The 1,121,226-nt window shown below is 38.1% G+C and overlaps 6 protein-coding genes and 2 non-coding genes across 15 annotated transcripts; 4 read left to right on the top strand and 4 right to left on the bottom strand.

Moving 5' to 3' along the window:
- The first annotated feature begins 23,374 nt into the window (after nucleotides 1-23,374).
- Nucleotides 23,375-142,098, top strand: STAG2 (STAG2 cohesin complex component). 5 transcript variants are annotated; one of them, XM_057717925.1, is made up of 35 exons: nucleotides 24,108-24,251; nucleotides 24,544-24,674; nucleotides 68,012-68,155; nucleotides 71,417-71,495; nucleotides 74,889-75,053; nucleotides 81,460-81,556; nucleotides 86,313-86,389; nucleotides 88,313-88,517; nucleotides 90,478-90,629; nucleotides 92,892-92,965; nucleotides 94,092-94,215; nucleotides 95,045-95,143; nucleotides 95,241-95,320; nucleotides 99,200-99,307; nucleotides 100,257-100,368; nucleotides 103,954-104,071; nucleotides 104,494-104,597; nucleotides 106,047-106,139; nucleotides 106,279-106,368; nucleotides 106,954-107,157; nucleotides 108,885-108,955; nucleotides 109,286-109,373; nucleotides 109,466-109,546; nucleotides 111,348-111,440; nucleotides 113,709-113,883; nucleotides 118,229-118,368; nucleotides 119,820-119,921; nucleotides 121,931-122,079; nucleotides 123,617-123,745; nucleotides 127,703-127,926; nucleotides 130,391-130,580; nucleotides 130,671-130,781; nucleotides 134,165-134,291; nucleotides 135,657-135,734; nucleotides 140,150-142,098. In XM_057717925.1, exons 3-35 carry the CDS (start codon nucleotides 68,112-68,114, stop codon nucleotides 140,171-140,173), a joined length of 3,807 nt encoding a protein of 1,268 aa, XP_057573908.1. In that variant the 5' UTR covers nucleotides 24,108-24,251; nucleotides 24,544-24,674; nucleotides 68,012-68,111; the 3' UTR covers nucleotides 140,174-142,098. The 5 variants fall into 5 exon arrangements, with proteins under 5 accessions (XP_057573907.1, XP_057573910.1, XP_057573908.1 ...); XM_057717924.1 differs by lacking the exons at nucleotides 24,108-24,251; nucleotides 24,544-24,674 and adding an exon at nucleotides 23,375-23,684; XM_057717928.1 differs by lacking the exon at nucleotides 106,954-107,157.
- LOC130841689 (ORM1-like protein 3) lies at nucleotides 65,134-65,610 on the bottom strand. The gene has a single exon (XM_057717929.1). The coding sequence runs from the start codon at nucleotides 65,599-65,601 to the stop codon at nucleotides 65,140-65,142; it is 462 nt and encodes a 153-aa protein (XP_057573912.1). The 5' UTR covers nucleotides 65,602-65,610; the 3' UTR covers nucleotides 65,134-65,139.
- A 91,972-nt stretch (nucleotides 142,099-234,070) lies between the features above and the next one.
- LOC130841885 (60S ribosomal protein L21-like) lies at nucleotides 234,071-234,641 on the top strand. Its single transcript, XM_057718494.1, has one exon. It carries the CDS (start codon nucleotides 234,238-234,240, stop codon nucleotides 234,586-234,588), a length of 351 nt encoding a protein of 116 aa, XP_057574477.1. The 5' UTR covers nucleotides 234,071-234,237; the 3' UTR covers nucleotides 234,589-234,641.
- Nucleotides 234,642-325,722: 91,081 nt separating this feature from the next.
- Nucleotides 325,723-328,836, top strand: LOC130841393 (testis-expressed protein 13D-like). The gene has a single exon (XM_057717574.1). It carries the CDS (start codon nucleotides 325,723-325,725, stop codon nucleotides 328,834-328,836), a length of 3,114 nt encoding a protein of 1,037 aa, XP_057573557.1.
- Nucleotides 328,837-341,939: 13,103 nt separating this feature from the next.
- SH2D1A (SH2 domain containing 1A) lies at nucleotides 341,940-359,770 on the top strand. Its single transcript, XM_057719034.1, has 4 exons — nucleotides 341,940-342,120; nucleotides 353,802-353,865; nucleotides 358,491-358,635; nucleotides 359,646-359,770. Exons 1-4 carry the CDS (start codon nucleotides 341,984-341,986, stop codon nucleotides 359,684-359,686), a joined length of 387 nt encoding a protein of 128 aa, XP_057575017.1. The 5' UTR covers nucleotides 341,940-341,983; the 3' UTR covers nucleotides 359,687-359,770.
- Nucleotides 359,771-367,923: 8,153 nt separating this feature from the next.
- Nucleotides 367,924-906,027, bottom strand: TENM1 (teneurin transmembrane protein 1). 4 transcript variants are annotated; one of them, XM_057718000.1, is made up of 32 exons: nucleotides 905,811-906,027; nucleotides 842,167-842,427; nucleotides 840,471-840,527; nucleotides 698,584-698,824; nucleotides 674,030-674,268; nucleotides 642,129-642,281; nucleotides 621,141-621,340; nucleotides 619,776-619,986; nucleotides 615,132-615,233; nucleotides 613,537-613,731; nucleotides 609,638-609,838; nucleotides 541,814-541,999; nucleotides 540,209-540,232; nucleotides 538,188-538,334; nucleotides 526,139-526,355; nucleotides 507,490-507,609; nucleotides 500,755-501,016; nucleotides 498,209-498,476; nucleotides 484,091-484,234; nucleotides 476,960-477,209; nucleotides 468,982-469,002; nucleotides 463,566-463,798; nucleotides 435,720-435,874; nucleotides 407,223-407,589; nucleotides 405,291-405,801; nucleotides 393,674-393,846; nucleotides 392,285-392,520; nucleotides 380,568-380,864; nucleotides 374,530-374,917; nucleotides 372,425-373,645; nucleotides 371,697-371,839; nucleotides 367,924-369,614 (listed from the first exon to the last, which is right to left on the bottom strand). In XM_057718000.1, the coding sequence occupies exons 1-32, from the start codon at nucleotides 906,025-906,027 to the stop codon at nucleotides 368,856-368,858; spliced, it is 8,199 nt and encodes a 2,732-aa protein (XP_057573983.1). In that variant the 3' UTR covers nucleotides 367,924-368,855. The 4 variants fall into 4 exon arrangements, with proteins under 4 accessions (XP_057573983.1, XP_057573984.1, XP_057573985.1 ...); XM_057718001.1 differs by having other exon boundaries at nucleotides 642,129-642,278; XM_057718002.1 differs by lacking the exon at nucleotides 468,982-469,002.
- Nucleotides 779,995-780,101, bottom strand: LOC130842837 (U6 spliceosomal RNA). Its single transcript, XR_009050609.1, has one exon. It is a non-coding gene; the product is annotated as a U6 spliceosomal RNA (small nuclear RNA).
- A 98,920-nt stretch (nucleotides 906,028-1,004,947) lies between the features above and the next one.
- On the bottom strand, nucleotides 1,004,948-1,005,019 carry TRNAD-GUC (transfer RNA aspartic acid (anticodon GUC)). The gene has a single exon. It is a non-coding gene; the product is annotated as a tRNA-Asp (tRNA).
- Between the last annotated feature and the right edge of the window lie 116,207 nt (nucleotides 1,005,020-1,121,226).

Here is a 1,121,226-nt window from a genome sequence, read left to right as displayed (position 1 = left end):
AAAGCCAATTGAGAACACATGAGAAAACAAGCATTGACCCCTAATCTGGGCCGCCTTCCCACAAACTCCTTTTGCCATTTTGCCATTTGAGAGAAGCAAGAGAATGTGGTATTGCTCCCCATCACAGGAAAAACAACGTCAAGCTTATATTTCGTAATGACCTTGGATTCACAGTGAAATCTTTATGTTCAAAGGAAAGCACACTTCTTCTGAATGTTTGGTTCTAAGATGGAATATGAAATGGAATATGAGACTCTGAGTCTAAATCAAACTTTTTTCTCAAGCTCCTTTTGAATTCTGTCATTGATCAATATGTGTGACAATTTCAACATATGGGTCTCAGGCAAAATCTCTCTTTAAGTTCCGTGTGCACTACCTGGGGGTGGGGGGGGGGCAGAGTTTCCTTTAATAGAAACCGCTACTTGAAGCAGTGCCCATGCTGAAGGGCTTCAGCTACCATCTCTAAATTAGAACTTTACCAGAGTAAAACATCCAGAGAGTGAGTCAATTTTACTCTTTTACTTTGCTGGTAGGAAATATTTTCCTTCAAATAGAGTAAAAAACACAAAGAGGGCTTTTACCGTTCTTGAAATACTGTAGCACTGCATATGTTTCTCACTCTAAGTGCAGAAAACTTTTGAAAAGTATCTATTTATATAACATTTTGGAAATGACAAAATGTAAGAAATAGAGGACAGATTAGTGGTTGCCCCTAATCTGACCGCCTAGCCAGTGCTTTTCCAGAAAAGGGACGTGTAAGAAACAAGATGTAAAGGTCACTGAACTAAAAATTAAAAGAAATAGATTTTATTAGCAGTCCTGACATTGTACGTTTTGAAAAGATACTAAACACAGACATTTTTTATCGAATGAGGAGGGGAGATCAGAGGAAGGTAGATGTGGTTATAAAAGGGCAACTTGAGGAATCCTTGTGGTGTTGAACTGTTCTGTATCTTAACTGTGGTGGTAGATACATGAATCTACATGGGTGATAAAATTGTATATAAATTAATACAAACACATGCATGCATACACACACAAACATACATACACAAATTAGTACAATTAAAACTGGGGAAATCAGAATAAGACCAGTGGATTGTATCAATGTCAATATTCTGGTTGTGATACAATACTACAGTTTTACAAGATGTTACCATTGGGGGTACATGGGCATAGTGTACAAGGGAACCCTCTGTATTATTTCTTACAAATGTAGGCAAGTCTACAATTATCTCAATAACGTTTTCAATTTTAAAATAGTTAACCAGGACTTTTCTAGGTCCTACTCAAATAGCATAGGCAAAGAGACAAACTACTCATGGCTGAGACAAAGAGAAGAAAGCTGGACCCTGAAGATTGAGTGACCCAGAACCAGAGTTTGATAAATCAGAAAAGAAGAGAAATAGGTTTTTGGTTACAACCTAACATTCCATGTAAAGGATTTAGTTTACAAATTAGTAAAAAAGATGCTGAATTGTACAATATTTATTTCTTTTTAAAGTTGGTCTAAGACATGAACTTTAAAAAACAAATAACTGTAGACAAGGACCTACTGTATAGCACAGGGAACTATATTCAATATCTTGTAATAACCTATAATGGAAAAGAATCTGAAAAAGAATATATTTCTTTATATATATGTATATATATGTATAAAATATGTATGTATAACTGAATCACTTTGCTGTACACCTGAAACATTGTAAATCAACTATACTTCAATTTTAAAAAAACAACTGTACTTCCTAATGCCTATTTAATTATTTTATTATAGAATTATATCTTTATGAATAAGGGTGAGGAAATCATGCTGATGCTTAGGCAGAAATTTGTCTTAACCCAAGTGCCATCACTATGAAATGACTGCTTCAGATTTGTTCGGAGAAATGAATAAATCTTTGAAAGTTTAAATCTTCACACTAAGACTATCAAGTGTCAGCAAATATAGATACAGATTTTTTTTTGAAATGAAGAAAAATATTAAGTCTAGGTTTTGAATATATATTTGAACCAAAAAGGCAGCAGTAGATAAGACCAAAGTGAGATGAAAAGGACTCTAGTTGTAGCCATTGATACTCTCAATTAGATAATTATTATCCTGAGGGAATAAAAGAGGAAAAACCGGCTTAGCCCATCTGTTTAAGTATTAAAGGCCTCTCCAATTAAATTATCCTGTGTGAGTCAATAATGAGGTAATTCAGATAGAATCAAACTAATAAACACCTTGATATAGAACTGAAAAGAATTCCGGGTCAAAGTCAAATCTCTGCCTAGTATCCTATTGGTATAATATGCAAGACTAGGTGTGGCTGAACAATAATGAATAATGCACATGCTGGAAGTCCAACTACTGTACAGATATTCCTGGCAAATAACAGCATTCTTTCGAACAACATCCTGAAGGCTCAACAGGATGATATTTTCCATCCCCACAAAGACTTGAAGGATATCATCCAAGCAAAAAGGAAAATAATTTCCTGGAGGCTGAGTTAGGGATCTCAGCGCCAGCGTGGAATAAGGAGAGAGCTCATAACTTAGCAGACACAAGATCAAGATTACCACATTGGGGAAAATATGGGAGAAAGGGAAGGGCTGCTCTCCTAGAGGTTTGCAAAGACACATGGGCAAAACAGAACTGTCAGGTAGGTACACTATAAAAGAATTAAAGGGCTATACAGTGATTTCTAATGAGCCAGAAGAAAAACTGTGTGGAGGGAATTGAAAAAAAGTATTCTTTTTTTTTTAATAAGTTTATTTATTTATTTGGCTGTTTTGCATCTTCGTTGCCGCACATGGGCTTTCTCTAGTTGCGGCTGGGGGGGCTACTCTTCGTTGTGATTCGTAGGCTTCTCATTGCGGTGGCCCTTCTTGTTGCAGAGCATGGGCTCTAGGCGTGTGGGCTTCAGTAGTTGTGGCACATGGGCTCAATAGTTGTGGCGCACAGGCTTACTTGCTCCGCGGCATGTGGTATCTTCCTGGGGCAGGGCTCGAACCCGTGTCCCCTGCATTGGCAGGTGGATTCTAACCCACTGCGCCACCTAGGAAGAAGAGTATTCTTGAAAGCAAAAAGGGGAAAAGAAGGGACTTCCCTGGTGGTCCAGTGGTTAAGACTCCATGCTTCCAATGCAGGGGGGCCAGGTTCCATCCCTGGTCAGGGAACTAGATCCCACATGCATGCCACAACTAAGAGTTCACATGCCACAACTAAGGAGCCAGTGAGCTGCAACTAAGGAGTCTGCCTGCCACAACTAAGACCCTGTGCAACCAAATAAATAAAATAAAATAAATTTTAAAAGTTTTTTTTAACAAGGGCGGGGGATGGGGGGCTTCCCTGGTGGCGCAGTGGTTAAGAATCCGCCTGCCAATGCAGGGGACACGGGTTTGAGCGCTGGTCCAGGAAGATCTCACATGCTGCAGAGCAACTAAGCGCCACAACTACTGAGCCCACGAGCTGCAACTACTGAAGTTCGCGTGCCTAGAGCCCATGCTCTGCAACAAGAGAAGCCACTGCAATAAGAAGCCTGTGCACTGCAATGACGAGTAGCCCCCACTCTCCGCAGCTGCAGAAAGCCCGCACGCAGCAACAAAGACCCAATGCAGCCAATAAATAAGTAAATAAATAAATAATTTTTTTTAAAAAGGGAGGGGTTGGGGGAGAAGCAATGAAGAGCTCCAGATCCAAGGCTGCAAATGTTAGCACAGAACTGATTCCAAGACTTCCAAATGGCTGAGAAATTATACATGAATGAACCAGTCCTAGGCTGTAAGAAGAAAGTGAAAGAAAAATAATAAGAACTTAAAAAATGAGGATTTCAAAAAAGTATTACACAGTAACTGAAAAGGGAGTCTGGCCATATGTAATTTGGCTTTTTGGAGCAAAGTTTACTTTGACATTCAAGTATTCCAGGTGGTGTCTTACCAAATCTGGTGGCATTAAGCCAATCACAGTTTCATGGTCACTTAAAAACCTACAGTCTATTATTTCAGAAACAAATAAAGGATCTTGATGGCAATTCCTTCTATAAATACAGTATGGTCTTAGATAATAATAATTATACCAAAACCTCTCCTTTTGTGGGGCTAAGCATGTTGCATTGTAATTTCCCACTCCCTGTCAATTTCACCCAAACAGACTAAAGACTTCAAGAAGATAAGAACTGTGGCTTACTTTTTCTGAATCCCAGGTGCCTAGCATATCCTAGGAATTCAATAAATGTTTGCTTCTTTAATAAATGAACAGCAAAGCAAATTTAGCAAAAATGAAGGCAATGTTAACCTACTGGGCAGGCAGCTAAATTCTGAAAGTGCTGCTTAGTAATCTCTACATGATGACACTGAAGAAACTAGATAACGACCTAACAATTTCTTTGAGGAGGTTTGGGAGAAAACAGTTCACAAAGGAAAGGAACAATACAAGGGAAGCACAATTCCTGCGCGATGTTCTAAGGTACGATAACATTAAACTGCAACTGGTAACAAGACTTTTCCCTTCCAGACTTACATCCAACTTCCCCTTTCATCAGCTACTCCCTGCCGTGCACCTCCTGTTTTCCTTTAATCACACAATACCACTTGCCCTTCCCGCGATAGGCTGTGCACTTTGACTCCTCTGTGCCTTTGCTCATTTTTCTCTACGCCTGGAAAGCTCTTGCCTCCATTATCTTCCTGGAAGATTCCTTATTCACCTTTCCATTGCCAGTTTATCTCACTTACCTACTGCTGTATGACAAACCCCCCCTAAACTGAGTGGCTTAAAACAACCTGATTTTTTATTTCCCAAGATTCTTTGGGTTGGCTGGGCAGTTCTGTTGGTCCCTCTCGGGGTCACTCATGTGGCTGTAATCAGCTGGTGGGTCATCTCGGGGCTTGGCTCAGCTGGGACACTCTCACACTTGGTGTCCTCTCTCTCCATGTGGTCTCTCATCCCCCACAGCCTCTCTCTCCACATAGCCTCTTTCCAGCAGAGTAGCCTGGGCTTTTTTCCATGGCAACTGGGTTCCAAGAGCAAAAGCAGAAACTGTTAGTTCTCTTAATGCCTGCCTAGGCTCAGAAATCCCAGAATGTCACTTCTTGCTGCATTTTACTGGATAAAGCAAGTTACACAGTCAGCCCAGAGGTCAGCCTAGATTCAAAGGGTAGAGGAAATAGATTTCACCTCTTGACAGGAGGAGTCGTGGCATCATGTTGCGAAGGGACATGCGCACAGGGAGCTATAATTCATTGGAAGCCATTTTTAACAATCATATAGCTGAAATGTCATCTCTTTATTCATCATTTCTGATATATATATATTTATGTATGTGTGTGTATATGTGTGTGTGTATATATATATATATATAAAGAGAGAGAGAGAGAGGGAAATCACATTATCTCATTGACATTATCTCATTACCTGTGTCTTTGTCTGTTTGAAGGAGGCAGGGGGTTAGGAAAACATCCTGAAAGGACCACTTTCGTAATCTGACTGGGGAAAGCTATACTCATGAGATACAGTTGAAAATATAATTTGGGGCAAGATCATGGGGGACCTTGAATGCCATAGTAAGGAATTTAGATTTTATTTTGCGAGCACTCAGAACTGAAGTCAAGAAAATCTCTCCCCAAACTGCTTCTGCTATACTTCCTATTTGGGTGAATGGTAGAAGTAAGGATTCACATCTTCTACCTACTTTATCCAAATGGCCTATAAGTGCTGCTACTTCTTACATTTCCTAAATATCTTTTGACTCTGTCCCATGCTCCCATCTACACTGCCACAGCTTTAGTCCAGGGCCTCCCTCATCGTTTCTCCTTTGACCTAGTTTCCCTGATACTAGTCTTGCCCCCTTGTCCATCCTCCATGGTTCCACCAAAATCATCTGCTAATGTTAGCCCCCTCATCATAAGCCCTCATGGATTTCTATCACTCTCAAGATAAAGTTCAAAGTCTTTGACACCGATTGCAAGTCCCTGTTTAATCGCACTCTACTGCCCCCCTGCCCTTGCCCTTTATATTTCAGCAATACCAAACTTCTTGTTGTTCTACGACTCAGGCCGTGTCCCCTAATGTTTTGGTGTCTTTGCCCATGCTAGACTCTGTGTCAAAAACCATTGTCCCCTTCTCTGCTTGGGTAACTCCCAGTTTTCTTTTCTTTCTTTTTTTTTTCATATATTTATTTGTTTATTTATTGGCTGTGTTGGGTCTTCGTTGCTGCACACGGGCTTTCTCTATTTGCAGAGAGCAGGGGCTACTCTTCGTTGTGGTGCACAGGTTCCTCATTGTGGTGGCTTCTCTTGTTGTGGAGCACGGGCTCTAGGTGCGTGGGTTTCAGTAGTTGTGGCACATGGGCTCAATAGTTGTGGCTCACAGGCTTAGTTGCTCCCCAGCATGTGGGATCTTCCTGGAGCAGGGATCGAACCCATGTCCCCTGCATTGGCAGGCAGATTCTTAACCACTGCGCCACCTAGGAATTCCCCCAGTTTACTTTCAAGACTCAGTCTCTAGGACTACTGCCCAAACACCCCTCTCAATCTGGGTTAGCTGCCCCTTTTCTGTGTTGCAATATCACCTAGTGCTTACGGCTATCAGAGTAATACTATTTATTGACCACTCACGTGAACAACTCAATTCTCATACCAGCTGCATGAAGTAGATTCTTATAGTGACAGCTAGTAAATGACAGAGCCAGGATATGAACCCAGGTGGCCCAAGGACCCACTGTTAAGAGCACTATACTACTTTCTTGCTCAGGCACAGCACTCATCACTCTGTACGGTAACTGTCAATTTACGTGTAAGTCTCCCCCACAGATTGTGAGTTTCTTGAGAACAGAAATCATGTCACATTTATCTTTTTACCCTCAGAAACTGACATAGTGCCTGCCACATAATAGGCACTCTGAAAATATGAGTGGAATGGATGGATGGACAAATAAACAAATGAATGACTCCTGAAATTTATGAGTGATTCCTCTTGCTCTGCTGTTTTAGCCATTTTTTTAAAGGTAAAAAAATGCTTATAGAACTAGAAACATACTTCGATAAAGACCCAAATTATATTAAGGAAAAGAACAGAGAACTACTCACAGGTGATAAATTTTCTGTTTACTGATGTTCTGTCAGCAGTTTAAAAAATGCAAGCAGAATCATTTTATTAAGAGAAAATATACAACAGTCGAGTAAAGAAGGCACTAGGTAACAGTAAGAGTTTAATTCTTCCTTCAACTCCTCCCCATTAAGGTAAGACATGAAATGAAACCTACTATTAAGAGAAACTAGACAGGGACACAAAGGCTGCCTAAGAAAGATATAAGCTTGACCAGAATGAAGATATTAATAATACATAGAAATATAATACAATAATATACTGAAAGGTCTTGGCTGTAGTGGAAAGTACATACATTTTGCATCCTAATAGATATGAGTTTGAATCCTTCCCTGGCACTCCCTGTGAAATTCAGTTAAACTTTCTGAACCTCAGTTTTCTCATCTGTAATATGGAGATGATAATACCTACCTTACAGGGATGTTATGAGGTTTTACAGATAAGGTACCATGCCTAGCCCAGTGTTTCACATAGAATGGGTGGTCAATAAACGGCAGTTTTACTTATTATTTACTTGGCCCTTTATATGCCTCTGATACATACATACACATCATTGCAAAGTGAGTTAGGGATAGAGAAAAAATGTCATGAAAGTCTGAAGTATACTGTGGAAAAAGCACGGGACTTGAAGTCAACCTGACCTGGGGCTGAATCCTGGCTCGACCATTTCAGAGCTTTGTGACCTGGGGCAAATTCCCTTAACCTCTCTGAGTCTCAGTTTCCATATCTGTAAAAAGGGGATAATAGTACCTACTTATAGAATGAGGGATTTTGTTCACTTATACCCAGGCCTAAAAACCAAGTAAAAATTAGTATTTCAGCTCTGAGAAAACAAAGCTCATACATATGAATGACAACTCAATTTAGGAGTCACAGGCATCAAACAGCTCCGATAATCTGGTGTGATCCCAAAGACTTTGAGAAGAAATTTTTGTAAAAAGAATATGAAGTACTCTGGAAAATGTAAAATAAGAAGAATCTACCTACTTATACCTGAGGTGGCTTCAACAGTACTTGGATACTGGAAACACAGTATCTCAGTGGGTTCACGGAAAAAATTAGGTCCTGGATATACAGAAGTGAGTTCTGGATTCTGAATTAAGTTGATTCTCTCTATAGTACAGCCACTCTGAAAAGCTCTGTTTGGGTAGAGAGCTGGCCTCTTGCCATACCATCTCTATCTCAAGAATCTTTATCAAAAAGCAACAATTCTTAACATACACACAAACCAAAAAGACTAGCTTAAAAATTTATAATCAGTTTTCGTTAGTTTAGTTCTCTCCCATCAAAAGAATTACATACATTGCACCTCTAGGCAGAGAAATACACCCACATGTGCACAAAGATGTTTACTATAAAACTTGTTAATAGTGACAAATAAGGAACAACCTCAATGTCCATCAATAGAATGACTAAATGAAATGTAGCTTATTCATTCAATGGAACAGTATCCAGTGGTTAAAATCATGAACTAGTGCATGTATCAACAGGCATAAATCTCAAAAACATATGTGAATGAAAACCACAAGCCACAAAAGGATATGTATGATCTGATACCATTTATGTCAAATACCACAATACAATACTTTGTATTTTTCTCTACCTATTTAGGTAAAAGTATTTAAGAGAGCTGTCTGGAAGGGACTTCCCTGGTGGTCCAGTGATAGAGAATCTGCTTTCCAATGCAGGGGATGTGGGTTTGATCCCCGGTCAGGGAACTACATCCTTCATGCTGCAGGGCAACTAAACCCACACGGCACAACTGCTAAGCCCACGCGCCTCAACTACAGAGCCTGTGTGCCGCAAACTACAGAGCCCACGTGCTCTGGAGCCTGCGCGCCACAACTAGAGAACAGAAAAACATGCACGCAACACCTAGAGAGAAGCCCGCGTGCCACAATGAAAGATCCCATCTGCTGCGACTAAGACACAATGCAGCCAAAAATAAAAATAAACAAATAAAATCAATTTAAAAGACAAATGATATTATAACTTTAAAAAAAGATTTATCTGGAAGAATGAGCATCAAACTCAGAAATGGTTATCTATGGGAAGAAGGGAGGGGAGCAAGTTGGGGAGGTGGCCACGGGGACTGTGATAATCAATTTTATGTGTCAACTTGACTAGGCCATGGGGTTCCCAGTTATTTGGTCTAAGATTATTCTGGATGTGTCTGTGAGGATGCTTTGGGGTGAGATTGACACTTGAGTCAGTAGACTGAATCAAGCAGATTGCCCTCTCTAACGTGGGTGGTCCTCATCAAATCAGTTGAAGGTCTGAATAGAATAAAAAGGCTGACCCTTCCTCCTGCCTGATTGTTTGAGCTGCTCAAACTGAAACATCAGCTCTTCTTGGATCCCCAAGCCTATTCGCTCTCGAATTGGAACTAGACTGTTGGCTCTCCTGAGTCTCCAGCTTTCCAACAGCAGATCTTGGGATTTCTCAGCCTCCATAACTGTGTTGAGCCAATTCCTTATAATCAATCGCTCTCTCTCTCCACACACACAAATACATATAGATATAGATACAGATGTGGATCCTGCAGGTTCTGTTTCTCGGGAGAACATTGACTAATACAAGGATTTTACCTTTATCTTTTTAACGTTCTGCTTTTTAAAAGGAGAATAGATTCATGTGTTATATTTTTATTAACCTTATCTTCAAAGAACCAAAGTATGCCAAGCATGTATTTTTTTAATTTAATTTTATTATTATTTTTTTTTATTTTTGGCTGTTTTGAGGCTTTGCTGCTGCGCACGGGTTTTCTCTAGCTGTGGAGAGAGGGGGATACTCTTCTTTGCAGTGCGTGGGCTTCTCAGTGTCGTGACTTCTCTTGTTGCAGAGCACGGGCTCTAGGCACGTGGGCTTCAGTAGTTGTGGCACACAGGCTCAGTAATTGTGGCTCCTGGGCTCTAGAGCGCAGGCTTACTAGCTGTGGCACATGGGCTTAGTTGCTCCATAGCATGTGGAATCTTCCCAGACCAGGGATCGAACCCATGTCCCCTGCATTGGCAGGCAGATTCTTAACCACCGCGCCACCTGGGAAGTCCCATGTGCGTACTATTATTCCCAGTTAACAGATAATGAAACTGAAAGTTTAAATGATGGGCTCAGTCCTTCCCCTTAGCTCCACCCCTCCCCCCCAGCAGTTCGCACTTGCAAAGACAGATGCAACATTATAAAATAACAGTATTTGGAGCTCCTTGTTAGAAATTAAAGGTATCATCATTTCTTGATTTTGCCTTCTCACCTTCTTTTCTCAGATCTTCCACACCAAAGGGGTGAACTCACACATATAGAGGAAGAGAGAGGAGGCAACAAATGTCTCATAAACATGGTAATTAACCCCATGTTACTTTCAAGTTTTGAGAATGTGCCAAAAGTTGTCTGACCCCCAGAATGTAGAGTAGAGTGAATACTGCTTTGGAAATCATCGACAATTGATGCTTCAGAAACATAATTCATGGGCACAGTAGCTAGACAGCAACATTTGCAGTGGAAAATTCCTCTTACTCCCAGGTTAAAGGATGGGGATAATTCTTCTGGACAGGAAAAATGTGCTTTGAAATATGTAAGTAAGAGGAAGGCAGAAAAAAATTAAAAGGAGGAAAAAGTACACAAATATTTATAAAATATCTGCTCTCTTGACTTTCTTGTCTGTGTTTCTAGGGGAAGATACATTGACATGAAATCTGTGGGATTTTCTGTTTTACTAAAAAGGAGAAAATAGGAATAAAGGTGTTTCTTTCTGATGTCAACAAAAACAGAAACCCCCTTCCACCAAATTAAGAAAAAGTTACCTCATCTTAGATCTTAGGAGGTCTCGTGTAACTACTTGAATGTCTATAAACAGGGAGATAGAACAGTCTCTCTTCTGCCTCGCTCCAAATCAATGAGTTGACCTTTAAATTAAAATGTGGGATTAGTTTTCACGCAAATAAAATGTCCTATTATTCAAAATAGAGTTTTGCATCTTTTCAAACCTGATCTTTTATCAGGATACTTCTGAAAGCTGTTTTCAGAATGCTTCCTTTTCCTTGATTAAGTACAACTTTCTTTAAACAATGTAATTTAAATGTATAAACAACAGTATTATATTCCAAAATGGGTATGTGCACTTCTGGTTTGAATTTGGACATGGTCTCTCAAGAGACTGTATATATTGTGCTTACATGAATGTATGCTAATAATATTTTATTGTGAAGTTTTCATTACTTATATCAGTAGAAATTAAATTTTTTAGATTGTATCACTGAGCTTTTATTAAATATCCAAGTGCCTTTCAACTGAAATGAAAATGGGTTTCTGAATTTCACAGAATCTTTATTTTCCATTATTTGTATAAATATTTAAAATTACAATCAGAATTGTTTATTACATTGGAAATCCAAGGCATACTCCAGTTTTATAATATACCTTTTCATTTCTTCTTTTTTAATTAATTACCTAATTAGCTGCATTGGGTTTTCGTTGCTGCACACGGGCTTTTCTCTAGTTGTGGCAGGTGGGGGCTACTCTTTGTTGCAGTGTGTGGGCTCCTCATTGCGGTGGCTTCTCTTGTTGCAGAGCACAGGCTCTAGGCATGTGGGCTTCAGTAGCTGCGGCATGAGGGCTCAGTAGTTGTGGCTCATGGGCTCTAGAGTGCAGGCTCAGTAGTTGCGGTGCATGGGCTTAGTTGCTCCATGGCATATGGGATCTTCCTGGACCAGGGCTCAAACCCATGTCCCCTGGCAGGTAGATTCTTAACCACTGCACCACCAGGGAAGTCCCTCATTTCTTCTTTTTAAAACTGTTGTTGTAAAAATTATGAAATGTTTTACAAATAAAGATATATATAAAGAAAATAATATAATAAGCTTCATAGAGAATAATATAAGCTTCATTGTACTCACTACCTAGCATTGTGAAATCTTAAATGTTTCCCTATTAACTGAAGATTTTTTTTAAAGAAAGAAGACTTTATGGGGACTTCCCTGGTGGTCCAGTGGTGAAGAATCCATCCAGCAATGCAGGCGACTCCGGTTCGATCCCTGGTTGGGGAACTAAATCCTACATGCCGAGGGGCAACTAAGCCTGCACGCCGCAACTACTCAAGCCTGAGCGTCTAGAGCCCGTGCTCCGCAACAAGAGAAGCCACCACACTGAGAAGCCCACGCACCACAACAAAAAGTAGCCCCCACTTGCTGCAACTAGAGAAAGCCTGTGAGCAGCAATGAAGACCCAACGCAGCCCAAAATAAAATAAATAAATAAAATATTTAAACGTTTGCAGCTATTCTCTTGAGCATCAAAATCACAATTTGGTTGAAATAATGAGGTCACAACAGCAAATACTGGTCTCATTAATTAATTTTTGATTGCCTTTTATTTTTAACATACTGCTATCTGCAAATTGAAGGATAGAAACTGACTTCAAATCAAACAGCACACCATTTTTCTACTATGTGTAAGAAATCTGATCACTATACTTCAAAGGTTTTGAGGTCTATGTCACAACACTTGTAACTAACAAATGTCTTTTCAAACTCTGTTTTGCTATTTCTTCTTGGGAAAGGACTGAATTGGTCAAGTGGGTGTTTTATTGGTCTCAACTTACTGAATGGTAGGCTATAAACCTTAAGAATGTTTCAACAACTCATAAAGGAATAAATACCCTAGTTAAAAGTCTCTGATGATTGGGATCTTAGACTACTAACCTCATTAAGTTTTATCTGGTAGTCCTTTTGAAAATGTATTCAAATTTTATCATTTTCTCTCTCTGAAGATTGTAAGCAAGTGTTATTTTTTTTAAATAGGGACAAACAACTTCTGATAGCCATTAGTTTTTGCATTTTCTTGTGCTACTAATTAATATACTTCTCCTTTAAGAATATCTAAATGGCTGTAATGTTTTGCCCTGTGAAGTGACTTTAAATTGATTCTCAAAGTGTTCTATAAGCCATAGTTAAATCTGGAAGAATAAAACCTCAGTAGACTCCAAGGCTGATCTCATTTTATAATTTGGCACCTAGACATTTGGATGTCCCACCCTCTGGGAAACAAGTCATCTACTTTCATTGTTGGTAGCCAGCTCTTCGTTTACAGCTCTAAGAAAATACATGTCAGGTTTTATAGCTTCGTAAATAAATCAAAAGGCATCTTTGAAAAAAAAAAGAGTATGTGAAAGGCATTCCAAACTAATGGATATATCGAGTGCTTATTGAGTACCAAATTTTATTTATTGAGTATCTACTGTGCTAGGTAGATGTTCCTACTCTCGGAAAGCGTAAGCATACTAAATTTGGCCAGGAAGCAGGAGACTATGATCTACTATTTAAGGCTGGTCTGGCAAGTGTGTGTTCTAGTGGTGTAGAGAAATAGCTGCAGGTTTGGGGATGAGATGAGGAGGGCGCTGCTCCTTACTCTGTCACTGGACATTGTGTTATACTGGGGACGTTAGTCTCTTGGTCTTCAGTTTCTCCTCTGAAAAATGAGGGGTTAGTCTGGATGCTCTTCTATGTATCTTCCACACAGTTCTATGACCTGTGAGGAAGGAACCAATGTGGAATGTGGTATTCAAGAGAGACCTTATGGAGAATATGAGGCTTCACAAAATCCCAGGAAGAATTCAGATGCTTGGGAGGCAAGCAGTGTTTGGGCATAACTAAACTGATTCCTACTGCTAGATATGTGATTGCTTCTAGTTTACAGTGTACAATAAATAACTACAAAACTAAGATAATGTATATATTTGATACTTTTTTTTGGAAGATAAGTTTGAAAGATATTTTCAGGTGATTAGAGGATGACATTCAAAATATTATTATTATTATTATTACTTGGCAGCACTAGATCTTCTTGAATGTATCAACTCAAGTTAAAAGCAAAATAGGATAACCCATCAATTATAATAACAGAGGGACTCCCCTGGTGGCACAGTGGTTAAGACTTCAAGTTCCCAATTCAGGGGGCCTGGGTTCGATCCTGGTCAGGGAACTAGATCCCACATGCATGCCACAACTAAGATTGTGCATGCCACAACTAAGGAGCCCGCCTGCCACAGCTTAGACCTGGTGCAACCAAATAAATAAAATAAATATTTAAAAAAATTATAACAGAAAAATTTCATGAATCTAGACATTATCTTTGATTTTGATCCGTGGTAAGTATGTTTTAACAACTGGCTCTCTAGGGAGAAAAATAGCCCTAATCTATAGTATTTGCTGATTTTTATGGTGTTAATGCTCTCACCATGGCTCATTTCAAGTCCTCAATGTGAGGTCACTAACTGGAGTTGGGAAGACGTATATAATCAGCTCTTGTGAGCTGGTGCTGGCAGGTTCTAGCACACTACCAGAACATATAACGTGTATATAAAGAATATATTTACCTTTTTTTCTGAACCATTTGAGTAAAAGTTGTGGATGTAATGCCCCTTTTACGCTTAAATACTCCAGTATGTATGTATCTCTTAAGAATAAAGACATCCACTTAAGTAACTACAATTATCAAAATTAGGAAATTAACACTGATACACAATTATTATATACTCTACTAGACTGTATTCAAATGTGGCCAATTGTCCTAATAATGCCCTTTATAGCTTTAAAAAGAAAAAAAAAAGGTTTGGTCCAGAATCTAATCCAGTATTGTCTATATTTTGGGGATAAAATGTATTTTCTCTGAAGTTTCTATCTCTAGCCCTCTTCCACTTTGCAAATCTCCCTTCATCCTTTCTTCACACCTCTTAATCTTTCCACAAGCAGTGCTAGCATTAATTTCTAGAGTCTAACATTAGAAGTGCTACCGGCATATAACAGTAAACTTGCTACCAATGATAGACATCAAATGTTGACAGTGGTTCTAGAGTTTGAATTTTACTTAATATTGGTAGTTACTAGTAAGAAATACTGCACTTAAATTCAAGGAGTCGTCTTTGTTGTTATTAATGTTAATGTCCCTGTTATCAATATGACCTTGGCTTTATAAATTTGCATGCATGCCAATAAAAGAGAGTCTTATTGGAGGTTCTGGGCAATGCTAAATTTATTCATTTATTTATTTATTTTAAATATTTATTTATTTGGCTGTGCCGGGTCTTAGTTGCGGCACGCGGGATCTTCATTGTGGTGTGTGGGATCTAGTTCTCTGAACAGGGATTGCACCCGGGCCCCCTGCATTGTGAGTGCAGTCTTAGCCACTGGACCACCAGGAAGTCCCTGGGCAATGCTAAATTTAACCAAATCACCTTCAGCAATATAGGGAAATAGCTAAAAATGTTTATTTGGGGTGTGTATGTGTGTGTGTGTTGTTCTGCTAACAACAATGCTTCTGCTTCCAAAAACTATTGCTATTTCTATAAAAGCAAATACCCAGCAACAGTTTCACAACAGCAACAAACAAAATGAAGAATAATGTAACCATTAAATGTGTGTGGATTTGAAATGATAAATGTCTCCTGAACATATTGGGAAATCCTGCATCACAATAGGACCTTTAAAGTAATCCATAACTTTGAGTTGATAGGTCTGCATATGCCATGTTGTCTTTTTTGTTGTTGTTTATTAAATGTTGGCACTCAAAAAATAAGGCAAATGTCATCTGTCTATGTAAACAAATCCTATGACATGTTTAACTGCTTAATACAAATAACTAGGATCAGTGCCAGCATTAAGTGATGAAAGAATTAGCTGTTGATAGGAATGAGTTGTTTTGGCTACTATTTCTCAAACAATTTAAGCAGAAGGTAGTTTTTTCCTTGAAATTTCCAGATAGTCATACCAAGTTTCGATTTTGCTTCCATGGAGATCTGGCCAATCAGTGAAGGCTGTGTCTCTGTACACAAAAAAGAAAAAGGAAAGAAAAGAAAAAGAAAAAAGAAAAGAAAAGAAAAGAGGAAAATAGGATGGATTATTGAATAAAGACAAAACAAAGATGTTCACTGTAATTGTCTTATTTCAAGCCAAAAAGTACATATACTCTATCTAAACCCTGACTACGTTTTTACTGCCACTGCTTAGTCCAAGCCCCATCACCTCTCAGACTGTCTAACCCTTTCCAATCCGACTTCCAGAGACATCTTTCTAAAATGTCAAAATGAGCAAGTGGCTTCCATGGCTTCCCATTGCCTGTGGGATACCAGGCTTCTTCCTTAGCAAGGCATTCCAAGGACCCTCTGCGATAGAGCTCCCGTCTATGACTCTAGCATAAACTTCTCCAGCTCTCCTTTTAATAGAGCTCTCTGTCTTCCAATTCCTAGGTGTAAGTCAAAGGACCTGTAGTTCCAGGAGGAGAGGGTCTCTCTGCTTTGACTTCCATGCCTCTGTTCACCCTCTTCCTTGGGCAAAGCTCTTTATCTTTTGTTTGCCTAATGAATACTAATCTTACCTTGCTTAAAACCCTCTTCTGACTCCTGCCCAGATTCACCTTTGTGCACACATTCTACTCTGTCAATCTTCTATAATAGCAACTATAACACTTGATTGGATTTATTTGATCCTACCTTTTCTTAATAGGTTGCAAGCTCTTTGAGGTCAAAGACCATGAATTATTCATGTTTGTATCATCGGCTCCTAGCCTATTTTGTGTCTGGTACAGGAGGCACTCAGTAAACACTGTAGAATGAAGAACAATTGTAACTAGAATTATCTAGATAGCTATGGTCCAGTACGTAGTCAACAGCCACATGTGGTCATTTACATTTACATTTTGATAAATTAAAATAAAAAATTCAGTTCCTCAGTTGTACTAGCCACATTTCATGTGCTTAGTAGCTACTCGTGGCTACCATACTGGACTGCACAGATTATGAAATTGCCATCATTGCAAAAAGTTCTAATCCATAGCATTCATCTAGATAATTCTTTATTCTCCCATTTCAGTTTAATATAAACACTGATTTTCTACTATATGCTAACATTTGTGCTAGGCATGGTGGTTACAGCAAATGTGAACAAAGCATGAACACTATCGTTCTTATTTGCAAGTCATTCAAAGGCTGGTAGGGAGGAGGCTTGCAAAATGAGAGAGATCATTTCTGTACTGGGACATCAGGGAAGGCTTTATGGAGATTTTCTCATTTAAACTGCACATTTAAAGATGAAGAGAATTTGGGAATTTCCTGGTTGTCCAGTGGTTAGGATTCCATGCTTTCACTGCCATGGACCCGGGTTCAGTCCCTGGTTGGGGAAATAAGATTCCACAAGTTGTGAGGTGCGGCCAAAAAAACCAAAACCAAAAACAAACAAAAAAGGATGAAGAGATTTTGAATGAGGCAAGTCTTGGTAAAGGAGAGAGTAGTGTGAGAAAAGGTATACTGGGAAAGTACTAGGAAAATGGGAAGTAATTTAGTTTGCTTAGAATGTATGGTATTGAGCAGGGAATTGTTTATTCATTCTTTCCTTCAATCATCCAACAAATGTTTTCTGAGCACCTATTTTATTTCAGGCTCAATACTAAGCGCTGGGGATACAACACTGACCTATATAGATACTACCCCAGCAAAGTTCACAGTTATGAGATTTGGATAAGACTGTGGAAGGCACTAAAAACTACCCTAAAGAGTTTGTACTTTGTTCCTGAGGCCCTCACACTCAAAGTGTGGACTTTAGACCAGCAGCGTGGGCTGGGCACAACTGGCAGTTTGTCAGAAATGCAGAATCTGAGGTACCGCCCTAGCCTCAGGCTCACTGAATCAGAATTTTCATTTGAGCAAGATTCCCAGGTTATTCTTAAACACATTAGTATTTGAGGAGCATTGCTATAGGCCAGCTGAGCCAATTAGAGTACTGTATGCAAGTGAATGAGTTAGAGTAAGTAAGGGAATAAGAAAAGAGCAACTAAGTAAGCATAAAAGTAAGGAAGTAAGGTAGTATTCTAATCATGATTGGGTTGGATGCAAAGAAACTGGACACAGGACTATTACTACAGCTCAGACGAGAAGTAGGAGGGGTTGGATGTGGGAGATTGAATCTTCTGTATATAGATATAGCTTCAGTTCCATTAACTGATACTGAAAATATTGTATGTTATTCAAAGTAAGGAAAAATCAGCAAATTTCAGTAATATAATACTTGAGATGTCTCAGTAGGTTCCAGCTGTTCATTTTAGATAAGGCTTATTGGTATGTCTAGCTCCTGTTGACACTGCAGTCCATGGTCTTCTCCCAAGTATCAAAGTACCAAGCCCTTAATCATATAACTTCATAGAATATTGATAAGGGTTTCAGAAATTAAGTCATTATACCCCAGTTCACAAAAAGTTGATTTGTAAATGAGAAATTCAATCTATTAATTTATAATGGAGTAATTACCTTTCTACTAACCAGAAATTTTTTCTTTTATTAACAGCATTAAATTTTTTATTACAACATTTATTTTGAAATAGTTTAGAACTTACACGAAGTTGCAAAAATAATACAGAGAATTCCATGTACCCTTCACACAGCTTTTCCCAATGATAATAGCTTACATAACCATAGTACTGAAGTCAAACCCTGGAAATTGACATCGATACAATACTATTAACTCAAGTACAGACATTATTCAGATTTCACCAGTTCTTCCATGCAGTTTTGTGCGCGCGCGCGTGTGTGTGTGTGTGTGTGTGTGTGTTGTTCTATAAAATTATTACTATTATTTTTGGGGCCGTGCTGCACATCATGTGGGATCTTAGTTCCCCGACCAGGGATCAAACACACACCCCCTGCATTGGAAGTGAGGAGTCTTAACCACTGGACCATCAGGGAAACTCCAAGTTCTATAAAATTTTATCACATGTGTAGATTTAAGTTAACATCACCACAATCAGGATACACAACTGTTCCGTCACTACAAAGAAACTCTCTCCCATTACTCCTTAATAGTTACACCCTTTCCCCAACACTAACCCTTGGAAACCACTAATCTGTTCTCCATCACTATAATTTTATTATTCTGAGAATTTATATAGTGGAATCATAGTGTGTGAGTCTTTGAGACTGGCTTTTTCCACTAAGCATAATGCCAGTGAGATCCATCCAAGTTGTTGCATGTTTCCATAGCTCCTTTTCATTGCTGAGTAGTATTTCACAGTATAAATGTATCATAGTTTGTTTAACCATTTACACCAGTTTATGGACATTTGGGTTATTTCCTGGTTTTGGCTATTAAAAGTAAATTTGCCATGAGCATTTATGTATAGGTTTTTGTGTTAACATCAGTTTTCATTTCTCTGGGACAAACGGTTAGGAGTAAGATCGCTGGCCATAGGGTAAGTGTATGTTTAACTTTATAAGAAAGTGCCAAACTGTTTTTTTGAGTAATCAGTATAAGATCTTAAAAATTACCTAAGTAATATATGTTCACTGTAAAAAAAAATTAACATAAGATAACAATGTATAAAGCGACAAGTTAAATTACAAGCCCTGGAACCCTGTACCACCTATTTCTTGAGTGGTATTGGTAACTGTTGTGAGGTTTCTTGTATGTTCTTCAAGAATGTTTTATGCCTATACAAGCACGTATATGTGTTTGTAAATACACATATTCACAAATGGGATCACACTACACAAGCTATTTGCAACTTGATTTTTTTTACTTAACCTATCCTAGACATATTTGTGTATCAGTAGATAAATACATACTTAATTGCCTTAATGGTGGGCATAGAACCCCATTGTATGGATGTACCATAATTTCCTTAACCAGTCCCCTAATGACACCATTTCTATCATTCAGTTTCTCTTTATTACAAAGCAAATCTTCTCCGTAATCTTTGTTTAATTTGCATGAGCATATCTGTATGATAGATCCCTAGAAATGGAAATGCTGTCAATTTTTTTATTTTTAAAAAATATTTATTTATTTATTTATCTGGCTGCATTGGGTCCCCATTGCGGCATGCGGGATCCTCCGCTGTGGTGCACATTCTGCACAGGCTCTGGTGCACACGGGCTTAGTTGCCACATGCCCTATGTGGGATCTTAGTTTCTGAACCAGATGTTGAACCTGTGTCCCCTGCATTGGAGGGTGGATTCTCAACCACTGGACCATCAGGGAAGTCCCCAGTTTTGCATTTTACATGTTATGAGATACTTTTTTTTTAAACAATTCATACTATCTCTGCCAATCTGGTAAAAGTGGTATTTAATTTGCATGTCTTAGTGGTGAATGAAGTTGAGCATTATTTTATATATCTTATATACTTATTTGCCATGTGCATTTCTTGTCCTATAAGTTGACAGTTTATATCCTTTGTTCAGTTTTCTATTGGAGTATTTTTATCTTATTGATTTGTGAGAGTTCTTTGTATATTAAGGAAATCAGCCTTTTTTCATTCATGTAGCATTTCCTCACAACTTATACTTTATCTTTTGACTTTATGGTATTTATATATATATATATATATATAAAATTTTAAATTTCTGTGGACTCAAACTTTAGACTTCTGGATTTTAGGTCACATAGAATGGTGTTAGAAAATACAAAATGTATATGTATGCTGTGTAAAGTAGGAGACTGGAAAACCTAATTATAATCAGAAGCTTGCTCCATTTACATTGAGTCAGAGCAAAGAGAATTGTGGTATGCTTTATTTGGACTGTGGGAAGACTGGAGAATCATTTCTGCTACACAGTGGGGTATGCATTTCTAAAGGACAAAATATTTTTTCATCTAATAGTGTCTTGCCCCTTACACAGTATCAAATATTCTAACTATTCAACTTTACTTTTTCAGTATTTCTTATCAGGCACCAAAAGCTTCTGCCATTACAATATTATCTCATGAAGGACATACTACAAAAAATTAAGATTAAAGCTTATTTTACATCAGTTACATATTTCATTTGATGACACTTTCTCACTTCGTCCTCAAATTCTAAGGGTGTACTCTTGGTCTTTCAGCACCCTAGGAAATAAATTCCACTTCTCAGGATAGGACTGGGGCCCACAGCACTGTGATCTGCACATATTGGAGGTTTAATATTTTTTGAATGAACTCTAGAAAAAAAAAAGGGGTTACTATGAAACATTCACAAATATTCGTATATATTTGCTATAAAGTTTATTTCCAATGTTACACCAGTTACAGTTATTACTCTTCAGAGTATTTTTTTACAAAATGAAAGTAAGTTTACTAAACACAGGAACTTCTCAATTTTGTTCAAAGTATAAAATTGTTTAAAGACGTCTCATTTGCTACATAGACAATCAGCTGAGAATGTTAATTTATAAAATAAATGAAAAATTATTTGCACCACGTACTGTAAATGTGATGTTTGGAGCAGAAAATCAGTAATTTTCAGCTAACACTAAAACAGGAAATCATTTAATATCAATTGATATTAAATTGGCACAATTGAACTAAATTAATATAAAATGATTTAGTACAGAGCCCAAATTTTCTATTACTTTAAGTGGAATTTTGCATTAACTTATATAACTGTAAATTTTCCACTGCTCCCCTATTTAATGTTCTAGCTGCATCATTCTGTAACTTGAATCTATTAAAAACTGCATAACATTTTACCAAAGATGGTCTATAAAAGAAATGGAAATTTATTTTGAATAGTATTCCACTCCCCAAAGTTTTAGAGGTAAGTAAAAACGTCTCAGATTTTATTTCTTGTTACTGATATTTAGATGTTTCTGTGTAACTTTTATTGTTCAGTTGATTAAATATACCATAATTCTTTTTTAAAGTCGCAGAAAACATTAAAAAACCAGTGAGCACAGAGGACAGGAGAGAAACTAAGACACAGGCGTGATACACATATAACTTAAGTATTGAAAACAACCATTATATTGCATTAGGAATGCTTGAGAAGCGATATCGGGTGAATTCTCCACGATTTACACAGGGCTTGCATTATGTCTCAATTGGAAAATTTGTCTTGTTACTAAATACATTTTTTCCTTTTCTTCTAATTGAAATCTAATCTAACAATAAAGGAATAGCTTAACCAAAAATTTTTAAAAAGAAACAAAGAGGTCTTATTAACTAAACACTATTGTACGAATCTGTAACAGCAAAGGAAACACTGTAATAGGTCACTTCTTCCTGTCCTAGGAAAAGCGGCGCTTCGGAGGGGACAGGCCCTCCCCGAGTTGAACTCCCCCCCCACGTGGAGAGCTCTCGGCGGTCAAAGGTCCGGGACGCTGGATTCGAAACCAACAAAAAAATAAATAAAAAGGATGATAAAGACTTAGAGTTAACTGGGGTCGAAGGAGCGATAGGGGATCCTTTCGCATTTCAAACATCTTGAGGGAGGGGTGAGGAGGCAGCTTAAGAAGGAACCAAAATTCTTAACTAAGTCTCGAGGCCGCCTCCGCCCCCGCTTCCAGGAAGACGGTGGATGAGCGGCGGAGGCGGGGAAGACCGGGTAGGTACTCCTGGACTCCTGCTGCCCGAATTTCCATTTCCCTCCTCTTCGCTCTGTCCTGTTCGTCCCCTCCGCCCCAAGAGTGGAGAATAAATTGGTCCAGCGCCCGGCCTAGCCTAGTAGCCCAGTTCCCTAAGTCTCCTAGACCCTGGAGAGAGAGAGACCACGTTTTCTGGGAGACGGGACTAGTGTAAAGAAAAAATAAATTTTTTTTTTCTCCAGTGCCAGGTCTTCCCGGTAGAGAAGCAGTTCGCTTTCCCTCCACACCCGAAGCAAAAAGCAAGCAAAACAAAACAAAACAAAAAAACTCAAAAAACACCCCCCTAAATCACTCAGGATCAGGTGCCGGAGTTACGCGAGTTGAGTTCTTTTCGGTGGGAAGGAGGATAGGGCGCGGTGAAGCTAGGGTCCGGGATCTAGGGCCGAAGGCCCCCTCGCTGGGGCGTGTCACAGAAGGGGACGTCGGAGGGTGATGCCCGACTGGGCTGCCACCTCGGGCTGCGCAGGGGGGCGGAGGGGCCCGGAGCACAAGTCCCCAGCGAGCAGTTTCCGATTTCCCACAGCGCTGGGCTCCTCCGGACATTCCTACCGCCCTGCCCTCGACCCCCCCAATAAAGAAAGGGGAAACGCGGCACGACCGAGTGCGCGGCGGAAGCGCTGCTAAACGAATGAGTAAGTCAGGCGCGGGCACGGCACCTTGTTTATCCCATTCGGTGGCGCGCCCCTGCGGGCGCCTCGTTGGGAGGCGGTGTCGGAGACGGTGAACCCGGGAGTCAGTCGGCCCCGATTGGCTGGCGATTGGGAGGAGGACGCCGGGTGGGAGGGCAGGGGGCCAGGTGTTGCAGTGGCGACTCTCGGCCGCTAGATGACGCCCCGTCCCAACGGGAGCCGGGCGCGGGTTCGCGGCCGACAGATGGCGCCTGCGCGTTCCATTTGCCTCCAAGTCGCCGAAGAGCGAACACCCCAAACAATCCCGAAGCGCCACCAAAAAAAAAAAAAAAAAAAAAAAAAAAAGAGAGAGAGAGAGAAAAAAAAAAAAAAAACCCGCCGGATCCGACCGCCACTTTCAAAACCCCCCACCGCTCTAGAACCGCGGGAGCTTCCGTCCCTGAGTAGAATTCGAGGGTGTAAAGAAGAGGAAGGGAAAAATATCTTGTACCAGCCCAGGGGTGAAGAAGCCCCCGGCCTGAGAAAGAAGGAAGGAGGAGTGGGGGAGGCGAACAGTCTCGTTGCTGCCTCTGTGTACGCTGAGGGGGGAGGTAAGTTATAAAATGGCGGAGGCGAAGCTTCTAGAAGTTTGGAGGGGCACCCGGAGGGCGCGGGGCCCACCGTGAGGCGCGTGTGGTTGAAATAGGGCGCGAGAGAGGAGTTGGGAGGGAAAGAGACTGGGCACTCTCGCCGTTTAATTTCCTCTCTTCTTCCTTTGCCCTCAGCGGGGCCCGCCGTGGAGCGGGCGGCCAAGTGAAGGCGGGGAGAAGCCTCCTCGTCCCCGCGTAACCCCCAGCCCTTCTTTCTCCCCTCTTCCCCCAAGTGGCTCCCTCAACACTACCAAGGAACTTCCAGCCCCCCTTCCTCCCTACCTCCTACTCCTAGAGTGGCTTTCTACCGCAGGACTCTTCTTTTCGACTACCCTCGCTGAAGGTTTTCTCTTCCTTCCCTCGCCCCACTCTCCCTCGGGGCCTCTACGGAGACCCCCCCCCCCATGGGTGGCCCAAAATGGAGAACGCGGAGCAGCGCAAGATGGAGGCTCTGCTTCTCGGTGTAGCGTTAGATTTAGGTGCCTTTTCTCCGGCAGGCTCTTAAGCTTGGGAGAGCCCGAACTGGAGGTGGGGTGGGGTGCGAGCCGTAGTGGGGGAGGAAGGCCGGGCGGCCGCGGTTGGGGTGGGGGAGAGCGCGGCATCGCGGCGAGGGGAAGGAAGAGAGCAAAATGGTGGTGCTGGGAACCTAGGGGGGAGGGGAGGCGAGGAGGCTCGCTTGTGTATATTTGGGCCTCGGACCGAGGGAGGCGAGGGAAAATCTACTCTGATCACACCCCTCCCTCGTGCCCCCTCCCTTCTCCCTTCCCCTCCTTCCTTTCCTCCCTCCCTCCTCTCCCTCCCTCTCTCCTTCCCTTCCTAGAGAGGGAACAACATTCATGTGACGGGCCCCTCTGCTTCTCCCCCGCCCCATCATCTCCAGCGCGTGGTGGGGGAACTGCCGGGGAAAGCGATTGGCATCGATCTCTCCATCCCTTCCGAGGCCCGACTTCGGTCAGTTTTCTTCGGGCAACAATTTTCTAAATAGGTTGGGGTCTGGCGGTGTTGGCCCCCGCGTGCAGACCTTGCCCCGAAGGGGGCCCTGCCTGCCTGGCATGGGAGGAGGGGGGAAGGGCGGGAGTGGAAGGCTGTTTGTTGGGGGGTTTTGGCGCCACTTTTGTTTTAGTTTTAGTGCTGCTTTTCGTTCCCACCCCCACCCGCACTGTCTTTCTCAAGGCACGAACTGAGCTGATCCTTGCCCCAGGTAGGCAGCTTCTGCTTTTTCCCTCCACACTTTTATTCTTGCTTGGGGTTGACTTTCTTTTTTCTTCTCTCACGTACCCGGTGATCTGTGGACGGCGATTTTAGGACGGAAAGGGTCGGATGGGCCATGGGAGAGAGAAGGTGTGGGAAACAGCATCAAGTAGTTCCGCAAAACTTTGAGCCCCGTTCCCATTTTCTTTTGGCCTACATTGGGAAACGTATTGTTGATTTCTGCCCTTTTTTCCCCCGTCGCGAGAATGTCTTGTTTTGCCTTTAGTTTTTTGTAAACCGCTGTACTTTCGACATTTAGTTTCCGCTCCCTCTTGGTATATATGTCATTTTATTTTTAATCCTGAACTGTAATGGGTTTTATCGTGTGATTTTTCGTGCTGCAGTGTTCAGCTTTAATTTTTAATATTGCATTAGTAGTTTCATGTGGTTTGTGAGACTTTCTCTTCCGTGGCCTAGAAATGTTTTATATGTTGTTGCCTATCGCCCCCCCCTTCTCCCTCCTCCTTTCTCTTGGATGTAGTTTTTTTAATTGAGGGTCATGGTATTTGATTAAATGGTTATTTACAGTTTACGTGATATATCTATGAGAAACTTTTGATCCGTAGGATTAGAATTAAGTAAACGAAAAGCTCGTGTTGGTTTGAAATGGTTCCTTAAAATGCGCGGGCCACCCCCCCACCCCACCTCCACCCCTCACACCCCGTGAAGCCCCATCTTCCCCTCACACTGGAGTGTAAATTCCGTACCCCTTTTCTCCCACGGACCGCCGTATTTCACGGCAGCCACACCCTGTATTTGTCTCTATGGATTGGACTCATTATCAGCTTAATTTAGTGACTCTTAAACCACCATGATGGGACTTGCTTAAGCACGAAGCTTCTTTTCCTGTTTAGTCCTAGTGGTTAGTGTCGAAAGAGGAATAATCGAGGTTTCTTGATGAAACCTGGTGCGGTCCAACCTCTGCCTTTTTTCTGTTGTCTTTTTTCCTACTCCGGGCTGTTGGCGGTGTCAGCACCGCTGCTGGGGGCGGGGGTGGAGGGGAGAAAGAGTCGGGTTACCGAAGTGCGTCATTCCTGGCTCTAGCAGGGCCTGCTCGGGAGCTGCTGGTGTTTGTTACTGTCCTCGCAGCACTTTCCTGCCAACCTTCTCTCTCTGCGTATTGGTTAGGAGCAAAAGCAGGAGGCGGTCTCCTAATTCTATCTGTAGCCTAGCGCGTTGCGTTTAAGGGTATATGTGAACTTATTAAAAAAAAATCGGCCCTGGAAAGTGGATGCATTTCTCTTTAATGACATACAATTCAGGTAGTTTAGACTTGCTTTCATATATTTTCCAAGGAACGGTGGGGTTAATTTTGAACATTTTAAACCACTTAGGTTAAAATGCCTGGTTTTCTTTCTGCGCTGATATCAATCTATAATTAGGAATCAGAAGGACCAGTTAAGGCATAGTGTTCAGTGGTTTTTCAAGCGGTTGAATTGTAATTTTATGGCACATTATGTTAAGTAGTCTTTTTTTTTTTTTTTAGTTTTGAGCCAAGGTGCTACGTGAATGCAAGCTAATTGTGTTTAAATTCATTTTCATCACATATTCCTATTTACCCTTTTAGATGCAGTTTTAAATATGTCCTTTGGATCTTATTGGCTTCATTAGATTTTTAAAGATGGTATTTCCCTTTTTTAAAAAAAAATCGGAATTCTTAAAAAAATTTACCACCTAACAAGGAGTTGTATAGGGTGGCTGTACAGTTACATTGTTAGATTCTTGACTTCTTGTTAGTCTTTGATACTTTTGTTATCTTTGGATTTTTTCCTCTACTTACTGAGCACAATGTCTTCCTCTTAATTCTTTTCTGAAGATAATTGGGGGAGAGGTGGGAGGTAGAGGTGAAACAAAAGTGGCCTTGAGTTGATTGTAGCTGGGTAATGAGTACAGGAGAGCTCACTGTACTGTTATTCTCTCTACTTTTGCGTATACGTGAACGTTTCCATAATTAAAGAGAAAAAATTTTGAAGAAAAAAATTCAAATTATCTTGCAATTTTGATGTAATGACAAGTTTATATCTCCATATTATTTGCATGGGAAAATTGGCCTTGTGTATAAGTAATTACACAATGTCTGACTTAAAAACTCAAAAAATATTTAAATTGAACCAGTATAGAATAAGCAAGATAAATGCTTATAAATTGGTTGCACTTTAAATGTTTGTAACTTAGTCTGAATGTGCTTTACCTTTAGTTTCTTTTTTAATCCTTTGAAAATAGGAAAATTCCATTAGCAAATTTTGTAAATTCTGCTTGGTGTCTATTTCGTGAAGTTGGAGTTCCAGTGAGTCAGTATGAAAGGGATTTACTATTAATAGGAGGGGCTTTGGCAGTTGGAATAAGTGACAGTGGAAGGGATTCGGGTGCCCTAGGGAGCATTCCTGGTAAGAAGATCGGGGTAGGAGTTAAATTCAGTTTCAGTATTTGGTGTTTAATGAATGGGTAGAGAAGAGGATTGGAAGAGAAATCTACTTATTAGCTATTCTTTCCCACTGTGAAATAACTATAGCATTCTAAGGTATCAGAGACTGGCAGTGGGGGTGGGGTGGGTTTTTAAAAAATTGATATGAAAATGAATGTTTACAGACAAAATGAGTTAAAGCTCCCCTACCCCCACTTTTAACCATCTGGTGCTATAAATAGTTAAAAGTTGATATGTAAAATAATGTTTTGTATTAAGAACATCTGACCATTACCCATCAACAGTAAAGTAAAAATACATTGCCATTAAAACCCTTGGTCTCCTTAATTAGTGTATTTGTAAATTGCTCCTACAAAGAATTTGTAAATTATTTAAGGTTAAGTGCCTTATTTTCTGCAATTTTGTGTTGTTCAGTGGCAGGTTTTTTTCACCCTATGAGATGAACATATATCAGAGTTTTAAAGGAAACTCAAAATAATGGATATTTAATTTCTATATTTGGCAAAGTGTGTTCCCTAATCATTACTAAAGCAAAAATTCCACCCTAGGCTAGGGACAGACATTTCATAATTGTTAATATTAGTCTGTGTATTTCATAGTCATCATTTTAGCTTTAGTAGGATGTTAAGAGAAGACATATTTTGAACTCTTATTTATATGCAAATACTCTTAAATAGATGATGATAATTATGAGTTCAGATTTATTTTATTGTGGTGAGGCAAGAGCTAAACTACTAAAGCAACAAATTATGAGTTTGGTAACTTTGAAGTCTATTTAGTTAGGATTCTTTTTAAAGCCCAAGTACTCAACACTTTAATGAAATTAAATTATACATTATTTTTTCACTGTTTTCTTCTTCAACCTTAATGATGGTAGTCGCCTCAAAACCTATGAATTAAAATGGGTGGGTTGGGGTGGGGGACAGGCTCAGGCTTAAATTATCCTTTGGGAATATAGGGTTAGATGTGAAAATACACATCTAACCTACTAAACCGTGGACAGTTTAGTAATGCTTAATATTCTGCATGTTTAACTGATGCCACCCACAGTCATGTGTGGGGAGGGAGTAAACAGTGAATAGCATATTCTTCTTTGGGTTCTTTATAATAGATGGAAGACTTCAGTTTCTGATGCTGCAAGTTAACTTTTGAGCTTAAAATTTACATTAGATGGACACAGTGATCTATTACATCTCAGTGGGATAAGGGTCGTATCTCTTTAATGTTGTGACTTTTTTTGTGTCTCACGTTAAAAAAAAAACTGGACTTGTGTTACTACTTTGACATCGCTGTTAGATTATTTGAAGACTTGAACACAACAGTTTACTGTGTAGTGGAGCACTATCCTATACCTCTTTTGGGAGTTGGGGAGCATAGTGAAGGCAAGGGATAGTCCCAGTTATCTTTGGGTGTCAGTATATATTGAAACATTGTTAATTATTAGAAAGTAAGAAATTTTAAAGATACAGATTATTTGAAAAGTTGTTTAAATGTATTTTACTTTTGTAATTTCTACATTTGATACATATTTAGGACTTTTAATTTGTGATTCAGTACTGTTCCTGTATAATAATTTTCTATATCTCCGGCTATCATGAGTGGTGGTTATTGCATGTTCTCTTTGGCAAAGATATGTGAGAAAACAAAATTGTCAGCTTGATTTTTTTCAGTCTCCTGAGTTGCCTGCTTTGCATTTAATTTAACAAAATTTTATATTTTATCAGTGTGAGTGGTGTTGCTTGGTGGGTCTTAATTTTTGTATATGTGCATTTTAAAAAACTACATCTCTTTAGCAGTTATGGTAATCTGCTACCTGAACTGTATTTTTAATGTATGCTTACTATAGTTCTATCTTTGGTACTAACCAGGAGGACACAAGACTTTAAAATTTACATGCGGTTAGTCTAGTCTAGAGATTATCGGAATTGTTTTAAGCCCCACCCCCCTCCCCCAAAGGAAGGGAGGGCGAATAATGTTAATGGTCTGTTCTTTTTTATTATTTTAATTGGAAAATTTACGGCAGGCTTGATGAGACAAACTAGAGAGATTTCTATAAACTCTGGATAATCAACTCAAAGGTAAAATTCCTTCATAAAAATATATTGTTCAAATTCTGTTGAACGTTGTTAGAGGGGGAAAAAGTAAGTCCTGTGTACACTTTTGCATGGATAACATTTGTTGTTATGGGATTTGACCTATAACTTGTTGAATCCTGAGATATTCTAAGAAACTCTTAATTTAGTTGCCATTTGAGTGACTTTTAAATGCCAATAACTGTACTCTGTGTTTTAACATGTATTGTTTAAACTTCTCAGCTACCTTGCAAGATAGATGGTTGTTATTTTACAGATGGGGAAATTGAGGCTCTCAGAGAATAAATGACTTGTCATATGATAATAATTGACAGTCTGAATTCACACCCATATTAGTCTGGCCTCAAAACCTTTGTACTTTTTTGTTAAGCTTAGTAGTTTCTCTCTTAACTCGGTTAGGTCTTAGGACTTCTATCACCAGAAAGCATGTATCTTTTCAGTGTTACAAAATGGAGATTTTTTTTGTGTATAGTACAGGGTAAATGCAAATTTTTTTATACAGGGTTAGATGAGTTGCTGCCTGATGAACGGTCCAAATTGTGTTTTATACTGATAGTTGGAATAGTTGAAATAAATCTGAGCTTTAGTTTTGTTTGAGTATGCTCATTACACAAAAGTTTGTGGAATTATATATATTTGTTATCTTAGATGGGATAATATGTTGAATTGTATTCTTGATTTTTTTGGGGGGATTCATAACTGTGGTAGATAGAATGGTTTTTGTTTTTTTTTTTTTGTCATTTTAGCTGTATATAGAATGGAGGCTAAATGTGTCTGAGAATAGTTCCCCAATCATTCAACATGTTTATGGAGTGATCCGAAAAAAGAATTTAGGTGACTTATAATTAACTGCTCTGATTGGTTCTATAGGGGGATTTTTTTGTTATTTAATGGTACCTTAAACATATTTACTTCTAAGTGTTAATACCTTCTCTGTTTCTACTTTGTATTCTAGTTCATCTTTTCACTTTATTAAAATTTCTTGTTCTTTTGGGTAATAGTCTTATGGGTAATAGTTAATATTGCTGCCCTGGATTATTTGGTTCATTAGTGATCAGAATCTTGGTCTCAGCTTTCTTTACTTTTCCTCTTTCTCCTTCCTGCTTTTCATAAACTATAACTAGAACTTTTCTAATCTGAAGGAATGGTAGATATTGTATATCTGGCCTAAGATAAATTAGTGGAGATGGGGTAAAACTGAAAATATTAGTGCTTTTCACAGCCATGAGTCAAATTCATATATTTTATGTTAATCATTTCCTTAAGCTTCATTCTGTAGGAAATATTTTTTCCAGGTAATACGGTCTTCTACCCAGACTCAATATTGAGTCTTTTTATCCATATTTTTCCCTTTGTAGTCCAAGAATACCACTGGTGTTCTACCACAGAATTATGCCCCAAAGCATCCATTGTATATAATGAATTAGTTTCTCTCCTGTGCATCTAGAAAGATACTAGCTATGTACCTATTCTTGGGAGAATTCAGGAAATTGTCATTCAAATCATTTTCTGAGTTATGAGGTTAATAACATGAGGAATCCTGGTTGAGAAAGGCTGCTAGAATATTAAGGGACTTGGTTTGGTGCTAAACAAAGTTTTACTTTTCATGGTTACTTTCCTGTCAGTAACCCTAATATAGCCTCTACTTAAGACTTACGTTTGATAAAATGTGAATGCAGTTGATAATATTGCCATTTCTGCGGGATAAATTAGTTAGTGTTGATTTCAAGCAGTCAGTGCTACTTAGTTGTTTTAAAGAATTGAATATTGAATGTGGGAAGTTAAATGCATAATTTCATTTGTAAAAAAAGAATATTGTAGGAACTCTGTTCATTATATTATTCAAAACCTTTTTATAAGAAGTCTTTAACAGTGACTAACATTAACAATCGCTAACACTAACTGTACTCTTACTATGTGCCAGACACTGTTAGAAATGCTTTATGTGTATTAGCTTGCTTGGTCTTCATAACCCTCTGAAGTAGGATGATCATATGATTTTTTGTTCAAACCAGGATACTGTTGAGAGTGAAAGTGGGCACTAACTGGATGGCATGCTAGGATAATAGTATAAACTAGGACCCAGAGTCACTAGGATGTATGATGACCCTAATTAACAGCCCCGCCCCCCGTTTTTCAAAAGAGGAAACCAAAGCATAGGAGGCCAAGTAACTTGCCCAGTTTGTGAGTGCTAGGAAGAGATTCGAAACCCCTATGGAGATTTCTTTGGGCATGAATGTGTTTTAAATTACTTTACACTACCATATTCTTAGAGTTTGTTTATTTTTACTCTTTTGGAGGAGTTTTTATTGGTATGGGGTTGACAGTAAAAGATAAGATACAGTGTTTTTAAAAACCCAGTAGAATTTCCAGTTGGCTTTTTTCAAGTGACTATTAAGACTTAAGTGATTATGCCTTAATGTTGAAAAGCAGCTTCTCTGAGTGAGGTCCTCCTAAATAAAAACTACAAGGTAACTACTTTTAGTGTTTAGGTCTGTGTTTGTTCTCCTTACATTGTTTATACTCCCTTTACGGGTTCCTTAGGAGGAAATGTGAATTGTATGATATTTCATGGGTGCTTTTAGATGGAACATTTCTTCTGAGAAGAGACACAGTTTTGTGACTAAGGAGAAGTAGTATTAGAAAAAAAAAAAAAGGGTCTAGTTGAGAGACATATTCGAAGTTAAACTGATTCTGTACCATAACTTGAAAATTAAGTCTTTTGGAGATTGATGTCATTTTGTAAAGTTAATAGTTCTTTTTTATTTTTGGTGACTTCTGCAGTTGCTTTGTATTCCCAGCCTGTTTATGTTTGCATTCCCCCCACCCCCCCCCCCAAAAATGATTACTATAGGTGAATTCAAACATTTGGAGAAATGATTTCAGCATAATCGCAGATTTTACTATTTTGTAAACTAAGATTTTTTTTCCTTTTTTTTTCCTTTTAGTGAGGGTGAGTAGTAGAGAGCTGATCTTAAGAGGACTTCAAGTTTTGTTTTCATACTTAGCTATTTTAATATTTCATTAAGGAATTTGTGTGTGTGTGTGTGTTTTCCCGCTAGCTAGTTCACTTTTGGAAGTTTTGTTGGCGTCACTATCTTATAAACAACTGAGAGTCTATTAAGTAGGTCTGTTCGATTCTTTTATTTATTTATTTATTTACTTAATTTGTTTATTGGCTGTATTGGGTCTTCGTTGCTGCACAGGGGCTTTCTCTAGTTGTGGTGAGCAGGGGCTACTCTTCATTGTGGTGCACGGGCTCCTCATTGCAGTGGCCTCTCTTGTTGTGAAGTACGGGCTCTAGGCGCGTGGGCTTCAGTAGTTGCAGCACACGGGCTCAATAGTTGTGGCTCACGGGCTTAGTTGCTCCATGGCATGTGGGATCTTCCCAGAGCAGGGCTCAAACGCGTGTCCCCTGTATTGGCAGGCGGATTCTTAACCACTGCGCCACCTAGGAAGTCCCGGTCTGTTTGATTCTTAAAGTCATTTATTTAGTTCATTAAAGCCATCATGAAGTTGGAAGGCGGCAGGGGGGACTACATTTCTGACCAGAAGAAGGAATTTGTGGGCCGCATAGTGACTGGTAGACAGAAGGTTATTTTGTGGATTTGATTTATTACAGAAATTAATATAGTTGGTTTTTTAAAAAAGCTATTCCTGGATTTTAATCTGGGGCCCATGGATAGGGTGAACGTGTGAGAACCCTGTGAAATTAATGTGCAAAGTGTGTAACTGTGCATTTATTCAAGTTCTCCAAAGAGTTCATTTGTTGTTATATCTAGTACTTAAAGTGCCTTCGGGGATGGGATATACAATGGTAAACTACAAGTGTCTGCCCTCAATTAACATTGTCAGTTGGGTTTTATCACCCCAAAAGGGTTAAAAATAACCCTTTTTGATAACATCATGTACTGGGATTACTATGTATTAAAGAATACTAGGCTAAAACCAATAGCCATCAACGTGGTTTTGATACAGTGTCCTTAATTTAAGATTAGTGACAAGTATTTAAAAATAAGGACTACTCTGAAAAGCTTTGGGGAAAATTACAACTGAGGACTGTTGATGTAGCATTGGAATCCCTCAGTCTTTGGTGGTTGTTAATAAACTAAGTTAAAAGAGCCCACGATCATCCCCTGTAACCAGTTACTGTTATCCAAAGGTTGAGACCTTCTAAATGATATTGTGCTTTTGTGTAAATGAAGAGGAGGCAGTCAACAATCACCCTGTTAGATGGGACTCTTGTGTGTCTTCATTTCAAGTTCTAAATGCTTGCTTTTAAATAGGAATTTAAATTTATCCATGCTTGTGTTTTGCTTTTTGACTTTGGATTCTTTGTTGGAGTGTTAGCTTGAAATGTCTTTGTAGCAGTATGTGATACTCATTAAATTCATTCTGTACATGTGTATGATGTTGTAGGTTTGGTATATTTAAAGTAGTATTTCCATTTCAGGATTGGGATGTATGATATCCTCTTTTCTTGGATTTCTAACCTTTTTCTCTTTTCAAAAGCAAAAATTTTTCCACACTCACCAACGTATCTGCTGCCTTGTACCTAATTTGCAAACTTTATGGTGATTAGAATGTTACTACAAAGAACATATTTAATATCCTCTTACTAGAAAAGGCCTTTTTTGTGATTTAAAGAAGTAGTATTGGAGATAGTTAGGAACATGAACCTTTGAGAATTTCCCCTCTATGCTAAAGAAGTAGAAAAAATGTAGGAAATATTAGCAAAGCCATAATATTTTTCCTTTGGGATATGTCCCTCCCTGTTTCCACCACTCATTCAGGCCAAAAGACATGCCTCAGACTTTATTCCTGGCAGGAGAATTGAGGAAGTGGTGGTAGCCATGGTTGGCAGGGAAGCAGAAGCTTGAAGGTATGTTTTTTTGAAAAGCAGATTTGTCAATGACAAATGGATTTTTCCAGCTTGAGTATATGTACTTTTTTGAGTTTTGATTACATGTCAATGCATAAAGTGCTACTATTCATTGAGGAATATTCAGTAGTTGCATTCATATTTGGGTATTCTAAATATACTTGAAGAATTTCAGAGGGATTATTTGGACAATACAGGATTATATTAGAAAAGATTGTTTAGTAGGGAATTAGTTTGTAAACCTTTGAAGGTAGACTGAAACAGTTATCCAGGCTGCTGCAGAAAAATAGCAAACCTAACATGAGAGATAATTATTTGTGTGTATAAGTATGTAGTGTTTATATGTACAATATTGTGAATATCCAAACTTATCTCTTATAACTAGTTTACCCTTTTCAGACAAGGAATTATGTTTTTATTTGATTTTGAATTCTTGTCTCATTGTGAAATATGTATCATACAGATTCTCAAATGGTAATTAAAACCTTAGGTTTTCTAAAAATGTAACCCTGTATTATAATTACATTATTAATATCTCAAAGAGTTGTTTGTTGGAAGAGAAGTCGTCAATTAGTTTCCTCTAGTTGGCCTTGCATTAATGATAAACTTTAAGTGTATATCTACAGGATATCATTTATAGGACCTACTAAAGGGCAAGGTTCCCTAACATTTAATTTTTATGTCTTAAAATAACCATGTGAGGTAGTTGGTGGTATTTTCATTTACTGAGGTTCAAAATGGTTGACTTGCCCAAGTTCACTCAGCAGAACCTACTTTTGAATCCAATTCTGCCTAATTCCAGCACACTTTACGTGATGATACACTGCTTCCCAGTGGGATGATTTATAGACTTGTGTAGTGATAACTTTTGGGGGGGAAAGGGTAAGAGGGGGCAAGAATCCTAAATTGATGAGACTGAGGAAGTTAAACTTCTCAAAGTAGAAAACTTTTGGAAATTAGGTAGGAGAAAGGCTTATTTTCTACCAAGAGCTGATAGGGAACACATTATTCTCAGTTTGAAGTTAGATGTGATATGTTTCGTACTTTATAATAAGCATCAAATAACACCTAGAAGAGGGTTGGGTGGGGGAAGATGATAAAGTTTATTATATTGAATTTGTTTTAATCCTCAGTAAAGTGACATCTGAATTAATTTTAAGGAATTAAACTTCTTATAAAATAAACTATGAAACAAAATGTTATCCAAGGCATTGTTGGCATATGTCTCACTAGTAGTGTTCCTACTGAAGGACATTGATACTAATAGGAGCAATCTGTTCAGGTAAATTGGTCTAAATCCAGGTAACATCATGATGCTACTTTTGTGTTCTTCCGTTTTTTTGTTTTTCTCCAGCACCCCTTTTCTGTTGCTTTTCCATCTCCAGTATCTTTACAATTTCTAAAATTCTGCATGGAAAGCAGAACTGTTTTGATGATGATTTCCTTTTTTTTTTTTTTTTTTTACTTTTATGCTATTACTAATAATACTATATAACTCTATATGCTAGGCACTGAAATAAAAGTGATTTCAAAAGTAAACCCATTTTATCCTCCCAATAAGTCTGTGAGGTAGGTATTATTATTGTTTCCTGTTAACAGATGAGGAAACAGGTGCAAAAGAAAATTGCCCAAGGACGCATACCTAGGAAAGTAGTGGAGATTTGATGTGAAACCAGGCAATATGATTAGAGTCCCACGTTCTTAGCACTACAGTACCATACTGCTGATTGTTGACATTAATGTGAATGGTTTCCTCATCTTGGCAGTGTATAAGTCCTCTCTTTAATTGTGAAGTATGTTTGCTCATCCTAATAGAAATTTTAGAGGCCAGCAGAGGATTAGGCAAATTTCTGATCCTCAGGTTTCCTAGCTATAAAATGGGTAATCCTGTCTGTCTTATGTTATTATGGGGATTAGATAACAATACTTTTCTGAGTGTCTTCTGTATGCCAGACAATATGCTGAGGGTTTTGCTGGCATGATAGGTCCCCAGATAACTGTAATGTTTTCATTTATTGAGTACATTCTATATGTCACATATTTGATATACATTACTTGTACATCTTACATTGTATAGGGAATATTGTACTCATTTTACAGAAAACTGAGGCCTAAAGAAATTTAGTAATTTGCCCAAATATGTTCTCACCTCACCTTGCCTTTGTATTTGCTGATCCCTCTGTCTGGTGTGGTTGCTCATTTCTTCAGGACATTTAGCTCAAGTAATTAGCCTTTCAGTGAAGTATTCCTTGGCCATAGGTAAAATATCTTTTGCCCCCAGCACTCCCTTTTCTCCTTACTCTGCTGTATTTCTCTGCATGGCTCTTTTCATTATCAAACATAGTTTTATGTGGGTTGTCTCTTTCCACACCTTAGAATGTAAACTCATTGAGGGCAAGAATATTTGTCATTTTCATTACCTTAACCCCAGAACCTAGAACTGTGGTTGGGACATAGTAGGTTGTATAATACTTGTTGAATGGATACATTATGTGGTATCCTGAGACTCACTAGGCTTACTTGCAAGCTGATCCTGAATTAGACTGATTTAATCTTTTAATGGACCAAGATGGGCATTTCCTGAAACAGAGAAGTGATGAGAATTGTGCTTGGGCTTGTTTTGGGGTGGGAGTGGGGAGGCAGTTCAGTCTCACTGTTGTAGTTTTTAGAAGTCTGTTCTCATGAATTGCCTTGAATTCCAGGAGGAGTATGTGCCCTCAGGTCAGCTTCTAGGTTCTGTGAAGCCTTTTATCTCTTAGTAGAGGTCTGCTTTCCAGCTTCTTACTGTCTTAACTTTCAGCCCCTCATTTTGCCTAAAGATTTGTTCATTGACCATTTATAGTGTATTTGTGATGTGCACAGTGTGGAGTGAGATGTGAAGCAGGGAGTTGGCTTCATACAGGAGGATTCCTAGCTTTGCCGTAATATGTACTATGTGTTTATGGTTAAAAAAAACTGCCATGTATTGAAACTTTAAATAATTGTTTTACTTAATATTTTGATAGCACATAAAGTCATTTTCTGAAGTTTTGGAATTTATACCTCTTTCTACTTATAAAATTTGTCACATTAATGTATGTAGTTGGAACATGGTAGTGATAATACCGTATTATGCTCTTGCATTTAAATGGGAGCTGGTTTTTTAAAATAAATTTATTTATTTTATTTATTTATTGGCTGCGTTGGGTCTTCGTTGCTGCACACGGGCTTTCTCTAGTTGCTGCAAGCGGGGGCTACTCCTCATTGTGGTGAGCAGGCTCCTCATTGTAGTGGCTTCTCTTGTTGTGTAGCACGGGCCCTAGGTGCCTGGGCTTCAGTAGTTGCGGCACATGGGCTCAGTAGTTGTGGCTCACGGGCTCTAGAGCACAGGCTCAATAGTTGTGGTGCACGGGCTTAGTTGCTCCATGGCATGTGGCATCTTCCCAGGGCAGGGCTCGAACCCGTGTCCCCTGCATTGGCAGGCGGATTCTTTACCACTGTGCCACCTAGGAAGTCCGGGAGCTGATTTTTGAGAGAAAGACAAAATAGTATTTTTAGTTACTTCAATTCTAAGCTGATATTACTACAACCGGAGTTCAGTAGATAGAAGACTAGGAGATAGACCTTAGGGATTCCTGTGCATAGTGCACATTGGTCTTTAGAGGGGAGAAGTTACACATAAAGAGGAGCAGAAGGCCAGGAATGAAAACCTTATTAACTGGGCAGGAGGAAGAAGTAGGACCATTGATAGAATGGTCAGGGATATAGGAGAAAATCTAGGAAAATGTAGCATCAAATCCATAAGCATCTCAAATTCAGAAAGAATCTGGATGGCATGTTCTCCCATCTGGGAGATGCTTTTAAATTGTATACAGCATAAAAACTATTGTTTCAGTTATGTCAAATTGAAATTATCTTTAAAGCTGTTATAATCAATGATTATCCTTACATAGATTGTCTTCTTTGTGGCATCTCTTGGGATGAGATGCCACATGGGTTCTTCTTACACATTGGGTCCCAGGTTACCAGACTAAGCTGGGAAGTGTCCGGGACAAGAAGGGAGGACATATCTGGCTTATTGCATCCTGGAAAGTCAATGAAAATTTTACCAGAATTATTTTGTATGGAGCATTTATATTAGTGTAGATAATCAAAGAATTGATTGTGCTTAAATATGAGAGGTATTAGATAATATACTGCAATTTGATGTCCTCTTCAAAATAGCTGTGAAAATTATGATTGGATTTGCTGGAGTCTATTTGGAAAAGGACATCCTTTTCTTTTCTTCCTCTATTCTTTTATATGAAATAATGTTACCGAATCCAAGCTCACTCTGCTCGCCACACGACAGGCCAATGAACCGGAGACGAGGTGTTGAGGCAAGGAATACGACTTTATTCAAAAAGCCGGCAGACCAAGAAGATGGCAGACTAGTGTCTCCAGAAAACCATCTAATCTGGGGTCTGGATGCCAGTTTCTTTTATAGAATCAGAGAGGGAGAGGCTGTGAGGAAGTAAAGTAGAGAGGTAGAATAGAGAAGGAGAGGAAGTAAGGTAAGAAGGCTGGGGGCAGTGAGGAAGTAAAGTAAAAAGGCAGAAAGGCGGTGAGGAAGTAAAAAAAGGGCCATCGGTCTTGAATTTCTTATTTTCTGCAGCCATTCACAGGTGGGCAGGGCAGACTGCCTGCCTGTGAGCTGAACAGAGGCGCTTTAATTTAACATTCTGGGAGAGGGGCACGGTTTCCTAAGGCAGGCCATCATGTACGATTATAATAACAAAAGCAGCAAAGAGCAAAGGTTAAAGTCAAAGAAACAGATTGAATATGGAGTCCGATTTAGCTCTTTCCTGTTGCAATCAGTGTGTAGGCAACCACTTTACTTTTCTTCAAGTTCTGTGGAAAAACTATCTTAGGTAGATATAATGCCAGATGTGACTATCTTACAACATTTTCTCACTCTTCTGCTTCTAGGGATGATATTTCAAAGAGAAATGATTGTTATCAATCTCAAAAATTACTCAGTTTTCCAAAACTATTTTTTATTTTGGTAAAATATAAAATTTTACTGTTTTTTTTTTTTTTTTTTAGCACACGGGCTTAGTTGCTCCGCAGCATGTGGGATCTTCCTGGAGCAGGGATCGAACTCATGTCCTCCGCATTGGCAGGCAGACTCCCAACCACTGCGCCACCTAGGAAGCCCAAATTTTACTGTTTTAAGTATACAGTTTAATGGCGTTAAGTACATTCACATAGTTGTTCAAACATCACCACCATCCATCTCCAGAAGTTTTTTTGTCATTCCATAATAAAACTCTCTACCCATTAAACAATTCCCTATCTCCCCTCTGCCCTCAAACAGTTCCTGGTAACCAGTGTTCTACTTCGTGTTCCTATGTATGTGACTAGGTACCTCATGTAGGAGGAAGCATAGGTACTTGTCCTTTTGTGACTGGCTTATCTCAGCACGTTTTCAAGGTTCATATGTGTTGTAGCATGTGCCAGAATTTTCTTCTCTTTTAAGGATGTATAATATTCCATTTCTTCATATACCACATTTTGTTCATTTATCCGTGATGGACACTTAGGTTGCTTCCACCTTTTGGCTGTTGTGAATAATGCTGCCATGGACATGGTGTACAAATATCTGTTTGAGTCTCTACTTTCAATTCTTTTGTATGTATACTGAGAAGTAGAATTTCTCCACAAATATTTGAGTGTCTATATGTGACAGGCACTGTGGTAAGCACTGGGCATATCAGTGAACAAGACAGGCATCATCCCTGCCCTCTGAATTTACAGTCTAGTAGGGAAAAAAAATATTAAATAAGCAGTTACAATTACATATGGTGTTACAAAAGAGCAAGTACAGAGTGCCATGTGTATATTTTATATGGTTGTAATGTATATATTGTTAAAGTAAAAAGAATACAAAACATCAAATGCTTTTTCATATTCTGGTATCTCCTGCAGCATCTCACTTGCCCACCAACCACCACATGGAAATCTTTTTTGGTCCCCCCCCCCCATTTAAAAATTTAATGCATTTGGAATATATTTTTGACTCTGATGTGAAGTAGGGCTATTGTGATATTGTGATTTATAAGTCGTATATATTTGGTCTTCCCTATTTCTGGCACAGAGCTCCCAAAACCCTTGGAATTTCCTTAGTGTTCAGAGCAATAGAGGTATCTTTTGTTATGTTAATAAGGTGACTTTAAAAAAGCATCTTAGGGTGGGGCCTGGTTGGTTGCTAGTGGAGCCAACTGTGATTAGAGGGTTAGAACTTTCAACCCCCGCCCTCACCCCCACCTCTGGGGAGGGGAGAGGGGCTGGACGTGAAATGCAGTCACCAATGGCTAATGATTTAATCAATCCCAAAGCCTCCATAAAAAAACAAAAGGAAAGGGTTCAGAGAACTTCTGGTTTGGTGAACATGTGGAGATTTGGGGAGAATGGCGAGCTCCAAGAGGGCTTGGAAGCTTCCTCACCCTTTCCCCATACCATGCCCTATATCTCTTTCATCTGGCTGTTCCTGAGTTATATATCCTTTTACAATAAACCAGTGATCTACTAAGTAAAATGTTTCTGGGTTTTGTGAGCTTCTATAAGCAAATTAATCGAACTCAAGGAGGGGTTCTTAGTGTCAAAAAATGCACCACCTAAAAGTTGAGAATTATGTTTTATTCGGAGGAATTTCTGAGGAATTAAACCTGGAAGACAGCCTCTCAGATAGCTCTGAGGGACTGCTCCAAAGAGGTAAGGGAGGAGCCAGGATAAATAGGAGTTTTGCAACAAAAAACAGGTAGTTAGAACATCAAAAGATAACTGTTAATTAAAGAAAACCTTACATCTCAAGTTAATGAATTTTCTTGTATGGGAAGATGCAAGGGTCTGGGCTCACTGAAATCATTCCTTTGGTAAGTACCTTAGCTGTCTAGGGCCAGTATCCTATTCTTTCCCATCCTCAGTTCCCTCTGGGCTCACCATCTGGGGCAGCAGTAGTGGCTGATGGCTTGATGTCCATAGCATCCTTTGCTGATATGGTGGGCAACATTTTTCATTCACATTAGGAACCTCTAATTTATAGCCAGTTGGTCAGAAGTAGGGACAATCCTGTAGGACTGAATCCTTAAACCTGTGGAATCTGATGCTGTCTCTGGGTAGGTAGTGTCAGAATTGTGTTGAATTGTAAAACCTCCAGCCGATGTCTGGAGAATTACTTGGTGCTGTATGAGACACCTCACCCCACCCCCCGACTCCAACACACCATTGGAATTGGGTCTCAGAACCAATTTAGCTAAACACATTTTTGTCTTTGTGTGTGTGTGTGTGTGTGTGTGTGTGTGTGTGTGTGTGTGCCATATCGTGAACTTCCTAATTACTTTCCTTGCTGTAGGTTTGTCTGTCTCTTTCTTCCTGTTTTAGGAGGCACAGCTTCTATGAGTAACATTGTTTTTTCCCCTGTCTAGTTATATCCAGCAGTGGGATCTTGCTGTCAATCTGTATGAACTTTTTGAAGCTCCTTGTGACTGAAGATGTGTTGTTTTCCAGTAGGGTTGTACCTACCTTGCAGTCCCACCTTTGCTGTCATGTGGTAACCAATTTATCCCAGCTCTGGAGATGTTATTTTAAGCAGTTTTGCCAGTGGTATTTCAGATTCCTTTAATTTGCATTTCTTTGATTACTAGCTAGAATGAACATTTCCCCTTATTTTTGAGCAAGGTATTTTGAGTGTGACAGACAGCACTTAAGTTTAACCTGAGGGCCTTTTAATTATGAGTATACAGTAGTTTTCGGGTTAATTACTGGTAGTGATGGTTTTTAGTATTAAGTATCAATAGATGTATCTAATTATTTTAAATTGGATTTGTGTATTATTTTGTAATGTCTGTTCACCTTATTTGTGGTGTTAGTTCATTTCAATTTACAAGCAGCAGTTGCTTAGGAAACCTACAATAATCTATCCATCCACTTGTCTAGCCCAGTAGTGTTAAGTTGCATTCAGTGGACAGTTTGTGGATGAGCTGTGCTCAAGTGTTTTGTAAATAGAGTATGAGAGAACCAGTGGGAAAAGCCCAGATTTTTTTTTCCTCACTGCAGTGTAATCCTTTTAGCAGTGAAGCCAACAGTGAAATTAAATTTTTATTAGTAGTTCAGCCTGTTTCTTGATAGTAATGATTAATTTTAGTCATGAGCAGAGTAGATAAAGTGAAATTGGCTGTTCGACATCATTCTTTCAAGAAAATAATTACATGATTGCATTAATGGTCGTGCCATGTTAGTCCATAGACTACTTCTAGGTAGTAAGTTCATAGACTTCCCCTGTTGAGAATTTGTCAGTGGCAAGACATTGTGAACCAATGGTAAAAGATACTCCTCTTCAGATATCTGAGACTGTTCTGCACTATCTAACTTTAGGGTGATTAAAGATACATTAGCAGCTTTGTAGTGAAAAAATGTTCAGGTCTGGGGAGAGAAGTTCAGGGCAAGTGTAAATATAGAATAGTTAATTTTCAAGCATTTTTGGGGGGATTAGGACTGACTTGATGGCTTTAGTTAAAATGATCATGCATGTTACATTATGTTTAAATGTAGTGAATGGATCTCTGCTCCCCTCTCAACATAGTCACCTTGTTTTATTTTCATGGTAGCTTTATCACTGCTTGGTATTTTCTTATTTCTTTGTGGTCTCTTCCCCCTACTGGAATTTAAGCACCATGGGAACAGGGACTTTACTGTTTAATGCTGTAACTTCAGTGTTTCTAACAGTGCCTGGTACATAGTAGGTCCTTAAGAAATATTCGTTGAATGAATTATTCACTAATTTATCTGGATATGATCGAAATATTTAGAAATAAATTCAGTCCTAGTTGTGTATGTAACCAACACTTCTGAACTTAAGAAATGTCTGAGTTTTTTATTTTTTTATTTTTTAAATCAGTTTTAGAAGTTGGAAAAAGATCTGAGAGGCTTGTCAGTGTTACTATAGAATACAAGAAATAAGAGGTAAAGCTAAAAAGACACCAGTCTCCAAAGTTCATGAGGTAAATCTCATGCTGTGTGTAACTATGTCTGAACTCATTATCTGAGCTATGACTATTAGCATATTTTCTTATCAGTTTTATCTTCACAAGTTAAGGCAAGCTTTTACTCTTAAGCATCTGATTTGGTGTATTTCCAAACTTAGACAAGTTTCTTTTACAAGTTGCAGAAGTTAAGAAATCTGAAGCAGGTGAGAAAAGAGTAGTTAGGAGACTATATTGCTTTTTGGCCACCATCTTGTAGGAGGATTGGAGGAGAGGGAGGTATGTTTGCTTTCACTGTGTTCTCCTCTGTTGAACCTATTACCTAATATCAAATTCTGAGTGTGCCAGTCATTACTTGTGTCAGTCAAATGTAATAGTAGTGATAGTTCCATCATAGTTTTAGTGCATTGTAGAGTTTACATAGCACTTTCACTCTGTTCTCATAATAATCTTTTAGGGAGGGAGGTCTTGTGGTATTCATGCTATTTTACAAATGAGGAATTAACCTTTCAGAGGAGCCAAACAACATGGCCCCAGGTCACACAACTAGAATTAGTAAAATAAACACTAAAACATACATCTTGTGTTTCCTGGCTCTGGTTCTGTGTTCTTTAGAACCATAGAATTTTAGATCAGGAAGAAGCCTTAAAGACTCTAAACTATATATATATATATATATATATATATAATATATAATATATATATACACATTACAAAACTGATGTGCCAGGATTGTAACCCAGGTCTTCTTCTCAGATCAGATCTGTGTTGTTTCTAGTCTTCCCTGTCTTTTTGATTTTGGAGATGTGTATGCTACTGGATGAACTGGCCGGCTGATAACAAAGGTATTTGGGTTTCTTAATAGTTTTCTGATTCACATCTATGTTTGTAATGGTGAATAGCTTCCAAAAACATTTAAATGTATTTTGAGGCAGCTTGAGATTGTGGAAAGAACATAAGCCTAGGAGATTTAAGTTGGAATCCTGTGACTCCTTTCCTCATTAATTTTGTGACTTTGCAGAAATTACCTAACTTCTTTGTTTTCTCATCTATAAAATGGGCAGTATATAACCTACCTTGAAATAATCAAAGATAGCATAGTATGTTAAGTTTCTGACACATGGAATGTGCTGGATAATGTTAACGTTGTTTTATTTAACATTCATACAAATTGATATGAACAACTATTATGATCTTAAATGTTAGTGGATATGAAGTTTAGTGGATATGAAGTTTTCAATATTACTACTACTACCTGTTGATTCTTATTGAGTGCCAGGCACTAAGCTAAGTGCTTGGTAAATCTGTCATTTTAAATCCTTAAGCAGGAACCATGCAAAGCATAGGTGCAAATCTCACTTTACAAGTAGCAAAAAATTGTAGGCATGCACCTTACCTCTAACCAAGAGCCCTAAAATAAATGTTGATGTACTTGGATCTAATAATGATAAAGTATATACACAGGAAGTAGTGTAAGTTATTGTAATGAAATACTGGGGTCAATCTTAATGTCTAACAATAAATAAGTAGGTTTTAGTATATCACATTTGGTGGAATTTCATGAAACAGTAGTATTTATTACGAATAGTACAGAAATGGTAGAAATGCATATAGAGATGAAAAATTATGCATAGTTACATCCATTCTGTGGTTAGAGTTTTGAAATTTTACACCTAGACATTGAGGCATGCACATATGGACAAAGCCTGGGAAGAAAAATTAAAAAAGGGATTTATTAGAGTAATGGATGCCATATGATTATTTTAAGTGTTTTTTTTTGTTTGTTTTTGTTTTTTGTTTTGTTTTTTGTTTTTTGGCACACGGGCTTAGTTGCTCCGCGGCATGTGGGATCTTCCTGGAGCTGGGATCGAACCCGTGACCTCTGCATTGGCAGGCGGATTCTTAACCACTGCGCCACCTAGGAAGCCCCTTATTTTAAGTGTTTTTAAAAAAATATTTAATATTTACTTATTTTTTGGCTGCATTGGGTCTTAGTTGCGGCATGCAGGATCTTTCGTTGTGGCGTGCAGGCTCTTCATTGCAGTATGAAGGTTTCTCTCTAGTTGTGGCACCTGGGCCCCAGAGTGCACGGATTCAGTAGTTGTGGCGCACAGGCTCTCTAGTTGTGGTGCGCAGGCTTAATTGCCCTGTGGCACGTGGAATCTTAGTTCCCTGACCAGGGATTGAACCAGTGTCCCCTACATTGCAAGATGGATTCTTAACCACTGGACCACCAGAGAAGCCCCTATTCTAAGTGTTTTAAAGGTAATTTCATGCGTAATTTTGTGGGAGCCAAGGTCATATGCTTCCTGTGTAGTGTGCACTGAAGGACATTGCCCTTAAAACATTCAGGGGGTTTGACCTAGATGACATGGTCCAGTATAATTTTTTTTTATTTTTTATTTTATTTTTGGCTGTGTTGGGTCTTTGTTGCTGCTCGCGGGCTTTCTCTGGTTGTGGCGAGCAGGGTCTACTCTCTTCGTTGTGGTGTGTGGGCTTCTCATTGCGGTGACTTCCCTTGTGGAGCACAGGCCCTAGCAGGCTTCAGTAGTTGTGGCACTCGGACTTTAGAGCACAGGCTCAGTAGTTGTGGCGCACAGGCTTAGTTGCTCCATGGCATGTGGGATCTTCTCGGACCAGGGATCGAACCCATGTCCCCTGCATTGGCAGGCAGATTCTTAACCACTGCGCCACCAGGGAAGTCCCAGTATAATGTTTGAAGTCCCAATATGATGTTTCTTGTACTTGGGGGGCACTGTAAGTAATCTCAACTGTTGATTTTTTATTCTTTTAGTAAACTCTCAGCACACATTATCATTCAACCCGTTGCGTTTTGCCAGGGAATTTTAGTGTTTTTTTTTCCTTCTTGTTCTTGAACATGATAGCCACAAGTAGACCTATATATTACATAACTACTTTTGTACCTTAATGGATTTATTTGAGAATCTTCAAGTTCTTGGTGCTTTAAGCGCCAGATGTATGTCCCATTGTAGTATTATGAGGGAAACCATCCATTGTAATCTTCTGTGCTCATTGCTTTTCGTGTAGCTTGTCTTGTCAATCAGCAAAGCAAATACTTTACTGCTCTCTGCCTCCCGAATTACTTCATATATTTTATGGTTGATATATTTTATGGTATGTGTGTTCTTTTCTGTTTCATTGCTTCCATAAAAAAGACTGGTTTAGGTGTTAGTTTGATTCCTTCTCTTTTTCCATTCATCTGTGAGTACTACAAGACACAGTGCACCATTGATTCTTGCGTTTCTCATTTATATTCTGATTTTAAAACAAGTTTGTTAGAAAGAATTTGCCTGGGTAAGTGGTATGATGGTCTTGGTGGTTTGAAAAGTTACTGGAATGCTGCTTTTTCAGTTGTTTCCAGTTGTGTTCCAGTTAAGGGTATTGTTAAATCGATTCTCTGTGTCTCTCTGTGTCTGTCTGTCTGTCTTGCTTATGTATTTTAAATTAATCTTCAGAAAAGTATGTCTGCAAATGAAACCACTGAGAGTTGCTTGTACTGTAATTCATTGAAATGCTTTCCTTTCTTGGGTTGTGTATTTTACAGAAGCAGTATCTGGAAAACTTATGGGCTCTTGTAGCATGGTCCTCATGTCTTCAAAGGATTTAAAAAAATATATTTAGAGCAAACTACTTCAAAAGAAGAAAGAACTTTATTATTATTTGTATACAAATTCAGTACAAAAGGGGTGTAAAGTGAAAAATTCCGGTCCCTCCATGCCCAGTTTTCAGAGGTAACCACTGGTGATAGTTTCTTTGTATCCTTCTGGAAATTTTCTAAGCTTGAACAGATTGGATCATACTTCTATGTATTGGCCTGTAACTTGTTCTTTTCACTTGATACTGTCTTATATTTTATAATATCAGCACATTATTTAGAAGTGTGTACTTTGTATTTATGAATCTAGTCATCCCTGTGCCTTTTAAAAATGCAGAATTTTTTGGCCATAGGGCATACATATAATAATTTATTGTTTTTTCTTCCAGCAAACGTGGTATTGTAGTTATTTCTCTAAAATAAGTTATCTTAGACTTTTTTTGTTGTTGTGTGGGAAGTTCATGGGGATGTGACTGAGGGCATAGTTTATGTCAAAAGAATAGACTTTACTATACAGTTGTCCCTTGGTTTCCGTGGGGAGTTGGTTCCAGGACTCACTGTGGGTACCAAAACCTGTGGATGCTCAAATATCACGGTCCGCCTTCTTTATCTGTGGTTCTGGTTCTGCACATTCAGCCAACTGTGGATCATGAAGTACTGTAGTATTTATTGGAAAAAAAATCTGCATATAAGTGGACCCGCATTGTTCAAACCTGTGTTGTTCAAGGGTCAACTGTATCTCTTCAGAGAGAATTGTATATAAGATGCAGTTTTTGTCCTCAAAGAGGCAACAGTCAACACAGAAAGTAGTTAAGGAAACAAAAACATTAAAAATATAGGGTCATCATTGTAATGATGGAGGCTTGAGTATAGGAACAGAAAGAGAGTGATTATCTGGGAGACTTGAGGGAGCGTGCCTTACAGAAGGGAGGGTAGTGATTGAGGTTCAGAGGAGTTGACGAGGGCATTCCAAACCAACCCCTCACCCCATACATTGCAGTAGTATCCAACTGCTCTTAGTTCCTTTAATATACTGTGTTTGATGCTCACATGTTTCTTTGCTTGAGCTGTTTCTAATGCCTAGAATGCTCCTGCACCCACTTGCCAGCATACTGTGCATATCATTCTAGATTTAGGTTGGGGTCACCTGGAAACCATATCCAAGCTCCCCTTTACCAGTCAAGAGCCACTTCTGTGGGGCTTCCTGTGCGTATTTATGCCAGTGTACTTTCTTTTTTTAATTTTAATTTTATTTAATTTTTATTTTATTTTTTTTGGCCACGCCATGTGGCTTGTGGGATCTTAGTTCCCCAACCAGGGATTGAACCCAGGCCACTCGGCAGTGAAATTGTGGAGTCCTAACCACTGGACTGCCAGGGAATTCCCAGTGCCAGTGTACTTTAAATGTACTCAATTATAATTGCTTGTGTGACACCCTTCACTGTATTGTAAACTCATGGGGGGGTGACAACTATGTTTTATTCATTTCCCCGAACATTTTATTATGAAAAAATTCCAGTATACATAATTGTACAGCAATCACCCATATACCCATCACCTACATTCTACCTTTAACATTTTGCTATGTTTGCTTTGTCAAATATCCACCCAGCCATTGCTCCCTTTTATCCATTGATCATCCTTTTTCAACCCTGCAGACTTCAGCATTAAGGATATTAAATGCAATTCATGTTTTATTCATTTCTATCCTTTTATTTACATTTTGAAAATTGTGCCTGTTATTTTTATCATCAGGGCTATCACAGTGCTAATACAGAGGTGCTTAGTAATATTTGAATTGAAATTATTTTTTTAAAAAATATTTATTTATTTGGCTGTGCCAGGTGTTAGTTGCAGCACGAGGAATCTTTGTTGCCACATATGGGATCTAGTTCCCTGACTAGGGATCAAACCGGGGCACCCTGCATTGGGAGTGCAGAGTCTTAACCACTGGACCACCAGGGAAGACCCTTGAATTGAAATTCTTAATTTTGTGCATTTAACTATAAGTGTATTGCACTTGAAAGGAGCAATTCATCAAGGGTTGGAGTAGAGAGAACTTAATAGAATAAGGATTTTATTATGGTTATTAGAATAATTTATTGTTTAAAGGCTGAAATAAATGCTAGGTAAACAGAAAAGGGCACTTAGGCAGTGGATTTAGGGACAGGGTTGGGAGGGATAGCTAAGCTGGGAGGATACCAGGGACTGACCTTGCTAGGATTTTAATTGGGCCTTAAAGAATGATTCTAGGTTGAGTAGAAGGGGGCAGTTATAGGTTGGAGAAGCAGAGGTGGAAATGAACACCTTTCATGGAATACCAGCAGAAATTGTGGTTGCAGCCATAGGTTCAATTTCATTAATAAGAGAAATTTGTGGTCTTTGCAGGATCTGGTAGGGATTGCGAAGGGGCTTGATGGTGTTAAAATATAACAAGTGTCCAAAGAGGCTATTTTGTATTTTTCTGAAACTCACAGCTTAAAAAAATATACTCCTCATCTAATGCTTTTTCCCAATAGAGTAAACTTTTGTCTTGGGTTACTCAGAATTTCTAGAAACTGGCAGTGCCTGGTGTTTCTGTAGAAGATAGAAATTGGAAAGAAGATCCCAGTGACAAATTGAAGTCTATATGGAATAAGCTTTGTGGAGATTTTCAATCATGGTTAGCTTAAACTTGGGCAACAATATCTTTTAGGAAAGGCACATCTCTTTCTTGTGGAAAGAAGAGTGGTATGGTGACCACTGGTGGCTTAGACTTTGGGAAGCTTCTTAAGGACATTCTGGGGGAAATGCATCATTGAGTTGTGGGTTTTTGGCATTTGAGTGAATAAGGTTCAGATGATTAAGTGGCCCAGGCAGGAAGGGGGAAGTGTGTTTGCTTTTCTTCCCTACCTACTCATGCCTTCTCTGTCTCTAAACTGGGTCATCCTGTATATCAGAAGTTGCTGATTACAAGACTTACAGCAGCTTTTCTTAAAGTGGGATATGGACCCACCTACGTAGGGGATTTGTGAATAATACAAAATGCCTGAGACTTACATACAAATCTACTGAATGAGTCCCTAGTTGTGGATCCTGTGACCCTGCATTTAAACAAGTGTTTATATGATTCTTATGCCCACTGGAATTTAAGAGAACCACTTATAGATAGAATTTTCCATTATTTATTATGTGATCACCTATATGTGTGATGGTGGAGCTACTGTTCCCCTTTGGGGACGTACAATTACAAGCAACAAGTGCTAATTTGCTTTATAAGATTGATGGTAAAGTGCAGATATTGGGATTTTCTGCTGCTCAAGATTTTGCTAGAGATCATTTTGTGTACACAAGTGTAAGGAAAAAATACTGTTTTTATTGCATGTGTTGAACAAGATATGTAAGATATTTCAGGGGTTTCCTCTGTGATAGTTTTAGACATTTGTGTAAATATAGAGGAGGGAAACTAACACCTCTCTTATATTTGAAATTGACTGATTCACAAGACTTTAAGAACACAATCTCATTTATGTTCTGAAGAGCCAATATGTGGATTATCCTAACAGGGCACCCATCTGTTTTTGAAACAAACATGCAGAAGGTAGGTTAAAGCCCAGAGTTTTACCTCTTACTAGCTGTGTGGCATTGGGCAAGACTCTTAACCTTTTAGAAAATAATCTTGTGAGTGTTTAGGGGAAGTCAATGATGTGTTATGGAAATCATTTTATTACTTACTTAAGTATTTTGGTAAGACTTCTGGTCTTAACCATGATGATGTGAGGGCATTTTTCTTCTTGTGTATAATATAGAAACAACAAGGAGAACAGAAAAAAAAGCCCTCTGTAAACTAAATTCCCTTTTTTTTTCTTTTTTACATACTTGGAGACAAAGTGTGCAAATCACAAAAAATGTGTGAGGGTGGAGGTGGGTAGTACATCAAAGAAGCCTGGAGAGGAGTGAGCTAGTTAGCCCAGGGATGGCTGATCTGAGAAATCTCAAGTGCAAAAGATAATAACATCCTTTGTATGTGGCAATGGAAGTAGATAAGGAGGTGAGCAGGCTGGAAGATAAAGCCCTCATGGACAAGGTCAGATTAGGAGACATGGTAGGGCTGTATGTAATAACTATTGCGCAAAGACGCCATTATAGCAGGAAGTGATCTGTCTCCTTGGAAGCAGTGGAGAGAATGTTTTGCTTTTTGAATTCAGCCAGAAAGAGGTCATCAGCCTGTTAGGAATGTGGGCAAATGACATGAGTAGAGAGAGTTTATGGAAAAGGCAGTAAGAATGGTTCTTAAACATAAGGAAATTAGAGAAGTGCAAATTAAAACTACAAGTATCGCTTCTTAGCCAGACCTATTTGGTTCCTGATTTTTATTAGTAGGAGTTCAGAAAATGACAAATACTGCATTATCCAAATCTTCTGGTTTACAAGTTTTGAATAAGAAGGGATTTATTGAAAATGTATGTTTGTCAGTACCATTTTTAGATTCCGTATATGTGAGTTAGCATACAATATTTGTCTTTCTCTTTCTGACTTACTTCACTCTAAGGGAGGGTGGGGGGGGAGTTGAGGGAAGGAGGGAATATGGGGATATGTGTATAAAAACAGATGATTGAACTTGGTGTACCCCCCAAAAAATAATAAATTAATTAATTAATTAAAAAAAAAGAAAATGTATGTTTGGTTTCTGAGTTTGCGAAGTAAAATTTTGTGTAGGGAGATTCACCTATACTCTGTTATCATTTTGCATTTTAGCAGAGTGGCAAAAATTTGAAAGTCTTGACAGTGCTGTTAGATGTACAGAAACATACCCATACATAGGTTGGTTGCTGGTGGAAGTACAAATTGGCATAACCTTTGTGTATGGAGGATACTTTTGATATTATTTGTTAGTGTTACAAATGCATATAGCTTTTGGTCAAAATCTTCAATCATGTACCAGTTGGTATGAGGGACAGCTTATGTGTTAATTGACTAAAATGACCAGAGCAATATGGAATTAAATATTGTTCATGTGGTTAAAACAGATAATTGGTGTTCTGGTGTAGATGTTGAAGAAATTAATTGAAAGAAAGCATTTGGGTGGTGTTGGGAGGATGGCATTGATGGACACAGATTTAAAATTTTTTTAAGATATCATTTACATAAAGTCCAAGTCACTCTTTTTAGTGTACAGTTCTCTGTGAGTTTTGGCAAATGTATATAGTTGTATAACCATTATCACAGCAACATATATTACAGTTTCAATGTCTCTACCCCCAAATCCCTCCAGTATTCCTTGGTGGGTATTGGTCTTTCTCCCCAATCTAGTCCCTGGCAACCACTGATCTGTTTTCCATCCATAGGTGGTTTTTTTTTTTTTTTGCCTTTTCCAGACTGTCATATAAATGGAATCATACAATAAGTAGCCTGTTGAGTTTGGGTGTTATTCACTTAGCAGAATACATTTGAGATTCAGCTAAGGTATATCTGAAGTTTGTTCCTTTTTACTATTGAGTAGTATTCCATTATATGGACATAACATAATTTGCTTATCCATTCACCAGTTGAAGACATTTGGGTTGCTTTCCACTTTTTGGTGATTACAAATAAAGGCACCCAATTTTATAGTTTAAGGTTTTTACATTTGAATCTAGGATTCATTTTGAATTAATTTTTTGCATCTGGTACAAGGTATGGATTAAGAACTTTTTTGGCATATGGATATACAGTCGTTTGAAAAGACAATCTTTCTTCATTGAAATGCCTCGGTACCTCTGTCAAAAGCTGAGTGACCGTGAATGGGTCTATTTCAAATCTCTATTCCTTTATCTGTCATAATCGGCATTTACAACGTCTTGATTACTATAGCTTTTTAGTAAGCCTTGATATGGTGTATAATGTGAGTCCTCCAAATTTGTTCTTTTTCAGAATTGTTTTGGCTTTTCTCATTCCTTTACCTTTTCACCTAAGAATCAGTTTGTTGATTTTGGGAGGAAAAAAAACTTTGCTAGGATTTTGATTAGACATTTTGAAGTTTGATTTTGGTATAATTAATACTAGATTCATAGGAAGTTGAGAAAACAGGAGGTCCCATGTATGTTTCACTCAGTTTCCACCAATGGAAACTTTTTAAAAAAAATAAATTAATTAATTTATTTTATTTTTGGCCACGTTGGGTGTTCGTTGCTGCACACGGGCTTTCTTTAGTTGCGAAGAGTGGGGGCTACTCTTCGTTGTGGTGCGTGGGCTGCTTATTGCAGTGGCTTCTCTTGTTGTGGAGCACGGGCTCTGAGAACGCAGGCTTCGGTAGTTGTGGCATATGAGCTCAATGGTTGTGGCTTGCGGGCTCTAGAGCGCAGGCTCAGTAGTTGTGGCACATGGGCTTAGTTGCTCTGCGGCATGTGGGATCTTCCCAGATCAGGGCTCAAACCCATGTCCTCTGCATTGGCAGGCAGATTCTTAACCACTGCGCCACCAGGGAAGCCCCCAATGGAAGCACCTTGTTTAACTATAGTACAGTATCAAGACCAGGAAATTGACATTGGTGCAATCCACAGTTTATTCAGATTTTACAGTTATATGTATGTTTTTTCGTGTGACTGTCTTTGTGTGTTTGTAATTCTGTGCAATTTAACACATGTATAGATGGATGTAACCACCACCACCATCAAGATACAGATCTGTTCCATCATCACAGAGATCCCTCACGCTACTCCTTTATTGTTACACTCATCCCCCTCCCTCAACTTCTGTTCTGCTCCTCATCCCTGGCAACCACTAATCTGTTCTCCATACTTTTGTCATTTTGGAGGCTGTTCCATAAGTGGAAATTATATAGTATATACTGTTGAGGTTGACTTTTTTTTCACTCAAAATAATTCCCTTGAGATTCATCCAAGTTGTTGCATCCCAACAGTTAACTTCTTTCTATTGCTGAGTCATATTCCGTGGTTTGGATGTACCACAGTTCGTTTAACCATTCACTCATTGAAGGATATTTGGGTTTGTATTAGTTTGTTTGGGCTGCCATTACAAAGCACCACAAACTGGGCGGTTTAAACAGCAAATTTATTGTTTCACAGTTGTGGAGGCTAGAAATCCAAGATGAAGGTGTCAGCCAAGTTGGTTCCTCCTGAGGGCAGTGAGAGACAATCCATTCCATACCTCTTCCCTAGCTTTTGGTGGTTTGCTGGAAATCTTTGGGGTTTCTTGGTTTATAGAAGCATCACCCAGGTCTCCACCTTCATCTTCGCATGACATTCTCACTGTGTGTGTCTGTGTCCAAGTTCTACCTTTTATAAGAATACCAGTCATACTGGATTAGGGCCTATCCTAATGACCTCATTTTAACTTGATAACATTTGTAAAGCACCTAACTACAAATAAGGTCATATTTCAAGGTACTGGGGGTTAGGACTTCAAAATAGGAGATTTTTTTTTGGGGGGGGGCACAATTCAACCTATAACAGTTGTTTCCAGTTTTTGGCTATTACAAATAAAACTGCCATGAACATTCATGTACACGTTCTTATGTGGATGTAGATTTTTCACTTCTCTGAGATAAATGCTTATGAGTAAGATTGCTGGTTTTTATGGCAGATGCACGTATGGTTTTAATTTTTAAAATGTTTTTATTAATATAATTTATATATAACATTGAATAAGTGTAAGGTATACAGTGTGCTGATTTGATACACTTACATATTGCAGATGTGATTACCACTAGCTTTAGCTGAAACTTTTATTCCGTCACATAATTATCATTTCTTTTTTTGTGGTGAGCTGTATGGTTTTTAGAAGAAACTGCTAAACTCTTTACCACAGTAAAGATGTAGCTGAGACTAGCTTGCATAGGTCTTCAATTTTTAAAAAAAAATTTACTGGAGTATAGTCGCTTTACAATGTTGTGTTTGTTTCTACTGTACAGAAAAGTGAATCAGCTATACATATACCCCCTCTTTTTTGGATTTTCTTCCCATTTAGAGCACCACAGAGCACTGAGTAGAGTTCCCCGTGCTATACAGTAGGTTCTCATTAGTTATCTATTTTATACATAGTAGTGTATATATGTCAATCCCAGGATGCTTATTGTTTCTGGACCCTTTTAGTGTTCAGAGATAAGGAATATGTGTTGTTTTCATTTCTTTTTAGGGTAAAATATATTACAAATTCATGCTAATACTTTCTATTCCTATTCTATCTGGTTGGCCAAAAAGTTTGTTTGGGTTTTTCCGTAACATTTAGGTCACCACTGTGCATTAAGTAGAGTTCAATTTTATTTTTTTAAAGCTAGATATTTCTTTGTTTTGCCATAAAGATACAAGTTTTGGTTCCTTTTTACTGTATATATAGGAGACAAAAAATTGTCAAAATACAGTATTCTGAGTGTAGATATCAATTGTCATTGTCTTATTTAAAAAATTAATTCGTTAATTTATTGTCTACATTGGGTCTTCGTTGCTGCACACGGGCTTTCTCTAGTTGTGGCAAGTGGAGGCTACTCTTCATTGTGGTGCACAGGCTCCTCATTGCGGTGACTTCTCTTGTTGTGGAACACGGGCTCTAGGCGTGTGGGCTTCAGTAGTTGCAGCACATGGGCTCAATAGTTGTGGCTCATGGGCTCTAGAGCGCAGGCTCAATAGTTGTGGCGCACAGGCTTAGTTGCTCTGCGGCATGTGGGATCTTCCCGGAGCAGGGATTGAACCTGTGTCCCCTGCATTGGCAGGTGGGTTCTTAACCACTGCTCCACCTAGGAAGTCCCAGTTGTCAGTGTCTTAATTTATAAAATTACATTTTAAAAGATATCAGTAGTTATGTTGTATAGTAGGCTTGTTTGGTAGAAAGGTGTTCGCAAGTGACTGGTAAAATCTTGTGAATTTGATACAAGAGAAACTTGCTTGATAAAAGGGTTTAAATTTACATTTTTTTATTGTGGTAAAAAAAACCCATAAAATTTACCATCTTAACCATTTTTAGGTGGACATTTTGGCAGTTAGGTAAATTGGCATTGCTGTGAAATTGATCTCCAGAGCTTTTTCATCTTGAAATTCTGAAACTCTATACCTATTAAACAACACCTCCCCCTTCTCCCCCACCAAAAAAAGAAAAACCCTGATAACTACCATTCTACTTTGTTTCTATTAATTTGATATTTTAGATACCTCATGTAAAGTGAGATAGATCATACAGTATTTGTCTTTTTGTGACTGACTTATTTCATTTACAATGTCTTGAAAGTTCATCCATGCTGTAGCACGTGACAGGACTTCCTCTTTTGTTAAGGATGAATAATATTCCATTTATGTATATGCCATATTTTGTTTATGCATTCAGCTGTTGATGGACATGTGGGCTGCTTCCACCTCTTGGCTATTGTGAATTTGCTGCTATGAATATGGGTGTGCAAATATCTCTTGGAGACCCAGCTTTCAAATATTTGGGATATATACCTGGGAGTAGAGATTTGCTGGATTATATGGCAGTCATTTAAAAATTTTTGAGGTACCGCCATACTGTTTTCCGTAGCAGTTGCACAATTTTACACTCCTACCAACAGTACACAAGTCTTCAGTTTTTCCCACGTCCTTGCAGGTACTTGTTAACTATATCTTTTTTATTCTCACCATCCCGGAGGGTGTGAAGTGGTATTTCATTGTAGTTTTGATTTGGTTTCGATTCAGTTCCTTTGTCCGTTTTTAAATTTGTATTTGATTTTTTTGTTGTTGAGTTGTAGGAATTCTTTGTACATTCTGGATGTTAACCTCTAGTCAGATATGATTTGCAAATCTTTTCTCCCATTCTGGAGGTTGCCTTTTCACTATGTTGGTTGTGTCCTTTGATGTGTTAAAGTTTTGATGTAGTCGCATTTGTCTATTTGTGCTTTTGGTGTCATATCCAAGAAATCATTGCCGAGTCCACTGTTATGAAGCTTTTCCCCTATGTTTTATTCTAGGAGTTTTGTAGTTTTAGGTCTTATGTTTATATCTTTAATCCGTTTTGAATTAATTTTTGTATATGGCATGAGATAATGAATGATGCAACTTCATTCTTTTGCGTGTGGATATCCAATTTTCACAGCACCATTTTTTTTTTCAGAGAAACCCCATGGAAGGGTCTTTGCACCCTTGTCAAAAGTCATTTGAATGTGTATTCAAGGGTTTATTTCTGGCCTCTCCATTCTATTTCATTGGTCTGTGTGTCTTTATGCTAGTATTGTACCTTCGTGATATGTTTTGAAGTCAGGAAGTGTGTTTCCTCCAACTTTGTTCCTTTTTTCCTAAACTGTTTTGGTTATTTGGAGTTCCTTGAATTTTATGAGGAATTGTTCTATTTCTGCCCCCCCCCCCCCCCAAAAAAAAAGGCTCTTGGGATTTTGATAGGGATTGCTTTGAATCTGTATATTGTTTTGGGTAGTAGGGACATTGATATTAAGCCTTCTAATCACTGAACATGGAGTGTCTTTCCATTTATTTGTGACTTAATTTCATGCAGCAGTGTTTTATAAATTTCAGTGTTTAAGTCTTCCACCTCATTGGTTAGGTTTGTTCCTAAATATTCCTTTTGATGCTGTTGTAAATGGAATGGTTTCCTTTTCGGATTGTTCATTTTTAGTGTATGGAAGCACAACTGACTTTTGTGTGTTGACTTATATATCCTGCAACTTTGCTAAATTTGTTTAACAGTTTTTTTTTTTAATGGTGGTGGGGGTGAAAGCTTTAGAGTTTTCTACATGTAAGGCTACATCACCAGTGAATAAAGATAATTTTGCTTCTTTCTTTATGATATGGATGGCTTTTATTTCTTTTTCTTGCCTAATTGTTTTGGATAGGACTTCCAGTACCATGTTGAATAGAAGTGGAGAGACGGCATCATTGCCTTGTTCCTGATCTTAGAGGGAAAACTTAGTCTGCGGGCTTTTCATAAGTGTTCTTTATTATGTTGAGGTACTTTCCTTCATTGTATAGCTTGTTGAGTGTTTTTATCATGAAAAGGTGTTGAATCTTATCATATGCTTTCTCTGTATCAGTTGAGATAATCATGAGGGGCTTTTGCCCTTTATTCTGTTAATATGTACATTACAGTGATTGATTTTCATGTGCTGAACCAGCCTTGCATTCCGGGAATAAATCCTACTTTGGTCATGGTGTATAATAATAACTTTTAATGTGCTGTTGAATTTGGTTTACTAATTTTTTTAAATTTATTTATTTATTTATTTATTGGCTGCATTGGGTCTTCATTGCTGCACACGGGCTTTCTCTAGTTATGGCAAATGGGGGCTACTCTTCATTGTGGTGTGTGGGCTCCTCATTGTGGTGGCTTCTCTTGTGGAGCACAGGCTCTAGGTGTGCTGGCTTCAGTAGTTGTGGCACAAGGGCTCAGTAGTTGTGGCACAAGGGCTCAGTAGTTGTGGTGCACAGGCTTAGTTGCTTCTTGGCATGTGGTATCTTCCTGGGGCAGGGATTGAACCCGTGTCCCCTGCATTGGCAGGCAGATTCTTAACCACTGTGCCACCTACGAAGTCTGGTTTGCTAATATTTTGTTGAAGATTTCTGTATCGGTGTTCATCAGGGATATTGGTCTGTTTTTTTTAGCGTCTTTATCTGGCTTAGATTTAATTTTTAAAAAGTAATTTACATGTTTTAATCTTCAGGAAAGCTTAAGTTTAGAGAGAATTTAAATAATTTTGAATTACAATATATATGTAACTCTCCTGTCATTGTCATTGTGTAGAATTACCAACCTTTTAGATTTGAAATAAGAAATGGGAAGAACCTACACTGTGTTGAGAAACGTTATTGTGAAAACATTTGATTTCTGAACTTTAATATGAATATAATTCACACCTATGAATTGTGTACTGTGGATGTTGATAAGAAAGTTAGTGGTTTACATCAAGTGGATGCTAATACTAGATATTTTAGTAAGGGGTTACCTAATCAAAAGTGGAAGGGACAAGAAATATTAAATATAGGGCTTCCCAGGCAGTCCAGTGGTTAAGACGCCACGCTTCCACTGTAGAGGGTGTGGCTTTGATCCATGGTGTGGCCAAAAAAAGAGAGAAATATTAAATATGTAGCATGTATGTTATGTTTGTTGCCATAATAAAATGAACAAAAAATACTGTGCTTGGTAGTAGTAACTGCAGTTCTAAATTTTAGATAAAAATTTCGCACTATTCTCTATAAAGTGATTTATTTTACACTGTTTTGTTTATTAACTGAACTGTATCTAAGTTACAGTTGTGTCTTCATATTCATGTGAATTATTAATAAACACTCAAGATTTCATTTAGATACATTTTAGTGCCTTGAATAAATGTGAAAGTTTTTGATCAATCTGAGAGTATATGAAATAAAAATTCATATTTTCTTCAAAATCTGGGCGAGAGTATCCTGTCTTCATCTACTTTGTTATGAAATCTGCCTTGATATCTGCTATTGATTGAAATATGCCAGTGCCCAGTGTGAAGGGGGTTTGATGCTAATGATGCACTGTGCTTATATCATGCTGTATACTATTTACAAGTGTTAGCACATGAAATTAGCTCATCATTGTAAATTTGATTTTCACATCTAGACATTCATTTATGCCAGCTAATTTTCGTGTTACCTCTGAAATGTTGAAAGCCACTACACCCAGCAGTAATTGCTGCTGTTTACTCATGATGTCTTAACATACAGAAAGTTATGTCACTGGGGCACATATATATTTTAAATTAGTGCAGAAGGCTAAATGCAGAGTATGATATTCAAGTATAAGTGAGATGAAGAGTGAACGTTGACAGTACTTTAAAAAAGGATTCATGATTTAGCTGTTGACTGAGGTATGATTTTTCAGGTGATAGTATATGATAAAACAAATATTTACCTGTTTTGATAGGGCCAGATAATGTCTAGTCAACTGCAGCTGGTTAGGCAAACTGGGGAATTAGCAGACTTGGAATTAGATAGCTGATATGTGTCCACTATATCGGGTATGATATGGTATCCAATGTCTAGCAGCAGTCAGTGCCAGTATGGTAGACAGATGAGAGGAGAACACTATTATGTTACTTGGTTTAGGGCAACTGGAGAGACACGGAGACTTTTTAGGGTAGGTTTAGGGGCAGGATTCCAGTTCCTGGGATGGAGCTGATAGATATATTACAGCACGAACAAGGCAGAGTATTGATCCTTGGATGACTCAGGCACAGGGTACAACTGAGTACAGAGTGATAGAGTAGTGGGTCTGCAGGAATAAGGCAGAAGAGAAGCCTTTTCTTCTCTCCCCCATCTTCCCCCTGCCCGGAATGGTAGCAGTAGCACTCATTGTGTGTGAAGTTAACGATGGCGTGCTAGATTTTCTGCAGAAATCAGAACTGATGGTTGAGAACTGGGGCAGGCTGAGTAGGTTGGGCCAGGTAATCCTAATTGTGGTTACTACTTAAATCACATATGGAAGGTATTGGGGAATGTGGGTAGACAAGGAAATAAGGAAGATCGCTGAGCATATACTATCATACATTTAAAAATAGGAGGGGAACAGGTGGATGCTTCCAGTTCTATCTGGCTTAGTTTCTGGCAGTATATAGTGATGCCAGATCTGTGTAGACTGTGCCCCAGCTTGCTCCTTCCCCTCTTCCTGAAAGTAAAAGTTGCTTTTGAAGTGTTGTGGCATTAGGTGTGTTCATTTTGTCTACTTATTTTAGAAAGTTGTTTTTACTTTTGGTCTTCCCTTCTATATATTATTTTTTTAAGTTTGTAAGGGCAGATATTTGACCTTTTCTACGGTTAGAAAATGTAGACAGGATTATTAATTCTCTTATGTATTTAGATTTCTTCTAGTTATACCGTCTCCAGATTACCTGTTCCTGCACTAGAGCAGGTGCTACCGTTAGAATTTCTTTAGGACTCCTTCCCAGTTTGTGGAAAGGAAAATATATTTGCAGATGATTTATGTGGTAGGTGTAATGTGAGTATGCTATCAAGAAACATTTAGGTTAAAATTGTGTTGCTGGCCTGCGTATACATGATCATTGCTTGATTTGTCATTCTTTTTACCCTGTCGTTTATTCAGAAGACTATTAGCAGAAATTAGGGAGATAAATGGAGGGAGGAAAAATATCTTTTTGAGCAAGGAGAAATCTTTTTTAAAGGTTATTAATCATCAAAGGGGCAGTAGTAGATTTTCTTCCTCTTTTAAAGGCAGGTATTTATGTCTAATTTAATTTTTTGGTGAGCTTTTCATTTCTTTCCCTATGTACTCAAAGTTGCCATGTATCATTTGACAAGAGGAATGATAGTGACTTTACTGTTTTGATTAAATATACTACAGGAACTAGTCTCCCTTTTAATTTTCACAATCTCATCCTAAATGACAGATTTATGTCTGCTATCTCCTAAGAAAGTAGATTAGCCAATAAAAGGAATATACCTTTGGGTCCTGTTGGAAGTTTGTGTGAAAGTTCTGTGCCCTACTAATCTTGAGTAGGTGAACATAATGAAGGTAATTTTATGATAGAACTCAGAGGTTTTTTTTATAGATGCTTAACTTTATGACATTATGTACCTGAAATGTGAATAAATCAGGTTTTAGCAGCAGAGATAGTTTTGTAGTTCCTTAGTTTAGATATTAAGAGATGTTGAAAAATAAATTTCCACCCTTTTTTTCTTACTAACGATAACATCGTAATTAAAAATTTAAAAATCACCCACATTTTCACCACTCTGATATGTTAACTGTTTTGTTTTTTGGTTAATACTGTATCCTAATATAAGGCTTTTAACTTGTCAAACTTTACCCATGTTTCTACACAGTCATCATAAGTAGTTTCAGTGTATGAATGTAAATTACATTTTTGTACCATAAGTTAATCCATGGCTGGACATTTAGGTAGTTGCTGTTTTTTAAGTGTTTGTATTATAATGATGGTGGCATTTCAGAAAGGTATGTACATTTCCAAGATGTGATCCGTATAGATAGAAGAATGTTACCCTTTTGGGCTAGTGTTAAGATAAGGGTGTGACGTGTGGTATATGTGCTGAATTTGCTAGCTTTCAGCAGTTGAATATTTCTGCATTTTTAGGGAAAGGATTAAAACACCTACTGTAAGTGCTCCCCCAACTCCCTAATAACATGTGCGTTCTGAGGGACTTTGTTAGTGATGGTTCTGTTTGTGGCTTTTTATTTTCTATCTTGAGACCACTTGGTATTGAATTAAAGGAACTTTGAAACAATCATTCTTTTGTAAAAAGAAATCAGAATTATTTTAAGATTTTTAAGCAGTATCAGAGAAAAACAGGTTGGTTTTTTTGGTGTATTTTTACTTTTTCGGGGGTGATGGGTAGTAACTTTAATCAATTAAATCATTTTTTGGAGTTAAAGATGCAAGCATAATCATATATATTTAATATATATTTGTGTTTTTGTGTGCTAGTGTAGTAGGTATCCAACGGGTTTTTAGAAGTGGAAGAAGAAAGTTTTTTTGTTATTGAATTAATTAACTTGGGATCTAAACTGAGTAACAGCCCGTAAAGATATATTCATTATAGATAACTTGAAAAGTATGGTGATCAAATTTCAGCTTTTAGGTCTCTGTTTATATCAAAAGGGGTATTGCTGAGAGCATTTACTTGAATTTAACCTATAGAATTAAAATATATATAATTACCTATTACTTTTAAATCTAATAATTATATATAAATGTATTTAATCTTTAATGGCAGTGTATTATACACTTGAGCCTAAGGAAGTGGTTTTACTTTAAAGTATATTATTCAACCTATCAACAAATGTGTTTGCTTAGTTTTCAGTAAGGAGAAGCAGAAACTAGTTGTTATTGGATGTATTTTTTCTCCAAAGGAAAATAGTGATTGAGAGTTAAAGCAAATTCCATTTCTATGCTTTATCCTCCAAAACTGTTGGAATGTTAACTCTCTTATAGTAGTTATAGAGAGTTGGTACAAATGCTAAAAATCTCATAGTTTTTCTCTGACATTAGGTGAGAGCTCCACCTTGTGATCTTTGAGCATATTTCTTAAAAATTAATAACCTACATACAGTGGGCCAGAAATGGTGTGGTGAGTTTGATTATTAAACTTAGACCTTTTTTTTTTGAGCATTATGTATTCTTACAGTTTGGGGATTCCCAACTTAGGTCACAAGGTATTAAGTACATTTAAAGACCTTGTTTGTGAATTTTTTAATGAAAATCTTTGGGGGAAGCAAATTGTATTTATGTATAGCTGTAGACATTTAAAATAAAAAGGGAAAAATTCTAAGTTCTTCCTGTAGATAAAGTTTATATTCTTAAAGAAAAAAGAAACCAAACCAATGCTAACATATCCATTGTCCCCCCACCCCCACACCTTTAAATTAGAAAGCAACTTTAATATATATAATTTTTTGAGCTATGAAGAACTGTTTTGGTGGCAAATTGGTTATTTAGAACATGATTACAATAGTAAAAACTCAAGATACATGGAATTTAATATTATGTTTAATAATAGGTGGCAATAGAGGTAGGTGCCTTCTCCTAGAAATATATTTTCACATTTGTTTCAGGTAGTTCCATAAGGGCAAGGATCATTGCTCTCCTGTTCACTACTGTGTGCCCAGTGCCCACCACCGTATTTGGTACCTGGTAAATACTTATACTTGGTTGGATGGATTTTTTTTTTTTAAATAGGAACATGTCCTTTATTTGTGTTTCTCAGAATACTGTACAAAGGGAGTAAAAATCCTATTCACGCTCTGCTTAGAAAGATTTTGAGGTGAAAGTTCCCTATGATACATGGGGGTGGGGATTGGGGGGGACCAGGAGGCAGAAAACAGGGCCAGTGGACGCCCTGGCCCCCCACTGCTCCCTCAGGGCCCTGGCACCCATACCGTCTCAGAAGTAACACAGACTCCAGTCAGATTGGGGAGGGGAGAGGGTGGCTCGCCTCCAACCTATGCTCAGGCTTCTGCCTGCCCCACGTCTCCTCAGCCTGGGCAGACAAGCGCCCGCAGGTCACTCCCTGCTCCTTCCACTGTCCTGCTTGAGCAGGGACTATTCGGGACTCTGCAGCCCACCAAACCTGTTTTGGGGGTGGCCTGATGACCCCATATGTGCATGCCACAGGAGAGGCCCTGCCCCAGTGCCAGTCTGCATGAGGAGGTTACCAGGTGAAGGGCTGTGGAAGGGCCCCATCATCATCATTTCTGTCCCGGTGTCCGCATGCGCCTCACACCACTGCAGAGACACTGTCGAATTGGACCTGTGCTTATGATGACTAACGGGCCTCTTCCACCCATCTCCACCCCCTCACGACAACCCAGAACCTTCATACCCATAGCAGCCTTCCTTCCCATTACCCCTACCATGCTGTGGGTAAGTGACCCCTCCAAGCCTGCCCCTTCCCTGACCACGTCCCAGAGAATGAGGCTGGGTCTGTCTCCACCCTCACCCCCCACCCCAGTCCACCTTACACCAGTCCCTGCTGTTCTGTGGCCCCATTCTTCTAAGTCTCAATTCACCATCCCCACCCCTGACCCCAACTCCCACCACACCTCCACCAGGGCCAGGATGGCTGCAGCGCGTCCCCCCCCCCCCCATCTCTGGGACCAGGCCATCCACACCCAGCCCTACCATCCATCTCCTTATCCTCCCCACTCCCACCTAGTACCCTGGGTGGGCTGTACGGGAGCTTTCTGACTTGGATTAGACAATTCTCTACCCAGAGGGATGAGGCACTGTCACACAACTGCTTTCGTGTATGTATAAGCACACACTGTGTCATCTAAAAGACTTAAGAATTGAAGTAAAACAAACTAGAAGCTGTACCGTCCCCTCTGCCCCGGGTCACAGAGGTTAAAATGCTTTAGCATTCCGAGGATGAGCAAGTGATCAGGGGGTTTCCCTGGCCTCCTGTCCCAACCTCAAAGGTCTGTGTTCAGCCCAGGAGCCCAGCCCATTCCATGAGCACCCCCACAGAGTCTCTATCCAAAAGGCAAAAGGAAAAGATCAAAAAAATCAGAAGGGTTTGGAGCCCCAACCCACTATTACTTTGGGTCTTCTACTGGGGGATGTGAGGGGGAAACTAGGACCCAAAGGCTCAACCCCCATCTCTGGCAGTACCCAGAGGCTCCTTCTGTCTTCAGCATCACAGCACAGGCTTCACCCCTCCCCTGCCATCCCAGGCAGGGAATGGGGCTGCACCCTCAGGACTTACTGATTCCAAAAATCCGGACTCCATGGAGCTGGGGCAGCTTGGGGATGAGCACGCTCATCAAGGACACAGTGTTGAGGATGAAATGAATCTGGTCGTACTTGGTATAGAAGCTGGTGAGGAAGTACAGCACAATGGGTGTGATGCTCAGGAATTTCCAAGATGCTGTGAACTGGACCCCATAGTCCATCTGCTCCCAGTGGGTTAGCAGCCTCGCCTTTCTCTGATCTGGGGTCTCAAAGGGTATCCCCTTCACAGTATGCAGGAAGATGTACATGCCCATGTTGTGGATGAGGTTGGTGAGGGTCCAGATGATGGGGATGCTCACAAAGGGAATACTGAGCAGCACAACGTGGAGAAGCCCGATGGCCAGCATGTAGGTGAGCCAGATGACGCAGCTGTTCATCACCTGTGTGTTGGGGTTCACCTCGCTGTGCGCCATTCCCACATTCATCCTGCTGCCCCTTTCCTACGGCTGTTTGTGCAGGCCAGAGGTCAAGGTCTGGGAGGGGTTCCCTGGGGGTGGGGCCTGGGTGGATTTTTAATATTTAGAAAGTTTTAAAAACAGGTTTCACTGGGATAGAGAGTTGGCTAGTTTACTAATGTTTTCTAAACCTATCAGACCCTGGCACAATCTTTTTAAAATACACCTTGTTTGGGAAACTCACGTCTTCATGAAAATTCTGTTTTTCTTTTGTGTTTGCTCTGGTTTCTAATGACTAAATACATGTTAGTGTAGCCCTACTTTGAGCAAAATAATTTGACCTGGCAAGACTTCTTGTATACTAGAATTAATTTTGTGCTGTTTAGAGGAATGTAGTATATCACACAATACCTGTTTTATTTAGTGCTCTCTGCTTTTCAGAGTTGGTTCATTCTTTATATCACTTAGTAGAATATATTTATGAACTATCTTTCAAGTCTGCTTAAAAACTATATTTAAGGAATGCATTGTTTGGTTTTTATAAAATGCTCAGAGAGAGGGGAGGGGGCAGGTAGACAGACACAGCAAGTTCTTTATTTCCATCTTGCCATCTAGATGCCCTGATGTTTATTTTTATTTATTTATTTATTTACTTATTTATTTACTTATTTACTTATTTATTTATTGGCTGCGTTGGGGTCTTCATTGCTGTGCGTGGGCTTTCTCTAGTTGCGGGGAGCAGGGGCTACTCTTCTTTGCACTGCACTGGCTCCTCACTGCTGTGGTTTCTCTTGTGGCAGAGCACGGGCTCTAGGTGTGCGGGCTTCAGTAGTTGTGGCTCGAGGGCTCTAAAGCGCAGACTCAGTAGTTGTGGCGCACAGGCTTAATTGCTCCGCAGCATGTGGGATCTTCCCGGCCCAGGGCTCAAACCCGTGTCCCTTGCATTGGCAGGCAGATTCTTAACCACTGTGCCACCAGGGAAGTCCCGCCCTGATGTGTTGGTTACAACTTATTAGCTCTACACTTCTCCAGCTCACTTAAAAAAATTGTTTTCTTTTTAAAATAAGTTGGGATTTTTTAGGCAACTAGAGTGTGTCCTTCATGTGATGGCAAATCTCAGAACTCTGCTATGCTACTTAGATAATTCCTTAGGTTACAATAAAAATAAAACCAGATTACCAGTTAGTGGTCTTGGAGGGGAACAATCCTGGGACCGTGATTTAGTGTGAGAAGACCATACTAACTGTCATATCTAAATAAAGATTTTACAATATGAGTATTCTTCAGATAAAGAAAAGAAACTCAAAGTAGTGGTATAGACAACCCTTGATTAGGGCTTACTTTGTATATCATTGATTCTTGTTTCCCATCTTCATTATTTTGCTATTTGTCATAGCTTAATTAGAGTGAGCAAGGAAATGCAGTTTTGAACTTCTGTATATTAATTACATATTAGTAGCCATTTATGATATTTTTAGAGATATAAAATTAATGGAAAAATTGAATGATCAGTTTCTTGTGTAAAGTCTACTCTGCTGGAAGAGATCATTAGAAGTTCATCACTATGTGATATTTGAACATTTATTATTAACTGGATATGTTTAGTCTTTAGGTGGCCACCAAGTGTGAGATTCACTTGGAAATAAAAGAAGAGCATAAAATTTTAAAAGAAAGTTTACATAAGATTCAGAGCTTCAGACCCAGCCTATTTTCTCTTTTTTGTTAAAGACTTGTCATTTGCTTTTAGGTCACTCTCTGGTTTAGGAACTGCATCTTCCTATGGCCAAACTTACGTCACAAATGGCATTCATCTGTTGTCCATATGACATTATTGGTATTTAAATTTATTGTAAGTTCCTTGAGGGAATAGATCAGAGCTAACATTTTTTCCCCTTTCCTGTTCAATGCAGGTGGTATTATCATGAAGTAGTTATTTATTAATAAGCCAGGCTTTGGACTGTATGTTTCATCTATGGTAGAAGAACCTGTTTTTAAAGTCTTTTAAAATTATATCTTAGATTTTTTTTATAAGCTCCTTTTAACTATACTGTACATCATAAGCGGAAAGCTATAGAATTTTCAGGCATCTTGTATTATGGTTTAAACTTGTTATAAAGATTTTAGGATGAGTAAAAGTCACGTTCTGTTCCTAGTTAGGGCATCTGTCTTTTTAAGCCAGGCTAGAGAATCGTAACAAATCTAAAAAAATAATTGTAATAGAAGTTTCTTTCTTTGTTGTTACAATATATTGTGGGGCTACAACAGTTGTAACAAATCCGTGTATCTAGAAAAAGCAGTCAAATGCAAGGGAGAGAAATCCTTATTTACTAAAACACAGTAGCAGACACTTGGAAATTTAGTTTTTGGGTAAATACCCTTCCCAGTATTTTTGGTGTGTTTATAATAAATATGGCATCCCCCCCCCCCGTCCCTTTTAAAGGAATTGTCTGTCTTAGAAGAAAGAAGCAAACCATCATTTTACCCACGTAAATATATGAATATATTTCTGACATTGGGGTGTTCCAGAAGATGATAAAGAAATGATAGCAGCTCCAGAAATACCAACTGATTTTAATCTACTTCAGTAAGTATATGATGATAACTTCTGAATACTTGTTTTTTCCACAAAATGGGAACTGGATTAACTTTAAAGTTACTTCTGCTTGAGAAGATATAATGTTTCAGTATAAAATAGCATGTATATTTTGAAATACTTTATATCAATGCTTATTGGGCTCTAACAGTAATTCCATGCCTTTTTTTGGTAGTATATTTAAGGGTTTTTTTGTAATTTAGATGCTGGAAAATTTATTATTTTTGCTGTTTAATTCTTTGAGTCCATCCTTGATTTTACGGTAGCAGCTGTTTTGAAGGGAGTGTCATGAAATTCTTAAAATGTTAAGTGTTCTCATTAGTAAGGAATATATACTGTGCAATAGTATTTAGGATGTAATGTCAGATTTCTGTTTAAAATCAAATGACAGGCTAAAACAAACGTAGGAATGTAGGACATGCTCTCCCCCTCCCCCCCAAACAAATTATATGCTCATTGGTCCATAAAGTGACTTCAACATAGGTATTTTCTTTACCCTTGTCTTAAAAGCTGCCTATACTCCTTATTCAGCTTTTATTCTCATTACTCTTTGGTGTTTGATGTGGGAAAGAATTTGAGCTGCTATATGCAGTAGTGGTTTTCATACTAAGCTCCAGTTTCATGAGGTGCCTAAGTGAAGAACAGTGAACCTTTAAACTGCTCGTGGACCCCATTAACTTTACACACACATATACCACACTATATTTGTTATTAGGGTCTTTATAAGACTTGATTTAAAAACAGAGTCTGGTTGCTAAAAATTTTGAAAACAACAGATATCCTTGTACAAAATGGTGGCCAGTGTCTGCTTTTGATGTTTTATAGATTTTCATTTTTAAAATACTTTTATTATTTTCAGACTGTTAAGGGTCTACTGGGATATTGCCAATGTTTTAAAGTATGATTTTTAGTGTGATTGTAATCCCAGTTTATATTGACTTTATTTTTATATTCTTGAGGAAAATTTCTTGTTTTTGTTTGAGGGAGGATATGGGATAGTCTGAGAAAAAAATTAATTTTTGGTTTGCCTGTTATAAAATTGTCCTTTGAAATTTCTCAAATACATTAATACAGTAGAGGTAATTAAAAGGGTTTGTGTTATAAACTAGATTACTGACTATTAGAATATCTCGAGTAATTAGAGCCTGAAATGGGATAATGGATAAGAGGGAATTGATGTTGTGGAGGTAGAATAGACAGTATTTGACTGGGTATGTGAGGTGGGGACAGGGTAAAGAGAAAGGAGTGGAAGGTTCAGTCATGTCATAGATGACTTACGAAGTTTCAAGCCATTAAAAGGTAAACCCAGTATACATATTAGCATATGTATGTAATTATACATTACATAAATCCATAAACATATTAGTATATGTTAATTTCACCTAGGATAGGTTTTTGTTGTTCTTTTGATCTTAAAAGCAGAGGGAAGCATTAGAGAAAGACTCACAAGAATATTTCTTCTCCGGTTGGGGATATTTTAGACTCTTATCCTGATTACTAACTTCAGTTTTTTTCAGAAGGTTTTCCAGTTAGCAGTTAAACCTCTAGTGGCTCATTCTTTTAGTTGGGATAGCCTGCAGATGAGGATTGAGAGTGTAATTGAGCCTTTGATTACTCTTTGGCCATGGGAATATTGGCAAAGTCTAGTGATTGCAGACTTTGAGCATTTACTGAGCTCTCTAAGAGAGCTAGTGTCCCACAGATACCTTGGGGGAGAAAGAAGTATTATTTATATACCAAGATGTTTAAAAACATTTTCAATTTTTTTGTTGTTGTTGCAAAGCCATATAGACATGTGGAAAGATTATTGATATAACAACAGTCTTCTTAAGATGTAAGAGGCATGAGTTTCAAGGTTAATATTAAGTAGTCATTCAGTTTTTGGTGCATTAACTATGGGAAATGGTGTTTATTACAGGCTCTTTTCCTCGCAACATTATAGGACATAGTTAGGATTGCCACTATCTTCAATACATTGTTTAAATAACTTTGTAGGTAAGTGCTATAAATAGTAATTTTTTTTCCTGTGCTAGCATCTTAACCATTATTTTAGATTTTTAAAGTATTCCTAACTCACAGCCTCTGGACAGCTGGTTATTATAGCAATAAAAATGGAAATGGAAGAAATCTAGTTAGAGAAGACTAGCTTTAGAAAGATAGCCTTTCACTTTGATTCTATTTATTTTAAACAAAAGTGATAGTAGTTTTACACATTTAAAGTGGTAAAACCTTTATCTTTTATGTGTGTTGTTCAATTCTAAAATCCATTGTGACCCAAATATTGATATTAAGTATGCCTTGCCTTAAGCATTTAAATATGGGTATGTTACTACTATTTAGACAGGTAGACCCTGTTCACATATATAGGAAGCATCACACGTGTATTTAAATTGGTTTACTTCCATTACGCCTTAGAAAATCCAGATTATACAAAGCACCCCTCCTACTCCAAAATGAGGGACAATTTCTTAGGACTATAAATTTATTTTTTAGAGATTAAAGAGACTTCAGAGATGTCATGCTTTCCTGCATAAACATTGTTTGTAGATTAGAAGATTGAGTGGTTGTCAGCTGTCCAAGATTACACGGTTTCCTAGTACCGTACTAATTAGAACCAGTTCTCTTGACCATAGCTTACCACCTTTTTACTTCATAAAGGAATTCGATCAGTTAGCACACTTCCCTGCTCTATTTCAAATGATTTAGTTTGTAAAAATGTTTTATGAAATACTTGTTTTAGAAATACATGTTTTGTATTAGTTACACTTAGATTTATAAATATTTTTGAGTGATGTAGGAAAGGTCATAAGATCCTTAATATTGCTAAAATCCCCTAATAAAGATTATCCCATACCTAGCACTGTATTTAGTGCTAAAATACAGTTTTACCTGAACACCATGGTTTTTAAATCAGAAAATGAAACCAGCCATTCCAATAGAACACCATGGTTCTCAGAGTTAAAAGTTTGAGAGTCCCTGGTTTTGTTTTTATGCTTTAGTTAAAAATTAACAAAATAAAAACATGTTTATAGACATTTGTGTTTTAGATTAATGTTTTTGTGTTATGCAATTTTATATGTTTGGTAATATGCTACAATATGACGCTTTGGAAAAGCATCTTAATAATATTTATTGCTAATATAGTTTTGTAATGAGTTAACAAGCCTTTCTTTTAGAAAATATGGCAAAATATAGAAACTCCATCTACGTTTCTAAGGAAGTTTTAAATAATTGCTTATCTTTTTGTCATAGGGAGTCAGAAACACATTTTTCTTCTGACACAGATTTTGAAGACATTGAAGGAAAAAACCAAAAGCAAGGCAAAGGAAAAGTATGTATAGAATATGTGTCTTTATTTGGTTCTTAAGGTCATAAATATACATATATGAATACATATGTAATATATATAGTTGTTTTAGTTATGTCTCAGAGGTTGTTGTCTTTTAAAAATGCTTTTTTCCCTGATTGGTATGGTAAGCCTTTGAACGCATGTGGTTTCTTTGACTTCTAGACCAAATACCTTTTGATTCTTTACTTCTACTACTATAAATTTGGAATTAATATGTCATTGTTTCTAGTAGTTTATTTTATAAAGCTAGTATGCTAAGCAAAATGATAATTCTGTTGGCTTTATTTTTATTTTGCACATGAGTAGCGCAATATAAAGCAAATCAGTAATTTTCTTATTCTAAAGCACCCTAAAAATGTAACCTACAAGCATTTAAGTCTAATGGTTTAATGGTTTACTACTGACAGTGACTCTTTATAAGTAATGTCAAGGGTAAAAAATAACAAAATGAAGTTCGGAGTCAATAGAATGCAAGTTTAGAGTATGAGTGGGTAGCCTGTGAGGTGTGGATAACTTAGTGAATGGTTAAATCATTTTGCTATTTTGGAAAGTACATTTAACTCTGTGCATGTGTAAATACATTGTGCAAAAATGACTTGTTTTTGTTCAGCATTTTCTTTGCCAAAATGAATTTTGGATTTATATTTTCTCATGACACATTTACTTTTAAAAAGTCTAAATAATGCAGAAATGTACAATGAACAAAGTAAAAATTTCCCATTTTAAATATGTAAACATTTTTGATGAACATACACACACACATATACACACATATTTAAACATGCACATAGAATTTTACTTAAATGGAATCATATTATGCAAACTGTTTCATTTACTTTTAAAACTTAATGGTATGTTGTCAGCAGCTTTCCTATCAGTGAATTTTTCATCTGTAATTTTTAATGGTGTTACACTATCCCATTTTATGTATAGAACATAATTTATTTAACTAGTCCTTGGAATATCTTTTTAGAGTGCACATAATCCATGTGTTTCATAATTTCGTATGCATTCTTAGTCCCTTAAGAAGTAGTGGTGAGAGAGAGAGAATGTGAATGAATACAAATGTTAACTCATGACTATCCAAAGACAGCCATAATTCTAGTGGGTAGTGTATGGTTATTCATTAGAAAGCCATTTTTTCTTGTTCAGCAACTATCTTTCAAAACTGAAACTCTGTTTTTGGCTTTGATTTAATTTGCAAGTTGGGATAAGACTTACAGTGGCATCTGAATAGAGTAGCCACTGCTGTGAGTGAGGTGTTAGGGGTCAGGTCAAGGATTTATTATAACAATAATAATGTTTTGACCCTATACTATGTATGTTCCATGCACTGTGCTAATAATTTTACGTTATCTAATTTAATATTTGAACAACCCTGTAGACTAGAAAACTTCCTTATTTTTATAGATAGGAAACTGAGGTCTGAGAAGCTTAGTGGTTAAAGATTTGAGCCTACATCTGTTGAAAGATGGTACTCTTACTCCACCGTAGTATACTACCTCATAGTCTTTTTTAATAGGTTTTTCCCCCTCTACAAGATTAGCATGTTTACTTTTTGTACTTCCCAGTATTATCACTCTTTGCACATTGTTTTTTCTAGCACAGCATATCCATTGAACCATTTTAATTGTACTAACTAGTTTTTCATACCAACAGGGAATATTGAGGCATATGATAGATAAATTGCAAATATATAGCTCCATGTTAATTAACATGAACATTTTATACTTTTCTAGTGTACTCTTTGTAGTTGAGCTTTTCTTTTACCCTTATCTCTGAAATTTCTTTTACCGGGGACAAAAGCCTTTCATTCTACAATTAGGAATTAATGACTTAGGTTCTTAAAGACTGAATCTCATTAACAAAATAATGTAAATTAACAAGTAGTATCTCTCATTTGTTAGGAAGGGATTTGAAGTAGTTCTTAATAGTAGGGTGGTTTTAGATTCTTGAAGAAGGAGAAAGGACCCTTTATGGAGCAAAGTATAGAAACATACAGACTGTCAGTGGAAGTAAATTTGTAGACCTGACTATAGATCAGGGATCTGCAAACTATGGCCTGTTTTTGTACTACCCACGAGTTAAGAATGGTTTTTACATTTTTAAAGGATAGTTAAGATAAAGAATATGTGACAGAGACAGTATGTGGCCCGCAGAGCCTTAAAATATTTACCCTCTGGTACTTTACAGAAAGTTTGCTGACTGTTGCTCTAGATCATAGAAATATGTAGATCTAACAGGGACCCTTGAAATCATCTATTATAATCTGTAAAGATTTTAATACAACTCTGGCATTTTAGAAATGAGAGCTAAGAGTTGGGGAATGACCTTTTTTTAATAATAAGGTATGAATGCTGTTGGAGGTGTTTTTATATCTGTGGCATGTAGGCAACCTTTTCACTGATTTATGAAGTTCCCACACCCAGTATTAACTTTCTTGTAAAGGGGCTTCATTTCCATAGTGTTGATTAATTGAATTTTCATGATAAATAAGTATTGGAGAGAGGGCCCAGAACAAGAATGAGATTGATATACCTATTCATACTGTTTGTTTATTTGTTTGTTTGTTTAATATTTTTGGCTGCCTCGGGTCTTTGTTGCGGCACGCGGAATCTTTCATTGCAGCCTGTGGGCTTCTCTCTTTCATTGTGGCTCCTGGACTTCTCTCTAGTTGTGGTGTGTGGGCTTTCTCTTCTCTAGTTGTGGTGCGCGGGCTCCAGAGTGCATGGGCTCTGTATAGTTTGTGGCACACGCGCTCTCTAGTTGAGGCAAGCGGACTTAGTTGCCCCACGGCATGTAGAATCTTAGTTCCCTGACCAGGGATTGAACCTGCGGATTCTTTACCACTGGACCATCAGGGAAGTCCCTCTTCATACTGTCTAACAGCAGACATCAGGTTAAAATGTTGAACTAATTACAAGTTACTTATTTCATAGAGTTTTGTTATTCTTGCTGCCCAGTACAGTCTGCACCCCAAAGCAACAATCCTATGAAGTAGGCGCTTTTTTTTTTTTTTAACTTTTACAAATGAGAAAATCTCACTGAAGCACAGTGAGGTTAAGTAACTTGCCCAAGATCACTCAGCTAACTGGAATAGAAATTTGGGGCCCATGCAGTCTGCCAGTCTACAGAGGCTGTGCTCCTAACTACAGTGTCACATGAGGTATATGGTAGTATAAGTGAAAAAAATTGATACCGCAAAGAGACTGTTACAACCATATCATTTTATTATGACATATGTGTATGGCACTCTCCTTTAGGTCAGGTTTAAGTGTTTTGTAATTATGAACCCTATCAGCTGCTTCTGCTGTCGCTTTATTTTGAACTCTCAAGGATAAGGATATAACTTAACCAACTTGTATTTTTATGCAGACTTGTAAAAAAGGCAAAAAAGGCCCAGGAGAAAAGGGCAAAGGTGGAAATGGAGGAGGAAAACCTCCTTCCAGTTCAAACCGAATGAATGGTCATCACCAACAGAATGGAGTGGAAAACATGATGTTGTTTGAGGTTGTTAAAATGGGCAAGAGTGCTATGCAGGTAATGTTTATTGTGTTCTTCCCAGTTCATTTGTACATTTTGAACTTAAGTGAGTTATATAAACTATATCCCTGATTTTTCTAATTGTGTTTAAAAAATTTTTTTAACACTGCTTATTAGAAAAATGCAACAAACTAGTCATAAAACTAGGGATCTTTCTATTCAGACATAGACCTTCAAGCTGTGTCTTGAGTTATTTTCTACTGCATTATTTTCTTTTAATGACATATAAAAATTATTTAATTAAAAAATATGCTGATGTAAACCCTGACTGTGATGTTTCAGTTTCCTTTGAATTTATATAGTGGCTGTTAAAACATGAAGTTCTTTGCACATAAAGAATTCTTGGTTGAGTGACCTAATGTAATCACTATCCACTTCAGTGAATTATTTTGATCACTGTTGTCTATTACAAATTTTATTACTTGTGATGTTTTTTTTTCTTCACGTCTTTATTGGGGTATAATTGCTTTACATTGTTGTGTTAGTTTCTGCTGTACAACAAAGTGAATCAGCTATATATATACATATATCCCCATATCCCCTCCCTCTTAAGCCTCCCTCCCACAGTCCTTATTCCACCCCTCTAGGTCATCACAAAGCATCAAGCTGATCTCCCTGTGTATGCAGCAGCTTCCCGCTAGCCATCCATTTTACATTTGGTAGTGTGTATATGTCATTGCTACTCTCTCACTGTGTCTCAGCTTCCCCTTCCCTCACTGTGTCCTCAAGTCCGTTCTCTACGTCTGCGTCTTTATCCTTGCCCCAACCACTAGGTTCATCAGTACCGTTTTTTTAGATTCCATATGTTTGTGTTAGCATATGGTATTTATTTTTCTCTTTCTGACTTACTTCACTCTGTATGACTGACTCTAGGTCCATGCACCTCACTACAAATAACTCAGTCTCATTCCTTTTTATGGCTGAGTAATATTCCAATGTATATATGTACCACATCTTTATCCATTCATCTGTTGATGGACATTTAGGTTGCTTCCATGTCCTGGCTATTGTAAATAGTGCTGCAGTGAACATTGTGGTACATATATCTTTTTGAATTATGGTTTTCTCAGGGTATATGCCCAGTAGCGGGATTGCTGAGTCATATAGTAGTTAATTGTGCTGTTTCTTAGCAGAAGAGTACAAAGTTGAAGTCACATCCATGTAAAATTATCCTAATTTTGCTTCCTCATAATTTTATGACAATTGAAGCATTTTGGCTTTACACTGGAGGCTAAACCCATATGGTTTTTAAAAATTGAATCAACACTGTACTCAATATACATACTTAATGAAATTATTATTTAATTTATAAAAGCTATGGGGAATAGTTTTTTTCCTTCATGGAATTAACTTTAATCAACAAAGGGTGCACATGGATGGTTTAGGAAAGGGAAGCCATCAAACTTTTTGTTATTAATGAATACCTGAAATGTAAATCTTGATTATAAATATGGATTTATCTAAATGTGTGGTTTTATAAATAAGTTTTAAAATATCAGTTGGAACTAATAAAGCACATTGTTTTTCACATAAAATGGAAAAGAATTATTAGCTTTTGAACTATCACCACTTGTATAGTGCAATGTATTTTCTTAAATTCAAATTCACTGTCATTTATCCATATATGGTTAGCTTTCATATGGTTGTGATTAGGATGTAGATTTTATTTCTTATTTAATGTTTTAAATGATTATTTTGTGTACACATTTGGAAGAAAATGTCTTATTATATTACTGTGCTATGGTTTATGTAGTCATTTCCTAATTTAAAAAATTATCCTCTCTAGTTGCCATTTTGGGTTAATTTTATTGAAAGGATAAATTATCTCTGTCACATTGTATACCATTTCATTACTTTCCTTTTTATATTTATATTATACTTTTTCTCTACATTATTTTGTTCTGAGTGGTTAAATGCATTAATCTTTTTTCTGATATCTTGTCATTTTTGTTAACATCAGAAATCTCAACTTATATCTACAGCTAATTAGGCTACTCTATTTTCATCTAGCCTGTAGGTTTTGGTTTTTTTTTTTTTTTTTTTCTTTTTTAAACTTTTTGGCACATCAAAATTTTTTAATAGGAAATGTGAGAGCTTAGCTTTATATTTCTTTTTGTTAATGGTATCTCAGTGTTTAAAGAATTAACATTTTCCTTTTTTGTGTTGCTTATGGTTTGTCATATGTTAAGATTGTACCTCTATGCCATTTGTTTTTCTGTTTCTAAATGTGCTTTTCCCCTTAAAAGCAGTATATCCACAGTATCTCTCCATTGATTTCCCTGAATCATCTCTCCACCTCCAGTTTGTTTTGTGTACTCCCACTTGTGTTATCTTTCTAACACCAAATTTGATCAAGGAAGTCTCCTGTTTACAAACTTCTAAGAGTTCCTCCTTATCTAAAAGTTCCAGCCCAGATTTCCTTATGGCATACTTGCTGTTCTCTAGCCACCATATGTTCTCTGCCCCTAGACCTTTCTTTTTGTTTTTCTTAGTGCCTGTAATAGTCTAATTTTCCTCCCTTCCATATCTCACAAGATTGACTAATTCAAATGTCACTCTTTTTTGGGGGAAACATTCTGGGACTCTGTCTCCTTCTCCCCTTGAATGTATTTCTTACTCTTTTCTTGCCAGTATAGCGGTTAGTATATTATATTATAGTTATGCACATGTCTGTATTTGCTTCTAGATTGTTAATTCCTTGATCGGGGACTGTGTATTCATTTTTTTGTATCCCCAGGATATCCCTATTTTGGTAATTATAGGTAGGAGTGAATAAGTACAAGACTTGCTGTTGGTTTTAAATTAGTTCTTAAATTTTAAAAAAGAAGAAATCATGCATGTGCCTCTAGTTCTATTAGATAATAGGTGTTGAATTTTATTGAATTGAATGAGTTTTTAGTATACTATTTGATGATTAAAAGTTTTAAATATATTTCATTGTGATAGCTTGTTTTATTTTTACTATTTGTATTTGTATTTATTACAGCAGCCTTGTATTAACTCTAGTATAAACTCTTCTTGATCTTCATGAATAACTTTTTGATGTGATGTGATTTTTTTTGTAAGGTTTCATTAAATATTTTTGTATCTTTATTGATGAGAATAGCCTTTGTTCTAGTTATCTATTGCTGCATAACAAACCATCCCAAACTCAGTGATGTAAAAGAACAACCATTTTTTGGAAGATGCCTTAGAGGACTGGGACAGGGAGGGTGGGGGGGCTCGAGGGAGGGTGGGGGGGGAGTTGAGGGAGGGAGGGAATATGGGGATATGTGTATAAAAACAGATGATTGAACTTGGTGTACCCCCCCAAAAAAAACCAGATGATTGAACTTGGTGTACCCCCCAAAAAAATAATAAAGAAAAAAAAAACAACCATTTTATTATGCTTAGTGATTCTGTGGATCTAGAATTCAGAGGTAAATAGGAGTGTCTCTTCTGTGCTTCCATCCATGACGGCTGGGGTCCTAGCTGAGATAGCTTGAATGCCTGGAGATGATCAAAACAGTTAGGGACTATAATCACCTGGAGACTTCTTTATTCATGTTTGGTGCCTAGTCAGGAGTGATTTGAAGGCTGGGCTCAGCTGAAACAGTTACCTGGAATACCTACAAATGGTCCTTCCATGTGGCTTTGGCTTCTTACAGTATGGCTTTTGGGTTTGCAGAGACTGCCCTAAAAGGTAGTGTCTAGTTCTGTAGTGCTGTAACCTAATCTTGGAAGCATCATTTCTACTGTGCTCTGTTCTAGAGAAGGAGACATAGACCTCACTTCTTTTGGGGGAACAATGTCAAACAACTTGCAGCCATGTTTTACAATTCCCATATCCCATAATACATTCTCTTGATACTTATTGCCCATAATTGTATTTGGGGATCATCTTAAAAACATTTCTGTCATAAATTGAGTTGGTTAACATATACAAGCTGCTATGAAATATAGAAAAGGACTGAATTCTAGAGATTAAGCAGAATTTTAGAATATGTCCAGTAAATGTCTATGAGCCAGGTAATTCTTTAGTATTTCCTTTTTCTTTTTTGTGTATTCATATTATCTTTTTTGTACATCAAATTGTACATATTTTATTCATTTCGTTCATACCCGTATTGCATACTTACCGCTATGTAACTTACAACATTCTACCTCCTCACTTTTCGTTTTTTATATTAGCTGTTATTTATCTTAATTTTTAAAATTTTGTTTATTTAAATTTTGCTTTTATCTGTTTTGTGATTTCCTCTTCTGTCCATGAAGGAATACAGTATTGCTTTTATTTTTTAGTTCTGTTCTGTTTTTTAAAAAATTGCTTTATTGAGATATACTTCACAAACCATAAAATTCACCCTTTTAAAGTGTAAATTCAGTGGTTTTTAGTATTGATAAATTCACAGAGTTGTGCAGCCATCACCACAATCCAATTTTAGAATTTTTTCAATACCCTAGAAAGAAACCTCGTGCCCATTAGCAGTCACGTTCTCCTCACCTGCCCCCAGGTCTAGGCAACCATGAATCTACTTTCTATAAATTTGCCTCTCCTGGACATTTCATATAAATGAGGTCATACAAATATATGGCCTTTTTTGAGTGGCTTCTTTGACTTAGCATAATGTTTTTAAGTTTCATCCATGGTGTGGTGGCATGTATTAAAACTTCATTCTTTTTTATTGCCAAATAATATTCCATTGTATGGATATGCCAGATTTTATTTATCCATTCATCCCTTGATGTACCTGTGGTTTGTTTCCACTTTTTGGCTATTGTGAATAATGCTGTTACGAGTATTATTGTACAAGTTTTTGTTTGGACATATGTTTTCATTTCTCTTGGGTAATACATACCTAGGAGTTGATTTGCAGGGTCATTTAGCTCTTTAACCTTTTGAGGAGATGCCAAACTGTTTTTTCAAAGTGGCAGCACCATTTTACATTTTTAGGAGCAGTGTTTTAGCATTCCAATTCTCCAAATTGTTGCCAGCATTTGTTATTGTCTGTACTTTTTATTATAACCACCTTAATGGGAGTGAAGTGATATCTTATTCTGGTTTTGATTTCCATTTCCTTTCTGGACAGTTACATTGAGCATCTTTGCACGTGCAAATGGCCATTTGTATTCTATATAGAATGTGTCCTTTTCCTATATTTTTAATTGGGTTATTTGGCTTTTTAAAATCATTGAATTGTATCACACAAGTTCTGTATCAGATACATGATTTGCAAATATTTTCTCCCATTCTGTGGGTTGTCTTTTCACTTTCGTGATGGATTCCTTCCCCCCCAAAAGTTTTAATTTTGAACAAGTCAGATTTAATTTTTCTTTTGTCTCTTGTGCTTTTGGTCTAATATTTAAGAAGGGTTTGCCTAACTTATGGTTATGAAGATTTATTTCTTTGTTTTAAAGTTTTAGCTCTTACATTTAGGTCTTTGTGTATGATGTGAGATAGGGTCTAACTTCATTCTTTTGCATACAGATATCCAGTCGTCCCAGCACCATTTGTTGAAAAGATTAGTCTTTCTCTATTGAATTGGGTTGACATCCTTGTCAAAAATCAAATGACCATCAATCTATGGGTTTATTTCTGGACTCTCTGGAATTTTATTCCCTTGATCTATGTATCTGTCCTTGTGCCAGTGCTGTACTGTCTTGATTACTGTAGCTTTGTAGGTTTTAAAATCATGAAGTATGAGTCCTCCAACTTTGTTCTGTTTTCAAGACTGTTTTGACTATTCTGGGTACCCTGCATTACCCTAAGGATTTTAGAATCAACTTGACAATTTCTGCTAAGAAGCCAGCTGGGATTTTGCTAGGGATTGCATTGAGTCTGTGGATCAATTTGGAGGATACTGTCATCCAGCAGTATCAAGTCTCCAGATCCATGAACTATCCTATTTTCTTTTGATGCTTATTTAGACTTCAATTTGCCTTTCTTATTAATATGGGACTATTAGTGCTCACTGCTGAGAAAAGGTATTATTTTATTTGCATTTCCTCATTGACCCAAGCATTCACTTCTTTTTAAAAATTTTGTAAAAGTTTCATTCCATTGAGTATTATTGTTTAGATATTAGTACAATATTTTAGTCAATATTAATATTTTAATATTTTCTAAGATATCTATCATATCACTAAGAAATTTCAGTTTATAGAGTTGGGTCCCATAGTTAGTTTTCAGATTCCTTTTAATGCAGAAATAAGGGAAATGGATCATCATTATGTACAATCAGGTGATTAATTTACTGAATTTGATTCCATTTTATAGTTAAAATTTAACTTTAAATTTTAGTATACAAGTGGGTATTTATTGAAATGTGATACCACTTAATGTTGAATCTTAATGACTTTAGTCTGACTTAAAGAATTCTTAACATTAGAAAAAGCTAATGTTTTTTTTCCCTCTCTGATGTAGTCGGTGGTAGATGATTGGATAGAGTCATACAAGCATGACCGAGATATAGCACTTCTTGACCTCATCAACTTTTTTATTCAGTGTTCAGGCTGTAAAGGTAAGATATATTTATTTTGGAAACAGAATGCTCTGAAATATTCTCTTCTTTTTTGTTTTGCCTAAAGATTACTAACACTTTACATGGAAACTAATACCAAGATACTAAGTTATTTCCATTATAACCATACAAAATGTATGTAAAGAAAAAAGAGCAAAGAACAAAGAAAGTGTTGAGACTGTTATAGTCATATGTGAAAGTTAACTAAAAACTTGGCAATTTATAATTGTTATGTTACTTTTATTAGATATATTTCCCACTTTCAGCATCTGGTTTTAGGAACAAAGAAATGGGTTAAGAAGGGAGGAAGAAGATAATGAAGAGATACAGGTTCAAGTGGCAGGGAATTGTAAAGTGTAGGGAGTTAAAAAGTGCCAGGAATAATAGTAAGTAAGTAAGTAGGTAAGTAAGTAACTAAGTAAGTTAAGTAAGGTGTTGGTGAAATTTCCAGGTTTTTCCTAAAAGGTAGAGAAATTCCAGAGTATGGAGTGGGGTCTTGTTTAAAGTGTTTATACTTTATTTAAAAAGATTTTGAAGTAACAGCAGGGAAAATATAAAATATACAAATGTCTTCTTCCTTGAGACAGAAATATGTAGCACACACATTTGTCCAGGGGGACAAAATTGTGTAAGTTGGGGAGTCATACATCCTGAGCTGGATTAGTAACCAAGTTAGTCAAGATCATGGGCAGGTTTTGATCTATTGTGTGTCTCCCTAATACTTGGCCCATCCTTGAAATTCTAGAAGATGCATAGGCAAATCAATGTTACAGAGTTTTCCAAGGGTACTACATTTTTTAATGAAAATGGTACCAAAAACATGGGCATTAGAAGTCAGGAGGAGGTAAGAATGCTTAAAAATAGATCTGAAAGATTAAGGTGCTAAATCTGAAAAAAGATCCCAAGAAGCAATTTACTTATGTCTACTCCTTTAATTCTACAAAACTTCTTTAAAAATCCTGTCACTGGAATTGAAAAACAAGTAACATTATACGAACTGATACGTTTTATGAGGTTGATCACAACTTTCAGTGCAGTCTGCATATTAAATGTTATACATGTGAGGCCTGACAGACAAATTTATTAACTTCTTGAATCTGTGGCCTTCATAATGCCATTAATGTGGTCAGTTTCTAGAAATTTTTAAAAACGTCTTTATAGTGCAGAGAGTTGCCTAGTTTACTTGACTTCTTAGCTAAAGGTAGCTGTAAATCAGTATTAGAAAATTCTACTGAATCTGCTCATAGGAAGTGTTGTAGTAACAACAGTATGATGAACCAGATTAACTCTTTAGAAAATGAGATATGTTGATATTATTTTTATTTTGTCTATGTCCATTCCATCTTTCTAGAGTAGAAGGGTTACAAGTACCTGTTTGTTGTGTTATGTAATGAAGGGCAATGTCCTTTCAGTTTAGGTTCTTTGAAAATGGAAGGTTGATTGCAGAGCAACTGAACAAGTGCCAGAAATAATCTGATGAGTTGAAATTCTGATTTTTATATTCAGTCTTCCCTTTTATATCATAGTTTGATCAGTTTTAGTTTCCTAATTAGGCTTCTGAATTGCAGTTTTAAAACAAAGCCATAGTCAGAACATTTCCCCTTTATCAGATACATTCCTTTTCTGCCCATCACTGTATTTATGAATCAGGAGCTTGCCCATTCAACATTTGGATATACCTTGTCACAAACCAGGTTGTGAAGATTTTTAAAAATTGAAGGTATTGAAAATGTAGGTAAATTTAAACACTGCTATAATATTTATTTTAGAATCAAGGAAGCTCCATAAAGAGGAATTTACCATGTAATCAAAGTTAAGGTCATTAAGTACTTAGAAAACACACTCAAAAACATTTTGATAGAATTCTTTTATAAATGAGTTAGAAACATGTTTAAGTATATACAGTGTACTTTAACCTTTTCCTGTGGATTTAGGATTGTATGTCAGTTATTTTGCTGTAGTTACGCCTTTTGCAGCTATTGAGGTGTATGGAGAGATGTTTGGCCCTACACTGAATGGCTCCAGGCTGCTCTGTGGTTGGTGATTCTGTGGCCAATGTTGTTTCCTTCTTTCTTTCCTGGTCAGCTGTCACTTTTCAGTTTACCAGTTTTTAAAGCAGTCTTGCCTCATGTCCCCCACACTTTTAAGGCAGTGGGATCTGGCTTGATGTCCTGATGGCTACTTCACCCCTGCCTCAGGAGTTATTATATGTATGGAGTTTGTGACAGCTACTTTGTTTTCTGCTTATATTTGGGTTTACGGCTGTTATATGGTCTGTGAGATGAGAGGAGGAGCTTTAGAATTTTGTCAAAATGTATGCAATATGTTTATTTTGAGATTTATTTATATATAAATGCTATATATAGAAATTATTTCAGGGATTGAGTTACTTGTCCTTCTCTAGCATTGCAAAATTTATAGTACCTGGGTATAAAGTATGGGAAGGTTCTACAGATAAATCCATGGCTCTAGATAAAAATTAAAAACCCTTCAAAAGATTTTTGAGAATGTGCTTCTTTAGTCAGGGAAATCATGCTTTCTTCCATATTTGTTAATATTTTTAAAGTCATTTGGTTTTTTTTTTTTGTTTTTTGATTTTGTTTTGAATACACACTTTATCAAAGAAGATACACAAATAGCAAATATACATTTGAAAAGATGCCCACATATTAGTCACAAGAAAAATACAAATTAAAGCCATAAATTAATACCACTACACATTTACTGGAATGGCTAAAATTAGAAATTGACAATACCAAGTGTTAGTAAAGTCATGGAGCAGACAGAACTCACAGACTGCTGGTGGGAATTCAAAATGGTACATCCACTTTGGAACAGTTTGGCAGCTTTCTTACAAAGTTAAAAATACACATAAGACCTAGCAATTTCACCCCTGGATATCTTTCTCCAAATGAAAGCATACATTCTTCATAAAGAGATTTATACTAGAATGTTCACAGCAGCTTTATTTAAAATGCCAAAACTGGAAATAATCCAAGTTTCCATCAGCTGTTAAACAATTAAATAAACTGTGGGGGTTTTTTTTGGTTTTTTTATGTGGTAAGTAAGGGCTCTTTCATAGTACCAGTATAAATTAATCTCATTTAGGGCTGGGCAGCATGATGTAGACTAATAATCTCATACAAATTATTTAACTTCTTTTTGCCTTAACATCAGTTTCCTCATCTGTAAAGCCAGGATTATAGTACCTGCTATATAGGCTTGTTACCAGGGCCGAAGTGGCTGGTGCATAGGAGCCTCAATGGATGTTAGTTCCTGTTCTACTCCTGCTGGCTTTGTTACACTACTGGAAGGTCTTAAATTGCATGCCGATAGAGAAGGAGCTCACTTATCAGTTGTTCCTTTCAGATTTGGGGTTGGAAAGAGAGTATGATGTTCTATTGTTGTTTTTAAATTTATATATACATAAACACATGCATATACAAAATAGAGCTTGGTCAATTGAAATATATCTATTAATTATATCTAATTTTTATAATAAATCTCATCTTCCTGTGCCAAGACATTCATTTATTTTTTAATTAAAAATTTTTTTTTCTTTGGCCATGCCGTGTGGCATGCGGGATCTTAGTTCCCCGACTAGGGATCGAACCCATGCCCCCTGCATTGGGAAAGTGGAGTCTTAACCACTGGACTGCCAGGGAAGTCCCAAGACATTCTTTTAGATGTTACTGTATTTATGGCATTCATAGTGATTAGACTAGCAAAGAATAATCTAGCATTAGAGAGATGGTTTAGAAAATTCACTTTTTACATTTATTCCTTTTTTAAAAAAATATCCGATACCCCATCAGTGGAAATTCATTTATGACTTCCTGCATTGTCTCCTATTCATAACTTTTTCCTAGAAATCCCCTTTTTGATATTTGACCTATAGCTGACTAACTTTTACTACTTTTTTTTTTGAAATATAGTTGATTTACAATGTTGTGTTAATTTCAGGTGTACAGCAAAGTAATACAGTTATACTACTTCTTGTAATGTGCATCCTTTCTACTCTCCTCTCCCATCCTCCTTTAAAACTCTAAGTGTCCTTATAAGATTCCTTCTCTGTGAAACACCTACTTATCCAAATCTTTTTTTTTTGTCTGAGCTATAGCCTTCCTTGGCTTCTCTACTCATTTGGGCATTTATTATGTACTACCTTTAATACTTTATTTTTCCCTTTCTCCCCCGACACCTTCCATTATTCTTTGTTTAAATTTACAACTAGATTATAGGCTTCTGGATGAGCAGGAACTACAACTTACTACTTACGTTTATTTGAAGCCCTTTGAGGGGATGATGGGATGCAGTTGCCTTATATATAGTTGTGCTTAATAAAGAAACGTGGCTAAAGTGAATTCTACTTGTTACTCTTTCCCTTATTCTCTTCACGGTCATCCTTAAGGTTTTAAATGTTACCGTGGATGCTGCCTCACACTTAATGACATATGCTTTATATTAAAGGGTCTTAGCCAGTATACATATTCTAGGCATGAGTAAAGTAAGTCAGGTATTCTGGCTAAGACTGATTGTTCTAGGAAAAAACGATACCTGTCAGAAGGCTGTTTTCTTGTATATGTTGAGAATGACATTTGTGATTTATAGGGTTGAGTAGCATGGTAAAGATCAGGTGATATAGAAGTACACCTTATTGTGCGACTGTAGACAGCTTAGTGTTAGAAGTGGACTTAGAAGTTCTCTATTTTTTTTAATTTACCATGTATTAACTTCTTACAATTGCAAATTTCAGGTGTTGTCACAGCAGAAATGTTTAGACATATGCAGAACTCTGAAATAATTCGAAAAATGACTGAAGAGTTTGATGAGGTAAGTTATTACCCTAAACGTTGTGATAATTTTATGCATCTTGATCTTGATTTACTCTTCAGAGTATTAAATTCTGAATATTAGTGTTGTGGATAAGAGCTTTGGCAGTAGAAATCCAATCAGATGATGGCCATGTGACCTTGGGCAAATTGTCATCTTAGCATCAGTTTCATCATCTGTAAAATGGAGCTAAAAATACGTATAAGGCTGTTATGAAAATTCATTGCAGTAACGTTTGAAAAATTCCTTAGCATTTTACAGTGTCTGGCATATAGTAAGAACTTAACAAATGGTAGCTATTGTTATTTGTCAAAAAATTAACATTTCAAGGAAGAATAAAATTAAGTGCCTACGAACATACCTTAGAATGTTGTGGAAGGAAGATTCGATAAATATTTGGGGAACCAGATGGAAGCTTAGGCAAAGGAAAATACATACACACATATATATATTATTGTTTAAAGTCTTATTTATATTTCAAATATGGGTAATAAGAACAATACAAATACATAATAAATAGTAGCTTAGACTTTAGTTGATCCTTTATCACAGTGACGTTTTTGAAGTATTGTTGCCCATAAAGGCATGTTTAGATTTACTGTGATATAAACTCCTTTAGGGCAGGGATTTTTGTTTGTGTTGTTCAGAGGTGTATTCCAGCACCAGTAATTTTACTCTTTAAAATTTTCAAGTAGAAAGCCTTGTCTCATTTGAGTTTTATTTGATCTTTTTTTTTTTTTTTTTTTTTTTTTGGCTTACTCAGATGAAGGAGCTTTCAACTATCATTCTGAAAGATAGACTAGAGTTGTTAAATTGGCTTTGATGATCACTAAGTGCTATTAATCAGTCTCTAAGTAGTTGAGATGTAATTATGAGGAATGGTATTATTTTAACCTTCTGATGCTGTTTTAGTGAGAACTTTCTTTCTTCTAAACAGCTATTTGAAATAAGAATCCTGAAATGAGATTTGAAAATATCAGCAAACCAAATTGCTGACAACAATTAAGATGATACTTTTCAATATAGCACTAAATGAGCCAATCAGAAAATGTGGATGAAAACCTTTTTGTGGAGTATTAGGACCTTATTCTCAGATGAGACAGTTCAACTTGTTTATGGCATGACTTAAAGTTTTAAAAAATATATGGCTAAAATGACAATTTAATTGTTAAGAATTTTACTAAACCATACTGATAAAATCACCTTAAGTTTCTGGAACATTCTTGTCAGAAACTTATTTTTAGAGGTTCTGTGTAGTATTGGTTTCTGCTTTAATTTTTTGACTTGCTTGTTTTTAATGATAAATGGAGGACCTCAATTGCAATCTTCATTGGTGAATGCCCCATCTTATATATAGGAATACTTGAGTATCTGTCTTTCCAGGTCATTCCAGCTACATTTCCATTTAAAAAAAAGTTATCTCATTGTTTACATCTGCTGACTATTTGGTGTCCTGAAGCTAATGAAAACATACATTGTAATCCTTTGATTATTTATAAGTCATATGTCAATCCATTAGACTGGCTGAGAATATGATTTCATAATTTTGAATCCATTAAAACATGTAACTTTGGTTTGATTTTGGTTTGCTTTTGTTTTAAAGAAATTTAGTAACTATATCTTTGCTTATCAGAATAATGTTTTGTTTGATGGGAGAGACTTTTTATTTTGGTATATAATTGGTATGTATTTTCATTGGTTAGAGTGTATTCAGAATATCCATTTTGATCTTAAGTAAAAGAGCAGATGTGTTCAAAGGTATCTCTACTTTTGCATCTTATTCTGCCTACTTTGAGGATTTATTGTAGAAGAAAGATGAGATAAAGGAGTCTTTTCAGCTTCTGCCTAGGGTATTTGAAGAAAAAGTAAAAGTTTATTGTCATGTGTTTTAAATGAAATTGGTGTTTTACATTTCTGTTTTAGGATAGTGGAGATTATCCACTTACTATGGCTGGTCCTCAGTGGAAGAAGTTCAAATCCAGTTTCTGTGAATTCATTGGCGTATTAGTACGGCAGTGTCAATATAGTATCATATATGATGAGTACATGATGGATACGGTCATTTCACTTCTTACAGGATTGTCTGACTCTCAAGTCAGAGCATTTCGACATACAAGCACCCTGGCAGGTCAGTATTTAGAAATGTTTTATGTGCATTTTCTTAGGTTAGAGATGAGAATGATTTTCATCAAAAGAAATGAAATAATGGTGACAAATTAATTAATTTTATTAAGTAGTCCCTAAGAGGACACTCTCCCCTCTCCTTCAGCCTCCACGAATTACTGGGAATGGAGTGACATTTTCAGTTTTGATCCTTTGAAGGCATACTACAACTAATTTTCTTGTGGTAAACTTAATTGATTTCTATCCACCTCTTCTTTTCTGTGGCATAGCAATCTGTCGGGTTCTTGAAATATGTTTTATTAAGGAAGGTATTGACAGCAAATTTGGGGAGCAGTCATTTTGGATGTGTAGTTCTAAATGACCTTTATGCATAGTCTCTGCTAGCATAGTCCCTTGTGGTATGATGGCCACTATAGGATGATGCTTATTTAACCACACCACAAAAATTTGATTTTTCTTATGCTTCTGAGTAACTTTAGGGTGAGTCAAACTCTGATTTTTGAATTTTAATGAAACAAGTTACATTTTTTAAGGCTCACATGATTAATTCTAGAACAGTGATTTTTGGTGTTTATGTTCTGGTTTCTCTTTTGTGTTGAAGATAACTGTTATTGAATATGTGCTTTTTGGTTTGAGTTTGAATAAATCGACTAGGCATTAATTGTTACTGTGGTATTCTAAGCCTTAATGATAGAATATTTTGATTTCTACAAAAATTTTTCATTCTCTAAGTGTGGGAGTATTTTTTTCCTTTGGAGTATTTCCCCAAAGAATTAAAGCTATGATGAAAGATGTACTTCTGCTCAGACCTCCATTTTAAAAAAGAAAATGCAGACAATCTCCCCGTAGGTTTTGCTTTTAGATTTCAGGTCACAAAATATGAATGTGATCTTTCTCTATGAGCTTAGGTAGAACTGATGTTAAGAACTTGAATGGTTAAAGTAAATTAAAACACATATGATGGGATAAAGTGAGTAATTTTAGATCAGAATGATAAACCGGTTTGCTGAGAGTGTGGAATAGCTCAGAGCAGAAGATTGGGAATCTCTTTTAAAGAGAGCCAGTAGCCACAAATTAAGGTTTGGTTTTGTGGTGTTCTATCATGCAGTGAATCAGTTCTGAGAAATAGTCTGGACTAAGCTAAATTAAGCATAAAATGTTCAGATATTTCAACTAATAAGTTTGAAATCACAGGCAATGAGTCTTGTCTCAGTAGCAAGAGTTCAATAACAGAAGGTGGAGATCTGGAGGAACTCTGATTTAAAAAAGCACTTTATTGAGTGATATTTTACTCTTTGTACTTTCAACTTTTTATCTAGATCTGGCCTTCATAATTGCACCATTGTCTTTATGATGATATGTAATAGAGTAAAATTAAAGGAAATCAAATAGTGATAAAACTGTCCAACATTTCTACACTGTACTTTGATAAAAAGCACTTAAGTTCCCTCCCTGTTTGGTTACTAGATAGCTAAATGACTGCTATATGAATCAAAATTTATTTAGAAGGTGAATCATGGTCTCTGGAAAAGGTTATTGTAGGGGACATATCATGGAATAGTGCGATTTGAGCATAGTCTCGAGTCAGATTACCTAGTTTTGAATCTTGGTTTAAATGTGTATATGAACTGTGTAGTCTGAGGAAAATTTCTTAATCTCTCTGAGCTTCAGGTTCTTCATGAATGAAATGAGGATAGTACTTAACTTTGAGGGCTATTGTAAGGATTAGGAGTTAATCCATGAAAAGTACTTAACATAGGTAACTGACTGACATATATATAGTAAGTATTCAGTACACATTAGCTGTTGTTTTACTATTTTGTCATTTGTAGCAGCTGTATTTTTCTTTTCTGTTAGAACCGGAACAGCCCATCTTGTTTTTAATTTCTTTTAATTTGATCTTAACTTGTGAGATCAAAAATTTATCTGTGAGACTAATTTCAACATTTTCCATTTAAAAATAGCTATGAAGTTGATGACAGCTTTGGTGAATGTGGCACTAAATCTTAGCATTAATATGGATAATACACAAAGACAGTATGAGGCAGAACGGAATAAAATGATTGGAAAACGAGCCAATGAGAGGCTAGAACTCCTGCTACAGAAGCGGAAAGAGGTACACTTTTGCATTGAATATTTAAGCTATTAATCTGTAAATAACTTGGTCACCATTAATTATGATATAACTTTGCTAGTTCATCAGATAAAAATTTTTGAAGAATTTAAACAATATTTCAACTTGTTTATACATCTAACTTATTTTTATTGATTATCCATGCCAACAATACCTTCCATGTATATTTTCTTTCTGTGTGGACTAAGATTAAGAGGTCAAGGCTTCAAGTAAGGAGTCCTGAGCCAGTCTGACAAGTTGCTTAATTCTTTAGCGTTATTCATCTCTACTCTGAAAATCTCTCTCCTAACTTCCTCTGTCAGCCTATTGTCAGGATGAAATAAGGTTTCACTTGTGTAAAATCACTTTGAAAAATAATTTATAAGCCATTTATGATGTCATAGTTTTGGGGGGTTTTTTGTTTTGTTTTTTTGTAGTGTAAGAGGCACTTGGTTAGCATTAATGACTGACCACCAAATTCAACTTACTATGAGGAAAATATCTTTTCCAGTTTTATGCTAAATAATAAATAAAATCTTTCGATGTTATATTTTGTGTTTTCTGTTTTTTTTGTTTTTGACTGTGCCATGCATCTTGTGGAATCTTAGTTCCTTAAACAAGAATTGAACTCAGGCCCCAGCAGTGAAAGCGCTGAGTCCTAACTACTGGACCACCAGGGAATTCCCTTGATGTTGTGTTTTGATTTAAATTCCTCCTTCATTAGTGATATAATATTTTGCTATCTGATATTGGGGATGTTTATTTTTATTTCTAATAGGCAAAAGTCTGATGTTTCAAAAATATTAGTGATGCAGTTTAGTTAAAATATTTGCCAGTGGTATTCCATAAATTACTAACTTGATTTTGACATTTTTTGAGGGGTAGTGGTAACTATAATTTAAAAGTTGTTATTTCTGAGATAGCCAATACGTTTTTAAAATGCCCCCTGCTCAAGAAAAGCCAGAAAAATCTTGTCCATATTTCCCCCATGCCTACATTCTTCATCTTCTTCATGTGTGGTTGACCCTTGAACAACACAGGTTTGAACTTCACAGATCCACTTATACATGGATTTTTTTTTTACAGTAGTAAATATTATAGTACCTACATGATCCACAGTTGGTTGAATCTTTGGTTGTGGACCCTCATATGCGGAAAAAACTGTGGCAGAGAAACCGCATATATAGAGGGCCAACTATAAATTTTATTTGGTTTTTTCAACTGTGTGGAGGGTCAGCACCCCAGCCGCTGCGTTGTTCAAGGGTCACCTGTAGTTGAAATGAAGAATTGACCTTTTTGCCCCTTAATTTAGTTAATAAATTGCATTGGTTGCTTTATTAGCTGAACATAATGCATGAAATTATGTCCTGATTCTAAGACTATGAACATAGAATGAAAGGATATAGGTGAAAGGAATTTTGAGTTTAAAATTCTTGTACAGATATAAAATATTGATACTTCTAGGTTGGGTTAAGTTTTTAAACATGTTGAAAGACCACCTGTGCCTTTGACTGTGCTAATGAATACAAGTGCATGCCCTTGTTAGTATTATTTGGAAATGTGAGATTATGTTAATGAAAAGAAAAAAACATTTTATGAAAACAGAACATAATCTAAAAGCTAATTGATACTTAGAGTGTGAAAGATTTTTCTTGTAATTCTTAGGCTCTGAAATAATTTTTTCTTAACTCTCAGGCTCTGAATTGAAAATATATGGGAGTAAAGAAGTCAACCGAGATTTGAAATGTTTAGTTGATTATTTCAAGTGCACCTTGTTTCCCTTAAAAATAGTTAGCAGGAAGACAAATGTTTTGCCAAGTTATTTTATTCAAATCCTTTTTGTTCTTTGAACAGGCACTAGTTAACATGACTTACTTTTCAGATGTTAAAGACCAAGATAATGAAACATTATGTTTTTTTGATAGCAACATATATGTTATATAATAGATATGTATTATAATAAACTACTTAACACATTTCTTTATGTAGATTTATACGATGGAAATATGTGACCATTCGAAAAAATTAGTCTAGCAGCTAAACATTAAACCAAGTACAAATATTCCAGGTATCAAGGGACTGTAGCTACCTGATATGCAACAGCTGTTAATTTTTCTATGTGGACACTTTTCTTTTAGTGGAATTAAAAATTGGGTATAATTACCAAAGCACTAAAAAAACCTGCATTTGTGCTGGTAACAACTTTTAGATGTTCTTTTGGTTGTCTTCCATAACAATTGAAAAGAAATGTTGTATTCTTTTCAGCTTCAAGAAAATCAAGATGAAATAGAAAATATGATGAACGCAATATTTAAGGGAGTGTTTGTACATAGATACCGGTAAGTCAGGACAGTTTTTTCTGTGTAACTCTTACTCTATTCAAGTTTGGCTGTTTAGTGGTTTAGGCAGTATAAATTTAGTGGACATAGTGTTAAAATAAGATCAGTGTTAGAATCTAAGCCCTTCCACTGATTGAGACCCTCTAGGCAAGTTACTTAACTGCTCTGAACTTTGTTTTCTATCTGACAAATGGGGTAACGTTGTGCTTGATTTGTAGATGCCCAGAAAATGAAAGCTACTGCTATTATTAATAGTCAAGGTACAGAATACTTAATTGATTTTGGATGTACTATGTTAGTAGAGACTGTACATTCTGAATCCTGACTCTCCTCTTCCATTTGAATATCAGTGAGAAAATTTGGATAGATTTAAGAGAGAGATTTCCCTTATTTTGAATGAGCAGAGGAAAGAAATAGGTAATCTTACCACCATTTCTGCTGTAACCTATTCTTTAAATGTTGGTGGCATTTTTATTTAACTTCTCCATCATTTCCTTAACTTGGCAGTTATTGAATCAGGTTAATACTTCCTTTGTAATATCCCTTTGTCCATTCTTACCTTTTTATTGTCACCATTACCTTAGTCTGTTCCCTCATCATTCTCATGCCTAGAGATTATTGCAGTTGTCCTAAAATGTTATTCTGTTGCATCATTCCTCTGCTCAAAAGCCTTGAATGACTTACCATTACCTACAGGATGAATTCAGAGTAATTTAGTCTGACGTTCAAATACAAATTGAGCTTGGCCTCAATATTAGGTGTATCTAATTCTCACCTGGAAAATATGCTCTAACCAGACTAGTGTTCCTGCTGTCTGAACACACCATGCCCAGCAGGTGAGAACAAAGGCTAGGGTATACCATGGTATAAAAGGTGGGGATCGGATTTTGTTTGTAGGTTTATAATTATCTTTAAATATTTATATAGTGATAATTATGCTCTGACAACTAGACTGTAAGCTCTTGGCATTCAGGGGCCATGCTTCAATTCTACTTTTAAATCCCCAGTAACACTTAAGGTAGTGGTATATTCATAGTAGACATGAAGTATTTGGCATTGCTTAAATAAACCACAAATCCTATGGTATACTGGCACTAATATGCATAATTTTCCTTCCTCCATGCAGTGATGCAATAGCTGAAATCCGAGCTATTTGCATTGAAGAAATTGGCATTTGGATGAAAATGTATAGTGATGCCTTTCTTAATGACAGTTATTTAAAATATGTTGGTTGGACTATGCATGATAAGGTAAAATATGCCTTATAGACTGCTTTTCTCTCTACACATAGGCATAGCTATCTGCTGGTCTCATTCATAGTGACTTCTCTGCATATATGTATAACTGGGAGCACATTCCTGTAGGCCTCTCTCCTTTATTGTTTTCTATCTGCTCTATGAAAATATGGTCTCTATCACATAAAGTCCCCTAGATTTTTGAATCTTGGCCACTGATTTAGCCTTCAATCTTGAAACAATTTTTGTACTGAAACAATGGATTGTGTGTGATGGTGGTAGTGGTGAGAGATTTCTTAGAGCAGTAAGAAGAATTCTTACTCTTAATGTGTAAGTGCTATATATATATATATATATATATATATATATATATATTTAATTTCTTTAATTTTTATTCTCTTGATAAACATGTGTCTTAGCCAGATTATAAGTTACAACTTGGCCTCTGACCTTTTTTATTTTTTATTTTTTTATAAATGTGCCTTTCTCTTAGGCTGCCTTTTCACTAACCTTGAAGTTCTTTGTATATATCCCTTACAAATATTACTTTCTGTAAAGGAAAACTTACTGTGAAATATGCTGCTATCGTATTTCACAATAGTATTGTTGCTCTGAACAGATTTTCAAAAAATTTTCATTTGACCTACAGCAATAATAACCCTAAAGGTATTTAGTCCTAAAACGTATGTATTGATTCCTATTTTTGCATTATCAAAAGTGAGAGTTTCTGAAGAAATGCTATTGTATACAACATATTTAAAGTAGAAAATATTGTAAACATCTTGAATGTTCAGGTTGAAAATATGCAGAGTTTTAATGCATTTTCTCCTCTTCTTTCATTCAGCAAGGTGAGGTAAGACTCAAATGTCTCACTGCTCTACAAGGGCTTTATTATAACAAAGAACTTAATTCCAAACTGGAGCTATTTACCAGTCGGTTCAAGGTTAGTAATACTCTTAAGTATTTGAAAATTATTTACTATTTGGAAGTATTTTTCTCTTGCTTTCCCTTTAAGAATATGTTGATTTTTTTGTCCCTAGGATAGAATTGTGTCTATGACCCTTGACAAAGAATATGATGTTGCAGTACAAGCAATAAAATTACTCACTCTTGTTTTACAGTAAGTATGTTTTTTAAAAAAATATTTACTTATTTATTTGGCAGTGCCGGGTCTTAGTTGCGGCATGTAGGATTTGTAGTTGCGGCATGCAGGATTTGTAGTTGCGGCATGCATGTGGGATCTAGTTCCCTGACATTGGGAGCGTGAAGTCTTAACTGCTGGATCACCAGGGAAGTCCTATAGTATGTATTTACTGCATATTGCTAATGTCTAGATATCTAAATAATACATTAGAGTACATGGTTTAAATTTATCTAGATCTAAATGTTAATAACTTGGGAGCTTTACAGCAGGAAGTTTAATTTTCTCACGTAAAGTTGAGAAAACAGGAAGAGAGAACCATTGGACTAGAAAATTCTAACTTGAGCTAGGAATTCATGTGTTCTCATTCTCTTGACTAGTTTTCCTTTCAATTTTACTGTCTTTAGATGCTCTTGAAATAAAGTTACACTCTTGTGTGTTAAATATGCCTGTCATATTTTGTCACACTTCTAGAAATTAGTATTTACCGAAACGTCTCTGTAAACAATCTGAATTTAGAACGTATTCTATTATGTTAAAATGTAAGTGATGCAATTCACTTTTTTCCTTTTAAAAAGGTTGTGGTGATATATATAACATAAGATTTACCATTTAAACATATTTAAGTGTACAGATCAGTGAAATTTAAGTACATTCATATTGTTGTGCAGCCATCACCATTATGTATCTCCAGAACTTTTTTTAATCATCCCATACTGATACTCTGTAAACGACTGCCCAGTATGATTTTAAGTCATATTGTGTACTCTTTATCTCTGAATTTGACTATTTTAGATACCTCATATGAGTGGAATTATACAACATTTGCCCTTTTGTAGCAGGCTTATTTCACTTAGCATAATGTCTTCAGAGTTCATCCATGTTATGTTATATATCAGAATTTTATTCCTTTTTGAGACTCAGTATATTCCGTTATATGTATACCACGTTTTATTTATTCATTCATCCATCAGTGGACATTTAGGTTGTTAACATGACCCAAATAATTGCAAAAGGGCCTTTTTAAAAAAAATCATAGTGGGGCTTCCCTGGTGGTCCAGTGGTAAAGAATTCGCCTCCCAATATGAGGGATGTGGGTTCGATCCCTGGTCAGGGGACTAAGAACCTACGTGCCGCGGGGCAACTAAGCCTGCACACCTCAACTAGAGAGCCCCGCACTCTGGAGCCTGCGTGCCACAACTAGAGAGAGAAAACTCACATGCTGCAGCAAAGAGCCCGTGCACCGCAACTAAGACCTGATGCAGCCCCCCCCGTCCCCCCCCCAAATAATAGCATGTTAATTCTGATACTCATATGGGAAAGTCACCATGTCAGAGTAGCCAGGAGAATTCTGATAAAAACTAATGAGAGACAACTGCCCAGTATGATTTTTTTTAATTAATTAATTTTTAAATTTATTTTATTGGCTGTGTTGGGTCTTTTTTACTGTGCGCGGGCTTTCTTTAGTTGTGGTGAGTGGGGGCTACTCTTTGTTGTGGTGCACGGGCTCCTCATTGCCGTGGCTTCTCTTGTTGTGGAGCATGGGCTCTAGGTGCATGGGCTTCAGTAGTTGCAGCACATGGGCTCAATAGCTGTGGCTCACGGGCTCTAAAGCACAGGCTCAATAGTTGTGGCGCATGGGCTTAGTTGCTCCGCGGCATGTGGGATCTTCCCGGAGCAGGGATCGAATCCCCTGCATTGGCAGGCGGATTCTTAACCACTGCGCCACCAGGGAAGTCCCAAGACCATCTTTTACCTATTTCTTGACAAGGATACAAACTGTGTTTGTTAATACACTATGTTGGTAAGGCCATGCAAAAACAGGCTTTTATGTGTTATTGATGGGACTATAAATTGGTATAACCTCTTTGGAGCAGAGCTTGGCAGTATCTATTCAAAATTTAAAATGCTTACATTCTCTAACATAGTACTATTTGTAATAGAATTTTGGAAATATCCTAGATGATTATTAATAGAGGAAGAATTAATATATAAGATAATAACTAATACAAATACCTTATAAGGGTTATCTCATTTAATGCAGCAGTCCTGTGTGAGGAGTGTGGTTGTTAACCCCATTTATATGAAATGGACTACATTGCAGTCATTAAAAAGGAGGCAGCTCTACCTCCTAATTTAAATTAGGTGGTTGGGATTAATATATACACACTGCTATATATAAAATAATCAACAAGGACCTACTGTATAGCACAAGGAACTTTGCTCAGTACTCCATAATAACCTATATGGAAAAGAATCTGAAAAAGAATGGATATATGTATAACTAAATCACTTTGCTGTACACCTGAAACTAACACAATATAGTAAATCAGCTATACTCCAATATAAAATAAAAATTAAATTTAAAAAAATCAAAAAAAAGAAGGCAGCTGTAGATACACTGACATTTTCTGAGAATTCACTTAACTGGGGAGATTTTGAGCAGTCTTAACTATTGCAGTTTTCTTTAATTTTTAATTGGATTTAAAAATTAATTTAAATTATTATATGCATATGTTATAAAAATATTGAAAGAATCCTGAAGTAAATAAGAAAATAATAGTACTCTACTTGTATTTCTATAGCTTCATTTCTGGTATTTTAATGAAGGGTAATAGCCATTTTTGTTGATTCAGCCATATGTATACCTAATAACTGAAACTTGTCAGGAACATTCCTTATTGGTTAAAATGAGTGAACCACTACACATTTACTATAGTTTAACTGATTTGATTCAATATATACACATGTATGTGTGTGTTATATATATATATATATATTTTTTTTAATCTATATTATTATAAAATGGCACAAGTATTATACATCAAGTTAATTTAAATTAAAATGCTTTTGAAACTTTTAACATTTTGGTTTCATTTTTCTTAAAAGAAGTAATGTTTCCTTAGACATCAGACTTCTGGAAACCTTGTGCATAGCAGAAAACCAAAAAGAATCTGAGCTCCTCAACTAACTGTCTAATATCCTTAGGCTTTTTTCTCTGGTGGTGGTCCTGTGATTCCTAATTTACATGTAGTGGTAAAAATCTAGATTGTTTATCTCACAGTAGACTAAAAGCATATTAGGTAGGGAAGAGGTGCCAGAGGCCAGGACTTTGAATGCAGAGTCCCGCTATGGAAGAACAAGGTTTACCCAGGGGTACTGTGGTTGATGGGCCTAATAATGACTAATTGAGCAAGATTTTGTTAGGTTTATTTTGTTCTTTTAAAATAGGATCAGTAAAACGAGCACTACATTTTAGTGAGATTTTTTTTAATGATACATTTGTAATTAAAGGTCTTTGGCACTTACATTCTAATTATTTGGAAAAACCTTTTGCATTGCCTTATATGGTGTTGAGTACATGGTGAATGAAGTATTCTTCATCATTGTGAGATAACTGGGGTGTTAGTATATTTTAATGTCGCAATATTGTGTCTCTAATATTAATATGAAATACATGCAAAATGTTCTCTGTGATTATTAACTCTAAATACTTAGCCTGCCCCCACTTTATTTTCTACGTTAGTTTATACTATTTTGTGTTCATTTCCCTTTAGCACACTTGTCATACTGTTATTTCTCTTAGTATATATTTCTTTATACTTGGTATTCACTCTAATTTTACCTCCCATTGATCTTAGGTGTTAACAAAATACTCAGCTCTTTTGTCAGGGATTGCTTTTACTGATAGATGACAATCAAATAAGGTTGATTTCTTCTTAAAACAGAAGTTCTTAATGAATTTTTTTTAAAACACAACTGTACTATTTTTTTTAATGTGTAAGTATGAATTTTTGTACCCAGTATGCTTAAAATTACAACATTATTTTGAAAAATGCTTTTGCTTATTTTTTTTAGGAGTAGTGAAGAAGTTCTTACTGCAGAAGATTGTGAAAATGTCTATCATCTGGTTTACTCAGCTCATCGGCCAGTAGCAGTAGCAGCTGGAGAATTTCTCTACAAAAAGTAAATCTGTATTTCTATTGTTCATTTTTCTAAAGTATACTTTAATGGCAATAATTTATTATAATTTATATTAAAATATATAAATATAACAATAAAAATTATTCAGTACATGTCTTAAGCCTATTTTTACATTACAGTAAAAGTATTTTTGGAAAAAAAAAAGGTTTTACTTTGAGTGCTTTGATAACAGTTTGATATAAGAATCACAAGAATCCTTTAGTCTCTTTACATTTATGTTGCTATTTAACACCTCAGATTAGGTAGTATAGATAGCAGTGGTGAATATCTGATTGCTGAAAATATTTAGCAAATGTTATGTAATGGCTTTTAAAGAGAACAATTTGAACCACGTGGACTAAACTGTATTTTTGTAAGATTTTATTAAAATGCTCATTTGAGGTGAAGCTTTTATTAGAAAGAGTACATGATGTAAAACATTTACACTAGTTTTCTATTCATTGTTATCCAGTGATAACTTTTTTGCTGTTTATAGGGAAGAATGACCATGATATCCATTGAAACAGGCCACTAAGTTCAGACTTTGGGATAATTGTGCAAGAAGGATAGAAGGAAAAGATACGTCATGTTTAAAGAGAAGAATATTTATCATAGATTTATGTTTATAAATGTATAGGTTAGTCATTGTGATACTTTTATAAAAAGAAATAGTTGTATAAAATGCAGTAAGGTTTGTAAGAAGAAATAATTCACAATGCAGCTAACTTGAGAAGTTAATTTAAAAGGATTTAGAAGTACCATCAAGTGTGAAATGGAAAAGGTTTATAGCAGTTACTTACTTGGGTATAATGTTGGAAAATACTGTACATACCCAGCTCCCATGTATTCCTTTGTTAGATGCTTAAATATGGAATCCAGACAGTTTTTTTTAAATTAGGAAATTTTTGTTTGTGTTTTTGTTTTAAAAGTAAGTATTTTGCATTCATCATAGGCTCTTCAGTCGTCGAGATCCAGAGGAGGATGGAATGATGAAGAGAAGGGGACGACAAGGTCCAAACGCCAACCTTGTTAAGACATTGGTTTTTTTCTTCCTGGAAAGTGAGGTTAGTTGATGTTGTTCATTTTATACTTATGTTCAAAACGATTTGGAGATGGGGTTAAAATGATATAAATCTTAAAATCTTTCAAATATCACAGTAAGTGTTGGATAAAATAGAGTTCTACCAATTCCACACCAAAAAAAATTTTTTTTCTATGTTAGTAAGTATGATTTATATGTAGTGCTAAGAGCATGAATTTTGGAGCCAGAAGGACCTGATTACTGATTGGGTTTCTCTACTTATTATATGTATAACCTTGATTCAGTTACTTGATCTTCCTAAGCCCATTTTCCTTTTAAAAATGTGGCTAATAATTTCTTAGATAACACTGAGATAATCCATGTAGAACTATTAGCACAGACCTAGCATTTTGTTAGTTCTCAGTATTTGGTACCTGTGATGATTATTGTCGTTGTAGATATGGATTTACATTTTACATAACTTCTTTTAGGTCTCCCTTAGGTTGAAAACCTTACCCGTTCACCAGAATTTGAGAGGGCCCAACATACATTTTTGGTGTTTGTGTATTATTTAATAAGTGTTAGGGCCTTTTTTCTAATTGTTTCCATATATAGAAATACAGTTGGTTTTTGTATATTGATCTCATCTCCAGTTTTGCTAAATTCACTTTTTTAGTAAGTTTTTAATAAAATTCTTAGGGTTTTCTGTAATATACAATCAAGATATTTGCAAATAACGGTAATTTTACTTTTTCCTTTCCTATATTTATGCCATTTTTTCCCCAGCCTTATTTACTGGCTAGGACATCCATTAGAATGATGAGTAGATGTGGTGAGAGTGGATAGCTTTGGATTGTTCCTGATCTTAGGGGAAAAGCATCCAGTAGTTCAGCATTAATTATGTTGTTAGTTATAGGTGTTGTGTAGCTACTTACTATATTGAGGATGTTTCCTCCTATTCCTTCTTTTGATAAGTTTTTTTTTTATTTTTTGAAATACAGTTGATTTATAATGTTGTGTTTAATTTCTGCTATACAGCAAAGTGACTCAGTTATACATATATATATTCTTTTCATTTTTTTTTTCACTATGATTTATCACAGGATATTGAATGTAGTTCCCTGTGCTGTACTAGGACCTTGTTTTTTATCCATTTTATATATAATAGTTTCCATCTGCTAATCCCAAACTCCTAGTCCTTCCCTCCCCCATCTCCCCTCCCCCTTGGCAACCACAAGGCTGTTCTCTATATCTGTAAGTTTGTTTTTGTTTTGTAGATATGTTCATTTGTGTCATGTTTTAGATTCCACATATAAGTGATATATTTGTCTTTCTCTTTCTGAGTTACTCGCTTAGTATGATAATCTCTAGGTCCATCCATGTTGCTGCAAATGGCATTATTTTGTTCTTTTTTGTGCTTGAGTAGTATTCCATTGTGCACACACATACCCACACACCATCTTTTTTTTTTGGACCACCCCACATGGCATGCAGGATATTAGTTCCCCAACCAGGGTTCGAACCTGTGCTCCCTGTATTAAAAGCACAGAATCTTAACCGCTGGACTGCCAGAGAAGTCCCTATACCATATCTTCTTTATCCATTCATCTGTTGATGGACATTTAGGTTGTTTCCATGTCTTGGCTATTATAAATAGTGCTGCTATGAACATAGGGGTGCATGTATCTTTTCGAATTATAGTTTTGTCTGGGTTTATGCCAAGGAGTGGGATTGCTGGATCATATGGCAACTCTATTTTTAGATTTTTGAGGAACCTCCATACTATTTTCCATAGTGGCTGCACCAGTTTCCATTCCCACCCAGTGTTAAGAGGGTTCCCTTTTCTCCACACCCTCTCCAGCATTCATTATATGTAGACTTTTTAATGATGGCCATTCTAACTGATGTGAGGTGGAACCTCATTGTAGTTTTAATTTGTATTTCTCTAATAATTAGCGATGATGAGCCTCTTTTCGTGTGCCTCTTGGCCATCTGTATGTCTTCTTTGGAGAAATGTCTATTTAGGTCTTCTGCCCATTTTTTGATTGGGTTGTTTGTTTGTTTTGTTATTGAGTTGTATGAGCTGTTTATATATTTTGGAAATTAAGCACTTGTGTGTCTCATCATTTGCAAGTATTTTCTTCTATTCTCTAGGCTTTTTGTTTTGTTTATGGTTTCCTTTGCTATGTGAAAGCTTGTAAGTTTGATTAGGTCCCGTTTGTTTATTTTTGTTTTTATTTCTATTGCCTTGAGAGACTGACCTAAGAAAACATTGGTATGGTTTATGTCAGCGAATATTTTGCCTATGTTCTCTTCTAGTTTTGTGGTGTCATGTCTTATGTTCTAGGAGTTTTGTGGTGTCAAGTCTTTGAGCCATTTCCAGTTCATTTTTGTGTATGGTGTGAGGGTGTGTTCTAGCTTCATTGATTTACATGTAGCTGTCCAGCTTTCCCAACACCAGTTGCTGAAGAGACTATCTCTTTCCCATTGTATATTCTTGTTTCCTTTGTCAAAGATTAATTTGTACATAGGTACGATGTTGAGTTCTATCCATTGCTTTTTCTTCACCCCTTGAGATGATTATTTTATCTTTCTTTTTATTAATTATGTTGATTGGTTTTTTGAATGTTGAATCAACCTTGCATTCCTAGGATAACCCCTACTTAGTCATGATCTGTTATCCTTTTTATATATTGCTGGTTACAGTTTGCCAATTTTTGAGAATATTTCCTCCATGATCATGCAGGGTGTTGGGGTGTGTGTGTGTACGTATATATATGTATGTATGTATATATAAATAATTGTAATGTCTTTGACGGGTTTTGGTATCATGGTAAGGCTTGACCCCTAAAATAAGTTGGGAGCTGTAGGGCCTTTTTAAGCTTCACAGAATGAAGAGAAGTGACTTACTTATATATTGAATTGATAAGTGATCATGTATTTTATGTTTTAAGTAATTGTTATAACTCCCATTAGGTTACAGTAAATTAGTATATTTTATAATTGAGGGTAGTTCACCCATGTTATACAGTTGGCCTCCTATATCTGTGGGTTCTACATCTGTGGATTCAACCCACGGGGGATTCAACCAATAGTGGATTGAAAATATTTTTTTTTAATTCCAGAAAGTTCCAAAAAGCAAAACTTGAATTTGCCATGTTCTGGCAACTATTTACATAGCATTTACATTGTATTAGGTGTTATAAGTAATCTAGAGATGATTTAAAGTATATGTATGGAAGGATGAGTGTAGGTTTTGTGCAAATACTACATCATTTTATATAAGGAACCTGAGCATCCTTGGAAAATGAGGGAAGTCCTGGAACCAATCCCCCTTAGATACAGAGGGACGACTATATTGAGTCAGGTACTAAATATGCATGTATATAGTCTCTTAAAATAATTTTCATGTTAATGATTTAATGAGTATTGTGAGAAATATTGCTACCTAACAGGGTTTACTTATACACAGCAAGGTTAGGCAGTTCTTCTCTGTCCTTTCTTCCATTTGACCTCAAAAAACAAATTGTTGTTTGAGTTTGTACATGCTGCCAACAAAGCTTCCATTCTTTTGATTAAGGCTAGTATGATATTTGTCTAAGAGCACATTGCTCTTTTTAAATTTTAGTTACATGAGCATGCAGCATACCTTGTGGATAGCATGTGGGACTGTGCTACTGAGCTGCTGAAAGACTGGGAATGTATGAATAGCTTGTTGCTGGAGGAGCCACTTAGTGGAGAAGAAGGTAAGACTATTATGGTATTTTTGTTGTCTAGATAATTTTGAAAATATTACTTATTCCATTTCTTTATCTTTTAGCGTTAAAATAATTGATTCAAAGTCATTGAATAATTTTGTTCTCATACACATGAATATTATGCTATGTAGAAAGATGTAGTTGCTGTCAATATTCTTTGTTTTATTGTATTTTATTTTTTTGTATCTGTTCATATTTTCATTTCTCAAATTGTGGAGCAGTGGTTTACAGATTTGTAATATTTAGGAAGGTTTAACTTGTTCTGATCCTTTTTGTGGTATAGTAATGGGATTTTCTTTAGTACATTAGGTCAGATTCTGTCACAGGCAGAAGGCACTGTTATATAATAATTATAAATGGCATATAGAGAAAAGAAATAGGTTAACTCTTTCTGGTTTTTTTTTTTTCAGCGCTAACGGACAGACAAGAGAGTGCTCTGATTGAAATAATGCTTTGTACCATTAGACAAGCTGCTGAATGTCATCCTCCTGTGGGGAGAGGGACAGGAAAAAGGGTATGCCAACATATTTTCAGTATTCTAAATTATGTGTCTCTTTTTCAGTATCTTTTTTAAAGTTCTTATTTGTAACCATATAATCAAATTTTTGAATCTTAAATTTTATTTTTCAGATGATCTTTGCTTATAAATATGTTAGAAGTAAATTTTAAAGCCTTAGCATTTTGCAAAATCTCTATTCCTTCCATAAGATACTTTGTTAGTTAACTACAGGAGATGCAGTGATTGACAGTCCCTGCCTTTAAGACCACATGTTGTGCACCATTTTAGAATGGTGTATTTGTCTGTTTTGGTTTATTTATAGATTTGCTTTCTTTTTCTTTTAATAAAGTTAGAAATAAAAGCAGGATAATCATTGAAATGGGGGAAATTCTTATTTCCTGGGATTAGATTTTTTTTTTCTAGAATTTCTACTGCCACTTCAGGGACATTCTTTATATATATAATATATATATGTATATATTATATATGTAAGTTTATTTATTGGCTACATTGGGTATTCTTTGCTGTGTGCGGGTTTTTTCTAGTTGTGGCGAGCGGGGGCCACTCTTCATTGTGGTGTGCGGGCTTCTCATTGTGGTGGCTTCTTTTGTGCGGATCACGGGCTTTAGGTGCATGAGTTTCAGTAGTTGTGGCACGTGGGCTCAATAGTTGTGGGTCACGGGCTCTAGAGCACAGGCTCAGTCATTGTGGTGCATGGGCTTAGTTGCTCCATGACAAGTGGGATCTTCCCGGACCAGGGATTGATCCTCTGTCCCCTGCATTGGCAGGCAGATTCTTAACCACTGTGCCAGCAGGAAAGTCCCCTGGGATTAGATTTCAATGCATTATTTCAAAGTTTACATGTATTTGTATTGTAGACTAAAGTTGCACAGGATTTCAAACTTTGTGAGGCACAAAAATACATATTTTTATATTATGACCTAGTACACATCTATATATGTGTTTGTGTATAACTGAAACAAAATTTCATCAAACAGTACTGCAACTAATGTGATGCATTCTATTTTCTTTAGTTTTCTTTTTGTGTTTTTTTTCTTGTTTTTCTAATTGCTGATAGTTAATTATGTTGAATTCAAAAGCCATGGATCATGACACTGCTTACAGTAGGCTGAAATCCTACTCAATCCCATTATTATATAAGCTTCTAAATTACATTTCCTAACTACTTTGATCCAAAGGTAGAGTTCATTAGTTCGTTAGTCTAATTGGATCTTGATTTTGCCTCTAGAACTATTCAAAGTGTAATTTTTTAAAAAAATATTGTGCAATCTATTCTCTTTGTTACTTTTGGGTTTCAGGTTTTATAGTAGAAATTTTTGTATCCATCATTTAAAATGTCATTTTGTTACTTATTTTGGATATCTTAACTTAAACTTGAGCACCCAACAATAATGTCAATGGGCTTATTAACAAATACTTAGAAACTTTGTTGTGTTACCTTAGGTGCTGACAGCAAAAGAGAAGAAGACCCAGTTGGATGACAGGACAAAAATCACTGAACTTTTTGCTGTGGCCCTTCCTCAGTTATTAGCTAAAGTAAGTTTGTGTCAGTATCAAGAGTGTTACTAAGAAATTACAAGTTCTGTTTGGAAGTGCCGTACAGAATTTTCTACTTTTAATATGTGCTTACCATTATTGTGATTTTTTTTAACATAATTTTTTTCAAATTTCAAAGTATTCTGTAGATGCTGAAAAGGTGACTAACTTGTTGCAGTTGCCACAATACTTTGATTTGGAAATATATACCACTGGACGATTAGAAAAGGTATGGTGTTTCTGTGTATAAAAAACCTTGAAGAAAAATTGTTAATTTAGTTCATCCCATCGTATTACTGATTTATATTTTTTGAAATATGTTTTGTAACTTTTAATGTAAAAGGAAACCGATATATTGTATGCCTTATATATTTTATATAAGTTGGATTTAGAGAATGGCACTAATGAAGTTTCCCTTTGATTCATGCCCATATCCATATCCTCATTCTAGCCATTATGTGACTATATCACTGATCATTTATGGAGATTGGAGGTGGGTAACTGGATAATAACAGTTGCAAAATGAAAGCAGCTAATATCCATTGAATACATTTACTATGTTGCAGGAACATATGTATTTATATGTATTAACATCCCACCAAAGCCCCATGAGATAGGTAGTATTATTCCTGTTGAAGTTGGGGAAATAGGTTTGGGTGGGTCAGTGCATTTATTTACTATGAGTGGAAGAACTTAATGTATGTGCTACTGGTTGTAAAGTTACTGTATTTGAAGCTTTTCACCCCGGTTGTGTAGTCATTTTATGCCTATCATGTATACCTTAGTTTTAATGAAGAAAACTTTGATTTTGCAGCATTTGGATGCCTTATTACGACAGATCCGGAATATTGTAGAGAAGCACACAGATACAGATGTTTTGGAAGCATGTTCTAAAACTTATCATGCACTGTGTAATGAAGAGTTCACAATTTTCAACAGAGTAGATATTTCAAGAAGTCAACTGATAGACGAGTTGGCAGATAAATTTAACCGGCTTCTTGAAGATTTTTTGCAAGAGGTATATATTACAAGTATATTGTCAGTTGCACCCCACTGCACGCCCCCGATCCCCACCCCCCGTAACCAAGTTAGTCACCAGTCTTGGTGATAGTCTCTAGTAGTATGTTGAAAAGTCATTCAGACTTTTTGTTGTTTGATTCATCATAATACTATTATTCCTCCACGAAAATAGGAAGGTGGCAAGAATCTGTGACTAAGAGAAGGTGAAAGCAAAGCTAACGTCTTTCCCCCCTTCCCCCCCCCCCTTTTTTTAATTAAAGAAATGATCTGGGAAGTTTCCAGGGTTTAGTTGAACAAGAAGCTGTTAGGGAATAGGGTGTTAATGGAACAGAAAAGTTGAGCTAGACTGTGGCCATGTGACCTCAAAATTTGGGGTATTTCTTAATGTTTTGCAAGTTTATGTATGGTCTTTGATATTGTAAAGCAGGGATCCCCAACCCCCGGTACAGGTCCACAGCCTATTAGGAACTGGTCCACACAATACGAGGCAAGTGGCAGGCTGCGAGCAAGCGAAGCTTCATCTGCTGCTCCCCATTGCTCACATTACCGCCTGAACCAACACCCTCTCTTCGCCCCCCCAATCCGTAGAAAAATTGTCTTCCACAAAACCGATCCCTGGTGTCAAAAAGTTGGGGACCGCTATTATAAAGTGTGGCACTCAAATACACTTGTATTTTTATTGTGAGTTCTCTCTTTTCTGGAAAGATGCACGTAACAGTTTAATTGATTTGCATAAAATAAAATGTCATGATACTCAAATTAGTGCATTTAGTCTTTTCCACATCACTTTTGTCATTAATGCTGCAAAAATGATATGGACTTTTGTAATTTCCAGTTATTTTGTTTAACAGTGACTTCTTTAACGTTCTTATTTCTGTGTGTAACATTTCATTCTTATTACTAAGTTTTGCTTAATTGGAGGTTTGTGCAAATATGTTGATGTACAGTGATCACATTCTTAGTTAAAAATTTTAATGGCTTTACTCTTGGCTGGATGTGATTATGATTAGGACAAGTTAATTTAAAATCAAACTATGGCTTGTTAATTAAGTTTAATTACTTACCTTGTATATAAATTGATGTTGGAAAAACAAGATGCAATATACTGTATTAAAAACACCTGGGATTTAATACAGTAAGTTCAATAGTATTTTTAAAAATTTGTAAGTTTCTTATAGTGAGACTCATAAAATTTTCAAAAACTTAAGTTACTCTAAATTGGAAAGTTGATACCCAGAAAAAGGACTAGCATATCTAGTCTTATTCAGAGGATTTTTTCCAAATTAGTTTCAATTGTTCTAATATATCTTTCATGAGCACTGTGTTTCATTTACTTAGTAGATTTTGTTGTTTAGGTGTTGTCTTTTATGATTTCTTGCTTGTCCTCTAATATATTTCTCTTTATTGTCACAATGCATTTATGACTGTGAAATAGTAGAGGTCTTCTTTGTTTTGGGTCAAGGTCACTTAAAGGAAAAAGGGAGAATGTCTTTCACTTTTTCTCTCTTGGGTATAATGTATCTGTTATAACAACTTTATGTTGCCCCATTACTCCGACCACATTGCTTTAAATTTGGCCAAGGTCTAGGTATTGAATGACAAAGTTAATTTGTGGTTTTTTATTAGGTTATTCTTTATTTTGAAAGTGATATCACCAGTATGATAGCCTAAGATTTTCACTTTTGTGGTTATTAATGTTTACTATGGTATAATTAACATTCATAGGGCGAAGAACCTGATGAAGATGATGCATATCAGGTATTGTCAACATTGAAGAGAATCACAGCTTTTCATAAGTAAGTTGAATCTTAAAGTTTTTTATTTCTTAAAACTGTAGCAAAATCAGAACCACCTCGCATATTTTGGGATTATAATGTCAATTTTTTGCTGCATTTCTCGTGTTTTTGGGAAAAAAGTACTTGATAGAGTCATGTTTTGAATTGGGGAATGATAAATTATCAACTAATATACTTTTTAAAAAATACAAATTTTTTTTTTTGTTCTTGTGGCGGGTGCATGTTAGAAAGTTTACTGTATTTCACTTTAACAGTCTTCTATTAACACTCAAGTCCAGAACAAATATGATTAAGCTTAACTTTTTAATATAACTTAATTCTTTTTCACAGTGCCCATGATCTTTCAAAGTGGGATTTGTTTGCTTGTAATTACAAACTGTTGAAAACCGGAATTGAAAATGGTGACATGCCTGAACAGGTTTTTATTTATTTACAAGTTATATATTTAACTTTAAGAATGGAGACTTGTGACTTTTACAATTTAACTGTATTCTCTTTGTTCTTTTATAGATTGTTATTCATGCACTGCAGTGTACTCACTATGTAATCCTTTGGCAGCTTGCAAAGATAACTGAAAGCAGCTCTACAAAGGTTTGTGGTGATTCAGTGGCATCTTTATTAAATATCATTAACTTTTCAGCAAACTTAAACATAAGACCAATTATTTTAATAAAATCGTGCTTATTTCTAATCTACTATTTAGGCATCTGTACTTTTAAAAACAGTTATTTGTAGTTTGATGTATATTCAGTGAAAGGACATTAATATGTCTTGTTTAGGGTATGATTTTAAATTTAAAAATTACACTTGTAGGTGGCATAATTTATGGATTTCCGTATCATTCTCAAAAGTGCTGGGTACATAAAGAACCATAGATTTTGTAAATCATGACCAAGAGCCTTTGAAACATACAGACACAGCTATTGGGTTACATTAATTATTACAAGTCACCTGTCCTTAGATCTTTTGCCTTGGTATTGTTTTGGGATCTCCTTATTCATACTCAGGATCTCTCTACTGATGTTCCAAATTCATGATAAATCACTTTTCTAGTTGTGTGTAATGTGCCAGCTACTAGGTCATAGAACTTTCAAAATTTTATCCATAATGTTAATCCTTGATGTGTTTAGTAATTGAACTAAACAGTAATGCCTTTTCATTTGTAAATTAGAAACTTAAACATTGTACTTGTAGTAATAGATATTGCCTTAAATATTATTTGGGCATATTTTTATAAATATTAAGTAATTTCTGTAAGCTATAAAACTAGTTGTTCATAGTTATTTTCATCAGAAAGGAATCCTTGATAATGTTTGTTATGCATAAAATCACAGAACGATTTTAGAATTTTTTTGAGGTTTTTAAGCACAAGATGCTATCATACCTACAAATGGATATTTCTCCCTTGAAAAAACAATGTAGTACTGTTGTTAAAATTGTGTACTTTTTGTCAGGCACCCAAAAAGTTTATTTAATTCAATATCAGGCTTGTAGTAGGAACAGTGACTGTATTAGCAAATATGATTGCTCACCTAAATCAAAAGCACTGAATTAAAAGTTATCATGGGAAAAAAGGTAATACTTTTTAGTAGCGGAAAAAGGGTAAATATGAAGGCTATTAAATCCAAAATTTATTTATGCTGAAACCTGGTTGAGTTTGCTTCACCAAATGTGTACTGTTATTCTATCATTTGGTATCCAGTATCAAGAGACAGGCCAAAGGTTATGCCGTAAATAAATTAGTGTGGGTGATCTTTATGGAGCAGATTTCTATTTTAAATTAACTGGTGAATATTTAGAAAAAAAATTTTCTAAAAAATTTCTAAAAATTTAGAAGAGAAAAAAGGAAAAGATTCATCCTTTTAGTTTAGGTTTATGACACTTAAGATTTTTTTTTCTTAAGGGGAGTAATACCACAAAACTAATTTTTCTTTGGTTCCTCTCTGTTTTTAAAAAGCACAACTAGTATCCTAATAATGAAAAATGAAAGATGCTCTCCCTTTTTTATCATTTAATTTATTCCATTCAACAGTTGGCCACCCATCAAATTACAAAGCAAGGATGGTGCATAAATCTTTACTTGTTAAACATTCTGAAGTAGTGGATTTATGTGGATAGCTATGTATAGTCATATAAATTTCTTATTCTAAAGGACCCGATTATTTAGGATACTATCTGTTAATATACCTGATATTTTTAAGGCTACAATTTGTTGAGATTTTAAAAGTGATTTTCGTTTTCCTTTTTGATAAATAATAAAGAATTTAAATATAATGTATAAGCAGAGTTAACAGTTAAATATATGATGATGTTTTATGAAATTTAAAATATGTTAAATACTGAATAAGTTTTAATATAGTATTTTAAAATGTTCATGTTAAATTTTTTCAAGGAGGACTTGCTGCGTTTAAAGAAACAGATGAGGGTATTCTGTCAGATATGTCAGCATTACCTGACCAATGTGAATACCACTGTTAAAGAACAGGTTAGTAATTGTTATAGGTAGCAATCTTTTGTAAGCAACCCTGAACAAATATCTAAACTAATATAGAAAATTGAAGTAATACTAAAATTGAGCAAAGTAGAAATGTATTGTATCTGTCCATACATATACCATGCTCAAAAAATAGATTAATATTAATTCCATATGGAGCATTATAGATTACTCTCGTACTGCAGTTATTCTGTGTTATTGTTTCTTTATGCCACACTTGGTAAAAAGACCCATATATACAAAGTAGGTGTATGCAGTTATGTAAGTTATTCCTGAAAGCAACAAGTATAACAAGTATGCCTCAGGCAGGAAAGGTCCATCCGGTTTTGTTATCTCTTGAGAGTATTATCAGATGTTGGCATTCCTGCCTGTCCTGATTGTGTAAGTTATTTTTTCTTATGTGGACTTTGTCTGAAATAAAAATTTTAATCACTTCCCTGTCTTCAGAGTGTTACCTTCCCACCCTTTATTCCCTCTTGATTACATTATTGCCAAGCTTCTCATTCTGGAAATATATTGTTATCTGTTACCATGGACAGTTTTCCCATCTGTAAAATAAGTTCTGATCCTGGGACCAAGAGCCTATTTAGCTTTAACTTGGGACTTTTTCTTCTCTACAATTCAAAGAAGAGGGACAAAATTTCAGAAGGTAGTCAAATGAGTTTATAGTTAAAGTCTTAGAATGGGATTTTAATGAAATATACACTGATCCAAACTTAATACATGAAGTATTACTTGATATGTTTTCATAGGCCACCAAAATATTCAGCTTAATATTCCATATTTCTTGCAGTGTTAACACATAATTCCTTATGGGTTATTGTGGGTAATCTCCTTTATATATAATCTGTTGTTCAGGCCTTAGAGATTAATTATTTGGTCTTTAAATAGCCTGTATATTAGTCTTCCTAACAGCTTCCAGGAATTGGTTAGCTGGTTAGCTCACAAGACCTGCCAGTTCACTTAATTAGTAAATATCACCATGCTTATCACTTTGTATCCTTACTGTGTATGTTGCAAAAGCTTTTGTAAACTCAAATATCTTGATTGGTATAAATTATTACAATAGTAGCAAAATGAGAGGAAGAGATCAAAAGAAGAGGTAAAAGAATATAGAGGAAAAAATAAATGTGGTTAGTTCCAAAAAGGCAAAGCTATTATTAAGATATGCTTTGAGCTCTATATTATAATCTATCTTTTTAGTAGTAGTCTTCCATTAAATATAATTTCCTGTTGACTTTGTGACCCCAAAATTTTATTTTCATTACCCCTTCCCAACAGATAATTAAATTTTTCCAGTTACCTTCTGACTACTTTTACCAGTGTTTGACTGTATTTAAAACTCCTGGCAGAGTTTTTATAAAGCTCCTCCCTAAGCCTTTTTAATTTATTTTTTTACTTACTTATTTGTTTAGCTGCACTAGGTCTTAGTTGTAGCATGTGGTATCTTCATTGCGATGTACGGGATCTTTTAGTTGCAGTGTGTGGGATCTTTTAGTTGTGGCATGCGGATCTTTAGTTGCAGCATCCGAACTCTTAGTTGTGGCATGTGGGATCTAGTTCCCTGAACAGGGATCGAAACTGGACCCCCTGCATTGGGAGCGCAGAGTCTTTGCCACTGGACCACCAGGGAAGTCCCACTTCAGCCTTATGTTTATTATACTATCAGGTTTGCCTGATGATTAGTAAGCAGGCCCACACGTGTTTGTTTTTTCTACTTAATCATCACATATACTGACAAGGAGAGTGCTTAAAAAGTATCATAGATCTTGTGATCTTTCGTCTAAGAGGTCTTCTAGGAGATATTCATCTTCTTGGTGCAAGTGTTTTTATTCCATAGAAGAAAAGAATGGTACCAAGTTTATACGTTATTTCATATTTAAGAATGTATACCATGAGACATTGTGGTATAGTGTAAATTGTGGGATTTGTAGTCAGAAAACCTGAGGTTGAGTCTTGATTGTATGTTTTTGATGATGTTAACATATTGTACAAATCACTTAAACTTGCTGAAAATTAAAAAGAATATTTATGAAATTACTTTGCAGTTAGTAAACCACAATGCAGATATTGTTGAAAAAAATACACTCTTCACCTTTAAAATCTTAGGAAAATACTAGGCATTGCTTTTTCTTACAAGTTTCAAATATAGAAAGTTTGGTTTTATTTCCACATTCAATATGCAAGCTACTTGTGGCAGTTCGTGAGAACCTTTGGTTTATGGCATGCTATCCTTTTCTTTTTTTTTTTTAATACTAGGCCTTCACTATTCTATGTGATATTTTGATGATCTTCAGCCATCAGATTATGTCAGGAGGGCGTGACATGTTAGAGCCATTAGTTTACACTCCTGATTCTTCATTGCAGTCTGAGTTGCTCAGCTTTATTCTGGATCATGTCTTCATTGAACAGGATGATGACAATAACAGTGCAGGTAATTTTATTGCCATCTTTCTGTTAAATCTGTGTATCTACCATAAATCAAATTTAATTAACAACAATGTAAAGTGTTACACTACTGTTTGATATTTTTTTCTTAAAACATGAAACACCGGTACATTTTCTAGTGCAGTTTGTGTCCATTGCTTGTAACATTGTAAAGACAATGTTATATCACAGAGCATAGGCTTTGGAATCAAATCTTTGTTTCTTACTAGTTTTGAGCTTGTTTTTCTAATTTGTAGTTACCTTATAGAACTGTACAAGTTGATTAAATTGAGCAAAGTGACTAGTATAGTGCCTGAGCATGTAGTAGGTAGGTGCTTAATAAAAATTTACTTCCCTTTCCCCTTAATCATTGGTAATACCAGTATTCAGGTAATTAGAACAGAATAAAGTATTTCTTTAAATGATGTTTTTGTTGTATACTTTCATAGCATACTTTTTCTGTAAAAGTCTGGGGCAGTACAGAGTGTTACAGGTAAATAATGATACCAACTTTGCCTAGTGTTAAGTTACTCTTCGCACACTAATTGCATACACAGATCCCTTACTTGAACAAGAAATCGTGGAAAAACAGATAGTATTTGGCGACTTCTTCTGGGTTTGTTTTCAATTTGAAGTTAAACTTGAAAGATATATAACATCAATATGTGTGTGTCCATACATAAACTGACACATCACTGCAAAGCCTTAACTATATATAATTCTAGATATGGCTTGTAGCTTAGTTTTATGAATAAAGAGCTTTGTTCTCAAGTATTAAAAACTTAACCAGAACAGAATTGAGAAAGCTGAGTAGCCAAAACAGATATCAGAATCCATGTACTGAAGTTTATATACTTAGAATTTGCCACCATTCACTTTCAGCTACATTTTATTTTTAACATTCATTTAACATTTATTGGTCAGCAGGCAGTATACTAGATGCTATGAATATTAAAAAAATGAGACATGGTCTTTTCCTTTAAGAATTCAATTCAAGTGGAAAAGATATCTAAAAACAAGTAATTATAATGTAATTTGATAAGTAATAGAGGCATGTACAAAGTGTTGTGGGCATGGAGAGGAAGTTTTATCTGTTCTGTAGAAGTCAAAACGCCGTTGAAATAAGCTAACATCTGAAATGGATCCTAAAAGATGAGTAGGAGTTTTTAAAACTTCTATAGGAAAACATAGTTATATTCCAAAAACTGATACAAAATCGGTTTTGGTCTAGAACCTTTTGTTAGTTGGGGACTACCTCAACTTCATTTAGACCATAGGAAATAGGAATGAGAATAAGCTTGCCAATACTCCTGAATTTGCTGGGAGCTTCCTGGAATTATGCTCTGTCTTACTTCCTTGGACTTTGTGTTTTTCTATTTACACTTTAAAAATAAAATGTATTCCAGTTCTATGGAAAAGAATAAAATATAACACATTTGTGTATACCAACCACAAGCATTTGTCAAATTTAGCTTTTTCAGATTTGTTTTTTAAAGGAATAAAGCATAGATACACAAGAAGCCCTTGTTTGTATCCTTCCCCGATCCCATCATTCTTTTTCCCTAGAGATAACTGCTATCCTGAATTGATAAACACCAATTTATCATGCCTTTGCATTTTAATTTTATTTTACTAGGAGTTTATGTATCTTTTAACACTATATAGTTTGTTTTCTGTCACTAGCTTTCACATAAATGGTATCATGTTGAACATTTTATTTTGCATCTTGCTTTTTTGAGGTAACATTATTTGTGAAATTTGTCAGTATTGACATGTGATTATAGCTTATTCATCCTGACTGCTGAATATCATGTGATATGAATTAACCACACTTTATCCATTTTCATATTGATGAACATTTAGGTCGTTTCCATCTTTTCTCCTATTATAAATAGTTACAAAAATGTTTTTTTTTTATAAATTTATTTATTCATTTTATTGGCTGTGTTGGGTCTTTTTTGCTGTGCGCGAGCTTTCTTTTAGTTGGCGGTGAGTGGGGGCTACTCTTCGTTGTGGTGCACGGGCTCCTCATTGCCGTGGCTTCTCTTGTTGCAGAGCATGGGCTCTAAACACGTGGGCTTCAGTAGTTGCAGCACATGGGCTCAGTAGCTGTGGCTCACGGGCTCTAAAGCGCAGGCTCAATAGTTGTGGCGCATGGGCTTAGTTGCTCCATGGCATGTGGGATCTTCCTGGAGCAGGGATCGAACCCGTGTCCCTTGCATTGGCAGACAGATTCTTAACCACTGTGCCACCTAGGAAGCGCCATACAAAAATGTTCTTATAGTTATCTCCTTGAGCACACATGCAAATGCTTTTCTAAGTATAGGCGTACCTCCTTTTATTGCACTTCGTAGATACTGTGTATTTTTACAAATTGAAGTTTTGTGACAACCCTACATCAGGTATGTCTATGGGTGCCATTTTTCCAGCAGCATTTGTTCACTTCATGTTTCTATGTCCTTTTTTTTGGTAATTCTTGCAATATTTCAGACTTTTCCATTAGTATTATATTTGTTATGGTGATCTGTGATCAGTGATCTTTGATGTTACTGCTACTTCTCACATGAAAGTTTAGATGGTGATTAGCTTTTTTATTTAGCAATGAAGTGTTTTTAATTAAGGTATGTACATGTTTTTAGACATAATGCTATTGTGTACTTAGTAAGACTAAGTATAATATAAATATAACTTTTACATAAACTGGGAAACCAAAAAATTCATGTGATTCATCTTATTGCAGTATTCCCTGTATTGTGGTGGTCTAATCAAACCTGCAATATCTCCCAGGTGTGCCTGTATACCTAAGAGTGGAATTGCTAGATTATATAGTCTGTGTGCATCTTAAACTTGACCACATGTTGCCAAGTTATTCTCCAAAGTGCTTTTATTCTTTTATTCTCCCACCAGCAATATATGATAGTTTCCATTGCTTTTCATACTCATCTAACCCCTGGTATTGTAGACCCATGGTTATTTGATTTGTTAGCCCATATCTTATTAGAAGGAGAAAATAAAACAGGGAATGCTTCTAGAGGCACTGACAACACATAATAATAATAGCAACTGCTATCTATGAAAGGCCCAGTGTGTTAGATACTTCTCTAACATTCTTTAACCCCCACAAGAGAAAAAGGTGGCTAATTTTCAATAAGTAAGAAGTGAAGAGAACTAAAAATCAGGGCTCAAAAAACTCTTAATAAAGAGTATAGTCTGTAGGGGGACTAAGTCTATATCCCTTTAGTTCTTGAGAACAGTACCAAACAGTGATTGGAAACAATATCATATGCATTATAATCACAGGGTCATTAAGAAAAAGTTAGCTTGTACGTTCAGTGTAGTCTTTTAAAAGAACAGTATGTTTTAGGTTTCTAAGCAAATGACTTTGGCATTCTGGAATAGGCACTTTTGATAGCAGAAATTTTTCAGATGGTTTTTATTTACTAGCAAATAAAAATTTTGATTTTTATTTACTAGCAGTTATCAAGGATTATAGAGACTGGGTCAAATAAATACTTGTTGAAAAAGAGTTCTTATTTTATACACTATTTTTGATATAAGTAATTTCATTTGTAAAATTTGTCAAGAGGAAATTCTTTGCATAGCTTTTTATGTAAAAAGCTTCATCACAATTTTATTTATAGTATGAAATAATTTGAAAATCCTTTGGCAGTATTTGGAGGCTGAGGTCCAGCTTTCTCAACTACGAATTTGGAAGTACAGTAATTTTGTCCCTTTGATAACTGAATATCAAGATCTCACATAATAGATCAGAGCAGAAATATGTGAAGTTATCTTAAAAAGACAGAATGTCCAGTCTAACTGAATATCTGTAATATGTGTAAAGGAAGTATCTGTTAATAAAAGTTGGGCTTGAGTTTGGGTAGAGTCATCTTTAGAAGGGATAGGAGAATTTCTGAGGTTGACTGCCCCTAGGGAAGAAAGAGCCTTACCCAACAGATATGGAGTATGCAGGTCTCATCATCAAACTATCCTATTAGGGAAGTAAATTAATGTCTTAGGCAAGCTTAGCCTGACTTCACTAAACATCAGTTCCTCTGACTCATTCTACTTGTTCCAGTTCCATGTTCACCAAACAGCCTTCTGACTTGATATCACAAAAATTTTGCCTATTGGAATAAATAGGCTGGTCATTCATGAAGATACTGAGTGATTATAATTTTTATTTTATTTAAATGTTTTTTTCCTTATTTTTCAAATTCTCTAAAATAGATATTTTATATTGTTATATATATATATATACATACACACATGCACATGCACACATACATACATACATATACATGGCTGAAGTAAAATACACATGGCTTAATGTTTGAAACTTTTTTCCTCAGATGGTCAGCAGGAAGATGAAGCCAGTAAAATTGAAGCTCTGCACAAAAGGAGAAATTTACTTGCAGCATTTTGTAAGCTAATTGTATATACTGTGGTGGAGATGAATACAGCTGCAGATATCTTTAAGCAGTATATGAAGGTAAAGTTGAAAAATGGATAGCAAGATATTTTTATATTGCTTTTATGCTTTGCTGCCATTGAATTTTTTAATAGTAAATTACTTTTCTAGTATAAAAGAAATCTCTTAAAATATTTAACATTTTCCGTAACATTTTCTCATACCTCCACTCTTCCATTAATGGACATTTTGGGTTTATTGAGTTCATTTGTGTTTGGAATATTGTAAACAGCTCGTCTTAGGTTAACTATCATTAATAGAAATAGCATTTGTGATTTAGTTTAAAACAACAGAATGGTGTCCCTCCCCTGCTTGATGCAACATATAAAAGTGTTTCAGGAGTCAGAGAACTAGATAATACAGTTTTGGCTTGGTTACTATGCAGCTTGTGACCTTGAGTAACTGAATACCTTTTTTGTCCTGCCTTTCTTCATCTGTTCCACTGTGATAGCTAAGGTTCCTTAAGCTCTGAAAATATGATTTGATTCACAGTAGATTATTCACAATTGTTATAAATACACGTGAGATTCTTTAAGTAGTAGTAGAAAGGATGTTGTTGATTGTACTAACAGAATGTGACTAAATGTGGTATGATAATTTTTCTTTAATCCTTTTTCAAGTAAAATCTAATTATAAATGTAAACTTTTTTTAAGCCTTTGCTTTCACAGAATAAAATATGTAATACATTTATCAAAACCTAGTTAATTCTCTCTTTGGAATACTTTCCTACGTGATAGAATCATTAATAAAGTACTTTGGAACTTAAGTTATTTGGCATGATACTTGTTAAATTTTTTTTTAACTAAGGTTGTTTTTGAAGTCATTTTGCAAGTTTCAAACTTTTGGATTTAGGTATTCTAGATTAAAGTCAATTTTGTTAGTCATATAGGGGCATGATTATCTTGTTATCTCTGGTATTTGTTATGTATGCCTTTTGAAACAAGATCTTAAATTAGAAAAAAAATTCATGTGCCATGTGTAATGTAAATGCCACACACAGTAAGTTTTCTTTTAAATGTTGTTAACAGGCTGTTAGTTTCTATAAGCCAAATTAATAAATTTGGAAGCTACTCATGAACTACATGCCATTAGCGATGAATAAGTTATGAAAGTAACTGATTATATTCATTGTCTTAATAGTTTACAAAGAGCACAAAAACTTTGTTTCTGTCCTTTATTTCTGAAAATCTGTATAACTTAATTATTTTTATACAATAAAGCTCCTTAAAACCAACTCTGGAGCTTAATGTGATTAGATCTTAACTGCCTGATATTTCTGAAATTACTGACATTAGGGATTATGTGTTTAAAGATTATAATAAAGTTTTAGTAACATTGTTTCATGACTTTGAAGGCATAATTTTAGCCAAATATGTTCTTGCAATATACCTATATGACTAACCTAAAATTAGTCTTATTGTCCAATAGTTTTAAGAGACAAAGCTCTAATTTGCTCAAATTTCTTTTCTAGTATTATAATGACTATGGCGACATCATCAAAGAAACAATGAGTAAAACAAGGCAGATAGACAAAATTCAGTGTGCAAAGACCCTTATTCTCAGTTTGCAACAGGTAAGATGAAGAGTACCAGGCTTAGGCTAACATAATAAGCACTTAATAGTTTTCAGGGTAACAGTCAAAAACTGGGCAAAGGATGCAATAGACAGTTCATAAAAGTGGAAATGCAAAACACTCAGTCTCACTAGTAGACGTTGTGCAAGTGAGATCATTTTTTGCTTTGAGACTGGCAAAGATCGGCAAAACCTATAGTGCCTAAGGTATGGAATAAACAGGTTCTGTCAGCAAGAAACGTTGGTTCAGCCTTCGTGGCAGGCAGTTTGGCAATATATGTCAAAATTTATAATGTGTATCCCATTTGAGGTAGCAATTCTACTTTTAGGAATTTGTCCACAGTGGTAATAGGGTAAGTTTGCAAAAATGAATGTACAAGATTATACATTGCAAAATTATTTATAATAGCAAGAAATTAGAAAATAATCCAAATGTCCATCAATAGGATATTAGGTGAATATATTGTGTAGTACATCTGTGCAGTGGCTGTTGTGTAGTACTTAAAATTAGTGTGTCTGTATTCGCTTATTTGTAAAGATCTCTACAATATATAGTTTGAGAATAAAATAAAGATTTGCAATATAGCATCTCTGTAAAATTGTGCATATCTCTGTATCTATTTGGAAAAAATAATCACCAAAATGTTAGCTGTGGTTAACTTACTTTGGTAGGTTTCAGGTGAATTTTACTTTTTTCTTTATATATTTGCACATGTATTTTAATGACCATTTATCAATCTTATGATCAAAATACACCAGTCATTTTCATTTTGGCAGTGGCAGGGCAGGTTTAATTAGGCAAAAATCATTTGCTTAGTATACTTTTGTCTCTAGAGACCAAATGCATGCAAAACATAACCCAATCCATTTCACTTTGATAAACTTCCTTTTTAGAAATCTAGGTATGAAAGTTCTTAATTTCATTTGCATATTTGGATATTCTTTATTAAAATTAATAGAATTTTTAAAAGGTTTTAAAGGCAGCATTTAAATAGGTTTTCTTTTGCTGTAAAATAATAGCTGTTTGCTGTAGAAAATTTAGAAAATATTTTATGAAAACTAGAAAAAAATACAACTTACCGTTAATTTTTTTCACTTGTTTTAATTTTTTAAGTCTTTCTAATCTTTTTATGCCTATGTGAAATCTTATTTTACAAAAAATAAAAAATCATGCATTATTTTGACACCCTGAATTTTTGATATTAATAAATCCTGAACACTTTTATGCCATTAAATACTTTCCTCTGCATTTTTAATGACTGTGTGGTGTTCCATTTTATAGAAGGACTATAATTTAACCAAGATCTCTTCTTGTTTGATGTTGAGGCTTTTTACAATTTTTGCCATTATAAATAGCACTAAGACAAACATTTTTTGTACCTACATATTGTATACAAATATTACTATTATCATTCCTTTTGGATAAAGTCTGATAATAACAACTGCCTAGTCAAAGGGCCTGAAAATTCTAAAGCTTTCACTACACATTGCCCAATTGCTCTGTAGAAAGAAAGTTTATCTGAGTTTATGTTCCCTGCAGATCAGTGCCCATTGCACTGTATTGTTAAGTAGTAGCTATTTGTTAAAACTCTTGGCAGTTTCATAGTTGAAAAATTATATTTTGTTTTGCTTACTTTATGATGAAAGTTCTTGATGTGAAGATCCATCATTTAAATGTCAGTAAGAGCATAGTTGTAAGTTGGTTTCCTTTTTCTTTATATTTTTATATGCTATTTTAATATCCAATTAATACCGGCAGAAAAGAATTCTGTCTTAACTAATCTAAGGAATTTCTAATGTCAATAACTACCTCTAGTCTGAATGTGAAATGCTACAATTTTGGTCATTTGTATCATGTTTTTAAAAATCCATATTGTAGAATGAAGTACAGTGCCTTATTTATAGAACATCAGGTGTATTTTAAATATAAAATGTGGTATTTTAAAATTAGATGTTAATAATCCATAGTTATTAAAAAAACTTTAACATGCTTTCTTTCTTTCCAAACAGCTTTTTAACGAAATGATACAGGAAAATGGCTATAATTTTGATAGGTCATCCTCAACATTCAGTGGCATAAAAGAACTTGCTCGACGTTTTGCTTTAACTTTTGGACTCGATCAATTGAAAACGAGAGAGGCCATTGCTATGCTACACAAGTAATTTCCACATATTTTATTCAGCTCCTCTGTTTGTTAATCATGAAGTTTTTTTTGTATTTTGCTCTTTTGTTTAGAATAACCAAATTCAATTGATGCTTTATTAATTGTTTACAAATCTGTGCCTTGTATCTGTTCTTAAGAACCAGTTATAGTGCTATCTCTGTTAACACATGAATTGGGACTAAAACACCTTTTATAGAAAAGTCTTTGCTTTAATTAAAACCATACAAAATCTTTATAAATTACATGAAGAAAAGCAACATATATTCATCAGGTATTATAAAATCTCTTTTAACAGTTATTGTCATAATCTCACTGCTGGGTAGAGAATTTTTTGAGATTTGATTCCTCTGTTTCAAGTTTTCTGTTTCTGGTTCTGTTCTTTATTTTGTAGTGACCTTTTCTCTTGTTTTGAGCCACAGTCTTTATTCTGTCTGCATGTTTTCTTTGCTTTATCAAAATTGGAAATCATCTGATTTTATTTTAGGCATGTAATTTAGTGATCAAAGTATGAGTATATTTTAGAGCTCTAACATAACCAATTAATACCCTTTATGTCTTTATTGTGGATAAAGAGCTTTGCCTTTGGGCTCTGTTTCATTGAAAGCTCTCTGTTTTGTGTGTTTTTAAAATTCCTGTTGCTTACTTAGTTACAAAACTGTTAAATGTCTCCCTTCAGAAATTGTTCTGCTCTTTAAGTTAGTCGTACACCTTTCTCAACTTTAATTTACTCTCTCCTTTTCACTTTGCTCTAAAAGTCTCAAATTTCTTTTTATGCCTTTTAATACTTTGGATGAGAATTTTAGGTAATATTTAAGGACTATACATGGAGTAATTATTTTGAGAAGTAGTATATTATTTACTTCGTGTATATATAATGTTGGGTAGTTGTCTTGATTAACAGAGGTATTTATTGTTAAATAAATATAGTTAAAATGGGCCCTGAGTAGAGTTTAATTTTTAAACTTGTTAATAGTCTTTAATCATTATTTTTAAGTTGATCCTATGTGTTATAGTTGATCTCCTTTATGTCTTGAAAAATACAGAAAATGTACCTATCATTATGTGAAAGGATTTGGGTTATTTTCTTTGGAAAAGAGAACCGAGGAAAGAATGTAGATGTTTCAAACCGCATTTGAAATAAGACCAGCTGGTGTGTGTGTGTGTGTGTCTGTTTTGTTTTAAAGAAAGTAACAGTTCGGAGCTACCTGGCGGTCCAGTGGTTAGGACTTGGTGCTTTCACTGCCAGGGCCCAGTTCAGTCCCTGGCCGGGGAACTAGGATCCCACAAGCCACGCAACATGGCCAAAAACAGAAACACCCCAAAAACCAAAACTAACAAAGTAACAGTGGCATAAAATGTAAATATATTTACTCATTCTTGCGGTTATAGCCTCCTTATGCTCTCTATTCCTGAGATTAAATGCATGACAAAGGAAACAGTAGTGGGATGAATGTATAGAGAGAGATTTCTTAAGTTATTAAATTTTGTTTTGTAGTCCTTTAAACATTTGTCTTTTTTTGTTGTTTTTCAGAGATGGCATAGAATTTGCTTTTAAAGAGCCTAATCCACAAGGAGAGAGCCATCCACCTTTAAATTTGGCATTTCTTGATATTCTCAGTGAATTTTCTTCTAAACTACTCCGACAAGACAAAAGAACAGTGTATGTATTTGCTAGAAATACTCTATTTAATTTGTTATACTTGGTTTCTCTCTAGATTAGATCTGTAGTGTTACATAAATGCACAAAAACTTTATACTTCAGAAATTTTATAATTTAAGGATTGTAACTATGTTTTATGCATAATACTCTTTTAATTCTGTGAGTTCCCCTTACAGTGTAGTTGTGGCTTTAGAGGTGTAACTGGAATGCTTTGTATATTCCTATTTGAGTTCTTGGGTCAGCCTAACTAAGGAAGGAGCATTTAACATAATAATATTGCTGATCCATCAGGAGCATCTTAGTCTGTGTCCTGAGCTGTGACTAAACTGGAAAGTAGAAGTCCCCTTCTTTTATCTTTGTACTTTAACTACAAGTCCTATTCTCAACAGGCCATTTAAAGGATACTTTTATGGTTTGGTCTTCTAAAATGGTGACTTACATTCTAAGAGAGCCCAACAAATGGAATTAAAGTCTCAAAATCTTCTTTCATCCCTTCCACCCCCACCCCCCAACCCTGGGCTTTGAGGTATAAAAAGACAGAAGAATATGAATAACTCATAGCATAGATAATGTCTTCTGAAAGCCCACCAGTATTTTGCATTTAAAGATTGTATAGATCTTGGGGACTTCCCAGGCAGTCTAGTGGTTAAGACTTCGCCTTCCAATGCAGGGGGTATGGGTTCGATCCCTGGTTGGGAAGCTAAGATCCCACATGCCTTGGGGCCAAAAAACCCAAAATATAAAACAGAAGCAATATTGTAACAAATTCAATGAAGACTTTTTAAATGGTCCACATAAAAGAAGTCTTTGGAAAAAAAAGATTGTATAGCTCTTATATGAAATTCTAGAGCAGACAAAACTAATCTGTGGTGATAGAAATTACAATAGTGGCTACTTCTTGGGATTGGGGAGACTGAATGGGAAAAGGGGTGCAGGGTACTTTCTAGGGTCATGGGAATGTCCTCTTTCTTGATAGATATATGGGTTACGTGGCTGCATCCATTTGCAAAACTAATCCAACTTTACTCTTAATTTCTGTGCATTTTATTATATATAAATTTATCCCAATTTAAAATTGCATTGAGGAATTCCCTGGCGGTCCAGTGCTTAGGACTCCGAGCTTTCACTGCCAAGGGTCCGGGTTCAATCCCTGGTCAGGGAACTAAGGTCCCACAGACTTCGAGGTGCAGCCCAAAGAAAGAAAAATTGCATTGACACTATTAATTAGAGAAATAAAAATTAAAACAATAAAAAAGCCATTTCTCACCTAGCAGATTAGCAAAACTTAAGAAGTCCGATAGTGCCAAGTATTGCCAAGGATGTGGAGACTTTTATACATTGCTGTTGGCAGAGTAAATTGGTAGAAGACCACTTTGGAGATACTTGGCAAAGTCTAGTAAAGTTTAAGATTCTCCCTACCTCATGATCCAGTAATTCTATTCATAGGTAGATACCCTAGAGAAACTCTTACACATGTGTACACGGAAAACTATAAAAGAATTTGACTGTTGTATTGTTTGACTAGGGAAAAACTCAAAACTGACTAAACATCTGTCAACTAGAAAATGGGATCAATAGATTAATATACAATGGAATACTGTACAATGGTCAAAATGGTTAGATTTTTTAAAAGTAAACACAGTTCTTTGATTTCATTAAAAACTCATTTAATTGTTCAAATTTCTAATAGTCTCAGATGTCATAAATGACTTTTATTTTTACAGTTCATTTGATTGAATTGGGATTGAAATAAGAGTCACACAATCCAATTGATCTGCTTTTAAAATCTTAAAAAACTTTTTCAAGTTTATTGTGCTATAATTGACACATAAAATTGTAATATTTAAAGTGTACAACATGATTTCATATACATTGTGGAAGGATTCCCATAATCAAGTTAATATATTTATCACCTCACATATTTACCCTTTTTTTGATCAGAACACTTAAGCTCTACTCTTTAAGCAAATTTCAGTTATACAGTATTATATCATTACACAATATCAACTATAACCACCATGTTATACGTTAGACCCTCAGATCTCATTAGTCTTTTAAAAATTTTATATTCTGACTTCGAGATACAGTTGACATAATACTGTGTAAGTTTGAGGTGTACGTGTTGATTTGATACACTTATATATTGGAAAGTGATTGCCACCACAGTGTTAGCTGACATCACTCTTCCAAAATGGTTAGATTTTTTAATATATAAATTTATTTATTTATTTATTTATTTTATTGGCTGTGTTGGGTGTTTTTTGCTGTGCGCGGGCTTTCTTTTTAGTTGTGGTGTGTGGGGGCTACTCTTTGTTGCCGTATGCAGGCTCCTCATTGCCGTGGCTTCTCTTGTTGTGGAGCACAGGCTCTAGGCGCGTGGGCTTCAGTAGTTGCAGCACAGGGGCTCAGTAGTTGTGGCTCATGGGCTCTAAAGCTCAGGCTCAATAGTTGTGGTGCGTGGGCTTAGTTGCTTCATGGCAAGTGGGATCTTCCTGGAGCAGGGATCGAACCCCTGTCCCCTGCATTGGCAGGTGGATTCTCAACCACTGCGCCACCTAGGAAGCCCCAAAGTGGTTAGATTTTAAAATTATAATGTTGAGTGCAAAAAAAACTAAGTACAAAATGGTGCTATGATGTTTACAGACAAACAGGTATTAAAATATTATAAATGGGGACAAAAAGCAAGTTCAGGTTAATGGCAACCTCTGTGGCTGGAAAGAGGACAAAGGGAAATAGTATCAGGGAGGGCTACTTATCTGGAATGTTCTGTTAAGCTCTGTGGTGGATACATAGTTGTAAATTTCTCAACCAGTGAGTATATTTTGGCTGAGACTGCACATGTTGTCACAGACCGATAAAGTCTCAGACTAACAGCCAACTTACAGACCACACTTTGATGAGTACTGTACTACTGTGTTTGCTGAAATATATTTACGATATATACAACTAACACTAAGCAGTGTGTTTGTAACTCATATCTCCTATGCTTTCTCTTGATGTTCAAAACTGGTAATTCTGAATTGATTCAAATTAGCCATTATTATGACAGCAAAATTTGGTTTGTACTTTACAGTTGGTTGATGAAAATTGTGTGAAGCGTAATTTAGATAATAAAGCACTGAACTCTTAGTGTCAAAAGCCTGAGATTTGCATCATGGTTATACTGCTTTCTCATTTTTATGACCATGGATATATTACCTAACTTTTCTTATCATTTCTCTCCTTATCTGTCAAATGGGGAGAATGTCTCCCTCATAAGACTGTAAGAATAAAGTTAAAGAACCCCAGAGGAAAATGCCTAGCACACAGTCACATAAATGTTAGTTGATTTTTGATTGCTATATTTGCTTATATTATATATGAGTTGTAGAATCCTTGTGATACTTGGATCCAAGGGTAGATATATGACTTGCATCAGGCTGAAAATATTTTGCAGGTAGGGACTACATCTAATTCACCTTTGTATCTATCCCCATTGCCTGGGACATAGATGCTTGACAAATAATAAGCTGAAATGCTATGAATTATTTAATGTGAGAATCTTGATAGAGACAAAATTGTTCATCAATGTACTGATGAGGCTTAGATTGAGTAGTAAAGTAATATGCCCATGCTCACACAGCTAGGGGTTGGTAGAACTGGGACTAGAACCCAAGTTGTGAAGTTTTTAAATCCAATCCTCTTTCTGGAAATATGACTCACGTTTGTTCTTCTAACAGAGGACCTGTAGACGTCTTGAGAAAGAACACTAATATCCTTCAGTTGTTACTATATGCTTTGAGGAAATGTAGACCCATCAACCATTATTTTCATTCTAATTTACTTTTTATGTAACTAATTAATCATGGTATGTTCCATACAGTGTGTGAGCCTTAAGATTATTAGGAATAAGCAAAAAGAAAAAAAAGCTATGGCAGTTTAATGTATCAAAGCTAATGGTTTTTACTCCTTTTAAAGGTATGTTTACTTGGAAAAGTTCATGACCTTTCAGATGTCACTCCGAAGAGAAGATGTGTGGCTTCCACTGATGTCATACCGAAATTCTTTGCTAGCTGGTGGTGATGATGACACCATGTCAGTCATTAGTGGAATCAGCAGTCGGGGGTCAACTGTGCGGAGTAAAAAATCAAAACCATCTACAGGAAAACGGAAAGTGGTTGAAGGCATGCAGCTTGCACTCAGTAAGAATATAGTTTATTCTCTTTATATTTGTCCTTTATGTTTACCATAAACCTTAATGACTGAATTGTCATTAAGGGTCATCTTATTTTTAAATTTGGGATATGTGTTGTTAAATAATATCTTGCACAATGTGTCCTCCAGTTATATGTAAATGTACTGTTTTAAGCATTTTACATACATAAATTCAGTTCCTACAGCTCTTTAGGTACATACTCATTTTTCAAATGTGAAGACTAGTATAGAGAAGTTAAGTAGCTTACCTAAGGTCATACTGATATTAAGAAGCAGAGCCAGGCAGTCTCACTCCAGAGCACCTGCTTTTAAATCACTAAATACTCTATGTATAGGGATATGGACTCAGTATTTTAGAGTTAATCATTACCTAAGAGATATATCATCTACTTTAGTGACGCAACAGATTCAGAGAAGTTCCAACTTTTGAATTTCTGTGAAGAGATCATTAATCGTAAAGAACTTGATAAAAATAAAAGTTGCTGTCTATAATCTTAGAGTTAAGAATACATTATGACACTTGAATCTCTTGGACTCTTAGTACTCCAGGGTTGGTTCAGATGGGTCTGGGGCCTTTTTATCCTCTCCTTAGGAAACATTAAACAAATTAGCATAGTTGCCAAAATTTTTTTCCATCTATTATTCCTGAGTAGCAAACTACCCCCAAAACTTATGACATAGCAAGGACATGATGTCTGGTCCTTCTGCGAGGAATGCTGAAAAGGCTGGTGACTGGAATCATATGGAGGCATCTTCACTTATAGATGTATCTGATGCTGGCTGTCAGCTGGAGCCTCAGCTGGACTGTCTGCCAAAATACCTTACATGTGTCCTTCCCATGTGGCTATTTGGCTTCCTTCACAGCATGTGACTGGGCTCCAAGAGCAAGGATCTTAAGAGACAAGAACTTTGGAAGCTGCCATTTTCTTAAGGCCAGAATTTGGCATAGCATTATTTCCATCATATTCTATGGACCAGGCAATCACAGGGCACAGATTCAAGGGAATGGGACATCATCCCCTACCTGTTAATGTGAGGAGTATCAAAGATTTGGGGGCCCTATTTTTATTTTATTTATTTGCTTTTTTAGGGGCCACATTTTTTTTAAATTTATTTATTTATTATTTATTTTATTGGCTATGTTGGGTCTCCTTTTTGCTGTGCGCGGGCTTTCTTTAGTTGCAGTGAGTGGGGGCTACTCTTTGTTGTGGTGCGCAGGCTCCTCATTGCTGTGGCTTCTCTTGTGCACAGGCTCCTCATTGCTGTGGCTTCTCTTGTTGCAGAGCACACACAGGCTCCTCATTGCTGTGGCTTCTCTTGTTGCAGAGCACACACAGGCTCAATAGTTGTGGCACACGGGCTTAGTTGCTCTGCGGCATGTGGGATCTTCCTGGAGCAGGGATCGAACCCGTGTCCCCTGCATTGGCAGGCGGATTCTCAACCACTGCGCCACCTAGGAAGCCCAGGGGCCACATTTTTAAATTGCCACATGCATTAATGGTTTTAGTATTTTTTGTCCAATAATATAAATGCATAAAGTTGTAACTTATACAGCCTTAGATTTAGACTTGATTGGTCATATAGTCCCAACATCCCAATCTGTGGAAAAATCTTTTACAGTATCCCTGACCAGTTAAAAGACTTAGGGCTTGATAGGAAGTTAAAATAAAATTTCCTTTTTTTAAATAGAAAATTTACCAAATTAAAAGATGTGTTCCCTGCGTACCACTATAAATTTTAAAACGTTTTGAACCTCTAACTCACCTGGTCTATACAGTTAGCCTCATAAGTGGCCTGTTTGCTCACTAGTCTCCATATTCTTAATTCCACTGCAGACTTTGTCTAAAACATGTAACTCACCACACTGCTTCCCGTAAAACCTTCAGCAGTATTTCCTGTCAGCTTAGTACAGCTTATAAGACTTTGCATTAATTGATTCCTGCCTCTTTATTCAGCCTTACTTTTTGCCGTCTACTCCAACAGTACTAAACTCTTAGTTTGAACAATATGAAATTACCATTTTTGCAGGTCAAAAATTGCTGAATATCAGCAAATTAGTATGGTTCAGTCGTTGTTGTTTCATGCCTCAGTGCTTTTGCTTATGTTCTCCCCCCTGCCTAGAAGACTTCACAGTCCACACAACATCTGCCCTAGTCACAAGTAACTTCTGGGTAGCCGGCTCTGATCCCTCTCATTGTTCCCATTCTACCTGTGTTTCCCTCTCTTTTAGCACTTACCACACTGTGTTATAATTGCCTGTGTTTCCTTTTTCCACAACTAGGCTGTAAGGGCATGCCAGGGACTGTACCTTACATACCTTTGTATCCCTCTGTTCCAAGCTCTAGCATGTGGAAAGCAAACAGATATTTGTTGACCTGAACAGGTTGTATCAGACACTTGGTTAGTCAAAATTAGTGACTGAACTTCATTGCTGTTAATTTTCTTTCTCAGCTGAAGAAAGCAGTAGTAGTGACAGTATGTGGCTAAGCAGAGAACAAACACTGCACACCCCAGTTATGATGCAGACACCACAACTCACCTCAACAATTATGAGAGAGCCCAAAAGATTACGACCTGAGGATAGTTTCATGAGTGTCTATCCAATGCAGGCTGAACATCATCAAACTCCTCTTGATTATAAGTAAGTACATTTGATCATTTTCTGTACTGTAACTTTATTAATTACATAGAAAAAAGTTAAGTTAAAAGAAGAATAAAATTCTCCTTGAAGCACGCAGGTAACATGGATGTTAGCTCAAAGACAACAAGAGGAAGCAAGGCAACAGCAGGAGAGAGCAGCAATGAGCTATGTTAAACTGCGAACTAATCTTCAGCATGCCATGTAAGTGAGAGTGCCTTATTGTCTGAGTCTAGGAAGTTCACTAATTCATTTTAACATATTTTAATGTGTGCCTTATCTAAAAATTTCAGCAAACTCTCTAGAGTAACTAAGCTGAAATAATCAAGGAACTAAAAATTGGTTTTCCAACAGAAAAAAAAAACCTTTTAAAGTTAAGTATTAACTAGTTAGCTAAAGGACCAATCTTAGGTTGATCTGTTGGAAAAGTTTAAATATGAATCCTTGTTTATTTTGGTACACAGAACTATAGCTAAAAATTCAGTTTTGTTACATCTTAATTGATCCCTACCTTAGTTCAGGCCCTCATCTCTCACCTGAACTGTTGTATTAGCTTTCTAACTCATTTTGTTCCCTCAAACCTCCCATTTATCCTCTCACAAACCCCTTCCCTCACTCCCCTCACCACCACTCCATTATTCACACTGCCATCAAGAATTGCTATTCTAGAAAATAAAAATCTGCTCATGTAACTCTTTTCCTTAAAACCTTTCCATGGATTCCTATTGCCTGCAAGATACAGTTCAAACTCTTTAGCTCATGGCATGCAGGATCTTTCTAAATATGGCCTCTGCCTACATTTTAGTGTCATATCCTATTCCCTGGCATCTGGTAAAATCATCATAAAAGAACAAGCTCAGGTGTCACTTTATGTGCAGCTGTGGTGTCATCTACGGTCCCATAACTCTATGTATATTCCTATTTCTTATAGCACTTAACCACATTGTATTGTAATTTGTGTATGAATTTGTCCCTTTCTCTAGACTGTGAGCTCCTTAAGGGCAGGGACCTCTTTCTCTTTTTTTAATTGAAATATAGTTGATGTACAATATTATATAAGTTATAGGTGTACAATTTAGTGATTCACAGTTTTTAAGGTTATACTCCATTTATAGTTATAAAATATTGGCATTTCCCTGTGTTGTACAATATACCCTTGTAGCTTATTTTATACATAATAGTTTGTACCTCTTAGTAGGGACTACTTTCATTTGCTGTTAGTGCTTGGCACATTAAAAAGTACTAAGTAAATGTTCATTGAATGAATAAATGTCCAATGCTAAAAAAATTGTAGTTTAATTTTCAAATCCTTTGTTTTTACTGGAATCTATATGAGCGTTTTATAAATCTTCATTAGCTTTGGCTCCAAAAGAAATGGCATATAAGCAGTCTTTAGACGACTGGTACAAAGGGGGAAGATCTGATGATTCTGATTAAGTTTCTTAGTTTGAAAGCTTTGTATTTGTAACATAACGTGGTATATGTTTTAATGCTGGGAGAGAGTAATTGTTACCTTTTTTTAATTTATATTTTGTTTCATTTTGTTGGTTTTTGAATGATAAGAATTTTACCTTTTTTTCTTAACAAATAATCATTTACCTCATGAGTGGTAGTCTATTTAAATTCATTTTAGTTATCTGTAGTGGTCTTATCTACAGATAAAGTATACTTTATCACATATATAGATTCTGATCCCAGTATGTCTAATATGCTCATCCTCTATACTATCCCTTGATTCTGTCCCCTATTCTGTTTCAATAGCCACATTCCCTTTAATGTATTTTCGTATTTCATGCTGAATTCAACAGGTGATTTCTTAGCTTCCGACCAGTCACCAGTCCAAATGCTCTAGAATTCTGCCATGCAATCATTTGGTCCATATGTCTCCCCTGAAAACTTTCCACCAGTGCCCAAGATCTTCCACAGCACCTCATTCCTCAGTACCATTTATTCTTTTGTTTGTAGATTGATTGATTGATTAAATTTTTTTCTTCACGTTTTATGGAGATATAATTGACATACAGCACTGTGTAAGTTGTTCAGCATAATGATGTGACTTACAGACATCATGAAACGATGACCGCAATAAGTTCAGTGACCATCCGTCATCTCATGTAGATACAATGTTCACAGTTAGTTTTAATTCTTAGAGATAAACTTCCTCAGGTGAAATTAATCCCAGTTAAATAATTATTACCAGAAGATTCTTTTGGTTATTGTACCATAAGTGGTCTATTGCCCGAGACTTTAAAATATTTTTGTTTTACAACAGTTGTTCTGTAATGGTATCTGCCCTATAACTGAAAATACTTCCAAATTCTCTCTCTCTCTCTCTCTCTCACTCTCACTCACTGTCTGTCTCTCTCACATACATTATATCACATATATCTTTCTTATACTTCAAATGAAGTGCATTTCTATAACATATAATCCCCAAAGCACACATATTCCCTTCCCAGTTGCCTCCACCAAATTTAGTAAAATTGTCATTTACTATCTAGAACTCTTAGGAAATAGGGACCATTGTCACATATTTATCCAGGTAGCCTGGACTAGATATCTCGTCTTGTTATCTTTATCTTTTACGACTCAACATGGTATTGTGTAAATTATAAGCAAGCATTCAATAATTTTTGAGGTGGAATCTTTAAATGAGTGAGAAAAGAAGGAAATGTTAGCCAAACTGGGGAACAAGAAGTCACCCTCAATTTCACTGTTATGTTGACTCCTTTATGCTGATCTGGGCTAATTTGTGAACTTGAAATTTGAGTTTTTTCCTTACAATTATGTGATAAAATTTTGGGTCTTAATTTTTATTTTACTTTTCTATATATGTCTCAGTTTTGAGTTTCATAGGATACAGAATGCAAGTTTCAGCATAAATGTTGCTCATTTCTTCCTGAAGCAGAATTAATCTCTTCTTTGAGTATGTCTTTATATAGCATTTAACGCATATTTCTCTTGCAATATTTATCACACTTTGTCATAATTAATTATCTCTGTTTCCCATAGTAGACTGTGAGCTCCTTGAGGGCAGGAACCATGTCTTATTCATCTTTTATTTTGCATCCATAGGACACAGTAGAAGCCTGGCACATAGTAGCCACTGTGTGAATGAGTGAGTGAGTGCCTGGTACATTTTAGGTACTGAGTGAATGAGTGAGTGATGGGTAAAATTAACATTATATGTTCATGAAAATATATGTATTCTGAAAATGTCATTTCTTTGGTCTCTGTTTTATACTTGTTTATTAATTTGTACCCTGCCTACTTTCAAAAAGGATTTGAGGTATCTTATCTGTTCCCATGTGGGACATTCTCATCGAATTTTTAAATGGGATATCAGAACTATCAAGCTAAATGTATTGAAGTAATACTGAATAAACATAACTCCTTAGCATTTTTAGACAAGTGAACATTGGGGTTTTGACATCACTGATGACATGATCAATGCCTAATCATTTTCCCTTACCTTTAATTCCATCATTTTCCATTACACTTGAATAGAGAGAGCCACATAGTTGCTGCCAATATATTAATAGTCACAACTTTGGTTCAGATCTTGACCTTGTTTTGTATTTCTCTAGTCGGCGTGGTACAAGCCTAATGGAAGATGATGAAGAGCCAATTGTTGAAGATGTTATGATGTCCTCAGAAGGGAGGATTGAAGATCTTAATGAAGGGATGGATTTCGACACCATGGATATAGACTTGGTAAGATACAATGATTCTGTAGGATTTTTGATTTAGATTTTTTGGAAATTAAGTTGGATATTAGAGGAGAGAAATACTTGCCATGAAAAGGAAGTTTTGCAAAATTATTAAATAAAATAGTTGTCAGGATTTTAGATACATGAGAAGGGATTGAGGAAGAGGGTGAGAGGTTGGTGAGGGTGTTAGGTCCTAATTTAAGATGATAAACTTTCAGATTAATTTAGGAATATATAGATTTAAAGGATGTATTTTGCTTAATAGTATACTAAGTATCATATCACCTAATTTGCCATCTATTTACCATTATCAAAACAATAGATTATTAACATGATCTACCCTGTTATTGAGGTCAATTTCTGTATCAGATAATAAAGTAAAATACTTAAACTTGGAAGTTTAATATATATGAGAGTATATTCTTTGATAACTACATCATATATACAATTAAGGCTTTATTGTATACAAAATGCTTCTACATATTCATTTTGCCACACAGCTCATTCAGCTTTGTGAGGTAGGTTGAAAGGATTGATGATATTGAAGCTTTAGACAGCCTATCCAAGGAGACAAAACTAGTAAGCAGTAAAACTGAGACTCATTATATATAAGCCAGGTCTTCTGATTCTATTTCTCAGTATACCTTGGTGTGTTCTCCTTAATGGAAGAAATAATTGGGACTTCCCTGGTGGTGCAGTGGTTAAGAATCTGCCTGCCAATGAAGGGGACATGGGTTCGGTCCCTGGTCCAGGAAGATCCCACATGCCGTTTCCATGCGCCATAGCTACTGAGCCTGCACTCGAGAACCTGCAAGCCACAACTGTTGAGCCCGCATGCCACAACTACTGAAGCCCATGCGCCTAGAGCCCATGCTCGGCAACAAGAGAGGCCACTGCAATAAGAAGTCCGTGCACCACGACAAAGAGTAGCCCCTGCTCACTGCAACTACAGAGAGAGAGAGAGAAAAAGCCTTCACACAGCAATGAAGACCCAACACAGACAATAAATAAATAAATAAATTTATGAAACAAACAAAAAGAAATAATTAAACATGGCTTCTCTTCAGAATAGTGTAATTCGTTGCCTTGAAAGGAAAGTTAGTTGAGAGAGACATTTTTAAAGTAAAACAAAAAAATTGGTTTTCCAGTTTTCATTCATCTTTAAGAATAATTTTCTACTAGTGAATTGGTTTTGCATTTTTAAACATTCTGTAGTTTGAATATATAGTATTTAAAGTATTGTAGGGTATAATTGCAATTACATAGGCCATGTGAACACTTAATGATAATTAATTTCAATATTTTCAGTTACTATTTGGCTTATTATAGATATGGCAATTGTCAACTTCCTTCCTTTTTTCCCCCTTAGCCACCATCAAAGAACAGACGAGAGAGAACAGAACTGAAGCCTGATTTCTTTGATCCAGCTTCAATTATGGATGAATCAGTAGGTTTGATTTAAATATGCCTCAAGATTGTAAAATCAAAAGTAATAAGGCAATCCCTAAGTTTGAGGTTGAAGAGCTGGGACAGTACATTGAGATTAGATAAAAACAACTGGACAGGAGGAAAAGAGGCAGGCAGGAGGGATTTCGGGGTAGGATTGGGGAGGGGTTATGCAGTGGTGGTAACAGATTCAAAATGCCTTTGAATCCCTGGCCAGCTGGGACTTGAATGTTTTGTTAAGGAATTTGGACTTTTTCCTGTAGGCTTGAGTTACCTATTGAAGGATTTTGAATGAGGGAGCGGCATGATCAGAATTGTGTTTCAGAAAGATTTCCTTGGATAGGATGAAAGAGAGGAAAAATAATCATGATAGTCATAATCATAATATGAAGGCATGCTGAAAAATAGAACTTGAACAAAGGCTTTGGTAATAAAGATAAGGGGATTGAGATAATTGGTTATTGTTAGGTATCATCAGTTCTATCAGTGCCTGTTGCCATATTCTCCCTGAGAATGCCTTGGTTCAGATGTTATAGTTCCTCTCAGAGACACTATGCTCTTTCACGACTCCACGAACTTGTAAAAGCTTTTCTCTCTGTCAGAATTGCCCCCTTTCCTTTTCCTCGTAGTGAATTCCTTCTTCGATAGTCAGTTCTGACATTACCTGTGGAGTTTTTCCTAACCTTTTTAGATAGATACTTTATTCTCAGCTCCCATAACACTTTGTATACACTTCTTTCTGTTTTGATAACTACTAGATTGGTGTAGTGAAATAGGATATTACATTTCACTCAATAGACAATTCCAGGCAGTGATGATTTTATATATTTTGAGTTTTGCCTAGTATAATAGGTATTTAGTTTTAATTGTCAAATGAATAAATCGGTTAAATGTCCTTCTATCTCACTTTTTAGTGTCTACCCATTTATGTTCCTTCTTCCTAATACCTACTGCCTCAAGTGACTGTTGTATCATCTTCTGAGGACTGCCTTCTATGCCCCTATTTCTACCATTCTCTCCTTGCCCTCTCTCGCCTCATAATCTGCTTTCAGATAGCTCTTGAGAAGAATTTTGACAAACACCCATGCTAACATATTTATATTAATAAGGCCAGTTATTTGAGCTAAAAGACAACATTTCATAGATCAGCAGGTATAGAAATCTTTGGACAAGTCATTGTGGGATCCTTTAAATGAGTGTTTCTCAGTCTCTAATGTGCATATGAATCATCTGGAGATCTTATTAAATGTAGGTTCTGCTTCAGTAGGTCTGAAGTGTGGCCTGACATTCTACATCTCTAACAAGACTGTAATTTGAGTAGTGTAGGTGACCTAGGCCTACCCATAAGTCTATAGTTTAAGTGCCTATTGAAATATGTGATTTCCCTGATAATCTAGGAGTATGTATCTTCCAGTTTGTTAAATAAAACATTTAGGTAGTAGTGATTGTGATGAGGAATGAAAGAGAATCTTTTCAAGCAGATATGATGAAATATATTAATTCAGCAATTTATTGAGTTGGAAATTGGTGCTAAAATGAATAAGATGCCCCCCCCAGCTCTCAAGGGGTTTTTATTCTAGTCTACGTGTACTGTCACTGAGGTGAAAAGGGATGGTAGCTAGCATTTGAAAACTTACGTGCCTGACACTATGTAAGAAAGGTGGTGACACTTTTACACTCAAGTTAAACCTGGACTGAAGAGGTGATTCAGTGACTTGCTCAGAGTTATACAACTTCATTGTCAGAGTGGTAATTTGATCTGAGTTCCTTTTGATTTAAAAATCTCATGCTGCCTCTACTATGTACTTCCCAGAACTAAAATCAGACCTTACTTGGAAGAAATACCATGAAAAATATTTTAGAAATTGGAATGATTAACTGTAGTCAAAATTGATATGGGCAGTTAGAGATCTCTTTATTTTTTCATGTGTTCATCTAAAGTCAGAGTAGGCATTTGTTTCCTTAGTCACTTACTAGATTTGCAAAAAGGTGCCCTTCACTTCAGGTTACTACAGTAGTGGAACAGCAGTGTAAATGTGTATATATTTTTGACATCTAACATTTAAACTATAATCAGAGTGAGGCCAAAGATAGGGACCTAATAATTGTTATTTGTGGAAAAATGTTGGCATTCTTATGTTTACTGAATATGTTGTAACTAAGGATAGTTTTGCTGCTTCTCCTACAAGTGAGAAAATGAGCACATGTGTTTATACCTGTAGTTTTATAATATTACCACATGATGGCAGCAGTCACATAACTGAGTGCTCAATATCTTTAAAAGTTCAGGTATCTTTAGAAGTCTTTGACCATGTATATATATTTAAGTTAATGCTAGTTTGTTTTAAAATATACATTAAACTTTACCTCATTATCTCATTATCTCAACAAAGAAGTGGAATAACAAATTTTTAAATGTAAAAATCTGCATTTGTGTTTATACAGTAGATTACATCTATATTTACTCAAGCCTGTGATAAATGAGTCATCAAAAGAATAGTAAAATTGGGACTTTAAATCCTTTTATACCTAGTTCTAAGATTCTCTAATTCTAAGTGAAGTAACCCAGAGCATCCTAGTATAGATATAGCATTCTAGTATAGATACTAAATAAATCCTAAATATGTTTTTTGTAACATGTTATCCATGTGATTCGGAAGTGGTAATATGAAGACTCTGAGCAGATCAGTTTTGGGTTGCAACATTCTGGATTTATGATTTATTTAGTTTCATATTTGGAAACAGTGTCAACATTGGTTTATCCCATTGTGCCAGTGGTTGCTTTCTGCTACTTGTGGGCCAGTATTGCCTCAACACACCAAAGCTTGCTATTGGTACTTTTAAAGTATATGCTTAAGTGGTTTTTAATGTTAACACCAGAAACAGGTGTAGCTTATGTTAGTACAAAAAGAGAATATCACTAATGTCATTCTTCTGTGTTGAGATTCTCTTAGAATTATCTGTAGTATAAAATTGGTAAAGGAAGGGAGCTAATTTAATGTTCTAATAGAAGAATCTGCTTATAACTTAGTGTGCACAAATACAGGAGAAAAAAAGAATCCTGTTCAGGCCATTTCTAGGTAGGCACTTGGTTTGGAAAGAATTTGAGTTCATCTTCATGCCACACTCTACACTAAAATTGCTAATTAAGATTTTATCCTTTCATTCATCATTAGATCTTCCTTTACCCAGAGTCACAGAATCTAATGGCTAGAAGGGATCTTTAAATATCACTTATCACCTAGGCCTCTTTGGTGGAAACATTCTAACCACCCAAACTCTGACTCTAACCAAAAAAGGAGAACGCTGAACCTTATGGGGTGGGGGGCAAGGGGTGAGTAGTGGTGGTGGTTTTGGTGGATGACAGGTAAGAAGTGGGGTACGTTAATCCTCTATTGCTCTCATTACTGGGGATTCCAAACACTTTACTTGACAATTTACTGCAGTGAGCCTTCCAATCAGATAGGTATTTGTTTCCTCGTCTGAAAATATAAATTCCTTCAATTCAGATCAAAACAATTCATGAGTTCTATGACTTTTGTTTAATTTACAAATAAGAGCCCTTTGTAATCTCAGTCTTATTTAGCTCATTAACTCTGGCTTTAATATCAGGTTTTTTTACTAGTTTATTATAGTTTTTTAAAATATTACTTGTCACAGTAAGTGCTGGAATTTTAACTGAAGAGCCTAACTCTTAGTATATACAACTGAAAGTTTTATCTTATTCTTGTTTAATGAATAAGAGTTGCTCCATTCATTTCTCGCTTTTACTTTTTTACATTAGTCACAAGTAATTACAAGATTTTACCTAACATTCTTTTTCCAACTGAAATGTAATGAAAAACATCAGTGTAACTTTGTTTCCTCAGGTTTTACCTTACATATTTGATTTCTTAAAATTTGTAGTCCTTTTCATTCACTCAGGCCAGATTTTCTAAAGAAAGCTTCCTATTTTCTACATATTTATATTGTTCTTGGATGTTTTTGGTCTGCATGTTCAAATGCCTTTTTAAAAGCTATGCCCACTTCACAGTGCAAATGATTGAGTTTGTCATACATTGTTGTGCCTGACGTGTATGTCAAGAAGCACATTCATTTGTTCATTCAACAAATGTTGGGTGCCTATATTCAGGGCATTATCTAGGTATTAAGGGTGTGTATAAACATATAAATGAGACATGATCTCTGCTTTTAGTTATATTTGTGAGGTAAGTAGCATTGTGATTAGGCCTGATGTTATTTCATTATATGTTCATGTAATTATAATTTTAGAATTATATATCTGGAGAAAGGGAAATTTTTCAGAGTGATTTTTAGCATGTTATTAAACTTAATATTACCAAGTATTAATGTAATATATTTTACAAAGAAATGAATGACAATTTTAACAAGATTTTTTTTCCTCTCTCTCATTAGGTTCTTGGGGTGTCAATGTTTTAATACCAGTACACAATTAAATCTGTGGTGAAGTCATTTTCTAAGTGGAAGAGGAAATTTTAAAGTGTGGTAGATACAGTGAAATTCTGTACAGATTTTTCTCTAAGGAGAATATGACGTGCTTATACTTACCAAGATCAAGTGCATTTGAGGGGCAGTTTTGTTTGCCTGAAAAAAGTAAAGGACAAGTAAACAATTTGATGATAAGCTACAGTTTTTCTTAGAAAGTAAATATTTTATTTATGCGCTGTTAGTTGGCTTTTGAATCAATTATTTCATGCTTTTTTTAAAGAAAATATAACAATCTGAAGAGGCATTTGGTACAGACATGAATCCTCTCACATTTATTTACTGGGTGTACTAAGTAATGATGACCTCTGCTGGATTTCTGTTTATATCCAAGAAACAAAGTTAAGGATGAATTTATTCCCCTACCCTGAAATTATAGGATAGAATTGTTTTTAGCATTCTAAATTTAAATGCTTGAAACATCAATCAACAAAGCTTTCTTTTAAATATTGTAATTGTGGAGAAAAGTAAACTTAATAAGCAGAACTTTTACAATTTTTTCATCTAAAATGTATTTTAAGATATTTTTAAAATCCAAGAGCTTCTCTATACTTTTCAGAAATACCCAGATGCAGTGAACTGCCAGAAGGTAACCAGTCTCAAACATGCTTATCCCATTATCAACCCTGAAAGTTTGCTTGTCCTTTAAGATAAAAATGTAATGTTGTGATATTCCTTCCAGTAGTGCCACTGTATTTTGTCTCCAAATAAAAGAAGCTTATTGTAGTATGTTTGCAGAAAAATTCTAAACAAAAATTATACAGCTTATTAGAGTGTGGGAATAGGGATCTAAATTTTAAATAAAATTATATATATATATAAATTGGTGCTGATTTTATAATTGCGCAGTTTGTTTAGTTTTTTCTTACTTTTAAATTCCAACTTAAAATTATGAGGTTTCAGAAATATATTGAAAGTTTAACAATGTTTAAAAATAGAAAAGCATGAGTGTTCATGCTTTAAAATGATTTTTAAATTTGTATTTTATATTGTTTTATCTATCTGTCTTTGCAAGCAGTCTTCAGGTTAAAGATACTTCTAACAGGTTACAGTACATTTCCTCTGTATGTAAATTAGATGGGATAATAGAATTCATAACCCATAATATTCTTTGAAAGCTAAGCTTTAAACTTCATTTTATGTCCTTTCACAAATAAATTAGTTTAAAACAGAAAGTGGCTACTTTGCCATTTTGACATCAACTCATTTTGCGAGGCTTAGGCAGCTAGACATCGTTTAAAACAAAATATTAACTTATATTACATGTGTATCTATCTTTTGTCAGTCGTCTCTCAGTTCTTGAGGTATATTATTTTAATCATTCCATGCCTTAATATGCTTGCAATACAAGAATATCTTCAGATGGGTGAATACCAAAAGGCTTCCAGTTCTTAGAGTCAGAAATCAACAAGCATTGGGCTGTGGTAGCCAAAAACCATAGGTTAGCTAAAAGATCATGATAAAATACAATTATTTTATTAAATCATGGTTAATAACAAATGAAATCAGACTTGTCTAACAGATTTTCCATCAACAAATATTGTTACGTGCAGAAGTATTGCCTATGTTGTTTTTCACACCACTGCATTTACTAGAACTGCTGAGAGGACTGTATATATGATTTTAAACTTAAGTTGATTTTTTTTTTCTCACTCTTGAAAGGAGTACTTCTTTGTGAAAGCAGTTCTTACAGCTTTGTTTTCAACCAGCTAAAAATGTTTTATATATTACTCTAACCTGTTGTCCTCCACATTCTATTGTCCTAATTGTACTGTTTTCTGATTTGTATTTATGTCTTGAGACAGTAACTTTTTGAATAAAAATAAACCTACAGTATGTTGTATGTTTTATTTTGTAATTGAAGGAGGAGGGTGGCTGTAAATAGTTTCGAAAGTGTACCTATTATCACATCTTTTAACATGTTTGGGTGGGAATAATTTATAGAAAACATTGCCATTTTATATTTTTAATAAATCATATGTATTTTTAAATGAGACTAATTCCCTAATTGGGTCATTACTTTAAAATAGAAACCTTTGACCATCATTAATTTTTATCTGGTGTGAGTTAAACACTCTTTAAAATATCTGCATTGTTCATCCAGGATACATTTGGGTGCCCACTATGTGCCAAGGCATGTGTTAGAGATCTAACAGTGAACAAGATAGACAGGGCTCCTCCCTCATAGATCTAGTGGGGCAAACAAATAAGGAAAGAATCAAATAAAATAATTAAACTTGTAATAAGTGCTAGGAAGAAAACCGGCAGGGTGTGCTGAGCTAGAGAGAGAGAGAGAGAGTGTGTGTGTGTGTGTGTGTGTGTGTGTGTGTGTAAAACCTCCCTTAGATAAAGGACTGATGCTTGGAGATGAGTGAAAGCCCATATTTAAAAAAGAATTTACTAATTGAATTCTTATTGAAAACTCTTAGTCCTCAGCGTGTTAAGATTTGCATTGTACTCTTTAATTTTTTTCTTTTTTTCTTTGCCACACCGCTTGTGGGATCTTAGTTCTCTGACCAGGAACCTAGGCCATGGCAGTGAAAGCACCAAGTCCTAACCACTGGACTGCTAGGAAATTCCCTGCATTGTATTCTTTTTTTGTCCCCCCATTTTTTTTTCCAGCTTTGTTAAAATGTAATTAACATATAATAACATTGTGTAAGTTTAAAGTGTACAACATGAATACTTGATATATGCATATGTTGTGAAATTATTACCACAATAAGATTAGTTAACGCATCTATCACCTCTTATAATTACGGTTTTTTGTATATATGGTGAGAACGTTTAAGATCTACTCTTAGCAACATTCACATACAATACAGTATTATTAACTATAGTCACCACCCTGCACTGTACTCTTAAAAAATGATTCATATCAATGTAACACTAGCACACTGGTCATTTAGGCTAATTTGTAGATCATATTATAATCCCAGTCTTCTGATATTGGTGATGCAGAGCTGAAAATAATAAATGATAGCTAATAGTTGGGCACTGTTTGAAGTGGTTTACATGCAGTAACTTACTAAGGGTCATGACAACAGGTGAAACGTTATCACCCCTGCACCCCACCCCCGCCCGTTGCTTTTTTTTTTTTTTAATCAGGAGGCAGTGAGGAAAATAGGCACAAAAAATTAAAACACCTTTGGCAAGGTAATATGGCTAGTAAGTGATGGGGTTGGCACTCAAGCCCAGACAGTCTGGCTGCATTAAGTCCTGGCAGCATTGAAACTATTTGTTACATAAGGATAACAGATAATTGCGTGAAGATAAAACGGCACATTATTCATTGTGCCATGGTGAGGAAATGGAGCATCTTTAAGGAGTCCAGCTAGCTGTAGAATTGAGTAGTATGAGTCAACATAGTCCTTAACATGCTACCCAGCTGTCTTCTGTAAAGAGTATAAATTAAATCTGAGCCCCGAGCCTATCAGTAGTTACTAGTTAATAGTTTTTAAAGTTGAGAGACTGGGGAAGAGGGGTAGGATTAACCAGAAGGGATGTCTTCAAAATCTTGCCAAAAAGGGAACTTGTAAGGATTCACATGGATGAGTTCAGGTAGACTATTTGATCTGGGAGCTGTAATGATGCAACAAAAGAAAATAAGCCAAGGTCTTTGGTTATAAGGAAATTAGGAGATGAAGTTCACTAAGCATCACTTTAGGTCAACAGATCTTACTGTCTACTGTGTGCCTGGCCTTGTGCTAACTGCTGAGACCAATAAGACACTGTTTTCAAGTTAATTACAGTTTTGCTGGGTTTTGGGATGCAGATGCGGAATTAATAAGATAGGGTAAGTTCAGTGTTTTTACGGGGTGTTACGGGAGCCCAGAGGAAGGGCAGTTTTCTGTGGCTGTGCTCTAGGAGGCTTCCTATAAGGCTGACACTTGTTTTTCCCTCAGCATTTTACTATGAAAAATTTCACACAGCAATGCTGAATTTTACAGTGAACACATTTTACATTCTTGCTTAAGCATATGTCCATTTATCAATGTCTTTTAAATGTAATTTAAAAGTAAATTGCAAACATGGGTACATTATCCACTAAATATTTCAGCGTTTATCATTAGGAGTTTAATATTTACCATGTTTTCCTTTCGGTATACAATTCATATATGACGAAATACACAAACCGTAAGTATGTATTTGCTGAGTTATAACAAATGCTTACAGCTGTGTAACCCATACCCCTATTGAAGATATTGAACATTACCATCACTCCAGAAAGTTCATTTGTACTCCTTACCAATCTCTGCTTTCATCCCAGGCAACAACTGTTGTTTATCTTTCCACCATAGATAAAATTTGGCTGTTCTAGAACTAGATATGAATGGAATCATATAATATCCTTTTGCGCAAGGTTTCTTTCACTTAGCCTGTTCTCAAGAGTTATCCATACTGTGTGTATCAACAGTTTATTTGTTCAATAGCTAATGGACATCTGGGTTGTTTCCACTTTTTGGCTATTTTGAATAAAGCTGCTACTCCAGTTGAGTTTTAGAAGCTGGAAGGTAGGCTAGGTAAAATGGCAGGATGACCAAGGCCAAGAATTCCAAGCAAAGGGGACAGCATAAATGACCATCATGAACAACATTATGAATCACCTATGCTTCAGTTTTTAAAAAATGACTATCATGGATGTAAGAACTATTTAGTAACCACTTAGGGGTAGGTGGGGCAAAACCGGAAGATAGTGGGCCACGCACTACCTCACATCACCTTTAAAAAATAAAAATGGCAGCTGTACCTTTGGTTACTTCTGTGTTAAATGCAATGTTCTCAGAATTGGCAAATATCCAAGATAACAGTAGTAGGGTTCCTTTAAATGAGTTGTAATAAGTTGATTTGTAAACTAATATGGATGTTAGCACGTTAGGCCTTATTCTACCATTGAGAAAAATAATACAGTTTCAGTTGTGTAGTTGTTATTAAATTCCTGAGAAGTAGGGTCCTCAGTTGAAGTCAGTTTGGGGCTGATAGAGCAAACTTAAAATGAAGGGTCAGCTACAGTAAGTTTACTTGTTTTTTGTTTTACTTCTTCAATCTTAAGTTCAGGATAGGCAGGAGGAGTTCAGTGAATATTTGGCAAGTTAGCTTTTAAATAATTTTACAGTACTTATAGCAAAATTATAACTAATTTTGAGGAAATAACAGCCAATATTTGTTGGATGTTTACTGTATGCCAAACTACTCAAGGCACTTCACTCGTAGTTAATTCTTGCAGCAGATTTCTAGTTGATATTATCCCCATTTTACAGATAAGGAAATGTTAAATCAACTTGCCTGAGGGCACGTAACTCAAAAGTGATGGAGTTTAGATTGAACCCATCATCTGACTCCACAGTGGATGCTCTTAACCACTGTCTCTTCATCTTTGTGCTACTAAATGTACCCACCTACTTGCCTCTGTATTTGTATACACCACATTTCCTTTTGTTACAGTGGATAAACTGTCCCTGTATCTAAGACACTGGATTTCCCTCTCTCCTCTCCCCTGCATTATCAGTTTTCTCCTCAACTCAATCATTCTTAATAACATGCAAACATCTTCCATATTCAAATCTAGGGAAAAAAGCATTTCCTTGATTAAACAACTCTCTTTAGCTGCTGCCCTGTTTTTCTACTTTTGCTATCTGGACTTCCTCTTCTCCCATTCACTCTTGAAAGCTCTCCAATCAGTCCTTCATTCCTACCACTCCAATGAAACTTCCACGTCCCGGTGACCTTCATTTTCCTGAATTTCCTTACCAATATTCTCTCTAACCTATCTACAGAGCTTCGTTTCCTCCTCCAAATCATAGTTTCTCACTCTGTGCCCCAAGCTAACTCATTGATGGCAGGTTGAGAATCATGCCCTTTTGGTGGAGTTCTGGGGATGCCTTTCTTCAACAGCCATCTCTCAGGGAACCAACAGAAGGGTGTTCCCATGTGGCTTTCCCAAAACCTGTGCAGTAGTAATCGAGTTTATGACTGTTATATGAAGCCCCCCACCTCCATAACTGTCAGGGTCTGGCTTATGCCACATGGAAATTTCCCAGTGATTTCCTGGCATTCCTTGTTAGTGAAGCAACCAATTTCATCATCTCCATTGCAAAGGCTTTGGTAGTGAGTTGAGAGAAGTTTGGATGGTGTGTTAAGATTAAGCTTGGACTGTAAGAAGGAACGAAATTGGGACATTTGTAGAGACATGGATGGACCTAGAGACTGTCATACAGAGTGAAGTGAGTCAGAAAGAGAAAAACAAATATCGTATATTAACACATATATGCGGAATATAGAAAAATGGTACAAATCAACCTGTTTGCAAGACAGATATAGAGAACAAACATATGGACACCAAGTGGGGAAAGCTGGGCAGGGCGGGGGCGGGGGGGAGGAATGAATTGGGAGATTGGGATTGCCATATATACATTACTAGTAAGAAAATATCAAATTGTACACTTTAAATGTATGCAGTTTGTTGTATGTCAATTGTATCTCAATAAAAATTCTTAAAAAAAAGGATTAAGCTTGGAGCAGAGTGTGGCACTCAGTTTCCCGCCTGCCAAAACTTGTTTGGGTCAGATTCATTTTCTGATTGTAAATCTCTTGGGACCAGTGTACTTTGCACCAAGTTTCAGTAGACACACTTAATTGGTCCTTCCATAGCATTTAAAGGTCTATCTGGCATTTCTTAGGATTTTAGCACCTTTAAAGCCCTTTCTTAAGTATTGTCTGTTTTGAGAGCCCCAATGGCCTCTGTATTAACTTCAGAAGGCTAAGCTGTTGTAAGAAGAGACTCAATAGCAATTCAGTGATTTAATACATAAATTTTCTCCCTCTGGTAGCAGTCCAGGACAGCTCTTCCAAATTGGCAGCTGCCTTTCTCTATATGATTGTTGAAAGACACAGGCTAATGGCAGGCAGCTCTGCCATCTTTAATGCATGGCTTTCAAGGTTGTTTGGTCATGCCATTCTAGCCCACAGGAGGTGGGGAAAGGTCATGGATGAGTGCATGTGGGAGACTTTCATGGGCCAGGCCTGAAAATCACACACATCACTTCTCTTCACATTTCACTGGGGAGAACTTAGTTATATGGCCACACCTAACTTGCAAGGGGGCTGGAAAATGTAGCCTAGCCATGTGCCCAAGGAAGAAGGGAGGAATGGATGTTGGCTGACCACTGAAAGTCTCTGCCTCAGTCTTTCCTCTCTAGCCATTTACGTATATCACTCTTGCCATTCTTAGGACATGCTTGCTCCATCCCCCAAGGGAAACAATCCAAAGTCCTATCCAGTTACTACGTGCAACTCAAAGTTTAGCTTCTCTGCGTTATGCTTAGTCTTCTCCATCAGGTCCACATATAGATGGATAATCCTGTAACACCCAATGTAGAACAGTGCAGCATGGACAGAATAACCACACTGACCCACATTCAGAAAAGAGAAGGATGGCAGTGGAGGAAGTCCCTTGGTCAGATTCTCGATCTGCTCTCTGGATGGGATTTCCTTATCCTTTGTTTTCCTCATCCTCCTTCTGGAAGTTTTTCCTTGTTCTTTATCCTCCATGGCCACCTCTGAATTGGGCAATGCCAAATAGTTTGCTTGGCAGCATCTTGCTTTAAGGTACCTGATCTGTATTAGTTGGTGTAGGATACCTTGCTGTTAAGATCCAACAATTTATTCCATACAGTGTCTTACATAAGGGGCTTTTTTCCTGCTCTTCTATAGCCCAGGGTAGCTGTTCTAGGTTAGGATGTCACTCCTATGTGGTTATCCAGGCTGACAGTGAGAAGTTCTATCATTTTTTGCAACTACTTTTTTTTTTAAGCAGGCATATCATTTACTAGAGTTCACCATTTACAGTTTTTTCTCTTGGTATAAATTTTATGTATTAAATGTTTTCTTTTGAAACAATGTCAGACTTACAGAAATGTTGCAAGAATTAGTACAAAGAAGTCCTGTATACCCTTTACCCAGATTCCTTAAGTTTTATCATATTTATCTCTCTCTCAATGTGTACAAATGTTTTGAAAAGTTTAAGTACGTTGCAGACACGATGCCCTTTTAGCCCTAAGAAATGTATATTTCCTAAAATACAAGGGTATTTATATCACTTGCATGACCATGGTACAATTAACAAAATCATGAAACTAACATTGACACAATACTATTATTTAATCTACAGTCCTTATTCAGATTTTTCTTACTGTCCAACTAATGTTTATTATATCAAGAGAATAAAAATATCTGGTCCAAGAACTAATTCATCCAGTTAATTGTCATGTCTCTTTAGTCTCTTTTAATCCAGAAACATCCCTAGTCTTTGTCTTTTATGACATGGGCTTTTTTTTTTTTTTTTTGACATGGGCATTTTTGCCAGGCCAAGCATTTTGTGGCATGTCCCTCAATTTGCCCTTGTCTAATATTTTCTCATGATCAGATAGAGTCAGGCTCTGCATTTTGGGCAGAAGTAATGCTGTGTCCTTAGTGTATCATTATCATGAAGCACGTGATGTTGATCTGTTCTCCTATTGGTGCTTTTAACTTTGGTTATTTGGTTGAAGTGATGCTGGGTTTCTCCGCTATGAAGTTACTATTTTTGTTTTTGTTTTGTAATTAAGTATTTTGTGGGGAGATACTTTGAGTCTATGTAAATATCCTGTAACTCAACAACTCTTTCTCGCCTGAATCAATTATTACTATTTATTTATTATCAGTATGGACTCAGGAATATTTGTTTTAATCTATGGTTATAATTTATTATCATTATTTTGTTGATCAAATTGTCACAGATTTGTTCAGTGACAGTCCTTTCAAGCTGGCTCCTGTGTCTTTTGACATGTTCCCTTCATTCATTGATCATTTCATTACTTCTTGGTACCACGAGATATTCCAGGCTCATTTTGTACTGTCCTTACCCAGCCTTGGAATTAGCCATTTCTCCAAGAAGCCCCAGTTCCTTTATTGAAGAATGGTATTTAGAAACCAGGATATGGGATCTACATGTGTTCATTGGTGCTGGGTGGTGATTGCTTCTAGAGGTCTTCTTGGAGAGCAGGGCTGGTAAATATATGTATGTATACACACACATATGCATACTTCTATACCTGTATGTTCATTCGATGCTACCCGTCTCCCCTGCCACTGCCACCACAATGTGGTTATGTTATTCATTTGACATACAGTTACATTCATTTGCTTCTGTTTATATTGCATTTGGGGGGCATCCTTAATCCTTATTGATTTTATTTATTTTTGAACATGTGAAACATTATTAATATGATTCCAAAAGCCAAAACCATATAGAAATATATACTCAGAGAAGTCTCACTCCCACCCCTGATTCCTTCTATCCTTTTTACATCCACCATTTTTTCCATCCTGTTTCCACTCACCCTGTGTAGATAACCAGTCTTTTAGGTTTATGGTTTATATTCCCTGTGTTTCCTTTTGCAAAATGAGCAGATACATGGATATTTTATTTTCCCTTCTTCCTTATTCTTTTGCACTCTCCTTTTTTTACTTAATATTTCCTAGAGATCCCGCCATACCATTCTTTGTTGCAGGTACATAATACTCTATTGTGTGGGGGTACTATAGTTTAACTACTCTCCCATTTATGCACATTCAGGTTGTTTCCATTGTTTTGCATTCACAAAAAATGTTACAATGAATAACCATATGTATATGTATTTTTGTATTTTTGAAGGTGTGTCTTCAGAGTAAATTCCTAGGGCTGGAAATGCTGGTTCAAGTGGTAAATGCCTCTGTATTTTTGTTAGATATTGCCAAATTCCCTCTCTGTGAGGACTGTACCAATTTGCATTCCCACCAGCACATGGTACTCAATGCGTGAGTGTGAGTGCCTATTTCTTCACAACCTCACCAACAGACTGTGTTCCTTTACTTTTTTTATATATAAGTTTTTTTTAATTAATTAATTTATTTATTGGCTGTGTTGAGTCTTCATTGCTGCACACTGGCTTTCTCTAGTTGCCGTGAGCGGGGGCTACTCTTTGTTGTGGTGTGCAGGCTTCTCATTGCCGTGGCTTCTCTTGTTGCAGAGCACGGGCTCTAGGCACACGGGCTTCAGTAGTTGTGGCTCATGGGCTCAGTAGTTGTGGCTCACGGGCTCTAGAGCGCAGGCTCAATAGTTGTGGCACATGGGCTTAGTTGCTCCGCGGAATGTGGGATCTTCCTGGAGCAGGGCTCAAACCCATGTCCCCTGCACTGGCAGGCAGTTTCTTAACCACTGTGCCACCTAGGAAGTCCCATTACTTTTTTAAAAATTAATTAATTCATTCATTTATTGGCTGTGTTGGGTCTTTGCTGCTGCACACGGGCTTTCTCTAGTTGCGACAAATGGGGGCTACTCTTCATTGTGGTGTGCAGGCTCCTCATTGCCGTGGCTTCTCTTGTTGCAGAGCACGGGCTCTAGGCGCATGGGCTTCAGTAGTTGCAGCACATGAGCTCAATTGTTGTGGCTCACAGGCTCTAGAGCGCAGGCTCAATAGTTGTGGTGCACAGGCTTAGTTGCTCTGCAGCACATGGAATCTTCCTGGAGCAGGGCTCGAACCCAGGTCCCCTGCATTGGCAGGTGGATTCTTAACCACTGTGCCACCTAGGAAGTCCAAGTCCCATTACTTTTTAATTTTTGCCAATCTGATAGCTGAGAAATGGTATCTCAGTGTAGTTTCAATTTGCATTTCTATTATTTAAGTGAGTTTGAACATTTCACTAAGGGCAATTTTTAACTTTTTCTTTTTTTTTTGCAAATCTCTTTTTTTTAATATTAATTTTATTTATTTATTTATTATTTTGGGGGGGCATTTTTAACATTTTTATGTCTTGTGTGTGTGAGAGAATTGTCTGTGTTTTTGCTTATTTTTTTCTCAATCAAGTTTTTGGTGTTTTCCCCTGAATTTAAGAGTTCTTTAGATAGTAGAGGTAATTACCCTTTATCAGTGATATTGTTGCAAGTAGTTTCTTCCAGTTTGTCATTGTCTTTGACTTTGCTTATGAAATATTTTATGTGGTCAAATGTATCAATATTTTATTACATCTGGATTTGGAGTCATAGAAAACTTTTCCCTACACCCAGGACATATAGGCATTCACCAAAATTTTCTGTAGGACTTATGTAGTTTAATGTATTTCTTCAGATCTCTGATCCATGTGAAATTTATTCTTGTGTGTGATGTGAGGTATGAATCTAATTTTATCTTTTTCCAAATAGCTCTCCTGCATTGTTTATTAAAAGTTCATTTTTGCCCCAGTGATTTTTGATGTCACTTTATCATACACTAAATTTCTCTATGTGCTTGGTTTAATTTCTGGACTTCTATTTCACTGGTCTATCTTCTATTTTATTTATAAAAGCTTTATAGGATGCTTTAACACACTATGTGTAACTTCCTTTTCAGTGTTTTTCTAGCTATTGGTGCATGTTTATTTTTCCATACAGATAGTATCAACTTGTCTAGCTCCATTAAAAAAAACTTTTTAGTATTTTATTGGGTTAAATTTAAAAATTAACATGAGGAGAACTGATATCCTTATGATGCTAAGCTGTTGTATTCAAGAACAGAGGGTGTCTTTCCATTTGTTCGTCTACTTTATATATTTCAAGACTGTTTTAAAGTTTTCCTCACATAGGTTTTGTATATTTCTTGTTAAGTTTATTTCTAAGTATTTTATCTCCATTATTGCAACTTGAATGGGGTTTTCCTCTACCATTATCTCCCCTATCATTGCTTGTGTATATGAAGGCTATTGATTCGGTATCTTAATTTTATATTCTGCTATCTTACTGGATAAAATGGTGTTGGAACAACTGGTTAACCATATGAAAAAAAATTAACCTCAACCCTTATCTCACAGTATGCGCAAGATCAGTCTGAGATGGATTATAGATCTAAACCTTCTAAAAGAAAACAGAGGGGAATATCTTTGATATTTGGTGGTGGGCAAAGGTTTCTTAGGACATAGATAACAATATCTACCAAAGAAAGAATTGATAAAATAGACCACATCAAAATTTAAAACTTGTGCTAATGAAATGACACCATTAAGAAAGTATACAGGCAAGCCATAGAGTGGGAGAAAATACAAAACATATGTCTGAAAAAGGACTGGTATCCAGGATATACAAAAAAAAAAAAAAAAAAAAAAAAAACTCCTGACAACTCTAATGAAATAAATACCCGATAAAAATGGGCAAAAATTTGAACACACATGTCACAATGAAAGATAGATGAATGGGAAATAAACCCATGAAAAACATGTTCTATAGTATTAGTCATGAGGGAAATGCAAATTAGAATAAGAATGCGATACCACTACACATCCACCAGAATGGTCAAAATCAAAAAGACTGACAGCATAAAATATTGGCAAGAATGTGGAGAAAGTGAAACTATTTTGTTTTGGAAAAAGGCCTGGCAGTTTCTTAGGAAGCTAAACATACACATACATACCCTATGATCCAGCAATTCTACTCTTAGGTGTTCACGCAAGAGAAGTGAAAGCACATGTCTATAAAAAGACTTGTACAAGAATATTCATAGCAGCTTTAGTTATAATAGCCCTGAACTGGAAATTGCCCAAGTTCCATCAACAGGAAATTGGATAAGTAAACTGAGGTATATTTATACAATAAGTATGACTCAGCAATAAAAAGGAATGGTGGGAAAAATCATAATAGTGGTTATCTCCAGTGTGTAGAGGCCAGGATTGACTGGACGGTGACACAAGAAAACTATATGTGGTGATGGATAAGCTTTGTCCTGTGTGCCTCAAATGCTTAGACTTAAGATTTGTGCATTTCACATTATTTATATTTTACCTAATAACAAACACCATAAGCAAATATTTAACTCTAATATTTATACTGAAGTGTTTAGGTGTGAAATGAACGGCTGTCATTTCAAAACATATCAAAAATAAGATCAATTCATGGATGAGATGGATTAGGTGGATAGATATGTGTAGTTAAAATGTTAGTTGTAGTCTCCAGGTGGTGGGTATATGAGTGTTCACTGTAGAAATCTTTCAACGTCTGTGTTTGAAAATCTCCATAGCAAAATGTTGAACAGGAAGGAATGGGGGTGGGGGTGGGGAGAAGAAGGGAGGGAGAGGGAAGAAAGAATCACTTATCCCCAGCTTTAAGCTAGGACTAGGTGGTCCGTGGAAACATGGAACGCTGACAATCTGTTCCTAATAGCAAATAAAAAGACTGGGTAGTTCACGGTTCATACACAGACAGTATACAGTTTTGGAAGACCACTCAATTTACCATTGTTTTAAAAAAATATGTACAGTTTTATTTCAAAAGTTTAAGTAACAAAAGCAACAGGATGATGGCCTATTCACTTTCCCTATGTCAGAACTCAAACTTAAATCAAGGCAATCTATTTAGATAAGATTTTGCCTTGTTAAATAATTGGTAGTGTGGCTGCATTCAGAAAGCTATTTGTTTTTTGTGACTTATCAGAGTGGCAGAGCTTGAAAGAACCTCAGAAATTTCTAATTCAACTCACCTCCTTCTACACAGAAGAAAGCATGCCTAGGGAATAACAGCAGGTTAAGGGCAAACCCAAGTTTTCCAACTACCTGTCTCTTGTGTTTCTCACTCCCAGGGATTTTCAAACAGTTTAGAACTATTTTGTGAACTGAAATTGTGCATGGAACTCCTACATGCGAAATGGATGAAAATAACAAATGAGTTTCATAAGTAGTTTGAATCTCTGTTGTTTGGTAGGAAATATTTAACTGAAGGACCCCTACTATTTTTAGGATCCAATTTTAGAAAATGTGGATAAACGTAAAATGATTTTTTTATTTATGTCTTGGTAACATGATTTTACACCTCTGCCTTGAAGTCAGTTATTGAAATTTAAGAGGATGTGTGTATGGTCCTCTTGCCCAACTGACTTCTAGTTTGCTTTCTCTCAATATTCAAGACCTTGTTTCTGTTCAGTCATGACTTGTAGAGGGGGCTAAATGGCCACTAATGTTTATACTCCATGTTGTTCAAAAAAGGATAATACAACAATATAAAAATAAGCAAGTAATCAGGACAAAAGACAAAAGTAAAAAAACCAAGGTCCTGTATACCTGCTGGAAGTGGGCCGTAAATTTGTTCCCAAGCTTTCTAAAGGTGAACACCAAGAGTGAAAAAATAGTTACAGGATTCACAGTGTCTCTAAGCATCTAAAACAAAACCAGTTTTTCAGATTAAGCCTAACTCTTATGAATTCTTATAAATAGGGTCCTGGGCAATAAATTTTACTTACTGTCAAAAATCTCACATTTCTAGTATATTTCTTATGATATCCCTCAGTGCAAGCTGTTAGGGTAATGCTAAAGTACAATTCATTAAAAGTGGTTCCAGGGATTTCCCTGGTGGTCCAGTGGTTAAGACTTGGTTCCTTCACTGCGGAGGCCCAGGTTCGATCCCTGGTCAGGGAACTAAGATCCCACAAGCTGCGTGGCCAAAAAAAAAAAAAAAAAAGTAGTTCCACAGTAGCGTTCTTCACAATAGTCAGAAAGTGGAAGCAACCCAAATATCCACAGGTGGAATATTATTCATCCATGAAAAAGGAATGAATTAATGATACATGCTACAACATGGATGAACCTTGAAAATATTATGCTTAGTGAAAGACTCCAGTCAGAAAAGACTGCATATTGGATGATTCCATTCATGAACTGTTTAGAAAAGGCAAATCTATAAGAGGAAAGAGAAGTGGTTTGCAGTGGATGACGGTGGTGGTTGGTGAGGGGAAAGAGGGTGTGACAGCTAACGGGTATGGGATTTTTTTGGACGGGGGTGATGAAAATGTTCCAAAGAATAACTGTGGTGATGGTTACACAACTCTGTGAATATACTAAAAAAAAAAAGTTGAATTGTACATTTTTAAATAGGAAAGTTTTATGGTATGTGAATTATATCTCAATTTTTTAAAAAGCAGTTAAGTTGGGGCCAAAGCAATTCAGTCTGGGATACAGTTTTCTTGTATTCAGGGATACAATTTTATCCAGGGATACATTTTAGACCAGAAAAATGGATGGACTTCATAGCCTTCAGGCACTCCTCTATAAAATTTGATTTCTCTCAGCAGAGCTTTTGGTAAGCTGAGCAACTGTGGGTTTGAGGGTATGCGGTCTGACAAGTCCTTAGAGCACAACTATTCTGTGTTTGCCAGAGTACACAGCCATGTGTTTTACAAGTCAACCTGAGTAAAAGAAGAGCCCAACAGGACCCTATCCTGGAGTAGAAAGCCACTGCCCTTCAGCGTGAAGGCAGGCCAAGGGAATACTCACTGTCAGGGTCAATATAACTCTCGAGAAGTAAGTTGGGATTTGCTTTAGCACACAAATGAATCAGATCCCCAAATTCTAAACTAGAGAGCTACACGATAGCAATTTTAGGCTGGAAAAAATTTAAAGCAGTAACCAAATCTGTCATGAAAAAAACAACAACAACAGGAAAGATTTAGCTTTGAACAATGTGACTTCCTGGTGAGCCAGCCACCGAAGAGGAACACGTTGTAAAAGGTGTGGCCAGGGGACCAAATGAATTAACTTACTAAATAAGATTGTTAGTGCTGAACTTGATAAATGTTGGGGAATGTCTGCCCAAAATGGTGACTTTGATTTTCTAAGGGTTGGTTTGAAGCCCCTCTTTATTATTGTCACTGCTAGTTTGTGACAATAAAACTTCTATATGCGGGAAAGGTTAAGGCATCTATCTTCTTATTTTATTTTATTTTTTAAAAATAAATAAATTTGTTTATTTATTTGTTTATTTGTTTATTTTATTTATTGGCTGTGTTGGGTCTCCATTGCTGTGTGCAGGCTTTCTCTAGTTGCGGCGAGTGGGGGCTACTCTTCATTGTGGTGCTCGGGCTTCTGGTTGCGGTGGCTTCTCTTGTTGTGGAGCATAGGCTCTAGGCATGCAGGCTTCAGTAGTTGTGGCATATGGGCTCAGTAGTTGTGGCTTGCAGGCTCTAGAGCACAGGCTCAGTAGTCGTGGCACGCGGGCTTAGCTGCTCTGCGGCATGTGGGATCTTCCCGGACCCATGTCCCCTGCATTGGAAGGCGGATTCTTAGCCACTGAGCCACCAGGGAAGTCCCTATCTTCTTATTTTAAAAGTGATATTAACTTATGAAGGTGCACCTAAACTGAGGAGGAGCTAGAACACATGCCCATTGGATGAATCAGAAAACTTACAGCGGGTTAAGTGAAATACTCCTAGGGATTCTGATGTTCTTGTTTACTTGGTGACTAGAGGTGCACTGAACATACATTTAGGCAAAATGCTAAATGGCCACATGTTACAATCAATATTTTCCTGAAGCTAAGGCCAAAACTAAACACTCATAGAAAAACCTTCTGGAATAGAAGAGTAAATCCAAAATTTTATTGAAAAATTATTTTAAATTTTTGTTTAAAAATGAGGTTTTTCACATTAAAATGTTTTGACATTATGATGCAGGAACACTAATTTCTCAGTACTGTTAGTGTTGTCTACTGAATATTTTTAATAGGCTATTTTTTAGAGCAGTTTTAGTTTCGCTGCAAAATTAAGTTGAAGATAAGGAGATTTCTTATATACCTCCTGCCCCCTCACATGCATAGCCTCCCCCGTTATCCACACTCTGCACCATGGTGGTACATTTGTTAAAATCAATCAACCTATATTGATACATAATTGTCATCCAAAGTCCATAGTTTACATTAGGGTTCACTCTTGGTGTTGTATGTTCCATGGGTTTGGACAAATGTATAATGACATGTATCCATCATTAGAGTATCAAAGAGAGCATTTTCACTGCCCTAAAAATCCTCTGTGCTCTACTTATCCATCCCTCACCCCCAACCCCCAACCCCAGACAACCACTAATCTTTTTACTGTCTCTATAGTTTTGCCTTTTTCAGAATGTCATATAGTGGAATCATACAGTATGTAGCCTTTTCAGATTGGCTCCTTTCACTTAGTAATATGCATTCAAGATTCTCTCGTGGCTTCTTATCTTTTTAACACTAAATAATATTCCATTCTCTAAATGTACCAGTTTATCTATTCACCTGCTGAAAGACATCATGGTTGCTTCCAAGTTTTGGAAATTATGAATAAAGCTGCTATAAACATATGTGTGCAGGTCTTAATGTGGATCTGTTTTCAGCTTCTTTGGATAAATACCAAGGAGCATGATTGCTGAATTGTATGGTAGGAGTAAGTTTAGTTTTTTAAGAAACCACCAAACTGTCTTCCAAAGCGGCTGTGCTATTTTGCATTCCCAGAAGCAATGATTGACAGTGTCTATTGCTCCACATCCTTGCCAGCAATTGGTGGTGTCTGTGTTCTGCATTTTGGTCATTCTAATAGGTATGTAGTGGTATCTCATTATTATTTTAATTTGCATTTCCCTGATGACATATAATGCATAGCATCTTTTCATATGCTTATTTGCCATCTGTACAGCTTCTTTGGTGAGATGGTTGTTAAGGTCTTTGGCCCATTTTTTAAAATCAGGTTTTTTGTTTTCTTATTGTTTAGTTTTAAGACTTTTTTTTGTGTATTTTGGATAACAATCCTTTATCAGATATGTCTTTTGCAAATATTTTCTCCCAGTCTGTGAATCAACTTTTCATTCTCTTGGCATTGTCTTTTGCAGAGCAGAAGAGTATTAATTTTAATGAAGTCCAGCTTATTAATCCTTCCTTTTATGAACTGTGCCTTTGGTGTGGTATCTAAAAAGTCACCATCAAATCCAAGATCATCTACATTTTCTCCTATGTTATATTCTAGGAGTTTTATACTTTTACATTGTACATTTAGATCGGTGATCCATTTTGAGATAGTTTCGTGAAGGGTGTAAGGTCTGTGTCTAGATTCTTTTTTTTTCCATGTGGATATGCAGTTGTTTAAGCACTATTTGTTGAAGAGACTATTTTTGCTCCATTGTATTCCTTTTGCTCCTTTGTCAAATATCAGCTGACTATATCTATGTGGCTCTATTCCTGGGCTCTCTATTCTGTTCGATTGATCTACTTGTCTATTCTTTCAGCAATACCACACTGTCTTGATTACTTTAAAGTAAGTCTTGAAGTTGGGTAGTGTCAGTTCTCTAACTTTGTTTCTCTCCTTCAATACTGTGTTGACTGTCCTGGGTCTTTTGCTTCTCCATGTAGACTTTAGAATCGGTTTGTTGATATCCACAAAATAACTTGCTGGGGTTTTAATTGGGATTACATTGAATCTGTAGATCAAGTTGGGAAGAACTGACATCTTGACAATATTGAGTCTTCCTATACATGAACATGGAATATCTTTCCATTTATTTAGTTTTTTGACTTCTTTCATCAGAGTTTTATAGTTTTCCTCATATAGCTCTTGTATATATTTTGTTAGATTTATAGCTAAGTTTTACATTTTTTGGTGTGGTAATGTAAATGACATTGCATTTAAAATTTTAAATTCCACTTATTCATTGCTGGTATATAGGAAAGCAATTGACTACTTTTGTATACTAACCTTATATCCTGCAACGTTGCTCTAATTGCTTATTAAATCCAGGAGGTTTTTTTTGTTTTTTTGTTTTGTTGTTGTTGTTTTGTTTTTTGGTCTATGCATTCGGTTTTTCTACATAGAAAATCATGTCATCTGGAACAAAGACAATTTATTTTTTCCTTCCCAGTCTGTATACCTATTATTTCCTTTTCTTGTCTTATTGCATTTGCTAGGACTTATGATGTTAAAAAACAGTGGTGAGGGGAATATCTTGCCTTGTTCCTGTTCTTACCATTAAGTGTGATGTTAGCTATAGGTTTTTTGTAGATAGTCTATCTACAAAAATTGAAGAAAGTTCCCCTCTATTCTTAGTTTACTGAGAGTTTTTATGAGGGTGACTCAAAAATTATCCACACTCTGGTTATATTAAAACTTCTATTGGCTGAACTGTCTTATCAGCACTTTCCATTCAAGGCCACTGTCTTCTCAGTCACTGCTGTGCATGTGTGAACATGTTATATCAGTTCATTTGTAACTGCAGTGTGAGCAAAAATGGATAACCCACTTGTGATTTGCATGAAAGAAGAGCAGCATGCAGTGATTTGTTTTTTTGTTTTTTTGTTTTTTTTGTGTGGTCTGAGGGTGTACCTGGTGCCATTATTTATTGAAGACTTTGTCACAGTGTGGAGGAAGTGTTTTGTCATGAGGAAAGTCACCTATAGTCCTGATATTGCTCCATTGGACTTTCACCTGTTTGGTCCCCTGAAAGCAGCCCTACAAGGATGAAGATTCACTTCTGATGAAGAAGTGAAGACAGCGGTGCATTTGTGGCTCACAGCTCAGCCTAAAACATTTTTTAATGAGGGAATACGAAAGCTTGTTGACAGATTGACAAAGTGTATTGAAAAGCAAGGCGATTATGTTGAAAAAAATGATGTATTTGTCTTTTCTAAAAGTTAATTGAAGTAAATTCTACAGCCAGAGTGCAAGTAATTTTTGACTCACCCTTGTATCATAAATGGGTGTTGGATTTTGTCTAATGCTTTTTCTTCATCTGTTAATATGATCATGTGATTTTTCTTCTTTAGCCTATTGATGTGATGGGTTAAATAACTGATTTTTGAATGTTAAATCAGTTTTGCATACCTGGGATATATCCCACTTGGTTGTGGCAAATAATTCATTTTATGCATTGTTGGATATGATTTGCTAATATTTTGTTGAGGATTTTTCCATCTATGCTAATGAGAGATACTGGTCTGTACTTATAATGTCTTTGTCTGGTTTTGGTATTAGGGTAATGCTGGTCTCACAGAATGAATTAGAATGTATTTCCTCTGCTTCTATCCTCTGAAAGAGATTGTAGAGAATTGGTATTAAATATTTGGTAGAATTCATCTGGGCCTAGTGCTTTCTGTTTTGAAAAGTTATTAATTATTGGTTCAATTTCATTAATAGATATAGGACTATTCAGATCATCTATTTCTTCTTAATGTGAGTTTTGGTAGATTGTATCTTTCAAAGAATTGGTCCACTTCATCTAGTTTATCACATTTGTCAACATAAAGTTGTTGATAGTATGGCTTCTTTTATTATACTTTTAATGACTATCAGATCTATAGTCCCTTCTTTCATTCCAGGTATTAGTAATTTGTGTCCTCTCTCTTCTTTCTTAATTAGCCTGGCTAGAGGCTTATCACTTTCATTGATCTTTTGAAGGAAACAGCTTTTGGTTTCAGTGATTTTCTCTATTGATTTCCTGTTTTCAATTTCATTGATTTCTGCTCTAATTCTTATTATCTTTTCCCTTCTGCTACCTTTGGGTTTAATTTGCTTTTCTTTTTCTAGTATGCTAAAGTGGAAGCTTTGATTATTGATTTTGCATCTTTCTTCTTTTCTAATATATGCATTCAATGCTGTAATTTCCCCCCTAAGCACTGCTTTTACTGCATCTTCTTACTAACTTTGATAAGTTAAGTTTTCATTTTAATTTAGTCCAAAATATTTTCAAATTTCTAATGAGATTTTGTCTTTGACCCATGTATTATTTGGAATTTTGGAATTTTTCCGTCTACCTTTTGTTGTTGTTATTGTTATTGATTTCTAGCTTAATTCCATTGTAGTCTGAATGCATACATTGTATGATTTCTACTCTTTTAAATTTGTTTAGGTGTGGTTTTGGGCCCAGAATGTGGTCTATCTTGGTGACTGTTCCATGTGAACTTGAGAGTAATGTGTATTCTGCTGTTGTTCGCTGAAGTGGGCTATAGATGTCCATTATATATAGCTGATTGATGGTGTTGTTGAATTCAACTTTGTCCTTACTGATTTTTTGCCTGCTGGGTCTATTTTTGATATAGGGGTGTTGACGTCTCCAACTATGATAATGGGTTCATTTATTTCTCTGTGCAGTTCTGTTTATGCCTCATTGGTTTGATGCTCTGTTGTTGAGCACATACACGTTAAGGACTGCTATGTCTTTTTGGAGAACTGACCGCTTTATCATTATGTAATGCCCCTCTTTATCCCTGATAACCTTCCTTGGTCTGAAGTCTGCTCTGTCTGAAATTAATATAGCTAGTCCTACTCTCCTTTATTTAGTGTTAGCATGGTATATTTTTCTCCACTCATTTACTTTTAATTTACGTGTCTTTATATTTAAAGTGGGCTTCCTGTAGACAACATATAGTGGGTCTTGCTTTTTCAATCCTCACTATCTCTGTCTTTTAATTGTTGCATTTAGACTTTTGATATTCAAGGTGATTATTGATATAGTTGGATTAATATCTACCACATTTGTTATTGTTTTTTTTATTGTTAACAGTTTTTTTAAGTTGCATTAAGTTTTAAAATAAGAAATTGCTGTTCGAAGGGCTCATTAAGAATAAAGTGGAAGAAAAATAATTAAAAGAATAAGGCCCAGGAACTTCCCTGGTCGTCCAGTGTTTAAGACTCCATGTTATTGTTTTTTATTTGTTATCCTTGTTCTTTGTTCCTATTTTTGTCTTCTACTCTTTTCTGGCTTTTTGTGGTTTTAATTGAACACTTTACATAATTCCATTTTCTCTCCTTTCTAAGCATATCAGTTATACTTTTTTTTAAACTTTTTTTAGTGGTTCCCCTAGAGTTTACAATATACATTTATGATGAATCCAAGTCCACTTTAAAATAAGACTACACTGGACTTCTCTGGTGGCACAGTGGTTAAGAATCTGCCTGCCAATGCAGGGGACATGGGTTCGATCCCTGGCCCAGGAAGATCCCACATGCTGCAGAGCAACTAAGCCCATGTGCCACAACTACTGAGCCTGCGCTCTGAACCCATGAGCCACAACTACTGAGCATGCATGCTGCAACTATTGAAGCCTGCGTGCCTAGAGCTTGTGCTCCACAGCGAGAGAAGCCACTGCAGTGAGAAGCCTGTGCACCACAACGAAGAGTAGCCTCTGCTCGCCACAACTAGAGAAAGCCTGTGTGCAGCAACAAAGACCCAACACAGACAATAAAATAAATAAATAAATAAATAAATTTAAAATATAAGATTATACGGCTTCACAGGTAGTACAAGTATCTTATAATAACAAAATAATCCTAATATATCCCTCCTGTCTTCTGTATTATTGCTGTCATTTATTTCACTTATACATAAGTATATACATATCTCATTTTATTGCTCTTAACTTCATTGCACTTCATAGATATTGTGTATTTTACAAATTGAAGGTTTGTGGCAAATCTTCATTGAGCAAGTCTATGGCACCATTTTCCCAACAGCATTTGTTTGTTTTGTGTCTCTATGTCACATTTTGGTCATTCTCTCAATACTTCAAGTTTTTTCATTATTATTATATTTGTTATGATGATCTGTGATCAGCAATCTTTGATGTTACTATGAGTTGCTGAAGACTCAGATGATTATTAGCATTTTTTAGTAATGAAACATTTTAAAATTAAGGTATATATATTGTTTTTTTAGACATAATGCTATTATTACACACAGACTGCAGTATAGTGTAAACATAACTTTTACATGCACTGGGAAAACAAAAAATTTGTGTGACTAGCTTTATTGCAGTATCTGCTTTATTGTGGTGGTCTGGAACTGAACCTTCAATATATCCGAGGTGTGCCTGTATACACACACACACACACACACACACACACAGAGGCATAATAGTTGAATACAGTGTTGCTATTATTTTTTGAACAAACTATTATATGTTAAGATCAATTAAGAATAATAAAAATTAAAGTTTTAATTTTACCTTCAATTATTCTTTCTCTGATCCTCTTCCTTTCTTTATATAGATGTGAGTTTCTGACCTATATAATTTTCTTTTTTTTTAAAGAACTTCTTTTAACATTTCTTGCAAGGCAGGTGTACTGGCAACAAATTCCCTCAATTTTTGTTTGTTTGAGAAAGTCTCTATTTCTCTTTCATTTTTGAAGGATTCCTTTGCAGAGTACAGAATTCTAGATTTTTTTTTCACTCAACACTTTAAGTATGCTTACTCTCTTCTTGCTTGCAGGGTTTCTCAGAAGTTGGATATAAAACTTATCTTTGCTCCTCTATAGGTAAGGTGATTTTTTTCCCCTTTGATTTCTTTCAGTTTTTTCTTTATCTTTAATTTTCTGTAATTTGAAAATAATATGCTTAGGTGTACTTTTTTTTTTTTTTTTTGGCATTTATCCTGTTCAATGTTCTCTAAGCTTCCTGGGTCTGTGGTTTGGTGTCTGATATGAATTTGGGGAAATTCTCAGTAATTATTGATTCAAATATTTCTTCTGTTCGTTTCTCTCTTTCTTCTCTTTCCAGTATTCCCATTATGCAAATATTATATCTTTCGTAGTTGTTCCACAGTTCTTGGATATTGGGGGGGGGGTGAGGGTGGTTCAATCTTTTTTCAGTTTGCTTTTCAGTTTCAGAGGTTTCTACTGAGATATCCTCAAGCTTAGAGATTCTTTTCTCAGCCATTTCTAGTCTACTAATAAGCCCATCAAAAGCATTCTTCATTTTTGTTAGTGTTTTTGATCTCTAGCATTTTTTTTGGTTCTTTCTTTGTTTATATTGTCCATCTGTTCTTGCATGCTGTCTACTTTATCCATTAGAGTCCTTAGCATATTAATCATAGGTGTTTTAAATTCCTGGTCTGATAATTCCTACATCCCTGCCATATCTTAGTTTGATTATGATTCTTGCTCTATCTTTGCAAACTGTTTTTTTGCCCTTTAGTGTCTTGTAATTTTTTCTTGAAAGGTGGGTGTGATGTACTGGGTAAAAGGAGCTGCTGTACATAGACCTTTAGTGGTGTGGTGATAGGGTGTGGGGGGAAGGGGAAGCATACTATAGTCCTGTATTATATCTGTGGAAGAATGTTGCCTGCCATATCAGTAAACAAAAGATGCCATCAAGCTTTCAGCCACTGCAGCCACACCCAACTGTGCACCCTAAGGGGATTCAGGATGGAGAAAAGCAGGAAACTGGCCCTTAAGGTGCATAACAACGGAATGATTTCAATGAGCCGAGACTCTTGCATTTTCCCATTCTTAGAAAAGCACTAAATTCATTAACTTGAGCTGTCTAGTTTTCTTTAATTAACAGTAATCTTTTTCTTTAACAGTAATCTTTTGATGTTCCAACTACCTGGTTTTTGTTGCAACATTCCTACTTATCCTGGCTCCTCCCTTACCTCTTCAGAGCAGTCCCTCAGAGTTATCTGAGAGGCTGTCTTCTGGGTTTAATTCCTCAGAAATTCCTCCAAATAAAACATAATTCTCAACTTTTAGGTTGTGCATTTTTTTCAGTTGATAGATCTCAGACTTTGAAAGAGGCTCTCCCTCTGGACTGTGGACTTTACATGTGCTTCTCAGTTTTTTTCTCCCCCCTAGATGGGACAAGATGGCTTGAGTGGACTGGAGTTGGATATTTCCCTTTTCCCAGGTGGAAGGCTAGAGTTGGCTGTATTTGAGTATTTCCATTCCCCAGGTCATTTAAGTTCTGATAGAACCCCAGCAAGTTAGGCTTTGGTTAAAGAGTTTCTCATGAGGGCAGAACTTGTTAAGGAGAACAGAAGGCTCCAGTGTATTTCCTTTTCCCCTACCCTTGCTGGAAGCAGGAGGGGATTGTTCTCTGATATTCACTGTGAGAAACTGGCAGAGATCCAGAAGACAAAACTCACAAAAGCCTGGGGGAATCCTGATGGCTGGGTCCCCCTGCATTTTTAAAGATGACAAAAAAAATATGTTACAGATGAAGGAGCTAGGTAAAAACCTATGAGGCCAAATAAATGAAGAGGAAATAAGCAACCTACCTGAAAAAGAATTCAGAGTAATGATAGTAAAGATGATCCAAAATCTCAGAAACAGAATGGAGGCATGGATTGAGAAAATACAAGAAATGTTTAACAAAGACCTAGAAGAACTAAAGAACAAACAGCAATGAACAACACAGTAACTGAAATGAAAAATACACTAAAAGGAATCAATAGCAGAATAACTGAAGCATAAGAACGAATAAGTGAGCTGGAAGATAGAATGGTGGAAATAATTGCCGAGGAGCAGAATAGAGAAAAAAGAATGAAAAGAATTGAGGACAGTCTCAGAGACCTCTGGGACAATATTAAACGCACCAACATTCGAATTATAGGGGTCCCAGAAGAAGAAGAGAAAGAGAAAAGGTCTGAGAAAATATTTGAAGAGATTATAGTTGAAAATTTCCCTTACATGGGAAAGGAAATAGCCACCCAAGTCCAGGAAGCACAGAGAGTCCCATACAGGATAAACCCGAGGAGAAACACACCAAGACACATATTAATCAAACTAACAAAAATTAAATCCAAAGAAAAAATATTAAAAGCAGTAAGGGAAAAGAAACAACATGCAAGGGAATCCCCATAAGGTTATCAGTGGAGTTTTTAGCAGAAACTCTGCAGGCCAGAAGGGAGGGGCAGGATATATTTAAAATGATGAAAGGAAGAACTACAACCAAGATCACTCTACCCAGCAAGGATCTCATTCAGATTCAATGGAGAAATCAAAAGCTTTACAGGCAAGCAAAAGCTAAGAGAATTCAGCACCACCAAACCAGCTTTACAACAAATGCTAAAGGAACTTCTCTAGCATTTGGCTAAAGGAAACACAAGAGAAGAGAAAGACCCACAAAAACAAACACAAAACAATTAAGAAAATGGTAATAGGAACATACATATTGATAATTACCTTGAATATAAATGGATTAAATGCTCCAACAAAAAGACACAGACTGGCTGAATGGATACAAAAACAAGACCAATATATGTGCTGTCCACAAGAGACCCACTTTTGACCTAGGGACACATACAGACTGAAAGTGAGGGGATGGAAAAAGATATACTATGCAAATGGATATCAAAAGAAAGCTGGAGTAGCAATACTCATATCAGACAAAATAGACTTTAAAATAAAGACTGTTACAAGAAATAGGGAAGGACACTACATAATGATCATGGGATCAATCCAAGAAGATATAACAATTATAAATACTTATGCACCCAGCATAGGAGCACCTCAATACATAAGGCAAATGCTAACAGCCATAAGAAGGGAAATCAACAGTACCACAATAGTAGTGGGGTCTTTAACACCCCACTTACACCAATGGACAGATCATCCAGACAGAAAATAATGAAACACAAGCTTTAAATGACGCAATAGACTAGACAGATTTAATTGATCTTTATAGGACATTCCACCCAAAAGTGGCAGAATACACTTTCTTCTCAAGTGCACATGGAACATTCTTCAGGACAGATCACATCTTGGGTCACAAATCAAGCCTTGGAAAATTTAAGAAAATTGAAATTGTATCAAGCATCTTTTCCAACCACAATGCTATGAGATCAGAAATCAATTACAGGAAAAAAAAACTGGAAAAAACACAAACATATGGAAGCTAAACAGTGCGCTGCTAGATAAAAGAGATCACTGAAGAAATCAAAGAGGAAATTTTTAAAAAAATACATAGAAACAAATGACAATGAAAACACGATGACCCAAAACCTATGGGATGAGCAAAAGCAGTTCTAAGAGGGAAGTTTATAGCAATTCAATCTCACCTCAAGAAAGGAGAAAAATCTTAAACAATCTAACCCCCTGCAGTTTTAAACTCTCAGACTTGTCCACACGGAGCCTTCAGCAATCCATCAATTACAGTTTAGGTTTCCCTGCCCAGCACTGTTTCCATGGAAGTTTCTGCTCAGATAGGTTGTGATTCTCCTGCATTCACCTGTTAGTTTCTCCCATATGGTGAGTAGCAGTCTGCCCTGTGACATCATTTCTGTCATGGATCTAAGAAGAGTTGTTGATTTTTCAGTTTGTTCAGCCTTTTACTTGTTAGAATGGAGAGTGACTTCTAAGTTTCTTATGTGCTGGACTGGAAACCGGACCTGTATTGTTAGTAATCTCTGAGATCCTTTAGGCCAGAAATTGTGTCTTGAACTTTGTCATAAACTCAGCAACTTACATAATGCCTGGCACATAATAGGTGCTCAGCTAATAGTTGTTAAATGAGAGAATAAATGAATGAAAGAATGAGTGTTGGCAAAACAACTCACAGATGCTTTCAGTGAGACCTTCATATGTTTTAGGGCCTCCTCATGAACTCTCCAATTCTTTGCCCAAATGTATAGTATCAAATATGGGAAAAGAACTATCTTCCCTCCTAGTGGAGACATAAGCTTCTTTCATGCTGGAGGGGAAACTGGAAGTCTTGCTTTCTTAAGATTTCTCAGATGTCATTTTAAGATTGCTGCCCTCATTTATGTTTTTATTTCCGATATTTTGTATGCCCTTGGTGTTTCTTCCTTTTGAGAAAGTAATTTTATTTATTTTTATTGGTTTATTAACATTATATGTTTCATGTGTATAATATTATATTTCAACTTCTGAATACCTACAGTGTGCTCACCACCAAGAGTTCAATTTCCATCCATCACCACACAGTTGATCCCTCTTACCCATTTCAACCTCCTCCAACCCCTTCCCCTCCGGTAACGACTACTGTCTTCTCTGTATCTATGTGTTTGCTTGTGTTTGGTTTGGTTTGTTGACTTACTTTTTGTTTTTGTTCCACATATAGTGAAATTGTAAAATATTTGTCTTTCTCCATCTGTCTTAATTCACTTAGCATAATAACCTCAAGGTCCAACTATGTTGCTGTAAAGAGCAAGATTTCATCTTTTTTCATGGCTGAGTAGTAGTCCATTGTGTGTGTGTGTGTGTGTGTGTGTGTGTGTGTGTACCAACCACATCTTCTTTGTCCATTCATCTTTCGATGGGCATTTAGTTTGTTTCCATATCTTGGCTATTGTAACAATGCTGCAGTGAACATAGGGGTGCATATATCTTTTCAAATTAATGTTTTTGTATTCTTTGGGTAAACTCCCAGAAGTGGAATAGCTGGATCATATGGTAGTTCTATACTTAAATTTTTGAGGAGTCTCTTTATACTGTTTTCCATAGTGGCTGCAGCATGGTATTGGCAGAAAAACAGACACATAGATCAATGAAACAGAATTGAGAACCAAGAGATAAACCCACATATAAATGGACAATTAATTTATGACAGAGGAGCAAAGAACATACAATGGAGAAAGGATAATTTCTTCAATAAATGATATTGGGAAAACTGGATATCCACAAGCAAAAGAATGAAACTAGACCACGATATCATACCATACACAAAAATCAACTCAAAATGGATTAAAGACTTGATTATAAGACCTGAAACCATAAAATTTGTAGAAGAAAACATATGCAGTAGACTCTTTGACACTGGTCTTAGCAATACCTTTTGATTAATTATTTTTAAAAGAACTTTATTATTTTTTTGGCTGCATTGGGTCTTCGTTGCTGTGCACGGGCTTTCTCTAGTTGCAGCGACTGGGGGCTACTCTTCATTGTGGTGCGTGGGCTTCTCATTGCGGTGGCTTCTCTTGTTGTGGATCATGGGCTCTAGGCACGCAGGCTTCAGTAGTTGCAGCACACAGGCTTGGTAGTTGTGGCACACAGGCTTAGTTGCTCCATGGCATGTGGGATCTTCCTGGACCAGGTTTCCAACCCATGTCCCCTGCACTGGCAGGCGGATTCTTAACCAGTGTGACACCAGGGAAGTCCAATTAATTTTTATTTTAAATAGTATTTATCTTATTTTTCTTCTATTTCTCAATTTAACATACAGTAAAATTGACCTTTTTTGGTGTATAGTTCTATAAGGAGTCCATAAACCACTTTCTGGAGTCATTTTCTTTAGTCCTTCCCTCTCCACTATCTCCCTGGTCCTTTCTGGTTCCTAGGGCTCCCCTATTCAGTCCTCTGACCAGAAGCTGGGACTTTGATTCCCCTGTTCTGCCATGTACTTCTTGTGACTGTGCCCATGTCTGAAGTAAAGAGAAAAAAAGCAACGGTAGTTTGCCTCACCCTTTTTTGTACTACATCTTCCGGAAGAGGAAGGTTTCCCTCTCTGAGAATATTAGGCCTCCACGGGTCCCTGCTACTGCTGCTGTCAGTGCTGTTGCCCCTGCCATCACAGGATTGCTTAGGGGTGCCAATTTGATGGTACTTTGAATTTTTTTTTCCAAGATGTGCGCTAGCACTTACTTCACAGAGTTCTCAAATAACTGCTCCATGCATTCTGTCCAGTTTTTACAGCTGCATTCAGTGAGAGAGACAGAATGGAATGTGTTTGTACATCTTAGCAGGAATGGAAAACAAACCTTGCTGTTTTTCAAAATCATTTGAGAAAAATTTGCCTTTAATTTTTGGATCTGGAAATGTGACAATGGAGTGATATAATTGACTCAAGGTATTAAAATCATCTATGAATTTCCACCTATATCTTAGTATTCATTGCATGTATATATCCAATCAACCCCCAGAAGCAGATTTACCTAGCTGACCCGCAGCTGCTCGTAGACACATGAAGAAGTGCAGCTGAGCCCAGAACTGCCCAGCTGAGCCCAGACTAAACTGCCAACCCAAAGAATTGTGAGCCAAATTGTTATATTATTAAGCCACTAAGTTTTGCAGTAGTTTTTTTTTTAACATAGAAATAGCTGATTCTGTAAGCAAGTAAAACAAAAGCATTAATCCATTGTGCTGTCTAATTAAAATTTTTTATGGGTTCTTCTGCATGTCCAAGTGTACGATGCACAAAACTTAAAAAATAGCACATCTAGGGCTTCCCTGGTGGCACAGTGGTTAAGAATCTGCCTACCAATTCAGGGGACACCAGTTTAAGCCCTGGTCTGGGAAGATCCCACATGCCACGGAGCAACTAAGCCCATGCGCCACAACGACTGAACCTGCGCTCTAGAGTCCTCGAGCCACAACTATTGAGCCCGTGTGCCACAACTACTGAAGCCCCTGCACCTACAGCCCATGCTCCACAACAAGAGAAGCCACCACAATGAGAAGACTATGCATAGCAATGAAGACCCAATGCAGCCAATAAATAAATTTATTTTTTTAAAAAATAGCACATCTAAAAAAAAAAATAGCACATCTAATGGTATCACTAATCATTTTGTGCACAGTAGAATGTAATTCAGAAAAAAAAACATTTTCCAGTAACTTAATTTCTAGTGGAAACTTTATACCTAGGATTCATAGCTTGGGCAAATCTCAAAATCCTTCCATTTCAGCTCTTGAAAATGGTTGGCAGTCTATAAGCATCATTTCACCAAGTTTTGTTTAGATTTTTGAACTCCATAGACCTAAAATTATGAGGAAGTAACTTAAAGCATTCCTGTAAAGTCTGTTGCTCTGAAGTTTGCTTAGTGAGAATCAAACAATCTTTGGCTGTCTCCCTTGTCTCTAATACCTTCTTCTCTTTATAGTCATTACATTCTTTATTACTACATTTGGATAGAACATAATTTATCATGGATGTTGTGCATGGTTTTGAAAATTGTTTTCCTTATAAAATGTTGAGATGGAAAAGTTGACATTTAGCTTTTATTACAGCTTCATAAGCTATGAAGGATTTTCAAATAAGGCTTTTTCTTAAAACACTCATTATAATTCAATAATTAAAAATCAAATCCAGTCCTTAAATGCTATTTTGCTTACTGTTATGAATGCTAATACAAAACACAACTCTACAAAGGTTAGAATATGGTGTCTAATTTTTATTTTTGTCTTATATTTAATTTTAAAATTATTGGCTCAAAGAATGTGATGCTCTTAAATGTATTTTGTCACTTCATGTTTTCTTAATAATTGTGTTAACTTCATGTACTTCTGTATTTAACTGTAAGTTCCTAATAATTATTTTTGTACATAGAATTAAAAGTTTTCATAATCATCAAGTATCATAACATTTTACTCATGCCATGAAAAATATGCATTTATACTTCAAATGACCAAGAGATTTTAACATATGAAACACATAGGGATATTTTTTCACTCCAACTGACATCTAGAATGCTTATCCTACTTGAAAATAAATGTTTAGCTATTAAAAACAGGTGTGGGTGACATTCTTTGTTCATTTTTTTCTGACATTTGGAGATTGATTATAAATGATGGTAACATACACGATTCCATTCTGTATGTGTTCCAGGATGGCAGAAGTGATATTGTGGCAGACATTTGGCCTTTAAAAGAGTGAGGCTACTCTCTCACTTCGTCCCAGCTTCCCAAAGTGAGAGAGTAGCATTGACATATATACACTACCAAATGTAAAATAGATAGCTAGTGGGAAGCTGCTGCATTAAACAGGGAGATCAACTCAATGATGGGTGATGACTTAGAGAGCTGGGATAGAGAGGGCTGGGATACGGAGGGCGGGAGGGAGTCGCAGGAGGGAGGGGATATGGGGATATATATATAAAACAGCTGATTCACCTTGTTGTACAGCAAAAACTGGCACAACAGTGTAAAGCAATTATATTCCAATAAAGAGCTTTAAAAAAAAAAAGAGGATATAGCTGAGAGATTTGGGCCAAATACTTCAGTACATCCCTACAGTTGACATTCAATTATTTCCCTGCTCCAGAACTTTCCTGGATTATGTGACTTGGAAAACTTCTGGGATGATTTTTATCCCACACAGAGGAGCATCATAAAACCCTGCTTCATTCAGCTCCACTTCCACACAGCATCATGTGTTTTCACTAACACCCCACACCTGCCCCAAGAAACACAAATCTCTTCCATTTGTGAGCTGGGTCCTTTTAAGATTAATAAGAGAGTAAGAGGGGAGTGCACCTGTAATGGGGAAAGAGAGAGACTCGAAAAAGATGAACGAATTTGACTAAGAGAGGATATGAGAAGAACCAGAGAGGACGCTGGTTTTCTTTAGAGAGTAGAAGCTTGCAGAGGTAGGGCATCCTTTGAGTTATCAAATGACTGTTGGAGGATACTCATTGTTTCTAATTTCCCCTAGATATGGGTGTGAAAATTGTTAAGTTTTAACAAACACTGTTTGATGGAAGAAACCACCTTAAATGTTGGAGAAAGTTGCTGAGGCAGAATCTCAGGAGCAGGGAGGAAGAAAAACCGATGGAATGATGATATTCTTTGAAACCAGCAAAGATTCTTACTAGGCAGACTTTCCAGCTTGATGTCTTTATGCTTTTGTAAAAAGTGAGATTCACTTTTCTATAACAAAGAACAAGAGATGGGTTTCCCTCAAGCTCCTGGTTGTCTACAGCAGATTAAAAGGAAGGCCTGCTGAATGCAATGTGGTATCCTGGATTGGATCCTGGAACAGAAAAAGAACATTAGTGGAAAAAACTGGTGAAATCCAAGTCTGGAGTTTAGTTAATAGTAATGTACCAATGTTGGTTTCTTGATTTTGACAAATGTACCATGGTTGTATAAGATGTTAACCTTGGGGGAAACTGGAGGTAAATGGGAACTCTGTACAAATTTCCTGTGTATCTAAAATTACTAAAAAAAAATTAAAAATAACTAAAGCTGGGGGTAAAAAAAAGAAGGCTTCAATTTGAAAGAAGGATGCTGGATTTGGGTAGAGAAGTGTTGCCTTTGGGGCATGACAGATTCAACAGAGAAGGTCAGATTAGAAAGATGAAAGCACTGCTCCAGGTATGGACTAGAAAGTAAGGTGATGGAACAGAACTAAAGAAAAGAAGCAGGCAGACTTGCATCTGGTACTTAGTATAAATTTTAAGGAAAATATCTCAATAGTAATATGTATATTATAATGCAATGGTAACGGTTGGCCTAATACAAACTCATTCTCTAACATAGGTTATCCTTTAGTCATTAGCCAATAGTCAATTCACATGGGACTGATATTTGCCACCTTTGGTGAGAGTTACAGGAAATCCGATGTATTTCTTCCCTTCTTCCCTGTAGATGTGAATTGCAGTTAAACCCTAGTTTTTGAGTGAGATGGCTCAATTTTTTTCTTCTTAGCATGTTGTTTTGTATTATCAAATTCTGCATTAAAAACACTAAACAGCTTCAAACATGATTATGAACCACATACACCTTTTTTTTTAAAACCACATAATACAAGAAGCCTGCTTAGGTAATGCGAGTAGGCCTTCTTCGTGTCCCCTGAGTCCGTAAAAGATGGCTGGGCCTTAGATCACAGCTTCTCGGATTTCTGAATGGTTACTATGCGTGTAACAAGTCACAAGCCATTCCACCACCTAGCCTGCCCTGTAATGCAAGGTGTGTTAATTATGCCAGCCAACCAGTTTAGTTGACTTATTCCCTTTTGGTAGACTTAGATAATGGAAGGTGGATTGGGTCATATTTTGGTTTTAAATAGTAAATAGTGTCTCAAGTCAGCTTAAGCAAAAACCCATAAATCGTCATTTACAAAAAGGAAAGAGTGGAGGACTCATGGTATCTACAGGCAAGAATGTAGCTGGATCTCAGATGAAAACTAGAACCAGGAACCAGAAAGCCAGCAAGGAACCCAGGATGCAAACTCTCTTTTGGGCCTCTCATCTTCGCTTCTGTCTTTTTTGCAGAATGACTTTCTTGGCTTCTCTGTCTACACAGAGACTGACTGGCTGACTCGAGGCCCCATGAAAAATTCCCCAGAGAGAAAAATCTGATTGGCTGACTCTGGCAGACGGGACCCTTGGTCTAATAAACTGAAACCATGGAGGCAGAGTCACATGGTGTAAGCATGGCTTTCTATCCACATAAGTAGAAGAATAGAACTGAGAGAAACAAGAAGTGCCATAAGCTGTGCTGACACCTCAAAGGTTATCTACTAGAGGAAATGGGGAAAACCATACTGCAGAGCAGAAAGAGGTGATTTGATTGTTGTGCGAAACACACACAAGCACATAAACCTTGTAATATTGAACATCCTCTTAGAGTGAAGCATCAAGTGTTGCTTCGATTCCTCGAAGAATATTGAATATTTACTCTATGCAAAAGTTTGGCTAAGTACCATGGGCAGAAAAGAAGTATTAGATATGGTCTCAGCCCTCACGTGAGTTAGGAAGATGTGTCTATGAGAAAATACACCAACACTACAAGGGAGTATAATATTAAATATCAAGTAGCACAGATGTTAAGTTCCACTGGAGTTCATGTCTAGAATTAAAACTTTTTGTTTACTTTTTTATTCAAGGTCCATTTTATTAATGGGGCAAATGCATACTGGCATTAGTTTTATCTTATATAGTATGAAGACTGTAGGGGATATGGAAGGCCATATGGTTAAAAGTCCAACTACTATGTCTCAACAAGGAAGTTGTTCGAAGAAACTTGTGCAGCAGTAATCTAATTAAGCCCAGAGCCTCCAGGTCCTGCCCCACCATAGGTGGGCCAAAAGACACAATCTCATCTCCATTGGTCATTTTTATGAACATTGCCCCACAAATTCCTTTTGTAAAAGCACATGCTATCTGGAGTGAGTGCAGCTGCTCTTTGGAATACTCTATGATCAAGCATACCTTAGCAGACGTTGGTTTATCTTATGCTAGAGACTGGTAAACTTGGATGAGAAATCAGAAAGGATCTCAAACACAGAGTATGGGTAATAGCCCCTCTGGGGCTCTGTGGAGGTGAATGATGAGTCGTAGAATGAGATGGTGAGAGGCCGCTGGATGTTACCTCACTTCAGGTTGTTGTTAAGAGTTCTGAAGATTCCCCTAACTTCAGTTCCCAGAAAGCTTCTGTAAAAATCTTAATGGCAAAGATTAAGTCCTCTGTTGTCTTTTTCTTTTCTTTTTTTGAATTTTTATTTTATATGATCCTCTGTTTTCTTTTGAAATTCCTATAAAGGCTTATACTCGTACCAGCTTCCCTCATTCTCGCAGAATCCTATAAATAAATCTTCGGTTGACTGAAGGATCAAAATTAGGGAATATACTGAGGAAAAGACACTCCGACTCCATCAGAAGAGCCAGTCATCTGTATAGCCTCTTCCTCCAACCCGAAAATAGCTCTCTGGCTGGTCTAATGCCAGGAAATTTCTTATTAGAGTCCTTGCTTTGGGGTATTATTAACCAAGCCTGGCCAAGATGGTATACAATAGTATTTGTTGTAAGATATGGTGATGACATCAGGGATTAGCATGAATGTCTCTCAGTTTAACGAGATCAGATTACCCATATAAAAGATGTTGGGTGGGGGAAGGCTGGTAAAATATGTCATGGTTCTATTTATTCTGCGACAATGTAAATGACAGTGTAAACATGGGACATTTTAAAAGACCAAGATAGAAAGTAAAAACGGACTATGAGCACCATGTCAGCGAGAGGCTTACCACTACCACACCACATTGCTTCTCTTCTCTTCAATGACATCCTAGCCACCTGCCAATTGATGTCTGCTGATAAGACCAGTGGTGGAGGCTGAACAGCTCTGCCAAAGTGAAATATACAAAGCTACTGCTCATCCCTCCTCAGCTGTTTCAAACAAATCATCAGAGGTGGAAATAATTCAGTGGCTAGATTTCCTGCATTGACTTGGTTCAAAGCAATTTATCCAGATAAACCTTCCTATTTCCTCCATCATTCTGAGAAAAATACCATCAGAAAACGTCATGCAAAGTAAATACACTAGGTTTTAAGGAAGTCTTTATATATTTCACTTCGAAGAAGTATGTTTAAGAAAAACAAAATGAATTATGGAGTTTTCACTGCTGGTTTTAACACAAATCCACCATGTCTTCATCACCTGGTAATAACCTCACCTTCTTTTGTTTCTATAAAATTAAATAGTGGTTGGATATGGTGGAAAGTATGCTGAAAAATCAAGAGGAAAAATTTTAAAGTGAAATATTGAGACTAAAAAATTACACAGAGAACTTGGAGAACAATTTGACAGAACTCAAGTCAACCTTTGTCATTTTATAATATAGTACAATTAACTCCAAGGACTGTGTGTCTAAACCAGATTAAAATGACTAGTCCCTGGAGAGAAGGGATTTGAATGCATAAGTACTCTTCTATGTCAACCATATTCTTAGTAAAATTTTGAAAAGACTTTAAAGCTCACATTTGCTACTAAAATTTTAATTTTTTTTTAGAAAATTAGTTCATGCAAATAAAGGTCTCTTTGGGCTCAAATGAGCATTATTGTCCAATCAAAATGGCACCATATCTGACCTAATTCCAATATAACAACTTCAGTACCCGGCTATTACAGTATTGATACCCTGCTGCTTTTATGGTATGCCTTGTTTTACACTAGCAATGAAATCAGACAAATGCATATGGAAATAGAATCCTATTGCCCTCCACTGAGATTGTCTAATATGGTTCTGCTGCTTTAAAGAGACTGCTCATTTTCCCCTTCCCCCTTTTCCCTCTTTTGTCCCCATCCTCACCCCTGCCCAGTTCAGTAAAGTGTATTAGACCAATGGGATGGGGGAAGGCTGGTAAAATATGTCATGGTTCTATTTATTCTGCGACAGTGTAAGTGACAGTGTAAACATGGGACATTTTAAAAGACCAAGATAGAAAGTAAAAACAGACTATGAGCACCATGTCAGCGAGAGGCTTACCACTTCCACATCACATTGCTTCTCTTCTCTTCAATGACATCCTAGCCACCTGTATTAGACCAATGGGATGGTCTTTTTGCAGAATGACTGATACATACATTTTTTTATTTAAGAAAATAATAATTTGTTCAAGTTACTCTTTTCACTAGGCATCCTACTGCAAAAAAGAGCTTCTGGCCAGTTTGATTAGTGTGCAGTCGTTCTGCAGAGACTGAGCAAGTCTTGGTACCCTGACTGAACCAAGTTTCTAGACCTCCAGAAGTGAGGATCAGACCCTAGACTATTGTGATCCCACCCAGGCAATAGCCCCTATAAGAAATCAGCAAAACTCTTTTGTCCATTCCTTTAGGAAATATTTATTGCATATTGACCACATGGTAGGTACTGTTAGAAGCACTGGGAAATACTGCAGTGAACAAAACACACAAACAGACAAAAATCTCTGCCCTGATGGAGATTACAACCTAGTATGTTTGATGGGTATTTCTGTTTATTCATTTACTCATTTGAGCATTCATTCAATAAATGTTTATTGAGCATATAATAGGTGCCAGACACCATATTGGATCAGTAGGTAAGGCCAGCATAATCAGAGTTAATGGCCCTAGGAATTTTTTAAAAATTGAGATAAAATTCATTACTTTAATTATTTTGAAGTATACCATTTCAGTGGTTTTTAAGATATACACAATGTTGTGCAACCGTCACTATTATCTAATTCCAGAATATTTTCATCACCCCAGAAAGAAACCTCATACTCCTTCATTCAGGGGTCCCCAACCCCCGGGCCGTGGACCATTACTGGTCAGCAGCCTGTTAGGAACTGGGCAGCACAGCAGGAGGTGAGTGGTGGGCTAGCGAGCAAGGCTCCATCTGCCGCTCCCCATCACTCCCCATTGCATGCATTACCTCCTGAACCACCCCCCCCTCCATCCCATGGAAAAATTGTCTTCCACGAAACCGGTCCCTGGTGCCAAAAAGGTTGGGGACTGCTGCCTTAATTAGTCATTTCCCATAAGCCACTGGCAAACACTAGTCTGCTTTCTATCTTTATAGATTTGCCTGTTCTAGACATTTCATATAAATGGAATCATATATGACATTTTGTGTCTGGCTTCTTTCACTTAGCATAATGTTTCAAGATTTATCCATGTTGTGGCATGTTATCAGTACTTCATTCCTTTATAGGTTTGAATAATATTCCATTATACGGATATACCACATTGTGTTTATCCAGTTATCAGTCAATGAACATTTGAGTTGTTTCTACTTTTTGACAATTATGAATAATGCTACTGTGAAGGTTTGTTACCAGTTTTTGTGTGAATGTTTTCACTTCTCTTGGGCATATGCCTAGGAGGGGAGTTGATGGATCATATGCTATCACTATGTTTAACTGACTCAGGAACCATCAAACTGGTTTTCACAGCAGCTATACCATTTTATATGGTCATCAGCAATGCAGGAGGCTTCCTATATGTCCACATCCTCACCAACACTTGTTACTTTCTGTTTTTTATTTTTTAATAGCCATCCTAGTCAGTGTGAAGTGGTATCTCATTGTGGTTTTGATTTTCATTTCTCTGATGACTAAAGATGTTGAGCATCTGTTCATATGCTAGTTGGCCATGTGTATATCTTATCAGGATAAATATCTAATCAAGTCCTTTGTCAGTTTTTTAATTGGGTTGGTTTTGTTGTTGCTGAATTCTAAGAGTTTTTTTTATATATTCGGAATACAAGACCATTATCAGATATATAATTTGCAAATATTTCTCTCTCATTCTCTAGGGCTTCTTTTCACTTTTTTTTGCTGGTATTGTTTGAAGCACAAAGTTTTTAATTTTAATGAAGTCTAAAGTATTTAGTTTTTCTTTTTTTGCTTGTGCTTTTGGTGTCATATCTAAGAAGCCATTGCTAATGAACATGCTTTACACCTATGTTTTCCTCTAAAAATTTTAAGATTTTGAACTCTTATATTTGTCATTGATATATTTTGAGTTAACTTTTTAGATCCAACTTCATTCTTTTGCATATGTCTTATCCAGTTGTCTCAGCACCAATTGATGAAGAGATTATTCTTTCCCCATTGTATGATTTTGGCACCCTTGTTGCAAATTAATTGGCCACAGGTGTATGGGTTTATTTCTGTACTGTCAATTCTGTCTCGGTCTATATGTCTATCCTTAAGCCAGTACTGCACTGTTTTTGATTGCTATAGCTTTGTAGTAAGTATTGAAACTAGAAAGTGTGAGTCCTCCAACTTGGTCCTTTTCAAGGTTGTTTCAGCTATTCAGGGTCCTTTGCAATTCCATATGAACTTGAGGATTGGCCTTTCCATTTCTGTAAGAAAGGCCTATGAAACTTTGATAGGGATTGCATTGAATCTGTAGATCACTTTGGGTAGTATTGCCATCTTAAACAATATTGCCTTCCAATCCATGAATGTGGGGTGTCTTTCCATTTAGTTAGGTCTTCTTTAATTTCATTCAACAATGTTTTGCAGTTTTCAGTACACAAGTCTTGGACCTCTTTGGTTTAATTTACTCTTAAGTATTTTATTCTTTTGGATGCTATGGTAAGTGCAAATGTTTTCTTAATTTTCTTTTTGGATTGTTCATTGCTAATGTATAGAAATACAATTGATTTTTTGGATATTGATCTTTTATTCTGCAAATTTGCTTCATTTATTTATTAGCTTAAGTAGATTTTTCTGTATCTTTGTAATTTTTGGTATACAGGATCATGTCATCTGTGAACAAATTTTTCTTCTTCCTTTCCAGTTTGAATGTCTTTTCTTTTTCTTGCCAAATTTATCTGACTAGAACTTCCAGTACAATGCTGAATAGCAGTGGAGAAAGAGATATCTTTGTCTTGTTCCTGAATTTAGGAGGAAAGCATTCAGTCTTTTACCATTGAGTGTGATGTCAGCTGTGAATTTTTTATAAACACTCTTTATCAGGTTGAGAAAGTTCCTTTCTATTCCTAGTTTTGTGAGTGTTTTATGCTGATAGAGTGTTAAATTTTGTAAATCCTTTTTCTGCATCGATTGAGATGATTGTGTAGATTTTTCCTTCATTCTACTAATATGGTATATTACTACATTGATTGATTTTCTTATGTTGAACTACCCTTGCACTTGTGGGATAAATCTCACCTGGTCATGGTTTATAATCCTTTTAATACACAGCAGAATCTGGTCTGGTAGTATTTTTTTGAGGATTTTTAGTTTTCCTTTCTTGTGATGTCTTCATCTGGCTTTGGTGTTAGGGTAATGCTAGCTTCAAGAATGAGTTAGAAAGTATTCTCATTCTATTTTTTGGGGAGAGTTTGAGAAGGGTTGGTGTTAATTATTTTTTTAAATGTTTGGTAGAATTAACCAGTATTGACATCTGGTCCTGGGCATTTCTTTATTGGAACATTTTTGATTACTGATTCCATTTCTTTACTTGTTACGGATCTATACAAATTTTCTATTTTTTCTTGAGTCAGTTTCAAGTAATTTTTGTCTTATTTTTTTAAAGTATTTTCAACATACACATGAAATCTACTTTTCATCTCTGATCTTGTCTTATGTTTTCTCTTTCTTTTTTCCTTGAATAATCTCACCAAAACTTTGCCAATTTTATTAATCTCAAAATTTTGAATTTGTTGATTTCTTCTATTTTATGTATAGTCTCTATGTTACTAGTCTCTATTTTTTTTGTTGTTCTCTTTCTTAAGCATTTTGGTTTTTGTTTTAATTCATTGATTTTCAGCCTTCCAATATATATGTAACATATATGAATATTAGGCTGGGCTATATAAAATTGTCTTTTTATAGGAAAATGATGATCAGATGTTGGCAATTTAATGTGATTCATTTTAATACTTAAGGCTATAAAGGTTTGCTGTAAGCAATAGTTCCTACAAGTTAAAAAATATTACAGGACTTCCTAGGTGGCACAGTGGTAAAGAATTCGCCTGCCAATGCAGGGGACACGGGTTAGAGCCCTGCCCTGGGAAGATTCCACATGCCATGGAGCAACTAAGCCCATGCGCCACAACTATTGAGCCTGTGCTCTAGAGCCCATGTGCCACAACTATTGAAACCCACGCACCTAGGGCCCGTGCTCCACAACAAGAGAAGCCACTACAATGAGGAGCCTGAGCACCACAATGAAGAGTAGCCCCCACTTGCAGCAACTAGAGAAAGCCCGTGTGCAGCAATGAAGACCCAACACAGCCAATAAATAAATAAAATAAATAAATAAAATTATTTAAAAATATATTACAAAGTTATTTATTGTTTATGAGTGCATTTATTGGTAGTAAAAGTGCAAATCATACATGGGAAATATACACAGCAATTTCAGGATAGTAGCTACCTCTGGGAAGGAAAGGAGGTGAAGGGATATATGTGTAATATTTTATTTCTTAGGAAGAAAACATTAAACTATAAATAAAGATGTAAAAAAAATAAGAAAAAATACTAATATCTGTTAAATTTTGTTGGTGGGACAATCCCACAAGATTCGATACTTAGAATTTTTATCATTCAGTTCAATATATTTTATTATTTTAATATGATTTATTATTTCTTTCTTCCTTTTTAGACCTTTGAGTTGTTTGGAAGTCTATTTTCGAATTCCCAAGCATATGGATATTTTCTAGTTATCTTTGTGTGTGTGTGTGTGTGTGTGTGTGTGTGTGTAAAGAAAGAGAGAGAAAGAGCGAGAGATGTGGTAATACATCTATATTTGGGGAATCTGGGTGAAAGGTATATGGGAATTCTTTTTTTGGTATTCTTGCAACTTTTTTATAAGTCTGAAATTATGTCAAAATAAAATGCTTTCAGGACTTCCCTGGTGCCGCAGTCATTAAGAATCCACCTGCCAATACAGGGGGCACAGGTTAGATCCCTGGTTCTGAAAGATCCCACATGCTGTGGAGCAACTAAGCCCATGTGCCACAACTGCTGAGCCTGTGCTCTAGAGCCCTCGAGCCACAACTACTGAGCCAGTATGCTGCAACTACTGAAGCCCACACACCTAGAGCCCACGTTCCGCAATAAGAGAAGCCACTGCAATGAGAAGCCAGCACACCACAACGAGTAGCCCCCGCTCACCACAACTAGAGAAAGCCCACGCCCAGCAACGAAGACCCAATGCAGTCAAAAATAAATAAATTAATTAAAAATAATAAAATGCTTTCAAAATCTAAAAAAAAAAATTGCTTTCTCTAGAGACTCATGCTTAAAATGAATTTTGCTTCACATGATATTAATTCTAAAAACTTTGTATTTTAAACTTTCTCCTTTTAGCTCTTCCTCTTATAATAATGAAACAAGTTGATATGCTAAAAATTTCTAATACTCATATTTGAAATTCACTGTACCTCATGAGTATGTCCAACTATGGTATATTTGGTTTTGTTATTGAAGTTAGCCTGTGTTTTTTTAATTGGGATAAATGTATCATGTTACTAAATATTATCATTTAATTTTCACAAGTCTCTATAAGAATTAATATTGTTTTATATAGTCAATATTCACTTACACTTACCTATATATTCATATAGATATATAGACCATTATTTCTTTCTAAATCTCAGATTTTATACCTGTAATAATTTTCCTTCTGCCTGAGGTATGTCTTTTAGATTCCTTTAGTGTGAGTCTCTTGGTAGCAAGCTCTCTTAGGTTTTGCTTGTCTAAAAATGTCTTTATTTCATCTCAAATTTTAAACTTGGAATTACCAAAAAATACATGTAAAAAATGAACAGTCGGGCTTCCTAGGTGGCGCAGTGGTTAAGAATCTGCCTGCCAATGCAGAGGTCACGGGTTCAATCCCAGCTCCAGGAAGATCCCACATGCCACGGAGCAACTAAGCCCGTGTGCCAAAAAAAAAAAAAAAAAAAAAAAAAAAAAAAAAAAAAATGAACAGTGTCACCATTACTTTCTTGTTTCCTTTTTCACTCAGAATCAAACTTTTGCTTTATTTTATTGTTTTTCCTCTTTGTATAGGTTTTTCCTTCCATTTTGAAAATTGTTAGTCCTGCAGAGAAATTGACAGCCAATATACTCTTCACTTGGAGTCACTAATTGTTAATGTTTTTCTACATTTTCTCTCTTCTTCTCATTTTCTCCCCTTCTTTCTCTTCCTCCCCTCTTCTGCCACCTCCTCCCCCTTATTCCTCCCTCCTCCTTTCTCTTCCTCTTCTTTTTCTTATTAACACTAAACCAATTAAGAGTACATTGCAGGGACTTCCTAGGTGGCGCAGTGATTGAGAATCTGCCTGCCAATGCAGGGGACATGAGTTTGAGCCCTGTTCCAGGAAGATCCCACATGCCACAGAACAACTAAGCCCGTGTGCCACAACTATTGAGCTTGCGCTTCAGAGCCCGTGAGTCACAACTATTGAGCCCATGTGCTGCAACTACTGAAGCCCATGCGCCTAGAGCTGGTGCTCCGCAACAAGAGAAGCCACGGCAATGAGGAGCCCATGCACCACAATGAAGAGTAGCCCCCACTCACCACAACTAAAAGAAAGCCCGGGCACAGCAAAAAAGACCCAACACAGCCAATAAAATAAATACATAAATAAATTTATAAAAAAAAAAAAGAGTGCATTGCAGATATTATGACACTTTACCCCTAATTCTTCAGTATGTATCTCTTGAGAACATAGACATTCTCCTGTATAACCACAAAATAATTATTACAGGATGCTAATGTTAATACAATATTATTACCAAATATTAAGTCCACATTTACATTTCCCCAATTATTCCAATAATGTCCTTTACACATTTTTTAATAATCCACAAACCAACCCAGGATCATACATTTAGTTGACCTGTCTCTGACATGTGAAGAAGTGGGTTTCTTTATATGTATTCTGCTTGGGAATCTTCAGGTTTCTTTAATCTGTTTATTGCTGTCCTTTGTAGGTTCTGGAAAATTCTGTCATTATTTTCCTGTATATTGTCTTGGTCCAATCTTTTTCTCCTCTCTCTCTCTCTGGAACTCTAATTAAATACAGTCAATCCTCATTATTTGCTGATTCCATATTTGCAAATTCACCTACTTGCTAAAATTTATTTGTAACCCCAAAATCGATACTTGTGGTGATTTTGTGGGCATTCCTAGACATGTGTGGAGTGGCAAAAAATTTGAGTCACTTGATGTGCATATTCCCAAGCTGAGGTCAAACAAGGTGATGCTCTGCCTTCTTGTTTCAGCTCTCCTGCTATAAACAAGTATCCTTTTTGCAGCCTATTTAGTACTATGTTTTTTGAGTTTTGTTTAAAATGCAATTTTGATTTTGTCGGTTATTTCTACTGGTTCTGGCTCTTGGTGTCTAGTTTCCTTGTATGTTTACCTTGGACTGTGTGTTGCTCATTGTATTTAATTTTTTTTTGTAAGAATAATTTGAGATCAAGAGTAAAGGTGTTTTCTGTTGGTGGGAATATAAGTTGCTGCAGCCACTATGGAATACAGTATAGACGTTCCTCAAAAAACTAAAAATAGAATTACCATATGATCCAGCAATCCCACTCCTGGGGATACATCCAGACAAAACTATAATTCAAAAAGATACATGCACTCCTATGTTCAGAGAAGTGCTATTCACAATAGCCAAGACATGGAAACAACCTAAATGTCCATCATCAGATGAATGGATAAAAAAGATGTGGTATATATATATATATATATATATATATATACACATACAGTGGAATACTACTCAGCTATAAAAAAGAATGAAATAATGCCATTTGCAGCAACATGGATGGAACTAGAGATTATCATACTAAGTGAAGTAAGTCAGAAAGAGGAAGACAAATACCATATGATATCACATATATGTGGCATCTAAAATATGGCATAAATGAACCTATCTACAAAACAGAAACAGACTCTCAGATATAAAATACAAACACGGTTAAAGGGGAAAGGCGGTTGGGGAGGGATACATTAGGAGTTTGGGATTAACAGATACAAACTACTATATATAAAATAGATAAACAGCAAGGATCTAGTGCACAGCAGAAGGAACTATATTCAATATCTTATAATAAGCCATAATGGAAAATAATATGAAAAAGAATATATATACTATACTTCAATTTAAAAAAAAAAGAGTAAAGGTGTCTTCCTCCAAAGAGGATGTGGATTTGTTTCTGTTAGCCACTTGGGGGTGCCAGCAATATGGCACTGCCTTAAGTCTAGTTCAAAGATTGAAGTTTTCTGAATGACTCAGAGCGTCAGACTTGGACTGTAATCCCATGTAAGGACTATCCCAATTCTGGTTTGCCATTTCCCTGAGGGTGTAGCACTTTGGGGTCCAAGCTTATTGTGGCGAGAATCTCCTGCTTGTGAGGGCTCTGGGCTTTGACTTCTGTCCTGCTGCCACTTGCTCTGTGAGTTTCCAAAGTGAAAATCTGAAATTTTTGGAATCGTCAAAGCCCACCAGGAAAAACGTTCCTTTTGTTCTTATTCACGTCTCTGGTGAATATTTTCCCTTTACTTTTAGCCTGGTAATTCCACACTGTCTTGTTGGGGCTTTTATGCTTTTTTTTTTAAGTTTATTTTTTGGCTGCGTCGGGTCTTAGTTGCAGCATGCAGGATCTTTGTTGAGGCATGCAGGCCCTTTGGTGCAGTGAGTGGGCTTTTTATGCTTTTAAGATGGCAATTTTTATATTTTATCCAGTTTTAAGTAGGGGAGTTGTCTAATCTAGCCCTCAATGACCAGAATTAGGAAGCTAGAGTTTAATTCCATCCCATTTTATTTTCTATCTCTTCTGCAAGATGAAAGCCATTCCTGTCTGTTCTTTCAGGCTCAATTTCTCATCTCCTGTATGTGATCACTCAAACAGGAGAAGACATATTTCCACAAGAATGAACAATAGTTATAAGGCAAAGGACAATTCCCTGGGGGCAAAGAAAAAAAATCTGCAGAAACATCAGGTAACTCTAGTTCCACTACAGTCAACGATTTTTGCAACAATTTATATGACCAAAGGGAACTCAGTTCATCAGTCTAAAAACATTTTCATTCAGGTTGCTTCATAGTTTCCTTCAAGAACAAAGCATCATTATTTGCTTTGCATATATGGCATTGAAGGGCCCATTCAAGGGTTCTCCCCAGCCCCTCCCCAGAAGGAGCAGTTATGAATTCACATTTCTACCTCCTGAGCTCTGTGCTTGAATTTTGTAAATAACAACCTTCTAAAATTTTATCCACCAAAATTTAAAAAAATTCCTAGGCACCTTGTTAACCTTCCATCATAACAGGCAGATTCCAACTGACTCTTGCCTCCATCTTTCACATTCCCAACCTTGGATAGTTTAAATGGAACAAAAGTTGATAACCTACAATGCTGCCTTTCATAAAAGCTGCCTGTTGCTGCAGGTCTTGCCAATACAGTTGCTTATAAAAAAAACAGGCACCTCTGTGGCAATATTTTATTTCAATCATACTTTTTCCATTCTACCAATACATGCCAGAAATGCAATGGTGTTGGTTGATTGGCCTCAGTACAATGGAGTCAACTGTTTAGCTTTACATTTTTTGGTCTTGTGTTTGGGCTGGCTAAGAAGCCCAAGTGGATGTGTTTTAACACATCAGAGACACATTGAATAGGAAGAATAATGAATAAGGAAGAATATGAATAAAGAAGAGGGTGGTGCTAAAGGGGCACTCTATTGGTTTTTATTTTTTATTTTATGTTTTTTTATAAATTTATTTATTTACTTATTGGCTGTGTTGGGTTTTCGTTGCTGCACGCATAATGGTTTTTAAATTTGAAAATTAGCGCTCACTGTCCAGCAAGTTTTCATTTGTTATTTGATATAAGTACAGGATGTTTCAAAGAAGTATCTTAAAATATTGAGTTTTAGAACAATTTGTTTTAACACGAGGAAGTTTGTGTGGTGGGCATATATGGGAAATGGAGGGAAAGTGTCTGTGTGTAATAGAAAATCCATCAAAGGATGAAGGAAGGGAGGGAGGGAGTCAGCTGCTTCTTAGACAGAGGAGAAGGATGGACAATTTGGTTAAAGCCACCGGCCTCCTCCTGTCTCTCCAAGTTTGTAGGGACAATTAGTTGAGGATATTCTAGGTTATGAGATGGTAACAAATAACTCCCAACGCTAGTGCCTTAATGCAACAAAGATGTATTTGTCCCTCACGTCAGATGTAGGTCCAAGGGGCTTCCTAGTGCAACTGCACCTCTATGTGGTAACTATTCCATCCAGACTGATGGTGACTGCCATCCGATAATTGTACCCTCTTAAACGTCTGGTCATTTTAAACTTAGTTTATGTAACATGGGAAGAGAGAGAGATTGAGGATCTTGCACAAGCAATCAAACACTCTGTTCCAGAAGTGATACATGCCACTTCAGCTCAGAAGCCACTGGCCAAACTTGTCGCAAGTTCATGGTGGATGCGGAAGTGTAATTTCCTATGTGCTCGGAAAGAGAGGAGAATCAGACATCAATCAGCGTGAGAAGTTGCTACCACACAGGTGCACAACTGAGGCTCTTTCCCTGTCTTGCAAGTTATTGTGTTATAAACGTAAGTGGAAATGTATGGTTCTTAGCTACAGAATACAAACCTGTCAGATGTATGGCTGTGGTACACCTTGGAGAGGGCAGAGTCATTTGTCTTTAGAAAAACTCACTCCCAGGGGACTTCCTAGGTGGCACAGTGGTTAAGAATCCACCTGCCAATGCAGGGGACACGGGTTTGAGCCCTGCTCCGGGAAGATCCCACATGCCACAGAGCAACTAAGCCCGTGTGCCACAACTCTTGAGCCTAGGCTCTAGAGCCCATGAGCCACAGCTCTTGAGCCCGTGTGTGCCACTACTGAAGCCCATGTGCCTAGAGCCTGTGCTCCAAAACAAGAGAAGCCACGGCAATGAGGAGCCCATGCACCACACAATGAAGAGTAGCCCCCACTTGCCGCAACTAGAGAAAGCCCGTGTGCAGCAACAAAGACCCAAGCAGTCAATAACAAATTAAATAAATAATTAAATAAATTAAAAAACAACAACAAAAACCAAAAAGAAAAGAAAAGAAAAACTCACTCCCACTCTTACTATCATTAAGATAAAGTCCAAGTTCTGATTCCATGGTTTGCAAGGCCCAAAATAGCGTCACTTGTGCTAAGGCCCATGATACCAAGCCTAGATTTAATACCTAACATAATTGCAGTTTTGACCTTCACCAGAAATGTAATCTTTATCATCCAGTCTGGAACTTTCTGGTCAGCTCTCATAAGGTCATCTGTCATGTGGGCTTTCTCCATCCCCCAGAGAAAAGACAGTGTACCTGTCTTCCTCACCAGGATGTGAGCTTCATAAGGGCAGAGACCACATCTGTCTTGTCCAATGCCCAGCGCATGGCTTAGCAATTAATGGGTGTTCATAAACGTTTGTGAATGAATTACTAAGTAAAGGAATGAATGAATGTCAGACATTCTGTATCCCCTGATGTCAAGATTCTCCCGGTACCTCAGCCTGCAAAGAAATTGCTGGTTTTTCCTGGAAAGGAACTCCCACCAGTTTTCTTGTTTAATTCGCCCCACACATGCAGCACAATCATCCAGATACACACAGGGCAAAGCAGTCAAGTTCAGGCGTTGGAAGATGAGGCAATAGGGTGGTGGTGCTTGTGTTCCTGGTGGGTTAGTAGCATTGCCTGCATAGTTGAAGGCCGTTTTTTTTTTTTAATAAATTTATTTATTTATTTATCTATTTATTGGCTGTATTGGGTCTTTGTTGCTGTACACGGGCTTTCTCTAGTTGCGGTGAGTGGGGGCTACTCTTTGTTGTGGTGTGCAGGCTCCTCATTGCTGTGGCTTCTCTTGTTGTGGCACGGGCTCTAGGCGCATGGGCTTCAGTAGTTGCGGCACACGGGCTCAATAGTTGTGGCTCACGGGCTCTAGAGCACAGGCTCAATAGTTGTGGCACATGGGCTTAGTTGCTCCGCGGCATGTGGGAGCTTCCCGGAGCAGGGCTCAAACCCGTGTCCCCTGCATTGGCAGGCAGATTCTTAACCACTGTGCCACCTAGGAAGCCCTGAAGGCTGTTTTTTTCATACTTGTAATTAAAAAAAATTTTAGACAATTTCAACACACTGCAATAAATGTAATCATAAAGATATGTGCAGGAATCACTTTCCAGTATAGTTATTCATTTATACTACCACAGCATTTCCTCTTCATTTTTGGGTCCTCAGTGTCATGGCCGTTGCCTCTTGAATCACAGACATTTTTTTAAATTAAAGCGTAATTGACCTATGACACAATGTTAGTTCTAGGTGCACAACATAGTGATTCATACAATTTTTCTTAATATCACAACTGTCTGTCTCAAGTGGAACGCCAATACCATGAGGACTGGAGCCAAGTTTTCTACTACTTTTGGAGGCCTCCAACTTTGCTGGCCCAGTGCTCGACGCTAGATAAGCAGCAGCCCCAGGGGCTGATTGAAAGTTTGTGCGCAGGGAGATTGAATGCTTTGTTTAGCTCACCTTGCCAGAGGTAGCAAAGTTTGGCTATTGCTGATTGGTCGCTGATGATTTTGAAGCTCTGTTGGCAGAGATAACTGGCTGGGAAGCATGCTCTTGCCCTTGTTTTATAGTGGTGTGGGGTGTCCTCTTGAGTGCGGGCATGGCCATATGCTAATATTGGGTTATTGTTATAACAGCTTTGCTGCGGGGATAAAGTTTCTTCCCAGGTCTTTGTTATTCATTTTAATGTGTAAACATATCAACTACTGAGTCTCTTTGGAAAATCCCACCAGCCACTTCTGAAAAGAAAAAGGGGCGCTTTACATCTGGAGGAAGAGATTACTCTTGTCGTACCCTTGTGGATTTCTTACTCTGTATAATTAATGTCACAGTTTTGATTTTACTGTGCCTTTCAGTCTTCTCCTTGAGTTTAACTAACCACGGACCCTTTACAACTCACCCCAGAGAGCCTATGGATTCATTTATGTTATGTCCTAGAAACACGGAGATAGGCAATGTACAGTAAAAATTTAAAGGTTTGTGATGAGTTAAACCTAAGTTTCAACACAAGGGTCGCAGAATTCTTTAGTAAATGATCTCTAAATAAACATTTAGCTGTGTTTAAAAAAAGATCAATGTTTTACGGAGATTCTAAGCTGAATCCTTTTGTAAACTAGATAATTCACGCACTGTGAATAAGTAACCCATACTTGATTTGATTTAATAATTTGCATATTTCATATTGGATTTTTCTAAGGTCATGTACAATAATCCTGAGAAATTACTTATTCATGTCATTATCCTTGGTAAGCTCTAACCACCCACTCTCCAATATGTACAGTTGTAAACCAATGTTGTAGACATTAGTGCTATTAACCAAGTTTTTCTGATTCTTCTCGGCACATGGTAATATTTCACTTCTTGGCCTCTCTGGGGTTGGGTGGGGCCATGTGAGTTGTGAGCAGTTACTATTTACCGAATGTTTGTGTCCCCTCAAAATTCATATATTGAAGCTCTAATCCCCAATGTATTAGGAGGCGGGGCCTTTGGGAGGTCATTAGGTCATGAGAGCAGAGCCCTCAAGAATTGGATTTGTGCCCTTGTAAGAAGAGACGTGAAAAAATAAAAAAGAGTAAAGTAAGGAATAACCAAAAAGAAGAAGAAAAGAAGAGACGCAAGAGATGTTCTCTCCCTCCTATGTGAGAAGGAGGACGTCTGCAAGCCAGGAAGAGAATTTTCACCAGGAACTAAATCAGGTGGCACCTTGATCTTGGACTTCCCAGCCTCTAGAACTGTGAGAGAGAAATTTCTGTTAAGCCACCCAGTTTGTGGTATTTTGTTACAGCAGCCCAAGCGGACTAAGACAGTGGTAATGCTATATCACTTCTAGACCACAGCACTCAGTTACCAATGGTAGGACTCCGGACCTTTTCCTTTCTGTCACAGTGGGTCCGTGAGTGATCATAATGAGCAGAGACCCCTGCCAGCTCATGACAGACATGAGGCATGAGTGAGAAGTAAATATTTGTTATTTTAAGCCACTGAGATTTGAAGGTTGTTACTCCAGCAGTTCCCAGCTTATCCTAATTGATACACCCAGGTGTAGCAAGGGCCTTGCTTCCATACAGAGGAGAAATCAGGAATAATAAACTCTGTTATACTAGAAGAGCCATCTGTCCATCTGTAGTTTCCCTCTAAGGCTGTTTGGTGGCTTCACCTGAAAATTAACCTAGGAAGGACTTGTGCCCCCTCAGCTCTATAACAATTGGAATCCTGGAAGATAATGTGTAAGCTGATACAATTCCCTTCCATAAACCCTCCAATCCTGTCTCTTCCAGACCAGAGGCACACTGAACAACCCTGTAGATTTCGTTTCTTTTTAAATTAATTTTTATTGGATTATATTTGATTTACAATGTTGTGTTAGTTTCTGCTGTACAGCAAAGTGAATCAGTTATACATATACATATATCCACTCTTTTATAGATTCTATTTCCATGTAGGTCATTACAGAGTGAGTAGAGTTCCCCATGCTCTACAGCAGGTCCTTATTAGTTATCTATTCTATATATAGTAGTGTGTATATGTCCATCCCAATCTCCCAGTTTATCCCTCCCCCCCCCCCTTGGTAACTGTAAGTTTGTTTCCTACGTCTGTGACTCTATTTCTGTTTTGTAAATAGGTTCATTTGTTACACTGTAGATTTTGCAAAACAAAAATTCACGAGGGCTATCAGAGTCATGATTCCTTCGGTGACTATTCTTTTGCTAACAGATCCTGTATCCTTGACCAAGAGGTGACCATCTGACCCAAAGTGGACTAATCAGAGTCTTTCCCCAGAATTCTTCATACTAATACAGGACATGAGCTATAAAGATATAAGCCAAGATCTGTGTAAAGCCTCCTTCTTCCATACCTCGTGTAGAAAATCTGACAGCAGGAGGTAGAAAAGTAGATATTCCAAGAGAAGCAGCAATGAGAAATAGAGAAATGGAGATCTAGAGATAGTGAACGAGAGCCAGCTATCAGTATCTGTGTCCCTTCAGCCAGTCGTCACTGAGGTCAGCTCCACCCTTGCCAATTATACATTTTTGGTTCTTGAGTTGATAAAGGTACTCCCCACCCCCACTGCTTCTTTGACTTGGGCTAGTTTGAGTTGAACTTCTACCACTTACAACTAAATGAGTCCTGATTAATAAAGTGGTTTAAGCAACTCTTTTTCTTCCCCCCTTTTTTTTTTTTGGCTTAAAACAAAGATTTATTGTCTCACAGTTCTGCAGGCCAGAAGTCCGAAATAAGGATGTCAGCTCCCTCCAGTGGCCCTACAGGAAGCTCTTTCATGATCACACCTTCCTGCTTCTGAGTGGCTCCAGGCCTTCCTGGGCTTGTGAACACCTCACTGCAGTCTCTGTCTCTGTCTTCACCTGGTCTTCTCCTCTGTGTCTGTGTCCAAATATCCCTCTCCTTTCTCTTACAAGGACACTCATTATTTTATTTATTTATTTATTTATTTATTTATTTTATTTTATTGGCTGTGTTGGGTCTTTTTTTTTTTTTTTTTTTGCTGTGCATGGGCTTTCTTTTAGTTGCGGTGAGTGGGGGCTACTCTTCATTGTGGTGGGCGGGCTCCTCGTTGCCATGGCTTCTCTTGTTGCGGAGCACCAGCTCTAGGTGCGTGGTCTTCAGTAGTTGCAGCACATGGGCTCAATGGTTGTGGCTCACGGGCTCTAAAGCGCAAGCTCAATAGTTGTGGCACATGAGCTTAGTTGTTCCGCGTCATGTGGGATCTTCCTGGAGCAGGGCTCGAACCTGTGTCCCCTGCATTGGCAGGCAGATTCTTAACCACTGCGCCACCTAGGAAGCCCTGGACACTCATTATTTGATTTAAGGTCCATCCTAATCCAGGATGATCTGATCTCGAAATCCTTGCTTTAATTATATCTCCAACGTGAGTGGGAATATCCTTGCTTCCAGGGTCCACACAGATCACTCCCAGCATCTTTCAATGCCTCGGCTCCTTGGACATCACTGCGAACTGCATGAGGGCCTGGGCCAGAGCCTCACCAAGTCTGGTTGCCCATGGCTCCCCTAGCCTCCTGTGGTGGATGGCGGCCCAGGCCCCAGGGAAACTCTTCTTATTTTAACATGACTTCATCTCAGTGTTTCCCAACTCTTTTACGTCATGACACAAGTGGAAAGTGATAACATTTGTATGGCACCTGGGGGTAAACTGGAGGGGATTTGTGGGTGTCTATATGGGACTCATTGACAACATTCATTACTTTTTTGTATCGTACAATTATGATAAGAAAAATGAATAGAAAATATTCAAGATATAAAATATTTATGTCAAACTTATAAGTAAAATATTTTCAAAAATGTTTCTTGAAAAATTTGAGGTTGCTTCCTTCAATATAATATTTTACATCTGGTGTTGTGCTTGAAATGATTATCCACGATTCCCTATCAAGATTTTTGTGATGACTCTTGGAATTCTTCCGGGTCACCATTGACAAGAAACTTTGTTCCCACAAGTAGGTGATAAAGACAGTTTAACTGTGTTTTACAGTCATTCCAAAATTTACAACAGATGAGATTATATTTAGAGTCTAACAGCTTTTCATTTTCTTTCATTGATAAATACTAGCATGAAATATCTTGTGATGACACAAATGGATTGCAATTCTAGTCAAACCCTTTCATGTCAAGCGGAGTATTTCAAAATAACATCGATGCTACAATTTGCAGAACACACATGCAGTCACATGTGGCTAACTTGGATGCAACTAAAAGGGTATATCAAACAGATGTTAAGTATGTGACATGTGAAGATAAGGATTTGAGTCTTGTACCTGGAGCTGTGACCCTTAGTAGTTCCCCTCCTCACTCGCTCCCCTAACCTCCTTCAAATCTCTGTCCTGGTGGTGAAGCATCTCGTTGGGGGCACTCCGCGTGAAGTAGTGGAGCAGCCAGAAGTGCCCTTAGTGCTGGCTGAAGGGCAAAGACTGTAGGGCAAAATTCCAGATTCTGCTCTACAGGCTCTGTCTTCTGAAGAAGAGGGGAAAAAAAAACCCTATTAGGCTGCTAGCAGCTGGTGGTGACTGGCCTGGGGGCTCTGGCTCCCCAAGCCCTGTCTGATTGCCCCAGACCCTGAGACGATCAAAAAGTCTTGCCCACTTCTCATCCATTGGCTGAACCCAGTGTGTCAAGGCCTGTCGGTTGGGAAGCTCTGCTTTATCTTTCACAAGAACTACGCAAGGGGATGGGAGGAAGTCTCACCACTTTGGGCCTTCAAAAGAGGGATGTCCCCTTGCATTGTCACTCTCTCTCAACCTCTCTCTCAAGTCCCCACAGTATTTGTTCTGAAGTTCCTCCAGCATTCTAACTTTCTTCCTTGGGAAACTAAACTCACCTCCTCAAGGGAAAGAGTTGCAGAGTGTTCTGGTTTCTTCATCTGGATGCAGATGGAGGCTTGCTACTACTCTGGCTGGACAGGCTCTGAGGCTGAGGCCTATGGGTGGCGTGACCTGCCCACAGCTGAATATAACGCTTCTTCTGTCACCCACTCTGATACCCAGAGAAGCTTCTGTGCCAGCACAAGCCTCAACCACCACGACACCAAGGATGGGGTTGGACTGCGGGACCCCTAGCAATGCCATGTTGTAGCAACAGCGACAACAGCTGAAGAAAACATTTCCTAGGTGGACTGAGCAGGCTTCCAGCTTTCCTTCCTCAAAGCAACAGAAGCCGGCACTGACCCTTTGAAATGAATATGTACCCCTGAGATGTGTTGAACTCTTGTGAGAGGACACACTCTAGAGAGGGCAGACGTGTACTCTAACGATAGATAAAATGAGGGGGAATTTAATTAGAAAAGTAATAGAAGTTTAATTGTTTTACTTCAAGCTAGATAAGTGGTATATACTTTTTTTACACTTTAAATTTGTTCTTTTCCAAAACATAATTGCCTTAAGTTATTATTGGCTTCTAGCACAACTGGCCTTAAGAGAGATGTGATGACACATTGAAGGAGTGGAACAAAATGGGCTGCCCTCTCCGTTAATCTTGCCTGTTGTGGATGTCAAATCTCATTGCAAACCTCGTTTCCTTCGGGAAGCTAATCCCTGCTCTGTCAGCTTCTTTAATCCTGGGTGCCCTTGGATGAGTAGAACAAAACTTTTGAGTTTTCTTTCCTATTTGTTCATCTGCTCAAATGTATAGGATTTAATCCACCAATTGGCCACTCAATGTACTGGAGTGCTCCCTGTCCTGTGGCTCTGGGCTGCCTGGGGAACGTGAAGAAAAGAGCCAAGTACACAGGAATGTTGGAACCAGAGTCAAGGTCCTGGGAGTTGCCTTTTTTTCTTCTCCTCGGAATTATAAATGTCATTTAAGTCATGAAACTGCTACCCGGGTTCACAGCCAAGACACCATCTATACCTAGCCGGGCTGGTATTCCAGTTCACCAATTGCATTATTCGTTTCTTGTTGACCCTTATGCTCCCTCCTCTATGCGTCCCTAAGCAAGTTAATCTTCTCCCACATAGCATTCAGCACCCTGCTTACTTTGTCTTCCCCACTATCCTAAAAGCTCAGTGAGGCCAGGGCCTATGTCTGCCGTGTTTTCCACTGTACTTCCCACATCTGGCGTAGGCTCTGCCTGGCATAGAGTCAGCATTCAATACGTATTTATTGCATGAATTGAACCAAACTTTACTCGGCTTGGTGACCCAAGAAAATTTATTCCTTTATCTAAGCCCTTTCTGTAAAATGAGGGCCATGGGGTAGATACTCTCCAAGGTCCTTTCAAGTTCTGACATTTTAGGGTTTACTTTCTTCAAACCTCAATGCAGTCGCAGTCACATTTCTCACTGATGACTTCACCTTCCATTTTGTAATCCCAAAATTGTCCAAAGTGAGATCTTGCAATATATCCTGTCCATTTCAAAATTAGTTTACATAGCCGCCTCTTCCCCCTTTTATTACATCTTGTTTCAAAGAAGAAAGCTTTCTCCTTCCAGCCAAAGCTCACTCCTTCATCCATACTCTACCCATTTCTGCCATTCCCCTCTGGGATCTTACTTGCATCCATTCATTCAATGAACATTTGTTGAGCATCTACTCTATGCCAGATGCCATGCTAGCCACTGAGGATAGAACTATAAGTGTCTAAACCCTACCTTCAAAGGCTTTATACTCTTCCTCTATCATATCTCTGTAGATGCTCTCAAATCTTTATCCTCAGCCTAGATACTATTCCAAAGCTTCTAGTTCTTTTTCCTCCTGGGCATCTCCATTTAGATGTCCCATCGATTCCTCATGTCATATGTGACATATCCCAAATTAAACTCTTCTCCTCCAAACTGTTTTTTTTTAATTAATTTATTTATTTATTGGCTGAGTTTGGTCTTCACTGCTGTGCACGGGCTTTCTCTAGTTGTGGCGAGCAGGGGCTACTCTTCATTGCGGTGCTAAGGCTTCTCATTGCACTGGCTTCTCTTGTTGTGGAGCATGGGCTCTAGGCGTGCAGGCTTCAGTAGTTGCAGCACGTGGGCTCAGTAGTCATGGCTCGAGGGCTCAGTAGTTGTGGCTCATGGGTTTAGTTGCTCTGCAGCATGTGGGATCTTCCCAGCCCAGGGATCAAACCCGTGTCCCCTGCATTGGCAGGCGGATTCTTAACCACTGTGCCACTAGGGAAGCCCTCTCCAAACTGTTCTTGTTGCTATTCTTACTTGTGTTAATAATTCTATCATGATTTGAGTCATGCATATTTGAGGCCCTAGTGTTACAGTTGCCTTCCTTCTTTTTACTGCTTGTGATAGGTGAATAATTGCTTCCCCCACAACAGCCACATCCTAATCCCTGTGAATGCTACCTTGTATGGCAAAGGGACTTTTCAGATGTGATAATCTTGAAATGAAAAAATTATCCAGTGGTGGGGGGAGGGTGGAGTCTGATATAACCACAAGTATCCTTGCAAGGGAGAGGCTGAGGGAAACTTGACACAGAAGAGGAGAAGGCCATGTGACTGTGCAGGGACAGAATGGAGTGACACAGCCACAAGGCGAAGAATGCTGGCAGCCACCAGAAGCCGAAAGAGGCAGGAACAGAGTCTCCCTTGGAAACTTCAGAAAGAACCAGCCTGGCCTAAGCCTTGATTTTAGACCCCATAAGACTCCTTTTGGAATTCTGGCCTCCAGAACTATAAGAGAATACATTTTTGTTGTTTTAAGCCCCTAAGTTAGTGGTAGTTTGTTACAGCTAGTCTCCCTTTCTTAAGTCTCACCTCCTCCGATTCATCTACCAGGGTGAGTGTTTAAAAACAAAGTGTGGATCCTAGCTGTCTTAAGTATTCCAAGTATTCTGGCTGTAAACCTCTACTTGAACACACCCAGAGATGAGGAGCTTCCTGACTTATGACACAGTCAAAACGATTATCAAGTAACTCAAGTTGTTTGACAATTATTCCTGTAACTTCTATTAGCCTGAAGTCTACCCATCAGGCTGTTCCTGGTTTCCAAGCCTCTACTTCTGTCCTCACTGTGCAGTTCGCTTGGCTAAGCTGAATGACCTTTCCCAGAATTTCCTTCCCTGTATAGGGAAGACAGTCTTGTGTGACATGCACAAGGCGGAAATGAAGCAGTGGCCTTTTTGTAGCTCATACGTGTTGCTGATCTGACTCGTTGGCATGAAGCAAAGGCAGAGCCTGCCACTGCCCCACCTTCCCCCGGGTCTCTCCTCAGCATCTCCACCTCCTGGGACAGCTGTGTGTGTTTCTCAGGACACCCATATTACCAAAGTCAGAGGGGAACAGAACAGACGCAGGTTTTGGTTTGTCCTCCAGGGCTCCAGCTTGTGCTTGTGGGTTTCAGGGTGTCCCTGCTCTTCTGCACTTTACAGCCCTCTTCCCTTGCCAATGGCCTGCCCTGTGGACTTCAAGCTGGAATACCCGTTGCAAAGAAAACAGCCTGATAGAGAGCCAGAGAATGCTTAGCCAGCTCTCACAATTATATAATGTCAAATCTCGTAGCAAAGCCTTAGAACCGACATACATAGAGAACATATATGTATGTATAGTGGCTCCTAGTGGCTAGGGCCACTCCTAGTGGCTCTGCTTCTTGAATTAAACCCTGACTGATGCACTCCCCCTGCTGGGCGCGTTTACCAGGGGATCATCCAGTCCCTGAGCAGCAGCCTCAGCTCTGTCCCAGGCTCTAGGACCCACCCTGACCACAGGCCAGAGAGAAGTCGGTGGTCGTAAGCCTGCACTCTGACACTCTTCCTCAGGTCACTCTTGCTTCCAGGCCAGCCCTGAGCTTAGGTCCCACTTCTGGTCACTGGGAGCTGCCTTCTTCTTGAGACCCAGTCTCCTCCAGTTTTGATAACTGGGGCCTGAGTGAGGTACACTTCTGCTCTCACCACGTTCTCACTGCAGCCCACATATGAGGGACTAGGAGGATAGAAACCAGAGAAGCTTGTGAGCGGGGACTCACGATCACATCTTTAGAGTGCTGTCATCGATTTACACAACTTCCATCTCCTTCGGCACTTAGGTGTCTCCACTGCAGTCAGATTCCTAGAAGAAGGAGTTGAATTGGTCTAGCTCGGGTCACATGCCCATCCTTGTGTTTAAGGAGGTGGGGGCCAGTTATTGGCAGTTCAACAGGGTCCTAAGAAGTGCAAGGCATGCAGAAGCTGGGTGGACAGAAGTGATATGTTCATCACACATCTGCCAGCTTAGTTTACCCCCAGACCTTCAGCTCAATCCAGAAGTTCACCTTTCCTCAATTATTTACATCCCATCACAGGGGGCCTAGCAAATTTCCAATTATAGCCCTTCCCAGTGCTGTTTGTGGACTACATTCTCAAGGTATGAATTATTCTACCTTTTGGAATAACGTAGACTAAGCCAATTCCTCTTTTATACAACATTCCTTTCAAGAGTTTAAAACAAGCTTCAGACTTTGTTTGACCCCTTTCCTTCCCTCTACCTTGGATCCATCTCTTTTTCAGACTAGACATACTTCCCAGTTCCCTCAGCTGTTTCTCGTGGTCCACTTGAGTCAGCTTTTTGACAGCAGGAACTATATCTCAAGGCTTGGCACAGAGTAGGTGTTTAGTCATTGATCCATTAATGTGGTTTCTATACTAATCACTCACCCCGGTCAGTCTCCTGGATGCGGTCAAATTGGCATTGGGTTCAATCGTGCACACAGACTGGTGCAGAAGAGAGTTGGGGGGATTCTTTCTTTGGCTGGGATGCTCTGGTTCTCTGAACGTAGTCCACAGAGCTCAGACCACATTTGAGAACATCTTAGCCCCCATCAGCATGTCTGCACTGATATGCTGCCCAGGAACGTTAATTTTAGAGAAATAAGGGGAAATGAGCAAAAAGAAGAAAATAAACCCCCACAATTCTGCCATCCCGAGGCAACCACCATTAACACTTTGGGTACAACATAGTTTATAACCTTCCAAGTTTGAATTCTAACTCTGCTAGTGCTTTTTGACTTTGGGCAAGTTTTTAAGTTTTCCTAGCCTCAATTTCCTCATCTGAAAAGCTACGATAATAATGCCAGTCTAGCAGGGCTGTTGTGAAGATCTGACAGGATAATTTATGTAAAACCCTTAACCCATAGTTACTCTGAAAATTGTAACTATTATTATTTTACCAGGTTAACAGTCTTAACCACTCTTCTGATCTTTCTTGTGATGCTTTTCTTCCATAAAAAAAAAGAATGGGAATATAGATGGAACAAAATTGGCCATAAGTTAATGATTATTGAGAATGTGGGTTCATTGTACTCTTCCGTCTACTTTCTACATGTGTGGGAATTTTCCATAATAAAGCGTTTTTAAAAGACGAAAAATAGTAAGAAGCCCTGAATTCAGGTGTTGCCCCAACCTCTTGTTACAAACTCTTTTTCTATAGCTTGGGAGCTAGCAGGAAAGGGACCTTGCAAGTTGGAGCTTGTAAGTGTGAACTGGGGCCGAAAAGTAAGGGGATTTTGAGATGTAACTGTGTGGCCGTGAGCACTAATTTTGGATTGCATAGTTTACGGATATTGAGGTGAATGCGTGACTTTCCCCCTAAAGGGCACAGAGCCTATAAGGGGTGGCCAGGGCAGTATAGAGATCTGTGCAGAGAGGCTAACATGCTGGTGACCCGACTGCGGTTGAGTAGTTTTCGCTAAGAAGACCCTCTGGTACTGCCTAGTCGCTGACCTTCTTCTGTCTCCCTTCCATCCTGTGAGTTCTGCCTATCAGCTCTGAGGGCCTGTTGTTAACTTTTCAGGAATTTTGGGAACCAGATAATGTCACACCAGTAGCTTGCAATTGGCTGTGGTGGGAGTATTTATATGATGGAAATAAGTAAACCGTACAAGTCAGATTTTTTGTTGTTGTTGTTCTGAAGAGCTGGTTGTTAAATATTTACCAGTGCACCACTGACCAGACCATTCCAGTAAATTCCCTTTTTACTCAAGTAAGCCAGAGTTGGATTCTGCTAACCCCTCTCCTAGCTCCTCCGAGTAAAACAATTAGGAAAAACGTATACCTTGAAGAGAGAGAACAGCTTGTTCCTGCTGCTGCTTCAAAGAGCTCAACATGGCATGGGGCTCTTTTAAAGTCAGTGACTCCACAGATACCGATAAAGTGCTTAATTTCCTTTTCTAATTATCAAACAGCTCTTTGGGGGAATTCTAAGTGACAGGTACCAGCACTGGAGGCCTCATAGAAGGCAAAATGCCACAGCCTCTTCCTGAACAGCTCCAACCTAATACATTCCGAGGTGTCATGACAAGCTTCTGGACTTCCCTCTTTCACTCTTCACTGACGTGGAGGACTGGGTGGCTGCAGCTGACTGCTGGAACAGTTCTCAGATTTAAGGGTTCATTGGTTCCTACTATCATTTCCAGTTTTCTCTCTGGTTTTTTTTTCTTTTTTCTTTTTTTGGCTGCGTGGGGACTTCATTGCTGAGCACGGGCTTTCTCGAGTTATGGCGAGCAGGGGCTACTCTCTTTGTTGTGGTGCTCGGGCTTCTCATTGCGGTGGCTTCCCTTGTCGTGGAGCATGGGCCCTAGAGCATGTGAGCTTCAGTAGCTGTGGCACGTGGACTCAGTAGTTGTGGCACATGGGCTTAGTTGCTCCACGGCATGTGGGATCTTCCCAGACCAGGGCCCGAAACTGTGTCCCCTGCATTGGCAGGCAGATTCTTAACCACTGCACCACCAGGGAAGTCCCTCTCTCTGGTTTTCGAATACAGCTTTCCAATGGCATTGAGGAGACCTGAGTTGTTCACGTAACTCGGTTTCTAACTCACTATGTTGCATCTCTTGTGGTTGTGATCTCTAAATTCATGCTGGGCCCTGGCATTCTCTATTTATGCTCATTGCTGCTAGAATAATGGGGCTACTACAGGTTTTCCCCATCCCAATTTGCTTTAATGTTGTCTAAAAAACAAGTTTTTGAACTGGATGATTTTTTTTAGTGAGTTGAATTCACTGCTGTTCTAAAGCTTCAAATAACAGAGTTACATAGATTAAAATGTGAGACTCCTTCATTCCTTCCCCATTCCCCCATTTCTATTCTTAGAGGTAGCTATAGTTATTAGTTTGTGTGTTTCCAGCCACTTCTTTTAAAATGCATTTACATACCTGCATACATACATACATACATATACATGTGTGTGGTACACACACACACACACACACACACACACACACATACAGGCAAATGGGATTATACTGCATACCTTGGTTGATTACTTGCTTTCATGGGCTGAACCTGAGGATATCGAACCAGAACAATACTGGAGACAAGGGACTCATCTTCAACGCCCCATTTCCCTCTACATTGCTATTTTGCTATCTGATTTTGCTCTCCCTTCCAAGTCCCAAACTCTCTCCCCCTCCCCCTGACACTATAAGAATATTTGGCCTCCCCGTCTGAGATCTGGGCAGAGGAAGAAGCCAATTGCCAATGATGTTAGGCTGGGATTTCTGTCACCATAGGGTGTATATTGCAGGGTCTGTGGTGTCATAATTACTTGACCACTCCCCTATTGGGCATCCCTGTTTACCTTCAGATCTTCACTATTACAATCTTGCAAAAAACATCTCTATAAATATATCTTTATGCATGTGTGTGTGTCCATAAGCTAAATTCCTTGAAGTGGGACTACTGAGTTAAAAGACATTCACATTGAAAAATTTGAGAGATTATTACCAATTACACACTAAAAGTTATTATTTAATGCACCACCAATAGCATGTGAGGGCCTATTTCCTCACACGTTATTGTGGATACTAGATATTCTCAATCTTCTTAGTTTTTGCTAATAGACCAAGGATAATTTCATTTTACTCAGCACTTCACTAATAACTAGTGAGGTTGAACACCTGGTATTCATGACAAGTGATCACCTATTTTTCATCTTAAGAATTGCCTGAAACATCAGTGAAATGGCAAAATAGGGAACTCCAAAAGTCCATCCCTCCACAAAAACAGTGAATAAACCTGTGAACGTGGTCTGAATAAACTTTTTCAGAACTCTTTTCTTAAACAAGAAACTGTATCTGAATCTCAGTAAAAGAGATCTGTGGCATTTAAACTTACCCTGGCACCACTCCCTACCCCCAAGCTTGGCAGCGGTCTTGAAGACAAGAGCTCATATTCCTGGTACTGAAGCAGGAGACAGATGGGCCCCCAGGGCAAATGGCCTGAGTTCGTTCCCTGTGGATGGATACTCTGAGACAGGAATAACAGGACAATTGGGAGAGGAGGCTGGGCCCTGCCCAGGTAGAAGATAAGAGGCCACACATTCCTCATTCTCACAGTCAGCAGACCTCCCCTGACCACATATGCACAGAAAGCCCCCTTGGAGGTCAAAAGGGCATGATGCCAAGTGGCCAAACCTACCCACAGGCCTCTTTGGTGGAATCCAGCTTGGCTAAGAGATGCGCACGCACACGTGGGAAAATCCTGAGATACACCAAATATGGACTTTGAACCAGGCAAGTCAGAATGATTGGTCAAAGGAAACACGGAAGAAATGCCCCAGAAAAGTGATTCAAACAGCCACGAGGGCGAGACTCTCTCTCTCTGAGCCCGCCCATGTGTTTATCCACACTTATTCTCCTCTGTTTTTCCTAATAAATACTTCACTTGTTTCACTGCTTTCCATCTTTGTGGGAATTCTTTTCTGCAAAGCCGTAGGGCCAGGGCCCTGTCACTGACCACTGGCCTAGTGGCTAGGATTCGGTGCTCTCACTGCCGCGACCCGACCTCAATCTCTGGCTGGGAACCCAAACCTTGCTTCAAGCCACTGCGGACCAAGGCCACCCGAGCTCAGTACAAGCACCCAATACTGGAACAAGCAGAACAGACCTTATTCTCAAAGAATTGTGATTAATATTTTGACCTATCCGGTATCTCCCTGGAGGATTAGCTCAAAAGGCTTGCCTTAATTTTACCTAACTTGGAACTTTCTCAGGGCTAAGGTGGCTACCTGAGGGATGTTTGTTGAAAATACTTAAAGGCAAGTGTTTTTAGCTGCTGCTCCTGGGAGTGAGGGATAACAGGTAGTGGCAAACAATAGAAAACTGAAAAGCTTGGGAGGAGAGGCTGGGAAATGAGATGTTTTGGGGGAAATGAGCTTCGAAAAGCTCCTCTGTAGTCCTGGGAATCTAGAAGGCCACGTGTATGCCCAAGGCTGTGCAGATGCTCAGGGAAGATCTGAGAAGGCTGTCAGCGCTCGCCTACGGCTCACCTTGAGGCTCTGGAAACAGGGAGGGAAGGTCAGGCAGGTCAGGAAAGGGAGGGTCAGGTAAACTGCCCGATTGCGAGTTAATGGCCAGCACAACACACACAAAGCCCCTCTGCCAAGACTAGGACGTTGTTGTCGTTGTAGTCGTTGTAGTTCCAGGTATCTAAGGATTTCTCTGTTAAATCACTAGCTGACCACTAAGTGTTTGGAAGAAGGAATTCAGTGGCCACACATGACAAAAAATACAGACTTACAAAATTAGTTCAGAAAAGTCAGTAAAGAAGGACAGAAACAACAACCCTTCTCAAACTCTTCCAAAATATAGAACAGTAGAGGACACTTAACTCTTTCTATGAAGCCAGTATTACTCTGATACCAAAGTCAGACAACAATCCCCCTGAAAAGAAGAATACAGACTAATATCCCTTATGAATATAGATGTAAAAACCATCCCCAAGACTAGCAAACTGAATCCTGCAGCATAGTAAAAGGATTATACTCCATAACCAAGTGGAATTTATCCAAGGTATGCAAGGGTAGTTTCTTTTTTTTAATTAATTAATTAGTTAATTAATTACTTTTTGGCTGCATTGGGTCTTCGTTGCTGCGCACGGGCTTTCTCTAGTTGCGGTAAGCGGGGACTACTCTTTGTTGCAGTGCACAGGCTCTAGGCACGTGGGCTTCAGTAGTTGTGGCTCATGGGCTCTAGAGCCCAGGCTCAGTAGTTGTGGCACATGGGCTTAGTTGCTCCATAGCATGTGGGGTCTTCCCCAACCAGGGATTGAACCCGTGCCCCCTGCATTGGCAGGCAGATTCTTTTTTTTATAAATTTATTTTATTTTTATTTATTGGCTGTGTTGGGTCTTCATTGATGCACATGGGCTTTCTCTAGTTGCTGCAGGAGGGGGCTACTCTTCATTCTGGTGCGTGGGCTCCTCATTGTAGTGGTTCTCTTGTTGTGGAGCCTGGGCTCTAGGTGCGTGGGCTTCAATAGTTGCAGCACACGGGCTCAATAGTTGTGGCTCACAGGATCTAGAGCACAGGCTCAAGAGTTGTGGCGCACAGGCTTAGTTGCTCTGTGGCACGTGGAATCTTCCCAGAGCAGGGCTCGAAGCTGTGTCCCCTCCATTGGCAGGCAGATTCTTAACCACTGTGCCACCAGCGAAGTCCAAGGGTAGTTTCAACATATGAAAATTAAACAGTGTAATATGCCATATTAGAGGATGTTCATATTCTTGAATTAATATTCTCATATTAAAAGAATGAAGGATAAAATCCCACAAACTAATCTAAATTAATGCAGCAAAAGAATTTGACAAAATCTAATATCTTTTCATGAGAAAAACAGAAAACTAGGAGTAAAAAGGAACTTTCTCAATATGCTAAAGGGCATCAGTGAACAACCTACAGCCACATCATCCTCAGTGATGAAAGACTGAGAAATTGTCCCCTAAGATCAGGAAGAAGGCAAGGATGTCTCTTTCTCCACTGCTATTCAACATTGTACTGGAAGTTCTAGCCAGGGAAATTAGGCAAGAGAAAAGTTCACCCAGGTTGGAAAGGAAGAAGTAAAACTATCTTTATTATAGATCATATGATCTTATATGTGGTGACCCTAAAGAATCTATGAAATAACTATTAGAACTAATAAATTTTAGCAAATTTGCATGGTACAAAATCAACATATAAAAATCAGTTTTATTTCTATATACTAGCAATGAACAATCTGAAAGTGCAATTAAGAAAACAATTCCATTTACAACAGCATCAAAAAAAAAATAAAAAACTTAGGGATAAATTTAACCAAGGAGGTTCAAGACATACTGAAAACTAAAAAAGGTTGCTGAAAGAAATTAAAGAAGACCTAATGGAAAGACATCCTGTGTTTGTGGTTTGGAATATTTAATATTGTTAAGATGGCGATACTACCAGAAGTGATCTACAGATTCAATGCATTCTCTATCAAGATCCCAATGACACTTTTTGCAGAAGTAAAAAAATCAATCCTAAAATTCACATGGAATTACAAAGGACCCCAAATAGCCAAAACAATCTTGAAAAAGAGGATCAGTTTTGGAGGACTTATGCTTCCCTATTTCAAAACTTACCACAAAGCTACAGTAATCTTAATAATGTGGTACTGGCATAAGTATACACATAGAGACCAAAGGAATAGGTTTGAGAATCCAGAAATAAACCCATACATTGATTTTTTAAAATAAATTTATTTATTTATTTATGGTCGCATTGGACCTTCTTTGCTGCACACAAGCTTTCTCTAGTTGTGGCAAGTGGGGGCTACTCTTCATTGCGGAGCTTGGGCTTCTCATTGCAGTGGCTTGTCTTGCTGTGGAGCACGGGCTCTAGGCGCTCGGGCTTCAGTAGTTGTGGCTCGCAGGCTCTGGAGCGCAGCCTCAGTAGTTGTAGCGCACAGGCTTAGTTGCTCCAAGGCATGTGGGGTCTTCTCGGAGTAGGGCTTGAACCCGTGTCCCCTGCATTGGCAGGTGGATTCTTAACCACTGCGCCACCAGGGAAGTCCCTGCTCAATTGATTTTTGACAAGTATGCCAAAACTGTTTGATGGGGAATAAATAGTCTTCAATAAATGGTGCTGGGACAACTGGATACCACACACAAAAGAATGACGCTGGACCCCTACCTTAAAACATATACAAAAGTTAACTCAAAATGGATCAAAGACCTGAACATAAGAGCTATAAAATGCTTAGAAAGAAACACCAGTGTAAATCTTTGTGACCTTGTATTAGGCAATGGTTATTTGAATATGATACCAAAAGCACAAGCAACAAAAGAAAAAAACAGATAAATTGGACTTCATAAAAATTAAAAACTTTTATGCTTCAATGGATACTACCAAGAAAGTGAAAAGACAGCCCATAGAAAGAGAGAAAATATTTGGAAATCATATTTCTAATAAACATCCAGAATATACAAAAACTCTTACAACTCAACAACAAAAAGAAAATCAGTCCAATTAAAACACACAAAGAAACAGACATTTTTCCAAAGAATATATGCAAACAGCCAATAAGCACGTGAAGAAATGCTTGAGATCATTAGTTTTTAGGAGAATGCAAATCAAAACCACAGTGGGATACTACTTTATACCCCCTAGGAGAGCAATATAAAAATAAACAAAAAACCTGAGAAAATAACAAGTTGTAGCAAGGATGTGGAGGAATGGGAACGTTCATACATTGTTGGTAGGAATTTAAAATGGTGCAGCTGCTGTTGAAAACAGTTAGTCAGTTCCTCAGTAAATTAAACATAGAATTATCAAATGACCCAGCAATTCCACTCCTGGGTATATATTTGAGAGACAGAAATACATGTTCACATAAAAACTTGTGTTTTTGGACAACCCAAATGTCCATCAACTTAAGAATGGATAAAAAAAGTGTGGCATATCCATACAATGGAACATTATTCAGCCATACAAATGATGTATGTGCTGATACATGATTACAATGTGGATGAATCTTAAAAACATTATGCTAAGTGAAAGTAGCCAGACACAAGAGGTCACACATTGTATAATTTAGTTTACATGAAATATCCAGACTAGGTAAATCCATACATTTATGTAGACTGTAGGTTTATGTAGGATGTAGATTAATGGCTGCCCAGGGGCTTGGGGTAGAGAGGAATGGGTTACTTATTGGAAGGATGAAATTTACATAGTTGTGATAGTTGCATAACATTGTGACTCTATTAAAAATCCTCTAACAAAAAGAATTGCCTGTTTACATCTTTTGGCTATATTTCTATTGTATAGTTGAAGTTTTATTAATTTGCGGAAACTCTTTATATTTGGTGGATATTAATCTTTTGTTTTATATGCTGCAAATATTTTCTCCCAGTCTGTTGGTTGTCCATTAAATTTGTTTGTGTTATTTTTTGCTGTACAGAATTTGAAAATTTTTGCATAGCATGGTCTGTGAATATTTTCCATTATGGCTTCTGAATTTGAAACTTAAGAAGATATTTTCCATCCCAAGTTTATAAAAATGTTTTCAACATTTCCCTCTAATCTTGCAGAGCTTTTTTTATGTATATTTTAAAAGGATGTAGTTTTATATGTTTAGCATAAAGTGGGAGTTTATTTTTTTCCAAAAGGTCCCACACAATTCATTAAATAATTCATGCTTTCCCCACTGATTTGAAATGTTCCATGTACATATTTTGATAATAACATTGAAAATGTAGTAGTCTTTCACACTTAGGTCTTCCAGAGATTCCTCTGTAACAATCAATGGTCACTGTATTCTATTTGAATTACAGACATTAAAAATAATGATATTTATACCTATGCAGTTATTTTAACTATTTTCCCCACAAGATATTGTTGTATCTCTTAAATTATTTGATTGTCTCAGCAGTTTTTATGGTGGGTGTATTTGTCTGCTAGGGCTGCCATATACCAGAATACCATAGACTTAATGGCTTAAACAATAGAAGTTTGTTTTATCATAGTTACGGAGACTGGAAATCCAAGATCAAGGTGCCAGCAGGGTTGGTGTCTGATGCGGACTCTCCCTTTGGGTTGCAGATGGCTGCCTTCTTCCTCTGTGCTCACACAGCCTTTCCTTGGTGTGTCCATGGGGAAAGAGAGAGAGAGAACTCCCTGGTGTCTCTTTTTACGAGGACACTAATCCTACCAGATCAAGGCCCTATCTTTATGACCTTATTTAACTGTAATTACTTCCTTAGAGGCCCCATCTCCAAGTACAGCCACCCTGAGGGTTAGAGTTTCAACATAAGAATTTGAGAGACACAAACATTTAATCCATGATATTCCATTCCTGGTCCCCCCAAATTCATGTCCTTCTCACATGCAAAATATATTCATCCTACCTCAATAGCCCCCAAAGTCTTAACTCATTTCAGCATCAACTCTAAATTCCAAAGTCTCATGGAAGTACCATTTAAATCAGATATGGGTGAGGCTCAGGTATGAGCATCCTGAGGCAAAATTCCTTTCCAGCTGTGAACCTGCGAAACCAGCCAAGATATGTGCTTCCAAAATACTGTGGGATAGGCATAAGATAGACATTTCCATTCCAAGAGGAAGAAATAGGAAAGAAGCAAGGGCTGACAGGTCCCAAGTGGGTCTGAAAGCTAGCAAATAAGACCTTGAGGTTTGACAATCAGCCTGCCATCCGGACCAACTGGGATCTGCAGTGCTGCCCCACTGGCCGTAGGTGGTGCTCTCACCCCCAAAGCTCTTCTGGGCGGTGTTCCAGTCCCTGTGGCTCTGCTCCAGGTTGTGGCAACCTGGTCTGTTGAAACTTTAGAGATGAGCCCACCCTCCAAAACTGAGGAGGTATCAAGTTTGTCCCCTGGGACTGTGGTGGGAGTGGTGGCCCTAAGGATCTCTAGTCATTCTTCTCTTTTGTGGAAGGATAACAGCCAGTTAGCTCCATGATCTCATCCTCTAGAACCCGAGAAGTTCAACAGCCTTCCTTCTTTTTGGAGCCTCCCTCCCCCTTCAGTGGGAACTGACAGTGTTTCTGCTTGTTTAATCCCAGCACCTCTTTACTGAGTGATAGTCTAGCCATACCCTGCATGTTCTCCTCAGAACACACTTGTTCATTTATTGCAATGTGAGCAGGGCAAGAATTTCCCAAATATTTAAGTTCTGATTCCTTTTTGCTTAACAACGTCTTCAATTTCCCTCTCTGCTCACATTTTACTATAAGCAGGCCACATCTCCAATATTTTCCTTGGAAATCTCCTCAGTTAGTTAATTCCATTGTTCATAAATTCTATCTTCCACAAAACACTAGAACACAATTCAGCCAGATTCTTTGCCTCTTTATAACGGGGATCACCTTTCTCCTAGTTTGCAATAACCTGTTTCTTGTTATCCTTCTGAGACCTCTACACAATGAACTTTAATAATATTTCCACCAACATTCTCTTCACAAATATTTATATGTTCTCTAAGAAGATGCAGGCTTTCTCTCCAGCTCTCCTCTTTTCTTTCTGAGCTCTCCCCAGAATCACCTTTAACACTCACATTTCTACCATCAGTCCCTTTAAGGCAATCTAGGCCTTTTCTAGTCTATGCCTCAAATGTCTTCCAGTCTCCACCCATTACCCAGGTCCAGAGCCACTTCCACATTTTAGGTAGTTGTTACAGAGGCACCATACTTCTCGATACCAAAATCTGTATCAGTCAGCGTTCTTCAGAGACACAAACAAATTGCCCTCCCTAATGTGGGTGGGCCTCACCCAATCCACTGAAGGCCTGAATAGAACAAAAAGTCTGACCTTTGTGTGAGGCAGATGGAACTCCTCCTGCCTGAGCCATTGAGCTGGGACATCTGTTTTCTCCTGCCTTTGGACTCAAACTGAAACACTGGTTCTTCCCGGGTTTTCAGCCTGCTGACTTTCAGACTGGAACTACACCTTCAGGTCTCCTGAGTCTCCAGCTGACCAACTGCAGGTCCCAGGACTTCTCAGCCTCCATAATTGTGTGAGCCAGTTCCTTATAATCAATCTCTCTCTGTCATTCATTCTCTCTCTCTCTCTCCACACACACACACACACACACATACGCACACGTCTATCGGTTCTGTTTCTCTGGCAAACTCTGACTGATACAGTGGGTGAAGCAAGCACTATTAACCTCTTTTTGGTGATGGGTAAGTTGAAGCCCAAGAGTGGTTAAGTCTTACTAAATAAAGATCATTAAATGAGTTACAAACTATGACTAGATCTTTCACATCACAGCCTCCTGTCTACTCAGTATCTACTGAGAAGGCACATGGTGAAAGTCATAGTTACCTGCCTACATTTTATACTGTATCAATTCTTCTGAAGCAATGAAACCTCCCCTCAGTTCCTTGCATTATATTGATACTGGATAGCAGAAGCCCCCCTCACTTTAATATCCCGTTGAAAGTAATTTCCCTGTTTTGAGGTCCATGAGCTGTCCCGCGTAGAGAGTCCCGAGAGGCCTGAACTCTAGGGCAATACTTAAAAATATTACTTAGTAATTTTTCTTACTAAGAACTTACTTTTTAAGTACTTTCTTCCTAAGTACTTTCTTAGTCCTCAGAAAAATATTCCTTTCTCCTTCCTTTCCTGCATCCATTCTACCTACTTTTGGCCAGAGAACCTCAATTTCGTCTTGGGAAATTCTCTCTATATGTACCGGATAAAGTCTGGCAGGAATATTAATTAAGAAACCTTGTCCTCTCCTAACTCAGGAGCAGTGATGTGAACCCAAGCTGGGTCAATTAGAAGCTTCCACTTGGATTTGATTAGTGAGTAGAGTGATAGAGACTAGAGGAAATGCTAAGCAGTTCTTCCTTGACACCTTTTGGAGTTGCCTGGTTTCTGCCGAGCTCGGTTTGCTAGCCTTTTCTTAAACCCATTTGCTCCCCTGTATCCTTCAATTAAATCCCTCTTTTTTCCCCTAAGTTAACCAGAATTACATTTTGTTATTCACAACCAAAAAAACTCAACTCATATAGTATAGGTGATTCATTCATTCATTTGTTATTTATTATTTGTCAAGCACTGTGCTAGTCACAGGGGAGGGCTTTCCAAGTGCTTAACAGGCTGATCTCTTTTTGTCGATAAGAGAGAAAACCGGGGGTTAATTCTGCAAGCCTTTGTTACAAGTGCCAGGAAAGAAAGAGACTCTAGGAAACTCCCAGTGCTTCACTGGGACTTAATAATTAACTATCATTAAATAAAGTTTAATAGAAAATAAAAACATGAATGTTGGAATTGTAATACTTTTCTCTAATTGAAATATTTAATTCAGAGCTGTAATAATTTTTAACTTTGTAACAAGTTTTCTTTGGAGGTCATGTGTATTGTTATATTCTGGTGTGGTTTGAGCAGAGCCCTGTTGCTAGCTACTCAAGAACACATTACATAGCGTTGCCTGTAAGAGAAACGGCTCCATCTCAAAGCAACGTCGATTATTTGAAGCATCTGTGCTTGTGATTTATTAATAGCCATGAGGGGAAAGATACTCACTCGGTATTTCAGGCATTTAAAAGATGAAGGGGTAGTTTGTGGGAAGCAGTGGTTTGGGGGAGTTAAATACCGATTCCTCTCTACTGCACCCCATGGAAATATACAGTTTAAGCTCTGATATTATCTTAAAGATCTTGGAATTCTGGATGCTGCTTCATTAATAAAGATTTTAGCAACCTTGGGGTTTAGTAATTGGCCCCAATGTGACCTTTTCATTGGAACATTTAGGCTCTCCTTTCAGATTCCAGACATAGAACTGTGTAGATTCCTTGGCATAATTGATTTGGAGCTCAAATGTAAAGGCACTATTTTCTCTAGCAGAAGCATCTGAATTCACAGCTCACGTATCTCCTGATCAGCAGCCAAGTGTCTCTTTGAACTGGACTTTGGTTTCAACTGCCTGTAAAAGAACATGATTCTCCTGATCATCCACCAAGCATTCTTCTCATTGCACTTTCATGTGCCCTTGAAAAAGCCTTTCTTTCCAACCGGCTCTCACGTGGGTAGGCCTTTCAAATTGGGTTTCCGTCTCTCTTAAAATTCTCATTTAAAAATACTCCTGGTAACATGAAGCTAATATTTATTCGAAATCTTTGGTGTGAAGTTTGTGGTACTTAATTTCTTTGTGTTCAGAGGAAAAACAAAATTAAAATTAATACGTTGGAAAAATTAATGCAATTTTGGAATGTCCTCTTCATCCGTGACATTTTATTTTAGCAAAATTCATAAGGTGTACATTTCTTTTTCTTCTTTTTTTAAAAAAATATTTATTTATTTATTTGGTGCGCCCGGTCTTAGTTGCGGAAGGCGGGCTTATTTAGTTGCGGCACGTGGGCTCCTTAGTTGTGGCATGTGAACTCTTAGTTGTGGCATGCATGTGGGATCTAGTTCCCTGACCAGGGATTGAACCCGGGCCCCCTGCATTGGGAACTTGGAGTCTTACTACTGCGCAACCAGGGAAGTCCCAGGTGTACATTTCTTAACTCGTACAAACCTTTCAAATGATGGGCCACACAACTCACTAAGAAAGGCAAAAAATAACCAAGGTGCCCTCCAGGGTCCCCAAAGTTAATTTTGTCAATATAATGTATTCTAAATCACACAATCTCAAACATGGCCTTCAAATTTGGTGAAAATCTGTGTAGCTGTTTCCATACCACAAAGAAACAGACAAAACTGGATATTAATTACATATAGATAAGACATAGGTAATCTGTCCAATCAGTGATGACCCTGGCCCTGTCTTCCTTGACTCCTGCTACTCCTTAGTACCTCCACCAGAGGGCAGGCAGTAAACGAGAAAGGAAAGGAGAGGCCCAGCTGTGAGGCCCTCACGACACAAGGACTCAAGCCACCTAAACCCATTACTGCACTCACTCCCCCATGGTCCTGGTGGGTCTAGCTTATTTGAATGAAGTTCTTATTTCAGATAGGGACACTGGGTTCAAATCATGGCTCAGTCACTTCAAGCAGTCAAGAACTAGTTATTGAGTGTCTGCTGTATGTGAGGCACTGTTCTAGGCACTGGGAATACAAGACAGACAAAAACATTAGCTTCTAGAACTAACATTCTAGTATTGTGTTTTCATAACCCCTGTGAGCCTCAGTTTCCTAATCTATACCATGGGGGCAATAATACTAGACTTCCTGTGAGCATTTAAATGAGATACTTACACATCTAATGAAGTTTCTAGATTTATTATCACAGTTTGTACATAGTTTTACATGGTGTTGTTAAAATTTTGTGTTCTACTTTACATTTTCATGAACATTTTCCTGTTTTTCTTTTCTACTCAGTATTTTAACAGTTATGTAACATTTCATTGTGTCAATTTATCCTAATACTTAAACATGACTCTGTTCTATCGTATACTTGGTTCATAGTAGGTTCTCAGCAAATATTTGTTGAAAGAATACATGAATATCACACATTTATATTATTCGCGTCTTTTCATTATTGGAAATAATAGTCTTTTTATTTTTTGAATAATCTTTCTGGGAAAAGTTCTAAAAGTGGGGTTATTGCATCAAAATGCGTGACACAGGGCATGAATATTTTCATGATCCTCAATGTATGTTACCATCGTGCTGCCATGAAGATGATACTAATTTCCAATGAATGACAACCATATTGTGGTTTAATTTATATTCTTTAATTACTCAGATTATCTAATTTCTTTCATATAGTTACTTACTATTTGGATATCCCTGTTGTAAAACTTATGTGTTTGAGGGGCAGGACACTTTGGAGGGAAGATGGGGAGACCCTAAATGCTAGATGCTAACTGGGGAGGATAAGCCTCAAAACTACCCCCTAAGCCATCAGGGCAGCAAGAGCAGAGAATGAGGTGACAGAGGAAGAGCGATGTAGAAAATAAATCAGAGGGACAGTGAAGAGATATGTTATATTTTTGCCAAAGACTAACAGATGACAGATAAAGACTGTTACCACAAAGGAGTACCTCTTTGTTGCATCACAGCAGGGGTGGGGCTGTTTTGTGCAATGAGCACCTGCGACATTGGAAGTGAAGTCTGCAAACCCTGCTGTCTCAGTTGGACTTGAGAGAGCTGATGCAGCACTGGGCATGGAAATGTTGATGAATTAGTATGAATTGGGGCCTGGTTAGCAATATGATTTGCATACCTGTGGTTTGGGGTTAGGCATGCCATATCTTTACCTCTTTGCCCTGAAGAATAGAATTGGTTGAGAAGTTGAAATTAAGCAACGAGCCTTTGATCTGAAATGGTTTGGTAAAATAAGCAATTGTGTGGTTTTGAAAAATAATGTATTTTGAAATGTTTTCAAACCTACAGAAAAGTCACAAGTGCAGTACAAAGAACTTCCATATCCCTTTCATCTAGTTTCCTAAGTGTTAACATTTCACTGCCTTTGTGCTCACTTGCTCTCTTTCTCCCTCTCCAACCCCCAAACTGACCCAACAATGTTCCTTTTTCCTTTCTGGTCCAGGATTCCAGCCAGGAACATGTGTTGCATTGAGTTATCCTATCTTTCAGGCTCCTCCAATTTGATCCCCGCCCCTCCAGCCATGCCACACAGCATGTGGGATCTTAGTTCCCCGACCAGGGATTGAACCTATACCCCCTGCAGTGGGAGCTTGGAGTCTTAACCACTGGACCGCCACGGAAGTCCTTGGGGTGCTCTAATTTGAAATAGTCCCATAGTCTTTTCCTATCTTTCATGTCCTTAGCAGTTTTAGAAACTTCTGGTTTTACATTTTGTAGGATGACCCACATGTTTCCTTACAACTAGATGCAGGCCATGTTTTCTTGGCAGGAATATCCCAGAAGCGATGCTGTGCTCTTCTCAGTGCATCACATTAGAGGGCACACAATGCCTACCTGTCCTGTCACTGGTATCGTTAACCTTGATCACCTGGTCATGCTGGTGTCTGCAGGTTTCTCCACCATAAAGACACTATTTTTTTCTCTTTGTAACTAGTATTTTGCGGGGAGATATTCCCAGATCATGCCAACGTCCTGTTGTTCATCAATCCTCCACCAGCCACCCTTAGCCTCCTGAATCAACCACTATTTGTCACGGTGGTCAAATAGTGATTTTCTAGTTCCATCAATCTTTCTACATTTATCAATTGAGATTCTACTATAAAGAAAAGGGATTCTCCCCATTCCAGCTATCTATTGCTGCGTATCAAAATATTCTCAAACTTAGTAGCTTGAAATGATAATCATTGACCTAGTTCATGAATCTGCATCTGGGCAAGGTGATGTATCAACCAGCGCAGTCAACCAGGTCTGGAGGATTCACTTCCAAGGTGGCTCACTCACATGGCTGACAAGTTGGTGCTGACTTTTGGCTAGGACCTTAGTTGGTCAGCCTGGACCACTACATGAAGCCTCTCCACGTGGCTGCTTGATTTCCATCACGGCATTGTGACTGAGATTCAGCAGCAAGCATCCCAAGAGAGTAAGGTGAAAGTGCATGGCCTTTTTCTGATACAATCTCAGAAGTCACAGGGCTTCATTTTCATTGTACCCTCTCCATTAAAGAAGTTACAAGTATCCACTCAGGTTCAAGGGGTGGGGACATAGCATTTCCCACTCAGTGGGAAAATTGTTAACATCACATTGTAAGAACAGCATGTAGGATAGAATATATTGTGGTGGGCTTCTTTGTAAAACACAGTCTGCCCCATTCCCCATTTATTTATTCATTCGTTTATATCAGTATGGACTCATGGTTCCAATTTTATATAATCGACTATAATCCATTACTATCATTTGTTCTGATGCTCAAATTGTCCCAGATTTGACTATTGGGAGCCTCTTCCAAGGTGGTAGCTGTATTCTTTTGACATGTTCCCATTATTTTTTGAGCATTTTCTTTCATGGAGGGTGGTACATATAAACCATGATCTGGGTAGTTGGTGTGCTCATTGCTAATAGGCTGTCATTGCCTCTAGGTCCTCTTACAGACAGAGCTAGACACACACACACACATAGATATACATAAACACATCTATAACTATTTGTCCATCTCTCTGAGTACAGATGTTAAAAAAGCATGGCTTCATATCAAAACCTCGAATTTCACCTCAGAATCTTGGGGTTCAGTCTGGTTTTGCCCCTTTCCATGATTTTTCTATATTCTCCAACAGTGAGAAACCTGGTGCTTATTATCTTCAATATAATTCTCACTTATTTGGTCAATTAATATAACCAGTCTCCCAACCACACTAGCCTTCTCCTCCACCTACCACCCCTGCACTCTGCCACCAGCACTCTGCATTCTCAGATAACAGCAGGCACATTGCCAATGTGCCTCCATGTGGCATCCTATACTGCTTCAGCAACTCATACCTTTGAGCACCAACAGGCACATCTCCAACTCGCCCTTACCATCCTATGTCCTTGGGTGCCCCTGGGCATAATAGTGACATCTCTCTATATAGCACCTCCTGTCTCTCCCCTTAGCACTGTATCCTCAGACACCAGCAGGCATATGACCGATGTGTCTCCATGTGGCAGCTGTCTTCACTGCCGTTAACTCCTCCAAACTTGGAAGGGAAGATGGAAAGGGAAAGAAAACTATTGTGTTTTAACATGATGGAAAATGGCCAATATGTGGTCCAGAGTCCTCTGTCTTTGAACATCCACACTAGCTCTTTCTTAATCATTTAAAAATACAAACATGAGGGTTTCCCTGGTGGCACAGTGGTTAAGAATCTGCCTGCCAATGCAGGGCACATGGGTTCCACCCCGGTCTAGGAAGATCCCACATGCCGTGGAGCAACTAAGCCCATGCGTCACAACTACTGAGCCCATATGCTTATAGGGCCTGAATGCCACAACTACAGAGCCCATGTGCTGCAACTACTGAAGCCCATGCACCTAGAGCCCATGCTCCGCAACAAGAGAAGCCACCGCAATAAGAAGCCTGTGTACTGCAATGAAAATTAGCCTCCGCTCTCCGCAACTATAGAGCGCGCAGCAATGAAGACCCAATGCAGCCAATAAATTAAATAAATAAAGAAATAAAAATTAAAAAACAAAAACAAAAACAACTTGATCTTGTTGTTCCCTTACTTAAAACCTTTGGATGACTTTATGGCCCTGAGGCTAAAATCCAAAAACTCTAATGTGACCTACAAGATCCTACATAATTTGACAACCTGCCTGCTTTTCCAGTATAATCTCTGTTTTATTTCTCCGGGTTCAGTCAGTTTCCCAGAGCTGAATCTTCCAATCTCCAGCTTGGAGTGTGTAAACTTTGGCTGTCAGTATTTTGGGAGCTGAGCCAAGGAAAGGGACTGGAGGTCTCAATGACCAGAATGCAGACTTTAACTTAATTCCCATTTTCAGAATGGCATCTCAGTGGGCCCTCAGCTGTTTGGTTTAAGTGTCTCATCCTTTATTCAGATGGAGGAAGGGATCTGGGAACTAGCTGCTCCTCAGAAACATGTTCAATCAATCATCCTGATTCCAACTCCCACTTTCAGAGCTACCTGGTACATTTAATTCCTAAGCCTTTTGGGGTTTGCAGTACAAACAGCGTCCTTAAGTTTCAGCTTTTTCTAGTCTGCTAAATTAGTTACTACTAGTTTATCCACTTTTTGCATTTCACATTTTGTTCGAGGTAGGTGGGGGTGTGTTGCCTTGCCTGTTGTAGCCTCTCTTCCTATTTCCTTTGTCCTCATGGTGTTTGGCCTTTTAATTCCTTTACTGTCTTTTTTTTTGTGGGGTCTCAGGAAGGAGCTAAGTGCATGTGTTCAATTTGCCAAATTTAACTGGAAGTGGAGTTGTCTTACATAGCAAACTCCCTGGTTCCTTTCCCTTTAAAAAAAAATTTTTTTTTGATGGGGACCATTTTAAAGTCTTTCTTGAATTTGTTATAACATTGCTTCTGTTTTATGTTTTTTGGTTTTTTGGCCACCAGGCGTGTGGGATCTTAGCTTCCCTACCAGGGATCAAACCCCCGCCCCCTGCATTGGAAGACGAAGTCTTAACCACTGAACCATCAGGGAAGTTCCTCTGGTTCCTTTTAAAGCAGATTTCATGAACAAAAGTTGGATTTCTTAGAATCATGAACTATTATAATTAGAAACACTTATTCAGTCCAGTGTTTCTTTTTTTTTTTAATAGACTTGGTTTTTTAGAACAGTTTTAGGTTTACAACAAAATTTAGAGGAAGATACAAAATTTTCCCATATACCCCCTGCCCCCACATATGCATAGCCTCCCCCATTATCAACATCCTCCACCACAGTATTAGTATATTTGTTACAATTTATGAATATACGTTGACACATCATCACCCAGAGTCCATAGTTGACCTTAGAGTTCACTCTTGGTGTATATTCTATGGGTTGGGCCAAATATATGATGACATATATCCATTATTATAATAACAATCAGAGTATTTTCACTTCTCTAAAGGTCCTCTGTGCTCTGCCTGTTCATCTCTCCCCACCCCTACCTCTGAAGATCACTGATCATTTTACTGTCTCCATAGTTTTGCCTTTCCCAGAATGTCATATAGTTGGAATCATACAGTATGTACTGTTTTCAATTGGCTTTTTTCACTTAGTAATATGCATTTAAGTTTCCTCCACATCTTTTCATGGCTAAACAGCTCATTTATTTTTAGTGTTGAACAATATTCCACTGTATGGATGTACCACTCCTTGTCTTTTTACCACCAGGTACCGCTTTTAATATATATTCACCTTCCCTCACCAAATCCCCATATTTGAAAAGAGTTAGACTTCCAAAACTCAGTTTGAGAAACTTTGGTCTAGTCAGTGCCCTCATTTTATAGATGAGGAGGCTGAGGCCCAGAGAGGAGAGGTGATTGCCAAAATCTCACAACTACTGATGGGGTTCAGGGCAGGTCGCCCCAAGATGTGCCCCTTTGGCATGCAGATCATTTTGAGCTGAAAACAATCAAGGCCCAAAAGGCTCAGGAAGAACTTTTGACCTCCCCACTGACTGCCTAAAAGAATTTACCTAATGCAAGGATTCTTCAATATACGTAAATCAATCAATGTGATACATCATATCAACAAATTGAAGGATAAAAACCATACGATCATCTCAATAGATGCAGAAAAAGCTTTTGACAAAGTTCAACATCCATTTATGATGAAAGCTCTCCAGAAAATGGGCATAGAAGGAAATTACCTCAACATAATAAAAGTCATATATGAGAAACCAAAAGCCAACATCATTCTCAATGGGGAAAAACTGAAAGAATTCCCTCTAAGAACAGGAACAAGACAAGGGTGTCCACTCTCACCATTATTATTCAACATAGTTTTGGAAGTTTTAGCCACAGCAATCAGAGAAGAAAAAGAAATAAAAGGAATACAAATTGGAAAAGAAGAAGTAAAATTGTCACTCTTTGCAGATGACATGATATTATATATAGAAAACCCTAAAGACTCTACCAGAAAACTGCGAGCACTCATTGATGAGTTTAGTAAAGTAGCAGGATACAAAATTAATGCACAGAAATCTCTTGCATTCCTATACACTAACAACGGAAGAGCAGAAAGAGAAATTAAGGAAACTCTCCCATTCACCATTGCAACCAAAAGAATAAAATACCTAGGAATAAACCTGCCTAAGGAGGCAAAAGATCTGTATGCAGAAAACTTTAAGACACGGATGAAAGAAATCAAAGATGACACAAACAGATGGAGGGACATACCATGTTCTTGGATTGGAAGAATCAACATTGTGAAAATGACTGTACTACCCAAAGCAATTTACAGATTCAATGCAATCCCGATCAAATTACCAATGGCATTTTTCACAGAACTAGAGCAAGAAATCTTACGATTTGTATGGAAATGCAAAAGACCCTGAATAGCCAAAGCAATCTTGAGAAGGAAAAATGGAGTTGGTGGAATCAGGCTTCCTGACTTCAAACTATCCTACAAGGCCACAGTGATCAAGACAGTGTGGTACTGGCACAAAAATAGAAAGGAAGATCAATGGAACAGAATAGAGAACTCAGAAGTAAGCCCAAACACATATGGGCACCTTATCTTTGACAAAGGAGGCACGAATATACAATGGAAAAAAGACAGCCTCTTCAATAAGTGGTGCTGGGAAAATTGGACAGCAACATGTAAAAGAATGAAATTAGAACACTTCCTAACACCATACACAAAAATAAACTCCAAATGGATTAAAGACCTACATGTAAGGCCAGACACTCTAAAAATCCTAGAGGAAAACATAGGCAGAACACTCTATGACATCCATCAAAGCAACATCCTTTTTGACCCACCTCCTAGAATCATGGAAATAAAATCAAGAATAAACCAATGGGACCTCATGAAACTTAAAAGCTTTTGCACAGCGAAAGAAACCATAAACAAGACTAGAAGGCAACCCTCAGAATGGGAAAAAATAGTTGCCTATGAAACAATGGACAAAGGATTAACCTCCAAAATATACAAGCAGCTCATGAAGCTTAATACCAAAAAAGCAAATAACCCAATCCACAAATGGTCGGAAGACCTAAATAGACATTTCTCCAAAGAAGACATCCAGATGGCCAACAAACACATGAAAAGATGCTCAACATCACTAATCCTCAGAGAAATGCAAGTCAAAGCCACAATGAGGGATCACCTCACACCGATCAGAATGGCCATCATCACAAAATCTGGAAACAACAAATGTTGGAGAGGGTGTGGAGAAAAGGGAACTCTCCTGCACTGTTGGTGGGAATGTACGTTGGTACAGCCACTATGGAAAACAATTTGGAGGTTCCTTAAAAAACTACAAATAGAACTACCATATGATCCAGTAATCCCACTCCTGGGCATATACCCAAAGAAAACCATAATCCCAAAAGAAACATGTACCATAATGTTTATTGCAGCACTATTTACAATAGCCAGGACATGGAAGCAACCTAAATGCCCATCAACAAATGAATGGATACAGAAGATGTGGCATATATATACAATGGAATATTACTCAGCTATAAAAAGGAATGAGATGGAGCTATATATAGTGAGGTGGATAGACCTAGAGTCTGTCATACAGAGTGAAGTAAGTCAGAAAGAGAAAGACAAATATTGTATGCTAACTCACATATATGGAATCTAAAAATGGTACTGATGAACTCAGTGACAAGAATAAGGACGCAGATGCAGAGAATGGACTGGAGAACTCGAGGTTTGGGAGGGGGCGGGGGGTGAAGGGGAAGCTGAGACGAAGCGAGAGAGTAGCACAGACATATATATACTACCAACTGTAAAATAGATAGCCAGTGGGAAGTTGTCGTATAACAAAGGGAGTTCAACTCGAGGATGGAAGATGCCTTAGAGGACTGGGACGGGGAGGGTGGGGGGGACTCGAGGGAGGGTCGGGGAGGGAGTCAAGGGAGGGAGGGAATACAGGGATATGTGTATAAAAACAGATGATTGAACTTGGTGTACCCCCAAAAAAATAATAAATAAATAAATAAAATTATTAAAAAAAAAAATTTACCTAGAGGACCTGTTTTAGGAAGGAAGACAACACCACAGGTAACTGCAGCATAATATGAACTAGGTGTGGTGGACGGGAAGGAACCGAGCAAAGTCTGTTTGTTAAAGTTCCCCTCTGTGTCCCAGTGTTTCTGTAGCTCCCAGCAAACATGTGTTTACAAACATTTGCTCTTTTTCACCTTCCTGTGAAAACTGCCTTCCTTCCCTTTGAAGTCCCAGAGCTTACCCCCTTCTCCTGAGTCCAGGATGACATATACACCCTCTTTTACCTGACTGTCCTATGGGCCTCATAGTCCTATGGAGCCCCCATATGCACAAAATTAAATTTGATTTTCTCTTCCTGTTAATTTGTTTTATGTTATTTTAATTATTTGACCAACTGAAAGAACCAAGAGGGGAAGAGGGAATTTCCCCCTCCCTGACACTAGTGAGGGGCCAAGTTAGGATGTGAACCCAGGTCTCCTGCCTTTTGCTCTAGAGCTCCTTATAGAACTATGATGTAAGACTTATATTCCCCCAAACTGATAAGCAGGCGAGGGAAAGCTTTCCTTCTGACTCTACGCAGTGGTTTTTTTCTCAGCAATATCATTCGTGGCATAGAAACATTACTTCTTCTCGTGCCTAGGAGGAAAACGCCTCCCTCCCATCTCGAGGGCCACAGAGGGCTAAACACACTGGGAATCCCTGGAGCTTTCTCAGGGCCCCGGGGGAACTGTTTGTTTGAAAAGTAATAAAGGTTCCTCTCCACCAAACATGGAGAGAAAGCAATGCTGGGAACACTTCAGAGTCAGCGCGGGAGGTCTTGTCTCTCCTAGTCAAGCAACCAATCATCAGGGATAGATTAGACTCTTACTGTGAGCTCTTCTATGCTAGAAGTTACCAAGGATACATAGGCTTTTGCCCTGAAGGGATTTATGATCAAATTGCAGAGACAAAAGTTCTATCCTCTCAACCTCTCTGAAGGCACAGCCTTTGTCTTCCCCATTTCTTGCGGGCCTCAGTGCACCTGGCCTCCTTCTGGATACATGTTCGTTATCTATGGTTTGATTAAAGCTTCTGTGTTGCATTATTTCTTCTCCCCAAAAGGGAAATAGTGAGCACTGAGTTGACGCCACCACGTAGCCCCATTCCACCAAGTAAAGTGACTACATACATTGTGTCTAGAAACTCACTGTCTTCTGCAGAATTCTTTCTCACTGGTAAAGGTTAAATTTTGCTCTTCTCCTGGATCTTTGGAAAATATCTCCTACAAATGAGAAGGCTAACAATAAAACCCCTACCATTTGTACAGGCTTTGTAGTTTACAGTGATCTCAGTTAATCTTCTATCTTATCTTTTTCCTCAGGGCTTTGTACACAAATGTTATTGATTCCCTCCAGAGGAGCCCTGTGTGGTGGAATCAACAGCATGAAAACTGGAGTTTTAGCATCTACCTCTTCACCGGACTATTTGAGTGTTATTAGGCAAGTGGCTTCCCCTCCCTGGGCCTCAATTTACCTACAGGCAGAAGGAGGAAAGGGTTTGGATTCTGTGGAATCTGAGGCCCCTTCCAGTTTCTAATTTGAGTGCAGGGCCATTGTGTGGTTTTTGCTGTGGGCGTGGTTGTTCCAAACCAAAGGGCAGGGACAGGATGCAGTCTGATGATCAGGGACAGAGGAGGAGTGGTTGAGCAGCTTTGCACATTTGCGGGTGCCTCACGCCGAGTCCTTCTATTTCCCAGGCTGTTTAAGTGCATGATCCCAGGGCACTGCCTATCCGCCCCCTGCATACACACCATGCCATTCAGGGTTTCTTTCCCAGGCTCTGCTTTGAAGCCAGAGGAAGATTTTCAGAGGTCTCGAATCTTCTTATTTCTTGCCCTCTTGACATGTGAGGCCTGAAAAGAACTTGGGTCGCCTGCCTAGGCAGGCTTCCGGAGGCCACAGCCTTCTGTCTTCAGGGGCTGGGGGCAGGAGGATGCCAGAGCGAGCGCAGGCAGTCATTGTTTGGGTATTGACTCAAAGGAGCCGGAGCCACAATGCACAGGAAAAAGGATGAGCTCATGACGGCTAAATGAAAAGATTCTTATCTTGGAAACAGCGGTTTCTTATGCAAAACAGGGGGCGGCAATGTGATTGTGCCCCACGGAGTACATTCAGCAACAGGGATTTCAAATGAAGAAGCTGTTTTGCATACCTACGGGAGCGGCAATGGGCCAGACTGTTCATTAATTAAAAGGGGGGGCGGGCGGGTACCGAAAAACCCACGCTCGCACTTGCTGCTGAACCGAAATAATTCATTTGCCTTCCTCTCAGTCCCAGTTGATCAGCTGGGAGACAAATGTTGTTTTTTCAACCGTAGCCACCTCTGGAGAAGGGAAGGGAGGGCAGAGGGGGAGGGAGGACGGGAGAGGGGATGGGCGGGGAGGGGAGGGGCGTCACAGATAACTAGGATAGCGGTGATCTCTCAACCATTTCTATTTGGTGTTCAAATGTATTGTACAGAGGTGGGTGGTTTTTTTGTTGCCTCCCTCTCCCCCCTACCCCGCAGGAGACTTACCTTCCTAGTTCTGTTTGATTTCACATGAAAGAAGTCCGAGCGAATCCCCATTGAAGGGGTGGAGAGGAAAGAAGAGAAATAAAGAGGGTGGGGGAGGGAGAGGCTAGGAATGTGTCCCTTCACTACACTCCCCCCTTTTCCTGAACTCTGACATGTGCTCGCCTGAAGGGATGCACTAGAGCTGTGGCTGTCCTGGAAATTCCAGAATATAGGTCACCCACTGAATGGGTGATGTCACAAGTGGAGAGCAGGGTTGAGTGTGGTTGCAGGTGGGAGGCAGCAACCCCTCCCACATAACTTTCCTACCAGCCAGACTGCTCTCCTACCCCACATCATCTTTTGATTTAGGAATAAGATTGGTTATCATTTATCAAGCACTCTCATACATTACCTCCTATGTTAACTCCTATCCCTATGTGACACCTGGGTGCCAGGCACTTTCACTTTTGTTGCTTATTTGAGCTTCTCAGTTACTTGGGGAGATAGCTGGGCATTTTAAAATTATTATTAGAAATTTTTGTTGGAGTATGCTTGCTTTACAATGTTGTGTTAGCCCCCACTGCACAACAAAATGAATGAGCCACACACATACAGACGATAACTAGGTGTTATTGCTCCTGTCTTAGAAATGAGGAAACTGTAGCTCAGAGACATTAAGTGGGTTACCCAAGGTCACAGAAGTTGAAAATAACAAAGCTAGGATTTGAACCCACATTGGTCTGATGTCAAAACGTGTGCCCTAAACTACTGTGCAATGCTGACTCTCCTCCTTTCCTCCATTCTTCCCTAAATAGTATTTGCCCAACTGTTAATCAAAAGGCAAACCTCCCAAGGATGGCATTCTGGCAAGCAGGGCAAGGATAGAGTTCCTTCCTGAAAGTGAGACACTCCCGCCAAACACGCATGGAAGACAAGCTAAAGAAGACGAGCTTGGTGGATCTTTTCTCTACCATAGGCTCACAATATGATTCGTGTTTTTTAAAGTCAGGTTTCTTGAGGTCTAATTTTCATACAGTAAAATTCTCCTTTCTAAAGTACTGTTCAATGAGTTTTGACAAACGTCTACTGTTGTGTCACCAACAACACAATCAAGATAGAGAATATTTTCATTACCCCCAACAGTTCTCTGAGCTCCTTTGCAGTGAATCCCTTGTCTCCATATCCAGCCTTTGGCAACCACTGATCTGTTTTCTATTTCTGTAGTTTTGCCTTCTCCAGAATGTTGTATAAGTGGAATCATATAGTATGTACACTTTTGTTTGACTTCTTTTATTTAGTGTAATGCTGTTGATGTTCATCCATGTTTTAGTTCATTCCTTTTCATTGTCAAGTAATATTCCACAGTATGATTGTACTATAATTTTATACATTCATCAGTTGATAGGCATTTGGGTTGTTTTCAGCTTGTAGTGATAATTAATAAAGCTGCTATGAATATTTATGTACAGGTTTTTACATGAATATATATCTTCATTTCTCTAGGAGAATAACTAGGAGTTCGTTGCTGGCTTATAGGATAAGTGTATATACCTAATAAGGACCAAAAAACCCTGCCAAACTGTTTCCAAAGTGGCTGTACCTTTCTGAATTCCCTTAGCAATGCATAAAAGTTCTAGTTGCTCTGCATCCTTACTAATACTTGGACAATCTTTTTAACTTTAGTGATTCTAATAGATGTGGATTTTATCTCATGATAGTTTGACTTTGCATTTTCCTAATGAATAATGATGTTGAGGGTCCTTTCATGTGCTTATTTGCCACTTGTGTCTCTTCTTTGGTAAAGTATCTATTCAAATCTTTTGCTTAATTAAAAAAATTATTTATTTTTGGCTGCGTTGGGTCTTCGTTGCTGTGAGTGGGCTTTATTTGTGGTGAGTCGGGGCTACTCTTCGTTGCAGTGTGCTGACTTCTCATGGCAGTGGCTTCTCTTGTTGCAGAGAACGGGCTCTAGAGTGCAGGTTCAGTAGTTGTGGCGCATGGGCTTAGTTGCTCAGAGGCATGTGGGATCTTCCCAGACCAGGGATCTTCCCAGACCAGGGATCAAACCCATGTCCCCTGCATTGGCAGGTGAACTCTTAACACTGCGCCACCTAGGAAGTCCCTTGGCAGGCAGATTCTTAACCACTGTGCCACCAGGGAAGTCTGAGAGTTTTCTTTTTGAATATGCTTTATTCTAGAAGTTTTATAGATTCAGCTTTTACATTTATGTCTATGATCCATTTTGAGCTAATTTTTATATATGATTATGATATGAGGTAAGGGTATGTCAAATTGTCCCAGTGCCATTTGTTGAAAAGATTATCTTTTTGAAACACTGTATTGTTTTTGCACTTTTGTCAAAAATCAACTGACCAGGACTTCCTAGGTGGCGCAGTGGGTAAGAATCCACCTGCCAATGCAGAGGACACAGGTTCGATCCCTGCCCCAGGAAGATCCCACATGCCGCAGAGCAACTAAGCCCGTACGCCACAACTATTGATTCTGCGCTCTAGAGCCCGTGTGCCACAACTACTGAAGCCCAAGTGCCTAGAGCCCGTGCTCTGCAACAAGAAAGGCCACCGCAATGAGAAGCCCGCGCACCACAACGAAGAGTAGCCCCCGTTCACCGCAACTAGAGAAAGCCCGTGTGCAGCAATGAAGACCCAACAGAGCCAATAAAATAAATAAATAAATAATAAGAAAAACCAACTGACCATACATATGTGGATCTACTTGTGGACCCTTTAGTCTGTTCCATTGATCTATATGTCTATCTTTATGCCAATACCACACTGCCTTGTTTACTATAGATTCATAGTAAGTCTTGAAATCAGAGAGTATAGTTCCTCTAACTTTGTTTTTTGTTTTTTGTTTTTTTCTTTTTTTTGGCCACAACATGCAGCTTACAGGATCTTAGTTCCCTGACCAGGGATTGAACCCTTGCCCTTGGCAGTAAAAGCGCAGAGTCTTAACCACTGGACTGACTGCCAGGATTCCCAAACTTTGTTCTTTTAAAAAAAATATTTTGGCTCTTTATGTCCTTTGCATTTCCATAGAAATTTTAGAATCAGCTTGTTAATCTCTACAAAGAAGCCTGCTGAGGATTTTGACTGAGATTGTGTGGAATCTATAGACCAATTTGGGGAGAATTGACACCTTAACCCTGAGTCTTTCAATTCACGAATACGGTATGCCTCTCCATTTATTTGTCTTCTTTAATTTATTTCATCAATATTTTATAGTTTTCAACATACAAATCTTACACATATTTTATTAGGTTTATCCCTAAGTATTTCATTTTTGTTATGCTATTCTAAATTGTGCTGCTTGTTAAATTTCAATTTCCAGTTGATATACAATTGATTTTTGAATATTGATCTTGTTTGTGTCTTATGACTGTGCTAAACTCACTTATTAGTTCTAGTAGTTTTGGTACACTTTTTGGGATTCTCTAGGTAGATGATCATGATGTCTGTGAATAAAAACAGCTTTATTTTTTCCTTTTCAATCTTTGTGTCTTTTATTTCTTTTTCCTTGCTTAATTGCTCTGCCTAGAACCTCTAGTACAATTTGAATAGAAGTGGCAAGAGCAGACATCCCTGTCTTGTTTCTGATCTTAGGGGGGATGCTTTCAGTTTTTTACCATTTAGTGTAACGTTAGGTGTGGGGTTTTCGTAGATTCCTTTCATCAGGATGTTCCCTTCTGTTCCTGGTTTCCTGAAAGTTTTTTTTATCATGAATGGATCTACATTTTGTCAAATGCCTTTTCTGCATGGAGATGATCATGTGGTTTTTATTTTTCATTCTCTTGATATGGTAAATTACACTGATTGATTTTCAAATGTTTAACCAGTCTTGTATTTCTGGGGTAAACGTTACTTGGTCATGAGGTATTGTCCTTTTTCTGTATTGCTGAATTAGATTTGCTGATAATTTGCTGAGCATTTTTTGGTCTGTGTTCAGGAAGGATATTGGTCTAAAGTTTTCTTATAACACCTTTGTCTGGTTTGATATTTATCTGGATTGGGTTGTGAAGTGGAATTATTTTTCAAGCGGAGGGGCTGAAGTTAGGGCTGGCTGAGGCAACAGTGTTATAAGAAGGCCAAGTTTCTCGGAGGCACTCAGTTTGCCTTTCTTCCCACAACTGCAGATGCTGCTGGACCCTCCATAGTCCCCCTGCTGCTCAGAGCACTGGAGTTTTCTGTCTCCCTTCTCTGCTCCATTTCCAAACCAACAGCTTGCTGCACAAAACAATAGAGACCTGTTCCCTATATAAAATAGTTACCTAATCAGATACCTCAAACCTCAGAGGCCCAAGAGACCCGTAGTCATATCTTTGTCTATGCTTTGGGTCAACTTGAATGAGCTCCAGGTGTGCCTGCACACATGGTCACCAGGGTGCAAGGGATGTCGAGGGGAGATTGCATCCAGCTTGTGAATGGGAGCACTTTCCAACCATCACCTGTACTTAGCAGAGGTTTGAGAGTTCTCGGTAGTATCCTGAGTATTTAACAGGCATTCTGATGCTGAGTAATGATTACAGCGTACATAAAATAGAAAGATTAGAGTCTCAGTTGCCTGCTTAATATGTAAATGTATCCAGTTATGTGTGAGTGCTCTTAATGAAGTAACTTGCACTTCTGTTTCTTACACCGAGAGTGATTGATGAAAAAAACACTCTATAACCCCATCAGAAATTAACAGCCAGCAGGCCCTTTGAAAGGGCTCTGTGGTATGTGCCTGGCCTGCGGCTAGAAGGCAGTAGGAATGGGCTTTAGCCCTGGCTTTACAGTTAATTTCCACTTTTTTGGGCAATAGGAAGTAGACTTCCTTATCCCCAACCCAGTTCAGAGAATTCTTGATAATGGATTGTGAAAGAACTTCCCTCACTTATTTACTTTGGATTGGTTCTCATGCCAACATACAGGAAGGGATAATAAAAATAGCAGCTACCAGGCACTGTGCTAAGTGCTTTGCTTATAGTATTTCCTTCAGTCATCATACCAATGTTGGAAGAGAGGAATTAATACACCCCTGCTTTACAGATGGAGAAACTGAGGTTCAGAGAAGATAAGTCCTTTGCCTAACCTCACCTTGGTAAGCTAACAGCTAGGCTGGGATTGGAATTCAGATTTCCATGGCTACACCTCACTGTCTCCCAATACTGAGGATGGTGACATCTGTCTGAATTCTCTCACATACCTGTAACGGGATGAGCTTGGAAGGACAAGGAGCATTCTGTGTGTCTGTGATGAGGAGCTAGTTGCAGACATTAACCAGGGTTGAGCACTTCCTTTTGCACCCTACCACACACACTGTTCCCAGGTTTTCAGGAGAAGGGCTGTGATTTGAAATGCATCTCTTCTGAAGTCTGGCTTAAGAAGCATGAATGAATTCCACCTGCTATCTCTGTAGCAGAGAAAGGTCTTTCTCTCTCCGCAGCGGCCTCTCAGTGGCTGTGGTAATGTCGTTCTGCTGAGTGTCTCTAACTGGAAAAAAATTATATATAGCACTTATTATGCACCAGACACTTTTCTAATCACTTTATACATAGTAACTCCTATAATCCTCACAATAGTCCTGTGAGAATCCTTATTATTCCCATTTCACAGATGAACAAACCGAGGCACAGAGATGTTAAATAATTTGCCAAAGTCTCCCAGCTAATAAGAGGCAGATCAGGGATTTGAACCCAGAGAGTTTAGTAACTCTAGACCGGTGCTGGTCCATGGTAGCCACTAGCCATGTGTAGCTATTTAACTTGAAATTTAAATGAATTAAAATTAAATGAAATTTAAAATTCAGTTTCTCAGTCACACCAGCCACATTTCCAGTGCTTAATAGCCACATGTGGCTGGTGGCTATCATATGGGATAGTGTATTTATAACACATTTCCATTATCTCGGAGAGTTATATTGTGTAGCACTCAGCTAGATTCTGTGCTTTTAAATGGTTAAAAGGTGTTTAAATGGTATGGCCCTCTCAAAGAACAATCTGAGTACAGCTCCCTATGTTCCTGGGTGGGTCTCCACTTAACTTTCTCTCCAATTTTCTGTCCCATTCCCTTTACTTTTTCTGTTTTTTTTAAAGCTTGATTGGTGAAAGGAGAGCATTTTCAGCCCTTTTAAAAACTCTGACCTGTCTTATCTGCTGACTCATCCCCGCTGCCCCCTCTACCGCCCCAACCAGCCTCACCTGACCTCAGACCCCTACTGAGGCTTTGATGTTTGAAAAGCCACAGCCTTTGCTAAGGACTTTGTGCTAAGCCTTCAGACCCCTCTGGAAGCCTTGCCATGGCAGCAAAAGGAAAGATGCCAAGGGCGTGTTGGCTATTAAGCCCCTTGCTACTTCTGTCTCTAGACCTTGGCCCTTATAAAATCAGTCCCATGTGCTGCCTACAGGAGGAGAAAAAAATAAAGGAGCTTCCAAATAAGAGTCACAGAATCTAAATCTGCAGCAGCTCTCCTCTGCTACACTGATTTATGGGCAATACCGCAAAATTTCTCATGACTGGGGCCAGCAGCCGAGTGATCGACAGTGATTACCAAAGGAGATTTTTGTGGGGCTGCTGAGGCCTAACAAAGCTGGGTCCTCCTTATTAGCAGGTAGCTATCTATAGGGAAACTGACAAAACTCTGTGTGCCTCCACCCCTAAAATAAATCTCCCTATGGACCTTGCAGGAAGTCTGCGATGCTTCCTCCCCTTCAAAGTGAGTGTGCTGTTTACTCGTTGGCCAAATACCATGTGAACGTCAATGGGGCAGAATGGTGCCCATTCTCCCCCCACGGGGCCCTGAGAGGAGGGTGGGGATGTTTCGATGAGTGGGAGTAGTTTGCTGAAAAGTTGCAAATATGCCAGACACACACCAGTTACTTCTCTCTTTAGCCTGTGGTCCTGACTGCAGGTTCAAATTCAGCTGAAAGGAAGGCTTGCAAGGGCTGTTCCGCTGCACAATGCCTCTGATAAATGGATATTTCTCCGGGTGTGTCAGGATCAGAACTTCGAGAATGATATTGGCAAGTTTTCAAAAAGAATGGAGAGGCCACGGAATGGTTATTTGTGGGTAGGTCTTGGCATCTGTGACCGATACAGCAGGTGCTTTGCCGTCATGTTGACAGGAGGTGAGGGAGGGTGGTGGCAGAAGCCATGTATCCTACCAAGTACCCAGCGCCTGGATGTGAGGTGACTTGGAGAGACTATGTCTGAGTCAGTGTTGTCCCCTCTCCTTGTTCCTATTCCTGGAAGCAACCTGCTGCCCTCATGAGTGTTGTCATAAAATCTTTCAAGGCAAGAAACAAGTGTTGGCAAGGATGTGGAGAAAAGTAACCGTCCTGCACTGTTGGTGGGAATGTAAGTTGGTGCAGCCATTGTGGAGAACAGTATGGAGGTTCCTCAAAAAATGAGAATACAATTACCACACAATCTAGCACTTCCACTGCGGGATATTTATCTGAAGAAAACAAAAACACTAATTCAAAAAGATATATGCACCCCTATGTTCATTGCAGCATAATTTACAGTAGCCAAGATATGAAAACAACCTAAGTATTCATGGGCAGAGGTATGGATAAAGAAGTGGTATATACATACATTGGAATACTACTCAGCCATAAAAAAAGAATGAAATCTTGCCATTTGCAACATGGATGGACCTAGAGGGTATTATGCTAAGTGAAATAAGTCAGAGAAAGACAAATGCTGTATGATTTCACACATATGTGGAATCTAAAAAAAATCAAACAAGACAAAAACAAAGGCATACATACAGAGAACAGAGTAGTGGTTACCAGAGGAGGAAGGGGGGGAGGGGAAGGGCAAAATGGGTAAAGGGGATCAACTGTATGCTGACGGACGGAAACTAAATTTTTGGTGGTGAGCATGCTGTAGGGTATACAGAAGTAGAAAAATAATGTTGTACACATGAAACATATAATGTTCCCTCAATAAAAAATAAATCTAAAAAAAAAAGACTTTTCAAAATGCCCTGGAGGCCCATCTGAATAGTAATAACAAGCTCTCATGCCTGATTGGCCAGCTCCAGTTGATAGAGCATTTTTGAGCCCTTGGTCCATCTTTACTCTCACCTGTTTTCTAGGAAGTTGGGAGGTTGACAGTACCATCTCCACTGTTTTTTCTTTTGAAGCCTCACTGAACTGCATGTGGGATCTTAGTTCCCCGACCAGGGATCAAACCCGGGCCCCGTGCAGTAGAAGCACAGAGCCCTAACCACTGGACAACCAGGGAAGTCCCTGTCTCCATTTTAATGGTGAGGAGATGGAGGCTGAGAGAGGCCCCAAGGTTTCTTTGCAAGGTAGTGTTTGAGTGGTGCCTGACTAGAATCCCACATATTTGGCTATCTTTCTGCTTCTCAGAGGTTCCAGTAGTCCATCCTGCTGTCTCCGTTGCTTTTGGGAGAAGGTGGAGAAGTTTATTTGCTAGGAAGGGAAGGCATCACAGCTGGCATGCTGTGCTCCTTCATGGCGTTGAGGTGGTTATAGGGGTTGACAGCACTAGTGGCTTCTGTGGGCTCTCTTCTGCTTCACTTTTTTTTCTTTAGCTCCTCCCTTTCTAGCCCAGTCTCTCTCTTTTCCCTAGAGTCAGAAAGCCCCTCTGAAACCGTGCAATCCAGACTGGGACTTGAACCCATGGTTTTTTAATTGAGATCACACACTTGGTCTCAGGACTTAATGAAGCTCAGGTGCTTTATGTCTCATCACAGAAAGAATTCAGTGAGTGACAAAGTGATAGGTAAGAAGTGGATTTATTTAGAGAGATACTCATTCCATAGAGGGAATGTAGTCCATCTCAAAAGGCTAGAATGGCCTTGGGAGAAACATACTCCACAGACAGACTATGGGCCATCTCAGAAGGCGAGAGGCCCCCAAATATGGGGTGGTTAGTTTTTATGGGCTGGGTAATTTCATAGACTAATGAGTGGATGGATTATTCCAACTATTGATATTTCAAGGGAAGGGGTGGGGATTTCCAGGAATTGAGCGACTGCACACCTTTTGGCCTTTTATGGTTAGCCTCTGAACTGTCATGGCGCTTGTGGGTGTGTCATTTAGCACATGCTAATGCATTACAGTGAGTGTAAAATGAGGCTCAAGGGCTACTGGAAGTTGAATATTCCACCATCTTGGACCTAGTTGGCTCTAACCAGTTTCTGTCATGTCCTATGGCTATGTCATTCTTTTAAAGGTTGTGCCCTGCCCCCTTCCCTCCTGTTTCACCTCCAGCATAATACCTGCCCCCTCTCACTGGCCAAGGTTCAGCAAGGACAGCACAGACACAGGAATCAAGGGAATGTTCTGTACTGCCCTGTCTTCTAACTTCTTGAGCTAGATGTCCAGCCAGCATTGCTGATTGCTGATGCTTATGGGGATTAAGCCATCCTTTCAGGACCATGGGGGTGCTTGAAATGGCAGGTTAACACATTTGAGCTTTATCTTGTAGGCAGAGGTTAGCCGTGGAAGGTCAGTGTACTGGAAGTTAGGAGGAAACTGTGGGGGAAAGGTGTGCTCTGGGATGCTGTTGTAGAAAGACAAGCAGGAAGTAGGAGCAGCTCTGCAGGGTAAACAAGGTGAAAGAATCACCTCAGAGGTGTGATCCAAGGAAGACTTTTTGCCAGTGAGTCACAATAGCTGGTTCTCCACCTTCCAGCAAATGATTACAAAAAACTGGTCACAGCCCTCAAGTGTGCTGTAATTGTTTACCTGCCTGCCTTCCCTGCTTTTCCATGAGTTTTGCGAGCAAAGGGGCCTTGTTTTATTCCCCAGTTCCCAGCACAGGGCAAGACCTGGAGTAAATGCTTGTTTGACTGATGGGAATTTCATAAGTTTGCTCACAGATACTGCAAACAAATGCCCATCAAGGACTGCCAATCCTTAGTAAAGTCTTTCTTGCTTAATATTAGGCAGCTGGCTAGAGCCATTGGGGTCCTGTTTAACGGGCTGAAGCAGGCCTTAAGTAGCTAGAGAATAGTTGGCTAAATGGAGTCCTGGTGCCTGGCAGAGGTAACTTTTCCCCTTAAGGGCCTGTTAAAAGTTATCCTGAGCTTTTCGGCCGGAACCGCCATCTTCCAGTAATTCGCCAAAATGACCAACACAAAAGGGAAGAGGAGGGGCACCCGCTACATGTTCTCTAGGCCTTTTAGAAAACATTGAGTTGTTCCTTTGGCCACATACATGTGAATCTACAAGAAAGGTGATATTGTAGATATCAAGGGAATGGGCACTGTACAAAAAGGAATGCCCCACAAATGTTACCATGGCAAAACCGGAAGAGTCTACAATGTTACCCAGCATGCTGTTGGCATCATTGTAAACAAACAAGTTAAGGGCAAGATTCTTGCCAAGAGAATTAATGTGCGTATAGAGCATATTAAGCACTCTAAGAGCCGAGATAGCTTCCTGAAACGGGTGAAGGAAAATGATCAGAAAAAGAAGGAAGCCAAAGAGAAGGGTACTTGGGTTCAGCTGAAGCGCCAGCCTGCTCCACCCAGAGAAGCACACTTCGTGAGAACTAATGGAAAGGAGCCTGAGCTGCTGGAGCCCATTCCCTACGAGTTCATGGCATGATGGGTGTAAAGAAAATAAAAGGCCTGGACTCTGCAAAAAAAAAAAAAAAAAAAAAAAAGTTATCCTGAGGCCTGTTAAAATGGTAAAGAAGACTTTCTTCAAGACTATTGCAATAGGGGAGAGAGACCGAACTCAACTCAATATAACAGGGACAAGTGGAGATTTATAGCCAATGAGTGTGGTGAGGGGGTAAGTGGATGCAAAATTACTAAGAGGAATTTGATGTTGTTATGGACTGAATGTTTGTGTCTCCCCTGTTCATATGTTGAAACCCTAATCCCCCATGTGATAGCATCTGGCGGTGGGGCCTTTGGGAGGTGATTAGGTTTAGATGAGGTCATGATGCGATTAGTGTCCCTATAAGAAGAGGAAGAGAGGCCAAAGCCCCTTCCTCCAACCCCTCCCTCTTCCCTCTCCCATGTGAGGACACAGTGAGAATGAGGCTATCTGCAAGCCAGGAAGAGGGTTTTCATCAGGAACTGAATGTGCCAGCTTCTTGATCTTGGACTTTGCAGCCTCCAAAACTGTAAGAAATAAATGTTCTTTAAGCTATCCAGTCTGTAGTAGCTTGTTACAGCAGCCCTAGCTGACTAAGACAGACTAAGGGTGAGGGAATTCTTGCTAAACTGGCTTAAGAGCATTATAGCTAAAGGGCAACCAAAGACTCAGAAATCAAAGGTGAGGGGTGAGGAACCTGATTAGATATCAAGGGTGCTCAGGTATCACAGGTGGGGTAATTTTCTGCTAAACAGACTTAGCAGGATTCTTTGCCAAAGGCAGGCCAAGGACAGGGCTGAAGAAGAGGCCTAGTTGAAAAGAGGGCTTAGAGGAGCCTGACTAAGTTTTGGTCAAGGAGGGAGTCTCTTTCAGGCCTAGTCTGCTATGGCATAATCTTGCTCATTATGTCTGGTCTCTGCCACGCCACCATGACCTCCATTTGCCCTGGCAAATTTTGCATGGGTAGGCATACCTGGTGGGTGATGCCAGTGGCTGCTGGGTGGAGCCATCCATTAGCATCACCTGGGGAGCAGCTTTAATAATACCTATGCCTGGGCCCCATACCTACTAAATCTGAATTGATGTGAGGATGAGGCATCTGTATATTTAAGAAGCTTTCCTGGTGACTTCCATTATCAGCCAGGTTGGGGTTTACACTGTGGATTGACCAAGAGGGTGACAGAAAGGGAATGGGAACTGACTGATTGTTGGGGAAGGGATGGGGAGAAGTAGGGGATGCTGGAGGGGATCGGATGTCTACTTTGCTCCCTCTCCCCATAGACATGGGTTCTCTCCACATTTGCAGGGTGCCAGGACTTGTGTACTCAGCAAAATAGCAAACTAAGTGAACAGGGTTGGTAACGTCTGCCACTTTTGCTTCTCAAGCCTTTGTTTTTTTCTTTAACTCCTTCACAGCCTCTGTTCCCCCTCAGACATCTGGTACCCTCTCCTTCTCCCTACTCCTTTCTGAAAGAGGCTGCTCACTCAAGTTTGTACTTTCGACGAGGCAGATTGGCATTTTTAAAGGGGACAGATCCAGAAGTTAAAGAACTGGATGTTGCAAAGTAGGAAATTCAGACATCTGAGAGGTGGCAGCAAGATTTTGTGTGTGTGTGTGGAGTGTGTCTGGAGGTGGCGAGGGAAAGGCTCTCTAGTATCCCTACAACTGACAGACATAGCTGCTTTCTTTGCCCGTGCCTAAAGGGGGCTCAGATACTTTGTTTATGCCCCAGATTCCTAGGACTTTCTGGGAGCTATCAGGCAGACTTCTATCTTTTTCCTAAAACAACAGAAAAATGAAAGGTTTAAAGTTAAACACTGACTCTCAGGTAAGATGGAACCCTTACCGAAACAGCACTATGTCAGCAGAACACCTTCTCATTGGTTCATTATCAACCGAGGTCAGGACATTATTTCTGACAGTTTCTGAAAGCCACAGCCTGTTAGAAAAAAGTCTTCTTCCTGAGGGTTTAATACAGCTTGCTCTCGCTCTCTCTTCTCTGGAGCGCATGCGCTCTTTTTCTCTCTTTTCTTGGGCCTCCTTTTAAAATGCTAATTAAATTTGTGTGATCTCGGCTGCCCCCCACCCCTAGCTAATTTTGGAGATCAAGAAAGGGAGCTTGATATCTATAAAAGATGTGCCTGTCTTTCCACCTGAGCTGCCTTTGTATTTCATTCTGTTTTATTACAGGAAATTGTGCCGGGCCCTAAACACTAACATACATAACATTGATTGTATTCTGCATAACAAATTGGATTAGGATAATTACCACACAGATGTTAAAAAACGCTGAATGCAAATCAATGCAATTAGTCATGACTTAATATACTATAATTCACACATTGGAATGTCTTATTGTGATTATACTATTTTAGAACAAAATGCCTTAACAAAAAAAAGGGGAAGAAAAGAATTCTTTTACTCTGGTGCTGCACGTGCCCTGAACGAGAAATTGTTTTATGCTAATTTGGAATTTCACTACTCAGAATTCTTATTAACTAATCAGATCCTTCAATTTCTCTTGCCCCCTTTTATATAGAGAAAGCTGCTTCTTTAGCAAGACAATTTCATGCGCAATTCAACTTGAATGCCACCATTATGAACAAAGGAATTTGCACACGGATGCTTTTGACAAACATGGCTTTAGAAAAGCAAGCCTTGGGTGGTGGGGGGCAGGGCCCCCCCACTGATAGCTGGGACCCTGAAACAAAGCAGACAGAAAGTAAGCAATTGGAATGAATCCAAGTTCGCCAGCAAACAGGCGGACCTGTCACAAGGGCAGTAGGCTCAGAGCTGCCACAAAGGGTTGTGCAGCTTGTGCCTAGCTGAGGGGGTCTGTGGGGGCCGAACTCCAGCCCAGGATCCATGCACCAAGCTGCACAACCAGGGGACCCAAGGGAAGGATGCCTTTTTCTAATTCACACGAAGGTGACTTATGGGTACAAGGCAGGACTTTGGCCAAAAAGCAGGAAAAAAATACAATTCTCATTGTCAGAAACTACAGAAGCTGGGACCTCTGGAGTCTGAACTGTGAATCTGAATATAATTCCTAAATTTTCTGGTTTATCCTACAGCACCCCCACCCCCCACTCTTGTTTAGAATTCCCCAAGATCTAGGTTTTCCACTCTGGAGTGCTTGCTCTTTGTAATTGCTACCTGATTTGTGTCAAAGCTTTGCACACCCACCTGAGCTGGGGGACCCTTGAAGGTGTATGTAGGTGGAATCATTTTCCCTCTATTCTCCTAGGTTCTTGGCTGAGACCCCCCTCCCCCCAATAAAAATAGATTAACAGGAGAAAAACAAGTTTAATAACATGTGTACCTCTTGCATACATTGGAGAGAGCAGGAAAACTGAATAACTCCTTGAAATGGCCCAAGCCACCACCTTAAATACCATCTCCAGCTAAAGACAAAAGATATTGGGGGGAGGGTGGCCAGTTATGGGAGGATATCAGGAAAAGCACAGTAAATGAGGGCATGGTGTTGTTATGCAGATTTAAGTCGCTGCCTTCTCCACTGATAAGAGTTTCTAGAGATTTACAGTCACGTTCCTTATACAGAGGGGGAGACACCCTTACAAATGGAGATTTCCCTTATAAATGTACAGGCCTTTTACAAAAGGGTACCTTCTGCTCAGTTTTCAGAGCTTTCCCCGTGTCTGCTGTTTAATAATTAGCCTAAAATAATCCTTGTGCCAGAGAGGCATATTTTGGGGTGGCAAATTCTGCTCTCCTTCAAGGGCTAGGCTTGTGCCATCATCATCTTGTCTGAAGTCTCCCCACCTAGAGTTGTCAGATTTAGCAAATAAAAATACAAGATGCCCAGTTAATTTGAATTCCAGATATACAACAAATGCTTTTACAAACATATAATGAAACAAATATATCCCGTGCAATACTTTGGACATATTTACACTACAATTAGTGTTGTTTACCTGATATTCAACTTTAACTTAGCGTTCTGTGTTTTATCTGGCAACCCCACTACAGCATAGAGCACAGAGCTTGTGGATTAAAATAGATCTAGGCCAGTGGTTATCACATTTGAGTGTGCACCAGAATCACCTGGAGGTGATTAAGACACAGACTGCTGGTCCCCACCCCTAGAGTTTCTGATTCAGCAAGTCTGGGGCGGTGCCCCCAAATGTGAATTTCTAACAGGTGGCCAAGAAATTGGGTTCTGCTGGTCTGGACCACACTTGAGGAGCCACTGCTCTAACACAACCTCAATAAATACATCCAATGGGAAGAAAGCTCTTGTTGCCAAGTTGATAATAAGCAAACAGAAAGCTTCACAGGCTGCTTGCAGCAGGGTCTGGGGGCTCCCAGGCAGTGCTCCTTCAAGGAGGGTGTAGTCACCCGTGCTAGCCTCAGCTACCTCCCTGCATAATCTGTCTTGACTGTGTTGGGTTGATGATAAGCAAAATTGTGGTTTGGATTTGTTGCTTCCGGTACCTACATCAATTTTAACTCCTCTACCTCCGTCCCTTCCTCTAGGTGCTAGTGTCTTTCCATTCTCTAAACTAGGGATGTGAAAACATTGATTCACTTTGAGGCTTTCTTCCTTTCTTCTGGGCAAGTCACCAGGATGGCCCTTTAGTTACAAAAATAGAGATGACCATACGCCCATTGTCATAGAATACTGACACTTGTTAGGATGGAATGGGGGAAATTTGTATAAGGAGTATCAGGACTTCTGTTTGAGATTGAGATCCCAAATTTCTCACTGAGATCCTGAATGTTTCTACTTGAGGCCCAGAGTTATTGTGACATAATTGGGATGGACTATGGTGGCCCTGGCCCATTCCAGGGGTCCAGAGATAAAAAGCACTATGAGGGTAGAAGGAGCCAGAACCAGGTAGCTGGCCTCTGCACTGGGGGTCCTGTGGTACAAGAGGGATTGGAAGACATTTCTGCCAAGTCTTTGAAGCCACTGATACCAAAATCTGCCTCAACATAGCCCCTCCTAGGGACAACGTTAAGCCACAAGCAAAGATCCATGTGTATGAAAGAGTTGGAAGAGCTGCAGCCCACTTTATCCAGAAACATTTGTCTGGGGCAACCACGTCCCATCGTCTTTATGGGACATAATCGGCCTAGCAGTCAAGGTCATATACAGTCATCCTTCAGTATCCGTGGGGGTGTGGTTCCAGGACCCCCACGGATATGAAAATTTCAGATGCTCAAGTCCCTTATATAAAATGGCAGTGAAGTATTTGCATATAACCTAGTACATCCTCCCCTATATTTTAAATCATGTCTAGATTACCTATAGTACCTAATACAATGTAAATGCTATGGACAGGGTTGTAAATACAATGTCAATGCTATGTAAATAGCTATCAAAGCGTCACAGATTCAAGGTTTAGTATTTGGTACTTTCTGAATTTTTTTTTCAAATATTTTCGATATGTGGTTGGTTGAATGTGCAGATGTGAAACTTGCTGATACAGAGGGCCAACTATTGCGGTCTCAGGGAGTGTGTCTTATACCCTGTGTTCTAAGGGACCCCAAGATAAAGCCTGAATTTCCTGTCAATATGGGCATATAAAAATTCTGTCATAATAATTTGAACATTGAAAGAAATGTTAAAATTTGTACTCTAAGTTGGTGAAGTGGCATGTACTTCTTATGCATAATCTATATATGTTGTCACCTCTCTCTTTTGCTCTCATAGTAGACACTGTTATTTGATCACAGTCCTCTTTCCCATTGGGCCTGGGCATGCCTTTTGTATCTTTCTGCTATTAGGGCATTCTTGGCTGCAAGTGACAAAAATACTTAAATTCTTAGCTAGCACCTACTAAGTGCCAGGCAGGGTTCTAAAGTCTTTATAAATTTTCAAATCCACGGACTCTTTTAAATAAAACCATAGAAGGTAGAGTTATTATCCCAATTTTACATATTAAACAAAAAAGGGAATTTTTTTTTTTTTTAGTATGGATTCAGGAGTGTCTCACAAAACCCAAGTGAATGTGAGTGAACTTCAGAGATGAACTGGGACTATGGGATAAATACACTCTGGATTCTCTCTCTACCACTTGTTTCTCTACGTCTTTGCGCTGTGTGCATTCTTCTCATATTAGATCAGCTTCCTCTTTCTAGTCCACATGGAGGAAAATACAGTGGCTAATATCACCCAAGTTTTACATGTTTTGAATCTGACCATCCACAAAGAGAAACACATTCACACATACCCTTGGAGGGAATTTACTAGCTCAATTTGGGTTAAGGGTCCAGCCCTGGATTGAGTCTCCTGGGGATAAACTTTTGCTAACCAAATATAACTCATAAAAGGGGGATTTACAAAACCATGGACAGAGAGGGCTGCAAGTCACGTTATAGGAACAGGTAGTTCCTACAGATACCATGTGAAAAGAGGAAGGAAAGGGAAAAGTCCTTGAAATGAAGTGTTGGGAAGACAACAGCTGTTCACAAAACCTTAACTCACCATTCCATCTGCCTTCTACCAAGTGATCAGAACTGGCACGTGGTACTATTTGTCCTCTCTGCTCTGACCTCTTCCCTCTAGTACAGGTAATGGATGTGGTAGCCTCACTTACACTCATTGCATTGGTCCAAAGGGAGGATCCTCATATCTGTTCCAAGTTGCCCCTGTTCTCTGCCCCTGTGGCCCTTCTCTGTTCATGTCCAGTATTGCTTGATCTCACCCTGCAGGTGAACTCAGTCAACTGAACGCACGTTCAACGAGCTTTTCCTAGACATGGTGGCAGAGCTGTTATGGACGAGGAAATTACCCCAGATAGGGATATGGCAATTAGAGGAGTGAGGCAGGGTGGACGTGTCATTAAGAATGTTGGCCTGTCTGGAAATTTAGGCAGGACCTCATAGGGTACTAGTTAGGCCCACAAAGTGAATGTTGTCAGAGATACTTAGAGGTCAGTAATCTCCTGGGGATGGACTAATTCCAACCAAATCTAAATCACAAGCAGTAGAGATCTAAAGCCAGAATTCCAACTTAATCATTTTCAGGGGTACAGATAACTGTTAATCAGACTGGAGTTGGCATGTCTGTCCGTCGGGCCAGATTTGAAAGGGAAGTTAATGATAGTATGAGGCTATCTGGGGAGAAAGGAATGAGAACTGGGGGAGTTCCTTGAATTATCTCAATGGCATCTGTCATCCACCTGTGATAGCCCCACCCTAGGAATCGATCAGAGATCAAAGACTAAATACTCATATTTGTTTATGAGAATGATCTTTCCTGGACCAGTTGAGCAACAATTGAGAGTTTCTTGTCCTTTGACTCACCACCTTCTAGATCTCCACACTAACCTCTTCTTTGGTTAACACATCTGTCTTCAGCTTCAGTAAAATTATCATGCAATAGTTACCTCAAACAAGTGTTCTGAGAAAGGAACCTAGTTCTGCAGGATGCTAACTGATGGTTGCAGCTAAAATTTTTTTCCAAGTCAAGAGAAGTTAAACTTAAATAGGTTTCTTTTCCATAGGATTTCTCAGAGCCTTTAGTGAACTAATGTGCACTGTGAATTTCCAAGAGAAGGCTGGAGATCACAAATTTATTTGACCACTTAGTTGTAGTTTTCAGAAGAAGTCATGACGGCAAGTATATTGGTTTCCTACTGTTGCTGTAACAAATCAGCATAAACTTGGGGGCTTGAAACGACACAAATTATCTTACAGTTCTATCGTTCAGAAGTCCTGAAATCAAGGTGTCAACAGGGCTGTGTTCCTTCTGGAGGCTCAAAGAGAGAATCTGTTTCCTTGCTTTTTCCAGCTTCTAGAGGCTACCCACATTCCTTCTCCATCTTCAAAGCCACAGCGTAGCATCTTTAAATCCCTCCCCCCTTTTCTCCCCTCTACTCTGTCATCACATCTTCTGACTCTTGACACTCCTGCCTCACTCTTATAAGTACTCTTATGATTCAGGATAATCTTCTCAAGATATTTAACTGAATTACACTTGCAAAGTCCTTTCTGCCATGTAACCTAACATGTTCATAGGTTTTGGGGATTAGGATGCAGATATCTTTGTTGGGAGTTGAGGGGGGGCTTATTTTACCTACCACAGGAAACAATGGGAAACACTGGACTATGGTATTAAGCATGCTAATACAATCATAGTCTTTGGAGACTGTGCTAAGGTCAAACTTCATTCAATTTGGGGATTTCCTGACATTTCTCAGCTACCTGTTTAGAGGTTAGAATGGGCTCCTATAGATCTCACTGAATTCTCAAAGTGTACTTACTACCTACAAGATCTAATGCTCCCTTCTTGCAGGGCAGTGGCAAAAGCTCCTGGATGGAAAAAGAGGAAGGGCTTGTGCACTGAAGAAGGGGACTTTCCCCAAGACTCCTTCCCAGAAACACGCCGCTCTCAGAGACCAAAGTCATGCAGAGGAATTCCATGGCAATGGGTTAAAGCTACTGGTTTAATCGAAAGTAGAGATAACCTATTATTTGAAATGGAAATTAGGGCTCCAGAATGTCTTAAATGAGTGTTACCACGCTGGGAAACCCCCGTCAACTTGTGAGCCAGAAAGTAAGGCTGCAAGCAGGTGACCTTTTCATGCCACCGGGACATATTTGTGACAGGTGCTGCTCTGTGTTTGCAGAAATTGACACCCAAAGTTCTTCACTTTCCTGCATACAAAACTTGATCTTTTTTCTTCCTCTAAAGGTATTTCAACGCATGATGATGGTAATAATTCTTGACTTTGATCTAGTTTCTGTTGGGTATGGGGTCCCCAAAGCTGATGATGTCACCAGAAACCAAACTGAAGATGGAGTTATTGAGATTCCGTTAAACACTACTTTGACTACTTAAGCACCTGATTGTGCCAAAGATTCCATTGCAGAGGATAACTTAGATTGCTGCGAAATAATTCCACCTGAGGCTTTGGGTCTGCTTGGGAAAATACATACCAGAAGTTCCCAGGCATCTTTTCCTCACCAAATCTCAATAGCCTTTTCTTCACTCCCATGTTTTTCTTGTTCCCACTGACTACCCTAATTTATTAGATTTTAAAAATATTTTGGCTCCAGTGACCAAGCCCTATGCTAGTTTTCCTTCTATCCCTTTGACCATACCTCACGTACTTCCCTGTTCTCTCCTCTTCATTCTGTGAATTCTCCTGAAGACACAATCATTAGCACTCTCCTCTTTTCTTTATGTGCTCTTTAATCCATCCATCAAGCATTTTTGTTTATTTATTTACGTTTGGAGACTTAAATTGCGCTCTGGGGATACAGAAATGTATTAGATACAACCTGTGTCTTCCAAGAACTCAAACTAGGGAAGGAGACAGACAGGAAATCAATGAACACAACATAGTGTAATATTTACTATGAAATATATGTGAAATATTTTTATGGAAACCCATGACAGAGGCATCTATATGTGTTTCCAAGAGAGATGCTTTCAGCTGCAAGTAACAGAAAACTCAAGATGACAAACCATAAGGACAAATGTTATTTCTTATAAAAAAGATAGATCTAAAGGTAGAGAGGACCCAGAATCATTTAGTTCAGTAGCTCAAAGACCTGATTAAGAACGCAGGCATTTTCCATCTTTTCACCTGCTATCTTTAGCATATCCCTTTCAGAATTGCAAGATGGTTGTAGCAGCTCCACATACTACATGTACAAATGATGATGTTCATCTAAAAAAAGGTGTTTCCTGCAGTGTCTTTAATTTTCTGAGTAAGAAAAACCTGTCTCCCATGCCCCTACCCAACTTCCCCTTGGGACCCATCAGGTACAATTACTTAAGTCAGTGACTGACAAGGAGAATGAAACTATCATGATTGGTTTAGGTGAGTGGATCTCAACTTTGGTTGCACATAAGAATCACCTTGGAGGGCTTTTAAAAGCCCATGCCCCAGCACATCTTAGAGCAATTAAATCAGAATCTCTGACTGTAGGATCTGAGCATCAATGTTTTTAAGGTTCCCCAGATGACTCCCCTGTGCAACCAAGGTTGAGAGCCATTGGCCTAGAACACTCGCTCTGATTTTTTCCTCTGGAGCAGAGGTGTGCCTAGCCTCCCTTAAGAGCACAAGTGTCTGCTATAGGACAAAACTGGGATTCTGTAAGCAAAGAAGAAAATGAGGAATAGCTTTGTGGTAGGCAAAGCACAATGTCTGCCACGGTAACTAATCAACATTCATGATTTCAACAAGCACTTCTATGTGGAGACTGATGTTTCTGGTTCTGACTTCATCTGAACTCCTGACCTATTTCTTCAACAGTTTCCTGGCATTTCTACTTGGATTTTTTGGTCTGCACCTCAATCTCAATTTGTTCCAAACCAAGCGTTCCAGCCTGCTTTCTGTCCTGCTGACATTATTTCTATCATGTGGTACCAGTATTCTCAGGGTACCTCAGGCTCAAATTCTTGGAATATTTTCTTATCCATCCTTTATTCCTATTTTAAAAGTCACCCTGTTTTTTTTTTTTTCCCTGAAACATTTTAATTCTACTCCATCATATCACCTTCTGTCCTTGTTCAGGCTGCCCTACAGCACTGCATACTTGCATTCTTTAACAGCCACCTAGCTGGTTTCCTGGTTCCAGTCTTTCACACTTTTGGGTCATTCTGCACATCACTGGAGCTTCATATTCCTAAGATTTCATCATGTGATTCTGCACAATGCCTTTTGATGGTTACCAACTTCTTACCTGTTTTCAAGGCCTTGTTCAAGCCCTAGTTCCTCCAGGAAGCAGTCTCTGTTTAATCCTCCTGCATTCACACAGCTCTTGCTTGAACTCCTGACTCTGCCGCTACCTACCTATGTTTCCTGGACAATTTGCATAACCTGAGTTACAGATTCCTCATCTGTACAGTGGGGCTAATGCTAGTTTCTACCTCGTCGGGTGATTAGAAGGATTAAATGAGTTCTTTTTCTCCCCGCCTCTTTTCTGACCTCTTATGTTGCCTACTCTTTACTACATAACTTTGCCTTTTACTATACAAGGCCCTGTACCCTGGCCTCATTGTTTCATGGCTATAAGTATCTTTTCTCCCCAACTTGATAGTAAAGCTTTTAAGGGCAGACACTGTACTTGCCACTTCACTCTGATGCCCTCTGAATTCTCCTGTCATACACTGAGCCAATTTGGAAGGTATTCCACACATGCTTGCCAATTTTGTAAGTATTAAGTAGCACAGACTAAAAGTACTACTTACTGCTGGGAGGAAAGAACTGTCTGCAGCTTAAGGGGATGGAACTTCCATGCGGAGTTACTTCCTTTTTGCTACCTCCCTTCCGGTCAACAGCTTTCACGTTTGCTTCTTGGCACCAAGTTTCAATGCCAGGATCTTATTCAGAAGGAAGAACGTCCACCCCAGTTTGTATTGCTTCCACCCTTAGGGCAAGATGGAGGCCTGAACTGCTGTGGCACTGAGCTTGTATTCAGCGACCTGTTCATCACATCAGTAAAGGCCAATGGCTTTGGCTTCCGGTAGAGTGGGGTAGTTGTATAGTGGTGGTGGTAGGATTTTCTCCTTTGAATCTCTATTTGGCTGTTGCCTCTAGGTGTTACCAAACTTGTCTCAAGATGATATTGCAAATGCGGATTAAGAAAAGTGTGACTCTGGGAATTCCCTGGTGGTCCAGTGGTTAGGACGCCACACTTTCACTGCTGAGGGCCTGGGTTCAATCCCTGGTCCAGGAACTAAGATCCCACAAGCCGTGTGGTGCAGGCTAAGAAAAAGAAAAAAAAAAAAAAAGCGTGACTTTGGAGAAAAACGTGTCATGTATTTTGCTCTGTGGCTTTACACTGGTTTCTTCTGTTTGGTTCTTTATCTCAATTGTGATATCCTCCTTGCATGAAACCCGTTTAAACCTGAATCTACATAATTGGAAATTGAGTTAAAAAAAGCTCTGGGAAAAGAATTAGAAGACCCGAGTCTGTGTGTACCTTTAGCCAAGTTAGTCCCTTTCATTGTGCCTCAGTTTCCTCATGAGTAAAATAAGAATAACGCCGGCCTTACCTATCTCACACTGGCATGGAGAGAAGAAGATGATTAGCTGTGTGAGCACACTTAGGAAAGTGAAAAGTCTTAACAAATTTAGGATGTATGATTTTATTTTATATTTATTTATTTACTTACTTATTTAGAAGGATGTATGATTTTAAATGGAGTTTAAACACAATCCGGCTTCAGGGGAACATTCTTTAACCACTGGGAGTTGGTAAATTTGCTTGTGTGATTAAGCGTAATATTTATATTATTGTCTAAAGGTATTTGATGGTTTCCCGAGCCTTCTCCTTAGTGTTTATAGTTCTGCATGTGTGGTGGTGGTGATGGTGGGCTTCTGGAACCTCTACTCCATGTGATTTTACTTTGGTTAGACATATGTGATTTATTTAGAAATTCTCTTTTTTGCGCTATAAATAAATCACACCCCTCCCTTTTCACTGTTTTTGCAGGTTTTAATGTCATAATTAAATTCATTTTGAAACATAATAACAATTAACATTCTTTGAACACTTACCATGCATTGTAAACTGGCCTTAGTCAATTTAATTGTATCTGTGTTTATTTGTTTGGAAGTAATGGGAGCTGTCGAAGAAGTTTGAGTTTGAGATGGGTGAGGGTCTTACTCTTTCGCACTCTCCCTATGAGGTTATAATGAAAGCAAGTCTTGGGTGAAATTTTGTCATACACATTAACATTTATTAAATGAATATTCATTAATAGCAGTGACAAAATATTTCATGCAACCTGTTCTATAAGGTTGATAATGGCCCAGCAATTAATGTCCCTGTCATTTAAAAGACTTTGACCACAACATGCCGAAGAGAGGTCACAGGAAGAAGGAGCAACCACATTTCAGAAGCAGGATTTTAAAAAATTATTCCTTTTTGTTAAGGTAAAATTCACACAACATAAAATTAACCATTAATCATTTTAAAGTGTATAATTTGGTGACATTTAGTGCATTCACAATACTATATAAGCATCACCACTCACTGCAGAACATTTCATCATCCTCAGAGAAAATCATATACCTATTAAGAAATCATTCCACACTCACCTTCTCCCTTCCCCATTTCTCAGTCCCTGGAAGCCACTAATCTACTTACTGTCTCTATGGATATACCTATTCTAAGAATTTCATATAAATGGAATCATGCAATATGTGGCCTTTTGTGTCTGGCTTCCTTCCTTAGCATAATGTTTTCAAGGTTCACCCATAGTGTAGCATATGTCAGTACTTCATTCCTTTTTATGGCTCAATAATATTCTACTGTGTATATATTCCATACTTTTAAAATTAATTAATTTTTATTGAAGTATAGTTGATTTGCAATGTTGTGTTAATTTTTGCCATATAGCAAAGTAATTCAGTTATACATATATATGCATTGTTTTTAAAATATTCTTTTCCATTATGGTTTATCGTAGGATACTGAATATAGTTCCCTGTGTATATTCCACATTTTTTAATCTATTGATATGGCCATGTGGGCTGTTTCTACATTTTAGCTATTGTGAATAGTGCTGCTATTAACATTCATGTGCAAATATTTGATTAAGTATCTGTTTTTAATTCTTTGGGGTATATACCTAGGAGTGGAACTGCTGGGTCACATGGTAATTTTATGTTTAACTTTTTGAGATACTGCCAAACTGCCTTCCACTGGATTGCAACATTTTACACATTCCCACTAGCAATCTATGTGGTTTCCCATTTCTCTGCATCCTCACCAAGTCTTGTTATTTTCTATTTTTTTGTTTGTTTTTGTTTTTTAAATTATAGCCATCCTAGTGGGTATGAAGTGGTACTCATTTTGGTTTTAATTTGCATCTCCCTAATGATTAATGATGTTGAACATCTTCTCATGTTCTTGTTGGCCATTTGTATATCTTCCTTAGGGAAATGTCTGTTGAGATCCTTTGCCCATTTTTTTCATTGGGTTTTTCTCCTTTGGTTGTTGGGTTAGACCTTTTTTGTTCTTCAGTTCCTCCATTACTACCTTCTTTTATGGTTAACTGATTTTTTTTTTTCTAGAGTACAGTTTTGATTCCCTTCTTGGCTTTTTTTCCTCTGTATAATTTAAAGTTTTTTTCCTTAGAGGTTACCCTATAGATTACAATGAATACCTTAAGTTTATACCAATCAAGTTTGAATTAATACTAGTTTAGTATTAATAAAATCAATAGTATACAAAAATTGCTCCTTTACACCTCTGTGCCCCTGCATTGTGTCATCATCTTCATAAATTACACCTTTATATATTGTGTGCCCATTAACATGGCTTTGTAATTATTATTTTACACATTTGGCTTGGAAATCATATGCGGACAAAAAAGAATGATAAAAAGGAGTTAGAAATCATACATGCAATCTCACTGCTTTTATGCTTACCTATGTAGCTTCCTTTCCTTTACTATTGTTCTTTATTTCGTCATGTATCTTTGGATCATTGTCTAGTGCGCTTTCGTTTCATTCTGTAGGATTCACCTTAACATTTCTCGTATGGAAGGTTTACTGGTGATGAACTCCCTCAGTTTTTGTTTACCTGGGAATGCCTTAATTTTCCCTTTTTAAAAAAAATTTATTTATTTATTTAAATTTATTGGCTGCATTGGGTCTTCGTTGCTGCGCACAGGATTTCTGTAATTGCAGAGAGTGGGGGCTAGTCTTCCTTGTGGTGCTTGGATTTCTCGTTGCGGTGGCTTCTCTTGTTGCACTGCATGGGCTCTAGGTGCTGGGGCTCCAGTAGTTGCAGCACGTGGGCTCAGTAGTTGTGGCACACAGGCTTTGTTGCTCTGCAGCATGTGGGATCTTCCCGGACCAGGAATCAAAGTTGTGTGCCCTGCATTGGCAGGTGGATTCTTAACCACTGTGCTACCAGGGAAGCCCCTCCCTTCATTTTTGAAGGATAGTTTTCCTAGATGTAGAATTATTGGTTTACATTATTTTTCTTTCAAAGCTTTAAATATGTCGTCCTACTTCCTCCATGGTTTTTGAAGAGACATGGGCTGTTAATCTTTTATTAAGCAGCCCTCATATGTGATGGGCTGCTTCTCTCTTGCTTCTCTCAAGATTCTCTCTTTGTCTTTTGACAATTTGACTATTATGTTTCTTGCTGTGAAGCTCCCTGAATTTATCATGACTGGGTTTAGTTAAGCTTATTGAATGTGCAAATTCATGTTTTTCATCCAATTTGGGAAGTTTTGGGTTATTATTTCCAATATTCTTTGTGCTCCTTTCTGCCTCTACTCTCCCTCTGGGAATCTGTTTATGCATATGTTGGTACATACTGAATGGTGTTCCACAGGCCTCTTAGGCTCTATTAATTTTTCTTTATTGTTTTCTCTTCCTGCTCCCCTGACTGAATAATCTCTACTGACCTATCTTTAAGTTGGCTATCTCTTTCTTCTACTTCCTCAATCAGCTGCTAAACCCCTCTAGTGAATGTTCCATTTCAGTTTCTATTTGGTTTTTCATAATTTCTATCTCTTCATTGATATTCTCTATTTGTTGAGACATTGTTCTACTGGTTTCCTTTAGTTCTTTGTCCATGGTTTCCTTAAGTCTTTGAGTATATTTGACAGCTCACTTAAAGTCTTTGTCTATTAAGTCCAATACTTGGGTTTCCTAAAGAAGGGTTTCAGTTTTTCCCTGTGGATGGGCCATACTTTCCTGTATCTTTGCAGTCCTCGGAAATTTTTTTTTGTTGAAAACTGGGCATTTTGAATAGTATAGTGTAGCAATTCTGGAAACCAGATTTTCCACCCTACCCAGAATTTGTTGTTGTTGCCTGTTGTGGGTTTTCCTAAACTATTTTCGTACAGTCTATATTCTTTATTATTTGTGGCCCTGAAGTCTCTGTTCTGTCAGCTTAGTGGTCAGCTGGTGTTTTGACAGAGTTGCCTTAAATGCCTACAGCCAACAAAAGATAAAAGGAAAAAAAAATAATAGAGAAAGAAAAAGGACTACTCCCCTAGTCTCTGCAGGTTTGTTCTGTGTTGGGGTACTCCTTCAATGCTTAGCCAGGCTGTTGACAAGTCTTCGTCTTTACTTCCTGCTTGTATACAGCCTGAAGATGAGCCAGACATTAACGCTTAGGGTCTTCTCTGGCCTCTATGAATATGCATTCCACACAGTGCAAGTGTGAGCATTCCTCGATTTCCTGGTATATATGGAAGCTTGTTAAAGCCTTTATTTCCACATGTAGCTAGCTCCTTTCCTAACCTCTTCCTTCCAAGACGTCTTGGTCTATTTCTTGTTGCAGGTGTTCCTTTCCCCAGACTGCTTCAGCTGATACCTGTAACTTTTTGAATACTTTTGCCCAGTAAACTGCCCTAGCACTGGGAACTCAGAGTTGGGCAAAACAAAGGGTAGTCTGGGCTCTGGTTCTTGAGAGAAATACCATACAGCTCAAGGCCCAATTTTTTGAGAATAAGGTCCGTATTGCTCCCTCTGGCATCAGCAACCTGCAGCAGAGATGCAGGCTGTGGTTCGCACAGCCACTGTCCGTCCGATGCGTGGGGGGTGGTGGGTGGGTGATTTAAAATAACACTGCACACTGTTACCACAAAGCAGCCTCCTCTGTCTTCACATCTCTCCCTGGTTATTGTCAGTTTTCCATTTTGTATTCAAGAGTTCTTCAAAAGTTAATTTTGGCAGTTTTTGCTGGGTCATTAGTTGCTTTTAGGGAGGATCCTTGTAGTCCTCTATTCTTCTATATTCAGTGACATTCCTCCCAGAAGCAGAATTTTTGTGCCTTATGGTAGACATTAGACAACCAAGAAAACAATTTTAAATTGATGGCTGGAATAAGGCTCTTTAGATATTTTCAAATCTTTCATTAATCGTACAGAGAGGTTACCACATTAGCTAGATTCTTATACTCTGTTCATGCAAGGGTGGGAGTGTCTCTAAGCTATTTTTTTTAACCAGTTGGAGCTCATTTTTATATTTGTCATTTAAGTTAGGCATCAATTAAACACACTTTTGACATTTGTTATGCTAATTAGCAAAGTATAGGTTCTGTGTCTGAGATGTAGGTAACAGAAACACTTGTGGTCATCGCCTCTGGATTGTGGCCCTTTCTGGTATACCTCTGGCTCCCTTCCCCCATCTATACCCTGATGAGGGCAAGTGACTGACCGTAGAAGTAAAGCCAAAACCTACTGTCACATATGTAATATCACACTGTGTATGCAGAAGTGTTATAAAGTTAATGGCAGCCATTGCACCACAGACGTTATGTTTAATACTCACAACAATCCCATGACGTAGTAGTATAATTATCATCTCTATGTTATAGATGAGGAAACTGAAATTTAGGGAGATTAAGTTATTTGTTTAGGGATGCCTAGCTATTAAGTGGTAGAACTTGGATTTTAACGCAGCTCTTTGAGACTCTACATATCTTAAGTATTACTTTATGACCCAAAGCATCTAGTTTATGGTATTTTTTTGGTCATGTGAAGAATGCTTTTAAAAACTTCTGAACACCAAATGTTCTTAATGGTTGGAGGCTAGCCCATAGGTAGAATGTGGTTGCCTGGCATCATTACTTGCCTTTGGTCCTCTTTGATGCTTGCCACACAGCAAGTCTCAGGTCCAAAGAAAGATTATGGGGAATGGCAGCAGTGGCCTCTGCTGGGGGTGTCTGGGAGGATCTAGTGATGGCTTTAGTGCTTGTGTGGTCCTGGAATGCACGAGGAATTGGACTTGAGCCTTTCTTTTTCCCCTCTGCCCTGCCACTAGAGTACTGCAGTGCCTGCTGAGAATTTTAGTTCCTCTGACCTGTCACAGGGCCCTAGGAGCCTACACAAGATGAGATGCACTTATATTTGATAGACATGAAGAAGGATGATCTTTTAGGACAGACTACGACTGATTGTTGACTGGAAATAGGAACATGAATTCAGTTTTGCCCTTGAAGTATCAGACAGGTATGTGTTCTCATCATGGTTTTCTGGACAGATTTTCCACTGACTGTGGAGAGCATATTCAGCTTTCTAGCAACATCTTCAACGGGTTAACTGTAAGAAGTGGGGCAGAAGACACGGTCATCTATAGAATGAGATTTGAGGAAACAGTTGGCAATGCATTACTCCCTCCAATTGTGCTACCAGTCATTCCACCATTTCTCAATTTGCACCTAGCAAAATGTCACATTTGGTAGAGATTCTACTAAAGGCTTTTCAGAAGAGACCCCCTCAAAAGTGACTTCTTTCCCTTTTCAACAACTTTTGGAGGGCAGACAACAGCAAGGGGACTGTCAAACTTACACTGAGGGAAATGAGGATGTCAGGAATTTTCCAGATGGCTGGAAATGACTGCAGGTGTGCCTGGAACTCAGCCATTGCTCCTCATCCTGAAATGGTAGTCAGTAAATGCACTTTTGGTGAACAATTCCAATTTTAAATGTGCCAGTGGAAGATGCTAGCTAAAGAAACCCAGCTCTGAATCTGTTTACTCAGCAAATAAGCATCCTTGTTTTTGCAATTTGCATTTTTATTGGGGTTCTTTAGATTCTTAAAGTGGTTCTGGAATTGTCATCAAGAAAGAGAGTTAAAATAAGTAGAAAAGCTTATTTAGGTGGTGTGAGTTGTAGGGGACCCAGAAGGAGAGAAGCGGAAAGATTTATACTGATGGGCTATGGGGTGTGTGTGTCTGCGTATCTGTCTGGCAGGGAGAAGTAACTAACAAGTTTACTAAGTGCAAGGCACCTTGCTAAGTGTTTTTCATGTATTATTTTATTTAATTTTCATGTCAACTCTGAGGTAGATACTATTAGTCTCCTTTTGCTGCTTAGAGAGGTCACAGCACAGTAGAGATTTTAATTCTAGGTAGCAAGAGACCCAGACCCAGATCTAGCTGTGTGACCTTAGGCAAATCACTTTTCTTGGGGCTTCAGTTTCCTCACCTGTAAAATGAAAGATTATCTTTTAAGTACTTTTAGCTGTGACAGCCTATGATTCTGTACCTGCACTTCTTTCTATTGTTTTCTAGGTGTTGTTTCCTAAAGAGATAAAAGTCAGAAGTCAACAACGACTGACTTGCAAGTAGGAATATTTCAAAATGTAGCTTTACGGTACAACTGAACTAGTGTCGGAGACAGCAGGTTACCATGGACAGTATATTTGTTTAGGTTTTTGTGTTGTTATTAGTGGTGGTTTTTCATTATGTTGATATGAGTTCTTGGCACTATTAAAATGCTTTGTTATCACCATTAACTTTTGTTTTAAGAGAGATTGACACTCATAACATTTATAATAACTTTTTTTCTGACTAAATTCGGATTCCTTTAGTGCTTCTTATTACCCCAAAGTGCTGTCCTTGTTGGCTGGTATGATATAGACTCAGTCATTCGACCACACATATTAATTGAGCATCTGCTATGTGCAAAATATTTTTCGAGGTACTGGAGATATATCAATGAACGACAAAAAAAAAATACACATTTCTGCCCTCATGGAGCTTATATTTTAGTGGACTGGGCAAGCAATAAACAAAATATAGTTGTTCATTGTACAGTATGTTAAATAAGTTCTATGGCAGAAAATAAAGCAGGATGGGGGTTTGGAGTTCTGAGTACAGTTGCTTACTATTGGGAAGATCAGTGCTGGTTCTCAACAGGGCTTAGGTAACAGGAAATTCTGTACCTAGGCAATTAAGCGTGGACTTTGGAGTCAAATAAACCTATTTGAATTTATAATTCTGCTCCCAGTTTTATGACCTTGGGCAAATAATTTTACTCCATTGAGCCTTGTATCACTTCGTGTTGAATTAGAGAAGAAGAACCATTAGGAATGATATAAAACAAAGGATTCATCATGGGGATTTGACCTTATACAGTTGTGGGAGCGGATTAAACAGTTCACATCAGGCTGTTGCTTCTGCCTCTGGTGTTGGGCCCGAAGTCAGCAGGACAGATAGTCAGGAAAGATGAATGTGAAGTAGAGGAGAGCAAGGTCAAACTAGAATGTATGAAGACCAGCTGGAATTCATGATACAAACTGGAATCCACATCAATCTCTCATAGCCTTTAAGTCTCCAAATTCGAAGATGGGGGTGTCCTGTAGGAGAAGGTGGTGTGTTTCATTACGGAACTAAACTCACATCTGATCTGGCCCCTAAGTCAGAGGGGCTGAAGGAGAAGGCTTAGCAATTGCTGGGGGCTCAGACACTGCCCCACTCCAAAAACAAGAGCCAGGAGAGAAGAGACATCACACCTAGGCTGCAAGAGCACCTGGCGCCCTGCCGCCGCCATCTGGGCATAAGAAAATGATGGCTGCCACTTCATTTCCACCTTTCAAATTTCATGCAAAATCTCTCTCATGGCCCTGGCAAAATCTAAATTATTTGGAATAAGGAAGGAAATTATAGAGACCCTAATTCCAGCTTAGACAGGTTGCCAGAACACAAATCCACCACAAGCCTATTTCTTAATAGGAATAATAATACCTAATTCATAGGATTGTTGTAAAGAATTCATGAGATAAAATCTGTGTAAAAGTATCTAGCGCATAGTGGGTTGTCAATTTTCTTCCTCTCTCCTACCCTTTGGCCAAGGGATAGCACAATTTCAGGCATCAGGGCCTATGGAGAAGGTTTTATTGTTTTCAGGTTTTTTGGGGGGTAGCATTAGGGGGGACTGTGAGGAGGACTTTTTAATCACTAAACAATTACATCAGATTGCAAGTTCTCTGTTGTGTCTACATTTGAGGTTGGCTCTGTTTGAGGATGTGAAAGAGAAACTGAATGACCTAGACTGTTGAAGATATATCCAAGCATACAAACATATGCACATGTAATGAAGATAGATTGGAAAGGATCACATAAATTGGTAAAAAGCCAAAATTTAATTAAGTCACAGTCTAGGAATGTCAGAACTGGTAGGGAATGATGGGGAAACTGAGGCTTACAGGGAGGCAGTTAATTTGCTAAAGGCGTCATTTGTTTGACCCAGGAACATTTTTTACAGGATGTTTTTTTTAGAATCATGCAGAAACAATTAAATACATTTTAAGGATGTTGCTGAAGACTCCATCCACTCTACTATTCAGTGTCCTCTATATGACATCCCCACATGAGAAATTTTAGAACTAAGTGCCAGGAAAAACTTTGTTTATCCTGAGGAACTGGTATGCTTTTATTCCTCATGGACAATACAAATCTGGTAAATGATCATGTGGAAACATGATCATTTTGCTTTGGCTGCCAGGATGTTCAGAGCCAAATCTGAAGCTCCAACTTTATTAACCATGTAGGACTCTATGGTTTGAATATCTATGTGCTACCCTGCCCTCTGGCTTTGTTGCTTTTTTTTCTCCTGATCTTGATTTTTAGTTAATATAATTTGTGCATGTAATGTGCTCTATGTATAAGTTTGTATATATAAGTATATATAAGTTGCCTCAGATCCTCTGTGGTATGAGGAAGGACATTAACATATAAACAGACAAATCCTATATTATTTTACCTCTTTGGTACAGTGAAAAAGCACTGGATTTAAAATAGCTTCTAGTTTAAGCTCTATTATTTTAATAGACTTCTTAGAACTTCAGCTTCCTTTGATCAGTTTGGATAGTGTAACCTCTGGCATCATTCAGATGATTATTAAAGAGGAGAGGTATCTGAAACCTATGTGATGACTGTCCCTAATTTATAAAAGGTGTGTACGATTTGAAAGAAACATTTTACTCAATTCTGTATAGGAAACAAGGATTAGACTAAGTTTTAAGATTAGTGAGAGAATAGTAAAGTAAAATGTATTTGGGACTTCCCTGGTGGCCCAGTGGGTAAGACTCCATGCTCCCAATGCAGGAGGCCTGGGTTTGATCCCTGGTTGGGGAACTAGATCCCACATGCTGCAACTGAGAGTTCACATGCCACAACTAAGAGTTCACATGCCGCAACTAAAGATCTCACATACCACAACTAAGACCTGGTGCAGCTGATAAATAAATATTTAAAATAAGGTAAAATGTATTCACTTATTTGATTTGATTTAAAATTTTTTTTAATTTAAAAATTATCATACAGTAAAACTGACTTTGGGGGAAGTACACAGTTCTGTGAATTTTAGCACATTTATAGATTTATGTAAACCATCTCCCCAGAAACCTTCCTTGTACTATCATTTTATACTCACACTCTCCTCCCACTCATATGCCTTGATTTTATCTTAAAATGTTCTACCCAATATTTTAAGAGAATACAGCAAGAAGATGAATTTTATTCAACCATTCATTTACTCTAGAGTTCCTACAGGATGCTCACCACCATGGTAAGTTCTGCAGGCTATGTAAGGAGTATCATATGTAGAACAGGGCTTCAAGGATGTTACAATATGGTTGGCAAGATCAGCTTCACACACTGGAAGCAATTATAGGACCATATAAGACACTGTACAAGCAAGTGCAAAATTGGCACAGATCAGGAGAAGGGGAAACATCTGTCTAGGCTGAACTAAAGGCTTCTGCAACTAGATGACACACTACTTGTATGTGTATATATCTTTCTGTGTGAGGACAGGTTGGAATGTACTTAGAAATGTAAAGAGTTAAGTTTTGCCTCTGAAAGTGATATAATAGTCTAAACAGATGAAAGGGAATCACATGCTTGTGAGAATATTTATAAAAGTCTTCAGACACTATAGTCAAGGAAGTCTACCTAAGCATAGAAAATTATTATTTTACTTTTATAAGACGTGGAGAGACGTATGACTGCCAAATGGCTTTGCTCTGTGTCCAGAGAAATTTAACAAAGCTGACATCCAGATATCTATTGCAGAAGTCTGAGTAGAATTTTCCATTATGAATACAGTACATGTAAATTCTGAACATATGGCTCCCATCAGTGATCTGTGAGGAGGTGATGGAATGTAGGTTGGGGACGACAAGAAGAAGGCCAAGTCTTTGACTCTGAAGTGAGAGGCAGCTGGACACCATATGTGTGTGTTTGGACTTGGAGCCAGCTTTATGTCGAGGGTGTAGGCAGTCACCCAAGCCTCGTGATTTGTAGGGTGTGGGGAAAGGATCTTCCTTTGCCAAATTCTTCCCCTACAGGCAAGCCCCAAGGCCTGAACTTCCCATTAGAGAAAGGAAAAAAATATTGTTTGTTCTGGAGCCCCTCTTAAAAATATAGGGAGCTGGATGGGAAGGGACATCAACACATTAAAGTGGAAACAGTTATCAGAGACTTGCTGGGGAGGGGTTTATCTAATTAGTCTAGCAGAACTAGAGGGAAGAATAGGACCCATGGGATAGGGTAGGTGTGTGTGCGTGTGTGTGCATGCACACATGTGTATCTGTATCTGTGTGCACGTGTGTGCATGCTAGAAGTCAGTGTGTTTGTAAAGCTTACCCCATACAGATTAGAATGGTAGTATTTAGTGCACATGTATATATCTCAGCTCATTGACTGTATCTTTGGTGTCTGCAATGGTTTACTCTCTGAGATATCAGGTTGATTGCAGAGATTTGCTAGGACTTGATCAAGAAGATGGCCCACTGAAGCACTGCTGGCCTGAACATCTCAAAGGACTTTCTTAAAAACTCTTCTGCCAGCCCCCACAGAAGGTGGGGGCAAAGTTAGGAGTGTGAAGTCCATGACGTGAATGGAGAGATTAGCCGTTACAGAAGTTGTCACTTCTCTACAAATAACCTAGATACTTTAGGTTAGAAGCAGGGCTGTCTGGTGTGTGTGATGGGTGCCAGAAGCCCCACCCTTCCTAAGCAAATGAAGTGATGTGGAAAGCAAAGCTTTCTGATTATGTCCTCTATACCCTGCACTCAAGGTATGGTCCAGCCTTGCATCCTGAAAACTGACCTTACTTCTCAAAACAAAATTGCCTCTTGGGTCTTCTTTCCAAACTATTTTTTTAAATTAATTTATTAATTTTTTTAATTGGCTGTGTTGGGTCTTTTTTGCTGTATGCAGGGGCTTTCTTTTAGTTGCGGTGAGTAGGGGCTACTCTTTGTTGTGGTGCGCGGGCTCCTCATTGCCGTGGCTTCTCTTGTTGTGGAGCATGGGCTCTAGGCACGTGGGCTTCAGTAGTTGCAGCACATGGGCTCAATAGCCGTGGCTCACGGGCTCTAAAGCGTAGGCTCAATAGTTGTGGTGCACGGGCTTAGTTGCTCCGCGGCATGTGGGATCTTCCTGGAGCAGGGACAGAACCCATGTCCCCTGCATTGGCAGGCGGATTCTTAACCACTGCACCACCAGGGAAGCCCTTTCCAAGCTATTTTTAACAATCAGTCCAACCTCACTAAACTGGGAAAACATAGAGTTCCCTTTTCTTTTGAAAGTGAAGGAAAATGTACTCTAAGAAGCTATGAAGATGGGCAGGATCTCAATAAATGTTGGACTTGACTATTTGAAATGTATGAGTAAAATCAGTTCAGAGTCTTGTCTAACCCTCAGAATATAGAAGGAGCATTGGACCTGCAAAGAAGGAGCTTTATGGAACTTAAAATCTAAGGCCAAAAGGAACGCCATGTTCATCGACACCTGTTTGATCTAAAATAGTTAATTTACCGTGTCACAATCCCATCTCACTTTGTTAATTCTACAACTCAGCCTTTTGTATTCAGAAAGAAATGTACTTTACAGATTGGTTTGGGGTACAGAAAATCAACAAAAACCCATGTGGGTGTGGTGTTGGCTTTTCTGAGTTTAATGTTGGATGGAAAGTTCAGATTACTTCTCCATTTGAGTCATCTGAAAAAATTGGATTTGCTCATTTGCAGGTGGAAAATTTAATGTGCCCATTAATTTCTTCAGATGGTGACATTTAAAGGTGAAAGTGATAATGGTACTGGGAAGGAGCCTGGGGATCATGATCTTTATGGTGCTGGGGCAGAGAACTACTGTTGCAGTAGTGTGAGCTGGCTTTGTCAAAGGCAGAAGCCAGGGTTCCGGTATGGTTTCCCCGTAGATTGATAATGGAAATTTCCCATTACAGCTGGTGGGCATGTGATGTATAAGAGATTCATAAATACAATTCTTGGGACCTGAAACCTACTTTCTGCCCGATGAATGGGTGTTTGTAACTTTTGGGTGGCATCTACAGTTGGGGCCCCGCTAACTTTCTCAGCAGCCTGCTCCATTTCCAGGGAAGTCAAGAAACTTTATTTCCAACCATGTCCCTCTTACTTGAATTCTGCCCATTTCTCCTTGATCAGTGTTTCATTTACAATGAAAATAACTTCTCAGCATTGTCCTCGTCCAACCCCTTCATGGCCATTGGGCCGTACTCCTCAAGTCTTCTCTGAGCTAAACAACTTTCTGTAATGACCACATAGGCTTTTCTCAATTCACTTCAGAGGAAATGAATCTTTAGGTAGCTTGCTTTTGCAATAATAATGATAATAATAATAGCTAACAATCATCATTAGAAAAAAGCTAACATTTATTGAGTGCAAATTGCCAGGTAGTGTGCTAAGGATTTTACATGTATTAGTTCATTTTATCCTCCCGATAATCCAATGGGGGTAGAAATTATTATTTTGCCATTTTAAAGATTAGGAAACTGAGACTGGGAGTTAATTTGCCCAGGATGACACACTCAGTTTTACCCATATCTTTCTGTGATGCTCTATCATTTCTCTAATTAGTAAGAGTATTCTGGTTTTCTGGTATGTTTATTTTTCAAATATATAGATTTGTATGTATATGCATAATACATACATGTATGTGTATATGTAAGTATGGAGGTAAATTTGCTAAATGAGTGCCATGCTACTTTGTGCCATGCTGAGGTATTAACACTTTTTAAAGGAAAGACTAACTGACCTTCATCTGTACTGAAATTATTCCCTTAGGAATATTCCATTTCTTTTTTCCATTAATAAGCTGCCTTGAAGAACAAATTAGTTCTACGAAGGATGCTACATTAAGTTTCAAAGTGCTAAATCCAAAGGAATTTTAATATTTTCACCTTTCTTCTAGCCACATATGTCATAGTTGATAAAATTTTACAGTAGCTCCTACTCTGTGCATTGCCTCCCAGTCCTAGGGAATGTCGTGTGGTAACTAAGAGCAACCATTGCATATCCCCAATGAATGGACCACAGGCCACTTTGCAACCCTTTGCAGTCTGGTAGGAAGAATAAACTTAAGCATACATTGTAGGTGAAAACATCCCACGCTGCATGTGGCTTTTGTGCACTAAGTATATTTCCAGAGTTGCTCCTGGTCCTTGGAGGACTGAGGAATACAGAGATCAAAGTGGAGATTTTCAGGGAGTCAGGGGTCCAGGATAAGGCATTTGGTTTAGGATTTGAAGGCAAGGACCCAAGGAGGATTAGAGGAGTTCCTGAAGTGGAATCCATTAGTTTTGTATTGGAATTGAGCTGCTGGTCCCAGATTGGCACTGCTGTGTGCCACGTTAGGCTGGGAGCAGAAGGAAGAGCAGCAACAGTTGAATCCTAAGCTTGGCTTTGCCATTTTGTAGGTGTGCAACCTTAGGCAAGTAAAGTCGTCCCTCTGGGCCTCAGTTTCCTCACTTATAAAGTGGGCATGAGACTATATATACCTCACAGACTTCCTGTGATGATTAAACAAGTTAATAAATGGGAGATTGCTTGAGTCTACAGAGGGCATTAGAAATGTTAGGAAATACTAATAATTATATTTTAGATGTGTTATAGTCTATATGAAATTTCTTTATTAGCTTTTCTTTCTCAGAAATGTCTATTACTTTCCCAAGAATGACTCACAGTATTGGATTGAAAATACTGTTTTAGCACCTGATAGTATTAAGGTTAGCCACTGATCCTATTTTGTCTTAGCTACCCCTTCAGCCCACTTCTGAGCAGACCTAGGATGGCCTTCCCCTGGTTAAGGACACTGTATGAGCTTATCAACTCTCTTAATTACTCTCCCTACCACCCTCTTACTCATTTGGCTTCAAAGTTTATGACTTGCACTTAATCAGTAACCTAGGCCAGTGGTCTCCAAAGTGGAAGATGTATGGACCCCCAGGGGGTGTGCAAGATGATCTATTTGAATATGGAGAAAACATGAAAATTTATATTGACTTTTTATCTCAAAAAGAAAGATATCAGGCCTTACTAAAGTTTAATCTTTGGATTGACACTGCCCCCCTCACTTGGATCTCTCAGTTAGATGTGTCACATATATCTGTCAGCACCATGAAGGAAGGAGTGTTTCACAATTCAAAGTGGTTCTTAGCAGAGCCCTCACTTGTTTTTGCTTTCAGTATATTGCAACAGACTGTGCTCCACCTGTGCAGGGAGAAGGTTATGGCTTATATAATCATAAATAATAGAATCCTTTGAATACTCTGTAGGGAGAATGACCATGGAAATCTTTTGTACTACCCAGAGGGTTCGCGAGTCATCTTGAGGAAAAGATTTTAAAAGTTGTTGAACTTAGAGATGTTATACTCTTTTCTTTTAAACACAAATGAGTATTCCAAATTTGCTGACTTTTACTTGCTGAGTAGTTGGCAATAGTATGATACCCAGAAGACATTATTTAAAAAGAAAAAGACAATCTATCCCTTCAAGGTGACTTTTAACGAGTGAAAAGTAACTGCTTTAAAAAAGGTGTATTTTAAAAATGGATACTGGAAAATATTTCTATCTTTTATGTGGTTTTGTTGCTTTGTCAACTAAGAAACATCTCTGGTATCTGCATAATTTTTAAAAATTGAAAAAATATTTCTAGCCTCTTTAAAACTTTTCCAAATGAAGAATTTTGCAGGTATAACTCATTAACATCAGGAAACACAGAAATTTGCTAGACAAATTACAACAAAAACCCTTGAATAATGGGAGTATGAAAAATTTAAAACTGCTTTTGTGATGATACATGAAGCACAGACAATGATGTACTGTTTCTGTTTGGATCTATGTATCTTTGTGTCCTCTCTTTTTCAACCAAGATATCCAGTAAAACCTAGTATTGAAATAACCTAAATTTAGAACCAGTCCTTCAAATGGATATATTATAAGATTTTAAAGACTAAGAAGCTGTGTTGTCATATTGTTCTCATTTACTAAATTAAGCTGAATAATACTTTTAAGTGAGAACAAAATAATTTTTGTACCGCTAATAAAAAGTCTTATTTATTTTTATTGAATTATAGTTGATTTGCAATGTTACATTAGTCTTAGTGTACAACATAATGATACAAAATTTTTATAGATTATTCTATTTAAGCTTCTTACAAAATACTGGTTATATTCCCTGTGTTGTATAGTATATCCTTATAGCTTATTTATTTTATTTTGTTTTATTTATTTATTTATTGGCTGCGTTGGGTCTTAGGTGCTTCATGCAGGCTTTCTCTAGTTGCGGCTAGCAGGGGCTACTCTTCGTTGTGGTGCACAGGCTTCTCATTGCGGTGGCTTCTCTTGTTGCAGAGCACCAGCTCTAGGCACACGGGCTTCAGTAGTTGCAGCATGTGGGCTCAGTAGTTTTGGCGCATGGGCTTAGCTGCTCCGCGGCATGTGGGATCTTCCCAGACCAGGGAGCGAACCCATGTTGCTTGCATTGGTGGGCAGATTCTTAACCACTGCGCCACCAGGGAAGTCCCACTTATTTATTTTATACATAGTAGTTTGTTCCTCTTAATCCCCTGCACCTATCTCGCCCCTCCCTCCTGAAGTTTTATTTTAAATAGGACTGATTTTATCATTTCTCATCCTTTTAAAATTCATATTTTTGTATGTGTTTATATCATGATATATGCAATACATTAACATAGTCATAGTATGTATATACAATTTATAAATAAATTTATATTTACTTTTTTTTGGACAATGCACTTTTTATTTTTTTTATTTTTTTAATTTTTTTTATTTTTTTTTTTATTTTTGGGGGTACACCAGGTTCAATCAACTGTTTTTATACACATATCCCCATATTCCCTCCCTTCCTTGACGCCACCCCCCTCGAGTCCCCCCCACCCTCCCTGCCCCGGTCCTCTAAGGCATCTTCCATCCTTGAGTTGGACTCCCTTTGTTATACAACAACTTCCCACTGACTATTTTACAGTTGGTAGTATATATATGTCTGTGCTACTCTCTCGCTTCGTCTCAGTTTCCCCTTCACCCCCCGCCCCCTCCCATACCTCGAGTTCTCCAGTCCATTCTCTGTATCTGCTTCCTTGTTCTTGTCACTGAGTTCATCAGTACCATTTTTAGATTCCGTATATGTGAGTTAGCATACAATATTTGTCCTTCTCTTTCTGACTTACTTCACTATGTATGACAGATTGTAGTTCTATCCACCTCATTACATATAGCTCCATCTCATCCCTTTTTATAGCTGAGTAATATTCCATTGTATATATATGCCACATCTTCTGTATCCATTCATTTGTTGATGGGCATTTAGGTTGCTTCCATGTCCTGGCTATTGTAAAGAGTGCTGCAATAAACATTATGGTACAAGTTTCTTTTGGGATTATGGTTTTCTTTGGGTATATGCCCAGGAGTGGGATTACTGGATCATATGGTAGTTCTATTTGTAGTTTTTTAAGGAACCTCCAAATTGTTTTCCATAGTGGCTGTACCAACTTACAGTCCCACCAACAGTGCAGGAGAGTTCCCTTTTCTCCACACCCTCTCCAACATTTGTTGTTTCCAGACTTTGTGATGATGGCCATTCTGATTGGTGTGAGGTGATACCTCATTGTGGCTTTGACTTGCATTTCTCTGATGATGAGTGATGTTGAGCATCTTTTCATGTGTTTGTTGGCCATCTGTATGTCTTCTTTGGAGAAATGTCTATTTAGGTCTTCTGCCCATTTGTGGATTGGGTTATTTGCTTTTTTGGTATGAAGCTGCATGAGCTGCTTGTATATTTTGGAGGTTAATCCTTTGTCCGTTGTTTCATAGGCAATTATTTTTTCCCATTCTGAGGGTTGCCTTTTAGTCTTCTTTATGGTTTCTTTTGCTGTGCAAAAGCTTTTAAGTTTCATGAGGTCCCATTCGTTTATTCTTGATTTTATTTCCATGATTCTAGGAGGTGGGTCAAAAAGGATGTTGCTTTGATGTATGTCAAAGAGTGTTCTGCCTATGTTTTCCTCTAGGAGTTTGATAGTGTCTGGCCTTACATGTAGGTCTTTAATCCATTTGGAGTTTATTTTTGTGTATGGTGTTAGGAAGTGTTCTAATTTCATTCTTTTACATGTTGCTGTCCAATTTTCCCAGCACCACTTATTGAAGAGGCTGTCTTTTTTCCATTGTATACTCGTGCCTCCTTTGTCAAAGATAAGGTGCCCATATGTGTTTGGGCTTACTTCTGAGTTCTCTATTCTATTCCATTGATCTTCCTTTCTATTTTTGTGCCAGTACCATACTGTCTTGATCACTATGGCCTTGTAGTATAGTTTGAAGTCAGGAAGCCTGATTCCACCAATTCCATTTTTCCTTCTCAAGATGGCTTTGGCTATTCGGGGTCTTTTGCGTTTCCATACAAATCGTAAGATTTCTTGCTCTAGTTCTGTGAAAAATGCCATTGGTAATTTGATCGGGATTGCATTGAATCTGTAAATTGCTTTGGGTAGTACAGTCATTTTCACGATGTTGATTCTTCCAATCCAGGAACATGGTATGTCCCTCCATCTGTTTGTGTCATCTTTGATTTCTTTCATCAATGTCTTAAAGTTTTCTGCATACAGATCTTTTGCCTCCTTAGGCAGGTTTATTCCTAGGTATTTTATTCTTTTTGTTGCAATGGTGAATGGGAGAGTTTCCTTAATTTCTCTTTCTGCTCTTCTGTTGTTAGTGTATAGGAATGCAAGAGATTTCTGTGCATTAATTTTGTATCCTGCTACTTTACTAAATTCATCAATTAGTGCTAGCAGTTTTCTGGTAGAGTCTTTAGGGTTTTCTATATATAATATCATGTCATCTGCAAAGAGGGACAATTTTACTTCTTCTTTTCCAATTTGGATTCCTTTAATTTCTTTTTCTTCTCTGATTGCTGTGGCTAACACTTCCAAAACTATGTTGAATAACAGTGGTGAGAGTGGACACCCTTGTCTTGTTCCTGTTCTTAGAGGGAATTCTTCCAGTTTTTCTCCATTGAGAACAATGTTGGCTTTTGGTTTGTCATATATGGCTTTTATTATGTTGAGGTAATTTCCTTCTATGCCCATTTTCTGGAGAGCTTTTATCATAAATGGATGTTGAACTTTGTCAAAAGCTTTTTCTGCATCTATTGAAATGATCATATGGTTTTTATCCTTCAATTTGTTGATATGATGTATCACGTTGATTGATTTGCATATATTGAAGAATCCTTGCATCCCAGGGATAAACCCCACTTGATCGTGGTGTATGATTTTTTTAATGTGCTGTTGCAGTCTGTTAGCTAGTATTTTGTTGAGGATTTTTGCATCTATATTCATCAGTGATATTGGTCTGTAGTTTTCTTTCTTTGTGACATCTTTGCCTGGTTTTGGTATCAGGGTGATGGTAGCCTCGTAGAATGAGTTTGGGAGTGCTCCGCCTTCTGCAATATTTTGGAAGAGTTTGAGAAGGATAGGTGTTAACTCTTCTCGAAATGATTGATAGAATTCGCCTGTAAATCCATCTGGTCCTGGGCTTTTGTGTGTTGGGAGATTTTTAATCACTGCCTCAATTTCTGTACTTGTGATTGGTCTGTTCATGGTTTCTATTTCTTCCTGGTTCAGTCTTGGAAGATTGTATTTTTCTAAGAATGTATCCATTTCTTCCAGGTTATCCAATTGATTGGCATATAGTTGCTTGTAGTAGTCTCTCATGATGTTTTGTATTTCTGAGGTGTCCGTTGTGACTTCTCCTTTTTCATTTCTAATTCTGTTGATTTGCATCTTCTCCCTTTTTTTCTTGATGAGTCTGGCTAATGGTTTATCAATTTTGTTAATCTTCTCAAAGAACCAGCTTTTAGTTTTATTTATTTTTCTTATGGTTTCTTTCCTTTCTTTTTCATTTATTTCTGCTCTAATCTTTATGATTTCTTTCCTTCTGCTCCCTTTGGGGTTTCTTTGTTCTTCTTTCTCTAGTTGTTTTAGGTGCAAGGTTAGGTTGTTTATTCGATCATTTTCTTGTTTCTTAAGGTAGGACTGTATTGCTATAAACTTCCCTCTTAGAACTGCTTTTGCTGCGTCCCATAGGTTTTGGGTTGTTGTGTTTTCATTGTCATTTGTTTCTAGATATTTTTTGATTTCCTCTTTGATTTCTGTAGTGATTCCTTGGTTGTTTAAGAGTGAACTGTTTAGCCTCCATGTGTTTGTATTTTTTGCAGTTTTTTTCCTGTAATTGATATCTAGTCTCATGGCGTTGTGGTCTGAGAAGATGCTTGATATGATTTCAATTTTCTTGAATTTGCTGAGGTTTGATTTGTGACCCAAGATGTGATCTATCCTGGAAAATGTTCCATGTGCACTTGAGAAGAAAGTGTAGTCTGTCGTTTTTGGATGGAATGTCCTATAAACATCAATTAATTCAAGATGCTCTAATGTGTCATTTAAAGCTTGTGTGTCTTTATTTATTTTCTGTTTGGATGATCTGTCCATTGATGTAAGTGGGGTGTTCAAGTCTCCCACTATTACTGTGTTACTGTCGATGTCCCCTTTTATAGCCGTTAGCATTTGCCTTATGTATTGAGGTGCTCCTATATTGGGGGCATAGATATTTACCATTGTGATATGTTCTTCTTGGATGGATCCCTTGATCATTATGTAGTGCCCTTCCTTGTCTCTTTTAATAGTCTTTACTTTCAAGTCTAATGTGTCTGATATGAGTATTGCTACTCCAGCTTTCTTTTGACTTCCATTTGCATGGAATATCTTTTTCCAACCCTTCACTTTCAGTCTATATGTATCCCTTGGTCTGAAGTGGGTTTCTTGTAGGCAGCATATAGAAGGGTCTTGTTTTTGTATCCATTCAGCCAGTCTGTGTCTTTTGGTTGGAGCATTTAATCCATTGACATTTAAAGTGATTATTGACATGTGTGTTCCAATGACCATTTTCTTAATTGTTTTGAGTTTGTATTTGTAGGTGTTTTCCTTTCCTTGTGTTTCCTACTTAGAGAAGTTCCTTTAGCACTTGTTGTAAGGCTGGTTTGGTGGTGCTGAATTCTCTTAACTTTTGCTTGTCTGGAAAGCTTTTGATTTCTCCCTCAAATCTGAATGAGATTCTTGCTGGGTAGAGTATTCTTGGCTGTAGGTTTCTCTCTTTCAGGACTTTCAGTATATCCTGCCATTCCCTTCTGGCCTGCAGAGTTTCTGTAGAAAGGTCAGCTGTTATCCTGATGGGTTTTCCCTTATATGTTGTTTGTTGCTTTTCTCTTGCTGCTTTTAATATTTTTTCTTTGTGTTTAATTGTCGTTAGTTTGATTAATATGTGTCTTGGTGTATTTCTCCTTGGGTTTATTCTGTATGGGACTCTCTGTGCTTCTTGGACTTGGTGAATTATTTCCTTTCCCATGTTGGGGAAGTTTTCCACTAGAACCTCTTCAAATATTTTCTCAGACCCTTTCTTGTTTTCTTCTTCTTCTGGGATGCCTATAATTCGAATGTTGGTACATTTAAGGTTATCACTGAGGTCTCTGAAGCTGTCTTCTAGTCTTTTTATTTTGTTTTCTTTTTCCTGCTCTGTGGCGTTTATTTCTCCCATTCTATCTTCCAACTCACTTATTCATTCTTCTGCCTCAGTCATTCTGCTGGTTATAGCATCTAGAGTATTTTTAATTTCAGTTATTTTGTTATCCATTGCTGTTTGTTTTTCTGAGTTCTTATGAACTGTTTCTTGTACTTTCTCTATTTTGTTATCGAGATTTTGTATCATTTTAACTATCATTACTCTAAATTCTTTTTCAGGCATTTTTCCTATTTCCTCCTCATTTATTTGGTCTTGTGGGTTTTTTTCCTGCTCCTTTGCCTGCATGGGGTTTCTTTGTTTCCTCATGGTTGTCCAAGCTTTTGGGGTTGCTTGTCCTGGTGATAGAGGTGTTTATAGAAGACTGTCCAAGCCTCAGACTAATGTCCAAGTATTGGATTAAACGAATATTCAGTCTAGGAAACACATACATGTATAAGACACACAATTACTGAATCCGTTAGTACATAAGGCTCTAGAAAGACCTGACAGAACCCCAGTGTGCTATCAGATATTCAAAGAGAAACCCAGCAGAAATTGACAACTGAAACAGAACAAATCAGAGACAAAAGCAAAAGCAAACAAACAACAAATAACACCCTACACATACAAACATCAATCCAGGGAGATTTTGTAAGCTAGGATCAAATATAGAAATGAGCTGGAGTACCACCAGAGAGAATGAAGATTCTCAGAATGTAATTAGACAACTGTACTAAGAACTAAGATAAAGACAAAAACCTAATATTAATACCAAGGCAGTGCATCATCTGGAGAATAGAGCAAGGAGTCTGAGCAGACCAATAGTGTTGCTTATAAGTATGTTAATACAAAATACACTTAAAATGGCTGGAAGAAAGGGGAACAGAAGAGCGTAATGTGGTTGGAAATATGCAAAGAAAAAGAAAGGAATAGAAGTGTATAAAAGAAAGGGATGAAAGGAAAGTATGAAAGATATTTTGTCCGTACTACCAAAAACTTAGCTAGATATAGAAGTATATAAAAAGGTAAAAAAAAGAATAAAAAATATCCTTAAAAAATTATGTTGTAAAACTTGTAGATCCCTTAGGGCTAAGATCGTATTTAGTAAATCAAAAAAAAAAAAAAAAAAAAAAAAAGAGAGAGAGAAAGAAAAGGAAAAAAAAAAAAAAAAAATCCAGAACTGATCCCCGAATGGACCAGTTCAATAGGTATTGATACTACTATTTCTGTTTCCTTAGCGTCTCAGCTGTAAGTGTCCTTCTCCTTGCCTTGGGTTTCCTTTATTGTTCGTCTGTAAGCCTCGGTGTGTGGGGAGGGAGAGGGTAGAATAGTGGCTCCTTCTCCTGGGAGTGAGTGAGCAGTGGCGCACTGATGTTTCAGTCAGGCTTGGAGGTGCCTGTTGCAGCGGGACGCTGGTGGCTCAGGCGTACACCGAAAGTCTTAGAGTTCGGCCTCTCTCGGGGTTTTTTCTTTTTGATGCTGGCTTTTTTTTTTTTTTTTTTTTTTTTCTCGGCAGCCTCCCTGCTGCTGGCGTCGCAAGGAGTTTTAATCTAGCCCCGCCCGAGTGCCTGAGGGTGCTTGTTATCCCTGAGCTCCTTAGGTGGCCCGCAGGGCGTCTCTCCACTGCCTGTTGCCGAGGCGCCGAAAGAGAGGGAGAGGCTACGCACGCGGCTCCTCCCCCCCGCCCGGTAGCCTGCAGCCTCCAGCCGCCATCATGGCCGGGCAGCTCTCAGGGACCGGCACTCCTCTCCGCGGACCTCCTCCCTCCTGTCCTCTCGGTCCGTCACCCTACCGGCAACAATGTTTCTCCCCCTGAACCAGCTCTCCGGTTCCCACGCTCCCGCTCCTGGACCCTCCGTTCAGCCGCGGATCGATGTCTCGGTCCGGGAACGCTGAGCTGCGCTGCGGACCCTCCGTATGTTTCTCACTCCCTCCCGTCTCAATGCACTTTTTTTAACTTACTTGTGTGAAAAATTTGGAGGCCACTGAACTAGACTACCTACTTGCACCAGACACTTGATAGTGAACAGAACCTTGAATCGTCTGCCCTAGCTCTTATCAAGAGCCCAGTTGAGATAACTTATATTAGGTAAGGGACATATTACTCACTCCCACGCCCTCCACTCCTATAAGTACTACATGTTCTATCCTTGGCTCAAGGTTGACCACTGAAAGGCTACATATCTAGGAGGTCTAAAGATGGGTTAAGGTGAAAGAGTAGAAGCTGGAACGGTACTAGAGAATGAATGTGGGTCAGTAACCAGAGAGGGAAAAATGTACCATGGTATGATGAGATTGAAATTTTCTGACACTCTCCATCTCCAGCTTGACCCATCTTTAGTCCTTAGAAAGGTCATCCCAAGATAATATTCTACAGCACATCTCATTCTCCTTACGAACCTACCTCCGGTCACACAAAGCACACAAGACCATAAAGAGGAATGAGAAGTGCTGAGTGGTATTATCTGGTATTGTTCCTTAATTGTTTTATGCATGTAAGCCCTGGATAATGGAGTAGCAGTTAAAAGCAAGAACATCAGACAGACCTTAATTTGAATCCCGATTCCGTGGGTTGCTTGCTGACTCTGTGACTTAGGGCAAGTAATTTAACCAATTTTTTGGTTAATCTTTTTTCTGAATCTTAGTTCCTTCATCCACAAAGTGAAGATACAGTTGTCCCTCGGTATCTGTGGGGGGTTGCTTCCAGGATCCCTGTGGATACCAAAATCTGCAGATGCTCAAATCCCTTATATAAAATGGCATAGTATTTGCTAATATAACCTACGCATATTCTCCTGTATACTTTAAATCTGCTCTAGACTACTTCTAATACCTAATACAATGTAAATGCTATGTAAATAGTTGTAAATACAATTTAAACGCTATGTGAATAGTTGCTGATGCACAGCAAATTCGTTTTGCTTTTTGGAACTTTCTGGAATTTTTTTCCCCTGAATATTTTCAATCCATAGTTGGTTGAATCTGCAGATGTGGAAGCCACAGATACGGAGGGCTGACTGTACTAAACCTAACTTACAGGGTGGTTGACAGGATTAAGTTCATGTAAATTCATGGGAAGCATTTAGTAACAAATCTGGCACAGAGCAGGTACTCAAGAACAACAGCATCATCCCCCAGATTGTTATCTCCTGATGGTTGGGACCATGCTCGATCTCTGTGCTTCTTTTCTACACCCACAGTGCCTAACACAGAGATCAGCGTACACTAATTGCTCAGTTAGTACTTGTTGAACTGAATAGAATTAGTGGGAAAGACATATCAGGACAAGGTTGATTTAGGAATCTAGTGCAAGCTGAGATTAGAAACTTTCAATCAATTTACCTCCTTCTCTCTGCCAAAATAACTTCTTTTGGGACAGCATTCTGAATTTTTTCTAACCTCAAATCTTGGTGCAGCATCTCTTTTCATAGATTTATACAAGTTTCATCCCTTTAGGGGAAAAACAAAAAGCTGCCCATTTCCACCAGTGGTATCACTTTTTATTAGTAAAGTTTGAAATACTTGGCTCTGTCCTCTCCTTCAACCCTAATAGGCCAATGCTACCAATATCATTATGCTTCTCTCTGCATATACACCATTCAAAAATGCCTCTTCCCTCTTTGCCAGTGAAGCCCAAACTCCTGAATCTGGCACTGAAGACCTGACATTTAACCTGGCCCCATCTGACCTATCCAAATCTGTTTCCTACCATGCCTCCTGTTCCAGCCAGATGGGTCTTACCATTGGGCTCTAAGCACTATGCACAACCTAAATTCTTATCTTTTCCTTTTGCTAGGTTAGGCTCTCCCATTCCCAAATGTGACACATTACCTAGCTACTAAATGCCCGCTGAGTTCTTGTGCAATGCTCACTAGCTATACTGCTCAGATTCTCAGCTATCTAAGTGTTGTATGTTATATATCTGTTTTCCATAAATGAGATTTGACACCCTCCCCCCACCCCCACAGGCAGGGAGAGTTATCTATCGCCCACAATGCCATGTACTCTGCAGAGCATAGAGTAAGTGATTAAGATGAAAGAACCACAAAAGTGCTTTGTAAACCTAAATATAAGGTACTATCAAAATTCATTCACGCATATGATACTGGTTTACTGAACACTTGCTGTGCTGGATAACTAGGATAGATCTAAGGAATGTGTAAGAATTCCTTAGAGACTCTCAAAGATTCCTGGGGAGGGAAACTTGATAAAAGATGTGATTTTCTGTAGTTAAGTGGGATAACGCTCAGATTTGGTCATTAAAAGGTTGTGTGACCTCACAGATCAGTGAAATCAGAGATAATAAGGTTGTAAATGTACTAACCTAGATGAAAAAAGAATGCACCCACCAGAAGAGACTTGTTAATATCTATATTACTCACCATTACATCTTAGTGCCTAGAACACAGAGGCTGGCACACGCAAGGCTCTTGAACACTGCTGAATGACTAAAGGTGAGACTTTTGGGAGATTCAATTTACTCGGGGTATGCTGACAAAATAAGGCTCCCTGGATCATAAGCCTGAAGGTGAGACAATGGTAAATTCACTAAGTTGCCATTGCCCCAAAAGTTCTTGGAAAAGACCCAGCCAGGTTGCTGAAGAGCCCCCAATCTGTGCTTTTCTATTTGAAACTTTCTGGAACGCACATTTTGGCAATAATAACACCTTTTCCTCTCATCTGCAAGCTAAAGTAACTTGATGTATTTTTCATACATAATTAAAACACTGGATCTTTGTTTATCTTCTTTTCCATATGTGGCCTACATTCACTGTGTTATATTTTGTAAGTACCACTCTGAAACAACCTGCATTAGTCAGTCTGTATCTCTTACTTGTGGTATTTGACACTTGAATTTTCAGTTAGCCGCCTTCTTCACTTGTAGCAACCTCATAGTAAACCACACTAAAATATGAGAAAACAGTTGATCATTCTGTTACATCAGGAGGCAAGTAATTTGGGAGTCATTTAAAAATACATGTAAAAAACTCGGGCCCAAGGTGGGCTTGAGGACTAATTACTATTGCTGTTTTTGCTACTCAATCTAGGGAGGGAAAGTTCCCAAAATGACTTGAGAATCATTTCATTCCACTGCTCAGAGCCAAATCATCTGGTTTGTGTGCTGAGTTCAAAAAAACACTGCTGCATAGTTTCCCTAAGGAACAGGCCAGGGAGAGAGAATCTGAAAGATCACAGTAGGTTTTACGTGAGAACTTCCAGAACTTCCTTGAAAATAAAGGTTACATGTGATAAAAATACTGTTTTCCAGCCATTGCCTCTGTGTTTTCTCTCTTGTGTTAAATGGCAACAGAGGCCAAATGCTGTTTGCCTTTCTTTTCTCTCTTGACCTATTTTTGGTACTATTTCCTTCACTTCAGCCTTTTAAGTTGCTGTCCTTCAGCGGAAAGAGTGTGGAAGCAAGCATGGGGTGAGGATTGACATCTTGGGGGTTACAGGATGCATATACCAGACCATATAAGCATTGGTCCTGATACTAACACTGGGAACAAGCATTGTGGCCTGTGTTCTGCTTGGATTGCTCTTCCCTTGGCTCTTGGCATGTTGAACTCCTAGTTCTTCAGTCTTCAGGTTATATGTATGTCACGTCTTCAAAGAGGCCTACCCTGACCATCCCATGTAACGTTGCTGGTCTCTCCCCAGCCTATTCACTCTCTGTATCATATTCCTCTAATTTCTTTCAGAGCAATTTATCACTATCTGAAATAATCTAGTTTATTACTTATTTTCCCCCTTTGCCCTCCCCACTAGGCTATCACCTCTATGCAGGCAGGGACTATGTCTGTCATGTTTAGTTGTTGTATATAACCAATGCTTAGCACAGTGCCTGGTGCATTCTAGGTGATCAGGAGCTATTATTTGTTCAATGAATGAACGAGGAGGACAGAGGGCAATGCAGGATCGCCACAGTGTTCCTCTTTCCTGGAGTGTACAGCCACAAAACAGAGATTCTGCCAAGATTTGTCAAGCTCACTGACCTCTATCCACATTTGCTGATTCATGTGGGACCAGATGATATAATCAAGAGACTGAACTGGCTTGTTAGTGATTCTGAAGTTGGATGTGAAACTTGATGGGCTTGGGAGTTACAGGGAGCATTTCATGTCTTTCATAGAGTGAAAAGGATGACCTTGGCAGAGAATGGAAGGTACAAGAAATTAACAGTTGACCACATTCATAATGTCGAGCAGGATCTAATTTTCTGGACTGTGTCCCATGGTAGAACAATGCGTTTCTGGTTAAGGATGACATGTATCTTGTGAAGACAGAAAAAAATATATTTGTTTAGGAGACACACGAACCTCATCAATATAGGGTTGCCAGATTTAACAAAATCAAACAAACAAGAAACCCAGGACGCCTAATTAAATTTGAATTTTGAATTTCAGATAAACAATGAATACATGTTCATATAAGTATGTGCCATGCAATGTTTGGTGTCCTGTATTTTATGTGGCAACCCTACAAGAGTGTTTCCATCCAGTTCGCATTGCACTATAGTATTCACAAGAATATAAGAACATTTATCAGATGACTTGCTGACTTCTGGATATAATGTTCCTGTGGCAACATTTCCCAAAACATGTTCCACGAAATGATAGGGTCCCACAAGATGTGAGTATACCCTGATAAATGGTCAAATATGTTTGCAGAATCAACTATCCCCTTTCTTAGAGAGTCACAGTGCATATTAGGATATTAAAGGTGCCGAGAAGTCCTACAGGAAAGACATGCACACACACACTATTGAGCAAATTTGCTTCCATTTTAAGGCTCCAGGCTCTCTAGCTGAATTTTCTCTCCTTGAGATGCCCATCCTCATGTCATGTGACCAGCTTTGCTGAATGTTTTGGCTCTGTCACTGGGCCAGGTTTTGTACTGGCTGACTTTACCTTTCCTTATGGGTACAAAGAACACAGAAACCTGAGATCAGGGACCTGAAGAAAAATTTTACAGTCTGACTTAGGGTCTCACTGCTATTCTCAGCGGTGTGAGCAAGGCATGACTGTTCAGAAGCCTTCTGAGGTTGTGTGGTCCTGCCTGCATATGTGCTCAGCTTAGTTAGATGAAACCCTGTAATGGCAATCATTCACTGCTTTAGATATATTTTGTTGTCATGGTTTTTAAAGTGGAGCATAACAATCTTAGTGTGGAAAAAACTAGTTTATCATAGGAATTAATTTGTGCCTAATTTTCTAGGTAAAGTCAAGAATGCATCTTCTTCAAAGGTAAACTTAATGACATTTGTTTTATAAATACCATCATTCCTCACTGTCAGTCCTCTGTGAATGTGCTAGCCTCTGACATTCAGTAGAGCAATAAAGAAATCAAACATGCCTACCTAACCTTTATGAAAATATTTAAAATTATGATTTAATTTTTAATCTCCCATGGCAGCAGTAAAATAAATGATATAAATCTCAACAGGAGCAACTGCCTGCTTTGCAATAAGACTTAGGGTATGGCCTAGACAGTCAAGATTTCCTCTTCATCATAAACCAACGTGGCACGGGCTGGGAAAAGGGAGGGTGGTAGATGTTAACATTTTGCATTTCCTAGGGACCATATATGTAATTGTCTTTCACAGTGGGTGGAGAGTGGAGAGGCAGTTTTGACATGTCCTGTGTTAACAGTTTGGGTTTTCAAATAATGTCTTGTTCTTCCTTGCCACTGAACTTCTCCTTCTTGCCATTAAATAAACAAATACCAAAAAACTCAACACGCACAAAACAACCACCACAACAAGGCGGACTTTCCTGGCGGGCCAGTGGTTAAGACTCTGCACTTCCAATGCAGGCGGTGTGAGTTTGATCTCTGGTCGGGGACCTAAAATCCCACATGCTGTGTGGAGCAGCCAAAAAATTAAAAAAAAAAAATAAGGAAAGAAAAAGTGTGGGTTTTCTGTTTAAAAGAAAGAATCACTCAGTCTAAAAAGATGGGATTCAAGGTTTATAGAGTCCATTGTAAAATCTGTTACACAAGTAGCTGAGGCCTGGGGAGTGGGGATGGGTAAATTGAGGGATGCCAAATTAAGTTGATTTATTGTGTTGAAATGATACTAATACTAATGACACCAGTAGATACAGTAACAAGTTTCTCAGTGTTTCCACAATTTGAAAAGCTAGAATCAAAACCCTCACACCCTTAGAAAGCAAATTTATTAACTTTATAACATCTTGTGTATAATCTATATTACATAAATGAATGAAGCTTATGTTGTGAATACTTTGAGGCAGGCCAGAGTTGGGCTCATATATGGGTGCTCAGTACATGTATGTTGACCATGCATGTTTTATACAGAATTGCAGTTTCAAGACAGTCAAAGTGATCAGATCTATAAACAGTTGTCTATCCTACCAAATCTCTCTGGAACCTCTGGCAACTCAGCCAATCTCTTAGATTAGGTTGACAGGGTTTCTCAGCCTTGGCATTGTTGATATTTTGGGCCAGATAATTCTTTATTGTGGGTCCTGTCCTTTGAATTGTAGCATGTTTAACAGCATTTCTGGCCACTACCCACTAGATGCTAGTAGTGCACCCCTAGTTGTGACAACCAAAAATATCTCCAGATACTGCCAAACGTCCCCAGGGGGCTAAGGGGGTTGGTTGAAATTGCCCCCACTTGAAAACCACTGGGTTACAAGATGGTAAAACGTCAAGTTTCCATAAGTTGACTCTAGGTCCCTACAGATCACAGGGTTCTGTTACACTTACTTTGACAGAAAGGATCCAAAGACTTTCATGATTATAAGAGGAGGAGGCTCAAGATGAGAGGCCAGCACAAAAGTCCACTAAAGGGATAAATGGATAAATAAAATGTGATACATCCATATGATTAAATAGTATTTATCCTTAAAAAGAATGAAGTACTGATACCTGCTACACTGTGGCTGAATCTTGAGAACATTATGCTAAGTGAAAGAAGCCAGACACAAAGTCACATATTGTATGGTACCATTTATATGAAATACCCAGAATAGACAGATCCCTAGAGACAGAAAGCAGCTTGGTGAGTTGCCAGAGGCTGGGGGAGGGAAGATGGGGAAAACTTCTTAATGGGTACAGGGTTTCCTTTTGGAGTGATGGAAATGTTTTAGAACTACATAGAGAAGGTAGTTGTACAACGTTGTGAATGTACCAAATGCCACTGAATTATTCACGTTGAAATGGCTAATTTTATATTATATGAATTTCAATTCAATAAGTTAAAAGGGGAAAAAAAAAAAAGAAAGGCCAAACAGACCCAACAGAGGCCCCACCAAGGGAGAAGGGAGCAGACTGGGGGAAGTAGAATTGCCCAGGTTTAAAAACTTTCATAGAAACAGAGTGCAAAAGTGGTTGCCAGGGGCTGGGAGGTGGGAAAATAGGCAGAGATTGGTAAAAGAGTACAAAATTTCAGTCATAAGATGAATAAGGTCTGAGGATCTAATATAAAACATGGTGACTATGGTTGACAACATTGTCTTGTATAATTGAAATCTGTTAAAAGAGTAGAACTTTATACACACACACACACACACACACACACACACACACACACATACATATAGTGATGGATGTTTAACCAGATGGGAGGAATCCTTTCACAATGTACATGTATATTAAACCATCACGATGTACGCTTTAAATATCTTACAATTGTATTTGTCAATTATACTTCAATAAACCTGAAAAAATAAAATGCAATCTTGATAACTTTTCTCTTTCATGACACATTTCTTAAAGGGAACTAAGAGAATGTGTGGGTGTAGAGGGACATGAAGAAATGTGGCTGTGAAGAGAAAAACATTGGTTGAAGGGACCTTGAAATGAAATGTATTTTGAGTGACCTCAAATTCCATGCTGGGAGTTTAGGTGGCTCTTTCAGCTCTTTATGGGGGAAAAAAGGCTTTGGAGTACGTCCTTTCTATTAGTATTAGACCAAGTTATTTTATATAAATAGAAAAAAGGGAGGCAAATGGGGGCTTTATGCTTCAGGCATGCTATTATATATTTCTCCTTCTGATACCATCTGTCTTCCCAGCAGATTCAGGAGTTAGACAGAGAGGTGAGGTAGAATTTTATGTACATAAAATCACAAACCAATGCATATTTGATCCACAGCTGCTGCTCAGACCTCCTCTTTCTTTGTTTTTCCTAGTAGTATTGAAAAGTACTGGCTTCGTATCAGATCTAGAAAAAGTTGGAGGGAGCTGTGCACTGACTTGAAAAAAAAAATCACCTGATAAAAATATAATTCCTTCTATGTAAGGAGATCCAAAATTGAATATAGATAAACATCTTTTATTGTTTGATTTAAACATTCCATTTCAATAGTAAATTGTATGAGCTTTGTTATTCTAGTGATGGACGTCTATTAGGAATAAAGACCCAGTGACTGGTTTTGCCTTTTTTAAATTCTGAGAAGGAGGTCTCAGAGGTTTCTGGCACGTTTCCTACAGCAAAGCACTGGCTCCTTCTGAGAGGAAGCTTGGTTCTTTGGGCTGGTCATCGGGGGCACTTCACCTCACTGCAGACTGTCTGCCCTGGTCTAGCAGAGACTTTAGCTGGCTGCAAAATATGGCCACCAGAGACATATGCTCTTTCATCTCTCAACAGACCAGACATCAAAAAATTAGGCCCTGGGCAAGGAACCTTGTGTTCAAGCAAACAGTGGGTATTGTGAGCACAGTAGAAGTCTAAGCAAAGTTCTGATGGTTTCTTGTCCCTGAGAGAAGACAAGCCCCCTCTGTTTCCAACACCATTGTGGTGTCATAGGCCTTAACAGTTGAGAGGCAGAGCCTGGAAGGTTGAGGGCCAGACCTTCCAACTCTTCTCCAGTTCCAGGAAAATAAGTAAGAATGACTGATTTTTCAGGAAGGGAGCCATGTGTAAAAGAGGGCTCCTGGACCCCAGAAGAAGGCAAGGGGAGGCGGGAGGAAACAGATGTTCGAGTAACAGCAAAGGGACCCAGGAGGCTGTTCTGCTGTGTCAATGATGTAATGCTCAATTGAAATGACTTCTAACTAGAGATGTGCGAGCTGTCCCTTGCCCTGGGAGTAAAGACTATTCCCATGCAGGTGCACGTTCCTAAGTCCCAGACAGCAAGTCACAAATAAATGTGTGCATGCTCCAATCTGTGTATGTCATTTTGGCCCAGTCTGGGTCCTAATGCCCGGATGCTGATTACTCTGGAGCCAGAGACGAAGAAAGCTTTGCAGTGTGATTCAGGAAGAGCCCACGAACCAGGGCAGGAGAGGGCCGGTGACAGACCTTGAGCAACAGGTTTCTAGCTCTCCCAGTCTTATGCTTTCTTACCCTGCTTTCCTAGGACTGAAGTTCCCCTTTGATAAAACCCAGAATTTTTCTTACCTGTGGATTTCTCCTAGAAATCTCTGATGGTACGAAGATCTTCCCTAAGGGCACAGATTATCCCTAAGGGCTGGACTACATGCTATTCTACCCCAACTTTATGGTGAGAACTGGCAGATGCCATGAAAGAAAAAAAAAAACAAAAAAACAAAACCTCGTAGAAAAACTATCATTTCCTTTCTCTTGCCCATCTCTATAGGTTTATCTTATACCATTCTACCCCCACTTATTATGCTCTTGTCTCCCTGGCTTTCTATCAGTTTCTAGAACACTCCAGGCTTTATCTTACTACCAGGATTTGGTACTAGCTCTTTTCTCCGCTTAGAAAGCTCTTCCCTAAGATCTTTGATGGCTGGCTCCTACTCATTCTTCAGTTTTCAGGGCCTAGCCAGTGCCTAGTACATATTTGGCACCAACGAAACTGATTGGGAGCAGACTGTAGTGGGGTGACTACGTTTCTTTTGGCCTGGTGATAGGAAGGGGCTACAGAAAGCTGGTGGAGAGGCCAGGTTTTGGGGGCGGGGTTGAAGATAAAGATGGGAATGTGAGGCAATTTGTAGCTAGAAGGAACAAATGGAGAGTAGAGAGAGCAGGGGAGGGGCAGTGGGTGACCCTTGGGTTTAATCTGTTATCCAAGGGCGGTGCTCTAGTACTGGGAATTCACTGATAGGTGCTGCTATAACCTGAAGTAAGGAGGAAAACACCTGGTCAAGCTCATTTATTGACATAATCTAAGAAAGCCAAATAGCAGCCCCTGGGATTGCTAGGGAGAATTTCATTTACATTTTTAATTAAGGGACTGATTATGGAATTATTTCTTCTTGGCTGATTTCCATCCTTGAGAGATCTTTTTCCAAAATCCTTCCCACTCATGGCTGGAATAAGTGTCCCTCCTCTGCATGCTCACAGTACTCTGTACTTCTCTCCATCAAGACACTTAAGTCAGTGTACTGTGCTTGGCAGGTATGAGTCTGTCTTCCCCATCTGGCTGTGAACTTGGTGAGGGAAGGGTCCAGATCACTAGCAGGTGCCGGGCAAGTGTTAGGGATTTGTTGTTGGATGAATGAATGAAACATTCTCTGACCTTCAATACAGCTGCCCCTATAGTGTATGTGTGTATGTATGTGTGTGTGTGTATGGGGGGGGGGACACAATGGCTTACCATACTCACTCGCTCACTCAATCACTCATTCATTCAACAAACTTTTATTCTTTTTTAAGCAATGACTCTATCAAGACTTGTACTAGGGCGCTGGGGCTACAAAGGCAGAGAGTGGAGGAGACAGACAAGCCAACAGTTTATTGCAGTGCAGTGTGGTGAGTGCTAAGAGAGGGAAAGTAAAAAGTATTCTGGGGCACAGACAGCGGACGGAAGAGCATTTCAGGTGGAGGAAATAGCATGTGCAAAGGCCTAGAGGAAAGACAACGTGAACCAATTGAAAAAAAAAAAACACCAAAAAACAAAAAAACAACTGTTTGGTTGGAGCAGAGACTAAGTCTATTGTTTCTAGATCTGCCGCCAGCCAGAACTTGTGGCCTTGGAAACTGTCTTTTGGGTGTGTCATCACCCTGGGCAAGTGAGACATATCCTCTGACCACTAGGCCCACAGACCACGTCCTCAAAGAGCTCACAGTGAGAAAACGCACTTGACTCTCACCCCATCCAAAACACCAAAAACAAAACAACTTACCATAAACAAAGTGAAAAGACAATTATTAGTATCCAGAGTATATTGAGAACTCCAAAAATCAGGAACAAAAAGTCAAGCAATCCAGTAGAAAGATGGGCAAATGAAAGGGAATTCACAGGGTAGAAAACATGAATGGCCCATAAGTATGAGAAAAAATGCTCAACCTCACTAGTGATTAAGGAAATGAAAATTGAACACAATGAGATGTCATTTTGTACTCATCAGACTGACAAAAATGGAAAGTCTGACAGTACCTATTATTGGCTGGAATGTGGAGCAAAGAGAACTCTAATTCACTCCTGTTGAGTAGGAGCATAAATTGGTTTTGCACACTTGAGAGAGGAATCTGACAATATGTAGTAAACTTGACACTGTGCACATAACCTAGCAATTATACTTCTGGGTAAATACCTAGATAACTCATGTACATATGGACAAAAACCATTCACTTTAGCATTGTTTCTAATGGTGAAAAATTGGAAACAACCTAGATGCCCATTAATAGAAGTATGGATAGATAAAATAAGGTATATTCATATGGAGACTTCTAAATAGCAGATGAAAGGAATGATCTAGATCTTTTTGCAACAAAATGTTGTATGAGAAAAGCAAGTTGCAGTATATGTACATTTTAAAACATACCAAAAGTATACTCTGTTGTTCATGGATGCATATAAATGTATTTAAAGTATAGAAGATATTCTGGAATAACCTACACCAAATTTATGATGGCGATTGCCTCTAAGGAGGGGGAAGGATAATGGGATAGGGGGTGTGGGTCCAAGACGAGCTGAATTTACCTGCAAAGGCTTTCCTTCTTTTATACATAAGCAGTAGTGTGCTGATAAATGTTTAACAACTGGTTGTCCAGGAATAAAAAAAACCCTGATTTATAGCATTTGTAGATTTCAGTGGTATAACAGTCCCACCATGGCCAGTTTCAACCTACCAAAGATTTAGCAATCAGCTCTCAAAATTCCCCAAAATTTAACAGACAGCTCTGAGAATAAGTTGTGAACTGGCTGCAGTGCAGCATTCTGCGTGTGTGTGTGTGTGTGTGTGTGTGTGAAAACTTGAAGCACTGATGACAATATTAATAATCCTCAATTCTGTACAATGAAAATATATGTATTTTTTATATTATCCTCTAAAGTTTTATATACATTTTAAGTTTCTTAGAAAAAAGACAATCCTGTAAGAATCAGAGTGAAGAGAAATACCTGACAGTTTAAATTATAAATGGTAGTAGCATAAAGCAGGGCTTTGTCCTAGATGCCCTTCTCTACACCTTCTATTTAAATAACTTGATAATTGAATATACTGAATAAACACATAGTAAGTCAAACACCTTCTCTGCTGGTGACAGAGGTGTATGAACCAGAAGGAGCCTTCAGAAACAGCAAACTTTTACAATCAAATTAAAATAAAAAGCTTGTAAGAAAAAACCCCAGTAAACTGAACAGAATGGTGTGAATAATTTCCAAGTATCTCTCACAGGGCCTGACACTTTGTTGACATGCTGTTAGAATATGTCTCATTCCATGGATGCATCATAAACACAACTGCTAGATTATTTGGACAATATATTTTTTAATGAGCTTCAAAATCTTAGAGAAGTGATGATATATTATCCTACCGTATATATGCTGTTACTGCTTTCTGTTACCGCAACTAAAAGAGGCTCAACTATTAGTGTGGAAGGAACAGAGCAGTTAAATGTAATAAATAATAGTGCCTCCATTCCCCATTCCCGTTATTTAGTGAGTGCCTAGAATGAATTTAGTTCCTATGGCTTTAAAACAGTTGTGAGCTAATCAGGCGTGCACTCCACTGAAGCATACACAATGAAGAAGCTATTCTTTCCTTAGTGATTGAATCTTTCCTTTGATTTCTGGAGATCAAAATGGGAAACCAGGAATCCAAGAAGAAATGCCTCAAAATGCCTCCTTTCTCCCTCTTTTATCAACCTTTTATAAAATAATTTATTTTAGAAATTATATTCAGAAATTAATTCTATAAATAAGCTATATGATATCTGTCATAAAATATATACTTATAAAATTAATATTTTATAAACAAATTCTGTTTATCATATTACAAATCAAATTTATAAAAAAAATCACAAATTTATTTATAAAATAAATTAGGAATAAATGTAGATTTATAAAATATACATTTTATAAATAATTTATTTGTAGATTTATAATGTATATATGAATTGTCTATATTTTCTAAATAAACTTGTAATTTACAAATAACACTGGAATAAAATGAACATTAATAAAGGACATTTGTGTTTTAGAATTATATACAAAGAGAATTATTACTTGCTATGATAATTGCATGTAATAAAAAGTCCTGTTATATTAAACATTTGTGTAAAATCAAACACTGTAAGTAAAATCCACCCACGGAGGCGCCGCACATAGGTTGTATGTTCTGGACCATTTCTAGCTTATACAGCATGCTTTTTACACAGATGATCCTTCCATAGATCCAGCTTCATTATAAGAAAAGATTTACTCACATTCTTGATCAACTGGGAGTCCAGTCCTCACTTAGCACATGACACTGACAAAGTTGAATTTTCTTATCTTTAATGCAGCCTATGTTTCCAAATCTACAAATTGGATAGAGCAGAGGGAATTGTTTCTAATACATTAATTTGGACTGTACCACTTATTTTCCATGTGACGTTTTCTTTATTAAAAATACTCTATTTCTTGGAAAGATATACCATGCTCTTGGGTTGGAAGAATTAATATTGTTAAAATGGCCAAACTACCCAAAGCAATCTACAGATTTAATGAGATCCCTGTCAAATTATCCATGACATTTTTCACAGAACTAGAACAACTAATCCTAAAATTTATATGGAACCATAAAAGACCCAGAATTTGTTCTGAGGAGAAAGAACAAAACTGGAGGCATAACCCTCCCAGACTTCAGACAATACTACAAAACTACAGTAATCAGTGCAGCACGGTATTGGCACAAAAACAGACATATGCATCAATGGAACAGAATAGAGAGCCCAGGAATATACCCACACACCTACAGTCAATTAATCTTCAACCAAGGAGGCAAGAATATACAATGGAGAAAAGACAATCTCTTCAACATATGGTGTTGGGAAAGCTGGACAGCCACATGTAAATCAAAAAACTTAGAACATTCCCTCACACCATACACAAAAATAAATGCAAAATGGCTCAAAGACTTAAATATAAGATAGGACACCATAAAACTCCTACAAGAGAACATAGGCTATGCCTAAATACCTAAATGTTCATTGAACATAAATTGTAGCAATGTTTTCTTAGGTCAGTCTCCCAAGGCAATAGAAATAAAAGTAAAAATAAACAGATGGGACCTAATCAAACTTATAAGCTTTTGCATAGCAAGGAAACCATAAACAAAACAAAAAGACAACCTACAGACTGGGAGAAAATATTTGCAAACGATGTGAACGGCAAGGGCTTAATTTCCAAAATATACAAGCAGCTCACACAACTCAATAACAAAAAAACAAACAACCTGGGAATTCCCTGGTGGTCCAGTGGTTAGGACTCTATGCTTTCAGTGCTGAGGGCCCTGGTTCAATCCCTGGTCAGGGAACTAAGATCCTGCAAACCACGCAGGGCAGAAAAAAAAAATCAAAAAATGGACAGAATACCTAAGTAGACATTTCTCCAAAGAAGACATACGGATGATACAGATGACCATGGCACATGAAAAGATGCTCATTATCGCTAATTATTAGAACATGCAAATCATAACTACAATGAGGTATCAGTCAGAATGGCCATCATTAAAAAGTCTACAAATAATAAATGCCGGAGAGGATGTGCAGAAAAGGGAGCCCTCCTACACTGTTGATGGAAATGTAAATTGGTGCAGCCACCATGGAAAACAGTATGGAGGTTCCTTAAAAAACTAAAAATAGAGTTGCCATATGATCCAGCAATCCCACTCCTAGGCATATATCTGGAGAAAATTCTAATTCAAAAAGATTCATGTATCCCAATGTTCATAGCAGCACTATTTACAATAGCAAAGACATGGAAGCAACCTAAATACCTAAATGTTCATTGACAGATGAATGGCTAAAGAAGATGTGGTACATACAATGGGATGTTAGCCATAAAAGAGAATGAAATTATGCCTTTGCGGCAACATGGATGGACCTAGAGAATATCATACTAAGTGAAGAAAGTCAGAGAAAGACAAACATCCTATGATGTCACTTACATGTGGAATCTAAAATATGATACAAATGAACTTATTTACAAAACAGAAACAGACTCATAGACTTAGAAAATAAACTTATAGTTACCAAAGGGGAAAGGGGGTGGAGGGATAAATTAGGAGTTTGGGATTAGCAGATAAAAACTACTACATATAAAATAGGCAGACAACAAGGTCCTACCATCTAGCAGAGGGAACTATATTCAATACCTTATAATAACCTATAATGGAAAAGAATATAAATATAACTGAATCATTTTGCTGTATACCTCACACTAACACAATATGGTAAATTGACTACACTTAAATAAATGTTAAAAATATTCTTATAGCTTTAAATTTTTTTTTTTTGGCTGCACCACGTGGCTTGCAGGATCTTAGTTCCCCAATCAGGGATTGAACCCAGGCCCTGGCAGTGAAAGCACCAAGTTCTAACCACTGCACCACCAGGGAATTCCCTAAAGTTTTTTTTAAAGAAATGAACTCCTGAATATATTTGGAATTCATTTTGGTATAAAGTTTGAAGAAATGTTCTCACTTTATTTTGTTTTTCCCAATAGTTAAATAATTTTTCCTTTATCAACTTGATTGAAATTGCCTCACAGCTATAACTTAGAGAAGAATTGACATCTTTATGATTATCAGCCTTATGCTTATTATCTAGGCCCTTTGTATGTCTCCATTTATTCAACTCTTTTTTATCTTTCAGTTTATGCATGCAGTTTTCTTCAACGAGGTCTTGCTCACATACTTCTGAGTGAGATTATTTCTAGTTATTTCATATAGTATAAGGTGAACGGGATCTCTTCCCCTCTTTACATTGTCTCTTTGGTTATTGCTGTTAAATGGGAATATTGTATATTTATTGATGTTATATATTTATTTGGTATACAGCCACTTATTCTCTTAGATTTTCAGTTGATTGATTCTATTGGCATTTCTTGGAAGACAACATATAATTTGTAAGGATGGTAATTGGGTATCTTTTTTAATACTTATGTTTCTAATTCATTTTCCTGTTTTACTAATTGCCATTTTAGAAAATGAACATAAAGCTGATTGTAGGGGGAATTCTTGTCTTGTCTCTGACTTTAAAGGAAATGCTTCTAGGGTTCTACCCTTAAGTAAGATTTTGGCACTTGGATTTAAAAACACTTTTAATAAACATCCTTTTATTTTTTAATAAACATCCTTTTATTTCAAGTTTATCAAGAGCCTTTTTTCATTCTGTTTTTTAAAATTGAATTTAATCAAATTTACTATTGCCATTTGTGTTTATAAACACAATATTTTCTTCCTTTGCTCCACTGATGTGGTGAATAGCATGGATAGGTTTCATCGCATTCACTATATTTCTGAAATAAACCATGTTTAGCAACATATTATTCTTTGTGCACGCTATCGGATTCATTTTGCTAGTACTTTACATGGAATTTGTGCACGTATACGCATAGCTAAAAGTTTGTGTGTGTGCACACGTGCTATCAGCATGGAGTAAGGATTGTGATTACTTTGAAAAATAAATGGGAGGGTTTCCGTTTTTATCCTTGCTTTTCTATAACTGTCATTCTGATTTCTTCTCTTTCTTTTCTTGTTAACCTTTTCCTTTTTATTTCTGTTCTGTCCCACCTTCAACGTGACTATTACCTCATATCAACTGTGAGCTCTAAGATGGTGGGGACAGGGTCTGTATTTGCTCCCCATTCTATCCTCAGCCTCTTGGGACAGAGATGTAAATAGATGGATGTGGAAATGATCTATTCTGTAACACAGGGAACTTTGGTGATAGACTTTTAGAGATTAAGATTGGTTATTTATTTATGTCCCATCATCCTTCTATCACTTGCTTCTCCTATTTATTAACTATTCCTTTACTCCTTAACCTCTGTAATCTTGCCTCCATTCCCAGTATCTAATGAAATCACTACTGACCTTTTAATTGGCCAGATAACCTTTTCTCAGTTCTCATTTGCCATGCTCTCCCTGTAATAATTGACACTGTTGATATCTTTACATTCTCCCTTCCCTTGGCTTCTGGCACTGTGCACTTTCCTTTCTTGCTCTCCCGTCTCTAGCCACTCCTGTCTAATGACAGATAACAGAGATTGAATGAAACTGGTCTGCCATAAGACAATCCAGTGGTAGGAGCTGTGGAGAATGGAGAGTACATGCTTTGTATAACAGGGCAGGTATATCAGCAAATTATTGTCATGTAAAAGTGTGGGGCCAATATTGTAAGATCTCAAAATTTTTCAGGAGAAGCTGGACTTTTTTTTTTTAAACTTCAATGTCAATTTCCAAATGTTGGCAACTAATTCAGTTTTAAAAATGGCATCCAAACAAATATATCTGTGGGCTGCCAGTTTGTGATCTCTGGGCTAGAGAGTTTTCAGACTCATAATTATGATGCTATCTTTCCTATAGGGATTTTTAATAATCAGCTTTTTTGAGATATAATTTACATAAAATACAATGCATATAGTTTAAACATATAGGTTGATGAGGTGGTTTTTGTTGTTATTTTTAACAAACGTATACACTTGTATAACCACTACCCCACATGAAGATGAATAACATTTCCTTGAAACTTTCTGGTAAACCCTTCCTGACCCACAGCTGCTGTTCTGATTGATACTACCATAATTTGGTTTTACCTGTTGTAGAACTTGACTTAAATGGAATCCAACAGTATGTACTCTTCTATGTCTGGCTTCTTTCACTCAGAATAATATTTTTGAGATTCATTCATGTTCTTGTGCATATCAATAGTTTATTTCTTTAAATTGACATGCAGTATTTCATTTCACAAATATAATGCAATTTGTCTGTCTAGTTTACTGATGATGGATGTTTTGGGGTTGTTTCCTGTAGGAATATTAGGTAAAAGTAAAGTTAAAGAATATGGCTATAAATGTTTAGTTATAAAACCTAGACATCACTGAGCAAATCCAGCTTTTGATTAGTTAGCTTTTGTTCAAAAGTAAGTTGTCTTTCTGTTCCATTCACTGCCATTTTCTTTAGCTTGGATTTCTTCCACATCCTTATCACCTTTATCATTCATCATCCATTGTTACCATCAACAAACTGCCAGACTACACTGCAAATAGAGAAACAACCCCTCTTCACTTGACATACTAGTTCCTGATGGCAGTGCTCACTACCTGGTCATAACCTTTATAGGTCTATATGATGCAAGTCATATATGTCCTAATTAATTAATTGTGTTTGGAAACCTTACTAGTAGGAGAAATGCCTGTTTGCCATTCCTGGATATTCGGGCTAGAAACCTTGTTTGATATATAAACAAAAGGACAGTGAGTGAATTTATTACTCCTCTGATGTTAGCTAGCCTTGAATAATTAGCCATGAAATCTTTGTGAATCTAAACCTCAAGATGAAACTGCAAATATACAAAATATCAGGATATTTGATGTATACATTCATGAATTCACCATTCATTCAGCAAACATTTACTTTTGTTTGTTCTGATTTTTAAAAAATTAACACAGTAAATTAAATGACTCAAAAGATTAAAATTAGAGCTACCATGCAATCCAGCAATTCTACTCCTGGGTATTTATCTAAAGAAAATGAAAACACTAGTTCAAAAAGATACATGCACCCCTATGTTCATAGCAGCATTATTTACAATAGGCAAGATATAGAAGCAACCTAAGTGTCCATCAATAGGCAAATGGATAAAGAAGTTATGAGACATATTTATATACACCATAAAAAATGGAATATTACTCAGCCATTAAAAAATGAACTCTTGCCATTTGCAACAACATGGATGCACCTAGAGAATTAAAATAAGTCAGACAGAGAAAGACAAATACTGCATGATTTCACTTATATGTGAAACCAAAATAGCCTAAAAAACAAAACCTAAGTAAACAGAGAGTCATAGGTGCAGAGAACAAACAGGTGGTTGCCAGAGGGGAGGAGGTGGGGCATGGAGAAATAGGTGAGGGAGATTAAGAGGTACAAACTTCCAGTTACAAAATAAATGAGTCAAAGGTATGAGATGTAGAATGTGGGGAATATAGTAAAAAATTATCTAATAGCTTTGTATGGTGACAGACAGTAACTAAATTTTTCATGGTAATCATTTTGAAAGATACGGTTGAAGCAACTCCTGTACCCTTCCAGGGTCCCATTTTCCTCCATCCTTCCCTCCTCAGTGATGAGCACTATCCTGAACTTCATATTTAACATTTCCATGCATAGTGTATACTTTCAATGTATACATATCCATAAATGATATTTAGTTTTATTTTTCTTTTTAAAAACTATATAAGTGGCATCATCATGTATTTATTATCTTGCAACTTCCTTTTTACTCAATGTCACGTTTGAGAAATTTTCCATGTCGATACCTGTAGCTCTAGTTCACTCATGTTGACTTCTCTATAGTATTCAATTGAATGACTACATCACAATTTATTCATCCATTCTCCTGCTGATAGTCATTTAAGTGGCTCCTAAGTTTTGTTATTGTAAGAATACAGCAGTGAACATTCTTACACTAGTCTCCTTTGTGGGAAGACATTCTGGAACCTTTTTGAAACATTGAAAATGTTGAAGTATGTGGGCCGAGCGATGGGATTCAGAATGTCCTGCTTGAGCAGTGGCGGAGCTGAGGGTGCGGGGCTTGGAGACTAATATCACCCTGTTTGGTCCTGAGGGATGGCTGGTTAGCCAAAGACGGGTAAGATTCCTCAGAGGAGGAACAACCTAAGACAGGCACAGCCGCAGAGGGGCCAACAGGGGTGGTGCATAGAACCTTCCTTATATCACCGTGTTTGGCCCTGGAGGATGACTGGTTAGCCAGAGACGGGTAAGATTCCTCAAGGGAGGAACAACCTAAGACAGGCACAGTCGCAGAGGGGCCAACACGGGTGGGGCACAGACCCTTAATCCTTTTGAGAGAGGTCTCCTGCCCCCAGGGCTGTTTTGCTCTCCACCCCCAGCTCAAATCCACACCTGCTCAACTCGGACCCAGGAAGTAAACAAAGATAATTGCCTCAGTCATGTGAGGCCTTTGATTGTTTATGAGTGTAACCTGAGAATGTTAGCCCACGAACTCAATAAAAGCAACCTGGGATGAGTCAGCAGGGCTCTTGATCCGAGAGGTCTTGAGCCCCCCGGTCCCACTTTTCTCTTCAGTCTGTGTCTGTGTCTTCTTCAAGCTTGCGGCACCCGTCACTCGCCTCGAGTCGCCGAGCTGGTCTCGGCACTCCTTATGTGCATATGTAAGAGACTCTCTAAAGTTTTTACCTAGAAGTGGAATTGTAGGTCGTGGATTATGTCCCTCCCCTTCCTCCTCATCAAATGCTTTAGCAGTTTATTAAGAATTATTTTACTTCAGTTTCTCTGAGACTTTATGAGTGCCTTGTATTAGAGTTTAGACTAAGTCAATATAACAGAGATACAAAATACACTGGCCAAAGAAAACAGAAGTATATTTCTCTCATGTAGTAGTCTAGAGCTCAGTTCAGATAGGTGGCTCTGTTCCATGAGATGTTCCAGGACCCCAGATTCCTTTGTCATGATGCTCTGACATTCCCTAGGGCAGGGAGCCACAAATTATAGTCCGAGGCCAAATCCTGTCCACCACTTGTTTTTTGTTTGTTTGTTTTTTTGTTTGTTCTGTTTTTGTTTTTATGGCCACGAACTATGAGTGGTCTTTATATTTTTAAATGATTGGGAAAAAAAGACTATTTTGTGACGTGAAAATTAGATGAAATTAAAATTCTGATGTCCATAAATAAAGTTTTATTAGAACACAGTGATATCCATTTGTTTCCTTACTGTTCAAGGCTGCTTTTGAGCTACAGTGACAGAGCTGAGTAGTTGGGACAGAGGCTACATTGCCCACAGACTAAAATATTTATTTTCTGGCCCTTTATAAGAACAAGTTTGCTGATCCTTACTCTATGGTGCTGTCCATGTCTACATGGTTCAAGCTGGATAGTGACCATGACTTCTTCACTCTAGCCTTGGAAAGAAGGAATGAGGGGTGGAGGATCACCAGTTTCCTTTTCAAAGGATATAGTCTACTGATATCTCATTGGCCAAAACTTAGTTATCTTTTGCTCTGATTTCTTCAACCTTATTTTTGAGCTTTATTTTCATTCTAATTATTATTTTTCATTTCTGTTATCCATTTTTAAATTTCTAACAGACTTTCTTTTTGTTCTCCAAATGTTCCTTTTTTATAGAGCCCTGTTTCATTTGGTGGATGCAATCCCCTTTCTTATCTCTATTAAGATATTAATAATATTTTTTAAAGTTTCCCTCAAATAGTCTGTTTCCTCCAAACTGCTTTTTGAAAAATATTTTATCATAAATCAAAAGATGCAGAAAATAAAGAAAACAAACATATAGCTCAATGAACTACTATAAAGAGAACATTCTTGTAACTATTACCCAGATCAAGTAACAGAACTTTGCCAGCTCCCCCAGAAGCCCTTCCGTGATCCCCATTCCCAATCACAATTGTCCTAAGAAGCCACTACGCTGACTTCTAGAGTAATTGCTTTCTTGTGTTTTAAAAATAGTTTTATCATTAAAATACGCACATTTTGATATATCTTTTAAGTTTGTTTAATCTTTAGGTTCACCCTTTATCCCTCTTTGCTTTACAATTTAACTCTCAATGAACTCAGAGAATGAAATCTGTAGTTTCCCACAGTCTGGTTTTTGCTGATTTCACACTCATAGTGGAATCCAACGTTTCTCTGTCCTCTGTGTTTCTGGCAAATTGGCAGGTGAATGCAGAGACTGGATCGAACTCAGGTTTGATGCCTTTGGCAAAACTATAGAGGGTGTTTGGGAAGAATATGGAGGCATATAGTGCCTGGCCATCTCTCTTTTTGTGATGTTAGCAGCTATTGATGCTTAATGCTTATATCTATTAAGCCACAGAGGTTGCAAAATGGTGAAATTTTAATCTTATAATTTCTTTTCCATTCATTAGTTGGAATAGATTTATGAAAAGCAATTACCCTCATATACTATTGGGTTAACCAGTGGTATAGTTCCTATAATTTAAATATATTAGACGGGTTTCAATTCTCTGTAATTTTTATCAGGTTGGCTAAGCTGGAATTACATTTTTCAGAATGTCCTTCCCTTTACAGTACCAGGTTAGAGTTGGCCAAAAGAGAAATTTGTTTGAGAGTTGGAAGGGAGAAATGAAGCAGCTATTTCACTCTCTGAAGGCTGTTGTTACATGCAGTGAGAGCCAGATGCAGAGGTGCCTGTCGATTCCAGCTTGTCCTTGCTTTCCCCCGCCTCAGAGTCCTGCTCTTCTTCCCAACTGCCAGCCTGCTGACTAAGGGCTATCCCAGGCTAGGGCTGTGAGCTGCCAGGTAAATCAGGACACCAGTTAAATTGAATTCAGAAAAACAATGGATAATTTTTTAGTATAAATACGGCTCATGGTATACACATACACACACACACACACTACATATATACACATATATATAATTTTAAAATATAAAATACATTTATATGTAAAATATGTTTACAATATGTATATAAACATATATACATATACACATACACATATCTGTGTGTTTTATACACATATTTAAAACATACATATGTATATCCATATGTCTTTATACATATTACACACACAGATTTCTGTAGACTTCTTCATCATCAATCCTGTGAATTCCCACTCTGACAGCAGGACATGCCTGGATGTTTTGTGTCTTTCCCCTGATCCTCTAACTCTCTTTCTGATCCTTACTCTCCCAGCCTCTTTCACAATTATGTAAAGTTATATTCCTATAACAAATCTCTTATTCCATAATACACATAATGGTTCAGCTTTCTTGACTAAATCATTTCTGTAAATACAACCAAATTTTTCATGCCTTGTCCATAGGCCAACTCTAAAATTAGAAAACCAAGTAAAAAATTATATATGTTCATATAATTGTTATTTAATACTGAATCATGTAATGTTGGACTAAGAAATGCCAAGCCAATCAGTGTGCTAAAAGTACATCACATTCTCTATGGATCACAGTATCAAGGTGAAATGAGTTTTCTGTATGTATATATTTTATAGTATTTTCTTTTTTTTTTTTTAAATGGAGGTTGTTTTTTTTTAATTTTTTTTATTGGCTGTGTTGGGTCTTCATTGCTGCACATGGGCTTTCTCTAGTTGCTGCGGGTGGGGGCTACTCTTCATTGTGGTGCACAGGCTGCTCATTGTAATGGCTTCTCTTGTTGTGGAGCACAGGCTCTAGGTGCGTGGGCTTCAATAGTTGTGGCACACGGGCTCAATAGTTGTGGCTCACGGGCTCTAGACCACAGGCTCAATAGTTGTGGCACACGGGCTTAGTTGCTCCGTGGCATGTGGAATCTTCCCAGGGCAGGGCTCGAACCCGTGTCCCCTGCATTAGCAGGCGGATTCTTAACCACTGTGCCACCTAGGAAGTCCTAGTATTTTCTTATAATACATCAGTTGAATAAAACCTATACTAATTTAGTTTGCTTGGTGTTTGGAATATGATTTCTTGTACATTAAAAAAAAATTTCTGGTGTTTTATTATTGGCTTTATTTCCTTCCTTCCCTCCTTCCTATCTCCCTTCCTTCCTTCTTTCCTTCCTTCCCATTATTGGCAATGTTAGTGATTTCTACTTTTTAAAAACTTTTTATGGGAATCCCCTGGTGGTCCAGTGGATAGGACTCCACGCTCTCACTGCCAAGGGCCTGGGTTCAATCCCTCATTGGGGAACTAAGATCGCACAAGTCGCACAGCCAAAAATAACTTTTTATTAAAATATAGCACACATAGAGAAAAGTAAAATGATCATAAATTTATCACAAAGTTAACGACCCACATAACTACCACCAGGTCAAAAAAAGAACATAACTAACATCTCAAATGTTTCCATCAAATATCCTCCCAAATACCACTCCTCATCTTCCTCCAAAATAATCACTGTCCTGACTTCTAGCATTAAAATTATTTTGTTTGTAGCTACAGTAAACAAAACAATATAGTAGTGGTGCTGGGAAAACTGGACGGGCACATGTAAAAGAATGAAATTAGAACATTTTCTAACACCATAAACAAAAATAAATTCAAAATGGATTAAAGACCTAAATGTAAGACTGGAAACCATAAAACTAGAAGAAAATACAGGCAGAACACTCTTTGACAAAAACTGTAGCAATATTTTTTTTTTTGGATCTGTCTCCTAAACAAAAGGAAACAAAAGCAAAAATAAACAAATGGGACCTAACTAAACTTAAAAGCTTTTGCACAGGGGCTTCCTAGGTGGCACAGTGGTTAAGAATCCACCTGCCAATGCAGGGGACACGGGTTTGATCCCTGCTCCAGGAAGATCCCACATGCCGTGGAGCAACTAAGCCCATGTGCCACAACTATTGAGCCTGCGCTTTAAAGCCCATGAGCCACAACTATTGAGCCCATGTGCTGCAACTACTGAAGCCCAGGCACCTAAAGCCCGTGCTCCGCAACAAGAGAAGCCACGGCAATGAGGAGCCTGTGCACCACAACAAAGAGTAGCCCCCACACACCGCAACTAAAAGAAAGCCCGCGCACAGCAAAAAAGACCCAATGCAGCCAATAAAATAAAAAAAAAGCTTTTGCACAGCAAAGGAAACCATCTACAAAATGAAAGGGCAACCTACTGAATGGGAGAAAATATTTGCAAATTATATTACTGGTAAGAGGTTAATATCCAAAATATATACAACTCAACATCAAAAAAAAAAAACTTGATTGAAAAATGGGCAGAAGACTTGAATAGACATTTTCCCAAAGACATACAGATGGCCAACAGGCATGTGAAAAGATCCTCAACATTGTTAACCATCAGAGAAATGTAGATCAAAACCACAATGGGATATCCCTTCACACCTGTTAGAATGGCTATCATCGAAAAGAGCACAAATAATCAGTGTTGGTGAGGATGTAGAGAAAAGGGAACCCTTGTATGCTATTGGTGGGAATGTAAATTGATGTAGCCACTGTGGAAAACACTATGGAGGTTCCTCAAAAAACTAAAAATATCACTATCATATGTATGATCCTGGGCATATATCTGAAGAAAACTAAAACACTAATTCAAAAAGATACATGCACCCCAATGTCCATAGCAGCATTGTGTACAATAGCCAAGATATGGAAGCAGCCTGTCCATCAACAGATGAATGGATGAGGAAGATTTGGCATATACTGCACACAAACACACACACACACACACGAAATGCTACTCAGTTGAAAAAAGAAAAGAAATTTTGCCGTTTGCAACAGCATGGATGAACTTGGAGAGTATAATGCTTAGTGAAATAAGTCAGACAGAGAAAGAGAAATACCGTGTGATATCACTTATATGTGGAATCTAAAAAATAATACAAATGAATGTATGTACAAAACAGAAACAGACTCACAGATATAGAGAATAAACTAGTGGTTACCAGTTGGGAGAGGGGCAATATAGGGATAGGGGATTAGGAAGTACAAACTACTATGCACAAAATAAATAAGCTATAAGGACATATTGTACAACATAGGGAATATAGCCAATATTTCACAATAGCTATAAGTGGAGTATAACCTTTAAAATTGTGATCACTATGTTGCACACCTGAAACTTATACAATATTATAAATCAACTATACCTCAATTTTGAATAAATAAATAAATAAATAAAAGGATTAGTTCCATTAAAACAGAAAAACACACTGCTCAACAAAGCCTCAACCACCAGCAGCTTTTTTTTTTAAATTAATGTTCAGTATATTTGAAAAATTATAAATGAGTATGGTTAAATTGAAAAAAAAACTATTTTGCTTGTTTTGGGACTTTATATAAGTGAAATCATACGGAATGTATTCTTTTATGTCCGCTTCTTATATTCAATCTTTGTGAGATTCATCAAATGATTGTGAATAGCTGTCATTTGTTCATTTTCATTTCTATGTTGTATCCATGGTAATGTTAGTTTTGATCAATTTCTTAAGTTGCCCATTCATTTGTTTTTAAATTGTGGTAGGAATACACATGACAAAATTTACCATTTGAGAAAGATATTTAAGTACTTTTACAATGTTGTGCAGCTATCACCCCATCTAGTCCTAGGACATTTTCATCACCCCAAAAGGAAACCTCAAACCACTAAGCAGTCACAACCCATTTCCCCTTTTCCCAAGCCTCAGGGAAATACTAATCTGTTTTCTGTCTCTATGGATTTGCCTATTTCAGCTATTTCATATAAATGGAATTATATAATATGCAGCCTTATATTTCTGGCTTCTTTCTCTCAGCATTTGATTCCAAAGTTCATCCATGTTGTAGCATGTATCAGGACTTTATTCCTATTTATGGTTGAATAATATCTCCTTGTATGGTTATTCCACATCTTTAACCATTCATCAGTTGATAGGTATTTGGGTTGCTTCCACTTTTGGGCTACTATGAATAATGCTGCTGTGAAGATTTGTTATAAGTTTCTGTGTGAACATATGTTTTCAGTTCTCTTGGGTATATTTCTAGGAGGAAATTCCTGGGTCATATAATAATTCTATGTTTAACATTATTGAGGAATCACCAAATGATTTCCCACAGTGGCTGCACCATTTTCATTCCTACTAGGAGTGTATGGGGGTGCTAATTTCTCTACAACCTCATTAGCATTTGTTATTTTCTCTTTTTTGATTGTAGCCATCCTAGTGGGTGTGAAGTGGTATCTCATGGTTTTGATGTGCATTTCCCTAATGACTACTGATGTTGAACATCTTTTTCTGTAAGGTTGGTAGTAATTTCTCTACTTTCATTTCTGATTTTAGTAATTTCCATCTTCTCTATTTTCTTAATCTAGTTAAATGTTCAACAATTTTGTTGATCTTTTTTCAAAGTTCAGAAAACCAACTTTTGATTTCATTGATTTATTCCACTGTTTTAATATTACCTATTTCATTTATATCTGCTGTAAAACTTTCCTGCCTTCTGCTAGCCTTAAGCTTAGTTTCCTCTCTTTTTTCTTCTTCTTCTTATTCCTTATGGTAGAAAGCTAGGTTATTAACTTGAGATCTTTCTTTACGTACATAAATTTCCCTCTTAGCACTGCTTTCACTGCATATTTTAAGTTGTTATGTTGTTTTTTTATTTTCATTCATCTTAAAATATTTTCTGATTTTTCTTCTGATTTCTTCTCTGATCCATTGGTTATTTGATAGTATCCATGTATGTGTACATTTTCCCAAGTTCCTTCACCAGAAGGTTGATTTCTAGGTTCATTCCATTATGGTCAGAGAAGATACTTTGTATGATTTTAAACTTTTCAAATTTATTGAGACTCATTTCGTGGCCTACCTTATGGTTTATCTGGATGAATATTCCATGTGCACTTGAAAAGAATATACATTCTGCTCCTTTTGCATGAAGTGTGCCATATACATGTTAGGTCTAGTTGGTTTATAGTGTCCTCATTTCTTTACTGATCTTCTGTCAGCTCATGATTAAAAGGGGAGTACTGAAGATTTCAACTATTATTGCAGGACAATATCTCATTTCATTCCTATCAATTTTTGCTTTGTATATTTTGGGGCTCTGATGTTAGGTATGATACGTTTACAATTGCTACATCTTCTTGATGGCTTGACTCTTCTCAACATATAAACTCCTTCTTTGTCTCTTATAAAAATGTTTTAATGACTTAGAGAGTATTTTGTCTGATATTTGTATAGCCAACCCAGCTCTCTTTTGGTTATTGTTTGCATGGAATATCTTTTCCCATCCTTTCAATTACAAATTGTTTCTTTAGATATAAAGTAAGTCTCTTATAGACTGCACATAGTTTGGCCATGTGTTTCTATCCATCCTGCCAATCTCTTGTTTTTTTATTGCAGAGTTGAATTTCTTTACATTTAATGTAATTATTGATAAGGAAGGCCTTCTGCCATTTTGTTTCCTATATGTCATGTATCTTTTTCCACCTCAATTCCTCTATTACTGCTTTCTTTTCTGTTTCACTGATTTTTTTCAATGTACCATTTTAATTCCTTTCTCACTTATTTTCCCTATGTTTTTAGTTATTTTCTTAGTGGTTATCTTGAGGATTACAATTGAAATGCTACATGCATGACAAAGAGTTTGAATTAATACTAACTTGTCTTCATTAGTATGCAAAAGTTGTATATGAAACTCTGATCTTATACAGCTCTGTCCTTTTCCCTTTATGTTGATATTGGCACAAATTCATCTTATACATTGTATACACATTAACATAGAGTTATAGTTATTGTTTTATTCATTTGTATTTTAAATCATATAGGAAAAAAAGAGGAGTTACAAATGCAAAATATTGGATTTTCTATTTACCGCTATATATAGAGAACATTTACTGGTGTTCTTTCTTTTTTTTTTAAATCTTTATTGGAGTATAATTGCTTTACAGTATTTTGTTAGTTTCTGCTGTACAACAAAGTGAATCAGGTATATGTATGCATATATCCCAAAATCCCCTTCCTCTTGAGCCTCCCTCCCAACCTCCCTATCCTACCCCTTTAGGTCTTCGCAAAGTATCAAGCTGATCTCCCTGTGCTCTATAGTAGCTTCCCACTAGCCATCTATTTTACATTTGGTAGTGTGTATATGTCAATGCTCCTCTCACACTATGTCCCAGCTTCCCCTCCCCCCAGTGTTCTCAAGTCCGTTCTCTACGTCTGCATCTCTATTCCTGCTCTGTCACTAGATTCATCAGTACCATTTGTCTAGATTCCATATATATGCATTAGCATACAGTATTTTTCTCTTTCTGATTTACTTCACTCTGTATGACAAACTCTAGGTCCATCCACCTCACTACAAATAGCTCAATTTCATTCCTTTTTATGGCTGAGTAATATTCCATTGTATAAATGTACCACATCTTCTTTATCCATTCATCTGTCAATGGACACTTAGGTTGCTTCCATGTCCTGGCAATTGTAAATAATGCTTCAGTGAACATTGTGGTACATGTATCTTTTTGAATTATGGTTTTTTTCTAGGTATATGGCTTTTACTGTCTAGTGTGCTTTAATTTCAGCCTGCAGGACTCCTTTTAGTATTTCCTGTAGGGCAGGTGCACTAGCAATTAACTCCTTCAGGTTTTGTTTATTTGCAAATGTCTTAATTTCCTCTTCATTGTTGAAGGATAGTGTTGCCAAATGTATAGAGTTCTTGGTTAACAAGGTTTTCTCTTTTGGCACTTTAAATATTTTATAGTCCTGCCTTCTGGCCTCCATAGTTTCTGAAGAGAAATTGGCTGTTGCTTTTATGAGAATCCCTTATACATAATGATTCACTTCTCTCTTATTTCAAGATTCTCTATCTTTCAACAATTTGATTAGAATATGTTTTGATGTGAGTCTCTGAGTTTATCTTACTTAAGTGTTTGTTGAGCTTCTTGGATGTTTAAATTCATATATTTCATCCAATTTTGGAATTTGGGGGCCATTATTTCCTCAAATATTCTTTCTGCTCATTTCTCTTTCTTTCTGGGACTGCCATTATGCCTATGTTGGCATGCTTAATGGTATCCTACATGTTGCTTAGGGTCTGTTCATTTATCTTCATTCTTCTTTTTTTGCTCCATAGACTAGATCATTTCAATTGACCTGTCTTCAAGTTCTCTCAGTCATTTTTCTGCCACTGAAATCTGTTGAACTGCTCTAGTGAATTTTTTGTTTTAGTTATTGTATTCCAGAATTTCTATTTGTTTTTTTATAATTTATTTTGCTTTATTGGATATTCTCTATTTGACACAGTATTCTTAGTTTCCTTTAGTTCTCTGTCCATGATTTTCTTTAGCTCTTTGAGCATATTTAAGATGTTGATTTAAAGTCATTGTTTAGTAAGTCCAACGTCTGGGCTTTCTCAGGGACAATTTCTATTGATTTCATCTTTTCCTGGGAATTGGCCATACTTTCTTGTTTCTTTGCATGCCTTGAAATTTTTTGTTGAAAACTGGACATTTTGAATATTAATGTGGTACATCTGGAGATCAGATTCTCCCCGCTTCCCATGGCTTTTTGTTGCTACTTGCTTTGGGTTATAGTTGTTTGTTTAGTGACTTTTCTAAACTTTTTTTGTATGGACTCTATTCTTTGTTTTGTAGGCCAATGAAGTCTATGATCTATGAGCTTGGTGGTAAGCTAGTGTGTTTACAGAGTCTTCTTAAATGCCTGGGGCCAGAGAAGGAAAAAAATCTGCTGCCATTCTTGATACATTAGCTTTGTCTTGGGCACTCCTGGAAACAGTAGCCACATTGTTTACAACTCTGCCTCAGCTTTCACTTTATGCTTATGCAGAGCCTTAGGGTCAGCCAAAAGTGAAACTTATGGCCTTCTCTGGCCTTCTCTGTGTAGGCATTCAGCCCTGGGTATGTGTATCACCTTCTCAATTCCCTAGAATATCTGGGAGCTTTCAAAATCCATTATATCCATGCATAGCTCCTTTCATAGCCTCTTCCTTCCCATATGTTTTGGTCTGTCTATTACTTGTCCCCATTGCTGCCCCTTGCCACAATTTGCTGCACCCAATACCTGTGCCTTTGCTTTTGGTAAATGCTACCTAAGAAGCTGTCCCAGTTCTCAGAATACTCTGAGTCATGTGAAACAAAGACAAATCTTTGCACCTGTTCTTCAAAGGGCTGCCAGATAGGTAGAAATGGACAATCACAAGTCTTTGAAAATAAGCTGTGTTGCTCCCTCTGGTACTAATGATCTATCCCAGGAGTGTGGGCTGCCATCTTTGGAGCCACTGCCAATCTGGAGACTGGGGGATGATAGGCAGGCAATTTAAAATGCTGTATCTCTTTCTCTTACCATGTAGCAGCCACTTCTTACTTCACCAAGCCTTCCCTGGATGTTTTAAGTTTTTGAGTAGATTCCAGAGTTCTGCAAAAGTTGATTCTGACAGTTTTTGCAGGTTCAATAGTTGCTTTTGTGAAGGGATGGAGCAGTGGAGTTCCCCACGCTGCTATTTTTGGTGATGTCACTACCCTGCCCGTTTGTTTTTAAAGAAAAATTACTGGGTAGCTGATGTGGGTTTTCTCTTTGCTGTTTTGGAAACCAGGTCTGTTTCCCAGGCAAAGGAGGTCTGTTTTCCAGGTAGCTCTCTTCTCTAATGGCTGACTGGGAATTCTGACAGGGAAGTCTTTATGAGGTAAGGCAGGCTTGGCAAACTTTATTTCCGGGTTGGTAAGCTGGGAACCAATTGTCTGGCTATGAGCCCTCTAAATGCTCAGTGAAAAGGGCATTTCTCTGAGAAGCTGATATCTAAACTAGAAGTCTTAACTTTCTCTGTGGCATTCAATTCCTTTAAATAAAAGCCCTCTAGTTTTTATTTTGTTTTTAATTTTTTTTTTTTTTTTTGCTTGTTGGCAAATGCCAGTAACTGGTACTCTGGGCAAAGAATTTGGGGAGGATTTTCGTGGTGGAGACTGATGCAGCTGTTCTGTTTTACAAATCTTCAATTAATTCCCCAGTTTAAATCCCCACTTCTCATTCCTGCTCCCTTCTGTACTTGCTGACTCAAAGCTCAGAGTATCTCCAGGGTTCTGCCAGGCAGGCTGGCTCCCATCTCCTCTGTAGCTTCCTCATAATATATTCGAGACTATGGTTTCATCCATCTGTTTCACCTGCCAACTTGCTAATATACACTTTCTTTCTCCCAGAAATTTGTTGGAGTCTCTTTTGTTGGCAGTGCCCTCACATTCATCTCATTCTTTTTCCTGTTAGAGGTTTATTCCTTTATGTACTGCTGTACTTTTATTTTAGTGGACTATAGGAGGAATTGTGAACAATGCATATACCTAGTCCAATATCTTGAACGGGAGTCAAAAAATAGTTTTGAGCACCTTCCCTATACCAGATACTATGCTAGGTTCTGGGGGTAAAAAAGTGAGTTAAACTTATTTCCTGGTGTCAAGGAGCTCATAGTGTAGTAGTGAATGCAGTCCTATGCAAAAAATATTAAGATGGAACTTTTCTGTTTTGGTTTTAGATGAGAATCCAAAGTTGAAAACAAAGGTATCACATATTTAAAGCAAGATGACAGACCATCTTTATGGAATTTGCTAAAGGATGACTTCCAAAACATGATTTGTGGCCCCTTAGCCAGAGGATTAATTGAGAGAAAAGTAGTAGAGAGGGTAATTTTGAACAGAATTTTAAGAATGTCTTGGAGTCTTTCCTGTTCCTGGGGGAGTGGAGAAGGTACTTCCCACTCACTTAAGTGCAATGAGGCTACAAGAGAAACATGTATTCTTTGGGGATCAACATTTGCAGGGACTGGCAACTGACTTACATCTGAAAACAAAATCTTAAGGTGAGACAGGACTTCCTAGGTGGCGCAGTGGTTGAGAATCCTCCTGCCAATGCAGCAGACACAGGTTTGATCCCTGCCCCAGGAAGATACCACATGCTGCAGAGCAGCTAAGCCTGTGAGCCACAACTACTGAGCCCATGTGCTGCAACTACTGAAGCCTGCGCACCTAGAGCCTGTGCTCCGCAACAAGAGAAGCCACCAAAGTGAGAAGCCCATGCACTACAATGAAGAGTAGCCCCCACTTGCCACAACTAGAGAAAGCCCATGTGTAGCAACAAAGACCCAACACAGCCAATAAATAAATAAATAAATTTAAAAAAATCTTAAGGTGAGAGAAGCTATGGCTAAATCAGCCTTGATAACAGAGGAAAGGGCTACACTTGCAGGGAGCTGTATTTCCACCAACATATGGGCAAAGCTGTCTGTTTCTTAGGGGCCAGAGATACCATTCCCCATGGTAGGAATTTAGAGTTGGGTCATCTCATAAAGGATGTCCACTAAGAAGAACACTCAGAGGTGTGAAGTGACCCCAACAGAGGAATGGACTGACAGAAACCAGGGACAGAGGAGTTGAAAGAGGCTGTTGCCAAAATAAGTTCAAGTGCACAACACACAATGAGACCAAACAAACCAAAACGTTTGGAGTTTGGAGCAGAGAAAGGTTTATTGCAGGGCCAAGCAAGGAGAATGGGTGGCTCATGCTCAAAAGACCTGAACTCCCCAATGGTTTGGAGGGCTACAGGATGAATGACTTTTTTCTGATTGGTTGGTGGTGAGGTAACAGGGCAGTGCTCCAGGAATCCTGTACTCAGCCTGAAATGACCATCCTCCACCGGGATAGGGACCTTAGCTCCTGCAGAAGAACTCAGAGATATCTCTCTATCTCTATCTATCACCTGTCTATATCTATCTATCTATCTATCTATCTATCTATCTATCTATCTATCATCTATCTATCTATAGCATCTATCATCTATCTATCCACCTATGTATCTATCTAATATATATATATATATATACATATATATATATATATGTTTTGGCCACACCAGGCAGCTTGTGGAATCTTAGTTCCTGGACCAGGGATTGAAGCTGGGCCATGGCAGTGAAAGTGCCCAGTCCTAACACTAGACTGCCAGGGAACTCCCTCAAAGATAATGTTATCTATAGTCCTTGAGGAGGAACTAGGACTCTGCTTTATCACTGTACTATTGTTTCTTGACTGCTTCTCCTTTGTTTCTGCATTCCTTCCCTTCCCTGATTAGCAACTGTTTGAATTTGCCCTTTGGTACTCAGAGAAGGTCTAGGAGGCTGAAACCTTTTTCCTGAAAACAAGAAATGGGACACAGAGAGGCTTTTGTACCCAGAAGGGCCCCACAGGGTCTTGCTCAGTTTCAAGGCCAGGCAGAGGAGGTGTTGCCCAGGTCAAGGAAACTGCAGGTGAGAGATCTCCAGTAAGAGAGGAGTTCCAAGTAACCCTCTGGAGAAAGTATCAGCTTTGCACATCTGTGACACTCTCCAATGCCAGGATAAAATTGAACCAATGAAGGGAAGCTTGTTTTGGCCCTTCCTTCTAGTCCTCCCCTGTGCTTCACTCCTGGAGGCAGGGTTTGAGGCAGTACAGTGAGTGGGGGAGGAGGGATAAAAGAGAAAAATGGATGAGGAGGGAAGCCAACCATTTTGCCAAAATCTTGGCTCTCTGTGCACCAATGCCGAACAGAAATACAGAGACAGAGTTATGGAGGAGAAAGAAAGAGTGGCTTTATTTCTTTGCCAGGCAAAGGGGGAACACAGTAGGCTAGCACCTGAAGAACTGTGCCACTCTACCTGGAGAATAGGGAGAGGTTATATAGTCGGGGTAGTGGTCAGAGGTATGTGATAAAGATCAAGGCAGTAACAGTCTTGCATTCTTCTTCTGCAAAAGGATGGGGCTGCTGACAAGATTAGGGTGTGTGCAGGATCTCAGGTGATCCAGTCTCCTAACCTTGATGAGCTTCTCTGGTCCCTTTAGTCTTGCCTCAGGTGGTTTCGTGGCTGATCCTCCCTTGACTAGCAACTGTTATCTGCCCTTTGGAACTCAGGGAAGGTCTTGAGGCTGGAGTCTTGCCTACAATAAATGGGGGACAAAAAGGTCTCTTTGCCTGGGAGCCCCACAGGGCCGCACTTGGCATCAACCACACTCCCTACCCTTCCCCCACTTCAAGCTTCCTGGCTGAGTTAGACCTGAGCTGGGAGAGGGGAGAAGCTTGGAAATAGGTGACAGATTGAAGCTGTGATATATTAGACTGGGCTGGAATTTTTAATGTCTAAAAAACAAAACTATTTTTTAATATCTGAGAGTGACTGAAAAAGGTATGAGTTCTGTCTGAAATTTCATGCAGGGGTGGGGAAAAATGATTCCACAGAGCTTGTGGTGTGAAGCAGTGGTGTGAAAGAATTATATTGCTTTCTGCTTACACCCTACTGTGTCTAGCTCATTCAATAAACTAGTTTATATAAGTGCCACACTATATGTATAGTCAAGGTTCAGTGAGTGGTAGCACATAGGAGAAAGTAATAAACTCTTTCCAGGGAGGCCAGGGAAGGCCTGACACCTTCTCTCACAGGAGTTAGGGCTTGAGCTGGATTTTAAAGAACAAGAAGGAATTTTCTGGGTGAGGAGGGGGTGGGAGGACATTCCAGGAAAAGGGAATAGTGTGCACAAAAGTAGGTATATATGGGCAACTGCATGTGGTTTAGTGATTTTGAATTACTACAGTATAAACTGCAATTGGGTAGGGGGAAGGAGGTGGGCTAACATGTGGAAACCTGCTTATGAGGTGCCTTTTTTTCTGAAAGTGACAAAGGGCCAGAAGAACCAAGTATTTTAAGTAGGGAAGTGACAAGATCATGTTTGCATTTTAAATGATCACTCTTGTCACAGTGTGGTGGGTAGATTTGGTAGGGATTGTAGATACCAGGAAGTCATGCCAGGTTAAAACTGACCCAGTCAAGATCTCTTGATTATTTAGAAATATCCTAATAATAGACCCATCTATTTTTAAAAACATTTCATCTAAATATAGTAGGGTTCCCAGCTTGAGTTTTGGCTGGGATTTGGATTTGTCTGGGCTTATGCAATGAACTGCAGGGATGGGCAGCTATGTCTTTTAGCATGAGGCCCTATGAGTACTTTTTTTTTTTTTTTTTTTTTTTTATTATTATTTTATTTTATTTTTTTGGGGGGTACACCAGGTTCAATCAACTGTTTTTATACACATATCCCCATATTCCCTCCCTTCCTTGACGCCCCCCCCTCGATTCCCCCCCACCCTCCCTGCCCCAGTCCTCTAAGGCATCTTCCATCCTCGAGTTGGACTCCCTTTGTTATACAACAACTTCCCACTGACTATTTTACAGTTGGTAGTATATATATGTCTGTACTACTCTCCCGCTTCTTCTCAGTTTCCCCTTCACCCCCCACCCCCTCCCATACCTCGAGTTCTCCAGTCCATTCTCTGTATCTGCTTCCCTGTTCTTGTCACTGAGTTCATCAGTACCATTTTTAGATTCCGTATATGTGAGTTAGCATACAATATTTGTCTTTCTCTTTCTGACTTACTTCACTCTGTATGACAGATTGTAGTTCTATCCACCTCATTACATATAGCTCCATCTCATCCCTTTTTATAGCTGAGTAATATTCCATTGTATATATATGCCACATCTTCTGTATCCATTCATTTGTTGATGGGCATTTAGTTTTGGCTGGGATTTGGATTTGTCTGGGCTTATGCAATGAACTGCAGGGATGGGCAGCTATGTCTTTTAGCATGAGGCCCTATGAGTACTTTTTAAAAGAACTCATTCTAAGGCAGTGATTCTTAACCTGGACTTCAGGAATAGAATTCATGGGGTCTGTGAACTTGGAAGGGAAAACAATTACATCTTTGAAATTTAGCATTTTCCCCCAATTATGAACATAGGCAACAAACCACAATGGTAGTAGCAGTATCTGTGACTCTGTCATGGAAAGCAAATCATAGATGTTTTTATACCACACTGCAATTTTTTTCAGATGTCTCAAAATACTATTTACTCAGGCACTACTTTGAATTATTGTGGTGTTGGACTTGCTGCTAGATCATTTATTTAACATGCTAATAAAAAGCATATATATTACCACATAAAATTTGTGTTTAAAAATTGTTTGATAGGGACTTCCCTGGTGGTCCAGTGGTTAAGACTTGTGCTCCCACTGCAGGGGGCACGGGTTCAATCCCTGGTTGGGGAACTAAGATCCTGCATGCATGCCACGCGACAAGTTCAAACAAACAAACCCCAAATTGATAACTGTATTTCAACATAATTGGTTTCCTTTGTAATCTGATGTATTTTATTTTATGCATTTAAGAACATTATTCTAAGAAAAGGTCCACAGAGTTCACCAGAGTGCCAAAGGGGTGCATGGCACACGAAAAGGTCAGGAACTCCTATTAAAGGAAAAAAGAATCTCCAGCTAAAGACAAAAGAAGATGGGGGTGGGGGGTGGGGGGCAGTTATAGGAGGTTGCCAGGAAAAGCACAATAAACAAGGGTAAGGTTGTTATGCAACCTTAAGTCATTGCATTCTCCATTGATAAGAGTTTCTAGAGATTTAGTCAGCCTCCCCTCCTTTTCTTGGGGGAGAGACAGAGAAAGAGAGAGGTGAGCACCTTACAAAAAGAGATTTCCCTAATAAACTCTAATAAATGTAAATTTCTCTCATAAAAGGGTAACTTCAACTTGGTTTTCAAAGCTTCTCCTGTGTCTGCTATTTCTTTTAAAAAAAAAAACAACCTAAAATAATCCTTAAGCCAAAGAGGTATAACTTCATGTGGCAAATTGTACTCCTCTTTGGTAGCTTATGGTGAAAATGATATCTGCATGCTCCCAGTAAGAATGATGAGGCTGGGACTTCCCTGGTGGCATGGTGGTTAAGAATCCACCTGCCAATGCAGGGGACACGGGTTCAATCCTTGATCCGGGAAGAGCCCACATGCTGCGGAGCAACTAAGCCTGTGCGCCACAACTACTGAGCCTGCACTCTAGAGCCTGCGAGCCACAACTATTGAGCCCATGTGCCACAATTACTGAAGCCCTTGCGCCTAGAGCCCATGCTCCACAACAAGAGAAGCCACCGCACTGAGAAGCCCACGTACTGCAACCAAGAGTAGCCCCTACTTGCCATAACTAGAGAAAGCCCGCGTGCAGCAACTAAGGCTCAATGCAGCCGATAAATAAATAAATAAATAAAATTTTAAAAAAATGATGAGGCTTTTAGTTTACTAATAGTATCCACTCTTCCTCCTTTCACTAAAAATGATAATAGGGCATAAGCAGCCTTCTTCCCCACTTGTCTGCGCAGCACCATGCAGAGCTGACATCTCTAGACTCCAGTGCCTCAGCTTTAATGAGACATCGAGAAGCCTGGTGGAAAATGGCAGAAGATGCCTAGAGGGGGACAGTGGTGCCTGGCTGATGCCCTAATGCCCAGTGAAGAGAGTGGGTAAGGAAGGTGAAAGCAGAAGAAACAGCAGAAACCACGTGGCAGTTGATTAGACAGTGGTTAGAGCTGTTTGTGCTCACAGGTGATATCTACTCCCTAGGAATACTTAGAGGGCCCTTAACTGAAGAAGTTGGGGTTTTGGGTGCATTGAATGGAAGAAATAGTAAAATTTGGTGATTACATTTAGTTCTGTAGTATCCACAGGCTAGAGAGGCCTGAAGAAATTTGTGTTCTAAAGCTATTTGTTGTGAGAATGACAGCCATCATATTGGCTTTTATTATTACTTTTTTATATAAAAGAGAAAAACCAAGTGAGTTCTCCTTTTTGTGTTCAACATTCCATTAGCTGAACATCCTCTACATGTGTTTACACAAATATTTTATGACCTGAGTACAACTTCAGGGGCTGAGAGCATATTTCCCCCAGCAGTTGCTTTAGAGCTCACTTGAGTAATCAGCTCCCAGCTTCCAGAACAAATCTTAGTTTTCTTGAACAGCAGTATCATCAGTCATTCATTGACGTATATTTGAATGGAAAAAATGCCAGGTGTTTCAACTTCATCCCCCACAGGTTTACAATTAAGCTGTCAGTTGCTTGCTGTTGGTTTTAAACGGTTTGGTTGGTTTGGTTTGTTTGTTTTATGTACAGAAAAGGAAGTCTCTCATCCTTTGTGTGGAGATGTGCCACTGGAAATGCTGCTACCCTGTGACAAAAAAATGCTGAGTTTACCATCAGCGGTGTCCATTGAGATTTATCAATTGTAAATTGAGGTTCCTGCATTACAAATACAGGGTATTCTCTTTTTCTGCACGGTATTAATTAAAACTAGGCCATGGTATTAAGTCAAACAATATGTGACAAGTGCTTAGAACAGAGCTTATTGGTACAGAACGAGTGCTTGATAAATGTTAGCTAGCATCACCATCATCATCACCCCAATCACCATCATCACCCCACCCAAGAAGCACGAATCTGAATTCTACTCCCTAGGCTGCTATCCTTCTGTATAGAGTATAGATGTGAGCAGAGGGGCAGTGGAAGGGAGGAATTAGAGGCAAAGTCTTCTCACTTAGGTATGTGTTTGCGTGGTTATATTCAATGGAAAAGGACATAAACTAAAGGTTCAGCCTGGTAAGGGCTTAATTTGTTTAGGAGACAATTTCCCTAACCTTCTTCTGTGGAAAATTAGTCCTGCGTGATTCCCTAGGAGAAAAGAGGTCCCTTGTCAAATAAGTTTGTGAAGCACTACATACCTTAGTTCTCTCTCAACCCCCACCTTGGAGAGTCAGAATGTCCTTTAGCACGGTAAGAGAGCGAAGAAGTCCTCCAGGAAAAAAGCTATTTAATTTTTTTTTAAACTCAGTTTGACAAAGTTCCTTGGAGTTATGGCCAGATATCTCCCTTTTTTCTGTAACACATTAACATCCCCAGGCACGTCTGTTCTACATGTAGTGGGTGTCCTATCCAAGATACAATCAACCCTCTGTATCCACAGGTTCTGAATTCATGGATCCAACCAACTGCTGATGAAAAATATTAGAAAAAAATTCTATAAAGTTCCATAAAGCAAAACTTGAATTTCCATGCCAGCAACTACTTACATTGTATTTACAACTATTTACATAGCACTGACAATGTATTGGGTATTACAAGAAATCTAGAGATGATTTGAAGTATATGAAAGAATGTGTGTAGGTTATATGCAAATACTATGCCATTTATATAAGGGACTCGAGTTTTCATAGGTTTGGGTATCTGGGACCAACCCCCTGAGGATACCGAGGGCTGACTGTAATTATATTTTCTCCTCTTCAGAGAAAGGAGCTGCCAGTTACTCTCCACACAGGCAGTCAGAAGGGCACCCTGAAGCAGACCTTTGAGAGGCCATCTCAGTTATGCAGATGTTCACCAGACAGATGTACAGAAGTCTGGGGCAAGGGTGCGCCAGTCACCACAAGAGGTCCAGGGGGGGAAGAGAATTATACATCAAGCCTCTCTGTCCTGAGATTTGGAGTTTGGAGGATCTATCAAGGTAGAGAGAGTGGCTGCTTTCAAGGCCTAATGCCAGGAAAGCATAAAAGGACCCGTGAAATAAAGTTACCAACAATTTAAAGAGAGGCTGGTCTGCTGGGCTGGCTCAGGCACTGAGTGAAGAGGAGTGCAGGGAGTGGCGGCAGAACTGACAATATAATTTGCAGCGCTCAGAGCAAAATGAAAATGCCGGGCCCCTTGTTCAAAAATTATTAAGAAATTCAAGACAGTAACAGCAAAGCATTAAACCAAGGGTAAGGCCCTTCTAAGCGCAAGGCCCTGTGTGATTGCACAGCTTGTACTCCCATGAAGCCAGCCCTGGATGATGGTCTTGGTTCTCTGAGGCTATGCACAAGAGAACTGTTCTTGCCCTGGCTCTTCTAGAGCTGCCTTACTACCTGAGGAAGTAATTAGGTGTAAAATGAAATTGCTGGTCACTAAGAGCTATAAATAGATCCACTGAGGTTGGTTTCTTCATTTTCTATTGCTGCTGGAACAAATTACCACAAACGTTAGTGACTTAAAATAACAAAGTTATGGCAAAACAAAACAACAAACAAACAAACAGGACTTCCCTGGTGGTCCAGTGGTTAAGACTCCGCACTCCCAATGTAGGGGGCACGGGTTCGATCCCTGGTCGGGGAACTAAGATTCCACATGCTGCACAGCATGGCCCCTCCCCCCCCCCAAAAAAGAAAAAAAAGTTATGATCTTATAGTTCTATAATTCAGAAGTCTGAAATAGGTTTCACTGGGCTAAACTCAAGGTATTGGCAGGGCTAGCTCCCTCTGAAGACTCTAGGAGAGAATCCCTTCCCTTGCCTTTCCTAGTTTCTAGAAGCCACCTGCATTCCAGAGCTCGTGCTCCCCTTCCTCCATCTTCAAAGCCTGATTATGTTGTATTTTTCTGATCATTCTTCTGTAGTCACATCTCCCTTTGACTCTACTCTTCTGCATTCTGCTTCTACTTTTAAGGACATTGGGCCTACCTGGATAATCCAGGATAATTTCCCTATATGCTGATTAGCAAATATAATTTCATCCACAACATTAATTCCCTCTTTCTAGGTAACCTATCATATTCACAGGTTCCAAGGAAAAGGACATCTTTGGGGGCAATATCCTGCCTACTAAACTCAGAGAGAACCAAACCAAACTGGACCTTGCCTTCAAAACAAAGTATTGGTGTTAACATACAAAACATGCCCAAATCTTGTTTACAGCGTGATGAATTTTTATATAAATATATACCTGTGTAGTATGTAAATATACACCTGCATAACCACCACTCAAATCAAGATACAAAATAAATCTACCATGCTATCACATACTCCTTCTCAGTCAATATCCATCCCCCAGAGGTAACCAGTATTCTGTCTTCTATCACTGTATCAGTTGTCTATCACAAACCACACTCTAAAACTCGGTGGATTAATACAACAAAACAATCATTTTATTTGCTCATAATTCTGTGGTCAGAAATTTAGGCTGGACTCAGCTGGAAATTCTTCTGCTGGTCTCACCTGTGCTCACTCCTTTGGGTACAGTCATTTGACAGCTTGACTGGAGCTGGATAGTCCAAGATGGTGTCATACATATATCTGGTGGTTGGTGCTGGCTGTCGGCTGGGCCCCACTCTCCACGTGGGTATTTAATCCTCAAAGACTTTAGTCTGGGCTGCTTTATGTGGAGATCTCAGGGCAGCAGGAAGGCAACAGCAAATTGCCCAGAAGTTGCACAGTATCACCCTCACTGCATTCTTTCAGTCAAAGCAAGACACAAGGCCATCCCAGATTCCAGAAGTGGAGAAGTAAACTCTACTTCATGATGGCAGGAGCTGCTAAAAAGCTTGTGGCCATTTTTTCATCACATTACAATTTGTTAATTTTGCCTATTCTTAAACTTCTTATAAACAGAATCACACTGAAAGTATTCTTGTTACTGGCTTCTTTTGTTTAACATTACATATGTGAAATATAACTATGTTTTTGCATGTGGCAGTAGACTGTCCTTTTCTATTGCTGCTGCTCATATTCCATTGTATGAATATACCACAATTTATTCATTCTACTATTGATGAACATTTGACCGGTTTCTAGTTTGTGGCCACTATAAAAAAGCTGCTATTGATATCCCTGTGTGTGTCTTTTGAAGGGCATATGCACTCAACTATCTTGGGTATCAACTATGTTGATATGTACCTAGGAAGAGAATTACTGGATCCAGGAGTAGGCTAGTCTTAAGCTTTAGAAAATATTGCTGAATAGTTTTCTGAAGTGATTGCATTAATTTACACATCCATAAGCAATGTATGAGAGTTTTGGTTACTCCACATCCTTGTGAACACTTGGTACTGTTAGCTTTTTAAATTTCAGCCATTCTAATAGGTATCTAGTGGTATATCATTGTTTTGATTTGCATTTCCTTGATTACTAATGATGCTGAACATATTTCCACATGTTTAATGGTCATTTGGCTATCCTTTTTATGAATTGCTCATTCAGTATTTTTGTGACATGCCATTTAAAAAATTGGTTGCTTGTCTTTATCTTGTTGATCTGTAGTTCTTTCTGCCATGATTCTGTTATTGTATATATGTATTACAAGTGGTTTGTCTTTTCCTTTTCTTAATGGTCTCTTTTGATGGACAAAATTTTTAATTTGAACAAAGTCCAAATTATCAATTTTTTTTATGATGAAAGTCTTTTGTGTTCTATTCTGAAATTTTTACCCACCCCATTGGATCCTGAATGAGTTTTATAGCTTTAACTATTACATTTAGGACTTTGATCCATTTTAAGTTTAGTTTGGTATATGGTGTGAGGTAGGGGTCCAAATTTATTTTTTGGCATGTGTTTAGGTTTTCCAGCAGCATTTGTTGAAAAGACCATTCTTTCCCCATTGAATTGTCTTGGCATTATTAGTAACAGCTTCTCAAAAACATTGAAAATTGACAACGTACTAAGGAATTACCATATCAAAAATGGAGGGAAAATGGTAAAGAGCATGGAAGCTCAATATTATAGCAGAAAATACAAAAATTTAAGGTAAAAATCATTACTAAAAATGAAAAAGGAATCTTCATACAAATAAATGGTTCAATTCACCAAGAGATATAAAAATGTAAAACATTTATGTTCCTAATAACATAGCCTCAAAATACTCATATAAGGCAAACACTGAGAATACTACAAGGAGAATTAAACAAATCCATAATCACAGTGGTAGATTTCAACATACTTCTCTCAATAGTTGACAGTACAGGCAGAAAAAAAAAATCCTCTCTCTCTCCCTCTGTGTGTGTGTGTGTGTGTGTGTGTGTGTGTGTGTGTGTGTGTGTATGTGTGTATAATATAAGTATATATAAAATTTGAACAATATAATGAAAAAATGTGTTTTTAATAAAATTTTAATTTTGGAATAACTAAATATATAGAAAAGTTGCAAAGATAGTACAGAAAGTTCCTATATCCTCTTTATCAAGCTTCTTTGCATATAAATATCTTCAGTAACCACAGTACATTTGTAAAGATTGAGAAATTAACATTGGTATGTATGTTGTTTATTAATGTGCAGACTTTATTCAGATCTCACCAATTTTTCCACTGTCTCCTTTCTTTTCTAGTATCCAATCCAGGATACCACATTGCATTTAGTTGACATGTGTCCTTAGTCTCCTCCAGCATGTCACAATTTGTTAGTCTTTGTCTTTCATGACCTTGGCTAAATTTGAATGATCAAGTATTTTGTAGAATGTCCATCAATTTGGGTTTGTTTGATGTGATATTTTCTCATGATTGAAATTTCATGATTTATATGGGGTTATGAGTCTTTGGAAAGAACACCATAGAAGTGAAGTACCCATCTCTTGCATCTTAATGGGGGGTGGGTATGTTATTTCAATATGACTCATCACTGATGATGTTAACTCTGATCACTTGGTTAAGGTGGGGTCTGCCAGGTTTTTCCACTGTGAAGTTACTATTTTCTCTTTTTCATAGTCTATTCTTTGGAATTGAGCCATTAAGGCCAGCCTACACTCAAGGAATGGGGTGTTATGCTTCTCCTCCTTTAGGGCAGGGTATCTACATAATTTATTTCAAATTATGGGAGATTTGAGATGCCAGATTTGTCCCTTCTCCCCCATTTATATATTTATTCAATCATTTATTTATATCTGTAGATTCTCATGGATATTTATTTTATTCTGAGTTATAATCCAATATTATAATGAAAAGATATTGAATACAACATCAAAAACTGAAGAATATAATTTTTTTCAAGTACATGTGTAACATTTAATATGATCATGAACTGGACTGTAATGATATGTTTAACATTTCAAATAATTAAAACCAGAGAGAATACATTTTCCAATTTTGATACAATTAAATTAGATATGAATTACAAAAATATATCCAAAAAATCCTCACATTTGGGAAATTAAGAAATAAATTTTGAAATAAGACTTGGATCAAATAAGACATTGGAAATTAAGAGAGATTGTGAACTTCACAACAATGAATATATTACATATCAAAATTTGTGGGATGCAGTTAAAGTAGTACCTGGAGGGAAAGTTATAGCCTTAAATGTATATATTAAGAAGAAGAAAGGTTGAAATTTAAAGAGCTAAGCTCATAAAGTTAAAAAAAAATTTAGTCCAAAGGTTGCGGAAGGAAGAAAACAATAAAGATCATGTGAAAGACAAAATCACGGGACATTTAAGGAGATAATTTTATACAGGCTATTGCAATCAGGTGAACATTCCTTAAGAATGTCCCAAAAGGAAGGGGTCTGGGGTTTTATAGAAGCAGGTAAACAAGGGAATTGTAGGTAAGTCTTATGAGATTAATGAGGAGTGATGGAGATGGATCTTATTTGAAGTGTTGAGGAAGAGTGGAGAAGGTGTGTCTTCTTTAGGGATATGTGAGGGCAGGGTGGGCCTTTGCAAGTTAGCCAGAATGCTAAAGGGTGGGAGCACAAAGCTCAGATAATGTTCAACATTGTCAGTAAGAACAGAAATTAATGAAACAGAATACAATATAATAATATGACAGAGTAGACCAGCAACACCAAAAATTGTTCCTACAAAAAGAACAATAAAGTTGACAAATCTCTAGCAAGACTGATTAATACGAAAAGGTATTCTGATATTGATTATTTAATCTTATCAGAAACAAAAATGAGACATCACTACATATGCCACAGACATTAAGGAGATGATAAGAGTATATTATAAAAGACTATATTGAAAACTTTAGATGAAATTGGAAAATTCCTAGAAAAATATTACTTATCAAAACTGGCTCAGGAAAAATCAGGCAATTTCACTCCTACTCATCCTTGCACACCATGTCTCTATAAATTGAAGAAAATTCATGAAAATTGTCAGGTTTTTGTGAACACTCCTTATTTCCTCAGTACTAATTATGGGAATGGAGGTGGGTTTGGAAGCACCAGATACTTTTTTTCCCTGGTTATCTCTTTTAAAAATTTACAGCATAAGATTTTTCCCTTTCCTTGTCTGGCTGCTGTTGGTGAATTTGGGGCAGTGAAAACAAGACTATTTTTTCTTAATTAGGAATCTTAGCACAGAATACAGCAGAATGAAACAGAATTACCTAATTTCAACCCTCTTCCCTCCCAATCCTTACGTGGTTCTTCTATGACAGCCCTTAGTAAAAGCCAAACACATAATCTGTGGTAATGTATAAAGGGGAGCAGCTAATGCAGCCATATGTGTTGCTTTCTAATAGTCTAAATTAACATATGGCTAAAGATGAAAAAAGTCTTGAATAGTGAGTGTATGGTCAGAATATAGCTGAGACCAGTGGTCTACAAACTCTAGTTAACAGATCAACTGCAACAGGATCACCTGGGAGCATTTTGTCTGGGGCCAGGCCTGGAAATCTGCATTCTATAAATCCATTGGATAATTCTAATGGACACTGGGATGGGAACCAATGGCTTGGGAACCCACTATCTTATACTGTTTCTGTTAGGCATCAGTTGTCTCAATTGTGCTATTATATTTAAGATGACTGTTTAGTAAGTTCTGAAATACAGAAATTCTATATTTGTAATCAGACTGAACTATAAACTGTTAAGACCATTCGGGAGAATAATTTAGCAATGTATAATAAAATTGGAGGTGCATGTATGGGGAAAATTCCATTTCTAGGCATACAGCAGTAGACATGTACACCAGTAGATATGTAAAATGTTGTTGATCGCAGCTGTTGCTAATGGTGAAAGAACTGGAAAATGCACATTCATACAGTGAACTATTAAACAGCAGTTAAAAATGAATGAACTAATTTATAGTTATCAACATGTGAAGATTCAGAAAACATTATGTAAAGTAAAAAATGCAAGTTTGAAAAAAGTTGATAGCATTTACCACAGAGGTAATACTATATATTATTTATGGATAAATACATATCTGTAAAAGCATACCCAGGAAGATACACACCAACCTTGGGTTACTTTTGGAGAAAGAAGGATGAAGGGAGAGAGGGAGAAAATGTGATGGATATCTTAAGTTGTATCACTAACATTAAATTTCTTTAAAGAAAAAGATCGAAAGCAAGTATGCCGTCTTCACCAAAGTGTGAGATCCACCACTTCCTAGCTGTGTGATCATGGGCCAATTACTTAATCTTTATGAGCCCCAGTTTCCTATCTGTAAAAAGGGATGATAATTATATCTATGATTCATAAAGTTGTTTTGAAGATTAAATGAGGTAATATATACAGGGTTTGTTTTTTGTTTTTTGCATAGTTCACTACTTGAACATTAGCAGCAGGAAGGTGTCTAAAGTATTTACTCAGCTGTGGGTCAGTAAGGGCAGATGGGAAAAAGTACATTCCAAAGAGAGATGATGGGTAGCACTGTAGAGCAGAAACACCTCTGGTGAGGGTACAATGCTGAGCGTGCCCTTGGGCAGAGAGAGCAGGGCTGGAATGTTGCCTTCTCATTGTGCTGCTCTCTTTGGTACAGTGTCTGTCTCTCCTGAAGCATTTGTATAAGTTTGTGTTTCCTGGGGTGGTGGGTAATGAGTACCATTATCTGGTACAAGGTTTTAATCCCAATTTTCCATAGAAAGAGGTGGCACCTCTAGAGTGGTCTGCTGTCTTCCTAGCCACTGACTTGTGAAGAGCAGGACAGTAGTGGAGTATGGAACTCAGACACTGGCAGAATTGGTGAAGAAGTCACCATCCTTTCTTCTCAGCCTTGAGGCAAGTCTGGAAGCATAACTGATTTCTTCTACCAATGGCTTTATGTCCTTCTCAGGTTTGGGAACTCTGGATAAAGTCCTATCAGCGCTGCCTGTTGCCCATTTCTTTCTAATAGCAAAATGGAGTCCACTGAGTAAGGGTCAAAAAGGTTATGGAAAAATCACAGGGAAACCTTAAATGGCACTTAAAAAAATAAAAGGCTGTGAGATGGAGTGGGGTTAGGCTTGTCGGTACTACCCTCACCAGAGAAAAATAGAAGTTGACTTCACCTCTTCCTGTTTATTCAACCATCAGCTATAGCCTATTGACCTTTACGTATCCAGTGCCCTCAAAAGTTTCCTTGCCATTAGATCAAAGCCAGAGCAGCAGTCATTTTACACTCTCATATAAATGAATTTATATTAATAATATAAATATATTTTGGAGATGGCACTATTGGTAAGCTATTTCTAAGAACTGCTAGGGCTAAAAGGGCCTGTCAATTTCCTCCAATTCTAGTCCAGTGATTTTTCTCAAAGGCTGTGTCCCCAGTTTTTCTGTAACAGTCAGTCTACGCTTGTCCTGAGATAACTAGCTGCTCACAGATCTGCTACTTACTTGGTTCCTGCCCTTCTGCTTCAGCCCCCTGCCTTCTGTCCCAACCTTAAAGACTCTCAGATCCTTGCGGATTGAGAGTCCACTCATCTTGGTTTCCCACCAAGGCAGTTGGCTGATGGCTCATCTGTCCTTGCCTTCCCCTCCAAGTGTGGTGATCCAAGCACGACTTGCTAGTCAGTCAGCTGGAGCTCAACGTCCCAGAGTTCCTGCTTCCTTGAGTTCTCCAGGGTACCTTGGAATGTGAGCAGATGTAAGAGGTTGTGTATATGAGTGTCTGTGGTAGGAATGCAGGTAGGAAGACATAAAATTGTGAGTGACTTCAGCAAAAATGTTCAATAGTGATGTTACTTACAGATACTTGAGAACTAACACGGAGAAAGGAAATACAAAAATTCAGTTTGTCTGTGTAAAATGAATTTACAAAATCTGCTTACTCTTCGTGGCTAATTTTAACATATAGACAATAATAACTATGTAAGTTGTCAATATGCATCAAATGAAACTGACTGTAAGCTATATTTACTTACAGTGTGACACTGTGTTCAGCTATGCTCACACTTGGGTTATCTACTATGGTTTCCTGCCCATATAATTTGCTCACATGGGGAAAAGAATTCAGGGAACGTGGCTGTAGTATTTCTGAGATTAACTACCCAGGTGCCTCCTCTCTTTTCTTTTGGCACCTTCTGGGCAGCTATATCGTAGAGGTCACTGTGGGTGCAAAGTACAAGAAAAGAAAGCATGTGTAATAAAAGGTGTAAATTTTCCTAAAGCAGTATAAAACTGTTCCTCAGTACTCAGCATATATAGCTTATATTTACTGTATATGCTTTTTCTCTATTCTATTTACCACCTTTGATTCCTGGGAGATTAAATCTGCACAAGCGTAGATACATACTAATATGATGAACTTTAAAATGTTATTTTCCTTCCTTTATCATCAATGATTATCATTTAAAGTTGTTATGAAGGCTTTGTGACAGAGGTTACACTAAAATTGAAAGTATATGAACTTACTGAAAATCATGTAAAAATTAGCTATGTTTTTAATGTGGTTTCTCAGATTGATTAATTTATGCAATTGAATTGTCCTATTCTCTTGTAAACATATATTCACACTTTGCAAACTTGCACACCTGCAAAGTAAAGTGTGGTGGTATTTGTGATGTTATCATTGTTTCATCGAGAATGATAACTCAGTCAGGTTACTTTTAAAATCTCACTTTATAGGCCATTATCTATCACTTTCCTGTTTCAATACAGTGAAATTGATTCTATAAAGGTCTTAAAGGTCAAATGTATCTTAAATTTAATAATTTAAAAATACCTTGGCATTTATGAAGTGTATTAATTTAGAAATAGTTTGATGTTGTTATAAACTTTAACATTGTATGAAAGCACTTCCCTACAAGATAGATGCATCAGTTTGGCTATGATGAATATTTCTCTTTAGGGATGTGTATGTCTTTAACAAAATTACTTTTTTTTGCGGGGCGGGGGGAGGTCGCACCACAGAGTCCTAACAACCAGACTGCCAGGGAATTCCCAAAATTACTTTTTGTAAAAATTGAAACTATGTAAGGACAGCCCCTTACAGGTTTTAGTTTGAATTTTAAACAGGATTATAGAAATCATGGAATCGTCTGTTTCTCCCTCTTTCTTTCTCCCCATCTTCCATTATTCTGTTGTTCCTTCCGTTTGGCATTCATAAGCACTATCATGTAACTAGAAGTATGTTAGGTGCTAGCGATCAAGAAATGAAAGGATACAGTCTCTGCTCTACAGCGACTAAGTCTAGTTGGTGGAAAAAAAGACTAAAAAACTACAGTATGGGGTGTAGAGTGGTATTCCTGGAGGAGGTGACAGCTGAGCTGGAAGGATGAGTGAGAGATGACAAGGAGATTAAATTAATCTTACTTGGATTATTAATGGTTTGGGGCTATGATAGCTTTCTTTAAACCAAAAATGAGAGTAGGGAACCCCAGGGCTCCAACCCTCCATTAAAGCAACTAATGAGCTGGCAAAACTGTCAGAATCAACTTTTACAGAACTCTAGAATCTAGCTGAAAACTTGTAACAACCAGGGGAAAGCTTAAGGAAGAAGGAAGCTGCTGCATTGTAGTAAGAGAGTTCCCTGGTGTTTTAAATTGTCTACCAACCTTCCCCACATACCAGATGGGAGGCAGCCAGGAAGACAGCAGCCTGCCCTCCCTGGTGCAGGTTGCCAAGTACCTAAGGGAGCAATTACAGACCTTATTCTCAAAGAATTGTGGTTGTTTCTTTCAGTCTGTCTAGTGGCTCCTGGAAGGACTGGTACACAAGGGCTTGATTTTGTTTTGCCCAGTTCAGAGCATTCCCAGGTCTGGGGTGGCTTCCCAAGTGGCATTTGCCAAAAGCACTTAAAGGCAAAAAGTATTGGCCAGAGCAGCTGGGGGCAATGGATGACAGTCAGGACAAGCAAAAGGCAGATCAAAAAGCCTGGTAAGAAAGAATTTGGAAAAGAAGATCTATGGGGGAATGAGAGTTTTTAAAAGCTCCTGCTTAAGTCAGGGAGTTGAGAAGGCCATGCATATGCCCAAGACTGGACACATGTTCAGAATAGGTCTAATCCTCAAAGAAGATCCTAAACTTTCACCTCTGGCTGACCTTCAGGCTCTGCACAAGCAGGAAGTAAAGGTGAGGGCAGGATTGTAAATGGCCTGGCTAAGCATTAAAGGCATGTCCCAACACAAACAATCTTCAAAGAGTGGGAAGAGTTTTAAAAATTCTTTTAAAAAATATGATTGGGCTTTAGGTGTTTACAGATACTTTGTCAATACACTAGCTGACCACTAAACTAATGGAACATAGACTTCAGTGGCCACATATGATAAAGAATAGAAATTTTACAAAAATACTTTAGAAAAGTACCTAAAATCACAATAATCCAAAACAAGTAGCAACAATAGACAAAAACAAAAGAACTGAGTTAATTTTTGTATATGGGCTGAGGTAATAGTCTACCTTCATTCTTTTACATGTGGATATCCAGATATCTCCAAATCATTTGTTGAAGAGACTATTACTTTCCCATTGGCTGGTCTTGGTGCCCTTGTCAAAAATCAATTGACCATAGATGATAGATTTATTTCTGGACTCTCAACTCTACCCCATTGATCTGCATGTCTATCTTTATGCCAGTATCACTCTGTTTTGATACTCTAACCTTGTAAGTTTTGAAATCAGGAAGCGTGAATTGTACAACTTTCTTTTTTTTTTTTTGGACATGCCACGTGGCATTCGAGATCTTAGTTCCCTGACCAGGGATCCAACCAGGGCCCCCTGCAGTGGAAATGCAGATTCTTAAACACTGGACTGCCAGGGAAGGCCCTATTCTTCTTTTTAAAGATTGTTTTAGCTATTAGGGTCCCTTGAAATTCCAAGTTAAGTTTAGGGTCAGCTTTTACATTTTTTCAAAACAAAACAAAACAAAACAAAAGGCTGTTGGGGCATTGCATTGAATCTGTAGATCACTTGGAGCCTACTGCCATCTTAACAATATGACATCTTCCAGTTCACGAATATGAGATGTCTTTCCACTTATTTAGGTTTTCTTCACATTCAGCAGTGTTTTGTGGTTTTCAGTGTATAAGTCTTGTACTTCTTTAGTTAAATTTATTCCCAAGTATTTTATTCTTTTGATAGTATTGAAAGTGAAATTATTTTCTTAATTTTCTGGAAATGGAATTGTTCATTGCTAATGTACAGAGATACCACTGATTTTTGCATGTTGATCCTGTACCCTGCCACTGTGCTGAATTTATTAGTTTTAGTAACGTCCTTGTGGATTCTTTGGGAATTTCTATATATAGGATCATGTCCTCTATAAAAAGAAACAGTTTTACTTATTCCTTTCCAATCTGGATAGCTTTTCTTTTTCTTGCCTAATTGCTCTGTCTAGAAGTTCTAGGACAATTTTGAATAGCAATGGTACAAGTGGCATTCTTATCTGTTCCTGATCTTAGCGGAGAAGCTTTGAGTCTTTCACCATTGAGTATAATGTTAGCTGTGAGTTTTTCATAAGTTCTCTTTATCAGGTTGAGGACATTCTTTTCTATTTTGTCTTTTGAGGGTTTTTTTTTCCTCATGAAAGTGTGTTGCATTTTTTCAAAAGTTTTTTTGGTATCTATTAGATGATCATGTGGGTTTTTTCCTTCATTCTAGCAATATGGTGTATTACACCAATTGATTTTCATTTACTGAGCCATCGTTTTCCGAGATAAATCCCATTTAGTCATGTTTTATAAATCTTTTAATGTGCTGCTGGATTCCATTTGCTAGTATTTGGTTGAGAAGTTTTACATCTATATTTATAAAGGATATTGGTCTATAGTTTTCTATCCTTGTGATGTCTTTGTCTGGCTTTGGTAACAACATAATACTAGTTTCATTGAGTTAGAAAGTGTTCCCTCCTTCTATATGTTTAGAAGAAGCTGAGAAAGATTTCTGTTGATTCCTCTTTGAATATTTGGTAGAATTCACCAGGGAAGCTGTTTGGTCCTGGGCTTTTCTGTGTTGGCAGGTTTTTGGTTACTTATTCAATCTCCGTACTACTTATAGGTCTGTTCAGATTTTCTATTTCTTTTTGAATGTGTTTTGGTACTTTGTGTGTTTCTAGGAATATGTCCATTTTATCTAGGTATCTAATTCGTTGGCATACAATTGTTCATAGTATTCTCTTATAATCCTCTTTATTTCTGTAAGGTTGGTGGTAAATGGCCCACATTCATTCCAGATTTCAGTAATTTGAATCTTTCTTTTTTCTCTTGAACAGTCTATTTGTTTGTCAATTTTGTTGATGTTTCCAAAGAACCATTTATTGTTTATTTTTTCTATTGCTTTTTCTCTTCTCTGTTTTGTTTATCTCCATTCTAATTTTTATTTCCTTTCTTCTGCTTGCTTTGGGTTTAGTTTTCTCTCCTTTTTCTAATTCCTTAAAGTGGGCTAGTTAGGTTACTAATTTTATATGTTTCCTTTTTCAAATGTAGGGATTTGTAGCTATAAATTTCCCTCTGAGCACTGCTTTCACCAAATCCCATTAGTTTTGGTATGTTGTGTTTTTGTTTTAATTAATCTCAACATATTTTCTAATTTCCCTTGTGATTTTTTTGCTTTGACCCAATGGTTATTTAGTAGCATTATTTAATTTTCACATATTTGTATATTTTGCAAATTTCCTTGTTATTGATATCCGATTTCATTCTGTTGTGGTCAGAGGACATACTTAGTATGATTTCAGTCTTCATAAATTTATCGAGACTTCTTTTGTGGCCTGACAAAAAGTTTATGTTGGAGAATCTTTTATGTGCACTTGAGAAGTATGTGTAGCCTGCTGTTTTGGGGTTGACTGTTCCATAGATGTTTGTTAGGTGTATTTGGTTTATAGTGTTGTTCAAGTCTTGTATTTCTTTCTTGATCTTCTATCAAGTCTTTCTGTCAGTTATTGAAAATGGAGTACTGAAGTCTCCAACTATTACTATAGAACTGCCTCTATCTCCCCTCAATTCTATTTACTTTTGGCATGTATTTTGGGGCTCCGTTGTTAGGTGCATATGTAAGGTGCATGTATATTTATAACTGACATACCTTCTTGATGGATTGACCCTTTAAAATTGTTTTTTATTTTACTGAAGTATGGTTGATTTATACTATTGTGTTAGTTTCAGATATACAGCAAAGTGTTTCAGTTATACATCTATATCTACATATCTATCTATATATATTTTTTCTGATTCTTTTCCATTACAGGTTATTACAAGATATTGATTATAGTTCCCTGTGCTATACAGTACATCCTTGTTTATCTATTTTATATGTGATACTGTGTATCTGTTAATCCCATACTCCTAATTTATCCCTCCCTCTCACCATCTTTCCCCTTTAGTAAAGACTCCCCATGAGCTTGTTTTCTATGTGGATTGACCCTTTTTTTTTAAACATTATATAATATCCTCTTTTTAAATCTTAATTTTTATCTTAAAGAATACTTTGATATTTGGAGAGCCACTCTAGGTCTTAATTAGTTCCTGTTTGTACAGAATAGCCTTTTCTATCTTTTTACTTGCAACCAATTCAAGTCTTTGAATCCAAAATGAATCTCTTGTAGACAATATACATTTGGATCATGTCTTTTAAAAAGTATCCATTTTGCCAATTTGTGCCTGTTAATTGGAAGTTAATCTATTTGCATTTAATATAATTACTGATAAGGAAAGACTTCTGAGATTTTGCTGTTTTCTAACGTCTTATATCTCCCCACATTCCTCCATTACTGCTTTCTTTTGTGTTTCATTGATTTCTTTTTTTATTTTTCATAGTTTACCTTTTTGAGTTCCTTCTTATTTTGTTTTCTGTATATTTTTTCATTATTTTCGTAGTGGTTTTTCTGGGGATTACAACTAACGTTAATTTATAACAGTATATTTTGGATTAATACAAACAATCTCAACAGTGTACAAAACCTTTGCTCCTGTATAGCTCCACCCCCTTGATGTTGTTGCTGCCACAAATTACACCTTTATATATTGTGTGCCCATCAAGGCAGATTTGTATTGTTTTATGCAGTCATGTTTTAAACCCTATATTAAAAAAGAGGAGTCACAAAATACAGTAATATTGTCTTTTGCATTTACCTATGTAGTTACCTTTAGCTTGTGCTTTATTTCTTTGTGTGGATTCCAGTTGCCATTTAGGGCTGCCTGCAGAACTCCTTTAGCATTTCCTGTAGGGAAAACACAGATCATGAGAGAAGCATTTAGTTTAAAATAAGAGAGACACCCTCTGAGAGCAGAGTTGATCATGCAAACATGAGAGTGAAATTATAGGGAGAGTTCAGGAAAATTCAGCGGATTTTCTTGATGACAGGGATTTTAAGTTCACCTGTTCAGGATGCTGAGGGAAGTGTGCCAACAGTGGGACCGGCTGTATTAACCATCTGAAATGTATCTAAGAACGATGGGAAATGAAGCTGAGACGAAAGTAGAACTGCACCCACCAATGCCGCTCCAGCCAGTTAGGAATTCATTCTACCATGCCGAGTATTGTCCTTCCGAAATTCTTAGAAACAGTAAAGCCTTCCCGAGGCTCACTGGGCACTGCGGCACCCAGTGCAGCTTCCGGTCTGCTCACCCTGCAGAGGGAACTCTGGCCGGGAGGCCTGTCCCAGCAGGCCTTGGGGGGGCGCCTCAGATCTCGCGTGTGTGACGTGTCACACCGTCGCCCAGTAGCAGCTGGCATGGTGAGGGGACCTGCTTTACTCTCTGTGACGAAAGTGGGACCGGGAGGGAAGAAAAAGACTGAGGAGGACACCAGGACTGGACTAGAACTGAAGGAGGACTGAGCCGGGAGGTGAGGGGCGGGCCTGGTGGCGGCCGCAGCCGTTATTGGCGGCGGCGGCGGCGGCAGTTGGGGGCGGCATCTCCCGTGAGGCGGTCGGTTGACTAGGCCGCAGCGGCCATGGCCATAAACTTTGGCGACCGCGCCAGCGGGTTCCGTCACTTCGATGTGATCAGATTCATCAACAATGAGGTCCTTACGTACGGGGGCGGCCCTGATTTCTACCAGGCCTTTCGCTCGCGGCCCTGGAATGAGGTAGAGGACCGGCTGCGGGCCATCCTCGCTGACCCAACGGTGCCGCGTGCCATGAAGAGGGCCTGTGCCTGGAGCGCGCTGGCCTTGAGCGTGCGTGAGGGCGCGAGGCAGCAGGAGGAGCAGGCGACCCAGGTCCGGTGGCTGCAGGAGCAGGTGGAGGAACGAGAGGCGGCTTCTTGGGCCCTGGCCGCTGAGCTGCAGCGCCTGCGCGAGGAGCGTGACGCGGTCGTGGCGCAGCTGTATTCCTCACACGCTGCCCTGCAGCAGGTGCTGCAGGAGCGCAATATGTTTTGTGGGCGGCTGCTCCAGATAGAGACGTCAGCCCAGGTTACCCCGCTGGCCCAAGAGATGGTGCCTGGGCCTCAAGTGGAGCAACTTGGGGCTGTAGTGGGGCCCATGAGTGCAGATCAGCAGAGAGATGTAGCCATGGGAGTGCATGGCGGGCTGTATTTCGAGGCCCAGATGCCAGCTCCGACAGCTGTTGCTTATGCGCCGGGACCCCTGAGTCCCTGGGCCCTGGCCATGCCACCCCCTCTGCCAGTGCAGATGCCATACCCATTTCCAAGCCATGCACCATTCCCGATGGGATTCCCAAGCTTGCCACCTGAACCACCAGCAGTAGTTATGGAAGCAGAAGCTGCAGCTGTCCCATTTCAGATGCCTCCTCTGGGGACCTATCCACCTGGCCCGTGGGCTTCAGTGGGCTTTCAGGAGGAGATGGCCCCACTGTGGAACCAGGAGAGCTACAGCCAGGGGAAAGGTCCTGAGATCCTGCAGGGTACAGTACCCTTAGGGGATATTGGAAGTCTTAACCAGGAAGGTGCAGAGAGGCCCCAGGGGATGATCCCCCTTGGGGGTAGCTGGAGCCACTGCCAGGATGGAGGTCTAGAGAGGCTCCAGGGGATGGTCCCCCTGGAGGCCAGTGGGGGCTGCAGCCAGGAAGAAGTTCCCAAAAGACCCCAGGGGACTGTCCCCCTGGGGGATGGCAGAAATCACAGGCAAGAAGATCCAGAGAGGCCACAGGGGACTGGCCCCCTGGAGGGCAGCAGCAGCCAGGGCCAGGAAGGTGGTCCACAGAGGCCCCAGGGGATGTGTGCCCCTGAGGGCAGCAGCAGCCAGAGTCAGGAAGGTGGTCCACAGAGGCCCCAGGGGATGCGTGCCCCTGAGGGCAGCAGCAGCCAGAGTCAGGAAGGTGGTCCACAGAGGCCCCAGGGGATGCGTGCCCCTGAGGGCAGCAGCAGCCAGAGTCAGGAAGGTGGTCCACAGAGGCCCCAGGGGATGTGTGCCCCTGAGGGCAGCAGCAGCCAGAGTCAGGAAGGTGGTCCACAGAGGCCCCAGGGGATGCGTGCCCCTGAGGTCAGCAGCAGCCAGAGTCAGGAAGGTGGTCCACAGAGACCCCAGGGGATGCGTGCCCCTGGGGGCAGCAGCAGCCAGAGTCAGGAAGGTGGTCCACAGAGGCCCCAGGGGATGCGTGCCCCTGGGGGCAGCAGCAGCCAGAGTCAGGAAGGTGGTCCACAGAGACCCCAGGGGTTGTGTGCCCCTGAGGGCAGCAGCAGCCAGGGCCAGGAAGGTGGTCCACAGAGACCCCAGGGGTTGTGTGCCCCTGAGGGCAGCAGCAGCCAGAGTCAGGAAGGTGGTCCACAGAGACCCCAGGGGATGCGTGCCCCTGGGGGCAGCAGCAGCCAGAGTCAGGAAGGTGGTCCACAGAGGCCCCAGGGGATGCATGCCCCTGGGGGCAGCAGAAGCCAGGGCCAGCAAGGTGGTCCACAGAGACCCCAGGGGATGCGTGCCCCTGGGGGCAGCAGCAGCCAGAGTCAGGAAGGTGGTCCACAGAGACCCCAGGGGATGCGTGCCCCTGGGGGCAGCAGCAGCCAGAGTCAGGAAGGTGGTCCACAGAGACCCCAGGGGATGCGTGCCCCTGGGGGCAGCAGCAGCCAGAGTCAGGAAGGTGGTCCACAGAGGCCCCAGGGGATGCGTGCCCCTGGGGGCAGCAGCAGCCAGAGTCAGGAAGGTGGTCCACAGAGGCCCCAGGGGATGCGTGCCCCTGGGGGCAGCAGCAGCCAGAGTCAGGAAGGTGGTCCACAGAGACCCCAGGGGTTGTGTGCCCCTGAGGGCAGCAGCAGCCAGGGCCAGGAAGGTGGTCCACAGAGACCCCAGGGGTTGTGTGCCCCTGAGGGCAGCAGCAGCCAGAGTCAGGAAGGTGGTCCACAGAGACCCCAGGGGATGCGTGCCCCTGGGGGCAGCAGCAGCCAGAGTCAGGAAGGTGGTCCACAGAGGCCCCAGGGGATGCGTGCCCCTGGGGGCAGCAGAAGCCAGGGCCAGCAAGGTGGTCCACAGAGACCCCAGGGGATGCGTGCCCCTGGAGGCAGCAGCAGCCAGAGTCAGGAAGGTGGTCCACAGAGGCCCCAGGGGATGCGTGCCCCTGGGGGCAACAGCAGCCAGAGTCAGGAAGGTGGTCCACAGAGGCCCCAGGGGATGCGTGCCCCTGGGGGCAACAGCAGCCAGAGTCAGGAAGGTGGTCCACAGAGGCCCCAGGGGATGCGTGCCCCTGGGGGCAGCAGCAGCCAGAGTCAGGAAGGTGGTCCACAGAGACCCCAGGGGATGCGTGCCCCTGGGGGCAGCAGAAGCCAGGGCCAGCAAGGTGGTCCACAGAGGCCCCAGGGGATGACCCCCCTGGGGTCCAACAGGAGACACGGCCAGGAAGGAGGTCCAGAGAGGCCTCAGGCAACCGCCCAGAGCCGTGATGGGAGAGAAAACCTAAAGAAACAACAGCCTCAGGGGCAGAAGACCAAGCAGCCCAAAGGGGAGAAAGCATCAGAATCACACCACCAGAAGTCTACCCCAGGCTGCAGCTCACTGATTTGGGAGTGCCCATGGTGTAAAGGGGTGAATTTTCCACGGCGCAAGTCCTGCTACAAATGCAAGAGAGTCCGCGGGACAGTTGAGAGTGGAGGCCCGGACCCAGGACAAACTCACTGATTTCAGGAAGGTAAGTAAGAATGGAAACACTCCAAAGAAAAACCCATTTCCTAAGACCCCCTTCCTTCTGATCAAAAAGTAACTCATTTATTTCTCAGAAAATTTGAAACCAAATTTATGATATAGAAAATTAAATAATATAATTCATTATCCGATTACCCCAAATAACAACTTTTTATCATTGTGGGTACACATACACACATAACTACATATGTACTTATATTCTTTTTTTTCATTTACTGGAACAAAGAGGGATTGCTTTTAAGTATCACATTTACTCTTTTTAAAAATATTTATTTATTTATTTTTGGCTGTGTTGGGTCTTTGTTGCGGTGTGTGGGCTTCTCTTATTGTGGAGCATGGGCTCTAGGTGTGCGGATTTCAGTAGTTGCGGCGCGTGGGCTCAGTAGTTGTAGTGCACAGGCTTACTTGCTCCGCAGCATGTAGGGTCTTCACCGACCAGGGATTGAACCCATGTCCCCTGCACTGGCAGGCAGATTCTTAACCACTGCACCACCAGGGAAGTCCCACACTTAACTCTTTAAGGAATTTCTCCTGATTGCATTTATGTTCCCAGGTGCTGGATTCCGGATGGCTGAAGCTGATTGGCTGACACCCTGGAGAAGCTGAAGTCAAGAGTTTTTTTTTCTTTGTTTGTTTTCATTTTTCACTCTTTTTTGTTTTCTTATTGACCTTGTTTTCCAGAAAATGCCATGTTTTTGCCTGGGAACAGCTATGTGTTTTTAGAGTTATAAGCTATATTGAATTTTAGGAGCACTGCTTTTCCTTGAGAATGCTATCGTTCTGTTTTTATGTCTCTGAGTCCCATGGAATTTGCTTGTTACCTAAGAATCTGAACCTAGCCCATTAGAAGATCTTCCAAGAGCCTAATGAAATAACTCCTCGTTTCTGACTGACCCGCACCTCAGTAAGAGCCCCCCCCCCCCGCCCCCCAACTAGAGCTGAGAAGAGGGAGAAGTCATGGAAGAAGAGATGCTTTGGGGGAAAGGGAGGGCAAAATAATTTTGTTAAGATTTAACTTCTCCTTTGGGATAAGGAATTAATTCATAGGAGTTGGCAGTTACAGTGTTAAATTGTATAAATGATAGCAAATTTGATGGATTTCATTTAATTAACTAAACAAATAGTTATTGACTGCCTATTGTGTGATAGGAGCTAGAATTATATGTTATTATCTAGTGCACACATAACTTTTTGGTGAGTTTGGTTAGATGACTGGAGAGAGCATAATTTGAGATACATGATAGATCAGAGGTGACTTATTTGTCTTGCATGTGGTGTGACCTTCAGGTAAACCTAATTGATATAACATCCAGATATTTCTGTAGTTCTGGGAGCAACGTCAAAGAGACTTTTGTGAAGGGACTTGATTGCTGAACTTCTCATCTCATTGGTCCCAGGTGAGACAAATGAGTAGTGGCAAAGATCAGGAAAGTGGCCTCACAAAGTTGCAGGCAGAACTTTGCTGATACTCTCCTGATTTCCTCCCTTGAGAGGGACAGCTAGTTTCCTGGCTGCCTGAAAGACCACTGGGAGACTGTCTTAAAGAAGGACGGTGCTTGGGGGAGTCTTGCCTACACGCTCGAGCCTTCAGCTTCAGGCAGCCACCATCCCAAGCCCCTTTCCAGTCAGTGGATGAGGATTATTCCTCATGGATTCCAAGGACAGACATCGTGCTATGGATGGTGCTTCTCTTGGGAGGACTAATTGGACTAAAAATAGAACTGGCCTGGGACACGCACTCTTGACAATGCCCCTGGGCCCTTCTCTTCCACTTGGTGTGTTCTCTGCAGGCTCTCTGCTCCCCTGCGGCAGATGCTACAAGCCATGGGGAGCCAGGGTCGAGCCCAGGGTTTGGGGAAGTTAGATCCGCCTCCAGTCAGAACAAAAGGTGTCCTTGAGTTCCCCCCAGGAGATTCCAGCTCACCAAACTCAACCTTTGTCAGAGGTTTTTTGTTTCTAACTAGTAATAAAGAGTGTGCACTTACGTGCTGTGTCTTCTGTGTACTGTGTACCTTGGGGCAGGTTTGCTCAGAAGCGGCAGTTTAAATCTGCATTTTCCCTCTATCCCACTGAAGTGACAGAAAATTCAATCTCATTCACTATTGAAGGGCCCCTCCTCTTCCTGTGAGTGTCTCAAGAATGGGAGGGGGAGGGTATTCTACAGGGTCTTCAATCCATTGTGATTGTCCCCCCTCCCCTCACTGTCCAAGTCCACATGGTTCCTCTAAGGTGGGCATCTCTGCTACTCCTGGGCCCATGCAGCACAAGAGGTGAGGTGAGGAGGGGGCTTTGGCATAGGCTGGGAGCCCTAATGCCTGCTGTCCAGCCTCCCTACATGCACCAAGAAGCCATTTCCCTGAGGCCCTATCTCCCAGGGGTCCCTTGAGCAGAAATTTCCCTCCTGCACTTCTGCCCTGCAAGGCACTGCCTCCTCCCTCCTATTCATAATCCCATCAAGGTGCTCAAGATTCTGGAGAACGGCCTGGCTTTGACAGTCAGCTAACAAGACAAATGTTCCCTGAGGCAAAGAGGGGTAGCGTCTGGCTATCTGCTTGGTGTAGAGACTGGGATGGGGCAGAGAACAGGCGTGAACCTGTGCCACCAGCATTCTTTTCTCTCTTCCCTCGTAGTCCTGATTACCAATGAGGCCTTGATAACTTGGGAGGGCGCTGGAGAGGAAGGGAACCATCAGAGACATCAACCCAAAGCTAGGTTTTCTGGGTTGGAGGCTGGTTTTGTGGTACACTTGTGTATGCTGATAGCTCCCTGGAATTCTGGGAAGATGAGACTTGGGAATTTTCCAGCATAATCCATGTTGGTGTACCAGCAGATCATTTTAGACCTCACTACATTTGCTTCCCTTATGGTTTCAAATGGACTCTGCTGTTCATTGGCATGCCTTTAGGTCTGCATGAAAGCACTCACCCTGTGCATAGCTTTTATATAGTTTAATATGATTACGGTCTTTCAGAGCTGACTTTTTCCAAAGCAACCTGAATAATCGAGGCTGTCAAATCACTACTTTCTTCTGGATTGGGTACACACAAGAAAAGGCAGGAGGTTTCTGAGGCAAGAACCTGGGCTTTGGAATTAGGGAGACCTGAGTTCAGGTACTTGCTCTGCTATTCACTAGTGGTGTGAATGTAAACAAGTTACTGAACTTCTCTGAGCCCCAGTGAGTGGTTGTTCCCTTTCTCTGCCCTCTGGGTTCTGCTCTGGATGCTGTAGTAACGAGTATAAAGGATTATTAATGATCGTAAGAGTTACCATTGAGTGCTTACTATGTGCTAGGCACTCTAAGCACATTACCCTTTTGGTGACTCTAAGGTATAACAGGTACCTGTATTAATAGTTCTTCAAAGTGAATATATTACCCCCATTTTACAGATGTGGTAACTCAATACCCAAATTTGGGAATTGGTGAAACCTGGCTTCAAAATGAAATTTTACTGATTCTAATGTCTGTGCTCTTTCCATTATATCACACTGCCTTAACCTTTTACCCTTACTAAGTAATATATTTGCATGTTAACATGATTATCAATGCCTAAGCCCAATGAAATGACTATAATGGAGAGACTTTGAGGCATAGTGGCAGTCTGGTGGTCAGGAGCTGCTTTTAGAATCTCTCAGGCTTTGAGATATGTGACCATCTAGGCTGCCAGTAAGTAGGACCATTTATTATCTCAGGACTGCAAAAAAAAAGAAAAGCGGGGGGAGTGGTAATTTAGGCAGTGGGAGTGATTTGTACTTGATTCAGCAGATTGGCCTTATGTCTGCTCAATGTCATTGAGACAAGTTCAATACTATTAAGATAGAGCCCATCTTGATTGCTTATCTGAAGTCTGTCTGAATTGCTCAGTTTTTTAAGTGGGTAAGGTGCCAGCTGTAACAGTCCAGTAGATATGCATATGTACTTTTCAGTGAGAAAGTAGGGGTAAACGAGACTTCAAAAGCTCCAGACTCATGTTGCAAACTGGATAATGGAATTGATGTTTTTAAAATCATGGTACTTTATAGATCAAGCAAACAGCATGCATGGAAAGGTGGCTTCCTATGCACTGGGCACTGTGTTAGACTCTGTGGAGGTGATCATCATTGCCCTCAATGATCTCCTGTTCTGTCAGAAGAAATAAGGCAAATATACACCAAACACCAGTTAACAGCCTTTTCTTCAATTGTTCCAACATATTTTCTGGCCTGTAGATGTCAGTTTTCGAAGGATTCTGTGTATCAAACAGCATTATTTAATAAATATTTTCTCAGTTAAAATTAAGAAAGCCTGTATATCTATAAAGTTTCCTCACACAAGGCTGATATGATTCCAAATAAGAACAGTCACTTGCCATTTAAGTTTAGGATTTTTGTGAGGATTCAATGAATATTATTATTGTTATTACATGCACCCAATCACAGGCAAATGGTCCATTTTACTAGGCTCTTTGTAATACCAACAATACCTTAGAATCTATCATTACTGCCTTCTTAAACGTCTATGAACTTTGGGAACACATGTTAGGAACAAGTTGTATGGAAAGCTAGTAGTTTTAATACATATTAAATACCAGTAAGTGCTAAAGGATTTTAGAGCTATCCAAGTTCAGTATGGACCATTTTAGTTTACAAAGCTTCCATGATAGCCAGATGGTTTCACATTGTGCCCCCACTTGATGAAAAAGTTGCTAGGAAAGTTGACTTTGTTTTACTTCAAAATAATATGCAGTATTACACTTTCACTTGTGACATTCTGCAGCTTTTTGTTTTTATGTTTATATCTACTATTTTATGTTTTTTCTTCATTCTGCACTACATTACAAAGATAATTGCACACAAGGCAGAAACTTGTGATTACTTTTCTGGTAGGCAGCATTAAACCATACTCCAGTGTTTCTAAAATGATGACAAAGAGGTCTGTAAGTAAAAGTTTTAGGATATTTAATCTCATTAATTTTTTTGTTTGATATATATTTACTTTGATCATTTCAGTGTGCCATATTGGTTCCAGGAAAGAAAAGACTGAGCAAATGTTGAAAATTTCATGCCTTTACTACTACAATTCATGATACTATCTAGACAGTTTTGAAACTTCAGAACATATATGACCTGCTTTGTAAAATACACACTATTGAACTCCCTGCTGATCAATGTTTCTAACATTTTTTCATGAAATATGAGGGTGAGTCAAAAATTATCCACACTCTGGCGGTAGAGTTTATTTTAATTAACTTTTAGAAAAGACAAATACATCATTTTTTGACATAATCTCCTTGTTTTTCTTTCTTTTTTTAAAAATTAATTAATTTATTCATTGGCCGTGTTGGGTCTTTGTTGCTGCGCGTGGGAATTCTTTAGTTGCGGTGAGCAGGGCTACTCTTCGTTGTGGTGCGTGGGCTCCTCACTGCCGGGGCTTCTCTTGTTGCAGAGCATGGGCTCTAGGCGCGTGTGGCTTCAGTAGTTGCGGCACATGGGCTCAACAGTTGTGGCTCACGGGCTCAGTTGCTCTGTGGCACATGGGATCTTCCTGGAGCAGGGATCGAACCTGTGTCCTCTGCATTGGCAGGCCGACTCTCAACCACTGCACCACCTAGGAAGCCCAATCTCCTTGTTTTTCAATACACTTTGTCCATCTGTCAACAAGCTTTCATAGTCCCTCATTAAAAAATGTTTTAGGCTGAGCTGCGAGCCACGAGTGCACCACTGCTTACACTTCTTCATCAGAAGTGAATCCGGCTCCTTCTTGATGGCTAACACTTGTGTGACCTTCCTTGAACTTCTCTATCCATTCATAGACACTTCTACACGACAAAGCACTTTCTCCATACTGTGCACAAAGTCTTTGATAAATAACGGCACCAGGTACACCCTCAGACCACAAAAAACGAATCACTGCACACTGCTCTTCTTTTGTGCATATCACAAGTGGGGCATCCATTTTTGCTCACACCCCAGTTACAAATGAACTGACATAACACATTCACACCTGCACAGCAGAGACCGGGGAGACAGTAGCCTTGAATGGAAAGTGCTGATAAGACAGTGTGGCTAACAAAAGATTTAATATAACTGCAGTGCGGGTAATTTTTGACTCACCCTTGTATTTATTGCTGAGAGGGAAAAGAAAAATAATGCCAATGTTGCATCTGTAACTACAAAATGCATTTAGAAACCCACCATTAGCTATTTTGCTTGCTGGGTTACAATATTTCATTTGTGTTTACAAAGCTGCTTAGGGAAACATTTATATAGTCCATTTCATTCCGTTCCTTTGCCAAATTTTGGTGTTTGTGGTGTATAGATCAAAGTGGTCATCCGTGTTTCAAAGCATCAGAGGTTTCCTTAAAAATGTTCAGGCAAAAAAAAAAATGTATGGAAAAAATAGTCTCTTGACTTTAGTCTTTTAGTTTAAGAATCAGTGGTGGAACTTTATTTTTGAGCTTCCAAGAAAAAGAACAGATTTTTACAAGGAAAGGTGGAGCCTCCCTTACAAAGAAGTGATATTTTCTTGTACTGATATCATACCCTGAGTGCCCCCACCCAGGGTGAAGGGAGGTAGAAAGAAAATTCAGTCATGATCCAAAGGAAATGGGTGTGATGAGACCAAAAGGGCTACATGATGGTTTATTTGTCTGTCAGGTGCTGAGTTGTGGGATGTGAACAGCTGTTTCTATAAACCCAAATGAGGCAGACCACAGGATGGTTGTTGGTAAATAATGAATGTGAAAGAAGTCAATGTCAGAAATGATATACTCCTTGAGACAAATAAGAAGCTACACTTTGCAGAGGGTCCTCTCTACAAAGGGAAAGAGGAAGGGGAAAGCACGGGAGCTAACTAGGAGCAGATGCTGTGTTAGGATCTGGGTGCGTAAAGAGGAATACGACATCATCCCTGTCTTCTAGGAGTTCACAGACTAGTATGAAAAAGAAACTTTGAATGTCTGTTAGTTTCCAGGCGTATCACATATGTCATTTCATTTTATCTTCACAGGGAAAGATAAGTTTAAAACTGGCTAGGAGTGGCCTTCATTTGGTCTAGAAAAAGAATGGGGCAATAAGACTTTACCAGTATATCCAGGTCTGCCCAGGATAGAAGATGCTCAGACCACTTAAAAAACCAACAAACAAACTACTCAGGAATCTATTACTTTGCATTGTTGACTTAACGTGAGAGTTGAGAATTAAGTTTTATTTGGGGCAAAATGAGGACTGTAGCCCGGGAGACAGCATTTCAGATAGCTCTGAGAAACTGCTGCGAGGCGATGATGGGAGGAGCCAGGGTCTATTGCCACAAAGGTCAGGGAGTCAGGAAGTCAAAAGATTATTTTTTTTTAAATTTATTTATTTATTTATTTTATTGGCTGTGTTGGGTCTTTTTTTTTTTTTTTTTGCTGTGCGCGGGCTTTCTTTCGTTGTAGTGAGTGGGGGCTACTCTTCGTTGTGGTGCGCGGGCTCCTCATTGCCGTGGCTTCTCTTTTTGCAGAGCACGGGCTCTAGGCGCGTGGGCTTCAGTAGTTGAGGCACATGGGCTCAATAGTTGTGGCTCACGGGCTTAGTTGCTCTGCGGTATGTGGGATCTTCCTGGAGCAGGGATCGAACCTGGGTCCCCTGCATTGGCAGGCGAATTCTTAACCACTGCGCCACCTAGGAAGCCCAAAAGATTATTTTTAATTAAAGAAAACCAGATATCCCAAGTTAAGGAATTTAGGGCTTTTCTATGTATGGGAAGATGCAAGAGTCTGGGCTCAATTAAATCATTCCCTTGATATGCTCCTCAGCTATCTGGGGCCAGTATCCTGTGTTTTCACATCTTGAGTCTCCTCAGGGCTCACCGTAGGGAGTGGCTGCCGTCTGATGGCTGCTAGATGGCAGGTATTCTTCTCAGCCCTGAGTTTCCTCAGGGCTCACTGGCTCACGTTGGAGGGCTGCAATTGCTGATGACTGTGACATCCTTTGTTTGCTGATATGGCAGGAAATATTCCATTTCTCAGCATGGATAAGCTGATGATCCAGATCCCAGACCTTAAAGCCTGGGTGAATAGACCTTGACTCTGTAAGAGCCTTCCAAGGCATACTGACCAATGAGGCCCAGGATAGAACAGTGTATCTTATCTCATAAGGCATATATAGATAGACATAGGCATGCTACAAGTCAGAGCATGGGAATATTTGACACTTGAGAAGTGTGAGAAGAATATTCTAGAAGTCAAAATTACAGTTGCTAGATAGGAAACTGAAGCCTGACTAATCTGGTGCAGTGGCCTCAGAATTAATATTGGAAGGCAGAAGAGGATATGGTGAGATGCACAAGCTCTGAAGTCGGCAGCCGGTGTTCAAATCCCAGGCCTGACACTGACAAGCTGTGAAACCTTGAGCAGGCTACCCAGGCTCTCTGAGTTTTGGCTTCCCCATTGGTAAAATGGGGATAATAATAGTATTTGCTTCATAAGGTTGTTGATATAAACAAATGAGATAATATATGCAAAGTGCTTAGCAGGAATGCCTAGAATGTAGTATTCAGTTAAAAAATTTTAGCTATTATACCAAGAATTAAACCTCAGAAGCAGGCAGAGTTTCAGCTAGAATTAGGGAGTACCTTCTGAGCCATGAAGGAGGCAAACTTAGGACAAGTAAAAGGAATTGTACATAGCAGACAGAAAGATAAAGACCTCGCTGTCTTGAGCAGGTTGTGTAGGTTTAGAACATAAGTTGAGTTAGATGTCCCACTACTGTGCTCCTAGAGCCCCATCCTTCCCTCTATCACAGCTCTTATTGAGTGAATTGTTGCAGTGCAAATAGAAGTGATTGTTCTTTTTCCTCCTGAGAGCAAAGAAAACAAAAAGAACTTCAAACAGGCTAGAGCAGAAAGATAACCTGACCTGAAAGAGTTAAACAATCTTGGTTATTCTTTAGCTATTACTACTAACAAACACTTGTAGCTAGACTTGTCCTTCACAAAGCTGATTACTCTCTGATTCCATACGAATTACACCTTGCACCTGGCATTTCTCTCCCCGCCCCCCCGCCCCCCCACACACACTCCTTTGTAGCACTCTTCATTTCAGAAAGAAGGTCATGGGCCGATAACTTCAGGGACACCAGACCCGGTTGCTGCACTGCCTGATGCCAGCTTTAGCCATGAATTTGCAGGAGAAAAGAATGCAAGATCCTCACCACCTGGACTCTTATCATGTACCTGGACTGCGAGCCCCATGTATAGTCTTCCCCGACCCCCGAGGAGTGGAGGGCGGGGCACAGTTCTTGAGGCGCTAGCCTGCTGTGTCTTCCCTTCTGCCTGGCAGAAAAATAAAGCCATCTCTCTCTTCCTCCAAAATCTGTTTCCGTATTTCTATTTGGCCTCGGGGCACAGAGCAGCCGTTATTACGGCAACATGTTTGCTTGTCTGTCTTCACTAGACTATGAGCTACTTGAAGTCAGGTATATGCTTTTCTTCTCTCTAATGTGAGTACCTTCCACAGTGTCCATCATACAGTAGATGCTCATAAATGTTGGTTGAAAGAATAAACATATTTTTAAAAGGCTTAAATCAACACACAACACTGTTTCTGAGTCTTTACCTACAAAAGGGCATTAGGAAAATTAACCTCATAGATAAACCAACATATTATCAAAAGGAGGTGCTCTTTTTTTAAAAAAGACGTAATTTTTTTTTCTCATTTTTGTAAAGGAAGTGAGTTTTAGTAAGAGAGAATGTGTAAACTCACCACAGGTGACAATATCATAACACTGTCACAGGAGAATTCACACCTATAGATGAGCTAGTTGAAGAACAAAGTTAGTTTTGAAAGGTTAGAGAAAAAGATTTTGAAATGTCAGATCCACTCTATAAAACTAACCACCCTTGATATCATTCTTTTAATCTACCTGGGTTTGAGAATAGCCTGGGGCATTTGAAATGAAGACAATTAGCACCTCAGACAGGGCATCCACATACAAAATGCTGTCACCCCTCAGAGACCTCAGGAGGTGACAAGTTTAGATAAAAAGATACTTTTGACCTTGGCTGACAGTTTGTGAATGCTTTTATATTTGATTTAAATGGCATTTATATTCTAAAAGGTTGTAGTTTGCTTTAAGCTGTGAAGCTCTCTTCCTCTACCTCATGCTTTTTATTTCATAGGTTATTTAAAAACAACAAGAACAAAAATCTTCCCTCTATTGGGTGAGACCTGGGGAAACAGTTCTTGCTTCTGGCACACAGATGAGTTCGATTCATTCCCCCTCTGGTTCTTTCTACAGTAAGCTTGGCTTTTGTTTAAAGCACAGAATGTTAAAGTAGCCTTAGGGGTCATCTGGTTCAACTCCATTTGACAGATGGAGAAAATGAGGCTCAGAGAGAGAGAGTGATTTAGTGGCAAAATATGGAGTATGATCAGACTTCATAATTGCTGAACTAGTGCTTCCCATTCATCTTGCTGTTTCAAAAGTGGGCCAGAGGCATGTAGAACCAGATTTGTGTGTGCGTGTGCGTGTATTTTTTCCTCTTATTTTCTTGACAGCACTAATTTCACTCATTCATTCACTCACTCAGCAAATACACTTAGCATCTAATTGTTCCAGACACTGAGGATACAATGGTGACCAAGATACACAAAATCCTGCCATCATGGACCTTATGTTCTAGTGGGAGAGACAGACAATAAACAACCAGATAATTCTGCTTCTAAGGTGATTATACTTGTATTAGGGGGCCCATTCTTCCGTGCCTCTGCTATCTTTATTGCTCCCCCCTTGTATTTTTTGCCCTTTCCTCTCTTGTGAGTATGGTGAGAGAGAAGAGAGCCATTACAATCCCTCTTTCTCTACACTTCAAGCTCAGCGTGAGGTTTTGAATTTGCTAAAGTCAGGTTTAGTACAGGTGTAGCACTAGACTGAAGATGTCAGTATTTTTCATCAACACTGCAGTAGTGGGCTGGCTCAGCTGTCAGCTTGCTTGTGAGATGACAATGAGGGACTGCATGTGAGAGTTGTACTATTACCTTATAATTTATCTGTTCCTTTTTTATACAGTTTTAGTTGTGCTGAACCCCATCGTACCTGGCTGCTTTGACAGGCTTGCTATTTTAGCAACATAGGACAAAACAGAGAACGAAAAGAAGAATGCATGATACACTTTTGCTGTCAGCTCAAGGTTGCTCTTCCCAAGTTTGTGGATGATTTGTTCAGGGTTGTTCAGAGACAAAAAAGCTTAGGTTTTGTTTTTGCCTACGTGACACTGAATGTTCTCACAGTCTACCTCATAGGTGGGCTGTTGTCCATCGGGACTGAATGAGGGGATGCCCTTCCCTATCTTCTCCATTTGTGTTTGAAATTCCACCATTGTGATGGATTTCTCTGGGCTAATCATTTGCCCGCTCAAAACATAAAGAGTTCAGGGTGGACTAACTTCTCGTCTTTAACCCTGGCGCATGCATTCACTTATCTGATCAATTTCTTCCTTGACCCAAAGCATGAAAAAGGGTGAGAGGTGGAGTTGGCCATAAGCAAGTGAGGTAGGAAGATTATGAGACAATCTTGGCTCAGTTCCCCAGAGCCACCCCCCAACATCATCTTGAATGCTGTTTTATTTTATATTTTTATTCTTGGTGTTGCAAATGAATGTAGGAGGCTTATGTTTACAGTTTATCTACCAAGGTTGGTAGATTCTAAGGCTGAGCAAACATCAATCAAGGAGAGTTTCTATGAGCTGCCACTGAAATCGTAGAGGATTGTTTTCAACCCTAGGTTGAAAATATCTGGCTTTTGGCGTAAGGTAGCTCTGCACATCTGATCCATCAGTAGGACTAGCGAGGATTTAAAAATTGTCCTCCCTATTGGTCTCCCAGCTCTACCAGGTTCTCAAGGAACTAGATGCTGACGTTGTTGAAGAGATACAACAGACAACATAATGTCGGCTACTTAAATTCCAATTTAAAAAAGTATTTTACTTACTCAAAAGGAAAAATGTAGAAGACCGTTCAGCTTCAAACATTCAAGTCTTGTTCTAGTGAAAAAGGAGGAAGTTTGAGGGAAATATTACTCAACAGCACATCTTGAAATAGAATAGAGAAGGAAATAAAGGTTGAAAGGTTCTAAAAAATTTATGATAGTTTAGCATCAACTGAATAAAAACCATATTCTTTATTAACAACAGATGATAAAAGTTACAACACAATTCTCAACACTCGTAATGTGATTTAAAACAAGTTCGATGCCCCAAATGCTAAAAGGTGGGCCCTCTACATCAAAGGGCACCTACATAAAGACAAAGCACCAATTAAATGATTTATTCTTTCATCTAAGGCCCAATCAAATAGATAAATCTGGAACATCTTTGGATACAGACTGATTTTTGTACCTCAACCAATACTTTGGGGTCTTGGACAAGAAGGTAGGAAAATTTTGATTTGTTCAGGATCAAGATCGCTGGAGAGGACTAGGAGGAGTTGAAGAGGAGGGGGAGGGCATGGGGAGAGGAGGTACTTGTCCCAAGTCCACTGTTCACTTACTACCTATGACTTTTAAGAGCCTCCTGGCTGTGCTCAGTGGTGATTGCTCACTGACAGTACTGATAGCATCTGTGTTTTGGTCTCAGAGCTTTTGGGCTTTTCATTCTCTGTCAGTATATTTCTGCCCCACATGAAGGTCATGTACAACTTGCCTCTATCATCAACCCCTTTGGGAACTAGTTAAGCTAAGTCATGGTGGCCACCCGGAAAACTGCAAGGACATAAGCATTACCAAGCACTCCCGTCTGCATATGTTGGGGAGTACAGGCCAGATCTTGCAAGGACCTTCTTCCAGTGGTCCTCCCATCTCTGTCCACGCAGCCATCCGTACCCTGCATTGTGGGGGTGGGCCGGGGAGGGGGATCGAACTCTATGGCAATAACCAAGCTGCTAAACTGCTGAGCTGGTTTTAATTGAAGTGTGAGAAGGAGGTTTTAAGGCAAGTAGACAACATCCTGTTGTTCGGGCGCTCCTCTCTCTTTTTTGCACATCTGGCTGAACTGGGAGGCAGGTGGCTGATTCGTGTCTGGTTGTGGCGGCAGCAGCAAACAGTAGCAGCGGCGGCGGCATCTCCCTGCTACCGTCCCACGCCTCGTGTCCCCCCAAGAGTCCCCCAGGCCATGGACGCGGTGCCTGTGTACCATGGCAAAATCAGCCGGGAGACGGGGGAGAAGCTCCTGCTTGCCACGGGTCTGGACGGCAGCTATCTGCTGAGGGACAGCGAGAGCGTCCCAGGCGTGTACTGCCTCTGTGTGCTGTGAGTACAGGGTGGGGACCCGGGATACCGCGGCCTCCTCCACTGCCCACCGCGCAGCCCCAGGCCCCTCACTGGGGGTTTGCCCCTGGGCCTCCTGCTCTTCAGAAGGGCCTTGCCAGGGCCTTTGGGGGCGGCTGCAGAGAATGCCTTTTGGGGCGGGGGAAACGCAGCCTAGAATTTACCTTTGCTGCCCAAAGGACTCAGGCTCCTGACTTCAGTCTTGACCTCTAGTAGAGGCCAGCAAGGTGGAGGCCTGCGATGGTGGAGCAGCCAGATTTGGGGCCATGGGCTCCTCAGAGAAGGAAAGGCCTCTCTCCCCAGCTCTCTTGAAATGGCTTTGGAGATGTCTTCCTAAAGGAAGACGTCAAATTTAAGGAGAGGAAGAAGACTAAGAAACTGAATCCATTACTTTAAGACGGCAGTACCAGTCAGGTCAGGATGCGGAGAGAGGGGGATGTTTCTGAATAAAACCACCTCTCTGGATCTGCTTATTTAGCTTTCTTTAGAGGAGTTGCGGTGGGGGGGGGGTGGTTTCAGAAATAGGGCCTTTCTTGATTAAAGCTAGGACTGACAATAGTCGTAAAGGGCATGGAGGGAAAACACCCTTGTATGATTCAGCTTTGCCCTTTACCTAAGCATCTCTTAGTCTAACTCCCTGTTTTGAATCAGATGCACCTTCCTCTTTGCTCCGGGGCTCCAGAGTCAGGCAGATCTGAGACCTAATCCTGTGCTAGTCTAATGCTGACTTTGGCAGGTTAACCTCTCAGTCCCTCAGTTTTCTTGCCCATAAAATGTAAAATAATGTTACTGCCTACCTCATAGGAGTATGAGAGTTAAATGCCATCACGCAGGTAGAAAACTTAGCACTGAAACTGACGCATACTAAATGCTCAGTAAAAGTAAGCTGTTGTTGTTGTTATTATATTATTATTTTTTAGTGTATTTCTTTCAATACTTGTTATTATCATTATCATTATCATTATTATTATTTTGCAGTTGATATCTTTAAGTACTCACAGGGCATTTCTAAGGAAGTACCTAGCTCAGTTACTCTTTGTTAGCAGAATAAAAACACCCATGAAAACACCAGCCCTGCACAGTAGGTTCTAGACAGAAACAAAATGAGGGAAAATGCTTGGTAGTTATTTCAGTGTCTGACGATACACTGCAAGATTTTGAAGTTCCTTCTGGGTCACTGAAGAGAGATTGTATTGAGCCTGGTGTTAGGGGATTTTCATTGTTTATCGTGTTTTTTTAAATGGTCAAGACATGTTTGTGGTAACTCTCAGGCCATGCTAAATACATTTGTTGTAAAAGCTTCCAGGGAAATACATGCAAGCTATTGAATCTCTTGGGCTCAGCTCTTACATTTTCCTTATATTATTGTTTTTCCCAAGTAGAAACTGGGAGAGCTCAATGAAAGCCAGCTAGTATTCTTAGGCTCTTTTCTTATCAAAAGAAGGTGAAGGAGTGAGTGGATTGTTGAAAGGGGCTTCTTTAGGGAAGCTGACAAAGGAGGTAATGGGTCCCTTAACCTAGAGGTAAAAAACAAGGTACAAAAGAAGCCTGGGAAGGGGAGGAAGAGATGTTCCTAAGACTTCAGACATGCTGGCGCCTTTGTTGTTTCTGGAGCTTGCCAAGCTGCTCCCCGCTTAGGATCTTCACACTTAACTGTTCCTTCTGCCTCTTCCCTCAGAGAGGACTTCCTTGACCATCCTATCTAAAATAAGTGCCCTCTCCCTGTCCCAGTTATACTCCATCATTTTTTTTTTCTTCAAGGGGCTTTAAACTATCTGACATTTGCTTGTCTACTTATGTCTTGCTGGGCTCTCCTGCTAAAATGTAATCTCTGTGAGGACAGGGACATCGTCTCCCACACCAGGAATACAGCCTGGCATGCAACAGGCATTATGGGGCACATAATAGGCCCTCAATAAACACTGAATTAATGAATGAACTGTCAAGGTAAATACTGTTCTTTACTGCAGAAAGCTTTTTGGCTGATATCAAGAGGCCAGGGTGTGGACTCTGGGGAAGTCACTCAACTTCTCTGGGTCTTGGCTCCATATTTGTAAAACAGGAATAGTAATGTGCGCTCTACCTTCTGCATGAGATTACAGTTGGTAAAAGATGCAAAAGAGAAGGATGATCTTAGCTTTTTTCCCATGTAGGCCAGGACCACAAAAGGAATTAATTTAGGCAGGTGGGAAATTCTCAAATAAGTTTTCATCCAAAGTGAATCTTGCATACATGCAATTTTTATGACTTTTAGTTCTCCGTGCAAACCTCCTTATGAAGTAGCAGAAAACAGTCGGCAAATTGGCAGTCCCCCTAGCATGTCTTTCAGTGGGCACACTGGGGCCTCCAAGTCTTAGAGGGTGATGGCCAGACTGCTGCAGAGGGAGGACACAAGGATACATTGCCTTTTATGACAGCTTCTCAGCCTTTTTTGAGCCAAGGATCCTTTTTGATAAACATTTCATTTCCTCCTTTTTAGTACTATACTGTAGTAACAAAATCAAATTTTATTTTGAAATAAACCATGTACTCATTTTAAACCAAAACACATTATGGTTATGATATACAGCAGAAATAACAATGTATATGCTGTCTCATATATATATATGTGTGTGTATATATATATATATATATATGTGGACAACAAGGTATAGCTAACAAACATGCATTGACTGTAGGGTTCACTCAGAGTAGTTTCTCATTCTGTCTTTTGTTTATTCTCATTATCCAAGAAGGTTTGGTTGAGCTTTAGTTTCTGTATTTTTATTGTAGAAATAACACATTGCATATGCCTTTAGAACTGTACTTTAAACTCTACTTTCTAACTAGGTTTTCTCCTTTCCCCAGTTCTGAACCCCCAGTCATGGCCTTTAGATAAGGTCTTTTCCTCTGTTCATTTTGGAAAATTGAATCTCATAGAGTATCAAAGAAATTTTTCATTTATATGATTGCTCACCTTCATTAAAAGCAAGATGTTTTTCTTCCAATTATTTTCAGTAAATAAATCTATATTTTTGTATAATTAGTCTATTAAAAATAGTTCCTAAACACCCATTCCTATTGCAGAAAATTTTTTAAATGTAGATAATGGAAATAAGGGAAAATCATCTATAATTTTATAACCTAAAGACAATTATTGTTGAAAATTAAGTGGTTTTTCTTCTATATTTTAATAAGACAAATTGCTTTATAAGTACATGTGCTCTTACACTATCGTATTCTGCTGCATTTTCCACTAAACGTGAAAAAAGCACATTGTATATAATGTTCTTACAAATGATTTTAAAACATTATTTTTAATGATTTCATGATAGTCTAACCAGTCCAGCTATATTTTCCTTAACCAGTCATCTGTTTTTAGACTTTTGAATCATTCCATTTTTTGCCATTATAAATTCCATCATTATTCATATTCAATCCATAAAGGTCCTTGTATTTGTAATTACTTCCTTATAATGAATTTCAAGATGTACAATTTTTGGATCAGAAAACACAAACAGCTTAAGATTCTTGATGTTTACACGATCACCAAATATCTTTTCCTAAATGGTTATTCCAGTTTATATATATGCTCACCAGTACTGCATGAAAGTGTCTGTCTCACCGTACCCTCCCTAGAAATGGGTATTCTTATTAAAAAAAATTCTTCTTGAAATTTGGTGTCTCACTCTTTATTTCATATTTCTTTAACTAGTGATTGAGTGTCTATATGGTTGGTAAACTGTTACATTTCCTTGTTCATGAATTGGCTCTTTGTATACTTTGTCCATTTAACCATTTCGATCTTAATATTTTTCTTAGCACAGTATGAGATTTTATATACTAATCCTTCATCTGTTGCAAGTATCTTTTCTCAGTTTGGTGTTTGCCATTACTTTTCTTTGACACACAAAAAATTAACATTTTTAGTAGTCAAGTCCATCACTCGTTTTCTTGGTGTTTTGACTTCTGCCTTTGCTTCCCAACTTAGAAAGTTCTTTGACCTGGAGAGATGTCATAAAACCTCACTTTGATTTTTGTTTTAAATTTATGATTTGGTTAGTTTACATTTAACTCTTTAATTCCATTTGGAATTTTATTTTGATGTGGAGAAATGATCTAATTTGATTTTGCTTTGAAATAGCTAATAATTTATAAATAGAACTTCCATTGCTGATAGATTTATTAGCCTATGTTACCATATGTTAAATTCTTACATATAACAGTTATTGTTTCACAATTATCTATTTGGCTCAATTGATCTATTTATTCTTGTACTACTAGCGCTATAGTATGGTAATGTTTTACTACATTTACAAAATTATTTGCTATTGTTACCTGTTGGTTCTTCAAGATGAACTCTAGAATAATTTTGTTAAATTAAAAAAAATCCCATTGGGGTTACATTAAACTCATTAATAAGTTACGGAAGAATTGTCATCATTAAAGAATTTGGTCTTCCCCTCGAAAAACCTGATGTCTCTCCATTTATTAATTTTTTTCATTTACATCCATCAATAGAGTTTTGTAGTTTTCTTCCCATAGGTCTTGCATATTTTTTGTTAAGTTTATTTCTAGTTATTGTGAGTATAAATGTATGTGTCTATTTTTTTGTTTCCATCGTAAATGGAATCTTTTCCCGCCATATTTTCTTTTACGATAGGAAAGCTACTAACTTTATGTATTTTTCTTGTATTCATCCAGTATACTAAATATTCTTATTAATGCAAATAGTTTAAATTTTGTTTAATTTAATTTTACTCTTTTAGTTTTAAGGTATATCAAGTTTCTTTTCACTAAGGTACATGTGAGCCCTCACATTTCTCCCCTTCACCATTAATGTAGACAGTAATTGGGAAAATCCTAAATGTCCACTGGGATAGTTTGATGGTGATAAGAGAAAAACCAGCTTAAAATACTTAAAGTAATTTGTTTGAAGAAATAGTTTATTTCTGTACATCCTTCTGTACATATCTGAGTTTGCTACTTTTATCTGAAGGAAGATTTGGAAGAAGAAATGCTATTATATTCTTTAGCCTTAAGGACACAGTGAAGTCACTTGACATATATGTCTTTAGATAAGAGGATACTTATCTTTTTGTCCTTTAAGATTTAAATGATGACTGCGAATAAAGTACCTATCAAGGAACTGAACTGGAGAAATGGGGGAACAGTGACAAAATAAAACTCTAGCTTATCAGTTGTAATTGAGGGAAACAGAAAAATGAAAAATTATAAAACTTAGAGTTAGTTTTTGAATACAATTGCATATGTGTTTTGATACCGCATTTATCTTCATGATAATCTAGGCCACTAGAATTATTTTGGATTATCTGAGTACAATCCATTAATAGTAGAGCAAGCCTGAAGGCCAGCCTAGTATTAAATGCGTAATACACAAACCACCAAATGAACAATTCACAGGCCAATAAATCAAGTGCTGACACTGGTTGACAATGTAAAATTAAGTTGCAAGATGAGTCTGAAGGTGTCATTTAGCTTAAAGCAGAAGAGAAGCCTAGGTTGACCTCTTTTGGGCTCTCGCCATCTGGTCTCTAGGCTTTAGCCCCTTCCTTTGCCCTTTCTCTCCAATTGTAAGGCCAAGGAGACTCCCTCCCTTTTTGAGAACTATGCTTTTGGATTCACCTTAAGATCAATTTGTTAATTCATTCCCTCTGATACAAGAGAGAGGCAGCATAGAAAGATGGTTGAGTCCATATCTTACAGCCAGACCCTCTGGTGTGCATCCCAACTCTGGCCCTTAACCAGCTATTTTGCCTTGAGCAAGTTACTTAAACTTTCTGTGTCTCAGCTTCCTTATCTGTGGAAAGGGTGACGGGGAGAATACTACTACTTACCTCATAGGGTTGTTATGAGAATTTTTGCATGAGTTAACATTTATAAAGTTAATATGTAGTAGGTGTTTGTTAATATAAATAAAAGATCTATAAATAATTGTGAGACAAAGTTAGACAATTGTATGAGTACATAAATAAAACGTTCTGTCATACTTCAAGGGAAGAAGAGATTATATTTATTGTCATGACTCATCGAAACTGGTATTACATAGTTTTATCATCAAACTCGAAGCTGAATGACTTTTGATGGTTCTGAAAATTCAAATTCACTCTGAAAGAGTGAAGATTGGGCCATAGGAAATTCAAAAACCTGTTGAATCATAGTGCAGTCTCAATACTGATGGCTTTCTATAAGATACCATTCCTCTGGGTATAAAAGCTCTGAAATATTTGTTAAAAAATCAGTCACATTATAACTGTGCCTTGAATTTTGCACATAATGTTCATTTGTACAGACATAGACAGCCTGGGCACTAGCTTGCTTTATTCGTGGTGTCATGAAGAAGTCAGATGTAGCTAAACTTTTTCTTTTGTGTAGCCCTTGAAGTGGTATAAAGAAGGAATTGATGTGGTTTTGTTAACTTTAAAGCAAGATCTGTCCCCAATGCTGACCCTTTGAGAGAAGAAATAAGTCGGGTTGCTTTCTTCTTGTCTGTTTCTAACCAGAACACTTTTTTAAGAGTCGGGGACAGCTTTTGAAAAGATAAGGGCAAATTTTAATATTAGCAGGGACTGACTCAACACATACTTTGTAGTCATTAAAATGCAAAATATTTGTTTTTTCTTTTTTTTTTGGCTGTGCTGGTCTTCCTTGCAGAGCTCCGGCTGTCCCGCGGCATGTGGGATCTTAGTTCCCTGACCAGGGAACGAACCCACATCCCCTGCATTGGAAGGCAGATTCTTAACCACTGGACTACCAGGAAAGTCCCAAAATATTTGTTTTTTTAAGAAATTAATTTTTTAAGAAAATTAATTTATGGCAGCAACAAAAACCTCTATTGTTTTCTACCAATTATTCATTTTCTAGATTTTTTTCACGATAAATTTAAAATTCCAGGCTTATCAACAAGTGTGGCAAAACGTTTGATGGAGGAAGGAAGTTAAAATTACACTACATTCTTGGTTTGTCTATATTAATGGGGAGTCAGAGGAGACGTAATCCTAAAAGGGATGTAACAGTTTTTAAAAATGAATGTTATTTTTCTGATTTGTGATTTGCTTAGACTAGATTTGTAAAGCTCCAAATTGTAATTTTGCTTCTGTTTCTTTAAAAAATGTTATTAGTCTCTTGTATAACTTAATAAGGAAAATTATAAGACTTCCCTGGTGGTCCAGTGGTTAAGACTCCATGCTTCCACTTCAGGCGGCACAGGTTTGATCCCTGGTTGGGGAACTAAGATCCCACATGCCGTGGTACAGCCAAAAGAAAAAAAAAAAGGAAAATTAATATTCAAGGATGTATTTATATTAGTTTAAATTTATTTCTAATTTATATACATACGGGTATAGTTTTGAACAGTAATCAGAGTGGAGGCTCTCATTGTGTCCACTTTTTTCACATACCATCATTTTATATCAACATGGTCCATATGCTTAAATTTTTTTTGAAAAATATACCTAATACTTTTGAACTTTGGTATAGTTTTGAACCATTCTTTCTGCTGCCATTACCTTATTTTGAGTAACATTCCTTAGGTTAATTTGATTTTTTCACTATTAAAATAGAACTACTATGAAAATCTTTGTCAAATTGCTTTTTCCATTTCATTTCTTAGAGTGTATGAAGATAAGGAAGGTCATTAGGTCAAAAATACACACAGTTTTATAGCTCTTGTTATAATTTGCCAATTTATTTCCTAAAACAGTGATTTTTCAGTGGACAGGGAGAGAGTATGTGTAGTTTGGAAAATACATAATCGATATTTTAGTTTACTTTCATATTATAAAATTATTGTTTCATAATACAAGCTACAGAAAACAAAACTATGAAATCTTGTTGGGCAAGAGGGAGTAAAAAGTTCAGAAACACTGTTCTATGAAGACCAAAACCATTGAAAAAGCTTCAGCTTATATTTAAATAAAATTTCATTCTTAAAACATAGACTGAGTGACTAGGGGGGCAGTGGCACGGAAGCGCCCAGGGTAAGTGAAAGAAGCCAGCTTGACTTTGGAGAAATTGCCATCAATATTCCCAATGAGGTGTGAGCATTTTCCATGCATTTTAATCAATCCTTCTGTAACTTTAATGTTCCTACAAATCATCTGGAAATCTTGTTAAAATGCAGATTCTGACTCAGCAATTCTGGAGTGGGGCCTGAGATTCTACATTTCTAACAAGGTCCCTGGTGATGCGCTGTTACCCTGGGAACATAATTTGAATGGCACTGTTTTAAATCTCTTCCATCAGTGATATAGGAGAGTATATCAACGAGAGTTGGCTACAGGCGTCTTTGGTCAGTTCCTTCAGCAACTTGGAAGTGGAAGAGATGAACTGCTGGCTTGTTGGAGGGTTGAAACAATTTTGCTTATTCAGAAATTTGAGGAGTTGGGGAGCAGGAGATGGTTAAAATTGGATGGGTTAATCACAAGGAGTTTTATGTGCCACTAACACCAGGCTGTTCAAGAGTGAAGGAGGTAGGGACTTTTGAAGTGGTACTCAGGTTCCTGCTGCTTAACTGAAAGTGCGATAAGATCAGATTCGTTAGGAAACAATTTTCAAAACAGACTCATTTATTTTGACTAAATGAGGCTGAATGATAGTAGGGAGATAGATTCATTGTATCTTTTAGAAACTCACTGTTTGAGAAAGTGGAAAACTGGTTGCCTATGATTTTGCTTGCATCGTTGCTGAGATTTTAAATAATGCATTTCCACAACACCTTTAATGATACTGAATTATTGCCATTAATCGCTTCCCATAGGGAAAATGGAACTAAAGGCCTATGCTATTTCCCTGCTCCTATCTCCATTTTGCTGTGTGACTTTTTTTTCTTTTCTCGGTGGCTTGTGGATTCTTAGTTCCCCGACCAGGGATTGAAGCTGGGCCCTGGCAGGGAACACACGGAGTCGTAATCACTGCACTGCCAGGGCATTCCCTGCTGTGTGACTTTAAGAAAACCACTTCAAGCCTTATGTTTGGAGTTCCCGTGGTGAAAAATGGAAATCAAAGCTCTTGCCTTGAAATCAGTGAGGTAGATTACAATTCCTTGAAAAAAAAAAGTTTACAATGTAATATTTTATATTTATTTAGCATATTATATATGCTAAATAGTGTATCATATGCATATATCAAGCTATTTTATATATGATCTAAATATTCTGGCAAACCTTTATTACAAAAATGAAACATCTCCTGTAATTGCACCAGCAAATTAAATTGACCCTTTTTGGGGTTTCACAAATCGAATGAACCTGATTAGAGTATTTTAAACCTAATTTTTTTATCGTTTAGGTAATAGTACTGATGGCTATTGATTAAAAATATGTTAATTTAATCTACATATTTAAAGACTTTTAGTTCTATAGGGGATTAATGATAAGTGAGGTCAATCACTCAAGAATGACACTGTTTGAGATACTTTGGGCTCTTTAGGTTCTTTTCGGTTTAAACACATTTATTTTTACCAGAGTTTAGCATGTATTCTTTTTTCTTTTTTTTTTCTTTTGTTGCTACTCCACACTGCATGTGGGATCTTAGTTCCCCAACCAGGGATCAAACCCGTGCCCCCTGTATTGGAAGCATGGAGTCTTAACCACTGGACAGCCAGGGAAGTCCCAGCATGTATTCTAATCAAAGATACATTTTCACAAACTTGTGCCAAAGAATAGCAATCAGAAAATGTCTGAAATAAAACTCTGTGAAGATTCAGATTCATAATTTGAAATATGAGGGTGAGTCAAAAATTATCCACACTTAAGGAGATTACCCATGAAGTTAACAAGTCATCTCAACAGAAGCCAGAATAGAGTTTGGATCAAAGCATCAGAAACACTGTCAGTTTGGACCAAAGGGAACAGCATAGGACAATAGAGCAATTTGATTGCAAACATGCTTTATCTTTCAAGAAAATGGAAAAATGATCCTGAAGGCATTTCAGAGATCATCAGGGTTGCCACTCCTACCACAGGCCCAGAGTGCCTAAGCCTGTTGTGTGTGGGGCGGGGGGGGGGGGGGGGGGGGGGAAGGGTTGGCAGGCAAGGCTGCGTCCACCTAGATTTCACAGGCAGGATCAGTGTCCAACAGAGTCAAGTGGGTGGGCCTGCCCCTGCAGAGCCATGTGGGTGACAGTGCCACCCAGTGGGCCTGGAGCAAAGAACATCAATCCAAAAAGGATTATTCTCAATCATTAAGATCTAATGGAATTTGCCTTATGAGATTTTGGACATGTTTGGGACCTGTCACCCCTTTTCCCCTTCCAATATCTCCCTTTTGGAATGGGAATATCTGTCCTATGCTTGTCCTCCTGTATTTTGGAAGCACATGACTTGTCTGGTTTCACAGGTTCACAGCTGGAGAAGAATTTTGCCTCAGCAGCAGTCATATCCCTGAGTCTCACCCGTATCTCATTAGATGATATTTAGATGAAACTTTGGACTTTAGATTTTAGAGTTGATGCTGGAATGTGTTTAAGACTTTCAAGGCTGTTGGGATGGAATGAATGTATTTTGCATGTGAGAAGGATGTGAATTTGGGGGTGCCAGTGTTGGAATGCTATGGACTGAATCATGTACCCCCTACCCCCAAATTCATATGTGGAAGCTTAACCCCCAGTGTGGCTGTATTTGGAGATAGGCCTTTAGGATGTAATTAAGGTTAAATGATGTTGTAAGGGTGGGGCCCCAATCCAATAAGATTGGTGGCCTTATAAGAAGAGAGATCTCTCTCTACACACACACACACACACACACACACACACACACACACACACACAGAAAAGGTCATATGAGCACAGCTAAAAGGTGGCCACCTACAAGCCAAGAGTAGAGGCCTCAGAATAAAGCCTATGTTGCTGGCACCTTGATCTTGGATTTCCAAGCCTCCAGGACTGTGAGAAAATAAATTTCTTTTGTTTAAGCCACACGGACTTGTATTTTGCTATGGCAGCCTGAGCAAACTAATACAACATGTAAAACTCTTGGCATGTAGTAGAAATCAACTATACAGATATATAATATGCATACACACTGAATAATGGGGGAAAATACCCCATCTAAAAGGACAAGCTGATTTCAAGTACTTTAGCAGGACTCCTTTTTATTTCAAATTACTATAGTACTAATAGTACTATATTATATTATAAAGTTACATAGTAATAATAATATCATAGGAATATAGCACATTTATTATATTTATAATTGATATTATTATTACTGTTAACTTAAGAGGGCTTGATAGTATCTTATCCCAGTGACATGTTTTCACCTTAAGGCTCTATATGTATTTAAAAAATAATATGACTATACTTTGTTGAGTCTGTTTAATAATTCATAATTTTGATCAATTACAGCAGGTCACTAGTTTCTTTCTGTCCCAACAGTATCTCAACTTGACAAATCCATAGATGTGTGAGTGCCCTCATTTGAAAAAAAAAGTGAAAAGATAAAGAAACTGTGATTAACTAGATAGAATATGTGGAAACTGTGATTAGCTAGATATCATATGCAAGCAAGTTAGATGCCCCAGGCTTTTCTTTCTATGAATTTAGTAGTGCCATATACATGTGTCCCAGTATATGTATCATTTATATGTAATAGTTAAAGCTCAAATTTAGAGCATCCATTGTTTTTTTTGGAATTTTTCAGTAATGGAAGTTTATTCTTTCACAGGTATCAAGGTTACATTTATACATACCGAGTGTCCCAGACAGAAACAGGTTCTTGGAGTGCTGAGGTATAGCTCTTTTATTTATTTTTGCTTCTGGGGGTATCAGGGAGGTATTTGAAATTTAGACTGCTTTTATAAAAGAGCTGTCAAATCCTACATTCCTAAAATATTCATCAGATTCAAATCACTAAGCTCTAATCTGAAATTGTTCATGGATCATTAAGAAGACTTTGGAGAATTTTGGACCCAGTTCTGTTCAGCCACCATTGTGTGGAGTGGTCTCATTTTTGGGGAAAGATAACAAAGTTAAAGGATCATGTCAAACTTTTAGTGCCTATGTGAAATTTTAGAAAGGGTATCAAAAATATATTAAAAAATCAAATTAACAATTATTTACCAAATGATACTATACAAGTGTTGGTTCTATGCAGGATTAAACAACATGACTCCTGTTTCCTAAGAGCCTATAAAACCCTTCAGAGATACAGCATGAATTAAACAGCATTGTGACAGCCTGGCGTTTGCTGTCAGGTGGATCTGGGTTCCAGGTCTTGTCCACCCCAGCTCCTTTTCTGAGAGGTCTATGACCTTGGGTAGGTTACTTAACTTTTCTTTGAACCAGTTTCTTCATCTAGTCCCTTACTCATAGGGCTCATTTTGAAGATTAAATAAGATAATGCACATAAAGAAAGCTCTTAGCCACAGGACTAGCAAGTAAGCCCTCAAAAATGGGAACTCACCCAAGTTGCTGAACAATATGATTGTATATAGTCAGGTGCTATCTAGCACAAGCATTTGAAGACTAGAGGATTTTCCAAGTATTAGGGTAATCAAGGCTGCTCTACTGTGGAGACAGGACTCCCAGCTGAGCCATGTAGGAAGGACAAGTGGAAAAGAGAGAGAGGGAACATTCCAATGACTTTTAAGCTATACACTGCAAAATCCTAAGGTTCTTCCATCTGAGTGCCTTGGATTTGCCCAGGTGGTTACAGAAGAAGAGGAGGTTGTGTGGGTATGCTTTGGGTCTTCAATTTTTCTTTAATCTGAACAGTCCCTTTAATTTTGCTTATTTTACTGGGGCTCTGAGAAAGATTTCATTAGAAATGGGTTCTGATGGCCTCGCAAACATTTGAAAGTCACTGTACCATTGCAAAAAATGCCTGTAGAGTGAATCTCGTTCCACGTACCAGGGTAGTATATTACCATGCTACCAAAGTAGAGGTCTCTACAATGGAAACGTCAGACTTCAAATGCTTTCTTTGATTTTTATAAACAGTCCGTCTTTATAATGAAAGCACTTCATTATGAGCTGTTTGAAAATGTAAATGCCAATATCAACCTCTGTTAATAACTCAATCAATGTATTCAAGAAACTGTAAAGTCTAGACTTAAAAAAAAAATTTAAATAGCTCTAACCTTACAGATGCATCAGTAAACTAGAAAGCACAAATTGCAGACTACAAATGTTTTGAACTACTGAGATGAATTAGGGGAAGTTTTCAAACACATTGTTGCTTTATATCAGGATAATTAATGCTACCATACTAATTAGAGGAAAAGCAGTACTATTTCTAAACAAAACTGTTTATACCTGTTTATTTTTTAAAATTCTCTGCATCACTGCAGAGATGATTGAATAGGAAATTAAATTTCATTTATTATGAGGAATGGTAGTGTATGATATATCCATATTTTTTTGTATATAATTTGACCAGAAATAGCCCTTCTTCCTAGAGAAGTAGCCTTCAGCTGCTGAAGAATATTCTTTATGGAAAGGATCTTAAATTAGTAGGGTTTAGCTAACCTTTTCTTTAAACTTGTTTTCTTCCATTTCAAGTATAACATCATATGCAGATTGTTACATGTTTGTGATCATGTTAGGGAAGAAAGGGCTTATTGAACACAAATGCTCTCTCATTTGTTGTCTGGTCTGACCCGTTTATCCAATAATATTGTAATTATCTGCACCAAGAGAGCAGAAGATTGGCATGTTTTCTCCAAAGGGAAAACAGTTAAAAAAAAAAAAAAACTCTTTAGCATTATTTTTGAAATGCATATTGCATTTGTTTTCTATCTACTAAATTTGCCTTCTTAGTTATGTTTTCCTAAGGTGAATATTAAACTAGTGTGTATTCTCAGAGCTCATATCACCTAACTGGAAGAAATTTCTCTAGAGCATATTGAAGACCAGCTGTGATGCAAAACATGTTTCCATGGATAACTAAGAGATGACAGTAGGCGAAATGTGCAAATTTGAACAATAGCTGAGTTCAGTGACAGGATGGGAGATGTCAGTGGTACAATTCTTGTGGTAAATGTATTTTCAAAATTGGGTAAATAACGGATATTTATATTGCTTTTTGGAACAATGCTTTAGTTTGCCACACTGCAGGAAAAATCTTGACAGTAGCACTTCATCTTCTGTGCAAAGATTGTGCTAGAAATCTAAGTATGTCTGCGATTTGTTTCAAAGAGTAGAGTGAAACTGAACCTTGGATCCACTGAATTATGTGCTTTTCTAGTTTTAGATAGGCTTTTAGGTTTTTATCGTTGCCTAGTGTATTAATAGCCTAGTGTATTAATTTTAGGTTTTATCGTTGCCTAGTGTATTAATTTATCTCATGTGACTCAGGCTAAAATTTTGCCAAATTGCGAATTCAGAGAATTCTACATACAGTCACCTATCATTTATTAATATGTGCATTGTCTGCGGTACATTGTGAAAAACGTTACTAACATCCCCATGCTGACTTCAGTGCTTTTGGGCTTTTCTGGATATTTGATCATCAGTAGATCAGTAGATGTTAAATAATTTTACTTATTGACCTAAGCAAAGCACTATAAATTCAGTCAATTATTCGCCATTGCAACATTGCATGCCAAATTCAAATTGCTTTTTTACGTCCAGTGCTATTATTCCTCTCTGTTAGCGTGGATAATCAAGTGTTAACTGCATATAAATCCCCATAAAAAAGATGCTTTTGTTGATAAATGGTTTTATAAGCCACAAGAACAGGTAAAAAGATGTGTGGTTTGAAATCTTTCCACACTGGGGGAGTGTATAGTTTCTCTTCTGGTTGGTGACTCTAACCTCACTAGAACCTGTTTGGTCTAGTCCTAATCTGAAAGGCAAGAGGCTGGGTCCTGGGATCAAGAGCCAGTTCTGCTTCTGGTTATCTGTGTGACCTTGGGCACGCTGAATCATCCCTTTGTATTTCCGTTTTCTTATCTGTCAAATGGGAGTAACCAAATCAGCCAGTAACTGCCAATCTGTGAAATAGTGGGGTAAGAGATGGGAAAGTGCTTTGAAAAAGAAAAAGTACTCTAAAGAAGATATAAGAAGGTTATTTTGTGCCTATGGCCTGCCTTTGCCATTTGGAGATTCTATCCTGGAGCCAAAGAACTGTTTGGACCCCTGTAAGAATGGCTGTATTATTTTGGATAAGGTCTCAGAGTTCTGGGAAGGAGTTTTGACCATAATGGTGGAGCTGAGTGGGAGAGTATTCTACATCTACTGAGTAGCTGTGTGAGCCTATGAATGGACACTAAAGCTAAAAAGAACTTTTTCAGTGTTTTCAATGAAAAACTATTTACCCCAGTGTAGGAAATGACCAAGAGTTACAGTGGACAGTGTGCTGTCTTCAGCATTCAGTCTAGTTGGCAGAAGTCTGTTATGCCAGCCTTCATGTTTTCTCATTAAATGCTAAAAAACAAGCAGCTCCCACCTCAAAGATTTTCCAGATGGAGTAGCTGAAAAACAACTTTCAAAAAAAAAACTGGTCACTGTTCAATTGCTTATAGCAATACTATTTTATTTCATGTAAAATGACAGTTCTGAGCTGATGCCTAAAGCTTGGCTCATAAGCTTCTGCGGGAAATTGTTGTTGATTTCAAGTAGTGTCTTTACAAGAGAATTGATGTCAGGAAAGGAGTACATTTTAATAGTCACCTGCAAATAATGATTGCTTCAAAACCAAACAAACAAATAAATAAAGGTGACCTTAGTCTTTCATTCTTGTGTCATAGAGAAAACCTTGTCACAGTGATGTGTTGATGGAGAGAGCAATTTGGGGAGGATAGGGAAGTTTCCCAAGGAGGAAAAAATTTAATGTGAAGGATGAGGCAGGAAATATTATGAAGTGAAGAGGACTAACTAGCCCTGCATTGTGTGCATCACAACAGCTAATTTTTAATTTCCTGTGTAGCATTTTATACTGTGGAATGATGACAGAGAGGATGAGTTGTTGTTTTATTTCTTTATTTGCTTTTTTTTCTTTTTTTGGTTCTTTAGGCTTTTTATTAATGACCTGTAGGATCTGTGTTTTTTCCCTGTTTAACTGCATCCTCTCTGTTGGTCAATTCATTGTGGGTAATGGCCTGTATACCCTTAGAGGTTTGGGATGTATGATGGGTAGCAGGAAGGAAGGGTAGGGCAAAGAGCAGGAGCTTGTACAAACTAATACTACCCTCGGGAGAACTGAAATGACAGCTCATTAGCTCCTCTTGCAGGGAAATTCAGCCAACCAAAGTAAGCTCTTCTAGAATGTTGTTTTTCCTGCTTCCTTGTGTTTTCAAATATTTGAACAAGTTACACAAATGTTACCTCTCTAAGCATCCCTTGCACATTTTGTAGGCCCTTTTTGTATCATTATGAGGTAGATGAATAATCTGCTTGGCCTTTTATTTTCCAGACAGCACCTGGGGTACATAAAAGATTTTTCCGGAAAATAAAAAATCTCATTTCAGCATTTCAGAAGCCAGATCAAGGTATTGTAATACCTTTGCAGTATCCAGTTGAGAAGAAGCCCTCAGCCAGAAGTACACAAGGTGCTACAGGTATGGTTTACTGTTTATTTTTGACAGGGTTTGGAAGCTCAGGGCTATGAGTCAATCTAGTCATAAACAAATAGGAAGTTCTGTAAGAAAAATGCAGTGAGAAAGTAGATGGAGCCAGCAGCCCAAGTGAGAGGGGCTATTCACATGCTATGATTTTCACATGCTATACTATAAACTTTTAATAAAACTCTGCAAAAATATAAAAAATTATATGAGCCCACAACCTTTTAATCTCTCTTATCCCATCTTGTTTTCCCCAGCCTGTTTTGTCGCTCCATAAGTACCATTTCACTTCACTAATTCAGACATAAATAATTTGAAAGATGGGACAATTCAGAGAACATCTGGTCTTGTCCTTTACTTTTGCTTACTGGCAGACAGTATTTTCCCTTCGGGGATGGAAAGGCTAATGTTAGCTTAGTCCACGTGATCCTGATTTCTGAATTTGTGGTGCTTGAATTAATAATATTTTATTGTAGCAAAGGAAAGGAAGTTAGTAGCTTTTATTATTCCACTAGCACAAATTGTTATATCTCCTGAGCAAAGCTATTTTAGTGGTTGTGTCAAGCTAAGTACCGAATACTAGCTAATGTCTTCAGCCGTCAGATTTGTGATAGTTGACATCTATTGAAAGGGGTTATCATTTGTCTGGAGTAAGAGGGTATGTGTTGATTGCAACAATATATATTTATGATAAAATAAAATGAGTTGTTATTTCCTTTTTTGACAGGGACCCAGGCTCAGGCATAAACTGACAATTAGACTCAGACTCAAATGGTGAATTAATGAGTAGTTAGCTTTTTTAAAAGAAATGTAAAGAGAATTCCAATTTACGAATTGCCTCAGTATTCCATTCTCTGTAACAGTTTTAAATGTTAGTTGCTTGAGCTATATCATTGGTTTGTATCTCTGTGAACTTTATGCAGTTGGAAATTTTGTTTGAGTTAACCCGTAATTTTAATAGATTGTAAGTTTATCTTTCCTTGATTTTTGTTATTATTTTTCTTCAGGGAGAAGAGAAGATCCTGATGTCTTCCTGAAAGCACCATGAAGAAAAATAAAACACACCTGTACTTTATTTTCAATAATTTAAATATATGCTAAGTCATATATAATAGATAATACAGTTCAGTGAGCTACAAATATATTTCTAAAACCATAGTAGACCTGTGATGGAAACATCTAGCATGATGTTAAAGCTGAAATGGACTTTTTGGTTAATGAGGAGCTTTGAAATGAGGATTGGGGACAAATAATTCCACAGGTTATTTTCAGTTATTATATTTACAAATGGGAAACGACCTAAAACATAATGATACTTTATGAAAGATTAATGTCAATTCTTGCCAAATATAAATAAAAATAATCCTCAGTTTTTCTCAAAAGCACCATTTTTAGTGAAATATTATTTGACAGCTACTGATTTTAGAACGTCTTGCTTGATTATAAGGCAGGAAGCTGGTTCGTGCCCCTCGACTTTGTCATGTGCAGTTCTACATTAGGTATTATGCTCTCCACCGGCTATGGTGTTATAGGCTCTTTGGGGATTTGTGAAGCTATGCACTGTGTGCTAAAAACAAGTACTAGATAAAGAGTGAAGGATTTCTGTTTAATGCTGAAAGCAACCTTCTTGCCTAGTGTTGTGATGTTGGACAGTAAAATCCACAGACCAATATGGAGTCTAAAAATCCCGTAATTTAAAATATGCTCTGTTTATTATATTTGATGCTACAGGATTTGAAATTATATTACAAATCTGAGGAAGTGGACTTTTCTTCTTTTCATTTACCTCTGTCCCAGTAGTTGCCACTCCATGTAAAACCTCATTTTGAAAGGAAGCTTCAGCAGCTGTGGCTCATCAGCTGTGGCTTGTGAGTAACTGACTTACAAGCAGTCTCCCTATTAGGTGGCCCTACAAGACCATTGGAAGCATACGGGTTACATTAATTTTTAACAATTCCAAGTGATTGCAACCTGAGAGCCAAGATTTTACACAGTGATGGGTATTGGTATTTTCTTTTCACATTTATATTTTCATGACTCTTACAATTCGATTATATGTCAAGATGCTTCAGGGCTCATAGAATTCATTCACTCAGCAAACACAATAGGCACTGGGGTAGAGAAGTACAAACACCTGGCCTCCATGCTCAGGCAGCCCCCTGCCTAGTTGGACAAGAAAACAATGGCAATAAAAGTCAATAAAAGAGTAATAATAAAAGACAAGAAAATAACAATAAAAGGTGATAAGTACATGGTAAATGAGGGTCCCAATGCGTAGGTAGATCTGTCTTTTTTTTTTAAAGGTTCTAGTCCATTTATAGTTATTATAAAATATCAGCTATATTCCCTGTATTGGACAATATATTCTTGTAGGTTATTTTATACAGAATAGTTTGTACCTCTTACTCCTCTACCCCTGTATTGCCCTTCCCCCCTTCCCTCTCCCCACTGGTAACCAATAATTTGTCCTCTATATCTGTAAATTTGCTTCTTTATTTAAAATATTCACTAGTTTGTTGTATTTTTAGATTCTGCATATGTGATTATCATACAATATTTGTCTTTCTCTGTCTGACTTATTACACTTAGCATAATACCCTCCAAGTCCATCCATATTGTTGCAAATGGCAGAATTTCCTTCTTTTTTTATGCCTGAGTAGTATTCCATTGTAAAATATACCACATCTTCTTTATTCATTCATCTTTTGATGGACACTTAGCTTCCATAGCTTGGCAATTGTAAATAATACTGCTGTGAACATCGGGGTGCATGTATCTTTCGAATTAGTGTTTTTGATTTTTTTGGATATATACCCAGAAGTGGAATTGCTAAATCATATGGTAGCTCTATTTTCAGTTTTTTGAGAAACCTCCATGTTGTTTTCCACAGTGGCGGCACCAATTTACATTCCCACCAACAGTGTACAAGGGTTCCCTAGGCAGATCTGTCTTTAAAGGTAGAATGAGTTAACCTAAATACTCTGGCCTATGGTCCATAGGAAAAGGCTTAGTTTCATTATAAACTAGTAACTTGGAATTCTGGGTTGTACATGAGAGGTGGTGAGCTCGGTTAATAATCAGTGAATTGCCAAGAGACAAAGCTACTCTCTCTGCTGGCAAGATCTGATTTCTGAGCATTTAACCTGGATGCTATGAGAGTGCAAAGGTAGAGTATGGCCGCAATGATGTATTGTGTGCCAGTTACCATTTCTAGAAGTAAAAGCATCACTTTAATTTGTAAAGGAAATCAGAAAGCTGACTTTCAAAATGAAATGTATATGTTTAGATACTTCTTAATTATTTGTAGCTTGGGTTTAAATTTTAATAGGTCTCACTAATTTTTACTCTGATTTGTTCATTATGGAATAATCCTAAATATATGAATTGTTTGCATGTTCCTTTCCCAGAAGCTTTTTTGAAAAAGCTTTTTTGAATCATTTATTGTTTTTCATATTTTAATAAAGTATTTGAAAGCTTTATTTTCTTAATTTGTCTTAAAATATTCCTTTCAGAAATATTCAAAGATAGGTGCTATTAATATACTAAGTAAAGCATTGATGAAGGTCATCTTACTTATCTTATTGGACTGATTCACTGAAAAAGGTAAGTGCTTTTCTGATTTGGCTACTGTCAAATTTTTCAGTTGATGAGCCTACCCACTGTCTTCTTTTGCTTTTATTCATCAAGTTTTTTTCACTTTTTCTTTCCCGGCATGAGCATCCTTGCTATTTCCCAGTACATAATAGCTTGCACCTTTATAGAAAGGTCATATCCTTGCCATATCTAAAATATTGCCGTGCTAACATATACCTATAAGATGCTGAGTAAAGGTAGAAAAATGCACATATATTTCTAAGTGTACACCTTTCTTCAGGAAAAAAAAAAAGTGTGTCAGCAAGCCCACAAGGAACATGACAGTTTATCAAATAGTTGTTCATTTTCTCTGAAATTTGTTCTTAAGTGATAAGGTCAGTAGGGAGACAAGTTTAGGTAATTGTCCATTTGGCTGTTGCAGGTAGGGAACCTTTGTGGTAGTACATAGGTAGACTACGTCTGCAGAGGATGCCTCTGATTAAGTCTTCTGATACAAATCAAGGGCTGGATTTAAGATATGATTTGTGGTAGAATGGATAGAGAATTTAAAATGTGAGAACCAGCTTTAAAACTTGTTAAGAACGTTTAGACATCAGCTTATGTTTTATTTGATTCACTTTATTGAGTTCAGAATCCAAAGTCTATTAATAATAAAACCCAGATTTGCCCTTGAGCATTTCAAGGTTACAAGATGCCTAGTCTTCCTGTTAGTGGGCTATAAATTCAACTTTGTCGTCTATGTTTGCCCTTGCAGTAAATGGGACACCATAATTTTGCAGTTTGCAGCTCGGGGTGAAGTTAAACTGCCCAGTTCGGATACTTTCATAATTTGGGGTCATTGGCCCAACTTGCAGTAAAAGGCTGAATTTTCATCATTAGGTCATTTGCTTTTTAAATGAATGTTTTTTATGTGGAAAGAATATAACCTGATCGACTGGAGAGAGCCCATCAACATAGCAAATGAGACTTGAATTTGCTTTTTGGCTTTGTCACTGATTATGCTAGTGACCTTAGGTAGTCAGTCTGTTGCTAGTATTGCATCTGCCAAATAGGAACAATAGCATTGATATTTAAAGATCTCTAAAAGTGCGGGTGACTGGGGAAGGAACATGGAGAAACCCCTTATCTCCTTATAATTCTCTCAGTGTAGGAGCTCTTTCTTTCTTTTTGTACTGAGGGTGGGAGGCATATTTTGAAAAAACAATCTCTGGGTATTACTACTACCCCCCAGCTCCACTCCCCATCCCCGTTGCTTTTTGCTGATTGGTTGTGTTGAAACAATCAGGATTGTCTTCTGCTCTGTGAATCTTTTCACTGTATCTCTGTATATATTGGTGAATAAAAAGGCAGCAGGGCATTGTAGAGTGGTGTAAACTCCAGGATTCCAAGCAAGTTTCAGTAACAAGCTGTTTGGATTATAGGTATCCCATTACTATCAAGATGAATTTTGGAAGATCTGTTGGTCTGCTTTCCCAGTGTCACTTGTAAATGTCTTTTTTGTGAAAAATAAGTGCCAAATGGCCATTGTAACTGCCCAGGACTTCCGGCCTCAGAAGAGTTGTTGTTTTTTAGTCTTTCCTGATTGCCTCCCCTGCCCCATTCATTCCTCGCCAACGCATTGGGTTGCCTTGCTCTCCTAGCTCCCTCCCACCCCTAGTTTTCCATTCTTAATTTTCTTTCTATTGCTGAGAAAGGCATCAACAGGAGAGATGACCTTTATGAGTCCTGGCCTAGAGGCATTTAAACTTGAAACAGCTACTCTTTTTTTTTTTAATTAAATGGTCATTTGTGTCAGAGATCCTATATGTATGAAAAATAAAAGTGAAGAGACGTCTGCTTAGGATTAGTGCTTTTTGATTTCTGCACCTATATTTTCAAGGTGATATAGATTTATTGTTCCCTGTTAGGGAGCCACTTTTCAAATCACTGATTTGAGAATGCAGTTTGGCACATGAATAAAATGGGACGCAGTGTTGATTTGCAATTTTATTTTTTAAAAATGAAATATTCAAAGTACTTTTTTCTTTCAAATATCGACACATAATGTTTAACTTTAAATATTTACAGCATGTTGTTGTGATGCTCTTGTAGAAAAATGCATGCTTCTGGCCTGAAAGCCAGAGCAAAATGCAAAAGACCATTTAACTGCAGCCAGAGAACATGAACCTGTACAGTATCCAGTCACTTTTCAGCACAGGAGTGAGAGCAGGAATACAAAACTGGAACCTATTGTTTCCTAGCAACATGGCTCAGGCCATTATTACACAATTTCCAGTATGATTAGAACCTCTAACTGTTGTTATATAGAAACTGAAAATCTTGGCATACACTGTAAACATCTTTACTTCTCATGAGAAAGTAAGCAGCTAAAAAGAATATTTTTCTGACGTAAAGGCTACACTTTTCTTTTTCACCTTCTCTCTTACTGATGCTTTTGCCAGAAGAATAGTAAAGATTTAGACATTGTCATGAATCATACAAGTAAAATATTTTTCAAGGACACAATCTGATATACTAACATTTATTTAAGAGGTTAAAGTCCACCACTAAATCTAAGGAAAGATTTTTTAAACTGCCAAACACATTTCCTTTGACAAATAATGTAAGATGACAACTGCCAAGACAAAATCCACAGCAAGTTTAACTCTAACTATTTTCAGTTACTGTTTAGGAAGTAATTTCTTCTTACACACAGTAGTATATTTGGTCCTTAACAGCTTTCACATGAAGGACACACTGAAACAGTCACTATCTTGTGGTTGAATTCTTTTTTGTTGTTTGTTGTTTTCTGGTTTTTTTTGTTTGTTTGTTTTGCTTTTTTGTGTTTTTTTTTTGTTTTTGTTTTTTTGCAGAATAAAGAACCTTACAGAAGGCTGTGGAAGAGCAGTCTGAGATCTGAAGTACTAGTCAAGTCAGCTATGTGTATGTGAGTTCCTCCAAGAACACAACAATGTTGCATTCAGTCTGTAGCCTTCTGTTTTTCCACAAGCTATAATACAACTCTAGTCTCTCCAAAAGTTCTTTTCAATACTTGAGTACTGTACTGTAATTTTGCTTCCATTACCACTGAACTCCATTACAATTGCCCTTATAGGAACATATCCTTATAAATGCAAAAACTTTGCCCTGACTTTCTTAGGTGATATTACAGTGGGGCCTGGTCTGGTGCAAAATTTTTTTTAAACAATGGAAAGAGAAGAAAAAAAAGTAGAAACAACATGATAGGATGCTTGAAACTGTGTCAATAGTAATGAAAAACAAAAATCTTATGAAAATTAGAATTTAATTGTATACCTCTCTACATAGCAGGTGAATTCCAAATCATACATCGTTAAGTTTTCATACATTTGGCTATGTTGTATATATTATATTATGTATATAGTCTATATATTATAGATCTTCTAGATAGATTGACAGTAAAGGACACGCTTATTTTATACATTATTTTGTTTGGTTAAAAATAAAACATATGCATATTTATATGGTGAGTGTTTTACTAAAAATTAATATGAGTTGGGCTTTATTTCCCTTTCCTTCGGGAGTCATGCTTCTAATCAGTAATGATTAGAATGACAACTAAAACTAAACATATTTAAATGTCTGTTCAACTGTGAACTTTTCAGCTCATTTGGATTTCTAGACTGTAGTGCAGGAGTCAAAACAACACAAAACAAAAAAAGCACAAATAAAATGGGCCTAACTAGGAAAAAGAAACAACCACGGAGTATTCCCTGCCTCCGGCCCAGAATATTCTTCATAGGAGAGCCCAACTGCTGTGCTCTCACTTGAACTTACTTGAATGGTGTGTGGCTGTGTAGTAGCAGCCACCTGTCTTCTGGGTATGAGAAATTCATATATTTCTTTTTAAAATGCTTTTTATTTCATCAGGAAATGCAAACGAATTGTTCTTTCATTAACTTAAATTTCAGACCTGAAAGGCATTCTTTGCATTCAGATGAATAGGAAGTGATGTACTCAATATCTCCACCTTCTTATTAAGAAATGCCAAAATGTTTCTCTTAGATTTACTACTCATTAGTGCTAACCTTTTGGGTTTTTTTCTCTTTCCTCCCCCCAAACTCTGGAAGTGGTAAAGAGAACAGTAATAGTTCAAGGCAGTATTAAAACCACAGCTGTAAGTGATAAAAAGTGCATTTCCTGAATATAATACAAATATAACTTTAAGAAAATAAAGGCACAAACTAAATAAACATGTATTACAAACTAGAAATGCACTGTTCAAGGTAATTACTATTAAGTAAAAGGTTCAAATACTTGTTTCTAATGGATAGTTAAAGCAGTTTGAAAATGATACATCATCAGTGAATTGCCAAAAAGTATAACCGCTTAAAATATATGCAAAATAGACTCTAATACTGACATCTTGGATTAGTGATAAAATACATCATTACATTTATGAATGCACTCTCTATATACAGTTCATAAATTATTTTTTCCATTGATTTAAAAGAACATCAGAGGTTCTAGGAACTTAAGGTCCATTTTTAGGCTGGTGTGGAGGTATTCAAATTTTCAACAAGTTTGTTAGTAATTTTAGAATCCTGTCCTGAATAAATACTATACCATTAACACAGGCCTGATTCAGGGAAAAAACAAACAAACCCAATGATATGGTCGTAGTCTGGATTTGTACCTCTTGAGCGGGTGCGCTTCCAATTAAAAAGAGAGATGAGCTCATTATGAATTCTTTCTCTCTCTTGGAATGCATGTGTAACAATGTGGCAATCCCAACCTGAAGGTTTTGAAAATGAAATGTTTGGATATACCCTCCTCTACTGTCTGCCTTTCTCTCACTCGACTTTGTGTAGTTAGAAGCCAGACTCTTTAAGAACCTTAATGTGAGCCTGGATTCTGACTTTGCATATTTTCAAAAAAGACTCATCACCAAGCAAGGCAATGACCCCGCGTTGCATTTAGGTAGTGGCTGGAAAGAATCCAAACTGCGACATTCCATCATAAATTCTCCTTCAGACATAGTGAATGTCCAGACTCGGTGATGAAAGTGCTGAAGCTGGCTAAGGGGAATTTTCCACAGGCTACATTGTGCTGTCCTGTATTTTCATTTGTGGTAACTTACAATTGCACAGCAGTTTACAAACTGTGTCTTTGTCACTGGGCACAAATCTCCCAGTGCACCAAGGGGCTTCTTTTACGACAGGATTCATACAGACTGAGAAACTGCAGCTGATATTAACACTAATCCTGATCTTTCTCTAAAATTTAAATGATTGCAGAACAAAATAACTCTTCCTGGAAAATACCTATTTTCCTAGGCAGGAGAGATGATTAAATCAAAAATAGATGGGCAAAGACTGAGAACTAAAATGACTAACCATATAAATTCTCTTAGTAAAAAATAGTCTGCCTCTCTATAATTAGTTGAAATGTTTTAGGTTGGAAAGGGCTCACTTAAATTTCCTGACTATGGCTGGGAGATGTTCAATACAGAACTGTACATTTGAAAGATAAATCTAAGTGGGGTGAAACAATGTGGCAGCAACTTCCATGATGTTTAGTTTGGTCTTCCCTTTGGTACTTTCCTTTCACCTTAGTACTACGTCTATTTTTTTTTTTTTAAGGTTTTGGCTCTTATGAATTTCTGCAGTAGTAGTGAGTGTAATGTATTGGCATCCCAGGCATGTATGCCTGTGAAAGCCTTTTTGTTCTTTCTTTTGTACCAGAATCACACTTTGTAGTAAATCACCTTTCATGTGCACAAAACCATTGGATTAGTGTATAAATACTGAATCACGAATGTGAAACTATGACCAAAACACACCCTATATATAAATGAGAAATTCCTACCCAGGTTAATAAAAGCTATGTTTACATGACGCCAATACAGCTGGACAATTGAGTACAAAGTGTAGTCAAAACAGGTTGGGTGGGAGGAGTTACATTGGCCAGCTGCCTTGGTATCATGTACACACAAGGAAATAGTGGCAATTGGGTTTGGTGACCACACCCACAGGGAAGTGTGGTAGACAGAACCCAGCCACCACACACCAAAACACAGCACAACAACATGGCATTTATTTCAACAAGCAAGGAGGAATCATCAGGGAGGAAGGGCAAACAGGTCCTGACTCTAGGAGATGGTGGCCGAGGACATTTTACACTTCTTTCGAGGTTTCTTATAACAGATCTGGAACATGTGAAAGAGCTGGCAGTCTTTCGAAATGCAAGGTTCAGATACGATTGCACCACCTTTCAAATAGCCTGCAAGTTCTGCCAACAGCTGAATATGAAACCTCATGTCACAATAGAGATAGAGAACCTTGGGTTCTTTCTTTATAGTTGAACATCTGCATGGCTCAACGAATTGAAAGTGGTGCTTGCTGAAAACTTTTTTTTTAGTTGTTTCAGTTCTACTTGTGTTACTCTGAATACTGCCACACAAGAACTAAAAATCTCTGTCATTTCTTAAAGAGTTTAAACAAACAATATTAAAATACCATCTTCTGTCACATTGAAAGGCAGTTGGATGTTTTTCCTCCATATTTACATATACAGAGTTCTGATCTAGAAAACCAATACAATAAACCATTTTATGTTTTAAAAACAGGCAGTCTTTGGTGACGCAAAGGCAGAGATTTTTTTTGTTACCTCCTGCCTATTTCGCTCTGTCTCATAAAGTGAATATTGTTGGCACTGTCAGAAAGTTCTAAATACTGCTCAACAGACAAAACAAAATACCCATCATAACCTTGCACTCTCCCAGTGCTCAGCAGCTGCTGCTTTTCCCCCTCTGTCCATGCCCGGATGCCATCTTCCCCTTCTTGCAGCCTTTTTTGTTCCTTAGTCCAGGCCTGGGCCACGGCGCGCTGTCTGGCGATCTCCAACACATGATTCTTTTCCTCTTCGACAGTTGTCCCATAGCGGATATTGAAGCACAGAGCCCCGTGCTGGAGCTGGATATCTGCAAACCGTCTAGTCCTCCCATTCAACACGGAAGTCATCTGGGACACAGTGACATTGACACCATTCTCCAGGATGCGCCTCCCTCCCGTGTTACCGATGAGCACCAGGTCTTCCTCCAGAGACCCAAGCTTAATGAAGTAGTGCGTGTCCCTCCCCTCTATGGTAAAATGTAGGTTTTCCAGGTAGTGAGCATTATTGAGAATGGCAGCCAGCCGCCTGCTATCTTCATTGGCTACTCCTATAATATCGGCTGTTACTATGCCATCCTTGATGGCGAATTTTATACCTTTGCCGAAAACAGAAGGAACAGCCGCAAACCTTGGTTGCTTCCCTCCTTCAAGGCACCGTCCATCGTTATATCGGGGAGTCATAGGAAGTTGGTCCAAGGAAATGAAATTCCTGAGCTGTTTCTGGAGCTCACACTGAATACCCAAGATGGTCTAGGAAAGAAGAAAGGCACGGAGCAAATGCAGGACAGGATTAGACACCTGTTATACGCTTGGTGATGGTAGAAAGCAAAGGCTTGCCAGGTTGCTTCCATCTCTCTTGAATTTGCTGGTTTGTGATTTAAAAAACAAGCCAAATTTGGAATCTCTTCACCAGATCTTTGGGAAAGAAAAGACTAACAGCTGATTTGATCACCTGGCATATATTTCTTGCTATCTTTGTGAATTAAGAGTTTAGCATAAGCAAATACATTCCAGCTTGATACCACAGAATCTCAAGAGCTAGAAGGCACTTAACTGGGTCTAGCTCCCCCCCACACAAAGATATTTTATCAATTCAACGGACACGGACTAGCTGTTTATTACTGCATGTACAGTAATACATTAGCCACAGTGAGGTATAAAGAGATGGTATAAGGCACCATTCTTGCTTTTACATAGCTTATGACATTAATAATAACAAGGGCAAATCAGCAAGTTCATGGATCTTTTTACGTGGATTAAAAAAAAAACCTTTTTACTATGGCAGATTTCAAACATACTAATGAGAATAATGAACCTCCTTTGTATCCATTACAAAGCATCAGAAATTTTGAACATTTTGCTAAACTTTGTTTAGAACTTTTAATTACAAAAAGCATTTACATGTTATATGTATTTACAAAAAGGGATAAGCCTATAGTACCTATTTAGAATTTCCTTTCCTTTATAATTTTTTAAAAAAAATTATTTATTTATTTATTTCTTTATTTTCTTTATTGGCTGCTTTGGGTCTTTGTTGCTGCACACGGGGTTTCTCTAGTTGCTGCAGGAGGGGACTACTCTTCATTGTGGTGCGAGGGCTCCTCATTGCAGTGGCTTCTCTTGTTGCGGAGCACGGCCTCTAGGGGCATGGGTTCAATAGTTGTAGCTCACGGGCTCTAGAGCACAGGCTCAATAGTTGTGGTGCATGGGCTCAGTTGCTCCGTGGCATGTGGAATCTTCCCAGAGCAGGGCTCAAACCCGTGTTCCCTGCACTGGCAGGCAGATTTTTAATCACTGCGCCACCTAGGAAGTCCCTATAACTTTTTATACTTGAATTCCAAGCCCTCCCACCCAAATTTCAGTTTTATTTTGTTAAAGCCATTTTTTTTTTTTTGCAAACACAGATATCCCTCTCTCTTTCAACTGAAAGATAAAGTTCCTTCTTGTTTTCATTTGCACCTCATTAAGTGATGGAATTATCTGTTGAACCTTAAATGTTTTGGTATTCCTATTTTTCCAAAGACTTTCTCTCTCTGTAATGTTTATTATTTTGCTTCATTGCCCTTATACACTTTTTCTTTATCAGAATAATTTTTTTTTCGGCTGTGTCGTGTGGCATGTGGGATCCTGGTTTCCCGACCAGGGATTGAACCTGTGCCCCCTGCAACGGAAGCTCGGAGTCTTAACCACCAGACCATCAGGGAAGTCCCATTTACCAGAAAAATTTAATTTGTTATTCCCATGATCTTAATGCACTATACCCTGAATTATTTTGCAGTTCTAGTTCTGATGTTTTTAGGTGTCTGAGTGAACAATTTTCTCTATATAGAATCCATAATTGCCCTTTTTATAAAAAAGTTTTTTTTTGATGTGGACCATTTTGAAAGTCTTTATTGAATTTGTTACAACATTGCTTCTGTTTTATGTTTTGGTCTTTTGACCACGAGGCATGTGGGATCTTGGCTCGCTGACCAGGGATGGAGCCCACACTCCCTGCATTGGAAGGCGAAGTCTTAACAACTGGACTGCCAGGGAAGTCCCCCTCCATAATTGCCCTTGGTAGCCCATTTGAGAATTGTTAAAGTTCAGTTCCACTTTTCTCTTCCACACCAGGCATCAAGTCACATGTTAGTCTTTTCTTTTCCCAAAGCTCCAATTCCCCGATCCTTTCCTCATGGAAGCTTTTTTCTACCTCCTCATTAATCATGGACATTTAAGTGAATATTCAAGAAGACTCAAACATAAGTAAGCAAAATATGTTAATACCATTGCATGGTGTTGGATGCTCTTCTGTTTTTTCAGCTAAATAGAGATGATAAAAGATTTACTAACCTTTCCAGGATCCCACTCTTGAGTTTTTGTCTGGAGCTGTAGAAGCTCATAACTTAATTCCAAATTTTCTAATTCTGGTTTGGGAAATCCAGGCAGTACATTGTGTAATTGGAAGCCAAATAACTCCAACCAACTTCCAATGTCTGTGAGACACAAAATTTAAAAGAAAAAACATTTTAAAGCCCATACGTTACAACCTTTGTGGAAAGATTGAAAGATGCTTCTCCTGCCTTCGAGATGTTTAGCCAATGGTAAGTGAGGGATAAACTCCCCCTTATGTCACCCACTCTAAAACATATGCTCTTTTCCCCAAGGAAGCCTTCTGATTCATGGATAATCACAGAGATCGGCTCAGTTTACTGTGTTGAAATTCTTAATGTGGTAGTGGTAATAAGGCCACACAGACTATGATATTCGATTGATTAGATGCAAAAGAATCCTAATTTTTCTTCTATGAAATAATTTGTAGAAGCTTTTAAGAGTGAAAACTACAAACAGAAAGCTTCAAAGGAACGAGAGAACGTACTGGGATGCAAAAGCATCATGTTTTACCCCAACATACACAGTTCTGCTCACTCTAGAAGACTAAGGAAGAGAGTGACTGTACAATAACTTGTGGGCTAGCTGGCAGGAAGAGGAAGCATATTTACAAAGACATTGAGATTATGCGATAAACACCATGGAATTTTCTCTTTACTTTAGCATAAAGTGGTACACCGTTTAAATACCTGTGGTATACTTTGCAACATCTTGAATTGTGCCAACTGGGTAGTTATTTTCAAAGGAGTAGAGGTTGAATGGTTTAGGAAGGAGGTTCAACTGTTTCCATATGTGGTGATTGGGCGTCGTCCATCTACCAGCAACAACATCATAATCCCTTTGCCCCAGGTGCACTAATTTCGTAAGGAAATCATAGAGTCCTCCATGAAAACCAATGATGACCTGAAAGTCAGGGTAAGTGTCATGATAGATATCTCCATAAGGCGTGTACAGAATCTCTTTTATCACCTGACCTCGACTGCTGAACACGGCTAGCGGGGTGCCTGTGTTATCACAGGCTACATAATATTCTTCACCACTGCTTAGCTCCATGGCAATAAGGTGACCTTGGAGATCATAGTATAGGGATGTAATCTCTGAGCTCGTGTGGTTGTACAAATGAGTAACTCTTATGGGGTTGGCAAGGTCCGCATAAAAGAACTGGAGGTGCTGTCCTAGGCTGGACTTACTGGCGACACGTCGCCCAAGCCCGTCGTAGTAATACTGCACAGTCCAGCCAGAAGCCTTATTGTAGGCTTTCTGCAGTAGACCATTAGAATTATATTCGAATATGTCATTTCCCCTCTGCCTCAGGAAGCCATCTTCATCCATTTTATACTGAATTTCTCCTAGTCTGGTGATGCGATCCCGGAGGTCATATCGGAGAGGAGTAAGACGAGCACTGTTCCCGTGGCTTAAGAGGTTGATGTTGCCGTTCAGATCATAACTGTAACGCCACTGGGTTTTATCATTTACAGAAACAGCTTGAAGTTGCCCATCAGCATCATATTCATAGAAATATCTTGTTATATTGGCATCTACTCCAACTCTGATATCACATATTACCATTCGGCCCATATTATCGTATTGAATAGTCATCCAGTAGGCAATTGCCTTTAGGATTTCATACTGGACTTCAATGACTTGTCCATTGGCGCTGAAGATCTTGGTGTGCTTCATCACTGTAGTAGTTATGACCTGATTTAAATCGTAATTAATTACACTGAATTTCCCAAACTGCTCTGTTCTACCAGAGACATCGACATATCGGTACAGATCTATGGGCAAAGGGGTTTCATTTATCACAGCTTGCATGCTGGTGACGCGGAAGTTGTTGTAGCTGTAGTCAAACCGAGCATTCACAAGGCCTTCTTCACTGAATCTGAAAATCTGGCGCCCAATGAGAGGTCCTGAAGGGATCAAGATAAAAATAATAAGAACAAAGCTAGATGGTCAATACTGAACAATCAGAAAGTTCTAGTGTTCTTTTCTTTAGTATTGATGCTTTTACATTCAAAATAAAATATTAGAGATTGACCTCTGATATCTAATGCCTGGGCAGCTCATCTCATAGATATATATCCTCATAGTTGTCATCACCAAACATGAAAAAAAAATTTAAATACTGTATATTATAGTTATGGAATAATATAACTATAGGAACTTCAGAAGTAATGATCCATCCAGTAGTTGAGGTGATGAAACTGATATTATAAACATGCTTTTTAAAATAATTACTGACAAAAATACTTTCAGTTCATTTAACCTGTGCTACAAAGTCAGAGGGTCAGGTTTTGACCAAGACCAGCATTTAAGTAACTGGATTTGGACATGTTACAAACCCAAAGGATGAAAGAGAATCAAAAGTTGTGACTTTTGAAGACATGTTGCCATTAACTGAGGCTCATAGAGGTTACACAGGGCTTAAACTAGTTTCGGTGAGTCTCGTATCTTGCAGCTGCATCTTTGGGAAGATTTGGTGGTGAGTAGGGACAGGTACACAGTTAGACTAGGTACCTAGAACTCAACTTCCTTGAGAGCTGAGAAAGAGAAATGTACTTCATGTTTTTAAGGAATCAGCTTTCATGCTGCCTACAATGTGTATTTCATTTTCATTTTTTTTGTTTTCTTTTGTTTTTTGTTTTTCATTTTCAATGGAAGTTAATTTGATAATGCAAGAGAAATTTGGTTGACTTGAATGTCTATAGGTTAATACTTCTATCTAAGACTGTGGCCAGCAAAAATTTCATAAGACTGATGTGGTTGTATACATCACCACCCTTTCACAACAAACCTGTTTGCCTGTATCTGATTGTGCAAATGAAGCCATCATGCATCAGGTGTATTGTCTTAATCACTCCAGAAGACTCTTCATACGTTAATGTGACCTGGGTGGTATCATAGAGAATCTCGGACAGCCTTGCTTGCTTGGTGTACTTGTATAAAACTCTGCGTCCTGTCCCCAGATGCAGAGTCTGTAGTAGTCGGCCATCTCGACTATAGTCTTGGATAAAAGAAGTGCTACTGTCTGGTGGGGTGTAGATGTTCCGGTAGTAGCCCACTGAAAGCATGGTTTGCAAGCTGTGGCGCACCATACTAGGCATGGTGACTGAGAGCAGACAATCCGATTGATCATATTCAAAGATATAACGCCGCTGGCTATGTAAGAGAAGCATCACAGACTGAAACGAGACAAAAGCACGACAGCATAACAGTACCACCGGAGTTGAGGAGGTTAAAGAAAATACACATCATCCATTCAGCACAAATTTTTGAGCACTTACTGTGTACCAGGCACTGTGGTGGACCCTAGCGGATACAGCAGTTGGCAATAATGTGTATCCTAAAGTTACAGTTTGATGGAAGAGAAAGACAACCAAACAATCACAATACAGTGTGAAATGTGTTATGACAGGAAGTACAGGGTGCTTATGGGAGGCAGAGGAAGAGCAGCTAACCCAGACTTAAGAGGTCAAGAAAGGCATCCTGGAGACTGTGACATCTGAGTTGAGACCTAAAGGGTGACTAGGGGTTGGCCAGATGAAGGCAGGGAGGTGGGTGGGGCGGGAGGGGGAGAGTATTCCTAACATGGGGCATAGCATTGTGAGGGTCTGGATAAGAAAGAGAACAGGGCTTTTTCAGGGAATGAGGGGAATTTTGTGTGGCCAGAGCATGGGTGTGTTGGAAGGGGTGGGTGAATGGCAAAGAGAGGAGGCCAGGCAGGTAGGCTGGGTCTAGATCACGCTGGGCTTTCTAAGCCATGCTAAGGAGCCTGGACTTTAACCTGTTGACAAGGGAGCCAATGAAAGCAAATCGAAGGACAGGGCAATCCAGTCGGTATTCCAGAAAGGTTACTATTGCTGAGTAGTGTGATGAAATCTCACGCTGTCCTCCCCAGGATACGGATCATCCCTTTGTTCAGTATGTCCACGCTGCATGTGCTGCCCGCCCGATAGTACAGGAAATAACATAGTATATATAGGGTTCCATACTATCCACAGTTTCAGGCATCCACTGGGGGCCTTGGAACGTATCCCCTGTGGGTAAGGGGGGACTACTGTATTGCTCTGCAATTCATGTTTTAAACTATATTAGGGAAACATACCATTAAAAGCGAAGAATTCTCTGGTTATGCAAGCCCTCTCCCCCAAACTGATCTGTATTTCAGAAACGGTTATTTGTTGAGGTATAACGCCTTGCATGTTATGGGTGTTTCCTTGATATTGATTTATCTGATTTTAATTTTAAATATAGACATAAAAGGAACACTGTTTTAGGGAGAACTCAAACCCTATTTCTAATTGAAAACCATTTAAATTTCATCTTTTAATAAAAATAAAAATTGCCCACCCCTGGAAATTCTGATATCACTCCCTAAGGAAGATTTTACCCCTCCTTTCTTTAGAATTGGCTTATCAAGCAAACAGATTTAGTTGAGCTTTATTTTCTAAAGTTTCTGTTATGAAAACAATAGGTATCTTTTTACTTTCTAAATAGAAATTAAATATTTATGAATATGAATTATGTAAACATCTATAATGTACATTTAAATCTTCTAAATATGAAATTATATTCTAATATTCAACATGCTTCTTGAAACTGCATGTCCTCCCTGCCCTTCTGAGAACTGATTTGGAATCGCATGTCAGTGCCGTGAAGTCAAAGTCAGCACTTATTTCCTTTCTTTCTTTTCCACCAAGTACTCTGCCTGGGGATACAGAGCTGTGTGTGGAAACCCTATCACCTCATCACCTATGGACACCCTGCAGCTCTAGAAACTCTGCTGAACAGAAGGCTGGAGACTTGGAACTCCTGCGGGGGCACAAGAACACAAGGGGACCACCGAGTCCTTGACCAAGGCAGAACTCAACAGAACCTGGGAGGAAATTGGTGGGAAATGCCTTTGCATCACCTCTATGCTGAAATCCAGATTACTCAGCTCCTTTCCACTCCCTTGTGTCAATTTGCCATGAACAAATGACATCTGTCACCTGTGATGCGGGCCAGGGACAATCACCATACGGCTCCCACACATTACCTAGTACCAGCCTGCCTGGGCCAGGCCTTTTCCAGTTGCTGTACCAGCCTTGCCAAACATTTATAGCACATCGCCGTTGTGTTCTCTCCCTGCTCTCATCCTCCGTGCTGCAGTAAGCCACTGCCTGACCCTGTTCCTAGGTGGTGCTGATGCTGCGCTATCTCGAGAGCTCCCTGGTCTGTTTTAAAGCTTCCTGCCAATGGCAAGAATGTGGATGACTTGATTAGAAATCTCATGAGTGTAACCGTTGTGTTGCCAGAATAGCATTTAGCTGCCACTTGGCTGCTTTTTCACTTTGGGTGGGCATTATTATCAGTTTGTTCAAAAACAATACTTATGAGTCCCTGCAATGCCCACAGTGCAGCTATAGGGTAAAAGGCCGTTTCTTATTAGTCCAAATAATAAAGTGGGAGACTTTCTTTTTTAAAAAATTGACTGTGAGATCATTGTAAAGAAGAAAACAAGAACAATCACGTCTGTATACCCATTTGAACAGGACTAGAAATGAGAGACGGCAGAAATTTGAAAAATTAAAGCATTCAAATGACCACCAGATGGCAGTGTGGGGCCACCTGGAAGCACAAGCCAAAGGCTGCATTCGCTCCCTCTAGGCAGCCTTTGAGAATTTCAGCCCCAAAGAGGCAATTTTGTGTAAATGTATCAGACTAAAGCACGTTATTAAATGATTATAAAATATATTTCAATGCATTTAAAAATGTTCTTAAGAATGATTTTAGGAAACAGAGAGATTTACATTTACTGTAATACACAATTTTAGCCCCACAAGTCTTCAAAATATAATTAACTCAGGCAAGACTCATAAATCAAGATAGAGAATTAATGACCACAAAGAGAAAATTTAAGAAACAATAATTGATTTTTTTAATAGAGAAGAGATCATTTAAGCAACCGCAGCTATTACCCAAATAATTATTTTTCTCCTAATGGCTACAAACCATTGTGCACGAAAATGATATGAGTAATTTTTACTTACTCTAGAGGAAGTCAAACAATTTTTACAAAATTTCTGCACATTAAGGTGAAATATCTGCTGTGTGCTTCTTAATATATCATGGTACAGGGCTGGCAGGCGAATTTACAGAGGTACTGCCAGAAGTATTCTGAGGTATAAAAAGAGGCTTATGTTTTTAAAGTTTGAGAATTCTTACTTCAAAATATACTACTAGAGCCAGCCTCTTTGTCTTGCTCTGCCTGAGACACAGTGAAAGACTGTTCCAGCGAAGGCCATGTTAAAGAGAGGACGTGAGCACGGGGAGACACAGAATCTTATCACCTCACTAGAAAAGTTACATGTAAATTGGATTTTGGTAAATTAAATATTCTTTACCTTTTCTTTCTAGAATCACAATTTCAAAGGTGTTTTGATTTCCTTCCTTCTGTTCTTTCCTGTTTTAATTTACCTTCAACTAGCAGTAAGTTCTCCAACTTAAATAAATACTAGAATGCATGATTTAAATGGAAAAAAACTAACTTTTATTGAATGACTAGATGTGCTGGGTGCTTTGTATTAAGCTACTTCATTTAATCGCTGCTTCTATTCAGCGAATTAATTATCATCACGGGTAATAATAATGTTAATAAAATCAATCTTGTGATAAATGATTTTTGGAAAGTAAAGAACCATTCCATAATTTTGCGTTTTGTAGGTTCTGAGTTTTGCATAATAGCATTGCTTAAGTCAGGGGCTACCTTGTAACTAGAGAACAAATTAAATGTAAAATCAAGAAATCAAGAAAAGTCAACTAAAAGGCACAAGTGATTTGGCTGTCTCACTGGTCAGTAAACTAGTCTTTGGAAGTCACTGGGGCTTTTCTCCATACATTATTCTGTGTCAATAGGTTTTATTTCTGTCCACCGCAGACACTGACAGTCTCAGGGAGCTCTCTTTGTTTTGTTTTTAAAGAATTATTGCCAAGTTAGTTTCTGCAGCAAAATGAACTTATGGAAAGTTTGCTTCACATGATTCTTTGCTGAAATAAGTGTGATGAAATAATCAGTTAGATCCAGAAAAGGGGAACAATAAAATTGCTTCATTGGTGTCAGAGAAGACACTAAATAACTAAATGCAGGACTGAAATTTAAGTTTCAACAGGCTCTTTTGTCATTGTATAGATAGCCTAAAGGGAAAGTTTTATGACACCTAGAAGCAACCGTCTATAGGCATTTAGCTCAGTGGCCAGACTGTGGCATTAATGAGGTTGGGGCTCCGAGTTCAAAGTTGCACATACTCCTTTTTTTTTCTAGTGAAAGCGCTGAGTCCTAACCACGGGACTGGCAGGGAATTCCCTCAAAACTGTAATACTCCTAAGGCATGCTGGCTCATTCACTGGTCACACGTAGACCTGTGGTAGGATCAGCGCAAACCCATCTGCATTCCAAGAAAAACTAATCAGCCTATATTCTGCTAGTAATCAGTGGCATCTTTTTTTCATATGAAGGTATCATTACATGCCTTGCCTCGGTGAACATACACCAAATACTTGGATTCAGTTAATTTTGTAACAAATTTAGCACTTTGTGGACATTAGTCATATGATTTTGCCAATCATTCTTGTTACCATAATTCAAAAGAGAAAAGATCCACTCTATAAGATTCAGATGTTCCCAGTGTAGAGTACAGATTAGAGATTTCACCAATTTCTTCAGCAGAAAAGAAAAGGGGGTGGATACAGCAGAGGACTTCCTCCTTTACCCTGGCTCCAAAGTCTCTGGGGAATTTGCCAAGTTAGAAATGCCTAGGAGATAAAACAAATTCCCCAGAGACGGACTCTGGGAAATAGTACAATAGTTTTATAATAACACGCAACCACTGGCACTTTTTAAAAAACTTTCAGGGGTATATCAGAAAGGCTTAGCATCATTTCGTGCAAATAGTGAAATTTTGCCCTGTGAGCTACGAGCGCCCATGACTTTTCTAGGAACTTCTAGGGGTTACTTTGTACTGACTACCCTTGAATCCTCAAGGGAAAGCATTTTTCAATTTTCCCAGAAGTTAATTCAGAACTGATAAATTGAGTTGAATGGATGGATTTGGGAAAAAAGAGAGTATCTTAGGACATCAGAAATTGAGATGGCAGATAGAGATCAATTTCTCTTATTGTCTTCTGCTACTGATCTGGCTAGAAACCATTTTGCTGTGTGGGGCTGATGTTTGACAAAGGGATCCAGGAGGTGAGATTAAAATCCTGGCCCATTCTGAGCAGACAGAGGCCACCAGCTCCCATTACAGATGCTACTGGAGATTCATTGTGTACAAAGGACTATTATCACCGAGACCCCACTGCTACCATTTCCTCAGACCCATTACTTGGGAAAATTGGTCCTGAAATGTATGCCACTAAATCGTCACTGACTATCCTAACAAAATTAGAATTCCTTATCCTCTGTGTAAGAGGCTCTTTTCCAGAGCTGAGGTACATTAACACACAATTTTATAATTTTCTACCTATTTTACTGCAGTGTGAGCTTTCATAATAATAAAGATACACTTTCAAGAGCATGAACAAATATGCTCAAATGACGAGAAAGCTAAGCCATTATCCTGACTTCAGTTTGAAAGAGTACCTGGCAGAGTGTGGGGTTGGGGAAAGTTTTCAGCTGAAAAACAGCCTACCCTTATAGGTATAATTTGTTGTTGTTTTTACTTCTATAGAGCAGAACAGCCAGAACACAGACTTTTCTCCTGCAGGTCCTCAGCAAGGCGGGTAATCAGTGCCCCTTTCAATATTCTCGTTCAGAAACTCAGAACTAGTTTATTTCCCCTACGTACTTACCTTTTCTAAGTAGGTATAGCTCCAAATTTTCCCATCAGCCCAAGTTCTTGAAATTATTTTTCCACTCTGGTCATATTCCATCTTTTCATTCCACATCCCTCTTTGAATAAACGTCACCAATCCGGAAGGTGAATATGTGATGTTCACTTCATTATATCTGCTTACGGGAGACCACAGAACAGGTCGTCCAGTCTGGTCATAAAGAATTCGAAGGGTGAACTTCCGATGGTCGTCATAGATCTTTCCTGTGCGAGTCATATGATCAAAATCTATGGAGAGGAGGTTTCTGTTATGGGCCTATAAAAAAGAGATAGGAAATACATTTGAAGCACTGCCTTAGTTCCCCTCATCAAGTGCATTTACAACTGCAAAGCTTTTTCTGTTTTTCCAGCAATGGGGTCTCTCTTGCCTTTGAATCTGCATGACCTCTCCTCGGGTGACACTTGTCTTTATTCTCCCAGCGGACTCTACAGTCTTGGAAGGCTGGGGCTATGTCTTAACTACTGGTATACACTAGAGCCTCAACATATGGCTGTTGATTGTTTTTTCTCAACTCAAGCCTCAAGTGTGCTGATACAATTTTCAGTGATTATGCAATCTTATTTTACGTGAGTCAGATGCCTACTAAGGAATGGACTTCCTCACCCCCTCTTTGACCAATGAAGTGACTAGAACATAGAATGGTGAATTATTTATATAATTAGAAATCAGAAAAAACTAATATAGAGAGCCCTCTCTACTTTATACAGAGATTCCCTTCTTTGGCTTCCTCGTTCCTCTGGGCATGGAATTTTCTTACTTCACATCTATCACAGGGGAACACAGAACAACTCAGATTGTTCCCTAGAGGTGGAAGCCCACCCAGCAATATTTTCATGGAGGCCAGCAGGTAAATGTGGAAGGTGTTGGTAGGTCCCCCAGTATTTGCCAGGGTGGCACCACTCAATGAGGTTAGAGCGCAGAATTTGATCTGGGTACCAAGTTTAGAAACAATTAGTAGCTCGGCTTGGTTTTGATCTTAGGCTTCCTTGATTACATGCCAGCATCTCTGCCATGTACCTTTGAGCCCTGAAGTTGTGCTAGAGAAATCCCGCCTCTGAGGAAATTCAGCCAGGTCTACACAAGATAACCAAACAACTAAATGACTTAGTTAAAGAGTTTTTAAATTGGCAAAAAGGCCACTTTTACTGGGTTTTCAAAGCAACTGGACAACTGACATGATCTGTTCTACTCTTCAACTAGTAGTGCCAACTTTTGGTACTCCCACCAGTAACTGCTCCGGCAAGCTGATGACAACACAGAGCTGAAGAAGGCTCTAGAAGACAGGGGCTCTGAAGGAGGTGGGTGGAAGGCCAAGGGGAGGGCTTTTAAAATTTATTTCATTTATTTTAGTTTAGTTCAGTTCAGTTTTCATTTTAGTGAGTTGTTTGTTTTGCTTTATTATAACTTTTTATGTGGAACTAGTCTGACTCACAAGAAGTTGCAAAAGTGGGGAATTCCCTGGCAGTGGTTAGGACTTTGAGCGCTCATTGCCCAGGGCCTGGGTTCAATCCCTGGTCAGGAAACTAAGATCCCACAAGCCTCGTGGCATGGCCAAAAAAATAAAAGAAAATATGTAAATTGCTGCAGCTATTAAAAAAAAAAGGTTGCAAAAATGATACAGAGTTGCCATGTCTTCTTCACCCAGTTTTCAAGGAAAAGACTTTTAATGTGGGTGAAGGGGGTCCAAGCATATCTGGAAGGAACCAAGGCAAGAATGCATAGGGGAGGAAAAATCATTTTGCCTCTACCCTTCTAGGTTCTTGGCTGAGACTCCTGCTGCCCCACCCCCCCAATAAAAAATTAAAAGGAGAAAAACAAACAGAACTTTAATAACATGTATACCTCCTGTACACATGGGGAGACCCAGGAAAACTGAGTAACTCTCCGAAATGGCCTAGGCCACCACCTTACGTACCATCTCCAGCTAAAGACAAAAGGGGGAGGAAAACAGTTATGGGAGGTTACCAGGCAAAGCACAGTAAACAGGGTATGGTTGTTATGCAGATTTAAGTCATTGCCTTCTCCATTAGCTAAAATAATCTTTATGCCAAAGAGGCATATTTTGGGGTGGCAAATTATTCTCCCCTTCAAATAAAAAAGGAGAAACTTTGAGAAGTGTAAATAACAGTGGCCCGGGAGTCAGCAGACTGAATTAGCTGCTTGTCTGTGCACCAGTCATTTCTTCCATTCGGGCCTTAGTTTTCTTATCTATGAAACGGGAGTGATATTTACCACTCTACACCACACACCTGTGCTAAGAATTAAATGAGATTACATACACAGGTACCTGCTGATGTGTAAAAATAATATTAGTAATTGTTATTTTTAGATATGATTACTTTTCTCATTTTAGTTAGGCTTCTGAATGGGCTTATGTGTCAGATTCCAAGGTGACTGTAGCTTGGTGTATTTGATTTATATCTGTAGGAACTGTCAACACGATCCTGAACAGATGTTAAATATCTGGTTAATGAGGTAAAGGAAAAAACCAACATTAGGATTTGACTGCATTAATAACAGTCAGACTAAACTGATTCACTAGCTATTCAACTAAACTATGTTCATTTAAAATTTCTGTGGTCAAGGATTCCTTTAAATATCTGAAAGCTATACACTGTGTCCCCAGAAAAATGCCCATAAGTACATAAATAAACATTTTAAGCAAAATCTTAAGTGGGATCTGAAACCCAAACATGAAACCTTTAGGGGTCGAGTCCAATTTCATAATCCTGGCTCAGAGAGATTTAAAAAAAATTTTTGCTCTTTGAAAAATTGAGATATAACTGACACTATATTATATTAGTTTCAGGTGTACAGCATGATTCAATATTTGTATATATTGTGAAATAATCATCACAAAAATCTAGTTAACATCCATCACCACATGTAGTTACAATTTTTTTTCTTGTGATGAAAACTTTTAAGATTTATTCTCTTAGCAACTGTCAAATATACAATACAATGTTATTAACAACAGTCACCATGCTGTATGTTACATTCCCAGGACTTCTTAATCTTTTAACTGGAACTTTATACCTTTTGACCCCCTTCATCCATTTCGCCCACCCTTCACTCCCTGCCTCTGGCAACCACCAAATCTGTTCTCTGTATCTGTGACCTTTTTTTTAATTCCACATCTAAAAGAGATCCAGAGTTTTTATCTTCATGGCCTCGATGACTGCAAAGCCCACATTCTCATTTCAGACTCTGGTTTTCCTTTGCTCAGTAATTTTGTGCACTTTGCTTTTTAAAATAACCTCCTTAACTACTCCCCCTCCCCTTATAAAAGTGATATCTTTTCACTGCAGAAAAATTGGAAAATATAGAAATAGACAAAGAAAATAATTACCTGTAATCCCATCCTCCAATGTGAATCACTGCTAATACTTTGCAGCATCTCATGCCCACTTCTTTTTGCATAATCTATGCCCATACACTTAAAGAATACAACTAGAACTGTACTTAAAATTTTATGTCCTGCTTTTTCAGCTAATGTTTTATGTTTTATCTTGAGCATTCCTCATGTTATTAAACATTCTTAAAATGTGGATTTTAGTGGTTACATAATATCTTTTACAAGATAAACATTTATTTATCCTTTCTCCTATTGTGGGAAATTAGAGTTTTTGCTTTCCATTTTTCTTTTATCTTTCATGTTTTGTCGAACATTTTTGTAAATAAATATTTCCTTAATACAAAACCCTATAAGTGAAATTACTGGGTCAAATGATAACATATTAAAGACTCCTGATGCAACTTGAGATATTACTTTTTTGTGCACAAAGGTTTACAGATTCATGCTCTTATTAACTAGCAGTGGAAGAGTTCATCTCATTCCATCCTTACCAGCATTGAGTATTGTCACTGTTAGTAAGCTTTTCTCAATATGAGAGTGGGAAAAATGCTGTTACTATGGTTTAAATTTGCATTTATTTGGTTACTAATGAGGTTGAACCCTTTTAAACGTCTATTCACCACATATACGTCTTCTACGAATTGTCTGCTATTTTCGATGTCTTTTGGTTTTAGTTTATTCATCAGCCAGCTGGGGCTAATGATATTTGCCCTTAATTTTGAGCTTCTGCGAAAAAAAAAAAAGGACAGCAAATGTTCCATGCCATGAATTCCAGAAGACTAGTGATTAGATACTCCAATTATTTGAGACGAAGTCTTGTTAGTTGCAGGGGTAGGTTCCATTCAAGGAATAGAGCCATAGATTGGGAAACATGACTCTTTAACCATCTGCAGCCAATGTGTGCCCTGTTGTAGTGCATAAATACACAGTAAACTGCTGTTATCACCTAAAAGGTGATGGAGAAGTGCATATTTCCTGTCTTTTGATACACAGGGCTTGGAAACCTATACAAAACCAGGTGTTCTTTCTTCAACTACCTTTCCTGTGGTTTTATAGCCACATATCTCTAACTGTAATACTGTTCATTTACAATAGCTGTAAAATATCCATGTACTCCCAGAGACGGTTGTAACTGTTACAATTTATGTTATAATGATAGTTAAAGAGCCAAAGTAATAAGTGATTTCTAGTTCAACTAAATTTGTGGTTTTATTTGTCTGATAGATTAACTTTACTACTCAAGAACACATCTCTTAATAAAGTCATTATAGCTACACAAGCAGGGACCACTGTTACAAATTCACTACAAGGCGAGCAGAGGAAAACTCTGCCTGTCAAGACTTCTGCCACCATGCTTCTCTGTTTCTGGATAATGCACTCTGATATTCAGATGCTGCTGAAACGCTAGTTTTAAATTCAGATTTGGAAGGTCATGCAAAATTCTGCTAGGAGGTGAAAGGGGATGAAGGAATTGAAGATGCCACAGCCCCCCCACCCTGTGTCTCCTGTGGAACCCACATGTGAGAAGGCTGAGAGGAAGAATGCTTTTCTAGGTGAGCTCCGTGACCCTTCTTCTTCTTCTTTTTTTTTAAAATATTTGTTTATTTATTTGGTTGCACCAGGTCTTAGTTGTGGCTCGCCGGCTCCTTAGTTGAGGCAAGCAGGCTCCTTAGTTGTGTCATGTGAACTCTTAGTTGAGGCATGTGGGATCTAGTTTCCTGACCAGGGAATGAACCCGGACCCCTGCATTGGGAGTGTGGCGTCTTAACCACTGCGCCACCAGGGAAGTCCCTCAACCCTCCTTCTTGAGTGCTTATACGCCTCCTGTCTCTATGGCAGGAAGCAGACCTAGGTTGACCGCCTCTGACTGCTGAGGTCATGAGCAAGGATGGCAAAGCAACACCTTCATACAAACTCATTTGCCTGAAAGACAATAACAGCCCTTGACCTAAGTGTGGGCCATCAATCCTAATTTCGGCTCTTCCTCCAAATGACCTATACCAATCCTTGCCCTGGAAAAGAGAGGGGCAAAGAAAAGGTAGACATCTGAGAATACCCCAAGTTAAAAAGGGTCTCTTTGGACACTGAGCAAGACATTTGAGTTTGGCAACTGATGAGTTGTATGTTGGGGTAAGAAAGTTGGACTTGGTAATTTTTTTAATAGGGAAAGAAGTATTTATGCTTTACTTTATTCTTTGGTTTTCCTTAGGCTTTTTTCAGCTTTGCTGAAGAGAAGTAAGAAGTGCTTGCTTTTTTGTTCACACTTGGACCAGAAAGGAAAGAGCAAAGCGTATGCCCTGCGGAGCCATGGGTTGTGTTGCCAGCAGAAATCAAACCGCCTGCGAAGGGCAGGTACAGGCAGATGCTCCAAAGAAAAGTGTCCTCTGCCTTCCCTCAGAGCCCTTCCTTGCTCTTTCCTAGGAGTTTATGTTTTAATTGCTTAAAAGTCCTTTCAACCCCCTCCAATTTGACTCATTCAATTAGTAAGATAAAGATATATTAGCTGATATTTGAGTGTTTTTGGCCTACAAAAAGGGCAGTGTGCTGTGGTTCAACCCAATACACACACACACACACACACACACCCACCCATATAATGTGCTAAACTCTAAGCTCCAATCAAGGCAGTTGATTTTTTTCAGAAGAAGGGAGGGGAAGGCTGACTTTTCAAGGATGCTGTCTAGCATTTCAACTTACAATGCAACTGAGGTACCTGTTTGATTTTTGCTGAAGAAGTTGGAAGGTGAATAAGTGAGATGTGCCAAATAACCACATCGCAGTTTGGGAGATGCACTGTATTTAATTTCTGTGAAGCGGTGAGAATGGACAGAGAGTTACAGCTGCTTTTAAATTGGTACACGCTACTCTACTCTCACTGGTTTTAAGGTAATTAGTGCTTAACTTTTAGAAATCGATCAATACAATTCTACAGATTTTATTTTTTATTGATATTGCTATGCTGACAATCAAAACTGACTTAGGGGCTTCCCTGGTGGCGCAGTGGTTAGGAATCTGCCTGCCAATGCAGGGGACACGGGTTCGATCCCTGACCCGGGAAGATCCCACATGCCACGGAGCAACTGTGCCACATGCCGTGCACCGCAACTACTGAACCTTCACTCTAGAGCCCGTGTGCCACAACTATTGAACCTACGTGCCACAACTACTGAAGCCCATGTGCCTAGAGCCCGTGCTCCGCAATGAGAGAAGCCACCGCAACACAAGGAAGAGTAGCCCCCGCTTGCCACAACTAGAGAAAAGCCTGCACGCAGCAACAAAGACCCAACACAGCCAAAAATATAAATAAATAAATAAATAAATTTATTGAAAAAAACCTGACTTAGGCTTGCTTTTATTTCACAGAGTTGCCTACAAATGAACAGGACATGTATGTAGTGTTAACATCAGCCTGCACTACTCCATTGGGAATTTCTTTTTACCTTTTTTTTTCTTTTTTCCTCCCAAGACACTCTCTTTACCTTGCCAGCCCACAGAATCTTAGTGCCAGAAGGAATCTTACGACATGGGCTATTGAGCTGGACTGTCTGGGTTCAAATCCTGTGTCACCATTTACTAGCTGTGTGACCTCTATGTGCCTTGGTTTCTTTATTTGTAAAGTGAGAATGTTAATAAGAGAACAAACCCGATAAGGTGTTATGAGTAGTAAATGAGTTAATATGGTCATACACAGATAAGATTTCAGTGAATGTTAGTTGCTATAATTATGATTAATGGTAATAATACTACTAATCATAGAGATTGTATAGCCCGTATCTCTCACTTTATAGATGGGAAAAGTGGTGTAAAATTCTGGGCATACCAGTTCTTTTTCAAAACCTTACTCATTCCTCTCACCTGATTTCTGCCATACCATTTAACTTGGACACTTTTTGCACTAAATTAATTTGCTCTTGTTTAATTACTTTCCTATTGGCGAATTCATCTGGGTAACCACACAATAGGCATTAAAAAATTTTAATACCAAATCATTAATGCTTATATACAAGTGAAATAGTGTGTGAAATAATACTTTCTGTCTAGCTATTTTAGTGGAGTTGACCCAAGATTAGCAAAATATAGTAGTTTCTGTGATTTGAAGGCCCCAAGAATCCCCTGACCCCAAAAAACCAACACTGCCCAGTGGTCTTGACGCCTGAAATCTCCTCTCTCCAGGTGACTCCTTAGGGGTAAATGCACTGTTACTTGGGACTGAGAGCCACAGATATATTTAAAAAATAGATGAATGTACCTGCAAGCAGGTTTCTTATCTAAATTTTCACAAAATGAATCCCTCCAGCAGACCTGGGGAGAAGGAAGTTAAAAGGGTGTGAAGCAAACGCATTTTCTGAGAAAGGAGGGAGACGCACATTCCCCATCATTTGTCAGCCTGGGACCCTGTGTTTCACCCAGGTTTGTTCCCCCTTTCAGAGCTCAGCTTGTGTATGAACAGTCACATGTTGCATTTCAAAACCAATCTAGCCTGTTCTCAGTTATCTTTGAATGGAGAGAAAAACAATCAATCGTGAGGGTTTTTAGATTAGTCTTTGCTTCATTTTGCTTGTAAACACATAATCATCTTACTTGATTTGGTGACTTTGGTTTGAAGTGCTAAGCTTCTTGGCTTTTTTTTTTTAAATAAAGGAGGCTGCAGTTCTGGAGTTTTGCTGTAACCTCACATCTCAGTCTGCGAAATCTGACAAAGAGCTCTGAGGTCCAATGCTGGGATAAGTGTCATTTAAGAGCATTTTTATCCACAGACAGAGCAAGATGCAATCTGGATGTAGTTCCTAAACCAGTTTGCCTTTAGTGAATCCCTAATTTCTCTATTGCCCAGGGAAATGTATTTATGGGGACAGATTGATGCAGCAGATGAAAAGATACATAGACTGGATGGGAAAGTACTTTGCAAGGAAGATGATTCAAACATAACTCAGGTTCAGGTGGGGGGGAAATGGCTTTTTAAAATAAATGAAATTTCAGGATGTTAATGTGATTTATTTCACTTAATGGAGCTGGTGCAGGATGGCCCAGAGGTAACAAATCCCTTGTCTGCTCAGGCTGAGCAGGATATCATGTTTCCCAGCAGTTTGTTTCCTCACCTTGAAGAGGACCCTGAGTGTGTATGAAAAAAAAAATCACTGATCACTGGAGAAAAGTGACTCTTGTTGCTTTATCTTCAAGAGAGGTCTATCAGTTTCTGATTTTTTTTCTTTCCACCTAGAAGGTCTAGGGTAGATGTGATAGGTAGCTTTGGGGAACATTTGCTGTCCATCATCTTACCAAGTGAGCCTTTAAACGAACCTGTCATTCTGTGCCTGGACAATTAGTGTTTTATGACCTGCTGCCCAAGCACATTTGCAAATTACAATCATACCTTTGTGTGGTTTTTCAAAGAGATACCCTATTTCCTCCAGGACAGCAGGGGTTTCTGTGTTATGTGACTATCTGAACCTGTTATTCTGTCTGTAGAGCTCTGGTACCCCAACTCGCCCTTGCTCTGGAACGGCAGCTCCACCAGGAGAAATAAAGGATTCAGTGCAAGGTCTTTAGGTACTTGAGGGCATCAGAGAGGCTTATTCTTTCCACGGATGTTTACAAATGGGTCATCGCATATTCAGCCCAGAAAGAGACAAAGTTACATCTCATGTGTCATCAGCTTGCCCCTTGAAAGCTACCACAAGTGAAGGGGGCACCATCTATGAAATAATAAAATCAGTAGGGAAAAAGAATTTGCCTGGTTAAAATTGGATCCACACTTGCCTTTGGGGAGCATATTCATTCCATTAGATTGGATATACCTAATCTAGGGAAACTGAGGCAGTACGATAAGCAAAAGTGCCTAAGAATGGAGAATTATCCAGTTAAACAGCCTCCCTCCTCTTGCCTCCTCCACACTTTGCCTGCCCGGAGGCCAGCCAGTTGTCTCGCACCACCCACACTTGCCAGTACATTAGAGTCGATTATTTGTCTCTTTTTGTCAGCACTGAAATGAGGAGTCAGGCCCTGCCAAGGTGGCTCCACTGAGCGGGGCAATGATTTATAGATTAATTATTTTAAGGAACAAGGCAGCACAGCATGATGTAGTGGAAAGAGTGCTGTGCTAGGCGAGGCCCTGCGTTTTAGTGCTGGCTCAGATCCTTAATAGCTGTTTGACTTTGGGCAAATCACTTAACCTCTCTGGGCCTTAGTCTCCTTATCTGTAAATTGGGAATAACAATAATTGATGGTTGTGGTGATGAAATAAAACCCTGACTGTGAAAGCATTTTGTTAACTATAAGGCACTAAACACATATAAAGGACTGTTGTTGTCTTTTTTAGATTTCTAGGGACATGTACAGTGACACCACCTAGCCATTCTTCAGCCCCAGGACCTCAGGAAGAACCCTAGAAGTCACAGAGGAGAGGGCCCTGAGTTTGTTGCTCTTAGAAGCTGCTCCACAAATCTGCTCAACTCTACCATGGGATGGGAAATGGGTCAATCATAAATAGTACTAACCAAATAACACTTCACTCTACTCAACACGAAAGAGCCCCCATATATTTTATGACCATTAGGTTCTCAGTATTAAGAACAACTTGAGGTATGAGGTGCAAGTTACAATTTATAATCTCTCTCCATTATCCGTGTAGGTGGAGGGGAGAAAACAGGGGGTCATGGTAGAAAGTGGAAAATACTAAAGTCACATAGTACACAATGGGTTGTCTTAAAGGATGGAAAATCCCAAAGTCACAGAGTGTATGATATGATTTATAATGTTTTATGCAGACTATAAGCTGGGGAGGCACTAAGAGACCATTTATTTGATATAATTTTCCTGTGGTGAGTCCATGAGGTTGATAAACTATTTGCAGATAATTCTGACTTTTCTTTAGTATGACATCTTCATTTCACAGATGAAGAAAATACAGGCATTTCTTAAGCCAGTTGTAAGACTTCCGCATCAAGGGTCCTACCCAGGAGATTCCATTTCTAGAGGAACTCTGATAGAAACCCTCACTGTTCACACACAGAGAGGTTTGACTATTTGGACTGGTTTCACCTCTCAGTTCAGCGGCATATCTGGTAAATATTCTGGCCCATGGACTCAAAACATACAAATTGACTTGTGCATGTAGAAGACACAGTGGCTGTTACAGAAAACAACCACGGAAGTTTGTGTCTGTGTCACGGACAGAACTGACTGGAAAGGCAGCGCTGGTGTAGATCATTTTGTCTGTGTCAAGCCACGGGACTGACGTGACTGCTTGTCACTGGAACTGGGTGCTTGTTTGGCGTTGCATTGCCACAGCCTAGAGGGTACCACAGTTTTCCTGTGAGTGAATTTTTACTGTGAGTGAGGAAAATGCAAGCATTCCAGGTGTCCCAGGCATGACACAGGTGCTGAAAGCAGGCCTGGCCTCAATAGTGAGTGATCGTGTCCCTCAGGCTGGCAGTTGCTCTCGGGCTGATATTGAATGTTACTATCTTCGGAAAGTTGGTCACGTTATCCTAACATTGGTTCATGTTCAAGAAGGGACAGGTCCTGCCAATGCAGGGGGACACGGATTTGATCCCTGGTCCGGGAAGATTCCACCTGCCGCTCAGCAACTAAACCTGAGCGCCACAACTATTGAGCCCGTGAGCCACAACTACTGATGCCTGCGTGCCTAGAGCCTGTGCTCCACAACAAAAGAAGCCACTGCACTGAGAAGCCCGTGCACCGCAAGGAAGAGTAGACCCCACTCACTGCAACTAGAGAAAGCCCACGTGCAGCAACGAAGACCCAATGCAGCAACGAAGACCCAATGCAGCCAAATCTGAGTACTAGGCCTTGACCCCTTTGGCTCTTAATATGTCTATTCATGGCAATGATACCATTCACTGATTTCTCCGTTTATCTTGTCTTTGTCCAAATGTTGCCTGATGTCTCACATCCTCCTGTGTGTGCCTGCGTGGCCTTTACAAATAAAGTATCAACCACCCCAAAGCAGGGATCTGGGGCAGCTTGGTGGACCTGCTTATCCCCTCCAGGCCTTGTGAGGGATTCTGGAGGCCCTCCCGACTAAACACATTTCTCGATCCAGACGTTCTTGGTGCCTGAAATTGCTACTATTAGAGCACTTTAGCTGGCTAATGGCAAAGAAAGCTCCTATTAGAATGTTTGTTTAAGGATACCGAACCATTTTCAGCCATTAGCACCCTCTCCTGAATTAGTATATCATATAAGCTAGTCAGTCACCTAGAAAAGCTTTGGAGAAATGGGACTCTCGATTAGGGAGGCTCTGCAGTTTTCGAAAAGAAAACACCAGTTCTATAGCTTCTATCAGGTCAAGCCTTACCCTCAGCCTCCTTTCAAAAGCTGCAATGTTGCCTTTGTTCTGCTCCTTCCGCTGCCGCCACTCGATGAGGTTGGCGTTGTGTTCTCCGGGCAGTGAGATGTTGCATTTGCCCAGGGTGGGGTTGACCGCCCCAGCCAGGATGTGGGGCTCTGAGCTGAGGCTGATCTCCATCCCGCTGGCAAAGGTGACACGCAGGGAGCCATCTGGACTCACCCGATAGGTACTTTGGGTATTTTCTGCAGACAGAGGGGCAAAGGAGGAAGAGGCGGAAGAAAGGGAAGCACAGAAGCAGAGGAGAGACAAGTTTAGCTTTAGGAGGCAAGTTTGGGAAAGGATGAGCAGGTGGGGTGCCATGGACCTAACTGCCTTCTGGGCTAGACAACCACTCTGACAGGCCAACGCACTCTCTGTCCATTTGGGTCTCATTTTCACAGCTGCCCTGTCTTGTTTCTTGGATAAAAGACTCCTGTGTAATACTGCAGGCTGTTTTCGTTTTTAAAAACTTTCTCATTTTTAAAGAATTCCCTCACAAACTCCCTTTCTGACTTGGTGGACTGGCCTCCTGCATTTGATGTGCTGGAGCTAGAATGAACAGAGTATGAAGTTGAACTCGGCAACCTCACTGCCTAGGGACACCAGCACCATTGCTAGACTGCACAAAATGCTACGCTGACAAAGGTCGCCACTGATCCTTTTAGAGTGGCTCTGACGTTGGACAGTTCTGTGTCTGGCCCCACAGCCTAACAATAGAAAGAGTACTTAATGACTGGGCAGAGAGAAAACAATTTCTGTGTCCACTTCCCTCAGCTTCCAAGACATTCTTTCCAAATCCATCTTCCTTCCTGCCTGCCTTCCTGTTTACTTCTCTCTCTCTCTTTCCGTCTCTCCTTCCTTCCCTCCTTTTCTCCTTCCTTCTCTCCCTTCCGTTCTCTTACTTTCCTCTCTGAACAGAATGAGCTTTTAATTCTCTCATTTCCCTTATATTCCTGCTTGATGTTGTATCCTCATTCATCCTTTTTATCACCCATGTCAGCGTTCCTCTAGAATGCTAATCTCAGAGGGGACACAGCCTTCATTTCTTTAATATAACCCAATCAGAGCTTAAAGAGCTTTACAAACAGCTGGGTGTTGGGAAATGACTTGAGGGAAGAGTAGATTTGGCAGGGATTTAACTTCATAACGCCCGCAGGGATGTGGCCCAATGTTGCTATATGAACTCTGTGAAAGGTGTGACTTTGTCTGGGTTTCAGCCTCCATAGCTGGAATATGGGGAGAAGTCATCTTTTCAGCCTAAAGTGAATTCTAGTCATTAACGGTGTGCAGAGGTTTGATGGGAGAAGTAAGAGAGATGCTACTATTAGAGTCAGGTGGAGTTGGAAATATTCTTACCTTGTTTTAAAATATATATGGTACTAGTTGCTGTCAAATTGGTTGACATGAGGACATTTTCACGGTTGGAAGTATCTAGCTCCACTTTTGTCAGCTTCTCCAGGTCACTGTGGAAGCTGCTGACCTCTCCAGTGGGGAATGTTGCATTGGTCAGATGCCCCTCGGGGTCATACCTGAGGAATGTAACCAATCCCAACGTTGAAGCCGCTTGGCAGTGATAACAGGCCTTTGCAAAATAAAAATCACTTGGCAGCTAATACAGTTTAACTTTGAGTGATAACAAGTATTATTAACCTTGTTTAATAAGAAGAAAAAGGTCAGAGAGATGATTAATCAAACGAAGGTATTTTTGCAGCTTCTGAATTCTTGATGATTTCCTTGAGCTGTGCTGTTTTAAAGAAAAAATATATATCTGGTAATGAATCACTAGGGTGGAAATCTGATTTATGAATCATGTCCTGCTGTGTGCAATGTTGCAGGGAGCCCTCCGTTTGCAATTTGGGTGGATCCCATCAGATGTGATGGGTCACAAGAACCAGCAGAGGGTGCTGTTGGCCAAGGAAAAGGAGGCACAAATGTTCCCCCACCCTACCCCAAGCCTGAGACGGCCAATAAACTGATTTTGCATTGTGATAGGAAAATTATATTTGCTGCTGTTTAAGTTGCCAAATTTGAAATGAATGAATCATTCTTCCAACAAAATGAACGAGCACAGAAGATAATGGAAACATGTTCATTAAAACATTCTGGAGCCCCCTGATCTCAGTGTCAGTTAATTTTTTTATCTTTTTATAGTATAGTACATAATGTATTGTAATTTGCCTGTATGAGTAAGAGAGCAAAAAAAATAATTACCTGAGATAATAGGCAATAACCTATATTTAGAAATATAGTCTAGTGAGTTTACTTTTTAAAAAAAATCAGAATTGTTGGCAATCTCACTGTCCTCCAAATGGAAACTGCTTCCCTGAAGGCTTTTGATGTGGAGCTGTTCTTTTATTGCCAATAGAACCATGAAAAATAAACACTTCATTAAAAGTAAAGACATGCACTTGGAAACCCATTACTGTTTTCTTTTCAAGTTGCAAATTACAAAATATTCAAGTACTTTTATTTGCTTTTAAAATGTTAAACAATTATACTCTTTTTACCCAAAGCGAGCAGGATACAGTCTGGACACAATGGTGGAGTCTGGCCTTACTGCCTCCTCCCTCCAAAATTATGCAAAATGGCCTACTGATTCAGTGTTACTCCACTACGCTTTAAAGAACTCAGCCTGGATAGTTGCTGAAATTTTAAAACTTAGAGCAGCCTTTGGTAGGCTTGGGAAAAGAGGCTAGACATTATTTTATAGGCTAAAACTGAACTTGAGGTTATACATAATGCCATCTCAAGTTCAGTTCTGTGTGTACATGAGTGTGTGTGTGTGCACACACATGCTATCAGTTAAAACAGTCAGGCATACAAATAAAAATAATCAAATAGGTCATTTGACATCATAGATATGGCAAGCCCTAGTTGTTTAATTGGATGCACCCTTTGTTTAAATGGATTTCAGTCAAAATAGGTATTGGCATGTTGCTGCTATGCTGCTAAGGCCTCTTTATCAAGGAAAGGCCGAACGGTGCTATTCACGCCTGGGGTTAATGGCAAAATCCTCCCCCCGGGTCTCTGTGGCTGCAAGAAGCAGACCCCTGATGAGAAAGGGGCATAGAAAGGCCTAAATGCCTAACACAGCCCCGACTTTGTCTGCCTGGTCTGCCTTCCAGGAGAGGAGAACAATATCCAGTTTTGATTCTTGCAAGGTACCAACCTGCTTTTCCCTGTAGGGGAGGAGCTTCCAGGCAGATAGAAAGAAGTTGCTGCAGGCCCTCTCATTAGGGAGACTGTGACCCCACAGCCTGGATTACACAGGCAGTTCCTCTCAGTCTCACATCCACCAACAGCAACTCTGCCTCATGGGTTTCCCTTTCCTGATTTCTAAAGGGTTTCCTCAGCACTTGGCAAGGTCACTCCTCATTATTCCTCCAGGAAATCTGACCTAAGATACTACGCATGCAGCTTTCCAACGGGCTTTCCAGCTCAGGGCAGTTTCCTCCTTTCCCAGTCACACAGCCCCTTGTCTTAAAGCAAGATTTCATCGAAAGGTGACGGCAGTGGCTGTGCCCATTTCTCAGGGCAAGATGATAAGATTAGATGCTAACTGAGCCACCCATGAGCAGAGGTACGAGGGCCAAAAATCTGAACGAACCTCAGCAGTGGCCTGTGGTGTAATTCCCTGGATAGATGTAGCTGGGAGGCTGCTGCCTGGTCCTTTTCTGGTGAAAGGCAATGGGGTGGGGATAAGATAGCCAGAAAGTTGTATCGTCTGATGTCCTTCCTGTGGCTGGAGAAGCCTCCTTATTTGAAAGTGTACATTTGACTTTATCATAAACGAAGTACTCTACCTTGAGGGCGTTATGCTAAGTGAAATAAGTCAGAAAGAGTAAGACGAATACTGTATGATCTCACTTCTGTGTGGAATTTAAAAAAACCAAAATCAAAAAATCTGAACACACAAGGCTCATAAAAAAGAGATCAGATTTGTGGTTGCCAGAGGCGGGGGGTGGGTAGAGGAATGGGATAGAGGTGGTCAAAAGGTAGAAACTTCCAGTCATAAGATAAATAAGTACTGGGGATGCGATGTACACCATGACAATAGTTAACTGCTGTGTGGTATGTATGAAAGTTGCTAAGAAAGTAAATCCTAAAAGTTCCCATTAGAAGGAAAACAGTATTTTTCTTCGTCTTCTTTGTATCCATATGAGATGATGGATGTTCATTAAACTTACTGTGGTCATCATTTTGCAATATAGATAAGGTAAGTCATTATGCTGCATGCCTTGGACTTATATAGTGCTGTATGTCAATTACATCTTAGTAAAAGAGAAGGGAAAAAACCCCCCCACAACAAAGCACTCTACCCCACAACATACTCACCCACCCTAATTCTGCTAGTCACAGTCAAAACAACGGCCTTTGGTGGTATCTACAGTGTGGTGCCTCTCCTGGGCTCAGTCATTTATATGGCCCTTGGTCAAAACCTATAGGCCCAAGTCTCTTCTGTGGGGTCACTTCCAAAGGAAGAGCAACAGACAGATCCCACAACTTTCGAAAGATTGCTCCAAAGTGGATAAGAAATAAAGGAAGCCTTTGATTTCCTATGGCTTGCTTGAGGTTTTTTTTTTTTTCCCCCTCCATCACAGGGGACTGCATGTTTCCAGACTGAATGTCAAAGAAACAAGTTTAATCAAAATCTCTTATGCTGTGGGTTTCCCTTTGGTGCCTGCATCCTTTGGTGCAGAGAGCACAAGCCAATATACTGCAACCGATCCCCTCAGGCCATAACAGGGTCGTAACTTCCTCCTCCCCACCCCCACGCCCCCTCCCTACCCTGGGCTGGGAGTAGCACTCGCTTAACCAGGCCTGCACATTCTGGTTGGTGGACTGTGTGATCTGGCATTGACTGTTGCCTGCGGAGTCATAAGCAGTGAGTTTGGTGAGAGGAAGAGGTGCCATCACCTTGTCCCTTCTGGTCCTGGTTTTACAGGTTACACTGCGCACGCGCGCACGCGTGTCCCCGTGGAGCAAAGGAAACATTTGTAAAGGAAATTCAGAATTCATTCCTGTCCTTGGGGAACATATAGTTTATATTAGAGGAGATGATATTTACACATTATTAAAAATATATTTGGTCTGATATTTTCTCATAAGGGATAGCCTGCCCTTTCCCTTGAGGACAATTTAAGCCAGAGTTAAACCATGCAGAGTGAAAACTAGAAGCTCCTCCATCTTTGTTTGTAAGAAAATATTGAAGACTATAGAAGAAAAATTCATTACTTTTTTTTTTTAAAGGAAATAGACCCTCTTTACCCTCTCATGCCAGAAACCTGACCCACTTAATAAGCATTCTTTAGGAAATACTTGATTCCCCTTTCTCCACCAGTAACTTCATTTGGCTTCCTATGATGCAGCCCAAGTCCTGAATGCCCTTCTATCTTCACTTGTCCTTCATTCAATAAATATCAGTCTTGTGCTCGGTACCGGGGACATTGTGGTGAATGAAATTCAAAGTCTAGTGCGGTTGATAAGATATGCACACAAATCGCTCTGATGCCAGAATATTGCCCCACACTTCTGCAAACAAGGAGCTGCAGAAGCTCAGAGGACGCATAAGTCATTTCCAGGCAGGCTGAGCAAGAAGAGAAGGAAGACAAGGAGGTGGTATTTGAATCCTGGAAGGTAGCTGGAGATCAATCCCTTGATAGGTAGAGACTGGGGAGGGGAGGAAGGCACTCCAAAGGCAGGCACACTGGTGGCTGGGATGATCATTGAGGGAAGCTGGATGCTGGAACACAAGGGTCCTCTCGGAGGGGAGTGGGAGATGAGGCCGGAGAGGCACATGGGCAGCAGAGCACAGAGAAACTGGGGTGCCAGGCTCTGGAGGAAAGCATGCAGTCAGTAGACCATGGAGAGACATAGGAAACTCTTCAGGGGGAGAACAGTTTGATTCAAGCAGTGCTTTGGTGGCAGTGAATCTCGGAAGAGGAGTTATGGAGCAGGGAAGGCTATGTTGGGAGGCTAACGCCTCGGCTGTGTGAGAGAAGATGGTGGCCTCTTGCCTTTATGAAGTGCATTGCGATTGCCTGTCATTGGGACCAGTCTTCCTTCCTAGGTTGTAAACTCTTGCATCTTTAGAGAGAGGGCACAGTGTCTCATTCACCTCTGCATTTTCGCTGTGTGGCACAGAGCAGACTCTCACTGCATATACTTGTTGAATGAGAGAAACGGGATTTGCCAGTGGAAATGGGAAGGAAGGGGTGGACACGAGAGTCAGCGTGGTGAGAGGACAGACGGAGCCATCCCAGGTGGTGTGGAGGCTCAGCTTACACAGACGTCCTGTGAGGTGCAGCTTATCTTCCCGGCTGGGCTCTGAAAGCTTGTTCAGCCAGCAGCCTCTCTTCCTTCTGTTCCGCCCCTTTCTCTTTGGAAGTTCTTTCTCCCCAGCATGACCCGCGACAGTTCTCTCTGCCCATTCCTGAGCCTTATCAAGGGCATAAAGCTCAACGGGAGGGGACTGAGCAAAGGTGTCCAGTCTGTCTTTGCAGTCCGAAGGAACTGTTGGCAATTCTACATTCTTCTTGCTTAAATGAAATCCTCTGCCTGCCCGAAGGCAGGGGGCCAGACCACGTGGTGCCTTAGTTCTCTCCCTACTCTGAGATTCTGGAAAGCACTGGAAACACTTCGATGTGTTTGGACTGACTATTCACTTACATAATCAGTTCTGCATGGGAATCACATCTTCTGCTCAGGCAGATACCGCACCCAGAGACATGGCTTGTTTAGCTTGCCCCCCCTGCCCGCCCCACCCCTGCCCCCGTTCCACTAATCTTACCATGGAGGAGGGAGAATGTCCCGTTAGCCGTCTTCCATAGACTGAGCATTTGTAAAACAGCCTAGAAGGCACCCAGAGCTATTGTGAAGGCATTTCCTAGTTGTCAGCGAATGGCGCTTTTTTGCGGGGTGGGGGTGGGGAATATGTGAACCAAGTGCCCAGACAGAGAGAATACAGAAAACCAGGGATCAAGAGATCATGGAAATGCAGTCCCCTTTGAGTGGAGGGCTCCCACAAAGGTCAAGGGCCTGAGGAACTGTCAGCTCAGCCTGCACCAGCAGCTGTGACAAAGCTGACACTTTGGCCTCAGTCTGGGACCTTTTCAGTTGAGTGGAGCAGGAGTCTTTGCCAGGGAAATGCTTGCCAAACAAGCAAGGGCATCCCAGCTATTCTTGCAGCCTCTGGGGCAAAGAAAGCTAGCCTGCTGTGGGGGGTGCTGGGTCCCTCCCTCGGACCTCTGCTAGGGTAGGGTCATCGCAATTAGGAGTCCGCCAGCCCCTCGGGTCAGAACCCCTGCCTTGTTCCTAGTTCTGCCTTGACAGTTACCTCCTTGTTAGCCATTTCTCTGTGGTCAGCTTCTCCCCTGACACTCAGGACACTTAGGGGTGGTCAAGCATCAAGTACTAATACTTGAGGTGTGCAATTTTGATCCTGGTCCAAGTCAAATGGAATTATGAAAGCAATGAACTATTCAAACAACATCACACTACACAAGACAAGCCCACGTACTACCGTGGCACAAGATGCATTTTAAAATCCCACTTGGACTGTCCACACTGTTCAGGGTCACCTGTGTCATGTCTCCTCGCCGTCGCTGCAGGAAATCGAAAGTTTGAATGGATTACTGGCTTAGCTACCTCTATGCAGCAGTCTTCTATCCTGCCAACTTGTGCTTCTGTTTCTTTTTCTGTTTCTTGTCTCAGAACACAAATTTGATGGCCACCTTGGCAGAGGATTTGTTCCCCTTTGGCCACAGAAGGTAGTTTCTCTCTCACCTCGGAGTGATGCTTGAGTTCTTTTAGGAGGGCCTGGTAACCGTGGCCCAAGGCCACCTTCTACTGACCTCAGCATGGCTCTAACCCTGACTGGAAGAGTAGGTCCGATTCTGTGTTCCCCAGCTCCAGAACGACAAGGAAAAACTCGAGAGAGTGCTCAGAACCAGTTAAAGCATTGGAGGATAAAAGTGAAAGAAGTCAGAGTTTGTAGAGTAGTCTGCAGGAAGAATTATTTCCATTTTCAAGGTTGGGAAGTTGCTCGTTCTGATATGTACAGGCGAGAAAGGACAGGGACAGTGTTCCGTTGGGGACAGAATGCACTGCTTCAGGAGGAAGAGGAATCTTCTCCTCTCCACAGATGCTACTTGGTCAAGAGGGTTTCAGCATAATTCAGGCTGGAGTTGAGAATGTGGGAGAAGGTAGCAACGGATATCCAGCCTCCTCTTCTCTTTCCTGGCGCTCTCATGCTCCTCTTGTCCTGCTACTGCAGCAGAAATCTTCTAGCTCCCCAGACGTCCCATGGTCACTCTTGTAATCCCAAATCCTCTTCCTTTTTCTGGAAGGCAGTGGGGTAGTAGTGGAAAGAGCACTGGGCCAGAAGCTCAAAGACCCGACTCTAGACGCAGCTAACTAGCAACGTGAATGGGCAGATCACTCCCCGACTCTGGGCCTCTGTTTCCTTGTTCGTAAAATGACCTCTGACGTCTCTTTGTGGCCATAAAATTCCACGATGACCCCCACGTGAATGCCTGTGTTTCTCATCTCTTAATGCCTCCAGATTGGTTGCCCAACAACACTGATGTTAGAGCTACCTTTTTACTCACTGCCAGACGAGTCCTGGTAACAGGCCTGGGCTCCACTGACTGTAATTATCTGCCGGGCTCACAAACTGTCCGACTACAGCATTTTCTTCTCTATCTGGCATCATCAATTGTCCCCTCTGTATTGGATCATTTTCATCAGCATATAAATATACCGTTATTTCTCTCATTTTAAAAACCTCCTTCTGTTTGCTCCTCGTTACAGTAATGCCCCTCAGAAGAGTTCTCTACTCGTTGTCTCCAAACTTTCTCCTCCCAGTTGTTTCTTTTTATTATTATTATTATTATTGAAATATAATTAACATAGTATAAAAGTCACCGTTTAAAAGTACACAGTACACAATTCAGTGGCTTTCAGTCCATTCACAACACGTGCAGCCATCAGCACCATTTCTAGAACATTTCCATTACCCCCAAAATAAACCCTGTACTCATTAGCAGTCACTCCCCATTCACTCCTCTCCCTAGTTCTTGGCAACCACTAAGCTACTTTGTCTCTATGAACTTGCCCTTTCTGGACATCTCATACAAATGGAACTGTATAACGTTTGTCTTTTGTGTCTGGCCTCTTTCAGTTAGCATAATGTCTTTGAGGTTCATCTACGCTGTAGCATGTACCAGAATTTCATTCCTTTTCATGGATTGAATAATATCACATGGTATAGATGTACCAGATTTTGTTTGGTTATTCGTGACTTGATGGACACAGTTCTTTATACTTCTTGGCTATTATGAATAACACTGCTATGAACACGTGTGTACCCATTCTCTTTTTTTAAAAAAATTTTTTTCGTTCTTAGTTTTTTTTAATTTGAATTTATTTATTTATTTATTTATTTTTATTTATTTATTTTTATTTATGCCTGTGTTGGGTCTTCGTTGCTCTGTGCAGGTTTTCTCTAGTTGTGGTGAGCGGGGGGCTACTCTTCATTGTGGTGCACGGGCTTCTCATTGCGGTGGCTTCTCTTGTTGTGGAGCACGGGCTCTAGGCTTGTGGGCTTCAGTAGTTGCAGCACACGGGCTCAGTGGTTGTGGCTCTTGGGCTCCAGAGCACAGGCTCGGTAGTTGTGGTGCACGGGCTTAGTTGCTCCATGGCATGTGGGATCTTCCTAGACCAGGGATTGAACCAGTGTCTCCTGGACTGGCAGGCAGATTCTTAACCACTGTGCCACCAGCGAAGTCCCTATCCATTCTCTCTTAAACCTGCTCTGCCAAAGCTTTTGTCCCCCACTACCCACAGCACCTGCGCTTGTCAACGTAAACAATGACCTCTATAGTGCTGGATGGAATGGTCAATTCTCAGTGCTTATCTTACTTAACTTCTCAGGAGTATTTGACAGGGCTGATCACTCCTTCCTCCTTGAGCCACTTGTTTTACTTTGCTTCCAGGACGTCCCACTCTCCGGGTTTTCTTCCTACTTCACTGGACTTTCTTTCTCAGTCTCTTTTGCTGGTTGTTCTTCACATCCTCAACTCAGTGTTGGGTGCTCCAGGTTGTCATCAGATCTCTCTTCTTCCTTGACTACACTCACTTTTCCATGAAGATCTCATGGCTTTAAATACAATCAAAACATTGGTGGAAGCCAAATTTGGATCTCCAAATTTCAAGCCTCCAGTCCGTCCCCTCAATTCCAGACTCTTATATCCAACTGCCGACTTGACATTTTCCCTTGGATGTCTAAACTGATCATATCCAACCCTGAACTCCCACCCAGCATCATGTACTCCCTGCCTGCTCTTCCCCATCCTGGTAAATGGAAAGTCTAACACCTACTTGCTCAGGCCCAAAACTTTGGAGTTATTTCTGATCCTTTTTTCTCCCATACCCCACATCCCATCTGTCAGTCCTGATAACTCTATGTCAAAATATATTTACAATATTACGACTCACTGCCCTCACTCCCTGGTCTAAGTCCCCATTTTGCCTGGATCATGGCAAAAGCCCCCTGCCTCCATTAGGTTCCTCTGCTTCCACCATACAGTCTGTTTTCAATACAGAGCGACTCTTTAAAAATGTAAAGCAGATTACGTTACTCCTTTGCTTGAAGCTCTCCAATGGTTCCACCTTTTACTCAGAGTCAAAGTCTTTACAGAGGCCTGTAAAGCCCTATGTAAAGTGGCCCTGGCCACGTCGTTAATTCTGTCTCCCTACTACACTTGCTAACTCCACTGCAGTTACAGTGGCTGCTTTACTATTCCTTGAACATGCCAGATTTGTTCCTGCTGCAGGGCCTTTGCACTTGCTGTTCACCCTGCTTGCAATGTTTTCCCCCTTCCTCCCCGCAGATACCCATATGGCTCACTCCCTCACCTCCTACAGGCATTTACTCAAATGTCACCTTTTTAACGAGGCCTTCCCTGACCACCCAACCTGAAATAAAAACCCCTTCTGCCCCCAAATCTTGATTCCCCTGTGCCTGTATTATTTCCTCCATAGAACTTATCACCATCTGAAGTTCAGTACATTTTACTTGTCTGCTTCCAGAACAATGTAAGTGCTATGAAGGTAGGGATCTGTATCTGTCTTGTTTACGGCTGTATCCCCAGCACCAGAACACTGCCAGGCATATACTAGGTGCTCAGCAAATGTTTGCTGAATAAGTAAATGAATGGTTAAGCTGGTTACTTTGTGTTTTTTTTTCCCTCTAGTTTTACTGAGGTACAACTGACAAATAAAATTGCACGTATTTCAAGTGTACAATGTGATGATTGGTAAATAAGTGAACGGTTGAACTGGTTATGATTTTGAAAACTAGTTAGTAATTCTGCCATTTCTTGTTGCTTAACTGCATTTAACCATTAGCTTTCCAAATAGTTGTTTGTCTAATTTCAGCTGCAGTGTGATCTTGCATGAATTTATTTTAAAAAGATATTCTCATTAGAACTTTTATCTTTCTTAAGGGTAGTATATTTCAAAATATGGGCTCTTGAGTCAGACTGTTGGAGTTTGAATCCTGCACATCTCTGTGAATCAGGACAAGTTCACCATTCTGGGCCTCAGTTTCCTCATCCATAAAATAGGCATACCAGGAGCACATATCCCATGTTGTTATTTTGGGGATCAAACAAAATAATTTATGTAAATCACCTAGCCAAGGATCTGGCACATAGTAAAGCCTCAGTGAACAGCAGCTTTTTTTTTACTCTTATTAAGATGTAAGAGGAACTTTTCAAGAAACAGAGGAAGACCTGCAGCAGAAACAACTGAATACATTTTTCTCAGTGAAACCAAAACAGCTGTCCAGCTCTTTTGTATAAGTGGCGTTTCTTTGGGAAATGATCCAAAACTTGAAGGCCAATTGTTTTGTCCCTTTCCTCAGGAGGCTTTTGTGGGACCTATTCTCTTCATACTCCCTACATCTTCACGGAAGAGTCACACCTGGAACTCCTCGTATTTAATATCTCTGCTTCTCACATTCCTCAACTTGAATGCCATTTCAGGTCTGGGTTCAGCTGCACGGATTACCTTCACTCTGTAAATTGGTTAAAAATTCAGCGATTCCCTTCTTGGGGAAGATGCTTGCCAAGTACTCGCAAACTCGCTTTCTGAATAGGTTGACTTGCAAACAAGGTTGTCCAGCCTTAAAAGGCAAGGACAATGGTCTCTATTTCCATGTCAGGACATCTCCTAGTAGCCTGCCGTCAGACACACCTTCTGTTCATTCTCAGTGAAACAAAGTTATCACAGATCCGTCTGCAAATACTCAAATGTGCTAGAGTCTTTGCCTTGTGCAGGGAAATGGGGGCAGGGGGTGGGGGTGGGGGGAGCACAAGCCTGTACTGGAGCTTTTGACTCCACATTTCCCAGAAGCAGCCAGTGGAGTGCAGCCTCTCCTGTTTCAGCATTTGCCCCGATTCGTTTCATACTCGCTTTTACCGTCTACTATTCCTACCTCCCACAGCAACTTACACTGAGTTGGGCTGGGCTGGCCTGGGCACACATTCATTCATTCATTCATTAAACCCCACAGGGATCAACAGATACTAGTTAAACTACACTGCTTCTTTGCTACTTTAGAACTATTTTCTAGTTTTGTTATTTAAATGCAATTTTCCCTTGTTTTCCCAGCTATGCTGTAACTTTCTCGAGTACACGGACTTCCACCTCATTCTTGTCTCCTGCAGCGCCACGCTTGATTCTTCCTTCAGCCTATGTTTTTGTTATTGTGCTCTGCAGAAGTGCTCTGGAGAAATGGGTTCAAACCCTAGGAGTTGGGTAAAATTTTCTCTTTGACTTTTTTTTTTTAAATGGTGGTTGTTAGGAGAAAATAGCATGCAACACCCAGCAATTACTAGGTCATTTTCCCACTGTAATACAATTTCAAATAAAAACCTAGCAAAGCCCATGTTGAGAATTAGAAACTTACTCATAAACGGTTGTCCATCCATTTTCGTTACTTTTGGTAGCCAGAAGTCCCGTGTTTCCTGGATAGGTCATCAAGGCCAGATTGTAGCCTTGGGCTGACACTCTTTTCAGGACTCCGTTGCTGCTTATGGTCAGCCAGTACACCTGCCCGCCGGGCACCACAAGCCAGAGGGGCATGCCGCTGGCGTCACGGCGAATATGCACAGAATTGCCATTGTTGCTGGTAATCGCACCCAAGTCGCCTTCGGCGTTGTAGGTGAAATTATACACATAGTCCCTCGTTATCAAGTTCAAGGTGTGCAGGTGGGTTCCATTGACGGTGAACTGGTAGAGTTCCTGATCAGCAGGTGAGGCAATCTCATAAAGGTTCATGTCATTCAAGTGGGCTTGGTTCCTGCTTATGGTACGAATTCGAACATTGCCAAGGTCTGCCACGTAGAGGGTACCATCAGGTGACACTGCTAAGGAGGAAGGGGCTTTCATCTTTGCATCTTTGGCATAGCCACCATCACCTGTGGGAGAAAGACCCTGATTTTAATAGTTGTCATAAGCATTTACACGAACATACCACATACAGAAATCTCTGTGCATCAAGAATCATTTTAAAGGGAACAATCAGTGACCCAACATTCTCCATATGCCCCGCTTGGATATTTGAAACCCATTATTCACAATTCTTGAGTCAGTACCACTGAAGATGAGCAGTGAGATGCAATTCTCTCAGTTCATACCAATTTTGTGAAATCTTCAACCCCGTTCCGTATCTATTATATTGCAAGATACAAAAACAGCGAATAATGACAGCCATCCCAAATCTGGCTGGAAATCCATGAGACTTATGCCTGCCCATGCTCACAGGATCTATCTCATGGCTTTCCAATCCTACTGTGCCCAGAGGACCTTTCTTCTGTTCACTCTCATTGTCACACTGTCAAAGTACACTGTCTGTAAGTGTGACAATGATGCAGAACATCAAATTTGATAACTGGAATAAACATTCCAGTTTTGCTTTCAAAGAAAGATATTAATTAGCAAAATAACTATAAAACTAATCGTCCAGGAAAACATTGGAAATATCGATCAAAAGTCATATCAACCAAGTTGCTTACTCTTGAGTCCTCTGTCCCAAGGAAAAGAAAAGATTAAAAGAACCATTTGGGCCTGGATGATCAATTTAATAGGGCTGCATGTAGCATGGAGGGATGCCCGTGTCCCAGCAATAAATGAATCTATTGACATTTACAGGACTGTTTACTATCTGGAATATCCACTTTGTGTTTGGGGAAAAGGCTCTTTTTTCCCCCTATTTCAATTGAATGTAAAGGGCACTATTGGTTATGGAGAAAATTGGGGATTAAAAAAAACAACGTAAGCAGCAGACTGATGTCCTGAGAACCCTCCATTGTGGGATTTTATTTTGCCCTTGTATCCCGAAAGCACTCTGCTCCTAGTCCCTTCGGGTTTCAAATAGCACACACTGTTAATCTGGAAACGAGTCACTGAGTGGAAGTAATTTTTTCCTTAACTAAATCAGTAAATGTAGGTTTTACCTAGCTTCCCTTTCTCTAAAGTACAAATAATATCATGATCTTACATTTGTATAGTGGTCTTAACTTCTTAGAGTACCAAAACTTTTATTATACTAGTTTATCTTCGAAACAGCAAGGTGATGTAACCAGACATGGGACCTCTCTATTTAGCAGATGAAGTGAGTCATGAGGAGGTTTTATGGCTTTCCTAGGGTCACTCAGCGAGTCAGCTGCAGAACAAGGACCAGATACTAAGCTGTCTGACCCTCAATCCATTGCTTTCTCCACTGCCTCAATCCAATGTTTACAAGTGATACTTTTGTTCTTTTTTTTGACTTTTCTGATGCACATTTTTCTTTTGCAAACAGAGCAGGGGAGCTGGTGAATTGCTAAAAAGGTCATACCTGAAAAACAGTCACAGTTGGGATCAATTTTGCAGTCACAGTCAGTGGGGGCACCAGCCATGATGGAGATCTCCCCGTTGGAGGTAACTTGCTGAATGCGGTTTACTTTCCTCTCGTCTGTTTCAGCTATGAAGAGCAGCCCGCTGTGGGAGACACTGATGGCCCTTGCCGACTCCAGAGTGGAGTGAATTGCTACCTTGCTGACCAAGAAATGATCGATGCCTGGCACCTGGCAGTGAATGGGGCGCCCTGCAATGATCCGCACTCGCCTGTTCTCAGAAATTTGCAGCACAATGTTGTTATCCAAGACATACAATGAATTGTCCAAGGGATTGACTGCAAGGTCTGTTGGCCACTCTAATCGCACCTGCAAAAAGAACAGAACACACACCATTAGGTTACAATCTCTTTCCGGGGCAGCTTTACCTTGAAAGAAAAACTAGCTTATTGGCTCGCCATCCCCGTCTCATGAATTTCAGCAATATTGGTGTTATCTGGCAAAATCGGGAAGGACAGTTGATCAAAATGTTCTGGTAGACACATTTTCCGTTTATGCCATTTCCAACATAATGTCAATTATTTTCCCCTACAATTCCAGGAGGATCCCTTTCAGAGTGTGGTCTCTGGACCAACAGCAAGAGCATCACCTGAGAACTAGTTAGAAATGCAGCCTAGACCTATGGAATCAGAAACTCTGGGGTCGGAGCCCAACCAGCCATGTTCTAACAAGCCCTCCACGTGATTCTGAAGCACACTAAAGTTTGAGGACCACTGCTCTAGGGCTCGCATGTCACTATGAGATATAATGTCTCACTGCTCTGTAGATGCATGGAAGAGCAAAGTCAGAGGCATCTGGACAACAGAGTGCTAGAAAAACCTGACTTTACTCTATCAGCAACATTTTGGGAAAGGACCTTCCACTGGCATAGACCTAGCATCTGTCTTGTAGAATATGTGGGTACTCAGCTGGGGATTTGGAATCCTAAGTTGTAATGCACTGCTCACCTGGCTTGACCTGGTTCACTCCAGATCCTCCTTTCCTCAGCAAAGAAACAGGTTGCTTTGTTCTTTCATTGGATGTTTGCTGAATACGTTCTCTGTGCTAAGCCTTGCGCTAGGCTTTGGGGATTCGAAAGATCCCCAAAATGACATAGCCTCTGTCCTCAAATGACTCATGGTCTAGAAGAGCCCTTGGAGAGCCCTTAGGCGATTACTCTGCAGGTCATGAGAAGGAGGCAGCACAGACTGGGAGTCAGGAGGCAGGGTATTTCCAGAGAAGGTGGTACCTAAACAGGGTCTGCAATGACCAGTAGGAGAAGAATGTGGTGGAAATGGCAGGCAGCAGAGTTGAGGGCAATCCGCATGGAGGGGCAGCATGGGTGAAGTTTCAGAGATTAGAGACAGTACAACCCATCCAGTTACTACAAACAATTCAGTAAGGCTAATACTAATACAGGCTGAGTGATGGGAAAGGTGATCTGTGAGAATCAGCAGGTAGACAGTGGCTAGGTGTTATGGACTGGATTCTGCCGCCCTAAATTCACATGTTGAAGTTCTAACCTCTAATGTGACTATTTGGAGATGAGGCCTTTAAACAGGTAATAAAGGTTAAATGAGATCATAAGGGTGGGGCTCTCATGTCCCTATGAAAAGGAGAACGTGTATGCACAGAGAAAAGCCCATGTGAGGACAAAGTAAGAGGGTGGTCGTCTGCAAGCCAAGGAGACACCAAACCTGCCGACACCTTGATCTTGGACGTCCCGCCTCCAGAACTATGAGACTATCACTTTCTCTTGTTAAAGCCACCTAGTCTGCGGTGTTTTGTTGTGGTAGCCCCAGCAGACTAATACACCAGGTAATGGAGAGATGCACATGTCCAGCTTTAGTCTGATGGCTTCAAGTAGCATTGTGACATAGTCATATTTGGGTTCTAGAGGGATCACACTGTCTGCTGTTGAGACCATATTGGAGGAGGAGGTGAGATGGGAAACAGGCCACTAGTTAAGAGGTTCCTGCAGTGGGGACTTCCTAGGTGGTACAGTGGTTAAGAATCCACCTGCCAGTGCAGGGGACCCGGGTTCGATCCCTGCTCCAGGAAGATCCCACATGCTGTGGAGCAACTAAGCCCATGAGCCACAACTATTGAGCCTGTGTGCCGCAACTAGTGAAGCCTGAATGCCTAGAGCCTGTACTCTGCGACAAGAGAAGCCACCTCAATGAGGAGCCTGCACACCACATGAAGAGTAACCCCTACTCATTGCAACTAGAGAAAGCCCGTGTGCAGCAGCGAAGACCCAACGCAGCCAATAAATAAATAAATAAATTTATATTTAAAAAAAAAAGAGGTTCCTGCAGTGGTCCAAGTGAGGGATGATGGTGCCCTGAATTAAGCTGGCAACAGGGGGATTGAGAGAAGTAGATGAATTTGAGACACATTAAGGAGTTAGAAGCAAAAGGACTGGGTGTGTGTGTGTATGTGTGCGTGTGTGTGTGCGTGTGTGTGTGTGTGTGTATGTGTGTGGTGTGCCCTGTGCCAAGTTCTGTGCTGGGCACTGGGGACACACAGGCCAAGCAAACACAGATCTACTCTAGTTCCTTTCTTGACGACACAGGAGTCAGCCCAATGCCTACCTTGACATTTCCTCGACAGCTGCTGTTTATCACTGGGCACTTCTCAGAGAACTACGTTATGTGCACTCTCGACTCCACCACTCACTTATTCTGTACTTTATTTCTCTTCTCTTATGACTAGACAAAGGCAGAAGAGTCTGCCCCATTTCTGGCCAAGAGAGTAACAGTAATGTGGCTGCTATTCTTTTTTCTTTGAATGAAAACCCAAGGAAAGCTTTGTGTTTCTCATTGAATCTGAAAGTCTGAAAACAAGATACGGGCTGTCATGGCATTCTGAGGCCCGCTCTTTCCAGGTTGGAAGAGGCCTTCCACTCAGTAATGAAGTGGAAAAGGCCAGTCTGAGATAAAGCCCTCCCTCTAAGTCTGTCTCTTAATGGAGGGCAACTGGTGATGTTGTAAAGACAAAGGTTGTCTTTGACCTCCCTCTTGCACCACTTGGGGGTCTTTGCCCCCTGTCTCTGAGTGTCTGTCCCAGACACCCAGTGGCCTCAACCTGTCCCCCTGTCTCTATGTGCCCTCAGCCTTGACATAGGCTGGCCCTCTCTGGTCAGTACCATATGCCTCTGGGCAGCTAGGAATTTGAATGCTAATGGAGTATAAAGCTGAGCTTGTGTTATGCATGTTCTACAGAGCCTTTCAGACTGAGGCCATTGGATAAACATTAAACACCAGCCTTAACAGCTCCCAGAGCAGTTTGCTGTGATGTGTTCCTCAGCACGTCTGTCTGAGGCCCTTGCATGTCAGTGCCCTGCCACCGAGAGGGAGAGCAGGGAGATGGCGCGCCTGCGCTGTGGACACCTCCTCTGCCACGTGCCCCCAGTTCGGACCTCTATACACACCATCGGGCTGGTATAGAAGCTGTCTGTGTGCACTGGGCCTGTGGAGCACGGTCCCCCAGGAAATAAGCTGGGGCTGGCTGAAGAAGAGGAAATGAATTTATTTCAGCCCAACACTCCTATTTTGATCAAGTCTGAAGTCAGTGACCCAGAAAAAACAAAGCCGGCAGAAATGACGTTCTAATTATCCCCAGTCTGAGAGCTGAGGCCAGGGCAGAGGCCTGGGACGGCGCACACCTGGCAGGAGTCAGAGAAGGACACGTTTCGGACTCTGTTCTCTGCTGTAAAGGCTGACTCTGAGATAAAGGCTGGTAGTTAGAAGATGCGCTGTTAAATTCTCCAACTCGCCCAATCTGATTTAAGTCAACACTACTGGTGTCATGTTTATTAGGTTTAATATCGCCCCAAAAACACACCAACTATTGTGTCTGTTTGTTTTCTGTTCCATCAAATAAGTCACCCTCTGGCAGTTTCCTGTGACTAAAGTGGCCTTTGTGCTTCTGAGACACTTTCTGTACCAGCTACACAGAATCCCTTTAATTCCCACTTGGTTTGGCTGGGCGGCTTGTCTCCGAAATCTCCTCAGATGAAAGATGTGTGGCTACTTAGTAGTCTAGGGTCTGTCTTTTCAGAAACTGGACTTTTTCACCTCTCTTACATTGTTAGCTCCTTTTATATGCTTCCCTTGTTAAATACTCCCATTTCCAGGTAATTTTTCAAGGAACTAGTGCTTTTTACCAAGGCACTTCCATAACACACAACGTAACATATGGAATGGAGTCTTTGCGCTGATTCTGGCCGTTAGAATTAGCATCTGTTAGTTGCAGAGAGACTCCAGAATTATAGACGATTGAGGTGGGGCTAAGGTTAACCCATGAGGGCTGTTGGCATTTGCGCAAGTGCAGAGAAATAAACATTTCTTTTGGGGGTGGTGGGAGCAGACAGGCTGAAGGAACAGCAGTGAGGCTCTGGAATCTTTACGTAGTGACCTGGCCTGCAGGCAAACCATTTGGCCTAATTTGTGGTCGTTGTCCCACCTTGTAAAAATACATTAATTTGTTTGAAATGTCAAAATGTATTTAAGCTAAACTAGCATTAAAGGTCACTGGTGTAGCCGCCAGCCGGTGGAATATGCCCATCTCCCAACAACCCTCCCTGAGAAATAACCCAGAGCAGAAAGGAGCTCTTGCTGTGGATGTCAACCCTTGACAGCACCATGTCTTCCTCTGCTAATTGAAAATTTGCCTTGAAGGCACTTGGCTCTCAGGTCAGCCAGTCCCATGGTTGGTTTAAAGAGGCAGCTAATTTTGACCTAAGTAGTAGTTTATAAAGGAACAGAATCTTGTAGGGGAAAATCCATGTGTAATAGCAATGTCTAAATATGAGCCCTTGATTAGACTAAATTAGAAAATTCCTCAGTTATAAACTTTATCCCAGGGACTTCTCTGGGGCTGCAGTGGTTAAGAATCCGCCTGCCAATGCAGGGGACACGGGTTCGATCCTCGGCCCGGGAAGATCCCACATGCTGCGGAGCAACTAAGCCCGTGCGCCTCAACTACTGAGCCTACGCTCTAGAGCCTGTGAGCCACAACTATTGAGCCTGTGTGCCGCAACTACTGAAGCCTGCGCACCTAGAGCCCGTGCTCCGCAACAAGAGAAGCCACCGCACTGAGAAGCCTGTGCACTGCAACGAAGAGTAGCCTCGGCTCAACACAACTAGAGAGAAAGAAAAGCTCCTGCTCAGCAGCAAAGACCCAACGCAGCCAAACAAAACAAACCAAACAAAAAACCAAAACAAAACCAACAACAAAAATCCAACAAACAAAAAAACCCCCACTTTATCCCACACTATAGACACAGACCATAATTTGTAAACTGAGGCTCTCCCTAACAGTTTCAAGGCTGGTTCCTTCCCATACTAGTGTGTAACCCTTGGCAAGTGAGGTATCTTCTATGAGTCTGATTTCTTCACCTGCAATAAGGAAAAGAAGCTAATGATAGTCTAACTAGTTTTTAGAGATACTGCAGGGATTAATTGTGACAAGGATGTAAGGCACTGAGCCCAGTGCCTGGACAAAGCAAGGGACAGCAAATGGTATTAACATGAAAAATGGTTTCAAAGTCATAAACCTTTCATGCTAAAAGGAATCTAGTCCAGTTACCGTTCAGTACAGTTCCCTTCCAGTTCTGTTTCCCAGACTTCAGTTGTCCACATAACAGCTTCGTGAATTTTGCCTTAGCTGTCCACCAAGTGCACTATTATTGACTTGATATTTTTCTTTAAATTGACCTACTTTTAAAATATAAATAGGTGCTGCCCCTTCCTTTGAACTGGCCCTAATCAATAACATCTATAAAATTACAGGCCCACTCATCTGAGCCTTTAATAAAAGTAACTACTGTTTATTGAGTGCTTCCTACGTGTCAGGCTCTTTACATGCATTATTACTTTATATGCTTAGAGCCATCACTTGAGAAAGAAACTATCAATATCCCCATTTTCAGATGTCTGCTCTTCGCCTCTATGCCGTCTGATTCCTCACCTAGAAGAGTGGACACGTTTCTTCACGCTCTCCTCACCAAGTCTGGCCTCCCCTTTACACCTTGTTAGAATCAACCTAAAGCTTGATTTCAGCCTCTTTGCTGTTGTTGTTGTTGTTGAGAAGGGCAAAGCTTATTAGGAGTTGAGTGGTTTGTCTTTCTCTTTGTCATTTGTTATCTTTCAGTTCAATGCTTTGTGTGTCAGGCACTGTTATAAAAGTAAATAAAAAAGGTCCCTGCCCTTGATTAGTTCACGGTCAAGTGAGGGAAGGCAGATACAGAAACAGGTCATTTCAATATAACGTGGTTAAGTGCCGTGATAGACACATACCTAGGGTGACATGGGAACACAGGGGAGGAAGTTTGGGGCAAAACTCCTAGAAGAGAAATGTAAACTTAATCTTGAAGGATGAAGCAAAGGTACTGAGAAAAAGCGAGGTGGGAAGAGTGATCTCAGCAGAGGGAAAAGAATGAACAAACGCACAGAGGCACAAAACCATGTGGGAGGGGGAGCTCACCGCAGTCTGGGATTGCTGGGGCATAAGTAGGGTAGGTAGTGGTGGTAAATGAAGTTTCAGGGTTTGCCAGGGACTAATTTTAAGTCTCCCCACTGAGGCACTATTGTCATTTGGGGCCAAATAATTCTTTGTCGTGGCGCTGTCCTGGGCAGTATAAGATATTTAGCAGCGTCTCTGGCCTTCGTTCACTAAATGCAAGTTGGGTTGTGACAACCAAAAATGTCTCCAGACATTCCCAAATGTCCCCTGAGGGGAAAACTGTCCCTTGTTGAGAACCATTGCACTAAGTCATGAAGTGCTGTGTATGCTAAGGCCTTTAGACTTGATCTGCAGGCGTTGAGGAGTCAATGAAGATCTTTAAAGTTGGGGGTTCACATGGTCAGACTAGGGCTATAGAAAGATCACCTAGGCTGCAGCTCGGGGTGGCGGCGGGGGCAGGCTGGAGGGAGACCAGACTGATGCAGGTGAATCAGTTTGGAGGCCAGGTCTTCACCACATTCACACATTAATACAGCCATCCCCTCAAGCCCCTCAAAGACATCTGAGTGCTGATTCAGACAGACATCTTCCCTGCCTTCATGGGCTTAGCATCTGCTACACTGTTTCTCATACTTTTTTGGATTCACAAAGCCCTTTGAGAATCTGATGGAAGCTATATACACTCTCCCTAGAAAAAGGATCAGATATGGGAGAAGGAAGTGGTTAGGACCTCAGGCTTTGGAGTTGACTTCCCAAGTTCAAACTGTTGTTATTTGCTAGCTCTGTAACCTTGGAGCAAAGCAGTTAACCTCTCTGAGCCTCAGTTTCCTCATCTAGAAATTGGGTATAGTAATAATATCTTCTCAAAATTTTATTATAGGAATTATACAGGAAACACCCACATAAAGCAGTTAGCCCAGTGCCTGGTACACAGAACGAGCTCTGTAAAGGCTACGTTTTATAATGGAGCATGCCTGTATTTCTTCTCATTCCTGTTTGACTATCAAAATGTTCCCTTCCTTGGCTGTCTCATGAACTCTTTCTTGACTTTTTTTTTTTGGCCTTGCCTCATGGCTTGTAGTCTCTTAGTTTCCTGACCAGGGATTGAACCCCTGTCCCCTGCAATGGAAATGTGGAGTCCTAACCACTAGAAGTCCCTCTCATGAATTCTTTTTTTAAAGTTAATTAATTAATTTATTGGCTGTGTTGGGTTTTTTTTTGCTGCACACGGACTTTCTCTAGTTGTGGTGAGCGGGGCTACTCTTCGTTGTGGTGCATCAGCTCCTCATTGCCATGGCTTCTCTTGTTGCAGAGCACGGACTCTAGGCGCATGGGCTTCAGTAGTTGTGGCACAAGGGCTCAATAGTTGTGGATCCAGGGCTCTAGAACGCAGGCTCAATAGTTGTGGCTTAGTTGCTCTGCAGTATGTGGGATCTTCCTGGAGCAGGGATCGAACCCGTGTCCCCTGCATTGGCAGGCGGATTCTTAACCACTGCGCCACCTAGGAAGTCCCCTCTCATGAACTGTTAAGTGCAGTCACATCGTCACGCTCTTTCAAGGTTTCCCTTGCTTCTCTGTCACCAGCCATTTCCTCCTTGTTCACTTATTCCATTGCTTGAGAATCCTTTTAAGCTATGTGTCCTCCAAGAAACATTTGGCTTATATTGGGATATATGATTTCACATACACTTGTCAGCCAATTTCATGGCTAATATTTTAGCTTATTACTTGGATTCCCCACTGTTATGTGTAACAGTACTCTTGGTACAGTTCCAAGTGTAGAACATGCTACTTTAATTATTTTCCTTTCTTCTGCCAATAAATGGCTCTTTATCCCATTTGAGGCACTTTGCTAGGCACTAGAGAGCCAGCTCTAACCAAGACAGAGTAGGTCCTGTCCTCATGAAGTTGACCATCTTTGGCTGACTTCACTTCCTTCATTTTCTAATAGGTACAGGGTGTTGCTAGTGAACAGCAGACTACTTCTGTTCCATTCCATCCATTTTAAGAAATTACCTTTCACAGAAGAGCCTCAGAAACATATCATGACTGGTACCGTATTTTGCCATTGCTACCAAGTGCTAGTAACTTCTTTTCCCCAAGTTCAACTGTGCTGAAGAAACCAGCTGTTGCCCAAACGGCCCTACCTCCTTATCCTAAACAGGGCACTTCTCATCTCCCTCCTTTAGTACATTTCCAGCCTTATGGCTCATTTGAAAAGTGACTGTTTGCTTTTGATCTCTGAGGCCTCTTCAGCAGGAATTTCCAGGAAGCGTATGATTATCGCTTCTGTAGTACACCAACCCTGGGGAAGATGTAGTGACGGGCCGTGATGCTCTCTGCCAGGTGTGCTGCCAGCCCCATGTTAGATTTCCCCATGCTTCTAAAAGCTGACAACTCCAGATTGTTAGCATCACTTTTTGTCAGTTTTCAAATGGCCTTCTTGTTTCTTGACACTGATACTGTCTGAGCTTCTTCAAATTTATAAAAGAGGGAAAGAACCATCTGGAGAAAGTTTGGTTTTCTGCAATTGGAAAGCACGATGACACCTTTGAGAGTGATGGCCCTTATTGATCTTGCTTTTAAAAAGTGGAAATTATTAGAAGATGAAATACACCAAGACTACACGGACTTGTCAACCGGCAAATTATTTCCCATTATTTCAGATCCACATTCTTGTGTTTCTCTGAATAATGGCTGGAGAGTTTGAGGAACCCCTCAACCTTTGGTCAAATGTATCAGCCTGGTCTGTGTCCGTGGCTGCCCAGTCAGAATAACTGACACTTAAGTCACATTATTCATTGCAGATGAATACCCAGGATCAATCTAATCAAGAGTTACAATTGGACTGATCTTTAGAATCATTTTGCTGCAGAGCCTGTAGATTAAATCACATCTACTGCAATGCTTCAAAAACATTTTGGAAGTTGAGGAAACAAAGCAAAGCAAAGCAAACAAACAAAAACCCCCAAAGCAGACCTGGTAGATTACACCTTGCAACAATTTCTGCTTTTTAAAAGGAAGATCAATAGGAGCCATCACTCTGAAAGGTATCATCGTGCTTTCCAACTGCCTTTGAAGAAGCTCAGACAGTATCAGGGTCAAAACAAAACGTTGAATTTGTGGTTACTGAGGTGCCTGTGGCAGAGACTAGTTCTAGGCCTACCCTATCATTCTTTCACTCTTTCCTCCTTAGTAGTATATCTCTAATCTTAAAATTTGGGCACGCTGCTGTCTAGAACAGAAGACATTCCGACATTCCAGACTTATTTGCAGTTATCTGTAACCATGTGATAAAGTTCATGGCAATAAGATGTAAGAGGAGTTGTAGAGGTATCCACACGTTTAAATTGATGCTGCTTGAGGAGAGCTGACCCAACTGGAAGGAGCCTCTTTTTGCCCTTTCTTCCAGTATGCAATATGGATATAAGGGGTGGGAATTTTAGCAGATGTCTTAGACCATGAAGTGGCCATGAAAATGGAAGTTATGTGCCAGGATGGCAGGGCAGAATTATAGAAGCCTGGGTCCCAGATGACCTCATGGAACTGCCATCCAGTCCCGGACTATACATCTAGTCTGGATGCTATCTTGCTTATGTCACTGTGAGTGTGTGTGTGTGTGTGTGTGTGTGTGTTTCTCTGTTATTCTCAGCTGAATCCAATCACAACCAAGAAAATGTTCTTGTAGGCTTTGTTTTTGACTTGTGCTACCGACTATACCAATATGGTCAAACTGGTCTAACAAATTTCTAGGTTTACATCTCTGGATAGATCACCAGCATTTGCAAAATTAAATTAAATTGACATAAATTAATGTCTGAAAGTGACTGACACATGTGCCAAAGTCCACTAGGGCAGCCCTTTGTTATGAGGATGACTAATTGCTTAAACTTAGTGATTAACCTCAAGCATTCCTGAATACCCAGTGCTCCATCTTTGGGTACTTCAAGCTGTTTTTCCAGCTCCGTGACTCATTCAGATCCAATGCTTCTCCATTAGACTATCAACACTTGTTTGCCTTCCTTTGTCTTCTATTAGGTCTGTGAATCCTCAAGGGCAGGCATGAGGTCTCATTCATTTTTGTATTTCCAGTATCTGGTATTACAGTTGGCAAATGCTTGTTGAATGAAAACATTAGTGCCTCATTGACTGTAACATTTTCAGTCCATGGAAGCATTTTAAAAATTGTAAAGCACAAATTGGCACTAAGAAAACTAATTTTCAACAACATGTTTGAGTCAGTAAAACTGGGTTTCCAGAGACCCACTGAGGTTAGTGGGAACTGCCATATTTTCTCAGCCTTAAGAAGTGTATTTCCTACCCCCTCCATATTTTAAATTTTCTGAAGTGAGGTTGTGTCTTATAATCAACACATACATTTAGTGGAGCATCCCTCCTCACTACCTAAAGTTATCAAATTGATGCTGCGTCTTAGGATACATGGTGTCTTAGAATTGAGGACACACGGTATTCACAGACTTTGGGGATACCTGAGACTCTTTCAAGGAGGTCTGTGAGGTCAAAACTATTCTTAATATGATTTGCCTTTTGTACTTTCTTATGAGTATACAGTGGAGTTTTCCAGAGGGTGACTGAGGCTACTATAGCTTTGTGTTTAAAAAAATCCACACTTTTAATTTCTAAGAAGATAAATAGATAAAACCCAAATAGAGAAAAGCTCTTTGAAGTCTCCAAGAATTTTTAGGAGTGTAAAGAGGTGCTGACACCAAAAAGCTTGAGAATAGGAAAGAAACAGTGAATGAAACCACTCTCTTATATAAGAGTTTCATTCAAGCTCATTAAGCAAAAAGCACGTATCCCTTCCAAGATGGTTCCTGGGGCCATAAGCCCTGTCCAAAAACACACCGACGGAGTGGCTGAAAATCTTTCCATCCTCTAGAGACCCAAGGCCTGATGGGTGTTATAAAAGTTTGTTCTTAGAGGCTCCCTTAGAGCAGTCAGCACGTACACACTCTGTATGAGGCTGCTGTGTAATTGCCACTACCTCATCTTAATAACAGGCATAATTGCTTTGAGTTCCCGTCACCCTTTCTTGCATCTCCTCTCTGAAGCCTCAATTTTGGAAATGGTACTTGTGAATACACGGAATGTTTAACCACTTCCAGTTTTCAATTTACAGTCAAAGTCATCTATCAGCAGGAGATGAAGGCCCAGTGTGAAAACTACAGAATGTCCTTCAGACTCCACAGCTAATTTGTTTGTAAATTTGATTGTTATTGTAAGAAGAACATATTGTACATGATGCTACTTGCCGATTTACTATTAGTATCTCTCTGTATCTTGGGTTTTATCATTAGAGTCAAAGAACTTAACCCTTTCAGCACTTCTGAGGGTGGGGAGAGGAACATGAAAGCTTTACTGTTTTTTTTTTCTTTTGAGTCTCTATTTCAATTAAATTTTACATGTATTTCTTAAATTCCTACTGTATATTCAGCACTGAGATACACATAGAGAAGGGGAGACGATCAGAGAATAGTCCAAGGTAACATGGAATCCAATGTGAGACCAGGTGATGAGACCATGGAGTCTGAGAGAATCTGGAGTAAGGAGAAGACCCCTGCAGGTCTTCATGCAGTAGCAGGTGGGGCTCTTGTCGAGAGCCAAGGCTTTGCCTGAGGAGGAGCCGGGGACTTTGAAGAAGCCCCTGGAATCATTCTGTGGCATTTCTTCCTGCTGAGCAGCTGCAGAAACTTGTCTGTTGCAGGTTGTTAATATTATAGTATTGGCTCGACAGGACAGACCAAGCTTCCAATTCCCTTTGGCACCTAAAGCAATTTATAGGCCAGAAGTATGACTGCACGGCTTTTATGAAATGGTCTGATTTCATTGATCAGCCACTCCAAGATTATGTTTTCATTTCTGTAGCTACTGCTAACCCTGCTTTCCGGTATAATATTTCAGGAAGGAACTATTAAAAAATTTTACCATGGAGATGTTTAGAAGTGGGCGGGTTCTAAATGGGAAGAGAAATATCACAAGTCAGGATTGCTCTACTCAAAACTTCATCTCAAGTTAGACTAGAATTCCACAGATTGTGTCTCTTCTCTTAAATCTGTAATGTTTCCAAATGATAAGGACACTAATAAGAACAGATGGCCTAATGAACATTTAGAGGGAAGATTTCACTGGTCTTATTTTCATTAGGCCTCCAGTGCGCTTCCGGGTTTTGCCCACCACTTCCCTGTGTGTAATACAAAACAGCACGTCCTCAACAGATGGCCCAGCTCAGGCTGCACGCTTCCAGAACTCTGGAGACTGGCCACCTGACCACTTACCATGTGTACAGAATCATTTAAGGAAGCAGGCAGGCTATGGACTTGAGCCTGAACGAAAGCAAAAAATGGTGATGGATACTGAGTACCCGAGCTTCAACAAGACGGGAGTCGGAATCACTCTCGCAAACACACTGAGCAGCTTCTTATGGATTCGGCAATGATGAAATCCTCTGTGGCAAACAGGCCACTCTAATTAATGTTTCATCCAAACCGTAAGCATATCTGAGTGACTCCGGCAGTAACAATGACATGGAAATCTAACACCTCATCGCACAGTGGGCTAGTTAGTGAGTTACTGTCTCCCAGCTCCAGACTCACCCCTTTAAAGACATTGCTTTGTGATACTGGGGTTGGGACTCTGCAACCTACATTTCTTTCTGTTGCCAGCTGGATTTGTGATAGATCCTGACAATACGGGAAATAAAGGGATTCTGGGAGGCTAGAGGAGGGAGAAGGGACTCACTTGTTCCTGCTTCCTTTCTGTTCTAGTCAGTGTTGCTGTAACAAGAGCCCTTCATCCTGGCAGCAGTGGCTGGCTGCACTTTCCAGCTCCTTCCATAATCGGAGAATCAGTCTTATTAGGCTCCCTCAGAGGGACTGGAAGCAACCTGACTGGCCTCTTCTTCTCAGGGGAGTAGGTCCCCCTTCGATGGAACAAAGCCTCCACCTCTCTAGTTTCTCACAATTCCAACCCCTTTCCTCTGTTTCCCCAGCCTTAGAGGTGGTGGCTGCTTCCTGCAGCTATTACCTCTCTTTTTTGCAACCCTCTAACGCCTGTGCAGCCCATTCCCTATATTAAATCTCTCTGTTTTGAAATAACTAATGTGGTTTCTGTTTTTCTGACTGGATCTTAACTGATATTCACAGCATTAACCCATATATAAGGACAGAGGAAGAGCAATGCTCACTGCAGGGCGGTGGTAACAGAAAATTACTAAAAGTGAACCAGAACCAGCAAAGACTACCTCGTACTGAGAGAATTTATTTGTCACTAGCATCCTCAGTGTGTCTACTGGCCTGTGAAGCTGCCACGTCCAGAAAACATCCACAGAAAATAAATCAGCTGTGCTTGGACTGTAATGAATTTGGTTGTGACTGACTTTAACCAGAGCTTCTCTGACTCTCTGGGACTGCCATGTTGATGTCCTTATTGTTTAAAAACTTCTCACTTTTGTGATTTTTGAGGATGATTTCATAATGGATCATGCCACTCTCCTATACATCTTTTAGAGACAGAATTCTGTACTGAATGGTTCACAAGGTGGGCCCATGACAATATTTCCTGTGTGCTTAGACTTTATTTATAAATAATAATACAATGGGCATTTATTACTAAGTATCTTTTATATTCTCTCTTGCTAATCTCCTTGTCAGAAATTGGGATTACTCCTTCAGAATCCCTTTCCCCTTGATTTGGAATGGGGAGTGTATTCTGAGGTGGACCAAATGAACACCTGCTTTTCTTATGTATCTCAAGATAAACAGCTCTCAGCAGGTGTAGCCCCTTGTTAGTGTTTTATATGTTCCTGTGTTCACTTTTACAAACATACTAACTTTTGCATGAAAAGATGACACTCCTGATGACAGCCAACAGAACTTTCTCTTTGAATTGTGTTTCTATTTAATAAAGATGGGTTGGCACTGATTCACGCACTTCCCCCTCCCACAGTTAATAGAGAGTAAGGCTATGTTTAAAGATAAAGTCTGAAAGATAGTGAGGCCAATTGGTTCATGTTGGGACTTAGCCCAGGATGTTGGCCATAGAAGCCCTAGATGCTAACCACTGAATTTGTCAATCGGATATTTCTGCATCTTAGAGAGTTTCAGGTTTATTTCAGGTCATGGTGCCTGCCAGGCAAAATGTGTGCAAGACTGAGTGGTTCAAAAGTAGTTTGCAAGCTTTGCATCTTGTGACTCTCCCTGAACTTTGAAGATGCTTTTCCTCTGGTGCTTAATAGTTTTAATAAGAGCTAACATGCCATTGTCCTTTGTGTGGAAAGAGGACACTGCTAAGGGAGTTTTATTTATGTGATAAATTATGTTTTCGATATAGCATTGAGCACGGTACTTGACTTTTATTTTAAGGCCCCTGACAACTCTGGCTGTTTGCTTGTGTGCAGACATTTCAGCAGAATTTGGACATGCTGGAGTTGAAGATGTTGGCCTGCTGTTCTCCACTTATTATATAAATAACCAAGCGTTCACTTTGGAGGGAGCAATGCAAATACCTCAGGTCATAGGTTATTCTACCCCGATTGTGATTTTACCTAAGAGATGTAGGCCTGAAAAGTACAGTTTAAAAAAAAAAAAAGAGTTTGAATGAATTTGGAGAAGGGAAATGATTGATATTTAAAGGAACTCTGTGGGTAATTTTATTGTAACGCTTCTCTCGGTTTATAATTTTGTTAAATTTGGGTTTTTATACATTAGAAGTTTTTGAACTGATCAGCATGCTTGGAACCTGAATATCTTGATAAAAAAAAAAAAGAAAAACCAACTCATAGACTAAACTTGCTTCAAAAATCCTAGGACAGGGACTTCCCTAGTGGCACAGTGGTTAAGAATCCATCTGTCAATGCAGGGGACACTGGTTTGATCCCTGGTCCAGGAAGATCCCACATGCCGTGGAGCAATTAAGCCCACGTGCCACAACTACTGAGCCTGTGCTCTAGAGCCCGTGAGCCACAACTACTGAGCCCATGCGCCACAACTACTGAAGCCCGAGCGCCTAGAGCCTGTGCTCTGCAAGAGAAGCCACCACACTGAGAAGCCCGTGCACCGCAACGAAGAGTAGCCCCCGCTCACCACAACTAGAGAAGGCCCACATGTAGCAACGAAGACCCAACGCAGCCAAAAATAAATAAATTTAAAAAACAAAACAAAACAAAAACAAAAACACAGAAATCCTAGGACATTGCTCTCTTTCTTATTATGACTATATCAGCCTCATAACTTCTTTCCTTTTGATTTTCCACTTAGCTGGGAGCCTCTGTTTTGTCTTGGGAGAGTCATATTTCTCGTATTGACCTAGATAAACTCTGTCTTCTTATCTACTTTCATATTTAATTTTTTTGTGAAACTGACCCACCTAGGAATGGCTACCCACTGAATGAGCTGCTCTTTACCTCTTGATTTCAAAGAGATGGAAGATGATCTAAAATCTATACATCTCAAATGCACAGATGCGTGAAACTCACACTACATTCCAACCTTAGCTCCATCCATAGTCAGCGTGACACTTGAAAGTAGAAAGAAAATGAAGGATTTGGGGCACCATTAAATGACTAGAGTGAACATGCTTTAAGTGATCTAGATAGAGCTTCACATCAGCGGTAGGCAGATGAAACATTCTGTGAAGGTCACTTGCAGATTAAGACCAGTCTCTGGAGCATATGCTTGATACAGCCCATCAAACTCATCTACAGGCATATGCACACCTCTCTGCAAAAGGTACACCTATGTACAAAGGACAGAAGGGAAGATTACCCAGTTTCTATAGCAGTTCCAAACTTCTTGGTCCTTTTATATCTTGGTTCTGCAAAGGATCGGGTCAATTTTCTGTTCTGTGAATGGAAGTCAAATAGTACTACTCACACTGCTCCTCCTCCTCCTCCTAATTTATTGAGCACTTATGAGCCAGGTACTGGGCTAAGTGAGTTTTTACATATTAATATTATCTCATTTAATCCTCACAACTTCCCTATAGAGAAAAGTATCATTATCATCTCCATTTACAGATAAGGACTTTTCCCCAGAGGCACACATCTAGCAAGTGGTGGAGCTGGAATTCAAAGCCAGGTGGCCTGTTTTCCCAACCATTCTACTTTACTGACTTTTAATATTAATATTATTATGAAGGAGAGTCTACCCTAGAGGCCTGATTTTGGTCTCCTGCACCCTCTATTAAAGGATTAGAGAAAAGTGTGGCTCTCCTTTGCAGTTCCAGAAGGTGTTTTCCTGCATTTGACAGAACAAGGAGAGTAGGTTTGGACGGAATGAACAATCAATAACATCCAGGAAAGCATTTAAATTAGAGACTGACAACCACAGATATTACAAAATCAGAATAACCACCTTGCAGACTTATTTTGCTCTTGTGTCCTCCCATTTTAGCAAGTGTATGATGAATCCACAGAAAATATTTCCTGAAGATGCCAATTAACATCTTACACCATCCCTCCCATTTGTAAAGCAGTTCATACTTTTCCAAGTGCCTTCACATTAAAAAAAGCGATGACACTTAATCAACAATTGGGTCATTTGTTGAATCAGCCTTCATAAGGAGGAGTAATAAACCGGCTCAAAGATTCTAGTGTCTGTTTTCCAAGCGTAGTGCTGAATCCGAAATGACAGAGAAACCTCTTTTGGGTCAAGAAGTAGACAAAAACGATTTAATTTTTAAAAATATATTGCCATGTTTCAGAGGAGAACAGAATAAGTGATTCAAAAATAGATATTCTTTTCCTCAAATACAGAAGTGGCAACTAAAAGCATTGTTTATTTAGTGCTATTATGTAATTTTCAGCCATAAACGTGCATGGATCACGCCTTTACAGGTGAGTAATGTGGAGAGCCACTAGGGACTCCTAAAGTCAACTTTTTTTATGGGTCTTGGTGCTGTTGTCAAATCAGAGTCTGATCAACATTAACTGCCATCTCATGCTCTGTGACAGTATCATTTGATTGCTATATAGATGGAGGTTTGTGAAACCTTCTTTCCACATGCCACTCACCTAACTGGTGGGGCAAAGGAAAACAAAGGCAAGGGTACATGTGATGCCAATATGACATCTCTTCACTTCTGATCAACACCACAATTTACAGTTGCAAGTGCCTTTCAAAAAACAAAGTTCTTTCATCTTTGTTTTCTTGTTTAACTATCACAATAGCCTTAGGAGGCAGTATGGGGTTTTATCCCACTTTCTACTGTTGAGGACGCTCACACACACAGACTTTAAGTAATTTGCCTGAGGTTGCACTGCTAATAAATGGCCAGAATCTGGACTCACACCCAGGATTGGCTATGTTCTTTCTACTAGACATGCTACCTTAGTCAAAGGGAAGCGGGTGATTAGGAAATTGTCCAGAGAACTTTGGTAAAATATGCCTTAGTACTCCTGAAGAAGTGAATAATTGTTCCAAGCTTATAAACGTTGTCTGACAGGCAGTTTGCTCATTTTTATTTGATAGTCATCACTCTCTAATTTAAATACTTTCACATGTAAGGTTACTGATATTTTGAGCTCTTTGAGAAGAGTGTGGCTAAGTTAGTGCCATGGTTGGTGTAGACTGAGCTCCCTCTTTACCTTAGAGAGTAGCACTTCCCTCTCCCCCATTTCTACATTCACGAGCCTTTGGATCAGCGGGAGGGTCTGGCTGTGACTGATGTGGATTGATGGAGTGCCTGTGGCTCAAATGAATAGAGCAGAACATTCCTGATTTAGGATGCTTACATCTGGACCTCTGCAACAACCAATTGCGGAGCAGTAGGACTGCCGCACTACCGATGCTGTCCAGGCATGAGAACAGAGAAAGTGAGAAAATCCATTGGAGGTTTGGTCAGTATGAGTTTATCATTATTATTGTAAAAAAAAAACACCCCAATGCATAACATTAAATTTACCATCTTAACCATGTTTAAGTGTACGGTTCAGTTGTGTTAAGTATATTCACATTGTTGTGCAACAAATCTCTAGAGCTTTTTCATCTTGCAATGACACTCTATACCCATTAAACATAAATTCCCTCTCCCCATTCCCCTTGGTATCCACCTTGCTACTTTCTGTTTCTATGATTTTGACTGCTTTAGATACTTCACATGAGTGGACTTATACAGTATTTGTCTTTTTGTGACTGGCCTATTTCACTTTGCATGTCCTCAAGTTTCATCCATGTTGTAGGGTGTGACAAGGTTTCCTTCTTTTTAAAGCCTATATAATATTCCATTGGCTGTATGTACCAGATTTTTTTTTATCCTGATATGAGTTTTAATGCCATCCAATTCATCAGTTGTGGTCACTATAGAAGTGGTTGATTCAAGGACTTCCCTGGTGGTCCAGTGGTTAAGACTGTGCTTCCACTGCAGGGAGCATGGGTTCGATCCCTGGTTGGGGAACTAAGATCCCACATGCCACAAGGCACGGCCAAAAAAATAAAAAAGTGGTTGGTTTAGTTGTTTAAACTAACCATGACCAAACAGGATGAAGTAAATGGTTGGCACAAGGGCTATCAAATAACTTTTTGGGCTTCATTTTACTACTCCCCGGGCCTCGTTAATCTGCTCTTTGAGCCATTCTCCACTCCCTAAACTTCTCTTATCCTTTTTGTCACCTCTTTTACTCCCACCTAGCAGTCCCTGCTGCCCACTGGTATTGCTGGCTCCTGATAGAGACGTTTACAGATATTTTAGATAACTTGCCTACATCTCCCCTGTCTTGCCATTTACTTGCAACTCACTCCTTCCTTCTACCACATATTCCTTGGTCTGAGTTATCTGGAGTGTGGCCACAGACCGTTTCTTTGCTTTGACAGTGAGATAGGTTCCAGAGTCACTGAAGCATAGGGAGGGTGTGGTGGGGGGTGGAGGTGGTGAGATTTTCATCTCTGGTGGCAAGAACTTTTAAAATAAACTTTCTTTCTTTTTTTGTCTCCCCTGGGAGATCCCTTTATTCAAGCAAACTTATTATAATTCAGATTTTCTTGATTCCCTACAGAGCTTCACAAAATTCAGAAGTCTGTCCCTGCAGGGAATTTCACTTATAATGGCCTTCATTCCAAAGATCTAATTCTGTTCTCTTTCAGTGTGCACATGGGAGAGTGATGGAAGTGCACAAAGGAAGGCAAGTAACCCCTGAAGAACCTGAGTTTCGGTATCATTCACATCACTCAGGGTGATGGAGGACATTCTGTAGAAATGAAAGGGTTGGCAGGGGAGAGAAGAAGAGACAATGAGAGACATTAGGCAAGAGTTGAAAAAGGGGAAAAGAAGGTGCCTTTTCTGCACTAAAACTACTGTTTCTTTTCTTTGTTCTCCCCGGATTGCTGTAACTTTTCATGCCTGAATGTTATTATATGTAGTTTTTCAAAACAACAGAAAATGCTGAGGCCACTTGTATAAAATTGAATTGACATGTAGATTTCAAAGAGGAGGCTTTACATTTCCCCTTCTATCCAGTTGCGGTTAGTTTATCTGAGACTTGCAAAAAATTTAAAGAACAATGGAAAATAGCTTTTTTTCAGGCATGTCTAGAGCGGAAGACTACCAGGGAAGGCAAAGGTCTGTGGCTTGGGGCAGGTGGTATAATACAGATGGACGAGAGAGAGGAAAGTTTTGTTTTCTTTGTTAAAGAGAATGACCGCAAAGAACGTTGAGTCAAAGTTACTAAAGTCCAAGATGGGTGAAGGGACTGTAAATAGCACCAAACTTCTTTAAACTGAATTTAAGTTTCCGGGACGGAAAGAATTACCTCTTAGAACTTGCCAACGAGTTTTCAGAACCAATTTTGACAATTACTGAGAAACACTGGGCAGTAGAAGATGTGCTGGAAGATTAGAGGTGGTTAAACATAGGTCTGACCTCAAGAAGAATCCGAAGGTGTGCCCCACAGACTGCAAGGAGGGAACCCGATGTTGATTTAGGAAAGGTCCTGGAATGGGTTATTAAACAGTTGTTTCCTAGTCCTTAGATGAGGAAGTGATGTTTAGAGATACTATGACTGGAAACAAATTATGTCGAGGGATTCTTACTTTCTTTTAAACAGAGTCACCCACTTGGTCAGGTTTCTCATGACACCTCTGTGGATAAGGTAGGGGAAATAGAGGTGAGGGTGGTGGCTTTCAAGCTTGTTTTGACTGTGACCCTCAGTAAGAATTATATCTTACACCATTATTCAGGACATACAATTGAAATAAATGTTTCGTGAAACAATACTGACTTACCCTCACCACACATGATGCACTGATTGTTTTTGTTCTATTTCACTTTTCTTGAAAACTAGTCATGGGCCATCATATTGATTTCCTGATCCACTATGAATCACAACCCATAGGTGATAGTTCAAACAGATGGGTTCACAATCTAAGAGATGACTAGCCTAGTGGTGCCACAGTTTCATCCTGGCCTCTCTATCCATCAATTCTATCATGGATGAAGACATAGAAGGCATTCATCAAATCCATAGATGACACAAGGCTGAGCAGGGTAGTGAAGATATTGGATAACAGCAGAATACAAAGATAGGGGCTGAATCTAATGAGACGGAATTGAATCCAGACTAACATAATATCCTGCACTATGATGCATGTGTGGTAAGGGTAAGTGAGTATGTTTCATGAAACTTTTATTTCAATTGTATATCCTGAATAATGGTGTAAGATATAATTCTTACTGAGGGTCACAGTCAAAACAAGCGAAAAACCAACAGTACAAGTACAAGATGAGATGGGGATGAGAGACACGTGAATTTTTAGTCCTCTGTAATCAGGTCGTATGTCAAAAGCGTCCAAAAATCCAACTCAACTTTAACTGTGGTTTCTTAACCTGTGCTCTTTATTTCCCCAGCATTTTGCACAAGTGTTTTGGGGGTTGCCATGCAAACTACCACTGGGTGGGAGCGAGCTTGAATAGAGAAGTTTCTAGGATGCTACTTCTTGTTTGAATCTGCTGTTTGCATCAGTTTTGTAAGTGGGGACTTCTTTTGTTTGAAGTAAATGTCCTTTGGCAAAAGTCCTTTTGAAAAGCACCAGGCAAAATGAACAGAAACAAAGAATATAGAAAGAGGGTGGTGATACCCTGAGTTTGTCAGCGCACATCTAGATTATTTTATTCATTTCTGGAAGCTTCACTTTCAAAGAGATACAGATAAATGGGAACATGTTCAGAGAAGAATGAGGAGAATGGTGAAGGAACTCAAAACCATGGCAAGTGAGGTACAGTTAAATGAATCGGGAATGTGACTTAGGAGGCCTGAGAGAGTTGTTCGCATATATTGAGAAGGCTGTCATGTGGAGAAGGCAGTTTGCTATAGGAGTTTGGTGAAAAGAATGTGAACTTTGGTATCAGGTCAACCAGGTTCAAATTTCAACTCTGCTCCTTATTGGTTGTGTGACCTTGACCAAGTCACTCCACTCCTCTGCACCTTGTTTTTCATGTTTATTAAAAATAGGGGAACATAATACTTCCCTTGAAGGACTGCCATGAGGATTAAATAATATATATGAAAGTACTCAGTATAGTGCTTGGGTCACGAATATACTTATTTCATAGAAGACAGACTAAATTCATATCGCAAGGCCTAAAGAGTTGGAGTAAAGACTAGATGATGAAAGTTAAAGGAAGATTAAAAAGTCAGAGGGATCCCAGAAGAGCTTCCCATCAGTCAGAGACATTCAAAGATGGAATGCGCTGCCGGGGAAAGGTAGTGAGTTTCCTATCCCAAGAGGCATTTGAGGAGAGGCTGGACTATTACTAAATGGTGAGAATATTCCAGAGGGAATAACTGGGGAGAAGAGGAAAATTCCCAGTAGCCTAGCTCAATAGATTGAATGCAAGGGGTCAAGGTTGGCTCCTCCAAAGAACCAGACAGTGTTCTTCTTTTGTAACCGTGAATGATGTCTCCTTCCACTTGTTAGACCCATCTGACCAATGAGTGCTTTTGGGAACCATTTTGCAGTATAAAGATGATCTGACAAGCATATACAGAGGACTGGTTATATATCGGATACTCAGACAAACACCTCAAAGTGTGCACGTTACGGACAGTGGGTCAACAGGATTATCTGCATACAAGACGTCCATGTTGCTTGTGTATCTGCTATTGGGCTGATTTTTGGGAGAGCGTTAGGCTGGCTCCGAGGAGTAAATGAACTCTTAAATTTGCTATCGCACCAAGAGACTTGGTCTAAATCCCAATTCCATTCCAGCCAGGCACGAGAGATGGAAGTGAGTTACCAGAGCAAGATCATTCAAAAGCAGCAACGGAAATAAAGAGCCCAATCTCTTCATAATCAACTCATCTGAAGTGAAAGGCCTGGTTGTTTATAGCAGTGCTTACAATGGGCAGTTATGCTTCAGAGTTTATACTGAGAGTTGCTTCACATTTCAGTAAATCAAAAAAAGATATTGATTTTGAACAAATGGCTGATTTTATTGTCAAAGAAAATTTCATTTCTTGAGATGATTAGATTTTATTAAACTATTTTCTAAGTGCCACGAAACACACATTCTGTGAATAAACAGCATATTCCTCAACCAAATGACATCTGTCACCCGCTAAATACAATGATATTTGGTCATCTCCAGTTGTCACAGGAAACGTAGAAGTGGGGCAATCGCATACTGGGAGTTAGAAAGTTTCTGCTCAACTTTGGCTGTATCACTTAATAACTCTACTGTCACAGTGCAATACACAATCCTTCTGTCTACCGGTTTTCTTCTCTGTCGATGGGGAGGGTGGTTTCTTCCCTCCAGGGTGGTTGGGTTGTGGAGATAAAATGGAACAGTGTGAGTAAGATGCTCAGTAAGTGGTAGCAGTTACTACTGGAGTTACTAGAGGGAGAGCCTTCCGAATCTGCTGAGTAGGGCAGGCTTTTGAGAATTGATTCTTCCCAGGGGCTCAGGTTTGCCTCAGAAAAGAACAGAAGACAGAGGCATCACCTCCCAGCTTCCAAAGGTATTATACTATGCTAGCATGAATGGGCCTTCCCTTGCTGGGGACTTTTATTTATTTATTTTTTTTGCAGGATCTCAGTTCCCCAACCAGGGATTGGACCCAGGCCCCCAGCAGTGGAAGCGCTGAGTCCTAACCACTGGACCGCCAAGGAGTTCCCAGGCCCTTTTGGTTTTGAAATGTAGGGAAAGTATGAAGGAACTTTAGCAACTGGGTTATATTTCTACAGAGAAACCTTCATGTTGTTGTAAGGGACCTTGAGAAAACAGTTGATCCATCTTCCTGATTCAGAGAGACTTGTATTCCAAGCATTCGTAGATTATTGCTACCCAACATTTGCTTTAAAAGTTTCAAAAGGTGGAGATGTTAGAAGATCTTCCGATAACGTATGATGCTGCCACATCGTCTTAGCATCAGTAAGCTCTTCATAAGGTCTCATTCAAATCTTCACGCTGCAGCACAGGCCTCTCTTTTCTCTCCTGCCTGTGCCTGTCAGCACAATCTGTGTGCTCTCATTTAGACATTTGTCTCCACCCTCACCCACATTTTGATTTACTGAAATATAAAACTGAGCACTGTGTAAGCTCAGCTGGATCACTGTAAATACTACTATAAACAACTGGGGCTTTCCTCTTGGAAGGTGTTATGAAGCTCCCTGCTCAGCTTTCTTCCTTCTAGCTCTAGACAGCCCATGTTCTTAAGTAAAGTCATGGGAAACCTAGGTCTCCAATCTGCCACCGTTGTCTAAACAGGGGAAAACTCTGGCCATAGAGGCTGAGCATCTGGGAAGCTGTGCCACACGCTGGTTTCCTCCCAGCAGACACACTGACCCAGGGGACTTCCTTTGGTGTCTTCCAGCTTTTGTCCAGCTGCGCCCGACCTGGGTGCTGACTTGCACACACCTGGGAGCTGATTTGCTTCAATGCCAAATCCTCCCCCTTTCTAGCCAAACAGCTCAAAAGAGTGATCTATTTTCACTTTCTTCATTTCCTCACCTCCCACTCTACCACTGCAATCCAACTCCAATTAATTAGCACTCTACCAAAGGCACTCTTATCACAGTCACGAATGCTGCCAAACCAAATGGCTCCTTAAAACAACAACAACAACAAAACACCTTATTTTACGTGACCTCTAAGCAGCATTTGATATTAACCATTCCCTTTCTTTTGAAAAGCTTGCCTCCCTTGGGTTTTTGGACCACACGCATTCCTGGTTTTCCTCCTACCTGTCAGATCTCTTCATATCTCAGTCTCCTTTTTGTGGGTTCCTAGTTCTCAGCCTTCTCTTGAATATTGGTATCACTGGAGTTTGATCTGAAGTCTTCTCTTTTTTTATGTTTATGTACCCTCCCTGGAAGATCTCACCCACTCCCCTATTTGCCATCACCATGTGATAAAACTGATAATCCCAAATCTAATCTCCATTTTAGGCCTTGATTTCTAATTGCCTGCCAGATGTATTTACCTGTACATGCACTGGCACCTCAAACTCAGGTTGCCCCAAACTGAACCCTTCATCCCACCCTCACCCAAACTTGCTTCTCTTCTTCTTGTACTCTTTATGTCAGTGAATGGTACCACCATACATATACTTCCTTAACTCCAAAACTGTCAGTCAGCAAGTTCTTTGACTGTAGCTCCAATATTTCACTAACCTGTCTAGCTTTCTTAATCCACACCGTGGATACTTTAGGTTTGCCCATTAATTATCATTGCGTGCCTATCTTACCCGCATGAAGCTGAGTAACTTCATGGTCAGGGTCATCACAGAGTTATATCTCAAAGAAATATCATCTGGACATCCAAAAAAAATTGGAAAGCAATTTAATTTGTACTGAAGTTTCTTGAAAAGGGGCTAATCATTTATATATCGATGTTCTGTCCCTGTCTCACCTGTATTGCTTCGACTGCCTCTTAAGTGGTCTCCTGCCTCTAAGATTGTTTCCCTCCAGTTGATTCTCTATACTACAGCTAGAATGCGCTTTTAAAAATGAATTTCCGTGTTTAAGACTATTTTAAAAATGCCTTTTCCTGCTTAATGCTCTCATTGGCTCCCCACCGTCCACTGGATGAAACTGGAACTCCATCGTGCTCATAAGGTCCTTCAGCACATTGTCCCCACTTACCCCTCCAGGTACATTTCTCACTACTTCTTCATATTCTTTGCCCCATAGTGTCTTTTTCGTATCAGTATATATGTTCTCTGTGCCTGCTGAGCACTTACTATGCACGTCCAAAGAAGGTACAGTGGGAAACTCGTTGGATACAGAGTTTGGCAATAGATAGTGGAGTCTATTGGGTTGGCCAAAAAGTTCGTTCGAGGAAGATGGTGGGGACAGACCCGAACGAACTTTTTGGCCAACCCTGTATATTAAACATGGTGATGTTAAATTTCGGAAGGGAATGAGACCACAGTGAGGATTAGAACCATTAGGGAAGGGTCCCATGGAAGAGGTGAGGTGTAAGGAGGGTGGGGTAGGGGATTTGGACCAGCAGAGGAAATTCCAGTCTGAAGGAATTGGGCTCCTAGTAAAAGTGGAAGGTCATACTCTGGACAATGAAGTAGACATCAGTCCAGTCTCACTGTCCTGCGCCGGCCTAAGAGGAAAAATGCTAGTTACTCTTTAGGGTGCTTGAAGCACACAATAGGAAGTGATGGACAGGAGTGGAGAGAGAAGCCAAATAATTTGGACATGAAGCCTGATTTCTCTTCCAGGCTGTCCTGCTGGTTTCTAACACCTACCCTGCCCCACCTCACTTAACTCTCCATCTCCTCCTCCCGCCCCCCCCCACCCTCCCCCCCCAAAATAAACAACTGTTTTTTCTCAGGCTGATGTTGTATAAGGAAAAGGGAAGGGGGCTACTGTCAGGGAAACTGAGGCTTGGAATGAAATGCCATAGAGAAACTCTGACTCTGTCTCCTGGTTACCAGGGCTCCTGTTCAGTGGGCTGCACTCTACATCCCAACCTGAAAGGGATGAGCTAGCTTTTACAGTGGCAATTATGGGATAAGCTAGCTTTTATGGCGGCAATTATGGCTTGCGAGATGTCATGTGAAAAGGAACACTTCTCATGGTGCTGAGGATCCTATGTTTGTGCTATTTAGACAAAGAATTCTTTTTTCAGCATAACTTTTCCACACAGAAACAGATAAATTGTTTAGAGTTGACTGACTGCAATACTAAGTGTCCTATTTTAAGTTAAAAATATCCCATAAGTGAATCATATACGTGCATCTTCTCTCTTTCCTCCCCCTCCTCCATATAAACACATTCACACCCTTCCTCACTGCCATAAATAATGCTCCTTTTGCTTGCCTCCCGCAGGACTTTGCATCATGGAAACTTAGGTTGCTCCAGGACGTGGCAGCCTGATCCACTCTTATTTCTCAAAGGTGGTTCATTCATTTTGGCAGTTTCCCAGGCCTTCCAATTCCTAATTTATTTTTGTAGTTGATTCTATTGGACTATTTTCTAAGTTTCTGGGGTGAGGTAGGGGCCCCCTAACAGTGGAGAATATTGCTGGTTGCCTACCAAACAGCAGTCCTTCATTCCTTGCTACCAGAACCCTGATTTGGGTTCTAGAATTAGGTAGCAATATGCTCAGGGAGGTTGACCCAGTTCCAGAGGCTCTGACTGTATTCTGGAGCTCCCATTTCCCCTTTGCCAGTGACTTGATTCTGGCCAGTGTGACACAAGAAGGAAATGTGCTGGTGTCTTTGCCTACTTTTGGTCATCTCACTATGTGAGTCAATGAAACCTTATTGTTCAAATTACTTTGAGTTAAGTGTCTTAATACTTGCAGTCAAAACCATCCCCTCCGATACACTAACCAATTCTAAAACTCTTAACTTCTCTAATTCATTTGAAAAAATAATCTACTTCATCAGAGTCATAGATTCATGGAATGTTAGTTTGAAAGTTCCTTTGATGACTGTCTAGTCTATTTCCTTCATTTAACATACCAACTTCTTGTGTCTGCAAACTAAGAAAGTCATCCACAAGGTGCTGGGACTGTGCTGTATGATCTATAAATCTCTACATGTCTAATCCTGATTTTGCAGAATTCTGGTAAAAGTAGAATTTTGGATTCAGATGGGAACTACAGTGAATTTTCCCTTTTATTCTCACTGACAAAAAGCTTTCCTACATACATGTGAAATAGATGTCAGAGGGAATGTTGCTTTTACTTCAAAAAAAAAAAGCCCTAGAAATAGCTATTTACATAGACATGACTAACAATCATTGCTCATATATTCATTAAAAAAGACTTCCAGGACTTCCCTGGTGGCACAGTGGTTAAGAATCTGCCTGTCAGTGCAGGGGACACAGGTTCAATCCCTGGTCCGGGAAGATCCCACATGCCGTGGAGCTACTAAGCCCGCTCACTACAACTACTGAGCCTGTGCTCTAGAGCCCGCAAGCCACAACTAATGAGCCCATGTGCCACAACTACTGAAGCTCCTGTGCCTAGAGCCTGTGCTCTGCAGCAAGAGAAGCCACCGCAATGAGAAACCCACACACTTCAACGAAGAGTAGCCCCTGCTCGCCGCAACTAGAGAAAGCCCGCTCGCAGCAACAAAGACCCAAACGCAGCCAAAAATAAATAAAATGAATGAATGAATGAATGAATGAATAAATAAATAAATAAAAAGACTGCCAAAGACTTCAGCAGTCAGCACCTTTCCAAATGTGAGTTATTGCATTATTCAAAAATAATAAAATTATATACCTTGGAAAATAGTCAATAATGAAGTTGGCCTTACCCTCTAATTGATTCAAATTTGAGAGACTTTCATTTTCATGCCAACACTCCACCTAGCATTACTCCCATCCTAGTCTACCCTTTCCTCTCAACTGACTTTTTACGAGGAGGAAAAAAGTAACTAACATAAAGGGAAACTTCTGCTATCTGGCGTTATAGCAGATACGCCAGGCTTCCTTTCTACCTAATTTCTGTATGAGAAAATTGTTATCCATTTCCATGATGCCAAAGGGTGATAGCACTTGAAAACCAGCGGTGCCTACCTGAGTGATGTCCATTCCCGAGTCACAGCTCAGTGGCTGCGTGGAAGTCAGGCCGTTTGAGCCGATTACAGTTGTGATCACAGCATTCTCATCAATTCTCCGAATCATAGTCCCATCCACAAAGTAAATGAATCCATGCCTATCAACTGTGATGCCTGTTGGGGAAGAGCAAATGAGCATCAGTAGTCTAGAGGGCCACATCCGCACCAAGATCAGTATTTTGAAAGAAGCCATAGAAATGAAAAGGCATTTTAAAGACATATGGATTCAGTTTTGCTCAGCACAGACAGGACAGTAATGGGAGAGGTTTGTTTGGACACACATTCACTTCTTTGTGTATTGAGAAGAAATGACAAAATGTAACACGCAGAGGTAAAGCTAGTCTAATACTTTTGTTGTCCAGTTTTACATTTCCGCCCCCCTGACACTTGCTTACTCCCACCAACAGAAAAAAAGAAATCCTCTTTAAGACAGGGGAGGTGGTGTATGTTACGTTTCTTTTAGAGTGCGCATGCATAGGCCACTGCTTATTTTCATAGTTGCATTAGATATAAGTGACTTGGAAAGCATTAAAATTATTTTCATCAATTCACACTCAGTTAACAGAGTCTGTAATAATTCTGATAAACTGGACTGAGTTTTTTCTCTGTATTATCTGTTAAGAGGGGGGGCTGGAGAGCAAAATTATGGTGTCACGAAAGGAATGGTTACGCTTCTAGAAAAAATAAAAGTCCATAAGATTCCCACAGTAGTTTTACACACTGTTAATTACAGTTTGGTTTCTTGGAAAATGTACAAAAGCAGTTAGAAGCCTAGGGTTCTAATACTGAATGCACCACTTACAATTGATGTGTGACTTTGATTGAATCACTCGTCTCTCCAAATTTCAGCCTCCTCTTTGGTAAAATATGGAAAAGCTTATCTGCCTGTGATATTGTGATTTATAATAAAGAAATTTTGGTCTTCGTTCCCTTTTCTAACACAGAGCTCCTAAAACTCTTGGAATTTCTTGTGGCGAGAGAGCTAAAGGTAACTTTTGTTATGTTAATGAGGTAACTGTGGCTGCACTAAGAATAGACTGGTTGCCAGGAGAACCAACCTGGTGATTACAGTGTTGGAACTTTCAGTCCCACCCTCTGACATTGGTGTTTGAGTTCAAACATCAATGGCCAATGATTTAATCAATTATGATTATGATGACTCCATAAAACCCCCAAAGGATAGGGTTTGGAGAGCTTCCAGGTTGGTGAACATGTGGAGATGTGAGGAGAATGGTGCACCTGGAGAGGGCGTGGAAGCTTCTTCTCCTTTTCCCCATACCTTGCCCCATGCATCTCTTCCATCTGGCTGTTCCTGGGTTACATCATTTAATAATAAACCAGTGATCTAGTGAGTAAAATGTTTCTCTGAGTTCTACGAGCCGCTCTACCAAATTAATGGAAACCAAGAAGGGAGTTGTTGTTGGAACCTCCTATCTATAGCAGTTCTGTCAGAAACACAGGTGACAACCTGGACTTGTGATTGGCATCTGAAGTGGTGGTGGTTGGGAGGCAGTCTTGCAGGACTGACCCCTTAACCTGTGGGATCTGATGCTATTTACAGGTAGATCATGTCAGAATTAAGTGAAATCGTAGGACACTCAACTGGTGTAGAATTGCTTGGTGGTGGTGGTGGTGGTTCTCCCTATGCTGGAAATTGGTCTCAGAACACCTTTCACTGCTTTACTTGGCTAAAGTGACCAACTGTCCTGGTGTGCCTGGGACGGAGGCAGGGTTCAGTTTTAAAACTGGGACAGTCCTGGACAAACTGGGATGAACTGGTTATTCTACGCCTAGGTTGTTGTAAGTATCTTATGAAATAATGCATTTAAAAAGTGTCAGACACTGATAAAGAACCACATGGCATTACTTTAAAACTAGTCTACAATTTAGTCTTTTCCTAGCTCTCCTTTATTCAGACCTTATGAAACTCAGAATGTATGTTAAAGTTAGGAAGATCTGTGATAACATGCATGTCCTCTTAGTGCTCATGAAAGCATGCGCGCGCGCACACACGCGCGCGCACACACACAATAATTTTCCTGGCAAAGAATGAACTCATCTGAAGACAGTTTATAAACCCAGCTTAATAAACTGCCTTTAGATGAGCTAATTCGTTGGCAGGAGGTTAATATTAAGGCTAGATTTTATGACGTACTTTGATTAATCCTGATGTTCCTCATGAAGTATTAATCCTTAAGACCTATAAAAGTTAGATTCATTTTAACTTTCCCTGAATGCCTCTAAAGTCATCTGTGTTTTGGTGAGCTCTCCAAGGAAACCAGCACGTCCAAACAAGGGGAATTCCATGTCAATAGGTTCCTTTATTATTTTTGGCAGCATTAAGACCTTAGAGGAGGTTTTTAAAAAGACTTTTAAGATCAGGGCAAGGCCAAAGGATGATGGCACAGGAACATTTCTTTCATCTCCAGAATATTCAGACTGCAGGTGAGCCAAGGAGCACCTCTGCTTTTTATCTTTATTTGTGTTTTGATGAAATCAATTTCCTAAATGCCTAGAATTGGGTCTGGTGTGTGGCAGGCCTATGATTTGGGATCACCTTCTCTGACCTCTGTATTCAATATCACTGACTGTGAACTTGGAATTTTGGCTGCCATAAGAGGATGGACTGAAAGATCAAGACTCAAGTATGGAGAGAAAAAAGTTCAGAGTAGATAGGCTTGAAGTGTATGAAATCATGAATTATTTACCAAATACATACCGAATGTCACTGTGCCAAGTTCTGTGAGAGTCAAAGGACAAAGAATCCAGGCACATGGAAAGCAAGACTAAGAGGAATACTCTGAGAGTGTCGCTCTAACCGGGAGATGATAAACTTAGAGAATCGGATCCCTGAAAATGGAAACAGATTCCCAAAAGGTATAGAGAAATGTATTCCTATAGAAACACACATCTTTATGCTGACATCAGGGAGGACAATGCTGTCCCCTGACTACTACACTCCTCATCCACATCAGAGGGAGGAGTTTGTCCTGATCTGGGAGGATAATCTTGGACGTACATGGTTTTCCCACTTTTAATTTTTGTGAACTTCTAAACACTGAACTGCTCTCTCTCTGTTCATGTCAGCTGAACTCCACAGATGAGGCTTATTAAATCCTTGCTGTTGGCCTTCGGGGCTTATTTGGCTGACAGTTTGTAGGATATTCTCCTTTCATATATTTGTGTAGCAATTTCTTTTATCATGGTCCAGATTCCAAAATACTCCTTTTCTTGAGATTCTTTAATTAAGTTTAATTGGGTTATACTGACGTTTGGAGTTGAAAAAGAAACAGTAGAAAGGGCTTTGAGGGACTGTGTGATAGGTGTTTTATTTATGCATCTAGGCATATTTTATATGTACATGCTTTCATTTCCTCTCATTTTCCTACCCCAACCAAAGAGCCAACCAACCAACCAACACACACACAAATTCCCCAAACAAATCGTTTTACAAACTCTCCACTGGTGAGGTTTAAGGGGTATTTAATTTCCACTGCGGTTAAAAACTGAACTGGAAATCACAGGTAAGAAAAAGAGAATTATTTTTGCCATTACTTGGCTGGGGGTCATCTCCCACAATAAGTATTGTTATAGCCCAGGGATGTTGATGACGCAGTATGATCTATTACTGTTTGTCAGACTGAGTGGGAGGAGGTGGTACATGCCCAGTATATTTTAAGTTTTATTCTTCAGAGATGGGGATGTGAGTGATTTCAGATCACATAAAGCCATCTGGGGCTAGCAAGATCTTGCAGATTCAATATGACTTTCATATTCTGATCTAGTTGTACCCAGACTTCCAAAACTTGTTCCCCAATGTTGCGGGCATGATTTGTTCCAAGGGTCATGTCCTTTGATGTGCTTACTCCCCAGGATTTTCATTAGCACTTAAAACAGGGAAAGGCACAGTCTTTGAATGAGGAAGGAATTAAACTGCATTGAGACAAATCACTTCCAGGGTTTAAGATGTTAACCAGTATTCATTTTTAGAGCAAGCAAAAAATATATAGATCTGTGCGATTATCACAAGGCTAGGCAGGGATGCAGGGTGGGTGGCGGTGGAGGTGGGAAGAACAACATAAGACAGCTTGAGTCCCCCAGCCCCCCACCCCCACCAAGGCCAACACCGCGCTCAGACGCCCAGAGAACGTGTTTAGCTTGGAGCACATTTTTACATTTGTGAGAAAATAAATAAATCCTTGTAAATTAGTGCATATAATGAAAGCACTGACAGACCATAACCTGAAAGTGTGAATGGTGCTGTCTCCATTCATCAGCATTAAGCCCTAACAAGCTCTTTCTATGGAGGAACCTGCTCATAAATAAAGTGCATCTTGTAAAAAAAATTATTCACAGTGTCTTAATGCAAAGTAGGGGACATTATAGAATATCTGAACTGCAGGCTCTTTTCTCTGTGAAGCATAGCTCTGTATGAAACAGCTGCAAATTAACAGGCGAAAGTATTTGACTTCTCCCCTTGTCTTATTATCCTCCAATGAATAAATACTATAATTCTTAAGAAGACAATTGCCTAAAGCTGGGGCAGCCTGGATAGTTACTAATAAATTTATCACCTGTTGGGGATAGAGGAGGCTGCTGATCGATATTGAAGCAGCAGGGGCAGCCTGATGTGGTATCCCTGGGAGTCCAGATGTGGAGGTTAATAGCCTGGAAATAGTAGCTAAAATCCCAAATTAGATAACAGCGAAGATCAGTTTTTGGCTGTGCAAAATGCCAATTTCAAATGTTGGCAGAAGGCAGCTCTGTATTTAATTTATAAAAATTACAGCTGTTGAGGCCACCTACACTTTTATTATTTCTATATTAAAAATGAAGCTTCTTTCAGAATATAAGCTTTGGAAAGGAGTCATAAAATTCTCTCCATCTATAGCCCTAGCAACCAGAAAACTGAAATACTGCTTTTTTTATTTTTTCTGCCACAATCTGCTCTTTAATTTTATGAGACAGAGGTAAATGGTTAAAATAAACTTTCAGGCAATGTCCTAAGTGCATTATGGTATCAGCTCAATCTCCAATACTGAGAGCGCTGAACTGTGTAGCTGACATTAGCCAGTTGATCATAGAGTGTCGTTTAAATCAGAGACATTAAAACATTTTGCTTCGTTTGTGTGCACTTCAATTCTCTGAAAATTGGTATCATATGTGTGGTCTATATGGAAATTCTCCACTAGGCAGAAAACTTCATTCCCCAACAGATCTAACTACTGTCCATCTATAACTACCTACCAGAAGCAGAAAGGGCCAAGTTGCTTCTGTACAATAAGTCTGCTAAGTTATCTTGCTAGGTAGACACTAAATGGAGCTTCTAGAACTTGGTGGGATTACAAATATCTGTGTGTTACAAGGGTTGGAAGGAAGCAGATTTTAATGACCAGCTGAGATGATTTCACTGTGTGGTTAACAATGAGAACGGGAGTTCTCCAATAAGAGACTCTAATAAACTTACCGTAACATTACATGACTAGTGAATAGTGTGAGTTATTTCATCAGATGACCTATTTGATTAAAAAAAGTTACAGTATATTCTAACAGTAAAGGTCATTTTCCAAAGAATTTAAATACAAATTAAAAATGATAAACATTCAGACTAATATATCCTTTCTTTCAAGACTCAGAAGGCACTGAGAGACTTCATAAGTAACAATAGATTCATGGGCTATCTGACCAAGGATTGTGCTTGAGAGAAAGACAGGTAAGGCCACTTGTCTTCTCTTTCGCTCCTTCTGATCCTCTTAAAGCTTTAGCCTTTCGGGCAAGGCAGAGTGAATGAGGAGCTCTCCCACCTCCACCACCACTATTTTCCTAAAACTTTACTGGGAAAGCTGTTTTTCTCCTCACTTATTAATTTATTCGGGATTTATTTCAAACCTATTATATGTCAGGCACTGTGCTAGGCACTGAGACTACCGCAGAGTATAAAACAGATATGGTGCTGCTCTTGAGAAGCTCAGAAACCAGTGGGTGAGATGGAGAAATACCCAGGCAATTACAGTGCCTTGAGGTAAGCACTAGTTTGGGAGCAGCCTTGGGGGATGGGTTGGGGAAATGAAGGTCACTAGTGATTTCTCAGATTATAAGTGGCACGTAAGCAGAAATCTGAAGGACTATGTTGAATTCCTGATGAGCCCAGTGTGAAATCCAGGTAAGCACCACAAAAAACCCATTAAAGGACTTCTCCGGTGGTGTCGTGGTTAAGAATCCACCTGCCAATGCAGGGGACATGGGTTCAATCCCTGATTCAGGAAGATCCCACATGCCGCTGAGCAACTAAGCCCATGCGCCACAACTACTGAGCCTGCATGCCACAACTACTGAGCCCACATGCTGCAACTACTGAAGCCCGTGTGCCTAGAGAGCCTGTGCTCTGCAACTAGAGAAGACACCACAATGAGAAGCACAGGGAAGAGTAGCCCCTGCTCGCCACAACTGGAGAAAGCCCACGGGCAGCAACGAAGACCCAACACAGCCAAAAATTAAACAAAACATTAAGGATGACTATTATCACTAAATAATACCCACTTTTATTTGCTGAGAATACTAAGATATTTTAGTATCTTAGTATTGTGCTGGACTCTTTACATGCATTTTCTTTTTTAATCCTCACAGTAGCCCTGTGAAGTAGGTATTACTAATGTCATTTTTAAAAGAGGAAATAGAGGTTCAGAGGTCAAATGACTAACTCCAGGTTGCCAACCTAGAAGATGGTAGATTTAGCTCATGTTTGTCTTTCAATGCCCATTCTTTCAGTCATTATCCCACGTAGCCTAAATGGGGCTATCAATTGCTTTACCACAGGAGTGGTGTACAGAATGGTTTCAGCGGGTCCAAAAACTCCATGAAATTATCTGCAAAATGTTTTGCGTATGTGTATCGTCACGAGGAGATGGTCCATTGCTTTTGTTAGATTGTCAATGCGATCCATGACTTCTCCCCACAAATTGTAATAATTCTTATATTCCTGTAGCCCTATTGGACCTCTTCAGAATTATTCTTCAAAGATATTCTGTGGCTTCATTCCTACAGAGCCAGTGAGTTTCATGAAAGTACCCAGAGTTTCCATGTGAAACTTTGGTAACTTGACTATTATTTATGATCTACTAAATAAAAAAGGAGACCCCAGAAACAAAGGTCACAAACTCACATGTCATCAGGGGACAGGCAGGTGACATTAGTTTGTAAGTTAGGTCAGGGGTTAGATTATATAAGTCCTAGGGGAAACAAAGGTTAACTAAAGAAATCATGTCCCACCTAAATGCACTCAATCCTTTTTTTTTTTTTTAAATAAAGACACAGTGTGGGCCAAATGAATTATATCTTTGAACTGGATTTATTCCCTGAGTTGTCAATTTATGATGCTTGCTAGAGGACAATCAGGAGGAATATATTGTCAGTGAAGAGGCTGCTGTGAGCAGACAAGATCCATGAACTTAGGATAAATCTAATAACCAGTACTGCCATTAAAAGTTATGTCCTGATACAGAGATTTCCCATAAACCCCCTGCATCCACACATGCATACCTCTCCCACTATCAGTGTCCTGCACCAGACTGGTTCATTTGTTACAATTAATGAACCCCCACCGACAGATCATTATCACCTAAAGACCATAGTTTACATTAGGGTTCGCTCTCAGTGTTGGACATTGTCTGAGTTTGGACAAATGTATAATATAGCATGTTTCCACCTTTAGAGTATCAGACAGAGTAGTTTCAGTGTGTAAAGATGCCACTTAATTTTTCTGTGAACCTAAAACTGCCCTAAAAGATAAAGTCTATTAAAAAAAAAGCACTGAGAAAGTAAAGATAATCAAATTTAGTTACAATTCTCCATCACTGGAAAATGAAATCCCCTGGATGGCTAGGGATACAATACTTGCTAAGAATGCAGCTTCTTTTGTCCCCACCAAGATCAAAGCTCAGGATTTGTGACAAGTTCGTCAAGTTTAGTCAAATCAAACCAGAAAAGTAGGTGTCCGAGCTGAACCTGACTTTGCTCTTGCTCTGCCACCCTTCCCTTGCTCATCCTTCCTTCAGGAAGCCCTCCCTCTGTCGTATGGTGGAGACAGTGCTATGCATTCGGGTCATCCTATCTATTTTTCTCTCTGAGAATAGAGCTAGATTTCATTTCCCAGCCTTCTGTGCAGTTCGGTGAGGGAAGAAGTGATATATGCTACTTCTAGGCCTGACCCTGAACAAAACCTCTGTTGAGCTCCCCCAAGGAGCACCCACTCCCTCTGGGCTGGCTGGATGCAGAGCGCCCAGTGCAGGACTCCAAGGCCTAAGGGGTTGACAAGCCACTAGCTCCTGAGCCACTGCTGGAGCAGGGATTTCTCCTATCCCACAGGCAGCATTTATTGGACTGTGATGTGAGCAAGAAATAAACTAGTATTTTGTTAAGCCATTGAGATGTGTGTGTGTGTGTGTGTGTGTGTAATATACAGTTGTTAGCTTGGCCTCACTGTTACATTCACTAACCACCAACTTAAATCCTGTTCATCTTCCAAGCTTTCTATGAGATGTTTCTCTTCTAGGTAGCTTTCTCTGCAAACTCCATTATGGTCTCTCTGTTTTCTAACCTACAGAAGCTTTTTTTTTTTTTAAATGTGAATTCTCCATCATGCTCTGTCTAGGCAATGAGCTCCTTGAGGGCAAGAACCGGATTTTATGCTTTAGTTTTATATGTCTACAAATCCAGTAGACCTGGGCACAAGTGTTCAATAAACATTGCTGAATTATAGACTTAATTGCTGCACATTTATAATGAAGCACATCTATCTTGAATCAAATAAAGCATGCCACGATGCATAAGATTTGCATACGAATTTCTCTAAAAATGACTTTAGAAAGGAGGCAATGGTAATCTCTTTCTCTAAAGACCTTTAAGAGGGACGTCCCTGGTTGCACAGTGGTTACGAATCCGCCTGCCAATGCAGGGGACACAGGTTCGATCCCCGGGCCGGGAAGATCCCACATGCCAGGGAGCAACTAAGCCCAAGTGCCACAACTACTGAGCCTGAGCTCTAGAGCCCTCGAGCCACAACTACTGCGCCTATGTGCCACAACTACTGAAGTCCACACGCCTAGAGCCCATGCTCTGCAACAAGAGAAGCCATTGCAATGAGAAACCCACAATGAAGAGTAGCCCCCACTTTCCACAACTCGAGAAAGCCCGTGCGTAGCAATGAAGACCCAATGCAGCCAACAAATAAAAAAAAATTTTTGAAAAAAGAAGACCTTTAAGAGAAGTACAGCCCCCTATCAATCAGTGATGATTAGAATATGGTTAAAAGCGGAATTGACCACTAAGAGCAAATAGAATAAGGACCATGGATCAAATTAACTGCAAATGAATTTTATCCACGTAGATAGCTACACTGAATAGCTCAGGTTCCCTGCAAATCCACTTTGCTCTATCAACAAAACTCTGTGTTAGGAGTTCTAAGGAAACAGCAATATCCCAAGATTTCACCTTAATTTGCTTCACTCTGGACCACATAAGGGAAAGCAGAGAGAACACTGGCTCCAGGGTTACATCAGGGGATCTGGGTTTCAGGGTGACCACTGTTACAGATTAGCTGTAGGACTTGTCTTTTTTAATTAATTAATTAATTAATTAATTAATTAAATTAATTAATTTGGGTCTTCGTTGCTGCACATGGGCTTTTCTCTAGGGCTTTCTCTAGTTGTGGCAAGCGGGGCGGGGGGGGTGCTACTCTTCATTGTGGTGTTCGGGCTCCTCATTGTGGTGGCTTCTCTTGTTGCGGAGCATAGGCTCTAGGCACATGGGCTTCAGTAGTTGCAGCACATGGGCTCAACAGTTGTGGCTCACGGGCTCTAGAACACAGGCTCAATAGTTGTGGCACACAGGCTTAGTTGCTCTGTGCTCCGCAGCATGTGGGCTCTTTCTGAAGCAGGGATTGAACCCATGTCCCCTGCATTGGCAGCCAGATTCTTAACCACTGCGCCACCTAGGAAGTCCCTGTAGGAACTGTCTTGATTTCCTAACCCACACCCTACCTACTGCACAGGGCTAAATGGTGTGAAGCTCATAGAAGCCAATGAAATGAGAGCCCTCTGACGAGGATGAAGTATTATGGTGGTGCTAAGTGGTGTCCTAATTCCTCAGTCATTGCTGTATATTCTTTCTGAAAGTGACTTTTCTAAGCCTTAGAACCATAGACAAAGATTTACACATAGGCCCTGCTTCAATATTTGAGGCTCTTCTATGTTGGACAGACATAGTAGAAGCTTCAAGTCCACAAAGCATTATGTAACCCTTGTCAGTGGCAGAGTGCCCTATGTTAGATTCACCACAGAGACAAGGCAGTGGTTGAAAACAATTTTGTTAGCTTAGGGGAAATACTGCACTACTGAACTATTGCTGTAAAAGCCTTCAAGCTTTTATAAGATGGCTAAAGTTTTCACCCAGAGAATCAAATAAATGAAGCTCCATGCTGTGCAACTGGCTCAGGGAGGCCCTGGGCTGGGGGTGGTGCTGGTGTCTCAACATTTAACAGTGACACCAGACATGAAGGATGGTGCGAGTTATTTTTCCTTGCTTTATAGAGGGGTAGGTGTGTGTGTGTGTGTGTGTGTGTGTGTGTGCGCGCGCGCGACTGGGTTAAGTAGACGGCTCTAGTTCCAGTTGAAATGCATATTTCATGTTTTATTTTCGTGCTAGAGTTGTTGCTCAAAAGATGCCTGTAGGCTGAGATTTAAGGGGACTCAGTACATATGGGGTAAGACAAACGAGGTTTACCGGACATGACCTGAATATTTAATATCCCACCCCCCACCGCCTTAAAAGTTCTTCAATTATCAGGCAACTATATCTGGGACACTAGTCAAGTACATTTTGAAGAAATGCCTTTGTCATCCTAAGGAAACAAACCACCTCACAAGAACCCTATGTGAACAATTAGCTCAAGGAGGGAAAGTTCCTTTATTGCCCATGGACCAGCAAAAAACTAATTGCAGTTGTTACACTCTGGGGGAAAATGAGCCTCTTTCGAGATATGTGAACAACCAAGGGGTTCTGATAAAAAAGCAAACTAAGTAGAATACCTTGGCCTGAATACTCAATAAAAGGAGGATATGAGGAATTAAGCCTAACAGTGCTTACTATTCACAAAAGTGGGCTAACTCAAGAAGAAGGAAAATGTCTGCAGGATAATTATTTGCATGTAGTACCTACTCAAAGACAACATGGAAGGCCCATTTAAAATTCTTCCAACATCCGTACATCTTGACTAATGAAGCTAACACTAGAAGAGAAGTTCACAAAGTCAGAAGTGGTAGACAGTTATTCGCCAAAGGTAAGGCAGGGTGACAAAAACTCTGTGAATACAATTTTCAAACCTCTGAAATGAAGTTTAAAGAGACAGTTAGGAGGACCAATTTGGGCTCAATCAAAAATATATGATTAGAACAACGACAAGAAACACAAATATGACAGCTGAGTAAGAGAAAAAAATTAAGCAAAGCTGTTGTCTAATGAGACAAAGAACTTTGCCTTTTTTCTTTTCCACTCTCTGACCTACAAGTTTGACAATCTGTGGGCACAAGAGGGTTACACCGAAAGGTACTGAAAAAACTGCAATTCGCTGTTCAAAGGGGGCTGGTGACGTCTCTGGCCTTGTCCTGATTGAGACTGGGGTTTCCAAGGCCATTTCCCCACCTTTTTCCCTCTAAGTTCAATCACCCAGACATGCTCAGGAGAGCTATGAGAGGAGGAGGAAAGAGTCTGGGGGCAGAAGCTAGGACATCCTGCTGCCAGACTGACTGTGACTTTCAAAAATTTACATAATCTCCCAGTCCTTGGGGTTTTGTCTTTGTCTAAAGGCGAGGAGAACAGCTGAGCTGCCCCTGTCAGCGGATTACTGTAAAGACCAAAGAAAATAACATCAGACAGAATAGTCTTTGAAATCTTTTTGAAAGGTTAACGCAAGTGGTGTTAATATTTCTGTTCTTTATTAACTCTTAGTTTTCTGGCATCTCGCTGTGGGTTATCTGTTACATGATGACCTGCTTTAGCACAGCTTGACTTAGACGGCAGGAAGCCTCTGTGCAATTCTGTCAGCGTCGCCTCCATGCTGCTGATGACGTGCAGTCTGTACAGGGTCCTCTGTTACTTTCCCAGTCAAACTCGTCTATTCATGGGCTCTGAAACACATCTTTCACTTTCCCATCACTACACATTTGCTTGCCCTATTCCTGTGCCTGGAATCCCCTTTCCTTCTCCCAGTATCCAGATCTCACTCATCTTTTAAGACACAGTGCCAAGTCTAGCCTCAATAATTACACTATATAAACTAACTCAAAGACTCGCACATATCTTGATGGAGGTACCTCCTTGTCAATTATATCAAACAATTTCGTTGATTTTGTCTGATGGTACAAATCTGAGCCTCTTAGATGTGTTATTCCACGGGTACAAGTGGGTAGGAACGAGGATCACATCCGGTATATGTCATTAAATTGCAAATCTAAAGCTTGGCCTGTAACCAAGAGTGTGAGGCTTTTTGACAAGACTCAAGAATGCATTTTACGTACCGAGATAGGGTCATTTTAACAAAACCATTTCGAGACCACCCCAACCTTCGTAGGAAGAGCCGAGTCACTGATTTCCCACTTAGGTTGCCTCTTTGTTCTGTGCTGCCCTACTCTTACTTCTTTGCCTTGTTCTTTGATCTCATTCCTTTTTTTAATTCACTTAACCTACCAGGAAGAGAGGTTAGAATCTAGTTCCCAGTTTTTCTTTACCCACGTGTCCAGTGCTTTTCCAGATTCCTTTCCTTCCTTCCACATCTTCCCCCTTCTGCTCATTTTCTTCTCCCCTTTTCTCCAAATCCCAACCAGCTCTCCATTCTCTGAGCTCCTCGAGTGCTTACAGTTTATATCACACAACCTAATGCTGATTACTGTTTCCTCTAATGATCCCTCCTTTGTCTCCCCAACCAGATCATATTTCACTCACAGGCAGGGATCAGGCCTTTTTACTCCACTTATAATATCCAAATTTCCCAATGCAGACTAGATTGTCTACTGCTTGAAAAGCTTAACAAAACAGTGAAGGTCAGTGAATATGGTTCTTTTTCTAATAAGATATACCAGGAGCATGACGAGGGTTTGACAGAGTAGCTAAAACCAGTGGGAGTCTTATAAATACTATAGTGGGTCCTTGACACTAGTGTCTCATTGACACTAAACATGTTCAAACTATTAGTTAAGATGATGGCACTTCTGGACACCTCCTTGATAACCAGGAGATCTTTGTTGTAACAAGAGATGGTTGCAGTGTTTGACGACAGCATTTAGCATAGTTCCCACCTTACGAGAGTGCTTTATATGTTTATAGAATAATAAATGACTAAGGTCTATATTAGAAAGAGAACAATTTGAGCAATTAGAAAAAAACAAATTAATAACAGCCAGCGTATAGAATAATTACCTTCTATACTAATGTAGAAGGTAAAACAAAAGGAACCTTTTATAAATACTACCAGATAATATTTTGCAACTGTAATGGTTCCTTAATTCAGCTGTTCAAAAATATATCTAGCATTTCTAGGAACTAGGAAGATATCAATTTAGGGCCAATTCAGAAGGCAGTGGTTTTGGTCATCTGTTAATTGACTAATTTTTTAAAAATACTCAAATAGATTATTTGAATAAAGTCACACTGTTAAAACTAGACCAGATATACTTGGGAAATAAAACAGTGCCTAGCAAAAAAACCAACAGAACAAATAAAAAATAAAAATGAACAAAAACCCCCTACAACCACATAAAGAAAGATTTTGAGGGTGCTAAGAGTTGATCTCTGGTTTCTCAGAAATTTCAAGCCTAACAGGCTAAAATAGATTTAATAAGATTTAAAAGTAGCCCTTCTTCAGACCACTGTCCCTAGCAATGCCCCCAGTTTTACCACTCTGGGAAAGGTGGGAGGCATATTTTGAGGGACCTCAAGCGCTAAGGTAGGGCTGGGGCAGTTTCCTGCCCACAGTTCTGACTTTAAGAGAACACAGAGAAGAGATTATGGAAACCAAAGTAGGTAGTCTTGGCAGACAGCATACTGATGGGTTTTTGACTTGGGGGTGGAGGCGGGGTACAAAGCAGACCTATCAACCTATTACCATGGCTTCAGTTTCCTTGGGTTAGAGACGCCTTCAACAATGAGGAATGATTCCTGTCCTCTAAGGGAAATTACTGCTGGTAAATTGGGGCACCCACCCACCTTCGTTTCCCTAAAAACCTATTACACAGTCTAACAAGCCTTTTGAAAACCCAAATGGAATGGCTAGTCAATGAAACTGGAAGAAAAATACAGCAAATAACACTGGGGCTTCCTGGCTAGGCTTTGATATTTGGGGCTTGAAGATAACCTCTCCTTTGAGTTCTTAAGCCTTTGATTCCTCAGAGAGAAACTTTACATGGGCCAAGACTCACTCCCAAGGGAACAGTGACTTTCTTTGGTCAATGATAAAGCTGACATTATATCAAGGCTCTTTAATATTGAGGAAGCTCGGTGTCAGCCACTTCGGGAACTCCACCTATGCACACTCACTAGACGTGTTGGTGAGCTCTGCAGCTAATGGAAGAGCCTCAGATCCAATCAGTTCAGAAACTAAGGGCTCAGTACTGGCCACTGCAGGGGGTCCCTAAAGACCCTACTCCAGGGCCAAAACTGGTGTGTGTTCTGATATGTTGGTTCCTGTGCCTTATAGGTTGTTAAATATTTTGAACACTGTCTGTGTATGAGTGAAAGCCTTATTTAAAACAAACACTTTTTAAAGTGGAGTTGTCAGGTTTAAATTTGCAAGTTGTTTTCTAAAACCTACTTCTGACTCATTTCTTTTTAAATTATGAAAGATTTCAAATGGTAGACAACTCAGAAAATCATTCCACACTGCCATGTATCTACCACCCCAATTTAATAGGTGTTAACATTTGCTTCATACATCTCTTAAAAAAAGAGAGAAAATCTTACAAATACAGCCAAAACCCACATCTTTATTCCTGTTCCCTTTTCCCTTCCCTCCCCAGAGGTAAGCACTAGTCTGCAGTTAGTGTCATTCCCTTGTATGTTTTTATACATTTTCTACATATGTATATGTCAAAAGATAATATATAGTATTGTTTTTATGCTTCAAACATTTATGTAGGGGATGGATAGTGGTGATGGTTGCGCAACAATGTGAATCTACTTAATGCCTTAAAATCGTACACTTAAAAATGGTTAAGATAGGGGAATTCCCTGCTTCAGTGGTTAGGACTCCATGATTTCACTGCCCGGGCCCAGGTTCAATCTCTGGTTGGGGAACTGAGATCCTGATAGCCACATGGTGTGGCCAAAAACAAACAAAAAAACCCCCCCCCAAAACCCACTTTAAAATGGTAAATTTTGCTAATGATATCACATCATATTTATTCTTTTGCAATTTTCTCTTTCATTCATGCAACCTTATGCTTTGTGACTATTAATGTTTTGTACATGGGCATCCAGTTAATTCATTTTTACTGTTGTATCATATTCCATCATTTGACTTAACCCAATTATTACTAGGATGATTAGGTTGTTCCCATTTGGCATACTGTAATGACAGCCTAGCACATGTCTCCTTATGCACATGTGTACTTGTGACTTTCCATACATTTTTCTTCGGCCAAGCTCCCTTCAGTACCTCTCTCCAAGTATTTTAAAGGCACAGTTACAAGTTTTCCCTTTAGTTGGACAATGTATTTTGCAGGCAAAGAGCATTAAAGTAGGGCTGTGTATAAACAACCAGTAAAGTTTGACAGAACGGAATTTGAATACAGTAAAACAATTTTGAAAACAAAATGTTTACTACTAGTCTTGAAAACAATCTAGGTAATATTAGCTTAAAAAATTATTTACTTACTCTTCCTTCTCATCATCAGGCTTTATTTAGTACTTAATCTGTGCCAGGTACTGGCTTAACCCATGTTGTGTCATTTTATCCTCTATAACCCTATAAGGAAGGTAGGAGCACTGTCTCCATTTCACAGATGAGAAAACGGTGGCTCAGGGATGCTAGTAATAAATTCGAACTCGGTCTTACGTGCCTGATTCCAAAGTCTCTGATTTTAACTACTCTAAACACTTCCTAAGTTTTCTAAATTTCATGGGGTCCAAATGGAAAATACAAAAAGTATGACTTAAGGGTTATTGAAAGGCCTGCCCACCTACCTTAAAAACACCTTTACTACAGGAAGGCTTTTCTAGAAGGACACAAACTTTAGAGACCTTAAGGACATATATTGCATATATTGCTAAATCTGAGCAAACAAAGTTAGAAAACTTCTACACGGTTAAAAGAAACGACAAACTTGGAAAATATTTGCAACACACAGGAGAGACAAAGGGATGCTTTTCTTAATTTTCAAAAGAGAAGGATGAAGGGCTCTGTAGAAAAACTGGCAGAGGATGTGAAAGTGAGTTTACTGAAAAAGAAATACAAATGGTCACAACAGATATGAAATGACACTCCACGTAAAATTAAAGAAATTCAAATTAAAGCTACAAGCTACAAGCTACCATTTTCCGCTGATCAGATGGGCATATATTAAGAGGTTTGATGATACTCAGTGCGGCTGAGGGTATGGCAAAATGGGCATCCTTACACACTATTGGTGTAAACATGTTCAGTCTTTTGGAAGGGCAATTTGGTAACATCTACTACTGCTGAAAATTAATCCGGTGTATGTACTCACAAAAGTGCTCCAAAACACATGAATTAGGTTGTTCAATGCAGCGCTATAGTGATAAAGGATTTAAAAAACAACATGTAGTACAGCAAAAACCGGCACAACAGTGTAAAGCAATTATATTCCAAGAAAGAGCTTAAAAAACAAACAAAAACAAACAAGAAAAACATGTCCATCAAGAAGCAAATTACTTACTAAATTATGGTATGTCCATATGTTGTAATGTAATACATCTCTTAAAAACAGAGGTAGATATATACATGCTTTTATGGAAAGCTCTTCAAAAAATATAATCAAATGAAAGAAGCAGGGTGAAGAGTAATGTATATGATATGATTCCTTTTATGTAAGGGAAAAGTACACATGAAGGTCTCAAAGGAATTGCAAGAAAGTATTAAACTGGTTACCTTTAAAGAGAGGGACTGGGGGGTGTGTTTGTGGTGAAGAAGCCTAGAATTTTCTTTCTGTGCTTTTCTATAGAGTTCTGACTTTCAAACCACAGACGTATATTACTTTTATATTTTTATGTTTCAAAATCAACGGGGCTTATCTAGATGGTGAGATTATAGACCGTTTTAATTTGTACTCTTTCTTAAGAAATAATAAATATAATTAAAATGTCTTTTACTACGGGCCTGCCAGTATGCTTTCAAGGTCTTCCACTGAGCTTTCTTTCTTGACTGATGGTATAGCCCCTCCAGCAGGCCTCCAGTAACATGCTCAGGTATGAGCAACCCATTGGTAACCATCAGTACTATGAGACCCTTTCTGGATGGCTGTCATTTATGAAAGCAAAGAGACCTGAGTCCTCAGAGATTGGTCATAGGACTGGACAGTGTGTGTGTGTGTGTGTGTGTGTGTGTGTGTGTGTGTGTGTGCGCGCGCTAAAATAATATGCTTTGTCTTTTGTTGAATTATAAAAATAATACATGCTCAGGAAATTAAAGAGAACAAAATCAAATCACTCAAAATTCCTATGCAGCAGTTATCATTGCTAACATTTATTTTATTTTTTAAATTTTTTGGTCATGCCGTGTAGCATGTGTAATCTTAGTTCCCCGACCAGGGATGGAATCTGCGCTCCCTGCATTGGAAGTATGGAGTCTTAACTACTGGACCGTCAGGGAAGTCCCATTGCTAATATTTAGATAAACTTCTCAATCTTTTTTCTCTGTACGTATATACCACCTCTGCACGCCTATAGATGTAGCAGTATACAGTACACAGTTTTGTATCCTGAACTTTCCACTGAATATTATTTTCTGAGTATTTTTCTTATACCTGCAGGTTTGGGGGCTGTGGGAATAGTCTGTCCTGGGTACAGACAAGTAAGAGGAGTGCATTTTTGGTAGGAATGTCAAAAACAATAATAAAACTGATGAACAACAGTTCTGTGTCTACTATCATCATTCACTGGAAATTGTAAACAATGTCAGGATAAAATATGCTTCCCACTGTCCCGTCTCCCTTTAGCATGCACCACTATATGCCCACCCAGCTCTGACTAGAAGAGAGGGAAGGGAAATGCTGGATTTCTTCCTAGGGAGGCCAGGCTGAAGGCTGCAGGGAGGGGGCTCAGAGTTAGCCGGGGGAGTCCCTGAAAGAGGGAATGAAGAGGAGACATTTCAAACAGCTCCTACTTTACTGCTAGTTTGCTGCTTAGATTCAGTCTGCTTAAGAATCTGCTTGACTTAAAAAAATCTTAGCAGTCGTCTTATGTGCACATAAGTCATTAGTACCTTCAAAATACTGGTCTAAATGCCCTCTCTAATTCTTGGTCTGAAGTGGCCAAAAATGCAATTAATTGATCAATTATAAAATAAAAATGGGCTTCCTGGCTCCATTTCCAGCTGTGTTTTAGCCCATGATGATGTTAGAATAATGGATTTGCAAAGATATCTGGGTTTGCTGCATGTTGTTTGAGTTTTACAGTCTATACCTGCTAATTCATCCTGTATGGCTGGAGGATCAATGAAGCTCAAAACATCTTCTGATGACTCCTCTGTCGTGGCGTGAATATTCTCGGTTCCCTGGGTAGTCAATGCACGGTAGATTTCAGCTTCCTCCAAGAACCAGCAAAGCATGCTAGACTCACCAGGAAACGACTTCCTCATTTCTTTGATTTTATAGTCAGCTCCATGAGTTTGGTAAACTTGAAATTACTGGGCCATCTTGTATTGATGGTGGAACAATATGGGGCCATGATCAAAGCTTTAGCTCTAATACAGTTTCATGTTTTAGAACCTTAAAAACAAACATTTTGCATTGAAAGAAATTTCCTAATTAACTTCTGAAGAATTTGTACATTAAAACATCTTACCCTGCTGGAGAAGACTGATAAAGCAAACGTACTACCTTCTGCTGAAGAGAAACTGTATTTAGAAGGAACTTGCTATTCTCATAAAACTTTTAATAGGAAGAAGTGAATCAAATTCCTTAATTACCATTTTATGGTTGGTAAAAGGGCAAATTACATGCCATCCATTTCTAAACTTCTAAATGTCTCTGGTGCTTTTAATTAAAGCTGCCATCTAGAAACTACTAAAGCAATTTTACGCAATTAGTTATTTATACGTTACCATCATACACCACTCAAAATATGATTTAAGTGATTTGCAGTCTGTTAGTGTGTGATCCCTGTCATTTTTGTTTGATGGGGAGGGGGGGGGGTTCTTCTTTTCTCTCAGCTGAGGTGATTCTTAAGTGGACAGATAAGAAAGATGTGACACTGAGGAGCTGTGATAAGGAAACTTTTTGGGGGCTTGTGATCACAAATAAAAAGAGGAGGAATCATAACTCCATACTGTCTGTCCTGATATGTAGGGGTTGAAGTTTCATTCTAGACAATACTGCAGAGACGTATATCATCATTATTCTCCCATCTCTCCCCACTTTGCTGCCCTTCTGCCCCAAACCTAGCACCGCCCTTCCTCATGCCACCTCGGCTTGCTCCCCCTCCAGGGGGGACATCTATAGATGTGAGCTCATCTATCCAAACACATCCATCCTGTGCTCCATGTCCTCAACACCCCCATAAAGTGTTTTAATGAGGAATTAACGTATTGCTCTCCTAGGCAATATCCTGCACCTGACACTGAAGTTCACATCTGAAGAAAACCCTTATGGAATGAATGTAAGGGTGAAATGGTAGGCTGCTAAGGGGATTATTTTGGTTATATGGACCTTGGCGGCGGGGGGGGGGGGCTCCTCAAAATACAGCATGCAACTTTGGTGTACCTCAAAAGCTGGTACAAGAGGGTAAAGCAATTATTTTCCAATAAAGAGCTTAAAAAAAATACAACATATAGAAAGAACCAGCACTAGAATTACGGCATCACAAGGTCAGGAGGGATCCGCTAACCAAATCACACATAATACCTGCATCCCACCCTACCTTGACTCTTGCCTCTTTTGTGGTACCGTTCTACCCTAGAAATCATCAAGTCTCAGACTGACTTATAAGGACAATTTGGAACTTGCGTCCTTTCAGAGTAACTTATTCCATGTTTGGGTCACTATTATAAGCAGTATTATTTTTAGCAACAAACCAGCAAGCTTGATCATAGCAGCAGGTAACATTTAATGTGTACACACCACATGCTGGGCACTGGGCTTTACAATGCACTTCACGTGCATCACCAAACACTCTCGTGTAGGCACAATTACTCATATTCTAACTTCATAGATGAGGAAGTTGAAGCTCAGGGAAGTTAGGTGACTCACACAAGGTCACACATTTAATGAGTGGTGGATCTGGAATTTGCATCCAGTTGTTTGACTTCAGAACTGGGGAACTTACCTCTCATGGTATTTGGCCTCTAAAGCATTATCTGTTTGCTAGAATGCTATACATGCATGAAAATTAAAATAAATGCAGAAGGAAAAGTCACTTAATAATGTATTTGTAGCTTTATAAAACTTGAATGAACTTAATACAAGTTCTGCTGTATTAACCATGGATGTGACCTGATGTAAGTGCCTTCCTTTTGTCTGACTTGTCCACCAACAGCTTATGGCTTTAGGACTGCGACAGAAAAGGCAGAAAGGTTCTCAAATTCCAGCTGCTGACGTAACATAAGGTCTAAATCTTTTGACCATTCATAAGCAGATGCATTAGACCAACTGTGCAAATAACAAGTTAAGCCCTCATTCTGGTTGCATCACAGGTACAAGTCATCAGGTGCAGCTACTGCAAACTGAGAGACCAATAACATAGCTTAGGAAGGAAATACCCAGGAGTGGAAACAGCACAGGCTCACCCAGCAATAAAGAACAAATATTTTGCCTGAATTTTAAGGCTTCGTCAAGCATGTTTTTCTCAAGATGCCTCTGATTCTGGGACAAGGATGTGGGAAGAAAGTTCTCACAGGAAATGCCTTGAAGCTGAGCTGGGAGTTTGGCACAGGTGGTAGAATGTTGATCTTATCCAGATAGCTGACTTTGTTAAGTGGTATTTCCAAGCCATTTCCACATACCTCAAGGCCTAACGGTACTTCCTCATTTTTGGCAGAACAGACCCACTTCTCTAGAACACTGAGGCTATCAGAATGGAGTACCGTCAACTTTCTAGCTCTTTCTATCTACAAACATCCTCATCCCTACACCTACACATAAGGTGGTCTCTTCACTCTCCCCTCCCATTCAAGGCCTGCTCCAGTTTCCTCCAGATCTGGTTTCACCATTTACTCTCTGTCTCATGTATCTTCCCATTTACCTATAATCATTGCCATGTCTCCCACAGAAAAAGCCTCCCCTGAGGGCCTCGTCCTCTCATACTTATCACTATCTTTCACATCTGAGCCTCTCAGAAGAATGATCTTCCTTAGTCATAGTTACTTCCTCACCTCTCATTGGGTCATCAAATGCTTGAAATCTGGCTACTACCTCTACCACCATTCAACTCACCAAAGGCAAGGTCACCAATGAGCTCCTCATTGCCTAATCCAAAGGCTACAAATGTATGACATCTGATATTGTTTTTCACACCTTCCTGAAACAAGCTATTCCCTTCGCTTCCTGGATACCAAGCTTTATTTCCTTTTATTGTGAAGATTTCTTCTCTGTCCCGTTCATTAGATCCCCTTCCATTGCCTACCATATAAATACTAGTATTCCCTAGGATTTCTTTGCCCCAGCCTTGCTCCAGTGCATTTACCCTTTTACCAAAACAATCTGTCAAAACTGCATCCATCAAATGATCATGTCACTTTCCTGCTTCAAAATACACCATTCGTTTTACTCATGCTGTGGCTTGCCTGTAATTTTGGTGAGGGCTGGCCCTGGTGCCAATCCAAATGGTTATGTTACCATAATGGACCACGTACTAAAGGAATTTAGGAAAAGTCTTACTGCACCCTACTTGCATGGTAGAACCAAAAGAACAGTCTCATACGTGTTTGTGCACTCTACTCTCTCCCACATAGATAACAGTTACATCAGCAAGATGTCACTGATTAGAGTTTTACCATCTTTCCACTAACCCCAAATTTAACCTTTCAAAATTGCACATAGATAGCAGGAGAATCAGTAGAGCTTCAGGATGCACCTCAGGTAGATCTGGGTAGGGATAAAAACAGATTGTTTTTGCTAGACTTTATCATACCCAGCTTTCTTAATTGCCAATAAAGTTAAAGGAACTCCTGCATGATTAGTGTCATGAATAACGTAAAAACACTTTCGGAAGCCATCAAGATTTAAGGATCATTGCCCTCCTTGGGAATGGCTCCCAGGGCTGTTTGCACTTGTATGGATATTGCCCAATTCCTGCTGAGTTCTGAGGTCAGGATGCTTAAAGATGCACATGAAAATAGAGATATACTCCTTGGTGAGGTCCAAGAAAACCAAATTAAGTCATTGATTGATTTCATCCTGTCCAGTCACTCCTTCACCCTCTGTATCTACTTCAAAAAAATAAATGTATTCAGCTTGTCACAAATTTTATTTTATATCTCCACCTAGCACCATTTCACATTCTGCTTAAGTACTTGGTCATCTATTACATGACTCATTAGTTTGAGTTCTCTGTAGAATTAAAGAAAGTTGCAGTAAAAATAATAAATGGAACCTAAGTTTCAACTACATCATCCATGCATGTTTTAAAAGCATCTTTCAAAGTCAATTCAAACTCATATACAATGCCAGGGATTAGCACACCATCAACCTCTTTGCTAAACTTTTTTCCTTCCCCCATTACATTGAAGTATTCATGAGTAAAATGGCAAATGTTTCTCTTTATTGGGATTCAAATCAAAGTGCGTAAAACTGGATCAGATAAAGACTCCTTCCCAGGAGAAGTACCCAGGGGCTATCTTATATAAAACTCTATTCAAGGGTACTTCCATTTTTCCTTTAAACACAATTTTTAGCTACCAGTTGTAGTCAAGAAATTTAATAAAGTTAAGGTTTCCGGACTCCATCTCTTAAGAAAAAGTTGGTGAAGTTCCTAATTGCAGAATCTTCCAAAGAGATGTGACAAGGTTTCCTGGAGATTTATTTGAACAATTCCATTTACAGATTATGCAAATGCTATGGATTGCACTATGCGTATACTACTGGGTCAGAAAAATCAGAGAAATAGTTTTAATAGGAAAAGGAAACTGGACTAAAAGTCATTCATCTTCCAAATAAAAATATTTTGTTTTCCTTGAATATATGTCATTAGATTCAAAGGCATTTTCTACTATTTCCTACCCTCCCTGAGAAGCCAACAGAGATCAAGGATTTGAGCTGAAGGGAAGGCACTAACAGTGGTATAGTGGAGGCATCAAAGGCTACCCCCCCACTCCACCCCACCTCATGGGTTTTGGAGTCAGGCAGACCTAGTTCGAATTCCAGTGTTATCTGTAGACTGTTTGACTCTAGGTAAATTTCCTAAGGTATCTGTGCCTCTATCTCCTCATTTATACAATGGGGATAATAATATTTACCTTGTGAATTGTAAAGATTAGAGATACCACGTGTAAAATATCTAACAGTGTACAGCACACAGTAGATACTCGGTAAGTTAGAGCTATGGTTATTTTAATACATTACAGCTGGGAGGGAGATCATCCCGAGCCCTTCAGTTTACAACTGAGCAATCTCAGGACCCAGTGTGTATATGACTAGCCCAATGTAACAAAACTAGCCAATGGCATCATTAAGTCTATTTCAGCGTTCAGGGAGGTACAGTGACTTACACAGGGTCATTCCAAGAAACGGTGGCATTACATGGATTGAACACAAAAGCCTAGGCTCCCTAACCCAGTATTCATCACAATTTGTTGCCATTTCTCAAAAAAACAAAAACAAAAACAAAAACAAATCCCATGGCTTCTGACCATTCACCTTTTGCTGACTGCTTTTAATCCCATTTGATAATTCATTCCAACGTTAGGACAAATGAACTCAAAAGCAAATTTTATTTCATCCTATTTTTAGAATAGATTCAGAAAATAAATTAGCTGTCTTGCAGATTAACATTTATTTGACTTACCTTGCATAATTAAGGACATGTTGGAGAGCCTGCCTGTAATTGCAATATGTTGCTTGTTAAAGTCTTAGAGCCAGCTCTCTTTCCTAACCTAGAAATGGTACTCCCTAGATGTACATTTCCATTTTCTACTGATCTACAGCTTTTCTTTATTAGCTTCTAGGTGGAGAGAAAAATCAAACCTCTCCTTAAAGAAATCCATTAAACATTTGCTGTCTTCTAAGGGGGAAGGACGAAGGAGCTGATGTGTATGGTAGCTGTAAAGCAAAAAACAAACAAATTGGGCTTTTTTGAGAGATAAAGAACCTGCAGGAGAACCTCAAAGACCTAATTAGCAATTAGCAATACTCTCCTCTCAATTTGCACACTGTGCCTTAATGACTTCTCGCATGATTTTTCCTTCTTCTACGGAAGTCTAGGAAATTGCCCTGCAGCACACCATATAATGAAAATCTCACTTCTGATTCACTGCCAAGGGTAAGTGCTATCTAGATTCAGCGTGGAGATAGGTGCCCTAGCTAGGCACCTAACTGTTCTGACCAGCATTTTCAGAGCAAATGAAGTCTGGACATAGGTTCTGCCATCTGAGTGATTTTGAAGATCACTAACAGGGTCCTCAAACACTGTGAACATGGTCGAAGGAGATGTGATGGACACTTAGTGTGAGCCACACATTCCCCTCCTTTAAACATCCTCATTCACTCACTGGATCAGAGCAGATGTTGCCAACAGCAGCTTCAGTACATTATGTGAAAGCTGTCTTGGATGGATTAGACATTCAGCTGTCCGAAACCTGGGCCAGCTGTTCTTAGGGCGCCTTACCGCTTTGGGATCAATAAAGTGTACCAGATTATTGTAAAGGCCACGCTCAGATAGAAGGTTGAGTAAATCAAGCCAAAGGAAAATGCACTACTAGCTATGACAAGAAGAAAAACTTAGTTTAATATTAACTTTAATAGATATATAAATTTTGGCACTCTCATTACTGATGCTTCCAGAGTTCATGTAAATCCTGCTCATCAGGACTTTATTATTGCTGCTTTCCAAGCAAAGAAAAAAAAAAAAAAAGCAAAGCTGCAGTGAACCAATTATTTGCTTTATTTGGAAAAGCTGATATTCATCCTTTATGTGGCAGGTTGAATGTGGTAGGTGAGATGAGTGGTTTTCATACTAGCAGCAACTCAGGAGGATGTCAATTTCAGGCACAATACAAGCTTGATTCCTCCCTATTTCTCATGCAGAAATCCTTATAATACCTGTAAGCCTTTTAAACCTGTGTAAAAGGTGGGACCCAGCCTGATGTATTTTCTTACAAGATGAGCTGATTATATGGTGCACCTGAGTTACACATTCACTCATCAAATATTGATTGTGGACCTACTATGTGTAAGGAACCAGCGCAGGCACAAGAGAAAAAAGAAAAATTCCAAAACACTGTACTATGATACTTATGGGTGGGGGCGCTTATGTTCCCTTAGGGAAAAAAGGTCATCTCCTTTAAATGCCACTGAAATTCCTTTTAGGAATACTTGGCTATGGATAAGAGTTACCTAATTGGTCAATTACACAAGAAGCATGTGTAGTGGATCTCACACTGTGCAAGACATTGCTGGGGAGGTGGGGAAGAGTCAAAAGAAATATTAGATATAGTTTCTCATTTCAAGCAGCTCACTTCGGTAATAAAAACCCTCCATTCATGAAAGAACTGGAAAGTAAAACAAGGCAAAATATAATCGGGTGCTAACTGGGTAGTTTAGACAACTCTTAAAGAAATTCTGATTTAGTGGGCTGGGTTAGCCAGAGGGGCTTAATGAAAGACACAGGCCTTGAGTATGGCCTTGAAGAAAGGCAAGGCTTTAAACTCCAATTGTAGTTGAAATTTAATCCCCATATGGCAAATGTCAAATAGCTAAAGAGTAACCTCTTAATATTTGAAATAGTAAGTGACCATCTAACAAATTAAATACATTGACCTCACTATATTTTTTGGCATGGAAAGGTGTTCATAATACATTAAGTATGAAAAGCAGATTACAGAACAGCATTCTATAACATGATTCTATTATTAGAGAATAAAATATATGATATGCATAGAAAAAAGTTTAGAAGGATATACACTAAAATGTTAACAGAGGTTTTCTAGATGTGGTAGGATTATGGGTGATCTTAATTAAAAACATTTTTTGTGTGTTCTTGCTTTTCTAATTTTTCTGTAACAAATGTGTATTATTTGTGTAATAGTTAAAAAAAACCAGTTAAAAAATAGTTTTAAAAAATTGGGTTCTTAAAACCCACTATAATGAATACTTCATAAAACCTACTAAAATAAAAGCACACATACACACAATATCTTGGAGAAGGAACAGAGAAGAATGATTAAATAATTAAGGAGATAGGGTGGATGATATATGATGACAGATTTAAAAGGTGACTATCCTTCAGCTTAGTGGTCTCAGATGGGAATATGATCCGAGTCTATAAAATCAGGAAGCTGACTGGGAGAGCACAGAGTTATTTACAAATCCCAGGAAACAGAACTGAGGGTTGTCCCTTAAAGACTGAGAAGTTAAATTTAGGATAAATAATAGTAAGGCCGAACTCTCACAGAAGGCAAAAATAAATAAATAAATAAATAAATAGAAATTTGTTATACTAGGGGTGATATAAATTGAAAATATAAATAGCTTCAAGAATGATTTAGGGCTTCCCTGGTAGCACAGTGGTTAAGAATCTGCCTGCCAATGCAGGGTACACAGGTTCGATCCCTGGTCTGGGAAGATCCCACATGCCACGGAACAACTAAGCCCGTGAGCCACAACTAGTGAGCCTGTGCTCTAGAGCCTGTGAGCCACAACTAATGAGCCCTCATGCCACAACTACAGAAGCCCACGCGCCTAGAGCCCGTGCTCCGTAACAAGAGAAGCCACTGCAATGAGGAGCCTGTGCACCACAGCGAAGAGTAGCCCCTGCTCGCCGCAACTAGAGAAAAGCCTGCATGCAGCAAAGAAGACACAACACAGCCAATAAACAAAAATAAAATAAATAAATTTATTAAAAAAGAGAGTATGATTTAGATAAATTAATGGAATAAAGGTTCATTAATGGTTATTGTTAAACAAAAGCCAGGAATGTCCAAAGTCTGCGAGATACCCAATATATTTGAAAGTGGTAGAAGGTGGCGCAGACCTGACCCCAAACCACTGCAGGCCACAGTGCTAAAGCCGTCCTCCTGGAGGCTCTCTGCTGGGCCAGGAGTTAACCCTTTAGTTGCTGGACTATTGGGAGTTTCCAAGAAGGGGATCATGGGGAGAGGCTGGGGTGTCCAGGAGGCAGAGGGTTTTGGGCAATAATTATTTATCAACCAGAAGAGAAGCATTCCAATATTTTAATAACAGTTATGACTATACTACTGCATATTGGCTAAAAATTAGTCCTGGGTGTGCCTATCTTCCAATATAGACTTCAGAGACGATGTCTGTCAGAGGTACAGTATATCGAGATGGATGGACCATAGTGTGACAACAGTCTTAGCATTCTGTGACATTAAATGAAACCATTACATGAGCAAAGGATTTTTGTTTTTTACCTCGAGGGCTGTTTAGTGAAGCTTCCGATGCTCTCCCTCCGTCTCCACAGTGACTCTGGTCAAAGGGAAGGCATTGATCACCGGTTCCTGCCACCACTTCAAAATTCTTGGACAAATCCTTGGTTTCCACAAGAGATTTCAACTTGTAGACTTTTCGGGTATTGGTGTCTGAGAGATAAAGTGATTCAGACACAGGGTCCATAGCCAGATAGTATTTGTGAGCAGGACTTGTGCTAAGGAAGAGAAAAGTAAAGTTATTCAAAGCAATTTGTCAGCATACACTCCCCTTGGGTCTGCCTTTTGTCACAAATGGAAAATTCTCTCAACAGATGAAAGAATGAATGTATCTTCCTTCTTAGGTACCAAGGAGATAGATACTTCTTTGTTTTTCTAGCAATGGGTCTGGGATTAAAAAAAAATTCAACAGTCATACTGCTAATCTGTAATGATCCTGATATTTCAATACCGTCCATTTGGGGGTAGAGAAAGAAGCAGAAGAGAGAAGATCCCAGGAGATCCTTTTTCTCATACATACCTTTCATACCCCCCTCAGTTATTCAATTACCTACTAGATGACTGCCTGGATGTCTCAGTCACCTCGAACTCAACAAATCCAAAACAGAAGTTATTCTCTTCCTGCCTTCCCCATCCTTCAAAAACCTACTTTTGGTCTTCTGGGCTTCCTGCCTCACTTGGGGTCACTACTGTCCTCCCAGGGTCCTGTTGGAAATTGAAAGGCATGTACAAAAAGTAAGGAATGTGTCTTGGGGAGGGCTGTACTGGAGATACTTTCCCTCACCAAGCTTCCTTTTGTTAGCTGACCACCATACTTCTCTAATCCACTTTTTCTTCTTTCAGGACATAATAGAAGTGATCACATTTGACCTTTTTTGGTTATAATTACAATCAACCATACTTCCAAAAGGTGACATTCAAGTTACCTTGATTGGATTTTGGTTTTCCTGAAACTCTTCAGTTACATATTTACATGGGTTCTTGTGTTATTTTTGTCTGCATTTGGCTGAGCTCATTTATGAGGTTTGATTCCTCCTAATTTCATTTTTCTGATAGCTGCGGGAACTTTGGTTGGGAGATATTTTGCTTGAACTTAAGGTTCATGTACTGCTGACATCATCCAAGCTCCAAACATGGAAGGCTAACCCTTACTCTCCCCTTTTCTCTCTACATGTAATTGTGCCTGAAAACGAGCTTTCACAACCTTTTCTTCTATCCCTTCTGCCATCACATTGGTTCTAACTCTCATCATCTCTGACCTGGGACAGTGTCTATAGTACTGCCCATAGGAGGTGTTTTTGAAATCTTTAATCCATTTCCCCCCCGTAGTGCCTCCAGGGTTATTCTGATCATTTGGTTCCCATCTTTAAAAACTGTACAAACTTTTAAATGTTCCTTGGTGTGGTACCCATTCCTTTCTTCACTTAATAATTAAATCTCGTTAACCTTTTAAGGATTTACTCAGGCATCATCTTCTGAAGAAAGCCTTCCCTAAATCTCTAGGTCTGATTATTTGCACTATGCTTGCCTCTATTCTGGAGGATTACGTATCATATTAATTTTTTTTTAAATGTATATATATCCCCCAGTAAACCATGAGAGCTTGGAGGAGAGCAATCTTGTCTTATCTTTAATGTGCTCACTGCACAGTACTCTGCCTCACACCCAATTGTCTAAGCCAGAAACCAGAAGCCATTCTTTACTGCTCCTTCTTTCCACCATTCCCCATACCCAGTGAAACATCATTAAAAAAAAATTCTACCTCCTAAACTCTTTTCCAATCTGCCCACTTCTCTTTGTCTCCATCGTCATTAGTCCAAGGTCCTGCCTGCACTCACCTGCACTCCTTCCTTGGTACCATTTCTGTATTGTGTATTTGTTCACCAAGTCATTAAAAAGTATTTCCTAAGTGCAAACAATGAGGCAGGGAACAGTGCTATGGTCTGGAGACCTACTTGTGTGCACAGCACAGCCCCTTTCTTCATGAAACTCACAGTCTAGTGCGGGGGTCAGATCAGTAAATAGGCTATGACTGTCTTAAATCTGAGAGTTACAACAGAAGTAGAAAGGGAGAGAAATGAGCAGATAGGAGGGACACGTGACCTACCGGCACCTATCACATTTGTATTAGCTTTATTTTTAAAAATTACTAACTGAAGTCCATTGTTTACTCAGATTTCCTTAGTTTTTAATTAACATCCCTTTTCTGTTTCAGGATTCCATCTAGAATACCAAATTATATTTAGTCTTCATGTCTCCTTAGGCTCCCCTGGGCTGTGACAGTTTCTCAGACTTCCCTTGTTTTTGATGACCTTGATAGTTTTAAGGAGTATTGGTCAGGTATTTTGTAAGATGCTCCCCCCTCCCCCGGAACATGTCTGATTTTTTTTTTCGCATAGTTAGACAGGGGTTACAGGTTTTGGGGAGGAAGACCACAGGGGCAAAGTGCCATTCTCATCAAATCAAATCAAGGGTAATAACATCAATGTGACTTATTACTGTTGATGTTGACCTCGATGGCCTGGCTGAGATAGTGTTTGTCAAGTTTCTCCTCTGTAAATTTACTTTCTCTCTTACTGTCCACATTGTATTCTTTGGAAGGAAGTGACTCTGCAAAGGCAACATTTAAGGAGTAGGGAGTTATACTCCACCTCCTTGAGGGTGGAGTAGCTACATAAATTATTTGGAGTTCTTCTGCATGAGAACTGTATCTTTTCTCCTCTATTTATTTATGAATGCAACCATTTATTTATATCAGCATGGACTCATGGATATTTTCTTTATACTTCGCATTAAAATCCAATGCTACTTTGTTTTGTTGCTCAAATTGTTGCAGCTTTAGCCATTGGGAGTTCTTTCTGTGGGCTTGTTTGCCCCTTATAAACCCCCATCAATGTGGGTGCGTTTTGTTTTTTGAGCACTTCCTTGCTTTCTGGAACTACAAGATGTTGCAGGCTCATCTTGTATAATCCCGGCCCCAGTACTAGAATGCACCATTTCTCCAAGGACCCCTGGTTCCTTTTACTGAAGAAGGGTATGAGAAACTGAGATCTGAGTGCTGGGCGTAAGCGCTATTTTTTCCCACATCTCTCTCTCTCTCCAACTACACTGTGAACTCTTTGCAGACAAGAACCCTATTCCTCTCTCTACCTCAGTGCCAACAGAGGGTCTGACAGGGTTGATGTTCAGTAAGTGCTGAACGAAACTGTAGGACATGAAACTAACTAAGACATAGAAGAGTTCAGGCCCTGGTTACTTGGCCAAGCAAAATGGAGGGGAGGTCATTAGAATAATTAAGATACTCTTAAGGACTGGCATGTTCCTGATGGTATTTGTAATTGCATTTGCCCTCTAAGTATATTTATATTAATGACAGTAAGGCTGGCAAATACTGATTTGAGACCCAGTTTATAGTTTTAATTGGAAAAAAATCAAATCCAATTGGAATACTTGATTTTTTTCTACTTACCTTTATCAAATAAGAGAATCCGGTAGATTCCAGGGACATCTTCAACCCTGGAACCACCATGGCAGCTGCTGTAAATAAACTGTAAAGGGCCCCGACAGATTCCAGAATTGATTTGGCAGTCATATCAGACAAAGCATCTCTGTAGCAAAGACTGCTTAAATAGGGGTTTGAGGAAAAGTTTTGACATTATTTACTTGTACTTTTTGCCTTCAGAGTAAAATTTTTCCAGTGCCTTTAGATCTTTCTTGAATAAAGAAGGGGTCACAACCCTTCCCCGAAACAACCTTCAATACTTTGGTAGCCAGTCTGTGGAAGTTTCAACTGAGCCAGATTAATCATGTTTCGTTTAGGAAAAGTCCATAGGCTATTTTTCCAAGAGAAATGTTATTCGCACAAAAGCACTTTGGAATGCATTACATTTATTTATTATTGAATATCCCCAATGTGCCTGTGAAGGAAGTTGGAATTATCATTCTTCTCAAATCTCAGCTGGAAAAACCCAGACATATAGAAGGCTTGCCCAGGGTCACTAACAAGCCTGTGCTTGGACTAATATTAGATTAGATCAGATGTCACTGTGTGTGCAAAATAAATACCTTCAGAATACTCTTGTTCTGAAAGTGGCAAAAAAAAATGTGTTACTGTCTTCTTCTAACTGTGTTGCTCAGCGAGGCTGTTCTCCAACTTTGCGCACTGGCCTTTAGGAAATGGAACAGCCCAACACACTGAATTCAAATCTGATTGTTATTTTCTTGACAGTCAACAGTCAGGAAGGTCTCCTATATTGAGATGTAATTTCTTGCCGTTTCATGCCATTTCCCAAGTGCACTTCAGCTCTTTTGAGATTGGTTTCTTTCTACTTTGTGAAAACATGCCAAACCTGAGAAAGAAAAACCACTGGACTACATTCCAATTTGTTCTAATCCCTTGTGTCTAAACGTGTATTGCAATTTGAGACACGTGAAGATTTCTCTTATAACTTCAGTAAGTGTTAGACTTACTGTCACCTTCTGGTTAGTTTTACATTCCAGCAATGCCCTTCAACTTAGCAAAGATCACTTCATTCATGCTAGTTAAAAGCACATTGATTGTTAAATGGGCAATTAATGCTTATAATTAATACTGTGCAACACTTTACCAGTAAGCAATTTGGTAACCAATTTAATTTGCTTCAGGAATCAGTTATGCCAAAGTAGCAAGGCTGATCTTGTGCATTGCTATTTAGGAAGTGGCATCTCCCAAACGAAATCCAAATTACAAACCCCATCAGTGCCATTTTGATGACAATTGGCATTCGAAAGTGAACAAATTCAATTTTCTCCTTTGCAATTTCAGGTAATTTAGAACAGTTTTGACAAGTGTAATGCGTAAACGAATTGAATACAAATACTCATTATGACTAATTTTAGAGTTATGTGCCCTTGTCAATTTAAAGGTTATTATTTTTTTGGTGGGATAAAATAGAAACCATGAGGTCACAAAAGAGGAAAATGGAAAAATCTTATTCAAGAAGGTCATCATGGGCATTGTCTCCTAATACACTCATCAACCACATTCCTGGAAGCAGGAAGATTGCTGTGCTACCTCTCTCTCTACCTGCAACTTGAAAACAGCAAATCTACTTGAACTTACAGACTCATTTGTGATATCACCTAAGGAAAACATGGGTTTTGCTTTCCCATGAAGTACTGAACCGCCAGCTTTCACTTATCTTCTTTTCTTTTTGGTATATTCTGATCCTCTAGCACATTCCCACTTAGTGGAGCTCTCTTCTTTTGGAAGACACTTACCTGAGTTATAACTTCCAAGTTCACATTCACATTATTCCTTTAACCTTATTTAAGAAGTAAAGTTTCCCTGTTAGCACATTATTAGGAGGTGGCGTCTTATGCAAGAAGGGGCATTAGGTAGCCACCCATGTGATTTGCTTACCTATGTCTGGTATCTCTGTTTCTAGGGTGCACAAGGTATCCACGAGTGGCAGGTAAAAGCAAACAGAGAGTCATCAGTATCATTCAACAAGCCAAATCTAACCAGACACACCTATTCCTAACTCAGCTTGTGGCTATCCCAGGGACTCCACAGGGATCACTTAGTCAGATGTACACGTCAAAGTGGACCCAATCCCTCTGGGCTGCTCCTCCTAAGATGGCCTCAAGGTGACTGACTATCTTGCTTGGTGGGTGGGCAAAGCTCTAAGACAGCTTTTTCAAAAAGTTCTCTCTGGACGGTTTTCATTGGAATCGGCTGGGTTCTTGCCAATGTGCAGTTTCCTGGGGCTCTCCCCAGTCACACCGAATCAGAATTTTGAAGTGGGAGTGGGGTGCAGGAATTCCATTTTGAGCAACCTCAGTTGGTGATTCTGATGCAGAATAAGGTTTAAGAACCACTGGGCTAGGGTTGGAAGAAGTAGCCCCTGCAAAGGGTCTGACCGTTCTAGGCTCCATTTTGAAAGCCACTTTATGAAAATGCAAACTCTTTCATTATCAAGTCTTGTGTGCAACAGGCATCCCCAGCCCAACCTTAAGCCACTTATGTGATTGCAGAGATAAGACAGGGACATCTCTTGTGAACATTAGCACATGATTTAGCAATATTAAACAATTTAACAAATTGAAAGTATCAAAGTTTTCTCTTCAACCATGATAGAATATCCCTGGCATCAAAACTGCTGCATCAAAATAGCTTCAATAAAACATTAGGTTACATCAGACTCCGAGGGCCTTGTGTGGTCCAGCTATCCATGCTCCAAGGGGGCAACCGGGGTGGGCAAAACAGAACTGCCGTGTCAGAAGCAGCAGAATGCTTTGGGGGCCCTCTGATTTGGAAGCTTTTTGCACAGGGCACTGCCTAGGATATTTCACTCTGGGGCCTGGTATGGCTCTTCTCACGCAGGGAGCACAGTCTGTGTATAGGCCTGACTTTGGGTCAAGTCTGCCCAGAATTAAAAGGCTATAATCATCTCTGAAATACAGTCATTTAAATTTTAAAATCCTTTTAAACCTGGCCCTTATGTCATTTTGAAAAACATGAAGATAACACATCTTTTTATCTGAACTAGAAAATGTTCTTATTCTTTGGAACATCAGGAAAGAAGAAAAGATACAAAATGATTTCTTTTGAAGGCAGGTACAACTACTGACTCCACCCTTTTTGAAGAGAATCTTTCTGGGATTTTACTAGCTGCGCTACGGTGAGGATCCAGTGACTTTCCTGTTTCATGCGGCCACCTCAAAAGCGTGGGCATCCCCTGGGCTGACACAAAAGATCAAAAGGTAAGGGTGGGGAGATGTGATTAGAAATCTGGCCTTAGTCATTTGAACCTCTTTGAGGTTCTCTGACTCTAGACATTTGCTTGTTTTTGTGGCCTCTAAATTACAGGGTGAGTGTACTTGAGGCTGGCTCTAATCACCGTTCCACGGTTGATCTTCCTGAAGGAAGCTGAGTTGTGAAAATACTAGAAAGATCTCATTAGAGCATGGTTTCACCTACCAGAGACTCTCATGGTACAGCACCATTTGTGTGGCTACAAAGGGTTTTGAAATTCTTAGGTGATGGCAAGGAGTGGGGAGGGAGGAAGGCTTGACTTTCTTGCAGCTGCTTCTGATCCTGCCAATAATGTCACCGTGAATTTGGAAAGATGTCCCATATTATGCAGAGCAGCTTCTCTCATTAACATCTCAGAGGGAGGAAGTGAAAATGATGGAATTTATTTCCAGTGTGTGACCTTGTTCTGTCTCAGAATTACTTTTAGTTAAAGATTTGGGATTGAGCCACCACCAAAGTCGGTCTGCTGTCTAGCTGGCAACGGACTGCACGCTGGGGTGTCAGCGTGTGAACGCTTCACAAGTGCCTGGGCAACTGACTGACTTGAAGCTTGCTGTGAGTTCGGAGGAGAAAGGAGTGGAATGGCAAATCTTTTAAGAGCAAGAAATGCTCCCGATGGTAGGATCTTTAAGTAGATCTTTGATTTTATTCAGGACCGACATGATTAAAAGGGCTGTCTCTTCTTTTTTAATTAAAAACTTTTTACTGAGATATAATTCACATACCATAAAATTCACCCTTCCGAAAAGTGCAATTCAGCAGTTTCCAGCACGCTCACAGAGTTGTGCAACCATCACCATCACCGAATTCCAGAACATTTTCATCATCTCATGAAGAAACCTCGTACCCAAGTGCGGTCATTCCCCATTTCCCCCGCCCCCCAGCCCCAGGCAACCACTAATCTGCTTTCTGTCCCTATAGATTTGCTTATTCTGGACATTTCATATAAATGGAATCATATAATACCTATCCTTTTGTGTCTGGCTTCTTTCACTGAGCATCATGTTCGACCTATTCTTTGTACATTTCAGTGAGGTGGGGGATGGAGAAAGAAGGGACATGCCAACTTTGGAGTTGCTGTCTCGTGACCAGTCGTCATGAGAGTTTGCCTGGCCTGCTCTGTGGTGGCTGTAGCACTTTGCTTGCTCTTCATGCTGTTCTCAGCTTCTTCCCTTATACTCAGCCACAAATATCTGAAGTCAAAGAATGGACTTCCCTGCCTGCTCATCTTCCCATGGGAGTCTTGAAGACCGAGTTCCCACTCCTGCCACTCGTTGACTTCTTAGACCTTCCAATCTCAGCAAACCCTCATCTAAGACTATCCTGATTCTCCGGCTCTGTCCCTTGGCCTTATCACAACTTACCTGTCTTGTGTTTAGGGTCCTGCTTTCAGCTAGTAGTTCGTTTGAAAATCATTCTGACAAATGAATCCACGCCCAGGGATCAATGGTGATTTTAGCTTGATGGGGCATTCTAACACAAGTTCTTGTGCTGGGGACTCTTGGAGAGGCAATGTCTCAACTCAGAGGAACACATTTCTCAGAGTGGAAATTTGGGGCACTGTGGAAGGCCAGCGAAGATGTTTTGGGGTGAGGTAAAGGGAGCCTTTCAGTGTCAATGCTAATACATGCGGTTAAATCGGGAGGATAACCACCTATTTCATCTACATGTAGTTTGTTTCTCTGTTTGTAGCTCCAGTACTGCTGACAAGAGGAAGGTTCTTGGTCATTTCTCAGATATTTTCAGAGCCCTCAAAGTCTGCGTTCTATTTGTTCCTTCAGCAGAGTGCTCTACAAGTTCCCTTGCCCCTCAGCATGCTAACTGCCCCTAAACAGGTGCTATTCCAGTTTTACTCAATCCCTAGTCAATGACAGGAGTTGAGTCCTGAGAACAATGTAGGAAGTATTAACCAGTTACTGTAAAAGAAACAGTAAAATCTCAAGAGAAATTTTCACGTCACATTGACATTTGTCAAGTCCAAATTACTCAAGGTACCAAGAAGCATTTGCCAGGCTCTTATTTTGCTTTTTTTTTCTTTCTTTCATTTTTAAGGGAAGAACAAAATAAATATCTGGAGAATAATAGCATCTTGAACAATAACAGCATGAGGTTTTTATAAAGAATAAATCATTTCCAGTTATGCTTAATAGGTTTTCTAACAGATTTGTGAAATTAGAAGATGAGAGGGGAACAAGAGGAGATTCATATTTAAATTCTTGCAAAGCACTTGATATGGTGTCTCCTGTTTTTACTTATATAACTATCCATGTAAGTTTTAGAGAACTGAAAAATGACCCTGAGGCCATAATCAAAGGAAGAAGAAACAGAGTCATAACTGATGAGAAACAGTTGAAGGACTTGGGGATGTTGAGAATGAAGAAAAGGAAGCTCAGGAACCTATGATCATCTGTCTTTATACGAGTGACAATTTCTCAGGTAAATGAGGGAAGTGGCTTCTGTGCTTCAGATGTTAACATTTGCCACTGCTGAGTGGATGTTTCATGAAGGCAAATTTTTGTTCAATGTAAGGATGAATTTTCAACAAAGCATTCCAAAGATGCAATGGGCTGTCTAGAGAGATACATAAGTTTTCTGTTACTGAAGAGGATCAAACAAGGTAGAGATGATCAGCTGTCAGGGATGCAGTGGGCACTATGTTGTACTAGATACCTCCATGGACTCTTCTATTGCTAAGCTCACAAATCTGTGATATCACTTTGTGTTATTGAAATATGTGTGTGTGTTTAAAGTTTTAACATGAGAAGCAAATCGCTAGGGATACCTATACCTAAACTATCTCATAAAGAAAAAAATCTATCTTAAAAAAATCTTCACAGAATGTATTTTTGAGACTCCCTCAGGTTTAATTGCATGATCTTATAAGCTTCCCTTCTTTATTATTTTATCTCAATTTCCCACTGGAAGGAAGCACTAAGATGTATACGTACAGATGAAATTTGCAGTAAACAGGTAAAGGGGTACTATATACTTAAGTAACAAGAAATAATATTGTTCCTCTTGGCATGTTGCTAATCATAATCACATAACTGACTTTTCCTTACCCTTCTCGTTCAGCCAGTGGGGGACCAGCTAGAGGAAATAAATGATCATCCACCGATGAAAATGAAATTACTTTTGAGGTCAGATGAAAGAAACTCAATTGGGGACAGTTTGGATCAGTAGAGCTGAGAGGAAAAAATCTATAGTCTTCTAATCTTTGAAATGTCAAGGGGCATCTGGAATTGTTCAATGTGGCCCAAAATGGAACAAGAGGATGAAAGAGAAGGAAATCTAGAAGGGCATCCAGTAGGAGCAAGCTGTATGTCCTCTCGAAATGTCATCAAACTATGGGCTGAGAGGTACACATCTGTGAATCTTAAGTTAAACTGTATAAGACATGTAAGAAGATGCTCAAATATTAACTTGAAGCTGATTTTATAGACAGAAAAGTAGAAAACAGAGTAAAGTTATATAATGAATAACCTGACAGACAGTGAAGATCTAGAATGTTCTCTATCCCTTTCTGTAATAACTTATTGACGATATTGCTCTTCCATTCACAGTTTTAAATGCAACCAATAACATAATGACTATATAGTCTGTGTTTCCAAGGAAACAGATGACTCAACCAAATAAAATGACTAATATGCACTGGGGGGGGGGCAATTAAATTAACTGATTTTAACATCAACCAAAAACTGGTACAAAATGAAGCTTCTGTCTGTATACAGTAGAATTCAATGAACATTATGGTTGTTAAGCTAGCAAAGCCACCTTATATCAACTTATTTCTCCCCAGGAAGTTTAAGCCTGGAAAAGTTACAAAGCAAATATATAAATTCACCAATTATACGTGAAAGATGCAAGGTGCACAGTATAGGGCTACTGATCCGGGTAGATGCTGTAGTAAAAAAGTGAATCTAATAAGAATTATATTAGTTTCTGAGTAAACATGACAATGTTTGCTGTCACAGACTGAATTGATGTTTTTGACTGTAGTCAAATAGGGAGTTACCTGTTAATTAGGTCAAAATGATCATATATATATTCAATCAACTTATTTCTCCCCTGGCCAATCACAGGAGTGTTGGAGTAGAGAAGGAAGAACTATTTTTTTTTCCTCCTTGAACCTAATGCAGGGAATCTTAACCATGAGTCTATGAAAGGGCTTCATCTACAGGGGTGGGCTGCTGTGGCGGGGGTGGGGGGGGAGTAGGGAGAGGGAATATCTGTGACCCCTGAATTTTGTGTGCATGTGTTTTTTTCTGGGGAGAAGTCTCATAACATTCAATACATTCGCAAAAAGGTCTGAGAATTTAAAAAAAGAATGTCAGGAAGAACTGCTCTACAGGATGTCAGCTCAGAAGAGCCAGCCCTATAGGGAGACTCAGGCTAAGTGAGAGCCTGGGTGTGTGAGCTCATGGTGTGTGCTCGCCTATGCACTTGAAGAGCTGTGACCGTGAGAGAAAACAGTGTTGTGGAGTAAGAAGGAATAGAGGGATTGGAAAATACTTAACACGGTCAGAAATGAATTTTCCTTCATCCTGAGAAAATCACTGCAATTAGGGTCCAAGTTATTCTATTTCAGTCTTCAAATGACTTTGTATTGAAGGTCTTAAGGTACTTTGGACTAAAATGCAAATTCGTGAACTGTAAAGGATCCTTGACCCAGGGAGAATCTCCTCGATGAATGACAATTGCTCCACGTTAGGTACATTTGCATTTAAATTACAAGGGAAATGACTAAATGTAGCTGGGTTTTCTTTTTTGTTTTCATAGATAATCCTATGGTTTTTTCCTCTGAGGAGTTAGCTATATAGGGGCTAGCTATATAGGTTTTATAGGTTTGGCTATATAGGCTCAGCAAGACCACATCTCTATCTACCTGCTGGCCAAGACCTGCATGCCAGGAAACACTCAGATGGTGAGTGAATTGTTCAGTGCTCCACTCATGTTTGGCACCAGGTAGACAAAACATCCCTAGGATTTTGAAATCAACATAGAATGTTGTATAAAACGTCTCCAAATCCAGGCAGACAGCCATCTTGGCCTTCCTCATTGACTTTCCAGGAAGTAGGTACCCAAAGGGATGTACTGCTTGTAATGACAAATCCTGGTGAGGTATGACATCCCGAGGTACATGAACATTTGATTAGGGCAGGGTGCTGTGAATTAGTACCTCTCTAGACTCTGTTGATGTGCTTTATCTTTATAAAATCTTAATTTTACAGTCTATTTTTTTTATCAGTCAAGGGATTTAACAGCTTTTTTCTCTATGACAGCGTTTGCAATTATAATTAAGAAATGTATTAAAACTGGAGTGAATTAATGTGAAAAATGGATGGGGGCTTGGGACTAGATTTCCCCAGCTAGGTATGAAAGACTAACTCAGTCTGAGAAAAGGGAGGTAGACTCCAAAGCAAAGCACGAGAACCTGACAAATTTTGAGAAATGTCCTTATGTATTCAAATTTCCATGTTTGTGTGAACGTAAGTGTTAAATGAAAATCACCCCAGATTCTTCATGTGCTTTGACTGGTCTTGACTGTGCTCCGTACAAGTTGCTCCAGCCTTGTCTCTATTCTAGTCACTATTTTTGGTCACTACTTTTCAGGTCAATGAGGTGAGGCCTGAGGCAAGAACTGTTTTGTCAAATAATTTATAGAGTGGCATCAAAGTATTCTGGAACACAGGAAAATTTTCAGCCTAATGTCCTGAAGGCATGTGTCAGGGATAAAGCTGTCATAAACAATTAGAAGAAAGGCTCTACCAGTTTATCTAGGCAAGGGAAACAGGTCTGTTTACCCCTACTGGGGTGGGAGAGGATGTTTTCCTTTTCTAGGACTCCAGGGGATATTTATTTGTGTCTTATATCCTTAGAAAGGGAGAAATAAAGCTGATTAAGCCATGGTTTATTTAGCTGCTATCTTTGTGTAACTTCAAAATATGAAATACCAAAAGGTACGAATTCCTTTCAAAAGGTGCAAAATACTTTGTACTCTCAAGAAAATTCCTAAAACAGAGTGAGAAAGTTTAAAGATGAATGCTTTAATCATTTTTTCCAATGGATTAGAGCTTTTAAGGATAAAAAAGTAATCCTTCCTCAAAATGCCACACAAACACAGACGGCCATTTTCCTTTTGATGAACTGACCACTTCAAAAGACTGAACCTGGAGAACTTAGAAAATTTAGCCTTTTGGATCTGACAACACCTCTGCCAGCTAGAATGAATACTAGGTATTTTTGATCAGTCTTCGTAGGGGCCAGAGCAAGGGTTGAGTGACTTACCTGAGCACTCAGAAGTACTGAGATCCATGTCAGTGACAGGAATGCACCCAGGGAAGGGCACAGATACAGGGATGTCAACACTTCCTGTTTCTCCAAAGCAGTGCTCAAAGGTTTCTTCAAGTGCGAGTCGGCATGGTGACCTGTGTCTTTTCCCTATTCCTGCATCTTAGCTTGGTACTACAATATGGGCAAGTGCATTTTCTGCTCCTTCTGGCAATGCCTTGTCTCTTCCTGTTATGTCATTCTTGCTTTTTCCTTATCCACTAAGCAAACATAGAGATTAGAGGAGACTTACCTTAATTCCAAAATACTAACGGAGTTTCCCGAGGGAAATATTCGCCTTACAAAATTGAAGTCTCCAACATACACGCTACCATCAGGGCCAGAAGCTAAGGCAACGGGAGCAAAGAGTTTGTTGTTGTGGGCGGGGCCATTGCAGTTGGTGCAGGCTACGCTCCGTTGGTGTCCATTACCCATTATGGTTGATATGACTGGAGGCTGCTGGGAAATGAACATATTTTCTCCATTCCCTTTATGTATGATTCCTAGATCCAAGGGGAAAAAAAAAAAGAATGAAAAATATCACCACACAATAGTCTCAGCAATATTTTAATTTCTCATTGTTCAAAGCAGGAAGGAGCGTTGGCCTGCTATAAAAGAACTTGAGAGTGAAGCACATCGCCCCAGGTTTTATTTAACTGCACAGCTACAACAAATGGCAGCATAACACTTTGCCTCAGTGTGCCCATCTGTGAAATGGGGTAACATACCCAGTCCCTTTAATGCTGATTCTCAATGCCTCAGTGAAGCATTTAATGACTAACTTTTAATCATCTCCTGTTCACTTTGGGCTCTGTGAATCATCTGTGGCTGATTTTTCATCTCTGGCTGACTTTATTCTGATGCCTGGCGCACACCTGTCTGACTTCAAACCGCCCACACTATGCAATGGGTTCCTGAAAAGGGAGTACCAGTCACTTTTAATATTAACCTTAGAAAAACACAATCAGGAAGGTAACCTACTTCTGTGAAAAGAAAAGAAATCATATTGCTAGAATGCACTTCAAAGATATAAAGAAAAGGACTTGAATTTTCCACTCTTTTGGACCATATCTCACTATCATCAGTGCAGGAAATAGAGATACTGACTTAAGAGAATCCTGGAAAACACTCTGCAGTCATTTTCTTTGGGCAATCTCATCCATTCTCACGGCTTTAACACCCATCTCTCTGTGCTGAAACTTTCTCCTGTTCACAGTTTTCACCTGACATGCAATTTCCTACTAGATCTCTTTACTTGGATGCCCCACAGGTACCTCGAACTCAACAAGTTTAAAACTGAACTCCTGATTTTTCTGTACCCTCTGCCGAACCCCACTCTTCCTCCTGTGTTTCCTACTGATCTTCCGAGTGGTATCACCAGGCGTGTATTTACCCAAGTTGGGAATGTGGGCACTGCTGTGGCTCTTCTTCTCCTCATTCTCTAAACCTAATTAATTACTAAACCCCCATTGAGTCTAACTCCTAAGATATGTTGAACCAGTTTCATGGCCTCCATTCCTACCACTATGGCTTTTGTTCAGTTTTTCTTAACTTCTTGGTCTCCTGGTCTCCGTGCATACCTATCTCCAAACCACTGTCCACACTCCTGCCATATAGATTATTTCAATCTGCGGCTTAAAACCTTTCAATAGTTTCATATCCTCTACGGGATAAGGGGCCCATTCCTTATTACTAAGGTATACAAAGTCCTTCATGAGTTGATTCTTGCCTCCTTCTTCAGTCTCCTCTCTCATTGCCCTCTCATGTGTATCCTGAGTTTCAGCTATAGCAAACTATTTACAAGTATTTTCACCTGCTTCCACTCCTCTCTGCCTTTGTACTTTGCTAGTCCCTCTATCTTGAATGCCCTCCTTATCTTGTTTGCTTGGGAAACTCTTGCCTATCCTCCAAAGCTTAGTTCACTTCTTCCCCAACACTCTATCTGGCCAGAATTAGTTCCTCGCTCCTCTGTGTGTGCACAGTTCGTTTTCCATAGCATTACTATAACACATGCCACATTGTATGATACAATTTTCATTACTTCTCTCTCTTCCCCATTAGAACATGAACCCCTTGAAGGCACGCCCTCTGTCTTACTCCCTTCTACGTTTCAGTGCCAATCCCTGTGGCCAAGTCATTATAAGTGCTCAGTGAATACTGAAAATAGACTTTGAGTCTCTTATAGTTTCCTTGTCCAAATTCCAACGATTTTGAAAACCTGCTGAGCCTGGGCAGAAAACCCAAGAAACAAGTATTGCTGTGCTAAATAGCTCAAGTTTGCCCGGAATGAGCCAGGGCCGGTTAAAAAAAAAAATCCATGTGGTGAGCAGGCATGCCAATGTGTCAGGCTTCAGTAACTGACAGTGAATGAATGAATGCAGTTATCCTGTCCAGTCTTATTTTTTCTCCCATGACCCCTGCTATCTATCTCCTTGGACTACCTGTTATTCTCCCTAAACATTTACTGAAATGTCTCCCTTGGTTTTCTTCCAACTTTTGGTCCCACAGTCCTGCAATAGAAACTATTGATCACTCTGAAATAGGAACGTTGCTGGCAAAAATAAATAAGAGGATAAAACATGCACAAAACCATTGCACCAAATACGAACCTGGAAGGGGCCTTCCAGGAAACAGAAATCCCATACTCATATAGCCTTCGGATTTCAAATCTAAAGTAATTTTACTTTCCCTCCCAAGGTGATTTCTGGCTATTTTTTCAACATATGATCTGCAGGAGCAGCTATGAGCTTATGCCCCAACAAATTGGTCTTTTATTGTAGAACCATGAGATAGATATCTTGAGGCTCACTACTTTCTTATTAATTTTATTAATAACTTTATTAGGCAGTACAGAAATTTCTTCAGATTTAGAGTAGTTAATTAAGTTAGATTAATAGGACAGAATTTCATTTCCCAAAAAACACTTAATTGCCGTGTGATCAATATCGCCATTCAAATGAATTGGGAGAAAGTGAATGAGAACTGGCATGACAGTTGCACAGTATCGCTGAAAAGAAATTTCCTGATGATCACTCACTGAATATCCTACCAATAAGACTATGATATGTTCTTTAATAAATGAGAAAACCAACTGTTTAGCATGTCAGTGTTTCAGCAATGCACTACGGGGTATATCATTCAAAAATATTTCCAATTATTGGCTTGGAAATACCAGATTTGCTATTAACATCTACTTTCACAGATAGATCTCCATTTTTTTAATATCAATATAACGGTATAGTTAACAATTACCTTCAAAATGACATGTTATTACCAGGCTTCTGGCAATTTAAAAACTAAAGATGGCTATTCTAAACCATTCTTCTAAGCCTGAAATTCTAAAACTCCTCTTTTCTATTAGAAAGCCCAGCACTCCATCAAAGAAGAAGAATGATTAAAGGAAATAAAACATAAGGCAATGTACTTTCTGATTACATCTCAACAATTGATGTCTTGCTTTCATGCAAGGTACTAAAGTGCCCGTGTACTGAAATTACCATTCCTGTTTAAAGCTGAAGCAATCAAAACAAAAATGGGCAAACCCCTTTTGTATTGCCCTGGAAAAATAGATCATTCTGAAGGGTGTTTTTGTTGTTTCAAGAATCTGTTTAACCTTCCATTACATAGAACTGGCGCATACCATCTAGCAACAATGATTTAACACCAATTCTTCTGCAAAAGGTTGCTTTGAAAATATTTTGCTTATGTTCCTGGAAATCTTGATCAATTACTGCTGCCTCCTTTCCAGTTTATTCTGCCACCCATGCTCATTTTGAAAACAGAATCAAATGATCCTGAGACTACACACATTATTTATATGAAGGCCAACTTCCTGCTAAGGATTGGGTGTCTTGTTTATAGTCAACAAAGAAACCCCGCTGGCTGGGGCTCCACTGCACATTTTCTCCCCCAAGTTTTCCTTTTCTCTGCCAAGAAGGCAAGTCTGTTGTATAATAAGTTAAGCATACTTTTAAACACACTACTCATATCCTCCTGTTACCTTGCTCAGAACTTCTTTTGAAGCTTATAAATAAGTTTGAAATAAAAATTCCCCTTGGAAGCCAGTGGGTGGTGCTTTATGCTGATTTCAAAGAAGAAACCATTTTTCAGGCTTATGAACAACAAGGGACCCAATACATATTTCTCTCAGGACTTGACTGAGAGGATATAAACACAAACTGGGAGATATGCCAACATGATCCATGGAAATTTACTTCCCCTCCCAGTAAAACCATTTGCTGACAAACTACTGGCCTATCTTAGAGGCTAAGCTAAAGGAAATTCTTTATCCATTTCAGACAGATGACAATACCCAATTAGGACCCCGGATTGTTTTTTCTAATAATTTTAAACACTCAACTGGCATAATTTTAAAGAACTGATTTATCTTAAAAGGAATAAATATGCACTTCGGTAATCACTAAGAAGATGTATTTTGAAGGAATAATATTGAAAATCACAAGCTCCTAGCTTTTTTTTTTTTTTTTTTAAAATCTCAGTGAAAGTAAGAACCATCTCGATATATCAGGCATAATATTTGGAAACAATGCTCCACAACCAATGGTTAATTGTCAGGTAAATATAATTGCTGCAACTGAAATGACAAATGTTCTGAAAACACTGCCTACCAGAAACTACCCGCTGCATAATGATTTTGGAGCCAAAGAAAAAGTGCAGAATTGAATGGCAGCAGACATCCAATCTAATTACAGGTGTCTTTTTAACCAGTGAGAGGAAATTGGGGGAAGATAGATTCTTGTTTCTAATCTGCTCTCTGTCTCAGATCAAAAAAGCGGGGTGCCTAAAGAGTTAGGCTCTGGCCTTAATCAGTCAGAAAAGACCATCTGACCTGAGGGGGAAAGAGCACTGCTTTCTAATTGGTCCTCTCAAAGCTGCTCCTTCACACTTATCATTCCTGCTTCTAAAACTGCCTCTGTGGGTGGGATTTAGACTCCGAAAGTGTCCCAAAAGAGGTATTCATGTCTAAGGGCCAGCCGAAAGGCACTGGCGAGCTGGCTTCAGAATTGTCTCCCGGCAAGTGTGACCAGTCCTTGGTTAGAAATACAATGTGCCTACAGATGAGATGTTAAAATGAACAAATCTTCCTTTTAAAAAATCTATTTTAAGTAAGGTTTCTTCCTCATAATAAAATTCTCAGAAAGAGACAGAAAGTAGATGTAGTGGGGTTGGGGTGAGTACAAGGGATCTTTTGGGGTGATAAAAAATTCTAAACCTCTGCGGTGGTGATGGTTGCACAACTCTACCATTTACTAAAAATCATTGCAGTGGACACTTAAAATGGAGGAATTTTACGGTGTATAAATTATACTTCAATAAAGCTGTTGAAAAGATTCTCAGAAGTAACTTGGTACCTATTACCTAAAAACCAATTACTGGTGAATTAGGGGTGGAAAGGGCACATTTGTGGAAATCAGGGGGGCCTCCCAAAGCCAGCTTTCTGAATGGCTCCCTTCTGTTCTGAGTTTTTAAGCTTGGGTGAGGCAAATGGTAAGAGAATATAGGACTGGGAGCACACAGCTGGGGACTGGCTCGATTGAGGTCATTTCCACTTTGTGTTTAATGTCAATGACGGGCATTTGAAAGAGACAATCCAGACAAGCCAATAAAAGTGAGTGGAAAAGAAATGGCTGCTTAAAATGTCAAACTCTTTCAAATCAAAACAAAAAACCTAATAATTTAATAAGTGGCATCTGCCCTTTCGTTTTTGTACTTTTAAAACTGTGATTCTCCTTTTGACAACAGAAAAAAAAAAGTTGGCATTTCATATCTGTGCCTGAATCTTTGCTCTTAAAAAACCAAACAACTGGAAGTGGAATTTAGAATCTAAAAGGGGGGGAAGGAGGTATAACGGGGGGCGTACAGCAAGGGACTCCTCCTTCAGGGTCCCACACTGGGACTCTGGTAGGTGGTCTCATTGTATGGGTGAAGCAAACCTGGTTAGCTTTGCTGATCAAAATTTCCCAGCCTATGTGGCTGGTTGGCTTGGTTGGTTCAACTACAGTACAAATGAATAAGACCACAGTGTGGTTATAAAACAGATCTCTTAGCCTTGGTCAGTTCATGGCCTTGCAAGATAACCCGGCCTTAGCCAGCTACTTCACAAAGGTAAGATGGATACAAGGACAGCTGGATGGAAGGGTGTAGCTGCCTCAGTACATTCATATCCCCAGTCCTGGAGAAATAACTGAAATTACACATTGTACTAAAGGTTGGGCAGAATCTGCCTCTTTAGATGAAAAGGAATATGATTTCAGAGTGAAAACTTACCAGGAGATGCTCAAATGATGCTAGAGAGAAATGCCAATGATTTCCCAGCAAAAGGAGGTGAAGGAACTTGGATGAGGCATTTATAACCAGGGTAGCAAAATCAGTTTGTCTGAGAGAAGCATGGGCTTAAGGGCCACCTGGGGTCTCTTCTCTTGATTTATTTAACATTTAAATTACAAACCAGGAGAAAGTGACAGCAGGAAAAGTGGTCCAAAAAAGGCAAAGATTGAAGATGAGACTGTCCTGATTCTCACTGCTTTCCCCTCTTTTCCTAAGTCCAGGACTTAGGAGGCTTAAAATTAAGTGAAGTCCAGGGCTGTACTCCATCCCCAGATTCTTTGTCTTCTTCCCCTGTGTTCCACCTACCTCTTTTTCTCTATTACCCATTACTGTCCCTTTACTCTATCCCTGGCTTCTTACTGCATATATTGACGTTTATGTGGATAAAAGACTGGTGGAGAGAAAGAGCACACAGCTCTGGCCACTTACTTTGAGCCCTAGGGCAAAGTCATGTGACTCAGCCTCGGATTCTTGATCTTTTAAATGGGGTTAAGGCCACACGACAGGGTTGTTGTGTTTACAATGGGACAGAGTTCACTAAAGCCCTCTGAAAACTGTATCACATAGATGATTCATTGATTCTAAGATGCATAGTTTGCTTCCCATTTTCTGGAATAGTATGTATCTTGCAATCAATGTGTGTCACTGTTTAATTGGCAGCATTTCCCATAAAATAACAGTGTACTTATAATTGATGGTGTCTTAGATCATATGAAATACAGCAATTATTATTCCCATTTTTAAAAGTTGGTTACAATGTCAGATAAACTGGTTAATCAGTTGAGATAGACCAATAATGATAGATGATTCTTAAAGCCCAGTTTCGTATAACTTTGTGAAGAGGTCTCACTCTACCGCACTAATTTGAAATCAGATCACTGCATTTGAAAAGAAATATAAGGTGGTCATCTCTAGGTGGTGCACTTATAAGCAATTTTTTCCTTGTACTTTTCCAAATTCTCTGCAATAAGTATTACATATATATGTATATAGCATTAGGAAAACGGTATTAATAAATATTAAAAAATGTGCTTACCACTTTGAGGATTCAAAATATGATGCTTATTCAATGACCAGCCTCCTAGGTTAGAAGCATCCATCTCGAAACCTTGTAAGATGACTGTCCTTTTCTCCCAGAGAATAAAGTCGGGGCACGTCTCGTATTCATATCCCACAGACACTGCAAGGAGTCGATAACACATTAGAACATTTAAAACGATGTGCTTCATTTTTGCACTGGTTGGTAACTTTCTGGATAGCACATTTGCTATTGAATTCTGATTTGGGTTGAAATTTGACCACAAATGCCTTTCACCTAGCATAGCATCAGGTATCCAAAAGTGACAGTCAGTGCATATTGGGTAAATATATGAATGAGTGACTCACTGAGGCTGTCATTAGGTATGCACTATGTGTTCTGGACATCAAGCTTTAGTATGGGCTTTTGGGTAAAAGGCTGTGTTGTAAAACTGAAGAAATAAGCTCTCTGAAGGCTTAAGTTAGGGTGACACAGTTTCTTTACCTTTGTAGGAGAAGTGCAGGGAAAGTTGTTTTCTGATCTCTCTGGAGTGCAAAAAGCACTTAGGAAGCTGGCTTTGGAGTACTTGGGTCACTTATACAACTGACTACACATGAGACTAATAAAAATCGATTCGCCCATTTATATTTTCTCCCATGCTAACTGGCCTTTAGTTTGCCGAGAAGTCTGAGTTTGCTTAGAGTGCTACAAGTGCTGCGAGTGTAAGTTCCACTTTGCGCATGTTAGATTTTGGTTTCTAACCGATGGGACATCGCCCAACATTTGGCTTCAACCCTTATGAAGCACAGATGTTGTGCATTAAACTGGGAACCCTAGTATGTCGCTAAAATGGGAAGTGCGGAATGTGATAGCTTGGGTGCCTCTGCTCTACTGAAATATGTAGAACTCAAGTATACCAAGTCCCAACCATTTTCTCAGCTGGTAAACCTGCTTACCTGCTGGAACCCCGGAGTTCTGATTCTTGAATTTCAAATGCTTTGTGTCTTCATAATGTTCTAAGCCTGAGAGTACTGGCTCATTACACTGCATACCCCGAAGCTGCTTTCCCCCTTCCTGGCAGCTTAAAATATCCGTAGCTGGTCCTCTGCCATTGCCTTCAAGTACCTTCCTCTACCTGAGTCTTTAGATGCCCTTGGAGAACTCATTTCTTCTTTTGTCATCTGGTTATGAAAACTGGTAATGAAAAGGTGTGCTTAAACAATGCCAGCACAACAGGTCCTAAGGGGAAAAATTCAAGCACACTAGTTTTGGATTTGGGCATTAGGTGAAGAGAAAAGATGGTAATCTTAGACCAACTGATTTATGTGTGCGTGTGTGTGTGTGTGTGTGTGTGTGTGAGTGCGTGCATAGATAAGCCAAGAAGTCCTTATGATTCTGAATATGCAACTCGCTAACTTTGGAAGTCATCTGTGGCCAGTTTTAAACCACAGCTGACTACTCTTTGTCCCCGCTCCATCACAGCTTTAATAGGGATCAGGACCATCTTCACGGGTGTGTGACCTGTGCAGTCACACAGGGGCCCATGCTTAGAAGGGCCCCATACTTGGTTTAATGCTCTCCTGTCACTGTCTTGAAATCCTTAACACATTTTTAACAAGAGGCTGGGTATTTTCATTTAACACTGGGCCCTGCAAATTATATAGCTGGTCCTGATGGGGATGCCCTTCCACCCTCCCATCAGCTGGTGAAGACTCTTGGAATGCAAACTCATTTTAGTATTAGCCCTAACCAAGCACTATTAGCAAGGGAGATCAATAGGGAGCAGGAAAGACTAATCATAAAGTGGAGATGATTTCTAAAGGGAAATTACTTTGGGATCATCTGTGTCAATGCTGTTCTCTATTAAGATGGATAGAAACACAGAATTTCAGTGATGAAAAGGATCTCAAAGGTAATCTAGTTCAGGTTACACATGTGGCACAAATCATTGCTGTCTACAGTCTCCTTGATATCTTATCATGGCCCCAGTGCTTTGCTAAAACAACTCTGGTAGAGTGGAAAGAGCTGGTTTTAGACCTAGAATCAGAGAAGACTTCAGTTCTTGGGTCTGCCATTAACTAGCTGTGTGGTTGCAGGCACAGTATTCTCCAACTCTCGGAGTCTGTTCTTCATGGGTAACAAAGGATGGGGGGAGGATGGACTAGCATTGGTGGTTCTGAGACCCTTCTGAGTCAGGGAACCTTTTGTTATGAACGGCATAAACGTTATGGATCTTCCTCCTAGAAAAACGCATATGCACACAAAATTTTATATATAATTCTAGGGGGTTCACTGACCTGATGTCTAAATAAAGATCTCAGATCAAAGCCTGCTGTACTAGAAAATTCTTATAGTCCTCCTTTAGCCTTTCACTCTATGATTCTAAAGTGCATTCTTCCAAGATTGTATTTGACCAGTTTAAGTTGGGGAGTCAAACCCAAAAGCCAAAAGGAGCACTGTGTCTCATGTTGGAAAAATCAGGTGGTGAGGAAGCACACTTAGGGTCATGCTGGTGTGAAGGATGACACAGTTTCTGCTTCTCTTGCCAACATTTAAAAGTCTTGATTAATAAATAATCACAACCATAATGATTACAAGTTCCCTTAAAGCCATCATCTCCTTCCCTACCACTGTCAGGATCTGCCTTTTGTACATTTTAAGCCTGATGGGCTCCCCTAGAATCTCTTCTCCGGAAAGTGACTGTGCAGTTTTGCAAATAAGTAGTGTGCCCTGGTGACCTCTGACGGTGGTTTGGAGCCTGCTTTTTCCCTCTTAGTAACAGTTAAAGGTCCTCCCAACTCTGTGGCAGGAAATGCTTATATAAAGTATCCTCAATGCAATGGTAATGAAGCATCCTCTTCACCTCCTCATGTCTGAATTGCTCTCTAGCCCACAACAAAAAATGCACTGGCTGCAAAGCCCACAATTATATTACTTTTTCTCCTAGTCACAGCAAATAGCAACAAGGCAGCCACTTAATAAGTTCCCTCTAATTTTTATTAGATTTACTTTCTCCTGAGAAAGCTCTCTGAGCTAATAAAGTTATAATTTATACTTAAGACTTGTCCAAAATTCCAGCTGACTTTAATGAGAATGGCTGTGTGTTGGGGTATTTTTGTATGTAGCTCCTTGCTCAGAGTAACGAGGCAAGGTTACTTTCTGACAGCAGCCCACTTTAACAGAACCCTGGAACTTGCGATCAGTGGTGTATGAGCAGGCAGACGTTTCACCCCACGGAGTTGAGCTGCTGTCCAAATGCACAAGGAACTGGCAAATATAGTAGCAACCAATCCTAGACTTCCTCTCATGGAAGCAGACTGTAATGCACTGAATGCCTACTCTTCTTCATATAATTAAATATGGGGGAAAAAAGGGCTACTCAGGGGCTGGCACTGAAACTGCTGAGCCCTGACATTACACTCTGCCTGGTACTGTGACAGCTGAGTCTCAGTTAAATAAGCAGAGTGGTCCCACTACCACTTCCCAGGCCACCTGGTACCTATCACATCTGATCCTCAACACAGCATGGTGTAGGCCACAGATTCAGCCTCTGGCATTCTGGAGTGGGGGCTGGGAAGAACAGTGTAATAGGAAGGAAAGAATAATTAATCATCAACATTTCAGAGAAGCTATAGAGGACAGACTAGTCTGGCAGTGAGTGAAGGTAGGTGGGGAAGGAGGGGGTCCCGGACTATACCTCCCAGGGGCTGGTGTAGTGGTCCCATGCTGGTGTGTACATATTGGGAAGGCAGTTGAGAAAGAGCCATTAATATGACAGTATACGTTCTCTGAACCACGTGCCTGCCTTTCTTGTGACACCCTTAATTCTGTCTGGATTTCTGTGTTCCCGTATTCTCTCCCTCACCTCGACACAGATATTGATGGGCTGTTCCTTAACCAAGAGTCACTGATTGTCAAGATAGGCTTGCTACTTTTGTAGAGGACTCTGTCCTCTGGTCACAGGATTTGCACCTCTGACTTCACTGTTAGTCATCTTGCAAATATTGCACTGGCTTATAAAGAAGACTTTATTCTACTGGCTTATAAAGAAAGACTGCAGCTTTCTCTCCCAAAGCCATTTGACATTAGAAAAATAGTCACTGAATCTCATTCTACTTATCAGAGCAGCAGCATTAGTATGACGTGGGGACTGCAAGAAGGTAGAGGGCCACAGTGCTCCTGACACCCAATTTCGTGACTGTGACATTCACCTATAAGGGCTGGGATAAGAGATTGACATTAAAGAGCCAAGGTAAAGACGCCATGCAATGAAGCTGACGTGCAAAATATGACAAGATTAAGCTGATGATTTTCAACAGCTTCAGGCTAAGGCTTCAGAATTCATAATGGTTGCATTTATGAAGGCAATATATAATTAAAAGTAGTCTGATAGTCAGTGTGAGAAATTTATGTTACCTTCATGAAATCAAGGAACATCTAAAAACTAATTTCATCCCATGTAAAAGGTAACTAACAACAAGATCGAAACCTTCTCATCCAAAAGAAATCATTAAATAGAACAAGAAATATTTCCCATTCTTTTAAAATAGTAGATTAATATAAAACAACAACAATAAAAGACGAGAGGCCTAACAAACCAAATGAAGGCCACGGCCACAACAGACAAAGACTACAGATAAAATGTTATCTATTGAGAATGGGTTCCTGCTCCCAGAACGACTTCTACTTTTTCCTATTCTCTAGTGATTTTTTATAGGATGACCCCAGAGGTTCCTCATTTTGACACACTGCCCAGTGGCCTGAAATGCTTTGTTTATCTATCTATTATTCCTGGCTTACTAAGAGTGTCAGAATCAGGTGATGAATTTTTACCAAGTGCACTTACGGAGATACATAGTTTTTTCTCTTTTAAGCTATCGAGGTGGTAAATTATAGCAATACATTTCCTAACGTTGAACCATCTTTGAGGCCCTAAAATAGACTCTACAATACTTGGTTATGATGTATTACCTTTTTAATGAGTCACTGGATTTGATTTGGTAATATTTTACTTAGGATCTGTACCCTACCAGTTTACAAAAATAACCCTACCAGTTTAAACATGATAGTGCTATAAGTGACATAGTAATTGGGTGAAGAGAAAATACAGGTAGAAAAGGTAAAAAGCATCCAGGAGTGAGGTAGCCACACAACAGTTTGGCCAAGAGGTCCTGTACACTGACAACTTATGAATTTTTTTTTCTGGATGCTTTGTCTGAGCCTAGCTGCATAAAATTGAACCGGAACCCAGATGACCTGTGTGCCACAGAAGGCAGGGTGATGTACTAGCTCACAGGCACATTTGCGAGTGCCTTTGTGGACCAGGGCACTGCCCTCTTGCCCCCTAGCAGGCCCATCATCCCATTATATAGGCCAGGCTAAGCGTTCAGCCTTAGTCTCTGTCCTTATTCATTTGTTTGTTCAGTCATTCAACAAGTATGCGATATTTAATGAGTACCTCCTGTTTTCAGGCACTGGGGATGCGAGAATGAACAAGACAGAACAAGATAGCACTCCCCCCGGTGGAGCTCACATCGCTCACATTCTAGTGAGAGGAACAAATATGAAACAAGACAACACACACACACACACACACACACACACACACACACACAGTGATAACTGCTATGATGGGAAAGTGCAGGGTATTATGAGACAGTGTAGCAAGGGAGTTTAAGTTGGAATGGGAAGGCAAGGGAAAGCCTCTTCATGTCGAAGGGGTTTATCTCATAAAGTACAAGGAAGACCATACTAGGCAGAGAGTGGTATGTGGGCAAGGCTTTGAGGCTTCATATCTTCGGGAGATTGAAAGAAGGTCAGGGTGGCTGAAGAGTCAGTGTCTGGCTAGTGCATCAAAAACAGAGGAAGAACAACCCCTTCCCCTTCTCTGCTCCCCTGCCCCTCTCCCAGTACAAAAGAAGACAAAAGATTACTGTCTTCTAGCAGTATTTAGGCATTTTTCTTTGGGAGGGGGTTTAAGAAACAGATTCACCTTGAAAAGGGACTGATTATCCTTTGAAACAATGCGGTTGATTAAAGGGGATGCAATATTGTAATGGAAAGAAAGGTGCTGGTTATTTAATGACTCAGCAAACCTTTGCTGAGCAGCTTATGTGCCAGGCAGGTGATTTGCTAAGCACTGCAGATACAGTGGATATTACACAGGGCAGGATAATTCGTCATGTCAGGGAGGCCATACCCTGAAGGGTTACCTGCCTTTTGGAACTTTCATCCATGGCCTTCTTAAAATAATAGCACCATACATTTGCATAACACCTAAGAGTTAAATACACTTTTGTGTATATTACCTAATTTGAAGACTCACAAGAACTCATGAGGAAGATATGTTTACTTCCATGTGATCGATGAGGTAATAGAGAGGTGAAGTGACTAGTCCAAGGTCATCTGATTCATGGCAGAACCAGAGCTTAAACCCAGTCACTTCTTAGCAAGTACTTTTTACCTCTATGCTAGATCACAACTATTAAGGGAAAGACCCATGATTCAGAAGTGCTTTAAATAAATAACCTTTTATTTGCTCTGAATTTAAGATATAAGGATTGGAAGCTAGGGATAACCTTGAAGTAGAAGCACCATGTATCCTGGTTGGCCCCAAACAGTATCCAGTTATGCTATTGTTAACAGCATTCCCTTTCACTCTCAAGACTATCTTGGTTTGAATGATAAATTATCTACATGGTCACCTAATCTTGAAGAGATATCACCATAATGCTCTGAGATGGGTTGGCAGAGGGGACTAGGGGACTGGGAGGCAAGAACAGTCATAAATGCTGACTTGGAAAATAAATCATATGGTTTGGTAAATCATTTAATTTTCCTCTCTCTTGACTATATTACCTTACCAATGGCTTTCAAATTCTTATGCCTGAAAGTCATTTAATTGTGATCCAACACACACATGGAACGATACACACACATACACATACGTATAAGTGAAAGAAAGCTTTCCAAAACAATACTCTCAATAGTTTTACATTCTGATCTATTCTATTCTATTTTCTATTCTTCTATTCTATTCTATTCTATTCTATTCTATTCTATTCTATTCTATTCTATTCTATATTCTATTCACTTACATTCTATTCCATTCCATACCATTTTATTCCATTAAAAAATACTGACTGACTCACCTAATGGATTTCACAATCTACTACTGGGTGTGACCAGTTGTTTGAAATAGGCACAGACCACTTGCTTACCAGAGTATCAATCAAGGGTCATTTAAAAACCCTGGTAAGCTCTAGGTACTCTTTGGAGGGCCGATCTCACATTTTATCAGAAATATTAAAATGGATACAACCCACAACCTATATCCAACGTTAAACACATTTCATGTGTGAGTGTGAAAACTGAGTTGGAGTTGACAAGCTGACATAATGCTCCATTTTGCAGACATTTATTGAAACAATTTATTAATGTTGATTTCCGGTTTTCTTTGTACATTTTGGTGCCAATAAATTTATTTTTCAGGTTGCAAAGATTTTTGTAGGTCCTTGAAAAACATATCCTTGGTGCTGTGCCTATAAAGCTGAATGGATAAAACAACCCTGCTCTCAGTTAATGATTACGAATTCATGAGTGAAGAGAAATGATGGAAGATTATTATCTCTGCTAGCTTCTTTGACAGAAAGCCACTGGGGCATTGAACTGGGTACTCGGTAAGGTGGGTTGGTCCCTTTAGTGAAGACAGGCAGCAGTGAAAGGCATGCAGAACTCAGGACTGGGAGACCTGAGTTTAAATCCCTGCTCTGGAAAGGTCTTTCTGCAAGTAACTTGTTCTTTCTGAACCTCAGTTTCCCGGTCTGTAAAACGAAGATCACATTCATCGTGCCGTGCCGTGCCTACCAGGCAGGAATGTTTTAAGGATTAAAATGAGAAAATGTATGTGAAAGTACTTTGCAAATTGTAAAGCATTACCCATTTATTATTAAAATATTCAGTGGATGCTATTTTTGTGGCTGCCCAGCCTGCTTAGGTTTCACTAAAGCATCGTTCTTGGGGATGTTTTGTGTACAAAAAGCAACTGTAGCTTAGCACCTATTACCATTAATGTTCCCCTGTTTCTCTCTAACACAATTTAAACAGACTCCTTTGCATCGTGAACCTTTAGGAAGTCTAGTTCTCCCTGAAACACCACTCTTTCTTGCCAAACTACTGTACTAAATAATTATGCAATTGTTGTTGCCAATAACCTTGAAGAAAAATAGAATTGTTTGTAGCAGTGCTACTAAAGGCGGATGGCTGATTTCCTGAACTTCCAGGACTCCAAACCGCTACAATTTAATTTAATTAAAATGAAGACCAGGCAGAATGCATTATTATATATTGATAATGTATGCGGACACAGGCGGACATGGGGAATTATTTTGACAAAATTCATATAATGCATGCAGATCAGAGCCCCTGAACAAGCCAGTTTGTCAAATTAAATAAGCCGTCTCCAGAATTTTAACAGCACTGTGAACTTAAAAATGATTTTTTTTTAACACTGTTTTGCAAGCAGCCAAGTTGGGAAAGAAACTAAATAATATACAATGATTTCCAGACATCATACCTTATTTAGGACCAAAGAATAAAGAACGAAAGCCAAATTATTTCAAATGTTCACACGGAGTTTTTTAGCAGGGAGTCTTGTCTGTGTATCAGACAACAAAATCTTTAAGCCGGATGAACTGGTGATTGTGGTTTTTGTACTGCAACCCTGGGGGTGATTTTACTCTTCTTCCACTTGATCAATATTGTACTCGGATTAATCAATCTTATCAGCTGCCATTGATACTTCTCCAAGGAATTAGTTCACACAACCTCTGTTGGTAAGTTTTTCACTCTGGTATTATCCCTCTAGTTGCAAAATCTGTTTCATTATAAAAACTGGTGGGATACCCTAGGATCTCAAGCAATCCTTTTCTCATTTTGCCTCTCTCTCAACAATCTATATTCTTCTTTTGTGATACTCTAGCCCTCAGAGATCACACCAATTTCCCACAGCTGAGCCATGTGGGAAACAAGAGTCCCACATTTCACACTAAGTGGGCATTTCAACTTAGATATTCACCATCATTTCAAATTCAGCTTGTTTAAATCTGACCCTGTTCTCCATCACCCAGAAACGGGTGGGACAGGTTCATATTTAACTGGCTTGGGAAGACCTTTTGAGCCATAGTTTTAATCAAAATCCTAGCTATAATTGGGACTGTAAGAATAGTGGTCGAGGTTTGTTTTCTATTGCTGTTGTAACAAATTATGACAAACTTAAAGGCTTTAAACAAGACAGATTTATCATCTTACAGATAAGGAGGTCAGAAGTCTCAAATGGGTCTCACTGAGCTAAAATCAAGGCGTCAGTAGGATGAGTTCCTTCTGGAGGCTCCAAAAGAGAATCCACTTCCTTGCCTTTTCCAGCTTCTAGAGGCCGCCCACATTCCTTGGTCCTTGGCTTCCTTCTTCCATTCTCAAAGCCAGCAAAAATGCATCTTGCTGTGCCTTTCTCCTATAGTTATGTTTTCCTCTAACTCTGACCTCCCCTTCTGCCTCCCTCTTCTGCTTTTAAGGACCCTTGTGATGACAATAGGGACAATCCAGGATAATCATTCCATTTCAAGGTCAGCTGATTGGCAACCCTAATTCCACTTGTAACCTTAATTACCTTTTGCATGTAACATAATATATTTACATCTTTGGGAGGTGGTGGCTATTATTCTATCTACCAAAAGGCTATACCAGGATTTCTGAATTCGAAGCAAATCTGAGAAGTGTCACATATAGCACCATTGTTAATATCTGGTGCAAAATTTAGTCTGTTTCTTCTCACATCAGTTAAGTGATTATAAAAAATGGCCAGGAGCACAACTACATGTTTTCTTCTTTGTTTAGATTCAATCATATCTATTAAGGTATGAACTCAATGGTAACATACTTGATCCCTTTGTCTCCATCCATTTATCACCTGAACTATTTATTGTCTGTTATATTCTTAAGGCACTCACAATCCATCTTCAGAGAAGTAGACTCTCCAACTTCATTCTACCATTCGTCCTAATGCTTTACCACAGTAAAGAAAATTCCCTTAGTCTCCGTGGAGATGGAAATGGAGACTAGGTAGTAAATAAAATCCCTCTAACCATGATTAAGTTATCAGGCACATTTCCTACAAGGTAAATAATCCATATTCCATCTTAGGTACCACACTTGAAATTATTTTGGCTGTTTTCCTTGGGATCCTTGCCAATTTTCTTTCTCTACTCTAAAAAAAACTATGTCCCTTAAGTGCACACAAAACACCATGAAGGACATTTTTTTCCCTCTTCCTTGGATATTTCTGAGCGGTTCAGTTGTCTCTTGCTTTTATTACTGTTATTAGTCTTAAAAAGGAACTGACAATATATATTTCAGCATTTTAATTAAGGCCATTTTTACAGTCAGAATGCTGGAGCAAGTTTTGACCAGGAACATAACTGTAGAAATAGGAAGTAAACCAATATCCACAGGCAAACAATAGGGATGAAGCCTTCATCACTGGTGTGTATACTAGAACATCTTTGCTTTTCTTTGTGTTTTAGTTGTTTATTCAGTCATCCATGGATATATCAGAAGCTAAGTCATTAAGAGTGCTTAACTACAACAAGGAGGAAAATTTTAGAATCCTCAGCACTGGCAGTATTTAAAAGGTATTTAAATACCTTTTTATGCATAAAGTGAGGTTGATAAAACAGTGCAGTCACTGTGGAAAACAGTTTGGCAGGTCCTCAACAAGTCAAACAGAATTACCGTATGACCCAACAATTCTACTCCTAGGTGTATTCCCCAAACAATTGAAAACCGGTATTCAAACAAATATTTGTATACGAATGTTCATAGCAGCATTATTCACAACAGCCAAAAGGCAGAATCAACCCAAATGTCCACAAGTTAATGAATGGACAGACAAAACGTGGTATATCTGCACAATGGAATATTATTCAGTCATAAAAAGGAATGAAGGACTGACACCTGCTATGACATGGATGAACTTTGGAAACATGTCCGATGAAAGAAGCCAGATACAAAAGACCACATATTATATGATTGTATTTGTTTGAAGTATCCAGAATAGATGAAGCCAGAGACAGAAAGGAGATTGGTGGTTGCCAGGGCCTGGAGGGGAGGGAGAAGTGGAGAGTGACTGCTAGTGTGTAGAGGACTACTTTGTAGGGTGATGGTGAAAATGTTCTGGAAGTAGATGTTGGTGATGGTTGTACAACATGGTGATAATACTAAAACCCACTGACTTGTACTTTAAATGGGTGAACTTTATAGTATGTGAATTATATCTCAATAAAGCTGTTACTTTTTTAAAAAGTCAGGCTGAGTTGCATTTATGTGAATCCTAGTAAGAAATGACTGCTAGATACTGTCTTGGTCAGCTCTTCATCAGAGTACTGGGTCAATTGCTAAGTGTCACAACTTCAGAAAAAAGTAAAAAAAAACCAAGAAAACACCCAAATCTAACAACCTGGCAAGGGTTCCGAGGAAAGCCAGAAAGAATTGGAAGACAAAGCCCTATGGAAAAAAGTTAGAGGAATTTTAGATTATTCTAGTGAAGCAAAAGCATTAGGATAATGTCCTGGAGAGGGGAATAAGAGGCTTTGAGTAGGCATCTGCCAGGGTCCCAGCAGGAGTCAGATATCACACTCAGAAGTGTTCACAGCAAAGAGTTGAATGAAGGGACTATTTACAGAGGTGTGAGCAGGGTGAAGGGGACTGACAAGGGTCACGACCCACCCAGGGACTGGCAACACTGGGAAGCTGTCTGGGCTTGCAGAGAGTGGTAAGGGGAGGGAGTGATACAGGAGACCAGAGAGAGCTTGGGGATTTGGAGGAGGGGCTACTCAAGAGGAGCTCCATCTTCCAGTACAGTCACTGCCAGAACGGAAATAAAGCAGGGAGAGGGATAAATACCCTGACCTCTCTCTCCTTCTACCCTACTATCTGCTGGTGGTGCCATCCACTGACCAAATCAAAAGGGAAGCCAGGGAGCAAAGGAGTCCAGGCAATATGGTCCATAGAAGCCAGTCGAAAGAACAAAGCACAGAGAAGGTCAGAGAAGAGACTCCGTGTGTGTGTTTGGGGCGGGAGAGGGCGAATGGAGAATAATTAACACAGTGCCTACCTGTTAAACCCACAGCTCCCTGATTAGAGAAGCTGAGGCAACAAACACCTGTACAGGTGCCATGCTTTATTCCTTGTGATTCTAATACGCTGACCATAGCAAACTTGAAAAAAACCATACCAGCAACCAGCACTGGCTCACCTCATTTAATCCTCATAGCATAATACCCTGTGAGTAACGTTCTGTTTATGATACCCATTTAAGAGATGGAGAAACTGTGGCATTTGGAGATTAAGTAATTTACCCAATGTTGCATAGCCAGTAAGTAGAGAAGGGATGATCTGAACTCAGGGAGGGAGTCTGGCTCCAGAGTTGTTCTCTTCATCACTACACTCACTGGACTAGGGATTGAGCGGGACAGGCTGGCCAGTGACCTCATTGGTCGTTTGCCTAATGGGAGAGCGCTGCCTTTGGATGTTCTCTACTGTATGGGATTGGCTGACAAAATACGATATTCTAAGAGAGATCTGAATGCAAGATACAGAGCAAGACATGGAGTTGGCAAGAGCTGCGAGAAAAAGAGGGTAGTTAGTACAACAGGAGCAGTGATGAGCTCCGTCATTAGGATGGCGGCGGCACCAAGGTGGGAAGCAGAGGGGACGACTAGAGCTACTGCTCAGCTGATACAGCACAGACGCTGATCTGCTAGGATTACAATGTATCCTGAGCCAGGCTGCAATTTGAGGAGGCCTACCTTTGAGGCTGCTGCTACCTTTTCTTGTTCTCTCCTTACTTTCCCCTGTGTCTTTACAATAATTCCTCACTACCTGAGGAAATCTGAACCTCTCCATGGTCCTTGCATTCTAATAAAGCCCAACATATGAGGGTCTCTTGGACAAAGAAGAGTCACCAGTCTTTTTTTTTTTTTTTCCTCTCTATGGTTCTCTCTGGAAAGAAAAAGAGGAAATTGACACACTGTAATCTTAGGAATTATAGGTCAGTTATATGGGAGTTGTACCATGGTAGACACTTCCAAGGGAGAATATGAAAACATCTCCTCTGGAGAACTTTAAAAATAGTCATCTGTCCAGGGGTGGTTTCCATGAGCTACTGCCTGAAGTCATAAGAATCATTGGCTCCCAACCATGGTTCCGAAGACCCGTCAGGTCTCTTAGGAAGTTTTCAGTGTCTTCTACAGAGTGAGAGAAATGGAGACATCGGTGTCTGTCTGCCTGTCTGTCTGTCTCTCCGAGCATTAGTATCAGATTGCTTACTATCATTTCTTAAGACAGACTATTCCTTTTTTTGCTGTTAAGGTATCCCTCCTTTATGAAATTATGGTAATGGTAGGCAAGAGTAGATTGTAGGGTTTTTTTTTCTTTTAAAAATATTCTTACTTGACAAAATAAAAAGCTGGCATATCTGTCTCAGTCTCATTTTTAAAAAATGCCCTTTGTCTGAAGGAATTAAATATCTGAAAACCGCAGACCCAAAGGACCCTCTTAAGGTCCCTGCTACCTGTGAGATTCTAGGTTTTAAACTCAAAAGGACTAGGAAGGCAGGATGATTTGTTTTTATTCAACCTACCGCCGTAACAGGTTAATGGAGTCTAACCATCCTAGACATAAAAGATAGTAAGTGGAGATGCCCAGAAGTTAAAATTTTGTATTTTCTAAGTGGGAATAACAGTGTAAATGTCAAATACAAAAGCATGACCTAAAGAACACCACACCGAAGGTCACAGTTAGAAAGCAATATTCTGCTCTGGAGACAGTTACAAGTCAGATATTGTGTGATTCCACTGGTATGCAGCTGTCATGAAAGGGGAACTGAAATCGTTCTGAAGCAAAAATGTGTCAAAAGGGAACTCTAAACAGGCCCAAAGGGAGTGTTTAAGTGAAAAAGTGCCTTAGATCCTTCAAATAGAAGAAAACCCATAATTACTGCAAATACAAATTAACATGCAGCTAGTACTTTCTGTTTTGTGAACACAACACTGCTATTTACATAGAATCATTTCAACATACCCAAAGCCTCTGCCAGGCCCCAAACCTTCTGTCCATAGATGTCGGTCTTGTTCCAAGCAAATGTGTAGACAAGATTAATTGCAGCAGGAAACCACTTCTGTGTGAGTCGCCCTTCCACAGCTACTGTGAGGTGTACTTTTATCATCCCCATGGGAATGGTTGAATGTGTTAGAAGGATTCGTAACAGGGTTTTATACCCAGGAGTGCGGCTGCTTAGGTAACTCAGCCTCACGAAGCTGGAAGGAATGGGGATCTCCTCCTGTACAACCTGAAGGGAAAAAAAGTCACATTGGCTCTTATCAGTGGTCACAGGTAGACAAGGATACTGCATGCTTTTTTCTTAGAAACTTGCCAAAGGAGAGAGCTTAAAGGGATTATGGATGCCAAGGCGTTTGTTCTAGAATCTTTGTGAGGCTACATGACCATAGGTTTCAAATGTTGCACCAAATCTGCATGGGGACAAGACATCCAGCCTGTCCTGAGGATGGCTCTCCTTTTTTTCCTGCCAGGAAAGACTGTGAAAATAACAATTTTGGTTTCTCAACAGTGTTCCAAAAATTGCTTAGTAGGAGTTGGAGAAGATCACACTGCTGAATGTCAAGGATTTCAGCACTATGGGTCCCATTAAAGGTCTTTTTCTCATATATTCAGACATGAAAGCTTGTTCGGTGCGTTGTCATATATCACAAACCATTGTTGGAGCCCTTATTCAGGTTAGGCTCTCTAAGAGGAAGGACTCCAGAAGCAGGCCCAGCAAGTGATATTTTATGACAGAGGTTATGGTGTCCCTAGAACTAATCTTTCCTGATGCCATCAAACTTGTCTTCTTTGGAGCTTTGCAATGACTCCGAGAGCCAGCTTTTTAATCCAATTTTGCGTACATATTTTTCTGTGTGTGGATGTACCAATAGCTGGGAACAAGTTTTTCCAAGCTGGCACCTGTGACTGAGAAGCAAATAACTCCCATTAACTCCTCTGCAAAGCTTTTACAAACGCTGGTCCCAGAGTGAAAATAACACTTGGCTTCTTTAATTAGTTACTATTACTTATTTGTTTATTAGCACAGATGGAGTTAAACAACCAAAAGTGGTTGCTAAAACTACATCTTGTATTCTGTGACTTTCAACTTTCCAAATACAGCTGAACAAAGAGCCCATTCTGTGTAACATATTTAAGGGGACATGGATAGTATGGACATTTTTGTGCCCTTATTCATTTTTAGCTCAGAACCCTGTCCCTTCTTCCTTTTCCAAACTGGTGCACATAGTAGAACTGATTGTTAAACATACTCCATCTCATATTGTCCAGGATCTCTAGGCATTCTTTTCTTTCTGAGGGCACAAATCCCTTTTGTCCGCTCTTTGCCCGGTGTTTCTTCCTCTACACTAGCTATTTGATACCAAAGCTGTCCACTGGCTCTGTCTTCTTAGATGGTGGCAGAAGTACAAGAGTGAAGGATAGCAAGAGACTCACCACCTGGGTATTTCATTTCCCTATGGAATCATGCAATCCTGGAGCAGTTTGAAAACTTTTGTGTTGAAAGAAACCCATGCTTCCTAATATTTGTGAAAGGATTGGTGTACCAGTCCGATGTACTCATTAAATACTATCTAGATTTTTTTCCTTTCTACAGGAAAACAATGGAAAAGACAAGAATGACAACACTTCGGACGCCTTTTTGTGTAGAGTGCTATTTTTTGTGAGCCTTTCTTAAGTGGTATCCTCTGGGCAGCGCTAACAGCTGTGATGGAAGAAAAAACAATTTAATCTTTGACTGTCCATTTACCTCTTCTTGAGTATCCTTGAATTCTGGATCTGTCTGATTTATGAGCCTATTTTGGTGGACATTAAACTGTCATTAAAATATTAAAATGAAAGTATCATTAAAATGTTTCTGTAACAGTGAGAAAACTGTACTATGGATGTTTGAGTGACTTAGAATTGAAATGAAAATACTGAATGTGCAACAAAGAAAAATCCTCAGGAATCCTAAAATATGAAGTTTCAAAAATATGTCTTCCTCTGACTATGAAGCTTGAACACTTAAAAAGCAGCTTTAGACAAGATACATAGGCTTGACAACCACCTTTACTGAACACAGCTAAACAAGAGGAGTTGTTGTGACTTCTAAGAACAATGACAACAGATGCAAATTGGACAGTGGAAAAAAACTAGATTTCTTAAGGAGCTTTAATTTCAGAACCACGAATGGTCCCACCTCATTGATTATACTGTTATCACTATTGAGCCAGCAAGCTTTGTTCTTTTGAGCACAGTGTTCATCAGGTCAAGGTTTGAGGTCTAATCCTCATGACAGCTAGTTCATCTTGTTTTGTATCCACGGCCAGAGACAGCGCCTCATAGCCCTGGCTAATCACCTTGCAACTGCGTGCCAGACAGATTACATTTGAAGGCTTCTCTTGAAAAATGAAGGGCAGCACATTATAGGGCTGGTGAGAGTACCAGGAAAAGGAATCTAGCCATTATACACTGTTGAGCACCCCATGCATACAATGACTTTGTACTTTCAAGGCCAATGTACCCACCTGCAGCTCAGGAACAATAGTTCCCCTCTCTGGACAGGACCCTCCAAATGATGTGAGCGGTGAGGGAAGCACAATAGGGTTTGGGCTGATAAAGCTGGAGATATCGCAGGATGGTGGGTCTGATACAACTCTCTGCATAGTCACTTTCTCCACCACAATAAACTGATTCCAAGGCAACCAGAGTGTCCTCTTCTCAGGTAGGAAAGGTGACCGGTCAAAGATTAAGACGACAGAGATACCACCGACAGCTACGAGGTCAAAGCTGAGAAGGAAAAACAGAAGATAGTTTCAACCAAATGAACAACTAAAATAAAATTAAAGTTTTAAAATAGGTAATTTGAATGCCCTTTCGTTCTTTTGGGACGCAGCTATACCATCTGTATTCTCTATTTTATTCCTTCTATCCCAGCTAAATATTCATTCCACGGAGACTTCTTTTCGCTATCCAGTAGACTTCTGAGAACAAATTCCACATCACCAGTTGATATTCGCCTAGGATTTATAAATCAATTTTAATGCTATCTGAAACAAAATCACTGCACGTATTTCTGCAAAACCAAACCTGACATGGCTGCTCCTCCCTGTGCTAGAGAGAACTGAAAGATGGCCATTGAACATCTTTAATATGCTGCATTATTCATCCTAAAAAAATTCCTATAATGTAACTCAGTAAAAGTAAGGAGCCAAAAGGTTAAATACTTTGTTCATGGTCACACATGTAGTGCCAGAAACCTGATGGTGTCTTTGAGATGGCATTGTGAGAAAGATACCAGCTGAGGAAATTTGTTCAGTGAACTTTGCTTGAACAATACCATGCCTGAACCCTCCACATCTGGCTACTCCCTTTGGCTCCTGATTCTCCTTGAACTCTAGATTTGGGATTTCTGGTTTGCTCTAGAATGCCTCTTCGTTTCCTGTTGTAAGAAAGTCTGTAATGGACCCTGTCCATCTCCACTGACAACTCCTTCCATATCTCTGACAGAACAAGACTACCTCTTCTGTAAGTCCATCTCTCGATGTGGTCTCTGAAATGACTCTTCAGTTGGAGCATAACAGACTCAGATTTCAGTTCATTCTGCGCCACATGGCTCTACCTTCCTGCTCTTTTTAGTATAGTGATGTCTTTGAGATGAATGTACTTGAAGGCATTCAAAAAGCATAAAATACTATGTATATAAGATAATGAAAAATTATTATCATATCTTTAAAATGGATAAGGGGCAATGGATGCTCCTCTTTTTTTTAAGCTCTTTATTGGAGTATAATTGCTTTACACTGTTGTGCCAGTTTCTGCTGTACAACAAAGGGAATCAGCTGTATTTATACATATATCCCCATATCCTCTCCCTCCCTTAATATTCAAAGCAAGTTAAATCCACAGGAGAGAGATGTAGGCAATTTTCTGTGTTAAAAGAAAACCAAAAAACTTTCTTAAAACACTTTTCAATGGTAAAATGCCCTGATAGGGAACCAGACTACCAGAATTAATTATGGATATCTCGCCACTCCCTTCATATGACATTTATTCTATTTCTTACAGTATTACCAATTGTGTCCTGTTGCAGAAATCTTTCAGATAAAGATAAGTGGACAGTAACAAAGGATACCTAATACTGTATTTTTTATTGTTGCTTTTTCAGTCAAGTAGCTGTAATATTAAGGCAGTTTCCAAAAAGAGGATTTGAAGAACTGTATTAGCTTTAGAAAATAATCTAGGTTTGAACTAAAAAAAGAAAACCCCAAACAGCTTATGGTTTAAGACAGAGAGGCTGAATTCATGATAATACAGGAACAGTTTAAGGCAAGCATAGTAGGGGAAAATCCTACATTACTTGTCAAGAGACCTTTTCTCTGGTTCACATTCTACACTGACTTTTTGTCCTTGGGCAAGTTTATTTGCTTCACCCAAACCTCAGCTCTTGACTCCTTAAAACTGAACTGCTACAAATGCAAACACAAAAACAAAATAAACTCTCTAAACAAGAACATATGTACCTGGGAATTATTAAGATTAAGCAGCCAGGGCAGGCTTCTTGTTTTGTAGAAAGAATGTGGTTTTGGCTTCATACACACCTGGGTTCGAATCTTAGCTTTGCCATGTTAACTTTGTGTCTCTGGGCTAATTATTTAACCTTCATGGGCTTCAGTTCCCTCATTAGTACAATGGGGCTAATAGGGTCTATCACTTAGCTACTACAGTGAGTAAATGAGATAAAGACTGAAGGGCCACGCATATAGTAGGGACTCAACAAATGTCAACTTTCTTCTCCAATCAGATCCATTGCTCCATTAAATTTACAGATGCCTTCTCTTGTAGTTCAGATGAACTCTAGGCCAGTTTTTGATGATCTCCATAAGCAGATACTGAGTTTTAAGTTCTCCTGGGAACTTCCCCTAGGCGTCCTGTGTTGCGTTACTTTTATGTGTCACCTTGGTTGGGCTATAGTACCCAGTTATTTAAACAAACACTAATGTAGTTGTTGCTGTGGAGGTATTTTGTAGATGTGGTTAATACCTACAATTAGTTGACTTTAAGTTAAGGGGATTACCCTTGATAATGTGGGAGGGCCTCATCCAATTAGTTGAAAGAGCAAAACTGAAGTTTTTCTGAGGAAGAAGGAATTCTGCCTTAAGACTGCAGAGGTAGAATCTATTTCTTGCCAAGAGATTCCAGTTGGCTAGCTTACCCTACAGTTTTTGGACTTGCCCATCCCCACAATCACATAAGCAATTCCTTGAAACCTCTTACGCTCTCCCTCTCTCTATATACAGTTAACCCTTGAACAACATGGGGGTTAGGGTTCTCCCCCGAGCACAGTTGAAAATTTGCTTATAACTTTACAGTTGGCCCTCCGTATCCATATCCACGGATTCAGCCAACGTGGATCATGTAGTACTGGAATACATTTCTATTGAAAAACATCCACATGTGGATCCATGCAGATCAAACCCATGTTGTTCAAGGGCCAACCGTATATACATCTATGTGTGTGTGTATATATTTACACACACACATATACACATGCATGTATATGTACACGTATATATGCATACACACACACACACACACAAAGAGGTTCTGTTTCTCTGAAGAACCCAGACTGATTTCTCCTCTTCCCACTGAGCTGTTATAGATAGTAAACACTGTCTGGGTGACTCATTGATTGCCATGGTGGTGGAAGGTGGATCTGTGGCCAACAATCCGTCTAAGCTATTGCAACACCCAAGAGAATGTGCTCTGAATGATTCGTTCCTTTGGGATTTCCTCCACCACAAATGGTCTCCACTGGCATGAGTCATTAAGAACAGGTTACGAGGCCATGTGAGAGTTAGCATAAAACACCCAAGGGAGAGGACGTATTTGTTTGGAGACTGTTAATCCATAATAAGTCAGACCAGTCCTATCCATAGATGGAAGACTATTGTAGCCTATGTAAAATGCTTATTTCTGCCTTATGGTGTCCATTAATGAACAAACTCTCACATTGAGGGGAATCAGAAGAAACCCTCTCTTCGTCTTCCAAAGTCTTCCAAATGAAGTTCTCGAGACCTTTGATGCTCTCAAGAGTCTTCTAAGAATGTCAACGCCTCACCTATTTTGCTTATCATTAGCTGAACCATTTATATGAGCATCTGTTACATATCTAAGTTGAGGGTGGTAAATCACAGAAGGTAAGAGCCAGACTACTTGGGTTCAACTTTTGGCTCTACCCTTATTAGCTGTGTTAATTTGGATAAGTTTTCTCATCTGCCAAATGTGGAGGATGACAATAGTGATTCTTATCTCATAAAGTTGTGAGGATGAAATAGAATGACATGTATGAAAATGCAAGGAATACAGTCAATACTCATGCATATTTGTCTTTCCTTTAGAATTGTCTTTTTTTCCCTACTACTTTGGCCTCTCCCAATCTGCATACCTAATCCCTTCTTACTTTTAGAGGGACCCGTCTTCCACTCCCATCCTTCCTTCTGCTTTTTATACATCACTTTGGTCCCATGGCCTAGACTTTTCCTGGTTCCCTAGGGAAAGCTGTCAATTAACTTGTGCAAATGGATGATAATGTGGGTAATTAGTTCTACAGTCCCCATAACATATTTGCATGTAACAGGGACTTTGAAAGAGTCAATAACTTAACCCAAAGCAGTGATACTATTGATGGGAACAACAGGCATAGTGGCAGAGCAGTGGGATTATTTGGAGACAGAAAGCCAGAACTTTACAGCCTCTTGCATATCACACCCTGTCTCCTAGGTATCTAAATGCTAACCTCAACCTTTCTATGATCCTTTTGCCCTCAGGTATACAGATGGTCCCCAAGTTACAATGGTTTGACTTAGGGTTTTTCAACTTTACGATGGTGCAAAAGCGATACGCATTCAGTAGAAACCATACTTTGAATTTTGATCTTTTCCTGGGCTAGTGATATGCGATAGAAACTCTCTTGTGATGCTGGGCAGCACAGTGAGCCACAGCTCTGTCAACCATGTGATCATGGGGGTAAACAACCGACACACTTACAGCCCTTCTGTACCCACGCAACCAGTCTGTTTTTCACTTTCGGTACCATATTCAATCAATTACGTGAGGTATTCAACACTTTATTATAATAGGTTTCGTGTTACATGATATTGCCCAACTGCAGGCTAATGGAAATGTTCTGAGCACATTTAAGGTAGGCTAGGCTAAGCTATGATGTTCGGTAGCTTAGGTGTATTAAATGCATCTTCAACTTAAAATATTTTCAAGTTACAATGGGTTTATAGGGATGGAACCCCATCATAAATTGAGGAAGATCTGTAGTTTCCCTATGATATTCTACTTTTGAAATGTACTTAATTCAATCTGAGGTAGCAACCAGCAGAGACATATAAATGGAAACTCTCATCTCACTGTCACTTTATGTCCAAGAGATGATAGTGGGACAGTCTGGTTGGCATTTGGGGCACATATTTTGAATGCTTACACCCTTTGTGGAGCCTGAGGGAAGAGTTACTGTCAGAGGGGGCTCTGGCTAGTATCTGTCATCTATAAAAACCTAGTTCTTACAGACAGCTTGGCGGAGGAGGGTCTTGGCATTTTATTTAAAACTAAAAACAAAAATAACAACAAAAATGGTCCTTCTTTAATGCTTTCTGTAAATTGGAAACAGAAATGTATAGACTTTTTAGATATCATTTCTTTTATGTTCTTTTGTGAATATCAAATAATTCACTGAAACCTTTGTACACAAGCTAAAAAACCTAAGGCCCATCATTTCTCCACAAGAAGCCAAATGCCCCCGAGGGCATATTCTCTTTAAAGAAATAATCCATTTCTCAATTGCTGGCACGTGGTTGAACATGCTGGCAAGGGAGAGGCCAGTTGGTTTTTTTTTTTTTTAAAGGCCAGTGTTGTATACCAGCTACTGGTACATGAACTACCAAAATTCCATCATTCAATCTAATTGACAGAAAAGTCCATTTAAATTAGTAGAGAGATCTGATTATAGAATATTTGAAAGGAAATATAGTTTTTATCACGCATATCTATCTATCTATCTATCTATCTATCTAATCTGTCTTCAGACTAGCTGCTCCCAGAGTAGTTCTGCTGAGCTTATTATAATGAATAGATGGCTCATTACTAATTAGCAATATAACTTACATACAAATAATTCATATGATTTCCTAGTCTTAAAAACAGTTTTTCTTAAGTAGGTTAAAACTCTTCCTTATTATTTTCTTTAACTATTTTTTTTGTAAACCTTTTCTTCAGAGGCAGTTGTAAAAATAAATTCAGCATAGCCCAAGTTGAAGAATTAACAATTTGGAAGTGAATAGGACTAATAATAAGGTTTGGTTTTAGGTTCTTGAAATGAGATAGTCTCTCACACTGTGATAAAGCTTCAAGGTACTGAAGTACTGAGTACTGAAGCGGCTTGTTATGTGCAATTTTAACGGTAGCCACCTGGAGACTAGAGCACCTCAAAGCCATCATTACAGTGTTCCTGAGACTCATAAATAGGTACCTTTAAGCTGGACACATGGGCCTATTGACTCAAATATTCTAAACTAATGTCTAGCTAAATGACGGCAACAAAAAATGTTTTCGTGAGGAAATCCTGTTCCAGGAGGAAAAGATTTAACTAGTGGTCTTGCTTTCCAGGTCTCAGAGAATCTGGGGAAGCCCTTAGAGAGCAGCTTGGTGGTCGATGCTTAAGGCTAAATCACTACAGTTATATAGACACCAAGGGGAATTTGTTAAACTGGCCATACTTGTTGACCTGTCATAGCCACTAGTAAAATAGGCAGTCTGGGGAGGACACATTTAAAAAAAAAATGTCTTAATGTGGTTGAACTGTATACCTCTGGAAGAAACCTTTTGGACAACTTTACCTCTGAAATATTTTGAGGCTATCACAGAAGAACAGCCTATGTGTTCAACGCTTTATTATCTGCATCGGCTCACTGGATTTTGAAGCTGGATTTATAAATGCAACTAGATGAAGGCTAGAAAATTTTCCATATGGCCAGGGTTTCAAGAAGACTTGACAGTAATAGTGCAGGGTTAGAAGAGAAATTTGGTTTGATTTAGATGGTGAATAGAGGAAATAAATAACAGCAATGACTTTTTTAGATACAGTTTGAAGGAAGATGGGCTCAAAAACCCTGTATGATTTGAGCCCTGGTTTGACTCCTGGATAGAAGTCAGTATTTGGCCCCCACAATGATCAATAAGCAATATTGACATACCTTCCATCTTGCCGGCTGATGGTAAACCCATAGTCACTGTGGTGCAAGAAACTAACATTTACCCCTACTAGAGGGGTTCCATCTACGGCCACCACTTGGCCTCGAATCACACAAGCGCGCCTGCAACACAAGATCAAAGGCAAATTTAAAAGCATGCTGAAACTAGATTCTAGACGCCAAACTGGAGAAACTTTGGAAAACACAGTTAAGTATAACAAAGAAAATAATTTCACCAGGTAGTAACTTCTAATAACATTTTGGTGAGGGTATGCATATCTTTTTTACCAATAAAAATTGGGATCATGTTTGGTATAGTTCTGAATCCTGATATTTTTAAGCTGGCAGTATATTATTAACATTGTCCAATGTAGTTAGAAATTCCTTAATATATCATTTTGATATTATATAATATAGTCTAAAACAGTATTCCTTGTTTAATTCATTTCCTATTTTAGGATATTTAGTTGTTTCTTATTTTTTTCTGCATTGAATTTCTTATTATTTCCTTGAGGGGTAGTCCTAGTCACGGAAAGATAGTTTTCTCTTATTAAAATTAATTAAAATTAAAATTAGTTAATACATAAATACACTGTAGACATGACTAAAGTCCCTTCTGACTACCACCCTCCCAGTTCTTGGTCTTCTCCCCAGAGGTAATCAGCAATATCATTTTGCTTAGCGCATTTTCTATGCATTTACATACATAGGTGTGAACACTTTTAAGGCCCTTAATACATATTATGAAATTACTTTTTCTGGAAAAATAATTTTTAAAAAAGCAGACTTAGTTGGGTGATTTTTAACAGTCTAAGTCTGCAAAAGAGAGGTGGTTCCTGACTATATAGTACCCTGTTTCTCTGGTCTGATTGAAACAAAATATTGCAGGAGATTTTCCCTTTAAACAAATGAGTTTCATCCTTGCCAAATAAGGGGATTCCATTAGACTAGCCCTTAAGGGAGCTGTCTCCCAGGGAGGTCGTTCATTAAAACAAGTGTACTTTCAGCTCTTGCCTGGTCAACAAGTTGTAACAAAGTTTAGAAGCTTAGCAGTTAAGAAGAGGGCCCGGGGCAACCCCCAAGCACAGATTTTACACTTTGTTGTTACTGGGGCAGGGGGTAAGGGGTCTCACCAGATTCCAGTCCTAGCCTTGGCAGCCCTGAGCTCTAGAATGTGCATTTTATAGCTGGAGCTGGTAGGGTTGAAGAAGGCTGGGCAAGATCAATGATTTTTCCTAGAGCATCAATGTCATTTTTTTTTTCACCAAGTGAGATCAGGGTATCCAGGCAAGCTCAATTTTGGATTAAAAGGGGCCATGTTATTTGGGCAAACACGACTTTCCAAAGTAACCATAATGATTCCACCCTGGCGTTACACATCCTTTGAATCAGCAAGTCAAGGCAATGTATCTAAAGGCTGTCAGCCACAAAGATCATTCAAGAGAGAGAAAAAAAATACTCTGAAAAAGCAAAAGACAGTTACCAGCCAAAGCTTGTGTTGTATGTTATAGCCAATAAACATCACTACTAAACTCTATTGCAATCAGAGGAACTGGGATATGTTATACTAATAGGATTTATCCCGCATCACCTAAAGCTTTCCCCTAACACAAACTATAAGCCATTAAGTATTGAGCAAAGCTAAGCTAGTATAATTGTTGCTATTAGTGTTTTTATTGAGCTCTTCAGGCCAACATTCCTAGTTCTGACGTAAATCAGTGTGCTTTCTTCTTCCCAATGAGGGCTGCTCTTCGTCCACCTTATGAATTCTGTAAATAATGGTTCTGAGTGGCATGCAAATGTCACATTGGCACTTGCTTTGCCTTGTCTGACTTCCTTCAGTTCCTTTTTGGAGAGATTTTGAAATTTTGAGATTTTGAAATCCCATTTGTTCTAATAGAGAAGACATTTGAAAGTCACCAAGCGCTTCCTAGGTGGCGCAGTGGTTAAGAATCTGCCTGCCAATGCAGGGGACATGGGTTCGAGCCCTGCTCCAGGAAGATCCCACATGCCACGGAGCAACTAAGCCCGTGCGCCACAACTATTGAGCCTGTGCTTTAGAGCCTGTGAGCCACAACTATTCAGCCCATGTGCCACAACTATTGAAGCCCACGCGCCCAGAGCCCGTGTTCTGCAACTAGAGAAGCCACGGCAGTGAGGAGCCCGTGCACCACAACGAAGAGTAGCCCCCACTCACTGCAACTAAAGAAAGCCCACGCACAGCAAAAAAAGACCCAACACGGCCAATAAAATAAATAAAAAAATAAATAATTAAAAAAAAAAAAAAGTCACCAAGTTCTGGATTTTGAACTAATCGTGACAGATATGGTCCCTGGTTCTAAATTCAATGTAACAAGAAATGAAAAGAGAAGGATGTCTCTAGTTTATACAGTAACATTTTGAAGGTGTTTACAAAGCAAAATTTGACAAATTGAGTATAGATTAAGTAGAAACCAGCTGAGAAAATCTGTGAACTACATAGGGATTGGAGCCAGAGGGGTTGAGAAGAGACATGTGTTAGTAAGGCCACCTCCATTTGAAAATCAGTTCAACATTGCTTCTTGAGCCCTATGTGCTGATGGCTTTTTTGGGGGGGTGTTGGGGGGGTAATTATGAACTTGCTAAGGCTTTACCAGTTAACAAGGTGGGCTTTTCAACAATCATGCCTACTCAGGTGGTCGCTGACTCCCTATTGGCAAGACAATTCTACACTCGCTTATTTTATTTGTTCACATTAATCTAGACACTGTGTCTTCCCACAGCTGTACTAGGCTCAATTATTTTTGTTTTTATTTTGTCAAGCCTAGTTGACATTATTTGCTCATATTTTACGACAGACACAGACCTGTCTCTTCTCTTTGCTGCTGTTTTATTTTCTATATAGCTTATATTTATGAAGGATCCAGGCTGGTGAGTGAAAGTCTCATAAAAGGCATCATTATTCCGTGCACTTCTCTTGTATCCCTCTCTTCCTTCATTCTGTATCTCATTCTGAGTAGGCCTGTCTTTTGACTCCTCTGCTCTTTAATATTCCTCATATTTTATGAAGCGCACAGATTTGTGTGATAACGACTCATCAAAGTCATCATTATTCAAGACATTGTCTACCTGTTCTCATTCCCTTCACTCTTCATTATTCATAAATAATGCACAGACTTGTCTTTCAACTCCCCTACTTTTTTTATTCCTCATATTTTATGATCCACACCAACTTACAGCCTATGATAAAGCCCCGTAAAACTTATTATTCTACATTTATCAGCACTGTACTCTCTTTGTAATGTATTAGCCTTTAAATGTTCTAAGATTCCCTGTATCTTGCCGCATTTGCTTCCATTATTTACACACTCCATGTCAACCATTTTTCACAAAAATAACTCTTAGCTCCTTTTATTCCTGGATTACTAGTACTTACTATAATCTTTGACCAACATCAGTCATCCCGCGTTAGTATAAGTTGTCTAAATTTCGGGACAGTATTAAAGTATTCATTTTTAATTGGCAGTAATTTGGATTGGCACTGCATACAGAAACCTAGGAGAAAAATCTTCTCAGGCAAACTCTCCATTTCAAAAAGAATGCTCTCGAGTCTGCTCACTTCCCCAGGCTACTCCAGCTCCAGATGGCCCTCAGGGAACCTTCACATATATTCTTGGCAAATATGGTGTATTGTGCCACTTCGTACAGCTCAACTGCCATTTTGTGTGCTTTCAGCTTCTAAATTCAATTTTCTTCATAATTGTGAACGGTAGCCTTATATCTGCTCTATTTTTCCTGATTTACACACAGCCACTTAAAATGTAGTTTCTCCCCCATGTGTATAACCTGTTTGTTTATGCTTCTCATATCCAAGGCAGCCTGCATAATTCATCTTTTTCCTAGGTTAGATCCTTGCTGAAGTAGTGAGGTGTGTATGGTTGGGGTCTGCCTTCGGTAATCCCACAATCCTACTGCCCATGTTTTTTGTCACGCCCATTGTGGTGCCTCCCTGTTTCCTGTCCAGCTTCTTCAAATTACCCGTTAAATGAGGCAGTCATACTTGGCCTGTCCTTGGTCTGTCCTGAGGAAACATCTTGAACTCCTAAATTTTTGCCACGTGAAAACTACCCTCAAGGTGAGTGCTAATCCTTTAAGGACCTGTCTTTTTCTGAAACTTTTTCAATGAAATAATATATGGGACTCTTCTGAACCTTTCAAACTAGATTACAGTAGCTACTGTCTGGAATGTCATAAAGTTGGCACTGCACATGTGTATAGCAGGTACGTGCCCAGTGTGACTGTCTTTTGTGTTGGGGGTGTGTGTGTGTGTGTGTGTACTCTCAATGGTGGGTACTGCACGCTTTCCATCTTTGCCCGGGGCTCTCCTTCTTTGATCCACAGACCCGGATGGGATATTTTGCTTCCTTGAACCTAGAGCAAGATAACTTGAACTTGGATGAACATGTCCGATGTGACTTTAAAAACATGTATGGGGAAGATCACCCCTCACAAGCATCTCTTTTCTTGTTCTCTGGAGAATACAGGCTGCTGCCAACCTGTCTACCTGCTGTCAGTATGCTAAAGCAGCAACCTCAAAGGAACTGCTTCTCCCTTTAACTAAATGCTGAATCCTCTAGGTGTCTGGAGCTTGGTCTGAAGAGCAGGGCATCTTGGGAAATGCAAGTCAGAATACACTTTACCGAGAGCATTATTTAACTAACAAGCTGCTTGTTAGATAGTTCTGATGCAAAAGGTCTAATTCATTCTGTATTTGCTATTTTCATGGCATAGTCAAATTATCCCTAGCCTTCAATAAACTCTTGGTTCCATTTTCCTCTTCCCTTATTTGTTGTCTTTTGTCTTCGGTGTCAAATTTGCAATATTCATTCAACACCTCAGGCAAAAACATTAACCTCAAGCACAAAAGTAGGTTTGAAAAACATGGCTGGAAACGAAATTGCTGAAAGAAGATGTAATTTACTGCATTGTATTTCTGATTAAAATTTTTCCTAAGGAAAATGAGGCTCAAGGGCTAGGGAAGTTACAGCTATTTGCTTTTGTTGCTAACAGGAGCATAAGCAACCTTTGAAGGGTAACATTCAAAATCAAGGACCTGGCCAGCAGGGGATCTAGCAGCAGGCGGGCAGGTTAGGTTGTTTTTCCACAGGAACAGATGACATCCTTTCCACAGCTGACAGCTCTGGTCAAGAGATAACATTGAGAAGGACTGGGCTGGGAGAGGCCACGTGAATCCTCTGCTCCCTGGCGTTGGGATCCTGCCATGTAAATTCCTCTCCAAGGGACAGAAACCTGCTGCATAGGAGGTGTGGTTTCATGGTTCTCCTGACATATTCTCCACGGCCTTATTATACTGTAACGTTCCACAGCTGCAGACTGTGTCATTTGGGCTAAACCACTGCTGCTTCTAGGGGCCCTACTGGAATGCAAATACCTCTGAGCAGTAGGGACAAAGGGCTCATGATGCTGTCTTACCCACCGAGGTGCGTGCTTAATAAAGGATCTTCTTTTTTTTTAAATTTATTTACTTATTTAATTTATTCATTGGCTGCGTTGGGTTTTTGTTGCTGCACACGGGCTTTCTCTAGTTGCTGTGAGCGGGGGCTACTCTTCATTGTGGTGCGCAGGCTCCTCACTGTAGTGGCTTCTGTTGCTGTGGAGCACGGGCTCTAGGAGCGTGCGCTTCAATAGTTGCGGCACATGGGCTGAACAGTTGTGGCTCACGGGCTCTAGAGCAGAGGCTCAACAGTTGTGGCACACGGGTTTAGTTGCTCGGCGGCATGTGGAATCTTCCCAGAGCAGGGCTCGAACCCATGTCCCCTGCATTGGCAGGCAGATTCTTAACCACTGCACCACCTAGGAAGTCCAGGATCTTCTTTTAAGAGTGTAATTTTTGGACTGTGGTATTGGTCCTCCATCCTTTCTGGTAATCTTTCTCTCGTATACACCAGTGACTCTCAAACTTAATCAGGTACCAGAATCACTTGGAAGTCTTGTTAAAACACAGCCTGCTGGGCCCTACCTCCAGAGTTTCTGACTCACAGGTCTGGAGTGGCGCCTGAGAATGTGCATTTCTTGCAACTTCCCAAGTTATGTTGATGCTGCTAGTCTAAAGACAGAACTTCAGGGAAAGCAAAAACAGTACATACTCAGTCAATTAAGGTGTATGAACTCCTGAGGCAGGAGGCAAGAGGCAAGTCACCAACTGGTTCACAATCTCACCATTATGAAATCTGTGAGGCATGAATTTTTAATACTTCCATACAAACCTCTGGAATAGGGTTTGCAAAATTGTAGTTTGGGGAGTCATGTTCAAACTGTCATGACCAAGTGGTGGTTGGACTAGAAGATGAACTGTAGGATCCCTTCAAACACAGAGATTATGAAATGGAAAAATTTGTCTTAACCTGATTTACCTGTCCCAAATAAATGTTAATTTCTTCCCTAGCCCTATTATTCTCAATAGTGCTCGTATCTGTGCTATTGCACCTGTCATAGCCTGTCTTGGATGAGAGTTACAGGTCTGTCTTTCTTATCAGATAGTCACTCCAGGGCAAGGATACTATGATTTTCCTCTGTCCTTCCCAGTGCCTAGTGTACACAGCACGTGCTCAAGAAAGCGCCATTGAATTTCAACTCAAATATTTTTATATGAAGTTGTAAAACACTTCCAACGTATCCCACAGCACTACTTCAAGGGTTTCAGAGACCGCTTTGAGGTTCCTGTGTGACAGATAGATGCCTTACACTTCATTTATTAGAAGCCAGCATTCTGGATTGTGAATTATGACTTTCTCATCACGAGAGATTTGTTTGATAATTGACTACTTCAGGGAATTAAATAGTACCCCTGTGAATGGAAAATATGAATGGTCCTCCTCAAATGCTTAATTTATGAACACTAACCCCATTATTCCTTCATATACAACCATGTAATTACAATTTGGTATTTCATAACTCAAATACATTTGAGGGTTCTAATATTCAGATATTTGGGGGGTTTTTACACATCACATGCCGGTTTTTTGATATATGTTATCTAAGCTGGTACAGCCCCATGCAAACATTTCATGTTGTAGCATAAACCTGTTTTCACGTCCTGAAAATGTGAATGCAGTGAATGTTCATATGCAAACCCAATAAAATCTCATTAGTTTTTACTTAAATAGAGCAGGCTGATTTAATCCTACTCAGTTGGTCACTAGCCCAAATAAATAATACCTACCAAATGGGTAACATTAAAAGCAGCTGGGAGCATTACCCATCAACATTCTAGGACTTTGGGAAAGGTGGTGCTATTGAAAATGCAGATAGCTTTTTAGGCAGAATTATTTTCCTCATGGCTAGTGATGTTTCAAGTAAAACAAAATGGGGGCACTCACCCTGAGGTAGGGTGGCTATTTTCCCATCTGCCCTGGTAATTGCTTGTCAAAAGTAGGCTTGCTTTGGATGCCTGAGATCCCCAAAGTAATGGGAAAAAGATCAAGTGTTTTGAAGCAATAAGAAAACTGACGACACAGTCACATTTTCAGGACTGTGAAAGTGCCAGTTTGCTTCATTTAGACACATGATTATTTTTGTCCAGAATTTGAATCCTGAAATATTTGTCCTGGAAGCCCTTGCAACTCTTGAATGGTCTCAAGTTTTATTTTATTTTTATTTTTGGTTGATTTGTTTTTGGCCTGTTTTCCACATTACTCAAATGGTTTATCTTTGTAATCAGCCTTATGGGGTTTTGTTAACCTCATTAACCTTTCCTGTCACTTCTCTGTGAATCTGCCCTTCAAATAATGGATAGTCGTTAAATATAGGGCAAGTCTGTCTTGTTGGCTACAGCCTGGCCATGGATTACTCTTCCCTCCAGGAGGAAAAAGTGTGGCCTGTCCACCTCAGTTCTAGCTCTGGCTTGTTAATAATCATGATGTGACTTTTCCTAAGATAGGGAATTACTCTCAGCCTCATTTGTTCCTTATGGAAAGTGAGAATAATAGTTCTTCCCTGTCTTATCCCCAATCACCTCACAAAGATGTTGTAACAATAAAATAACCCAGTAAAGTGACTGCCTTTTGAACTGGATCTTTCAAATTAGATTCTATTATGGACCCTGATAATATGCATATATTAATATATATATACAAATATATGTATTTGTACAAATAAAATATTTATTAAGCACTTACTAAAGTACCATGCCAGGCACTTTCCTTATTTTATTTCACTTACCATCAATATAACCCTGAGTAGGTACTACTATTAGCCTGTTTTAAAAGTGAGGAAACAGATTCAGGGAGGTTAAAAAAATTGCTCAAGATAACACAGCTAGTAAGTGGTAGAAGTGGTGGAGGTCTTTTGACCTGGACTCTAAAAAGCCTAAGTTGTAGATTTTTTTGGTCAAGATGTAAATAACGTGGCCACAAATGAAAAGAAAGTGCTCACCCACAAAGATGGAGCTATCCACAGGATATCACTACTTTGTAGACAATTCACCAACTGCTGAGCACTTTCTACGTGCAGGGTGTATGGTGGAAATGTGCCACAAGATGTCATTCGTTCTTTCTCCCTAAACTTGCATTTACTCTGCCCTCTCCAGGGACAAGTTTAGATGACAGAACTAGCTAGAGTCACTGCAAGCAAATCGTATGGCTGAGAAGTAGGTATTAAGGATTTGAGTCTTATAAATTCCAATCCTAATTGAGCAGTAAGGTAGATAAAATATTAGAAAACACCTATTCACACCAAGATAAGCTGTAGACAGCTACTGGTATTATACTAATCACCATTATTAAGCACCTCAGAACATCTGAGTTTCAAAATATCACAAATAATCAATTGAACAGCTTTTTAAAGATTTGTGCTCAGATTTCTTTGCCCAGGAAGGTTTGCAAAGAAGCGAAAGTCACACATTCTTTCTTTTTCTGGTACCTTTAGGTGTTGACTGCTGATTTCAGGAGCTAGGCAGTACTATAAATCTTGGAGCCTTCAGCACTTTGTAATTTTTTAAATGTGTCTTGAACATGTGTTTCCTGAACTTTAGCATTAGACAAAATAGCTGTCTGAAAATTAGGAGATCCCATCTTCACACATGTAACACCTTTCACATAAACGAGATCAAAGTGCTTTATTAGCAAGTAGCAACAATCTTACTTCTCACTTGGGACAACAACTACAGAAGTGATAAGCAAAGGAGGTTGCTTAGGAAAAGCAACATGGGAAGACAGAGAGACTCACAAGGAACCATCGCAGAGCCAAACCCCTCTTGGGTCCCTTTTCCAAATGTGGGCAGGTTATGTGCAGTGCCTCCCTTTATTTTATTTTATTTTTTTGTATTTATTTATTTATTTATTTATTTATTTATTTATTTATTTATTTATTTATTTATTTATATTTCAGGTGGAGCCTGAGCATCTCCATTTCTTTTTTTTTAAGAACTTTTATTGAGATATAGTTAACATACAATAAACTGCATATATTTAGAGTGTACAATTTGGTATTTTTTTTCTTATTAGTAATGTATATGTGGCAATCCCAATCTCCCAATTCACTACCCCCCAACCCTCCCCACTTTCCCCACTTGGTGTCCATATGTTTGTTCTCTACATTTGTGTCTCTATTTCTGCCTTGCAAACCGGTTGATTTGTACCATTTTTCTATAGTCCGCATACATGTGTTAATATATGATATTTGCTTTTCTCTTTCTGACTCACTTCACTCTCTATGGCAGTCGCTAGGTCCATCCATGTCTCTGCAAATGTCCCAGTTTCATTCCTTTTTATGGCTGAGTAATATTCCATTGTATATATGTACCACATCTTCTTTATCCATCCATCTGTTGATGGACATCTAGGTTGCTTTCATGTCCTGGCTATTGTAAATAGTGCTACAATAAATATTAGAGTGCATGTGTCTTTTTGAATTATGGTGTTCTCTGGGTATATGCCCAGTAGTGGGAAGTGCCTCCCTTCAGAAAGAAAGGTGAACACAAGATAGATTTGCAGGTGCTGATGTCTTAGAAAGAGCTTCCCCCAGTCCTTAGTTTATTCAATTTACTCAGCAATTGTTGCATTGTGTGTTTATCAACCCCTAGCTACGTACCCGGTATAATGTCTTTCACATTCTTTCTTTTTTTTTTAAGCTCTTTATTGGAATATAATTGCTTTACACTCTTGTACCAGCTTTTGAGGTACACCAAAGTGAATCAGCTGTATTTAGACATATATCCCCATATCCCCTCCCTCCTGCGACTCCCTCCCACCCTCCCTGTCCTGGTCCTCTAAAGCATCACCCATCATCAAGTTGATCTCCCTTTGTTATATAGCAACTTCCCACTAGCTATCTATTTTACAGTTGGTAGTGTATCTATGTCTATGCTACTCTCTCACTTCATCTCAGCTTCCCCTTCGCCCCCCACCCCCCACCCCAGCCCCGTGTCCTCAAGTCCATTCTCTACATCCGCATCTCCACTCTTGCCCTGTCACTGGGTTCATCAGTAGCATTTCTTCAGATTCCATATATATGAGTTAGCATACGGTATTTGTTTTTCTCTTTCTGGCTTACTTTGCTCTGTATGACAGTCTCTAGGTCTATCCACCTCATTACATATAGTTCAATTTCATTCCTTTTTATGGCTGAGTAATATTCCATTGTATACATGGGCCACATCTTTATCCATTCATCTGTTGATGGGATTTAGGTTGCTTCCATGTCCTGGCTATCGTAAATAGTGCTGCAATGAACATTATGGTGTATGTTTCTTTTTGGATTATTCATTAAGATTAAAAAATACACAAAGATTTGCCATTAGTAAATAAACTTGGAGGGCCATAACCACTAGATTCATGAAAAAGTTAAACACAAAGCATATGGGTTCAAATTTGTTCCTCAGCAAAATTATGAATGATTTATGTTACAGACCTTCTGGGGGCTACCTGTACATAGACTGTGAATGTTAATTCACTGAATGCTTAAATGTTGTAATAACATTGCATTTCCTTATAAATATTCTAAAACATAAGCTTTTCTTACCTCTTCTTTTTCATAATTCCAAATCAAGACGTGGTTTCTATGTATTTGATTTCTTTTAGGTTCACAATAATTAATGACGATCTGCTATTCTTTTTACTCTTTTCATGACTAAATGATTGAGGGCTATTGCTGATTTCTCTTTCTAGAGGCTGTTCAGTTTGTCTGAGGTGTTCAGTTTTTCTCAATGTACTCATGAAGGACAGGCACCCCATCCATTTATCAGTACAACCTGGTACAATAACCAGTACATAGTAATTCCTTGAGAAAGGTTTGTTCTACCTTTCCGTTTCACACAATGCCGCCAAATCTTGATTCAGTGGGCCCCTAACAGTGACAGCCAGGCTCTGGATTGTGTGACAAGCTACTGCATAAGGGTCCATGTGGCAGGAAATGTTCTTGCCAAGATCATCTAACATATAGATGAATGCTATGAGGCCTCTGCTCTAGTGTCATCTCCCCAGAGAGGATTTCCCGGACCACTCTGTCTAAAATGGTCACTCTCTGTCCCTAACCTTTCTTTATCTCATTTGACAGTACTTATACCTACTCGACATTTACCTCTTTCATTATTGTCAGTTTTCCTCACTAGACTGTATGTGGAAGGCAATCTGCTGCTGTAGCCCAGAGCCTAGGACAGTGCCAATACACGAACCAAGTAAACACTGTCATGTTCATCAATCTCAAGAGTGAAATGACTAATCTTCCCCAATGTGGATTATCTTGAAAGAAACTGCAGGATCTATCATTACAAACGATGCCAAAGTATGGTTAATGGGAATTTTGGTCACTGTGGTAAATGGGAATTTTTTTGGATGATTCTTTTCTTCCCCTTGAGTTCATCTGTTTAACACAAACATTTCAAATTGTAGTAAAATTATTTATAGCCCCAGATGTCAAAGGATGAAACTTCCTGTAAATAGTTAAGCTGCTCACTGTCCAAATAAGCTTTGTATTTTTTCTTGCAAGTCATCAATAGTCTCCTGTGAGTGTCACTTTTAGCAGCTCCTCATGCTCACCTGAGTCAATTAGTCCCACCTCTGAGTTACTGCTGAAAACTTCCACAGCAGTCTCACTTCTGTAATTGTTTAATGACTTCGTCTCCTCTGCTAGAATACCTCTTGTCTTGCATCCATTACGGTTACCTGTCTGCTCCATCAAAGCAGTCGAATTTGGGACCCTGAGTTGATGAACCCCAAGCTCCCTGATGTTCCATTATTGCAATTTGTAATTAATTAAATCTTTATGTATCGACTTGATGCTTTGATTGCTTCCACCGGTAGAATGTAAAGGGAGTTCTGTGAATGAGGGGACTCTGCTTCTTTTGTTTCCCTCCATCCACGCAGTTCTTGGCAGGATATTAGACTACATTAGGGACAGCAGAGGACTTTGGTATTCTCTTGTAGAGAAATTTAAAGTCCTCAGTTACTCTGGAAATACTAATATTTAAATAAAATGTACATTTAAAAAAACAGTAATTTGTATCTGTCAAGTATGGTTATTCTTAAGTCTTAGTCAGATCCATGATCAGCAGCTTCTGCAGCAATGATCATCTTCCTGCAACCTTCCCCTTTAACCTCAGTCTTGATTTAATAACTCATTTTGCCATTCACAGGATTTCAAATGGTATCCGTTCCCAGGTCAACTAAGTGCAGAAAAGCCTATTTTATTACACGAGTTATGGTAAGTAATTACGGCTGTTGCCAGGTATCATGAGTAGTCAGGTGCACAAATCAAGATTTCATCATTGAATGGGGTGTAGGAAAGGAAGGGAAGGACTTGGGTAGGTAAGGAGTTTGCCAAGAATGCCATGCTCAAGGCATCTGTGGCACCTCAATTTGTTTTGGGGCGCTTGCCTTTGGTTTTCTCATGAGCTGGAACACCAGAGTGAGCCCGTCCACAGCAGTCTTCCTACTGACTTTCTGATATCGCTCCTTATTTTCTAATTTTTTCTTGGTTCCAAATTTTGATTATCTAGCCCACTGAAGGCAGAGAGGATTACTGATGCTTACACAAAATTATAAATGATGTCAATTATGGAGAGGCTCTGGCAGTGGTAGAATGTCTCATAAGTTAAAAAAAAAAGAGTAATTACTTTGCTACTGTTATATAATCACTTCATCTTTTATGAATTTGTTCCTGCGCTATTTGGAGAACAGTAATCTTACCTTTAGGCTGCTTCTACGTTTGGGAATTGACTTATTTGAGGTCCTAATATCATCTGCGCGTTCTAGGCAACCAAACTGAGTTTTTCATTAGCAAATGTGAGAAGAGCACTTCAATATCACTACAACTAAGCCACTCACTCATTCACTCATTTTCTTACCTATATCCTGCCAGATGCTGTGTTAGGATCTGGGGATACAGTGGTATGGTAGACTAAAGATGGCCACAAATTCTTTCACTTCTCTCAGCAAGAGGTAGGATTTATGACCCTCCCTTTGAATGTGGACAAGCTCTGTGACTACTCTGATAAACAGTATATAACACGAGTGACACTGGTACAATTTCTGGACCCAGGCCTTAAGAGACTGGAATCTTCTGTTTCCTGTCTCTTGGAACACACTACCTCTTGCAGCCCTGAGCCACCATGTAAGAGCTCTGACAAACTCAAGGCTGCCTGCCATGCCCATAGGAAGCCCAAGCAGAGAGGCTCTAGGTAGAAAGAGGGATGCCTGGCTGCTGTCCAGCTGTTCCAGCCCCCAGCTATTTGAGTTCTCCCAGCTGACAGCCCAAATATCATGGAGAAAAGACTGTCTGAATTTCTTTCTTGTTTTCTTTTTTCCTTGCCTGATTTTCTAACCCACAGAATCATGAAATATAGTCATAATAAATTGTTTTAATCTATTATGTTTTGGAGTACTTTGCTATACAGTGATAGATAATCAAAATGAGGAGAGAACAAATCAGACTTGATCCTTGTCCTCAAAGAGCTTAGATTTTAGCAATGAGGACAGTTCAGAGCTTATATTTTGCACATCCCAGTGTGGAGCAAGGAATTGAAATACAGCAACTTCACAGAAAGTTAGAACTAGAAGAAACCTATCATCCTGCTCAACCCCTTCATTTTGTAGCCTGTTAACAGTGCTGTCGTGTGCTAAGTGCTCTCTTAAGTTTGGTCCCAACTCCAGAACTTTTCAACTAAGGCTAGGGATTCCACCAGGAGCAGGCACAAGAGGCTGCCACAACCCTGCCCAGCAGCATCACTGCAAATTTTTAGATCTTTAAATTATTCTTAAAACTTACTCTAAGTGACAAACATAATGGTCAAATGCCTCTCAACATACACATCTTTCTCATAGAAAGTGGACATTTTGCTTCTACTATAGTGGGGCCTGGGGGTTTATTACCCTAAGGTGTGAGGCAGACCGTACACCGACTTATTCATGAGGTGTACACAGGTCCCTTAGTGAACTAAGGGTGGAAATATCCTTCCATTAATGTGATTTTTGTTTCATGTTCGGTCACTTTTTTTCTCTTTTTAAACCACACAGTGTTTAAACCAACACACAACTTCCTTCTCCTTTTCTAGAGAAGGAAGACATTCCAACTTTTATGTTAGATCTCTTAGTTTCTAAATGTTGGACCAAACAATATACAACTGTGGGCTGATATTAAGCAATGCCTGATGTGGACACTTGACATGGACTGATGTGGGGATCAGCCTCTCGTGGCTACAAAACAGACAGATGAGTTTGGCCAGACCTTGCTGTCAGCGGTTGCACTAACCCTGTTGGATTTTGTTTTTTAAATGCACTCCTCCATCAGCGATGGCGAGTGAAATGTCTGGCTTTGCAAATTACTGCTGTCGTTTAGTTTAATGTACTCTTGTTTTTACATATTTATAAAAACCTTTTACATTATTAATAGTGATTAAATGCTTAGACACTGAAGATCAATAATGCTTCTGTTCACCTATTTACATTATTAAAAAGTAATAAGTCATACAGGGCACGGAGAATATGTGGTTTACTTTGTAGTCATGTTTGGAGTCCACTGGAAAAAAAGAAAGAAACTCAGGCTACAGGGTAAAATGTATTTAAGGAAAAAACGGTAACTGACTTGGGCTTGTTGGAAACTCTACTGTGGGCGAGTGGCATGTTCCCAGTGACATTACACCATCAGGGGCACAGGAGGTCCACATGCCATGTGCTCTCACGTGCCAGTGCAGCAAACTCAGAACAAGAAAGGCTAGTCTCACTTGGATGCACAAGGGTGAACAGTTATTTAACCTTTATGTGTCCTTGCAACAGTTAGTCACCTATATGCCACCATCTTTAGCACAAAGGCCTCTGATGATGACAACATTTAGCAGCAAGTCCTCCAGGCGGGTCACATTTTGCCAGTAGGCAAATGAGCCCCTTGGCAATGATTTCTTCATCCGCCTACTCAGCTATCACTCAATTATGTGGCAAAAGCCGAAGAGCAGAATGGTTCCCCAGATTATGGTACCTAAGTGTTCTAGATCTGTCTGAGGAGAGCAACCCCACAGTCAGAGATGCATAAGGGTCATAAGTCTTTAACCCAGCTTTCTAAGTAGCCAAAGTGGCTCAGCATGGTGGTTTAGAGGTCAGACTCTCAGTATGAACTGCTTGGGTTCAAATCCTGGCTCTGACACTCACTGGTTGTGACTCTGGGCAAGTGACTTCCTTGACATCTCAGTTCTTGTTCTCTCACCTGAGAAGTGGTGATCATAATAGCCCCTACCATATCAGGTTTTTGTAAGGATTAAATAATACATGTAAAACCTTACTATGAGGGACTTCCCTGGTTGCACAGTGGTTAAGAATCCGCCTGCCAATGCAGGGGACACGACTTCAATCCCTGGTCCAGGAAGATCCCACATGCCGTGGAGCAACTAAGCCCGTGTGCCACAACTACTGAACCTGCGCTCTAGAGCCCATGAGCCACAGCTACTGAAGCCCAATTGCCGCAACTACCGAAGCCCAAGCACCTAGAGCCTGTGCTCCTCAACAAAAGAAGGCACCGCAATGAGAAGCCCGCACACTGCAACAAAGAGTAGCCCCGCCCACCACAACTAGTGAAAGCCTGCATATAGCAACGAAGACCCAACGTAGCCAAAAATAAATTTAAAAAAAACCTTACTATGAGACCTGACACATAAGAAGTACATAACGATTTACATGTAGCAAAAGGCCCATTACATCAGTTGTTCAAAAGTGTTCTTCTACCCAAAAGCTCATTACCACTGGCTCAGAGTTTGTAAATAATGTCATCGAAATGTGTTAAAATGAACTGGATTTTACAATACTGCTCAGGTTCTAAGTTTCTTGTGTTAACCTAGATGTCATCCATCCAGTATAAATTAGATCCGAGTCACCTGGCTTATTTAAGGACAAGCTGAAACGGGGCAGCAGTGGTATAACAGAAAGATTATAAGAGTTCCTACACTAGAGACTTGTTGGCTGTGTGATGTTGGGCAAGTTACTTAATCTCTCTGAACCTCAGTTTCCTTATATATAAAATGCACCAAGACAATACCTACTTCACAGGGATACTGCGAGGATAAAATGAAATAATGTATGAGAGCTGTAGAAACTAAAAAGTACTATATAGAGGTAAGATCTTGTACCTATTATTAATTATACTCTACATGATCAGAGTTGGGTTTATTTTATCCAGAGACAGCCCGAATAACACTGCATGTGTTGGCTGATTTTTTTTTAGAGGAAGTGTAGTTAGATTGCTTGTCCTCAACTATTTGCCTTGGAAAAGGCCTGCGCCTTTTCTGACAGATTAGATATGTGTGTCAGAGCTGAGACCACTGGATGAAGGAGACCGTCGTTCTGAATTCAAATGTGACTTACAGAGCCAAATGATAACTTGGAGCCTTTTACAAAAGAAGGAGGAAAACTCAATCAAACCAGGAGGAGGAGAAGGGCATTAAGCACCACAAGTAATAGGTCTGTTCGCTCTGTGAGCGGCGGGCAAGCGCTGCTGAAGCATGACGCTGAGGCTGGGGTTTCTCTTCACTTTCCTAAGTTTATCGCTCAAACGCCCTCCTCTGGGTCATAATGACTTGGCTCCTGTTTCTCTCAGGTCCTGACTTTCTCCCTTTACTTGAGTTCAGTGAGTCATTCAATACATGTCTCCATGTCATGGAGGTGGGTATTTACCTATTTTTTTTTCTTTTAGATTGACTTTTCCTTAAGCATGAAGAATGTGTTTTGTTTCCTTTGTTCCTCTGCTGTACAATAAATAAGTCTTCACTATCTAAATAATTACTTTGACTGCAGCCATGTGAAATTACACCAGCGTTGTTACTGATCTGGGGGAAATACTTCAAAATGGGGATGACAGTCTCTTGGAAGAAGGCAAACTTTGACTAAATCCCCTGGCAGAAAAGGCCTTTCTTGTGATGCACTGGCATTTGGGGTTTTGGGTTCTGTCAAAGATTTAAAAGGTTAGAACTGCACATAATAAACATAATGAGAAAGTTTTAAGTTTCAATAACAGTTCTAGTGTACGATGTGAGAGAAGGATGTTGAGCGTTTTAAATTTCCATGCACATCTTTTTTTCTCCCTTTTCTATTGTGTATAGGTCGAGATTCAGTTGTAATTTTCTTAGATTGTCACTCATATCAATATAAACTCTTGACCGAGTTTTTCTTGGGGCCTGATAACACCCACCAGGATGCAACTGAGTGGGTGGGATGTAGACAGGAGCTCCTGGACAAATACTTGCCATGTTTTTTTTTTTTTTTAATTTCTGTTTGTAATGATCTAGAAGCTAGTGAAATATCAGAAACAGTCAGAGTGAAGGGAAGAGTTTATATTCCATGCTTGGGGGAGTATTTTCCTCTTTTATTCTCTGGTCCTTGTTGGTCTGAAGTGAACCTGCAGCTGCCACAGCCATCTTGCTACCAACCTAAGAATGAAGCTTATGCTGAAGATGGTAGAGAAATGGAAAGGACCTGGGGCCTTGATGATGTTATTGAACCCTTAGGTCAACCAACCCCCAATCCCTCCAACTGCTTGACTTTCTATTCTGAGAGATAAACATCCTTATTGTTTATTAACAATATTTAAACATGTTTAATTGTGGCATGAACAAAGGAGGACATTATTAAGAGGCCCGAAACATTGACTTCAGTGACTTACTTATATCTAGTGCTAATGACTAAACCATATCATTGCTGAAGGTGAAGCAGACAAGAACAATGAGCAAATTCATGTTATTATACTTCAAATAAGTCAGTTAATTTTTTAAAATTTCTTCACCTAATGGGTTGGACTTTGGTCTCAGGTCTTTAGTGACCATTCACGCATTTGAGCTTCTCTAGAAGACAGATTTTCACAAGTCTTGCATTTCACATTAGGACATCAGATTCACCCAAGTCTTTCATAAGGAAGCATTTTATACCATGGAATAAAACTTAAAATTTGGCTTTTCAAATTCAAGAAGTTTTCAAGGGATCAATCCAGACGCTAAACAATAAATTTGTAAATTATACTTCTATTTTGTTTTTGTCATTAAAAGCCCCATTTATACTTTACTACCAATAATAATACACACCATGTGTTGTGTGTGTGTGTGTGTGTGTGTATCTTCCTTTCGCAGTTAAGGAAACACATGACCACTGTTCATTAAGGAATAAAATAAATACATATATACCTGCTGTCAAATGAGATCTCTGGAGGAATGACATGAGTACTGTCCTTGCCAATGAGGAATTTGATTCGATCATAGAAGAGTCTGGAAGTGTGCTGAGAGAAGAGCGGTTGGCTTTGCTGAATGAGGTCAAGAGGATCTGGTGAGCCTTGACAGAGAGGACTTACATAACAGTTACTTTGTTGACAACAGTCAGGGTCCACACAGTCAGTCAAACCATCTGAAAAAGAAATTTTTTTGAAATTTAGTGTCAAGAGAAACAACATAGTTTAAAATACGCATGTATGGAGAAAAATCTAGAAGATAGCCAAAGGTAATGGTCCATGTTTTGAGTTTAGAATCTATTAAATCCACGTGTTCTCATGAATTATCATTCACTCTGAGTTTACATGGCGTATCAGTGAAATTCAAACTATTTTGTTCATAAATATTTCTTTCCTGAATCCTCCAGCAGTACTACATTGTGTAGCATTTGAAGAAAGTATTCTGTTAGTTATCACTCTTTTGAAGTTTCCTTCTTTCTCAGCAAGACCATTCCTCTGGGATTGCAACTATTTCTTATAATTTTTTGGAATTTCTCACATCACGTATATTTATGAACACATAGTTAAATGCTTGCCAACCTGAATTTGTATTTTTAAAAAATTCTCCCAACATACTTGTCTATTCCTAATTCTCACAATAGAAGCTGGTATTCTTATGGTGACAAAGTGTGTAAAGCAGGGCAGTCATTTTCAATTACCGGGGAAGCTTATTAAATTTGTGTATTCTTGAGTCTCAACTATTGAAGCAGAATTTCTTCAGAGCCTAGTATTATGCCATACTTAATCTGGGTGATTCTGAGTGATTCTAAAGCATACTAAATTTTCAGGAGCACTTTTTTTAGGCATCTATAGAAGTGACTAGAGCTTACTTGTTCCTAACAGCAGTTATTTGAAGCAAACACTAAGAAACTTGTGGTATATAGTGATGAGAAGCTCTCTTCCATTTCCTAGGCCTTCATCATTTACTCCAGACTCCTGAATTCATGGTTGGTCCAATAAATAAATAACATAAAAGCTTCATTCTTTGGTAGAGGAATGATGTGGGATACAGGGGTTACAGGAGGAGGGGAGACCGTTGAGAACCTAATATAGTTGTCCCTTGGTATCCAAGCGTGATTGGTCCCAGGACCCCCGCAGATACTCAAATCCGAAGATGCTCAAGTCCCTTATATAAAATGGCACAGTATTTGCACATAACCTATGCATATCCTCCTGTATACTTTAAACCATCTCCAGATTACTTACAGCAGCGGTCCCCAACCTTTTTGGCACGAGGGACCGGTTTCGTGGAAGACAATTTTTCCAGGGACCGGGATGGTGGGGGGATAGTTTTGGGATGTTTCAAGCACATTACATTTATTGTGCACTTTATTTATATTATTATTACACCAGCTCCACCTCAGATCATCAGGCATTAGATCCCAGAGGTTGGGGACTCCTGACTTATAGTACCTAATGCAACGTAAATACCATGTACATAGTTGTAAATACAATGTAAATACTATGTAAATAGTTACAAGGTGTGGGCCGAATTAAAGTGATGCTTTTAGGAACTTTCTGGAACCCTTTTTTTGCCAAATATTTTTGATCCGTGGTTGGTTGGATCCAAGGATGCGGAACCTGAGGATATGAAGGGCCAACTGTAGGTGCACAACACAGTGTCAGGTGCTTGGGGAAGTAAAGAGGTAAAAAGAACCCTTTCCCTGTTTTTAGGAGCTCAGAGCTTAGTAGGAGGAATAGGTGCATACCACAGCTGACTCTTACACTAGTTAAATCTGCAATAAGTGTTATAAGAGTTACGTGCAAAGAGAAGGGGTTGGAGTGATTGAGCATATAGACATTTCATTCCACACCCAATAAGCAAAAAAGAAAGAAAGAAAGAAAGAAAGAAAGAAAGAAAGAAAGAAAGAAAGAAAGAAAGAAAGTCCTTCCAAGGTCCTTAAAGCACACAAGTAGCTCTAATGTAGATGATTAACAAGGGTAAATATAAAGATGCTCATCTTCTTGGCTTGCAGTGGAATAGGGAGGTTCAGATGGATCACCGGCTCCTTAAGTCTGATGATGAAAGTTACTGGCACCGGTTTCATGCAGCTATTTTGCTTGCTCGCTCTCCTTTACTTGGTTGCTCTCCTTTACTTGGTTGCTCCTGTTGAGCTGGAGGGGGAAGTACCACAGCTGGGGGCAATGAAAGCCAGGAACACGAATAGAGTAGGCGTTTGGAACAGTAGCCCTAGGGCACCCAGGAAATATTTTTCCCCACATGAGGTCCTTTCAAATTCCCTGTACCATAGACACTACTTTGATTTAAAATGCAGTTTGCTGCTTTCTGGCCTACCCTGTTTGTTCAGTGTATTTTTGCCCCTGATTTTTACTTTCCTGTATACATACTTCTTTTTCACTGATGAATAACTTTTAAGTGTGGATTACTTTCACTAAGAAATTCCCTTCTGCTCCCCTTTCTCCCCTCATTCAGCAAATTATATTAACAGGTTTTCTGTAGATTTTAGATGCCACTACCACCTCTCTCTCCAATACCTTGTTCTCAGCCTCCTATTAGCACATTATCTCTTTACTCTGCTCATTAAACATCTGGATGTGCTAGAAAGCCGGCAAAAATACCTATCTGATTAAAACAGTTTTCTGATGTCTGGAATTGATGCATAATATAGCAAATGATGAAAAACTGCTTTTCAGATGGGCAGTCACCTTTATCTTGCAATTGGTAGCAAATGCAGTAGTAATAATCAGACCGGGCATTCACAGGTTTCAACCTGTCAACCACACAATTCTAACTTATTTTTGAAAAGAAATAGACTTTAAATAAGTAGTAATGCCCAAATGATCTTCAAAACTGGATTCGAAAACTAAACACAGAGCCAATTCAAAATTGGGACCCACATTCTCATCCAGTTATGTGCTATAAATTCCAAGTTAATGTTTCATATTCAATAATTGCCTATTATACAGGGCTGACCCTCTAAGACCTCTGTTTACTGAGAGAACAGCAAGACTTCTGTTGAATCTAGAAAGGCTGCAGGCAAACAGACCTACAATGGCATGCAACCCCAGAATTATAATTCATAGGTAAGCCCAGTACACGGGCAAAGATCTACTTACCAATTATCACATTGGGTAACACTCCATATAGTATGTCTAGACTGTTACAAAGAAGTGCAAATGACAGTCACACTGCTTGTGTGGGTTTCTTTTTGTCTTTCTTTCTTTTTTTTTTTTTTTGGCTATTAACAGCTCTTTTATTGTTCTGAATTGGAAGCTGTGGCACCCTCCTGACAGCCAGGCTCAAGGTGTCAGATATGGACATATCAAATGTTAACTTATTTTACTTTTAGAGCCTGTTCCCTTTAAAGGAAAAAAAAAAAAAGCTAGCAAAAAAAAAAAAAAAAAAAAAAAAAAGGAGGTTAAATTGTCTTGAAGGACTAAACAGGGCATTCACTGATCCTAGCTTTGCCAGCCAGTTAGGGACTATGCCAGCTGGCTCAATTGGGGTTGATGAAGATCAAGGACACTGGCTTCTTCTGTACATGATTAAGTCACTCACTATTAAACTTTTACCTACTAGATGTATGCCCTTGGTTGAAAGCAGGATTGGACAAGGGAATATGAATGATATAGGGAAAACATGTTTTCCTAATCCTTAAAATGAATTTACAAATATATATCCTCTTAGGGACACCACCATATTATCACCTTGATAAAAATGGACAGCTAGTTCATGGTAGGCTATCCAAAAGGATTTGGCAACATATATAGATTAGTTAACATGTCAGGTATGGCACTAGGTTCTTCCACATGTATTATTTTAACTAAATCCCTGCGACAATCCTATTAGGTAGACATTCTCATCTCCATTTTACAAATAAAGGAGGGGAAGCTGAATGTGGTTGGAAAAAATATGGAAGTCATATTAACACCCAGTGCTCTGACTACAAATCACATGTCTGACATCACCATCCAAGCAGTATGACTAGTACTACTGACCTAGGATGTAAGACCTCCAAGTGCCTGATTAACGTATTATTTAGAATACATGAAGTGGTTAAGGTGAAAGAATCAGACAACTTTGATTCTAATCTTGATTTTGCCACTTACAATCTATATGATCCTGGACAAATCACTGCAACTCCTGCACTCTCAGTTTCCTCAACTACTAGATGGGATGATTAGGGAATTGTAAGGATCACATGCTATCATAGTCATGTCAGCATAGTGCTTAGTGTTTAGTAGCTAGCACTCTCAATAAACATTAGTTAGCTATTGCCATTAACCAAATTCTAGACTGCACAGACTACAAAGAGTCTAGGGACAGAGTCCTAGGGGTAGATGCCAGTGGTCTGCAGTGGCAGCTTAAAATGTTCAGACTCACTTCTATTGAAGTTGCCTTATCACTGGCCAGAGGGCAATTAACTTCTCTGTAGCATATTCAGCTCGCTAGAATGTGTTCATTTTGTGAACTCTGCTTGGTTAGGCTGTCAGATAGGTAGGAATCTACGTGGCTCTAAATAGACACTAACGCTACAGTAAATCTTATTCATTGAATTTCACAAATTCAGAATTTGTTATCATTTGGACAGGGGCTGGACTGAAGCTTAACCTTTTCAGCATCTATAGAATAGAGGGTCTGCCAAGCAAATTAATAGTGAAAAAGAAATTGAAGGGCTGATCATTCCAGTGATTCAGTTGAACAAAATTTTCTCAGGCATTTTAGAAGCCTACAAACAGTGGACTAATTACAAATCATTCATAAATTTTTACTGAAACAGGCCCTTTAGTAGCCACTCCTGGTAGCTTAGTTGTTGCTCTTATATGCATTGAAGGTAATCTGACTGTATTTCCTCTGGAAATAGTCTATAATTCATTTCTTCATTTATTCAGACTGACTTTCACCTTAGTACTTTGCTGTATTAGTGAAAAGGAAGTGAGAGAAGTTCAAGCGCACTTAGCATTGGAACTGCCCAAATCATCGTTATTGCTATAAGCTATACATTTACTTTTTCTGCATTGGGAAAGTAAATTGTTTACATGCCACTAATGTTCACGTCCTCCCCACCTGCCATCAATGGCTTCACAAATTGCTCAGAATAAAAGCCTGTGCCCTGACAAAGACCTACTTCCTCACAGTCTGGTTCTTCACCGTCTCTCTCTTACCTCTCTGACCTTACCTCCCATTACCGTATCCCACAACCCCTTTCCCCATAATTCCCATGCCTGGAATCTTCTTCCCTCCAATGTCAATATGGCTCACCCCTCATCTCCTTTATGTCTTTACTCAAATGCCACCTTCTCAGTGAGGCTTTCTCTGACCACATTATTTAAAATGCCACCTCTGTTGCACGCTCCCTATCCTTTTTTAACCTGCTTAAAAAAAATTTCTCTATAACACTTACCATCTTCTACCAGACTATTTAAAAAAACTTTTTGGTTTATTGTCTGCCTCTCACAACTAGAATATAAGATCCATGGAACAAGGATTTAGTCTTTTTTATTCATTGCTATTTCCTCAATGACTAGAACAGTGCCTGACTCCAAGTAAGCTTTCAGTAAATATTTATTGAATGAGTAAATGGATACCCTAAAAGTCCTATTTCTAGGACATTTATAAATGCACCTAGAAATTGATAAACGTTCAATTAATGCATCAAAATATGTAAGTTACAAATAGATTCTTCATTGATACCACATCTTTATTACCCACTTTATATTACTGTATTTCAAATATTCTCATTCATTTTCACCACTACAAAGTAGGAAGATGTCAAGCATTACTAGCCTTAGTTGATAGATAATGTGACAGATCCAGTTACAGAGTGGTTAACTGAGTTACAGAGTTTAGATGTTCCAACTCCCACTTGTATCTGGAATCACTTGGCAGTTTAGGCTCTCATAACTAAGTGATGATCTTCTAATAAATGTGTTCCTTGGAACTGAGGGGGGTATGCTCAGAAGAGAATAATTAGGAATACGCCTTCTGATGCGAGGTCTTTTCTCCCAGCCAAATCTTCGAAGTAAATGTGGAGAGGGGCCCTTAAACAGAGGAAATGTTATCAATTCATTCCTCCTTCTATTTCATTTTCCTATTTATTAAACACTGCAGCACGCTGGTGACATTCAAAACATGAGGCTTATTGATCCATGAGCTTATATGTGTTCATAATTCACCCATGGTGCTGATTTCTAGATCTAGAAGCACTACATCATAAAACAGCCTTGCAAGTAGCTATTGTTCTTAATGAATGGTGACTTGTTATGAAGAGTAATTCCCAGAAGATCATTCTCTTTTAGGCAATTAACTTATTGATTTTACCAATGATATGAATATAGACCACTGGAAGAGTTAATATAAGAGAAGCTTAGACAAAAGTGACAATTACTTAAAAGATCGGGGGAAAAGACTGTTTTGATTAAATACTCTTACTGTACATCTTTTTTTTTTTTTTTTTTTTTTTTTTTGGCACACGGGTTTAGTTGCTCCGTGGCATGTGGGATCTTCCTGGAGCTGGGATCAAACCCGTGACCTCTGCATTGGCAGGCGGATTCGTAACCACTGCACCACCTAGGAAGCCCTTACTGTACATCTTTTTAACCTCTGTGACAATCTTTCCACAGTATCAGAAATCACCTTCCTTCCTCTATAACTTGAGTGAATAAAACGTCACCTTTGGTAGCTGAAGATCTTTGAAAATTTACAATGTTCTGTATAATCTGGCCAGTGCCTACCTTTATATTCTCACCTCCCACCAATCTCTCCCTGACTTATTGTATTCCAACTACAATTACTTACCTTTCACCTTCTAGAACAGTCAAGTATATTTCTACCTCAGGGCATTTGTACACGCTGTTTCCTTGGCCTGGAACATTCTTCCCCTGACTCATGTGAGGCCTCCCTTGCCACATAAACTTGGTTAGGTCCTGCCAGACATGTTTATAGCACTCTAAAATTTTTATAGCACTCTATTATTTTTGGCTGCGTCAGGTCTTAGTTGCAGCATGTGGGATTTTCATTGCGGCATGCGGGATCCTTCATTGCGGTGCGCGGGCTTCTCTCTAGTTGTGGTGTGCGGGTTTTCTCTTCTCTAGTTGTTGCGCATGGTCTCTGGAGAGCGTGGGCTCTGTAGTTTGCCACATGCGGGCTCTCTGGTTGCGGCGCATGGGCTCAGTAGTTGCAGCATGAGGGCTTAGTTGCCCAGCGGCATGTGGGATCTTAGTTCCCTGACCAGGGATGGAACCTACGTCCCCTGCATTGCAGGATGGATTCTTTATCACTGGACTACCGGGGAAGTCCCTACAGCACTCTTTACAATTGTAAATATATAGTTACTGGTGTGATTTCTTGTTTAATACCTAAACCATAAGCTCCATGAAGGCAGAAACTTGTTTGTCATTTTCTCCTCAGTGGCAAGCACAATACTTGGCACATAGGAGTAATGAATGAAGGGAAAATTGGGTACCCAATTTGAAATGTTTTGCTGAAAGGTAAATAAATACTTGAGTCATACATTTGGATCAGTGCTGTCCAACAGAACTTTCTCCATTGATAGGAATGCTCTAGATATGTGCTAAACACAGCAGTCACTAGCCTCATGTGACTCCTGAGCACTTGAGATGTGGCTAGTGCCACAAAGAAATGGAATTTTTAATGTTATTTAAATTATATTTAAATAGTCACATGTGGCTAGTGGCAACCATATCAGCCAATGCAGATTTTGGTATCTCCAAATAGGTGTTGGATGGTCTATAAACTTAGCCAAAGAATACAAAGAAGTTTGAAATTTTTATGAAACCCAATTTATCATTTATTTCCTATTGTGGTTTCTTGTCTACCTTTTATGTTTAAGAAGTCTTTTCCAATCTTGAGATCTACCACCTATATTCTCTAATTGTGTTTGAGTTTTACCTTCAACTCATTAATCGCCTGGTGTGGTTTTATTTATTTTATTTTTTTGGAATATGGTATCAATTGAAAATCTAAGCTTTTCTTCTTAATAGTTGTCTCAGCACCACTTGTTTCATAATGCTTCTTTTCCCCACTGATTTTTGATGCTGGTTTTATAATATAGTAAATATTTGCACTGGGGTGTGTTCCTGAGCTTTTATTAGGTTGTATTGATCTGTCTACTCTTACATCAGTACCATTTTGTTTTAATCTTCATAGTTATAAAATATTATTTTAACATCCAATAGTTCTAGCTTGCTCTCACTATTCTTTGTTTTAGCTATTCTGATTCAGTTAATATAATGTCTAAACTTTTTTTCTCATGTCAATTCATATGTGCATGTAATATATGGTGATTATATTTTTCAAACCATAAATCAGGACACATGATTAACACATAAAAATGTGGTCATCATAGGTTGTCTCCTCTTCCAGGCACAAGATTGTGCCCACAGTATGTGCTTGTTGACTAAAGCGATATATGAAGTCAAGACATTTGACAGATTTGTGATTTCTGTAGTAATTAGTTCTTATATATACAATGCAGAAGAGAGTTTTCAATTTTTTTTGCATGTGAAGAAAAAAATCCAAGGGTGATTTGTTCTCAGTTCTGGTTTTACTGTTCAAGGAGCTCTTAGGTAGCTCCTAGACCTGTGTCACCCACATATTCACTGCAGCCCAATTAGTTACTAAGAGTCACAATGCATTGAATCAGAGTGTAACTAAACTCAAAGCTGCAGGAAGCAGCAGTAATACTAATGAGTATTCAAAGCTGATTAGAATGCAAAAAAAAAAAAATCCTGCCATTCTTTAAGTATCAGCAATGATATGGAGTAATCAGGTAGCAGCTACTTGAAGCAACTGCTTGAAAGTGATTTTTTTTTTAATTGGGAAGATTTCTTAAGAATTAACATTTAAAAAATTAGGACCACTTTTTTTCCCCCTAAAAGGTTCAGTTGGCACTTTCTGATTTAATGAAAACTCACACACATACATGCACAAACAAGTATGCAAATATTAACCATTAGGTACATCCAATCATTCTGGATAGCTGGAAAGCAGACACCACCAAATGAAGGGCATTTAATATATTCTTAGGGGTGTTACTTACACAGTATAAAAATGGATTTACTGTTCAAAATCTTAGTCTTGGGGCTTTCAGAGGTTTATTTAATCCATCTTTGTATCTCAAGGTAGAACTAAATATTTAGTTGTCATCAATATCTTTTTAATCCTACCAAAGGAAAAAATGATAACTGAATATCTCAAGGAGCCTCCCTCTGCTACTCTCTAAAGAGACAATTATACAAATACACTAAACTCAAATCAGGGTTTTTGATTTTTGATTCCCACATAGATATGCTGTTTTAAAGGAATGTTCATCGGTCAATACACATTCAGCAACATCTTCTATACCTTTTCTATCTATAGATACCATAGATATTGGAAATTGATAATCCATTATTTCATTAATTTTTAAAGATTTATTTATTTATTTATTTATTATTTATTTATTTATGGCTGCGTTGCGTCTTCGTTGCTGTGCGTGGGCTTTCTCTAGCTGTGGCGAGTGGGGGCTGCTCCTCACTGTGGTGCCTGGTTCTTATTGCAGTGGCTTCTCTTGTTGTGGAGCACAGGCTCTAGGCACTCAGGCTTCAGTAGTTGTGACACATGGGCTCAGTAGCTGCGGCTCATGGACTCTAGAGCGCAGGCTCAGTTGTTGTGACGCATGGGCTTAGTTGCTCCATGGCATGTGGGATCTTCCTGGACCAGGGATCGAACCTGTGTCCCCTGCATTGGCAGGTGGATTCTTAACCACTGTGCCACCAGGGAAGTCCCATTTCATTAATATTTAATTGACCCACTCATTAAACATTTTTGGCTCCCCTGAGGTGACCTTGAGGCCATAGAAAATGCTTGATAATTATTCAATTATTTTTATCAAGCTGTACTTTATTAAGCAGGAAACTTATTTTAGCTCAACTCTGAGTCAGAAATAATACTTGCATAAGTTGTTAATGTATTTTCTGAGCATAACATTTTAATCAATATATCAGTTGAGAAATCTCCATTACTACCGCCAATCTTTTTTGGAATGAAGCAGACCACCTAGGTTTATACTCTGGCTGTATCATTTACTTTCTATATTTATCTTGAGCAATTTATTTAATTTCTCGGTGCCTCAGTTTCCTAATCTGTCATGTAGTATTAATAGTAGTTTCTACCTCATGAGGATTAAGTGAAATTATTCACATAAAAGACTCAGCATAGTGCCTTGTATATAGTAAAGCCTGAATACAAGTGAGCTAATATTATTAGTAATTATATTGGGCATCAAACTATGGACTCTGGGTCACACTTAGCATGTAACAAGAAAACAATATAGACAGGATATAATGAAGTGCTTGATTGTATGGTGCATGTGATAAACACCATGGTAGACCGGGGTGGTGGACATCAGAGGTAACATGGGAGATATGGCTTGAGTTGGGACTTAAATGATGAACTGAGAAAAAAAAAAAAGATGAGTCTTGGTGGACCATAAAAGTCAAGTGAATAGTTGATCAGTGTATCATTTAATTGAAAATCTCACTCTGGCCTCCCAAACAAAAATTTCAATTTTGATAGGAAGTAAACAGTCTCTTCAGAAAATGGTCTGTTATCCTAAGTTTAGTGTGTGTGTGTGTGTGTGTGTGTGTGTGTATGTGTAAGTATGTGTGTGTGTTTGTGTGTCTTTGCGTGTGCACATGTGTGTCGAAGGAGTGGTGACTGGTATAGTCTATCATCTTTTAAGTAGTGCACTTGAATTATCTTATTTAATACTTATAACAACCGTCTTAGATAGTTATTATTACTATCGGCCCCATTTTGAAGATAAGGAAATTGAAGTACAGAGATAGCAAGAAACTCTCCCAAACCCTATAGCCAGAAGTACAAAGCAGAGCCAGTACTTGAATCCAGAAATTCTAACTTCAAAGCCCTGTGCTCTTAATCAGAAAGTTGCTTCTACTTAAAATTCATAAGGTCTTATAACTTTTAAAGGTAAACTGTTAGCCAGAACAATAAAAGAGGACACTTTTACCCCCAATTTGGTGCTTAAACGGTGACTGCTACCTTATTGTCTTAAGACCTGTTTGGATTCAAAAGACAAGGTGTGTAACTATCCAAGCACAAACAGGAACCTTGAGGAGTCAAATTTAATACCTTGCTTCATTTTAAGTTAATATACATAAATCAGAAATAAGTGGGGTTTTTTGGTGAATTTCATGTTTTCTTGAATAGAAAGTAAGAGGAAAGTGAGGACTTGTTGTTTTAGGCTCATTCAGAGGTGATCTGGGCTGTTTTGAGGCCTGAGTGTACAACGTATTAGATGCCTTTGTTTGCTTGACTAAAATAGAAGTGGTTACCCTGAGGCCTTGGAGCCACATATGGCTTTTTAAAACATGTGCAGCTCTTGAATTAAATATAAAATATGCTACCGTGAATTGTCTTGACGCTGTGTCCTTTGAAAGATATAAAGTGGTACTAAAAGGTAAAGACACAAGAGGGAGCTCTGAATAACTAAGAACAAAGAAAACTACCTCACAAAAGCTACACTGGCATCTGACAGTTTAGACAGTGGTACATGGATTTAGTTTAGTATAATAAGTGCCACAGATACTGGAGGCAGCATGGTTGTAACAAGTAAGAAAACAGAAACTGAAGACATATAGCCCTGAATTGGAAACTTGGTTCTGTTTTTTTCTAGCTGTGTGATCTTGGAAAAGTCCCGTACCATCCCCATTCCAAGCATTAGTTTTCCCATTTATAAATAGGGAAAATAAAACCTATACCTCATAGTGTTATTGTAAGAATTAAATGAGATATAATACGTGCAAAGAGTTTGGAGTATTGCCTGGTTACTGTAAATATTCAATAAGTTGAGGTTTAAAAAATACTATGACCTTATATTGTTAATACCGAGGATTCTTAGTTTTCACTCTTGGCCAGATTGGTCATCATTGTGCTAGAGGCTGGGCTATTCCTTTCTCATACGAACATTTAATAAATGACTCACCTCCATCATTGTCCAAGTTATCTCCACAAAGCATTTCCATGACAACATTGCAGCCTGTCCCACTCCAACCCACCTGACACACACAGTGCCAACCATTTTGATCCAGGGTACATCGCCCATTTCCAAAGCAGAGCCCTGGGCAGCCATCTGAAAAGACAGCAGAGAGTAACAAATTCAGAGACATCAGAATGGGACTGGCCAACAATGATGTATCTGCCTATAGGGAAAAATCGAATCATCTGGGCTCCATTCAGATGAGGTGTTGAATAAATGGAAGAGGAGCTTGCTTGCTTATACCACCTTCCCAGGGAACTTGTTATCCCTTACTCTGCTGTGCTTTTCCTTAGAGAGCCAATTAAACATTATTAATGCTAACCCCAATTCCCAACCTCTGATTCAGACAGGATAAAAACTATGATGGGGACAAGAAATGCTTTTTGTTTCTTTTCGAAAAAGGTATCTCCTCTTCGCAATCAAAACTGGATAGATGATATTGTATCTAGTTATGGCCAAAAAAGTTGGGAAAAGACAGCAGATTCTATGAACATACTTCTGCTAACTACTGCTACTCTGTGCTGATTTTTCCCTTGTGATATGTTGCTTCAGGACTCAGGTATGTTGGTATACAGTTCAGACCATGCCGTTAATTGCCCATATGGTCCCTTAGAAATGTGCTGCAGTTGCTTTACATCTATTCAGCTTTTCTCTTCGAGATTATTATTGATCTGAGAGCTAAGGATTGCTTTTTTTACTTATCTGGTATCTCTCTCAGAGACTAGCATAATAGTATACCTATAGTAAGTGCTCAACAAATGTTTATGGAATTAACGCATGCCAAATTTAGACTTTCAGACTTCTAGAGAATAACTGGAAAATATAGTCAAGAGGAAATTATTATGCTTAAATGACTTCTATCCATTGATAACCCTAACCACAAACACTGACGATGGTCTCTATTTAGACTTTTAACTTCTCAGGGATGACCTACTCTTTCTACCAGTGGTTCAGAGATAGGCTATTCCAAAGGGCAACTCTGCACGTCCCAAGTGCTTATTGGGCAGATGAACAGAGAGAGCAATAATGGCATATAGCTTCTGGAAATTTCCCCAAGAGCAATGCAGGACCAGGTCTGGATTTTACAGGAGACAGTCCAATCAATATTCTTTTCATTTTCTGTCTTTGAAAGAAAATTCCAGAAGTATAAAAAGCAAAAGAACGTTTTTTAAAAAAATCTGTAGAAGTATTCTAGTGTTTCTTGCAAATGGTTTTCCTAGAAACTATCAACACACCAGAGGAAGAAAAGACTTTAAAATAAAATGACAGATGGCTGTTAGAAAATATGAAAAGATTATATATGTAGTCCTCATGAAGTAATATAGGATGAACATGTATAAAATTAAGAAAGAAATTTATCTAGTTCCATTTTCATGCACATACTGTGGATAAAGAGAAATTAGGGATAATTTGAGTAGGACATTTTCAACCTTCTGAGGCTGAGGTAATGAAAGGCACCAGGATATCCAAAAGAAAAACCCTTGCGGTCTCTATCAAATGCATATCCCTGGGGGAGTGGTTGATGAGGTACTAACAGGGGAATAATTCTTCTGCCCTTGTAAGGATACTGTACATGGACTTAAAGCTATATTGTTATGTTAAAGAAAAAGTTTAGCTGTCTACCTAAACCTAGTTCATTTAATAATTTCCTCTCTGTCATTCTGTCATATAAACAGACACACACACACACACCCCCCTCAACATAAAGACAAAGAAAAATAATTCTTAAAACTGCTTATCAATCTATTAAACTCTATGGCAAAAAATGAATCTTTGACATTGGGAAAGCAAATCACTTTTAAGTCTATTATAGCATGAACCTGACAATATTACACTTAAGTAAGATTGCCAAAATTAAAAACAACACCACTACTACCAAAACCCCACCGACCGACACTTCCTTTCCCACGTGCATATTTTTGGTTTAAAATATTTTTCTGTTATAAAACTAGAGAGAACAAGCTTACCTCGGACAGCATCTAAGTAGTGAGCTAAAAAGGGAGGAAAAGAGTGATTGAATGAATTTCTGGGAAACCAAAGCTATACAACAAGTACTAATGGTTTACCATCTGTTGCCTGGGAGGAGAACAGCAAACTGTGAACTCTGAAATGCCTGCAGCTCAAAAGTTGGTACACTGGCCTGTGTAGTTTGTGAATAATATTTTCTGTGGGAAAGATATTAATGGCTTTTCTGCAAGAAACTCTATTAGGCTTCCTAAAAAAGTGTCATATTTCATTAAAAGTATAAGAACTGCATTTTTACATTTCAGTAATGACTTTCATGAAAGAGCACTAGCTCGAACTTCTTATTAGTAATATCTTTAGAAGGGAGTTCTGGAGTAACCACCTTTGGTAATCATCACAATATTTAAATCCTCCTATGTGAAGGCAATAAACTTACTCTAGTGCTGGAATGTAATTACTCAAGCTGCAGCTGAATCTCACCCCTCACCACCTTTTTAATGAATCTTAAATATTTTCCACAGTCACAGAACAAGACTTACTGTACCTTTAGTAGAGTAGTAATGCAGTTTATTAAAATTATATGTTATATATGTTACATATATTATACATTACTTTGGCAGGTTCCAACCATTATAACAAAATACTTTCACCTAAAAATGAAAGCCGTAGTGCAGTCTAGAGGGGGGAAAAAGCCCACAAACAGTGAATTGCGTATCCAGAGGCCCACGCTTGCTTTTGCACTGTATAAATTTTCTGCGTGCTCATAGAACGACACTGGGACATTCTGTGCCCTACTTTCCTTAGCTGAACGGTGATAATCATACCTGTCCCTCTATATATGTAGGGAACCTCTGTGGCAGATACATGTATGTGTATTTGATATTTTTTTCAGAAAAATTAAGTATTTTATAAATGAAAATTTCATTGTTATGAGTATTTTTTATGGTGTGAAGATCACGTGATAGATTAATTATTACATAGACTTTCTCACACCCATAGACTGTTCTCTCAGGCAGCATCCTGAAAATTAGTGAAATTGGTGACAAGGGATGAGAGAGGGTGGATGCCTTGGTACAAACTCTCTATACTACCCAATAAACAATTCAACACAGATGTTCTCTTGATGGTAGGTTGGGAGTGTTTTCCTTACACACATTAAAAGACAGCCCTTAATGATACTGAATGGCACCAGATAAAGTAGTCCCATTTAATGAAATTGCCTCTAAGTGCTTTCAACCAAAACAACCTAACTTTTCAAAAGGAAAAATGGCCAGCGAATGTTACCTTTACAACAAAACCACCTCTCATTAACTAATGACGCTATATTCTAATGTATCATCTTTCATTTGAGTAACTCAAAGCACTTGAAAGCAGAAAATATAAAGAATACTGAAGTAATGAAAAAGGAAAAGACACAGAAATAAGTAAGATATTATCAACAAAACAGGAAACCTTCCAGTTAAGGAAACTTTCAAACTTATGGCCAACCCTCCCTACTTCTTCTCTCTTCCCATCTCAAATTCTACAAAAAGCCTGGTGATTGACTTGTTAGACTGCTTTACTTCAATTAATCCAATTTACTTTGTTCAAAGTATGGCGGTACTTACCAATTGTGCAGTGGTCGCCCTCCCATCCAGGGCTGCACTCACATTTTCCATCTTTGCATTGGCCATGCTCAGCACAGTGAGAATGACAGGAACGTTCTTCACATGTTGGTCCTACCCAACCTTCTTCGCACTGGCAAATTCCCCTTGAGCAGACCCCATGGCTACCACACTCCATGGTACAGAGCTCTGTGGGGAATTCCAAGAAGATACATTTACAGATTTTATTACAACCACAGCCCACTCTTTCAAAAAGACATTAGAATTACCAAAATCTCAGTCTATACCTATATTTAAAATATGTAAACAAAATGTCACAAAGACCTCTAGCATTTGTGTGAATGTACAAGGAACTCTGTTAAAAAAGGTAGGTATGTCTCTATGTATAAAATAAACTCTACATCATATTGCTTTTGAGAAGTCTGCAAAATTATAACAGCATTCAAGGCTTAGAGATGAAGTCAGTGCCAAACAAATGTCAAGTGGTTTTCACTAAAAAATTCATTAAGATCACAGATAATGTTGCAGGGATTTTTGTGATGCTATAAGAAATCACTGGGGAAAACACACATAGTAAAATAGTGCCCTAACTTCATTCAGGAAGACAGGTTTTTACAATCAGAAAGATAACTTGCTAATAAAATTCATAATATACAAGAGGTAAAGCTGCCAGTGACAGTAATCAACTGCTTTCCCTGATCATACTAACAATATTTGCATTTATTTTAAGCATTTAAAATGACTCTTGGTTGATTACAATACACAGTCTTCTTATCTCAAAATGCCATTCAATATTTAGCCAATATAATGAAGGTGTATTACTAGCTCTGCCCAGTTTTTCTCTTCTGTTTCTTTGACTGTTTTTGAGAAACACTGAATATTAATAAAATCACGACAGTAGAAAGCCAAAATAAAAGTTTGGCTAGCTTGTTTCTTGATCAAATTCCCTTGCTAGAGGAGCAGAAGTGAGATAAAAGCCTATTGAAAGAATGCAATAGGTTTTGGGTACAATTGGCCACATATCCTTGAATGAAAAAGAGGGTGTTCCGTAAGCCAGGTTGTCTATCCTTCATAGTCTCAAATTCCGAAACTGGTTTTATATATTGAGAGATATTGACATATGATGATATAAGTATTACCCTATATTACATGTAATAAAGCTCTTCATATGTAGCAAAGGTTTCTACTCTGTAGATAGCACAGTTCTTTTTCAGTCGGTGAGAATATTCTTCTGATAAAGCCACGATTATGAATTTTATTACTATCTGGAACAATATATTCACTAATTCATTCACAAGTATTCTTTGAGGGTCAAGATATCATAGAAAAAGTAAACGGTTTGGAATAAGAATTCCTCTGCATAAAAGCTGTGTATCCGTAGGCAAATTACTAACATGCTTTCTTAATCTCTGCTTGTGTAACTACATAATGGAAGTAATAATATTTACACCTGACAGGGTCATTGGGCAGTTTGGAGGTAGAACCAATATGAATTCCTTTAGAGGGGATATAGGAAATGAAGGAAAGGGCAGAATGAAAGTTTTGGCTTAAACAAATGGGTGGATAATGCTGTCACTAGCGAAATAGAAAAGGATGAAGGAAGCATAAGATGGAAGAGCAAACAGATTAACTTTGAGATAACATATAGGCAGCCAAATGAAGATGTCAATTAAGCAGTAAGATATATGAATTTGCCAGGTCAGGGCTAGAGATATGAAATTGGCAACCATTAGCATATAGGTGGTATTTAGCATCTAGGTTTGAGACTGGTGATATCCCCTAAGGAATGAGCCCTGAGGTGTTCCATGATTTAAAGATAAGGTAGAAAAAGAGGAACCATCAAAGGAGACTGGGAAGGAGAGGGCAGTGAGTGACAGGAGGAAATCCAGTAGATTGTAGTGTAGCTAAAGCCAAAAAAGGACACTTTTTCATGAAGAAGGGGTTGGTTATGATAGTGACAGAGTAAAGGGCCAAAGTAAGACATTAAATACTTAATCCCACTAGGAGACTGTAAGTAAAGAAAAAAGTATGGGAGACCCCTGTAAGTTAATGATCACTCAGGAAAGCAGGTTTGCTTAACCACAAAACCAAGCAGGCTCGCTTAGCAACAAAACCATGCAACAGACACATGAGACATGCCCCCAAAGAATAAAACAGTGGTGGCATGAGACTCACACCTTGCCCAGTGAGCTCAGTAAGTTAATGATTCCTAGGACATGCTCCTCTGCACGCACTGAAAACACAAATATAAGAAAAAAGTGACATTATACTGAAACCTGAAATTATTTACCATATTTTAGTATCTGTTACTGCCTTTTTGCTCATTTCCATTGTGCCGCGACAGTCCCGGCTTGACCATGTAGGGACAAGAAAACTCCCCCAGGCAACACGGAGGAGGAGCTGATGATGGAAGCCTGACGTCTACTCAAGAATGAGGAAGAAGGTGGTCTTTTCCTCTTCCCCACTTTTCCTTTGACTATAAAACTGTAGTCCACTAAGTTCTCAGGGTGTGGCACTCTCTTGCTCACCTGCATGTAAGCCTCACAAATGTCCTATCCTAATAAATCACTTCTTATCTATAACTTTGCCTCTTGCTGAATTCCTTCTTTGCTGAGACATAAAGAACCAGAGCTCCTCAGAGTCCCCGAAATGCCACACACTGGTTTCTGTTACATATAAAATATTGCTGAGAGGTCAAGTGAGACATGGGCAGAGAAGCACCCACTGGATTTACCAATGTGGAAACTGTTGGTAACTTTAGGAAGAGCTGTATTGATAAAGTGGTAGTTGTAAAGCCAGATTGCACTGGGTGGAAGAGTGAATAGAAAACTGTGTGGGACCACCACGTTGTGTCAAAAGTCCAGGACTCAGAAAGTTCCAAAAAGGGGGGACTTAGCCTAATAAATGGGAGCTCAAGTAGATTAATCTTGAATTAGCACCAACACTCTGTTATATCTTGATTCGGAATCTATGATTGATAATCTAGATTTTAAAATTCAGTTCTTATAGTGAGTTTGGTATTGTAATTGTGCTCCCCTTAATGGCCTCCCTCAAGACACTAAAAGCTGAACTGAAAGGGCCTTTCTAAGATTAGAAAGCTAAATTGGTCAAAGCCAATCAAGCCAAAGCTGAGTGAAACAACAAGAGGCAAACATTTTGCATATATTGCTTTATACAACTATAAATTTTAGACATAGGAATATATCATTCTGATGATTTCCTGAAAAGTAGTAGGACTGGATGAACAGTATCAGAAAAATGGCAGACTAGGCTATCTTTAAACCACCTTGATATAAACCCTTAGAAATATTGAATAATTTTTTAAATTGCATGTCTTAGCTCACAAGAAAGAGAAATTCTCAAAAGCTGGAAGCAAAGAGTATGCTAACAGTCAAAGACGTAAGCATATGTCAGCTGTCTGGCAGCTTAGAGGGGTTATTATATCCAGTAATGACTAGGGGCTTGGGTATCTGTGTCCACAAAGGGAAAAGAGATGAGGTCTTTGGCCCATTTAAAATGGGAAGTTGGATGGAAACGCCTGCGGAAAGCAAGGACAACCCTTGAAAAGCTGCAATCTCAATGAGATGGGGACTAATAAACTATCCACTAGCCCAGAGAGATGGCAAAGAAGCATTGACTATATAATAGTAACAAAAACAACAACAATAATTATAATAATAATAAAATTGGGGGGGGTTAGAAAACAATAGTGAAATAAAATATTACCTTATCATAATATGTGCAATGGAGTGCCCTGTGTTCAATATTTCTAAAGCCTTGTATTTTTCAGGAGCTAGGTAAGAGATAGTTTGTCAAGTACTCATATAAAAATGTAAACGTGGAGCTCTGTTTCTAGTGATTGTGACCTAAGTAATTTTTACTATTCTCTTTTGATGAGAGCTAGAAAATCTAGACAAAATATATTTTAAAATTTGTTCGGTGTTACTAGAATTCACAAAAGAGTAAAGAATTACTGGGCCAAGTTCCAGGAGAAAGCAAAAACCCAGAGAGGTGTCTGACATTTATGGATGCTTCTCTTCTAGAAGTGTCTGTCAATTCTGGTAGATGCAGCTGGAAGGCTCAAAGGTTGGGTAAAACTTTTGTCAGTTTCATGGGTACAGAAAAAATACTTAACTAGATAATGACTAAGAAATTTCCAATACAGTAGAAAACATCAAGCCAAATACTGAAGCAAAACTGAAGGAACAAAAAAGAGAAAAAGGCAGATTCACAATTATAATCAGAGACTTCTGTGACCCCCTTTCTCATTAACTGACAGAACAAGCAGACGACTCAGAAAGAATATGGAATATTTGACCAACAGGATTAACAAATTTGATCTAACTGATACATACAGAACACTGCATTAAATACTTGCAACATACACAGAAATTTCAAGTGCACATAGAATAGTTACAAATATTGACCACATGCTGGGCTATAAAGCAAGTCTTAACGTATTTCTAAGTATTTAAATTATATATAGCATGTTTTCTACCTACTATGAAATTAAACAGTAATCAGTAATCAAAGATAATTATAAAATCAGTGATAAAAGATAATTATAAAATCCACATAATTTGGAAATTAAGAAATAGACATCTGAATGAACTATAGAACAAAGAAGAAATCATCATGGAAATATGATAATATTTTGAAATGAATGAAAATGAAGGTACCATATATCAAAATTTGTGTAACATAACTCAGTCCCTGTGTATAGGAAAATTTATAAGCTAGAAAGGAAAACCAGCTGAAAAACAATGACCCAAGCATTCAATTCTAAAAGATTAAAAGATTAAAAAAAGAAGAGCAAAGTAAACTCCAAGAGGGTATAACGAAGACAATAATAATTATAAAAGCTGAAATTAATTAAATAAGAACAAACATATGATAGAAAGGATCAACAAAGCCAATACTTGATGATTTGCATAGACTAATAAAACTGACAAACCCCTGATGGGGACTGACCAAGAAGAAAATACAAAAGACCCAAATAACTGATATCAGGAATGAAAAAGATGACATTGTTGCAGATCCTTCCAACATAAAACATCATAAGAGGATATCATAAACAACTTTTTGTCAATATATGTAAAACTTTCAGTGGAATGGAAAAAATCCCAGAAAAGTACAGCTTATAATAATAAACACAAGAGAAAAAGGAAACTGAATAGTCTCCTTAAAAAACCTTAATAAACAATGAAAAATATTCCCCCTTCCACAAAAAATTATAGTCTCAGATGACATCACTTGTAAATACACCAAACTTTTTTTTTTTGGGGGGGTACACCAAGTTCAATCATCTGTTTTTATACACAAATCCCCATATTCCCTCCCTTCCTTGACTCCCCCCACCTCGAGTCCCCCCCACCCTCCCCGCCCCAGTCCTCTAAGGCATCTTCCATCCTCGAGTTGGACTCCCTTTGTTATACAACAACTTCCCACTGACTATCTATTTTACAGTTGGTAGTATATACATTTCTGTGCTACTCTCTTGCTTCGTCTCAGCTTCCCCTTCACCCCCCGCCCCCTCCCATACCTCGAGTTCTTCCGTCCATTCTCTGTATCTGCATCCTTATTCTTGTCACTGAGTTCATCAGTACCATTTTTAGATTCCGTATATGTGAGTTAGCATACAATATTTGTCCTTCTCTTTCTGACTTACTTCACTCTGTATGACAGATTGTAGTTCTATCCACCTCATTACATATAGCTCCATCTCATCCCTTTTTAGAGCTGAGTAATATTCCATTGGATATATATGCCACATCTTCTGTATCCATTCATTTGTTGATGGGCATTTAGGTTGCTTCCATGTCCTGGCTATTGTAAGTAGTGCTGCAATAAACATGATGGTACAAGTTTCTTTTGGGATTATGGTTTTCTTTGGGTATATGCCCAGGAGTGGGATGACTGGATCATATGGTAGTTCTATTTGTAGTTTTTTAAGGACCCTCCAAATTGTTTTCCATAGTGGCTGTACCAACTTACAGTCCCACCAACAGTGCAGGAGAGTTCCCTTTTCTCCACACCCTCTCCAACATTTGTGGTTTCCAGATTTTGTGATGATGGCCATTCTGATCGGTGTGAGGTGATACCTCATTGTGGCTTTGACTTGCATTTCTCTGATGATGAGTGATGTTGAGCATCTTTTCATGTGTTTGTTGGCCATCTGTATGTCTTCTTTGGAGAAATGTCTATTGAGGTCTTCTGCCCATTTGTGGATTGGGTTATTTGCTTTTTTGGTATTAAGCTTCATGAGCTGCTTGTATATTTTGGAGGTTAATCCTTTGTCCGTTGTTTCCTAGGCAATTATTTTTTCCCATTCTGAGGGTTGCCTTTTAGTCTTGTTTATGGTTTCTTTTGCTGTGCAAAAGCTTTTAAGTTTCATGAGGTCCCATTTGTTTATTCTTGATTTTATTTCCATGATTCTAGGAAGTGGGTCAAAAAGGATCTTGCTTTGATGTATGTCATAGAGTGTTCTGCCTATGTTTTCCTCTAGGAGTTTTATAGAATACACCAAGCTTTTAAAGGAAGAAAAATTGCCAGTCTTGAATAACCTCTCCCAAAGAACAGAAAAAGAGAAAACACTTTGCAATGTGCTTTATGGGCCAACATAACCTTGATGTAAAATTCTGACAAGGATATTATAAGAAAAAATACAGGCCAATCTCACTCATAAATATGGATGCAAAAACAATAAACAAAATATTAACACAGCAAAACTGGTATTACATAACAGGAAATTGTATAGTGACCAATTTGTGCTTATTCTAGAAATGCAAGATTGCTTTAAAATTTGAAACTCCATCATTATAATGCATCATATATATGGAATAAAAGAGAAAACTCATACGATCATCTCCACAGATATATAATGCGTATTTGATAAAATAGTAAACATTCATTCATAATAAAAACTTATAGCAAACTAAGACTAAAAGGAACTTTAACTGATAAAGATTAGCTACAAAAAACCCACAGCAAACATTATTTCTAATACTGAGATGTTAAAATCTTTTCTTCTATTATTGAGACAGAAAAGATGTCTATGATCATCACTTCTATGCAACATAATTCTAGAGGTCCCAGCCAGTGCAATAATGTAAGAAAAAGTAAAAAAAGTATAAAAACTGAAAAGGAATAAATAAGATAATCATTAATCAAGGATAGTATGATTGTGCATGTACAGACTACAAAAAGAATCTGTACAGATAAACTATTAGAATTAATGTGAATTTAGCAAGATCTCTAGATAGTAGGTTAATATAAGTTAAAAAGTTATTTCTGTATATCAATAGCAAACAACGAGAAAATTTTAAAATACCATTTATAAGAGCATCACAATATCATATACCTAGTAATAATTTTAACAAAATATTTGCAAAACTTATACTGGAAAACTATAAAACTTTATGAGAGAAACTAGAAGACCTGGATAAATGGAAAGCTATAACATGTTCATGAATTGAAAAACTCAAAATTAAAGATGCTAATTTCTCCCAAGTTCTTCTGCAGATTCAATGCAGCCTTATTAATATCTGGGCAGCTGTGTGTGTGTGTGTGTGTGTTTGTACGTTAATGTGAATACTGATCAGCCAAAGAAAGAAGCAGAATAAGTGAGAAGATGTACTCTAGCTGATAGCAAGACATTATAAAGCTATGTTAATTTAGACAGTGGGCATTGATACAATGGTAAATATACCAATGAGGGTAAATAGAGTCCTAAAACAGATTCATACATATAAGGATACTTGATTTATGGTAAAGGTGGTACTGTAGGCAAGTGGAAAATGACTACTGTTTTAAATTAAATGGTTCCATTAAGAAAAAATTCATCTCTACTTCACCCTATGTTCAAAATCAATTCCTGATAGAATGTACTGAACATAAACTGACAAAGCTTCTATAACAACATAAGAAAACAATTTCATGATCTTAGGGTACAGAAAATTTTTTTTTACTGTACACAAAAATGTTAACTATAAGGTAAAAGACAATAAATTGAACTATGTCAAAATTAAGAATATCTTTTTATCAAAAGATAGAGAAAAAGCATGCTATCAGTGGTAGAATATATTCACAGTGGTTACCAGGTATTTCTTACTTGGATAATTCACTGTGCTGTACAGTTAGGACTTTTGTCCTTTTCTGTATGTGTGCTATATTTTAATGAAATGTTAAGAAATTAAAGATAATGACCAGGGACTTCCCTGGTGGTCCAGTGGTTAAGAATCTGTCTTCCAATGCAGGGGATGTGGGTTCAATCCCGGGTCGGGGCACTAAGATCCCACATGCCACAGGGCAACTAAGCCACACACCCATAACGACTGAGCCTGGGCATCACAACTAGAGAGAAGCCTGTGCACCACAATGAAAGATCCCGCATGCCACAGCAAAGATCCTGTGTGCCGCAACTAAGACCTGATGCAGCCAAATAAATTAGTTTTAAAAATCCTTCCTTTAAAAAAATAAAGGTAATGACCAAAAGAATATAAACAGAATATATAACTTCCTAACCAGAAAAAGAGCAATAAGAATGAAGATAACCAGTCAATCAGAGCAAAGGCAGAAAAAGGGTAAAAGTCAATGAAAAAAATAAATGATGTAAATAGGAGACACAAAAGAAGATTACAGGATATAAATCCAAACATGTCAGTAATCCTAGTAAATAAAAACAAACTGAACTTGCAATTTAAAAGAGTGAGATCCTATAACTGAGTGAAAAAGAGAATCTAGTTATGTTCTTTTTGTTAATAAGAGATGTGTTGAAACACACTAATACAGAAAAGTTAGCAACAAGGGAAAAAAGGCATTGTAGTAATGTACCAAGAGAAAGTTGATATAGTTATAAATAAAATTATCAGTTGAAATAGATTTAAAGGTATAAAGCATTATTATGGATAGAGTCATTATATAATGATAAGAGGATTAATTCACCAGGAAGATGTAACGATCCTGATCCTGTAAGAAAATACAGCTTCAAGATATATAAAGGAAAACTCGACATAGTTATAATAAGACAAATTGAAAATTTCAACATCAGGAATAAGTAGATAAAAAATTAGGGAGGATGTAGGAAATTTGAATAGTGCAGTTAACAACTTTAATATAATGGACATATATAGAACCCCAAAGCTGTGATTATACAATACATATTCTTTTCAAGAACACACAGAATACCCACAAAACTGACAATTAATACTTCACAAAGCAAGGCTCAACAAATGGCAAAGATTCTACACCATATAGATCATGCTGTTTCAGCGAAATGCACTAAAATTAGAAATCAATAAACAAAAAGCAAAAGAAAAAATGCAGAAAAGTGTTCCTTGAAAATACACTTAAAAATAATTTATGAATCACATAAAAATTATATTGGAAGTTAGGAAATTGAATAACAATGAAAATACTATTTATAAAAACTTGTGGGATATAGCTTAGACACTAAGAAGAAATGTACAGCCTTTCATACATTTAGTAGAAAAGAACAATTGAAAATTAATGAACAAAGCATCCAACCCAAGGAGTTAAAAAAAGACTATATAAGTAGAAGGGAGGAAACAATAAAAGTAAGAGCTAAAGTTAATGAAATGAGAAACAAAGAAACAATAGAAAAGATGAACAAAACCAAAAATCTGTGTCTTTGACATGAATAATAAAATAGAGAAAACTTTAACAAAGTAAAGCAAGAAAAAAGGAAAGGAAATGATACAAATAAACATTAAAAATTAAAATATAAAAATAAATGAGAGGGACTTCCTAAGTGGCGCAGTGGGTAAGAATCCACCTGCCAATGCAGGGGACACGGGTTCAATCCCTGCCCCAGGAAGATACCGCATGCTGCGGAGCAACTAAGCCCGTGTGCCCCAACTATTGAGCCTGCACTCTAGAGCCCGTGAGCCACAACTATTGAGCCCATGTGCCACAACTACTGAAGCCCATGCGCCTAGAGCCCGTATTCTGCAACAAGAGAGGCCACCGCAATGAGAAGCCCGTGCACCACAATTAAGAGTAGCCCCCACTCGCCACAACCAGAGAAAGCCAGTGTGCAGCAACGAAGACCCAACACAGCCAGATAAATAAATAAATAAATAAATAAATAAATAAATAAATTAAAAAAATAAATGAGAGAGTACTATGAACAACTTTATGCCAGTAAGTTTGATGAAATAGATTATTTTTCCGGAAAAAAAATGGATTTGAGAAATAGAAAGCCTGAATACACCTTAAAGACACTGAAAATGGCCCAGATGGTTTTATAGGTGTATTTAACCAAACTTCAAAGAGACAGATCATCTCTATTTTAAGTCACACCAGAAAACACGAAAAGAGAAAAGACTTCCTGAATCATTTTATGAGACTACTATAATCTAGTTCCAAAATAAGGTAAGTAAAGAAGAAGGGACTTTTTGTAGGCCAATCTCACTTAGAAACATGGCTGCAAAAATCTCCAATAAAAGATCTGGAGGGGCTTTCCTGGTGGCGCAGTGGTTAAGAACCCACCTGCCAATGCAGGGGACACGAGTTTGATCCCTGGGCCGAGAAGATCCCACATGCGGCGGAGCAACTAAGCCCGTGGGCCACAAGTACTGAGCCTAAGCTCTAGAGTCCGTGAGCTGCAACTACTGAGCCTCTGTGCCACAACTACTGAAGCCCACGTGCCTAGAGCCTGTGCTCTGCAACAAGAGAAGCCACTGCAATGAGAAGTCCGCGCACTGCAACGAAGAGTAGCCTCCGCTCTCTGAAACCAGAGAAAGTCTGAGTGCAGCAATGAAGACCCAATGCAGACAATAAACAAATAAATAAATAAATACATTTATTAAAAAAAAATCTGGAAATCAAACCAGCAATGTGCACCCATACACACACAAATATAGAAAATTACAACCAAGTAGGCATGAATGCTAGGATGGTTTAACTTTTGAAAATCTATTAATGTAATTCATCATTGAATTAATCCATTTCACTTTAATCGCATTTCATAATGTATTAAAGAAAAACTATCATCTGATATATGGAAACAGTATTATACAACATTATATATTTATAATGCAGCTCCTGTTTATGATGTAATCTCTTAGCAAAATAGGACTAGAAAGGAATTTACTGAATATGATAAAGGCGATATACCAAAATCCTAAAGTTAAAGGTCAAACTTAGTAACAAAATAATATAGTTCCCTTAAAGTCAGAAGCACTACAATTAACTACTGTTTCTAATTCAGTGTGGTACTGGAGAACTTAGCTAGCACAATAAGGCAACCAAAAATATAAAATGTTTAATGCCTGGAAAAGAAGACACAAAATTGAATACACAGGTAAACTATGAAAACAGGAAGAGAGGATAGCAAAGTTCTTGTAAACAAGATTAACAGAAAAAAATCAACAGCATGCCTATATATCAGCAACAGCTAATTAGAACATGTAATTTTTTTTAAAAAGATCTCATTCATAATAATAACAAATCTAGTGAAAAAAAGTTCAACATTCTTTTATATAAGAATTTAAAACTTTTTGAATTGAAGAACACATACCAAGACTCAATGGAGAGATATACTGGGTTCATGGCTCACAAACCTCAATATCAAATTTTCTCTACTAGTTCTGTAAATTCAGTGTAATTCCACTCAATATCCTAACAACCTTTTTCACAGAGCTTGAAAACCTGATCCTAAAATCCATATGAAACAGAAAAGACTAAGAACATTTTAAAGAAGTATATTCATTGATGTGTGTATGTGTGTGTGTATGTGCGTGCAACCTAAATGTACGTCAATAGGAAAATGGATATATAAATTTTGGTGTATGCATACAAGGCAAAAAAATACAGAAGTTAAGCTGAATAAAGTAGAGGTACATACCTCAAAATGGACAAACCTTAAAAACATAATGATAATGGAAGGAAGTTATTCATATGAAATTTAAACATATGCAGAACAATATATTTTTATAGGCATATACATATTTGTAAAAGCCTAAAAATATGTACAAGAATGATTAAATTTAGGATAGTGGCTTCCACTGCAGGGAAGGGAGGGGATTGGAACCACAAAAGGATACACAGGGACTTAATTTGTATTTGTTACTTTTTAAAGCTAAATTGTGGGTTTTTACGGTTGTTCATTTTGTTATTTTCTATGTTTGAAATATTTAGTAATAATATCCAAAAGAAAAGAAATAAAGAATAGATAAGAAACGACTGTCTTGGGACTTCCCTGGCGGTCCAGTGGGTAAAACTCCTTGTTCCCAATGCCGGGGGCAAGGGTTTGATCCCTGCTCAGGGAACTAAGATCCTACATGCTGCACGGTGTGGCCAAAAACAAAAACAAAAACAAACAAAACGACGTGTCCCGTCTGGCTGCCTCTGAGTCTGAATTTCCCTAAGAACAAATTTCTAGGAGGCACTAGATTGCAGAATAGTTGGGGACAGCATTTTTTTCAAAGACCTTCTATATTACATTGATGCCATTCTCAGCAGTGAGCTGTTATATCCATTTGGGGAAATCTCCATAATTTTCAACTTGTAAACTTTTTAAGACCTTCCTGAATTTTTTACATGTGTGTGACTTGAGTGGTGTTATCAATGTTTTTGTAAATATTTACTATGTTTTTCGATTTAGCTGAATTCCAACAATTTTGTACTTTAATAAAATGTTGTAAACAGTGCAAAACAAAAAGAAAGAAAAAAGAAAAGAAATGACTGTTTTTAGGGACCACCCTGTTGAATAACTAAGGGAGATGTGACTTAACCTCAACACAAATCCCCCCACAGATACAAGCCACAACTACTAATCTGGTTGACAGTTCCAGCACCACAAGGATCCAGGTGGGAGGTGATATCTGCATGAGCAAGGGAATCCTCTAAGAAATAAATCACGGGCTTCCTAGGTGGCGCAGTGGCTGGGAATCTGTTTGCCAATGCAGAGGACATGAGTTCAATCCCTGCTCCAGGAAGATCCCACATGCCGCGGAACAACTAAGCCCGTGCGCCAAAAAAAAAAAAAAAAAAGAAAGAAAGAAAGAAAGAAATCACTACACAAGGAGAAGCAGATCTTCCACAAGAAGCATTCCTGACTTTGAACTGCATCAACAGTCCTGCAATTGCAACCATTTCCAAATGGAGTTTCTAGACTGATACTAAGATGTCTTTCAATCCCAATCTTTTATGATCAGCAGTGGGGTGGGTGGGGAGGAAGGACTAACAGAAAACAGATGCTGGCAATTGTATAATTTATAAACATTCTAGAAATGATATTTACTCTAATATATCTGTCTTATGAGTAGTACTATTCTATGTGTGATATGTTCTATCTGGTTGAAAATACATTAACATTACAGGCTACAAAATATGACAAAAGAATGCTAAAATATAAACATTCTTCTGTGCAAATGGATTGGAAAAGAACATGAAAAATATAGGCAGACACTTTAAAGTTCTATTGAGACATTTCATTTTTAATAAGTTTATGCATGTCAACAATGAACAACACTTGTATAAATTGAACTAGGATACAACTGGAACACTTCTTTGTTGCATGCTGACAAAGACCAATTTGATTAAACAGTAAATCCTTCAGAGCCTCCCTCAGAACCATTGCTCTTAGATATACTTCTTAGACAAAAGTTTCCTGTAAATTCTGTTATTCTTGGCACTTTGGCTGTGCCCAATATTAGACAATAATATTGGGCACCCCAAAATATTAAATCTGGGTATTAGGTTCTAAAATATACAATTTATGTAACATTTTCAATAATAAAATATGGCATTCTAAACAAGGAAAGGACACCTTAGATGTAAAAATTCATGAAAATTAAGAAAGTATCACATGCCCACTTGTTCAGCATCCAGTAGCATCAGTTAAAGATCAAAGGAAATCAGGCTGCGGGCATAAGGAAAATTAAGAATTGGGAATGAATGAAGCTGAATAGATACAGACCTTCTCCTTGATAGACTATAATACAATTTTTATTGGGGAAACTGAGGATTTTCTCATTGTTTTGTGTGATTAATATGGGAAATAAGAGTAAGGAAAAAAAGTAAGTTGATTTGATAAGTGTGAGCAGTACCAAGTCAAGCAGGTTAAGGACTGGAAAAGTTTTTACAGTGTATTCCAGGCTCTTCACTAAAATCAAGCAATGAATCAACCAAGAATAATAAATATTATTAAGAATAAAAGAGTTGTGTACTTGGTATTGTTTTTCAAATATTTGAATCATTTTTATTTTACTACTTTCATCTCCTTGCATTCCTCAGTGGCAGACATTCTACTTGAGAGTGGGACTATTATAAATAACTGTTAACTTTGTAGAACACAGCCTCAGGCTCGCAAGCATGCAGGTACACACATACATGCGCACACACACACACACACACATTTTGGGTTCCTGTTTCTCTGAAAAGCAATTGGGAAAATATTGGTCGATAACATATCTATTTTACTGCACAGAGTTAAATTCAATACCACTTCCACCCAATCTTTTTTTTTTATAAATTTATTTATTTATTTATTTATTTATTATTTTATTGGCTGTGTTGGGTCTTTTTTTGCTGTGTGCGGGCTTTATTTAGCTGCAGTGACTGGGGGCTACTCTTTGTTGTGCTGCGCGGGCTCCTCATTGATGTGGCTTCTCTTATTGCAGAGCAAAGGCTCTAGGCACATGAACTTCAGTAGTTGCAGCACATCGGCTCAATAGTTGTGGCTCATGGGCTCCAAAGCGCAGGCTCAGTAGTTGTGGCACGTGGGCTTAGCTGCTCCACGGCATGTGGGATCTTCCTGGAGCAGGGATTGAACCCGTGTCCCCTGCATTGGCAGGCGGATTCTCAACCACTGCGCCACCTAGGAAGCCCCCCTCCACCCAATCTTTACAAGTACCTTGCTATGATAAAGATTTGGTTTTACTGTAGGATATATATATATATATATATATATATATATATATATATATATATACACATATATATATCACATTTTCTGTGTTTTAAGTGTAATAGTGTAGCTCTCATTTTAACACAGAAAACCTATGACATAAACATAACACTTGTCTTTTCAGCCCCAGCATTACAATGAGCCTCAGCATATTTTAGTAATCCTAACAGTTAAATCTTACATTTGAGCAACAATTTGAAGAGACTACAAATTAAGTCAGATAGCTCTTTCTGTACAAATAGCAACACAGAAGCACAGTAACAACAGCAGCAGCAGCAACAACAACACACTCCAGCCTATAAAATTCTTGAGATGAGTCTCAAATTCTTGGATAAGAATGAAATCTGAAGGAATCTAGTATTTGAAGATCAAAAGTTGAATTGACTTGCAGCTTAATGTTTCATGGATCATGGCTATCACATGACTTTGGGTTTCCTTTACAAACTGGTGAACTGTTCTTTGGTAAATGTGAAAAACCTGACAAGACAGGAAAAATCATGCCTGGCTTACAACTTTGAATTCAATAAAATACTCAACTGGCTTTTTTCAATCTCTAGAATCTTTCCTTTGGAATAAATCCTGTTTGCTTTTCAGCCAAATGAAATATTCTCCCATAACTCTAGAGATCGTATTTTAAGCTGGAAACATTGAGGCTGAGGTGAACCTCTACTCCTTCATGGCTACAGATGCAAAACTGTCTTAATCCTTTGATTATGAACTGAACACACTCGTCTATCCAATAATATTCCCAATTGACAAAGAGTGTTGAAATCTAGACACTTGTCTCACAAATGCTTTTCACTTCACCAATAGGTACCAGATTGTCAGGGTAAAACCATCACCCTTAAGGAGAAAATATTAACTTTGGAAACTCCAAACATATGACTTGTAGCAGGCCCTGTGCTCTCAACTGATTGTTCGGCTGTGCAGAAGTCTGTGTCGGTCTATCCACAGCTTTGTGCTTAGACTTTCTTATCATCTTTGCTACCTATTTGCAGTCTGTGGCCACCTAAAAGGGCAAGCCTAACTGGTGCTCATCAAGGTATCACACTCATGTCCTTGGCCTCAATAAAACTGTGCTCTCACTTATTAAATTATATACAACTACCACTGGAGCAATTATTATTAAATCCTGGCTCAGAGTGGCTACTTAAGAAGTATTTATTGGTACGTTAGAAAGCTGTTCTTTATACCTAAAGCTTAGCATTCTTTTTGATATGATTAGACATAATGTTAAAATTGCACTAAGGAGAACTTCCTCTTTCTTCTGATTGATATTAGACCTCTTCTTCCCTCTTGAAAAAATTTTGACATTACCTCTCTTCTCCCCAAAATGAATTCCATTAATCCCCTTAATGCACATCTAAAACTCCTGCTTGGTGTTTTTCTGAGGCAATAAGCCTCCCAAGTGAGCACAGAAAGGTCTATGTTCCCTGAAACTCTACAAACGGTGGACTGAGATCTTCAGACCCATCCAAGCCCCAAAACACATCTGATAGCATACTTCAGTGGTGAAGCCAAAGCTGTCTGCTGGAAGGACACTGCATGTAGACTGGAAAATGTACTTTGAATGAAAGAAAGCTTATAGAGTTGTTTTTATCCCATTCAGCACTCTTGCTAAGGGCTCTCCGGATTTAGAAAATGAAGTCTAATTGGAGTCCACAAGAGAGACGATGCTAGCAGTCATCAGGCAACCTCGGAAACTGTGGTAGGCTCCTCCTGCATCCTTAACGCGGAAGGTGTGTTCAAGGCATTACAGAGGCACAGAAAGCAGCTTTCTGTCAAAGACCTGGGGAAAGGCTGCATACATATTTACGAAACTGCCATCATTGCCCAGCAGACCATGTACCTACAGTTTTTTACCCCTAAGTAAATATGACAAGGAGAAACACAATGTAAAGAATCCAGAGTCAACAAAATCCACAGCACAATGAAGACAAAGGCATATAAATGTCCTTATATATCATTTGAATGCACAACTTTGTGCCATTTAATACATTTAGTTTTTAATTTATAATTTTACTCTATGGCAATCGCTAAAATGTTTAAAAGGCTGTATGGTTATTAGTGTCATCTGAACTTTAAGAGACGTATTTTATGTGTTTCCTGAAAGCTGCCACATTCACTCTTCTAAGAATTAATAATGGGATTATTATCATTATATAAAGAATTTGACTTCATGTCTATCTTTGTCCCAGTATATCAACATTCCAGAGAGGTTGTGCTGTACTGTGGGAAAGCTATGGGTAGGGAGTATAATAAAATGGCTATATTTATACAAAGTTAAAGTCCTTGACTTACTTTCAATTCCACAGATATCAAGCTACATATTTCTACCTGGCAAGGCCATCATCATGTTAAACTCAAAATATTTATAACCTACCTTTTCATTTCTACCCATAATCCAGTTTTTGACTCTGATTTCACTATTTTTATTAATACTATGATAATGTTCCTGGTTTCCAAAGCTAGGAATCTTGGCATTATGTTTTCATCTTCTTCTTCCCTTCTGCTCATATCTAGCCAGGTCTTTCAATTCTACCGTTTTCTTTTCCACTTTTATTTCTCTCTCTCGCTCTGAGAGCCAGTATAGCATAGTAGTTAAGAGTCAGGACTCTGAAGCCTGAATTCGTGGGCTGGAATACTAGCTCAGCTATGGATTAACTATGTGACCTTGGGCAAGTCACTAAATCTTTCTGTGCTTTGGTTTCCCATCTATAAGACGGGATGAGCATTGTGTTTGGTTTTGGATGTGTTGAGTTTAAAATGCTGGCAAAAAATGCAGAATGATAGATATTTACAAGCCGGCACACTGAAAGCTCCATGCTAAGCGCTGTTGTGGATACAAAAAGAAGGCAGGCACTCCTTGGCACATATCTGGAAAAGATGAAAACTCTAATTCCAAAAGATACCTGCACACCAATGTTCATAGCAGCACTATCTACAACAGCCAAGACATGGAAACACCCTAAATGTCCATCGACAGATGAATGGATAAAGAAGACATAGTAAAAAAGGATGAAGTGATACCATTTGCAGCAACATAGATGGACCTAGAAATTATCATACTAAGTGAAGTAAGTCAGACAGAGAAAGATAAATATCATATGACATCACTTATATGTGGAATTTTTAAAAAATGACACAAATGAACTTATTTACAAAACAGAAACAGACTCACTGACATAGAAAACAAACTTATGGTTACCAATGGGTAAGGGGAGGGGAGGGATAAATGAAGAGTTTGGGATTAACAGATACACATTATTATATATAACATAGATAAACAATAGGAACTACTGTATAGCACAGGGTACTATATTCACTACTTTCTAATAACTTACAATGGAAAAGAATCTGAAAAAGAATATATGTATATATATAACTGAATCACTTTGCTGTATACCAGAAACTTAGATAACATTGTAAACCAACTATACTTCAATTAAAAAATATTTTTTTTAAAAAGGCAGGAAAGGGGAGAGTGTTAATTCTTACACACTTGGCTGAGATTAACAATAAACCAAAGTAATGAGATAAAACACCTGAATCTCTATTTTCATTCTTATCTTCATTTAGTGAGGACTTCATTCTATACAATCATTGGTTTGAAAGGCCTAAAATGTAAGGATAAAGTTTTGCCTAAACTTCAAAAGTCAGTTCTCACAAGTTACAACCTCCCAGTCACTTGCAAACCAGCAATAAACACACTAGAGAAATGCCCTAGTTCTTCTGGAGGAGGAAAATTTTGTATTAATTTGAGGTTTGGTTTCCAGCTTTTAAGAACACCAAGAGCAATGCAAATTCAAAGGAGAGAGGTGGCTTCCACTCACTCTATTGTTAGCTATCTGCTGGAGAAAACAATGCTTTGATCCACCTCTGAGTCAATCACCCTCAGAAACGAAAGTGTCCTTTAAATTGAAACAATATGAAATATAAATGATCAGCAAATAAGTTACAATTATGTGAAATAGTCTTTTATCGAAGTAGAAAATATCAGCTAACTTGAAAATTATAGAATGTATTTACAAATAGAAAAACAAATATTTTGATCACTTACATTATAAGTGAAAATAACCTCTTAATCTTTTTCATATTAGCATCTAAGTCCAGGCTGAGACTTATTGGGTTGGCTCTTAGGAAAGGAAATGAAAGTCAAAATTCTTATTTAGGTTCTAACATATTCAAGCACATTTCCGATTTTCTTTAACAAGCCAAAATATTAAAACAGCTTTTAAAAATGAGCACATAAAATAAACAAATCATCTTTATCATGAAGGCACTCAGATTTTACTTTCCTGCATTTTTAAATGATGGCCCTTTTAGAGTTATCCAAATCCTGTAACTGTCAAATTCTTAACTTTCCACTTTTTAATAAAAATGATTTCCATAAAGATTAGAAATTAATCTAACCTGACTCTCAAATCTAATATATTTTAGTGCTGGAAGCTGTAAAAATTCACATATCTAGTTTTAATAAAGAAAGTTTTTTCAATTTAAATATACATTGCATTTAATAAGCTTGCATGATAATTTCAACAATGTTCATAGGTTCTGTAAATTACCTTCCTGCTGTGTCCAGGATACAATCCAATTTCATTTCTGAGCAACTGAGTTAAGAAAGGTTTCAAAATCACAAAGTGATTTCTGAATGAAACAAAGTGAAATGATTAGAAGCCAGCCAATCATATTGGATCTTATGCCTGACTTAAAAGAGAAAAAGAGCTGGCCTATATTTATGTAAACCTAAAATATGTGACTATTTGGATATATCTGAATGTTTCATGAAATCTTTTACCCAATTAATTGTCATTGTGAGGATCAGCATTCCTTCCTTTTTTACCTCCCTTTAACTTTCTATCCATTCATCCATCTCATACATATTTGTTGAATGTGCACCATGAGTTAAGCATTGTGCTAACTGGTGAAAATACAACAAACATAGATATGGACTTTGTCTTCACGAGCATAAAATCTACTGCATAAATATTCAAAGAACTATGTAGCTATAAACTGTGATAAGTACTACGGAGGGACAATGCAAAGTGCAATGAAAGAATATAACACGGTGACCTAATTTAATTTGAGGATGTCAGGATTTTGACCTCATTCGGGCATCGGTATTTAAGTTGAAATCTACAGGATGCATGGGTATATGCATGTGGTGATGGGGTAGATAAAACAGATAGTCGCTAAGGCTAAGGTAGATGCAATGGAGACAGAGAGAAATGGATGTATTCAAAATATTTTTAGGAGGTAGAAGCAATAAGACTTAGTGAATGATTAGATAAAACAGGGGCAAAGGATACGGAGGTACCACGAATGATGTCTAGATTTGGCATGGGCAGCTGTGTGGGTAGTTAGGCTATTTTTATCAATATAGGGAATAATGGAGGAAGAGCAAGTTTTCAGGGGAAGGTTATGAGTTCAGCATTAGACGTGTTAACTTGAGGTGCCCGTAAGGAATTCAAGTAAAGATGTCAAGGAAGCAGATGGATCTATGGGTCTGGAAGTAATAGAAGTTAGGACTAGAGATTAAAATTGTGAGTCACAAGTAAAAATAGTAATTGAAGCCAAGGGAGTGAATGTAGACTAAGGTGAGAAATGAATGGGGCCTAAGACTGAGGAACTTTAACATTTAAAGGTCAAGTAAAAGAGGAAGATCCAGCAAAATGAGAGTGAGAGGGATTTGCCATAGATGTAAGAAGAAAATCAGAAAAACGGAGCATCACAGAAACCAGTGGAAGAGTTTTCCACATATACGGAGCAGTTAGCTATGCTAAATGCTACTAAAAGTCAAGCAAGATGGAGATTTAAAAGTGTCCATTGTATTTAGTAAAATGATGATCACTGACAAATTGACTGACAGCTGTTTTGGTGAAGTGATGGGTGGTAGAAGCCCAAATCAATAGGGTGATGAATGACAGACATATGTATTAATATATATTAAAAGTACATATATTAAGGATAAGGGAATTAAGGCTAAACTCTGTCAGAGAAGAGAGATACAAATATGAAAAGGGAGAAAACTAGAATAAACATTGCGTTGGTGGGTTGGAATCGGAGGTACTAATGGAAATTCATAGTTTTCTACGGATAGATAAATAAGGCAATATAGATCTAAATAAGCACAGTATACTTGTAAATATATGTGTATACTCCCTAGCCCTGTTCACTGTGAGGGTCTAGCAATGAACATACCTAGTGCCCAGAACTTGACTTCTAAATACCATTACACCAAAAGGAATCAAGCTCTCTGGAAAACTCCTGATTCCAGGGCTAGAAGAGGGAAAGTACAAAATGAGACTAGAACATCTCAGTGTGCCAGAAAGTAATGAAGTGCTCAAAGAATGATGAGGGTATGTCAAAAGGACACAAAAAACATCTTGAAGGGGTGATCACTGGCCGAAACAAAACAATTTGAGTATCAAAATTAAAAAAATAGCAACAAATATAATCCATTGAATTATAGGGGAAACCATGAATTCAGACACATAAATAAGTGAATGTATAAACTGAAAGTTTGATGAGTAATGGAATATTTACATAGCTTCAAAGTACCTCCCCACAAAATGCTTATTAATTACAAGTGGAAAGGGGGCGAATACAATGGAGAAGCCTTGCAGATACCACCTTAATTAAGTATTCAAAGTTAACTTCACTGGTAGTGGGACAAATTAGTAATGGACACCACCTGATGGGATACAGTGAGAAGAACAGAGCATTACTTCTGTGTTATTCTTGCAAAGATGCATAACCTAAATCTCATTATGAGGAAATATCAGAAAACCTAAAATTGAGAATCATTCTAAAATAACTGGTGTACAATCTTCATGAATATTAGCCATGAGAGTCAAGGAAAGACTGAAGCACTGTTCCATGATGAAGGCAAACAAAGGGACATGACAACTAAAATACAATGCTTGATTTTGAACCAGATCCTTTTGCTCTAAGGGACATTACTGGGACAAATGGCAAAACATGAATGGGGTCTGAGAATCAGATGACAGTGATGTCTAAATCTTAATTTCATTATTTTGATAGGTGTATTGTGGTTATATAGAAAAATAGCCTTATTTTAGGAAACAGACAGTAAAGGGACTGGGGGAAATGGGTCGACAACTTAATCACACTTGTTCCAGGGGGAAATTCTTTACTTAAAATTCGGTACTTAAAATTTTCTATAATCTTGTGACTGTTTCAATATGAGAAGGAAGTATGAATGGGAGGAAGTGGAGAAGTGAAATTGAATCATGAAAGGGAGGAAAGAGATGACTGGCTAGCTAGCAGAGAATGTAGGATTCCAAATGAAAATTTTTTTCAAATGAGAGAGACAGGATCATGTTTAAAAGCTCTTGAAAAAGATCTAGTAGAAACTTTGGAGTTAAACTTAGATGTGAGAGAAAGTGGAAGAGGGGTAGGGTCTTGGGCACAGGTAGAAGGACTAATCTTTGATAGGAGGAAGAAGGAGGGCATGGATGCAGACACAATCTTATTTAAGATTTGATGGCAGGAAATAGATAGTTATTTTCTCTGTGAGGCAGGAGGCAAGGCCATCAACTGAGAATGAATGGACAATGTGGAAGTTGAAAGCTTGAGAAAAGTATGCTGGGCAATATTATCTAGGTGACACTGGTGATTGTGAATTTTTCTTGGTACCAATCTACCCAAATTGTGATTTTTCTCCAACAGAGTTTGGCTGCTGGGTACAGACAGGGACAAGGCTAACAGGTGACATCATTCATTGTTCGAGTTTTGCTAGGAAGGTCCATTGGGGCAGGGGATTTTAGGGTATTTGCAAGAGACATTGAAATGATAGACCATTTGCACTGGAACTTGGGGGAAATAAGTTTTTGTGCAGTCTCCCTTAAATGAACTATTTATATAGAAATTCCATAACCTTTTGCTGATAGGAAAAAGAACCACGAACCTATGATTTAGTAAACTTCTGAGGTGTCAGAATAAATCTAGGTTGAATGCTCTCCAAGCTGAAAATCTTACTGTTCTCAATAAATTACAATAACATTCCCTAGTTTGCTTATCATCTGAAATCACTAATCAGAACTTTAAAGCACTAGCACATAATTACAGACTTTAGGTTGAGAAGGTCCCATCTGTTCAGTGTCATTAGAAATGGGTTAAATATATTGATTCTGGAGCCAAAGGACAGCTACTCCTTTGCAGCTAGTGCCTGAAATCTCAACAACTAAGATGTTATTCCACTACAATTCGGATACCTCCATGTCCACATGAGCAGCTCCACTGTTACCTGTTTTATTTATTGGGGCTCTGAAGAAGATTTAACTGGGAGTTTCTGTTGCCAGAAATGGAGTTCAAAGGCCACTGACTGATCTAGTGAAAAGAACCCTTAGCCAGTGTGTCAGTTTTCTCACAAATTTTAATTATAAGACTGACATTTTACTTACCAAAATTTTAGGAGAATGCACTAAAAAGCATTGTTAGGGACTTCCTTGGTGGCACAGTGGTTAAGAATCCACCTGCCAATGCAGGCGACACAGGTTTAATCCCTGATCCAAGAAGATCCCACATGCCACGGAGCAACTAAGCCCGTGCACCACAACTACTGAAGCCTGTGCACCTAGAGCCCGTGCTCTGCAACAAGAGAAGCCATTGCATTGAGAAGCCTGTGCACTGCAATAAAGAGTAGCCCCCACTCACCACAACTAGAGAAAGCCCACGCACAACAACGAAGACCCAACGCAGCCAAAAAATAAAATAAATAAATAAGTTAATTAATTAAAAAAATAGCATTGTTAAATGATAATAAGATTATTGGGAATTTGCAAGGAGAAAAATGTTCTGAATTTGAGGTGCTGCTCAGGGTAAGGAAGACTTGAGGGGATGGCAGGTGGGTGCCTAGGCAGAATGAGGGTGCTATGTAAAGGAGAGGAAGAAGGACAGAAGAGCCACATAGAGGAAGGCAAGAGCCTAGGGAGAGGTTATAGGCCACTGAAGATAAACTGCTATTTTCACAATTTTGGTGAGATCATGTCTTTGACATGGTAAAATCGGATACAAAATGATACAACTCTTCTATAGATTGACTGTGTCCCCACACCCCACCCCTAATTCATATACTGAAATCCTAATCCCCAATGTGATGGTATTTGGAGGTGATTTGGTCATGAGGGAGGTGATTAGGTCATGAGGGTGGATCCCTCATAAATGTGATTAGTGCCCTTATACAAGAGACCACAGAGAGCTAGCTTGCCCCTTCTGCCAGGTGAGGACGTAGCAAGAAGGCATCATCTATGAACCAGAAAGCACACCCACACCAGACACTGAATCTGCCAGTGCCTTGATCTTGGACTTTTCAGCTTCCAGAAATGTAAGAAATAAGTTTCTGTTGTTTGTAGGCTACCCAGTCTGTAGCATTTTGTTATAGTAGCCTGAATGAACAAGCCCTTTCTCTGGATGTATCACTCGAAGAGTTGATGAAGGTAGAGGAAGTGAAACTACAGATGTTTTACTTAGTGTGGTGAGCAGAGTACTATGTCCTTGTCATAACCCCTAGAACCTATGAATTTGACCTTATTTTGAAAAAGGGTCTTTGCAGATGTAATTAAGTTGAGTTGGAGATAATATCATCCTGGGTTAACCTGGTGGCCCTAAATCCAATGATAAGTGTCCTTATAAGAAACAGAAAGGGAGAAGAGAAAAGAAGAGACGAGAAGGCCATGTAAAGATGGCTGCATAGACTGGAGTTATGTCATAAGCCAAGGAATGCTGACAGCTACCAGAAGCTGGAGGAAGCAAGAAAGATTTTTCCTCTAGAGCCTCCAGAGGGAGTGCTTCCCTGTTGATACTTTAATTTCAGACTTCTAACCTTCAGAACTGTGAGAGAATACATTTTGATCATTATTTACACAAACAGTGGTTCCACTGTAGCTATCAAGACCACACAAAGTATCATCAACCTGTACATCTCTTGGCACTAAGCAAGAATAATGATAGTAATAGCCATTGCTAGTATTATTGGGAACTTCAGATACTAGACACTGTACTAAATGATTTAAATAAATTCTTTTCCTTAGTTCTCACAATGGCTCTATGATGGAGGCACTGTTATTAATCCCAGGATCAGGGCTTAGCAATTTGCCTAAGGTCATATAACTACCAGGCAGTAAAGCAGGGATTTGAACCCATATACTATGACTCTAGAGCCCACGCTTTTAACCCCTATACTGGACTGCTTTCAAGAGTAGTTTGGATGCCTTACAGCAGTTGGTAGGCACTTATACTCTGATTGGCTGGACAAGAAAGGGAATTTTATTTTAACTACCATCTAAATTCAGACAGTCATTGCTGTATAATAAGTACAAGTGTACATCACAATGAAATGGAAGCTTTACAAGACTTCTTGTCACTTAGTTCAAGTGACCAGAGTTGACAAAAGCAGAAAAATAGTAACTTTTGCAACACCATACTTACCGCAGGCAACGTTAAATTGGAATGTTATTCTAATAAGTGTCCAATTTTTCTTTTTTCATTTAAGCTATTTGCTCTACAATATATGCAAATGACACTTTAATAAAATCATTACATTATCACAATAGCGTTTTCACCCTTTAATTTGACTATATTCCTCTTTTATTCTCACACCTTTGCACTAACTTCTGTTGTAAATTTATTTAATCTACATAAATTATTCAGCATAACGGAAAAAAGACATAGTAATATGGTGCCATCCCAAACTCAACAGTTCCTCCTCAAAGATGAAGGCGCCCCTGCTCTGCCTTGACATTTGGATTGCTCGGCTGTCATAGGAAATTCTACTCAGACACCTTCCATTCCCTTGGCATTCTCTCTTGATTATATTTCCATTTCAGAAGCTAACAATGACATAAGAGAGTACTAATGTGTAGTAGATTCAATCCCATATTTTTAATATCTCTCTATGTATGAGAGATCTTCAAATACTGGCTTCCTCAAACAGAATTACATTGCTTTTTTCCAAGATTCCATTCCTTCAAGGGATAGAGTTCTTTACTTTTCTGTATTAAAATGTCCCAAATGATCAGTTTTTAAAGCATTGGGGCAGAAACTCATCTTTAGGTACAAAGTCACTGATGTGTGAGGTAGAATCAAGAGACCCAGCTGGGAGTTCCAGATCTGCTAATTATCATCCACGTGAACTTGGATAGGTGAGTTAATCTTTCTGAGTCTACATCTTCATTTGTAAAAGGAGTACATTATCACATACCCTGATTTATAGGAATATCAAAAATATGGTGTAAATATGTGAAAACACTTTGAAAGCTTAAACAATAAACCAAAATAATCTTGATATACAGGAATATTATGAGCTTTCATGATGGACAGACTTTAGATTTGAATCCCGGATCTGCCATCTTCTAGATGTGTGGACTTGCAGAAATTAATCTTTGTTTCCTAATCTGGCAAATGAGATAAAATAGCTACTTCAAAGGATTTTTTTAAACAGGTGGTATGGGGACTTCCCTCGTGGTCCAGTGGCTAAGACTCCACACTCCCAATGCAGGGGGCCCAGGTTCTGTCCCTGGTCAGGGAACTAGATGCCACATGCTGCGACTAAATATCCCGCATGCTGCAACTAAAGATTGCGTATGCCGCAGCTGAAGATTCCGTACGCGGCCATGAAGACCCTGCATTGGCAGTGAACATCCCAAGTGCTGCAACAAAGACCCGGGGCATCCAAATAAATAAACAAAAACAATAAATCTTAAAACAATTAAAATAGGTGATATGTATGGAAGTATTTAGTACACCAACCATCATATCATATCATCCCCTTCCTATCTCTCCCCTTTATGCCCTTCCTATTTCTGAAGAACACCCCCAGACCCAGGACAAATATGAGAACCCATTTAGGACCAATGTTAGGTTTCCTCTACATGAAGCTCATGGGAAAAAAAAGCCCTGAGCATGTAAAGAGAGAAACCGGTCATGTGTATACCTTAGCAGGACTCTCAAGGTTTTCTGGAGACTTTATCAACAACTAAAATTGTTTTCTTTGATACCCCCTAGTTGGCCATCTCAAGTAAAAAGTAAAAAAAAAACTCCAGCCTGGGGAAAAAAAAAAAAAAAAGAAGCCCTGCGGACAGAGATCCAGGAACTACTGTGAAGTCAAAATGTCAGGCTCCGAATTTTCCTGGAAAAATCAATTTGAGTCCAACCAAAAAGCAGGTTGCAGTTTGGAAAATTGGCCTTTAATATCTAGAGTATGAGTTTTCAAAGTGTTCTCTAAATTCAATACCACTTTCACCATACTAGATGGGCTTTTCTTTCAGTACAGATAATAAAAGGGGTGAATTTTACCACTTTTGACTAGGTGGCTTTATGTGTAAGAACGGTTTTGTCCTTTTTTAGGTCCAACAGAAAGTTTTACCTTAAAAATCACACATAAAACAACTTTTTTTCTCCATTGGTCTAGTCCTCAAATAACTCCAGGTGTGATCTATATATGGGGTCAAGGGGCAAGAGAATTGTTGGTGAGTTTTGGGAGCAAATTCCATTATCTAATCTTCAGTATCTTTTCCCAATATTGAAAGCACAGCTACCTAACATTTATGAATACCCTTCTGGTTTTGTTTTGCCAATTTCGTCTTTGGTAATGTTTGCTTTTCTCAGTGTTGTCTGTATTTTCAGCCTCTGAGGACTGATGTCACTTGTCCAGTAACCTAACAACGATTTTAAACTCCATTTTCCCACAATGAAACATTATTAATCCTTGGGGTGTTTACTGTAATACAATGCATTGGATAATATGGAACATGATCTACTGTTCCGCTGGAATGCCAATGTCATGCATCATTAATAAATGCACAGTGCCCATTAAGTGAGAGGCTTTTAATTAGCATACATACTTTTGTCATCATATATCAAACCAAGCAGACTTTTTCTCATCTTGTGTTACTTTTGCTGACTTGAAAAGCTGAATTCTTATTGTGGCAGTGTGTATTAACATCCGAAATTTATAAACCACTCCAAGCTATTTTCAGTATGGAAATGACAATTCGATTTTCTCCAAGCTTTCTTAAATGAAGCTATGTGATGTTTTTCTTCCTAAAAATAATTTCTATGGCACCTTTGCAACAAGACCATATGCTGTCACCCTAAACCTGGTGTGTTTGGACTATATGAGTTTAGCGAAGTATGGCCCCCAGACCACCTGCTGGACATCCAGTTAAAAATGTGGATTCTTGGGCCCTACTCCAGATTTACCGAATCAAAATGTGAGGGCAGGGCCTGGGGATTTGCCTTTTAACAATATTCTAGGTAATTTTTATGCATTCTAATATTTTAGAACCACTGATTTGGTATGGGGAGAGAAGCACTCTTCAATCTCAATCTCTTTTCTTTCCCTCTCGAAGAACCTTTATCATCTTCTTCATCTGAATCCAGTCTCAGTAACCTCGAGCTGCCCTGCTGGCTGCTAAGAGATGTGTAGGTGTTCTACTGAGAATACAAGATTGGGAATAAGAAGGTTCTAGTCTTCATTTTGTCTCTTATTACCCATGCGACCTTGGACAAGTCAATAGTTCTGAGCTTTAGTTTCAGCAACTGCAAAATGGTGGAAAGTAGGAAAGGAAGGGGAGGAAGCAAGTTATTAGATGAGTTAATGTTTCAGATTTTGTCTCGATCCAACACTCCTGGATTTTAGGAATGTTGCAGCTGCTAGCGGTAGAGCAGCAGAGGGAAAAAGAGGATGGGAGGATAAGCTGAAAAAGCCACTAGGTTTGCAGGGGTGGAATAAGCATGAGTTTTGGAATCAGATAGACCACAGTTTAGGTCATAGCTCTAATACACTATTTGAGTCATCTTGAGCAGATTACATTACTCTCTGGGCTTTAATTTGCTTGTTTATTAACCTGAAGATAATATACCTTACAGAGCTCGTCATGATGAAGAGTTGGAACAATATCTGCAACAGCACCCAGCAACAGGTTCTCAATATGTAATAGATGTGATAAAGAAGAGAAGGAAGGGAAAGAGGAGGAGAAGGACAAAGGAAACAAGGAGGAAGGAGAGGAAGGGCATGAGAAAGATGGTGGGCTTTTTTGTGCTCTGGTAAGTTAGTTTGATAACAAATATTGGTTGGGAACTTATGACGTGCCAGGTACTGCTCCAAGCACTGGAGATACAGCAAAGACCACAACAGATAATTTCTACCTTGTGGAGCTTATATTCTGAAATGTAGGTGTATGGGGAGGGGGTGTGGGTATGGAAGACAATAAATGAATGTATATGGAATATTTCAGGTGGTGATAACTGCTGTGATGAAACAAAGCAGTGTAAGAGGACACAGTGATGGAGGGTGAGGAGTTGCCATTTTACATAGGGTGGTCTCTCTGATAGTGTATCAATTATTAATAAAGTTTCAACTGAACAGATAGCTTGAAGTGAGAAAGCCTTGAAGCCATTTTGGGGAAAGGCAGAAGGAACAGAAAATAGGCCCAGAGTGTTGAGGAATAACAAGGGCAGAGTCCAAACTATATAGCTGGAGAAGAGTGAATGAGGGAGAGGGGGTAGCAGGAGACGGCATGAGAGAGGTCATGGAAGCGGGAGGGAACAGATTGTGTAGAGTCCTGTAAACCCTGGTAAGAAGTCTGCTTTTACTCGGAAATGGGAAGACAATGGAAGGTTCTGAGCAGAAGAGTGACATGATATGACTTACAAAGGACCACTGTGTTAAGAATAGACCCTAGGGGGACAAGGTGGAAACAGAGACCAGTTAGAGGCTACTGCAATAATCCAGGCAAGAGATGATGTGGCCTGGGACCAGGATACTAGCTGTGTAAGTGGTGAGAAGTGGTCAAGATTCTGAATCTATTTTGAGGATGGAGCCAGTAAGATGTGCTGATAGACTGGATGTGGATGGGAGACAGAATGATGACTTCACAGTTTCTGGCATGAGCAACTGGAAGAATGAAACTGCATTTCCTGAGACGGGGAAGACAATGGGGGTAGCGGGCATGGGGAAGATAAAGTACATATGTGAATCAGTTGATAGCGCGAGAAGAGTAGGTCAACCAACATTTAGTGAGCAATTCCTGCGTGAGGAGCCCAGGGACAGGTGCTCCGGGATTTTATTAGTAAAGTGCTCTTGTTAGTATTATAAGGGAACTAGGGAATGCTGTCTTTAGTTTTAGTCCAGTGCTTATAAAATTATTTTGGGAATAAGCTGCAGTCTTCTCATGCAAGGGAAGTCCACATTCAGAGTTAATATACATCACTTTTCAGCTTTCCAAAGCCATATTCATTATCTCTGAACTTCATCTTTAACCATATCAAATGAAAACTAGTACAAGTTGAGGGGTTGCAACTTTGCTATTTGCTTACTCACAGTGATGCCTTACCATTGCTCCAGTAACTGCCTTAATTGCTTTCTGGAAATAATCCTACCCCATCTGGTGGGATGTTTCTGAAGCATTAAGTGCTCCAAGAAAAAGAGCTTCTGTGCTTTACAGTAAGCGCACTGCCATCAGGAGCCTCACTGACTGTTCTGTACTTCAGTTTGTGCTGCTTCCCAAAGAGCTGAATGGAACGCTATAGTGTCATTTAAATCTAAAGAAGGCATTTGCACGCTGATGATGTTATCTCAAGTCCTAATTTGTGCAAACATTGATCTGCTTTGAGCAGAAGAGGAATCTCCACTCAGACAGCAAGGACTGAGCTCAGATTAATAGTCAGGGGAAAGGACTAAAGCATCAGGAAGGGTAAACTTTTTTTTTTTTCATTTTAGGATGCTTTATCAGATTTTCTTTCCAGATTTATTTCTGCTCCAACGAAGAATATTCTTTTTGAGCTAAATCCAATTTGTATATAAAAAATACACACCCATATTGATTTCACTCTGGTTTAAAATGGTATTTTTGCAGTGCAAAAAATCTAATCAATACAATCTTATGAGTTGGACTGGTAATGGTAAACATACTAACAGATATTTCATTTCATGGGGCCAAAGCTCTGGAAATTGATACTACTGAAAAGGATTACTCATTCACCATTGGGTATAACTTTGTTTACCCAACCATGATATAGGTGTAAAGCAGAAATACAATTATGCTGTGGCCAACACACAAGGGGTTTTTGAATAGTAGAACCTGCCTTCCCCAGTCTCCCCTAGGGCCCATAGATCGTAGAAGTTGGCAGATCAAATAAGGATATTGTGGGAAATCGTTTACAATAAATGAAAAAAAGCTTAATCTGATAGGGTGGAAAATTAGACTGACATAGTTGTTGAAGAAATAAGAGTCTCCCAAGCCAAGATCAACTTTTTAAAAATCAAGCTTTTAGAGGAGATGGATTTGCAGATCCTTGAACCAGCACTGTTATTTCCTCTCTCACATGTTCTCTAAAACATTTGGTTTTGAGCAAGGCATGCTACAAGTGAAATTGTAAGACAGTTGTTGCCAGGGGTTCAAAGTGCAGCCAACAAGGCTTTTAACATGCTTGATCAAAATTGTGGCAATACCGAAGGAACTGTGTTTCATCATTTCTAGTGGACTTGGAGGGGGGAAGTGAATTTCATCAAAAAATATAACTCAGACCTGCCTCTGTCTCATGCTCATGTAACCCTTGGTTGCCCTCACTGGAGTTAAGTGTAGTGGAAACCTAGAGTGCAGAAGCACACAAAGAGTTGAGACTGGGAGAAATAATTCAGCTGGAGTACAGGAAAAAGCAACGCTGTCCCTAAGGATTATGACCCTTGAATATAAGATTGATGCTTTTAAAGCCAAGGAAGCATGAAGGTAAGGAAAGCATATGACTACGGCTGTAAATATACAGTCACCATAAGAAGTGGCTATTAAAAATTCAGATATAAATTTTACCCAAGGGTAGTCTAGGCAATAAAGATAATGCCGGTAAGTACCATGTTGTGATCACTGTGGGTGATCAGAAGATGATAACTGATATTTCCTGTAATCAATTTGTGAGGGCTTTCTCACAATAGCTCACAATGCTTTCTAATTCTCCATCCCAAGTTAGCATAGGCACATAACCACGCCATTAGAGATGGATAGCTACTTTTGTTTTGATAATTGAGAAAAAGAGGCCCAGAATAAGTTGTTGAAAATCCTGTAACAGTTTCATTGTATTGCTTTGGACCCCTTCAGAAATCATCTGATTCTGCTTATAGCATGCAAAAGTAGGAGCTAATAATTCGGAAATGAATAGGGGAAAAGATTGTCTTCCGTGACATACAAATTTATACAGTTGAGGAAGTAGGTATTTGCTCTTTACCTCTGAACACAGGAAATCACTTTAAGAGAAATATGTATTTTAAATGTCCAAATTTCAGTGTCCTTGGAATCTCTTTTGTTGTAATTGTGTCATAATACAGAAAAGCTATGAATTCTACCTTTGTCTTTTGGTCTTTTACAAGCTTTGTAAAGTTTACTGCCATCTAAATTCTTTGATTATGTTATGTCTTGCATTTCATCCTACTAAGTGTGTACAGACAAATCTCAACAGGAAATATTATTTCTTGGTAGATCCTTAGTAAAATGAGTCAGCCAGATTTAGGTATACTAGTGGCTTGGAAAAGGGATGATGCCTCCTTTACATAAGATCTTTTCTACCAGGCGAGGTACTAGGGAGAAAACATTTAGGATTTTGGTCTTTTGTCCTCCCCTTTTGAGACATTTTCAGCATTATATTGATTTGCAAACATTTATATTGGTTAGAGTTTATACTATTATAATTAAATAATTCCTCTTTCATATCTAATATATCATTTTATCTCCTAAATATTCTATGAAGTGCGTAGCTTACTTACTTCTGTTTTTTAAGTAAGAGGAAATTGAAGCTCACAGAAATGAATGACTTGACTAAAGTCACAGTGTTGGTCAGTGGCAGAGCTGGAACTAGATCTAGGACTCCTGACATTCAGCTCTTTCCATTATAGCAGTGGCTCTGAAAGGACACTTGTACTAGTCAGTATAGGTTCGATCAGGTAACAAATGAGCCCCCAGCTCTTAGTGGCTTGAAACAACAGAAATTTATTTCTCATTCATGAAACATGTCCAATGTTGTTCAGGAGGCGATGCTCTGATCACTATTTAGAACACTGCCATCATGACACAGGCTTTTCTTACACGGTTTTCCAAGACAGGATAAAAGAACTTAGAGAATTATGCAGTGGCTCTTAAATGCTTGCCCTTGGAAATGTTACACCTAACATCTGCTCACATTTCATAGGCCAAAGCAAATCATGCTGTCACACCTAATTACAAAGGGGCCCGGTGCCCCATAGGAGAAAACAACTGGAATCTTGGTGAACACTAAGATGTCTACCATAACACCTTTTGTTCAAATGAAATCTTACTTAGAACCCCTGTTTGTATAGAACAGATACAAAATGATGAAGACATCCAACCCTATTTAACTTACCCTAGCTTCATTGGAAGATACTAAGGTGCCTTTAATGAACCTCAGGATTTAGTGAACACAATTCAAAATCACTGCCCCAATAGACATACTAAGCAAACATATAGAATGAGCATCTTTACATTACAGATAAGAAGACCAATAATCTCTTTCAGGCTCATGAGATAAAACAGAAGCTAGAATGGGAGCGAATCACAGAATGATCTATTCTTTGTCTCTTGCTTTACTCACTAGGCTTTGGTTTTCCCACCATGATATCCAATCCTCAAGAGTATTGTGACTTTTCATGTCACAATGTATTAGGTGCACACAATGTTACCCATAATGAATGCTAAGTCTCAAGTGCACAGCATGGTTTAGAAACTAATTTCCAAAGGAGGTACATATTTTTAGATTCATTCTGAACTCTACAGCTGCCTCTTACCACTAAGCAACTTGTATGCAGGAGTAAATGTTTTAATAAAATATGCCTGTAAGTTTTTATCCTCGCTGAATTTTAAAATATGATTTGTTCAGAAAACAAAAATCCTTTTATTGGATTATGGCTGGAAGAAAAATGATCGTTTTGAATATGAGAAAGGTCATTCAGTGTCACCAGTTTTTATGAGGAACAGTTTCAATCAAGATAGAAAAAAAATCAAAGAGTATGTATTTTCAGGAGCACTTGTTTAGGCAAAGAATAAAAATCAAACAACACAGTGTGTGTGTTGGGGGGAGGCATATCAAAACCACTTGGGGGGAGCTTTTTCAAATTATACCCACTCTATGACACCCATTCTGATAACTACCCCCTATTAAGAAGCTATACGGCAAAAAGTTATCCTGACTGAGAGCAGGAGCCTGTCATAGCCTTTAGGTAGATCAGATAGAATAAAAAAGTTGAAATCTAGTAGGTTGAAGCAATATTCTGTACTGCAAACATATGTGACAATGTTTTTCCTAGGAATTAAACCCAGAATCCTCCTTCCAGCAGTGTCATCCATCCATCCCCAACTGTGGTGATAAAAAGCATGCCAACAGCAAATCCCCAAGGGAGAAGAGATTTCTTATTGTGCTATGCATTTGAAATGACAACTGATTACATAACTATACACAGAATAAAGATATTTTTGTTCAAGGCCTATATTTTCCAAGTTGGAGAGGCAGAGGGAAGAGGATGACCTATTAATCTGAATGTTCTTCCTTTCTCCCTTCCTGCCTCTCTCTCACTCCCATCCATACTCATTTGTCTGTCTGTCTGTCTGTCTATCTATCTATCTATCTATCTATCTATCTATCTATCTATCTATCCATCCACATTCCCACATCAGTTGTGTTCACACATGAATGCAAAGAATTTCCACATATAACACACATGCAGTTGATCATACAAGAGATTAGCAAATCAATCTACTAGTCCCTCAATCCATTTTCTTCCCAGAGCAGGAAAGAAAAGAAAATCCACACTCCGTTCTATTGACTAGATGTTACCTTTCTTTGCTTTCTACATTCTGTAAAGATGAGTGATAGCCCTAGCTCAAAATTCCCCTTTTGTGTTAAGTGAGAGGTACTGTTTGAAGCAAGTCTGCTACAGAAAGATGCTGCCTGTTAAGATGATCAACAACTGACATTTGTATAGAACTTTACCTTTTACCAAGCACTTTCTGATCCATTATCACAATGTCTCAAGTCATGTACATCACCTAAAACTTTCCCTGCTTCCCAGGCCTGGGGCATTATGAGGAAAAAATAGAAATGACCAGGGCAAGAAATAAAGTTGAGAAAATCCAGGAAAGGGCCACCTGCTGATCCCAGTGTACTTGATTTTAATGTATATGTACACTGAACTTATGATGAAAATAAAACAAAAGAAGAACAGAGTAGTATCCTAGTTTCAACATACCATTAAAAAAAATAAGTATCCTTGAAAATTCAGATAGAACCCAGGCACAGAATGAAGAGACAGTGGGAAACGGAAGAACCAACTATAACATAGGTCAGGCGGTCATAAAGTATTTCATTCTTCAAATTATTTTTATAACATTTAAATCTACCCATCTCATCCTCTATTTCATTTCACTGCCTGAAAACATCTCACCTGAATCACAAAACTCTTCCCCAATGTATTTTCCGTAGCACTAGGTGGTTGAGCCTTAACAATACTAAAAACTCCAAGACACTATATCACCCTTAGACCTGGGCAACTAGGGTCTCCTTTAAGCCCAATTTGAATGGCCCCACCTGGCCTTCCTACAGCCACATTTCTCTTTTGAGGCAAGAAGTTCACTGGGCCACTGGTATATGCCTACCTGGAGTCTGCATCTCCAACCCTCATTAGACCACTTCCTGGGCAGCTGGGAGCCTGCGATTCCCTGTCTGTATGGCCTGAGCCTACTTCCAGGGCTATGTAGGACTCTGCCTAGTAGGAACTGTATTGCCAATATGTGCACCACTAGGCTTGAGCAATGGCCAAAGGACAATTGTTTTCTGGGGCGAGAGGGCATGGTATATGGATAGGGTGTGTGCAGGAACATCCATATGAAGCCCCTCGTGGATAGTCAGCGCTGGGAGGAGAAGGAGGTCCGGACGCAGGCAGGTCTCCATTTGTATCCTTGCTCAAGGCTCCACAAATGTTAGCATAAATTTTAGGGGTGGCCCTCTCTGCCCCTATCATACTTGTAAAGAATGCAGGCCTCGCATAAGATTCTCTTTTGACAGTCTAATGCGTGGAATCTCAAGGCAATCTAGAAAATTAGCCATGGTATAGATTGTTGCACCTAAGTTAATATATCTACCTCCCAAGAAGCTCTGTGCTATGCTTGCTGGCCCATGAAAACAATCTCCAATTCTTCCACTTGTAGGTCATGCATATACAACAAGACTACACTGCAATGGGCTGGCTGCGCACAGGATGGCATACAGGAGGAAAGGAGCCAGGGTTTATTTAAGCTAGAAGGGAGGTTACCCAGATAGCATTTTAGACGTACTGAACAGTAACTAGAAGGCAGAACCAAGGATAGAAACTAAGAGGAACTGAACATGCCTCAACTGGAGCGAATTTGGTTGAAGGTGTAAATGTAGAAAGGGGCTAAATATCATAATTAAAGACGTTTGCAGAAAAAAACAAGAACTGAGGTATGAGATGGTCAAAGCCAAATGGTTTAGGATCTAACTCTATAAAATCTGGGCACAGAGTGAGTAATTTCTTTTGCGTGTGTTCTGCTTTGCTTAGTGCATTGGGCCAAACGCCCCTATCTGGGAAGTTATGATAAAGGTATTTCCAAGAGTAAAATAGGGTCTCTTTGCTAATAAGAACAGGCCTAAGATTTAATATTAGGCCAGTAACTATAAACTATGTGATGGTATGCTGAGAATCCATCTTCTCTACATCATTCTTAACTGCTGTTTCTTCCACGAAAGGAATAAGAAAGCAATGTGTATTTGATGATAATACAAAGATTTATATTTACTTTTTAAAAAATGCGTAGCACTGGGTATAGCAGGACAATCAAAACAGTTGAGTAAATACTGGTTGAGGTAGCATTTCATGCCTAGATAGAGGTGTTTCTGTATGAAAGTGTCGTGGCTTCAAACCCTGAATTGAAAGGCTGTTGCAATTCACACGCACTTTATTGACACTCAAGCATGATCTCAGTTATTAAACAACTTGTACACAGGGTGAACTGGACTCGCTCAAGAAACTCAGTATTTACTTGAGGCATGCCACGAACTGGGTGAACTTGAGAAAATCAAGCATCTTCTCAAGGCCTTTGTTTCCTCATCTGTCTAATGGTAATAATATTTCCTTACAGGGTTATTGTATCAAATGTAATAGTGATTGGGAAAGAGCTTTGAAAAGCGCAATGCCACACAAAGGTAAGGTAGCATTTTTTTAAAAGCCAAAACCTCTTACAAAAACTAACAACTTCTAGGAAATAAGGTGGAAAAAGAAAGGTAATTCATAAATTACCTGTTTTTGTCTTACTTTATCTTTTTATTTTGGTTTTTGGTAGTGTCATATATTCTACTATCATAACTACTTAATGACTTTTAAATGCAGATTAACTTCTATGAAGTCTGGATCATTTTGTAGGAAAAAGATATTTACTGAGCACCTACTGGAGCCACGTAATAAACATTTTTACATGTTATGTCATTTAATCTTCAAGTAAGTTGGCATTATTATGTTCCTTTAGGGATGAGGAAATAAACATTCCTTGCCATCATTAGCTGCCAACACTCAGATCTGAATCAGCCTTTGGTGGATCAAAAAATAAAACCCTTTCAATGGAAATTACCTAGAGTGTTCTTCTTTAAGCTTGGTCGCCATGATTAGGAAAAGAACTAAAAAACAGTCCTTGCTGTGACTTGCCGGACTTTGGACATGTCTCAATGTTAGCATGGCACCATCAGCTCAGTTATTTTGTTGGACGTCTTAATGGTTGAATTGGCCACATATCTGTTCTGATCGATTGCACAGCAACTGGCTATTAATATGGCCAAAAGCCCCATATCAACCACAAAATGGTCAATTCCAGGCTGTGTCTAGCCTTCTTAAATGAAGAAGATGCCGAGCATCTGTTTTTTGTGTCCAGAGAAGACTGAACAAAAGTTAATTGTCTTAAATGAAAATATGTGAAATACTAATTAGCTATGAGCAAAAGTGGAGGCAGTGTTCTTAATGTGTTGTCCTTCTATCATCTGCATTGCAATCATCTGGGAAGCTTGTTAAACATGCTGATACCCGATCCCCATCCCAGGCTTCCCATAACAGAATCTGCGTGGGGTGGGGTGGGGTGGGGGAGGTGGGGGGAGTACAAAAATCTGTCTGTTCATTAAGCACCCCAGTTATTTCTGATGCACATTCAAGTGAGCTTTAAGAAACATATTCAACAAGGGAGTGAGTCCTTATTTTTGGTAAGGGTGCTACAGTAGAAATAAAATGCATGGTCTCTATGTACCAGACCACCTCGCGTGTGAGTTCTATGAAGGGAGGGAATAGGTTTGGATATTTTCACCACTGAATCCGCATCATACTGTAAGCACAGTGCCTGGCACAGAGGGAGCATCTATTAAAATATCTATAGAATGAATCAGTGGAAGAACTTACATAGGAATTCAGAGAAGAGAAAACAAACAAAAAAACTACCTGTCCAAGATATTTCTATCTAAAGGAGGGAGACTCTACCTTATTGAGAGTCCTCTCCTCTTCTGGAACCTGGTGCTAAGAAAAAAAGCATCTAACAAGAGAAAGTGGTCTTTAGAAGAATCCTGAGACTCCTCACTATATGAAATTCAGTTGTTAGGCTGTTTGTATAATTTTTAGACTCCTTTTGAATCATGCCAAAGTTTTGAGTGTCATTACTACTGATGTTGTTAATCAGGTTTCCTTCTTTTAAGCAGAAATTAAGGTGCTTAGTATCTTGCCATATGTCCTAAGAGGTGTCACTGAATAGGTGTCACTAAATAGGAATGACAAGGGTGACCTGAAACAAAAGGATACTAAGGGATTTCTAATCATCCCTCCCTAATTTTCACACCTGACTAGATTGAACAGTGCCAACTATGAGGAAAATGATATATGTGTAACAAAGGTAGGCTTTCCGGAGAAGGTCTATCTTTGAGGTAACTGGAGGTGAAGCAGAGGGGAACTGAGAATTGACTAGATATAACACAAAGAGGAAAGGGGGCAGGGAAGAGGCAACATTTCGGACCCTCCTGCCAGTAATATCAAGCAGCAAATGATCAAGTAAAGGTTGGCAGGCTAGCCTCTGCCTTGTAGGTTGCCTTGTTGTAACTCTAATACCTTTGACATATCCTATCTCTCAAATCAATGAATGACTGCATTAGGCCCTTCTGGTTCAGCTTGGACTGGTTCCAAAAACCTAGGGGTTTCCATCTTGCTGCCCTATGAATTTTACTTTAAATTCCTTGGAGACCTGAATTAAGCTTTTCTTCCTGTTAGGATGATGATTTTTTTTCCCAGAAAGGAAACTAGTTCACCAGTTAGTCCCCCCTCCCACCGCACTGAGTTCTTTTAGAGTCTATAAGAAATACTGAGATTGCGGGACATTGAGACCTTATTTATAAATTCATCAGAAGAGGCAAGAGGCTGTTGATGAAATGAAAGTGGGAGTTATATATTAAGGAAAATAATACCTAGCTTCCATTCACAAACATGTTCATCCTTAAGAAGTTCCCCTATCACTTCCCCTGTCATCACAGGAAGGTAAAATTTTTAAGTAAAAATATAGAACCTAAGAACCATGAAAAATCAGTATATTTAAACCACTAACGTTCAAACTTCTTTACACTGTGGAATTACTCTTTATTCTGGGGAATTCTATTCCACCCATCATTTTCCTACTAATTCAGAGAGATATGCTAAGACTTTCATGCTGCTTGGGATGGGATGAAACTTTTTGGAATATATTAGTCTATCCATCCTATCCTTACTGATTTATCATACTCCTAATTCTTACGTGTGCTCGGTTGCTTTCTAGACTTTCTATCTCATTCCATGATATGTCTACTCAGGCATCAATACCGACTTGTTTTATTTACTTAAGTTTTATAACACATTTTGACACCTGGTAGGGCATTACTCAGCAGTTTTATACTTCTCTTCACAGTTCTGCATATTTTGTATTATTTAATTTTATGAATTTTTTTTGCTTTTGTAAGCATAATTTTTTCCCAGTATATTTTGTCTCTCCCTGCAAACCCTGTTGCTACCATCCTTTTTAGCTTTAGCCTAATCCTCCTAGTCTTTCCTTGTCAAATGCCACAAACATCTATTTTAAACATCTGCCTCCATTTCTATATTATATACCGATTTCCTAATTTTTGTCTTTAATGACATGCTATTACAAGTAATTAAAAATACATTTTCACTGTAAAACTTTTGTCTACAGATAAAACAATAATACATCTTGAGCCAGCAGTCATAGTTACTTCTCAAGAGGGTAACCATCAATAATAACCCCTTGATAAAAATTCTCCCTACACCTCGAAAAAGATGGCAGAGGAGTAGGACGTGGAGATCACCTTCCTCCCCACAAATACATCAAAAATACACCTACTTGGGGGAGTGGCTTCTGGAGAACACCTTCCGAATGCCGGCAGGAGACCTCAGACAACCAAAAAGGCAAGAGGATGTCCACGTAATTGGGAAGCGCAAAGGAAAGAAGGGAAAAAGAGAGACAAAGAATCCTGAGGAGACGGGCCCCTCTGGGAGGGAGCTGTGAGGGGGGGAAGCTCCCACACACTGGGGAGCCCCCTCACTGGCGGGGAAGGACGGCGGAGCCTTGGAGCCCCCAGAAGAGAGAGCAATGGCAGGTGTGCTGAGGGCAGAACAGAGAGACCGCCGCACGGAGGAGTCAGGCAGCACTCCCCAGCCAGAGAAGCTGATCTGCTCACCCGCGGCGATGGTTGATGGTCAGGGCCGGGCGCCGAGGCTTGGGTTTCGGAGAACAGACACCAGGGAGACAGCTGGGACTGGCTGCATGAGAACAGTCTGGGGGGCAGGTGCGCCAGCAAGCTAGGAGGGAGTTTAGGGAAAATCCTGGGCCAGAAGGAGAGAGAGGGGACCTTTGTTTCGGGATGCTTGGGAGGAACTTCCCTCTCTGCGAACTCACAGGCTGCGAAGCGGCGCGACCCACAGCTGCTGGGTGGAAAAGCCCGCCCACTGGGCCCCACGCCCCTGCCCTGCCACGCACCACCGGGCCCTGCTTACTGCCCACCCGCCTGCTCGCAGCTCCGCTTCTCTCTCCCGCCATGCGCCGCCGGGCCCGCTGCCTGCCCACCTGCTGCCGCCAAGGGTCCTGCCTGTAAGGCAAGTTATTGGCCACAACCTCCTGGCAGCAGGGGAAGCCCACCAACACCAAGGGTCCCGCGATCAGGACCAACTTCCCTGGGAGAACACACAGCACACCTCAGCCTCACGCTGACCTCTGCTGCTGCTAGCACTCCTGCAGATTTCAGTTAGACTGCCATATGCCTCTCTACCCCCTGACCTGAAGTTGCAAGTGAGCCCTAATCACTCTTTTGCTCCCTCTTGCCTGGGCGGGGAACCGACTGCTGAGAGCAAGCCACACGCAAAGTAGGGACCAAAACCAAAACTGATCCCCGAGGACTGCAAGGAGCAAAGAAGAGAAAGAGAAACAGCCACAGGAGGAGCAGATTTAATGCCCACAATAGGCTTGATAGAACCTGCATCTGTGGATCACCTGAATACACGAGTATTTCTACAATAGAGACTGTAGACACAGGGGACAACTGGGGACTGTAGGGACAAATACACACACGACTAATACCAGATCACAGCCTGAGCTCTCCACAGTCCTCCACAGCAGGTGCAGAGCCCTACCTAGAAGTATTGGAGGGCTTCTTGGTATGTTTCTCTTCTTTCTCGTTTTAGGTATTTGTTAGTTAAATCTTTACTGTATATATTTGTATGTGGATTTGCTTGTAATTGGTATGAGTACTCTCTTCTTTCTTTGCTCTCTTTTTCTCTTCTCTTTGATTTCTTTTCCTCTTCTCTTTCTGCAAGTGCAAGTATGCACATCTCCTTGTGTGATTTTGACTGATTAGAGTTGCTTTTACCACCAGTCTTGGGGATCTGTCTGTTCTTTCCCTTTTCTTCCCTTTTTTATTCCTTTTTTTCTTTGCTCTCCTTCTGCCTCCTTTTTCTCCATGCCATGCAGCTCCAGGGTCTTGGTGCCCTGGCTGTGGGTCAAACCTGGACCTCTGAGACAGTAGAGTGGAGTCCAGGACATTGGACCACCAGAGAACTCCTGACCCCATGGAATATTAATCAGCAAGTGATCCCTCAGAGTTCTCATTCTCAACACCAAGCTCCAAGTCCAACGAAAGGCCAGCAAGCGCCAGTGCTTGACACCTCAAGCCAAGGAGAACACAGACAAGAGGAATTTCTACTAGCTGGCATACGGAAAGGAGACAGTAAATACTGTAAATTAGACAAAATGAGAAAACAGAGAAACATGTTGCAGGCAAAGGAGCAAGATAAAAACCCACAAGACCAAATAAATGAAGAAGAAATTGGCAAAGTGCCTGAAAAAGAACTCAGAGTAATTCAAAGATGACCCAAAATCTCGAAAACAAAATAGAGAAAATACAAGAAACATTTAATAAGGACCTAGAAGAACTAAAGGGCAAACCAACAGTTATGAACAACACAATAACTGAAATTAAAAATACTCTAGATGGTATAAACAGCAGAATAACCGAGGGAGAAGAACAAGTAAGTGAGTTGGAAGATAGAATAGGGGAAATAACTGCCACAGAGCAGGAAAAAGAAAAAAGAATTTAAAAAATGGAAGACAGTCTCAGAGACCTCGGGGATAATATTAAGTGTACCAACATTCGAATCATTGGTGTCCAAGAAGAAGAAGAAAAAAAGAAAGTGTCTGAGAAAATATTTGAGGAGACAGTGGTGGAATACTTCCCCCACATGGGAAAGGAGATAGAAAACCAAGTCCAAGAAGTGAAGAGAGTCCCATGCAGAATAAACCCAAGGAGAAACACACCAAAGCACATATTAAACAAACTAATGAAAATAAAACACAAAGAAAAAATATTAAAAGCAGCAAGAGAAAAGCAACAAATAACATATAAGGGAAAACCCATAAGGATAATAGCTGATCTCTCTGCAGACATTCCGAAGGCCAGAAGGGAGTGGCAGGAGATAATTAAAGTCTTGAAAGAGAAAAACCTACAGCCAAGAATACTCTGCCCAGCAAGAATCTCATGCAGATTCAACGGAGAAATCAAAAGCTTTACAGACAAGCAAAAGTTAAGAGAATTCAGCACCACCAAAGCAGTCTTACAACAACTGCTAAAGGAACTCCTCTAGGCAGTAAACACAAGACAAGGAAAAGACCTACAAAAAACACCAACCAAAGCAATTAAGAAAATGGTGATAGGAACATACATGTCAATAATTACCTTAAATGTAAATGGATTAAATGCTCCAACCAAAAGACACAGACTAGCTGAATGCATACAAAAACAACACCCTTTTATATGTTGTGTACATGAAACTCACTTCAGACCTAGGGACACATACAGACTGAAAGTGAGGGGATGGAAATAGATATTCCATGCAAATGGAAGTCAAAAGAAAGCTGGAGTAGCAATACTCATTTCAGACACATTAGACATTAAAGTAAAAACAAGAGACAAAGAAGGACACTACATAACGATGAAGGGATCAATCCAAGAAGAAGATATTACAATTGTAAATATCTGTGCACCAAACATAGGAGCACCTCAATACATAAGGCAAATGCTAGCAGCCATAAAAGGGGACATCGACAGGAACACAATAATAATAGGAGACTTTAACACCCCACTTACACCAATGGACAGATCATCCAAACAGAAAATAAATAAGGAAACACAAGCTTTAAATGAGATATTAGACCATCTCAACTTAATTGATATTTATAGGACATTCTATCCAAAAACTACAGAATACACTTTCTTCTCAACTGCACATGGAACATTCTCCAGGATAGATCACATCTTGGGGCATAAATCAAGCCTTGGTAAATTCAAGAAAATTGAAATCATATCAAGCATCTTCTCTGACCACAACACCACGAGACTAGATATCAGTTACAGGGAAAAAACTGTAAAAAATACAAACACATGGAGGCTAAACAATACGCTATTAAACAACCAAGAAGTCACTGCAGAAATCAAAGAGGAAATAAAAAAATAACTAGAAACAAATGACAATGAAAACACAACAACCCACAGCAAAATCAGTTCTAAGAGGGAATTTTATAGCAATACAATCCTACCTCAAGAAACAAGAAAAATTTCGAATAAACAACCTAACCTTATGCCTAAAACCATTAGAGAAAGAAGAACAAAAAAACCGCAAAGTGAGAAGAAGGAAAGAAGTCATAAAGATCAGATCATAAATAAATGAAAAAGAAATGAAGGAAACAATAGCAAAGATCAATAAAACTAAAAGCTGGTTCTTTGAGAAGGTAAACAAAATTGACAAACCATTAGTCAGACTCATCAGGAAAAAAAGGGAGAGGACGCAAATCAACAGAATTAGAAATGAAAAAGAAGTAACAACTGACACCACAGAAATACAAAAGATCATGAGAGACTACTACAAGCAACTATCTGCCAATAAATTCAATAACTTGGAAGAAATGGATACGTTCTTAGGAAAGTACAATCCTCCAAGACTGAACCAGGAAGAAATAGCAGATATGAACAGACCAATCACAAGTACGGAAATTGAGACTGGGATTAAAAATCTCCCAACACACAAAAGCCCAGGGCCAGATGGCTGCACAGGTGAATTCTATCAAATATTTAGAGAAGAGCTAACAACTATCCTTCTCAAACTCTTCCAAAATATAGCAGAAGGAGGAACACTCCCAAACTCATTCTACGAGGCCATCATCACCCTGATACCAAAACCAGAAAAAGATGTCACAAAAAAAGAAAATTACAGGCCAATATTACTGATGAATATAGATGCAAAAATCTTCAACAAAATACTAGCCACAGAATCCAACAACACATTAAAAGGATCATACACCATGATCAAGTGGTATTTATCCCAAGGATGCAAGGATCCTTCAATATATGCAAATCAATCAACGTGATATATCATATTAACAAATTGAAGGATAAAAACCATATGATCATCTCAATAGACACAGAAAAGCTTTTGACAAAGTTCAACATCCATTTAGGACAAAAACTCCCCAGAAAGTGGGCATAGAAGGAAGCTACCTCAACATAATAAAAGCCATATATGAGAAACCAACAGCCAACATCACTCTAAATGATGAAAGACTGAAAGCATTCCCTCCAAGGACAGGAACAAGACAAGGGTGCCCAACTCTCACCATTATTATTCAACATAGTTTTGGAAATTTTAGCCACAGCAATCAGAGAAGAAAATGAAATAAAAGGAATCCAAATTGGAAAAGAAGAAGTAAAATTGTCACTCTTTGCAGATGACATAATTATACATAGAAAACCCTAAAGATCCTACCAGAAAACTGCTAGCACTAATCAATGAATTTAGTAAAGTAGCAGGATACAAAATTAATGCACAGAAATCGCTTGCATTCCTATACACTAACAACGGAAGAGCAGAAAGAGAAATTAAGGAAACACTCCCATTTACAACTGCAACAAAAAGAATAAAATACCTAGGAATAAACCTGCCTAAGCAGGCAAAAGACCTGTACACAGAAAACTATAAGACTGATGAAAGAAATCAAAGACAATACAAACAGATGGAGGAACATACCATGTTCTTGGATTGGAAGAATCAACATTGTGAAAATGACTATCCTACTCAAAGCAATTTACAGATTCAATGCAATTCCATCAAATTACCAACGGCATTTTTCACAGAATTAGAAGAAAAAATCTTACGATTTGTATGGAAACGCAAAAGACCCCGAATAGCCAACGCAATCTTGAGAAGGAAAGATGGAGTTGGTGGAGTGAGGCTTCCTGACTTCAAACTATACTGCAAGGCCACAGTGACCAAGACAGTATGGTACTGGCACAAAAATAGAAAGGAAGATCAATGGAACAGAATAGAGAACTCAGAAGTAAGCCCAAGCACATATGGACACCTTATCTTTGACAAAGCAGGCAAGAATATACAATGGAAAAAAGCCTCTTCAATAAGTGGTGCTGGGAAAATGGGACAGCAGCATGTAAAAGAATGAAATTAGAACACTTCCTAACACCACACACAAAAATAAACTCCAAATGGATTAAAAACCTAAATGTAAGGCCAGATACTATAAAACTCCTAGAGGAAAACATAGGCAGACCACTCTATGACATGCATCAAAGCAAGATCCTTTTTGACCCTCCACCTAGAATAATGGAAATAAACTCAAGAATAAACAAATGGGACCTAATCAAACTTAAAAGCTTTTGCACAACGAAAGAAACCATAAACAAGACAAGAAGACAACCCTCAGAATGGGAAAAAATATTTGCGAATGAAACATCAGACAAAGGATTAATCTCCAAAATATACAAGCAGCTCATACAGCTTCATACCAAAAAAGCAAATAACCCAATTCACAAATGGATGGAAGACCTAAATAGACACTTCTCCAAAGAAGACATGCAGATGGCTAACAAACACATGAAAAGATGCTCAACATCACTAATCATCAGAGAAATGCAAGTCAAAGCCACAATGAGGTCTCACCTCACACCAGTCAGAATGGCCATCATCACAAAATCTAGAAACAATAAATGCTGGAGAGGGTGAGGAGAAAAGGGAACCCTCTTGCACTGTTGGTGGGAATGTAAGCTGGCACAGCCACTATGGAAAACAGTTTGGAGGTTCCTTAAAAAACTAAAAATGGAACTACCATATGACCCAGCAATCCCACTACTGGGCATATACCCTGAGAAAACCATAATCCAAAAAGAAACATGTACCACACTGTTCACTGCAGCACTATTTACAATAGCCAGGACATGGAAGCAGCCTAAATGCCCATCAACAGACGAATGGATAAAGAAGATGCGGCATATATATATACAATGGAATATTACTCAGCCATAAAAAAAGAATGAAATTGAGTTATTTGTAATGAGGTGGCTAGACCTAGAGTCTGTCATACAGAGTGAAGTAAGCCAGAAAGAGAAAAACAAATACCATATGCTAACTCATACATATGGAATCTAAAAAAATGCTAGTGATGAACCCAGTGACAGGGCAAGAATAAAGATGCAGATGTAGAGAACGGGCTTGAGGACACGGGGTCGGGGGAAGCAAAGGGGAAGCTGGGACGAAGTGAGAGAGTAGCATTGACATTTATACACACTACCAAATGTAAAATAGATAGCTAGTGGGAAGTTCCTGCATAATATAGGGAGATAAACGGGATGATGGGTGATGACTTAGAGGGCCAGGACAGGGAGGGTGGGAGGGAGTCGCGGGAGGGAGGGGATATGGGGATATAGGTCTGAATACAGCTGATTCACTTTGGTGAACCTCAAAAACTGGCACAACAGTGTATATTCCAATAAAGAGCTTTAAAAAAAATTCTCCCTAGACATCTTTCTATGTAATAAATTAATATATGTACATAGAGATACATGACTAAATGGTATTTTAACCTAAATGGTATAATATTGTATATATTTTTCTAGAACTGGGAAATATTTCTAAGACATATTATTGTCCATTTAGAACTTATTCTTTTGGTATACAGCATACCCTAGTCTGAATGTTCTATGGTTTAATCTTTACAAATGGATATTTAGATAGTTTCTATACTTTTTTCTATTGTAAATAATGCCTCTTTGTGCACATGTGCCAGTATTTCTCTAGGATATTTCTTAGAAATGTAATTACTGGGATGAAGGCTATGTGCATTTTAAATTTTGACAGATAGAAAAGAGTGTACCAATTAATACACCCACAAGGACACTGAAAGAACACTTGGTTTCTAGACACTCTTGACCAAAGTGAAAGAACACTTGGTTTCTAGACATTCTTGACCAATACGAATGAAAAAAGTCTTGTTTTGATTTGTATTTCCCTGATTACTAGTGATCTGAGCACCTTCTCCAGTTGCTTTCCTAAAGACTATCAGGATGGTCTTGAACAGATTTCAGAATGGCCCATAGTAAAGGGTATAATGTTCAGAGGCCAGAGTTACACCATGTGCTCTGAGGGCACAAAACAGATGATGTAATCAAAGGACGAAGTAATTTCAAGAGCATAATCATTTAACCCTTCTGCGCTTAGGAGACCCAGATTGTTCCTGAATCTTCATAGGCAGATGAACAAATTGCTCTTCAAACCATGTAAAAAGGAAATGCCATGATTTGCCATCAAAAGCAATTCTGATTTTTAAATGATCTCCTCCCCCTATGAAATTTCCCCAAATGGCCAAACTTGATTTATTTTGCTGTATTTTACTTATATTTTTTTACTCTATATTTTTATGAAGTTGGGAACACCTGGTCACTATGCCCTATCTGAAAGCTTTTCAAGTACTTGAAGACTATTACTAAGTCTCATATGAACTCTCTTTTCTCTGAATGAATAAGGGCTTTAACCTATCCTCAGGGATCTTTTTGTGCAGGATTTTAAATTATGTTGCTCTCTACATTCCTAAATCCTGTTAGTTCCTAATACAGAAAAGAATAAAGAAGAAAAAGACACCCCCCAATCTAGTGAAAAATGCTATCGATATTTTGGCATCTTTCTATTCTGTACTTTATGCACTTTATTGACATATTAGATACATTCTTTTTTACTTTATTTTTGGACTTCTATATCTTGAGAACTTTCTAATATAAATTAAAAAGTCTTTGTAAACATTGTAATGGCAACACGATATTCCAGAAGGCACCCTAATTTACCTAATCAGCCTGATACTCTGACACATTTAAGTTGTGCCTGATTTCTTTCTATTTTGAGTAACTGGCATACTGTTTGGATGTCCCATTCCCACAACACATAGGATTCAGCACATAGTAGGTGCATAATATAAGCCTGTTGCCTTAGAGCCTAAGTTCTTTCCAGGGCTGAAATCATTCTTCTTATCTTACGGAGATAATTACTACAAATGATCAAGGTCACAACCAAAGTACAAAATATCACCAGTATGTCCCTGAAGAGTACATAACAGAAGGAGTTACCTAGAAGGAGGGGTTAGATTGTATCTTGTCGCTCCACTTGACAGGAGTTGAGAGACCCCAGGAGATAGGAAAAGAAGAGAAGAAAACTACAGGCACCTGTGTTGACAGAGACTGGGTTCAATCCATATAACAGAGAAACCCAGATAAACCTGAAGATTTCTTCAATTCTTCTTATGCAGGGGTAGCTGAAGATAAATGTTTTCAGCATGGAGATGTTTCAAATTATTAAGTATTTGGCCCTGATAGTAAAAATGGAGAAACCTTTGGGCAAGCTAGCTTATACCTGAGAACAGCCTGAATAAATGAAAGATCCAGACAGGTGAGGATGCACTTAAGTGTATTTGTATTGTAATTTGGACTATTTTAAAACATACCTGCTATTTCATTCTACCTGGTTAACTTTTGAGTTATGCGTGGCAGGTTGGTTTTAATCCCATTTTTTTAAATGCACGTGATAATAGCAATTAAATAACTAGCTACATGTCTCAGAAAGGACTTTTAGATCACTTTTATTTTCAGTATACTGCTGGGATCAGAAGAAGTCCACCTCCCAGATAATTAGCACTCCTTTTCCTCTCAAATCTTGTCTTATTGAAAATATTAGGTTGAATCATATGAAAATGTCACATTTATAGGTCAAATATCAGCAACTTCATATGGTTCAGTCTAATATTGGGGGGCAGGGAGAGGAGATGAGTAGCCTGACCATTTCCTCCAGGCTAGTGTCACCAGCTTCCTTTGCAAAAGGATCACAGAGTCAAGTCTTCTGCTGATAAGAGGTTTGCAAGTCCTTTGCAGAATGAATATCTTACACTGATAGGTAATATAAGCAAAAGAACGTCCCACCAGAAACCAAAACAGAACAGCAAACCCTGTGCACAGTTCAGTTTTCAGGAATACTTTAAGTAGGCACATGTTTTCTTTTCATTGACCATCCTTGCCCTTGCCAAATCGGGATGACTGACACCCTTAATTTGCAATTTCCTAAATTTCAAGAGGTTTTTTCTTTTTGATTGCTATATAATGGTTTACCTAATTATTTTTTTCAAGTTGCAGTTTTTGATGTTTAATTTCAAAATCAATTTAAGATGTCTCAAGCTCCATTAATACACTGTGATATTGCTTCACTCATTTTCTTGCGAGGCACTTACTTTAAAAAAAATGCATCATTCTAATGATTTTAAATTACTCTACAGTGCACATACCAATTTACAACTATTACAAAGTTTTACATTTTTTTCCCAAAGCACTTCAGTTTTAAAGATGTTCTGTATTTGCAGGTAGAAGGAGAGAGAGTTCACTTCTAAAAGGGCATGAATACAATTTATAGCCTTTAAAATTCTCTACCCTCTCTGATACAGAATGTAACCTAAGTAAATAAATTCTTAACTGTTCAATGGGCATGTAAAATAAGCTTAGGTTGAGGATATTATAAAACAATTTTCTTTTTATTCAAGCTAATGACAATATTCTTTATAAATGGACATACACTGTGTGTGTGTGAGCAGAAGTGTGTGAATGTGTGCAAGCGTGCATTGGTGTGTATGAGTGGGCAAGCATGTGTTTGAGTGCATGCATGAGTGTGCGATGGTGTATTTCAGTGCATGCGTGATTGTGGAGTGTGTTTAAGAGTGTGTGCGTGAGTGGGTGTATGTGTGTTTGTGCATTTGTGTGGCTGTGAGCATGTTTAATTGTGTGTGACTTTCTGGTTTAAATATGTTCTGGGAGATTAAATGCTATGTGCACTTTTATGTAGGCAGTCATTAGAGTGTGCTCTAGCCTCAGCATAGAATGGGGGAAACACCCCCCCAACTGTATCTATAACACATCTATAAGATATTTGCATAAACATGCACACAATTTATACCTTGCTTGAAATTTGCAGGGAAAAAATAGCGATATTTAAATTTTGCCCCAGGATTTTGCACCTGGTTATATCAGTTTAATAGATGTAAGTCAGCTGCCAACGTTGGGAAATCTTCCTTCCCCGCTGCTTTAAAAAATTTTTTTTTGGTTACTTTATTCTCTCAGGATTCCTTATTCACAGTGACACATGTCACTTTCACGGCGATTGAGATTGATATTTAAAAGACTGAGATTGATATTTAAAAGATTGATATTTAAAAGACTGTAATGAACATCCGTTTCCACTTCAGACCACCCTGAAAGTTGCAGAGGGCGCCAGGTACATTCCTGGGACCAGAAAGACACCCATTCATCGATACATTTCCCTTTTGTTGGTTAAAGCATACTGCTCTAGAAGGTAGAAGGCAAAGTCCTGAGGGCCAAAGTTATCATGTCATGAGTGCCAGGTTCAGTGCTAGAATCTTTACATACATTACTGCATTTAATCTTCATGGCAACCTTGCAAGGTAGTGTTAATTCCATGTTTGAGATGAGGTGTTGTTGCTCAGAGAGGCTGAATGAGTTGCTTAAGGTCACGTGGGTAATTAGGGGTGAGGCTGGCATCAAACTCAGTCTGTCTGACTCTAAATTGTGTTCTTTGTACTACACTGTGCTGAACCTTTTTGATTGAATCTGAAAGTATGACCTTTACAGAATTTATATCTTCCATCCCTGGGCCTGGGGTTTATTTGATGGCCTGCTACTCTCTGGCCCTCAACTGCCTTCTCTAATGATGCCTAAAAACTTGATTGATAGCAAGTTCATATCTACCTTAGAGGCAATGAATAAATTCATGAACCATACTTCCGATGATGTTAAACCTATGTGTTTATTTCAAAGTATACTGGCTTGATTAAACTTTTTTTAGAAACTATTTACTCACTAACCATCATGTGCCAGAGATATTACACCCATTTTACAGATGCGGACATCGAAGATTCAAGAGGTAGGGTAATTTGCTTAAGACTACATAACCAGAACCTGCCAACTCTACAGTGCCGTTGGCAGTCTTGGATAAACTTTTCTGGAAAGGTCTGGGTAAGTCATTGGATGTAATCAAGCCTCATTTCTTCATTTATAAAATGGGAATAACAGTACTCTCACTGAAGGGTGGCTACAAGGATGAAAGACAATATACACATAGCATATTGAACATAATAGACAGTTAATACATGATAAGAAATATCTGAGTCATTACAGTTAATGATGGGTATGGTCTTGGGCAATAAATAGACCTAGCTTCAAAGGTTCTGCCTCCAACTGGCTATGTGATCTGAGACACACTGCTGAACTTCTCTAGGCTTTCATTTCCTTATCTACAAAATGATGATAGCGTTCTATAGCACCTTTGCCCGAAGTGGTTCCAAAGAACCCTTCTATCTCTGTAGGATATAAAAAAACGTTAAGCAAAACCTGGGTTTACTGATCAAAATTTTGTGGGAAGCTCTGGTAGACAGCTTTCCTTATTGCGGGGAATTTTTAGAATCTATAACATGAGAATGTGCTTTGTGAATTTTCAAGTGGGGGCTACCATGTAGATTTCTCCTTTTACTTTTTCACCATAGAATGTTTTTTGTTTGTCTATAACATCTTGCAAGAAACAGTTGTATAGAAAATACTTTGGAAATACTGAGTTGTCATGAAGATTAAATGGATAATACTTGCAAAGCATATATATAGTAAGAGTTCAATAAATGTAATATCATTGTCACTATTATTATTATCATAATCTTCATTATAGGCATTAACGAGCCCCACCACGGTACAGATTACCTGGGCCAGAAAAGGTATATCTAATACATATCTAGAAATAGGGGTGTGCTACAGACAGAGGTTTTTGTCTGCCAGATTAGGGTGAACTAGTCCAGTGTTGGTAGAAGCTTCAGCAGACAATATACTAAATAACAATTATATTGGGTGTATCCATCTATATAAAATAGAATCCTCCGAGTCACCATAGGGTTCCTTGAGGACCAAGACTTTTCTGGTACATCCCAGGCTGGAATTCCACAGGTAGAGACTCTGTTGTTGCATTGTCTTTTCTGATTGGTTTTAACATTTTCATGAGACCACAGGTATCTTCCCATATATGATAGTTTTGCCTCTTTCCCTCTCCACTTAGCTAAGAAACAAAAACAACTACAAAACTTGGCAGAGGTAAGGTGAACTGCTGTTGAATCTCTGACTTACATACTGGACTGTCTTCCTTTTGGTCCTGATTCAGTTCCCTGACAATCTGAAAATGATTTGCCTTTACCCTTGTATATCTCCTGTCAAGGTGCACACAGTTTGCTTAGATATATGGCCCTTTTAAAATCATCTTTAAACTTTTATCCATTCTCTGCTCCTTATGGTAGAATTAATCATATCTTAGGAGCTGAATTCTAGGATGGTAGTGGATCCTATTGCTTTCTACCAGAAGTCTTCAGGGACTATGTGGGTTACTTCCCCATGAACCAATCTTTTAGAGAGAGAGATATTTTTAGAGGGAGATGTATTAACCCAAAAGGAAATTTCCTCACACATAAAAAATGTATTTATGCACCAAACCTGCTGGTACTGAAGAGTAGGATGTGGGATAAATCTACAAGAAACTTTGTCTGAATCTAACCTAGAAGCCAACATTATAGATTTTATTTGCTATATAGGATTATTGACGAGGATCAGCTTCTCCTTTCTCACTATCTTGCTTAGATGGATATTATGAAAAAGGCAGAAATTAATAATTTTTTCACTATTTTAACCCTTGGTGTAGCTGTTCTGGAGCCTTTTGCACTTATGTTTGGACTAACAATGTCAGGAGGCTGAGAGGATTGAGATGGACTGGGAGCTTTCATGCTCTATTGGTAATCCATTCGTTCCCAAGGACCATTTCAATCCTTCCCTCATGGACCTCAAGCTAGGGACATCTCCCATGATGAATGGGTTGATGATAATTAAAATGGATACACGCTCTGTCTCTACTGTCCTAGTATCTGGTTTGCCAAGAATGTTGGATAGAGAAAAACAAACAATTCTGGCCAGGTTAATGTGGTGACCTTCATAAATAAAAAGAGGCCATTGGATTTTTATCAAAGTCAAGTTGTGTTTATGAAAAGCTTATTGCTAAGTAAAAACTCAAATTTAATATGACCTTGTGGAAAATCTGAATTCGATTCTTCCATCCCGTAAAGAGGCCAGGCTCTGTGGTAGTTAAAGAAGGTATGAACTTGGAGAGCAAGGTCATGGCATCTCAAATGACAACTGACAACTTGGTGATCCCAAGCCACCTCCGTCTATGTTTTAGTAATTCCCTCTTATATAGCACACATGATTTTTTAAACAATCAAGCTAAATAAAGCATCTGAGGAAGATTTCATGGCTGAAGAGCCACCCAAGAGCCACTCTGAATGACAAGCTCTAATCTGTGCCAGTTTGTTTATTATCTCTATAGGTTTTCTGGCTGGACTCAAGGGTGTTCTAACTCATTTTATGACATAAAAACTCTTTCGTCCATCCAAGTTATAAACCTATTACTTTATTAGACATTTTATTTAAAACATGTGCTGGTGTCCTTGAGAGATGAAAAGTCTGGGCTTCTCAGGTTTATGTTCTATACAAGAAGTAGATGATCATTAGGTATTTAATTATTCTACTATTGTCCCACATTTGTATTCTTTATTGTATTTTGCAGAACTCTGAGTATAATGACTTGATGCTGCCCCTGTCTTAGGAAATATAAGTATAAGCATTCTTTTATACTTCCTTCTTATGGTTTTATTGTCATAAACTAGAACTGGATTAAATAATGGTTACCCCTGGTGTCTTAATAGTGCCAAAAAGGATTGTTGGTCAATTATACTAAAACACAAATCATCATTTTTGGTAAACCTTTTCCAGATATAGCTGACTTTGTTGGCACTCTTATACTACAAGGTACTTATTCAAGTTACCTTGGTATCTGAATATGTTCAATTTAATTTGGAAGATACATTTAGTTATATTTTCCAGGCTAAACTTAATAATACCATATGCTAGAGCAGTGCTGTCCAATAGAAATATAACGTGAGCCTCAAATGCAAGCCACAGGTGTAACTTTAAATTTTCTAGTAGCCACATTAAAAAATTTTAAAATACAGGTGAAATTCGTGTTAATAATATATTGTATTTAACCCAGTATGTAAAAAACTTATCATTTCAACATGTAATCAATATGATAACTAATAAGGAGATACTTTACTTCATTTTCCATACTAAATCTTGAAGAGGATCCATAGGCGAAGTGTCTCACTGGTCTCAATACAAAGAAAGTTTTATTTCCATTGAGCTATGGGTTTGGCTTTATGTTGAGGACATGGTGAGTCACCGAAGTGATCATGTTGCCCTGATGTGTTGGTTGGAAGCTAGAAAACTACAATGAAATTTGCTGTTATTTAGCTGAGCACATGGCTTCCTTAAAAAAAAGATTACATTTCTCAGCCTCCTCCTCTGCAGCTTGGTGTGGTCATGTGACTTAATTATTGGTCAATGAGATATGAATAAATGTTTCTAGCAGTAGCATCAATGAAGTCTCCTTAAAACAGAGGAGACAGGCCCTTTTCCCTTTCATTCTTTCATCTTGCCTGAAATGAAGATTCAGGTGGTGGCTGGACCACTGGCTGCCATTGTGTACTATGAAGATAAGGGTCCCATCTTAGGGATACTTGAGGTGTGAGCCAGAAGAAACTTTCTTTCTGGAGTCATCATATAAGCCTTGGTCTGCCTCCCTCTAGATTTCTTTTGTGTGAGAGTAAGGTCAAAGTTACATCTTGTTTAAGCTACTCTTTTTTTGCCTCCCCTGAGGGAGGTATTTCCTGTCATTGAGCCTAATCTTAGCAGACAGATCAGGAATATAAATTTTCCTTGAATGTGATTTTATGATGAATAGCAGGACTTAAAGTAAAGGGAGGAAGTGATAGAATAAATACTTTTAAGCCAACTTTTCAGTGAAACATCTATTCTACAAACACAAGAAATAATACCATTTGGGTAGGGACCAAAAAAATGTAATGACTTTGGAATAGAAAGAATTTTCATCCTCCTTTAAATTAATTCAGCTTTACCATGTCTGAAAATGAATTTCTTTGAGACAGCTACTAATTTATCTTCTACTTACAAAAGATTTGCCTTTGAAATGTGTCTTTACAATGAGAATTGAAATATAATGACAATAATGGCTACCATTTATTATTATAATTTAATGTCTACTATGGGAGAAGCACTATGCTAGGTGTTTCACATACATTATCTCATTTAACCCTTACAACTACCCTAAAAAAGTAGGAATTATTTCCACCTTTTACAGGAGAGGCTCAGAGAAACCAATTAACTTGCTCAAGGTCACACAGTAACGCTTAGAAGCAGAGCTGGGATTTGAGTTCATTTCTGTCTTAATTTGTCTATGCTGAATCTCTGACAATTTTCATAACATTGTTTCTTTTTTTTCAACACTGGCTCAGATCACTTTCATCAACCTACTTCTCCCCTAAATCATAACATTCTGATAGTCAAGGAGGAGAAGGATGCTAGGATCCTGCCCTGTATATATGCTCGTTGCCAATTTTCTAAAGATTCAGTGGAAGTGCCAACAATGGAAAGGTAACATCTGTTGAATTTGAACAAGGCTCTCTGAATGGTATATTGGACAAAGGGTCTAAACCAGAAATCATGAGACTTGTCTCTCACATTAACTATATTCCTAATCAGCTGTGTGACCTTACACAAATCATCCAACCTTTCTGGGCCTTAGTTGTCTTTCATAAAAGGAAGGGCAAAACTATGAGATCTCGAAGATCTAATCTAGTGTCAATATTTCATAATTATGCCAAAAGTCTGTCAAAGGAGAAATAAACAAAGATAGTTGGAAATGAAAGTAGGCAGTAGTATTTAGAATGCTTTATTTTTCATTACTTGACATGCAGAATTCAATTTTAAAAATGAATGGCCCTAGCAGAGAAGTGTGGGACGCTCTCTCTGATTGTTGAAATTGTTTACTCTTGACTCCACTGCTAACTTTGACTGCTATGGTTTCAGAAACATCTTTTGAAGAACACTTTCTCAGAACATTCTTCCAATGCACACTAACGGAACCATTTTGCTGGCATGGAATGAACTCTTGTAGGTTTGTTGGACTCTAACGTGTTTACACATACCTTCGAAAAAATTCTTGACTTAACTGGAACTGAAATATTTTTCTCTACTTAGAGTGAAAAAAAATTATTAAAAATAAATTGAAATGTGAATTTAGCTGAAAAACAGATTTTGCAGATGTATACGTTGAGATCCATCATGGCTGACTGGCCTAAGATTACTTGGAGAATCAGAGCTACGGCAGGACATGAGAGGCATCTGCTGATCTGGGTGACCTAGCGTTTTGGTGAGGGTCCAGAGTGGGAAACAGATTGTTAGCTGAACCTTGGGCCTGCACAGGATCATGGCTCCATAGTAAAACCAATCTAGATGAAATGTGCCTTGCAAAACAGACTAGAAGAAAATGATCTGTCTCAGGCTTGGGTCTGAGGAAGTTAAACAACAAGCCTCCTCTGATACTTCATGGTGTCTAGCCGAGTTCCATGTGGGTCTGGGGCCTGAATTTGTACCATCTGTATGGTCCAAAAAACTGTAACCTGCGATTTTTAATTTAAACTTTAAATGAGTACAAACAGTTACCATGTTGTGTACCTGAAATTGGTATAATACTTATAAATCAACTATACTACAATAAAAAAATAAAGTTTACCCTGATCTGTAGTGCAGACAGGTTCCTGACAGAAACAAACATAAATCTTCCCCAGACTTAGAATTTCAACATATTTGAACCAACAGTAAAAAAATAACAGAAACAAGAAAGCAAGCCATCATATGCAAGAGTTGACAGAAACAAGAAACCACAGACCCAGACCCACAAAGCCTTATCATGACCTATTTATCAGATACAGCATATAAAATAACTATGTTTAATGTATTTAAAGAAAAGAGAGTAAACAAAAACAGGATTAAGGAGCAAGAAATTGCCCAAAATTAATGAGGCATATTTGAAAAAAGAACTAAATTAAAATTTTAGAAATAAAAAGAAATCACTTCAATTTAACATTTAATGGAAGGGTTACACATCATAATAAACGAAGCTAAAGAGAAATTTAGTGAGCCGATTTAAAGAACTTACCTACAAAACAACAGAGAAACAAAGAAATAGAAAATTGGAAAAAGAATAAAAGACATAGAGGCCAGAGTGGGGCAGTCTAATGGAACTTCCTAAAGGAGGTAACAGAGAAACTGGGAAAATCAAGATCCGAGGAGATAATGACTAAACATTTTCTATGATTTATGAAAGACATGGGTTCTTATATTCAAGAAGCTCCACAAGTCACAAGCAGGATAAAAACAAAATTAATCCACACTGATCTTTAGGATAGGACACTGGGCTGTGAATTCTATTGCCAACCTCAACTCTGAAACGTACACAATAAAGTAACTTTTTCCCTGTCTCACAGCAAATTAGTTCCTTCAGCTATAAAATAACGAAACTTATTACCAACCCTGCTTAGACCTTACAGACATTACGAGAGTAATAGAAACCTGTTTGCTAGGTTATTGGGAATGTGGAAGTACAAGTACAAGTCAAGTTCTTTATAGCAGATGCAAGTACCCATTCAGAATTTCTATGAGCTCTACCTTATTACGTTTCCAGGTGAAAATGTATTGTCCTTACTCTTTAATGGAGGACTAATCTCTGTCCTTCCTAAGCCTCTTCTTCTTTCCAACGACTTAGAATAATACGTGTGAAGCAAATCTCCGGAATGGTCCTAGAGGTATTTTGTATCATCTAAGCTCAATATGCAAGCCACACACTAATAATGACTCCAGATTATGGGCATAATTATGAAATGAAGAAAATGTATATGTAAGTATTTGCAGAAAAAATTTAAACCAATACAGATAAATGCAGGATGTTTTCATTACAGGAATGAAAGTATCTTTCGGTTTATTTGGGGGAGATGTACGGGGTGCTCTTCAATATCTCTAATCATTGGAACAACTTATTCTGATCCTTCTCCACGTCCTTACCACCGATTTTGCACAACTGAACTCTGGCTTCTTCGGAGCTCTCTCAGCCATCTCCACTAGAGAGCCTTTCTCCCTCCTCCTCCCCCCATCAGAGGAGCAGGCAGCAGGTCAGACTGTGGAGGTGGGCACCCAGCTGGCTACTTTCCCTGAAGGAGCTCACCTATAGGATTCAAATACATCTTTCAGATACACCCTTTTCTGGGTCTATTTTCATTTCATGTCAATAAACGTGAATGGAAAACAATGCCAAACAGACAGTGAACTCGGAATTCAGAATAATATTGAGTTTGGGTAAATGAGAGGAATGCATTTAATAGTGCAGCACAAAATTTTCCTGTTTTCTTTTGATACTCCTATTGGTCCGTCCAAATGCATTCCTTATTATTCACGGTACTTTAACCATGTAAATAAGCATGCATCCTCACACTCATGCTTACTTAATTACATTTTTCTTGCCTCATGGTTGCCACCTTATTTTAATATATGTCCCTGGTTTACAAAACAATTTTAAAGCTTTAATGTCCTGGAAAAGTTAGTAGAGTTAGTACAGATTTACAGAGAGGAAGCTGCAAATTTACCTCCTTGTTCAAACTTGTCAAATTGTCAAAAGTTTCACTGGATTTTTGCATTGCAACCTGCTAATGATGGCAGAACAGGTATGGCTTTTATTGTCTCAGAACAAAATGTAAAAGATGTATCTTGAAAACATTTGATATTTGATGTGCTTTGAATCACATCACTGTATATATAATCTTGTGGCTATTAAATAAACTCTCTCTTATAAAGATAAGGGATTTTTGAATCTGAGAATATTTTGGGGTTCAATTTCCATTTTCACTTGAGACAAAAAAAACTTAGGGGGTGTCAAACCATCTCTGAGTAGGACGTGTTGCTAGGAAATCATGAGAATAGTATGATTTTTTTTCCATTTCACGTCTACTTCCCCAAAATATTTATGTGGATTCTATCTTACACACTTAATTTGACTTAGAATTCTATTAAGGATGCTCCTAGGTTGTATTTCTAGTGCCACCAATGAACTTCACTTACTGATTCAGTAAATCTATGGTTAATGTTTTGACCTCACTGTAGTGTTAATGGTGTAGCCACTATGTTTCAAGCAGGGGTTTGTTTTATTAAATCAATCAAATCAGAGTCACCTTAAGGTTTACCCTTTATTTTTTACTGAGGAGAAAAAGAATTCCTTTAAAATAAATTTGATCAGAGGTTGTCATACTTTGAATGCAAGTTAAAAATAATTAAGCCTACATAGGAATTAGTCATAAGCCTTTCACCCCTGTATGCTAAAAAGCACTATAAAACTTCCCATCATGTTTCAGTGACTGTCTATATTTGAGCTTTTCTTTAAGTCCAGGGAATTTGTAGCATTATAATGTATTAACATTGTTTGCTAACTACTAGAAACTTTTCTTCTGAGAACTCAGCTACTGTGCCTAAGAAATTCAGGTGTGTGTCCTGAACTGAATAGGGAAAAGTACCTGCAATCCTAGGTTCCTAATCTGGGTACATTGATTATCTCTTTTCTACTGAAGATACTTAATTTTAGTTACTTTATATATGAGTGGATTTTTCTCTTCAGTGGCATGATGAATGACTATATAGTTGTGCCTGTAGCATGTGCATTAGATTTTGAACAAAGCTTCTTTATCAAATGGCATGTACAACCCTGCTGTTACTGTAATATCTGTAGGAAAAATACAGTGTACACACTAATCATTTCAAGTGGCCTAATCAATACCTGGAAATTGCAGGCAAGTGATGCATTGTATGTGATACATATGTAGACTCAGATGAAAATCTTTTTGATTATTAGCACTTTCAATAAAGGGGAAAACTAATAATGTTTTTAAAGCATATGGTACTTGTATAATCAAGGAAACTTTTCCTAGCAATAATAATTATATGAGCCTTTTACAACTTCCTCCTCTAATTACCCGCTTTATTAGTAGATGCATATCACCCTCCATTAGGGAACACTTAAAAACATAACAAGACATTGTTATATACACACATGTTTATGTGTGTGTGTATGTATATCTCTACAAATAGAGACAGATTCTCAAAAAACATGGTCTATATATCAAAGTGTGGATGTCCTTATGATGAAAACAAAACTATTTACAATTAATATTTTCTCACCATTATAAACAATATGGAGTTAGAGTTTATGGACTGCATCCACGAACCGTCCATAATCAGTGTCAACAGCTCGATACACAGGATCAAGAGTCATAGATTTCAGTGTTGAAAGGGGCCTCAAGGGCCATTTGGGTAATCTTCTACCATTCCAAAAATGAGGCAGCTGAGACTCAAAGAAGTTAAATGAGTTACTCAAAGTCACTGTGCTGTGAATACACACACACTCGCGCCCATGCACACATTCCCACACGCACACAGTATCATCTCTCTGATGGACAAGATGGCCACATGTCATAGGATAGCCTCAAAACAAATATCCTTATAACAAAGCCTTACGGGATCGCCAGGAACTACAGATGATTTCTGTTATATAACAAATACATATCTCTCTCTCTCTCTGAGGTTCGGAAATACTTCAGGGCCTAATGTTCCATCTCTCTAGTTTATTAATCCAGTTCTAAGATCCAGTATAATGAGAGGCGATCACGGTAGAAAGGGCAGAAGCTGTCCTCTCTTTGTGAATGCTTATCTGCTATGAATTTCATGATCAGTTATCTGAGAGTAACAACAGAAGGTGTGACTCAGAGTAAGTTTCATCAAGAAGAAAAGAGTACAAAGCTCCAAACTCTGCTGTTATGCTCCCTCTCAAAGACTATGTGACCAGGAGAAGCCAGATGTCATGAAAGAAATGTAGTAGATGCATTTTACAATGCTGATATTAGAAGCCGAGGCCAGTATCTTCAGTATAGGCTAAACGTATTACTGAGATTTCATGGCAAGGAGTTCTATTTTAAGGGAGCATGATTTGACCTGCGGTATATCCAAATCTAAACTATGCTATAACAAGCTTCTATTGTATTCCTCTTGAGGTATTTTTAAAGACTAATGAGTCAACCTTTGTGAAGTACCACGAGACCTTCAGGTTAAAGAAGCCTGTATCAAGTATCAATTCAGTGCCGCTAACAATACTCAATGTACCTAGAAAACAGACTGAAAATAATCAATAAACGATTCACTGCAGTCCCCTTGGTATCAGAGCAGCACTGTTAACATGCTAACAGCTAAGCTTCATGCACTTAGAGGAAGAAAATGATCAATGGCAAAGAGCATATCCACCTTTGAAATGACATGATCCATTATAAGAATCAGATGTTAAATTGCTTCCTGTACTGAGCACACTCAATTAAAAGTCTGCACAGTGAGATCATCTCGATGGTTAAATATGCTCTGTGGGAACAACCTTTATGGAGCTTAAAAATCACAGAAGGACTATTCCTACCATGACACCGGAGATTTGGAAGGCATTTCCTTTCCCTATTTTTCAAGTTGGTAGTTTTATTAGGAAGCCTTTTGCCTGAAAGGCTGCAGTTTGGGGTCATACCTATTCACCTTTTTGCTTCTTTGAGCAAGAGATGCTTCTAGTGTTCATCCAGAATGGATGAACGTGGCTTTAGTCTGCATTCTAACTTAGTCTACGTTTAGTCCACACTGTGTCTGGACAAGAATGTGTCATTCATGCACTTGATATTTGATGCCCTTCATCTCCTTGAACGCTCCCTTTTCAGTAAGCTAATCTATTCACCTGAGTCCCTGCTCCTTGTCTAACTCTTCCTTTGGTGGGGGTGAGGGTGGAGGCTGCGAAGAATGCTAGATGTAGAATGAAATCAACAGCCCTGGTTTCTACTTGCAGGTTTGCAATTAGCCAGGTCTATGGCATTGGACAAGTCATTTAACTTGGCTGGCCCTCAGTTTCCTCATGTTTCAAAGACTTGTATACTTCTTGTTCATTAGTTACTGTCTATCTCTCCCAGACAAGCTCCACTACTAGTGCAGGAATCTTTGCATTCCTCACTGATGTATCCCAAGAGCTAGCACATGGCACATAGTAAGTGCTCAAGGAAAATTTGTTTAACAGAAGAATATTTTATATCTCCATTAGCAGTGTTACCAGTCATCAGGTAGATATCGTACAGTCAGTGAAAATTTCTGCCTCCCCTTACACTTATATAGTAACCAAGACCTATTTCCTAACCTCTCTGATGTTGGTCCTTTCTATATCAAGTTTTCATCATTTTTTTACTATTTTCTCCAAGCCATTTTCAGAGTGACCCGTTTAAAACGCAAACATGGTCAGAACAGTAACCTCTTTAAACCCTTTCAATGGCTTTCCCATCATCCTCAGGATCAAGTCCAAACTCTAAGTATGGCATACAGGCCCTTCAAGATCTGTGTGGTCTTCAGTGACCATTTCTTAGACCTTCAGGTAACGTCAAATACACCTTGCACATTGCAACCCTCTCTCTTTTACAGCACTTGGTGAGAGCTATTTTCAATCTTTGTACACATTTGTCTCCTCAACTATAGATAGATTTCATCATAAAGTATCCCGTTGCGTCCCATGGTAACAGGGACATAATAGGGGCTCAATAAATGTTTGGTGAATGAACAATTAAGTGAGGAGGTTAGAATGGTGCCCTGGCTCTCACATCTAGGGACAAATTGCTTCGCCCCTCTGCCCTCGGTGCACTAGAAACCTTAGGGATGCCGAGGCAGGTGAACTAGAGGCTACCACACTTGTAAAACATTGAACCAGATATCTCTACACTTCTTCTTGATCTAATTTTTGGTGGGGCTCTCATTTTTTTCTCCTCATTTGCTTTGCTTTGATGAGTAAGCATGGTCTGGGGTGAGGGAGGAGTAGGGTAAGAGAGGGAAGGAGGGCAAGTGGACAGGCGTGTTCATAATCAGCCTTTTCCTCCTGTTCGGAGTGATTTTCTTCTTTGCTGACAGGACTGACTGGGGGGTAGGGGTGGGCTGGGGAAGGAGAAACTCTTAGTACGTGGAACTCAAAGTAGATCATTAGAAATACAAATATTTGAATTTGTGCAACTGGTGAGTAGTATATGATCAGGAATTTTACCCAGTTTCGAGAAATCAGGAAGGACACAGAAGAGATGTGAGTGGCTTGAGGGAGGGATTGTATGATATAGAATCCCTATTCAGTCAATAAGTGTGTATGAAGTTATATATAAAGAGGCAAGTTGTGGCCTCAAGGGGTTAAGAACCCTCTCGTGGTAAAGATATTTGACGTTGGTGTTCTCCAGGGCTTCGACTTGCTTCAGTCTCATTTCCACACTCTTCTTGGGCAACGGTGCGCATTCCTATGGTCTGAACTGGGTCCTAAATATTTGTCTCCAGTTCCGGATTCTTCCATGAGTTCCATTCTTAACTATCAGTCTCTCACTGGACAGATCCACCTGGATCGTCTGCAGACACCTCCAACTCAGCACTTCCACCACTGAGCTCAGCATGTCCTATCCCTCTGCCCCGAACCTGCTTTTCCACCAATGTTTTTTCCCTCTCAGCTGGTGGTGCTTCCTTGGACTCAGCCACTGAACGTAGTTTTATGAGGCTCCTCTCGTTCTCTCAGCTGCCGTGGTGACTCCTTTCTGGTCTGTCTCTGCCTCACTGTTCTCACAGCTACAGCTTCAGCTCAGGCCCTCCCCACCGGCTCATGCCTGGACCACGGCTATAATCACACTGCACGTGTCTTACGTCTCCTTATCGTCCACCTCCAATGGGCCTCTCAGTTGCTGTCAGAGTGGTCTACCTAAAATGCAGTTTGTTATAAACCACTCAGTGGCTTCCAGTTGTGTCAAGAGGAAATGCAAACTCCTTAGCATGGTGTGTAAACAAAACTCCCTGTATTCCGATCCATGCCCATCTCTCCATCTCTCCAATTTTATCTTCTGGATTCCCAGGTGCAGCTACACCCAATGACTAGCAAGTCCCCAAATGTGTCATTTGAATTCACATCTCTATCTCTTAAGTTATTCCTTCTGCCTGAAATGTTCTTTCCTCTCTCTTGTCCACCTGAGAAACATGTAATCATCTTTCCAGTGTTCGTTCAAGTGTTAAGACTTCTCCAGAGTCAGAAAAGGGAATGTAAATTGGTGCAGCCACTATGGAAAACAGTATGGAGGTTGCTCAAAAAACTAAAAATAGAGCTACCGTATGATCCAGCAATCCCTCTCCTGGGCATATATCCAGAGAACGCTCTAACTTGAAAAGATATATGCCCCCCAATGTTCATAGCAGCACTATTTATGACAGCCAAGACATGGAAGCAACCTAATGTTCATCGACCAATACATGGATAAAGAAGATGTGGTACATACACACAATGGAATACTACTCAGCCATAAAAGAGAATAAAATAATGCCATTTGCAGCAATATGTGTGGGCCTGGAGATTATCATACTAAGTGAAGTCAGAAAGAGAAAAACAAATACCATATGACATCACTTATATGTGGAATCTAAAATATGACAAAAATGAACTTCTCTATGAAACAGAAACAGACTCACAAATATAGAGAACAGGCTTGTGGTTGCCAAGGTGCGGGGCCGGGGGTGGGGGGGAGGTGAGGAAGGGATGGATTGGGAGTTTGGGATTAGCAGATGCAAACTATTATATACATGGTGGATAAACAACAAGGTCCTACTGTATAGCACAGGGAACTATATTCAATCTCCTGTGATAAACCATAATGGAAAATAATATGAAAAAGAATGTGTATATATATATATATATATACATATATATAACTGTGAATCACTTTGCTGTATAGCAGTATTTAACACACATTGTGATTCAACTATAGCTGAATAAAATAAATTAAAAAAAAAAGACTTCTCCAAAGTCTTCTTGACTGTAGGGTGTTTTCTCTGAGAAATAACCCACACCCCGCTCTTTGTGCTCTGCGGCACATGGCCCTGGACAGAGCCCAACAATGATACCTTTTAATATATGGTGAATTAGGTGATGGGCTCCCAGAGGACAGTATAGTACAATGGTTCAGTGCATGGAGCTTGAAGCCAGAATACCTCAGTCCAAATTCTAACTCTGCTACTTGTTATATGGGTGACTTTGGGCAAGTTATTTAATCTCTCTGTGCCTCAGTTTCCTCATGTGTGAAGAGGGCCTAATTATAGTACTTATCTCATAGGGTTGTCATGAAGATTAAGTGAATGTATGTCCAACAATTAGAAAAGCACCTAATACATAATAATTGTTATGTAAGTGTATGCTCTAATAATAATACTAATGTTAACATTATTATTTTAAATGTGAAGCTCTAGGCCATGATACTATATCTGACACATGGAAGGATGGAATGTGTTTAATAACATTTAGTAAATAAATTAATAATCAGGTTAGAGCTATACTGTACAGTCCCCCTAATTACAAGTTACTTCCCTTTTGTAACCATTTTCTAATTGTTCAATATGTGTCCTCTACTAGCTCCTTGTGTGCAAGGACCACGTCCATCTTGTTCAGCACTATATCCCCAGCACCAAGCACCACGCCAAGCACATAGTAGATACACATATATTTGCTAAGTATATAAATGAATGATCTTTAAGATCTGCATTTTAGTCATTATTACACTCTTTAGCATTTTAATCATTTTCTGAAATTATAAAATGCATCCTTTCTCCCATATTATTTCTATGTGAGGCAACAAAATTTTGTACAGTGAAGTATTCGATTAGAATTAATTCCCTTAACAGAGGGATTCTCCCGTTTCTTTATAGCACCAGATTGCAGATTTTTGGTTCAAAACTATTTCAGGTGCTCGCAGAGCACCTGTCCTTCCTGCTTATCATGTGCCATTTTACATCCTCAACAAAATTCATCAGCAGAGGGCTTGTAGGAGTTATTACTTATTAATTCTACTCACTTAATGAGCACATGGTCTGAGGATAAGGAAAAAAATATAAGGAATGATCCCCTATTTTTGGTTTAGGTGGAAAAACAAGTCATGTACACAAATACCTACAAAATACCTACATCACAATGCCTTTTTGATTCTCTAGTGATAAGTATGGTAGGATTTCAGAGGATCCTGTTGATGTGATCAGGAAAAGTTTTATAAAATGGCTAAAACTGCAGTTGGTCTGGTGGATGAGTTGAATTTTCATAGGTGGAAAGGGAAGAGCATTCATGCTGAGGAAAGGGCATAGAGAAAAGTGGGGGTAAGGAGGGCATACAGATTACTTTAGCAGAAGGAGGGGATTAATGCAGGAAGAAGAAGTAGAAGATAGGCTCGAGAGAGGGATTGGAATAGTTTGTACTGGGCTTTTGATAACAGGCTAGAATATCTGAAGATATTTCTATAGACAATGCAGAACTGTGGATGATGTTAGGGTAGGAGAAAAGGAAGAGGAAAGCAAAGTTGTGGGAATAGCAATTGGGCAGGAACATGGCAATATATAAATAAAGTGCCAGGCTAAGTTGAGTTTTTGCATGATCGGACACCAGTATAAATATTCTGCAGATGGATGGAAATGAAGGACTACTTAAATTTGGGGAAGACACAGATTGGAAATAATCTGTACAGAACTGATAACAAAAGACTTGAGAATGGATGAAATAACTACAGAAGAATACAGAATGAGGACAGAGGTTCAAGTACAGAACTATGACAATGAAAAATACAACTAAAAGCCCAGCAGTATGTTGTATATGAAAACCCAGTAAAATAGTAGCCTAGGAAATACCTGGAAGCCCTTTATAACCCACGAAGCATGCAGACCAGAGTTTAAGAAATACTACTTTAAGGTAAAGACCAGTAAGAACTTGGGGGTGAAGGAAGAACAAGAAGAAAACTCTGATGTACCTGTTGAACAGTCAGATCCTGTCCACTTGGGATCGCAGCTGCACGTTCCAGTGTCCAGAAGAAAAGTCCCGTGTCCTGAGCACTGCTCTTGACATATGGGAAGAGGTGTTTCACAGTTGACTCCTCCCCAACCAGTAGAACAGTGACACTCTCCTTTTACACAGATGCCATGGCCGGAACACATTGGGTCTAAGCAGTCCTCTGAAGGCCCAAAAAAGAAGGAAAAAAGTTGAAAGTAAACAGGTGTGGCCAGTATACCTTAGGACAATGAAACCAAGATACTCACTTGATTTCTTAATATTACATCATTTATGCTGTTTTAATTAGGCAATAAAATGACTCATGTAAATGCTGTGTTTAAACCAGAATATCATTAACACTTAAAAACATGGTAGGCTATCATAAAGGTTGCACCCTAAATTTAGAAGAAGGAAACCACACATATGTTGTGTGAAGTTATGAGCAGTGTGTAGTACTCCCACACAAATGGGTGGGTGGATCAGTGTGGGCCTTCAATAGGAATTCCTTGGCTTTGCAAAAAAGATCAAGAATTTTTGGTAAGTCACTCCTTGTCTTTTCTGAAATTGGTATCATAGCTCCCAGAAGTGACTTTTATTAGATATGTCTAGAGGAGTTTTTATATATATTTAAGTTTGGAGTATTTAACTTAAGGTATTGGGCGAAGCGACTGCTATTTCATGAAATCATACAATATAATCAATTTCTTATAATCTCTCATTTATCTCAAAGAAGCATTGAAAATGCAACATTTTAAACGTTATTTTAAAAGTCTTTTCCTTGTGGCTTCTCCTTCTACCAGGACACTGTGACATAGATTTCAATGCTTTGGAATATCACAGACTCAATTATATTTGTCTCTGATTCTGTGAAGTCTGGAAATTTTCAGACACATTCTAACAAACACACTAAAACTATTTTAGAAGTAGATTCCTATGCTTGCCTTGGGGAAAATTATTTTGTGCTTTTAACTGAGTGACCATCCCATGGGAAATGGGAAAATTGATTTCCAAATTTCTGCTCTTCCCATACAAATAAGATGAGACCAAAGTAACTTATCCATGATGAGGATATATGCTTTGAATGACTTTTCTAGCAATGGAAATAGACTGGTACAATCTGCCATCATTCACAAGACTGGCCTAGTTTTCGGGAGCGGCATGTGCCATGGAAGAGAGTAAGTCTAACGAAGCTTTACTATAATTAGCGTTGTTGCCATTGTAAGCAGCCCATAAGCTCAGGGTCATTTCCACAATGCTTTAATACCTGAGCTAATCAGCAAATAAACACCAGAAGGTACATCTAATTTGATCCATTCATTATTTGGAGGGAGAGGAAAAGTCTAAAATGTAGATTATTGTTTCAGAAGGAAATAATTTTATTACATCAAAATACAATAATTTTCATAAATAAAATAGCATTTAACTTAATATAGTTTATTTTTTAGAAGGCCACCTTCAATGAATAGGCAAGTCATCCTTAAGTCTGAGGCACAAAGTCATATGGCTGAAAGGACCAGGTGGGTAGCATACATGAATGAGATGGGCTGGATATAGGAAAGCAGGATGTCAAATGAGTTGAACATTTACACCCTCATGAAAACCTGCCCATGGATATTTATAGTCGCTCTATTCATACTTGCCTAAATTTGGAAGCAGCCTGGATGTCCTTCAATAGATGAATGGATAAACAAACTGGTACCTCAAGACAATGGAAATTCAGTAAAAAGTAAATGAGTTATCAAGCCATGGAAAGACATGGAGGAGACAAATTCACGTTTCTAAATGGAATAGGCAGTTTTAAAAGTTTCCATATTGTGTGACTCCCATTATGACATCCTGCAAAAGGCAAGACTATGGAGACAGTAAAAAGCTCGGTGGTTGCCAGGGGCTGGAATAGGATGAGGGATAAATAGGTGGATCACAGAGGATTTTTAGGGCACTGAAATGATTCTGGATGATACTGTGATGGTGGATACATGACATCCATTTGGCAAAACCCACAGAATGCATAATACTAGGAGTGAACCCTAAGGTCAACTATGGGCTTCATCCAGTTACTAATCATAATGTACCAATATTGGTTCATCAAATGTAACAAATGTACCTTACTAATGCAATGTGTTAATAATAGGGGAAACTCTGTGTGTGTGTGTGTGTGTGTGTGTATAGGGGTGAGGGTTACATGGGAACTCTGTACTTTTCGCCCAGTTCTTCTATCAACCTAAAACTTCTCTAAAAAATAAAGTACATTAATTCAAAAATTAAAAAAAAAAGAAAGAAAAAGGGTGTGCTGGAAATGTGTCCAGTTTAAAGGAGGCTGCTGCTAACTGGCTACAATCATTGCCACCACGTAGGAATATGGGTCCAGGGTTACCAGATTTTCTAGCTGTTCAAGAGAGCCTAGAAATAGAGATTTTTATATGATACTCCTCTATTTTAAATTTGGGGAAATACATCACATTAAACAACAACGAAAACACCACCACCACCACCACCACCACCACCACTTTGTGAACCAATCAAAACCCAGCCATAGCCCCATTCCAGCCTGTGAGTTCCTAGTTTGTGATGTCTGACTTAAAACATTTTTTATTTAAAAAAATTATACTTGAAAAGCTTATACCTTTGAACATGGTATTCCTTGCTATCTTGGTTATCCTATAAATTTTCTTAGTAGCCCCTAGAAGACAAACTTCAGCTAAGTCCTTTTCAACTACTTACAAAATTTAAATCCGAAGAGTGTAAATTAATTAGGTTAAATGTTTTTCAGGGCAGACTGTAGATGTTGTGATAGACACCATTTTTTTTGGTGAATGTGTGTGTGTCCATATAGCATCTGAATGGACAACTTAAATATGATTGCAGATGGGTCCTCATAAAAACAGCTTCCAAAAGTAACTCAGGAACTCTATTGCCTTACTTAGGCCCAATGACATTCATATTGGAACAGATACAACCTTCACACCAAAATTCTGCTATGGCTAATGGGAGGTGGAAAGCTAAACCCTTGGTTGCTCATGGAGCAGAATGAGATTAAACCCTTTAAAATGCTGTGTAATAGTCTTAATGAGCCATCTTTAAAAAGCAATTATAGTGCATTTTCAGCAGTCTCTTTCCTGAATGACAGTTGTGATGAGACCATCTCCCATGGTAATGGTTTAATATTATTTCTGAAATAAGTCTTATTTGAGGAATGTGGCATGAAAAAGGTCTGATGACTAGTAAACTTATTTTCCAATGTGTTTTCTTTAAATGATAAAACTATTTCTATTTCGAAGTGTTTTGTAAATGATAGAACTATTGCACGTGTATGTGTAAAGGCTCCTTTGGGGTGAATTTTAATATAAAGGCACTGCCTTGAAACTCATTAGTGGTTAAGTCTACTTCCTTAGGCATGGAGGTCAAGTTGCAGCATGAGGTATGTAAAAATAAATAATATAAAGCAATAATAATAATGGTAATTACAAATCACTCCCAAAGAAAACATTCATGAAATGGTTGCAAATGTGCACATAGTATTAATTTTATTATGTGCTTTAAAGTAAGATGTAGCCTAGTGTGCTCTGTAATAATGAAAGCATGTAAATTAACACCTAAAATCATCAGTATGGAAATTCTCAAGTTATAAAACATTGCTGAAATGAGAGGGGAAATGCCATTTTCCACTCCTGCTCTGCAAGGGTCACAGATAAGGCCTCATGTTAATATTAGAGGCTGTCAGAAGAGACACAAACTCCCCCTGCTCCATGCACTAAGAAGACATGTTGAGCATTTATGTTTGCAAAGACCACTTACATCTCTACTAGAAACACAGAATGACACCTTGGACAATTCGGTGAGAGAAAAGCCTGGAGCAATAGATTAACACAGGGCTCTGACCTTCCTCGCATATTTCTCCTTTATATCCTGGCACACAGATGCAGACTCCCATGATGCAGGTGCCGTGGCCAAAGCACGTTGGGTCAATGCATTGCTCTTCTGGGACGTCGCACTCTGGCCCCTTCCAGCCATTTCGGCAGACACAGTGTCCTTTCTCGTACTCTCCATTCCCACCACACAGCACAGGGCACGAATCTGAAGGTTGGCAAAATGAACTTGTAATGTTCTCATAATGCTTTAAAAATCTCCAAAGAGCAATTCTCTATCGATTCTCATGTAATATTTCTGGCAAAAAAAATGTACTATTTCTGTCTGAGCCTTTATTAAATCGGCACATGTTCGTGATTACAAACAGAATTTTCCTCTTATAGGATTGGGGGAAAGATAAATTATAAAAACATCCTGAGTGGAGAAATTATTTCAAGTGCTTGCTTTTGATTCCACCATACTCTTAAACAATGATTATCATTACCATCTTTATTATAAGCTAGGATTTTTCTCTCTTGTGGTTTTTGTTCCTCAAGCAGATGTCTGCTACTTTCAGGAAGAAAAACCTGAAAATTTGGAAAACTAGTAGGGAGTTATTCATAGTATAGAATGTTATCTTTAAAAAGTTGTGCATTTAAAGAGATTTATGGTGGACAGATGTCTATGCCTATCTCACACTGTGCAGATCTTTATTAGAACACTCACTCTGCTTTGGCATTGTTTGTCTTCTTATTAAAAATATGGGTTTCCTGAGGGCAGGGCCTGTATCTTCTCTCTTATTCACCTTTTCAATACCAGCCATGGCCTCTACTTCTACCCCCCACCTCCTCAAGATCTATCAGGGAACTGGGAACCTAGCAAGTGCTGTCGAATTCTCTGTTGAACAGAATTTAATCTAAAGAAACTGAGTGGCTGAGAAACCTGAGACTAAAGCATTAGCAGAATGAGAACTTTAGGAACACATTGCAAATGAGCAGAAAGCATCTCTAAAGTAATAACTGTAAGGCCATGGGGAAAACACACTGTGATTTACCTACAGCTTTTCAAGAATTAAACTACGGGTAAGGCTAGTTTAAGTCTAGTCTGAAAAGTTTAACTTCTGCCTTTCCAGTCTTTCCTTTCTAGACTACTCACCCATTTGGTGGCTGTGCACCCCTTCCAGTTTACCTTGGTGTGTATAAGTGGTTACCCACTTCTGCGCTTTCTTAAAGTTCATCCATAATAAATGAGTTTATGAAGGGAACAGAAGTATCATGGAGTGGTTGGGTCAGCGGATTCAGGTACAAATCCCAGCTGTTCGACAACCTTGGTTAAGTTATTTCACCTCTCTGAGGTTATTTCTTTGCCCATAAAACTGGGACAATAGACCTACATTGCAGGACTATCGTAGGATGTAGGAATTAAAAGAAGTATCGCAAGGTGTTTAGAACAGTGCCTGGCAGAGCAAGTGCTCAACTTTTGGTAGTGGCAGTGGGGGCTGTTGCTGCCATTGCTGCTGCTACTACCACTCCTATCCCTCCTCCTCCTCCTCCTCCTATTGCTGCTAATTCTGAGTTCTCAAATGGCATCAAGTTCCCTAATCAACCAGTATAACAGAGCAACCTTACCTCTAGCACAGTCAGGCCCAAGGAATCCTGGGAAGCAGTGACAATGGCCAGAAATACACTCTCCATTTCCGTTGCAATTGGTCGAACAGTCATCCATTATTTCTATTAATACAGAGAAAAAGAAAAAAATAAACAAACCTATAGGTTGTAGAGGCCTTAATTTTTTTCTAAATTGCAAAAACTTTGGACCCATAGCAATCTTTGCCCTCTGCTGTCTACAAAGCACTTACTATTTAAAGTCAGATGCCAAAGATTTCTGTAAGATGTCACATGCAGTACCGAATTATTCAAAGAGCTCTGGATTTGCTGAATTGGCTATTCAAGAGTGGAACTAACAACCAACCTCAACTCTAAAGTGCATAAAGGGTCTAGATGAGTTGTATTCTTATGAGACATTCATGTGAAGTGAAAAATGTATGAGGATTATAGGTCATTTCTCAAAAGCAAAATGGGCTTTAAAATGTAACCCAGAAAATGAAGTCTATTGTTTATTTTTCAAATTTAGGTTGTAGCAAATAAAAATTTCTCTAGCACCTTAAAATGTTTAATCCTCTATTTTGACAGCTTAACTATGATAATCAGGATTTCATTTTCATTAATAAGTGACAATGGGAAGCTTTTAAAGTAAGTGTTCATATTAAATTCACCACCACTAAAAGCATCAGAACCTAAGTATTTTGTTGAGAAATGCTTTCTTGACTGTAAATGCTTATCAGTTCTTTGCCACTAATTTCCCTTCAGTCCATTCTTCGAGAAGAATAGGCTTCAGGGGAATTGAGAAGCCTTTGAAGGTGCCCATAGGTAGGTCTTGTGACATAAAGATGTGCAATGCAGCAGAACTTTGATAAGTCTTACGCTAAGTAACTTGATTGAAGAGGTATAAAGTTATACAAAAATCAGTCTCTGACAATGACATTAAAAACTGTTTTTAGTTTAAAATTGTATTTGAGCATAATAGCATCAAATTCCAAGTCCATGAACTATTATGATATGTATGTTTTACTCCTGGAGTTTTTTAAAAAAATCTTCCCATTACGCTTTTCTGTAAGTTTTCCATAACTTACTCCTGGATTCTGACTTTTATGTTCTAGCCCATTACACTCATACTTCTCGTACGTACCAGTTTTTTCTTTTCAATCCAAATTACCTACTTCATCTAGTTTCACTTGGATAAGCTATTTCCAATTAGAAGGAAATATTCTAGTAAGTGGTCTTGGCATCTTCCACTGAACTATGAGAATTTATAACGAGGGTTGAGAAATAGCATTTCTTCAACTGTGGCCTTTTGACCACTTCTGTCAGTAGGATCCCCTGAGGCACTTAAAATGCAGATACCTGAGCTTCACTCCAGATTTACTGACTCTATCTCTGAGGGATGCAGCCCCGTAACTACATCCTAAAAAATACATCAGGTGACCCTGCAGGGGATGGCTGAATTAAAGCGCTGAGAACCAATGCTTCAAACAGTAAATTTCCAGGTTAGAGGAATTCTAATCTAGACTTGGAATTATGCCTTGGGCAGAATAAAAGCAAGAGGAAGAAAGTGGTATCTAGTCTATTTAGGTGATTCTTAGAAAGCTGAGAATTAATACAGTGGCTGTGTGGATAGCCACCCTACTATCAACCAGAGGAGATTATTCTTCTGACATCCGTGTGAATACATCGGATTCCTTTTTGCAGGTTTATGGTGGTCTGTTCTCTGATTCCTGTGCTAGAAAACTGAATGGGATAAGAAACCGACACATGGCATTTGCTGAACAACTGGGCTGGCCGGAATGTAACATCTGACAACGAGCTAACCATTTTTAACTCATTAAAACATTAGTTATTTTCAGAAAATCATTAATTTATTTAAAAGATCATTATGAAAAGGCACAAAGAGGCTTTTTTTCCCTCTTTTCATTCAGAAATGGAACAATTATTATCTATTTTCTTATCTTGCTTTCTTGTACCAAAAAGTAGTGGCAGTTCTTAAACCTACATTTAGATTTCCCCTGCCCTATACGGTTAATAGGACGCCATGGAGGAAGCTTTCAAAGGTAAATATACTTAAATTCAATTTCACACCAGGTCCTATTGACAACTTTATGGAAGTAGCCTTGTGGGAATGTAGCTATTGTAGAAAAAATGTTTAATAAAGTTTGCTATCAAAATAAATAAAAATCCCTACATCTTATTGACTTATCTAAGAATTGTCCCTGGGGCCATAATGCTGCACAGAGCTTAACACCTGCAATGCAAATGAGAAGAGAAGGCAATATAGGAGGTTTTGGAAGCTGCCACCTCTACTGGGTATCAAAGAGACACTGGGATAGCCTAGGGACTCCAGAAGGAGGATGGCTACAGCAGAAACACATAAATACCTAGTGACGAAAAAGAATGTGCTTTTCTATTTATACTGGCCTCCAGGAATTTTGCCTTCTATCTTTTAAATCTTACTTCAGACTCACTTCCTAGACACCAGTTCATTAGAGTTGAGAATCATTTTAAAGTTCTATGCTTAAAACCTAAAGCTGCTTGGTACCCATCTGCATCTGCATTGATGATGGGTTTTGCTTCTGGCAGGTTTTCTCATGGGAGGAACCAAAGCTAATGAACAGTCGTATGGAATGAGTATGGTCTAAAGGGCAGGGGTTTGGAATCAGAGATACTGAGTGTCTCCAATCTCAATTTTGCCACTTGCTGGCTGTGAGATTTTACCAAATTATCTACTCATCCCAAGCCTCCGATTCCTTATTTGTAATGTAAGTCGCACTACACCTATGCTATCAGGGTTGTGATGAGAATCAAACAAGGTAACTGAATGTAGTGCATCCAGTAGAATGCTTGCGGCAGAGTGGCACTCCATAAATGGTATATATTACCATGTTATTGAGCAGGTTGGCTGAGATTAGGGGATATTGATAACTCTGTCTATACAACTAGAAAACTAACATATAATAATATAGGCCAGTAGCTAGCCTATATCAGTCATTTAATAAATATTGGTTATTAATGCTATTTTGACCCCTATGAGTAGCAGCCCAAATATAGTTAAGATCAATCAACTGACTCTAACATTACCATGAAATAGACAAAGGAGCAACTCTGAGAAAAGTTCATACAAACTTTTATTTGTTTAACCAAATATGTTGTTGCATATGAAACTAACAGCTTCATCTCTGGATAACATGAAATTATATCTCGAAGGTTAGGTTCTTTAGGGGAGGAAGTAAGGGACAGGAAAAAAACTTCAAGCATGTTTCTTGGTCTATTGATTTTTGAAAGGTTAATAGCTTGGTTAGTGTTTTAACTTGAGCTTAGGGGTGAGGATAACGGGAAGAGAGAAAATCTTCTTCACAAATGTTTTAAATCTTCTAATTCCTCTGATTTCTTAGGAGAAACTCAACCTCTCATAACTCATTAGTATTTGCACTATCAAAACTGGGTCTTGGTGGGCAAATATCATGACAGGTGCGTCTGTTGAATTTGCCCCACTGAATCATGACTTAAAATATTTTTTTCCCCTAATTTAACAAACACTTTGTCTTTTGAAGATGTAAGATCAGTGGAGTTTTTCTCTAGGGGGAAAATCATCAGTGCATTTTTGTGGCCTTTCTGATTACTTTAGAGGAAAGTTTTTGATAATCTTGTGGCTGGAATACCATTTTCTACTGACAAAAGGTCTTCAGCATCAAGTAAAACTAGAACGTAATTGTTATAAAGAGCAGATGGTATATCTATTAACAGTCAACATGATTTCCTAAACATACGGTTGAACAGGTTAACTAAAGGATAAAGTGGTGAGAGTTGTATAGAAAACTGACAGCTGTAAGGTACTTTCCCTTCTTTTAAAAGACATGTGTTTTAGGAAAATTCACACAGTAAAATACTGTGTCTATGAGTTGTTTACCCTTAGGGCTCTAAATTTGCTAAAGAGTTCAGCTTTATTCACACAAAGGGTTATGGGGAATGAATTCACCCATAAAAATGACAAGAGTGAGCTGTCTCTGATTAACTAGGGTGAAAGTGAATAAGAGTGTGTGTAGACATTGTATTAAAAAGAACATGCTTTAAAAGGCTCTGAGCGCAGTGAAAGAGCCATTGTGATGATTTTTAAACTAAACAATTCTAAAGAAAGAACTTTGAATGACCCAAGTTATTATCCTTAAGACTCTTCTCTACTCTTAGGTTGTATTTTGAAATCTTAATGGTTCTAGAATCAGTTGTTCTAAAGAAGAACTGGATTGATGCTAGTTTTTTCATTTAAAAAGGTATTTATTTGCTTTTTCTTTTCTAATAGAACTTGAATTAACAGGGCTTCTCTTCCTTATTTCCCTTCTTTATGAAGTTGTTCATCTATGTAATCTTGGCAATAGTACTAATATTATCCAGGTAATTATTGCGGTTGAAAACATATAAAAAGGAGCATGGCAAGTATCCTAAAATAGCAGCAAATAATGGAGCATTTAAAAAATCTTAATCACCATTTAAACAGCATTACTGATAACAACAATATAAACCTTTCTCATCGAGATCTATCCTGAGTAATGACTTTAAGGCAGAATAAGCAATAAGCTTAAATAACATTTGTATCACTTTCATCTCTGATTGTGTCTTTCTGGAGTTCTACTGTCATTCAGAATCATAGCCAAGGCAGCTTACCAATTGCTGTAGTTAACACAAATACTTGCTCCATCTTTTTTCCATCATTGTAAAATGCCAGATACCAAGGCCCTTGGTCCATATACTCTATGAAACCTGTTTCCTGCAGCGAGGTTAAGATCAGGTTCCGGGGGGAGTGCTGGGTATCATCAGAGTTCTTGGAGTCCTGTTTGACCAGTTGTTTTCCATCCATTAGTTTTACAAAATCAAACTGGAACAAATACAAACACAAACATGAGCCGCTATTTTTACTTCTAGGCTGATACCTCTCTCACTTCAATTGTGCTACTTCATACCTCTTTGCTTTGGAAGTTGGCAAAGCGGGAGAAGAGGTTATTCATTCTTAAGTATATCTAAACCCAAAAGCATATTATTTATTCTGAAAAAAATAACCCTCCACTATATTTATAAATGTTATAAACCTTTTGGTTTTGGAGTATTAAAAATAATTGTTTAAAAATAAATAAACGAAGAAATACAAAAATTCTTACTTAGTATTTATGCAAGAGGATCTTGATATTTTACTAAAAGTATCTGATAGAAGATACTTGAAAATAGACATTCCCCTTGAAATGTTACCATGACCTTCTTTACAAATTAAAAAGAGTTTTACAGTTTTTAAAACAAAGAAATGAACAGTTGAAAATTTGAGGACACTCATCATAATTCACTACCTTTGTGGTTACATATTTAAATATTCAAAAGCCCTGTCCTTTTTTCTTTTTTTGCCTAATCGGTGGATAAGTACGTGGCACACATATCCCAAGTCCCAGATGGTTACGATCCCTTATGCTACTTCTTAGGTGGAGCAGGGCCTCAAATGGGTTCATGTAAGGAAGAGATAGGGAAAGAAATGAAGGGAAATGATGTGGCAAAGGTTTACAGAAGGGTCTTGTAAACCATAGAGGTTTTACATATTTGAGTTTTTATTAACAATAACAAGGAAAATTTTTTACCTGTGAGACAAAACAGGCCTTTTGGACTCACTTCCCTCTTGATTTGCATGTCTTTATTGGGACAACAGGTCAGGAATATGTGGAACCAGCGGAGGAGGTGTGGGCACCAAAACTAAGTAAGATGAAGGGGCTGGGAAGGCTCATGACCACCCTGTTCCAGGAAGCAGAACTCAAGTTGCAAGAATATTTTCCTAAGCTCCCTTTTTGGAATCTGCTCTGTTAAATGCTACTCCTTATTTCTCAATATCATTTTTTTCTTCATTCGCTTGACTGTGATTATTCTCGATAGTTGCTCATTACAAAACTTGTCTGCCTTCACCTTTTGACTCCTGCATACTTCGCAAGTCACCGACCCTGAACAACCCACCACTCTCTGAAAGGGTCAAGAGATACATATAATATCAAATACCTGAGTGTGTGTAGGTGGAATGTTTCTTCTGCCATAAATTCCCAGCAGAGAGTCCTTGGCTAAAGAAATGTTGAATTTCAGATATATAGGGTGGTGGATAGTAATCTGGAAACGCCAGAATAAGCCAGGTGGAATAGTCTGCATGACCTGTGCACCAATGTCAACTTCTCCAGTGTCTATTGCCCGTCCCTTCTGAAACACTGTTTTCAAAAGTAAAGAAAATGATACATAATATTAATCTTAATTTATAAAGCATCGGTCTTTAGAGTTTCAAGAACAGATATATCACAAAGACTTCCTCAGCTCTTTCTTCCTCACCCCACCCATCTTTTAAGACCTTACCCAAGTTAAATATCTTTCAAGGAGTCTTCCCTAACCAACCACTATATCAGTCTCACCTTCCTCTAAACTACTATTGTATTTATTTCCTTCATGTGAGTCATTTTCACCGTTGTTTAATGAGCTTTGTCTTGGAGATAGCTGTAGGAGATACAAAGATGTATAAAAATAACAGTTCTTGCTCTCAAGGAACCTTGAATATAAGAGAGAAAATAGGACAAGTACACAAATATCCACACTGTAAAGGAAAATACCTGCGCTGGGTATATAAAGGAAGGAAAAGTATTTGGTTGGAGGATACTCAGCATTCCTAGCTGTCTCAATCCCCTTTATATTCTTTTATTTTCTCCTTAGCACTTATCACCACCTAACATACCACATGTTTTACTTATGTATTGTTTATCACCTGTTTTCTCCTGATAGAATATAAGGGTCCATAAGGCTGTGGCTGTTTTGTTTATTGCTTTATCCCCAGTAACTGGAAGAATATAGGCAAATAGTATGTGATCAGTACATATTTATTCAATTAATGAGTGAATGAATGAATGAATGAGAAAAGCGTGCGTATGGGAAGTGGTACTGAAGATAGGCCTTAAAGGATGGAAAGGATTTCAACAGAGCCGTTGGGAAGGATTTTCCATGTGAAAGGAACAGCTTGAACTAAAACAAAGAGGGAAACTGTAAAGCTAAGGTGCAGGGTATGTATATAGAGATGAGCAGTTGGAGACAGGGTTGGAGGGAAAGGGTGGCATGATATTCTACAGCGCCTTGAGAGCCAGTCCTAAATAGTTTACTTAGTAAAGGATGGAAAGCCATGAAAGGTTTTTAGGAAGAGGGGAGAGGTTTGGGTACATTAGAGAGGCTAATCTTGAGGCAGAAGATAGGATGCTTCAGAGCAGGAAGACACAAGAACGATATAGGAATTATGGGGCAATAATTCAGGTGAATGACATGAAGATCTAAATTTAGGGTTGACCCAACAGCTCATGTGGAAAAAGTACATTCCAGTCAATTGTGAATTTAACAAGTGGGACTACATCAAACTAAAGAGTTCTGCACAGCAGAGGAAATAATAAACAAATTGGAAAAGCAACCTACAGAATGGGAGAAAATATTGCAAACCATATACAGCCATCCCTTATTTCTGTGGGAGACTGGTTCTAGGACTCTCATGGATCCTACAATCTGTGGATTCTTAAGTCCCTTATATAAAACAGCAAAGTATTTGCATATAACATACACACATCCTCTCATATACTTTAAATCATCTCTAGATTGCTTACAATACCTAATACAATGCAAATGCTATGTAAATAGTTGCTCCCTTGTGGCAAATTCAAGTTTTGCTTTTTGGAACTTTCTGGAATTCTTTTTCCCTGAATATTTTCGATTCGAGGTTGGTTGAATCCGCAGATGCAGAGCCCAAGAACACAGAAGGTTAAATGTATCTGATAAGGCATTAATATCCAAAATATATAAAAAACTCATACAACTCAATAGCAAAAAAAGCAAATAATATAATTTTTAAAAATGGACAAAAGATTTGAATATATATATTTTCCAAAGAAGACATATTAATGGCCAATAGGTATATGAAAGGTGCTTAACACCACTAATCACTGGGGAAATGCAAATCAAAATCATAATGAGATATCACCTCATACCTAGGTTAGGTTGGATATTATCAAAAAGACAAGATAAATGTTGGCGAGGATGTAGAGAAAAAACCCTTGTGCACTGTTGGTGGGAATGCAAAGTGGTACTGCCATTTTGGAAAGCAGTATAGAGGTTCCTCAAAAAACTAAAAATAGAACTACCATATGATACAGCACTCCTACTCCTGGGTATATATCCAAAGGAACTGAAATTAGGATCCCAAAGAAATATCTGCCCTTCCACATTCATTGCAGCATTATTCACAATAGCCAAGACATGGAAACAACCTAAATGTCCTTCAGTGGATGAATGGATAAAGATGTGAAATACACACACACACACACACACACATACACACACAATGAAATATTACTCAGCCATAAAAAAGAAGAAACCCTGCCATTGGCAATAACATGGATGAATCTGAAGGGCATTATAATTAGTGAAATAAGGCAGACAGAAAAAAGTCAATTTCATAGAAACAAGAATAAAATGGTGGTTGCCAGGGCTAGAGGGAGGGGAAAATGGGGTGTTGTAGGTCAAAAGGTATAAATTTTCAGTTATAAGAAGTTTTGAGGATCTAATGTACAGCATGGTGACTACAGCTAATAATATGGTAATGTATACTTGAAAACTGCTCTGAGTAAATCTTAAGCATTTCACCACACACACGCACACGTACACGCAAAAGAACTGACACTGTTAACTATGTGAGGTGATAAATGTTTTAATTATCTTGATCTTGGTAATCATTCTACAATATATATGTATATCAAATCATCATGCTGCATACTTTAAATATATACAATCATATGTCAATTATGCCTCAATAAAGTTTAAAAAAACCACATATTACCTGGGAAGTGTAAAACGGGATTATCCTAGAGAATGGTACAAACATCAATTAACTTCAGATTATTATAAATTTAAAAAATCTTACTATAATTCCAAGCTTAAATACTAAAAAATAAAAATTTATTTTTTGAACTAGCATAGAGAAAATAATACTGAGATAAAAATAATTTATCTAAATGAAGGCAAGAAAGGGAAGACACAGACTAGACGGGTCTAATTTCGTATATCTACATGTATAATTAAAAATAGAGTAATGAACTAAATGTTTGTGTTAAAGGGTAAGAACCACTATTCTGATTTAAGACGTAAAATCTAATTACATTTCTTACAAAAAATTCTAAAATATAAAGAGAGTTATTTATAATAATAAAACAAATTATTTCCCCAGAAAGAAAAGACAAAAAAAAAAGGGGAGGAAGAAGACAGTGTAAAGGATAATTCTATAGCAGTGCTTCTCAAACTTGAATGTGTAGGGACTACCCTGGGAGTTCTGTGGTTAGGACTCGGTACTTTCACTGCTGGGGTCCGGGTTCGATCACTGGTCAGGGAACTAAGATCCCGAGAGTTCCCAAGTAATGCCCATGTTTCAAGATCCACAGCCCATACGCTGAGAAGCAAGGTTCTGAGGACTCTGGGAACCTAGGCGTGGGGGATGTGGGGGTGGGGGAGGGTGTCAAAATTGTAAGTTTGAGTGAGTTAGTGACAGCAGCAAAAACAGGAAACAGAAGGAGCTGGTTAGTATGAGAGAATGTTACTGCACCAGGTCCTTATTATTTCTTGCCATATTTTCTAATTATTTGTGATGTGCTAGCTTAATATGTTTCTGTGGGATTCCTTGTTATGTGGTGGTAGTGAGGCAAGGGATAGAAGCAGAGGGGCAAGAATTAGTTTGCCTTGATTTTAAGCAAGAAGGATTACATCCCAGGAGGGCAAGTTCAATTTGGCCTCGTTTCACGCTGCCTTTATATTTTTCAGCCATCAACTCCTTTTCCACACCAAACACAGTTTAAAAACACACATGGTCTCTGTCCTTTGTGTTCACCCACTATAAAATTAACAGCCCATTAAGAAACACACCTGCGGTGGCTTTATTCAGAGGCCAATGCCTTGCAGCTTTTAACTCCCTAAAATACCTCCATTATTGCTTTCTGTGTTAAGGCCAAGAGTAATAACTATTTTAAGAATGTTCACTGTTAACTGTTAATAATAGATTTCAAATGCAATTTTGAACATAATTATGTATTACAGGACATAATTTTGTGGAATTGACATATATAATAATATACACCCTTTCAGATGATAAATGACCAAATGAGGACCTTATTTTTCAGTGGAAGTTACTTTTTTCCATGTGAGACAGAACAGTTTGGTCCCTAAAGGGTTGATTATACATTTAACTCTTAAGTTTCTGGAGTGGACAGATCTCTTCAATAAGCAGTAATTAACAGACCATGTTTATGTGGACACTTCTGTTCTCAATTTAATGTTCAGTTTGTTCAACTGCTATCCTCATTAGGGACTTTTATCACTTGTTAAAATACATCATTTGCTCATGCAAACAATATTATAAATATAAGACAATTTAAAATGTTTTAGGGTCAGGAAACATTTTAAAGGTGCTGGCAACAGTCTCCAATGAATACAGATTCTGTCATTTTAAAAAAAATCGGGACAAAACTGGCTGATGGACATTAACCTTTACATATGAGCCTTACTGAATGCTACACCATCTCTCCCTTCTGCATTTTATAGCATCATATATTGCATAATAAGGCCACTTAAATGTTATTCACTAAAACAAAAGAAACTCATGAAGTTGTGTTGTTGGAGTTTCCTGGTTATTAGCATTACTAAATATCCAAAGCATATATACACATCATTTATAAAAATGAATTTAAAAGATAGTTTATCCTTTGAGAGCTCGCATCACAGTTAAGACAAGGTAGGTAAAGAGACATGACAACATGAATGAACATGCGGACTATAATTTAAATAAATATAGCAAAGCAAGCTTTTTGCAGTGATTTGGTATTAGAGAATTTCTCACAGCTTGCAGAGAGAAAATTTCTCAGCTCCTAACCTTTTAGAGATTAGTGCATCAGAAAGGAACATATCTCCCTGTTAGCAATTAACTTCACTAAGTAGACTGCTCCATTTTCACTTCTCTAAAAATTAGTTACGGATTACAATGTAGTGATTACTGGTTAATTTATTATTTCACTCTTTTCTTAATGTACCTGAAAGGGGGAAACTAAAGAGAAGGAAACTACACGCAGAAAAACAATACGTAGTGTGACTGCATGATGAAATTCTGCATCAATATAGGTAACTGGAATAATGTTGGACAAACTTAACACTGACTCTGATCCTTCATTTGCAAACTGTCAGTGGCCGAGTTAAAATACAGCACTAAGGTACAGCTTTTGTAATATTCATGTTTTAATTGTCATTTAATCACGTATCTTACTGAAGCATTTCAGAAGGCCCAAGAAGGTCATAATCTCTAGTAACAGACACTTCCTTGCACAAATCCAAGATGAAGTGCAGAGAGCCACGGATTATATCAAACTGTGAACTACTGTAGTTATCACAGTCTCACCAATATCCACCAATTTAGTTTAAGCTAAACACTCTCTTTATAGGCTGCAACACAGGCATCAACTGCTGTGTAGGAAAAAACAATGGCAGAGAGGCCGGGTTGAAGGATGGCAAACTGATGGTGCAAAAGGAAAAGGTCAAGCTATCTGAAAGATAAAATACAGAGGCTGGAATTGGTGACAGACATCATATGTAGTGGTTCTATTGACTAAACCAAAGCTTCGTTCAGACACATACCTGACGACTAATAACATGATTATAATAGTGCTGTCCTTATAAGATAGGGGCTAAATAACTATATTCTGGACATATACGTGTATTTGTTTTTTTCTACTTAATATAGCTAGGCTGGATTCAATGATTCTGTGCAAAACTCAGTGGGACATTAGGAGAATATACTGACACACAGTTATTTAAAAGATTCCACTATCACATCCTTGTGTAAAAACGACTAGGTTAAAGGCTTTGGTTATGTCCTTAACAGCAATCTTAGAAGTCTTTCAAAGACATTTGCAAATTCCATAAAAAGTATCCAAGCTAAAAAAAAGTACTGCTTTAACTGAAGGGAATGTTGTCCAAAGAGATGAAAAAGAAATATGCCGTAAGATTCTATTTCCTCTTCATTTCATCCTATAGCACATTCAAAATCATCAAAAGACATAATCAAATGGCTTTGGTACGGTCTTTCACCTGAATTAGTCCTAGTGTGTCTCTCATGATTTAAGTACCATCTTCTCTGTGTTCTTTCAAATATAATAATTGTTTCACAGTAACAAGTCATTGTGAAATTTAGAATATCAGTGCTTGGAGCAAAATGGGCCTATTCCCTGTAATCAAAAGGTGTTAGGAGATGAAAAGGGGATAGGGAAAAACCTATCCTGCCCATCTATGTGGCTTTGTATAATTTTCCTTACATGAACCATTGAAGAAAAATATGTATTCAACTCTCACTTTCCAGATTGTGTATTACACATGCCTTTTATATCGTTATACCCAGGAGTAGGCAGGAGAAACAAAAGGAAGAATGAACTTTGTATGTAGTTGGCGCTTGGTAAATACTGTTTCAATGAATTAATAAAATAGTAATCTTGATAATTTACTTAGTACTATTTATCATTTATTTTGACATTTCAGTACAAGGTTTGCTGGGAAGAAGAATTGAAATCATCTACACACATAGACTTTGGGAATTAACTGTGAATAAAATATGTTCAGCAATGAAATATCTCTGTCTTACTGACACTGATAATAGATAGCTGATTGTGTGGAAAAGTCCATTAACTAATCTTACACTTGAGAAATACACTACTGTATAAGTGTAAGTACACACGCGGACAGACTTCAGATTCCAGTACAGTAGCTCATCGAGTATTGCATACATCTTCTCAGGCAGAAATAAAATGGCATCATTAAAATCTTACCCTTAATTAAAGGACTAATTTTGAATTTCATTTTGACTCCATAAATCTATTTTTTGAACACATATCAGCATTATTCGTAATAGCCAAAAAAGGTGAAAATCCACAAAGATCCATCAACTAATGAATGGATAAACAAAGTACATTATACCCATACAGTGGAATATTATTCAGCCCTAAAAAGGAGTGAAGTTTTGGTACATGCTACAACATGGACAAACCTTGAAAACTTTATGTTAAGTGAAAGAAGCCAGAAAGAAAAGGCTACACATTATGACTGCATCTATATGAATGTACAAATAGGCAAATCTACAGAGACAGAAAGTAGATTAGTGGTAGCCAGGGGCTGGGGAGAGCTAGGGATAGGAAGTGACTGTCAGCACCTATGGAGTTTCTTTTTGGAGTGATGAGAATGTTCTAGAATTAAATAGTACTGATGGCTACCCAACTTTGAATATACTAAGAATCGCTGACTTGTACACACTAAATTAGTGAATTATATAGTAAGTAAATTACAGTTGGCCCTCCCTGTCCACAGGTTCCATATCCGTGGATTCAACTAATGGTGGATCAAAAATATTCGGGAAAAAAAAATCCCAGAAAGTTCCACAAAGTGAAACTTGAATTTTCTGCACTCAAATTTACAACTATTTACATAACATTTACATTGTATTAGGTATTAGAAATAATCTAGAGATGATTTAAGGTATACGAGAGGCTGTGCATATGTTATACACAAATTCTATACCATTTTATATAAGGGACTTGAGCATCCACAAATTTTGGTACCTGTGTGGGTCCTGGAACCAATCCCCCATGGATACCAAGGGACAACTGTATATGGATGTACATATTCCTGTCACTTTTTTAAAAATTCTAAACATACAACTGTATATCTCAACAAAGCCATTACAAAAAATATGACTGGAAGGTATAAATTGCCATGCATAACCTACACACACATTCACACAACTATCAAAATGACCCAACTGCCCCTGCATCCAGTTATCAAACTATTTCTCTCCTTCCTTTCCTTGCCAAACTGTCTCCATCTGCTGCCTCTATTTCTTCATTATCCATTTACCACTGTCATAAGAGTTTTGGTGTGTTTCCAAGTGGTATTAGAAGGTCGCCTGCTACCTAGAAGCTGAACTGTCTCCTGGCCAGTACTTTCAGGACATGTAGTTCACAGCAGAGATGCCTACTTTCTATATTTTATACAATGTTAGATGTTTGTTATATGTAGGTTACTATGATCACATCCTTCTGGACTTTGGAATGGTGGCAGGAGGGCAGGTCATAGCATATTTTCTCCAGCTTCCCCTTTTGTATCTTAGAATATAAGTTCCCAGAGGTCAGAGCAGTCGTGTCTGTCTACATTCTTGACATCTACCTACAGGGCATTTAATAAAGGCAGTTATATTATGCCCCACCGATCCCATAGCTGAGAGTAATGAGGGGGTTATGTATCTTCTTGTGCCCAGGTCCTGGGAAAGAGAAGCAGCCAGCATAGGCACCAGTTCCCATGGGTGCAGATTTTGATACACTTTAGGAATTCAGAAAATCTACAATTATATCAAATTTAAACTTTTCTTCACAAATACAACTCATTATAGAGAGTAATAATAACAATAATAGTAATCACAACAGATGGTGACATCTATTGAACATATTGTGTCCTCTTTTTGAGCTTCTACCTCTTATTTCCACAATATCAAAACTTCTCTCTCATACACAGTGTGCCACACAAGTGTTTATCTCTGAGGCTCCTCCCTCCCCTTCTCTCCTCCCTTTACCATCTTGTTTCATACCAGCATCCTCAATGTCTCCCTCTCTACTGGTTTCTTATTCTGTGTGTTGAAACAATCATGCGTCTCTCTTCTTCAACAATAATAAAAAAAGGAATAAAATGACCCAACCGCCCCTTCATCTACTTATCAAACTATTTCTCTCCTTCCTTTCCTTGCCTAACTGTCTCCATCTGCTGCCTCTATTGCTTCATTATCCATTTACCACGTAGGCTATTACCATCTACATTTCCCCCTTACCACTCGATTACTCCAGTCTCCTATACATGCACTCTTTAAGGTCAACTAGGATTGATTTTTGTTGTTTCCCAAGGCTCAACTCAAGCTACTTCCATAATAACAATCATCTTTTCATCTTCTTTCTTTGAACCCTCTTAGTCACCTAACCATCTTATTTCTATTTCTGTACAACAGTTGGTTGCATGTTATTTTGCACTGTGTGTGTATGTACACATGTTTCTTCCAGTTCTCCTGTTTAAGAGGAACTTTTTCAAGGGCAAAAGCTATGTCTTCTGCTTCATTTGTTAACTTTCCACAGTATTTACTACAGTTAAAATACCACCTTGACTCAAAATCGCATTAAAAAACATGAGCTTCTATTCTGTTTCTGAATGCGAAGATATCATTTTTCTTCCCTTGATATTATTTTAACGGAGGGTTTGAGGTGGTCAAGAATCTCGTACCATTCAACTTCTTACATGTATTCTTCCCTCTCACTGAGACACTGGCAATGGCAAGATGGTATCTGTGTACAGTCCTGGTGAAGACACCTTTGGCAGGATATAAAATGGAAATAGGAAAAGGCAACTAAAAATGACTAAGGGAGCACAGGAGCTACACAGAAGTAAAACCAAAGGCTCTTAGTATTCAAAAAGCAAAGGCTAAGAAAGGATTATCTATAGGATCGCCAAAGTTATGCATAGGAAAAAACGTAGACTTGTGCATTAGATCCTGGAAATTTAGCACTTTATTTTCAAAAGTAAATTTTACATACCAGAGTTACCTCTGACTTCACGAAAAAGCTAGTAAATGTTTGAACTTCCTCCAAAAATAATACAGGCTGAAAGATATAACTGGACACTCAACAGGAGTAGATATACACATGGCTGATAAATTTCCGCAATGGTCTGCTTCTTTCGAAAAACTGAGATATTATAAACACGTTAAGGGAAGATCCTCTAGCTTTCAAAGGACTACTCCAGGGGGATAAATATGTCATTCTATGGCATGCCATTTTAGTCGCTCTGTCAGATGTAGACTATTGGGGTAGAGGGACCAAAAGTCAGACATATTTCTTAGGCATCACAGGAAGGGTAATGTTCTTAAAAAAGTTTTAAAAAAAGGAAAATGAGGGTTAAAATGAAATAAGAATGAAATGTAAAACATACATGGCCAAGAACATTTAAGATGAATTTTTTATACTGTAAATAAGTTTGGCTTTTAGTATAGTGAACCCTTTCCATAAATCTATTTTAGAAGTCAGATCTCCAGTATGCTTTAAAAAAGCTTTTGTTAAAACTGAAGTATATTGATAAAGTGATTTAATATAGTTGAAAACAAGCTGCAGCACTCTAGCTGAGCCCCCTGAAACCTTATGTTAGAGAAACATCTATATGGCACTATAGGAAACATTTACTGTAATTTGCCATCAATCTTCAAAAATAATAATGTTACCCTCCCAACAGTGTTGTCTTTGTTAGTGCATTACTACTATTTTATTCATGTGGTTTGTTCTGCTTATATGAATTATCGCCAATTCTACAGCAATGTAGAAATTGATATCCTCTGATATCCTTTAAGTAAGAGATACTGAAACTATGGGTTGACTCAAAGGGCAACTGAGTGCAGTTTCATATCCACACGTCCTATGGACGAACATTGAAGAACCACCGAATTATAACGCAGGACTGTGTTCCATCCGAATGCACAATGATTACCTGGGTGGGGTTGGTGCAGTTTTTTACTTTGGTACCACAAAATGAATTTTTACTTACTGACTGGGTCTGTGAAATAAATATCAGTGAAACTGTAAGTAAATTTAGAATTCAACCTGTTATTCAGGGGCCGCAGGTGTCATAGCATAAATTGCCCCCAAATGTAACTATGCCGTAGGTCAAGAGAAAACAAAACAAAGCCAAAAAACAAGCAACACACACACACACACTCTCACACCTTTTCAGCTATGTCTATAAGGAAAGGAGGTCAGAAAGGTACATTTGGTGCTCTTGTTTAACTTTCAATTCCCAAGGGTACTTGTGCGTGTGCAAGTGTATGTGTTCTGTTTTGAGGAGGAGGGAGTGCTTGGGGAACCTAGATCTCTGCTGTGAAATATGAGATTTGCAAAGTACTCTTAGGGAGAGGAGGGAGATCCAGATGGCAGAGGAAGAGGAGGTGGAGCTCACAATACCCTACAAACATATCAAAAATACACGGATTGTGGAACAATCCATGAAAACTAAATGGAAACTGGTTAGAAGGACTCCTGTACAACCAAGGCTGTAAGAAAGATACACACATAATCGGGTAGGACAGAAAGAAAAGTCTTGGGTTGGGACCTGTACACCTGGGATGGGAACTGGAGGAAAAGGGAGATCACATGGGTGGATACCAGCCCTGGGGAGTGAGGTGGTCGAGCCACAGACTGGAATTCTCAGTCCATGGGTACTATGCGGAGAAGACAAGCCCGCTTAGCTGCAAGAGGACCGCTGGGTCAGATAAAAAGTCTGGTGAAGCCTGGACTCTGCTTGTGAGGAGCCTGGGCTCAATGACTTGCCCTCTGGCAGGGCAGGAAGAGGTCTGCCCCAGCAGTCGCTGGGTTTCCTGAGACCCACCACGCCAGGCACCACAGCCTGAGCTGAGCGAACTCTATGGCCCTGCTCACTCCACGCCACACCGGGCACTGGATCGGGGGCTGATGTGACTGGGGAAAGGATTAGATCACGGGACACAGAGGTGACTCAGTGCGGGGGGGAGCCCGGATGGGATGGCAGTGGCTACTGTTGACACTTACTCAGGCAGCGCCTCAGAAGCAGCCCAGCTCTCTCACGGCAGCTGCTCTACCACAGCTCACTACTTGATACACGCAGAGAGTCCAAGCGGGTCCCACCAGACCTGCGAAGCTGTTCCATAAGGGGAGAGGGGTGGTGGAGGCAGTGCACAGTGATCGACTGTGAGAAATGAAGGGGTCTTGCACCTGAGGCTGCATCTGAGTGGAGCCTCAGACACCTACACAGGCAGTGCATCAGACCTCTGGCTGCGCATGGGCCACACTTATTTCAGCACTCCCCCGCTCTGGGACAAAGGCCCCAGTGCGGGGAGAGGGAAAATCACACACTTAAAGGAAGCTGAGCCAGCTTGAGCCGAACCCTTGGGGTTTCTGCTCCAGCAACTTGATATCAGACCCTGCCCTTGACAAGGTGGTGATAACCACTGAGCAGAGAGGAAGTCCCACCTCACACCCTGAGAAGCTCTAGCTCCTCCATGTGATTTGCACATAAAATCCAGTCCTCCCATCAAAGGCATTGGGCACAAGCAGTCTGTACAGGGATGCTCCCACATAAGAAGACTCCTTCAAGACCACAATAGGTGACTGTTTCACCTAAATTTATAAAGATGGAGAAAGTTAAGCAAAAGGAAAATGCAGAGGAGCTACTTTCAACTGAAAGAGCAAAAGTCCTGAAAAAAAATGAGTAATAAAAAAAGAAATAAACAAATTATCAGATAATAATTTATCAGATAAAGAATTCAAAACATTGGTATAAAAATGTTAACTGAATTATGGAAAAGAATTGATCTAAACAGTGAACATTTGAGCAAGGAACTAGCCCAATTAGAAATGAATAATTCAAAAGCTGAAACAAAAAAACGTATTAGAAGGAATGAATAGCAGACTAAGTGATACAGAAGAACGCATAAGTGGTCTGGAAGACAGAATAATGGAAATCACCCAATCAGAACAGAAAGGGAAACAAAATAAGAAAAAAATGAAAACAACTTAAGAGAGCTCTAAGATAACAGTAAGCATTCCAACATTTGCACTATAGGGATTCCAAAAGAAGAATAGAGAGAGAAGGGTATCAAAAATATATTTGAGGAAATTACGGTTAAAAATTTCACAGAAGGAAGCAGATACTCAGGTACAAGGAAGCACAGAGGGTCCCAAACAAGATGAACCCAAACAGACCCATAGCAAGAAATATCATAATTAAAATGCCAAAAGTTAAAGACAGAGAACTCTAAAGGCAGCAAAAGAAAAACAAAGATTCATATACAAGGGAATTCCCATAAGGCTATTAGCTGATTTCTCTGCAGAAACTGTGCAGGTCAGGAGAGAGTGGCATGATATATTCAAAGTCCTAAAAGGGATACTTTACCCAGCAAGACTGTCATTTAGAACAGAAGGATAACAAGTAATAAAATGGCAATAAGCACATACCTATCAATAATTACTTTAAGCGTCAATGGACTTAATGCTCCAATCAAAAGACACAGGGTGGCTGACTGGATTAAAAAAAAAAGACCCTTTTGCATGCCAACAAACTGGACAACATAGAAGAAATGGACAAATCTCTTAAAAGACATAATCTGCTAAGACTGAATCAAGAAGAAACAGACAATATGAACACAGCGACCACTAGTAGTGAAATTGAAGTTGTGATTAAAAAAACTCCCAGCAAACAAAAGTCCAGGATCAGACAGCTTCACAGGGGAATTCTATAAAACATATAAAGAAAAACTAATACCTATCCTTCTCAAATTATTCAAAACAAATCGAAGAGGATGGAACACTCCCAAATTCATTCTACGAGGCCACCGTTACCCTGATACCAAAACCAAAGACATGACAAAAAAAGGAAATTACAAACCAATATCTTTGATGAATACAGATGCAAAAATCCTCAAAAAAATATTAGTGAATCGAATTCAACAATACACAAAAAGAATCAGATAATATGTGATCAAGTCGGAATTATTCCAAGGACATAAGCACGCTTCAAAATTCACAAATCAATGTGATACACCACATTAACAAAAGGAAGAATAGAAATAGAAATCACACGATCATCTCAATAGACACAGAAAAAGCATTTGACAAAAATTCAACATCCATTCATGATAAACATTCTCATCGGGACTTCCTAGGTGGCGCAGTGGTTAAGAATCTGCCTGCCAATGCAGCAGACACGGGTTCAATCCCTGCTCCAGGAAGATCCCACATGCCGTGGAGCAAGTAAGCCCGTGAACCACAACTGTTGAGCCCTTGTGCCGCAACTAATGAAGCCTGTGCACCTAGAGCTCGTGCTCCACAAGAGAAGCCACCACAATGAGAAGCCCGCGTACCACAATGAGGAGTAGACCCCACTCACCACAACTAGAGAAAGATTGTGTGCAGCGACAAAGACCCAGTGTAGCCAATAAATAAATTAATTAATTTAAAAAACCCATAAATACAAGAGGAATATATAAAAATAAAAACTGAAGTTAATAAAACGGGAAACAAAATAAAAACATTCTCATCAAAGTGAGTATTCAGGGAACAAATCTCAACATAATAAAGGCCATTTATGACAAACCCACAGATAACATCATACTCAATGGTGAAAAACTGAAAACATTTCCTCTAAATTCTGGAACAAGACAAAGATGCCCACTATCATCACTTCTATTTAACATAGTATTGGAAGTCCTAGCCACAGTAATCAGACAAGAAAAAGAATTAAAAGGCATCCAAATTGGAAAGGAAGAAATAAAACTGTCACTATTTGTAGAATAACATGATACTTTATACAGAAAACCTGAAGTCTCCACCCCAAAACTATTAGAATAAATGAATTCTGCAGAGTTGCAAGATACAAGACTGATATACAGAAATCTGTTGCTTTTCTATGCACTAATAATTAACTATCAGAAAGAGAAAGAATAAAATATCTAGGAAAAACTTAATCAAGGAGGTGAAAGACCTATACTCTGAAAACTATAAAACGCTGATGAAGGAAACTGAAGATGATACAAAGAAATGGGAAGATATCCCATGCTCTTTCATTGGAAGACTCAATATTGTTAAGATAGCCATACTACCCAAAGCAATCTACAGATTTAATGCAATCCCTATCAAAATAGCCATGACATTTTTCACACAGCTAGAACAAATAATACTAAAATTCATATGGAACCACAAAAGACCCTGAATTGCCAAAGCAATCCTGAGAATAGAGAACAAAGCTGGAGATATTACGCTCCCAGAGTTCATACTATATTACAAAGATACAGTAATCAAAAAGCATGGTACTGGCACTAAAACAGACACACAGATCACTGGAACAGGACAGAGAGCCCAGAAATTAAACCCATGCACCTATCATCAATTAATCTATGACAAAGGAGGCAAGAATATACAATGGAGAAAAGACAGTCTCTTAACAAGTGGTACTGGGAAAACTGGAAAGCCACATGTAAACAGAGATCAGAACATTTCCTCACACCATATACAAAATTAAACTCAAAGTGGATTAAAAACCTAAATGTAAGACCTGAAACCACAAAACTACTAGAAGAGAACATAGGCAGAGCACTCTTTGACATAAATCATAGCAATATTTTTTGGGATCTCTCTCCAAAGGGAAAAGAAATAAAAGCAAAAATAAACAAATGGAACCTAATTAAACTTAAAAGCTTTTGCACAGCAAAGGAAACCATCAACAAAATGACCTACTGATTCAGACAACCTACTGAATGGGATAAAATATGTGCAAAACATATGATTGATAAGGGGTTAATATCCAACGTATATAAACAGCTCATACAACTCGACATCAAAAAAACAAACAACCTGATTAGAAAATGGGCAGAAGATTTTACCTGAGCCCTATGCTCCTGGAAAACAGAGTTGGTTAAGAGATTCCCCCAACCTTTGTTTTCAGATATCCTTCTGCCCTTTGATGCTTTAGGGAGTGGCGTACCACAGAACAAACAAATAAATAAACAAAAGTAACCAAATTGAAAAGCCCTTTCCCTATGACTTATTAGAGAAGGCTCTCTGACCATTCTTTCTCAGGACTCCCATAAGAACTGCATGACTCCCTTGTTTACCTGTGACAAGGCCAAACACTGACCTTTCCCCTTTTGCTGGAACCTGCTGAAAGACTAGATACAGACCCTCCAATTTCCCATTCTTTCTCTCATAAATCATTAGCTGAGGTTAGAACTATTTGTTCCCCTTCAACTAGCCAGACACAGAGAAAACATTTCCTGTTCATCTGATTGACTGAGATTCTCCCTGAGGACAAAACAATCCCAACTGTGAATCATCTCACGTGTAGCTCATGTATTCCTCCTATAAAAGTCTTAGGCAAATTGGACAGCAACATGTAAAAGAATGAAATTAGAACACTTCCTAACACCATACACAAAAATAAACTCCAAATGGATTAAAGACCTACATATAAGGCCAGACACTATCAAACTCCTAGAGGAAAACATAGGCAGAACACTCTTTGACATACATCAAAGCAACATCCTTTTTGACCCACCTCCTAGAATCATGGAAATAAAATCAAGAATAAACGAATGGGACCTCATGAAACTTAAAAGCTTTTGCAGAGCAAAAGAAACCATAAACAAGACTAAAAGGCAACCCTCAGAATGGGAAAAAATAATTGCCTATGAAACAACGGACAAAGGATTAACCTCAAAAATATACAAGCAGCTCATGCAGCTTCATATCAAAAAAGCAAATAACCCAATCCACAAATGGGCAGAAGACCTAAATAGACATTTCTCCAAAGAAGACATACAGATGGCCAACACACACATGAAAAGATGCTCAACATCACTCATCATCAGAGAAATGCAAGTCAAAGCCACAATGAGGTATCACCTCACACCAATCAGAATGGCCATCATCACAAAGTCTGGAAACAACAAATGTTGGAGAGGGTGTGGAGAAAAGGGAACTCTCCTGCACTGTTGGTGGGACTGTAAGTTGGTACAGCCACTATGGAAAACAATTTGGAGGTTCCTTAAAAAACTACAAATAGAACTACCATATGATCCAGTCATCCCACTCCTGGGCATATACCCAAAGAAAACCATAATCCCAAAAGAAACTTGTACCATCATGTTTATTTCAGCACTCTTTACAATAGCCAGGACATGGAAGCAACCTAAATGCCCATCAACAAATGAATGGATACAGAAGATGTGGCATATATATACAATGGAATATTACTCAGCTATAAAAAGGGATGAGATGGAGCTATATGTAATGAGGTGGATAGAACTACAATCTGTCATACAGAGTGAAGTAAGTCAGAAAGAGAAAGACAAATATTGTATGCTAACTCACATATACGGAATCTAAAAATGGTACTGATGAACTCAGTGACAAGAACAGGGAAGCAGATACAGGGAATGGACTGGAGAACTCGAGGTATGGGAGGGGGCGGGGGGTGAAGGGGAAACTGAGAAGAAGCGGGAGAGTAGTACAGACATATATATACTACCAACTGTAAAATAGTCAGTGGGAAGTTGTTGTATAACAAAGGGAGTCCAACTCGAGGATGGAAGATGCCTTAGAGGACTGGGGCAGGGAGGGTGGGGGGGAATCGAGGGGGGGGCGTCAAGGAAGGGAGGGAATATGGGGATATGTGTATAAAAACAGTTGATTGAACCTGGTGTACCCCCCAAAAAAATAAAATAAAATAATAATAAAAAAAAAAAAAAAGGAAAAAAAAAAAAAAAAGTCTTAGGCAAAACCACCTGGCCCACACACTCTGATCTATGAACCTGGGATGCTCTCCCTATGGCAACAGCCTGAATAAAATTAATTTTCTTACCAGCTCAGTTTCTGTCTTTGATAACCCCTTAGAAAACTTCTTCAGCAATTCATATGTTTAGTTTGTGTTACATTATTACAATAACAGATGAGAAAACAGAAGAGGTAGAACCAGGAGTCCTTGGTTCTAGTCCCAGTTCTCTGTGTGTTCTTGACCCCTCTGGACCTCAGTTTCTTCATCTCTAAATAATGATGTTGGATTTGATAATCTTTAAGATTTTAACATTCTATATTTGTTGATAAATTACACTGTAATTATTTTTAGTTCAATTTATGGACATTACATGACTCAGGTCTAGGAATAAGTCTTTTATTTGTTCATATCCCCTGCTCTGTTTAAACCAGTTGTTACATAATATTTACAAGTTGAAGAGAAAGTGAATTATGACTAGTTTGTAAGCTTCTAAGGTAGTAGGGACTCTTTTAGTACAATACTTTCAAATCTACATTATTGAACAATTGATAACTGATTTTTCTGGTAGAGTCTGAAAAATGGTTGTGACTTAAGTCTTCTTTTTGAAATTAAATTTAAATTATTCAAAAAAATTTCAAAAAAATGTTTTAGCATACCAAATGTCTATAATCAAATATTCTTTTTTTCTTTCATTTCGAAAACTAAGTGGTAAGAAAATTCTTTAATCTCCTAATGAGAAGCAGATATATATAGCCACTGTTAATGGGGGAACCAATTCCAGTGGAATTTGGTTATTTTTAAAGTGCCATTCTACTTATCCATGCCTTTGATGATGAAGGTGATGATAATTTAAAAATAATAGACATTAAATTGGTAAGTAAAGAGAGGTCAAACTTTAAAGAGAAAAACCAACTAAATCCTAAGGAGGCCATCATTCATAAAAAAGTTGATGTCACTTTGAAAGCAGGATCTATAGTATCTAATAGGATGCCAATAAACTCAAGGTAATTTTCCAATCATTTGGCCCAACAGTAATTATTTTGCTAAATTAAACAATGTGCTTGGCACTGTGCCATATGCTTTACATCCACTGTCTCACTTACTCCTCGCAGCCACTATATGGGACAGGTCCTATATTATCATCCTTACGTTGCAGATGAGGACACTGGCTCAGCAAGGCTGTGTCAATTAATTGCCTGAGGTTGGAGAGCCAGTAAATGACAAAGTCAGTATTCAAAGCCAAATCTGACTCCAGAGTCCAGGCTCTTAACTACAGTGCTACATTGTGCAATCCTCTAGGAGAGTAAAGAAAACAATGTAAAAAGAATTATTTGGGTTTTCAAGTTTAAGACATGCTTCTAGAACTGTATTTATGGGGTTGTGTGATGTCTAGAAAATTGTAAAAGGACACAGCTGACCATTTGAAAATATCCCTCTAGTATATTACATCTTCTGCAAAGTTTGGTTTAGTATACACATGACATTATAAAAGAGGAGCTGTTTTTACTTGGTAAGTAATATGCAGTAAAGACCTAATATAATATAGCAGAACTATGATATGCAGCCATTGATAAGGTTTTGTTCAGACTTCCATAAAAAGTCAGTTTAAAATAATAACTTGGTATATATGGCATCAACCTTTAATGATTTTTCTTAATAAAGTATTAAATTGAAACTGGTTTGGCCTGTTTGTAATTGAGCAGAAACTTAAAAGCATTTTTCATTTATGAAACGTGTCACAACACATTAAAATATAGCTATACATAATTTATCTCAAATCTATCATGAATAGACACTGGGGCTTTGTTTTCAGTGTGTAAAATGTCTTTTGTGATTTTCACATATGTTTCATGTGTGGATTTCAGTATAATGTAGAAGTTAAGAAACAAGCCTCTGGAATCAGACCACCAGTTTCTAGCTCTGTGACCTTTGGCAAATTGCTTAAACTCTCTGTGCTCCTATTTCTCATTTGGAAAATGGGGACCATAGTGTTGCTTTCATGATATAATACATGTTAAGTCTCTGGAGTAATTCTCAGCACATGGTAATTGTTTCATACAATTTAGTCAACATCATCAAATATTTTTTGGAGAGGAATTATAGAAATCTGAATTAGAATTTTAAAAAATGCATATGTTCTGATGACAGTTATGTGATAACCTTCTGTTGTCTTGTATGTTTCATCTTCATCAAACAGATAATTCACGATTTTCAGTGTGACTGGCAAAAAAAACCCCTAGGCATATGATACCAAATGGTGGCTCTTGTACTTGCAGATATAAAGGAATCAAATAGTAGGAAAAAAGGTAAGGGAGAAAATGTCCAAGCCCAAGTGTATTCAGATCCTTGCCTCTGCCATCTCTGACCTCTGTACTACCCTCAGCCCCTCTCAGCATCGATAATGAAATTGCTGGGAAAGGTCAGTCCAGGCTAGAAACAGTAATTCTAAAGAAAGGCACAAAGCAAACTGCATTGTGAATTGAAAACTGGAATAAACCATAATGTTTTCCTGAACCCCAAGCATTAATTTTTACTGAAGCATAGACCAAAGCAAAGTTCGCTTTTCAAAAGCAACCAAAAATAAAACAAAACAAAACCCACAAATAACTCCCCAAAAGGAACTAAAAGCACAAGAGTAGCAATCAAAACAACTATAAAAATTTCTTATTTTCAACTAATGAACCTAATTTTCCACCCCTATAAAATTATAAGCTTCTTAAGGGTAGGGTTTGGGTCATTCATTTATTCATCTGTTTATATTTGATCTAAAAGTATTTAGGATAGTACTGCCTATATGTTTTGTTTTCAGTTTCTACTTTTTGAAGTGACTTCCTGATATTTTACATGGCTCAAGGTCCTCTGTACTGTATCCTATATCAAGAGAAATCACAATACAAATTTTCAGCGATTTTCAATATTTGAATATTAAGATAAGATCATTCAACGTGAATAAGATGTTGGGACTGCTGGTACAGTACTGTGACATATACTGTAAATAAGTCAGGTAGTTCAAGCTTATGTCGGTTAAATTTAACAATTCAGTACTCAAAGTGCTTTCTTCTTTTCCCCAACTAGGAAGTATTCATGTTTCCCAACTAGGAAAAATGTCATATTCCCTCACTTTGACATAAACATTCGCCCTTGTATAACACATAGAAGACATTTTCTTATTATAAACAGAAGAAATTTCCATATACCCTTTGTAAAATGTTATATATAAATGCTGGGCTTGGACACAGAGAACTTAATCAAAATCCCACGTTGCTTCAGGGTAGTTATATGCGAAATGCAATTTCAATTGTATTGAAACCTCCATCCTGTAAATAGTTATCTGTTTTGAAAATTGCCAACATATTTGAAAAGTTTAATTGGTTTATACTCCAGGCACTAGAGAAAGGAAAATCTGCTTTCACAAGACATTTACAAGTATTTATTCTGTCCACGTAGAATATTTCTTTTGAGTGATCATGAAATTTAATGTGAAGTGAAACCATCCCAGATTTGGTTCTAATGACCAAATTAGAAGAAAAGCAACCAATAATCAGTTAGTCATTTTGATCACTGTACCTTTTTTCTCTGATTTATCGGAAACTTTTCCTCCGATTGGAGAGTAAGTAGTATCCATGGATTCGGTCCCTCTGTTCCCCTTGCTAACTCCATTTTCATAGAGCTGTCCTTCAGCAGGTTGCAACTGCCAAGTCAGGCCAAACAAATGTACTGCTGCAAGAAAACAAGCCATACGTGAACTTATTCCAGACTTCCCAAGAAGGTCTCTAAACCAGCTGTCCCTTTCCACCTACAAATGCCATGACTGGTTTTCTTTCAGTTAGGCCAAGCAACCTAGAGTTGATACCCACATCATACATGCAGCAACTCTTCCAAGTAGTGGTTAAAGTTTTGAGGCTGAAGCTATCCCAGTGATAGGAGCAGAAACTGAAATATTAGTTAAGCAATCACAGTGCTGTGACCCCTTCCTCTTCCATTTGCCTTAGTCGTGTGACTCTAGTTTGCACGTGGAAACCATGGAGTTATGGTGGACAGGCTATTGCGAGAACATGGGGTACCTTCTCCATGGTCTCATTTGATTCAATTCAGCAAATATTTCCTGAGTGCCTAGTATGTTGTATAAGCTCCTACGATAGCTACTGCAGATGTTAACACCTAGATGTCTATTAGGGTAGGAGTTGGAAGCAACGCAAGTATAAAATAACGATAATACGCAGAATAATTGAGGTGATACAGGTTGAAACTGCTATCATAGGATTTAAAAATACTCAGTGTTGATCAGCATGCAGGAAAATGGGCATCTCATACACTCTTGATGAGAGGGTAAAAAACCAACCACCTTTTTGGAGGGCAATGTGGCACCATTTATCAAGAAAACTTGAAATTTGGGTTAATCTTTAAGCAAACAAATCAATTTCTATGAATTAACTATGAATGTGTACCAAACTACAAGTCTATCTATTGTAACATTTAAAAACTAGTAGAAAGTGAAGATCAATCTAAATATTCATCAAAAGGAGATTAACTAAATAACTGATGATATTATAAATAATATGATTAAGCAGTTATTAAATCATGTTGCAGAAGACTATGTAATGGCACGGGGAATATTTATGATGCATCAAATGAAAAACATTAGGCTACTAAACAGTATGAATGGTATGATCTGTAGTGTGTGTGTGTGTGTGTGTGTGTGTGTGTGTGTGTGTACATATGTTGCTGTCTGGAGAGAGAAAGGGCTGGGAGGATATACTGCAACATATTAACAGTGGGGGCAGGGGAGGGGGAGACTCCTCTGGTGGTGCAGTGGATAAGAGTCCGCCTGCCAGAAATAGAGACACAGAGGTAGAGAACAAACATATGGACACCAAGTGGGGAAAGCAGGGGGTGGAGGGGATTGGGGGTAGGATGAATTGGGAAATTGGGATTGCCATATATACACTACTATTAAGAAAAAATATCAAATTGTACACTTTAAATATATGCAGTTTATTGTATGTCAATTATATCTCAATAAAAATTCTTAAAAAAAAAAGAATCCGCCTGCCAATGCAGGGGACACAGGTTCAATCCCTGGGCCAGGAAGATCCCACATGCCGTGGAGCAACTAAGCCCGTGCGCCACAACTACTGAGCCTGTGCTCTAGAGCCCGCGAGCCACAACTACTGAGCCTGTGCACCGCAACTACTGAAGCCCACGTGCCATAGAGTCTGTGCTCTGCAACGAGAAGCCACCACAATGAGAAGCCGCCGCATCGCAACAAAGAGTAGACCCCGCTTGCCACAACTAGAGAAACCCTGTGTGCAGCAATGAAGACCCAACGCAGCCAAAAATAGAATGAAATAATCAAAACTTTAAAAAATTTATTTAAAAAAACAGTATGGGGGGCTTATGGAGGATTTTAATTTTCTTCTTTATGATTTCTGTATTGTCTATGTTTTTTACAATGAACATGTGTGATGTTTGCCATCTGGGCAAAAAAGAAATTTTTGTTTTAAAAGAAATGGTTTAAAGGAACAATAGGTTAAAATTGGCTTGGTTGATCAGGGATGACTGAATGAAGGAAGCAGGACTGGAGACAGACCTTGAAGGATATGTGGGGCAGGTGTCAGCAATGGGTGGGGTGAGGGAGCAGCTTGAACAAAATATGACTTTGTAAAGCACAGGATGTATTTGAGGCAAAGGAAGTTGCTGGGGTTGGTTGGAGTTGAGCTATGTATAGAAGTTAGAGGAAGTCAAGGCTGGAAGGGTAGATAAGGGCCATATTGTGGAGGACACTGAATGCCACACTTAGGTATTTGGATTCAATTTACTGGGCAACAGGGAGGCACTGCTATTTTCTGAGGCAGATGAGTGATATGATCAGTTTTCTTTAGGAAGATTGATTTGATAGCAATGAGGAGCCCTGATGGTTTCTAGGCAAATAAATGATATTCATCAGAGCACCCTCTGTAGAAAGATAAATCCAGTAGTAGTGTGGAGAAGGATGGATTGGAGGCCTAAAGATTTGGCAAGAACACAAATGAGATGGCATTGCAATAATTTAGGTGAAAAATGATGAGTGTCTCATTTAGGGTGGTGGCTGTGGGAATGCATAGAAGCCGATTCCTTAAGGAGAAACTGTGTAAATGTCATTTCAGGATTTGGCAACAAGCTCTGTGTATGAGTGGGTGGGTGTGTGCTTGCGCGCTTGTGCCTGTGTGTAGGTGTGCTGGGGATGGGCATAGGAAAGAGTGACAGAAAGGGAGGAATCCAAACTGGTTAAGGTTTTGAATCTGATAACTGAAAGCACGGTAGAACCATTAACAGAGTTAGGGAATTTGCACTTAGCTCAGCACTAGCTACAAATAGTTGGTGCTGGATATGTGTTTGTTGAATGCTTACTAGTTGGTTTGGGGAAGGGTGGGGTGATGGGAGGAATACAATGAACTAATATTTGGAGATTCCAGGTTCCAGGGACTGATGAGCTATCTAGACAGTCATGTCAGACACAGGAGTTTGAACTTCTGGAGAAATATTAGGTCTAGGACAAGACTAGAATCATATATGCACACAAGCAACAGCTGAAGTGAGAGTGAATGAGATTACTGAGTGGAGAGAATGTTAGGAGAAAACATGCCTAGGATAGAAGCTGGGAACATCCTTTTATTTGTTTTCTCACTGCAATTTTTTAAAGCAACCGAATCTTACCAAAAGGCAAAAAAAAAAAAAAAAAGTGGATCTGTTCATAAGCCATCTCATATTTTTCTTTATGTTCCTAGGCAGACTGAAAGGGGCTAATTTATATGTCTAACACAAATATATAGCATATGAATTAGCAACCGAGAACAGGAAAGCTAGCCAGATAGCCTATTTAAAAATCATTCATCCACTTTTAGTTGAGCCAAAGAGATTTTGAACACCTACCTTCTAATTTATCCTTAAAACTTTTAAGCATTTAATTGGTTTCTACCCTTTTCTTTGGATTAAGGCCAGTACTGCTTGATGAATTTCTCTTGCAATTACTGGAAACAATTGAAACTCAAATGATACTGGTTCTGAGTAAGGTACAGTATGGCATGCTAATAGAGCTATATTAGGGATATCCCTGAGAATTCCTTGCCAAAAGACTCAAAGTACAGTTGGTTTAACATATTCATTCCAATTAAAGGTATTTATCAGTTTTATAGAAAATTCAGTCTACTCAGTCCCCAAATAATTTGAATATGATGGATATTAGAAGCTATATTGAATATGTGTTTGAGTTTCTTGGTTCAGTTATTTTTTTGAAATTAGATGGGCCATAAGAAACAAAAGACATAGTAGTTCTCATTTTGAAGATCAAGGGGGCTATTTTATATACTTTATTTAAGTTAAGCCAGTTTCCTGAGGGCACTTAACAATGAGAGAGAAAATAATGTGCTGAGAATCACTTCAAAATAATAAAATAAGCTTTAATTTTTCACCATCAAAGAAATGGACTGTTTCTAGCCAATCAAGACAGATAAAGAGGTATGCACAATTAGTCAGATACCCTTTGAGGGTGGTAAAGCTTTACAATTTTTCGAGTTTACTTATGTCTCTTCTAGGCAACAAGCTACTTGCAATGTACATCTGTATGAATACATAATGAAAATTACTCGCTACAGACTACGGGTACCATGGCAAGGCTATGGGTCTTTTCTCACCTCCAAACTGAACTTCTGTATACTGAGTTGTGAAAGGAAATCAAAGATGCATTTATGTGCAGGGTAGACTGAGGTAACTAAATAACTCCAGTGTTTGAGTTCTGTTAGAAATAAATAATATTTTGTTCATACTAAGACCGATACATAAAACTATGTTGAACTTTGGGATATACCAACACACCACTAGAAAGATAAGGCAGTACTTCTATTATGGGGATGTATTTATTGATTCAATCAACAGGTATTTTCAAAGCATATGCTAGGCACACGGGGAATGTTGGGAATACGGGAAAAGGTAATGAACAGCCAGGACCGCAAAGGTATTGGGCGACCAACACGGTGTTGGATATACACAATCAATATATCCTAACCAGTACATATTGGCTGCATATCAGCCTTGGATACACAATGAGGAAGATACAGAGTCCTTAGCTTCTAGGAGATCACCATCCAGATCTATGCTATGTATTTATAGCCACACTTTCTGCAAGTCCCCCAAACCCAAGTGTAAACATTATAAGCCCACTGGTTAGAAATAAGGGAATAACTAGTAATGAACAAACAGGGCAGTGTTAAGTTATATTCACACATTGATTCAACAAGTATTTCTTGAGTGCCTATTTTGTGCCAGGCACTGTTTTTCTAAGTTTACTGCAGTGAATTAAAAAAAAAAAAAAAAGCTCTACCTTCCTAGAACTCATGTGAGAGGGTAGTGAGTTAAGAAAGTCAGACCATGAATAAATATATGATGTAATATAATACGGTTGTATGGAAACGAAGAAACAAATAAGTGAAATAATGTCCAGTAGTTACAAGTGTTATAAGGAAAAAAATGTCAGAGTAGTCAGTGAAGGCCTCTTGGAGTAGGTAATATTTGAACCAAGATTTGAATGAAGTGAAGCCCTATGAATGTCTAGTTGAAAAACCTCCTAGGAAGAAGGAACAGCAATTACAGAAAACCCTGAAGTCTTGTATAGAAGAACACTAAGGAGCTCAGTGTGACCAGAGCTCAGTCAGGAAAGAGAAGAGTTGTAAGAAAACTCAAAAACAGGATTGGAATCATAATCCTGTTATCTCTGTGCTCTAAACAACTTCATGAACTGGTCACCAATAAACTACAAGTGAAGAGAAAGTAATAAAACTAAAATCACACATGCCCCAACATATACCTACAAATGAACACTATTGGTTATAGTAGATCTAATATAACTACTCCTGACCCCAAACAAAGTCAAGGTTCTTTTTCCTAGAGACATATATAGAAATATACATCCTCAATGAGCAGAGCTGGACACTAGCCAGATCTCTCAGGAAGTACCAGTTCCGTTATTTGCACTTCACTGAAATTCAATGGCCGGACAGAATGTGTCTGCCTATTCAGATATTCCAGGAGTAATGTCTTTTCAGCTGATTAAGAATGGCAGTCCCTAATGCTTTCCTCACAAATGTTCCTTAGTGCTGAGTCCTGTAGATTTTATAATTCTTATCCTTCTTGTTTTATCCAATTGCAAAGAGCTATGCTATGAAATTATAAATTTATTACAAAGTTAAGGTAACAAATGGAGTATCTCGCTGTCCCCAATTGTCAAACTCAATCAAGCATCTTGGATCTCAAGGCAGGCTGACTTTATGAGAAGAAGCTCTTCTTAACTTGCATATTTCTATAGGCTTAAACATCCAAGTCTCTCTGCAGTTATTTCTCTGCACTCTCTGTTAGGATGTTGCTCTTTGTTTCTCTTAAGTAAGACTGACGGTCTCTGGTAAAGTTTATAATTGATAATGCTTCCCCATTTCATGCCCCTTCAAAAGGCAAATATTCACTTATAAGGGAGAGACTGCAGAAATGCTTCAAAAGTAGATGTAGGAAATACATGCTGAATGACCGAGGTCTGTGCTGTCTAATATGGCAGGCACTCGCCACATGTGTCTATCAAGCATTTGAAATGTGGTTAGTCAGAGTCAAAGACTTAGTATGAAAGTAGGAATGTAAATTATCCAATTAATAATTTTTATATTGATTACATGTTGAAATGTTAATATTTTGGATATATATTTGATTAAATTAAAAATTTATTTAAATTAACTCCACCTGTTTCTTATTGTTTTTAATGTGGTGACTACAAAATTTAAAGTTATACACGTGGTTTGGGGTGTATTTCTACTGGACAGTGCTGATCTTGACTATCTAGAACATTTCACAAAGAGATATGGTGTCTCTCTTTTATTTAGCACTTTGTCATAGAACCCACCATGCTATATTGAAGATAACTATTTATATGAACGCCTCATCATTTTAGGCACTGAAAGGGCAGGTGTCATGTCTTCTTCATCTTTTTGTCCCTGGTACCTAACTTGGCACTTGTTAGTCAAGAAGTACTCTTGCTTATACACTGCTGATAGGACTGTAAAGTGGTAAATCGGCTTTGGAAAGCAATTTTGTGATTGCTATTGATTGTCTATCAAAATCTAAATTGGGAATGTTCCTTGACCAAGGAATTCTACTTCTAGGAATATGCACTAAAGAAGTAATTGCATACAGGCATACCTTGCTTTACTTCATTTCGCTTTATTGTGCTTCCCAGTTATTGCGTTTTTTACGAACTGAAGGTTTGTGGCTACCCTGTGTCCAGTAAGTCTATCAACGCCATCTTTCCAATAGCATTTGCTCACTTCATGTCTGTGTCACATTTCTGTAATTCTTACAATATTTCAAACTTTTTCACTATTATTATGTTTGTTATGGCGATATGTGATCAGTGATCTTTGATGTTACTACCTTAATTGCTTTGGGGCGCCATGAACTGTGCCCATATAAGACAGAAAACTTAATCAATAAACGTGTGTTTTCTGACTGCTCCAATGGCCATTCCCCCACCTTTCTTGCTCTCCTCCGGCCTCCCTATTCCCTGAGACACAGCAGTATTGAAACTGGACCAGTTAACGCTACAAAGGCCTCTGGGTGTTTCAGTGAAAGGAAGAGCCACGTGTTGCTCACTTTAAATCAAAAGCTAGAAATGACTAAGGTTAGCAAGGAAGGCATGCTGAAAGCCGAGATAGGCCTCTTGTGCCAGTTAGCCAAGTTGTGAATGCAGAGGAAAAGTTCTTGACGGAAATTAGAAGTGCTACTCTGGTGAACACGTGAATGATAAGAAAGTGAAACTGCCTTACTGCTGATTTGGAGAAAGTCTTAGTGGTCTGGTTAGAAGATCAAACCAGCCACCACATTCCCTTAAGCCAAAGCCTGCTCCAGAGCAAGGCCTCCCCCTCTAATTCCATGAAGGCTGAGAGAGGTGAAGAAGCGGCAAGAGAAAAGCTGGAAGCCTACAGAGGTTAGTTCGTCAGCTTTAAGGATAGAAGCCACCTCCGTAACATCAAAGTGCAAGGTGAAGCAGCAAGTGCTGATGTAGAAGCTGCAGCAAGTTATCCAGACCATCGAGCTAAGATAATTAATGAGCTGGCTACATTAAACAACAGATTTTCAGTGTAGATGAAGCAGCCTTCTACTGGAAGAAGGTGCTATCTAGGACTTTCATAGAGAGAGAGGAGAAGTCCATGCCCGGTTTCAAAGCTTCAAAGGACAGGCTGACTCTCTTGTTAGGGGTAATGCAGCTGGTGACTTTCAGTTGAAGCCAGTGCTCACTTACCATTCTGAAAATCCTAGGGCCCTTGAGAATTATGCTAAATCGACCCAGTCTGTGCTCTATAAATGGAATAACGAAGCCTGGATGATAACATCTGTTTACAACCTGTTTTCTCGAATATTTTAAGCCCACTGTTGAGACTTACTGCTCAGAAAAAAGATGCCTTTCAAAATATTCCTGCTCATTGACAATGCATGTGGTTACCCAAGAGCTCTGATGGAGATGGACAATGAGATTCGTGTTGTCTGCATGCCTGCTAACAAATCATCCACTCTGCAGCCCATGCATCGAGGAGTCATTCCAACTTTCAAGTCTCATTATTTAAGAAATACATTTCATAAGGCTACAGCTGCCATACATAGGTGTTCCTCTGATGGATCTGGGCAAACTAAATTGAAACCTTCCTGGAAAGGATTCACCATTCTAGATCCCATTAAGAACATTTGTGACTTGTGGGAGGAGGTCAAAATATCAACATTCACAGGAGTTTGGAAGAAGTTGATTCCAACTCTCATGGATGACTTTGAGCAGTTCAAGACTTCAGTGGAGAAAGCAACTGCAGATGTGGTTAGGAGAACTAGAATTAGAAGTGGAGCCTGAAGATGTGACTGAATTGCTGCCACCTCATGATAAAACTTTAGCAGAAGAGGAGTTGCTTGTATGGATGAGCAAAGAAAGTGGTTTCTTGAGATGGAGTCTACTCCTGGTGAAGATGCTGTGAAGATTGTTGAAATGACAACAAAGGACTTAAGATATTACATAAACTTAGTTGATAAAGCAGGGGCAGGTTTTGAGAGGATCGACTCCAATTTTCAAAGAACTTCTACTGTGAGTAAAATGCTATCAAACAGCATTTCATGCTACAGAGAAGTCATTTGTGAAAGGAAGAGTCAGTCAATGCAGCAAACTTCACTGTTGCCTTATTTTAAGAAACTGCCACAACCATCCCAACCTTCAGCAACCAACACCCTGGTCAGTCAGCAGCCATCAACATTAAGGCAAGACCCTCCACCAGCAAAAGATTATGACTTGCTGAAGGCTCAGATGATGGCTAGCATTTTTTAGCAATGAAGTATTTCTTAATTAAGGTATGTAGCATTTTTAGACATAATGCTATTGCACATTTAATAGTCTACAGTATGGTGTAAACAATTTATATATGCACTGGGGAACAAAAAATTTCATATGACTCACTTTATTGCAGTGGTCTGGAACAAAACCTGTAATATTTCTGAAGTATGCCTATATGTGCATAAAGGGGCATGTACAAGGAAGTTCAAAATAGCATTGTTAATATAATGACTTTGTTAAAATAGTAACAAAAGGAACCCCACCAATATATCCATCCATGAGAGAGTGGTAATCCCATAGTATGAAATCCTACGTAAGAATTAAAAGGACTGATACTGAGAAACTGTCAGATCAGAGGACACTAAGGAGACATGACAATTAAATGCAATGTGGTATACTAGATAGAATCCTGGAACAAAAGGAACAAATAATGGAAAACTGAAGAAATCCGAAATAAACTGAGTTAATAGCATCATACTAATGCTAACTTCTTACTTTTAACAACTGTACTATGGTTATGCAGGATGTTAATATTGGTGGAAACAGTGACAGGTTTACAGGAATTCTGTGCTATATTTACAACTTTTCTGTAAGTCTCAATTCATTTCAAAATAAAATGCCAAAAAGAGAGAAAGAGAGAGAGAAGACTGACCCAGTAGTGTGCTAGAGCCAGCTTCTACTGGTTTACAAGAGCCAACTGTGCACATCTCTTCCCAATTTCACCTTCAGTGACTTCACATTGGTAGTTGAAATCGCCATGGTGGGTGTATTAACACTCCAGGAATCAGCAAATGTTGCAAATCAAGGCTTTTTTGCCTAGAGAGCTGGTTGTTAAACATTTATCAGCACACCACTAGATGACCTATATGTACCGACATGGAAATAGCTCTACGATTTGTGTAAAAAATAATGTAGAACAAGGCGCGTCCAATGACCCTGTTTAAGTAAAAGAAAAGGTACCTCTATGTATGTAAATGCGTAGAAAGAGAACTGGAAGGATTAATATCAAATTATTGATCTTTAGAGTGGGAAGCTGGGGGAACTTCAACATTTTCATAGTATTGTTAGAATCTTTTACAATGATACTGTATTCACATATTGTTATATAATAAAAATACTAGGTGCTCAAAAAACCTTTTTTAAAAGCTGAGTGGATAGATGCACTGTTTTATTCCATCTCTTTTATTTTTGTTTTCTGTCTAAAATAGAGCTTTTCAAAACAGTTTAAAGCAGCAGAACAATCCATCAATTAAATATGTATAACCCCCAAATGCATTAAAAGACAAAACAGAACTCTTTTGATTGAAAAGAACTGAGAGTCCAAAAGCCTTTCCGCAAAGCTCCACAGATACAGTTTGAAACGTATTGGCCTAAAAAATTATCCTCAGAATATCTGAATCAAGAAAATTTGGGTGCCGGGAAGAATTCTTTTTAGGCAATTAAACTTATTGGAATAGCTGCATAATGCCAGTGTCAGAAGGTATGAAACCTTCCACGTTACTCTGTATCTCTTGTGTTTTGTGCCCACTCTCTTACAGATAATATTCCAATCCACTTAAGGTAAATAGAGCTTTGATAATAAATATACAAGTAAACCCTGAAATTGCAATATTTGCAAGGCAAATACAAATTTGCTTTCAAGAAATTCACCTTGCATCTCAAACTGCACACATATTCAGCTAAGGAGGCTACATTTTTTTATGGCAAGAATTTTTTTGATGTTATTTTCCAATTTGACTAAACACATTTATTTAGAAATTTTGAAGTTGGTCGTTTAGATAAAAGTCCTGCCCATTATAGTTGATGTCATAAGTTTCAAATCATGCCAAGACAAAAGCATGTGATATTTTTCAAGATAATTTGTTTTTCCTTTTTGTCAGCAATTTTTTCCCCACGAGTTCCCTTACATATCTTGCTTCATGTTCCTTTAGTCTAAGGAATGCTACTGCTTTTGTACTTTACTTCCAAAGCTTGTCAAAGCTACAGATCTACTTTTATGTTGGACAGTTCCCATCCTGAAAAATATACCAGGTACATTACCCAGATGGTGAGCCCTGATGACTTCAGGCTTTCAAGTTAACTCCTGTGGGAAGCAATCTCACCAGACCAATACCTGAGTGGACATCGTGTGAAGCGAGAGGCTTTCACAATAAGGAATATCACTGCAAAAATAAATGCTACTTCAATTAAATGCAGTGACTGCTAACATTACAGAAACCAGGTTATCTTTCCATCTTAAAATAAATCCCATTTTCATTACATTAAACATCAAATTGGTATATGAGTGAACTATAGCCCTTTGATATATTACCTTCAGATTTTGGTTTTATCCTGGTAATAACCAGATTACATGCAGGATTGAAAACCATTAGTTTTCAGAGAAGCATTTTTCAGGAACTAAGCAGAGGAAGTAATGCATGTTTATTTATGGTACCTTATTTTTGCTTCAGCAGTTTCATTCAAATTTTTCTCTTTTTTTCCTAGGGTTATACATATACATTTTCTACTAAAAATATTATCTGTGCTTGCACAACATCATAAACATAAATAAAACATACTTAAATGTTCCTTTTCAAAGCAATTCGAATGGAGTCAGTATGGCTGTGAGACTCCTTTTAAACATTTTTAAAAGCCTGAAAAGCTGTCATGTCGGGTATGGGTAGAATTTCCTTTGAAAGAAAGACTTCACTAATTTAAAAAAATAAGCAAAAAAAATCATTTTATAATTTCAACAGTTTTATTTTTTACATAACACATTTTGTTAGTCTGCCATGGTGAAACAGTAAAATTAAATGCCAATTAAAGAAAAGATTGAGACAGTACAACAGAGGTAATGAAGACATCTTTCTTGTTGCTCCACATGTTGGAATCCTTACATTTCCTCTCCTAAATGAAATGAAACATTCTCTATTGCAGCATACTTTCTTTTTTTTTTGCCTTAGTACGGCCCTACTTTCATCCAATATTGAAGCTAGAAAAGATTCTATCAAGGTAATAAATCATTTTAATATCCCAGTTCTATATTATATTATCTTAAAACTTTCATTTACTATGTATTTTATATTTTCCATTCCAAGGCTGCAGCAGTATTTATAAATAACATGTCTATTTGGGTGCCTTATCACAGGTTTAATATATGAGCTCCATTTGCAGTTGTATAACAGGCCCATCTGTGTACTCCTTATCAGACAGACACAATTATTTAGTGTTTTCATCTCAAGTCACAGCACCAATAAGTGCTCTCCATAACTCAAATCTTATTTACTTTTGTATTATTATTTGCTTTGTGGAATCAGGAGAAATAAGCAGTATAATGACGGGACACTTTTTTTCCCCCAAAAAAACCCATCTTAATGAATAATGCAGCAAAAATATCAATTTAGCCAGGAGTCAGCACTTTTGATTCTTCCTTAAAATTTTCTTTTCCTTTCTCATTTTACTTTGTTTTCTGCTCAACGAATTCTCCCTGTCGCTGTGGTCCAAATCATTGCCTATCACTTCATCATTATTGATGATGGAAGTCTCTTAGATTCCTAAACAGTCTCTCATCCTCCTTCTTGGTCGAGTGCTTATTGGTAATAATATGCATATTCTTTTAAAAAGACGCAAATAAAACTGGTGGCTATGGAAAGTGAGAAATAGACCTACACAGAAGCTCTCTCCTCCTCTTACCTATTTGCACCTTCCCCGTAGGGTTCTTGTGAGGACTTTGTGAGTCAGTACATGTAAGACACCTACAAAAATGTTTGGTACATAATAAATGCTTCATAAATGTTAACCATTATTATTAGGCCTGGTTAATTGTCCTCTTAAGCTAGCCTTTCCCAAACTATCTTGGAAGTGGAGAGAGGCAGAAGGTCATTTGTCCATTGCATCCTTTGTTTTCTTGCCCTACACGAGGTTTGTGCAGTTGCATTTTTTTGGCAAGAGCAATGTAGAGGGACTCAAGTCTCTGAGAGAACTGTAGCTGCCATCTTCACACAGCTGTACAGAAGAATTTAAACAAACACACACCTCACCTGATTTCCTAATTCCAAATCCCTGACAATTTGGAACAGGCATTCATTTCTCTCCTTACCCCCACCATATCCCCTAAGTCTGCTCATTTCCTTTTCTCCATCATACTGATCACTGGGATTTGGAAGTTGTAGATTTGAGGTTCTCTTGGTAAAAGGTTTCCAGGAATCAGAGCATCCTTAAAACCTGTAAAGTTGTCATCAAGTCTTTAGTAAGAAACATAGAGTGCACTTTCTACAAAGGCTAGCAGAGATGAATAGTCTCATTCTATGAAACATAACTGAGAATTCTCACATAGCCATATAGTACGGAATGGGTTCCCCCCAAATTTCAACTGAATTACCCAGCGTAAGTATGCATTCCTGGGTGATGCATGCAAGTCTAGCAAATTGATTTGTGCAGGTAACGGAATCTGTATGTAGCATAATAAAATTATGGTATGTCTGAGTTCAAAAAGACCACAGGCTAATAGTTCATTAAAAGAAGGAGGGAGTAACTTTACCGTAGAGAAATCCAGAAACACAACCTCAGCCAAGCTATCATCAGTGATAGCATATATCCTTGATATGATGTGATGATAATGGCACCTTGGTAGTCTTTCTCCTCCAACCCATAAACCTAGTCTAAACATGAGGACACTGGCAAAACTCAAATTGAGGGACATTCGGCAAAAACCTGACCAGTGCTACTCAAAACTATCAAGGTCATCTAAGAAACTGTCACAGACTAGAGGAGACTAGGGAGACATGACACATAATGTAATATCCTATCCTGGATGGGATCCTGGAACAGAAAAATGACATTGGGCAAAAACTGGTGAAATCTGAATCAAGTGTGAAGTTCAGTTAATAGTAATAATCAATGTTGGTTTCTTAGCTGTGACAAATGTACCATGGTGATATAAGATGTTAATAATAGCAGAAACCAGATGAGGAGTGTATGGGAATTCTCTGTACGATCTTTGCAATCTTCCTGTAAATCTAAACCGGTTCTAAAATTAAAAGCTTCTTTTGGAAAAAAAACAAAACAAAACAAACAAAAAAGACCACAGGCCAACCATTTGGTTCAATCTCATTTTACAGAAGAGGAAACTAAAAGCTAGAGAGGAAGTGCTTTGCCCTAGGACACACAGAGACCAGCTTCTCTCTTATTGGGGACCAAGAGAGGATGTGATCCATTTCTGCTAGTCATTGACATTTTGTACTGAAGTAATTTGGCTGGAATATTGGGCTAATGAGGCCAATGTTATAGGTTAAAGTTTTATGCCAACCAGTTGCTTTTGCATAGAGGGAAACTCTGCTCTTTGCCCACAAAACGATTACTCAAACTAATTTTTTCCATCCATCTCAGGTAAGTGGATAGGATAAATGGAAGCTAACAATTTTCCATCAATTCAAAATACAAGAACATGAGTAGAACAGTCTTTTCATATGGACGTTCTGATTATTTTATGGGGTCCATGTAACTGAAGTATACACCATATATTTTACACTGGTTTTACAATCTCTTTTCTTTTTTATCTCAACCTTAGCATTCCTGTTAAAACTGATCACTTTGTTGTCCAAAGCCTTGTTTTCTACTTTTGAAACAGATTCAAGTTTTGCTTTAAAAAAAAGGTAGGCTGTGGGAAGTTTACTTAACTTCATATAATTACTGAAAATAGGTCTAATTTTTTTTTTTTTTTACTATCTCCTGAAATGTCTTGCCAGGATATCAGGAGATGTGGGAAATACAGCAGTCTCCCAGTTTTAATTTTTTCCCCTACGATTTAAAATTATAATTTTGATTCTTTTTTATTCAATGTTAAAAGATCCAGTTTATGTCAAAATCTTTTATATAAAATTTCTTTTAAATCTATAAATATCAGCTGACCCTCTAGTAGAAACATGGGCAAAAGATATCAACAGGCAATTCACAAAAGAAGAAATGCAAGTCAGCAGTGACATTTTAAAATGTTCAGCCATAGTGGTGATTTTAAAATATAGACTAAAACACTGAAATATCTTGCCTATCAAAATGGCTTTTTTTCTTTTTTCTTTTTTCTTTTTATAAATGATGACATCAAAATTTCTCAAAGGTTCAGAGAAATGAACATTCTTGTGTACTGCTGGTAGGAGTGTAAATTGTTGCAAAACGTTTGTTCAAACTGGCAATATATGCCCAAAGCGTTGGACATGTTTTTAAACATTTTGATCCATCCAGCAAGTCCATGTTTAGAAATTTATACTAAGAAAAGGATCTGAATAAATTTTAAAACGATATTCAACATGATGTTGTATATAACAGCGAGATAAGGAAAAGTATTTAAATGTCCAGCAAATGGGGTTGATTATATCAGTGACTGTATACAATGAAGGAGGATGCTGCAATTAAAAATAATGTTGTAGAAAAATGTTAAATAATAGAAAAAGATGTTCCCAAAGCCGGTTATAAGACAGTGTTTATTATATGAGCTCATTTTTAGAGGCCAGTTAGTGTAACAAGTAAGGGCACCATAGGCTTTTTTTGAAAAGTCAGACCTGAAGAGTGACGGCCCTTCCTCTAACTAGCTGTGTGGTTTGGGGCAAGCTGCTTAACCTCTCTGAGTGTCAGTTCTCACATATAAACTAGAAATAATAATACCTAATTTGAAAGATACTATGAGTATGCATAAAGGAACCTACACGAGTTATAATACAATTCAGATCTCTTTCTAGAAATTAAGTGCCTTTTTATTTTTTAAAGTATTACGATAGATTCACAGATTCTTTTTTGTTGCTGTTCAACATATAATCCATTACCATCATTAGATGCTCAGATTTGGCCAATGGGGGCGCCTCCAAATTAGTTTCTGTTTCATTTTGATGTCTCAACTCTTCCTTGCTTTCTAGCACAGGATATTTCAGGCTTACTTTGCATAGACTTTTTCTGACAGACCTAGAATCAGCCATTTCTTCAAGGAGCTTTCAGTAGGAAATGTATTTAGAAACCAAAGCCTAGGTGTAAGATATGCTCATTACTACTGAAGTGGCATTGTTTTTAAGTCCTTTCAGGGAGAGCAAGGATAGAGACATATAGAACAAAACTTTTAGATTTTATCTTTGTTAATGACATATATCTGTATGTATGTGTGTTTTTAAAAGAATGAGTTCACATTGATATTCCTAATTCTAATCCAATACCACAGAGTTCTTCATCTCCCTCATCCCATAGTTTTATCTCCTTTTTCACAAAGTGAACCATGTTCTCAAAAACATCAATATATTTACTCATTTGCTTATTGTACAAGACACACAAAGTACTAGAATTACTACGCCAATACCACTACCAGAACTAATCCTACTAAGTTCAAAGTTTGTGCTGTTTTGTCCTTAGAATATATCCTCCTGAGGGTGTACAGTTATATATTAAAAATAGTGTATCTTCCTAATGTGTAAAGAACTCTTAAAAATTGAGACAAAGAGGCTCCCCCCCCCAAAAAAAAAATAGAAAAATGGACAAAAGATATGAACATACAGTTCACAAAAAAAAAGATCCCTAAATATAAGAAAAGATATTCAGATTCACTCATAATAAGAGAAATACAAACTAAAACTACCCCCAAGATACCCTTTCTAACCCATCTGATTGACAAACATCCAAAAGCTTCTGACATGCTGATGGGAAGCCCATCAGGACATAGGCGCAGTCACACACTGCTGGTGGGTGTACAGAATGCTACACCCCCTGGGAAAGAGATTTATGCAAAGTAGCCACTTACCACGTTTTTAAACTTTCCTCTGTTTCAATGGGTATTTCCTGTCATTTCTTATTTTGCATACGTTTCTCCCTTTCCTCTTGATTTAAGGTAGCTTGTGGTCTGCCTGTTTGTTGATTTTTAACACCACTTTTCTGTTATTTTTCTGTTTTCTACTCCATTAATTTCTGCTTTATTTTTATTATTTCCTTTCTTATGCTTTCTTCTAGCTGATTTCATGGCTTTTTAAGCTTCGTTTTCATTTTATTTTTATTGATATAAAATTTTCTCTTATAAATGGTTTGCTTATAGCCCACAGATTTTGACATGTGGTATGTTCGTTATCATTATTTCTTAGAAATTTTATAATTTTCAAGTTTTATTTCTCCTTTCACCTGAGACTTGTTTAAGATTTTAAAAATTTCCAGGGGGAAGGACTTTCCTGTTTTTAACATTTTCTTCTTAATTTTTAGTTTCATTTCACCATGATGTGGGAATGCTGTTTGTGTAACTTCTACTTTGTGAAACTCATTGAGGTTCCTGTTCTGACGTAATATAAGACCAAATTCTGTGAAGGTTCTGTGAGTACTTGAGAAGAAGGTATATTCTCTATTTTCAGGGTGTTAAGTTCAATATACAGCCATAGATATCTATCTTACTGATTTTGCTTTTTTAGGTCTTCTATATACTTAATAAGTTTCTAGCCATGTGACCTGTCTTGAACTGAGTGATGGGTTAAAATGTTTTATTACTAGCTGTTTTTGTTTACTTCTCCTTGCACCCTTATAGTTTCTGCTTTGTAAAGGCAGTTGCTATTTGTGCATAGACAGTCATAGCTTTTTATAGAGTATCCTTTTTGTTGAGTTTAATGGTTTTTGGCCTGAATTCTACTTTGTCTGATATGCAAATTATAAGCTTTGCTTTCTTACTGCTTCTTCCATTTGCCTGATAACCCTTTTGTTTATCCTTTAATTTTTAGCCACTTCTGACTCCTTTTATTTCAGGTGTGTCTTCTAAACAGCATAGAATTTGGTTTTGGTTTGTGAGATCTTTTGAAAATCTTTTCCTTTTACTAACAGGTGATTAAACCCACTTATATTTATTGATGTGACAGATATGTTTAGTCTCAACATATTATTTTGTTATATTTACAGTATTATGTTAATTTTACTTCTTCTTGTAGTTTGTTTCATTTTTTAAAAATTTATTTTGATACATCGGAAGATTGGGATTGACATATACACACTACTATGTATAAAATAGATAACTAATAAGGACCTACTGTATAGCATAGAGAATTCTACTCAATTCCCTCTAATGGCCTATATGGGAAAAGAATCTAAAAGAGTGGATATATGTACATGTACATGTATAACTGACTCACTATGCTGTACACCTGAAACTAACACAACATTGTAAATCAACTATACCCCAATAAAAATTTTAAAACAATTCTTTTGGTATTTAAGAAGGCTTGTATTGTTGTTCTATTGATTACTTTTATACTATCACTTTTTTTGGGTCACTTGTGATATTTTTTATTTCATTCTTAATTATGATAAACCACACAAACATAAAATTCACCATCTCAACCATTTTTAAGTGTACAGGTCACTAGGTTTCAGTACATTCACACTGTTATGTAACCAATCTCCAGAACTCTTTTCATTTTGCAAAACTGAAACTTTATACCCATTAAACAAAAACTCCCCATTTCTCCCTTCCTTCAGCCCTGGCAGCCACAATTCTACTTTCTGTCTCTATGAATTTGACTATTCTAGGTAGCTCATATAAGTGAAGTCATGTACTATTTGTTTCCCTGTGATGGTCTTATTTTACTTAGCATAATGCCTTCAAGTTTCATCCACGCTGTAGCATGTGTCAGAATTTCCTTCCTTTTTAAAGCTGAATAGTACTCCATCATACACATATACTGCGTTTCGTCTACCTATTCATCCATTGATGAACACTTGAGCTGCTTCTACATTTGGGCTATTGTGAATAATGCTGCTATGAACAGCAGTGTACAAATATCTCTTCAAGACCTAGCTTTCAATTCTTTTGAGTATGTGTCCAGGAGTGGAATTGCTGGATCTTATGGTATCTTGTAATGTTTTAATAGCAGAGTTTTCATTTTTTAAAAATCTTCTGTTTATTGGCCTATTCAAGATTTCAACTTCTGTGCTCAATTTTTGACAATTTTCCACTTTGCCTGGAAATCATCTATTTCCTCTAGGTTTTCACATTTATTTTCATAGGCTTGCATACATTATTGTTATAATTCTTTAACCTTTTCTGTACCTGCAATATACCTCTTTTCTTTTTTAAAAAGCTCTTTATTGGAATATAATTGCTTTATACTGTTGTACCAGTTTTTGAGGTACACCAAAATAAATCAGCTGTATTTATACATATATCCCCATATCCCCTCCTTCCCGCATCTCCCTCCCACCCTCCCTATCCAGGCCCTCTAACATCGAGTTTATCTCCCTATGTTATGCAGCAACTTCCCACTAGCTATCTACTACTTTTTATAAAGCCCTTGGTCCCCCTTCTGTTTGCCTGGCTTTCTACTATTTGGTTTGTCAGCGTGAAATTATACTCTTTGACTCCATGTGACAATCAATGAGCTTATTTTATTTTTTTCTTCTCCCAAGTTTTAGCTGCATAATAACTACTTTATCAAAATATATAACATTTTAATACAATTTTTCCATCTTTGTCCCCCCCTTTGTTTTAACCTTGAATTTACAATTAAGCATATTATCATTCACCAACAGCCCTTTTGCCAAAGTTTCTCTCGTTAACTCTTAGTTGGATCAAGCTTGTTCTCTAAATAATAAGTCAAAAAACTACAATTCTTGGCCAAATCGGGCCTGCTGTCTGGTTTTGTATGATCTGAGAGCTAAGAATAGCTTTTATTTCTTTAAAAAAAGTTTTCTTTTTCATTTTAAAAAAATTTTATTTATTTATTTTTTTGGCCACACAGCATGGCTTGTGGGATGTTAGTTCCCCAACCAGGGACCAAACCTGGGCCCTCAGCAGTGAGAGCGCAGAGCCCTAACCACTGGATCACCAGGGAATTCCAGCTTTTACATTTTTAAATGGTTGAAAAAGGATCAAAAGAATAACAATATTTCAGGACACATGAAAATTTTATGAAATTCAAATTCCAGTGTCCATAAAGAAAAGTTTATTGGAACACAGTCACACTGATTCATTTACATATTGTCTATGGCTGCTTTTGGTTTTAAGTGGAATAGTTGCAACAGAGACTGTATGGCCTGCAAAGCTGGAAATATTTACTACTACCTGGTCCCTTACAGAAAATGTTTGCTGACTCCAGGTCTAGAAGGACTTGTGAATACAGTAGTCCCTGAGTTCTTGCATGTTCAAAACTGTTTTTCTATACCCTTAATAACTGAAAGATGACTTTTTAAAAATAAAATCCTTGACTCACACTTTTCTTGAGTTACCTGAAAATGTTGCTTTACTCTTACCTCTCTTTGTCTATTGCCAAGATGTCTGCTGCCAACCTGACTTTCTTTCCTTTGTAATTGGCTTCTCCCACTCCAAGGCCCAGAGGATTATTATTTCTTTCTTCATCATAAAAGTCTACTATTTCTACTAGAATATGACTTGGAGTTGAGTGTTTTGAATCAGTTTTCCAAGGTACTTTTGGTTTTTCCCTTCAATATTTGCAGTCAGGTCTTTTATTTCTGGAAAGTTTTCTTTGATTTTTTATTATAGTTTTAAATATTAGTTGCATTTCATTGTTTAGTGTTTCTTCATCAGGAACCACAATTATATGTAGTCTGGATTTCTTTGGCTATCTTCTATAACAATCATTTTCTCTGATGCCTTTTACCTCTTTCTTTATTGCAATTCCATTATTATTGCTATTCTAGTGCCCTTCATCATTGCATCTCATAGTTTCAACTTTTCTCTCTCAGTCATTATTCAGTGCAGACTTCGTTTTCAACATGGCTGTGTTTTTCTTGAGTTTCTTTCCTGAGTTTAATCAACTCTCATTTTGTAAGTTCCTTTTGCATATTTCTGTTCTTGAGTTTTAAAATTTATCATTTGAGTGTTTTTTTTTTTCATATCTTCAAATGTTTAAGGCTACTTAATTGAGATGTTTTACTGCAGTTTTCTTGTGCTTTGGGGATGGTTGTTTGGAGCTGAGATGATTGATTAATTTCCATTTTCTTATTATATACAGAACTTTGTGTGGATGTTATCTGCCTTTTTATGTTCATTCTGAAATATTTTATTTTCATCAGTCAGCAAGAAGATTTGTATGCAGATAGAAGTCAGGTGTTCGGGTGACTTACCAAGTTACTAGGTTTCTTAGTTGTCATTAAAATGCAGTTTAAAAATCAATGATGCCTTTTGGATAGGGGATCTGGTACACCTCCTAATCTCATGATCCACATTTATTTCTGCAGGATCCTGAAATTCTAATCTCTTGCTTCCTTCTTTCCCTTCACCATCAAGCCCCCAAGGGACATTCTTTCCAAGTGAATGCCTGCACACCTTTAGAAGCCGTGTCTTCCCAAGGCTACCAATGCCAGTTCTGTGTGCTTTAAGGTATGTTCTTTTCAATTTTCAGTAGCCAGTGTTCTCAGATGGTAGGTCTGAGATCTGTTCTCAGTAGCTGTCTACCAAGGGCGTTTTAACTGATCAATTCTGCCATCTCTAGGCCCCAGCTCTCATATCTTCTTTTCTATTTAGTCTTCGTTTCACTATTGGCTCTGGCATGGGCTACAGAGCTAGTTCTGCTTCTTTTGAGTATTTTTTCTCTCCTTATGTGTAATTTGAAGTGTGTGGAAATCCATCTCCTAGTTATGCTATTGAAGTGGGTTATGTGTGATTTTATTTGCTCTCCTTGCTGACCTGAATTTCTTTCTGGAGGATGGTGTGGAGGGATTTGAATTTAAGGGGCCAGTATTATTCTATGGGAACTCAGAACTCACTATAAATACCGACTTTTACATTTATATAATACATATGCAGAAACATATACTTGAATATTGTGTACCCAGTATTTACAGTACATTCATTTGAAATGAGTCTCTAATAATAAAGATGTTATAAATTTACCTGTCACTGTTCTTTATGTTCAGTTCCATGCATCTATGAGATAGTTGGCTATGGGTAGGGCTACCATTAGTAACTGTGAACAGGGGGCCAGACTTACTAATAGAGTGACTGTGTTATATTTTTCTGCCCCTTACATAATTCTTCCTCCTAAACTTCTAATGATAGGAAACTCAAAAAGAGTATCTCATTTCTTTCGTTGAAAGTAGTGATGGCAAATATATTTCAACTTCTGAGTAAGCTCAAATTGCAGAATCTAGACTCAGCAGGAAAGAATGTTTGTTGCTTTGATTACTTATATCTTCCATGGGTCTGGGACAGGGAAGCGATGACATTAATGTCAGAGATTTGCCATTCTTGGCGTACAACTCTGTCTTCTGTTAAAATGCAACTAATATTAGAGAGATATAACACATTTTCTTTATCACAGCCATTTTTACTTTAGTGTGAATTATCTTATTACATGGGTTGCAAGCTTAAATGCCAACCCAGAAGGAAGGCAGGTAGTATAAAAGAGTGAAGAGGGCAGTATGCCTACTCTGATGGACTGGAAAGTTCATGGTCCTTTTGGGAGTAGCCCCTATTTAGCTGCAGTCAATGGTTTTCATATTATTTTTGCAAAACAAAAGACTAGAATAGTGTGTAGCACATAGGTACTCAATAAATGTTTGGATGAACGCATGAATGCACATCTAGGAATGTCAGATCTTTTTATTTTTAAAGAGAGGCTAGAAATTCTATGTAAACCAGAGATTTCATGTAAAATCTCTAGACTTAAGTTTTTAAATTAGTTGGCAGCACTTAAATACTATGTGTGACAGGCAAAACCTGCCTCGTTCATCAGATTCATTTCTGAGTTCAGGTTTTGTTAGGGGGTAGAAGGCAGGACTAGGTTTCTGATTTGGGGGATGGAGCAAAAAGGGAGATTGAGACTGTGGCTTTAGTAATGAAACAGACTAGAGCTAAAAGGTTGAAACAGTAACTGAGCCCATGACCTTGGCCTCATTAGCAGGAATGCTGCTGAGATAGTCAGTGAGTAATCTAAATATTTTTCTTTCCAAATCACAAAAGATACATATCCTATTATTTCTGATAAAAATAGAACTATATTCATCAGTTTGCTGTGTATGCTAATAATTAATTCTGTTTATTTTGGGCCAAAAGACATACCCACCACTGGACTCCATAAACTCATGGGTTTTTTTGTGTGTGAATGTTTATTTATATACTTGATCTTGATTGCCCACTGAATCTCTTATTTTCAAAACGTAGCTTTTTTTTCTCCCTCTGTTGATGGGTTCTTATCTCTACATTTTACATTTCACTGTTTCAAAAGACTAGACGGGTGCCTGTGAGCAAGGAGACTTATGCCAGCTAATCCAAGGGCAGGGTTTGGTCGGGGAAACCAAACTAAAAACATACAGCAGACAGGAACAGAAACCAAAGATACTAATGGTTTGTTTGGGTTTTGTTCAGTCTTGGAACAGGCTGTGTTTTAGGCATGACAAAGAGAGAATCTATTTGTACCATCTGGCCTTCAAAACCTCCCACAGTCTTCTATGTTGGTAAATCTTAACTAGTGCCATGTCGGCAATACTCTATATGATAATCCTTGAGCGTGTGCTATTACAGCCCGGACTAGCACCAAACACGTGCAATGCTTTACCACAGCTTCCCACTGGCATAAACATTCTCTTCTCTCTAAAACCAAAGAATTCAACTAGGTTCAAAAGTCATCTGACCTTTCAACCACTCATGGGCTGACTGAGGTTAGCTTTACCACCAAGGTCAATGGTATAAAACACTTCTTGGCTCTCTGTGAGGTGGTGGCGAAACTACTGAACTATCTGCCAACTTTAGAGGGTTTGGATTCATCAGGATTTCGTCTGGAGGCAGCTCATGATCTTTTAACAAAACTGCTCCATTTCAGAAATTTCCACTTTCTTTCTTAGCAAAGTATACTTGTTCCTAATTTCTTGACAGTGGGCATCTCTCCCTCTCTTAAGCACTGTGCACCCATTTTAGCTGGGTTGCTTGCTATGAGTCAAATCCAAAAATCTAACATGTACTCTCTCTATTTGGTACTCTTTTCATTTAACTCCATAATTTTATTAGTTAATTCCGCAAAGTATTTGGACATATGGGATACAGAAAAGACACTATGTGGTATCGTCATTTGCCATATTTAACATCTATGTTTAATTAAAGTTCAAGATCAAAGGGCATCTAGGTTCTTCCTTCAGGGAACAAAAGGCAAAACTGAATTAAGGCTGAAACAAAGTTATTCACAACATAAAAAATGGGGCTAGTTGATTTGGTGAAACCTATGAATATCAAGAAGCAAAATGTGCCTCTTCTGTACCAGGTGGTAGAACAGCACAGATTGCTTACCGTCAAAATCACATTTGTATTGATTTCTGGCCACAGCCACAGCTAGTTTACCTGAGAACTCACAACCTCCTCTGATGTTCTATGTACATATGCTAGCTTTCCGCTTCCTGATCATTTGATCAGGACATGAAGCTCATTTAATATAAAAGAAATGAAATGGAATCAAGAGGTTTTTCCCTTGTTTGTTTACAAAGCACCATAGCAGAAGTCTTTTCTACCAGTTAAAAATTTCCTATCGCCAATTCAACCTGATAATGAGACATCTGTGATGCCCTTCCTTAGAAACTCTCATGGTAAGCAATTACTCTAGATGTTAACTATAATTTGTTATATAAGGTCTACATTAACTCGATTGGCAAAGCCATAATGAGGTCTTAATCAGCAGAAAATTCCAGTGGGTCATCTTGGACCCTCTTAGTTTGTTCATTATTATGCCATAGAGATCAACATGATCCCCAAGAAAGGAGCTCTTGAGGAGCCATACTGTGATCTGGAATTCTACATGGGTCTCGTCTATACTGCAGGATCCAATATAATGTGGTGCTCTTATTTAAACACTGCCCACACTTTGGTGAGTCTGTGAAGTTACCCAGGGAAGACCACCTTGTGAGATCATCCCTAGTTAAGAATCTAGCTTTCCCTGAGCAAATGATTCATCTGGAAGGAGCTCCTCACATATGTTCCTTAACTAGGTCTAAAGTATACAGGGGAGTCACATTTTTATGCTCTGAGTCTGAAATTTAAAATTCTGATAGACTTAGCTTCTGACCATCTCCTTTTAGCTATTTAGCTCACTCACAGCCCTAACTACCCTATGATATCAACGCTAGTTCTAGACACTTGGACTCATGTCTTGTTTAGAATGCCATTAGTTGCTTCTTCCTGTTTTCTTTCCCTTTCTTTGATCCTTTGGTTGATCACTTAAAAAACTTCATTAGTAGCATCTACAGTTTCCTTATCTCTTTTGTCTTCTTGCTGCACTTGCCCTGCAAACCTCCATTTTGATGCAACTTGGTCCTGTCTGCCAATTCCAACTTCCGTACTGCCATGAGGGTGATTTTTCTAAATGTAAACATGAGCAAACAATTTTCTTGCCCTAATGAAGAACAAAAAAAACCCTCCCATTTGCTCTTAGGATAAATTACAAGCTCCTCACCATGACTTAAAATGCCTTTCATGATCTGCTCCTGCTTCTTATCTTCATTTCCTGCCACCCTCCCATATCCTCCATTTGCGCTGCCTCCGGTTTACCAATATATTTGTATTTCATAAAACATATGATGCTTTCCCACCTCTCTGTAAAGGGCATACTGCTAAGCTCCAAATGAATGTGTCTGCACCCTGTAAGATGCCACCTCTCAGTTTGACTGTGATAAATCAGATATTCTGCTGGTGATCCTGGGCCTCCCCATTCTGGCGGTTCTATATGAAAATTCAGTCACATTTCTGAAGTTTAAAATGGGTTAACCTGCCATCTGTTTTAAAGCCATTGCTCTAATTTAGTTTATTCTTATTCACTTCAGAGTAAGTACAGCTTAACGACTTATGCAATGTGGGTCTAAAAATATTCATATAACATATCTATATATGTATTATGTATATAATTTGGATGAGCAGAGACTAAGTTAAACAAGAGTGAAATTTCCTTTATGCAAAAGAATTCAAATTATTTACTTGGAAAGAGATTTCTTTAGAGAGAGAATTTGTTTCCTAAATTTGCAAGATGGATTCCTGCTGTTGTAAAATTTCCTAAGCATGTAAAGCTCCAAAATGACTAACATGCTGTCGGGAAACGAACTTTTTCCATTTATGGAAAAACCTGAATGAACTTTTTGGCCAACCCCATATTTCACAAAATCTCATTTAAATTTCTCTACCCAGGCTTAGACAGTGTGTATGGGAAGTACTTGGTAGGGTGAATATCTCTCCTTGAGACAAAAAAATAATCTCTTGATGCAAGACATATGTTTAGTATCCATTACTTATTCACCCAAGAAATTATCTCTCTCTGTCTTAAATCCAGAGCATGCTAGAGTTCCAAAAAAAAAAAAAATCTAATATTTGTGTTTCATTAAAGTACCTTCATTTTCAGCAAGTGGTGCTAACTATGGTTCTGAAATTAGCTGTATGTGGCACAGGTTCTTCCTGTCATTTTAGTATGTTTAATTCAGATTGAATCTACACTTTTAATTATGACAGGTAAAAGTGCCACTTAATATAGTGGGTATAAAACTTATGGGACATATTACAACAAAAAGGTGATGTCAGATGAAAATATAAATCTTTTTTAAATAAGAGTTCTGATAAATGCATGGATGGCAGATTTATAATTAGACTGAAGTTATACCATCATTTTCCAGATCCCTGCTTAGAGAGGTTGCTAGAAAGTTGGTAGATTCGTGGGTAGGAGGCAAAGTCAGTGCTAAAGCAGAAACTGCCATCATTATCGTAAATGGGTCCACAAGAGTGAACTGAAAGTAGTAATAAGTATTAAACATGACACCAAAAGGATTGATAATGGTCTATAGGATAAAGTAAAATGCTTTTTAGCATTTTATGCTGAGTCATTTCTTGAATGTTATAAGCCATAATGCATTTTAAAGAAAATGTGTTTCAACCTGGATATGGCCTCCAGATAGAAATACAAAACCATCTGAAAGGTCAAAATACCAAGGAAAAGGGAAATTAGTAAAATAAAGGCAAATTTACCGATATTTTAGAGCAGGGAGAGGGAAACAGCGAACCCATTAGAGGATTCTTTTGAAACAGACATTCCAACTCTGAAACTACTGTTCTAGATGACTTTGGGAAGAAGGGAAACATAAGTAGTTTATGTTAGGATAAACTGCATGCTCATAATGCTTACCTCAGCTCAAATTCATACTCCTAATAATAATACTGTTCCACTAATAATAAGCGTCAATCTTTCCTTAGATCTGCTAAGCAATATCCTGGGTGTTTTACATGTTTCACTTCATTTAATTAAAAAAAAATCTATGAGGAAAGTATTATCAACATTCCCATTTTATAGATGAGGAAACTGAGGCAGAGAGACATTAATGAAGTTACTAGTAAGTGAAAGCGATGGTAAGTGTTATTTATCTACACTTAGTACACTGTGGGAAGCGGCATTGTCTATCTAGATTTGATGGGGAAAAAACTCCATTTCAATTCTCTCCATTAAAAAAAAACTAACTTCTTGAATTTTCCAAAATCAAAATTTGCCTTACTCTATTTTATTTCTTCCCTGTATTGTAAAGTATTTGCACTTTTTTTGTGAGGGAGGCAAAATAAACACACTTCACTCCTCTCATTCTGTCACTTTCAGCATGTTCTTACTCCATTGTAACAACAACTCTAGAAAGTAGAGCAATTTGGACTAGTAAAAAGGACGCAGAAGAAAGCACTAAAAGCACTGTTACTCAACTTTGGTGCAGAGAGCAAGGTGAAGTAGGACCTTTGCCCTCTTGAATAGTTTCATCCCTAAACTTTCCATCACAGAATTGGGCTCAGTATTCTCTCTCTCCTAATTCTGTATTAATAACCATTCTGGACAACTTTCTACATGTGGGCTATATAGTATGTCACGGCAAGGAGATTCATGGACTTAAATTATTTCATCTGTTGAGTTTGGACACTACCTGCATCCCCTGAAGGTGGTATGAATCACTACTAATTTCATGGCAAAAGAAAAGGAACATCGATATCATTAACTGATGATATTGGGTTTGAGAGCCAGAAATCCCTACTCCCCAACTCATTCAATGCAACAGTCCATTTGACCCCAGGCACAAAGTAGTCTTTTGAGTTTCTATTGCTTTTGAGTTTCTACTGCCTCTTATACAAACTGCTGACTGTGGAGAAACTTGATCAAAACATCAAAGATTACCAGAGAAGCCGAGTTTGTGCCCTTCACAACCATTGATGAAGTACCTTAACCTCGCCTCCTCTTGATGCCTTGCATATGGTCATCTGTCTTCCTGACTACTACTTCATATGGCTTATTTGTAAATTCAAGCAAATGTGCTTCTCACTGGCACTGCTACATCACTGATGCCAAAATATCAGAGAGGATGAAGCATGAAGACATATTTTTTGATTCAGATGGAAAATATTACAGATTTATGGGTAAGTGATGACAATAGCCATTCCATAATATCTTCATATAATCAGTATCTTTCCATGCCTCCCCTTCACCAAATTTTATGACCTCAAAACTTATTCAAAGAAATTATTTTTTTGCTGACCCAGAAGGTACAGTGGGTAGGAGTGGGGGTGGGGCTGGTTGCCTGGAACAACCCAGTTCTGACTTTTCACTTGCTGGATTTCCATTGCTTTCCAATGACCACTTACAGAGCCATAATGCACAGAACGTCTATTGATGTCCCACTGATATTGATGTGATTTCCCCTAGAGGATTGAGGGCAGCACAGCCTACAGCCATTAGTATCTAAAGGTTATGTATAATGGATAATAGAGGAAAATGAAATAGCAGAAAGGAATTTGCACGGGAAACAGAAGCAGTAAATAGTTTCAGTGAAAGATCTTACTTGGGCTATACGGCAACTGCAAAGGGAGATTAAAAAAAAAAGATGACTCTTACAGACTCAGCAAGAGTTGAGAGTGAAATGATTTCGTATTTTGAAATATCATACTTTTTTATTTAAACCACAGAAAGCCATTTAAAAATCATCTTGTGTGTTACAGTTCTTATGTGACATCTTTCACTTGAATGCCTATTTATGAATTCCTACTCTACCCTCCTGAGGTGGTCAGTGATATGGCACAGGTGGGGTAAGTGGAGGAAGAGATTTTAACTGATTTATCCAAAATCACATAATGTCCAGTTGATGACAGAACTCAGAACAAAGTTATAGTGTTTGCCATTAACATCTCATTTTGAACCCACTCAACCTACTGTGCTAGCATTTAGCCTGATATTTCTGCATTTTCAAAGTCTCAAGGTAAATCATTTCAACAGATCTCTCTCACCAATCCACAAATCTTAGTTGCAGTAACCATTGCAATGGATGACCTGGTAAATCTAATTTAATTTGTAATTTAATAAGAAAAAAAATGGTACATTTACTTAGTAGACAAAGAAGTCAATGAGCTGCAAGGTTTACTGCAGTGCTAGAAGGGCAAGCAAGCCCTGACACTCAAGAGCATGTCCTCTGGAGTCAGTCTGCTGCTCTGGCTTAAAGCTTAGGATTCCTGCTTCTTAGTGATGTGACCTTTATGTCAGAGATCCCCAACCTTTTTTGGCACCACGGACCATTTTCGTGAAAGACAATTTTTCCAAGGACCGGGGGTGAGGATGGACGGTTTGGGGATGATTCAAGCGTGCTACATTTATTGTGCACTTTATTTCTACTATTATTACATCAGCTCCACCGCAGATCATGAAGCATTAGGTCCCAGGAGTTGGGGACTCCAGCTCTATGTGATCTCTTACCTTGGCTGTGCCTCAGTTTTCTCATTTATAAAATAGATTTAATACTGATAGCTACCCTGAAGGACTATCGTGAGAATGCGATGAGCTAGTACAGGTAGAGTGCTTAGCATAACTCGTTTTTTCCAATAAACTTTTACTGACAGGCAAAGTTCTTGTGTGCCAGGCACTGTTCTTGGTGCTGGGATAGAGCCATGAATAAAATGGCTAACTCTGAGAGTCAGCGACTTTTAATAGTGAATAATAATTATATAGGTAGTAATGGTAACAACAACAATAATAATATTTAACCTTTATTGTATACTTACTATATTTTAGGTCCTATTCCAAGTTCTTTAGTTATATTAACTCATTTAATTCTTCCAACAACCCTATGTTACAGGTACTGTTTTAGGACAATTTTACAGGTGAGGAAATGGAGGCCTTAAAGGCGTAAATAATTTGCCCAAGGTAACATTCCTAAGAAGTGGCAGAGGTCTGAAAATCCATGCTCGTAACCGTTGTACTATATTGCCTTACTGTCATATCAAATTTATATACCATTGTTTACCCTATTAAAAAAGGCAGTCCTTGAAATAACTGAAACATTCTGCTTTCACTTCTTTTTTTTCCTGACAACACCACGCGGCATGTGGAACTTCCCCAACCAGGGATCATACCTGTGCCCCCCTGCAGTGGAAGCACAGAGACTTAACCACTGGACCACCAGGGAAGCCCTCTACGTTCACTTCTGAAATGAATAAATATATAATCTAATTAAACAAGTCTCAGAGTATATAATACAATTTTTATATGAGTGGCCATATAATAAATTTATATAGAGACAGATGTTTGAACACAGTATAAACCTATTAATAAAGGGCTTACTATTACCTGGATTTGTTTATTCCAGAGGTAATTGTCTTGAATCTAAAATATTACCTCTCTGTATAGTAAAAGTTAACACAAGATAACCTATAAGATAAGAGCTGGTCTCATAATTGAACAATAACATTTTAAAGGGCTTCTAATGTATTTAAACTTTTGAAATTACTCCTTGTTTTGAATGATACCATATTAAAATCCTGTTTATATTATAGTACTTTCTCATCTCCGACCTCCATTCCTTCAGCATTATTATTCATTAAACATTATTACAAACCAAATAAACATACATGTTGGGTTATCCTGAAATGTCTGAGATAAAGGACACATTTTTGATATTATAGGTTAATATTATCTGCATTTAACAGAAGCGTTGTTCAAACATATTCAGACTGTACAATGAAAATATAAAAGACACAATCATGAACATCAATATAGGCTATGATCCTCTACTGTTGACATTATCAGTGACTCCCCTACCAAATATATCTCTTTATTTAACTTACTATCCTTTGTTCTATAACTCTTATACAAACTAGGTATGGGAAATTTCTTATTCACATTTTTAATACAATGTGACTCAACAAAACTTACTTTTTTATAATTATAAAAAACTCTAAATCCCTTTTTAATCTATCTCTCAGAATCACATTCAATGTATCTTTGTGGGTAATTCCCCTTCAATTAGGAAATCGGGCTAAACCTGAAAAGAAGGTACAAGTGACATACTTAGATCAAATTCTTTTTCTCCCATGATATGCTGTTTTTCTAGGAATAGTGCTTCCACAAAATACATGTTTCTTAAGTTAATTTACATTTTAGACTGCAAAACCACTCAAACAAGAAAAGTAATGTTCAGTCAAAATAAAATGCTGCCCAGAAAAATCAATACAATTTGCTATCAAGTAAGGGTGACTTTAATCAAGATGCCTCAAGAACAACATTTTTCTTAAAAGTGGGAAGTGCGCCTCACTACTGTTTTCTCTTTTACCTTTGCAAACATAGTACCCACACAATTTTGCAGCCATTTACCTAGTGAAAATAAGAAGACTTTTTTTAGTCCCAGTGTAAAACTCTGCATTCTTGGAAAGAAATTATGCCCTGGATTTTCCGATAGCTTCGGAGTAACTACTTCTTTAACAAAACTGCTACCTGAAAATTCGGTAACAGTGTTACTGTTTAGCTATAATTTAAGAAGCTATTGTAGATTGGTACTTATGACTTCTAATGAGAAAACCATAACAACCTTTTAATTGAAGGGAAAATGGTTAACTACAGTAATTGCAATCAATAAGACTGTGCTGGTAGTAGAAATATTTCTTCTCAAAGAGCAATCTTACTCTCCTCAGCAGTATTTAAGGTTAGGAAGTACCAAAAAAAAAAAAAAAACTAATTAGAAATCTATTTGTTATTTATATTACTAAGCCTTAGTTCAAATTTGTAGGTCACAGAGTAAGGAGAGAAGCCCCCCCGCCCCAACTCCACCACAAGCAAAACAAGACTTTGATAAAGAAGAAAAGTGAAGCATGGCAAAAAGGACTTACCAATCACATAGGCTAGTAACAAGGCCAAAGTCACTGTGATCGCAGTGGCACTCAAGGCCGTGCACTTCCAATTGCAGCACCTGTAGGGTTTGTTGAAGGTAAAGGCAGGCCTGGAAAAGGTGCTCCGAGGAAGTGGCCTGGGAGGAGGTGAGTACACGGTATTGGACGTCAGAGGGTAGTTCTGACTGGCTGCACTGAAGATGGCCGAGGAACCAGATCCATGTTTGAACAGGAAATGCCTGCGGAAAGGAAACAAAAGATTGGGCTATCAAAACGAAAGCTGTTTGCTACAGAAACACAAACTCTACTGATTTTAAACAATCATGCAATGACAAAGCACAGGGGAACTAGGAGGAACTCAACAAAATTTTCAGATACCTAACACTGAACTCCAAAGTGCCATTGGTGGTCTCCTTTTTGTTTTCCTATTTTAGACTTTTAAGAGGAAGAAAGAGTCTTCTGTTCCCTGACTTGTTGACTAATGAAGTTCTCAAACTCTGAGTATTAACATTCCACACGTGATGATATTCGCTACCCTGCTACCTTCCATTAAATATAATATGCAAAACAGAAAGAGAAGTATCATCAGGCATTCTGATAATATGAATGACCTAGAGGCCAGTATTTTATCAATATTTAGAGACTAGCTTTCACAGGCATATTTTCACCCAATACTTTATTATAAAAATTACCAAACATACAAGCCAAAGGAAAGAATTTTATAATAAACACACACCTACTCAAGAGAATATCAAGTAAAGAGATTCAGTAAATCTGGAGTAAGTCCTAAGCATGTATATTTTAATAAAATGTCCTAGGTAAGTGTGATGTGCATCTCCAGTTGAGCAGCACTGGCCTTAAAAATGCTAGATTCAAATTTTAAAAGATTGTTATCAAACATTTAAAAAAAAAACAACCCAAAACCACACATATACTTGTCAACTAGATTCTATATTTAACATATAACTATATTCACTGTATCACATATTTATCCATCTCTCCATTCCTGTCTTAGTCCATCTTTTTAAAAAATATTTCATTTTTTATTTCATTTTTAAGCATTCCAAAGTAAGCTGCATACAACAGTAGACTTCCTTCACATATTTCAACTTTCATATTATTATCTACAGTTCAATAATTTTTTTTACAGATTTTTCATGTAAAAGTATACATGATGAGTTTTAGTTTCTTAGATTCCACATATGAGTGACATCATATAGTATTTGTCTTTCTCTGTCTGGTTTATCTCACAGCATAATATCCTTGAGGTCCATCCATGAACTTGTAAAAAAAAGAGCCGAGTGTTGGTTACCAGGAGCTGAGAGGTGGGGGATAGGGAGATGTTTAAGGTTACAAACTTGGAATTAGCAGATAAATGTCTTGGAGATCTGATGCACAGTGTTATTATAGACAATAATAATGTAAAATAAATATCAAACTTGCTAAGGCAGTAGATCTTAATTATTCCCACCACAAAAAAGAAATGATAATTATGTGATAGAGGTGTTAGCTAACACTACAAATGGCAATCGTACTGCAATATACAAATGTATCAAAACAACACGTTGTACACCTTAAACTTATGCACTGTTATATATGTACTGCAATGCACTGTTATATGTGTATTGAAATATATTTCATTTAAAAAATTATACACAATGAAATGCACAAATTTTAAGTGTACATTTGCTGAGACTTGACAAATGCAATCACCTGTGCAACCCAAACCCCTATCAAGGTACAGAACACTCCCATCACCCCAGGAAGCGCCTTCCAGCCTTTCTAAGTAAATCCTTTTCCCTAACCCCCAGAGGCAATCACTATTTTGCACTTTTTCTACCATGTGTTAGTTTTACCTGTCCTAGAACTTCATACTGCTGTCATGTTTGAATTACTAGAGGATGATTATTGACAGCTCATGACTATTGTAATATGGATATTTCGTAAACAGTAGTGATTTATTCATATGTAAGGAGTTGGCGTGAAAATATGTTTTCATGCAATACTTTACCTTTATCGAGTGCTAACTGCCATGCGTTGTGTTAAATACTCATTATCTCAGTTAATATTCATTCATATGAAATAGGCTATATTATTATCTTCATGGTGTATTTAAGGAAATGGAGGCTTGAAGAGGTTAAGTAACTTGCTTAAATCCACCTAAGAAAGGAATAACAAAGCCAGAACAGGATCGAAGGCCACTCCAGCTCCCAAGTCCTCAATCTACTCTACTGTGCTGCCTGGGGCAGTAAAATACATTACTAAACAAAAAACATTCTGGTGCCACATGTTAATGAAATACATCACAAGACCCTTCCACTGAGCAAAGAGCCAACATCACCTTGTACATGTCACATATGCCCAAATGCATAAATCACTAAGAATATTTTAAGACTGATTTCTAGTTTCCATTTTAAAGAACAAAAGCATATATGTTTAAAGGAAAAAACAACTGTCCACATGCCAGTTAATGAAAATATCCACATTAGAGAGCTTTGCTTTAGTATATGAGGATAAAGTTTATTTAAAGGGCAGAATTGCTGAGGGGAGTGGAGATTCACAAGCCTTTCTGGAAGATAATTTGGCATTATGTAACAGAAGACTTAAAATATGCATATCCTTTGCTAAAACTTATGCGTATAGGAATTTATCCTTAGGAAATGATGTGTATGATAATGTATATGAAAGTATATAAAGTATATGTATATAAAGTCATTCATTGAAGTGTTATTTTTAATAGCAAAAGGTAAACACCCAGGGGACTTCCCTGGCGGTCCAGTGGTTAAGACTTTGCCTTCCAATGCAGGGGATGGGAGTTCCATTGCTGGTCGGGGAGCTAAGATCCCACATGCCTCGCGGCCAAAAAAATAAAACAGAAAACAGAAGCAATATTATAACAAATTCAATAAAGATTTTAAAAAGAAAAAGATCCACGTCAAAAAAAAAATCTTAAAAAAAAAAAGATAATCACCGAAATGCTCATTAATAGATAGTTGGGCAAGTATATTATTTTCTAAACACACAGTAGAATACTATACAATTATTACAAATTGCCTTGTAAAAAAATATCTATTCACTAGGAAAAGTGTTTACAGATATCACTAAGTAAAAGCAGGTAGGCTTCAAAACAGTATGGGCAATAGAATACAATTTTTAAAATAAAAAATACATATGCTCATGGAAAAATAGTTTTGACGTTTTCTGCCTTGAGCTTGTATTGTTCTTGGAACTAGTATCAAAAAGACTGGGAGTGGGATAAGTGGGGAAGATACAGTGACTAACACCAACCACAAGCATAGTTGGTTCTATTTATGTGAACATGATTTACTGAGCACCTAGAAAAGCCAGGCACTGGCACCAAAGTAGGTACTTTAAATGCAATATTTTGATCCTAATACGTCTGTGGGGTTGATGTTATTATAATCTTACAGATGATGAAGCAAAGACCAAAGGAGGTTTAGTAGCAGCAAAGTGGTAATGGTAATAGTTATCATAATAACGATAATAAGATGTAACATTCATTAAGTGCTTACTTGTGCCAGACATTATTCGAATTAATTCATAAAGCATTATATAATTTATGCTTCACAACAACCCCATCACAGTAAGTATCTATATTTACAGATGAGAAAAACTAACGCACAGACAGGTTAAATAATTTGTTCACGGTCCCACAGCTAATAAGTGGTAAAGCCAACTTTTGAGCCCAAGAAGTCTGGCTCCCAGAGCCACTGACCTTAACCACAACATTACAGTACACTATATCAGGGTTCTGCAGTTAGTGAACACAGGAAGATCTGAATCCAGGCCTTGTAATGCACAGAAAAAGCATGCTTTGTGTTGATTTTGGAATGTGGATGATATTGGATTGAGCCACACTTTTCTCTGTTGCCTTTGGGACCCAGATAAAAAACGTGAGAATGATGGCTACAGAATCACAGAGTTAGAAATTATCTCAGAAATCATCTAGCAGCCCAACACCCTCATTTTGCAGTTAGGGAAATGGAGGCCCAGAGAATAGAAGTGGATTACTTAAAAGAAACATCAGTACTTAATGGCATGAATGTACTTAGAATTAGGGACTTGCAAAATAGTGTACTTCCATTTCCCTGTGCTATCTGCCAACCAGTCTTCACCGGATTACCACAAGGTTCTAATCTTCTGGGTTAGCGGACCTGGGCTAACCAAATACAGTCTGTTCAAACAGTATTACATAACACGGATCTCATAGTAAGTTTTAAAGACCATCTTAACTATTCTGAATGAATGGGGAACCATTAGAAAGAAGCTAGTCTTTAGTCGCTAAGACTGTAAAGGACTTACTGCTGCTTCTAAAGGCACTGAATGTATCCCCAGAATGGAGAAACAGTATGTAGTAGAATTGAGAATAAACATATTTTATTGAAAATGTGACTCACAGCATTATGTTTTTTGCATTTGATTGTACTTCCTCTTTAGTCCCTGAAATAATCACCTCCATGTCATAAGGAGGTAGATTTCTTCTTTAATGTCTGGTTATCCCTCCCAGCCTATGTTTTCCCCTGTGGCCATCTAATTTACTAGTGAGGGAGCAGTACAGCACTTTACAAACAGCAGAATGGAGAAGCCTCCCCATCTCCCCACCACAAATTTGTGGTTACTCTGGAGGTGATAAAATGTCACTTAACATATAACTGATCCTATAGAGCAACACTCTGATACGTTCCTATGGGATACAAGAGAACTCTAGCAGTATGGGGCTTTTTTATTCAATGTTTGGAGATAAAAATCTTCGACCCTTTGCATATTTATGAAGGAGAACAATTGGATTTTTGAGACAACGTAAGTGGCCCCATATGTTGGCTATTGATTTGGTTTGGTACATCATTAAGAGGTAGAAGAAAGACAAAGAAAGACAGAGAATTGTGGGCTATTATGATGGCAATTACAAGCAATAATCAATATCCCTGAGCACTGTAATTTCGTCTTGATATATACCAAAGGATTTCCAAATGCAGTTTCATAAGTAAAATATTACAGCATGATGAATAAATTCAACAGTCGCAGCAGAGCAACATTTAAACTAATTCATATTTGAGTGGGATCCAAATCGCAGTCCTCAGTCAGGGTAGATTATAAAATGAGTTCATATACTAAGGTTCCTGTTTTCTTATTAACAAGCTGAGATTAAGATTCTCTGCTGAAAGCGATCTGTACTTTGATGTGCATCATGAAAAACAGCAATGCAAATGCTATGTATTGTCAAAGGCTCTGCAGTCCATTGTTGGAAAGCGAAACTACTGCCTAAATGTGTTTTCATAGTCCTTGAAAAAAGTAGGAGCATAAAGACAAATGCGCAGTGCTAGACTTCAGCTATGTGCTCATAAAATCAGATCATCTGTCTAAGCACATTGCTTTTCCCAGGGGACCTCAGGATATACTAAAATGTTGCTATCAATTTCATACATTTGGGTTTTTTCCACAGAGGAAATGATAAAAATGCAGTTCAAGAGTTTACGTGTAAGTAGTACTCTCCTTTGCATCTGTTTTAATATTCAAGTTCAAATTCAAAAACGAAAAGCAAGATATTGCTAAAAGGAAATGGGCATATAAGGAAACTGAAAAAAAAAAAATCTTTGACTGATGAGACCCAGTGGTGGTAAATGGGAATATAATAAATGCTCCTGTAAGGATTTTAAAATCATCTATAAAAAAGGGGAAAATGTACTCTCTCTTTTTAAACGCTACATACAACATAATTCTGAGGGTATCTGTTAGCACTAAATGATGTGATTTAAGGCGGCACTTGAAATTCTATAGGAAACAGACAGAAATCTACAGCTTGCTAACAACAGATGCATACATAACCAATGAATTTTTTCTTTTACATCTTGTAAACATACTTATGAGTCTCTAAACCTGCATTCCCTTAGCTACAAGCATTAGATTCATTGTTATACCCAGAGGAAGGAATTCAACTTACTTCCAGTTATAATCTAAGGTTGATTTAAAAAAAATAATAAAGAAGAAGACTGCAATGAAAAGGCCTTGAGTCAAGATATTAGGGCCAAATCACATTCAGATAGGATAGTGGAATTTAGGTATTTATTCTTTTTAAAAAATTATTAAATGAATTTTTATTGTGATAAAAAAGCAGAGAACACAAAATTTACCATCCTATACCATTTTAAGTGTATAGTTCATTAGTATTAAGTATCTTCACATTATTGTGAAACAGATCTCCAGAACGTCTTCATCTTGCAAACGTGAAACTCTATACCTATTAAACAACAGCTCCTCTTTCCCCCTCTCCCTAGTCTCTGGTAATCACCATTCTAATTTCTGTTGATACAAATTTGACTATTTTAGATACATCATATAAGTAGAATCATACAATATCTGTCTTTTTGTGACTGGTTTATTTCACCTAACATAATGTCCTCAAGGTTTATCCATGTGACTGGATTTCATTCCTTTTCAAGGCTGATTAATTGTATGTATATACCATATTGTGTTCAGCCATTCATCTGCTGATGAACATTTGGGTTGCTTCCACCTCTTGGCTACTGAGAATAATGCTGCTATGAACATGGGCGTGCAAATATCTCTCTGAGCTCCTGCTTCCAGCTGTTTTTGAGTACACACCCAAAAGTGGGATTGCTGGATCACACGTCAACCCTGTTTTCATTTTTTTGAGGAACCTTCATACTGTTTTCCATAGTGGTTGTATCATTTTACATTTCCACCAACAGTGCAAAGGGTTCCATTTCTCCACATCCTTGCCAACACTTTTTACCTCTTGTCTTTTTGATGATAGCCATCCTAACGGGTATGAGGTTTTGATTTGCATTTCTCTGATGATTAGTGATGCTGAGCTTCTTTTCCTAAGATTGTTGGCTGTTTTTCATATTCTCTTTGGAGAAATGTCTATTCATAGGTATTTATTCTTATGCCTCCAAAAACGTGAGAAAATAAAAGAAAATGTCATGCTGAGTCAGCCCCATTTTCTTCTCTGACAAGAATATCTAGTGTTGTTTTGTGGCAAAGCATGGTTACTGGCAAGATATCAACCTCAACATCTCTAGTTTTTGCATAATAGCCTGTTCTTGATACTCCTTTTTAGGGTAAATACTCCTAAAAAGAGTATTTATCTGAACTCTGTTTGAGCCTAGGTGGTATTATCAGCGTGGACAACCTCTTGGGGTAAAAGATTTTCTTTTTATTAACAGCTATATAAAGGTGGATTTCATTTTATTTGTCCTAGGGTTCTTTCTTCCAAATTTTAAGCCACCCTGTCTATATGTCACATTCAAACCTTATACGCCAAGTGTTCCTTAAAAAGTTTATAGTCTCTCCATGTTGTTCTTAATTTTTAAGAGGTTAAAAAAATAGTTTCAGGATACCTATCTAAACCTTAATTTTTCTAGGCTTACGTCTTAGTTCTATAATCTATTCTTATATTCTATGGTCTAGATTGGTATTCTTGTGATTTCCCAAGTGAGGTAGTTAGTAGCTAATGGGAGAGGTCTTTAAAAATCTTTTCTGTGGCTATTATTCCCTCTTGCCTTTTAATCAGAAGTAATATCTGCTCTACCTCCTCAACTGCCTCTGGACTGTGTACTCCTTGAGGGCAGGGACCAAGTCTTAATTTCTAGGTTCCCTGTCTCATACTTCAAAGGTACTCAATGAATATATATTGATTTACAGGATGTTTTTGCTTCTTCTAAAAGGCTCCTGATTCCCTGTACAGAATGAATGAGGCTTGGGCACTCTAAAATAACTGTTTCACTTGTGAGTAAATATTCTTGGATTCCTGATTGTAAAAGGACAATTACAAGTTTTCATTTTATTTTCACGTAATCTAAAAGAAGCAAATAAGTCAAAAAAATAGTTGAGTCACATTTCATCTCCGTTTGAGACGTCTGAGTAAGGAAAGAATTATTGTTAATAAAAATAATAATAATAATTAGAAATAATCACTGTGAATGATAACGGCAATAGCAATGACCATTCGCTGAACACCTGTGTGCCAGGCACTCTGCTAAAATAATTTGTGGGTTCTTTTTTCACTGAATCCTCAAAGTAACCCTATAAGGTAGATGATATTATTCACATACCATAGTTCAGGAGGCTGAAGTTGCGTTACTAAGTTTAAGTAAATTTTCCGAGGTCAAGCAACCAGTAAATGATAGCGTTGGGACCGCACCTCAGTGTTTTCGATTACCAGAATGCAATCTACATGAGAGTAGAAATGTCTGTTTGTCTTATTTATTGCTGTATCCCCAGCATCTAGAATTGTGCCTCACAAACAGTAGGTGTTCGATAGATATTTTCACATCCATGCACAATGAAACCCACTTACTTAACCACTGTGCACATACTAACTCACAACATCCCTGATGTCACTCCTAATGCTAGTCATTAAGGTAATAAAAATCTTCTTAAATCACATAATCAACTGGCATTTCTCTTTTCAAAATGAATATATATGAGCTTATTACTCCACTGAATATGTTTTAATGGAAATATTTATTTCAACTCTTTTAATTACAGAATTGGCATGATGATATTAGGAGGATACATACTTATTATGAAAGTGAACTGTGATGTCTTCCTGTTTAGAATACATCAGAACATTTTTCATTCAACAGTGTATCAGACTTTCCTATATAAATCAAACATTTCTGTAACAGGACATTTAGCGATACGCTGGAGCCAGTAGGGCTGGAATACACACACACACACACACACACACACATACACACACACACACACACACACACATGGCGTATACATAAATGCTAAAGAAAGAAAACACTATGTATTCTACAATGTTTGACCAAGATGCTTTAGTAGACTCCAAAATAAATGAAAATAAACAATTATCCTCCACTTCATAATAATGCCCTTTCAAGTCATCTTCTCATTCTCTTTCTCTAAGTTAAATCCATGCTCTGTAGATGTAATTTTAATTTAAGAATTGATATTAAAAACCCTACACCACTTGAAGGGTAAATATGAAATTAGTATTTTCTTTTATTATAAACGTTCCTGTATTAAAAGGCTAAGCCCAACATATAAAAATTATTTACTTAGATTAGTAAGCTTACCATTTTCTCATTCTCTTTAATTTAGGTCCCGAGATATGGTGTGGAAGCTGTAATCCTTTCAAACTAGAAACAGTTTGGAAAGCTACTGATGGGTAAGACCTTCAATCCTCTTATGATTTTGTACACCTTCTCCATGAAGGCATAACAAAATGCCACCCCACCATTTTCAAGAGTTCATTTCCCACCATGGACCATTTTAAATGGGAACAAACATGGAACCTAGGCAAAATTTATGAACACACGTTTAAAATTAAACCAGATCCTAAATGTTGTAGGATTTATGAGAAATTCATTCATTTTGTAAAGAAATTCAATGATATCTCCCTTTGCAAAAGCTGAAAGTCCAGTCCCAATGTTACTCACCAGAGCAACCTGCTGATTTTATAGACTTGGTCTTCACTGGTTACTTGGCTGATTTCTTTCTTTCTCTTTTTAGAGGAGTGGGTAGTGGGCAGAGCGTTATATACCTTAATTACCTTGCTGTTCCTCTTCATTTTCCGCAGATGTGCCTCATCCTCGTTTATTTTATGGGCCAGTTGACATGGTATACTTTTCTGTATCATTTCTTTTTATTGAATTGTCATCTATATTAGCAAGGACATTTTATTTTAAAGAGTGTTTCAAACTAAGTACAAAGGCGTATAATAAGGACAGAACCTAAGAGTTTACCACTAAGCTAGTGAAATCTAGATTATTCTAATGCAACTTTTAAAGAATGTTGATCAACACTTGCTTTCATTAGCTTTCATTTCTCTGAAAGGCTTACTCATACATGTATAATAAAGCAAGAATGTTTTTTATAATGCCATAAAATAAGAAATGTCACTCAAATCAGTCCTCTAACTTACTCACCGTAACGTTTCTCTAAGGGACAAACTGGCAAAGGGCACGGCTGTCTTCTCAAATATCAGCCTCAAAATCAAAGACATGGCCTGAGGCAGAAACTGTCCACTCCTGACCAACGTCCATGTTCTCCTTTTCTCTTGGGCACACAGATAGACTACATTTCCCAGTCACCATTTCCATTAGGTATGGTCATGTGACTGAGTTCTGGGTAATGAAATGTGAAGGGTGAGCAAAAGTGGTGTTTGACCCTTCCAGTCTTCAGCCCTAAAAACTTCCAACCCATGATTCTCAATCTCCTTCTTCATCCACTGATTAAAAGAGAGCAGATGCAAATATGGGAGGAGTCTAGTCCATTCATTCCATGGAATGTTATGGAGCCATAAAAAAATTAAGAATTTTTAACCACAAAAGCATATTAGGTATGCTGACCTTTGTCTCTCTGCACAGAGCCCTGGACAGAGCATCCCTACCCATGAACTTCCCAAACTCACTCCGCACTGCTCTCAGTCATAGTTAATTGGACCAGAATTGGACACCCGACCTCAGAGACAATCATATTTTCTCTCCCTGCCTCTCTTCCTCTCTGTCTCTCTCTCTCTCTGTCTCTGTGTCTGTCTCTCTCTCTCTTGACTTCTCTCTCAGAAATCTAGACACAGAAACTTGTCAGCTAGGAAAGCCAAGATGCAAGGTCATTTTGAGCCAGAGCTGGAGTTGCAGCATAATAGGGAAACAGATAAAAATAATTCCACCTAGAATGAAGCCTGAGAACAGAGCATGTGTGCAGAGAAGCAGAGATGAGCCATCATGTGGCCCCAGAAAGAAACAGAACAATGCGAAGAGCTCCAGCTCTCATTAGGCCTCGTTGTACTCAGTGTCCTTTCCCTGTGAGACTATCCTGTATCAGTTTTTAAAACCTCCTTTTTCCCTAGATTTGGTTTTTTAAAGCATTTCTGTTCCCATTAACCAGATGATTTCTAAAGCAATAAGTGATTTTCCACATTGGGAAACAAAACCCAGAATTCATATGTATAGCACAACCACAACTATGTGCTGTCCCTTCCCACACAAAAACAACAATTCCAATTTCAAATACCTATTCTGCAGAAATCTAACCCCATAGGAAATGTATGGAAATCTTAATAGTAACTATCTTCGAGTGACAGAATTTGTAGATATATTTTTCTTTCTGATTTCCTGTGTTTTTCCTGTTTTTGAGATGAAGGTCTATTACTCTGATAAGAGCCTTCATGATTTGGCCTCTGCAGACCTCTCGGCCTCACTACTGCCATTGTCTCCCATGCTCTATAATCTCTGGCCATCCTATGTCATGTATGGTTTCCCAAATGTGCCATTTCTTTTCAGGCTTCTGTGTTCTTATGTAAGTTTTTTAGAAAGAACAATATCCGAATAGCTAAGAAATGCCCAAGAGTAGTGTAGCTATAAAGACAGGAAAGTGAGAATAAAGAGTGAATATAGGAAGAATGAAGAGTGTAGGGGAAGAGAAAGGAATAGAATAAGAAAGGAAATGTTATAGAGAAGTAGATGATAGGTAGATAGATAGATATGGCTATATATGCAAGGGTAGGAGACCATTTGTTAGTTGCTTTGGGGGCCACTCTGGCCTCCCTTGTTATAGGCTGTCTAGTTATTAGTGAACAATGATATACTGACTAAATGGATTTAGTTTAGTGGTTATTTTAATCCATCTGGGCTGCTATAATAAAATACCATAGACTGCGTGGCTTATAAACAACAGAAATGTGTTTCTTACATGCAAGGCTGAACATCCAAGATCAGGGTGCCAGCATGGCAGGGTTCCAGTGAAGGCCCTCTTCTGGGCTGCAGACTGACAACTTCTTGCTGTGTCCTCACGTGGCAGAAGGAGGTAGGGAGCAATCTGAGCTCTCTTTTATAAGAGCACTAATCCCATTAACGAGAGCTCTGCCCTCATGACCTAATCACCTTGCAAAACCCTACCTAATCTCATCACCTTGGGCATTAGGTTTTCAACATATGAATTCTGGGGCAATACAAACATTCAGTCCATAACAGTGGTTTCCAACCCCAATTATGTCATAGACTAGAGAATTATCTAAACCCTCCAACAAAGATTTAAGAAGAAAGGAATAGGAAGGGGGAAGTTGGGAAGGGAAAAAAGAAATCGCAAGCCTCTGAAGAGAGGCGAGTAAATTGAGCAGGTAAGGAAACAATAGATTTTGTCTCACTATCGAATCTCAAAGAGTGTTTCTCAACTGGGGACAAATGGGCCCATATTTGGCAATGTCTGGGGACATTTTAGGTTGTCACGACTGAGGAGAGGGTGCTCCTGGCATCTAATGGGTAGAGGTCAGGGATGCTGCTATACAGCCTCTAATGTACAGGACAGCCCCCAAAGCAATGAATTATCCAGGCTTAAATATCAACAGGGTCAAGATTGAGAAACCTTGGTCGAAAACTATTCCTCTGATTGGAACAAGCAGTTTTGAAGTATTCAATGGCCCTATAGGAAGGAATCTGTCATTCTGTAAAGACTTCCAGAGAAAGATTTTCTTGCCAAGCACTCATGATCTTCTCTCCCTTCCCAAGTTCACAGCCGTTCCTCCCTTGAGACTATTTGCACTTGGGATTGTTCTATTACCCAAACAAAATATCCTGAACCCTAGGGCCAGAGAGCATATACAACTCACTCATAATTACCTCCAACATTTACCCTGCTGACCAAGTAAGAAAATCTTTATAAAACATGGAGAACAGAAAATACTTTCTACTTTCAATTCTTCAAATTGCTTTTCAAACTATACCCCTCATGAACCTGTCACGAGACATAAATCCAAACCTGAACTACTGATTAAAACGTGCACAATATACAGTAATCACAGCAATTGAAATAACATTAACTCCCCTAAGGTTAGGCCACTAAGAAACAGTCAAATTCAGCTTTGTTCCATGCTCTAAAGTCAATGATTATATTCCCTCTTGAAGATGGGAGAATTTGTGGAAACTAGGTCTTCCTTCTACAGGAATATTCTCTCCCTGGTTCCCTGCTGAGTGGATTCAAGAAGGCAAAGGAGAAACTCATTGGTTCACTTTAATTATTCACGAACAACACAGGAAGATAAACAAGGTAAGACCAACTTCAAGAGTATAGTGATTTCATGTACTTCTTTGACCTCTAAATATACATCTCCATTTGGCAAATATATTATTAAACCTGAGTCTATTTTCTCTCTGCACCGTTGTCAATACTCAGAAAAAAATCATCATGAATTTACAGGATGCGATATAGAAGTGGCTGTTTGGAACTTAAACCCAAAACAGATTATATTTTTACCTTTGAATAAGAAACACAAAAATGAAGCTATATTTATTTCACAATTACACAGAGAATGACAATATGAAGGAGAATACTGAAACTACTGCAGCTTCACAATATGACCCAAGGCAAGATAAATCTCTGCATAAGATGTTGCATGTTGAATCCTGTCTCTATGAAGGGTTTTGTTCTTAAATTCATCTATTCAACAAACTTTTGCTGAACACCTATTACGTATCAGGCAAAACGGAATGAGACTAGTCTCGCACTGGCCTCAGACTGCCTTCTTCACTATACTTGCCTGTCATTATGGCTACCCTCTGAGACACAGGCATATGTAATGTTTTCCTTATTTCCTCTTGGCTATTGGAAATTCTCAAAGGAATCATGATTTCTCAACTTAAATTTTTCTGACTTGTTTGGGGACCTCACCTAGAATTAGTAATCTTGCAGTTAATTAGAATCCAACTAACTGAAAAGCTTAGTAGAGTAGGATTCTTTCAGTAGAGGAGCAAATGACAAGAAGGCAAGCCATGGAATAACGGAGTTACTAAAGCCAGAGACAACTTCAAATATCATTTAGCTTTATTCTCTCATCTGACTATTGAGTAAAATGAGGCTAGGAGAAAGAAACAGACATTGTCAAGGTCACACAACTATTTAGTGGCAGAACTGGACTTGGACTCCTGACTTCTAACTGTAAATTCAATGCTTTTTTCAACTACTCTCAAGAGGCCATCCAAAATTTACAAAGGATATCCTGGGACCACTAGACATTTTGTTCTATCTACAATATCTTTTACATCTAGAGTGCTGTACAATAAAAAATCACGTTCAAAATGACAACCCTCACTTACTGTAAGATTTTCAATTTTAAAAGATTACATTATGATCATTTGGTTTAAAATGGAAAGTAGATTCACATTTAAGAATGATTTTCAACAAGTATGGTAATTTTTCAAAAGTTCTATTTAACCTTAAGCTAACCACCAAATCCAATTAACCAGAACCCCCAGTTTTCTGGGCATTTAGGCTCATCAAGATTTTAATATAAATAGAATAAAACCTAGATTATGTCTCCAGGCAGGGAAATTTAAATGAACTATAAATATTCACCAAAAGACAAAAAGGGATGACTTGGGGACTTGGGGTTCTATATACTCCAGAGACAAATTGTTATAGTACAAAGAATACTGGATTGGTTGCATGGAGACTTGCATTCTAGCTCCAGATCTTGTAATAAACTCCCATGGGGAGAAATTAGTAAAATTTCCCAAGACCCAGTTTATCTTTAAAGTGGACATGATTTCTATTATGTCTACCTCCCAGGATTGTTAAAAGTTTACAATGAGATAACGAGTGAAAGGACTTTGGACAATAGATAATTATACATACATACTTACATACACACACATGCGCACCTGTGCACACACACACACACACCCATGCACATATATACAATATATTATCTAAAATCTGAGTCTTTTGACTATTACAAATAAAGGAAAGTATTTAGCTACAAGCGTATCTACTAAGAAGAAACCAGCCACGTTGTTGTAAAACTATCTAAGTTAATGATGCTATTCAGTAGGGTAAGTGACAAATTTGAAAGATCTGACTGTCATAGACCAAAAATAACCCAATTATTTTAGTTGAAAGGTTGAAGGGTAGGGGAAATAGCAGATTGCAAATACTTTATTTGAAAAGAAAATCAATTTACTTAGGAGGCTAATATAATGCCACAAAAGGAAAGAGTCAGTGATATCTTTGTGTTTTTATATTGTACTTGAAATTTTGATAGTTCAATCAGAAAGAGTCATAAGTTAGCATTTATGTTATCCATGAAGCCCTGGGCATACATGTCACTATTGAGTATCTTCATCAACAACAGGGGACTGCCTAGTGTTTTATGTGTGCCAGATGGAGACCAGAAGTCTGAATTATAATCTTGGGTTGGCAAATAATAGCTGTTTGCCCTTGGAAATATGACTTATATTTGAAAGTCAACTTAAAATAAGCGTGGTATAATACCTCCCTCTACTTTGAGATTAGCAAAGACAAACTTCTTGCACCTAAGCGATGCATTATTCACCAAAGGCAGTGTCATTATCAGTTGTATGCGCTTGTTGAGACTTGGCAACCCAGGAAGCCTATACCACTGTGGGATCATTCAGTTTTCCTCAGCATTATGTGTGCATCTCTGCAAGTTTCCATATTCTTTACCATTAAGGAAACTTGATCTCTAACTTGGTCTGTAGGTTTCTTTCTGTCAATCGCATTGCCATCCTGGTGACTACTGTGTACCTTCTTATTAAATGTAGTCCCTCCCCTGTTCTTTTTCCTCCTTCCAACTTATATGAATGTGTTACCCAGATTCAGCTTCTTCTCAATCTGCTTTTCTATTTCAAAACAGTACTCTACCTTCTATTTCCATTTTCCTACCTCTTGCCAGTTCTTCAAACCCACTGTAGTCTTGCTTCAATGTTATCACTGTACTGAAACTAGCTGCTGAAAAATCAAGAAGCCTGTAATGGACAGAATCAATGGTGTGTGCTCATCCACATCCCATTTAATTCCTCTGAGGCATTTGGAAATCATGATGATGATCTCCTTGATATTTTCTTCTCTCTGCTTTTGTTCTATTCTATGATTACTCCTCAATCACCTGTACTGGCTTTCTCTCCTTCATGGGTTCCTAAAATGTGTTTCCATGGTTTGGTTTATTCTCTTCTTCTTACACTAAACTCTCCTGTAGGTTTTCCAGTATTTCTTCCATCATTCAAAGAAATTAAATTACTACATCTACCTATGAAATTCTTAATTATCCATGTCTATCATGAGCTGGCTTCAATACTTACTAACTGGTGATCTTGTGGTACACTGTTCGACTTCTGTAATCCTCAGTTTTAAAAACTATAAGTTGGAATAAATGTGATAATAGCTTGGCACAATATTTGGCACATAGTAAGCATCTGGTAAGTGGTGGGAGAAAAACATTTTCTGTTTTTCTTCCTTTCCTGAAGCACAGATCCATATTTGCAACTATTTATTAGATATTGGACATTTCCAACTAGATGTTCCACATACACGTTTCCAAAACAGAATTCACTGCTTTTACAAAGTACTGTTTCTGATTTCAGAAATCTACTCCATCTGTAGTTCCTTGCTCAGTTACTCCATTGCTCTGTCCATATACTCTATACAAATTTTGTTGGACTATATAAACCAAGAACTAAGGAATCAAAGTAAAAAAAGGCATATTCAGTCTTTCACTCACGTTGCAACAGGGAATAAAGACAAGTTAATGAAACATTTCAAGTGCAAATACACAATGGAATAAAGTCTTCATAGACACATGAACAGGCTGCTGTGAGGCCACAGATAATGGGCAATTCTATGAAAACTGCTGTGGGGAAGAGAAGGCAGGTAAAAGAAGACTTCTAAGAGATATCTTCATCCCCTCGCCCCCTTCTCTCATATTACATCTAGCCAGGTCACAACTCCTGCAATATTATTAGCGTTATAATATATATTATAATGTATATAAATATATATATATATAATTAACATTTTAGGGTAAAGGCTGTCTCCCCCATTAGAATGTAAACTCCATAAAGACAGAGATTTGGTCTATTTTGTTCTCTGATGTAGCCCTGGCAACCAGAACAGTGGATGGTACATGGTGGGCACTCAATAAGTATTTGTTGAAATTTGTAAAAACTTATCTATGCTAGAATTAATTCCCCACAGTGTTTATAATGAACTGTTTTTCATTTAAAATATTCACGTTGTACACATTCTTATACCCTCAGATATCACACCAAAAAAATTAACAGAATGGCGAAGCAGATGTTACTGTTTATTTACTTATTTGTTCGCCAAAGGGGGCAATTCTTTTTGAGCTTTCCTGTTCTTTAAATGGAATACTCAGTACCACACTTTCACAATTCTTGCAGAGACATTTCAAAGACCTCAGGACTTAACCTGATCTTATCTTTTGCTTTTGAAGCTACAAACATTTTTGTGTTGTGGAATTAATAAAAAAACCAGCTGGATTTCCCCAAAGCGAGATGTTTAGTTGGATGTCTTTGATACACACACACACACACACACACACACACACACACCCCTCTGTAGAAAATGAGAATAACTGACAGGAAAATCATCTTTTGCTACTTCAAATATATTTTACATTTTTAGTAAAATACAACAGACAAGTGTCTATTAACTTGATATGGCAATGATTAACTGGATAAGTAACTTTGCAGTCAATGAAGAACTAGTTTCTCTCTGGAGCAAAACCAGATATTTCTGTTTTAAATATATAACCCAGGATAAGGAAGTATATATGATGAGGGAGGGCAAAAGGTTAGTACAGAGATTCCTCTAAAATGTATTTTTTGTTTGCTATATTTACATATTTCACCAATCAACTCATTTTTTAAAATTCTTTAAAAACATCTGTTTAGATTCACGTTTGGATTGCTAAATAAATCTTCTCCATATTAAAACCAGATTTCATCTCACCTATGGTGAAATTTCCTTTCTTTATAAAATGAAACACATTATGTTTGTCTATGGTTTTAATTTTCAGTTGAAACTATAGTCAATTCAAAAGCATTTTTAAAAATAATACCACCACCAAAGTGACTAGCGACTGTCACAATAGTCTCCAAAATATTGCTCTTCACTGCCCAAGCACAATAGACTACTAAAGATATATATTTATTCTCAATATGTAAAATATATTTTAAAGGCTACAGAGTACTCCTTCATGTAAATTTAACATATTCCACATCCATCATTTGGTGTAGGCTGAAAAGCTTGGTTGATTCCTGTTCATCTGTAGTAAACAGGATTTATAGGTCATAGATTAGTTCCACGAAGTCTTTTCCTGTCTTAAAAAGAATCTTTAAATCTGTGGCTGAAGATAGATTTTGCTAACCCCAGTGCTGTGAAAGGATTAAAGCATGCGATATTGCTGGATCTAAGCAGTGAATATGTACATTCTGAGCTTTTTTTTCCCCTCTAGTCATTATTGAAGGAAAAAATGGTCTCTAAATCTATTTTTCCGCAGCAAATGTCCTGAGGGGGGGGGGGACCTACTTATAAATGTTAGGTAGATTTTAGTAGTACTATAAAATAAAGACAACTACCACTAGAGACATTTATGGGTTAATGTTTAAAGAGTATTGTCCCACAGATATTTAAGTTACTGCCATCCCCAGTAATGAATACTTCTTCCAAATGATTCTGATTTCCCCAAGATAGACACTAGCTCTATAAATCTGGTAACAAGCATTGGTCATGCAGATTTCATTTCTCTTTCCACTCCTTGTCAATATCTCCTCCACCAATGGCCCTGGCTCTTCTTTTGTAAAAATAACACGTTGGCTCGCCTTAATTGTCACATTGGCCTAAAGCCACCGAGGACCGTTAGCCTCTCATAACAAGCTACAGCCATCTGTCAGACTATGCGAAAAATCAATGAAGATAGTTGCTCCCCATTCTTCTGGCCAGGCCTGGCTCCTCCACACAATTCTGATTTGTAGCTGTGAGTTGAAGTGGTTATGTTAATATCAAATCCAAGTTCTCCCTAGTACTGAATATCACAGCAAAAACTTTAAGCAAGATTCATTTTGATGAATAGATCAGGGAGTCTACAATAAAACACTTGGCCAGATGCAGGAAATAGATGCTCTGACACAGACTCCAAAAGTGTTCTAAGAGTAAGTGTAGCAAACATGAGTGATTTCAGCTCTACAGACATCAGCTAGACATATTATGTAACTAAAGGCCAACATCTGACAAGTCTTCAACCTCCATTGTTGACAACTCCACCCTCCAGCAGGTAGAGGAAATGAGAAGGAGATTTGTTTCTCTCACTGACTAAAAAAAGAGAAACTGGTGAGGTGATAGAAACCTTTAGAGGAAGCAACCATTTTAGCTGAGAGGCCATAAGTACTATATGAAGCAAAATCCTAGACTTTAGGAAAGCAGTTCTCTAAAGTGAAGTAGGTATGATTCCATGCTCAGAGACACTCTTAAAAAAGGAGATGAATTAAGTAGAGTCAGCTGGGGAGGTTTGCTGGCTATTGAAACCAGTGTGCCTGTACTGGGTGCTCTCCATCCAGTTTTGGTTTCTAAAGAACATGCACCAAAATCAAGGGATGAAAATCAAGGATGAATAAATATAAGAGAGTGTGGTTAAAAAAAAAAACGCCAAGATGATTCATACCCAAAATGACCCTAAAGGTTGAAAAAAACCTGCTAAAGATGACAGAACAGTTTTTTAAAAATATGTTTAGAGCAAGAAGAGCAAGGATAGGATAGATGTGCAACTCAAGGAATGCTATTGAATGACCGATTGTATCTTTTTTTGTGAAAAAGAATGAATCTAGACTTAAAATGATAGTCAGTATCAATAACTATAAATTGAAGCCTAAGGTAGGCAAGGTGTCCGTAAGAAGGCACTCAACTGTTTTAAATGGATTAAAATTATATTGCAGCATGGTGAGAGGTTTTGTGGGTTGGATGGCTCAGTCATAGTTGCTGAAGTGTTGGGACTGTGGTAGGGGTGACATATATCAGAAGACTTTAGTATTGGCTTTGGTTTTGAAAAGAGACAAAAAGCACATGGGCTCCTTAGATTAGACAAGGGACATCCTGTTGATTGAGTGCAAAATCCTAAAACAGGTTATTAAGAAGATGATTTGTAAGTGCTTAGAAAAAATTAGTAACCATCAGAAGGCAACATAAATTCTCTAAGACCCAAGTCATGTTAGACAAATCTCGTTTCATTCTACTTTTGATATGATTATTGGATTGGCAGATCAGTAAAAATGTAGGCACTCTGTATCTGGATTTGAGCAAGGCATTTGACAAGCTCTCCCATGATATGCCTGTGAACAAGATGGAGAAATGTGGGTTGTATGCCAGGAAAAGAATGCTGCCTGATGGATAAGTGTCAACCTGCTGGGGAGGTTCCCAGTGGTATGCCACTGAGCTCTGACCTTGACCTTGTCCTATATAACATTTTTATTAATGAGTTACATAAAAATGAGGAAAGCACACCTAACAAACCTACAGATGATACAGTTATGAGAACAACAGAATGCAAATACTTTGTATGGCAGAGTTAGAATTCAGCTACACACAGGTTAACAAGATGAAATCAAATTAGGCCAAATCAAAGCTCTAAACCCATTTCCACCTACATCTTCCCCATCCCAAACACCCAATTAAAAAAAAAACACCAACTATATAATTATAGAATAAATAAAATGTGCCTTAGCCTCAGAACTCGTTTAAAAGTTTTAAGAGTTTAGTTACTTCGTGTTTTCGGTGTGCATCTGTAGTGTTATGTATTCACCAAAAAAATGCTAATATTGGAGTAGACAGCGTTAAGAGAAGTATTTAGTTAGAACAAGGGAGACATCTGATTGTTGGTCATAGCACAAATTCCTCAATGAGTCAATCAAGTCGACTGTCTGCTGAGCATTTCATGTTAGGTACATCAGATCTGCTCCCAGCTCTTGCTCAGGGGCAGCTATAGGTGTCCATGCTTTTGCTTTTTTAATCACATGATCTTTCTCTCCCCTTAGCCTCAACTGACTGGGAGGATAACTGACAGGCCTTGCTAAGAAACTTAAACACTGCCTGGTACAAAAGGGATGAACTGGGCTAATCAAATTTGCGCTCTTAGGTTTTTAAACCTAGAGCTAGCAGGAGAATTAGGCAGGTAGCACTGGGACAGGTACTAAAGGGATAAAGTGAGAGGTGCTGGGAGGTACGCTTGGAGTTACACAGTGCAATGAAAACCTGACATTGCTATGAGACAGTAGAAACTGTGGTAGACAAAAGAAATATTGAGCTGACAAAGAAAAAGACAAAGAGTGGCAAAACTGCAGAGAATTGCTGTGTCATATTAGTGCCAGAGATCTATAGGTCTTACCCTTCCTTGTGGGTTGACCAGTATTTCCTGGGTTCCTGTGAGGGATAACAGTCTTAAAAAGAAGTTCTCAATTATTTGAGGCAATTTGAATGACCTCTGTTCCTTTCAACCAAAGAGCCTAATAACCACACCTGCATTCAGCCTTGGCTTTGACACTTCAAGAGCGGTCTGGACAGACTGAAGTGTGTTCTAAGGGAAGAGACCAGAATGGAGGATTTGCAACCAGTTAAAGTGAAGAGCAAGTGAAGGAACTGGGAAACGTTTAGCTCAAAGCAGAGAAGAATCAGAAACAGTGAAGAGTTATCAGGTGTGAGAGGGATTTTATTTATTTTGATAGACCCCAGAACTAGATCTGGGAGGAATGGATAGAGTTAAGAGGTGGGAGATTTTGGTTCAATAAGAATCTTCTGGTGGTTGTCTGAGGTGAAATGGAACGCCTTAGGAATGAGTCGATTCCCTATTTTGGAGACAATTTAGGCAGGGACAGGTAACCACTTAGTAGGGATAGCATGATTACCTTTCAATTCTATCATGCTTTACGATGTATGAGGCACATTTTGTTACACCAGCTTAACCTTCTTAACAATCTGTTGAGACAGCACTTTTATTATTTATTTATTTATTTTAAATTGAAGTATAGTTGATTTACATATCCACTGTTTTATTTATTTTTTGGCAGTGCTGTGCGGCAGGCGGGATCTTATTTCCCAACCAGGGGTTGAACCCGTGCCCCCTGCAACGGGAGTGTGGAGTCTTAACCACTGGACCACCAGGGAAGTCCTGAGAGAGGCATTTTTAGACTCGTGTTTACAGATGAGGAAGCTTAGGCTCAGAGAGTTTGTGTCACACAGTTCATAATTAAGTGCCAGGGCACTCAGAGTCACCTTCCATTGACTACATGTGAAATGATCATTGTAAATGATATATTTAGAAAATCCTAGCTGATCAACCTGATAGGGTTTCTAGGTTTTTTTTAAATTCATCTTTGTGATGTTGAATATATTTCCAAATGTACTAAAAAGGTACTCTCTCTCTGCTCAGTCTCACATGAAAACTTATGTTCTTCTCTGCGTCTTATGAAACTGAGACCAATTAATACATTCCTTGCATAGATACAGAAGGTCCGTGGGTGCAGTTTGTACAAACATGCCTAGATGTACATTTCAAATAAGAATAGTTTTCTCTCTCCATTTGCCTGAGCCCATTCCCCACCCTCCTTCCAGATTTCCTGTTATTTGGCTTCTTCGATGAAAGAAGTCTGTTTGCTTATCAAGACTGCTAGTTAACCAGACTGGCCCACTGCTTTCTTAGCTATCAGTAAGCCCAGCAAAGGAATTAAAAGAAAAGTGAGTAAATCACCACCGTTACTGAAAACTCCTTGAAGATATACATTGCTCTCTGCTTCTCTCACTTCATTCACTTCCCCCTGCCCTTTCAATTAAAAAAAAAGGGAAATGATACATAAACCTCGTCACTAATACAGTTCTAACTCGGTTATCTTCACCATAGGTGCTGACTGCTATATTATCGCTTGGGAGAGATCAGAAATATCAGTTTATGAAACTATTTAATCTAGTTAGTGATGGATGATATAAAGTTTCCTGGATCTGGGCCATAGTGCTTTCAGTTTGTTGATGGTGACATATTTCTGATGCTATGGCTGGCATTTAAGTTAATATGCTGCTAAGGAAAAAAAAAGTCTTATAATGTGAGTTCATTAGTCCTCCCCTTTCCATTCCAATTCTCAGATTATTGGGATAGAAGTTGATCAGAGTTGACACCAGACATCGCTTATCAAGTGATATTATTATACCCACTGTTTGCATACAAATGTGTTTAGAAAAAGCTTTGGTGGTAGAGCTAAAGAAGACATATAAAAGACAAGGGGAATGGGCTTCCTAGGTGGTGCAGTGGTTGAGAATCCGCCTGCCAATGCAGGGGACACGGGTTCGATCCCTGCCCCAGGAAGATCCCACATGCCACGGAGCAACTAAGCCCGTGCGCCACAACTACTGAGCCTGCTCTTTAGAGCCTGTGAGCCACAACTATTGAGCCCATGTGCTGCAACTACTGAAGCCCACGCGCCTAGAGCCCGTACTCTGCAACAAGAGAAGCCACGGCAATGAGGAGCCTGCGCACCACAACGAAGAGTAGCCCTCACTCACGGCAACTAAAAAGAAAGCCCGGATGGAAGATGCCTTAGGGGACTGGGGCGGGGAGGGTGGGGGGGGGACTCGTGGGGGGGGGAAATAAATGTTATCCTGACGATGTAAAAAAAAAAAAAGAAAGCCCACGTACAGTAAAAAAGACCCAACACAGCCAATAAAATAAATAAATAAATTTATAAAAAAAAAAGACAAAGGGAAATCCTTCAGTTTAACAGATAACAGAATACTGTGCTTTGTTAGGCAATGTTTTTCTACATTAATAGAAAGTTGTAATTTTTGACTTAAGAGAGAGTAACTAGAAATGATGAAGAATTTCTCAATTAATCCCATCTAGTGCTAAAGTCTATTATGATCAAGGAACCTAGAACTGTGGAGGAAGTAGAACTTTAATCACCTGACAAAGATTTGAGGAGGCATCTTGAAACCTAAATATATGGAGCAACAGAAAAATAGAGGCAAACTTTTTGCTCAAAAAAAATCAAACTTCATCCTAAAGGCAGAATCAAGTTTTTAAAATTACACGTGGACTTCCAATGAAGCAAATCCTTTTTAAAAATGTTTGAAGGCAACTTACTTTGTCAAAGAATCTTGAAATAAATAAAATGTAAGCTATGGCTGTTCCTCCAACTGTGTTTGGATTTTCCTGTAATAGTGCGGCATCTTTTTTTTTTTATACACATGTATCGGAGTGTAATTGCTTTACAATGTTGTGGTAGTTTCTGCTGTACAACAAGTGAATCAGCAAATACTGTATGCTAACGCATATATATGGAATCTAGAAAAATCTTACTGATGAACCTGGTGACCAGGCAGGAATAAAGTCACAGCATCTTAAAACAAGGGACAACTGCCTTTTACTTCGAGGATACAGTGACAGTTTAGGTAATTGTTTGGTTTCATATGTTTTTGTGGGTGTCTGCCCATGGGGTGTTTACGAATGTGTGGTTTCCTCTTTACACAGTCATCTGCTTTGGTCTGTCTGTGGGTGTGCCTGGATCTAGATGGGTGTGCCTGCGTGGGTCGTATGCTTGTGGAGGGGTCTGCCTTTTTGCCCAGGCATCTGGGCGTGTATCTGTGTGAGTATCTGCGTCTCTGCAGATCTCTGATGAGATGCGCTTCTGCACTCAGTGGAATCATCCTGTGCCAATATTTAAGTTTAGTGGGATCGATAATAGCTCAAGTACCTGGTCTCCAATGGTATGTTGCTATTCAAGACCCAGCTGTTATGCAGATGAACTGAATCCTGCGTACTGGTTGGGGGAGCTGGAGCGGCTGGGCTGGGCTGGCTGCGGGTAGTCATTGATCTGCTCTGAAGAGAGTCAGCCGCCGGGGGTGGCTTCCTGGCACAGGTGCAGGCGTGCGGAGGTGGCGGCGGCGGCGGGAGGGGTCTGAAGGTGAACTGGTTGTGGGGGCTGCTCTGCACGTCTAAAGAGGAGAGAAGAAAAACACAAAATAGAGACGGACTCTCTCACTTGGCAGTCAGGAAAGCACAGCACGTCAGACTTATCAGGATTTCAGAATACTATAACCTGTGGGGTGGGGGGAAGACTTTCAAGTTCAGTCTGCCTGTAAAAATGTCACTTAACTTACAAAAACACGTGCAGCACGCTTATGAAATGTAAAACATTCACAGCCGCATTTACATGTAAATTCTTCAGGGCTATAGCCGCTCAAAAGTAAATGAGGCCGCCTCACACAATTTGTCATAGTTTCTGCTACTGAACAAATAAATCACCAACAAGACACTGAGTTACAGAACAGAAGTGAGCCGATTTCCATCGGTTGCAAAAGTCTCACTTCGGAAAATACCAGTGAAAGGCACAAATTTGTTGCAAGGAAAATCATTCGACACTTCAAATAAAAGTATAAGGCCACCTTCTGGCTTACCTCAGGAAAGGATGCAGCCTGCCTGTACTTCAGAAAAACAGCTCACGAGTGTGTAACTCAACCGCGTGAGACTAATCTCTCGGCCAGCCCTCCAACTCAGAGTGCTACTTATAAAAGGTGGGTTAGAAGGCGTTTGTTCGGGTTGTTACACATATTTCCACGGCCGTGCAAAGCACAGTCCCCACCCCTCCCCCCTTCGCCACACCTTTCCAGAAGCTCTGCTGTATTAGCTGCAGCTTAGGCAGCAGGGAAACTGTTTTTTCGGTCTGTTTGCAGAGAGGGCAGCCTGGGACAGTGGTCCTCAGACTTCTGTTGTTGCTATCGTTTGGTATTTTTCCTCTGTTTTCCCGGCAGGCACACGTATAGACAGTAAGTTAGAATTTGGCTCATGAGAAATACCCCAATTAAACCCTTTTGAAAAGAAATCACTATTGTAGTTGATAGCCACCTCTCTTCCACGGGAGAAACATAATAGATGTCAAGTGATTTCCTGTAATGCCAACACGTTCCGGATAAACTCTGTAGACAGCATGGCTTTGTCTCACCTCCCAAATGACTGAGAGTTGAAAAGCAGAAAAACGCCAGAGGCTTCCGATGCCCAGTAAAGGGCTCAGCTGGTTTGCGCTGAGACTCACTTTGCAGTGGCTGATCACAGAAAAAAAAAAATCACTCTTTTCAATCCTTCCATCTCAAACTTGAATTTTGAAGACACTGGCATCATTTTCATATTTAAAAACGATACTAGTGCCCCAAGAGCGTGACAAATTCTTGGCTGTGTTTTCTCGTACAGGTGGCTCTCCCTTTAAATAAACTTGCTATATGAAAAATGGAATTGTACAAAAGACAGGGAGTGGTGATCATTCATTTTATACCAAGAATTCCTTTAGAAAGTCAGCAACCCTTGTATATTTAAAAGGAACTAAAATGCTTCGTGAATTTTCTAAATCACCCCCATTACTCCAGGCCCAGCCCAAATCCCATATCCACTAAAAAAATCATCACAAGTACTTAACATCTCATTAATTTTTTTAAACCTCTGGGCTCATACTCATAACCATCACCAGAAGCATGCTTTCCATCCTTGGGGCTCAAAGAAGCATTGAATGCTGCAACCCCAAACACCCAGCGATCCTCTAATTTTGCAGATGAGAAAATTGATGCCCAGAGAATTGCTCATCCAGGGACAATTGGCAAGTTAGTGGCATGGCCGAGATTAGAACCCCCATCTCCTGACTCTGACCATTGCTCCATTCACTGTCCTGCAGATCTCTGTAAAACAAGTTCTCTTTACTTCCTTAAGATACAGAAATACAGATTCCTCCACATTTTCTGGATTCTTCACTTATGACACAGCACCTGCACTGCAGTTATTTGCTCCTATGTCTGCTCCTCTCTTAAATCATGTCTCCTTAAATGCACAAAGGAAGGCGTAGTGGTGTAATGGTGTGCAGCACAGCCTAGTGGAAAGGGCACAGAATTTGGGGGTACGAAAAACCTGGGTTTGAGTTCTGCCTCTACCATTTGGAAGTTTTATCCCCTCATCTGTAAAATGGAGATAATAATCCCTTTTCCTAATAATTAAGTTTAATTCATGTAAAATGTGCTTGGATGTAGTGTGTCACTGACTGCTTACTGAATGTAGCAGGAGTATCAAACTTTAAGACTGGAGAATTCCTTGGTGGTCCAGTGGTTAGGACTCTGCCCTTTCACTGCTAATGGCCTGGGTTCAATTCCTGGTTGGGGAACTAAGATGCCACAAGTGACGAAGCATAGCCAAAAAAAAACAGAGAGAGAGAGAGAGACTAGAATTGACCATAGGAGTCACCTACTTCAGCCCTCCCTCGTTCCCTCTCCATTTTACAGTTGAGGGACCCAAGGTTTAGAGAGGTGAAATGATTTGTTCAAAGTCATTCACCTTGTGTGGATTTGCCTGCCTATGTCTGATGAGTCCCAGGCCGGAACTCTTTCCATTATACTATTCTAGAAAATAAATGACTCTTTTCTCTGACTTCAAAACTTACTATTTTTATCATACATTTGGCCTCTGAGTTTGCAGTTTTACAGCATTCCCTTGCTATTCCATGTTTCTGTCCTACCTCCCCAAAGAGGCAACATGTTTCTCAGAGCAAATCACCTTCTACCTTTCTTGAATCCCACATAACATTGAGCGCAGTGCCGGGTACAGAGTAATATCCCTAAAACTTTGTATTGATAGAAAAGTGTTTCACTGGTCTGTGGGACTAGAGAACCATCCTTAAGCTTCCCTTGGCTCTTTCACTCTGATACAGCCACTGGATATCTACTTGACAGCTCACAGAGCAGTAGGTTTCCCCCTTGGAGGTCTCAGTGAAATCTTTCCCAGAGCCATGGGGAAGGACAATGATACCCTGAAGAGGGTGCTTAAAATCATGCCCTCCAAGATGTGAAAAGAGCAGCAGTGACACACTCTACAGATTTGTCATCTAAATACATGAACTTAATGATGCAAGGAAGGGAAGCAAAAGGTGGGAGTCCAGAGTTAGAAGAAGAAAAGGAATCAATTTTAGGTCTCGTGTTCAGAACACCTCCCAAGCGACACATGTGACATCTAATAGCCTAATGAGTAGGTGTTTCTGTCAGTACAGTTGTTCAAAAGAAAGAAAGTTCCTATTCAGTACAATTGTTCAAAAGAAAGGATCACTCATTATCATTTGGATTTACTGCTTGTTGGATTTCCTCAGAATCTTTGCAACTCTTTTCTTATTATGAAAAATAGTAAAAATTCTTCTTCATTGAAAGGTACAATCATGCTATTCTTATAACATTATATCATTTCTCCCACAGGCAGAACTGCTTTGTATAGTCATTATGATTATATATATATATCAATTATATGTATTGAAAACATATGTTTTGATTATATATACATATGTTTTTATTTATGTCTATTTTATTGTGTATTTTTATTTCCACATTTTAAATATGCAGAGGTTTCCCTACTTGTTAATACTGTCTTTAAAATATTTCACAATATTGGACTGATGGAATACATCTGGACCTTTAGCCCTTATGAAATGCATATCATCTCAGTTTCATTCTTTTTTTCACCTCAGGAAAAAGCTGGGGAATGCACTCGTTCCCTCCCAAATGAAGTAATTTAATCCTTGGGCTCTGTGAAATGGGATTTCTCAACATTAAACACTAATAAAAAATACATTAGGGTTCAGTGTCAGGAGCTCTAGAACACCAATTCCAAGGGGTTAAGAGTCACATGCACTCACTTCCAAATGTACCTGGCAACCATACGTTTCTGTGCCCAAGAAAGAGCCGAAAGGGAGAAGGGGGGAGTAGTGATTATGCAAATGTGGGTATCCAGACATACTTCTAAAGCTTTCTGAAAGTAAATTTTCACGTGGAAAAGTCTAATTCACATAATATACTGGGATGGGAGCCAGTGTCAGGTTTAAGGTCCTAAAATAACTCGGAAGGAAAATCTCTTGGGGGACGGGGTGGGGGCGGGATTCCTCCAAACTCTATATCCAAGGCATTTTAGGTGTGGCAGAGCTGTTAACAGAAGTACAAGCCTTCAGAAACAACATCAGCCTTGTCACCAAAAGGTAAGTGGGAGAAGAAAGCTGTCATGCATAGGGTTTTTGATTTGCTCTTTTTCTGCAAATAAACCTTCAGGATCATGGGTTAGAGAACCTTTTCACCAGAAATTAGAATATATCTGCCCTGAAACACTGTGTGGGAACTTCTCAAGGTATCCGTCAGGGTGTTTTACCCTTTTCATTTCATTAACACATGCGGTCAATTCAGCTATAAGGTGATGTTTGCATTTTCAAATTTCACTGCCCTATGCAAAATCATGCATGGGTAAGGGGCTTACGGGAAAAATGGGGTTTGGGCACAATACCTGAACGTGCTTGTGAAAGCAAGTGGCAGGAGGGTTGCAACTTGTGAGTTATTGTGAAGTGGTGGAAGGAGGCTTATCTGAATCAGACAGAAAGGTCTAATATCAGATGTGGACGGGCAAGGCCCCTAACACATGTGGTGAACAAGATAGCTGGTGGATGTTTCAGAGGTAAGAATGTGTGCATTCTGTGTATTCCTCCTGGGCTCTATCTCCTGTGTGCAGTTTCCTGCACTCACCTAGTATTTTAAACAGATGGAATCACAAATAGGCAAACGTGCTATTTCTCTTACGTTCAAGTTGTTCTCAAATATACCAATAGCATGGGAACAAATTAATGTTTTCAAAACAAGCATTGCAGCAGAACTGTACAGACAAAATAATTTTCAGTAGGTGTTAAAAAAATATCATCATGGTGAAGTCAAATAAATAATTTTTCCTGGACAACTTGACCAAAGTAGACACAGGCCTAGTTTTTCAAACTCCAGGTACTTCATTAATTAATTGATCATTGCTTTCTATAGTGACACTATGACAATACCCCCCAAAATGTTTTTTCCCAAAGTTATCATACAGTACGTGTTGCAAAAGGGGGTACACAGATTCCTATAGCTCTAGGAAAAGGTCACAGGAGGTCAGAGAACGTCTGTACTTCCTCACTTTTGTCTGTGTTTCATTATCCCACTGGCCAAAGCGGGGATAGCTCCACAGTGTTTTGGCTGCAATTCTGGAATCGAAAAAATGTCTGAAAACAGAATTTTTTTTCTAACTCATCTGGTGGGAAAACCTAACCAGAACTGATAGGAGGATATTTACAGTCTTTATGTATTTCATTTAGTCAATTCTCTTACCTTTAGCTTCAGAAATACTGATGCATTTTATGAAGAGGTGCTGGCCCACATCCCAATCCAGGGATTGCACAATAGACACTATATATTTATGTTATCGCCTTTATAAAATCTGCAAAATTCTAAATTCTGAAACAAGTGGACCCCAAAGATTTTGCATAAAGGATTATGAATCTGTATTAGTATTTAACCACCTCTCTGAACTCTTATGAGGCAAAATTAATTAATGCTTCCGAAGACCTTAGTAATCTACATGAACAAAGAACATCAGGGCACCAAGGGTTATTGCCATAACTACTTATATCAAATCTCTTGAGGCCAATTATAAGCCTTTGGTTCTTTGGGTTGGTTTAAGGAGAGGAGATAAAAAGAAACAGGTTGAAAAGAAAGAATAGAGGTTTATTAGTAATATTAACTATTCCTACTAATTCTAAATGTGTATTACTACTTTATAGTACTTGTCACAGGGAGCTTTCACAACTGGTGAGGAGGTAGTTTATACATTTGCACCTTATGGCTAATATCCATTCACTTGATAGTGTTCAGTGATCATCAAATTAGTATTAAGTGTATCTGGCTATGGACATTTCTGTTCTTAGCCTTATAATTATTATTAGAGGCTCAAAGAATACAAAGGTAAGAAAATTGGTTTTCTGAAGAAAACTGAATAAACAAGTATACCTTATCACGCTTCTGGCTCAAATAATATTTAATATTAATATTTAACATTAATATACTAACAACCTTTAATAAAAGCAGACTCATTAGTTAAATAAACCATTAGATCGAGAACAGAAAGAAAGTCTATTACGAAGCTAATGTTTAAGAGATATTTGTGTGTACATATTGGCATGTGAATGAGCGAGACATGGACAACGACAGAGAGGCAGAAGGAGAGAGAAGAAACCGGGAGGAGAATTCGCAATGAAAGCAGATGACTGCAGGAGAAGAGTCACAGAAGCCCTGGGGGACGGCCAACAATAATAAATTATAATGTCATCCAGTTTACATGGTTTCAGTCTGGTTCTGGACTACTGCCCTCCACACGGCTGCCGAGTCCCACAATGCTATGTACCATCTTTGAGATTGTAAAGGCCATCTCTTTGACGGCTTTGAATGGTCCTCTCACTACGCCAGCAAGTAAGAGAGTACGCTCTATTAATTTTTGTCAGTTAAGTTGATCTTTGTTACAACCACTAGAAATAAAGGTCAACACTGAAGCACCTACAATCCTTTGACGTGTTTGTGCTGAAACTCATGTTCGCACTTCAGTCTCTCCATAAGCTGATGCTTATCTTCAAAGGATGTGCTGGTCTACTTCCAGAAAATCTAACCGTCCTATTTTCTAGGTCTCATTAATCTCTTTTCCTGTTCTCCAATGTGTTGTACAAGCATAACAAAGAGTCAAATATTCACAAGGCAGCCCTTCCCCAATCCATTTCTCTCTGTCTCTGTTATTGGGGGAATCCAACTGTGCTGTGCGCTGTATTGGCTTTACATAGTGCAATTAGCCAATCTCAGGCATAATTGTCAGTATTCCTGCCAATAAGTACCTGGTTTGAGAAGAGAAAGAAAGAAAAATCAACTCTCTGACATACATTAAGACAAACAAACTAGGACTTTACAACCAGGAGAAAAAAGAGAGAGAGAGAGAAAGAAAGGACTGTAGCTAAATGCTATTTTGCTTAAATTACTAATGTAAATGTTTAAACCAACTAATTTTCTTGGTTGTGAAAATACAAGAAGGATACATCTTTGCTTATGTGTTTAGAGTAGTTTGGCAATGTTAAAGAAAAAGAAAAGAAAAATGAAGCCAATACATTTATTACCTATTTTTCTAAGCAGAATGGCACAATTAGGAATTTTAAATGTCAAATTCTAAATATTAATATATGATATTAACAATTAAAATTAGTAGCTGGCCAAAGCCTTTTTCACTATGGTCTTGAAGGAAACTCTGTTATCCATTATGTATGAAACATGAAATAGATAATTGCCCTGTTTTATCTTATGCTGACAATGGTGCTGTGGCTTCCATTATTAGGCAGTGAAGTATATCAAAAAGAAAATATAAAAAAGTAATGATCCTTAAAAGTTCATATTTAGTTTATACTCAAACTAAAGTCCTATGTAGGTATTTCAATTATTTTCCGTCCCCAAGTTCATTATTTATTTGCAAGTAGGTAATGGCGGGTTATGAATTAATTGACAGTGAATCATTTAATAAATTAGCTAATAACAGATATTCTGGAATTTTACAAAGTTTTCATTCTCAGAGCTTCATTTTTTATTAGACTATTACAAATGGTCACCCTATATTTGTTCAAAACGCAATGGATGAAAATCATTCTAATGTTATTTATGAAAATGGAATTCTGAATGTCTGAAGCACAAATCAAGAAAACATTATGACTGTGTCTAAAGCGCTAAGAAAAATATTTTTCAAACTACCATATGTTAAATATTGAGGGCAAACTACATTGAGTAATAAAAAACAAAAAGCAAAAGACAAAAAATTCCTAGAGGATAAAAAGAAAGCATGGAGAACTAGCGAAGGCTGGGGAAGGTTTTAGCCCGTCCACCTCAAGCTTTTCTTTTCAAAAAAAGACTGAAGGAAAAGTGCTTATTATTCACCATTAATAATGTTACATTAACTACCACCTAACCATCACTGTCTGGCTATTTGGTGAGAAAGTTCCCCCATACTCTGTAGGTCCTCCCCCCAAGAACAAGAGGGACACATGGATACCCAGTGGACTGGTGGAGAAGGGTTCTAACATCTATACTTGGAGACTGAAAACATACGTAGTCTCCACCAGGGACAATGAGAAGAGACAGCACTCTTATGGCAGTATTCGCAAGACCCAGATGATTCTCAAATTTCACCCGTGTTTTGGTCTATTGCTCTAAGTCAGCAGTTCTCTGCTACAGGATCCAAACAAACCAATGTTTTGCAATTGCTTGTTACTACAATAGAGGACTAAAGTTCACAGACAATTTATTTTTAAAATGGTAGATGAAAGTGAATTCAAGGTGATACCTCTAATAGTGCCACCCTGCTACATTTGGATGTGCTTTTCTGGATGTGAGAAAAAGGGGTGGGGCTAGAGTTAGTGCCAGGAATTGGGTACAACTCTGATCCCATAAACCATTTCTATATTTACATGCTTTTAAAATGAGTCTATGCATATCATAAGGATGATGAAAGTTTGGTTATTCCGACCCCCAGAAAAGAAAATGGGGAGGGGGGAATTGGGGGAAAAAATCTTGGCATTCTCATAGGAGTGTTTTACACATGTACATGTTGTTCAAATATGTTGCAGCGAAAAAAAATGAGAATTGCAATGTAAAGCACTGCTGGCTTCCATCAACCTTTCTGCCTGATATCTTTTGGGTCACTGAGGGAAATCTCCCAAAAGGTATGGCTGGGAAGCGGTAGCTCTGAAGGAAGGAGAGAGTAAGTTTTATTTCTCTCTTGCATTCAAGAGATGCATCTACTTGTCATTTATCAAGATCGAGGTCTGAATCATCTTTATAGTTCCCACACACTTAGCTCATAATTTTATTTAATACAACTTTATAATTTTGTTTGTTTGCAAGTTTAATTAATTTGAATGAATTCAAAATTTTAAAGTTTGAATTCAATTAAATTTACTTTTAAAAAACCAATTATAGTCACTTTGGTGGGAGAGTATTTGATGGTGACAAATGCCTTATTTGATTGAATTCTTCACGTTCCCACCAGCTTTTTTGGCATTGAGTGGGCACAGCCTGTATCTGAAGTTTTCTGCCTGAAATGTTCTGAAATGTTCATTGATTAATTCACTGATTATTACAAATTTTCATTTTCTTGTTTTTCAACATGTTATTTTAGTGAGACGTTAAATAGAGTTATTTTTTTGGAGAGGTGCCCACATTAAGACCTATTACTAAGCCTGCCTTATAAACTTTGCTTATGCTAAGCTATGCATATTTAACTCATTTTATTTTCCCTTCAAATTCTGATTCATTCCCTCAATTATATTACTGCTTATCTCCCTGGACTCCCTCCAATTTAACTAGGTCTTTATGGTTCCCCAAACAAAATGCAACATTCTGGATGAACATCACCCAGAATACAAAAAAGTTATCTGAAAAATTCTTTTGTAATGATGTCTTTTCACATGTTTCCTCAAATTACGTGTAGATTGCACTTGAGACTTCATTAACTGGAAGATGGCTAATGAAGTCATGAGAAAGCATCTCAATTAGGAAATATACTGACATACTGATATAGACATGTCTGCCAGTGGATCAAGTGAAATGTCCATCAAAAATAAGCAATTTAGTGGAATCTACTAATATAACGTTAGAGTAGAATGAATAACTGGTGAATTCACACAGTTTCCTCCCAACTCTCACCCACTGAGATTTAATGTATAGATGCCTTAGGAAAACTAAAAAATTAACTTGTCTCAAGAGGAAGAGTGTCAGCCTACAAAAACAGAAGGAAAACTGAGAACATGTGTTGAGGAAACTATGAATATCTGAGACTGCAGAAACAAATAAATATAAATGGTAATCCTAGAAATTAAGAAAATATTTCATAGGTAGTGATTGATCAGTGTTTCCTTTAAGAAAGTATCTTAAGCAACTTAATTTTTAGTTAAGGTCATTTAAACAACTTTTTTCAAATGGTACTCAGGGGAAACATTTTATGTACGATAGATGAGATGCTGAGAGGGACAGAGGATTAAATACACATTGCTTATGTGAAGCAGTTCTCAAAGAGACCACCTGTAGTGCTTGAAATCAGTGAATAAGTGCACAGAAGCTCCTTCCTATGTATCAATACGGGGGCTCTGCACCAGACCAAACTGCGGAGTGTGATCTGGGTTCAGGACGGGGTGTGATGACAACCTGGACTTGATTCAAGTTTGCTTTTCCTTTGTTTTACTCCCCAACTGCAAATAAGCACTGCAAAAGATATTAAACAAAATTTGAACGCAGGCATATGTACACGGCTCCATTTGCCCCCCTTGTATACTTCATGAAAGCAAGCCTTGATTTGGTGGTTGGCAGCCTACGTAGAGTGAGATGTCTAATGGGGGAAAGAACACAGTATTACAGGATCGTTGTCTTTTGTACTCCCAGATACATTAACATTTGAAAATAGCTTATGTAAAGCATAATTCTGCGACTCAGAAAGTCATATCATGCAGGGTAAATGTCCAGCCAGCTCCCTGATCTTCAAATTCTTGCCATGGCAGCGCTAGGGAAATGTCCCCTAATCTCTCCGCACAATACAGGTCCTATGTGTTTCCCATTTATTCCCACTTAGGGGATTTCCATGGGCAAATCTGGCCACAGTATACCACAGGGCCTTCTAGTAGTAATCATAAAAAGTCAGTTGCAGGTCAAGGTATAGAAATAAAAGGTCAAGTGTGAACCACTGTTGAAATATACTTTTTTTTAAAATAGGGCTCATATCCCAGGAAGATCCCACATGCCATGGAGCAACTAAGCCTGTGCGCCACACACACACACAAAATAGGGCTCATATCTTACTAATATGTTATTACTGCTTATAATGTTCAAAAGAAATGCTAGAGAAGCCAAATCAGAGAAGGAATTAAACCTAATTAGTTATGGAACACCCTTCATTCAGAAGCAGAAGACAAAGGGGAGGGTGTCTTGGTTTCATTTGTTTATTTTCAATAAGGTGAAACATGTATAGAGTACTTTCTCTACTACTAATCTCCTTATTTAGAGAATATAATCTGTACATAACTTGTTTAAATTTGTAAGTACATCCTGACTTTTCCAAATGACACAGACATTAAGATGGGATCAATCTGAGTTTAAATCAGAGCTCTGCCTTTTACTATCAGTTTAATGTTGAGTAATCAACCCTTTTCAAGACTCTCTTTCCTTCTCTGTAAAATAGGAATAGTAATAAATATCTCTTAATGTTCTGTGAAAATTAAATAAGGTCATGTGTATAAACACTTAGTAGAGTACCTGGCACATAGTAACCACTAAATAGTGTTATTAAATGAATGGTCAATTATTGAATCCAACAAGATCTATAAAGTTCAGGCACTAGCTAGTAAGTAACCTAAGAAAAGGATCTATCTGATTCTAAGCTTTTTGATTATTTAAAACTTCTCCATTATAGTTAAAAAACATTTCACAATTTTCACAGTTTTCTTATTTTCTTCCCAACAGTTCTAAGAAGTATTATTGAAATCATGAGTCAATATAAGAACAGTTGACTCCTATCTTTTTCTCTTCTTCCAAGCCACACCAAACACTCTCTATTGATTAACTTTCTTAGTATGCTCTCAGTCCCTTTTACTTCAGATAACAGACTTTACTCCTAAATGATTTGGGGGTATATATGCTTTCTAAAGTACCTATTGCAATAACACCTCGGGACTTTAACATTAGAGTAAAGGATGTGAAGAAAAACCATTTTCATGAATACAACATTAGTGCTTTGTATTTACGAAGCACCTTTCATGTGCATCTCTCAAAGACCTTCTGGAATATTATCTGATGCTTTTTTCACTGGGCCAAGCTGCAAACAAAACTGCCTTTCAACGAAGTCCCTCAAAGTACATAAAACCCCATGAGGGAAGGAACTGTAGCTAGCTGGTTAAAGTGTCAGGAATATTCAGGGACATTTAAAAATAGTATATACAAAAATACCACCGAACAAACTATGACTACTACTTAGAAGTATGGGGTCCCATAGGTATAGCTTTCATAGTAAATACATACACAGGAACTTTGTTGTATTGGCACTAAGACCAACATCCACATTATAAGCTAATGATATTTGATCAATTTTGTAACCTAATTTGATGTGTATATATATATATATATATTTTAAAGCACTGCATATTAATGATAGTCCCTAGTATATGTAAAAAGCATGGGTGTCAGACCAGGATTGTATGCCAAGTACTTAGCACAGTGCCTGGTCCTCAGTTAATGTTAGTTACCAAAATAATTATTATTGTAATTATTATCATTATGAATTTTGATTAGAAAAACCTTTTTCTTTAAAAGAATTCAGTGAAAGCTAACTTGTATTCACATTAGTTGCTGCTGCTGCTAAAATATGTACCTGTGAACTAAGAAGGAAAGAAACACTCACCCCCTTTCTCTCTAGGAAGAGCAGCTCAAGTTGGGGAGAGGCCTGGCTACTTGCACTTTGAGACCGCTTCCAGCTTTCTGACTGGAATTATTCACACAGTGTCTGGTTGTTACAGAGACTGTGGTTGTGGATATGTCATTAAAACACATGGATAATTTTTGGGGGGAGGGGAGGGGAGACTGTATCAAGTGAGAGACTTTTTATAATCCAAATGAAATAACTGACAAAGAGTTTTAATCAATCATATTGGTGCCATGGAAACACAACAGTAGACTATGCACCTTCACTGTGGAGATACCATCAGCTTCATTTACTGGCTTCTAAGGATTATTATTTTTGGCCCTCTATACTCTATTATTGTACCTTTTTGTTCACATAATTAATATGTTGTGAAATTGGACTATTTGAAAAAATGTTAAGAATGTGGGATTATGAAAGTCTTTCTGAGGAGATGAAAAATTTCCACTTCTTTGAAGAAAATGCATTGTTTTAAAGTCATATATTGTTCCCCCTCTAGAGATGGCAAATATGAGGCTTAGTGAAGTAAAGACCCTGGTCTAAGTCCTTGATACTATAGGACTGAACTAACTCCATTAGCTGCCACTCAACTCTCTCTCCTGGGATTCCAAGCAAATCACATCAACGGTGCTTCTAGCACACTTGCCATTCATTTTTATTGCAACCAATGAAGATAAAATGCTGTGACTGAATTAGCTATGTAAGCATTCATACTGAAATCTGTGTAATGGGTTACTTTCTTTGTAAACCCAGTTCATTATGCTCATGCATACATCATTAAGTGCTTCCTTTTAATTCTCAGTAGCAAATATCCTCATTTCAGAAGTGTCTATATAATTTATGTTATCCTTATTAACAGTCTTTAACTTAGTTGGTATATCATTTTATCCCAAGTTGATCCTGAAAATATCAGAAGAGATTGCTTAATGGGTTTGCTTTAAAAAGACAATTGAGCAATTTATTTATGTTACTTTTCTTTCTGTATGTTAAAACCTAATCGTATTTATTAATGAAATACTATGGCTCTAAAATAAATTCTTGTACAACTGGCACTCATGATGACCATCTCTCTGCTTATGGAGAGTATGAAATTGGATTCGAACACATGCTATTAAAATAAAATGGATTTCCTTCAACTACGAATCACATGAAGGGACTTTCCTTTACTACGTATGTGTTAGAGTTACAACAATGGATAATCATGAGGATGGCTTTAGTTACGGTAGTTCAAGTAGCAGCTCTAGAAGGTGTACCTCTACATGTCACTCAGTAAAATAGCTCTAACGGCTGGCTATATTATACAAATCCATAGTGTAATGCTTCATGGATATGTCAAAATTTAAAGTCTAAAAAAGCTAGGGATATTAGAGCTGGCTTTTATTTTTAAAAAGGAATTAAATGTTATTTTATATTTTATGGATTTTAATAACTTGTTATGAATCAATTACTGTATTCTTTATAACACCACCATTCTAATGTAATTTGTATAGCACTTGCATTTGAAAGACCTGAAAATGTAAAAAAAAAAAAAAAGAAAGAAAGAAAGAAAATAAACACAACATTTTCTAACACCACATACAAAAATAAACTCAAAATGGATTAAAGACCTAAATGTAAATGTAAGACCAGGAACCATAAAACTCCTAGAGGAAAACAGGCAGAACACTCTTTGACATAAATCGCAGCAATATTTTTTTTTTGGCTCTGTCTCCTAAAGCAAAGGAAATATAAGCAAAAATAAACAAGTGGGACCTAATTAAATTTAAAAGCTTTTGCGCAGCAAAGGAAACCATCAACAAAACAACCTACTGATTCAGACAACCTACTGAATGGGATAAAACATGTGTAAATGATATGATCAATAAGGGGTTAATAACCAGCATATATAAACAGCTCATACAACTCAACATCAAAAAAAAAAAAAAACCAACCAACCTCCTTTAAAAATGGGCAGAAGAACTAAATAGACATTTTTCCAAAGAGGAAATGCAGATGGCCAACAGGCACATGAAAAGATGTTCTACATCGCTAATCATCAGGGAAATGCAAATCAAAACCACAATGAGGGGACTTCTCTGGTGGTCCAGTGGTTAAGAATCCGCCTTCCAATGCAGGGGATGCAGTTCGATCCCTGGTTGGGGAGCTAAGATCCCACATGCCACGCAGGAACTAAGCTCACACGCCACAACTACTTAGCTTGCATGCCTCAACTAGAGAGCCCGTGTACTCTGGAGCCTGTGCGCCACAATTAGAGAGAAGCCCGCATGCCGCAATGAAGAGCCTATGCCACAATGAAAGATCTTGCATGCCACAACTAAGACCCAATGCAGTCAAAAATAAAATAAATAAATAAATAAATAAATAAATAAATAAATATTAAAAATAAAACCCACAATGACATATCACCTCACACCTGTCAGAATGGCTATCATCAAAAAGAACATAAGTAGCCAACATTAGTGAGGATGTAGAGAAAAGGGAACCCTTGTACACTGTTGGTGGGAATGTAAATTTGCGCAGCTGCTGTGGAAAAAAGTATGGAGGTTTCTCAAAAAACTAAAAATAGAACCACCATATGACCCAACAATTTCACTCCTGGATATATATATCGGAAAAAAACAAAAACACTAATTCAAAAAGATACAAGCACCCCAATGTTCATAACAGTATTATTTACAATTACCAAAATATGGACACAACCTAAGTGTTCATCAACAGATGAGTGGATAAAGAAGATGTGGTATGTATATACATATATATACACACACACACACATATATACACATACATACAATGGAATACTACTCAGCCATAAAAAAGGAAATTTTGTCCTTTGCAGCAACATGGATGGACTTGGAGGGTATTATGCTAAGTGCAATAAGTCACACAAAGGAAGACAAATACTGTATGATATCACTTATATGTGGAATCTCAAAAATATAACAAGCTAGTGAATAAAACAAAAAAGAAACAAACACAGATACAGAGAACAAACTAGTGGTTACCAGTGGGGAGAGGGAGGGGCAATATAAGCATAAAGGATTAAGAGGTACAAACTATTAGGTATAAAATAAGCTACGAGGATATATTGTACAACACAGGAAATATAGCCAATTTTTTTTAATAATAACTATAAATGGAGTTTAAAACCTTTACAAATTGTGAATCCCTATATTATACACCTGTAACTTATATAATATTGTACAGCAACTATACTTCAATTTAATAAAAAGCAAAAAAACAAAACCAAAAACAAACCCCTAATGCCCTAAACATTACAAGAAGTGTGTTTATCCAGGAGTCCAATGAGTAGAAGTATCAGAACAAAATATTTTTTCTAAATACGACTCTTTAAATGATTGTTCATTCTGTGAAGCAAAGGAAACAATCTGCAGAATGAAAAAGCAATCTATGAAATGTGACAAAATATTTTCAAACCATCTATCTGATCAAGGGTTAATATACAGAATATGCAGATAACTCCTATAATTCAACACAACAAAAAATAATCTAATTTTAAAATAGGCAAAGGAATTGAAAAGACATTTATCCAATGAATATATACAAATGTTCAACGAGCATAGAAAAAGATGTTCATCATCACTAATCATCATGAAAATGCAAACCAAAACCACAAAGAGATATCGCCTCATACCCGTTAGGACGGCCACTATCAAAGAATGGAAAATAATAAGTGTTGGTGAGGATATGGAGAAATTAAAACTTTGTGAACTGTTGATGGGAATGTAAAATGTTTCAGTGCTATGGAAAACAGAATGGAAGTTCTTCAAAAAATTAAAAATAGAATTACCATATGATCTGGCAATCCCACTTCTGCAAATACATCCTAAATAACTGAAAACAGGATCTTGGAGAGATATTTGCACACCCCTGTTTATTGAAGCATTAGTCACAATAGCCAAAATGTGTTAGCAACATCAATGTCCACTGGTGGATGAACTGAAAAGGAAAATGTGATATATATATACTATGGAATACTATTCAGCCTTAATAAAGAAGAAAGTCCTGTTGTATGCTACAATATGAATGAACCTTGAGGATATTATACGTGAAATAAGCCTGTCAAAAAATACAGCATGATTCTACTTATATGCGATATCTAAAGTAGTCAAACTATTAGAAAATGAATGGTGGCTTCAAAGGGTGGAGGGGAACTGGGGAGCAGTTCAATGGGTAGAGTTTCAATTTTGCAAGATGAAAAAGAGACCCATTGCAAAACCACGTGCATATAGTTAACACAACACCACTGTACACTTAAAAATGGTAAGGACAGCAATTTTAATATGTTCTTTTACCTCAATAAAAAAGTCATGCCATTCCCCTGTTAATTGAATCTTTATTTTATCTTAGTCATATAGTCATAGTGTGATAATGTGGGTTAGTGATATCACAGTGGCCAAATTCGAGCTTTATGGACAAGGTGGATAAAATGTAATAGATGATGACATGGTCATCATCATAGATCTTGCTGGTAATGCAAGAATTGTGATGTTCTTGGTCATTTATGCTTTAATGGGCAAGAATAGTTTTAATGCACTGAACTGTGTAAATATGTACAGCCTATTCCTTAATTTAAAAATGGAAAGAGAAAACAAGTGATTGCATTTGGAAAATTTGGGCCAAATATTTACATAAATAAAATGATAAACAGCCAACTCTCTTCATAAGATCAGGCTGTCATAACAAAATGCCATAGACTGGGTGGCTTAAACAATAAAAATTTATCTTCTCACAGTTCTGGAGGATAGAAGCTCCAGATCAAGGTGCCAGCATGGTCAGTTTCTGGCCTTACTTGTAGATGGCCACCTCCTCATTGTGTCTTCACATGGCAGGGGGAGAGAGAGAGAGAGAGAGGGAGAGACAGAGAGAGAGAAACCTCTCTGATATCTATTCTTATTAGGGCAATGATCCCATCGTTAGGGCTCCACCCTCACGATCTCACCTAAACCTAATTATCTCCCAAAGGCTCTATCTCCAAATATATCACATTGGGGGTCAGGGCTTCAGCATATGAATTTTGGAGAGATGCAATTCATTCCACAGCATTTTGCCCCTGGTCCCCCAAAATTCATGTTCTCACATGCAAAATATTTTCATTCCATTCCAATGGCCCCAAAAGTCTTAACACCTTCTAGCATCAATTCAAGCCTAAAGTCCAAATCCTTATCTAAGCATCATGGAAATCAGATTTAGGTGAGACTAGAGATATCATTTATCCAGAGGCAAAACAAATGAAAGAAAGAAAGAGGGAGAGAGGAGGGAGGGAGGGAAGGAGGGAGGAAGAAAAGAAAAGAGAAGAAAAGAAAAGAAAAGAAAAGAAAAGAAAAGAAAAGAAAAGAAAAAGAAAAGGACTTCTAATTCTCTGGTGTCTCTTGTTATAAGGGCACTAATCCTATCATTAGGACCCTGCCCTCATGACCTCCTCTAAACCTAACTGTTTCCCAAAGGTCCCATCTCCAAATCCTGTCACATTAGGGGTTAGGACATCAACATATGAATTTGGGAGGGAGTTGAGACACAATCCAGCCCCTAGCAACAACGTATTCTTTAATTGATCCGGATAATAATATATAAACAGTAAATAAACATTTTTTAAGACTCATGCTTTAAAATCTTATTCTTACCATATCTTGTACTGCATATTATGTTTCATACTTCCTAACACTGTTGATTTAAAAAATTATTTCTCACTATACTTTACCATCCCACACTATATGGCATAATTTATAAGCTAACATCCCTTTAAAAATTGTTATGCTCATTTGGAATTAGGATATCTAAACACTGATATAATTAATGTAGAACAGATCAGGGCTCAGACTTCCTGAGTAAATGGTTTTCTACTGTATTTAATTACTCTCAGTTCTCTGACACAGAAAGGCAAAAACATCATTCCATTTATATATCATTCCCATTATAAGATGTGGTAAGTTATTATGATTTTACAGTTGCTGGTGCAATACATAAATAATTTAAATATAAGACAAAATAAAGCACAGAAAATTTATGTTATTTGCCCAAGATCACACGGTCAAACAGGGGTGGCATTTCTGATAACATAGCTTTACTCCATGTCATAATCACTTTCTACCTTTATACCAAAGGGTCAGCATCTTATGTCTTTCCCAAAACACAGTATAGGATGAACTAAGGAAGAACAAAAGATACATTTGTGCACCCTTCACTGGTTAACCTCATTCCAAAGATTACAGACATAGATCTGCCATTCAGCCCTTTCACCCCTCCCCCAACACAGGCACTGGTGGTCATCAGAGAAGGTAATACAACCGACACGGGGGGAGGGGAAGCACCTACATATGAATGAACATAACTGACTTAACCAGCAGGAACCGTAAAGAGTGATACAGTTAAAAAGACAAAGTGAGAGAAAAGACTCTTAAGTTTTCGCAGAGAAGTTGAGTGATAGGGAAGGGAAATGGCCTGAGTGAAAGGGATCAGAGTTTGTTGGTGGCTTAGTGAATGACCTGTGAGAATGGCAAGGTGACAGACGCAAATAATGAGATAAGAGACAGGACAAAAAACTCTACGCATGCTAATGCTGAGTTAGTATTTTCCCTACCCCACCCTGGTTATTTAATTCTCTAAAGAAGCATTTATACACTACTTACTAAGGGTTAGGTGTGTTTTATACACAAGATATAATGGTGAACGTGAATATCACAGCTCTCAAAAGCTCACAGTGTGATGGGTTGGGGGCCGGAGCATGGGCGACAGACATGTATACAATTAGAGCATATTACAAGACTCTAGCTTTTTAAGTGTCAAGTCCATTCATTTTAAAAATATGTTCTTATTGTTGTAAATTATTTTCCATGAATCTATTACAACAATGTATACTGAACTAACGGTATCTTGTTTTAATACCTTATAAATATTATTAATCCAAGATACTAGAAAGAAGTTCAATAAAACCAAATTACATTAAATCTTAAGATTACATAAGAAAGCTTATTTCTATTATCATGCAAACAGATACACACGTACACACATATCTTGAAAAGCTTAGAGTCAGTTTGAAAAAATGGTAAGACATGAGGTTCTTTGTCTCTGTAGGAGCCTGTCTGCTATTCTCAGTAGATCTGCCACTACTAATGGCCACATCATTAATCTATATGTAATCACTCCACCAATATTCTAAGTTTCACATGAGAACGCATCTCTGTTTCTTTCCAGAGCCATTTATATATGTGCTTTACAAGGTGATCAGTGCTCTGGTGGTAGCTGAATTAGGTAAGAGACACAGAGATATCTCTTGGGTTTGAAATTAATTTGGAATAGGCGTGGATGCGGTTTTCTCTTTCTGGAGGGCGTTCAAAAGAAGGACGAAGATACCTTTCTATCCTGGAACAGACTGGGACTTTGTTGAATCCTACTGTAATCAGGTCACCTTGGATTAGTCAGCCTCTATTTCCTGGAGAATTAGTAAGAGAAATAAAAGACTTTTGCTGGTACGTCTCAACTATTTAATATATAACTCTTATTTGCAGGGTTTGGTTAAGCTTTGACCCAACACTTACCAAGGAATTTATGTTTTAAGCCCTTATTCATGTTATTTTATCAAAGAATCAAATTTGATCAGTGATTCATTGTTTGCTCTTCTGCCTTTTCTTAAGAAAGACTCTGAGATCCTCAAAAGACAATGTTGTCTAATGATGAATAAGTTGTGAGAATCTGGAGAGGAGAGCATGATGAAATACAGACGGGAACTGAACATAGTCAGATGAGTACGGGGGTGGGCAGCAACTGACTGTTGGCTTTTAAACCCAGGACTAGATATTCCAACTTGAGAACCAATTAGGTGTCTCTTTGTGCTGGTGAAGGGTAGACAGAGGAGGCAGGGATCTGAAAACAAAAGTCGGGGGCAAGAAAGCTAACAAAGGAGTTGGGTAGTAGTACCTGTGTACAGTGGTTTGGGATTATGCAAGCACTTGGTGACAGCTGTCTACAACTACCTGCTTCTGGTACCCTTATGTCTGTGTTTGTGCTTGTTTGTCTTGTCCCTCAACTAAATGGTGAATTCTAAAGACAGGGAATTTCTTATTTTATCAATCCACACACTGCCTAGTGCTATGCCTCAATAGATACGCTTGTCAATGGAGTGACAAATGTCTTCCAGTTTCTGCAAAATAAACAGAAGAAAAGGCCAGTGGAAGACATTTTTTGAAGTATGCTTTGTGCAAACTGTTTCTTAAACTGGAAAACAAATTTTATATATATATATAAAATCATTTTACAAAAGAAATTATAATTTAATATGCATATAGAGATTGAGTACATTACAATTCAATTCAAAATTTAAAAAAATATATTTGGGAGGTTAAAAGGGTATCATTTTGCTGCAGTCTACCTTTCCATACTTCCTCTTCTCCAACCAGATTGCAATGTTTGTCATTTAACAGAATGTTCGTGCTTTCTATCTCTGAACCTTTGTTTTCATACTTGACTTTCCACTTTGAGTGTCCTTTCATCCCATTTTCTGTCTACATCCACTCCTCCGAGGCTTGTTACCAATGTTACTCCTTTCATTAAGCATTCCTTGAAATCTGAATAAAGCATCAATGTTTTTCTCTTCTGACCTCTACAGCACTGTATTCTTCTTATGCTCTCAGCACCTCTTTAGACATGTGAGGCTAGGTGGTGGCGGGGAGAGAAGCAGATGGTCACAGAAAAAAGCAGACATGAGGCCAGTCACTGGGTCATACAAATAGAGGAAGCCTAGGTGAAGATTCACAAACTTGTACTGCTGAGGTTTCTAGAGCTGGATTCATTTTCAGTCTTTGGATATGCATGCTGACAATAAATCCTTATCACCTGAGCTACTCTGAGCAAGTCTATGTTTCAAGCAACCAAAACAGCCTAATATTGTGCCTTGTATTTACATACTTATTTTACCTTCCCTAACAGGCTATAAATTCTTTGAAAGGCAGCGACGACCGCTTCTTTTCTTCTCATGACTCCATTAGCACTTGCAGTGTGGCACACAGTCAGTGCTCAATAAATGCTTGCTGGAAGGATGGAGAAAACTGGGCAGTTGATGAATTTCAGGTCATTTGTAGCAAGGCAAAAACCAAACACAGGTAGTTCCTAATAATATTTTACTAAACATTGCTTTTTCAAATGAATGACTTGCCTGTCTCTGTCTTCACTGTTATAGATTTCTTCCTATTAGAGTTCTGCAAACATGTTTATGACATATCTTTGCCAAAGGCTAACTTTAGCAGCAATACCATGTATCATAAAAGATGTGTCATATAAGCAAATTACATAATATGAAGCCATGCATTCCTCCCATTATTTTAACAAGTATCCTTGTTTAAAGGGTGGTGATCTGTATCAGGTTCTCTTCTGAGAGAACAGAAATGCAAACTGTATTGAACTAATGTCACTGTTGTCTCTTATTCAGAATGGGAAACACTTCGTCAATCTTATTTTCATATATATCTGGTGTGACTAGACACCCTCAAGGAAATTATTTTTCAAGAATGAATTTGAAGGATTAAAGGCTCACCAAAGTCGCATGAAATACATAACAATGAAGTATAGTCTCATTTCATGGATATCACCTCCTTACACCCACATAGTGTTTTATGGTTTGCAAAGCACTTTGAAATATATTATCTCATTTGTTCCTTACAACAGGAGTCTGTGAAATAGACACGGAAGGCATCAACCCCACTTTGTGTATCAAAAAATGGAGAAGTTAACTGACTTTGCCAAGGTCGTAGAGGTAGTAAATAGTGAAGAGAACTAGGAAAAGAATCCAAGTCTTTCAATTGCTAACCCACTATTCTTTTGACTTCAGATCCAGTCTTCTTTCAACTAGTCTACCTATGAGTTTTTTTCAAACTTCCGGCTATGACCAATTGATCAGTTGTGAGACTGACTTTGACCAGCATTTAAAGAGTGAAATGGAACAGAATACATCATAGAGCACTAGCTCCATGATTTTTTACTGTAAGTAAGAATTTGTTTAGTAAAGGAAAGAAGTGCTTCCTGAAACTTTTGTTTCAGTTTTGTCTATTGTAATGTAAAATATATTTCTGTGAGAAATTTTGAGAAAAATAAATCAAAAGTCACTGATCTATACACCATGTCGTCCATTAAATCATTAAGTTGTTCAAAAGTAATTTATGATGCCAAAAGTCTCCATGTTATTGGTTTTAACATTAAAATAATTGTGGATAATAAAAATGTATTTTCTGGCAATCCTTCGGTTAGGTATTAATTATGTGGAGTAATTTCATTGCTTGACCTCTTTTAAGAGTTCTACTTGAATATTATATTTAAAAATTGAAGGTTTCTGTATATGCATGATAGTGGTTATATTCAAGCTTTTATGGGAGAAAAATGTTAATCATGCCTTATTAAGAAATTATCTTAGAAAATCTTCATCTGACTAAATATATTCAGGGTAATGTAGGAAACACTGAGTATAGATAACACCGCAGAATTCAAATATTTGATTCCTATCAAAATAAGGATATCAGATATCTCTGGAATTTATTAACAGCTTATTTAATTACATACACGTATTATCAATGAATAATCAAGATGAATGAATCCACAGCTGTTTTCTTAATTACAATGAATACAGTGGCTCTTCAATGCCTATAAGATATAGTGCAAAATCCTTCGTAGAGCATATAAGTGCTGGGAGCTTTATCTCCTGTCCCTCCACTTCATACAGGCCACGCTCTTCCATGCCTCCACAAGTTTTACATGCTTCCTTTGCTTGGACGCCATTGCCTCCCACCTTCCTCAGTGAAGTTGGGTCTTAAAGGATGAATACAAGTCTTCTACGCAATGTTACCTCCTCTGTGATGCCTTTCTCCATTCCTTTTCATGTGTTCTCATATAATTTATTATAATTATCTATGAGAGATCTCACGTTATTATAATTATTTCTTTGTGTGAGTTTCTTCAGCTAGGTAATGAGGTACTTGACGGTTAAGTCTATGTCTTCTACATTCTTGAATCCTTGGTGCCGAGAACAATGCCTAGGACATAACAGACACCCGATTCTTTGCTAAATATGTGAAATATATTATTTCGTTTCAATGAACATTGGCAAATGCAAAACGTAAAGCATTTCACATGAGGTCATAAGAATTTTAATCTATCATCTATTATCTATTATTTTTCATACTGAAAGCTTCATTGTTCTCTTCTAAATGCCTGAATATTAAAACATTAATTTAGGGGCAGAAAATTATATTTCTACCTATTATTCTGTGGTCCATACACTGGCAAAAGAGCTGGCTGATTTGGTCTGTTCAAACCAACATTTAATCAAATCGCTGACATCATTTTATCTGATTATGTGCAAGATACAGACCAAGGCATTTTTATTTTTCCATAGGCTGAGATGGTGGTTTAGAGATATAGCCTACATATTAGAATTTTCCCTCCAAATTTTAGTCATCGTTGTATTAAGAAAAACAAATGAAAAGATAAGAAATTTTTTATGGCTAGTTGGGTCATTTAGTATTTTGTGATATGGTACCATTAAAGTTTCATTTATATTCCTATAGGGTTTTTTCCTCACTGTTTCAGCTAATAGAGTTTGAAGTCCCAATGTGTCTATCACTCCTTTGAGGGATGTTTTTTTTAATTGTTGCTCTGAAAACACAGCACTAACTTCCTCAAAAGATAAAACAGAGAAACCACAGCTGGAGAAGTGTGAATGCCAATTTACCCTTCATAGCACAGAAAATTACACTCTATGATCGTAGAGGAAGGCAATATTTAATTGACAGATATTCTAATACATAAATGTATTAGGGCGCCATCTGTTTGAGGGCTCTACTCTGTATATCTATGCTACAAAATGTTTTCAAAAAATATATGGTAGGCTACAAATTCCTAGCTCACATGTGAATCTGAGAGACAAGTATTTTTTATTTTCCTCATCTGAATTCTTCACACATTTCTCCCTTGTATTACAGCTGATTGTTTACATATTTAACCTTCAACTCAATAGAAAGCTTAGGATGGTATCCAAATCTTACCCAGCTCGAGATTCCCAGTGTGGTCAACACCATGTTGACACATAATAAGTGTTCAGCAAATGTTTATTGGAAAAATAAATGAATATGTTATTAAAGCCCCGATGTTTTAAACATTTCCCCTAGGAGCCATTTGATATTTTCTCCTGTGTTATAATGCCACAAAAATAAAAACCTCACAATTTCTTTCTCTGCTTATTGAAAACTATGGCAGTAATGACAGAAGGAAAGTTGGGTTACTCATAACACACAAGACAATCTCATAGCAATCTAACACTTGGGCCTCCATGTGTGAAGCACCTGAACCAAAGGTGAAAAATTCAATAAAATATTTGGATTTGTATCTTCAACTGAAAATCAAACTGTTGGATAGTAGGAAACATCTAGGTGATTAAACCATTCACATATTCAGTATTCACCCAGAGCCTCAAGAGTCTAAATGTTGGCTATTGCTTTCAGGTTACTTGTGGAAATCACAATTGGCTTCCATGACTTTTCATCCGAACTTCAGTGTAACTGAGGATTCATTATTTTTTTACATTTTGAGATGTTAGCAGGTCATATTGTGTATTTTTTCAGAACTTGTCTTCTAGGTAAGTAAAATGCTTTTTAAATAACATTTTGGATAACAATAGAAATGATACCTATCTAATATTAACTAAAAACATTACTGTAAGAAATATAAGGAAGTATTCAGCAAAACATACTTTATCATCTGATTCTAACCAACAAAATATTTTTAATGAGTGCACATCTATTAAAAGAATCCTCAAGATGCTGTAATTATTATTCATTTTCTAGAATTGTTTCACCATGAAGCTTTATGCTTCTATGGGGACTTTAATGTTTATGTTTTGCGACGGCTGCATTGACTATTAAAAAGCAATTTGGCTGACATTTTAGGTCTTTTGTTGCCAGTTTTAATTGGATTGTTCATCAAGCATCAACTCCCCCGTTAACTGCAAAAATTTCAGGCCAACGTCAGTTTACAGTAATGACTGTTTAATGATTTTATCCCGTCAGTATGCAAGCTTCGTATGGATATATGCATGATTAGTTTCATATCAAGACCTGTAATTAAATAATTGAAGCTTAAACAGAATGGATATCAAACATGAACACATATTTAATAAAGACTCAGAAGCTTATCAAAATACTGATTAGCAATTAAAGTCAATGTTTTGAGTTCATCTGTGTTAGTACACTTATGGTATCTTAAAAAATATTTGTATAAGGTTTTTACCCAAAGTTAAAAGAAATTCTCTTTAGCATAGCAGTAAATTTGGGTTTGCAAAAAGTAATTTATATCTACTTTCAAAAGGTAATTTATATATAGGCATCTATCTGCCTGAGTAAGAAAACTCACTTTAACTGTTACTTTTTCTGGAGAAAAATTAGCCCAAACAGAAAACCCTAGAGCAGCAATAAATATTCTTATCAATCACACACAATTCCAGTCCTTAAGAAGTTGACTTATATATACCCATATTATGCTGTCACCTATTTGCATTTCATAGAATGTTAGAGCTGGAAGGGACCATGGAAACCATCTCTTCTAATTTCCTTATTTTAAAACACTGAAGTCGAGGTGAGTTAAATGAGTTGCTTAAGGTCATGTAGCTTATCAGTGGCATAGTCAAGAAAAAAATCTAGGTCCAACATGTAAACGTATGTATTCCTGGGAAACCAACAGGTAAAAAAGAATTTTACGTATTGGCATTGGTAAATTCCTTTTCTTCTCATTCCAATAATTAACATGTTTCAAAACTAAAAACAAACCAACAAACCCAAACCTGAATACAGAAATATACACTGAGAAGTTTCATTTTCTTTTGTTTCCCAATCAATGCCATTCTTCCTTCAACCCCTGCAGGTAACCATTTTTACTAGTTTCTTATTCATCTTCCCAGTATTTTTTCATGCCAATGCACAATGTATGAATGTATATTATTATTTTCTCCCTTTCTGTATGCAAATACAGTGCATCCTAAATATGTCTTTACATCTTCCTTTTATTCACTGAAAAATACATCCTGAGATCATTTCATATCAGTGCAAAGAAATATTCCTTGTTATTTTTTTTCTTTTAAGCTGCATAGTATTCCCTTGCATAGGTATTACAGTTTATTCAATATGTTGGCAAATTACTAATAACTAATTGAAAATGTTTTAGATGCTAAAAATTATTTCACTCTACCTATAAGAAATACTTATCTGTATAATGGAAACTGTAGAACAAAATATATATCATGACAAAGGCTAAACTCAGGGCAGTGTGCACAGCACTTAAGAAAAACTAGAAAAGCCATTCTTTTCCTTTTGATTTAAAGTCCTAGTCCTGAAGCTCACTGCATAATTAAGATGTTTTCCTAGGGTTTACGGGTATGGGTAAGTGAAAATATGTGTTATAAGGAAAATGTTTGTAATGCAGCACATAGTAATTTTTACTTTTATGTTATGTTCAGTAAGCACAGCATTTCAAAATCCTTCTGTCTTCAGTCCAATAGATCATACTACTTGGCTTCTGCTCATGGTAACCCACATATACCTTGCATTTTAAAATAGTTTCATTTCACATTGGAATGGAAGGCCTGTCTATGCTGCTATAGTATAGTGAAAGACATCAGGGAGACAGACCAATTAAGGTAGAAGCAGAATTCTTATTAAATGACAGGTCCCAGATTCCCATTTCATGAAACATGTACTCCTGCCACATGCCAAATTCCCATTAACTTCAAGAAGGAATTATGCACAGAAGAAATATGTAGGCTGAAGAGGGCAGGATAAATTAGTCCAGAGCAATCCTTAAATGTCAGTTTAAAATGCAGTGAATGCTTTAAATTATGTGTAGTCATGTTGTTTGGATTGAATATTATCCACTCACCCCGTCTCTGACCACATCTTCAAAATGAATGGGACCAAAGATTGCTTGAAATAGAGGAGAGACATGAGCAGCTCAATTTGGAATTGTGAGTAAAAACGGAATCCAAAAGTGTGAGTCATGAAAATGTAATGACTCCTTAAGAAAACAGCCTAAGAAAAAGAAACTGTGCTTTCCCTCAGTTTATAAAATATTTACATTTAAGAAAATGGGTAGAAATATTTTTCACCTCTATTAATTCAGCCTAATTCAGAGAGTCAAGTTTCATTGTTAAGTTTGAATCCTATTTAAAATATAAGTATGTGGTATTTACTTTCACGTGCACTGCATAAATGTTGCTACTACTAATGTCCTATAGAGGCCCTTAGGGTCACAGATTTAAACCAAAACTGTAAAAATGTCTATTGTATTATTACTGCTTTTAATGTGCTTAAAATGGTTTATGCTCTTAAGCAAGTGAAACAAACTCTTTATAATCTTCATAGTACCCCTTTCATGGGATATTTCAGGGTAAAATTTCACCTCAACCCTGTCAATGTAAGTTTTTAAATTATGAGATTTAGCTATATTAAAGTGAACCAAAAAATAGTCCCTTAAATGAGATATAAAAGGTGTAAATATTTTAAAAAGCCAATCTCTAATTTCCAATAGTTACTTGGTAGATAACAATTTAAAATCTCCTTTATAGGAACTCTAAAACAATATTACAACATATTGTAAAGGAGATATTTTATTAAAAAGCAAATGTTGAAAGGCTGATATATGTCATTCTCTGTCAATTACATCAAAGAATGAACCCATTTTTACTTTTATTAATTGTATGGGCCTGAGTTTACAATTGTCACTAGATGGGACCTTGAATCTGTGGTAATTATCTAGCAGCTGATTATTTTTCATCCAGCTTTTACAGGATTCAGTAACATAAACCTTCTTAAGAAAAGTAAGCCTTTATTGACAAAGTAAAACTTTATAACTTATACAACTAGCCAACTGGGTCACAATAGGCTTATTTCCTCACTGTTTCTTACTAGATGAGAGAAAACACAACATTAAGTGCAATTTCCTTAAAACAATGGCCTATCCTAAAAAAGGAGCAATGTGCCTTTCTAGTACTGTCTCTAAAAAAAGACCTCTGCTTTTTCAGTGATGTAATTGGTAAGCTTGGTCAAAACATTTTCAAGCATCTCTCTGCCTAGCATGTCTGAGACCTCTTCTCGTTGCCCTGGAAGCACTACAGTTTTCTCTGAAGTCAGAGGTATCAGGATTTTTTCTAATAACATGATTTCTTAAACTTTAAAGAGAAGATGTGTTGATGGCAAGTGACGTTTGATACTTGGAAACCAAACTACAGGGAGATACTATAGAGTAAGAATTAAGAACTCAGCTTCTAGAAATAATAGTAGACTAGAAAACCTAAAATTTTACACTACAAAACACCTAGAAATGCTGGACGAACATAGCATACATCCATTCACATGAAGAATGGCACTCAGAAGAAGTTGAAAAAAAAAAAAACCCAGAAGCCAAAACCAAGGTGGGAACTGTTAACGAGACTGGTTATGCCCAGGAGCTGATGCTGCAGCTTCCCTTCAACTGGTGATCTAAGGATATGGGTTTTAAGGCTAAGATGAGACAGGCAGGAGGTAGGCTTTGGATCTTTGCAAGGCAGGGAGTTGCCCATACATGTATGGACCTTCATATATGCTACAGGTCAAAAGACGGTATGCTAGAAAAAAGTCTTGTCCCCTCTGCCCATTGGCACAAGAGGACAAGAAAGAATCTTTTTTTTTGTCCTGGACCGACCTCTAGGTGAAAATAATAAAAAATCATTCCTGAGAATTCATGAGCATGGGCTTATATCATGCATGGATTTAGAGTTCAGTTTACAGGGAATTCCCTGGCTGCCAGTGGTTAGGACTCTGTGCTTCCACTGCAGGGGACACGGGTTCTATACCTGGTCATGGAACTAAGTTCCCACAAGCCACACTGAGCTGGCAAAATAATAATAATAATAATAATAATAATAAAAGTGGAGTTTACAATTTTGTGTGGTCTAGCAATTAGCAACATAGACATTAGTATAGAAGTATCTGGAGGCCTTGGCAGAGGCAACTGCAAATGAGATCACAATCCAAAGTTAAAAATTATATGAGGAAATAGTTACACAAAAGTCAACAGACTCAATGAACTATAAGATTAGATCCCTGAGAATTTCAGATAGTAGTGCCATTACTTAAAGATTCTAAAAAAGCATATGTTTAAAATGATTAAAGGAAGAATGGAAAACATAAGAACAAAGCAGTATTTAAAAAAAAAAAGATCATGTAGACTTCAAAGAGAACTAAGAGAAATTCTGAAATTTAAAAAAATATATAATATTGAAGTGAAAAACTCAATGGAAAATAAAACACAAAGGACAAGTTAAATAGCAAATAAGGCACAAATAAAGCAAGAATCAGTGAACTTGGATGTATATCTGAGTAAATTACATAAAATGCAGTGCAGACAGATAAAGAGATGGAAACTAAAAGAAAGGATAAGGGTCATAGAAGATAGAATGACATGATACAATATAGCCCTAATAAACGTTCCAGAAACAGAATAAAGAAAATGGGAAGAAACAATGATAGCTGAGAATTTCCCAAGACTGATTAAAGAATCTCAGATTCTGGGAAAATTCTCAGATTCAGGAAGCACAACCCCCACGCAGGAAAAATAAGAGTAAATCCACACCTAAAGAGCATCTGAGGCAGCCATGAAAATGCATCACACAGATCTGCTATGGGTACAGAATGGACTAACAGCCCCAGTTCCAGCCCTTTTGAATCCAGTACCAGGTTCATGCTAAGGCCTGCTCCTAGGCAATGACTGAACGAAGTTTAATGGGGGACTCATTTAATTGTAACTTTGGTTCTAGGACTCTCCATCTACCTGGCCAAAACTTTCCTGGATCCACATTGTAGCTGGAAATTCTTCCTATTCAAGTTTTCCTCCCCTAAAAGACAGACCTTGCATCTTGGTCTAAAGAGCCTCCCTGTCTTCTTCTCTTTCCTGTATCCTTCAAAGAGTCTTCCAAAAAACTCTTGCCCGTCTAATCCCATCTTGGCATCCGCTTCTTGAATTATGTAAATTTGCACAATCTCAAAGAGAAAAATCTTAAAACGACTAGATAGAAAGGGATAACCTACAATGGAACTATACTTAATTAGACTGACAGCTGATTTCTTGATTGCACCATAGGAGCTGGAAGATAATGTGTGGCAAACACTGTAGTTTGCCTACTCAATAGTCATTAACCTCTTCTGCACTGCTAACAGAACTCTTAGTTGTTCAGGTATGAAAAGATGTTCCCCACTCTGAGCTCCATTACTGGGTTAAACAAATCAGGGTATTTCATTCTCTTTTGCCAGTGACTGGGTTAGAGGGTGGACATGTTTCTAGCTGAGAGGAAGTCTGAAAGAGGCTTCTGGGAAAGATTATCCTATCTAATAGAGAGAGAGAGAGAGAGAGAGAGACAAGGAGAAATCTGTTCTTCTCTCCAGCCTCTGGACATTGTCATTGTGAGGACATGATGTTCGGAGCTGTGAGCCATTTAGCAACTAAAATAGACAAGGCAAAAGAGTCACAGAGAAGCTGATTAAGCTCTGATACACTGAGCTGCTCATTTAATCAGTGCTGGCACTGCCTAGCTCTGGATTGCTTGTTATGGGAGGAAAATACATATCTCTATTTTAAGCCATTATTTCTGGATATTATATTACTCGTACCACGGAGTCTAATTGATAGAATTTTTTCAAAATGCTCAGAGAAAACTATCAATATTGGATTATATATCTAGTGAATTTGTTAGTCAAAACTGACGCTGAAATGAAGACAATTTCCGACAAGGAAGGAGAATTTACCACCAACAGACCCTTGCTGAAAGCACTATAAGAGGAGGCACTTCAGGAAGCATAAAACTGAGTCTAGAAAAAAAGAGTGAGCTACAAGCAGTGGTGAGTAAAATAACTGGTAAACACATGGGTAAATTTAAATGAACACTGAACGTGGAAAATATTATAATAAATAATGTTAGTGTGTTAAGAAAAAGCGGTACCAAAAAACTAGATAATCATTACATGTAAGTGAAGAGGGGATGATCCAAATTAAAGCATTCTAAACTCCATCTATTATTAAGGAAAAGGGTACAGAAACTAATTTTAGACTTCCAACCAAATAAGGATGATAAAAATTAAAGATATCTACTAAAATAATGGAATTAAAATGAGTAATTATTAACAGAGGGAGAAAAGAATAAAATCAATTCAATAGAGGGCAGGAAAAGATAACAATTAAAAAATAGTGATCATCTTTACTATCATTACTCTGAATTCTTTTTCAGATAGATTGCTTATCTCCTCTTCATTTAGTTGTTCTTGTACTCAGCCATAAAAAAGAACAAAATACTGCCATTTGCAGCAACATGGATGGACCTAGAGATTGTTGTACTGAGTGAAGTAAGTCAGACACAGAAAGACAAATATTATATGATATTGCTTATATGTGGAATCTAACAAAAAGGGTACAAATGAACTTATTTACAAAACAGAAGTAGAGTTACAGATGTAGAAAACAATCTTAGGGTTACCAGGGGATGGGGGGGAAAGATAAGTTGGGAGATTGGGACTGACATATATACACTACTATATATAAAACATATAACTAATAAGGACCTACTGTACAGCACAGAGAACTCTACTCAATACTCTGTAATGACCTATATGGGAAAAGAACCTAAAAAAGAGGGGATACATGTATACGTGTGGCTGATTCACTTTGCTGTATACCTGAAACTAACACAACATTGTGAATCAACTATACTCCAATAAAAAAAAAAAAGCAAAGAAAAGCAAAGAAAAGAAAAAGTACTGCTTGTAAAAGAGAGAAAGCACACTATAGCCAGGCTGAGTTCAAAGGCCTAATCCCAGCTCTGCCACTCACTTGCTAGGTAACCTTGAATAAGTTACTTAACTACTTTGTGCTTCAGCTTCTTAAACTTCAAATGAAGATAATAATAGATTCTATGTCATAGGGATTTTGTAAGGATTAATGAATTAACCCACAGAAAATACTGAGGATAGTGCCTGGCATATAGTTAGTACTCAATAAGTCACATCCATTGTTGTTATCATTATTCATCCTCGTGATAGTACTGGTTTAACCAATTAAACATAGATAAACATATTAATGTCATGAATAGAATGCGAAAAAATACATTTGTTTTCCAAAGAAGTAATAAACTTTTCCCATGAATACTGGATGAAAAGCATTCCAAACTATATCTCTGTTTATGTGCAAATTTATTAGGTTTAAAGTTTTACAAAATTTGATGAGTAAATATTAAACACAACTTTTCTCAGTATGTCACAGGTATTTCATGACAGGAAATCAAAGGACAAAATAAGTGGGAGATGGCAACCAAGCATAAGCCTATCAGGACATGCTGGAAATTAGATGGGCTGGACACACATATACCATTTCTTTGAGTAAGCTTTCTGATTCATTTTCAGTAAGACACTGCTAATTGAAACTACATAGTTCCTCTCCATGGAAGAGACAGAGAGAGGAGAGCGATCAAAGCAAGCAGAACTTTAACACTCATCTTCCCCAGCTTCATCATCACCTTTACATTTTTGCTTTTCATATCTTGGGTTTCCACTTGAAATTTTGTTTGCAGAAAGCGTTCTGCAAATAAAGTCTGAGTACCACTCCTCCTAATCATGTCCCTGTCTTCCTGATGCTGAACTCCTGTATTCCAGAACTGACTTTCTGTTTCTCCCTAAGATTCTGGCTGTCACAATAGCTCCCTCTGGGGGATGGCTTGATATCAGTGTTGGCATTTGTTTGATGCCGTTTAGTGATCTTATGTCTGAGTGCATTAAAGTTGTACAACAGGGAGGTTAAAATGTTCTATTTAATTTCCAATACTCTTTCTGATAACAATTAACATTTAAAGTGGTGTCAGAAAACTATAAGACACGGATGAAAGAAATCAAAGACAGCACAAACAGATGGAGGGATATACCATGTTCTTGGATTGGAAGAATCAATATTGTGAAAGTGACTATACTACCCAAAGCAATCTACAGATTCAATGCAATCCCCATCAAATTACCAATGGCGTTTTTCACAGAATTAGAACAAAATGTTTTACAGTTTGTATGGAAACACAAAAGACCCCAAATAGCCAAAGCAATCTTGAGAAAGAAAAACGGAGCTGGAGGAATCAGGCTCCCTGACTTCAGACTATATTACAAAGCTACAGTAATCAAGAAAGTATGGTACTGGCACAAACACAGAAATATAGATCAATGGAACAGGATAGAAAGCCCAGAGATAAACCCATGCACCTATGGTCATCTAATCTATGACAAAGGAGACAAGAATATACAATGGAGAAATGACAGTCTCTTCAATAAGTGGTGCTGGGAAAACTGGACAGCTACATGGGAAAAAAATGAAATTAGAACACTCCCTAACGCCATACACAAAAATAAATTCAAAACGGATTAAAGACCTAAATGTAAGGCCAGACACTATAAAACTCCTAGAGGAAAACATAGGAAGAACACTCTTTAACATAAACCATAGCAAGATCTTTTTTTGACCCACCTCCCAGAGTAATGAGAATTAAAACAAAAATAAAAAAATGGGACCTAATTAAACGTAAAAGCTTTTGCACAGCAAAGAAAGCCATAAACGAGATGAAAAGATAACCCTCAGAACGGGAGAAAATATTTGCAAATGAAGCAACTGACAAGGGATTAATCTCCAAAATATACAAACAGCTCATGCAGCTCAATATCAAAAAAACAAACAACCCAATCAAAAAATGGGCAGAAGACTTAACTAGATATTTCTCTAAAGAAGACATACAGATGGCCAAGAGGCACATTAAAAGATGCTCAACATCACTAATTATTACAGAAATGCAGATCAAAACTACAATGAGGTATCACCTCACACTGGTCAGAATGGCCATCATCAAAAAAATCTACAAACAGTAAATGCTGGAGAGAGTGTGGAGGAAAGGGAACCCTCATGAACTGTTGGTGGGAATGTAAATTGATACAGCGATTATGGAGAACAGTATGGAGGTTCCTTAAAAACTAAAAATAGAGCTACCATATGACCCAGCAATCCCACTACTGGCATATACCCCGTGAAAACCATAATTCAAAAAGACACATGTACCCCAATGTTCATTGCAGCACTATTTACAATAGCCAGGACACGGAAGTAGCCTAAATGACCATCAACAGATGACTGGATAAAGAAGATGTGGCACATACATACAATGGAATATTACTCAGCCATAAAAAGGAATGAAATTGCATTATTTGTAGTGAGGTGGATGGACCTAGAGTCTGTCATACAGAGTGAAGTAAATCAGAAAGAGATAAATAAATATCATATATTAACGTATATATGTGGAAGCTACAAAAATGGTACAGGTGAACCTATTTGCAGGGCAGGAATAGAGACACAGATGTAGAGAACGGATGTGTGAACACGGGGGTGAGGGGAAGCAGGGTGAGATGAATTGGGAGATTGGGATTGACATATATACACTAATATGTGTAAAACAGATAGATAGGGAACCTGCTGTATACTGCAGGGAGCTCAGCTTGATGCTCTGTGGTGACCTAGATAGGCGGGATGGGGGGGGAGAGGGGAGTCCAAGAGTGAGGGGATATATGTATTCATATAGCTGATTCACTTCGTTGTACAGCAGAAACTAACACAACATTGTAAAGCAACTATACCCCAATAAAAAATAAAGTGGTGTAGAATATTCTCCCTATATTTATGAATTTGCTCACACAATCCTATAATTTAATATTGAAATATTAAATTAGAATTTGATATTTACCTGAAATAACTTAATATTGCACAAGTCAGCTAACATTTTCTGTGAAGGATCAGATAGTAAATATTTTGGGCTTTGCAGGGCTTTACCGCCTCTATCCAAGTATTCCACTCTCCAAAACAACCAATACATAATGAACGGGAGTGGCTGTGATCCAATTAAACTTCATTTATAAAAACAGGCAGTAGGCCAGATTTGGCCCATGGGCCATAGTTTGCTGACCCCTGCTGCACTGGTTTGGTTTTCATTACTCAGGGAATTCATTCCACAAAATGGAGTTCATTGCCAGGATTATTTAATCGTTCTCTTAAACTGCAAACTACTCTTGTTCCATCGAGTGGAACTTTTGTGAAAAATTTGCTTTTAAGGACCGAAAGGATTGTTGCCTTGGTTTTTCAATATTCTAAAGGTACTTCAGCTTACCAGTCAAGGGGATGCATTTATATTTCCAATATATTTTAAGTCATAAGAAACATAAAAGTTTCATCTATCAATGTGAGTAGATTATATTCAACTCAATCACCTCCAGGAAGATTATTACACATTTTACATTTAAATTCACAGATAGCACCTAATCTGCTTATAATTTTGTTGACAGCTGAATTTCTGCTCTCTTACCTACCTACAGAGAAGCCCTTGAAATCCAAGAATCTATGTAGTTTTTATACTTTATTTGAACACAATTCCTAAAGATTTTGTAAAAATTGTAAGTGAAAAGTATATTTTTAATTAGCTGCCATTTTTAATTACCCAAACAGTTCATCTTCATTAAAAAATGCGGATAGTGGCAGGGTCACTGTATAATGGTCCAGAGATTGCACACTACACAGAGTGTGCCACCCCAGGGAGTGACAGTTCACATCGGGACACTATGGATCATTGAGCATCCCGAAAATCTGCAGATGTATTCAAACAGTTTTCTGGAAAATGGCTGTAGAGAGTCTTATTCTAACACCCAGTATTTTACAGTCACTTTTTGATGGATTGTAATAAAGGGTCTTGAGGAAGGGCTGAAGTTTATAATCACATCAAAAACAAAAAAACAAACAAAAAACCCCAAACCCATAAACATTGGGTCCAGTAGTAGTCTTGCATTATCTGAGGGAATTATTCCCTTCCTCTAATAACTGTGGGCACAGGTGGCAGCTATTCTCCTTGGCAAGACTGCAAGAAAGCTAGGAAACCATGAAAAGTTTATACTTCTCTATTCAAACGTTATCCATTTCCATTTGCTTCTTTTTGAAATGCTAAGGTCAGCAGGCATAGTGCGCAATTTTCTTGTGGGTCCCTACAGCAGTGATTTTATCATATCAACCGTGGAATAAATATTTGGATCACACAGGGATCTAGCAGAAACTGTACAGTGTTTTCCGAATCCTCTTGCTGTTGTTCTTAATGTTACATTTTAAGTTTCCCCAGTCCTTTTAAATGTGTGCCACTGAGGGAATGGTTTTCAAACTGCGTTTCAGGAACATGTCTTAGGGACTAGGAGGGGGATTGTAGCTTTGAGGCGCTCACTCTTGCTTTTACCTCTTATATATATTGAAGTGGCACATAATACCTTGGTGCAAAGAGGGGAAAGTTTTGAAAGTGTTATATGCAGAGGACAGTTCCAAACACACTTTCCTCCTCCCCCAAAAGAATGACTTTAACTGAAAGATGTAGACAACAACACTGGCGGCAGTAGAAGCTTCCAATCTTTAAACGCGTCGTACTTGGTGATTTGCACACTATAATCCCTAAGTCTCAAAAAATCCTGCAAGAGGATAGCTGTTACTGACAGATTGCTATAGAAGGAATGTTTCATCCCCTCAAAATGCATATGTTGAAACCTAATCCCCAATGTGATAGCATTAGGAGGTAAGGCCTTTGAGGGGTGCTTAGGTCACGAGAGTGGAGCTCTCACGAGTGGGATTAGTACCCTTAAAAAGAGATCCTACAGGGTTCCCTGGTCCCCTCCACCATGTGACGACACAGTACAAAGATGTCCATCTATGAATCAAGAAGTGGGTTCTCACCAGACACCAGTTCTGCTGCTTTCTTGATCTTGGACTTTCCAGCCTCCGAAACTGTGAGAAATAACTTTCTGTTGTTTATAAGCCACCCAGTTGATGGAATTCTGTTATAGCAACCCAAATGGACACAGATGAAGACACCAAGGCTCTCAGGCTACCTTGTGAGTAAGTGGCAAACCTGGGAACTGAACCTGAGTCTGCCTGACATCAAATATTCACCCTACCCTATTTGTATTAACGTAAGGTATTTATTACTAGGAAAACACCAAAGAAGCTTTTAGGTATCAATTCTGCCCAGGTGGATTAGGAATTGAGCTCATAGAAAATTAACCCACAAAGTCTAAACTATAACAGATACTTATTTTATGCATAAACACACAAATGAGGATAGATACCAAAATTCCAGTGAAATAAAATTACATTTTCAAACTCCTTGCCCAAGTGCTCATTTCTTAACTTATTATCCTATTCTGAAATATTTCAGGTTAAAATTATTACCCTTCAAGGACTGAAGTGTGCTTACATACTTCAAACAGTAAATTTCACTAAGCAAATATGGTTGTTAGCTTTTAAGAAATATAGTTCTGCTACAGTTAAGAGAAATTCAAACCGTTGGTGATTCACATCACATAAAACTTTATTTGTTGCCACAATCTGATTTTGAATTCAAGATGGTATTTGGTGACACTATGATTTCAGTTAGGCATCTCACTCTGAACAGAAATTGGGACTCAGACAGCTTGTATCAGTGATGGTTTGCAACTGTGACTTAAAGCAACCACATACACCTGCAAATGACTTTGTAGCCTTAGGGGAATGCAAAGCGAGGTCACCAGCAGGGACAGGCAGAGTCTTCAACTACTGATGGAAAAATCATTATTTTACCACCTCTGTTAATTACTTTGATGTCTGAAGTTGGAGAGAAGTAAACTAAACATACTAGCGAGGACTACGAAAATGCATATAGGGAGAGAATCCAACCTTTCTGAGCATCTGAGAAGGGCTAAGGACTATGGTAGGCAAGAGAGTACAGATATTAACACAACCTGGTCCTTACCCAAGGAACACTATACTTCACGTTCTGACTACCTGTCATTTTTCCTTCTTCGCCTCTGTATTGGAAAGACCTTTCTTCACTCATCTTTCATCTTTGGTTTGTGTGGTCCCCTGCACTCTTATTTCAAGATAAGTTGAAGGGTCTCCTTTACAAATACTTTCCTGAACACTCCTTCTTTTGTGCTGGACCATTCTATCCTAGCACCTGTTACACTTTTTTGTACTAGTTGATTTACCTGTATGTTAATCCTATTGAACATATTACTTATGTCAAGTAAGTCCCCCAAAAGCAAAGACTGTGTTTTATTGGTCTCATTAAACAACTAATATGTAATTCAATAAAAATATTAATTCAGTCCTTTTATGAGCCAGGCACTATGACTGTCAAGCACAGCATAGATTTAATACATGTTTGTTAAATGAAGGAATAAAATCTAAATCCCAAACTTAGTCCAAATGATCCCATGCACCCCTGATCACAACACTCCCCTTAATGTCTCTAGCTCTCTGGATTCAGTTTGTGGTGAATTAATTTATGTTACTGATACACACGGAATTCTCAAATTCTTCTTTTGGTATGTTCTCCCTCCCCAGATAGATTAAAAACTCCTTGAGGGAAAGGGCTCTATCAAATATTTCGACTCTATTTGTTTATGGTTCTTAGTAAGGGGCACTGATCAATTAAGCATTCAATAATTATGAGTCTAAGAAAGCAACCTTTTACTTTTGGATGGGCATTATTGACAGTAAACAGAATTCACCATACATCTAGTTGATCATGTCAACAACTTTCCCACCCCCAAAATCTCAGTCACCCAGTCCTGCTTCTGCGATATATCCCTGTTTTACCCCTGCTGCAAATGCCTTAGGCATTGCCTGAGGGGCCTCATTATGTCTCATCTGAAACAGCCTGCCTTTAGTATCCCCCACCCCCAATCCAGCAGTAATACTGCCAGCAGAATGTGTTTGCTAAAAAGGAAATCTGACTGTGTAGGACACAGACTACCTAGCTGTTCACCATGTTTTCCATCTTCCAAGAAACACAGACCACATTGTCCAGCCTTTCTAGATAGGTCTAGATATAGGACTGAGTTTAGAAAATAGAAGTGTTGAGTACCATTTCCAGGTCTGATCTATAAAAAATTCCTATTCATGATCTTATTTGCTCCTCTCCCTTCCTCTAGCTTAACACAGACAAACATGGCAACTTTTCAAGCCATGTGCGGAAGACAGCGGACCCACAGAGTGGAAAGAGCCTGGGACCTGGGTTAAACCTGGGAACACTGCCTACTAATGAGGAATTCTCAGGGTGCATTCAGATGAACAGGAAAGAAGTTACTATTTTTGAGTCACTGTACATTTTTAGATCAGTTTGTAACAGAAGTTGGTATTGTCTTAACAAACACACACCAAGCTATTCTTCTGGTCAAAATCCTTCACCCACTGGCTATCATACTCTACGCAAATTCCTTAGAATGACATTCATAAGGCCCTTCATAATCTAAATGTGAATCACTCTACCAGTCTCATTCTACTTTAAATCCTTAACTTTTACCCTGCCATGGTCATATACCATACTTTCTGCTTCAACTACAATGAATTGGCCTTCTCAGAAGGAAAAAGAGTACATTCATGTCAACACCCACGCTGTTCCTTTATCTTCGAATCCATTCTCTTTCTTCTGTTCCATTCTTGAAACTGTTTTTAGCACTCATGGTCCAGTTCACATGTCATCATCTCTAAGACATCTTTCTCTGTTCCTCTTTGTTGGAATCAATTCCCTTCCCATTGGCACACCCATAACACGTTAAAAAAAATCTGTATTATTAGCATTAACTTTATTTCTAAATTGAAGTACATTTTGGCTGTTCACATGCCTATTTTCAAAACTAGATTGCTATCGCCTTGAGAAGATGGATTGCATCTCATTCATTCATATAAACCCCAGCAATCAGCACAGATTCTTATACACAGAACTCCCTGAAGAAATATAGGTTGAATTGATATTACTCGGTTTATTTAGCAATTTAAACTTTTCAAAGTATTTTTCATACACGTTATTTCACTGTTTGCCTTATGATGATTACGTAGATTTAAATGATTTGATTAAAAAAGGACAGTTAAATGTATCATCTAGATCTCAGTATTCTGACACTGGTCATGGGCATGGTTTAACCACGTAAGGGAGGAGGAAAAGAAAATTAGTTAGTGATGCTACCCTAAACATAAAAATTCATTCATAAAAATGACCATGCAACTTTCTCTATGAAAGTACCCAGTCTGTGAGTGTATATGTGTTTGTAAGTGACTTGGCAAGGTATCTATAACATAGTATGAGTGTGAAAAAAAACATATTGCAGAAAGATGATATATAATATAATCTCATTTGTGTAAAAAATATCAGGAAGAATATTCATCTCCCAGGAAGGCGAATGACAGGAGAGGTTAAACTTTTAAATGTACTTTATATTATTTTGTGGTACTTGATTTCACGAATTAGTTAATATATGTAAAGTGCTTAGAACAGGGCCTGGCACAAATTAAGTGATATATACATGTTAGCTACTTTTATTATATTGTTTTTATAGTAGACTTGTGTAACAATTTGAGAAACGAAAAAAGTTAACATATCATAAAGAGCAGTGAGAGTTGTCCCATAAGTGAAGAGAAGGGTATAGCTGAGTAAACTTCTACCTTAGCCTGCCCTCCTGTAGACAATAACCACTGGACAAACTTCAATTTAAAAAAAAATTAATGACCTTAGGCACTGGAGAGTAAACAAAGGCAAGCAGGTTCTGGTAGGGAATCAAAACATGGAAGAAGAAAAGTTGTGAGTGAGTTTCCACTTTTTATGTTTTTTTTTAACCTGAGGGTAGGGAGTGGTCAGAGCTACAAAAACTGGCAAAACCTTGACAGACAACTCTCAGTATGTGTGAATTAAAGAACCAGGAGAGAGAGTTCAGGCAATGACAATCACTGAAAAGTAAAGGGGGATCCTACAAAAGGTGAAAAATAGAGAGGCTACCCTACATTCTGTATATAAACTCTGCCCCAATCTCTGGCTGACCCTGGAGCCATGCATGCGTGGGACAGACTCCAACTGAGAATAAAGGAACTGAACTGAGATTTGAGCTGCAAGCCATTACTGATTGGGTGAAAACACACACACACACACATCCCTGAATTGCTTGCTAAACATAAAAAGGAAAAAGAAAATAAAAATTCTTTAGAGGAATATAACAGAATCCAAAGTCCCCACAATATAACAATCACAATGTCCAAGATATAATCCAAAATTAATAATATGATAAAACAGGAAAAAATGACCCATTCTCAAGAGAAAATATGACCTTATAGAAACTTGCCCCAAGATAATCCAGGTGTTGGATTTAGCAAACAGGGATTTCAAAGTAGCTATTGTAACTATGCTCATGAATATGAAGGAAGATATGCTTATCATAAGTGGAAAGTAAATCTCACCAGAGAAAAAGAAAATATTTTAAAAGACAAATGAAAATTCTAATGTAAAAATTACAATAATTGAAATAAAAAGGTTAGGATGTGTAAGTTAAGGACATGATTAATTCTCATTACCATCTTCATAGGTAACAGTCAATCTGTGGGTATTGGCTTAGTTCACCTTTCCCATTGTTTGAAAACTGCCTAACACCCCCAGAGAAAGGGCTCCTGTGACACTTGTGTGATTCCTCTTCTAATATTATGAGAGCTAAATATCCTGGCAGTGGGCTCCTGATCCAAGATTTGCTAATTAATTAGATGATCTCTCCTGGGATTTTAGAATTAGAACAGAGCTTTAGTCAGTCTCAACTAAGTTTTTAAATTGAGATGTCATGTCAGTTCTAAATCTGAAGTGTGGCCCTTCCCAGCCATGTACAGAGGTAAGCAAACAGAACTCATCTGCAGAGAGAAACACATGGAGAAACTGAGACTTTAGGAGTTAACGATTTTTCCCCCCCAATTCCTGGTTCCAGTCCCTCATTAGGCCTTATAATGATTTCTGTCCTTGGGTTCTCTGATATTACTCTATGTTTTTATAAGAAATTCAGTTTCCCACTTTTCTTGTTACATGCTATCAAAGAGTTTTGATTATGTGGCTATGTGCAAGGGTGAGTCAAAAATTGTCCGCACTCCGGTTATATTAAAACCTCTATAAATTCTACAGCCAGAGTGCAGATAATTTTTGACTCAGCCTCATATATATCTATTCTTTGGCTCTTCACCTATGGGTGAGATGTGGGATGTGGCAATGGTTCAAGGTCGAGAACTGAAAGCAATATGAATGTGAAAATAAGGTACCTTCTCAAATTTAAAAGTAAAGGCAATTAACTGAGAATGAAGTTAGGAAAAAATGTAATGAATGAGATCAGTTAGTTTGTAGAAGAAACCTATCCTGAACAGTAATCTATAACTGAGTGGTCAAGTATTTCAGGAACAGCCAGATGTGATTAAATCGACATGCTAATATAATTACAGTAGTTTATCTAAAGAAAGAACATGCTATCAGAAACATGAGGCATAGAAAGGGGGACTCAGAGAGAGAACTCATCATCGTCCGCCTTAACCCATGTCGTCTAGTTAAGAGGGTCCCGATTCAGGAACCCAAGTATCTGGCATTGGACTAGGTCTATTCCATACTGGGATATTCAGAATTTGATCTCCCAAACTAACTCCTTTTTTCTCTCATATCCATTATTGTGAAGTGAGGGGGAGCAGAACACACCACCCCCAAATGTAACACTTTGGCATGTGTATGGTTCTGAGATGAAGGCAATTAAGCCCAGCAGACTCAGGAAAAGCTTTTTACCTCCCGCTTAACTGCCTAGAAGAATTGAAATAGGGGGTCTGGTCCAGGAAGACAACTATTACCAGAGAGAACATTTTACATCACAAAGACTTATCTGCATGGCAAGGCAAACATTTGTTTGCCAAACATTTGCTCTTCTCTTCTTCCTGTGAATTGTTTTCCTTCCCTCTGAGGCCCTCGACCCCTCTCCCCTTTCCCAAAGCTCAAGATGGTGTATGAGTATTTTTATGGGCTCCTATATGTATCAAATTTGTTTTTCTCCCGTTGATCTTGTGTCAATTTAATTATTAGGCCAACCAAAGAACTTAGAGGGAAAGAAGGAAAAATTTTTCTACCCCTACACAAGGAGCCTTCTGGTTATCATTTGATTTCCCATGTAGCTTCCCAAAGGAAATTAATGCTTGGACTGCTGACAAGAATATTTTAACCTGTTTAATAGCTATATTTCATATTTTAAAAGAATCAATTTACCTATTGGTTTTATATAGTAGTATCTTATGAGTTTGGTTAAGGAAGGGCAGACTCCTGCTGGTCAAATAACTCTAGATGCTGTAACAAAATAAAATAGACTTAACGTGCCAAATAGTGGTACAGGATAGTACCTTCCCAAGAGGCCCAGATTTATAATCCACTCTTTCTAGATAATGACTCTATCTTGCCATTCTCTGAAAAAAATATCCAAGTAGGTTAAACTTCAAATTATTCACAAATATTGTATTTTGCTCAACTGTGTTTACTCTAGTCCATGAATATTTGGAACACCTTATAGGAGCTTCATACTGAAAATACATTTGTCTGAAGTAGGAACTACATATATCTCCTGTATTGTATTATTAGTGTAACAGACCAATGTTACTCTTGAATATAAAAAAATAATGTAGATATATACAAATATGGTAGGGCATTTCTAGGTAAAGCTGCAAAATGTACATGGTAAGACTGTTGACTATAAAGTAAAATATATATTCACTATGACATTATCTTAGTTAGAAGCAGGGAAAGAAAACCGCTCTATATTCTCTACCTTAACTCTGCATTTTCAAAGTGGGAAGCAGCTGATATTTATACAGGAAGACAAATTAATAAAGGATATTTGCTTTTGCCAGTGAGTTTTCAGACATATCTCTTCTGTATGCAACATACATGCTCTAGCAAGTGTATATACATAATCAGTGCTCTGTTAAATTATATTTTAACCGCATGATTTAAAATGAACTTGTAATAAATCGTACTGCAAAATAAAGTATTTTTTTCCTGTAGATTACTCCAATACCTATACACACCAATTTAGGTTTATGGTATGCAGGAGGACTGTGTGGTCAACTTCAAAGGATTTAGTGGACCATCAGTCAACATTCAAATTATTTTCTCAAACATTCAGGAAATTTTTAAGTGAACACTACCCATGAGTTGGAACATTCTGGAAATCAACTGTATCCAAATGAAAGAGCTTAAAAGAAATATATCTAATTGTTACAAAGCATAAATGAAAAACCAGTGGAAGCCTGGTGCTCCTATAGCTGAGTTTTAATACGGAATGCAACATTTTCATGGTTAAACAACTTGCTAGGTTTTCATTGGAGCCACTATTTATATGGACAAAGCAAGTTATCATACAACGCTTGCCCTTCCTCTTCTTATCCATGATAATGCAAAAAGCAAGTCAGAAAGACAAAAGCAAAGGAATGAACATGGCCTAACAACAACTCAATGCAAATATGGGATGGAGAGACTACTTCCTGTTCTTTAAAAAATAATGTAACTCAATATGAAAATGTGACACCAAAATCTCAATTTTAAAGAGGTTAATAGTCCTATAATAACAGGAATTCTATACTTTCCTTAGTGTTTATGAAAACAGTAGTAATTTCATTCAATACCCTATTCTATCATTTAAATGAAAATGTTATTGCTCACCCAACACAACTCTCAATTTTAAAATGTTATACAGCATTTCATTACAGTGCTAATTGTTAACATTTCTATACAAAAGCAGATGCATATTAGTTGCAACTGAAATATCTGAGATCATCAGCTATGGTATCGATCAGGCATCAAAGTTAATATTCTGTAAAACTGGGAAGTGTAATCTTACTAACAATGAATGTCTCTCTATAAACATTTTGTGTGTACTGTCACCACATGGAATTAATTCAGTTAAAGGACTTCACAAACTTTGGGAAAAGTTATCTTCTCGTAAATCTTGTCTTGATGTTATTGGCTAGAAGCAGAATCTGAGATCAGATTGTTTTTGTCTTCTCTCCAGTTTCTTTTAATCCTTTGACTTCAGACCCTGCCTTTAGTAATACTCTCGATGTAGCCTGATATTCATAGTTTAGTACCAGGGTCCACCTCTATCAAAATGGTATTGGAGGGTCACCACTTCCCAACAGGTTCTCTCTTGTCCCTAGAGGTCACATTCAAATAACAGCACCAAACTACACTAGAGAAGCTCCTAAAACCAAGTAGAAGTTATCCTTTTGTAAAGAATATTTACATTTATGTAGAAAATCTCCATTGGTAAGGGCATCTCCCACTCTATACCAGGGAAAGAAGGATTACTCTAAATCTTTAGAAACTTATCAACAGAGAGTGTAAGGACTTAAATCTGCATAACAGCCTTACCCTTGTTTACTGTGCTTTTCCTGATAACCTCCCATAACTGTCCCCTATCCCCAACCACATCCTCTTGTCTTTAGTTGGAGAAGGTATTTAACTTGGTGGTTTGGGCCATTTTGGGGAGTTACTCAGCTTTCTCGGGTATGTCCCAAGGTATACATATTATTAAACTTCTGTTTGTTTTTCTCCTATTAATCTGTGTTTTATTATGGGGGTGGAGGTCTGAGCCAAGAACCTAGAAGGGTAGAAGGAAAACTGTTTTTCCTTCCCCACAAGCTTTTAATATTATTTTACAAATTTCCAATTAAAACTACTTTAAACCTCCGCTCAGTTCCCTAAAGATGTGCTAAATGATTTACAGAAATCTAGAAAACAATGAAATAAGGAGCTAGAATCTAAAAGTACATGCACTTGAACAGGAACAAACAGACTAGGAATTTTTAAGGTAGCACAAATGGAGTGCAAATTTGGCTATGGCTTTCACTGGGAAAGTCTGGGGTTGCACTTTGTCATACCTTCCCACATTCTACTTTTCCTAACACTTGATGACAACTGCATGGTGCTTTACACTTTATAAAATGCTTTCGCCTGATCATTGGGTACAGTCACTCAGAGAAAGTCAGGGACTACAAAAAGCTACTTCATAAACCATTTCCAAATGCAGTATCATTTTCTCCAAAAGCTATGAGGAATACTACTTTCCCAGGAACTTTTTATTGAGAAAATATCTGAAAAAAGAACAGTTAATGGAAAAGAGGAACATTAAAGACTACTACTATTAGCTGCCCCCAATTCAATACAACTTAACTTGATTAAGGACAAGTTTATGTTCTCTTCCATACAGCAAAGAAAAACCCAAAAGCAAAACTATAGGAACAGCATTTAGTTTCGGCTCAAAAAGTTTTATAATTTTATTATTCACCTATGTATTATTTATTTCATTTTTATTTATGCAAATACTATTTACAGCTGATGACCAAACAGTAGGTAATGCTGGTAACAAAGACAAACAAGGAGTAAATGAATGAATCAGCATTTTACCTAGGCTTCCACTGTGATGAACACTAATTTGTTAATGGGCAAGTTTCTGCATTAAAGTGCTAAATTAGCCTTGGCCCTTGTTATGAAATTTAGGCAAGCAGAAAAGTTCAAATACATTATCACATATTAATTGCCAATAATGCCTTGCATCAAGGTAATTTGTGTTATTTAAAATAAGTTAACAGATACAGAAAGAGTCCTAATTAATGAATTTACCAATTATCTGTCTCACATGAGCTTGTGTTTTGTTTTTTAGTCCTATTCACATCTGCTTTTGAATTCTACTTATAATGATTTCTGAAGCTACAAAGGTTGACTACATGACCTATCCTATTCTTTGTGGCTGTCATTTCTTTATCCACTCAATGCTTTGTCAGAGAATAAAAGTATCAAAGCAAATCACAGTCTACAAATATACAAAATATTTCATTAGGAAACAAATTCTTAAAAAAAATAACTTCATAAGGCACCCAAACAATACCACACATAAAAGAGAAATAATTCAAGTGGGGCACTGTATGCTGAGACTTAATTTTCTCCCATTCTCTTAATATGCGTGGGCCAAAAAAAAGCTTCTTTTCCATTACCTCATTTTAAGTAGCTTTTCAAATCAAACCCATACTCACACTCATGCTGTCACTGATAATGGATCTTGTGTCAAAGAAAAAGAGCATAAAGGACCTGATAATAAGTGCAATTATCAAACATCAAAAATGTAGATCAAAGTGGATTTCCCGACTCTTCTATACGCAGTCACTTCATAGCATTTTACTATTCGTCTCATGTGGCCCTGACAGGATATATTAATTTTCTCTATTATGAGAGCAATGGGATTGGCATACTTCAGTCAGAAGCTGGCGATAAGCAGAGTCATTATTTCTCTAATTTTAGTGATATGTGTGTGTGTGTGTGTGTGTGTGTGTGTGTGTGTATAAAATATATCCCCCAGACACATCACACTGTGTCTCCAGAGGTGATAGCAAGCCTTCAGGGAAATGTTAACCTCCCTATGAAGTATGGATTCAGGCAAGGATTTTATTTCTTTTAGATAGTACAATATTTCCTCTCTCCAACCTATCTTTGAGAGGACTGAATTATCTCAGAGGGAAACTGGGAGTATTTCTAGAAACTTGCCAGCCTGAATCATTTCAATAACTCTAGTAATCTGATTTTCCACCTCCCTAAATCCCACACTCCCTCCTTTCCCTAGCACTTTTCCTTTTACATTTTTTTCTTTGAGAGAATTTGCATTTTCTTTTCCTACTCAATGCTGAATAAAAATTGTGTACTAAGTATTCCATAGGTAGATTTCCAGAGTCTTGAGTGCCTACAAGCTTCCAGTAACTGTAGGTCATTTTGTTCTAGAGATTTTGTCTATTATTTGGTCAGGGGATTAAAAAAAAATGTCAGTGACACAGGAATTACCTCTAAACCGACCCTCCACTGAAGTATTGTTAACAACGATCAAAAGAGAGAAAAATTTCTTGTAATTTTTGCAAAGACCCATCAATAAATTCAAGAGACAGACTTTCTCAGTAATAAATTCTTTAGAGTCATAAGTTTGTACCATTTCTCAGCCACAGGATAAGAGCAAACATTGTTTCATATTTACTACAAAAATTGGGAACATATTTGTTAAAAGGGAAATAGATCATTTGCAAAAGAAAAAGGGCAAGACCATATGCACAGAGACAGATGGGAACCAGGCATAAGGGGAAGAAAAGGTTTCTTTAAGATTTCTAAAAAACCGTTTAAAAAAGGCAAAACACTTTCAAATTAGTAAGTTGAAAATCAATTGATTACAATAAAGTTTCAAAGAGTTTTAAGTATTTTGAGGTTAAAAAACAGCCAGTCATTACATATAACTTTAAACTCAACAAAAAGATCATTTTTGTTTTGTTTTAAAAATCTCAATCAAGCTTTTCTCTACACTTGGGTAGTTCTTGAACATTAGTTTGAAAATAGACCGGTTTCTAAACATGGGCTTAAATATATGGCTAAACTAACTTAAAACTATCCCATTAAATAAATATTATAATATACAGATTAGCCAATTAGCATACTTTATTTTCCTCTATGGGGTAAAATGGCTCAGAATCTGGCACCGCAGCTGAGGTGGTTCACCACAACACTAGTTAGATACAAGTTTCTGGAATGAAATGTGCCAGATGAGAAACTAATTTTATAGTCTTCTCCCCATGGGAAGAAATACGGATAAAGAGTTTGAGATGGCGGGCTTCATCAATAAATTATGGTCAGTATAACAGGGCTGCAGAATTGTGTGGTGGTTTCTGTCACGACCAATGAATACTGCTCTTGTTACTGTTTTTAAAGGGCAAAGAGCTAGGAAATATGAGAAGAAAGCAAAAATAAAATAAAATAAAAATCACGAAATATGTAGACCAGGAAGCAGATATCTTCATGTTACAGAACTATTATCACAGTTATTCTCCATGCCATAAAATCTGTAGAGCTTACAGAATAAAAAATAATGAATATTAAGAAGTCGATGGCACTCATGTTGAAAGACTGACATAAGAGATACAAAATGCCATTTACAATTACATTTTTATATTACACGCAGACTGAAATGTATAGTGTAGTATTAAATCAGGGGTTCCGGAAACTGACTATCAAGGTTTTAATCCTAGCATACCACTTAATATCTCTGTTAATTTAGGCATTACTGAACCTCTCTGGTCCTGTTTCCTCATCTATAAAAGTGGTCAAATAACAAATATCCCATAGATTTCTGGAGAGAATTAAAAATGAGTTAGTTCATATACTTAGAATGGTGCCTAGCATATAGTAAGTGCTCACTAAATTTTGCAATTCTTATTAATAAAGAGGAATTCTGAATAATTTACATATAAATATTTAGTAGCAGGCATGGTTCTATGCAAAGTTGTAAAATGACTCAAAGTTTCATTTAGAGCACTTTCTTCCCTCTTTCTTTAAAACCCCCTTTCCTTTACAGCTTCCTTTTTTCTTCCCAAGCGGCCCTTTCCCCTCCCACTATGAAATCTCACCCCAATATACATTCTTAAATAAAATTATAATCAAATCCCTTTAAAAAAACTCTTCTGTATCCCAGCAAAACTCATTGATCCTGTGGCACAATCTCTCAAGTCAGTGCCACAAGACAGTATCTGGAATGATCAACTACCATGGAGGTGGTGCCAATATTTTCAGTAGAGCCTTCAATGCCTGAATCCAAAGGGGTAAGAATTCAGGGACTATCATCAAGAAATGATGACTCTAAATGCGGCTTTGCTGACTCCTCCCAGTTAGAAGGCTAACTCCAGAGCTCCTGGAGCCTAAGTTTGTATATACAACTGAAATTCAAGATATAGTTTGGTTATCTCATAAATATGCATTTAACATTCCTAAAATATAACTCTTGATTCCCTTAATCTCACCACACTTCTCATCTTACTGCGGTGACACCACAAGGTACCCAGATGCTTAAGCAAGAACATGGAATTATCTCAGATTTCACCTTTTTCCATACCTCCTACATCCAATTCATCACCAAATTCTATTGGCTTCCTCCAAAAATATATTTTCCATCTATCCACTTCTCTCTGTTTCCTTTTCCAAGCTACTTTCACCTCTCACCTGAATAACAGCAATAATCACCGTCCTGGTCCCCCAATTCTGATCTTACCCCCTTCAATCTATTTTTTTGTACAATAATTAGCCCCAGATACTTCCTTCCCTTGTGTAAATCCCTTCAAAGGCTTCCTATTGCATTTAGGAAGACGTTTAAACTCAGCATCACGGCCTCCAAAGCCTTGTGACTTGACCGCTATTTAGCTTACAGTTTCCTGTTGAGCTGTTCTCCACCTAGTCCAGCACATTTTTGGCACACTGGTCTTCCAGCAGTCCCTAGATGGGGTCATCTTTTCCCACAAGTCCTTTGCCTATGCTTGGAAGAGTCTCCCTACCCTACCCTTGCCTCATCACATCCTGTATATTTCCTTCGTAGTATTTATATCTTTAATTCAAAATTTTGTCTTTGTTTTTTTGAAGTTCCCCCCTTTCCCACTAGAATATAAGCTCCATAAGCAGCACTATTCAATGTTGTACATCCAGTGTCTGGCTGTAGTTGGTGCTCAACAAATATATGAATAAATAGCATGTTTCAATACGTGTGTAATGAATGGTTGGGAAGGAACATGTTTTTTTATCTCCTCTAAAACTGAAAGATGTATATAGCTTCTCGTTGCCACCATGTATAAGACCAACCCATCATCTAAAAATAGTTACCTCAATATAACACCCACTTGTCATTTTGATCATATAAAAGCTAACTATCCTTCAGAAGGAGCTAACACTTTAAACATGACAGTCAGTAAGTGTAATACTGCCTGCTTTTCATTGTCATACTACCTGCTCCAGTTAATACCTATAATATTTGCAAAATGTCTTTGCTTTAAAACTTCTATTGAAATAGTAGGTTCAGTCATTCCTTTTACAGATAATTAAAAAAACACCCTAAGAAATGAAATGTCAGTTTAACCTAAGGTGGTAGCTTCTGAGTACTTCATATGTAATGAGATGCTAAAATCTTGTCAGAAAATTAAGTTTAAAATGAAAGGCATGAGATGGCTCTGCACTCAAACTTATTTGGGGAGATTTATTTTCTAAAGACGGCCTCAAAAAGCAACAAAAAGAAATTAGAATTGTAACTTGATTATACGCACTTTCCTTTCAAAGATCAATAAGGGTTACTTGGTTCTATTTTATTTTAATAATATTCTAATGATGTCAATTAAAAGTCACTCTCATCTACTCTCAAGGACTGAGATAGTCTCTTATTCAAAGTCAATTTATTAGCTTTAGTTTTGATCCACACCATGACATTCAAAAATAATTCTTTCTCTTTCTTTTAATAAATTTTTAGAAAATTCAAAATAGATACAACAATATACTTTCACCTCCAGACTTACTAGTTAAGCCTAAGGAGAATCTTATTTGTGTTATCTTCTGGTACCATAATTGCTCTCTGTGAGGAAGAAGTCATTTCTTACGGGGAACTCATATCCCTAACTCCTTTAAGTGCTCTTGGTATCAGATTAAATATTAATTTGAAGTACATCTGTGCTTATTCAGTTCAGCAGGTCCTGCTTATGAACGATGGTATAACACATTTTCATTTTGCAGCACATGGCGATATGCACTACACTGCTTTTCCACCAGGGATCACTATTTTGGAACAGACAACAGACCCCTAAGACCTTTGCATTACATTTTATGCACTTTTCTATCCAAGCCAATTTATAAAATCAGGACTTCTCAACCTTAAAACACAGGATAATCTTTCTGTTTTCTTCTTTGTAAAACAAGTACCTCGAGTACCACCGTCTGTCTGGGGACCAACATCAAACATTAGATTTCAAGAATGTTGTGCTCTGCTGGGGAGGGCTCATTATTATACTAAATATAGAAGATGTACTTTGTCAAACAGAATAAAATTTCTGCTTGAAATTTTATAAAATATAATGTACAAAGCTATATCTTCTGGAGTACCAAATACAACCTCAGTTATTTAAACCTCAACTGTAAGACTTATACTTACAGGACCCTGACATTCATTGTTATAAATGGACTTTTTATGAAGAAAAAAAAACTTGTCCGTGGATTGTGAAAGATAATCATACATCATTAATTTCACTTTAGTATTTTCAAAACAGCCATTAAAACTAGAAGGAATATTTCTAGATTTCTACTAATGTGTCTTCCATGAAAATGTGATAAGAATAAGGGGCACCAGTCTAACTGGAACCATTTTATCTAGGAATTGAAAGAAACACAGTCATTTCCCATTCCCTGGCCACCTTAGCATGTCCCCCACTCCCATTCTTACTCCTACTCCAAAATAAAGTAGAATTTGTATTTCATCTCCACAAGAACACACTCCTTGTATATTCAGGTTGTATCTTAACTCCGTTTTAGCCCATGAAGTGCCTTGTATATGGTAATGACTCAAATATTTGTTGAACTGAAATTTAGTCCTAATGTGAACTGGATGGGTCTGGCTCCCTGTCCTCAGTCAGGTGAGTAGCTGAACAAGAGCAATTTCCAGTTGATTATTTTCCGAGTGGTTTTCCATATCACATAGTTTTGGGGGGTTTCCCAAAATGATTTATAGGAGCCTTTTCCCTCCAGCTTTTCAGTCACTAGGTATTCCTAGCAATTTGTTAATCCAGGTATAAAATTACCTTGATAAGGCTTAAAATACCACAATTCAAGAACTTCCTTTCAAGGATCTCCTATTTACTTGACTGCAGTTATCAGAGAGGGTGGCATGACTTATTTTTCTCTGGGAACATAATTAAAGTCTTAACACTATAACTGAGCTAGCTAGGTGATAATAGCATCTGATGCAGGATGGGCTTATTTAGTTGTTCTTAACACAGGGCTTTGGTTACCCAAAAAAGTCCCACTGTTTAAGTTCCACTGTTTTAGCCCCACGTGGTCTGATAAAAACAAATTATGGGACCTAAGAGTGGGGTGTGGCAGAAAGATGTGCTTGTTGCCATGTTAAGTCTATTGATATCACAGTATTTATGTCATCTATAGGTAATAGGGTTTCCTAATAAGAGTCGGTAGCAGCTAAGGATGTTGAATACCTCAAGCACATAAAGAGTATTTTTCTAAACACTAAACTGAGGCAAAAATAGATTAAAAATTTTAATTCTACCTTATACCAAATTAAACCCAGCTTATGCTACTGAATGACATTTTCAGCTCATCTCTTCTCATTTGCTTTTTCCCTTCAGTGATCAGGTATTTCAATCACACAGAAAAGTACTGAGAGTTATATAACAAACGTCCATAAATCCGCCATGGGAAATTAACAAATGTTAACCTTTCATCATATTTGCTTCATATCTCTTATTAAAGAATTAAAACATTACAGTTACTCTTGAAGTCCCATTCTTACCTCTGCTAAATTCTATTCTCCCTTGCTCCCCAGAGGCAACCACTATCTTGAAGTGTATGTATTCTTTTTGTCAGTTCTTTGAAGACACCAAGCTCTTTCCTGCTTCAAGGCCTTCCTAAGCTCTGTTCTCTCTTGCTAATATGCTCTTCCTCACTCTCTTCACTAGGATATCATCTGCTCATCCTTTGGGTTTCAGCTGAAATGCTGCTTTTTCATAAATAGCTTCCTAACTCTACCCAAACTGTGTCTATGTGATCGCATCGTGTTTTTGAACAGCACCCTCTCATTTCACAGGAGTGCTAATAGCGATATTAATATATTTGTGTATTCATTTGTATGTTCATTGTGTGTTTCTTTGTGAAGCCCAATTAGACTATGAGCTTCGTGGGGCACAGACCATTTCCGCCTTGTTAATTCGCTGAATGCCTCACACAATGCAATTCCTTGCACACGGTAGGAACTGCATAAATATTTTTGAAGGACAAACCACTATAACCTGACAATCAATTATAACCCATAATAGCACCTTGATGCACTGTGTAACTAAAAGTACAAGTTATATATTATATGCCTTCTATGAGCCTAAAGCACCTAGATGTGTATATTTTTAAAAATTTCATAGGTGCTATAACTGTGTTCCCATAGACTTTAATGTTTTTAAAAATATTAATTGGCAGTAATTGCACTATTTACATGTTAATGAACAACACCTGGCCCCAGCTGGGTATAAAGACGCTGACAATGTTTTTCTCTCACCTCTCTGGCAAGGAACTAAGCATATGCAATTTTAAAGAGACCTGCTTGCCAGAAATAACACATTCATAATTGGTAGGACAATATGAAATTAGTTCACACATTTCACCATTCTCAAACAAATGCATAATATTTTTCATGTTTAAAAGCTTTATGATTCAAAGAGGACCTTATTTCCTACACTTGGTGATTATTCACAATCATTAAATTATTCCTGTCAATGAATGTGCCAGAAACTGGCTAAATGGAGGCCCAAGTGGCCTCCTATAATAAAGGCCCAGTTCCTGACTTAATCCCTTGAAAAAAACTGTTTCCTTTGAAGTCATTCAAAATCTATAATTAAATATGTTAATTTCCTGGTCCCTCTATCCTATAATATTTTAAATCACTACAGTTTTTATTCCATTTCCCCCTACAATCCTAAAACCAATTAAGGGATATTGAAAAATGACTTTGAATAACAAAGATTTTGTGAGTCACAAAATGGTTCTTGCTAAATTTTTGTATCCAGTCATCTGTAAACCAATAGACATGAGCAGGGACCACAACAAGATGAAAAAAGAAGTACCAGGTCCTCCTATTATATGTGTTCCTAGAATTATATCTTACCAAGAGAAGAAAGTTTGACACTGCTATCCTTTTTTCACATATAGACAAACTAACCACCAAATATTTATTGAGTGCCTGGTATCCTCAGCATTATAACACATGCTTTGGGGAGGGGGGTAGTGGGTGTACAAGGAGAAAGGTTTCACTTCAAGATGTTTATAACCTAGTTAGGGAGAAAAAAAATTACAAATAGTATCTTTGCAAGAGAGCATTGGTTTGTGTGACAGGGAGTATTTGCAGTTAAGAGGAGAGAGATTAGTTCAGGAGTGTGTATTCAGTGAAGTCTTCATGGAAAACTATGTGGAGTGAAGCTGGAGAGAAAAAAAAATTTAGTGTCTTCTATGTGCCAGGAAATATGCTACCTGCTTTATCTCATTTAACTTGCTCAAGGTCACATAGTTATTAAGAACTAGTAAGATCTGGGACAAGAATCCAGATATGACATTATGTGCATTTCTCACTCAGCCACATGCTAGCCTTGAAGGATGGAGAAAACAGATAAGGTGAGAAGAACAACATGAGTAATGGGAAGAGTGATTTTGAAGTGTGCTGTGCTCAGGAGATTATGGCAAGAGCAAATATGTTGAGGAGTCATAGGCAAATAATATCAAATGGATACAAAGGGAAGTGACAGATGATATTTCTAACCTTGAAAGCCTCAAAGAAAAATTTGGACGTAATAAGGTAGAAATTCAAGTCAAATGAGTTACATGGTAAAATGGAACATACTAGCCTTTCAGAGGTTGATAGGGTAATAAGAGGTGAGAGACGAATGGAGTCAGTATTATATAGTAGAGCTAGAGTCATGATGATAAAGAAGGCAACTTCATTAAATAAGCCAGAATATGTGCACTCAATGGAACTGTATCTCCAGCCCTTAACATAGTGCCTGTATAATAAGTGCTCAATAAAATCACGTTCATTATCATAATGAATGAATAAAGGAAGGAATGATTACGGGAGATATTTGTGATATCATGGACGTAAACGACAGAAATTTAACTTGACACTAAGAAAAAGCTTTGGAACACAAATGAAATTATTTGTGTTAATAACTAACAGCCATTTAAATCATTTGCTAACAGTTATCAAATAGGCTTGATATATAATAATGAGTGTTCAAGGTAGTATTTCAAAAATCAAAAGCAGCTAAAATAAGAAAGCATTTAATGTGTCATTATTGATGACTTTTTAAAATATTCATGTTTGGCCAGAATGAAAAGAAACAGGTGATCTCAATCATTGCTAAATATTAAAGTATTATTTTACATTCTCAAAGACACATACTACTACCTCACAAATGTCATGACTTTGTCAGTAGGATTAATGATAGCATCAGTATCATAAAATTTGATAACTTTTTATAAACCATTTTGGAAAAAGGCTTCCAATTTGTTTCCATAAATCAGAAACAAGGATCACAGCAAAAAAGATTTTCTTATTTCTTCTTATTCTATTTTTACTTTTATATGAATGCACTGTGGTAACAAGAAAAAATATTTGTATACATTATATATGACACACTTTTCCAAGCATACAATGAGTGCTCATTCAAAATCATTTTCAGAATTAAAAATCCAAAATAGAACTTTTGAAATAAAGGATAAAAGTAAGAAATCTTGAAATAAAGGATAAAAGTTTTGATTAAAATAAGACAAACCACTAGACCTTTCCAACTGCATCCAAAATGAGCCAGCCAATTTTGAAACATTCTTCCTTCAGATTTCTTGATTAGTAAGTATAGTCTGCTTTTCCCAGTATAGGTATTTTTAAACCATATGGAACATTTTTTAAAAACTATTATTCACACACACACACACACACATGCACATACACACACACATCATTAAAAACATAAAAGAAAAACAACAAAATGGAAAAGGTATTTGCAACTCCAGTCCCAAATAAATGACTAGTTTCCTTAATATACAAAGAGTACCCTACTAATCAACAATAAAAGACCAAGAATCTAATGTGGTAAACAATATGGTTTAGAGAAAATAAAATATCAATGGCTCTTGAGCATATGAAAAATTTCCCCTCTCATTAATCATAAGTAAAATGCAAAATGAAAATACAGTAATAGTTGATTCTGAGTCTATCAGATTGGCAGAATTTAATAAGCTTGATAACACCCTGTGTTTGCAAGTATTTGAGGAAACTGGCACTCTCACACATTGGTGATGAAATAAAATTCATCTAATTTCTACTGATGGAAATTTAACAATATTTGACAAATACTGTCAATGTTTATTAAAATTAAAAATGCACAGATACTTCAGAACAGAAATTCTACCTTTAGCACTTTTCATGTATAAAATGACATGCATAAAAATATTAACTATGTGGTGGGAACTCTAGGAGCTTTAGGACCCAGAGGCCATAACTCAACTGGAGAGAAATGTAGCTGGGCCCAGTTGTTATCTATATGTGCCTGCTTACTGACAACTCCTCTTGCATATTTCCTGCCCACCTCTGTTACTATGTAGCCCTTGTAACTCTACAAATGGCCCAGAGGCCATGAAAGAAGAGTATCCAATCAAATCACATTCTACCTTCCTTGTTACCTTATTTGAGAGACAAAGAAAGCCTAATGTATAGAAAGTTAACAAAAAGTATAAAAGAAATTGCCCCGCTTTGTTCAGGGCTCAGCTGTTGGATATGAATCTGCTGGGCCTGAGCCAGCACAAATAAATGCTGCTTCTTGCATATAGCCTAGGTGTCTTGCTTCACTCTGTAAAATCCTGCAACAACTATAGTATGTTTTTATAATAGTAAATTAATAAAACTAACTTGAAAGGAGTATTGGTAAACACATTATAGTACATTTGTGCAACTGGAAACTCAGCAGCTGTTTAAAATAAGGATCTTTAAGATACTGTTAAATGACAAAACATAAGGTGTGGTGCAGTAAGTATAGTGTGCTTCTATTTAGGCCAAAAGAGGGAATATACCTGCATATGTGATTGTATATTTACATATATCTCTGGAAAGATACCTAGTATCTAGTAGGTTGATTTCAGAGAAACTGGGGGAGGGGGAATGGGGGATATCTTTACTGGATAACCTCTACATTAGGTTGAACTATAAGAAATTGCCAATACTGAACTGTTTTTGATATACAAAAACAGCAATTTCATATGGTTCAAAAATGACATTACAGTATCTACTACATGCATGTGTTATCTATTATTAAAAAGGAATTTCTTCTTTTTTATTGAAGTATAGTTGATTTAAAAATATTATATTAGTTTCAGGTGTACAACATAGTAATTCAAAATTTTTATGGATTATACTTTACTTAAAGTTATTATAAAATATTGGCTATATTCCCTGTGCTGTACAATATGTCCTGGTAGCTTATTTATTGGATGGGCCAGAAGGTTCACTCGGTTTCTTCTGAAAGATGGCTCTAGTAGCACTTAGTTGTCTTTAACTTCATTTGAAACAATTTTGTTAGATTGTATGTGACAGCTGTCATATCACTGTGCATTTAAAAAAAGATTTATCAAAATTGGTGACTTTTTGTGTAGCCATTTTAATATTGAAAATGGAAGAAAAAAAGCAACATTTTTGGTCTATGATGCTTTATTATTTCAAGAAAGGTAAAAATGCAACTGAAATGCACAAAAAGATTTATGCAGTGTATGGAGAAGGTGCTGTGACTGATTGAACGTGTCAAAAGTGGTTTGCGAAGTTTCGTTCTGGAGATTTCTCACTAGACAATGCTCCACGGTCAGAAAGACCAGTTGAAGTTGATAGGCATCAAATAGAAACAACAATCGAAAACAATCAATGTATACCACGTGGGAGACAGCTGACATACTCAAAATATCCAAATCTAGCACTGAAAATCATTTGCTTTTCATTTGCTTGGTTATGTGAATTGCTTTGATGTTGGGGTTCCACATAAGTTAAGCAAAAAAACCCTTCTTGACCGTATTTCTGCATGCGGTTCTCTACTGAAACATAATGAAAATGTTCTGTTTTTAAAACAAATTGTGATGGGTGATGAATAGTGGATACTGTACAATAATGTGGAAAGGAAGAGATCATGGGACAAGTGAAATGCATCACCACCAACCACACCAAAGGCCGGTCTTTATCCAAAGAAGGTGATGTTGTGTATATGGTGGGATTGGAAGGGAGTTGTCCATTATGAGCTCCTTCCGGAAAACCAAAGGATTAATTCCAACAAGTATTACTCCCAATTAGACCAACTGAAAGCAGCACTCTATGAAAAGGGTCCAGAATTAGTCAACAGAAAACATATAATCTTCCATCAGGATAATGCAAGACTGTGTGTTTCTTTGATGACCAGGCAAAAACTGTTACAGCTTGGCTAGGAAGTTCTGATTCATCCACCATGTTCACTAGACATTTCACCTTCAGATTTCCATTTATTTTGGTCTTTACAAAATTCTTCTAATGGAAGAAATTTCAATTCCCTGGAAGAGTGTAAAAGGCACCTGGACCAGTTCTTTGCTCAGAAAGATAAAAAAATTTTAGGAAGATGGAATTATGAAGTTGCCTGGAAAATGGCAGAAGGTAGGGGAACAAAAGGGTGAATACATTGTTCAATAAAGTTCTTGGTGAAAACAAAAAATGTCTCCTTTATTTTTACTTAAAAAACTGAAGGCACTTTTTGGGCCACCCAATATCTTATACGTAGTAGTTTGTATGTCTTAATCCCCTATCCCTATCACGTCCCTCCCCTCTTCCTTCTTCCCACTGGTAACCACTAGTTTGTTCTCTATATCTGTGAGTCTGTTTCTGTTTTGTTATATTCATTCATTAGTTTTACCTTTTAGATTCCACATATAAATGAGATTATACAGTATTTGTCTTTCTCTGACTTACTTTACTAAGCATAATAATCTCTAGGTCCATCTATGTTGTCGTAAATGATAAAACTTCATTATTTTTTATGGCTGAGAAACATTCCATTGTGTATATGTATATATATATACATATACACACCACGTCTTCTTTATCCTTCATCTGTTGATGGACACTTAGGTTGCCTCCATATGTTGGGCCCTTGTAAAAAAATTCTACTATGAACACTGAGGTACACGTATCTTTTCGAATTAGTGTTTTCATTTTCTTTGACTACATACTCCAAAGTGGAATTGCTGGATCATATGGTAGTTCTATTTTTAGTTTTTTTGAGAAAACTCCATACTATTTTCCACAGTGGCTGCACCAATTTACATTCCCACCAACAGTGTTCAAGAGTTCCCTTTTCTCCACATCCTCGCCAAGATTTGTTATTTGTGGGTTTTGATGGCAGCCATTCTGACAGGTGTGAGGTGATAGCTCATTGTGGTTTTGATTTGCATTTCCCTGATGATGAGTGCTGTTTGAGTATCTTTTCATGTGCCTATTGGTTACCTGCATGTCTTCTTTGGAAAAATGTCTATTCAGATCTCCTATCAATTTTTTAATCTGATTGTTTTTTAATATTCAGTTATATGGACTGTTTATGTATTTTGGATATTAACCTCTTAGCAGTCATATTACTTGCACATATTTTATCCCATTCAGTAGACTCTTTTCATTTTGATACTAGCTTTCTTTGTTGTACAAAAGCTTTTAAGTTTAATTAGGTCCCATTTATTTATTTTTGCTTTTGTTTCCTTTGCCTGAGGAGACAGACCCAAAAAAACATTGCTACAGTTTCTGTCAGAGAGTGTCTACCTATTTTTTTCTCTAGGGGTTTTATGGTTTTCAGTCTTACACTTAGGTCTTTAATCCATTTTGAATTTATTTTTGTATATGGTGTGAGAAAATGTTCTAATTTCATTCTTTTAAATGTAGCCATCCAGTTTTCCCAGCAGCACTACTGAAGAGATTGTCTTTCCCCCACTGTATATTCTTGCCTCCTTACTTATAGATTAATTGATATTAAGTGCATGGATTTATTTTGGGGCTCTCTATTCTGTTCCATTGATCTATGTGTCTGTTTTTGTGTCATACCACAGTGTTTTGATTACTATAGCTTTGTAGTATAGTCTCTAGTCAGGGAGCATGATACCTGCAGCTTTGTTCTTTTTTCTCAAGATTGCTTTGGCCAAAAAGGAAGTGTTTTAATAAAAGCTGCAATGTATGCAAAAGGTTTTGTTATTTCTTACCAGAATTAATATAGTGCCATCAAATTAATTTAGGACATGGTTAACTGTGTAGATGGCTGGGGAATGGAATGGCTAAGAGGGAAACAGCACAGTTTTTGGGGGGAGGTAGTGTATGTAGGGTAGAGGTTAAGAGCCCCATTTATGGAATCAGACTGCCTAGGTTTGAATCTTAACTGTGTGACTTTGAGAAAGTTAAGTAACCTTTCTGTACCCCAGCTTCATCTGTACAATGGAAATAGTAGTAATGCCTAACTCAGCAGGCTATTGTTGGATAAAGCAGACCTAATGTCTAATATGCTTGGATCAATGCCTGACACGTAGTGCTCCACAATGTTTGCTACGATTGTCATCATCACCACCACCATTATCATTGTTATCATTATTATTAACGTGGCTTACTCACGTCTCTGGAGCTTCAGGCTTACCTTCATCCTTTTGTTCTCTCCTCATTTTCCTTCCAAAAGCCCACAGTAATTGTGCTTGTTTTGGGTCTGTTTGCCCTCAGATGCAGTATTCATGGTTCTCCTCCTCTGTTCCTTATCCCTGCTTCCCACTCCTAGGTTTTCATGTCAGCTGACTTTTCCCTTTTCCCTTCACCCAAGAGGCAGTGGTGGCTTCCTTCTATTGCTCATTGTGGTGGCCTCAATGTCTCATATTCAGTTCTTCTGTTCCTCCATGATTTGTGTGACCATGTTCCAATGTTAACTCTGTTTTAATTTGCATTTCTCTCTTCCTGATTAGATCCTGACTGACACAGTAGGGCCGACACAAAGAGGTGTGATAAAGGATGGAGGGTAGGCAGGATGTGATTCGTGTTGGTGGCCAGAACTGATTCCAGTTCCTGACCAGTCATTTAACTGAATCCTATGGGTATGAGCTTACACTGAAAGCAATCTCCAATGTTAAAACTGTGGGAACCAAGTCTTAACAGGATTTAGAATTTTCACTAAATCAAACAAAGAAGTTATTTCTGTCTTGATGGCATATATCTAATGTTTCCATTAGCAAGTGCTGGAAACCATTAATTAAAACTCTAGAGTAGGCCTAACCAGTACTGAAAGGCAATACAAGCATCAGTAGTAATGCATAATCAATTGAATGTATTTATGACTGTTTCCTCATTATTTCCTAATGAGGAGTTCAAGAGGCTATGCATGACTGTAAATGGCTGGCAGGCTACTACATAAATACCTCAGGTCTGTCAGAGTCAACTCAGGGTTTTAGAAATGCTTATTTATACACTCCAAGGAGCCCATGTGCATAAAATATAAGGTTTACTCTCTACTTTTCCTCCACCAAATCATACGCTGTAGCCCAAATAAATACAAATAAATACATAAAATAAAACAATGTAACTTACAGTGGCCGACAAGGTTTATAAAGACAATTTTCAATTTGGTGGCATGAAACAATACATTAAGGAAACTTTCCTAAAATCAAGACACAGTTGACTTACTCTGTTAAATCCAGGAATTTTTATTCCAACACTGATTTCATTACACAGTAAATTACAATGTTCTAATTGGGACTTTCCAAACACCAGACAATATTAAATTTTAAATGACTATTGTCCTCTGAAATAGTTGCCAGAAGAATTATGGGCGGAAGCTAAATAGATTCTATTTTTTTCTTTAAAATACCATCAGTATGTACGTAGCATTTTATACTTTAGAGATAATTTTCAATAATAAAAGATTGTCTGTTAATTAAAAAAGAAGTAGTTTAGGTGAATAAAGCAAACTTTATCTAAACACTGTACTCAGGGAAATAAAACTGATTTAAGACATTGTGAATTGTTCGATGAAACAGACTCGTTCAATGAATCTGAAAAGACCTGGCAAATAGTTATTTGAACATTAGGTACAATAGAAGCACTTGTATGAAACAAAAGCACGTAAAATAGCTGAGAGAAGGATCCCTCCGTGCAACAAATAGTATCTGTTTCAAATTTTAAGCAATTTTAAAGGAGATTAGTTTTACTTAGGGGTTTAATACATTTGAAAATAAGTAAAAGTATTTTAAAATCTCATAAAACTGTCTTAATGAAAATAAATTGGGTATGAAGTTTGAAAATGAACAGAACAAGTTTCTGTTTCTAAATATTTGGGAAATTATTCTATCTGTGAATATATCAAGAGATGATTACAAAGATGAAAACCATACAGCTGTCATAAAGACTAAATCAATCTTTGGGCATAAGATGGTAATTACATCAGCATCCTGGAAAGAAAGGATATGATAAAATAGGTGTTGACAAAATGAAATACAACAAAATAACCTTTCTTTTGGGCCAATTTGCAAAAAGACTCATAAGAATTATAGTTCATTAAAAAGCAAACGCTTAATATATGCATCTATGTATATATGTGTGCACGTGTGTGTGCATTTGCGTACGTGTTCACACAACCTATTTAAAATATATACAAGGGTGCAACATAGGCTAAAGAAACACTCCTAAGCAGTTGCTTTTGGAAATATAACAGAATGATTCACAATTTGCATATCAGTTATTTCTATGTAAATGAGTGCTTATAAAGTGTTTGAAAACACTCTGGTTTCCCTCAAGTATTTTATGCTCTTTGCCACCATATTTTAAGTCTGAATTTGCTTATCACCTTACACAGCGCAATGGGATGTAGTGTAGCCACTGCACTCATAATCATTAATAACTAACAGTTTCAGAATTAACACATTTTAGTATACAGAATTTATAACATGGACCATTTGCTGTAAAACTTTAAAAATTACCTTAGTTACTTTGGATTAGTATTTTATCATTGTCATTTGTCATAAAAGGAACAAAATACTTCCCTAATTATTTGTATAAATCCCATTCAAGATTTGCCAACTTTCAAAGAATATTCTCTTGCCTATGCATCATACTTCATGTGTTTCTAAAGCAAGTTACTTGTTTTAAGTTGCCTTTCAGAGCACATGAGATTCTCACAGCAGCAGCAACTATGTGAAAGATTTACATACACTACTTTTTCAGTCTTCACAACAAACCTGAGACTAACAACAAACCTGAGACTAACAACAAACCTGAGACTAACAACAAACCTGAGACTAACAACAAACCTGAGACTAAGTGGGATTCTCTCCATTTCATGGAAAGGGAAACTAAGACTCTGAGATGTTAAGAAAATTGCCTAAATTACACAACAGTTACATGACAGAATTAGGATTCTAATGGAATCTTTTCATACTCCAAAACCTGTGTTTTCTCTACTATGCACTACTGGCTTTCCATGAAATGTGTACGAGTATAATCTCAAGATTATATTAAAACTTTAACAACATAACCTCACCCACACCCACAAGAAGGAAAAAAAGAAAAAACAACTTCTAGAGAATGATATGAGATTATTTATGCATTTAATCTAACGCATTACACCTTTTCCATTTATGATTCTGTGTGAAACAACTGATGCTTGAAGTTTCTCCTGGGACCCTGAGAAAACCTTCAATCAGCTAATCAAAAATTCAAGAATGTCCTCTAGATTCTATTTAGCGAGGGCACAAAAGTCACTGATTTTTTTCTTTAATTTGCAATTAAAAGGGTTAAAATAAAAAGGAATTGAAGTGTGATGCTCTGTTAACCATAAAATTCAATCAATTAATATACTTCATTTCCTGAACATTTATATTAGTTAAAGCTTTACTCTATTTCACTTGCCTTCTGCATAGGTTTATATGGTGAGTAAATGTGATAAGCCCTAGAACAGTGCCTGGCCAATCAGTGACCGAAATTGTTAGCTGCTGCTGTTGTTCATTTGTTCACGCAACAAAAATTTACTAAGTGCCTACTATGTTCCAAGCACAATTCTAGGTGCTGGAGATAGACCAGTAAATAAAACAAAGTTCCTGCCCTCGTGAAATTTACCCTTTGGGGGTGTGAATGTGATGTGGTGATGTGGCTGCTACTTTTATTGGTATTGTCTTTTCTTATCATGCTCATCATCGTCATTTCTCAACCAACCACAATCAAGGCTACACCATCACTGAACTTAATACCATGATTACATAGTCTTCTCACTATCAGGAACATCTTTTATAAGACAGAATTAGCTCACAACATCTTTTAGATCTCTCTTAGAGAAGTTGTCTCTCTGAAACTCTTAAGCACCTGAAAGGACAGTGAACTGGGATTTCCTTGACTTTAGAGAACATGTTGAACAAACTGTTTTCTATGCTGAATTGCTAATAAATGTTTAAATAATATATGTGTATATGGCAGGATTTGGTTTGAGATTTGCTTTTACTATAACCTGATAGGGAGGCTTTGGAGAGAGTAACCCTCAATCATCTCAAGACTTCTCCAGAGGCTACTGTTATTTATTAAAAAAACTCTAGAAGTTTTGCATGCTCAGGTCACAACACAGCAGAAAGCTGTCAGGTTGGGTAAGAATACTTTAAACATTAAAGAAGCACTAAACAATCTGCCTAAGAGCAAGTAGTAACCTCACAGTAAGGTTATTGCAAGGCTATATACCCTGGGCCAATTTTGGACAAAATAAGATAATGATCACATGGTTCCAGGAAGATAAAAATTTAATATAATCCAAAAAGCTTTAAACAATCCAGCCACAAATTTCAGTACTTCCTGGTCTTAATCAGGCTATGGATCATTCTTACTATTAAAAACAATATTAAGAAGGACTTGCATGAAATAATTTGAGAAATTTATCTGAATTTCAAAACTTTCAAGTGCTCCAACCAATCCTAAATCTAAAAATATTTTCATTGCACAATCTTATGAACCAAGTCACGTAAAACAAAACAAAACAAAACAAAAACACCAAACTGTATACTAACTCATATATAAGGAATCTAAAAAAAAATGGTACTGATGAACCCAGTGACAGGGTAAGAATAAAGATGCAGATGCAGAGAACAGACTTGAGGACACAGGGTGGGGGGGCGAAGGGGAAGCTGGGACGAAGTGAGAGCAGTATTGACATATATACACTACCAAATGTAAAACAGATAGTGGGAAGCTGCTGCATAACACAGGGAGATCAACTCGATGATGTGTGATGACTTAGAGGGCCAGGACAGGGAGAGCAGGAGGGAGTCGCGGGAAGGAGAGGATAAGGGGATATATGTAAAAATAAAGCTGATTCACTCTGTTGTAAAAAGAAACTGGCACAACAGTGTAAAGCAATTATATTCCAATAAAGAGCTTAAAAAAATAAGACAGCAAAGAATAAGGTACAAGAAACTGGTGAATATTTATAGCACCTTAAAAAACTCAAAGTGATATACCTCTTATTTGATTCTTATGATATTCAACTCCATGAGGTGTAATCCCTAAAGGCTATATGAGAAAATTTATATAGATAGGTTTAGTGACTTGGCTAAAGGCTTGACATGTCATTGATGTCATTGGCAGAGTGTAGACCAGAATCAGGAATTGACACTAGATCATGTGGTCTCAACGGTTTGACATCTAAAGTCTTAAGCTCTAATTCTTTCTTTATTACAGCTTGTTATAACTGAAACTTTTCCAATACAAAGTCTTTTTCGGGTAACAGGCAAGAGAACATAATGCCTGAGAGAGTAGGAGAAAATGCTTCTGGCCTATATAATTGTAAGAAACTTCTTCTCCTTCTTTAATTACTGCTAACCTTAGCTCTCTCTCACGCACAAGCACCATGAAATTCTCAACCTCCAAGTTTTTAAATTAATCTGAATGATACTGGGCCATATGAATTTAAAATATTCCAGCCCCATTTCTTTTTCATATATCAGTCAACGTATTTTTGTCCTAGTGTTTCTGTCCCGATTTCACTTTCTGACGTGCAGTCCATCATTTTCATTCCAATTCTTCCCTGTATCAGACAACTCATTTCTTTTTCTGCTGGGCTTTTACTTACACTTTTCAGTAAGTCATACATTATTTTCATGTCTTCCCCCATTCTGATTACATAAAATAGAGTTTATTATCTTACCCAAAGTCAGAGAACCCCCCCCACCCCCTCCTTCACTGCTGAACACACACAGACCTTCAATTTTTATATTTTCCATTTGGGTTCTCTCTAATTCATCTGATGAGTAGAGATTCAGATGTGAAAATAGCATCCAATTTATATCTTCTAGGCATTTCAGAGAGAACAAGAGAGATCTTACTTTTTGCCCAACACAAATCACAAAGTCCCCATATTAGAAGCATCCTTGAAGGTCAATGAAAGCAATCACTCGAAAAATCTTAGATAATATTTCTCCATTAAATCTTATCATTACTGGGAGGGTGAACTTTGCACACTTGTATTGTTTTCCCTCAGTGTTCTGTATTCTGTATGAGTAGGTATTTTCTATTAAGAATATGGCTACAAGGACCAGAGGCATTCCTGGGCCCCTCTGCCTCATTGGGCCTAAGCCCCACTCCTCACCACCCGCAAGGCCTTTTCTAAGCGTAGGCCCTGCCCATTGCCTAACCGCCCCCCCCCGCCCACCCTGTCTAAGCCCCACCCCCACAGCCAATGCCTTTTCTGGCTTTTTTTTCTTTTTTTTTTCTTCCCACCTCCTCACTTCAGCTATTGCAGTTGTTTTACATTTCAGTTGTTGCTCCATCTTTTTTTTTTTTAATTTTCTCGTTTTCCTGCTCCACATGGCTTGTGGAATCCTGATTCACAAGCCCAGGGTCAGGCCTGAGCTCCTGACGTGGGAGCTCTGAGTCCAAAACATTGGACTAACAGGGAAACCCAGTTCCCAGGGAATATTCTTTACAGTGAGGTCTCCCAGAGGTTCTCAGCTAAACACCAAGACCCAGGTATACTCAACAGCCTACAAACTCCTGTGCTTGAAACCTCAGGCCAAACACCCAATGGGACAGGAACACAATCCCGCCCATCCAAAGTGGAGGGAAAGTGAGACAACCAAAAAATAAGTCACAGATGAAGGAACAAGGTAAAAATACACAAGACCAAATAAATGAAGAGGAAATAGGAAAATTGCCTGAAAAAGAAATCAGAGTAATGATAGTGAAGATGATCCAAAATCTTGATAACAAAATATAGAAAACACAAGAAACAATAAATAAGGACTCAGAAGAACTAAAGAGCAAACAAACAGCAATGGACAACAAAATAACCGAAATTAAAAATACTCTAGATGGTATAAACAGCAGAATAACTGCGGCATAAGCACAAGTAAGTGAGTTGGAAGATAGAATGGGGAAAATAACTGCCACAGAACATGAAAGAGAAAAAAGAATAAAAAGAATGGAAGACAGTCTCAGAGACCTTGGTGACAACATTAAGCACATCAACATTCAAATCATAGGCGTCCCAGAAGAAGAAGAAGAAAAAAAAAGGGTCTGAGAAAATATTTGAAGACATTCTAGTGGAAAACTTCCCCAACATGGAAAATGAAATAATTAATCAGTCCAAGAAGTGCAGAGAGTCCCATACAGAATAAATCCAAGAAGAAATATAACAGGGCACATATTAATCAAACTAATGACAATTAAACACAAAGAAAAAATATTAAAAGCAGCAAGAGAAAAGCAATAAATAACATATAAGGGAAAACCCATAAGGATAACAGCTGATCTTTCTGCAGAAACTCTGCAGGCCAGAAGGAAGTGGAAGGATATACTGAAAGTCCTGAAAGAGAAAAACCTACAGCCAAAAACACTCTACCCAGCAAGAATCTCATTCAGATTCGATGGAGAAATCAAAAGCTTTACACACAAGCAAAAGTTAAGAGAATTCAGCACCACCAAACTAACCTTACAACAACTGCTAAAGGAACTTTTCTAAACAGGAAACACAAGAGAAGGAAAAGACCTACAAAAACAAACCCAAAACAATTAAGAAAATGGTAATAGGAACATACATGTCAATAATCACCTTAAATATAAATGGATTAAATGCTCCAACCAAAAAACACAGACTGGCTGAATGGATACAAAAACAAGACCCTTACATATGTGGTCTACAAGAAACCCACTTCAGACCAAGGGACACATATAGACTGAAAATAAGGGGATGGAAAAAGATATTCCATGCAAATGGAAGTCAAAAGAAAGCTGGAGTAGCAATACTCATATCAGACAAATTAGATGTTAAACTAAAGACTATTACGAGAGGCAAGGAAGGACACTCCATAATGATCAAAAGATCAATCCAAGAAGAAGATATAACAATTGTAAATATCTACACACCCAACATAGGAGCACCTCAATACATAAGGCAAATGCTAACAGCCATAATAGGGGAAATCGACAGTAACACTATAATAGTAGGAGACTTTAACAACCCACTTACACCAACGGACAGATGATCCAAACAGAAAATAAATAAGGACACACAAGCTTTAAATGAAACATTAGACCACCTCGACTTAACTGATATTTATTAGACATTCCATGCAAAATCTACAGAATACACTTTCTTCTCAAGTGCACATGGAACGTTCTCCAGGATAGATCACATCTTGGGTCACAAATTAAGCCTCGGTAAATTCAAGAAAATTGAAATCATGGACTTCCTAGGTGGCGCAGTGGTTAAGAATCTGCTGCCAATGCAGGGGACATGGGTTTGAGCCCTGCCCTGGGATGATTCCACATGCCATGGAGCTACTAAGCCCATGCGCCACAACTATTAAGCCTGTGCTCTAGAGCCCGTGAGCCACAATTACTGAGCCCATGTGCCACAACTATTGAAGCCCACGCACCTAGAGCCCATGCTCCACAACAAGAGAAGCCACTACAATGAGGAGCCCGTGCACCACAATGAAGAGTAGCCCCCACTCGCAGCAACTAGAGAAAGCCCGTGTGCAGCAATGAAGACCCAACACAGCCAATAAATAAATAAAATAAATTAATTAATTAAAAAAAAAACTAGGACAAGGACAAGCTTGCTGAAAAAAAAAATTTTTAAAAAGAAAAAAGAAAATTGAAATCATATCAAGCATTTTCTCTGACCACAGCGTCATGAAACTAGATATCAATTACCTGAAAAAACCTGTAAAAAATACAAACACATGGAGACTAAACAATACACTATTAAACAACCAAGAAATCACTGAAGAAATCAGAGAGGAAATCAAAAAATACCTAGAAACAAATGACAACGAAAATACAACAAATCAAAACCTATGGGATGCAGCAAAAGCAGTTCTAACAGGGAAGTTTAGAGCAATACAGTCCTACCTCAAGAAACAAGAAAAATCTCGAATAAACAACCTAACCTTACGCCTAAAACAATTAGAGAAAGGAGAATAAAAAAACCTCAAAGTGAGCAGAAGGAAAGAAATCATAAAGATCAGAGCAGAAATAAATGAAAAAGAAATGAAGGAAACAATAGCAAAGATCAATAAAACTAAAAGCTGGTTCTTTGAGAAGATAAAAAAAAATTGAGAAACCATTAGCCAGGCTCATCAGGAAAAAAAGGGAGAAGATGCAAATCAACAGAATTAGAAATGAAAAAGGAGAAGTAACAAGTGACACTGCAGAAATACAAAAGATCATGAGAGACTACTACAAGCAACTATATGCCAATAAATTGGATAACCTGGAAGAAATGGATACATTCTTAGAAAAGTACAATCCTCCAAGACCGAACCAGGAAGAAATAGAAAATATGAACAGACCAATCACAAGTACGGAAATTGAGACTGTGATTAAAAAATCTCCCAACAAACAAAAGCCCAGGGCCAGATGGCATCACAGGAGAATTCTATCAAACATTTAGAGAAGAGCTAACACCTATCCTTCTCAAACTCTTCCAAAATATTGCAGAAGGAGGAACACTTCCAAACTCATTCTATGAGGCCACCATCACCCTGATACCAAAACCAGGCAAAGATGTCACAATAAAAGAACATTACAGGCCAATATCACTGATGAATATAGATGCAAAAATCCTCAACAAAATACTAGCTCACAGAATCCAACAGCACATGAAAAAGATCATACACCAGGATCGAGTGGGGATTATCCCTGGAATGCAAGGATTCCTCAATATACACAAATCAATTAATGTGATATATCATATTAACAAACTGAAGGATAAAAACCATATGACAATCTCCATAGGTGAAGAAAAAGCTTTTGACAAATTCAACAGCCATTTATGATAAAAACTCTCCAGAAAATGGGCATAGAAAGAAATTACCTCAACATAATAAAAGCCATATATGACAAACCAACAGCCAACATCGTTCTAAATGGTGAAAAACTGAAAGCATTCCCTCTAAGATCAGGAACAAGACAACGATGCCCAGTCTCACCATTATTATTCAACATAGTTTTGGAAGTTTTAGCCACAGCAATCAGAGAAGAAAAAGAAATCAAAGGAATCCAAATTGGAAAATAAGTAAAATTGTCACTCTTTGCAGATGACGTGGTATTATACATAGAAAACCCTAAAGATTCTACCAGAAAACTGCTAGCGTTTAGTATAATTTAGTAAAGTAGCAGGATATAAAATTAACGCGCAGAAATCTCTTGCATTCCTATACACTGACAACGAAAGGGCAGAAAGAGAAATTAAGGAAACACTCCCATTCACCATTGCAACAAAAAGAATAAAATACCTAGGAATAAACCTGCCTAAGGAGGCAAAAGACTTGTATGCAGAAAACTATAAGACTGATGAAAGAAATCAAAGACGGTACAAACAGATGGAGGGACATACCATGTTCTTGGATTGGAAGAATCAACATTGTGAAAGTGACTATCCTACCCAAAGCAATTTACAGATTCAATGCAATCCCGATCAAATTACCAATGGCAGTTTTCACAGAATTAGAGCAAGAAATTTTATGATTTGTATGGAAACGCAAAAGACCCCGAATAGCCAATGCAATCTTGAGAAGGAAACACAGGAATCAGGCTTCCTGACTTCAAACTATACTACAAGGCCACAGTGATCAGGACAGTATGGTACTAGCACAGAAATAGAAAGGAAGATCAATGGAATAGAATAGAGAACCCAGAGGTAAACCCACGCACACATGGGCACCTTATCTTTGACAAAGGAGGCAAGAATATACAATGGAAAAAAGACAGCCTCTTCAAAAAGTGGTGCTGAGAAAATTGGACAGCAACATGGAAAAGAATGAAATCAGAACACTTCCTAACACCATACACGAAAATAAACTCGAAATGGATTAATGACCTAAATGTAAGGCCAGACACTATAAAACTCCTAGAGGAAAACATAGGTAGAACACTCTGACATACATCAAAGCAAGATCCTTTTTGACCCACCTCCTAGAATAATGGAAATAAATTCAAGAATAAACAAATGGGGGGACTTCCTAGGTGGTGCAGTGGGTAAGAATCCGTCTGCCAATGCAGGGGACATGGTTTCGAGCCCTGCCCCAGGAAGATACCACATGCTGCAGCGCAACTAAGCCTGTGCACCACAACTATTTTGCCTGCGCTCTAGAGCCTGTGAGCCACAACTATTGAGCCCATGTGCCCCAACTACTGCAGCCCACGTGCCTAGAGTCCATGCTCTGCAACGAGAGGCCATTGCAGTGAGAAGCCCGTGCACCACAATGAAGAGTAGTCCCTGCTCGCCGCAACTAGAGAAAGCCCGTGTGCAGCAACGAGGACCGAACACAGCCAATAAAATAAATAAATAAGTAAATGAATAAATAAATAAATAAAATAATTTAAAAAAAAGAATAAACAAATGGGACCTCCTGAAACTTAAAAGCTTTTGCACAGCGAAAGAAACCATAAACAAGACTAGAAGGCAATCCTCAGAATGGGAAAAAATAGTTGCCTATGAAACAACGGACAAAGGATTAACCTCCAAAATATACAAGCAGCTCATGCAGCTTAATACCAAAAAAGGAAATAACCCAATCCACACATGGGTGGAAGACCTAAATAGACATTTCTCCAAAGAAGACATGCAGATGGCCAACAAATACATGAAAAGATGCTCAGCATCACCAATCATTAGAGAAATGCAAGTCAAAGCCACAATGAGGTATCACCTCACACCGGTCAGAATGGCCATCATCCAAAAATCTAGAAACAATAAATGTTGGAGAGGGTGCGGAGAAAAGGGAACTGTCCCGCACTGTTGGTGGGAACATAAGCTGGTACAGCCACTATGGAAAACAGTTTGAAGGTTCCTTAAAATACTAAAAATGGAACTACCATATGACCCAGTAATCCCACTCCTGGGCATATACACAGAGAAAACCATAATCCAAAAAGAAACATGTACCATAATGTTCATTGCAGCACTCTTTACAATAACCAGGACATGGAAGCAACCTAAATGCCCATCAACAGATGAATGGATAAAGAAGATGTGGCACATATACACAATGGAATATTACTCAGCCATAAAAAGGAATGAAATGGAACTATATGTAATGAGGTGGATAGACCTAGAGTCTTGTCATACAGAGTGAAGTAAGCCAGAAAGAGAGAAACAAATTCCATATGCTAACTCATATATATGGAATCTAAAATAATGGTACTGATGAACCCAGTAACAGGGCAAGAATAAAGATGCAGATGTAGAGAATGAACTTGAGGACACGGGGTTGGGGGGTGTGGGGGGCGAAGGGGAAGCTGAGAAGAAGTGAGAGAGTAGCACAGACATAGATATACTACCAAATGTAAAATAGATAGCTAGTGGGAAGTTGCTGTATAACAAAGGGAGACCAACTTGATGATGGGTGATGCTTTAGAGGGCCAGGACAGGGAGGGTGAGAGGGAATCGCGGGAGGGAGGTGATACTGGGATATATGTATAAATACAGCTGATTTTACTTCGGTGTACCTCAAAAACTGGTACAACAGTGTAAAGCAATTATATTCCAATAAAGAGCTTAAAAAAAGAGAGAGAAAGAATATGGCTACATATTCAAATAACCACACAATTTCATTGGGATCATAGTCCATTTAATGCAAACCTCCCATATTGCAGGTGCAGAAACTAAGGCCTAGAAAGGAGCAGAAACCTGCTCAGGGTCACATACTCAGGTGGCAGATATCCTGAAAGGCACATCTCCTGCCTTACAGGCCAGTTCTTTTCTTCTCACCTAACCTAATACTTAACATATTTCCTTGTCCTTTTGAGTAAGTATATGTTCCCTTCTATTCGATAAAGGCGAAGATCAACCAAAGGCTGAGTTCACTCTTCCTCCTTTATATAACCCTCTACAACCTCTCAAATAGTATCTGGGGCACTGCATTAATTTATAAAACTTCATAAATATGCTCCTATTTCCTTCTACTAATTTTCAAATTTCTCAACACATTAAGATAAAACAGATTTACCAGTAACTTACTAAATACTTCCCTTATTTGTCATTTATCAATATCTTGTACTTATCATTTAGTTGACTGTCTAAGACTGAATTAGCATTGCAATTAAAATTCCGTAAGACAAGTGATCACTATAGGCAGGTGGCTTCTTGTCCTTCCATTTCTGAGTTACAAATAAATCATTATGTCAACAGGATACAGAATGAAAATTTGCTTAAAAATAGACATTTCTGCACAGCACTCAATTGGTATAATTCCCAAGCTTGGATGAGATGATGTGCTACTTCTTATCTGGGATGACCATGAAAAATTAGGACAATTAGAAAAGTACATATTGTGAAAGCTATAAACTTCCCATGACATTGATTATTATCCATTTAATTTGCTATAAAATATTTCACAAAAAGAGAACTATTATTTGAAATTTCAAGATGAACTGCTGAAGATTTTTTCCTATAAGTGATTTTTAAAAGGCAAAGGAGATGAATTTAGTATAGAATAAAACATTTCAACCAATCTTCCCTTGCCACTCTATTGTGAAATGAATTAATCAAAAGAGCAGGGCATTCGGTACAGGTGGATGCACTGGTTTTGTAATTCATTCTTTCATAACCCATTGCTTCACAGCCTGATACTTCGGGGCAAAGATATGAGCTTTAAGCAGTTAAGGAAGTTTACTCAGCGATAGCTTGAGCTAGGCTTGGGAATGGTTTAGATCCTATTCCATAGAAATAGTGACAAGAATATCTTGGGCTTGAGCCACTTACATAATAGAAAATTCACTGCTTAGGGAGATGGACTAGCCATCTCAGATTATTATGGTCCATTTATGGCATGGTAATAATAGTGTACTGTGCAAAAGGAATAATAGCTGTGGCAGAGACTACAAGCTCTATCCACCAAAATCTGTTTTCTCTTTCTTTCTTAGTACCAGTCATAGAAATGGCATGACTGACCAGTCAGCGACCACATTTCCTAACCCCAACTCAGCCAAGTGACCATGTGCTCACCAATGGAAGCCTTAACACATTGCAAGTATATTTATTCCTCCACTCTTTCCAATTTCCCACCTGCTGGAATTAGGATGTGGTAGGAGCAGTTTCAACTATCCAGATGATAACAGTGGCCTTAGGGATGATGGAATAACATGAAGACAAGAATCTGGGTCTCTGCACGACTGCGTGCAGTGGCGGTGTCTGCTCACCCACCTTGGAGTGTTGCATGAGAATGCAATAATTTTCTTTGTTGGGTCATTCTGTTACAGCAGCTAAGCCTTTTACCCTAACAAATGTACAAATACGCCAGAAACTTAAGAAACTTATTACACACCAGAAATTGTTTAAAGAGCTTATTACTACATCCATCTATTTGTGTCAAAATGCTCCCCATATTTTGGGTTATAACTGAAATGCAACTTCTTCACAAATCTTTTCCCTATTTACCTCCAAGCTTCCACTAGCTGAACATAACCTTGTTTGTTCCTTTCTCATGGGACTTCTCATTTTCTAGCCTCATAAAGTAAGTTCTGTTTGTGTATGTCTTATCTCTTCTACCAGAGCAAACTTCATGAGAGTGAGTTCATGTCTTATTCTCCTGTGTAACCTCTAAAGTGCTAGTACTGTGCCTTTCTCAAGAATTACTTATCTGAATGAAGGACTGAAACATTTGAGCTTCATGCTGTTTGTCTATAATCCACTCTTGTAGCTGAATGAGCCTGGAGCAAGGACATATTTGTATAGGCAACAGAAGCAGAAGAGAATCTAGGTCTCAGAATCAATAACAACTTGACCTCAAAACAACTTTTACCTATTACCTTGCTATCTTATGTCTTATGCTACTTTCTGTTTCCAGCATTTCATAGCATCAAAAAAGGTAAAGGATGCATGGTAGTTACCTTAAAGAGTTTACATTCACTTACGACCAAGCCCTAACTGGATTGTGGCAAAAGTGCTCCTTTGTGACAACTTTTGTCCCTTTACAAAAGCTTAGTAGAGTCAGGCGCTGAATAGGCCAAGAACCATTTTGAGTAGAAAATCTACAGTGTTACAGTAAGCTGCTTTTCTTTTACTTGTCTTCACGTGCCACCATCATTTTTACAATATGGCAGAGACCTACATGTTATATTTGGTACTAAAGAGCAATAGGTATTGGTAAAAGTGGAAATTTACCTGAAATTTTCAAAGAAATTATTCAGAAACAGATAAGTATGCTTACCAATTTGCACATGAGATCTTGGGCTGAGATTTATTTTTTTTCCCTACCATTCTAAAGCAATGTAAAATAGGAAAGTTTGACCAAACAATCTAACAAACTTATTTTCTTCTTTGTACTTTGATATATCATTATTTGATAACATTTCTTAATTCCCTGTGCCAGGCTAAGGGGAAAATGAAAAGACAGTGTAAAACACGAAATAATGGTTTTTTATCTGTGAGCCTAAAAGGCTAGTATGGGAATATACTATCTTTACAGAGTTCGTTTTCTTCCTTTCCCCGAAAATAATATTTTAAATTTATAAAAGTAATGTAGGTTTCATACACTCATTGCCCAGAGACAGCCATCATAAACAATTTTGTGGACATTCTTCTGGTTGATTTAAAATATATATAACTAGGTTTTCCAAGAAATCATGATCACTACATAGCCACTTTTATAGTTAGCTTTTTTTCCACTTAACACATCATGATAAATATCTCATGTCATTAGTCTTCTAAAGCATTAGGGTTAATGCTGCATAATGTTCTGCTGTACAGAGATCCCCTAATGCATTTAACTGGACCTCCATTATAGGACTTCTGTCTCTATGTCTCGTCATTCCCTCACATTACATTTATTTCATTTATACCTAATTGCACAAAATGTGGGGGTAAAAATACTTATAAATTACTTAATAAGATACTTTAAGAGGAGTTTGCTTTTGTCAAAATTTTTCTTAAAAAGTTTTAAAAATAAAATTGCTGCTTCTTTCGCTCAGCCAGTTAAAGGTAAATGAGGCAATGGGACTTCCCTGGCGGTCCAGTGGTTAAGATTCCATGCTTCCAATGCAGGGGGCAGGGGTTCAATCCCTGGTTGGAGAACTAAGATCCCATATGCCACACGGTGCAGCCGAAAATTAAAAAAAAATTTTAAAAGGTAAATGAAGCAAATGTCTTGGACTAGGCTTCTCTGTACGTACCTGTCAGCATCTCTTTTTTTTAGCTGCTATATCCACCTTAGACATTTTTTTTTCATGCACTTCATGGAGGGCCACAAAAGAAACACATGAAGTGGGGTTAGTTGCCACGTGATAGAAAGAAGAACCAAATACATAAGTTTAAGAGGGAGGATCACATACGTGCCTTTACACGGGCAGCCTGTAATGAAATGTGTGTGTACTTAATTCTGATAATTTTCACCCCCAGTCTTAGAATTACTATTATTTCCATTTTACGGATTAGAAAACTTAGTTTCCAAGTGTTTAAACTAAGATCACACAGCTGGTAAGGGGCGGCATAAGAATCTGAAACTCTGAGTCTGTTTGGCTTCAAAGTCCATGCTCTAAACCACTGCCAGGTTGTTCTTATCATGTCCAAATAAAGCAATAGCAGGATGTAACTCTGAAAATTACAAACACAATCCATTTAATGTGTGATATTACTAATGTGCATCACTACTTTTTAAAAAATTTTGTTGGAGTATAGTCGCTTCACAATTTTGTGTTAGTTTCTACTGTACAGCAAAGTGAATCAGCTATACATATACATATATCCCCTCTTTTCTGGATTTCCTTCCCATTTAGGTCACCACAGAGCACTAAGTAGAGTTCCCTGTGCTATACAGTAGGTTCTCATTAGTTATCTATTTTGTACATAGTATCAATAGTGTATATATGTCAACCCTGCATTATTACTTCTTTCCTTCCATACTTCAAGGCCAGAATAATGTTATTGTTAAAGGACAGTATTTTTTTTTTCTGACTAGAGGATTTCAAAAAACAAACTAATTTCACATCCCAAACTTTTCCTTACCAAAAATAAAATTTTAAAAAGGACAGAAATTCTTTTCTCATTACACAGACGTTACCTCTGCTGAAATAAAAAAATGAAATCGGAAGGTGATGCAATACAAGAAAGTAAGGAAAATATTATTATTATTATTATTACCATATACAGTTAATTTCTTCTCTCTACCCATGCTTCCAGGTCTGGTTGAATGAAAACATTTATCGCATATTCAGACTTGGACACAAAAATCACACCAAACCAAAGCAAAACACTCCATGGCAGGAAAGACTATGCTTAACATTTTTGTCTCTCAAGTTCTTCCCAGAAAGTAGACAATGGAAGATTTGGAAAATACTGTTATACTATAGGCTGATTTTGAATTGAACGATATTCTAACAGGTAGAAAAGGACAAGTTTCTCTTTCACACAAGTCAACTTTCTTTAGAAAACTGGGCAGAAAATATCAATCCCAAAAGATCCAAACAATTCAGGATGACAAATTCTGCACATTTTTACTCTTAAGTCTATGGGCTATGATATCCACGAATGAAAAGAAAAAAAGAATTGAGCATTAATTATGTAAGCATTTTTCCTTCCGAACCTTCCTAATCCCCAATTAACCATGTTTTTGCATTTAACTGACATAAAATATATGTGCACGGTATACTTTTTATATCATTTCAAATATGCAGCAATACTTAATAGGCAATTTTTACTGTAAATAAAATGTCTGACCTCCTGAGGAAGAGCCTGTGGTGCAAGATCTGGCCTGCAGATCTGTCATCAAGTTTATATTAGTTTGAAAATTAATCAAATGCAAAAATGGTTATTAAAACACAAAACAACCCTTTACCAACAAAATTAATACAGATTAAAAAAATATTAAAACAGTGCTGGGGAGAGTGAGTAATGAGACAGGTCCTCTCATACATTGTTGTTCATAATATAAATTAGTTACGTTTTTCTGGAAATTAATTTGAAACCATAATAACAGAAATCTTTAAAATGTTCCTCTTTTGACCTATTATTTTATTGCTGGAAGCTCTCTTAGGGAGACAATCTGAAATGTATACAAAAATTCATGCAAAAAAAATTCATGCAAAAAAAGTAGTCAGGTCAGTGTAGAATTATTCAGAATACTGGAAAACTGGAGGCACCCTAAGTATCCAGCATTAGGGGAATATTTAAGTAAATTATAGAACATGATAGAGCCATTAAAATAATTTCCAAAAAGTTGTTTACTGGTATTATAACTTACATGTGACTAGTGTTAAACAAAAGGCAAGAAATTATATAAAAATATGATACACATTAAATAAAAAATGAGGGGCTTCCTGGGTGGCTCAGTGGTTAAGAGTCCGCCTGCCAATGCAGGGGACACAGGTTCAAGCCCTGGTCCAGGAAGATCCCACATGCCACGGAGAAATTAAGCCTGAGTACCACAACTACTGAGCCTGCACTCTAGAGCCCACGAGCCACACCACTGAAGCCCACGCCCCTAGAGCCCGTGCTGCGCAACAAGAGAAGCCACAGCACTGAGGAGCCCGTGCGCCGCAACGGAGAGTAGCCCCCGATGGCCGCAACTAGAGAAAGCCCGCACAGAGCAACGAAGACCCAACGCAGCCAAAAGTAAATAAAAAAATAAAATAATAAATAAATCTTTAAAAAATAAAAAAATAAAAAATGAAAAATCTGTAAGAAAATAAGCCAAAACATTGACAGTTGTTCCTTCTGAGTTGTGGGAAAACAGTTTTCCCCCCTTCCACATTTATACTTTTCTGTATTTTTGAAATTTACTGCTCCATGCTTTCTTAATTTTCTAGTGATCATCTATTTCCTCAAAAATCAGAAAAAAACCCAAAACTTTTAAAAGTCACCTGACATCAAAGGTTTGGACTCTGTTTTATTGACAGGACCAATATTTGTGAAGGTCACACTTCTGTACACGGCAACATCCCTTGGTTGTTTCTTACATTAGTGCTGTTTCAAAGAGCGTAAATGTGTCACTTCTCTCCAAATTGCAGATTCTTTTTTTTTTAAAGCCCTTTATTGGAATATAATTGCTTTACACTGTTGTGCCAGTTTTTGCTGTACGACAAAGTGAATCAGCTGTATTTATACATATATCCCCATATCCCCTCCCTCCTTCCCACCATCCCTATCCCAGCCCTCTAAGTCTCACCCATCATTGAGTTGATCTCCCTGTATTATACAACAGCTTCCCACTGGCTATCTATTTTACATTTGGTAGTGTATATATGTATATATAAGCATACGGTATTTGTTTTTCTCTTTCTGGCTTACTTCGCTCTGTATGGCAGACTCTAGGTCCATCCACCTCACTACAAATAACTCAATTTCATTCCTTTTTATGGCCGAGTAATATTCCATTGTGTATATGTGCCACATCTTCTTTATCCATTCATCTGTTGATGGGTATTTAGGTTGCTTCCATGTCCTGGTTATTGTAAAGAGTGCTGCAATGAACATTATGGTACATGTTTCTTTTTGGATTATGGTTTTCTCTGGGTATATGCCCAGGAGTGGGATTACTGGGTCATATGGTAGTTCTATTTTTAGTATTTTAAGGAACCTCCAAACTGTTTTCCATAGTGGCTGTACCAATTTACATTCCCACCAACAGTGCAGGAGGGTTCCCTTTTCTCCGCACCCTCTCCAACATTTATTGTTTCTAGATTTCGTGATGATGGCCATTCTGACCAGTGTGAGGTGATACCTCATTAAAAATATGGAACGCTTCACGAATTTGCGTGTCATCCTTGTGCAGGGGCCATGCTCATCTTCTCTGTATAGTTCCAGTGTTAGTATACGTGCTGCCGAAGTGAGCAGCCAAATTGCAGATTCTTTACAAGAGCAAAGCAAGGCAAGAAAAGTGAATTTGCTAAAAATTTTAGGTGGTTTTCTAATTGTTATCAAGCCCACCTGGATGACTTTCACTTTCTAGTTGAGAGGCTTGCAGGTAGTCAATATAAAAGTGTAAATACTGCCCAAGCAGCCCCATGCCACAAAGGAGCCTCTCACACTAAACCTGGGAGGGAGTGAAATGCGATTATGTTGTGATGAAGTCAATCTGAGGAATTCTTGTGTGAAAATTTTGCTTGGGAGCCCCAAATACAACCTAGATGTTTGGCTCAGATCCAAAATCTGTGACCTTCCCAACAGCCAAGGTTCACATTATTATTTTTTATATGAAGGAAGACCTGACTATGGGATTTACACCAAAGTCAATAAAACTATCTCCTGCTTCTGAAAAAAGTGTCAGTCAGATAAGCAGCATGTGTGTGCCCTTATTATCCTGAGAAGAGCCTGGTTATAATGCCAAGTCAGAGGCTATTGTATAGCCTCACTGCATTAACAAAAAATTAACATGCAGTTTAAAATATTTTGGGCCTGATTTAACTAGTCACAGATTTTCCCATTTAGGAAAAGTCAATATAGTGAACACAGACTTAAAAAAACAGGTAAAAAAAGGTAAATTATTATTCACATAGAAAGTCAATCCTTTTTTTTATATGTATATATTTCAGAAGAAGGTGACCCTTAAAATAGAAAGGGCCCCAGTGCTAGTATTGTCAGATGATATAAAGAAAGCAGGAAATTAAAAACTTAAGATAAAACATTAGGAGTCATGGTCAATTTCAGAGCAATCAGAATGGAAGGTAACAGATCTCAGAAATTTAAAAGTAAATCAAATCAATTGAAAAACAGTCTTTGATTAACAACCATTTACACACATTTTCCAATGATATTTTCATTTCAAACAGTGACTTATCTTACTCTAGGGTTATTTTCTGGAATACTACAGTCCTTCTGCTCTGATATTAAAATCTAAGTATTTATAATGGCTAAAGGATACATTAGAATATCATTCTTTTGAAACACATTTTTCATAATTCTCAGATCTGTTAGAGTCAAGCATGGAATATGAGCAGGGCCTGCTATGTGCTACACTCCTAGTATACTCACTATCGAATTGTTTTAGCCACGACTAAATAAGACATAAATTTAATTTCTGGCAAGCATTTGCAATTTATGAGTCAAGAACTCTCCGAGAAGAGAATTTGATGTACTTTCCACCTGCCCTTTTATCAACATTAAACAAACAGTATGTTTTACTACAACTCACTTCTGACATTTATCAGTTGCTTTTATTTGTTTCTCTGCCAACCTCAGCCTTGTCAGCAGGACTTCAGTGTGACAGCATCAGCAGCTCATGCCAATTAGACCCTTTTCAAACAAACTGTTCTTTTTCACACAGTACACACTTGATTAGACAAAAGAAACGTAAAGAGTGATTATCCAAGAGGCCAAAGGCAAGGAACTAACCGATTCTACATGTACCCATTCCTCTCCTTACTGAACCAACAGAGACTCCCAACGAAAGAAAGAAAGAAAGAAAGAAAGAAAGAAAGAAAGAAAGAAAGAAAGAAAGAAAGAAAGAAAGGGAACAAATCACAATGTAAGTTCTTTGATGACTTGAAAAACACCATGATATTTATACATTGTTTGGAAACAATATTGATGATTAGAGTATATTCCCAGGGCTTGAATTAATAACAAGTGATAGAACTCCATTTTTTCATGAATTATTATGAAAGTAGTAGATGGGAATTTTTGTCCTGAGGATTCTACCCACACTCTTCCCACACACATATGTACAGATCCTCTGAAAAAATGGCCTCAAGAAAGTCTCCCTTCTCTTTTATTGAACAAGGCACTATGCAGCTTGCCATCCTGGGCTAACAGCCAGAAGGAGATTATGGCAAAAATAATCACCTTTGCAACATTAAGGAAAACATGAAACTGGCACTATGATTCAGGGGCTTATTTCTTTCCCTCTAAATATGATACCAAGTTTTTGTATTTTATTTGGGAAATGGTTTTCTGCAAGATATATCTAAAAAAAAAAAGAGTTGTTTTCTTTTCAACAAATAGCTAGAAGTGCTGAGAGATTTCCTGTTAAAACTGTGTAAGGCATTCCACTACTTAAAAGGGAATTTAGTGTTGATGAAAGATGCCAGTTTGACAGCCATGGAAAATGAAGGAAGCATTCTTTATTCCCAGGGCACATCATCTCAAAACGAGGAATCATCTCTCATGGTTAAGAGGGTCATACCTTATTGTTTAATATTCATTGAGAGTACACGCATGCTAGATGATGGAAAGATACACAGGAGACACAGTCTGTGTCCTCTAAGACATTACATTCTTCAAACTAAGATATCCCAAGCCTCAGGGGCATCATATACAAGACCAGTGGCCTCTACTTTTAAAAGGTCCAAGGCAACAAAAGCTAGTGGGTGAAAGATTCAAAGGGGAGGGTGAAAATCGCTCAGTTCAGACCTCTTTACTATTTCCTGTAAGTGTTCACCCTGTGTAATTAAAAGTTAGGACTTCTTGGGCTCACAGTTGTGTGGTAGCTGTTACATAGTTTATTATGTTTTGATCTGTGGGCAATATTCATCACAAGCTACCTCTACCCCACCTCCCCATAAAACAAAAACAAAACCCCAGACATCTTTTCTTAAATACTCACTCCTTATGTTTCTTCAAATGGCACATAAAACCTAAAAAAAAAAAATCATTTGGCCCCAGTCCGTCAAACATAGTAAGTATCCATGGTACCAGGTATCCCAAGTTAGGTGCTTAGATGGTCCTGACAGCATAAACTGAGAGTGAGCATAGGAAATATCACAACTCCCAGGGGAGTTTATCTGCATTAATGAATGAGAGAGGAAGTAGGGGGGAAAGATCTTTGAGTACATGTATTGTACGGAAATTTGTAGTGAGGGATATCTGGGGGTTAGAGATGGAGAACTGAGGCTGGCCTGACATAACACACTTTCTCCGCCTGGCTCCGGGAGCCTGTATGTTAATAAGGGCTGCTGACCAAAATGGAATGATCTGTGTTCATGAAGGATTGAGCATAAGTAAGTGGTGTGCTTCAGGGACCAGGTGACAAAAATTGACACGGAATAGGGGAGAGGGACAATTTGCTCACTTCTGTATGGAACATACTATGCTTCTGGCAACACAGCAAGGGCTGAGAAGCAGTGGTAGAGTTTGGTACATTGAAGGGGTGGGTGACATTAGGAGTCCTGAAAGGGAAACCGTCTACGTAAAGAATGCAGCATTAGTTGCGGCAATGGCAATAGAAAGGCCAGAGCAGAAAACCGTGAAAGGATTGGCTTTGAGTGTGTAAGGTACTCAGTGATTGCAGAAATAATTGGAGAGACAAAGGCAGTGAGAAGCTGTGATCCTGCAAATTGCAGGGAAAACCTATGAGTGTTTATTGGAATGCTAGGGAAATCTGAGCACTGATGTCCAAGTGACCTCATTCGTTTCCAGACAGATGAAGGCCTATGGTCTTTGAATAATGAAAAAATTCAAGGCATTTTCTTAAACAGGCTGTTGAGCTTAGCCACGACCAATCCCACCTCTTATACACACAAGGCTGGCTACCAAGTTAGGATACTGAACTCCACAAGCCCTCTCAAGGGGACCAAAGAGCACATCACATGCATGTCAAGACACTGGAGTCCAGACTGGTTTTGTTTGTGTTCCAAGTTCTCAGGTGTTCTCGTCTGGAGCTGGAGTTCCTGGGGGTAACAGGCTGTGATGATTTAGCACGGGACAAGTCCCTAGTTGTCTTTGTCTTAGTGAAGGACAATTTTTTGAAGGTCTGTATGTCCCTTGACTTTCTCCCTTGTTCCCAACACAGCATTTTCACAACTTCATTCTCTGTCCCCTGAGTGCTCTATCTCTGGAGATTGTTTCTTTAGTTTTCACAGTCCACTGCAGCCTTCTGCTTCTCCTTCCTTAAATTTCTTCTTAGGGCCTGAACTGAGAGCTTCCTTAGACAGCCTCTCTTTCCTAATCTCTTGCTCAAAAGTTCTGAACAAAAACCTAGAACGTCTGCAAGTGCCAGCTGATTTAAGGCAGCTCATTGTACCAGCATCCCACAGGCTTCCCTGCATATTGAACTGTATATGCGTGTGATGAGAAATGCTGCTCAATGAGTCTTGAAAATTTGTAAGATGCTGCTTTTTCATTATCACATTTTATTCATCAGCAACCAGAAGGCTGAGACTTTCATGAACTTTGTACCAACAGAAATGTGTTATGTAAGGAACTTCACGCACTGTTTATCCAACAGTCCAGAGAAAAAGCCACATTATAGTCTACTAAGGCATGATGAGGAAGAACTTTGGAATTTTCTTCAAAACAGAGTAGTATTTCAAGGATTCTAAACCTTGGAAGTACCTGAATATAGGATCTGCTGTTTTAAAACAATGAAATCCTAAATTCCCATTCTGAGAGCTAATAATGCAACATGTTAGCACCAACCTTCAAATGGAGTGGTATTTATTGTATTATGAAAATCGTGCCCTGTGAAGTCGCCTAAGCACAGCATGGGTGGTGGGGAGGAAAACCTTAAAATGGGTCAAGATATGGCAGCAGTCAATGACTTTCCAACCTCTCCAAATATATGTTTGTCTCAGAGAAATATTTCACTGACTAGCACTTTGTCACACAGCTCACTTCTCATTACCATTTCAAATGTACTTTCTGTGCTCTGAGGTACCTCCCTGCTGCCCCAGGGTTTTGCCAAGACACTAAAAAGTTTAGTTGCCATGCATAATATACAACACAAGTTACTAGTATGAATTTTTAACGGTGTTTTGCTTTATCACATTCTAGAATCCCTGGAGATCCTGGGGGGGGTGCTTATTTACTTATTTATCCCCCCCCCCCTTTTCTTTAATACAACCATTGCTGTTGCCCTGGGCATATATTCATAATAAAAAACTTAAACAAAATTAGAACAAATGAAAACATATGCATCTTAAGGCAATTGTCAAAACAGAAATAAATGCCTGGATGAAGGCCTTAGCAGAGGCAAAATGAGAGAAATAAATATTATTAAGGGAGTTATAATTATACTTGAGTAGAACAGTGCTGTATAATGTTCAAAATAGTGTCTGTTTCTTAGCCAGCAAAACATATTAGTTAGTGTGATGAGAGGGTAAGAGCCTGGCTCTGGAGTCAGACCGCCACTGCCTGCATTTGAATATAGGCTCTGCAATTTACTAGCTGTATGGCCTCGGAAAAACTACTGAAGTTCTCTGGCCTTGGTTTCCTCTTATGTAAAATGGGAATCATGATAGGGTCTATCTCAGGTAAGGATTAGAGGAGTTCGTATACACAAAGCACTTAAAACAGTGTCTGGCAGATAGTAAGTATGCAATAAACACGTTAGGTGTTATCGACACTATTAGATGTAATAGGAAAAAACGTTTTGGTGACGTGCCTTTTGGCCATCAAAGGACATTTTTTATGGAAAGAGCAAAAAATAAAAGTAGCTGAAAGAAAGTTCATAGAAATTTTATGTCCTGTACTGATAGGTGGAAATTTCCAAGAGCCAAAAGCTAAAAGTTAGGTACACGTTACAGGTGAAATTGGTAGAGAGAAAGATGAACTTCTAAACACAGGCTGAATCAGCTCAAGAGATTTTTACCAACACTTTTCAATGATAGATCTATGAGTGGTTATCAAATGATCCCTCTAAGTCTGGAGACGCATTTCATGGAAAACCACCACCTTACTTTCCAAAAAGGCTCTACCCAGGTGATACTGAGTTGAGTGAACCACAAGTAGAGATGCTTATGGGCTTAGTGGATTCTTGGAGTTGTAGGTTTGGTAATTGAACTAGATGGACTCTACAGTTCACTTTGGCTTTAAAATTCTATGATTCTATGACATACAATATTTCTTATACTTTTAGTACATTACTTGCATGCTTAAAACCATCCATTAGCTTTCTACGAAGAGTAACTCATTACCATCTCTCTTGCTTACCTTTTCTTTTTATCCCCAGTTCTCTACCCCACAGTCACCAGCCACTGTTGCTATTTTTAAGCCATGTCCCCAAATACAAATGTACAAATACGATTGTATACTTTTCCTCTCATTATTGAGAAACAACCATTTACACCACTCTTCAACTTCTCAGGGGCTTTGCTTGCCACTGACAATTTTATCTGAAGGGAAAACTTAGGAGTCATTGTAGATTATGTTCTTTCTTTCAACCCCCATGTACAACTGGTTACCAACCTCTGTAGATCGTACCATCCAAATAGTAAAATAATATTAACTATTAATTGAAAGCTCACACCAGGCACCATGCCACATCACTGTAAGCCCAAAGAAGTTAATAACTTTCCAACAGCCACAGAGATAGTAAATGGTAACTGCTGGAATTAATAGTTATTTCTGCCAGACTCCAAGGCCATGCTCACACCACGCTGCCTCTTCCGTCACCTGATTTCACCTTCCACAGCATTAGTCCAAATCATTATTTCTCATTTGGATCAATGGAACCACCTCTTAATTGGCTTCCTTGCCTCCAGATTTAACCATCCCTCAGTCAAGTCTTTATTTCAAGCTGCTGCTAGATTTAGCTTTATGAAATGCAAATGCAATCATGTCAGTTGCATGCTCCCCGTTGACTTCAGAATGAAGTCCAAATTCCACAGATGACAAAGAAGGAAGGCCCATGGTAAAGTAGTCCCTGCCCACCTCTCTAGTCTCAGCTCCCCTACAGGTACCTTTTGTTCTGGGTAAACTAAGCTGCCCTTAGTTTCTCCAATAATTCCATGCTCTCATGCCTTTGGGTTTTTTCACGTGATTCCCACTGCCTGAAAAGGTCAACCCTGTTTCATGACCTAGACTCCCGTCTGTCCTTTAAGACTCCTCAGCACATACGAGGTGCTCAGTAAATATCTTCTGGCTAAAACAACAATAATAAAGGCTATTTCCTTTTCAGAATTAAGGGATAGAGATGAACATGGGTCAATACAGTAATCTGATTTGCTAAAATGCTATGAAAAGTACATTTGGGGCTTATGCTTCTAGAAATTGTTTTCCCAGCCATGACCTCTCATCTGTAAAATGTTGCCCAGTGAGCAGATCATAATTATGAAATATAATCTTTGGATATTAGGCAGTAGAATCCTTGCTATGTTCATTAAATATACATTAGTTGATATTTATAAATGTTTTATATATATTACAAAATGTTAAAATACATTTCTGCTCGACGAATGAATTCATTACAACATTCGACTCTAGTTTTTATTAACATCTTACCCTAAGTGTTAATATTTCCCATCCTACTGGGAGCAATAGGACACATTTCCGACATTAGCTTCTAAGAGGTCACTGATTTGTTTTCAGTTTGCTGGTCACTAAGAGTTGGCACAGAGAGTTACCTTCATAAATGATTCAAGGTAATGAGAAATATTAAAATTAAAGAAATAACAGCAAAAATGGGGCTCCAGAAGTGAAAAATGATCATTGGAATATCACTCCTCAGGGGAATCATCCCACTTAGCCATTCATTAAAAGTTGCTTCAAGGACATAGGAAAGAGGCACAGCTGTTGCATGCACAATAGGGATGTTTTTGGAGGGGGTGAAATTGAGTTTAAAATACATAGCGTGGGCTCTGGAAAGGCTCACGATGACTTTGCCAATAAAATGATTTTCCATGGACCACAGGTGGCTTAGTGATATTGGTTTAAGGGATAAGCGGGTGAACATTTTAAATTACAATTTCATGTCACACCAGTAAAGCATGTTCAACATAACTTGATTTTAAGAACTGTGGTCTAAAATATATCATTTCCTAGGCCCACATCAGTACTTTGTACAGAAGAGTACATATGTACACAAATGATAAATCTAGTTGTGATTTTGTAGGAAAATACACCCTTCCCCCCTTTCAAAGTACCATCTATCTTTTGTCTCCAGGTCCTTTACAACCCTCTTCATCATTAGTGTCTGAGTCTCTCTCCCAGCTCTCTTACAACCCTAACTTCAAAAATTTTGTCTCTTTTTCCTCTTTCTCCTCCTGCCTTTTCCCTCCTTCTCCCACTCCTCACTAGAGTACTTGTAATCAGTCTAACCACTACCCTTTATCTCTACATAAGCATAATAAAATCTTTATGCTTTTGAGAAGAGAGATATTTTTCTTGTAATTTTTTTACCTCTTGTATATCCAAGCACTAGAAAATATATAGATTAAAAATGCAGTACAACCACCTGAATATTCTGCACCACCTATTTGCCTGACTATTGAACTGCTCCTCTCATAAAAGTAGACAGTTTCCTGATATTTGGATTTAGCATTAGTCTCCTGTGATGTCCCACATCCTAGAATCAGACTTAAAACACTTCAGAAAACAGTCTCCATGCAATCTCTTGATTTGCTGTTATTTTATCTTTGCTCTACTCCCTACTGCCCTGGCTTTCTAAGTTTGGATCTTTGTCACTCTTAAAGCATTGTCTGGATCCTTGTTCTCTGTCTGGATTTGGACTCTTACTCTACTGATTCCAGTTTGTTAATCCCATGACTTGTGATATTAATCAGGTCATGTTCCTGGGCTGCTCACCTACCTCAACCAGGTATAATCTAGACGCAGTTTGAGCCTTAGGTTTTGCCATTCAACTACAGCACATAGATCTTATTCTCTCTATCATGTCCTGATCGGTTGCTTCAGTGACACATACTTCTAATAAAACGGAGTTGAAAAAAAACCGTAGTTCTTTCCCTTGAAGGCAATTATGTCTAAAGAGGTGAATATGGCTCCATCAGCGTAGGAGACAAAGGCAGAAATGTTCCTTGCCTGGTGAAAATCAGTGAAGTGTAAAATGGGTTATGTTCAAACCACATAAATGCTGCCGCTAAACATATCATATTACCATCCATCAAGAACCTGAAACAATCAAATCTGAGTGAATGTGACACGGCCTCTTCCATATCTAAAATGTCTACTGGGCCTATGGGATAACAAAAGGGAATTACTGAAACTCACAAGGATGATGACAATGGAAAAACATTTTAAACACAGCATTATTTTTATTATATGTTAGACAGGGGGAAAAACACATAGAAAGAGTTTTGCAACATTGCAGAGAGGGATGTTACTGCTGCGTAGTTAGATGTAAAAAACCAAAAACACATTGCCAAACATTTTGTATTTTACAGATGTGTATTGGAAAAGTATGCTCCTTAATGTTATTCACAAACAGAAAATACATTGCTCACACTTAAAGAAAATGAAATCAAACAGGATAAAACATGAGCAGAGAGACTTCAGACATGTCCCCCAGGCATACCAGCTCGTCAAACTTGTAAAGAAGAGCAGTTCTCTAGCTAGGTAGAGAGGTTCTTCCTCCAACTGGGCAGATGGGCCTGGTGAATGCATAAGCAATTAGCTTTTGTGCTGAAGCAGAAAGACCAAGAGGAAAAGAAATAAATGTGCACCACATCAGTACAATCCAAAATTAATCTTATTTTGCTCTGTAATCACAGAGATGTGGTAATCGTTTTAGAATTTGAACTGGATTTTTTTTTTAAGTTTGGAAGTTATATGGAAGACAGGAAGATCAAAACAATTATATTTACAGAAGGCATCTCTCTCTTAATAGGGTATGAACCTACGTTTTCCATAATCTGTTTTCCATCAGAAAATTGAAATAAAAGAAAAAGACTGGAAAACGTTACAAAAACATAAAGTAAAAAGGCAAGCCATAGACTGAGAGGAGATATTTTCAATGCATACAGCTGCCAAAGGATCAGTATCCAGAATATATAAAGAATTCCTACAAATCAGTTAGAAACACATTACTCAGAAGAAATAGGAAAAAGCAAAATGAGGCAATTTACAGAGGAAGAAACTGCAATGGTAACTGGTTAACTCTGAGAAGGAAAGGAGCGGGTAGAGCTTTACAGAGGTCTTTAACATGTTTCCTTAAAAAGAAAGAGTGCTGTGGAACAAATGTGGCAAGATGTTAATATTGGTTTAATATTGCTTGTGGGCACATACATTTTATATTTTCTGCACTTTTTTGGATATGTTTAAAAGGTTTCATACAGAAAAGTAAAGTCTATGTTTGTGCTTAGAAAACACTAGGGACAGAAAATGGAGTGCCTCTGTACAAAAGGGCAATGAAGAGTCGCTAATTAGACAGAAGCAATATCATCAGCTCTGCTCATCCAATGAAAATGTTTATCAGCTAGTCAGTAAGGATACCATAGTCAGAACAGGGGAATTAGTGAAACATCTTCACAGCATTTTTTTTCTAAATGAAGTACGTTAATAGTCATTTTAGGCATGGACCAAAAAAAAAAAGTCCTTTTAAATCATCTGGCCCCTGTCCTTCAGATGTAATCAGCCTCAATCCATTCTGTCAAGTGATTGCACCTTATCTCTTTGGCACATCATAAGTGAAGGAGGTCCTGCTGTTTTTAGTTCTGCTTATAGTAAATCCTTGATGGCTTCACAGCTGAGTGACAGGAGTGGATAGAGTACAGGATTGGAGCCTTGAGAATTCAATCTCTGGCAATGACTTCTTAAAAGTTGGACATGTGGCTTGACCTCTCCGGACCTCTGTTCTTCCCTCTTTCAAGTGAAGATAGCAATATCGACCACCAGACACTACTTTTAAAATATACTTCTTTTCTTGGATACTCATCATTAGATAAATGCACGGTGCTACACAACAACCTTATGATAATGATGTCATTGGAACACATGACATAAGATTCCCTTACAGTCAAAAGCCACCTTGATAAGTTCTTCTGGTAGCCTCCCCCCGCCCCCGCCATCGACTAAACTGTCTAGGTAGGGCCTAGACATTGATCTACTTCACAGTGATTATAATGATTATATTTATTAAATTTCCAGATTAACCATCACTGAGCTGAGTATCAGCTATTCATTTTGCAATGAGACTTAGTAATAAAAATAGCAGAAGCATGGAAAAATCATTCAGACATTTATTTAACTCGTAGAATGACTGCTAAGGTATCTTTATGTGTACAAATTATGGTAGATGGTAAACTTTAGAAACGGCTGAGGACTAACCTCTTGAATGTGCATCTGTAGATAACTGTGAAAAAGACAAAGAAGAAGGGCTGCCATATAGCTTAAAAGTCATACAAATCTGCCAATGCATGTAGCACATCTCTGGAATGCCTTAGACTCCCAAAAGCTGCTGATCTATTCTCCTTAGGTTAATCAGATCACGCCTAAAATATGTGATAATCAGTACCCAACAGCCTATTTGATCACCTCAAGTGAAAAGAGCTAAAAATACCTGGAGATGTGCATACATATCTCCAAGTATACACGCACACACACACACACACACACACACTCTCTCACATACTCACACTCACACACAGTCATACACACACTCTCACACACTCTCTCACACACACTCACACTCTCACACACACATTCTCACACACACTCACACACTCACACACATACACTCACACTCACACACACATTCTCACACACACTCACACACTCACACACACACTCTCACACACACACACACTCTCACACACTCATACTCTCACACACTCACACTCACACACACACTCTCACACATTCTCACACACACACTCACACACGATCTCTCACACGCACACTCGCACACACAAATGCAAATATTAGAATTTTACTTAGGCATTAATATGTTACAGCCAAGTTAAAATGCCATTTTACTTTTACATTTCAGTTCGATTTCTCTAGCAAAAAAGGGATGAGGTTAGAATATGATCTGTTCTGCTTATTTCAAGGTGATTTACACTTTTTTGTTGATCAAAATAGGGACACAGTCACCATGGATAAGATATTTCTATGCCAAAAATTACTTCTAGAGAGTTTATACCCAAGGGCTCAGAAAAGTAAAACCTTTCCATGTAACTAGATACTTGTGGTAAAACGACAGGCAACAAAAACAGTCAGAAAGTAGTTAGCTGTTTCTAAACATTACCCTCAGTTGGGCAGAGAAAGCATTTTTCCTTCTGCCTTTCTACCTCAATGCAGAGCACACACTTAGATAAACACACCATCTTTTGCCCTTTTGGCTAAAGAAAGAAAGGAAATACAGGAGAGCAACCAGAGAAGCAATAGAATTTAAGCTAAAACTAAAGCCAGCTACAATATTTAGGGAGCTTGTATTCTGTAAATGAAAGCAAGGACTCCTGGACTCCTGCGAAGGCGAAAAGACTTCCTTGGTACACAACATGTGTTCCCCATTATTAGGGAAGAGCGGACAAAACTCAACCCCAAGGAGTACCAATCATGTACAATTGCTTCTGCATCATTCCCAGTACCCTGGGGCTTCTCAAAAGCATGAAGAGCATAGGCTGTGACCCATCTTGGCTAGCAGGTGAGTAATCTGGCTGCTTCTTTCTGAGAATGATTAAGAAAAAAAAAAGGAATGAATTTGGAGAGGATTTGATAGACACAGAATCAACATGCCACCTACTGGTCCTTTTACCTGTGGTCAAGACCTACTATGTCTTTATCACCTCAGATGCCCTCAAACCACCACCCACTTCCCAAACGGGAAGATATGTGATGCCAGCATCACCTTGATGGAAATAAGAGACCCTGCTGGGGATTATATAAACTCCTGAAGATTGGTAAACAAAACCTCCAGGACATATCGAGAACATGTTGAATAACTTTGTCTCTCATGCATAATCACTCTAGGTTGGTTTCTCTGTGATCTGGTGGGTTTTTTTTTAAATTTATTTTTATTGGAGTATAGTTGATTTACAATGTTGTGTTAGTTTCAGGTGTACAGCAAAGTGAGTCAGTTATACATATACGTATATCCACTCTTCTTTAGATTCTTTTCCCATATAGGCCAGTACAGAGTACTAAGCAGAGTTCCCTGTGCTATACAGTAGGTCTTTATTAGTTATCTATTTTATATATAGTAGTACGTTTATGTCTGTGATCTGTTTTTCAATAACTAGTTATACTTGCCTTTGAGCAGTTGGCCTCTAGAAAGTCAACGGGGTTTCCTAGAAATATTGCAAAGTTTGCAGCACTGAATATCTTCCTTGCAGAGTTATCAGAGCTGGGTGTAGACAAAATCATGACACAGGCATTCACCTTCCCTGCCTCTAAGTTTTCTATGTCTCTTCTGATATTTCTTCATCACACCCTGGGATTTTCATGCTCTCAGTCTACTCCCTAGAAATCCACATTACCGTGACCAAATGCCTAGTGTACTCCCTGATGCAAAGTATGCACTTAACAAATATTTGTGAAATAATCAATGAAAAAAACCCAAGGTCTGACAGAATTTCTCAGCGACGTGGGAAATGACTAGAAAAATGAGATGAACTCATGGGTTTGAAATAATTAAGGCTGATATGCAAACGTCATCCATTCTTTACTCCCAAGCAGCAGACTGCTTTGCTGATGCTCTATTTATGAAAAGAAAACTAATTTGGAAGTTGAATGACAACTACCCTGTGTCTGTGTCAGCTTGGGCGCCATAAAATACCATAGATGGGGTGACTCAAACAACAGGAATTTATTTTCTCACAGTTCTGGGGGCTGGAAGTCTGAGATAAGGGTGTCAGCGTGGACGGATTCTGGTGAGGACTTGCAGATGGCCACCTTCTTGCTGTGTCCTCACGTGACAAAGAGAGGAACAGCAAACTCTCTTGTGTCTTGTCTTATCAGAGCACTAACGCCATCATGAGGGTCCCACCCTCATGACCTCATCTACACCTAATTACCTCCCAAAGGCTCATCTCCAAATACCATCACATTGCCAGGTTAGGGCTGAAACATGTAAATTTTCAGGGACACAATGCAGCCCATAGCACACTGGTTTTGTTTTTAAGCTAATTACCAAGGATTTCTAGTCTGGAGGGCAGAATACAGTTGGAATATATACCTGGAAAAAAAAAACTGCATAGAATTTCTTGACACCATTACCATCAACCATTCTATTCAGGTTTCCTTGTATTAACTGATGCCACTGCCTACATAGTCCCACCTCTTCTTTCAAACGTCAGGTCCTCTCATCAAGCATGAACATATCTGTATTAATGGAAGCCTCAAATGCTGTCATTCATTTTGCCTTATCCGAGCTCAAATGCAAGCACTAACAAGAAGTAATCATACTACGTATTCCTATTGGTACACTAGCCATATTAGAATCATAGCTAACGGCGTTTCTATTACCTGTAATAAACAAACAAAACTTGTTCCCACTAAGCGTTGTTGCACTCTCAAAATCAGTGGTGTTTTTGTTTGTTTGTTTTTGTTTTTTTTTTAATCCAAGCTGCACTCTCTTCTACTTTTCTAGACCTATGCCATCAACTCCTGGAGCATCTTTGCCCAGCATTCTATTCATCTGGAACCCCTTGCTCTTACAGCTATTTGCCACTTCATTCAGAGCCTAGGAGTGTGTTAGCCACAGCTGAGTCCTGTTGCCTCTCCACTCCTCCTAGCCCCATCACAACCTCCCCCATTTCCGAGATCTCATCCTCACCTCACGACTCCTCCTTAGTTGTTCTCCAGCCAACCTGAACAATGCTCAAAGCTGAGTGGAAGCCAATCAATTTATTTTTCATCTAATTCATAAAACACTGCAGCAGCCCATTGGGAGGAAATTCAGATATCATTAGCAGTTTTCCTTCACAAAAAACTGCTTTCTTAAAGGAGGGGTCCAAACTTGATTCTGTTTCTTCTTTATAAATCCATGTAAGTCATGACGTAAATCTCCGCTGGGCTCCCCTGCCTCCTAAGCAGCACCATGTGGTGCTTGTAGATCCATTCACTGAGATGCCTGCTTTTCTTAGTGTTCCAGTTTGTGTTTTTGTTTAACGTCCTTGAGGTTTTATGTTTTACGTTCCTCTCCTCCTAGGATGCCAGACGAATGCAATGAACAGATGTATTCAATGATGCATTACCATTAGCGCCCAGAGTGGAATCGAGAACTTTATCAACCTCCCTGCCTTCCACTGTGAACCACATTATGCCTCACCTTCCTCTCTAGATGCTCTGTTTATGTAACAGACTTACCTTCCTCTAGTTCAGTGCTCTGTGGAATCTTTACTTCACATACGCAAAGCCTCTCCTTTACTGCTGCATCTAGAGTTTATGGCACTGGACCTTCTAGCCAAGTAAAAAGGAATTTTCAAGGGCATGCAGCTATGGAAATACTTTACTATTTTTAGCACACAAACTATTGTAAAGGTGTATCCCAGGTTATCATTTCCGACGTATCTAATTACTCAATTCTAGAATCTCTTGCCAGGCAAATAGACACATCCTGACCCAAGCTATTCTCAAGTTCTCATAAATGCATGGGCTACAGTCTACAGATCTACACTGGATTTTGAAGAGAAAGTTCCCCTTCTGCAACATTCCCTTTGGTGCTCCCAGCAGCAATTTCTCAGTCTTGATGGACTATGTGGTTGAACGGGGTGATAGTGGTGGAGGAGGAGGGGTGATCATTTTGTACTATGTTTTGAGTGCTTCCTGTAAAAGACTATATACGCTCTGATAGCTAATGATAGCTAAGGCTTTTAACCACAGGCCCTTCCACAGAACTAATATTCCATGTTGAAAAATTATGTATCACTAACTGTGGAACTTTAGCAAACATGAATAAAAGTTGTGCTGGAGGTAAAATATGTTGCTCACCTGGTCCCTTGAAAATAAACTATCTGCCATTTGGTGTTGTATTTTTAGGGAAGTATCTACAATTGGCTTATGCAGATGGTGTTTATTTTAATATATTTTTATTGCATTCTCTCTCTTTATCACTCCCAACCTCCCACTGTTTTTCAAAATGAGGTCCATGGACCACCTGCATCACAGTCACCTATGCAGCTTGTTAAAACTGCAGATTCAGGGAGTCAAAGAAGGGAGGGAAGATGGGGATATGTGTATAAAAACGGATGATTGAACCTGGTGTACCCCCCCAAAAAATAAATAAATAAATAAATAAATAAATAAATAAATAAAAACTGCAGATTCATGAACCGATCATAGGCCACGTAATACAGAACCTCTGGGGCTGTGGTCTAGAAATCTGCATGTATAATAAGCACTCCAGGTGACCAGGGGGTTAAAAACAAAAGAAACACAATTATTCTAAAAATGAATATTTTGTCTCATTTTATAAAACACTGGGACTTATACTTTTTTAAAAAACGTTTGACAAGGTAGGGAAATTGCAGGGTGTGATTGGATGTGTATGGAAGCGGGTGGGGAAGAGTTCTGGAGAAACTGGCATTGCAGTTTAGATCTACAGGCTGCATAGGAGTCTGGTAGGCTGGGAAGGAGATGGGTGAGTGGGTGTGGGGAGGAGAATGTTTCAGGCACAGGGAACAGATTACACAAAGGCTTAGAAGTGATAAAAGTTTTGCATGAATAAGCACTTGGTCAAAATGTACCTTTCACAGAAAATATATTTAGACCCAAAGGAGAGAGCAGCATGGAATTTCACGCCTTGTGACAACTGTATAAATACTTTTTTCTTCTTGAGGGGAGCAGGGTAGTTGTAGGGAGGTTAGGGAGACATATGCCCCAAATCATACGAGGTGTAAGCTTTGCCCATGATACAGTGCAGGGGAAAAAGGAACCTTTAGTACTTTTGTCCTGCTAGGAAATTGCTGACCTGCCTCTTTTGATTGGGAAGAAAAACGACTTCAGTGGGTGTCAAGCGGCAGGTGGTGACCACTGTTTCTTTAAAGACAACATATGAAACACTGAAAATTTACTTCCCAATAAACTTAACTTTCTGAGCTGAACCAAAAAAAAAAGTGTCATACAATAAAAGCATAAAAAACAAGAATATTTCCAATTGCTATTAAATACAAACCAAGTGAAGTGATTCACTGTCGCTCAGGTGCAGAGGCTCCCCGTCAATACAATTTATAATGGTTCAGCTTCCAAAGCTACACTTCCATTTGACAGTAATTTCCTTTTTTATTTTGTTTTGTTTTAAGTCGACTACAATTTTCAATCACAGTTATCAGTTCATCACTTGGATGAAGGTGACCCAGCGGCCCTTCTTTATCTAATTCCTGAGGTGCCCTTAGATTATCTTTCACAAGCAAAGTCTACAATGATAACAGGAAAAATAAATTAATTCAGAGATGAGGGTTTATCAAATGCCATCTTCTGTGGGTTGCGTTTTTTATTAAACATGAATCAAATAATCTTTTGAAATGAGGGGCGTGGTTATTCAGAATCATTCTTCCGCATTGCATGGCTAATTCAACAATCTTAATTAATAAGCCTTTTATGATGAGTTTTATAAACAAAAGCCGCCATCAATTTGCCAGCCAAATATATTATCTTACTATTTTGAGGCATTCTTGTATTTTTAAAAGGGATGAAAATTTTCATCAAATGAATCAAAAGGAATGACATGAAACTAGCATGGTAAATGTCAAAATAAATATTTTACAGCTAAATAATTCTAATACTAGCAATATCTCAAATCAACATTTCCTAATGTATGGGAATGTTAGTGAGTGTTTTAAGAGAAAAAAAGTTCTCAATGCAAATAAATTTGGGAAACTTTGTGTTAAACATATATGTACCGATTTCTTAATTATATGACTTCTCAGAATCTTTAATATGCTGATACGTATCCGTATCATCAATTACTGAAAGAAGGATATGGTTAGCAGCATTTCCTAAACACACTGACTGTTTATCTTTTTCAGTGCATCGTTCAAAACTAGGGCTTCACTTTAACATATTTTGGGAAATTAAAATGTATTGGAAATAATCATTATTTCTAAACTTAAGAAATGGTATAAATCTTGTTTAATCACTTCTTTTAAAATTGCCTGTATTCTAAATATCATCAAATCTCTCAAAACATTTCTCCAATGCTGTCCTCTAATCAGCAACTTTCAGCATTGGCAGTGTAGTTTGTCTATAACTTCCATATTGGACATGTAATTCAGAGTGATTAAAGAAACTGGAGTAAGCCAAGATTACCACTTTACATGATCGATCCACAAATTGTAGACATAATTAATGAAAAGCGTGTGTGTGTGCAAAACAGAAAGCATGGAGAAAGAAGGTCTATTTGCTTGTATTCCTCCTATACATCCTCATTCAAAACAGAAAAACTAAGTTGGAGTAGTTATCAGAATGGAGTTTTCCAGAAATTGGATAAAATTGAGTATTTCTGCAGCATTCATAATTACTTTCAAAAGACTGAGCAAGAAATGTGGGTCTCAACAAGCCACATGGTTTGGAATGAGCCTTGATATTCTGAGTAGGCTTTGTAACCACGAAATTGAAAAATCTCCATGCAGCCCCAGAAATACCATCCTACAGTATATCTTTTGGCATTATGATAGTTATCAAGGCAATTGTATTTCTTTTTTGGGGGGTTATGCATTGTGACATTTTTACATGATAGGTCTCAACAGGCTTTTTAGTACTCTGATAGATAACCTAGTTTATAAAACTATTTTACTTGTTTTAAGAGGTCTCTAATCATGTAATCATAGGTGATTTGGAAATGGCTTTGAAGGACTCAGAGCTGTTGAGTTAATAACATGCATTACCAACATTCCATGATATTTTTTATACTCCCAAAATACTCTCTAAATGAGCCATTCTCATTCTCTTTCACTCCTCCTCCTCCCTCCCCATCTATGTAGGTATGTGTACATAATGTGGGCTGAATTAGAATGAACACTCTAATTTTATATACCACGAGAGCCAGCATCTCTTGCTATAATACAGCCCTGGAAGTCATTTTCAAACACTACTAGTATACTTAAATTTTCTATGGCCAGCCCAAGGGGCACTGACCTTGCCCATCCTTTCCAGTGCTTGCCCACTCCTACTTATGCCTATGCTCTTCGACTTCTACTGCCCTCCCTATGGAGTTAGATGGAGTTAGTACATGCAACACACTACTGATTTTGGAAAAGACCATTCTGTGAAAAAGAATGGGCACTCTTAAGTACACACTGTTGGTAGGATTGTAAATATATGTAGTCTTTTGGGAGGACATTCTAGCACTATATATATATCAGGTATCTTCCATTTATTTTCCTATCAAAATATGAAATGGGTATACCCTTTGACTCATCAACTCCACTTCCTAAAGGATAATCACACAGGGGCACAAATATGTATGCACGTGGAATTCATTGTAGTGTTGCTCATGTAAGTAAAAAACTAGAAATGGCCTAATTGCCCATACATATAAAGGAATATCAAGCAGCAGAGGTAGATCTATATATACTGACATAAAAGGATATCCAATCTATATTGTTAAGAAAGGGAAGAAGCCAGTCATAAAATAACATATAGCATGATCCTTTTCAGATTTTGAAAATATTACAGAAGGATACCTACCAAACTATTATCATTGAGTACCTCTGGATAGGGGGATAGGTTGAGACAAGGTGGTGTGAAAAATAAAGGAGTTTTCAGTTTTATACTTTTGTATGGTTTGTTTCATTTCTGCAATAAGCTTATAATGCTATATTAATTGTGTAACTAATATTTTTACAGTAAAATGATACTGCAATAATCTCCAAAACATTAGTTTCAAAAGTCATACACTCAAAGAAAAGAAATGAGAGACATTTAGTAACAGTTCTCATCAGGCAGATTGAAGTATTATTAAGGGACACACCCATTATTTCTCTTAGGTTTTAGGCCAGTGAAATATTTATTACAGTAAGCACCCTGCATACGAACCTTCAAGTTACCAACTTTGAAAAATTCGAACATAAGTTTGCATGTCCAATCATGTAAATTGGTTCACGTGTCTGGTGTACATTTTCACGCGCGTGCATCCTCTGCAAGTGGTTGTGCTTTTGTGTACTTTACTGTATAGTACTGTATAGAGTACAGTACTACAGTATCTTTATTTCAAGCCCAGGATGTCCAGAAGCAAGCATAAAAGCAGCGGTGATGTAGCTGGTATTACTGTACTTTTCAAGGTACTATGCTGTAAGATTTAAAATGTTTTCTTTATTTTTTGTTTTTTATGTATTATTTGTGTGAAAAGTATTATAAAACTATTACAGTAAAGTACTGTATAGTGGATTGTGTTAGTTGGCTACCTAGGCTAACTTTGTTGGACTTATGAACAAATTAGACTTATGAACGCATTCTTGAAATGTAAGTCATCCATATGTAGGGAACTTACTGTACTTCACAGAGCACTGTGGCCCACGGACCCTAGAATGTCCCCCATGTTCATACCCTTATATAATCCCCTCCTTTGAGCATAGACACAGCCTATGACTTGCTTCTAACCAACAGAATATGGCAAAGGTGACAGAATATCACTCCCGTAATTATATTACCACTTGGACATATAAGACTCATTTTATCAGTATATAATAGAGAGCCCCCTCCTCTCTCTCTCTCTCTCTCTCTCTCTCTCTCTCTCACGTTGCCTTTGAAGAAGCCACCATGCTGTGAAGGGGCCTATGGAGGGGGTGCTGGAGGAGGTCATCAAAAAGACATGATTAAATTTTACCTCAAAAAAGAAATGTAAACAAATATTGAAAATGTTAATGATATGCATGCTGAACTGTTTTTGTGGATTTTTTAATAAATTTATTTAGTTATTTATGTGTTGGCTGTGTTGGGTCTTTGTTGCTGTGTGCAGGGTTTCTTTAGTTGCGGTGAGTGGGGGCTACTCTTTGTTGTGGTGCGCGGGCTCCTCACTGCCGTGGCTTCTCTTGTTGCAGAGCACAGGTTCTAGGCACGTGGGCTTCAGTAGTTGTGGCACGTGGGCTCAATAGTTGTGGCTCACGGGCTCTAGAGCACAGGCTCAGTAGTTGTGGCGCATGGGCTTAGTTGCTCCACGGCATGTGGGATCTTCCTGGAGCAGAGATTGAACCCGTGTCCCCTGCATTGGCAGGCGGATTCTTAACCACTGCGCCACCTAGGAAGTCCCCATGCTGAACTGTTTATGGTGGTATACTGTAACATCATTTTTTATTTATATAAATGTTTGTAAATTTTCATAATAAAAAAAAAAAAGTCCTGAAGAAAAAAAAAAAAAAAAAGACATGACTGCCAGTTGACCCTTGAGCTGAACCTGGGCAATCAGAGGCTCCTCATCCCCTCCCCTGCCCTTGAATTGTACGTTCTGCTCACAGTTCCCACAGTAGGAGTTGTTTCAAAGAAGCAGCCTTGAGAAAGTAAAATGCTGTGGAGACCATGTGGATGGTATAAGTGACCAAACCCAGTTAAGGCCTCTATGTAAACTTTTAAGATTCTGACGTGCCAGTGCATAGATCTACTCATCTTGCAGCCATCCAAGACAAGCCTTGTGTATAAGTTCCCTTGCTTATTAAAACTGCTACCTACCAATCTGGAGTGGTCTGCCTCTTTCTTCAGTCTCTCCTTGCCCTCCTTGTATGGGGGCATTTCAGATTTTACCTGGGGAACTCCTGAGTTTGCTAACCAACAAGGGGGTCATGTGGCAAGGACTGGAGAGTAGCCTCTGGTATCTTGAGAGTGACCCCTGGCTTATAGCCAGCAAGAAAATAGGAAAGTCAGTCCTACAACCACAGGAATTTAATTCTGCCAACAACCACATAAGCTCAGAAGAGGATCCTGAGATGAGACATCAGTCTCAACTAACATGATTTCAGCCTGGTAAAACTATGTGCAGATAATTCATTTGGGTGTGCCCAGACTCCTGACTCATGGCAATTGTGAGATAATAAACGTTTGTTGTTTTAAGTCCTTAAGTTTGTGCTCATGTATTACACAGAAATAGAAAATTAATACAATTACCTTGTTTTACAATCTGTCTGATGCCACAGTAAGGAGTAGAAGACAAGCCAATGCACTCAATCAGCTAATTTGTCTACCAACTCCCTCTCACTGAATCACTATCGAATGCATACACATGAACTTTAAAAATCAATTTCTGTATGTTAGGCACTATCCTATGCATTTACATCCTTTATCTTACAACATCCTCACATTACTCCTATGAAGTGGCCACAGATAAGGATGCTATGTATTTAAAAGATTACAAAATTTGCCCAAGGTGGCACAGCTAGTAAGTAGCTAAGCCAGGATTCATACCACAAACCTGTGTTTTACATGACATTAAAAAAAAAAAGAAAAATCAACAAATGACCCAATGTTTAAAAAAGTCACTTCACTTTCAGATAATACATTCAAAATCAGTGATTAGAAAACAAGATGGTAGTCTGGCAATCCACCCAAATAATAGATCAAATGCTACTTCTTTTCCCTCAAATATGTTACATTTTCCAGAAATTTAAAATAAAAAGTCAGAAAGAATTATTAACAGTAGAACTTGGCTACAGTATCACAAAGCTATATGTACTCTGCCATTCGCATAATTTCCTCTTTGAGTTACACCAAATACAGTAGTGGCTGATAACCTATGTCAAGGATAGTTCTGTTCCTTAGTATCAGGAGATCAGTGACTTTTTAAGTTCACATGGGCTTCCTTTTAAAGGAAGTAAAGCCTACAAAATGAAAAAGCCAGAAGCACAGAGCTGCATACCAGAATATGACACAATCAATGTAATCATCAATAGGCAAGTTGAGATAAACATCATACTGACAGGATATGCAGCTGAAAAGGCCAGAGGAAGAATGACTCAACTTTATTTTTCCCATAGGCAAAGGCAGAAAGAGTGTCATCACGAACAAATTAAAGTCCTACCACAAAGCATCTGTACAATGTGTCATGCCAGAAAGCAAAGGGCAAACCACTAATCTACACAGATAATAATTAGAAAAAAACAGTACCAAAAACATCAGGAATACTAAGGGCAAAAGGATGTTAGGAAATATCACTATCAATTGTGATGACTCTTCTAGAATGTGCATTTTGACTGATTTTATAGGTTGTGATTTTCTCACTGCAGGCACTGAGAATTGGCATTCAAACACTAGGAGAGCAAAGTTTAATTAACTTAGACTTCTGAATAAAGAAACAACCAGAGAGCAAAAGGGACACCCAATGCTATGGCTACAATTTGCTGTTCAAACTGCAGAACCATATGCACTGCTGCTTTTTATTGCCTCTTCACCTTATCAGCTGAAAATTGTTGCCACATCAAGAAAATGATCTCTGTGATCCACATTTTATCCCATTTATGACCTCTCACCTTTCTGCTTTCCCTTCAGAATCAGTGCAATGTATAATTTGGACCCTGAGATCAGAGACTGAGGTCAAAATGAATGGAGTAGACTCCAGGAGGACAGCATTGAATATTATAGGATAATGCAAGAGGATAATCAGATAGACTCACTGAGGACTCCAGAAAACTTCTGGTTTCCATCTGGTCATTTTAGGATTAGAATGGATAGAAAAGGACAGATAATAGATCAGAATGTACCTTGTATCTAAGTGGCATGCATGTTCATATTCAGGCAACCCATAATCAAGTTCAAATCTGCCTGTCCCAACATGCATCGCACTATTCTTCCACTTGACCTTGGGCAGGATGATGACACGAAATCAGTGGAGTCTAAAAATTTTGGAGAACCTAGAGAAATCATTTTTCCAAAGGGAACAATTGGAAATAGCACTAATTTCTACTGCAGGTTTAAGTAGGATGAGAACTAAAATGAGGATTTGGCTAAATGTTAGTGCTGATTTTTATGCTTGTAATGGACTAGTGGAAATAGAAGTCAAATTACAGTTTATTTGGTTCATTTGATTCAATAAATACTTACGTTTCTCCTATTATGTGCCAAACATTGTTATCGCTGACAAGGTTTCAGACAAAAATCGCTGCCCTATGGAGTTATATTCTAGTGCGGAAATCAGATAACTAATAAGACAAATAAGTTAAAGTATGTTAGATAGTGACAAGGACTAAAGGCAAAATTAAAACAGAGAAGGGGTATAGGGTATACACGTATGGGTAAGGAATCCGAAGTTGCCATTTTAGATTATGTGGTCAGGTAAGGATTCACAGAGTAGGTTATAATTAGGTAAAGACATGAAAAAATTAAGGACTAATTCATAAAGACTGAGGACTTACGGGTAAAGGAAGAAGTATTTACAAGGTAACGGAGAAATCAATAATACAAGTGAGAGAGAAGTAAAGGTTTAAGCTCCAAAGGAAGTGAGGAATGTACAAGATTGAAAACACAGAATGAGAACTGATATTGAAGAGGGGGAGGGCTACTTCTGACTGTGAAACTTCCAGTGCGACGGAGTATAAATATAGGAATGTTAAAGGTGGGGTGATAGGAAGTTGAGAAAGGAAGCAAGATTTTCTGCTGTCTGTGAGGGTGTCAGTAAAGCAAGTAGTTCAAAGAAGATGGCAACAGAGCAGTAAGAATGGGGTACTTAGAAAAGGAGCTGACTTAGGGATAAAAATAAAGACAAGGGGTAGTCTTAAAGACTTAGCTAAGGTTTGATATTCTGAATTTGAAGTGGCACTAATCAAGCAGGCATGTGATTTTCTTTGACAATTTTCAGCACAGTGGGAGAAGAAAGAAAGAAAACATCAAGTGAAAATGATCAACGTTGAGGATTGGCAAGATGGTGCAACACAAGGATGTCAATGAGTTCACGCTAAAAATGTGTTGGGATTAGTAAGAAAGAAAGCATGAAAAGATCTGAAAGGTAGGTAGGTAGCTAGGGAGTTGTGAGAGCCTAGAGTTCGTGATGATACCAGAGGCGATTTAATGAGAGGAAAGGGGTGGAAGCAGTGGAAGTGACTTGCTGAAGAGGAGTGCAAGCAATGATCACTGGCCGGAAGAAGGTCAAACAACTATGAAGTAAGTTAGGGTTTCAGATGAGTTATCTGTCAAAACATACAGGCAGATTATTTCAGGTGGATGTTTTTTTTCTATCAAAAAAGTAGACTTATCAGTCCAAAGCCAAAATTAGGAAAAGTATAAATCTAGTACATGTAGTATCATCCTCATGGTCCAAAAAGACACTGAAATGGCAATTATAAAAGCCCAGCTAGAATTTTACTTCAAGTGAAGGCTTCTTGCATCCCTCTTTCTTCTGTCTCCTGGCCAAATTACTTACTTCCTCCTCTGCATTCCTTTACTTCTTTTTTCTCACCTCAAGTATGGCATATATTACACAGTTATTATAGGATACTTGCTTTTCTGCTAGTTTCTTACTCTTATGGAGAGCAGGTATAATATTGTTTATCTTTTCATCACTAGAACCTGGCATGGTAAAAGAGGTAAATAAATGAACTGAAGCATAGATCTGTTTACAATTGTCAACAGCCATTTAATAAATGAGAAAATATCCCCCAAAATGCCAATTATAAAAAACTCATTGCAATAGAACAACAGAAAATATGTTTTGTAAATACTATTTGGAGAAAGAATCTCAAAATCTAAAGACATACTCTAACTAAACAGATACTCTCAACTGTTGTTAGGCAAAAGAATGGAAAACACATTTAAGTTTAAATAATGACTTTCCAATAATAAAATGCATTAACTCTGGGCAAGTAGGATAAACTTATTCAATAAAAGATAACGCAAGTCCAGCTATACTGCATTAAACTCTGCCTGGTAGGATATTACAAAAATGTAAAATTGAATTGGGTTAAAAATGATCTTTACTGCAAATGAACACATAAAGTATATTTTATACCTGAAGACTGAATATTAGCCAACATCACAAAGGAAAAAAACTCATTAATTCAAGTCCACTTCATAGTCATCCAACTTATGTAATTTTCATTAGTGTTATTTTGAGATGTTCTGGCTTAATTTAGTGCCCAGGAATACATGAAAGTATGTTTGCTATTTCACAGGTAGGGGAGACTTTCATATATTTTACATTTGATAACTTTCATATATTTTACATTCTTATATTTACCTTTGTAAGTCATAGTTATTAATTGAAATCAGGATAAAGCTTGACTATAGAAGCATATACTAAACTTTTCATCCATGTCTTTTCTTACCTTATTTGGGCATTATCTGCTATTAAGAAAATATATATACAAAACCATCCTTCCCAGCCACTACTGGGCATTACTTAAATACATTGCTTTGTGTGAAATTCTCCACCCAAAGAAATAACTCGATACAAAAAAGGGCTAAAATTGGATGTTTGATGGAGTCGTTTTGGTGACTCATGCTGGAAATATAGATTTTAAAAGGGATAGAGTTTGAATAAGTAAAAGGAAGACCATTTAACATGCTGGAGGCTTCTAATATCTTTACTTTCTTCCTTTGTAGGATTCCTTAAGCCCTTCATTGTGTTTTTACTTCTCAGTTTTGATTTTGCAGTAATTTTGCAATCAAAACAAATTCTCTGAAAGATCAGGGTGATAGGTAAAGAAGAAAAAAGGGGAGTGTAAGTTTCTGCCCTTCCTTCTAATCCAGCTTGTCTTTCCTGTCAGTTTTGCATTTTGGATTCTTTTGGAAAGGACGGTCGCAAGTATAAGAGGGAAAATCAAGACTCTGGGCAGGGGGGCGGGGGGAGATGGGAAATAAAGACAAAGGGAAAGGAAGATTTGTGTATAGGAGGTAGGAAGGTACTTTGGAGGAGTTTTCCAGCTTATACGTGTTTGGAGAGAAGGGTGGGAAGGGGAAAAGAGTCAATTCAGCAATAATGTCCTCACAGGAAGAGAATAAGAGTGCTCTTCTGTTTAGGAACTTTGAAGGGGTGTTATGTAAGGTTGTAGGACTTGTAGTTTTTTAAAAAATAGGTTGCTATTAAATATTACCATATGGTGTTCTAGACACACATAGGGGCTTCGATTATCCACAAGTATTTGATGGGTATCAGACAACAGAAACTCATTTTTTAGCTGCTACCTCAGAAAGATGAGAAAGGATCTTTCTGGATAGTGTTTTTGAATCTTCAGGTAGTGATCCATTAGTGGGTTATGAAATCAATGTATGGGGTCATGAAAGGCACTTTAAAACAAAAGAATATTGTAGGGTATGGCAGAACAGAATAGACTAGAATAGGATAGGATATCACAGTGCATTGGTATGTAGTATTTGGTGAAACTATTTTGTGAAACTTTAGTATATTCACACATATTATGTTTCCTGGGTTGCAATGGAAAATGTATTTCTTACTGTGGATCATGGCCAAAAAAGTTTGAAAGTTACTGTTTTAGGAGCTGCCTCTACATCTCACAGATAGTAGAGAAAAGCTTTACTCATGACCACAGATATGACCAGAAGATTATTTTCCTCTGAGGGGAAAACTACATTTATCTCATTCTCAGGACAACAAATACTTCTCAACTGGGAAAAATGACACAGATGCATATGAATCTCCAAGATGATACAAAAAAATTCAGCAAGATGGAACAACAGAAACATAAAAAAAAAAAGAGGAAACGCCCTGTGAAAACAGAAGGGCAAAAGCAGAAACCCAGATTTCCATGAACCAGTGAATAAACAAATGTGTTGTGGATACAATGGACCATTACTTGGCAATTACAGGAAATGAAATGCTGATGCACATTATGCCACAGACACACCTTGAAAACGTACAAAGTGAAAGAAGCCAGATGTAAAACACCACATAGTGTATGATTTCATTTCTGTGAAATGTTCAGAATAGGCAAATCTACAGAGACAGCAAGTAGACTGGTGGTTTCCTAGGGTTAGGAGACACAGGGCTGGGGTGTGACGGCTAAAGGATGGTGATGAAAATATTCTAAAATCAACTGTGGTTATGGTTGCATATAACTGTGAATATACTGAAAACCAGTGAATTGTATGGCATGTTAACTGTGTATTTACAGAATAGGCAGGTAAGGCAGTTATTGTCTGATTTGAAGAGGCATCAACAAGGATCCTTTTGACTAACAAATACACTATCAACTAGCCTCATTGCCTGAAATCAATGAATAACTACTTGTACTGCGTGTCTGCATTAGACCAAACATTGTGCTAAGTACCATGGGATTGTACACGGCATTCTTCTTATTGTCTATGGGGAGAGAGGAAAATATGTGCAACACATGCACATAAAAAGAACAATGAAAGAAAGATAGTATATAGAGTTAAAACAGAGATAGAACAAAATATGAGTACTGCAGGAGTTAAGAAAAGAAGGTCAGGGGGCTTCCTAGGTGGTGCAGTGGTTAAGAATCCGCCTGACAATGCAGAGATCATGGGTTCGATTCCAGCTCCAGGAAGATCCCACATGCCGTGGAGCAACTAAGCCCGTGTGCCAAAAAAAAAAAAAAGAAAGAAAAGAAGGTCAGTGTGGGCTAGAATACCTAACAAGCAGACTCCTGATGACCCCATCTATGAGATACACTTTGAAGAAGGGATAGGGTATGCCTAAGTAGAGAAAAAGATTCAAGCCTATTCTCAGTAAAACAACCTAGGTAAAATCAAAAAGAGACAGAGCTGACTATAATAGAATTTCCACACTGTTCAAATTAAGCTGGAGGTGAAGAGGAGTCAGATTATGGATTATTTTAAATGCCAGGAAAGGAAGTTTAAATTTATTATAAGAGAAATTAGAAGTAGAAGGGATTCAATGTGAAGAGGTTCTCTGTTGCTGAGATGGAAGAGGCTATGGGACAAAGACCTGAGAGTGGTCTCTAGGAGCTAAGAGTGGTGCTTTTTTTTCTCTTACTTGACATGGTATATATTTTCTCTGTTGTGTGTATTATGTGTGCATGTTTCTTCTGATGATGTGGAAGTTTTGTACTGTTTTTAGTTCTACTATTATCTACTAACGTAGGTTACCTTTGCAGTTATAAATTATTTATCTATATTTATAAAATATTATTTACTTCTGTAGCCAGCATCCAGGGCTGGTATTAGGGAGAGGCAGGTGAGGCTCCTAGGGTACAGAATTCAAGAAGGCACTAAGTCTTTCATGAAGGGTAGTGTTGGTACCTGAGGTTGAGTGCTACCTTAAATTCAGTGGTCTAGACAGCTTGCTTGCCTCAAGTTTCATGAGCTCTATTTTTTACCCCAATGACTTTGTAGGCACTGATTCACTGGCTACTAGTGTTGGACTTCATTGTGAAGTAGTCTCAGGGCACCCTGTTCTACCTAGATGTGCTAAAGATTCTTGAAGTCTCATCACTTTACCAGTATGTGTCTCAATGATCATTCTTTTAACACTTTTCCTGGGATATGCTGTGTTTTTTCAACCTACAAATTCAAGTTAATTTCTACAGCTTTCTTGAATTTTACCTTTGCATATTTTGTTACTTTTGTTTGGTTCTCTTCTTTGGGAATAACATGTGCACTTAGATGGAATCTACTTTGTGCACATTATGTAGATTTGATTTTCTATTTCTTTAAAACTATTTTTTTATCCATTAATTCTTTTTGCTTTTCTCCGTTCTGTTCTTCATGTGTCTTAACTGTATTTTTGGCAGTGTCTGTTCTCCTCAGTGCTATTCCCAATGTTTGCTTAATTTTCATGATTATTTTTTTCCTCTTTTGTTATTTTCATAAGTTTCACTGTCTCACATTATTTCCCTTTATGTTGTTTCATTATAACTTTATCACTCTCCTTTGAGCTCTCTGATGTATATACTATGTCCTTTCACGGCAACATATTTTGTTCCAACTTTTTTCTGCTTGTGAGTCATATTTCTCTAGTGAGTGCTTATCTGCCATTTGTTCTTCCTATTTTTTTTAATTTTTCTTCTAGTTCCTTCGTATAGATTATATTCTGGTTCCACTTGGATTATTACTCATCTTTGAATAAGGTTAGTTATTCCTAGACCAGCTATTAGTATTAGGTTCATGGAGAGGACAGGCAAATGTGCTATTCCTGACTAACAGAGTAAAGATCCTTTCAAAACGGGGTGTGTGTGTGTGTGTGTGTGTGTGTGTGTGTGTGTGTGTGTGTGTGTGTGTGTGAAAGAGAGAGAGAGAGAGAGGGAGAGGGAGTTGTTTTATCTCCAGTCAATGAATATTGGAATCTGCATGGTTACTCAAAATTCAATCCCTCTCCTCTATGATTCCTCAAAATGATTACTGCAAAGATGATGTATGTATATACTTCCTTATTCAGACTTGAACTCCCTTTGGCCCATGGAAGCTTCCACCAACAGTCTATAACCTTATTCCCATTTTTCTAAATAAAGGATTATTGGTTTATTTCACAGTATGAACTGATTACTTTGAGAATGTATGCTCTGCTTTGTCTGAGAACTAGTCTTCTCTAGGCATCTTCCCACACTCCTTGATCATTATGGCACTTGGCAGGCTTTATCCATTCATTGTGATTCAGATATAAAGTTATTCTGCTTTTCATTCTCCTTTTGTATATGGGTAATTTTAGAGAAAAGAAAGGGCAGGGTCCACTTTACTCTGCCATTCTAATAATGTAAGTTATGTCTAGATTTTCCTTATGCCACAATGTCTTTCTTCTCTGCATATGTGACAAATTTCTACTTTTCCTCAGCTCAACTGTCAACATTCTTTCTGAAACTTTACCCTACTTCTTCAAGATAACTTAGGCACTCTTTGCTCTCTGTTCTCACTGTATTCTGGGTATAATTATAAAAAAGGACATATTATGTTGAATTGTAACTGTTTGCACAATCTGCCTTTCTAACCAGGCTGAATTTTCTAGAGCAGGGGCTAGTCTTTTTATTGGTTTTTTTAATCTCTACCACTTGCTTGACACATGGTAAGTATTCAATAAATATTGCTGAATCAGTGAATGAATTCCAATCAATATTCTGCAATGCTATAAAAGTTGTCTTTCTAAAGTACAAATCTTATCACATTAACAAATACATTGGTGGGGCTCCACATTTTCAGGAGAAAAATGCCAAGCATATGAGGCCCTTGCAAACTGTCCCCAAATTATTTTGACGCATCATCTTTTATCTCTGTTAGTATGTTATCACTTAGCCAGACTCAAATTCTCTCAATTTCTAGAATATGCCATGCCCTTTAAAACCTCTGTGCTTATGCACATTCAGTTCACTCTGCCTGAAATAGTCTTCCTTTCCTTTTCTGTCTGGTAAATTTGTATTCACACTTCAAATATTACCTTTTGCGTGATGGCCTCCCAGATTTCCCGTTTGTTATTTTATCCTCTATGCTTTCATTGCACGCATTTTGCTTATATCTTTATTATAAAACTTACTACATCACCTTACTTACTACATAACTGTTTGTCTACTGCTCCACCCTACCAGCTGATTGTGAACTTCTCAAGGTCAGGGAAAATGCCTAATTACTCATTTCTGGGTCCCGAGCCCTTTGCATATGGTAGGTGCTTGACAAATGTTTGTTGAATAAATAAATTCTAGTGTTGAAACAAACTTTAATAAATGCTAACAAATGTTTTCACTTTAAATTGTTAAAAGCATCTTTTTCTACTTATATCTTCCAGACCCTTCAAATGACTTCACTCACTGAATCAATTCTGGATATGAATAATGACTTGCAGAAATCATTTGATGAGCTTGCTCTTATGGAACTGTTCCACCACTTGGCACTTGCCTACTAACTTGCATTTGAGTTCCTCCAAGTGTGATTTATTTCAGTAATCTTAACTAATGAATTGGATCAACCATGCAGTGATCCAATCAAACCCGTGATGACTGGCCGTCTTGACAATTGGGAAAAAACATTGATCTTATTCTGGTCAATTGGCCTAGTTGTATACAGATAGGTTAATAATGCCATCAGAATTGCTTTTATCAAAACCATTAGGTCTAAGTAAGCAAGCTGCTAAGTAGAAGGCCTGTGACCACATTTGTTTTTAATCCTTCTCTCTCCCCCCAGCACCTCCCCATATCTCTCCTATGACAATGCCTTGCCTTCAAAGGGAATTTTAAAGTGTTTAATAACTTTAGAAGTCTCACAAAATGGTAATAATGTTTCATACAATATCTGGAGCAAAGCAAATTCATACGTTGTAGTTAATTGTGTTTAAGGCATCAAATTGATTCTTTTCTCTTTTTAACTCACTGGCATATGCAGCATGCTGCTAATTATATAGGGAAATCTTGTCACAATGGCTTGGTCTATAGAAGAATAAGATTGCAACACATATTTAATAGCCCAATCATATATTCATAATACATTTTTCTCTTCTAGAAAATATTTTCCAAAAGAAATTTATTTCCCTTCTGAACCAATAAAACTAAATTTAACTGAGTTTCTTACTAAAATTCCTCCTTTTGTAAAGATGTTCACCATTTCCATCTTAATTTTTTAATCTTTTGGCTAGATGAGCAATTAAACATATTAAGGCTTCAATCTGGTATGGGGTACATCATGTAGGAAAACATTTATTACTACTTAATATATATACTATCCCCAAAATGTGCAAATTTTGCAAAATACATGGGATAAATATAACCAGTAATTTAAATATTGTTCATAATGCAGTATCTTGAGAATTGATCCTGCCTGGAGCAAGTGTTTGGTTTTCTTATGTCCATATCCCTCTTGGGTTAATTAAAAATGTTATTTTATCATACCCATGTTAGAAAATGTGACATTTAACACAACTAATTTATTTAACAGAAAAAGATGAACACATTGCTGACCTAATTTTTTCTGCCACATACTTCACATATTTGAACTTTACACCTATCACATAGAATAAGTTATATGATGAAACAATTACAATCATAAGAAGCTTGAAAGAAACACTAAATATTTTTCTGTCAAAAGACACAAATTTCTCCTTTTCTGTAAATGGCTAATAAGCTTTAATTGCGCTAGAAATGGGGCACACCTTAAATAAATCCAGTAAGCAGAAAGCCCAAGTCATGAAAATCATCAATTATGGAGCAGGGTAATTATTTGCATTATAATGTCACTGGATTTTCTAAAGATCAGTTTATATACTGATCCCATTCAGCAGGTAAACTATGAAAAGATTTGCATGTGACATTTTAGGAACATGCTTCGTGCGGGGATTAGGAGATACCCGAGCTTCACAGGAGCACTTCAAAATCTACATTCTTGAACAAGCTAGTAAGTACTCACATGCACCATGATAAGGCAGCAGTTGCTATGCATTAAAGTTGCAAGACCTATAAACATATTATTGGAGAAAGAATGATTTTCTGGAGCAAACAAAAATTGAACTGGCATGGAGAAGGAAAGAGCCAGAACAGTGAAGAACAAGCAGCAGTCTTTTCTCATCCATATCAGGACTGTGTACTAAATTACCCTCTTCTCTCTCATACTGTCAGGAGAAAACGATGTTTAGATTAAACCTCGCTAAGGCCTAAAAGGATAATTTGTCAGTATTTTCCAGTTTACTACCAATGCAGTATTGATTTGCTAGGGCTCTTCTTTCTATTTTATTTACACTAATTCAATATGGAACAACTGAAACTTAACTTGTTGGAAAGCAAGATATTTCTTTATTTTAAGTCTCACAGGCCCAAGGTATAAGGTACAAGAAAATATGTCCAAATTATTCTTTCTAGTTCTTGTGGCTAAAGACCACCCTCTTCATTGGAAGCAAAACATTATCAGAGAAAACCACTTTTCTGCTGAGATTTACCTTGGGCTAATTTCTTTTTATAAAATTATTGTTCTTAGAAGAACGTTATAAAAAAGTTCCAAGTGACTGCCCAATTTAGCAGACTCGTGACTCCACTTCTAGGCAGCTGCTTAGAAACGAGAAGTTAAACAGAAACATCTTGATAAACCTTCTTGTGGCTGAAGCTGATAAAAATGGCAGTGTTAGTTTGATGTACCAACGACAGAGCTTAGGGAGAAAATTACACTTGAGGGAAAAGATAAAATTACTTTCCAAATCCTTATTGCTCCCTGTGCAAGTTACACAAATTAATACAAGGTATCCTATAGATCCAGGACTAAAATGAAAGCACCCAAAAGTTAAAATAATTTACACACATATGTTGTGGGCAAGTAAACACGTATATATCAAGTACTTAATCCATGGAGCTACTGTTTGCCTGTTTCCTTTCCTTTCTTTCTTTTTTGTGGTTGTTTTGTTTTGCTCTGTTCTGTTTTGTCTTGATTTTCCTTCCTGAAGTGCTTCAATACTTACTGGCTGTGGCACTGTTTTGACACCAGTAAGTATGGGAGGACCGGTGAAAATGTCATGAGTTGATGGGTTCATGACTCTTCCAAGGCTGAAATGTTGAAATTTCATTTCCCACTCTTTTTTCAACTTCTACAGACACTTCCTCAAACTCTGATGTGACCCGGGATTAGTAAAACCTCACTTTAGCATCTTCTTATACTTTCTTATCCTAGTTTTAATTTAGACTTGACTGCCCTATAGACTCGCATTTCAATTCTGACTGAATTGATTGATCAATTCTAATTGGAATGCTTTTTAAAAAATCAATTGATGGTTATTTGATAAAATATGGTTGTGTTTTCATAAACAAAAGGTTTGATAACTTCTACTGGAATGACCAGGCAATTCAGTCAGACAACATATCAATTTAGGCAATGTCTTAAATGAATCAACCCATTTGACAATTTTGATTGACTTGCTTATTTTCATAAATCACTCAACAAGATATACGTATGTGCTTATTCATTTATTTACTTATGGATACGCAACCAATTGGTATTTGCTCTTTCTTAGTCTTAAAATGAACTATGCTGACTATAAAGTTCTCCTACAACACTCATTTGACTTGTAGTCTAATTGTGATTGAATATGGTTATGTCTACATGCATTGATTTGGCATATCAATTGCAGTGGTTTTTTCCATGCACAAATTAGCTTGAATATTTTACGTATAAAAGCCAGTACAGTCATCACAAACCGAAACTAAACAAATCCAGGAAACAAGTAAACAGGTCTGACTGATTCAACTATTAACATAGAGGTTTAAAAACTACTGAGTTTATTGAGCTTACTGATCAAATCATTCAGAAACCAAATTGGTTTACACATATAGACAAGGCGCTAAAAAAAAATCAATTGTGCAAGAAATAACAGTTCAAATCAATCAAAAACAGTTATTCAGTTCTGTGCAAAGACACAGTCAAAACACACACAGCAAGAATTACATCTCTATAGTTTATTTATTCGTTCAAAATATTTGTTGAATACTTACTGTGTCCAAAACTATTCTATTGATAGAAGTATTAAATACTGTACCTCAGTGAACAAAACAGACGAGGATCCCAGCCTTTGTGGAACTTCTAAATCTGATGGGGGGGAGCAGACAATAAACAATAATCACAGTACATAAGTAAATTATATAGAAGATGATACATTACCATGTATCAGGGAAAAAGATGATCTATGGGGGGGAAGCTCAGTGTAAAGGGTATTGGGAGTTTGGGGTTGGGTGAAAGTCACAGTATGGGTCAGAGTTGGCCTCCTTGAGAAGGAGACATCTGAACAAAGACTTGAGGATGTGTGAGAGTTAAAGATGCAAGATCTGGAGGAAGGGAGTTCCAAGCAGAGGACTCAGCTAAGGCAAAGTGCCTGAGACGGAAGTGTGCTGAAGTTTTTTTGGAGATTGACAAAGATGCCATTGAAGTGGGAGCAGAACTAACAAGGGCAAGTGTAGAAGGAGGTAAGGTCAGAGAGATATCAGGGAGGGAATTTTAGACCACTGTAAATATTTTACTCTGAGTGAAATCAGAAGCCATTGCAATATGTTTAAGCAGAGTAGACTAATATTTTAAAAGCATCATTCAAGGAAGGAGGGAGACCTATTAGGGGACTGCTGTATTAACCAGGTAAGAGATGAGGGTGGTTTGGACAAGGGTAATAGCAGTGGAGTTGGTAGTAAATGAACAGAGTTTGCTGATAAGAGTGGATGTAAGGTATGAGAGTGAGAGCTTTCAGGACGATGCCAAGGTTTTTGGCCTGAGCAAGTGGTAGGCTGACGTTTCCATTAACTGAAATGCCCAAGTCTGCAAGTGGAGCAAGTTTGAAGTAGAGGGAGGATTAGGAGTTCAGTTTTGGACAAGTGAAATTTAAGATGCCCATTAGCCATCCAGATGCAATCATCAAGTAAGTTGAAAATGGATGTTGGAGGAGAGGACTTGGCTTAAATATGAATTTGGGACTCATTTGTATATTAAAAGGTGTTTTAAGCATCAAGACCAAATGAGATCATTCAGTGAGTGAGTGTGAATGGAGAAGACTCTAGGATAAAGACAGCACTGGGACATTCCAATATTAAAAGGTCAGAGAGAAGAGGAAGAATCAGCTAATAAGATAGAGAAGTGACTACTGAGATAAGAGGAAAACTAGGAGTATGGTAATCCGGAAGCCAGGTGAAGTAAGCACAGAGAACTCACAAATTCATCAGGAAATGAGATACTTCCTTAGTTTTAACCTTCTTTCATCTTAGTCCTTTTTTTAGCAGAGGTAACCCAAGGTTTATAAAAAATGTGGTAGAAGGGAAACTCTTGGATTATTTCACAAGCCTGCCAAGTTTCTCATAGTAAAAGTTATTAAACCTCTGCACAGAAGATTTCTATGGGCCACACAGTCTCTCTAGATGCAGGATTATTTCAGCAAATATAAACTTGCCAAGGAACAATGAAAATAAGAGATGTTATCTCAAAAAATCTAGTCTTGCACTTACAAACATCAAAATGAATGAAAATTATTTAAGCACAAATTTCCAGATGATAGGAGAATAAAACTGAAAATAAAAAAATAAAAATATAGGCTTTGGAGAATAAAGAAACGCTATTTAAAGTCAACCACTTAGTATAATGGTCATTTGTTCATGGAAACACAATTATGGGTACACTGCTGAAATTGTTAAATGACATGCATGTTTTGGTTTCACAAGAAAATAGTATGGTATATATTACATGAAAGGTTTGAAATTTGCAGCTGTCTTTTTTTTTTTTTTTAAACTGCTAATTTTGGCAGACAACTTTGAAACATAAAACTGCTGGTTGGCTGGATAACAATACTTCTGTGCCTTCCTTGCTTTCTCTGTAAGACGGAAACTTGATCTCCAAATGTAGCTTTTTTCCAAGTAAATAGAAGAGTATGTCTCTTCCATAGATGGGGCTCTAATTTCATAATGACAATTAAAATGAGCAGGTGACTTAATAGTAATGTAAAGAGCAAAATATTACCCTTGGTCTCATCGATTTGTTTCTCATCTTATATTTAGAAGGAACACACACCAAAAAGGCTGTGTTGAAGAAATAAATCAAGAGGTACACCTGGAGTTTGCCATAAAGGGAATATTTAATAATCTTGGGCTCTTATTTTTTTTAGGGAAGCTTTTTATTTCCATTTATTTTAAAACACTGGAAAGAACCCTCTAAGCAGCAATTAATTATTGGTTATTTTTAAAAAGTGGTCTAGAAAGCAAGTGAGTTGGATTCATTCCTCTGTGATACCATTGTCATTTTATTTACTTTTTTAGTTATGTTAAATTAAAAATTTTAAGAACACATCGTACAAAGTTCTAGAAGGACAAAAGAGCGCAGTCTCCCTCCAACCCCCATCCCACAGTCATCTAGTTCCCTTCCACAAATGCAATCAGAATAATCCACTTCTTGTGAATATTTCCAGAGAAATTCTATATGTCTACAAGCATATATACATGTAGTTCCACTAAAAGTCACACATCAAGTGTAGTGTACTGGACACCACAGTTTTTAAATTGCAGGTTGTGACCCATTTGTTGGTTATGAAATAAATTTACTGGATCACAGTTAACATTAGAAAGACATGAAATAGAATAGAAAATGTCAGAGTGTGTTGTTCATAGTAAGGGTAGGTATTGTCTTATAAAATTTTTTTCTACTTTTTATCTTTGTTTATAGATTCATTGAGAACTGGGTCACAATGCGAATTGTATTTCTTACTCTGGGTCACAGACAAAAAGGCCATTTCTATACACAATGATTCAAAGCCTGTGGTTTTTGTTTAATAATGCATGTTGAAGATTATTCTATTTTGATACATAGTTGTCTCATTTTGTGTTAAATTTATGAAAAAATATTTCAGACATCCACAAAAGTGTATAAAGACCAATACTGTAAACACTAATGTACCCCTACCATCTAGTTTAAGAAATAAAATAGTATAAATAAATATGCCAATAAATATAGTGTCAATAGAGGTGAAATCCCCCTGTGCAATTCCCCCTAAGGCATTTCACTTCTCCTTCCACCATGTATATTCACTCTTTGTAAGGCTACAGAGTATTCCATTGCATGACTCTACCATAAATTATACACACAGCCTCCTATTGACTTACATTTTGATTGATATCCCTGATTTTTTTATATTTCAAACAATGCTATTATGAACATCCTTACACGTATTATTGCATACCCACTGACTAGCTGTAGGATAAATTTCGGGAAGTGAAACTGCTAAGTAAAAGGAAGTATATGTTTTGCCAGATATTGCCAAATTTTCTTTCATAGAGACTGTATCTATTTATACCCCTATAACCAACACTGTACACACTTATCAACAAAGTATATTATCAAATTTTTTTATCTCCAATGTGATCAGTGATAAATGATAACATAGTTCTATTATGCATTTCTCTTAGGAGTGAGGTTAACATATTTAATAAGCTCATGAACCACTCTCATTTCCTTTTCTATGGCCTAGAGTCATTTTTTTTCATTTTATTGTTGAGACTTTTTCTTATTGACTATGAGTGCTTTTTACATAAGAGGAAATTAACCCTTTGTCTCTGGATGCTAAAAAAGATAGCATGACAATATTTTTATGACTTTTTTCTTTTCTTTTTTTTTCCCCCTACATCTACAAAAGCTTTCCTACTCTAAGGTTAGGAAAAAATTCTCCCATATTTCCTTCTACTACTTATTTTCACATTTAAAATTTGATTCATCAGAATTTATTTTGGTGTAGAGAGTGAGGAAGAGAATCAATTGTATTGTTTTCTCAAAGGCTACCCAATTGTCTCAACACCTTTTTTAAACAATCCATATTTTCCCTATTGATCTGAAATGCAATCATTATCATATACTATACTCCTATTTGTATTTGGGTCCATTTCTAGGCTTCCGTTTCCATTCTAACACTTTATTCATATATTAGAACATTAGTTTAATTAAAATGAACTTAAATATATTTAAATATCTGGCAAACTTATTATCACAACATTATGTTTCTTTACAAATATTTTCAAGGTATTCTTGCATGTTGCCTTTTTTTTCCCACTTGAACATTAGCGCCAGTAAATCAGTTTTTCCATGGCCAATTGATATTGTTATTGGAGGTATGTTAAAATTACAGATTAATTTAGGGAGAATTTTATGACAGTAATACTTATCATTCAAGAACAGGGTAAGGCTCTCCATTTATCTCTGTTTTCTTCTATATTCCTCAATATACTGTGTGTCTGTGTTTGTGTGTGTAAATGTATGTGTGTATGAGTGTGTGTCTTGCTCTTTTTCGCTAGTTTATTCCTAGGCATTTTGGTTGTTGTTGCTTTTGTAAAAGTAATAATTTATTCAACTACATTTTCTAATTGGTTGTGATTGTGTGGAAGAAAACTATTAATTTGGTGTCCTAATGTTCTACCAAATTAATTTACTGAATTCTTATCATTTGTATTAGTTTCTTGTTTGGTCTTCTTAGAATTTTTAGATATATAACTATATCACTTACAAATAATAATTGACCTCATTGTTTCTAATTTTATTCCTCTCTGTTCAGTCTCTCTTCTCATGGTTACAGTTGCTACCTTCATTGTCAGTTTAAAATAATTGGTGAAAGTTAGCATCCTTGCTCTGTTCTTGACTCTAACAAAAATCTTTGTAGTGCTTCCACAGAGTCAAACTGGATTTTGTGATTTTACTTTAGAAATTATATATATTACATATTTTTAAAATTAAGAGTCTCTATCAAAAATTAATGAGCAGTAGTATAATATAGTTGAGAAATGCAAGGGTTTGGAATCAGACTGGGTTTAAATCCTGGCTTTGCCATGTACCAGCTAAATGACTTTACTTATCCTCATTGTGCCTCAGTTTCCAGATTTGTAAATGCGGATATTATCTACCTAAGTCATAGAGTGGCTGTGAGAATTAAACTCATTAATAACTGTAAAATAGATCAGTATCTAGCAGAGAGTAAACACTGTGTTTGTTTAATACAATATTGGGTTTTATAAAATGCCTTTCATCATCTATGCAACTTTTCAGATGGTTTGTCTATATTTATCTATCCATATGATAAATTAGAGTAACAGAATTCCTAATATTGAAATATCCTTGCATTCCCGAGTATGAACTACACTTAGTTGTAATGTATTTTTCTTTTATTATATTGCTGGACCTTGTTTGCCAGTATTTTACTTAAAAATTTTGCATGAGTATTCACAACTACAATTGGTCGGTAGATTGGTTTTGTGAATTTCTGCTTTAGATCTCATTGTTTTTCTTTTTAACTTTTTATTTTTTTATTTTTTGCAATAAACTGCATATATTTAGAGTGTACAATTTGGTATCCCAATCTCCCAATTCATTCTCCCCCCAACCCTCCCCGCTTTCCCCACTTGGTGTCCATATGTTTGTTCTCTACATCTGGGTCTCTATTTCTGCCTTGCAAACCAGTTGATTGGTACCATTTTTCTATAGTCCACATATATGTGTTAATATACAATATTTGTTTTTCTCTTTCTGACTCACTTCACTCTGTATGACAGTCTCTAGGTCCATCCATGTCTCTAAGAATGTCCCAGTTTCATTCCTTTTTACAGCTGAGTAATATTCCATTGTATGTATGTACCACATCTTCTTTATCCATTCATCTGTTGATGGACATTTAGGTTGCTTCCATGTCCTAGCTATCGTAAACAGTGCTGCAATGAACAATGGAGTGCATGTGTCTTTTTGAATGATGGTGTTCTCTGGGTATATGCCCAGTAGTGGGATTGCTGGGTCATATGGTAGTTCTATTTTTAGTTTTTCAAGGAACCTCCATACTGTTTTCCATAGTGGCTGTATCAATTTACATTCCCACCAGCAATGCAAGAGCATTCCCTTTTCTCCACACCCTCTCCAGCATTTACTGTTTGTTGATTTTCTGATGATGCCCATTCTAACCAGTGTGAGGTGATACCTCATTGTCGTTTTGATTTGCATTTCTCTAGTAATGAGTGATGTTGAGTAGCTTTTCATGTGCCCCTTGGACATCCATATGTCTTCTTTGGAGAAATGCCTAGTTAGATCTTCTGCCCATTTTTTGATTGGGTTGTTTGTTTTTTGATATTGAGCTGCATGAACTCTTTATATATTTTGGAGATTAATCCTTTGTCTGTTGATTCATTTGCAAATATTTTCTCCCATTCTGAGGGTTGTCTTCCTTAGAGTTTCCTTGGCTGTGCAGAAGCTTTGAAGTTTCATTAGGTCCCACTTATTTATTTTTATTTTTCTTTTTATTTCAATTATTCTAGGGGGTGGATCAAAAAGACATTGCTGTTATTTACATCGAAGAGTGTTCTTCCTATGTGTTCCTCTAAGAGTTTTATAGTGTCTGGCCTTACATGTAGGTCTTTTATCCATTTTGAGTTTATTTTTGTGGATGGTGTTAGGAAGTGTTCTAATTGCATTCTTTTCCATGTAGCTGTCCAGTCTTCCCAGCACCACTTATTGAAGAGGCTGCCTTTTCTCCATTGTATATCCTTGCCTCCTTAGTTGACCGTAGTTTATCTCTGGGCTTTCTATCCTGTTCCATTGATCTATATTTCTGGTTTTGTGCCAGGACCATACTGTCTTGATCACTGTAGCCTTGTAGTATAGCCTGAAGTCGGGAAGCCTGATTCCACCAACTCCGTCTTTCCTTCTCAAGATTGCTTTGGCTATTTGGGGTCTTTTGCATTTCCATACAAACCATAAAATGTCTTGTTCTAGTTCTGTGAAAAAGGCCATTGGTAATTTGATGGGGATTGCACTGAATCTGTAAATTGCTTTCAGTAATATAGTCATTTTCACAATATTGATTCTTCCAATCCAAGAACATGGTATGTCCCTCCATCTGTTTCTGTCTTCTTTGATTTCTTTCATTAGTGTCCTATAGTTTTCTGAGTACAGGTCTTTTACCTCCTTGGTTAGGTTTATTCCTAGGTATTTTATTCTTTTTGTTGCAATGGTCAATGGGATTGTTTCTGTAATTTCTCTTTCTGATCTTTCATTGTTGGTGTATAGAAATGCAAGAGATTTCTGTGTCTTAATTTTGTATCCTGCAACTTTACCAAATTCATTGATCGGCTCAAGTAGCTTTCTGGTGGCATCTTTAGGATTTTCTCTGTATAGTATCATGTCACCTGCAAACAGTGACAGTTTTACTTCTTCTTTTCCAATTTGGATTCCTTTGATTTCTTTTTCTTCTCTGATTGCTGTAGCAAGGACTTCCAAAACTATGTTGAATAGTAGTGGCAAGAGTGGACATCCTTGTCTTGTTCCTGATCTTAGAGGGAATGCTTCCAGTTTTTCACCATTAAGAATGATGTTTGCTGTGGGTTTGTCATATACGGCCTTTATTATGTTGAGGTAGGTTCGCTCTCTGCCCACCTTCTGGAGAGTTGTTATCATAAATGGGTGTTGAATTTTGTCAAAAGCTTTTTCTGCATCTATTGAGATTATCATGTGGTTTTTATCCTTCAATTTGTCAACATGGTGTATCATATTGATTTATTTGCATATATTGAAGAATCCTTGCATTCCAGGGATAAACCCCACCTGATTGTGGTGTATGATCCTTTTAATGTGTTGTTGGATTCTGTTGGCTAGTATTTTGTTGAGGATTTTTGCATCTAAATTCATCAGTGATATTGGTGTGTAGTTTTCTTTTTTTTGTATTTTCTTTGTCTGGTTTTGGTATCAGGGTGATGATGGTGGCTTCATAAAATGAGTTTGGGAGTGTTCCTTCCTCTGCAATGTTTTGGAAGAGTTTGAGAAGGATGGGTGTTAGCTCTTCCCTAAATGTTTGATAAAATTCACCTGTGAATCCATCTGGTCCTGGACTTCTGTGTGTTGGCAGATTTTTAATCACAGTTTCAATTTCATTCCTTGTGATTTGTCTGTTCATACTTTCTATGTCTTCCTGATTCAGTCTTGGAAGGTGATACCTTTCTAAGAATCTGTCCTTTTCATCCAGGTTGTCCATTTTTTTGGCGTATAGTTGCTTGTAGTAATCTCTTATGGTGCTTTTTATTTCTGCAGTGTCCATTGTAACTTCTCCTGTTTCATTTCTAATTTTATTGATTTGAGTCCTCCCCATCTTTTTCTTGATGAGTCTTGCTAGAGGTTTATCAGCTTTGTTTATCTTCTCAAAGTACCAGCTTTTAGTTTTATTGATTTTTGCTATTGTTTTCTTTGTCTCTATTTCATTTATTTCTGCTCTGATCTTTATGATGTCTCTCCATCTACTAACTTTCGGTTTTGCTTGCTCTACTTTCTCTAGTTTCTTTAGGTGTAAGGTTAGATTGTTTCTTTGGGATTTTTCTTGTTTCTTGAGGTAGGGTTGTATCACTATAAACTTCCCTCTTAGAACTGCCTTTGCTGCATCCCGTAGGTGTTGGATAGTTGTGTTTTCATTGTCATTTGTCTCTAGGTATTTTTTGATTTCCAATTTGATTTCTTCAGTGATCTGTTGGTTATTTAGTAGCATATTATTTAGCCTCCATGTGTTTGTGTTTTTTACAGTTTTTTTCCTGTAATTGATTTCTAATCTCATAGCATTGTGATCAGAAAAGATGCTTGATACAATTTCAATTTTCTTGAATTTACCAAGGCTTGATTTCTGACCCAAAATGTGATCTAGCCTGGAGAATGTTCCATGTGCACTTGAGAAGAATGTGTAATCTGCTGTTTTTGGATGTAATGTGCTATAGATATCTCTTAAATCAAGCTGATTTATTGTGTCATTTAAAGCTTGTGTTTCCTTATTAATTTTCTGTCTGGATGATCTGTCCATTGGCGTAAGTGGGGTGTTAAAGTCCCCCACTATGATTGTGTTCCTGTTGATTTCCTCTTTCATAGTTGTTAGCATTTGCCTTATGTATTGAGGTGCTCCTATATTGGGTGCATATATAGTTATAATTGTTATCTCTTCTTCTTGGATGGATCCCCCAATCTTTATGTAGTGTCCTTTCTTGTCTCTTGTAACATTTTTCATTTTTTTTTTTTTTATTATTTTATTTTATTTTTTTGGGGGGTACACCAGGTTCAATCAACTGTTTTTATACACATATCCCCATATTCCCTCCCTTCCTTGACGCCCCCACCTCGATTCCCCCCCACCCTCCCTGCCCCAGTCCTCTAAGGCATCTTCCATCCTCGAGTTGGACTCCCTTTGTTATACAACAACTTCCCACTGACTATTTTACAGTTGGTAGTATATATATGTCTGTACTACTCTCCCGCTTCTTCTCAGTTTCCCCTTCACCCCCCGCCCCCTCCCATACCTCGAGTTCTCCAGTCCATTCCCTGTATCTGCTTCCCTGTTCTTGTCACTGAGTTCATCAGTACCATTTTTAGATTCCGTATATGTGAGTTAGCATGCAATATTTGTCCCTCTCTTTCTGACTTACTTCACTCTGTATGACAGATTGTAGTTCTATCCACCTCATTACATATAGCTCCATCTCATCCCTTTTTAGAGCTGAGTAATATTCCATTGTATATATATGCCACATCTTCTGTATCCATTCATTTGTTGATGGGCATTTAGGTTGCTTCCATGTCCTGGCTATTGTAAAGAGTGCTGCAATAAACATTATGGTACAAGTTTCTTTTGGGATTATGGTTTTCTTTGGGTATATGCCCAGGAGTGGGATGACTGGATCATATGGTAGTTCTATTTGTAGTTTTTTGAGGAACCTCCAAATTGTTTTCCATAGTGGCTGTACCAACTTACAGTCCCACCAACAGTGCAGGAGAGTTCCCTTTTCTCCACACCCTCTCCAACATTTGTTGTTTCCAGACTTTGTGATGATGGCCATTCTGATTGGTGTGAGGTGATACCTCATTGTGGCTTTGACTTGCATTTCTCTGAGGATTAGTGATGTTGAGCATCTTTTCATGTGTTTGTTGGCCATCTGTATGTCTTCTTTGGAGAAATGTCTATTTAGGTCTTCTGCCCATTTGTGGATTGGGTTATTTGCTTTTTTGGTATGAAGCTGCATGAGCTGCTTGTATGTTTTGGAGGTTAATCCTTTGTCCGTTGTTTCATAGGCAATTATTTTTTCCCATTCTGAAGGTTGCCTTTTAGTCTTGTTTATGGTTTCCTTTGCTGTGCAAAAGCTTTTAAGTTTCATGAGGTCCCATTCGTTTATTCTTGATTTTATTTCCATGATTCTAGGAGGTGGGTCCAAAAGGATCTTGCTTTGATGGATGTCAAAGAGTGTTCTGCCTATGTTTTCCTCTAGGAGTTTGATAGTGTCTGGCCTTATATGTAGGTCTTTAATCCATTTGGAGTTTATTTTTGTGTATGGTGTTAGGAAGTGTTCTAATTTCATTCTTTTACATGTTGCTGTCCAATTTTCCCAGCACCACTTATTGAAGAGGCTGTCTTTTTTCCATTGTATACTCGTGCCTCCTTTGTCAAAGATAAGGTGCCCATATGTGTTTGGGCTTACTTCTGAGTTCTCTATTCTGTTCCATTGATCTTCCTTTCTATTTTTGTGCCAGTACCATACTGTCTTGATCACTATGGCCTTGTAGTAGAGTTTGAAGTCAGGAAGCCTGATTCCACCAACTCCATTTTTCCTTCTCAAGATTGCTTTGGCTATTCGGGGTCTTTTGCGTTTCCATACAAATCGTAAGATTTCTTGCTCTAGTTCTGTGAAAAATGCCATTGGCAATCTGATCGGGATTGCATTAAATCTGTAAATTGCTTTGGGTAGTACAGTCATTTTCACGATGTTGATTCTTCCAATCCAGGAACATGGTATATCCCTCCATCTGTTTATGTCATCTTTGATTTCTTTCATCAATGTCTTAAAGTTTTCTGCATACAGATCTTTTGCCTCCTTAGGCAGGTTTATTCCTAGGTATTTTATTCTTTTGGTTGCAATGGTGAATGGGAGAGTTTCCTTAATTTCTCTTTCTGCTCTTCCGTTGTTAGTGTATAGGAATGCAAGAGATTTCTGTGCATTAATTTTGTATCCTGCTACTTTACTAAACTCATCAATGAGTGCTAGCAGTTTTCTGGTAGAGTCTTTAGGGTTTTCTATATATAGTATCATGTCATCTGCAAAGAGTGATAATTTTACTTCTTCTTTTCCAATTTGGATTCCTTTGATTTCTTTTTCTTCTCTGATTGCTGTGGCTAACACTTCCAAAACTATGTTGAATAACAGTGGTGAGAGTGGACACCCTTGTCTTGTTCCTGTTCTTAGAGGGAATTCTTCCAGTTTTTCTCCATTGAGAACAATGTTGGCTTTTGGTTTGTCATATATGGCTTTTATGATGTTGAGGTAATTTCCTTCTATGCCCATTTTCTGGAGAGCTTTTATCATAAATGGATGTTGAACTTTGTCAAAAGCTTTTTCTGCATCTATTGAAATGATCATATGGTTTTTATCCTTCAATTTGTTGATATGATGTATCACGTTGATTGATTTGCGTATATTGAAGAATCCTTGCATCCCAGGGATAAGCCCCACTTGATCGTGGTGTATGATTTTTTTAATGTGCTGTTGCAGTCTGTTAGCTAGTATTTTGTTGAGGATTTTTGCATCTATATTCATCAGTGATATTGGTCTGTAGTTTTCTTTTTTTGTGACATCTTTGCCTGGTTTTGGTATCAGGGTGATGGTAGCCTCATAGAATGAGTTTGGGAGTGCTCCGCCTTCTGCAATATTTTGGAAGAGTTTGAGAAGGATAGGTGTTAACTCTTCTCGAAATGTTTGATAGAATTCGCCTGTGAATCCATCTGGTCCTGGGCTTTTGTGTGTTGGGAGATTTTTAATCACTGCCTCAATTTCTGTACTTGTGATTGGTCTGTTCATGGTTTCTATTTCTTCCTGGTTCAGTCTTGCAAGATTGTATTTTTCTAAGAATGTATCCATTTCTTCCAGGTTATCCAATTGATTGGCATATAGTTGCTTGTAGTAGTCTCTCATGATGTTTTGTATTTCTGAGGTGTCCGTTGTGACTTCTCCTTTTTCATTTCTAATTCTGTTGATTTGCATCTTCTCCCTTTTTTTCTTGATGAGTCTGGCTAATGGTTTATCAATTTTGTTAATCTTCTCAAAGAACCAGCTTTTAGTTTTATTTATTTTTCTTATGGTTTCTTTCCTTTCTTTTTCATTTATTTCTGCTCTGATCTTTACGATTTCTTTCCTTCTGCTCACTTTGGGGTTTCTTTGTTCTTCTTTCTCTAGTTGTTTGAGGTGTAAGGTTAGGTTGTTTATTCGATCATTTTCTTGTTTCTTAAGGTAGGACTGTATTGCTATAAACTTCCCTCTTAGAACTGCTTTTGCTGCGTCCCATAGGTTTTGGGTTGTTGTGTTTTCGTTGTCATTTGTTTCTAGATACTTTTTGATTTCCTCTTTGATTTCTGTAGTGATTCCTTGGTTGTTTAATAGTGAATTGTTTAGCCTCCATGTGTTTGTATTTTTTGCAGTTTTTTTCCTGTAATTGATATCTAGTCTCATGGCGTTGTGGTCTGAGAAGATGCTTGATATGATTTCAACTTTCTTGAATTTGCTGAGGTTTGATTTGTGACCCAAGATGTGATCTATCCTGGAAAATGTTCCGTGTGCACTTGAGAAGAAAGTGTAGTCTGTCGTTTTTGGATGGAATGTCCTATAAATATCAATTAAGTCGAGATGGTCTAATGTGTCATTTAAAGCTTGTGTGTCTTTATTTATTTTCTGTTTGGATGATCTGTCCATTGATGTAAGTGGGGTGTTCAAGTCTCCCACTATAATTGTGTTACTGTCGATGTCCCCTTTTATAGCTGTTAGCATTTGCCTTATGTATTGAGGTGCTCCTATATTGGGGGCATAGATATTTACCATTGTGATATGTTCTTCTTGGATGGATCCCTTGATCATTATGTAGTGCCCTTCCTTGTCTCTTTTAATAGTCTTTACTTTCAAGTCTAATTTGTCTGATATGAGTATTGCTACTCTAGCTTTCTTTTGACTTCCATTTGCATGGAATATCTTTTTCCATCCCTTCACTTTCAGTCTATATGTATCCCTTGGTCTGAAGTGGGTTTCTTGTAGGCAGCATATAGAAGGGTCTTGTTTTTGTATCCATTCAGCCAGTCTGTGTCTTTTGGTTGGAGCATTTAATCCATTGACATTTAAAGTGATTCTTGACATGTGTGTTCCAATTACCATTTTCTGAATTGTTTTGGGTTTGTATTTGTAGGTGTTTTCCTGTTCTTGTGTTTCCTACTTAGAGAAGTTCCTTTAGCACTTGTTGTAAGGCTGGTTTGGTGGTGCTGAATTCTCTTAACTTTTGCTTGTCTGGAAAGCTTTTGATTTCTCCCTCAAATCTGAATGAGATTCTTGCTGGGTAAAGTATTCTTGGCTGTAGGTTTCTCTCTTTCAGGACTTTCAGTATATCCTGCCATTCCCTTCTGGCCTGCAGAGTTTCTGTAGAAAGGTCAGCTGTTATCCTGATGGGTTTTCCCTTATATGTTGTTTGTTGCTTTTCTCTTGCTGCTTTTAATATTTTTTCTTTGTGTTGAATTGTCGTTAGTTTGATTAATATGTGTCTTGGTGTATTTCTCCTTGGGTTTATTCTGTATGGGACTCTCTGTGCTTCTTGGACTTGGTGAATTATTTCCTTTCCCATGTTGGGGAAGTTTTCCACTAGAACCTCTTCAAATATTTTCACAGACCCTTTCTTGTTTTCTTCTTCTTCTGGGATGCCTATAATTCGAATGTTGGTACGTTTAAGGTTATCACTGAGGTCTCTGAGGCTGTCTTCTAGTCTTTTTATTTTTTTATCTTTTTCCTGCTCTGTGGCGTTTATTTCTTCCATTCTATCTTCCAACTCACTTATTCGTTCTTCTGCCTCAGTCATTCTGCTGGTTAGAGCATCTAGAGTATTTTTAATTTCAGTTATTTTGTTATCCATTGCTGTTTGTTTTTCTGAGTTCTCATGAACTGTTTCTTGTACTTTTTCTATTTTGTTATCAAGATTTTGTATCATTTTGACTATCATTACTCTAAATTCTTTTTCAGGCATTTTTCCTATTTCCTCCTCATTTATTTGGTCTTGTGGGTTTTTTTCCTGCTCCTTTGCCTGCATGGTGTTTCTTTGTTTCCTCATGGTTGTCCAAGCTTTTGGGGTTGCTTGTCCTGGTGATAGAGGTGTTTATAGAAGACTGTCCAAGCCTCAGACTAATGTCCAAGTATTGGAGTAGACGAATATTCAGTCGGCTATGTCAGGTTCTCCGCAGCCCTTTCCGGTGTCCGAGGCCGTCTGCTGGTGTTCAGCTGGTTCTCTGTGGGAATGACTGTGTCCTTCCGTGCATTCCCAATGCATCTGTGGAGAGGGATGCACTCCACGTCTCTCTACTTCGCCGCCATCTTTTTTCACATTTTTCATTTTAAAGTTTATTTTATCTGATATGAGTATTGCTACTCCAGCTTTCTTTTGATTTCCATTTGCATGGAATATCTTTTTCCATCCCCTCACTTTCAGTCTGTATGTGTCCGTAGGTCTGAAGTGGGTCTCTGGTAGACAGCATATATATAAGGGTGTTGTTTTGGTATGCATTCAGCCAGTGTGTGTCTTTTGGTTGGTGCATTTAGTCCATTTATATTCAAGGTAATTATCGATATGTTTGTTCCTATTACCATTTTCCTAATTGTTTTGTTGTTGTTTCTGTAGGTCCTTTTCTTCTCGTATGTTTCCCACTTAGAGAAGTTCCTTTAGCGTTTGTTGTAAGGCTGGTTTGGTGGTGCTGAATTCTCTTAGCTGTTGCTTGTCTGTAAAGTTTTTGATTTCTCCGTCGAATCTAAATGAGATCCTTGCTGGGTAGAGTATTCTTGGTTGTAGGTTCTTTCCTGTCATCACTTTAAATATATTGTGCCACTCCCTTCTGGCTTGTAGAGTTTCTGCTGAGAAATCAGCTGTTAACCTTATGGGAGTTCCCTTGTATGTTATTTGTCGTTTTTCCCTTGTTGCTTTTAATAACTTTGCTGTCTTTAATTTTTGTCAGTTTGACTACTATATGTCTTGGAGTGTTTCTCCTTGGGTTTATCCTACCTGGGACTCTCTGCGCTTCCTGGACTTGAGTAGCTATTTCCTTTCCCATGTTAGGGAAGTTTTCAACTATAATTTCTTCCAATATTTTCTCAGGTCCTTTCTCTCTCTCTTCTCCTTCTGGGGCCCCTATAATGTGAATGTTGGTGCATTTAAGGTTGTCCCAGAGGTCTCCTAGGCTGTCTTCAGTTCTTTTCATTCTTTTTTCTTTATTCTTTTCTGCATCAGTGATTATCACCATTCTGTCTTCCAGGTCACTTATTCATCCTTCTGCCTCAGTTAATCTGCTATTGGTTCCTTCTAGTGTATTTTTCATTTCACTTATTGTGTTGCATATCTCTGTTTGTTTGTTCTTTAATTCTTCTAGGTCTTTGGTAAACTTTTCTTGCAACTTTTTGATCTTTGCATCCAATCTTTTTTCAAAGTCCTGGATCATCTTCACTATCATTATTCTGAATTCTTTTTCTGGAAGAGTGCCTATCTCCTCTTCATTTAGTTGTTTTTCTGGTGTTTTATCTTGCCCCTTCAAGTGGTACAAAGTCTTTTGCCTTTTCGTTTTCTCTGTCTTTCTGTGGCTGTGGTTTTCAGTTCCACAAGATGAAATACTGCTGATACTGCTTGATTCTGCTGTCTGCCCGCTTGTGGAGGAGGCTGTCTAGGAGGCTCCTGGGTGCTTCCTGATGGGAGACACTGATGGTGGGTAGGGCTGGGTGGGTGGAGCTCAGTAAAACTTTAATCTGATTTGGGGAGTGGAGCTCAGTGGCACTTTAATCTGCTTGTGTGTCAGTGGGTGGTGCTGTGTTCCCACCCTGGTGGTCATTTGGCCTCAGGCAACCCAGCACTGGAGTTTACAGGCTCTTTGGTGGAGCTAATGGTGGACTCTGGAAGGGTTCATGCCAATGAGCACTTCTCAGAACCCCTGCTGCCAGTGCCCCTGTCTCCTTGGTGAGCCACAGTTGCCCCCCACCTCTGCAGGCAACCCTCCAACACCAGCAGGTAGGTCTGGTTCAGTCTCCTATGGGGTCACTGCTCCTTCCCCCTGGGTCCTGGTGAGCACACTTTTTTATGTGCCCTCCAAGAGTGGAGTCTCCACTTCCCCCAGTCCTGTGGAGGTCCTGCAATCAAATCCTGCTGGCTTTCAAAGTCTGATTCTCTGTGGATTCCTCCTCCCGTTGCTGGATCCTTAGGTTAGTAAGCCTGACGTGGGGCTCAGAACCCTCTGGACTTCTGCAGTATAACTGTTCTCCAGCTTGTGAGTCACCCACCCAGCATTTATGGGATTTGATTTTAACGCGATTGCGCCCCTCCTACTGTCTCATTGTGGCTTCTCCTTTGTCTCTCTCTCACTGCTTTTCTTGCTTTCAAAAAATTTAAAAAAGATTTGGAAGCTTTCACTTTTGATATGCTCTGAAAACATCTAAGTAGCATTGAAATGATGTATGTATTCCTTAAAGTTCTGACAGATTCTGTCTATGAAACTGTCTACTTCTGCTACTTTTTTTGGCTTGGGTGGTTCTTCGGAAATTTTATTTCTATAGTGTAAATTAGAAAGTTTAGGTTTTTCTCTGTCTTCTCAGATCATTTTGGCCATTTACATTTGTTCCACAAAATCATCTGTTGTACCCACGTTTTAAGTATATCTTAAAAGAGGTACACAAAGTAGTCTCTTATGAATCATTGCTTCCTCTTTATCTATAGTTATTTTGACATGTTTATTTCATTTCTTTTTTTAATAGGAATAGGATAATTTTTTTAATTAATTATTTTTTTATTGGCTGTGGTGGGTCTTTTTGCTGTGCACGGGCTTTCTTTTTAATTGCAGTGAGTGGGGGCTACTCTTCGTTGTGGTGCACAGGCTCTTCATTGCCATGGCTTCTCTTGTTGCGGAGCATGGGCTCTAGGCACGTGGGCTTCAGTAGTTGCAGCACATGGGCTCAACAGTTGTGGCTCACGGGCTCTAAAGCACAGGCTCAATAGTTGTGGTGCATGGGCTTAGTTGCTCCGCAGCATGTGGGATCTTCCTGGAGCAGGGATCGAACCCGTGTCCCCTGCATTAGCAGGCGGATTCTCAACCACTGTGCCACCTAGGAAGCCCATGTTTATTTCTTATCTTCTCCCATTTTCCTCGATTGTCTTATCTATTTTATTGCCCCCTTCATCCCAGAACTGGCTCTTGGCGTTATTCATTAGTTCTAGATTTTCTTATGATACATATTTTCATTTTTTATGATACATATTTTAAATAGTTCAATTAACAAATGAGGAAATGTCATTAGAACGAAAAGAGAAGATAAAAGGTTCAATTCCAGAATCAATAAATGACATGTAATTTTAAACACATAGTTGTTATTTCTTTACATCTCATTGAAAAATTAGCAAAAAAATATTTTAAAGTAAATCATCTAGTAGAGTGAGGGAAATGGTCACTCATGCTTTGCTGAGTATGAATCCAGAGATAATTTGTTAATATCTCTCTTGAGCCTTAATGTAAACATTACTGAGCCCTGTAATTTTATTTGTAAAAATCTACTATAAGGAAGAAATCAGAAATGCGCCAACACTCTGACCACAAAGATGTCATTTGTAGCATTTTGATACTAGTGAAACACTGGAAATGTTCACATTCGAAAACAGAGTGTACTTAAGCTATATTACATCTTGTTAACTAATATATTTAAAATACTATTTCATTAAGACTTGTTAACATGGAACATGCCTATGTTTTAATTCAACTGAAATAGGTTGCACGGATCCTTTTAAAGTAACATGATGTACTGTAAGCATATTAACTCATTTTGGGTTTTTTTGTTTGTTTGTTTGGTTGATTGCTTGGGGTTTTATTTGGCCGCACTGTGCAGCTTGTGGTATTTTAGCTCTCTGAACAGTGATTGAACTCAGGCCCTCAGCAGTGAAAGTGCAGAGTCCTAACTACTGGACTGCCAGGCAATTCCCCACAATAACTCATTTTGGCTTCTTCCACACAATTTAATGTACTAAAACATAAGTGATTAAACAATATATCAAAATCAATCATGAAGACTAATCTAAATAATTCTAATTTAATATTTACATTATTTATGCTGTATTTATACTGAAACTGCTTCCACATTGAAGTTTGTTTCAGGTAAATATATCCATGATGCATGCGTACTATCCATTTAGATTTCTTATCTGTATGTAGATATTTATATTCTAATCTAAAATTAAAATCAATTTTCAAAGTTTACTTTCAGAATTGGGGATATTGTAATATTGTTAACAATTATATCTATATCTTTATCTACTATCTACCTACCTGTCTATCTATCTATCTCTTCATATACTTCCATAAGCTATAAAGTATAGATGGTTGAATTTGACCACTTAAAAATATAAAGCTCTATATCCACAAACACAAATGCATCATATGAACCTATTTCAAAAGGCAAATGACAAACTAGGAAAAATGCATAATATGTTCCAGGTTTTTTTACCCCTTATATATAAAATGTTCTTGAAAATTAATAAGAAATATGAAAATTTGTATTACATATAGAACAGATAAACAACAAGGTCCTGTTGTATAGCACAGAGATCTATATCTAATATCCGGGGATAAACCATAATGGAAAAGAATATAAAAAAGGATGTATGTATGTGTATAACTGAGTCACTTTGCTGTACAGCAGAAATTAGTACAACCTTGCACATCAACTGTACTTCAAAAAAAATTAATTTAAAAAAAGAAATAGAAAAATTCAAATAGAAAAAATGGGTAAAGGATTTCAACAGACAATTTAGGAAAAAGAAATGTATATGGTCTATTAACATACAAAAAGATGCCCAAGCTCACTTATAAGTAAATTGCAAAATAATAACACAAAAAGATACCATATTTCACCTAGCAGACTGGGTATTAGAAATCTTCTTTATTCATTGCCAATGTTGATAAGGATACAGGAAAACAGATGCATTAGTAGTATATAGCATTAGTAGGAAGATAAATTGATTGCTTAAAGGGGAAATTTGGTAATATCTATAAATGTACATATCCCTGGCCCATCATTTGTACTTCTAAGAAATTATCCAACAGGTGTGCAAAAAGATGTGTACAAGGATGTTAAGTACAACACTGTTTTTTAATATCAAAGCACTGGAAACCTAGATTTCCATAAACAGGGGACTGACTAAATAAAAAATGATACATACAGAAAGAGAATACTATACAGCTATTAAAAATAAGGCAGATCTATACTACAAACATGGGAAAATATCCAAGATATAATATTAACTAGAAAAAAGTTATTGGTCTTTTAATACTATGCTATTCTATTTGTACATGTACAGAACATTTGGGGAATGACACATAATACACTGTTAACACTGGCTACCTCTCAAGAGTGTCTTCATAATTTCTTGTCCTAGTGATACAATTGGAGGTCCTTTCTCTGTATTCCCAAAAGTCATGAAATTACCTAAAAGATTTATATGCTGGTTAATAATTTTTATTTTCTTGTATATGTACAATGGAATCTTTGTAATCCTATGACTTCTATATTTTACATAGAAGCGTAAAGAGGGAGAAGGATTTTCACTTTAAACATGTTTTTACTGTTTCAATTTTTAAACCATCAGCTGATATTACTTTAATACTAAAAAAATAATAGTTAAAATTACCTACTAAAAAGGAAAACATGAGCTTGTTGTATCTAACTTTACAACGGCTTGAAATTTCAATATCATCAAAATTGTTTTCAATCGTAAGAGTATCACAGTCACCACAGAAGTGTCTCACCCACACATAAAGTAATCCCAATGACTTACACTCTTCCTCTGATCATGTAACATCTCCAAAAGAGCCATTACAGAGTCAACTGCACTGTCTTATACATGCCTAACGGGTCCAACAGAGCCATTAGGATGTCAGTTATATGGTAGGGCTCCTGCCAAAGCTATTACCAAGTCATTGCATTGTTTCACACACTTCCTTCAACATTCAGATGGTTCCCGAGGAACTGTTATCATTGCTATGGAAGTGTCCTGTATAACTTACACTACCAGGGCAAAACAAAAAAGCAAAAGAAAGAAATGTAAAACAAACAAATCCCTTCCATTAAATGCACATCAGTGGTCCCACATGGTCAAATATCGGAAGGAATAACTCCTCATTTGGGTATACCTATTATAGGTCATTTAAGAAACCCAGGTGTTAGGTTAGCTATTTTTTCACCACTCCTGCTGTTCTGATGAAGCAATTCAGGGTCTGAGAATGCCTAATGCATGGCTATGATGGTATGGTGTTTACTGGTAGCACATGGTATATTACCAGGTTTCTGTGGTCTGCAGTACAGAAGCAATATGGAGTAGTACTAATGGATTTTTTGGCTATTATGGGATTGTATCAGATAATCCGTTACCTGTAAAGTTCCTGAGCAGTGCATAGGGAGCTCAGCTGCCCAACAATCATGGAAATCAGCAGGGCTTCTGAGTAGCTGAAATCCCAGCTCTACCTTAAGGGGCTACTACAATGACAGCAGGAAATAGAATAGTGCAAAGTTAACCCTCAGCCAGGTCTGAAGTGCTTCATTAAATTTCCTCTCACAGTCTACTTAGGAGAACAAGATTGTTGGCTATTAAAATGATGTATTATTGAAGGTAAGACAAGTGCAAGGAATTTTACCCAGTTTGAAATGAGGAGAAGGTAGGCTTAATTCTGCTACGCTAGTGTTTCCTGGGACACCAGATGTTTCCGAAGCCACACTGCATGTCTTTCTAATCCTTGATAAAGGAGACTTCACCCTGTAGTACCTACCCACAATACATGCATAATAAATTCTTGTTGTGTGAAAGATAACCACAGCTAAGATTTATTGAGCATTTAATTTAATATAAAACACTGTAAAGTGCTATATATCCATTTTCTCATTTAATCCTCACACACAAAAACTGAAATAGGTAACGTCTCCCTTTGACAGACAAGGAGACTGAGGCTTGGAGAGCTTTACTTATCTGTCCAAGGACACACAGTAGTTAAGTGGTAGAACCAGGGCACAAACCTAGGTCTATCTTATACCACAGTCCATGTTCTTAATCACTCACCGTCTGGAGAACGCTGTTTATTTAGATTGCATTAATATAACAATTTTTACTTAAGTAAATGATTTCACATCCCTTGTGTTATAGCAAGCTGCATGTGTTTTTATCACGGTACTAACTAAATTGTATTAAAGTCAGCTCTTTATCGTCTCTGGTAGACTCTTTGGGTATATATACCCACTTGACTCTGACTGCCTGCATTGCGAACTGCTCCAAGAATCCAACGGGTGGGTTCCCAGAAAGCAACATTCATATTGCTGACCTTACTCCCTAGCTGTAGCTGATGGGACCAGTGGTAGACATCTGACTCAAGCTGGGAAAATTAATCTGTCTCATTGGAATTTAGAAACGGTATTGAAAAATATCCAGTTAATCTCATCTTCTTTCCTGAACAGAAGAAATATAAACTGGGAACTGTATGAGGTTTTATGCCTGCCTTGTGGATGGAGATTTAGAGAAAGTAAATCTGCAGAGACAGGACTGAAGGAAACGGATTCAGAAGCAAGAGACCAAGTCCAGGCAATTCTTCTAATGTAGTTCCTTCTTTTGTCCTGGTCCCATGAAGCATTCACATGCCCTTTTTATGAATTTGTTTTTTTCTGTTTAAGCTAGCTGAAGTTGGTTTCTGTTACCTGCAATCACAATAATAAATAATAATAAACAATCCTAATTAGTAGGGCATCAATCTCGCCCACTAGACCGCAAATTCCTTGAGGGTGCAGATAGTATACTGGTCATCTTTTATATAGCCCCAGTCTCCAATACAGAGCCTGGCAAAGAGTAAGTGCTCAATAAATATTGCTTACACAGAAATATCATTATCAACAGGAGTATAGCCATAAATAATTTCTTTGCAACTTATACTTTATTAGTTAAAGGTTATAAATGCCTTTTCTCTACCTATTTCCCTCTATTTAGCTTCTTGATAAGTAATTTCATTTTCACGGTTTTTAATCCAAGTGTTTCATTTAGGCCATATGTGAAAAACACATTCTTGGAAATTGATTATTCAAATTTAGCTGCTGATATAGTTTTTTCCTCCAACCTAATGTAGAGTCAAATGTAATAACTGAGGAAACCCTAATCACTGAGGTTAATGCTCAAGTAGGACTGCCAAGTCCTTCTAAGAAAAGCTCACTGGATTACCTGTCAGAGGCAGAGTTGTGTTAGATGACCCGAGATATGACCCACTGTAGCATTTCTATTAGAGAAGGTCTACAAATTATATTATTTCCCAGTTCGAATTTTTTTCCCTCAGAGCAAAGCATGTTTTTCATTTACTTAGTGCCTACTGTGCTCCAGAGCCAGGCTCTGTCTTCAAGGAGCTTCCTGTCTAGTACTTATTAAAAACCATCGTGAAGATAGACAACATTAATACTCAAGTATTAGCCTATAATGAATAGTAATGTTGGCAGTAACGTGACATGGGAGTAGAAAGAGGTAAAATGAATAAAACATTATGACTGATATCAAAGTGCCCTGCTCATGGGCCTCAGGATGAAGCTAACTTGGGTAAATCTGCATTCTTCCTAACAGACGATTAAGCATGAATAGACAACAAAGGGTTTACCTAGGACGAATCTGAGGGAATGGAAATAAAGTGCATTAGTGTTCTGATTGCCCTGTGAAAGCCAAGAAATCCAGATTCTCTTCTGTTACCTGCTGCTCTCCCGTCCCTGTACTTCAGACCTCTCAGTCTGTTTCAGCACTGAAACTGAAGGTTATTTATTTTAATTTTTCATGGGTTAAAGCATATCGGAAACTTCAATTCAATTAAGGGTAACCAAATAGAGTTTATGAAAATGAGAAAAAATAAATATTTTGAAAAGCTTGACCAATTAATTAAATGAAAGATATAAGTCCTTATACGTGATTTTGGAAATTTAAGTAGAAAATCCAATACATAATAGCTTAGGATGGATAGAACTGGAAGTGTCTTTGAAATCATGTCTCAGAACCTTTCTCAGTTGAACAGCACACCCAACTTAAGAATTTCCCGTATCTTCACTTCTCTCCCAAATTTACAGGAGTGAAGCTTAAATCATCCTAAACCAATCCATGATATTGTGCTCACTGCCTCATCAATAATCTAAAAATCAGAATGTACAGGAAGACAGAAACAAAATAAAATATCACTGACACTAACTGAAACATAGGGATGGAGTGGGATAGAGTCTGAGATAGTGAAGTATATAAATCCTAAAAATTTTAAGCTATTTTACTCTTTTCAAACATAGTATATAGAAACTCAAATTACTGAAAATAGATTCCCTGCTAGGCCTGCTTTCATGAATGTATGAGATCAATGGGAAATAAATAGCAACATTTGCACACAAACATTAAGTTCTCAATTCATTGAAAATAACTTGTTTTTTCAATTTAACATCTCAACTCACATCTCCTCTGTGAGAATCTATGGAAATGTTGAAGGCAGGCCAGGCCTGGTTATCACTGATTGAAAATTTATGGAATCTAAATTGGTGAAATCTTACTCTAGGTCACAAATAAGATTCTAAATTGTATACGCCTTACTGAAAATTACTAGTAGCAGCAGAATAAAACTTGCAGAACTCTGAGTGGAGAAAAGTTGTTCAAGTTCATACCTTATATTCATTCATGATCCAAGGGACGAAAAAAGTGGCTATTTGGAAAACAATCAATTGTATTTAGCTAACTTGTTTCTGAATTGCTGTTTTAACTCTTCCTCTTATGTAAAATGCTGATAACAATAGAATCATCCCACAGATGGGTCATGAGGACGAAGTGAGATAAAGATATTAAAAGTGTGTTTGGAAATTGTGAAGTGCTGATCAGTAAGAATAGTGTTTCAATTACTATTCTAAACCTTTATTATATACATTAATTTATTCAATCATCACAAAATCTTAGAGGTAGATAGTAATAGTCTCCTTGTTTTACAAATGATGAAATTCAAGCACAGAAACTGTATACAACGTTCCCAAGATCACACAGCTGGGATTTAAATCTAAGCTGTCTGGCTTCACAATACAAACTTGTTATCACTATGTTCTATTGAAATACTCCTTGGGGGTGCACACTGGACTAGAAGAGGCTTGCAGTTAAGGACCAGTTTTATCTTGGCACCCTGCCCAATTCTGTGGTAGCCTATCCAGTTCCTAAAATAAATCATAAGGAAAATAAACCTATAAAGAAAAGAAAGGATACACGTCCTTTACTCCTGAGTCTTCCAACTCTGTCTCAGCACATAGTGTCACATGATCAAGGTAGATGGCTGATTAGACTGAAGACAAAATGAAACTGAACAGCCCCAAACATTCCTGAAAGTTCCTAACACATCCAAGGGACCTGGCACGTGATCACAGTAAGCAGTTCCCATGGCAGAAAAAGGGGAGGATGTTGTGTATTTTGATGAAGCTGATTCCAATATATCTTCCCTCTGATCCATTTCCCCCAGTTTCTTACATATTTTGAGTCACTGCCCTATGGTCAGATATGAAGATTCTCCCTCTCACAAAGCATTTGATTTTCATCAAAATCATTTATAAGTATTGCTCTCAGTATCCCTCTGTAAAGGCGCAAAACCCAATGAGCACAATGAAGGCAAAAGTAAAAGGACACCAATGTCTCCTCACTGAGGAATGACACAGTATAAAAACAGGTCTACAGAAAAGAATGGACGAGGTTTCCTTCATTTGAAGGGGTTATTTACAATTGATGACATGGGTATAGTGTGATTCTTAAGCTAAGCCAGAGCATCGGAAGGAAAAGACCGAGGCCATTTGTTAGGTGGCATTGTAAAGTTATGACAATATCTGAAGTATACTGAATTAATGGCTAGAGTCATGCAAAAAATCATAGATAATGCATTGATAGAATAGAGAGTCATGAGGCCCAAACCAGCCCAGCCTGATTTAAATCTCTGCCCTTGTGCTAAATCAACATTTCCCTAGTCCACTTTAAATCTTATCTTGTCTTTCTCCCCAGCTCACGCCTCACCTCCTCATTACTAGCAACATACACACACATGAAGTCTTCCACAGGAAAGCAAACCAACAAGCTACCAATAAACTAATCTCTGACAGGTTAGTTAACCAAGCCTGCGTGTTGTTTATCAGATGGGCAGGGTTGAACTTTGGAGGGTGGGTGTCAGGGATGGGGTGAGGTAGAATAATTTGTCGTCAAATATTTGGAAACACTTGCCTTGAGTAGACCCAGCTTGAGCCTCCATGTCACAACAAACAGGTGAGAATTTAAAACCTGTAATAGCAAACATTTTTACTAATTAATCCTTGTCCAAGTCATCTGAGATTCTTCCATCTTCAATCCTTACCGTTCATCCAGTAGTATTTTTTAAATAACAGATTTGGTGAAATACGATTCACATACCATAATGTTCACACTCTAAGTGTACAATTCAGTGGCTTTTAGTATTTTCACAGAGTTGTGCAACTATTACCACTGTCCAGAATAGTTTCATCACCCCAGAAGAAACCCCATACCTAGGGTCTTGCAGGAGTAGAAGAATGGTGGAGCCCCACGGGAAAACTCCTTTCTTTTATTTTAATGTTTCAACCCAGTAAACTGCCTATAACTTCCTTATGTCAGGAGTGAGATGAGGGAGAACAAGAAGTCTTGGAAATACAGGAGATCCTCTATTACCCTATTTCACTTAAATTCGGTTGTTATTTTTCCTGTTTGACAGTTGAAGCCCAGAAAACAGTACGGACTAGTCCAAGGTCTCCCAACTTCCATTCTAATGCTCCTTTCACTACATGAATATGCATGACATAGATCAAACATGTTCCCCTCTCACTTCCACACTTCACCTCCCCTGCACTCTTGGCCAAAGCCAGCAATATATGCATACATACATACATATAGACATGAAAATAAACCTAAAAAACCAAGACCCTCAAGGATATTTGGTGATAGGATATTTGGTGATATTACAAAGCCTATCATCTACGAAATGTAGGCAAATGTCATTCCTTGTGGCCAATGTTCCCTATGGGCTGAAGGAGGCAGAGGAGGACAGAATAGAAAAAGCTGCAGGTACAGGGCTGTTGGCTACCTCTCTGGTACCTAAGAAAATACTAATTAGCCACCGCTAACAGACCAGGCCTTGTACTCACGGTGATGGGACCTATGAAGTTTAGACAGACTGATGAGTAGATTAGATTAATGTGTTTAATCAGCATTAATGTGATTCTTATGAAAGGACTTTGTTCTTCAGTAGGGACAGAAGAGCAGAAAACAAAATAAAGTAACCTTTTCCCAACAAATCAAAACGAGAAAAGTTTTCCATTTCTAAAAGTTGTAAGAAAATAATATATAATTACAATTTAATTATACTGCTGTTATTACTTATTGTCTGGCAAACGGCTGATGTTTACCTTCTGTTTTTTTTAATCATTTCAGTCTAATCTGGTTAATTCGCCTTTGTCTGTACACCTGACAGGTTAATCTGAATCAAAATAGCACATACAGAACATGCTTGCTATACAGCTGTTCGTCTCATTGTTCATATATTGAAACAAAGCCAAAATACATGAAATAAGTACTTCTAAAATAAATATCACTAGTATTGCACTGGAAAATAAACATGAAAATAAAAGGTGAGTAATGAATAACACATGTACAATATTGCTGACTATATGAGGTTATTTCCCTGGGGGGAATCACCAGAAATAAAAAGTACTTTTTCTATTATTGCAAATGAATGTGTCTATTTGCCAGATACTTAGGTACATGCCTTGTCCATGGGACTCTGCTAACCTGCATCTCCATTCTGTATACGAAATAAAAGAGAGGCAGACATAGGGAAGGAAAACAAATCAAAGGCTAAAACCTGCATTCTCTCTGGGTTTTACATAAACAATATAGATAGTTCTATTACCGTTCTCTCCATCAGACTTCCTTTCATGGTCAGTGTCAGTCAAGGACAATGCGGAGTTGGCCCGACTGGACAAACAGGAACTATGCTCTGATTTCATTCCCCTTATCCACATTCTCAGCGCATGGTCAGGTGAGGCAGCGCCTTCTGTCTCTGTGTCCACATCAGATCCCATCTCTAGCTGGTAGCCATGCCGAGAAACACTGTGCATGTCTGTCTGGTAGCCAGAGCACAGAGTGTGAGGAGTTTCACAAAATTCCATCTCTGTGAAGAAACAAAGTTCAAAGAAAAGGTTTAGAAACACATAGAAATGCCCGGTAAAATTCTACTTTTTTGTCCTTACGTCCCTCTCCCCCATTGCTAGTATTTATGTGTTTTTGCAAAGTTAGAATTCTGGCCTTCTTATTTATGGTAGCTAGGATTCTGTGCTTATTTTGCACTTCTGTAGCTTAAAATTATGCTCCTGTTGATTCTTACAAGGTTCTAGAAAAAGCATGCCCAAAATAGCTTTATAGCTACAATTTTAGGTTGCACAAATGTAATGAAATAAGTGAATGCAGGGGAGTATAAAGTGTAGGGAGCTGTCCTTTAAAAGATATTTCTCTTCTAGGAAGAATATATATGATCTGCAGAGCACACCTATGCTTAAAATATTAAAATTATTGGCTTTTCTAAGTATTTCATACACCTTACAGTTAATAATAAATAATTCAATGTGAAAACTCTGAGGAAAAAACATTAAGCTTACATACACTTTTTGAAAGTATTTTTCCTAAAATACATTAGTCTAAACTGTAAAATTATAACTACTTAATATCACTATTTTCCACTGTCTCCAAAGAAGTTTGAGGCTGACTTTATGCTAATTATTCTGTCTTAGTCACTCTTTCAAGAAATACATAAAAAAGCTTTCAATTGTATATTGCACCACAGCAGTGTTTCAAAGCTTGGGTTTCCCCCCCAAGTTTCCCTAAGCCTTAGAATCATAAAATGTTTAGGATCTTAGGGATGATATAATGAATCCCTTCTGTTTACAGTTGAGGAAAATAAAGTCCAGAGGGTAGATGGCACTTGTCCATAGCCAATGTTAGATAGCAATAGAGCCCTTGTTCCTAAAACACTCACTTGTGCATGGTGTCTGCTAGACACCAAGGAAGCCCCATCAACTTACTGCATGAATATCAGGCATTCATTTAGTCTTACAGTCAATTTTGCATTCAATTATGGCAAGGTGTCAAAAGGGGGAAAAGATGCCTTAACAGACTTTAATAAGTTAATGAAAAATGACCACATGCCAAGACATATCATCTGAAATGTCCATGTAACACTTAGATAAGGTAATCCGGGGATGTTGTACACTATGTAGGATTTTCTCAGACTGACATCAGAGACAGGGTATGTCATTTGGCCAGGAAGAAGCTTAACTGAGTGCATCTAATCCTTAGCACATATCAATAAAATGCAAACCCTAAAATGAATTTAATTCTTTGAATACAGAAAGTGCTAGAATTTAGACTGACTATATGCTAGAAAGAAGAGTACAGAATACAAATATATTTTTTAAAATAGCAATTTTTGTGACATGTAATTGCCAAACAAGGGTTTAACAAATCAAATCTTAATGCTTATTCAATAGCCATTAGGGGCCCAGCACTGTGTTCTGTGAAACAGATATTACAAGCAAATAAAGCTACTATATTTTATTAGGAAAAGTCAATTATAAATTCTTTCTGGGTTATATGTCACTGTTGAGGATGTTGCTTATGATTTCTGTGATGAATGTCTTTAAGAGTAATTCTATTTTTCTACTGAAATTGTCTAAATTCCAAAGGAGTGATGTTTAAAAAATAGGCATGGTTTCCACTTGTCAAACATAAAACTTATGAAACTGTGTTTCTTCTTGACATAAGGCTAAAAGTAAAAATCCATTTTGCCCAATATAAATCTTAGTGATCTAGAATATTGTGATCAGTTAATATTCATGCCTCTTAATTTCACAAAGTTGCATTATCCAATCCTACTGTGCAGCTGTTGCTACAGCAACCTCATCATGAACCTGTCAGCTTGGAGCTGTAGGAAAGGTATTTTACACAGGCCTGCACTCACAACTTCCTTCATTCCCCTAGACCAGTGGTTCCCAAACTTTGGTATGCTTCAGAATCACCTGGAAGGCTTGTCAAAACACAGATTGCTGTGCCTACCTTATCCCGGCCCCCAGTTTCAGTGTCTGATTCAGCTGGTCTGCAGTAGGGCCAGAGAATCTGCATTTCTAACAAGTTTCCAGGTAAGGCCTATGCTATTTGTCCAGGGACCACACTTTGAAAATTTCTTCCCTAGAGATTTCTCTGAAATCAGTGGGAGCCAGGAAAGGGGGAGAAGTGAGAGAGCAACCTTATTGTGGCATTACCAGAGATTTTGCAACAACAGCGCAAATTCTATTTGGAATCACAAGCAAGAAAGTGTTTGAACTGAATTACTGTGAAGTGTCCCCTGCCCCCCCCCCCGCCCCCCATTTATTTGCCATGGATTCAGGGCACTAATCAGGAAATTTACTTTTAAAAGCACAGACTTGCATTTATTTTCACTCATACAATGGCATATGAGATGTGACTTTCCAAAGATGTTAATATGAGCATCCGAGTCACAGTAAAGACATTCATTGGGAAAAGATGAGCAGATAAAAATAAACATACAGCCAACTCGTCACTTCAGATAACAAAGTTTGTCATTTCAGATTAAAAATAATCACTGGGGAATGTAAGCAGAATCCCTCTTTGCTAAAGAGATTCTTTCCCATTCAAAAAGAAATTTGAAAAAAAAAAAAAAGAAAGAAAGAAACGTGAACGTGAATTTGTTCCCTTCTAAGGAAATGTGGTGTAATATGATCAAAAAATTATGTAAGATTTCTATCAGAACTATGATTTGAATACAAAGACTAAATTCTACATTCTCTTAATTACAGTCAGATAAAAGTACACTTCCTTGCCAATATATAACTTTTAAAAGCAACAATGCAAGTAAGCTAACAGTTGCTCATTTTTTAATGATAAAGAAAAATTAATAAATAAGGGAAGAAAGAAAAGGAAAAGTTTCACTTCTTTACAGTAAGTGATATTCATTGAACAGCCTTGCTTCCCTTTCTTGAAATCGATGTTACCATTGTAAGTTATTTTCTTAAATACACAAATGTCTTGGTGGTGTTCAAAATTCCTATAGGATGCATTTTCTATAGAGCACTTACAAGGCACCATAAGTGAATGTTTTTAGCCTTGCACATATAACCTTGTTACCTAAAATACTACATATTCCCTAGAGAAGATAAAGTTCAATTGGATTTATTATAGATCTAGTCTTACCAAAAAGCTAGTCACAAGAGAAATGTAAGTACAATCTTAGAATATCTAAGATTTAAATGGATAGACTGGTAACATGAGAAACTATATTTCAGTAGTAAACAGACATAGATGTTGCCAAGTGAATGATGTATGTGGGCCTCACGAACATGTATTTCATTCTTATTGTAAGGAAAACCTATTTTGCAGCCTTGCAGGAGACAACATCTGAGCAGATTAATAGAGCTGAAATCCAGTTTAAAATGGGCAAAAATATTTGAAGAGATACTTCACAGAAAAAAAGATACAGGAATGACCAATAAACAAATGAAAAGATGCTCAACTTCATTAGTTATTAGAAAGTGCAAACTGAAACCACAATGAGATACCACTACAGACCTACCAGAATGGCTAAAAAATTCTGATCACACCAGGTGTGGAGCAACTACATACACTGCTGGTAAGAAAGTAAAACGGTACAACCACTTTGGAAAACAGTTTGGCAGTTTCCTAAAAAGGCAAAGCTAAATTTAACAGGAGAGCAAGGCACTTTTGGACATTTATCACGAAGAAATAAAAATTTCTGTCCACACAAAAAATCTGTACGAGGTTGTTCAGAAGCTTTACTCGTTAACAGCTAAAAATTAGAAACAACCCAAGTGTCCATGAATAGCTGAAAGCATAAATCATCTGTGGTATATGCACACTATGGAATACTACTGAGTCAAAAAGAAATGAACTATTGATATATAACAAGCTGCATGGACCTCAAAATAATTATGGTGAGTGAACAAAGACCAACAGAATGTGTAGGTACTGCATGCTTCCATTTAAATGAAGTTCTAGAAAATGCAAACCAACCGATAGTGACAAAGTAGATCAGTGGTTGTTTGGGGACGAGAATAAGGGAGAAATGGAGAACAAAGGGGCACAAGGAAACCTTTGGGATCATCTAAATATCTGCTATCTTGACTGTGGCAATAGTTACACATGTGTATGCACACCAAAGTGTATCATATTGTATACTTTAAGTATGTTTAGTTTATTGTACTTCAATTATACCTCTCCCATTGGTTTTGTTAGTGGATTGTATCCCACCAGATAGTAAGTGAGTGAGGAGACCAGAGAATCTGTTAGTTTTCTTAGGTGGAGCCAAGGGTCTCTGAGCCAGAAGGAGGCCCTGCTTTCTTCCTTCTAGTGGAAGAAAGTACACGTAATATGAACAAAAAGGTAGTCAAAATGCTGTTTTGCTTATTTATAAGCCAAGAGGCAATCAAGGCTAAGTGACTCATGATTTCTCACTGATCCTCTAGGGAGCACTTTTGTCCTAGGAACATAGAATTGAAAACCAGTTTTAGGGGCGAAACTAAAGATGAAACTGATCACCGATGAGCTTCCAGCAGCTAAGGGAACCTTCTGCTAATAAATTAATAATTTTTAAAAATTCTATAAAGTGCTGAATAAAATGAACTACTGTATATTCTCTCTGAATCTAGGGATTGATCTTCAGGTGTTCAGCCTGGAGAAGTCATTTATAAGAACTTGAAGGGGAAAGTAATAGTTATTTATATCAGCATCTTTCTAGAAATGCCATTTCTGAGTTTCTGATAAGCTCAAGACTTTATTTTTCTTTAAATTCCACCCATCCACACTTCCTCTAAAAATGGAGCTTTAAGTCATCACACTCCAAATAAATAACTGGAGGTCAAAAAGCATGATAAATCTTAGCCATGACCTAAGTGATTTGGAATATAACTTCCAAAGAGTATAGCTCATTTCCAAAATAAGAAAGAGAGAAGAGATAAAATTATTAGCTTTAATTACTGTCATAAGCCTTACAGACTCTATGCAAAGACAGGTGTTATTAATTAGCCATGTGGTTTTTGGGTAAGTCACTTAATATCTTGGGGCCTCAGTTTCCTCTGAGATTTGCAAAATGTTCAGGTCCAACTAGAAACAAATTATAACTTGAGTCTGTTATGGCAAACTGTGGAATGGTTAATATTTTCAAATGAGAAAAGAACCAGTGGTTTTATAAGTCAAGGTGCTATTCATACTTCTGCTGTGAAGGATAATCAGTCACATTAGCTAAATAAGATCTTGTGTCATGATTACAAATCTTACTATGTTAAAGTATGGGTACAGCCTAGGTATCCATTGTGAACTGCAAGATTATTAATAAATTATTATTAATAAACAAGAGTATGTAAAATATATCACGTAAAAAGCCAACTTAGTAAATAGGTCCTTATCGAACATGAAATTATCAGTTTACAAACATAGCTATTACAAACGGTACTCTATGGCATAGTGAATAAAAATTCACACAATTAAAAACTACTACAGACCCACTAATAATTCATTACTGGCTCTAGGGAAAAATACAGCGAGTTATTATAGTTTTAAGCAAGAAATACAAAGGAAGGAAAGGAGGGAGGGAAGGAGGGAGGGAAGGAAGGAAGGAAGAAGCAACACCAGACAGGAAGCAAATACTTTTCACAACTGGGTACCATTTTGTATTTCTCAGCTTGGGGGCTTTGAAAGGAAAATGATATCAAATTGTCAAACCAATCAGTTCATCTAAGTTTACTTAAACACAGCTCTGCTGAACACCCACTCAATTTCGAGTCAAAAAAATAAAACAAAATAGACTTCTCTGATTTCTCCTAGTCTTAGAAAATTAGCCCAATTTAATTTCCTCTTCTGTTACTTTGTGAAAAAGCTTTATCAAATGCACAGTACTGTACTAGGCACTGAGCAGAGTGAGTTAACAGGACCATGTCATGTCCTTTGGCAAGTTTCACAGAGAGCCTTTTTAAAGGTCCAAATGACAACAGAGTAATAAAGAGACACCACCCAGACCTGACTTTAATTTTCTGCTCAGGGCTCATCAGCCTTTTCTGGGCCACGGGAGTGAGAGATGGAGTGCTCCCACATGCAAGTTTGGAGCCTGTGGTTATCAGAGGACTTAAATCACTAAGCTTCCTGAAACCTAATCTCCCCCCTCACAGTTCCAAATGCACCAATTATCTCAGTACTCAGGACCTACTAATTTTGCCTTATTTAATTTTCAAGATTTCCCCATCTGCCAGTATAATGAAAAGTAAGGCAAAAAACCTAGGCAGAGTTACAAGCCTGAAGTACAAACATTCATGCTTTGTGACCGATATTGGCTAACTGGAGCCACCCCAGAACATAGTTAAAAGACTACATTAATGTAAAAAAAGATGCTCTCAAAAGTATAGTGATTTGTACAAACTGCTATATTTTAAATGGATAGCCAACAAGGACCTATTGTATTAGCACAAGGAACTCTGCTCAATATTCTGTAATAACCTAAATGGGAAAAGAATTTGAAAAAGAATAGACACATGTATATGTATAACTGAATCACTTTGTTGTACACCTGAAACTATCACAACATTGTTAATCAACTGCACTCCAATATAGAATAAAAAGTTTTTTAAAAAAGTATAGTGATTTGCAAATCTGTAAAAATGGCTCAAACCAAAGAAGGACACAGAATTATAGCATAAAGTCAAAAGGAAGGGAGATAAGGTAGGAACCTGAAAGAAATCAAAAGGGACTCCAATCTTCTTTAGGGAGAGATGAAAATATCCTTCTAAGAAGGAAGGAAATTTGATGTGGGAATAAACAACTTCTGTATATTTTCTTGAACTAATATTCATCTTAGTGCAGGATCCACTTAGACTGTACTCACATAAGATAAGAGAATTTGCTCTGAAGCTAACTCGGACAGCAGTTACCACTACAATAAAACAGTTGAGGCCTGCTCTACAGCCTTCGTAACAAGAGACTGGAAACAGAATCAGGGACTAGAAAAGATGGTGGGAGGTCCTGGACTTCAAAAGAAATTTAGATCAATGAGAACCTGCGCATGTCCCCTTTATTTCAACATTTCGAATGAGACAGAGACTTCCTAGCCTAAATGAGAAATTTTCAGGGCTACTGAACACTGAAAATGCATGGTGCTCAACGGCCCTAAAAATTTCTCATTTCTTACCTGTGCTGGTCCAATTTTCTGGCTGTTCATATCACTTTGGAGCCTGAATCCTTACTGACCACTGTGGTCTTCCATCTATACTCCCATATTTTCATCATGTTCATGAAGCATGTGAAGCTGTTTGTTTAATGTATGTATGGCCTTAGAATAATTCTAGGCAAGGAGTGATCATAAAATACTGAAGTTTTAAAGTCAGTAGTTAAGATGAAACCACTCTTGACAGGGTTGAATTCTTGACTACAATTCGGACACATATGAGACAGCTTTGTTTAACATAAAACAATGCCTACCACTGCAAATAGAAAAATTGCTATTTTGGTAAATTAGCTATGCATTTCAAATATGCATTTGCTCCACAAATGTGGCAAAAAGAGGAAGACAGCAACACACTGGCTTGTGGATTTAGGCGAAAACACCAATTTATAGCAACATTAAACTAACGGGGAACAAGTTCTCTGTATCGTCTTCTGACTGAAATAGTCTCACAAAAGAAGCTGTCCTTACTATACTTTTTGGCTTAAAGAACTGGGAAACTAACTCCTATTAAAATTCTTCAAAATATACCCTAGGGTATACAACTGGGAGGACTTTCATCAAACCAGCCACAAAGCCTTGGTAGAAGACGATCTTTCAGCTGACTTGAATCAAAACTTCTTTTCTTCTTCTTACCCATGGGTTCCACCCCATATACCAGAGAGAAATTACCATCTTGGCAAATTTGCAGAGTGTCTTAAAGTGAAGAGATGGCTCCTTTGAGAAACTCTGTTTTCATGAACTCAGAGAATGTTGTGGGTTTTTTGTTGGTTTTTGTTTTGTTTTGGTATGGTCTGGTTTTTTTTTCATTTTTACTTTCCAGAGATAGAAGAAACTTTCCAAATGGGTAAAAGTTGTGCAAAGAACTTTTAGGATTCTCATCAAGGACTTCTAAATGTGAATTCTGTTTAGAGAAAAGCATTAAATTCTGGAGAAGAATTCCACTTCCAGTCAAGATAGGGTGACAAGGGACCAAATTTCTTCTCATGCCTGAAATAGCAGCAACAAAAACCAGACAAAATATATGAAACGACAGTTTTCAGACATTGGGCAACAAAGGACAGTGATCCCTGAGATATAGGAAACAAATGGAACGAGCCCTATGAGTGTTCCTGCAAAGGGCTTCCAGGCATTAACACGGGGAGGAAGGATGTAGGGGGAGCCTGGCAGTCTCTCTGAGTTGAGGAGACGGAGCTGGTAGTCTGGGAAAGCCGAGACAGCTAGAGTTGCCAGTACAGAGTACCAAAGAGGAGAGAGCCACAGAGGAAGAGTATTCCAGAGATCTGCGGAGGGTCCCCCTGGATGTTCACCAGGGTCCAGAACAGCACATGGATGCAAGGAAACCACTTGAGACTGTAGAAAGAACCATCTGAAAGGATTAAAGGAAACAGCTTTGAATCTGAAACAGGGCTGCACATAGTCCCTGTTCTCAACAGCCAGAGTGAAAAACCTCATAATTCATGAACACTGAGTATGCAAAAAGGGTTTTGTATTCTTAAATCTATTATTGAACTTTGTTTTAGGGTGTGGTCAATACTTGGCAACAGTTTTATCCTTTTGGGTCTTGCTATTAAGCTTTGTTAGGTGGGTTGAGTGCAGTGTTTGCTCTAGGACTAATTAGACCTTCATGTCTTATAAAGTTGAACATACATCTACCATATGATCTATTTACCCAAGAGAAATAAAATCATGTGTCCATACAAAGACTTGCACATAAACAACAGTTTTATTTGTAAGAGCCAAAAGTTGAAAATAGCTCAAATAGGCATCAACAGGTGAATAACAGCAATGGTCATATATCCATACAATGGACTACTATTGAGCCATAAAAAGGAATGAACTATGGATACATACAAAAACATGGATAAACATCAAACTATGCTGAGGTGTTTTTTTTTTAAGGGTCAAAAAGTCTACACACTATATGCTTCCATTTATGTAAAACTCTAGAAAATGCAAACTAATCTATAGTGGCTGAAAGCAGATCCCAGGTTGCCTGGGAGTGGAGAGGGTTGGGAGTGGTAGAGGAAAAAGCAATACAGAGTGGCAAGAGGAAACTTTGGAGGTTATCAATATGTTCACTATGATGGCTGTGGTGATGTTTTCAAGGGTCAAAATTTGCCAAATTGCACACTATAAATATGTGCAGTTTATTTTATATTAATTACAAGTTAATAAGCAAGTTTACAGAAAATGGAGAAGACAAGAATGTTTTGTTTGCCTAATTTAAACGTCCCAATTGAACACTGGGAGCAGTGAAACAAAGTAACATAATTGATAAGACTGAAAAACCAATCTGTGTTCACAAACTGCTATGAATTGAGAGAAATGACAGGTGAATTTCTCATGACTTGTCTGCCATTTTGCCTTCACTCTGCTGAAATCAGAAGGGCTTCGATTCTGTACACTGAAATTCCTGAATGCTTTGATCATTACAGACTGATGTAAAATGATCAACAAATTAAGTTTCTTTTTTTTTAATTAATTAATTAATTTATTGGCTGTGTTGGGTCTTCATTGCTGCACATGGGTTTTCTCTAGTTGTGGCGAGCGGGGGCTATTCTTCATTGCAGTGTGAGGGCTTCTCATTGCAGTGGCTTCTCTTGTTGCAGAGCACGGGCTCTAGATGTGCAGGCTTCAGTAGTTGTGGCTTGCAGGCTCTAGGGTGCAGGCTCAGTAGTTGTGGCACACAGGCTTAGTTGCTCCGTGGCATGTGGGATCTTCCCGGACCAGGGATAGAACCTGTGTCCCCTGCATTGGCAGGCAGATTCTTAACCACTGTGCCACCAAGGAAGTCCCAACAAATTAGGTTTGATCCTAATGTGGCAGGAAGGATTCATGGGCCAATCTGGGCTCAACGATAAAGTACCATGACAGATCAGGTGGACTCAATACTGGTGACACACATTTGCCATTCCTACCTTAACAGGCTAGTTGCCTTTGTTTTATTCTACAGCTATAGGTTTCTCACATAATCCTGGCTACCTATTCTATCCAAATGCATGTTACTTGTTTCAGAGAAGACTAGATGAGAGGAAATGGTTAATTCAGTGCAAATGCAGCCCTACTCTTTATTCAACCTTCAAAAGCTACCTCTCACTAATGGGAGGTTAGTAATGTCCCCTTTGTTTACCGCTAATTTCTACAAGGGCTCTTTAGTAGCACAGTGTATATATAGTCAATAGTAGAATAGGTTATTACACAGAAACAGTAGCACAGTAGTCAAATACTCTAGTAATCAGGGCCAGTCTTGACATCATTCTAAAGTACAGTTCAACTGAACTAATACAAATATTTTTGAGAGTTGTGTTTACATTACAATCCTACCTGTACAAACCTATGTTTAGAAAGAAAGGCCATTCTCTATTTGCTGTGGAAATTTGGAAACTAATATACCTCATTGACCAGGAAATTCACTTGTAACTGACAAAGCACAAGGTTTCAGACTTAACCACTTGGACTAGTAATTCTGATTTCAAAGCACACATTCTCCAGTCCTAAGGCACAAGTGGATGGAACTCAAACTACCAGGGAACATACAGGTGTTGTTTGTTTTTTTTTTAACATAGTGAAAAAAAAAATGCATCTGAGGCAGGAGATAGATGGGCCCCAGGCTGATACTCCAAGATAAAGATAATGGCAGGAACAGGGAGGAGCTGAGTCCTGCTTGGAGAGAAGATAAAGAGACCACATATTTCTCATTCTTGAGGTCAAGGAGACCTCCCCGACTCTACATGCACAGAAAGGCTCCTCAGAGATCAGAGAAGGGAGGGGGTGCCAGACCATAACATGTTTGGTCAACTTCCCAGAAACCCTTGGAATCCATCTGGCTAAAAGAGACACGCACACACGGGGGAGGACCCTGAGTGACACCAAATATGGACTCAGAGCCAGGCAAAGCAAGATGACTGGCCAGAGGAAACCTGGAAGAACTGCCTCCATATAAGTGACTTAAACTACCACAAAGGCGCGACTCTTTCTCTGAGCCCACCCGTGTGTCTATCCACACGTGCTCACTTCTCCCTCCTAATAAACACTTCACTTGTTTCACTACTTTCTGTCTCTCTGTTGAAATTCCTTTCTCCAAAGTAGGCAAGCAGGGCCTTGTCACCAGCCACTGGCCCACCAGTGGCTAGGATTCAGTGCTCTCTAGCGGTCTAGCGGCTAGGATTCAGTGCTCTCACTGCCACAGCCTGGCTTCAATCACTAGTCAGGGAACTGAGATCCTGCTTCAAGCCGCCGTAGGCTGAGGCCACCTGAGATCACATGCAGACCTGAATTTAGCATCTTCCGTGTACCAGGCTCCAAGACATACATTATTGTATTTAATTCTCATGGTCTGTCCTCTGAGAAAGGTTATTATTATCCCTATCATTCAAATAAAGCAACTGAGGCTCAAAGAGAGTTTATGTCAATTATCCAAGGCCACGTAGACACCAAGTGGCAAAGCCAACTTGGAATAATTTTAACACAGAGTCCTAATCACCTTATACACCATATGAAGTTATAAGTAGCACATTCGAATTCACAGCCTAGTTCTCATTTGTACAATGTGCATGTTGCTCATGCTAGAATTTCCTGCTTCTCGCCTTCCCAGCTTTCACTCAGCTCGCTGCTGTCTCCATGGGGATTTTCACTGCCAGCCACCAAAATACTTTGAGGGATATGGCAGCTGGGAGACAATGGGCATTTCCTTTGTCACCGACAGTATGAAAAAGAGATTCTTAAACTATGCATATATTAGCTCACTGTTCTTATAAGAGTTTAATGTATTTTTACACCTTCTATTGAAATATTATTTCACTTTGTACTAATTCTTATGGGTTCACTTCATCACCGTTATGTCACTTTGACTCACTGAAAATAACAGTCATATTTTAGAGCATATTCCTTGCTTCCCGACAACACAAACAACATCTGTGTCTACAGGCGGACAAACAAAAGAAAACGCTGGCCTCTCCCGTGTTTAGATCCCTAGCTCACAGCAGCTGCCTTGAGGAGACTTTTGAAATTATTTAACAACATTAACAAAAATGAGAGGAATATTATTCACTGGGAAATGTGTGTTGGGGTACTACTTCATCACATGATCACCCAGCCAGAGGAGACAATCAGATCAAAACTGAGGACATTTCCTGTTTACACGGTAGCATTACCATTTCAGGATAAATAGATTGAGCCTAAATCTGTGATCTGTATTCAGAACTTTACATGTATCATGGCATTCAGAGGATGGCTTTGATTTCAAAATATTCTACAGTTTCTGATGAAATGTTGAGGAAGTTTCTCTCCATTTTAAATTTATCAAGGAGGTATGAAATTAGATAAAGGCATGCTTCTCTTTAGCTATCATTTAGTGCTAACACTGCAGGCGATTTCTACAAAATGTATTTTCCAAAACCTCTTAAAGCTAGAAAGCAAATACAAACAGCAACAATAACATTAGTGCTTTTAAATTGGAAACTTATATGGCCCAATTCCTTATTAACGTTGCCCTAAACATTTAACCCGAACAAGCAAATGAACACTTCAGGCACTTAAAAAACAATGGTCAATCTATATACATGAATGCAATTGTGTTCATTTTACAGATTTTGGAAAGATGTGCGGGTGAATCAGTCTAAGAGAATTGCCCAAGGATGTTAATGATATAAGGACAGATGTAATATGAGTCTACACAATGCCTGAACAGTTGACTCCATTCAGTCCCCAAATCATGGGGGAAAAACACACCCCACACAGACAGCCAAACAGTGATTTGATGTTGTACTGACAAAACATCTGCTTGGCTGAATACTCACTTTCAACATAGTTACTGGCTCTTTCACTGGTTCCAAGGTTTGTCCTAGACATGATTCTAAGGTAGGTCTGTTCTTTTTGTCTACCCACTTTCCCTTTAGCCTCTGCTACTCCATACCCAGCATCCATTATTTCTATGGTGTCATCTCCTTGCCTAGAACTTTAACTTCATCTGTTTATTCTCTATTTCATTTTCAACTGTTCCTTTTTATGGCCAGTTACCTCAAAGCACAGCACTGTGTTAGCAAGTCTGATAAATCTAAGCCAGGTTTAGTACACTTACTTTTTCCAAATTCATGCCAAATTATACATTATCATTTGGAACAGAACACTTCCACCTTTAGTTTTCATACACTCAGTTCATAAGTTATTTGATAAGCATTTATTAAGCACCTTCTGTGTGATAAGCACTATGATATGATCCAGACAGATAAGAAAGAAAGGGAAAAAGACATGTCCTCTTCCCTTGGAGGGCTGACAATCTAATGCAGACCTGGAAATGATGACAGGACATGGAGGTAAGTGCCATGACAAATTTATGCATAAAGGACTTTAGAGTTCAAGGGACGTCCGCCTGCAAGATTGGGAATGGCTTCAGAGAAGAGATGATACTTTGAGTTGCACCTTAAAAAAGGATGAATATGCCTCTGGCAAGTTCAAAAGGTGGTAAGAGCATTTCTAGCAGAGAGAAAGGCAAAGGTATATGCAAGGACGTGGTAAATTCAAAGAATAGCAAATGATTTGCTGTGTCTATGCTATAGGTATATGGGTAGAGGGGCCAGTTTGCAAGGGCCTTACTTATCTCAAATTATATCCCATGCTGCTTACTGTTCCTTACATGTAAGGGTGCCAGAATCATTACACACAAATAATCAAATTTGAAGAAATTTTCAGAAATCTACAAAGCATCCTGGAAATTCTGGAGCTCTGAGTTTTCATCCAGAATGTAAGAGAAGTCACTTTTTAAGCAAATATTTACTAACCATATAATGTGGCAGGCACTGTTCCAGGTACTAGCAAAAAAGCAACAAACAAGACAGACAAAAATCCCTGCCATCATGGAGCTCATATTCTGGTTGGAATAAATTTGTAATAATGGTGTTTAGATCAAACTCAGTATCAGAATTACACAGATTATCATCTGTATATTAATCTGTATGTTATTGTCTGTGTATTTCATCTGGGTGTTAATTTAAGGTCCTTCCAGAGGTTTCATTAAACCTTGTGTATACGAAAGCAGTGATGCAGGAATTTAGCTCCTTGTAACACTTGAATCTATTATGTGGAAACACCGTCTTCTGTGCATCCTCCATTAGGGAAGCTGAGTACCTTGGGAAACGGCTGAGATAGGCAACATTTGGCTCTGCTATATGTGTTCACTTTGCTTCCAAAAAGATTTCTGGCTAAATACTTGAGAGATTAAAATAATCTGGAGGGCAGGAGAGTAAGTGGGAGGCCAGACTGCAGTGACTGGGATTTGGTAGGAGGGAGGAAGAGAAAAATTGAATTATTCCACAGTTTATCTATAAAATGATAAGCATATCACTGTTCTACTTCATGATTTATAATCAATAAATAAAAGTACATTCTGGATAGGGTGTCCCATTTAAATACCAAATAATATTTGCTCTAAGAATTTCAAGTCTGGGCAGGGTTATTTAAAACAGTCGATTTGTGAACAGTTTAATTTTAGCATTAGACTAAAATTATAGAAAGATAACTTTCACTCGTCTAGGAAATCAGTTTTATTTCTTAACCTACATAAAATTCAAATGGGCCTTAGGAGAGGTGTGAAAAGAAAACGGGAAAGGCCATTTGGAATTCTAATTATTCATATATGAAATTGAAATATATATTATCTACTGGTATATTAAGAATGCCACTGGATTCCAAATGCACATTTCAATAAAAAAGTCCTTTATAATAAGAATTAGTAGAATAATTTAAGTATAAAATTGGACTCATTGGTATGTAAAAAATTGGAAAAACGTTTATCATAACTTTTTTTTTTACAACTACTGTTCATGTAAAAGAGATACTGGATTTTTATAAGCAGAGGTAGCAATTTACATCTACTATGCACTTATATACATTCCCAACATGTTTCCATACATAAATATTTCATTAATATAAATAAGGAAAAAAATCCACACCCCCTCCCAAGGCTCTTCGTGTTAAAAAAGAAATATCCTAGTTCTCTCGGTGAGGTGACAGAAAACTAGTCTTTGGAGATACATTAATTGGGGGGGGGATGACTAGGGCATCGTTAAAGCAACTGGAACAAGTAATTTATAAAAAGCACCCCCTACTAGTTTGAAGAGTTAATATGTTTCTCTCCTTTAAAATGAGTGATTTCTTTTTAGTTGTTAGCAATATAAAAACCAATACATGGCATGTGCCATGAGCAAGGGGTCCTCTTAATAAAAAGGATTAATAGGTACATATTTATGTACATATATCCACATGTGCACACAACTCAACACATTGTGATTTCCAGCCATACCTTAACTTATGCTTTCTGAAACACAAGAGACTGGCTCCACTAGAATATTCTCTAAAACTAGGAGCCAAGCTCCAACCAGGGATAATGAGGACAAATTGATAGCTGATCTCCCCTAGATGTCATATTAAATTATGGTACCTTCTGATCCCTACCAAAATAATAACGATAATATTAATAACAACAGTTATTCTAATGCTTACCATGCGCCAAACACTATGCTATGCACTTTGCATACATTATGCATTTAATCCTAACAATAACTCTCTGAGACAGGTATTAGTATTATCCTGAATTAACAAATTAGGAAACTGAGAAGAGGTTAAAATACTTGACTACAGAAGTCAAAATTCAAATCCTAGTCATGCGTATTTGACACCTTTTACTTCTGACCATAGAAAGGCTATGCATTCACTTTGTTACAGGTAAAAGGAACTCTTACTATACGTAGAGCTAGTGGTGGTAGTGAAGCATAATCTAACATGGTCTCTAATTTCAAGAAACACATACATGGTAAAGTATATAACTGGCACCTAATGAGTGGTCCAGACAGTAAGTACTACGAGAGCAGAGAGGAGAGGAAGGTCAGAGAGAAAAATAGGTCGGTGACACCTCATGGTGGTGGTAGATTAAGCTAGGATTTAATAAATGGTTAAGGTTTGAACGAGCAGAGGGAAGAGTTTAGAACCAACACTGTGCTCTAGATTTGTGTATCCAACTGTTCACCTGTCATCCAACTTAGATGTTTAAAATGTACCTCAAATAAAAAGAAAATATCCAAAGCTAATATGACTATCATTGCCTACAAATCTGATTCTCCTCTTGGCCTTGCCTTTTAGTGAATGAAACTACTCATTTGCAGAGGCCAGAAACCTAGGAGTCATCCCCCCTTTCTCCCCACCGCTATATTCAACGCAGCATTAAACCCAGTCATTTTTATCTCTTAGTTATACCTTGAACCTATCCAGTTCTTTCCCTTTCCGCTTTCAGTAATCCCTGGCTTAGATGACTGCAATAACCTAACTGGTCTCCTTGCTTCTAATGTTGTTCCCTTCTAATCCATTCTCTGCATAGCCACCAAAGATATGATAAAACTAACCACATCACCCCCTTTCAACACTTCCCTGTAATGTTTAGGGTAAATCCCAAATTCCTTAATATTCTGTTCAAAGCCCTATATAATCTGGCTCCCTATCTATTTCTCTAGCCTCTTACATTCCTCCTCCAGCAACACTGTACTTCTACTTTCTCAGACGTGTCATCCTCCTCTTCACCTCACGACATTTGTACATATTGTTCCCTCTTCTCCTTCCCATCTCTTTACTCTTTACCTGGTTAATTCCCTCTTATCTTTCAGATTTCAGCTCGCTTCTTTGGCCCTTTAGCCCAGATTAGGTCCTTCTTTCTTCACAGCACTTATCACAGTTATAATTTTAGGATTATTTATATAATTATGCAATGACTGCCTAACATGACCAGCATGTGAATTCCTTGAGTACAGGGACCTCTGTCTTGATCATCATTGTATATAGCCGTGTCCAAAACAACTTTTGATGCACAGAAGCAGCAATAATATATTTGGTGAATAAAGGAGTACATTGGGACAACATTCTAAGTGAAGACAGTAGCATAAGCAGACAGATGGGATTGAGGATGCCAAGTCTAGGGGACTGATGATAGCGTGAGAGTAGCTTCAGCACACGGTTCTTTGCTCAGGAAATTCACCAGTCTGGCTGGATTAGAGAGTTCATATAGAGGGTGAAAAGAAAGATAATATTGTGAAGGAAGATTGTGAAGGATCTTAATAAGGTAAGTATTTCAGAAATTATTCTATAGGCAATAGAGAATAACTGAAGGCTTGAGGTGGTTCAGACCTGCCTCTTGGTATCTGCTGCTCTCATAATCGCTCATGTAGTCTCCATTTCAGCCTAGAGTTTCCAAATACCTGTCCCTACCTTCAGTATCTCTAGACCAGCTCTGTTTGGTGAGGTTCCTGCCCAATGGAACTGCCACATGTTTGAATGACTGGCTCACAGTCGTTTCCGCAGTGACCACATCTATCTGCAATCTCACTTCTTTAAGGAAACCATTCTTTTTATCACCATTTTGGACTTTTGATTGGAAAACAATCTCCTACCTTTGTGTTACAGTCTCAGCCACAGTGATTGTTCAAGAGGTGGACACCTGATCCAGTCTGGGACCTAGGCCAGGCCAATCTAGGTATGTCCTCAGGTTTCCTCTGGTTTTTAAATGTTTACTGCAAGTAGGCAGAAGAGGACCCTTTCCTCTTAGTCAGCTAGGTAGGCTGACAGCCCAGAGCAGTCAGCACCAGACAGATTTCCAATGTTTGTACATAATGTAGCTGACATGCAGAGAGAGTTGGGCTTAGGAAGAGGTCTTGACTGTGTTCAAGTCCATGGTTCTGGCCTATGTTCTAGCTTTCCCCTAAGACCATGTCCACCTTGCTGATTGGTTATACGAACCAAAAAAATTCTTTTCTTCTTTTAAGCTAGTTGGGGTTGGGTTTCCATCATTGCAATCAGAGTCCTGACTACTAGAAAAAAGAAATCAGAGGAAATAGAGTTGGATGTGGAAAATATCTTCACAGTCAAATCTCTGCTAATAGATGTTTGTATCTCATCCCTTAACCCCACACAGATTTACTGGTTCTTGAGTTTGACCTGGATTTTTAACTGCCCTTGGGTGTATCACCTGTACATCCTAGGACCAAGAGGAGACCCTGGTCCATAATCAGCATTTGATAACTATCTATTGAATTGAATTGTGGTAGATTCCTCCTACAGATTTTTAATTTTCTTATCTCTTCAACTCCAGTAAACCCTGTTTATGTGCTTGTTCTGCTGGCTGGTCACACTATTTTGCTACTTCCTGATATGATCTGACTCTGGACACCCCTGTCTAACTTATTCACCCTCTGCTTCTTTCTAGTACTTTCACTGGCTCATCTGACTTTCTCACTGTTATCGAGTAAAATTAAGTCGCTTGGCTCAACACTCTTCCACAGTAGCCAGGTAACGTATATGCTCAGAGCTTTCTACACTCTGACATCAGCGCTGCCGCTGGGAATGAAACAGCAAGGGAACATCTAGCTTACAAGATCTAGACTCAAATCTCAAACCCAATTTGTGATGCTGGTTTCTGAGCTCAGGTTAACCAAACAGAAACCTTGTCTACATTCTTCCTTGTTTCTATCCAAACTCCTCGGACTGAGATTCACATCCTGGCTTGGGCTGTCTCTGAAGTACATGAATTAATATTTACATATAAGAGTTAGGAAGAGGAAGACAACTCAATGGAGATGCTGAAAACCTGAGTCAGAGAGTAGCCAGTTTTCTAACAGATATAAGTTAAAGTGCCATGGTGGGGTTCTAAGCCTGAAGAGAAATTCCAAGAAAAATATGCTGTCCATTACCTATTCAGCCAAGTGAAAGAGGACTTACTCAAGTCAATGTCAAGGAAGAGAAGGGAACTGACTTCAGTAAGGGCCTACTTTGTGCAAAGAGCTTTACATAGATTTCACATTTAAAGATATAATCATCACAATGACTCAGAGAGATAGCCATTATTAACTTTATTTTACAGATGAGAGAACAGGGTCAAGCTAAATAACCTGGCAAGTTAAGTAACACTGCCAATTTTTTAAATGGAGCTGGACTTTCATCACATATCTGTTTGACTCTGTAAGTCTGTTCCTGCCTAGCCTGAGTAAGCCAGACTTTCAAGTATCTACACTCCAATCACACCTATGCTATTCAGTATTTGAATATTGTCCTTAAAGTCCCACTTTTGCGCTCAAGCAATTCTTTTGCATAGAAAGTTCAACCTTTCTATATTTCCCCGTTGAAAGTTATAATCATTTCTCTAGGCTCACTTCAAATCATCTCTTTTCAAAGTCTTGTTCTAACCAGCTAGTCTTCTATTTAGCATTCTATTTTACTCATTACTAAATACTCATTATTGCCTTGTAATAGTTCTTTGTCTCTTTCTTCTACTACCAGATAGTCATAGAATGAAGATTCAAAAATGTTTCCTAGATATCATGCAGACAGAAAAGGAGTCATTTAACTGTAAAATAGATAGTCAGTGGGAAGTTGTTGTATAACAAAGGGAGTCCAACTCGAGGATGGAAGATGCCTTAGAGGACTGGGGCGGGGAGGGTGGGGAGGACTGGGGGGGGGAGTCAAGGAAGGGAGGGAATACAGGGATATGTGTATAAAAACAGATGATTGAACTTGATGTACCCCCCCCAAAAAAAATAAAAAAAATTAAAAAAGGAGTCATTTAAAAAAGACCTTCCTCATTCTCTAAGCATCATGTTAACTGATATATATGACAAGTTCTGTAACTTGTCTCTCTCACCTCTCAAGACTATATCATGTATCATGTACCCCCTGATATAATGCAGTGAGAAGGCCTCTTCACTTTGGTCTTCTTCCTAAAAATCTGTAACAAAAGAAGTGTCAAGGTCATGAAAGACAAAGAAATGCTGAGAAACTGTCACAGGTTAGAGAAGACTAAGGTAACACGACAATTTAGTTTAGTAATATGGTGTCTTGCATTGAAACCTAGAGCGGAAAAAGGATATTAGTGGAACATTAGGGGAAACTGGGTGAACGGTATATGGGAAATCTTTGCACTATCTTTGTATCTCCTCTGTAAATCTAAAATTATTTTCAAATAAAATGTTTTAAAAATTAAAAAAAAAGACTATATCATGGACTTCTTCCATGTCAGAATATAAGAATCTACTTCCTTCTTTTTAATAGTTGCAAGGAATTCCGTCGTCTGAGGATATCAAAATTTATTTAACCAAATCTGCACATTTAGCTTGTTTTGAAGTATTTATGATTACAATCAAAGTTCAGTGACTATCCTTGTACAGACATCTTTCTGCACTGCACTCTTGCTATTTTTATGTAAGATAAATTCCTGAAAGCCTGATTGCTGGGTCACAGCATATATGCTTTTTAAGTTTTGTTAGATTCTGCCAAGTTATGCTACAAAAGATTATTCTAACTCACATTCCTACCAACAGTGTGCCCAAGTGCCAGCTTCCTTATGTCCTTGCCAACAGTGGATCTTATCAGTCATCTTTTTGTTTCTTTTGCCAAATAAGAAGGTAAAAATGTTACTTCATTTTAATTTGCATTTTATTTATGTGTATTTATATTTATATTCTTTTGAGTGGCTTTCCATATATTTATTGGTAATATGGAATTCTTTCATTTGTATATGGAATGTGGGTCCCGTTGCCTTTTATATGTGCCAAATATTATTTCTCAGCCTACTGCTTCTCCCTTATGTTGCTTATGAGTGTTCAATTTTTATGTTATCAAATCTGTCAAGTTTTATCTTTTATAGGTTCTGGGTTTCATACTTCATTTAGGAAGCCCTTCTATATAACAGAATTATTTTCACATGTTTTTCCCCTTTAATCCCACCCTCCCTTTATTAATGACTGAATTATTCTATTAACTCAGACTTTGACTCCATCAAGAGAGATCAAGTCCTTTCTACTCACCAAGAGTCATTGCTGTTTATTTCTCTTTCTCAGTCCATTTATACCATATGTTTTTAAAATTACCAAAAAAATTCCTCATTATAACGATTCAAACAATACAGATGTTCATAAAGACAAAATGAATTAATACTCCTCTGCCTCCTCCAATCCCATTACAAGGCAATTGATATTCATTGTAGAGTGACTGTCTTTCCTTGCCATTCTCTAGGCCCATAAACATATATACAAATATACAGACACATATGAAGCGACTTTCATCTTATGTTTATGAAAATGGGGTATTTTATAAATTACATTACACTTGTTTATTTTACTTAGTGATATAACATGGATGTTCCTCTATGATAGGATATGCAGCTAACTCATTCTTTCCATATCTAGGAATATTCAATGTTATGAATGTGCCATTAATTATTTAACTAATGTCCTACTGTTAGATATCCAGGTTGTTTCTTTTTCTTGTTACTGTTAACTCTACAAACAATATTACATTCAACATCCTTCTCCCTTATCTTCCTGACCTCACAAGACCTTCTGAGTTCTGTTACTGCCCCCTTTTTCCTCACCCTCAACTCCTGTTTTGCTGAGATGGTTTAGTATTTTTAGTTATAGCTTTGCATTGTCCAATTATGGCAGCCTGTAACTACTGAACACTTGAAATGTGGCTAGTGTGAACTGAGATGCACTATGAGTATACAATATATATGTGGGGTTTCTAAGATTTAGCATAAAAAAGAAAGCAAAATATCTCATTAATAATTTTTACACTGATTACACATTGAAATGTTTTAGATATACTGAGTTAAATAAAATATATTCATCTGTTTCTTTTACTTTTTAAAATGTGTTTACTGAAAAGTTTTAAATTAGATTCTGTATTTCTATTGGAGAGTCTGTTCTATTACATTTCCCTTATAAAATATCCTTTTGGTTTAAAGAATACTAATTTGGACCTTTATCTGAAGCAATCTGCCTTTCTATTTAGATTTAAATATTTTTCCAAAGAGCCAGGTTCATTGCTCATCCTTGTTTCTTCCCTTATTTATCTTCTCTCACCTTGAGGTCTCTGTTCTGATTCATTTATTGTTTGGTTTGAGTTTTTTCTCAAATATTTTTTTCAATGCTGTATGAGAGTGACATACTTTCTGAATTTTGGCATGTCCTCAAACATCTCTCTGAATCAAACAGGTGAATGATATCCTGATTGGGTGATAAATGCTTGGGTTCTCCTTTTTTCTTGGAAATTTCTAGATGTTATTAAATTATATTCTAGCTTCCATGATAGAGATGAGAAAACCAATACCTGTCTTAATCTTTTTTTCTTTGTAGATAACTTGCTCCTTCTGCCAGGAACCCTGTAAGATTTTCTCGTTATTCCTGGAGTTCAGGAAATTTATCAATGTATAAGTGTAAAACAAAGACCTCCTTTTCTATACATCTTTCTGTAGAACCAACTTTTGGCTTTTAAATTCTTTAAATAATTTTACCTTAGTTTCATATGACTACTTTCATGTGATACATTTATTTTTTTCTTTTTCTGTTCCCTTGAATTGAATGCTACTTTCCAATATTTCCTTAAATTCATTTAATGCTATAAAATTTCCTTTGTGTTGTTTTTATCCACATCCTTAGGCTTTTTATGAAGTAATCTTATTTTTGTTTATTTTTAAATAACTTTAAATTTAGACTTCCTTTTTCATCGATATATTATTACAGAAAGTACTTTATGGTTATAAGGTTTTTTCCTATTTACTTTTTTGTCATTATTTTCATTGTTTATTTCTAAGCTTTATAAAATTCTCATCAGAGAATGTCACCTGTCAGTTCTCTACTTGGGAATTTATTTAGGTTTTTCTTCTGGCAAAGTACATGATCAATTTTTGTAAATGGTCCAGGGCATAAGATATGAATGTGTATTCTTTTACATTAAAGACTATAATTCTATGTATCTGTCAAAATATTAGGTCAAGTTTCTTAATTATATTATTCAAATACATTGTATTGTTACTTTTTTGCCTACTCATTTTTCAAATTATGAGAGTTGCATCCTACAACTGTCTTTGTAGTTTTACCAAATGCTCTGTGTATCATTCCAAATAGTTACATATAATAAATATTTGTTGAATAAATGAATACGTGTAGGTTCTATTTTAATGTTTTTGGCCTTCAATGCCACATTATGTGATATTGCCATCTCTCTACTCTACTATTTATTGAAAGTTTTCTTGAACCTCTTTGTCCATTCCTCTATTTTGAAACATTTTCACCACTTTGTTTGTTTCTCTCTTACATGTGTACATAGCTAAAACTTATAAATCTGTGTGTTTTATTCTGGGAATAGAGATGTCCACCCATTTTTATTATTGTGACAAACCCAATGTTTTAACTGGTATAATAAGTTATATATATTATATTTGTGGTTGGCAGAATAATGCCCCCCCCCCCCAAAGATGTCTATATCCTAATCCTGGTATCTTGGTTTTAGCGCAGTGAGACTCATTTCAAATTCTGACTTCTAGAAGTGTAAGATAACAAATTTTTGTTGTTTAAACCCAGTAAGTTTGTGGTAGTTTTATTACAGCAGCAATAGAAAACTAATACAACATTGTAAAATGCAGATTACGGCATATTTCCAAATTACTGGGGGCAGAAAGGAGAAGTAGATGGATAATGACAAAAAGTCAATTCAAGAATTAAGGGTATTAATATTCGTCTTTGTTATTTATTCTTTACATTTTCTAATTTAATTTTTAAATTGGCTTTTTCTCCCTTATCTGCCCCTTTACAGCAATTTGCAACTTTATTGGTATCTTCATTTTACAGTATATCTCAATCTCAATTAACAAAAGCTTTCAGTTATAGTGGCCCATTCCTCAAGCACTGATACTAATTGAAGGCTTACTATCCTTTTAATTTATAAGCAACAGATAACATGAGGGTTAGCCCCAAGGGAGGGAGTAACAGGAAGTAGGTGAAATTTACCCTTGTTTCGCTTTTACCTCCCCATTTTACTATCCCTTTCCTTTATCCCCAGTGAAGAATGGACTGTTCAAGGCTCTCCACCAAAGAGCACCATCCCAGGCATGACCTTCCTGGTGAATATCTTATATCTGGACCCAATCATTCTCTCTCTTCCCTTAAGAGTCACCTGTTCTGTGTCCTGTTCCCCAGGGACTTGCTCTATGCTCCAGGACACTTAGGCATGCAAACCAATGAACGATTTCATGCTGTTAATGAAACATATATTATTTATATGTGGGACAATGGCTTCACCTTTTTTCCTAGGTGGTTTTGCTTTCCAAAAGGGAACAAGAACTATACTCAGAGAAATGACTCTCCAAGGTTGGGAATCCCAGGCATTGTGGCGGGCTACATAGGGAGACATTTGTGGCTGGGACAAGGGAAGGGGACTCCACATGATACTTCACCACGCACTATGTAAGTGAGCTCCGGTGTGAAATCAAACAAGTAACAATACAGTATGAACCACCAAACAAGACTTAGAGGCTACTGTGCCTCAGGGCATCCCTAGGGCAACTATACTGACAGATAATTGGGCCTGTGAGCTGACAAAATAACTTGTACCCACAACATTAAACACAACTGTAATTCACTCTGAGTCTAGCAGAGATTCCATTGTTTACCACTATAAAATAAATGCTATAAAACCTATAAATAGGAGAGAGAGAATTTAACATAATAATGCAATAGGGTACCCTTATATCACGAATACTAATAAAAATTTTTATATTATAGAAATACATTCTAATAATGCTGTGCTTAAGAATAATTATACTGTGATTGATTTTCATGAAAGAGATCTTTTCCTACACAGTTTTCAGTAGTATCACTGGATTTCTCTTCTCACCAATATTAGCTTAATAAATTATTTGGATTTTAAAGGCTATGGTGAATAAGAGACTTAAACACGGACTTCTAAACTGGCTTGCATGCTTCCACACTGGCAAAATTTAACTACCATTATGAATTACTTGTTAATTATGCTGTTTATATTTTACATGCATGCTTGAGACAATGTTTAGCATATTTCACATTTTTTTTCTTCATAAAGACTCACTGGATCATATTTTTAAATGGAAAAATAAAGGAGTTAGTGTGCAGTTTTGATTATCATTTACATGGTTGCTAAATCATAAAATACAAGCAAAGTGAGAAATACATGAAGGAAGAAAACAATGAAATATAGCTAAGGCTGTCAAATAAATAGTTAAAAGCTAAAAAGAAAAATATAACACTTTAAATAACTGAATTTTCAATATTGGATTATATTGGGAAACTGGAAGAGGCTTTTCAGACCATGTGGTCTAGTGAGTCACACATTCCAATTCCTGCATGGGTCAGGTAAGTAAGTAATATAAGCGAGGGAAGTGGGTGGGTTACAAGCTATAAGGATTGGTGAAGAGCCAGAGAGGTACCCCTGCTCAGCTCCAGCTAGTGTTGACAAGTGGTAATACAGGCCCGAGGTGGGGGGGGGGGGGGGTGGGGGGAGAGATGGGAGGGGCAGACTTTCCAATACTTAAAGATAAGTTGGAAATCAATATTTTTATATGAAATATTTTACTTTTAAATGCTGATAACTACTTCAATTTTTAAATGTTCCTATGTGTAAGACATATAGGGTACATAACATGCCAGATTAAAATTTCTGATCAAGTCCAACATTCTTTTTTTGCAGAAAGGGATTTGGAAACATAGATGAAGTCACATAAGTGCTTAGCCACATGTAGCAGAAAGAAAATGTAATTTGAACTCAGGTAGATCTGAGTTATAATTCTCATTTTGTTACATAGCGACTATGTAACCTTAGGCAAGTTTCTTGAACTCTAAGCCTTGTTTCCCTCTTCTCAAAATAAAGATAATAATATATATTACATAGGATACTTATGAAGATTATATAAACATAACATATGGGAGGTGCATATAGTGGATCTTGACACACAGAAAACATCCACTGTTTTAGCCTCATTCATCACTCTGTGTCTCTACTCTGCTTTATTTTTTTTCCAATAGTAATTCTGTGCACCTGTAATTATACTATGCCCCTCCTCCTACTAGAAAATAAGTTTCATGAGGGTAGGGACTGTATCATTTTTTTCAGTACTTTATTCCAGGCTCTAAAAATATTGCCAGGCATACAATAGGTGTTGAATTTATAAGCTTAATAGATGAGCTAATGATTTCAACAAATGATAATGCCTTGACTCCTTCCCTTTAATGGATAAACAAATGCAAGTTGGACTTCCCTGGTGGCGCAGTGGTTAAGAATCCGCCTGCCAATGCAGGGGACACGGGTTCGATCCCTGGGCCGGGAAGATCCCGCATGCCTTGGAGCAACTAAGCCCGTGAGTCACAACTACTGAAGCCTGCATGCCTAGAGCTTATGCTCCGCAACCAGAGAAGCCACCACAATGAGAAGCCCGTGCACCACAACAAAGAGTAGCCCCAGCACTGCAACTAAAAAAACCCCGCACATAGCAACAAAGACCCAACGAGGCCAAAAATAAATAAATAAAATAATTAATTAAAAAACAAATGCAAGTACATACATGTGTAGGTTGCCCAAGTTCATAATGCAAGTTAATAACTGTACCTTGAACCTAAATTCATATCAACCTCCTTCTTTAGGATTATTTCCATAGCATTAATGAAATCTGCCAAAATTGTGCAATGTCCAACATGGACATAATCGTCTTTCAGTTTTATAGGGAACAAAACCTTTGAGGGAAGAAGCCTTTCAAAAACAGTCTATCTATTTCTTTCACGTCTACTGAATTTGATGGTTAAAGGCACTTATAGTGCTCTATTGATTCTTCTAGGCTTTTCATCCTGACAAAAAGTCTCTTCGCCGGCTTTATGAATCATAATAACAATTTTACATATATCTAGCTTATTGTACTTAAAAATACTGTCAAATGAACACTCATAACTATAAATTTCAACTGAATCGCACATCAACCCTGTGAAGTAGATGGGGCTGAAACTATTTTCCTCATTTTACAAAGATCAGAGATATCCGGTGACAACTGCCTTACCTAAAGTCACAATACGAATAACTAAAAGATCTAGCAATAGACTACAGTTCTAAAGTGGCATTTTACACCCACAGGATCTAGCCAGGACTTTCCCGCTATAGCCACCACCAGTGCATCCTACAATGTGGAGTTTTCCTGCCCCTCATCCCTTATATAAAAACTCATGTGCCCTAGGTCCTATTTCCAATCCTGGTTACCACTTATACCTCCACTTAATGTTAACTTAACAAACTTTTCACAGCCCACTGAGTGATATAAAAATGAACAAAATAAGGATTTGCCCTCAAGAGCTTTCAGTCATCAGTTTTTAGTCTAGTTAAAATATATATCCCTTGCAAAAAGTGTTATGCCTTAAGGGACTATATAAGGAGGGAAGAGGGAAAGATGCTGGCTACCTATTACAACCCCCTAGGGAGTTTTGGAAAATACCAAAGCTTGAATTAATCTAGGGTGGAGGGAGTTCCCTGGTGGCACAGTGGTTAAGAATCCACCTGTCAATGCAGGGACACAGGTTCAATCCCTGGCCCGGGAAGATCTCACACGCTGCAGAGCAACTAAGCCCACGCACCACAACTACTGAGCCTGCGCTCTAGAGCCCGTGAGCCACAACTATTGAGCCTGCATGCCACAACTACTGAAGCCCGTGTGCCTAGAGCCCGTGCTCTGAAACAAGAGAAGCCACAGCAATGAGAGGCCCGCACACCACAATGAAGAGTAGCCCCTGCTCGCCGCCACTAGAGAAAGCCTGTGTGCAGCAATGAAGACCCAACACAGTCAATAAATAAATACATAAATAAAGTAATTAAAAAAATATTTCATAAAAAAAATCTAGGGTGGAGTCTGGGCAGTGAAATTTCTTGAAAATTCCCATAGAAATCCTAATGTACAGCCAGGGTTGAGAACCATCGGTCTAAAGGAAAGAAATCATGCTGTAGGGAAAGAACACAGGAAGGCAAAAGACAAGTAATGATATACTTGACTTCTTTTTCCCTTACAGTGTCATTTAATTAATCTCTTCTTAATATCAATTATCTTTAAAAGTTTTTCATTGGAGAAGTAGCTTTCCTGAGTCTTCATTTCCAATTTTTTTTAAGAAAAGTATCTCCTTCCCCCAAATCTAGCTATCAGTTATCCTTTGATGACGATATAAATATAACCAAACTTACACTTACAAAGTTTGACAGGGAAATAACCAAGTGTATGAGTCAAAACTGAAATAACTGTCTTAATGTTTACGTATAAGTCCAGTGATATTTAGTTTATGTCCTGAGTTCTCTGCAGTGCCCAGCTTCTTATTCTAGTTTGTCTTTCTTTGGGATGGCACATGATCGCTTTTCTTGTTTGCTACATCCTGGTTTTGGGGTCACCCTGTTTCTCCTAAAACAAAACAAAACAGAAACATAACGAAAACTAAACACTCCATCTTTTTTATATGTTCCACTTTTCCTACAATAAGAGTTGCCAAACTATTTCATCAGCCTTAGACAGAGAAAATTTGAGAGGTAGCTCTAATAAAAAGAAATGATAATTCCTAAAAGAAAATCTATAGAAACCAAATCAAAATTGAGAACTGGAGATTTTCTACACTGAGGTAAGTGCATGGTCCCTCTAACAACAGAATCTAGGATTTTGTTGGCAAATGGCCTGCACAGTGACTTTTTTTTCTTTTTTCTTTTTCAGCAGCTTAAAACAATAGTTTATTTCTCATGATTCTGTGGGTCAGGAACGTGTGCAGGGCTTAGCCAGGCAGTTCTTCAGCTCCATGCCATGTAGGCAGGGATCTCTCAGCTGCATTCAGCTGTGGCTGGGCTGGGCTGGAAGGTCCAAGAAGGCCTCACTCACATGTGTGGGGCCTCAGCTGGAGTGTCTGGAATGACTGACAGTCTCTCTCACTCTCTCTTTGTGTGGTTCCTCAGCAAGTATCCATCAGTTTTTACAAAGGCAGCTGGGCTCCAAGGGTGAATGTTCCAAAAGGACAGCCCCAGGCACTTATCAAGGACAACTTATCATTTGCTAATGTCCCATTGGTCAAAACAAGTCATGTAGCCAAGTCCGGAATCAATGTTGGAGGGACCACACAGGTGTGTGAACACCAGGAGACATAACTGGGAGCCTCCAAAAGTAAGAGTCTACACAGGAGACTTTCTTGTTCAAGCCTCCCTTCGGCTTTGTGTTAGACTCTAGCTTCCAAGTATGTCTGCCAAGTGTCAGTGTTTCAATTTGGGATGCAATCCCCAAACACACCCCTTGAGGCAGTCTTAGAATTTCACCGTGGAAAATATTTCCTCATTTCCACCTGCTTGACTTCTTTGAAAGGTGAGATGGAAGTCAAACATGTCCTCCTTTTACAGCTATGGTAATATTTGTATACCTTTCTCTCCCCTCTCTAATCTGTCCTGTGTATCAGTATCATATTCACCTTCTTAAGATACTCCCTTAGGGACTTCCCTGATGGTGAAGTGGTTAAGAATCTGCCTGCCAATGCAGGGGACACGGCTTCGATCCCTGTTCCAGGAAGATCCCACATGCCCTGGAGCAACTAAGCCTGTGCACCACAACTACTGAGCCCACGTGCCACAACTACTGAAGCCCACGCACCTAGAGCCCACGCTCCACAACAAGAGAAGCCACCGCAATGAGAAGCCCGCATGCAGCAACGAAGACCCAATGCAGCCAATAAATAAATCAATAAATAAATTTATATATAAAAAAAGATACTCCCTTAACGATCATGCTATACTCCTATCTTGCAACTATCAATGTTCCCCCATTTCTCAATATATATTCAATTCAAAATATTTGACCTGGTTGTTAAGGTCCTTTGATAATCTGGCCCTTACCTAACTTATTTTCTATTGATCTCAAATCTGTCTTCCATGCCAATCAAACTAGTCTCCTAGTTACACTATAAAAATACCAGGTTCCTTCCTTGCCTTCCTTTGAATTATTCTCCACGTAAACAGATTTCCTTTTTTTACTGTTTCTTTAAATTCAGCCTATCTTTTGAGTTATAGGACAAGTTATATTTCCTTCATGAAGACTTCCCCAATCTATTGCACTAATTGATCTCTCCCTTTGCTAACACCCTAAAATACCCACCCCTCCCCTAACATGACATTTGATTCAATATAGCCTTGTCACTATTTTAGTTACTTTAAGTACGTCAGCCTGGTTGCTCAAACTAGATTGTAAAGTATTTCAGGGGATTGTGTATGCCTCTTCTTTTATACTCCCTGCATTTCTAGCTTGGTGCTAGGCACATGGTCAAGACATAAATACTTGCTGATTGTTAACTGATTGCTGGTGTTGTCTAGTACCCTGGGCCTACAGACACTGTCAGTTCTGTCAACAGAGGCTGTGAAATTTCTGCCAGAGATTATGTCTGCATAAAAATAAGCCTCTGGCATAAATTGCGATAACTGCCACTAGAGAATTCACCTGCAGGAAAGGGACCTCAGGCATATTACTTGGTGCTCTAGGAGGTTCTTATGCCAGCTTTTCCACTGTCATAATACAGCTAAGCCATGTGCTAATGTGATGATGTGAGTTTCTCAAATAATTCACTGTGAATCTCTACCTGCTTAGTTTTCTGACATGGCTTTGGCATTCTAATTTCCAATAGGCTATGCCCTAGACTTACCATGGATTACAAATATGTGGAAAAATTGGACATACTCTAGAAGTCAAGAATTTAGCATTTTAAAGAAACACTTCATTTTCTGTGAAAACTCTATTTTCAAATTTAAATGTTCTATTTCATTACGCATGAGCAAAATAAGCCCAAGGTTTCACTGACAAATTCATTCAGAAGGTAAAGAATTTAACTCCAAGATCTAGAACTCTGAATTCTTCTCTTTGAACAACTCTTCTCTTGTTCTCCTTTCCTCACTTAACTTACTATTCACCTACACTGTAACCCTTAATTCCTAGACCCTGCTCTATTCTCCAAGTTTCTTTCTCTCCCCTCTCCCTCTCTCTGTTTCTGTCTCTCTGTTTGTCTTTGTTTCTCTGCCTCTCTTCCTTTCTGTCTGTCTCTGGCATGCGCATGCTCTCTCTCTTTCTCATGCACACACGTACACAAACATACACACACACACACAGACACACACACACACACTTCACCCACCTCCCCAGGTAGACTGCAACCCATGATCATACACTTGACACTTTAAGAATGTATTTCTTGGGAATTCCTTGGTGGTCCAGTGGTTAGGACTCCATGCTTCCACTGCCAGGGCCCGGGTTCAATCCCTATTTGAGGAACTAAGATCCCACCAGCTGCATGGTGCAGCCAAAAAGTTTCTGTAAAAAAATGTAGTTCTCTAAAGCTTTTATTTTATTGTTCTCTTAATTCTTCCATTCATTTTACATTGACACAGAATAAAAATTCAATAAATAGTAGCAGTTATTATTATTATCCTATAATTCTATCAGAAGACAAACCTGTTTTCTGTACTGCGCATTCATCACCTTTACTGAAATCCCTGAAAAGCCCTGAAAAGCCTCATGAGGAAAGCTCTTCCACTCACACCATTCACTTCTCTGAAGCTCTCACTAAAGATGCCTACCTCCTCCTAGCTGTGATCACACATTCACTTTATGCACACACCCCCCCCTTATGTACCCGATTGGTACTTGTGTCACCCTTACCCATCCGGTGCCTTCAAAATACACATAAGCCTTTTATTTGTATGTACTCTGTCTCCCTCAGTTCACCTTAAGTTTCAGGTCCCTTGATTCCTTGAGTGTTGGAATGGTATGCTTGCTTCTTTTGTATCTTACCAGGGGACCACTAAAAGGGTCCTGCACACTGTGGGGGCTCAGTAAATGTTGTTATATTGAGAGCCAAGTGCAGGCCTGAAAGTATTCCTTTAAAGCTAACTCTCAAGTATCTACAGAACGCCCAAGGGAGCCCAACAGAGGAACAGGTAAGGCTGAGCAGCAGAACTTATTAAAAATGATCTGGGCCTGCGATACAATTTCTTTTGGACTGGATTTTTCCTTAGGCTTAGGACACGTGCTAATTCTCTCAGCTGCTTTAATCATGTAGATATTAAACAACGTGGGGGCATCAAATAGTCCTTTAGAGTTATGAGAAGTACACGCTATGAATAGAAACAAGGGAGGATAAAAGCCAAGCATGTGGTGACTGGCAGTCCCAGCAGCAGGTGTCTTGACTGAGGACAGACCCCAAGATCTAGTGGAAAATGCAAAAATGGAGAAACCCAAAGCTGTCACAGAAGAAGGCTTCAAAACTCAATCCAAATCAAAGCGGGCTGCAGACTTTCATGGAGGCTTTTAAAAGGAAAACATTAAGTTTGCTGAATTGTAAATAGAATCCATCTGAAGACATATTTTCCCTTTTTAAAAAAATCAACCCAAAACACAAAGGAAAAAAAAAAAAAACAATGACAACAATAACATTTCAACAGAATATAAAGTCCAACGAGGGGGGTTGACATCCAAACCTTTTTTTAAAGTAATGGTAGCCAGGAAAGAAGATGATGGGTTGTAAGAATTCACCACCTGGAAAAGGGAGTTACCTGGGGAGTGACAGCTGCCATAGGAAAAGTAGAACAAACACACCTGCTGTCAGGCACACCTGTTCTTTTCAGGGAGAGGAACCATGAGGCTGAAACAGCAGAAAACGCCCAAGCGCAGGATAGGATGCCTCTTGCAACCCTGAAATATTGTTCCTGGTTCCTCTGGAGTTATTTCCTTGGCAGGGATGGCTGCAGAGTAGCCACATAAGATTCCATACAAGTCTCTCAAATTTCACAGTATCTCAAGTTGTTTTTCCTGGCAGATAGAGGGAAATTCCTTAAAGATCTGAGCAGAGGAGGGAGGCAAACATTTTCTATGGCCTACATTGGAGAAAGAGGATAAATTATTACATGCTGTATTAAAATATTACATAAAGGTATTAGCGCTCAGGTGGCATGAGGCCTACTGGGACTGGCAGGGTAGACAGACGTAGCACGGAAAGAAAATACAATTGCCCTGCCCCCTTCCCCTGACACACTGGCCAAAAGGCCCTTCATCACCACAGGAAGTGTTTGGCCTTTAAAAGTGTAGGTGGTCGCTTGTGAACATACCATAATTTCTGGTTCCACAGAGTTAGTACCTGGTCATTCATGCTTGCAAAAGTCGAATTCTGAGCTTTCGCAGATACCTAGAGAATATTGCAGCCCCATGAAAATAAATCGGACCAAAAGGGCAAGATAGCTCTATAACAGATTAGCTATACTAGCTTTGTAAACGCTCACAATACCCCACAGGAAAGCCTGCTGCCAGCAGATAAGCCAAACTAGAGTTCAATATCAGTGGCAATATTTTGTCCTGCCTTGCCAGAAAAAGAAGAAAAAAAAAAAAAGATATAGTAAGCGATGGAACTAACTGAGGCAGGGGCAATAGTGAGATAGAAGGAATTTTTAATGTAACTTGTGTAACAGCCTGAAAATGGACTAAAAAAAAAATCCAATATTTCTGAACACCCACTAGGTCCTCTATGTTAGGTACCATAAGCATTTCGAGAGACCTCTATGTCAATACAATTAAAACTGTTTACAATTCCTACCCTTAAGGAAGCTACCATTTCTTTGGGGAGACAAGCTTTATAATCAATGTTTAAGCTAGTAGTAAACAGTCAACTACAAGACTGTGAATGTCAGACAATTAAAAACCATAGGAGTTCAGAGAAGGCATTGAGCACTACACGTGGAAGTCGGGAAGGAAGACTTTATCAAAGACGCGAGACTTGAGTCAGGCCTCGAGGGATGGGTAGGGTTTGTAAATGCAAGAAAGAATCCCAGAAAGAATATCTGTAACCAAAACTCAGGGGATATATGAGATTCCAAATATGACCTTCAGCATGAGTCACAGTTACTATGTTTGCTCCTGAGTATAAGAATCAGTGGAGATATTCTTATTAATGTGGAAATTAAAGTCCCTAGAGATTAAAATGAAATAAATCACAATTCACATGGGTTTTTTTCTAAACTTGTATATAACATAAACAGAAAAATAAATTTGAAAGTTTTTACTTTAATTAAATTTCAGGCATCTCTGCATACTTCAGTTCAGGATCACAATCAGTGCCAGAGTAAAAAAATCCCAAGAGGTGCCTCTGAATGTGTTCCTTAATAAAGTCATCACACTTGGTGAGTTCATGTTCAAATCAATCATAAATTCTGTTTAAAAATAATCCCAGGAGTAATGGTAAAACTAAATCCTCCAACTCTGTAGATTCAGACTCTTGATTATCCATATGGTAGCAGTGGAGAAAATTAACCTCTGGTTTTCATAGAACCCTCCTCCCAGATTTTTATCCTGGGGGCAGCAGTATTAACCAGTTTGTATTTCACCTTTCCTTTCAGTTACCAGCACTCTCAGGAAGGCTTTAATGAGCAGCAAAAAGGCCAAAGGCCAGCAGCCACAAAAGAAAGGCACCCACAGTCCACCAACTGGGAAAGTCCTCTTTCAACAGCCCAAAGTTGTAAGCATCTGGCTCACCAAACAGAACGTATCTATGATTTCAAAGAGGATAAATAAATCTAAAGACACATCAAGGGTGATTAGAGCAATCGAGTGACTTCTCTACTTTCAGAGAATATTCAACGCAGTGTTTCAAAAGAGTACTTTAAAAGAGGGATTAAATATTATCCATTGTTAATTTTAAAAAGATGGGTAAAATCCTCTTTAATGATCTACAAATCCAGAATTTGTTAAAATTCTAACAGGCTTTGTTAGAAATTTACTATTAGTGAAAAACGACGCGTAAGACAAATTAATTGCAAAATTAAAATTTGAAGAGGAAAAGCTTAAGCTATTTAAAATAAGCTTTTAAAAGGCGTTTTAAAGGCATGCATTTACATTCCAACAGTTAGTAATCATTCTTATCTGTTTATTAAAGCAGACACCAAAGAATCTCTATTTGGCCACACTTTATTTACCCAGTTTAAGTTCCTCTGCATTTAAAAATCATTTTGGCATATTGTACTCCTTAATTTTTACACAGCTACATAACACTATGTATGCTATTTTGCATGATATATTTTCCATAGAAATATTTTCACACATTATCTCATACTTTTTCATTATAATCAAAAGTACTTGCACATGGTAAACATTTCCAAAAGAATAAAAAAAAGTATAGAATGAAAAGCGATACTTCCTCTATCCCTGTTCCTAAGTGCTACTCCCCATAGGTAACAATTAAGAATATTTGTGTATCTATTATGCATATACACAGCTAAACGTGTTTGTATTTGTTTCTGTGCACCTTTGTATATGTGGATCAAAGCATAGTGCATGTGTATTTTTTGTATGAGTGTGTGTATAATATAATTTAAATAAAATTTGGGAACTTTTCACATACACTATTCTATACTTTGTTAATTTTGTTTAATGATATAATATCTTGGAGATGTATCCAGCCACATCCTTTTTAAGGGCTGCATAGTATTCCATTATATAGACAAATTGATTTTTTTAACCAGTCCCTACTAACAGAGATTTAAGATGATTCCATTTTGTTTTTGTTAGATATTAGCACAATCTTCCCCCAAAGAGACTGCATGGACTTGCATCACACAAGAGTGCTGATTCTCTGTATTTTAGAGTAATAAGATTGCAATTCTTACTAATCTATTCAAACATTCTGATGAGCTTCTTCTCAACTGGTCTAAATTTGTGAGGACCACTATACAATCCTTTCCCTTCATTTTCTTTGATTTTGAAGACACTGCTGCTACTGTGACACAATTTGCCCTCTTTGCTAGTTTTCAGCTCATTTATACTGTATTTGGCATTGCAGGGAGAGGAAGAAGACGAAAACTGTGTTGTTCTCTGCTTTTGTATTATTTTTGACTATACGGTTTGTGAGGAGCTGCTTTTCCTAGCACGTACAAAACTAGAAACAATGGTGGCAGAACAAGTAGGAAATCAATGGTGCAGCTGAACAGAGAGTCAGTCTGGCAAAGGATAAAGCAGTAGAAACAAAGGGCTAAGAGACAACCAAATGTAACTTAACTATGAATAGTCAGTTCTTTCATCTTTCCCCCAAAACACTGGTATGTCCAATGGAAGAAAATGGAAACATAAATGGCTTAGGCGGTAAAGAGAATGTTTAACATTCTTAACAATTAAGAACATTCTTTTGAAAGACTATATGTTAATATTGCCCTATAATGTTAAACAGGCTGTTTAACTGCAGATACCACTTATGGAAGGACTGCTTCACATTACTCCCTGTGAATTAATGGGGAAATAATAACTGAGCAGAACTGGGGTATAAATGCAATCTCTCTGGGAATAAAATACTCTCTTGTAATAAGTGGACAATTCAGTGGATTAAATTAATGCTTTGGGGCACCACTTAGACTGTGCATTCACAGCTTACTTACAATATTTGTAAACGAAAAAGTAACAGTGGAATTGATTATTTAGACAGGTCACTTTTCTCAGTCTAATTCCCCACCTGTAAAACTAGCTGGCTATGCTAGATGATTTCTAACAGCTCTTTCACTTCTATGATCCTGACATTAGGGACATATTCAATAATCATATTGTATAGCCGTAAAATATTTGTGGTCAGAAAAATACTAAAATGCTCCTTTTCAGATTTATCGTAAGTCCATTATTGACACAATTCTTTCTAATAAAGATAGTTTGGAATACCTTTTGCTTCTCTGTGCCTGCCTAGATTTTACTTTTGAACCTAACTCAGATATCATATCTTCCAGGAATCCTTCCCTTACCCTTCCAACCCCCTATTTGAGTTAGATGTTCCTCCTACTGCTATTATCACACTGGATTTTAAATGATTCATGTTTTTTTTTCAATCTCATTAGATTATAATAAACTCCTTATTGGCAGTGACTATGACTTACTATTCCTAGTGCTCAGTGTAATACCTGCCACATAGCAGAGACTCAACAAATGTTTGCTGAATTAATTAAAGTGACAGTCAAACTACTTTTTTGATTATTTTCACGGGAGAAGCTTCAGAACTTCTTACATCATTGGCTAGTAAATAAAAATACCTATTTATATTCTTAGATAGCTAACAAGTATCTCTAAAGGAAGGTGTTTAAAACAAAATTCTTGATTCATAGCTTAAAACGCATTCATTTCTTAGTGTTCTTCACATATCAGTTGCTCCAGCCAAAAACGTGACTCATTCTTGATTCTTCCCTCTCCTTCTCCACTTAAATATAACCTAGAACACAAAGCCCTATAGGTTGTGTCTCCAGAATATATCTCAATTTAGTCCACTTCCCTCTAGCTTCACCTCTTACATGAACCTCTGCAATAACTTTATAATTGATTTCTCCTATACATCTTTTGTATTCTCCAGTCAGTATCCAAACAACAGCCAAAGTAATCTTTTAAACATGTAAACTGCCTCCTATCCCTGATTAAAACCCATCAATATCTTCCTATTACCCTTAAGAGAAAGACTAAAATCTTTAGCATGACCTACAGAGCCCGAGGTCTGGTCTTTTCCTATCTTCCCAGCTTCATCAAGTAGCACCTTTTTCCCCTCTCTCTCTGCACTGCAGCCATAGTGGCTTCTGAAACATACCAAACTTTTTCATGCCTTTGAGACTTTGCATATGCTGTTCCCCCTGCTCAGAGTGCTCTGTCCCTGGTTCTTCATGTGCTTGGCTCTTTCTTATCCTCTTATCTCAGTTTAAAGATTACTTCTTTAGATAGGCCATCCCTGAACACACTAAGTAGACCCCTAGCCTTATCCTCCCACCTTCTAACAACACACTCTGTTGGTTACCTTCATAGCACTGTTTGCTGTCTATATCCCCTAGTAGACCATAAACTCAAGGAAGGTAGGGTCTGTATTTCTTTCATGTACCACAATACTCAGCATATACATTTCAGTATGTTGAAATGTAATACTAGGCAAATGCATAATAGATACTGATTGCATACAAATAATGACGACACTGTCTTTGGTGCAAAAGCAAAATATGGTTAATCATGGAGGAGGGGTGCTCTTAATAAATAGATCTTTAGTGGCGAGCCACAATTCTCAAAATGAACTATAATTATTTACCGCTTATCCACCACACCTCACCCATAAATATTGGCAAGAACCACTGAAAACATTCACTCATTTATTCACTCATTCATTTAACAAATGATATAGTATATAGAATCAATAATGACTACGATAATCTATATAGAGAAGTACTGTTATCATAAATGGATGGATCCAATAAAAAATAAAATGGAACTATTGTTTATTTATTTTTTGGCAAATTATATTCAAGTGCCTGTAAACTCCTCCACAGGTATGTGCTTATTCTTCCTATAAATGGAGAATAGACTCTATACGTAGGGAGTAGCATCTGTAGATTTTACTTTATTTTTATTGTTCCAAGAGTGCCTATTGCAACGCTCAGCAAATAAATGATGTTCATGTCAGGGCTTCTCCCTGTATTAACAGACAGACCGTGAACTTTTCCATTATGAAACTCACACTAGGATGCAAAGGGAGAAATTCCCTGAGAAAGCATAGAGAAAATATATATAAGGAGAAAAAAACCCTAATGAGAACTGGCAATTTAGTCAGTGATGATGGCACAATCACACCAGGAGATGCACTATCATAAGGCATTGAATGCACGTGCACATTTAATTTCCGGGTGGTACTAGGCTCAACACTGCACGTGTACTAAGCTAGATTATCCCTTCTAGTAGCTTACCATCCAAGGCGCTGACTATACTGTAAGGTACATAAATAAATCAAGGGCTATTATTCATGCTGCTTCATAGAGCAACTTGATGGGCTATGTCATTGCAGTATATTATTTGTTATTGAACTTCCTCATTTTCATTTGCTGAGCTGATTTTTATCAATACGATTACAGCTTCTTTTTATTTATAGCTTCTATTAATCTTGACTGTGTATTGTTCGCATGAAGGAGTGGTCTGAAGTGTTTCTATTAAAATGATTAACATTTTTTTTCACTGAAATTTACCCAAAATACTAAAGAAAATACATTGTGATATAATGCCATATATGCTGGTACAAAGAAAAACATAATTTAATTTCAGTTGTAAACGACCCATTCTCCATAATATTATAAAACACAGATACAATATAAACTCATAAATGCTTGGACATGGGTGCCATCCCCAAAATAGCATAGCAATGAGGTAATATTTGACCAGAGAGAAAAGGCAAGATTTGGAAAATATCCTCTTAAAGGTAGTAATATCCTTACAATTTCAACTTCAAATTATAAGGACAAACTTGGGTGATGCACACTGCTTTCAGTAAGAGAAAGGAACTTAGGAGTGCCCTCATGTTTTTTCTGCCTGTGATATGTCAAGTATCTGGTTTATTTACACTGTTCAATTTTCAAGTGGCTATTTCAGTATCATATAAACATTGCCCAGAAATGATCTTTACAGTGAGCAGGCCTGTGATACGTGTGGATGACCACCACAATTTTAGGTTTCACAACAGCCACAGTGAATGATTTGCCTCTAGCAACTCCATCTACTTACATGTCAGGAGAGGAACACGGTTTAATAAATTTGAATTGGTTCTGAAATAAGAATTGCATAAGGATGACGATAGTGAGAAATGTGGTAAAATGGAAGAACTATTTTTGAAATCTCTTCTTCATGTAGAAGACTACTGAGAGTTTGTAGAATTACTGAAAAGGGTGAAAACTGCATTTGCGGATTTCTTAGTGAACATAATCTCTCCACAGATTCCTGGCTAAATTGTAAAACTGCAGCATTCTGGTAAGTAATTGTATATACATCAATGCTCAAATGAAGGCATTCTGTAGAAGTTGTATGCACAATAAATCACCATCTGTACTTGGCCCTTGGAGTCTATTTGAATGCCCATTCAGTCCAAGGCGGCTGGCTAGATATGTCATTGATTTTCTTCTTCAGTGCCATCCCTGGGAAAAAAGCCAATGTTTAATAATGGAAAAGATCACAATTTAAAAAGGGAGGGAGAAAAAGAGAGGATATTTTGAACCCACATCAGCAAGTTCCTGGAAACTAGGTACATTAACAAAGTATTCAAGGATGTAGGTTAGATATAGGTAAAAATATAAAAGCAAATATTCATCTGAATGAGAAAGGGCATTACAACACCTTTAACTAGGAACTCCCACTTTGACAATGATCTCCTACCCTTCTACCTATTGGATTTTATCATGGCCATTAAACCTACTCTTCAACTTGGTTCTTGAAAAACCACAAGGCGAAGGACATCTTCCTATTCTCGCAGGCTATCAGGCCCATTCTGCTTTAGTTTCTTCAGTCTATCAATAGCCAGAAACATCTTGTTTGTTAACAGCCTCCCTTTACTAGGGTGTAAGTTTCCAGAAGTACGGACTATTGGGACCATGCCTATGCTTTTCATCACTGTGTAACCAACACCTAGAACAAGACCTGGCACACTCTAAGCACCCAATAAATACTTATTGAATTGATGTAATGAATTGCCACAGTTGATCAGTTCATATGTGAGCACCTGACCCAAGCTTTATCAATCAAGGTACACTTCACAGATCCCACCCCTGGTCGTAACTGATGGATCCAGAAGTGGGCAACTGAACCATGCAGGAATAATGAGAGTCCTTGCTTACTATTTTAGGACTTAGAGCCTGTAGAACAGAATCCTTTTCTCTCAGGGTGGCTAGAACTATAAGAGGAGAAGCTCATGAATCCTTACCAGCCATGTTTCTGACTCTGTAGAGAAATTCTATGTGTATAAAAGAAAATGAAGCTTAACTATAAAGACCACTAGAAAGATTTAAAGACTATGCTGGTAATATTTGGTTCATTAGCTGTAGTTGTTTTTGGTGTCAGTCACAACCCTACATTTTCTGAAGTTTGATATTCAAAATTTTTTTCTAAAATTCTCCAAACCAGTAAGTTCTCCCTTTCTGCTTTAGTTAGAGTTGACTTTGTCACTTACAACCAAGATCCTAATTTATATGCTAACCTTCCTTGCAATTCTAATACCACTTAGCATATTTATTCCTAGTCTGTTCAATGTCTTAATTATTCACTCTGCTTATGTCTTACTCCATTCACGACCGCCTCTCACTGAGTCTTGGGAAATGACATTGTCTCCTGCTTAACATAGAAAACAGATGTTATGAGACATCATGAACTCCTCCATTATCCCTCCTTTGCTCATGTTTCAGACACTAACTCTTTCATCTGTATTTCAGATCCCATCCCTTTTGGCTTTCTCTAGGACCTTGCTCTATCAGTTATTACCTGTCTTTCCTATCACTTAAAATTTTCTTTCTTCATTAGTCCTTTTCTTTCATTGTATAAGCATTCATTCATTCACACTTCAAATATTTACTGATTGCAGCTATGGGTGATACAGGGCTAGGGCTGCCTACATGCTCAAGTTTTTCTTTTTTCCCATAAAAGAAATAAGATGAGAAAAATTCCTTCCTAGAACCTGTGTTCTCCTTAAGCTAATGCCCCATCCTTGATCATCCCATCCCTTCTCAGCCAAGCATATTAAAAGCTTATAATTAATGTCCCCACTCCTTTCCTTTTCTCTCATTCCTCAACCTACTGGAATCTGTCTTCTGCCCTTACTATTATATTAAAAACTCTCTTGGTAAAGTCAGTAATGAACTCCTAATTGCCAAATCTGGTAAAGATTTCAGAGTCTTTGCTAGACCTTTTCTGTATCTGATACTGTTAACCCCTCTTTCTGTATTCTTCGTTCTTTCTTTTCTTAAAAATTTATTTATTTATTTATTTATTGGCCGTGTAGGCTCTTCATTGCTGCACCCATGCTTTCTCTAGTTGCAGTGAGTGGGGGCTACTCTTCATTGTGGTGCATGGGCTCCTCATTGTGGTGGCTTCTCTTGTTGTGGAGCACGGGCTCTAGGTGTGTGGGCTTCAGTAGTTGCAGCACATGGGCTCAATAGTTGTGGCTCACAGGCTCTAGAGCACAGGCTCAATAGCTGTGGTACATGGGCTTAGTTGCTCAGCGGCATGTGGAATCTTCCTGGGGCAGGGATCAAACCCATGTCCCCTGCCCTGGCAGGCAGATTCTTAACCACTGTGCCACCTAGGAAGTCCCCATTCTTTCTTGACTTCTATAATACTACTTTGTCTTCATCCTTCATCTAGTTCTCTAGCTACTCAGCATTCTTCTTGGGCTCCTCTTCCTACCAGTCCTTTAAATGTTTGTGTACACTATGATTTTGTCCATGTTCTACTCACTATATATGCTCTTCCTGTGTGATCGTATCCAATCTCATGTAACAATTATGCATCAACAACCCCCAAATCCATTTTCCAGCAGCACTACTCCCAGTTTATATCTGATTTCATACTAGATATTTCTACCTGGAAAACCTGCAAAGTCATGTTCAAATGAGAACACTTTTTTTCCCAAAACTCTGCTTTTCTTGCTTCCCTACCTCAATTGTTAGCACCCCCTTCACTCATTTACCAAAGTTGGAAATCTTCACTCCTCTCTCTCCTTCATCACCCACATCCAGTCAGCCACCAAGTCCTGCTAATTCTAATTTCTGAGTCATGTATGTCCCCTTTTTTTACTCAAAAATTCAGTGCTTATGTTAATCTCTTCATCATCTCTTCCTCTAAATTATTGCAACGTCTTCCTAACTGGGAACTTTTCAACATGTCTTTTACTCTTCCAATGTGCCCACTACGTTGCCAAAAGAAACCACAAAAGTTAGGAAATCTCCCCCAATGTAAAGGAATGTGCTTAAAGCACACCAAAGTCCACCTTGAAGACTGTACATCGCCTGCCCCCTCAACCAGGCTCATTATAAATGATTCAAAAATGTACCTTTGAATATTTCAAAGTTATTTTGATAAAGCTGTAATTAACTAAGTAAAGCAGAAATCTATTAGTAGCAATAAGAAGTCACTGAATACTAGTAATAGCATTAGACAAAGAGGTAAAGCAGTGGAAAAAAAGAGTTGCAAATATAATTTAGAGGAGAATTAAATTCTTACCTGACTTCTTATTACAATTTGGATATTGCTAGAGTTCAATCACTTCTTCTGAACCATATCTATATGCAGATCAAGACCAATATTATATGATTAGCATATATTGGAAGTCATTGCTGTTCTCTTGTACCTTAACACAGGCATCATAAAGAAATATCACCAGTTTTATTATTTTTATTTCAAATAGATGTCAGTCTTGTCATTTTCTAAGGTCTGTTCTTCAAATGAGGAATTATAAAGAAGAATCTCAGAAATGAGTATTTCAGGTTTAGGAGGCTAAGGAGGACCAGACAGGCCAGTGCCAAAAAGAAAATCATCACACAGAGATATTGTTGATCATCTTAGCAAATCTCCCTTTCCATTTCACTTTTCTTCTTTGGTTCAAAGATTCTCTCTAGAGGCAGAAGGGAGGGCTCCACATTTCAAATTATTTCTAGGAATTTGATTAACGGTGCCACAAGACCCCAGGTGACTATTAATATACTAGTAAAGGCAGTTAAAAGAAGACCTAAGGTCATTCAGTGAGTGAATGATGCAAAATTGAAAGCATGAGTCTTGACCCAGTGATGTGATCTTTCTGGTAGACAATATAGTAGAGGCAATCCAAAAGGGGGCAAATGGGAATAAGGGACACTACCTGCACAAAAGGTTAGAAGACAAGGCTTCTCAGCATGGAATTCTGCATTAGAATAAAAGAACTTACCAAGTGAACTTTCAATGCATCCATTCTATTTCAATAAAGCACAATCCTGTTACAACGCAGCCCACGATTATAAGGCTACAGATATGCTGTAGAGAAAATCCTGTGCCTTGAAATACAAAGGCTCAGTAAGACAAAAGCCAAAAATAAAAAAGCTACAGTTATGCTTCCAAACATCAGCTTTACAAAGGGATGCTGCTGTATTTAATTTGTGACTGTGACCAAAAGGAAATTCTTTGACTAGCAAACGCTCCATAAATGCTTGTCCAATTGAATTATCTAATTGGCTAATGTCAATTTTTTAATGTTTAAGGAGCATTTGGCATTATACATTGATTAGCTAACAAGTACTTCTCATCCAAAGAAAACCAGAAGCTCATGCCATAGCTTACCAAGGTTTTCGCAAGAGGAGACAAACATTTATAAGATTGCCGTTAATTATGTTTCCACTTCTCATGAATTGTTTACTTTTATTATTTACCTATGTGTTGAATGGTATTGAAGCAAGCCATGTAAGTCCCTTAGTCAACTGCCAGAAGTATAATTCTCCACAATTAATCAGTAAAAAGAGAATTAAGCGTTGCCTCTTTAGAATTAGGAAAAACCTGCTGCTGATAAATTGAATGCATTAAGAAATTAACATACCAGTAAATGATTGATCATTATAATTACCTGAATTTGCATTTCTAGAATTCTACTGAAAGAACTCAAAATCACTCTTCTAAGATATTTTTAGCCACATTCCCCAACTGGATAAAGTGCACAAGAGATGTGCTACTTTTTATTACAATTAGAAGTTCAAGAATTTTTTTCATATGTTCACAACTGGACTTCAAATAAGCTAATCCAATGTTTTAAAACACGAAGTTCATACAAGGTTTTACCAGCTAATTTTTTTTATCTGCCCTGATGTATAAAAGAACGATTCATCAGTATGTCATGAATCACAAAGGACTGTAAGTCACCCAACTACAAGGCATCTTGATTAAAAAACTGGAGGAGAGCAGACCATTTCAATAAAAATTATTTGGCAGTTGCAAGCATCTCTATACAGGTGGCTCATGAAAATATTACCGAAGAGTAAATAAAATAAGAGTAATGCCACCCAAGAAACACCCTTCTCAGTCAGAGCTAAAAGCAATCACTTCTGCTTGATGATAAATAATAAGTATTGATAACAATAACTAATATTCACTGAGAGCTAATTATGTACCAGACACTCTTCTAGTGGGTTTGCATTAATTCAATAAATATTTATCAGACGCCTAATATATTCCAGGCAATGTTCTAAGTACCAGGCTTCAGCAGAAATCAAAACAGACAAAGATTCCTGCTCTCGTAGAACTTAATTCTAGTGGAGGAGATAGAAAATAAATGAGTAAAATAAAATATAGTAAAAATATAAATAACTGTGTATTTAATTATATATTATGATACACATACATAGTAAGTATAAATATATAAAATATAAATAAAAAAAGTGGGACTTCCCTGGTGGCACAATGCTTAAGAATCCGCCTGCCAATGCAGGGGATACAGGTTCCAGCCCTGGTCCAGGAGCATCCCACATGCTGTGGAGCAACTAAGCCCGTGTGCCACAACTACTGAGCCCACATGCCACAACTACGGAAGCCCGAGCACCTACAGCTCGGGCTCCACAACAAGGTAAGCCACTGCACTGAGAAGCCCGTGCACTGCAACGAAGAGTAGCCCTGGCTCACCACAACTAGAGAAAGCCTCTGTGCAGCAACAAAGACCCAACGCAGCCTAAATAAATAAATCAATAAATAAAAATAAGCAAAATAGTACATCAGATGGTGATAAGCAGGGTGACCATAGTATCTCAGTTGTCTCAGACAGTCTTGGCTTACACCTGTGGTCCTAGTGTGATTTTTCCTAGTGCACTCTTTCACTCTCAAAAATGTCCCAGTTTGGACAATAAATTATATACAGTCACCTAAGTGACAAGAACTATGAAGGACAAAAAAGCAGAAAAGGAGTGTTTGGGGGGAAGATTGCAATTTTCAATAGCATGGTCAGGGAATGCCTTACTGAGGTGACATTTGAGTATGGCCCTGCATCAGGTGATAGACCAAACCTGGTAGTTGTTAAGGGGAAGAACATTCTAGACAGAGGGAATAGCAACTGCAAAGGCCCTAGGGCAGAAATATGCCTGTACTGAGAACCATCATAGAGGCCAATGTGGTTTTAGCACAACTGAACAAGTTAGTAGTAGATGAGGTCACAAATGTAAAGGGAGACCACATCATGTAGACTCTTGTGCTCTGAGTGAGATGGGGAGCCATTGCAGCTTTTTTTTTTTTTTTTTGCACCATGTGGCATGCGGGATCTTAGTTCCCCAACCAGAGATCAAACCAGTGCCCCCTGAATTGGGAGCACAGAGTCTTAAGCACTGGACTGCCAGGGAAGTCCTGCCATTGCAGCTTTTGATTGCGGGGTGGGCATGATCTGCCTTAGGTTTTAAAATTATTCTGACAGTTGTATTGAGAATAAATGTAGGGGTACCAGGGCAGAAGCAGGGAGATAGGTTAGAAGACTACTGCAAAAATCAATATGAAAAGTGATACTGGCTTAGACTAGGAGAGTAACACAGGAAGCGGGAAAAATTAGATTCGGAATATATTTTGAAGGTAGAGATGACAAGGTCTCCTGATAAAATAGATGAGGTTAGGGACCACACCAAGGTTACTGATAAGAGGACCTGGAAAGAAGAGTTGCCATAATCTGAGATAGAGAAGTAAGTTTTGGAGGCAGGACCAGGGGTTTGGTTTTGAATAATGTCTCAGTCGGGTTTCCCAAAAAGCAGAACCTGAGACAAGAGACTGTGTGGCTGGGAGTGAAATTTGGGAAGTGATTCCCAACAGGAATGGAGGACCAGTAAAAGTGAAATAGAGGAGTAAGGAAAGTCAATCCAAGGGTGAGTTTTTGAGCCGGTCACAGCCATGGGTAACTGAAGCTTAATCTTACTGGGGGCCCTCTGAGGAGCTTGTAAAATGCCTGGAAGATTATCTGCTTGAACTTAGAAGAGGGAGGCATTCACGACTGGCTTTCTGTCTCTTATAGGTCAGGAACTGTCCCATGCTATATTAACTCTCTCACACTTCCAGGTTTACACATGCTTCACATCGACTGAGTAGGCTGCCACAGGCATTCCACACAGAGGTAGCAGAAAAGGCAGGAAATAGAGCTATCTGGTGCAGCAGAGAGGAGGTGTTGTTAGTGTACATATGCACACAGCTGGTAGCCGCAGCAACAGCTGGAATAAAAAAGGTGGGATGAGAGAATGTGAGGTGGAGAACAAGAGGGAGGTGCTTGGGACAGATGTGTTAAGTTTGAGATACTTATCAGCCACCCAAGTGGAGATGAAAAATAGCAGCTGGATATACAAATCTGAATTTGAGGGGAAAGTTCCAAGCCAGAGCTGTGAATTTTTTTCAGCATATAAACAGTATTAATATCATAAGATAGGATGATAGGACCGAGGGAAGAAGTGCATCAAAGATAAAAGAATAATAAGTCTTCAGGCCCTCCAAAGCTTCAAGGTTGGGAAGATGAGGAAGACCCAACAGAGAATCACAGGATGATTCAGAAGAATACAGACATCCTGGAAATCAAGTGAAGAGGAAGGAGGAGTGATCAATGGTGTCAAATGCTGCTGAAAGGTCAAGATGAGAACAAAGAACTGAACACTGAATTCAGCAACATGGAGGCCTTGGTGATCTTGACAAGTGCATTTGCTAAAGATGTCAAAGAACTCTAAGGGTTAGACATTAGAAAAATTGCTAACCTCAATGTTGGATTTTATGTAGATATTAGTAGAGAATGAAATGAGGCAACATTCGGACACTGAAAAACACCTGTCAGTAGTCTGAAGATTGATAGACCACTTTAATGAGGTAGAAGAAAGGAGAAAACAAATCTCAGATGGTATGAATTTCAAAAGAAGAAAGGCTCTTAAACTGAAGGCCTGGAATAAATTGTTTATCAATGACTACATTACCTCTGGCTCCGTTAATTCAAGTAGTTAGAGCATAATGTTAGAAAGGATAAAGTCAAGAATTTGACCTTAATCCCAGGTAGCTATTCTGACAAAGAAAAGAACATTGTCCCATGGCCATGGTATACACTATAGGCTTGCACGGCCATATTGGCTTGATGCTAATCACAGTGGATTCTTAACATTAAAGAGCAGAAAGCTCAGGATGTTTCCCTATATCTAGGAAAACCATAGAGATATTTCTAATGGTAGGTAAAGAGCAACATCTTATATTATAGACCTATTTGAACATCAACTACTATATCTGATGAATGAATTCTATATACACAGTATATTGATTAAGAACATGACCTTTAGGGACATTCCTGGTGGTCCAGCGGCCAAGACTCCGAGCTCCCAATGCAGGGGGTCCCGTTCGATCCCTGGTCAGGGAACTAGATCCCACATGCCACAACTAAGAGTTTGCATGCCGCAACGAAGATCCCATGTGCCGCAACTAAGACTCAGCACAGCCAAATAAATAAATAAATATTTTTAAAAATAAAGTACTTACCCTGTGTTAAAAAAAAAAAAAAAAAAAAGATGACCTTTGGTATCCAGCAGACATATGTTCAAGTGGGCCACTTACTAGATGTGTCATATTGTGAAAGGTAACTTCCCTTTCTAAGTCTCAATTTCATCAGCTGTAAACTGGGATTATAAGTGTGTCTAAATGTCATAGGGTTGTCTTAAAATTCATGCTTAGCACAGGGTCTGACACATAATAAATATTAGCTCTTACTGTTCTTGAAAATGGGAAAGCATGAGCATTTATTTGCTGAAATATAATTGTTTACAGGGTCCCACCCTGCTGTCTTTGTTAGCCTAGAAGCATTTTTCTGCAACAGCCTTCAACTTTATTTTAAACTTGGGAACTCACCAGAGACTGATTTTTGTTTTGTTTCAGCTCTTCAGAAGTCACCTATGAAGGTAAGCCTCTTATGTGGATTAAGTCAATGGCAATATTGATTTGGGCTTTTTATGAGCCACCAATTCTAGCTATCATAACCTTTCAAGGAAGAAAGAAAAATCCCCTGGAAGATTAGAAACTCGCCCATTCTCACTCTGAGTAGACTGAACTGTAAAATAATCCAGTGGATGCTGACTTAAGAAGGCCGTCAGGATAATAAAGAGCAATATTTCCATTTATTCAAACTACAACATCAATTAGAATGTGCCTCCTATATTCTACCAATGAAGGGAAGTGTTCAGATAAATGTGTTCAGTTTTTTAACAGTTCCTGAGAATTCGTGACATAACAGACCCATTAATATGTACAGAGTTTTGGAGATATATATATATGTGTGTGCAATATATATATATCTAGGATATATATACATATATATATATATATATAGGTGTGCAATGATAGTAACTGAAATGAGATTGGATCATAAAACTTTTCAAATGGGTTTGTGGCATGAAGGCAATAGAAGGTGATGAAGAATCCAACAGGATAAGACTCATCTGCTGCTGAAAGGTCTTTGAGGTCAGTGCCATCAGCAAGCATTAGAGGGAATAGGTGCTGAACTACTTTGGATAGAGTTTTTAGAGACCTGCAGTGTAACAAAGGCCATGATGCTCCTGGTAGATTGTAGCACAGTAATACTCCTCGAATCTAATTGGTTAATATGTATGACTACAATACTGAAAAAGATGAATGTTAGACATTTGATTTTCATCAATACTCCTTCAGGATTTAAAATTTTTATTATCTGATGTTAATCGTGTCATTTTTAGCAGAGACATTCTCGAGAAAATCTGAAGTGAAAACCATTCTCTGGTGTTCCACAGCAGCTTAATTGGAGGTCTTCCAATTACAGTCGCTATGACAGAGCCAGAAAGTTTGTTAAGCCTGTTTCCACGACTGCTCATCCATATAGTTAAGCTACAGAGCAAGTACATAAGAATTTACAATCCTCAATGAACTCAGACCGGCTGGTGTGGACATAGCATGTGCCCTTATTCCCATGCATAAAGTCACTTCATTCATTTTCATATTATTTCCAGTGACACAATTTCCTAGATCGTAAGAATGGGCAGGAAATCACTCTCTGAAAATGGCTGTAATTGGCATTCTGTGAGTGGAGGGCACCTGTGAAACGATTTGACAGTTGGGAATAATATTTGTGTCCCAGCAGCTTTCAGAATGATTTATGTATACAATCTCAGTTGATCCTCTGTACCACAGTGAGCAAACATCATCTTCACTTTACATAAGAGGAAACAAAACCTTGTAAGAGTTATCTTATTAAAAGGAAAAAAATGTTTTGAGAACTTACCTATGTAGCAAAATTTACAAAAGTAAAAAAGAGAGTCCCTGCCCTCAAGAAGTTTACAGTTTAGTTGGAGACACAAACAAGTTAATAGTCAGTTACAATTAAGTGGTTGGTGGGACTTCCCTGGTGGCTTAATGCTTAAGAATCTGCCTGCCAATGCAGGGGACACGGGTTCGATACCTGGTCAAGGAAGATCCCACATGCCGAGGAGCAACTAAGCCCGTGCGCCACAACTACTGAACCCACATGCCACAACTACTGAAGCCCGAGCACCTAGAACCCATGCTCCACAACAAGAGAAGCCACCACAATGAGAAGTCTGCGTACTGCAACGAAGAGTAGCCCCCACTCCCCACAACTAGGGAAAGCCTGTGCGCAGCAACAAAGACCCAATGCAGCCGAAATAATAATAAAATAAAATATTTTTTTAAAAAAGTTCAACTGTTAAAAACAAAACAAAACAAAACAAAAAAAGTGGTTGGTGCTTTGGTAGGAATATGTGCTGAGTGCTTGAGGAGCATACAGGAGGGGTATCGAGCTGAGACTGCACAGCACCAAGAGACACTTTCCGGAGCAGGCAGTATCTAGATGGAGGCTTGAAGGCTAAGAAGGACCTAGCCAGTGATGAGAAGGGAAGAGCAGGTTTATAATAATGCTTCAGCCACAAATGAAAGCTGGTGCAAGTGAACCTGGGGTATACCAACATTTCGAATCAACAGGAAGAATTTTACCAGTTCCAAAAACAATACAGAAATAAGGGACCATGCCAGCAGGGTTGGTAAAGTGGTATAGCTAGATGGCATGCACCACAAAGGAGCAGGATTTTTGTTTTATTGAGGTTTGTCGGTTTTTAACATAAGGGTTTTAGTGCTGCAGTGGAAACTGAGGTTTGTGGAGTGTGAGAGAGTGAAGAGTAGCTCCAAGAAAGCAGCTGATGGAGAAATAGTGGCCTCGGAGGAGAGTTATGTCTGAGGCAGGATGGAAGGTATGAGGAACTGCCTGAGAGGGTTGTAGGAGAACCTGCATTCATTCATTCAACTCAATGCATTCATTCATGAGAAAATAGTTACTAAGCACTTATTCTGTAATGACACTGTGCCAGGCTATTAAGTAAAAGAGCAATTTGAATTCAAATCACTGTTAGTTCAGTAGTCTTTCTCTTATACCATCCTGAATAATTCATCAACAAATACATCAAAACCAAGATATTCAACTTTTTAATTCCATTTATAAATATTTGTTTAATGCCTGGCTCACTATGTGCAAAATATTGCACTATATAAAAATGTCCAGTTACTGGTTAATGATGTCTGGTTTTACTCCATAATCTTCAAGGACAGGACAAGGGGAAAGGGGCTTAAAGTTCTACCTGTGGAATTCTGATAAAATATGCTTAGCAGTAAACATTGTCAAACACGAGAAAATGGTAGAAATTCCTTGATGACTTCAAAATCAATAATCAACAAATACTTATTGAATGCTTCCCCTGGAAAACAACGATTACTGAGTTGAACTCTGGTGAGACTTAGGGTATAAAGAATGAATAATTAGAATTGCTACACTTACATAGGGAGGGAAAAGTCAACACACCACACTATCACAAAATCTTGGTGATATAACTGAAATAGAACCAAATTTCACAAAACTCTTAGAAAGGTAGGTTAAGTGTGGTCCTGCCTGAAGGCCTATTCTCTGAAGGTCCTTGGCAGCCTTGTGATTCAGTTTTAAGTGCTTTGAACTTTGGTTCAGAACCTGAGTAATAAAAACTGCTTAATTGGGTTCCTTTTTACAGCTTCTATTTTTTTAAGCTTGATTTTAGCAGAAGTTCAAGTGCTTTACCAAGAGAATGACTCATGAGAGTTTGTTTAGTTTGTTGAAAAGGTAACTTTCTGATGGCACTCTTGCTGAATCTGGACATCACATAAGATTACAAATCCAGGACAACAGCCCTCCACAGTGTTCTTAGGAAGGCAGAATTCTAACAACGTGGGCTCCAAACTTTATACTGAAATGTACACTTCAGTCCCACAATATTTAAGTATGTGCAAATAAGAACTGCAAATAGACCTTCTAGATCATCTTATTAGTTCAGTATAACCACAATTAAAGGTCTAAATAATAGGGAGTCTCATTTAATCGGAATTATCCCCCTTTCCACTCACCACTGGCAGCAGCATTGATAAGAAAGAGATGAATATGGACAATACAAAGCCACTGCTGAGTTTTTAGTTTCTATATTTCTACATTGAGGCCATTCTTCATTGGCTTCTACATCAATAGTCTAGTACAGCAAAACTGGAAGTAGCTGATCAGAATAACACCCTCCTCATACACAGAAAGTCACTTAAACCAATCCCACAATCCAAATACAACTTTACAAACTAAGGCATGGAAAAAAAGAAGACTCATACATTTTAGAAAGCTTTTTGTCAATGAATTGTAGACTAATTGCAAAAGGTTTTGAACTTACATTTCAATTTTATCTAAACTTGTTATTTATGGTATGGCAAAGATTACAAACCATTCAAACCATATGATGCTACAAACCATATGATGCTTTATCTAAAGCATCATACACTAAAACTATCAAATACTATTCTATGAAAAGTAAAAGAAGATATATAGCAATCAAGGTGGCCAAAATTCAAATTTGAGCCTCTTACAAATTTAATTTACCAGAAGAGAATGCTAACTGCGACACATTTAATTAATTCGTTTGTTCAATAAATATTCATCAAACACCCACTATGTGGCAAATACTGTTCTAGGCTCTAAAGTTAATTCCAGAAGCATGGTGGCAGAAGATGGCACAGCCAGCCCAACTGTATTTTTAAGTCAAATAGATCAGATAGGTTCACTAGGCCATGGACCGTATATACTGGCCCTGCCAATCATACTGTGGCTTGGAAAGGGCATGTTGACTGATGGACTTGGCAGTGTGCTACAGTTAGGATGTAGCAGAAACCAGCTTTATTGCTGTCTATATAAGAGGTAGTCTGAGGGAAACAATTGAGAAACACACAGCTTGCCAGCCACTAACACCTGCCGAGCGTGCTTGGAGCTTAGGGCATTTGGAGTGGGAAACGATGGGAAAAACAGGGGGCATAAGTGTCCATGTATGAATTTTAGATGCTACTCCATGTAGCTTCTCTTCTGTTTTGCCTCTCCATTATTATGTATAAGTATGTCTTGCTTAAGAAAATGCAATCAATAGAAAAAAAATGAGAGCCATTCCATTCAAAATTAATCTACCTCACTGTTTCTTTAAATTACATACATAAATTATGTCATATACATATAAATGATTATCACAAAATATATGATATAAATATGTGTATTTATAGATAGAAAATGTACAATAAAATTCTGCATATCCTGTGACTCATTTTTCAATACCACAGATTACTTTCTTTCCAATTAGTGAAGGTGGTTTTGGACCATATTTATTGATTAATTTGAGACATGTTAGCATTCAGCTTACTTGTATGTTTATGTGATAATTTTTTAAAGTGCTCTTGAAACTCTGGACTTGAACCATTAATGAGGAGACATAATTGGACTTTAGTAGCGAAGCCTTGTAAATGTCTTAGTTGAAGATAGAGAAATGAATCTTACCTTAAACTTTTAAATTCTATGAAAGGTTTGGGCGTGACCTTATTAATTTCTTCTTTTTTTTTTCTTGCCTTTGAGCTCATTTCTAACTTCTTACATGATATAAAAGACACAAAGCGTCATTTGCTCAGTTAAAGACTCAAGAGTATTAAAATTAAATACTTCATGTGTTACAGGAATGACTGGCACCAAAATAGCTCTGCATATGGTTCAGTTTACCCTGACAGGACAGCAGAATCCTCAGCTTTTAGTATAAAGGCTTCAAATGAGAATATTTCCAAGGTTCCAGAAGATTCAAGATTCATCCTCTGTCACCTCTAGACCCTTTCAGAATTATAATAAGAAAAGTGCTGAAAATAGTAAATAGAACTTATTTGTATATGGAGCTAGTTCTGCATCACAGATAACCAAAAAGGCAGAATAACAGTTTTCTGACAGGGCGAATTCCTGACAGGACATGTTGGCACACCTCACAGTCATTCCTTTGCAGATATTTAAAACTGCTTTTGCTCTTCACATAAATAGGAAGCTACATTTTGAAATACCAATTCTGAAATCTTGTTCGAATCTTTGTAATAAAAGAGAACCACATGTAACATGGACATGCTCTCAATCAACTCTATGAACCCTTCAAGATGCCACAGCTTCCCTGTTATGTATTGAACCAAATCCATGCCCCTTCACTTCACTTTTTAGGCTTAGCAACTGCTTTCTTCTATATTTCACCAACCTCCCCTTTTCATCAATCTTCAATAGTCTCTCTGCTTCAGCCATGTTATCTATCATGTTTGTCATTCAGATGATCTGACTTACCCTTGTCTGGCCTTTGTGTTAACCATATAAAAAATGGGCCCTAAAGAGTTAAAAGGAAAAGAACAAAGCCTTTTCTCCCCAGTTTTCACAACCCCAGGGTATATATCCCCTTTGAGGCTGCCCTGTAGCTGAAGCAGTTCAAAAAGAGGAACCAAATTATGTACCTAAAAAGAGGACAGTTGCTTTGTTTCCCAGGGCATAGTCATCGCTGTGACACTCAGCCAGGGAGCCAGACTTTTCCTTCTGAAATTATGTAGATCCTCAAAGGAAAATACATAATTCCACTGAGTAAAGAGTTGTTTAAGAAGAAAACACCAGAATTATTCTCCATACTGTGGTGTAGGTTTTAATCAAGATTGAGGAAGAAGCATTAAAGGGTTAAAGTAATAAGCAAAGTGGGCACAGGGATAGGCAGTTGAAATGGATTAGTGTGCAGAGATAAGAGAAGCACCAAGGCTGGAGAATTGGGAAACTGTCCTAGCTATTCCTGAATAAAGAGTATCCATCAACAAGAGAGATGGTCAAAGGTAAAACCACACTGTGTAATATATCTATAATTAGTGGTAACTGTGTATTGTTTTATAAAGTTAGTTTAAGAATCTATATACTTGTGTGACAAGTGCATTTACTTTTGTACGTCTTTGCTGGTCCTGGGCTCGCGCCACAGTCCACCCAGTGAAGGGTGGCTCCTATGGTGGCCGGGGACGCGGGCGGGCTAGTCGTGGGTGCCTGGTGTGTCTACAGGGGAGTCACGTTGACGGGTGACAGTATTTTATAGAGATGTGATGAAAATCTATAAATTTCATAGATTTGAAAAAAAATCTATATAGAGAATTATTTCCATGAAATTTAGCCCTATTAGGTGAATCCTCCCATTTGATAATGACTTGGTACCTAGGAAGTGACGAACTGTGGTTGACTGTGGCTACCCATACTTGTAGCTAAATGGTGAAGAGCAAAGGGGAGTTTTACAGAAATGAGGACTTCCTGAAGGATGTGTGAAGGTACAACTCCTCTAGTGCATCACTGTAAATATCCTTCCTCCATTTTTCCACCTGTTTGGTCCCCTTCCTTTCTCCAAAGTCAGGTTCCAAACTTACCTGTACAATATATATTTTTGCACACATCAGCCTAACTTGAAATACTTTGTATGTAGGGTTGTGTTATATAAATGTCTATATAAGGAAATATTGTCTCGCTTGTTAGAAACAAAATGCAGACCATCTGTGGATTTAGCACTGGGTAGAAAACTTCATAGCTGATGATTAACAAAATAAATCAAGGTGACTGTGCCAAGGGAAAGTGGAATTCAGGGCTGAGCCTTCCACCCCCAACAGCTTCTCCTTGTAGCTTCTTTACTAAATTGTGGAAGATCTAAGTTGCATTAATCCAGGGGAGGTGAAACTTCCTTAGCAGCGAATTTTAACCCATGGTCCGTGGATGTAGAAGGACTTCAAACCTCCTGAAATCCTTGAGATACATGGCAGATATTGTGTGCACGTGCATTTTTTTCTGAAAAGACGATTCAAAGCTTTGAGCAGATTCTCAAAGCATTTAGTAGTGTGCCCCCTCTACTCCCTGCTGTGAAGAACTATTTCTCTGGGCATTGGGACATGCTGAAGGATTTTCAGAAGAATGGTATGATCGGATTTGTGTTTTACAAAGGTCACTGGTAACAATATGGAGGAGAGTCTAGAGTTCCTTTTTCATTAGAAGGAGAAATTTTAACACAGAAAGTAAATATCCTATCTCCTTTAAATCTGTTACAGAGTGGCACCCCCCAAAATAAAGAATTTCCAACTTGAGTTGGGCACTCAATACTGTTTGGAAACCATTTTCTCAAATGAGAACAAATATTTAAAGCACAGAGCACAGTGTGGACATCATGCACTAGAGCTGCACCTAATAGCGTAGTGGAAAGAACATCGGTCATGAACCTGTATTTCAGCTCTGCTATGTACTCAAGCTGTATCCTAGGATTATGACAAGGACTAAATTGTCATATGTGAACCCACTCAGCAGACTACTTGACATACAGTGGTCAATAATATTCACTGTCATTAATATTCCCACATCTCCATCTTCAGTCCTGCCTCACCTGAGCTGCAGATATGTTGTGTACTCCATCTTGGCCACGTCAAAAACCTCCCTCGTTACTCATCTAAAGCCCTTGACTTGACGCACACTCTCAGCAGACAACCTTCCCCCACTTTATCCAAGACACGAACTTCAACACTTGCCACTCCATTTTGGAATTTAATTCCTGTCTCAGAGGAAGCATTGAACCCTTTCAAAGCCTTTCCTTCCACCTGAGATTCCGAAACATTCTTCAACAGACGCTTAGTCCAGTCATTACATTCACCTGTACTCACTCTTCAACTCCTTGTAATTTGGCATCTTTCTCTAAGAGTATTGAAACTGTTTACTCTAAGGCAGTAGATCCTCTTCCTTGATGCACACTGGAATCCCCTGAGATTTTTTTAATGCCTGGGTCCCACCACTGAAAATTCTGATTTAATTGGTCTGAGGAGCAGTGTTGGGATTTGTAAAACTCCCCAGGTAATTTTAATGTCCAAGCAAGGTAGAGAATCTCTGGTCTAAAGTCAGCAATGACCTTCTAACAGCCTATTTTATTGCTTTTTCGCAGTTTTCATTCTACTTGTTGATTCTGAAGTGTTTGACTATTTAGTCACATCTTCCCACTGGAAAGCCTCTTCCCTTAGCTTATGTGATACCCCTTCCCTTTGATTCTTCTCTGACATCTCAAGAATAGCTCTTTTCTTCTGCCCACTATTTTAAATGCAGCTATTTCTCGAGGTATTATATCTGGCTCTCTTTATTTCTGACTGTACATATTCTCACTGGATGATCTTTCTTACTCTCACTGCTTCAGGAATCATCTATTTCTAGATGATTACACACACACACACACACACACACACAGACACAGCGACATCATCTCCTTGAACTTGAGATCTGAATTTGGAGCTATCTCTGCATACAGTGACAGCAGTCTAATGTCAGACTGCCTGGGTTCCAATCCCAGTCCTATTACTTACTACCTCTGTAATATTGGGCTAGTTATTTAGCATCTCTGTACCTCACTTTACTCACCTGTACAATGGGGATAATAATGATCCCAACCTCATAGCATATTGGGAAGATTAAATAACATAATCCACCTAAAGCGCCTTACTCAGTGTCTGGCGCTTAATAAATGTTGGCTATTTCACTTATAATCATTACCATTCCCCAAGCAGAGTACATGGTTCTAGCTTCTAGACTCTCATAGTACTTTACCCACACCACCATTGCAACATCAATCACATTGCAGCACTGTAGCTGGTTTATATCTGCCTTCCTAAACATACTCTGAACTCTCTGAGGGCAAAGATTGCTTCTTATTCATCTACATCTTCAGAGTTTAGCACAGAACTTGGCACAGATAAGCTGACCATAGATAGGAAATAGGTTTCATCTCTCTTGCCAACTCTGATTGACAATGTTTGCATGGAATGCTGTGTTGATAAGGGTGTGAGGCCGCAGTTGGGCTCAACAAGAAAGAGTACCACGATTTGATTAGGGATGTCTGCCATGGGACAGGTAAAGGGAGCAGGGGCGCAAGTGCCATGGATATCCCACACCAGTTTTAGGTGCCATATAAATAACTGTTCATTGATTAAGTTTTCATGAACAAATGATACTGGCTGAAAGACATGAGCCAATTGGAGTTGTTGCTAAATAACTTACTTTCCTCTTATAGTTTAAGTTTTGGGGCAGTCATTATAGATTTTTATGCTAGAAACTTGGGACAACTAGAAGTATAATATGCTTACAGCAGAAAATTCATCACAGGTGATCAAATGCTGTTGAAATTTTCATTTTATAGGCCTTGCTACATTATATTACATCTGCCATCAGTGATATTTACCACATAAATACAGATTCTGAGAATGAGCTCTTTCAAGATTTTTGTAGGAATTATTATCCAAACTATTTAGATATAAGCCAACAATAGTTTATACTGCTGCTAAGTGCTTGAAATAAGAGTCAAGAAATGTGCTTTTCAAATCTGGGCTTCTGTCTACACCTTGAACCCACAAATGGCAATACTGTTTGAGCTGCTTCTGCTGTGGGATGAAGTGGCTTATTAGCCAGGGGCAATTAGGAGGAAAATAATAGTCACTTGTGCCCATTTATTTCAAGATGAACTGCATTTACCTAACAAAGTACCTGGAACGGTTGACACTAAATAAATGTTTGATGCATAAATGAGTAAATGAAAAAATGGGTGGATGGATGGATGGATGGATGGATAGGTGGAGGGATGGATGGATGGATAAGTAGATGGATGGATGCATGGATAGATGGATGGATGACAGATAAGCTTTGCTTCCATGTAATCTTGGTAGATACAGATTGGCAGTTTTAGTTTCTTTCCACCAGATGGCGATAATGTGAGATTTAGGTTTAGGCTGTAATATAGAAAGCAGAAAACAACCAAACAAAAAACCATATTAGGAGAAAGAGAAACCACAAAAGAGAGATTAAGAAGGAAGAAATGAAATTTTTGTCAGCTGCAGTATCTCAGGAGTCTATGATCTTATGGGATTTGTAATAGGTCCTCCCCGTACCTTTCTTTATGCATGGGTGACTTTCATTCGTAATTACTTTTCACTAAAATGGCTATATTCAAAACTAATCTTACCTGTTATAAAAATTATGGGGCAATTCTCATAACTAACATTATTATCCTTGATTTACATATCCACATATTTTTTTTTCATTTGTTTTATACTAATTTCTTAGTTAACTGATGCCTCCCTTGGAAGTGAGGCTGCTTGGGAACAATTGCTAGCCTGTGTGCCTCCAGGAAATGTACCCCTGCCATTAGACCTGCCAAAAATCATATAAAATAAGCTTGCCTAGGGCTCATTCATCCTATTAGCAAAGAATTGTGAACAATATTAGATTAGCGTCCATCTCTTAATTTGAAAGCTTTTGAAAAATAGGAAAACCAGTTTTAAAATCCAGCATTTTGTGTACATGGCAGGGAGAGGCGGAGGTTCCGCTTCCTTGGCAAATAAAGATAAGAATATGAAGATGCTTTCAAATGGGATCAAGCATTTCTCTTATTAATATTTCCCCCCAAAAAGCCCTGAATTGAATGACACAGTAACGTCCCTAAAAAGTGGAAAACAACAGACTCAGGAATCTTTCATTACAAATTGCATAGCATGTCATCTGCCCTTTACTAAACAAAATCAGAACAGAAAGCCTTTTTAAACCTCCTTGTAAACCCTTGGTCATCAGAACACAAAGAGGCTGGCAAGGCTTTTAGGGAAGGAAATGAAGGGAAACTAACAATTACTGAGTTCCTAAACACTTTCACACTTATGAACAACTAATCCTTATCACAACCTCATGATGTACACATGGGAGGCAGTGTAGCATAGTGAACAATGAAAACTTTGGAGTCATAGACTTGATTTCCAAACCCAACTCACTACTTCTTAGCTGCAGAAACTAGCAAGTTATTTCTCTCCAAGCCTCAGTTACCTCATTGGTAAACTGGAGATAATATCTCATATCTCATAAGGCATTCATGAGAAGTAATTTAAGCATCTAGCAGTGTCCTGGAACAGAGCAGGTACTATTCAAGTTTTTATTATTATTATTATTATTATTATTATTACTACTTTTATTTTTATTATTGTGATTATGGTGTTGATGACGATGATGATGAAGTCAACTTTGCAGTCAACTTTACAGGCTCAGAGAGCTGAAGTAACTTGCTTAAGGCTGCACAGCTAGTGAGTAACTTGCTTAAGTAACTTGCTTAAGTAACTTGCATAAGGCATCTAGCACAGTGTCTGGCACTATAGCAGATGCCCAATCAACATTATGTTACCTTTCTTCTTTCCTGTCTTAAAACTCAATGATCTTCTGAGAATTCCTTAAAAATGAGTCGGGCTCACCTGTAGCTAGGATTGATGCAAGATGCTACCATATATCTGTGAAAATCAAGAACATTTTCTTTCACACATAGGTAGTAATAGATGGACTAAAACAACAAAGAGGATTCCAGACTTCACATAAAAGATGATCATGGGATCCACAATTTTGCCTAATGCAGGTTAATTCATTTCTCTCCCAAAGGGGCAAATACTTTTCCTCCTAGGTGTCTCTAAAGATCATAAAGTCAGTGGCAAGAAGACCCTAAGTTTCCAGACTTTCACCTCCTGGACCTTTATACTTTACATAAGTCAATATAGAAAAGGATGGTGCTAGTTAAAAATTTAAGTAGGTTGAAAACATGTTTATTTCAGTTCATGGATGATAGATTCAGATTTTGTCCTTGACGTTTTTCAGGTCTCATGCTACACATTCTCCCTGGGGAATCTTATCCATCCCCAGGCATCTCCTACTCTAAGACACTGGTGAATTCAAATCTACTTATATCAACAGTCCACATCTTTCCTGAACTCTAGACACACGTTAACAACTGCTTGACAGGAAAATCCACCTGGATGTCACCCAAACAACTTAAACTTAACATGCTCAGAAAGAAACTCATTCTCTTCCCTTCCAAACCCACTCCTCGTATCTTCCTTCTCTTGGTAAATGGACTGCCATCCTCCCAGTTGTCCAAAGTTGAAATTTTGAGTCATTCTTGACTCTGTTATCTCTTTCAACCTCGACAAGTAATCAATTACTAAGGCTTATCCATTCTACCACACTAATACCTCTTGAATATGTTTCTTCACCGACACTGATACAGCCAGAGTTCAGACGTTCATCACCATTCTTAGCCTGGGCTAATTCAGTGGCTTCATAGATTGTCTCCCTGCATCCAATTTTCTCCAATTGCAATCAATCTTCTACACTGCTGCTTACACATCTACAATTCTCTTCCACACTTCTCATCCTAAAAATTATCATTCATCATGAAACGCTCTATCACTTAAAAGCTTTTTTTAAAAAATGTTTAAAGAAAAAAAGGAACACCTAAATTGGGCATGCACAACTTTTTGTGATCTGGTGCCAATTCACCTCACTCTTTTCATATTGAAATTTTTATCATGCTAGGCCTTTTCACAGTTTTATGCTTTTGCACTAGCTGATCTACCCTCTTGGAATGTCCTTTTCCTAGTAAACTCTTATTCAACCGTTAAGACCTTGATCAAATATCACCTTTCTATGGACCCTGATTCACCCGTGTACTTCTATAGCACTTTATCTGTAAAAGTACTTACTACATTTAATTGTAATGATTTGTTGGATGTCTTTTCTACACCACATTATGAGTTTCTTACAAGCAGAAAGTATCATGATCATCTCCATCCCAAGCATCTGACTTGAGGCCTGACACATAGCAAGTGCTAAATAAAAGCTTATTGGGTAGTAATAGGTTATTAAAAGGTAATTAGGATGACATCTTAGAAGATAAACTTCTCTCGTCTCAAAATTCATTTTTGATCACAACGCAGAGACAAAATCCGAGGCTGGCTAGCTCTTTATACTGACTTAATACAAAATTGCTTATATTTTTAGAACAAACTGTCACCAGAAGGGCATTCTTATTTAAATTCACAACATTATTAGGTCAAGCACTCTACACGCCAGTTCTATAAGCCACAACTCACAATTGTAAGTTCATATTCTGTAAAGACAAACTTATGAGAAACATTTTAATGGTAACTACACATTTCACAAAGCATAACAGAACCAAAAAAAAATTCCCATAGGAAGACATTGCCCAATTTCCAGTTACGCAGAAGAATAAAATTACTCATAACAAAGTTTCAGTCTTTAGCTGAATAAACAGGGAAGATTAAAATGAATAACCTGAAAAGACAGATACAAGACTTTTACCAAGTATGTTAAGAGCTAAAAAATGAGTAACATAGTTAATATAAACATTTAGTGTATATCTAAATGTTCGTATGAATATCTTAAATCTTTGGCCCCATTTAAAGTTTTTCTAATGTAAGATTCCATTACTAATTAGAATACAGCAGTTTTCATTTGTAATAACCGCATTTTGCATGGCCTGTGGTGGTGCCTGCGAATTTGCACTTCTAACAAGTCTCTGGGTGATGCTGCAGCTGCTGCGGGTCCAGGGTCCCTGCTTTGAGAACCACTGATCTAGATAATCAAATCCATTTTTTAAAAATCTCAACACAGACTTATTCTTTTTAAAAAAATTAACCTGTGCCAATGTATCTTTTTTTCCCTATGTAGTTAAAAGTGTCTAATACTGCTTACCTATCAATTGAAAAGAAAAAAGGAAATCATATTTCTATCTACCTGTTTCCTATTTATTAGAAACTTGTCAATCCATAATTGAAAAACCAAGGCTGTCTAAAGGATATGCCCCACATCGTGGCTGTGGTAGGAAGGGTTCCAACCAATTCTTACCTTCCCTTAGGACTGTGTTGCACAAGGTTTCAGCATTCTGTTGACAAACTTTCTGGACCTTTGCTGCGTAGTCTCCACTAACCTTTTTAAAGCTCTTCCAGATGCCAAATATTTGTTTGAGACTTTCGTCCCATATAGGCAATGGCTTGAAAAGCACTTAGCTGTTTACTTTTCATCTTACTATAAATTATTTATGCTTCAGTCTGTAAATGGCTATTTGTAGGATTAGACAAATTTTGAATGCTCTGATAAGAGGATTGTTGCATCCAAATTCGTGCGTAATCCGTAAAAAGCACATGTAACCTACAACCTCAGCTGGATTGGCATATGGAACAGATTCACTAAGCATATGTGAGCAGTGCGAATTATTAACCAGTTAACATCAGCAAATTTGTTTTTGAAACATAAGTTTATGCACACAAGCATTCCCTAATGAGAAATAATATTAGCTATAAAAATCCAATAAAAACATACCTTGAGTAGATTTCTCGACTTCTTTCCTCTTCCTACTCTGACTATTGTAATTCATCCTTAGTTCTTGGTTATATTCATGCAGAGTTTCTCTGGAGTTGTATGACTGTCTTGGTTTTCTTCCATCTTCACTCTCATCGGAAGAACTGGTATAAGCTAGGTCCATTTCATGCTTGACTTTTGACAGAGGCTGGTAGGGTTTGCAGTCTGTCTGCTCCATCTCTGATTAAGCAAGCTCAGTTTCATGAAAAAAGGAAGAGGAACTTCTTTAGTGTAAGCAGTCCTGAAAGAGAGAAGGAAAAACACAAGCCTTCTTAGATTTGTCCGTCTGTGAGAAAATGCATCTGGCAGATTTGCAATTGGTCCTGATAATACTATCAAAGGAGAGGAGCAAAAGACAAACTAGATGACATGAAGCTAGCCGGAGGCAATAATAACACTGTGTTACATGCATACTTTGTCAAGCATTTAGGATTAAGCTGGAGGTAGCAGCATCAGAAAATATTCAAGGTAAAAGAGAGACAGCCTTCAAAAATATTTGTATTGGAATGCAAAGAAAGGACAGCGCTGTTCTATGGTGTGTGCATGTTTTTAATGTTAACGTCTGTGGTAAGATTAAAAAAACATTATAAGATTTGAAAGTGGCCAGAAGTACAAATATTAACCCAGCACATCCTGCATCTGATATGAAAACTGGTAAGAAAACTACATTCAGAAAAAAACACATTCTTGCCTCTGGTTTAATATTGCATTTAAGAAAGGGGCTCTGAGGAAGAGAATGATTCTGAGTTAGAGAGGCTCATGAAACAAAGTGTCCGTAAGGGGGACTGAGCTCTTTGTGTTCATACTGTGGCTTTTGCGCCTCAGGCTTGCAGAGCATTTTTAATGAGTTAGGTGGTGGTAAATTTTTGTTCTTCATAGTACCAAGAGGATATAAACAACACTTCTGGTGAGTATACTGGTGTAGGAACAGCAGGATCTAAATCGGGTTTAGAAATAGAAATTTAAAACTTCATGATAAATCACTGAAAGAACCCCCCTTCCCCACAGGATGCTGAGCTAGGAGCCACTAAGGCTCTTAAGACCAGTAGAGGCATTATCCCCCTTACTTAGCACAGACTGGTTTGAGAAGATCAAACGCCATCTGAGATATCAAAGTCTTCTGAAAAGTTTAAAGTCCTGTAAACATGTTCTTCTTTCCATTCCTTGTATTATTTTATCATCATTTTCATCCACTGTTGCAACTTTGCAACTTGGTCCTTTCATACAATGTTAAAGGAACCTTGCTTGAAACCAAATAATGCCATGATTTTATTTTGCAGTGAAAATGACTCCCTTATTTTTCTTCAGCTCTTCACCATATGCGTTGTCAAAGAAATCTACAGACATCCAGATAGTGGCTCCTTTATCATGTACAGCATCTCACTTTTTGGAACTTCTATTGCATGTATAGTAAAAAGAACACTGAAATCACTCAATAAAGCTTACTGACTGATAGGCATTCAATGGTACCTAATGCTTCATAGTATGAACAAAGTTTCACCAGTTGAAGTCCTATTTCCCTAACCATATATTAAGGTCCTTGAAGGCAGACTCTGAGTCTTATGCCTCTTTATATTCCCCATACCACTTAGCACTACCCTAGGCACATACGTAGTAAAAACTACCTAACTCCTGAATCTACAAATTCCATTAAGTGGTTTATGGAGAAACCTAGCTTGAGTGAATTGATGTCAGAATTGAGCATCCTTGGAGAGAAAGCAGATAAAGTAATAAACGAATATATACTGATAATTCAACAACAATCTAAGCTCATGCCATGTCATGGCTTCACATACTGTCTACTCACTCACAATCCTCCAATCTGTAACTGCAGCATGGGGCCCTCCCCTGAGCCACAGACTTGAATATCCAACTGCCTACTCGATGTCTCTACTTGGATATCTAAAGGGTATCTCAAACTTACTATGTTCAAAACTGAGCTCCTGATTCCCACCCCTTCCCCAAACTGCTCCTTTCATAGTCTTCTCCATCTCGGTAAATGGCAACTCCATTCTTCTGTTTGTTCAGGCCACAGAACTTGAAGCCATCCTTGATTCCTGTCTCTCACATCCCACATGCAATCCAGCAGTTCATCCTGTTGGTGCTACCTTTGAATATATCCAGAATCCAACAACATCTCTCCACTTCCCCACTACCACACCAGGATTATTGCAATAGCCTCCTAACTGATCCACTGCTTACACCATCGCTCCCTTATAGCACGTTCTCCACACTCTAGCCAGAACGAAGCTGTTAAATCTGAGTTATATAGTGTCTCTTCCCGGCTCAAAAGCAGTAATGGCACCCTATTTCCTTTAAAATAAAAGCTGAAATCCTTACAATGACTTAGGTGGACCCCTACAATGTCCATCTCTCCCTACCCTAACCTCTCCAAACTCATTCTCTGACACTTCCCCCATCTCACACACTCTAGATGTATTAGCCTTCTTGCTGTTTCCGAAAATACCAGGCAGGATTCCACCTCAGGGCCTTTGCAACCTCTCATTGTAAACCACTAAAAAATGTCACTTCTCATCCTCCTTCCTGTCTTTCATAGCACTTATCACTAAATGATATACCGCATATTTTATTTGCTTATTGTCTGCCACCTGTCTCTCCCCTCTAAAATGTAATCTCTCTGAAGGTAGATATTTTCATCTGTTCTATTCATTCTTATATCCCCAAAATTTGATCAATACCTGTTAAATGAATTGAATAAACCATTGCCGAGACTCACAAGAGGGCTAGAGAGAATGCAGAAATGAATAGGCCATAGTCTCTGCCCCCAAGGAACTCACAGTTGTAATGTAAGTGATAAATAAACAACTCTACTACAAAGCAGAATGAAATGACTCATAAAAAAAAAAAAAGACAAAGTCATGTTTGAGCACCAAAGATGACGATATTGGGAAAGGACTGCTTATTTGTTCATCACCAACACCATCATCACAATCACTGAAATTCCATTGAGCATCTAAAGTCAATTTTAGTCTCTTTCTTCTTAGGTTCCCATAGGATATTCTTCAGAAGGTAGACACTTGCCTGGACTTTAGGCCTTGATTTAGCTACAAACAGTGCAAAGTGAGAAATGTACCGATAGCAGACTTCCAAAGATGCAATGTTGCAGCTGAAGACTGGACTTTCACCCGGAAAAGGAGGCATCAGTAAAATTCATTTCACTTCATTTTAACCGACACATACAGTTCTTTGCTCATTGAAGACTGAAAGTTTACTGAGCAGGGGTGGAGAGCTGTTTTCCACATAAAGTCATTGATAATGCAAAAATATCAATCAAGGACCGTATAGTTAAAAATAACAATAAAATGCTTAATAAAATTTAAGCAGATAAATAGATATTATTTTCTAAAGCACACTTCCCATCTCTCACTTGCTCTTTCAGTGAAGGCTTTGGTTCACTCTGTCTGCTGCGATAAACACAACAGAGGTATGGCCAAAATAATGCTCCCTCTTAAGTCTCAGTTGGTTATAAATTTACACCACTTGAACCTAACAAGTTAAATTTAAAAATGAAAAACATCTCACTTCTAATGCCTAACATTGTGTTTTGGTTATTATGGTTTATCATGTTAAAATCACCTGTATTTTTATGTATGGAAATCTAGACGTTCTTCTTTCCCTCAGTATGTGTATTTGCACATGAAAATGAGATGAGGGGAGAGAGAGAGAGAGAGAGAGAGAGTTCTATAGCCATTCTGAAGCATTCTTCAAGTTCTAATCACAGCTATTCACAGCTATAATCACTGAGTGTCCCTTGGAAATAATCTTACACCACAAATTGGTAAAAACCAAGAGAAAATAATGTTTCCCTGCTCCCTGACCCTCAACCACAATTTCTTCTCTTAAAATCTCTGTCAGTGGACCGAGATGGCAGAAGATATATTCCAGTTCTCTTCAGACACATGATACGGAGGCATACATAATTGTGCGCCTAGAGCTGTGAAAGTATGTAACTGTGAGCTTTACCAAGGTCTTGAGAGACAGAACTTGACATTACTCACAACTAGCTCACCTTTTGAAAATAAAAACGTGGTAAAACATTACCAAAGAGATTAATACTTTAAGTGTAGCAAAGTTTGAAACCACAATAATTCTGAAAAGATGCTGTTCTAAATACTCTAAAGTAAAGAATAGGCTCATATTTGCTTAATTGATTTTTCATTCAGTGCCTGGAGGTCCACTGACAAGCCAATGTCATTTAGATATAATGATGACATTGTCAACTCATAGAAAAACCAAATGTAGATATAATGCAATTCACATCAAAACAATTTTATTTATGTATTATTTTGATAATGATAAACATTTTAAAAAAAGCAATTGTGGGGGCTTCCCCGGTGGCGCAGTGGTTAAGAATCTGCCTGCCAATGCAGGGGACACAGGTTCAAGCCCTGGTCCAGGAAGATCCCACATGCCACAGAGCAACTAGGTGCATGAGCCACAACTATTGAGCCTGCGCTCTTGAGCCCACGTGCCGCAACTACTGAAGCCCGCATGCCTAGAGCCCATGCTCTGCAACAAGAGAAGCCACCACAATGAGAAGCCCTTGCACTGCAACCAAGAGTAGCCCCCGCTCGCTGCAACTAGAGAAAGCCCACGTGCAGCAACGAAGACCCAACGCAGCCAATAAATAAATAAATAGTTTTTTAAAAAGCAGTTGTGTAGGTAAAACGCATGCTGCTAATGTAACAGAGTAAAAAGCAAAGTCAATTATCTTTGCTCCTGCAGAAGACCCATTCAGATAGGTCACGTCCTACAATTCAAACGTCACCACCTGCGGTTTACCCTTGTGTTTTCCACTTTCTACTTAGATAAAGTCCAAGGTAGTCAGAGGAGACCCAAGGAGGTTTTATGTTTCTTTCTTTGGTCACCATAAGGCTATGAAGAGACAACTTGGTTTGGGGAAGTCACTGGCCTTGGAACGGCAGGATTATCACCACAACAAAAGCAGCAGCAGCCCCAGCAGCAAACTCACGGCAGTTATCAGGTATCAGGCCTACCAGACACTGTTGTAAGTGCTTTCCATATATTAACTCTTATTTCTTATACCACCCTGTGAGGTTAGGTACTACTTTTATATCCATTTTATAAAGAAAACCAAGGAACAGAGCAGTTAGGTGACTTGCCCAAGGTGGCACAGCTAGTAAGGGTAGAGCTGAGATTTCAATTCATACAATCTGTCTCCAAAGGCTATATTAATCACTATTCCACTTTGTCTTTCAGAAGAATACCTGGAATAGTAGCCTAAGGTACATCACCTTCCCTCCCTCAGGGCCTCTAGTTTATCTAAATGTAAAAGGAGATTAGATTATCTCAAAGAGCTCTTCCAGCTCTAAAATGCCATGATTGTATATGAAATTGAAGGGAAGCTTAGACTGGCCCCCAAAATGATGGGTATATTCTAAGCCAAGTTTACATTATTTATCATTCCCCCTCCCCTCAGCTCCCTTTCCTTCCTTTCCCCTCCTTTTCCCCAACCCTTCACACTCATTCCCATCTATCATAGGGTAGTTGAAGTAAAATATTGCTTTTGAATCGTGGGTCTGTGTATACATCTATGCATTGAGGATAACCTCCCTTCCTCCTCCTCTATCCTGTTACTTTCGTTCCATACCTTGTTCTTTATCATATATGGCTGCCCTCCCAAACTGGAAAAGACTTGTCCTACACTTAGCAACTGTTTATAAGTTGGGGCTTTCACCAAAAAGGCTCACTCCACCCTGGGGAAAAAAAAATTAAAGGGTACAGAGCACATTGCCCAAGGACAAGACCAAATGAGGCCACCAAGTACCCAGAGAACAGCTAGCAAAAGGGGGATCTGTACTCTGAAATTATTACAATAATTTTCCTTAATAAGGACATTTTATTTTAATGCCGATTGACTCAGAAGACACTGGACTTAGGAACTAAATGTGAACTTCTCGGCTGATTCTTCTCTCACCTGTCTTTGCTTTTCTTAAGAAAACACTTAAGTAGTAAACTATTGTGGGGGGAGGGGAAAGCTTTAAAAGTAACATAATCACTTGCAACTTTACAAAATTGAGGGAGAAATCTCCCCCATAATCCTACCAGCCTGTAAGAATGACTGCTGTCATTCTGGCCCCATTTCCTTACAGTCATAATATACACATATTTTTTTTTCATGTTGTTTCCTTCACTGTAGATTCTTTTTGCATGTTTCTGTAGAATTTGTGTAACCATCATCTTTAAGAGCAGTGTAGTGTGGATGTACCGTAATTTACACACCCATTTCCCTATTATTGGGTATTTATATTCTTCCCTTTCTATTTACAAGTATTATAACTGGAGTCATATAAAAATAACATGAACATCTTCAATTTTTTTTTATTATTTCCTTAGGGTAGATTCCAAGAAGTTGAATCAATGAGCCAAAAGGTTTGAACATTTTTGTGGCTTTGGAGGATTATAATGATTTACATTGCTATTAGCAATGTGTAAGAACACTCTCCTTTCGCTGTACCCTTGTCAACTTTGAGTACTATTTTTTAATGTCTATTTGAAATAAGTAAATTAATGGTATCTTCACTTTTAGTTTGCATTTCCTTGATTATTAGTGAGGCTGAATATTTCCTCTGCATGTGTTTGCACTAGTTCTTTTTCCTCTCTTGTGAACTACTTATGGCTTTTGTGCATTTATCTACTGGGGACCTTAGTGGGTTTTTTAAAAATTAAACTATATTGGTACAATACGGCAAATAAATTAAGCCTTTATAATATTTGCTGAAACTAGCTTTCATAGTTTGTTGTTTGCCCTTTTTATTTTTGTCCTTTTTAGATGAATGAACATTATACTAAGAGGAAAGCATGATCACTGGCTGGACATAAATCAGTTGCTTTAGATGCTTTAGAAAAATGTGACAAACTTGATAAAACCAAGAGTCTTTCTGAAAACAATTTGTTAGTACCTAATTACCCAGCATTTACTTATACACCAAATAAATTGTAGTTTGATTGAATTCTATTTTTGTTTAAAAAACCTATCAATATGTATGTGATGAGAGCCTAGATAGGTACATAAAGCCTAAAGCACTAATTTGCTTTTCTTATGGAATTGGCCAGGTATTATGGTGTCTCATGGATACTGCCATAACATTTTAGTAAATAAAAAGAGAAATAAATCCTCATTTTTCAGGAGATAGGATGAGAATTTTATGTACTGCATAAGGGACTTCTTATCCAGGAAATATCTTTAGAAGTAGACTGTTCTTGTGGTACATAGATATCCTGTTATATCCAAGAGATAACACTCAAGAGTTGAAATTGTTTACCACATTGGTTCACATGAGTTTGTTTAACCTAATTGTTCTATTAGCGCTTTTAAAGTCTTATAATGGAAGCATGAAAGGTCTCTTCTGAAAAAATATTCCTCCAAAGCTGATTTGACTCAGTTGTGAGGACAGCTGCAGTGGATTTCCTCCTAGTGCCTCGGCAGGCTCTTTAGGCCATTTTGAAAGAGAAAAATGGAAGTCATTGAATTCCACAACTAAATAGTGAAGATTAATTAATCTCACATCTCTTTCTGTAGACGCTCTGTTTTTTTCTGGCTTCTTGTGTCTATTTTTTCTCATTATTTTTGGAAAAGCTCTAAACATTTTTATGGATATAGACGCTAGATCACATGACACAAGTGGGGAGAGAGGAGAATTAGTGAATGGAAAAGGTGGTGGTGTTGCCAGACTCCACAAAGCACTCTAATCTGGAAAATGATTTTAAAAGAAAAACATCTAGAATTCTAGACAAATTATTTTGGACACTTACTCTCATTTCATATTCTCCATTGCTGTTTAGGGAATTTGGACTACAAAACTCTCTCTCTCTCTCTCTCACACATCCGGTCAAATTTCTTGGGAATTAGAACAATATATATCATAATTTTAAAGATTTATTGAGTATTTCATAATATCCCATTAGATAAATGGCAACAGCTTACTGCATGCCAAAATAAGGGCTCAGAATCTCTGGTTCATATTTCAAATTTGTTGAGGCAGGGATTTTTTTTTAATTGTGTATAAGTACCGAGCATCTCTCTACACCTTAGTAATTTGAAAATAATAATACATCTCTGAGTTGCAGTGACATCTCTCTCCATCATACCATCTCTTTTGGAACTCCAACAACTACCTAAAGTAATTTCAAATTATCTTTCTCTTATAACTTCTCAATATCCTTTGTGGTAGATTATGTAAATCAGCTAAACACAATATGGGGAACAATCTTCAAAAAAATTGAAGGTAACTCAATGTATAAAAGCCTTTTTACTCTTTGGAGAAGAACAATAGCTGCCTATTTCTCCAAGTAAACAATCATATTCAATTCATTTCTCTTACAATGAAATCCACTGGGGTTTTGTAAATTTCATAGTAATTTTAGCATTAACACACCCAAAATGTAGCATCAAATTTAATACAGTATCTTGAAAAGTAATAGGTTTTAAATGATATTGAACAACCAGAGATATCACTTTCTTCCATAGTTTGCAAATAGCAAGTATTAATCATAGCTTTCTATTGCCATCCATCTTCTACATTAGTTCAGTGAAATTTGCACTTTATCAGTAACCCTCTCGAGTTCCATGTAAAACAACTGGGAGCAGAAACATTTTCACTGCTTACTGTTTGAACTCCATTTTCAATTATGTTAAATATTAGGTGGAAAAGGAGCTAATCAAATTAACATAACATATGCTACAAAGATGTAGACCCTTTAGTGACTTAATTGTAGAGGTGGATACAAGGGTTAATAATGATTGCTGAGTTCTGCACCAAGTATTTTGCTCCTTTGGGCAAATGCTAACTATGTTAAAGGCAGCAGACTATATTAGAAAGGGCCCTATGAGAGAATCCTAAAATGTGTGTTCCAGACCCAGCGTTATGACAAAGTAGTGTATCACTATTTTCTTTTCTGCAAAGTGGGGAGAATACCTAATATCATTAACCCCATGAACCTCACAGGGCTGTTATGGCTAGCACATGAAAATAGCATGATTGAAAGTTTTAAAAAACAAGTACCAGAGGAAAGCCTGTAGTATAAGTTCAAGTTTTCCGCTTGCTTAAATAATAATATTTCTTCTTCCTCTTCTCTTTCTTCTTGTCCTCCTCCTCCTCCTCATTATTATTATTATTATTATTTATCATCATCATTGGAAGTAAAAGGACTAAAAGTAAGATTCAGGCACTCTTTTAAGCAATATACATCATGATTGCATTTAATCCTCAAAAATTTCATAATGAGATATGTTTTCTTCATTGACAGATAAAGAAACAGAGGCACTAAAAAGTTGTCATTTCACCAAGATCACACAGCTAGTGGAGCTAGAATTCAAATCCAAAATGTCCAGCTCCAGAGCCTGTAGTCTTAATCTCTTTGCTAGGAGGGTCACAGGTTCTTTGAAATAAGATTCAGAGAAAGCTGCTGGAACCAGAGGGGGAAACTCAGGCAAGATTTTAGTTTGCAGCTTAGAAGGAGACGAAGTGGCTTCTAGATCCTACAAAGCATCAGAAAGGTATTGCATATGTAACAAAGAGAATAAGCTTCATGGACAAGGATGGCATAAAGATGCCCAGGAAAGGAGGAATTTAGATCTAAGTGGAAGGGTCCTACAATGCCACAAGTGAAACCAGTAAAACTATGAAAACATGGCTGTTCTACAAACGTTAGCAGGTATAAATCTCCGACACAATTTCCCCTGCCTACCACATTTTGCCTGTACTAGACACCCAGATGAAACAGGGCTAGAACAGGCTTGGTGTTGCTGGCTCAATGTGTGATCAGTTTGATACAGATTTCTGCACCATTCCAGGCCAAAAGCCGGAAATTTACTAGACCTCCTCAGCTTCCTTACCAACAAATGCTCAGTAAGAACACAGCACAGATTGAGTTGTAATTTTCCCCTTTGTGATTCCCTCCCCTAATATCTAAATTTCCATATCTACCTACAGGGAGTAGTACAATGTAATTACAATTGGGTTGCTACCACAGAGAGTGGGGTTGATATAATACAGTAGGAAGGACACTGAACTTGGAGTCAGAAAGTCTGAGTTTGCCCACCTTGTGTCACATTGTACGGCACTGGATAAATCAGCTAACCTCTTCTTTTCCATGATAAAGGCTAAACGTCCTTCCTCCCCGAGAGTGCTGGCAGATGACTCCAATAAAATATAACATATGAAAGCCCCGTGTAATTTGCAAACCAATTTATACAGTTATGATTATTAATTAGAGACTTTGGCAACTGTAAATGTATCAATCCTAGCTTATCTATTGTTTTGAAAAAAATAATATTCAATAGTTAATCATTACTGATCTTTTTGTTTTGTTTCTGTTGTTGGTTTGTTTACTATTTCTTTTAAACTGCTTTATTTAGATATAATTTACATAACATACAATTCACCATTTCAAATGTGAAATTCAATGATTTGGGGTACATTTACAGAGTTGTGAAACCATCACCACCATCCAGTTTTTAAACATTTCCATCATCCTAAAAATAATCCCTAAATCTATTAAGCAGTCACTTCCAATTCAACCTCCCCCCAGCACCTGGCAACTATAAATACACTTTCTGTCTATGGATTTGCCTATTCTGGACATTTTCTATAAATGGAATCACACAATATATGGTCTTTTTCATCTGGCTTCTTTCACAATGCTTTCATAATGCTCTTGTTCATTCATGTTGGAGCACATATAAGTCTTTCATGTCCTTTTTATTTCTGAACATAATCCTTTTTCTATGTCGTGTTAAATTTGCAAATATTTTTGTTAAGCATGTTCTGCCACCCCTTTCTTTTTAGACTTCCTTCTGGGATTCATTTTATGCATATGTTGGCTTTTTTTTTTTTATTCTTAATGTTGCCCCACATGTCCCTGAGGCTCTGTTCATTTTTCTTTGATTTTTTTCTCTCTGTTCTTCAGATTAAATAATTTCTATAGATCAACCTTCAAGTTAACTGATTGTTTCTTTTGCCATCTTGAATCTGCTGTTGAGTCTCTCCAGTGAATTTTTCCTTTCAATTATTTCCATTTGGTTTGTTTTAGATTTCTACTTCTTTCTTGAAAATCACTAGTTTGTTCATTTTTGTCATACTTTCCATTAAGTCTTTATTCATGGTTTTTTCTTCTTTGAACATGTTTATAATAGCTGCTTTGAAGTCTTGTCTGTTAATTACAACATCTGGAGATATTCAGAGACAGTTTATACTGATTTTTTTCTTTGCATATTTCATAATTTTGTGTTGAAAACTAGACGTTTTGAAAAATATGACAACTCTGGATTCTGACTTTTACCTTGAAGGTAACTGTTGAATTTTTAATTTATTTAGTAACCTGCCTAGGCTAAATCTGTGAAATATGTCACGCAATGATGTGTGGCTGATTTCTCTGGTCAGAACTTTTGTTATATTCTTTTTTTAAACTTGGTTTCCTAAAGGTGAACTCTGTGTCCCTGTAGCTTTGTGGTCAGTCAATAATTACAAAAAGGTTGTCCTCAACCACCTCGAACCTGTAAGGGTTCTATCTTCTGCAAATGGGTCTGTGTGTGGAAAAGGGAGCACATTCAAACTTTATGCCATTTTCAAGTTTGCCAAAGCTTTCATTTTCCATTGGGCCTTTTCCCGTTTCCTCTGTGCACTGCCTCAGGGTTGATGAATAGAGCTGGCCTGAGCTCTCACAAGTCTCCACTGCCTACTGCACATGTGCACAGTCTCAGACAGGAATATGCTTACCACAACCTCAGATTAGCAGAGCTGTTGGCCCCCCCCCCCCCCCCAACTGGTCCAACTCCACTGAGATTATCACTTATACCAACAATGTCACTGGGCATGGGCATCGTGCACCTCTCCACATTAAGTGAACCACTGTCAACCATGGCAGTGCAGCTACAATTCTTGCTGCCTGCCCCACCATGGGCATTGACCAATCTGTGTGTGTGTGTGTGTGTGTGTGTGTGTGTGTGTGTGTGTGTGTGTGTTTAAAGAAGGGGGGAGGGGTGTGTGTAGAGCATGAGTATTCCCAGGCCAAAACACCACAGAGTCCCACTATTATTATTTAAAGCCCAATACTTTACTCAAGTATAGGTGCTTTTTGGACTGTTGGAGGCTTTTGGTTGACTTCCAGAGTGCTTAAATGGTTGTTTTTGTCAACTGGTAGAGCTTCATAGCTTATAGTTGTTTTTGAGAAAGTGGTTTTATAGATCCTTACTAGGCCATAGCCAGAAATCCAGCCCAAATCACTGATCTTCTAATGGCAGGACTTTATAAAAATGCTACACATTAGGGATTTGTAGCTTTTTTGCTTAGTATTTCAAAGACTTAATATAAGAAAAACCATTTTAAATGCCTCATTAATAATTTTATATTGATTGTACATTGATATGATAACAATTGGACATATTGGGTTAAGTAAAATATATTATGAAAATCAATTTCACCTGTTTTCCTCCCTTTTTCAACGTGGCTCCCAGAATTTAAAAACTACATATGTGTCCTACATTATATTTCTATTAACCAGCGGTAGTCCAGATTTAGCATCCAGTTTATAGTAAGTACTAAAGACAGAGAAACACATCAAATAATGCAATAGGAATGCAAACAGCAAAATCAAGAGTGTAAGAAATTATTGAGGGACTTCCCTGGTGGCACAGTAGTTGGGAATCCGCTTGCCAATGGAGGGGACACGGTTTTGATCCCTGGTCTGGGAAGATCCCACATGCCTGGGAGCAACTAAGCCCGTGCACCACAACTACTGAGCCTGTGCTCTAGAGCCCCCAAGCCACAATTACTGAGCCTGTGCACCACAACTACTGAAGGCCAGGTGCCTAGAGCCCATGCGCCGCAACAAGAGAAGTCACTGCACTGAGTCACTGCACTGCACACACCACAACGAAGAGTAGTCCCTGCTCACCACAACTAGAGAAAGCCTACGTGCAGCAATGAAGACCCAATGCAGCCAAAAACAATAAAATAACATTAAATAAAATAAAATAAAAAAATAAAATAAAATAAAAAGAAATTATCTAGTTTCCTCAACAAATAAATTGCAAGGAAGAAAATTAATAGCAGGAAGGGAAATACAGGAATTGAAAGAGATTTAAGAGACACAGCTATAAATTATAATGTGTACATCTTATTAGGATTCTCATTTGAACAAAGAAATGAAAAAACTACATATACATTTATGAGATAGTCTGAGAAATTTGAAAATGTACAGCATATCTGATGATATTAAAGATTTATTATTTATTTTTAAGATGCAATATGGTATCAAAATTAGGTTAAGGAAGAGTCTTCATATCTTGTAGTCATATACTAAAGTTTTATGGATAAAATGATATGATATCTTGGACTTATTTCAAAATAATTCTAGGGAGGCAAGAAAGGGAAATGAGTGAGGTGTAAATAAAGCAAGACTGTCCATGAGTTGAAAATTACTGAAGTTATGTGATGGCTAAATATTGGGTCCATTCAATCATGCTCTCTGCTTCAATATATGTTTAAAATTTTAGATACTAAAAAGTCAAAATAGTTTCAGACAATTTTTAATGATTTGGGGAAACACTAGAATACAATGTTACATGAAAAAAAATAAGGTACAAAGCTGAAATTAATAGTGAAAAGTTGTTAAAACTAGTTTCATGGGAAGAGGGGTTGATTATGGAGAACTTTCTATTAAATTTTCTATAATTAACTTCTATTAATTTTAACCAGAAAAGCAGTACCCCTCATACACAGAGGTTTATTACCAATTATTTTTTAAATATTAAAAACTGAAAGGAAATACATCACAATACTAATGGCAATTATCTTTCTGTCGTGTGACTATGAATGACTTTTATTTCCTTTATATTTTCCCTATTCTTGACATTGAGGATGTATTACTTTTTCATCAGAATATTAGGAATGACAAATTCTGTGTGCAAAACTTGAAATTTTTACTGTCCTTTCTGCTTTTCCTATCCACGTTCATATAAATGTATGGCTATTCAGCAATTTATTAGAAGGTATATATTAAGAGTACCTCATACTTTGCAAAGTACTTTAGACATTTTCAACATTCAAATTTCACATGCAGTATTACAATTTATATGCTCACACCCCTCTGACATAGCACATTGGCAGGATATTATTATTACTCCCACTTTCAGATGAGAAAACAGAGCCTCAAATATTTGCAAAACACAGCAAGGCAGTAGCAGACTTTGGACGAAAACTCAGGTTTCATTATTCCTAGTCTGCTGCTCTTTTCACTATAACATGTTACCTCCTACAAAAAGTATCAAACTCAGAATACTGTTAATTTAGCAAATAACTAACTTAGGCCCTAATGAATTCAAGTTATTTACATCAATTAACTGTACTATCCATTTTACTTAACTGCAACTGAGAGCCATGTGCAGGAAAGAGGCACTCAGATGAAATAACAGGGAGGAAGCAGTAGAATTCTGTGACATATGGCATGCTTGCCGATGAAATCAAAGGTATGTTTCATGCCAGCTTTTGGTCTGCAAAGTGTCTTTCATTTCGCTAAGAGGTATACCCCATGCCAGGAAATGCACAACCTCCTAGCCCTTTCTCTTGAAATCTAAACCCGTGAGAGCACGGACTTGGCATGACTTGATGGCACACTGAACGCAATATGTTTGACCCATTTGTGGGCACAAACTATCCAGATTATCCACTGTGGAGAAGGACTCTAGGTTGTCCTCTGGATTTGTCATCAGTTCAAGGAAAGTGGGGATACAACTAAGCCTTAGGTTTATCTCTGGCTAGAGAATGTGCATTTATAATTTCAGAAAATGAAAGTAACCCCAAGGACAGAAAATGAAACTTAAACCAGTAAGCAACCAAGAATACCAAAAGTCAGGGGCAAAATTAGCTAAGGGCTCCTATCCACAATAATATCTTTGCCCTTTTTGCCCTCGGGGGTTGTAAAACCTCCAAGTAGACCTTAGTTTGATACAAAGGATCTAATCATTTCAAGTGAGTCTGCTTCTTCTCTAACAGGGAAGTAAGATGCTGGAGAGCAGGGCACTGTGGAATATTTGAAGAAGACATTTCTGGTTTTGTTTGTTTGTTTGTTTGTTTTTTGGCTGCACCGCGTGGCATGCGGGATCTTAGTTCCCCGACCAGGGATTGAACCCTGTAGCCACCTACAGTGGAAGCAAGGAGTTTTAACCACTGGACCACCAGGGAAGTCCCATGAAGAAGACATTTCTGTAGATTTTTAAGAACAAGAAAATTTTGTTTTTTCTGCTACAGGAACCTTTGCTATCAGTTTAACAGAAACTCTCAGGGAAAATACCTTCTCTTTCCGTGAAGGGGTTCACTGGGTGAGACGGGACTTTTCCAGAAATATCACTGTCACTTTGGATGACTTGGTCTTCCAGCTGGTATGGTCAATCTTTTTTATTCGGTAAACCTTGTGTTACATGTGTATGACTCCTTAATGGCAAACTGTTCTGTGTAGAGGAAGAAATGAAATATTTTGGAGTTCAGTCTAAGTGCAGACATCTACTTGGGTAGGAGGAGTATGTATCCTCAAAAACCTCTATTAGAGAAGAATGAGAAGAAGCATATTAGAGAAAGCTCTTGAGTTAGACAGACCTGGGTTCTACTACCATCTCTTCCATTCACTTAACTTCATGTTTGCTCATGTATAAAATTAGAATAACAATATCTACCTTGCAATGTTGATATGAGAGTTAACAAAAACATATGCTGGATGTACCTGGAAGCAAAAAGTTTGAAAGTATATATATCATCAAGTTATCAACAATAGATAGCTGAGAAGAATTCTTAGGTTGATTATTAAATGATAGTACTAAGACAAATTTTTACTGTTTTCTACTGTCATTTTTTTCTTGCAATGAACACAGTCTAATATTATAATGAGGAAAAGGGTATCACATACTATCTTAAAATAATATATGTGAAGTTCCCATTCTCGTGTGGGGAACAGAATAAGCACTCATTCCTCATTGCTGGCTGCCATCATCACTGTCATTAATACCATCATCATCTTATTCTTCCTATTACAGGTGTGAACATAGAGGCCTGGAGAGGTTTGGTAGCTTACTTAATTCCACGTATCTCAGAAACAAGTAAATTGCCTGACATACTGCTTGAAATCTACATTTTTATAAACATATCTCATTTCATGAATCATGAATAAGTAGATTTGGTTGAGAAAGTCACCAACCCAAACTTGAGCAACACATAAGCCCTTACTCAATCAGTCCACTTAAAATGGAGCAAAATTTTGACAAGGGGACAATGTATGCAAGAAGTTATATGAAGATTTGACAGTCATAAAATCACATCAAGAAAACAAAGGGATTTCCAATACTGAAAATTAAAGAATAACAATGGTCTTCAATAATAACTTCTCAATTCTCATAGACTTCAATCAGTAGGTAAAGTTTCTCTCTCTCTTAATCTTGTACAGTATATGTGCCTGCACACCCACACCCACACCCACAATCCCTTCCCCTTCTTTCAGCATTCCAGTGGCTTCCTGCTGCTCCCAGACTGAATAAAAGATCCTACTATAGCACCTTTCCTTCATCCCTACTCTAAATCTATCCCTCTTTCCTCTCCTTCTTCAAAAGTTACTTGATCTGTCTGTATATCCCTTTCTCTCATGTTTTTTGCAGATGTTACCTGTCACCAACTTATTCAAAGTGATTAAAGACTAATCAGACCTAAATGGGTTACTCCTACCAGAAGTTCATTTTTACAGAAGTCATTTGGAAATTCAGCATCTTTGACTAAAGGTATTAATTTACAGTTTTGAAACTTAAGCCCCATTGTAGACCATTAAGAAGATATCCTGTGACTACAGAGTGCTTTCCTTTCTACCTCTAAAGTCAAAGTATTCCAGCAACTACAGACGTTACAGGGCTGAGTTCTAGCTGGACATGATTCTTTAAACCTCAGGGCAGAGGCAGGGCTGGCCTGAATCCTCACGGAATGTCTTCCATGGATTTAATATTAAATGAGGAGAACTGAGCTCATCTCTAGATAGAAACTAACAATGATAAATTTTTCCCCCTCTAAAGCCTCAGAGGGAGTCAGTGTTACATAATTGCTTCCTTAAACATATGAATTAACACTGCTGAATAAGATTAAGAATTTGGGGACTTCCTAGGTGGTGCAGCGGTTAAGAATCCACCTGCCAATGCACGGGACACGGGTTCAATCCCTGCTCCAAGAAGATCCCACATGCCATGGAGCAATTAAGCCCATGCTCCACAACTACTGAGCCTGGGCTCTAGAGCCCATGATCATAACTATTGAGCCCATGTTCCGCAATAAGAGAAGCCACTGCAATGAGGAGCCTGCACACCACAATGTAGAGTAGCTCCCACTTGCCACAACTAGAGAAAGCCCATGTGCAGCAAGAAAGATACAATGCAGCCAATAAATTAATTAATTAATTTTAAAAAATTTGGAACTTCCTATAAATTATAGTATTCATGTGCTTATATAAAATTCCTCTATTGGATAACCTGGAAGAAATGGATAAATTCTTAGAAAAATACAATCATCCAAGACTGAAACAGGAAGAAATAGAAAATATGAACACACCAATCACAAGTACAGAAATTGAGACTGGGATTAAAAATCTCCCAACAAACAAAAGCCCAGGGCCAGATGGATTCACAGGCGAATTCTATCAAACATTTAGAGAAGAGCTAACACCTATCCTTCTCAAACTCTTCCAAAATATAGCAGATGGAGGAACACTCCCAAACTCATTCTACGAGGCTACCATCACCCTGATACCAAAACCAGGCAAAGATGTCACAAAAAAATAAAATTACAGGCCAACATATCTGATGAATATAGATGCAAAAATCCTCAACAAAATACTAGCTAACAGAATCCAACAGCACATTAAAAACATCATACACCATGATCAAGTGGGGTTTATCCCTGGGATGCAAGGATTCTTCAATATACACAAATCAATTAATGTGATATATCATAACAAATTGAAGGATAAAAACCATATGATAATCTCGATATGGAAAAAGCTTTTGACAAAATTCAACATTCATTTATGAGAAAAACTCTCCAGAAAATGGGCATAGAAGGAAATTACCTCAACATAATAAAAGCCATATATGACAAACCAAAAGCCAACATTGTTCTTAACGGTGAAAAACTGAAAGCATTCCCTCTAAGAACAGGAACAAGACAAGGGTGCCCACTCTCACCATCATTATTCAACATAGTTTTGGAAGTGTTAGCCACATCAATCAGAGAAGAAAAAGAAATAAAAGGAATCCAAATTGGAAAAGAAGTAAAACTGTCGCTCTTTGCAGATGACATGATATTATACATAGAAAACCCTAAAGACTCTACCAGAAAACTGCTAACACTAATCCATGAATTTAGTAAGGTAGCAGGATACAAAATGAATGTGCAGAATCTCTGGCATTCCTATACACTAACAACGAAAGAGCAGAAAGAGAAATTAAGGAAACACTCCCATTTACCATTGCAATAAAAAGAATAAAATACCTAGGAAGAAACCCGCCTAAGGAGGCAAAAGATCTGTATGCAGAAAACTTTAAGACACTGATGAAAGAAATCAAAGATGACACAAACAGATGGAGGGACATACCATGTTCCTGGATTGGAAGAATCAACATAGTGAAAATTACTGTACCACCCAAATCAATTTAGAGATTCAACGCAATCCCGATCAAATTACCAATGGCATTTTTCACAGAACTAGAGCAAGAAATCTTACGATTTGTGTGGAAATGCAAAAGACCCCGAATAGCCAAAGCAATCTTGAGAAGGAAAGATGGATTTGGTGGAATTAGACTTCCTGACTTCAAACTATACTACAAGGCCACAGTGATCAAGACAGTATGGTACTGGCACAAAAATAGAAAGGAAGATCAGTGGAACAGAATAGAGAACTCAGAGGTAAGCCCAAACACATATGGGCACCTTATCTTTGACAAAGGAGGCAAGAATATACAATGGAAAAAAGACAGCCTCTTCAATAAGTGGTGCTGGGAAAATTGGTCAGCAACATGTAAAAGAATGAAATTAGAACACTTCCTAACACCATACACAAAAATAAACTCCAAATGGATTCAAGACCTACATGTAAGGCCAGATACTATAAAACTCCTAGAGGAAAACATAGGCAGAACACTCTATGACATCCATCAAAACAAGATCCTTTTTGACCCACCTCCTAGAATCATGGAAATAACATCAAGAATAAATGAATGGGACCTAATGGAACTTAAAAACTTTTGCACAGCGAAAGAAACCATAAACAAGACAAGAAGACAACCCTCAGAATGGGAGAAAATACTTGCCAACAAAGCAACTGAGAAAGGATTAATCTCCAAAATATACAAGCAGCTCATGCAGCTTAATACCAGAAAAAAACAAATAACCCAATCCACATATGGGCAGAAGACCTAAATAGACATTTCTCCAAAGAAGACATACAGATGGCCAACAAACACATGAAAAGATGTTTACCATCACTAATCATCAGAGAAATGCAAGTCAAAGCCACAATGAGGTATCACCTCACACCAGTCAGAACGGCCAGTATCAAAACATCAGAAACAATAAATGTTGGAGAGGGTGTGGAGAAAAGGGAACTCTCCTGCACTGTTGGTGGGAATGTAAGTTGGTACAGCCACTATGGAAAACAGTATGGAGGTTCCTTAAAAAACTATAAATAGAACTACCATATGATCCAGTAATCCCACTCCTGGGCATATGCCCAGAGAAAACCATAATCCAAAAAGAAACATGTACCATAATGTTTATTGCAGCACTATTTACAATAGCCAGGACATGGAAGCAACCTAAATGCCCATCAACAGATGAATGGATAAAGAAGATGTGGCATATATATATACAATGGAATATTACTCAGCCATAAAAAGGAATGAAATGGAGCTATATGGAATGAGGTGGATAGACCTAGAGTCTGTCATACAGAGTGAAGTAAGCCAGAAAGAGAAAAACAAATACTGTATGCTAACTCATATACACAGAACCTAAAAAAAAAAAAAAAATGGTACTGATGAACCCAGTGACAGGGCAAGAATAAGGATGCAGATGCAGAGAATGAACTTGAGGACACGGGGTTGGGGGTGCAGGGGGTGAAGGGGAAGCTGAGACGAAGTGAGAGAGTAGCATAGACATATATACACTACCAACTGTAAAATAGATAGCTAGTGGGAAGTTGCTGTATAACAAAGGGAGATCAACTCGATGATGGGTGATGCCTTAGAGGGCCAGGACAGGAAGGGTGGGAGGCAGTCGCAGGAGGGAGGGGATATGGGGATATATGTATAAACACAGCTGATTCACTTTGGTGTACCTCAAAAGCTGGTACAAGAGTGTAAAGCAATTATATTCCAATAAAGAGCTTAAAAAAAATTCCTCTAATAGGATTCAGTGATACAAAGCTAGGACTCTTTTCCCCCTCTGCCAATGCTTTAAGAGTCCTGAAGAAGATAGTGGAGTCAAGTTATTGAGAAGGAATTGGTATTTCTAGAATTTTTTTTTCAGAGTCTCATTTGGTGTTTGTTTCAAATATTTAAGGTTAAAAATGCTCACAGTAACTGACTCTGATCCTTCTGTCTTTAACAAAGCATGTGAATTACAGTCAACACTCTGTATTCCAGCATTCTGTCAGCAAGGAATCTCTACTGATTGGTGCTTCAGCCAGTACTATAATAGATAATTCTGATGATGACCCTGAAGAAGATCCTCAACTGGAAGTGCCTTCTGAATATTCAAAGAGAGACTATACTCCATACATTGAAGTTTTATATTTAAATATAGTTTACTAAATTCTCATTCCTTGGAAGTGGTACAAAGCATATTATTTGATTAAACTGGGCATCTGATTATTCTATCATACTGAAAATATAAAAACACTGCCATCAAGACACAGACCTCTGAATCACCCTCTAGGTCCACTATAACTTTCTTTGATGCAGTGTCACCTTAAAACATTTACTCATGAGCAACTGTGACTAACACATGGGTGACATCCACTATGCTTAGAGATAAGTAGTCATTTATATCTCTAAGGTATCTTGACATCAGAATACACATAGGTTGACAAATGTGGCATGAGCTATAATCATTTACAAACGCCTTGTCACAGAAAATGAACTGGGTGTGGGCTATCTTTTGGCAATGCTGCCAGTGTTTTATATAACATGTAGCCTGGACCTCCAACTGTGTTTAATTAAGAGAGTATTATAAACACTAATTGGCTGCATTTAATTTTTAAAGCAATTCAAAGTTCATAGTTTAAGGGGAAAAAAACTAAAAACAATAGACTTGGTCTCCGTGCAATGTAATTAATGTTTGGGAAGTAGTCACTGAAGCACAGCATAATGAGGTTGACAAGTCAGTAGCCCTGACATTTCTACACAACATCACAACTCAAACATCATTTTAAAAAACATGGAAAATTAAATGTGGCACATCAAATGTACTGAGCCACAGTGCCAGTGATGGGGGGAAATCTGGTAGTTAAAAGTTTGCAGTCTCTAACCGACATTCAGGACATATATTAGAAAGAATGGTGTATGAGCTGACACACGGGAAAATATAAGGAGCGGCAGTTATTTTTTTACATAATAATAATGGCTCTATTCAAAATCAGATAATCAGATATATATTAAACAAGGAGTTATTTCATGTTCTATTTCTTATATTCCCCTTTCCTTGACCTAAGACCTTTCAATCAGTGAAAATGAAATATTAAGGTGTACAGTGTCTTTGCGAAAGGCTAGCCCAATGGTATCACATAATATACTTTTGAATTTTTTCAAGAACCTTTCTGAACATGATGGTCAGGGTGACCTTTCTGCTCTTAATTAAGAAATGAAATGGGGGGGTTGGGGTGGGATGAATTGGGAGATTGGGATTGCCATATATACATTACTAATAAGAAAAAAATATCAAATTGTACACTAAAAAAAAGGGAAGAAATGAAATGGAGTTGTCACTTTCATATAATACTTAAACCTTATGCTGAGGAAGCATTTGAAAGTCCCCTGGACTCAAGTGTGGAGGCTGATGTCCTAGAGTTTGCTTGATCATACAACACTCCCTTTCAGGCAATCTCTTATACACGCTTCCCTCTAAATACAAGACAATATAATGTCTAACAGCCTTAGAAGCATTTGCAGCTTTGAATTTTTACAGAGAATATTTAAATGACTTTTCTATGAAACAAGGTCCTTCCTGGTGGATGTATCTCAGCTCTCTCAGCAGCAGGCCTTAAGCTGCTACATGTCTTCTTACCCTTCAGTGGAATTAACTCCTTGCCCTACCATTCCCTCACCACATCCTTCCCCTAGACCTGGGTTCCTTACAAATCTGTGATCTCTAAAGGCTTGAAGTTTTTCTGTATTTCTGCTACACTATATCTTACCTTTTGCTCTCAAGAATTTTTTTTTAGTATGTCAAACTGAGATCCCATGATAATAATACTAATCATCATTTCCAACATGTAAGGAATTCCAATAAGAAGTTCATGATCACAATCTCTGTAGTTAGCCGATCCAAATTAAAAAAGACAAAATATTGGGGAAAGTTATATATATGAAGATGTTCATCTCAGCATTGTTTAGAGAATTGAAATACTTGGGGAAAAATCCAATGGGTCAAAGTAGGGAAATACTTACATTTTGGTATACCACTTGATTTACTATGATGCCATCATTAAAAGTGAAGGCAAAGAAAACTATGTAGAGTCTTAAAGACATGTATATGATATATTGTTAAATGAAGGAAAAAGAAATATATCCTATTGTTTATAACTAAGTCAAAACAAGTCTGTTCATAAAAAGGACCAAATGGAAACAACTAAAAAGGAACAAATGAAAATGCATGAAAATGACAGTAGTTAAGATGCTGGAACTATAGATGATATATATTGCCCACATGCTCTCCATTTTACCTATATCTTTTAATTTTAAAAGATGGCATAAGACTATCTTCAAAGACATTTATGTAATTTTCAGCAAAGATTTTATACTTCCTAACTACCTTTATGCTTCTCCCCCCAGGAATTTAGAAGACAATCTCTAAAACCATGAACTCTGGCTGATAGATTCAAGCATTTACACTAACACCAGATTTTTGATTGTTCCTTGAACAATCTGAAAACCTACTGTAGCTTAAAGTTCAAACTGGTAGCTATTTTTGGAGTCAGGTTTGATTGGCTCAAGGTAATGGATTGTTTCTTACTGATTAAAAATTTCCTGAAAGAAAACAGCAGTAGTTTATACAGAAAAAAGCTGTTTTACTGTCACAGACACAGAGAACAGATTTGTGGTTGCCACAGGGGGTGGGGGTGGGGTTGGGGTTGGGGGAGGGAAGGATTGAGAGGTTTTTTTAGGAGTATTAGATGCAAACTAGTATATACAGGATGGATAAACAACGAGGTCCTACTGCGTAGCACATGGAACTATAGTATATTCAATATCCTGTGATAAACCATAATGGAAAAGAATATGAAAAAGAATATATATATGTATAATTGAATCACTTTAATGTAACAGCAGAAAATAACATAACATTTTAAATCAACTATACTTCAATAAAATATTTAAAAAATGATTTTTCTGGGTAACTGTAGAATTTTGGGAAGGATGGAGTGGTGGATTATTGAAGAGAAGAAGAAACAAGTGCCTAGAGTTTAAGAAGCACTGGCTATGGAATTCAGGATTGACCTATTTCTTCACCACCACCAAATAAAGTGGAAGACATATCAGGAATGAAGGTAGGGACATCAATACAGATCCCACAGACATTAAATAGGATAGGGTCAGATTTACAGCTTTAGCTTTTTTATCTAAAAACAGAGATAAAATGGGCAAATTCTTTTAAAAATTGGCAAGCTTACACAAGAAGCAGTAGAAAATCTAATTACCCCTATATCTATTATAAAGACACTGAACTTGTAGTTTTCAAAACAATTTCAAATAAGAACTTTTGACCAGATGGTTTTACTGGTGGATTCTATCAAACATTTAAAAAATAAATAATAATCATCTTAGACTATTTCAGAAAATAGAGGAAGAAATATTCGCAACTCATTTTACACCAATACCCAAACTTGACAAGGACATTACAAGAAAAAAAAATTATGCATCATTATCTGTCATAAACAGAGACATAAAATCAACATAATATTTTTTAAATAATTAATTAATTTATTTATTTTATTGGCTGTGTTGGGTCTTTTTTGCTGTGTGCAGGCTTTCTTTTCAGTTGTGGTGAGTGGGGGCTACTCTTCGTTGTGGTGCGTGGGCTCCTCATTGCTGTGGCTTCTCTTGCTGTGGAGCACGGGCTCCAGGCACGTGGGCTTCAGTAGTTGCAGCACGTGGGCTCAATAGTTGTGGCTCACGGGCTCTAAAGCACAGGCTCAATAGTCGCGGCGCACGTGCTTAGCTGCTCCGCGGCATGTGGGATCTTCCTGGAGCAGGGATCGAACCCGTGTCCCCTGCATTGGCAGGCGGATTCTCAACCACTGCGCCACCTAGGAAGCCCCATCAACATAATATTATCAAAGGTAATAAAGCAATATATAAAGAAGGATAATAAATCATAAATACAAAGGGTTTATCACAGGGATGCAAGGCTAGTACAACATTCAAAAACCAATCAGTGGGACTTCCTAGGTGGCGCAGTGGTTAAGGATCCGCCTGCCAATGCAGGGGACATGGGTTCGATCCCTGCTCCAGGAAGATAGATCCCACATGCCACGGAGCAACTAAGCCCATGTGCCACAACTACTGAGCCTGTGTGCTAGAGCCCATGAGCCACAACTACTGAAGCCCGTGCTCTGCAACAAGAGAAGCCACTGCAATGAGAAGCCCACACACCACAGTGAAGAGCAGCCCCCGCTCGCCACAACTAGACAAAGTCCATGTGCAGCAACAAAGACCCAACGCAGCCAATAAATAAAACCAATCAATAAATAAATTTATTAAAAAAAAGCCAATCAATGTTATTCACACTATTGAGAGGATAAAAGATAAAATTCATATGATCACCTCAAAAAGTGCAGAAAATATTTAACAAAAATTAACACCCATCTGTGATTAAAAAAAAAACTTTTGGCACTTTCTCAACCTGTAAAGGGTATCTTTGGCACTTTCTCAACCTGTAAAGGGTATCTATAAAAAATTTATAGTTAATATACATAATAGTGAAAGACTAAAAATTTTTCTCCTAAGATCAGGAACAAGAAATGGATGTATGGATTCACCACTTCTTGTCAATATTGTACTACAGGACCTAACTATGCAATAAGGTAAGCAAAAATGTAAAATAAAAGATACAGGTTTTGATGAAGCAAATAAAACTGCTTTTATTTGCAAATTACACGACTACATAGGTGCTAACAAATTAGCTACTAGAAACTAGTAAGTGAATTTAGGAGGGTCACATGATTCATGATCAATATATGAAGATCAGTTGTATTTCTACATACTAGCAACAAAATGGAAAATTAAATTTAAAATGCCAATAACTACAGCATAAACTAAAACACAAAATATTTAAGAAAAAATTTAACAAAAATGTGCTAGACCTGTATGCTTAAAACTATGAACAATATTTAGATAAGTGGAGAAATATACTATGTTTATGGATATATATCATTAAGATGTTGAGTCTCCCCAATCAAAATAACAGGCTTTTTTTGTAGAAACTTACAAGCTGATTTTAAAATTTAGGTGGAAAAACACATAACTCAGAATAGTCAGAACAATCTTGAAAAGAACAATGTTGAAAGAGTTATGCTACTTGATTTTAAAATGCATTACAGGGACTTCCCTGGTGCTACAGTGATTAAGAATCCGCCTGCCAATGCAGCAGGTTCGATGCCTGGTCCGGGAAGATCCCATATGCCGAGAAGCAACTAAGCCCAGGTGCCACAACTACCGAGCTCACATGTTGCAACCACTGAAGCCCGCGAGCCTACAGCCTGTGCCCCGCAACAAGAGAAGCCACTGCAAGAGAAGCCACTGCAACAAGAGAAGCCACTACAATGAGAATCCCATGCATCACAACAAAGAGTAGCCCCCACTCTCCACAACTAGTGAACGCCCATTCACAGCAATGAAGACCCAACGCAGCCAAAAATAAATAAAATTTTAAAAAATAAAATAAAACACATTACAAAATGGCGATAACCAAGAATGTATAGTATTGGTGTAAGAAAAGACAAATAGACCAATGGAACCAAAAGGAAGCAGTTTCTTAAAGAATCCTCATGCAGGAAAAAATCCTCATGAAACCCCAGGTCTGGCTTGAGGATATATGAAATATATTCACTTATTAATAATCTTTACATTCCCCATAACACCTTTCGCAGTTCTGGTACGTAGCTGGTGTTCAGCAAACATTTGTTGAATAAATCCATCTTAAGCATTCATGCTAGGGCAGTAATCCATTTGGCAGAAATTTAATTAATTCTCTGTGGTAACTGATATCATCATATTATTTGAAAATAATCTACCTCAAAATTAATCATTTATGTGCAAAAGCAGATTATGTGCATATATCTTAGCAAGATAAAATTAGCAAACCTTTTAAAATCTGTGGTAATATACTTCTTATGACCTCTTTTTTTAAATACAATTTTTAAAGATTACTTTCATGACCTCTTAAAGATATAATTGACCTAAAATGGAATACATCACAGTGAGTTAATCTGAGGCCTCCTGGATGATAGAAGGGTATAGAGTGAGATATTTTTCTCCTCTTCTGAGATGTCCTACTACATGCTCCCATTCCCAGAACTAAGAGAAAAATTACATTCAATGTGGCATACTGTACACACTGCAAACATTTCATAAGAATGCATTTTGGAAAAATTTTATCTGGAAAACAACTTCAATTCAAATCCTAGTTAATTAATCTAATTTCACAGCCCCATGCATCTTATTAGGCTTAGCCATTCATCTTTGCCCAAAAGGGCTTGAGGTTTTGCTCTAGAGAATCCACAAATCTAATAAAAAACTAAGGAAGGACAGCCATAGATCATAATTTTGACTTTTAATAATTACTCATCAAAGCTGGCACAACACATAGGTGGAGTAGGTAGCTGTCTATATGGTGTCACTTCTGAGATATGTACATCACCCACTTCCTCCGCACCCCTACAGCTGTAGCTTGGCACTGACTCTGGCTTTCTCACCCTCAAGATTCATTCTTTTGCCTTAAAGGATTATCTCCAGAATTGCTCCATTAAAATGCAAATAAGGTATGTAGGAGGGGTGACACATTAACACACTCACAGTAATTATCTGCTGCTATCATCCTATCAGGATTAATTTATCAACTGTCCAGCAGAAACAAAAGCCCTGAGGTACCTAATGTAGGAAAGATACAACTGAATGTGGGTGGAGCTAAGGATGAGCTCTGGTGTTGAAACCTAGGTAGAACACTATGGTGGCTGGGTGTGAGCAGCAAGGGAACAGCATTCACTCTCTCAACCAGTAATCTTTCACTGAGTGCCTATAACATGACAGCCACTATATTAGTCACTAAGGCTAGAAACAAGAATAAATTCATTTTTCACCTTCCTCACAGACATGGAGAAGACCTGGCGCCTGGAAAGACAGAGAATGTGCCTCTCTCATAAAATTGTGCTAAGGACTGAATGTGACAATGCATGTTAAGTGCTTAGTATTGTGCCTGGCATGATATAAGAACTCAAAAAATGGTTACTGCTATTATTATTATTAAATTGGTTCTGGTACCAATTCCAATGTGGCAGTGGGAGTGGGTCTCCATACAAACAAGCACTTCTCAGGACACCAGCTGGGTGGCCTACAATTAGTTCAACTCAATTCTAACGCCTATCTACCTGGGGACAGCATTAGATTCCACAGGTTAAGACTGCCCCGCTGCCCATTTTGGCAGCTGCAAGCCCAAATTACTGACCTGTGCTTCTGATGGACCAGTTATAGATTGGATATTCCCATGACCTACTCCTCAGAATTTAGATGGCAGTTGCAAATCCAGGTTGTTACCTGTACTTGTGACCAACTGGCTATAAATCAGAGGATCCTAAGACCCCCTCCTTGGGTTCAATTCATTTGCTACAGCAGCTCACAGAACTCAGAGAAACATTGTATTTACTAATTACTGGTTTATTATAAAAGGTTATAACTCAGGAACAACCAGACGGAAGAGATGCACAGGGCAAGGTATGAAGAAAGGGTGCAGAGCTTCCATGCCCTCTCCCAGCACCTCCACGTGTTCACCAACCCAGAAGCTCTCTGAACCCCATACTTTTGAGTTTTTATGGAGGTTTTATTACATAGGCATGATTAATTAAATCACTGGCCTCTGGTGACTAAACTCAATCTCCAGCCCCCCTCCCCTCCCCAGAAGTCAGGAGAGTAGGACTGAAAGTTACAACCCCGTAGTCACAGGGTTGGTTCTCCTGGCAACCAGTCTCCATCTTTAGGTGAGGTCCAAAAGTCACCTCACGAACATAACAAAAGACACCTTTATTGCTCTCAACACTTAGGAAACTCCAAGGGTTTTAGGAGCTCTGTGCCAGAAAAAGTGGATGAAGACTAAATATCTATTTCCTATTATAAATCACAATATCACAATTATCTTCTATTATCACTGAGTGACAGTTAATTAAGAAAGTGAAAGGAAATGTTGAAATAGGCCCAAAGCACATAAAATAATATCAAGAAGAGATTTCATGAAAGAGATAGGATATGTTCAATATATAATAAATCTAATTGGTTTTATGATCATATCTTAAATACCCTATGTGTCAGGCACTGTGCTTTGCAGTTTTTATTCACTCCTCATTTAATTCTCACAACTCCCCTACAAGAAAGGGACTATTATTCCCATTTTATACACGAGGTTTACAGAAGGTGAAATAACTTGCTCACAGTCACACAGTAAGTAGAAGAACCCTGATATAAGTAAGAGGGGTTTCTAGGCATAGGGAACAGTTTGAGCAAATGCAGTGTAGTGGGAATACGCAGGTGTTATTCACAGGACGTTGAGTAGGTCTGTTTGTCTGAAGTGGAGGGACAGTATGGGAGTGCATGGAGGGATATGGCTAAAAAGAGAGATTAAAGCTGTATCATTGGAAGTTTTGTTATTGAGCAGAGGAGTTTGAATATAATTTGGTAGACTTGCCATACGAGGAAGAAGGGTATGAGAGGGGAGGTGGGAGAGAGGCAAAGATCAATTTCATCCGCACTTAAGAATTTTGTGTAGGGCTAGCCCTGGACAAAGTGACACTTGCTACCCCTTCTGTGTCTTCCCTGAAATATCTGGAATGTATTTCCCTCAAAGAAACCATTAAGCAACCATCTCTTTTTCTTCCCAAAGGAGTGGCCAGTGCAGGAATTTCAGGCCAGTCATTGTGAGAGATGGATACAGTTGGGGGAGAGCACAGATCACCACGGGGAAGACTACGTACACTTAAGGTCGGCTCTGCTGTTTTCTTGTGGATCTATATATTTGTGAGAGTGCAAATGGGGTGTGTGTGTGAGAGAGAGAGGGAGTGAGAGCGAAAGAGAGAGCGAGAGAGAGAGAGGGAGGGAGAGGGCATTCAAATTCATGTAGCAAAGTTGTTCTCATGACTATGATTTTCAGTCAAATGACTGATGGAAAAAAGGGAAACTCATCATCCTGCTCTGACAATGATAGGATACTTGACTCCATATTCTCCTAATATGAGCAGCCAGTGTCACTAGGACCCCACATTTATGTTCAATGCTCCCCGCTGCCATCCCTGAATCTGGGACCAGTTAGACAAGTGAAATAATTTTTAAAAGCCCTAAGTGACTCAAGTGTCTGGCATCCAATCAGCTTTGCTGCTGGACTTGCTCTAACCCTGTGAACTCAGTATTTCACTCTTGCTCCTTTGCAGTTAAGCCCCATCCATGATCCTAATTCTAGGAACAAAGTCTTTGCCTTGCCTCCTTGTAAGTCCCTAGCCTAAAACTACAGTTCTCTGGACATAGGTGGTATCTTCACTCTAGTACTTCTGGGGAATGGAAACCAGGCTCTGAATCTCAAGTCCCATCATCTCCTGGTAGAGCTATACCTGACATTTAGTGACTACCAGAATACCTAAATATCTGTCATTGGCCTTCTCTGATACATGTTAACCTTGCTTATTTTTATTCACTGCTTGGTTTTCCTGAGGACAGTTTCCTACATGTCTAGATTTCCTTCTGTTTATTCCCCACAGTCAAGACCTTCCTGGGTTTTTGTAATGCTCTGTCTAGTCCCTCTCCATCTGCCTGGCTTCCAGATTTTGGCCTCTTTAGTTTGCCCTCACTGTTGGTCACGTTCCACTCATCATAGGCAGAGACAGTGGCTTTGACTCAGTGCTAGAGCAAAACTTTTGCTCAGCATTGGTGTCAACTAAGACTTGACAAACTTCCTCCTTTTCCCCCTCTAACCATCTCAGTCTGTAGTGTTCAGTAAATATTAAATAACAATAATACGGCATGAAGTAAAAGTATCTCATTAAATAAATCATGGAAATGTCAACCTACCTGTCTCAAATTGAAAGAATTTTATGAAAAATATCTTTGGTTTTAGGCTTAGCTTCCTTATATTCATACATGAAAAGTTGTAAAGAATGGAAATGAACTAGTAGTTCATAAGGATGAATTATGGGTATGATTTGATTAAAATTTTTACTTTTTCCTGAGATACTCAATTATTCACCCAATTGCCATAGTCCATATACTCAGAAGCCTCATTCTGCACACCGATTACATAAGTCATGTTTATGGTTAACCCTTGATCATCCCTATTAATGGTGAGGAGCGGAAAAACACTTCATCAACAATAGTATATTAATCAAAACCTAAATCTACTGAGCTTTGAGAGCACAGTATGTGATTCCCACACAAACATTTATTGAGCAGTGGCTACAGACAAAATATACGCCAATTAAGGATGAGAGGAAGCTATTTCAGAAAAATTTGAGTGGCAAGGATAAAGCCAAATGAGAATTAAATACAGACAATTCACGAAGTTAAGAATAAGCATTTTTCAACAAAAAGTTTATAAAATTAACCGATGTTCACAACATTCATCAACTTGACAAATCAGATTACAATGTAATATTCTTCACATAGTTTTATTTCCCCAAATGTTCACATACACACATATCATTGCTGTAGCTGGGCTGTCCCACTAGTCTGAGGCTGCAAAACAGAGGCAGTGGCAACATCCATGACTAGAACAGGAAGTAACATCTGCAAAAACAGTAACTTCTATAATTCTCTATATATAAACAAGAATTATACAAACTGCCATCAGTCATAAGATGATATCAATCATCTTGTAAGGTTTCACGAGGATGAAACAAGACGAAAGTGAAAACAAACAAAACCAGTAACTTCTATTCAGAAAGTAAATGCCTAGTACAGCCCTCATTTCACAATGATTGCTCTGATTTGCTCTGTTTAGTTTTTGCGTTAGTGGGTAATCCATACCTTCCTGATTGTCACCCCTTAAGTTGCTAGCAGGGTCTGTTATATTCACAATACATATACTTATGTCTATTCAAGTCTACTGCATCAATTAATTTTACTGATTTGACTCAGTAACTGAATACACAATCAGTCCTTCATTGAATTGACTATTTCCTGCAACTGATCAAATCAGTTGGCAGGTTTATGTTGATGTGGCCTAAGGATGTTATATCTGATAACTGAGGTACAATGCTTTAATGCAGCTATAACAGCTAAGTGGAGTAGTTGCAACAGAGGCTGCATGTTTCACAAAGTCAGAAATACTGTCTGGTCCTTTACAGAAAAATCTTGCCAACCTCTGCTCTAGAGGAGACCGAGACCTCAATGAATCATCACCCTTATCTTATAGATTAGTAAATTGAGGCCCAAACAGGTTAAATGACAAATTCAATACATATGATTTAAAAATGCATGGTTTTTGTTATCCTCCTGGCCCCCCCAAAATAATCACAATTCTTCTACAGTGTTTTTCATTTCAAGGAACGACACACCATCTACCTAATTAAACAAGCCTGAAATTCACAAGTCATCTAACAGACCCCTCTGTATCATCCCCAGATCCAGTCTAAGCTCTTCCAATTTTGTGTCCTCCCTATTGAATCTTTCCACTTCTCTCCACTGCCACCATTCTACTCCAAGCTGCCACCATCACTCCCCTGTACCACTGCAACAGTCTAAGTGCTCTCCCTGCTTCTCCTCTGGCCCTACTCTGATTTGCTCTTCATGCTGTAGTCACAGTGATCTTTTCACAATGGAAATCTGATCACAAATTACCTCTGCCTAAAAGTCTTCAAAGGCCTCTCACTGATTTTAGGATGAATAATTAAGTCTTTAATGTGACCCAAAAGGCCCTATACTATCTAGCCTCTGCAGACTTCTGCAGTCTCATCTTGTCCCACCTGCATCCTCACTCCTTTTGCTCTAATCATTGTAACTTGTTTTCAGTCCCTTAAACCTGCCAAGCTCCCTCACACCACAGGGCCTTTGCACATGCTTTTCCCGTGTTTGGAATAACCTTCTCTCCCCCCTTTGCCTAATTTGCATCCTCAGGTATTAATCATTACTTCTTCAGGGAAGCCTGTTTGACCTTCCTGACTTGTTCAAATTCCTCAATTATATGCTCTTATTAGCACCGTATCTTTCCTTTCACATACTTACCACAGGTACAGTTTTATAGTTTAGATGTGTGATTATTTTAATAATGTCTGTCTTCACCACTGAACTGTAAAGTTCCATCAGGGCTGGGATCCTGTCTATTTTATTTTACTCTAGCCCCAATACCCAGCCCAATTCCTGCCCTTAGCTCAATAAATATCAGTTTAATAAATTAATGCATGAATTTCCAGAAGATCACAGAGTTAGAATTCAAGTTTCCTGAGTCCTACTTCAGAACTCTTCATGGCACAGTGCTTTTATTTAGGCCAACAACACAGGATTGGGACATTTTTCTATCTCTTGGCTTCATATTAACCCCTTAACTCCTGCCAGCTGCTACACAAATGTATGACATTTTTTACCCAGTGAAGTGTATGATTGCAGCAGCTACTCAGTGACACTAGTAGAACAGTAAATCACATGCTTTAAAGAGTGGGAGTACAAAGTGGTTTTATTATCATCAAAGTAGTATGTATGTATGTGAATTTTAAAGGTAAGTATTTGAGCATTAACCATCAAAAGGAATGTAGTACTATTACAGGCATATTTAAGTTCCTTTTGAAAGTTTTCCTCAATACTTTGTTTGCTGACCGGGGTTTCTGAATTTCATTTTTCTTTAAAATGCCTAATGTTTTTATAGAAACATCACAAACAACCTTTCACAGACAAAGCTGTTACTTATTTGGAAGGAAAAAGTAAAACAGAACATCGTTCTTCCTTAAAAAAACTTAAGTGGAAATACGTACATCTTTAGACATTTAAAGCTAAGCAAGACAATGAAGAAAATTTATGAAATGCTTTTCTGGAAAAACTACTTATAGAAGGTTTTTATTTTAAACTAGTAAGTAGACTTTTAATAGTAAAATCTAAGAATTGTGCATATTCTTTAGAAAATCCAAGTTATAATCCTGAAGTACTATAATCATCTAATAGGTACCTGATCTTTCAAATTCTTTAATCCTTCTCCATATTAACTTTTTGACCTAGCTTTTTGCAAATACTCTTAAGTCCCTGAAAATATTTTAGTGACACAAAAACCTAATTTATACAGGTTGTCCTATGTTAGCAACTATCTGACAGATGTAGTTTGGTTCTGAGTAGTCCACTTGAAAACATATGTCTAATACAGCACTCCTAAAAATAGATGTTTTCCAATTCTATTTTCTGGATTGCAGGATTAGAAACCTAACAGCTGCTTACCAACAGATTCCATGTTAAATCAGGAGGGGATTTACTGATTCCATTACAGCTAAAGGCAAATAACCAAATAACCAAAAAAGAAAAAAAAAACCCAAACAAAAACCACCACCACCACCACAACAACCAACTACTTTTATCCATCCAGAATAATACAACTGCATTTTCAAATGAAATTCAACCGCATATTTCATTCATCATGAAATTCTCACTTTATCAGAATCCTCCTTATGGTAGGCAATATATACTCATCAAATAAACAATTTCAGTGGTACATCAGGCCAGTCAACCACTTGATCATAGATCAATATGTGTTTGTTTATACACTTAGCAGTGTGCCGGGCACTCTGGAGGATTTATAAGTGAATAAGATGTGGCTCTTGCCCCTTTAGCCATTATAATCTTGTTGAAAAGATCTACTTTTGTAAAACATTTATTAACTAGCCAGCAGAATCTAGCACCTTGCCCCAAAGAAATTAAAGAAAAGAGAAAAAGCATAGAGGAGACTATACTACAAGGAAAACGTTCAAGAAAAGGTGGGATTTCAGTTAACTTTAACAGGCAGGTAATTTGAAAGCACAGAAGTATGAAGACAGCAGCTTGATTAAAATACAAGGAAAGCTGGGAAAAGGAGGAACATACTTGGTTTATTAAGCAGCTACCTTGTGCAGGGGACGTGCAAGGGAATTTATGAAAGGAAAAAGCAAATTGGGACCAGATTTTGGAAGGCCTCATATGCTAGTAGATTAAGGAGTTTGAATTTGAGCCAATAGCAATTACAACTCTATTCCAAAACCTCTCCAAAGCACAACTTTAGCTGAAAGTGCCATTTGTCTATGGCTCTGAGATACAGTTAATTCCAACTCTTCAAGGTGAATGAGTTGAATAATGGTACAGAATGTGGTAAGATAATTAATTAAAGGAAGAAGGCCTTTTAATTTTATGTTGGGGCAACTGGATGCTCAACTATAGAAATGAAATCCAAATGGCAGCAAATAAATTGGAACACAGGAGAGTCCAACCCAGATTAAATATGGGTCCTCTTAAATCTCACTTTAAAACCAAATGTCAAGTATCAACAAACACAGATGTACATAGTGATTTGGCTGTTTCATTACTTTGTGAAATGAGAAATCTCAAAACAGAACATTATTCTGCAGAGACAAAAGGTCTCAGTTTAATGTGCTTTAACATTACTGGTGCGCTCTCGTCACGAAAGCGTCCATTAATTTAGATCAAGTGAACAATAAAAACTTTGACAATGTGCACCGTCAAACACCAAAGTCTCAAATTCCCTGGTACATTTAGTGCTGGCTGTGGGGCAGTGGTTCTGGAGACCACAAGAAGACACAGAGGAGACCCGAACACAAATTGGGCTGTAATTTTCTACTTTAGATCTGATTGCCCCCTTGTCCCATTTTCAACATGGATAGTAAGGTTGTTCAAGTAGAACAACCTCTGACCATTTTTAAAACCACTCTGGAAAGCCTCCATCTCCTAAACCACTCTGTTTTCATCTATGTACAAGGTCAAGGCAGTGATCCCTGTGCTTGTTTATTAACAGCATCAGTTGTCCATGTTCATTTTAGAAGGGATGAGTTTTTCAATTGCTTCACCTGTGATTCTATATTATGGCCAATCACCGTGTGGCTTCAAACTGGAGAGTTTCATTTCAGAAAATAATTTTTGTTTCCCACAAGTGCTTTTCTGGTTGCTTCTAGTTTTTCAATGTAGCTCATTATGGTATTATTGTTATTTATTAACATAATTTACATGATGCTAGATACCAGAAAGACGTATGATCTCTGACTTCAATGAGTGTAACAGAATGTAAGCACTGAAACTGGCATCAAGGGGTTTTAAGTTGGAACAGAATTAAATAGGAAGCTACTGAGAGGTTTCGAGAATAAGAGACAGCCCGGAAACAAAGATGATTGTAGCTGGAGTGTTGTGCATGGTCACTTAACGTTAGATGACTGCGATCCAAAATATGAAATGTGACCACAGGATTTGAGAAAAGAAGGTAGACATGAACAAGGATTTACAAAGAACCATTGTTAATAATAACAAGAGCAGCTGATATTTACTGAATATTCACTGCAGGGCAGGCTCAATGTATAACTGCTTTCTATGTATTCTCATTTAGTGTTCATAGCATCCTACAAGACAGGCCTTATTAGAACCATTTGACTTATGGGAAAAGTGAGGCACAGAGAACCTAAGTAAGTTTCCTGAGATTAAATGTCGGGTTGAGGCATGAGGTTACATTCTGGTTGCGGCAATAAGACTTGGATATACAATTTAACATATGCCTCCTGAGAACACAGCAACCATGGGTTATTTTTAACAATACAGCAGAATTTACACAAACAAATGAGGACTGTCTTGTTCAAAGTAGTCACCTTAGGGGGCCATACACTTGTTACACTGCTGCAAACATTCTTAAATCTTTTTTAGTGATTGTGTTCTAAACCTGAAACACACTTATCCTATTCACTAGTGGAAACCTTCTATCCATGAAGTGAAGTTTAAATTTTGTAAATACCTAAAAAAAAAAAATTGGAATAAAGTCTGTCAAATGAAGTAAGCTATCAAGCTACATAATTTCATTTCGGATCAAGAACATGATGTGACATGAAGAAATGAGATGGACTTTTTCTCTGAAAGCATTCCCTCCAAATTCTGGAGTAGTGGCAGCATCTTTAAAATCAGCAATAACTTCCCTAGAAGAAAACCTAACTCTATAAACTCTGGTTCTGGTACGTGGGTTCATATTAAAATGTGAATGTTTATATTAAAATCAAGAGGTTATACATCTTACATCACACATTTCATGTAAGACCATTAGAGAATAATATTCTTACATATGAGATATCCATGCACAGATGCATTATAAATACCATGGGTATTCAAATTACATGGAGATCAGCACGGACTAGACTAGCTGACAAAGGCTTTATGCAAAGATGTAGGGATGCCCTGGGCTTGAAGGATGAGTGAAATTTCAGTAAGTAAGGGAAAAGATCTTCCATGTAGGGTAGAGAAATCTGCCTTGATGAGTTAATAAAAGTGGACTTGAAAAAGATTCTAATCCATGAAAGAGAAGCCCACCTGAAACTCATTTTTAAACCAAGCATCAGCAAAAGCAGATGTTAATATTAGAGAACAGTGAGAGACAAACATAGACAGTACGGTGGACCCAGATTACAGGGGGAGGAGGACTGCCCAACGAACACTAGCTGGGGAGTTTGAGCCTGAGCTCAAGTCAGCCTGTTACCCCTCCACCTGTGATTCTGTAAGTCTCGAGGATCTGTCAAGCCCCACTAATAAATGTCTTGCTCTACAAAGGCAATTTAAGAAAAGAAAAGTAACATGGATAGTTCAAATTCTCTCTCCCTTGAGTAAAAGCCCTCCCACTGACCTTGCTTTAAAGACAGGGCAAGCTGGCAAGATCGAAAAGGGGCCATCAGCAGCCTGTAGATAAGCTTTTAGAAATGCCTTATTGGCTTTCGAAAGGATGAACGAGTTTTCAGGTAGAATTCAGTAAATGCAGAGAATTCTTTTTACCAAGTGTGAGTTTCCTTGGTTATTGGATAATTATTTTCTATATGAAACACAGCCCTAAAAAAAATCCTTGCTATTTCCTTAATTAAAGTAAATACTTGTTTACACTACTCTATTGAAAAATCTTTAAAATGCAAGGTAATAATGAATCCCATTTCGCAGTGCATTGTAAATCATATTAGTAACTTCTGGTGCTCTCCAGGTTTAATAGGTGATAGTTTATTATTCATGTTCAGCATAAACTAAGTCATTAAAATTACAAATTTACAAGTAAGCTACAAAAATTATGCTTATCTTCAAGATTATGGTTTTAATAATTGAAAATACTATCTGACCTAGAGCGAGGAAAATGTTGAAACTTGAAAGTTCATCTGAAATTCATGGTTGAGAATAACAGAAGTCTTCGAACACTGGGGCCATCTTTTTATGTCAGAAGAGAAAAATACAGAATAAATGAACAAAGAAAATTACATTGTTTTGTGGAATTTATAGTTCCAGAATTCCTTTAAAACCATCATACTTCCAAAACGCACATGTTACAAATATAAGAGGAGCCAAGTTAATGTACATCGAGTCTGGCATGAACAGAAAATGTTTGCCTTAATATCTAAATAGTAAGTCTTTTTTTCAACAAGCGATAAACTGTATGGAAAATTCTAAACCCTGTTTGAGCCTGCTTTTTCACATAAAATGAGAAATGACCGTGTACATGCTGCATTTGTTGCAGCCAAATGGTTTCTTGCTGGCCAGCAAGCCCAGCCATCTGAGAAGTATATTCTGAAATAAAGCCTTTCCCAAACTCACCTTGAGCTGCTGACTATGAGGTTGAGGGTCCTGTTTCTAGTTTTTGAGGTTTCCAAAGGTTTCTAATCACAACCAGAGACTGACTCCACTGGAATTCAATTTACTGTACTTGAATGAGCTTGCTTTTTTCCCCCACCTGTTTCAATTCAAATTAGTGGCTTGATTAAATTCCAGAGAGGACTTTGCCTGCCAAGGGCTTGCCTGCTGTTCTAAGAGTATATTCCAGTCATTGCATACATACGTGTGACCTTGTTTTTATTTATTTTTGTCTAATTTCATTTCTTTTCAAATTCTTCTATATAGTTAAAAGGATCCTTGTACATATAAATTTATGAGATGAGGGAGGGGATCCAAGCATCAGCAACAGTGAATAATGTGGATTAACTAAAACTCCTCCAGCCTCCCTTGCAAGGTAACAGGAAGCAGGGCACACTACAGTTACCTTTTATCACCTCCTCTGGTCCCACAATATCCTTTCTATGCGAGATAGGACACACTTGGCTGACTGTGTCAGGTGAGATTTATTGACAGAAATAATAGTCTTAGAACTATTTTCTAGACCTCAGTTTCCTTGTCTGTAAAATGAGGTAGTTGGGACTAAATGACGCCCAAATTCTTTCCCCTGCTTTAACCACCTATGATTCAACTCACTTTAAATCTGCTCTATTATTTGATTTAATCATCTACACACATTTAGAAAGTTATCTTCAACAAACATATGATAGGCACTGGGGAGACAAAGAGGTCTAAGATTCTAAAGGTGGCTAGAAACCTAGTTAGAGAAATAAGATTATGTCCATACAAGGATACAGAACAATGCAGGGTAGAAAAAGGCTATGTACCAAAATGAGAGGCATGGGTGCATAGAGTGGAGTCCCTTAACTCCTGCTCCCACCAATCCACATTGGACTAAGAAGTAAGCAAAAAAATAAACTTTCATTGTGTTTAACCACTGTGATTTGATGGTGGTTTGTTACAGCAGTATTACTTACCCCTAACTTCATATATACTTCTACATATACCTTTACCTCTGCCTCTATTTGTCTAAAGAGATTACACACACACACACTTCAAGTCAAAACATGAGGCTCTACTGCTTATCAGGAAGGTATCTATCAATATGACCCCTACCACCCCCACCCCCATGACTGAATTGATCACACTGGGGAGTATAGCTATAGCAATTTAATTTTCATTCCTCCTAGACTATAAGCCCCAGAAGGCAGGGGTCCTGTCTTTTATATTCATCACTGCCTTCTCAGTACCTAGTGCCTGGATCATAGTAGCTGCCCAGTAAATACTTGTTTAGTCAATGAAGGAGGGCTTAAATTACAAGATGCTTCTCACCTGGGCTTCCTGCAGCACCCTGTCCTTGCACCATCGTTGCACCTATCACTTTATATTGTAATTGCTATATATTGTCTGTCTCCCTCTTTAGAGAGCAAGGTGCTCAATAAGTATTTGTTTAATCAAGGTCTGAACTTGGTGAATATTTTCATACTGTAAGTGGAAAATGCCTTCTGGGGCCAACAAAAGAGTTCTTGCCTTGGGTACATAAAGGCCCTCAGTCAGCCTGTCCTCTAAGTTGCTTTCCCATTCCCTGAGTGACCAAGGGTCCTTTCCTGCTTAAGACAAAACTCAAAAGTGTCTTGGGGGCTTCCTAGGTGGTGCAGTGGTTGAGAATCTGCCTGCCAATGCAGGAGACACGGGTTCGATCCCTGGTCCGAGAAGATCCCACATGCCACGGAGCAACTAAGCCCGTGCGCCACAACTATTGAGCCTGCACTTTAGAGCCCGTGAGCCACAACTACTGAGCCCATGTGCTGCAACTACTGAAGCCCACGCACCTAGAGCCCGTGCTCTGCAACAAGAGAAGCCATGGCAATGAGAAGCCCGCGCACCACAACGAAGAGTAGCCCCCACTCACCGCAACTAAAAAGAAAGCCCACGCACAGCAAAAAAGACCCAACACAGCCAATAAAAAAAAGTGTCTTGGTACCCCCAAATCTCCTGAACCTTGTCCTTGTTCATCACAAACCGGCCTTTAACCTGTCCTAGAATGAAAGCCTGGTTTTCTGCCAGAGTCTCCAAGATCATTAAGAATGGTGGTGGCCAGGGGCTGGGGGGTGGAGGGAATGAGAGAGATGTTGGTCAAAGGGTACAAAGTTCCAGTTATAAGATAAATAAGTTCTGGGGACTCTACTGTGCAGCATGGTGATGGTAGTCAACGATACTCTACTGTGCACCTGAAATCTGCTGAGAGTAAATCTTGTGTTCTCAGCACACAAAAAGGGTAACTATGTGAGGTAATGGATGTACTTGATTATGATAAACATTTCTCAATGTATACCTATATCCAATCACATATTATACACCTTAAATATTATACAACTTTTGTTTGTCAATTATACCTCGATAAAGCTAAAAAGTAGCCTTAACATTTATTGGTATACATTTGACTTACAAAAGTAAGCCCTTTCCAAATGGGTTTCAGTTAAAATGTTTCATATAGATTTAGATGAAAATAAAGTAAAAGAAGAAAATGAACCACTTCCATAAGACCTACGCCTTCATCTTTTCCTCTTTACTAGACTCTGTTGTAGTAGCTGCCAGAAAAAGACCCAGAAAATGGGTCCTTCCTTTACAAACCCAAGTGATTCTACTAACTAATTAAAGGGCCCTCTGGTTTCTACAATTCACTTCTTCAGAAATTGACTTAACTCTTGACTGTCCCAAGAGGTTTGTTAAATGGGACTCTGAATTTTTCACAGTCCTAACTGCTCTAGAATTGAATAAATTAAAAGTAGGCAGGAAAGGAAACACTGCAAATGATAAAACCAATTGCAATACTGATTCAGTGTACAAAGTGAGAACATGCTCTTGATTTGCCAGCAGGACGGTGCCAGTAAATCTCATACTACAGCTGTCATGATTAGAAATGGCCATGGTCTCTATAAAGCCAAAAGCTTCTGCCATTTTTTGATGGGGCAACAGAAATAGGGAGAAGGTTTGAGGAAATTACCTGTGTTGCTATGTCTAATCCTGTGTTTCCACAAACATTTGGGAAGAACTTTTGCCAAGTGTTAGCATAAAAAGTGAAATACGATGAACAAAATGGTCTTCCTCATTAAGAAATGTAAGAACACAGGGTTATACTGCTTTGCATTTAGAATACATAAATAATGCCAAGTATGCACTTAGAGAAAAATTCCCAAATTTCCATTTCCTCAGTTCCCTCCTATATGGAAATAATTCTTCTCTAATTCAACAAGTTAATAGTGGAATGTAGAGCTTTGTGAATTCCTCTGAAGAAACTTGATTTAGGATTTCATTTTCAAGTCATAAGATGTGATAAAGCCTCAAGGGAGAGAGCTTGGGCTGCTTTATGATTTTTGGAAGCCTCAGCCTGACGACTATGGGTTCCTTTTGCTTTTTATCAAAACTGAGAGGGACATTTCTACTTCGGTAACTAGTTCTAGTTAAATAGTAACTGAACTCAAACTCCAGGGTCCAGTAACTTGAGTGCTTTTATATATGCTATGGACATGGAGATGGGATGCGACCCATTACCCATGGATAAGCAGACCCTGCTAGAGAATATCCTCGTCACAAAAAAACAAGATAATACACCATCCACAATAACTCAGATGTGTCTAAAAATACCTGCACAGGGCTTCCTAGGTGGCGCAGTGGTTGAGGATCCGCCTGCCAATGCAGGGGACACTGGTTCGAGCCCTGCTCCAGGAAGATCCCACATGTCGCGGAGCAACTAAGCCTGTGCACCACAACTACTGAGCCCATGTGCTGCAACTACTGAAGCCCACGTGCCTACAGCCTGTGCTCCGCAACAAGAGAAGCCACGGCAATGAGGAGCCTGCACACCACAACGAAGAGTAGCCCCCACTCACCGCAACTAAAAAGAAAGCCCTCGCACAGCAAAAAAGGACCCAACACAGCCAATTAAATAAATAAATACATACATATATACATAAATAAATAAATAAATAATAAAAATACCTGCACAATGAAAGGTTCTCACTGCATGTCATAAGCATGCCTTGTGTGGATGGGACCATCATGGTATGCAGCAAAGCTCTCAGGTCATTAAGATAGTAGACACATCCTCAGCTCCTACATCAATCTACTCACCCTGTGTAAACCGTGCTCAAAAGATGAAGAAGCAGCATGTTAAGTAAACCAATGATATAATCTCTGTTAACTTTTTCCTATTAGTATAAAGTTAAGAGAGAATTTACACAACACTAATGATAGAGAGTTTTCATACCACACACTTCAGTCTATGCAGACCAACACAATAGGTTAGAGCAGTGATTTGTGATTTTAAAAACTGAGCATGCATCAAAATCATTTGGAGGGCTTGTTACAACACAGATGTCTAGACTCCACCCCCAGAGTTTTCTAATTCAGTAAGTCTGGGGTAGGACCTGTGAATTTGCATTTGGAGGAGGTTCCCAAGTGACGTCGATGCTTCTGGTTCAAGGAACATACTTTGAGAATTACTGTGCTAGAGCGTGGTCATAATGAGCCTAAGGTTTTAAATTCAAATCTCATTTCAATCAGTTGGTTTTACACAGAAAGTTTCTGATGTGATCACCCTAACCAGATACAACAGTTCAACATATGTCTGCCCTAGGTTATAGGAGGACAAGATGGCAAAATAGGCACACTTCTTTGTAATCTTATGCCCTGTTCTGTACAATCATGCAAACATGTCTAAATCATAATTGCAGCTTTACTTACAAAGAGCATACCATTTTTTAAATCATTAAAACTTTTAATTCTGAAAATTTTCAAACATACATTAATAGAATAGTATAATAGACACCCATATATCTATCACCCAGATTGAAAAATTATTAATATTTTGCTAAATTTGCTTTGTTTATCTTTTTTGCTGGATTATTTTAAAGTAAATCCCAGAAATATCTCTCCCCTAAATATTTCTGTATATAAAAAGAACATAACCTTTTATATTGTACTTTTACTTTCAAAATATTTAAATTTCTACTGTTTTCTCAACATCTATTAAGAACGTAAGGGGACTTCTCTGATGGCGCAGCGGTTAAGAATCCTCCTACCAATGCAGGGGACACAGATTTGAGCCCTGGTCCGGGAAGATCCCACATGCCACGGAGCAACTAAGCCCATGCGCCACAACTACTGAGCCTGCGCTCTAGAGCCCATGAGCCACAACTACTGAGCCCATGTGCCTCAACTACTGAAGCCCACACGCCTAGAGCCCGTGCTCTGCAACAAGAGAAGCCACGGCAATGAGAAACTTGTGCACCACAATGAAGAGTAGCCCCAGGTCACCGCAACAAGAGAAAGCCCATGTGCAGCAATGAAGACCCAATGCAGCCAATAAATAAATTAAATAAATAAATTTATATTAAAAAAAAAAGTAGGGCGAGAGATCTTCCTTTTTTTTTAAGACAAAGAAATTTAAGAAATATTCAAAAGACTGGTTCAAGATACCAAGGCAAGTTTGTAACAGAACAGAAACGATGCATCACTTTTCTGTCTCAGACATTGGGCTAGGCATTAGGGATACAGTAATGACAACTTGCCTGCCTCTTAGCTCTGTGCCCTTTCCAGGAAACTAAGTTGCTATTCAAAATTCATTCCAAAAGAACACTGAAAGAAATTTGACTGAGTCAGCATTAGCCAAAGTGTGTTCCACGTAATACTCATTCATTAGCATGCTACTAAGTGTTAGGCCCACAAAAAGACTTCTGTGGTCAAATAAGTTTGGGAAACCCTGCTTCTAATAAACAGATTTCTTTATAGAGCCTCTAATTAACTAACACCCATTGGGAATCTCCAAGATAACATACAGTTAGTATGCAATATTTCTCCATCGTATTAAACAATGAACTTTTGATTGTCGTTGTTGCTGCGTGTGTGTGTATTATTTTTGTTGTTTCAGGAGTATCTCTAGAAAACATTTTTATAAATGCTCACTAGGAGAATCTAGGGTTTGCTTTACTTTACATGTTCAAGAAAACTTTCAAGGAAAAATGATGTAATATTCCAGTGACAGAAACTAAGCACGGATTCCTATCCACTTTCAAATATTAAAATGAGACTACCTATGTAGAAGTGAATTGGCTCCTCACAACTTTAAAGTATTAAAGTAGATTTTCAAATTAAATATATTTATAACCATACTTTAAAATAGAAGCGTCATATAATTATAATAATTTAATCACACCATCAGAGCCAGTTTTTTAGGTTGTAATAATTCGTGTTCTTTTTGATATATTTCTTGATAATCTCATTATAGTAAATTGGAAGTGACAGATATTCACAGAATAGTATAATAATTATATTTGCAAAAAACACTCTAAATCAAATGAGAACTATATTTAACCTGAATTACACTGTTATCCTTAAAATCAATTTAAATAAAGGCTAAAAGAAGGAAACATGAAAACACTGATACAGCACAAGACCAAAGATGGCTGTTCATGAGGTCAAAATGATTCATGGATATTAGCTGAGGTTATTTGGTGTCTGTTGATCGATTAACATGGTATTTTAGCTTTACCTAAAAATACACAAGATGGCTAGGGCAATAAGTTTGTCAAGCAGCTGACTTACAAATGAAAATAAACAACCAGATATTTTCAAAGTATCTGAAAGTTCGGTGTTGTGTAGTCTGACTACCTAGTTAACAGGTAATATTTCACTTTTTCTGTGAATGGTTTTTTTATCCGGAAGACAGAGCACCAAAATATTCAGTATCTACAATTCTGTCTAGTGCCGGCTGAGGAAGAAGCTTCAGAAAAGTCCTTTATGAAGTTACTTAATCTTCCTACACCTCACTGCCCCTCATCTCCAAAGCAGCTGGTAACCTTTTGAGATTTATATGATGATAAACAGAAAAGACAAAACTGGTTATCTCAAAAATCAGGATGTCTAGGCAAATGGGGATGGACGATCATAAATGAAGAGTAACTACAAAATGATTGCTTTAGGTTAGAATTTTAGACATTTTATCTAAATTTTATTGCTACAGAAATTTTGTTTCAAGACAGACTATGAATTTTCAAGTGAGCCTGATAAATATCTTAGTATTTAATTTTAATAATAATCAGTGCTTAATACTTTAATTTGAAATAATCTTAAAATACATAATTCATATTACAGTACCCACTAAAGATCCTGATTATTCATTTCTGCCTTTGGTTAACATGAAGAACTAATATTGGATGTCTAATTAATTAGTAAAATGGTGTTTTCACACCTTTCCACTGAAAAGTTCACTGGGTAATTTGTGTTTTCCTTTATTTAGGAGGCCAGGATATGCCACAATGATAAATGATGGTCTGCGCTTGAGTGATATTATGCGACAAACTCAGAAATCAGTTTAAGTTTGGTATTTATTTTAGGTTGATTAAATCAAGGGGTAAAGATTTCTGAGTCACAGTGCTCTCCAACTTGAAAAAAATCAATAAGTCCTAGTTAACCGGCAGGCAACAGCCTAACCAGATTAAGTGTGTGAACCCTGGGCTGCTACGCATTTCAGCAAGCTTAATCCACAAGTGGATGCTACAGTACAAAACACTGCTATTATATATTTCTTTGAATGATGCTAAACCTATCATTTGAGTGAAAATAAAACAAATATCTCTAAGGAGAATTAATACGTATCTCTAAGCTTCTTTCCTAGAGCTATAATTGCTTAGATGTTAATCTTCTCATAAAAACTTCCTCCTTTAAATCTAATAGTTCATATATCAATAGACACTTGAGGCACAGAAATGTGCAATAATGTAATTTTTAAAAATAATTCAACAGAAATAAAAACAAGCTATGGTTTATAATAAAGATTATGATCTGACCCTCAATAGTTCAATCAGGTATCTCTCCACTCTGAGTTTTAGTTTTTCATCTGCAAAATGGGAATAATATAATCATATTCCAATGTTGAAAAGATAAATTGAGAAAAAATGCAAGGTTTTATGTTACACTTGTTAACAATAAAAGGCTTTTCATATTTGCATTTGGCCATCTTTAAAGGCAGTAGTCTTTTGCTTACCTACGAAGGGCCCAAACAGCTGGTCAAATTAGGGGGGAAAAGTAGAAGGTAATGGAATCTCTTAAAAGGCAAAACTATTTCTTTGCTTTCATATGGACCAGTGGTTTCCAAATTGAAGCTTTCTATCTCTACAACAGAATGGAAAACTATAATTTTGTAATACACATTAAAATAACTATATAACTATGATTTAACCTTTGTTGAAGTTACTCTTTGAGAAACACTGATTTAGCAAAAAAGAGAGAAATTTAAATGGGTAGCTTGATTGAATACTTGACTTTTCACTGATTGGTTCTGGCATCTCATAGACCACTGATTCTCAATTGGGGGCCTAATTCTCCAGGGTTGGATTTCAAAATCTCAGGAATGAGGTTATATGGAGTATAACTTGAAAAAGCATACTTACTATCATAATATAATTTTATATTTGTAAAATGGAAAAGATAAAATATTTTCATAAAAGAATCTACAGAAAATAACACTCTCAATGGAGTTCAGGGACATAAGTTTTTATGTTTCTTAAAAGGAGATATGTGTTTGAATAGGTAAAAAAATAGTTCGAAGGTTTAGCCCCAGCTCCCAAAAGGCTCTGGGGAAAGGTTTCTGTTATGCCTGGATCACTAATCTGCTAAGAGGTCCCGTAAATTGCTAGCATTAGCAACTGGCCCACAGTGATGCTCTGAAGATTCACTAACACACAGTAAAGAGGACAGTGAGCAAAGCAATCACCACCACTATTAAAATCAGGCAATGAAGAGCAGGCTGTCAAAAAGCAAATCAAGACAACCTTGGGTGTTTTACATGATAGATAATCTAGGATTGCCAAATTCAGCAAATAAGTCCCAGCTGGGACAACCGTACACTAAAAAGAAGTATTAATTGTTTCTCTGAAGTTACAACTTACTGGGCATCTTGTATTTTATCTGGCAACACTTAGTGAAATCTTCCCTCTAGTGCATCAATCAGATAACACTTCCCAAGGGACTATGCAATGTATCATAGAGCATATATGTAATATATCAGAGCAAGCAATTCAACTTGATCATTTATTCAGAAAATGTTCTTGCTCCCAATGTTGCCCAATAGCTCTTTAATGAGAAAAAGCTGTGCCGTACATTAGTTTCAGCTATCACTGCTGAGATCCAACCTATGCTAGGCATAGCAAATAAAAACTGACCCCTATATGGAGGAATCATTATTAACCTTAAAAGCTCCAAATATATGTTTTGATATATTATCTATACTTTCTTTGTTTTGAGAGTGCAGCCTTGTGCTGGAACACAGTCTAAACAGCCAATCACCTATCCAACCCAAGTCACTGGAAATTAGGATTGAGGAAGCAAGGTAAATTAATGAAAAGAAACATGGTGCTGTAGAGGAAAGGACAGTGAGTGGAAGGGGATTCAATTCTTTCCTCTTTTATTATTAACTTCTTTTGTGACCATGTAAAAGTCATTTCACTTCTTTGTGCCCCAGGTTCATAAATAGTAAATAATATAAATAATAATAAGTTAGACTAGTGACTTACTCCTCAATTGTTTACTGAGCGTCTTTTATACACTAGACCCAGAGCTAAGCAGTTGAGACACTCCTCTCAAGGGGCTCAGAGCCCACTATGCTTCTGGTAGTGGATATTCTACAATTTGGATTTTGAAATGACATTTCAGATCTTACCTATAGGGGAAAAAACCCCTGAAACATTACTTATCTAAACTTCTCCAAATTCACCGTAAAAGTTTGAGTAATTTAAAAATTAAGAGCAGACTATTTCGATGGTAAATTTCCTAACTCCTTCCTCAAAGCTAATACTAAACTCATCTAAAATATACTAAGTTACAAACCTTAGAGATGATGAAAGTGCAGTCTTTGAAGTCTGCATCCTTTCTCTAGAGCATGTCACAACTGTATTGTTAAAGTGTAGATAACCTTTTGAATATTGTTTTATTAAGAATTACTTGAATTATAGGTCACATGTAAAGCAGTTTAAAGGCCTTATTGACAAGCACATCCCTGCAGACTAATATGAGTGGACAGATCTTAGCCTGTCAGTTCAGCTTGGATGAAAACATACAATTAACAGATTGAACAAGCAATATAGATGTTTCCCATCAACCTTTGACAAATGAAAGGTAAGCAGAGCTGTATGACTCTCACAAATTGCTGACTTTGTTATGCTGAGGTTTGTGCTATATTGAAAATGCTTTACATCTGTGAATGGAAAATGAAAATCCTGTCAACCTTAGCCAAATGTGTTTTGCACATAAGATGATATGCACTACTTCACTATGGACATAAAGTCAATGAATACCCCACAAACCCAGGCCACTGCAGGCGGGCATTTTAGCATTAGTGTCAGAGAAACTCAAAAATAAAAACAAAAAGCAAAACAGAAAATAAACCAAACCAACCCCACTGAATTGCAAATTTACACTATAACTAATTCTATGCTCAAAGAATAAACCAATAACAATATTGATATTTACACATGTTGAGTTACTTTGAAAAGAGGAAGCCGAAAAAACTACATATGGGTAATCATGTGTGATACTATATAAAATCAATTATATCCTTATTCTGATCACACATCATTGCGAAGTTTCAGATGGAAAATTTTGATTATTTTTCCTAAGTAGCACATGTTAAACCATTTTACTTTATCAGACAGAAATATGTTGTCTGCTACAGATATTAATTAGTATTCAGACTTCTATAATTCCAGATATAGCTTAATATGGAATGGTGTAATAAAATGAGCAATTTGGAAATTTGTAACAAAAAGTCAGAATTCAAGGCCCTATCTGCACAATTACTAAACTGAGTGCATTTGGGTAAGCTACTTGAGCTCCCTGAATTCCAAGTGTTCTTTTTCTATAACATAGGGATATTATTAGGACCCACACCACATGAGGTTCAAATGGTTTGATATATGTGAAAACATCCCTTAACTCTGAGTTATAAAATGTTAATCATAATCTAACAAAAATAATGATAGCAATAAAATCCATGTCATAATTGTCCCTCGAAGGTGTTTTTGAGAATTGATTGGAAAACATAGGTTGGGTTTCAATGTTGAGCAAAATCAAATACTCTCTGGAATAAAATCTGCCTCCATACTGGGGTTAATTTCACATATTTCCATGTATCTTCTCTATTAACTCTCCATGACCAGCTGCTTCTCATCTTTCAGGTCTCAGCTCAAAAGTCACTCCTCAGGGAGGCCTTCGCTGACCATAGAGTAGTACCTCTTATCTCAGTCTCTATGGAATTACCTTTTTTTTTAATTACATGAAATGCATTGCTCCCTGAAATAAGTTTTTTAAATACAGTTATCATCTATCTCCCCCAACAAGAATGTGAGCTCCAAAGAGGCAGAGAACCTATTTGTCTTGTCTACATGTTTACCCCTGTATTCCCAGTAGTTATATAAGCACTTGGCATATAGAAGGATTTCATACATATTTACTAAATAAACAAGTGAATAGATCTGCTAACTCCATGAAGCAATATAACTGATTTTTTTTTTTTTTTTTGATCAAGAAAGGCTTTGGGCCTGTTGCTTCCGGGCTCAAATGTTTCCAAACTTGTTCCCTGGAGGGTTTTTCTAAATGGAAGGCCCAGGTTTATTTTTTTTTCCTAGTCAAATGCTTCAAAATGCAAGTTAATTCTCCAGGTGAGTAATTAGGATAAAACTTAATTCTTCAGATGAATTCTAAAGAATTGATTATTTCTCCAGAGGCCACTGGGCTGCATTTAAATCACTATTTCACTTTGGACTCTGAATGATCCAATTTACAAATCCCCATGAATCAAATTAACTAGATAACTGCCAAAATGTAATCCCATTCGGGGAGTGAAGTATCTGGTTTCAGTGTCTACATTAGTTAAATGAACTCCATTAGTTAAATTTCACTTCCATTTGTGCAGTTTTAAGATGGCCTACATTGTAAGCTTTCAGTCCTAAAAATGGCTGTAGTCCTAAAATCTGCCCAATTTTCCTTGTATTATTCAAAACTTAATATTCCATTCTTTATCCCCCACCACCACTGAATTAACATGCTACACGTTTACCCCATAGGGATATAAATATCTCACCAAGGCTTTATGCTGTGATTGTAAATAAATTGCCAAAATTTTCTATATGACTCGTTAATAAAATAAAATGTAACTTTTACTTGAACTGGTTGATGTTATGTAAATTTTAAGGAAATTAAGGTTTTTTGCCTTAGAAAACTGCTTTATGGTCTAGTAAAATTTATTGCGCTTTTGTTGGGCTGTCTATTAAAAATCCACCCCAGGGATTATACACATGAATTAAAGACAAACAATTATTTTGCCTGTGCTTCTTCCCAGGTCTTAGGTGCAATTCCTATATCATTTATCCTTTTTTTTTTTTTCCAGTGAAGACTTTTACATTTCCATTTCAGTTCCCATTCTTTAAACATCTGGCTGCAGCTATACCTGTAGTTTTCTATGAATGTGGACAATTATGGTAGGAGTTATTGTTCTATTCTTGTGCATTAGCACCTGTCACCATTATAAGGCCTGCAAACAAATAGCTCAGAAATAATAGCAACAGATTTAGAAATGAAAGTCATAATGCTCTTGTGTTTATATTGCACTGTTTTTCCCCTAGTAGGTTTCTTTATGAGAACCATTTCATCAATCCTTTAAATCACGGGTTGGTAAACTTTTTTTTTTTCTGTAAAGACCCAGATAGTAAATTTTTAGGCAGAATCTGTCATACACTGCTCTTCCTTTGTAGTGTGAAAGCAGTAAGTATGTAAGTAAATGAACATGACTGTGTTTCAATAAAGCTTTGTTTATGGGCACAGAAATTGGAATTTCATGTAATTTTTACATATCACAAAACATTAGCCTCCTTTTGATTTTTTTGTTTCAACCATTCAAAAATCATTCTTAGCTCACAACCCTCCCCCCCCACACACACACACGCAACCCAGGAGGCAGGCTGCATTTGCTGAGGGTTGTAGTTTGCCCACCCCTGCTCTAAGTTGTTTCGTGACACTTATACATGGCACAAATTATTATCCGTTTTTACTCTGATAATGATACAGCACTAAAAAATTAACGAAGTTGTAGCAAGTTCTAGCACAATTTACGGTTATTCATTCATTCAGCAAATTATTTGTGGAGTGTCTGTTTGGCTAGAAATGAATGTTGCTAACTCCTTGTGTGTAACATCAAGCCCCTCCACCCCAATATTCAAATAATTGATATGTGCCTCACCCCTGAGGGGCAAATAACTAGTTTTTCCACAAGGAAAAAGACCTCACTTTAGAGCTTAGTGACTCCTCACTTGGTGGCTGAAAGACCCAAAGAAACTAAAATTGTAGAAAAAATAAAACCAGAACCTTACAGGTTTCAGTCTTCTTAGTATTGACCTCATCTAGTGTCCCTATGCAAAGAGGAAGTCAAAGAACCAGCAGAAGTAGTGCTCAGGGTTCAGTAACATTAGGCTGAATACAAGAGGAAAGTCTTCAGGTCAAAATACATGATCTTGTTTTAGATCCTCAGAGATTCAGGTGACATTATGATATGGGGGCCAAGTAGCAAAATCATTACAATAAATAGAGTTTGATGCTCGGTCTTAGCAACTTCAGTAATAACCCAATGCTCTAAAACCTCCAGTCTCAAATATGATATATAATGAACCTTTATAAGAGCATGTCTATGACTACTACAAAATTTCTTTTAAAAATTTCTGTTTAGCATCCCAAGCATCAAGGGGCCTAATTAATTTAGAGTAAGGCACTTTCTACTGAAACAGACCATTATCTCCTCCGAGGTATAAGTTAGAGTACAATTGATTTTATATTTGAGAAACTTAGGTCTGTATTCAATGTGCATATATTCTCTGTGGATCCCCAAAAAATACAACTTAATTCTATAAGACTTTTTCATTTCTCTTTCTTGTGTTCAGTTATCTTTTTAAATGTAGATTTATTATAAATCACATATTCTGCATATTGAATGTAGAGAAATAATATGCAGGATTAAAGGAATAAGCGGTCCACAAAGCTTTGGGCCACATGAGTTCTGAAAGCCACAAGTATCAGGTTGTAAATCCACCATTTGGCTGTTTTAGGCATGGACATGTGACATTGTATTTCGAAGACTGACCAGAGTCTTACAGCTCTTCATCAGCTAGGCAGGAAAACTGGAAAGGAATAAGGCTCCAGAAGAGTAACATTAGATGATGATAGGTGATAACATGCATACAATTTTACTGAGTAGTTTGTGCCTCATGAATAAGGACAAAAGAATCTAAAAAAAATTCACTGGATGGGTCAGTGGTATAAATAATGCTCCCAGATGTATACGTGTTACATGTATAAAGCATGTAAGTGCTATTCTCAGTCATGGATGCTGGTAGAGGAGAGGCATTCTACAATGCCTCCTTTAATCTAAAACTTATACTCTTACTATTCATTGAAATATGCTTAGAATAACGCACTTAGCTTTATTATTCTCATCTAATTACTGTCAATATGCTTTACCTAATGCAAAAGGGATCTTTACATTTTTAGCCGTTTTTGCAGTGAAGTGATTAGCTTTCACTAAATCTCCTGATAAGCTCCGAGAATGCGGAGTCCTGCCAATTCCCAATCAATTCTGTTTGGCCTTATGATTCACTGCTATTTGAGTGAGCTAGTTATCAACAGGCAGCATGACCTTCAGTTTTATACTGAAAAATTGAAAGTTTTTTAAAATATTATGTTGAGAATATTCAACACAAAAGTATTATTTTGTTTGGGAATAGTCACTTCTGAAGGCTCCAAAAAACAGAGGGCAATGTTCCTATAAGTATTGAGCTGCATGACCATAAAGCCAAGAGGAATTTCCAACACTGCATGAAGAGGGGTGTTTAGTCAAAATAAAAGATTAATTGAGGCTATAAGTATATACACACTGTTGTTTGCAGGGCAGGGAAGTGGAAGGTGAGGATGTTATACCAGTTCTTTACCTCTACAAAGGAATAAAATGCTTTAACAATATGAAAGCTACTGGAAGTCAAAATGACTCATCCCTCTATTCTAAATACATAGAAATGATAGATAATTCATAAAAAGGGAAAAGCCAAAAAAAAAAAAAAACATAGCTGGATTCAAAGACAAGATTAACATCTCCTTGGACTAGGAACAGAAGAAAAACTGCAAAGTGGTATGAAGCAAATGATGTGCTGGGTTCTGAGTCCAAAAGCATGTGGTGCTACCCAAGACTTCAGTTCCAGAGGACTGTCAGCAATAAAAGTGCTCTGAGGCAGGCTAGGTGAATGGTAAAAAGTCCTGACGGCAGGCCTCCTGAACAGGGTTACAGATTTATAAGAAACTGCTGACCTAGGGAGAAAAGAGAACAAGGCACAGACTCCAGCACTGAGCTAAGTATCCACTGGCTCAGGGACAGGATTAGTGAGAGCCCTTGAACACAATGATGAGTACTAAAAAATCAATGCTAACAGGCCAGTCCTCGACCCCTAGATGTATGGAAACTTTAAAGGCACTGTTAAATATCTAATGTCTACTGAGTTAAATATAAAATCATAATGGAAATATTAGAGACAGCAAAGTCCACATTATCAACATCTGGGGACACACCTAAAGTCATATGATGAAGGAAAAAGACATTAAATGCCTTTATTAACTAACAAAAAAGGTGGAAAAAGTGAGTTAAATATTTATTTCAAAAAATTAGAAAAGTAACCTCAGACTAAACTTACAGAAAGTAAAAGGATGGGAAAATAAAAATATGCCCAGAAATTTCTGCAATAGAAAAAAGAAAGCAGAGAAAGGAACAATAAAACTAAAAGCTGGTTCATTAAAAAAAAACATAAAATGAACACTCCTTTGGCAAAACTGATACATAAAAAAAGGAGAAAAGGCAAAGTAAGACCAAAAAGAAAAAATAGATATAATAAAAACTACAAAAACCATAAAAGATAACAATAAATGTCTTTATGCAAATACATTTGAAAAATTAGATAAAAGGAATATTTTAAAGAAAATATAAATTACCAAAGCATTTTAAGGAAGAAATAAAAAATTAAAAATGAACAATAACCATTACACAAATGGAATGTGTAATCAAAAGTCTCCCACTCTAAGATACAACAGGCTCACACAATTTTAAATGCAAAATTTATGACTTTCAAGGAATAGATAACTTCTGTCTATATAAACAGTTCCAGAGACTAAAAAAAGAGGAAAAGCTATCCAACTCATTCACTGAGGCTTGTATAACCATGATAGAAAAACCTGACAAGGGCAATTTAGGAAAGGAGAATTACAGACTAATCTTATTCATGCAAAAATCCTTTAAGAAAAAAAGAACAAACCAATCCACAAATGTGTAAGAAGAGATAATATACCATGGGCAACCTGAATTTATCCAAGAAATGAAAGGCTGGTTCAACATTAGAAAAATTAATTAATGTAATGAACCAAATTAACAAAATAAGGAAACAAAAATATGCTATCGGAATAGATACAGAAACAGAATTGAACAAAATCAGCATCTATTTATGTTTAAAAATCTATTTCTATATAACAAATTAGGAATATAGCAGTAGTCCTTTGACTTCTCAAAGGGTACCTACTAAAAACCTGCAGTGAACTGAATAATCAATGGTGTAATTTTGGAAGTGTTTCCATTAAAGTCAGTACAAAGACACCCACTCTCGCTACTTCTATTTAACATTTTAATGGAGGTTCTAGACAATGCAATAAAATAAGGAAAATCAGGCATAAAAATCGAAAGGATGAGACAAAATTGTTATTATTTGCAAATGATATAACTGTCTACATAAAAAAAAAAATCCAAGAGTCAGTACAAACTATTAGAGCTAACAAGAAAGTTTAGCAAGGTTGCTGGAAGCAAATCAATATACTAAAATCAATAGCAAACCCCTGTATAAGTAATAACCAATTAGATAATTCAATAGGAAGAAAAGTAAGATCCTATTTATAGTATTAACAAAAGCTAAAAAGAACCTAAGAATAAATCTAGCAAAAGCTGTGCAAAACCTTTTCGGAGTAAGCTGCAAAAGTTACTGAAGGACATAAAAGATCATAGTGAATGGATGAGATAAAATATGTTCATGAATTGGTAGACTCAATATCATAAAGATATGAACTGTTCTCAAATTAATCTATAAATCTGATGCAATGCCAATCAATCAAAGACACAAGAAACAAACTTGAAAACACAAGTCATAAAATTGGAGACAACAATTGCAAAGATCCTAACTGTAAAGATTAGTATCCAGGATTTATTTCTTTAAAAACTACAAGTAAGCAAAAAGTAGAAAAATAAACAAATGATACCAACAGGCAATTCTCAGACAAAGAAATCTGTGAAAATGTCCTTTATTTCACAAGCAATCAATAGCATATAAATTAAATCAGTGAGGAATAATAACATGCATGCAGACTGGCAAAAATTTAACAAAAGTAAACATTGATAATAATATAGAGAATTAGGAATTTTAGGTACTGATGGTGGGAGTCTTACCTCGTGCACTTTGGAGAATAATTTGGCAATATCTAGTAAAGTTGAAGACACCCATGCTCTCTGACTCAGAAATTCCACTTCTAGGAATCTAGACTCTCTTGCACATACACAGAAAAAAAACACTCATGAGAATTTTTACTGCAGCTGTTTGTAAAATTAAATTTGAGGAACAGTCTAAATGTCTATTAGTAGGGGAAGATTAGTGTTCTAAATTTGAACCTGACGCTCTAGGTCACTACGAAGATAAATTTCATAGGCAGGAAGGTATAATACATTTTATTTCAAAGCATGTCAGTTTAATATATAGCTTTAAAACTTTTAGTCTTATGATAGTATATATATTCTTACCCTGAGGCCTGGCAAATGTTAGGGTTGGGCCTGTCTTGATCTTTTATCCTTTTCCTGCTTCTCCCAAACCTGTTTCCAGTCTATTTAAAAAGACTTTTAAAAAAGACAGAAATAGTGGGATGAATTGGGGGAGTGGGATTGACATATATACACTAATATGTATAAAATAGATAATTAATATAGCACAGGGAACTCCACTTCGCTATACAGTAGAAACTAACACAACATTGTAAAGCAACGACAGCCCCCCAACAACAAAAAAAAGATAAAAATAGCTGTTATGCCTATCCCACAGATTTGTGGTGAGAATTAATTGGCTTTATGGATGTGAATCCTATCGTCATTAGATAAAAATATCACTCTCGTTTTCCTGGTATAGTCCTCCATTTTATAGATGCTGGCCATAAAATATTCTGAATTTCTGCTCTGTGAATACCTTGGGCACTGCTGATCCTGCCCTGATGCTCACTGAGTAATGATGACACTTGGCTTCAGGCTGGTCTTCAGGCTGCCTGACACTGAACTTATAGGTAGTTTTTTCACCCTTCTGGAGAGCTCTCTGGCTCCAGTCCATTGAAGTCTTGCTTTTATCCTGATCTATGTTCTACTTGATTTTCCTTAAATTTATTCATAAGCCAGATGTTAAGAATAGTTCTTATTTATTTTTATCCTCATGCTAAATCTCAACAACAGGTATTAATCACTCTTGGAACCAGTCTGTATTATATCAACTCTTTCCAACATCCAGAAGAAGATAACCCATCTCTTATGTCTTGCCACACTTTAAAATCAAAGCATCCTAGCAGGTTAATAGGCATAACTTTTGGCCATTTCACAGATGGGGAGCCTAGACTCAGAGTGGTATAGCAACTTGCCTGAGGTTACAAGGCAAAGCACACGTTTGTCAAACCTGGGATTGGAATTTAGGTTGGTCTGATTACAAAGTCCATGTTCTTCTACGTCTAAGATAACTTAGTTAACCTCAAAAGTAAATATTACACTGCTCTGCTCTCTTACTTTTTGGAACTCATGCAACCAGTGCAATAAGAAAGCTGAGGAGTCCTCCTGTAGGGAACACAGGCTCAAGTTCACCACAGGCCTCTTAGAAAGCCAAGAGGAAACAAGTGGCCCTGAATATCCCTACAGTCTGCCCATGGCCTAGGCAAAAAGGGACCTTGCAGTTGACACATGGATCAACCCAGTTCCCAAGGTAGGGCACTGATGAGAACTGAGGACCAAGGTTACCAAGCAGGAGGCACACTGGCCATGACAGTTACTTGGAATAACTGGAGATCATAATCCTGGCCCGCTTACTGGCACAACTAAAAGAAAGAAATTTGCCTGAGGGTTCGATCTGTGTCATTTGCATGCTCTAAGTGATTGAAATTAATAAATGACTATAGTGTTTCTACTACTTTTTAACTAAGAAGTATTTCAAGACATTTTAAATATATTTATCTGGCATACCTTTTGGTTAATCAAGTTAATGTCTGAAAGGTGTTCACAGGCAATAGGAGGCCTTTTTTCCCCCTCTTCAATTCACAGAATCACAATTGGCTAAATATTACCAAAATTAAATTCTGAAAGATTCAAAGGTTGGCATTTAGGAACACATGAAGCTCAAATGAACTCTTACAGGAAAAATAACATTTCTCACTCTTAACTACATTGTTGTCTTTGCTTCATAAATGTATTTACTTCAACCATTCTTTTATTGGCTTCCCTAAAGACTTCAGTTCAAAAAGATATCAAAGGAAGTTTAATTATCAAGGTAAAAAACCACTACTCTAGTTTTGAGCCACCAGAATGGCTTTCTATATCATGTAGGATTTTGTATTCTATACTTTAACTACCTGTTCACAAAAAAATGTTCAATCTTACGTTTTCTTTTCCCCAGAATTCTCTTTCAAATTATATATGACAGACAGAAGTTCATTTATCTCTACCCGAATAGCCTAACAGTTGTTCTGCTCAATGTTATATGTTAACACATATAATATACACAGAGAGTAAAATCTTAGTGGTGTAAGAAAATAGTGAATTTTTTTAAAAAGGTCTATATTTTAAAATATTTTAATTGATACAATAGTTTCATTAATTTGTAAACAATGATTCTTGTTAACTGCTAAGTGATGTTCCTTGGGGTCATTTAATGAGTAGGTAAAAATAATTCGAAATAGGTATATTGATTGTATACAAATCAGCACTTGAGTAAAAATATGTTTTGAAATGTATTCCTTCCAAAGTTTAAATCACCAGCCTAGGACTCTTGTATTAGTTATTAATTTGAATTGTTTGATAAATTAATAGACATTAATGAGTTGTTGCCATATTATATTGCTATATTAATAACTATTTTGCCCCTTTTCTGGTTGTTTTAAGTAAGTAACAATTGATCTGAGAAGTAAGGACATATTCCCTCTTCTAACCCTCTTCCAACTGAAATTTTAAAACATTGACAATTAAATAAAATAATCTGCTAAGAAAAACATGAGTTAATAGAATCCAATTCATCTTCATGCTTTTTGTTTTTCCAAAACTAGAAGGCATTGCTCCTCTTTGAACTTTATCCATTCATATTTAAGAATTAAATTTTAGAGTTAAATGTTTCCTCTTATTCTCCCATTTCTGCTAGGAGGAGAGCAGATTGATCACTGACTTGACTCTTGTTTCCATCTTCCAGTACTTTAATTTTAAGGCTTTTAAATTGTGAAATAAATACTAGAATATAAAACTAAGCAGATTTTTAAAAATTATGAAAGTAATAGAATATGTTCCATTGGTACTAGAAGGGTAAGGGGAAATAAAAGAAAATAGTAACGAGTTTTGGTATCAAAATAAGTCAAAAAGATGAAGAAACAGTAAAAGAAAAATGTGGATGGGAAAACAAACAAAAAAGAAGGAATGACATATTTTCCAACTAGTTTATGGCAACAACTTCCTCACAAGTCACCACTATGTGCCTTCTTAAATCCAACTTATACCCAAATAACCAAATTCATCTTCATAAAATAAGACTTCCACCTTGTTATAACCTTGTACACGAGCCTTTAGGAGCACACTGTTGATTACAGTCTCAAGTCCAGACTCTTCACTCATCCACAGTCTGGTCTACTCCTACATAAACAAACATTTATGTTATCTCCCAAAACGGTCTTCCAACCCAGTCAGCATGGCACCTTCCAAAAGCTATTTTTATTTAATCTTGCTACTCTTACTTACAGGGGCTGCTACTCTCCCATTCAGTTTTGAAAGTCTTTAAGGCACAGCCCAAGATAACAATTCATACAGCTCGACATAATACAGTATTGCTTCCCAGAGCCCTAATGTACTAGTATTCTGTTCCAAAGATTCTTACATGTGATTTCATGCTCTTTTGAATTATTCTCCAACTGTTATGTTTTATGAATTCATTCCTTCAGAAAATCTTAACAGAGCTCCCATCATGTGCAAGGTAACATCTATGAGACTATAAAACAGTGACTCTTCGGTTGAGGGGACAGTTACCCTGAATTTGGAAATGTGTGGGGGTGGTTTTGGTTGTTACAGTGACTGAGAGATGCTACTGGCATTTAGTGTCCAGAGCCCAGGGATAATGATTATCATGGAATAGTGTGGGGCAGTCCCATATATAAAGATTTCTCCCTCCCGAAAGGTGAGTGAAGACCCCAAGATGAATGAGACATGGCTCATGGCCCAGTGAGCTTATTGGTTCAAAGGGAAGATAGCATGAGTGTTATACATAAAAATGTTACATCTCAACATGTAAACTATTTGGTGTCGGGATTATGTTGGTTATTTTCCATTAGTCCCTTGTGGTATCTAACACTAGTCTGGATGCATGGTAGATACTAGGTAAAGACTTACTGACTTGAAATCTATTTTTTTAAAAAAAACCCAAATTCAATGTTTATTATGTCATCCAGGGGGAAGGACAGTTCTACAGATAATCATATCATCCTTATTGCATTTTAAAATCAATGAAGAAGACAAAGCTGTGACAGTAGAGTCTACTAAACCTCCTGAGAGCCAGCAATGGGGTTTTAGGAGTGGAAAAAGCAGCCTCTGGCAATAAGTAGTAGAAGACAGGGAACAACAAAGGGTCAGTAAAACATCGGAAGCCGCAATTCCTTCTCTTGAACCGTGAGTTTGCTATAGAACATTTTACCTTACAGAGATTGGTGCTGAATTACTGCAGATTTGCTTTCTTTTTTCATATCCTCTTCCTGACTGTAACAATCATAAACTGCATACATTGCAGAAGAAAAATTTACTCAGCTCATCCACACAATATTCTTCCTTTGTTTATAACCAAATTTTATTCATCTGTACCCCTTGTTGGGCTGCAACCGTTAAATAGAATGACAGATAGTATTCATTATACATGTCAACAATGAAAAAACACATCATACGTGCATATCAAAGAACACTACTTTGGATGTATATTGTGCCTTTCTTCTGAAGGGAACACTTACTTTTCTTTTTTTTTGCGTTTGTCCTTATACTAGCACTGTGAGATTAGACATCATGATCCCACTTTATAACAGTGGCCCCTAGAGATAAAGTAACCTACTAGAAGTCACATAGTTTTTGTCAAAGCCTGGAGTAAAAGCCAGAGTTCTTGACTCCCTAGACAATATATAACTCAGGAGACTTTATTTATCTTCCTTTATTTCTTCACAGATAAGAGTCCTCCAGGAAAAGCAACAAATCTACATACCATCCGAGATGCTAGACTTCTGCAATCTGTTTGGTTTTGCAGGATTTTCTATGTTATACTGCTCTTAGTTAACTATACACCAGAGGAGGCGGGAGACCAAAAATTGTCATTTGCAAAAGTTGGCATCAATGTGCACTGATCAACAAATTCTAATTCAGTAAGTTGAGCTTGCTCTAAAGGAACAAGCTTGGGACTGCCTCATACCTGCAACTCCCAAGGAAAAGAATGAAATTTTGATCTAAGATCACTGGTAGGATTGTAGTAAACTGACAAACTAACACAAACCCAACAGGACTGTACATTACTTTAATGCAAGATAAAGATCCTGTTATATGTAATGAAAACCTTTGGAATAAAAAGCACAAAAGCAGATTGGTCCAATGAAGATTGTTTTTACTATAATATCTTACTATATTGTTGATAAAACATTATAATATTCTAAAAATCACTTAAAATTAGATATACAAAGGTTTTAACTTCGAAGACACCTATTTGAACTACCAGAAATTCTAAATTAATTGGTTTGTGAAAAAAATGAAAATGCAGTTGACTTGAAAACTGGATGTTGGACTTTCAGTATATTTTTGGGTAAAACTCCTTATGCCTCGCAGGCCATCCTAAGGAACCAATCAGATGTAACATTTATGACTTATCACTTCAAACAGATTACAGACTCCTTAAGAGCAAGGAGAAGCCCTCATATGCTCGTCATTAAAAGTAATAAGATATAATGTATGTGAAGGGATTACCCAATGTCTCACATGTGGTGAGTGACCAACACATGAACGCTTCTATATTAATAGTTTTATGCATTTTAGTGCCGAGCACAGTGTTTGGATATAGCAGGTAGTTAGGGCTTCTACATACTGCTATTTATGAGCTAATTTTCAGATAAACAGAATGCTCTTTAAATTCTTAATAGTAATATAAATAAAATTTACTAGAAATGATATACTACTTTTGGGAGTATCAAAAAGTGAGCATGGATAGCAGCATTTAAAAACTCTTCTTTAAAAAGCCCTCTCTGGGGATTCTTTTGTGCAGAAAATCTCTTAATTGGCAATCCATAATCTTCACATTAAAGTAAAGGTACATTGATTTTTTTTTTTCTAAAAAGGCCAGTATTGGTCTTCAACATCTATGATGTAAGACATTTTTCTAGATTTCTTTGTAGAATTGGTATTAGCACCAAGAGTCTGTTAAGGTTCCGATGCTTCTGATACTCTGCTCTAACAACCAGTGAAGAGCAATTTCCAAGCTCATTAAGCGAGTAAATACAGTAGATCCTTGGAATTTATGGATTTAACATTTGCAATTTCAACTATTCATGAAGTGACTCCATGGGTCCATGACCTGTAGAAACGGGCTGTGTTGCTGACATATGAATTTGGATCTCTGGAGTTTAGAGGCTGGTCTCCTAAAGTTGGTATAGCTAGTGAGTAGCTGGCCAACTGCCCAGCATCCAAAACTCTATGCCCTTCTATATGTGTTGGGGTGTATGCAGCAAGTCTACTGAAGTGATAAAAGCTAACTTCGTTTCTGTGTGAAAAATGGCCCTGAAAAGAAAAACAACTGCTAGTGCTAATACTGGCAGTGAAAAGAAAGTGCTAGTTCTTAGCCAGAAAATGGCTTTGTAAATGGCTTTAGTCATGTATTTATAGAATCATTAATGGTCTGAAAAGGGCCTGTTAAATTTTTCAGTTATACTTTACTGCATTTTATGAGGGAAATTATATGCTACAGTGATATTTGAGGGTGTGGGGAGTCAAGAAGGTCTCAAGGCCTGTCCCTCGTGAATGGAGAAGGTGTGCTGTCCTCCCATTACGGTGCTCTACTACATGTCACCCTCAGTGGACAAGTTTATAAAAAAAAAAAAAGACTGTAGGAACTATTTTGTGTATTATTTCAGGCTACTCTGGAGACCGAGGGCTAATAATCGGGTTAAAAGGACAACCTAATCATTATTAAAATTCCACAGAAACAATTAAAATGCATGCTCACACTAACAAAAACTGCAGGTCCTTATTAATTGACATTTCACAAACAGAGATGCCTTTAATCTTTACTAAATAAATGTAAATGTATTCTTTAAGTCTTAGCAACATTATGCAGCAGTTGGCACTTAGTCAAAATTTTCTATTTCCACCAGATTTATCTCTGAATGTAATTTATGCTTGGTATTGCTTTTGTTATACTCATTTTAAGGATGCATTTGTTGAAAGCTCAACCACTGTATCTTTAAAAAGAATGATTTTTCACCCTAAATAAAGCATCACAGTTTTGCAACATATTTGTGTTGATTTTAAACATCTGAGAATTAAAAACACATTTAAGTTTGAAATGCTTACGAGTTAAGGTGTCAAAATGTGCAAAGAATTGTAAAGGGGAAACAAAGACAAAAACTCCATAGAGTTCAACTATAATACAGGGTATTGGGGAGAGGTTAGGACACAATACATTTGTATTTAGATGTACAGCAATGCCCACCACAACTTGGAGTGTCTATGAGAATATTCAAATGGCCAACTGGGACCTTCAACTTAATGAACATGGGTGATTTCTAGTGACAGAGAATCAAAGGGATAAGCAATGCTTTGGCAACCTACTGTATAAAATAATCTTAATTTCTTCTACCAGAACAACGCTGTGAAACACGGTGATTTATTATTTTTTTTCCAGCGGCACCATCAGGCTTCTACTCTGTGCAGAATGACTTAATTTGAATCCAAAAGTGAATGCTTGAATAGTGGCTCATTCTGAAGTCCTGACTTCCCCCAAGGAGTTTAAGTATTATGACCCCAGTCAACACCCTCCTGATGAGGTAGGCGTAATCAAGGGTGCAAGAGCAGGGAGTAGTCAAAGGAAGAGCTTAAACATCATTCTGTACCAGTTCACTGAGCACCAGATAATACAGCTACCATTTATTGAATATATACTCTTTGTCAGGCTCCACATACATTAGTTAATTCAGCTAATAGGTATGTATTTTTGGCTAACCATATTTTACAGATTAGGTATTTTGATTCAGTGAGATTTGTTCATTCATCCATTTATTCATTCTATAAATAAGTGAATACTTACTATGTTAAGTAAAATTGCCCAATTTGCAATGTCTAATCTCCTGAGTTCCAGCCTCTGGTCTCTACTTGAAACAACACTTCCTCCCTTAGGAGAACAGGTTTTCATTCTCACTGGTGCCCCCTCTTGCTGTAGCAGCACCTATCCAGGGAACCAGGCACAAAAACTACTGGACATGCCTCTGGGCAATAAAAAGGAAAACATAATAACCTTAACTTGCACTATAACACTGTTATGAGCAAGATGGGCAATGACCTTCTCAACTCTAAGGGATCTCATACTCTAGCACCAGAGTATTTAATCTAGACTATACTTCTTGATATACATCACTGCAACTTCCTGTAAACCCTACTGATATTCTTAAAGGCCATATTGGGCCCTTTTACGTTTTGTTTTATTTTCTGAATCTACTTTACACTATAGTAGATATCACGTGTCAAGAGGTTTACACACTGTTGTGCCAAAATGATCCATTCTGTAATTTCAACTAATGTTTCTAGTTTCATCTATAAGTAAATCCCTTCTCTCCTTGTTATATTTGTTCTTCAAATACTTACAGACAGTTCTCATGTTTCTCATTAGTCATTACTTAACCAAGGTGTATATAATTAATCCTTTTAATCTTTCTCCATAAATTAGTCTCTCTAGGCTCTTGGAATGTTCTCAGTGCTGTGCACTATTTTCTCCCAGACTTTTGTTATAAGCTGCCTGTCTTCCTCACGCCATTACGACGGAACCAAGAGGGAAAGAACTTTACCTGCTTCACATTGGTATATGGAACATCACATTCGCAGGTGTACTTCTGCAGGGGCAGTAATCATTATTCCAAGGCAGAAAGACAGTGCCAGTAAAACAGCAGAGCCTCACAGCCCTGTTTTCCACACTTGTCCAGCCATGCTTGCCTCACGTTTCCTCTCTGTTTCATACTAGCCACTCCTGTAGATTATTGCTATAAGTAGCTCTTAATAACTATTTATTCTTTAGAATATCGTTTTGTAGATGTGAAATAGCTTTGCTTGGCTACTTACAGAAATGTTTCTACGTCCTTTGATAGCTTAGCCTTCCTTTGTTTTCCTTTATTCAGTATGACCCTGGAGCCAGAAAGTTCAATCCTACCATCTGCCACTTTGAGCTCTGTGAGCTCGAGCAGGTTACTTAGCCTCTCTGTGACTCAATTCTATCATCTGTAAAATGGAGATAATAATAGTGCCAAGCCTCACTGATGTATTATAAACAGTAAATCAGAACAGTGTCCCACTCATAGTAAGTGCTACATATATACATTTACTGTCTAAAAGCACCTTATTGTTTATAACAGCTATTATAGGCACATGGCATACTCTGCTATTTAAACTGAGACCTCTATTATAATTTTCTCAGAGGGCCACATCTAACTATATGCAATAGATACCATGGTCACAGGGACATTCACACCTGTTTTGAATTATGACATGCATGTCTACAGTAGACAATTTTCAAGTTAAAATTTTAAGTCAGCCTATAAAGTTGTCATTTTTCAATTTATTTTTCATCTCACAAAACCATTGTAATTGACCTAGACCTCTACACCAAAAGTGAAGAGCAGAAAAGGGAGCGTGAATATGAAATTGGTAGTACATGAGCAGATGGTGACTGCAAGGATCATCAGTGGCAAGTGGCTCACAGACTTCAGTTTAAAGAACTCCAGATTAACATTCCAGAAGAGTAAGCTACAAAAAGTTTGATGCTCAACATGTATTTAACTAAACAGCCTTTTTGTCTGTTTTTAACATGTATTTAACTAAACAGACTTTCGTCACTGGAACGGACAGGTTCCTACATGTTACAGAGAGGGACAACTTACAAAATTCAAGTGACTTTCCTGAAGTCATTCAGTTAGCTAATAAGCACGTCCAAGAGTAGAACTAAGGTCTCTTTCCCAACTGAGCCAATTTATCACACCTATATCCCTAAATTCAAGTTGTGTGTGTATGAATGCATTCCAATGACACGCATTATCTTCTTCTTGACTATACACCTTTAACTGGATTTATAGTCAAGCTCTTATCAGTTTTATATTTGGCATGGGTGGACATCAGATAAGGTTTTTTTCCTTCCAGCAGGTTTAATTGTTCTGTTGATTTGTGTTGTCAGACCAGTGTTTTAACCGCAAACCACAGCCAAAATGGTGAGAAGAATTTCAGGCACCAACACAGGACAGAGGGGGAGACATTTTGCAAGTAGACCATGTAGTGCCCCACAAATGGTACTACTCAGGGAGCCAAATGCTTCCCTAACCTATATTGCTGGTCTCAAAAGCATGAATCAATTGTGTTCATCCACCATTAGTAACCATCAACACATATTCTAACTTTTCTGCTAGTAATTATATACATAGACCTTAAAAAAAAAGGCTTCTAATGAATTACAGAAAAAAACCAAACATAGTTAAACCTGAAACTGATAGATTGAAAAGTGTGTGTACAAAGGTTCTTATTGAAGCTGAAATCAACTAGATGCAGTTATTTTGTGAAGAGTCCAGACAATAGACTCGGATGCCCAAAACTAAAGTGATTCTAGATTAAACTGCAGACTATATATCACAAATTAAAAAATGAATTATTACTTTAATCTTAGATTTCATTTTACATGTTATACAAGACCATCTGTTTAAGAGGGCATTTATGAAAATGTTGAGCCTTTTCTTATTAACCTTGATCAGACTGAATGTATTTCTTGGTAATTCCCATTTCATTGGCATAAAATGTACTACCAGTGATTTAAAATAATTGTAACTAAATTCCTCAAGATGCACTACATAAAGATATAGCAGATTGTCACAGCACTATCAAAGTTTAATTGATCTAATTTAGAGCTCATCTTATCAAATTGTGCATTATAATTCCGTCTTTCTTTGACCAAATGATTGCAATCTTGTCACTTGTATTTATACATGTCATTAACATATCAAAAACGCTGCCAATATCAAAGGGTTGTGGCTTTTGAAAATTTTCCCTTTCCTTCACTGATCAACTACTAAATTATTTAGTGGTGTGTTCTGCATGCCAGAGTGGATTTACCTTGAAGCTTAAGCCTCAGGGCATCTCACTTGCATAGGCCCCTTCTAAATATTCACTTTCACATCTAATTTTGCATTTGTGATCTTGTATTCTTTTTTTAAAGAGGGGCCCCCGAATTGTATAAACTTCAGGCCTCTCAAAAACCTGGATCTTCATTCACCTGCCTGCATGTCTTCCAGAAGTGCTTCTGAAGGAAAAGCTGTGGAAACTTAGGATGACAAAAATAGAATAATTGGAACTCTATGGAAATTAAACAAAATGATATGATATTTATTTCTCTCCCTCATGGTCGGCACCTCTCTAACACTCTGATTGCAGTTCTCAAAAACTGGGAAATTGAAAAAGCCCATGCATTGCAAAAACCCATTCAGATGTTTAATATAAGCAACTCTCATCAGTTGCAATAGTTTGAAACATCTATATATACATTGTGACACCAACTATCCTCCTAATTAATATAACATATTTTGATTAATAAGATTCCATTTGGATCCACTGTTTCACTGCACAGTAACTGTTCTATTTGGATTTACTGATTACATCTGTTTTGCCATATATAACATCTTTTCCTCTGATTTTAAAAATCTAAGCTGAAGGAAAAAAAACTGATACTATTCATCATTTGGAACTTTGCAATAAAATTTAGGCTCATGACCTCAGTAAACTGGTTTTCACCAGGATTGCTATTTGTTTTCAGGAAATAATCTTCTAGAGTTGGGAGAATCTGACGTAAAATTCACTCTCCTTTTTATTAAAGGCCACTTTAGTTGAATATTGTTTAATGCCAATTAGGGACTCATTAAAACAATAAAAATTGCTAACAATACAACCCCCCTCGCCAATTTTCATAGCCATATTTCAGAGATTCTCTTAAAAATTGTAGACCCGGCAAGGAAGGGTTCTATTTCAGAACCATCCTTCTTCCCTCCCCTTTGGATTATTTTCCCTATGGTTGTCATTTCACTATTTAGTATTACTACAGTATTACTTATTATGTAGCATGTTCATATGAATATTTCCAGAGTAGAAGAAATTTGAGTGAGTTAAACAAAAAGTAATCACTGGACTAGTTCAGTGGATAAAAAGATGACGGCTTAGAAATCAGAATCAGGACTTCCAGTAACACCTTTCTCCACAAAATAGTTCCGGGACTATGGGTTCATTTTAAAATAAATGGAGGAACTAAGCATCCACAGAAAAGGTGAGCCCTAATGTCCTCTCATTCATCTATTTTACTCATTGAACTTTCATATCAAATCCCATTTAATGAAAGGATTCTGAAACAAAACAAAAAGAAACCAAAAAAAAAAATCCAACTTTAATTAAAAACTGGAGATGACCTCAAAGATCCTTTCTAACTCTAACATGCCAAGTTACCTAAGTCTTAAGGAAACGGAACATTTTAACTTCTCTCTGCCTTCTAAGAAATAAATGTAAGTACACTTACTTTGGACATATGCCCTATCCTTATGGGGATTTTTGTTTCTTGGCTTTTATTTTTTAGGCTAGTACCTTAGCCACAAACCATAACCAAGATGGTGGAAATTTCAGGCACCAGTGCAGGACAGAATGAAAGACACTAGCAAGTAGACCTCGTGGCATCCCTCAAATGGTACCACTCAGGGGACTATATATTCCTTTAGCTTAGCAATGTTGAGAACAGCTGAAGGAAGCATGAATGAGTAGTAAGGAGGATAAAAGGGAGAAAGAATAGAAAAAAAATTGAAGAGGATATAACCACACAGGTATATACTTACAAAGCTTATGTAAATATAGCAGGTCAAGTAGAATGTGTGTGCTTTAATGACTTTTAAAGATTATTCATTGTACTTTCCAAAGGATAATAAAACCTCTCATATCTGGGCATATCCCATACTTCAATTAATGGGCACTTTCTATTCAACAGCTTTAAGTATGACTCTAGTGCACTTTAAAAAAGATACTGAAAAGCTGAGGCTGTTCATTAACTTCTCTTCATCACAGAATTAGACACAGTTTAAGTTTAAAAGCAGCAATATATGTTGAAGTGAATGCCAGTAGTGAGCTGAGTTACATTTTTGAATCAGGCTTGGGAAGAACAGTAAAATAGGTAACGTTGGTCTTCACAGATCTGCTTTTCCTTCTAAGTCCTCTTTGCCTGTTTCTATAGCCCTCCCCTTGTTTATCTCAATAGGTACGGTAGTCATTTTAAACAGTCTTCTCGCTTAACAGCAGAATGGACAATAATATGATCTTCAGACTTGTTCCTCTCATTCCAAAGCCAAGCCAAACTTAACTTTCCCTTAGGACTCTGCTCTCAAATGAGAAACCTGAAAATGACTTGGCTAAGCAAACAAAATATGTCAATACAGGTCATTGCATTTTAGCATGGGACTCCTAGAGAAATAATGCCTTAACTCTAAAGAAGGAATTTTAGGCACCATAATGGGGTTAGTCAGAGCTGTTTGGGAAGAAAATAAAAACACGTAGATACGTGTGTAGAAAATAAAAATATGGAGAGGGCACTGATATAAAATTCCTCCTCTTTTATAATACGTACCAAATGGCGCTCTTAAAAGAAATATGGGGACTTCCCTAGTTGGCGCAGTGGTTAAGAATCCGCCTGCCAGTGCTGGGGACATGGGTTCGATCCCTGCTCCGGGAAGATCTCGTATGCCACAGAGCAACTAAGCTCATGCACCACAACTACTGAGCCTGTGCTCTAGAGCCCACGAGCCACAGCTACTGAGCCCATGTGCCACAACTACTGAAGCCCGGGTGCCTAGAGCCCATGCTCCACAACAAGAGAAGCCACAGCAATGAGAAGCCCAAGCACCACAAAGAGTAGCCCCCACTCGCCACAACTAGAGAAAGCCCGTGTGCAGCAGCAAAGACCCAACGCAGCCAATAAATAAATAAATAGATAAATAAATAAATAAATAATTTTTAAAAAGACCTATGATTGATCCATTAGAAGAGGATATCATTAGGCGAGAAAGTTCAACACCCTGACTAGACGCCAACATTTAAAAAATATCTGGAGGGATGGCAGGTGACAAAAGTCAGATTCAGGCCTAGAGTTGAACAACAGGTTGGTCAGCACACTATACCAATTAGGGTATTGCAAGGCAAGAAAATTACATCTGGGTATAAAGTTTATGAACAGGTTAATTTGACCTTAATCTTCAGAGATGAGTAGGTACTTAAATTACAGAGATTTAAAAATTATAAAATCATCAAATCATATATAATTTTCCTTAGCAAACCTTCCTTAGAAATTTATCTCTTTAGCAGAAAGAGTCATCACTAACCACAACAGAGACTATATAAATTCCAGGTTGTGGTGTATTATCAGCCTAGAAAGCATCAACATCTTTCTGTTAAATTCGAGTCATTATACAAGGATATTCTCCTATGTTAAATGACAACTGAACCATTTGCAGGAATGGAGAGCTAACACACTACCAAATCTTATAACTTGATGAGTAATTTCATATTTGTTACAAGATATGACAATGACTTTATTATCTTAATACTAATGTTAGTGCTCCATTACGGATTCAATTCTTAATAGTTCTTTGATCTCTTTCTGAAATATACCTGAAACTAATGATATTCTACATAATCTCAAAGTGGTCTCTAGTTTTATTGTTGGTTGAAAGCAAACTAGATTGTAGAGTGACACATTCCATTCCTGTGCATATATCCAAAGGGAAAGGTGTTTGTTTGTTTTTCCTTTTCCCTTTACTCCTGAATATTTTACTACCTGTGGCTATAGTTCAGCATTAAATGCCAGAGAAATTATCAAATTTATATTCAGGATTCAGAAAATCTACATTCCTTAATCACTATGCCAGTTAGGCATAACACTTGTCAATGGAAATTCTGACCATCATTGTGACTTCAGTGAAAGTAGAAAATAGTCCCAACACTCAAGTTAGTGAATTATTGTCACGAGTCAGCTCCAGATCCTTTTCTCCATCAAATTCTTCATTCTTTGCAAGAGTTTAAAGCACATCAATGACTCATTCAGCTTAAGCCAAAAACAGTTTCACCAATTAATTTCAACTTAATTTCAATTAAAAAGCCTCCTCTCCTGAGAAAATATTTACAAACAATGGGATCAACAAGGGCTTAATTTCTAAAATATACAAACAGCTCATACAACTCAACAACAAAAAAACAAAAAACCCAATCAAAAAATGGGCAGAACAACTAGATATTTCTCCAAAGAAGATATACAGATGGCCAACAGACACGTTAAAAGATGCTCAACACTGTTAATTATTAAAGAAATGCAAATCAAAACTACAATGAGGTACCACCTCACACTGGTCAGAATGGCCACCATTAAAAAGTCTACAAATAACAAATGTTAGAGAGGGTGTGGAGAAAAGGGAACCTTCTTACACTGTTGGTGGGAATGTAAATTGATGCAGCCACTATGGAAAGCAGTATGGAGATTCCTTAAAAAAATAAAAATAGTTACTATATGATCCAGCAATCCCACTCTTGGGCGTATATCTGTAGAAAACTCTAATTCAAAAAGATACATGAACCCCAATGTTCACAGCAGCACTATTTACGATAGCCAAGACATGGAAGCAACCTAAGTGTCCGTTGACAGATGAATGGATATATAAGATGTGATACATATACAATGAATATTACTCAGCCATAAAAAAGAATGAAATAATGCCATTTGTAGCAACATGTATGGACCTAGAGATTATCATACTAAGTGAATTAAGTCAGACAGAGAAAGACAAATATTGTATGATACCACTTACATGTGGAATCTTAAAAAATGATACAAATGAACTTATTTACAAAACAGAAATAGACTCACAGACATAGAAAACAAACTTATGATTACTAAAGGGGAAAGGGCGCAGGGGAGGGATAAATTAGGAGTTTGGGATTAGCAGATACAAACTACTATAAATAAAATAAAACAGATAACAAGGTCCTACTGTATAGCACAGGGAACTATATTCAATATCCTATAATAAACCATAAGGGAAAAGAATATGAAAAAGAATATATATAAGATATATATATATTATATATATAAAAAATTGAATCACTTTGCTGTACATAAGAAACTAACACAACACTGTAAATCAACTATACTTCAATTAACAAAAAAACCTCTCCATATGCATGAGTATACCATTTTTCATTTACAAATACCAGAAACATTTATCTTTCTCTTGAAGAAACACTTTTTTCTCTTAAAGAAGCAGAGCAACCACTTCCTGTATTTGCAGTCCTGATTTGGAGGTAGTTTGGAAAAAACAAAATATTGGAAGAGTAGTACTAAAAACAAACATAAATGCAAATTCTAAATATTGCCAATCCATTTCTGGTGATAGAAACTAAATTGAGAGGAGGTCCACCAAGTAATCAGATATGTTCACTTTTTATAAATGTTCTTAAAGGATGAAGAAAAAAAGCACAAAAACACTACCCTTTTAGAAAGTGTTATTTTTATCTGTATGACTGCATTTAAAAAAGACAAACTTGCTCATGCACTCAGACCAACTAAAAATCTTCCTCTGACCTCAGTCAAAAAACCTACAGTGTGTTTGAATTCAGCTTGAATCTGTTTGAAACCTTACACGAGATATCTTAAATGGCTCTCCAAAGAACTCAAGTGTGTGAGCCTTTCAGAGGCATTCCTCATGAAGAAAATGTCCTAGATAGCTACACTATATCTTTTGTCATATAGCCATGAACTTGCTAGTTGCCCTTTGCTACTTGTTCTCTTCTATAATCCCATATCCGTTGGTTAAAGCTCAGCACTAATGAGGCCGAGGTGGGGGTTTGATCTTCAAATGGGCCAGTTATCTTTTCTCTCTTCCATGGATACAGAAGAAAGCCTAACCCCAACCAGCTGCTACAGAAATGTTCGCCACAGGGAACAGAAGAACTAGCAAGGCCATCTGCATTTCTGAACTCAAGAGACGTGTCCTACTGACTGTGGGTCAGTGGGGTCATCTTCATTTCACCTCTAAATCCTCCCATGCCCCCAAATGAACGTCCCTAAAAACCTGGCAACCGGGAAGATTAAGACAATGAAACCCGCAGCATTATCTGCTCATTCGAATGTGTGTGTTGGGGGATGGGGTGAGAGGAATACATTTAAATAAGTAAATGAGGCTTATTACTACCCAAGCACCATTTAATAGAAATACCAGATGAGAGGGTGTGCACATCTGTGGGAACAATTAAGTTTTGAATATTCCAAAAGAGCAGTGATATTTTTCAATCCTTCCCCCAATGATTCCTATTCAGTAGATGATTATGGTATTTATATATATTCTGCTTCTAGAGGTCACAAACTGACTTCCATAAAATGGGATTCTAAATGCTATTTTAGAGTAAGAACCTTGTTGCATTTAGAACCAATTTTTAGAATGATTTAAAAAACACAGGCATGTCTGAATTATTAAGTATTCTAAGCATCCACCATGCTTTGAGCATATCAAGCACAAAATAGGTGCTTAAGGTTTACATAATAACAATAATTGTTACCTACTTTTAGCTCAGAGTTGACAAGCTATAGGCCTCCATTATGAGTAATACACATTAGTTGGAATTTACTACTAAGCTGGCCAGGTTAAATGAGAAAACACTAATTCTTAATTGCAATAATATAACTCTTATAAGCATATTTCAGAAATTACTGGTAATTAAAACTGAAGGGCATTAGTATGTCCACTATGAGTGGGATCACAGAAAAAGGCTCCCAGAAAGAATTTTTTCTACTCATTTTGCCTAAACCACTAATCACTACTAAACTATACCACAGATCCTCTCTCAAACATATATCCTCTCTCAAATGCCTAGCCTGGTCAAGTACAGTCCGTTTCATTAATTCAGAGGTGACTTTCTAAATCCAATGGCAATTTAGAAATTCCCTTTTATGTTTTTGTTATACTTAACGAGGATTTTAAACTCCACCTTTTAATTTTTAAGTTAATTGTAACCCAGGGGACACTAGTTATCTTTTGACACTCCCCCAAATTACTTGCTAACTGGAAGACATGCACTCAAACTGAAGTCAAGAGGGTCAGGAGGAAAAACAGTAGCTTCGGGACAAGGAGGGTAGGAAAGGTTTTCTTGCCAAGCCACTTAGCAAAACCATTTAGCTAGAGGGCATCGTGCCACTTTCAAAGGCAAGGAAAGTTCCTAACAATTTCTGTATCCTTGCTCAGAAGCAAAATATACTTTTTGCAATCAAGATTTCTGTGGGTTTTTTTTTGTTTGTTTTTGTTTTTTTGCGGGGGGTGGGGTGCAGGGAGGGTAGACCCAGCTCCTCAGTAAAATAATGTAATTCCAGAAACAGAGCAAAGCAACATCTGCAATGTCCCTCCTTTGCCTTCAGTCCATTTAAATCATATTCAGTTATTCTCTTTTCTAGCACTGGAGGTTTCCAGGCCATTTTAAAAAGGAATTCTACCATCTCGATTTCTTGGTAGTATCTATATCCACTAACGCAACTGTAACAGATAATACAGTGATACAAGTGGCTAGAGGTAGCAGTATCAATCCACTAGCACAGTGACAGATTAGTTGTTGCTTAGGGCTAGGGGTGGGGGTGAGAGCTGTATGCTATAAGATGAAAATGTCCTAAAATTGACTAGTGTGACAGTTGCATATACCCGTGAATATACTCAAAGAAACAAACAAACATATATTGGTAGTTCATTTAAATGGGCAAACTATATGGTATGTTAATTATATCTTAAAGTTATCATAAAAAATATAGGCAGGAAGAACATGTAGTCAAGAGTGCTGGATGGCTATCTAGATGCTAAATTCTAGTCCTTGGACTTTTTAGCTTATGGGACCTTGGGTAAATTATGAAATAAGTTGAGTAACATTACTAAGCTTCAATTTTCACGTATAGTATCTATGCACATACAGTTGTTGTGAACATTAAATACAATCACGTGTGACAAAATGCTTAGCCTAATGCCTGGAATTCAGTAAGTGCTCAATGTTGGCTATTATTCTCTCCCTTTAAAAAAACTAGTAACAGCTTTCTTGAGATCTAATTCACATAATGTAAAATTTATGCTTTTAAAAAAAGTGTACAATTCAGTGATTTTTAGTGTAACCACGTAATTGTGCAACCATCACCAGTATCTAAATCCAGAATATTCCCATCACCGAGAAAGAAACTCCATACTCATTAGCAGTAACTCCCCATTGCCCTCTTCCTCGCAGTGGCAAACAATAATCTCTTTTCAATCTCTTTGGATTTGGCTATTCAGGACATTTCATATAAATGGAATCATAAACATGTGACCTTCTGTGTGTGGCTTTTTCACTTAGCATAATGTTTTTGAGGCTTATCCATATTGTAGCATGTATCCAAACTTTATTGCTTTTTATGGCTGAATAATATTCCCTGGCAAGGATATTTTACATTTTGTTTATCCATTCACCACATGATGGACATTTTGCAAATTTCTATTTTTATGGCTATTAGATGAATAACGCTGCTTTGAACACTCAAGTAAAATGGACATGTTTTTTGTTGTCGTTGTTTTTCATCAAGAGGGAGAATCAAAACTCCCGTGTACCTCCTACCCGACATCCCATATCAATATAGAAGGTCTTAACGGCCAAGATATGTGTATAGGATAAAATGGTAACATTTTGAATGTCCACAACTGACAGAATATAAAAGTAAAAGAAATCATCTTTCTAAATTATGAAAAAGTAAAATATCTACCTATATTTTATTTATTTATATTTTATATTATTTATATTTTAAATTGAGCTATAAGTGACATATAACATTATTATATTAGTTTCAGGTGTATTAATGATTCAATATTTGTACACACTGTGAAATGATCACATGTCTAGTTAACATCCGTCACTATACACAGTTTCAATTTTTTTCTTGGGTTGATAACTTGTGTGCAAGATTTACTCTCTTAGCAAGTTCCAAAGGTGCAATACAGCATTATTAATCATAGTCACCAAGGTATACATTACATCGCCACGACATTTTATAACTGGATGTTTGTACCTTCAGACCCCTTAGACCTGTTTTGCCCAACTGCCACCCTCCATCCCCGGCAACCACCAATCTGTTCTTTGAATCTAAGAGCATGGGGTTTTTTGTTTGTTCGTTTGTTTGGTTGGTTGGTTTTAAGGTTTCACATAAAATGAGATCATACAGTATTTGTCTTTCACTGTCTGACTTATTACATTTAGTATAATACCCTCAAGGGCTATCCATTTCGCAAATAGCAAGATTTCATTCTTTTTTTTTATGGCTGAATGATATTCCTGTGTGTGCGTGTGTGTGTGTGTGTGTGTGTTGTGTGTATCCACGCCCATGCATGCACAAGTGTATTTATCTATAAAATAACATTTTCTCTATCCATTCACCCATCAGTGGACACTTAGACTGTTTCTAAGTCTTGGTTGTTATAAATAATGCTACAATGAACATGGGGTACAAAAATCTTTTCTAATTAGTGTTTTCATTATCTTTGGATACATACCCAGAATTGGGATTCCTGGATCATATCATAGCTTTATTTTAAATTTTTTAAGGAACCTCCATAGCGTTTTCCATAATGGCTGTACCACTTTATATTCCCACCCACAGTGTACAAGGGTTCACTTTACTCCAGCTCACCAATAACTGTTATCTCTTGTGTTTATGATAATAACCATCCTAACAGATGTGAGGTGATATCTCACTGTGGTTTTGATTTGCATTTCCCTGATGATTAGTGATGTTGAGCACCTTTTCATATAGCTATTGACCATTTGTGTGTCTTATTTAGAAACATGTCTATTCAGGTCCTTTGTCCATTTTTAAAATGGTTATTTGTTTTTACTTATTGAGTTGTAGGTGATCCTTTTATGTTTGGATATTAATCCCTTATCAGATATATGATTTGCAAATATTTTCTCCCTTTCCCTAGTTGGCCTTTTAATTTTGTCAATTGTTACCTTTGCCATACAGAGCTTCTTAGTTTGATGTAAGCCCACACTTTTATTTTTGCTTTGGTTGCCTGTGCTTTGGTGTCATATTCAAAAGCATTATACATTAAAAAAAAAAAATCACTGCCAAGACCAATACCAAGAAGCTTTTATCTTATGCTTCTTCAAGAAGTTTTATGGTTGTAGGTCTTACATTTAAGTTATTAATTTATTTCAAGCTAATTTTTGTATACAGTGCAAGATAAGGGTCCAATTTCATTCTTTTGCATGTGGATATCCAGTTTTCTCAACACTATTTATTGAAGAGACTGTCCTTTCCCTATTGTGTATTCTTGACTCTTTTGTCAAAGATTAGTTGACTATATATGTGTGGGTTTTCATCCTTTTTCTTTTTGTGCCTCCAACTGGCTAATTTCAAATGACCTCTGTGAGTTTGATGATTCTTCCTTCTGCATGATCGAGTCTGCTATTGAAGCTCTCTATTGAATTTTTCTGTCCTCTCATTGTATTCTTCAGTTCCAGGATTTTTGTTCCACTCTTTTTACGGTTTATATTTCTTTATTAAACTTCTCATTTTGTTAATGCATTGTTTTGCTGATTCATTTTTTAGTCGTCTATCCATGTTCTCTTACATCTCACTGAGCTTCTTTAGGAGGATTACATGAATTCCTTGTTAGGCAATTCGTGGATCCCCATTTCCTTGGGGTCAGTTACTGAAACTTTATTAGTTTCTTGTGGCGGTGTCATGTTTGCCTGATTCTTCATGATCTGTGTAGCCCTGCATTGGTGTTTGTGCGTTTGAAGAAGTAAATATCTCTTCCAGTCTTTAAAGATAGTTTTGGCCGGTAAAGTCTTCATGTCAGGTCCCTCATCTGATGGTACTGCCTCCAGAGTCACAATCAAGGCACTTGGAGCTAGGTCATGTGGCTGTTGTTGGGTCCACAGTGGAGTGCATGGTTGGCAGGCCTGTTACCAGGGTCTGAGATGAGTGTGGATTCTGTCTGGTCCCTGAGTAGATGAGACTGCCTCCAGGACCTTGGTCAGTAGGGCTGGCACCGTGACAAGTGTTCTCCAGTGTCTGCAAACAGCAAGCCTGTTACCAGGTGTGCAAACAGTTGTGGCTCCTTCTGAGTCCCTGCGAAGGTTCCCAACAGGTCATTTGGCAGGTGGGATTGGCCCCAGATTATAGCTGAGTGGGCCTGGAACTCAGTTACAGGGTTGCTTCAGGGTCCACAATTGGACCAAAGATTACAGTCCTGCCTCAGGGGGCAGAGACAGACATATCTCCCTCTGGGTCCCTGGGCAGACAGGACTATTCCTAGGCCATGGCAAGGAACTGGAACCAGGTTTTGAGACTGCTTCAAGGTCCACAATTGGACCAAGGTCAATGGGACTACCTCCAGAGGCACAGACAGGCATATCTCCCAGTTGGCTCCTGGGTGGACAAGAGTATTCTTGTCCCATAGCTGAGAGGGGCTTGAGCTGAGTTATGGGGATATGCAGTTGGGCCAATGTCACAGGGCCTGCTTCAGGGACAATGGATGGGTGTGTGTCCCACCCGGTCTCTGAGCAGGCCATGGCAAATGTTGCCGTGTGTTGTCAACCCATGGCTGAGAGGCGCTGGAACTGAGTCATAGGCCCATTTCAGGATACGAAGGCCTGTCTCAGGGCACAGTCAGGCATGTCTCCTGCCCAGTCCCTAGGCAGGCAGGACTGGTGACTGTGAGCGACTAGAGCTGGGTCATAGTCACAGTCAGGACTGAGTTCAGCAGGCCTGTTATCCAGAACAGGAGCGGGCATGACTTCTGCTAAGTTCTTCGGCAGATGGTGCTGGTATGGCTGGACCAAAGCCAAATGGGGCTATAGCTGAGTCCACAAGGGGACAGAACCATTTCTGGACATAAGCCTTTATCAGATACACAGTTTGCAAAGAGTTTTCCCCATTCATGTCACTTTCTTGATGGCATCTTCCTCTTCCACCTCCTTCACCTTCATCCTCCATCTTTCATTATTATTATTATTATTATTACTGTTGTTACTGTTATTGTTATTGTTATTATAACTATTACTTCATCTATAGGAAAAAGTGCTCATTGGAAAGACAGATGCAATCACATTCCCATTCATGTTTCCTTGTAATTCCTAAATGATTCTGATGTAAACAACACAGGCAGATTACTCCAGAACTCAACAGCTGGAGAAGTACAAAATCTTCAAAGTGACAGCAGAAACAGTATCAAATGTCAGCCAGAAAGCAGGGTCTCAGGGGATATCTAATGTGCTGTTGAAAATAAGCCATGAAGCTAACCAACCATGCTTAGGGAGACAGACCAAAATCATAGGAAATCTGGAAATCTCAAATGAACGGGGCCAAACAGGAACAGCACCAAATGGCTCTTCAAATGGTTGTTTTTTGCATTGCTTTACTTTTTATCATCCCACAAATTAAAAGAAATGCAGAAACGAGAACACATAATTAAAGTGGAATGCTGTCCTTTTCCATTACCAAAGTAATTGGATGCAGTGGAGAAATTTAACTTATTCGGTTTTAACCGAAGACACTTTATGCAGGAGAGAGCCGAGCAAGCTCAACTCCTACCATAGTGCCACAAGACAAGCAACCAGATCTCCCCCCCTTCAAAGACATCATCATCATCATCATAACAATAATAATATGAAAAGAACATTTAGTTCATTTTGCACATGAAGACTAATATTGTTAAAAGTTTTTAAAAGACCTGCAATCCAAGGACAGATCCCACAAATAAAACAGACAATATAACTCCCACCCCATTGCTTGCCAGCACCAAGTACTTTTATGAGCGGAACACAAATGTTTCAGGCTTTGCCAACGAAAACAGAAGTAGAGAAATGGTTGTTCACCCAAACATATTTTCCAAAAGTGGCACAAAACTAATTAAATAAATTTTAAGGTAGCATGTTGACATGATAGTTGCTAAGGCTATTATAAAAAAAAGGACAAAGTGACTGAAAATTGCAGGACAGAAAAATAATAGGTAATATTGATTGAAAGTTTACTATATTCTAATTTACTATGCTCTCATTTAATTGAGATTAAACAAAGTTGAGATGACCCCAAGAGCAAATATCTAATCTAAAACTGACAAAGTCCTTTTTGGGGAAGATGGTAGATGTGGGGGCCGATATATAAAAATATCTGTATCCTTTGACTAGCTTTTCTGCATGGGTTCAAATTCCATCTCTGCAGTTTACTAGCAGCATGACCTTGAGCAACTTATTGAACTTTTTTCAAAATGGGAAGTTTTGTGAGGATTAACTGAATTAATACACCTACAGCAATTTTTTCATTTGCAAAAAGAGGTGACTGGCTGAGACTGGAGGTTTTCAAATTATTTCCAGGTTTTCCAAGTCTCTCCAGGCTGCCTCTACTGCAAGAAAAAGGAATGGATCCACATTGGTAGTGGCTGTAAGGTGCAGTGTGGCTGAGTAGCACTGTCACTTCTGTCACCCTCTCCCATTCAACTAAAATGCTTTTGTCTACTGTATAGGTTTGGGTTCTATAAGAGATTTGTTGTTTGGAAAAAATACTGCACATTTTAATGATACTTTTTTGGTGCCAAGCCGTATTCTCAGTGCTTTTCTCTGCATTAGCTAATTTAATCAGCACATGGTCCCAATTTTTCAGATGAGAGAACTGAGACACAGAGAAGTTAAGGATCTTGCCCACATTCTTGAACTCAGGCAATCTGGCTCCACCATCCACACTGTTCACCACTATGGCTATGCTGTCTCAAAAGTGGAAGTTTCTGTTGCTTAAAAAATAAAAGGTAAAATTTTGAACCCCATTAGACTATATGAGCTCTAAAGAACTCTTTAGCTTTAAAAAATTCCATAGGTCTACAATGAGGTATTTAAATTAACATCAGAACTTACAGCATGGGCACAAGAGTCAAGGTACAATCAACTAAACCACCTATACCATCTCTAGGTACAATCCTGCACAGCAAAAACAAGAGTGTTTCAGAAGAATGAACATTATATACCACAAACTTTGAATTATTTTGAAGAAATATCCACTTACCTGCAATACTTTCTGTATTGGTTCCTTCACTAGCAGGAGATATACAAGAAGCTTCGGATTGAGACAGCTGTTTCGGAGGCTGGGGCCTCAGGATGAAAATGTCCTTGCTAACAGTATCTCATGTTTACTATCCGGAAGCTATCCTAAATTCAGAGTATATCCATTACCTAAAGTAATCTGCGTTTTCTGTGTCCTGACTTGTAACTACTTAACTGACTCCAACCTCTAGCTGCATTTTCTGGGTTTTCTACCTGATGACACCCCCGCCTTGCACCTCACCTTAGAGGACCCTAGGCACTCTCCTGCTCACAGAATGAGAATGGTGCAGAACCAGGGAGCCATGCCCACACTGAGCCCGACTTTCCCCTCCATCCAGACCATGCTGTGCCCCACAGTTTTTTGCCCAAATTGTCTACAAAGAGCTGCGGATGGCAAGGAAGGGGGTAACGTCGTAGGCCTGAGGCTGCAATTGTATTTTTGTTCTGGGACCCACTGGGATGAGCCTGCTTGCTAGCTTAGGTAATGTCATACCCTTGTTTTGTGTTCCTAAGCCTTAATTTTGGCCCCCTAATCCATTTCTAACTTTCTGTAGTCCATTTTCTAATTCTCTGCCATTGATGATTCCAAAGGTTTCAGAAAGATTAATTCCTACTCACAATTTAAAATCTATTCAAGTATCTTATCTGTAGGGAAGCTATTCTTGACCTCTTCAAAATGTGTTAGGCACACTTTCTCAATGTGTCCTTTGCACAGTATAATTATTTATATCACTTGTATTATTTCTGGAGTTTACCTCTGTTTTCCCTAGTAGATTAAGCTTATTAAGGAAAGGAATGATGTCTTTCACTCTCATACCTAGTACACAATACGTACTCAATAAAGTCTGAGTATGTATTGTGAACTGAGCTCAGCTTTCTTTTGTACTGTTTCTGTACTTTTTCCCAGTACACTGATCTTCCCTTGTTTTAACAGAATCTAATGCAGGGTTTCTCAGCCTCAGCACTGTTGACATTTGGGGATGGATAATTCTTTGTTGGGGGAGGGAGGGGCCCTGAGCATTGTATGTTTAGCTTGGCCTCTGCGCACCAGATACTAAGTAGCACCCCACCCTCAACTTGTGACAATCAAATATGTCTCCATGAATATACAAGTGTCCTCTGGAGGGCAATATCACCCCCAGTTGAGAACCACTGTCTTAACACAGCAAATTGTTGTCCATTCCTTGCATTGATCATTCCTGCCTTTCCACCACCTTTCAGCTTAAATGTCACTTGCTTAGAGAAATCTTCCCTGCCCAACAGAATGAGTTTAACGTCATATACATATTTTATATATATATGTGTGTTTTTATATATATTTATATATATATTTTATATATATAATATATAATTTTTTTTCCTTTGGCTGCACCACATGGCATGCAGGATCTTAGTTCCCCGACCAGGGATTAAACCGTGCCCCGTGCAGTGGAAGCGTGGAGTCTTAACCACTGGACAGCCAGGGAAGTACCCCCTAATAATTATACTATTTGGTAATTATCCTTCAGCATACTTACTACAATTTTAATAATTGTAATTATGCTATTTGGTAATTATCCTTCAGCATACTTATTACGATTTTAATTTTATAACTATTTCTTGTCTGTCTCAATTATTAATTCCATGAAGCAGAGACTGGGTCTGTTTCATTGCTAAATACCTAATGCTTTGCATAGTAACTAGCATATAGCAGGTGCTCAAGAAATATTTCTTAGATGAATGAAGGATAGTTATTGAAAAGATAATTGCCTATCTTATCTGTTCATATGTCTATCATAGCACTCACCAAATTTCTACAGTAAGTCTCTGTTTACACTGTGACCCTTCAAGATGAGGGAAGGAGGTAGCATCTAATCTACCTCCTCAGTATGTTTCACAATAGCTGGCACATGATATACACATATATTCCTTAATATACATATATGCAATGTGCTATCCATGCCTTTATTGAATTTACTAAGGAAGTAAATTACTTACTGGGCTTTTGACTAGTAATAAACTAAAAATGAATTTAGGTTTAACAGTCAGTTAACAAAAAAGATGTGATTAAGTTGACACTCCTACTCCAACACAAATATTATCTCCCATTTGAAAGATACATTTAAGTCTGTACCAACATATCATAAACTCCAAAAGCTCGAAGTACAGTCAGTTAAAAAAAATCTGTCTATAAAATGCCAACTAATTTGGCTGATTTTTTTCCCAATGACTGAATGGTTCAACATTAAGTAAAGAAAGCTTGAAACGAACAACATAAAGGACAGAGAGAGGAAAACAGCACATATAAGCTTCTGCCATAAGTCAGGTTGAAATATTTCTGTTTCTTTATTCAATGCTGGCTTTTCATGTCCTAAAGTGAGTCCAATTTTAAGGTTTCAATTTGACAGGGAAGATATCAGAGAATAGAAAGGAGACATATGGAGGAAGAGAGGGTAATGTTTTTCTGTGCACAGTCTTCCTTGGCATGACCCTCATAAGGGAAGTATGAAGGGAAAATGTGTGAGACAGGAGTTAAGTGGCAAATGAAATTATTGTGTTTAAGGCAAGCGTCGTATGCATGCCATGCTGGACAGACACAAAATGCATCAGCATAAAAGCATGTTTGGTGTGATCTACAAGCACTTGTAAGGCTTTGGGAAAGATAGTCATTTTCTTTTCTAATGTTTGTCACTTTTTAAATTGTAAAAATCATATTTACAAAAAGAAAAGAAAAGAAAAAAAGCCTCAGCCACACAAGTGAAATCCATATAAGCAAACTATTAATAATCATGATCTTACCTGCCATTTATTGACTGTTCACAAAAGACTAGTCACACTATATGCACAAATTATAAAGCTCACGGGAATTCTGTGAGGTAATTATTATTACCATAATTTCACAAAGAAAAAACAGAGGGTCAAGGAATTTGGAGAACTTGCACCTGACTTTGCAGCTAGTAAGTGGCAGAGCTGGGATTTGAATTCAGGTTTGCCTTTTATTTATTTAATGGAGGAGGAGATCAAGAAAGCCTTTAGTATAGTCAATCAACACCAAAAAGATACTCCTTTCTCAGCACCTTTTATACTGTATTGCCCTGATGATCAGATTTCCCCCTTACTCCAACCTCTGTCCTCAGACTATGAGTTCCTCAAGGGCACATGCCATCTTCTTCATTTCTATATTCCCAGCATCTACCACAGTGACGGGCACATAGTAGGTATTCAGCATATGCTTTTTGAATGAAGGAATGACATCTTGTCAACATAAATTCTATAAAACCACTTGAAGACAATTCTACCCACATTTTGCCCATTCAGTTGCAATGAAGGACCATGTTCCAAAAAGGAACAAACTAGTGTATAGGAACATGAAAGTCCATATTTAATAAGAACTGGGACTGCCTGACATGGGTTTCATTGTATACAGACACTAACAATTGTATATTTAAAACAACATATTAACAACACAGGATTAAGAACATTGCCCCATCACGTTTCATCTGAAAAAAAAAAATACGTTGACAGAAATGTGCAGTTAATTTAGAGGACTATTCTTCATTCTGAAAGTTAGGGCTCTTATTAAGAATCCAAATCATTGGCCTCCTCCTATCTGCCCTATCATATTTAGAAACCAAGATTCACTTCTTATGAATGGCTTTTATAATTACTTTCTTTCATGCCCTACACATGGTACCACAAATCCTCTTTATAGTCATAGTGCAATGTTTTTCCTAGTTCTATTGCATCTAGCATTTGTACATGTTACAGAATGAAAAAAAAAAGCAATTATCTGTGCCACAATTCTTACCGAAACTAGGAAAGATTGACCATAGATTATTATTGTGCCCTTCATTAATTTAAATCTTAAGCTTCTATACAGGCCATCAAAGTCAATGAAAATAGAAGCTGTCCTTAAGCAAGAAACTCTTGAACATTAGGACATAATAATGATTTCATTAAGTGACAGCTCTTGAAAAGTTTTTTTTAAGTGTCTCAATGTGAACGATGATAGAGAATGTCGTAAGATATATATCTTACTTCTCTGAAGAGATGAGATGAATTTAAGCCAAACTAAAACAACATATCTGTGCCAGAAACAGACTATAATCAGACATTTTTTAAAAAATAGATTTCCTTTTTTAAAAAAAGAAAGAGTCATTATACAATGGGTTATTACAGACTGCCAAAAAAATTCAGGGGTCTTTTCCTCACCTCTGCAGTTGTCATCATAACCCTCAGGGCTACTGTCAGAAGCAGAAGTCTATGCTGGATGTACCACACTGCTGACCTAGAATGAGGTTTCTTCTCCTAAGGAGGGGAACTAAGGCAAATTTTATAAGTAGAACTCTGACATCCAAAAACCAGTACAGTGGGATTCATATATCCAAAGGAGCCTCGGCCCCTTCATTGGCTCTGTCATCCTGTGATGCCATAAATACAAACAATGTTGTCATTACTCAAAATAGAGTTCCTCATTGATGATTATCTTTAGTGTTTGTTTATGGGCTGCTAAAAAAATCAGCTTTCCTATTCTGGAGTTTTTGATCAAAGGTCATACTACATATTCTGAACACCAATATTCAACAGACTTGACTCCAAACAGCATTTGCTTATTTCCCCAAAATCAGCTCCATAGTCAAAGAAAATAAATTCCACCAGTGAGTACATTTCATGATAATTCGCAAGGTCTAAAAGCAGTAGTCAGAAAGAAACCCTAAGAAAATTTTTAGCAGTGACGGCACTGGAATTAGTGTATAGCCTGAGATGATTATTCCTAAGGGAATCACACTCATTTGTATGCATATATTCTTGCAAGATGATATACTGTACACACACACATAACCATTTGCATTTCCATAGAAAATTTCAAGAAAAAAACATTAAAAAGAACAAAACTTGTACCTTCTGGGGCATGTGAATGGAGAGTGGGGGGCGGGATGCAGAGTAGGGGAGGTTTTACTTTACGTATCCTGTTTCTAATGATATATCTATATCTATCTATATACATACACATGTATTTTTTTATTGTGCGTGTAATTGCTTTCATAACAAGGGAGGGAGGGAGGAAGAAAGGAAAGAAGGAAAGAAAAAAAAGGAAAAAGGAGAAAACTAAAATAGAAATCAGGGAGAGAAGGAGGGAGAGATGAAGAGAGGGAGGAAGGAAAGAGAAAAGGAAAGTAGTACTAATAGCTAATGTATTGTCAGGTCTTCTCTGTTTTTAGTTGCATTTTCTACTTTAAACCATTTTATGTGCCTTTTTGTCTCCATTACAAAATCGTGTGTCGTAAAGACTCTTATGCGGTATACGAGAAAAGAGTAATAGAGTTAAATTAGCAAATAATGTAAGCACTGTGGCAGCTGTTATGTTGAGTGAAGTGAGAATGCCCTGGCAAAGGAGAAAAAGATCTCAAATCTGTTCAATGTTATGTTTTTATTGATCAATCTGTGCCCAATTAAAAAATAAACATCCAAAAAATACCCCTATCTAAAAGCAAACTTCAGGATGAGAATTAAGGAATATCTGATATCTGTGAGGACAAGGGTCTGTGGAGTACTGACAGCACTGGTAATTTGAGTGTTTCCTCCAGAGGGCACTTCATGCCCTCATTAAAAAAAAAAAAGTCACATTAAGGTGTGATTTTAGTTTGGACTATAATTTCTATTGTACATTGCAACCTATTTGAAAGCAACAAAGCAAACACTTTAAAGAAGCACCCATCCAAAAAGTATCATAAACAGACAATAAAGACAAATGAAAGAGTGGGGAATCTCCGCAGCATTTATGACAGACAAGGGGCTAATTTCCTTAATGTTTGAGAGCTCTTACAAATCAATAATAAAAAGACCAATAGCCCACTAGAAATGTGAACAAAGCATACAGAAAATTCACAGGAAAAAAATACATATGACAAAATAGAAGATGTTCAACTTTCTCCACAAGTAACTGAAATAAGAAAAAAAAATTTTTACTTGTCATATTGACAAAGATTAACGAGTTTGATAATATCCAGTGTTAATTAGGAGAAGTAAGTGCTCTCAAGCCCTGTCAATGGGAGTCTAAATTGGTCCGACTATTGTGTAGGGCAATGAAGCAATCAATATCTATCAAAACCTAAAATGCACATTCCCTTTCACTAGACAATTTCATGTCTAAGAATTCATCCTACGGATATGTTTGTACTGTCTTGTGAATAGATATGAAAGAATGTCTATGCAGCATTTTTGCAAAAACTGGGAAGAACTAAGAATTCCGCAGGAGGGAAATGTTTAAAAAGATTCTGATGTATCCACATAAAGGAGTACTAGACAGCTGTTCAAAAGAATGTTAAAGCTGTATACGTGCTGATACAGAAAGTTTTAAAACCCATCATCGAGTGAAAAATCAAGGGGCAAAACAGTGTTTCACCACTGAGTGAAAAATCAAAGGACAAAACAAGACATATTAACAGTGGTTACCAGTAGGTAATGAGTCCGGGGGTGAGTGCAGAGTGGGGTGGGAGTGAAAGGGAGACTGTAACGTTCCAATATATATTCTTCAATGTTGTTTGAGACTTTTCCTATGTGTACATTACTTTTCAACAGCTTTCGTGAGACATATTTCACATACCATACAATTCATCTATTTAATATGCACAGTTCAATGGTTTTTAGTATATTCAGAGTTGTGCAACCATCATGACAACTGATTTTAAAATATCTCATCACCTCAGAAAGAAACCCTGTACCGGGACTTCCCTGGTGGTGGTAAAGAATCCGTCCTGCAATGCAGGGGACGCAGGTTTGATCCCTAGTCAGGGAACTAAGATCCCACATGCCGTGGAGCAACTAAGCCCACGTGCCACAACTACTGAGCCCATGCCCTTCAACTAGAGAGCCGGTGCACTGCAAACTACAGAGCCACGTGTCCTGGAGCCCACTCACCACAACTAGAGAATAGAAAACCTGCACACCACTAGAGACAAGCCCGTGAGCCACAACTAGAGAGAAGGTCGTTTGCCTCAACTAGAGAGAAACCCACATGCCACAGTGAAGAGCGCGCACTGCAACGAAGACCTGATGCAGCCAAAAATAAAAATAAATAAACAAATAAAATAAATACATTTTTAAAGAAAGAAAGAAACCCTGTACCCATCTTCAGTCGCTCCCCATTTCCCATTCTCCCCTTCAGCCCCTTTTGTGAATGTCTTATTTCACTTAGTATGTTTTCAGTGTTCATCATTACTGAAGCATGAATGAGAACTGCACTCTCTTTTATGGCTGAATAATATTCCATTGTATGTATCTACCACATTTTGTTTGTCTATTGACCAGTTGATGGATATTTGGGTTGTTTCCACTTTTTAGCTATTAAGAATAGTGTTGCTATGAGCATTAATGTACATATGTATGCATTAATTTTTAATAAAAACTAGTTCAAATATTAAAAATTAATATAGCCACCACAACTGTTAGTTACTCAGAGGAAACCTCCATAAGATCGTAAGATGGTGGAAAAGCAGACAGGGTGGGTTTTCTACGGAAAGTTATTGTACCATCAGTTACTTAGAGAATAGAAAATTTGAGGAAGTCTTCAATAGGAAACAGATTTAAACATGTTTTCCCTTTCTAAAGGCATATTTCTTAGGATGAGTTTGTTACAAATAAAAATATCTACTTTTATATATTATATTCACGACAATTGTTAATTCTACCAAAGCTTCAGAGCTGAAGTTCCACCTTCCCAATTTACATTCATGTTCCTAAAAGATAATCCACAATCTGGAGAATCAGACCCTGAATAGTAAAAAATTCTCTTGCTATACAGACTTAGGATGGTCAATTTTATGTGTAAACTTGGCTAAGCCACAGTACTCACTTACTGGTCAAACACCAGTCTAGATGTTGCTGCGGAAGTATTTTTCTGGATGTGATTAACACCTAAATCAGTAGACTTTTAGTAAAGAAGATTATCTTCCACAATGTGAATAAGTCTCATCCAATCAATTGAAGGCCTAAGAGAAAAGACTGAGGTGCTCTGAGGAATAAGGAATTTTGCTTCCAGACTTCAGACTCAAGCTGCAACACTAACTCTCCCCTGGGTCTCCAGCCTGCCAGTCTACCCTGCAGATTTTGCCAGCCCCCACAATCATGCAAGCCAATTCCTTATACTCCCTCTCTCTCGGTCACAGTCTCACGCTCTCTCTCTCTAGATATATATATATATATATGTATATACATAGTTCTATATATATGATAGATATATACTTATGTATCGATCAATCAGTTGATTCTATTGGTCTTCTCTGAAGACCCCTAATTGTTGGAAAGTACCTTAAATATCATCTAAATCAAATCATATCATTTTTTTTTCTTTCTTCTTTTCTTTTTTTAAGAACTTTTATTGAGATACAGTTAACAGACAATAAACAACATATATTTAGAGTGTACAATTTGGTATCCCAATCTCCCAATTCATTCCCCCCCAACCCTCCCCACTTTCCCCACTTGGTGTCCATGTGTTTGTTCTTTCCATCTGTGTCTCTTTTTCTGCCTTGCATTTCCTCTTTCATAGTTGTTAGCATTTGCCTTATGTATTGAGGCGCTCCTATACTGGGTGCATATGTATTTATAATTGTTATCTCCTCTTCTTGGATGGATCCCTTGATCTTTATGTAATGTCCTTTCTTGTCTCTTGTAACATTTTTTATTTTAAAGTCTATTTTATCGGATATGAGTATTGCTACTCCAGCTTTCTTTTGATTTTCATTTGCATGGAATATCTTTTTCCATCCCCTCACTTTCAGTCTGTATGTGTGCCTAGGTGTGAAGTGGGTCTCTTGTAGACAGCATATATATGGGTCTTGTTTTTGTATCCATTCAGCCAGTCTGTGTCTTTTGGTTGGTGCGTTTAGTCTATTTACATTCAAGGTAATTATCGAGATGTATGTTCCTATTACCATTTTCTTAATTGTTTTGTTTTTGTTTTTGTAGGTCCTTCTCTTCTCTTATGTTTCCTGCTTAGAGAAGTTCCTTTAGCATTTGTTGTAGGGCTGGTTTGGTGGTGCTGAATTCTCTTAGCTGTTGCTTGTCTGTAAAGCTTTTGATTTCTCCATCGAATCTGAATGAGATCCTTGCTGGGTAGAGTATTCTTGGTTCATCACTTGAAATATATCATGCCGCTCCCTTCTGGCTTGCAGAGTTTCTGCTGAGAAATCAGCTGTTAACCTTATGGGAGTTCCCTTGTATGTTGTCGTTTTTCCCTTGTTGCTTTTAATAACATTTCTCTGTCTTTAATTTTTGTCAGCTTGACTACTATATGTCTTGGCGTGTTTCTCCTTGGGTTGATCCTGCCTGGGACTCTCTGCGCTTCCTGGACTTGGGTAGCTATTTCCTTTCCCGTGTTAGGGAAGTTTTCAACTATAATCTCTTCCAATATTTTCTCGGGTCCTTTCTCTCTCTCTTCTCCTTCTGGGACCCCTATAATGCGAATGTTGGTGCGTTTAACATTGTCCCAGAGGTATCTTAGGCTGTCTTCAATTCTTTTCATTCTTTTTTCTTTATTCTTTTCTGCATCAGTGATGATCACCATTCTGTCTTCCAGGTCACTTATTCGCCCTTCTGCCTCCGTTAATCTGCTATTGGTTCCTTCTAGTGTATTTTTCATTTCAGTTATTGTGTTGCATATCTCTGTTTGTTTGCTCTTTAATTCTTCTAGGTCTTTGGTAAACTTTTCGATCTTTGCATCCAGTCTTTTTTCAAAGTCCTGGATCATCTTCACTATCATTATTCTGAATTCTTTTTCTGGAAGGGTGCCTATCTCCTCTTCATTTAGTTGTTTTTCTGGGGCTTTATCCTGTCCCTTCATCTGGTACAAAGTCCTCTGCTTTTTCATTTTCTCTGTCTTTCTGTGGCTGTGGTTTTCAGTTCCACAAGACGAAATACTGCTGATACTGCTTGATACTGCTGTCTGCCCTCTTGTGGAGGAAGCTATCTAGGAGGCTGGTGCATGCTTCCTGATGGGAGGGACTGATGGTGGGTAGGGCTGGGTGGGCAGAGCTCAGTAAAACTTTAATCTGCTTGTCTGCTAATGGGTAGGGCTGTGTTCACACCTTGTTGGTTGTTTGGCCTGAGGCTACTTAGCACTGGAGCCCACAGGCTCTTTGGTGGGGCTAATGGCGGACTCTGGGAGGGCTCACGCCAATAAGCACTTCCCAGAACCCCTGCTGCCAGTGCCCCTGCCTCCTCGGTGAGCCACAGCTGCCCCCCACCTCGGCAGGCAACTCTCCAACACCAGCAGGTAGGTCTGGTTCAGTCTCCTATTGGGTCACTGCTCCTTCCCCCGGGTCCTGGTGAGCTCGTTTTTTTGTGCGCACTCCAAGAGTGGAGTCTCTACTTCCCGCAGTCCTGTGGAGGTCCTGCAATCAAATCCCGCTGGCTTTCAGGGTCTGATTCTCTGGGGATTCCTCCTCCCATTGCTGGACCCCCAGGTTAGGAAGCCTGATGTGGGGCTCAGAACCCTCACTTTAGTGGGTGGACTTCTGCAGTATAACTGTTCTCCAGTTTGTGAGTCACCCACCCAGCATTTATGGGATTTGATTTTAACGCGATTGCGCCCCTCCTACCGTCTCATTGTGGCTTCTCCTTTGTCTCTGGATGTGGGGTGTCTTTTTTGGTGAGTTCCAGTGTCTTTCTGTCAATGACTGTTCAGCAGTTAGTTGTAATTCTGGTGTTCTTGCAAGAGGGAGTGAGAGCACGTCCTCCTACTCTGCCATCTTAATCCTATCCCAAACCTATCATTTTATAGGTGGGAAAATTGAGGACCAAAGAGTTTAAGTGGTGTGTATGTACGTACAGATAATCCTACAATCAAGGAAGAGTAAACTAGGGACTTCTGAGGATGATAATTTATTCCAAAAATTTTAAAAAGTACATGAGAAGAAGGTCACAAAAGGTGTCCCTATACCTACCTGATTAGGAAAGGTGAGAGGGAAAGTAAAATTATCAAATTATCATTTAAACATATACAATGTGTTGAAAAACATTCCCAGTTTCCCCAAACTGCTTTATAATATGATTATATGGTTCCTGGAGGCTAGTTATAATTGAATTATAGGGTGTCTTGTTCACATTCTAGCTGGTGAAAAAAAAATTGCTCAGCTCTGCTTCGCAGTTCTCTAAACACCAGCTAGAATACTCATGAGGCAGCTTATAATTCAATTATAACTCCCCTCTGGGAACCATGTAATTATATATAAAAGACCTAAGCCATCATATGTTCTCCATTTATTTTTTGTTATGAAAGGATTTGTCTAAAGTCTGATATTAAATTTGAATAGGTCTGAGTCAATGTGCACCTCAAGATTTACCCAGATACTAAGATAATAAACTGCATTCACCTAGCTGAAAGACACTACAAGTTGATCTGTTTATCCAAACAAAAAACACACAATATTCTTATCTGTCTTTGGAGATTATATATATAAACACACATCCCATACAGATACACACTTGTGTTTTTAATTGAACTTGTAATGAAATAGTATAGTAAACTGCTGGCATAATTACTGTGACTCAGATCTCAATAAAAGACTTTAGCACACTGCATCAATTAGTTAATGGTTCAAAAGAGTATATATTTTGCAGAAATAAGGCAGGGGGGACACTGACATTGATCTTAATCCAAGGAAACTCTCTCTGCCTCTCTGACTCACTCACTTATTCATTTAGCAGACGGTCACTGAGCGCTGCTCTATGCCAGGTCCCGCGTTTCCCCTCACTACTCACAGCTCATTTGAGAACGCGTCTGAGCTCCTGAATATGCGCGTGCACACACACCTCCTCTAGAATACAACCCGTTATATTTTTTTAAACAATGGACTCCGAAGTTTGTCACCTATTTAATTCCACAAGGATTTCACATACACCCCCACATTTAACACGGTGCTTGGCTATAGTATGTGGGAAACATAAACCATACTCTCTAGAACTTTATAATTTAGCTGAAGAGCTAAGGATAGCTTACAAGTAGAGAAAACCCAGAGGTTGGCAACAAGAAGCAGTAGGGTAGTTAAATGTGCAGAAGAGGAGATGAGGCATGCCAAAAACTAATTCTGTACACCCCACAAGTCTGCCTGTAAGATGTTCTGAGACTGCATCACAATTTCCCTGACAACTCAACCTTTCAGTGTCTGACCTGTGTTCTCAAGCAGTAGACTAAAGGTTTAGATCCCAGGCTACGGAATCAGAACGCAGGGTTTCCAGCTCTGAGACTTACTAACCATGGGATTTGGGGCAAGCTACTTAATGCCCTCATATGAAATGGAGATGATAGAATTTATCTCAAAGAGTTGTAAAAATTAAGAATTAACAAGGGAAAAGCACTTGGGATATGCTATGGATTGAATGTTTGTGTCCTCACAAAACTCATGTTGAAATCCCAACCCCCAATGGGACAATGTTAAGAGGTGGGGCCTTTGGAAGGAGATTAGGTCATTTGGGTGGGATCCTCATAAATGGGATTAGTACCCTTAAAAGAGACCCCAGAGAGCTCCCTTGCCCCTTCCACCATGCAAGGGCACAGCAAGAAGTGGGCCCTCACCAGAACCTGAGTCAGCTGGCACCTTGATATTGGACTTTCCAGCCTCCAGAACTGAGAAATACATTCCTGTTGTTTATAAGCCACCCGGTCTATGGAACTTTGTTACAGCAGCTCTGAACGGACTAAGACAATAGTTCTTGGCACCTAGTAAGTGCTTAATAGCTGTTAGCTCCTAGAATACTTATGTTGTTGTCACTGTCATTTTCATAACCTTCACCATCATTATCTTAGTACTCTTGACAGGAGATAAAAGGGAAATTTCCTTAAGATTAAGATATGGCTAGAATTGCGAACTTTTTCACAAAGTCAGATTTTTTTTAAAGGTGATGCTAAAATATGAAGATTATAGCATATAATCGAGAATAGGGTCTGATCAGCTAAACCTAATATAACTTAGGAAAGATGTGCAGGCCACACAATTCAGGGGTGGAGGGTTTTTAAGGTATATCCAGTGCATGATAAAAAATGAGTGAATATGAACACTGCCAGAGCCAGTGGTGCAATGCTGATAGTTGTCAAACAAATCCTGGAATCAATAAGCAGCTAACCCCTATTTAACATCCGTCTTTTCTGTCAAAGAGATTTATTTTTGAACTAGAAAGAATAACAGAATCATTAGTAAGAATACATTGAAGCCTAGGATTCATGAGGAAGTAGTGTTAAAAGCACTTATGTTTCTTGGCCCGCACAAAAGATTTCTGACAGTACTGACTTAGCTCTGAGACCAGGATGCATCCAGTACCAGTAGTCAGTATAGGCAACTCTGAATATGTATTGACAGACTAACTTCAGTTTCCTTTTGAGCAGGCTGACTAACTGACAGGGAAATAGGTAAATGTAAGTGTTTCATATTCAGCAAAGCATTTTGCAAAGTCTTTTGTGATATACTATTGGATGAGTTTAAACAATATATGAGACAAGTGATGGTGCTGATTAAGTTAACACGTAAATGAATGAACAATCATACCAAGGTTTAATATGGTTAATTTGTCTCTAGTGATCTCCTTCCCTTCATCCTATATAACACACTTTTTTTAAATCCATGCCATGGGTGAGGAAGTAGCTTTTAGGTGACACAGAGCTAGTCAGAATAGCTAACATGTTGAATAATACAATTATGATGCCCCAAATTCATGCCAGGATGGAACTATGGGCTAAATATAACATGTTATAATTTCATACAGATATAAAAAATCTTGCATTTGCATTAAAAAATATCTATACTACATAAGTACATCGTGGGAGAAACTGGCTTTAAAATAGCGTGTGTATAGAGACTAAGACATCTTAGTTGACTGTAAGCACAATGAGTTGGCAGGATGATGTGGCTGACATGAGCATAGGCTGTGTGAATGGAAACGTAGACTCTAGGAAGAGAAATATGACATTCTTGATCGAATTTGGGCTGCCCAAACTATACGCAGACTGTTGTATTCAACTATGGGTTCCCTGTTTTTAAAAGGCCATGGACCAAATAGAGCATGTTCATAAGAGAGTGATGAGGACAGCTGAACAGCATGAAGATATGTCATCCCTGCATGTGTTTAATGGCCACGTGTCAAGAACGTTGTGGAAAGGACTCAAACAACAGGAATAGATGACTTACATACCTATAAGGATTTTGCCAAGCCTAAGTCTATGCCTTAAAGAGGGCAAACTGGTGGGAAACTGGGAACTACGAAACACAAGATTGGTACAGAATTAAGGGTATTTCTGTCTGGGTCAGCTTTTCTCTGAAACTCAGAGGGTCTAGGACAACCTTCCCCTGTTCCATCTACAACTGGCTTCTAGCCCGAGTCCTTCCCTCCAATAAGCCTGAACCTGAGCCTCACTACTTATGCTAATGAAGAGGAACAGAAACTTAGTGGCAATTTTTAACATCCTTCATTATTGTTCTCGTCAAGTTACAATCCCCATAGAGTTGACTACATAGGGAACATCCTGCAGTATTGGAAAGATCACTGAACTGAGAGAATAACCAATGTTACATAAGACCTGCCTTACTCCATTTTCTCTGGGTCTCGATTTTGTCATCTGAGAAAGGAGGCAGTCAGGTTAGTCTCTAAGGTCTTTTTAGATTGAAAATATACTATAATTCTATCACTATTGTGTTAACTTTTAAAGAATATCTTATGATTTTTTCAAAGGCAGTAACAAAGCATGAAAATAAGCCATCATTTGACTTAGTGAATTAAACTGAATTAAATATTGCCATGCTACATATTCAGTTCAGAGAATGCTAAGAACTTTAAGTTCAGTGATTCAGGCAAACATAGTTTTATTTCCAGTTTCGATTGCTTTAAATGGTCTCTTATTTGGTGTTTGGTTGGTTGGTTTAAAATCAGGTCCATTTTTTACAGCATTAGTTCAATTTGGTAGAAATTCACACTATCCTTCTTTAAAGAGCTGCCTCTTAGCAGAGCAAATGCCAGGACAAGCAAAAAAGGAACTTGGAGCCAAAATTCTATGTTTGAGAGAGAAGGTCAGAAGCCCTAAAAGACCACAGAAGAAGAGTGAGCCTGCTATGAATTTCCCCGATCAGGGTTTCTTCAAATTAGAATAGCTCCTTCTAGTTTCTGATTCAACTTACATATCTGAACCTAAATGTGTCATTTGTTTAAAGGCAGAAATATCTCACATAAGGGAAAAAGTGAAAAGCCCAAACATATACTATTTATAGATGTAGAATTTAAGGCATAAATGCTTCATTTTCAGTAACTTTCAAATGTAATTTTTCTCAGAAGTAGAAATGGTAGCTCAGAGATCAATGTTCACTTCTCATCATAATAGAACATAGGTTTGCAGAGATGCACACCAAATGTTAACAGTTCACTCTTGCCTCAACACCCCCACAGAAAGGGTTCATTTTCCCTAGAATCCAAGTCCAGGGATCTGGGGGAAAATCCAATCTCATAAGGAATCCAATGACATGAGGACCTTCCCAAGCATTTTAGATCATTTATTTCCAAAATAACATTGGTGTTCAAATAGATTTTAGTGTATCATGTTGGAGCCTTCTAGGTATGGGACATTTTGCCAGAGACTCTAGGATAAAGAATTTGAAATACTATGTGTTGGCAGGGAGGGGAAAATATAGATAGTTTATCTAATGAAAACTTTTCCTATTGCTCCCCTGTATTTTAAAAAGCATTCATCTTTGTTCATCACTTCTTGGGTTCCAGGTGATCTATTGTTATCACTTATCTGGGCTTTCAGTAACTCAAGTTCAATCATCAAAAGGAATCACTATTCAAAGATTGATGAGGCAGGCAAACTTCTACCATGTCTGATCTATGTAGCAGGCCACAGCTTTCTTAATGCTGCCAAAGTTTGAAATGGCTTCTCTAGGTGGTTGTTTCTTGTTTTTGTTTTTTGTTTGTTTCAGAAGGAGATTGTTTTTGTTTTCAAACTTTCACCTAAAGAAACTGACTTCAGGCTCCCATTCAACCTTTATACTTTTCCTTCCCATCCTTCCTCTCCTTTTTTGAGAGAATAAAATTTGGCTTTGAAATACCCTGTAATTTTCCATAAATTCCAGTTTAAAGTTGATTCAGAATTAATCTGCAATGCTTTAGAAGATGTTCAAATGAAGAGTAAGAACTAACATTCTAGTACCACACACTAAAATGCAAATAATTTTAAGTACAACATCTCTGGATATGCATTATTGAGCAAAGAAAGACAAACTAATAATAAGCCACTGACTTGGAAGTAATCACAACTGCTTTGTGATTCAGTGAGAATTAAGAAGCTGTACTGCGGGAAGCAAGCAAGAATGAAAAGAAGTAGTGATGGTAGCATAACAACGTTTAGAATTTTCACCTAGGATGAATGGTGCTATCAGTTGCTACTGTGCCTCTCTCCCCACTCCAACTCCAGTAATTCCCGCTCAGTGTTCTGTTCCATGACAGATATGGAAAAGATCCAGAAAAAAAACAATTAATGGAATGGGGAGCAAAAAAAGGTTCTTCAACCTGGAAAGACAAATGTTGAGAAGAGACGTATATGATGGAAGTCTAACAAAAGAAGCAACAGATTAAATGAATCACATTTCAGAAAGGTAAAATTAGGTAACATCCTATGAAACTGATGAATGAAGTTTATGACCAATGAAATGAAATACCACTTTATATATCATTGATACATTTTTTTCTAATATGTTAAATCTATTGGAAAGAAATGTGAAAAAGACATGGTATTTAACCTCAAGAGTTCACATTCCAGCTGGGCAACATTCATAAAATGTTATAATTTAACAATTTAAAAGAGTTATAGGCTATGAGTATAAGAACATATTAGGGGACTTCCCTGACAGTCCAGTGGTTAAGGCTCCATGCTTCCAATGCAGGGGGCGTGGGTTTGATCCCTGGTCAGGGAACTAAGATCCCACATGTGGCACAGCCAAAAAATAAAATAAAATAAAATAAAATAAAATAAAATAAAATAAAATAAAAGATGTGGTACATATATACAATGGAATATTACTCAACCACAAAAAAGAACAAAATCTTTTTTTTGAAAAACAACAGATTAGGGAACAGTTTTCTGATAGAAGGAGATGGGAATAACGAGAAGCATAGGAAGATTTGACAAAAAAAAGGACATTTGACCTGGACCTTGAACTTGAAAGTTCACTGGTCTCAGAAGGGAAAGAAGGCTATTCTAGAAGAGGGGCACAAATGAAAACAAAATAAATAACTCATTAATAAAACAGAGAAAGGTCAAAAGAGGTTGGAGTAGAGCTGGCATGGGAGAAATAATGGGAATTAAGGCCGAAGTTAGGCAGATCCTTAAATGCCATGATAAGAAACTCGGTACAATAGCTCTGGCAACAGAGAGCCAATAGCAGTTTTTAAGCAGTGGAGGGTTCTTGGTGCTAGCTCCACCCTCTGGAGAACAAGTTTACTTGTTAAGATTCTGGGAAGCAAAAATTAGATCCAATAGGAGGACATGCTTAACTGTTTTTCAAGTACTGAGGGGTTATGGTATGAAAGGGAATTAGATGTATTCTGTATGGTTTAAACCAGCTGATGGACATATTTGAGATCAGTATAATGAAGAGCTAACCAGGGCAGTCATGGGTGGAATGGGCTGCATCAGAAGTTCTCCAGATGATCTCAGTCACTTAATGGAATGCTGTAGAAGGGATTCAAATATTATATGGATATATATAAGGGGAGGTATTGGAATAGATAATTTTTCAGATCCCTTCCAAGTGGGATTCTACTCACTCTTCCACAAGAGAGCTCTTCAAAAAGATGGAAGATAGATCTATCTCCTGCTCTTTTTTCTTCAACCGAAATATATATATATACATATGTGTGTGTGTGTGTGTGTTTGGCCACACCATGAAGCTTGCAGGATCTTAGTTCCCCGATCAGGGATTGAACCCGGGCCATGGCAGTGACAGCACCAAGTCCTAACCACTGGACCACCAGGGAATTCCCTCAACTCAAATATTTTAAATTCTTTTATCCATTTTGCATAATATATCTTAAACTTACACAAGCTTATATGTCAATTATATCTCAATAAAGCTGGGTAAAAAAATAGTTGACTCCAGCACGCTTTACCTTTACCTTTCTGGTTGATCTCTTCTGGATACTATCATGTAGTCAGCCCATATCCCTAATCAAATCTGGCACTGAGAGCTGAATGTACTAATTCCCCAAAACCCAACCAGATTCCCATGTTACTAATTAGGATTTTATGTACAGTAAAAGCTTAATTAACTGAAGCCCAACTAATGAAACATTTTATTTCACGTTCTATACTCAACTTTTATGAGAAAAAGAAAGATGGTGACTAAAGCAGATATCTTGAATGTACTTTAAGAAAAACAAACTCATCTCCTAAGAAATGGTGTGGTCCAATATAAATTCATCACAATCTCTTACTTTTCCTGTATAGTAAGGACTGATTTCAGAATTATGAACTTGAGACCCTGAAAAAAAATTTGAGTGAATTAATAATACACAAGCACTATTATTATTATTATCATTATTATTAGCCTGCCTCAGCAGCCACATTGTCTCCTTTCATCTTCAAAAAATTGCTAACTCTGTAGTCATATATTGCTGTCACGTCATACAACTAAGGTACATAATTATAAATAAAGTACATATGGTATTATGTACATTAATCATATTAGACTGTAAGATATTAAACCAAAAGGGAACCTGAAGGTCATCTAATCTAACCATAAAATTTTACAGAGGTGGAAACTAAGGTGCAGAGAACTTAAGTGACTTGTTAAAGGTCATACAGCTTGTTAGTGATAGCAGTAGGACTGAAACATTGGTTTTTCTTTCTCTTGGTCCTGTGATTTTTCTTCTACAACAAGCTGGCTCTACATTTTTTAAAGTCAAGTATGAAACAGGTATACATTTTTTTGTGCTGAAACAAGAAGTTGCTCAGAAATGTCACTCCATTTTGACACTAGAGCACTCAGGCACAAAGAAGGCTGGTTTTCCTCTCCTTTATGAGAAGGGTATCCTGTGTATTTATCTTATATCCTTGCTACTCTAAAATCAATCTGATGATGTTTTAAGAGACAATAAAAGCCGGACTAATACGTCAGAGATTTATCTTTTAGTGGCAGCAATGCAGAAACTGCCATTTACTATTACATGTCAGTAATTTATAATAGTACCTGTTGGGCACCAAGACACGAACAGTTGCTTTGTGTTATCAAACTAGTATCTTCTCACTTTCTTCTCAAGAAATTGTAATTCTTGATAAGTGAGTTGCCCACACAGGGAATCTCATGAAGCAAGGTTTGGGGCCATAGTATTCAAAGTGTAAGGGGATGTCATGAACACAAAATGTTCGAAGTCTAGGGAAGAAACTGCAAGGCAACACTAGTAAGCCCTCCATCTCTAGTGGAATCTTCCATGCCACCTTGGTTTTATACCTCACTTGGTTTTAACCATTATGAATGAGATTCATGTTTTATGATAAAGGGGGAGGTTTTCAGTCATTTGCATTATGATTACATTGAGAGAATAGTTCTAGAAAGAAGCTTCAAAAACTACATATAGTCTGGAATGACATGTTAATATCTAACCTGGACGATTAAAAAAAAAAGAGTTACTTATGGCAAACAAGCCTCAATAGGGATTCATGAGCTGCTAGTCTACAAGAGTAGCAAATATTTCAGACGGTACCCTATGCATCACATCGAGGCACAAAGCAAGAGGCAGAAAAACGAATATACTGTGTGCTGTCAATCCTCTAAGCACTCAACAATCTTTGTGGATACAGAGCGAAATTTTAACAGAAAGAAACTTGATAACTTATGAAAATATTAAGAAAAGCAATAATGACCAAAATAGTCCCATTTCTTTAGTTTGTGAACTGTAGTACCTGTGGTCTTTGGGAAAATGGGGCACATTGATGAAGACGAGAATAATGATCAACTCAAAAACATCACTTACTTTGCTGTTATGGCCAATCATAAAGTCTACCTGAAAAAATAAAAATGCAATTTCAATTTCCTTGATCTTTTATGTTTATATTATCAAAAAGTGAGAGCATAGCTTTTTAATTTATACATCAGAATGGCCACTTGAGGAAAAATGGGCTTTCACAACTCTAATCCTTTAAAGGCCCTTTTTTTTCACTTTCATAATGGTGATTAAAACTCAAGATAGGAGTTACCCACAATATTTTTCATTTCTGTATCTGTTGATTGTCAACACTGGTTTTTCTGAGCCACTGTAGGTATGTGGGTAAGAAAATGAACAGTTATCATTTTCAAAATAAGTCACAGTATGGATAGTGGGTAGGTGGGACTAATATCTGCCACGGTTTCTATTCAGTTTATCACTTCAAGGTCTACTTAGTGCATTTTTACTTCATTAATCAATAGTCAAATACTTAATAAGTTCCTTCCAAGTCAAAGAACATCACTCACCAGACCCCATCATTGCAGAGCTGAGTTGCAGCAGATTATTGCCACAACAGATTACTGAAATGCTTGACAAACTAGCTTATAATGTTTCATTCTTATCCTGTCAGGTAAAATTTAGCGGAATTAGGATTGACATCAAAGGCATTTCTGAAAAGGTCATGATCTTATCATATCGCTTAGATTTAGCACTGTAAGGATTTGCTTCAGGTTGGGTGGGAAATCTTTACAATTCTAGACAACTTTGAGAAGACGTGGAGATTTCTCCCCCAGCGACCTCACTGAATTTGCCGGAAAGCCATAATGTTGACAAGGGCTGCTTACGTAATTAACTCGCAAGACTGGCAGGTAGTGTAGTTGGTGCTTCTTACATGATTCCGGAGCAGCCAAAGAAAAGACAGCCAGCTGGATCACCACTTTTTTTTACCTACACATCTCCACATCTCTATCTTTACCTGCTCCCAAGCTAGTCACTCTGGGCCTGACTCCTCAGGCTGGCCCTTCTAGCATACTTGCTCAGACATAAAACTGATCTTACTATGTAAGTTACTGCTTAGACACCTGTCACACCCCATCACACCCCACCCCACAGGTATCACATCCTATCACCAAAGCTCTTCCAAACGAACTTGGCCTGTAAATGGTTTGGATCAGCACCAGCCAGCTGACGAACTGTCTCCATCACCTGGGGCCTCTATCGACTCAAACCTCTTCATTTCTACCTACTCATCACAGGTATGTGTCAGCTGTGCACTACCAGTCTTCAGTCTGATTGCAACAGTTCCTTACCTACCAACAGCCCTAGTAGACTCCATGATCTAGTCAGCTTTAAAGCAACACTCATTACATTAGGCCTATTTCTCACTCCAGGCCACAAATCACACTATTTCCTTATCCTTCCTTCTTTCCTTCCCCACTATCTAGCCAAAACCTACCCATCATCCATCACCAAAGGTCCCTTTCTTCAGAAGGCCTTCCCTAATTGCTTATAATATATTAAGTATATATCACTTGACATTTTGAATCCATTACAGTTTTATTGAGGTATAATTTACATAGCAAAAAATGCACCCATTTAGAATGTATAATTCAACGATTTTTAGTTAACTTACTGAGTTGTGTAACCATCACCACAAACCAATTTTACAATACTTATATTACCCCTCAAATATCCTTCGTGCCATTAGCAGTCACTCCCTTTTCCTACCCCTAGCCCCTGGCAACGACTAATCTATTATTTGTCTCTACAGATTTGCCTTTTTGGTACATTACCTATGAATGGAATCATACGACATGTGGTCTTTTGCATCTGGCTTCTTTCACTTAGCTTAAGATTTTTGAGATTTACCCATTAGAACGTCATCCCTTTTTATGGCTGAAAAAGATTCCATTGTATGGATATGTTACATTTTATTCATCAGTTCACCAGCTGATGGACATTTGGTTGTGCCTGCTGTGGGGCTATTAGTAATGACATTGTTACGAACATTCACATATGTTTTTGTGGGCATATGTTTCTATTATTCTTGTGTCTATAACCTACGAGTAGAATTGCTGGATCATACGGTAAATTTTTTCAATTTGGTAAATTGATGTTTAACTTTTTTGGAATATATATATATAGTCACCTTATAATTCACCCATTTAAAGTATACAATTCAATGGATTTCAATATATTAACAGAGTTGTGCAGCTATCACCACAATCAATTTCTGGACATTTTCACTACCCCAAAATGAAGTCCCACACCAGTGCATCCATTACTGACAATCTTCACAGGATCCCTACAAGTTAGGTATTACACCCCCAGTTTTACAGATAAAGAAACAGAGGATCAGCAAAGTCACACACCCACTAAATATCAGAGCCTGCATTTGAACCCAGTCTGTATGACTCCATGCTCACATTTCCACATCAGCCTGCAGTCGCTAATCCTCTTCTTTGAGACCACTCTATGATATTCACTTGATTTCCTGTTTACATCTCTCATTTAGTATTTAATCATCAACTTCCTTATCTATGTCTTACACTTCAAAAACAATGCCTTGTATCTATAACCAAACCGTAAGTTTATGAAGAGCAAGAACTATGTACAGTAGCCCCCCAACCACTTATCTTTGGGGGGGGGGGGCGGGTGGGGAGGGGAGAGTGAGATATATTCCAAAAGCCCAAGTGGATGCCTGACATCTTGAATAATACCAGACCCTATATATACCATTTTTCCTATACATACATACCTATGATAAAAGTTTAATCTATAAATTAGGTGCAGTAAGAGATTAACAAAAATAACCAATAACAAAATAGAACAATTATCACAATATACTGTAATAAAAGTTATGTGAATGTGATCTCTCTCTCAAAATATCTTATTGTACAGATTTAATGTCTTCTCCACCTTAACTAAGCACTCATCAGGCACTGTGGCTGTAACTTTAGCAGCTTGAGGTGCAACAGCAAAACTAGCATGAATTTCTTTTTCCTTCTTCACAGTTTTGTGGAGAGGTTTGTTCTTACCATACATAGATCTTAGCAACCTCAGCATGCGATTTTTTTTCTTTCCTCATGAAGTCAAGAACTTTCACCTTTTCACTTAAAGGAAGCACTTTACGGATTCTCTTCAGCATATCCGAATCGCCAGCATTACTCCTCTTGAGCTTTGAGGCCATTATTAAGTAAAATAAGGGTTACTTGTCGATCTGATACCTGAGGTGGCTACTGAAAAGCTGAAGGTGGGATATGCTGGACAAAGGCGGCGGGAGATTTCGTCCTGCTACTCAAAATGGCGCGTAATTTAAAACACGAATTGTTTATTTCTGGAATTTTCCACTTAATATTTTCAGACGGCACTCGACTGCAGGTAATTGAAACCGTGAAAAGCGAAACCGTGGGTAAGGCAGAACCACTTACCACATTTCCTTTGACTTCTTCTCAGTCCCCAAAAGTACTGTAAACAGAGCTCAATATTTTCTTAATTAATGACAGTTATTCTTTAATATTAACCTAAATCTTTACTCGTATTAAGGTCGATTTTCAGTCTTTTCCTTTAGTGTCAATATGGCACCAGCAGGTAAAGCACCATCATGTTTTAGTCACTTCACCCCATAACAATCTGCCTTTACTCGGAATTGCTCCAGCAACATGTATTTAGTCTGCACCATGTAGTCTTTTAGAGCCTTATGTTTTACCTGAACTTGGACTTGTCCTCTAGGTGTTGCTGTAAATATGTTAGCCCCTTGTCTTCCCAAATTTATAAAAAGCTTCTTATGGGCAAATACCACGTCTTTTTGTTTTGGATCTCCTGTGCTGACGAGCACAGTGATGAATAAACAGCACGTTTCTAATAAATCCTTCTTCCAGTGTTTGAATACTAACATCATCTCTCAAGATGATGTGCTTTTTTTTTCTCTGGAAGAGCGGAGCCTGGCATTCTTCTATACGCTGAGGCTGCTAACATTTCGCTGTGTGCCTTTGGAAAAATTGCTGCCCAGCCCTGGGCCCCTGTTTTGCCATCTGTAGCATGGGCATTGCTTGAATCTCAGCAGTGCTTCCCACTCCTGAATCATCCGTTCAATATGCTTACTAGAAGTTCTCAGTGATACATTCAATAGCTTCAAAATTCAATCATTTTTGCCTTGATATTAATGATGTGCTTACTAAAAACTCTCACCACCTTCCTACATTCATTTTTATTAACCTGGGCCAGTTTTCACTTCTTTGTGGCAAATAAGTATGTAATATTTTTCACTCAACTTGAGATACTTTTGTATCCTTATCATACTTTCAAATTGCAAAAATATTTTCTCATGTCTAAAATTCTTTCCTTCAAAGGGCAATCTGCTCTCCTGGATTCTCTTCTTAGACACATCCTATAGCAACTTTCCCATTGCATTATGTTTGTGTTTGCATTTTTCTTTTCTGCTAGTTTTTTTCTTTAGAAAAAACTGAGACGGAAATATGCCTTGGATATTAAATGCTGTCGTATTTCAAAAGAAATGGAGCATTTTCTCATTAACTGATAGAAAAACGAGCATAAAATCTGATAAGGAACAAAATAATTAGAAGAAACGGGAAGTTTTCCAAAATTTTCATCCAGAGAAACCGTTTAAACAGACTATTTTATTTTTAGACAGCACCTTATCTTTATATATAGTCTTGAAAGTACCTAAACTAGCATGTTAATTGCAAAATGTTATTAGATAACATTTATACAGTTAATAATAGATCTTGTTGCCATGGAACCTTAACTGAATTTTCTAGCTCTGAGAGTTGATTTTTCAGCAATTAAGCCCTTAGCGCTAATGTGTCATTAACAGATTTTTCATATGAATGTAATTATTTGGATGAGGATATTGAAAACATTTCCTAGTTTGCAAATGATACTCAAATTGGAAGAAAAGCAAATAATGAAGGAACTGTAATCAAAAACTTAAAAAAAGACACATATTATTCAGGTGACTGAATCAATATAAGGCAAAGTATATTCTCATATTAAGAATACTCGGGAATAAAAAAGTACATTCAGGATCTTTCTACTCTCTGATCTCTCACCATCTCTATAACCTACCCTTGACCAACTCCCCCACTCAACACACACTCCATAACAATAGTAAGAAATAGAAGTGATCAGAAGAGAAAGGAAAAAACTCTTGAAATTATTGGCCCCAGGCAAAGCAGAACTAGGAGATTATTAGTGGTTTAATAATCTGCCAATGCCAAGACTATAAGTCAACAGAAGTAATCCTGTTTATAGCCAAGATGCTTATTATAGTACAACTGGACTTGAACCAGCAGTATTGATCATTCTCTTCCTGTTCCAGACCACTGCTTTACAGTAGTACTTACTAATTAAAATGTGATAGCTAGCCCAAGTATTGAAACAGATGGAGAAATACAATGTTTTCACATTTGGATTATTCTCACTGAATGGAAAATCAGAAATGCATTATCATAACTTATACCTACGAAGAAAAAGAGGACAAATCCTGGGGCATGATAACAGAGGATGTGCAGTCTTGGGTTGGCAGTAACTAGGGAATTTGGAGGAAATGATCGACTCATGTGGTTCTGGAGGCAAGAGCAGCAGCCTAGCAGGGAAATGGCAGAGGATGAAGTCTTTTACAAAGAAGCTTTAGATTTAGATTTAGAGTCTTTCTGTACAAACATGGGTTCTGAATTCCAAGTTGTCATGTGGTTAGTGAGAAGCAGAACTGTTATGTGCACTCAATTCAGCTGTTTTAACCAAAAATCAGTTCTCAAATTTTTTTTAAAAGGGATAAGACAAAGGAGTATTTGCAATTAGTAAGTAATCAATTTGAATCCTATTTGGGTGGCCTGAAACTTGCTACTAAATTTCTGTGAGTTTCAGTTTTCTAATTCATATAATTAATGTGAAGAATAAAAGATATGACATAGTGTCTAACACAGTAAAGTAGGTACTTGATAAATAGGATTATTATAATTAGTATTAATTATTAGTGAGAAAATGTTTTCCATTTACCCCACCTCATTACTTGCTTATTGATGGCAGTGTTTCCTAATTGCAGCTTCTATTTTTTTATTTATAATTTACTTCATGGTAGTTGCATCTGCAAACCAAATCTATAGTGATGATGGCAAACATACCGAAATAATAATGCATTGAAGGAAATAAACAGAAAATAAAAGATATTGTTCCCATAATTAAAATGGATTTGTAGTCTGGCTGGGGAGGTAAAACGAGCACTGATATGAAATGGTTTACCATTTAACACCATTAATCAGATTATCCAAAATATTCTCAATGCTTAGTAAGTGTTCACAAGCACACTGGTCACAGTTTAGGCTGGTTTAAAGTATTAACTCACTTATTACTTACAACAACTCTATAAATGAAGGGCTATTATTATTCCCATTTCACAGATGAAGAAACTGACATCAGGACCTTAAGTTAGTTCTCCAAAGTCACACAGGCAATAAGTGGCAATGGCAGGATTCAAACTGGTCTCTAAAGGCCGTGCCCTTAAACACTTCACTGTACTGCCTTTCGTATCCATCAAGTACAGAAGAAATTCCTAAGGGGAATTTTTGCCTCATTTATTTGAAAACTAAACAATTTTAAACAACAAAGATTGACCAATAAATACAGATAACAAATGCCTCTAAAGTAATGGAATAAAACTCGATCTTTCATTCATGAAAAGGGTGGATCGTGTTGAAAAGGCCAAGATATCTGAGGATATTCAGTAGCATCTGAATATACTGTCTATTTCAATCTCCATTTATCAGAGACCTTTCTTGAGCAAGGACTATTTTTGCAATAAAATATGCTGGTCATATTGGAACAATATATTTGAAAGCCACATTTTTATCTCAATAATCATAATGAAAATCTTTATGTTACAAGTATTTCTGATAAACAATATGCAATTTATATGGAATGATTTTTCATCTTGCCCAAATTTCATTTCTAATGGTTGCTTACGTTCTGCCACAAACATTTTTCAGATAAACTTCTTTTAGTTGTGGGAACGCTTTCTCGGCTGCATCATTTCTCCATTGTCCTATCCATTCAAACAGGTTACAATACAATCCCATTATGTGATTTTTCATGGGGTTGAGAAAAGAAAACATCATAAAGAGGAAAATGATAGAAGTACGATATATTGCTCCACAGAGACTTTCCTCAAAAGCTCTCTTTGCAGTAGACAGCTGTGCACTCACATCTGTTTCAGGACAACATGGAGGCAGTAAGGGATCATGTGCAGTGTTCTTGTTTTTTGTAGCCCTGGTTCCCCACCCTGAAATGCTCTCCTTACATGGGGTGTAATGTAACACATTCATCCTCAACCTTCTTGGCACCAGGGACCGGTTTCGTGGAAGGCAAGTTTTCCATGGAAGGTTGTGGGGAATGGTTCAGGAGGTAATGCAAGCGACGGGGAGCGGCAGATAAAGCTTCGCTCGGTGCCCACGGCTCACCTCCTGCTGTGCCGCCCGGTCCCTAACAGGCCTTGGACTGGTACTGGTCCACGGCGCAGGGGCTGGGGATCCCTGATGTAAGAGAATCACCTGAGGCTGAGATGAGAAGCAAGAGTAATCATGGCAAGTGTGCCTCACTTATTTGAGACTCAGATCACTGATTGTCCCAGCTCTACATTTTCTAGCGCTCTCCAGATAGGTTTCCTAGCTCAATGCTACTCAGTTTGGTTCACGTAAAGCAGCACCCAGCATCAGCGTCTCCTGGAAGCTTGTTAGAAATGCAGAATCTCAAGCCCCACCCTAGACCTACTGAACCAAGATCTGCATTGTAACAAGATCCCAAGGTGATTCTGAGCACATTCAAGTTTAAGAAGCACTGCTCCAGAGATGATAAGATGCCCAGTTGAAGAAAATATTTTCTTTCTCTCTGAGATATCTGAGAGGGGACATATAAAAAGATCTTGACCAACAAACAATGAAAAATGAAAGGATGAAATTAAGAAAAAAGTTTTTTTTATTGGAATATAATTGCTTTACACTCTTGTACCAGTTTTTGAGGTACACCAAGGTCAATCAGCTGTATTCATACACATATCCCCGTATCCCCTCCCTCCCTCAACTCCCCCCCACCCACCCCGTCCCAGTCCTCCAAGGCATCATCCACCCTCGAGCTGAACTCCCTTTGTTATACAGTAGCTTCCCACCGGCTATCTATTTTACAGTTGGTAGTATATATATGTCTATGCTACTCTCTCACTTCGTCTCAGCTTCCCCTTCACCCCCCGCCCCCCCAAACCTCGAGATTTCCAGTCCATTCTCTGCATCAAGAAAAAAGTTTAAAAAGTACAAAACCAGACATATTTACCAAGCACTGACATCGCTTACCTATGTGCCTCAATTAACCCAATTTCTTCCTTCAGTTTGTTGGCAGGAACTATCAGACTGATGGAGAGCAATACTATCTCAGCTGTAGAAGATTCTCAAACTTTATTATCACCAGAATCAGTATTATTATCACATTTATTCACTGCGTACTATATACCAGACAACTTCTTAGATACGTTCCATACTTTTCCATACTTTACACTTTAATGCACACATGACTTTGGAACCTGAGCTCATAACCAGTTACTGCCTTTCTGATCTTTTCTCTACTTGTGACTCTAGGATGTCTTTTCTGGCACAATGTGAATGCACTTCTATTCCATATCTACACTGAGTGAGAAAGATATTTTCCCATAGACTCAAAAATTTCTATCCAAGGCTTCCTCTGCGGGTATGTTCTCTAGAGATATCTAACCTCACTCCTGGAGGTGTCCCTGACTCTGATCCTCTCCTGCTTCCCCATCCCCCACACATATCCTGAATACCCATTTTCCTCTGTTTCCTCTGGTTTAACTGGAGCATACTGACTTAGCAATCGTTATGTTTGTTTTATTCTTTATAAAGCTCAACGTTTTAATCTATCTTCCTGGGTGACACTTTTGTACTGATCCTTTTATCAGCCATGTAGCTTTTCACTCTAAACTCTGTATAAGGACAGAATCTCTATTTCGTTCTCCATTATATTCCCAGAGTTTAGAACAGTGCCTCAGAAGCATTTGTTGACTGAACAAATAAATCTCAGTGAGAGCAATTTCTATGGGATGCATATCTGCTGGAGTTCTCTACACCCATTCCCTAGATTATTTCATCCAGTCCCATGGTTTAAATACTATGTATCCAGTCTTCAAACTGTAACTTCAATCCTGACCACACCCTGAACTCATGTATCCAACTGCCTACTCCTAATGGCCTCTTGTTAACAGTACAGACATCTCAAATATAGCATGTTCAAAATCTGTCCCTTGATTTGCGTCCCAAACCTAACCCCACTTTTATAACCCCACCTCTATAAATGGCATCACTACTTACCCAGTTACTCAGGCCAAAAACCTTGGTGCCCTCCCGGGTTCCTCTTTCCCTTCTATCCCACAGCCAATCAATCAGCAAATTGTATCAAGTTTACCTTCAAAACATCTTCCTAATCTACCCAGTCCTCACCACTCCCACTCTCATCCACACCACCATTAGCAATGCACCTTGACTATGGCAATAACCTCTTAACTGGCCTCACTGTTTCAATTCTTGCCTCCTTAAAGTCTCTTCCTACCCAGCAACAAGGGTAATCTTTTTAAAACATAAATCAGATCACCTAACTTCTCTGCTCAAAGGCCTCCAATGGCTTTCTGGCAAGCTTGAAGCCAATTCCCCACCATGACCTACAGGGTCCCACACAAACTGCCCCTGCCTCCCTCAAAATCACTCAGCTCCAGCCTCACTGGCTTGCTTTCTGTTCTTCTAATACTCCAAGCTTAACACCACCCCGGGGAATATTCATTTATTAATCCATCTGTTTGCAAAGCCGGTCCCTTCCCCCTGAGGTTTTGTAGAGCTGCCTCCTGGACTTCATTCATGTCTCTGTTCAAGTGCCGCTGCCTCCTGGACTTCATTCATGTCTCTGTTCAAGTGCCACCTCCTCAGGAAGAAGGCCCCGGATGACCATCATAGCCTACATAACACTCCAACTGCACCATACCATTCTTCATCCCCTTGCCTTGGTTTATTTTCTTTATAAGATTTATCCCTATCTAACACATTATATGTGTATTTGTTTATTCATTTATTGTTTGCCTTCCCATTAGAATGCAAGTTCCATGAAAGCTGGAACTTGGTAGATCTTGCTTTACTGTTTTATTCCTCGTGCTTAGAACACTATCTGGCACATGGAAGGCAGGCCAAAAATATTTGCTAACTGAATGAATACTGGTGGACACCACCTCTGTCCTTGAAACCTTCCTCATTCCAGTATTCTCTTTTCAAGCCAAATGAGTATGTGCCCTTTTCCTCTTTTATAAAGCCTGACATCTCTTGTGGTCTTTCCACAAAGATTCACTTTCTCATTGAACAAATATATCTACTTTTTGGTTTATTTACAAAGCATGCATAATTATCATACTCCAATCCCAATAAATGGTTAATCCTCTCTTCTAGTCCCATCTTTATTCCTGAATTCCTGGGGTCTAGATTCTATTATGTTACCCTCATCAGTCAAGTCTGCTTAACATCACATCTATTGGCCCCCACTCCTCTACCTCTTCTGAAGCTGAACGTGTCTTATCTGGGCTTTTGTATCCTGGTCATGACTCTGGAAAAATCTACCAGTCCGAAATCTTGATGGGACTTCCTACAATAAAGCAGTGTGTGTGTGTAATCTGTGAGATTACTGAATTTTTTGAAAGCTCCTCAGAATCCTTGTATTTTAAGATTCCAAAATCCATGACAACCATGTGCTTCCAACCTTTTAGGACAGCCCTAATTTCAGAGACTTTTATTATTTCCAATAATGGTAATTTATTAAAGTACATAAGACATATATATCTCTTGATAGTGTCACCATGAATGCATTCATATATTAAAAAAAAAACCTTTGGTCAGACCATGTGTCCCAATTTAAGGCTCAGAAAATAGGTCACTCTGGCCATGGTCCTTTTGCTCTGTTAGCCTAGATTCTGGATCCCCACAGACTTCAGAAATAGCTCCCTGGAGTAGTCTCTGCCTTGTCATCTTGTCACTAATTTTCACTAGGAGGGTGGAAGTGAAAGAGGGGATTCTCAAGTCCATCAGTAAGACCATAAGAGTTTGCCTTTCTTCCAGTATGTTCTCAGCTATTTGAGTTGGGTGTGAAAACAACATAAAGAACATGAGGATTGTAATTCAAAAAGTTGAAGATATCTTTTCACACCCTTGCATCTCCCTTTGTCTTACTTTTCCCTTCTTTTCCCAGTTACATATGTCCTCTCTTCTCCAGACATACATGCACTATATGACTTCACACTACTCCCTGGCTATCAGGGGCTTTGGTTTGTTACACCTCAGCCAGCCAGCAGGCAGCCAGTCAGCCATCCATCCATCTATTCAACAAATCTTTGTGTACTACTACCTGCTGGGAACTGTGCTAGGTGCTGGGGATAGAGAAATGGAAGAAACGGATGAAGTCTCTAAGAGCCATTTGATTAGAACATTTCCTGAGAGCTACTTCTTTCCTTTATATCTTAAGTACTTAGACTGGCAGCTCAGCTGATATTCTGTCCTTCTGGTAGCATTAGCTGTTAATGATAACAAGAAAGTACCTTTTCCTAAAACCCCCTAGTTTCTTTAGAAATTCATTGGTCTCCTGCAGTCCCTGATACACAATAGTAGTAACAATAGCTACCATTTTAATTGCCTACTATATCCCAGGAAACGAACTAAGTGTTTTGTATACATTTTATCTTTTAATCCATTTGTTATGACAAACTAAGGCTCAGAGAGGTTAAGCCATTTGCCTAAAGTCACTACCTAGCTGGTGGCAAAGCTAGGTATATCTGACCCCAAAGCCCATGCTCATCATTCTGTTTCATAACAGATTAAGTGTCTTAACCCAAAGCACAGTCATTTTCAATGGCAGAGGGTTGTCTGAGGGACCTGCGTGGTGTCTCCCCCTTCATACTAGGCAGACAGTAGAGGACAAATTTGAAACACGGGTGAACAACCAGAGAGAGTAGCAACCCAGCAAGCAGTAAGGAAAAAAGAGTTTTAGGAAAGTGAATGGTCAACCTTTTGATGTACCTACTTGGGAACAGAAACTGAGTTCTTTACTGGGACATAGTTTCTGAGATCTTTTCAGAGTTAGGTCATCTAAGCAGATCTTAAGTGCAAGTGTAATTTGATACCTGCAAAAGAGCACAGTCCTGACCCAAGCCAAAAGATCCAACTGGAAACCAGTGAATAGTGCCCGTGTAGAGTTTTGGAAATTCTATAAAGTTTCCTTGATTCAAATATCAATCTTTTAATTTGATAAGGCTCAGGGATGAAATGTGCAGGAGGAGAAAAAGTTCCCTACTCAAATGACAATTCAAAACATGTATGCCATATGGTTGTAAATGCCTGCACATTATTCTAATGGGTGTAACATAATGTTTTTTAATATTTTCATCTTGTAGGCATTTAGATTTTCCCCAGTCTTTCACCACTGGCAATAATACTAAAATAGCTGACCTTGCATATATCTGTCCACATCTTGATCATTTTCTCTTGATTATTTTCTAATTACAAGATTCCTGGATTAAAGCTTAGTAGCTTTGTAAACCTCTTTGTACATATTACCATTTGCTTTCCAGAAAAATTATATTAATTTACACTCTTCTAGAAGTACAGGAGATTGTCTGTCTCACAGTACCTTCACAAGAACTTCGCAAGTACTTATCTTTGTGAATATCATTGACCAAAAAAAAAAATACGCTTTTCCAAATGTTTATTGTCCATGTGCATTTCTTTGCATTTCCTACTCAGATCTTTGCCATTTTCCTACACGGGTATTCACCTTTTTTCTTAATGATTTATAAGAGATAGTTATATATTACTAGGCCTTTGTTATATACATTGCATATATTTTGCATGTTTATGATTTGCCTTTTCATCTTGTTAATTATGTTTTTTAAGGAAAATATTAGTTGTTACCGATTTAAACCTATCATCTTTTTCTTCTGGGATTTCTTTTCACCATGAAATTAGTTAAATAGCCAACTCTGTTTTTTTTGTTTTTTTGTTTTTTTTTTAATTTTTTTTTATTTTTTATTTTTTTTGGGGGTACACCAGGTTCAATCAACTGTTTTTATACACATATCCCCATATTCCCTCCCTTCCTTGACGCCCCCCCCTCGAGTCCCCCCCACCGTCCCCGCCCCAGTCCTCTAAGGCATCTTCCATCCTTGAGTTGGACTCCCTTTGTTATACAACAACTTCCCACTGACTATTTTACAGCTGGTAGTATATATATGTCTGTGCTACTCTCTCGCTTCTTCTCAGTTTCCCCTTCGCCAACTCTGTTTTTATTTTTAAACTTTTAAAACATTTAACTCAAATGTTTCAAAAATTTATTTACGCATATAGTGTGAGGTGAGGCTCTAACCTGAGATTCTACAGTAAATTCCCTCACCTCTCAAACAGCCAATTTTCAAAGAACTATTTACTGAATTATTCTTTTCTCCATTGTTCATGTTTTTTGTCATAAAAATAATACTTTTTCAAGGCTATCTGGTTCATTTTATTCACCTTTCCATTCTTACAACCTTACAACGCTAATAATTATTATAACTCTGTGATACATTTTAGTATCTTTATTGATGTTTTTAAAACACATTTCACCTATTAAAATCTGCTTATTACTCCAAAATAAACTTTAGAAACATTGTCTAAAAAGTAAGCAAAAAGAAATTTTTGTTGAATTTGTATGAAACTGAGAAATTAATTTTTAATTTCCTATACTTGTAAACTTATAAATCAATTAAATTGGAGAAACTTACACATTTTAGATATTCAGATATCCTAGCCAAGAACATGATGCATCTTTCCGTTTAATCAAATTTTACTTTATGTTTATCCACAAATTTTGGTAATTTTGAAGAAAATATAGGCCTTATATTTTTCTTGTTAAAATTGTGCTTAGAATTTGAAGATATTTATTTTTAAATATCGCCAATAAAACTCTTTTTTCATATTTATAATTTCTAACTGTTACTGTGGGTACATCAACAGAGAAGTATAGCATAGCCCATAGAGACTACATTAATAGGCCATTAAAAAAAAAGGAAAAAGAAACATTTACTGTCATTTAGGAAACATATTCTCTGCTGGAAGTTGCCTTCTGTAGAATCAAAGAGTTATGATATTACACACCACCCATCAAACTCAGAGAATTTAAGGCCATGTTCTCATTCAACAGTTATCATTCAAAGATGAGAAAGAAACCATTTATCAAGACACAGGAAGAAAGAAAGTAGCTATCCACAAGTCAAAGCACTGGGACAAAAACAATGATTCTGATTAAATTTTCAAAAGAAATTTTCACAGTCTGCAACTGTGTTTGGCAAACTTAAATCCCAAATGAAATTTTAGAGGAGATGTTATATACCCTTGAAAAGCAAGTTTACAATGAAAATGCTGACAGACCTTATGAGAGAAGACTGTAGTATCGTGAGCACCTCTAATGCCACTTATGTGTAAGTGATAATATCTGTATACGTAGGCTGTATATGTAAACTGATAAGGTTTTTTTTTATTCTGAAAATCATTGTGTTATTTATCATATTCAATGTCCACTGTCTCCCTTAAAGTTACTATTAGGACATAATCAATCTATATAGTCTTTCAATTATTTACACAATATATCATATTTTCAATATTTTATACTGAAAAATGTCTTCTTCTAACTCATTAATTATAACTAATGCCTATGATGTCTGGGCACAAACATGTCAGCTACTTTTTTCTAAAGACTAAGGTTGATTCAGTGTATCTAAAACCCACAGAAGGCTTTGTATATTTATGAAAGTCATCACCCACAAATTCCAGTTTTCTAGTATAGAAAACAGTTTAATTTGGGGGGAAATCAATATAAAGCACGAGAAGAATTCTTAATGACTGCAATCTGAAGTCATAGATGAGAGACTAGTAAAGGCATAAGGTCATCCTACTTTTCTAAACCATTAATCAGCTTCTTCTGGTCATCTGTGATCTAGCAGCTTCTACAAAAAAATCACTAAGATTAAAAGCAAAGAGCTGAATGTACAAAATGAAATGGAAATGAAAAACAGGAGCATCCCATTGTTCAAAAAAATAAGTAAATGCTAAAATAATAAATAATCTACATTGATGAGTGTATGTCAGAGGGTCACGGGAACAAAGTGAAAGATCTCCTAAGCTGGAACAATTTGAGCAACAACAACAAAAAACAGTATTGGAGTATAACCCAAAGTATAAAATAAATATCCATGAGTCCACAGTGATATAAATGAATGATTGAATAAATAAACGAATGGGGGAGAAGAGACAAATACCCTGTGCAGTATTGCAAACAACTTGCGTAGATATTCTACCCTCGAGGAGGCAGACTCTAACTCTACTCATTAACTGTGGGCTGCACATAATGATTTCCTTCCAGGGAGTACACTATAGAAAGGGCGGGAAAGAGTAAGTTCATAGCGGAGGTTCCTAACAAACACTATCCCAGTCAGGTGATGCAAGGCCAATATCAACAATAAGTCATGTTGATAATATGTACCTGTGATGATATGTGAAGAAGATTTTATCTGCCTCTGTGGTCTTCCTCCCAAACACCCATGACCCCAGTCTAATCATGAGGAGAACACAATGCAGATTCCAATAGAAGGCCATTCTACAAAACACCTGACCTATACTCTTCAAAACTGTCCAAATTATCAAAAAACAAAAAAATCTGAGAAAGTGCCACAGCTAAGAGGAGTCTAGGGAGACATGACAACTAACTGTAATGTGGTAAGCTGGATGGGATTCTGGAACAGAAAAAAGACATCAGGTAAAAACTCAGGAAATCTGAATAAACTATGGATTTTAGTTAATGAATCAATGTAAGTTCACTAATTGTAACAAATGTACTGTAATAATGCAAGATGTTAATAAGAGGAGAAATGCTGTGGAGGGGTGTGGAGGGGGCATAATGGCACATCTCTGCACTATCTGCTTGATTTTTCTGCAAACCTAAAACTATTCTAAACATAGTCTATTCATTTTGTTTTTACTTTCTTTTTTAAAACAGCAGAGGTCATAAAAATTATAGTGAAGAAAGAGGAAAACACTGAACTCCTGGACCTCTTGGAGAAATATGGGTATAAAGACAACACCAGACGTGCCTTTCCTAACATCAAATCCACTTCGTCAATGTCATAACATAGCTCATTACAATAGGATAAATTAAATACGAATAAATTCAATATCATGAGTCAAATCATAGCTTCAAAAATACCTATACACAGTAAAATCTTGATATAAAACAGTTCTTCTCCATCAACAGTGATGTAAAGAGGTCTCACTGTATTCCCAATGAGTCCAAAGACTGTTCACTTTCCTAAATGGGATGCCAAAAAAGGGATCAGAGAGATGAATAGAGGTTTGTCCTAGAATCTATGACATCAAGCATGGATTCCAACCATAGGACCTTAGAGCTCAAAGGACCTCAAAAAGATCAACTGATCCAAGTTTATTATTGCCTGTAACATTTTACTGGGGTGTTGATCTTTTATAAAGATTTCCAGAGAAGGTTCATAAATTATCAGGGTCATCCTCACAGTTAAAGATCCCTCTGTTATGGCGTTAGCAATTACTATGTAAGACCCTATTTTGTCGAACTTTTCCTGGAGTTACTTGCACTCAGATACTTTTAAGATTGTTGGCTCTAATATTATTGATTAGTACCAGCTAACTTTAATCACCCTTATATATGACTGGTAACTAAACTCCAAAAAACTACTTAAAAATTAAAAAGCAGGAGGAACGCATCATTTCAAACTAGTATATGACAATATGACATCCACGTTGGGCATGATGAATGTTTTTCTGAGTACTCTGTGGTTTGGCACACAGTAGGCACTCTTAATCTGACTGTTGAATTAATGAATAAATGAATAAATGGGGCAGTCTCTCAACACATTTGGTTTAGAAGCTCATAATTTAAACTCATGTTATGCCTCTTAGGGGGCAGTTAGATCAATTTAGAGTCTTTTGAGACAGAAACAATAAAAATATTAGGCCTGCTGTATGGGATAAAGCCAAATGGGAGGAGTCTGAAGATGGCAGCAGGTGAGGGAGGGAGCAAATTGAACCATCCTCCTTTTGGTGTTTCTACCATGGAGAAGCACAAGGAAGGACATTCAGGAACACCCCAGTCAAGTGGTAAACATGACCCTTTGGGAAAGTATTCCTGGAGAGAGATGAAAGATACCGACTTCCTATATCCATCTAAGAGGATTATAGGAAGTGCCAGGTAGAAAATCTAGAAATGTGTGTGGAAGTCATGGGATGCCTCCCTCCTTCTCTATCTCTACACCCCTTCTCCCCTACCACCAACACGAAAGCCTCAGCTTGTGTACCGCTATAGCAATCCCATAATTATCTCTGCCATTATCCATGTCATCTCCAACTCTGACTTTGCCAATTTTGTTGTAATGTTGTTTATCTTTTCAAGTGTCTGGAGTTTGAGGCTTCAAATTATGCTTGAGTATGCAAAATGAAACCTGTTCTGCTCACTTGTAATTCCTCTACTTGCTCATTCAATAATATGAAGTGTCCAATGTATGTCAGGCACTATGCTAGAAGCTTGAGAAACAAACACGATTAGGACACAATGCTCACCAGGCTAGTAAGGATAGGAAGGCATGTAAACACATAATCGAAGGCAATGTGGAGACCCTGTACAGAAATATGCAAAGAGGGCCATGGAAGTATATAGAAATTGAATGCTGCCTAGAGGTGGACTTGAAAAGGCTTCACATGGAGGCAATATTTCAACTAGGTCTTGTATGATGAGTAGGAACTTACTATGTCCAGAAGATGGGTAGGACATTGTAGGTAAAGGGATTAGAGATAGCTTCATGAGCAAATCACAAAGATATAAAATCGTGTGGTATGGTCAGGAAACAGTGACTATGACTGTAATAAAGAGAATGGTGGCAAATGAGATTATAGCATGCCATATTAGGAAGGATTTTGTTCACTATATCAAGTATTTTAGATTTTAATCTTTAGGAAATGAAGAATCCAAAACAAGAAGGCCATCTAGGGGTCAGAAGGGCCAGCCCAGTGTTCATTCACAATACAGGTGTATAAGATCAAATCTATCAGCCAGGGAAGCTAGGATAGAAGAGAAAGTATTTCCTTAACCACTCCATGGCTAGGGTGGTAAATCGCTCTGGCTATACTGAAGAGAAAGGATCGGCGGGTTGGGGGACAAGACTGGAGACAATGATAGTTAGAAGATGACAGTCTGAATTATGGGATCATAGCAAGAAAGTAGAACGCAAAGGGACAGATGAGAAGGCAAAACAGGTGTTACTCAAAAACAAGAGGGAAAGAGGAAAAATGCTTTGAGAATATTTTGAAGCCTATTTTAAAGCATATTTTTAAGATCGAGGTGAGGAAAGTTGAGGGTGTTCATGCTTGATAACCTCCATTTCCATGGTGAAATTAGAAGGCCTAATCATCTACTGTGAAGCAGACATGGCTGGAGACAGCTACTGAGAGGAATGGAAAAAGAAGCTTACTGCGGAGGGACAAAAAGATTGTCTTATAAAAGAAATGCTGAGAGCTGAACTAAGTTTGGAAATGTTAAATTGCAGTATAGTCAACTTACAGGAGACCAGGTAGGTTGAGTGTGTTAAGCAAACGATACCAGGGTGTCAGGAGAATTGATCCACAGAGGAACATAAAGACAGGTGGCTAGAAACCTGCCCCCGGGGTAGACAGAATACCAAGAAGGCCATCTAGGGGTCAAGAGGGCCACCCCAATGTTCATTCACAATACAGGTTCATAAGATCAAATCTATCAGCTAGGGAAGCTAGAAGCTAGGATAGAAGTGAAAGTATTTCCTCTGCATCTAATGTGGACCTATAATTTAAACCATGAGTAGTATTTTTAAAGGGAGAAATGGATGATTTTGTGGTAATTAGGACAAAGGATCGTTAAAACTTTTTTTGTGTGTGGGGGGAGGGGGAACAGCGCTTGGGATATTTACACCATTATCTGCCAAAGTGATGTTTTGACTAGAAAGAGATCTACATGAAAGTAGGGGGAAAAAAAGTCCAAATAATTCCTACCAACTGCTGAAATCATGTCCCACCCTTGTATATAAATTCTTTTAATCAAAGCACACATCAAAATGAAACTCTCTAGAATGTGACAACTCCATCTACCAAACACATGCCTTGCTTAACTAGCTTGTCAATCTAAGGATCCCAACAGAAGGAAGCTATTCAATCAAGAAAAGGAAGGGGAAAGGTCAAATTAAATTTAAGTGTTTTATGCATTATAAAATTATTATTTTTGCCAATATTAGTTTGCAGTTAAAGCTTTGTAGACGTTATAGCAGCCAAAAAAGTTGCAGAACTGATTTAACACTTCTCCCCAAAATGCTGTCAATAAAGGCAACAATAAAAAACCAAAGACACATTAAAAGGAGTACTGTGAAAGACAACATTCTTCAGGAAAGTAAAACCCAACAGCAGATGTGATTTCAAGAAATGTAGATGCTACGAAAACAAATTTTTAGATAAAGCTTAATTCTATGGTCCAATATGGGAGTAAAGTGCTCCAGAGAAGTAGAAATTTGTGAACCAGGGAAACCACAAGTTCATGGGTTCTGACCCAAGTACTGATGAGGAAATTGAAACTTCCTCTCCTCTATCTTGCAAAGACCTGCTCTCCACTCTCAGTTAAACAGTAAAATTAATTACTAAGAGTGATCAGATAAGGGAAGACTGTCTCGCTCTCAGGCACCCACCCCAAGCCTTTGTTTGAGGCCCTTTGCACATAGACTTGTTAAGTGACCATTAACTTCAACCTGCAACCAATGTGAGAATGCAAATTGTGACCTTAGTCCTGATAGGAGTGGAACTTTCGGCTCCTACAAGTTCCTGTTAGGACCCCCTACTATGTGTGTAACCCCTGGCAACTCCCGCGCTCTGTAACTGCCCCGTGACCTATAGTAATTTGTAGCCAATCAGTTTGTACCAATTATAGCTGTATGTTTTAACCTATATAAGGAGAAGACTCCCCTGAAATGGGGCCCCAGAATTTTGGAGCGTTAGCTCTCCTGGGTCCGCCGGCTCAATAAACCTGAGTTCTCCAACTCTCCGAGTGTTGTGCTTGGTTTCTCGTGGGATCAGTTTTTTTCTGCAACAGTACCACCAGAAAATAACAAGGAACATATATGGAACAGAATTAAATATATGAATCACAGATCAAATTATAAAAACAGCTAGCAAACAACATGCAGAACATTCTCTGTGATTTAATGTTCTTTACTAAAAGTATTTACATGAAAGGAAATCATTTTCTGGAGGACTTCTTCCCATATTCCTAGAGCTAGTAAGAATTATAGGGATGTTACTGGAGTTTGATTTTGTACTTATGTATTTCTTAGGTTAAACCTCAGGATTCTTGCAGAACATCTTGTGTCTAACAACTGCAAAATCTACATACGCTGCATATTCTAACGATGAAAGCTACCTAGAACCTTCCGTTGGTTTTTCCCATTCCTGTGTGAAAAAGAACCTTGGAATATTGTTGTTAATAAGGGTATTCTATATGCCATGGGCTCTTCCCCACAGAACTATTTCTACTTGGAAAATGAAAGGGAAAAAAAATTTTGTTAACAGAGTAGGATTTTTGTAGGCCACCTATCAATTCCTGAAATACGTTTGTAAGGCTGGCACAGTGGACGTTGCAATGTGACCTGGTTTGCTGCTCTTGAATCTCAAACTATTGAAAATGTAGTGGTGTGGGGCATCACCCCTCTGCAGCTCAAACCCCAGTGCACCAGATAACAGCATGGGGAGTCACTTCCTCTAAATCCTAGAGGCAGTCGTTATATAAGGGATGGTTCTCTGAATTCCAGAATTCACGAAATTGTAAGAATCATACATATATTCTATCAGTCAACGTGAACCAGAGGTGAATTTTACCTACAGTAAATACTGTAGGCAGGATGACTAGTTTGCTTTAAAATGTCAGTCTACTCATTTGTGTCTCAAAAATCATTTCTTTCTACTTCTGTACCAAATTTCACCAAAATTTAATAAAATTCACAGCATATATGATCATTTAAAATGTTATAGAGATGATGTACATCCCAAATTTTTCATTAACTTGACTAAGGTCGCAAAGCAGTAACTGTTGAAATTAGAATTACAATCCTGGGCTTTCTGACTACAAAGTCTCAGTTCTTTCTACTAGATCACTAATGTGATCCTTGTATGATTTCTAGAAATATTATGGAACTCTTTTGGTATTCTGAGACTCAATTTCCTATGGGGAGGGGGGAATACCAGCTGGATTTAACTCAATTGTGACACTGTCCACCTGGAGACAAAATTGAGGCAGGAAATAGATGGGCCCCAGGCTGAGCAGCTGGAGTTTGTCCCCTGTGGACAGATACTCCAAAACAGCAAGAGGGAAAAGAAGCTAAGCCCTGTCTAGATAAGAGATAAAAGACCACATATTCCCCATTCTCGAAATCAAGGACACCTCCCAGACTACACGTGTGCAAAAAGGCTCCCTGGAGGTCAAAAAGGGAGGGGGCGCCACCCCATTGTAAGTGATGTCAACTATGCACAGGGCTCTTCGTTAGAATCCATTTTGGCTAACAGATGAGCACACACACAGGGGAGGAACCCGAAATAAACCAAATATGGACGCAGAACCAGGCAAAGTAAGATGACTGGTCAAAGGAAACGCGGAAGAAATGTCCCATAACAGTGATTCAGACTACCAATAGGGCATGACTCACGAACTGCACTCTCTTTCCTCCTAATAAACACTTTACTTGCTTCACTACTTTCTGTCTCTATGTGCAAGTTCATTTCTACACAGCTGATGGGCCCGGGCCTTGGCATCAGCCACTGGTCCCTAGTGGCCTAGTGGCTAGGATTCGGTGCTCTCACTGCCACGGCCCAACCTTAATCTCTGGCAGGGAGCCGAAATCCTGCTTCAAGCCGCTGTGGGCCGGGCTGAAGCCACACAAGATCAGAATCAGATTCCCCACAGGTAAAAGGCTCAGTCCCACAAGACTGTCCCTCCTCCACACCATCCCCTCCCCAACTTCAGTGGGAAGTTGCAAATTCAGGTTATTACCTGTACTTCTGACCGACTGGTTATAAATCAGAGGTTCCCATGACCACCTCCTCAGGTTTGATTAATTTGCTAGAGCAGCTCACAGAACTCAGAGAAACATTTTACTTACTATGTTACCAGTTCATTATAAAAGGATATAACTCAGAAACAGCCAGATGCAAGAGGTGCATAGGGCAAGCAAGGTATGTGGAAAATGGTGAGGAAGCTTCCATGCCCTCTCGGAGCTCGCCATTCTTTGGAAATCTCCAAGTGTTCACTAAACCGGAAGATCGCCTGTCCTTTTGGGGTCTTTATGGAGGCTTCATTTCGGAGCTCGCCATTCTTTGGAAATCTCCAAGTGTTCACTAAACCGGAAGATCGCCTGTCCTTTTGGGGTCTTTATGGAGGCTTCATTACATAGTAATGTTCAATTAAATCCCTGGCTATTGTCCATTAATTCAACCTCAAGCCTCTCTCCCCTCCCTGGAGGTTGGAGCGCAGGGTCGAAAGGAAAGTTTCAACCCTCAATCACTAGGTTGGCTCTACCAGCAACCAGTCCCACCCTTAGGCTCTTTCCAAAAGCCATTCATTAACATAACAAAAAACACCTTAACCTCTTTAAACACTTGAAATTCCAAGGGTTTGGGGAGCTGAGATCCAGACACCACAGATAATGGCCAAATATATATGAGAAATATATTTTGGTCATCTGAATGACCAAATACCTATTTTTCTTATAAATCACAATATCACAGAAACCAAGAGCATGGTTCTAGAGGGACCAGGTTATGCCTTCTCAGCCCTTACCATAGTACAAGTTCTCTATGAAAGGGTTTTGTATCTTCAAGGTATAGTTAGAGGCACATGGGAGTAGAAATATCTCTGTGCAAAATAGAACAAGACACTCCCTCGAGTTGAAGGAATTACCACAGGGTACCATCTCCAGGCAGAACAACTACAAAGGGCCCACAGTGAGTGGAGTGCAGACTAATTTCCAACCCAAATTCATGTTCCCTTAGTAGGGCATCCTTGTACAGAAAACAAATTGCACAAGCATCTGTGAGGCCTATTGACTGCCTAAAATCATCTATCGGATTTGTTCTCTGGAGTTGTCACTCCAGAGGACTTGGGCTGCTGGCTGGTATTTTCACCTTAGTCCCTCACAGGATTGGTGATCAATAAACCTGTGGACAAAGAACATCACCAGCCACTTCAGTAAACAAAAGATGTGGCCATAAAGCCATCAGCCATTGCACCCACCCCCTGGTGCACCCAGAAGGGAATTCAAGATGGAAAAAGACAGGATACTGGCCCTAGATAGTTAAGGTTTGTATCAAAGGAATAATTTCAATTAGCCCAGACTCTTGCCTCTTCCCATCCGTAGAAAAGCACTAACATTATTAACTTGAGATGTCTGTTTTCTGTGATTAGCAGTAATCTTCCCAACTACATGGTTTTTTGTTGTTTTTTTTTAATTTATGTATTCTACATATTTATTGGCTGCATTGGGTCTTCGTTGCTGCATGTGGGCTTTCTCTACTTGCAGAGAGCAGGGGCTACTCTTCATTGTGGTGCACAGGCTTCACGGGCTTAGCAGCTCTACGGCATGTGGGATCTTCCTGGACCAGGGCTTGAACCCTTGTCCCCTGCATTGGCAGGCAGATTCTTAACCACTGCGCCACCAGGGAAGTCCCCAACTACATGTTTTTTTTTCTCAGCAAAAACTTGTACAAATCCTGGCTCCTCCCTTACCTCTTTGGGACAGTTTCTCAGAGTTATTAGCTACATGGCTGTATCCCAGGCTTTTAGTCATGTAATGCTCAGTAATGCCCCAAATAAAAGATAACTCTCAACTTTTAGGTTGTGCATTTTTTTTCAGTCGACAAGCCTCATTGTCCTTTTAATATTAAATAGGGGATACTCTACCCAAAGACATTTTACTCTGAACCATGATGGAACCTGCTGCTGTATTTTGGTAACTTAGGCTGTTCCTAAGAAATGAGAAATACCCAGAAAAAAATTAATCAAACTTGCTGGCTTTGATAGGGAAACAAAATATCCAGAACCATGTCATAAACTTAAATTAACTTTAAAAAGCCCATTTCCACTTTGACAAATTCAGACTAGTCAGATGCCCCACGGAAAGGGCCCGTTGCTTTGTTTTGCTTTGTTTTGTTTTTCCTACAGACTGAACAGTGCACTGTGGTAAGTGCTGTGATTGAGATATGTTTTGGATATTATTGGATGGTGGCTATATGGAATAGAATGGAACAGTCTGAATTCCAACTATGCTGCCATGTTGTGTGACTGTGAATCAGATAATATAAATTCACAGTCATTATGAAAATTGAAGACTTTTGAGAAATCTAACCATTCTGATTGCCAGAGTGCTGTGGAAATAAAACTTTGACATCATGTAACAGGGAGGAGCTAAATCAGACTCCACGTTGGATCTGTTTCTTTGACTTTAACCTTTGCTTTTCATTGCTTTTGTTATTATTATCATACGTGATGGGCTGCCTCAGGGAACCCTGCCCCTCTGCCTGAACGTTAAACTAAAGTGCCTCTGTTCAGCTCAAAGACAATCTACCCTGCCCACCTGTGAATGGCTGCAAGAAAGAAGAAACTAACACTTCCCCTCACCAAGGCTGGTCATTCCTAGACATGTTTCACAAGACTGATTACCCCCTCACCCCCCAAAAAAAGACTGATGACCCTTTTACTTTACTTCCTCACCACCTCTCCCTCTCTGATTCTATAAAAGAAACTGGCATCCAGACCCGGATAAGATGGTTTTTCAGAGATACTAGTCTGCCATATTCTCAGTCTGCCAGCTTTCCGAATAAAGTCGTACTCCTTACCTCAACACTTCGTCTCTGATTCACTGGTGTGTCGTGCAGTGAGCAGAGTGAGCTTCGACTCGGTAACAAGAGCATGCCAAATTTTTCTGGACATTTTAAGGGTTTTGCTTATAGATGAAACTTAACAGATTATCACTTATCCAATTCTCAATGTGTGTAAAGCAGTGTGGAAGTGCTTTATTTAAATACTCCTCACGTAATCTTTAAAGGAATCCTATGAGGTAAATATCCATCATCATCCTCATCTCATCTTATAAATGAAGAACTGAGGTTCAGACACATTAAATAACTTATTCCAGGTACCTCAGCTAGAAAATGGCATGGTGTCAATTATGAACTCACGTGTTTTCAGTCTCAGAACTTGAGCTTTCTACAGCTTCTGACACACTCCTTTCTAAATCAACAATGAAAATATAAAGATGTTCTGATATTGAAATGTATATTCAAAATCTCAATAATACTACCCTAGTGATTTGCAAACAAAGCAAAAATTCTTCTCCAGGATTCAATTTGGTAGAAATAAATATTTGAAGCTAAACTTCTGCAAATATACTTGTACAAATATAAACTATATTAAAAATAGGATATTTGGGGCAAGTTTGGGAAATCGTTGGATTTTTTTTGCTTTGTACGGAGATTAATTAACAATAGACCACCCCAAACCTGCAGGTATAAGAAAAATTAATTAATATATGTCTTTTAAGTGAAATTATATTTAAAAAGCAATTATATTTAAATGCTGCATTTGAAAGCCTTACCTCCCACACATTCAAAAATATCTATTATTTTACAAGCTACAGTAATTAGTATATACAATTTCAAAAGACTATTCCTCCGGATATAAAATTACAATACAAGTATACTGAAACCACACCAACTAAAATATGTAGGCACAGAAAGACATCCCAGTGTTCCAAGACATCTTCAAAATATTTTCTGCAAAAATAAAGCAGGATTTTGACCAATATTACTTCCTGAAAAGAGGGGGCATTTGCTTTATGAAGAGATGATGAGCCACTATATTTAGAAACAGAATTATTACCAGTTTTGCTTTGGAAAAGATTAGGAGAGCTAATAGCAGGAAAAGATGATTTGCCTCTTGGAAGAAAAAAAAAAAAGGTTTGCAAACCACAAAGACTAGAGGCCAGGGCAACTGGAAATTCTCTTCTGAAGGATTTGTTACTAATTAGGGAAATTAGCAATCGGAACCAAAGGGTGATGGTTTATGGAATAATACCAACCTTGCCCAATCCTGTTCATCATTTCTAATCAACAATTTGAATAAAGATGTAGATGGCATGCTCACAACATCAGTGAATATCACAGATCTCCGACTGCTGATGAATGTACAGGATGACACAGTTAGGATCCAAAAAGGCAAGCTGGAGAGGTGGGCTGGATCCAATAAGATGAAATGTAATAAAGAAGACCAATACTTGAATCCAAAAGCAGCAGCAAAACAGGAAGAAGATGTGACTAAACAGCAAGCTGTACCAGAGAATAAGACTCAAGGAGTCAAAGGTCAGCTTGATATGAGCCCAAAAAGCCAATGCAATTTTAAGTTGCTTTAATAAATATGTATTATCTGGAAAGGCACATACTGAAGCATTTTCTGTAGAATGGATATTAAAATATATTATATGAGAGAAAGGGGTTTCATGACCAAATCAGTTGAGGGAAGCTCCAGGTTAATTTAAATAAGTCTATTTTCTGTAGGTATACTCAGATCCTAAATGGTAACTATTGCTTCTCAAACTTATTTGACCATGGAACACTTCTTTTGGTAAAGTACCTCGTGGAACTGCCATTAAAGAGGATATCCCAGAGGAAACACTGAATAAGGGCTGTCTCAGCAGGCAGTGAGTTCCTTGGGAGATTCTTTTTAAAAACACAAGAGATCCAAACATCAGATGAATGTTGGCCTAAATGACCAGAAGGTTTCCTCCTACCCTGGAAGTCTGATACTTGATTGACTAGACCTGATAAATAGCACTAATTCCCTATGACACCTGGAGAAGAGTATCTAGTGAGGAAAACTTCTCTAAAGAACTACCACAGTAGCAGAGTAATGGGAAAAAGTTTCTTCAACAAGCACAGGCCTCAGAAAGACTATCTTTTCAACTATCTTAACGATAAAATATTAGAAGGATTATTAAGATTGGTAAAAAGAGATAGCAGTGTGAAAACAAGAGCCTGGTAAGTCACAGAAAAGCTAGTCAAAGAGTGGCACCTTGTTTCATGTGCTCAGCCACCATAGAAGAGTGGGGCCCTGCGCTCCGGGGCTGTCCTGTCTCCACATTCACTAACCACCACTACCCGACCCTCCTGCTAGAAAGCTGGCTCTTCATCTGGACTACCTACTGAAGACTGGGTTTCTGGTACTGAGTGGTAGTTGTGACCTGATGCCTGAGAACAAGTTGAGATGAGAGTGTATTTTCTGTTCTTTCTTTACCCCTTTCAGGATATGTAATGTAATGTAAACTAGCTCAAACTCCAGAATATTGTGCTGAGCTATACCATAACCAGTCAGGAAGGTAGACTTTGAATTAGACAAGCGGATTCATTAACTATGTTGTGTCTAGCAGTTTTGACTGAATCCAACCTTCTTTCCTCAACTTGGTCTCAACTGGGGGTCTGTGTGTGTGTGTGTGTGTGTGTGTGTGTGTGTGTGTGTGTGTGTAGAAACAACCAAAATATCCCATTTCTACAAATTCAAGCAATATTGTAAAGCAACATTAAGTATTTTTTAAAATCTCACCTAAGGTGCAAAGAGCTGTTACCAAAAGTTCCAAGTAACCTTCTCACAGCCCAAAAGCCTCACTGATTTTTAATTTGTTCAATTTAATTTACTAAATGTGTTAAAATTGAAGTCTGTGACACAAACGTAGTACAGTATTTCTTATTTTGATCCTGAGGTAATGTGCCTTCCCAGGAAATAAGCTTAGTAATGTAAATCACATGATTACACAGACCATTACAGAAAAGTCTGTCAGTGTTTTCTTAAAAGGCTATCAGTCAAGCAATTTAAATTTCCAAAAATGTCACTAATTCAGCAAATATGTTGCTCTTTATGTTAGGGGAAACAGGAACTGAAACCGCCCACCCTGGCCAGGCAAAGATAGTAACCATTTGCATGAGTTATTTTACCACAGGAGATCCTGGTAGGGAACACAAAACTAACAAGCCACCATCAAGTGGAAGAGTACAGGAAAGGTCAAAAGGAGAGAGGAGACGCCCGTCCACATGTCCCACCAACCTCCCAGAGTCTTCCTCTCTGGAATCCATCTTGGCTGAGCGGTTGCATACATCACCAGAAAGGACCCTGAGTCAGAATGATTGGCCAGAGACAACCCTGAAACTACTCCTATCACAATAAAACCCAAGACTGTGAGCCACGTGGCAGAGCAGTCCTCCTGGGGTCCCTTACCCTCCTGCTCTTGTTTTGTCAGCACGTGTGTCTCCTTGGACAATTCATTTCCGGGTGGTAGACGAGAGCCCACTCTTGGGCCCTGGAAGGGGTCCCCCTTCCTGTAACATTTACACAGTTACTAAGTATTAAAGTTGTGAAAATATATCATGCTTACTGATAAATACTGCCACCAATTTGACTTTATTCTGCTAAAAATGTGATATTTAAAATTTTTAATTTTATTAACTTCAAATTTTAAACTCAAGAAACTGTCCTGCTACGTTCGCAAAAAGCATCATAAGGTATATTTAACACAATGCCTTGAACAATGTAGTCAGACATAAATATTTGTTGAGTGACAGAATAAATGAGTGAATGGATAAGCTTCAATGTTGAAATTTGCTTTTAAATAGCATTGGCAGACAAACTGATGGATTGATTGTAATTGTACTTGGCATTTATGTAGGAAGAACAAAATAAAGCGAATATTGGCTTAAATTGCAACCAAAAATAGCCTTATTTCTTTTCAAGTTCATAAGCAGGGATTATAAAGCCTAAAGACAGCATTAAGGAAATGAAAAATATTATCAAAGCAAAAAGGAGCATCTTCATCTCTATATCGTTACGGGGCATGGAAAACTTTTGCTTAGCAAGCTGAAGCCAAGGGTTTGTTCTGCAGCTCTGTGGATCAGAGACTGTGATTAGACACTATCTTTTGCCCAGGAAAACAAGCTAATGAAATTTACCATCCAATTCATGTAAAGAGTAACAGCGATTGCTGATTAGGGACTAAAAACTAGTTGCAACAACATTTTAATTACATTTCAATGCAAGACTATAAATTAATTTATCCAGATGAAATACTGTACTATACTGGTTTACAAAATGGCTAATTAGCCCATCCAGAACTTGAAGGAGACCAAAGGACTTTCTATGTAATACATAAAGAAAATAATGAATAAACCACCACCAGCAAATTATTTCAAGGACATAAACATTTATTTCAGGCCAGAATCAATATTAGAATAGATCTTACTTCAGCCTCAGTCCTTTCTAAGTCACTGCTTAGCAGCAGAAGGCTCAGTATTTAATGAGTGTTAAGAAGTACTTCTGATACTTGCTTCATCTTTTGAGCTGCGTAAAGACCAAAGGGTTTAGCAAAGAGTGAAAGAGGTTTTTGTTTTTACGTCTGTCTGTTTTTTATTGTCCATCCCATTCAGTCCCATAAGCTCTATTGAGCAGAACCCAGATGGTAGCATTAATCTACCTATGTGGTTGCCTTTAGAGAAATGCTTTTATCAGAGTATCAGCTCGTTTAGGCTATGCACAGATTCCATGGCAATTACCCTTTTTTATATATGGAAACAATTCTTTAAATAGTGGCGTTATTTCTCTTCTATTCTTTACAGTAAAGATATGGATGCACATCTTTCAAGAAATCACAGTTATCAGAGAATGAAGCTTGTAATTTGAGGCTCTAACAAAGGAACTGGAATGTCATCACATCAAAGGCAGTTCTGCCCTCTCCAGTACATCTGACACTACACCACAGAGACCAAGTGGCCAAAGAAAGCAGCTTCTGGTGAATCTGAATGCTATCAGTTCCACCTCCTCTTTTTAGGATGCATTCTGTGTATCTAGAAACCAGAGGTGACAATAGTGCCTAACCATATCAAAAACTTTTTAAAGGTTAATGAATTCTGGCATAAAATAATGTCAGAGTCATAAACAACTCATAAATGCAAAATCTAGGAAAACCACGGAAACACTCATCACACTTTTGAGAATGGTAGAACCCCGGATGATAAAACCACCACGGACTTCTAAATTATTCTTTTAATAAACTTGGTGGAGTATTATACTATATATCAACATTTATGATATCAGCTAATGATAGTTCAGGGATGCAGAATGCAAAATGCAGTCTGCCTCAGTTCAGTTGTGCACTGCTTTGGTAATTATTTCTAGATTGAAAACAGGATTCAGTTCAACTTAGGTAACAAGGAAATCAGTTTCCAATTTGGCAAGATAGACATCTAATTAGCAGTCTTTTTCCCCTTTGTCATAAACCCATCACCACATTCAGGTCGGTATGTGGAGTAAGTTTGAAGAGGACTGGAGTTATGTGTTATACATTGTGTTATTCATCTGTAGAATTTACAGGTAGAACAACTTCATAAAGACTCAAAATTTAGGGGGGAAATGTATCTACATTCAAATTACTCAAAATTAAGCTTGTAAGTGGCCAAGTAGCAATGAGTTTACCTAATATTGTGAACCTGACAAGTTAAGAGAGACAATAGAGTCCTAAGAATCAGGTACCATATGGTAGAATTGGTAGAGTGAGGCTTAAAGCCATAGAAGCAAAGAAAGTTGCAAGTCAAGGATCAAAGTTCCAATATCCAGTCATAATGTATTTCTAGTTTTAACATTTCAAAACAGTACCACTGGGTGCTTTAATGCTGCACTACCCAATTTGATCAATCTGTGAATCTGAGAATCTAACTATACCAAAAATACACATATATTTACAAAATGAAAACATACGTGTTCTGGTGAACATTCAGGGCAGCTGCAATTGTGTGTGTGTGTGTGTGTGTGTGCACGCTCTTAAAAGTCCAGCACTTAGCATTACATGTTATGAGTGAACACGTTGCCTGGGACTAGCTGTTGCCCTCTTCCTCCTCCTCCTCCTCCTATTTTTGTAAAGTACAAAAGCTACTTGTGTGGCACTTTTTTTTGTCAAAATATGGTAATATAAATACAACTCCTTTCATCTTTAAACCAACATTATTATTTTGATGTGACTCATAGATAAGGAAATTAAGACAAGATCGACTGATTTGTCCAAAATGGTCGTACATAGCTAACTGGTGGCAGAGTCAACATGAGAATCCACTATACAAGACTCTGTCACTGTTAGACCTGGAACAAATCACTTAATATAGTGGAACCTAAGTTCCTTATCTTTAAATATAGATTATAATACCTAGTTTAGAGTTTTATTTTGAAAATTTGGTAAGCTAATATATACCTGACACAGAATACTCACTAAATGTTATTTCTCTTCCTAATATCAAATATGTTTGCTAAATGCCAAGTTAAACAGATTAAACATCTTTTTGCTGCAAGATTCTTTGGAGCCTTTAATATGCTATGTGATGCTCCAAGAGGCAAACAGAGTGTGTCACATTTCTCTTAACAACCAAGCAACCAACTATTTTTTCAGGAAGCATCTATTCATATCTCATGAAATACTAACATTCCATAGGACACACTTTGAGAACTTTGCTGCAGACCATAAAGTATTTTGAGAAATATATGAAATGTTATGTAGCCATATAATTAATAAATTACTGGTTTAAATAGTCTGATCTGAATTCCTAAGCACTTTTTTGAGGTCACTCAAAACATCTAATACATAGGAAGTAACAAAGACTTGGAAATGGAGCCCCAAGCTCAGGAAAACACTCCAGTGGGTCAATTTTATTGCAGGTCTATGTGAATGTTGGACACATTGTATGGTTATTTGTGCTTCCAAAGTAAAAATACAGGCAGCTTTCAAAAGAAGAAAGGTTCTTAGTGATTCTGCCTATTTTCCCCCAATGTGCTACATCAACTTTTCTGTGGTTTGCTACTATACGGGTCAAATCTTTAGGACAGTAAAGTGAAAGGGGAAAAGCGGGGGAGGTTTTTCATTTTTTCTCTATCACTCTGAAGAAACTAGAATCCTTTGTGTCACAACAGATGAACTCTGCTCATTGAATGGAGTACTGACCATTAAAACGGTGCTCCAGTGTGTGGGAGCTGTGACCCACATATGTGTCATCAATTCAACAACAGTTATTAAATGCTCAATTCTGCACTAAGTAGTTCAGGTTGTAAGAAAATAGATTTGAGCAACTAAGAATCCTGCAGGTGAGAAGACTTACATCCAAAGGGAGAGGTGTGGGAAAAGTATAATACCAAAGAGTACCTCATGAAAAGCTAGATCTTGAGGAACAAACTGCAACTGTCATATGAACCCAGAGAAAGAGGAAAGATCACTGAGCATCATGGGCTGGAGTTGGCACTTGAGCTGGACCTTGAAAGCCTGTAAGGGGTTGCCACAGGGCTTCTCTAAGCAAAGCCAGTTCCATCACCCCCTAATGTGCACCAACTGTCAAGGGAGTGTTGGGGCCACTCTTCCTTTTCAGGAACAATAGAGGAAATGCAGAGATTTTTGCTTCTGCCTCTCCTCCTCTCTGCAATGGATGGATGTATCAGCTAAAGGGCCTCAAATCAGTAGTCCTTCCCTCTAGGTCACAGTGAGGATTTGGCTGCTTGCTTGCCCAATAAAGAAACAGAAAAAAAAAAAACAAAAAAAAAACACCAACCATAACAATTTGAGGGTTAGAGCTGCATAAAAACAATTCTGCAATAAGAGAATCTACATGGGCTTGTGTGGAAAGACAAGTGCTATTTTCTGCTTGAGTCTGTGACTGGTAGAGAATCACTCAACCCTATAATTGTATTATTTATACAGAACTCACTAGGGCACCATCTGGTGCTAAGCTAACCGCAAAAACAGGAAAATCAAACCCAAAGCCAATTGTCTTCATTGGAGTTTTGGCTAATGACCTGCTCCTCGCCAATATTCCAACTGATCACATTCTAGTTTGAAACAGGAAAAGACATTTAATGCTTTAAAGGGAAGTCTTAAAGGGAATTTAGTTAGACATACCCTTGAAAAGATTCTGTACCTATCTAGATCTTCTCAGGTGAGAGGGCACTGCCCCTATTTCAAGTCTTATTACATCTTATTAAGTTGTCAGATCAAGTTCATAATGTCCCATCTCAGTACCCAGTCACCAAGAGATAAGGGTGAAAGGTGATCTTGCAAGATTATGTCCCGGAGATAGAAACTTAAGCCAAAATAGTGAAGAAATTCTGCAGAAGTATAAGAAACAAACTAACAAATGTCATGATGAAAATAATTCTAATCTGAAATGATTTTTAATTCCCATATTTTGACTCTCTATAAATTATTCTTGTTGAGGTAGCAGACTTGACATTGCACATATATTTTCCTTTGTTACCAAAAATTTTTACAACTATAATGCAAAAGGTAAATGCATGTGTTGAATTTATATACTCAATTTTAACACTCCAATTATAAAGATTTTCCTTTTTAGTTCTTATTGGCTTTTCTTAGATTCTCCCAGCTCTAGTAATTTTCTTTTCAACATAGATATTGTAAAATGGTGCCCCAAGTTAATTTGATTTCAATATTATAAATTCATCATGAAAGCTGTGCACATTTCTAGTCCCATTTTGTTCCCATTTGGAGCTAACACTTCAGGTCTTACTGATACCTCTGTACATAACCAAGTGCCTTGGTTCCCATGCTGGCTAGTGCTTGGAGTTCTCTTTGGCCCATGGTGTGACTGTTCATATTTTTAGGGTTCTGTTTTCATTATAACCCTTTAGATATTTTTGACAATCCCAAGAACAAGCTAATCAAATAGCCAAAAACTGTGACATTAAGAGGGACTGCTCTCTGGGACGTCCCTGGTGGCACAGCGGTTACGAATCCGCCTGCCAATGCAGAGGACACAGGTTCTATCCCTGGTCCGGGAAGATCCCACATGCCACAGAGCAACTAAGCCCATGCGCCACAACTACTGAGCCCATGTGCCACAGCTACTGAAGCCCATGCGCCTAAAGCCAGTACTCCACAACAAGAGAAGCCACTGCACTGAGAAGCCTGCGCACTGCAACGAAGAGTAGCCCCCACTCGCCACAACTAGAGAAAGCCCCTATGAAGCAATGAAGACCCAATGCAGCCAAAAATAAATAAATAAAATGAAACTATTATTAAAAAAAAAAAAAGAGGGATTGCTCTCCTAAACTTGACAGCAAAATGAAGTATCATATAGAGTGGTTCCAAAAAGTATCTTTCCATAATTCAACCATCTAATTTCCAGAGTTAGGGAGGTCAATTTTGCTTGCTTAATGTAAAATTAAGACTGACTTGCAGTCAGAAGCTTAGTTATGATGCACATTTAAAAATACAAATAAACCAGCAATTTTAATTAAAGCAGTTCATTCATGTCATCACAAGGGCTGTAGTATAAAGAGAAGGTAGGCTGTGGGATCACCAGGTTTGAATCAGGAACCTGCCACTTACCAGCTTTGTCCCTTGAGCAAGTTACTTCAACTCTTTAAGGGTCAGTGCCAACCTTTCATTTATAAAGAGGGCTTTATATTTCCTCCCAAGTGTTTTGGTGGACAGTGGATGGGATAATATTTAGAAAAATCTTGCAACAATTCCTGGCACATTGTAGGAGGTGTGTAAATCTGAGTTCAATTGCTCTTTCCCAGTTACTTTGTAAACTTTTCCTTAAGACCAACAACTCTGAAAGGGAAGTAATTTACATGTAGCACATCACTGATTACAAAAGCCTAGAGAAACTAAGATCTATATCTAACTCCATCCTTCATTTAAGATATTGTCAAATGTCCTTCACAAAATTCCAGACCTCCTTGGATCCAATTTGTCACTGTATAGCTCAAGTCTGTTCTTCATTAATAAGAGCTTCTTCAACCATTTCAAAGGTCCAATTCCCTCCATCCTCAGCCATATCAACCCACTAAAGGAAACAGCCAACTTCCTCACATTCAAAAAGAAAGTTTTACATTAGTAAACAGAGTACTTAAAAGCAAACAGAATACTCACAATTGGATGACTTAACCTAGAGCTATCCCAAGGATGAAATAGTTAGAAAGGAAAAAAAAAGAGAAAAGTCTTCCTAAAAGTTTTTATTTTTGTTGTCGGAAACCTAAACACAACAATGTGTTGGAAGAATTAATAGCTGCTGTCTAGCAAGAATTATAGACTAACCTTAACTAATTCAATTTCTCTGTCTGTAACAATGACAAAAAGGCTATATTATTCATCTTCCACATCTAATTCATAAAAAAATCCTCTTGGCTCTATTTCCAAGATATTCACCGCATTCGTTGTTCATTTCCCTAAATTTTAGGTAAAGATTGATATTTTCCTGGGGGCACTTTCTATGAGTTTTAATTTCATAATCTTTGACATACAATAAACCCTACCTTGTAGGGTTGGTTTGATGACAAAACTAGATTGCATATATGGCAATATTTGTAAACATAGTACAAATAGAAGTTACTTTTAACAATAAGAAGGCAGTTTGGTGGGCACAGATTCTGAGAAAGGGGAATTGGATAGTTCTGTAGGCAATATTACCCCACTGCAGTGGAACCAAAAACAAAATCCTTACTGCACTTTAGAGACTGCTCTTCTAAGGACTCAAAGCCACCACACAGTCTCTGTGCCTTGGATACGTGGAGAAATCTCAGTCTCTAACACCTTTTTCAAAGTTCCTTATTAGACACCCAAAGCCTCCATCATCCTGCTGTCTCCTCACAAAGCACACACTGAAATGACTGATACTGGCTGCAGGGTCTCTGCCATGAAGTCCCTTCGTGATGGACGCCCTCCTGGGGACACTGCCCTGTCTGGTGTCAGACACGCCCCCACCTGCAGCTGCACCTTCACTCGTCTGTCTTGAGGTGCTGCTGCACGAAGTGGCACTGATCTACTCCAGGAAGATTCATGTTGCCTTTCATCTCGGGGGATGGGGGTCTTTTTATGTCCTGGTCCCCCAGTTCCGGCTGTGCCCCTCTGTTGAGAACAATGAGGGGTCCCCACTCAGAGCTGGAGCAGGGGGAGGTGAAACTGGGGAGAGGCAACACAGAATGGATGGTTCTGGACCACCACAGATGCAAGCATCCCTCTGGGACAGTAAAAACTGGGCGTCATTCACTATAGAAAGAAGCAGGATGAGGGGACAAAAGAGGGGCCAAAGGTAAATCTCAGAAGCCAGACTGGTAAACCCAGAGTGGACCCCCCACTGTCCTTGTACTCAAACCAAAGCTGCGTATCATGGCACATGAGGTCCGGAGTGACCCAGACTCCACCTGCTTCTTCAACATCATGTCATATACTCACCCCCCCCCCCCCATCCTGTCACTAGCTCCATCCACACTGACCTTCTTTTGGTTCTTTAGACCTACCAACTCATTCCCAGCCTGGAGTCTGTGCACCTTCTCTTCCTCCCTTCTGGGACTCCGTTCTCCTATATCTCTATATCTTTGCCTGGCCACGATTCAGGTTTCAGCCCAAATGTTACCTCTTCAGGGGGGCCTTCTCTAATGACTATCTTAGTTGATGTTTCCCAACTCTCTAATACCACCACCACCAAATCACTCTATCCCGTTATCTTGTCCTATTGTCTCCATGACACTAATCTGAAATTATCCCATTTACTTATGCATTTGTTTGTCTATTACCTATCTGTCTCCATTACAGCATGTACAGTCAGGTTCCTGGCCCATTTTGCTCATCACGACAGCTCCAACGCCTAGTGTACTGACACATAGCAGGTACTCAATACACCATTGTTAAATTTTGAATGATTTAATGAATATTTCAGGAAATGAGAAATGGCAGTTTGTAAAACTATTTGGGATATTAAGAGAGGAAACAACCTTTACTATGATGCAAAATACCAATGGGGGTAGGAAGATCTTATTTACTAGCTATGTTGGAAAATGGGTAGTAGGAATAGGGAGAAGGGGAAGGAACACGGAAATGCCAATTAGTAACGTTCTGCTTGCCATCCTGCCGCTACTTCACACAGAATGATAGTCAGAAAACTATTAATAGCTTGGACATCAGTGCAACTGCATGCTTTACAAATGGGCTCTGCATCAGTTAATTCTCTAGTTCTAAATGTTACTGTTGTAGGTTGGGTCATGGTCCTACATTTAGTTAATCTGAGGTTAAAGATTTGCATGGCTGCATGTACTAATTCCGAGTAATCAAGTATTGATTTTGTCTTTTAGCAACAATGAAATAACAATAGTCGGCTTTTATTCGGGGCCCTGAGTCTTCTCAAATCCCAGAATAATCAGGGAATAGTTCCTTTAGACAGTTGCATTGTGAGGCATAGTTGAAATATTATTCCTAAATTTAAAAACTCATTTTGTTCAGTTATCTTGTAATAACCTATAATGGAAAAGAATCAAAAAAAGCATATATGTGTGTGTGTGTATATGTATATATATGAATCATTTTGCTGTATATCTGAAGCTAACACAATATTGTAAATCAGCTATACTTCAATTTATTCAGTTTGTCAAAACTTTACGGAAGTTTTCTTCAGAATGTGAAAGCTCAAATCAAAGACTTCTCTCTGCCTCCATTAAATTCTATCAAAACCAAGCCTTGAGAACATTTATTTAATAAAACACAAAATTAATACTTTTGGAAATGACTGCATTTCCACCTTTAAATGAGGGAAGTACCCCAATCCTTGGTAAGACTGGAGCAGTAGACACCTTCTCCTCGCTTCCATTGCTCCCAATGCACAGTTCTCACCCAAAGCCCCTCATTTATGGTTTCCCAGAGCCCTATCTCCAACACCATCCCATGTTCCAGGACAATCCAATATAATGAATTTACACTATACACAAGGTTCTCTGCTAAATGCATGTAGAAATTAATCAGAACAATCTCAATCCTTAAGTAGCTGATAATCTAGCAGACATCAGAGGGATTTAAAAAAAACAAAAATCCTCTATATAACACTAGGAAGCTTGTGCTATTTAGCCAGGAAAACGTTAACAATTTCTGTCCTCGGTGCTCCACTCTTTTACTTTCACACATTCTCCCTGAGTAATTATATAAATTCATGACTAAACTCCTATTATTGCCAATATGCTGACGGTTCCAGATCTGTATGTTCTGTCCAGATCTCTCCATCTGTATTTATAAATCTGTAGTGACCACCTTCAACTCCTTGGAAGATCCTGAAATTTATGAGACAACCAAATCCAAATTCACGAATGCTTCCTACCATTCTTCTCCCTCCTAAATTCTCCATCATTGCAAATGGGTTTACCATGTCCCCAAAACCACCTCTCCCCAGCTGGAAACCTTAGAATCATCCCCTATGCCTCACTCTACTTTATCCCTTGACACCAAGCCAATTACCAAGCCATATCAACACTATCTTTCTGCCTCATAGGATGCCTCGGAGGATGCAACTCACCCTGCTCTATATCCATGTTGCTAATGTCACTGCCTCATTCATTCGTGTTCATGGACTCTGTGGTCACTCAGAGCTACCTTTGAGTCTTAGCTCTGCCTTTTCCAGTTGGTGACCTTGGGTCACTACTTATTTTCTGCCTCAGTTTCCTCAACTATAAAATGGGGATAATAATATTCCTTATACCTCATATGGTTGATAGAAATCTTTGGAAAAGGCAATGTATATACAGCATTTTACACAGTGCCTAACACATAGTAGGTGTTCAATAAATTATAATTGCAATTATTGTAATATAATCCACAAACTAGCTCTAATCTACCTTCAGAGCATCATTTCTCATTATTTTCCACTCCCTCCTCACCCCAATTCTATACTGAAGCCTCATTAGACTTTCTGTGATGCCCTGAACACAAGGAACCCTTTCACATCTTCTATTCTGCATCTTCTGTTCCCTCTGCTTCAAATGTCCTCCCTGTCACCATTACTCAGTGCTCTTATTTGCCTTGAAATTTTACACACTTCAAATTCATACTCAAGTGTTACCTTCTTAGTGAATGATCACCTACATCCATTTACCACACCTCCCTCTGCGTTTCTACAGAAGACACACATAAGCAAACACGTGCGCGCGCATGCGTGCACGCACACACGCACACACAGAGGGGTAGTACCACATCATATTACAATTTAAAAAAAATTATTTGTTTTCATGTCTGTCTCCTGTTTGTAATGAACTCTCAGGTCACTTTGGTTCTCATTTCTGAGGTAATATCTTACACAGAGTTGATGCTCAGTAACTGGTCTTTTAAAGTAACACTCCCTAGCTGAGATAATCTGGGCATACTTCATAGAAGGATATTTTACTGGGAGAGGGGAGCAGAGAGAAAAAGAGAAAAAATTTTTCTCAATCTTGCCCCCCACCCCCGAAATGCTATCAGCACTTCCATCACCACACCACCATCCAGCCCCGCAATAGCAAACCTCCCTAACCTTAAATAACAAGCCCTCTGACCTATTGAAGTAACCCTGGTGTCTACTAATTGAGCTTGAGTGAAATGTTATGTAGAATGGTAGGGAGGAAAAAGCTGGGGTCAGATTGTGGAGGATCTTGAATTTTGAGCTAAGAAGTCTGAACTTTACCCAGCAGATAACAGGGCACCATTATCACACTGTGTGGCTGGGCACAACGTGATCCAAAAGGTATTTTTAGGAGATTCCTACTGTTGTAGTATATAGGATAGTTTGGACTGGGGAAGGACGGGATGTATAGAAGTTTATTAAAGAATAAAGTCAATTCTTAGGGTGACTAACATTTGTGGGAAATATCTATGTGGCAGTCACTATTGCAAAAGCACTTTTTATATACATTATCTCATTCAATCCTAGCAATAATAATATATCCATAAAGTACTATCATTAATTCAGAATTGAGAAAGCGATGGTTTAGAGTGGTTAAATAACTTGCAAAAGTAAAAAGGTAGTAAATGGAAGAGCTGGGACTCAAATGCTGGTCTGCTTGATGTCAAAGTCTAGACTGGATATTCTTGATTTATATACCCTGGAGGCATTTGAGGACAGAAACTCAATGAAATGAAAAGATACCCTATGGAATGGGAGAAGGTATTTGCAAACCATCTATCTGATAAGTGGTTAGTATCCAAAATATACATAATAACTCATAAAACCCAATAGCAAAAATAAAAACAAAAAACAAAACACTGAAAAATGGGAAAAGGATCTGAGTACAGACACTTCTCCAAAGAAGATATACGAATAAATGGCCAACAGTTACTTGAAAAAGTGCTCAACGTCACTAATCATCAGGGAAATCCAAATCTAAATCACAATAAGATACCACCTCACACCTCTTAGGATGGCTATTATCAAAAAAGGCAAGGGATAAGTACTGGTGAGGATGTGGAGAAAACGGAACAGAACCCTTGTACTCTGCTGGTAGGAATGTAAGTTGGTACAACCATTTTTGAAGACAGTATGAAGGTTCCTCAAAATATTAAAAACAGAACTAATCTGTGATCCAGCAATCCCACTCATGGGTATAAATCCAAAGAAAAGAAATCAGGATCTCAAACAGATATCTGCACTCCTATGTTCACTGCAGCATTGCTCATGTTATTCAAAAATATGGAAACGTAAGTGTTGATGGATGAATGAATAAAGAAAATGTGGTACATAAAACATATATATACAATGGAATATTATTCTGCTTTTAAAAAGAAAATTCTGCCATTTGCAACAACATGGATGAACCTGGAGGACTTCTGGCTAAGTGAAACAAGTCAGACACAGAAAGACAAATCGCACTAATGTGGAATCTAAACAGTTGAACTCATAAAAGCAAAGAGTAGAATGCTGGTTGTCAGGAGCTAGGGGGAGGAGGAAATGGTTGATGTTGGCCAAGGGGTACAAGGTTTCAGTTATGGAAAATGAAAAAGGTCTCAAGATCTAACGTGGGGCCATGTGAATATAGTTAACAATACTGTACTGAATACTTGAAATTTGCTTAGAGGGAAGCATTCTCACAGAAAGGAAGGAAGGAAGGGCATGAGGGAGGGAGAGAGGGAGGAAGGGAGGAAGGAGGGGAGGGAAAACTAACTTTGTGAGGTGATAGGTATGTTAAATAGCTATTTCACAATGTAGACATGTATCAAAACATTGAGGTGTACACCTTAACCATATACAATTTTTATTTGTCAATTACACCTCAATAAAGATGGGAAAAATGCAAAAGACCACTCATTCTAAGTAAAAGAAGTCATATACAGAAGAGTAAATACTATACGATTCCACCAATATGAAATCCTAGAATTGGCAAATTTAATCTATGGTGACAGAAAGCAGATCAATGATTCTCTGAAATTGGGGATAGGGCAAAATTGACCAGGAAGGGGCAAAAAAAAATCTATCTTAAGGGGCGATGGATACATCCTAAGTCTTGAGCAGTGGTGGTGATTTTATGGGTATATATATATTTATCAAAACTCATTAATGTATGTACTTAAAATGGGTGCATTTTATTGTATGGTAATTATAGCTAAATAAAGTTGATTTCAAAAGAAACAAAAAATGTTCTCCAGTTCCCTCAAAATTTGTTGCACAAATTTTCCAATTTAAATTTAGTAGTTAATTAGAAGGAACACCGGGAAAGTTACTTTTAAGTGAAAAAGGATTATGTGAAAATATCATAATGCTTATTTAGGAATATTAGGGTTTTCTAAATGGACACTTATTTGGGATCTCAGAATCAACAATTTTTGTCATTTAGTGCTTTTTCTTTTCATGGTAATGGATCTAACACCTTCTACTCACATTTTCTTCTGCACTATCCAAAGCAGAACATAAAGAGCATCTGACCGAAGACATATTTTCTCATATAAGTGTCCAATGTACTTGTTAGGGGTGCTTTGACTTGAAGGTAAGAAATGCAGAATGCTTTCCAAGTTTGTTAATTAATAGCATCCCTAGACAAATATCTTCTTACTGCTGTGCCTGATTACTAAATCTCTCTGCTTCAAGGCAACAGATGGCTTAAGTTCTCCCAGAATTAAAAAGGAAATAATCTAGAATTCTTTGTGATTCAAGGGACTAAATTTAATCAGGTTATTTTATTTTACAAGCTACAAATATCCTAGAAAAAAATGAAGATGATCAACATGGAAATGAATGGTTGCTATCTTCTAATCATGTGAGTAGTGTGTAATAGTTTTTATAGTACCAGTTGATGACATACTGTTACCATAAAATCAGCATGTTCTGAACCCAACCGAAGCCTCCAAGAGTCTTCATGAACATTTTCTTACGGCAGCACTCTTCCACTCTGGACTTAGAAGATAATGTAGGTGGCAGGGGGACTTCCCTGGGGATGCAGTGGTTAAGAATCCGCCTGCCAATGCAGGGGACATGGGTTCGATCCCTGGTCCGGGAATAAGATCCCACATGCCGCGGAGCAACTAAGCCTGTGCGCCACAACTACTGAGCCTGCGCTCTAGACCCGTGAGCCACAACTACTGAGCCCACACACCACAACTACTGAAGCCCGCACGCCTAGAGCCCGTGCTCCGCAACAAGAGAAGCCACCACAATGAAAAGCCCATGCACCGCAACTAGAGAAAGCCCGTGCGCAGCAACGAAGACCCAACACAGTCAATAAAAAATAAATAAAAAATAAATTTATTTAAAAAAATATAGATGGCAAGGTTCCTTGAGCAGTCCTCAATACCTCTGATTCAAGAGTAAGAGTAACAAAACCCTTTCTTAGAAATTTCATCTTAAGGTTCACTTGGTTCAGAGATCTTTTCTGGATTAATCTGGATTATATCAGTTCTATGCACTAACAATATTTAAATATCTGTCTAAGCAACATTTTAAAAATTGTTCTTCTTTACAATGAGTTGTATGCCAGCATGTTATATGGTCCCTCTAGACTGAAATTCATCTACAGGCAAGAATCAAAATGCCTGCATCCATTATATTATAAAAACACACTGCTCATAGATCCTCAACAAATGCATAATTATTGACACTATTTTAAAATCTGGCTGTTGTATGGGCTATGTCATGGCCAACGTGGCCTTACAGAGTATATCACCAGCTTGTTCCATATTGGTAGTTTCTTTTCTTTCTTTTCTTTTTATTGAAGTATAGTTGATTTACAATATTGTGTTAGTATCAGGTGTACAGCAAAGTGATTCAGTTATACATACATACATATTGATATTTTCTATTATCTTTCTACTCACTCAAATCTTTGTCTATTACTATATAACTATAGTCAGGCAGGTTGCTTGCAAAAATAGGGCCTGTTTTTTACCACAAATATCTTTCTGCATCTCCCTCATCTATATCTCTTGCAGATATTTTGGCCTTTCCACTGCATTTTCCAAGACATTCTCTTTGAATAGAGATTAGTTCTTAGTTTGAGAGTACATTTTAATATCTTTATTATTTAGCAGTATCTTAGTTATTTAGTTATATAATTTTATAATTTTTACTTGTTTTATGACACAGAAGCAGAGAATTAAGATTTTTTTTTTAAATCAAGGAAAATGATGCCCAGCCTCTTATATCAACTGCATACATCATTCTCCACTCCATCCCCACCCACCAACATAAACACATACAGACACAAAACCCTGACCTGTAGCACAACTATCTACTTGTGCTATACTTGGTATTTTGGTAGAGAGAGGAGACAAGTATATTGAAAAGAAAGGAAGTGGGTACCTTATATTTTAATAACGTGACAAGGTTTAACCAACAAAATTATTAAAAGTTCAGATTATTTTAAATCAAGCAATATGTGAAGCAGTCATCCTCAGCCTATCTTTGAGCCTCACCCCATCCCTGATCTATATGGTGGAAGAGCATGAGATGACAAGAAGCTCAGAGATGGAGTAAGAGATGAGGTTGGCCTTAGGCACCATCTGGCATCCACATGACATAAAACTAGGACCCACATGCTTATCACACATGCTTTTCTCACAAAGGAGTATCAGTCATAATTCACTTTGTTTGCTAAATGGTCACCATTTCGGATTATATGATCTCTTAAAGTTACAATAGTCATACTCAATCTCTAGTGAGATATAGATTTAGCCTTGTAATCATGGAATTTTTCCTCTTCTCCAGTAGAAAATGTTTTTTAAATGGTTATTTGTTTTTGGTAGGTTTCTTGATTTTGCTAACCCCATTAGACACTGTGGATGATGGATGGGAATAATTCTGCTAACAATTTCCACAGTGGTATACATACATTATGTGGTAGCACTCTTATGATGGTGGTTTTGGAAGACAAAATCACCCCTCCCCTTGGAAGTTAACTCAATTGTATGCATTTTTAAACTCGTTCTATTTTTTATGACTATAAAAACAATACATTTTAATGGAAAAAAGTCAAACAATTTAAATACGAGTAAAGCAGGAAGAGAAAGAACCATGCAGTCTGGGTGGTAGAGACAGAACTAGGTTCAGTAATGCCTGATATGATATACAATCCTTGGAAGGAAAAAAAAACAGTGATTTTATATTTGAAAGGATTATTTGGATGTGGTTATGTCAATATGCCTCCATCAAAATAGTCATGTCAAACAGTCATATCAAAAATGCTCTGCTTTGAGAGGGGAAACTAGTGAAACACAAGAGGGAAAGTATAGGATAAGATGTGGTAAAGGTGGCATGCTCTTGAGAGGTCTATGTCATTTTGATCAATGTTGGGGAAGCTATCAAAGGGATCTGATAAGCAGTTGCAATGTAACTGAGGGTTCATTCATTTTAAAAATCCAATTTCTGCATCAGATTTTAAGACATTCCTAAATCATATTTCAAAAATGCTGAATCATATGCACAAACATTGATTGATTCCATGACAATTTGATAGCTACTCATTGCCAGGCACTGTTCATTACCCTTTTTGTACATTATATCATGCAATTATCATAGCAGCCCAGAGTAGTAGTTATTATCCCATTTCACAGATAAGAAAGGAAAGCTATGGTCTCAGAGAGGTTACAGAACTACAAGGTCATATGGACTTAAAGGGTTATCATAGGTACTTAGCACTGATGCATCTGATAAAGAAATAGGAACTTATTTTGCTGCACTTTCTGACATAGTTCCTATTTCTAATAAATACATTTCTAGCTTTAGGCTATTCTTTCTATAATTCTGCAAAAAAAAGGGTCATTTGAATTGAAAGTGAAAAAAATAAAAAAGTTAATAACTGATTAGTAGCCAAATAACAGGAATGCAGTTATATCACGAGATTTCTACACATGTGGAATGACACAACTGCTTTCCATAGTAATTGGCTTTCTTCTCCATCAGAAATATGTCAATATTAGATCACAGTGAAATAATTGATTGTATTACAACCTAAAGCCAAAAGTATATTATACAATTAAACAAATTTAATTTAAGTCCTCTTTTTAAAGAGTAATTTATACCATAATATCTTTAATAATCCTCACACCTAGCAACAGATAGTTCAAATCTGAAGCAGTATCATTTTTTAATTTCGGTAGTTGGACTGTTTTATATATGAGGTCGTAGCAAATAGAAATTCCAGCTTTAAAACCCATAATTTTATCAATGTGTGGGTGCAGATAACTTTATTTTTTCCACTAAATAGTTGTGTAGACTGTTCCTATATGAAAATCATTACTATAATTTATAAAATAGCATTAATATAATAAACACGATTCTGTATATTCTGATGTCACTCATGCATTTAACTTATTCCAGCATCCTAAATAAAGCAATTTAACAAACTAAACACATACTTTACCTTGATGAATGGTATTATACAGATTTACTCCAATGTAGTACAATATAACCATTATCATCAAACATATTCTCCACATTTATTTAAAAGCTATGTAATGTAATAGAACCAGGCAGATGTACATTTGAATATTGGCTCTGCTGCTAAGTAGCTGGTATGTCACTGGAGAAGCTCCTTAACATCTCTGAGGTTGGGTTTCTTCCTCCATAAAAATAGGGATAAAAATAACTACCACAAAATGTTGTTGTGAAGTTGCCGTTAAATAAGTTTACATATGTGACAGGGTTTGGCCCAGAGCAGGCACTCAGTGCATATAAGTATACTTCCTTTCTCAAAATATTACATGACGAATTTGGAAAGGGGTGGTTCCAGATATTCAGTTAAAAAGGCTTCTCTCTGTGTTTTAATTTAACTACCCTATATAAGCAACCAATTTTCAACACTGTTTAAAGTCAGTTGGTATAAAAAATACACTCTAGCTATTCTTTGCCAATTGTCACAAGATATGAGAACTTAGTGACATGCTTTTTGGATTGGACTAAAAAACCCGGGGTTTTCTTCAAAATGACTATGCGTGTACATGCAGTTGAAGGATGGTAACAATAAAAATGAATGCCAGATCATTAGGTTCAGCTTCTGGCTTTTCCATTGTTTAAAAAGATAGATAAAATAATTATTACACAAATCACTTGGGTGCTGTGATGAGAGGATGAGATTAGGAAGGAGCTTTATTACCAGCCTGTAAATGTGGCATAAAAGTACAAAGCCATGTTATTGCTTTTTCTATTTCAAGCAGCTGTCATTTTAGTCATATGTTTTCTGCCATCCATGATACATAAGTATATATTTTCAGTATTTCTGACCAATTAACAAGCCAGGTAAGTAAAAGACAAAATTTCCTAAGTCCAAACTCAAAGTTTTTAAGAGGCTAATGCAATTTTTTAAAGCCCATTTAAGAAAAAAAAACAAGTCACTTGACTCACGTTTGTCTCTTTGTCTAACCTAGTGAATACTAGACAGCTTAAAGCGGAAATAACTTCTCAGCCTCTCGACAGTTGCTGAATATTTCTGTCTGTGATCTACGTATTAACCAGTGTCCTGGCCTATGTTACTTGTTTTAAAGAACTAGGTCAAAATAGTCCTTAATTTTTATTTCAAAAAGACACTTCAACCCCCCACCCAGGGTAAATAACAGTGTTAATGATGGCCTGTTCAATTAGATAAACATTTCTGAATCATTTGATCATTTCATTGAAAAGGATGATTAAGATATTGTAAAAAATAAAATAAATGTCAAACTGATTATTAAAGTGCAATGAATGGTTGTTGACTTGCATTGACTCATATCTAGATAATTCTGAGTAAGAGCGACATATAATCTACCTTTAATAAATGTTTCCTTTGATCCTGCCAAGAAATCAACACAGGACCTCATCAGGTTTGGCTAATAATAGACTAGTGAAGAAATAACTTTAAACAAGTATTCAATACAACCCTAGATAATTTTACACCTGCCTCAAAGAACATGATTTTTTAAAATTATTATTTAGAAGTTACTCTTAAAAGTCTCTTTGGAAGTCCAGTCCCATGATGAACTAACCTTTTAGTGGAGAATTCCTATAAAAATAACCTCTCTCTTGCTACATCTGAGCCAGTGCTCATCTTATTTGTCTTATGTTCAAATTTCAAGAAAACAAGGGCACTTACAGAGCCAAAATGGCTGTCTGAGGTTTACCTTTTCCAAGGCTTTCAATGCCAGAGTGCTTTAACACTGAGGTTTACCTTTTCCAAGGCTTTCAATGCCAGAGTGCTTTAACATTGCCCAGCTGTTCCAGTTACTTCCACATCTTAAATTTCCCCTTCACGGTGACCTTGATGTGCCTGTCTAATGTACAGCTGCACTCTCTTGAGCAGGCAGGTTCCTCCCACAGCATAGTTAGTATCTTAGTGGTATAGAATCAATACATCATAAGAATCGTTTGACTCACTTTGGAGGAAGGCAGTTAAACTTGACATCTGTAGTCACGATTCTTTACTTTCCAACCAACAGGAAACTTTAAAGCGTATCAAAAGATGTCATTCAAATACTATGGCTACAAATAAATAAATCCCATCATAAGCCTATGAGCCTATATGCTAGTCCCAAAGCATTGCTTTTTTACCCATCTTAAACCCAAAAATATGTTTTTTAAATAGTTCAGACTGGCTGTTTCTAAACTTTTACTTTAATGCACACTAAGCCTTCAGAAATAATTATTCACAGCAAACTAATTTATGTGTTATGTGAGTCTAGGAGATTATCACACTTATCTTACCATTTATTTGAAAATACTTTATTCCAGGAAGACTCCTTCTGTGTCACATTTAATTGCCTTTGAAGCTCCTGCCATTTGAATCTGTCTTCTGGAACATGCATTTCATCATTATTTTTTAGCCTTGTTACATCAATCACCACAACTGCTACAGAAGATTTCTGGGCTGTGAAGTGATAATTTGTTCCAGTGGTATTAATGAGGCAAGCAGTGGTCTTGAGGGAGGTGACAGCCCATTGCTTTACAGACAGCACCAGATTAAGGTGCTGGACAATATACGAGGCTTTAAGTATATACTCTAGAGCCTCTGGAGCATTTTATAACTTTCCTTATCAAACTTAACATAGAAGAGATGCCTCTGACACCTTATCCACAATGAGCAAGGCATATCTAATCACCAAGGGGGGAGCATTAATAGTGTTGCTCAACTTACCTTGAGTTACAGACACATAAGAGAAACTTTGTACTGCTCCCAACTTGAAGGCTCCCTAATGCCTTATAAGCTCTAAATTGGTCTATTTCCATTACCATGGTTGTAATGGCATGTCCCTAGTCACAGAGGAGTTTAATTCCCTGAAGTGCAGCCAATGAAAATTTGTATTTCTGGGAATTAAGTCCCAGAACTAGGAATGCCGATTTGTTGTTGTTATAATACCGTGCCCATGAAAACCGCCTCTAGGAAGCAGTACATCTGGAAACAACAGATGGTACATGTGGAAATGGGTTGGATGGAGTATTTTAATACCCACACATCTCTAATTCAGTTCTACAAGTCTGATTTCAATGTTTTCTCAGATTATAGAGTGTTTCAGAATTGGTAAGACTAGCCTGATCCATATTATTGCTACTATCAACAGCACCAGATGAAAGCCTAGTGTTATAATGTCACTGTCTATGAACTCTCATTTGATCACACGCATATGCACAGGCAACAATCTGGTCTTAGTTTTTAATAATGGAGCAGGTCAGTGCAGTGCACTTCCCTATCTCTTTACCAACAACCACAGAACACGAATTTATTTTAAGATGAAACTATCCCAGTGTGCTACTCTCCTTAATATAGGAAGGAAACATTTAAGCTCTTTCACATTCTGTCTAAACAGTTTATCTCCCTCCACCTTCAAAAGCTACCAGAACTATTATAGTACTGGAGAAATTTCACTTAATATGGTAGGAGAACAGCTTTGTTAGAGAAATACTTCCTTCTTGTGCTTCAAGAAGGCTGAATTAAATTGTCTCTGAGATATTTTGGCATTTTTAAGAAACATGCCATCTGAATGGTAGAAAAAATAACTTTTAGAAACTTTGAATTTCATATTCTGTAGTTTGTTAATGCAACTTAGCTAGAATTAGGATAATATTGTACTATCTATCAAAAGAAAATGAATTCTCATCATACATTGGAAGAATTGATGTTTTTAAATGATCGTGCTACCCAAGGCAATCTACACATTCAACACAATCCCTATGAAAATACCAATGGTGTTTTTCACAGAACTAGAACTAATAATTCTAAAATTTGTATGAAAACACAAAAGACTCCGAATAGCCAAAGCAATCTTGAGAAAGAAGAACAGGGCTGGAGGTATCATGCTTCCTGACTTCAAACTACAAAGCTACAGTAATTAAAATAGTATAGTACTGGCACAAAAACAGACACATAGATCAATGGAACAGAATAAAGAGCCCAGAAATAAACCCACACACTTATGGTGAATTAATCTACAACAAAGGAGGCAAGAATATACAATGGGGAAAAGACTCTCTTCAATAAGTGGTGCTAGGGAAACTGGACAGCCACATGTAAAAGAATGAAATTAGAACATTTTCTCACACCATATACAAAAATAAACGCAAAATGGATTATAGACCCAAATGTAATATCGGAAACCATAAAACTTATAGAAGAGAACATAGGCAGAACACTATTTGACATGAACTGTAGCAATATATTTTTGGATCTGTCTCCTAAGGCAAAATAAATAAAAGCAAAAATAAATGAGACCTAATTAAAAGTTAAAAGCTTTTGCACAGCAAAGGAAACCATCAACAAAACAAAAGGACAACCTATTGAATGGGAGAAAGTATTTGCAAATAATATGACTGATTGGGGATAACATCCAAAATATCTTAACAGCTCATATAACTCAATATCATAAAAACAAACAATGCACTTAAAAAATGGGCAGAAGATCTGAATAGACATTTTCCAAAGAAGACATACAGATGACCAACAGGCACATGAAAAAATGTTCAACATCACTAATCATCAGGGAAATGCAAATAAAAACCACAATGAGATATCACTTCTGTCATATATCTGTCAGAATGGCTATCATCAAAAAGACCACAAGTAACAAATGCTGGCTAAGATGTGGATAAAAGGAAACACTTGCACACTGTTGGTGGCAATGTAAATTGCTGCAACCACTATGGAAAACAGTATGGAAGTTCCTCAAAAAATTAAAAATAGAACTACCATATGATCCAGCAATTCCACTTTTTTGTATGTATCTGCAAAACACAAAAACACTAATTAAAAAAGATACATGCACCCAAATGTTCATAGCAGTATTATTTACAATAGCCAATATATGGAAGCGACCCAAGTGTCCATCAACAGATGAATGGATAAAGCAGATGTATCAACAGTATATATATACAATGGAATACTACTCATTCATAAAACAGAATGAAATTTTGCCATTTGCAACAACATCTATCCACCTGGAGGGTATTATCTTAGTGAAATAATTAGGACAAAGAAAGATAACTATGGTATGTTTTCATTTCTATGTGAAATCTAAAAAATAAAAAATGAATGAACGTAACAAAACAGAAATAGACTCACAGATATAGTGAACAAATTAGTTGTTACCAGTGGGGAGAGAGAAGTGGGGAGGGAAAAGATAGGGGTAGGGGATTAACAGGTACAAACTATCATGTATAAAGTAAATAAGCTACAAGGATATATTGTACAGCACAGGGAATACAGCCAATGTTTTATAATAACTTTAAATGGAATATAATCTATAAAAACTCTGAATCACTATGTTGTACACCTGAAACTAATATAATACTGTAAATCAACTATACTTCAAGAAAAAAAATTTTTTAACTCTCAACTACAATATAAGAATGGAAAAAATAGATGTTTGTTGAATACTGCAAATCAACCAATGCACCACTTAATGTGATACAATGGAAAGGAATCCCAATCCAAGTGGCTGTAAGTCACCCCAGATACAAAAAACAAGTGGTAGCCTGTTCTCATTTATATTCAGTACTGTATTCACTTAGATAAAAAGGAAGGGAGAATCTCTTATCCCTTCGTCTTTGATCACTTCAGGAACCCCTTAACTCAATGGGAAGCAGTATCCTAGCCCTTGACCTTTCAAATTGTAGTCAACACAGACAAATGGATTGAGATGAGTTTGCACGGTCTCTCTGGACAGTACAACCTCCTTTGCTGAAGAGGTAGTTATGGGGGGACAGACAAAGGAATCCATATACTTTGATATCACAACCATACCCTAAATACACTCAAAGTAACTCTATAATTTATGCCAATGAGGAAAAGACCCTAATGGTGAATAAGCTTCTATTAACAGGTACACATAAGATTGAGTATAACAAACAGCATCCAACACCTTCACCAAAAGTTTGTTATTCTTGTTTGTTCTTCCTCTCTCCTTCATTTCCTTTCTTCTTTCCTTTTTTGTTTCCTTCCTTCCTTCCTTTAGCAACAAAACAAATTAAAATTGAACAAACTGTTTGATCTGTTATCCAAACATAGCAATTTGCTAAAACATCTTTGAGGGATGGTTCAAACATTTCAAACATTCACTATAGTAATGAAATAATACTTTTATCCCTAGTTCAGAAAGAACAGCATAGTGTTTAAAAGCAAATCTCTGAAGTTCAGCTGAGTTCAACTCCAAATTACTAGTTATGTTACTTTGAGCAAATTAGTCATCCTTTCTTCCTTGGTAAAATAAGGACAATGATGGTACCTACTTCAGTGGGTTACCATGAAGATAAATGAGTGTGTTAGAGATTGCTAAAGCTCACCAAGATCTGTATTTCTTTGTAGTTCTCTTCCCCAACACACAGGCAGACTGCATTTCTCAGCTGTTAGGTATAACCTTGTGATTAAGTTCTTGCTAATGAAAAGTGGTGAAATACCATTTTCAGGCACAGACCATAAAAACCTCCCTTTTACAATCCTCACTCTTTTGAAGCATCCACTGGCTAGACTCCTAGGACTTAAGAGGAAACGAGGGCCACAAGATAGAAAGAGTCTGTGTTTTGGGTTTTCTTCTTATTTTTTAAAAAATATTTATTTATTTATTTGGCTGTGTCGGGTCTTAGTTGCAGCACGCAGGATCTTTTGTTGCGATGCACAGGTGCTTCGTTGTCGTGTGCAGGCTTCTCCAGTCGCCACACACAGGCTTCTCTCTAGTTGCGGAACGTGGGCTTCAGAGCACGCAGGCTCAGTAGTTGCGGCACACAGGCTCTCTAGTTGTAGTGTGCGGGTCCTGGAGCGCATGGGCTCAGTAGTTGCGGCCTGCGGGCTTAGTTGCCCTGTGGCATGTGACATCTTAGTTCCCCGACCAGGAATTCAACTCGTGTCCTCTGCATTGCAAGTTGGATTCTCAACCACTGGACCACCAGGGAAGTCCCAGGAGTCTGTGTTTTAAATAATTACTTGGAAAAGATCTCCTTTCACTGACCCTCATGGGATTGTGATGTAAATGCCAAATAAATATTTATTGTGAGAAGTCACCAAAATATTCAACCACTACAATGATATAATTCATTTAAAGTGCCTATTATAGTACTGGCACATCCAAAAAAGTGCTTCATAAAAGTTACTCTAAACGTAAATGTGGTGATGCTCTTTGGGTTTGTTATGGACTCAATGTTTGTCGCGCCCCACCCCCCCCCCCCCCCCGCAAATTCTTAGGTTGTGGCTATATTTGGAGATACGGACTCTAAGGAAATAATTAAGGTAAAATAAGATCATAAGGGAGGGTCCTGATCCAATAGGACTGATGTCATTATAAAAAGAGACACCAGAAAATATTACACAACTGCTCAAAACAGAAATAAAAACTGAAATCAAATAGTAAAATGCTAGTAAATTAGTGTTATCAATGACAAGGTTCCTTATCTTCATTAATGATATAAGAATAAGCTAACAAATCTGGCATAACTACTTAAAAATTAATTACTTTCAATACCATCAAGTGTGAACATAAAGACCAGTGCCCTTAGGTGATAGTATTTTGTATTTTTATTAGTATTGAAAAATAAAAGTAGAACATGTATAGTATAAAATGTTTACTTTGATCATACATAACTGAAATTATTTTTCTAAAAAGATCATTCAAATTCAAGTTTTCAGAGTGACTTTATATTCATCTGTTTATGGTCATTCATCCATTCATTCAATAACCATATATCAAGTCACTGTTCTGGGTGCTGGGAGTGCAACAGTGGATAAAACAAAGTCCTTCCCCCCATGGAGTTTTCATTACAGAGGGGGCTGGGCAGACACACAATAAATAAATAAGCAAGTAAAATATGAAGTATGTCAGAATGCAATAGGTGCCGTGGAGAAAAAACAAAGCCATATCAGGGGGTTAGGGAGTGCTATAGGAGTTAAGGTCCCACTGATAAAAGGACACTTTAGCAGAGATCTGCAGGAAGTAAACTTTCAAATGGCAAAACACATAGGAATAAATTATTTTATTAATTCACTCCATTTTGGTTAACTCACTACTGAAATTTCTTCAAAATGGCATTACGTAAAGGAACAATAACCTTGTTTTATTATTATTAAATCCTAGACTGCTGTGCTTAACAGAAAGGATTTCTTTCCTCATAGGCTCTGTTTTAATATTTCATGGGCTCACATTTTCATGTATTCTCCTTTCTCTAAAATGACAGCTTTACTGATGCATTAGTCTAAACATGCATTTATAGAAATCCCTCACATTTATATTAAGGAGCTCCTGCCACCTAGTGAATAAAGAGAACACTACTTTGATTATGGTATCAACTGCCCCACAGGTCAAAAGCCCAAGTCTCAGAATGTGGAAAATTTCTACTCAGAACTTAAAAGTCCCACTTGACCAAAAATGGTTCACTCTTCATCAGCTATTGTCTAATAATTTTGTATATTGAACCTCAATACTCATGAAAGTAACTCAAGCTTGGAACCAAGAATTTCTCAGGTGGAAGGCATCTGGCTGGATACCCTTGGAAAATGGCGTAGGGATTAAGAATGAATTAGTACAAATGGTGATCAATTACTAGAGGAACAAGTAAAAAGAATCCTATTTATTCTCACTTTTATATTAAAATGAAGGTCAGAGCAGCAATCGCAGGAAAGATGAATTCATCAGGCTAATTTAGCTCTATCTGCTTTACAAGAAGTTAGCTTTCCTGTATAGGTAGACATGTTAGAGTCATTCCTCTCCCAAGGTCTGCACATAGTTGATTACTTTCCTGAGGGCTATAAGAAGAAACGCTGAAGTTCATGCAAATCATTTGAAACTGAGTTAAAGTGGCCCAACATAACAGTTTCACATAGCTTTTGCACAATTTGAATAATTCTGGGCACACAGAAAATCCATGGCTTTGAAAGTTCAGTAGATTTAACTGATTAATTTAATACTTAATGATCATTCTTTATATCTCACTGGTAATGGAACTGATTTAATTCAGTCATGAAGACAGATAAACACGTTGGGTTGACTATTATTTTTCATTGCAAGTACATGGCCTTACAACTAGTTTTGAACTGCCTTTGAGTTACAGGCCAGAATATCAGATGAATTTTACATAGTGGTTTTCTCAAACAGAGCTTAATGAAGGCTGATTGATCAATCTCATTGATTGATCACATGGGTTTTTTATTTTTCTCTACAATCTAGTGATCTTAGGGGTTTAGAAAGGAAGGGTTGTTTTAGTGTAGGACACACTGAGTGTGGCACCTGAAACAATTGCTAGCCAGTGGCTTTCTAGTGACCATGCCCCTTAGTATAAGGAACTCCCTTAACTTTCTTTTTAAATTTTGCCCTCTTTTTTTCTCACCACCTTATCTTTCATCTTCTACTTGTACACACTGACTTCCCCTGGCTCTTCTTACCAACACTCTTACCGCTTGGAAGCACTACAATGTTGTGGAAACAGCATGAGCTTTGGTGCCTGACATGCTTGGGTGGTAGAAAGGTGGTGATGATTACGATGATGACTACAAACAGATACACCTTCTGAGCACTTACTAAGAGTATGGGACAGTGCTAAGTGACTTACACACACGTCATTAAATACCCACAAAGTGCCTTTGATTATAGCGGCTATTATCATCTCTATCTTATAGATGGTGAAAACAAGGTACAGAGAAAGTGTCATTATCTGTCCCAAGGTCATACTCCTGGAAATTAGGGGAAGCTAGAATGCAAACTCAGCTTCCTCTGCCTCGAGGTCCCTAATTCTCAACCACAGTGCTTAACTGAGTTACTTAACCTCTCTGAGCTTCAGTTTACTCAACTGTAAACTGAGCATCTAGTTTACTCAAACAAGGATGATAATATATACCAACTCATAATGTTTTACGAAGATCAAATGCACAAATGGTGGCTTTCTCTACCATTTTCCCCTCTTCATTTCTTAGGAACCCAGGAGAATCTTAATTCTTCAGGTATCATTGAGAATTTATTTTTGTCAAACTCAAGTGGAGCCCAAAATTTCTTGGACTTATTGCCCCAGAATTTTTTTCAATTTATTTATTATTTTTTGGGGGGTACACCAAGTTCAATCATCTGTTTTTATACACATATCCCCATATTCCCTCCCTCCCTCAACTCCCCCCCCCTCCCCGAGTCCCCTCCATCCTCCCCGTCCCAGTCCTCTAAGGCATCTTCCATCCTCGAATTGGACTCCCTTTATTATACAACAACTTCCCACTGGCTATCTACCCCAGAATTTTTAAGACAGTCTTCCCTACCACCTTTCCTGCCCTCAGGGTTCTAAGTGATACTCTCTGGTTCATTGCTTCAACATCAAGATAATCATTAATGCATGTATAATGGCATAATGCCATCAAAAGTAATTAGCAGCTTGTTAAGCATCCCCTAAAGACCTTGCCTCCTTCCCCTCTCACTCACCCAAGGGCTTATGTTTGCCTTTATTCCAGAAAGGGCACTCGTATCTGTTTATCAAATCACAGTTGACACTATGAAGAAATAATATCACTGTCTAAGTTGAAATCAGTGTAGTAGCCAATGTGCATCAAACTAAATGATGACTAGAAGTACAAGGTGAATATTTTAAAATAAATAAAAATCAAAAAAATTTTAAACAGGGACTAATTTGGTACTTACTGTTGTACTTACCAGATTCACTGATCACCACAATCTAAGAACCCTTTCTGGGAAATCTACTGTCCTTAGGGACTAAGAGATGGAATAAAAAAAAAGTTCTATTCAGATAGCAATTGGTTTCCTCAGTTCTAAATGTTAGAAGCTGCTTTTATGGGAGTCAGCCTATATTCTGTATTTCATTGCCAAGAAAGAAGGAATTCTAAGAAAAGGTCCAGATACACTGCAGCCCCGAGATACTAGATATCATCTGACCTTCACATGAATGTTTATTCATATTAATATGGTCTCAAAGGTAAAATTAAAGGAGCTCATTCCAGGATCCCAGTCTGTGTTGCAATACCCAGCATCAGTAGCAGCCTGCCTCACCTGAGGAAGTAGCCCAAACCAGTATTCCTAAACCAAATATATCAGAAAGGTGTTTAAAATCAGGGCAAGGGAAGGAATATAGATTCCCACCATGGCTGTGTTATTAGGTAGACATGCCTATCTGGTTTGAATCTGGGTCAAAACTATCACCTGTTTCTTCTTGTCTGACATGAATATACTCGGACTCCCCTCCTGCCTGTACTCTCTTGCTGTGCTTGATCCTCTGGATGCAGTTCTTTCTCCCCACTATGCGACCTAACCAGGCTTCCATTTGTGTTCCTATCATGGCTGGGCTTCTTATATCACCTCCCAGCTCCCCTGAAATTCCCAATTGTGACACAGGTCCTCTGGTTTGGAGTGACACCCTGACCCCAAGTTTGCTCACCAAGATCATGCATCACCTTGTCCTTCTGCACAGTGATCCACAAAATCTGGCACTTACACTTCAACTTGAACACTCAGATGGCAGAAAACGTGTCTCTGTAATTCTCTTGGCATAGCACACATGCAGTTAAGTGCTTTTTGATTATGATAACTGAATATGCTCAAATGTTCTCATAATAGAAACAAATTAAGTCCCTTCACAATGAAATTTATGAAGGCCTAGCAGATTAATACTACCTCAGAGTGGTGGAAGAAAATGCATTTTCACCACCAGTAGAAATGAATCACCCTCAACTAACAGGGCAATCTCTTGAAGAACAGGTAGAAGAAGAAAGTAGATGGCAGAGGAGAAGCAGAAAAGGCCCTGAATAGCAAAAGGCAAACAGAGACCTGCAGAAACCAAACAAGAATCTTACTAACACCCACTGCCATCAACATCCTTTATCTAGATTCACTTCAGTTAGTACAATTTCTTTAGAAAAATTAGGAGAAAAAAAAGGTGTTGGTTGGGTATTCTACGAACATGATTGCAAAGTGTTTTTATCACTGAAAGTTGCTGGGTTTCCTTCTTATTAATACAACTTTTTCAAAGCCTAAATTATATAATGTTCAGAGTAAAAAGAAGATCATTTTACGTATGTGATCTGTGCTTTAGCTCCCTGGGGATCTGACTGTTTCTAACACAGGCCTATAAAGCAACTTCTGCATTGTTGGCTCTCAAATGTTTTGCAGCAATGATTGAAAGAAGTTGGATAGGAAGTTTAAAACTTAAAGTTCTCATTACAATGGTTAAATGGTTATATGCAGGATTTTTAGATTAACTGGATGGCTACTAAATGATGTCTATCAAACCCTGGGGCTAATTATCTTTTTCCCCCTCTCTGAATATACATCACTTTTACCAACACCAAAAATTAGTTAAAACTTGTGTTTCTGTAAACTAAGCATTGGCATTAATGAGTCCTACAAGTGAAGCTATATTACCAGAAATCCAAGGAAACTCTAGAATGAAGTTACTAACATTGCAATAGATGTTAATCACATTCTACCTTCTACTTTTCAAGGAGATTCAAAAGATCACTGATAGGTGTTTACTGGAAAGAAGGATATAGAGTAGCACATGTCCCTGATCTTTGGGAGAGTTCAACTCCATGGAATTCCTGTATTTTTTCCCATAAAAGTGATGCATAAAATGTACAAAGCAATTTAATTTTTATGCCTCCCTAAATCTTAGCCTATAAATCAGATTAAAAATTTGAAAAATGGCACATATATACAATGGAATATTACTCAGCTATAAAAAGGAATGAAATGGAGCTATATGTAATAAGGTGGATAGACCTAGAGTCTGTCATACAGAGTGAAGTAAGCCAGAAAGAGAAAAACAAATATTGTATGCTAACTCATATATACAGAATCTAAAAAAAAAAAAAAATGGTACTGATGAACCCAGTGACAAGACAAGAATAAGGATGCAGATGCAGAGAATGGACTGGAGGACACGAGGTTGCGGGGGTGGGGGGCAAAGGGGAAGCTGGGACGTAGTGAGAGAGTAGCATAGACATATATATACTACCAACTGTAAAATAGATAGCCAGTGGGAAGTTGCTGTATAACAAAGGGAGATCAACTCAATGATGGGTGATGCCTTAGAGGGCCAGGACAGGGAGGGTGGGAGGGAGTCGCGGGAGGGAGCGGATATGGGGATATGCGTATAAATACAGCTGATTCACTTTGGTGTACCTCAAAAAGTGGTACAAGAGTGTAAAGCAATTATATTCCAATAAAGAGCTTAAAAAAAAATCTGAAAAAAAAAATTTTGTTAGACCACGTGTCCCAGTCTTTGTTTTGGAATATATGAGAATCATAAGTCCAGGTAAATAGGCATGAATTCTGCTCTTACAACATTTTAAACATTTATAGTGCTAGAACACATGATTTAATTTGATTGCAGTTATTTTATACTTTTGTGGTTATTCTTTGGACCTTAAGGATGGGAAGACAGGCTCCTAAAAAATCTAAGTTTGAGAAATAAGATTCTTTTGTAATGACAGCCTCCATTCAATTAGTGAACCTAAACTCTGGGTGGTAGGAAACATTTTCTGACCCTGTTGGAACAGGAAAGCCTTCTGAGGGAGGCAACCAAGTTAAATATTGATCAGAGGAAGAGAGACTGCCAAGGTCCTACAAGTTCAAAAACCATTTCTAGTGTCATTGTTATTAATATTTCTTGAACACTTACTATATGCTCTTTATTATTTTGATACATGCTTTCACATGCATCATCTCATTTAATCCTTAAAATAGCTCTATGAAGTTGGTTCCATTATTTGATCTACTTCATAGAAGAGGAAGCTGAAGTTTGGAGAGGTTAATTAACTTGCTACAGGTCACACAGGTGACAGGAGGAAAAGGCAGGCTTCAATCCTAGGACTATCCAATTCTAAAACCCAATCTTACCAATATGTAAAAAATGACTAGAAAACAAATCAGTTGAGCATAGAAATATATCCAAATCAGAAGCTGTGTTTGTTTCAAAGCCTTATTTTAAATACACCAGGGTTCTCTAAGTATGAGGAAAGTATAATGCAGAAAAGAAATGTGGGCCTTGGAGTCAGAAAGACCTGAGATCATAATTCAGTGCTTAGAAAAACTAGCTATGTGACTGAGAGCTAGTTATCTGACTTGGCCAAGATATACTTCCCTCATTTATAAGTGAAGTAATAATGATACCTGCCTTGCCAGATCATTGAGAGAATTAAATGAGATAATATATGTAAAGTGCCTACCAGTTCATGGCACCTAGTATACACCCAATAAGTAGTCTAAGTGGTATTGATTAGTATTGTGTATGGAGCCGTAGTGGCCTGCAAAGACCTTTCAAGTGGTGTCTGGGCTGGTTCAATATGCAGGTCACACAAAATTGTGGGTTTTAAAAGTGTCATTTTGACCACTTTACAAAGCAATAAAAACATTTTAAAATGAGGCCCAGTAAATAATAGCTCTTTACCCAAGCAATAGCACAATGTATTTTTTTTTTAAAATGTGCAGTACTAAGACTGGAAGGAGGAAAATAAATGGTGTCTTTTGCCTCCAAGTGGTCTCCGGCATAAAGTCTGAAAATGCTGGAGAGGGAGACAGACACACTGCATGAGCCAAAGGCACATCTTATTTCATTCCTTAACTTTTAAAGCATTTTTAAGGCTTGAAGAACCTTGATAATCATCAGATGTAAAGCGAAAGGCCTTTTCCTTCTAAGATCATGTCAACCAGCCCCCTGGCTCCAGGCACACTTGCCTGAGAATCATGCTGAACAGATGGCCATCGATTCCCCAGCTTTCTTCAGTAATTTGTGCAAGTGTTTGGCAACCTTCTCTGTCAGGGAGTGCTTCCTCATTATATTGGACTCTAGAAGAGTTACTCCTCACCTTCCACAGATTATTTGATGCCACATTTATTTTTAAAAAGAGATTTTCTAAGGGAAGGTTATTAAGGTGTGTTTAATTAAAGCTTCTACCTTTCATTGTCACAAAAACATATAGCTCATGATTAATAACTCAAAGAGATTTCTTCATACCGAAGGCCTGTCCTTGCCAATTTTAAATCACACATAGTATCCTATTTTTATCTGTCTCTGTGTTAAAGTCCAGAAACTTAATCAGCTTTTTCATCGCCCCTTCCCTGCCATAGGTCTTCTCATAACCTCATGCATGAACAATGTTCCTAAACTCAGTTTAATAAACACCTTCAGGACATATGCATTAAGACTCAATAATTAAATGTTGCCCCTGTTATAAAGAAATGGTACTACTGGCACACCTCAGGGAGAGAGCATGGGCTCAAAAGATTTTTTATTTTTTTGCAGTAGCAGAGATGGATTTCTGTGGATCAGTAAGTATTTTTCCCAAGGGAAGATATTTGTAAGCTACATGTTTAAGATTTGGGAAGCAAGGCTAGAGGAAGCAAAGAAGGCAAAATGAATTTAATAGAACATGGCTCACTTCAGCACATCAATCTTCAATCTTCACTCTGTATGACTAACTTCCTTCTCCCATTACCTTGGCCTCTCATTGTGTCTTGGGATTCATTTGCACTCGTTTAAAAAGATTAAGTGTGGACATGCAACAATATGGCTGATGGATGACTCTCACAAACACAATACTGAAAGGGTACAAACTATGATTCCATTTATATAAAGTTAAAATGGGCAAAACTAACGTATGCTGTTAGAAGACAAGATGGTGGTTAACCTTGAAGGGATAGTAACTGGAAGAAGGCATGAGGGGAGCTTCCAGGGTATTGGGGATATTCAATTTCTTGATGTGTCTGCTGGCTACATGGGTATGTTCAATATATGAAAAACATTGGCCTGCACATTTATAATAAGGGAGCTTTTCTATATTTATATTGAACTTTGATAAATATTATTTTTAAAAGGTAGGTGTGAGGACTTTCCATGTAGAGTAAGATTTGCTCAAATTCCTCATCCTTTTCTGCATGGATGACACTAATACTAACGAAGTGAACATGAGAGACAGCCAGTGTGGTAATAGGTTTCTGGTATGTTTCCTAAAGTGAAACAATGGCTTATGTGGCTCCTTTGTAATCATGGGTGATAGTGTTCCACTGCTTTCTTCATTCATCCATCCATCAAATACTTACTGAGCACCTTTTATGTGCAAGGCACTATGTAAAGCACTGGGGATACCAATGGTGACTGACAGAGATACGGTCCTTGCCCTCTCAGAGCTTATAGTCAGATGGGAAAACATTCAATAAAGCATAAAATGATTAAGTAACTGTAGTTGGGATCAATAAAATGTAGAAAATTAAACAGAGTGTCAAGTGAGATAACAGGAGGGATGAGGAGGGCTGTTTTCGACAGGATAGTTTAGGAGGGCCTCCCTGAAGTGTCATCAACCATGAAGTTTAGGGGACTCATCGCATATGAAGGCCCTGAGGTTGAAAAGCCTGAGCAACCACAGAGTGGCTAGCCCTCCGTAAGCTACCCTAAATCTGCTGACACTGTGAGGAAGGCAAGAGGTAGTATCTAGGAGTAAAGCATTTCCAGGAAAAACTCTCAAACCTGAAAGTGATATGCTTTCCTTCCTCAGTTAAATGTTCATAATGAAAGATGCCCGAGGAGTACCAAGGAAGTCTTTTTAGGCTTTTTAGAAAATTAAAGAGTTGCAACCTCACAACATGACATCAAGACTAGACTCATTTACTCTAGAATTCTCTTAACCAAGTCCTTACATATCACAACTTTTATCATGTACTCAAATCATAAGGGCCAAAGTTTGATATAACTTTATTAGCCTATAATACAAGCATTACTCCAGCCTCACACTGCAATTCTCCTTCCTCAACATAGACATAGACATAGACATACACACACACACACACACACACACACACACACACACGAGTTTAAAAGGACTGCCTTGTAGTTTGAAGATGTTCTTTGAAGTCCTGGGCCATAAATGACAGCAGCATTATAGATACTTCTCTTTCAAGTATGCATGAACTTATGAGAAACAAAGCATCCAGCACACCTTATTCATAGAAATATGTTTCCTACTGGGATTTCCCTGGTGGCCAATGCAGGGGACATGGGTTCAATCCCTTGTCCAGGAAGATCCCGCATGTCACAGAGCAACTAAGCCCATGTGCCACAACTACTGAGCCTGTGCTCTAGAGCCACAACTACTGAGCCCATGTGCCACAACTACTGAAGCCTGTGCTCCGCAACAAGAGAAGCTCCTGCTCGCCACAACTAGAGAAAGCCCGAGTGCAGCAATGAAGACCCAATGCAGCAAGTAAATAAATAAATTTATTTATTTATTTATTTACTTACTTAAAAAAAAGAAATATGTTTCCTACTATTTGCACAAGTCAGAAAACCCCAGGGAAGGTGGACTACATTCATGTTTCTTACGCATGTCTAAAGCAACTGTTCAACGTGGTAAAGGCTTCTTATGTTGTTCATTTTAATTCAAAAAGTGGTTTTATAAGGACTGACTCTTTGCAAAAACAAATACCCAAGAACATTTTTTTCCATTTATTTTCCTACAAAGGTTTCTGAGCCCTCTGCCACACTCTAGGATGGCCAGGTCCAACTGAACTAAACATGTCTCCCACTACAAGTCCTGGGTGGAACAATCTGACCTCCTTTGTAAGAAAGAGTCCTGCAAGCTCCCATGGTCCCTCCTTCCCTCCTACCCTAGAGTAATTCAGGTAAGGGGAGAGGGGGCAGGGAGAGTACACATGGAAGCAAAGTCCAATATACAGAAAAGTATACTTGACATGTCTTGGGGTTCAGGCCCTCCCTAGAGCCTCTACTGAAGGGACTATATCTGAACCTTTGAGCTGTCACACCAATATAGCTGACTGGACCAGGGATGAATACTTAATGCAAGCAGGAGGGACTCTTCCTGAGCTGGGCCGAGGCAATCATAAGCCATCAGCAATTTAAACCTAGAGATGTAGAGGAAAGGTCCAGGTATTGGATCCGAAAAGCTCATGCCAAGTTAGGGCCTGGACATCCATAGTGACCAACGCTTCAGATGACTAAGAAGAGGAAGTCAATTAAGGGGAATGGAGGTGTGAGGTGGGGAAAGAGCAGATGTTCAGTGAGAATCCAGGAGAAAGAAGTGGGCATAAGAAAAACCACGCACTCACAGAGAGGTGGAAAGAGACACCTACATTTGTAATACCGTATTTGTGTCTTTTTTTTTCTTTTTTGGCCGCACCACATGGCATGCGAGATCTTAGTTCCCCCATCAGAGATCGAACCCATGTCCCCTGCAGTATGAGTGCGGAGTCCTAACCACTGGACCACCAGGGAAGTCCCTAGTATTCATGTCTTGCCGTTGCATTCTGTGAGATATCTCTATGTTTTTTTCAATAACCTCCCCACTTCACTATCCTAAGTGAATTTCATTTTTTGTAACCAAAAAGAACCTTGACTAGAGGAGAGGAGGACCCAGCCCCCTTAAGACTGTGCAACTCTCTCTCTATTGAGACAGAAGGGAGAGGAGTAAGAAGGAGAGAGGCATGGGAGAAGAGGAGGGGTGTAGGAGGAAGAATATACTAAATACACTGCAAATGAAAGAAAGAGGTACTAACATAGCAGAACACAGGTAGTAAATTAAAAAGACTGCATTTGTGGTCAAAGGCAGCTCTATGCAGATTTTCCAGAACTCTCTTATATTTACCTTTCATGCTACCTTTGCCTCCCCTCATTATATTATTGAGAAGGTAGCATAACATGGGGAAAGGGTATGGGTTTAAGGTTCAGAATCCAGATTCTTTACTTCTTAGCTGTGCGACCTTAGATAAGTTTCTTTATCTCTACAAGCCAAATTTTCATTATTTGTAAAATAGGAATAATCGTTATTTCCCAGGGCTGTTGTGAGAATTAAATTAGAGAATATAATACATACGGCAGGGCACCTGGCAGGCAGTAGATGCTCAACAAAAATTAGTTCCCCTCCTGCCAGCAGGGTGGATATGGGGGCAAGTGTGGAACCCAGCTTTCAAATTACATGAAACATCATCACATTTCATATACTTACTTAAACTTTTGTTCAGATGGTAAAGATGGACAGGTTTTTAATTATTCCTGATTTCAGTTTGTATGGTAGGACTATTATTTTTATGTGAACTGATATGACTTTCCTAAACAGCTGACACTCCAATCTTAGAATGTGAAAAAATAACTTTTAAACATTCTAAAGTCAATGATCAGTGATTTTCAAAAAAATTATTACTCCAATGGTTTTCAATCTCATTCCTCAGAGTACTTAGGACTCCAAAGAGGTATGCGATGAATAGGAGGACAAGCAGAAGGCAGAGCAGATGAGAGACTGCTCTAATTCAGGCAAGTTTCATTTTCTTAATTATTTTAGATCTTGGAGTCCCACATAGGATTTTACTTAAAAAGATGGTTGTACTTTAAGAAAAAAAGCTGTAAAACCCCACTGCTGGACAACATGGCCTCTTTCCCTTGGCATGGACAGTCAAGCCTGGTCTGCAATTCTACTTGAGTCTGACCCTTGCACGTTTCTAGCCACTTCATTCTAGTACAGCTATAACCATAAGGCTTCAGGTCATTCTAACATGGATCAGAATTGCTATCTGAAAATATAACCTATCTTACATAAACTGGTATAAGTGTATGCAGCCCCAATACAGTCGTGAACGAACTTATACAAAGTAAATAGCAGTGGGGGTTTGGATTCACCAGAGCAGTAGTATGCAAGAGCCCTTTGTTAATAATATGTAGGCCCCTGAACTGGCTCTCCAAGAAAATGTCTGTTAATGATCAGTAATACTTGACAGGGTCTACCAAAGGAGAAAAAAATGAAATGAAAGAATATGAACACTGAACACAATTCAAGTATGAAGCATCATCATGGGATACATACACATGCACAAGCGAAAAATGTAAAAAATAATCTCAGGAAGAGAGTCAAACAGGGTTTTTCAGGTAAGAGAAGCTATCTCAGAGGGTCCTTCTAGAACTGAAAAACTGACTGTTTTTCAAGTTGCCCAGAGTGTGTATGACTATTAATAATATGATTAGTCTCAGAGTCAGAGATAAATGGGTTCCCAACAGAGCAATACTGTGTATCTCCACCGTACACAGTATTCCAATATGCCTTTTTAGTCAGTCTCAAACCAACCCTAATTTTATTTAAAGGAAAGGTTGTTATTCCTGAATGTGTAATGATACCAGAGTATAAAAGATTTCCTGATATAGACTCAGCTGGGATTTTACTCTAATATTATTAACCTAAATGAAAACTTTCTTGAGCAAAGCTGATATTATTTCTATATTGTCAAGACTGACTAGCTTATATATCTTCTGCCATGGAAACTAATGTTAGCTACTAGGTAATAGTAGCTCAACTATTTGTAACTTTCATTAAAGTACCTATCACCAAAATACCTGCATGCTAACATACGGGTATTAGAAATTTGAAATTCTGTCAAAAAGAAATTATTCTCTACGCAAAGCAAAAGCACATAATAGTCTAGATTGTGAAACAAGAATTTTTCTAATACTGTAATAATTAATCCCATGAAGAAAAAAATCAGAAAAAAAGCCATGTCTTCTTGGAAAAGAGACTAACATAGCATTTACTTCTTCTCCCTTTATATTACCTAAAATATCAATAGCAAATTTGGAAAATATAGTCAATCCAGAGGTTAATTTTCCTAGACCATGAAATGAAACACCTGGATGTCTCAAAAAACATATGGATAATTTATACACTTTTATTTTTGAGAGTTTTAAAAAAAATTTAACTTATATTGGAGCACAGTTGATTAACAATGATGTATTAGTTTCAGGTGTACAGCAAAGTGATTCAGTTATACATATACATGTATCTATTCTTTTTCAAATTCTTTTCCCATTTAGAATATTATAGAATATCGAGCAGAGTTCCCTGTGCTATTCAGTAGATCCTTGTCGGTTATCTGTTTTCAATATAGTAGTCTATACATGTCAATCCCAAACTCTCAATCTATCCCTCCCCCCACCCTTCCCCCCACCCTTCCCCCCTGGTAACCATAAGTTTGTCGGAGATATTTCTGATATCTTACTGACACCGAGGAATTCTGAGTCATAATGCAAATCTTTTTATTTAAGAGAACAAGAAGTAACTAAATTCCTCAAAACAGAACGATGTTGAAATGTTTTTATTCCCTATTAAAGTACAGAATGGTATGTTACTAAATCCAAATGTACACGATGTCTGAGGGTCATTCTGATGATAACTTTTGGTCAAATTCATTAATATTGTTAGTGATCCTGAGTCATTTATAAGTTAGGAAAACTAACCTTCCAATAAATCCAAAAATGTAGCTCACTTTTTACATTGTTCTTTTCATACATTAATACTTGTTCTGATACCATAGAAGCACATGAGCACCACATTTGATAAGTAAAGGGATGAATATCCATGAGGACAAGAACTGTCTTATTCACAGGACCCACCATAGACCTGGCACACAATAAATACGCACAAATATTTAATGAATGAACGAGTGAAATGAAGACACGTCCAAGGCTTTCTCCTTTCCCATTTTCCACTTTGCCCCTCACTAGTAATTTAACCCCCATCTCCCACAGAAAATCTGGGCCTGGCTTTCCTTGAGGCTATTAGCATTTCACTGCAGCCAGGACATGTGACTCCCCTCTGGAGTTCATGGTGGTGGGACTGACATGTATTAGAGCATAGAGGATTCTGCTTTTCAATTACCAGGTATCTGTATGTTCTGCATTAGTCCTCACTGTTTAAGTATGATGATTGAGACATCAGTACAAATACTGGAAATCATTAAAGCTATAACCAGATTTCCTCACAAATATTTCAAATAAATCTAAGTGATTCTCCAATTTTTCAAAATTTACCCACAAATAAAATGCACCTGAAAATTATAACTTGGTCTTAAGCTCTACAATTGCTATAGATTCTTAGTTTGCAAAATGTAATCTTATATTTATTTAGCAAAGCTACATTATGTGCAACATTAATATTAATAAAACAAGCCACCTCATTTATCTTTATTAACAAGACTGTCACTTCATAAATTTTCAACTAACACTCAATGACTTTTTATATTTGAATGCAAAAAGACAAATTAAAATTCTTCATCCATTTCACTTCCACTGAGGGAAATCAAGCAGAAAACACTGAGAACAAATGCCCTCTTAGAGCTGAGAACTCGAGTTTGGTTTGATCAAGGTTGGGTTCACTGGCATAGGACAAAGTTAAACCTTTACAACTTGTTTTCTAACTTTCTTATTCATGGAAACCATACTGATTTAGGACATTATGATAGCAAACCTAACTAGAATGCTGTCCCTTTTCAGAGATCGCTTTTATACCTTTTAATCAGCACAAATTATCAGCAAAATTTACTAGGCAACACGTGAATTTTATGCAAACACGAAATCAATACGCCAACATAGAGGTATAAAGATCAATTTAAGAAGATATTTCTGAGGTAGAACCAACCATAATTAGGGACCAACTGGATAGGGGATGAGCGATAGAGAGTTAATGGTAAATAGAGTGAAGGGTACAGTTAATTGGCAGTTTTTTTCATACTAATAAGGAAAATTTATTCACATTTTAAGTTCACACACGTATTTAGTGAGGTGTAAAAAAATTAAAGGGTTCATGATTAGCAAGCCAGACCTTCCTCATCCATGGTTTGTTTTTGCCTCCCAGTTACACAAAACGTGCCATAATTGAATTTGGTTGATTTCTAACCATTTCTTCAATATATTAAAGTCACTTTTGAATTCTAAGCCCACCTACCAAGAATCTAACCCTAGCCTCTCATAGTTTCCATTAGCTTCTCTCAGGTCCAATCTTTCACTTTTCAGTTAAACACAGATTCACCAACTTTTTTCAAGCTTTTCTTGTTTCAAATAAGCTAAAAGAAAAATACATAATATATACCATCTATAATAAATATTAATATATATAACAATGTATATGTGTTTTGTGTATATATAAACACACACAATATATATACAGAGAGAGAGAGAGAGCATTTCATTTCCAGCTTCAGGTTTTCTGATTTTACTCCTATAAGCTTTCACAACTGTAATCGACAGGCATGCACACTTCATGGGAGTTTAAAGATTCTTTTCATGTTTTACTCAACATTACTTTTTAGTTATAAAAATTAGTTAAGCCATAATAGACTCTGTTTAAATCTGCAAGACTCTAACCTTATAATTAGACTTTAAAATATACTTTTTCACTCCCGCTACATCTGTTTTTCAACCTCAATGAAACTTCCAATCACATCCTAGTCTATCTGCCTCTTCCTGACAACCCTTACATGCCTACCTGACCCTCATCAGTAATCACAGGTCTCTTATGCCCCTGACCTGCCAACACATCGGACCTGCCAATTCACAACTCTGCACCTATCCCTCCTTCGTTTTTTGTTTTTTACTTTTTTTTTTTTAACTCTTCAAGCTCACAGACAGCTGAAAGCAAGAGAAAACCCACATGTCCTTGCTGATTGGTTCCACTGTAGAGCTGTAAGTTGTTTTTTGTTTTTTAAACAACATTTGGTCCTTAAAAATCTAACACTGATGCTTTTACTCAGCCCTACTTCACTCAGGCCAACTCACTCTCTTTGGTCATGGATGACTTTTCCCCTTATTCTTACAGAAATCAAGAGTCATCAGGTCTGAAGTCTCAAAATTCCCTTCCCTATACCTTCAAACCGTATTTTCATCTATTCTTACGCTTTTCTGCATCAGAAGAATAAATGTCCTCCTAATTTTCCAAGAATCTTCCCACATCTGTGCTTTTAATTCTATCTCCCTTGTATGGTCTCTTCTGAAAATTTGCTCTGTTAGTTATATTTCCTCTCAAAATCCTCTCTCTAACTCTGTGTGTGTGTGCGCGCGCGCGTGTGTATCTCCTGCTCTCTCTCAAGCATTCAATCTCTTTCTCAATCACTCTCAGTCTCTCAATTTCTCTCAGTCTTTCTCCCTTTCTTAATTTCTCTTTTCACTCCTTCTGTTCCTTCTCATTCTCTTCTTTCAGTTCCTCAGCAACACTATATCCTAGTTCTCCTCTAGTCTGATCACGACATCTCTAGCTTTGTCTGCTTCTTGAGACCAGCTTCTTAAAACCTGTCTTCCCCTGAGTTATGTCCTCTTCCCTGTACTCTTCACAAGTCTATATGCTCTCACTGAGCAATTTCACTCAGGTCATGGTTTTAACTACCCCGTATATGCTGATGACTCTCAAATCTATGTCTCTAGCTCTGAATTCTCTCTTGAACTCCAGTTCCATTGTTCTGAATGTTCTGCATGCCTGGCGTTCTACAGTAATCTTATAACAAACATATCCAACTTCACCTTTCCCAATCAAACCTGCTCCTCCTCCTCCTCCTGCTCCTGCTCCTCCTCCTCTTCCTCCTCCTATATTCCCCTAGGGGGTAGCTGAAGCCTTTGGGTCATTCTTCTCTATTGCTCCTTATGCCCCATATATAATTAGTTACTAAGTTCTAACTATCATATTTACAAAATATTTCTTCCTTTCCATTTCCACTGCCCATGAACTAATTCAGACACTCATCATCCGTCACCTGGATAATTGCAGTGAGCTCCTGATTCCTTTACACCCCATATCCTTTCCCTCTAATCCATCTTCAATACTGCTACCAAAATTCTCTCTATAAAATGGAAACCGGATCATGCCAGAATCCTGCTTAAAACACTTCCAACGGCTCTCTCTGCCTACAGAATAAAGTCCAAATTCATTAATTGGCATTCAAGGTTCTATCTTTCTAGTATTACATACTTTAAATTGTCCTAATGCAACACTGGAACATATGACACACATGTCAAACAAGTCATGTACTTCCATGCAACAAAGGATAAATTCTAATACACCTCAAGTGCCGCGGCATCGAGCACATTTAAACAATTGTACTGTAATGCTATATAACGCATTTTTCTGTCCCCACCTGGGAAGAGGAGTTAACTGCGATCATTGAAGAAAGTAAATGGAGAAGAAAACAGAATCATTTTTCACTTCTAACGTAAGGATACCCTGATCAAATGAAATAAAAAGGACCTTCCATATGTGAGGCAACGAGGGAACATAAAATACAATCTGACCACAACTTACCGTCTTTTAGGTGTTGAGGATTCACCTCCTCTGGGGTCCAACACAGGAAACATTCTTATTTTTTAGCCTAATTAAGCTATTATTTCAGCAACGAACATGTCTGTAAAATATGTAATGGGGATCATCACTAGCTAAACATTTCTATAAGAAATGAAGAAAGGAAGAAAGGGAGGGAGATAATGAAAAGTCCAAAACGGTGGTTACCTGTGAAAAGGGACTTTTCACATAGCAAACAAAGACTGTGTTTATGTGAAGCTGGAATGAATAATCTGAGTTATTGTTTGGTTTTCATTTCTATTTCCCTCTCTCAACTGTTCTAAATAGATCTACATGAGTTGTAAAAATTAAGGCCTAGTCAAAACTCATAGAAAGCATATTGTAGTTGAAAAGTACTAAAGTAAATAAACCTAATAGTTTATATTATTCTAGCAATTTTCTTTATGGTGACTTAACTCTGCCAAGACTACATTCTTTTCACATGGTCTCTGTTGTTTGACAGCTGGCCTGGGTAAGAGAGCACAGACTGGCCAGAAGACAGAGTGAAAAGAAGTGGCTCATTTGGGGAAATTCTAGCTTATTTGCTTCAAAGCAACCAGTCATATACCATTAAACATACATGTCGCTACTCTACCACACCTCCTTGTGAATATTTAACCTAAAATAAAGTCGTAATCTCGTTTTGTCTCTAGATATATCTATAGATAAATAAATTAAAAGCTAGCAACATATTAAAAGTATGCTTTTTATTCATAAAAATATGAGTAAACAAACGGCAAAAAGCCTCACAAATAGACTTTAACCAGACGTAATTTCCAGCAAAATTTGAGCAGGGAGAAAACTTCTATGATGAAAGTCTTTCTAAGAAAAATTGCTTCAGTGAGATCGTGATTCAATGTTTGACATTCCCTATTGTTTTCTATTAAAAGGCTTTTAGCAGTTCTCAGCAGAAAGTCAAACCAGTTCATGCACCAATATTTATTACTTAAATGGCACAGTGAGGTTTATACAAAATCAAAGTTATCTTTAAATAGGAGATCTGTCTGTATAAAATTCCTGCAAATGTGACGGGAAAAAAATTGAAATTCTAGTGGGCTGACTGGTCTTGAAAATGTATGATGCATCTCAAGCTTATAGGAGCAGTTATGTTGAAAGGGTAAACTTGACAAATAAATCATCAGAGCATGATATCTTAAAAAGCAATGCTGGCTAAAAATCCTTAGTAGAAAAGAAATCCCCCAAAATATTAAAATAAAGTGTCTTTAATCTTTCCAACAAAGTTACAAAGCTATGAAAGTATTTACCCAAAATAGTTTAGCATCACTGCTTTAAAAATAATGGCAAGTCAGCATAACACACGGATCAGAGATCAATGCATAAAATGACACAGATGAACTGTTTCTGGTATATTGTAGATTATTGCTTTGTAAGAGAAAATGCTTGAAAATGGGGCCTGGGTAAGGATATTATAAATTATTTGGATAATCATGTCACAGTCACAGAAAAGAGATGAAGCTATTTTTAACTCTTAAAATACAGGAAGTATATTGAGGGTATTGTATACATAGTTTATATTGAAAAGTCATTGTATCTTTTTAATGAAAGGCCAGGCCCAAGATGCTCTAACCCAGTAGGTATCAACTGGGGGCAATTTTGTCCCCACCCCACCCCCACCCTGGGGACATTTGATAATGTCTGGAGAAATTTCTGATTGTCCCGTTGGTGGGGGATATGCTACTGGCATGTAGAACTAGAGGCCAAGGATACTGCTAAACAGCCTAAAACATAGAGGACAACTTCCTCACAACAAAGAATTGCCAACCCCAAATATCAATAGAGCCTTTGTGGAGAAACCCTGGCCAAAGTGACTATACCTCACAAATCTTAGATAACATCAACTGAAATTTATCGTAAAGATTACCATCTTAGATCTCATGTTCAAGCACTGTACAAAACATATTAAAAGATATTTTTACCTAGGAGTTGATTTTACTTTTAATTTATGTTTTCCTAGAAAGCATTATAATAAAGCTACTCTGTTTATTCATCTAGTAGGGCAGTATACTCCTTGGAAGGCAGTGAAGAGTCAGAAGTACTATGAATGTGCAGAGGAATATGTATGTAAATGTGAGTGGGTTTAAGAAGATAAGAGATGACTTCATCAACTGAAAGGGAGCAGAATATACCACCTCAAAATATGCTTCTTTGGCATAAGAATTATTCTAGGTGGATTATTTTTAAGAAACAGCAGATATAGGCTCTCAGGCAAGGGAAACAAAATAAAAAACAAACCAATGGGACTACATCAAATTAAAAAGCTTTTGCACAGTAAAGGAAGCTATCAACAGAACGACAAGGCAGCCAATGAAATGGGAGAAGATATTTGCAAGCAATACCTCTGATAAGGGGTTGATATGTAAAATATACAAAGGATGCATACAAATTAACATCAAAAAAACAAACAACCCAATTAAAAAATGGGCAGAGGGCCTGAATAGATGTTTTTCCAAAGAAAATGTACAGATGGCCAACAAACACATGTAAAGGTGTTCAACATTACTAATTATCAGGGAAATGCAAATCAAAACCACAATGAGATATCACCTCACACCTGTCAGAATGGCTATCATTCAAAAGACACCAAATAACAAAGTGTTGGGGAGGATGTGGAGAAAAGAGAACCCTCCTGCACTGTTAGGTTGTAACTGGTGCAGCCACTATGGAAAACAGTATGGAGTTTCTTCAAAAAATTAAAACTACAACTACCATACAATCCAGAAATTCCACTTCTGGGTATTTTCACAAAGAAAACAAAAATACCAGTTTGAAAAGATACATGCACCCCTATGTTCTTTGCAGCATTATTTACAATAGCGAACATATGGAAGAAATCCAAGTGTCCATCAATAGATGAATGAAGATGTGAGATATATGTATGTATGCATGCATGTGTGTGAGCACGCGTACGTGCGCACACACGCATGCGCGCACACACACACACACACACACACACACACACACACAATGGAATATTACGTAGCCATGAAAAAGAATAAAATCTTGCCATTTGCGATAACATGGACCTAGAGGATGTTGTGCTAAGTGAAACAAGTCAGACAGAGAAAGACAAATACAGTATGATTTCACTTATATTTGAAATCTAAAAAACAAAGCAAACATAACAAAACAAACTCATAGAAAACAAATAGGTGGTTACCAGAGGGGAGGGAAGTGGGGGGATAAGTGAAATAGGTGAGTGAGATTAAGAGGTACAAAATTCTAGATACAGAATAAATAACTCAGGGGGTGTGATGTACAGCACAGTGAATATAGTCAATAACATTGTAATAATTTTGTATGATGACAGATGGTAACTAGACTTATTGTGGTGATCATTTTGTAATTTATAAAAATATCAAATCACTATGTTGTACATCTGAAACTAAAATAATGTGATAAGTCAATTATACGTCAATAAAAATTTTAAACAAATAAATAAATGAATGAAACAGCACACAAAGGGAAAGCTTGAAAATCCCTTTTGTAAGAGATATTTACAAGGGAAATCTCCACTTGTAAGAGCATCTCCCTCACTGTATAAGGAACATGACTCTAAATCTCTAGGAACTCTTATCAATGGAGAAGGCAAGGACTTACATCTGCATAACAACCTTATCCTTGTTTACTGTGCTTTTCCTGGTCACCTGCCATAACTGTCCCCCACCCAATTCTTCTTTTGTCTCTAGCTGGAGACAGTATGTAAGGTGCTGGCTTGGGCCTTTTCAAGGAGTTATTCAGTTTTCCTGGATATCCCCCATGTATACAGGAGGTATAAATGGTATTACATTTCTGTTTGTTCTTCTCCTGTAACATGTCTTTTACTAAGGGATGTCTCAGCCAAAAACCCAGAAAGGTAGAGGAAAAATTATTTTTCCTCCTCCAAGCAATGCAGATATGGTTGAAGAGGGAAAAAAAAGTCACATGTATGGAATACTACTTAACTGTAATTAAAGGGGAGGACATGAATTATACAATAGAAAAATGATTATTTTTGTTCACTTGGTCAAAAACAACACAGGCACTTTGATTCTCTGTTCACAATATTCAGAGGAAGCTTTCCAGTATGACTTAGGAGTCATCATTCCATAAGAAAATGTCTAAGAAGAGAGCTATAGCCATATAATTCTAGGAATACACAGAAGCAGATTTGCCTGACTAGTTTGTGCAAACTATGATATTGTGAAGAAGGAAGCTTGTGAAGACTGAGATTATTGCCACCCCAAAATACCTTCTGGATTCAAGCTGTGTCATATGGTCAAGAAGCTGGTAGATGTTATTAAAGAGGACAATACAACAAGGCTAATCCTAAGTATATTCACTGGAAAAGTTGCTTCAGAAAAGGGAAGCGAGAGAAGGAATAGAGGACCATTAAGTCAGTGATAATGCAAAAAACGGAGGTGTGTCTTAAAATCCCAAAGAAACAATTCCTTCCTGAGCAAGCGGAGTCTCAAATGAAAAAGCTAATCATAAGCCTAGAGTCCCCCAACTGCTGTTTCCTCACTGGAAGAAATGTCTTAGTAATTGTTACTGCTTAAAGGAGAAAGGAATCTGTCAGGAGCCCAAAAAAAAAGCTTGAGGGAGACTCTTTTGTTTCCTCGCAAGAAAGAGCTAAATCAAGGAAATTTGGTGCTTAAGGAGGACTGCCACCAAGTGTTCTTTTTTTAACACAGGAAAGGTAAAGCAAGCTGATTTCTCTGAGTTTAACTGTTAGAATGCCCTTGGGGTGTATGACTGGGGAGGACAGGGATTCTATTCAGACACAATTTCCAGAATCACTTACTGGCATTAATTATAGGCCTTTATACACTAGTTCAACCCTTTGGAGAAAAGGGTCTTTTCCGCTTTTAGATATAAACTGAATTAATCTCCTGAGTGAAAAATAATAATAAAAAAAGCCTAACTGGCTTAAATTCCTCAGGTGAGTCTACTAAAACAGAAGTGAAAGTTATTTCTTTTTTTCCCCTTGTTTCTTAATGGGTAATCAGAGAAAGTTTACTAATCAGCAAAAAAGAGGATGTTTTAATGCCAAGCATACTTGAGTACAATAATCCCATCTAACATTCTGAAGCTTTCATTTTCACAAAGCACTTCCTCACTGGAGTCCTCTCATACCAACTGTATCTACATAAAGCTGGGATTTTCAGATTAAGCTATTCTTTGACCCTTAGTTTCTACCCTACTCTGCTACTGTGATTCTGCTAAAAGTCAAATTGGGTGTTAAATGTAAGACACAAATTCACAGACAGCAATTCAGCATGAAAGTGCTTCAAAAGGGAACACTTGGAAAGGATTTGAATGTAGTGCCTGAGCAAAGATGAATAATGCACACTCACGTCTTCCAGAAATGACACAGAAATCTTTTACACAAGACATCTGTCTCCACACTTAATAGATTGGTTGATTGTCATTTTCACTGCATGTAAGTTGTACTGACTATTGTTGAGCGGTATTTCTTCCATAAGCTAAAGCTGCATTTTAATCCTCACGACGTCTCCTTAAACATTAGCATGTTTAAGACACTGTGTGATAAAATATAACACCATTTTCAAAGAACAGCGGGATGTTTTTACTGCTTCATACATAACTCAACCCAATTGCAAACACGGAATTAATAAAAAGAAAATACAATCAATTAGTTAAATGTTACCTGATTCACTACCCAACTAGGTTTACTATAGGCCAAAGTAATTATCAAATCCCAGCTATGCCAGCATTTGGAGCCAATCTACACTAAAAAGAAAGGGCACTGGCATTACGTTTCTTAAATTTACATATTTAAATTGGAGTCATAACCCTGGGGTATGGGATAAGACTCTGAAGTCATCGAAGTTATGACAGAGTAAGAGATGGAAACTAGTTTGAAAATTTTCTGTTTGGAAAAATTTCTGAGATGCAATTAAGAGTAAGCCACATCTCAAAGTAGGAAGTTACAGCAAGAGTATAAACCAGAGACATTACTGTGCTACCAGACTTAGAAACTACCTTGAAAATTCTACAGAGGTCTCTTGCTCTGTTTACCCAACGTATTTTCACCTTCTTCCTCTTTATTTTATTATGAAAAGAACAAGCAGACCCACCTGAGGTAGTATTTGTTCCCATTTCTTAAGGGGGTAAAGCCCAGGAAGGAGACCACACAAAATGGAGCACATGGAAAATGAGTAAAACTTCGTAGGTTACAAACACCTTGAGGTCAGAGCTTGTATATTTCTGTTTTTGACACTTTTGCATTTTAGGCAAGACACAATCATAATGGACCATTAGTTAAGAAACCCTCCTAATGAGGGTGTTTGTGAGATTACATTCTTTGTAACCATTCACAGCTCTCTGATTACTCCAAACATTTAGCAAATGTTGCAATGTGAATGCCTAAAAAAATGAATTTAAACCTTCAACTTTCTACCAAGTCAACTGCTGCTAACTTTGCATGAAACAAGTATCTATTGTGTCAGGCACTGGCCTATTCTCACAAGGCATATAGTTAAGTCCAGCAAATCTCAACTTCGGTTGCACATTAGAATCATCTGGGGGACTTAAAAAAATATTGATGCCTGGGCCCCACTCCAGATCAATTAAATAAGAATTGGTGAGAGCAGAGATTGCATGTCATTATTTTTAAAAAATTTCCCTAGCTGATCCTAATATGCAGGCGGAGTTGAGGTAGTCATACATGTACACATAGGTTGTTTGCCTTATATTAGAAGCTCTGGGACAACGTTCTGCTTCTGTTTAACTAGCCTGTTATAGCAATCACCCCAATATGTAATACAGTTTGAAAATATAAATGTCAGCACCAGGTCACAATCCAAGTACTCAGCACAAGGCTGCACACAGACAGACACTTATATATTACATATACTTTTGTATCCATCGACTGACACCATGTTTTTGTTGCTATTATAAATTTTGGAGCACTTTACACTATGCACATGTAATAAAACTTGATGATGATTGGTTTCTCTGGGAGTAATTTCCAAGAATGGCTGACCTCCTAACAAGTCTATTTGGTGTGAACAAACTAACATGCCGCAATTTCCAAATAACTTTGCATTAAGAATTCAACACTGATGGCTGTGTTTGGAATGCATTTCTAAAGTGAAAGGAGTCCAAAACCAAGGTATAAAAATAAAATCATGTTATTCAGAGCTTAATTAGATTACAATTCACAAAAGAAAACCCAGAAATGCTGAAATATGTTCCCCAGAACACTTCACTGGATCATACATCTGAGCAATAATCTCACTAAATCAGGGGAAAGGGGTCATCATTTGAACAAACTCACTAGCTGATAAAGAGTAAAAGAGCAGAATACCCAATATGCTTCCGTACTCCTAAAACACATCTTTTAAACTGAATATATATAGCATATATCACACCAATGTGAAGAAACTGAAATTTCTATGATACACATCCCTAAACCAAAAATAAAGACATCAAATTTATTTATGGGAAGGAATACTTTTTTGGATGTGTTCTTACCTACATCCTAACATAGATAACAAATATATTTTTTAAAAATCACAGAAAATACCAAACTGAATCAATTCGGGTCCTTCCCAGTCAAGATGGTCTTTGTAGAGGTATCAAGGAGCATTTTGGAGTAGGGATAAAGGCTCATGAGTGTCTACATGATATCAACCAGAAAAATTCAGGGTTCTATCCAACCATAGCCCTTTATGGCATTAATATCCATACTTCTCAAAGCAATTTTTTAGGAAGTCAGACTAGCCAGCAGCTCTCAACACTAGATGTACATTTTAATCACTCTTGGGAGCTCGTAAAGTATCAATTTTGGGTTCCACTCCTAGGGATTCTGATTTAATAGGTTCCCAAGAGAGAGCAAGGGCCCATATGGTATTAGTAGGTAAAGTATGATGCTCAGACCCGTTTCAAAGAACCACTGTATAACTGTGACCTTGAGTACTAATAGAGGTTAGTGTTTCAGATGCCAGGCCCAACTGGAGAGTATAGACTTGAATGTAGTTCCTACAGTTAGCAAATGAGGACTAAACGACTTTTAAGTTCCCTTCCATGTATAACATATTAAGTATGATTATGACTCTAGAGGATTCCTGAAAAATATCTGATATTATGTTAACAAAGAAGGAAAAGCAGATAGTTGTTGTATAGGCAAGTAGTGGTATCTGATCACAAATAAATGCGCTTCTTTAAACAAGGAGAGTTAGAGTCAGCTCCAGAGATACAAGTGGTGTAGAAGAACAAAGGCAGAAACAGTCCATAAGCACATGAAGAGGTGAGATTTTGAGATCCAAAAGGGACACAACTAACCAGTAGGAAACAGAGTTCAGTCAAAAAAGAAATTGGGTACAGTGACCCATAAATGATCACGGAGGTACACATAAAGCACTATGGGTATATAATTGCTAATCACAATAAAGAAGCTATAGACTCTCTTTGGTTTTAAGCCCCTTAACTTCTCACGTTAGCCTCCTTGACATTCTCAGACTGAATTTAGCTTTGGCCTATGGATTTACAGGACTCACGCACACATCTCCTTAATAAGTCTTCCTATATGCATGATCATGTTTCTAAAAAAATTTTACTTTGCCATTCTTCACCAAACCCAACTCCTAGTCCTGGGATAAGTGGACCTGACAAGTATTCTGGTCTTCTGGGAATTGATGTTATAACACTGATCATCTCTTGTACCATCCATACCAAATGAATTTGAAGAGTTATATTTTTATGCCATATTTTAGTTACAGAATGATTATTTATGGTCTTACATTTAGGTCTTTAGTCCATTTTGAGTTTATTTTTGTACATGTTGTGAGAAGATGTTCTAATCACATTCTTTTACATGTAGCCATCTAGTTTTCCCAACACTACTTAATAAAGAGACCGTCTTTTCCCCATTGTATATTTTTGCTTCCTTTGTCATAGATTAATTGACCATATATGCGTGAGTTTATTTTGGAGCTCTCTATTCTGTTCCATTGACCTATGTGTCTGTTTTTGTGCCAGTACCATGCTGTTTTGATTTCTGTAGCTTTATAGTATAGCCTGAAGTCAGGGCACTTGATACCTCCAGTTCTGTTCTTTTTTCTTAAGATTGCTTTAGCTATTTGGCATCTTTTGTGGTTCTACACAAATTTTAGGATTGTTTGTTCTGGTTCTGTGAAGACTGTCTTGGGTATTTTCATAGGGATTGCACTAAATCTGTAGATTGCCTTGGGTAGCATGGACATTTTAAAAATACTAATTTTTCCAATCCATGAACATGGTATAGCTTTCCATTTCTCTGTATCATCTTCAATTTCCTTCATCACTGTCTTACAGTTTTCAGAGTATAGGTCTTTCACCTCCTTGGTTAAGTTTATTCCTAGGTATTTTATTCTTTTGATGCAGCTATAAGTAGTATTGTCTTCTTGCTTTCTCTTTCTGGTAGTTCATTATTATTGTATAGAAAGGCATGAAATTTTGCCATTTGCAACAACATGGATGGACCTGGAAGGTATTATGCTTAGTGAAGTAAGTCAGAGAAAGACAAATACTGTATGTTATCACTTATATATGGAATCAATTTAAAAAAAAAAAACAAATGAATATAGCAAAACAGAAACAGATCCATAGATACAGAGAACAAACTAGTGGTTACCAGCGGGGAGGGGGTGGGGAGAGGCACAAGATTGGGGAAGGGGATTAAGAGGTACAAACTACAAGGTATAAAATAAGTAAGATACAAGGATGTAATGTATAGCACAGGCAATATAACCAATATTTTATAATAACTTTAAATGTAATATAATCTATAAAAATATTGAAATTTGTATACCTGAAATTGTATACCTGAAAATTGTATACCTGAAATTGTATACCTGAATTTAATATAGCATTGTAAATCAATTATATTTCAATTTTAAAAAAGGATGATTACATACATCCAGATATATTTGCTTATTATACTGAATCTTTCTTGAGTCAGTAACTGAGAAATTCTGAGAATTCAAGAAAATATATAGAATATAAAGTTGATGGGGGCCTAGAGAGTGAATACTCAAAGAGTATAGGATTTCCTTTAAGAGTGATATAAAAGTTCTAAAATTGACTGTGGTAATGGCTGCACTACTCTGTGAATAGACCAAAAAGCACTGAATTCGACACATTAAATGTGTGAATTCTGAGTTATACCTCAATAAAGCTGTTAAAAAAAAAAGTCCACCCACAGCCCCATCCCCAGTCTCAGCTAAAGCTGCAAGCCCAGACTCAATCACAGAATGTCACTCTTGATTAGTATATGGGATTATGGTAATTCCACTTTCTTTGGTCAGCAACTGGCTAAGGAAAACTCAAGCAACCCAATTTTAGCCAATAGGATGTGAGGGAATGGTTTCTTGGAGGTAAAAGGTTAGAAAGATTTCTTAGCACTTAGAGACTTACAAGAAACAATTCTTTTTTCTGCCCCTTTCTGCATTGTTGTATGAGAATGTGACGCCTGGAACTATTGCAGCCATATTGATGTTATGAGGGGCAAATTACTCTACATAGAGTGGATGGAAGAGCAGGAAATAAAATGATGTCTTTATGCTACAGAAGTGACAAACACTACCTTTGGAGTTCTTGTTATGTGAGATAATAAATCTCTTCATTGTTAAAGCCACTCTGAGTTGCATTTTTTTTCAATTTGCAGTTAAGAACATCTTAAGTAATAAAATGTATTTATTTACATTCCATCTTATACCAAAATCACTTGAGGTGCCTAAATAATCATTTAAAATTAAGAGTTAAAAAAGTCCTCATGAGGTCATATTACCATCGCCATCAACCCTATCTGACAATGAACCTCTATACCCCATTATCAAAGAGATAATTATTTAACTCAGTAGTAGACTTTTAGAGGATGACCACATTCTTCTCTCTCCATCATTTTCAGTGTTTAACAGATCTCCCAGAAAGTTCTTCCTTGTATATAACCTGATGTGAAAAATCTTAACATGTTATAGAAACATGCAAAACCACTGGTGGTATAAATTTTAGGCACTACAAACGCTTAGAATTTGTAAGTTAACAAGTAGTTCTAAGGATAATAACCAGGTTAAGTAGATTTGATGTAGATGCTTCAGTCTGGATGCTAAACCAGTTAGATGAATGAACGTCAGCGATGTTTTGCCTGAGAAATCACTACAAGTGTTTAATGAAACAAAACTCTAAATCATTCTCAGTTCCAGACAGAAAATCCTCCACTTCACAATAGACTTTAAGGCACATGATCTTAACAGAAACTTCTGGAGTTTCTGTTAAGATCATCCGCTAATATACATGAAGTTTCTAGTTATTATGAGGGTGAGTCAAAAATTATCCGCACTCCAGTTATATTAAAATTTCTGTTGGCCGCACTGTCTTATCAGTGCTTTCTGTTCAAGGCCACTGTCTCCTCAGTCACTGCTGTGCAGGTGTGAACGTGTTACATTAGTTCATTTGTAACTGCTGGGCGAGCAAAAATGGATGCCCCACTTATTATTTGCACGAAAGAGGAGCAGCGTGCAGTGATTTGATTTTTGTGGTCTAAGGGTGTACCTGGTGCCGTTATTTATCGAAGACTTTGTGCACAGTATGGAGAAAGTGTTTTGTGGCAAAGAAGTGTATATGAATGCATGGATAAGTTCAAGGAAGGTCGCACAAGTGTTAGCTATCAAGAAGGAGCTGGACGCCTGTCCACGGCTGATGACAACATTGAGCATACACGTGAAATGATTCTGTCAAATAGACAAGTGACAGTGGATTATGTGGCAAATCATTTGCAAATCAGCCATGGCTCAAAGGTTCAACAATCAACAGTGCTCATTACAGTGAGATGCTTATTGAAGAGCTGAAACCTAAACTTTGGATTAAATGTGGAGGACTGCTATCCAAGGGAGCTGTGATTTTTCAAGACAATGCACGTCCACACACGTCTGCCCACACTGTTGACGCTCTGCAAACACTTCGTTTTGAGGTGTTAAAACATCCTCCCTATAGTCCTGATCTTGCTACATCGGACTTTCACCTGTTTGGTTCCCTAAAAGCAGCCCTACAAGGACAAGGATTCACTTCTGATGAAGAAGTCAACTTCTCCTTTCTCAAAAGACATGGGAGCATGTGTGGACTTTTGCCAGTGGAAAAGCTTTTATTTGGTTGCTTTTCCCTACGGCAATCAGTGTGTTAAGATAGAGATTCTTAAGGGATTCGATTCAACTGAACTAACAGTTGTTGAGTGCCTACTATGTGCCAGGTGCTGGGAGACCCAGAGGAACCCAGAAAAGGATTCAGTAAGGGAATGGCTTCCTTGACTTCCTGTTTTGGCTGCGAAAATTATAATGGTTGCTGACAGAATTTCACAGTGCTATACTGGATTCATGAGGGATAAGCATATGGACTTGGGGTTATACCTAATGGAGCATTTGTGCACTGTCAGAATTAAAAACCATAAACCTTAAGGCAATTTTCATATTTCTTTTTACTTTATCACCATAGTTCCTATCACTGATGATATGTGCCCTACCATATATTTCCTACTTCTACTTCTTCAATAACTCATTGCAATCTGATATCTGCTCTTTCTACTCCACTGAAATTGCTCCTTAAATAAAGGTCACCAAAGTGTCAAAGTGCCAAGTGCCTTTTTCAATCTTCAGTCTCTTCAACTTTTCTGCAGCACTGCATAATGCTGATCGCCCTCACACCTCTTTTCCCTTAGACTCCAAAACACTACATTATCATGGTTCTCATTCTATCTCTTTGAACCCCCAGTCACTAACTCTTTGATTGGCTACTCTTCCTCTACCAGCACCTAAGGTCTTTTCCTCAGTCCATTTTATTTTGTTTTATTTGCTTTGCTCTCTATATTCTCTCCATGGGCAACTGTATCCATTGCCACAGATTCCGTTAACACCCAAACTCTGAATATACTGATGACTTCCATGTCTACATCTCCAGCCCTAATCTCTTACCTAGACCCCGATCTCACAGTCCCAACAGTCAGTTGACTTTTACCCCCTTGGGCACCTCAAAGACAACATGTCCAGAATGGAATATCTTTCCCCATCACAAACCTACTCCACCTCCTAAATAGCTAATTTCATTTAACGGTACCCACACTCCCAGTTGCTCAAGATTGAAACTTTGGAGTCATTTTACCTTCCCTCTCACTCTTAACATTGCATCTTCCCAGAGCTATCAAAATTTGAAAATTCAATTGTCATAATGTCTCAATCATATGACCATCTCTTACTACCCCCACTGCCAATATTTTAATTTGGACAACCATCAACTCTTTCCTGGGCTGTGCCGATGGCCTCTTAAACAGTATTCCTGCCTCTAGTCTCTTTGGATGCTGTATTACTGATATGGCTATATACTGGAAGCTGGAAATAAATTAGCAGTGGCAGCATGTGGTTGCTGGGCAAGAACTGCCACAGAGAAGTGCTTCTTTTCTCAAAGGGACTTTCTTGCTTCCTATCGTCCCACTTACCCTAGGGTACGCGCTATTTGCCAGTGAGTAACCCGTGCCATAGGTTGTCACAACCAGATAACTTACTAGGCATTACAATGTCATCATAATAGTTATCTAGAAAGCATTGATAGCTAATGTTCAAGAGAGACTGATATAACTATTCTATGTAGATTGGCTATGAGAAGCAAAAATAAAGATGTCCCAGGATATCATTAAGGATAGAGCAGTTGGTTGGTATTCCTTCAGGAAGAATAAGTTTGAGACATCATTCAGATGTGAGAAAATGAGTGTTTAAAAAAATATTCATGATCTCTGCTTGATGTTTAGCATGGTACTAACCCTTTGGAATATGGTTTTGACAAACGAACTCCTCTTCAGAAAAGACTATTTCCTAACAATAGCATATTCTTCAATACGGATTATTTTCAACACGATATATATAATACAGTGCCTTTTAGTTACCTTTTTCTTCTCAACCAGCCTCCATTGCATAAATTTTAATTTATAAGTTAGCAAAGTCTAAACCACTGAAAGTAATTTAATATACCATATAGGTTTTTGTCATTTCTTTGCTCAAGGATTTATTTTACTATGGGTGATAACTTAAATCTGTTTCATAACACCTAGTAATTGTAACATATTTTAGTACTGCTTGCCAATATCTTATGCAATTCTTAAAAGGCTGTATCAACACAACACTGAAACTTTCAGCTGAAAAGCCAAATTTTTAGGTAATCTACAAGCTGGTTTGCCTGTGAGCCATGAAACAACAAGTTTAAGTGATTTTTTTTCTAAGTGTAATTAACACATAGTGCTTCTATAATAATGAGCTGATTTGGAGAGAAACAACTGAATTCAATCAAACTGGCTGTTTTCAAAACAGTTCCAAGTCAGTTAATTTCAAAACAACTAGGTCTTTGACGTTTTTGTCACGTGTGTACACAAAGTCTGAACTGGCCATTTGTTTAAGTAATGTACAGACATAGCTTACTGTGATATCCTTTTAAATGATAAACCCCTATCCTACCAAGACACTTTCAATCCCTCCAATACTATCATCTATTATGTCACATACCTGCTTAAAATTCTCAAATAATTTTTTCTTATCTGCAAAATAAAATCTGAGCCTTTGATTATGTCATTTTGCCCAAATGGAATATTTTCACTCTTCTCAATCTCTCCAGATTGAGATTTTCCTCAAGCCCCAGTGTCTCAACTCCTCTACAAAAGCATCCATATCTACTACAATCTGCACTAAGTTTCTCTTCTCTGAATACGTATTGCACTTAAAATCTAAAGAACATAAAGTTAACACTTGAAATGTCAAAACTGTTGCTTTGTACCTGGCAGAGTACACAACAGAGTACCTAGTACATCATAGACGCTCCACGGACACTTGTAAACTTGCCTCACTGACTTCTTCCAATGGAATAAGAATGCACCTAAGGTGTGATAACAACCTTCCAAATTATACTTCACTTAGTAAAAAAAACAGGGAAAACTCCTTTCCTGTGTGCCTTTAATTCTCCACTGAATCAACTTTAATTTGAATAAGTATACCATAGTTGTAGGCACTGTTCTCTCACTGAAGACATAATAAAGTGGGTCAACCTGCAATGGGCAGTAAGTTTCTGGGGAAGGAGTTACGGCTTACTTCCAAACCAACCACCTCCTCCAGTCAACTTCTACCAAAGGGGTATTCATTACTGAATATCGTGTTTATGACTAGGAAACAAATCCAATTCAGTAGGACAAGGGTTGCTAAAGTTGGCATAAAAAGCTGTCAGTTGACACAAATGACACTGAGTGTCTATCATTACAAACTAGTTTACAGTGAGAAAGTGATTCTCATTCACATTATCTGGGCCATCAAAAGAAACCCTCTATATTAATTTGTATAACCTCTAGTTAATGAAATTATACCAATTCTTAACACCATTATGAGGATGGAAGAGACACAGGAGGAGAAGGCGGGGAAAGAACAGGATGGAGAAGGATTGGTTTTGCATATTAAACAGAAATATGGAGGAAGTTGGAATTTTGCCATATTCTCTGGCTCTATTAATAGCCAATACACCAATGGTTCAAAACAAAATCATTAGACACTAACACAGAAAAATGTGCGTGCAGATCTGAGACTATTTTACTTGTAAGACGTCTTCTCCATAGGAAGCCTAAATTTACTACACTGCATGAAATAAAAAGTGGAAAAAGAAAAACTTAGACGCCTGCATCATAAAGGGATCACAATGACAGGTAATGTTCCCTGATGTGGTGAGACTCCCATGGATACAGGTAGGGGGAAGAGAAGCAGAGATGTTTTTAAAGACAGTAGAAGACAAAAGCTGAGCTACTTTTCTGTTCAACTTTTGAGAGACTGGTGTCACCAGGTCCACAGTTCAGGAAAAGCATTATGCTAACTCCTTAACCTTGCTTTAACAGAGAACACAGGTAGTGAAAATTACATGGACTTTTTTTTTTTGAAAACATTTTGTCTTCTCCTTGTTCACCATATATTTTATCACTACTATAATTAACAAAGTAGTCACATTTGTAAGCCATCATGGTTGGCCTGAGTTACTTTCTGGGTGCTTTAAGAGCCACAATTCTTGCAATGACAGAGAATAACAATTTTAGTAAAGAATGAATCAAATGACTCGGTGCTGATGACATTCACGTTTTGCACATGTGATATCTACTGACATAGAGCATGTTTTGAGAATGCATATGGATGCACTAGAGCACTGCAAGCAGAACAAACCAATAACCATTCCTCACTCTGTACCCTACTTGTTAGGGAGTAGAATCTAGTAACATATAATGCCTTATTTAAAAAACAAAACACATCATTAGGAATCTTTGAGAAACTTAGCCCTTTTCATTTATACCTGATAACTTTAAAACATCATAACCTCATTAGGAAACAACACTGAAGTTCAAATGAAGCAATGTTAAGAATGGCCACATTCACACTAGGGAGTGAACATCATTTACAAAAGTTTTACCACATGAATTTACTATATGAATTTAAATAGTAACCCCGACCAAGTTGCAAACATTTGCTATTATTATTAATAGCTACTCTGTCCACTGCACTTCATTTTCTATTGAGTATTTTTGCATACACTATCTTGATTTTTCATCACAGTAGCCTTGGGAAATAAACTAGAAAACCAGGCCTAGGGAGGTTATGTGACTTCTTCAATGTCACACAGCTAGTTAGTAATAAAGTCAGCAACTGAAATTAAATTAGATTAGATTACTAATCTAACACAGTTATAGGGTAAAATGAAAAGCTCATTATATTTACGCCATAACATATTAAATATTGAAATACTAGAAACATTTAAATTCATTCTTATTAAAGAGATTTTTAGAGAAACAGGATACCAAAAATGGTTGGCTGTAAGGGTTGGTATAACTTTAATGTGTCTGTGAAATGAGATACAAATAATTGAAGGCAGATAAAAGTGCATATTAGGTGGTATCTAAATGGCTATGGAACCATAAATTCCATTTCCCCATAATCAAATCCCCATAACTAGTTTGGTTTGTGGCTGTTAGCTTCAGCCAGATATGACACTGTTGTTTAATCTTTGAGTTTCACCTGCAGAAAACAAACAAACATTGCAATAGAATCCTGAGAGGGCCTTTGCAATTAACTTTCGAGATACCTATATGAAACAAATGCCCATTCCTCTCAGGATTTAGTGCCCAACACGCTCTCCCACTGACAGGATGTGGCAGCTCTAGGTGACTAAACAGTATCTCCAGTATACCATGTAAAGTCTGGATGCAGACAGTAAGGATACAAAATTAAAACCTGACTAAACATTTGGCCTAAAGTAGCCTGAATAACATTTAGAACATAAAATCTGGGGCAAAACTGGATGAGCTGCAAACATCCCAAAGTGGATTTGAAAAAGCAGACAGCAGTGTCCTGAAATTTATTACCATCACTGTCAGTCGTGCAATAGCCTATATGAAATGATTTGGTGATTTCAGTCTCATTCCCAAAGGGGCAGATGTTCACATCATTACAATCACTGTGAAAATGGCACGCTTGTTTGTACTCTCAGTAGAAAGATCAAGAAACTTATGGGGCATGGAGAACCTAATCGTAGGAAGTGGTCCCTCTAGGTGTGTCCGAGGGCACTTTGTAGGGACAATGACTTTTCATAAACTCTTGAGTATAAATACTTTGACTCTATAAAGAACTCCAACCTCCGTGATTTGGGGCTTAAAAATGAACAAGGTTAAAAATGGGCCCACCAAACACAGAATAAAAGGGGAAATCTTGCATTACAAGATAGAAATAGAGAAGCTGGATACTTTTGTTTTCTGTACTATTTTTTTCCCTCCACCCTACTTCCTTCCTGTTAAGTTGTAAGTAGCCTACAGAAAACTCTGGATTTGGAATAAAAAAGACCTAGGTTTTCATCTTTGATTCTGCTATATTGCTTACATAATTCTGGACAAAGAATTCCTCTGTAAGGTGGGAGTGGAACTTTGCTGTGTATATGTGATAGGATTCAGATCCAAGAGAGTCAAACAAATTAGTGGTCTGTTAAATGCCCTGACTGATCTGAGAAGCTTCCTTGCTCACCACATACATTACCTGAATAGACTCAATAGTGAGATTTCCGAACCTTGGCCCTGATCATTACAATTTCCCACCTTCCTCACAAACTAAGTAAAGAGGCCAGAATAAAGCAATCACAATTTTGTGTCCGGGGATATATTTGCAGATTGTTATGTACAGTCAGACTCACTTATGCTGCTCTGTTGACATGCTTATGTGTGTGTCTGTGCCTGTCTGTATTGTACCTCCACAGCAAGATATAAAGAACTCATGGCTATAAGTAAACATATTATTATCATCTATTTATTTAGTATTTCTTTTTCAGACAAATACATCCAATAGGGTTCTAGAGTGTTCTGGAATTGAACATTGTTTGTCTTCAAGAGCAACCTAAGGTACCTGCCATTCAGCATTTACTTCAGCCTCAGAGCTTAATACAGGGCCTGATATATGGTAAGTATATAGTAAACTTTTGCTGTATAAATGAGCTACCCCCATGCAGGGTTTACCCATTTTTTCTGTGTTCCTCAGTCCCTGTGCACACTTTACACTTAGATTTGTTGTCTGGACCAAGGTACTTGTATTGTCTTTGCTTGTATTTAGTGTTTGCTGTAGTGGCAAACACATCTGAGGATAACACCCAATAAGTCATGCCCTTATGTAATCCTCTCCCCTTGTGTGTGGACAGAATCTGTCACTTGCTTCTGATCAACAGAATATGGATAAGGCAAAGGGATTATTCAGGTATAATTAGGACCCCCTAATGAGTTGACTTTAATCAAAAGAGAGATTATCCTAGGTAGACCTAATGTGGACAGAAGAGCCCCTTAAAAAACCGTTAAGGTCATCTCTGAAATTAGAGATTTGAAGTAGCAGTCTCTGTCTCTCTCTCTCTCTCTCTCTGGCTTTGAAGAACCAATCTGCCATGAATTTTACAGTTGGAAATAAATTAATTCTAGCAACAACATAAGGGAGTTGGAAGTGGATTTTTCCCCCAGTCTAGCCTCCAGATGAGAACAAGCCAACACTCTGACTGCAGCCTTGTGAGACTCTGAGCAGAGAAGTCATGGAAGTCATGCCCAGACGTCTGACTTAAAGAAATTGTGAGCTAATAAATTGGTGTCATTTTTCAGCCACTCAGGTTGTGATCATTTGTTACAGGGCCAGAGGAAACCAATACACCCTGTGCATGTACAGCTCATATTTCTCATCCTAGAGGATAAGCACTTTGAGGGAAGAAAGCACATCTTTGGCTTTCCTTCTCTCTCAGAGCCGAGTGCCCCACAAAGTACACAGCACAGGCATACTTGCAGGCTGAAATAAATCGTTTCTACTTGTGAGCACTAGGTATTATACTGTACTTCCCGCAGAAACTGTCTTCTACTGAGGAAGTAAAATGCAATATAATGACTTCTGTTTTGTCACATATTTTTCAGCAGAGTGGCAAAAATTAGACACACATGAGAAACAGTGGGAGTTGTGTACCTACTTATCAATGCATGAAGCTGAAAAATGACCACATTCCTTTTAAAGATGGCAATAATGTAAGATGAAAAAATATAATTCAGAAATCCAATTACAATGAACTGACTAACAAACTGGCTATGGTGGCCACACATGGCTGGTATAAATCAGAATTATTTTCCTCTTTCTTAATTTGCTTCTCAGTCAGGCTACGGCTTTGCTTTTAAAGTAACGGAGGTATCTATTTCCTATCTGACCCTCAGATAGTTTTTAATAGATTTAGTTTTATCTTAAAACTAAACACCCCGAGCCCGTGCTAATTTCCTCACATAAAATACAGTTCTCTTAATAGCTAAGCTTCTATTCAAAACCTTATTACTCTCCTTGCCAATCAAAGATCAGTTTCTCAAACTCAGCAACATGTAGGAGAAGCCAAAATAAAGGTCTCATAGGAAAGAACCCAAGGCCTGGAAAATCATTTCTTCATTGAGTCTTTTTTTTCCTTCTTTTTTTGGTTCTCACTCTTTTTCTCTCCAGCTAAAATACTGTTTATTCGTTACTATAAAGGGAAACAGTAAGTGTGGGAAATAGTATGGAGAATCAACTCTTTCATACAGTTTTTATTATAAAAATCTAGGTATATATTCTCATTTCAGTTGCAAGAAATATCAAACCTCATGTAGCTTAATATTATTTGACAAGATGGAAGGACATAAAGTGTTATCAGTGACTTCTTGTTAATGTTGCGGTAGCAACTCCCAGGGAATTCTAAAGTCTGTTATTTAAGTTAAGCAAGGCCTTTATCCCCTTGTTAAAATGCAGACAGCACTGGGAGACCATCCCTCAGAGCCTTTAGTCGCTTTAGGGTTCCAAATGACTACCTTTGTCAGCTCCTTTTCTGAAAGTAGGCTTTATGTTTTCCAGGGAGTAGACACAAAGGAAGAGGGTAAACTTAAATTCCCTGGTTGCCTGAAGGAATAGGAGACATCCACCACTGAGACTTGAAAAAGTACACAAGGAAACGAGATCTGCATTCCAAACTGGCTGAAATATTTTTCTGTTTTCAAGCCTGAATGTGATGTAGTGTCAGCTGTCTGTGTGGCTGCCTACTGCTATGAGTTGTAAGATTTCAGTTTCAGGTGCATACTTGTTTTTTCCATTTTAATTAGTTATTAAAATGAATTAAGACAATCTCATCATTCCTAATGCAATGGAAAAGGACAAAAAAATTATTGTGTGTAATATATAGAACAGTTGAAGAAGCTGACTGAAAATTTCATGGCAGAAAGGAATATATTTCCACAAGTTTCTCTTGTATACAATCTCCCCCACCCCATGGCCTTCATCACTTTTAGAAAATGCTCAACGATATATATCCTCTAGGGAATTAAACGTACTTGGAAGATGAGTGATAAGCTGGGAAGCAGGCCTCCAGTCCATTCTTCTGAAACATCTTCCCTAAACATCCTATAATTCAGCCATACCAGATGGTCCCTCAGACATACCATAGATTGCATGCCTTTATGCTTTTACTTATTATAATATATCCAATTTAGATTCACTTTCCTACCTTTTCTAACAGCCAAGTTCCTAGCCATTTTCTAAAGTCCAAATAAATGTCCCCTTTCTATAGTATATTCCCAGATATAAAACATGAGATATAGTCGGAAACTTCCTTCTCTGTGATTTTAAATCACTTCATATACATACCTCTATTACTGTTCATATTACATTATATTGTAGGGGGTTTTGTTTGTTTGTTTTTATGTCAACTATACCCCACCTTCCACACTGTGAACCCCCTGAGGCCAGAAATGATGTGCGATCAGTCTTTACACACACCAATCTCCCTCCAAACCCATCATAGTGCCTATAACAGAACATGATCATAGTGTGTGCTCAATTTATGTTGGCCGGATTGGGCTAGAAAATTGATATCAGAGGTCCAGAGAAGAAAAATAACCAAAATAGGCCTTTCTTGCCAAATAGGGACTTGTTTCTCACAAATGGAATCCCCCAGATCTCAGGAATCAGAAACATTCTTTTGTTTGGACTATTACTTGAATTTAAGGGTTCTAGAGCAGTAATTTCAGAGCAGGCTTCTATACCCTTTTTAGCTACCAAAGAATCAACTGCCCATGGAAAGAGGCTATATTTGTTTATACTCCAAATTCTTTCAATACAGGTGATGTGATTCACATCTCATCCTTATCAATTAATAATTTTATGTACTTTATAATGTAACAGATTTAATGAAGGAAACAGAAATATAAGACATTCTTATATTAAAAACTTGCAATATAGTGGGGGAGATAATTTTAATGCACAAAAAAGAATTACATAAAATATGACTATACAAACATGCAAAATGCTACATTCTGACTATATAAATGCTGTACAAATTCAAAAAATGGGAAAGTCAAGTTAGAGTCATGCAGCTTAGAATATTTCATGGGCCTGAAAGGATGGAAAGAATTTAATAATGCAAAGAGAATTGAAATAAAGGCTGCCTAAGACACGAAAGCATCTCAAAGAATTCTAGACCACGCAAGGAAACTAAGAGACGATTCAGCCTAAACTCCTCATTTTATATAAGAAATAAACCCAGATAGAGCAACTGACTTACCCAAGGTCCCACAGTGGATGTGTGCAGTGCTGGGAGAGAATCTGCATTGCTGCTGTCACCTCAAGTCGTCTCCTACAACCTCACTTAAATTACACAGAGGCTATTTGTTTTCTATTTATGTAGGGGAAGATGCGCTCAGATGCATACTTTTTTTTGCTACAAAAAATGCCCTGTTAAAACACTGTCTAGACCAATTTCTAAAACAGAACCTGGAAATGTTGACAATATAACCATAAAAACTTGACTAAATCTATTGCATTTAAACAACAACAGAAAATGACTTCTGGGGAGGGAGAGGCATAAAATCAAAATAACATTTCTATTACAGACTTTGTGTTATAGAGATGAGTTACATCATCACCTACAAGGGGAACAAGAGTTCCCCAGAAATATAATTGAGCTTGTTTTATAAGTGAATTATACTTTTTTCTTTTTTCAAAATTAGCCAATGGTTAACAAAAATGGCACTGCCTAGCAGAGACTACGCTGAGATTGGCCCTCGGAAAGAAAGTTTCTTCTGTTTTCACATGCTAATCTCTGACACACAGAAACAATTTTAATTTATGTTCTGGCAGCATCTGAGCTGCAAGAAACTGAGGCTACCGACATCTGGCTTGATAAACCACATAGCTGTAAGCAAGCTTATAAATTAAATTATTTAAGTATCCTCATTTAATTTCCAACATCTCTAAGGACAGGATGACAGACTGAAATGTGTCAAACTCAAAGAAACCAGCCTAAATTCATCTTAAACATGACACTTAAAGTAATTCAATAACATTCCACATTTCACAAATGGACATGAAAACACATTTCACCCCATCAATATAATTTGTAGTGCCCAAGTAGAATCGTGTCATGATATCCCACAAGAAGCATAATTCAGAATGGACATAAATTTTACTTTAAGATTCAATTATTGCCTTAAATATATGACTATGTGGAAAAATCTCAGGATGTTTGGTACAATCCCCTCAGTCTAATATATTAGAGCGAATGAGGCAAGTCATCAGGAGATTTTTGTTCTCCCATTTGGGGGCAGCATAGTTATCACTATCATTGGCATTTTTTGATTAATTCACCCAACATATATTTCTAAATACCTACTAGATGCTAGGTACATAGCTAGGTGCTGGGGATCTGGCAGTGAATAAAGTCTAGATAGTGTCCACCATCATGGAGATTATTATCTCACCCTCACTAGATAAAAAGTACTGATTGTCCTTCTAAAGCATTGGAACTCATTAATTCAGGATCAGTTTAAATCCCTTTTCCCCTAGCAGCTCACGAAAGATAGACATATAATACTGACCCTGATAAAATATATACACTTGGCTACAAAAGGAATATTGCACACATGCAAGAAAAGATGGACTCCACAAAATCTGGTTCCAAAAGTGGCTTGCTCATTGTTGCTAGAGGTAGGAGGGAACTTGTGCCTGTCAATCACAAAACCAAAATACACTGAGTTCCTGCTATGGGCAAGGCAACACACTATGCTTTAGTAGGGGACTAATGAGGAAGATGCTAAACTGTCTAAACTAGAGGTAAAGCTCATGGCAGTGATACAAAAAAGAAAGGAGGGAGGTGAAAGACATTATGAAGCACCATGGGACACAGTGACTGATGGACACAGAGAAAGCAAAGTACAAGGAGGGGGCAAAGAAAACCTCAAGGTTTTAAGCCTGGGTAGCTGGAAGAATAATGGAATTACTGACAGAAAGCGAGACGGTGAATAGGGGATCCAAACTCGGAAAGATGATGTGCTCACCTTCAGAAACATAATGCATTTCCAATAACAGCAGAATATTCAAGTATGCACACGTGGCAAGAAGTTGGAGATATGGGACCATAGTGCAGGAAATAGATTTTTAAAGATAATTTACATAAGAAATGGTAGTTAGACGCATAAAGGTAGATGAAATCTCCAAGGAAGAAGAGGTAGAGGGAGAAAAATAATGGATCTTGAGTATATCCACAGTTTGAGTATAAGAAATAGAAAATAATCCAGGAAGAAATTTCCATTTTCTTCACTCAAGGAAGCTTCCCAGGAAATGAACAACACTGATATCAGGCAAAGAGAAGACAAACAAGTTCTCAGAATGGTGATATGAGTAGGCAAACGATTAGGGGACACCAGAAAACCAAGTTACTCTGATTCACTTTTCCTTCCTTCCTTCCTTCCTTCCTTCCTTCCTTCCTTCCTTCCTTCCTTCCTTCCTTCCCTCCCTCCCTCCCTCCCTCCCTCCCTCCTTCCTTCCTTCCTATTCAGGCTACTGCAAACATTTTTCAAACTATATTTCAGAATATACCTACTAGAATCAAACTTTAGAGGGATCACATTAGGATCCTTTAGTTGAGGCATTCTACAATAAAAGCACTCTCCGTGCAGGTGTCTGAAATTCATCTGCCATATCCAAAGGTCCAGTCCAAGAGTCAGTGCCTTAACTTAGGAATTCCAAAATTTGGGCACCCCAAAAAGGAAAACAAGTCAGGTTTGTAAAAACCAGATTTATTTTCTTGATTTAGTAACAAATAGAAATATAATAGTAGCTGAAACCACATTTGTCTACTGGCCATACCTCTTACTTACTATGTAACCTGAGCCAAATTACTTAACCTCTCTTGGCCTCAGTCTTCTAAACTTTATAACTGGAGATGATAATAGCACCAGCTTCATAAAGTTACTGTGGGGATTAAATGAGATAACAGGTGTAAAATGAATAGAATTGTTCTTGGCATAAAGCAATTGTTCATAACTTGTTATATCACACATGTTAATAAGCAACACAAAAAATTCTACATGATTTTTTAAAAAACTAGGTTAAAAACTGAATTTTCTACTATTATTTAAAATACAAGTATGTCAGTATCATAGGATTATCTATCTTCCAGACAGAAAAGTGAGAGAACAAGATGAAAAGTCATTTATAAAGACCTACTAAGTTTATAAAATAAAAAACACAAACTCAAGAATGAGAAGAGAAAATACAAAATGAAGAAAGTTTATTCACCCTCTTTAGCCAAATGTCAGGAGTAAGAAAAAGATTCTCATGTGATCTGGAAAACCAGAAATTTAAGATGGGAAATCATTATTTAAGGAATAGTCTATATGCAGTCCCCTTTCCAATTCTAGTCTTATCCAAAAGTATTATCATTAAAGAAATGATCTTAAGACACTGGAAGTAACTATCAATGCTACATGGATATCAAATTATTCTAGGCCAATTTTATTTCTTTCCGTGATAAAATGACAAGTCACAGAGATGAAGGCAAAATGATAAAATAATCTATTTTGATTTCTATAAGAAATGACACTCTTAAAAGCAATGAGAAACAAAGAGGCTTACAGTAGAGTTCAGTAACCTCATTACCTTGGAGGGCCCCAACAAGCCTGGAAGAGTACTAAGGAAGGCTTATGGCGACACTAAGAAACAAGTAGTGGAAAAGGGAAGCAGAAAAAGATGTATTAATTAAAAAATAAGGGAAAAAGAAAGAATAGAAGGAGGGAAAAGCAATACCATGACAAATGTGCCCAGTTAATATCTGTAAAGTGCTCAGAACAGTGCCTGACACACAAATGCTATATATATATAGATATATATATTTGCTAAATAAAGAATTCTACACTCATAATGCTGACATGACTCCCTTATCCTTTGTACAGACATTCACATGTTTGAAAACAGAAACCTAGAGCAAATGATTTCTCAAGGTCCTCTGCAGCTCAGTTATTTCACAGCTCTATGTTTTCCATCATTTTAAGAGATTTCACTAGAGAAAAAAACTGATGGCATTGTTGACGCATCAGAAATCTATTTTCTACGTCATCATTTTCCATGTTACCTGAAGGTATGATAGAACTATTTTTTTAATAGACAGCACTCATTTGGTAGATTTCCTAGAATTTGTGGGCATTATGTACTTCACCTACTACTAAACACATTAACAACCAGTATTCTTTAAACAGCCCATTCATTTATAAGGTAGCCCTGTCAGTAAGCTCTACTGTAAATCACTTGGTACACCGAACTCTGTGTTCCCATCAGTAATGAAGCAGGCATTTTTATTCAAATGTAGCAGGATGTTCATCTCCCAGGATAATGATTAAGCGAAGATCTCCTTTTTTATTCTGCAGACAAAGCAGATACCGTACTTACAGTGTAGGCTCTCAGGGACAAAAACCTTAATGGAGGCCAAGATTTCCTCAGACTTTATGGAAATAACCTTTTAAAAAGTTTGCATTCTGTGGTCCCTCTCTATGGCAATTCTGATTTCTTTTTCCTGGGGTCAGAATATTCTTGACAGGCCTCCCACTCCCTTGCTATTCTTTAATAGTACTGTGATTTCCTCACTTCTCTTTCTAATGACTATTTCATCTGTCTGAAGGAATAATCATTGTGTGTTTACCAAATGACAAAATGACTTACAAAAAATGTACTTAACTGAAAATCAGCCTTTGTTGGAATTACCAGTCTTCTTTCAGCTCCTTCCTCTGCCTCCTCAAACTATTGTCAACAGTAAAATGAGTAGTAACTTCATGTGCTCTCTTATGATTAAAACTATAAGCTTGATGCAAATTAGTACTCATAGGTGGCATTCACATCATACAGTATGCAGATGCAAGCTTAGATCACGACATGCAAAGTGCATCTTTCATTTTGTGTTCATACACAGTATACAAAAAGAGTCAATCATCAATCAGAGTGCTTTTGAACAAAGCAGTGTGTAAAATTAAATAAAATTAAGAAGGGCACTGAAAACTTGTATTCTTTACATTAATTTATCATTGAAGGTTTCATCGTACACTATGAATTATATCCATCCCATTTAACCAGGTGAGAATTTTGCAAATAGGAAGAGAACGAATCAGTCATCTATTACACACAGTGACACTCAGCCATGTCACTTAAAGTGTATCTTTTAAAATTAAAGTTTACATACAGTCGTACAGATGAGTCTGGGACAAAATAGGTAGCTGATGTGTTCTCGGAAAACAGCCATTTAAAATCATATAAGTTGAATGGTTTCATCTGACATATGTCAGACATCTAGCGAAAGTAGGACAATATTTGAAGGTCACCAATTCAATGTCTATCCTATAGAAAAGACCCTGACTACTTCAGATGGTGCACCACACGGCAAGGGATTACATTGCTCCTTTGTACTTATTTCAGAATTTTTGTCATTGATTTTTTATTTTTTTATCTTTAAAAAATAACATATAGTGATTCTCAATATACTTTGGAAGTATGTTAGGCTGAAGAAATAGTGATTTCAAATTTATTAAGGTGAGATGGAGGGCTGAACTTTGCCTCACCCAAAATACACTTTGCCACATTCGGCTGTCAGGTTAGCAATATTATGGGGCTGAAATAACACTCCTAAGGAAGATCTTCTGCTCAGAGAGATTTTCCAGAAACCCTAAGAGCCATTTCTATTAACTCTGATTCCATTTCCTAAGCATCCAATGTTGGATTTTTTGTTGGGAAATAATGGATGCGTTTCAGATTATGGCTTATCTATAAACACTTAGGAAAAGCCCAAGGCTTTGTTTTCAGTTTTGTGATTGGTGTGTGTGTGTGTGTGCGTGCGTGCATGTGTGTGTGTTTCCTGGAGTAGAGGAACAAGTGCCAATTAAGCAATGCTTCCATTTTCCTTAAAAGATTAAAGCTAAATGCTACAAGAAAATGAACTGAATCTACAAGTTAAGTATTTCTGCCCCAAAATTGATTCTACAGTTTCATGGAACTATAAGCTGACAAGTAAATTGAGAATCCATCCATCCATCCATCCATCCATCCATCCATCCATCCATCCATCTATCATCTATCTATCTATCTATCTATCTATCTATCTATCTATCTATCTATCTCTGTAAGGATATACTCTATGCCAGAAAAGATTGATTTACCTGTACAACTGCCCCCTTGCAACAAAATCAGGTCTATCAGTTTAATTCTTCTTGCTTAGTATCCACTTCTTCTGCTTCTCTAAAGTCTAATAGGCTGTTTTATTCCTCATTTCACCACTGCATGTAGGTACTTCATCCTATTGTAAGATCATTTCTTTGCCTACTCTCAACCTTACAGAGATAGCTTGTAGCTTTGGTGAAAAATCTGACCATTACTGAAATAGGCCACACACAAAAAAAAAAAAAAAAAAGAAAAGAAGAAAAAAAGGCAACCTACATGATACTCTCTTACTCTCCCTGACTTAACAGCATGGATATTCTGCCATACTTTGATTTTTCTTTTTGGCGAAGCAGCAATATAGAGAAAGCTAGGTCACAGGAGGGTTCAAGGGGAATTTAAAAATGAACATGTTTTGGATTCACTGATCTATACTATAAAAAGGATGATTGTCAGCTATGAGCAAATTTAACACTGAGAAATCCTTATAGGATTGACTGCAAATTCTACAGGAAGTCACTAGATGAAAGCTCAGTCTAACTACATCTGGACCTGTATCTTGACTATTCTAATTTTATATAAAGAAGAGATGATGACCAAACTGAAATAAGGAGATAAAGTTATTTTAACTTCAAAAAACCTAATAAAGCCCTAAAACATTATTATTATTATTATTTCTTTGAGATTCTCTCATTCAGATGTTACATAGGCTCCTTAAGCAAAGAGGTATAAAATGGAACTCCTGAACCTATCCCCCCTCTACCTCTACCTACACTTCCAACACCAAGGCAGATAAATGAGATTGGAGTGGGGTGGGGTAGGGTTGGGAAAAGCTGGTACAAAAGTACAGGGTCAAGATATCTAAAAGGGGGCCCAGGACCTGACTACAAACTTTATTTAAAGATTTTTAGCTGAACTTCCCTTGCTAGGGTCATGAAAAAAAATTTTTTTCAACTCAGCCTAAACTTGATCTCAGTAACACTGAATGGTGTCACCATCCACTCAGTCACCCAAGCCAGAAAGCTTTCCCCTACTCCCCATATCTAGTGAGTGACCCATGCCTGTCAGTTCTGCAGAGTTAGCATATCTCAAATCGCAAGGTTCTCAAACTGTAGTCGCTGGACCAGTAGCATCAGCATCCCCCAAGAACTTGCTAGAAATGCAAATTCTTGGGCCCCACCCCAGACTAACTGAAACAGAAATTCAAGAGTAGGTAGGGTCTAGCAATTTGCAACTTAACAAGCCCTCCAACAAACCCTCAAGTTTGAGAACCACTGTTCAAATCTATCCCTTTATCATTGTTCGCACTGCTAATGGCCACCTGGCCCTCATCGTCTCTCATCTGGCCTATAATAATAGTTTCCTAACTGGTTTCCTGGCCTCCAAAAGTTCTGCCTCCTCCAATCCATTCCCCGTACTATCACCAGGGTGAACCCTCTATATCACAAATGTGATTATTAAAGTCCTTCCCTAGCTCCCCTATGACTATAGAAGTGGCTTTTAAGCTGTGTTCCTAGGTAAATTTGTTTCAAGGGTTACCTGTCAGACAAGACAAAAGCTCAGTGGGCAGTACACCAAACTTCAAAGTTCACAGTAGCATTAGAAAACCACTGACCTCCTGGAAAAAGCAGGTATCCTTAGGCCAGACAAGACCCTCTTCATCTGTCCCCAGCTTTACCTCTCCAGCCTCACTTCTCTCATGTCTACCTTCTATATCACCCTTTAGCTGAACAGGATGATTGCAGTTCCTCTAAGAAACCAGGCTATTTGATGTTTTTGTGCCACTGCTTCTTTTGCATAGAATATCTGCCCATCCCCACCATCTGTTCATCAGATAATACCAAATTGCTAATCCCTCCCCTCCCCCCTCCACCAGTGCATACTTACAGAATGGCTCCAGTACCAGCATTACCTTCTCCATGAAAACTTTTCAGATGCTTGATTCTCATCCTTTTACTAGATGGACTTGATTAACCCTGCTCTGTGCCCTCACAGTGGATAATGGTAGTGGGAGCGATAGTTAATATTTATTGAGGATGTACTATGTTGTACGCCAGCCACTGTGCGAAGTGCTTTATGTGTCATGTGCAGGCTATTTTAAACTTCACAAGTCTATGAGGTATGAGATATAATTATTATTCCATTTTGGAGGTAAGAAGACTAAAGTTAGAAAGACTATGCTTATTCTACTTGCCCAAGTTGTGCAGCCAATATGTGGCGGAATTGGATCATCTCACCTATTTCAACTCCAAAAAGCATTTGCACTTAACATCTACAGCACAGGATCATAACACACAAGTCAGGCAAGCAAGGAATAAGACAATAGGGGAGTGGCAGACACTATGGAATTGAACTGAGTACACTCAAGCTATGAGCATTTTAAAAAGGAAGGGGAGAGGAGAGAAAGGAGGAAAGAGTCCTGAGTCACAAACAAAATATATCTGAGGACTGATCCTGAGCAGCAGGCCACTAGCTTGAGACTCCTGTTTCATACTATATTCAATTCCCAACTTTATGCCTGTCATAAAGCCCCTGCCAGGATAATTTATACGGATAGTAGTGCCTGTATCTTTCTCATTGCTGTAGGTACCCCATGAAAGAAAGATAATTTTCCACTTTTCACCTATGCGCAAACCTTGCATTCTAGACCTCAAGGCAGAGGGATGAAGGGCAAGGGGATGGGAGGAAGGGGCATGAGTGGTCTACAAAAGAAGAGGGAAAGAGGGCTACATTCTCCCTGAGACTCGGGGTGGGAGCAACAGGGAACTGCCAGGTATTTCAGGGATCTCATAGTGGCTGTACTTCTAATAGAGGGGACTGATATGCATATCTAGGAAAAATAATCACTAGCCAAATATTTCTGTGTACCAAGATCAGCATGAACCACACACACCTTTCAGCCACAACAGTTGCTAACAACTAGAGACTTCTCCCCAGATTTTCAGTACTGGGCATACCTCAATATACTAGTTCTCTATTGGTATTGTCATAAACCACCACAGATTTGGTGGCATAAAACAACACAGACTTATCTTACAGTTCTCAAAGTCAGAAGTCTGAAATGGGTCTTGATGGGCTAAAATCAAGATGCCAGCAGGGCTACATTCCTTCTAGAGTGTCTAGGAGATAATCCTTTTCCTTACTCTTTCCAGCCTCTAGAGGCTACCCCCATCCCTTGGCTCATGGCCACTGTCTTCACAGCCATAGTAGGCCCAGTTCTTCTCACGCTGCCATCTCTCTGATTCTCCCTCTTCTGCCTCCTCCCTCTTCCACTTGTAAGGATCCTTGTGATTACACTGAGTTTATCAGTTAACCAGGGTAATCTCCTTATTCTAAGGTCAGCTGAATAGCAACCTTAAATCCATCTGCAATCTTAATTCCCCTTTGCCACGTGATACAACACACTCACAGGTTCCAGGGATTAGAACATGGACATCTTTGGGGGCTATTCTGCCTACCATGACCAGTGATTCCTATAGATATTTTGAATGGGGGGCTATTGAGATTACATATCTCACTGCCCTACTGATTAGGTTCTGATATGTGGTTTTTTTAATTTAGAAAAAAGAATATGAATGCCATGAGCAAATAACTTCATATGCATTCCATATCTACAACACTTGATTGTTTTACTTCTTTCTCTATAGGTCAGTCCTCACCTCTCTACCAATAGCTTGTGATTGGGGACCATGTCCCTCACTGATTTTTGTTTCCCCAGCAACTAGCACCATGCCTGGCACACTATAGAAACGTATTGTTATCACAGTAATAAATAAATGAAAAATGCTTCCTCTGGGAACAAAAATGTAGGGTTGTATCTGTTACTTGTTTCAGAGCTCCACATACCTCAAAAGCTGAATCTAGTGCTAAAAAGGGGGAGGGAAGCTGAACATATACAATTTTTAAAAATCTATTGAAAACAGATGTTAGAGGTATTTTTTTTATTATTTCTAAAATGGATCATTCATCAGTGGAATAAGGAGCAAAAGAAAGGGAGCTGTTCCCCTAAACCATATGAACTCTTACTTATATTTCATTTCCAATCAATAAGGGGAAAGTCACTTCTAAAATATTATGATTCATGAACTTCATTTATTGCTCTTTCTCTTGGTTTGATCAGAATAGACATCTTTATATAGTACTAGAATTGTTGACATTTTATTGCATTACCACATCTCATTATTATGTATTAAACGCTATTATTTATGGCTACTACTTAATCTGATGTGAGACAGAAAAATTATTGAAGGCTTAGCATCTCAGGAATAGGCATTTTATAGGGATGAAGGACTGACTAGGAAGAGTCAATGGTCCTTCAGCTGCCCCTCAGATCATTAACTCCAAGTGGTTATTTGCTCCCAGGCACTGTCCTGTGCCCAGAGTGTTATTGCTGTGATATGTAGATGAAGGAGAATATATTTTAAGTGCTTTAATACGAACTCAATGCTCATGAAGGGTGCCAGATTGAAAGCACTGGAGTCTGAAGTCATCGGGTTATGCACTTGGCTGGTTCCAAGTTTCAGAGAGATACTTGACCTTGAATGACCACCTTGCAAGAGGGTGAAAACATACAGTTTTGCTGAATTTCAAGAGACTGACAGAGGAGCGGCACAGCAACATCCCAAAGTTAAGCATTTTTATCAAGGAGGAAAATGAGACTACTAACTAAACTTCTACTTGAATCTATTTATTATAATGCCAATACTGGTGTGCACGGTGGGGGGTGGGGAGGGTAGTGGTGGCAGCATACACAATTGCTTTAAGATAAAAAGTAAATAAATGCCCTATTACCAACGCACTAAACCACTTAAACAAGCAGCAATCTTTTTAACAACTGGTGTGTGTATTCCAATTTAATGGCCAATCTTGACTCCATTTTGCATACTTGAGAAGAGCCCTTAATTTTCTAAAAATCATCGAATGTTTTATCAGGAAGAAAGTTTTTATTAAAGATGTGAGAAAACCAAGGCTCAGGGCAGATAAGTGACCTAGGAGGACCATATCACTCTTATAAGACTGGAAGTAAATCCTACGTTTTCTGATTGACAAGCAAGGGCTTTTCTACTATACCATGTTGTCTCTCTAAGGGAGGAAAAGTAGCTGCTCTCTGAACCTTTTAAATATTTAGTGCCAATTATTTTCATAAGTGTGCGTTCTTTTGGCCTGCTAGGCATTTTTCCTCCATTTTGATCTATTCGTTCACATTAGCTTTAGCAAGACTATCATTTTTCAAAGATTTAAACCTTTTTAGTATGAAAAAAAAATACCTTTCAGTTAATATTACACAATTGGCAGACTCACAACTCCCAAATTAAGAAAATTATTTTCACAAATGACACAATATGTGAAAATCTCATCTTCTTTCCCAGTAAGTTTCTTTTTTAATGTCATTTTATTTTCTGATCTTACTTTTTTTTTTTCCTGTAGTGAAATAAACTTTTGAGAATGGTATTCTCTTAAAGGCAGTACCTCTAGAAGAATGGCAAACAGAACTACGTGCACAGTTAAAACTGACAAATCCATTTTAAATTCCCATAACAGACTAGTCTCAATTAACTAGAACCCAATTTAAAACAAAACAAAACAAAACAAAAAACCCTTAATGTATTTGTACTGCATTTTTTGAAGGGCAATGTAAATTCCAAGAGTTTAAAGATTTCATTTTTTATGTAATTTCATTGTTTAATGTTCCTAAGGAAAGTATCAAGTGATTCCAAAAGCTTATCACAAATTCAGATCATTCTTTTGATTTTTTTGTAAGTGAGGTGAGAATTCATATTTGAATAATGACGGGCAGCACTGCCCGATACAGGTATTAAAGGAAAAAAGTCATTGCTTCCTATTCCCTACTTACTAAGAACTTAACACTGATGAATATTTTTAAGAAGAATGAAGCCCAATGAGGGAAGTCTTTTAAGTTACTGAAGATTCAGATTAATCTGAAAATCTCCCTCATCTTGCCACATTTTCTCACATATTCCATCTAACATAGGACTGAATATAGAAGCAATCACCTTCTCAATATTCCAAGTGAATTCTATCTACATTGGCATATTTACTAAAAGACAAGACACAACAATTTGCGACCACTAAGGTTCAATAGATGGATAGATGAAAGTAAGGAAAAAAACTACATTAATTTACATAAATAAATTAATGTAATACCATGACAATACAGATATTTTACTTCAGACTTTCCTAAAAAATTAAAACATTCATTTCAGGAGGCAAATATTTGTTTTGTCAGTAAAATTATCTGAATGGAAACATTTTTGCCATTGTTATGGAGAAATGCCATGTTTATCTGCAGTCAATGATAACTATTAAATGGTTTAGCAAACATCCTCATTGGCCACTGCTGTTTCCTTGTACTCTGCAGATATTCCCATTAATTAAGGAGTCTCTTGGTTTTAGTAGCTGTGTGTGGAAAAGGTCACAGAATTATTCAAATACAGAGGGCAGCCTACACATTATGTTTTTCAAAGACTCAAACAATTATGGAGTACGGACACAAGCTTACCTATACAGTGGCCAAATGGGATTTTTAAAGTTTAAAACAATGCATTTCATTTACATGACACTCAATAAATATAACTGATTATAAAGATGGAGCATTCTGTTCTTTTCACATTATATATCTGTGTGTTCAATTTCCAAAGTAAATTTCAGGGTAGAATGCACATACCTTGACAGATCCAGAAGTTATGGGAATCAAAAGGAGACAGCTGAATAAAGGTCACCCTTGTAATCCCTGTAAACAAATTAGGCCAAATTATCCTTCAAACATATGTACAAGCAGGTCCAAAGCAGTCCTTATAGGAGGGAAAGGAAGAGATACATGGGGTGGAGGTGGGAGTGGGCACGGCAGTTGTGAATATAAAGCTTCATTTTGCAATTCACAAAGGATAAAGGGGTCAGTTTCTTAAAAGATCTGCTTGAAACTCCAAACAATTATATTAACGATGTTGCTAATAAAGAACTTCTTTATTATGAATGAGTACACCTGGAGGGCTATGGAATTCTCACCCACAAAGACTCTCCCAAGTTAATACTATTCAGTTTCCGCTCAATATACCACTCATTGTGAGACGAAATGCCCACAATTTCAAGAAGTTTTCACCAATGTAAACAATTTAGAATAATTGTTATTTCTTATATTAAAATAGTCCTTTACAATTTACAGAAAACCTTCATATATACATTTCATTTAATTCTCAGAACCCTGTTATAAGATTAGGAAAGAGAGGCCCAGAGAGGTTAAATGACTTGCATAAAGTCACATAATGCAGTTAGTAGCAGAGCCAGGACTAGAATCCATGTCCCCTCACTTTGGTTTCCCAAGTCCCACATGACTTCCTTTATTCAAGTTATGAAATGGAGTATATGTCTCCATGTGCCACACTTGGTACTGGGCAACAGGGTAGGAAGTGTTGAGAGATATACTTCTCCCTCTGATTTATATAGGGACCAATATGAAGTCACACAGGTGTTTAACATATGAACTTAAAAAAACCATTTAGCTGTAATATAAATTGGTACAGTATTTTTGGAGGGCAACTTGTCAATAGGCACCAGAAGCCTTAAAAATATGAGCTCCCTTCAATCCATTTGCTCCACATTTATATATTTATATATTTATATTATCAGAGATGTATACAAAGACGTATAAGAACTTTTTCATGATGTCTTTTATATAAATACTGGAAATTACCTAAATGCCCAATAATTGGAGTTTGGTTAAATAAATCAAGGAACAACCATATGATGTTTTACTAAGAAGCCATTAAACATGATATGACAACTGTTATGATATTGATTGTCATTCCATATCACCTCCACCTATGGCTTTGCTGTGTTTAAATATACTCTGGAAGAGTTGGAGGAGTAGACAATTACAATGTTTTTTTTACATTTTTGGTTGCTTTTTCACCTCTCTGTGTCTCTGTCTCTCTGTATCTCTGTCTCTGTATGTGTGTGTATACATATATGTTTTATTGACCTAGAAATATGTTAACAATGTATTGATAAACAAAAAAGCACATTATTTTCTAATTTTTCTAAAATGAATGTATATCACCCATATATTAAAAAGCTGTATGTTTCAAACTCTTCAAAAATCCATTTTAGAAAAGACAGTGTAGTGAATTAAAGCAAAAGAAAAAGGAAAAGGAAAACACATTCCAATATTTAATGATTGGCACTTTAACCTGATGGCACCAATTTATCAATCAATTCCCAAACCTATTTTTTTAATATTTGAGACAAAAATATTAGTAATAAGGGCAAACAACATTTCTACACAATAAATCAAGACAGAAGACAATATCTAAATGCAATTTTTTAAAAATGTAGGTCAATAACATCATGGTCACCTCCGACAAAGATCACCAATGTGACCTTGCAATGATAACAGAATATAATATTATTAGTAATGATCTCCATATCCAATACACTATATATAAATCATTCATAATAGACTAAAGTGGCACTCTTGATTAGTTGCAATCTAATTGCCCGATGTGCATTTTTCATTACTGTTAATATTGCTCAAAAAAGACATGGTTCTGCTCAAGTGTTCATGTAGTTCCATAATAAGGTTAAGGTAGACTCTTTCAAGGGAAGACATTTCAGAAAGTACTTAAATCTAGACTACAAAAAGTATTTCTGGTTCTTCTGCCACATATACCAGAGCAAGTCTGTAGAAACTGGCTTCATACTCATCAGGCTGATTCTGCAAGGGGGCTAGCAAAATTGTTTTAAAAAATAGACTGTCCTATATGCAGCATTTTGCCTGGGTGAGATACACAGAGGACTGGGAAGCAAGAGGGCTTTAAAATCATATAGCTCTTTTCTGTTCACTTCTCAATTGCCTTCTGAGTGAAGCCTTTAGGAGTCTATCTACCCCTTTATGATTAGAGAAGGCCAGTTCACACCATCTATATAAGATACCCCAGGTTACTTGTCATCACTTACCAGTTCCCAACATGTACCACTTCCCTCACCTTTTACCTTTTTGTTCGACTCAAGAATTCATTTCCACAAAAGAAAACTGTTGACTGTCTTAATACTGCATGAGGGCTAGCTACCCTTAGAGGAAAAAAAGTTCAAATGTTTGACAGGACCATCACTGAACACAACCGAATAATGCATACCAGAGGCAAAAACAGCAGGAGCCACACAAATGTTAGAAATGCATCTCACGAAACTATTGGTTTTGGAGATAGGCTAGAGCCTGCAAGCAGAGTCCTAAATCCAAATCTGAAAAGCTCATTAAGAGATCATCTAACCCAAACTTTCATTAGTGCCACCGCCTCTTGTTTGGGCCCACCTAGAGAATAATACTCTACATCCTTCCATTCTCAGCTTCTTAAAATGAAACTATCATCTGAGACTGGCTATGGAGGTAAAATGCATACATCGGAGGTGAGCAGAAGAAAGGTCTCAAAATCTGATTCAAAAAATATATACATATATATGAACATGCATATATATGTGTGTGGATAGGTATCTTTCTCAGAAATTATAATTTCTATTTACTTAGAAAAGGGGACTTTTTAAAGTTGTATTTCAATAATAACTCAATTATAAACTAATTATAACTATAACACCTATATTAACATTATATTTTCAAAGGACTTTGGGATGCATATAGGTCACACTTTATTTTACTAATGAGTGTATCTTTACATATTGCTACACATACTTTGAAAGCCCTAATGTTATTTTTCTAATGGGACGTTTACTCAAAGACCTTGTAGAAAATAATTGTGTTAATAACAGAGACAGTTTCCCCATTACAATGATCAGTGCTCTCAGACAATTAATGCTGCAACACTCTATACTGTCACCTTCTTCCTTGGGGCCTAGAGAACATCTAGGTTTACATTATTGGCTGCAGCTTCTTTTTTTTCTGGCAATATGGGGATTTCTAATGATGAGACCTGCCAAAACTTGTCAATGCTATTTTTCTTCTTTTCCATTAGAGGTGACTATGGCTGAATAGCCAAGTAATCTACAGTCTAACTTCACTTAATTGTTTCTACTACATGACATGAAGAAATATAGTGAGTAATCACTTCTGTTTTACATGAAGCAAATTGCTAGCGCTTTACACAGCAATATGAAGAAGCCTTAACTTGCCTAATCTTCCTCGAACATCCTGTTTAAATCCTGACATGATAAACTCAACCCTCCTTGGTTCTCCAGTGAGTGAAGCCTAGATTGGATCAGTGGATCTCAATTATTTTCCCTGGCTGTAGACTTCCTCAAAATAAGCCAGCCACAGAACAGTTGGCCCCAATTACAACTGGTATATTCCTCTCCCTCCAGCACCATCTCTCAAGGAGAATAGGTTTATCCTCCTTGTTATTTATTACCTAATCCTCACTTCTAAGGTGGCAATATTTATATTTGTGTTTTTGTTTCCTCTTTGTTTTGTAAATGTATTTTTTCTGTAATGAAAGTTATATAGACTTATTACGGAAAATCTGAAAAATACAGTAAGGAAAAATATCACCTATTACCCAGCTCCTCCAAACAGAGATAATTATTTTTGGCATTTTTATGCATCTTTTTCCAGTCTTTTTTTTTCTTTCTTACATGTTGGGTATATAGAATTTTGTATCCTGTTTTATCACTTGATAGTATAACATAAACGTTTTCCTTTTAGCATAAAATATTTGTAAACATCATCTTTAATGGCCATAAAATATTACATTGTCTAAACGTACCATAAATCACTTAGCAATTCCCTTGTTGAACATTTAAGTTCCTTCATTTTTTCCACTATTACAAATAATGCTTGGTGAAAATCTTTGCAAATAATGCTTTTTCTGCCTTTCACATTATTTCTTTAGGACAAATTCCCAGAAGGAGAATTACTGGGTCAAATGGTATGAGCATTTTTAAGGTTTTTGCTGCAAACTGCCAAATCTATACCAACTAACATTTCATCATGCCCTTATTATTCATTCATTATTCAACCAATTCTTATTAAACACCTACTATGTACCAGGCACTGTGCTAGGTGATATGGATGCAGTAGTGAGCAAAACAAACACCAAGTCCATGCCCTTAGGGAGCATGTTAGTAGATTTGCTAAATCTGAATAAACATACCAGGCAGTGATGAGTAATATGAGGAAAAACAGAAGTGGATAAAGGATTGAAAATAAACCACAATAGGACTCATTACATAGGATGGCCAGGGAAGGCCTCTATGATGAAGGAAAACTTGATCAAAGATTTGAATAAAGTGAGAAAATTCATTTCAGGCAGAGGAAATAGCAAGTGCAAAGGGCCTGAGAGACAAAACTGCACGGCATGTTTACAGAACAGAATGGAAGGCAGTTTGGCTAGAATGTTATGAGCATGGTTTGGTGGGAAGAATGATATGAGACTGGATAAATAGGGACCAAATCCTGCAGGACTGTGTAAGACATGGTAAAGATTTTTCAAATTATTTTAAAATTTTTATCTTATGTGTGATAAGAAGCCAGCCATCAGAGGGCAGAGAGTGGGAATATCACAAGATCTTATTTATTTTTTAAAAGGATCATCCTAGTTGCTGCATGGAAAACTATATGAGGGCAAAAATCTATGTAAGGGCATCAATTAGAAGGCTATTTCAGTAGTCTAGGTTAGAGATGATGATGGTTTAGACTCAAATACTACTGGTGAATGAGAGGAAAATGATTCAAAGGATATGCCTTGAAGGTAGTCATGTCAGGTGTGAAAAAAAGAGGAATCAAGAAAACTCTTAGGTTTGGGACTTGAGCAATTACACCAAGCATTATCTTACAAAACAAACAAAAAACCCCTTGTATTTATTTTTTCTAATTTGCACTTATTTTGATTATTGAAGATTGAGCTTTTTTCACATTTACTAGCCATTTTACTTTCCTCTTATGAATTAGCTTTCCAAGCCTTTGCCCAGATGGCACTTATAAAATCCTTTCCTCCCTTAGCTATTTCATGATTTCCTGGTTTGCCTCCTACCTCTCTGACCTTATTCTTGACTTGCTCTCTCTTGAAGGCTCCTGTTACTTCACCAACCTCTTAAGTTCAGTATGTCTCGAGATTTCATCCTTACTTCTCTTCTTCCTCTATATATACTCCCTAGGTAAACTCACCTTCCTATGATTCCAACTACTATGTTGACTGATGACACACAAATCTCTACTTCTGGACCTGATCTTCAGATCTGTAATTTCCATCTGTGACAAACCATCTCTATCTGGATGTCTAGATAGTGCCTCACATTAAATAAATCCAAATCTGACCTCATTATCCCCACACAAACTGGCTTAGTCTTCTATTTTCCCTGTATTGCTTAATGGTATTACCTAATTTTCCAAGCCAAAAGCCTCAATGTCATTCCTCCCTCTCCCTCAGCCTCTAAATGTAATCAATTTCCACGTCCCATTGATGTTACCTTATGAGCGGCTTTCCAAATTTTCCCCCTCTTCTCCATCTTTACTGTCACTGCCATGGTTCACATCGTCATTAACTGCTCACAGTTGCAGCATAGCCCCTTAATGTCTCACTGCTACTCCTCTTAATGCACTTCAATCCATCCTTCATACAGGTGCCATCTTCCTAAAACTCAAAGTTGGTGACCAGCCCCCCTCACTTTAAAGCCCCTTATCTAATTCAGTAGATTCTGCTACAATGCAGTACATTGTGTGATTTTTGGATAAACATCATAAAAACCACAATTCTCCAATATAACTCTCCATGCAGGAAAATCCTAACACATTCAGTCATTCAACAAATATGTACTAAGCCCCCTCTGTGTGTCAGGCACATGGAAGGAAATAAAATAAGACATTATCCCTAATGTCTGTTCCCCAGACCTGGATAGGAAATAAAATGACACTGTTTTCCTGGGTTGGTATTCCTCATTGCTAATTTAGCCTTGTACCCTTTCACAATCCTTTAGCCCTGTGGACTGTGGGTCTCCATATTCTCTGACTAAAAAGTTCTTAGCTATTCTTTAAGAGCCAATTAAAATGTCTGTCTCCCCCATTAGATGGTATGTTTTTTTAAATGTCTTTGTATCACTAGGTAAACAGAGGCATTTAAAAAGTTTTGATGAATGAATGAATGATTGAACAGTTTTTTCCTCATGAAGATTGTTTTATGACATATAACCAAAACCGTGTAATACTGAAGTCTTCAGTAAAAAAAGAAGCCAGGCCATGAGACTTGGAGTCTTAGTGGAAAACACTTGAGATTTCGAGACCCATTGTCCCAGAGCTCTCTGTAAACATTGATTCTTCTTCTGCCTTTTCAACAACAAAGCGGTCCCAAGTATTTTGCTTAGTATCTAGGACCAGTGTTCTTGTCTTATTAAGTCTAGTGCTGTTTTACACATTTTCTTCAACGTTTTACTCCATGTTTAACAGAAATATATTGTTAAATTTTTCTCTATTCCGTGTTAAATTACCCTTAAAATATTTCCCTTGCACTGAATTCTAATTGTTTATATTAAAATTACCTCACTTTCACAAGTTGTCCAATGTTTCATCACGGCAATAGCTCAAATAGGGGAAAAGAACAAAACAAAGAAAAAAATGTAGCACCCTTGTGTTAACACTTTATGTATTTGAAACCAAAAATAAATGATGTCACACCTAAGGGTTGACATTTTATTAGACTAAAACAGGAAAGATCTATCATAAACGCACTATCAACGTATGGATACATGCACAGAGTAAATCTGTAATAAAGGGTACCAACCCAGAAAATCGGTATGTTATTTTAGCTCCTACCCAAGATAATTTAAAGAATGCATGAGCCAAAAACAATATAGAAAATGATATTTCACATTACACTTATATTCACTAGTATATACCTAAGGAATTGGTCAGATTTAGAAAAAGAATAAAAAGATTGATTAATCACTCCCAAAACTTTAGTAAATATCCCAGAGCTTCTTTTCTCATAAATCTATATACTACCTCAACTCTTGGAAATAGCTGAAAGAAAGAAAGAGAAAGAAAAAGAAACAAAGGAAGGGAAGGAGGGAGGAAGAAATGAGAGTGATGTTATTGGTATTTCAAGGTACAAGAGCCTTCTCAAGTCGAAGTAATAGGTATCAGTTGGCCAATCAACTGCACAGCCTTCTCCCTTAGAGGTCACTAGATCTCATTAGTGAAATTAATAAAAGGAGTTTCTTATTTGACTTGCACAGCAATCCTGTCAATGCCTCCCTACACTGCTTTAGGCTCTAAAGATATGTCACAATCACAAAAATATATTCATTTCAATTTCAAGCATGCAGTAAACAAACAGGTGATGTATGTTTCTGTAAATGACACTTGCAAAATCCACATCAAAAATGTACACATAATTTTTAATAAATATTCCTTTAGAAAAAATTCCATCCCCACACACATAAATACAAATATATTTTGAGGCTAGTTAATAGAGCAGGAGATCACACATCAATATCACTCAAATGCTTGCAATTAAGCAGAGCAGCTTTAAAAAAAAGAAAATCATTAATGCTAAAGGGGGGTAATGCACAGATATAAATCCAAAATGTTGATCAGAAACATTTTGTTGATAGCAATTTTGTTGATAGCTAGGAACATTTCAGGTTTAGAAAGCTTCCAGCCACTGTGTCGTTGTAGTGTATTTATACACCTCTATATTTAAACACAGGTGGTAATTAGCAAGATTGAGACACCTTTAATAAGGCATCATCATAGGTGCAAAGGATGTGTAGCATGAGATGAGTTCATTATCAATAACTTTCCTGAATTAATCATCTCTTAGGACATTTAATTTTAAATGTACCTGAAAAAACCTGAATTACTGAGATACGCCGTCTGCAGTATCTTTTTCTAATTTCTCCAAACAACGGAAGAGTTTTCTTAAAATGTCTATATACAGCTGGGACACAGGGATTGCAATATCTAATAAACCAATTGTCCAGCTAATCTGGCATCTTCTCTTTGATAGCTGTGTAAATGAGATAGAGGCATTAGAAGTAATATAAACACTTAGAATCCACCAATTATACAAAACCTTGGAGCTAGGAAATTTTCTCCTTGACCTTAGCCTGTGATCAGATTTTCCCTGAAGTATGTAAACTGATAGCAATGTACATTTTATTACGGCTGCTTTAAAAATCCCCACT

This window comes from Hippopotamus amphibius, chromosome X (genome assembly GCF_030028045.1).
Source record: "Hippopotamus amphibius kiboko isolate mHipAmp2 chromosome X, mHipAmp2.hap2, whole genome shotgun sequence".
In the NCBI taxonomy this organism is placed as follows: Eukaryota; Metazoa; Chordata; class Mammalia; order Artiodactyla; family Hippopotamidae; genus Hippopotamus; species Hippopotamus amphibius.
This window is presented reverse-complemented; position numbering and strand designations above follow the sequence as displayed.

Excerpts from the sequence above, each read along its gene's own strand:
- SH2D1A (XM_057719034.1), top strand. The coding sequence starts at position 341,984 with ATGGACGCGGTGCCTGTGTACCATGGCAAAATCAGCCGGGAGACGGGG. Across the intron at positions 342,121-353,801 it reads GTGTACTGCCTCTGTGTGCT|GTATCAAGGTTACATTTATA; the intron begins GTGAGTACAGGG and ends ATTCTTTCACAG. Across the intron at positions 358,636-359,645 it reads AAGTACACAAGGTGCTACAG|GGAGAAGAGAAGATCCTGAT; the intron begins GTATGGTTTACT and ends ATTTTTCTTCAG.
- LOC130841885 (XM_057718494.1), top strand. The coding sequence starts at position 234,238 with ATGGGCACTGTACAAAAAGGAATGCCCCACAAATGTTACCATGGCAAA.
- STAG2 (XM_057717924.1), top strand. The coding sequence starts at position 68,112 with ATGATAGCAGCTCCAGAAATACCAACTGATTTTAATCTACTTCA. Across the intron at positions 109,374-109,465 it reads ATGGTGACATGCCTGAACAG|ATTGTTATTCATGCACTGCA; the intron begins GTTTTTATTTAT and ends GTTCTTTTATAG. Across the intron at positions 130,581-130,670 it reads CAAACTCCTCTTGATTATAA|CACGCAGGTAACATGGATGT; the intron begins GTAAGTACATTT and ends TTCTCCTTGAAG.
- LOC130841689 (XM_057717929.1), bottom strand. The coding sequence starts at position 65,601 with ATGAATGTGGGAATGGCGCACAGCGAGGTGAACCCCAACACACAGGTG.
- LOC130841393 (XM_057717574.1), top strand. The coding sequence starts at position 325,723 with ATGGCCATAAACTTTGGCGACCGCGCCAGCGGGTTCCGTCACTTCGAT.
- TENM1 (XM_057718000.1), bottom strand. The coding sequence starts at position 906,027 with ATGGAGCAGACAGACTGCAAACCCTACCAGCCTCTGTCAAAAGTCAAG. Across the intron at positions 392,521-393,673 it reads CATATATATTTTAAAACAAG|AAAATACCCAAAGTACCTAT; the intron begins GTAAGAATATTT and ends CTCTGTCTGCAG. Across the intron at positions 373,646-374,529 it reads AATCAGATACAGGCAAACAG|GACCTCTCATTGGGCGCCAG; the intron begins GTTTGTTGTGAA and ends TGATCCCTTCAG.